The sequence below is a fragment of the Aotus nancymaae genome, unplaced genomic scaffold, assembly GCF_030222135.1.
Source record: "Aotus nancymaae isolate 86718 unplaced genomic scaffold, 86718_ANA_hifiasm-v0.15.2.pri h1tg000018l, whole genome shotgun sequence".
Lineage (NCBI taxonomy): Eukaryota > Metazoa > Chordata > Mammalia > Primates > Aotidae > Aotus > Aotus nancymaae.
Window position 1 is genome coordinate 16,448,608 of NW_026988430.1, and position 1,153,433 is coordinate 17,602,040.

The 1,153,433-nt window shown below is 45.4% G+C and overlaps 13 protein-coding genes, 1 long non-coding RNA gene and 1 pseudogene across 30 annotated transcripts; 9 read left to right on the forward strand and 6 right to left on the reverse strand.

The window, feature by feature from the left end:
- Positions 1-408: 408 nt before the first annotated feature.
- On the reverse strand, positions 409-57,958 carry GLP2R (glucagon like peptide 2 receptor). Of its 2 annotated transcripts, XM_012457591.2 has the most exons (13): positions 57,607-57,958; positions 50,208-50,295; positions 47,689-47,793; positions 42,316-42,437; positions 31,049-31,155; positions 28,456-28,609; positions 26,286-26,445; positions 25,175-25,235; positions 24,301-24,370; positions 21,304-21,392; positions 11,509-11,647; positions 4,919-4,960; positions 409-3,567 (listed from the first exon to the last, which is right to left on the reverse strand). In XM_012457591.2, exons 1-13 carry the CDS (start codon positions 57,805-57,807, stop codon positions 3,232-3,234), a joined length of 1,674 nt encoding a protein of 557 aa, XP_012313014.1. In that variant the 5' UTR covers positions 57,808-57,958; the 3' UTR covers positions 409-3,231. The 2 variants fall into 2 exon arrangements, with proteins under 2 accessions (XP_012313014.1, XP_064234382.1); XM_064378312.1 differs by lacking the exons at positions 42,316-42,437; positions 57,607-57,958 and having other exon boundaries at positions 50,208-50,294.
- Positions 57,959-61,531: 3,573 nt separating this feature from the next.
- Positions 61,532-82,125, forward strand: GSG1L2 (GSG1 like 2). The gene is made up of 5 exons (XM_021674737.2): positions 61,532-61,849; positions 67,658-67,705; positions 68,747-68,899; positions 70,255-70,366; positions 80,504-82,125. The coding sequence occupies exons 1-5, from the start codon at positions 61,540-61,542 to the stop codon at positions 80,760-80,762; spliced, it is 882 nt and encodes a 293-aa protein (XP_021530412.2). The 5' UTR covers positions 61,532-61,539; the 3' UTR covers positions 80,763-82,125.
- A 7,230-nt stretch (positions 82,126-89,355) lies between these two features.
- DHRS7C (dehydrogenase/reductase 7C) lies at positions 89,356-110,494 on the forward strand. 3 transcript variants are annotated; one of them, XM_012457588.2, is made up of 7 exons: positions 89,356-89,495; positions 89,668-89,827; positions 97,423-97,535; positions 99,628-99,841; positions 102,631-102,723; positions 108,633-108,788; positions 110,235-110,494. In XM_012457588.2, exons 2-7 carry the CDS (start codon positions 89,674-89,676, stop codon positions 110,441-110,443), a joined length of 939 nt encoding a protein of 312 aa, XP_012313011.2. In that variant the 5' UTR covers positions 89,356-89,495; positions 89,668-89,673; the 3' UTR covers positions 110,444-110,494. The 3 variants fall into 3 exon arrangements, with proteins under 3 accessions (XP_012313011.2, XP_012313012.2, XP_012313013.2); XM_012457589.2 differs by having other exon boundaries at positions 99,631-99,841; XM_012457590.2 differs by lacking the exon at positions 102,631-102,723.
- A 27,426-nt stretch (positions 110,495-137,920) lies between these two features.
- USP43 (ubiquitin specific peptidase 43) lies at positions 137,921-220,036 on the reverse strand. Of its 2 annotated transcripts, none has more exons than XM_064378313.1 (15): positions 219,537-220,036; positions 206,931-207,069; positions 196,631-196,734; positions 188,177-188,269; positions 186,299-186,434; positions 182,725-182,860; positions 180,533-180,668; positions 176,625-176,736; positions 170,950-171,053; positions 163,876-163,953; positions 162,903-163,029; positions 162,448-162,796; positions 155,289-155,447; positions 153,272-153,436; positions 137,921-139,655 (listed from the first exon to the last, which is right to left on the reverse strand). In XM_064378313.1, the coding sequence occupies exons 1-15, from the start codon at positions 220,034-220,036 to the stop codon at positions 138,619-138,621; spliced, it is 3,375 nt and encodes a 1,124-aa protein (XP_064234383.1). In that variant the 3' UTR covers positions 137,921-138,618. The 2 variants fall into 2 exon arrangements, with proteins under 2 accessions (XP_064234383.1, XP_064234384.1); XM_064378314.1 differs by having other exon boundaries at positions 162,463-162,796; positions 206,931-207,062; positions 219,533-220,036.
- A 2,501-nt stretch (positions 220,037-222,537) lies between these two features.
- On the reverse strand, positions 222,538-290,788 carry CFAP52 (cilia and flagella associated protein 52). The gene is made up of 14 exons (XM_064378316.1): positions 290,719-290,788; positions 276,145-276,344; positions 275,278-275,414; positions 269,627-269,755; positions 265,525-265,624; positions 264,004-264,120; positions 257,588-257,688; positions 252,520-252,690; positions 240,898-241,046; positions 236,951-237,096; positions 231,903-232,054; positions 228,456-228,558; positions 224,803-224,914; positions 222,538-222,961 (listed from the first exon to the last, which is right to left on the reverse strand). Exons 1-14 carry the CDS (start codon positions 290,786-290,788, stop codon positions 222,786-222,788), a joined length of 1,863 nt encoding a protein of 620 aa, XP_064234386.1. The 3' UTR covers positions 222,538-222,785.
- Positions 290,789-291,629: 841 nt separating this feature from the next.
- STX8 (syntaxin 8) lies at positions 291,630-599,665 on the forward strand. Of its 2 annotated transcripts, none has more exons than XM_064378315.1 (8): positions 291,630-291,715; positions 295,552-295,651; positions 307,679-307,773; positions 318,739-318,849; positions 349,223-349,347; positions 362,604-362,696; positions 478,024-478,125; positions 578,185-578,319. In XM_064378315.1, the coding sequence occupies exons 1-8, from the start codon at positions 291,699-291,701 to the stop codon at positions 578,205-578,207; spliced, it is 666 nt and encodes a 221-aa protein (XP_064234385.1). In that variant the 5' UTR covers positions 291,630-291,698; the 3' UTR covers positions 578,208-578,319. The 2 variants fall into 2 exon arrangements, with proteins under 2 accessions (XP_064234385.1, XP_012313010.1); XM_012457587.3 differs by lacking the exon at positions 578,185-578,319 and adding an exon at positions 599,490-599,665 and having other exon boundaries at positions 291,631-291,715.
- LOC105720849 (large ribosomal subunit protein eL24-like) lies at positions 501,639-502,112 on the reverse strand (annotated as a pseudogene).
- Positions 599,666-606,059: 6,394 nt separating the features above from the next.
- On the reverse strand, positions 606,060-824,060 carry NTN1 (netrin 1). The gene is made up of 7 exons (XM_064378317.1): positions 823,981-824,060; positions 822,443-823,523; positions 687,843-688,031; positions 670,627-670,776; positions 667,322-667,375; positions 629,713-629,787; positions 606,060-610,348 (listed from the first exon to the last, which is right to left on the reverse strand). The coding sequence occupies exons 2-7, from the start codon at positions 823,458-823,460 to the stop codon at positions 610,020-610,022; spliced, it is 1,815 nt and encodes a 604-aa protein (XP_064234387.1). The 5' UTR covers positions 823,461-823,523; positions 823,981-824,060; the 3' UTR covers positions 606,060-610,019.
- A 59,802-nt stretch (positions 824,061-883,862) lies between these two features.
- PIK3R5 (phosphoinositide-3-kinase regulatory subunit 5) lies at positions 883,863-967,810 on the forward strand. Of its 3 annotated transcripts, none has more exons than XM_012457576.2 (19): positions 883,863-883,928; positions 937,062-937,177; positions 939,418-939,518; positions 942,527-942,595; positions 943,328-943,466; positions 953,715-953,784; positions 956,784-956,958; positions 957,542-957,695; positions 958,443-958,526; positions 958,753-959,467; positions 959,943-960,105; positions 960,398-960,523; positions 961,016-961,144; positions 961,273-961,366; positions 961,776-961,852; positions 964,899-964,992; positions 965,067-965,149; positions 965,753-965,865; positions 965,984-967,810. In XM_012457576.2, the coding sequence occupies exons 2-19, from the start codon at positions 937,075-937,077 to the stop codon at positions 966,129-966,131; spliced, it is 2,637 nt and encodes an 878-aa protein (XP_012312999.2). In that variant the 5' UTR covers positions 883,863-883,928; positions 937,062-937,074; the 3' UTR covers positions 966,132-967,810. The 3 variants fall into 3 exon arrangements, with proteins under 3 accessions (XP_012312999.2, XP_012313000.2, XP_012313001.2); XM_012457577.3 differs by lacking the exon at positions 883,863-883,928 and adding an exon at positions 935,760-936,111; XM_012457578.3 differs by lacking the exons at positions 883,863-883,928; positions 937,062-937,177; positions 939,418-939,518; positions 942,527-942,595; positions 943,328-943,466 and adding an exon at positions 952,815-952,952.
- LOC135275760 (uncharacterized) lies at positions 967,625-1,094,028 on the reverse strand. Its single transcript, XR_010343338.1, has 4 exons — positions 1,093,971-1,094,028; positions 1,020,703-1,020,830; positions 1,012,509-1,012,606; positions 967,625-967,729 (listed from the first exon to the last, which is right to left on the reverse strand). It is a non-coding gene; the product is annotated as an uncharacterized LOC135275760 (long non-coding RNA).
- Positions 977,564-1,043,842, forward strand: PIK3R6 (phosphoinositide-3-kinase regulatory subunit 6). Of its 8 annotated transcripts, none has more exons than XM_064378320.1 (22): positions 979,133-979,321; positions 996,648-996,749; positions 1,004,234-1,004,331; positions 1,004,582-1,004,715; positions 1,005,243-1,005,326; positions 1,005,896-1,006,346; positions 1,007,019-1,007,087; positions 1,007,937-1,008,069; positions 1,008,244-1,008,313; positions 1,009,405-1,009,588; positions 1,011,645-1,011,801; positions 1,014,916-1,015,002; positions 1,015,488-1,015,911; positions 1,016,286-1,016,364; positions 1,017,341-1,017,463; positions 1,020,471-1,020,581; positions 1,020,906-1,020,996; positions 1,021,330-1,021,400; positions 1,022,056-1,022,146; positions 1,024,984-1,025,099; positions 1,040,168-1,040,280; positions 1,040,847-1,043,842. In XM_064378320.1, the coding sequence occupies exons 6-22, from the start codon at positions 1,006,257-1,006,259 to the stop codon at positions 1,041,001-1,041,003; spliced, it is 2,166 nt and encodes a 721-aa protein (XP_064234390.1). In that variant the 5' UTR covers positions 979,133-979,321; positions 996,648-996,749; positions 1,004,234-1,004,331; positions 1,004,582-1,004,715; positions 1,005,243-1,005,326; positions 1,005,896-1,006,256; the 3' UTR covers positions 1,041,004-1,043,842. The 8 variants fall into 8 exon arrangements, with proteins under 8 accessions (XP_012313002.2, XP_064234390.1, XP_064234391.1 ...); XM_064378321.1 differs by having other exon boundaries at positions 1,005,932-1,006,346; XM_012457579.2 differs by lacking the exons at positions 1,004,234-1,004,331; positions 1,004,582-1,004,715 and adding an exon at positions 977,564-977,637 and having other exon boundaries at positions 979,180-979,321; positions 1,006,255-1,006,346; positions 1,040,847-1,043,841.
- Positions 1,044,233-1,046,806, forward strand: MFSD6L (major facilitator superfamily domain containing 6 like). The gene has a single exon (XM_012457400.2). The coding sequence runs from the start codon at positions 1,044,423-1,044,425 to the stop codon at positions 1,046,178-1,046,180; it is 1,758 nt and encodes a 585-aa protein (XP_012312823.2). The 5' UTR covers positions 1,044,233-1,044,422; the 3' UTR covers positions 1,046,181-1,046,806.
- SPDYE4 (speedy/RINGO cell cycle regulator family member E4) lies at positions 1,083,366-1,088,613 on the forward strand. Its single transcript, XM_012457399.2, has 6 exons — positions 1,083,366-1,083,480; positions 1,083,975-1,084,229; positions 1,085,048-1,085,106; positions 1,086,157-1,086,242; positions 1,088,261-1,088,429; positions 1,088,554-1,088,613. The coding sequence occupies exons 1-6, from the start codon at positions 1,083,372-1,083,374 to the stop codon at positions 1,088,611-1,088,613; spliced, it is 738 nt and encodes a 245-aa protein (XP_012312822.1). The 5' UTR covers positions 1,083,366-1,083,371.
- CCDC42 (coiled-coil domain containing 42) lies at positions 1,093,332-1,109,967 on the forward strand. 3 transcript variants are annotated; one of them, XM_012457397.2, is made up of 8 exons: positions 1,093,332-1,093,407; positions 1,094,184-1,094,458; positions 1,094,793-1,094,898; positions 1,095,246-1,095,350; positions 1,097,894-1,098,091; positions 1,103,809-1,104,030; positions 1,104,139-1,104,297; positions 1,109,698-1,109,923. In XM_012457397.2, exons 2-8 carry the CDS (start codon positions 1,094,376-1,094,378, stop codon positions 1,109,773-1,109,775), a joined length of 951 nt encoding a protein of 316 aa, XP_012312820.1. In that variant the 5' UTR covers positions 1,093,332-1,093,407; positions 1,094,184-1,094,375; the 3' UTR covers positions 1,109,776-1,109,923. The 3 variants fall into 3 exon arrangements, with proteins under 3 accessions (XP_012312820.1, XP_012312821.1, XP_064234393.1); XM_012457398.2 differs by having other exon boundaries at positions 1,093,357-1,093,407; positions 1,094,217-1,094,458; XM_064378323.1 differs by lacking the exon at positions 1,093,332-1,093,407 and having other exon boundaries at positions 1,094,148-1,094,458; positions 1,109,698-1,109,967.
- A 36,283-nt stretch (positions 1,109,968-1,146,250) lies between these two features.
- Positions 1,146,251-1,146,710, forward strand: LOC105720753 (6-pyruvoyl tetrahydrobiopterin synthase-like). Its single transcript, XM_064378031.1, has one exon. The coding sequence runs from the start codon at positions 1,146,251-1,146,253 to the stop codon at positions 1,146,686-1,146,688; it is 438 nt and encodes a 145-aa protein (XP_064234101.1). The 3' UTR covers positions 1,146,689-1,146,710.
- Positions 1,146,711-1,153,433: the final 6,723 nt, after the last annotated feature.

Sequence of the window (1,153,433 nt, forward strand, 5' to 3'; positions counted from 1 at the left end):
AGGCATGAGACCTGCAGTCTCAGGTACTTGGGAGGCTGAGGCATGCGAATCACTTTAACCAGGGAGGTAGAGGTTGCAGTGAGCTGAGATCATGCCACTGCACTCCAGCCTGGGTAACAGAGTGAGACAGTCTGAAAAAAACCAAATACATAAAAATAAATAAAAATCAACAGCTTCCCAGGGGATTGTAATGCCAGGATTGAGAACCACTGGGCTAGATCTTCAAAACAGCAGGCATGCTGAGTGACCAACGGGTCGTCTATAAAAGAGGAGACACTCTCCTTCCATACTTTTGACTTCTGACCTCTGCTTCTGGCCCCTACCCCTCTGTCCACTCCTCTGGTCCCTAAGGCCAAATTTAAGATATTGGGACACCCAGATCCCCGGCTAAACACCACAGCCCTTTTCCTCACTTCTGGCCAGGAATCACATTCTTTGAGGGTGGTAGAGGCACTGAGCTCCAGTGAAAAACAAATGTTAAAAAAACAACAGAATGCAAATCAAATTAAATAAACTTGTTTTAATCATGAGCAGAACAAGAGCAAGCAGTACGTGTTGACCGCCCCATTTGTGGAGTGAGGGGTGGAGGGAGTATTTATAAATGCTTTGAAAAAAAGCTTCTCCTCTTAGTGGTGAGGTCCTGGATCACTTACTCCCGGCAGCATCTGACGCTCCCGAGAGCCACTGTGCCTTCTCATTCGAGGAATGTGTGGGGAGCGCCTGCTCTGAGCCGGCTGTGTGCTGGGTACTTGCTGGGAATACGAGATGACCCCAGCTTTCTAGGAGCTAATTGGCTGATGAGCCGAGGCAGGGACATTTGCAGAAAGGAGAAAAATAGACATATATTTTAGTGATTGAGCTATGGCTAATCTGGATACCAAAAAATAAATCTTTGCTTCATTGGGCACTTCCCTGATGCCTTTGCCTCCACCTCCATCCTGAAAACCAGGGCTGGACGACTGGTTACACACCTGAGGTTTCCTCTTCAAGTGCAAAATTTAAGGGGGCCTCAAAAGTCCCCATAGTCAATATAAATAATATTTTGATGCAATTGTTTAGAAATAAAAATTCACGTTAAAAGTCCCTGATAAACAACTGTTTTGTTTTGTTTTGTTTTTTTGAGATGGAGTCTTGCTCTGTCTCCCAGGCTGGAGTGCAGTTGTGTGATCTCAGCTCACTGCAACCTCCGCCTCCTGGTTTCAAGTAATTATCCTGCCTCAGCCTCCCGAGTAGTTGGGACTACAGGTGCCTACCACCACGCCCAGCTAATTTTTGTATTTTATTTTTTTTTTAGTAGAGATGGGGTTTCACCATATTGGCCAGGCTGGTCTCGAACTGCTGACCTCAGGTGATCCACCCGCCTTGGCCTCCTGAAGTGCTCGGATTACAGGCGTGAGCCAACGCTCCCAGCTGATCAACAACATTTTAAAGTCAGAACCAGAGCCTGCACTGGCAGGAGCTGGCCTCTCTGGCCTCACCCTTATCCTGCCCCTAGTTCCTATTAAATTTCATTTCTATAGATGGCTCGTGGGCTGTAGATTGTTAATTTGTGTTTTTTTAGAATATTGCATTAAAATATGATTTATTTTGATTATTTATTTTGAGTTTTTTAGAGATGAATGCCTTGATTATTTCACCCTAGTCCCAGTCCTGCTACAAAGTATCCTTGAAAACAGAGTTGCCAGTAAAAGACAAGATGTATGATTAAATTCCAATCTCAGATAAAATATGCCCCATGGGATATACTTATACAAGAAGATGATTTGCTTATCTGAAATTCAAATGTAATTGAGTATCATGTTTTTGTTTGCTAAATATGGCAGCCCCACTTGAGAAGCATCATATCGACTCCCCCAAAGATCAGGTGCTATTTAGTCCTACAGCAACATACCCCACCCACATACACATGCCTTTTACATGCCATGAAACGGACAGTCCTGTGCGTTAACACACTGTTTCCAACAGATGTCCCTCCCTTGATCTTCTTACAGTCTCTTGCCTTATACTTTCAGTCATTAAGCCTGACCCCAACTGGCTGGGCCCTCCTCAGCCTCCATGGGTCACAGTAGGCAGGAAAGTTCCCATGGCTGGTTAATGTGAAGTCCTGGGTCTCTCAGTGCCACCCTGGGCATGTCCAGATCCAGCCAGAGTCTTATTGCTTTACCTGGCCCTCCTGTTTTCAGCATTTATTCCCACTGGGCAATAGAATTCTGATCAGCAGAGACTCTGGCCATGGAGAGTCATAGGTCAACCTCCTGGGATAAGAGTTGTGATCATCAATGCCATCAATAGCAAACCAAAAATGGTGGGGGGCATTTCTTGGCCCAAGAGAAGGGTAGCGTAAATCAGGCTGGTAGAAGCCAACCTCAGAAAGGTAGATAGAGCCAGAAAGGAGAGGAACGGACCAAAGATGACATTCAGAGGGTCTCCAGGAGCTGGGGCCAATCCTCACAGGGAGGATCAAGCAGACCCCTGCTGCCCAGGGTCAGAGAATTGAGGTGAAGAGAGAGAGAGGCAAGACTCGGTAGGAGAGGAAGAGCAGAGAAGCAGGAGAGGAGCGGCACTCTGGTGGGTGACATGGGGTTACACGCTGTCCAAGGAAGGGCAGGCACACCCCAGCTGAGCTGGGAGAGCAGAACGTCTCCAGCAGCATCCTGCCATGGCCACATCAAGGGGGCTTCTAGCTCCCTCCCACCTTGCCCAAGGGTAGGCTTGCAGCTGAATTACCTGAGATGCTTATTAAACAGTTCCCTTTGCTGGCCATGGTTCCAGACTCACTGTCTTAGAATCTTAGCCACACGTCTAGGAGTCTGCATTTTAAAAGCTTCCTAGGAGGTTCTCATGCACCCTAAACCCAACCTCAGATGGAAACTGTGCACCATGAGGGATAAAGGAAGAGATACTGGCTGGCTTCTATGTCACAGGAGACCTCTCTTCACAATGGGGCTTCATTTGCTTGAATTTAGAGCCAGGCGCTAGGGTCTGGTGGGCATTCTGGAAAACACACTGGTGGGGGTTATTAGGATGAGAAGAGCAGGCAGAAGCTGTGAGCAGGACACAGCCTCTTTCATACAGAGCTTGAAGAACCTTGTGATAGCCTTCATATCAAAGTGGCATGGTGAATGGAACAAGAATAATTCCGTGCCCAGAAACATGTGTCCTGCTTTGCTTCCTCTTCCTGGGCCCCCTCAAGAGTCCCGGGGAGCAGAGCCAGGGTGGTGGGACTCCACCCTAGATCTCACTCTCTTCCAGAATCTCCTCCATGGTGTTGGCCAGGGTGACATCCCCCTCGCTGTACTCGGACAGGCTGCTGCCCCGGGGCCAGCGTGCATGGTCCTGTTGGGGCCGGGTGCCCAGCTCCCCAAGACCTCGCATGGCTAGGTGTAGGAGCCGCCCACTGTTAAGCGAGGGCTGCAGCTGCCGAAGCTTCTCAGCGCCATCTCCCTCTGAGAGCTTCTTGGGACATTTTCCCAGGAACCGGAAGTTCTTCCCCAGGACACAGGCTCTGCAGCCTGAGTGGCGGGCTAGCAAGAAGCGGATCCAGTATTTCCGCAGCTCAGCCTTCACCTGCCGGGTGAAGACAAGGGGGAAGTTACTGTCTTGGAGTCATTTAGCCATGTATCCATTTAGCAAATACTAATTGGTTGGCTATTCTGTGCTACCCTTGGGAAATTTACCTTTTACCTAGGGGAGACAAGGAGAAAACAAAGATGCATAAACACATCAGGTGGTAATGATACTATGAGAGCATTAAGCAGGACAGTGTGGAAAAGAAACAAAAACGTAAGATACGGTGTTCAGGAAAGGACTCTGCCAGGGTAGCATGTGAGGCGATACCTGGTTAATGGTAAGGAGCCCCCTGTGTGAAGATACAGAAGCAGCAGTGAGCAAAACAGAAGATGGTTTTGCTGTCAAGAAGCTTACATTCTAGTAGGAGGAGACAGACATAAATATTTACACTTGTAGTAGTTGGAGAGGAGGTTGAAAGGGGGCTGGAAACTCTACCAACTCCTCAAGACAGGAGAAGACACCTGTTCTGGCCTCTGCCCCTCCCACTTTCAGACCTTTTCCCAGAGAAGCAGAGAGCTGGTTGGGCTATGCAATAATATGAATAACTGAAAGTAATAATAGGCTGGGCTCCATGGCTCACGCCTGTAATCCCAGTACTTTGGGAGGCTGAGTAGGGTGGATCACTTGAGGTCAGGAGTTTGAGATCAGCCTGGCCAACATGGCGAAACCCCATCTCCACTAAAAATATAAAAATTAGCTGAGTGCGGTGTTGGGCACCTGTAATCCCAGCTACTCGGGAGGCTGAGGCACAAGAATCGCTTGAACCTGGGAGGTGGAGGTTGCAGTGAGCTGGTATCATGCCGCTGCATTCCAGCCTGGGCAACAGAGCAAGACTCTGTCTCAAAAAAATAAAAATAATTTTTTTAAAAAGGTAATCATAGCTCCCAGGTGTTGAGTACTTATTACATGCTCAGCATACCCAGGGCAAGACTACAAAGCAGGGATGATTGCTACTCCCACATTACTGACGAGGAAAGTGAGTGAGGCTGAACAAAGTGCAGTGACCCGACTCACGGAGCTCTTAAGTGGGGAGCCAAGGCATGAATCCAGATTTTTGGACTCCGAGGTTCAAGCTTGTTTCCTCTGTCACACTTGAATACCGCTTGCATCTCCAGCAGGGCCAGTGCTGGGTTCTGAACTCTTTTATACCCATCCTGACACCTCTTTTCCATTTGTCTAAACTACCTCCTGCTGTCTGTACTGGAAGCTCACAAGACAAATTTGTCCCCACATATGCGGTCACTGCACATTCCCCCATAGCACCATCACATCCACAGAAACCTCCAGAGGTGGTAGGTCTCCAGCCCCAGCCTCATGTGAAGCTAGGATGGCAACGTGAAAATCATACCTCTCCATTGGCAAAACCATACTGCAAGGCCACCAGGAATCCCTGAAACAAAAGGAGGACACGGAATAAAATCCAACTCTGGAGAAGATATGTCTGAGAGTTACCAGCAACATCCAAAGGCCTATACAGGTCCTAGGCGTCCCCAGGAAAGACGTGAAACTGCATTGCTTACACTAACTCCAATTAGTCATACTGGTGACGTTAACTTGGATTTCCATGGCATCTGTTTTTACTTTAACATCCAGCCCCCCATATCAGCCTAGGTGTTTGTTTAGTGTTCACAGGTGCACATGGGTCAATGATGATTAAATGTCCAAGACCCTGTATCATTCATTCAATTATACAAATATTGGGCAAGGTCACTGTTGTATCTCGATTTGCTCATAGTGGGCACTGGCTACTTTTTTTTTTTTTTTTTTTTTTTTGCCTGATTTGCATCTTTTCCTTTTGGCATCTGACCCTTTCTACTCCCTGAGCTGCTGGCAGGGCTGTCAGTCATGTGGTTCCCATGTTCCAGGATGACCATCGCCACAATACTCAGCCCAAATGGGCTGGAATCAAAGATGCTCCAGTTAATGTTTGTTTCCATTGTGTTTCTCAGACTCCTACATATCCTGATTTGTCAGACAGTCACTGTGATCACCTACGTGTCCTGACTCTCCCTAATTGATGTGAGGGTCTGTGGAATTTGGACAGTGCGTGTGATATACTAGAGCTGGATATGTGCACAGGGCCCAAGAACTTGCATGTTTATAGAAAGACTCATAAAATGCCAGAACTCACAAGGAAAGGGTGCATTTCCAACTAAAGGGTAAAGGTCCCAATGGTAGGCTGACTCCTATTATATCTCTTGATAATAATGAAATGTGGCCCTGGGGAGGGCTTTTCTGCTCTTCCTTATGTAAGCCTTGTTCAGCATGTCCCTTCTGGAGCCAGACCAGGATCTCCACACTGGCAATCACGACATCAACCAAATGCTTGGATTCTGCCCATGAATGTGGCATTTCCCTTCTCTTATGCACCTGGATATTCCATGGCTATAGCGTCCATAACAAGGGCATAGTGTTACCAGTTAATCATTCTCACACATGCAATCTGACCAGAGGTTCACAGCTGCCCTATGTTGTTGGTGGAGCAGATAATATTTGCCTTGGGGGCCCATGATATCAGAGGAGCTGGCTTTCAGTGTGCCAGAATTCTCACAAACAAGTTGGCTAAAATAGGATTCCACATGATAAATGTGTCTTTTCACTTCCTCAGGTTCTTGCTTCACAGTTTTAGGAACATCCTAGGATCTGGTTCTCATTCTAGTTTAAGCAAGTGTGAAGGGAGTGGGTCCCACAGAACACATGGTTCGTGCTTTATATGCCACCTCTGTTTGGCAGTCTCTCCAAAGCTCCACTGATAGCAGGAGGCTGGGGGAGCTGTCTAAGCAGTAAGCCCTTGGACGAGTAAAGGACCCTCCAGAGCAGCAAGGAAAGGAAGCTGTTAGGGCTGATGCCTTTTCTTGCCAATTCCCATGGTGGAGTCTCTAAAATGATACACCAAATGTAGTTCCCCCAGCATCTGCCCACCCATGCTCTTCCCTCTGCCTGGTGGGATGCAGGGAAACAAGGCAGAAGTATTCAGAAGGTGGGAGGCCTCTGCCCACACACAAGCCCTCTAAGTGTGCTTTCTGGCTCAGTCCTGGTACAAAACATCCTGCAGAGTCACTTTAATTCCTCACGTTTCTCAGCAGTGCAGGGGGATGAGCAGAGCTCTAGCTGGCTTCAGGAATGAATATTCCATGCTGGTAGCTAGTCTCCAGAGATGGCCCCGATGTTTCCTCTTCTTTCTGTAGGCCCAGGCTGCTCTTCACATCAAAAGGTGGACCTAGTTTTCTCTCCCCCTGAATCTGGGATGACCTTGTGACTCCTTTTACCGATACAATGTCATAAAAGTGACATTCTGGGACTTCTATGCCTATGTCTTAAAAGAGGGGGAGGTTTCTACTTCCTGCCTCTTAGAACATTTGCTCTTGGGACGCTCTGAGAGTCCAGCCACCATGATGTGAGATACCCAAGATACATGGAGAGGCCACATGGAGAACTGAGGCCTTCTGAGCTACGTAGTGTTAGCTGAGGTCCTGTCCAACAGCAAGCATCAATGTCTAGTTGTGTGAATGAACCATCTTGGATGTGCCAGCCTAATTGGGCCTTCAGATGTTTGCAGCCCCAGCCAAAAATTACATGTATCAAAAGAACTATCCACACTGAGCCCAAGCAGCCTAGTCTACTGAATCATTAAAAATAAGAAAATGGTTACTGCTTTAAACCATGAAGTTTTGGTATGGTATATTACACAGAATTAGATGACCAAAACATTCTCCCATGGCAGAAGCGTCTGATAGGCTAGGATTCTTTCTCAGAAATGTGCCTCACATAGCTCCACATGAATGTCTGCTCTTTACCTGGCCTTGGGTGAGTGAGATCAGGTGATCAAGGGCTCACATTGCCCGACCATGCCCTCAGGAGAAAAAAAGACCACCAAATATTACTACATAACAGCTGCAGGGTTTTTTCTTTAATTTAGGATTACCTTTTAAAGAAGATTAAGGACAAGGACCACAAAAACCCCAAATTACTAAACCTTATCTTTTGAAATTCCCTAAAAGATTGAAACAAATTAAACATGTTTTCATAATGAAAAAAAAATTGCTTATGGAACATCTGTCTTAGTTCAAAGCCATAAAGAATTCAACTACAGCAGGAGGGAAAAAAATTATTGTCCAACTGCTCATACCACAGCTCAGGCTCTGGCTCCTTGGCCTTTGGTGAGCATGTACTTGGTGCGCACGTTTTCTCTGCTCTGTGTTCAAAATCTCAGCACTTGACCCTGTATGGTGGCAGTGGCTTTAAGATTAGTATAGGGAACTTGGTATCTCCTGGTTCTAATCTTCACAAGGAAACTGAGAGGCACTATGGCATAGTGATTACAGGCAGGGGCTTAACCTCTGAATAAAAACCTCATCTCTGATACATGTTAGCATATGCAAGTCCTCTGAGCCTCAGTTCTTTCATCTTTAAAATAGGTATAATAATTTCTCCTTCATAGGGATATTATGCGAATCCTATCACGCTGAAAGTGTTTCTTGTTAAACAGATATTTTCCAGTGTACCATTTTAATTCCTTTGCTAGTATTTTTAACTACATTTTAAAAGTTATTTTCTTAGTGTTTGTTACAGGGATTACAACATGTGTCTTAACACAATTTATTTCATATTAATACTAACTTAATTCTGGTAAAATATAGAAATGTTCTCCTGTATATCTCTATTTACTCTTTCTTCTCTTGTGATATTCTTGTCATAGATCTGTATATGTTATAAAGCCAATAATACAACTTATAGTTATTATTTCATATAATCTTGTATTTTTAAAAATCAGTTAAGAGAAAAAAAATCTATATACAGCCTTTCAGATTTACCTATGTATCTGCCTTTTCCAGTGTTTTTTATTTCTTCATGTGGATTTGAGTTGCTGTCTGTTGTCATTTTCTTCCAGCCCAAAGGACTTCTTTTGCTACTTCTTGAAAGGAGTGTTTGCCAGTAATGAATTCTCTTAGTCTTTGTTTATATGAAAATGTCTTTATTTCACCTTTATCTTGAAACATACTTTTGCAGGATTTAGAATTCTTGATTGACAATTTTTTTTTGTTTCAGCATTCTGAATATTTTATACTATTGCCTCCTGGCCTCCATTGTTCTCATGAGTGGTCAGCTGTTAATTGTATCATTGGTCCCTATATGTAATGAATCATTTTTCTCCTGTTGCTTTCAATATTTTCTCTTTATTTTTGGCTTTCAACAGTTTGACTGTAATGTTTCTAGGCATGAATCTCTTTGTTTTATGCTTTTTGGAGTTCATTGAGCTTCCTGGATGTGTAAATTAACATTTTTTTTTCAAATTTAGGAAGTTTTCAACCATTATTTATCCAAATATTTATTCTACCATTTCTATCTTAACTTTCCTTCTTGGACTCTCATATGTGCACGTTGGTATGCTTGATGGCATTCCATAGGTCTCTCAGGCTCTATTATTTTTCTTCCTTCTTTTTTCTTTCTGTTTCTCAGACTGGATAATCTCTTTGACCTATCTTCAAGTTCATGGATTGTTTCTTCTCCCATCTTAAATCTAAGCCTTCCTAGTAAAGTTTTCATTTCAGTTATTGTACTTTTCAACTCCAGAATTTCCATTTGGTTCTTATTTTATAATTATTCTCTAATGAATTGAGATAATTGAATTTCTTTAATTATTTCAACATATTTTTCTTTAATTCTTTGAACATGTTTATAATAGCTTCTTTGAAGTTTTTGTCTGATAAGTTCAACATCTGGACATCCCCTGCTCCACCCGGAGAGTTTCTAACAACTGCTTTTTTTTTTTTTTTTGTCCTGAGTAGGGGTCACACTTTTTTGTTTCTTCACAGATCTCATATTTTCTGTACAAAACTGGAAGTTTTAGATAATATATTATAACAACTCAGAATTCTGATTCTCCAGTCCCCATTCCTGGAGTGGTGATAGTTGTTTGTTTAGAAAATTGTCTGGATGATTAGTTCTGTGGAATCTGTCTCTGCTGTGGTATATAGCTAGTGATGTCTATGGTCATTTAAAAATTTTTGTCTTTTATTTTTAAGTCTGGTCTTCTGCTGCTATTTACCATAGCTTAATAATCAACCAGTGATTATTCAGAAGTTGTTAACAAACACTTCAAGCCCATAAGGCTTCCATACCCTTTGCCAATGGATCGGTGTGTTACTTGGGGAACACATTCGAAGTTCAGTTTAAAGCCTTCCCTAGCTTTTACTTTCCGCCAGATCCCCTCATGTTTCCTCTATATGTGTGCTGAAACTTGTATTCAGCCAGAAATGTGTGAATGCCATTTCTGGTCATTCTTGAGCGTGTATGCAAACTTATGCATGCACACAACTTTCCAGTCAACCTGCGGAGCTTGTCAAAGCCCACTGTGGTTGTCTCATTCCCCTAATCTTTCTGTTAGGTTTCTGGCTAGCCCATCAGTATGTTTTTCCACCCAGATAGAATTATAACCTCAGGCTGTAATGCTGTTCTTTCTGGATCCTTTGTCACCAAGACTACTACTGTATCTGGCAATGCCCAAGGATGAGAGCTTTTTCTGCTCTTTGATCTAAGTCAAGTCAGTCTCACTCCTCAGCAAAGCTGCTGGTTTTCACTAGAACTTCCTCACTGATCGAGCAGGAAGCAGAGAACAAAAGCAGTCTCAGACAAAAATAACATAGACTCCCACTGTTATTACTGAGTTTCTGTAATTTTTCTTGAATCCTCATTTTCTTCTTCTTTTTTTTTAAGTTAACTTCTAGAGTCCCAAAATGGTTGTTATTGATAATTGTCCAATTTTATCGTTGCTCTTTGGGGAGAAGATTTGTCAGATCCTCTCTTCTTCATCCCAGAAGTCCTGCCCCGACATCAACATTGAAAGATGATTCATTTTAAGATAACTACTCAATGAAGATCTTGGCTGTGTCTGTGGTGTTAGTGGTCATCTGTTGCATTAGTGGCCTTCACTAATGAGCCACGCCTCCCAGCATTCATGCCTTTGTGCAGCACTCCCACCCCACTTCAATCTAGGCTGGGTCTGTGACTTGCTTTAAACAACAGAATGCAGCAGAATCATCGCTGTGCCAGTCCCAGGCATAGGCATTTAAAAGGCCTGGCAGCTCCTGCTTTTATACTTTTGGGAGCCCTGAACTGCCCTACCCTAGGGAGAGACCACAAATAGAAAACACATGGAACACCTAAGGAATGTCATGGACACTAAGAAATGAGGCCTTGGAAATTTGACCCAAATAAAACTAGCCCCACTATTGGAGCTATCCAACTTAGGCACCAGTCATGTGAGTGAAGAAGACATCTTGGACGTTCCAGCCCCAGCAGGTGTCACAGAAGCGGAGGGTAGCCATCCTTATGAGGTCCTACCTAGATTCCTAACTCCTGGAATCATGAAAAATAATTTAAAATATGATTGGCATCTTAAGACACTAAGAAATAGATAATAATTTAGGCAATAGATGACCAGAATATTTCCAGGTCACAACCACAGCTGGCCTCTTGTTCCTAGTTTCAGCTCCCACACATCTGCCAAGGTTCAATAGCCTCCTGGTCTGAACTCATTAGTCCCTACCAATTTGTGTTGCATTCTGTGTACATGTCACCTGAAGCACAGACAATGTTCACTTTGCACAATGCTCTGCAGAGAACCCAGCAAAAATAGGCACTTAATAAAAGGCTTCACACTGACACTCATAGCTAATATGATCATGAGTCACACCAACTATTACCACCCAGGAAAGAAACCATTTTCCCCTTCTTAGTCACTGAGTCATGCTGGCAGGATCAACGCAATACTTCCCCATCTGCACGCCCTTCCAACGCCAAGAGCCCTTACTGATAAAGGCTGCTGACGCTAGAATTCTATTTTCATCCAGAGGCTCTTCAATTCTGAGCCTGTTTGGGCCACATGCATTTTGTTTTCTCCAAAGTCAAGGCATCATGGTTTAGATCCCTACTTACATGAAAGGAGCTCAGTGTCAACTGAATGAAAAGTCGTACAAGTTTCGCAAATCCTTCAACTTGATCATCAGTGATGAAAGAGAAGAGGATCTCATGAACACCCAATAAAGGAATGAGGACCAGTGTTGATTTCGCCAATCTGTAAATGACAACCAAATAACAGTCATGAGGACCACATGAGGAACAAACAGGCAACATTTCCTGCTCTCCCATGGTGCCTTTGTTGTAGCTCTTACTGTATTGATAGTTTTTTCCCCGGTTGGTTGCCTTCACTACAACATTTAATGCTTCAGGGCCATTGTGATCTTGTTTACTGTTGGGTTCCTACATTTGATGCATAGGGGATGCTCAGAAAATGTGAACTGAATGAATGAGTTCATGAATTTCCCCATATAGATTATCATGTCTGCCGATCTTAATGTTTTGCCTGATGGATAGATTTCCATGAAAGTGACTGCCACCCTGGGATACTCCATCCCCACCAGGTTTGTTAAGTTTCCTATCGCCTGGCGAGCAGTTTCCTCTATCTCTTTCTCTACTCAGGACTTTCAACATTAGTATTTCCAGTGTTACCATGAGAAGGAAGAGAAAATGAGTTGCCCAGGATACTAAGACAGGCACTAAGTAGCAAGTCCCAGGCTGGAATTGGGGTATCTGACCTGCAGTTCTGACCTTCAGACTCCTTTCTGGACTGTGCCATCAGCCCTCATGTTGTCCCTTAACCCTGGTGATAGTGAGGGTTGCAGGAAATGAAAAACTGATTCTCATAAAAAGTGCTGCGTGGAAGTTCTCTGTTGTATATAGTCTACACGAAAAAGACAAACATTCCTTGTGCCACCCACATGTAAAGTGCACAGCTGGGGCCCAAATGCTCCATACTGGTGGTTCCCAAACATGGCTGACTATTAAAATTCCTTACAGAGCTCTTAAAATACATGCATACAGTTTCGTGGGCCCTGTGTGTCAACTCCCTGAATCCATACCTCTGGAGGTTGGGTTCTAGGAAGTCAACTTTTTCTTAAGAGACAGAGTCTCCCTCTGTCACCCATGCTGGCGTACAGTGGCATGATTCTAGTTCACTGCAGCCTTGAACTCCTAGGCTCAAGCAATCCTCCTGTTTCGGACTCCAGACTAGCTAGGACTACAGGTGTGCACCACTGTGCCTGGCTAATTATTTTATTTTATCCTTTTTGTAGAGATGGGGTCTTATATTGTTCCCCAGGCTGGTCTCAAACTCCTAACCTCAAGTGATACTCCTGCCTCAGTCTCCCAAAGTGTTGGGATTCCAGGTGCAAGCCACTGCACCTGGCTGGATGTGGGCTTTTAAAGGAACTCCCCATGGATCCTGAGAAGCAGACAGGTTTGAAAATAACTGCTCTTTACTGTTGAGCTACTTCTTGATTTAAAACTAACTATATTAGCAGAGATGACTCATGTTCGGGGTACAAAGCAAGCTACTATCTTATCCACGTTGGGAAAGTGGAGCACAATTGTAACGATTTTTCTTAGCTCAGGTCACTTCTTATAAAGGGGCCAGACTAGGAGAAACTTCCCCTCAAATCCCATGGAATTAAAGGTGTAGAAAAACAGGGTGGCATTAGCAGTTCATGGGGGAGTTTCTTAAAGAAGGTTTAACTCTGTCCAAGAGCAAGAGCTTACTGTGAGTCCTGTGTCTGCAAGGGCCATTCAAATGCAATGTTATCAATGAAACAAACAACCTCACCTTTGGGCCCCCAAAGGCTCTAAAGCCAGGAAGAGGGATGCAGGAGCCACCAGGACAGAGGGGCTCTACCTGGCCATGTGGGTGGGTGTGTGGACCACAGCCTTGGCTGTCAGGAGAGGCTGATGAGCAGAGAGATGGAATCATGGGCCTTCGCTATGTGGTTCTCTTAAGCTGAGCTCAGATCGACTCCCACCTCAACACCTACCCCTACAGAAGTCACTTCGCTAGGCAACATTAATGTGCTCCCCACGAGAGAACATTTCCAGGGTTTTGTATTTCCAGGAGTGTTTTTAAAGCCCTGTGGCCCAGAGGTTACAAAGTGGTGAGCATGGATGGTAACTGACCTGCCGGCAGCTTTTGCTTAGGCCTGTTTCAGGGGAGAAGGGCGGAAGCCCCCACCTAGCTTATACTGCTGAATTTGTAACATTTTTAGTTTTTGGTTGCTGATGGGGTTCAGAACATACTCCAAAATATGGCACCTTGATATACCAAGTATTTCAAGCTGAAGGAATTTGAGGAAACCGCAGAAGCAGGAAGATCTCTCTGACTTCCCGCCCTTCTCTTCTGAAACAGGTCATAAGCAAATGGAGCAATTTTTGTTATTGGAGTCATCTTTAAAAAGTAGTATTTCCAGTCAAAGTGTTCAGGTTTCTGGCTTCTTTTGATGAGGCAATCTGGCAACACTGGGTTCAAATTCTTGCTTGGCAATCGTTAGCTACAGCCGGGCAATGGCTGTCCCTTTAGAGGAAACCTGTGACCTCCAGGCCCCTCCCGGCTTGTAGTACTCAACTGTGTTACTTGCTTGCCCCTTGCAAGAGTCTGAATTGGTGACCCTTACTCAGGGTGGTCTGAGTTTTCATGACACAGACTTCTGTGCCTACAAGCAGACCTTTGTCTTGTCATCAGCTTATTCCGATGCCATGTTATGGTGTTATGGTTTTTTAAAATAAACTTTGAATTTTGGAATAACTTTAGATTTACACAAAAGTAACAAAGGCAGTACAGAGAGTTCTCATTTCTCTTCACTCAGTTTTCCCTAACGTTAACATATTACATAACCATGCACATTTGTCAAAACGAAGAAACCAACATGGTATATTACTAGTAACTAAAGTTTAGAACTTATGTGGATTTCCCACTAATGTCCTTTTCCTGTTCCCTGATCCCACATTTTGTTTAGTACGGAATGATCTGTAAAGAATAACAATTTTTTAGGCTGGGCGTGGTGGCTCATGCCTGTAATCCAAGCACTTGGAGGCCAAGGCGAGTGGATCACCTGAGGTCGGGAGTTCAAGACCAGCCTAGGCCGGGCGCAGTGGCTCAAGCCTGTAATCCCAGCACTTTGGGAGGCCGAGGCGGGTGGATCACGAGGTCAAGAGATCGAGACCATCCTGGTCAACATGGTGAAACCCCGTCTCTACTAAAAATACAAAAAATTAGCTGGGCATGGTGGCGCGTGGCTGTAATCCCAGCTGCTCAGGAGGCTGAGGCAGGAGAATTGCCTGAACCCAGGAGGCAGAGGTTGCGGTGAGCCGAAATCACACCATTGCACTCCAGCCTGGGTAACAAGAGCGAAACTCTGTCTCAAAAAAAAAAAAAAAGAATAACAATTTTTTAATAGTTTTAGGCCACTTGCCCTTCTGGATGGACACATGAAGGGATTCTCTACCCTTCACCTTATTCTAACTTCTCCTTAGACAAAGTACTATTTGTGTTCCTATTCAGATGAAAATCCATAAATAGCAATAGCAGTTTACTCTTACAGACTGTGTTTATGCTCATTTTCATCTATAACCATTTGTTTATTTAAATGGTTCCATTTATTGCAATCATTTAACTATCCAACAAATATTTATTAAGCATCTGCTTATGGCACATGAGTGAATATAGTGGGAAAGAAGGAGTCGTAGCCAAAGGCAGCAGGGCACAGGAAAAGTATCTGACTGGGCCTGGGTTCAAATCCTGGGCTTGCCAATTACTAGCACTATGACTGTGGGCAAATTATTTAACCTCTTGTCTGTCAGTTTCCTCATCTGTAAAAAGAGGATTATAAGAGTAATAGCATCTACCTGACAGGGCTGTCATAAGGATTAGACAAATAACATGGTGTAAACCCTCAGAATAAATGGTATCTGACACATGACAAATGATCAATACATGTTAGTTATTACTATTTTTAAAGAAGCTATCCCTGTCCTTCAGTGGCTTATAACTTCACTTTTTAAAAATCAATTTTACTTGAATTTGTAACATTTTTAGTTTTTGGTTGCTGATGGGGTTCAGAACATACTCCAAAATGTGGCACCTTGATATACCAAGTATTTTAAGATGAAGGAATTTGAGGAAACTGCAGAAGCAGGAAGATCTCTCTGACTTCCTGCCCTTCTCCCCTGAAACAGCTCATAAAACCTAGGAAGGATTTTCTGACCTTCTCCTGAAGCGGATCACAAGACCCTCATACAAGAGGTGGAGGAAAGAAATGTCCTTATTTCTGAAGACACAGTGACGCAAGAATCTATACAAACAGGTCTTGCTAACTTTCCCCCAGTTTAATACCATTAGATTCCCTTTGTTCAATCATACTTCCCCCATGCCTGTGCACTTTGCATCAAACTTAGCATAAAAATACACAAATTTGACTATTTCTTTGGGTCTTCCTTTCTTTATGAAGTCTCCTGCATCACATAAAACTTATGAAATAAACTTGCATGCTTTTTCTCCTGTTAATCTGTCTTTGTCTAATTTTCAGACCCAGCCAGAGATCCCAAGAGGGTTGAGGAAAAGCTTTTGTTTCCTACATTGCCTATCAGAAGGTCCTTTCAGAAAGAACTGGGGTTTAGCATCTTAAGAAATGCTTCTCCTTCATAAATGAATCAAGAGCTCTGCCCAGGTGTATCCCATGGAGAGCTAAGGCCAGTTATCGCTAAGGGAAGAGAGCTGCCTCTGAGCTGGGAACCACAAAGAATAGAGAACTCCAGCTGAGCTGAGGGTCTGCTGAACTCTGTCCCCATTCCTAGGGCATTGTTACCAAAGTTCCTCCTTCACATTTGGCTCAGTTCTCTCTCTCCAAGGCAAACAGATGGACCATTTTTTACTTCTTTTGCTTGATGGTGGAAGTCCAGGGACAAGGGCTAAGACTGCAGAAGGTTCTCCGGCTCCTAGCAACTTGCCTCTTTGGGAGGGCCTAAATGTGTTTAATTTAAACTTTCCTAAAATATAATCCTGGAGGGAGGCCAGATCAGGGTTACATTCTGAAAGTTCTCAAAAATCTTCCAGAGTTGGAGGCAGCCTGTACCTGTAAGGGTTTGGATGAAATGCGCTGGGCCCTATCACCCCCTCCTACTTATCCCATCAGAGATCTTTAAGGGAAAACAAACACGGAAGGGAACGAGGAAGAGGAACAGCTTTCCAACACGGAAGAGGGCGGTGTGAGCGCAGGAGCTGAGGGGTGCCAATGCCCCACTGGGCTTATAGTAAAGAGCCGTCTCTCAGAATTTGGAAATGAGAGAATTAGCACTGCCTTCTGAGAGCACAATGGGCAAAGGAGTTCATAGATGCTGCAGCATTCGCCAGCCCAGGGAGCAAAATAAGGTGACTTAGGTGTGTCCTGACAAATAGGTCCTTGCCTTTTGTGAATGAATAAGCATTAGCTAATCAACTGTATTGCACTCTACACAAAGAACAAGTAAGTAACAGAAAAGCGGCCAACCAAAATGGCGGGGAAAGCACAGAGGGATGACGTTTGCAATAACTATCCCACCCTAGTCTGAGGAGGGCACATCGGATCCGGGGAACGAGCCTCCTTCCCAACAGGTAGGTGGTGCTGTGGGCAGGTGGTGATTTTCCAGGCCACCCTCAGGATCCTTCAACAACAAGACTCTGCTTTGATGACGCGATCACCAGCAACATTCTGGTGACTCTGGATTCCTGGATCTTCTCGTGTTGCAATTAGGAAATTTGAGGAGGTGTGTGGGCACTAGAAAGGAATGCTCTACCCCCACCCCCACCTTCCACAGACATTAAAAATGAACAATGTTCTAGTTTATATACACTGTGAACTCAGCTGGGGTCAGCCTTCCAAAGTCTCAGCCACTTAGGAATATAGATGGATTCCCTGTACCACACCAGGTGGTGGCAAAGCATTTTACCCTGGGAGGCCTTTGGGTAGACATACACCCAGGTACCTCTTTTATTTATTTGTTTATGGAGACGGAGTCTCATTCTGTCACCCAGGCTGGAGAGCAATGGCCCGATCTTGGCTCACTGCACTCTTGGCCTCCCAGGTTCAGGAAATTCTCCTACCTCAGCCTCCTGAGTAGCTGGGATTACAGTCATGTGCCACCACCTCCAGCTAATTTTGTATTTTTTCTTTTTTTTTTCTAGTGGAGACAGGGTTTCACCACGTTGACCAGGCTGGTCTCGAACTGCTGACCTCAGGCGATCCACCCACCTTGGCCTCCCAAAGTGCTGGGATTACAGGCGTGAGCCACGGTGCCTGGCCTATTATTACTATTAAAAAGGAAAAGGGTCTCACTCTGTGGCTGAAGCTGGTCTAGAACTCCTGGCCTCACGTGATCCCTTCCCCTTAGGCTCCCAAAGTCCTGGGATTATAAGCATGAGCCACTGCACCCAGTCCCAAGTTCTTCTTTAGCTTTTCCTCTGAACAGCAGGGGAGAGAAAAAAATGAATTTCCAGACAGACTGCATATGCAGGCAGGGTTACTCTTTCTAGCCACAAAGCAGTCACCCTGGACCATTGCTCAGCCATGAGGGTCTCCCCAGTATCTTGATTTACCCTTTCCCAGACCAATGACTCTCGGTGGGTGTGCACACTGCAGGGCTATGCCAGGCAATCTATCTGATATTGGAAGAAAATACTATAATAGAGGATAATAGGAGTTGTATATGTATTAATTTTTTTCTATCCTCTTAAATTTTCTATTTGTTGGTGTATCTTATAATACATATATTAGCTCATGAGACCATGCATACATATGGGGAGGGACATCATCAGAATTTCTTTACTGACAGAGATGCATGATCAAAAAAGTCTGGAAACCACTACCTTGGATAACCCTAGAGGGGACTCTGGAAAAGAGAATATTGAGGCTGCATGACATTTTGTCATGGCCCTACCAGAATATTCCAAGTGTTCTTTCACTAGAACATCTGACCCAGCAGTCCTCCACGTGGGCTGTGTGTCACAATCTCCTGGGAGACTCTGTAGCAGGGGTGTCCAACCTTTTGGCCTCCCCGGGCCACGTTGGAAGAAGAAGAGTTGTCCTGGGGCCCCACATAAAATAAACTAACACTAACAATAGCTGATGAGTGAAAAAGGTCCGTGCATAACTTTTGTGATATCTGCCACCACATATAAGCAAAAAGTCCCTGCATTCAAAGGGTTGGGCACTGCTGCTCTGTGGGGTTCTATTCGACACTTACTGAGCCAGAATACCCAGTGGTGGGGCCTGCAAGGCTGCACTTTTGACCGGCTCTCAGAGGCTGCTGATGAGCAGCTACGACGGAAAGCTGTTTAGGGGTTGCTGTGGGTCTGGGGCACCGGGAAGGTGCCAGTGGCCCAGGGTAGGCTTTAGGGGCACAAAGCAGCCAGGGTATCAGCTCTGAGTCCCTTGGGAGTCAACTCATCATTTCCGCCTCCTGGAAACACTAGCCTCTGGCCAGTTTCTGGGACACCCTGGTTTTCCTGGCACCTGTTTATGGAGAGGACTCTCTTCCCTGAGTCCACCCTTGCACTAGAGCCAGCCTTGAAGCTCCACTCTCAAAGAGTGGTGAGAGAGGCCAGGCCTTGGGAAGAAGGCCAAAGAGACAGCTCGGCCACTTGGAGCCTCGACTGGAGGCGCCAAGTGAGACAGCGTGGCTCCCTGGGGCCCAGGCCAGGCCAGCTCCCCAGGGGTATGGGTTTCTTGCAACATGTTTGGACCAACGCTTCAACTAGCAACTATCGTATATGTCTGCCCATTATTGAACCGGGTATGTTTACCCTTCTAGACCTCCTGGAAGCAGGGTAGAGCAGGCCACCCATATTCATAAGCACATCTCAGCCTCCTTGAATCCTCATCACAAGGAGGAGATGAGTCTGCCATGACACTCCCATTTTACACACCAGAAAGCAGGCCAAAGAGGCCAAGGCACATGCGTAAGGCCAGTAGGCAAGTCTAGGGTCGTGGCCAGCTCCTGCCCTTCCACCTCCCGCTCCATGCCAGCATCCCAGTCCTTAGCGAAGTAGAACGCATGCTCCTGGAACGCAGGGTCCACATCATGTCCACCGTGTTTGCTTGTTTTAAGACAGAGTTTTGCTCTTGTTGCCCAGGCTACAGTGCAACAGTGTGATCTTGGCTCAGCAACCTCTGCTTCCCAGATTCAAGCAATTCTCCTGCCTCAGCCTCCCAAGTAGCTGGGATTACAGGTGCATGCCATTACACCCAGCTAATTTTTGTATTGTTAGTAGAAACAGGGTTTCACCATGTTGGCCAGGCTGGTCTTGAACTCCTGACCTCGGGTGATCCGCCCACCTCGGCCTCCCAAAGTGCTGGGATTATAGGCCTGACCCACTGCACCTGGCCCTATGTCCACCTTTTATTCCAAGCACAGTACCATACAAATCGTAGGCATCTATTAAATATTTGTCAGATAAAAGGAAAAACTCCCTTCCCAGCACCTGGGTCAGGCCTTATAAAGGGGTGAGAAACAGGGGTAGGGCCATCTTCACTCATGCTCACCTTCTCTGGCCTCCTGTGTGCACTAGAATTTCCACTCTTAGAGCTACTTTGTGGGTTAAAACACTCCCATCCCAGAGCCCTGCTGAATGCACATGCCACATAGAAAGTAAAGAATAGGCTGGGTGCAGTGGCTCAAGCCTGTAAACCCAGCACTTTGGGAGGCTGAGGCAGGCAGATCATGAGGTCAGAAGTTCGAGACCAGCCTGGCCAACATAGTGAAACTCCACCTCTACTAAAAATACAAAAATTAGCCAGGCACGGTGGCAGGCACCTGTAATCCCAGCTACTCGGGAGGCTGAGGCAGGAGAATCAATTGAACTCAGAAGGCGGAGGTTGTAGCAAGCCGAGATTGTGCCATTGCACTCCAGCCTGGGCAACGAGTGCAGACCCCATCTCAAAAAAAAAAAAAAAAAAAAGAAAGAAAGAAAGAAAAGAAAAGAAAAGAAAGAATAATTAGGAAAAGAGGGAGGAAACGCTTTATCTCTCATTCATTCATTCATTTGTTCTTACAGCAATGCTTATCTAATAAATACCTATGATCTGACTTACTATGAATGAGGACTGCTGTCATCACAGAAAGTGGAAGGTGAGATGCAGCAAAGACAAGTCACAAATAAAGGATGCCTGTGGAAGGATGTCTTTTCTTAGACCCTAAAAGTTTGTGGTCTCATTTCTCAAGGTCTCCAAAACACTCAAATAATCTCTTCTCTTGAAATCCTTTCCCAAGGAAGGCAATTGCCAAACTTCTCTTCATACGAGACTGTCCTTTTCCCACAACCACCCATTCTTAGGATTTTTTTTTTTTTTTTGAGACAGAGTCTCACTCTGTCACCCAGGCTGGAGTTCAGTGGCACGATCATGGCTAACTGCAGCCTCGACCTCCTGGGCTCAAGCAATCCTCTCATTTTGGCCTGGGACTACAGGCATGCACCACATCCAGCTAATTTTTGAATTTTTGGTAGAGACGGGGTTTCACCATGTTGACCAGCCTGTTATTGGACTCATGGCCTCAAGTGATCCTCCTGCCCCAGCCTCCCAAAGTCCTGGGATTACAGGTCTAAGACATCACTCCTAGCCTCTTAGGGACATTTTAATAGTTTTCTGCTGGGGAATGTGGGTGCCCTTGACCACTCACCATTTTCTTCATCGTCATAGAGTTAGAAGGTCCTCTTCATTGACAAAAGCCTCACAGGATCCCATAACACCTTTCCAGAAGTGCTCTTTCTGATACCCCGGTCTTAGGAGATAAATGTCCTTCCCAAGACATTATGCAGAACAGCCAGAGGACTTACAGTAACCTTGGACCGCTGGGAGCCAACTTCAAGCCACTCACCTGTATTTATAATCTCTGAAGCACATTTGATGAGCTTTGAGCTTAGAAATGAGAAGCTTGAGAATTTTCAGGAAGATGAAGAAATTGACCTTGAAAAAGAAGCAGAGTTGGGTAAGTAAGTGAGGAACTTCCCACAGCTGTCAATTTCAAGGTCAGGCTGGGCTCAGCCATCAGTTCCATGTAAACCAGGGGCAATTTAGCAGTTAGCTGGTCAGGTAGTAAATGCTTAGCTGTGACCTCCACTGTCCCAAAGGCCATCAGAATCTCCAAAGTCCCAAGGGTCATCTGAACTGAAAGTCTGGAAAGAGTTTTAGAAAGTGAGTTAGTTTATTATCCTGCCTTAGGGAGCCCCATCATTAAAGGCATCTGAGAAAGGCAGGTGGGCATTCGCTTTATTATTATTACTAGTACTGTTACTATTATTAACTTGCACTTATTAAATACCTGGCATTCCAGGCTTTGGGCTAAGAACAGTCCAGGCATTATTTTATCTAATTTTTACAACACCCCACTGAGGTAACCACAAGTATTTTTATCCTCATAATACAATGAGAAAACAGGCACAGAAAAGTAAGTGTAATTCCCAGTTTGCACAGCTAGTCAGTGATTGAGCCTGTAATTAAGCCCAGATTTATCAGATTATAACCCTCCCTTCACTTAAACAGAATGCTACTCTACCTCTCTTCTTCAATAGAGATAGAACTCCATCTCTATTAGTGTCTAACTTGAGATCCTATTGCTGCTGTGAAATTCGTGGACAGCATATGTTCTCTACTCCCTAGAACACATTCCATGACTGTCATGGACTGGGAAAATTCAGCCCTTTATTGTTAGCCTTTAAAGAAATTTAAAAATGTGCCCGCAAATTCCTTGGCACTTCTCCCTTCAAAAGGCAGAGGCTAATCCCGCTTATTCCCCTCTTGAGGTGAGCTAGATTTAGTTACTTGCACTCCATGAAAAGAATATGGTGCAATAGAAGAGGTGCTATGTGACTTCTGAGCTAGGTCCTCAAAAGGATGGCTGGCGTCCACCCAGTGCACTCTCTCTCTCAGGTTTCTCACTCCAGAGGAGGCCAGCCACCATTTTGTGAGGATACTCAAGCAGCATATGGGGAGATCCACACAGCGTAACTAAGTTCTTGGGCCAAACACCAGCACCACCCACCAGCTACATGTGTGCCCCACCTTGGGAGCTGATCCTCCAGCCCCAGCCAAGCCTTCAGATGGCTACAGCCCTAGCTGACGTCTTGGCTGCAACCTCAGGAGAGATCACGAGCCCCCTGGAAGTGGTGAAAAGCAAGTGGTTCGGTGTGGGTAGAGCTTGGAGAATGAGAACAGGGTTTGTGAGAAGTGAGACTGGAAAGGGAGGGAATGTCAGTTTCTGCAGGATCTTTTACAGCTGTGCTAAGCAAGGAGTTTGGGTTTTCTTCTGAAAGCAGTGAAGAGTTGGTGATAGATTTTAAGCAGGCAAGTGACCCGATCAGATTTGTACTTCTGCATTTCAGGAAGGTAATTTCAGTGGCACTGTGAAGAATGGATTGGATGAGAGTAAGGCTGGAGGAGGAGAGACCAGTTGGGAAGTAGTTTCAGAGTTTCTGGGGGAGAGGCAAAAAAAAAAAAGTCCTGAAAATGATGGCTGGTTTTCATCCAGCTCTCTATCTCTCTCTCTCTCTCTCTCTCTCTCTCTCTTTCTCTCTCTCTCTCTCTCTCTCTCTCTCTCTCTCTCTCTCATTGGATGGAGAGGCAAACTCAGCAGCAGCCCTGGTGCTCCAGTGATGGAGAAGAAGGGACCAATTTGAAATGATTAAGAAATACGAGTCAAATGATCTTTGTTAGTGATTGGATGTGAGGGCATGGCTGACATTTTTTGGTAGATCTCAAATGTGTGGTGCTGCCATTCGCCAATTAAGGGATCATGTGGGGAAGGAAGAACACTGGGTGGGAGGTGGAGGGCGGATGAGGACTCCAGTAGTTCTGAACACAAAAGATGTTCCAAGGCAGTTAGATATTTATGTCTGAACCTCAGCAGAGAGGTCCCAGCCAGAGCACGAAGACACTGGAGTAAGCAAGATTGTCTAGGGAGACTGCATAGCTGGGAGAGAAAGAGGGTTAAGAGAATCGTCTTGTAATGAAGGGAAAGATGGAGAAAGTGGAGACAGTAAAGGTGATGAAGAAAGAGTAGCTAGGGAGGTGAGAATAAACCACACAGAAGGGGCATCCCGGAAGCCTCCGAAAGGATGAATTTTAAGAACTTAAGCAAAATAAGACTGCATTTCGCAGCAAGGAGCTCACTAAGAGAAGCTGATCAGGGTGGGCAGAGAACAACACACAGTGTTCGGCACCTGGTGGGCACGTGGAGATGATGGTGCTGTGTCTAGGCAGGAAGACTTTCTGCCTCCCTCTGGGATCTTGCTAACCCAGTGTTTGCTAATTTCCTGCCCCTTCCTTCTAGCTTCTTTGCAGATCCCATTCTCATTCTCTACTGTCTAAAGGAATTTTTGACTCCCTAAGGTCTCAGAGTGGCATCTATGTCTCAATCCTAACCTGCATCACAACTTGGGGTTAATATTGATTGTGTGTTTTCCTCCTCTAAAAGAGTTTGCCTGGGTCTCTTCCTCCCTCCTGCAGATGGCGTTAGGCTATAAGCCAATACCCCTGCTATCCTGGGCTCCTCCATGACTAAAGGCATAGGTATCTTCAGGGCCTGGCACACATCTCAGCCCTTCAATACAGGACCACAGAGCTGACTGCAGGTCTCTTCACATAGTTTGAAGACCCAGATTGAAGGAGGCTTACAATGTAACTCCAAATTGAGATCCTGAACCAGAACAAGAAACTTCTAACTTCTCATTCAGCAGAAAATGCTCACAGTTCAGCTTCTCTCTCTCAAGGCATCAGAGAATCTGAAGGAGAGGAGTGGGGTTGGCGGGGGGCGGGGGGCGTTTTCCTCACAGCTTCTGGACTCAGAAACAAAAAGGGTAAGTGGGATGGTCCTTACTGTTACACAGAGTAAAATAGGTCCTCGGATGATCCACCAGATTTTCTTATTCCCGTTTGTTGTCCAGCACCTAAGGTCAGAGAAGACAGTAGAAGACTTAAAAACAAGAGGAGGTGGAAAGTCAAAGTCTTGCGCCCTCTGGAAGAAGGACGCTTGCACTCAAGCCTTAATTTCCACCAATCGTTCCCCTGAAGGGTGGGAGAGGCAGACGAGAGAACAAAAATCCCTTCCTGTTAGTACTGGTACTGTTTACTTTCCTTACCATTAAATTGCCCTTCAGTGTTAAGAGCCTAGTGTGTATATCTTTCCAAAATTTTCCTCCATGTCCATACAAGTACAAATTCCTAATAACATAGTTTTTTGTGCTATTTGGAGGAAAACGGGATCGCACAATATACATTTTGGCATAGGCTTAAAATATGCCTTTAAGAATCAATACCTAAAAGTTCCCATAATAACTAACTTGTTTTTCTTGAAGCAGTCTCATAATATTCTGCAATATAGGTATGTCGTAATTTTTTCAATGATTCCCATATTGATGAGCATTCAGGGGTTTTTTTGTTCGTTTGGTTTTGCTAATTTTTTTCTCACTACGAACAATGCTGCAATAACCATTCCTGTATTTTTGTCCTTACTTACCCAGGGCTGCGGCTAACTATATAGCATCTTTGAGTTAATTTGCATGTGAAACTAAATTAATAAACTAATTGCTATAAGATCTTTGATTATTTTATCTCCCATTCCTAAGTATATTCTAGATGGCCAAAATGAGAGGGGATGGATATTTTTGTTGGTAAATGATGTGATTATTTATATTTAGGCTTGTCTGGGAATTACTGGCTCATGAAAGAGTAAAACCCGGTGAATCACCTACCCTGTGTTCTCCAGGTGTGCACGGGCGAAACCCCAGGGTACAACGAATAGCACAGGGAAGGCTAGGGAGAAAACACAGGGAAATGTAGTTAGGAGTTGGTTGGCCAAACTTGCTTGTCTCCCACCACAGCTGATGGGGCTAACCACAGGTGGTTAAAACATAAAAACCTAAACATCATGGAGTTGTGGACTGTGAGAGCTGGAGAGACCGAGGGTGGCACAGGGCCCATCCATTGTTTTACCATCCAAAAAACCAGGACCCAGAGAGGGAAAGTAACTTGATACTTGTCACAAAGCAGCTGAGAATAAATCCAAGGATATTAACCCAAATCTCCTGAATTACTGGCCCCGGGTTATTTCCTCTGAATCCTGTGACACCAAATTCTTGAAAGGGTTTGTGGAGGTAGGGGGTCCAATCTAGATACTCTTGGTCATGTTTTTTTAATCAGAAAACCTGTTCTTGAAGACCTGATATTATGGACTAAATATAGGTATCCTCCCAAAAGTTATATGTTGAAGCCCTACCCCTAATGTGATGGCATTTGGAGACAGGGTATTTGGTGGTAATTACTTAGGTTTAGCTGAGGTCACGAGGGTGGAGTCCTCATGACAGGGTTAGTGCCTTTATAAAAGGAGGCCAGATAGCTTGCTTTCTCTCTCTCCTCACCATGTGAGAATACAGGAAGAAGGCAGCTGACTGCAAGCCAGGAAGAGATCCCTCACCAGAACCCAACCATGCTGAACTTCCCAGCCTCCAGAACCAAAAGAAATCAATGTCTGTTGTTTAAACTGCATGAGTATTTTGTTTTGACATTCCAAGCAGACTAATACAGTTGGAGACAGGGTAGGAAGAATAGCATCAGATTCCACCAAATTTCTCAGTTCTCAAATGTGTCCATTGGGTCTATAGCACCTGTGCATATATGCACCTTTGTGCACATGTGCACATACACACACATACACACACACACCTCTTCAAAGCTTCCTGTCCTTGAGGACTGATATGTCCCAGAAGCAACCTCCAGTTAGCTTTCTAAGTTCAACTAAAGTCTATCAGGCTCCCATATTTTGATGGATCCCCAGAAGAGGAGACCAGAGGTCAGGTCACTCACCCCAACCCAACAGCAGGTATCTGGGCCACAGCCGTCTTTCAGGAAGCACTGTGGGCTCCAGCAACGCGTGGAGGTAGAGGCCTTCGACCAGCAGCCATAAGTAATTGGCACCCACAAAGTAGTGCAAGAGAACCTGGACTGAGCGGCAGGAGGTGGACATCTGCAGAGGACAAAACACCTGAAGGTGAGTCCAGGCTCCCCTGCATCAGACACCGAGTCTGGGGTAGAAGGCCTCCCAGGGACAACCCCTCCCTCTTTACTCTCATCTCTCCCAGACCCTTGCTGACCATCTCAGGGAGGTTGGCAATAATACCAGAATGCGAAAGAAGGAGGGCTTCATGTATGTTTTCAAAGCCAGCTTCTTCCCTATATTATAGATATTTTTAGATAAACAAAAATGTAGAAAATTCACCATCAGTAACTGCCCTAATGGAAACACTGAAGAGTATGTTCTCTAACCTCAGTTCCATTAAGCTAAAATCAATAATTTAAAAATGTTCATATAATTGGAAATTTAAAAATAGACTTCTAAGCAATCCATTGAACAAAGAAAAAAAATAAAACAAATTAGAAAGCATTTCTTAACCAAATGTAAGGGAAATACTGCATGAACTTACAGTATATGGCTAATACCAAACCTAGAATAAAACTTACAGCTTTAAGTGCATTTTTTTAAAGAGAAAAAGGCTGAATATCAATTATTTTAAGGATCATGTAAAAAAAAAGTTAGAAAAAGAATAGCTAACTAAGCCCAAAGAAAGTACATGGGAGGAAATAATAAAAGCGGAAGTTAATGAAATAGAGAACATGCAATAAAGAGAATTCAACAATGACAAAAGTTTATTCTTTGAAAAGTCCAATATAGTTGAGAAAGTTGTTGCCAAGATGATCAAAGGGTTGAAAAAAGAGCAAAGATACCAATGATCAATATCAGGAATGAAAATGAGAACACTCTTACAGATCCAATGGACTTGAAAAAGATCTGAAGAGAATATCATGAACATTAGGCCAATAAATTTGAACAGTTAGATGAAATAGACAAATTCCTAGAAAAGCTCATTTACTACAGCTGACAGAAGAAATAGAATCTGGATATAAGATTCATAACTAACCCATAGTTTAAAACTTTCCGATAAAGTAACTCTGGGTCCAAAATGCTTCATTAGCACAATCTATCAAATATTTAAGGAAGAAATAATAGTCATCTTCAATAAATTCTTCCAGAGAATAGTGAAAGAGGAAACAAGTTCTAATTTGTTTTAAGAGGTTAGCACTAGCTTGATCCCCAAACTGACAAAGGCATTACAGGTGCCTCATGAATGTCAACAAGGAAATACTAAACAAAACACAGTATTAGCAACCTAAGGACAGCAACTTAGGAGAAAGAAAATAATATATCAAAACCTAGTTGGATTTATTCCAGGAACGCAAGGTTAGTTTAATAGGTTATTGCATCATTTAGCAGGGTAAAAGAAAAATCATCTCAATAGATGCAGATTTCAATGTGGAAAAACTTTGCTGCTTTAAGGAAATAGTACAACTGTCCCTCAGTATCCTCGGGAGATTGTTCCTAGGACCCCCTGTGGATACCAAAATCCTTATATAAAATGGCGTAGTATTTTCCTATAACCTATGCACATCCTTTCACATACTTTAAAGCATCACTAGGTTGCTTGTAATACTTAAAACCATATAAATGCTATGAGAATAGCTGTTATACTGTATCGTTTAGAGAATAATGACAAGGAAAGAGTCTGTGTATGTTCAGTTCAGACACAATCATCCTTTTTATTCCAAATATCTTCTATCCCCAGTTGGTTAAATTCATGAATGCAGAACTCACGGATACAGAGGGCCAGCTATAATTGTAAAAAAAAAAAAAAAAAAAAAAAAAAAAAATGTTGATCTGGTCCAGTTCTTTTGTTTGTACATGAAGAAATTCTCACCCAAGGGCATACAGCAGCCACGGTGAACCCTTCTGCTTTTGGTCTCCTTCGCCTGGCCTGCTCTTGGCAAGTGGTGGTTTTGTTAAGTCACGTACTAGCCAGAAAGTCTTGGAAACCCTCTTATCTCCCCCTACCCCTCCCCAGTCCCACCTGCCTGCCTTCTGATTCCCAGTACTGACCCGTCAGGTGGAGAGTTCAATTTAAACAGTGGGGAAGGGGGTTACCTCTGATAGGTAGGACATCCACCCATTCTCATTGTCAGGCCTCTTGGAGTAAGAGTTGTAGAAGACGACGTCCTTCACCAGCACAGCCAGGGTTCTCAGGATGAAAGAAGCAAATAAGTTCATGTGGATGTAGTTGCGTGTGCAGTGGAGTTTTCTGTGCAAGGAGAAAACCGAACACCTTCCCTCAGGAGAGAACGGCTCTGACCAACAAGCCTATGCCTTTTATGCCTGTGTATCTATCACTAAAGACAGAGAGTCATAGTATAGGCTGTAGAGCTGGACTCCTGGATTATGTGACCTTATTTCTCTGTGCCTCATTTCCCTCATTTGTAAAATGGCAGTAATAATAGTTATCACCTACAAAACACCTCCAACATGCCAGCCATGTTCCAAATCATTTACATATGCTGCTATTTTGGGTATTCTTACTCCTTACCACCACTGGCGGAATATGCACCATTATTACCCTGATTTTGTAAATGAAATAATTAAAGCTGAATGATTGCATCATCTTTCCAAAGTCCCAGAGCAGTAAGGCATAGAGCTGAGATTCAGACACAGCAATTCTCAGGACAAAGTATAGGTGTCTCAGCCTCTTCTGCCTCTGAGAACAAGAGCACTTGCCTCCAGGGGTTGTGAGATGATTAAATCAGTTAATCTGTGCACATAAATAAGTGTCCAGAAAAATGTCAGCTCTCATCACCTCTTCCTTATGCACCTGGAGTCTCCTGCAGGCTCTCTGTGTGTGATGTGACATTGCGCATCCTTGATGTCTCCAGCGAAAAGACCTCTTTCCACCGCTGTGCTCTCTGCGCAGCACATATCCTGTTCTATTTTGCTTTAGAGCTATTATTACATTTGCAATTTCCAAAAAGGACTTGAGGCAGGTTCCTGTGTCTTGTGATTTACACATTCTTCTCTCTAACTAGATTGGGGGCTATTTGAGGGCAGCGACTGGGCCTCACTTTTCCCCAAGCCTTAGGCAAAATTGACACTTGGTTGTCCCAGGCTTAGCTGAAGTGACTTCCTACAGGGCTGGGCAGTTATTATTTTCTTCTGTCTTGGTCCTGGGACTTTGGGACAGGGCACGGAGGAAAGAGGTCACAGAAAATCAGTGGGTGCAAGTTGTAGAGGTCTCCTGTAGCTCAAGCATTGTTCTCCCGATGGGGTAGATGGTCATGACTCTAACCCAGAAGCTTCAGAACATCTCGGGATTGAGGAATCATATGAGGCCCAACCCAGGGCCGGCAGAGCCCAGGTGGGCAGGAGCTCTGGAGCTGACACTCAGGTCTCCTACACCTATGTCAAATGCTCATTCTGCCACATGATATCCACTTATGCTCCTGAGACCAGAGACGGCTTTGGAGAGCTTTCTAGCGGGTCCATAAATGTCTCACTTGGGTGATTTCTACAAACATGATTAGTAAAAGGCACTCAGGCTTTGGAATGCTGAAAGACAGTTTAGGGAGTGAAAGTGCTCAGATCCTGGACTGCCTGGTTGTGATCCTGGCTTCATCACCCACCAGCTGGTGATCTTGGGCAAGTTACTTCAGTGCTCCATATTTCAACTAACTCACTTATCAAGTGGGGGTAATAATAATGCTAACCTCCTAGGACTAGAATTAATCCTAATTTGAATTAGGATAACATTTAAATGAATTAATGTATGCAACATGCTTAGGAGTAAGCACCTAAATTTGATAGCTAATTGAAGTCTGAGGACCCTTGATTAAAATCCCAGCTCTTCCACCCACTTGTTTACCTTGGGGAAGATTCTTAATCTCTTCTGTAAAAAGAATGCCTCTGATTGAGGTGTGGTGGGAATGGGCTGTGGCAGTAATGGGTGTGATCAGGGATTTACACCGGGGCCGGGCAGACAGCAGGTGTCTAATCCAAAGGAGGTAGTGCTGTCAGGAGTCTCGGGCTCAAGTTCTAGCTGTGCAGCCAACTGGCTTTATGATCAGTGGCGACTCAATGCCTCTGACTGGGACATTGCCATCCCTTCCTTCCCCTTCATCTGCAAAATGGGATGGATGGACCTCAGCCTCTCTCAGGTCATTTCCAGCTTTGATGATTCATGACACATCCAGGCCAGTCTTCCACTGCCTTCTAGAGGTAGCCAATGAGCAAATTTCACAATACCATAGTTCCCCATTATCCACACTCTTGCTTTCTACTGTTTAGTTACCTGTGGTCGATCATGGTCAGCTGCGCCTCAAAAATATTAAATGAAAAACTTCCAGAAATAAATAATTAAATAAATAGTTCGTGAGTTTTAAATGATGTGCTATTCTGAGTAGTGATGAAATCTAACACTGACCAGCTCCATCCATTGACCATCACAAAAAGAATGCTGAACATAGTGTAATAAGATATTTTGAGAGGAAGAGAGGCCACATTCACATAACTCTTATTGTAGTATAGTGTTATAACTGTTCTATTTTAATATTGGCTGTTGTTGTTAATCTCTCCCTGTGCCTAATTTATTAAACTTTATCATAGGTATGCATGTCTAGGAAAAATCAAGGGGATAGAACGAAACATAGGGTTGGTTCTATCTGCCTGAACATATGTCTGCAGAAGTTCTACTCACCGAAGAAACAAGAGGAGGGTGAGAGCCAGGAAGAGGGAGATGAGAGAGAAGGAGTATCCCACGGTGTACATCAGCTGCAAGGTTGACAGCAAGGCATAATGATCCACCTGAACACAGAGGAAGAGCAGACATGACCACCAAGCCACGGGGCTATGGCCACAACCCCCAGCTCCATGCCCAGGGCCACCAAGGGTCTAGGCATGGACTCCCAACATGTTTTTAAACTTTTCCTTCCCGATCCTTGTTGACACCCTAATAGGGCAGTTTAGACTGCTCTCTGGTACATCTCAGAGGCCAAGGGAACTTAACAAGTGAAGAACCCACAGTGGGTCTCACCCCTGTGACTGGGCCCATAGCCCAGCACTGATACACCAAGAACTACAACAGCATAAAGGAATTGTGTTCAGAACAAGATGGTGCCTTGGGAATGAGGACAGGCTCTTTGCCCTTGGGAGCACTGTCCCTAGAGTCTATGGATCTTCCCTTCTGGAGGACAGGACCAGATTTCTGCCTGAATGTTTCCTTTCCAAAGTAAGTCTTCATAGATGACCTCTTGGAATAAGACTCAATGAAACATTGCAATATTTTCTCTGAGTCCCAGGTAGCCTGATTGCGAACAGAGGACAATTTACTGGAAATTCTGTGTAATTAAATGTGCTTTTTGCTCTTTGTTCATGAGAGATTTTGTTCTGTAGTTTTATTTTCTTGGAATGTGTTTGCCTGGTCTTGGCATCTGTTTAACAATGGCCTCATAGCTGAGTTGGGAAGTATTTCCTCCTTTTCAATTTTCTATAGAGTTTGTGTAGAATCGGTATTATTTTATCTTTACGTATTTGGTGGAATTCGCCATTGGAGTTAAATAGGTCTGAAGTTTTCTCTGTGAGAAGGCTTTAACTACAAGGCAATTTTAACAGTAGATATAGGGCTATTCTGGTTATCTATTCCTTCTTTAGTGAGCTTTTTGCAGTTTTTTTGTTTAAAAAAATTGTCCATTGGCTCCAACATGTAGAAATTATTGGCAGAAAGGCATTCATAAAAATATCTTATTATTCTTTTAATGCCTATAAAGTATCAGTAGTGATGTCCCATCTCAATTCTTGATATACTTCATGACCTCTCTCTCACTTTCTCTCTCTCTCATCTTTAATTCTTTCCCTTTTTAAAGTTCATCTTTCTAGAGGCTTACCAAATGTATTGATCTTCTTAAATAACCAAATTTGGCTGATGTGATTCCATCCTGCATGGCTGTTCCCTGGAGCAGTGGTTATTCACCTCTGTCCACCTTCTTTCCCACCTAAGTACGTGCCACCACCCCAGGGAGGACTCAGTGGACATGGACACGAGCCCCCTGAGGCCCCACAACTATCTCTTCAGTTGTGAATTAAAGGCTGACAAAGATGAGCCTTTTAAGGTGGATAATGATGAAAAGGAACATCGCTTATCTTTAAGAACGGTCAGATTAGGGGCTGGTGCAAAGGATGACTGCACATTGTTGAAGTGGAGACAATGAATTATGAAGGCAGTTCAATTAAAGTAACACTGGCAACTTTGAAAATGTCTGTACAGCCAGTGGTTTCCCTTGGGGTCTTTGAAATAACACCACCCATGGTCTTACAGTTGAAGAGTGGTTCAGGGCCAATGCATATTAATGGGCAGCACTTAGTAGCTGTGGAGGAAGATGCAGAGTCAGAAGATGAAGAGGAGGAGAATGTGAAACTCTTAACTATGTCTGGAAAGCAATCTGCCCCTAGGGGTGGTAGCAAGGTTGCACAGAAAAAAATTAAAACTTGCTGCTGATGAAGAAGATGAAGGTGATGATGTTGAAGAAGACAATGATGATGATTTTGATGATGAGAAAACTGGAGAAAAAGCACCAGTGAAGAAATCTATGAGACACACCAGCCAAAAATGCACAAAAATCAAACCAGAATGGAAAAGACTCAAAACAATCAACACAAAATAACCAAGTTTGGGTTTTATCTATTTTCCTATTATCTTTCTGTTTTCCATTTAATTAAATTCTATTCTTACCTTTCTAATTCTTTTCTGCTTACTTTGAGTTTAATTTGCTGGGGTTTTTTTTTTTCCTAGTTTCTTAAGGTGGAATTTAGGCCACTGATTGGATATTTTTCCAATTTTCTAATATAAGAATGCTATAGACTGGATGAAGAAAATGTGGCACATATACACCGTGGAATACTATGCAGCCATAAAAAGGAACGAGTTCATGTCTTTTGCAGGGACATAGATGAAGCTGGAAGCCATCATTCTCAGCAGACTAACACAGGAACAGCAAAACAAACACCACATGTTCTCACTCATAAGTGGAAGTTGAACATGAGAACACATAGACACAAGGAGGGGAACATCACAGACCAGGGTCTGTCGAGGGGTGGGAGGCAAGAAGAGGGAGAGCATTAGGACAAACACCTAATGCATGTGGGGCTTAAAACCTAGGTGATGCGTTGATAGGTGCAGCAAACCACCATGTATACCTATGTAACAAACCTGCACATTCAGCACATGTATCCCAGAACTTAAAGTCAAAAAAAAAAAAAAAAGAAAGAATGCTATACATTTCTTTCCATGACTGCTTTGGTTGCATCACAAAATTATTGATATATTGTTTGTTCATTTTTATTTAGTAAAATATTTATTAATTTCTCTTATACTTTTTTACTTGACTTACGGGTTATTTAGAAGCATGCTGTTATGTTTTAAACATTTGGGGATTTTTCCATACATCTTACTGTTATGGATTTCTAAAAATATTTACCTTCATATTTACTATTTCTAGTGCTCTTCATTCCTTTGTGTAGATAAAATGTCCACGTGGTATGTTTTTTTCTTTCTCTGTTAACATCTTTTTGCTATGGTGGTCTGGAGGCAGAACTCTCAGTGTAGCTTTTGAGCTCTTCCAGATCAATCCCAACCATGTTTCTCTCTAGAATTATTCTCTATGAACCTCATCAAGATCACTATAATCTTGTCAGTCTCCAACTGCGCTTGTTTGCCTCTTCTTGAAACTAAATCTTTCCTTCTAAGACCAGCATAAACTTATCCCTTGTAGGAAATGCCCCTCAAATGCCTTTCTGCTGATTGTCAACTCTTACTGTCAAAGTACTTGTGGTCTGTTTCACAAATAGGGGCATCAATTGTATAATTCATTAATGCTTTGCTTACATTCATCTTGTCTTTCCAGATAGACTATGAAACACCTTGAAAGTAGAGAAGTGTTTTGTGCTTCTGCATACAGAGTGGTGTAGTTTCTTTAAATTGATGATTTCTGGGTGATTTAGTGTGATTTATTTTATTGGAGATACAAGGCTAACACATTTAATTAAATAACTAATATTTGTTTCTAAATTATGATTTTTAAAATATACGTATGTGTTTTATGCTTTCTAGAAACAAATTAGGGGAAATGCTTGGATTTTTTTTTTTTTCGGTTTCTTAGTTTGGGTTTCCAAGAAGCAGAGCCTGCGACAAAAATTGGAATGCAGGCAGGTTGCATAGAAAGTGAAAAAAATCAGATAGGTGCGGTGGCTCACACTTGTAATCCCAGCACTTTGGGAGGCCGAGGTGGGCAGATCACTTGAGGTCAGGAGTTCAAGACCAGCCTGACCAACATGGCAAACCCCGTCTCTACTAAAAATACAAAAATTAGCTGGGCGTGGTGGCGGGCACCTGTAATCCCAGCTACTCCATAGGCTGAGGCAGGAGAGGCAGAGGTTGCAGTGAGCTGAGATTGCACCATTGTACTTCAGCCTAGGCGACAGAGTGAGACTCCATCTCAAAAACAAAAACAAAACAAAACAAAACAAAGTGAAAAAATGATCAGTAGGGGAAGGGAGAAGGTAGACCAAATATAGGGTATATTATCAAGGCAGCCACCATGGTGGGAATTTGGAGCTTTATCCCACTGGGGAAACTCTGGAAGCCTCAGGGTCAATTACCCTCAAGACCAAGGGAGTTGGTATAGAAATATACCAAATCTTGCCAGTCATCGATTGAAAGTTGCTTCCAAGGCACATTAATTCTGTGGCACTTATGGCCTGCATTTCAACAAAGTGGGCTTCAGGAACCAGAGAGCCAGCAAAGAAATGCATGCACTTGTGGTAAGAAGTTAAGCAGCTGTGTACTGAACTGATCAGGGCAAGGGAATATGGGCAGGACACCCAGAACCCCTGCTACAGTTGGTTTAATTGTGCTTCTTTAGAGGATTTTCTTCAACTGTCCTCTACATTAAGTTTCTAACAAAACCTGGCTATTTTCCTGGAGATTCCAAAACATCCGGTCTCCAGCTCACTCTTAGTACCAGCAGGTGACTCTTAAGTCACTTAAATACCTTTATGAAAAGCTTCCTAACCCATATATGATACCCACCCAATGAGGAAACAGGTACTCTCACACATAGCTGAAGGGAGGACAAATGTATAACCCCTATGGCAATATCTAACAAAATTATAAATGCATCTGCCTTTAATCCAGTGATCCCATTTTTAGGAATCTTCCAAAAGATATACTGCCACAAATATGAGCCAACATACACATATGAAGTGATTCACCGTGGCATTGCTGGGAATAAAAGATTGGAAATAACCTAGATGGCCATAGGACAGTGGCTGAACAAACTTTCGTGGATATACTAAATGAAATACTATGCAACTGTAAAAGAGAAAGAGAAATATTTCTAGGGCAGAAAGGCTATAAAAATTTGGGAAAACAACTGGAAAAAATGTTTAAATTAAAAAAAATTTAAATACAGATGAAACAGATGATGTGATAAAAATCACTGTTAGTTTTACTTGGTTGAAATAATGGTAATGTAATTGTGTAGAACAATGTCCTTAATCTAAGGAGGTATCTGACGAATTTAGGGATGAAATCTCATGACACCTGCAAATTAGTTTTAAATATTTCAGAGGGAGAGAAATAGAGAGAAAACAAACGTGGCAAAATGTTGTCACATTTTGAATCTAAATAGTGGGCATATTAGTATCTACTATATCATTCTTTTAATTTTTCTATATGTTTGAATATTTCAAAATAAAGTCTTGGAGAAATTATATATAATCAATGGATATATTACAAATTATATTGAAAAATAAAATGTATTATTAAAATTATATACCATATATTAAAATTATATACAGATATATCAATTGATATGTATATATTAATTAAATTATATATTTAAGGATAGAAAGCACTTTTTAAAGGACAAAGTAAGGGAAAATAACAATTTTCATTCCATTAAACACAATTCCATACTAAGTCGTCTAAACACACCTGTTAATGCTTATGCGTGCACACACACACACACACAAACACACACACATACAATCTCCTTTAAAAGTGCCACTGAACTTGCATAAGGACCCCCAGCACCTCATCAGTTGGAAGAACATAACATATTTTGTTTGCCAAAACTCTGAAGGGCAAAGATTTACTAACACTGGCCTTTTTTGGGCAAAATTTCAACCCTCTATTAGAAACACAGGTAAACATGGCCAGAAGTGTTTTTTTATTAAGTATTTGAATTCTTGGAAATATGGCCATTTGCAGAGGGGAGGAGGCAATGCCCTTGTCCTCACTTTTCCAAAGAGAGAAAGCTTTACTTCCTGTCTTCAAAAGCGCAGTTTTCAAATCTTGTTTAGTGCTCCCCATTCGCCGACTTGGGGATGGTGCCACTGTGTCTGCCCACTCGTGGTTCTCAAACTTGACTGCATATTAGAATCATCTGGGGAACTTTAGAACTAATATTGATGGCTAGGCCCCACCACAGACCAATGGACTAAAAATCTGTGAAGCCATTCATGTAGTATTTATTAAGTGCCTACTGTATGCAAAGACCACTGTGCACCCCAGTCCTAGGTCAGAGGTTTGGGGGTGATATTCAGATATGACTGACTTTGTCACTGTTCTCAAACAGTTTACAGCTCAGGAGAAAAAAATATATACACAATTTGCCTAATTCGAGGCATGCAATTAGCATGACTTTGGTGTGAAAAAAGTCGGACAAATTCTTGAGATAAACTGGATCTAATCCCACTACAGATGTCCTTCCAATCCCTTTAAGAGGTATGACATCTCACACAGTAAAACTGCATCAGGACCACAGATTCTGTTAACTCAAATCCATTAGGAAAGTTTAAAGGAGGCTAAAAATAATTCCCTGAGGATGTATAGGATCCAGGTGAAGGTTCTTCGTGCCTGATGAAAGATTAGACATGGGATCTTGCTATGTTGCCCAGGCTGGTCTCGAACTCCTGGCCTCAAGCAGCCCTCCCGCCTCGGCCTCCCAAAGCACTGGGATTACGGTTATGAGCCACTGCACCTTGATGGAAGATTAGGATAGACTTAAGGGAGCAAAAGACATGACAACGCCAACACCCACGAGGCTCTGAAGGAACAGGGCCCCAGCCAGGTGGCTCCCATTAGACCAAATAGCTAGGTTATGAAGTGTGTTGAACCTGAATTCGATCAACCTCCTCTAATGAACATGAGCTTGGGGCTCAACTTCTTGACAAAAGTGAAAAAAAACAATCACCCTGGTAGACCCAGTGGTGTGGTCATCCTGGCTTATGAGAACTGGGTGGGCAAATTTTCAGGGAGCCAGTTGTAAAACACTTTTAACATTCTTAAAAATTAAACGATTTAAATGTACAGTGAATAAATTATATTCACAATAAAAGTAATAAATACTCAAAATTCATCTCTTCCTAATTATGTTTCTACATGTCTGTGTTCAGAGGTACTAGGGTTATTTTGGCTGTTATATCTGCATAAGGGGAAACATTTCTAATGCCGTGCTACTGTGCATACTCTGTGGTCACACCGGTAGCTTGAAATTGGCCATGGCGGGGAATCGATGCCACGGAAATTGGCAAATGTTAACAAATCACAGCCTTTCTTTCTTCAGGACTGGAAGCAGGGAGCCTGTTGTTAACATTTACCAACACACCTACACCTCTGGTATTGAAAATTCGAAAAACAAATCTTGGTCTATAGGCAACCATGTCTCCTGAGATGGAAACTTCTACTTTCTTGGGCCAGTTTGTCTCCTTAATGTGAAAGTTTTTGTTTGTGTCTTAATCTTGGTGAGGTTTGATCACACCACGACATTTATTGATGTTTTGTGTTGAATTCAGTTATAGAATTTTTTCTTGTTTTTCCTCAATATTTATTATGAAAAGTTTCAAACATACAGCAAAGTTAAATAAACTTTATAAAAAACATCTGTATATTCACCACCTAGATTCTAATATTAAACTATTCTTTTCTTTTCTTTCTTTTTTTTTTTTGAGACAGTGTCTTTCCCTGTCACCCACACTGGAGTGCAGTGGCACAATCACAGCTCACTTCAGTCTCGACTTCCTGGGGCTTAAGCGATCCTCCCACCTCAGCCTCCCAAGTAGCTGAGACTACAGGTGCACGCCACTACGCCCAGTGAATTTTTATATTTTATTTTAAAGATGGATTTTTGCCATGTTTCCCAGGCTAGTCTCAAAATCCTGGGCTCCAGCAATCCTCTCACTTCGGCTTCCCAAAGTGCTGGGATTACAGGTGTGAGCCACTGTGCACAGCCTCTAAATCATTAAACTGTATGTTGTATCATCACATAACTACCCTTCTGTCTATCCCTCATGTAGAGGTTTTTTAAATTACTTGCACAATCTGTATGTAATTGATGTTATTTAGAGAATATGACATATTAGAGGATCTAATAGGTTAGTACTAAGATTCCAATATGAAATACATCAAAGAGTATTTGATTTTCAACGTTAAGTTGACACCTTGATGAAAACAGTATTGACATATTTAGGGAAATTTAAGACTCACCATATAATCTTGATGTATTTGATGAACTAGAATTATTTAAAAATAAGAAAGATTTTCTTGTTATAACAATTACTTAAGATAGTTTAAATTTCTAAAGCATATCAAAAGTAATAATGCAGCTTAAAATGTAAAATAATATTTAAATAGTTTGTGTCAACAAAAATTAAAGACATCTATGAAAGCAGATTAACTTACTAGATGTATAAATAGAATAATAAACTATAGAAAATAGAGTTGACCTTAATAACTTAACAAAAAGCTAGGTTTTTTACTTTTGAAAGTCAAATGAAATATTACACACACACACACACACACACACACACACACACACGCAGAAACCCAACCAAGTAGCCAATGCAGAAAAGCTACCATCACATACACCAAAAATCTCACAATGACAAGTAAACTATGATCACATCCCTAGGACTGGACCAGAAAGGCCCAGGGAGGGAGAGAAGGTTTTCTAGGGTCCAGGAAAGATATTCTGAAAAGAAAAGAAATGCAATAATCATAGCTATCAAACACCTACTGTGTGCCAGGAGACTGATGAGTCACTTCACGTTCATTACCCTCTGAAGCCTCACAAGTAGGCCTGCAAAGCCGGTATTTTCCACCCCATCTGACAGATGCCTGTAGAGAGGCTAGTTGACACAAGTGACACAACAGTGTTTCTAAAACTGATTCCTTGCCTTCCCCGTCCCTAAACTTTAAACTATTGTATTAAAATATCTTTAATGTTCAATGGGAGAATATTTAAATGACTTCAGAAAGCTAAAGAATTCCAACTAAATCATGAAATAAAGCCACAATTCAGCCTGGGCAATATGATGAAACCCTGTCTCTATTAAAAAAATGCCAGACGTGGTGGTGTGTGCCTATAGTCCCAGCTACTCAGGAGGCTGAGGTGGGAGGATCAGTTGAGCCCAGAAGTTGGAGGCTGCAGTGAGCCATGATCATGTCACTGCACTCCACCCTGGGGAACAGAGACAGACTATCTAAAAAAAAAAGCCACAACTAGGGGGTGTTGGGGTGGCGGAGAGTGGGGGCGTTTTGCAGGTTCAAATTAGGGCACAGAATTAGGTAGCAAAATATTGAGAACCTCTTTAGCAAGGCCTCTCCCTGTATCCTTCTCGGGGAAGGGCATTTTCAGGACTCAAGGGTCCGAGCCAGAAGCCTGCGAGCTCGTTGTCCTTGACTCCACCCTCTCACAGCCTCCAGTGCCAGGTCCTACCATTCTGCTCCTTGGTAAACCTGGGAGTCAACCCTCTGTCTTCTTCCACCCCCTTGGTGTTCCCTTCCTATCTGGGCTGAGTTGCTCCCATAGCTCCTGCCTGTTCTCCCTGCCTTTTGCCTCCAGCATGGCTCCAATCTCCAATCTCCGTAACAAGCTCATGTGCTGACAGGTTCACCTCTCTCCAATCTGCCAAGGCAAACCTGTCAACACAGGAGTTAGTTATGTCCCTCCCCTACTTCAACATGCAAAGTCCTAAGCCCTTCACCAGGCACAGGAGGGCTTAATCACCTACCTCTCCTGAGGCCTCCACCTCCACCTGTGTCCTTCTCAGGTCCTAGCTCACCTTCCCAGTGGCACTTGAAGTGGCCCCCAAAGCCCTGTGTCCTCTTTGACGACCCTAGGTGTGTTTCTCCTTCTTGCTCTCTCTCCTCCTATGGTCATCTCCTTCTCACCCTGCAGAGCTAGGCTTGAGCAACCTTCCCCGCCCACTATCTGCATCAGTTTCCCACTCCCCTGTGACCGTGGGCATCTGACACCTCCCTCCCAGCAGTGTTCACACTGTCCATGAGCCTCATGAGACTCTGAGCTCCCTGGAGGCAGTATCTGTGTGCTACCCGGTTTATTCCCAGCACCTGGTGCAAAAACCTAACCTATTGTAGATGCATCTTGACTGTCTGTGGCCTGACCATCTGAATGAAAGAAACCAAGGGGTGAACCTAGATATCTGTCTAATTCCCAAACACCTGTTCCTCCGCTTTGTGCAGCCTCTTGCCCTTGAAGGAAAGTGAGCAGATTTTGGACAACCAGGAGGTCCTCAGGGAGAAAAGCAAGAGCCCAACAAGAAAGAACGGTGCGGAAGGATCTCAGAAGGAACACATGTGGAGAGAAGTCTGAAGCATGGATGCGTTTGTTCATCCAAAGAACCGTTCTTGGGAAGCCATGGGGACTTGGAGACCAGTTACTGTGGTAGACCCTGGGGGTAGGGCCGGAATGCCTACATTACACCATGCTGACTCTGTATCAGGTTTTCTCCTAAGAAACTGATGTCTGATGACTAAATCCTCACCACGTCACAAGGAGCAAATATGATCCCTGTGGCATGAATGAGGAAGCAGAGGCCCAGGGAAATGAGGTAACTTGTACCAAGTTCACAGCCAGGAAGTGCAGAGTCTGGATGTGCATACACACACTGCTCCCCTGGGCATGCCACAGAGCTGTGGAAAATCCCAGGGATAAGGGATGCTTCATTTCCCCTTTTGAGGGCTCATTAACATTCTTACTGCTTATTTGGGATGGAAGTAGAGCCGTCTGACCCTAGACCCTGTGCTATGCTGCCCCCTCGAGGCACAGAAGTCCCCTGTCACCACCAGATCTACATTCTGGCGAGAGGGCTAGACAACAAATGAGCAATGTGTAAGAGTTTCAGCGGGGGACAGGTGCCATAAAGGGATTAAAGTGGTGGTTGGGGGGGGATGTGGTAGGAAAGTGACCACCAAGGGCAGTCTCTGGATTGGGTGAGCCGGAAAGATCTCTCTCTCTCTCTTTTTTTTTTTTTTTGAGACGGAGTCTTACTCTGTCACCAGGCTAGAGTGCAGTGGTGCGATCTCAGCTCACTGCAACCTCCACCTCCTGCGTTCAAAGGATGCTCCTACTTCAGCCTCCCCAGTAGCTGGGACCACGAGCTCGCATCACCACGCCCAGCTAATTTTTCTATTTTTAGTAGAGACGGGGTTCACCATGTTGGCCAGGATGGTCTCGATCTCCTGACCTCGTGATCCACCCGCCTCGGCCTCCCAAAGTGCTGGGATTACAGGCCTGTGCCACTGCTCCTGGCCAGAAGATCTCTCTTTGAAGGAGACATTTGGGCTGAAACCTGGAGGGTGAGAAGGAGCCAGCCATGGGGGAGGTGGGACAAATGCTCCAGGCATGGGGAAGAGCAAGCGCAAATGCCAGGATCCACCCTGGAAGACTGATTTCTCTTAGGATTTTGCATATCAGCCTAGTAGTGGAAGAAATTCCACGGCCGACATGAGAGTTGCTGCTTTGCGGGACCTTGCTTAGCTTCCCCGGGGAGACGCGCTGGGAGAAAGCTCTTTGTGTGGCCCTTCGAGCCAGCCGGCCACTGGGGTGTCTCGGAGGAGGGTGATTTGGACCCTGGATGCCTCCTCACTGAGCTGAGCAAACTCACGTTTTGCTTGAAGCTGTGGTTCTCGGAGCATTCGGAGTCATCCTGCCAAATATCCGTGGCGTTCTCTATCGTCTGCCAAGTCCCCTGAGCCAAGCAGTGTCTGTAGGCCCTTCCTGAGCTCTCTGAAAGTAAACAAAGCTCTGGAGGAAAGGTCAGAACACGCAGCCCATTCCCCTGAGCATGCCACAGAGCTGTGGAAAGTCCCAGGGAAAAGGGATTTTCATTTCCCCTTTTGGGGACTCATTAACATCCTCACTGTTTATTTGGGATGGAAAGAAAAACATGGAAGCCTCGCAATTTTGTAACACACCATGGTCTGCTAATGTCTGCTGTGTTTACCCAAAGTCTCTGGAGTTAGAACAGCCCCTGGTGACTCAGAGATGTTATAAGCCCTCCAAGGTTCAGCCCAGCTGAGAGACGCCAATCTGGGCTCCTGATGCTTGCTAGGTGGGCATCTCTTCCTGATGTCCATGCCATGAAGAAGAGAAAGGCTGGGGCTGAAGCTGTATGTGCCATTTGTGCATGAGTGTGTCCTGGGCCCAGCTCTCCTAACCTCTCAGCCTTCCTGTTTTCTCATCAGGAACTGGGGATAATAATTGGCACCAACCCTCCATGATTTGGGAAAGGATTAAATGAAAGAGTGTGTGCAAATGATGAGAAAATCCCTCTGCCCGTACAGACTGCCATTGCGACTGAGTCACATCTATCCCAGGAGACTCTCCCAGAGGCTCTTCCTACCTGGAGGACTAGGGGCTGGGCTTGCAAATGAGAAATCGAAATTTGTTGGTCCTTCCTAGTCCTGGCCCTGCACACCATGGGCCAATAGTAACTATCTGCTAATGTAATTAATGGACAGCCAAATGGTACCGTCCCCTGCTCCCCTGACAGCTTTGCTAGGTAAGGTGTCTAACTGACGTCAGACAACACACCCCAAACCAAACTCTTTTTCTTCTTTTCAGAATCTGCTCCACCCATATATCTTACCACCTCCGTGGATGGCAAACCCACCCTTCCAGTCCCTCAGCCCTAAACCTCAGAGTCACCCTTCCCTTCTCTGTCTCTCATAGCCCTCCTCTGGTCCTCTAGCTAATCTGTCATCCCTGCCTTCATCTATATCCGGAATCTGACTGCCACTTTCACCTGCTGCTTCCAGACTGTGGAACCATCATCTCCCACCTGGATTATTGCAGACCCCTCTGATAGTCCTGCCCCTCACATCTGTGGGTAACCCAGCAGCCAGAGTGAGCTGAATAAAATATCAGCTATATCGTGTGACGTTTCTCTCCAAATCTTCCAAGGGCTTTCTGAGAAAATGTCTTACGGCCTTTCACGAAGCCCCATTAAGACCTGGCCCATAACTCTCTGCCTTAACCTACTGCTTCTCTCCCCTCTTCACCACAGCCACGCCTGCCTCATTCTCTTCATGGAACAGGCCAGGCATGGTCCCCACATAGAGCCATTGACCTGTTGTCTCCTCTCCCCAACATCCTTCCTCTAAAACCTTTACCTTCGCTACATCGTCTCCAAAATGTCACCTTGCCATCGAAGTCTTCCTTGACTACCCAGTTTACAGCTGCAACTCATCACCCCACTCCAACACTCCCATCCCTTCTCTTCCCCATCTTTTCAAACATAGAGCACATTCAAACACGGTCTGCACTTATTTATGATGCTTATTGATAACTGTCTGTCTCTCCTGTGAGAATGTGAGCCCCACAGGAGAAAGAGCTCACTTGGTTTTTGTCACTAATCTATCCCAAACATTTAAGAATAACATGACCAGGTGCGATGGCTCACGCCTATAATCCCAGCACTTTGGGAGGCTGAGGTGGGTGGATCATGAGGTCAGGAGTTCAAGACCAGCCTGGCCAACATGGTGAAACCCTGTCTCTACTAAAAATACAAAAATTAGCCAGGTGTGGTGGTCAGCGCCTGTAATCCCAGCTACTCAGGAGGCTGAGGCAGGAGAATCGCTTGAACCTGGGAGGCAGGGGTTGCAGTGAGCCGAGATCATGCCACTGCACTCCAGCCTGGGTGGCAGAGTAAGCCTCTGTCTCAAAAAAAATAAAAATAAAAAATAAAGCTGAGCATACAACAGGTGCTTAATAAATACTGGTTGAATGAGTGAATGACAAGAATCTCACTCGGCACTTGAGTTGTCTGTGCTAGCCATAATGCTTTGTGCTAGGAATGCAGAGATGAATTGGGCTCACCTCTGCTTGGGGGAGTGCAAAGAAAAATTGTCATAAACGATTATAAATGCTAAGATTACAAATAATCATAAATGTCAAAAACGATTATAAAACTATTAAGATTATAAATGCACAGGTATAGAAGAGGCCTCAGAAAGGCAGAGGGCCTTCGTGCTTGAGGGGAGAGGTCCGAGAAATCTCCTAGAGGAAGGAAAGGATTGAGGTGAGAATTGCGGGGGCTTTATAGGCAGAGGAGCGTGGCCAGAGCCCGTGAGGAGGCCTCCTGGGCAGATGTGTGAGCCAAGGCACCGAGTGGCAACAGCTGGACTGGTGCAGAGCTCCGGAACTGCTCATCAGGCTGGAGTGCAGGGAACCCGGGATGTGGGGGAGAAGGCTAACGAGGTCGTCAGCAGGGCCAGGCGACAGGGGTCTTGCATGCCATCTGTAGGGGTCATGATAGGGGCAGACAGAATATGACTGGTATTTTAGAAAGCTTTTCCAAAGGTGCCTGGAGGGGGCCAGATCTGAGGCAGGGACTGGTGGGGAAATGGAGAAGCAACAGAGGGTGCTGGTGAGTCTGCAGCAGTGAGGGATGGAGGGGAGGAGGAGCCAGAGGGCCTGGCTACCAGCTGGTTGAGATGTGGGCTTGGGTGGGGCTAGGTGGACCCTGAGACTATTCCTCAGATGGGAAAGAGAGTGGAAGAAGGAGGAAAAGGAGAAGGAGGAGGAGTTTGTTTTCCTCTCCTCCATTTTCTACTCCTCTCTGTCTCTATTTCAACTACAACTGAGGACAAACCTTGACCATTCCACTTCCAACACTTTTCTTTAGTCTTTCTCCTTCTTTCTGTCCTCTTGCTCCTGCCCCGGATCCTGAATCCAGATTCAGAAAATGCTATTTTCTGGGACACTGCAGTAGTTTCTCCACTCACCTCCCTGGTTCCTCCATTCCTCGGCCCAATAGCTACAGGCTATTAACATCATTCTCTCAAACTATAATGTGTGCTCCTTTTTTATGCCTTAACACCCTGTGGGGCTCCACATCGTCTTCCTCCACAGAAGAGAGTTTGAAACCCTTAGTGACTAACACCCAGTTTCCTTCATCCTCAGCACCCAGCCTCAGTTGTCAATCACGGCTTCTGTTTGCCTTCAGGCACTCCCTCTTCTCATATGACCATGCTCATTCCTCACGCTCATCTCACAGGGTCTCTCCTCCACTCTGCACATTTGCACATGTTCTTCTCTGTGCCCTTCCGTGGTCTCCACATTCTCTTTTCACGGCAGGGATCCATTTGGATTCTAAAGATTTAATGCACAGAATGGCAGGTGGAAAAGTGACTTCCCACCTTTTGCAAATCACACTCCCTTCACATTCCAGAAGCCCAAAACCTATGTTTTTTCTTTCTTTTTTCTTTTTTTAAAGAGCCTCTAACTCAACTTCTTTGTAAATGTGACTTTTTGAACACTTTATTTTCTCTTCAAGTGGAACGGATCTGTATTTTTAGCTCTTGGAAAGGGGCAGGTAGACAGTGAGCAGAGAGGTAGATCAGCTCCGCGTGCCACTGAGGAGTCCAGGTGTTTGGGGTCTTCAAAGCCTACAGGAATCCAAGGGGCTCCTCCCTGGACTCAGTTTCAGCTCCCACTACCCTGGCTCTGTGACACGCCCTCTGAGTGCCTTCTCATTTACTCCTCAAAATGACCTGAAGATTTAGCGACTCTTCTTCCCTTCATAGATGAGGAAGCGGCAGCTCGGAGGGCTGTGGGAATTTGCCCAAAGTCTCCAAGTGTAAAATAGAGGAACCGGGTCTGACCTCGGGGCTCCTGACTCCACACCCAGTGCTTTTTCCCCTCACTGAGCTGCTCCCAGGGGGACAGTGCCTGAATCATTCAGAGCCCTTGGTCCAGAGAGTTCTCTCTTCCACCCTCCCTAAAATCTCACATTCTCATGCTTCTTGGGCTGATTCCAACTGGATTTCATCAGAGAACACTTCCATAAAATAGGTCACTAACTCTCCCACCCAGAAATGTATCTTCCTTCTAAACACTCTCTCTCTTCTCCAGAGGGTTGAAAATATTGAAACTGAGGTTGCACAATGGAATGATTTATTGGGCTGAAATTAAATACAAAAGGCTATCTTACCCTCTCAGAAGCTGGTTCTCACCTTGTTTTGCCTGGAGCTTTGTAACCACTTCCTGAGAATAGTTTTAATTGTCCTCACATTTGCCGGGGGTCTGTGATCAAAGGCAACAGGAATCTAACCAGTAATCACCTCTCTCCTCTTCCAGAATAAAATAACCAAGAGGTCAAGCTCCTGGGGCCAGTAGGAATGAGATATTATCCTGGGTATCTAAGTAATGTTTATTTCCTTTAAACAGGATCAGGGCAAACTAAGTGGTTAAATTCTCCATCCAAGTCCCATGGGAGTTAAAAGCACCAATTCATTGGCACCTCCCTTCGATGTTTATGCAAGGGTAGTTTTAAAATCCTTCCTCTCCATCTAACGAGCCAAAAATTGTGTGGAGTTTAGCATCCCAATATTTCTCCGCCACCTCTTTCTCCTCTCCACGACAGTGGCCACTCTTACCCCCACTGCAGCCAAATTTAGTGGCTGCTGGATCTGTACTCCAGAATCTTCAAAGTAAGAGAGATAATTCATAAGATCTAAAAATCGAAACAATTGAACTCATGGACATAGAGCATAGAAGGGTGGTTGCCAGAGGCTGGGAAGGGTAGTAGGGGGTTGGGACAGTGGAGGTGTGGAGGGATAATGGGTACAAAAATAGAAAGAATGAATAAGGCTACTATTTGATAGCACAACAGGTAATGATAGTCAATAATAAGCTAATTATACATTTTGAAATAAGGAGTATAATTGGATTGTTTGTAACTGAAAATACAAGTGCTTGAGGGATGGCTACCCCATTCTCCATGCCTATTCACATCACATGCCTGTATCAAAACATCTCATATACCCCATAAATATATACACCTACTATGTAACCACAAAAACAAATAAAATATATATACACACATAAAAATAAATGGAACATCCAAAAATAGAAGAATTACAGAAGACAAGAGGAGAAGGAAGATGCATGACTGAGAGCTTAGAAGGGGACTGGGGGAAGAGAACTTGAGAAAAACGCTTGGTTGGGGAAAATTGGTAAAAATAAGACTTATTACCTTCACTCCACCAAGGTAAGTACGAAGGGCAGGGCACAGAGACATTTCCAGGAGGAGAATGAGGCCAACACACGAACTGATCAAACGTCCCGTTACAAAATATGCCTACAGGGAGATGAAGAGTCTGATGAACATCAGCGTTGCAGCACAGGGATGCCAGTGATGGAGGCAGAGGCACCACCGGAGCCCAAAGCCCACCTTCCGGGCACTGGAAGCAGGTGTAACCTGTGCAGAAACCAGCATGGGCGTCCCACTCTCTAGATGAGTCAAGGATAGGGAATGATTTGGGGAGCGCAGGAATGCTGACCGCCGTCCCAAACAATGTGCGTTTGTCTGCCCAACTTGATCTCCGGTCAATTACGTCAATGCACACATCGTGCCGATTGTGCTTTATTTGACATGAACTAAACTTTCACAGAAACTTGGGGACAGGAGGACACTCGGTGGCTCAGTCAGTGCCTTACGTCCCACATCAGCTAAATAATCAGCAAACCTTCACCAATTAGATCCCAGGACACCCTTACTCTGTGAATGTGCAAAATGGCCAGTGGAATAAGGGGATCTACAAACTCACGGTCGTTGGTCACACATATCCAACAGAAGTACGATACAGTCATCTCTCTCCATTCACCGTATCTCTCCATTTGAGCACTACTAATTCAATGATCATTATTATATTTGGACCATCTCAGGGGATTACCCTGGTGTTTGGCAATTGGAAGCAACAACCTTAAAACTCCACCTTATGGGCCTCCCGGAATCAAATGGAAGTATCTCAAACTAGGTCCCAAACTCCTTTTTATTTTATTTTATTTTATTTTTTGATATAGTGTAATGGAGTGTAGTGGAGTTTATTGGCCCCATCTCAGCTCACTGCAGCTTCCGCCTCCCGGGTCCCAGCAATTCTCCTGCCTCAGCCTCCCGAGTAGCTGGGATTACAGGCGCATGACACCACGCCCAGCTAATTTTTGTATTTTCAGTAGAGATGGGGTTTCACCAAGTTGGCCAGGCTGGTCTCGAACTCCTGACCTCAGGCGATCCGCCCGCCTCGGCCTCCCAAACTGCTAGGATTACAGGCCTAAGTCACTGCGCCCGGCTAGGTCCCAAACTTCCAACATTGCAAGCGCCTGACTCCTGGAAGCCGAGCATCATTCCCCACCATCTGCTCCCTATTAGGCTAAAATGGACAGGTGCCTGGCATGGAAGCCCTAGAAACACCATGGTGCTAGGTTATGAGCTGGCTTAGGACACTGTGTTGACCTGGCTGCCAGGTATCAGCACCTGGTCTGGGTAAGGCAGTGCTCACCTGAGCTGTACGTGGCATGGCTCCAGATGAAGACCTGCCTTACCCAGACATCAGAAAGCAATGTTCTCCAAAGCGAAAGGTGATTCCTGTAGCTGATTGACTCAAGGCTTGACTACCACCTGCCTGGACCAATGAAGGCTTCAGAGGGAGCTGGGAAGGGCTAGAGAGAAAGGAAGTGTTCACAGTGTCCTGTCAATCTCAAGGCCTCTGAATAAAATTATCTGAAAGAAGCCAGAGACAGGGATTGTCCTCAGTGCTCAGAGGCAATGGGCCAACGACTTTTCTTCTTTTTTTCTTTTGGAGGTGGGCGTGGTACTTGTGGCTGCACCCAGAGTCAGCCTGCAGACAGCTATTACATACTCGCTAGAATGTTCTGACCTTAAGGTAGGCTTGGATAAGAGAAATGTTACTATTCAGATTCAGTTAATGCCCTGGGAGATGGGGGACGCCCCCATTCCTTTAACAGATTCCCAGGCTAATCTATAGCAGATAATCATGTCATGTGATCAGGTGATGAGTGTGCCATGGTAGATGGCTTTTATCAAAGATGGCCACAATCACATACACCCTGTTTCATGTATTCCATTACAATGGGGCATGGGGTCTATGTTTCTGCACCTTTACCCTGGGTAGAGCTTTGTAGCCGTCTGACCAGTTGCACAGGGCAGAAGTGATGTTGTGTGGCTTCCAAGGCCAAGTCATAAAAGGCAATCTGGCCTTTGGTCAGGCAGGCCCTTACAGACGCTACCATCATGCTGTATGGAAGCCACGGTCAAGTGGAGAAGCCATGGGAGTCTTCCAGCTAAACTCCAGATATTACAGAGTGGAAACAAGCCATTCCCAATGTGTCCTGTCTGAATTTCTCACCCACAGAAACTGTGAGAGGTCATAAATGACTGTTACTGTTTTGAGCTACTAAGCATTGGAACCCACCTCCCAGGTTCAAGCAATCCTCCCACCTCCGCATCCCGAGTAGCTGGGACTACAGGCACACACCACTTTGCTCAGCTAATTTTTTTTTTTTTTTTTTTTTTTGTAGAGACAGGATTTCGCCATGTTCCCAAGGCTGGTCACAAATTCCTGGGCTCAAACGATCCTCCTGCCTTGGCCTCTCAAAGTGCTGGGATTACAGGCATGAACCACCATGCCTGGCCTTCTTTTGATTTTGAGGCAATTTGTTACACAGCCACAGATAACTAATACACATGCTTACCAGGAGGTTCCTTGAGTAAGTCTTTCAGACACGCCTGTTTATACTGAGCCCACTTCCGAGTTGTTTCCTCAAGGAGAGATCCTGTAACCTGAGCAAAATAAAACATGATCACCCCCAGTTAGCTGCAAACACAGATGCGGCCTTGTCATTTCACACCATGATTCTCCAAACTTCCCACTAAAGTGCCCACAATGGCCCACAGCAAAGAAACAGCATTTCTTTGGCATCTTATGTTCTATCTTAAAAGAAAATGCAAATTTTACATTCACTCCATAATCTAATCATATTGGCTTTAATGCAATATGAAAAAAGTCAAAAAACTTTTAAGTGAAGTTGACATTTCAAGGGTATGCAATATACTTATCCTAAACTTTTGCATCCTCCCACGTGAATAGTTGCATGCTTCTAAGACTATGTAGATCACAAAGAGAGAAGCATCACACTAAGACGCAACCATGTGACATATAAGGGCCAGAGCATTGCGGGAGCCTGCATCACCCAGGTATCTGCAGGTCCCAAGTCAGAGGCTCTGAGTAGACAGATGCTCTGCTCTGGAGGTGACCATGATTTTTTTCTGCTCAGGTTATAGGATCTATTCTTGAGAAGTCACCTCGGAAGTAGGTTTCAGTACAACAAGGAGTGTCTGAGAGACTTATACAAGCTACTGAGGACTTGGGATGTTTTTCTTTCTAATGTTCACTATTTCATGCCATTGAACCTTAGAAGTACAGTATGCTTTGGGCTTTCCAGATAACTGGGCTGTGTAACAGCTTCTAGTTGTGTACCTGTACCATTTCTTTTTATTTTATTTTTATTTTATTTATTTACTTTTTTGAGACAGGGTCTCCTCAGTCTATTGCCCAGGCTGGAGTGTAGTGGCACAATCTCGGCTCACTGCAACCCCCGTCTCCCAGGTTCAAGTGATCCTCCTAACTCAGCATCCGGAGTAGCTGGGACTACAGGCACACAACATTTGCTCAGCTAATTTTTGTATTTTTTTTTTTTTTTGTAGAGACAGGATTTTGCCATGTTCCTCAGGCTGGTCTCAAATGATCCTCCTGCCTTGGCCTCTTAAAGTGCTGGGATTACAGGCATGAACCAGCATGCTTGGCCTTCTTTTGATTTTAAAAGGGGCTTTCTCTTCTATTTTTCATCAGACACCTATTGTGGGCCAGTCTTTGTGTTAAGGAGGAATTAAAGAGGATATAAAGATGAGTGAGGTCAGGCGCAGTGGCTCACGTGTGTAATCCCAGCACTTTGGGAGGCTAAGGCGGGTGAATCACGAGGTCAAGAGATCAAGACCATCCTGGCTAACACAGTGAAACCCCGTCTCTACTAAAAATACAAAAAAATTAGCCAGGTTTGGTGGTGCACACCTGTAGTCCCAGCTACTCAGGAGGCAGAGGCGGGAGAATCACCTGAACCCGGGAGGTGGAGGTTGCAGTGAGCTGAGATTGCACCACTGCACTCCAGCCTGGGCAACAGAGTGAGGCTCTGTCTTGAAAGAAAAAAAAGAAAGAAGGAAAGAAAGAAAAGAAAGGAAGAAAGAAAGAGAAAGAAAGAGAGAGAGGAAGGAAGGAGGGAGGGAAGGAGGGAAAAAAGAAGGAAGGAAGGAAGGAAGGGAGAGAGGAAGGAAGATGAGTGAGACACAGCCCCTTCGCTAAAAAGGACTTAGAATCTGCTACAGAGACAGCAGCTATATAACCAGGTGGTATGCAAGGCCAAGGGCATTCTGGTCTGTGGTCTTTGGCTTCCCCACGGCTTCTGCCCTGTGGGCTCAGTTCTCTCCGTCACACTCCCCAAACCAGGAGATGTCCGTGGCAACTCCCTCCCCCTTGTCCAGATTTCATCCACCCTCCACACTGCCCCACAGTGACGGGAAAACAGAACAGAGCTGAGCACGGGGCTCTCCTGCCTAGTCTTCCACTTAAGGCCTGTTGCCTCAGGATTTAGCATCTCAGCCATCGTCTCAAGTCATGCTCCTTCATGACTTCTCTTCCTTGCACTTCCCACTGGCAATTGCTTCTGCCTTCATTTTCACCTGGTGAACTCCTATTTAACCTTCAAGGCCCAACTCAAGCCTAGTGATCCTGGGCCATACTTAACCACCTGTCTCCGTGAGTCTTAAGCTTGTCACCCTTCCCCTGCACAACTGATCCCTGTGGCCTATCACACTGCACTGTCATTGGACCACTTATCCATCTTCCTCCCTACCCCATAAGCTCCTTGAGGGCTATGATGTGTCTTTCCTGTCTGAATACAAGCTCCCAGCACAGGGCAGGAGTTACTGCTCTTGCTGTCCTTCATTTGCAGAGGCTCAGTTGTGGGATGGAAGATGAGTAAATGAACACAGGATGGGTTCAATAAATTATCTGGGCTAAGATGACCCAGTTAATCAATTGGCTTTTCTCTCTTCTCACAACGGGGAACAAGCTCAAATGCTTTCTAGAGCCAGGTAGATTTAGGGTTATCCCCCCAAAATGAGGTAGGACTGGTACACCAGTAGGGAGTGAAGCAGCAATCACACAGCCAGCTTTTTGAAGACGAGTTAGTGTGGTCATGATTAGACCAGAAGTTCCCAAACTTATTGACTCAGTAATTTTTCCACAGCATTTCTAGGCCAAAAGATCTATCTAAAGCCGCATTTACTAAGTAGGTAAGTCCAAACAACTTAATAAATATTTATGCCTTAACAACTTAGTGCCTGCTGTGCATTGCACAACTTCTCAAGCTTTAGGATCAGATCGAATACCACCACCTTTATTTCCTGTTCCACACTGATTTTTGTGCTATTCTTGCTTTTTAATCACAGGACCTGTGGAAAACCCAGCTTTGCAAAGATGCCACACCATCGAAAGGGAGAAAGTGAGAGCTAATGTAAAAACCATGAATACTTTGAGCTAGTAGTTTGCACAGCATCTGGAAAATGCTACGTATCACTGTGCTTCCCTTGAAAAATTAGAATATCTCACAGCATCCCTGTGAGTTCGCAGTGGTGCCCTGGGGTATACCAGTACACGATTTGAGAACCATGCAATTATCCAATAAGTAATAATAATGATACAATAATTTGCATTTATTCCTTGGTTTCAGTTTCCAATGGGTTTGGAATCTCTATTGATATCGCTCTCTGAGTTATGGACCAAGAGGGAGCATGTAAGCTATTTACATATTGTTTAAAGAAGTAAACATCTTTAATGGCACTATAACTGACTCTAGATCATTTTTATAAATTCAGAAGATGAGTTGCTAACCAAATAATAAGCTTCTAGAATCCTACAATTCATCCATATAAGATCCAGTGGTGGACAAAGTACTATTTATGACCCCAGGAACCTCCCCGGGATGTGATTACCCAGGAGACAATAAAATCAGTGTCTGGACTCATATTTCCCTATCCTCCATTCTTTGCCATGGCTAATGGCCATAGTCAAAAGCAGAAAAACAAACTAGAACTAAAAAGTACTGAATTTTGTCAGTCTAGGGGAGCTGAACAAACTCAGACTATCTTCCCAGCCCTTGCCCTACAGACACCAAAAACACAAGAGGCATCTCCAAGCTCAATCACAGCCAGATTCCCAAAGTCATGAGGAAAGAAGATATATGGGTGAATTTTTTTCCAACTGGAAAAGTCCTGCTTGACCTTGATTCCTCTTCCCTTGCACAGGCAACCAGCATCGGCAACAAACTTGGCCAAGAAAGGATTAAGGAAAAGAAAAGAAAACCCTTGTATTTACTCTCTTTCAATCAATCTATTTTTCTTTGTTAGAGGAGGAATACACTTCACTATAGATGAAATAGAAATCACAGATATGCAAAAAGGGAAGAAGGTGGAATTATCATCTAATTACTCAGAAATTACCATCTACTTCCAGATTCTTCTCTTTATACACATTCATTGTCTTTCTTTTCTTTTTTATTGTAATTGCAAAGAAAATAATAGTTTCAAAGCCTTCTATGTTTCATTAGAAGACATATTGTGAATATATTTCCATTTCAAGAAATAAATAATAAATGAAGCATTCCTTTGACACCTACATAGTATTCTATGAAAAAATGTGATATAATTTAGTTTTTAAATCCTCCAGCATTGAATGTCTATGTTATTTTAAGATGTTTGCTGATATAAATGAGGCTGTGATTAAAATCCTCATAGTTGAACATTTGAGAGCACATCTTTCTTTTCTTTTTTCTTTTTTTTTTTTTTTTTGAGACGGAGTCTGGCTGAAGTGCAGTGGTTCATTCACAACTCACTGCAAACTCTGCTTCCGGGTTCAAGCAATTCTCCTGCCTCAGCCTCCTGAGTAGCTGGGACTACAGGTGCCCGCCACCACACCCGACTAATTTTGTATTTTTAGTAGAGACGGGCTTTCACCATTTTGGCCAGGTTGGTCTTCATCTCTTGACCTCGTGATCCACCCACCTCATCCTCCCAAAGTGCTGGGATTACAGGTGTGAGCCACCATGCCCAGCTGAGAGCACATCTTTATTTTCTTAGAAATTCTTTGAATTGTAATTTCTGGGTCACAGACTACACAGTTTTAAAGGTTTTTGATTGCCAAACTGTCTACCCTGCCAAAAAAAGTTTAAAAATTTAAATATGCACCATTTTACCCTTCTGCCATCCATGTATAAAAGAGCCACAAACGTACTTCTCAAAAATTCTTTATGTTAGTTTATATTTTTGATGCCAAAGCAACTGCTAAATAACTTAAATGAGTGTGGGAGAGGGTGGTGTGGGGATAATATTACTTCCCTGCTTAAATTTAGAAACAAAACTATCCCTGAGAATTTCTCATTAAGTGGATTTTATGAAGACTTCCTGCCAGAAAACACACCACAGTCATTTATATTCCTTGCAGGGAAAGAAGCTATGAGCAGAATTCATCATGAAAGTCTTCACAAAACCTTGTAATATAAACATCTAGAGAAGGAATATGGGGTTAAGATGGAGAACCAAGAGTAAGGCCATCAGAATTACAGACATGCCCAGAGGACAGCCAGCCAGAAGGGCTCTGAAAATGCATACTGGGTGGCAGAGGGTGGAAGCAGACGCTGCCAGCGGGCACGTTGTTGATTGTGAAAATGCCAGAGTGAAAGGGCCAAGGTATGGCTTTCTCAGCCTGGTAAGCTGGCCTGAGGCTCTGTAGATTCCGCTGTTGTAACATACAAACATTCATATGTCAACAACTCCCAAGAGCACTACAGAAGAAAAAACACAGGCTTCAAACACCCCGGGGAGGCACAATGGCTCCAGTGCTCAGGAGCTACAGCATTGAAGGCAACCTTTTAACTCCTCTGAAGCTTAATTTGCCCATCTGTAAAATGGGTTCAGTAATAACACTTCTCAGAGGCTTGCGGTGAGGATTGAGATGATGTGTGAGGAAGTATTCTATGATAATATCCCGAGTGCCATCTCAGGGGTTGGCGTGTGGTCGGCAGTCCACATTTGTGAACAAAACTACATGATAGGCTGGATATACACACTCAGCGTTAACATGAGATATCCAGAGAGCAGAAGGAAGGATGAGTGCTCTGAGTCAACTCTCCCACCAATGGCCCCACCCCTAACAGACTGAAGGCCTTGGACCAGAAGCAGGCCAACGCCGCCTGCCTTAAGGATGTTCTAGTCACTCGGGGAAAGGCTGCCGTGATGGCAAGAATTCCATGAAACCATTGATTGGGCTCACATTTGCAATCCATGAAAGCCTGAAGGCAGCCTCTAGGGGAATCTGGATGTAGGAAGTCCAGTAGGGTTTGTCTGCCTCTCTAGCTCCAGGCTTGCAGCAAAGAAAGCCTGAGCAGGTGAAACCCTCATAAGATCTGGTGCCACAGCCTGCCCTACATGGGGCTGGAGGGGCTTGGAATTCCAAGACCATGAACAGGGACTAACCCTGCCCATGGAACAAAGGAGGAAGAGAACTGTTCCTTAAGCTACTTTCTTTACTCAGAAGAGTGGAACTGGGGTTCCTTCCCATCATCCTTTTATACTGCCCATAACCCAGTATCAAAATGGGAACTTGGAAAGACGACGAAGGTCTAATCTTCTTGAATAGAATAAAGCAAGCTACCAGCATGTTCACCTATAGAGGATAGTTAAATAGATTACAATAAATCCTTAAAGCCCTTAAATGTCATACCATGGATCTACATTTACTGATGTGGACAAACGTTGCTCAACTTATCTGAGACTCAGTTTACTCATCTGTAAAAGAGGATTAAAAAGAGAACCTCCCTCTGCAGGGTTCTGAGATAATATAAGGAACGGGGGTCACCTGGCACTCAACCCAGCGCATTGCAAGTGTTCCATAAAAAATGTCAGCTGCTATTAGTGTATTTTGTTAAGAAGAAAGCAGATTAAAAATTATATTTATAATATGTGCCTGTGTTTGTTTAAAAAAAACTGTATATAGGCCTGGCACAGTGGCTCATGCCTGTAATCTCAGCACTTTGGGAGGCTGAGGCAGGTGGATCACTTGTGGACAGGAGTTCGAGACCAGCCTGGCAAACATGGCAAAAAACCCATCTCTACTAAAATACAAAAATTAGCCAGGTATGGTGGCGCTTGCCTGTAATCCCAGATACTCGGGAGGCTGAGGCAGGAGAATCACTTACCCAGGAGGCACAGGTTGCAGTGAGCCAAGATCGCACCACTGCACTCCAGCCTGGGCAACAGAGTGAAGCTCTATCTCAACAAACAAACAAACAAAAACTGTCTGTAAACAATGGTAGAAAAATGTCTGGAAGTATAAGCCCCCAAATGTGAATGAGGGTGATCTCTACCTGGTGGAAGTACAGTGATTGGTAGTTTGCATTTCACTCCTTTGAATTGTATAGGCCTTTAAAAAAAAGAACAATTAGCATTCTCTATTTTTGTAATGGAAAGGAAAAAGGGAAATGAACAGAAAGGAATGGTACAGAAAGGAATGGAACAGAAAGGAAGGGAAGGGAAAAGGGAAAAGGGAAAAGGGAGAAGGAAAGGAAAGGAAAAGGAGAAAGGAAAATGGATTTGCTTAACTTAAATACTCAGGTCTGGGAGAACACTGAAGACAAAACAGAAGAGTATATACGGCAATTGTAAGTGCTATTTGCAGAATTCACGCTGCTGCGGGGAAAGGCTTATAATACGATGCCGGGGTGAGGGAAGCCAGGATACAACGTGTTTTATGCTCCCTAAGGTCAATTGTTGTAAAAAAAATGCATAGAGAAAAGATTTGAGGACAACATGTCAAAATATGAGCAGTGATTACCTTTGAATGCTAGGATTATGGTTGCTCATTATTTTCTTAATACTGTTTTCTCTTTTCCGAATTGCTTACAGGAGGCCTCAATTGCTTCTTCTAAGACAATCAGAAAATATGCACAACTGATAATGATAATAATAATGAACTGCTCTTACTTGCTTGATGGAAACCAGCAGGACCAGGGCAAGGATGGGCCTCCCAGGGGCCCAGATACACTTTGTGTAGAGGGGGAAAGGGCTGGTCCTCCAGGGGGCACGGATGCCCATGGGCAGCTCGGGGATGCCAGGCAGGAGTCTCACGCTTCCTCTCCCAGGCCCTGCCCTGCTCGATCCCAGCTTCATCTTCCTCATGAACATTCACAAGTGGGGGCACATCTCCGTAGCCGTCCAAGATGCACCGCAGGCCGTCTCCTCTCGCATTCCTCTTGGTCCAGAGAGGAAATGTTTGCACAAATCCTCTCCACGCCGTGCAGAGAGAGTCTGAGGCAGTCTAGAGCGATCTACAGAGTCTTCAGAGTTCCTCCTCAGCCCTGGCTCATCCCCCGCCCCTGCCCCCCTAAAAGCAGGGAGATTTTTCCCAGACCTTCCCTAAGTCAGCTGTGCTTTCTGGGACTTCTCGACAGGCCGAGGAGAAAGAACAAGGCAGTCAGAGGGCTCCTCCCTGAAGGTTCTGCTCAATGAACAAGGCTGCGCTGAGACAGGCTTGGGTTCGAGCTGCAGAAGAATAGCTGGCAGAAGGCGATGGGCCTCAAGCCAGTTTAGAGGCAGGTGTCTTTTTGAGGTAGGGTATTTCTTTCTAAGGCATTAAGCTTGTCCAAGCTGTGCTGAGACTAACCACAAAGGCAGAATCTCCTCTGGGTCCTGTTTATGCAGAGATTACAGGAGAGACAGTTGCTCAGCTTAGGAGAGAATAGCTCCCAACCCAGGCTGTGAAGCAAAAACCCAATCAGCGGCTTAGATTATGCCTACACAATAGCAAAACAATGTGTTGAATAGTTCAGCATTCACACGTCTTGAATACTCACTTGTTCTGAGCACATGTGGCTCAGCCCACCGACAGACCCTCTTATAGAATTCGTGATAGGTCACTTACTAACCGGTGCTGGAGTACTCTCTCCCCACAATTCACCTTGACAAAATCTTTCAATCCACCGTCTTATGTCACTCATCCTGACAATAACCCCATGAGGATACAATGAATTCTCCATCTGACAGCTGAGAAACATTGAGGCTCAGAGAGGTTGGCTGGCTTGCCCAAGGCCACACAGCAAGTAAACAGCAGAGCCAGGATAGGCAGATCTCCTGGCCAGAGGTGCCTGAGCACAGCTACTGGGGAAGGTGCCCTGTCCTGCCCCTGCCCTCTCCAGGTGAGTTTCTCCAAAAGGCTCTGCTTGGAACTTCTCACCCCACCTCCCAGGCCAGCTCCCAGTATCCCCTGCAATGTCTCCCAGCCTCACAAACTGGAGGCCCAGGTGGAAGATGTCTTGATTGAATGGAACAACAGGTCAGCAAGAGGCAAGAAGAACATGTTTTCACTTGGTTTTTGATTTTTTTTTTTTTTTTTTTTTTTTTTTTTTAGTTTTGTTTTTCACCCTTCAAGTCAAAGCATAGGAACTCATCCTGGGTAATTTTGAACTGAGTGAATTCTGAACAGTTGGGAAAAGCAGCTGTGCTTCTCTTAATGGAAATCTTAAAAACTCATGGCCAGGCACGTGGCTCACACCTGTAATGCCAGCACTTTGGGAGCCCAAGGCGGGCGGATCATGAGGCCAGGAGATCAAGAGCATCCTTGCCTCCATGTGCAAGATTTTAGACCTTAACCATGAAATGCTCAACTAGAACAAAGACCCTAGACATGGACTCAGAGTGGTGTCACCTCTGGAATCAATATGGTCGTCCCTTTGGGACGGCAGAGAGCAGGATGGAGTGACCCAGAGGGAGAGAGTGCCCAAGGGATGGGCTTTGGCCCTTTAATGTGGCTGCAACTCTGTTCTGTGAGTTCATTAAAGATCATCTTCCAAGTTGTTTGCTGGAAGATGATCTGTCTTTAAAGAAAACACCTGCTTTGCAAGAATAGTCTGCCTCATCTCTTTCAACTTTTTCTGAAAAACCTCCTTTATTTCTGAAGGGATGAAGGTTGGGGCCACACACTTTTTCCCCACCCATTGGGCGGGTGCCCTCTAGCGATGAAACGTGGTAAAGCCTCTTCCCTCGAGATTGGGCAGCCACCGGGCCAGTGAGAGCACAGGACATGGGTGCTCAGACTTGGCCAGTGGCAAGGTACAGATGGAATGATATTAACCCACTATCACTGTCTAGCCCAGGCACATAGATTCCGATTCTGTCTGGGGTATCCAGGCAGTGTCTAACACTTCATCAGGAGCCTGTGTGTTTTTAGGATGCTCTGTGGAAATTTCTCCTGCCCTGCCTCACTCCTTCACCAGTGTCCTCTGCCTGAGGAGCTCTTTTAAAATCTTCAGCGTCAGCCGGGCGCGGTGGCTCACACCTGTAATCCCAACACTTTGGGAGGCTCAGGCCGGCAGATCACGAGGACAGGAGTTGGAGACCAGTCTGGCCAACATGGTGAAACCCCGTCTCTACTAAAAATACAAAAAAAATAGCCGGGTGTGGTGGTGTGCGCCTGTAATGCCAGCTACTCAGGAGGCTGAGGCAGGAGAATTGCTTCAACCCAGAAGCAGAGGTTGCAGTGAGCTGAGATTGTGCCATTGCACTCCAGCCTGGGCAACAGAACGAGACTCCATCTCGAAAAAAAAAAACTCTTCCGCGTCACTGCCTCTGCCAGTGCTCCCTTCAGTGAGGACCCGAGCGATGGTGCCCAGGGTTCTGTATTCTAGCATCTGAGGCCCCTGGCACCCAAATGGGATGCATGCCACCCTTCCCATTCTGGACAGCACCCTGGCCCTGAGGCAGCTTGCCTGTACCTGCATCCCCCAGCGTCCCTGGAACAAGCATCTGTTTTCCGTAGTCCTTTTCTACATAGGGCTGGACAAGAATCAGGCCTATGAAGTCCTTGGGAGTCCCTGATTCCAGAATCCAACACTGAGGACCCTGCCCCAAAAGGCACGGGTGAGGCTGTCTCACCAAGACAGCCCCCCAAACAGCCCCTGGTCTTCCATCAAAACCAGCACCCTCCACAACAGTCAAAAAGTGGAAGAAACCCAGGTGTCTGAATAGATAAACAAAATGCGATCCAATATAGACAGGGAAAATTCTGCCTTGAAAAAGGAAGGACATTCTTCATTCATGCTACGACATGCATGAAGCTTGAGGACGTTGTGCTAAATGAAGTAAGCCAGTCACAAAGGGACAAATGCTGTGTGAGTCCACTTACGGGAGGCACCTAGAGTAGGCAAATTCATAGAGACAGAGAGAAGAAGGCGGGCTGCCAGGAGTGGGAGGAAAGGCACGGGGATTGTGTGGCGGGTGTGGATAATGGAAGATGAAGAGCTCTGCAGGTGGATGGTGGTGATGGTCGCACAGCACTGTAAGCATAGTTATGCCACGGAATTGTGCACTTAAAAGTGGTTGAGATGGCCAGGCGTGGTGGCTCACACCTGTACTCCCAACACTCTGGGAGTTCAAGGCGGGTGGATCACCTGATGTCACGGTTTCGAGACTAACCCAGTCAACATGGTGAAACCCCATCCCTACTAAAAATACAAAAATTAGCCAGGCATAGTGGCAGGTGCCTGTCATCCCAGCTCCTTGGGAGGCTGAGGCAGGAGAATCGCTTGCACCCGGGAGGTGGAGGTTGCAGTGAGTCAAGACCGTGCTGCTGCACCCCAGCCCGTCGACAGAGTGAAACTCTGTCTCAAAAAAAAAAGGGTTGAGATGGTTCATTTCACGTTATGTGTGTTTTACCACAATTAAAAAGCAATGCCCTCCTGCACCTACCTCCTGGGGAGAATGGCAGGGCCAGCACTCTTGTTGGATGTGGTAGGGCAGCACATGCAATTCCCCAGGGGGACGTGAGAGGAGGCTGTGTGAGGATGCCAGATGGCAGATACCGTGATGAGGTGGGAGGAGGGGACCCCACAGCTCATCCTGCCCCACGCAGCTCACTCGGCCATGGACAGGGCCAGGCAGCAGCATTCGCTGCTCCTCCTCCCCATCTGCCTCGCCCTCGCCTTCTCCCTCACCGCCGTGGTCAGCAGCCACTGGTGTGAGGGGACCCGGCGGGTGGTGAAGCCGCTGTGCCGGGACCAGCCGGGAGGGCAGCACTGCATCCACTTCAGACAGGACAACAGCAGTGATGGCAGGACGGCCAACGACAGCCAGGCTGTCCTGTACATTTGGGAGCTGGGGGACGACAAGTTCATTCAGCGTGGGTTCCATGTGGGGCTCTGGCAGTCCTGCGAGGAGAGCCTCAACGGTGAAGGTGAGCACAGCCTGTAGATTCTGGGGTTGACGGGTGCGGGACGGGGCAGGGGCTCTTGAGCCAGGCTGTCTGGGTTTGAATCCTGCATCTCCACTGACTCTCTAGGTATCCTTGAGCAAGTCCCTTCACCTCCCTGAGCCTCAGTTTTCTCATCTGTAAAATGGGAATGACAGCAGTACTTACCTCCTAGAGTGACTGTAAAGATGAAATGACCGGACTCACATAAAGCACTTGCCACAGGGCCTGACACATTGCAAGTGTTTATTAAAATTAGCTTTTCTCGTTTGTTCTGGTCACCAGATCTCTGATAGTTAAAATCCTTTGGGAATCAAAGGTGGCCCTAACCCAGCTCTAACCTGCAGCCCTGTTATTTCTCCTGCAGTCGGAATGATCTTGGAGAGAATCTTTAAACAACAACAACAAAAAAGTGTTTTTACCTCTCAAAGAATTGAGTTGGGAGGAATTTGACCCTTTCAAATTAGTCTGTCTGGCTCCAAGCCCATGCTCAGGGACAGAGTACTCTCCCCTTTCTGCTTGGGAAGCAAAACCTCCAGGGTGGAAAAAGGAGGAGTCCTCCTCCCAGTCCCATTTCTCTCCTGACCTCAGCTCATTACAGTAAATTTCTCGTACAGCTTTTTACTTTTCCTGGAGTTTCGAATTGCCTTTTCTTTTTCCATTCTCATAGGATTTGTTTTTTTATTCCTGAGTCCTAAGTAAAAGGCAACAAGAATGAACCCCGCTGAGGCCCAGCATGGTGGCTCATTCCTGTAATCCTAGCGCTTTGGGAAGCTGAGACAGGAGAATTGCTTGAGACCAGGAGTTAGAGACCAGCCTGGGAAACATAGTGAGACCTCTCTTTACAAAAACTTGTTTTAAAAATTAGCTAGGCATGGTGGCGTGTGCCTGTGGTCCCAGCTACTCTGGGAGGATCACTTGAGGCTGGGAGGTTGAGGTTGCAGAGAGTCATGATTGTGTGACTGCACTCCAGCCTGTGACCCTGTCTCAAATTTAAAAAAAAGAAAAGAAAAAGAATGAACACTCTGAGATGCTGTATGTTCCTCCCCACCACGCTCCCTCCCAGTGGTGACCACTGTGGGGCAGTGCCTAGCCTGACTGACCCTCTCATGTATCCAGATCAGTGCCTGTGTCCTGTGCTTTAAGTGTGGTGCAGACACTGCAATAGTGCCTGGAGCTGAGGCTATTTAGGGACCTCCCCAGTTCCTCTCTTCTCAGGGAGTGCTTTCTTCCTGTGAGTCTCTTCTCTACCTTCATGGACAGATGCAAAATTCTCGGGACCCTGCATCCTGGAGGGTTTCCAAGATAGTTCCAGAATTTTGGCTTGGAAACTGTATTCACGATACTTACAGGCAAATTGCTTGGGAAATTCCACTTCCTTTCCAAGTCTCATATGAGGACGGCCTATAGTACTTCTATTTCCATAGCTCTATATAGGTGTCACACCAGTTATCAAATGTATTGCCCAAGGAGCTCGTAAAAAAAAAATCCAGGTGCCCAGTCCTGGAGGTTCTAATTTGAGAGGTCCAGGGTGGAGTCTGGACATCTGTATTCTTTCTTTATTTTATTTTATTTATTTTGAGACAGAGTTTCGCTTTTGTTGCCCAGACTGGATTGCAATGGCACAATCTCGGCTCACGGCAAACTCCATCTCCAGGGTTCAAGCAATTCTCCTGCCTCAGCCTGCTGAGTAGCCGGGATTACAGGCGCCCGCCACCATGCCCAACTAATTTTTGTATTTTTAGTAGAGACAGAATTTCACCATGTTGGCCAGGCTGGTCTCGAACTTCTGACCTCAGGTGATCTGCCCGCCTCAGCCTCCCAAAGTGTTGGAATTACAAGAGTGAGCCACCACATCCGGCCAAAACTTTTTTTTTAAAAAAAGAATACAGACCAGGTGCCGTGGCTCATGCCTGTAATCCCAGCACTTTGGGAGGCCAAGGCAGGCAAATCACCTGATGTCAGGAGTTCGAGGTCAGCCTGGCCAACATGGTGAAATCCTGTTTCTACCAAAAATACAAAAAAAATAGCTGGGCGTGGTGGTGCCTGCCTGTAACCTCAGCTGCTTGAGAGGCTGAGGCAGGAGAATCGCTTGAGCCTGGGAGGCAGAGGTTACAGTGAGTCGAGATTGCACCACTGCGCTCCATCCTGGGCAGCAAGAGCAAAACTCCATCTCCAAAAAAGAAAAAGTTTTAACCAAGGTGATATTTATTCATAGATAAGAGATGAACTCATTTTGAAATGCCTCTAAGAAAAATCAACAGTCTCTTGCCCCTTCCTTTTCCATTACTTAGTCCTACCCTTCAGAGGAAACCACATTTAACTTAATTGTCTCTTCTGGTATTTACTTCCATGTGAGTGAGCCCCAGTGCTGAGGGAAAGGATCCAGTGGGAAAGACCAACCTAAGGCACAAACCGACAGGGAAAAATATGATAATGGTTATAACAAGGACACACCTATGACATGGAAATGGAAAGAGGGGTGATAGAGTTTGGAGAAAATGTAATCCCCGGCAAGGTGCAGTGGCTCACGCCTGTAATCCCAGCACTTTGGGAGGCTGAGGCGGGCAGATCACAAGGTCAAGAGATTGAGACCATCCTGGCCAACATGGTGAAACCCCGTCTCTACTAAAAATACAAAAATTAGCTGGGCGTGGTGGCGGGTGCCTGTAGTCCCAGCTAGTGGGGAGGCTGAGGCAGGAGAATCACTTGAACCCGGAGGCGGAGGTTGCAGTGAGCAGAGATTGCACCACTGCACTCCAGCCTGGCGAAAGAGCGAGACTCCATCTTAAAAAGGAAAAAAAAAATCTCCGCTCAATCACCAAGGCACACATTTACCCGTGTAACAAACCCGCACATCCTGCATATGTATCCCGGAATTTAAAAGCTGAGGGAAAACAAACGAATAAACAAACCAAACACCTCAGTTCACATTTTACATATTTCTTAATATAAGAAGGTCATCCAGGTCCACCTGGGTGTCTAAATGTTGTCATCACTTTACTAAGAAGGAAGAAAGAAGGACATCTTCCCCCAATCACCTCCCCCCACCGCGCTGTGTTGCAGGATACCCCCAAAGCAAAATAGTTTAGAATTAACTAATAATTAACAAATGATTTTTACTCAATAATAAATTAATTAATACAAAACATGCTAGAGGACAAAATGAAAGCTATACATCAAGGAGTTACAAACTCAAATGCTTCTAGGAGGTCGTAACAAAAGTGGGTGGAGCTGGGCTAGCTGGGAATGCCTGTGACCTTGAACCCCCGTACCTCACTCAGCTAAGGAGCAGCCTCTCGCTCACATCAGCTTCGTGGTTGTGTGCACCTGTAAGCCCGATATGTATTAGATGCTCTGATTCTTCAAGGGAGGTAAGATGTTTGGATTTCTTTGTCAAATTTCTCAATGTTAAAATATCTTTAAAACATGGCATGAGCCAAAAAGATTATGTCTGCTGCAGAGTGTAGCTGGGGCTCCCAGCTGGAAATTGCACCACACAAGGCATCTGCCATTTAGTCTAATTTGTCGCAAGTACTTTAGGAGATTTGGGGCATAGGAAAGAAAAGGGTTCATACTGGAGAGAAACGGGATGGAGCCCAAACAGTCCTTTGGAGAGAGGGTCAGGAGGGGTGAGGACAGGTAAGCAGAGCGGGCAGTGAGAGCTCCAGTCTTGGGACAACGTGCCCAGGCCCTAAACAAGTCCAGAAAAGGTGCTTCTGGGCGTCCGACTGCCCAGCTCTGCTGCCTCATGGGGCCTCCATACGTGTTTTCCTTCTGAAAGGGCTCCACATCCCTAAAAGTTGACCTTCCCGGGAAACCCTTACCTGGAGGGCTATTTTAAGACATCCTCTGCCCAAGCCAGCTTCGAGAACTCTATCCTTTCTCCCCATTGCCTAGAATGTCTTTAAAGGGAACCCACACCTTTGATCCCACACTCTGAAATGAAAATTTGCACTGAACATTCCTGGTCAAGGCAGCACTTACATGAAATGGTCTTTTCCTTAGGTGAGTCTGTGAATCAACAAAATGTGCTGAGTCTAGAATCTATGCTGTTCTGCCAAATTCAAAAAGTTCAGGGCAGAGGGACCCAGGTGCCTCATAAAGGATGGGGATGGAGTGGGGGTTGGTGGACAGCAAGCTGACAGGGGGTACCAGAGTCAGGGGGGATTGGATGCCACTTCCAGGGCTGGCTTGCTGTCCTGCTTGGCTGCTGAAACACCCAAGCTATGTAACACCCGCCTCCCCGGCTTCATGGGATTTATAAAGATTTTTTCTTTTAATCCTGCTGGCTTTATCCAAAAGGAACACCACTTCTGGGAATTTGTATTTATCGAAAGGGTCACCAGGGTCTGACTCTGGGCCCAGGCTAAACTCAGCCGTCTAAGCTACTCTGAATTCTCTTAATCTCCTTGGCTGGCCTTCACCTTCTCTTTGCCCAGCCCTGGCTCTGTGCTGGCCTCATCTCTATTCCTGGTGGGAAAGGCAGTTCTCTTCAGAAGACAAGTTAGACCTTCACTCCTCGGTACATTAGGTAGAGACCAAGAAGCAATGCGGAAAAGGCCTCTGAGTCTCAGGTGAGAAACCCAGGTTTTTCATTCTTGACACCACCAACTCGTGTGAGCGTGGTCTCCTCCAAATCCATAAAATCACAATAGTTGTACTTGTTGATTGTGTTCAATTCAACACTTGAACACAATCCTCTAAACTGTGTGGGGATGAACCAGAGGATTTCCCAGGCTGCTCCCACTCAACAGTCCCTAATTCTATTTTGAGCCGATGTGTCAGTAGAGAGAGCGTAGGACACTCAGCTGGGACAGGACCCCAGAGGGTGACTCGCCATGGTCTCTATCCTCCATCGGTCACCCCCAAACCAGAATTTGGTTACATCTTCACATCAAGTGGGTATCCATGGGCTTAGCATTTTAAAGGGAACTGTGTATCTAAGGCTGTGGCTCAAGACGTTTCACTTGATGTGTGCAACACGACAGATGACACTCATATACATAGCGGATCTGTGCCCCTGGAGCGCATAAGTGAGTCTGGTGGTGGGTTCTTCCCGACACCTAGTACACACACAATGATTCCTCCCTTTCTTTCATAGTCAAGAAAGCTTGATGGAATGCAAGCAACTGTGTGACTCACATGCTAAGAGTCTTACTAACAGACATGGTTCTGAATCTGCTCTCATTCATTTAAAAATAAATTGCAAACTTTGATCGTTTCCCTTAAACAAGAAGCCAGTTATTTCAGATTCATATCATAATGAATACTGTTTCCAAAACTGAGAACCCCTGGCCTAAGACTTGCAGTATTAGTCCAGATGGGCTAGGTTAGGCTGCAATAACAAACAACCCCCAAATTTCAGTGGTTGAAACCGACACATTTATTTTTAGCTTATTCTGTATAGACTTCTCAGGTTGGCAAGGGGTCTGTCCTCATTATAGCTATTCGGGCACCCAGGCTGAATGGAGACTCCCTCTTGACATGGGCTTCTGGGATCACAACAAGGGAACAAGAACCAGGGGAAAAGGCATTGGCTCTTAAAGCTGCTCAGATCCATCTCATTTTTGCTCTCAGTTGATTGGTCAAAGAGAGTTACATGGCCAAGCCAGAGTTCAATAGGGCGGATTCTATCATGCTCCCACACAGAGGAGCACCATATGTCCCTGAGCAGGAAAGCAGTCTGCACAGTCCCCGTTTCTCATTCAGTTAAGGGGCTGGAAATACACAGTTTGCCCCCTGATTGTAAAGTGTAATCCTACTTCTGGATCCATTCTCTATGTCTTTCAGATGAAAAGTGTAGGAGTTTCCGGAGTGTAGTGCCCACTGAAGAACAAGGTAAATACCTTACTCATCCTCTGCCCACAAGCATTCCTCATAGCTTGGACTGTTTTTACTGTTTTATTAGGAATAGGGGAAATAACGAGGGAGTCATTGATGATTTTCCATGAAGTCAAGTCCAAAAACTAGAAGCAGAGGCTCTCTTCCTGTGCCCTGTAGCCAGTGGTGTTCTGGCGAATGTTTAACAGCCAACTTCGTAGGGTGGGTGGGAAGCCCTGATGATTGGCAGCATTGGCTGTGTTCCGTGGTGTAAATATTCCCAATATAGCCAATTTCAGTTGCAAGATGAACGCAGAGCTGTGAGACATGCACACCACTGCCTAGAGCAGTTTTTCTTCTTTCTAAAGCTCCCTAACACTCAGCATCTTTGTAATTCCTCTCTTAGTGTCTGTTCTCCCAGCTGGAGTAGAGGTTTTGTGAAGGCATGGATCACATCTATTCATTGCTGTGTCTCCAGCACCTAACTCACCTTAGAGTAGTCCTTTCACGAAGATCAGTTTCCCTTTCTGCCCTCTTTCTCCATTGCCTTCCACTGCCAACAGAGTTCCTTGACGCCACAGGTGGGATCCTCTCCAGAAGGTAAACAGGTGGCTCCCACAGAAACAAACGAGGTTTTGGTAACTGCAGACAGGGCTCTTCAACTTGCGGAGCCTCACCCCCATGTTTAAGTTTGTGTATCTTTTTCTTTCAAAAGGCAAAGATGATATCTTCTGGTAAAATTAAAACATCATCATAGTTTTTGAGCTGGGGCATGGAGACCCCCTGCTGTGAGCATCACTCTCGTCCTCACAGCAGGGGTTTGCTTAGTTCCCCCCAACACACACACTAAGGGCAAGCTTTAGAAACGTCTCTTTCATACCTGAGGAATACCTTTCCATTGCCAGCTTTCTAAGATTCAGCAGAGGCATCTGTGATTTTCACTCCAACATGTCTGTTTTTCATGTTTTGTTTAGAAGTGAACTAAATCAAAGGACTGACCATTTTTAGTGCTTCTGAGTTAGAAATGCTCAGCATTTCCGACATCCCTTTCTTCTGCAGGTGTTTTGTGGCTGTCCATCGGGGGTGAGGTCCTGGATATCGTTCTGATACTGGCAAGCACCATCCTCCTGGGCTCCAGAGTGAGTTGTCGCAGCCTTGGGTTCGACTGGCTCAGGGTAGATGCCTTGGTAGCCATCTTCATGGTGCTGGCAGGTACTTTCCAATGGCGTCCTTGGAACAGGCTGCCCCAGAGGGAAAGCAGAGCTTCAGGCTGGACATGCTCATCGCCAAAAGAACAGGCTAGCTCTTTCCTGTCAATGGCCATTTGAGCAGGGCAGGTGGTCCACTGGATAAGGCACCACTTAATCCCATTGGATGGATACAGTATTCTTAAGATGACAGATGAAAAGGGTCTAGGCACAGATGGAAAGTGAAATTTATCAGCGTGTCTTTATCACAACCAGGGAAGAGGGTGCCCTGGCTCTGACAGCTGACATGGCTTCACTGAAAACAGTGCTTAGGCATGAGTCTCTGGAGTCTCTGGAGGGATCCTGCACAGGTGCAGATGTCTCCTTAATGGTTGTATGACCCCAGGCAAGTTACTTAACTTCTCTGAGACAGAATACTATAAAACATCTCAAAACACTTCAGTGATGACTATGTAAGAGTACACCTAGTATAGAAGAAGTACTCAATAAATGGTAGTTTTTGAAAAAGTATCCATGTTGGTATAAATGTTTCCATAAAAATAAAGAACTCCTTTATTTAGTTCTACTTCTATGTTCTCCAGGCAACTTTTAAAGCCACTTAATTGAGTCTCCTAAGTGGGCCTTTCTAGGGAGAAAGAACCCTGAACAGATGACTTCCTTTAGTTCTCAAACTGGGTACGAAAAGTTAGTCATGTTAAATTAGTCATGTAACAGCCCAATTTGTAGATCTCTTTTGTGCTTGATAAGTGTAATGCATCTTTCCTAAGTCCTTTTTTTTTTTTTTTTTTTTAAAGATAGGGTTTCACCATGATGGCCAGGCTGGTCTTGAACTCCTGACCTCAGGTGATCCACCCACCTCAGCCTCCCAAAGTGCTAGGATTACAGGCGTGAACCACTGCGCCTGGCCCCTAAGTCCCTTTTTTTTTTTTAATTGTCTCTTTTAATTATTTTATTTTACTCATTTATTTTGAAATGAGGTCCCTGGAATCCTCCCTCCTCAGCTTTCCGAGTACCTGGGATTATAGGTGCATGCCACCATGCCTAGCTCCCTCAAGTCTTATCCTTAGTGAATGGGATGATAAAATCCAATTTCTGATCTTCTTAGGAAGGAACCAGGTTATGGAGACTCCTGCCCAGGTTCTGACAGGTCCTCCCCAGGATGTGTCTTTCTGGATGTCTCTTCAGTTTCAATTGTGGGAATGAGACGTCCAGCGGAATGTTTAAGGATGAATACATGCAGATACATCAAAAGGGCTTTATGAATGCTAGAGAGCTCCCTACAGGCAACTCATGCAACAAAGAGGAGTTCTTCCATCATGTGTCTTCTTAACTGTGGCTCACAGAGCTTTCCTTGTGCAGGACTCCTAGGCATGGTGGCCCACATGATGTACACAACAATTTTTCAAATCACTGTGAACCTTGGACCAGAAGATTGGAAGCCGCAGACCTGGGACTATGGCTGGTCATTTTGGTAAGTTGCTTGGTCATGGAACTCAAGTCCTGGAGGACCAGAAGAGATGTATAAAAGTTTTCTAGAATGACCAACCTTGGTCATAGAGCTGGCATCTGCCAGGATCGTGACTTTGGGTTAATTCTATGACCCTTCTGTAGCCCAACTTCCTTATCTACAAAGTGAGGCTACCTGCCTCAAATATTTGTATAAGGATTTAAAGAGATTATGTTTATAAAACTCTTGGCACATGGTAAAGTCCCCGAGAAATTGAGACACGGCTGATGTTCAATTCTTAAACAGTGTGGGAGGAAGTGTCTTGATCTATAACTCCTAATAAATACTTCAACAGGGGGAGACCCAGCCCCTGTTTCTAACGCAAAGACAAGGTCATGACATGGAAATCCTGTCTCTAACTTACTCGACCACATTATGCAAGACCACAGGGGTTCTCTTTGATGTGAACCTCTGAAGCATATCGTATCTTAAAAATAGATGTGCATATACTTACATTTTCATCTTATATAACAACTTCTTATGTTACTTTCCTCCTGGTAAAACACATAACACTTTCAGGGCTCACTGCCTCATCCTACTATTCTAGGATTCGGTGAACGCGCGTGTGTTACTGTGAGCCATATGCTTCATGAGTTGTTAAGAGTCTGAACTTTTCTTAGTCTTCGTCTTCCCAGTCTGAAGATGTTAATTTTTACAAATGTTTCTCTGGGCACCTGTCCCTCCACCTGTTTGACACTTAGCTGCCCCCTTCTGAATTAGCGCTATTGGTTCTGAGGGGCTATCACTGACACCTTACACAGTTCTGAGTGTAGTTGCAGCAGAGCTCAGATGAATTGTAGGTGGGTTCTCAACTGTGGCCAATTTGTACTGCACTCATTTTTCTATGGATAGAAGCAAATTCCAGATACTAAAGGAACCTGAAGTATGGTCTGCTTGTTTCTAATATCATTTTGTTTTGTTTTTGTTTTCTATTACTTTCAATTACGTAATTTTTAGCCAAAGACGTGTATGCAAATGGTTGTTAAAAATCAAATAGTACTAAGAGTAACTATCTGTCAATTCTATCCTCTCACTGTGCCACCCTTCTGATTGATACCCACCAAATTCATTCTGTTTGTGCTTAGTAAACAGTTATTGTGATGATGGGTCTTACAGAGGATTTATTCACAGGGCAGCCATATAAAGAGGTGGGAGAACGGCTCTCAAATCCGCCTGCCTGAAGATAAGTCTTGGGGATATTTATGGAGTAGAGAAGCAGGGTGGTCTAAGGCAAGAGGAAAGGTGATTGGCAGTGGGGAAAATGAAGTAATTGGTGATCTAAACAAGCATAGTCAGGTTCTTGGCTCTTCACAGGTTGCATGTTCAGAAAATGGTGGCATTAGCATGTTCTGAGGGTAGAGTTTTTGGTCTTCTGACATCAGAAAGCCAATTCTCAGGCACTTGCACAGGATCAGCTGAAGGATCAGTGGTCTCAATCAGTTTGAACTGGAGAGGAGCTGCCCCCAAGTTCCTGAAAAACAACTTAAGCAACCATCACCATGGTGACGTATACATCAGAAATGTCATCTATAAGGAAGCCAGTGAAGGTTAAGTTATAGAGTTTAGTGGTGTGGCTTTTAGCTATCTGGGGTGGGAAAAAAGCAAGCGACCAAAGGCAAGCAGGGCAGGTTAAGTTTGGTGGACCTAATCAGATTAGCTTCTCAGCTTCCTTCCAACCCCACAAAGCCCTTCGTTTTCCTGCTCTATTCCAGGCTGGTTGCTGTCTGGAGCTGTCGTCATGAGACTTCCCTGCGCTACTCCCTTATGTTGGAATGCTGTTTCTTAGGTCTCATTGCATTGTCTTATTTAGTTTACATCTATCTCTTCTGGGAGTACATCCTCCAGTAGCTTCCTAAGAAAGGATCCAATGAGAGATAAGTTATTTTACTCCTTGCATGTCTGGAAATGTATTTATTCACGATTCTATACTTGATTGATCATTTGGCACAGTGCAGAATTCTCTGTTGAAAATCATCTTCCCATAGAATTTTGACGGCACTACTCCATTTTCTTCTAGCATTCATAGTTTCTGTCAAGAGTCCAACACCATTCTGAATCGTGTGCCTTTGTAGGTGGCCTGTTGTTTTCTTCTCTTTATGACCAATGTTCTGAAATGTCATGATGACGTCCTTTGGCGAGGATCCTCTTTTCTCCACATTCCTCCTTTATTCATGTGCTTGGGGGGCCCTTTAATCTGAATATTCATGCTCTGGAATTACGGTAATTTTTGTATTTGTATTTGTATTATTTCTTTGATTATTTCCTTTCCTCAGTTTTTTTGTTCTCCTTTTAGAAAACTCTTGTTAGTTAGATATTGGGTCTCTTGGGTTTATTATCCAAGGATCTTATTACTTTCTTTATATTTTGTGTATCTTTTTGTTATATTTTCTTTTTTTTTTTTTTTTTTTTTTTTTTTAATTGCATTTTAGGTTTTGGGGTACATGTGAAAAACATGCAAGGTTGTTGCTTAGGTGCATACGTGGCAGTGTGATTTGCTGCCTTCCTCCCCTTCACCCATATCTGGCATTTCTCCCCATGCTATCCCTCCCCAATTCCCCACCCCCCCGCTGTCCCCCCCACTCCCCCACAACAGACCCCCATGTATAGTGCTCCCCTCCCTGTGTCCATGTGTTCTCCTTGTTCAACACCCGCCTATGAGTGAGAACATGTGGTGTTTGATTTTGTGTTCTTGTGTCAGTTTGCTGAGAATGATGGTTTCCAGGTTCATCCATGTCCCTACAAAGGACGCGAACTCCTCGTTTTTAATGGCTGCATAATATTCCATGGTGTATATGTGCCACATTTTTCCTGTCCAGTCTATCATCGATGGGCATTTGGGTTGGTTCCAGGTCTTTGCTATTGTAAACTGTGCTGCAATGAACATTCGTGTGCATGTGTCCTTATAGTAGAACGATTTATAATCCTTTGGATATATGCCCAGTAATGGGATTGCTGGGTCAAATGGAATTTCTATTTCTAGGTCCTTGAGGAATCGCCACACTGTTTTCCACAATGGTTGAACTAATTTACACTCCCACCAACAGTGTAAAAGTGTTCCTATTTCTCCACATCCTCTCCAGCATCTGTTGTCTCCAGATTTTTTAATGATTGCCATTCTAACTGGTGTGAGATGGTATCTCAATGTAGTTTTGATTTGCATTTCTCTAATGGCCAGTGATGATGAGCATTTTTTCATATGCTTGTTGGCCTCATGTATGTCTTCTTTTGTAAAGTATCTGTTCATGTCCTTCTCCCACTTTTGAATGGGCTTGTTTGTTTTTTTCTTGTAAATCTTTTTTAGCTCGTTGTAAATTCTGGATATCAGCCCTTTGTCAGATGGGTAGGCTGCAAAAATTTTTTCCCATTCTGTTGGTTGCCGATTCACTCTATTGACTGTTTCTTTTGCTGTGCAGAAGCTGTGGAGTTTGATTAGGTCCCATTTGTCTATTTTGGCTTTTGTTGCCAATGCTTTTGGTGTTTTGGTCATGAAGTCCTTGCCTACTCCTATGTCCTGAATGGTTTTGCCTAGGTTTCCTTCTAGTGTTTTTATGGTGTTAGGTCTTACGTTTAAGTCTTTAATCCATCTGGAGTCAATTTTAGTGTAAGGTGTCAGGAAGGGGTCCATTTTCTGCTTTCTGCATATGGCTAGCCAGTTTTCCCAACACCACTTATTGAACAGGGAATCCTTTCCCCATTGCTTGTTTTTATCAGGTTTGTCAAAGATCAGGTGGTTGTAGATATGTTGTGTTGCCTCCGATGCCTCTGTTCTGTTCCATTGGTCTATATCTCTGTTTTGGTACCAGTACCATGCTGTTTTGATTACTGTAGCCTTGTAGTAGAGTTTGATGTCTGGTAGTGTGATGCCTCCTGCTTTGTTCTTTTTGCTTAGAATTGACTTGGCTATGCGGGCTCTCTTTTGGTTCCATATGAAGTTTAAGGTGGTTTTTTCCAGTTCTGTGAAGAAGGTCATTGGTAGCTTGATGGGGATAGCATTGAATCTGTATATTACTTTGGGCAGTATGGCCATTTTCACGATATTAATTCTTCCTAACCATGAACATGGAATGTTTCTCCATCTGTTTGTGTCCTCTCTTATTTCGTTGAGCAGTGATTTGTAGTTCTCCTTGAAGAGGTCCTTTACATTCCTTGTTAGTTGTATTCCTAGGTATTTTATTCTCTTTGTAGCGATTGTGAATGGCAGTTCGTTCTTGATTTGGCTCTCTTTAAGTCTGTTATTGGTGTATAGGAACGCTTGTGATTTTTGCACATTGATTTTGTATCCTGAGACTTTGCTGAAGTTGCTTATCAGTTTCAGGAGCTTTTGGGCTGAGATGAGGGGGTCTTCTAGATATACAATCATGTCGTCTGCAAATAGAGACAATTTGACTTCCTCCTTTCCTAATTGAATACCCTTTATTTCTTTTTCTTGCCTGATTGCTCTGGCTAGAACTTCCAGTACTATATTGAATAGGAGTGGTGAGAGAGGGCATCCTTGTCTAGTGCCAGATTTCAAAGGGAATGCTTCCAGTTTTTGCCCGTTCAGTATGATATTAGCTGTCGGTTTGTCGTAAATAGCTTTTATTATTTTGAGATACGTTCCATCGATACCTAGTTTATTGAGGGTTTTTAGCATAAAGGGCTGTTGAATTTTGTCGAAGGCCTTCTCTGCATCAATTGAGATAATCATGTGGTTTTTGTCTTTGGTTCTGTTTATGTGGTGAATTACATTTATAGACTTGCGTATATTGAACCAGCCTTGCATCCCCGGGATGAATCCTACTTGATCATGGTGGATAAGCTTTTTGATGTGCTGTTGTAATCGGCTTGCCATTATTTTATTGAAGATTTTTGCATCTATGTTCATCATGGATATTGGCCTGTAGTTTTCTTTTCTTGTTGAGTCTCTGCCAGGTTTTGGTATTAGGATGATGTTGGTCTCATAAAATGATTTGGGAAGGATTCCCTCTTTTTGGATTATTTGGAATAGTTTCAGTAGGAATGGTATCAGTTCCTCTTTGTATGTCTGGTAGAATTCGGCTGTGAACCCATCTGGGCCTGGGCTTTTTTTGGGTGGTAGGCTCTTAATTGCTGCCTCGACTTCAGACCTTGTTATTGGTCTATTCAGGGTTTCGACTTCTTCCTGGTTTAGGCTTGGCAGGAGGCAGCTGTCCAGGAATTTATCCATTTCCTCCAGGTTTTCTAATTTATGTGCATAGAGTTGTTTGTAATAATCTCTGATGATGGTTTGAATTTCTGTAGAATCTGTGGTGATATCCCCTTTATCATTTTTTATTGCATCTATTTGGTTATTCTCTCTCTTCTTTTTTATTAGTTTGGCTAGTGGTCTGTCTATTTTGTTGATCTTTTCAAAAAACCAGCTCCTGGCTTTATTGATTTTTTGAAGGGTTTTTCGTGTCTCTATCTCCTTCAATTCTGCTTTGATCTTAGTTATTTCTTGTCTTCTGCTAGGTTTTGAGTTTTTTTGATCTTGCTCCTCTAGCTCTTTCAATTTTGACGATAGGGTGTCAATTTTAGATCTCTCCTTTCTTCTCATGTGGGCACTTATTGCTATATATTTTCCTCTAGAGACTGCTTTAAATGTGTCCCAGAGATTCTGGTATGTGGTGTCTTCATTCTCGTTGGTTTCGAAGAACGTCTTTATTTCTGCCTTCATTTCATTGTTTATCCAGTCAACATTCAGGAGAAAGTTGTTCATTTTCCATGAGGCTGTGCGGTTCTGGGTTGGTTTCTGAATTCTGAGTTCTAACTTGATTGCACTGTGGTCTGAGAGACTGTTTGTTATGGTTTCCGTTCTTTTGCATTTGCTGAGGAGTGATTTACTTCCAATTATGTGGTCAATTTTAGAGTAGGTGTGATGTGGTGCTGAGAAGAATGTATATTCTGTGGATTTGGGGTGGAGAGTTCTGTAAATGTCTATTAGGTTTGCTTGTTCCAGGTCTGAGTTCAAGTCCTGGATATCCTTGTTAATTTTCTGTCTCGTTGATCTGTCTAATATTGACAGTGGTGTGTTGAAGTCTCCCACTATTATTGTGTGGGAGTCTAAGTCTCTTTGTAAGTCTTTAAGAACTTGCCTTATGTATCTGGGTGCTCCTGTATTAGGTGCATATATATTTAGGATCGTTAGCTCTTCTTGCTGCATTGATCCTTTTACCATTATGTAATGTCCTTCTTTGTCTCTTTTGATCTTTGTTGCTTTAAAGTCTATTTTATCAGAGATGAGAATTGCAACTCCTGCTTTTTTTTGCTCTCCATTTGCTTGGTAAATCTTCCTCCATCCCTTTATTTTGAGCCTTTGTGTATCCTTGCATGCGAGATGGGTTTCCTGGATACAGCACACTGATGGGTTTTGGCTTTTTATCCAATTTGCCAGTCTGTGTCTTTTGATTGGGGCATTTAGTCCGTTTACATTTAGGGTTAATATTGTTATGTGTGAATTCAATCCTGTCATTTTGGTGCTAGGTGGCTGTTTTGCCCTTTGGTTGATGCAGATTCTTCATTGTGTTGATGCTCTTTACCTTTTCGTGTGTTTTTGGAGTGGCTGGTACTGGTTGTTCTTTTCTATGTGTAGTGCCTCCTTCAGGAGCTCTTGTAGAGCTGGTCTGGTGGTGATGAACTCTCTGAGTTCTTGCTTGTTCACAAAGGATTTTATTTTTCCTTCACTTATGAAGCTTAGTTTGGCTGGATACGAAATTCTGGGTTGAAAGTTCTTTTCCTTAAGGATGTTGAATATCGGCCCCCACTCTCTTCTGGCCTGTAGGGTTTCTGCTGAGAGATCTGCAGTGAGTCTGATGGGCTTCCCTTTGTGGGTAACCCGACCTTTCTCTCTGGCTGCCCTTAGTATTTTCTCCTTCATTTCAACCCTGGTGAATCTGATGATTATGTGTCTTGGGGTTGCTCTTCTAGAGGAGTATCTTTGTGGTGTTCTCTGTATTTCCTGGACTTGAATCTCAGCCTGCCTTGTTAGGTTGGGAAAGTTTTCTTGGATAATATCCTGAAGAGTATTTTCCAGCTTGGATGCATTCTCTTCGTCACATTCAGGTACACCTATCAAACGTAGATTAGGTCTTTTCACATAGTCCCATATTTCTTGTTGACTTTGTTCATTCCTTTTTACCCTGTTTTCTCTAATCTTGCCTTCTCGTTTTATTTCATTGAGTTGATCTTCGACCTCTGATATCCTTTCTTCTGCTTGGTCAATTCGGCTGTTGAAACTTGTGCATGCTTCACGAAGTTCTCGTGTTGTGTTTTTCAGCTCCATCAATTCGCTCATATTCCTCTCTAAGTTGTCCATTCTTGTTAGCATTTCGTCAAGTCTTTTTTCAAGGTTCTTAGTTTCTTTGCATTGGGTTAGAACATGTTCTTTTAGCTCACGGAAGTTTCTTATTATCCACTTTCTGAAAGCTGATTCTGTCATTTCATCACACTCATTCTCCGTCCAGTCTTGTTCCCTTGCTGGTGGGGAGTTGTGATCCCTTGTAGGAGGAGAAGTGTTCTGGTTTTGGGTGTTTTCATCCTTTTTGCGCTGGTTTCTTCCCATCTTTGTGGATTTTTCCACCTGCTGACTTTGTAGTTGTTGTCTTTCTGCTTTTGGTAATTTTAAGTCTGCTGTGGCAGAACTCATAAACCCCCTGCTCTTCCCCCGAGGTGTTCTGTCCCAGGGAGTTACTGTTTTATGATGTTCCCCTGTGCGGTTGCTGTTTTCCCTGCCCACAAGGTGGCAGCCTAGTCACACTCAGGTTGCAGAGGCTTCGCTAAGCTGCTGTGGGCTCCACCCAGCTTCCGTGTGAACTTCTGGGTGTAGTTAGAACTGCTTCCGCTATGTTGGCCCGCCCCTGTAGTGACGGAGTCTCTGTAGTGGCGGATTGCCTTGGTACAGAACAGCAGGGTGCCTATGGAGAACGCCCCTCCTCCACAGAGCTGGACCGTCCCGGTTTCAGTTGTGTTTCAGGTCTTCTTGCTGGGTAAGAGGGGACACCGTCTCATCCGATCTGCCTCCGGAGCCGCTGCGTTGGCTAAAGCCGCGGCTCTGAGATTCGTGGCGCTGGCCTGGCTCCCCGTTTCAGCTCCCCTTGCTGGCTTATAGGGGACTCAGACTCTCTCACTTTATACAGTGAGCCGTTGCCTCAGGGTGCCGGCCCAGCGGCTGCGCCGTTCAAGCCAGCGGCGCCAGCAGTGCTGGCGACCCGTGTGGCTTCTCTGCGTGTGAATCTCCTGGTCTGTGGGCAGTAAAAATCAGTCTGGAAATACGGCGTCCACTCACCCTCTGTGCTTTCTCTCGGAGCTGCATTCCCGAGTTCCTCCTAAGCGGCCATCTTGGATCTCCCCACCTTGTTATATTTTCTGAAAAATTTTTTCCACTTGTCTTCTAGCCATTTTACTGAATTCTTATTTTGGACTTGTTGTAGTTTTCCGAGCTCTTCCTTGTTTACTAGCTGTTCCTTTTTTTATAATATCCTCATCTTGCTTTCCTGAACACAGCATCTTCTCTTCCCATATTCCTCTGAGGATATTAACGAAAGGGTTTGTTTTTATTGCTGTTTTCTTTTGTTTCTTGTGTTATCTCTTTCCTTCAGAATTCTTTCCCCTCCCCACCTTGTTGTTGGACCCTTCCCCCAAATGTTGGCCTCCTCGATTGTCAAGGATAATTGGAAGCTCTGGAGCAGGGCTGGCACTTACCTACCCACAGGCTCTTTCGTTGTTCTTGGGCATGTGATTAGGTACGGCACCATCTGTTTTATCTTGGAATCCCACTCCACAAAACACACACACACATGTCGTGTTGTAGAGGTTCTTTCTGCAACCTGTCAGTGTCTTCAGAAGGGAATCATCCAATATCTGCAGGAAGTAAGGTGAGCTTGTATGCATGGCTGATCATTTCTGAGGTTAGGCATAGGAAAGGACTGAACAGCTTCCCACTCCTGTGCAGATTTCCGTACAATCCCATTTTCAGACCAGCCCCCTTCCTGCCTTCCATTGGGCCTGCTGTCTCTGAATCCGGAGCCTTTCCTCCTGTTCACCTACTCCAGAGAATAAAACCTTGCTGTCCTCAGGAAAACGGAGGTGAGGGAGAGTGTTTGTGGTAAGAAGGAGGCTGAGGAAAGGGACAACCATGTGTCCCAGGGAAACACCATCTTGCTTTTCTTCTCTAGGTTGTTCTTTGTCCACCACACAGCCCTTCTCTTTATCTCACAATAATGCAAATATTTGAACACCCTTTGGTATCAAATAGATGCTAATTACCATGTTCCCAACACAATGTCAGATTCTATGAAGCATGAAAGGGGTAGACCATCATCTCAGTGTGCAACAGGCTTACAGTCTGGATGGGGATATAAGAATAATGATGCTGGCCAGGTGCGGTGGCTCACACCTGTGATCCCAGTGCTTTGGGAGGCCGAGGCAGGTGGATCACTTGAGGTTGGGAGTTGAAGACCAGCCTGGTCAACATGGTAAAACCCCGTCTCTACTAAAAATACAAAAATTAGGCAGGCGTAGTGGCTCGTGCCTGTAATCCCGGCTACTCAGGAGGCTGAGGCAGGAGAATCACTTGAACCAGGAGGCAGAGGTTGCAATGAGCCAAAATCACGCCACTGCACTCCAGCCTGGGCAACAGAGCGAGACTCAAAAATAATAATAATAATAATAATACCAATGCCACTGTCCTGGGTTGGAGCCAACAACAGCAACAATCAGTAAACTTAAATGCAGCAGATGCTATACTATTAATATTTCTTACACATTGTCTCATTGAATTCCTCACAGTCACTCTGTATGGCAGCATTCATATTATTCCAGTTTTGCAGATGAGGAAGCTGATTCAAAGAGCTAAAGCAACCAGCTCAAGGTCACATGGTTAGTACGAGGTGGGGTCATGGTGCAAAGCCAGCACGATGACTCTAGAATCCATTCTCTTAACCCTTGGGCTAAACAATACATTGACTTGACTCTGGGATTAGTGATCCAAAATGCAGGTCCAAATTGGGTAGAACCAGGAGCTGTTTTTCTGCCAGATTGACCCCCAGCAGGAAGTCCTGGAATCACAGCCCTCAGCCCTCTTCTAACGGTGCTTTCTGTTGACAGCCTTGCCTGGGGTTCTTTCGCCCTCTGCCTGGCTGTGTCAGTCACGGCCATGAGCAGGTTCACTGCAGCTCGCCTGGAATTCACCGAACAGCAGTGGGCACAGAACGGCAGTCAGCCCTCTCAACATAGCTTCCCAGAACCCGAGGCTTCAGAGAGCATTTGGAAAACAGGGGCTGCTCCTCGCCTTGCTGGCCATGCCTTCAGGAATGTTTCTGGGCACCTGCCACCAGGTGCCACAGGCAAGGTGTCCATATGCTAGCCAGTGTCCATGGTTGCCACATCTGCACAGGCAAAGAAGCCAGGCACGAGTGCTCACAATGTACACCCTGCCTCTGATTGGACTTCAGAAGACTGTTATCCACGAAAAGCTTCCATCCCCACACCTCCACCTCTCACCTTTTACTAAACACCTTTGGCTTCAGCCTTTGATTCCTGTTAAAATGCCAGTACCTTGAAGTGAGATAATGCTTACTGAAGATATCAACCATTGACACTCTAGTATAAAAGAGAGATCCTTAAGCTTTCCTGACAGTGAATTTGATAAGGATTCCGAAGAAAGAGGGAGCATGCCGGTACTAAGGGGAGGAGAAGTTGAAGAAAGGAGAAAGCAAGTCTTTTTAACTACAAGGGATGCAAAATGTGTTGTCCACATGGGTTTGTTGACGGAAAACTCCAGAAAATGTTTTCTCCTAATTGACACACACAGTAAAGTGTGTGTGGCTATCTCATAATTTCTTTTTCATTTGAATCAAGAAGACAGAAATTTCAAAATGTTTCCTGTTATTTTTTAAACTATTTTTTCTTGGACAGTTTGTGTTTCTACTTATAGTAAAATCCGTTTGGAAGGAGAGCCAAATGATAGAAGTGAAAACACAGTCAAATGGAATGACATCTTATCTTGGCTAAGTGGAACAAATGTTTGAATTGTCCTGCTTAAATTAAATCCCCAGCCACTTTGGCTTCTAAAAATAATCATTACCAAACATGCAGGTGTTGTTGGAGGTGGTGGTGGGCTGCAGATGTGGTCAGCTGCAATAGTGTATCAATTCATACCATTTCTAGCTACCATGCTATTCAGGCCACAGGTCGTATGACACATAATTATTTTTTTGAACAAAAGAAAGGAGGCTGGGTGTGGTGGCTCATGCTTGTAATCCCAGCACTTTGTGGGGCCAAAGCGGGTAGATCACTTGAGGTCAGGAGTTCTAGACCAGCCTAGCCAACATACTAACACCCTGTCTCTACTTAAAAATACCAAATATAGCTGGGTATAGTGGTGCATGTCTGTAATCCTATCTACTTGGGAGGCTAAGGCAGAAGAATCGCTTGAACCTGGGAGGCAGCGGTTGCAGTGAGCTGAGATCACGCCACTGCACTCCAGCCTGGGCAACAGAGCGAGACTCCATCTCAAAAAAAAAAAGAAAAGAAAAGAAAAGAAAAGAAAGGGACTGCAAACTCTTAACAACCTTCAGTATGTCCTTGCTCAGATCCATTTTAAAAATTATATTCATGTGTTTTGTAAACATATCATTTCTGGAAAAAAAATCCAATAAAAACAATCTGTTTATGCTGAACTGTAACACTTATACTCTCATAGAATAAACGTTAAAAAATCCAGCTAACTTCGTGTTTGGGGCTCAAGGTGGGCACCTGCCTGACAAACGTTTGTTCTGTGGAATTTTGTGTCTCATTGCACCAAGCATATATGAAGAAATACACAATGGATTCTTGCTGGATAAGCCCAACCCAGAGAATGCCTGCTGGGTTCCCTGGGCCATTTGCTCACCTAGAGCAGGAGAGTTTGTACACATGAGCCGCTGACCTTTGCAGTGTGCAGATTCTTTTATATGGTTTTTCATCCCTATGAATTCATGTAGGTAGGTCCTGTGTGGCTGTCACGATATCAAGTCTAAGTCTCATCCTACAGGGAAGAAAATACACTGGAGAGAGGCTTCACTGAACTCTCTCTTGTGAAAAACACTTACGTGTGAACACTATGGCTGAGGATGCTAAGGAAGAAATTTTTTAAAACGATCTGGATACGTTTTTATATTTATTTCTTTATTTTCTTTATCGACTTTTATTTTAGGTTCAGCGGGGGTGACATGTGCAGGTTTGTTACACGGGTAAAGGAAAAAATGTTTGGCCAGTGCAGTGACTCACGCCTGTAATCCCAGAACTTTGGGAGGCCCAGGCAGGTAGATTACCTGAGGTCAGGTGTTCGAGACGAGCCTGGCCAACATGGTGAAACTCCATCTTTACTGAAAATAAAAAAAATTAGCCAGGTATGGTGGAGAACGCCTGTAATTCCAGCTACTTGGGAGGCTGAGGCAGGAGAATCGCTTGAACCCAAGAGGTGGAGGTTGCAGTGAGCCAAGATCACGCCACTGCACTCCAACCTGGGCAACAAGAGCAAAATCTGTCTCCATAAAAAAAAAAAAAAGAATTTTTGGAGCCACGTGAGGGCAGTCAACATCATCAGATGATACACTTGGCCCCTGGAGAACAGAGCCAGTGGTCAGTCAGACACAGGGCAGGACAGAAGGTAATTGGTCACTGAGGCAAGTCAAAAGCAATTCTTTGCTACATCCTCTGAGTTCACAAGGCACTTTGCTTCCTTGTAAATGTTTTAAATGTCAGTTTTATCGAAGTATAACACATGGAGAGAAAAGTACACAAATCACAAGTGTACAGCTTCATAAATGTTTAGAAAGTGAACACGCCCAGGTATCTATGTTCCAGCTCAAGAAACAGAACCAAGGCGCCTCATTTCATCTATCTTCGCTGCAATACACATCCAGTTGGATTTTCATTTGGTGTAATGAAATAGTCTCCTTTCATATCTCTCCCTTCTTATACATTCTACATGTTTCAATGCAAGAACTGTTCTCTGTACCCCCAGCATCTAGAACCATGGATGACAAATGGAAAATGTTACATTTGTATATACTCATATGTACATGTAAGCATGTGAATATGCATGTGTGTATACACACACACACACTCACACAGACAATGTCAAATAGACTCCTTCTTAGCTTTCTATGGGAAGTAATATAGCTCATGACTGAGAGCATGGACTCTGGAGTCAGGTACTCTGTATATACATCCTGGTTTCTCACTTTGACCTGGAGCAAGCCACTTAATCTCTCTACACCTCAGTTTTGTTACCTGTAAAAACAATCCTCCATTTATTTATTTATTTATTTATTTATTTATTTATTTATTTATTTAGAGATGGAGTCTCGCTCTGTCATCCAGGCTGGAGTGCAGTAGATGATCTCAGCTCACCACAACCTCCGCCTCCTGGGTTCAAGTGATTCTCCTGCCTCAGCCTCCTGAGTAGCTGGGATCACAGGTGCCTGCCACCACGCCTGGCTAATTTTTGTGTTTAGTAGAAATGGAGTTTCACCATGTTGGCCAGGCTGGTCGTGAACTCCTGACCTCAGGTGATTTTCCTGCCTCGGCCTCCCAAAGTGTTGGGATTGCAGGCATGAGCCACCACACCTGGTCCTCCTTCCTATTTTAAGAGGTGTGAGGACTAAGTGTGTTAGTATATGTGAAGATCTGAGAACGGTGCCTGGCACTTAGTAGGCACAATGGAAAGATTCACTGCTGGCCTCTGCCGGGTGCAAAGCACCGTTAGGTCCTGTGGGTGACAAAGAGATGCTGCAGAGTCTGAGTCTTTGTCAATGAGTTGGGGAAACCCTGGTGAAAGGCTCAGTGACCACGCCTGAGAGAAAGGCAGGATCAAGTGAGTGCAAACCCGCCAACCATTTTTAGCCTGAAAGTCATAAGTCCTTAGATAATCAGTCAGTGAATTTTATCAGGTGTTTACAATGTTCCGGGAACTGTGCCACTTCTGTAAGGAAGAATCAGAACCTCTTTCATTTCTGGGAAAGAGACTGGCTGTTGGGTCAGTTGTCCAGGTCTACTGTCTACTTATTACACCTGCAGACAAGGCAATCTCCAGGATGTCCGTTGTTCTCAACAGCAAACCCATCAGTAAATGGAACCAGGTCTGGTCCTCAGTGATTTTCCCCAACCAGGTTTAGGGAACTCTGAACCAAGAGTCCACGTTCCCTCTTATGAGGCAGCAAAGGAAGATGACAGCTGACTCAAGGTGGTTGGACAGGAATGAACAAGGTCTTCACAGATGAAGAACTGAGAATGTGGTAATCTGACCCCAGAAAGCCAACTATTTTCCCAGACTTCGTGAATTCAGCCCTAAACTTATTAGATTGGCTCAGAGTCTGTATGACATTGACAACTTAACTGCCTTTCTGGGGAACCCCCTTGGAACCATCACCCACTTGTCTGGGCTGAGGGACTCCTCTGAAGACCAGGAAAAGATCAGTAGGCCTACTTAATGAGATGGGAATTAGGTTTGCTCATGTAAATATTTTTGATTCATTCAACACCATAAAGGATGGTGCAGGAGGCATGGGAGATACAGGCTCTGCCCTGCCCTCAAGGGGCCAGCTATAGAAACAAGTTAGTGTTGTGTGGCAGGTGGGTGAGGTGGGGGGTTGTGAGAAGATAGGAAAATTGTCAAATTATCTGAAGGTTGAAGAACATTTCAGTCATTTAGATGTTGACCAACATCGCCAGTCACTCGTGTTAAGTCTGCATTGCATCTGAAAGACAGAATTTAAAGCTAGGGCATGAGGAACTCAGATTTTTTCCAGTTGCCACATGAAGCAGGAGCGAGACATCATCTCACAATGAAAATTTGAGAGAAAAGAAAAAGAGCAATTTGGCCAACATGGTGAAATCCCATCTCTACAAAAAATACAAAAATTAGCTGGGCATGGTGGCTCACGCCTGTAATCCCAGCACTTTGGGAGGCCGAGGTGGATGGTCAGGAGCTCGAGACCAGCTTGGCCAACATGGTGAAACCCTGTGTCTACAGAAAAAAAAAAAAAAAAAAAAGCTAGGCACAGTGGCTCACACCTGTAATCCCAGAACTTTGGGAGGCCAAAGTGGGCAGATTATGAGGTCAGGAGTTTGAGACCATCCTGGCCAACATAGTGAAGCCCCATCTCTACTGAAAATACAAAAATTAGCCAGGCAGGGTGGCTCATGGCTGTAGTCCCAGCTCTTTAGGAGTCTGAGGCAGGAGAATAGCTTGAACCCGGGAGGTAGAAGTTGCAGTGAGCCCAGATCGCACCACTGCACTCCAGCCTGGCAACAGAGCAAGACTCTGTCTCAAAAACAAAAACAAAGGTTAACTGATCATGGTGGTGCATGCCTGTAATCCCAGCTACTCAGCAGGCTGAAGCAGAAGAATCACTTGAACCTGGGAGGCAGAAGTTGCAGTGAATCAAGATTCCGCCATTGCACTCCAGCCTGGGCCACAGAGTGAATCTCCATCTCAATAAAATAAAATAAAATAAATCATCAGCCAGGTTTGGTGGCATCCTTGTAGTCCCAACTACTCCGGAGGCTGAGATGGGAGGATCACTTAAGCCCAGGAGGTTGAGGCTGCAGTGAACTATGATGGCACCACGGCACTCTAGCCTAGACACAGAGTGAGACCCTGTCTCTAAAAGAAAAAAAAAAAAGTATGTGCACACATTACCTTATTTCACCCTCACATCCTTTACTTATGAATTCCAGGAACATCACTACACCTTGAAGACCAGCAGGGGATGGTATAGGGATGTCTTTTCTATGTTCCATAAGAGTAGCCTCCAAAACTGTTGACCAATCCTTACCCCAAACTTGACCAGTGTCCTCAGGAGTTGAGCTTGACTTGCAACAAGGAAAGGCAATGAGGAGAACCAACACAGACTGGAAATAAAAGGGCCAGGAAGAAAGGAGAAACAGAAGCTATCAGTCCCAGCAACAAGCCAGGTCTATTCAAGGTGCTATACACATCACCTGTTAAATTCTAATTCTACACAATGGTGTGAAGAGGTAATCATATGAGTATTCCCACTTCCATTCAATGGCCGTCAGATTCAGAAGGTTTAAGTGCATACCTGAGGCCACACCCAAGTCAGAGCAGCACTGAGATTCAGACTCAGGGCTGTCCAACTCCAGACTTTCAAAGCATAAAGTCTAGGAAGTTTGGATGGGTCATAAAATCTAGGGAGTTTGGGGGAGCGGGGTCAGGAGCCACCTTGAAGTGTTGGCTATGACAGAGCCACATTTGTCAGAGTGGGAGACAAATTCTTGCTCCCTCCCCTCCCTAGGTGAGGCTGTCACAGGACAGGGGCCTGGGGCATTTTATGGGGAGAAGAAAAGCTGGAAGGAACCCACGAAGGGAGCCCTTTTCTCTGATTCAGAGATGAGCAGGTGCTGAGGCTTCAAGATCTGCAATTTGAAGTCAGGTGTGCTTCTGCTTGAGCCCAAGGAGATTAAAGAGGCCCTAGAGGAGAAGGTGGGCTGGGGCTAACTCTGATGTAGAGTTTAGCTTTCATATCCCAGGGTTTCCAGAATGACCTCCAACTCCAAATATGCATTCATCCTGGTCAGTCTTAGTTCTCAATTCTTGAATTAGAAAATACCATAATTTGGCTGGCTGCAGTGGCTCACACATGTAATCCCAGCATTTTGGGAGGCCAAGGCAGGTGGATCAAGGGATCGGGAGTCCGAGACCAGCCTGGCCAAGTTGGTGAAACCCCATCTCTACTAAAAATACAAAAATTAGCCAGGCATGGAGGCAGGTGCCTGTAATCCCAGCTACTCAGGAGGCTGAGGCAGGAGAATCATTTGAACCTGGGAGGCGGAGGTTGCAATGAGCAGAGATCACGCCATTGCACTCTAGCCTGGACAACAAAGCAAGACTCTATCTCAAAAAAGAAAAGAAAATACCATAATTTCAGAGTTAGGCAAAACTTCAGGATTCTTTCCTACATAGACTAGTAAAGCGACAGGTATTTGGAGAAAGAATCTCCTTGTGGATTCCGTATCTGCCCTGTGGCAATTAAATTGGAGAAAAAAAACTAAATCCCCATGCCCCCTAGTGGATCTGAGTTTTCAATAGTTTAACTAAAGCTCCCTGGGAACTTTGCCCAAACTGAAATATAATTTCATGACAAAGAACCCTCTGTCCTGTCCTGCCTCTTCTCCATCATCAAGGACGTGAGGCAAAATTGAAGGTGTTTAGTGTTATTCAACCAAGCTCTGAGGAATCTATAGGTTAGTGGCTCAAAGCATCTTTTAGGCTTGTTGAGACCATCATCCAAATATCCAGGTAGGCAGAAAACTGCTTTCAAAGCATCAAGTCTAGGGAGTTTGAGTGAGTCAGGAACCATCTTGCAGAGTTGGCTCATGGCAGAGCCACTGACAGTAAGTCTGAAAGACAGCAGAAACCCCACGATAGCCTTCACACAGAGGCTCCCGTCAATGTCACCAATGACTCCACATCACTAAGCTGACGGACACTTCTCAGACACTATCTCACCTGACCAATCAGCAGCACTGAACTCAGATAATAATTTATTAAAAGAAAAACTTGGCCGGGTGCATTGGCTTACACCTGTAATCCCAACACTTTGGGAGGCTGAGGCAGGTAGATCATGCGGTCAGGAGATCGAGACCATTCTAGCCAATATGGTGAAACCCTGTCTACTAAAATACAAAAAATTGGCTGGGCATGGTTGCATACGCCAATAGTCCCAGTTACTCAGGAGGCGAAGGCAGGGGAATCGCTTGAACCGAGGAGGCAGGGGTTGCAGTGAGCCAAGATCACGCCACTGCACTCCAGCCTGGCGACAGAGCAAGACTCCATCTCAAAAAGAAAAGAAAACTTTAGACAAGTTAAATTTAACAGAGTTTGTTCAAGTGAAACAAAACAAAACAAAACAAAAAACCACACATGCAGGTAAAACTGTATATGTGCTTTTAAAAGTGAGGAAATAGCTACCCTTAGGGCTGGAAGGAGACAGGATGGGGCGCATTGGCAATGTTCTGTTTCTTGATCTGCATGCTGGTCATGTGATATGTTCAGTCTATGAAGATTTGTCAAGCCATAAACTTAAGTGCGTGTTTCTAATATGTGTATTAAATGTGAATAAAATGCTGGGACTTTTAAAATCTTCCTGGTTATTTCTAATTTCCAAGAAAGAAATACAGTCTTCCTTATCCCCTACAGATACACACGCGGGTGTGCGCACACACACACACAGAGCTCTTAGCCCCAGTCCTGATTGGTCCAATGCTGTTTACACACAACTTAGGACCTGATTGTGATTGGCCTTCTGGTTTGGGACGGCTCCAGCCCTTGAACTGGGTTTCTGCGTCTCCAGTTCTAATCCTACTGAGTTTCCCTATGTAATGAAAATATTTCACATTGGGGATAAATTCTCAGTATCCTTAATCACGAAAGATAACAACAGTTACCTTCTGATGGCCCAGGGTCTGTGCTAGGTTAACGCGATGCAGATCGTTTTTCCTCTCAATGGTCCCGCCCATTTTACAGCCAAGGAAGCTACGGCTCAGAGGTGAGAAGCACTCCCAAAACTGTGCTCTTTCTGCTATTTCCTGTCACACCTCCAAGTGGTTCTTTCTGCAAAAGGCTTCATTCTGTTGAACAGTTTTCTATGCTTTGCACCTCCAACTAGAAAGCAAATGCCAGATGGCCCTTCTGCCACATCCATCCAAACTACCTGGAAGCTACCTGATTGCGAGCGTTACTGGAAGTGAGGGCAAGGATGTTTGTGCTGAATGTCCCAGGTTCTGATCCCTCGTGCTCAGCCCCAAACCGCAGAGGAAACCTCTAATAGAAAGGCAAGCCAGGAGAGCTTTGGCAAGAGCCGTGAAATCAGACCCGGCCAGCATGTGTTCCTGAATATCAGAATAGACACTATATTTATTCTGAAAGCCTTTTAGTGCAACTGAAAGCTATAAATAACCATTAGGGCCCAAGCAAGTGGCCTTAACACATGGATTTTCTTCCAAAAAATGCAGACCCATTTTAATTAAGTTTGCAATTAACCTTTGGGGAGGGCAGGTCCCCTGGATTCCATTCGCTTCTGGAGACACTGTGAGTAATTTCCTATTTGTTGAACATTTGGGGATTCGCATGCTTACTGGGTGTTCAGCTTGGAGGCTTGCACAGAGCCGAGCTCCTTGCAGCCTTGGCCTCCCCCAGCCCTGAGTGTCCCGATCAGCATCTCTTTGCAAAGCCAATCCCCTTTTACTCCGTCGTCCCCCAGGACAAGATGGGAGTCATGGCTGTGCTGATGCTGCCCCTGCTGCTCCTGGGAATCAGCGGCCTCCTCTTCATTTATCAAGAGGTGTCCAGGCTGTGGTCAAAGTCAGCTGTGCAGAACAAAGTGGTGGTGATCACCGATGCCATCTCAGGACTGGGCAAGGGTAAGCTGGCTTTGCTCCCACCTGTGCCCATTTCTGCCCGCAGGGACTGGCAGGGTGGCAGGATGGTGTGTGGGCAAACCTGCTAGGCAGGAGGGGATCGATCCTGTGCTCTCTCCCAGCTTCTATCATTAACCAGCAAGTTTCCCATCTTTTGGAGGCTGCAGATTCCTGATAAATGAAGGGGGCCGAATATCTAGGGTTGCAAACTCACAGTCTAAGGGTTAAAATTGGTCTGCAGATGTGATTTGTTTTGCCTTCGGGGAGTTTCTGGAAATTCTGAAAATGCAAAGCCTTTAGCTGGAGCAGTGTACTGGTCGTGAGCCCGGACTCAGGACGAGATGGGTTCAGTTCCTGGCTCCAGCGCTGACTAGCTGGCTACTTCACCTCTCTGCCCTAAACTTCTCATCTGTAAAGCGAGAATACCAGCAGTCTCTACCTCATGATGCCATTGTGAGGAATAAATGAGTTCATAGATGGATAGCACTTAGAATAGCGCCTGGAGCTCAGTGGGTATCACTCAAGGGTTAGTAATGACGATAATGAACACACGTAGGCAGAACGTGCCCACTCTAGTGGGCCACACATCCCACCCATCCCTATTGCCTCACACTAGGCCTGATTCTTTCAATCATTGCACTTGCTGGCATGGAAGGCATTTGCATTTGCAACCCCTGAATTATATAGTCTCAGAGGGGCCCTTCTGCTGGTGACATATATGACATGAGGAGGCGTAATTGTTCCTAAGTTTGCAAGATTCTGACTCTATCCTTCCAGACAATGGTAGTACAACTTTATTTATTATATAATTAGTGCAACCTTTGCTGTTGTTTTTATTTTGTTTTTATTTTTTAAGACAGAGTCTCGCTCTGTAGCCCAGCCTGGAGTGCCATGGTGATCTTGGCTCACTGCAACGTCCACCTCCTGGGTTCAAGCGATTCTCCTGCCTCAGCCTCCTGAGTAGCTGGAACTACAGGTGTGTGCTACCACACCTGACAAAAGTTTTGTATTTTTAGCAGAGGCGGAATTTCACCGTGTTGGCCAGGATGGTCTGGATCTCCTGACTTCGTGATCTGCCTGCCTTGGCCTCCCAAAGTGCTGGGGTTACAGGCATGAGCCACTATGCCCAGCTGTTTTTATTATTTTTAATCAATTATAGAAGCCACACGGCCAAACATTCATTAGTAAATCAACAAGTACCCACTGAGTCCACTATGTCCTGAGCATTGCCTCTGAGCATCCCTCTCGGGGGCTGGCCACTTACTGCCATGGTGCTGCCATCATGAAAATATTTGCAATGTTCCTGAGAATTCCCTCAGAGCCTGCTGCTCATCCTCTTCGGCATCCCAATGGGAGCCAATCTGCACGCTTTGAGGATGGCTTTGATTTCAGTGGGTGATCCACCTGGGTCCATCTTGTAAGATAAAAAACCAAATAAAAAACAAAGCATAAGGCAGACAGACTGGGCTCTCTACGTGGCCCCAGATGAGTTCCACAAACAATTTCTAGAGAGGATATCCTGCATCAAAAGGGAGCAAAGTGTCTGGGTGCGGTGGCTCACACCTGTAATCCCAGCACTTTGGGAGGCCAAGGCAGGCAGATCACGAGGTCAAGAGATCGAGACAATCCCGGCCAATGTGGTGAAACCCCGTCTCTACTAAAAATACAAAAACTAGCTGGGCATGGTGGCGCACACCTGTAGTCTCAGCTACTCGGGAGGCTGAGGCAGGAGAATTGCTTGAACCCAGAAAGCGGAGGTTGCAGTGAGCCGAGATCGCGCCACCGCACTTCAGCCTGGCACCTGGCAATGCAACAAGATTCTGTCTCAAAAAAAAAAAAAAAAAAAAAGAGGGAGCAAGGTACACAAACTCAAACTCCTTCTTCAGGAGCAAGCCAGGCAGGGCACACACATGCATCAATCAGACCAGACACTAGGCAACAGGGAGAGTGGAAAAGAGGTGCTCACCTAGAGCCTTTCAGAAAGAAGGCTTTGCGGAAAATTTGCTCTCCCAATGGTGCATCTTTGTCTGGCATTGCACCAGGCTGCTCATATGCGACCCCTGACGTGGCCTCTACCCTGGAGCCTTTCCTGACACCTTCATTGCTCCTTCCTGTTGAATGACCCTTGTGGGGCCAGCTTGTGACCTGGCCCCTTGTAAGTGCATACCACATTAGTGTATTTCTCATGCCGTATCTGTATGTTTCTCAGTGTATCCACTAGATACAGGCTTCCCAGTGCTGGAGTCTGCGTTTTGTTCACCCAGGCAGCCTCCGCACCGAGCTCCATGCTTGGTTGGCATACTCAGAAAATGCGTAGTTAATGAATAACCTCTAAAAGTGTCACATGAGCAGGGAAGGCCCTCCTTTGGATAACTGTGTTCTCGCACATGTGTTTGATTGCTTTCCAGTTTGATTCCAACATGGCTGGAGAATATACTCTGTATAATTTCAATTCTTTTGAATTTGTGGAGGTTTGTCTTAGGATCTATCTTGGTACAGGTTCTGCGAGTGCTGGAAAAGAATGTTCATTCTGCCACTGTCCTACGAGTGCAGATTCAATCCCGTTGGTTGGGGAGGTTGCTCAGTTCTTCTGCAGCCTTGCTATTTTTGTGTCTTATTAGTAGAAATACAGTTTTATTTATCGTTGAGAGATGTGTGTTTGTTTTAATCATCTCATTCATTTTTAAAACATCTCATTCAGTTGTAGTCACACATGACACCAATCAGGCACCCAGGAAATAAATCTCACGAGGGAAACAGCTTTTACAGGAGGATCCCACGGCTGAGCCTGTCATGTCTGCTGTCAGGGCTCTTTTTTTACTCTATCACATTGACCCAACCTGGAAAGAAATGCAAAGAAGAAAAAAATAAAGTCCCAGTACTTAGCAGTAACTTGAGATGCTGGGTGTGTGTGACTTTAAATAAATGCCTGGCTCCCACGCTGCTGACAACAGTGATTCCAGGTTCCAGCTGTTCCATGTCTCAAGTCCAGGGCACTGAGTGGCCAACTCAGGCTGCACACAGCCACTGCACACCCTGATGCCACGGAACCTGCATGAACCCCGTGGGTGGTGCCGGGAGCAGCAGGGAGTGCCGCGCCAAATTGTTTACTAGGGAAATCAAACAGACAAAGGTCAGACGTCTAGCCCTTGCTCCAAACCTGCAGAATTCAGCCAAGTCGGGAATCCTGTCACCTTGTACCCACCGTGTCTGCAACAAGAGTGATGATCAAAACATCCAACCCCCGCACTTGAGCTGCATCAGTGAGTACAGCAGAGCATCAGCCCTGCCTGTGTGTTATCACCTCAAAGATGCAGCTTCTCTCCTTTAAACATTTCTGAAATCAGACTGATTGTCTTCCAATCAATAGCATCTTACAATCCCCACAGGTCACCCTTTAAAAAGTCGCTGTGGATCATGCCTGTAATCCCAGCACTTTGGGAGCCTGAGGCAGATGAATCAATTGAACTCAGGAGCTCAAGACCAGCCTGGGCAACATAGTGAGATCCCCATATCTACAAAAAATGCAAAACTTAGTCAGGTATAGTGGCATGTGCCTGTACTCCCAGCTACTCAGGAGGCTGAGGTGGGAGGATTGCTTGAACCCTGGGGGCAGAGGTTGCAGCCAGCCAAAATTACAACCCTGCATTCCAGTCTGGGTGACAGAGTGAAACCCTGTCTCAAAAAAAATTAAAAATGAAAGTCATTTATTATCTCTGAAATCAGAAGACAGCTCATCATTGATGGCATTCTTAGATTGAAGAAATACAGAAAGAAGGGCTTGATTTATGTTTGTTGAATGAAAAAGAAAAAGCCTAGTACCAAAGTGCTTGATGAGAGATACATGCTGAGCGGAGATGATGAAAGAATAGAAATAAGGACACCTGGGTATACCGAAGGCTGGTTCCAGCAGAAATGACTTCTTTGGGAGCAGGGCCTCTAGGCTTGGTTTCAATAGCACTGAGGCACTGTGCATGCCACTGGGCTCCAGCCGCCCAGGCCCACCTGGGCAAGGCAAGGTGTTAGCGGAGAAGGAAAATGGCATGATGGGGAAGAATGCTCCCAGCTGTTCTAAATAATGGCTAAGGCCAGAGGTTTGAGCTGGCTCCTCTGGCCAGGTGCAGTGGCTCCCATCTGTAATCCCAGCACTTTCAGAGGTCGAGGCCAGTGGATGACCTGAGGTCAAGAGTTCGAGACCATCCTGGCCAACATGGCGAAACCTGTCTCTACTTAAAATACAAAAATTATCCGGGCATGGTGGCAGGTGCCTGTAATCCCAGCTACTTCATTTCTGTGAAGTGGGAGACGTGGGTTTTTTCTCCACTTGCTCAATCCCTCCTCAGCCCCTGGTTCCCAGGAAGTCTACCCCCTACCAACCCTGTCCTTTGGAGTCCCACTGCCCTCCTGAGAGATCCTCTTGGGCAGACTTGAGACGAGCTCTCAACCAACTCATGGCCTACCCTGCGATTGGTGGCTGTGACTGCCTTGGCTCTGCAGGCCACCCCGATGCAGAGGTCCCAGCTTTCCTTTTCTCTCGCCTCAGGGCACTGGCTGTGTCCAGGATCTTGCCTATAAGACATCAGGCTGGGCTCCTGGCTGCAGGAAACCGTGCTGTTCAGTTGATTCTTCCTGTGCCCTTCTCTCTAGGATGGAGGCAATGAAAACAGCCCCTACCTGGGCCCATGGGCAAAAACCTAATGTTCTCCCCAGGGGAATCTTCCTTCAAAGTCCCCTCTATTCCTCCTCCTCTGATTCTTTTGTGTCCTATTTGTGGGTAAAGGGAATTGAACTTCATAAACAGGTTTTTTAAATTTCCTTTTAAAATCAGCATCTTGAACTGGCATCTAACTTTGGAATTTTATATCTATTTGATCTCAGTGCCTCAGTTAAACTTCCAATTTAATCTACTGTTACATACAGATATGTAGATTTACTATCCTATTATATACATGAACACACACACAGATACAACCCAGCCTTATGGCATTGTATTCAACACACTGTTTTGAATCCTTTTAAAAATTATTTTTAAACTTACTCTATTGTGAACTTCGTTCCATGTCAATAGACCAGTTTCTGCAACCTCAATTGTAAGGGCTTCAAAATTGTCTGTGTGTAGATGTACTATAATTTACTTAACCAATCCCTATTACATCGGACATTTACAATTATCTCCAACTCTTAACTCTTATAGCTGGTACTGAGATAAACAATATTATAACTATGTCTATACGGACATTCTTAATTATCTCCTTAGAATAAATGCCCATCCATGAAATCACTGAATCAAAGTCTTCGCTTACTTTAAGTATACTGTCAAGGATTTCCTTCCAAAAGACTGCAGCAATTTATACTGCCACCAGCAGTGAGTGTGTGACCCTGACCATTCACAGCAGCCAATGTGGCCAAGACTATTTCCAATTTTGTATTTTATTACCTGATAGATTAAAATTAGTCCCATATTTTAGTTTGCATTTACTTATTACTGGTATTGACTCATCTTCTGTATCTTGATACTTTTTTTAATGAATTGCTTACTCATCTCCTTAACCAATTTCTTTATTAGCAAATTTATCTTTTTTCTAATTGATTTGTAAGAGTTCTTCGTATATCAAATTAACCCTTTTCTGACATATAGATTATAAACACTTTTTCTCTAAATTTGTGTTGTCCTTTATTTATGGGTGGATTTTTTTGTTTTGTTATAAGAAGATTATTTTAAAAGGGTAAAATCTAGGCCGGGCGTGGTGTCTCACACCTGTAATCCCAGCACTTTGGGAGGCCGAGGCAGGTGGATCACCTGAGGTCAGGAGTTCGAGATCAGCCTGACTAACATGGGGAAACCCCATCTTTACTAAAAAATACAAAAATTAGCTGGGTGTTGTGGTGGATGCCTGTAATTCCAGCTATTTGGGAGGCTGAGGCAGAAAAATTGCTTGAACATGGGAGGTGGAGGTTGCAGTGAGCTGAGATCACGCCATTGCACTCCAGCCTGAGTGACAGACTGAGATTCCATCTCAAAAAAAAAAAAGGTAAAATCATTTCTGTTATGATTTTTTTCCTTCGATGGATGCTCAGGAGCCTCTCCCCAGTGTAAGGGTATATATTCATCCCTACCTTCTTCTAGTTCTGTTTTTATATTTTACTATTTAGTATATTTTGTTGTAATGTATCCAGCTTTTTTCTGTCCCAAATAGGTATTCAAATACCACTTTTTTTTTAAGACAGTCTCACTCTTTTGCCGAGGCTGGAGTGCAGTGGCATGATCTCTGCTCACTGCAGCCTCCATCTCTTGGGTTCAAGAAATTAATCCTACCCAAATAGCTGGGATTAAATTTTTCAATTTTTATCAGAGATGGTTTTTACCATGTTGGCCAGGCTGGTCTTGAACTCCTGACCTCAAGTGATCTGCTCACCTTGACCTCCCAAAGTGCTGAGATTACAGGCATGAGCCACTGTGCTGAGCTCCCACTTTTTACATAATACACTCTTTTCCCATTGATTCAACATGCTAGCTTTATCATACACTAAATTCTCCTCAATACATGGCTCTATTTATTATTAATATTTCTATCTACACTCGAACTGCTAACTCTTTAGTTTCTGTAGTTTTACAATATATTTTAACAACTGTTTTTCAAAATGTTCTTTGTTTTCCTTCATACTGAATATTCCAATTCAAATGTGCAAAATATGCCATATAAAGTGTAGAATCTGTCTGTCATTTCCCGAGACCCGTTGAAATCCTGATTTACCTGATCAATTTAACTTGGAAACAAATTGGCATCCTTATTGACTTTTGTCATCCAGACTCATCATGGACAGCTTCTTTCTCAATAAAACACCTGAACTGAGAGGAATCTTCCCTTCTCTGCAGCCTTAACAATTCAAGGTGACCTTGTTAACCCAGTTACGTCTGGACTCAGGTTTCCCTCTGTCAGCAGACTGAGCCCTCCCAGAGCCCTCCTCCCAGCTCTCTCAGGGATACCCAGTATACCTGTTTTCAGGCCTCATGGAGACCTCTCATCCCTACAACTCTCTGCTTGGCTCTTATCTCTACAAATCTATCTTGGCCTTTTCTGCCTTCAGTCCTGCTCCCACCTGATTTAGACTTCATAGTCCAGCACCTCAATTGCACCCTCTCTCCAATACCACAATTCCCCTGCCCTCCTGAGTAGCTGGGATTACAGGCATGGGCCACCATGCCCAGTTAATTTTGTATTTTTAGTACAGACGAGGTTTCTCCATGATGGTCAGGCTGGTCTCGAACTCCCAACCTCAGGTGATCCTCCACCTCGGCCTCCCAAAGTGCTGGGATTATAGGTGTGAGCCACCGGGCCTGGCCAGTAAGCACAACTTTCTAACAAAGGGAGAGTTGTCTCACTACATGAGCTCCCTTTCACGGAAGCAACTAAGTGGAGACTGGAAATGACAAAAATTCCAGCCCCAGGAGGGAGTTGAATGAAATGACTCCTAAAGGACCTCATGGTGCTAAGACTTCTGAGTTTTCTGAATTCATGAGTTCCCAAGAGAGGGGGTTCACTGTCCATGGCTCCATACACACAGGGTGCTCTGCCCTGTTTCCTTCTTCCCCACAGAGTGTGCTCGGGTGTTCCACACGGGTGGGGCAAGGCTGGTGCTGTGTGGAAAGAACTGGGAGAGACTAGAGAACCTCTATGATGCCTTGATCAGCGTGGCTGACCCCAGCAAGGTAAGGTCTTCCAGCCATCAGCATGGGTAACCCTGGGCACTCCCAGCCTCTGTTGGTCATTCAGGACCAGCTTGTGGACCAAATGGAGGAAACTTGGTGATTGCTTTGGGGAATGTGAGGCAATGAACCCAATGACTCTGGCATAGCAAGTTTACCATTCATAAGGAGTTGACTTGTTATGACCACGCACCATGACAAAATTGTGTTCTTTAGCCACGGCCCCTTGCCCTGACTCTATATAAGTCAAACTCAACAAGGATATGGAACACAGAGGATATTACAGGTACCAGCTGTGATTACAAACACAGCCATTTTTTTTTAATACCTCAACTGGTATCTCCTTCAAAGAAACCAGATAAATGAGACCCCTTCCCAAGAAGTCTCCCAGGAAGTGAACACTTATTTCAATGAGGCTGCAGTTTCCAAAGGCTTCCTGGAGCATTGGTCAGGGAACTGTCTTTGGGGCTCCCTTCAGGATATTTGTTTCTAATCTTTACCTTTGAGGTTGCATTTGGTGTTTAGAAACAGCTAAGTCAGGTGCAGTGGCTCATGCTTGTAATCCCAGCACTTTGGGAGGCTGAGGTGGGTGGATCACCTGAGGTCGGGAGTTCGAGACCAGTCAACCAACATGGAGAAACCCTGTCTCTGATAAAAATACAAAAATTAGCTGGGTGTGATGGTGCATGCCTGTAATCCCAGCTACTCAGGAGGCTGAGGCAGGAGAATTGCTTGCACCCAGGAGGGGGAGGCTGCAGTGAGCTGACATTGCACTATTGCACTCCAACTTGGGTAACAAGAGCAAAACTCTGACTCAAATTAAAAAAAAAAAAAAAGAACCAGCTCAAAGTAATTCAGAGGTAAGTTTGGTATTTGAGGAGATGAATCAAACAGGACAACACAGAATCCCCCAAAATGTGTTTCTAGGGATGTGATTAGGCACTTGGTAAACGGGTTTTCAGTCAGTTGAGTGAGAAACACTGAGTTCAGCTAAGCTTGTCCAGATTCTTTACTACGGGACTTTTCAGAGCCTTTGATATGCCAATGTTCACTGTGTATCTCCAAGAAGAACTTGGAGAACAGCCTGTGTTTCTCAGACAAATTTGACCACAGAACCCTCTCTTCAAGGGCATATCTAAGGACTAGTCTTTGTCAAACACTGGGATTGCATTTCCCACTCGGTGTCGTGAATTTTCCCATCTGTCCACCCTCCTACACATCCCTAGATCAATAGAGTCTTCATGCAGCAAGTGTCTGGCTGAACACAGTGCCTGGCACATAGATGCTCCAAAAATACTGTGTTGAGTGTATGATTTTAGGTTTTTTGTTTGCTTGTTTGTTTTCTGAGATGAAGTCTCTCTCTGCTGTTCAGGCTGGAGTGCAATGGTGCGATCTCAACTCACTGCAACCTCCAACTCCCGAGTTCAAGCGATTCTCCTGCCTCAGCCTCCTGAGTAGCTGCGATTATAGGCACATGCCACCATGCCCAGCTAATTTTTGTATTTTTAGTAGAGATGGGGTATGTTGGCCAGGCTGGTCTCGAACTCCTGATCTCAGGTGACCCGCCCACCTCAGCCTCCAAAAGTGCTGAGATTACAGGCATAAACCACCTCACCTGGGCCAGCCCAATTTTAGTTTTTGTGGCTATAAAGTATTGTGATGAATTTTTTTTTTCTTTTTTTTTTTTTTGCATCTTGCAAGCCAGGTTGAAAAGCAGTTTCTACAAAGGAGCTCAGATACATTAAAAGTAATGATGTCACCACTGGAGTCAGTGCACAGCCCACAAAGGGGACCACTGTGAAGGGCGATATTCATTTATCGGTTCTGGAACCTTGGCCAAAAGCTTAGACTTATTGCTGCATATTCACGTCTAGATTTGTTGTTGTTTTTGCCCTGGTCCCCAAGAATGAATTCTCTGGCAATATCCTTCATCCCAGAATGATTTCTGCTTCTTGTCTTTATTTTATTTATTTATTTATTTGCAGCCATTTCATGATCTTTGAATTTCAAAATAGGTGGCTTTTAGATCGAGGGCTCCCAAGGTCTGTAAGAGGGAGGATATCTCACGCATACCCTGACTCTCTCGTTGGTTCAGCAGACGTTCACCCCAAAGCTGGTCCTGTTGGACCTCTCGGACATCAGCTGTGTCCCAGATGTGGCAAAAGAAGTCCTGGATTGCTATGGCTGTGTGGACATCCTTATCAACAATGCCAGTGTGAAGGTGAAGGGGCCTGCTCATAAGATTTCTCTGGAACTAGACAAAAAGATCATGGATACCAATTACTTTGGACCCATCACCTTGACAAAAGGTCTCGTGAGTTTGACTTTCCTGTGGGGATGTGGGCCACCAGCTTCTACAGAGGGCTCTGTTAAATAGCCAGACAGTCATCCAATTCTGTATGGAATCCCTCAACCCCCTTAGAAAATTCCCTACCTATTGGGTGAAAGCTTTCAGCATTCCCACTGGAGATGTTTATGAAGGAAAAGGAACTCAGGAAGCATGTGATTGGTGTATTTCAACCACCCTCTCTGTGAATCCGTCTCCACACCCAAGCCTGGTCTTTTTACTTCTCTCTCCTCACGTCCATGGTTTCCCTCCAATTCGACGTCTCTGAACCATTGTCTCATCCTTGTGTATATTCTGCTGTATAACCTTGCAGTTGATCTGCTCCTAACCATGACAGTTGATCAAAGGTAAAGATTCTGGCCAGGTGTGGTGGCTCATGCTTGTAATCCCAGTACTTTGGGAGGCTGAGCCAGGTGGATCACCTGAGCCCAGGAGTTTAAGACTAGCCTGGCCAACATGGTGAAACCCCATCTCTACTGTAAATACAAAATTAGCCGGGCGTGGTGGTGGGCGCCTGTAACCCTAGCTATTCGGGAGGCTGAGGCAGAATAATTGCTTGAACCCAGAAGGTGGAGCTTGCAGTGAGCCATGATTGTGCCACTGCACTACAGCCTGGGTAACAGAGCAAGACTCCATCTCGGAAAAAAAAAAAAAAATTCTGTCCTCAGAAATGAAGAAAAAAAAGGGCTTATCACCAAACTACAAGAGACCCAGTATTCTGTCAACTCCTTCACAGAAACAGGGAAGGCAGGAGGATGTCTCCCTTTAATGAGTAAGATGGGGATTCCTATGTGAACCTGTTAGAGGGGCCAAGGAGACAGCCAGGTGCAGATTTCTCACCACCAGGTTCAAACGTAGTTCTGAAGCCTGGAAAGTGGGGCTGGAAATGACCATAGGATGAAAAGTTGAAGCCCCTGCCCTCCAAACAAATAAAAGTTTATCAAACAGAAGCTCGGGGGGGTGGAATGTGGGGAACACCTCCAATGAGGGAGTGAGGTGTCCTGGCAAGGGCTAAGATCTAGCATATCTTGGAACTACCTTCTCTACAACCAGCTCCCATGCTGGGTACCTCTAACAATAGGATTTCAAGTACTAAGACAGATGAAGAGAAAGAAACATTTGGGGCAGAAAGATGACTTCCCAGATCTCCTAGAACAGTGTCCCAGAGATAACAGTTTCCTCCATTCCAGTCCCTATGGACACACCAAACAGGCCAGCACAGGTGTGTCATCCATCAACCTTGAACAGAGACTGTTTGGTGGCATCCAAGCAAGGAGCGAAGAAAGTGGAGTGGAGAAGGGCCAGAACGGGCTTCTCCTTTAACTCACGAAGGACCCTGGGTCTAGACCCTACCTCTGGACCTCAGCTTGTCCATCTTTAACATGAAGGGGCTGTTTCACAGATCATTCTGAAAGTTGACTCTGACCATCATCTTTTCATTTTTTGCCATATCCCCATTCCACCTGTACTATTATTAACTTAATACCTTTCTCTGAATTTTCTCCTTTTTAAATTAAATTCACTCTAGGAGGAAATCTTTATAAAACCAACATAGATTTAAAACCTCTTTCACTCTCAATAAACAAAGAGCAACCTGAAAATTAAACAAATTAACTTCTTCCAAGATAGCCTGAGAACATCAGAATCTTCCCTCTCTTTGTTAGCACTTGACAGTCTGGTTATTCCTCAAGGATCTAGAACTGGAAATACCATTTGACGCAGCGATCCCATTACTGGGTATATACTCAAAGGAGTATAAATCATTCTAGTGTAAAGACACATGCACACATATGTTTATTGTGGCACTGTTCACAATAGCAAAGACTTGGAACCAACCCAAATGCCCATCAATGATAGACTGGATAAAGAAAATGTGGTACATATATACCATGGAATACTATGCAGTCATAAAAATGGATGAGTTCATGTCTTTTGCAGGGACATGGATAAGGCTGAAAACCATCATTCTCAGCAAACTGACACAGGAACAGAAAACCAAACACCACATGTTCTCACTTATAAGTGGGAGTTGAACAATGAGAACACATAGACACAGGGAGGGGAACATCACACACCAGGGCCTGTCAGGAGGTGGAGGGCCAGGGGAGGGATAACATTAGGAGAAATACGTAATGTAGATGATGGGGTGATGGATGCAGCAAACCACCATGGCACGTGTATACCTATGTGACAAACCTGCACGTTCTGCAAATGTATCCCAGCACTTAAAGTATAATAAATTTTTTTAAAAGATTAGCACATGCAAGAGAGGTGTTGAAGACATACTAGAGCCAATGTGAGACTTCCTTCTTCCTTCCTGAGGCCACAGTAGGAGAACTGGAAAGGGAATGCCTTTCTTACTATTGAGATCAGTGTCTGTTCTATTGGGTACTGTACTCACTACCTGAGAGCAATATACCCATGTAACAAATCTGCACATGTTCCCCCAACATCTAAAACGGAAGTTGAGAGGAAAATAAAATAAAATCGAAACAAATATGCATTTAAAAAAATTAGTGTCACTAAATGCACATTGGTGGGAAAGCACCAATTTGAAATCAACCAGCAATTCACCAGCCCACGCTTTGGGAACACTGGACAGATGATGGCAGGGTCCATTCCATCCCTGCTGTGCTGCAATCTAATGACTGCGGAGGTAGCAGAGCCCTGTGATGAGGGGGGCTGGGGTAGGGGGGTCTCCCTGCTGCTGCCTAAGGCGGTCTCAGAGTCGCACTGTCCTGTGTTTTCCAGCCCTGCTTCCCAACATGATCTCCCGGAGAACAGGCCAAATTGTGCTAGTGAATAACATCCAGGGGAAGTTTGGGATCCCATTCCGTACAGCATGTAAGTTGCTAAGATAAAAATATGCCATCTTCTGTTGTATGTGTTCTGCTATAAGGCAGGAGCTGTTATGTCTAAGACTAGGCAGATGGTCACAGGGGAAAGGGTCCAAGGATGACACCATCTGCTGGGTTTTCTTTCATCCCTATGGTTCCTATTTCTTGAGCGCCTACAGCCTACAAGTCGCTATGGCAGATGCTGAGACATTAAAGATAAGCTCCCTCTCTCCGCAAAGCTCACCATCTCCCATATGGGCAGAACATGCACTAGGTGAACATGACAAGGCCAGGTGAAGGTCACACTCCTGACAAAGATGCACAGTCACAGCTCCAATGCCTCTTCCTCCATAAAGATGCCCTTGAAGGAAAGATTTCCATTGGGAAAGAGAAGGACGGGTGCACATCACAAAATGGAGGGCAATGGATCCCTTCTGAGGAAGAAACTGGGAAAAACAGAAGGGGGCAGAATTTAGGGAGGGGGCAGCTCCAAAGATGAGCAATCTCTTGAAAGTTCAAGGGGGAGAAGGACTTCTAGGTGTATGTTCATGGAATCTAGCTGGAAAAATTCCGGAGCCATTTCCACATCCCATGAGCTAGTTCTGGGAGGCAGGGACATGCCATATACATTTCTTCATGGCCCACACTACCATGTGCAAATTAGGGGCTCAGTAAATGTTTGATGGGTGCAAGGGGGAAGGGAAGAAGGGAGGGGAAAATGAGTAGGGTCCCATATGAATTTGCTCAGACTGCCATAACAAAATGCCAATGCTGGGGGCTTACACAGTGAAATTTGTTTTTCTATCCTGGAGGCTGGAAGTCCATGATCAAGGTGTCAGCAGGGTTGGTTTCCTCTGGGACCCCTCCTCCTGGCTTGCAGACAACTACCTCCCTGCTGTGTCTCCATAACTACCTCCCTGCTGTGTCTCCGTAGTCTTTCCTCTGTGCACATGCATGTCTGCTGCCTCCCTGTATGTCCAAATTTCCTCTTCTTATAACAGCACCAGTCAGATCGGAGTAGGGTCCAGCCAAATGGCCTCATTTTATGTTAATTACCTCTATAAAGACCCTGTCTCTAAATACAGTCACATTCTGAGCACTGGGGGTGGGTCTCAGCATATACATTTTGGAAGGGCTGATAATAGAATTCAGCCCGTAACACCCCCTCTAAGTAGTGTTTTACCTTCCTTTTTCCATTTGTCTTAGTTAGTTTTAGTCTATGGTGCTGTGAGCCTGTGATGTAGAAAAACCTGATTACTCCTCCATGTAGTAGCCTCAATGGGAACGTCTCAAGCAAGCAGGTGCCACCGTGCCGCAGGGTCACTGAGGGGCCCAGGGTCACTCTAGGTCATCCCATCAGCACCATCTTCTGTGTGGTCACAGCTGGGTCCCTGCTGGCAAGAAGAAAGAGAGCATGGAGGAGCCAGGCCCAATGTCCAAAGCCCCAGGCTGGCACTCATCACCTCTGCTCACATCCTTTTGGGAGAACTCAGTCACACCTAAGTGCAAAGAACACTGGGGAGTGCAGTCCACCTGGGGCCCCTGAAGAAGAGAAGAATGAATGGGCCACATGCAGCAGTCTTTGCTCTCTTCCCCAGCCCACTTAGCAATCTCCCCACTGCTTCTTGTATTTTTAAACTTTCTGTCTGTTGTTTTCAGCAGCTGGGTGACTTTTATACACCATGTATAAAAGTATACACCATGGAATACTATGCAGCCCTAATAAAGGATGGCTGCATTGTATTCCATGGTGTATACTTTTTCCAGATAGATCCCATGAATATACACCTAAAAGTCCTTCTCCCCTTTGCTTCATGCCTTCATTCATTCAACAAAGTATTTGAATGCCTAAAGCCAGGTGATGGGGACACAGAGGTGACATAACATAGCAAGGTATGGGAATGACAGTGGGCCCTTTGGTCACTGACCTGTATAAGACAAATGCACGAGTTTCCTGGGAACATTTGCAAAACACAGTAGTGGGGACTCAGAATTCTCCCAAGGCTGTCTCCACACCCACAAGCTATGGTCTGGGTTCTCTGCAGCTGAGGAATTAAGGGGTACAGAGTTTCCCATGTAATGTCAGAAGTGAAGCAATGCCACCCTAGACTGATCCAAAATAAGAAACACAATGCCCCTGAGCACCCCAGCACAGTTCCCTTACCACCCACCCAGGCAAGGAGATTGGGGGTCTGGGGCTCAGAACCTGGCATACAGGCTTAACAGGAAATGAATCCTGCATGTGCCCTTCCTGCTGCAGGCTCCCACCTCTCTCCCACATTAACCACGCCACATGGGGCCAGGCACAGTGGCTCGCACCTGTAATCCTAGGACTTTGGGAGGCCAAGGCAGGAGGATCACTTGAGGTCAGGAGTTTGAGACCAGCCTGTGAAACCGGTCTCTACTAAAAATACAAAAATTAGCTACGCATGGTGGTGTGCACCTGTAATCCCAGTTACTCGGGAGGCTAAGACAGGAGAATTGCTTGAGCCCAGGAGAAGGAGATTGCAGTGAGCCGAGATCGTGCCACTGCACTCCAGCCTGAATGACAGAGCAAGACTCTCTCAAAAATAAAAAACCACACCACATGGAAGTCACGTGCCCATGTGTCTACCTGACTGATGAACTGAGGACTCCATCAGGCCAGAGCCGCCTCTGTCCACCTCTGGGTCCCCAGCTCCTCACCTACTAGAGGGGGCACTTCACTGTTGAATGGCTAAAGGAAGCGAGGAGATGGTGGATGAATGAACAACAAGCTGATAGACCTTTTTTTATTATTATTTTGGTAACACTTGTATTGACGATGCAATTCACATGCCACACAATGCATCCACTTAAAGTGCCTGGTTCTGCTGGGCGTGGTGGCTCACACCCATAATCCCAGCACTTTGGGAAGCCGAGACAGGCAGATCACCTGAGGTCAGGAGTTCGAGACCCACCTGGCCAACATGGCAAAACCCCGTCTCTACTAAAAATACAAAAATTAGCTGGGTGTGGTGGCTCATGCCTGTAATTCCAGCTACTCAGGAGGCTGAGGCAGGAGAATCGCTTGAACCTGGGAGGGGGAGGTTGCAGTGAGCCGAGATTGCACCATTGCACTCCAGCCTGAGAGACAGAGTGAGACTCTGTCTCAAAAAAAGAAAAAGAAAAACTTTTGGTTCCACTATTTTTAGTATATTCATGGAGCTGTGCATTCATCACCATAATCAATTTTTGGACATTTTCACCAACCCAAAAAGTAAGTCCCCTGCCCTTAGCTATCATTCTCCAATCCCCCACCTCCCTGCACTATGCAACCCCTAATCTATTTTCTGTCTCTATACATTTGCCTATTCTGGACATTTCACATCAACAGAATCACATAATGTGCAGTCACTTTGTGCTTGACTTTCTTATTTAGCATAATATTTTCAAGGTTCAACTATTCGTAACATGTATCAGTCAGGTTTTTTTTTTATTTTGAGACAGGGTCTCACTATGTCACCCAGGTTGGAAGTGGTGCGATCTCGGCTCACGGTAAACTCCACTTCCAGAGTTCAAGTGATTCTCCTGCCTCAGCCTCCCGAGTAGCTGGGATTACAGGCATGCGCCACCATGCTTGGCTAATTTTTGTATTTTTAGTAGAGACAGTGTTTCGCCATGCTGGTCAGCTGGTCTCGATCTCCTGACCTCATGATCAGCCCACCCTACCCTCCCAAAGTGCTGGGATTACAGGTTTGAGCCACTACTCCTGGCCTGCATTTCTTTTGTGGCCAAATAGTCTTTCATTGTGTGCAGCTATTTTGTGTTTATCAGTCAGTTGATGGGCATTTGTGTTGTTTCTGCTTTGGGCTGTTATGAATAATGCTGCCGTGAATGTTCATGTACAAGTTTCTTTGTGGACATGTGCTTTCACCTCTCTTGGGTATCTACCTAGGAGAGGAATTGCTGGGTCACGTGGTAACTCTATGTTTAACAATTCAAGGAACAGCCAGGCTGTTTTCCAGTGCTTGCATCATTTTACGTCCTCACCAGCAATGCACATAGATTCCATTTTCTCCACTCCTTGACAACACCTTATCTCCATCTTCTTGATTCAAGCCATCTTAGTGTGTCATGTTGGCCAGGATGGTCTTGATCTCCTGACCTCATGATCCGCCCGCCTTGACCTCCCAAAATGCTGGGATTACAGGTGCAAGCCACCGTGCCTGGCCCCTATCTCTCTTTTTAAAAAGAAAAGAGACCAGGTGCAGTGGCTCACGCCTGTAATCACAACACTTTGGACAACAGAGCGAGACTCCGTCTCAAGAAAAAAAAAAAAAAAACGACATTAAACCCCTACACAGCGCAGGGTTCAAATGCAGGTGCCACTGTCTTGGGTTCCTCACTCATGAATGAGGTGAATCAAGCAAGAAGACCATCCTGGTCAACATGGTGAAACCCTGTCTCTACTAAAAATACACAAATTCGCCGGGTGTGGTGGCACATGCCTGTAGTCCCAGCTACTCGGGAGGCTGAGGCAGGAGGATCGCTTGAACCCAGGAGGCAGAAGTTACAGTGAGCAGAGATCATGCTGCTGCACTCCAACCTGGTGACAGAGCAAGACTCTGTCTCAAAAAAAAAAAAAAAAGAGAGAGAGAGGGAGAGCTCTGTGGCAACTATGATAGAATACCTCATATTACAGTTTTCTGTATGTTGAAATATTTCATAATTGAAAAGAGAAAATAAAATAGAGAAAGTTAGAAGCAGATGGATCCTGACATTCTTCTTAGTTACTATCCTCCCAAATTCTCTTATTTTCAATTTACTCTTTTTTTGGTGGGGGCGGGATGGAGTCTTGCTCTTGTCACCTAAGCTAGAGTACAGTGGCTCAATCTCAGCTCACTGCAACCTCTACCTCCCAGGTTCATGAGATCCTTGTGCCTCAGCCTCCCAAGTAGCTGAGATTACAGATGTGCCCCACCAACCCCAGCTAATTTTTGTATTTTTACTAGAGATGGGTTTTCACCATCTTGGCCAGGCTGGTCTCAAACTCCCAGTCTTAGGGGATTCACCTGCCTCAGCCTCCCAAAGTGCTGGGATTACAGGCGTGAGCCACCACGCCCAGCCTGATTTGATGTTTTCTAAGGGCAGGAGGAAGTAGGCATGGAAGGAGAGGGGCAGGCATGGAAGGAGAGGGACAGCCAGCTCCTCAGGCTGGGGGAATCAGGAGAGGGTTCTGGTTGAAGGCAGGAATCACAGTACATCCACCTTCTGTCCCTTCTGCCTCTGACTGACACCCCTAAAATGTGAAGTTGGGGTGCATCACACCCCAGATGTGGCTCTAACTTCCCAAAGCCCTAAGCAATGTCCACTCCATCCTTTATGGAATTCCTGGAATGATCCTTTTTTGCCCGATCCATGGCATCTACTATTTGAACTGAATTTGGCAAGTGGATTACATAGACGGGCTCTCCAAGGAAAAGGGGAACTGGAATGGGGAAGGGATATCTGTGCTTCAGGCTCATGCAGCCACCAACTGGTCCCGGACCTTGGACAAGTTTCTTAGGCATCGGCCTTCCTAGGAAGGAAGGGTAATTCATGCTGTGCCAGCATTCTATGTTTTCTCATTTGATCATCACAGTAATTTGGCAAGGGAACTATTGCCCCCATTTTAAAGATAAGAAAACTGAGCCTCAGGGAGGCAAAGTGATTTGCCCAAGATCATGTCACACCCCCAGCAAGTGGCTAAGCTGGATTCAATTCCAGCTCTTTTTCCACCACTCCCGAGGGCTCTCTGCCCTCATTCATAAAGCAAGGGGCAGATTCTTGAGGACCCTCCCAGCTCTGCGCTTGTAGGAAGTGTGCCTGTCGGTCCTCCTGCCTCCAATGTGCCCACCAGGAAGCAGGGCCGGGAGCATCCCAAGCCCACTCACCTCTGGATGGTTTCTCCTGCAGATGCTGCCTCCAAGCACGCAGCCCTGGGCTTCTTTGACTGCCTCCGAGCGGAAGTGGAGGAATACGATGTCGTCATCAGCACCGTGAGCCCGACTTTCATCCGGTCATACCATGTTTATCCACAGCAAGGAAACTGGGAAGCCTCCATTTGGAAATGTGAGACTTCAGAGGGAAGTTGGGGTTCCCTGGGGGATCTCTGGAACAGTCCGGTGTCACTGGGGGTGGATGACCTTCAGATGGGTACTCCTGAAGCATGAGTCTGGGGGTGGGGGTGGAGGAGGCTCAGCAACCCCAAACAGCAGGGCAGGGGCCCCAAACCTTTAGGCCTGAGGTGGCTGGTAGACAGAATCCTAGTAGCCTACCACCCCGTGCATGCACTGAGCTCAGCCACTCAGCTTACTCTGCCACCTAGGCAAGGGACTGCCTGTCTCTGGGCCTGTTTCCCAGATGTAATGGCCAGGATTTGGGCTGGAAGAACTTTCCTGCCCGCTTTCCCTTGCATAGAGTGAAGGCCGAGAGTCTAAAGCCAGGCCACCCACACTGGAAGCCGGCCTCTGCCACACATTAGAGGGTTGGACATGAGCAAGTCCCTTCATCAGTTCCTGCCTCCCTAAGAGGCAGGTATTGCTATTACTGTTTCCATTTTAGAAAATGAGGGATAATAGCAATACCTACCTCAAGAGAAATTTTAGAAAATGAGGGATAGGCCAGGCATGGTGGCTCACACTTGTAATCTCAGCACTTTGGGAGGCCAAGATGGGCGGATCACCTGAGGTTGGAAGTTCGAAACCAGACTGACCAACATGGAGAAACCCCGTCTCTACTAAAAATACAAATTTAACTGGGCGTGGTGGTGGGTGCCTGTAATCCCAGTTACTTGGGAGGCCGAGGCAGGAGAATCACTTGAACTCGGGAGGTGGAGGTTGCAGTGAGCCCAGATAGTGCCATTGCACCCCAGCCTGGGTGACAAGAGTGAAACTCAAAGAAAGAAAGAAAGAAAGAGAAAGAAATAAAAAAGAAAGAAGAAAGAAAGAGAAAGAAAGGAAATAGCAATACCTATCTCTCAGGGATCTCTAAAGGACTAAAGGTTCTGGAGTAGCAACTAGCCGCTCTATCAATCAGTGGACCTTGTCAAGGTCACTATTCTGGGATACTCCAAGCCTAGAGGTGCTACCCTTGCCCAAGGCTCTGGGTCCACCTTGAGGAACTAAGATGATCCAAGATCGGGGCTTGCCGGGGGACAGACCACGGGTTCCAGGACGCTCCTGACAAGCACAGCTTGACAACAGTTATAAACAACAGCCCCTTAATCCACCTGGCACCTTCTCAGATCCTGACCTCTTTTGCATCCCTTTCCCCACACCTAACCGCCCTGCGAAATGACCAGAGCGGTTAACTAGGTCCACCTTACAGATGCAGAAGGAAACCCACAGAGTAGAGAGTCTCCCGCTGGGCGCCGCGGTCCGTGGGTGGCGGAGGGGGCCTGGAACCTATGACTCCAGGGACAGCCCACGCTTCCCCGGCCTTGGTGCACCTGCAGGGCTCTGAGCAGCCGGCTCCCCACCGAGGCCATCACCCCCGCCCCGCACTGGGGCCGTTCAGTCTTTTTCAGGAAGCTGACCTACGGCGTGCACCCCGTGGAGGTGGCGGAGGAGGTGATGCGCACCGTGCGGAGGAAGAAGCAGGAGGTGTTCATGGCCAACCCCATTCCCAAGGCCGCTGTGTACGTCCGCACCTTCTTCCCCGAGTTCTTTTTCGCCGTGGTGGCCTGCGGGGTGAAGGAGAAGCTCAGTGTCCCGGAGGAGGGGTAACTGCAGGAGGCCAAATGGGCCACACCTTGAAAATAAAGGTTTCTGGCGGTTGCTGGCCCTTCCGTCCTGTGCTCGACGCTGGGGGCCCACGCACCCACACCCCTCCCCTGTCCGAGATCTCCCCGAGACAGTGAGGACGGCCCGGAGTCAGCCCAGAAGCTTCGGGGCCTGGGGTTCTCCCACTCCGCATTCCCAGGACACATTTCCGGAAGCTTCCCTGCTCTGTACGGCGACAACTCAGCAGGAAACAGGAGCTGCAACGGCTCCAACCCCGCATCCCCACACCCACACTGTATGTATGTGCTCAGGAGCTCACGCTGAAAACCGCCTCCACTGTATACAAGGGTGACCTGCCCACGTCACCTCTCCCCACCAGCGCAGGACTCGACCCTTCAGGACAGTGCTGCAAGGATGGAAATATTCTATAATCTGCATCGTCCAACATGGCAGCGCTGGCTACATGTGGCTGCTGGGCACTTGAAAAGTGGCCCCGTGTGTCTGAGACACTGAATTTTTAATGCTATTTAATTATAATTAATTTAAACTTTAATACCCGTAGGTGGCTAATAGCTCCAGAGTTGGGGGTGTGTGAGAATCAGCCCCTCTTCCAAGCTGATTTCATTGGCCTCAGACCTCTCCCAACCCCACCCCAGCTCTCCCCTGCACCACCAACCCCACCATCCCCACCCACACAGCCAAGCTGGATTTTTAGCTTCCACATCGCTTCTAACAAATGCTGAGAACTTCTGCCCAGGTATCCACCCCATTCCAGCCTTTCCTTCCATTCTCAAAGCAAAAAGCATTTAAAACGCTATTCTCTCCTTTCACGTGGGCACTTGGTGTAGTCTCCTTTTTCTTATACAAAACAGTAAATGAGGCAGGGTGGGATGACTCACACCTGTAATCCCAGCACTTTGGGAGTCTGAGGTGGGTGGATCATCTGAGGTCAGGAGTTCGAGACCAGCCTGGCCAACATGGCGAAACCCTGTCTCTACTAAAAATACAAAAATTAGCTGGGTGTGGGGATGCATGCCTGTAATCCCAGTTACTCGGGAGGCTGAGGCAGGAGTATCTCTTGAACCTGGGAGATGGAGGTTGCAGTGAGCCGAGATCATGCCGCCACCACCACTGCACTGCAGCCTGGGCAACCAAGCAAGACTCCATCTCAAAAAAAAAAAAAAAACAACAAACAAACAAACAAAAACAGTAAATGAATCTTGGGCACTTGGAAAGTGTAGGGTACTTTTTGCACTAATATTGTAACAACTCAAGCTTTTCTAGTATTTATAAATGAAAGGGCAAAATTCTCTTCCCTGAACCTAAATCATTTACAAAATGAACATACAGAGGGTACATATATGCACATATATAAATCTTAATTTAAAAAGCAAAATGCCCAGGATCACTGATCACTTGGAGCTCAGCCTACCCCAGGACCAGGCTGGTGGTCCCATCCAGCCATCGTGGAGGCAGGATGTCGGATCAGAACTTAGGGACCCACCGAAGCAGGCAGGCAAGGCAGGCCTGGAGCCTGGAAGGGAACTGTCTTTTGCGAGGTTGTCGTTGGGGGTGGAGGGTGGAACATATTGGGGTGCTCAGGCCGGAGCCAACAGAGGGTGGGTAGGGACCACAAACCTGAGAGGAGAGGGCTGAAACTCGATTGGTGAGCAGAGAGTAGGGCTGGCAGATTTGGAACAGGAGCGGCTGGAGCCAGAGTCGCAGCAGCCAATCTTGGGACGCACCAAGGGTGGGCTGTCAGCAGAGACACGTGGCCACGACCCAGATCCAGCATGTTCCCTTTAGGGCTCTGCCTGCTTGCAGATGAGTTCCAGGACAAGAACCCCCCAAGGGGATGGGGGACAGGAAGGGACTGTGTCCGGAATCATCCACACTGGCACATTCTTGGAGAGTGAGGATTCTGAGACGGGGTAACAGCAGACACCTGGGATTCCCCTAAAGAAGCCACTTGGAGGAAGAGACCACGAAGGACTCTCCGGTTTAAGTGGCTCCGCTCCACTGATCCCCTGCCAACTGGCGGAGCATGCCCCGGAGCAAGGGTCAGAGACTCGCGGGTGGACCTAGACAGTCTACCTGGTTGGCACCCTAAGCGCCCTGCAGGTAAATTTCCTGTCCATGGGTTTTGGCCTCCCTCTGACTAAATGCTCCCTAGTGCATTCAGATTTCCCTGTGCCCACTCAGGCTCTGATGCTCTCTCAAGATGGGGTGTCTCACTAGCTTCTGAATGAAAACCCTCAATCCTTATCTTGGAACATAGTGAGGGGAAAAAAAGCCATACAATATGAAAAATAGCCAGCAGGGGGCACTGTGTCTCCAAACCAATTTTATAGCTCATCTCTCCATGAAACCCTGCAGCTCAGCGGTAGTAACCCGCTTAATTACATTCACAATCTCCAACGGGCTTCCCCTTGCAAGATTTCGTTAGGTCTTCACATCAGCCTTAATTTATTGGAAGGACTCACAAATCTATTTCACAGATGAGAAAACTGAAGGTGATTGTGTTCTATGAGATACAGCTGCTCTGGGCAGAACAAGGGCAGTTAGCTCCTGGGACCCAGAAGGAGTGGATTCCAGGCCCCAGTAATTGCCCTGGACCTTAAAGGGACTGCCCCAAGACACTGCAAGGCTTGAAACAGTCCTTACGCTCCACGTAGAGAGAGATAGAGGTGGTTTTCTACTCCCACTCCCAACCACCCATGTCTACAAAATTTTTAAAATTGGAAAATGAAGAAAAGCCTAAAGAAGCAGAGAGACAAAGCAATCAGATACCCTGGCAACCACTGTTAACATCAGAGCTCTTCTTTGGGGAGACCACCAGAATCTTTTGTTTTTATTTTGTTTTTTTGAGACAGCGTTTCACTCTTATTGCCCAGGCTGTAGTGCAGTGGCATGATCTCGGCTCACTGCAACCTCCACCTCCTGGGTTCAAGCAATTGTCCTGCCTCAGCCTCCCAAGTAGCTGGGATTACAGGTGCCTGAGATCAGAATCTTTACAGAGAGCACACTTTTTGGAGCCTCAGGGGCCACCCTAGGTGTGCCTGCAAGAAGACCACACAGATAAAGACACAGAGCTGGGCACAGCCACAGCCAGTGCCTGGGACAGTCTCTGCCCCTCCAGATGCTGTGAGCACTCCATCTCAGTGCTGGCACTTGTGGCCTGCTGCAATAGGTGCCCTTGTCTGTTGACTACTGACTAGGCTCAGCCATTGGGACTGGCTGGCAGGGAGAGACTGAAGCTGCAGTGTTTAGTATCCCAGCTGTCTCCTGCCAGGCTGCAGTGGCTTGATTGCAACCTGCCACTGCAGGTCACAGCTCCATCAAGCAGGTGTCCCCACTGGTTACCCTCAGGAGCCACTCCTGCCCTTTGCCCCTTGGGGCCTAGGGGCATTCATGGCTCCTGGCTGCTGCTGGCCCCAGGTACTTCTTTGCCCTTTGTTGGAATCCTTTAATCCTGATCACACCTCTGTGATGCCCCTTCATTAAATGCTCCCTAATCACCTCATATTATAGGTTGAATTCTGTCTCTCCTATTAAAAAAAATATGATTTTCTAACCCCCAGTACCCTAGAATGTGACCTTATCTGGAAATAGGGACTTTGCAGATTTAACTAGTTAACATGGGGGATTAACTGGAGTAAGGTGCATCCCTGTAAGAAGGTGGCCATGTAGAGACAAAGACACCCAGGGAGTGTGCCCCATGATGATGGAGGCAGAGATAGAAGTGATGCAGAGATCATAGGAGTGATGAAGAGACAGGAGTGATTGATGCAGCTGCAAGCAGGAAGACCAAAGCCTGCTGGAAAGACACCAGGCACTAGGAAGGGGCCAGGAAGTGATCTTCCTACAGCTTCCAGAGGGAGCAGGGCCCTGCTGACATCTGGATGTTGGAAATAAGAGCCCAGAGTCACAAACAAAACAAGCACTCAAATAAACGATTTCTCAGCAAGGCAAGTTTACTTCTGCAGAAGGGTGCTGCTCGTTCTTCTGATCACTGCAAGAGTACACCAAACAAAGGAAAGAAGGGGGTTTTATCCCTTATGTAGTCAGTCCCTGCTACTGTGTCCACTCTCCATTGGCTAGGGTCAGACCGCACAATCTAAGCTGATCTCGACTGGCTACTTCAAATGGAGCAGGGGTGGGGGCTACAGTGGCGGGAAGAGCAGTTTCAGAACTAAGGGTGCCAAATAAGGAACAGATGTGAGTTACAGATTGGGAACAGGTGTAGTTTACAGATTGGGAATGGATGTGGGTTGCAGATTGGGAATGGCTGAAAGGTTGTTTACCGTAACTAGGGGCAAGGAGGCAAGAAGGTTAGCCTTTGAAAATAGAGGAAAAGCAGAAGCTTTGAAGTGGAACTCACTGTTTCCAACACAGATTTCAGACTTCCAGCCTCCAGGACTGTGAGGTTTGTGGTAATGTGTTACAGAAGCCCTAGAAAACTGATAGGCCCCATCAGATTCCAACCTGGGCCTTGACCAACACAGCTAATCCCCAGATGAAATTTGTGAGACTCCCTTGGGGAAATTCAGGAACCAGAGGAAATGAGCCATTCCTCCAAGGAGACACAAGCATCATTCAGCATGCTCTCAACACAGAGAAATGACTGGCTCTGTAAATTATCAGGGAACTGAGGAGCTCTAATTGAAGGGCCCTACTGTTCTCAAATTTCTAGTGCCAATTTCAGGCACCAAAATGGAAAACCCCCCCCAGGGTTAAACTGTTATCTCCAGGATATTCCAAGCACCTCTGTGCAGGGACATATGTCTGACTACACATGAGCAGAAGATTTGACTCTCAGGGCAGGGCTCATGGGACAAAAACATTTTCTGCAGTAAAAGGGTCAGACATTCCGAGAGCCTTGTACCCTGAGGGAGAATAGTCTAATCAATGTGGCGGACCAGACCGGTGCAGAAAGATGGACCCTGAACCCAGTGGCCCAGCACCAAGTGCCCAGCTAAGAAACATCCCCCCAGCATCCCATCCAACTACCTGGGACGCTGAGTCAGGACAATCGCTTGAACCTGGGAGGCAGAGGTTACAGTGAGCCAAGATCGTCCCACTGTACTTCATCCTGGATGACAGAGTAAGACTCTGTCTCAAAAAAAAAAAAAGGAAGGGCCCACTAACTCCCAGCCCTGCCTCCCACCCCTTCCTGGAAGTGGCTGATCTTCCCTGACTTGGGATCCCTTCTAAGAGGGAATCAATATGTTGGTGTAGACACACCAAGACCCAATCAAAGTGGACTGTGGGTCACCTGTTTGTCCCTGGCCTCACATTTGCTACCTTTCCAGCTCCTGCAACTGATCATATGGTCCTCAGGAAGCCAAATGCTATATCGGCTATGACTTTGGATGTTACAGGCAATAGGAACCCAACTCAAGCATTTACCCACCCAAGTAACTGGAAATTCTTATTTCAGGCAGAGTCAGGCTCCAAATGGTGCCACGAGGATTCAGTCATTTTTTGCCTTCTCTCGGCAATATATTCCAACACATGGGCTTCACACTCAGCAGATATCCCCATCATCATGGCAAGATGGACTCCACGGCACCAGGTGCATGTTCCAGCTACTTAGAAGCTATGTAGAAAGAGATTTCTCTTCCCCAATAGTTCATACTGAAGTCCTAATACCTTTGGGTATGTGGCCCTTTTGAAGCAACCACCACATGTCTGATTGCCCAGGCCTTGGCCAGCTGCTCCACTTCTAGAGAAGGAGGGGTAGGGCAGCCATGTCTGAACAAGCACAGAGTGGAGAACTGGTGATTTCCCAAGAGAAAACGAAGATGCTCTTCCAAGAAGAAAAGGAGAGCATATATTTTGCAGGCAAAGCAACCTTTCTTTCAAAATGCATGTCCCTGGAGAAGGCAAGAGCTAACAACATACACTGATACAACCCGTCTGCTACCTTACTAGGGTCTTCCACTTATTGCTTTATGCAGTGTTCCCAGCAAGCCTCCAAGACAAATATGAGTTCCATTTCTACCCATCAGGAACACAGAGGCTAAGAAAGCTGAGTGGGCCGTTCGGCCAAAGTGCATAGCTAGTCAATCAGAGCTGAGACTTGTGAATGGAAATGGCTGGGCCACCTGCAGACAGAGAAGATCTACAACCTGCCAGTCTTTTCCATGTGAGAACTGGGTGGGGTTTCCAAGTGTAGGGTCAGATCAGGCATCCCCTTCCTGGTGTGCCCTGGTCGACAGTGGTCACTGGGGAAACTTTAGGTTGATTGAAGTTACATTAGTTGCAAAAATAAGTCAAGGAACTTCCATCAGGAAGGCTAAGCTGTGGTGGGCAAGTTTGATCTGGACTAGATAGTGTTCTGTTGGCACAAGGGGAACGCCCAGGTATATAAACAATAGAGGAATCTGTGAGACTTAGCTTTTGGTACCTGGTGCTACAATCCCCTCTCTATCTGCAATGTCAGTTGCAGTGATGGTGGAAGGGAGGCTCTCCTGCATACTGACAGCATGCTACCTCTTCTCCCACTTTTCTGTCTTGGGGCTTTCTCTAAAGCCGGAGAATACCTGCAGCCTTTGCAGGTGCAATCCAATGTTGCAGAATAGTTAACATCCCCAGGAGCAATCTTCAACCAACAAGGGACAGAAGTTGGTAGACAATGCCCAAAGTCCTGTATAGAAAAGTATAATACTGGGCTGAATGTGGTGGCTCATACCTGTAATCCCAGCGCTTTGGGAGGCCAAAGCAGGTGGATCACTTGAGATCAGGAGTTCGAGACCAGCGTGGCCAACATGGTGAAACCCCATCTCTATTAAAAATACAAAAAATTAGCCTGGCATGGTGGTGCACATGCCTGGAATCCCAGCTACTCGGGAGGCTGAGACAGGAGAATCGCTTGAACCCAGGAGGCAGAGGTTGCAGTGAGCCAAGATCATACCGTTGCACTCCAGCCTGGGCAACAGAGTGAGACTTTGTCTCAAAAAAAAAAAAAGAAAAGAAAAGTATAATACTGAAAACGAAATCTCAAGAACCCTCTACTACAATTCTGTTCGCTAGAAAAGCTATCAAAGAAAAGAAAATGCTGCCAAGTTCATTGGTATATAGGTTTCCAGTTTTTTTTTTTTTTTTTTTTTGTAGGCAGCATATGATATCATGTTCTTCTACTGTACTCTTCTATAACTTGTTTTTCCTCCTAGGAGTATGTCTTGTTGTCCAGGCTGGAGTACAATGATGGGATCCAAAACCTCCGCCTCCTGGATTCAAGTGATTCTCCTGCTTCAGCCTCCCGAGTATCTGGGAATACAGGCATGCACCACCATGCCCAGCTAATTTTTGTATTTTTAGTAGAGATGGGGTTTCTTCATGTTGGTCAGGCTGGTCTCGAACTCCCGACCTCAAGGAGTAATTCCAGCTACTAGGGAGGCTGAGGCAGGAGAATGGCTTAACCTGGGAGGCAGAGGTTGCAGGGAGCCGAGATCACATCACTGCACCCCAGCCTGAGTGACAGAGTGAGACTCGGTGTTAGAAATAAAGCTTGGAGTGGTAAGAAAAAACGGTCACTCAGACAAAGGTCTTTTAGCGAAGCAAATTTACTTCTGTGCAGAAGGGCGCCTGTCCTAGGGCTGGTAGCCACGGAGCACCCCGAAGGAGAGTAGAAGCTTTTCTTTCTAATGTGACTTTTGCTCCTGTGTTCTTTCCCCATTGGCTGGGGTCAGACTGCACAGTCTAAACAGACTTGATTGGTTAAACACTTAAACTTTTTTAGATAAGGTGGATGCGTGATAGGAGAGAGGAGGAAGGGGTCATCTGTGGCGAACAGAGAGCCAGTCCTTTTCTAAATAAGGAAAGGAATGTGAGCGGGTGCTGTGGGGTGCCTGGGCGTGTAGTAGAAGAAAAGGAGAAGAAAGAGAAGGGGAGCGGGGTACGTGGAATTAAAGAATAGAAGGTTGAGCAGGAGGTTTGAAGAGAAACCTTGCTGTGTCTCACACTCGGTCCCCCCCCAAAAAAAGAGGTGGGGACTCAGGCTCAGCCCTGACATGAGTCCCAAGCCTTTCATCTGAGTTCTAGCCTATGGCTAGAATTGTATGTCACGTCACTTGCTTTGTATTACAAACATAATTCAGAGATTATTTCTGTGCAAAGTAGTCATCATCTCTTATGTTGATAAAGAACCTTATTCTTTTACTTTTTTTTTCTTTTTTGAGTTGGAGACTCACTCTGTCCCCAGGCCGGAGTGCAGTGGCACGATCTCAACCTTACCCTCCTGGGTTCAAACGATTCTACTGCCTTGGCCTCCCGACTAGCTGGGACTACAGGCATGTGCCACCACGCCCAGCTAATTTTTTATTTTTAGTAGAGATGGGATTTCACCATGTTGGCGAGGAAGGTCTCGATCTCTTGACCTCGTAATCTTGGCCTCCCAAAGTGCTAGGATTACAGGCATGAGCCACCGCACCTGGCCCTAAGAACCTTGTTCATCTGGAAAAGTTTTACACAGACTGCGAGAAGACCAGAGGAGACTCTAGGAGATCATTTAACTCCTATTTCCTAGTCTCTCTTATGCCATAACAGGCTCCCTGCCGTAAATCATTCTGTGCTCTGGGCTGCAGTCTACCCATCTGCAGTCTACCCATCTACCTATCTATCTGTGTGATAGACCCTTTTATTCTCCCTTCACTTTTCCCATGTCCATCATTATTGCCACTTGGTTTGAAGAGGATCCAATCTGCGGAGAGCACAAACATGAAAACCCAAACCACCCAATATGTCAATCGCTGTAGTGGAAGTATGGATCCCCTATCGCAGGGGCACGGCTGACTCTATGTCAAGGTCTAGGGAGGAAAACACAGAGAATGAATCCTTGAAGGATGAGCAAATACACTTCAAAGAGTACTAGATATCAAAATAACAGAGTACTTGGTTCCATGTAGAATAAAAAAGTGGCTGCATGATTATATTCTCCACATTTAGACAGATCTAGTCCAGTTTAGAGGGTGTCTCAAAGGAGAGCCTATTTTCACAGGGAATGAGAACGTGAATAGTTAAAGAAAATAACTTGTTATATTGTAGAGAGATGATGTGTTTGACTTTTGCTGGGGTTTTAAAACTCATATTTGGAGATCGTTATAAAGAGGAGAGGTATGGATGCCATATAAATAATTCTCAAATCATATGAAACTTGCTTAAGTAACTAATTTACAATGCTGAGAAAGGCTTAGTCATCCACTTAAAAAAAAATAATTAAGTTAATCAGTGAGCACATACCCTGGACTCAGCAGGCCAAGGTTCGCTCAAAGGTATAGCACAGAGAGCGCCTCAAGTCCATATGAGTACCAGCTGCAGGATTACATTTAAGAGGTTGTTATGAGGCCAGGCATGGTGCATCAAGCCTATAATCTCAACACTTTGGGAGGCCGAGGCAGGTGGATTACCTGAGGTCAGGAGTTCGAGACCAGCCTGGCTAACATGGTAAAACCCCATTTTTACTAAAAATGCAAAAAAAAAAATTAGCCGGGCATGGTGGTGTGCACCTGTAGTCCCAGCTACTCAGGAGGCTGAGGCAGGAGAATTGCTTGAACCTGGGAGGTGGAGGCTGCAATGAACTGAGATCGTGCCACCGCACTCCAGCCTGGGTGACAGCAAGAGACTCAGGTTTGGTAGGGAATACAACAATATATAAGCAAGATTCATAATTTCAATAATTATTCTTACTACCATAGCAGTGATGTCAGCTATACACCTGTTCAGGAGAACTAATGGGAGTGACATACCTGCAGGAATTTGCATAGAGATGAGGCCCTTCCATGCAGGAGGAAGTGCGTGGGGGCAGCCACCAACAGGGGCAGTCTTGCTCGTGGGCACCTATGAGGCCTCTCCTTAGAGACCACTAGAAATATTTGAGAAGCACACTGCAGACATTTTCAGCATTGTGAGAGCCACTGGAATTTGGGTGGTTTTCACTGATGCTGCATTTGTGCCTACAGGTCAGTAAGGCCTTCAGAAACTTGAATTATGCTATCAATTCATTTTTACTTCTATTACTATGGCGCTATAGCATCCACGCCTTTAATGTGTATTCTTCATTAAGAAACCATGTTGCTTCTCACATCTAAATCGAATTAAGAATTAAGGTTTACAATGGGCTATTCCAAATGTTCCCGAAATTCAAAAGAAACTTACAGCATTCCAGAAAAATTTCATCTCTTTAGTAGTTGTACAGTGTCATTGAAGCTTATGTGGGGATTATGTTACATAATACATACATATACATGTATACGTATTATATATATTTTTGCCAATTACATATATATAATTATATATTTTTGCCAATCCACTATAATTGATTTCTCATAAATTTTTTGTATATATGTATATTATGTATTATGTATACAGTATACACATGTATATGTATAATGCATAATGTATACATAATACATAATATACATATATACATAAGATACATATACACATAATACATATACGTATGTATATGTATACGTAATATATATACATATGTATACATATGCATACACAATACATAATACATATATACATAAAATTTATCAGAAATCAATTATAGTGGATTGGCAAAAATATATAATAAAAGGGTAAAACAACAGGTGCATGCTGATAAAGCCTGTAGGAATATTTTGTGGAATAATTTAAGTGTTTTCCGACATGGAGAAAGATCAAAAGACATTTTTCATGTGGCTGAACTCATAGGTAATACTAGCTAAAAAGATATCCTTACATGTGAAATGGAATTAAATAAGGGCTGTTGAGAAATGGAATTAAATAAGGGCTGTTGAGAAACCCTGACTAAAGAAGACTTAGAGGAATGAATATAAGTATCTTAGTCCTGGATGGAACACATTTAGCGTTCCATCACAAAACAGGGTATTGTGCCCTTCATGCATGATCTAAAGTCACTTCCAGGGCAATTTTGACTGACTTGCAAACAGAATCCCCACATAAGATGCAATGCCACTGTACAACTACTGAAGAGATGAAATTGTTCTGAAATGCTACAAAGTTCTTTTGAATTTAGGGAATATTTGGAATATTTCATTGTAAACCTTAATTCTTAATTCAATCTATATGTGAGAAGCAACATGGTTTCTTAATTAAGAAAAAAGAGTACATGTAAACTTATTAGGAAACTTTTTTTTTTTTTGAGACAGAGTCTCACCCTTTCCCCCGGGCTGGCGTGCAATGGCACAATCTCAGCTCACTGCAACTTCCGCCTCCCGGGTTTGAACAATTCTCCTCCCTCAGCCTCCCGAGTAGCTAGGATTACAGGCGCCCACCACCACACCCAGCTAATTTTTGTATTTTTAGTAGAGATGGGGTTCTGCTGTGTTAGCCAGGCTGAACTCCTGATCTTGAACTCTTGGTCTTGAACTCCCGATCTTGTGATCCACCCGCCTCAGCCTCCCAAAGTGCTGAGGTTACAGGAGAGAGCCACCATGCCCAGCCAGGACACTTTTTGAACCAGGATTCACAAAGTTCATTCCCCCGAATCATCAGTAGCTATTTTGGAGAAAAATGAACAGGTAAGTCCACCCTTCACTGAAAATCCTTAATTTTTGATAATATATTTGCATTTGGCTTATCTGAATATAAATCATGAAGATGCCCCCAGAGCTTTGAATTTCTCACAGTAGCTGCACATTAAATATTTACCGGATACTCCTTTTCACTCATTGCTATACCTTATTTCAAACTTATTTCAGCCAAAAGATAGAAATATGACATTTAAGACAATATTTAGGAAAGAGTATTGTTGTTGTTTTAGTGTGGGCTGGAATCTAGGAAGTTTCTGCTGTTGTTCAGATGGAGTCTTATTGCCCAGGCTGGAGTGCAGTGGTGCAGTCTCTGTTCACTGCAACCTCCACCTCTGGGATTCAAGTGATTCTCCTGCCTAAGCCTCCCAAGTAGCTGGGATTACAGACATGTGCCACCACACCCAGCTAATTTTTGTATTTTTAGTAGAGATTGGGTTTTACCATGCTGGCCAGGTTGATCTCAAACTCCTGACCTCAAGTGATCTACCCGCTTTGGGCTTCATAAATGCTGGGATTACAGGCATGAGCCACCACACCCAGCCCAAAATCTAGGAATTTAAGACAAGTCTGGTACTCTGTTGAGTAGTTTGAGAATGAGATATTGTAAAAGCTGAAGCTACCATAGCCAAATGAGAAAGCTGTGAATGTCTCCATCAGCTCATTCATTCAAAAACGCTTATTTTCAGAGCAGGTACTATGCCCTGGAAACGCAGAGACTTGGCTGTCTTAGAGTTTACTCACAGTAAGTGAGCGAACAAGTGATGAAGATAAATTCAGAAGGTAATGAGTACTATTAGGAAAAATATAAACAAAGGGAATGCTACTTTAGAGAAGGTGCTCAGGGAGGACTTCCTGGAGGGGGTGATATGAAACCTTCCTCAATGATGAGAAAAAGCCAGTACTGTGAAGAGTAGGAGAGATTCAGGCAGAAGAAAAACGGTCAGTGTGGCCAGAGCCAAGGGAGGGGAGATGCAGTACAAGAAGGGGGCTGCTCATGTGTCCTTCTTGGCAGAAGGTACAAGGGAGGGGGAGTCGTGAGCCACTTTGCACGTCTAAGAGCTCACCCTCAATGCTTTGTGAAGAAGGGGTTGTAAAAGAGGAAGAGTGCAGAGAGAGAGAGAGAGAGAGGTGAGACAGGAGGCTATGACAGTTGTCCAGGACAGAGTCTGGAGTGTGTAGACTAGAGCAATGGTCATGTAGATGGAGAGAAGCAGTCAGATTCTGGATGTTCTGTGTCTCTCTTACAACAGACATGTGAGCTCTGGCTGTACTTTACTTCCGATTACACTTGGCACTTGAACACGGTGCTCATTATGAATCTAATTAGCCTGTTGCTCTGTGTCACACTGATACAGGACTTCTCATTTGAAAAGGTAGGTTGGTCTATTTTCACATTCACTTCTCATGGCATCAGGGAAAGGCAGAGCAGTCAAATAACAATCCCACCTAAAGAGGTTAAAAGTCACATGACTAGAAAATAGCTGACTCAAGAGCTCTATTTCTAATCTAGGCTCTCTTCTCCCCAATTACTACATTGTCTACATAGAAAAATCCAATAGACACGCTTTTCATGGCACGGTGATAATTTAGCCCAAGGTTAAAACAAGTTAGGTAAACATCTCAATATATTTTAGCTGTACAAGGCTGCATGCTGGATGTACCAGATATACATAGAAACCTAAATGTATCACAGCATGTAGGCTTTCACCGGATAAAAAGAAGTGATCATAAGGGGGCTTGTTTAGGTCATGGAAGAAGATCAGAAGGGATGGGAGAGATGGATGGGCCATTGGAGGATCCGGAGAACAGTAGAACTGGAAGGGAATGTAGCAAGAGGGCAGTTCTGTTTTATAGGTGAACAACTCAAGGGCTAAAGAGGAAAAAATGACATGCTGAGCTTAATCTCTTGAGTAGATGAAAGAGAGGTGGTTGGGCTGGAAAAAAGCAGGATGCAAGCCATCAGATGAACGGTTCCTCTAAACCTGCGTGGGAAACAGGGAGGCCTAGAGAAAAAAATTAGTCCAGAAGTGAATCAGATAAGGGGGATGGGTGGGAAAATGGCAGACTCACTGAGGGTGATGGGTCGCTGTTTCTGTTGATGTCTGCCAGCAACTGTGTCCTTCGACGGGGGTCAGGAGCATTCAGTGGACATCTGTTTCTGGACGTCACCTCTGGAACCAGAGTCTTCTCCTCCTCCGCTCTCTGACAGTCCCTGGTTTCTGCTTCCTGTCCACTCCTTTGATTGAGTTGTTTTTATCCTGACCCACATTAATGAGCCTGTGGCCTTAGATCCTTCCCTTGCATATCCTATCTTTATCGCTTGTCTTTCCTTCCTGCCTGATAATTCTGGAGGAGTAGAAATTTATACAAAGTATTTGAATTAGAGGCTCTTCATTGGTTGCCAAATAACGTCCAAATGCCTTAGCCAAGGACTTGGCCATTGACTGGCCGAAATTCACCAGCTTTGTTCCACTCCACTGCCCAGTACATGTTCTATACCCTTATCAAAAGACATGATTTCCCCTAAACAATCCCACCTTTTCATAACTTCACAGCTTCACCCCACCCAGAATGTCCTCTGCTATAATCCCTATCTGTTGGAATCCATGATTTTAGAGATAAGCACAAATAGTAGACATCTATTGTTCTTGCCTGCCTAGCATTTATTTTCCTCTGATTTTTCTACAGGAAACACGTCTTTCATCCTCTTAGTCATATTATGTGCATGTCACTGATCCTACTCCTAAATCCAGCAGTGACTCCGTCACTCAGACCTAGCATGTCAGCATATTACTCTTGGCCACAGTGTTGAAAAAAAAAGAACGGGGGTGGAGGTCATAGGAATTGTGTCAGGCTCATCAATGCCAACCTCAGGACTTCGACTAAAATTTTAAGAAAAATAACCACAACTTTTTTTCCTTTTGGGTGGCTGATTTGGCAGAAGTAGGTCTAAGCAAAACGAGAAATTTAAATGTGTAACTAGGGCACTGGAGTTGTTTTTGCCCTAAGAATATCTGCTGACCCTAGGTCTTCAGTTTTCAGGGCTATTGGAGCATGAGAAGCAGAAAACAAGCCCCAGAAACCCCCAAATAGGCAGACCTATTGTGGTAGACTAGACTATGCAGTCATATTGTGATAGACCAAATTATTGTTCACAAATATTAACTTTCTCCCCATAGTAGGATTGGAAATCCATGCCCTTTGCCATGGAACTTTGGAATGCCATCTAGTAAATGAAACGGGGTAAACAATTCTGTCTTTCTGATTTGAGGTTTGTCCAAGTGATTTGCTTGGATCAATGCCCAGTGAAGCCCTGCTCTAGCGGACCCGTAGATTTATGAACAAGAAATAAATGACAACTTCACAATCAAAAATAACTAAAGCCCACAATCAAAAATATAACAGGTCATGGTAAGTGAGAAATAATAGACAATAGAAACACAAATTAGAAAACAACTGTGCTTAGCATGTTTTAAAAAGTAAAAGATGGAAGATCCAAGATGGCCAAATAGGAACAGCTCTGGAGTGCAGTTCCCAGCAAGAACAATGCAGAGGGTGAGTGCCCACTGCATTTCCAAACAAAATTTCACTGCCCACAGACCAGGAGATTCCTGGGCTGAAAAGCGCCACAAGTTTTCAGCATGGTGGTTTCAGCCAGTGCTGGGTTGGTGCACAGAAGAAACCCACACATATCTGGGTGGCCGTTTCGACTGGTGCCTGGAATGCCTGGGAGACAGAGCCACCCATTGAACTGAAAGGGAGGGGGCTGAGACAGGGAGCCAGGCGATCTGGCTTGGCGCATACCACCCCCACAAAACAAGGAACCTGAAACGCTCTGGATTGAGAGTTTTGCAGCAAGCACAGCTGGACCCAGGACGGTTCTGCTTAGTGCAGGGAAGGGTGACCACTACTACAGTTCACACAGCAGCTGGGCAGAGCCTCTAGCAGCTCAGCAACACCTCTGCTGGCAGACTGTGACTAGCCTACTCCATGTGGGGCAGGGCATCTATGAAAAAAGGCAGCAGCACAACAGGAACTTATAAATAAAGCCAACCTTCCTAGGACAGGGCACCTGGGAAAAGAGGTGATTATGAGTTCCACTGCAGCAGACTTAAAAGTACCTGCCCAGCAGCTCTGCATGGAAAAATGGAGCTCCCAGCACAGCATTTGAGCTCCTATAAGGGACAGACTGTCTCCTCAAGCAGCTCCCCAACCCCCATATACCCAAAGAGACACCTCATAAAGGAGAGCTCAGGCCGACATCTGTCAGGTACCCTTCTGGGACTGAGATAACAGAAGAAGAAACCGGCAGCAACCTTTACTGTTCCGCAGCCCCTGCGGGTGATCCCCAGGCAAGCAGGGTCTGGAGTGGACCTCCAGCAGTCCTGCAGCAGAGGGGCCTGACTGTTAGAAGGAAAAGTAAGAAACAGAAAGAAATAACTTTATCATCAACAAAAAGGATGTCCACTCAGAGACCCATCTGAAAGTCACCAACTACAAAGACCACAGGTAGATAAAGCCACTAAAATGGGAAGAAACCAGTGCAAAAAGGATGAAAACACCCAAAATCAGAATGCCTCTCCTCCTCCAAAGGATCACAACTCCTCACCAGCTAGGGATCAAAGATGGATAGAGAATGAATCTGATGAATTGATAGAAACAAGCTTCAGAAGGCAGGTAATAGCAAACTTCTAGAGCTAAAAGAACATGTGCTAACCCAATGCAAAAAAACTAAGAATCTAGGAAAAAGGTTAGATGAGATGCTAACTAGAATAAACAGCTTAAAGAAGATTATAAACGACTTGACGGAGCTGAAAAACACAGCACGAGAACTTCACGAAGCATACACGTTTCAATAGCCTAATCGACCCAAGCAGAAGAAAGGATATCAGAGATTAAAGATCAACTCAATGAAATAAAATGAGAAGATAAGAATAGAGAAAAATGAATGAAAAGAAATGAAGAAAGCCTCCAAGAAATATAAGATTATATGAAAAGACCTCATCTGTGTTTGATAGGTGTACCTGAATGTGATGGAGAGAATGAATCCAAGCTGGAAAACACTCTTCAAGATATTATCCAGGAGAACTTCCCCAACCTAGCAAGCCAGGCCACCATTCAAGTGCAGGAAATACAGAGAACACCACAAAGATATTCCTCAAGAAGAGCAACCCCAAGGCACATAATCGTCAGATTCACCAGGGTTGAAATGAAGGAAAAATACTAAGGGCAGCCAGAGAGAAAAGTCAGGTTACCCACAAAGCGAAGCCCATCAGACTCACAGCAGATCTCTCGGCAGAAACCCTACAAGCCAGAAGAGAGTGGAGGCCAATATTCAACATCCTTAAAGAAAAGAACTTTCAACCTAGAATTTCATATCCAGCCAAACTAAGCTTCATAAGTGAAGGAGAAAGAAAATCCTTTATGAACAAGCAATTGCTGAGATATTTTGTCACCACTAGGCCTGCCTTACAAAAGCTCCTGAAAGAAGCACTAAACAAGGAAAGGAACAACCAGTACCAGCCACTCCAAAAATGTACCAAATGGTAAAGACCATCAACACAATGAAAAAAATGTGTCAACTAATGGGCAAAACATCCAGCTAGCATCAAAATGGCAGGATCAAATTCACACATAATAATATTAACCTTTAATGTAAATGAGCTAAATGCCCCAATCAAAAGACACAGACTGGCAAATTGGATACAAATTCAAGACTCATTGGTGTGCTGTATTCAGGAAACCCATTTCACATGCAAGGACACACATAGGCTAAAAATAAAGGGATGGAGGAAGATTTATCAAGCAAATGGACAGCAAAAAAAAGCAGGAGTTGCAATTCTAGTCTGATAAAATGGACTTGAAACCATGAAAGATCAAAAGAGACAACGAAGGACATTACATAATGGTAAAAGGATCAATGCATGAAGAAGAGCTAACGATCCTAAATATATACACACCCAATACAGGAGCACCCAGGTGCATAAAGCAAGTTCTTAATGACCTACAAAGAGATTTAGACTCCCACACAATAATAGTAGGAGACTTTAACACTCCACTGTCAATATTAGACAGATCAACAGGACAGAAAATTAACAAGGATATCCAGGACTTGAACTCAAATCTGGACCAAGTGGACCTAATAGACATCTACAGAAATTTCCACCCCAAATCCACAGAATACACATTCTTCTCAGCACCACATTGCACCTGCTCTAAACTTGACCACATAATTGGAAGTAAATCACTCCTTAGCAAATGCAGAAGAACGGAAATCATAACAAACAGTCTCTCAGACCGCAGGGCAATCAAATTAGAACTCAGAATTAAGAAACTAATTCAGAACCGCACAGCTTCATGGAAACTGAACAACTGGCTCCTGAATGTCAACTGGATAAATAATGAAATGTAGGCAGAAATAAAGATGTTCTTTGAAACCAGCGAGAACAAAGACACAACATACCAGAATGTCTGGGACACATTTAAAGCAGTGTCTAAAGGAAAATTTATAACAACAAATGCCCACATGAGAAGCGAGGAAAGATCTAAAATCGACACTCTATCATCAAAATTGAAAGAGCTAGAGGAGCAAGATCAAAAAAACTCAAAAGCTAGCAGGAGACAAGAAATAACTAAGATCAGAGCAGAACTGAAGGAGATAGAGACACAAAAAACCCTTCAAAAAATCGATAAATCCAGGAGCTGTTTTTTTGAAAAGATCAACAAAATAGACTGCTAGCCAGATTAATAAAAAAGAAAAGGGAGAAGAATCAAATGGATGCAATAAAAAACAATACAGGGGATATCACCACTGATTCCACAGAAACACAAACTACAATCAGAGATTACTACCAACAACTCTATGCACACAAACCAGTAAACCTGGAAGAAATAGATAAATTCCTGGACACTTGCACCCTCCCAAGCCTAAACCAGGAAGAAGTTGAAACCTTGAATAGAACAATAACAAGGGCCGAAGTTGAGGCAGCAATTAATAGCCTATCAACCAAAAAAAAGTCCAGGTCCACACAGGTTCACAGCTGAATTCTACCAGACATACAAAGAGGAGCTGGTACCACTCCTTCTGAAACTATTCCAAACAATACAAAAAGAGGGAATCCTTCCCAAATCATTTTTTGAGACCAACATCATCCTGATACCAAAACCCAGCAGAGACTCAACAAAAAAAGAAAACTTCAGGCCAATATCCATGATGAACATAGATGCAAAATCTTCAATAAAATACTGGCAAACCGATTGCAACAGCACAGCAAAAAGCTTATCCATCACAATCAAGTAGGCTTCATTCCAGGGATGCAAGACTGGTTCAACATATGCAAGTCTATAAATGTAATCCACCACATAAACAGAACCAAAGACAAAAACCACATGATTATCTCAATAGATGCAGAGAAGGCCTTCCACAAAATTCAACAGCCCTTTATGCTAAAAACTCTCAATAAGCTAGGTATCGAAGGAACATATCTCAAAACAATAAAAGCTATTTATGACAAACCTACAGTCAAAATCATACTGAATGGGCAAAAACTGGAAGCATTCCATTTGAAATCCGGCACTAGACAAGGATGCCCTCTCTTACAACTCCTATTCAATATAGTATTAGAAGTTCTAACCAGAGCAATTAGGCAAGAAAAAAAAAATAAAGGGTATTCAATTGGGAAAAGAGGAAGTCAAATTGTCTCTATTTGCAGATGACATGATTATATAAATATATATAATGATAGAAGATGATAGAAGACTCTATCATCTCAGCCCAAAATCTCCTTAAACTGATAAGCAACTTCAGCAAAGTCTCAGGATACAAAATCAATGTGCAGAAATCACAAGCATTTCTATACACCAATAACAGACTAACAGAGAGCCAAAGCATGAGAAAACTCCCATTCACAGTTGCTACAAAGAGAATAAAATACCTAGGAATACAACTAACAAAGGATGTAAAGGACCTCTTCAAGGAGAACTACAAACCACTGCTCAAGGAAATAAGAGAGGACACAAACAGATGGGGAAACATTCCATCCTCATGGTTAGGAAGAATCAATATCATGAAAATGGCCATACTGCCCAAAGTAATTTATAGATTCAACACTACCCCCATCAAGCTACCGATGACCTTCTTCACAGAACTGGAAAAAACCACTTTAAACTTCATATGGAACCAAAAGAGAGCCCTCATAGCCAAAAGAATCCTAAGCAAAAAGAACAAAGCCAGAGGCATGATGCTACCTGATTTCAAACTATACTACAAGGCTACAGTAATCAAAACAGCATGGTACTGGTACTAAAACAGAGATATAGATCAATGGAAAAGAACAGAGGCCCTGGGGGCAATGCCACACATCTACAGTCATCTGATCTTTGACAAACCTGACAAAAACAAGCAATGGGGAAAGGATTCCCTGTTTAATAAATGGTGTTGGGAAAACTGGCTAGCAGTGTGCAGAAAGCAGAAACTGGACCCCTTCCTGACACCTTACACTAAAATTAACTCCAGAAGGATTAAAGACTTAAAACATAAGACCTAACACTGTAAAAACCCTAGAAGATAACCTAGGCAAAACCATTCAGGACATAGGCATAGGCAAGGACTTCATCACTAAAACACCAAAAGCATTGGCAACAAAAGCCAAAATAGACAAATGGGATCTAATTAAACTCCAGAGCTTCTGTACAGCAAAGGAAACAATCATTAGAGTGAACCAGCAACCAACAGAATGGGAAAAATTTTTTGCAATCTACCCATCTGACAAAGGGCTAATATCTGGAATCTACAAGGAACTAAAACAGATTTACAAGAAAAACAAATCCATCCAAAAGTGGGTGAAGGATATGAACACTTTTCAAAAGAAGACATATATGAGGCCAACAAACATGAAAAAATGCTCATCATCACTGATTATTAGAGAAATGCAAATCAGAACCACATTGAGATACCACCTCACGCCAGTTAGAATGGCAGTCATTAAAAAATCTGGAGACAACAGATGCTGGAGAGGATGTGGAGAAATAGGAACACTTTTACATTGTTGGTGGGAGTGTAAATTAGTTCAACAATTGTGGAAGACAGTGTGGCGCTTCCTCAAGGACCTATAAATAAAAATTCCATTTGACCCAACAATCTCATTACTGGGTATATACCCAAAGGATTATAAATCATTCTGTTATAAAGACACATGCACATGTATGTTCACTGCAGCACTGTTCACAATAGCAAAGACCTGGAACCAACCCAAATGCCCATTGATGATAGACTGGACAAGGAAAATGTGGCACATATACACCATGGAATACTATGCAGCCATAAAAAATGATGAGTCTGTGTCCTTTGTAGGGACATGGATGAATCTGGAAACCATCATTCTCAGCAAACTGACACAAGAACAGAAAATCAAACACTGCATGTTCTCACTCATAGGCGGGTGTTAAACAATGAGAACACATGGACACAGGGAGGGGAGCATCACACACCAGGGTCTGTTGCAGGGAAGCCAAGGGAGGGACAGCGGGTGGGGGAGGTGGGGAGATCGGGGAGGGATAAAATGGGGAGAAATGCCAGATGTAGGTAATGGGGGGATGGAGGCAGCAAACCACATTGCCATGTGTGTACCTATGCAACAATCCTGCATGATCTGCACGTGTACCCCAGAACCCAAAGTACAATAAAAAAAAAATAAAAATTTAAAAAGTAAAAGATAAGTCTAACAATGTCTTTAGTGAATAATAAACTATAAATGACTATTGTAATTAAAAAATAAAAATTTCTGATTATAAAATAAAACAACAAAGAAAACCCACATTAGGCTTAAGCAAAAAATATTACATAGGCAATTAGCATATTATTAGATAGGTCATAAGAAATTATCCAGAATATAGCCCAGAAAGGCAAGGAGATGTAAAATATAAAAGAGAGTTTAAGAGGCATTGGATAAGTTCCAACATACTTTTATTTTTATTTATTTTGGGGATGAGTCTAGCTCTGTCACCCAGCCTGAAGTGCAGTGGCATGATCTCAGTCCCCAGCAACCTGTGCCTCCCAGGTTCAAGCAATTCTCCTGCCTCAACCTCCTGAGTAGCTGGGACTACAGGCTCAAGTCACCACATCTGGCTAATTTTTTTATTTTTAGTAGAGATGGGGTTTCACCTTGTTGGCCAGGCTGGTCTCAAATTCCTGACCTCAGGTGATCACCCGGCTTTGCCCTCCAAATTGCTGGGATTACAGACGTAAGCCAACACACCCAGCCTCCAACATATTTCTAATTGGAGTTCCAGAAACGAAAATAGACATAACGGGGCAGAGGCAATATTAGAAAACATAAATCCAGTAATGAGCAATTATTGGATTGAAGAATGAATGAACAATTCTAGATGTTCCACTAAATAGCAAATCACTAAGCATAAACACAAGAAAATACAAAAGTCGCTCTATACAGTAAACTACAAATGTTATTGAGACTGAAACAGCTGGAAGGCTATGTTTGTGGATTAGAAGACTCAATATTATAATATGTCAACTCTCCCCAAACCAATCTATAGATTAAATAAAATCCCAATCAATATCCTAGCAATTGTATGTGTATGTGTATATAAATCAATTAACTGACTCTAAAATGTATTTAGAATTAGGAAGGTCCAGGAGTAGCCAAAATAATTTTTTTTATAAAAGCAAGTAAAGTTTGTTAAGATTTGTGTCTTGTGCTGGTTAAATCTAACCACTGATAGAAAAATATAATATGTAAAATAAAATTTTTAAGTAAACACTAGGATATAAATAAGACATAAAATTTTAAAACTATTATTGAAGAAGGAACAAAGCAAATTTGATCTGATCAATAACAAAATGCAGAAAGGAAACAAAAATAAGTCCAAACTATCAGTAATCACAATAAATGAGACGGAGCTAAATTTCCGATTAAAAGACGGAGATCATCTGATTTAGGTTTAAGAAAAAATTCAGCTGTTTGGCACACACAAAAGACACACCTTAAAAATGGAACATTGAAAGATACACATGAAATGCTACCAAAGGGAACACAGATGTGACAAAATAATGAGCAAAATAAAATTTAGGAAAAAAAGATATTTTATAGTGACAAAATACAAACAAACAAAATAGACAAATCAGGCATCTGATAATGTTTTTAAATATATAAAGCAGAAACATAAGGAAATACTGTGGAGAAATCATAATAACATGGAATACTTTAATAGTCTTCTTAAAAATCAATAGGTCAAGCAGAAAAAAATAGTAAAGTGTTATGAGTTTATGAATAATTCAATAAAACTTCATCTAATCGTTATTTATAAAACTTGTACCCACAGAATACACATTTTAAACACACTTGAAAATTACAAAAAATAACATGATCATTTTACTATAAAAAAGTTGAAAAATTAAAATTCATTCCTAATTTAAGAAAATATTAGCTAAAGATCTCAACTTCTTAAAGGAACATAAAGGAAGGAGATTTACAACAAATATCATTCCTAAAAGGTAAAACACTAAAGTCACAAACTAGACGTGGATGTTAGCTTCCATCACCACAAATAAGCCAGTACTGTGGTCATAACTAGTGCAGGGAAATAAGAAAAATAGAAGCATGAATACTTAAAAGGAAGAGACAAAATTAGTATCAATAAACAATTATTTTAAAAAAATAAATAACAAAGTCAAGCTGACCAGACACAAGATCCAATTTTAAAAAGATGAAAAAACAGCCAGGCACAGTGGCTCACACCTGTAATCCCAGCACTTTGGGAGGCCAAGGCAGGTGGATCACTTGAGCTCTGGAGTTTGAGACCAGCCTGGGCAATAAGGGGAAACCCTATCTCTATGAAAAATACAAAAATTAGCTGGGTGTGGTGGCTCACGCCTGTAGTCCTACTACATGGGAGGCTGAGGTAGGAGAATCGCTTGAGCCCAGGAGATGGAGGTTGTAGTGAGGCAAGAACGCATCTTTGCACTCCAGCCTGGGAAACAGAATGAGACTCTGTCTCTCACACACACACACACACACACACACACACACACACACACACACACACACAGCCATTTGAAAATGTAATAGAGAAAAAGATTCCATTTCCAATGGCAATGAAAACAATCAAATATGTGGGAATAAATAATAAAAGTTATGTGCAAGACCTAGGTGAAGAAAAGAAATACAGAAGGACATGAATACTTTTTTTATTCATGAAAACTTGAATTAAAGAAGAACATAACTATTTCTGTTGCTCCTTTGTTTAAAACAAGATAAAAAATGGGATAAAGTTGGGTGCAGGGGCTCACGCCTATAATCCCAGCACTTTGGGAGGCTGAGGCAGGCGGATCAGGAGATCAGGAGATGGAGACCATCCTGACCAACATGGTGAAACTCTGTCTCTACTAAAAATACAAAAATTAGCTGGGCATGGTGACTTGTGCCTGTAGTCCCAGCTACTCAGGAAGCTGAGGCAGGAGAATGGTTTGAACCTGGGAGGCAGAGGTTGCAGTGAGCTGAGATCGTGCCACTGCACTCCAGCCCAGCGACAGAGCGAGACTCCGTCTCAAAAAAAAAAAAAAAAAAAAAAAAAGGCAGGGGGATAAAATGATGAAATGCCCATCAATAGGGTTAAGTAATCCTTGGTACCTGCAGTACTATAGAATACAAAGCATCAGTTAAAAAGAATGAGGTGTACCCATAAAAGACAATGTGAAAACATCTTCAAATTATAAAAGCAAATTACAAGAAATGCATGCATCATGTTCTCATTTATGTATAAACATACACACAAATCAAAATTACATTTTTTCTCATACAAGAGGAATGCACAAAGAAAATATGGAAATATGGAAGGAAATACTCCAAACGGGTGATAGTGACTTCTGGGAAGGGTATTGGGGTTCTGGCTAGATTGCACTCATGACATTATTTATTCTTTCAGCTCTTCCGTATATTTGAATTTTTTTTACTATGGTCAATAGTTAACAAAAAGCAGTGAACATTTTATATAGAATATAGGGAGTTTTCCCTTCTTTTGCAAGGATATTCACTTGTTTAGGAAATCAAGAGGCCAATTCAGACTAAAAATTTATCTGGTCTATGAGGAAACTACTAAGAGGTGGTCCCATTTGTTTTTGTGTTTACAAAACCACATCACGACTTTGCATACTAACATGTAAAATATTCTTCTCCCCATCTCTGTGTACGTGTTCATGTTGTTTCTTGCCCACTACTTCTGAGTCAACTTCCAGTCCATGTGGCGGCTGAATTGAATTAAAGGACTTCTTCCTCTGATTCCAGAGATAAAATAAAACAACAAAATTTTTAAGATATAGGAAAGCTCAAAATTAAGAAAGAGATCTCTTCAGGTGCCAGTGAAAAAGGAGAATTTCAAAGTCATGCCAGTGAACAGAAGCCAAACAGCACAAAGGAGTATTGTAACTGAAAACTGGTTGGGCGTTTGGTCCCTGCAGAGTTAAAGGAGTATTATCTCTGGAAGGCTGGCGGAGGGGGCACAGAAATTGAGCTACCTACAGAAAGATGAGACCCCTTAAGAGATGCCCATTTATTTACAAAATGTTAATAGGAAAAAATATACTTGTGCCAGTTATCAATGTATTGTCTTCTAATTTATGCTTCACTGTTTGCTCCATGAAAATTGATCTGAGCCCTTTAGATTTTTTTCCATTTCCAGATGGTATGATGTCAAGTATTGTCAGCAGAGGGTGCTGGAGAGGGATTTCAGAAGGAAGTGGTTTTCTGTCCTGGGTTCTGGGGTGCTCTCTCAACAACCCCCTGCAGCACAGACAGGGCTTCCCCAGTGCCCAGCTCCTGCAGCAGAGGCAGCATGTCCAGCAGCAGGCTCCTTTAATGCAGGTGGTTTTTCCAATATCCAGCTTGTGTGGTGCCTGGCAGCCAGCAGCTTCCCCAGCAACCCCTTTGGAGTACCGTGTTGGAGTGCCTCCTGGGAGATACCTTCTATGAAAAGCTTCCCCTACAACACCCCGAAAGGCAGATTTCCAGCCTTCCAGGGTGCAGTACCACTCAACTCCTCTCCAACCAGAGGACCACAGATTGGCACCCCAGTCCTGGGGGGATGTAGGGTCTCATCCCTGAATACTCTATCTGAGCCCCTAGAGGTAAATCTGTGATTCCAACATTCTCTCTCTTTTCCTTTTGAGACAGAGTTTCCCTCTCGTCTCCCAGGTTGGAGTGCAGTGGCACAATCTCGGCTCACTGCAACCTCCAACTCCTGGGTTCAAGCGATTCTCCTGCCTCAGCCTCCTGAGTAGCTGGGATCACAGGAGTGTGCTACTACTGCCTGACTAAGTCAAGGTTTCACCATGCTGGCCAGGGTGGTCTTGAACTCCTGACCTCAAATGATCCACCCACCTCAGCCTCCCAAAGTGCTGGGACTACAGGCATGCGCCACTGTGCCTGGCCCTCCCACATTCTCTGGAATTCTTTTATTATGAACCAATTCCTCAATACTCTGTTATAGTATTATTATGCTGTAACATGTTGTAATTAGTAAGGTATATTTCTTTATATTAAGCTTGTGGTTTTCGCATGTATTCTGCCCCCACACCACTTCTCACATCCCCCAGTGTTTCAGCCTTGCCAGGAGTGACAGATAAAATTAAGTAAGCAAAGGGGTCCTTAAAAAGCACTTAATGGGCTGGGCATGGTGGCTCACATCTGTAATCCCAGGACTTTGGAAGGCCAAGGTGGGTGGATTGCTTGAGCCCAGGAGTTCAAGACCAGCCTAGGCAACATGGGGAGACCCCATCTCTACAAAAATACAAAAAAAAAAAAAAAAATAGCTGGGTATGGTGGTATGTGCCTGTAGTCCCAGCTACTTGGAAGGTTGAGGTGGGCAGATTGCTTGAGCCCAGGAGGTTATGTTGCAGTGAGCTATGGTCGCACAACTGCACACTCCAGCCTGGGTCAGAACGGAGCAAGACCCTGTCTCAAAAAAAAAAAAAAAAAAAAAAAAGCACTTCATGTCTGTACTCAAGTTAAACAGGAATCCTGCTGGATAGGGGTGCTGTTCAAATGAAGGCCTAGATCTTGGGGGCAATAGAAGAAGCCCAAAGTGATCAAGCCTAGATCATGGCAACTAACCATTCGTGGTAAAGTGGACAGTCATGCAATCAGATCTCCAGGGATGGTCCAACATGCAGAGTGTGCTGGCTGTGGCTTGGTGCTCCAGACGCTAAATCAACAGGCAGGCTACTCTGTTCTTCATTATTTCCAACCATACACGCTCACGTATAGAAAACTAGATATGTAACCTGCATTGAAGAGTCTAAACTTTTCATCTAATTCCCTGACCTGATTCACTTCATGAATCCAGACTCCTTTCTTTCTTTTTTTTTTTTTTAAGAACTCATCCATGTAGAATCCAGACTCTCTTAAATGACAGGATGGCTGGGTACTATTGAGGAAGAATCCTTCTATGACCCCACATCTGCCCCATAAAGTTTCTCCCAGCCATTCCCAAAAGAAACTGCAGCCATTTGCCTGGGCTGACACTAAGCCCCAGGAAGCCAGAGCGCCACTGGACTTTTTCAGTCTGAACAGGAGCTTATGGTGGCCAGGTGATAAACGGTTTCCTAACCCAAGTTTGCATCTTGGCAGGCCCAGTGGAAACTGGCCTCTTTCTTAGGATATTTCAATATTCTGAGTGCTTAGTTGACTGACCTCAGCAAGTAGCTGAATGCCCACACTGGCCTTCCCTGACCAAGTTGCATGTGATCCTGTTAAATTTCATAATACTTATAGTACCTAAAAGTACTCTGCCTCTCTGCCTCAAAAAAAGAAAAGAAAAGAAAGAACTCAAGAAACTACTTTCTGATAGCAACAGCAACAAAGCAAGTTTACTCAGCAGGAATGACGCAAGGTCATTTATCAGACTTGAATAATTTAGACAGACATGCAGGTTCCATGGACAGGATTTTATTAAAATGGTACATAGATTTCATATTTAAATTAAAAAATGAACATTTTTTTCTAGTATCAAAATAGTCATTTTTAAAATACCTTGAAAAACTTTAATACAACTTTTAATATATTAAATATTCACCTGAAATCTCAGTCATTTCTCTCTCATCTCTCTTTGCTAGAATCTTGCCTTACCATCACTATCACTCTGTTCTCATTTTTTATTTTCTCTTTTTTGGCATCTTTAATGCTTATCCCAGAAAAGCGTTAAAAATAAAATATTTTTCTCTAAATCCACAATTTAAAAAAAAAAAGAAAGAAAATGGAGAAGCCAATGACAACATTTGACATGACATTGAAGATTCTTATTAACCAGGCTCACCTAGTTTGCCCACATTCAAATCTCTTTAGTATCAGTTCTTGCCCTGAAACTGGAAGTACTGACCCAATAGCATCCTCTAGTGGCCAGACTGTAGCAAAGCATCCAACCATATAGGAAGGTTTTGGACCTTGGGTTATGTGGACATTAGGTGTTGAAAGTCTAGATAGGGAGACCAAAAAAAAAAAATTTTTTTTTTTCAGGGATTACAAGACAACTGGCTTCCTGGAAACCCACTGTCAACACAAGCTGCCTACAACTGCTCGGCAAAGTCCCACGAACGCCAGTGTCACACAATACTGACACGCTCCATCAAAAGCTGGACTCCGGTAAGGTTTTCTTTCGACCTAAGGAAAGAGTGTGGTATTTGACCCTCTGGAAGGTGCCATAAGAAGCCTGCTCCCCTGGAACAGTCCTTTGTGAAGTGCCCAGCGCGCTGCCTCTCGGAGCCCTGCTGACTTTGCGAGGGAGGCGGAGAGAGCTGGGGGCCGACCAAACATCCCTCTCCAGCCGGCCGCCCAGGCCCCTAGCCAGGCCCTCTGGGATCCTGAAGGAAGGAGGTGAGCCTGGAACCCGCCCATCCATGGCAGGGCTCAGCCTGCCACTCACCAGGGAGACAGGGGGCACCTGTGGAGAGACCTCTGCCCTGTCATTCCTCCTGTTCTCCTTCTTCCGAAACACGGACCTCAGAAGGGTGAGTGTCCCCTGCAGAGGTCTGTCTATCTCAGGGGTGCCTCTGCGACTGTCTTTGCTGTTTCCAGAGAACCCCACGTAGGGGGAGGGTGGGCTGCTCTTGCTTCCCATCTGGAAGCTCTCCTTCCAGCTCATGGCCTTCTGACCCTCTGGTCGGGCTGGTTTCTCATGCTCCACTGAAGGCATCACAGTGAGGGGCAGGTCGAACTTTCTGGGAAGCCTGATATCCTGCACTGCATTTTCCTTGGGTTTCCTTGCTGTGTTTGGATCATCTGAGTTTCCAGGGGCCAGACAGTGGTTGGGTTGAGCCGAGGGACAGGCCACCCCGCCTGGACCTCTTTCAACGGCTCGCCCACCATCTTCACTTTTAACAGGAAGGGCGACGTTTGACCTCGGCGATGCTGACCTCTCATCCTCACCCGCGGTGCCTGTCAACAGCGACACAATGGACTGGCTGGTGGACCGAGGCCTTCGTCTGGATTCCAAGTACTCCACTAACTCAACGGAGGCACCCGATGGCTTCTCCTTGGATCCAAAGGACCACCTCAGGGGCATGGTCTTGAAGGGCCCCTGCTTGGCTCGGGAAGTGGTGGGCGCCTTCATGCTAATGCTTCTGCCTTTCAGGCCCCGCACCAACTGCCTGGACTCCAAGCCTCCTGAAAGAGACACGAAGACTGTCAGTGGCAAGTCACCCTAGAGCCGCCACGCCAGTCATCTGCCGATTACTGAACACCTCGGGTGTAGGAAGCACTGGGCTGGGTACTAGAGACACAGCAGTGAACAAGCCAGGTGGGGCTCCTGCCTTTGGGGGATAGCAATGGTTTCACCCACTCTTCCTCAATCTCCACTTACACATTTGAAGCCACAGGGCGAGCCAGTGCCACAGAAGGTATTTACACCCTGGTAGATACCTTGGCAAAGTCATAGCTTGGCCATGACATCTGGCAAAGCTCAGTCTCATGGACATCTGACCTTAAGACTGAACGGCAGTTTCCTCCATCTTTAAATATTCCCACGAAACAGAACGCTCAGCAAACGTTCCTACCCTTCTAGGTCATATTAGGTCCTTGTACCTTTCAAATGCAAGAATCTCAGATATCCTACCCTGTGCTAAAAAAGAAAAAAGAAAAGAACTGTGTGTTTATCAGAGCTGCCACATATGCCTGTATTCTGTGCGTCTTGCAACATCTGTACATAGCTGGGAAGAAGTTTTCGAAACACATTGTTAGGTGAGAACAGAGTCTAAAAATTAGCATATTAGGTTGCAAAAGGAATTGCGGTTTTCGCCATTTAAAAACAAATGGCAGCTGGGTGTGGTGGCTCATGCCTGTAATCCCAGCACTTTGGGAGGCCAAGGCGGGCAGATCACCTGAGGTTGGGAGTTCGAGACCAGCCTGACCAACATGGAGAAACCCTGTCTCAACTAAAAATACGAAAATTAGCTGTGTGTGGTGGCATGCGCCTGTAATCCCCGCTACTTGGGAGACTGAGGCAGGAGAATCACTTGAACCTGGGAGGCAGAGGTTGCAGTGAGCTGAAATCACACCACTGTACTCCAGCCTGGCAACAGAGCAAGACTCCATCTAAAAAAAAAAGGATGGGGGGGCCCTGTCAGTGCCACAGCCAACACAATGGGTGACACAGAGAGAGGCCAGAGATGGTCAGGTGCATGGGTGAGAGCTCAGTAAGGGCAGAGGAATGAGGTGCAGGGGAAGGAACACTGCAGGAATGCAGGGGGGCAGGGTGAGCATCAAGCAAGCACCCCTGGGGAAATGGCTGGAGCCGGAAGAAGCAGAACGCCTGTTACCTCTGAAAGGAGTCAGAAAGCATTCCAAGGAGTTGACTTTCCGGGTTTTTCGTGGAGAATGTTTGATTGTTTTCTTCCTCAAAGCATTTCTTTACATCAGCCAGTCACAGATACAGTTTTACCCAAAACACTCTGTAATTTTGGTTTGGATTGACCTTGTTAAATTCCCAGCCTTTTGAGGGGAAGAAGTGTTCTGAGGTCTGAGAAGTGTGTGAAGTTTATTTCTTTTTTTTTCCTCTCCCCCAGCCCTGGGAAGGGCAGAAAGGGATGCTTTGTATGAGTAGGACAAAGCTGTGACTTTTAGCCTTTCAAAATGAGAGCACATTGCCTGGAGCCCCGGCAGGTGGTGGGAGGAGTTGGCAACTGCCCGAAATAGTGGTTCTTCCTTTCGTCCTGGTAGGAAAGGGTCTGAGGCCGGGGCTGACAGCAACACCTGAGCTACGTCTCACGGGAACCACAGATGCCCACAGAACTCGTGTCTCCTCTTTCTCAGGGCGGCAGTGAAAAAGTGCCCCTGCTATTTTTATTCTCCTTCCATTTACTGGGCTATGATACAGGCTCTGAGACCGGATGGCTTTAATAAAATGAGAGATAAGCAGCATAAGAACAGAAGGGAATGAGGGGCCCCCACGCTCACACCACACTTCCTCTCTACTAAGTCACTTCTCATCCAGGGCGGGTGCCAGTCCTGGTACCCCTCTCCTGGGGAGACGGATGAACTTTCTGGGATGCTGGGAGACAGAGGTAGGGGTGGTGATCAGAGACCCCTGGGCACTCACTCTGGTCCAACCCCCACCCCACCCCAAGAAGAAACCCCCTGTTTCCAGTCAGGCTGGCTTGAATGAGAACCAGGAAGAGCCTACAGTCTCACACCGCATGAAAGACACAGGCAGGTGGGTTCTTCCTGAAGGTTATTGAAGCCCCACAGCATCATAAACGTGCTTCTTCAGCCCCACAAGAGCCCCCTCCACGCAGATGGCACCAGTGGAGCCGATGGGCACAGTCCTCTGACACCCCCTCCACACCGCAGCTCTGGAGCCAGCAGATGTGCTTAGAGAACTGCCACATCTGTCCCTGTCCCTGTGCAGCCACCTTGATTTCTGCAAGACTTTTTCATCCTTGGCTAATGAAATATGCATCAATCCAAACTCACATGTTTTGTGAACAGGGCGGGGGACGTCTTTGTGCCATGCTTGGCCCCCCTGCCACAGAACAAGACTTTTCCCAGTTGAGTACCTCCTGTCTCTTTGAGGGCTTCCACTGTGCTTCATACACCCACCTGCTTGCTCCTTCAAAACATATTTAATAAGCACCTACTGTGCTAAGGACTGTCTTCAATACAGTTGGCTGCACCTGTCTTTATGAGGTTTGGCAAAAGTAAGAATACGTGATATCATGTTATGTTTCTTTTCTTTGTTGTTGTTGTTGTTGTTGTTTTGAAACAGAATCTCATTCTTATCACCCAGGCTAGAGTCTAGTAGTGTGATCTCAGCTCACTGCAACCTCCGCCTCCCGGGTTCAAGCAATTCTTCTGACTCAGCCTCCCAAGTAGCTGGGATTACAGGCACATGCCACCACACCCAGCTAATTTTTGCATTTTTAGGAGAGACGGGGTTTCACCATGTTGGCCAGGTTGATCTCGAACTCCTGACCTCAGGTGATCTACCCGCCTTGGCCTCCCACAGTGCTGGGATTACAGGTGTGAGCCACTGCGCCCAGCCCCAAATGTTTCTTGAGCCGTGGACAATTACCTCACAGCCTGATGACCATTTCTGCGTGGAGGTCAGAGTGCAACCTGAGTCAAGCCTACCTCTCAACTTTTCTCTTCTCCTCGTTAAGGTAAGAAAAAGTTACACCGATAAGCTGAAGCTTCGCCACCTCCGAGACTGAACCAGCAGGATGACGCGAGGAAGAAAAAGCCTGGCTGTCACACCACCAGCCCTTCGGGAGCCAAAGCTACCACCCCTTTCATCACTCCAAGAACCGCAGCTGTGTAAAAGAGGATGAAGCAGAAAAGAAAAGAAAACAGCAACACACACGAGGGGATCTGGCAGTCAGAGAAGAATAAACAGAACCGTCAGAGCAGGCGCCTGATGAAATAGAGCCACCAGAGGAAATGTGACAACTTGGGATGATCGATAAACTTCCATCTCAGGGAAGAAACTGAAAAAACAGAGACTGAAGAATGTGACTGATCAAGAGATAGAAACCACAAGGGAAAAGGCAGGAGACTCAGAAGATAATGCAGGAGACTCAACAGCAAATCACAAAAATGTCAGAAGCAGGAGAGACAGTCATTAAACAAAAACCAAAAGACATTTCTCTGAAGACAGGCCTGAGGGTGCAGAAAGAAAGGCACCCCCAAGTTCTAGGTAGGGTTGAGGAACAAAAACTCATACCTAGGCATATTCTGGGAGAATCTCTCATCTCCAAGGCCAAGGGGAGGATCTTAAAAGCTTCCAACCAGAAAGAACAAGGGACTTCTCTCATCAACAAGAAAAGCCTGGGCTTCTCACCTGCAGCCCTGGGGCCTGGGAGGCTGTGGGAAGACGGCTACAGATGCCCGAGAGAAAAGGACTGCAACCCAAGAGGCTTGCCAGCAGCCAAGCTGCCGTCCACTCCAAAGTGAAAGGAAACAGTAGCGGCTGCGCAAAGATTTTGAGAACATGCCACACACACTCGAATGAATCAGACCCACACCCTCAAGATGGAGGGTGACAAGGAGGAGAAGAAGAGTGATGCACAGTGGACCCTGCAATCCACGTACTGTCCACCACCCTCCGTGTCGGACAGACGGCTCAGAGGAAAAATGTCACATAAAGCTAAGTGAGTGCTGCGAGAGGAATTCTGGTGACAGTCTGGAATAGAAAGTACTAGCTCCTGTCAGCAACATCTCAGAGTTCCCAGAAGAGACCAGAGGGGGCACATGAAAGCTTTTCAAAGCTCTCATCCTGGGGGGAAGGACAGGGAAAAGAGTGACGACAGATAGATTACGTATTTCTCATCTGATGGGGGAAAGGAGTGATGAAAGAAAACACCTCACAGGAAATAACAGGCTTCTAAATACCAGGACAGAGAAAGTAGCAATCACAAATTGGACCAGGCCAGGCGTGGTGGCTCACTCCCATAATCCCAGCACTTTGGGGGGCCAAGACGGGTGGATCACTTCAGGTCGAGTTCGAGACCAGCCTGGTCAACACAGTGAAACCCCGTCTCTACTAAAAATACAAAAAATTAGCTGGGCGTGGTGGCGCACACCTGTACTCCCGGCTACTCGGGAGGCTGAGGCAGGAGAATCACTTGAACCCAAGAGGTGGAGGTTGCAGTGAGCCGAGATTGTGCCACTGCACTCCAGCCTGGCAACAGAGCAAGACGCCATCTCAAAACACAAAAACAAAAACAAACTGGATCAGAGTGGCAGAACTTCCCATTGAACCAGGAAACAAAGAGCAACACGCTCGCATCAGCATTAGTAAGGAAAGGAAAAGAGACAGCCATGTAAAATCTTTAAAAACGAAATGAACAAAATCAAGTTTTGCAGCTGTTAACATTAAGTCAGCATGAACTGAAGGCTCCAATGATAAGACGGGCTCTGAACTTTAGGCATTTAAAAAGAAAACACAAAACCCAGCAACAGGCTGTTTACCAAAAACCACTTAAAACTAACTCAAAAAGAAAGGTTTCTAAAGCCCAAGAGAGGGGCAAAATGATAGCAGGGAAATGAGAAAGGGAGAAGGCAAAAAGAAAGAAGGGTGGGATTATTAATCTTGGACAAAGTAGAATTTCAGGTTGAAAACATTAAACAGGATAAAGAGCCACATTATAATGATAAAAAGCACAATTTAGAAAAGAGATCTAACAGTCATAAACCCGTAGACACCTAGAAACAAAGGAGCTAACAAGATAAAGCAAAAATTATTAAAATGCAAGGATTACTTGATGAAAGATACAGCTAGACTGGGCACGGTAGCTCACGCCTGTAATTCCAGCACTTTGGGAGGTGGAGGCAGGTGGATCACCTGAGGTCAAGAGTTCGAAACCAGCCTGGCCAACATGGTGAAATCCCATCTCTACTAAAAACACAGGAAAAAAAAAAAAATTAGCCAGGTGTGGTGGCAGCCACCTGTAATCCCAGTTACAGCTGAGGTAGGAGAATCACTTGAACCCGGAAGGCAGAGGTTGCACTGAGCCAAGATCATGCCACTGCACTCCAGACTGGGCAACAAGAGCAAAATTCCATCTCAAAAAAAACAAAAGAAAGAAAAAAAAGATACAGCTATACAGGAAGGTTTCAATATATCTCCTTCCTGCCAGGAGTCCCAGAGAAGGTACATTTAAAGACATAGGAGACTTGTATAAACAATCAGCTCACCTAATAGTTATGATATAAAGCTCACATCCCTCAAATAAACAATATACATTAGTTTATACATGCACAGAGCTTTACAAAACAGTAATCATGAACTTGACCACAAAAAGAGAATAATGTGTGACCTCATGGTGCAATCGTAGCATGCCTGACTCCAAAAAGGGAATAATTTTTGAAAACCACATTCTTGGATCACCCCCAAAAATCAAATAAAGCTGACCAAAACAATCTGAAATAGTTAAAACTTCCAGATAACCTCTAGATCAAAGAAGAAATCAAAACTGAAATGAAATACTCTCTGGAGAGTGTTAAAAAAGAGAGAAACAAAACCTGTGATGCCCAACAAAAGCCATAAAGGAAATTTATCATCAGAAGCACCCGGACGGAGAAGCTATGGAAGCTTAACTTTCGGGACCCTTTGTTACCAGGGGGCCTCTGAGAAGGACTCCTAGCCATTTTTTTTTTTAAATATGGTCATGATTGTATAAAAATTGCAAAAGTAAGATGTTTTTACATTCTTTTTCTTATAGGACATTCCCCCACATCCACCTCAATTATATAAGTTGCAGTCTCCAAAAAACTTGGATCATTTTGGTTTAAGATGCCTTCGGTATTACGATATTCATGACCAGGGCTACCAGAAAAGTGGCATTCTCAGGCTGTCAGTATTTCTCTACAGAGAGCTGCTGGCATTTTGCAGGGGTGATTTTTATACTGAGTGGGACTGCCTCTGGGCATTGCAAGACACTTAGTATCCTTGCCGACACCTGCCCCCCCACCACCCCCCCGCCGGGGACTAAATGCCAGTAGTCACCTCTGCAAATTTTGATAGTCAATAAAACTTTTTCCCACATATTTGCAAACTCAGGAGGGCAGGAAGAAGTCATACCAACCAGTATTTGAAAACTGATACGCTAGATTTTCATCTCGCCCAGGTTTAGTAATAACAAAAACAAACAAACAAACAAACAAACAAAACACTGGATTTTTCTTTTTCTTTTTTCTTTTTTGAGATGGAGTCTCATTCTGTCACCCAGGCTGGAGTGCAGTGGTGCAATCTTGGCTCATTGCAACCTTCCCCTTACAGGTTTAAGCGATTCTCCTGCCTCAGCCTCCCAAGTAGCTGAGATTACAGGCATGCGCCAGCATGCCCAGCTAATTTTTGGTTTTTAATAGAGACGGGGTTTCACTACATTGGCCAGGCTGGTAAGAAACTCCTGACCTCAAGTGATCCACCTGCCTTGGCCTCCCAATCTTTCTTTTCTTTTTTTTTGAGACAGGGTCTCACTGTGTCACCCAGGCTGGAGCACAGTGGGGTGATCTCGGCTCATTGCAACTTTTACTTCCTGGGCTCAAGTGATTCTCCAGTCTCTGCCCCCTGAGTAGCTGGGATCACAGGCATGTGCCATCATGCCCAGCTAAGTTTTGTATTTTTAGTAGAGACAGGGTTTTGCCATGTTGGCCAGGCTGGTCTCAAACTTCTGGCCTCAAGTGATCCACCTGCCTCGGCCCCCCAAAGTGCTAGGATTACAGATGTGAGCCACCACCCCCAGCAATCACTGGATTTTTCAACCATCTCAGAAATTCCAAAACAGGTTTTAAAATCTGTCACCATTTTAGTCCAACCCCAAGAGGGAAAGCTCCCTGAGGAACCAAGGCGCAGTCTCTCTTCATGTGAAAGAGACTCTAATCTGGGATGTATGTCTAAAGAGCCTGAGAGCCAGGATCTAGCACCCAGAGAGAACAGGTCTATTTTCAGCCCCACCACTTTCAAGGGTGAGCTTCATGACCAGGTGTATGTGACTGGTTGCTTCACACTGAGGCTCAGATTTCCCCTGGGTAGGGCAATAAGGTCACCTCTCCCAAGGGTTTTGGGGACTGAATTAGATAATGTGAGTAAAATGTCTGCAAGGGTCTGCAGGCCCGTGATCACCCCTCCCGCAGTCCTCTCAGGGGGCTCTGAGGGGTTTTTCTAGAGCTTTGCCTGACATCTGTCTGAATACCATGTAAAAAACTTGGACCATCCTTTGAAATTGCCTCCTCTTGGGACAGTGCCAAGCACATTTCTCCTTGGGAATGAAAAATGACCTGAGGTCCTTTGCCAGTAAACAGAGCTGGGACGAATTTTTGAGCCTACCATAGGCAGTGATGACAGGGATGAACCAGCTTGAGAAAGAACATCTTTTTTGTTGTAGACACTTTTTTTTTTAACACAGAATTTTGCTCTTGTTGCCTAGGCTGGAGTGCAATGGTGCGATCTCAGCTCACTGCAACCTCCACCTACTGGGTTCAAGCGATTCTCGTGCCACAGCCTCGTAAGTAGCTGCGATTATAGGCGTCAGCCACGTCACCCAGCCGTAGATACAATTTTAGATGTGCAATCATGAAAACGCAAGGGGAAAACAAATGTCCAGACAGGACAAGTCAAAACATACTGCATGAAATAGTGTACCTGCACAGAAACGTGTTCTAAGGAAATCAGACAACTCCAAGATGCACAGACACGCTGGGAGTGCCATGTCTACTCGTGAAATTCTGGCAACCCAAATGCCACACTCTGGGGAGTGAATTAACCGAACTCTGACACATAAATCACCATAAACCAGAGGTGTGGACTCAATGAGAATCTAAAACCACTTGTAGCTTTAAGATTCTATCATCGTCTCTATTCACTCATAAATACGTAACCAGAGCCTGGTACACACCTAGTACAGTAAGTATTTGGAGCATTATTGTTAGGCTCTTAATAACTGGGACTTGAAACAAAACAACGTCTAACGCAACCAATTTTCCCATAGACCAATTGACATAAACAATAGTTAAGCTCCTACAGCATAGTTCTGGTCCCAAAAGCATTGCCAAACTTCTACATAAAGACCAAATCACTTCTATTATTAAACATTGAAAGAAATGTGAGCTGTATATACATTTAAGAAAGAGTAGCAAGTAAGATAATTATTTGCCCACTTATTCCAGCTCAGGGTCATGAATGGCCAGAACCAGCCCTGGACAGGCCCCTCCCATTTGAGGGTGACTCACATTCACTCACACTGAGACAGTGCAGACAATCAGATTACCTAATGGTACCTAATCGTACTGGAGTACCCGGAGAAAACCTACACAGTCATGGGGAGAATGAGCAAACTGCATTCTCCAGCAGTTGCAGCTGGGAATCAATTACTTTTTCTCATCAACATTATAGTGAAATGACTGTTGAATGAAATGACATTATTTAAGGACCTGCTGTACTGTGTTGGGTACTTGGATACCAGGGTGACATAAAGTATAAAGAAATAAGCAGCTGATGAATACACACACACACACACACACACACACACACACAAATGCCCAAGCAATTCCACTCCTAGGCATATACCCAACAGAAATGCAGACATGTGGACACCAAGGGCATGAACAAAAATGTTTATAGTAGGACTACTGGTAATGGCTGCAAACCAGAAACAACTCCAAAACATAACCACAATATAAAATGTAAACTATGTAAACTATTGTTATAATGTAAGAACTGTTTTTTTAATTATTCTTTTTTTGAGAGGGAGTATTGCTCTGTCGCTCAGGCTGGAGTGCAGTGGCGCGATCTTGGCTCACTGCAAACTGTGCCTCCTGGATTCAAGTGATTCTCCTGCCTCAGCCTCCTGAGTAGCTGGGATTACAGGTGCCTGCCACCATGCCCAGCTAATTTTTCTATTTTAGTAGAGACAGGGTTTCACCATGTTGGTCAGTCTGGTCTCAAACTCCTGACCTCAAATGATCCACCTGCCTCTGCCTCCCAAAGTGCTGGGATTACAGGCATGAGCCACCACACTTGGCCCAATGTAAGAAATTTTAATAAGAGAAATGGTGAGATTCACCAAGTAGCAGACATTGCAGATAGCTTCACAGCAAAACTTACAAGGATTTTTGGAGAATCCATAAATAACTCAAATCTATAACAACCATAAATCTGTAACAACTCAGGGAGCTTCTCTTGATGACCAAGCCAGACTTCTCCAGGTCAGACCACGAGGCTAGCCTCTGCAACAGACTCCAGCCCATGGATGAACCTGCAGAAGAAAGGAGGTGGTTCTCCCATCTCACTCTGCACACCCTCTTCTCTAAACCAGTTTGCCTTTTTATTGACAATTGTCAACAGACAACAGTTTGTGTGCTCTCTCACTCTCATAAGTAAATTTCTGTGCAGAGAACTATGTTATCTCTAAGCTGTTTTTTATTTAAAACAGTAATGATTGAGAGTGATACAAAGGGGCAGTGTACTAGAACATTTTATTTTTTAATCTGGTACATGAAGATGTTCATTTATGAAAATTTATCAGATGTATACTTAATATACTTTAAGTATTAAAGGATGAATATACTTTACTAACATATACTTATATATATTTCATATATATAATTGTATGCAATATGTAAAGTATACTAATCACAAGTATATATAATATTTCTATATATGATAGTTCTATATATTTAACATTTCTATTAAGATGGTATTTTAAAAACTAACCTAAGACCTAACAAGAAATAAGGAACTCAAAAAATAATTTGAACATGTTACCACTTTCTGGCTGAAGGAGCATAAAGGCTAAATAAAGATCTCACACACACACACACACACACACACACACAGACAGACACAGAGACACATACAGACACACACATATACACAGAAAGACACACAGAGACACACAAACACACACACAGACATATACACAGAGACATACAGAGACACACACACAGAGACACACACAGACACAAACATACAGACACACACAGAGACACAGAGATACACACACACACAAAGACACACACACACATACAGTTCTTACACAGTTTTTTGTTTGTTTGTTTCTTTGTTTTTTTGATTCAAGGTCTCGCTCTGTCACCCAGTCTGGAGTGCAGTGGTATGCCCCCAGCTCACTGCAGCCCTAACTTCCCAAACTCAAGAGATCCTTCCACCTCACCCTCTTGAATAGCTGGGACAACAGGCACAGGCCACCCTGTCTGGCTAACTTTTTATAGAGATCAGGTCTCACTATGTTGCCCAGGCCAGTCTTGAACTCTTGGACTCAAGCGATCCTCCCACCTTGGCCTCCCAAATGTTGGGATTCCAGGTGTGATCCGACATGCTCGGGCTTGAGGACTTTGTTTCTGTGGTGATCCCCTTGTTCCCAGCACTGTCATCAACGTCTCCCTGTAGACCTGATCATCTGAATGCATCTCTACTATCTCCAACTTGTCAGCTCATCTTCCTTCAGTCACCCTGCCTGGTGGAGTGTGTACACACTGCCGCTTCCTCAACTCCAGCCTCTGGTCCACCTGCTGCAGGCGGGCATCCCTTCTCTCCAGCCATGGCAGATGCTCCTGGCAAGTCCCTGGTGGCCTTCCAGCTTGATGAAACCTACCCGTCCTCACCTTACTCAGCCTCTCAGCAGCATTCAGCACAGTTGGCTGCTTCCTTAAGATTCTCTTTTTTGCATCTGTCAACCACACTCACCTGGTTTTCTTCCCCTCACTGGCTGCTCCTTTTCAGTTCCTTTTTTGGCCTCTCCACCTTTGCTCAACCCTTAGATGTTGGAGGGCCCCCAGGTTTGGTCTCAGGCCTTCATTCTTTTCCATCTATACTATTTCCCCAGGAGAGCTCAGCCAGCACCATGACTTTCCATTTCATCTATATGCTGATGACTCTCAAATATTTCTCTCCACTCCCCAGTTATCATGTTGATGTGACGGCAACCCCTGGGCTGTGGACCAGTACTGATCTGTGGCCTGTCTGGGACCAGACCCCACAACAGGAAGTGAGTGGTGGGCAAGTGAGCAAAGCTCCATCTGCATTGAAAGCTGCTAATTACCGCCTGAGCTCCGCCTCCTATCAGATCAGCAGGGGCATTAGAATCTCATAAGAACACAAAGCCTATTGTGAACTGTGCATGCCAGGGATTTAGGTTGTGTGCTCCTTATGAAAATCTAATGCCTGATGATCTGAGGTGGAACAGTTTCATCCCGAAACCATCCTCATCCCGAGTCTGTACAAAAATTGTCCTCCATGAAACTGGTCCCTGGTGCCAAAAAAGTTGGGGACTGCTGTCTTACAGGATTCTTAAAATTACTATGTAAAAAGACATGGGAACTCATTCAGGGTGGTGGGAACAATATTAAGGGAAAAAATATTAGAGGAAGTTATAGAATATAGTCTCAAACCCTTTTGGAAGGCCTAAGGGTTTTTTCTATAGTTCTTTGCTGAAGGCAGCCAGAGTCTAGGAGCCAGAGAAATTAGGGTGCAAATACAAAGGAATGTGAGTAGTTTACCTAGCTAGCTTGTTTACTCATGTGGTCTTAAAACTAACCTTTGAGCCAGAATGGTCCTCTCAGAGGGAGGATGACCAGGGAGATTACCCTCTAATGGTATTTGCTTTGAGCATCTGAACCTGGCATATCTTTAATCTTTCTCTACAAATGTGTTGACTTAAAGCCTCTGTTATTAAATCTATGATGAATAAATGAGGAGAGGGCAAACTAGTCAGGGTCACATAGCTGCTATCTCTTTTTTTGAGTGGCTCACAGCCCCTCAGCACAGTTGATGACTGGAAATTTGTGTCTGAGTGCATTTATTCATCCATCACACAGCTGGGGTCTGTGGGACAGACCCCGGTAGGAAAAATTGACTTCCCTCCAAAATTGGCTGTTCCTACCCAACTTTCTCCCATCTCATGAACTGTGCAACTCCTTCCCCTCGTTATTTAGACCCTAAGCAAGGAGTTAACCTTGACTATTCTCTTTTCTTCACACCGCACACCCCACATCAGCAAATCTTAGCAGCTCTAGCTTCAAATACATCCAGTTTGACCATCTCTTACCTAACATGCTAGTTCAAGCCACCACTGTCTCCCACCTGGATATAACCATGTGAGTCTCCTGACTGGACTTCCTACATCCCCACTCTTCCCCCTGTGATGTATTCTCCAAACACTAGCCAGAGTGGACGCTCTAAAAACTATATATCAGATCAATCACTTCCCTGCTTAAAACTCTCCAGTAAGCTAAAAAAGTTGATCTTATGGAGGCAGGGAGTAGAATGATGGTTCCCAGAGGCTGGGATGGGGGGTGGATGGAGAGAGATGGGTTAATAGGTACAAATATACAGTTAGATAAAATAAGTTCTCATGTTTAATAGCACAGAAAGATGACTACAGTTAATGACAATATAGTGTCTATTTCAAAACAGCTAGAAGAGATTTGAAATGTTCCTGGCACAAAGAAATGACAAATATTTGAGGTGATGAATATTCTAAATACTCTAGTTTGACCATTACACATTGTATGCATGTATCAAAATATCACATGTACCCTGTATATATGTACAATTATATGTCAATTTTTAAAAAATAATGATTTAAAGCAGAAGCATTAAAAATAAATAAATAAACATTTTAAAAACACCTCTCCACTTGCTATCCACTACACTTAGAATAGAGCCCAAACTTTACACCTCAAGCTCAGGAAGGTAGGTTCCAATATGGCCCCTGTCCACTTCTGCTCTCTCTGCTCCTGGGTGTCTCTGCTCCAGCCACAGCTCTGGTTTCTTCTGCCCTTCACATATCCCACGCCCACTGCCCACCTTCACCCTGGATGGCTCCTCTCCTGGAACACACCCCTAGCTCCACACAAGTCACTCTCTCTCACTCAGGGTTCTGCTCAGTGTCACCCCCAGAAAGCTGTTCCCCACTAGCCCTATCTACCGGGCCCTGTGTACCTTCCCTCCCCCACCCTCGGCCTCAATGCCCTCTTCTCTGATTCTCTTTGTCATTCTCCCTTCTTTAAGTACCAGGTTCCCACGTTTACTTGTTTATGACAGCAAGCTACACGGGGGCAGAGAAAAGGCACCTGTGGCTGGAGAGTAGAGGATGGGGAGAAGCGGGCAAGGGCAGGTCATAGAAGAGTCCATTTAAGAGACCAACAAACCTCTCGAAATAACGAACTCCTTCTATTCAAGGCTATGATGTGATAGCTCTTTCAATGCAGAGCAGTCACCACGGACATTACAGAAATTTAAAATAAACCAAGCAATTTAACCAACATACCCTTTTCCTGGTTGCAGAGGCTGTTGGTGAAGATGGGAGGGTCAGGAACCTGGGGCAGGGAGGGGCAGGGGGCAGAGCTCCAGGACAGCAGGCTTCCCCTCGTGCTGCCAGTGTTGCTCCCGAGACGCAGGAGCCAGTGATCAGACAGGGAGGAGCTGGTGGAGCCTGTGGAGGAAGCACAGAGAGGGAGGCTGCACCCAACCCCAGCCCTTCAGAGTCCTAGGGGAGCATCTCACAGCCAGATCCCCATTTTGGCCCCATCCTTCAGCCCTGGAATGCAAAACCAGAGCAGAACTGCAGAAACCAGTCAATGACCAGAGGGGAAACCTGTGGGGGTTGGGTACCCATGTGACTAAGCTTAAAAGTTTAGGGAGAGGCATTTGGGCACAAAAAGGCAAGTATGGGCCAGGTGCAGTGGCTCCCGCCTATAATCCCAGCCCGTGGGGAGGCTGAGGCGAGCAGATAACCTGAGGTCAGGAGTTCAAAACCAGCCTGGTCAACATGGTGAAACCCCGTCTCTACTAAAAATATGAAAAATTAGCCAGGCGTGGTGGCAGGCACCTGTAATCGGGAGGCTGAGGCAGGATAATCACTTGAACCTGAGAGGTAGAGGCTGCAGTGAGCCGAGATCATACCATTGCCCTGCAGCCTGGGCAACAAGAGCAAAACTCTGTCTCAAAAAATAAAAAACAAAGAAAAGTATGTTGACAAGCAGTGAAATGCTTTCCGTGAAATTATTTGTTACCAGCTTTGGCATCCTAAATATGTTTTTTGTTTGTTTCTTTTTCCAGAGCCAAAGGTCAGGAAAGGCTACTCACAGCTGTAGCCAGAGCCAGAGTAACAGTATTTTATTACCAGCACTAGGTCCCCAGGACGCACAGTTGAACAGGTCATAAGCCACGTTACAGAAGTGTATCCCAAGTTTAGGGAAATCAAATCTTTTACAATGGGCATTAAGGATGCCTACCCTTTGCTCCATAGGGAGACATTACTTTTATTATACTGGACAGTTAAGAAAACCTTCCTTTCTCTAACACGACAGGTTTTTAATTCTTCTTTCAATATCTCCTTCTATAAATGGAAGCCAGACTTGCATTAGGATTGATTTAGACCTGCTGAGGACTCTTGGATTTATTCGGCCGTTTTCTGATAACTGTTAGGAGAAAATCGGTTTTTTTTTGTTTGTTTGTTTGTTTGTTTTTAACGATCTCTTGTCCCAAAGATAAGGACGGCTGGTTTGCAGCATCAAACAAACCACACAAAAGGGTCAGCTTTGGCACTTTCTTTCTCCAGACTTCTAAGCAAGTTTGAGGCTAATAAATGAATTGCTGGAGTGCAGCAGTGTGTAAACAGCTACATTTCCTGGAAAGGACCTGCATCCTTTATAACTGTCCTCCCTTTCTAATAGGACTGACATCAGTTCATACTGCACACATCTAATAAAACCTAGTGTGATATGAGTCAGACCAGGAATATGGAATTCCATCCTGCCAAGCATCAACTGCCTTGAATACAAATAATTATTCTTTTCCCCTTTCCTGAATTATAATATACCCATCCCATATCCTGACAAATGAGCAATGAGCCTGTGGCGCTCAGGTTTCCATAGCAGCAGCAGGGCTTACTCCTCCTTGATGTTTAACTGAGCATCTTCCCTTTCCCTTTGTTCTTTTGAGACGGAGTCTCGCACTGTCGCCAGGCTGGAGTGCAGTGGTGCAATCTCAGCTCACTGCAACCTCCTCCTCCCAGGTTCAAGCGATTCTCCTGCCTCATCCTCCTGAGTAGTTGGGACTAGAGATAACCGCCAACACGCCAGGCTAACTTTCTGTATTTCAGTAGAGACGGGGTTTCACCATGTTGGCCAGGATGGTCTCGATCTCCTGACCTTGTGATCCACCCGCCTCGGCCTCCCAAAGTGCTGGGATTACAGGCATGAGCCAGTGCACCCGGCCTCATCTTCTCAGTTCTTAAAAGTGACTCCCCAAACCCTCCTCCTATAATGAGCAGCAGCACCTACCTCTCATGGAGCTGCTGGCTGACCAGGGAGGGATGCTGTTCCGCTTCTGATAGAAGAGAATGTAAGCCCCTCTGGTGTTGATCTCATCTTCTGGAAGCGGTTCCACCGTGCTGTCATCGTAACTGTACCACTGGCCATCCAGAGAGTTCCGGCAGTAGGCTGCAAAGGTCCCCACCCCAAGTCTCAGTTATTGGAACCCCAAAAGGCAGGAAGACACTTCCCACTGGCATGGCTGAAAAAGTGACATGTTTAAACCAGTATGAGAAAACAACAGTCCATTTTTGGCCAGAAATGAATTTTTTTGGAATCAGACAAGATCAATAAGTTATACCCTCTTACTGATAAAGAGCTCTGTTATTATTTTCATTTTATTTATTTATTTATTTTTGAGACGGAGTTTCTCTCTTTTGCCCAGGCTGGAGTGAAGTGGCATGATCTCGGCTCACTGCTACCTCCGCCCTCCGGGTTCAAGCGATTCTCCTGCCTCAGCCTCCTGACCTCGTGATCTACCCGCCTCGGCCCCCCAAAGTGCTGGGATTACAGGCACCCGCCACCACACCTGGCTAATCTTGTATTTTTAGTAGAGACAGGGTTTTACCATGTTGGCCAGGCTGGTCTCAAACTCCTGACCTCAGGTGATCCACCCACCTTGGCCTCCCAAAGAACTAGGATTACAGGCATGAGCCACTGTGCCCAGCCAAGAGTGCTGTTATTTTAAGTTGAATATTCTAGCCCTTCCTCAGGCAAAATCTCTAATAAAAGGGAGCTCCCAAGTTAGGCAGCCATACAATAATGTCTGTTCACCCCATTTCTTCTCAGAAGCTTCAAAATGCACATCTCTGATTAAGTATGCAATAAAAGTGAAAATGAGAATCACAACTGGGATTATGGCAACCTCTTTTCCTACCTAGGAACTGGTCAAACGTCTAAGGAAAGTTCATAAATATTCTCACCACTTCTCAAACAACTATAAAATATCCTTTTCCTTGCCCTCTACTTCTCCGTCAATGGCAGCATAACCCAGTAATCTGGAGGTTTGCAAACTTTTCCCCTAAGGGACCACATGACAATTATTTAGGCTTTGCAGGTCACATATGGCCACATATGTTCTCTGTCGCATATTCTGCTTGTCTTTCTCCTACCTGTGAAACCGCAAAAAACATTTTTAACCCAGAGACTATTAATAAAAACGATAACAACAACAACAACAACAACAACAACGACAAAGCAGGCCCTAGATTGGATCCAGCTCTGGGCCGCAGTTTGCTGACCTCCGCGCTAATCCAAGCCAGCCACCTAGAAGCTCATCTTTGCTCTTGCTTTTCCCTTCCACCCCACACCTAGTCCAAAGGCCAGACCTACTGGTGCTGCTTCCCAAATATGTCTCGAATATCTTGATTGTCAACGGCAATATCTCAGCCAATGGTGTCTCTCGCTAGAGCCCGTGAAACCTCCTCCTAACTGGAATGCCAACTTCCAATCTTGTTCCCTTCTCCGTAGAACAGAGCAAGTAGTTTGATTTGTACACTAGATTACGTCTTCACTCCTCTGCTTAAACAAAACCTTTAAATGGGCCGGGCGCAGTGGCTCACACCTGTAATCCCAGCATTTTGGGAGGCCGAGTTGGGCAGATCATGAGGTCAGGAAATCGAGACCATCCTGGCCAACATGGTGAAACCCCGTCTCTACTAAAATATAAAAAATTAGCCAGGCGTGGTGGCGTGCACCTGAAGTCCCAGCTACTCAGGAGGCTGAGGCAAGGGAATCACTTGAACTGGGGAGGTAGAGGTTGCAGTGAGCCAAGATGACAGCACTGCATTCCAGCCTGGCGACAGAGCAAGACCCCATCTCAAAAAAACAAAAAAAAATCTTTAAATGATATATCACCCATTTGGGAAAAATGCAAACTCCCATCCATGGCCTCAAGTGTTCTGTCCACTTCTCCAGCCCTTCGTCACTCACCCCTGACCTGCTGCACTTCACACAGGCTCTCATCATGTCTTAAATACACCAAATGCTTTCTGCCCCAGGGCATTTGCACATGCTAGGAGCTCTGCTCATAATGCAATTCCTCCCATTAGTCACATAGTTAGTTCTATCTCATCCTCAGCTCTGAGCCTGCATGTGACATTTTCAGAAAGGCCTTGTCTATCACAGACACAATCAATCAATCAGTCAGTCAATCATTCACTACCTTCAGAATGTCAGGTAGTGAAAGTGCTAAAATGGTAAGCACCTTCTCATTGTCTGTCTCCAAAGTGAGACTGAAGTCCCATGAGGGCAGGCCTCGTATTTGTCTTGTTTATCACTGAAGCTCCAGCACCTAGTGCAGGGTCTCACATAGAATGGGTACGTCACAGATATTTGTGCAATAAATTAATGACCAGAGATCCTGGATTTCTATATAGTTCGGTGTCTTCCAAACTGCCAGCCATCGGCCCATCAGGGCACTGGTAATCATTGCACTTAAAAAATAAATAAATAGTAAAATATTTTAACAATTAAATAATATCTTATTCTGGAACAGAATGGACCAAGGTATATCACATATAGTAAATGTAATTATCTTCTCATGAAATTCTGTTTAGCCTGAATTCATGTATGTACACATAAACACACATATGCACATATGTAAATGGATATGCACACAGGTCATGATGGAACCCAGTATCTCCTTTAGCCATTTAGTCAAGTGCCTCATCCTAAGATTTTATTTTATTTAACATCTTTTAAGTTTATTTTGATATGCAAAATGGCAAAAAAAAAAATCTACTAAAAACAAAAAATACATCTATGGTACGATAACAATTAGGTAAAAGTAGATGGTAGCTTAAAAGCTACCAATTGTTGGGGCCTACAGTATGAGAAGCATCTTACATATGTTAGTTCTAGTCATAAAAATTCCTGGAAGTCAGGTGTCCTCATTCCCGCATTGCATGATGACTGCCTGGTACCAACACAGTCATGGACGTACGTGTCAGGAGGACTCCATTTCTCCTGGAAGCTTTCAGGGAAAATCTGTTTCCTTGCCTTCTCCTGCCTCTTGAAGCCACCCACAGTCCTGGCTCCTTCCATCTTCAAAGCCAACAGTGACGAGTTGAGGTTGAGTTCTTCTCACTTGGCATCAATTTCTGACTCTTCTACCTCCCTCTTCCACACTTAAAGGGCTCTGTGATTCTATTTGGACCTCCTGGGCCATCCAGGGCCATCTCTGTATCTTAAGATCAGCAGATTAGCCACCTTGACTCTCCTTGGTCACGTAACATCACATCATCACGAGTTCTTAGGATTAGGATCGTGACGTATGTGGAAGAGCATTATTCTGCCTACCACAGAGGGCAAAAGTTCACACACACAAAACAACACGATGCACAAACTTGTTCACAGGAGAATTATAATAAAAATTTGGCAATAACCTAAATGTCCATGAATCGGGGATGGGTGAAATAAACGGTGGATCACACATACCATGAAACACCAAGCAAACGGGAGAAAAAAAGAAAGAATGCTGTAGATCTCTATGTTCCAATATAGAAAGACTCTCAGATAGATTAGCAAGCGCCAAAAGCCAGGTATAGGACTATGAACACAGTATTTACCTTTGTGTTTGAAAGGGAGCAGAGGGGGTGAAGTTTGGGAATATCTCTGCATGTCTGCTTGTGTCTGCACACAGAGGCTCTGGAGGGCTCCACAGAAAAGGGACTGGAGTGAATGGACGGGAAAAGTGGGTAGGGGCAAGGCTCTTCTGTGTGTACTTTTTTAAACATCACAGGAATGTATGATCTACCCAAAAATTAAATTTAGCCTTCTGCATCTGCAGACCCTGGGGGTTCCCCACCCTCTGGGGATGTCAGGTCTCATCGCTATCATCGCTACTTTGCCATCCCATTCCCCTTAATAAAATGGTTTGACCCCCACTTCCACCCAAAAACTTAAATTGAAAAATGAACACAAAGAAGCTGGGCATGGTGGTTCACACCTGTAATCCCAGCACTTTGGGAGGCTGAGGTGGGAGGATCACTTGAGGTCAGGAGTTTGAGACCAGCCTGGCCAACATGGTGAAACCTTGTCTCTATTAAAAATACAAACATTAGCCTGGTGTGGTGGCTGGCGCCTATAATCCCAGCTACTCAGGAGGCTGAGCCAGGAGAATCACTTGAACCCGGGAGGCAGAGATTACAGTGAGCCGAGATCACACTACTGCACTCTAGCCTGGGTGACTCCATCTCAAAAAATAAAAATAAATAAAAAAAATAAAGATATTTCCCAGACCTGAAGATCACATGTCTGCAGACACACAGGTCCCCTGAATGCCCAACATAAGCAATGAAAAAGACCCACAGGTAAGCACACTCCATGAAATCCCAGAGCACCTGTGAAAAAGAACCTGAAAGCTTCCAGAGAGAAAAATATATCTAGACAAAGGAATAGAAATAAACTGGCCCGACCCATTCTCAACAGCAAAACCCCACTCCAGACCCATTCCACATGGAACAACATTGTTGATTTTATTTTTTTAATTTTTTGAGACAGAGTTTTGCTCTGATGCCCAGGCAACCTCCACCTCCCAGGTTCAAGAGATTCTCCTGCCTGAGCCTCGTCAGTAGCTGGGACTACAGGCGCACTCCACCACACCCGGCTAATTTTTGTATTTGTATTTTTAGTAGAGATGGGGTTTCACCATGTTGGTCACGATGGTCTCGATCTCCTTACCTCGTGATCTGCCTGCCTCAGTTTCCCAAAGTACTGGGATTACAGGCATGAGCCACTGCACCCAGCCAACATTGTCGATTTTCAATCAAGAACTTTATGTGCCACCAGGCTATCAATCAGGTGTGGGAATAAAGACACTTTCTGACATGTAAGCACTCCACAGGTCAAGCTCCCATCACCCTTTCCTAGGAAGCCACTGAGGGTGTGCTTCACCTAATGAGGGAGTTGACCCTCATCTACAACACCCTATGTGGCTTGGGGACTTGTTCATATCACGAGTCACTCATCTTGGCAGGGCAGAAGCTACTGGCCCAGTAGCCAGAGTGCCCAGGTTTGAAGCCCTGGCTGTGTCATTGAACGGGCAGTGCAGATTGTCTTGAGGGAAAAGATGGTGTATGTTGGTACGAATGAGAGCAAATGGCCCAGGTCTTACCCAGGGATGTGCTGGCTGCAGACAGTGCCCGGCCTCCCCGTCGCCAGTCCTCTCCTCCCCTTGGACTCCTCTGCCTTTGATTCTAGTATTAAGCAGGCTCTTTCCTGGCAGGTGGTGGCACAGTGTGTGTGCAAACAGGGACCCAGGAGATCTCTGGAAGGGGAACCTCCCAGGAGCTGTGTCCCTTCTGCTGCCAAATCGCCGCCCCCAAATTGGGCGTTCTACTCCTTGATGGTCACCCCAGGAGGGGTCTGGATCTTTCTTTTGATAAGGCAGGGTTCACACTGCATGCACATGCCAACACTTCTCACTCCTGTACTACTTCTGACTCCCCGCTGGGATTTTACATCACTGCCCTTAATTTATGTTGGGGCCACCCTGTGAGTTTATGGATGGGGAGGCAGCACGTTCAGCCCGGGAAATGACAAGACCCAGGTTCCAGCTGTCCTTATTTTATCACTCATATGTGTACAGGGACTCATTCAGCCATAAAAAAAAAAAACCTGAGTAACAGAGATGCCTCCCAAGATATATACGGGTGTCAAGGGATTCCTGCTGAGCTATTTTTGGCCCAGAGAAGTGAGACAGGGGAAGTGGCTAGACAAAATGGTCCCAATAGTTATAAAGGTGGCAAGCCCTCATCTGGAGCAGGGCAGCTGTGGAAAAACAGGCTGGCACCGCACAGCAGCATGAGGTCACCACCGTGAGCAGCTTTGGTGGCCCCCATAACCCTCACTGTGACCAGCCCAGGCTGGCCCAGCGTAACCCCACCATCCAAAGCATCTCTGTCCACTCAGGTGGTCCCTAGCCTGTTACTGCATCCTCATTCCTCTTTCTCCAGAGAGGTCTGTTCCCTCCATCCTCTGAGGGCGGACATGATGCCCTAAACCCCTTAGACTCCTAAGGCTCACCCAGAAGGGCCCCCACACTATCTGCACGGTGGAGACACTCAACTGCTGCAGCTACCAATAGGCCTCCGGCTGTCACTGAGGTGTCCTGGTGAGAGACAAGCAAACGATGACATCATTGAGAAAAATGATCAGTCACGACACTCTCTGAATGCACCCAAAGGGATGATTATGAGCAATTGAGAGAATCGTCTGGCCGTTTGTTTCTGCCCTTCCCTTCATCTGCTGCTCTGAAGTTCCCCAGAGGAATAAACATGAAAAGTACCCCATAGAATAAGAGGATGCCAAATCTGATAAGTAAGATTCCTCGAGTTGAATTGCAGATGAGAATGAATGTCACTCTCCCAGTTCCAGTAATGACCCTCCCATATTTAATATGATTGAAAATTCGGGCAGTAACTAACCTCTGTTTGTTGGTTTATTTGTTTTGGGGACAGGGTCTCTCACTCTGTTGCCCAGGCTGGAGTACAGTGGTGTAATCATGGTTCACCACAGCCTCAGCCTCCTGGGCTCAAGAGATCCTCCCATCTCAGCTTCCTGAGTAGCTAAAACTACAGGTGTAAGCCACAATGTCTAGCTCATTCTTTCATTTTTTGTAAAGATGGAGTCTCGTTTTTTTGCCTAGGCTGGTCTCAAACTCCTGACTGCAAGTTATTCTTCTACCTCAGCCTCCCAAAGCACTGAGATTATAGGTATGAGCTACTGCATCAGGCCTAATTTTGTATATTCCAACCTCCAACCTAGCACAGGGCTGGCACCTCGTAGCCGATCAATAAATACTGGCCGGACTGAACAATGTCCTTTCTTAAAGTAAAGCTGATGCCCTCAGTATTACAGAGGTAGCCAAGTATGGTGATGAGGAGCATGGACTCCAGCCAGAGGGTCTGAGTTCAAATCCCAGTTCTGCCAATGCATGAGCTGTGTGTCAACTCTATCGCTGGGGCAAGATCCCCTCTGCTCCTGCACATGCCCTGGTATGTGGTGGGTGAGGGGTCAGGTCTCACTAAGTGCCCCAGGGAGCTCAGCATCCCAGCAGCACCTATTCTGGGGACATCTCGAGGCTGTGGCCACGGCTGCATGTGCAGAGAGGCAAGGCAAGGCTCACCTGTGTAATGCCCACCTTGCAGGTTGCCGTGGTGGTTGCAGACGGCGTACAGGTCGTACAGGAAGTCCAGCGGGTAAGTGGTGGGCAGGCAGCCCGGCTGCTTCCAGGAAGGCCAGGGGCCCAGCCCTGCGTCGGGGCTGGTGCTTCTCTGGGCCACGTGGGGAGCCATGTTGAGTCCAGAGAGCGGAAACTGCACCAGCGTGGAGAGCTTGTTTCTTCTCTCGCCAACCTGGCAGAACCTTTTCAGGTGGATGATGAGGATGTCCGGCAGCGTCCACAAACTCAGCTTCACCATCCCCTGCTGCAGGACTTGGCAGTGGGGACACTTCCAGGCATCGTCCTGGGCCAGCTGGAAAGGAAGCCACCCAGACTGTGAGACCCCCGTGGCACATGGCCAACCCACCAAAGTCAGCCAGCCCCCTTCCCGGCCGGGGCGTGGACCCCCAGGGCGGGACCTGCTCCTCCTTGGTGTAGAACTGAAAACATTCATCCAAGGTACAGCTGTGCTGCCGGTGTGCCTGCTGCTGCTGCCACACGCTGTCGGCATCCTGCGCCCGCTCCTCCTGGAGGTTCCCGAACAGGCTGCACGGAGAGGACACCCACGGCGTTCAGGACTTTCCCGCTCCAAGGCGGGTTCCGTCTATGTCTCTACTCACAGCAAACCCGCCAGAAGGTATTGGCCAGACGATGCTACCGTGCCCCGCCTATGGGTTCCTGGGGAGCTGCAGGCATCCTTCTGACTCAGCACTATATTTTACTGGAATTCTCTCTTCCCCGCCAGCTCCTACAGGGACCAGGTCCTTGGCTTATTCATCTTTGTTTTCCTCATCCTAGCACAGGGGCCGGTACCTAGTAGTTGATCAATAAATACTTGCCGGAGTGAACAGCGTCCTTTCCTAAAGTAAAACTGATGCCCTCTGCGTTACAGAGGTCGCCAAGGTGATGAGGAGCATGGACTCCAGCCAGAGGGTCTATGTTCAAATCCCAGCTCTGCCAACGTACGAGCTGTGTGCTCTCAAGCAATGGCTTAACCTCTCTGTGCCTCAGTTTCCACCTCTGAGAAATATGGATTACAGGAGTACCCACCCCAGACCACCCACACATAGGGTGTGATGAAGATTAAATAAATCCCATATACACACATAAAGTGTTCAGAGCAGTGACTGGCACGGGGTGAGTGGGCGGGTAACTGTCTGCTGTGACTGCGGTTATGACTCCTGGCATCACTCACCACCACCACTCCATCCCTGTCACTGTTATTTACATACAGAAAATTCTCACTCAGGCATCTCAGAGGAACAGAGTCCACTGGCTCAAGGATGTGTGCACCCTGCCTGCAGCCATGCTGGGGGACCCTGCGCCCAGGGAAATGTGGGCACACACAGGCCCTGTCTCAGCTCTGCAGGAGGCAAATTCCCCTGAACTTACCGCTCCTTGACAGAGCTATCCCACTCCACCGCCAGCTTGACATGTGGAGGGCCTCCTGGCCTCCTGAGATGCAAAGCCCTGAGAAGAGAACAAGGGAGCCCATCAGAAAACGTGGGGCTTCCTTCCTACAGCTTTTCAGGGCTCTGCCGTCTCCCCGCAACCCAGGGACTGATGTTCCAAACAGAAATACCCAAAACTGCCTGTATCCAAGGTCAGCTCTCCTTGGGGGCTGCTAAGTCTACAGGAGGCTCTATCTCAGACCTACCTCATAGTGTCCTCCCCTTACTCCCACGAGAGCTTGTGAGCTCTACAGATTTGGGGCTACTTTGAGGAAATAGATCAGCTGTTCCACTGCAGCCCCGGCTACCTTCTCAATGTCTATAGGGCACTTCCACTTGACCATCCTACACTAATATCCAATACTGATGAAGCCCAAAGAGAACTAACTTTACCCCCGAAGCAATGCAGAAGGAGCACCCTTAAGCCCACCTCCACAACCTAAGTCTTCTCCTTCCAAACCCTCCAGTGCATGGAATATCCCAGTGCCTGTCAACCTGTGGCTCTTTCCAACTACTTGGGCCCAGCCCATTTCAGACAAAGTGAGTCAGCCTCAAAACAGAAGAGACGGGAAGAGAGCAAAGTGGAGGACATGAGGTTTTATCCTGAAATCAATAGGAACAGACACAAGTGATGGCAACATCCACACCCAAAGGGGTGTTTCAAATGTGTTGCAAGAAAAGGAGCAGTGTCAGATGAGTCCCAAACTATCACTAAGATGATTTGATACAAGGTTTTGAGCCCATAGAAGGCACAAAGTCCTATGGCTGAGCACGGACAGGTCTGAGCTGGAGTTGTGGCACCTTCCTGCGTGTCTGGCAGAAGTTCTCCCAGCCTGGTGAGCCTTGATGGATTGGGACAAACACTGATTGCCCCCTCATTTTCCTGTAGACGGAGAGAAACATGCTGTGAGGATGTTGCTGCCTCCTCATCCTTACTCCTCCCAAAGGAGGAGAAGCGCCTTATCTGGTTGGTGGGATTATAGAAGATGGGATCTACCTGCTGTCATCAGCCCTACTTATGTCCTTCAAGCTAGCCGCCTGCCATTCTCCCCCATCCATGCCTTGCGTTTCCTGGAAGCAGTGCTGCCTTGCAGGTGGAAGACTGAAAGTATGTGACAAATATTCCATTCTGAGGAGACAAACTGGGGACCCTTAGACCTAAGCTTCTTTCTTTCGGCCCGCCAAGTTCTCCATTTCCACAACGAGGGAGACCTTTCACTGGGGGGGATCTGCCTTGGCAGGGGTCAGCAGGTGCATCATTTAATTCCCGGGGAACACATTTGAAAGTCCAAATTGGACTCACATCTAAGCTGCATCCTTAATTCAGTCTTATCAATAAACCTAAAATTTTCATCTATTTCTGCCTCAATCCACAGTCTAGTTTTCAACTGGAATTTAAACATGGGAGTGGAAAAGGAAAACCGGTACCTTCATGCTCCAAGTTTATTGTACGAAACTCCTCAGGTCACAGAAAGAAAGAGGTGGGCTGTAGCCCACCTTCCACCTTTACATGGAAATCAGATTGTCACTAGAGGGTGAGATTGTCTCCCCGACCACAGTTCTGATACAAACAGGAAAGAGGGCTTTATTCAATGTTTATGGAGTGAAGCTATCCCAAGAAATGTACATAACTAACAATCTCCACCCTGAGAGACTGATAGGCTAAGGGGAGGGGCACACAGAGAGATCATTCTAATGCACCCAGGCGTCTGGGGACTCAGAGGACACACACCCTAGACTTCTCTGGAGGACAGATGGGCAGGACTTGGCCAGAGGGAATGACTAAAACCTCAAAAGCAAATGCAACATAAGCAAACATTGAAAAATGGAACTTAGTTAAACTAAAGAGGTCGTCTGCACAGCAAAAGAAGCTATCAGCAGAATAAACAGGCAGCCTACAGAATGGGAGAAAATTTTTGCAAACTATGCATCTGACAAAAGACTAATATCCAGAATATATAGGGAACTTAAACAAGTCAACAAAAACAAATAACCCTATTAACAAGTGGGCAAAGAACATATTAAAAGTGGCCAAGAAACATATTAAAAACTGCTCAACATCACTCATCATCAGGGAAATGCAAATGAAAGCCACAATGAAATACCATCTCACATCAGTCAGATGGCTATTATTAAAAAGTCAAAAAATAACAGATATTGGCGAGGATGCAGAGAAAAGAGAATGCTTAGACACTATTGGTGGGAATGTAAATTAGTTCAACTCCTTTGGAAAAAAGTATGGTGATTTCTCAAAGAACTAAAAATAGAACTACTATTGAACTCAACAATTCCACTCCTGGGTATCTACCCAAAGGAAAATAAATCATTGTGTCAAAAAGACACCTGCACTCATACATTTGTCACAGCTCTAGTCATAATAGTAAGGCCATGGCATCAACCTGAGTATCCATCAATGGTGGATTGGATAAAGAAAATGTGGTACATATAAGACATAGAACACCACACAGAAAAAAAAAAAGAAAAGAAAAAGAAATCATTGCTTTTGTTTGTTTGTTTGTTTTTTTATAGAGATGGGGTTTCACCATATTGGCCAGGCTGGTCTTGAACTCCTGACCTCATGATCCGCCCGCCTCGGCCTCCCAAAGTGCTGGGATTACAGGCGTGAGCCACCGTGCCCAGCCAAAATCATGTTTTTTGCAGAAACATGAATGAAGATGGAGGCCATCAACCTCAGTGAATGAATGCAGAAACAGAAAATCAAGCACCACGTGTTCTCGCTTATAAGTGGGAGCTAACCATGGTACACATGGACATAAAGACAGGAACAATTAGACACTGAGCACTGCAAAACAGGGGAGGGAAAAGAGGGAGAGGGTTGAAAAACTACTTACTGAGTACTATGCTATTTCAGTGATGGATTCAATAGAAACCCAGCATTACATAATATACCCATGTAAAAACCTGCACTTGTACCCATGAACCTTAAAAAAAAAAGTATATAAGTGAGAAGACAACGTTCACCCAAGAAAGATAGAGCAATAAAAAATAAATAATAAAAGTTAAGACATTTTTATCTTTATTTTATTTTTTTGAGACTATAAGTCTGGCTTTGTAGCCCAGGCTGGAGTGCAATGGAACAACCTTGGCTCACTGCAAGCTCTGCCTCCGGGGTTCAAGTGATTCTCCTGCCTCAGCCTCCCGAGTAGCTGGAACTACAGGCGTGTGCCACCACGCCTGGCCAATTTTTTATTTTTAGTAGAGACAGGATTTCACCATGTTGGCCAGGCTGGTCCCAAACTTTTGGCCTCAAGTGATCCACTGTTTCGGCCTCCCAAAGTGCTGAGATTACAGGCATGAGCCACCACATCAGGCCCAAAAATTTAATGAACTTTTTTAAAAAGTCAGCCAGTGGAGGGGAAAGGGACATACACAGGTGAGGGCTCAGCAGTAGAGGGCAGAGTGTGTGTTGGAAAATCCCAGCACAGTGAGGTACAGGCCACATGGGAGAGAGAAGGCTTTGCAGGCCACCCTCACAAGGGTGGACTTTATCCTGTAGGCACTGGGAGGCCATCCAGTGGTTTATAACATGTAGGATACTGGATGGATTCAGGTAAGTCAAACAGGAGGCTGCCAGAGCAATCCAGATAAGATGTGATTGGCCGGGCATGGTAGCTCACACCTGTAATACCAGCACTTTGGGTATTTCAAAGTGCTCCGCCTTGGGAGGCCAAGGCAGGCAGATCACGAGGTCAGGAAATCAAGACCAACCTGTCTAACACGGTGAAACCCTGTCTCTACTAAAAATACAAAAATATTAGCTGGGCATGGTGGCACGCACCTGTAATCCCAGCTACTCAGGAGGGTGAGGCAGGAGAATCGCTTGAACTCAGGAGGTGGAGTTTGCAGTGAGCCAAGACTGAGCCGTTGCACTCCAGCCTGAGCGACAGATGAGACTCCGTCTCAAAAAAAAAAAAAGAAAGAAAGAAAAAATACATGATCAGGGCCTAAACAATGGTGTCAATGTGGAGAGGAGTGGAGAGAGCTGAGGAAGTGTCAGGATAGGGAAATGACAAGACCTGATAATGGGTTGAATGGAAGGAGAAAGCAGGAAGAAGGGATTGGGGTGATGCCAGGTTCCTAGCTTGAGTTCCTGAGTAGATGGTGGTGTCACCATTTAGACACAAAGATGGGAAATGGAAAGCTTTAAGAAAGAGTTCAGACTGGCAAGTGTTTAGTTACCAGCATCTATGAGGCATTTCAGTAGGACAGGCAGGTCTGCAATCCAGAGAAAAATCTGGGCAGGAGATATAGATCTTTTGGCCTAAAGGTGGTAGACAGAACCAAGAGTAAGATCACCCAGGGACGGAACCCAGTGGGCCAGGAGTGGAATGCTGAAGCCCAGTAATATTTAAGCATCCCAGAGAGAGAGAGAGGAAGATTTCAAGCAGACAAGAAAAATTCTAGAAGATATATTTTTAGGTGGTGTATATATACAATAGAATATTACTCAGCCTTTAAAAGGAGGGAAATTCTAATTCATGCTAAAACATGGGTGAACCTTGAAAACATGGTGCTTAGTAAAATAAGCCAAACACAAAAGGATAAACACTATGATTCCTGTTACCTGAGGTATCTACATTAGTAAATTTATAGTGACAGGCAGTAGAGTGGTGGTTTCCAGAGACTGAGGAAGAGGAATGGGAGGGATGTGGTGTGATGGAAACAGTTTCCATTTTGCAAGATGAAAGCGTTCTGGAGATGGATAGCAGCAATGGATGTATAAGGAGGTGAATGTAACAATTCCATTGAACTGTACACTTTAAAGTGGTTAAAATATAACCTTCGGCCTGGTGCAGTGGCTCACGCCTGTAATCCCAGCACTTTGGGAGGCTGAGGCGGGTGGATCACCTGAGGCTAGGAGATCGAGACCATCCTGGCTAACACGGTGAAACCCCATCTCTACTAAAAATGCAACAGAGCAAGACTCCGTCTCAAAAAAAAAAAAAAAAAAATGTAATTTTTATGTTCTGTGGATTTTATCAAAAAAAAAAAAAAGAAAAAATTCCTAGGAGAACAAAGAGATGTTGAGATAGGCATGGAATAGACAGGTCAAGGGCTAAATGGAGAGTCCTATGAAAGAAGTAAAGTGACTGGGATTGTGGGTGGGGATGGGAGTGGGGTGAACAGGGGCCAAACTGCAGTGAGATGTCCAGTGAATGGAAGGTGTGGGCCAGGAGGAGTGTGACCTTGACAGGACATCCTTTAGGATGGTCAGCTTGCTGTACAACTCTACTCAATTCTAGTGCTTCTCAAATTACCTATGGTAAAAGACCAGTTTGTTGATTTGTTTCCAAACCACTGCAGATCAATCATTTCTTTGTTTGCTTGGCTTTTTGTTTTTTTTTTTTTTTTGAGACAGTGTTTTTGAGACAGAGTTTCGCTCTTGTTTCCCAGGCTGGAGTGCAGTGGCGCAATCTTGGCTCATTGCAAACTCTGCCCCTGCCCTCCATCGCCCCCTCTCCCCCGTCCACTCCCCCACCCCCGTTCCCCTTCAATCAATTCTCTGCATCAGCCTCCCAAGTAGCTGGGATTACAAGTGCATGCCACCATGCCTGGCTAATTTTTGTATTCTTAGTAGAGATGGGGTTTCACCATCTTGGCCAGGTTGGTCTTGAACTAGAACAATACTTTTATAAAAAGAAATAATAGGCCAGGTGCAGTGGCTCACACCTGTAATCCCACCACTTTGGGAGGCAGGGGCAGGTGTACCACTTGAGGTTGGGAGTTTGAGACCAGCCTGGCCAACATGGTGAAACCCTGTCTTTACTAAAAATACAAAAATTAGCTGAGTGTGGTGGCGCACACCTATAATCCCAGCCACTTGGGAGACTAAGGCAGGAGAATCGCTTGAACCCAGGAGGTGGAAGCTGCAATGAGCCAAGATTGGGCCACTACACTCCAGCCTAGGAGACAAAGTGAGACTCCGCCTCAACAATAAATAAATAAATAATAAAGTAATGCAGGGTGAGGAAAGACACACAAGATATAAGTTCCATTTTTAAAAGAAATTCTCATATCCGTCATATGATACATTGCCCTGTCATATTGCTTTATCATTCATAAATGCTTCCTCTAAAGTTCTTTTCATGGGCCAGTGACAATCAGCTCATAGGCTGGCAGTCTACAAAACGACTTTGGGTGGCACGGTTCTTATCTCCGAGACGGAGTATGTGAAGGGGGTTCCTCTTCCTGAAGCTCCCTCTCCCTAAGAGACCCAAGCAGGCCCTTGATGACCCTACTCCTGCCTCCCTGACTCTGTAAAGCAAAAGCATCTACCAGCCAAAGAGAATGCGGACGGGGTGTAGGTCACAGACTCTTCTGGCATATCCGCTACCCTGGTTCCTGGTCTCTTTAGAAGTGTAGAGGCCCATCTCAGTCAGGTTGAATTTGGCTGACCAAGTCAGGAAATGAGCAGACCTTACTCAGAACCTTGGGTCTGTGGGAAAATGAAGAGAAGTGCCAGACAGTTCATTTATAGAGCAGAACTGCCCCACAGATATTGTTATGCAAGGCCACATGCACCAGAAGGCTTTCAAGGTAGCCACCAGAGACACGGCCACACTGGCTTTAACCTTTAGCCACAGTCCACAATCTCTTACACTGTAGGACCAATGAATCAGCTGTAGAATCTTCACGTACCCTAGGGAGATATTCTTGTTGAGCATGACCTAATTGAACAAATTTGGGTTGTAGTTAGATCAATCTGGGTTCAAATTTGGTCTTGCCTATTAACTAGTCGTTTAAGTGTGATCAAGTTAATCTCCAAGAACATTGGTGTCCTCCAATCTTTGAAGTGGATGTAATGGTGCCTCTCTAGACATAAGGGTTCAAAGCACAGCATATGCCCAATGATCTAATGCAGCAGCTGGTACTGGAGAGGTAAGTGATCAAGAATAACAAATACTGTGAGCAATCTCATTGCTATAACCCTCAAAAAACTCTAGTGACATAAAAAAGGGTTCATTGTCTTACTGAACCTGGACCTTCCCCTTACCTGTCAACTGCCCAGTGACAGAGGGGCCGACTGTCCTTTGGGGACAAATAGCTGCAGGCCACAGAAAGCCCCACAACACGGATGGAGAACAGAGACCCCAGGTTCTGCCAAGACAAAAGCAGACATGGCTCATTATGTAGCCCCTCTATTGATTTAAATTAGACTCTAAAGTGGCACAGACATTTAAAAATGTAACCATTATTTTCCAGAGTGTATTTTGATTATTCCCTTAATAATTGGAATTCAAAATTAAGAGCTGAAAACTTCATTATTTCCAAAGATGCACACTATACCTTTTAATGTAGTGATCTAATTAAACCTTCCCCCCAAAAACAAACACAGTGTATTTAAATAACAAATGTTTAACTGGAGGAGATACTGGTACATTTAATGGAACATAAGTCAATCATGTTAATTAATTTTTAATATGCAACTTAACCTACTGTATTAAGATGATTATCATCCCCACAATGAGGCAATTTTCTAAAAGCCAATTCATGTATATTTTACAAAGTAAATATTTATACATTTTTAAATAAGCTATACAAAGACATAGCACCTTAGTTACTATTCTAAGATATGTGTTTTTATATTGTAACTTTTCTGAAATTGAAATGAGGCTAACAATAATATGTTTAATGGAAGATGCTTCTTAAACGTTTAATGGAATGAACAACTCAATTAAAAAATGAGCAAACATTTGAGTAGATGCTTCTCAAAAGATGTACAGATGGCCAAGAAGCCCCTGAAAAGATCAGCAACATCATTAGTCATTAGGGAAATGCAATTCAAGACCATGATGAGATACCACTTTACACCCACTGGGATGGTTATAATTAAACCTATTTTTTTTTAGATGAAGTCTCACTCTGTCACCCAGGCTGGAGTGCAGTGGCACACTTTCGGCTCACTGCAACCTCTGCCTCCCAAGTTCAAGTGATTCTCCTGCCTCAGCCTCCCTAGTAGCTGGGATTACAGGCACCTGCCACCACACCCAGCTAATTTTTATATTTTTAATAGAGATGGGGTTTCACCATGTTGGTCAGGCTGGTCTCCAACACGTGACCTCAGGTGACCCTCCCACCTCAGCCTCCAAAAGTCCTGGGATTACAGGCATGAGCCACCACGCCCAGTCTATAATTATAATTTTCAATTTTTTTTTTAAACAGAAAATAACAAGCATTGGCAAGCATATGGAGAAACTGGAACACTTATGCATTGCTGGTGAGAACGTAAAATGGTACAGCTGCTGTAGAAAACAGTTCAGCAGTTTCTCAAAAGGTTAAATGTAGAACTACCACATAACCTTTAATTCTACTTTTAGGTGTATATCTAAGAGTCAAAAGGAGGGGCTTGAACAGATATTTATACACCAATGTTCATGGCGGCATGATTCAAAACAAGTCAAAAGAAAGAAACAACCCAAGTCCACAACAATGGAGAGATAAACAAAATGTGGGATATATACACAATAGAATATTATTTAGCCTTAAAAATGAAGGCAGCCTGGTGTGGTAGCCCACACCTGTAATCCCAGCACTTTGAGAGGCTGAGGCAGGTGGATTCAGGAGTTTGAGAACAGTCTGACCAACAGGGAGAAACCCCATCTCTACTAAAAATACAAAAAAATTAGCCAGGTGTGGTGGCGGGCACCTGTAACCCCAGCTACTCAGGAGGCTGAGGCAGGGGAATCACTGGAACTGGGGAGATGGAAGTTGCAGTGAGCCAAGATCATGCCATTGCACTCCAGCCTGGGTAACAAGAGTGAAACACAGTCTCAAAAAAAGAAAAAATTAAAAAACAAAAAAAGAGAAGAAAATTCTGAGATATGCTACAACACGGATGACCCTTAAAAACATAACATTAAGTGAAGTAAGTCAGATGTAAAAAGATAGATACCATATAATTCTAGTTATATGAGTATCTAAAACAGGAAACTTCATACAGATAGAAAGTAGAACGGTGGTTATAAGGAGCTAGGGAGAGGAGAATATGGGGAATTGTTGTTTCATAAGTATAAAGCTTTTGCTGAGGAATTGTTTTCTAATAGGTATAAAGGTTTGTTTGTTTGTTTGTTTTGAGACAGAGTCTTGCTCTGTCACCCAGGCTGGAGTACAGTGGTGTGATCTCGGCTCACTATAACCTCCACCTCCCAGGTTCAAGCAATTCTCCTACCTCAGCCTCCAGAGTAGCTGGGATTACAGGCGCTCACCACCACACTTGACTAATTTTTGTATTTTTAGTAGAGATGGGGTTTCACCATGTTGGCCAGGCTGGTCTTGAATACCTGACCTCAGGTGATCCGCCCACCTTGGCCTCCCAAAGTGTTGGGAGTAGAGGCACGAGCCACGGCGCCCAGCCAAAGTTTTTGGTTTTTAATAGGTATAAAGTTTTTGTTGATGATGAAAAAATTGGGGGTATACATAATAGTGATGGTGACACAACACTGTAAATGTGATCAATATACACTTATGAGTGGTTAAAATAAATGTATATATATTTTACCAACAAGTTTTTAAAAAAATCAATGGGGTCTTCATTCAAAAGAAATATGGTTCTTAAATTGGTCACTAATGATCTTGACAACCAGAAATAAAATAAAATCTTCTTCCAAACTCTGACAAGGTAAAAGGCAGACATGTTTTCTCAAAAACCAGGGAGGAAATATAGGTTAGATTATGAAAGGAAAACAAGGGAAAGGCATCATAATTCCGGAAAAGAGGAACAACACATGTAAGAATGGAATGATCCAAAACAGACGCAGAGAGCTGTGAGCTGACTCCTTCGGCCATGGGAGCTGATGTGTGCGGGGAGCCTAGGCCACAAGGCTCGTGGGTAAACTGGAACTGGGCTGTAGGGAGTCTTGAGTGTGAAGGGCAGGGAGCTTGTATGTCTAGCCAGACTCTCACCACATTCTAGCTCATCTATGGCTTCAACAAAGAGGAAATCAATGGCTGGAAGCAAGCTAACTTCAGGGGTTTGACTGAGGGTTGGCCATGGAAGGGTGTTTCCCTAAGGAGAAATGTTAACTCAAAGGCGAGGAAACTCTTTTTCTTCCACCCCTAATGGAGCCTTGCTGTTTGGACAGCATCATCACGGCACCAACATCTGCACAGAGGCAGCCTACTGCCTGCATGCAAAGAAATAGTGCCGGCCTCACACACTTCCGTTTACAAAATACCATAAAAATGTTTGGGTAGCCAGGCATGGTGGCTCATGCCTGTAATCCCAGCACTTTGGGAGGCCAATGTGGGAGGACCGCTTGAGGCAAGGAGTTTGAGACCAACCTGGGCAACACAGTGAGACCCCATCTCTGTAAAAAAGTTAAAATAATTAATCAGGCATGATGGCAGGTGCCTATAGTCCCAGCTACTTGGAAGGATAAGGTGGGAGGATCACTTGAGCCTAGGAGTTCAAGGCTGCAGTGAACTATGATCTCACCACCACATTCCAGCCTGGCCAACAGAGTAAGACTCTATCTCTTAAAAAAAAAAAGGCAATGATAGCTCTTATTTTTTTCATAATACATGCAAATTAATCCTATCCAGTAAATTGGTCATTTTTGTAAGAAACTTTCCTGTTCTCTATACTTGGCTAGGGAGGTTCATGTTCAAACCTTCAATACACATATGTTTAAACTCTTCAGTTCAATACTGAGAATCCTAAATATATTCTCTTCAAATTACTATATTTGAATCAGTATTTAATACAGTATTGACGGAATTATGGGTTAAATGGATGTGCCAGCCTGGAAGCCTCACAACCATCTAGAACACATTACTCCTACAGAAAATCAAGTCTGACCATACATTTGCCCATGAATCTGTGGGAAAGCATCTGTGGCTGAGTCAAAGGTTGCCTGTATTAGGATTTTTGCTGGCTCCATTGATTGCTTGATCCATTTCTAAAATTGAAATTGGGCCAGGCACAGTGGTTCACACCTGTAATCCCAACCCTTTAGAAGGCTGAGGCAGATGGATCACCTGAGCCCAGGAGTTTAAGACCACCCTGGGCAAAATGGTGAAACTCCATCTCTAACAAAAATATTTAAAAATTGGCTGAGCGCGGTGGCTCATGCCTATAATCTCAGCACTTTGAGAGGCCGAGGCAGGCAGATCACAAGGTCAGAAGTTCAAGATCAGCCTGGGAAAGATTGTGAAACCCTAGCTCTACTAAAAATTCAAAAATTAGCTGGGCAAAGTGGTGGGCGCCTATAATCCCAGCTACTCAGGAGGCTGAGACAGAGAATTGCTTGAACCCAGGAGGCAGAGGTTGCAGTGAGCTGAGATCGCGCTATTACACTCCAGTCTAGGCAACAGACTGAGACTCTGTCTCAAAATAAAAATAAAAAATAAAAATATTAGCTGGGTCCAGTGGCACACACCTGTAGTCCCAGCTACTCAGGAGGCAGAGTCAGGAGGATCGCTTGAGCCTGGGAGGTTGAAGATGCAGTGAACCATGACCATACCACTGCCCTCCAGCTTGGGTGTTGGAGTGAGACCCTGTCTCAAAAATAAAATAAAGTTGAAATGACTGCAAAGGTGTGGAGGCAAAAGTATAGGTGTGTGAGCAGGTAAGAGTAAGGACAGCTGAGTTAAATGCTCACAGGAAGGTGGTTTCATCCATTGCAATAATTAGTAACTCAAGGTTTGGGAGAAGGCAAAAGCTATCACTGGATGTGCTGACCTACTTGTAGAGGAGTTTCTAATTTGGGCACTTTGCTGCTCTACAGTAGGCTGAACAAAATCCTTTAGAGATAAAAGTTGGTACAAATGTATTGAAGGTTTTTAACAAAATGTTATTTGGTATAAATCAAACATACGGTTTTCGATGGGCAGGAAGGAACATGAATTATGAGGAATTATCTCCGAGGTAAGATCTGCATGTGCCCCAGATAAAAAGCTTTTACTATGAGAATAGTTAGGGGAAAACAGGAATCTGATGCTATTGACCTGTCCCTAAACATTTCAACATCTTCTGTGTCAAGCAACCATCAGAATAGTTTCTGATATTATATGATCTAAAAGTAAAATCAATAGTTTTTAAAAATGTTGTTTTTGTTTGGAAACTATCAATGTGAGAATAAATAAATAAGTAAGGCAAATGTCATTTTCCTTTGAGTTATCTTAGTTTTTAAAAAACTGGACAAAATTAGTTTAACATCTAGATTTTCATATTTGGACATAATCGTCCATTTTAATTTTCCACAGAAATTCTATCTCAAGTCCCTTGAAATTGTTACAAGTCCCTTAAAATTGTTAATTTAAACATATAGTTACAATTTATTACAATATGCTATCTTCTAGGAAAAACTATGGTAAGCCATAAATATACAAAATTGGGAATAATAACGTAAATGCTTAGGGAGTGGTGGAAAATGTGAAAAAACATTTTTTTTAAATGTACATGCTATTTTTTATCCATGGTGTTTTGAAAGATTTAATAAGAAAAAGCTCTGTCCATGAAAGTTATTTTGGAATGGCACAAAAGCAAAACTCTACAGACTAGAAAATGGTCACTTCCTTGCACATAAATCTAAGTCACTTTATAAAACAGTATGAGTACTTATTAACAGCAAATTCTCCTCTCCTGAGCTACCCTAGATTCTACCCCTCCCAACACACACACACGTGTGCACACTCACACACACACACATGCACACACGCCACACTGACCTGTACAGGGGCCTCACTCTTCATAAGATGGCGGACCTTGCTGAGGATAGACTGCTGGAGCTGGGCCCAGGAAATAGCTCTGTCTTCCCTTATCAGGAAGGGTGGCCCAAACCTGAAAATCCAAGGAAATCAAGTTATCCCAGCAAAGGAAAAACCACCAACATCCACCAGTCATGAGTGGTTGTTCTACCTCTGGCTTTCTCACAATAGGATAGGTGACGAGTTAAGAACCACAGCCAAAAACCCAACAGCAAAAAAAAAAAAAAACAAAGAATCCCATTTAAAAATGGGCAAAGGATCTGAACAGACATTTCTCAGAAAGACATACATAGCCAACAGGCATATGAAAAAATACTCAACATTACTAATTATCAGGGAAATACAAGTCAAAACCCCAGTAAGATATCATCATACCCCAGTTAGGATGGCTATTATCAAAAAGATAAGAAAAAACAAATGCTGGTGAGCATGTAGAGAAAAGAGAACTCTTACACACTGTTGGTGGAAATGGAGACACCATGGAGAACGGCATGGAGGTTCTCTAAAAAACTAAAGCTAGAACTACCATATGACCCAGTCATCCCACTACTAGGTATTTATCCAAAGGAAAGATCATTATGTGAAAGAGATCTCTGCACTCCTGTGTAAATTGCCCGGGTATTCACAATAGCCAAGATTCCAAATCAACCTAAGAGTATATCAGTGGATGAATGGGAAAGAAATGAAAAAGAAAATGCAGTCTATATACACAGTGGAATAGTATGCACCCATAAAAAGAATAAAATCCTGTTGTTTGCAGCAAGATGCTGAGGCTAGAGGACATTATGTTAAGTGAAATAAATGAGGCACAGGAAGATAAATACTACATGTTCTCTCTCATGTGGAATCTAAAATAGTTAATGTCAAAGAAGTAGAATAGAATAGTCATTCTACTAGAGGCTGGGAGGGGCTGGGGAAGGGTCTAATGTTGGGTAATGAATTAAAAATTATAGCTAGATAGGAGGAATAAGTTCTAATGTTCCATAGCAGTAAAGGGTGACTATTGTTAACAATCATTTATTGTATGTCTTCAATAGCTAGAAGGTAGGATTTTGAATCTTCCCAACACAAAGAAATGATAAATGTCTAAGGTGATAGTTATGCCAATTACCCTTATTTGATCATTACACACTATATACGTGTATCAAAATATCACTCTGTATCCCATAAATATGTACAATTATGTGTCAATTAAAAGTAATGTAAATATTTTTAAAGCCAAACATAATACAAAATTGCCAATCAGAGAGCCTCATAATGAATAGAAACATTGCAATGTAAACAGAGGCCCCGTGATACAAAGCCAGATAGATACTGCCATGTAAACAGATTACTGTAAATGACCAGCTAGCTGGCAAAGTCTCTTCCCCACAGCAGGGAGTAGAGTAAGAGAAACTTGGAGCCAGGGGAAGGCAAAGCAGAGACATAAATCCAAACGACACAATTGGTGGTTTGGGGTATCAAAAATATTCTTATCACTGGGCATGGTTCCCATGTCCCAACCTAGTAAGCACACAGCAGTGAGCTCATGGGGTACAGAATGCTGGGTGAGCCTGTGCCTGTGGGCCCTAACTCTGCCATGGGTGCTCCTGGACAAATCACTAGCCACTTGCTGCTTCCTGACCTCACTGCAGTCTGTGTGAAGACCCAATGAGGTAAGAATGTGAAACTGTTGAATAAAATTGACCAAAGCAGAGCACGAGTATGAAGTGGTCTGTCTGGATAGGTAAGGGCACTGTGCATCCATTGTTGTATGGACAGATCAGGTTACTTAATTCATCCTGTATCATGAGCCATTCCAAGTTTTCATTTAAACAATGCTTGCTTATCGCAGGAACTACATGCAAACTTGGACATACCTGTGGGTGCACAATTATTCCCTTAGGGTAAAGTTCCAGAAGTAGAAAGGCAAGACTAAAGCTCTTTCTTCCCAAACTGTCCGCAAAAGCCATACCAATTTACCTGATTCTCTGGACTCTGGCCCACAATGAGTATTATCAATTTCTAAAAATTATTTAATAATCTAAAAGGTTAAGAATAGTATCTTGCTGTTGTAACCAGTATTTCTTCTACTACAAATGATGCTGCATTTTTTTTTTTTTTTTTTGAGATGGACTTTCACTTTTGTTGACCAGGCTGGAGTGCATTGGTGCAATCTGGGCTCACTGCAACCTCCACCTCCCGGTTCAAGTGATTCTCCTGCCTCAGCCTCCTGAGTAGCTGGGATTATAGGCATGTGCCACCATGCCTGGCTAATTTTATATATTTAGTAGAGACAGGTTTCTTTATGTTGGTCAGGCTGGTCTCGAACCCTCAATCTCAGGTGATTCGCCTGCCTCGGCCTCCCAAAGTGCTGAGATTATAGGTATGAGCCACCGCACCCGGCCGATGCTGAATATTTTAGCCTATACTTGTATTTCTTCTGTGAACTAATGTTAATCTCTGTGGTTCATTTCACCAAGGGTGTTTATCGCCTTAATTTGAGAGAACTGGGATTTATAGGATGGACATAAATCCTTCGCCTCTCACATGACATAAATATCTTTCCTCATTTGCCCTTTGCCTTTCAAATTTGCTTTTAGTTTAAATTTTTAAATATATTTAAAACATCAGTCTTTGCCTTTACAGACTCCTGCCTTTGCTGTCAAACTGGCCTCTACTCAAGGACATAAATATTCTTCGATGTCGTCTTTAACTTTTGTTTTTGTTTTTGTTTTTTGAGACAGAGTCTCGCCTTGTCACCCAGGCTCAAGGGCAGTGGTGCAATCTCAGCTCACTGCAACCTCCACCTCACGGGTTCAAGCGATTCTCCTGCCTCAGCCTCCCAAGTAGCTGGGACTACAGGCACACACCACCACTCCCAGCTAACTTTTCATATTTTTAATAAAGACAGGGTTTCACCATGTTAGCCAGGATGCTCTGGAACTCCCGATCTTGTGATCTGCCTGCCTCGGCCATCTTTAAGTTATTTTATGGCTTCCTTTTCTATAGTTACGTCTCTAGTCAACCTGAAATTTATACTTGTGAATTCACAGCAGGAGTAAAAAGTTGACTATTTAAAATAAGAAGAAACAAAGAAATCAATTAGCCCAGCCTTACTTTTGAATAATTCATTCACTCTGTAGTAATGTGAAATATACCATAATTCTGAAATTATTAAAATATTGTAATACAGGCAGAAGAATATACAATTAAATCAGTTGAATAGACCAACTATCTATAAGTATTTATTATATGATAAAAATGATGTATTTCATATAACTGGAGAGTTAATGAATTATTCAATAGGGCTGGGCTAATTAATTTTTAAAAGCTAAGCTAATTAATAATATTTTAATTAGTATTAGAAAAATCTTTCTTTTTGTTTTTACCAGTTTATTATTTAAGATACATTTTAGAAGCATTTTATTTATCTAAATATATCTTCATGTAATTCTGGCTTTTAAACACTTTACTTGGGCTATATAAGAAAGCTATCTGGTTTTTTATACTTGTTATATAACCCATCAATTTCCTGAACCCTTTCCTTACTCCCAATCACTTTCCAGTTCTTGGTTTTCTGGACAGACTAACAAACTATCACCTCTTTTCTTATAGCCAGTTTCTTTCAGCACTCTACTACGACATAAAATAATAGTGGTGAGGGCCAATTAATAGAAAGGCCTCTGATATTTGATGGTTAGAAATGATGATATTAGCCAAATGCTTAAGGCAGATATTTCTAATCCTCTTAATCAGAAAGTACTCTACTCCTGGCTCCTTGTTTATTAACCTTGGGAATAAATATTTAATTTTACTCTAGACAGGCTCCCAAATACAAGTCTACAAATCCCAGACACCACATGAAAAAAGAATAAAGAGAAACATACCTGCTAGCCTGCTGCCCTGATCCCACCAAGTTACAGAAGAGGATTAGCACCTTGCTCTCACTGTGGAGGGAGAGGGAGAATCGCTGACCCTCACGGGCTGCCAAGTGTGGGGAGAGTGACAGACCCAGTGGATGAGCTGGAGGAGAGAGAATGACATTTGTTCATATTCTTAAAGGAGCTGCTTTGCTGGGTCAGAGCCTTAGCTTCTCTAGTCCCTCTTTCTCTTTGAGCATCTGTTAACCACCAATAGGAGGCCACTAGAAGGCTTTAGGGGAGGAGATACTAAGGCTCATGGCACTTGTGCCATCTGACACCTGGCATACAAACATCAAAAATACGGTAGTGAATTTGCAATTGTGTTCATCCAATAGTTTTTTGTTTGTTTGTTTGTGACAGAGTCTTGCTCTGTCCCTCAGGCTGGAGTGCAGTGGCACCATCTCAGCTCACTGAAAACTCTGCCTTCCAGGTTCAAGTGATTCTCCTGTTACAGCCTCTCAAGTAGCCAGGATTGTGGATGTGTGCCACCGTGCCCAGCTAATCTTTTTGTATTTTTAGTAGAGATGGCGTTTCATCATGTTGGCCAGGCTGGTCTTGAACTCCTGACCTCAAGTGATCCTTCCGCCTTGGCCTCCCAAACTGTTGGAATTACAGGCATGAGCCACCGCACCTGACCATCACCCTATAGTTTTAAAACAGGAACAAGAATTTAACTAATATTTTTCAAAGTACCTGAAAAATACTCCAAAATAATTCTGGCTGCTTTTATGACTTCATCACAGAGCCCCCAAGGTATCTACTCTCTTAGAAAGCCAACATAAGAAGTGTACAGAGAAAGGTGAGAATCTTTACCAAGGAGGAAGTAGAGGAATTTGGACTATCCTCCATTTCCAATCAGTTCTGAAATTTTGACTTTCAAGGAAAAGATGTGTCAACCATTATTGAATTTGAAAGGAGAACTTGTTTCACTGGGTTGTGACATAGTGAGTGTCCGTTAATGTCCTGTTCCAGATCCCAGTGCCCAGCATCTCCCTGTCAACTCAGAGAACTGCAAACATCCAGTTCCCATGGCCAGCTACCCAGGCTGGCTAAGGACATGGGGCCAGGGCATAGGAATCATCTGGGGTATAATGTAACACTGGCATAGGATCCTTTAAATATGGGTCTTCTAGCCAGGCACAGTGGCTCACACCTGTAATCCCAGCACTTTGGGAGGCCGAGGTAGGTGGATCACCTGAAGTCAGGAGTTTGAGACCAGCCTGGCCAACATGGTGAAACCTCATCTCTACTAAAAATACAAAAATTAGCTGAGTGTGGTGGTGTGTGCCTATAATCCCAGCTACTTGGGAGGTTGAGGCAGGAGAATCGCTTGAACCCAGGAGGCAGAGGTTGCAGTGAGCCGAGATCGCACCACTGCCCTCCAGCCTGGGTGACAGAGCAAGAATACATCTCAAAACATATATATATACACACACACATATATATATATATATATGTGTGTGTGTATATATATATTGTATAATATATACATATATATATATATATGGGCTTTCTTCACTAGCAATTTGACCAAAATGTATACTGACCAACAAATAAAAAGGACTGTTAGAAATTGACCATTTTAGCCAGTCTATGGAATAGGAAACACAAGCATAAGAAAGAAGTGGAACTATTTTGTTGAAAAGTCATTTAATAACCTCTTTAACCATGTACTGCTCAAATTTGTAGACATTTTACTTCAAACAAAACCTTGACCCATAGGAATCCTGACAACAAAGATGACCCCAGCATCTATACCAAAAAGTGGTTCAAAAGTGTGGTCCCTGGACCAGCAGCATCAGCATCACCTGGGAACTCGTTAGATATGCAAACTCTTAGGCCCCACTCCAGGCCACCTGAATAATAAACTCTGTGGGTAGGAGGCCACCTGAATAATAAACTCTGTGGGTAGGGTCCAGAAATCTGCTTTCACAAGCCCTCCAGGTGACTCTGATAATCACTAAGGTTTTGAGAATCCCTGTATTCACTGAATAATTTTTAATATCAACCATCTGCACACAACAAATACCAGGGATAGTAAGTGTGATTGTTCCAAGTGCTAAAAGTGGAGGCTTTATGCCTTAGCACCCAAAGAGTATCCTCTGAAACCTACAACTCATCATAGCCAAGTAAAATTTGCAAAGCATCTATTATACCTGAGAGAGTCCCCTGGCTGGGTGAGGGAGGAACTTGAAAGGCATACACATTATCTCCCTCTGCAATGGTATTCAGGTCCTCTTCATCAAAGAAAGACCGCTGGAATCCACTGGGATACAGTTCAACCAAGATCACCTGAAATGAGAAAGATTATTTTCCCTCTTGATTTCTGAAAGAGAAATTAACAGATAAATCTGAAAGTGACAGATAGTCAACACCCATTTTTCACCCTTTCCTTCCTTCTAGTTGGCTACTTATTTTTAGTGGTAAGGCACAGTAAATATAACAATTAGATGGTCCACGGCCAGGCACGGTGGCTCACGCCTATAATCCCAGCACTTTGGGAGGCCTAGGCAGGTGGATCACGAGGTCAAGAGATCGAGACCATCCTGGTCAACGTGGTGAAACCCTGTCTCTACTAAAAATACAAAAATTAGCTGGGTATGTTGGTGCACGCCTGTAGTCCCAGCTACTCAGGAGGCTGAGGCAGGAGAATTGCTTAAACCCAGGAGGCGGAGGTTGTGGTGAGCCGAGATCGTGCCATTGCACTCCAGCCTGGGTAACAAAAGCGAAACTGCATCTCAAAAAATAAAAATAAAAATAAAAATTTTAAAAATAACAACTAGATGGTCCATAGACATCTCAACTGCAACAAAAAAGAAACTGAAAAAAATCTAAAAGTTTTAAACCCAGCTAAACAAGCACAGAAAAAATGAAAACAAAATAAAGCCCTCTTCATGTGAACAAAAAGCATTTACTACAGAAAGAACTTCTGAATAGGGTTACTAACCTTTTTCACATGATGTCATACATAAAAAAATATTTTTACCAAACAGAAGTAAATAGGAGATGGTTTTGTAGTAGAGTAGAGGAGTGACTACTCTGGGTGTTCTGACTGCCTTAGACCCAACTTCGCTACCCCAGGGGCTGAAGAAATCAATATCTCAGCACACATAACCCACTCAACGTACACTGGCTAGGAAGTTCTCTTTAAAATATGCATTTCAGGGCTGGGCACGGTGGCTCATGCCTATAATCCCAACAATTTGGAAGGCTGAGGAGGGAGGGTCACTTGAGCCCAGAAGTTTGAGACCAGCCTGGGTAACATAGTGAGAGCCCCATCTCTACAAAATTTTTTTTAAAAATTAGCTGGACATGGTGGCATGAGCCTGTAGTCCCAGCTACTCAGGAGGCTGAGGTCGGAGGATCCCTTGAGCCCAGGAGTTCAAGGTTGCAGTGTGCTATAATCACACCTCTGCACTTCAGCCTTAGCAACAGAGGAAAACCCTGTCATTCATTCATTTATTCATTCATAAATAAATATAAATAGATTTCAGGATTTAAAAACCTGAATCAAATAGAAAACTTTAGTTGTAGGAAGAAATGATGAGCCAAAGAAAATGGCAAACATTGGCAAATGTAAGTATTATTGACTATATAAAGCTAAAATAATAATTATTACTACTGTTACAATTGGAGGTAGAGAAGGGATTAAAGTACTGGACGACAATATCTAAATCAAAAAGGTGTAAGGGAATTTAATGCATACCAGGATCCTTGTGTTACATAGGAAGATTAACATTAGACTAGTAATTATGCATGTTGACATTTTAATAACCACTAAAAGAATAGAAATATAATGCATATGTACTTCATCCCAGAAGAGATGAAATAAAGAAAAACTGCTCTATCTAAAAGAATCATCTTCTAAAAGAAAAAGACTGCTCAATCTAAAAATTAGGGGCGGGGGCTGGAGCACAAAATAGGAAAACAGGGTAAATAGCATAAGATTACATAAATAAATCCAAATACATAAATCCATGATTCTAGATAATATAAATGCAACACATTTGCCAGTTAAAGAAAACAAAACATCAAAACAGATGACTTTAAGTTTCAATCTAAATCCTCGTCCCCCACCAGCATCCCATGTGATTCCCACCTCCCTGAACCAACACATCACACCTCTCAAATTCCTGCCAGAATTTTTCACACTCTTAATTATTCAAACGCTACCTTTCATAGACTTCTCCCTTTTGATCTTTTATTACCACCATTTTCTCCCCAGGACTGTCACCCACTGTCCTCTTCTCTCTCCGTCTCTTTCACTAAGTCCCCATAGTGCACTTCAGAGTTAACAAAGCAAGAGACACACATTTTCCCCACTATTTGAGAGAGTCATGAATATTCTATGAGGTGGAGATAGAGGTCAGAGGGATTGATTGGGCAGGGGCAGAAAGGAGCCCAGTGGGTTTATGGGGAGGCTCAGTAAGGCTGGAGGTTATAGGAATGCAGCTATGAATGTAGAGAAACCTGGCAAACCACATTTTTTTTTTTTTTGAGACAGAGTCTCATTTTGTCACCCATGCTGGAGTGCAATGGCGCGATTCGGCTCACTGAAATCTCCACCTCCCGGGTTCAAGCTATTCTCCTGCCTCAGCCTCCTGAGTATCTGGGATTACAGGCGCACACCACCATGCCTGGCTAATTTGTTTGTATTTTTAGTAGACATGGGGTTTCACCATGTTGGTCAGGCTGGTCTGAAACTCCTAACCTCAAGTGATCTGCCCACTTCAGCCTCCCAAAGTGCTGGGATTACAGGTGTGAGCCACCACGCCTAGCCCACCACAATCTTAAGATACATATACATTATTGTATATGTGGCATGCCTTACCACAAGGTTAAAAATATTTTTTGATTTGAAAAAAATCCCATGAAGTAGTCAGGGAAGTGTCAATTTTCTATTTCACTGTTAAGGACACAGAGCCAATCACGTGGTATGTCCAGGGTCAGAAACCTAGGGAGCCACTGAATCACCCTTAGAGTCCCTCCCATCCTGCCACGTAGCTTGGTGCCACCATGGCCTCCTCCCTGTTTCTCATGAGGGCCCCTCCAGGCACCACGAATCCAATGCCTTCACCAAGACTCATTTGAAAAGAAAACAAGTAGAACACAGCCAACCCAGCTTCCCCCAGATGTTCCCACTCCTGTTCCACATCCTCAGTTCTCTCGGCAAGTCCCCCTGTTTCATTTACTGTTCCTTTAGTATCCTGGTTTATAGCCCCAAGAGTGAAAATATGCAATGGCGACTTGAGCTACGGAGTCAAACCATCGAAATCCAAATCCCGGCTCTGCCACTTACTAGCTAGTGACGTTGGGCAAGTCACCTAACCTCTCAGAACTTGTTTATTCCCTGTTAGTAAAATGAGGACAATTGGAATGTCTACTTCACAGGATGCCTGTGATTGAATCAGGCATGAATATAAAGTTCACAGAATAGTGCCCCACACTTAGTAAGCACTACCTAGGGTTAGCTATTGTTGGGATTATTATGATCATAATCATCATCACCTTCCTTGAAGGCAAAGGTGTTCTTTTCTGGTCATTCTGTCTCAATGCAGGGAAAAGTCAAGGCCCAGTCATCCCAGACGCCAGGCATTACTAATCAAACAGAAACCCATGAGTCATGCTGGAGTCACCTGGGAACCACAAATTGGCCTAAACAGCCCAGAGAGCTGGCTCCGTTAGCATTCTATCATCCAATGACCAGGCCCCAATGCAATTCTATCACACCTCATCTACAGGGATGCCGCCTTCCTCTGCAACCATCTTCCTCAGGGCTGCCACTGTGCTGAGGATCGGCACGGCCAGGCCAACCCGCAGGAACCGCTGGCTCTTAGAGGGGAAGACCAAGGTGACACTCAAGAACCTGGAAAATAGGAAGGGGCGACACCCTTAAAAGACTGCCATGAACCGTGAATGACATTGTTGATAATGGATCAAGGCTGGGCGCAGTGGCTCACACCTGTAATCCTAGCACTTTGGGAGGCCAAGGTGGGTGGATCACTTGAGTCAAGAGTTCGAGACCAGCCTGGCTAACATGGTGAAACCCCATCTCTACTAAAAATACAAAAAAATTAGCTGGGCATGGTGGCACACGCCTGTAATCCCAGCTACTTGGGAGGCTGAGGCAGGAGAATCGCTTGAACCTAGGAGATGGGAGTTGCAGTGAGCCAAGATTGCACCACTGCACTCCAGCCTGAGCAAAAGAGCAAGACTCGGTCTCAAAAAACAAACAAACAAACAAAACAAAAAACACAATGGATCAAGTTCAGCTCATAGAGAATCTCCGCTTCCTGGTTGTGTCCCTGTACTTGGTACCTTGTCACCAGGTGGCAGGGTAGAGCCAAATCTTCTAAACTGCTTTTCCAGACAGTTGGGGAAAAAATATTTGATTAAGAATCACCATAGAGATGTTCAATCTCAAGGCTCTATTTGTTAAATAGGTAAGCATAAACAGAAACAAACTCCAAAGTTCGAAAATTAAAGCAGTCAAGTTTTTGGTTTTTTTTCAGTACAAATCAACACTACTGATGACATTCTCCTTAATGAGTCTCCTTCGGAAATCTCTGCTTCCCCATCCCACCAGCATATGAAGGTCCACTCTAGCACTATTTCCCTTCATCTGTACTCCACTAATTGTTCAAGTCACACGGGTAATTAATAGAGCTGGGATTTGAACCTGGACTGTCTGGCTCCAGAGTCAATCATCTTAACCACCGTGCTGTGCTGCGTCAGGCTGGAAGCCTTAGATCACATCTATAAGTTAACATTATCTGATGGTGTCACTGATGATACACAGTATAAGCCAACAGTTATATTTGTAATGCGGAAGACCAGCAGCTCAGGATCTTAGAGCAGAAAGGGAGACTGAGTTGCCAAGGAAGGGCTTCTGAAGATGTCGTGTCTTCAGCTGCATCCTAAAGGCAGGGGATGTCAACAGGCAGAGGGTAAGAGAAATGGCACTTACGGAGGTGGGGAACATAAAGAGGAATGCCTCTGTTCCAATGCCAGAGAAGACATCCCACATGGGCGCTCACCTGCATGCCAGGACACTGACATTGGCCATTTGCCTCAATGGTCACTGCTAAGATTCGGGCTTACTGTTACAGAACTCAGCCATGGCACCTGTCACCCAGCACTACCTCTGCTTTTCTTTTTTTTTCATCTTCTCCCAAATAACCCTTTCTCTCTTTCTTTGCTCCTTAAAGAAATCTTTTTCCTACACCTTCCCAAAGAAGAAAATAGATTTTTGAAATTGAAATTGGAATAAATCTGGGAAAAGCAGGTGGCCACAGGTTTTCCCTAGTTATTCCCTGTCTGACCAAGTGAGGCCAATGGGGCCGTGCCAGCTTCTGAATGGGCTACAGACCTAAGAGTGGCAATAGTGCCAAACATTCATGATTTCCTCCTTAGCTAGAGAAGGGACATAGTAACCTTTTACTCTGTCAGTTTTAATAGTTGAATGTTATCCAGCTATAAGGCCGGTTTCCAGAGAAATGCTGGCTGAGAAGCAGAGGAGAGAAAATGGCAGGTGTGAGGGCAGAAGATTCCCCATAATGAGTAAGGAGGGAAGTCAAGTTCACCGGGCAAGCTGCGACACTCACATACCTGGTCTGGCGCAAGGGGATAGGGAGGGACACACACAGGAAAGGATCAAAGGTGTTGCTCTGTTTCAGGCAGTGGGGACAAGTCAAGGAAGACCTGTGAGGGTGAAGAACAGAGGCAAACGTTTAATCACATGTAGACAATTTGGCAGTAAAATTAAATACAGAGTTACCACGGCATTTCCACTCCCAGCGATTCCACTCCTAGGTATATACCCAGAAGTATTGAGAATAGGTGTTCAAATACTTGGACACAAGTGTTCATAGCAGCTCTATTCACAATAGTTCAGGTGGGAACAACCCAACTGTCCATCAACAGATAAATGGGTAAACAGAATATGGTACATCCACATAGTGGAATACAGCTCAGTCCAAGAAAGGCATGAACCCCTGATCCATACTACAATGTAGATGAACCTTGAAAACAGTACGCTAAGTGAAAGAAGCCAGACACGAAAGCCCACATATTGTATGATCCCTTTCATGTGAAGTATCCAAAACAGGTAATGCCATAGACACAGAAAGCAACTTGGTGGTTGCCAGAAGCTGAGGGAAGGGAGGATGAGGCTGACTGCTTACTGGGTACCAGGTTTTATTCTGGGGTGATGAAGATGTTTAGGAACTAGGTGGTGGTGGCTGCACAGCATCGTGAATGTACATGTCACTGAATTGGACGCTTTGGAATGCTTTATGTTACAGACTTTCACCTCCATTTTTTTAAAAGGGAAAAGAAAGTTTGGTGGCACATATGAGTGCATTGAGTATGGGAAGGGAAGCTATAACCTGCCCCTGCCATAGAAACCCAGCATGCCAACTTCCAAGCTGAAGGGATCTCAGGGTCATCTCTGCCTCTGCTTCTCACCCTCACTGTGCCCCAAACCACAGGAAACTTTTTTTAAAATTCCTGTATCCAGGCCCCACTCCCAGAGACTCTGTTTCAAGGTGGGTAGAGAGGGGTCTGGGCATCAAAATTTTTCCAAAATGCTGAGAGCTTTTAAGCTCCACAAATGACTCTAGTGTTCACCCATAGTAGAGAACCACTGACGTTGCCTACCCTCCTTATTGTACAGAAGAAACAATAAGAAATAGCTCCTTGAAGTAGTAGCTAACATTGAAATAGCATTTACTAAGAACCAAGCATCATTCTGAGCACTGAGCATAGATGAACCCATTTATCACCCATAGCAACTAATAGTATACTCACTTTACAGAAGAGAAATCTGAAGCACAGAGAGGTTAAGAAATTTGCTGAAGAACACACTGCTTTTAAGAAAGCTAGACTTGGTTTCCAGACTCCACACTCATATCATTCCCATGTTCTTTAGTAGAAGTTGGTGAGATGTCAATTGGTTCAGGGTAGATATATGCAATGTTCATCTATATTCTTTCTGCTCTTTTAGACTTAATACTCCCTTACTTTAAAATGGATCTCTGAAAGTGAAATGCAACTTTTATATTCCACATGTATGTGCCAATTTTCTTTCTCCAAGATAGAAGGGATTTCTGCATGCTACATTACTAATCCCAAAATCTACATCAACGTCACTGAGGCCACAGAACAAGATCCCCCCTGCCAGTCTGGCTCTGAAGTCCATTCTCTCAGCACTGGATGACATTATTGGGATAAGTCAGCAAGTAAGCCAAAGCTGGTATCAGAACAGGTTTCCCGAGTCCTTGTGGAAAGTGCCCATCTCGTTTGATTGGTTTTCTGCTGAGCAGACGAATAGGAAAATCCAGGGACAAACAGGAACATATAAACATGAGGGTGTCACCCGAGGCAATCCTGGGTGGTCTGCCGATTGTAAGTCAGTGTTCTTGGATACAACTTATTCAGACCATCAACCTGATGGTAGAAAACAGGCCCCAGTACTGGACAGTCCATCGCTTCTGCTGCCTCAGGTCATTTCCCTTTGGGAGACCCATGGTAGTGTTTTTGTTGAAAGCATTGTAAGTCAGGCACGGTGGCTCACACCTGTAATCCCAGCACTTTGGAAGGTCGAGGCAGGCAGATCACAAGGTCAGGAGTTTGAGACCAGCCTGGCCAATATAGTGAAATCCCATCTCTACTAAAAATACAAAAATTAGCCAGGCGTGGTGGCACGCACCTGTAGTCCCAGCTACTTGGGAGGCTGAGGCAGGAGAATTGCTTGAACCTGGAGGCAGAGTTCGTGCTGAGATTGTGCCATTGCACTCCAGCCTAGGCAACAAGAGCAAAACTCCGTCTCAAAGAAAAAAAAAAGAGAGAGAAGAAAACACTCTATTAGACAGTGAGCACCAGCCAGCCAGAAACCCAACATTTCTGGGGTCTCCTCTGCCACTCCACCTCTCCTCCAATCCTTCTACCCCCCTGTCCATCACGTACCTAGGCAAAAAATTGGCCTGAAGGATATACTTTGGTGATTGGGAAATTCCCAAATTCCTATTTCACAAGTATATGAACCAATGAGAGAGAATGTTTTCCACTGATGTCTTCATGTTTTGCAGCCTACTAAAACTATAATGGGTTGCATTTTTCTTGAAGAATTGCAACATATTAAACTGGTTCAGGGGCCAGGCACAGTGGTTCATGTCTGTAATTCCAGTACTTTGGGAGGCTGAGACAGGCGGATCACCTGAAGTTGGTAGTTAGACTAGCCTGACCAACATGGAGAAACACCATCTCTACTAAAAATAAAAAATTAGCCGGGCATGATAGCGCAGTCCTGTAATCTCAGCTACTCGGGAGGCTGAGGCCGGAGAATTGCTTGAACCTGGGATGTGGAGGTTGCAGTGAGCCAAGATCATGCCACTGCACTCCAGCCTGGGCAACAAGAATGAGACTCCATCTCAAAAAAAAAAAAAAAAAAAAACCCACAATAAACTGGTTCAGGAACATGACTTTTACATTGAGCCGCCAACTCCTATCAGGTAGTAAGTGATGTGTAGTTTGTAGAAAAAAAAATAGAATGGGCCAATTTTATATTTAAAGAATGAAAAAGTTGGTCAGGCATGGTGGCTCATGCCTGTAATTCCAGCACTTTGGGAGGCCAAGGCAGGTGGATCACCTGAGGTCAGGAGCTTGAGACCAACCTGGCCAACATGGTGAAACCCCATCTCTACTAAAAATACAAAAAATAGTCGGGTGTGGTGGCAGGTGCCTATAATCCCAGCTATGTGGGAAGCTGAGGCAGGAGAATCACTTGAACCCAGGAGGCGGAGGCTGCAGCGAGCTGAGATCATGCCACTGTACTCCGGCCTGGGCAATGAGAGCAAAACTCTGTCGCAAAAAAATAAAGAATGAAAAAATATAATGTTTTCATAATAAACTATTGGAAAGATATGAAATACATCTATGTATCAAAGATTGAGAAATGAGGACAGACTGATGTGACCAATAGTCTGGAAGAAGATGGAGAGGCAGCATCACTTTTACAAAAAGCTCTGGCTATGTCACCAGGTTAGAGCAATACCCCAAAGTGGCCTGACAATGCCTTCATCCTCACCATTCCCTCCAGGACATTAATAGTCCTACCCTATTGTCCCGAAAGCTCACTCACAGGGAAAAGGCACAGAAAATCACCCCACCATCTTTCAGTGTTCCGGGCCCTTTTCCCTAAGGTATTCATTCTCCTTGTCAAATTGCTTCTGTTACAAAGCTAACCCCGTCAGTGCTACTAAAACTCAGAGCTGCGGTTTGCTTTTCTACCTGCTACAGATACCCACAAATGAGCCCCAGGCCTTGCCTCTGCATTACCTGTCGCTCTGCCCTTTAACGGCTGCCAAATACACACACATCTTTCACCTCAAACCCAGTCTACTTTACCTGCTTATTGGATAGTGGATCTGATGTCTCTGCACCCAACAATAATTAAGCCAATACGTAAGCAAGATCTCACCTTTCCGAGATCTGTTCTGAGGAAGCCTTCAAAAACATCCTTAGACTTGCTGTGAATAAAGGCTATGATGAACATGGAGAATTTGTGCACGCTCACGCACGTGCGCGCACACACACATACACACACACACACACACTGTCCCTCCTCCAGCCAAAACTCCAACATAGCCACAACCATTGGTTGTTAGACTTGCAGACGTTTTTACACTATGATGATAATCACATAGAATAACTAATCATCTTTGCTGTAGTCCAGGATCTTCCGTGCTCTAGTACTGGAGGTTCTTCTCCCCCAGCCAAAGTCAAAAACTCAGCCCCTTAAAAGGGGATTAAGGGGAGATGCCTCTGAACTAACCCATGATAACACATCCATCTCTCGATTTTATCAAGAAGGCTGATGCTATCCCAGGCAAGCCCTCCCCAGGGAGAGGAAGCCAGGGGAGAGTCATGGACAGCAGGAGCCACCAGCCAGGCACTGCCCCTCCTGACCACTGCAGAAAACCACCTCTCAGACCTCAAGGCATCCCTGACGACACTTTTTCTTTATCAGGAGGCACAAAGCAGGCATTTTTAGCCATCACCAGTTCATCTTTAGCGTGAACACCTCGCCTCTTACTCATCACACTATAGGAAAAATACCCAAGGGGCACTGATGGTCCTTAATATCCAATCAGCTCAAATGTCACTTCCTCAGAAGTCCTCCCCACCCCCGACTCATCCCACACCAAGTCAGGCACGTATTTCAAAGCACCCTCGATTTTTCCTCCAAAGCACTTGCCAGTTATAATCATAGAAAAACCCAGGAGTCACCCCAGATTCTCATCTCTCCCTTAGTCCCTCCACCCCTCAACCCATTAGAAAGACTGGGGTGAGGGGTGGAGGGACCAAAGAAAAGATGCTGACTCTCCAACCAAAAACATACTCCAAACGCCTCCACTTCTCTCCATCTCTACCGCCATCTCTGCAATTGCAGCCACCATCACTCTCCCCCTGGGACCACAGTGGCAACACTCACTGTTGCTCCTGCCTCCTCTTGCCTCCCTGCATTGCTCATAAAAAGCAGTCGCCTCTGGGCCAGGTGTGGTGGCTCACGTCTGTAAATCCAGCACTTTGGGAGGCCAAAGCAGATGGATCACTTGAGGTCAGGAGTTCGAGAGCAGCCCATGGTGAAACCCTATTTCTATTAAAAATGTAAAAATTAGCCAGGCATGGTGGTGCATGCCTGTAGTCCCAGCTACTTGGGAGGCTGAGGCAGGAGAATGGCTTGAACCTGGAGGTTGAGGTGAGCCAAGATCATGCCATTGCACTCCAGGCCGGGTGACAGAATGAGATTCCATCTCCAAAAAAAAAAAAAAAAAAAAGCAGTCACCTCTGAAACTGATGACCACTTGACCACTCCCTCCTTTAATTCTGCAATGGCTTCCTGTGCCCTTGAGACTAAAACCCGCACACTTGGACTGAAAACCTGCCCTACCAGGTCCCCACCCACCTTTCCAGCCCATCTCCTACCTACTCACCCCTTGGCAGCTACCTTGGCCTTTCCATTCCTTGAACTTGCCAGGATTACTCCCACTGCTGGCCCTTTGCCTGTGTTGTGTCCTCTGCCTGGAATACTCTGACCCTAGCTATTAAAATGGTAGACTCCTTGTCACTCCATTTTCAGCTCCACTGTCCCTCTGAAAAGAAGCCTTCCCTGCCTGCCTTGTGGAATGTTGGCCACCTCCCCGCCTGCCAAGTGACTCTTTATCTTTCCGCTGATGGCTATCACCGGTTGTTGTGTTCTTGTGCATTATCCAACATTCCCCCAGATAGAATGTGAGCTCCATGAGAACAGGGGCTGAATCTTGTTCACAGCAGAGAACTCAGCACACAGTAGGGCATGAATGAAATATCTACAGAATCAGCAAGGATTTGACCAGGAATTCTACTCCTCATGGTAACTATCAGACCAAACACAATAGCGGGCATTTGAATATTTGAAAGAAGGAAAAAAAAGTATGTGGACAAGAGGGGAAATGAGGGGAAATGAGCAGAAAAATAGGTGAATTAATTGTACAAGGACACAAATGAATGTGACCTGCTGGTGATGATCAGTGACCCTTCCCCACTCTCTCTAACATGCCCTCACCTTATACTCTCCTGTCCCTCGTCCTAGATGTTCCTCTTTCTCTTTCCCTATGCTTTTCCTCTGTCTCCTTATTTTCAGTTCTAGCACACTGAAGACAAGACAGATGCCCTACAAGCGACTTTCATGGCCAGTAGCTTTCAAGGCTGGTGACCACAAAATCTAGGTTTCCTCTCTGCATACATCCTGGAGGGTTACCACATCCAGGAAGTGAACAGGGCTTTCTTCAGGCACGGACAGTGAAATCTGGGCTCGTAGAGGTGAGATCCTCTTTACCCTGTGTGCTAAACAACTGCAGGCAGGAACGAGAGCCCCAACAGTCATTCCGGCTGCTTCTTTGGGTCCCCCTCCCTGGTGAGGCAGAGAGTGAAAGAATATCTCAAGTGCTATAGATTTTTCTGCACCAGTGGAAAGCAGCTGAGTTTCAGACTATTTGGTCTTCCTAAATAAACAATCAACCTTTAAAGACAATCATTATATCCTATTTATCTTTTCAGTGGTTATGGAATATAACATAAATCCTAAAATCAGGATAGTTTCTGGGCAATTTTAAGTGACCTCCTGCTGTGAAAATACAAAGAATACAAATCCCCAAAACGTATGGAAGTGAATGGCTATAAGTAAGGAAATTCTTGAAGACCGAATAATTATTTCCTTGTTTGAAGAAAAGTACGTAAGAAAAGAAAACCACCTGGAGACCCCCAAAAAACCACTGCAGAGCAATGCAAAGGGAATATTATCCAGATGACTGAGAGGAAAGTATGGCTTTGAAATGATTTACTGCAACATCCAGAAGAAAAACACAAAAAACCTTTTTGGTATCCATAATAGAGAACAGAGTTTCTGTGCAACTGAAGGAGCAACAGAGAATCACAATGAATGTACAAGGTTAGCTGGAAAAACAACAGAAGAATTGTAAAGCAAGCAAAGGCAGGATTTGTCCTTTAACGATATTTCAGAGGACAAATCCTGGTTCTGCTACTTACCATGTGTCTATAGAAAAAGCCCAAACTCCCAGATTTTAATACTCATCCCAAGACTTTTTGTAAGGCTTAAATATATACAAACATATATACTCATATAAACAAATACATGAATACATATATTGGCAACACCTGGGCACACACATGCACACACGAGTATACATACACACACACACACCAACACAGGCAAAGCATCTTACTTAGAGGAGGCTATCTGTAACCAATGGCTGCCTCGTCTAAATCCTAACCACTGTGCTCATTCCCACCTTTAAGTTTGCATTTGTTCTTGTCGAATATGTTCCCACCCATTCGTACTTCTATTCATCCTGCAGGGCCCAACAAAAGACACACTTCCTCTGAGAAGCCCATGGGGGTTTCTCCCTTCTGACCTTTCAATGCTGTCAGTGCTTTCACTGAACATTATAATATTGAAAATAGCCTTCCTTGTATGAGTCTGCACTTTTATATATAAGAGCTTAAGGAGAACACATACTTTCTGAAGTTAAAGGCTGTATATTTTTTTATTGTTTATTTATTTACTTTTTTTTTTTTTTTTTTGAGATGGAGTTTCGCTCTCGTTACCCAGGCTGGAGTGCAATGGCGCAATCTCGGCTCACCGCAACCTCCGCCTCCTGGGTTCAGGCAATTCTCCTGCCTCAGTCTCCTGAGTAGCTGGGATTATAGGCACGCGCCACCACGCCCAGCTAATTTTTTGTATTTTTAGTAGAGACAGGGTTTCACCATGTTGACCAGGATGGTCTCGATCTCTTGACCTCGTGATCCACCCGCCTCGGCCTCCCAAAGTGCTGGGATTACAGGCGTGAGCCACCGCACCCGGCCACTTTGTTTTTTTTTTTTTGTTTTTTTTTGAGACAGAATCTCACTCTGTTGCCCAGGCTGGAGTACAATGGCACAATCACAGCTCACTGCAACCTCAACCTCCTGGGCCCAAGCGATCCTCGTATCTCAGCCTCCCAAGTAGCTGGGACCACAGACGTGCTACCACACCCAGCTAGGTTTTTTGTTTGTTTTTGGGTACAGATGGGGTCTCCCTATATTGCCCAAGCTGTATATATATTTTTATATCCTCCATAATGCTGGGAACTCTTGAGCTCAGAATCACTTGTCGAGTTGGGCTCTCTGGAGAGAGAATAAACAGGAAGGGTCTCTCCAACTTCAGAGTGACTGCTTGCCAGTGAGATCCCAGCTCACATTTACCTTCTGTAGAATCACACTCTTATCACCCCTCCTTCAAGTAAGGTGGAGGGCACAGTAGCCAAGAAGAAGGAAAAGAAGAAATAGTAAAGCTCAGAGACAACAGGAGTGAGTGCTTAATCAGGATTTATCATGGGAGAGAGAAGGGTGTGTGTGGTTTTGTTGTTTTGAAATCACGGTAAATCTGGCAATGGGAGACTGGTTACCAGGATGAGTTTGCTGAACCCCTGGGTGATACATTTAAACACATCCCCATCTTACCTATATTGTGCTTGAAAGTGGCTTTGCACAAAGCTTTGACCTAGAGAAAGCTGAGCTGATGGTGACAGGCAGTTCTCAGAGGTTTTATTGGCTTCAGGTGGAAGCTGCAAAGAAATGAGGAAAGGAAGCCAGATTAGATACACCTCCCGTCACTCAGATGCTTCCAGACCACCAAGTCCATGCTTCCTCCTGGGCCCATATCATCCCTTTCTGGGCCTCTGTAGAAGTCTCAACATTCAGTGCTGCCTTTACCATAACTCAATGCTCTTTCAATCCCCTGACCTCCCAGATTCTCTCGGACAAGAAGTGTGTGTGTATTAGAAGAGCAAACCTGAGCCTGAACCTTGGCAGATGCTCACTTATTCTCACCAGTCTCACCTATTCCCTCTGGATGGACAGCCCTGCGCGTTGTCTCTGTCCCACTTGGCTTCAATGTCTAGACGCCTGTTGTACATTTCTTTGGTTGGGCTTGCCATCACCTCAAACACAGCCACACCAAATCTCTCCACCTGTCACCTGCCTGCTAAATCATTCCTGCCCACATTTTCCAGGGAGTCAGTTTTCACAGAAGTACTATCTTTTGCAGGCAAATGAGGCTTTTAGTTTTTCTGTTTTTGTTTTTGTTTTGTTTTGTTTCGTTTCTGAGACAAAGTCTCGAAGTATCGCTCTGTCACGCAGGCTGCTGGAGTGCAGTGGCATGATCTCGGCTCACTGCAACTTCCACCTTCCGGGTTCAAACGATTCTACTGTCTCCGATCCCCAACTAGCTGGGATTACAGGCACCCTCCACCACACCTGGCTAATTTTTTGTGCTTTTAGTAGAGATAGGGTTTCACCATGTTGGCCAGGCTGGTCTCAAACTCCTGACCTCAAGTGACCTACCCACCTCAGCCTCCCAAAGTGCTGGGATTACAGACATGAGTCACCAAGCCTGGATAAGAAGCTTTTAGTTTTTCAATTTGGTGAACAAGCTTCCTTCACTCCCTTTATCAGTCCCTGTGTCTTTTGCATTCCCCTGCGTTTCCTTGTTTCCTGTGGCTGCTATAGCAAATTATCACAAACAGGGGACTGTAAACAATACCTTATTCTCTCACTGCATTGAAATCAATGTGTTAGCAGGGCTGCACTGCTCCCAGGGACTCTAGGGGAGAGTCTGTTCCTTGACTCTTCCAACTCTGGTGGCTGCCAGAATTCCTTGGCTTGTGACCACATCACTCCAGTTTTCAAATCTAGCATCTTCAACTCTCTCTCTGCTGTGTTTTCATGCAGCTTTCTCCTGTGTGTGTCTCAAATCTCCCCCAGCCTCTCTTTTACAAGAACATTGGTAGTGCATTTAGGGCACACCTGGATAATCCAGGTTAATGGACCCCATCTCAAGATTCTTAATCACATCTCTAAAGTCTTTACCATAGAAGGTAATGATATGATTTGGCTGTGTCCCCACCCAAATATCATCTTGAACTGTAATCCCCATAATCCCTGCATGTCTAGAGAAAGACCAGGTGGGAGGTGATTGGATCATGGGGGTGGTACCCCCATGCTGTTCTCGTGTCAGTGAGTGAGTTCTCATGAGATCTGATGGTTTTATGAGGGGTGATTCCCCCTTTGCTGCTCACTCTTCTCCCTCCTGCCACCTTGTGAAGATGGTGCCTGCTTCCCCTTCCACCATGATTGTAAGTTTCCTGAGGCCTCCCCAGCCATGTGGAACTGTAAGTCAATTAAACCTCTTTCCTTTGTAAGTTACCCAGTCTCAGGTATTCTTTTATAGCAGTGTGAAAACAGACTAATACAGGTAATAGCTACAAGATGCAGCCATTAGGATCTCATATCTTCGGGAGTCATTTTTTAGCCTATCTCACCCCAGGGCTTCTGTGTGCCCTAATGCTACCAACCTCCTCTGGACCCCTACCACTTCCAAAATGAGTTATTCAACCTTTCTAGTTCCCCTAAATTTATTCTTCACCCCCTATCTATTCTCTACCACACACAGGACACATTTTCTTTATTAAGGCCCTGTTATGCCAAAATTTCTATCCTGGAAGAGGTCTGTCCCTATGGGCAATCCAGAATCAAAGCCATACATAATATAAAGCCATTTAATAAAATATAAAGTTACCTATATAAATGTCTATGTAAGGCCCCACATAAAATATACCCTAGAACAGCACCTCTCAACTTTTTCATCATCACGCCCCTCCTGGAGTCTTTTTAGACAATTTTTCCTAACACTGTCACCATGAAACTGGAATACCATAGATACACTGTGCATGTGTCTATGTATACCTTTAGAAGAACAGGCAGGCAGTGAGTTGTACGTAAAGACCTGGGTGAAATTAGAGGTAAATGTTGAAGGATTTTAGAAAGGAGATGACAGAACCAGGCAAAAGGAACATATGTGAAGCATCTGGGGTAAGGTGTGCGATTTACTTCAAAGTGCATCCAAAAAATAAGATGAGGGGAAAAAAAGATATGAGTAATGAGTGGATAGAGAGACAGATGGGTAAATGTGTGATAAAGCAAATTTAGTACAACATAAGTTGTAGAATCTAGGTGATGACGATGAGTGCTCACTGCATAATTAATTCAACTTTTCCATATGTTTGAAATTTCTCACAAAATATTGAGATGAATAAGTTATGAGTGCTCAAAATGGTCATTCTTACATGTCTCAATATTTTATGACACTCAGTTTGCCTAGAATACAGGACGTGAAAAGGGAAGTTGCAAACGGGGCTGGAGAGTGAGTCTGGTGACACAATGGGTGGGGACTTCTATGTCCTAAGGGAGACTACCTGGCTTAGTGAACAGCATGGTACCAGGATCAAGAATGTCCAAATCAGGCTGGGTGCAGTGGCTCATGCCTGTAATCCCAGCTTTTTGGGAGGCTGAGGAGGGTGGATCACCTGAGGTCAGGAGTTCAAGACTAGCCTGGCCAACATGGCAAAACCCCATCTCTACTAAACACACACACACACACACACAAATTAGCCAGGCATGGTGGCAGGCACCTGTAATCCCAGCTACTTGGGAGGCTGAGGCAGGAGAATCACTTGAACCCTGGAGGAGGAAGTGCCAAGATCATGACATTACACTCCAGCCTGGGCCACAAGAGTGAAACTCCATCTCAAAAATACAAACAAACAAAAACAAACAAACTAACAAAAGAATGTCCAAATCCCCACACTGTCACTTGATTACAAGTTACTCAACTGCTCTGATCCAGCTAAAAAAATTACTTAATTTATTTGCTCCATGATTTCCCAACTGTAATAAAGGGATAATAACAGAAACTGTCTGATAGGGATGCATTGAATATTTAGAGTTTATATATATAAAACATAAGGCCGGGGACGGTGGCTCATGCCCGTAATCCCAGGCTGAGGTGGGCGGATCACCTGAGGTCAGGAGTTTGAGATCAGCCTGGCTGACATGGTAAAACCCCGTCTCTACTAAAAATAAAAAAATAAGCCTGGTGTGGTGGCACATGCCTGTAGTCCCAGCTACTCAGGAAGCTGAAGCAGGAGAATTGTTTGAGCCCAGGAGGTAGAGGTTGCAGTGAACCAAGATCACAGCACTGCACTCCAACCTGGGTGACAGAGCAAGACTCTGTCTCAAATAATCATAATACTGATGATAATAATAATAGATCATATATATAAGACACTTAGAACCGTGCCTGACACAAAGCACAGTGTAGGTGGAGGTTGTTGTCACATAAGGGGAAGTATCTGACGAGTTTTGAACTCAGGTGGTAGCAAGGTGCTGGGAGAGATGCTTTAACTTGACAGCTACTGACTTCCAGATGAAGAAGCATAAGTTTGGAGGTTAGGACACAGATTAGGATGCTCAAGGTTTCAGGAAACAACAGGATACAGTAGAACAGGAACCATGAAAATGAAAAAGAGGGATGGATTTAGGACACCTGGGGATGTAGCTCACCACTCAGCCCCTCACTAGGGGAGCAGAGGAATGTAATCAACCCCAAGGATCCAGTCTGGTGACTGGAGAACACCCGTTCCATTCACAGAAAGGCAAAGTCAAAAGGAGATGTGGGTTTGGGAGGGGCATTGTGGGTTTGAGGTGACTCAACATCCAGGCAGAGACGTTCATGACAAATAGGTGAAGGGCATTTGAGGAGCTAACTTAGATGCATAGTGGACCCGGCATATTTTGACTGCCCCATATCCACTACTCCTCCTTTGATGGTAGTAACCCCTATTTTGGAACCCTGAATCCAGTCCATACATGGGGAGGGCTCTTTAATCAGGGGTCCTGCCCTCACCTGGCAGTGGATAGGCCCATGACCCAAGCAAGCCACACTGAGATGCTCCTACTCTGTGTGTGAATCATGAACCCAGTGGCCAAAGGCTGAAAACATTTATGCAGGCCGTGCTGTCCAGGGAAGAGAATGGAGCAGTTGCTGCTGCTGAGATACCCTCAGAGCTATCTGATTCTTGACACTTCCAAGCTGGTCCTTCAGCCTTCCCTGTCATCCAGCGTGAGGCTCCTTGGCCTTCTCCTAAGTTCCATTCTTATTTGAGTCAGCTCAAGTTGGTTGCTGTTGTTTGCAACTCAAGACTTCATAGTGACACAGGATGCTTCTGAACAGCATTAGTAGGGGCTGTGGACAGGATCACCCAGGGAAGGGCGTGGATAAAGAAAATCCTGAAAGAGGTTAGAGTGAGGGGCAGCAGGGGGTCATTCACAAAGCATGGATGATGAGTCAAACATGCTGGCTCTGCTCTGTTAGCTGAATGACACTCAGCCTCTTTCTCTGAGCCTCATTCTCCATCTAACACATCAACTTCATGGAGCTGCCATTAAAATCACAAGGGATGACCCAGATGGTGGCTCATACCTGTAATCCCACCACTTTGGGAGGCCAGGGTGGGAGAATTGCTTGAATCCAGGAGTTTGAAACCAGCCTGGACAATATAGTGAGACCTTATCTCTACAAAAAATAAAAAAATTAAGCAGGTGTGGTGTGCATGCCTATAGTCACAGCTACTCAGTGGGGCTGAGGCAGGAGGATCACTGGAGCCCAGGAGGTCAAGGCTGCAGTGAGCTATGATCACTCCACTGCATTCAACCTGGGCAACAGAGTGAGACCCTATCTCAAAAAATGAATAAATAAAAATAAACAAAATCGCAAGAGATGACATGTATTGTGTATCTTCCCTGCACACAGTCAGCGCTTAAAACATGTCGGCTTCCTGCTCCTCTCCCCAGCCTCATCCCCTACTTCATTCTGCAAAAGCGGCATTTTCTGGAAAGCAAACTGGCAAAAAGATTGTGTTAGTGTTTCTAACAGGGTAATAAAAACGTGTCCTCTTTGCAGGATGAAAACATTTGAGAATCAGTACATTAACAGAAAAGAAAGCGGCCCTTATGGTTTTTATCCCAGCTTCAAACAAATCTCGCTACATGGCTTTCCTACATCTTGAAAACAGAAATAACCTCAAAGAGAAAAAATCAGAGTTGCACAGAGGACAGTAGCTTTCCTTCTAGGAAAGGGAAAATGGAGTTTCACGCCGGATAATCCCAACAGCTCTGTTCTTTACCTTCAAGCGTACACAGCCGGGCCTCCGCGGGCAGAACAATTTTCTGAGAGCAAATTTCAGGAGAGGCTTTGACCTCAGACAGAGGAAGAGATCTTTTCTGGTTTCAATCAGGTCAAACTAAGGGTGGGGTGACCTCCTCTCTCTGGCCAACAGCCACACCCTGGTCTTGCCTGGCTGGTCTACTCCTCACATACCTGGCCCCTTAAGGAACAGGAAGCAGCTGGAGAGGTGGAGGCCAGGGAGCGAGGGCGAAGGGGTCTGGAATCAGGCTGCGGGCTAGGCAGGCCTAGTCAGGTTGGGCCCTGTCAGCTACGTAGGAGTCTGAATTTTGTTCTGTGTGCTATTGGAAGCCAGTAGGGAAATTTAAGCAGAAGAGGGACGAGCTCTTATTTCCTTTCTATCTGGCTGTAGTGTGGCGTATATTGCAGTGGGACCGATTCAAAATTGGAAAACCAATTATGGCTGCTTTTACTTGTGTCTTGAAGTTGTTAAAAAGAGTAATTGGCTGAGTGCAGTGGCTCACACCTGTAATCCGAGCACTCTGGGAGGCCGAGGTGGTCAGGAGTTCAAGACAAGCCTGGCCAACATAGAGAAACCCTGTCTCTACTAAAAATAATTAGCCGGCCATGGTGGCATGTGCCTGCAGTCCCAGCTACTCAAGAGGTTAAGGCACAAGAATCGCTTGAACTCAAAAGGCGGAGGTTGTGGTGAGCCAAGATTGAGCCACAGCAGAGGTTGTGGTGAGCCAAGATTGAGCCACAACACTCCAGCCTGGTCAACAGAGTGAGACTCCATATCAAAAAAAAAAAAAAAAAAATGAATTCTTGCCAGGCTTTCTTGGCTTAAATAAACTCGATGTTTTCTCCAGGAAAGGTCTGGGGGTGGTGCACCACAATTAGAAACAAAGGTTCTAGGCTGGGCGTGGTGGTTCACGCTGTAATCCCAGCGCTTTTGGAGGCAGAGCAGGCAGATCATCATGAGGTCAGGAGTTCAAGACCAGCCTGACCAACATAATGAAACCCCGTCTCTAGTAAAAAGAAAAAAATTAGCCAGACATGGTGGCATGCGCCTGTAATCCCAGCTACTCGGGAGGCTGAGGCAGGAGAATTGCTTGAACCCAGAAGGTGGAGGTTGCAGTGAGCCAAGATCACGCCACTGCACTCCAGCCTGGGTGACAGAGTGAGACTCCATCTCAAAAAAAAAAAAAAGAAAGAAAAAAGAAAAAAGAAACAAAGGTTCTAGAGCAGTGGCTCTCAACTTGGTTAGGGGGATGGTGATTCTGTCGCCATCCCCATTCCCATCCCAGGGGATATTTGGCAATCTCTGAAGACATTTTTGGCTATCACAAAAGTCAAATGCCTGGTCTAGATGCCTATTAGACTGGCATCTAGTAGGTAGGGGGTGCTAGTCATGCTACCATGAACAGGACAGCCCTCCTCAGAAAAGAATGAGCCAGACACAAACATCCAACAGTGTTGAAATGAGGGAGCCCTGTTTCAGAGTTGAGCTTACTAATTTGGGTCCTAGCTCTCTCACTTACTAACTGTGTGACCGGGGACAAGTTACTTAACCTCTCTGTGATCTTCTCCACCCTTAAGCCCAATGCCTTCTCCTGCTACCAAGAGATAGATAGAAAAGGAAAATTGAAAGGCTCTCTATCCCACCTACAAGGAGGAAGACCTACCTGGTATAGCCAGGGAGAGAGGAAGGAAAAAAACAGGCCAAGAGGCTTTTCCCATGCAGCCAGCAGGAAGAGGTACCACCTATCTCTAAGTCTCCTCTCCCTCACCATGGGAAATTGAGAAAGCATGAGGAATGCTTTAGGGAAAGGAATCCGGCACACTGGCTTTAGAATAGACAAATCCAGGTTTATTTCTATCTCTACAAGTAGAATTTGAGTGACCTTGAGCAACTTAACCTAAATTTCCATTAACTGTAAAATCTGAGTTATCTTTATAATAGTAAAGCATGATAATTAGTCAATCACTTCAAGAGTTTATTGTCTACTCTGTGTCAGGTAGAGAAATAAATCATAAAAGCATCAAGTTAGATGCCTGGCACTAACAAACATTCAATAAACAGTATATTTTAAAAAAATATATCCTTCTGATTTTAAAATGTGTTCACTATAAACTTGAGGAATATACAGTATAGTAGACATATGTTTATCTGCTCAGCATTCCTTTCTTTGGGGAAGCAAACTGTTCCATTTCTATAAAAGCTCTCCTTGGCCCACGTTCACCCCCACAGGCATGCAACCCAGCTGCACCCAATTAGAATATTCCATACTTCTGGACACATGCCCAGGAATGGACATGTGAACCAAGCTGAGACAATCAGACTCTTCCCTGGGCTTTTTCTGGAATCCCAAGCTCTAAAGACTACGTGAGCATTGCAGAAGGCCATCTTATTGCCATCTGGGCATAGCCAGTCTGAAAATGAAGCCAGAGACAAGGGATAGAGACACAGTCAAAGACTTGTTGACATTGTCTGAGTCCCTGGATCCAGCCCTACCTGAAGCTGGTTTGACCCTTGGACTTGCAAGTTATAAAAGTCAATAAATGCCCTTTCCCTAAGTAGGACCAAGTTAAATTTCTGTCACTTAGAACTAAAAGGGTCAGAATAAGATAAACAGAAAATCATGGTAAGTAAAAGAAATCACCCATAATCTCACAAACCAGAGAAACTACCATGACCTTTGAATGTGTGGTCCTCCCAGGTTTTACTGCAGTGATTATTTGCTTTGATTCATTTGTATGTTTTGGGAATGACTAGGGTGAGTTTTTTAAAATAAGAAAATAGGCTTTCAAACCAGTGGGCTTGAATCCTGACTCTGTCATTTACTTAGCTGTGTTGCGATATAAGTAACAATATATCAGAAGGTGACCTAACCTCTCTGATATACGGAACATATATGGTTATGTTCTCCTTTTCTTGAAGTTGTAAGATGACATTTTAAAAGAGAAAGAAAGACAGGTAACAGCTGGAAAACATAAAGGAAACAGACAAACGAGAAAAAAAGACTAAGCTTCCTGTACTGTTCATTCTTTATTACACTAGAATGATGGGCTCCAAGCAAATACTGAAGGGATAGGAAGGTGATGGTTGAAAGATCTAAGCACTTTCCAAGGGTTTTTTATTTGATTAATGAAAAGCATGAGAATACGTGTCCAGATTTAAAACAAAACCAAAAAACTGGTCAAACAGTTCTCATGGCTACATCTGGATCAGCCATGTGATATATCAAAAGTTATGTTATTGATTAATTATCAAAGCTCATGAAACTTTTTTTCTGTTACAGCAGATTATTCGTGGATGTTGGTAAAGTAACTTTGCTCACTGAGATGGAATTATTGAAGCTCATGAAACTTTTCCTCTATTACAGCAGATTATTCACAGATGTTGTTAAAATAACTTTGCTCACTCATTGATATGGCTTGGTTCCCCATCCAAATCTCATCTCAAATTGTAATCCCCACATGTCTAGGGAGGCCTGATGGGAGGTGACTGGATCATGGAGAGGGTTTCCCCCATGCTGTTCTCGTGATTGTGAGTGAGTTCTCACGAGATCTGATGGTTTTATAAGGGCTCTTTCCCCTTCACTCTCTCTTTCCTGCCACCTTGGAAAGGAGGTACTTACTTCCCCTTCCACCATGACTGTAAGTTTCCTGAGGCCTCCCCAGCCATGTGGAACTGTGAGTCAATTAAACCTCTTTATAAATTACCCAGTCTCGGGTATGTCTCATTTTTTTCTTTTCTTTTCTTTCTTTTTTTTTTTTTTTTTTTTGAGACAGAGTCTTGCTATATCACTCAGGCTGGAGTATAGTGGCCGATCTCAGCTCATTCTGCCCCCCACATTCAAATGATTCTCCTGCCTCAGCCTCCCGAGTAGCTGAGATTACAGGAGAATGCCACCACGCCTGGCTAATTTTTGTATTTTTAGTAGAGATGGGGTTTCACCATGCTGGCTAGGCTGGTCTTGAACTCTTGACCTCAAGTGATCCCCCTGCCTCGACCTCCCAAAATGCTGGGATTACAGGTGTGAGCCACCACACCCGACCTCAGGTATTTCTTTATAGCAGCGTGAGAATGGATGAATGCTTTCGTAATATAATAACTTCATTCGCTTTTACTTTCTTAAGTGGGAGATAAAGGACTAGCATTACAGCATAAGCCATCATTGAGCAAAGTCCATAAAGACCATAACTGATTAGCTGTGCTTTTGACAAATTATTGTAGTGCTTTCCTCCTCTGAAAGGTCTGGGGTTTCATCAAAACCTGGGGATGCTAAATGCACATGTGTAAAAATCATCCAACCTGTGTCTTGAGAGAAAAAGTTAACAGTTGGTGCTCTGCAGAATACACACCCGAGAAAGCAATGGTAGAGTTCAAATGGTACTGTCTGCAAATAAGGAATGCTACTCATGGCCTTGGATGGCCACACTAATGTACGGAATACACACCAAAGAAAAGACTTTTCATATTTTGAGCCAAAATGAAACTCTATTCATTCATATCACTGGAACAAAGAGAATGAGAAAGACTAGAATGGGCGGAAACGCCTTGTCTGAAACAACACAGCTAAGAGAAGGGAGCAGGGAACAGACTGTGCGTACAGTAGCCAGAATATATAGGAATCTAAGAATCTCAATTGCAAGATTCAGTTTTGAGGAGTTGAGTCAACATTTAAAAGAAAAGAAGAAAATCCAGTCCATTGTGTTGTTTAGAGAGTGACTGACCTTCTCCAACACCGACCCTCGGGATGAACCCTCCAGATCCTCATGTACACGATCCAGCAACCAGAGCAGGAATTCCAGAGCGTCGTGCTGGGAATTGCCTTGGAACTGAGAGCCATACTTGGAAACTGCATTCTGAAAGGAAAAAAGGAATTTCAGAGGTGAATTTGGCCCCTTGTACAACCAAATGAAGACTCTGTGAGCACCAGGTCTACCAAGTGGTTATTATGCATCCCTGACCTGGGATGACAGCATGCAAACAGCCAGGATAGAAATGTTCTTTCTTGCCAAAGTCCACCCTTCTGGGGCAACGTCCCCAAACGGTATGAGGGTCTCTGTATATGGGAGAAGAGGTTATCTTTCCAGGGGACTGCTGATGTATGTCCTATCCTTTGAAAACCCACAGGGTTGTCTCTGTTGAGTATTTTGATACTGTTGACCATCTGACCCACTGAAGCTTTCTTCTTATGACTGCTGCAATCCAATGCTCCACTAATCTTGCCCCTACTGGTCTATTCTCACTGTCTCTCTCTGTTCACCTATGTGGTGAGCAGCCGTCTCACCCTACTTTCTCTCCCTCGCTGATTTTATTCATTCTGATAGCTTCCACTCTTTCTTCTTTCAGAATATCCACATTTGCAGTGAAGTTAACTTCCTTAAATACCATGTATGTAGCTCCTCTACTGCCTCTTTCTAATATGCATGAAATTTAAGGATACAAACTTGTTTCTGTGGGTTAGATCATCAGATGGTTGAGCCAGCCCTTCACTCCTTTGACAAATATGTATTGAGTGCCAACCACATGCCAGGCACTATTCTAGGGACTGGGAATACAACAGTGAACAAAACAGATAAAGACTCACTGCCCTCGTGGTGTTTCCATTCCTGGTACCCCTTGCACTGTCCTTCTGTTAAACTGTGTAGCAATTTTGTCATTTTCTGCATACATGCCCATTCCAGCTTTTTAAAAGTTTATTTCAAAGAGTAATACATGCACATCCTAAAAAACAATAATTCAATTAAAAAAGGATGATAATAAAGTCTTCTTTCTACCTGGCCTCCATTCCATGGTACCCCTTCTCAGGGGGCAGTCACTTTTACCAGTTCCTTAAACATCTTTCCAGGGACTTTTGTTATATATGTGTAAGCATAAGGGCATCTGGGTGGAAGCAAATCACTTGTCTGTGTGTGCACACATGCATACACACACAGCACATTACGGCTGTGGGCCCCACTCTTAGGCTACAGAGCCAAGCCTCCAGCCTCATCCCACGCAACTGTGTTCTCTGTTCACGCCTGCCAAAGGGACTGGTCTTAGCAAGGCTGAGGACCAGGACAATCCTTACCACTGTCATTCAAATCAAATGGTCTGGGCTTTGTTTTCCTTTCTTTCTTTCTTTTAATTTTCCCTTGAGATTTAAAAGAGACTTTAGAGGCCGGGCACAGTGGCTCATGCCTGTAATCCCAACACTTTGAGAAGCCGAGGCGGGTGGATCACTTGAGGTCAGGAGTTCGAGACCTGCCTGGCCAATATGGTGAAACCCCGTCTATACTAAAAATACAAAAATTAAGGCCGGGCGCGGTGGCTCACGCCTGTAATCCCAGCACTTTGGGAGGCTGAGGCGGGTGGATCACGAGGTCAAGAGATCGAGACCATCCTGGTCAACATGATGAAACCCCGTCTCTACTTAAAATACAAAAAAAAAAAAAAAAAATACAAAAATTAGTCGGGCATGATGGCAAGTGCCTGTAGTCCCAGCTATTCGGGAGGCTGAGGTGGGAGGATCGCTTGAGCCCAGGAGTTCTAGGCTGTAGTGTGCTATGCCGATCGGGTGTCCGCACTAAGTTCGGCATCAATATGGTGACCTCCCAGGAGCAGGGGACCACCAAGTTGCCTAAGGAGGGGTGAACCGGCCCAGGTTGGAAACGGAGCAGGTCAAAACTCCCATGCTGATCAGTAGTGGGATCACACCTGTGAATAGCCACTGCACTCCAGCCTGGGCAACATAGCGAGACCCCATCTCTAAAACATAAAATAAAATAAATACAAAAATTAGCTGTGCATGGTGATACATGTCTGAAATCCCAGCTACTTGGGAGACTGAGGCAGGAGAGTCACTTGAACCCAGGAGGTAGAGGTTGCAGTGAGCAGAAATCGCACCACTGTATTCCAGCCTGGGTGACATAGTGAGACACTGTCTCAAAAAAAATAAAAATAAAGGAGATTTTAGGATTAGACAAAGCAAAAATGCAATATTTAATTAATCGAAATGCTGGTTCTGACTCTTTTTTTTTTTTTTCAAGACGGAGTTTCACTCTTGTTGCCCAGGCTGGAGTACAATGGTGCAATCTCAGCACACTGCAACTTCTCCACCCGGGTTCAAGTGACTCTCCTGCCTCAGCCTCCCAAGTAGCTGGGATTACAGGCATCCACCACCATACCCAGCTAATTTTTTTAATTTTTAGTAGAGATGGAGTTTCACCATGTTGGCCAGGCTGGTCTTGAACTCCTGACCCCAGGTGATCCGCCCACCTTGGCCTCCCTAAAAGTATGGCTCTGAGTCTTTATGCCAATCACATTAGTTTGGATTCTCCCCCAAGGCTTCTCTGCATGTTGATTCCCAAGTAGGGCTACCAGATTTCGCAAATAAAAATACAAGATGCCCAGTTAGATTTGAATTTCACATAAACAATGAATATATTTTTAGTAGAAATATGTCTGTTCCATGCAATATTTGGGATGTATTTACACTAAAAAGTTATTCATTTTTTATCTGCAATTAAAAGTCAGCTGGGCATGGTATATTTTTCATCTGGCAACCCTACCCTCAAACAACCCTCGACTCCATCTTCTTGTACCAACATTCTCTTCTGGGTGAGCAGCCGCCGCTTCCAAATGAAATCTCTAAAACCAGCTCATGCCTTTAATGTAGTGTCATCTTTCAGATTCTCTTTCATATCAGTCAGCTGTCAACGAGTCTGGATGCTGTTCCCAAATGTCTCCACCCTTCCCCTATAGAAAAGTCTCATGCCAACTGCTGAGTTCCACTTATAGCTGACCCAGACAACAATATCTACCTAGGTTCACCCCTTGTCAACCCACTAACTTCATGGTAGACCAGACCAATTTTCCTACAGCTCGGCTGGCTATTGTCATGCCCTGACTCTAAATCCTTCCTTACTCTCCTGCTTACTACCAAATAGTCCAAGCACCCTCTCTGGGTCAGCCCCAAGCCATATCATTCCATGTTTCAAAGCTCCAGGTAAGTAATCCACCTAGATGCCCCAAACACGTTTTCCTACCTCTGCAGTCTAGACCTTTACTTTTTTTTTTTTTTTTTTTGAGTTGGAGTTTTGCTCTTGTCACCCAGGCTGGAGTACAGTGGCACGATCTCAGCTCACTGCAACCTCCACCTCCTGGGTTTGAGCAATTCTCCTGCCTCAGCCTCCCAAGTAGCTGGGATTACAGGCGCCTGCCACCAGACCTGGCTAACTTTTGTATTTTTAGTAAAGACAGGGTTTCACCACGTTGGCCAGGCTGGTCTCGAACTCCTGACCTCAGGTGATCTGCTCACCTCAGCCTCCCAAAGTGCTGGGATTACAGGCATGAGCCACCGTGCCTGGCCTAGACCTTTGCTTTTGTTCTTCCTTCCGGGTAAAATCTATTCCTCTTCAGTTAATCACGATGATCCTTTAAGACTGACACTCTTCACCTTAGCCTGGCTATCGTACCTGACCATCTTTCCAGAAAGGAAGTGACAACTTCAAGAAGCAAGACAAGATAGGGCCTTAAAAACGTCCCTCTCCACAAACAGCAATTCCACTTTTGGGGATTTCACCTAAGGAAATGAGAGATACAAGCAGAAATGTCTTTATGTATCAAAGTTATCTGGGTGAAAACTTATGACACAATCATATTAGATGGCCTTAATATTTATGACTGAGGAAATACAAATGATAAAGAAAATAATAATCTGGTCATAAGAAGAGAAAAAAGTGCAAAAATACATATTTGAGATTGTTCTATGTTTATATTTATAGATAGAAAAATAAAAGACCAGAAAATACATGGCAAAATAGTAGCAAATAGTTATCATAGAATAATGGAATCATGAGCAATTTTTTTCATTTTCATTTGTAAATGACAAAGTTTTTTTTAACAGTGTTTAAAAGTTTTTTGTCTTTTTCCAATTATAAAGTATTTGGTTGTTGTTTCTCAGAATTTTTTAAATAACCTATTGATGACTACAGAAGTCATTCCCATAGAAAGTCTATGGAAACATAACCAGAACCGCATAAAGCAGTTCCCAAGCAGTTAACTAGCTTGGGAAGAATGAACTGCAGTATTTGGTTACTTATCTCACAACTTTTTTTTTTTTTTAATTTATGTATTATACCTTAAGTTCTGGGGTACATGTGCAGACTGTGCAAGTTTGTTACACATGCCATGGTGGTGGTTTGCTGCATCTATCACCCCATCATCTACATTAGGTACTTCTCCTAATGCCATCCCTCTCCAATTCCCCACCCACTGCTATTCCTTCCCTAGCCCCCCACCCACCTGTTTTTTGTGAGCAGAGGTCTTGTTACGTTGACAAGGCTGGTCTTGGATTCCTGGCCTCAAGTGGTCCTCCCATCTCAGCCTCCCAAAGTGCTAGGATTATAGGCATGAGCCACCATGCCCAGCCCTATATTTGGTTATTTCTCTCCTTCAACATGGCATACCTCTATCCGTGTGTATGTTTTCTTTACCAAACATTGATAATTTTTAACATTTCTTATTAAAATTATTTCTAGTTATTTTATATTTCTGGTTGTTTTATTAATAAAAATCTAATTTTATATGTTCTAAATGATTATTACTTTGACTTTCTACCTTCCATCTGATGTCATTAATGACAGTGATAAAGCTAAAATAAGGATTTCTAGAATGTTTTAGCAATTCTTTGTGTAATATTTTTTATTCCATTTCCATTTTCCATCTTACTGTTTTGTCCAGAACTTTCAAAACATAAGAGTGATGAAGAAGGTATCCTTCTTTTTAAAAAGCAGTGTCTCCAGTATATCACTGTAGATCTAAAATTGATGCTTAAGCACATAAGCTAATATAAATTCCAAATGGCTAAAATTTTTAATATAACCATAGAAAAGGCAGTATATAAAATCAAATATTTATCAAAAGGTATGATATACCATTTAACCCAGCAATGCTATTACTGGATATATACCCAAAGGATTCTAAATCATTCTACTATAAAGACACATGCACACATGTATTTATTGCAGCACTATTCACAATAGCAAAGACTTAGAATCAACTCAAATGCCGATTAATCAAAGACTGGATAAAGAAAATATGGCACATACAACAAACATATGAAAAAATGCTCATCATCACTGGTCATTAGAGAAATGCAAATCAAAACTACATTGAGATACCACCTCATGCCACTTAGAATGGCGATCATTAAAAAATCGGGAGACAACAGATGCTGGAGAGGATGTGGAGAAATAGGAACACTTTTACACTGTTGCTGGGAGTGTAAATTAGTTCAACCATTGTGGAAGACAGTGTGGTGATTCCTCAAGGACCTAGAAATAGAAATTCCATTTGACCCAGCAATCCCATTACTGGGTATATATCCAAAGGATTATAAATCATTCTACTATAAGGACACATGCACAGGAATGTTCATTGCAGCACTGTTTACAATAGCAAAGACTTGGAACCAACCCAAATGCCCATCGATGATAGACTGGACAGGGAAAATGTGGCACATATACACCATGGAATACTATGCAGCCACAAAACCGATGAGTTCGTGTCCTTTGCAGGGACATGGATGAACCTGAAAATCATCGTTCTCAGCAAACTGACACAAGAACAGAAAATCAAACACCACATGTTCTCATTCATAGGTGGGTGTTGAACAATGAGAACACATGGACACAGGGAGGAGAGCATCATACACTGAGGTCTGTCGGGGAGGGACTAGGGGAGGGACAGTGGGAGGTAGGGAGTTGGGGAGGGATAACATGGGGAGTAATGCCAGATATAGGTGATGGGGATGGAGGCAGCAAACCACATTGCCATTTATGTACCTATGCAACAATCCTGCATGTTCTTCACATGTACCCCAGAACCTAAAGTGCAATAAAATATATATATGTATATATAAAGAAATATGACACATATAAACCATGGAATACTATGCAGTCATAAAAAAGGATGAGTTCATGTCCTTTGCAGGGACATGGCTGAAGCTGGAAACCATCATTCTCAGCAAACTTACACAGGAACAGAAAACCAAACACTGAATGTTCTCACTCATAATGGGAGTTGAACAATGAGAACACATGGACACAGGGAGGGGAGCATCACACACGGGGGCCTGTCAGGGGGTGGGGGGCTGGGGGAGGGATAGCATTAGGACAAATACTTAATGTAGATGATGGATTGATAGGTGCAGCAAACCACCATGGCATGTGTATACCTGTGTAACAAATCTGCACGTTTTGCACATGTATCCCAGAACTTAAAGTATAATAAAAACAAATAAATAAATCTAAATCTTCCAATATTGGCATGGGGGAAGAAGGAGATGGTTTTGAGAAAATATTTGTAGCAAATATGACAAGAGTTAAAGAACCTACTGAAACAAATAAAAACATTGAGACAAAAGCGGAATAGATGCATAAGAACATCGAACAGATGATTGCAAGAGCAGACTTACAACTAGTAAAGAAACATGAAAAAATCTTCCACCTCGCTCCTCATCGAAGGAATAAAAATAAAAAACAAGATGCTATTTCTTCGGATGCAAAGGCACAAGAACAAGATGATGGACTTCGGTGATTCAAGGGGAAGGGTAGGAGGTGGGTGAAGGATAAAAGACTGTACATTGGGTCCGGGGTACACTGCTCGGTTGATGGGTGCACCAAAATCTCAGAAATCACCACTAAAGAACTTATCCATGTAACCAAATGCTGCCTGTGCCCCAAAAGCCTATTAAAATTTTTTAAAAGATGCCATTTCTTTTTGTTCAATAAATTAATAAGGGATGAAGATTTAATATACAGCATAATGATTATAGTTAATGATAATATATTATATACTTGTAAATTTCCAAGAAGGCAGGGCATGGTGGCTCATGCCTATAATCCTAGCACTTTGGGAGTCCGAGGCAGGCAGATCACCTGAGGTCAGGAGTTGAAGACCAGCCTGGCCAACATAGTGAAATTCTGTCTCTTAAACAATCCTGCATGATCTGCACATGTACCCCCAGAACCTAAAGTACAATTCAAAAAAAAAGAAAGAAAGAAAATTGCTAAGGGAATAAATTGTAAATGTTCTCACCACAAAAGGTAAGTATGTGAAGTGGTGGATATGTTAGCTTGATTTAGTCATTTTTCGATGTATATGTGTATCAAAACATCATCTGATACACTATCAATACATACAATTTTTGTCAATTATACCTTAGTAAACCTGAGAGGAATTTTAATAAGACAGAAGTATATCCAATGTCCAGAAAACTATGCATCACTCGTGCATCTGCAATTTTCACTATTTTTTGGAAACAAATTTGTCAATGTGGATGCTAAAATTAATCAAATCTAATAAGGGTGATTTAAACATTTTTTGAAACTCAATATTTAAAATTGGAATGGTGATTATACAGGTACACAGGTACATGCATTTGTTAAAACTTACTAAATTCATGCCGGGCACAGTGGCTCATGCCTGTAATCACAGCATTTTGGGAGGCCAAGGTGGGGGCATCACTTGAGGTCAGGAATTTGAGACTAGCCTGGCCAACATAGCAAAACACCATCTCTACTAAAAATACAAAAAAATAGCTGGGCATGATGGTGCACGTCTATAATCCCAGCTACTTGGGAGGCTGAGGCAGGAGAATGGCTTGAACCCAGGACCCAGGAGGCGGAGGTTGCAGTGAGCAGAGATAGTGCCACTGCACTCCAGCCTGGGCGACGGAGTGAGATTTTGTCTCAAGCAAAAAAAAAAAAAAAAAAAAAAAATCTCAATATTTAAAATTGAGACGGTGACTACACAGGTACACACATGTGTTAAAACTTCCTAAATTGTATACTTATAATGGGTGCATTTCACTGTATATAATTTAGACCTCAATAAGGTTGATTTAAAAAGTAAAAATAGAAAGATAATGAAACAGTCACACCCCTGCTTTGACTGTGTAATTCCACTTGTAAGAATTAAGCTTATGGAAATAATCACAGCTGACGATAATGACTTAAATACAAGAAACTTCAATACAGTATAATACTAGAAAAATATATATCATTGTCTCCATAAAGAATTGGTTCACTTAGCTCAGGTGCAGTGGCTCACGCCTGTAATCCCAGCACTTTGGGAGGTCAAGGTGGGCAGATCACCTGAGGTCAGGAGATCAAGAGCAGCCTGGTCAACATGGCAAAACCATGTCTCTACTAAAAATACAAAAATTAGCCAGGCGTGGTGGTGCTTGCCTGCAATCCCAGCTACTCGGGAGGCTGAAGCAAAAGAATCACTTGAACCCAGGAGGTGGAGACTGCAGTAAGCCGAGATCACTCCACTGCACTCCAGCCTTGGCGACGAGAGTGAAACTGATCTCAAAAAAAAAAAAAAAAAAAAATTGTTTCATTTAATAATATATTAACCATTAAAGACTTAATTATTAATGATTGATATGTATTATTAAGACTAAAAAAATGTCTTGTAACAGTGCTTAAATGAGAAAAGCAGGATATAAAACTAGAATTTTCAGTTGTTTGTATATACTTCGAAACATACCAGTATATTTACACTGGTTATCTCTAGAGGTTAAAATTACAGAATTTTTTAGTATATTTTTTATAATGAGCAACATTTAATTACATCGTTAGAAAAGCACAGAAAATTAAATATTGCGTGTTCTCACTTATAAGTAGGAGCTAAATCTTGGTTTCACATAGACATAAGGAAGGGAACCATAAACACTGGGGACTCCAAAAGGAAGGAGGGAGGGAGGGAGGCAGGGGGACAAGGGCTGAAAAACTTCCTATTGGACACTGTTCACTATATGGGTGACAGTGTCAAGAGAAGCCCAAATCTCAGCATCACAAAATATATGCTTATAACAAACCTGCACGTGCACCCACTGAATCTAAAAGTAAAATATAAACGATAGGAAGAAAGAAAGAAAAGAATCCTATACAAAACCATACACAGGACTTTTATCTTTTCTCTTTTCTTTTTTTGTTTTTCCAGAGGGAGTCTGGCTCTGTTGCCCAGGCTGGAGTGCAGTGGCATGCTCTTGGCTCACTGCAACCTCCATCTCCCAGGTTCAAACAATTCTCCTGCCTCGGCCTCCTGAGTAGCTGGGATTACAGGCACCTGCCACCACGTCTGGCCTAATTTTTGTATTTTCAGTAGAGACGGGGGTTTCACCATATTGATCAGGCTGGTCTTGAACTCCTGACCTCAGGTGATCCACCTGCCTCAGACTCCCAAAGTGCTGGGATTACAGGCATGAGCCACTGCACTCAGCCCATGGACAGGATTTTTAAACCGTACATATTCATTTGCTGTTAAATAGTGATCCTACTGTCTGTAGGAGGTTGGGAAGTCTGAGCTCAGGAAGGAGGAACATGGCAAACTCATGCCATTTGTGGGTCTGATATTGGGGTAACACTCCAGCATGCTGGCCCCCTCAGTTTCCTCCCTTCTTTGGTCTGAACCAAACTCCCCAGACCAGCATGGTGTCCCACGCCTGTAATCCCAGTACTTTGGGAGGCAAAGGTGAGAGGATTGCGTGAAACCAGGAGTTCAAGACCAGCCTGGACAACAAAGTGAGACGCTGTCTCTATAAAAATTAATTTTAAAAAATTAGCCAGGCATGGTAGCACGTGCCTGCACTCCTAGCTACTCAGGAGGCTGAGGTAGGAGGATGGCTTGAGCCCAGGAGTTGAAGACTGCAGAGAGCTATGATAACATCACTATACTCCAGTCTGCATCACAGAGCGAGACCCTCTCTCTTAAGAGAGAAAGAGAGAGGAGAAAGAGAAAAGGAAGGAAGGGAGGGATGGTGGGAGGGAGGGAGGAAAAGAAAAAAGAAAGAGGGAGAGCGGAAGGAAGGAAAGGAGGGAGGGAGGGAAAGAGAAAGAGAAAGAGAAAAAAGAAAGTGGGAGGAAGGAAGGAAAGAAGAAAGGGAGGGGGAAGGGGAAGGGAGGAAGAAAGAAAGAGAGAGAGAGAAAGAGAGAAAGAAAGAAAGGAGAGAGAAAAAGAGAGAGAAGAGAAAAGACCAGACTCCTTAACAAAACCTTATGTGGTGTGTCTGCAACCAATTCTCCAGCCTTTGCTCCCCAGCCAAGCAGGCTTCTATTAATTCATTGAACAGAGGCCTCTCGGCCCCACCTCCTTCCCTGATTGGCATTTCAGTTCCCAGGTCCTGGAATGCACCTTCCCATCTTCCCAAGCCCTTCATTGACACTGAATCCTTCAAAATTCAACTAAGTGGTTGGTTACCCCTCCAGGGAAGCCATCACATTTTCCTGCTCTAACTGTCATAGCTCCTTGTAAGTGTCCTTTCTAACATGTTTCTGTTTCAATCATGTGCCTGTGTGATTATTTCATTAACATCCATTTCTACATCTAGACCATAAGCTCCTGGAGAGCAGCCCCAGAATCTGGGTTTATACTCATCACTCAACAGGCATTCCATGCATTCCTAGTCTGGTCTCTGGACATTCAATAAATATTCGTTGAACGAATGTTTCCCCATCTGTGAAATAAGAAGAGCTCACCTAGATTTCAAGCCATAATATTTAAAGCCTGGATTCTGGGATCCTCCACTCCTCCCTCCAAAGCTGGTTATCCAAAAAATCCCAGGAAATTCCAGATTGTATGTCCCTCATTAACATATTACAAACCTGATTATCTTTCAATTCCCTGAGGCTTACTGGGAGCTCCCAGGCCCTGGGGATTTGACAGCAGGAGAGAGATGGAAATCCTGATGAGTCACTGAGGCTAATTACTAATTTGGGAGTTTTTTCAAACTACTGCAGCCTTTCCCATTGCTGTGGTAACTGGATGGGAATTCATCTAGCAAGAGAAAATGTACGGAAAGATTACCTCCCTCCCTCCTCTAGGTTTCTGCAGGTGAGTAGATGTAATGATAGAATAACGAACATTTCCTATGGGGCTGGCACTGTGTTCTACATAGAACTCATTTAATACAACAACCCTGTAACAAAAGAGGTACCATTATGGTTCTATGTTAAAGATAAAGTTACAGCACAGAGAGATTTAGTAACTTGCTCAAGGTCACGAAACTCCAGAGACCCTGCTCTTAACCACTGTAATATACTCTCTTTTTTAACAAGCAAATGTCACCAAAAAGAGACATTTAGTGACAACCATTTGACCCACTGACTGCTGCAGAACAGTGCTTCACTAATGGAGGCAAGAGAGAAGGTGGTGGGGGTTGGCATCTCACGGGTCACATGGCAAACACTGCTTTCTCAGGCTGAAACTCAAGAGCGGTGATGCTTGTGGAATGAACGCTGACAGGTTTCCCCCCTCCCCCAAGAACAACAATCACTGGTCTATAGGGAGCTTCAGCTCTCTGCCCAGAGCCCTGAGTTTCTTTTTTCTTTTTTCTTTTCTTTCTTTTTTTTTTTTAAAGCAGGAAGCAAGCCATGTGCATCAATTATCAGGAACCTTTTAATCCAACTGGGACCCCAAACAAACACCCCGCTTTAACCGGGTGAAGTGATACAAACAATTTACGAAGCCTCATGACCCTGCAGCATCCCAAGTAAGTAGACCGTGATCTTTCGGACAATAAAATGCAAGCCCGTGCTAATACATTGTAGGAGAGTGCATGTGCCTTACACAAAAGGATGCTAGCTCCAAAATAGCACACTCACTGCCTTTGCTGGGCACTCGGCACGGTACCTGGCCTGCAGGTTCTCAGATTCCATTGGGTTTAGAATAAAATCCAAATTCTTTACCGTTGCCTGCTAGGTCTTACATGATCTGGCGAACCTCAACTGCCTCCTAAGCTCCAAGCACACTGGTTTTCTTTTCGCGTCTCCCGTACTCAGCTCCTTTGGGTCTGTGTCAATTGTACTTGCTGTGCCTCCTGCCTGGATCAGTCTCAGATCTTGCACTGAATGCATCGTTCTCATCACTCAGCTCTCAACGCAAGCATCTCCTCCTGCCTCTGAGGCCTTGGCCTTCAAAGCCCCATTCCCCACCCCACATCATTCCAGACTGGAAGCTCTAGAGCTGGCGTTACAACACTGTCTGGCCCGCGAGCCTTCGACACTTCGACAAATGCTTGTTGAATGCAAAAACGCTGATCCCACTTCAGTCTGCCAGCTCACCCCACTCCCTCTTAAAACACCTAGGGGAATTCATTTCTAAAGAGAACAGAAGCAAGCGACAGCGTAACGCACCCACGCAAAACAAAGCCGGTAATCCGGGGCTGAACTGGTCAATGGCATCTAAAGAAGGCCCCAAGAAAACCCTCTCCGGATAGTGCACACACTTTTCAAAGGGCGAAACCAGGGGGCCAGACGGCCGGCGGCGCAGCGCTGCCTACCTTGAACTCCGCGGAAAGTTGGGGTGTGTATTCGCGAGTCCAGAGCGCGCGCACCAGCGCCGCCAGCTGCTCGGTGACCTCGGCGCGGCCCGGCGCCGCCCGGTAGCGCCCCAGCGCCAGGAACTCAGCCAGCAGGTCGGTGTTGCTGAGACATTGCACCACGGCGTTCATGAAACAGGTGTTGCCGTGGTTCTTCAAGCCCTGGGCGCCCGGCGGCCGCGCCCCATCGCCGGCGGGGAGCTGGAGCTGGGGGTGCGGTCCGGGCGGGCGCTCCTCCCCGGGGCTCCCGGGGGCCGCTGGAGCCGGGCCCGCGGCGCAGGCGAAGCCCCCCTCACCGTCGCCGTCGCAGGGTCCCGGCTGGGGTCGGGGCGGCGAGTCCCCGGGGCGGGAGCGGCTGCCCAGCGCCAGCAGGAAGCGGCTGAACAGGCGGCGCAGGGAGCGGCGGCGGCGGGGCCGGGGCGCGGGCGGTCCCCCTCCGGCCGCGTCCTCGGGGCCCGGGTCCATGGCTGCCGCCGGCGCAGCTCCAGACGCGGAGCCCCCGGGCCCGAGGCGGACGAGCGGCCAGCAGGCCCTACGGCTTCGCTAGGCGCCCGGCGCCGGCTACCTGCGGACCAGGTGTGCGGGGACGGGGCGGAGGCGGAGCCAAGGGCGGGGCAGCCCCGCCCCGCGCGGGAATCCGGCCGCACGACCGGCCCCCTGCAGGGCCGCGCCGGGCCACCCCTACCCTTGCCTGGTGCCGCCCCCCGCGGCGCTGACTGGGAGTCGTCGCGGTTGGGTTCCCCACCCTTCCTTACCTCGTAAACCGACAGGCCGGGGTTTCGCCTCTGCTCCTGTTCCTCGAGCAGCCTTCAAGCAGTGGAAACGATGGAGGAACGAGCATTCTGAAGGCGCCTGGTAAATCGCAAAGGCCTGGCTACTGCTGAAAGGACAGGGCAAGGCAGGCATCTCCAGAGCACGGCCTCGGGCGTGGTGAGAGGCGCGCGCTGGGTGTTGTGTGGGGGCGGGGAGCGCTTTTATGCACCGCTTGTTCCTCCGCAGGCTCAGGTGTGTGCGGACAGGTGTCGCCACCTCCTTCCAGACAGTCTGCCCCTTGGGGGAGGCAGAGCCTCTGCCTGCACCCGCCCACCCGGGACCTGAACTGGGAGCCACGTGTTGCCCTGTGGGGGGGAAAAAAACACCCGAGTGGTTGTGGTTTGCTTTTTTACACTACAGATTGGGTTAGAATGGTTTTCCAAAAGCTTGCGAGGCTTGATCATCCTTGCTTTAATCGGCATGGAAGTGGGCTCAAAGAGGCTATCATAACATAGGAAGGACGCCCGACCCATAAGCAGAGAAACCGGAACTCGACCTGGATCTCTGGACTGCCAACTTCAGGCCCTTTCCAGCCTCAGTATTTGCTTACCAGGAAGTTTTCAGGCTCTCAGGTGCGCCCCCTACGCGATTTCTGGTTCACTCCTTAACGCAAAATCCTCGCTGAATGATTGCCCAATCAGAATTAGCGTGGCCTTGCCCCGCCCTTGATTCCCTGAGTAACCCTGGGGGCCACCCCTCACATTATCCCATGCAACTGTCAGGTTTATAATTAATCAGGCAAGGTCTTACAAAATGAGTTTCTCATCCATTTCTAGCTCAAAAAGAAATCAGCACCATGTGAGATGTAGCATTCTAACAACGCCCTGAAATGTTACTTGTTAATAAGTGATCATCATTTATTAAATATTCTTGATCCTGGCCGGGTGAGGTGGCTCACAGCTGTAATCCCAGCACTTTGGGAGCCTTAGGAGGCTGGATCACCTGAGGTCAGGAGTTCGAGACTAGTCTGGACAACATGGTGAAACACCATCTCGGCTAAAGATACAAAATTAGCCAGGCGTGGTGGTGCATGCCGGTAAAGCCAGCTACTCAGGAGGCTGAGGCAGGAGAATCACTTGATCACTTGATTCAGGGAGCATAGATTGCGCCATTGCACTCCAGTCTGGGTGACAAGAGCTAAATTCCGTCTCAAAAAAAAAAAAAGTTGATCTTTCAAACTGGGTTGCAGCAGTTACCTCTTGCAAAAAAAGCCCCGTTACTTAAAGGACAAATAACATGCAGCAGTTACCTCATGCAAAAGAGCAGTATTACTTAAAGGATAAATAAAACCTCAGACTGTACTGTGAATTGGAGACTTGTGTTCTGGAAAATGCCACTATTTACCCCTCTCTGGAAGAAGATACCCGGTTGGGTGATTAACACACAGGTCCATTTCATCACCCTTCTGGTGGAAAGCACAGAAGAAAGATGTAATGGCCAACTCCAAGAGAGCATCTCGTAAAATTTCATCTTTCTTTGGTAATTGCCCTGAGTTCCCCAACACCACACATTTTCTTTGAGAAAGCATGCATATTTCACTCTCTGTCAGGAATTCTGCCGATGCTGTAGTACGTTAGACACTTAATTCTCACAATAAGCTTTAAAGCAGGAGTTTATTCTTGCTTGACAAAAGAGAAAATTGCGGCTCAGAGAATTTTTTTTTTTTAAGATGGAGTCTTGCTCTGTTGCCAAGCTGGAGTGCAGTGGTTCGATCTCAGCTCACTGCAACCTCTGCCTCCCAGGTTCAAGCAATTCTCCCGCCTCAGTCTCCCAAGTAGCTGGGATTACAGGCAGCCAACACCACACCTGGCTAATTTTTTTGTATTTTAGTAGAGACGGGGTTTCACTATGTTGGCCAGGATGGTCTTGATCTCCTGACCTCATGATTCACCTGCCTGGGCCTCCCAAAGTGCTGGGATTACGAGCATGAGCCACCGTGCCCAACGAGCTCAGAGAATTTTTTAAAAGCCTACCCAAGATCTGGATTTAAGTCTGAGTCTAGTCCCATACAGCTTGACCAATGAAATGACAATTAAGAAGGAAATTCACGTCACCTTATTTTTAGAGGATAATAGCAATGCTGTCTGTGCACAGATCATGAGGAAGGTCTGTGGGTTTTGCAGAGTTACAGAAAACAGATGATAACAGAACACCAACAACAGAGAATTTATTCAAAATGTAAAAAGTTCTAATTAGAGTCTGCACAAGTTATTCCTGAACATATTTCAATTTTAATGTACAATTTAAGAATATAAGATGCATTCTATAAGGAAAAAGAAAAAAATATGACTCAAGAACAAAAACAGAGAAGTGAGAAATCAAGACTAGTGTTGGAGTTATCTAAACTTGGCCTGCAACAGGATTGTGTGCAATGCCAAGGCTCAGAGTCACCTCACCAGCTTCAGGAGGTGTATGGGTACTTCCATCGCAAAATGGTTCCGTCAGCACTTACACTAACAATATATTGATTTCCTGGACTTATTCGGATGCGTGTGATGTTGCCGCTGTGTCCCACCCCGACGTGAGTCACTTCACCCTCATTATAATCCCAAACTTTGACCAGATGGTCATTTCCACCTGAAAAAGATAAACACTTATATGGCATTGCTGCAATAGAAGAGAGAGAAACGGCCCTTATTTCAAATAACTGGATCATTTTCAACACGGTCCCCATGTATCTATCTTTATAATAACACATTTTTTTTTTTTTTTTTTTTTTTCCGAGACAGAGTTTCACTCTCATTGCCTGGGCTGGAGTGCAGTGGCACCATCTCGGCTCACTGCAGCCTCTGCCTCCCGGGCTCAAGTGATTCTCCCGCCTCAGCCTCCCGAGTAGCTGGGATTATGGGCAAGCACCACCATGCCAGGCTAATTTTTGTATTTTTAGTAGAGACGGGGTTTCTCCATGTTGGTCAGGTTGGTCTCAAACTCCCAACCTCAGGTTATCTGTCCATCTTGGCCTCCCAAAGAGCTGGGATTACAGGCATGAGCCACTGCACCCGGCCTATAATAACACTTTTACTTGATTATAAAAATATATCTGTTGCAGTAAATTTGAAGGAGAGGGGGAAATACAAAGAGGTAAAATCACCTTTCATCCCACTATCCAGAAATAATCACTAGTAATATCTTGGCTTAGTTCCTTCCAGTCTTTTCTCTGTAAGTATACTGGTATACACATATACATTGTATATATAATTGTGATCACACTGTGTCTAGTTTGATATCTTGTTTTATAGTTAATGTTTTGGTGAAACTTGATTCATTTAGTGCATTTATTTATTTTTTATTTTATTTATTTATTTATTTTTGAGACGCAGTCTCTGTTGCCCAGGCTGGAGTGCAGTGGCATGATCTCAGCTCACTGCAGCCTCCGCCTCCTGGGCTCAAGCAATTCTCCCACCTCAGCCTCCCAAGTAGCTGGGATTATAGGCATGTATCACCACACCCGGTTAATTTTTGTATTTTCAGTAGAGACAGGGTTTCACCTTGTTGGCCAGGCTGGTCTCAAACTCCTGACCCCACGTGATCCACCTGCGTTAGCCTCCCAAAGTGCTGGGATTACAGGCATAAGCCACTGCGCCTGGTTGCATTTATTTGTTAATATCCAGATGAATCAAAGAGCTTGGCAGAAAATGATAACGATATTCCAATCGGCACGTTGTGTAGTAAATGCCCCCTTTGAAATCTAATTCTTTTTTTTTTTTTTTTTTGGTGGGAAGGGCATCACATCATGCAATAATAAAGTGGAATTAAAAGACTGGCATTTAAGACTTCAGAAGGATGCCGGACAGCCCAGGCCATTTAAAGGCCCCATTTGGGCGGGGTGCAGTGGTTCATGCTTGTAATCCCAGCACTTTGGGAGGCCTAGATGGGCGGATCACCTGAGTCAGGAGTTTGAGACCAACCTTGCCAACATGGAGAAACTGCTTCTCCACTAAAAATACAAAAATTAGCCTGGTGAGGTGGCGGATGCCTGTAATCCCAGCTACCCAGGAGGCTGAGGCAGGAGAATCACAGGAACCCAGAGGCATAGGATTTAGTGAGCTGAGATCTCGCCACTGCACTCCAGTCTGGGTGACAGAGCAAGATTCTGTCTCAAAAACAAACAAACAAATAAACAAACATAAAGGCCCCATTTCTATTATCAATGCCCAACCACAAAAAGCAAGCCTAGCAAGGCTTGGCCTTTATTTGTGCCCCTAAGGCTCTTGTGCAAATATTTCCTCTCATTGAAATGGGACTTCTGGATTTTTCTTTGTCAGCCACACTGGCTGCAGTGTTGCTTGGAGTCTGAATCTAACCAAGTTGCCTTGGGACCCTTATGTGGTCTTTTCCAATTGCCTCGAGCCTGGGAGTTCCTTCCATGTCCTCATCTAAATAAACCAGGCTTGGCTTTTTCCGATCTCAGGACTAACCTGTGACAAAATGCGTTCCTTCCTGTGTGATATCCATGCCATTTATGGACCCAGACAGGGAACCTTCCAATTCTCTGATTACTGACCCATCAAATACTTCCCAGTAAGCAATCTGGAATCAGGAAAGAAGCATTAGGCAGGTTTCAGCTCAGAAGAATCATCCATGCACATGCTAACAAAAGCTGGTTCTACTTTATATAGAAGGTAGCAAAAATACACCACGGGATGATACTGGCTGAAATTATAAATAGGCTACAGCAGGGGGTGGCAAAACCATTTTAATATTTTTAGTATTGGTTTTAAATTTGCATTCTATTTAAAGAGATGTTGATGTGCTGATAAACCTGGATTATGACAGAAAGGGCTTTTGATAAGACTAAGCAGATTGAGCTTGAAGCAAGCTGTAAAAGAAAGAACAGCCTCTGCATCCACAGCTAAGCTTCAGGCCTGGAGGGAGGAAAAGCATTTTCTTCCTTCCCACTAGGAAATGAGCACTCCCCACTCCCCAGAGTTCTAGAGACTGGGCCTTACAGGCACCCTCCTGCTGTGACTGCATCCTCCCTCTTCCTCACCCCACCCTTATTCCCAACTTTCCCTTCTGCCCCAAAGCACTGGAATACTCCACAGGGAGGAGTTTAAAGAGGAACTAGCAACTTTGGTCCTGGGGAGCAGAACTACCTTAGGGTGGAGAGACAGGTGACTAAGGGAGGAGATTTTTTTCCTGAATATACTGCCTTTGTACCTTGAACTCTGTGAATGCACGATCTATTCAAAATTTAAATTTCCTTCTAAGGAAAGAATGCTTCTATTTACAATAGAAAAGGCATGGAATCAACCCAAATGCCCATCAATGCTAGACTTCGTAAAGAAAATATGATACGGCTGGCCGCAGTGGCTCACACCTATAATCCCAGCACTTTGGGAAGCTGAGTTGGGCTGATTGCTTGAGGTCAGGAATTTGAGACCAGCCTGGGCAATATGGTGAAACCCCATCAGTACTAAAAATGCAAACAGTAGCTGGGAGTGGTGGCCCACACCTGTAGTCCCAGCTACTTGGGGGCCTGAGGCATGAGAATCACTTGCACCCAGGAGGTGGAGGTTATACGAGGTTGCAGTGAGCCAAGATAGTGCCACTGCACTCCAGCCTGGGCAACAAAGTGAGACTCTGTCTCAAAAAAAAAAAAAAGAATAAGCTCAAGAAAATGTGGTACATATATACCATGGAATACTACGCAGCCATAAAAAGGAACAAGATCATGACCTCTGCAGACGTGGGTGGAGCTGGAAGCCATTATCCTCAGCAAACTAACACAGCAACAGAAAACCAAACACCATATGTTCTCACTTACAAGTAGAAGCTGAACAATGAAAACACATGGACACATGGGGAAACAACACACTCTGGGCACCTGTAGGAGGGTGATGGGTCGGGGGAGGAAGAGCATCAGGAAGAACAGCTAATGGACGCTGGGCTTAATACCTAGGTGATGGGATGACCTGTGCAGCAAACCACCATGACACAAGTTTACCTATGTAACAAACCTGCACATCTTGCACATCCCCTGAACTTAAAGATAAAAGCCAGGCATGGTGGCTCACGCCTGTAATCCCAGCACTTTGGGAGGCTGAGGTAGGCGGATCACCAGGTCAAGAGATCAAGACCATCGTGGCCAACATAGTGAAACCCCGTCTCTATTAAAATACAAAAATTAGCTGGGTGTGGTGGTGCACACCTGCAGTCCTAGCTACTCAGGAGGCTAAGGCAGAATTGCTTGAAGCTGGGAGGCAGAGGTTTAAGTGAGCCGAGATCACGCCACTGCACTCCAGCCTGGTACCTGGTGAAAGAGTGAGACTCTGTCTCCAAATAAATAAATAAATAAAATTCAGGGCACGGTGGCTCACAGCTATAGTCCCAGCCCTTTGGGAGGCTGAAGCGGGTGGATCACAAGGTCAGGAGTTCAAGACCAGCCTGGCCAAGATGGTGAAACCCCATCTGTACTAAAAATACAAAAATTAGTTGGGCATGGTGGCGGGCTCTTGTAATCCTAGCTACTCAGGAGGCTAAGGCAGAGAATTGCTTGAACCCAGGAGGCAGAGGTTGCAGCCAGCCGAGATCAGACCACTGCACTCCAGCCTGGGCCACACAGCGAGACTCTGTCTCAAAAAAAAAAAAAAAAAGATGAAGAAAAAACAAACAAACAAAAAGAGTGCTTGACCAGACCAGGAATCAGGAGTGCAAACTTGACGTGCATTTCATTCATTTCTCTTTGTTTCTCGTCGGAAACTTGCTGTGTTCTAATCACTATCCCAAGAATCTGTATTCTTCTGAATCTAGCTAGACGTTGTGCATACTATTTAGTTTTTTTCTTTTGCTTTGTAATGTCGGTTGATGCTTGATCATGTTAACAAAAAAATTCTGATTTCCTAGTGAACGCCTGAAGAGATATAAAACCATGCCAGAACCCATGTTTCTCAGGAATGACACCCACAGAAGTAGTCAGAACTTCACTGCCTGCCTTCCCAGGCAAAGAAGCCAAACTGACACGCTCCTGGGCAGCCCTAGTAGGGCTCCATCTTACCCGAGTGTCCTCTGCCGAGGATGCCCTTCCTTGAGGTCTAGGCCTTGGCTGGGTCCTTCTGTCCTTCAGGCCTCAGCTCAGATGCCACTCCTTAAGGATACCTTCACCCACTACACTAGTTGAAGGAGCTTCTCCCCACCCGCCAGCATCACATCGCCTGTTCTGTCTCCTTTCTCAGTCTCTCACCATCTCGTCTTGTTCACTTGTTACTCGTTGTCCATTCACGGATTGGCTCATGTATAATACTATTAGCCAATTCCATCCCCTCCTACCCAAAATAAATTAGGAAAGTAAGGTTCGTGAGAGCAGGGACCCTTTAAGCTGGGAAATCTATACCATGAGTAGTTTTCGTTGTTGTTGTTGTTGTTTGTTTGTTTGTTTTTTAGACAGGGTCTCACTCTGTCACCCAGGCTGGAGTGCAGTGGTGCAATCTCGGCAAACTTCACTTCCCAGGTTCAAATGATTCTCATGCCTCAGCTTCCCAAGTAGCTGTGATTAAAGGCGCCCACCACCGCCCGACTAATTTTTGTATTTTTAGTAGAGATGGGGGTTTCACCATGTTGGCTAAGCTGGTCTTGAACTCCTGGCCTCAGCCTCACAAAGTGCTGGAATTACAGGCATGAGCCACTGCATTCAGCTCTGTGTGTAGATTTTTAATGTATTGATGAAGGACAGTGATGAGCGATGAGGAGCTCTATTGCCTTTCTGTTTGAACTTAGTCAAAGTGATAACAGGTTTGGCCACAGCAATTCTACTCCAGCCTCAGAAATTCCCTAATAATAAAAACCAATCTACTGAGTACCTACTATGTGCCAGGCCTCCTGCTATAAGCACCATAGGTGAGCATGACTTTAATCCTCACTCTGTGAGGTCGGTGGTACCATTTGCACTTAACAGACAGGGAATTGAAGACACTGGAAGGTGATATGGCCTTTCCAAGTTGACATGGCTGATTGATGACAGACCGCCATTTGAACCAAGGTGATTGACTCCAGAGCCTGCCCCCTCTGCCACAACACCTCACTGCTTTTCTCTTGCACTGGAAAGATCTCAGCTCTTGCTGGGAGGACTCACCTTTCTGTCTGTCCCACTGGTGATGATCTGGAACTCCTCAGGGTGATAGCACACACACTGGAATAAGGTGTTGGCTAGGATCATCTGATTCCTCCTAAGCCGCCTGGGAAGTAGATGCAAAAGCTGTGAAAGTCAACTTTCTCTTCCCTAAAACATTTATTTACTATTCAAGCTGGATTTGGTACAAGCTGGGATTTGGGTTGGTTTATCTCTATGCCAAACATTTCATACTGCTCAGCACAGTGACGTTTGTATTTCTTCCAAACAGACTTCGGGTCGCCCTGTCCTCTCTACTTCTGTGTACTCCTGTTGGCCTATCAGCGACCACCAGAGGACAATGGGAAGAGACCTTTGCTAAAGACAGAGCACAGAACTCAATGAGACCCCTTAAGTTGCAGCAAAAAAGAAACAGAAGAGGCTGAACTCAGAGCCAAACTGCTGCCTCCCACACAATGTAATTGATTCTTGAGACCGCCATTTGGAAGTGGAGCTCCCTACAGTCTGAGTAGCAGAATGTGGGGAAGGGCATTTTATTTTATTTATGTTTTAACCATCAATGTATCTTTAATTCACAAATAAAAGCTGTAGCAAAATGTCATCTACACATTTGTACACAGGTTCAGATGTACCATATCATGCACAACCCTCAGAAAACATGAGCCTGTCACATGGGGATTTTGCAAAAGCTGGCAGGCTCAACCCTTGTCTGCATATGGTAAGAAGTGCCTCCCAAGGCCCCCCACCCTGTCTAGGGTGCCACCAAGAGGGAGCTGGCCTCCCACAGCTGAAAAGAGCCCGCACTCGGAAGGGTATTTTAAAAATTGGTACTGGCCGGGCGTGATGGTTTACGCCTGTAATCCCAGCACTTTGGGAGGCCAAGTCGGGTGGCTCTTGAGGTCAGGAGTTTGAGACCAGCCTGATCAACATGGTGAAACCCTATCTCTACTAAAAAAAAATAGAAAAAAATTAGCCGGGCGTGGTGGTGCATGCCTGTAATCCCAGCTACTCAGGAGGTTGAGGCAGGAGAATCGCTTGAACCCGGGATGCAGAGGTTGCAGTGAGCCGAGATCATGCCATTGCACTTCCGCCTGGGTGACAGAGCAAGACTCTGTCTCAAAGGGGGAAAAAAATAGTATTATGGGCCGGGTGCAGTGGCTCACGCCTGTAATCCCAGCACTTTAAGAGGCCAAAGCGGGCAGATGACTTGAGGTCAGGAGTTTGAGACCAGCCTGACTAACATGTTGAAACCCCATCTCTATGAAAAATACAAAAAGTTAGCCAGGCATGGTGGCAGAACTTTGTAATCCCAGCTACTCGGGAGACTGACGCAGGAGAATCGCTTGAACCCGGGAGACAGAGCCTGCAGTGAGCCAAGATCGTGCCACTGCACCACGCCGACCAACGCTGCATTTTAAGCCAGCATTTCAGTTGATTTTTATGTGCATAATAAAACCCCTGCCTTAGATACTGTACCAAGAAATATGTAAATATCGCTTCTCCTTCCATAGACAAAGTAGTGGGTGGCCATCTCACAGGCTAGGCTTTCCTGGCTAAAAAATGCACCTTCTGCACAGTTTCTTCTCATTATGGAAGTTTTCAAACGTGGTATCTGAGCTGAGCATTTTTAAAAGATTTTGGCACCAGAATTCCTGCTACACAACAGAACAGCTTTAAGGATTTGAGGCAGTCACAAATCATCCGTAGAAATAAGTTCAGACATGTCCTTCTGGTTCTGTATTTTTCCAGTAGGAAGGTCAGTATAGGCTAACACTTTCTACAAGTGTGGTCCTTGAACCAGCACTCCCAACTGGGAGCTTCTTAGAAATGCAGAATCTCAGGTACCATGCTACATTTATTGAATCAAAATCTACGTTTTTAACAAGATCCCCAAGAGACACACAGGGCTAGAAGACAAAAGCTTGCTTTGTGTTTCATTGTTTTTTTGTTTTGTTTATTTGGTTTTGTTTCTGAGACAGAGTTTCACTCTGTCACTAGGCTGGAATGTGGAGGCGTTATCTCGGCTCACTGCAACCTCTGCCTCCAGGGTTCAAGCAATTCTCCTGTCTCAGTCTCCCGAGTAGCTGGGATTACAGGCACGCACCATCACACCCAGCTAATTTTTGTATTTTTAGTAGAGATAGGGTTTCACCACGTTGGTCAGGCTGGTCTTAAACTCCTGACCTTGTAATCCGCCCACCTCGGCTTCCTAAAGTGCCAGGATTACAGGCGTGAGCTACAGCACCCGCCCTGCTTTGTGTTTTTTAATGTATTAAGTACACAGTGAGTGCTCATTCCCACTAAGGGTTTCTCATATTCTTTTGTCATGCATGTCTCCTTCCTCCCATCTTTGCACTTATCCTCGTCTCTCTTCTGCAGTGATATTAAGTAAGGCAGTGCCTCGTAGGAGTGGTTGAGGGGTGATAGGTAGGTGGGGAGAGGGGTTGGAGGCATAGGGTCTGATTCTAAAATAAAAACACAGCAAAAATGCTTATAGTCAAAAATCCAAAAAGCTACTTTTCAAAAATCCTTTGAGTTACTCCTACAATAAAGTTCACATGCTTTGGTCTAGTTGGTTTGATGTTAGTCATTCTATGGGGGTGTGACATGCTCAGAGCATAAGAGGTCCCTGGGAATGTGTCCAACTGAGGGGAAAGGCAAACTTAGGTCCCACCAGCATCCCTCCCCTCCTTGGAGAGATCATTCTGGGCTTCATCTGACTGAGCAGAATGATAAAAAGCACTGCCTGCATTAGTTCTTGTTCTTTTTCTTTCTTTCTCTCTTTCTTTCTTTCTCTCTCTGTCTCAATATCTCTCTCTCTCTCTCTTTCTTTTGTTTGAGATGGAGTTTCAGTCTAGTTGCCCAGGCCAGAGTGCAATGGCATGATCTCAGTTCACTGCAACCTCTGCCTCCTGGGTTTAAGAGATTTTCCTGCCTCAACCTCCCGAGTAGCTGGGATTCCAGGAGCCCACCACCACACCCAGTAATTTTTGTATTTTTAGTAGAGAAGGGGTTTCACCACATTGGCCAGGCTGGTCTCGAACTCCTGACCTCAGGTGATCCACCTACCTCGGCCTCCCAAAGTGCTGGGATTACAGGCATGAGTCACTGTGCCTGACCTCTCATTAGTTATTTTTCTTGCCCCCTTTCATTTCCAACACTTAGGGTTGAATTAGTGTAAGTTAAATCATGCTTTGCTGTGTGGACCCAGAAAGCTATTTCCCTATCTGCCCAGAAACTTCTAACATTCAGTTCTCCCTGGAAACTGTACCCTTCCCACCAGCATCGATAAACCATGGACATTCATGAACAGCTTCTGATGAACATCTCTTTACCGTGTTGCGTTAAGTAAGATTTCTACACTCTATCTGAATCCTCTCTCATGTTCAAACTGTTGGCACGATTGGATTTTGCAAGTATCACAGCATCCTCCCCATCACAGGTACCTACACAAGGTCCCAAATGATACAAGTGCCATCGGTGCTGGCGGTGACACACTCCTCATTGTTCCTCTTCACCCTAATGCAGGACACTGAGGATTTGTGCTCCTTCAGGGCCTCCTCCAGCTTCTGCGTCTGACAGCCTATCTGCCATACCCTCACCTGAAAGCCACAGAGCACAGGATCTTGATACACACTCGGGACTTCTGAAGGGAAAGGAAAAGATTCCAACAGCTGTTTCACCCTTGCTATGCTTGGTTTGTGTTTTTTAATTCTCTGTTTTCATCTCGGTTGGGTGGGGTGGGAATGCTAAACTGAAGAGCAGGAATATTCATGTATAAGATGTGATCATCTTCAACAGAGCTTGAAAAATGCTACTATCAATCCTGTACCTGCTTGTACGTACAGGCTGAGAAATTTAATCAGACACCTGCTACGAAAATCGATAATGCCAGGCCCAATGCTAAACCAAATGAAATAATGTCTATTCACTTTTGCTGATCATTGCTCTCAAATTTCTGGTACCGTCATGAAATTTTGTGGGCACCCAGAGCCATATTGAAACTTTTACAATCAGCTGTTCGATATTAATCATTTAAGAACAAATGGTTCCCAACTCTACTGAATCCAATACCTATTTTAGATCACAAATATTTTTAAATGCCTGTTTATTATCCTGGAGTGAAATTCATAGGTAATACAACTACCTACACACAAAATTTAAAAGCATCAATATCATGCTTTAATAAAAAGGATAGATAAAAGGAAAGTTGTTTAGTTAGTATAGTATTTCTTTATGTTTTTTTGTTTTTTGAGACGGAGTCTTGCTCTGTCACCCAGGCTGGAATGCAATGGTGTGATCTCAACTCACTGCAACCTTCGCCTCCTGGGTTCAAGCAATTCTTCTGTCTCAGCCTCCCAAGTAGCTGGGACTGCAGGAGTGCATCACCACACCCGGCTAATTTTTTTTTGTTTTTGTTTTTGAGGTAGAGTCTTGCTCTGTCACCCAGACTGGAGTGCATTGGCATGATCTCAGCTCACTGCAACCTCAGCCTCACTGTGCCCAGCCTGACTTTTGTATTTTTAGTAAAGACAGCGTTTTGCCATGTTGGCCAGGCTGGTCTCAAAACTCCTGACCCCAGGTGATCCACGCTCCTCAACCTCCCAAAGGGCTGACGTTACAGGCATGAGACACCACGCCCAGCCAGTATTCTTTTAATGGACAAAGGATCTGTCACAACTGCCCCAGAAAACAGTAGTCAGATGCTTATGCCTTCTTATAATGACTGTGTTGGATTTATGAAAAATAAGACGAGCAGAAACTATTCTGTGCAAGTTGTACAAGACAACAGAATAACAATGATTGGAGCGAACATTAGGTTAAAAACTAGGGTTATCACGCACACATATGTTCACTGTGGTGCTGTTTACGATAGCAAAGACCTGGAACCAACCCAAATGTCCATCAATGATAGACTGGACAAAGAAAATGTGGCACATGTACACCATGGAAAACTATGCAGCCATAAAAAGGGATGAATTCATGTCCTTGTCAGGGACATGGATGAAGCTGGAAACCATCATTCTCAGCAAAGTAACACAGGAACAGAAAACCAAACGCCACATGTTTTCACTCATAGGCAGATGATGAACAAAGAGAACACTTGGGCACAGGGAAGAGAACAACACTCACTGGGTTAGGTGGGCGAGGGGAGGGTGGAGGGCTGGGGAGGGACAGCCGGGGGTGTGTAGGAAGGACGGGGAGAGATAACACCGGGAGAAATGCCTGCTGTAGGTGATGGGGGCAGTGGGATGGCGACAGCAAATCACCATGGCGTGTACGTACTTATGCAACAATCCTGCAGGATGCAGGACGTGCACATGTACCCCAGAGCCCAAAATACAATTTAAAAAAAAGAAAGAAAAAACTAGTGTCAGGACATGTAATAACAGACTGGACTTATTTGTACCTGATATGAGGAAAATAACATTCTAAGACATTGTCTACATTGTGGAAGGAGAAGTGAAGTAAAGAAAATGAGAAAGCACAAGTTTATCCCAAATGAGCTGGACACTGTTCATTTCTATGGTGTCCAAATAATTCCCCCTGTTGTGACATGGGGTACATTAATGACCAGTGTCAAAGACAAAAAATCTACCTTGAAATTTGACTACAGGTGGATGCGCACGTTTCATCTTTAGGCAGGATGACATTGAAAATATCTAACTAGTAGGGTGTGGGTACAGGCCAAACAGCCCCAGAACTGGATCGAACGTCTTGGAAGGACTCTGGATGGATATGAACCCTGCAGTTGTGGAATTGTAGGGAGTTTGGGGTACACTTGAGGGAAGGGGACAGGGTAGTGGGGTTGGGATCTTCGCAGGTGGGGCATTTGGGCAATGACCATTTGCCACTGAGAATGAAAGTACTTGGCTGGGCGTGGTGGCTCACACTTGTAATCCCAGCACTTTGGGAGGCTAAGGTGGGTGGATCACCTGAGGTCAGGAATTCGAGACCAGCCTGGTCAATATGGTAAAAACCCATCTCTATTAAAAATACAAAAAAATGGCCGGGCGCGGTGGCTCAAGCCTGTAATCCCAGCACTTTGGGAGGCCGAGGCGGGTGGATCACGAGGTCAAGAGATCGAGACCATCCTAGTCAACATAGTGAAACCCCGTCTCTACCAATACAAAAAATTAGCTGGGCACGGTGGCACGTGCCTGTAATCCCAGCTACTCAGGAGGCTGAGGCAGGAGAATTGCCTGAACCCAGGAGGCGGAGGTTGCGGTGAGCCGAGATCGCGCCATTGCACTCCAGCCTGGGTAACGAGCGAAACTCCGTCTCAAAAAAAAAAAAAAAAAAAAAAAATTAGCTGGGCATGGTGGTGCACACCTGTAATCCCAGTTACTCGGGAGGCTGAGGCAGGAGAATTGCTTGAACCTGAAAGGTGGAGGTTGCAGTGACCTGAGATCGTGCCATTGCACTCTAGCCTAGGCAACAAGAACAAAACTCTGTCTCAAAAAAAAAAAAAGAATGTGAAACATCTGATTAATGGGAGTGTTATCTTCACTTTACACAGGAAACAGAAGCATAAAGAGATTAAAGAACATGTCCCAACTCACATAGCTGAAAAGTGTTCTGTAGAAGGGGAATTTGACCAAGCACTCATGCATTGCCTAAACTCTCCTAAAGGCTACCTGAAGATGCATATCTTTCTTCTCCCTAATAAAGATGCTCTAACTAATAAAAAGGATGGATAAAAGGAAAGTTGTTTAGTTAGTACAGTATTCCTTTAATGGACAAAGGATCTGTCACAAGCACACCAGAAAACACAGTAGTTGGATGCTTATACCTTCTTATAATGACTTTGTTGGATTTATGAAAAATAAGATGAGCACAAACTATTCTGTTCTTCCCATGTCAGGGGATTAAGGGAAAGAAAAGAAAATGTCTCAAAGAGAAAGGGAAGGCTTTGGGATAAGAAAGAATCTGGGGCACAGAGGAGGAGAGATCCAGAGATAAATGTGCAAGTGAAAGGTGTTACAGGCTCCTCAAAATAATGGAAAGAAAAGGTTGAGCTCATTTAAAAATGATGGTCGAAACGTCTGGGTGTATTAAAGAATTGATGCTAAAAACATCATCTGCTTTAAAAGATAAGATGAAGACCATTTATACAACTATGATCCTTGGAGGAAAAGACCAAGCAAGCCAAAACACTGGCAAAACACTCGCCTGAATTCATTAACTCTAGTCCACATAGAACACTTCAGGTCTGTATTGTAAATGTCCCTTCTGTGCACAAATATACTTAGATATATATTTATAGGCCGGGCACGGTGGCTCACACCTGTAATCCCAGAACTTTGGGAGGCCGAGGCAGGTGGATCACCTGAGGTCAGGAGTTTGAGACCAGCCTGGCCAACATTGTAAAACCCCATGTCTACTAAAAATACAAAAATTAGCTGGGCATGGTGGCATGCACCTGTAATCCCAGCTACTCAGGAGGCTGAAGCAGGAGAATCGCTTGAACCCAGGAGGTGGAGGTTGCAGTGAGCCAAGATTGTGCCACTGCACTCCAGCCTGGGTGACAGAGTGAGACTCCATCTCTCTCTCTCTCCATATATATATATTTAAGCAAGACCAAATTAACATTTTGATGAGATCCGAAAATACATCATAAATAAAAGTTCTAATATTATAAATATATATTATTTAAAATATATACTTATATTTAAATAATATAAATATATATTTAAATATATACTAAATTTTAATATATTTAAATATATAATAAAATTAAAAATATTTAAATATAATACATATTTATTATATACTTTATAAAATATAAATGACTACTATGTGATTCTCCTGTGTCAGCCTCCTGAGTAGCTAGGATTACAGGCATGCCGCCACCATGCCCAGCTAATTTTTGTAATTTTTTTAAAGTAGAGATGGGGTCTTGCCATGTTGGCCAGGCTGGTCTCCAACTCCTGTCCTCAATGATCTGCTCACATTGGCCTCCCAAAGTGTGGGGATTACAGGACTGACTACTATGTTTTCTGGTGTGGTTGTGACAGATTCTTTGTCCATTAAAGGAATACTGTACTAACTAAACAACTTTCCTTTTATCCATCCTTTTTATTAGTTAGAGCATCTTTATTAGGGAGAAGAAAGATACACATCTTCAGGTAGCCTTTAGGAGAGTTTAAGCAATGCAGGTGTGGGAGGATGGGGAGAGGAGAAAGGAGGGAGGCCCACTCCCGCCTCTCCCATGAGCTGCAAGACTTATACACTCAACTAGCTAGATAATATTGTGCCTGGGATATATAATTTAACATATAAATATATATATCTATAATATTAGATAATTATAATACATATATAATATTATAACTTTTATTTATGACGTATTTTCGGATCTCATCAAAATGTTAATTTGGTCCTGCTCGAATCCCAGCACAAGTATGTATTTTTAAAAGCAAATAGATGGCTTTCTATAAGGTGATTGTTCTAAATAGAGCATTATTTTTTCAGATTTCTGCTTTCAAGAGCAATACCTCCCCTTCCCCACCGCCACTGATGACCCTTTTACAGTCACTGGTGGTGGCGATGGCGGTGACGCCGATCCTGTGAGCGCTGTTGATGACATACATCAGCCGGCCTGTCTCTGGGGCGAAGGCTCGGATTTTACCGTCGTTCCATGCTGGCATGAAAAGGAAACAAAAGGCAGCAGGATCAGTACCTGCACCCTCTCTCCACAGGCGGCTGACCCCACAGAGCAGGCGCAGGGCTGGCGAGCAGCGCTGATGCTGGAGGGAAGAGGCCAGCTCAGCTGAATGCCTGTCATCATAGGTCCCTTTCCCCTCATGCCCCACACTGGTCACACCTGGCTGGGGGAAAGGAGTGGTTTGTCTTGGCTGAACCTGCCTACAGGTGCATCCCATGCCAGGTGCGGGAGGATAAGGAGAGGAGAAAGGAGGGAGGCCCACTCCCACCTCTCCCAGGAGCTGCAAGACTTGTACACTCAACTAGCTAGATGATAGTGTGCCTGGGATATATAAGCTAACATATTCAAATAATTGCTCTCATCCCATCTACCCCCACCTACCCCAATCTTTCAATGGAATGCTCCTCCTCCACCTTCCACTATCTTTCCCATCTCAGTAGAAGTTGCCACCACCCATCCAGTTGCCCAAGCCAAGAGCCTTGTCTTCCTTGATTACTCTCAATTCCATCCACCCAACTCAATCCAACATCCAGTCCATCAGCAGGTTTCACCAGCTCTACTGTTTAAAAACATCCAAATCTGACCACCTCGCAACGGTTCCACTGGTACCTCCCTCGTCCAAGGCCCCACCATCTCTCTCCGGATTATTATAACAGCTTACGCTTGCTGTCACTCTTGCTTACAACCAGTTATTCATACAGGGGTCAGGCTGGCCTTTTAAAAACTACATCAACTTCTTGATCAAGGACTTCCTTTTTTATTTTAAAAAAAGGGGGGGCTCACATCTATAATCCCAACACTTTGGGAGGCCAGGGTGGGTGGATCACTTCAGTTTAGGAGCACAAGACCAGCCTGGAGAACATGGCAAGACCCCATCTCTACAAAAAAAATAAAAAATAAAAAAATTGCCACGCGTGGTGACATGCACCTATAGTCCCAGCTACTCGGGAGGCTGAAGTGGGAGGATTCTTAAATCTGGGAGGTAGAGGTTGCAGTGAGCCAAGAGTGTTCCACCACACTCCAGCCTGGGCAATAGAGCGAGACCCTGTCTCAAAAAAAAAAAAAAAGAAAGAATAAAAAGTGGGGGCTGGGTGCAGTGCCTCACGCCTGTAATCCCAGCACTTTGGGAGGCCAAAGCGGGCAGATTACTTGAGGACAGGAGTTGGAGACCAGCCTGGCCAACATGGCAAGACCCCTCTCTACTAAAAAAAAATTACAAAAATTAGCTGGGTATGGTTGTGGATGCCTGTAATCCCAGCTACTCAGGAGGCTGACACAGGAGAATCACTTGAACCCGGAAGGCTGGTGGTTGCAGTGAACGGAGATCACACCACCTGCACTCCCAGCCTGAGCAACAGAGCAAGACTACATCTCAAAAAAAAAAAAAAAAAAAAAAAACCTTCCAAAACCTTTTCCCGCTGCACTTAGAATTAAAATCCAGTCCAAACTCCTTTATTCTCCACTGTAACTAGTATTTGTACCCCTACCACCCACCTCTTTCAACTTCTTCCACTAGTGCTCCCTGAACCCCTAATCCAACTGTACCCACTAAGCTCCAGGCACACTGGTCCTCTTGCATTTTCTCAAATACACCAAGTGATCTCCCACCTCAGGGCCTTTGCGCTTTCTGTTCCCTCTGCCTGGTATGTTTTCCCCCCAGGTCTTCAGGTGGCTGGCACCCTCTCATAAGCTTTAATGTCACCTCTTGACCTTAGCAATTTAAAATAGAATGCTAACGGTAGATCCCATTTCAGCAAAGATTTGAGGAAGTGAGGGGATGAGGGGGTGAGCCTTAGGGGTATCTGGGGAAAGAATATTTCAGGCAGATAGAAGAGGCAGGGCAAAGGCTCTGTCTATTCCCAGTGTGTTTGAGGAACAGCAAGAAGAAAGTGTGGCCAGAAGGGGTGAGTGGTAAGAGGAAGAGCTCCAGGTAAGAAGGTGAACGTGAAGGAGGAGAGAAAGTCACATGGAGCCTTGTAGGTGATGGAGTGAATTTTGTCATTTACTCTTAGAGGGTAAAAGACCTTCGAGCCCTAAATATAGCATATTCTGACTTACGTTTTTCTTTTAATTTGAGATGGATTCTGGCTCTGTTGCCCAGGCTGGAGTGCAGTGGTGTGATCTCAGCTCACTGCAACCTCCACCTCTCGAGTTCAAGCAATTCTCCTGTCTCAGCCTCCTGGGTAGCTGGGATTACAGACGCCCACCACCACACCTGGCTAATTTTTGTATTTTTAGTAGAGATAGGGTTTCACCATATTGGTCAGGCTGTTCTCGAACTCCTGACCTCGGGCAAAACCTCATCTCTACTCAAAAAAAAAATTACAAAAATTAGCTGGGCATGTGGCACATGCCTGTAACCCCAGCTAGGTAAGTCAGGGCCAGGTATGGTGGCTCATGCCTCGGCCTCTCAAAGTACTGGGATTACAGGCATGAGCCACCACACCAGGCCCTGACTTACATTTTAAAACAGACTTCTGTGTTGAGAACAGACTGTGGGAAAGTATGCTGGGTGAGAAGAGAAGCAAGGAGACCTGGTAGCAAGCTTCTAGAGCAATCTGGGGAGAGATGATGCTGGCTAGGATAAGGGTGGAGGTGATCAGAAGGGACGGACCTTGGATGTACTTTGAAATGAGAGTCATCAGGGGATGTGGATATGGGCATAAGAGAAAAGGGAGAGGCAGTGATGACTCCAAAATTTCTAACCTGAGCTGTGTTCGCTCTGGGTGTAAGGTAGGCCCAGAGCTCCTGGCAGTACCATGTGGAGATGACATGCGTAGGGTCGGGTGGGGACTAACAAGGAGGAGTCAGGGCCAAGAAAAGAACGGTGAGGGCCGGGCATGATGGCTCACGCCTGTAATCCCAGCCCTTTGGGAGGCTGAGGCAGGAGGATCACCTGAGGTCAAGAATTCGAGACCAGCCTGGCCAACATGGTGAAACCCCATTTTTACTAAAAATGCAAAAAAATTGGCCAGGCATGGTGGCGGGTGCCTGTAATCCCAGCTACTAGGGAGGCTGAGGCAAGAGAATCGCTTGAACCCAAGAGGCAGAGGTTGCAGTGAGCTGAGATCACGCCACTGCACTCCAGCTTGGGCAACAAGAGCAAAACTCCGTCTCAAAAAGAAAGAAAGAAAAAAAAAGTGGGGGTGACCATTTTAATAGCTGTCCCTAAAGAGCCACTGAACTTTTCATTGATGTGAACCAGTATAGGTACTTCCTGAGCACTGGGGAGATTAGCCAATAGATTAGGCATAAGACAGCACTAAGAAATTACTGTTTTAAAGGAAAATATTTTTAGAGATACATACTGAAGTCTTTAGAGGTGGAATATCATGCTGCCTATAATTTATGCTAAATGACTTTGGCATAAAATAATAAATGGAGTTAAAAATACATTCCCTTTGAGGCATCACTTTGTTTGAGTCAGGTTTTTATCTCTTATACAACAAAAAGGGTTCTCATATGAGGGTCCTGTCCTCACTGAGGCCACAAAATCCTTTTCAAAATTGAATTTCTAAATTTTCCTACTAGAGAGAAAGATGCACGCTATATGCAGCAATGTGGGAGAGGAGAAATTGCTATTTGGTCCTTCCTAGCTCAGAAAGTCTCCCAGCTGGAAGGAAACTCCAAAGAGAGGCTAGATTAGAAGCAAGGAGGGGGTGGACAGTGGGAGGCTGTTCTAGGTTATCCACGTGTAGAGACTAGTATAGAAGGAGAGTGACAAGAATCAAAACCACGGCTAGAGCCCCAAGCCAGACCTTGACATGTGGACTTTACCTGAAATGATGCTCTTGCCGTCCTTCATGAAGTCGATGCCATGGCACGTCATGTTGGGCACGGTGATCCGCAGCAGCTCCCTGTTGGACGACGTGTGCCACACCCTGATGTCTTTCTTGGCACAGGTTGCAAATAGCTCAGCGGTGCCACTGCAAGGAAGCCATCAAGAGAAGGGATGCAACCATCAAAGACGCGGTTTCCCAGATGGGTATTTGACACCAAAATGTGTTTCACAAGAATATAGGAAAGGGCCAGGCGCGGTGGCTTACACCTGTAATCCCAGCATCTTGGGAGGCTGAGGCGAGCGGATCACCTGAGGTCAGGAGTTCGATACCAGACTGGCCAACATAGTGAAACCCCGTTTCTACTAAAAATACAAAAATTAGCTGGGAGTGATGGTGTGTGCCTGTAGTCCCAGCTACTCAGGAGGCTGAGTCAGGAGAATTGCTTGAACCTGGGAGGCGGAGGTTGCAGTGAGCCAAGATTGCACCACTGCACTCCAGCCTGGGGGACAGAGCAAGACTTTTGTCTCTGAACAACAAAAACAAAAAAACAAACAAACAAACAACAACAACAAAAGAATATAAGGAAGGATTTCTCTTATTATCTGAAGGCTTGATGATTGTCTTACAGACCGTTTGCTACATCTTGTGTAAAATGGCATTTAATGCCCTCAGATCATCTGTGGACCACCTTTTGTAGTCCTTTCTCTTTAGGAAGGGTTGGGACAAAGTTGCTCAAAAAGAGTAAGTCAATTTAAAAACTCTTTCAAAGTCTTGGTAGACTGGAGGATAGTAAGTAACATTTCTCTTTTCCGTAAAACTACTTTATTGAGACCCAGTGTGGTGGCTCACACCTATAATCCCAGCACTTTGGGAGGTCAAGGAGGGAGGATCACTTGAGACTAGGAGTTCAAGACCAGCCTGGGCAGCATAATGAGACCCTGCCTCCACAAAAAATAAAAATATATAAAAATTAGCTGGGCGTAGCAATGCATGCCTATGGTCCTAGTTTCTTGGGAGGCTGAGGAAGGAAGATCTCTTGAGCCCAGGGGTCGGAGACTGCATTGAGCTATGATTGTGCCACTGCACTCCAGCCTGGATGACAGAGTAAGACAAGAGAACTTGTCTTTAAAAATAAAATGAAAAAAGATAAAAACACTTTATTGAGGTATGATTGACAAACAAAAAGCTGTACATATTTAATGTATATTACTTGAGTTTGGAGATCAGTAGACACCTATATTATTTCTTGAGATAAGTACACCCTTGGAGTACTTGTATTAAAAGAGAATAAACAAACTTTTTCCTGAAAAGTAGACAATCTTTTTCTAAATTTTTATTTATTTTTTTATTTTTGAGGTGGAGTCTCGCTCTGTTGCCCAGACTGGAGTGCAATGGTCTGAACTCGGCTCATTGCAACCTCTACCTCCAGTGTTCAAGTGATTCTCCTGCTTCAGCCTCCCAAGTATCTGGGACTACAGGCATGCACCACAGCACCCAGCTAATTTTTTGTATTTTCAGTAGAGACAGGGTTTCACCATGTTGGCCAGACTAGTCTCAAACTCCTGACCTCAGGTGATTCACCCGCCTTAGCCTCCCAAAGTGGTGGGATTATAGGCATGAGCCACCATGCCCAGCCAAGTAAACAATCTTATTAAAATTTTCAAAAAGAAAAAGACAGTGGCATCAGAATTCATGTTTGCAGATAACCCAAAACCCTTCTATGGTCTGTCAGGCTCAAAAAAAAAAAAAGAAAAGGCAACCTGTAAATACAATGTAAATTACCAGTATGTCAAAAGATTACAGATTATTCCAATTTGAATAAGAAGGAGTAATCCTTGGGTCCAATAAGGACCATTTGGTTTATAAGTATAAATTTCCAGCTTGTCTCTGTGGAGACCGAAGCTAATTTTTAGATTTCAGTACATCTCAAGCAATGTCTACATTTTTTCATAAACACATTTCAAAAAAAAAAGTCCTTTTCTCTTATTTTAAGACCTACTCCCAAAATTAAAAGAGAAAAATAAGTGGATCCCTTCCACACATTTAATGTTGGGGCTCAGTGTTAAGATCATGAGGATGGACGAGTTAGTTAGAAGGAGTAAGTGCTGGAATGAGACAGCAGATGTGATGGGGCTTCTTGCCAGACAGTCTTGATTAACATAAATCAAACCAAGTCAACATTAGAATGTGAATATTTATTTAAAATTAGAGATTTTTATATTAGATAATGCCTTCAGTGAATGAGCTCCTCCTCTGAGGGAAGTAAGCATTTAAACAGGTGTACTCATGAACCATTCATGAAAATCAAATATCACGAAATGAATGCCACCTAAAGAACTTTCCAGGCCAGCTGAGGTGGCTCACACCTGTAATCCCAGCATTTTGAGAGGGCCAAGGTAAGCATATCACCCGAGGTCAGGAGTTTGAGACCAGCCTGGCCAACATGGCAAAACCCTGTCTCTACTAAAAATACAAAAATTAACTGGGCATGGTGGTGTGTGCCTGTAGTCCCAGCTACTTGGGAGGCTGAGGCAGGAGGATCGCTTGAACCCGGGAGGCAGAGGTTGCATTGAGCCAAGATTGTGCCATTGCACTCCAGGAACAAAACTCCATCTCAAAAAAGAAAGAAAGAAAGAGAGAAAGAGAGAAGAAGAAGAAGGGAGGGAGGGAGGGAGTAAAAGAAGAGAGGGAGGGAGGGAGGGAGGGAAGAAGGAAGGAAGGAAAGAAAAGAAAAGAAAGAGAAAGATCGAACTAACTTTCTTCCAAACTCTCTACCCTTGATGGCCTATCCACTTCCTTGACATCAAGCCTAGTTAAAAATGAACCATTCAAGTGGTAGACTGTTCTTAGTTTAGGGTCTAAGTTAAGTTCTAGAAAGAACCCAATTGATTGGATCATGATGAGGTACCAGGCCCATGTGCTCTCTTCCACCTAAAATCTCATGAAATGAAGATATTTATAGATAGAGATATAACTATAGATGTACATAATTTTCCCCTTAACAATACAAGAAAGCAGGAAAGAGTATCATCACATAAGCCAGAAACATTGAGGATACATAGACATCAGTCAGATAAGACCTGTAGAGAAAAACTGAGCTCAAAAGCATAAGCAGAGTACAACTTATAAGGCTGGAACACTGAACTGGTTACACAAATTTTCTCACAAATAACAATTAGAAAATCTGGATGAATTAACGATAATCACAAAAATCCTAATGACACAAAAAACTTCTAAAAGTACATAGAAATCAAAAAGAGTTTGCTCTTCTAGAATGCCTCTGGAAAGGGTTAAGAATTGTTAGCATGTGGCTTTCTCACATGTGGGAGCCTCCAACTCCCAGAGCTATGGTGACTGTAGAAAAAGGTGGCAGAAAACCCATAGCTTTACCAGCTAACAATGCTAGAGAAAACAAGTTAAGGGCTAGAAAATCGGTTGGAATTTAAAGGGGGGATATCCTAGTGGCAAGGGAACCACAACCACAAGAGTAAGATGTAAATTCTGATTATAAACACTGCCCGAATCTCTGCTGAAAAGCTGAATTATACATGTATAAGGGGAATACCAAGAGGAAGAACAAGTAGACAGAGGCCAGGAAGGATTCTACCGTTTTGTTTTTTTTTTAATTGATTTTTTTTTTAGGATTCTACTTTTAAAGACAGCTACACGGGGTCAATCTGAGAGGTTTTTTGATTGTTTTTTGCTAGTCTGCTTTTTTAACTGAATATATTCCCCAACTGAGCTCAGCTTGGATGGCAGGAAGCTGAATCTTGCAGGCTTTAAATGTCAGAACTTCAGATTAGCAGAATATTTGGAAAATAGGGAGAAGTCACTAAAATAAAGAAAATCATGGAAAGATAAGCTTTATCTCTGCATAAACCCTTGGGTGACTGCCAAATAATGTAAGTCCACAGAATAACCTAAGGCCAGGCTAAAAGAGCAGCAGTGGGAAGTCACAAGAATAACAGCTAATGCATACTATGGGAAGGTAAAATTTGCAGTTTGAGTCCATGCCAACAATCTTTAGAGAACAGAGTTGCTATAATGTATTCTATATAATACCAAGTTTTCAATGAAAAATTATCAAACATGCAAAGAAGTAGGAAAATGCAACTCAGAAAAAAGGCAGTTAGAAGCAACAGACTCCAAGTAGACCCAGGTATTCGATTAGCAGACAAAAACTTTAAAGCAGCTATTTAAAAATACATTCAAAATATTAAAGGAAACTATCATATCAATAAGTGAACAGATAGGTAATATGAACAGAGAACTAGAAACTATATATGTGGTATTATAATTACATACCTTATAGAAATTATATATTTTTCTATAGGTAAGAAGTATAATAACTAAAATAAATTTACTAGGTGGGTTCAATGACAAATTGGCAATGGTAAAAAATCTGTAAACTGGAAGGTAGATTTAATAGAAATTACATAATTTTAAAAAAGAGAGAGAAAAAAGATTGAAGAAAAATGAACAGCCTAAAGGTCTGTGGGAAAATCTCAAATTACTAAACACAGATAATTTGAATCTCAGGAGAACAGAAATAAGAAAAGGTAAAAATTCTTAAGGAACAATGGCTGGAAAACTTCTCAATTTGGTGGAAAATATCAGCTTATAGATTCAAAAAGTTTAACAAACCCTAAGAAGGATAAACAAAAAGAGAAAAACAGATCACAGTCAAACTGACGAAAGACAAAAGCAAAGAAAAAATCTTGAAAAGTAAACAGAAAAATGACATATTACAAAGAGGAAAATCACAAGAATACAGAATGACTTCTCATTAGAAAGTCTTGAATGATGTATTCAAACTAATGAATAAATAGAAAACAATCAGGCAAGAATTCTATAACCAGTGAAACTTTCTTCACAAATAAAGGCTAAAGAAAGTTCCAGATAAACAAAAACTGAGATAGTTCTTCACCAGAGGCTTATACTCTTAAAAAGATGTTAAATGAGCCAGGCCAAATGGCATGCACCTGTAGTCACAGCTCTTCAGGAGGAAGGAGGATCACTTGAGACCAGGAGTGTAGGCTGCAGTGTGCCATGATCATGCCTGTGAATAGCCATTCCACTCCATTCTGGGTAACAAAGTGAAACTCTGTCTCAAAAAAAAAAAAAAAAAAGCTGAACAAAGTTCTTTAGTTTGGAGGAAAAAGATAACAGATGGCAACTTAGCTATATAAGAAAGAATGAAGACCCTCAGAAATAATCAAATATGTAAGTAAGCACAGAGACACTTAAAATTTTTTCTTCTCTTAATTTCTTGAAAATGTTTATGATTCTTTAAAGCAAAAATTATAATATTGCATTGATGGAATTTATATAAAGATTTAATACAAAGATATGAAAGATTACATTAAATGTAAATAAATTAAACATTCCAGATAAAAGCAGAGATTTTCAGACTGGATAGAAAAGAAAAACCAAGTATATGCTGTTTCAAGAGATGTTCTTCTAATTTTATTTATTTATTTATTTATTTATTTTTATTTATTTATTTATTTATTTATTTTGAGATGGAGTTTCACGCTTGTTGCCCAAGCTGCAGTGCAATGGTGCAATCTCGGCTCACTGTAACCTCCACCTCCCAGGTTCAAGTGATTCTCCTGCCTCAGCCTCCTGAGTAGCTGGGACTACAGGCACTCACCACCACACCTGGCTAATTTTATATTTAAGTAGAAACAGGGTTTTACCACTTGGCTAGGCTGGTCTCGAACTCCTGACCTCAGGTGATCCACCCACCTTGGCCTCCCAAAGTGCTGGGATTATAGGCATGAGCCACTGTGCCCAGTGAGATGTACTTTAAATATAAAGACACATGGAAAAATAAAAGGGTTAAAAAAAGATAAATCATGCTAAGAGTAAGCCTAAGAAAGCTGTAATGAGTACATTAAAATTATACAAAGACAATTCAAATCAAAGGGAATTACTAGAGACAAAGAGGAACACTTTAATAAAAATGTCAATAGAGCAGAACAATATAACAAATAATTAACAATACCTAATAATAGAGCTTTAAGATATATGAAACAAAAACTGTGAGAAATAAAGGTGGAACTCTACATTCATTGCCTGAGACTTTAACATTTCTCTGAGTAACTGATAATACAAGTTGGCTAAAAATCAATAAAGAGAAGATCTGTATGACACCAACTACACTAAAAGCTTCCACAAGCCAGAGCAATCAGGCAAGAAGAAGAAATAAAGGATATTCAGATAGAAAAACAGGAAGTCAAACTGTCTGTATTTGCAGATGACATGATTGTATATCTAGAAGACCCCATCGTCTCAGCCCAAAATCTCCTTAAACTGATAAGCAACTTCAGCAAAGTCTCAGGATACAAAATCAATGTGCAAAAATCACAAGCATTCCTATACACCAATAACAGACTTAAAGAGAGCCAAATCAAGAACGAACTGCCATTCACAATTGCTACAAAGAGAATAAAATACCTAGGAATACAACTAACAAGGAACGTAAAGGACCTCTTCAAGGAGAACTACAAACCACTGCTCAACAAAATAAGAGAGGACACAAAGAGATGGAGAAACATTCCATGTTCATGGTTAGGAAGAATCAATATTGTGAAAATGGCCATACTGCCCAAAAGTAATTTACAGATTCAATGCTATACCCATCAAGCTACCAATGACCTTCTTCACAGAACTGGAAAAAAACCACCTTAAACTTCATATGGAACCAAAAGAGAGCCCACATAGCCAAGTCAATTCTAAGCAAAAAAAAAAAAAAAAAAAAAAAAAAGCAGGAGGCATCACACTACCAGACTTCAAACTATACTACAAGGCTACAGTAATCAAAACAGTATGGTACTGGTACCAAAACAGAGATATAGACCAATGGAACAGAGGCCTTGGAGGCAACACCACACATCTACATCACCCAATCTTTGACAAACCTGACAAAAACAAGCAATGGGGAAAGGAGTCCCTGTTTAATAAATGGTGTTGGGAAAACTGGCTAGCCATGTAGAGAAAGCAGAAACTGGACCCCTTCCTGACACCTTACACTAAAATTAACTCCAGATGGATTAAAGACTTAAACATAAGACCTAACACCATAAAAACCCTAGAAGAAAATCTAGGCAAAACCATTCAGGACATAGGCGTAGGCAAGGACTTCATGACCAAAACACCAAAAGCATTGGCAACAAAAGCCAAAATAGACAAATGGGACCTAATCAAACTCCACAGCTTCTGCACAGCAAAAGAAACCGTCATTAGAGTGAATCAGCAATCAACAGAATGGGAAAAAATTTTTGCAATCTACCCATCTGACAAAGGGCTGGTATCCAGAATCTACAAAGAACTAAAACAGATTTACAAGAAAAAAACAAAGAAGCGCATTCAAAAGTGGGCGAAGGATATGAACAGATACTTTACAAAAGACGACATACATGAGGCCAACAAACATATGAAAAAATGCTCATCATCATTGGTCATTAGAGAAATGCAAATCAAAACTACATTGTGATACCACCTCATGCCAGTTAGAATGGTGATCATTAAAAAATCTAGAGACATGGCCGGGCGCGGTAGCTCATGCCTGTAATCCCAGCACTTTGGGAGGCCGAGGTAGGTGGATCACGAGGTCAAGAGATCAAGACCATCCTGGTCAACATGGTGAAACCCCGTCTCTACTAAAAATACAAAAAATTAGCTGAGCGTGGTGGCCCGTGCCTGTAGTCCCAGCTACTCAGGAGGCTGAGGCAGGAGAATTGCCTAAACCCAGGAGGCAGAGGTTGCGGTGAGCCGAGATCACGCCATTGCACTCCAGCCTGGGTAACAAGAGCAAAACTCAGTCTCAAAAAAAAGAAAAAAAAAATCTGGAGACAACAGATGCTGGAGAGGATGTGGAGAAATAGGAACACTTTTACACTGTTGCTGGGAGTGTAAATTAGTTCAACCATTGTGGAAGACAGTGTGGCGATTCCTCAAGGACCTAGACATAGAAATTCCATTTGACCCAGCAATCCCATTACTGGGTATATATCCAAAGGATTATAAATCGTTCTACCATAAGGACACATGCAAAGGAATGTTCATTGCAGCACCGTTTACAATAGCAAAGACTTGGAACCAACCCAAATGCCCATCAGTGATAGACTGGACAGGGAAAATGTGGCACATATACACCATGGAATACTAGGCAGCCATAAAAAATGATGAGTTCATGTCCTTTGTAGGGACATGGATGAACCTGGAAACCATCATTCTCAGCAAACTGACACAAGAACAGAAAATCAAACACTACATGTTCTCACTCATAGGTGGGTGTTGAACAATGAGAACACATGGACACAGGGAGGGGAGCATCACACACTGGGGTCTGTAGGGGGGAAATAGGGGAGGGACAGCAGAGGGTGGGGAGTTGGGGAGAGATACCATGGGGAGAAATGCCAGATATAGGTGATGGGGAGGAAGGCCATGTGCATACACTGCCATGTATGCACCTATGCAACAATCTTGCATGTTCTTCACATGTACCCCCAAACCTAAAATGCAATAAAAAAAATTGTTAACATTGGGGGAAAAAAAGCTTCCACAGAGAAGAAAAAAGATCTCCAAAGTACGTATTGAAATATTCTATTTACATGAAGTTCGAAAGCAGGTAAAACTAATCTATGAGGCTAGAAGTTCAGGTAGTGATTATCTTTAAGTAGGAAGATGAAGGTAGTGATTGGAAGGGGTGTTTGGGGGATGATAAAAATGTTCTATTGCTTTACCAGGGTGGTAGTCATATAGGTGTAATAAGTCATTGAGGTGCTTAATTATGATTTATGTATTTTACATATATGTTATACTTCAATAAAAACTCCATTAAAATTCTTTTTATACTGCACCAAACTATTATTCAAGTCTGAGGGTAAAACAAACATATTTTCAGAAAAGCAGGGACCAAATTTTCTTTTTTTCATTTCTTCTTCTTCTTTTTTTTTTTAAATAGAAACAGGGTCTCACTTTGTCACCCAGGCTGGCGTGCACTGGTGTGATTGTAGCCTCAAATTTCCTCCCACTTTAGCCTCCCAAGTTGCTGGAACCAGAGGCAGTGCCACCAACATGTCCAGTTTATTTATTTATTTTTGTAGAGATGGGGAGGGAGTGTCTCATCATCTTGCCAAGGCTAGTCTCAAACTCCTGGGCTTAAGCTATCCTCCCACATCAGTCTCCCAAAGTACTGTGATTACAGGCATGAGTCACTGCACCTGGCTGGGACCAACTTTTCTATACATAGATTATTTCTGAAATAATTAAAAAAAACAAACACACAAACAAAAATCCAAAAGGATTGATATGTTTTAAAAAAGAGAATGTTAAAAGCAAAGATCTCTAATTCCAAATAATTTCAACATGGTGGAAGAAAGGTGAAAATAAAAATATGCTGAAACTCTTGCCTTTTTGGCAGATAGGATATAAATGTTGGTTAATTGTAGCCTTTGATGAAAAAAATATATAAATATGTATATTAACAATTTAGAGGTTGACTGTAGTGGCTCATGCCTATGATCTGAGAAGCCTGTGCTCTGGGAGGCTGAGGTAGGAGGATTGCTTGAGGATGGCAGTTGGAAACCAGCTTGGGCAACATAGTGAGACAGTTTCTACAAAAAAAAAAAAAAAAAAAAAATTTAAATTAGCTGGACATGGTGGTACATGCTGGCAGTCCTACCTACTCCAGAGGTTTAAGACAGGAGGATTGCTTAACCCCAGGAGTTTAAGTTTGCTGTGAGCTATGATTGCGCCACTGTACTCTAGCCCAGGGGACAGAGCAAGACCTTATCTCCAAAAAAAAAAAAAAAAAAAAAAATTCAAGGGTAACCACTAAATGAATACAGATAAAGTAGATAGTTTCCACGTGGTATGCAACGACGGTTAAAATGGAACCAAATAAAACATGATGACTACAACAAAAGACAAGAAAAGAAAAAAGTAAACATCTTAAATAATAATTTAAGACAATTACAAAATAATGCTTTGGTATATAAAGTAATAGCAACCAAAAACAAAGAACATTAACACAACTAAATTGGCAAGTAAAGGAAGAATGCAGTACCATATATTTATTCTATATTCTTCCTCTTAGCTCAGTTCATCTCCACAACTCGGCAGCCCCAAGTCTCCTTAAATCTTCTTTTAGAAAATGACCCTTACTTATTAAAAGGTGAAGTCCTATATTGACTGCAGGATTTCTTTACTTATTAGAAATTTAATAAACCCTTTCTAATTGTGCTAATATTTTATTAAAATTGTGACTTGTTTACAAAATTGCATTAGTTTTAAGCGGTCTGGCCTAACCCCAGTGATTCTCAGCTAGGGGTAATTTTGCCACCAGGGGAAGTTTGGCAATATCTAGGGACTTTTTTTGGTTGTCATAATTGCAGGGAAGGAGCTGCTACTGGCATCTGATGGGTAGAGGCCAGAGATGCTGCCAAACATCCTTTAACGTACAGAATATCATCCACAATATCAAGTTATCTAATTCAAAATGTCAACAGTGCTGAGGTTGAGAAATCCTGGCCTAATTCAATTTTTCCCAGAAGTCCTTTTTTTTGTATATGAACTTTAGGTTTTCCAATGAAAATTTATTACATTATAGCAAATATACCTAATTAGTAAATTTTATTTTAAAAGAATGAAGATGTGGTGATCTTAATATCAGACTAAGTAAAATTAGTAGCAAGAGAAATATTTTGAGAGGCTGGACGTGGTGGGTCATGCCTGTAATCCCAGCACTTTGGGAGGCTGAAGTGGGTAGATCATAAGTTCAGGAGCTCAAGACCGGCCTGGCTAGTATGGTGAAACCCTATCTCTACTAAAAATTCAAAATTAGCTGGGCGTGGTGGCACATGCCTGTAGTCCCAGCTACTCGGGAGGCTGAGGCAGGAGAATCACTTGTGCCTGGGAGGCGAAGGTTGCAGTGAGCTGAGATCGCACCACTGCAGGCCAGCCAGCCTGGGTGACAGAGTGAGACTCCATCTCAAAAAAAAAAAAAAACCCAGAAAATATCTTAAGTCGAAAATGCATTTAACACACCTAACCTACTGAACATCCTGGCTTAGCCCAGCCTACCTTAAATATACCCAGAACACTTACGTTTGCCTATAGCTGGGCAAAATCATCTAACATGAAGCCCATTTTATAATAAAGTGTTGAATATCTTACATAATTTATTGAATACCATATTGAAAGGGAAAAACAAAATAGTCGTATGGGTACTGGAAGTATAGTTTCTACTGAATGCGTTTTTCTTTTATACCATCATAAAATTAAAAATCGGAAGTCAGGGACTGTCTGTACTAAGTTTTTTCCAGGTGGCATTAGGAAAACAGGAAAGTTTTGTCGGGTACTTACTGTTTCCATGAGGGATTTATTAGAAAAGTCAATATTCTAAAGAAACTCAAATTCGAATTGGAAAACTAATATAATTTTATGGTGAAGACAATGGAAAATCTATGAAAATAATTCATTACACTAGAAAAATTTAAGGAGAAAAAGTCATAACTATATTAATAGATACTGAAAATGCATTAATAAAATCAAATGCCCTTGCATACTGCATCAAATCTCCACGTTCTTATTTTCCTCTTCTACTCACAATGGAAAGACAATATCCTCGACAGCGTCGAAATGACAAGTCGCTATGAGAGTCTCTTTGAAATCAGTGAAGTTGACACGATAAATGTGTGATTCTTCTGTTCCTACAAAAAACTGGTGTCCTTCTCCTCGAAGCGTGATAGAAGTGATGCCACCTTGCAACTGAATCTTCCTTTAGGGAGAAGCAAAAAGGTAAAGTAGATTCACTCAACCAGGAAGTATTTATGAATCATCTGAAGCATGGCAGAGGATACAAGTTGGGCATGTAACTTTGGACATGCCCTCACAGAAGTGACACAGTTGAAAAGGCAGGAGTTACTCACAAGTTTGTGTCCTCATGATCAGCAGAGAGAGAGGTCAGCATAGGTTAAAGCAATCAGGGAAGATTCTTCAGTGAGATAACATTCTGACATGGGTTGTGCAACACAGTCAGGAGTTGGGTAGAGGGAACATTCCAGGAGTGCATATGGGTACAAAGGAACATAGCAACTAACCCCTTTATTAATTCCACTTCTGAAAGATAATCCAAAAGTCAGGGGGAAAATGCTTCATGTCAAAGGATGCTATGAAAACCTTATCTAAACGAGAAAAAGGTTGGAAACAACCTAAATATACTATTGGAATGGAACAAATGATCTATGGAACATCAGCTTCATAGAATATTTGCCTAAAAAAAGTTTAAAAGATTACATTCTGCTTCATTTAGTCTCTATGATTAAATAACTATTGACTGGTTGGCTGTTATGTCAATTTAATATACATAAGCGGATAGATCATTATACACACATGCACACAGAGAGCCTCAAAGGAGGGTTTTCAGACTCAAAACTCAAACAAATCATTGTGTACTAATTCCCTCCTGGTATTACTTTCGGTGTCTTTTCACCTTTTCTTTCATACTGATTCTGTTGTTGAATTTTCTTAGCACTTTCTTGGGCAATTTGACATAATAAAAAGATTACACTGTAATATTGAAAATGTTTGATGCTTACATGAAATAAAAAATTAGAATAAAAAGTTTTATTTATAAGTAAAATCATTTCAAAGCTTGTGCAGTGGCTCATGCGTATAATCCCAGCACTTTGGGAGGCCTAGGCAAGGAGGACCATGTGAAGCCAGGAGTTTGAGACTAGCCTGGGCAATATGGCAAAACCCTGTCTCTAAAAATAAAAAAAACAAAATAAAATAGCCAGGTATGGTGGTGCGCACCTGTAGTCCCAGCTACTTGGGAGTCTGAGGAAGAAGGGTCACTTAAGCCTAGGAGTTGGAGGCTACAGTGAGCCACAATCTTATCACTGCCCTCCATCCTGGGCAACAGAGTGAGACTCTGTCTCAAAAAAAAGGGGGGGAAAATGAAGGAAGGAAGGGAGGGAGGGGAAAGAAAGAAAGAAAGAAGGAAAGAAAGAAAGGAAGGAAAGAAAGAGAGAGAAAGAAAGAAAGAAAGAAAGAGAGGAAGCGAGGGAGGGAAGGAAGGAAGGGAGGGGAAAGAAAGAAAGAGAGAAAGAAAGAAAGGAAAGAAGGAAAGAAAGAAAGAAAGAGAAAGGAAGGAAGGAAGGAAGGAAAGACAGACTAGGGGTTATCTTTGCCAGAACTTTTAGGAGTTGGTTTCTTCTCTTCTACATTTCAGATTTCTCCCTCTTCCCTTTATAAACTTAAAAAGGAAGCAACCAGGTTTGGTGGCTCATGCCTGTAATCCCAACACTATGGGAGGCTGAGGCGGGCAAATCACCTGAAGTCGAGAGTTCAAGACCAGCCTGACCAACATGGAGAAACCTCGTCTCTACTAAAAATACAAAATTAGCTGGGCATGGTGGCGCACACCTGTAATCTCAGCTACTTGGGAGGCTGAGGCAGGAGAATTGCTTGAACCCAGGAGGTGGAGATTGCGGTGAGCCAAGGTTGCGCCATTGCACTCTAGGTTGGGCAACAAGAGCGAAACTCCGTCTCAAAAAAAAAAAAAAAAAAAGCATATAAATGAATGAGGCCCTAGGAATACAAACTCTCTCTGTAAATAATTTAGTTTGGACAATAAAGAATTCAATGTAGGTTCTTGTGCAGGAAGCCAGCATGGGAAATGCAGCGTTTTTGAGGTTTGTTTGGTGGTGGGACACAGAACAGTTAATGAAGAAAGAAAGACAAGTCAAATCCCAGTCCCTGAACTAACTAGAGGTCTGTGACTCTGGACAAGTTGCCAGAAACCTCTGGCCTCAGTTTACTCAACCACAGAATAATTCCTCCTTTACAGGGTTGCACTGAAGGTAAGATACACTAGCCCACAGACGACAACCAAGAAATACTGGCTATTGGCATCTGGGACCTTCAGAACACAAAGCAAAGTCTAGGGATAAAAGGGGAAGGACAGAGCTTGGCACTGGAGCCCTTTTGATCATATGTCTTCCCTTGCTAGTCCCCATGACTTCTCATGGGAGCTGCATGTTATTTATAAATAAAACTTTGTATGAGAATACAAAGTTTTTTGTTTATTTTGTTTATGATTTATTGCCTTTGTATGAGAATACAAAGTTTTTTATTTTGTTTATTATTTATTGCTTTTGTATGAGAATACAAAGCTTTTTGTTTATTTTGTTTATGATTTATTGCCTTTGTATGAGAATACAAAGTTTTTTATTTTGTTTATTATTTATTGCTTTTGTATGAGAATACAAAGCTTTTTGTTTATTTTGTTTATTATTTATTGCCTTTGTATGAGAACACAAATTTTATTTATAAGTAAAGTCATTTTGAAGCTTGTGTAGTGGCTCATGCCTGTAATCCCAGCACTTTGGAAGGCCTAGGCAAGGAGGACCACAAGAGGCGGAATCTACAAAGAGCCCGGGAGGTGGAAATCACCACATCTAAGTCTGCACTGTCACACAGTGTTATTTGGGAAATAGTGATAGCACAAACCTTGTAATAATTGCTTTGAGTTTATTTTCATCATAATGGGAACATATGCACATTAAAAAAAACAAAGGGATACAGAATTAGTGGGTTAATTGACTATATTCACTACATACACCCAAAGACAATCCAACATAGCCTTTTTTTTTAACTTGATTTTATTTCTTGCAGCTTGTGTTATTGAAAATACTTGGATGTTATTTCTTTCCTCTCCTAATTTTTGCTATCTTAAGGTTGTTTCTCATCATTTCTCTTCCCCACCTCATGTGTATTAGGATTCAGGTTTGGTTGTAAATTAAGAGAGGAGTTTTTCTCTCTCTCTCTCTCTCTTCAGAAATCATATTCTAGGTGTTTTTTTTGTTTTTTCTTTTTTGAGACGCTCTTGTTACCCAGGCTGGAGTGCAATGGCACGATCTTGGCTCACCGCAACCTCCGCCTCCTGGGTTCAGGCAATTCTCCTGCCTCAGCCTCCTGAGTAGCTGAGATTACAGGCACGCACCACCATGCCCAGCTAATTTTTTGTATTTTTAGTAGAGACGGGGTTTCACCATGTTGACCAAGATGGTCTCGATCTCTTGACCTCGTGATCCACCAGCCTCGGCCTCCCAAAGTGCTGGGATTATAGGTGTGAGCCACCGTGCCCGGCTAGATTCCAGGTTTTATAAGTGTCTATTCCACGAGGTTGTCCAGGCACCGGGCTCCTGATGAAACGCTGCTCCCAGCATTCTCTGGGGTTGTGGCTTTCAAACTTGAGCATGTATAATAACCCAGAAGGCTTCCAGTATTGTTCTAAAGTCTCCTCCCTCCCTCATTCTCCTTCATACAGGCATGAAACTGGTCCAAAACATTCTCAATAAGCCCCATCTTGACCAATGAATTTAAAATGGCAACGCATACACTGCTTTTGTTGCTGTTGTTGTTAATTGAGACAAGGTCTTGCTCTGTTGCCCAAGCTGAGTGCAGTGACGCAATCATGGCTCACTGCAGCCTCAACCTTGAGATTGATTGATCAACTTCAATCAATCCTCCCACTTCAGCCTCCTGAGTAGCTGGGACTAGAGTTGTGTGCCACCACATCTGACTAATTTTTGTATTTTTTGTAGAGATGAGGTTTCACTGTGTTGCCCAGGCTGGTCTGGAACTTCTGGGCTCAAGCAATCCACTTGCCTCGGCCTCCCAAAGTGCTGAGATTACAAGCGTGAGCCACTGCACCTGGACTCCCTGTTTCTATTTTTTAATATTTTATATTTATTTTTATTGATTGATTTTTTTTGAAATGAAGTCTCACTCTGTCTCCCAGGCTGGAATGCAGCAGCGGAATCACAGCTCACTGCAACCTCTGCCTCCCAAGTTCAAGCAATTCTCCTGCCTTAGCCTCCTGAGTAGCTGGGATCACAGGCATACACCAACACACCCAGCTAATTTTTGTATTTTTAGTAGAGACAGGGTTTCACCATGTTGGCCAGGCTGGTCTTGAACTCCTGACCTCAGGTGATCAGCCCACCTCGGCCTCCTAAAGTGCTAGAATTACAGGCATGAGCCACCATGCCCTGGCCTCCCTGCTTCTATTCAGACAGTAATCCCCTTACTCTCCATCCTACTTCATTTTTCTCCATTGCACTTATCACCCTCTAATACTAGGTACTTTCCTTTTTTATTTTGTTTATTATTTATGCCTTTTCCTACCTGCTAGAATGTAAGCTCCATGAGGGCAGGGATTTTTTTTTCATATTTTTGTTTTATTCACTGAGATATCCTAAGCACCTAGAATGGTGCCTGGTACGTTGTGAATGTTCAACACAGATTTCTTTGAATGAAGACAGCTGATGCTCATTTCTACAATGTGTGTGCAACTACCCCTGGCTTCCTGGGAGGTAGCAGAGACCACACAAAGCATGTGTGGGGTATCTGGCTTTTGTTGAAGCCCACCCCTCTATGAACTGTCTTTCCTGATCCCTGGACTATCTTGGTTTGATTCAACATAAGTTTCTGTCTTTTCATTGGCAAAGAAGCCACTATTGATTGTGATTCCAACTACTCATTCTAACAGCAGGATAAAATTTTTTAACCAAATATCACTTTGCCAATATCATTGAGTTGCTGGCTTTAACCAAACCTCCCTTTAGTGGGTCTCTACCCATCCCCACTCTATGAGGCCCAGAACTTACTTGATGGGTTTGTAGCTAGGGCTTTTACAGAAGACCAGCAGTCCAGCTCCAGAGCCCACCAACAAACCCCCCATCTTCAGGCACCTGATAGCTGACACTCCCTAGGGGGAGAAACAGTGTTAAGAAAAAGGCACCAAAATCTCACAAATCACCCCAAAAGAACTTACTCATGTAACCAAATACCACCTGTTCCTCAAAAACCTATGGAAATAAAAAAACGTTAAATGTTAATTAAAAAAAAGAAAAAGGCTGAATTAAAGATAGTCAAAGTCATGCCAGTGCTGCACACATTGCTTGGAGGATGTTCATGAAGGTTCTGCTTAAGATGCACCCCGAGGCTGATCAAGGGGACTCAATGTCAACAACGAGCTCATTTGCCAGGAAGTAACTCTCCTGGGCCTGCAAGATGCAAACAGGCTTTACCATCCTCCCTCCCTAAAACCACCAATGCATTTTAAATATTTTAAAAATTAACACTTTTGACTGGGCGTGGTGGCTCACGCTTGTAATCCCAGCACTTTGGGAGGCCGAGGCGGGCAGATCACAGGGTCAGGAGTTTGAGACCAGCATGGCCAACATGGTGAAACCCGTCTCTACTAAAAATATAAAAATTAGCCGGGCATGGTGGCAGGTGCCTATAGTCCCAGCTACTCAGGAGGCTGAAAGAGGAGAATCGCTGGAACCTGGGAAGTAGAGGTTGCATTGAGCCAAGATTGCGCCACTGCACACCAGCCTGGGCAACAGAGCTAGACTCTATCTCAAAAAAAAACAAAAACAAAAAACACTTTTACGTCTGCTCAAATGCATTCAAGAGTAGAAGGTATAAGCATAGCCTTAGCAATGTGAGTTCCTCAGCTGCCGCTGTTTTCACCAGAACTTAATTCTTATAAATGCAAAGGGACCATATTTAATATCCCAAGAAAGCACAAAAGACTGCTTATGGTTTGGTGACTGTATCATCTGAACTATAACATGTAGTACATAATCTTACCAATAGTGGAATCATATTTAAAATTTAAAGTACTCTTCAAAGGTTGGGGTGCCCCCCACCACTCACCCCAAAGAAAAAATGTTTGATGATGTATAATGGTTGTTTTGCAGAATCCACTATGAAGTTCTAATTTTAAAATGTGCATAGCAACATTTTATTTTATTTTATTTATTATTATTTTTTTGACACACAGTCTCTCTCTCTCTGTCACTCAGGCTGGAATGTAGTGGCATGATCTTGGCTCCTGTAACTTTCACCTCCCAGGTTCAAGCAATTCTTATGCCTCAGTCACCCAAGTAGCTGGGATTACAGGCATGCCCCATCATGCCCAGCTAATTTTTGTATGTTCAGTAGAGACAAGGTTTTACCAGTTTGGCCAGACTGGTCTCGAACTCCTCACCTGAAGTGATCCTCCTGCCTCAGCCTCCCAAAGTGCTGGGATTACAGGCGTAAGCCACTGCAACTGGCCACAACATTTGATTTTAAAACATTCAATATAGCTAGTGACTGCATAGGTTTGTGCCTTAATGCATTTTGAATATTATAAAACAAATACCATGTTCTTTCAAGTTACTTTAAATTGAATTTAGCCTGTTCTAGCTCAAAAGACATTTTGTGATTGAGAAGAGAAGCCAGGGCTCAAGAATGTGAACTCAAACTGCTGACCCCAGGTGATCCACCCACCTCAGCCTCCCAAAGTGCTGGGATTACAGGTATGAGCCACTGCACCTGGCCAAGCGGCAATCTTTTTATTGTCTCCATAATTTTGCCTTTTCCAGAATGTCACATAGTTAGAATCAAATGACATGTAGTCTTTTCAGACTGGCATCTTGTACTCAGTAATATGTATTTAAGTTTCCTTCTTTTCCTGTAAAACCTCTTCCTGACTTTATAGCTAATTTCTTTTTAGTACTGATTAGTATTCCATTGTTTGGATGAATCACAGTTTATGTATCCTTTTACTTAACTGTAGGACATCTTGGTTGCTTCCAAGTTTTCGCAAGGATAAATAAAGCTTCTATAAACATCTGTGTGCAGGTTCTTTGTGTGAACGTAAGTTTTCAGCTCCTTTGGTTAAATACCAAGGAGTACAGTTGCTGGATTACCTGGTTAAGAGTATGTTTAATTTTGAAAGAAACCACCAAACCATCTTCCAAAGTGGCCATACTATTTTGCATCCCATCAGCAATGAATAATAGCACTTATTGCTCTTCATCTCTGTCAATATTAGGTGTCATTAGTGTTCTAGATTTTGGCCATTGGAAAAGGAATGTAGTGGTGTCTCATTGCCGTTTTAATTGCATTTCTCGCAATGAGAAGTATAAGATATATAAGATGCAGAGTATTTTTTCATGTGCTTACCTGCCATCTGTATATCTTTTTTTTTTTTTTTTTTTTAGACAGGGTCGCCCTCTGTTGCCCAGGCTGGAGTGCAATGGCATGATCTCGGCTATGGCAGCCTCCACCACCCGGGTTCAAGCGATTCTCGTGCCTCAGCCTTCTGAGTAGCTGGGATTACAGGCACCCACCCGGCCAATTTTTTTTTTTTTTTTTTTGGTAGAGATAGGGTTTCACCATGTTGGCCAGGCTGGTCTGGAACTCCTGACCTCAGGTGATCCACCCACCTCAGCCTCCTAAAGTGCTGGGATTCAGGTGTGAGCTGCTGTGCCTGTCCGGGTATGAATATTTTTAAGGCCCTTGATACTGTGAACCCAAAGTATCTGAGACAGGTCTCAATGAATGTAGAAAGTTTATTTTGCCAAGGTTAAGAATGCACCCTCAGGAGGTACTGAAGACATGTGCCCAAGGTGATTGGGGAACAGCTTGCTTTTATACAATTTAGGGAGAATAATACATGAATTAATACATGTAAGATTTATGATGGCTTGATCCAGAAGGGCAGGATACCTCAAAGGTGGGGGGCTTCCAGGTCATAAGTAGATTTAAAAATGTTCTGATTGGCAATTGGTTGAGTTATTATTAATAGAAAGGAATGTCTAGGTTATGAGAAGGGGTTGTGGAGACCAAGGTTTTATCATGCAAATGAAGCCTCTGGGTAGCAGGCTTTAGGGAGAATAGATTGTAAACGTTTCTTATCAGACTTAAGGTCTGTATTGACCTAGAGCTGTCCCCCAGGCATCTCTGAGGCCAGCTTCCTCACCTTGCCTCAGTGTCACCTGATTCTAAATAGCAGCTCCTCATCACTCTCTGTCCCTTTGTCCTGCTGTGTTTTTCTTCTTAGCACCTACCAACACCTCATGAAGTGCTGAGATTACAGGCGTAAGCCATCACACCTGGGCAATAGGTCAATTTTAAACCGTTCCAATTCTTTAACTTTCTAACCATAGAGCAAAAAAAAAAAATTTTTTTTTTTTTTTTTTTTTTTGAGACAGGGCTTCACTCTGTCCCACAGGCTAGGGTGCAGTGGGTTAATCTCAGCTCACTGCATCCTCTGCCCCAGCTTCCAGAGTAGCTGGGACTACAGGCATGCTTCACCACGCCCAGCTAATTTTCGTGTTTTTTGTAGAGATGGGGTTTCATCAGGTCACCCAGGCTGAACTTGAACTCCTGGGCTCAAGCAATCTGCCCACCTCAACCTCCCAGAGTGCTGGGATTACAGGTGTGAGCCACCGCGCCTGGCCTGAACAAATACTTAAGTAGAGTTTCAAAGTGGGTGAGATCACTTTATATTATAAACCAAACATCTTCAATGACACCTCCTATCCCTGCATCCTGCGGTAGTTATTTTCTTTTCACCCATGTAAAAGGTGTCTTGGAATCATTACCTTGTTAAATGGACCATTAGACCTGAATGGTTAAGAATTTAAGTATCCACAGGTGACTTAAGTGCCAAAGGTTTGAGGAACCGTAAGAGAGACAGCATCTTTGCTGGAGAGATATTTAGTTCCCAAGTGCTAGGAAAACAAACAAAAAAATCCAGTAGTTTTCAGGTAGTGATATATGGAGCCCTTTGGAGGCATCTCAGGAGTTGGCACTGGCAGGGCTCTAAGAGTTGCTCTCCTTAACTTGATGTCCTTTGTCTTTATTAGTTTAATATATTAGAACTCCTGTCCTGCATGAACAGACACTTCTCAAAAGAAGACATTTATGTGGCCAACAAACATATGAAAAAAAGCTCATCATCATTGGTCATTAGAGAAATACACATCAAAACCACACTGAGATACCATCTTACACCAGTTAGAAAGGTGATCATTAAAGAGGCAGAAACAACAGATGCTGAGGAGGATATGGAGAAACAGGAACACTTTTACACTGTTGGTGGGAGTGTAAATTAGTTCAACCATTGTGGAAGACAGTGTGGCAATTCCTCAAAGATCTATAGCCAGAAATACCAGTTGACCCAGCAATCCCATTACTGAGTATATACCCAAAGGATTATAAATCATTCTACTATAAAGACACATGCAGACGTATGTTTATTGCAGCACTATTCCCATTAGCAAAGACTTGGAACCCATCCAAATGCCCATCAATGGTAGATTGGATAAAGAAAATGTGGCACATATACACCATGGAATACTATACAGCCATAAAAGGATGAGTTTGTGACTTTTGCAGGGACATGGATGAAGCTGGAAACCATCATTCTCAGCAAACTAACACAGGAACAGAAAACCAAATATCACATGTTCTCACTTATAAATGGGAGTTGAACAATGAGAACACATGGACACAGGGAGGGGAACATCACACACCGGGGCCTGTCAAGGGGCAGGGTTAAGGGGATAAGGGCTAAGCATTAGGAGAAATACCTAATGTAGATGACAAGTTGATGGGTGCAGCAAACCATCATGGCACGTGTATACCTATGTAATAAACCTGCACGTTCTGCACGTGTCCCAGAATTTAAAGTATAACAACAACGAAAAGAGAATTCCTATCCTAAAAAGAATTAGAAAAACCACACTTGAAAAGCTACACTTCAATCTCTTGTAGAATTATTTCTTTTTTTTTTTTTTGAGACAGAGTCTCGCACTGTTGCCCAGGCTGGAATACAATGGTGCGATCTCGGCTCACTGCAACCTCCACCTCCCAGGTTCAAGCATTTCTCCTGCCTCAGCCTCCCAAGTAGCTGGGACTACAGGTGTGTGCGCCACCACCCCAGCTAATTTTTGTTTTTTTAGTAGAGATGGTGTTTCACCATGTTGGCTGGGATGGTCTCGATCTCTTGACCTCATGATCCGCCCACCTTGGCCTCCCAAAGTGCTGGGATTACAGGCATGAGCCATCGAGCCCAGCCATATAATTATTTCTAAACTCTTCTCTATTTATACTATAGTTTTCCCCCTCTTTTTATTCAGCTCCTTGAATACTTGAATATTAAATGATTGCATGACTAAGAAAACTCTGACATTTTCCCAGGAACACGGTGCAATATTTCAAAGTTTTTGAGAATATCTAAGTATCTGAAGTATCTAAGCTTAGTTAGAACCATCTGTTGTGTTATCAGAAATGAGATAGGCAGGTGGAGAACCTAGCACAAGCTTTCAAATTCAAACTTTAGTAGAAACAGCCCTAGTAAGTTTCTGGGGTGTTGGAAATAGCAGCAGTTATTATATAAAATTATCCTTTGATGGTAGCTTTTTATTTTGGTGTAAATATCAAAGTCTCTAACTCCTTTTAACTAGAATTGTTAGGAATTCTGTAAATATAAACACTTGACTATTTCTAGGTCTTGTTCATGACTTTTAATGTCAGTTGAGGCTAAAATCTAAGATCTAGTTAGTAGAATAGACAAAATTTGTATATATATATAGTTTCATAGATCAAAAAGTACACTTCTCTTATGTATGGCAACTGGGTTGGAACCAATGTGGTTTAAAATCACAAAGCAACAGGCCCTATGCTTTGAAGAGGTGAACATAAATGTGCCTCTGATTCCCTAAATTTAGGACACCTAGAAACATCTTTACCTGAATAAAAACGAGGATGAGGGCATAGAGAACTGGCTAATGTACCTTGCAAATTGAGATATGGCCTGGGGTCCATCGCTGACTTTTTGTGTTTTCCCCACAAACTTTCTTCATTAAGAAAGTGCATACTTCAGCTGGGCGTGGTGGCTCACGCCTGTAATCCCAGTACTTTTGGAGGCTGAGGCAGGCGGATCACCTGAGGTCAGGAGTTCAAGACCAGCCTGGGCAACATGGTGAAACCCTGTCTCTACTAAAAAATACAAAAATTAGGCGTGGTGGCGCACGCCTGTAGTCCCAGCTACTTGAGAGGCTGAGGCGGGACAATCGCTTGAACCGGGGAGGCGGAGGTTGCAGCGAGCAGAGATCACGCCACTGCACTCCAGCCTGGGTGACAGAGCAGGAATCCATCTCAAAAAGAGAAAAGAAAGGTACATGTTGCCAGTGGAGGGAGAAAAATGGCAGCGCAGACCATGATGGTCTCTACTCACCAAACTGAATTTGTCCTTTGCAGGCCCGGCATCTGTCAGCAATCTAGTCCTGGGGTTCATTTTTAGAATATCTCCAGTCGTAGTACCAAGGTAGAAAAAGCTATCATCGTCGGCCATCTGGGGAAGAGAGAAAAAGAAACCTGAAGACCTAGATGTCCTCAGAGATGGCCATGAACCCCTGGTCAGGAATGGGATGAGGTTCCTCTGGCACCCTATGAAGACTTGCAGAGATGCTCAGGGCTGCTTCTATTTCCCCAGGCTCAAAGATGGGTCAGAACAGCTCTGAGGGGAGCAGGGTTAGGGCTTCACCTAGAATGGAGGGAAATCTTAGACTCCAATTAGCCTGTGCATTTCACTTGAAGTCTATTTGGGTCTGATTTTAATAGGCATACTCTGCCAGTTCAGACTTTTGAGACATCTCTTGAGGGCTCCTAGGATGAAGGTATGCTTCTCCAAAGAGGATATACATTTGCTTTATCTCATATTTTCCAAAGTCTATATCCATAAAATAACTATGCATTAAACAAGAGGAATAAGTCCATGGAGAATGAAGTTATATGGGTTGAGTATCCTTAATCCAAAAATCTAAAATCTGAAATGCTCCAAAATTGGAAATTTTCTAGTGCTGATGTGACACTCAAAGGAAATGCTCATTGGCACATCTCAAATTCTGAATTTTCAGATTAGAGATGCCGAACTGGGAAGTATAATGCAAATACTCCCAAATCTGAAAAAAAAAATTCAAAATCCAAAACACATCTGGTTATAAAAATGTCAGATAAGGAATACACAACCTGAATATATAAATCTGCAGTTAAAATCTATTAATAATTTCCCTTTATGTAAGTGATTCCATTTCAACAATGGGTTTCATGGTCAGAAACTTTATTTGCAGTAGCAGAAGTAGCATCAGTGGCATAGGAACGTGGTGTGGGCTCTGAGAGCCACAGGCCACATTGCTTTCCTCCAAGTGAGGCAGGCTCTGGGTGTTTGATGACAGCCTAGATTCCAGTAAAACAAGGTTTACCTGCACTGTGTCTAAGTGACTCTTCCCTGACTTCTGAAGGGAGCTTTTTTTTTTTTCTTTTTTGAAACAGAGTTTCACTCCGTCGCCTAGGCTGGAGTGCAGTGGCATGATCTCGGCTCACCGCAACTTCGGCCTCCCAGGTTCAAGCAATTCACCTGCCTCAACCTCCTGAAAAGCTGAGATTACAGGTGCCTGCCACCATGTCTGGCTAAGTTCTCGTATTTTTAGTAGAGATGGGGTTTCGCCATGTTGCCCAGGCTGGTCTCAAACTCCTGACCTCAAGTGATCCACCTACCCCGGCCTCCCAAAGTACTGGGATTACAGGCGTGAGGTACAGCGCCTGGCCAAGGTGGACTTCTTCAATCAACATCCCCTATATCTATGCCTCACCTTCCTATCCCCAGCCTCATGTACATACACACACAAACACCTTGGTCAACACTACTAACAGGAATGTGTGCTAATTGTTACTTAATACTTCAATGAATACTTACTCCAATACTCATGACAATCCTTTTCATCTGTCCTGTTTGGCACTCGGTTGGCCGGATTTTTCTATTTGGAAGATCCAGTTCCCATACTCGAATTGTCCCACTATATATAAAAATAATTACAATCAAATGGACACCGATTTAATAATCACCTCATCCCTGAAACTGAGGGGAAGAAATCCAAACATTTTTGAGGCCTTATTACGGCCTAGTATACTATGAAAGATCTTTTATTTGATCCTCATAACAACATCATGAGGCAAGTTTTATGATTCCCCTGTTGGAAATAGATGCTCGGTGCCACAAATTAAAAATCAGCACTGAGACAAAGGATCTTTCAGCAAAGTGATTTTTACTTCCTGGACTGCAGGGAGGGTACTCTCATGGCAAGATGGCTAGTGGAGCACCCTTCCTGCAGTCCAGGAGTAAAACTTGCATCGCTGAAAGATCTTTTGTCTCAGTGCTGATATTTCTTTGCAGCACTGAGCATCTATTTCCAACATCCCCCCTCAAATGAGAAAGTGCAGAACTTGAAGACAGCAGAGCAAGGATTCACACCCAGCTCCCTCCCACTCTGAAGTGCACGCTACCCACTCTACTGAAAACAAACAGACACATAAGCATGGGAACAAGTGCAGAGTAAATCAGAGCTTATTCAATTTCTTCCTCTTTGTTCTTTTCTTTCTTTCTGACAAGTAAAAGTGATATATATTCATGGTGTACATCACGATGCTTATATACATATACACATTGTAGAAGAGCAAAATCAAGCTATTGAACATGTGCATTACCTCAAATACTTAACATTTTTTCAGTGGTGAGAAACTTAAAATTCTTTTAGCAATTTTCAAGTATACAATATATTATAAACTATGCTGACCATGATCTTCACAACCTAAGTGTCCATCAGAATATGAATTGACTTTGGGAGGCCGAGGCGGGTGGATCACCTGAGGTCAGAAGCTTGAGACTAGCCTGGCTAACATGGTGAAACCCAGTCTCTACTAAAAAAATACAAAAATTAGCCAGGCGTGGTTATATGCGCCCATAACCCCAGCTACTGGGATTATCCCCGCTACTGGCTGAGGCAGGAGAATCGCTTGAACCCGGAAGGTGGAGGTTGCTGAGTCCAGATAGCGCCATTGCACTCTAGCCTGGGTGACAGAGCAAGATTCCATCAAAAAAAAAAAAAAAATGAATGAACTTTAAAAATGTGGCATATGTACACAACAGAAAGAAATTTTGACATTTGTGACAACATGGGCAAAGCTGATGGACATTATGTTAAGTGAAATAAGCCAAGCACAGAAAAACAAACACTGCATGCCTTCATTCAGCTGTGGAGTGTAAAAAAGCCAAACTCATTTGACAGAGAGTAGAATGGTAGCTATCAGAGGCTGGGCATGGGAGAGTAGGGAGATGTTGGTCAGAGCACACCAAATTTCAGTTCAACAGGAGGAAGAGTAAATTAAAATTTTTTTTTTTCTAAGGAAAATTTGTAAAGGGAAGACCTGTGGTGTAGTCTTGTCTTCAAGGAAAGAGAAATGAGACCAAGCAACTAAAAGCTAAACAAAATTAGCACCTAACACAGGACTTGATATATGGTCAGTATTTACTCATTATATGTTGAATTAATCTGAATTAATAATTGTATAAAAATACCAAGGTCAATATCATAGTCAAAGACTTCAGCGAATATCTTTCAGCAGAAAAGAGTAATCTAAAACTGTATCAGGTTTTTCTTTTTGTTTTTTAGCTCCCAGAGTTATACATATAGTAAGTACTCAGACATATTTTAAACATACTTAACCTTTTCTTTTTTTTTGAGACGGAGTCTCGTTCTGTCGCCCAGGTTGGAGTGCAGTAGCGCAATCTCGGCTCACTGCAACCTCTGCCTCCCGGGATCAAGCGATTCTCTTGCCTCAGCTTCTGGAGTAGCTGGGATTACAGGCACACCCCACCAAGTCTGGCTAATTTTTGTATTTTTAATAGAGATGAGGTTTCACCGAGTTAGCCAGGATGGTCTCGATCTCCTGACCTGGTGATCCACCCGCTTTGGCCTCCCAAAGTGCTGGGATTACAGGTGTGAGCCACCACGTCCAGCCAACTTTTTTTTTTTAAACAAAGAGCTTTTTCACGGTCATCCTGGTAGATGTTATTTGGAATCTGAAATACTGAAATTTGCAGGACATCTCATGGGGACAATATAGTGGAATACATGACACTGGGACCAAGTTAGAGAACCCAGCATATATAGGTGTCATGTCAGAAATTTTACTTAAGAATGATAACTTTCTCAGTGTCACATGAAATCAAACCAGATATAGAATGCAGATTGTCCTAAAAACACTTTTTTATGTAAAATTCAGGTTTTGAGTGCTGAAGAAATGTCGTTCATGGACATCAGAATGGACCAATGCCTGCTGCTTCAGGGGCTGCTAGGGAGCAGACAGAACCCCATAAAACCCTGGCTTAGTCAAATCACTCTGCAAACCTGAAAAAGTTGAAGAGCGTCACCACAGCCTGTGGTCAGTTGCTTTAGATTGCTTGGTAGGGGCTGGCTTTCACGTCGGTCAATTAGCTTCATGGCCTTCGAATGGATCATTCCTCATAATTAGCCATGGAACAAATGTCAGTTGTGCTTCATAAAGCGGGGATGGAAAACAATATAGATACAGAGCTGCACAAATTCTCTTCTCTGGCTGGAAAAGTAACTAACAATGTGTACCTTTCCCAGATGGGGAGGCCACAGATGGGTTGAAAAAAAATAGTTCTACTGAACACATACTTGAACTCTGTATTTTCTGATTTCTTGCCCTTTGAACTAGTATATAACATTAAAAAAGAATTTTTTAATTCACGTTTAACCTTGCCTTCAAACTCCAAATGGGCACCTGAAGTCAGGAGTTGGAGACCGACCTGGCCAACATGGTGAAACCCTGGCTCTACTAAAAATACAAAAATTAGCTGGCCGTGGTGGCAGGTGCCTGTAATCCCAGATACTTGGGAGGCTGAGGCAGGAGAATCACTTGAACCTGGGAGGCAGAGGTTGCAGTGAGCTGAGATTATGGGCAACACAGCGAAACTTCATCAAAAAAACAAAAAACAAAAACTTCAAGCAGGGTTCTAATTAGTGAATCTGTAAATTAATTTAAATCAATTTATTCCCTTAGGCAGACGCTGGCCTCTGTTCAAACTTTCAGCTAGGTCATCATTAGCTGGTTAGCTGACCGAACCGGTGATTATCTTATATGGCTAATAGTCTAACCATTTGAAACTTCCTGGCAGAATTCATTTGCAAACTCTCAGATCATGAGACCCCAGTCTTGCTCTGTCACCAGGCTGAAGTCAGTGGCATGATCTCGGCTCACTGCAACCTCTGCCTTGCGAGTTCAAGCAATTTTTCCACCTCAGCCTCCCAAGTAGCTGTTCCTACAGGCACCCGCCACCACACCTGGCTAATTTTTGTATTTTTAGTAGGGACGGGGTTTCACCATGTTGGCCAGGCTGGTCTCGATTTCCTGACCTCGTGATCCGCCCGCCTTGGCCTCCCGAAGTGCTGGGATTCCAGGCCTGAGCCACCGCGCCCAGCCAACATCAGAATTTCTTTTTTTTTTTTTTTTTGAGATGGAGTTTCGCTCTTGTTGCCCAAGTTGGAGTGCAGTGGCGCGATCTCGGCTCACTGCAACCTCCGCCTCCCTGGTTCAAGCGATTCTCCTGCCTCAGCCTCCCGAGTAGCTGGGACTACAGGCGCGCGCCACCAGCCCAGCTAATTTTTGTATTTTTAGTAGAAATGGGGTTTCACCATGTTAACCAGGATGGTCTAGATCTCTTGACCTCGTGATCCGCCCACCTCGGCCTCCCAAAGTGCTGGGATTATTATTACAGGCATGAGCCACAGCGCCCGGCCCCAGAATTTTTAAATAAGTATAGTTAAAATATTTCCAGCAAAAATAACTTTTAATGACTACAAAATCACAAAAACTATGATGTAAGGTATTTTCCAGGACTAAAGACATGTTCCCCAGATCACAATGACCATGTTTTCTGTGCAAGAAAATATAGCAGTTTATGAGTCCTGAAAACTCTGAGCGCAGACACCTACTTTCCAGCAGTCACAAACATCTCATCCCAGCACCTGGAGAAGATCACGTGGGTGGCATTCCCAACACTGAGGCCTGCCGCAGGGCTGCCGCAGATGGCATCTCTCTTGGCTATGCTCCACACCACCACACTGCCAAAACAAGAGGGACCAAAACAAACAAACAAACAAACAAACAAAGTCAAAGAGAAAACAGGCTTTCAAAATAAGACACAACCATCTTAGTGCTTCTAGAAAGAAAAACAAAACAAAACAAAACAAGTTACTTATGCATGTAGTCCCAGCTACTCGGTAGGCTGAGGCAGGAGAATCGCTTGAACCCGGGAGGCGAAGGTTGCAGTGAGCTGAGATTGCACCACTGCACTCCAGCCTGGTGATAGAGCGAGACTGCATCTCAAAAAAAAAAAAAAAAAACAGACAACGAAATCACACCACCCCTGACATCTCCTCAACCACACTGGATATTAGTAGACATGTGGGTGACACTTTAAACGCTTTAAAGGAAATGATAAAGCTAGAAGCAAGTGAGCCCATCCATCAAGTCTGATGCTAAAATAAAGGCCTTTTCAGACATGCAAGGCTTTAAAGTCCACCACCCATTTATCTGATATAAAAAATTTACGGGCTGGGCGCGGTGGCTCACGCCTGTAATCCCAGCACTTTGGGAGGCCGAGGCGGGTGGATCACGAGGTCAAGAGATCGAGACCATCCTGGTCAACATGGTGAAACCCCGTCTCTACTAAAAATACAAAAAATTAGCTGGGCATGGTGGCGTGTGCCTGTAATCCCAGCTACTCGGGAGGCTGAGGCAGGAGAATTGCCTGAACCCAGGAGGCGGAGGTTGCGGTGAGCCGAGATCGCGCCATTGCACTCTAGCCTGGGTCACATGAGCGGAACTCCATCTCAAAAAAAACAAACAAACAAAAAAAATTTCCTTGGGGAAGTATTCCAGTTGAAAATAAAAAGGAATGCAATGAAGAAGATGACAAAAGGCAGTGTTTTCAACCTTGGACATGCATTTGAATCAACATCAGAATTATTATTAGTATTATTTTTTGAGACAGAGTTTTGCTCTGTTACCAGGCTGGAGTGCAGCAGGTGTGATCTCGGCTCACTGCAACCTCCACCTCCCTGGTTCAAGCGATTCTCCTGCCTCAGCCTCCTGAGTGGCTGGGACTACAGGCACACACCACCACGCCCGGCTAAGCACACAAGCGCCGTGAAGAGCATCTCCAGGCCAAGAAGGAGAAGATCAAGACTGTGTCTAAGGAGAAAGAGACAAGAAATAGGAGCTCCCCATTTCTTGTCTGTAGATAGCAGTCTCGGTGATGACATAGATTGGTCATTAAAATAAAACAAGGGAGGGTGGGGAGGGATAATATGCGGATAAATGCTGGATATAGTATACACCTAAAGTAAAATAAAAAAAATAATTTAGATAGGTAGAAAATAAAACTCCATATATAAAACACAAATAAATAAATACATAAATAAATAAAATAAAAATAAAAATAAAAAGCCTTTTTCTGCTTGCCCTCCTCAGAAAAAAAAGTTGAGCTAAGAAGGTTAACAGGGAATTTCTAGATACATTACTTATCAGAAACACTCAAGTGGTAACGGCCCAGGGAAGGCGTGACCGCTTATGAATGACAAGAAAAGGAGATCTCATGAAAATGTTGTTGACTTGCTATATAGTAAGAGAAGAGCTGTCATTATATAACTATACACAAATATACATTTCCTTTGTAATAAATCTATGAAGCTCAAATAAGAAAATATATGTAAAAGTGTACTGAAGTATTCAATCCCACAGAAACCTCAGGTGTTACTGTTTTTCTTCCACAGACTGTGTTCCTTTGACATTTACATAGGAATATGTTCTGCATTGATTGTTCTTCCTAATACACTTTGTTTATGTATTTATTTATTTTTAGTCAGAGTCTTGCTCTGTCGCCCAGGCTGGAGTGCAGTGGCGCAATCTTGGCTCACTGCAAGATCCATCTCCCAGATTCAAGCGCTTCTCCTGCCTCAGCCTCCCGAGTAGCTGGGATTACAGGCCTCAGCACTATGCCCGGCTAATTTTTGTATTTTTAATAGAACAATGTTTTACCAGGTTGGCCAGGCTGGTCTTGAACTCCTGACCTCAGGTGATCCATCTACTTCAGCCTCCCAAAGTGCTGGGATTACAGATGTGAGCCACCACGCCTGACCAGTTCTTGCTAATATGTTTTAAATATACTTCTTTTTTTCAATTTCCTTTGTGTTCTCTGCCTACCAACTTGACTGTGAGTTAACGCAAGGGCAAAGATCATGTATTGGTGATGCAAGTTAAAGGTGCAGCCTCTGCAGTCATGCTGCTAGGGTGGGTTTGTCTTCCAGGTCTGTCACTTACCAGCGGGCTCCTTACTTGTCACCTGCCACCAATAGCTTCCACTTCTTGAAATTAATGTGGGATTTAATTTAGACAATGCAATAAGAATGTTCAGCTCATGCCTGACACATAGTAAGTGCTTTAAAATTGTAGCTGTTGTCGGCTGGGTGCAGTGACAGTTGGGAGGCCGAAGTGGGTGGATCACGAGGTCAAAAGATTGAGATCATCCTGGCCAACCCGGTGAAACCCCATCTCTAATAAAAATGTAAAAATTAGCTGGACTTGGTGGTGCGTGCCTGTAAACCCAGCTACTTGGGAGGCTGAGGCAGGAGAATTGCTTAAACCCGGGAGGCAGAGGTTGCAGTGAGCAGAGATCGCGCCATTGCACTCCAGCCTGGTGACAGAGTGAGGCTCCATCTCAAAAAAAAAAAAAATGTAGCTGTTGTCTTTCATGACAATGATGATGATGATGGTGGTGTCCTTCTTTTCAGCAATGGATCTCATATTTAACTGCACATCAGAGTCACCTGGGACACGTTTTTATAGATATATCTAGCTGTACATATTTGTGGGGTACAGTGATATTTTGATACCTGTATACAATGTATAATGATCAAATCAAAGTAATTGGGGTTTCCATCACCTCAAACATTTATCTCTGTGTTGAGAATATTACAATACTTCTAGCTATTTTGAAATATTCACTAAATCATTAACCATAATTTTCCTGCTGTGTGATTGAATACTAGAATGTATTCTATGTAAGTGTATTTTTGTACCTGTAAACCAACTACTCTTATCCCCCTACCTCCTTCTTTTCCCAGCCTCTGCTAACCACTCTCTCCCTCCATGAGAGCTACTTTTTTTGAGTGAGAACATCAGATATTTGTTTCTGTGCCTGACTTATTCCATTTAACATAATGACCTCCAGTTACATACATGTTGCTGCAATGACAACAGCTCATTCTTTTTTTTTAAAAAAAAATTATTTTCTATGGCTAAATAATATTCTGTTGGGTATGGAAGGAGCATACCTCAACATGTTAAAGACCATATATGACAAACCCACAGATAACATCACACTGAATGGGGTGAACTTGAAAGTCTTTCCACTAAGATCTGAAACAAGATGAGGATGCTGTCTAATCCCGGGGTCCAGGTCCAGCCCATGCTGAAGTCCAAGGGGAGTGAGTAGATGAGCAGAAGGAACACTTGGGGGCCATAGGCAGGTGGAAGATGATTTTATTCAGCAGCCGCTCTCATCAACAGCTTTCTCACACTATCCATCCTGTCTTGGCTGCTTGAGCCAGCAGCTCCCACATACAGCTGAGTGGCAGGCTCAACCCTGTCTTCAGGGTCAGCAGCTTAACTCTTTGTCTCTCTGGGCACGAGCGGGCTGAGCACACTGTGTCCTGGCTCCCTTTTGTCTGTCTGCAAAGATGGACAGCTCTGGCTTGCTCTCTATTTATTTATTTGTTTGTTTGTTTATTTATTTATTTATTTATTTGAGACAGAGTTTTGCTCTTCTTGCCCAGGTTGGAGCATAATGGCACAATCTCGGCTCACCACAACCTATGCCTCCCAGGTTCAAGCGATTCTCCTGCCTCAGCCCCCCAAGTAGCTGAGATTACAGGCATGTACCACCACGCCAGGCTAATTTTGTATTTTTAGTAGAGATGGGGTTTCTGCATTTTGGTCAGGCTGGTCTCAAACTTCCGACCTCAGGTGATTTGCCCGCCTCAGCCTCCCAAAGTGCTGGGATTACAGGCATGAGCCATCTCATCCCACCCTCTCTCTCTCTTTCTCTGGGCACCAGGGCACCTGCACAATGTCAAAAGGGCAATTATACGTTTTACAGACAACAGTGGTATAGAGCCAAGTGATGGCCTTTCCATGTTATGTCTACATGGCTGTGATAATGGTGGAATTATATGCCTGCACTCTAAACTCGCTGAGTCATGCAGTATGTAAACATCCTACCTCGGCCTATCCTTGACCAAAGCATAGCCATGTTCCTTACAGATGCTCACCCTCACCACTTTTACTCAATGCAGTACTGGGAAGCTTGTATAACTCCTAGAGCTCAGGCCAATCAAACTGGACTCTCTGAAGATACACCCAGGCACCAGTGATTCCCTAAAGCTGCCCAGGTGATTTCAACATGCAGCCAAGTTTGAAAACCACTCTTTTATGGTATTTTTCTCAGAGGCTTTTCACACAATGCACACTCAAAATAAGACGGGCCAAAAGAGAACATTAGAGGGGACAGGGCCCTTGTCACTTCTGGAAATATACCTGGCAGAAAATAAGCAAATATTGCAAACTTTGCATCTGACAAAGTATTTAGCATCTATAAGGAACTTAAATAAATGTACAAGAAAAAACAACATTAAAAAGTGGGCAAAGGACATGAACGCTTTCCAAAAGAAGATATACATGCAGCCAACAAAAGTGAAAAAAGGCTCAATATCTCTTGTCATTAGAGAAATGCAAAGCAAAACCACAATGAGATAACCATCTCATATCAGTCAGAATGACTATTATTGAAAAGTCAAAAAATAATAGATGCTAGTGAGGTTGCAAAGAAAAGGGAATGCTTATGTACTGTTGGTGGGAATGTAGATTAGTTGAACCATATGGAAAGCGGTGTGGCAATTCTCCAAAGAGCTAAAAAGAGAACAATCATTCAACCCAGCAATCCCATTACTGGCTATATCCTCAAAAGAATATATATTGTTCTACCATAAAGACACATGTGATCGTATGTGCATCACAGCACTATTCATAATAGCAAAGACATGGAATCAACCTAAATGCCCATCAATGGTAGACTGGATAAAGAAAATGTGATACATATACATCATGGAATACTACACAGCCATAAAAAAGAATGAGATCATGTCCTTTACAAGAACATGGATGGAGCTGGAGGCCATTATCCTTAGCAACCTAACACAGAATAGAAAACCAAATACTACATGTTCTTATTTATAAATGGGAGCTAAATGATGAGAGTACATGGACACATAGAAGGGAACACAGACATTGGGGACTGCTTGAGGGTGAGGGGTGGGAGGAGGGAAAGGATCAGAAAAAAATAAGTACTGGGCTGAGCACCTGGTTGATTAAATCATCTGTACATCAAACCCCTGTGGGGACATAAGTTTACCTATATAACAAACAGTGGAAACATAAGTTTACGTACATAACAAACCTGCACATTTACCTCTGAACCTAAAATAAAAGTTAAAAAGAAAATAAGTAAATATGTTTAGTTCATTACCTTCCATCATCTGGGCCTCCTAGTGATATCAAGTACAAATCATTTGGAGAAAAGGCCAGAGCTTCAATTTTGCCCTTGTGAAGGGACAGCCGAGCAAGCAGCTCTCTTTTCTTATAATCCCACAAAATGATGTCTGCCTGGGGGCAAGAACACACCGTCAGATCATAGGGAGGCATTCAAAGCATCTGAGGAGATAGCCACCCTTCTTGATGAAAAACAATTAATACTGTCACTTTTCTTTTATCTTTTTCTTTCTTTCTTTCTTTTTTTTTTCTTAAGACAGAATTTCACTCTTTTTTGCCCAGGCTGTAGTGCGATGCCGTGATCTTGGCTTACTGCAAACTCCACCTCCCGGGTTCAAGCAAATCTCCTGCCTTGGCCTCCCAAGTAGCTGGGATTACGGCACACGCCACCAGGCCCAGCTAATTTTGTATTTTTAGTAGAGATGGGGTTTTACTATGTTGGCCAGGCTGGTCTCAAACTCCTGACCTCAGGTGATCCGCCTGCCTCAACCTCCCAAAGTCCTGGGATTACAGGCATGAGCCACCACGCCCAGCCCATACTATCACTTTTCTAGAAATCAGATCAGCTTCTACAAACGCGACAGCAACACAAAGGAAACAGCTTTCAGCAGGAACTTTTGTCTGTGAGCAATATCAGTCACAAGCTGCAACTTCAGGTGTAAAATCATGAGAGTCCTTCACTCCCAGTCTGGTGGAATGAAAATGAGTTAAAAGAGAAGTCAAGAGGAAGAAGAAGGAAGAACAAAGCACATTGCTGCACAGAACTAACAACTTCAAGTGGAGCAGTTCTTCTAAGGAGGCACCTCTGGATAAATTCACAATGAATGGTTTTCACGGTATTCACCTTGAACCCCATGAATGTGACTTGTCCAGAGGCGATGTACTCTCCCGACTTGGAGATGGCCAAGCAGGAGACATTGTTGTTATGACCCTGTAGGAAATTCTGCTCTTGAGTATTTATTGCCTGAATGAGGACTGTGCAACCCAGAGGATAAATCAGATGCTCCTGGTCAGGATGGCATTTCAGACCAGCAGGCGCATGTCCTAAAAGAGAAAGATGAACAGTAATAATAATCAGGTGCAGAAGTGGCTGGGAATTTTCTACTTGAGTACAAAAGACAACACTTTTTTTTCTTTGAGACATAGTCTTGCTCTGTTGCTCAGGCTGGAGTGCAGTGGTGCAGTCTCAGCTCACTGCAACTTCTGCCTCCTGGGTTCAAGCAATTCTCCTGCCTCAGCCTCCTGAGTAGCGGGATTACAGGTGCCCGCTACCATGCCCAGCTATTTTTTTTTTTTTTTTTGTATTTTTAGTAGAGACAGTATTTCACCATGTTGGCCAGTCTGGTCTCGAACTCCTGACCTTGTGATTCACCCGCCTCTGCCTTCCAAAGTGCTTGGATTACAGGCATGAGCCACCGCCCCTGGCCAACACTTTTTAAATAACCCTTAGTTCAGCTAAAATAAGTTGGGGGAAATAGGTAATTTTATTCTACTGACAAAAAGTCTAGTAATCACTTGGTCTAGTAATCACTTCTTTTTTTTTTTTTTTTTTTTTTTGAGACGGAGTTTCGCTCTTGTTACCCAGGCTGGAGTGCAATGGCGCGATCTCGGCTCACCGCAACCTCCGCCTCCTGGGTTCAGGCAATTCTCCTGCCTCAGCCTCCTGAGTAGCTGGGATTACAGGCACGCGCCACCATGCCCAGCTAATTTTTTGTATTTTTAGTAGAGACGGGGTTTCACCATGTTGACCGGGATGGTCTCGATCTCTTGACCTCGTGATCCACCCGCCTCAGCCTCCCAAAGTGCTGGGATTACAGGCGTGAGCCACCGCGCCCGGCCCTAGTAATCACTTCTTAAACTTTGAGGTTTATATAATTCCTGAGGGATCCTGTTAAAATGCAGATTTCTATTTCAGGACTGAGGTGGGGTTGAGATTCTGCATTTCTCATAAGCTCCTAAGTGATGCTGATGCTGGTCCAGCAAGACCTATGGCCAATTCTTGTAATCCTAAAGAGCGTGAGTGCATGGAGCGTGAGCAGCCTGCTTGGGTGAGCGCACAGGCATAGGGAGAATGCAAGTCAACTACCTTAGGCAAAGGTTTGGGAAAGATAAAAACTTGGCCTATTTTACTTAACAAATCATATATTCTCCAGGTTCATCCATGTCTTTACAAATGGCATGACTTCCTTCTTCTTTTTTTTTTTTTTGACAGAGTCTCACTCTGTTGCCCAGGCTGGAGTGCAGTGGTGCAATCTTGGCTCACTGCAATCTCTGCTACTCAGGTTCAAGCGATTCTCCTGCCTCAGCCTCTCGAGTAGCTGGGATTACAGGTACACACCACCATGCCTAGTTAATTTTTTTATTTTTAATAGAGATGGAGTTTCACCATGTTGGCCAGGCTGGTCTTGAACTCCTGACCTGGTGATCCACCCACCTCAGCCTCCCAAAGTGCTGGGATTACAGGCATGAACCACAGCGCCGGGCCTCCAATTTCCTTCTTTTTAAGGGCTGAGTAATATTACATTGTGTGTGCCTGTATGTGTGCACATGTGTATGTGTATGACATTTTCTTTTTTTTTGAGACAGAGTCTCACTCTGTCACTCAGGCTGGAGTGCAGTGGTGCCATCTCAGCTCACCGCAACATCTGCTGCCCAGGTTCAAGCGATTCTCCCACTTAGCCTCCCAAGTAGCTGGGATTACAAGCACCTGCCACTGTGCCTGGGTGATTTTTGTAGTTTTAGTAGAGATGGGGTTTCACCATCTTGGCCAGGCTGGTCTTGAACTCCTACCTTGTGATCCACCTGCATTTGCCTCCTAAAGTGTTGGGATTACAGGCGTGAGCCAACATGCCTGGTCAACATTGTCTTTATCCATTCATCTGTTGATGGACATTTAGGTTGTTCCCACATCCTGGCTATTGCAAACAGTGCTGAACATAGCTCTGAATAGAACATAGAGGTGCAAATATTTCTTCCATATACTGATTTCATTTCCTTTGGAAATATACCCAGAAGTGGGATTGCTAGATCACATGGTAGTTTTCTTTTTGAGTTTTTGAGGAATCTCTGTACTGTTTTCCGTAATGGTTGTATGAACTTACATTCCCACCAACAGTGGACAGGGGTTCCCTTTCTCCGCATTCTCGCCAGCTTGTTATCTTTTGTCTCTGTGACAATAGCCATTGTAACAGGTGTGAGGTGATATCTCATTTGGGCTTTGATTTGCATTTCCCTGATGACTGGTGATGTTGAGTACCTTTTTATATACCTGTTGCCCATCTATATGTCTTCTTTTGAGGAATACCTATTCAGGTCCTTAATCTATTTTTTTTTAATGAACTTGGAGGACATTATGCTAAGTGAAATAAGCTGGATGCAGAAAGACAAATACTGCATAGTGATCTCACTTATATACAGAACCTGAAAAAGCCAAATGTATAAAAGCAGAGTAGAATGGTGGTTGCTAGGGGTGGGGGGAATGAAGAGATGTTGGTCAAAGGGTACAAAGGTTCAGTTATGCAGGATAAAGAAGTTCTAGAGACCTAACGTACAGCGTGGTGACTGTAGTTAATAATATTGCATTGTGGCCGGACGCCGTGGCTCACACCTGTAATCCCAGCACTTTGGGAGGCCAAGGCAGGCAGATCACAAGGTCAAGAGATTAAGACCATCCTGGCCAACATGGTGAAAACCCGTCTCTACTAAAAATACAAAAATTAGATGGGTGTGTTGGTGAGCCCCTGTAGTCCCAGCTACTTGGGAGGCTGAGGCAGGAGAATTGCTTGAACCTGGGAGGTGGAGGTTGCAGTGAGCCGAGATTGTGCCATTGTATTCCAGTCTAGGCGACAGAGTGAGACTCCATCTCAATAATACTGCATTGTATACTTGAAATTTGCTAAGAGAGTTGATCTTAAGTGTTTTCATCATACACACAAAGTAACTTTGTGAGGTGAATATGTTAATTAGTTTGATTGTGGACATCATTTCACAATGTACATGTATATTAACACATTACGTTATACACCTTAAATTGATACAACTTTAATATGTCAAATGCGCCTAACCAGGAAAAGAATTTTTTTCTTTTTGGCCAGGCACGTGGGCACATGCCTGTAGCCCCAGCACTTTGGGAGGCTGAGGCGGGCGGATCACGAGGTAAAGAGATCGAGACCATCCTGGCCAACATGGTGAAACCCTGTCTCTATTAAAAATACAAAAATTAGCCAGGTGTGGTTGCATGCCTGTAGTCCCACCTACTCAGGGGGCTGTGGCAGAAGAATCGCTTAAACTGGGGGCAGAGGTTGCAGTGAGCTGAGATCTCACCACTGTACTCCGGCCTCCGACAGAGCGAGCCTCTGTCTCAAAAAAAAAAAAGAATTTTTTTAAATTTTGGTTTCAGTTCTAAGTGGTCTGAAGAGCCTGGAACCATTCATGGTGACACCTCTTTCCACAAGCAGCTCCTGTACTCCACATATCTGCAAATGTAACACTACTGCTTCCATGTTAGAGAAAAGCTTGTTTGTTTGAATGTAATTATTGTTTTGCTTGAGTTTGTAGATTATTCACTAAAAACAGTCTCAGGAAAACAGAACCTTCAGTAGAAATAAAATAAAATACAATGACCAACAACTCTTGGAATGGGCTGACCAGCCTAGTGAGGACAGGGCAAACGGCATCTGCAGAAGGCCCCAAAATATTGACCAACTGCCCACCCGAGGCTGTGTACATTTCACAAAAATGCTTTGAACATTATTTCCTCTAATTTTGCTGATCCAGAGACTCAACTCAGCGAGGTGGTCTTTGAAAGCTAGTTTATTGCCTTTCCCAGGTTGCTGGCTTCTCCAATAAAGCTAACCTTCCTTTCACCAAAGCTCATCCCTTGAGCTTTTAGCTTTCAAGTGACAAGTGGCCAGGACCTGATTTTGGTTATACTAAGAAGCATCTCAACAATTAAAAACACTTGTAATATGCTTTAATATGAAGCAGACCCGGGTCCTCTGTTATTACTCATCTGTGGTCAGAATTTTTTTGATTGCTCTTAGTGTTTATTTTACAATATAAACTTTCATGTCGCCTTGACGATTTAAAATTCATGATTGTGTTTTTAGTGAGATAGTATTAATATAAGATATATATTTAAAACAGGATATATTTCTCCATAAGTCTTTTTTTTTTCTTTCTGTAATGGCGTCTTGCTCTGTCGCCCAGGCTGGAGTGCAGTGGTGTGATCTCAGCTCACTGCAACCTCTGTTTCCCACATTCAAGCAATTCTCCTGCCTCAGCCTCCCAAGTAGCTGGGATTACAGGTGTGAGCCACTACACCCAGCTAATTTTTGTACTTTTAGTAGAGACAGGGTTTCATCCTGTTGGTCAGGCTGGTCTTGAACTCCCGACCTTGTGATCTGCCCACCTCAACCTCCCAAAGTGTTGGGATTACAGGCGTGAGCCCATAAGTCTCCTTTTATGTCTTCTAGCAGCATTTTTGATTTTTTTTCATAAAGATCTCACACATTTCTTATTACATTTATTCTTGGGTTTTAAAAAATATTTTTTTTGTTGCTATTTCCTTCTCCATCCAAAGAGTCATAAATATTTATTAATATAATCTTCTGGTTCTTTTTTTTTTTTTTTTGAGACAGAGTTTCGCTCTTGTTACCCAGGCTGGAGTGCAATGGCATGATCTCGGCTCACCGCAACCTCCACCTCCTGGGTTCAGGCAATTCTCCTGCCTCAGCCTCCTGAGTAGCTGGGATTACAGGCACATGCCACCGTGCCCAGCTAATTTTTTGTATTTTTAGTAGAGATGGGGTTTCACCATGTTGACCAGGATGGTCTCGATCTCTTGACCTCGTGATCCATCCGCCTCGGCCTCCCAAAGTGCTGGGATTACAGGCGTGAACCACTGCCCCTGGCCTAATCTTCTGGTTCTTAAATGAATACTTCTTTTACATTAACTCCCTCTGAAATTTATTTTGGTGCTTTATGTGATTCCTTTTGCTAAATGGTTATTTTTGGTTAAATGGACAAATGTAATTATTGAATAAATGATTCTTTTCATTTTAATGGAGTGTTTCTTTTTTATGCAGTATGTTCTTATAATACCAAGGTTTGCGTCTTTGGGGTCATCTATTCCTACTAAAAATATTTTTATTTTTTTCTAATTGCAGCTTCTTTATAAGCAATTGTATGGCTATCCACATGAAAAATTAAAATTAGATTCATAATTCACACCTTACACAAACAATATCTTCTAGGTAGATCAAAGACCTAAATGAGAAAAACAAGATAATATATACAAAAGGTATAAGAAATGACTTTCTAACTATGACACGAAAAGAGCAAATCATAAAAGAAAAGGCTGATACATTTACCCAGTTACGTTAAAAATGAAAAATATCTAGGCTGGGCAGCTGATGCCTGTAATCCCAGCACTTTTGGAGGCTGAGACAGGCAGATTACTTCAGGCCAGTAGTTTGAGACCAGCCTGATCAACATGATGAAACCCTGTCTCTACTAAAAATACAAAAAGTAGCCAGGTGTGGTGGTGGGCACCTATAAGCTCAGCTACTTGAGAGGCTGAGGCAGGAGAATCGCTTGAATCTGGGAGGTAGAGGTTGCAGTGAGCCGAGATTGTGCCACTGCACTCCAGCCTGGGTGACAGAGTGACTGTCTTTAAAAAAAAAAAAAACATTTAATGACAAAAGACATTAAGGATGAAGAGAAAAATACAAACAGGGAGATCTTTGCAATGCATACAGTAGACAAAGGATCATCTCCATAATATACAAGAAACTCCTACAAAGCAGTAAGGAAAACATACGCTTCTCAACAGAAAAATGAGCAAAGGATATGGATAGCCAGTTTATCATGAAGGAAATTCAAAACCCAATAAACATACAAAAGGAGATGCAACCTCATAAGTAACCAGGAAAACGTAAATTATATCCAAAATGAGATACCATGTCATAGCCACCAAAATGGCTAAAATTAAGATGGCTGAGAGTACCAGGCATTGGTGTTGATGTAGAGCAAAGGGAATACTCATAAAATGCTTAGTGGGAAAGTAAATTGGTCTAATTGCTTTGGGAAACAATGTATCTTTATTGATGATGCTTGAATGCACACATGCCCCAGGACCCAGCTACTCTACTTTAAGGTATAAAATCTGCCCAGAGATAACCTTGTAACATGCAGGTGTGTATTTCTTCAGATTTATTTTTGTTTTTGCATTTAATAATTATGGTTCTTGGTTGCAAACTAGAAGAGTCAACTCTGGCTAAATATAGCAGAAAAAGAATTTTATGGAAGGAATACACATTGCTGACACAACTGGCAGGAAATTTGGATCACACTTGAAAAATGGGCAGAACTGATAGCAAGGCGAGACCAAGTGACATGAACTAAAGAGCTCTCATTGCCACACTGCTCAACACTCAATGCAGTATTTGACTCCCGGCATGCTCTGCTCCTTTGCATCACTCTTATAAGAGTGGAACTGCTGACTGGGAAAGTCTGATTGGTTGAGCCAATTATGTCACATCCTGCCAAGGAGTTAGGAGAGAAACTATGTGCACCTTTTAGGCTCTCACTAAAGCAATAGAACCAGCTCCTACCTATCTTGGGATTCTTCTCAAATAGAATAGTATTCAAATATGGAGTAATCAAAACTACGCATGTCCACTGCAATGAATGTTCCTTGCTCTCTTCTCCTGACATACACACACTCCATTTTCTGTCTCTCTCTCCTCCTCTCCTTCCCTCTTTTTCTCCCTCTGTCCCTCCCCCTCTCTCCTCTCTATCCCCTCTTTCTCTCTCTCAAACATACGTACACTTTAAACTATAATAGGCTCATATAATACACACTGTATGGCAAATTACATTTTATACTTAACATATCTTTGACATCTTTCCTGGTTATTTTATACACATTTATCCCATTTTTCTTAAGGATTATATCATATTTGATTGCACAAAAGGAATATAATTTTTAAAATTATTGGAGTGAGATTCACATAACATAAAATTAACCATTTTAACGTGAACAATTCAGTGGCATTTAGCACATTCACAATGCTGAGCGACCACCACCTCTGTCTTGTTCAAAAACATTTCTGGAGCATAATTTTTTCAAACATCTTACCAATGGACATTTGGGTTGTTTCTTCCAATATTTCAGCTATTATAGACAATATCACAGTGAACTTCATTGTACATACATTTTTTGAAAACTTGAATAAGTGATTCATGTTCTTAAAAGTTCAAAGATATGGCTGGGCACAGTGGCTTACGCCTGTAATCCCAGCACTTTGGGAGACCGAGATGGGTGGATCATCACCAGGTCAGGTGTTCCAGACCAGCCTGGCTAACATAGTGAAACACTGTCTCTACTGAAAATACAAAAAATTAGCTGGGCATGGTGATGAGTGCCTGCAATCCCAGCTACTTGGGAGGCTGAGGCAGAAGAAGTGCTTGAACCTGGGAGGCGGAGGTTGCAGGGAGCCGAGATCATGCCACCTCACCCCAGCCCAGGTGACAGTGTGAGACTTTGTTTCAAAAAAAGAAAAGCTCAAAGATTATTCTCATTAAAAATTGTAAAAGATACTATAAAACTGGCCTTCAAAAGGTTGTAAAATTAATACTGGCAATAGTAATTGAGAACCATTTCTTTTTCTTACCTTACTATATTACTATATTACATATATATATACACACACACACACACACACACTTGCCTTCCCCAGTTTGAGAAGCGAAAAACGTCATTACTTTTATTTATATTTTAATTTATTGTTATTATTTTTTAAGACAGGGTTTCACCATGTTGGTCAGGCTGGTCTTGAACTCCCGACCTCAGGTGATCCACCCACCTTGGCCTCCAAAGTGCTTGGATTACAGGCGTGAGCCACCACACCCGGCCAAAACATCATTACTTTAATAGCATTTTTTTTTTTTTTTTGAGACAAGGTCTCACCCTGTTGCCCAGGCTAGAGTGCAGTGGTACAGTGATGGCTCATTGCAGCCTCTACCTCCTGGGCTCAGGTGATCCTCCCACCTCAGCCTCCCAAATAGCAGGACCACAGGCATGCATTGCCATGCCTGGATAATTTTTTTGTATTTTTTATAGACATGGGGTTTCACCATGTGTCCCAGGCTGGTCTTGAACTCCTGGCCTCAAGGAACCTTCCTGCCTCAGCCTCCCAAAGTGCTGGGATTACAAGTGTAAGCCACCACACATGAACTTTAATAGCATTTTTTAGCTTTTTGTGTGAATAGCCATTTATATTTCTTTGCCCATTATCTATTTACAAGGTCTGGCCTTTTTTTTTTTTTTTTCCAGAAAACAAACAAACAAACAAAGGTCCAGGTAGTAAATATTTTAGGCTTTGTGGGCAATATGGTCTCTTGCAACTACTCATATCTGCTAGTGTGGTATAAAAGCAGCCATAGGGCCGGACGAGGCAGCTCACACCTGTAATCTCAGCATTCTGGGAGGCTGAGACGAGCAGATTATGAGGTCAGGAGTTCGAGACCAGCCTGACCAACATGGTGAAAACCAGTCTCTACTAAAAATACAAAAATTAGCTGGGTGTGGTGGCATACGCCTGTAATCCCAGCTACTCAGGAGGCTGAGACAGGAGAATCACTGGAACCCAGGACGTAGAGGTTGCAGTGAGCCGAGATTGTGCCACTGCACTCCAGCCTGGGTGACAGAGCGACACTCTGTCTCAAAAAAAAAAAAAAAAGAAATCAGCAGCCATAGATGATACATAAACAAACGGGCATAGCTACATTCCAATAAAACTTTATTTACAAAAGCAGGCAGTGGGCCAGATTTGACCCATGGGCTATAGTTTGTAGACTCCTGATCTATTTTGTTGTTGTTGCTGTTTTATAAGAACTCTTTGTATACTGTAACAGGAAAATCATGGGCTATCTACTCCAGTCAATGGATGAATGTGACCAAACTCTTAATAACTACAACTTTATTAAATGTTTTAAACACAGCTATATTTGGTTTGTTTAAATAATAAATTCAGGTCAAAATACAATACCTCTAAGTGTCAACTACAGTTACATATTGACACCATAAAGTCAAAATTCAAGTTTAAGCCTGGGCATGGTGGCTCATGCCTGTAATTCCAGCACTTTGGGAGGCTGAGGCAGGCAGATCACCTGAGGTCAGGAGGTCAGGAGTTCAAGACCAACCTGGCCAACATGCTGAAACTCCATCTCTACTAAGAATACAAAAATTAGCCAGGCATGGTGACAGATGCCTATAATCCCAGCTAATCAGGAGGCTAAGGCAGGAGAATCTCTTGAACCTGGGAGGTGGAGGGTGCCATGAGCTGAGATTGTGCCACTGCATTCCAGCTAGGCGACAGAGGGAGACTCTGTCTCAAAAAATAATTCAAGTGTAATATGTAACACTACAGTGAGTTTCAGTGTTGCAATGATAAAAGGGGCCTTGCTTTTGTTTCTAATTTGTTTCCATCTGAAATCTAAACTCAATCACTTGGCATTTAAGGCCTCTGAAATCTGACTCCAGGTTCTCTTTCCTGTGTTATCCTGCCAGTCCCTGATACTGAAGCCACACCACGCTATTTGCCCTTCTGCAACCAGACCCCACGCTTTCCATTTTTCCTCCTTTGCCCCCCATTCCTGTTACCTGAAATGTTCTGCCTTCAATCTTTACCCCCTCACTCCTAGTCAAAATCTTTTCTCCCAAGCCTTATGACAGTTCTGCCTTCTCTCTCTTTTTTTAAGAGCTAGTATAGAAATTGGCCTGAGGCACACTTCTTAGCCTGCAGGATGGCCACCTTGCAGGATGTAACCCTTTAAAAGAAATAAGTCGGCCAGGCGCAGTGGCTCACACCTGCAATCCCAGCATTTTGGGAGGCCAATGCAGGCGATCACCTGAGTCAGAAGTTCATGTTGGCCAGGTTGGTCGCGAACTTCTGAGCTCAGGTGAGACAGGGTCTCTACTAAATAAACTGGGCATGGTGGCACATGCCTGTAATCCCAGCTACTCAAGAGGCTGAGGCAGGGGAGAATTGCTTGAACCTGGGAGGCAGAGGTTGTAGTGAGCAGAGATAGCACCACTGTACTCCAGCCTGGGGGACAGAGTGAGACTCCATCTCGAAAGAGAGAGAGAGAGGGACAGAGTGAGACTCCATCTCGAAAGAGAGAGAGAGAGAGAGCAGGAAAGAGGGAGGGAGGGAGGGAAGGAAGGAAGGAATAAAGAAGTCTCTTCTCCTTTTCTAAATTTGTAGATCTTGTGATTTTTTTGTTTTAAAGTTTAGTTTTAAGTTTCTTTGTTTCAGTTAAACACACCTGTTTAACTACAGCCCAGGTTAAGAAGTAGAACATGAGCACACCCAGAGGCCTCCCACGTTCCTTCTCCCAATTCCCTCCTTTTAGAACTTTATAGGGATGGAACAATACAATTTGTACTCTTTTGTATCTGGCTCTTTGGTTAACATCTGTTTGTGAGATCCATCCATAGTGTTGTATATAGCAGTAGTTCATTCTTTTTAATTCCTGCAGAGGAATTAAATTGTATGAATACGGTGTACTACAATTGATTTGTCCTTTCAACTTTTGATGAAGATTTTGATTATTTCTAATGTTTAACTATGAGAAATATGCAGCCAGGCACGGTGGCTCACACCTGTAATCCCAGCACTTTGGGAGGCCGAGGAGGAAGATTGCCTGAGGACAGGAGTTTGAGACCAGCCTGGCCAAAATGGTGAAATCCCATCTCTACTAAAAGTACAAAAATTAGCCAGGTGTGTGGTGGTGGGTACCTTTAATCCCAGCTACTTGGGAGGTTGAGGCAGGAGAATTGCTTGAACCCAGGAGGTGGAAGTTGCAGTGAGCTGGGATCAAGCCACTGCATTCCAGCCTGGGTGACAGGGTGAGACCCTATCTCAAAAAAAAAAAAAAAAGTGTTATTAGAAATATTCCTATATATGTTTCTGTTGTGTATAGGATATAGCATTGGAGGATACATCAAAAGTCTTTAGGATATAACCGGGTCAGTATACTAGCAAGCCTGTATTCCCAGCTACTTGAGAGGCTGAGGTGGGAGGATTGCTTGAGCCCAGGAGTTTGAGGCCAGCCTGCCCAATATAGTGAGATCCCATCTCTAAAATTTAAGAAAATAAAAATTAAAAAAGTCTTTAGACTTTTTTAGGTATTTAGATTTTAGACATTCTAAATGTATCCATAATTTATTTTAAGAAAAAAGTTAAAGAGCGAAAAGACTTAGCTCTGCAGATGTTCTTAGTTACATTTTAAAATAAATGCAAAAAATGCAAATTATACTAAAGTCTCAATAACAGGATGTTATTTAAATAAATTATGGCATAAAATATTATGTTAGTATTATATTTAAATTATGGCATGGAATATATTATTTATTTTATTATATTTATTGCTAAGGAAAGATTTACATGGCATACTAGTAGATGAAAAAAAATCTAGCCGGGCGCGGTGGCACGTGCCTGTAGTCCCAGCTACTCGGGAGGCTGAGGCTGGAGAATCCCTTGAGTTCAGGAGTTCTGGGCTGCAGTGCGCTATACCTATCAGGTGTCCGCACTAAGTCCGGCATCAATATGGTGACCTCCCGGGAGCGGGGGACCACCAGGTTGCCTAAGGAGGGGTGAACCGGCCCAGGTCGGAAACGGAGCAGGTTAAAACTCCCGTGCTGATCAGTAGTGGGATTGCGCCTGTGAATAGCCACTGCACTCCAGCCTGGGCAACATAGTGAGACCCTGCCTCTTTTTTTTAAAAAAAAAAAAAAAAAAGAAAAGAAAAACAATCTGGTTATAAGAGAATATATGCAGTTGGCCGGGCGTAGTGGCTTATGCCTGTTATCCCAGCATTTTGGGAGGCTCAGGTGAGTGGATCACAAGGTCAGAAGATTGAGACCAGCCTGGTCAACATGGTGAAAGCTTGTCTCTACTAAAGACACGAAAAATTAGCTGGATATGGTGGCATGTGCCTGTAATACCAGCTACTGAGGAGGCTGAGGCAGGAGAATTGCTTGTACCCAGGAGGTGGAGGTTGCAGTGAGCCGAGATCACACCATTGCACTCCAGCCTGGGTGCCAGGGCAAGACTCTGTCTCAAAACAAACAAAAACAAAAAAACAAAAAAACAGAAAGAGAGAGAGAGAACATATACAGCTTGAGGGCACTTTTATTTTTTAAAAAAACTATTTTTATGTAAATGTATACTCAAGCGGGTCACACCAAAAATTTACAGTGATATGTTTGAAAAATGTAATGATGGCTGATTTTTCTTTCAGTTTTACTGTATGTTTCCAGTTTTCCAAACTCTTCCTGATAAGCATGACTATGGAATTAACCCTGTATTCTTAGTCCATAAGGTATTACTTTGCGTAGAAGTTATACATACATGTATATATTTGACTGTGTGAAAGAATACACATTAGGCCGGGCGCGGTGGCTCAAGCCTGTAATCCCAGCACTTTGGGAGGCCGAGGCGGGTGGATCACGAGGTCAAGAGATCGAGACCATCCTGGTCAACATGGTGAAACCCCGTCTCTACTAATACAAAAAATTAGCTGGGCACGGTGGCGCGTGCCTGTAATCCCAGCTACTCAGGAGGCTGAGGCAGGAGAATTGCCTGAATCCAGGAGGCGGAGATTGCGGTGAGCCGAGATCGCGCCATTGCGCTCCAGCCTGGGAAACAAGAGCGAAACTCCGTCTCAAAAAAAAAAAAAAAAAAAAAAAAAAGAATACACATTAATATAAAGCCACCAAGGTAACAACAATTTGATCATATGGGGTCATCCTAAAAGGCAAAGATAATTAGTAATTGCCATGGAAGACATTGACATACGATTTACCATATATTTGCACTTAGAACTTTGCAACCACAGCATGAATTCAGTTGCAGAGTTCTGTGTGTGTGGTCCTACATTGACTCAATAAGTGATGCTTTGCAACCCACTGTAGGCTGCTCAATTCTTTCTCAATGATCTTGTAATCAGCTCTCAGGATATCTGATATCCGAAATGTATAAAGCGCTCACTTTCTTTCTTTCTTTTTTTTTTTTTTTTTTTTTTTTTGAGACAGAGTCTAGCTGGCCCAGGCTGGAGTGCAGTGGCCCGATCTCAGCTCACTGCAACCTCTGCCTACCTGGTTCAAGCGATTCTCCTGCATCAGCCTTCCAAGTAGCTGGGATTACAGTCGCGTGCCACCAGGCCGAGCTAATTTTTATATTTTCAGTAGAGATGAGATTTCACCATGTTGGTCAGGCTGGTCTCGAACTCCTGACCTCGTGATCTGCCCGCCTCGGCCTCCCAAAGTGCTGGGATTACATGCGTAAGTCACCGGGCCCGGTAAAGCGCTCACTTTCTATCGGAGACGGTTAAAGTAAAACCAAGAGTCAAGAGCTAAGTCCTAGAGTATGCTTAAAACTTTAGACAGTGATTGTTCTGCATCCACATTCTTAACGCTTTCAGGCATCACAACACACATTTTAAAAAAAGTTTTGCTTCTCCTAAAATCTAATTCATTGTTTTCTCATCCCTCAGAAAGCCAATACCTCTCAAAACTAACAACAAGACCCCACAGCAGTTTTTTCTTCCCCAAATGTTCAAAACAATAGGCAGTGACAAATAAGATTTCAGCAGAGCGACCTAGATCCTTCGTCTCTTCCCCTTCAGCTCCCCCTGGCGTCCCCTTCCCCTGCTGTCCTGGTCTGAAATCCTCACTATTTAGAAACCCTCCTTAAGATTTTATAGAACCGGTCGGGCACGGTGGCTCAGCCTGTAATCCTAGCACTTTGGGAGGCTGAGGTGGGTGGATCACCTGAGGTCAGGAGTTCAAGATCAGCCTGGCCATAATGGTGAAACCCCATCTTTAAAAGAACCAAGATCATCCCCTTAGGGGATGGCTCAAACTTTTTACACATTCCCTCCCAGCGCTTTCTTGCTGGTACGCCATCCGGGATTTTAGCAGATTTCCTAGCTAGTCCCAGGGGCCGACGCAGACAGCATCCTTCTGTATGGTTACGAAGGGGCCTAGGGCTTTGAGAGCAGCGTGGGGCTCAGAGCCAGGAAGGGCTGACCTAGCAGGAGAAGGGTTCCAACCACCCTTACTCGTCCGTCCCGCCTGGGGAGGAGGCATGTGGTCCCTTTTAGGTGCCCGCGCTTGTCCGAGCTGGTAAAAACCACCCCACACTCCCTGAGGCTCGGAGCGAGGAAGTGACTCTCCAAGGCCTTGGGGTGGGGCGGGCTGTGCGGGTCCTCCTGTGCTTGTCCCTGTCCAGGGCTCCTGCCGTTGTCCCACACTGCCTTTCAGGTGTCCTCGTTGTCTCACTGTTCCTGCTTGCACTACGCGTCCTCCGAGTTCTTAAACCAGCCAGCCTAGAGATGCTGGAAGCCTCACCATTGAAGCCGATCACAGCGTCAAGTTCCAGCTCCGCCACTTGAGCCTCCGGCGAAATTTTGTCATCCATCTCTGAGAGGTTCTGCTTATTTTGCTCTCCGACCGGGTAAGTGTAGCGTCTCCTGGTCGTTATGGTAACGGGCGAGCGCATGCGCGCCAGCTCCACGCCCTCGCAGAAACCCACCCAGCTGAGTTCGAGTTCATCAGCATTCTTGGAAATAAGGGGTATGGGGGCTGGAGGAGGGATGGGGTGAGATGATTCTTCTTCTTCTTCTTCTTTTTTTTTTTTTCCTGTGTGTGCTATTTCTCTGGAAATTTAGGGGATGGCACTAACTGCACAGAACTAATTCCTCCATCCCCTCGTGTAGAGTCTGTGACTTCCTGGTAACTCTAAAATCAAGCACCAAATGAATGGCATTTAAAAAATAAGTAATCAAGCGTAGAGGACTGATGGGAAGGCTGCTATAAAAGAATATGTAACTGATACTTCTTTGGGCCCCTGTTTGAAGCTGCGTGAAAAAAAATGTTAAAGTTTTTTTTAAAAGCGTTATTAAGGTATAATGTACATATCAGAAAGTTAACTTAAGGTAGGTTGTAATAAGTTTATATAGGGTGCAAGTCTCACTGCAATCTAGTTTTTTGTTTGTTGTTTTGTTTTGGAAGCAGGACGAATTTTTAAGTAACTGCTAGAGAGAGGTCTTACAGCGCTCCCACCTTCCCGGGAAAAGCTTAGTTTCTATTCACAATTTTAACTGAGCTCAGCAGTTCGCATCTCTTGGTGAGAGTAGATTGCTCCAACCTACTGTCCCCAGGGAAGCACTTTCCTGTCTCTGATCGTGGTTCTAAGGCCCTAGTTATTCACTTGGCAAACTCCAGGCTCCGGTCGCGCACGGGACGAACTGCGGGGAGTGAGCCGCGCGGGCCGCCGTAGTCAGCTGCTAAGAACAGGAAGAGTCCGAGCGGCGGGCGGAGTCTGCACTATGGCACCGGACCCCTGGTGAGCCCTGGGTGAGGGCGGCGGTGCGCTGAGGGACCTTCGGGGAGGCCGGGCTTCCGGGGAGCAGGCGATCACTTCGCACGCCCGCTGGAGGCATTTCGGGTGAGAGGAGAGGCAACGAGACCCTTCCTCTACTGAGGGGGCTCAGCCACATCCCGCCACCCTTGGTCCTTGCCAGGGTGGCCCGGGAAGGAGAACGGGTGGTCCGCTGGAGAGCTGAGGACTCGAGCCAAAGCTCTAAATATTCCTCTAGCTCTTCTGGGCTGCATCTCGCAGCGGGGATTTCCCGCCCATCTTGGTTGTGGAGCTGGCCGGTTCAGGCTTCCCTGGACTCCTATAAAAGTGAAGTCAAAATAACCTTTTTGTAGCGTGTCCGTCCATCCGGTGAACCCCGTTATTTCACAGATGGAGAAACCGAGGTTCAGAATCCATGGTCACCAGCCAGTTAGTAACCAGTTGGGACTAAGACCTAGATCTTGGGGGCCCTTCCAGATATTTACAGGAATCTGGGAGGGAAATTGTGCACTTGTTTATAAAGCATTTTACACTTTCTTAATACCGTGAAGAATTTTCTCTTTTTTTTTTTTTTTTTTTTTTTTTTTTTGAGACGGAGTTTCGCTCTTGTTACCCAGGCTGGAGTGCAATGGCGCGATCTCGGCTCCCCGCAACTTCCGCCTCCTGGGTTCAGGCAATTCTCCTGCCTCAGCCTCCTGAGTAGCTGGGATTACAGCCACGCGTCACCATGCCCAGCTAATTTTTTGTATTTTTAGTAGAGACGGGATTTCACCATGTTGACCAGGATGGTCTCGATCTCTTGACCTCGTGATCCACCCGCCTCGGCCTCCCAAAGTGCTGGGATTACAGGCGTGAGCCACCGCGCCCGGCCCGAATTTTCTTTTAGCAGTAGCTTCTGCAGTAAAATAGTAGGTGATAGGGTCATCTATTTAGCATTTAATCCCAAGGACTGCATGATGAAAGATGCAAGTTTTGATCCCAAGGAACATCCTGTTATAGCATAACAGACTTGACCTTTCTGCTTAATAATTAAAAACATATTACAGCTCCATAACGTTCTTGTTGGAATATATGTCTTATGTTGTTATTTCTAATATAGTTTATAATTGTTTAAGTTGCCGACAGCCTCGATAAATGGATTCCAAGAACAAAGTTGAGTTACCTGGAATCTACGTTATTTGGGCCATTTATTTAATTTAACATTGATTTTTTAAACCTAATTTTAACAGGTGTATACACCACTTGATAGAAAGTATTCAATTTAGAGAATATTGAAAATTTGCAAAGAGGAAAATAAATAGCATCTTTAACTCTGTAATTTGGAAATAGCCATTATTGATTTTTTTTTTTTTCAAGTAGAGATGGGGTTTCACCATGTTAGCCAGGATGGTCTTGATCTCCTGACCTTCTGATCCACCCGTCTTGGCCTCCCAAAGTGCTGGGATTACAGGCATGAGCCACCGTGCCCAGCCATATCCTTTTTTATTTTATTTTATTATTTTTTGAGACGAAGTCTTGCTGTCACCCAGACTGGAGTGCAGTGGCACGGTCTTGCCTCACTGCAACCTCCGCCTCTCAGGTTCAAGCGTTTCTCCTATCTCAACCTCCCCAGTAGCTGGGAGACAGGTTTCAAAATGTTGGCCTGGCTGGTCTCGAACTCCGGACCTCCTGATCCACCCACCTCAGCCTCCCTTAGTGCTGGGATTACAGGCGTGAGCCACAACACCTGGCCCATTACTGATTTTTTTAAACAATGAACTTGTTACTTTCATCTGTATTTTATATATATATATATATTATATATATATATACACACACACACACACACACACACACACACACAACAGCATTTCTCTATGTAATTGGACATTCTTTGAAAACATAATTTTTTTTATGTTGCATAATAGTGCATCACATGAATGACCATAATTTATTTTTCTCCTAGTATTAGTTTTTTTTTTTTTTTTGATTTTTTTTTTTTTTTTTTTCATCTCAAAGGCAGTCCCTTTGTTCCATCTCTTATTTCCTTGGGCTCGTTGCCTAGAAGGAGGAATTAGAACTGTTGAAAGTGAAAGCATTTATACTTTTTTTGTTATTCTCAATTAGTTTGACTAACCGGATTTCTCATTAGACTGTTGAAAGTGAAGTAGAACTACTGAGTTCAAGGGTATGAACTTTTTTTTTTTTTGAGAAAAAAAAATTCTGTTGCCAGGAGTTTCACTCTTGTTGCCCAGGCTGAAGTGCAATGGCATGATCTTGGCTCCCTGCAACCTCCACCTCCCAGGTTGAGGTGATTCTCTTGCTTTAGCTTCCCAAGTAGCTGCGATTACAGGTGCTCACCACCACACCCAGCTAATTTTTATATTTTTAGTAGAGACGGGGTTTCACCATGTTGGCCAGGCTGGTCTCAAATTCCTGACCTCAGGTGATCCACCCACCTTGGCCTCCCAAAGTACTGGGATTACAGGTGTGAGCCACTGCGCCTGAGGGGAATGAACATTTTTAAGGCCCTTGATACTGTCAACCCAAAGTATCTGAGACAGGTCTTAATCAATTTAGAAAGTTTATTTTGTCAAGGTTAAGGATGCACCCGAGACACAACCTCAGGAGGTCCTGAAGACATGTGCCCAAGGTGATTGGGGAACAGCTTGCTTTTATACAATTTAGGGAGAATAATACATGAATTAATACATGTAAGATTTATGATGGCTCGATCCAGAAGGGCAGGATACCTCAAAGGGGGTTGGGGGGCTTCCAGGTCATAAGTAGATTTAAAAATGTTCTGATTGGCAATTGGTTGAGTTATTTTTAATAGAAAGGAATGTCTGGGTTATGAGAAGGGGTTGTGGAGACCAAGGTTTTATCATGCAAATGAAGCCTCTGGGTAGCAGGCTTTAGGGAGAATAGATTGTAAACGTTTCTTAATCAGACTTAAGGTCTGTATTGACCTAGAGCTGTCCCCCAGGCATCTCTGAGGCCAGCTTCTTCACCTTGCCTCAGTGTCACCTGATTCTAAATAGCAGCTCCTCATCACTCTCTGTCCCTTTGTCCTGCTGCGTTTTTCTTCTTAGCACCTGTCAACACCTGCCATAGTATTTGTTTTATGAGTTTCTTTCCCTAAAATATGAGCTCTGTGAAAGCAGGGACTGTGTTCATTCTGTTCACTGCTGTCTTCTCCACTGCCCAGTACAGCAGAGGCCCCCAAATGCTTTATCATTGGCGGAATGGCACAGTTGTTAAGAGCCCCAGCTCTGGAGCCAGACAGCCTTGGTTTGCAGCGGGTAGTACCACTTGGGCAAGTCACTCTACCTCTGTGCCTCATTTTCTCCTGTATGAGATGGAGATGGTAATGGCACCCACTTCATAGTGTTCCTGTTTAGATTAAGCGAGTTATTACTAATGAAGCCTTCAGAATAGTGCCTGGCACATAGTAAACACTCAGTCCCTGTTGCTTTTACTGGTAATGCTATTGTTCTCCCCTTTTGTTTGAATTATTTGACTAGAATGAAAATGTCAAACTTAGACAATGCAAAAATTTCTTTTAAAGAATCTTAAACAGACCAGCCTGACCAATATGGTGAAACCACGTCTCTACTAAAAATACAAAACTTAGCCAGTCATGGTGGCTCACGTCTGCAGTCCCAGCTACTCGAGAGGTTGAGGCAGGAGAATTACTTGAACCCAGGAGACGGAGGTTGCAGTGAACCAAGAGTGCATCACTGCACTCCATCCTGGGCCACAGAGCTACACTCCTTATGAAAACAAAAAGAAAAACAAAAAAATAACCTTAAACATTTTCTCTTTTTATGACTTTGGTGCAGGTTCTCCACATACGATTCTACTTGTCAAATTGCCCAAGAAATTGCTGAGAAAATTCAACAACGGAATCAGTATGAAAGAAAAGGTGAAAAGACACCAAAGGTAATACCAGGAGGGAATTAGTACACAATGATTTGTTTGAGTTTTGAGATCTGAAAACTCAAACAACCCTCCTGTCTTTCTTTGAGGCTCTCCGTGCACATGTGTGTATAATGATCTATCTGCTTACATGTGTTGAATGGACATAACAGCCAACCAGTTAATAGTTATTTAATCATTGAGACTAAATGAAGCATAACATATTTAAGTTCTCCTGTTTTACTGTAAACATTTCTTTTTCCTTTTTTTTTTTTGAGACTTGCACTGTCGCCCAGGCTGGAGTGCAATGGCGCAATCTCAGCTCACTGCAACCTCTGCCTCCTAGGTTCAAGCGATTCTCCTGCCGCAGCCTCTCAAATAACTGGGATTACAGGTGCCTGCCACCACACCTGGCTAATTTTTTGTATTTTTAGTAGAGACGAGGTTTCACTATTTTGGCCAGCCTGGTCTTGAACTTCTGACCTCAGGTGATCTGCCTGCCTTGGCCTCCTGAAGTGCTGGGATTACAGGTGTGAGCCACTGTGTCCGGCCATTTCTATTTTATAGTCTAGTTCAAGGGTTAGTAAACTTCCTCTAGATAATAAATCTTTTAGTCTTTGCAGGCCAAGAGACAATGTCTTCAAGTCTTTGAGTTTCTATTATCACCACAAGGATAGTTATAAGTTTTACATTTTACATTAAAAATATAAAAACAGATGGGCTGTCGTGGCTCACTCCTGTAATCCCAACACTTTGGGAAACTGAGGTGGGTAGATCACTTGAGGTCAGGAATTCGAGACCAGCCTGGGCAACATGGTGAAACCCTGTCTCTACTAAAAATACAAAACTTAGCCGGGCATGGTGGCACACGCCTGTAATCCCAGCTACTCGGGAGGCTGAGGCACAAGAATCATTTGAACCCAGAAGGTGGAGGCTGCAGTGAGCTGTCACACTACCGTACTCCAGCCTGGGCAACAGAGCAAGACCCTGTCTCAAAAAAAAGAAAATGTAAAAACCATCTTTAGTTATGGGCTGTATGAAAACAGTGGTGGGATTTGGCTAGGAAATAGATTTTTGTGAAATAACGTTTATACTTGTGATTATGATTAAAAATATAAGCCTCCAATTCAAATCTAACACCACACCTTTCTTCCTTATTTTCCCCATTCCAAGTTTGTATTTTCTTTCTCTCACAGTGAGAATCCTAGTTTCCAAAAGCATCAGTATGTTTTTACTTGTTTGGTCTAATTTACAGTTTATAGAAAATAGTTTCAGAATTAGTATAAAGTACCATGACAAAAACTTAAGTTCAAAATTTGAATTTGTTAAAATTTATACGAATCTAAGTTTACTGAAGTTATTATGTTCCAAAGTTATTAGAATTATTTTTTTAAGAGTTTAACTTTCAAGTTCAGGGATATATATGTGGGTTTGTCTTATGTAGTTAAGCTTGTGTTGTGGGGGTTTGTTGTACACGTTATTTTGTCACCCAGGTATTAAGCCTAATACTTATTTTATTTATTTATTATTTCTTTGAGATGGAGTCTCGCTCTGTTGCCAGGCTGGAGTGCAGTAGTGTGATATTGGGTCACTGCAACCTCTGCCTCCCCGGTTCAAGTGATTCTTGCATCTCAGCCTCCCGAGTAGCTGGGATTACAGGTGCGTGCCACCATGCCCAGCTAATTTTTGTATTTTTAGTACAGACAGGGTTTCACCATGTTGGTCAGGATGATCTCGATCTCCTGACCTCGAGATCTGCCCACCTTGGCCTCCCAAAGTGCTAGGATTATAGGTGAGCCACAGCGCCCAGCCAAGCTTAGTACTTACTGTTTTTCCTGATCCTCTCCCTCCTTTAAACTTCCCCCCTCTGCTAGGGCCCAGTGTGTGTCATTTCCGTCTATGTGTCCATATGTTCTCACCATTTAGCTCTCTCTTATATCAACAGAGTGAACGAATAACCTACAGAATGTGAGAACATGCAGTATTTGGTTTTCTGTTCCTGCGTTAGTTTGCTAAGGATAATGGTCTTCAGCTCCATCCACGTTCCTGTAAAGGACATGATCTCGATCTTTTTAATGGCTGCATAATATTCCATGGTGTATATGTTCCACATTTTCTTTATCTAGTCTACCACTGATGGGCATTTAGGTTGATTCTTAGGTCTTTTGTTACTGTGAATAGTGCTGCAGGGAACATACACGTACATGTGTCTTTATGGGAGAATGATTTCTATTCTTTCGGGTGTCTACCCAATAACAAGATTGCTGGGTCGAATAATATTTCTGTTTTTAGTTCTTAGTGGAATTGCCACACCGTCTTCCACAATGATTGAACTAATTTACACTCCCACCAACAGTGTATAAGTGTTCCTTTTTCTCTGCAACCTCTCTAGCATCTATTAGTTTTTGACTTTTTAGTAATTGCCATTCTGACTGGTGTGAGATGGTATCTCATTGTGGTTTTCATTTGCATTTCTCTAATAATCAGTGATGATGAACTTTTTCTTCCTATATTTGTTGGCACCATGTCTGTCTTCTTTTGAAAAGTGTCTGTTCATGTCCTTTTCCTACTTTTTAATGGGGTGGATTTTTCTTGTAAATTTGCTTAAGTTCCTTATAGATACTGGATATTCGATCTTTGTCAGATGCACAGTTTGCAAATATTTTCTCCCAGTATGTAGATTGTTTGTTCACTCTGTTGATAGTTTCCTTTACTGTGCAGAAGCTCTTTAGTTGAATTAGATTCTATTTGCCAATTTTTGCTTTTGTTGCAATTGCTTTTGGTGTCTTTGTCATGAAATCTTTGCCTGTTCTTATATCCAGAATGGTATTGCCTAGGTTGTCTTCTGGGGTTTTTATAGATTTAGGTTTTTTTTTTTTTTTTTTTTTTTTTTTTTTTAATGGGGTTTCACCATAATGGCCAGGCTAGTCTTGAACTCCTGACCTCAGGTGATCCACCCACCTCTGCCTCCCAAAGTGCTAGGATTACAGGCATGAGCCACTGTGCCTGGCCTCCATTTAGGTTTTAAACTTAAGTCTTTAATCCATCTTGAGCTAATTTTTGCATATGGTGTAAGGAAGGGATCCATTTTTTATCTTCTGCATGTGGTAGCCAGTTATCCCAGCACCACTTATGGAATAGGGAATCCTTTCCCCATTGCTTATTTTTGTCAGGTTTGTCGAAGATCAGATAGTTGTATGTGCGGCCTTATTTCTGGGTTCTCTGTTTATTTATTTATTTTTGAGACAGCGTTGCTTCATCTCCCAAGGCTGGAGTACAGTGGCACGATCTCAGCTTACTGCATCAACCTCTCCCTCCTGGGTTCAAGCGATTCTTGCATCTCAGCCACCCGAGTAGCTGGGATTACAGGTGTGTGCCACCATGCCCAGCTAATTTTTGTATTTTTAGTAGAGACGGGGTTTCACCACATTGTCCAGGTCTCAAATTCCTGACCTCAAGTGATCTGCCCACCTCAGCCTCCCAAAGTGTTGGGATTACAGGCCTGAGACACTGTGCCCGGTCAACTGGTTTCTCTATTCTGTTCCACTGGTTTATGTCTGTTTTGGTTATTATAGCCCTATAGTATTTAAAGTTGGGTTAGCATGATGCTTCCAGCTTTGTTCTCCCTTTTTTTTTTTTTTTTTTTTGAGACAGAGTCTTGCTGTGTCACCCACGCTGGAGTGCAGTGGCATGATCTTGGCTCACTGCAACCTCTGCCTCCCAGGTTCAAGCAATGCTTGTGCCTCAGCTTTCTGGGTAGCTGGGATTATAGGCAAGAACCACCATGCCCAGCTAATTTTTGTATTTTTAGTAGTACGGGATCTCACCATGTTGGCCAGGTTGGTTTCGAACTCCTGACCTCAGGTGATCCACCCTCCTTGGCCTCCCAAAGTGCTGAGATTACAAGCATGAGCTGCTGCGCCCAGCCCAGCTTTGTTCTTTTTGCTTAGGATTGCCTTGGCTATTTGGGCTCTTTTTTGATTCCATATGAATTTTAAAATACTTCTTTCTAGTTCTGTGAAAAATGTCAATGGTAGTTTAATAGCAATGGCCTTGAATCTATACATTGCTTTGGGCAGTATGGCCATTTTAGCAATATTGATTCTTGCTCTCCATGAGCATGGAATGTTTTCCGTTTGTTTGCGTCATCTCTGATTTCTTTGAGCAGTGTTTTATAGTTTTTTGTGGAGATCTTTTACCTCCATGGTTAGCTCTATTCCTAGGTATTTTGTTTTCTGGTGGCAACTGTAAATAGGATTGCATTCCTGACGTGGCTCCTGGCTTGACTGTTGTAGTATAGGAAGGCTAGTGATGTTTCGCACTTTGATTTTGTGTCCTGAGACTTTGCTGAAGTTGTTTATAAGCTTAAATAGCTTTTGGACAGAGAGTATGAGGTTTTCTAGATATAAGATCATGTCTGCAAACAGGAATAGTTTGACTTCTTCTCTTCCTATTTGGATACCCTTCCTTCCTTCCTTCCTTCCTTCCTTCCTTCCTTCCTTCCTTCCTTCCTTCCTTCCTTCCTTCCTCCCTCCCTCCCTCCCTTCCTCTCTCTTTCCTCTCCTCTCCCTTCCCCGTCACTCTCCCCTCTCCTCTTCCTTCTTCCCTCTCCCCTCTCCCCTTCCCTCTTCCCTCTCCCCTCTCCCTTCTGTCTCCCCTCTCCCCTTCCCTCTCCCCTCTCCCCTTCCCTCTCCCCTCTCCCGTCTGTCTCCCCTCTCCCCTCTCCCCTTTCCCCTCCTTCCTCTCCCCTACCCTCTCCCCTCTCTCCTCCCTTCTCTCCTCCCCTCTCCTCCTCTCTCCTTCTCTCCTCTCCCCTCCTCTCTTCTCTTACTCTTCCCTAATTGCCCTGGTCAGGACTTCCAATACTGTGTTGCATAGGAGTAGTGACAGAGGGCATCCTTGTCTTGTGCCAGTTTTCAAGGGGAATGCTGCCAGCTTTTGCCCGTTCAGTATGATGTTGGCTGTGGGTTTGTCATGGATGGCCCTTATTATTTTGAGGTATGTTCCTTCAGTACCTAGTTTATTGAGGGTTTTTAACATGAAGGGGTGATGATTTTTATCAAAAGCCTTCTCTGCATCTATGGAGATAATCATGTAGCTTTTGTCTTATTTCTGTTTATGTCATGAATCACATGTTTTGATTTGCATATGTTGAACCAACCTTGCATCCCAGGGATAAAGCCTACTTGATTGTGGTGGATAAGCTTTTTGATCTGCTGCTGGATTCTGTTTGCCAGTATTTTGTTGAGGATTTTTGGAATAATTGATTCTTGTTTTCTGTCTTATGTTATCCTTTGTTTCTGTTTTTATTCATTTACAGGAGTTGCTTTTTCCAACTTTTTTGATTTAATTTTAAATAAGTAAAACATTTACATTGTTCAGAAGTCAAAATTAGATAAAAGTGACACTCCAAGTCTTGTTCTCATTCCTCTCTTTTCTACCTCTTCTTAACCTACTTCTTCTGAGTAACCATTTTCATTAATTTCTGGTTTATTCTTCCTGTGTTAACTTTTTGCAGAAATAAGCCTCTCTGCGTATATATTTATGTTGGTATGTGTGTGTCTATGTGTATGTTCTTCTTTTTATATAAAGGATACTCTTTTGGGCTGGGTGTGGTGGCTCACGCCTGTAATCCCAGCACTTTGGGAGGCTGAGACAGGAGGATCACCTGAGGTCAGGAGTTCGAGACCAGCCTGGCCAACATGGTGAAACCCTGTCTCTAATAAAAACACAAACAACTAGCTGGGTATGGTGATGGGCACCTGTAATCCCAGCTACTCAGGGGGCTGAGGCAGCAGAATCATTTGAACCCAGGAGGCAGGGGTTGCAGTGAGCTGAAGTCGTGCCATTGCACTCCAGCCTGGTCAGTGAGTCTCTCTCTCTCTTTCTCTCTCTCTCTCTCTCCACACACACACAATCGATATATATGAGAGACATTCTTTTGTATCTTGCTCTCTTCACTTAATAATATATTACAGAAATCTCTCCATTTTATTTCATATTCCTTGTTCTTCTTTAGGGTAGATACAACATTCTTCATTTAACCTGTCTCCTAAGGAAGGGCAATTAGATTGCTTCCAGTCTTGTGCTGTTGTGATTAATACCGCAGTAAATAAACTTGCCCTTTAAAAAAATTATGTGTGTAGATGTCTTTTAAAGGTGAGTTCGCAGAGCCAGGGCATATGTAATTTCTTTTTACCTGTTGTGAAATCCGCCTTCAAAGGGGTTGTCACCTTTGGCACCCCACCAGCAATGTGTGAGCACTTCCCAGCCTGGCCAACAGAGGGTGCTGTGAATCTTCTGAATTTTTGTTAATCTCATAAGTGAGAAATGGTATTTCAGTGTCGTTTTAAATGTGTATTTCTCATATAATGAGTCAAGTGGAGTATGCTTTCATATACTTAAAGGCCATTTATATATATATTTTCTGTGAACCATCTTTTGCCCATTTTCGACTGGATTATTAGCCTTTTAGTCTTGATCTTTTAAGAGCTCCTCACAAATTACAGAGATGAGCTCCTCATGATAAATTACAGTTATTTCTTTTCCTTTATCATTTGACATTTGACTTTGCTGGTGGTAGTTTTCTCATGCGAAAGTTTTGTGAGTGTGTTTTTTTTTTAATGAAATTGGCTGTCAGTCTTTAATTGCTTCTGCATATTTAGTCATATCTAAGTTTTTGCTATTTCCAGGTTATAAAAAAATTATTCCAGCTTTCTTCTAGTAAATATATGGTTTCATCTTTCACATGAAGGGCTCTTATCTATTTAACTGGTGTCATCTTCTTTGACAGTTAGAGTCTTTCTAATTATAAATGATTTTTAAGTCTAGCCAAATTCTTGCCCATGTTAAAATAAATTCTTCAATGTAGACTTTCTGGATTTGGGTTATATAACATTTTAAGCCTTTTGAACACATATATTACAGAATTACATTTTTACAATTTCTACACCAATTTTGATTATCTTTTTAAAAATCTCTGTTCGGTAAAAATACTATGTTACAGTAGTTTAATATGCATTTTTTATTATGTCTTGAACATCTTTTCTTTCTTCTTTTTTTTTTTTTTCTGTAGAGATGGAGTTTCACTCTTGTTGCCCAGGCTGGAGTGCAATGGCACGATCTAAGCTTGTGCAACCTCTGAGCCTCCCAGGTTCAAGTGATTCCCCTGCCTCAGCCTCCCAAGTAGCTGGGATGACTGGCACCCGCCACCACACCTGGTTAATTTTTGTATTTTTATTAGAGACAGGGTTTCACCATGTTGGCCAGGCTGGTCTGGAATTCCTGACAGGTGATCCACCTGCCTCAGCCTTCCAAAGTGCTGGGATTACAGGCATGAGCCAACGCGCCTGGCCGTCTTGAACATTTTTTCATATATTTATTGAGTATTTGTGTTTCTTCCTTTATGAATTGCCTGTATAATGTCCTTAACCTAATCTTTTTGTTTATTAATTACTTTTTCCTCCCTTTCTTTCTTTCTTTCTTTCCTTTCTCTCTCTCTCTTTCTTTTCTTTTCTTTTCTTTCTTTCTTTCTTTCCTGTCTTTTTTTCTTTTTTTGAGACAGAGTCTTGTCTGTCACCCAGGCTAGAGTGCAGTGGCTCAATCTTGGCTCACTGCAACCTCCACCTCCCGGGTTCAAGTGATTCTGGTGCCTCAGCCTCCTAAGTAGCTACGATTATGGCCATATGCCACCATGCCTGGCTAATGTTTGTATTTTTAGTAGTGAAAGGATTTTGCCATGTTAGCCAGGCTGGTCTCAAACTCCTGGCCTCAAGAGATCCTCCTGTCTCAGCCTCCCAAAGTGCTGGGATTACAAGCATGACCCACTGTGCCCGGCCTTGTTTCTTAATTTAAAAGTTCTCTTTATATATATGTTAACTATATTAAGCTTTGATCTGGCATATTTAGTATATATATTTTCTCTATTAACTTGATTTTGTAAGTGACACTTTAAAACTTGTATTGGTTTTTAAATTTTATTTGAAATTATCAGCATTTTTATTGGTGATCTTTTCTAACAGGGGAGGAGATACCATGCTTAAAAAGGCCTTTTACATGCAGAGGTTATATAAATACTTAATTATCTAAATTTTCCTTAACCTTTTTTTTTTTTTTTTTTTTTTTTGAGACGGAGTTTCGCTCTTGATACCCAGGCTGGAGCGCAATGGCGCGATCTCGGCTCACCGCAATCTCCGCCTCCTGGGTTCAGGCAATTCTCCTGTCTCAGCCTCCTGAGTAGCTGGGATTACAGGCACGCGCCACCGTGCCCAGCTAATTTTTTGTATTAGTAGAGACGGGGTTTCACCATGTTGACCAGGATGGTCTCGATCTCTTGACCTCGTGATCCACCCGCCTCGGCCTCCCAAAGTGCTGGGATTACAGGCTTGAGCCACCGCGCCCGGCTCCTTAACCTTTTTTCCTGTTACTTTCTTTTGTTTGTGCATGTAAATCTTTGACATATTTGGTGTTTACTTTGGTGTGCTGTAGGTATCTAATTTTATTTTTTCCCCATTTGCTAAATTATTAATTTCCTTCTCTCATATGAAATAGTTCATATTTCATTCACTGGATTTTTATACAGCCACATTGTTTCTGGGCTGTCTGTTCTCTTGCACTGTTGAAACTGTTGGTAATTGCCAGCATCAACTCTTGTAGTTTTTATAATCACTTTATATCTGATTAAGGCCCATATGAATATTATACATATTCATAGCCTTTATTTTCCTTCATTTATCCTGTCAGAGTGATTTTGTAAAACTTCATTTAAAAAAAGGAAAAAACCAAACTGCTGTGCCTTAATTTCCACCTCTTCTGCAATAAAAGAATTCCAAATGGGATTTCAAATAGACATGTATGTTTATAGATTAAATTGGGGAAAACTTTATATATATATATATATATATATATATATATATATATATATATATATACACACACACACACACACACACACATTTTTTTTTTTTTTTGAGAAGGAGTTTCACTGTGTCACCCAGGCTGGAGTGCAATGGCGTGATCTCAGCTCACTGCAACCTCTGCCTCTCAGGTTCGAGCGATTCTCCTGCCTCAGCCTTCTGAATAGCTGGGACTACAGGCAGGTCCCACCACACCTGGCTAATTTTTGTATTTTTAGTAGAGACGGGGTTTCACTATGTTGGCCAGGCTGGTCTCAAACTCCTGACCCTGTGATCCACCCGCCTCAGCCTCCCAAAGTGCTGGGAGCATGAGCCACCTCGCCCAGCGAAAACTTACATATATATATATATATATATATATATATATATATTTTTTTTTTTTTTTTAGATGAAGTCTTGCTCTGTCACCAGTCTGGAGTGCAGTGGCACAATCTCAGCTCAGTGCAACCTCTGCCTCCTGGGTTCAAGCGATTCTTCCACCTCAGCCTCCCGAATAGCTGGGACCACAGGTGCGTGCCACCACGCCTGGCCATTTTTTTTGTATTTTTAGTAGATATGGGGTTTCACCATGTTGGCCAGGATGTTCTTGATCTCTTGACCTCATGATCTGCCTGCCTCAGCCTCCCAAAGTGCTGGGATTACAGGCATGAGCCACCGTGCCTGGTGAAAACTTACATTTTTACAATATTGAGTATTTTCTTTTGTTTCTTCAGCAGTATTTATTGCACATTTACTATGTGCCAGGCACTGTGCTATATTTTTTAGATTTTGTTGATACTGTTAGTGAAGTTTCAAAATAATAATGTAAAAAACTCTCCCTAGGCATTACTTAAATTTAGGATATCCTTGATTCTTTTTCACTTTATGACTAATCACCATACTGAATTCTTCTACTGTTTTTGTTTTTTTTTAATTTTTTAAATTTTACTATTTTTCTTCCACTGTTTTTAATAATCTTTCAGTCTGGGTACGGTGGCTCATGCCTGTGATCCCAGCACTTTGGGAGGCCAAGATGGGTGGATCACCTGAGGTCAGGAGTTTGAGACCAGCCTGACCAATATGGTGAAATTCTATCTCTACTAAAAATACAAAAATTAGCCGGGCGTGGTGGTGGGTGCCTGTAGTCCCAGCTATTTGGGAGACTGAGGCAGGAGAATCACTTGAACCTGAGAGGTGGAGGTTGAAGTGAGCTGAGATCACACCATTGCACTTTAGCCTGGGGAACAGAGCAAGAGTCTGTCTCAAAATAATAATAATAATAATAATAATATAATAATAAATTAATAATAATCTTTCAGTTGATTCTCAACTTTTCTAAGTAGACTGTTAATCTGCAAATAGTCTCATCTTTCGCTTGTATATTTCTTTAATTTTTCTTATTCTGTTGGTTGGAACTTCTTGAGCAAAGTTAAATAATATTGCCATTAAGGCAGTAGTGTTCTATTCTTAGTTTTTCTTTCTTTTTTTGTGTTTCTTTTTTAAAATTTCCCTTATACTGGACTAATCATATGTTTATTCTGTTTTTAATCGTTAACACCGTGAGCTTTATTACTAGATTTTTCTAACATTAAACTGTTCTTAAATTACTGGAATAATTGCTGCTTGTTGATGGTATATGGTCCTTTTTAATGTAATTCTGAATTTGCTTTGCTAATGTTTTTGAAAAGATTTTTACATTTATAATTCTTAAGTGAGATTGACATGTGGTTATATCTGTCAGTGCTTGTTACCAAGGTTATGTTAGCTTGAAACATGAATGAGGCTTTCTGTCTTTTTTTTGTGCTCTAGAAATTATGTTTAATTATGATAATGGCACTTTTTTCCTGATTATAAAAGTAATCATTTTCTTATAAAATATTAGAATGTCCCACTACTTAGATAGAACCATGGTGTTTTGATGTGTGTGTATTTAGTTCCTGGGTTGTTTTTTCTCTATTTGGGTGATATTTTATTTTATGGCTTGATTTTTCCTTTTAATAAGTTGTGATGGATATCTTTCTGTGTGAACAAATTGAGATTTGAGCCATAATTTGTAACGGCTACATACGCAGTCTTTCATCTCCTGAATGCTTTGGTTTGCGGACTCCTCTTCGTAGGCCTGGTGTGTGTGGCACTTTTTTGTTTACTTGTTTTGCTCTTTTCTCTTTGAATGTAGAGAGATCTGCCTTCCTTGGTGTTTCCCCACAAGCATTGTAAGTGGTTCTTCTTTGGTTCCCAGGGGTATGGGAGTAGTTCAGGTTAGACTTCTCTTGGCTGCGGGTGCCTCGGGGGGTTGCTGGATGTGTGCAGCCCTGGGCCAGCCTCTGGTGCCCTGGCTGGTTTTCCTTGGTGTGATTTTGCAAATCCAAGGAGGGAGCCCACTTGAATTGTATAATTGCTGCTTTTGACAAGGTAGCAAAGGAAACCTGCAGCATTCTGTCTTTTTAACTTATCTCTGATTTTGTCCGTGGTTGAATATGGCTTAACCTACGCAGGTTGTTTTTTCACCTTTCCAGTCTTCTCCATCCTTTAATGTAACAGGTTAGAGTCACAGACAAAAATTTCTCCTAGGATTCTAGGATGACTGGAGAAAATTCACATATTCCTAGAAAAAGAGTCATGTGTGGTTAACATTCCTCTTGTATAAAAAGAACACATTGCTATAAAACGTTTCATTGGGTTATAAATTTTACCAGTTGTTTAGAGAGACCGGTGGGGATGGTAATGGGACTCCACGCTTTGTCATTGAAGCCTGGTTGAGAGAACCGAGGGTTTTTGCTGTTGAATGAAGATTTGGGGAACACAATTTCCTGCAGGGCTCCAAGGCAGGTAAATAGGATCAATGGGCAGAAGCTCAGGCAACAGGATTCAGCTGTTGTGAGGGCGCACTAACAATTTCCAGTCAGCATCAGTTCCAGTCTGTCTTGGCACACCACTTGGCCAGGTTGTGGAGCTGGTATACACGCTGTAGGTGGGCAACTGGGCCAGGACACCACTCAGTCTCCTTCCAGCCCTGAGTTTGTCGTGAGGGACTGAGTATCTCTTCCAGCACTTGCTTGGTTGAATCACAGCCTGTGAAGTGGTGTTGACATGATGTAATTTCGTGGATTCTGTACCTCTGGACTGGAATACTTAGGATGTGTTCTTTTCTTTTCAGCTTACCGTGACAATCAGAGCTTTGTTGCAGAACCTGAAGGAAAAGATCGCCCTTTTGAAGGACTTATTGCTAAGAGCTGTGTCAACACATCAGATGTATCCATGTAAACATTTCCACCTCTTTTCTAGAGTGGGAGGAAAAGCAGTCTTATTTTAAGAAAGGAAGGAATCTGGGCCACCCAGATTTTTCCACAGCTTGAGGAAGACCTGGTTTCCAAAATATTGCCTGTAATCTTGATTTCTATTTTAAGTGTCTGTTACATGTTTTACAGTGAATATGCTGGCAAAGCAAGACCCACTGAAGGAATTGACTTATTTGGGTGTAACCTATGCAGTTCAGGAGGCTAATGCTTTCCGTCAGTGCTGTATTTACAGAGCCCCGCACTGCTCCCTGTCTAGACTGCCTTGACCATGGCTAGCTACTGCTCCGACAGGAAAACTTCCATGATCATCCTAAGCTGTGATTCCACTTCTGGGAGTTTCCAGAGCTTTTAATGATCCATTTCTTTTCAGAGTGGCCAATACCAGCAAAAACCATACATCTCTCCCCTCCCCACCCACCCCCATGTTTACATAGATGATTGAGATGTGACTTGTTTGCCTTGTTTTCCCTCCAGAGGCATAGACACTGCCTGTAGTATGGGAGTTTGAGGGGAAGGGGTGTGGTGGGACTTCCTTGACGCAAGTGATGCCATCATCTTAACCTCCTACCAAGTGTTAAAATATATATATATTTTTTAGAAATTTGCAATCTGGGCCAGGTGCGGTTGCTCATGCCTGTAATTCCAGCACTTTAGGAGGCCAAGGCGGTGGATCACTTGAGGCCAGGAGTTCACAACCAGCCTGGCCAACATGGTGAAACCCCATCTCTACTGAAAATATAAAAATAAACCAGGCATGGTGGTGTACACCTGTGGTCCCAGCTACTTGGGAAGTTGAGGCAGGAGAATCACTTGAACCTGGGAGGTGGAGGTTGCAGTGAGCTGAGATCACACCACTGCACTCCAGCCTGTGCAACAGAGTGAGACCCTGTGTCAAAAGAAAAGAGAAGAAATTAATAATCTGATTAGTTTAGGAAAACATATGTGACTTATTCCCTACACTAACCCTTTACACCTGAGTTCATATTGGTTTGAAAACTTACTTCAAATTGGTCTTCTCCCATCCTTTCTCTAGATTGTCAGTAGTTCATGCCAAAGACCCAGTTTTTGATATTTCAGGAAATGGATACTGCCAGATTTTAAATATGGGGAAATATAGGAATACAGCTTCTTAGATAAAACAATGGAAAGTGTTCTAAAAAATATTTTCCCCCATTTAACCCCTTTATGTCACCAGGAAAGTTGGTTTCGTTGCATGATTTTCTAGATATTCAATTATTAATCCACTAAGGTTTCAAATAACAGTTTAATTTCAAACAATTGGAACCTTATTTTTAGCACAGTTGGAATATTCTGAGACACTTTACCTTCCATCTGGTATGATTTGTTATGGCACAGTTGGTCTATCATATAAAGGGTTTTTATTTTACCCAAATCAACAAGTCCTGATATACAGACCTCACCGCGCCTCTGTGCCTGGCTAATTTTTGTATTATTAGTAGTTGATGGGCAGGAATATTTCCTCTGCTTTTGGTACTAAGCACTGGGAGGTCTACACATGGGGTCAAGGTGTGTAAATTCATGTTAGTGTTACCTAAAGCACATATATGAGAAAGATAACTACATATTGTTTCCTGATTTAATATAACTGTACATTTGTTTCCATTAGGGTAACATTGTTAGTCACTTTGTTTATGTGCCAAACCTATAGAGCAAGAAAAAGCTACAAATTAAGAGCTTTTGCTTTTTTTCTATTAGTAATTTCTGCTAGTTATTACAGAGTACAGAGTAAGCATACCACAGTTATAATTGATTTTTTTCTCCTAAATGCTTACAGTCTGACCATCTGTTGAAATCTCACAGCTTTTTGGTCTTATGGTGATCTCAGAATTATTTCCCAAATTATTGAATTAAGTAGTAAGCATCAGAAACACTGAACAAGTGTTATTTACAATATTACAAAAATATTTAGGGCCTTATGTGGGTAGAATTTACTTGGAGACATCAAAAATTCAACTAGAATACAACAACTTTCTTTAAAATTCTATTTATTTTTTCAAATAATTGATCTATTTCTACTGTAACAACTGCAGCCAGTACTAGGGATGGCATTTAGCTAATCCACCTCATGGGGGCACTCATAAACCTATGTGTTTTCAGGGAGGCCACTTTTTTTTTTTTTTGGAGACAGTCTTGCTCTGTCGTCCATGCTGGAGTGCAGTGGTGTGATTTTGGCTCACTGCAACCTCCACCTCCTAGGTTCAAGCGATTTTCCTGCCTCAACCACCTGAGTAGCTAGCTGGAATTACAGGCGTGCGCCACTGTGCCCAGCTAATTTTTGTATTTTTAGTAGAGACGGGGTTTCACCATGTCGGACAGGCTGATCTCGAACTCCTGACCTCAGATGATCAGTCTGCTTTGGCCTCCCAAGGTGCTGGGATTATAGGTGTGAGCCACTGCACCCGCCCACGGAGGCCACTTTTAATGTAAGGGAAAGGAGTTAGCTTATATATTATGAAGGCCTCTTTTTAATTCTACTTCTGTTCCTCCCATCTTCCGTTCCCCTAATATACTTCCCCTTCCTAAACATTTAAAATAATTCTCTAGCAGTATCCTCCAGATTTAAGATAGATAGCAATCTGTGAGTCCTAATAATCTCATATTATTAGATTTTTTTGTTTTTCAGTGTTTCCTTCTCTTTTTACAAAAAAGTTACTGAGGCCAAGTCAAACTTTGCACTGCAAGTCACTGATGAAGTTGGAGAGGTAATCAAGCATTCCAGCAGAGGAGGTTTTTTTTTTTTTTTTTTTTTTTTTTTTTGAGACAGAGTCTCACTCTGTCACCCAGGCTGGAGTGCACTGGTGCTATCTCAGCTCACTGCAACCTCTACTTCTCAAGTTCAAACGATTCTCCTGCCTCAGCCTCCCAAGTAACTGAGATTACAGGCATGTGCCACCACCATGCTCGACTAATTTTTGTATTCTTAGTAGAGGCAGGGTTTCACCATGTTGTCCAGACTGGTCTTGAACTCTGGACCTCATGATCCGCCCACGTTGGCCTCCCAAAGTGCTGGGATTACAGGGGTGAGCCACCTGTAATCCTGGCCCTGGCAGAGGAGTTTTTTAAACTGAGGAGAGGATTCTTGGAGAGCTTTAGTCATTACCCAGGACCCCACAACTAGGAAATGGAAGAACCAGGTTCAAACACAGGGCTGTGTGGCCCCAATGTGAGTTGTTTAAAAGCTGAATTATACTTTAGTAGAAATAATACAGTCAGCTGTCACCTGGCATGTCTTCAAGTAGAATTCTCTGTTAATTGTTGTGTTGCTGGACTGCCAAGACAAATCTTGTTTATAATACAAATCTTCAAGAACCTTCTTAACCATCAGAAGATTAAACAGTGTTCATTGTGGTTTATTAGGTATACTTTATGATGTCGAGAAAAATGTTTGTTCATAAATCACCAATGAAGTGACTTTTTAATCCTTTTTTTGAGGCATAATTAATGTTTGGTGACTTTTTTCATGTGAATATTTGAATACCATATTTCTTTACTGCACTGGGTAGTTGAGAGTTTATGATACTTAATAAATTTATGCCTTTCTACATTTGTGAACTTGTCCAAAGAACTCGAGGAGTTGCCAGAAAGATAAGTCCTATGAAATGCTTTCTAAACAATTAAATTCATGGAATTAAGGCATGAGATGTTATGCTCTCTCCTGAAAAAGTATTTTTCTCCTGGCAAGAATAAAAGTCAAGTTAAAATGAAAGTTCTGTGCTTTTGAGTCCTTTAGTATGCAATTAATAAACTTAAGTCTTGCAGTCAGAGTGTTTAAGTTGCTGAAAGACATTAACATCTGTTCACAGTGCTTCTTTGAAATAGGAACTATAATTGCCTCACCAGCTGAGAAAAGGTGTATGCTATGGGAGGCTGCATGTGAAATTTCAGATAGTACTAAAGATACTTAGTACCATCTTCTTAGAGTTGGTTTCACATGAAATGTATCCTTTTGTTGGCATTTCAAAGGAGGCAGCACCTTTATTTATTTTAAAGAGAAGAAAGAAAATCTCAGGCTGGGCACAATGGCTCATGCCTGTAATCCCAGCACTTTGGGAGGCCAAGGCGGGCAGATCACAAGGTCAGGAGTTCGACACTAGCCTGACCAACATAATGAAACCTTGTCTCTACTAAAAATACACAAAATTAGCCAGGCATGGCAGCGGGCACCTGTAATCCCAGCTACTTGGGAGGCTGAGGCAGGAGAATCACTTGAACCTAGGAGGCAGAGGTTGCAGTGAGCCAAGATTGTGCCATTGCACTCTAGCCCAGTTAACACAGCAAGACTACATCTCAAAAAAAAAAAAAAAGAAAAGAAAAGAAAAAATCTCTTTACAAAAGGGTTTGATATCAAAAAGTACCCTTTGGTGCCTTGGGAGAAAGCCTTTGGAAATAATTTTTTAAAATCTATAAATTCCTCAACTCTATTTTTTTTGGGAAAAAAAAAGATAGGTAAGTAGATAGATAGGTACATGGTATGTGGTAATTAGTATATAACAAACCTCAGTGAATGTAGTTGTGGAGAGGCAGACTGAACAGATTTTGCAGGAATCCCCTGGTAGCTGCAGTGCAGGTGAAGTGGTTCTCACACACTATGCCTGTCTGTCCATTTTCACTGATACTTGATAACCTGAGAAAAATAAGGAGAAGATGGTGTTTATGTAGTTGAAATTTTTTGATTTATAAGAATTTTTTCCTGACTTTTTAAAGACAGGATCTCACTGTGTTGCCTAGGCTGGAAGGCAGTGGAAATCATAGCTCACTGCAGCCTCAAACTCCTGGGCTCAAGTGATCCTCCTGCCTCAGCCTTCCAAGTAGCTAGGATTCCATGTGTATGCCACCATGCCCAGCTAATTTTTTGTAGAGATGCGGTCTTGCTGTGTTTCCCAAGCTGGTCTCAAACTTCTAGTCCCGAGCAATCCTCTGCCTTGGCCTGCCAAAGTGTTGAGATTACTGGTGTGAGCCAACATGGCAAGCCTGTTTTCTGACTTATACAGAACTGTTACATGGTTCTTTCTGGTTTTTGGTGTCAAAATCTCCTTGCTCTTTCACCATGATAGTAAAAGTAGGTAGTTTTGTTTCTTGTTTTCTTCAACATCCATACCTAGCAAAATGTATAATTGGTAATTCTATGTAAGTTAAACCCCACTAGTTTTGTTTTTTTGTTTTGTTATTTTTTGAGATGGAGTCTCACTCTGTTGCCAGGCTGGAGTGCAGTGGAGCAATCCCAGCTCACTGCAACCTCCATCTCCTGGGTTTGAAGGATGCTCCTGCCTCAGCCTCCCAAGTAGCTGGGACTACAGATGTGCCACCACTCCCAGCTAATTTTTTTTTTTTTTTTTTTGTATTTTTGGTAGACTGTGTTTCACCATGTTGGCCAGGATGGTCTTGATCTCTTGACCTTGTGATCCGCCCACCTCAGCCTCCCAGAGTGCTAGGATTTACAGACGTGAGCCACCAGATCCAGCCACATCTCACTAGTTTTTTTGGATATCTTACTGGTCCCTGAAGCCTGAAGGTGACATTGGTATAGTGGGAACAACATTGGCTTTGAAAGCAGACAGAACTGAGATTGAAGACCAGTTCTTCCACTTACCAAGGCCAAACAGCAGTTTAGCTTTTCTGGACCTTAGTTTCATGATCTATAATGTAGGAATAATCATACTTTGCCAGGTTATTGTGCAAGTTGAAGAAAATCTTTTTAAAGCCTTTCACAGGACTAGCTACCCCCCACCACCATAATTGTGGGTGTTGAATGAAAGGAGGTTACCAACACTTACTTACGCTTGGGCAAGTTTACTTAGCCTCTTTGTGCCTTATTTTTGGAATGGGATGCTAGAAGTCCATCTGGCATAAAGGATTGTTGTAAGGATGAGATTATATGCATACAAAGTACTTCACATATACTAAGTCCTCCTTGAGGATTAGCTGCTATTGATTATTTTATCAATATTGTAAAGATTTCAGCTACCATTGAGAATTTACAGGTAGTCCTTTCTTTATGGAGGTTTTTTTTGTTGTTGTTGTTGTTGTTTGTTTGTTTTTTTAATTTTTATTTATTTATTTTTTTTGAGATGGAGTCTTGCTCTGTTGCCCAGGCTGGAGCGTGGTGGTGTGATCTCAGCTCACTGCAACTTCCGCCTCCTGGGTTCAAGTGATTCTCCTGTCTCAGCCTCCTGAGTAGCTGGGACTACAGGTGCGCACCACCACAACAGGCTAATTTTTTTGAATTTTTAGTAGAGACAGGGTTTCACCATGTTGGCCAGGATGGTCTCGATCTCCTGACCTCATGATCCACCCACCTTGGCCTCTCAACGTGCTGGGATTACAGGCATGAGCCACCTCACCCGGCCCTCTTTATGGAGTTTTTAATCATGCTTGGTGATTGTATCAAAACATACAAACAATGATGGTATTAAAATAGTCCTTGCAAAATGTGATCAGTGCTTTGAGGAAGGTAAGGACTTGGCCTGGTACATCATAAATATTTATTAGAGTTTGTTGACTTAAAAAAAGAAAGCCAGAAAAATCTTTTGACCTCTAAAACCTTAAACTGTTCCCTTGCAGTTCTGCTTTTTTTGGCATGGAGAAGTAATTATCTGTAAACTTTTTCCTTCTCCAGAGCAGCTCTTTCGCAAAATAATACTTACCTAAATTCTATTTTTTTTTTTCCGAGATGGAGTTTCACTCTTGTTGCCCAGGCTGGAGTGCAATGGCGCAATCTCAGCTCACTGCAACCTCTGCCTCTTGAGTTCAAGCAATTCTCCTGCCTCAGCCTCCCAAGTAGCTGGGATTACAGGGGCCTACCACCACACCCAGCTAATTTTTTGTATTTTTAGTAGAGATGGGGTTTCACTCTGTTGGCCAGGCTGGTCTCAAACTCCTGACTTCAGGTGATCCGCCCATTTGGCCTCCCAAAGTGCTGGGATTACAGGCGTGAGCCACTATACCTGGCCTAAATTCTTAAGCTTTCTATCAAATATAAGAGAAAATCCAGGAGCTGAAGTGGGATTGGGTGTCCTATGGATCCAGTTGCATATTTACCCCGCTCCTGTGGTTCAAATGCTTACCAGGTCACAGCAGAGAAGCTGAGCTTATGCATGCTGGTAGTAGGTATGAACAATATGAAATCAGGATCCAGTTTTATTTATAACCTTACAGATCCATGAATTGGCTATTATTACATGTACAATCAGCATAGCCAATGACAGAGTACTATGATAGTTAGCTCTTTGCCTTTATCTGTTCTCTGACCTTCTATCTTGGCTATTTACCAGGTTGGTGGAAGAGGGGGTCCCCAGCACTGGCCACTGATTGTGTGCCCTACCTTCTGCTTGTCCTTAGCATCACTCAGGCACACACTTTCCCCACTACCCTGCTTTACACAACTGCTACGTACCTGTTCACATACATGCTGTGTAGATTGTTTCCTTTGATTAACAACAACGCTTATATAGCAAGGATGCTATGCAGATGGTCCATTCATTAATTTATTCTCATTCCATCTTCCTCCTCCCCATCTCCTTATGCTCTCTTCTCTCCGTAGATTAAAATAAAACATAAAACAAAGAGACAGAGTATTCCTCATTGGATTGTTTTCCAGATTTAGAGTCTCTGGGAATATTCTGAATTCGTACTCACAGTATTGTTTATATCAGGATCCTAAGAAGTGGCAAAGTTAAGTCAGCACCTCCGGGTGGAGGAGTCCCCAGAACGTTTGGTGGAAAAGCCCTGACCTAGGATAGAAAGAGCTGGACTCTAGCTTAGCATTTCTGTTAACCCAGCCAAGTGACTTAGCCATACTGGCCCTTAATTTTCTGGTCAGCAAAACAAGAGAATTGGGATCTTTAAGGCCTCTTCTAGCATCAACTGTGTGGGAGTCTGTTCTTTAGTTACTCATCTACAAAACATCAAGTTTTACTGTTTTTAAACTGATGTTCTTTGTTAGCTCATTTTTAACATAAGTTTAAATCTGTAACTAGTATCTGCTGATTTGAAAACGTACCTTTATTGTTTTTATTATAAAAAGTATTATACTTTCTACCTATACGTTTCTCATTAGTTGTTACCAATGACTTCTCTTTCTCTTCCTTACTCTATCCTGTCTCATCTCATTCTTCATAGTTAAGCATTAATGGCTAACAGCTAGTATCTCAGACTTTTCTAGGCTTGAAATATATGCATAGGTAAATATAAAATTCTTTTGACTATAAAGGGATTATATTATACATATGGTTCTGAAGCTTGTGTTTTTATTAGTGAATGATAGAGATGAACATAAGGAAACAATATTCAGTGAAACATAAGTCTCCCTTATACTCTTAATTCCCAGTTCTCCTTCCTTAGAGGCAATGTTTATGTATCAGAAATTTTCTGCGTCCATATACACACTTAATAGAGATGTGATTTTTTTTCACAAAGTGAGAGCATACTATTCGCTGTTTAGCTTTTTGCTGCTGCTGTTTTTTGTTTTTGTTTTTGTTTTCCTCTTTTGGTTTAATGTTGTATTTTGGAGATTATTCCATGTCAAATAATTCATGTAAACAGTAAGTGCTCAAAAATGTTAATTAACATCAGCCCTTTAAACAGCTTTCCTATTATTTTTTTAAGGCTATAAAACATTCCGTTGTGCAGATACACTACTTCTTTATTGATATTTCCAATGTGGCTATTATAAATAATGGTTCAGTGTACATCCTTGCTTCTAAGTACTTGTATCACTGTATCTGCAGAGAAATGTCTGTTGAAAGACTGTGCCTTTTATATTTTGTTAGATGTTTAGAAGGCAGCCTGGCAGTTGGTTGAACCTGTTTGCATTCCTCTCAAGAATGTATGAGGCAGCTGGGCACAGTGGCTCATGCCTGTAATCCCAGCGCTTTAGGAAGCCGAGGTGAGCAGATCACAAGGTCAGGAGTTCGAGACCAGCCTGACCAACATGGTGAAACCCCATCTCTACTAAAAATACAAAAATTAGCTGGGAATGATGGCATGTGCCAGTAGTCCCAGCTACTTGGGAGGCTGAGACAGGAGAATCACATGAACCCGGGAAGCAGAGTTGCAGTGAACTGACATTGCACAGCTGCACTCCTCCAGCCTGGGTAACAGAGTGAGACTCCGTCTCAAAAAAAAAAAGTTGAGTTGAGGTGGCTTATTTTTGTGCTCAGTTTTTATGTCTGTGTCGGATTTTTTTTTTTTTTTTGAGATGGGGTCTCGCTCTGTCACCCATGCTAGAGTGCAGTGGCGCAATCTCTGCTCACTACAGCCTCTGCCTTCCGGGTTCAAGCAATTCTCCTGCCTCAGCCTCCAGAGTAGCTGGGATTACAGGGGTGCGCCACCAGGCCCTGCTAATTTTTGTACTTTTAGTAGAGATGGGGTTTCACCGTGTTGACCAGGCTGCTCTTGAACTCCTGACCTCAAGTGATCCATCCGCCTTGGCCTCCCAAGGTGCTGGGATTACAGGCATCAGCCACCACGCCTAGCCAGATATATTTAAAAAGTGTTAGCTTTCTCCACTCATTCTTTTTATGGCAGAAGTTGTCTCCAACATTTCCTTTATAGTTTTTCTTAACACACGCACACACATACACCCAGTTCAGCCTAAAAAAAACAACCGTGTAGTTTGCATCAAGAAAGCTAGTATGTAAAACTTTGTATTTAGTCCAAGGGAAGCGGCAAGGGTTGTTGACAGACGCCACTTCCCTTTTTGCTTCGTGTGCGCTTATGCGCATGCGCCGCACTCCCATCCACTTATTGGTGAATTGTGAATTTCTTTCCAAAGACTACATTTCCTAGAAGGATGGTTATTTTTTTTAACCCTCACTTACAAATTGTTATGGAAAAGGGGTTAGAGATTACCAGGTGTTACATATAAAGAAACAGAGATCCAAAAAGGTGAAATAAGTGGTTCAGGATCATGGTGGTGAAAACAGGGCTACAATTCTGCCTTTGGGGCTCCTAGTCTAGCCTGTTTGCTAGAGTCACACATTAAAATGGTTGTCTTTGTGATTTTCTTTATAGATCATGCAATGTATTTGAATAGTGAACTGATGGTAACAATTTATAGAGCAAATGTTTCATAAAGTAGCACTTTATAAAATATATTCTAGGTGTGTTAATAGATATTAACATGGGAGATGAACTTCTTTCCCCCAACACCCTCACTTTTTTAAACAGCGCATCTTAGGGTATTGATGTTGAGTTATATGTGTCAGGCACACAACACTGACACATACAACTCAAAACCTAAGGAATCATTGTGCTAGACTGCACTATTGGCAGGAAAAGTCATTTAAATTTGGTCACTAGGGCTGGGCATGGTGGCTCATACCTGTAATCCCAGCACTGTGGGAGGCCAAGGTGGGTGGATCACCTGAGGTCATGAGTTTGAGACCAGCCTAGCCAATATGGCAAAACCCCATCTCTACTAAAAATACAAAAGTTAGGCAGGTGTGGTGGTGTGTGCCTGTAATCCCAGCTACTTGGGAGGCTGTGGAAGGAGAATTCCTTGAACCGAGGAGGCAGAGGTTGCAGTGAGCCAAGATCATGCCATTGCACTCCAGCCAGGGCAACAGAGCGAGACTCTGTCTCAAAAATAAATAAATAAATGTGGTCACTGGGAGGAAAGTATTCTTTACCTAGTATGTTTCTCAATGAAAGAACTTGTGTTGTGATCTGTGTCCATGTTTGTAAGTCCCTCTCCAATGGTACTGTCAAGGTCCTTTACCTGATGGCTTGGTGAAGGTGAAGGTCAGAGCAGGAAAAGCACAAGAGTGGCTCAAGTCTCTTCTGGGTGGTAGTGATTGAGTCTGTAAGAGCCACAGCTGACTTGAAGAGCTAACTTAATAATGTGATCGTTAAAACGAGGTAATTTATTCACCGTTGGACCTTAACAAGATGTCTGCAGAACACAGCTTGAAGGGGATCGAAGACAGAACCTCTTGGATGATCTTGTAACTCGAGAGAGACTACTTCTGGCATCCTTTAAGAATGAGGGTGCTGAACCAGATCTAATCAGGTAGGATGTTTTCATTTATAGGGATTACTTGGTGGGTAAAGACTTCTTTGCAGATATTACAGCTGTTTCCTGAATGGCTTAATTTAGGAATCAGATCAATTAAGATATATTCTGTTCATGGATAGTGTTTGACTATAATTTTCTACTCAACTTAGTTTTTGTTAATTTTCTAGATTTAGTAAACCAGGTATGTTCAGCTGAATCCCATCTTGGGTGGAGCATACTAAGGTAGACTGCGGGTGAAGTCAGAAAATTTCTTTCGCATTCTTTGGTTGAGTTTTCTGCTTTGTTAACTGCCTTATAAACTCCTGAAGTCACTACTTATCTGTGTGGGCAAAGGAGTTTTGTTTTTTTTAATTGGCCTGTTGAAAAAAATGAGTCCTAATAAGACTGGTCCGGGGCTTACAGAGGCAAAGGAGTCGCACAGTTGAATCCTTCTCCCCATTCTTCTCCAGTGAGTGAGTCACACTTCAAAGAGCCAACAGCTGCTCTGAACCCAGCTCTGCTGGAAGACCCGGAGAACGGGTCTGGCTTTCTAAGGCTGAGGTTGATGAACCGTAAATTGTTACATCTTTAGAATTGGCCTCCCACTGCTTCCAGAGCTCCCTAAGCTTCATCGTGGGAACCATCACGGAAGGCAATGAGCTTGGGTAGAAACCCGCCTCTCATATTCCATGCAGGGATGATGCATTTACTGTGGAGAGGAGCTTGTTTCTACTTAGTTCCCAGGTAGGAATAGTATGGCTTCCCAATGGCAGTGGTTTTGGACCCTAGTCATTCATTACCAGACTCCACCTCGGACAAGTAAACCAGAGTGGGATTGGGGTGGAGACACAGGACGGGCAGGGAGGTCCCAGGTGATTCTAATATACAACAGGGATTGCAAACCACTGCCTAGGACAAGCTGAAGAAAATGAAACTGATTTTCCTTAGGTCCCAGTCTTCTCAGGAGCGGTGATCCAAGGTTTCATAAAGAAACTATGAAATACAGGAAGGTAGATTAAATGCTAAGTTGCTTCTGTGAAGAAATGAACCTAACAAGGCAGTGAGGGAGGAGTGATGCTCTGTTGGCAGTCTCCTGGGCAGGGTTTAAATGAAGACAGAAGCCTGTCGTGGGCCAAGCTATTGTGGTTCCCAGTTATTTCCCTGGCATATGCAGTCCCAGGGTGCTGGGGTGAAGTAAGTGGATGAAGGTGGTGGTCCAGGTTGGTTAAAGAGAACAGATGAGCGAAGGAATCCAAGGTGAATGGAAAGTACTGTCTTTCAGAAGGGGCTTTACACTGAAGGCAGAGTCTAGTTGAGAAATGAATAAGGGCATAGTTAGGACGGAGAGCTGGTTTCGTGGAGGAATAGGGGTCACGTACAGACATGATGGTCAGAAGGGGGACAAAGCATTCAGACTGTTCTGCTTGGTAGTGATGAGGCAGTCGTAATATATAGTCATAGTTCCCATTTGAGAAGAGTCTGGTTTGCACCATCTGGTTTGCACCAGACTCTGCTCTTTGCTTGTCACTAATTGTGTCACTTAATGATGCTGAAGAGGCCAACCTATGAATTTAGGCCAAGGACCTCTTAAGTCCTCCCACTAGTTCCTTGTGGTTTTTGTTTTGTTAGTTTTTGGTCCCCACTTGCCTGTCATTATCACCCCTGTTCTCTGATCATCTCTGTGTCCTTTAATGTGCTACCTGCTGATAAGCAGCGTCAGCATCAATCGCTTGCCAGTATGTTACAAATTCAGATTTCCCAGCCCCAAACTATGGAATCAAAACTTGCCTTTTAACAAGATCATCAGGTGATTTGAATGCATATTACAATTTGAGAAATACGGCTTTGTATCATTTATTTATTTATTTATTTTTTGAGATGAGGTTTTGCTCTGTTGCCCAGGCTGGAGTGCAGTGGCACAATCTCAGCTCACCGCGACCTCTGCCTCCCAGGTTCAAGTGATTCTTCTGCCTCAGCCTCCTGAGTAGCTGGGACTACAGGCATGCGCCACCACACCCAGCTAATTTTGTATTTTTAGTAGAGATGGGATTTCACCATGTTGGCCAGGCTGGTCTTGAACTCCTGACTTCAGGTGATCTGCCTGCCTTGGCCTCCCAAAATGCTGGGATTACAAGCATGAGCCACTGCGCCCAGCCTGTATCAGTTATTCTTAATCGTGGCACTTTGCATCAGAATCACCCAAGAGAGAATGGAAAAAAAAAAGAAAGAAATACAAATGTCTAGACCATATACTTGCAGAGTCTGATTCGTAGTCTTGGGTGAGGCCTGGGCAACAGTAAGGCTGGAGAGACTGCCAGGTGGTTTTAGTAGGTGGCAGGGTTAGAATGACTACTCTATGTCATGATATACTAGTCATGAGACCGGTAGCTTATGTCTGCTACTTGTTTTTGATAGGGTAGGCACTGTGCTAAGCTCTTTATGTGCATTTGCTCAGGAGCTCTTTATAATATCCCATTTTACAGAAGAGTAACTGAGGCTCAGAGGGTTCAAGACTCTAAAGCTAATCAGTCACAGAGCTTGGATTTTAGCCCTGAATTCTTAACCACTGCACCAGCTGGATGAGTTGCTAGAAGGACCCAGTTCTGTAGCTTGCTAGTCCCTCAGTCATCTGGGCTTCAAAATCATTGACCTTCAACTGGGGATACGTGTGCTGCCCATTTTTCATTAGGAACCAGATGAAGTGATTGCTATGAGATGGGCTTTGTAAACTCTAAGACCTTTATAAATACAAGATGTTATTACTGGAGCATTGTGTCTCCGTCAGGCTAGGAGGAAGCTCATGCTGCTTCCTCGCTTTGAAGACCTTCTGTCCCTCCTGTCATGCCCCTGAGTGCTCTAGAGGGACCTGGTCTGTTTGACCCCATCCTCTGCTGCACCTGATCCTCTACCCTCCATTTTCCCCTTCCCAATCTCATTTGTTCTGTGTCCGTTTCCCTCCATGCCCAGCTTGCTATCTGTTGTCTTATTAGTGAACAATCTCATGTTAATTCTAGCAGTGGAATTGATGACTGGCAGTGACTTGTCTTCTGGAGGTATTTTAAATTAAACCTCCTTAAACCCTAGGCTTTAAACCAAAGTAAATTAGTTGATGGGAATGTTTAGGGAGTTTGGCAGGTTAGTGTCCAGTCATTTTTTTGGATGGAGGCCTTCTGAGGACCTCTCAGGTCCTGCCACTGGAACTGCCTTATGCTTTTCATGCGTATAAGGCTGATCCATGTGGTTGACTAAAGCTGTTGCTTGTTGGTTTCTTGGGGAATGGCTGGGGTGACATGGGGACAGAGACCAGACTGGAGAGACACTGTAAAGCAAAGGTAACCGAAGCCCTGAGGATTGAAATAAAGCAACTGGCCAGATTTATTTCCATGCTTTCTAGATAAAGCCAAGGGCAACATAGATATTGATGTCAACCAGGCATGGTCGCTCGTGGCTGTAATCCCAGCACTTTGGGAGGCCAAGGTGGGTGGATCACCTGAGGTCAGGAGTTCAAGACCAGTGTGACCAACATAGTGAACCCTGTCTCTACTAAAAATACAAAAAAATTAGCTGGGCGTGGTGGCAGGTGCCTGTAATCCCAGCTACTTGGGAGGCTGAGGCAGGAGAATGGCTTGAACCCAGAAAGCGTAGGTTGCAGTGAGTCGAGATCGCGCCATTGCCCTCCAGCCTGGGCAACAAGAGCGAAACTCCGTCTCAAAAAAAAAAAAAAAAAAAAGATATTGGTGTGTCTTTTCTGTTCAGGACCAGAAGTGTAGGATAAGCTTCTAGAAGAATTCTCTTTAAAAAGAATGTAAGCACTTTCAAGGAGAAATGACTCCTGTGGAGTGAAGAAGGTAGAAGTGGACAGCGATGGTCTGATCCAGATGACATGGAGTTTGGCCAAGAGTAAGAAACCAACATGGTGACTGGATATTGAGTGCCATGAAGAAAGAAAATCATTGCAGATGCAAAGAAGAAGGAGAATGATGAGGGTGGACTGGAAGGTGAATTTCCCATTCACTTCCATTGGTGAATCCTTGTTGGGCTAGGATTGCTTTAGTCCCAACACCCTAACAGGAAGGTGTCCACATACACTTGTCCAAAAAGTGCAAGTCCTATAGATATTCCAGAGGAGTCTGATCAATAAGAAAATTCATACTAGACAAAACCACTCTCAAAAGCTGTGTAGAAAAGTCCCCGGGAAATCTGCTCAAGGGCCATAAGAACAAATACCCAACTAGTGTTGCTCCAACTAGTCAGGGAGGATGGCACTATGTGGACTTGCTGAGGACCAGCAATAAGTGTTTGGATGCGTGAATGCTAAAGCCAGAGTAGACTGCCAGAGGTAGATTTTCTTAGATTTAAGGTCAGAGTTGGTGATCTTTGATTTCCTTCTCCTGCCTATGTAAGAGTATTATTTTTGCCTTCTTTACTCCTGATCCCCATCCTTGAGACCTCCCCTTCTTTCCCCAACTTCTCATACCTAATAGTTCTCTTGCTTGGACCTAGTCCTCTGAGGACCTTAGTTCTGTTGTAAACATGACATGTGTGGGTTCACAGATTGTGTCCCCTTCTCTCCTGATGATCAGTTGCTTAGTCATTTCTAATACCAACTGTTAGGGAACCCTCAGCTCTATCTTTGGAGAAACTCATTCCTTTCTCTGCCAGTTGGTTTCTGTAGTATCTCCCATGACTAACAGAGATTTCCTCAGTCCTCTCAGTTAATTCCTAGTTCTGCCTCCTCCAATATTTTCATTTGCTTCTCTAATCTCTGGATTCCTCCAACATTTTTCTTTGCTTCTGTAGTTCTTGGTTTTGGGAGGGTAATTGGGTTGCTTTGTCACTTTGAGGGTGGAGGATTGGTTTCTTTCCCTTAATTCATGACTTCCAGAAGCACAGTGGCCAGAAAGCCTTGTCAGAACTTTGAAATGTTATAGACATGCTCACTATGGCACATTTTGTCATTAATGCTAGACCATGACCACAACACATTTACTGTGAGAGAACTGGGGTTAATCTGCTAATCAGCATTTCCCTAGCAACTGACAGCAATGCCACAAGATCAGTTTACCTTACCAGGACTTGCTTGGAATCTGGTGAGCCTCGCTTCCTAGAGCCCCTACCTCTGTTTCCCTCTTGTTTACTTTGTGCAACCCTCTTTTCCTCTCTTTCTTTCCCATCCCTAATTCTCTTGAGTCTTTCCATCCCTCTTTCCCCTCCTCTCTTCTCTTCCTCCTCATATGTGGCCTTATTAAGGAGAGTCAAATACTGTCAAACTTCAGTTTGGATTAGCATTTCCTTTAAACAGACATTAACATGGCAATCACCTAATGGAATGTGTAGCTGTCATGTGACAGAATCTTAGTTTTACCTTACGGATTACTGGTCATTATTCTAAAGCAGTAAACCTTGGTCTAAATAAGCAATGGTTGACTAATTTAGGGTATTTGGAAACTTGTTAAAGAAGTCTCTGTGCTACAGTGTCTCTTGGAAGAAGATAAGCCCTGTCTCATAAAGCAATGACACAGCCTCAGATTTAAAACCTTCCCGCCCTTTCTATTCCAGAGCATTGCTAAATCTCACAATTAGTTAAATCTTTGTCTGTAAAAAGAAAAAGAAGAAAACATTGCATACTCCACTGCTCTGTGACCATCTCAAAGATTATGTGATTAACTCAGCTGCAGTGGGTGGCTAATTGGCTAAGCTTTAATCTTCACACCACCAACTATGTAGAGGATTATAGGGAAAAGGAAGTTGTTTAGAGTTTGAGGTGGTAGTTCTGTGTCAAGAAGGATATGATGACAAGCAGACCAATTGCTAAAATCAAAAGAAGATAATAATGAAATGTCCACATTCTCTTAGCATGCAGATTTTTAAATTTAATTTTAGAGATATGCTTTTCTCTTGCACTGCTGACAAAGCATGATATTTCCAATGTCTATTTCGTATCACTGGATTGGCAGCCAAGATGGGCAAAAGAAAAATTTACATTAAATGTTAACATGAAAAATGCTCCTCCCCATTTTAAACCATAGAATGTTTTATTTCAATTTAAATCTTGGCTTGTAAGAAGGAGGATTTATGTCTCGTAATACTCAGATTTCCTGAAGAATCATTGATTTATACTTCACATTGCTTGATGTTATTAGCACGTGACCAACCTACTCTTCTAGAAGAAGGAAGTTGCTAAGGAATATACATCCGTATCGTAAGCCCCCTCATATGAGGCAATAGAGAAGCCATACATGTTTATTTCTTTTATTTTAAATTTTTTGAATTTTTAAAAACTTTTTTGAGATGAAGTCTTGCTCTGTCACCCAGGTTGGAGTGCAATGACGTGATCGTGGCTCATTGCAACCTCTGCCTCCTGGGTTCAAGTAATTCTCCTGCCTCAGTCTCCTGAGTAGTTGGGATTACAGGCATAAACCACCATGCCTGGCTAATGTTTTGTATTTTTGGTAGAGCGGGGTTTCACCATGTTGGCCAGGCTGGTCTTGAACTCCTAGCCTCTGGTGATCCACCCACCTCGGCCTTCCAAAGTGCTGGGATTACAGATGTGAGCCACCGCACCTGGCCTCTCTCTTTTATTTATGCCCCTGAAATACAGTGACTTCCTAGCTTTTCTGACATGCAAGGGTGTGCTGAAGTCAGTACAGATTTGCTTTGTCCTAAGCGAGTGTAGGGATAGTCAAACCCAAAGAAGTTATTAAGTACAGTTAATAATATTACAGTTTCCTGCTAGTTTAATAAAAGGTAGGTAAGGAAGCAAAAATGTGGTGAAGCAAACCTTCCTTCATTAAGTAGGTCTTTATTGAGTGCCTACTACGTGCTATACATGTGTACTAGAAATGTAATGGTAAAAAAAAACCAAAACAACGAAAACACCTACTTTTTGCAGTTGAGCTATGTACGGTCCAGGGAGAGAGGCAGACATGAAATAAAGAATCGTACAATCAGTAAAATAAATTCAAAAAAATATATTGTGTTTTAAGAACATATTAGTGGGAAGCTGATTTAGCTAGGGAGACCATATGGTTAATACTTAACTATTTTTTTTTCTTTTTAGCAAGTATATATTTTGTCTCCTGATTTAGATATTAAATACCTCAAGGTCAAAGACCAAAGCCTAGCACAATTTTTAATAAATAATGCTCAGTAAATGAGCATCTTCACACACTTTTCTGTATCTTCCTTAACATCCAGCCCAGAGTTGGGTAGAGAGCAGGTGTGTTTTTAATTCAGCACATTTTTGACAGAGAGGTTGACTGAGCCAGGATGTGATAGACTGTATTCTGTTAACAACCCTGAGAATGTCACACTTTTTTCTTTTTTCTATTTTTTTTGAGACAGAGTCTCGCTCTGTCACCAGGCTGGAGTGTAGTGGCACGATCTCGGCTCACTGCAACCTCTGCCTCCTGGGTTCAAGCGATTCTCCTGCCTCAGCCTCCCAAGTAGCTGGGACTACAGGCGCGCGCCACCATGCCCAGCTACTTTTTGTATTTTTAGTAGAGATGGAGTTTCACCATGCTGGCCAAGATGGTCTCAATCTCTTGACCTCATGATCTACTCACCTCAGCCTCTCAAAGTGCTGGAATTATAGGTGTGACCCCCTGTGCCCCACCGAGAATGTCACACTTTTAATACGTGAAAGCTTTTTTTTCCTGCCTCATGTAAAGTCTCACATAAAGGTGACTCCGAGATTCAGGTTGCTTCCTTCTTAGGGTTGTACTCTCATGATACAAGGCCTCTGTGTTCCCCATGACTGGAGAAGAATGAGGGTGTGGAGAACTCACATCCGTCTTCTATGCTTTGGTCTGCAAGTTTCACACACTCAGCCCCTTGGCCATAACTAGTTACGTGGCTCCAATCTAGCTGTGAGGGCGACTGGGGAATGTCATCTTTCTGTATACTCAAGAAGAGGACCTGGTAAAGCACAGAGCTTTGTCTCTGCCTCCCTGATTATTTTGGGTAGTTTGATGGAAAGACAAATAGCTTTGGTACATAGTCTTGCTGCTTTCTTCTTTGGCAAAGATTAGAATCAGAAGTTACTGAAGCCACACAAGGTGAGCTGAGAGGTGCCCACGGGGGGATTTGTTCGTCATTTATAATGCCCATTCTTGCAGAGTTCAGTTCCCTGGGCATTATAAATGATAGGGAACTGAACTCTGCAAAAATAGGCATTATAAATGACAAACGAAATGTACACAAAAAGAGATCACAGCACAGTGAAATTAGTGCAAATGGGTGTGTAGAAGTGTGATGAAGACGGGAAGGGAAGGTTGTTTCTTCAGCAGTTAGGGGAGGAGGACAAAGGAGTCTGGAAAAGAAGGTCGTGTTTATTGTCCTGACCCACTGTGACCGACGTCTGTTAAGGGGGTGCCTGGGTTCAGCTCTCTAGACTAGTGTAGCAGTTGGATGCCCTCAACCATATGTAACAGATGACCCTACTCAAAATGACTTCAATAGGGAAAAACGTCCCATGAAATAAGTTGCAAGTTAGAGAAGTGAAAGGGTTGATTGACAGCCCAATGTTGCCATCAAGGCTTCCAGTTCTTGCTGTCTCTCCATTTTCCCTTCACCTCTCAGTGTTGGCTTTCCCTTCAGAGTGACTCCTCTCGTGGTCTCAGAAAAGCTACAGCAGTTCCTAGCCACACTCCAGGCATAACAATAGAAGAGAAAAGGAATGTGTTTTGCATAAGTCATGTAATTCATATGGCTAAGAAATCTACAAAGCATTTAACAGGATTCAATGAAAATCTTTCCACTACATCTTCTCCTCCTCTACATAAGTAATTACTCTCGATAATTTTTGGCATATCCTTCCAGGGTTCTCTTAAGTGCGTACCAGCAAATATGAATATATTATTTCCCTCCATCTTTTACACAAATGGTAACATATACATAGCATTCTACAACGTTCTTGTGTCACCTGATCAAATATCTTGGAGATTTTCCCAGTTGTGACATAAGGTTTTGTCATTAGTTTTTGTAACCTTATAATATTTCATTGTATGCATTTACTGTCATTTATTTAACTAGTCTCATATATATGAATATTGTTTTCAGTCTTTTTTTATTACAAAAATAAAGTAGTGAGGGATTTCACATATGTGAAAGTATATCTCTGGGTAAGTTCTTAGAAGTAGGATGGCTGGGTGAAAAGGTATGTTTGTAATTTTGATAGCATTTCGCAAGTTATTTTCTAGTGGGGTAGATCCAGTCTAGGCTTGTGCCAGCAATTTATGGGAGTACCTGTTTCCCAACGGTCTTTCCCAAAGAACACTGTTAAACTTTTGTATCATACTCCAAACTAATATATAAAGAGAGTTTTATGTAGTAATATCTTAGTAGAGTATTATGTAATTATTATATATAACTATAGTGAATCAAGGTTATAAAGAAATTCTCGTGTTTTTTTGGGTACTTTTGTGGTTTTATGACTGTTAAATCTTTGATCCATTTGGAATTTAATTGGTGAAGAGTATGAATCCTACTTTTTCCTACTTGGCTCTATCCTATTTTTGTGACTGACTATTTTTTTTTACTTAGTAGTTCATCTTCTCATCTTCAAATGTAAGATGCTGCATAATCATAGAATAGATTCCCATATGTATTTTGATCTATATCTGGACTTTGTAATGTGTTCCATTGGTCCTTCTGTCTACTTATGTGCTAGTACTACATTTTCTAAGATATGGAGGCTTTCAGTTTTAATACATGATAGGATGAATCTGCCATTACACTTCTTTTTAAGAGTTTTGCTTTTTTTTTTTTTTTTTTTTTTTTTTTGGGATGGAGTCTCGCTTTGTGGCCAGGCTGCACAGTGGCGTGATCTCATCTCACTGCAACCTCTGCCTCCTAGGGTCAAGTGATTCTCCTGCCTCAGCCTCCCAAGTAGCTTGGAACTACAGGTGCGTGCCACCACGCCCAGCTACTTTTTGTATTTTTAGTAGAGACAGGGTTTCACCGTGTTGGCCAGGCTGGTCTCGATCTCTTGACCTCGTGATACACCTGCCTCGGCCTCCCAAAGTGCTGGGATTACAGGAGTGAGCCACCACACCCAGCTGAGTTTTGGTTATTTTTTAAACATGAATCCTGGAATCAGCTAATATAATTCCAAAAGAGAGAACAACTGATTTTTTTTGTTTGTTTCTTTTTTGTTTTTTTTAAATGGGATTCTGTTAAATCTTGAAATCCTTTACAAGATTGAATTTTCTCATCCAAAATCATGGGACTTTTTTTAGTTTCTCCAAAGCAGTTTTCCGGTCTTTGAGTAATGTTTTCTTCAAAAAAGTGTAACATGTTTGGTTAAATTTATTTGTTTTTAAAAATCTTTTTGGTTGCTGTTTTAAATTTGGGTTTTTTAAAGTGTACTTTTCTATTGTTCATATGAAAGCTGTTGATAATGGATATCTGCTATTAATATTAAAGCCACTCTCTTAATTCTCTAATAGCTTCCAGCATTTTTTTTCTCTTGATTTGTTTTGTATTTTTCAGTTACTTGTTTTTAAAGCTTCCTGGAAGCTTCCTAATTGACTTGGACTCAAAATACAAATAGATTACTGTACCATATGACCATGTTATACCAGAAACTATGGGAGATTGGAGTTGCTGTGATTGGCTTGGTTTGTTCAGGAGAGAGAGATTCTTGAGCTGAGGGTGAGGATGAAGTTATCGTCTCTGAGCACTGGAGCCCTGAACAAAGTTGAGGTTCTGATAACAAGGAAGATGAGGCATAATGATGTGGGGTAGGCAAGTTGTAGTGTGTGTTTCAACTCTTCTCTGCACCTCCCTAGTAACAACCACTCTCTTCTTGAAGTTTCTTGAGGAACCGGAGACTCAAGGTTCAATTATTTGACCTCATTAAGAACCTTCATTTCTTGTTACTTCTCCTTTTATTGAAATCCCAGAGAGGTAGTAACTCACTGGCCTTTTCTATGGGGGGGGTTATTTTATTTAGGCTTAAGTGAACCTAAGTCATTACTTGAAATCTCCAATTCACTTTTTTAAGAAGCTGGGATGTTTACACCTACCACTTGTCTTCCTGAAGAGGTTTAAGAGAAGTACTTTTGAAGTGCAAGGAGTTTTTGTTTGTTTGTTTTTGTTTTTGTTTTGAGATGGAGTCTTGCTCTGTCACCCAGGCTGGAGTACAGTGGCTCTATCTTGGCTCACTGCAACCTCCGCCTCGGAGGTTCCAGCAATTCTCCTGCCTCAGTTTCCCCAGTAGCTGGGATTACAGGCACATACCACCATGCCCAGGTAATTTTGTATTTTTAGTAGAGATGGGGTTTCACCATGTTGGTCAGGCTGGTCTGGAACTCCTGACCTCAGGTGATCTGCCCACTTCAGCCTCCCAAAGTGCTGAGATTACAAGGCGGAAGCCACTGTGCCCGGCCTGCAAGCAGTTTTAACTTGACACATTTATACAGTTTCATAGAACTGGTTTCTTCTACAGACAGATAATCTCGTATATATTTTTTGTTAATTCTTGTTTAATTCTATTTTGAGAAGCAATAGCCTTTGACTTTGTCGACACATTCTGGAGAAATGCTAATAGATAATTTGGTGCAAGGACTGATAATATAACAAAGGGAGTATTTGAAATAGGAACTGACCAGAAAAATTTGGAATGTATGTTTCCTTAGCACATTTTTTTGTACTCTTAATGGGACATCATCTTTTTTGCTTCACAGTATATCTTGAAGATGATGAAGCAGAATGCTTAGGGTAATGCTCTTAACTAGTGGTCTGATAGCAGTCATATAATGTGTATGGTGGCTATGTTTTCTTGGAGAGAAAAACTAGATATGTCATATGATGAAGTGTTTTATTGTGACTCTTGGTGGAAGAGGTGATTTGGTTGATAGTGTCAGACCAAAATGTGGACCATTCCAGTGGTTTATGGGAATGAATATTTGTTTTTGAAGAATTCTTAAAAATATAAATTTATTTTTAAAGTAAAATGTTATGTTGTTAAACTGCACAAAAGTGTAATCAATGAATATTTGGGCTCCCTCTACTTCTCACATACAATTTTCCATTTCCTTCCCCAGAAGCAGCCACTTTTAACAGGTTTCTCTGTGTGTGTCCTTCCAGAGGGATTCTATACATATCCAAGAATACATGCACGGGCACGTATCTCCAGTCTCTAGTCCAACTTTGTGTGTGTGTGTGTGTGTGTGTGTGTGTTTTAAACAGGAATTATAATGTAATATATGTTCTTTACTGCACATCTTCTTTTTTGCTTAACAGTGTATCTTAGAGATGATGAAGTAGAAGCCTTAAAGTAATACTCCTAAATATCTTGAAACTACCTTAGAACTTGACAGTGTAGTTATTTGAAGTTTTTAGGTTATGTATGTACTGACAAGGCTGATTATCAGCAGAAGAGATCTCTGTAGCCACTTTTCCCCCCACCATGGGATAGAAAGGAACCTCTATTAGCAGCCTGACTTCCAAATAGAGATTAAATTTAAAGAAAGGTTATCTGTGTGGATGACTGATTTAACAAATAAAACCAGAGACCTTGAGATCTGAACAAATGGTCATTGCAACTCCACATCATTGATCAAGTCAAGAAAGGTATCCAGCTATTACTGTGTAAAATAGAATGAAGCATAGCATGACCACACACGGTTAGCAGCAGCAACCTGATAGTTTCCTCAGAAGGTTTTCAAAGCTAAGCAACAAAGAAAAATCAAATGAAAAAATTTTAAGGATGCTATCATAGTGTTTTTTGAAAAAATGTGAAATCTGTAGAAATAAATAAAATGAAAGATGTATGTGAAATCTGTAGAAATAAGTAAAATGAAAGCTGTATGAAACTTCTACACTGAAAACTATAAAACATTATTTAGAGAAATTAAGTAAAGCTGAATAGATAAATATAGAGTAGTCCCCTGATTAAGTGCACGGGGCACGTTCCAGGATCCTCAGTGGATTCCTGAAAGCTTGGGTAGTATTGAACCCTATATATGCTGTGTTTTTACCTGTAAATACATACCCATGGTAAAGTTTAATTTATAAATTAGAAACAGTAAGAGATTACCATCAATAACTAATAGTAAAATAGAGCAGTTATAACAGTATACTATAATGGAAGTTATGAGAATGTGCTCTCTCTCGCTCTCAAAATACCGTATTGTCTGTAATATTTTCGGAGTATAGGTAACAAACTGGAAAGCGAACCTTTGAATAAGTCGGAGTGGAGTCTTAAGATGTTCAGATCTCTTCAGTCTCTGTGCCTTGTTCAGAGATTGGAGACTCAATATTGTAAAGTCGCCAGTTCCCTCAAGATTGATTTATAGATTTAGAGCAAACCCACTTACAGCCCCCAGCCAGTTTTTTGTTTCTGTTTTGTCACTTGAGAAGCTGATTGCAGCCACTGTTTATATGGTAATGCAAAGAGACAAGAAGAGCTGAGACAATTTTGAAGAATATAAAGGCCAGAGAACTCACATGACCAGTTATCCAGACTCACCATAAAGTTGTAGTGTGGTGTCAGCTCAAGAATAGGCAAATAAACCAGTGGAACAAAATAGAGAGTTCAGAAGCAGTCTCACACACATATTGTCATCTGATTTATGTGCGTGATGTAGTCTTTTCAATAAATGGCATTGTGTCAACAACTGGATATCCACATGGAACAAATGAACCTTGGCTTCTGCTATCACTCTACATAAGAAATCAATTCCAAAAGGATTGTAAATCTAAATGTGAAGGGTTGAACCAGAGATAAGTTGGATTTCATTAAAATAAAAAATTATTTTTATCAAAAGATACCACAAAGATTGAAAGATAACCCACAGAATGAAAACCTGTGTTTGCAGGGCATATATTAATATTTGACATAAGAAATGTATCTTGGATATATGAAGAACCCCTATAAATCAAGAAAAAGGCAATCAACCTGTTAGAAAAACATAGGCAAAAGACTTGAATTTCACAAAAGAGAATATTCAATGGCTGCTGAACATACGAAAAGGTGTTCAGCTTCACTAGTCATCAGGTAGTTGTAAACTAAAGTCATGATATCATACCATTATACTACAAGAATAGCTAAAATTAAAATGATGGGCATATCAAGTGTTGCTAGGATGTGGAGCAGCTGGAGTTCTCATCTACTACCGCTGGGACTGTGAATTGTATAACCTCTTTGGAAAACCATATTTGCTGAAATAGAACTATACGAAAGACATATACAAGAATGTTTATAGCAGTGCTATTTTTTTTTTCTGTTTTTTTCTTTTTTAGAGACAGGGTCTTGCTATGTTGTCCAGGCTGGAGTACAGTGGCTATTCACAGATGCAGTCATCGTGCACTGTAGCCTCAAGCTCCTGGGCTCATGCGAGTCTCCCACTTTAGCCTCCAGAGTAGTTGGGACTATAGGTGTCTCTGTTTACAGTGCTTTTCTTAGCAGTCCCACTTGGAAATAACCCAGTGAACATCTACAGTATAATAAATAAATACATTATGGCATGTTCATACAATGATGTCACACAGCAAATGAGAATTAACAGTCTACAACTACGCACCACACTGTGGATGGATCTCAAACATCATGTGGACTAAGCCAGACAGAAGAGTTCATACAGTTCATACTGTGTGGTGCCATTCCTATAAAGGTGAGACTTACAGTGTCAGAAATCATGAAAGCGGTTCCCTTTGGGGGAAGCAGTGACTAGAAGGGTGTATGACAGGGCTCTTGGGGTTCTGGTCATACTCTGTTTCTTGCTGTGGGTAGTGGTTAACTGCAGGTATTCACTTTGTGAATCATCTTTGAGCGGTACACTTGGGATTTTTCTTTTGTATGTTCTACTTGAATTAAAGAATATGTGAGTACAAATATATACATTTATATACATGTATTACACTTGTGAGTGTATATGGTTATATTTGTCTACATACGTATATACACACTTACGTGCATGCATATGCATACAGATACACACACACACACACACACACACACACACACACACACACACACACACACAGCTATGTCATGAACAGACCACAAGATGGAGATGTAAGTCAACAGAAAGACAAACTGCCCATCCCAGCTGCTAGATTTTGAAAAGTTAGGGTTTTTCTCCCTTTAAAGTTAAGACAGAATGTTAAGAGTGCTTGTATTAATCCTTTTCAACTTCAGGAAATGAATTGTATCACCTTCCAGTTCCTTCTGTAAGCTTTTCCCTGTTCCCTCTTGTAACTGTAAGCCTGTTTGTCATTTTTATACTTCCCCCTTCATGACTCTGTAGATTCAACCTGATCCCCATTTTGTTTATTCTTATTTCTTTCTCTCTCTTTCACCTTCTTTTCTTACCTTTTTCTTTCATATTTTTCCCTTGTATTGAGCTTTCCCTCTGGAAAAATATGCTTGATTTTGGCATTTCTTGATTTTAGTTTTTATTTGCTATTCTTAATTTTTTTTTTTTTTTTAAGAAGAGGGATGCTTTTAGTACTTCTCTCTAATAGTTGCTACTTGACTTGTCATTTAGTTTTGTAGATCTTTGTTTTCATATTATCTTCCCTTTCTGTATTTCCTCCCTGCTTCCATCATGGGCAAATGACCCTTTCATTGGGTTTAAAATAGGTAATCCACATAATACATTCTCATTATAGCAGGTCAAAACATACCAATGTGTAACTCAAAAGTTCATACTCTCCCTTTCTCCCCTCCAGTGCCTTTCTCTTAAAGTAACCACGATTGGCTTTTTGGAATTTCCCTTCCCCACTTTTATCTGTGCTTTTACAAATATAAATTTACAAACATATATACATAAAAATGAGTTTTCCTTTTCTATTTTTAAAGAAAACAGGGCTATACTGTACATATTCCTCTGTAATTTTATTTTTTTCACTTAAATTTTTCACTTAAGGAATTTTTTGACTTAAAAATTCATCTAACAAATTCATCAGTTCTATTCCACAATATAAATTTGCAGGCATTTTTCCAGCCACTCCGCATTTGATGGATGTTGGGTTGTTTAGTTTTTTTGCCATTACAAAGAGTGCTGCAGTAAATATTCATGAGGACTGTGGCTTCTATTTCTTTAGAAACAGAGTCTTCAAAGTGGGGTTACTATGACAAAAGGTATGAATGTTAAAGATGTTAATAGATACCACTATGTCTTTTTCATTTTTTCTTTTCTTTTTTTTTTTTTGAGACAGAGTCTTGCTCTGTTACCAGGCTGGAGTGCAGTGGTGCAGTCTCAGCTTACTGCAACTTCTACCTACTGGGTTCAAGCAATTCTCCTGCCTCAGCCTCCTGAGTAGCTGGGACTACAGGTGTGCACCACCAAGCCCAGCTAATTTTTGTATCTTTAGTAGAGATGGGGTTTCACCAGGTTGACCAGGCAAGTCTCAATCTCTTGACTTCGTGATCCGCCTGCCTCAGCCTCCAAAAGTGTTGGGGTTACAGGTATGAGCCACCATGCCCGGCCACCATGTCTTTTTCTGAAAAGTTGTGGCGCTTACATTCCATTCAGCAATCTGTGTGAGGGCCCCTTTCCTTAAAACTTAGCTGTCAGTGAGCGTCAGAATTTGATGGATTTTGTTGCTCTGATGAGTAAAAAATGGTACCTTCTTTTAACTGTAGCCCTTAACTACTGGTATAGTTGTGACTTTTGGTATGGAAAATAAAAAGATTCCTTGCCCTTGCATGTATTAATTCTAAATTATAAAAAAAATCATTTGAGAATTGAAAAAGAAGGAAAATTCCAGTTGCTGAATAAGCAGGAAGAAGAAAGAAGAATTACCTGATCACACTGTATTTTAGTTCATTATGTTAATTTTAATTTTTTTTTTTTGAGACAGGGTCTTGCTCTGTCACCAAGACCAGAATACAGTGGTGAGATCACGGCTTACTGCAGCCCAGAACTCCTGGGCTCAGGTGATCTTCCCACCTCAACCTCTCAAGCAGCTGGGACCACAAACACATGCCACCATGCCTGGCTAATTTATTTTTGTTTTGTAGAGACAGGGCCTCTCTCTGCTGCCCAGGTTGGTTTCTAACTCCTGTGGTCAAGTGATCCTCCTGCCTCAGCCTCCTGAAGTGCTGGGATTACAGATGTGAACTATGCTCTGCCTCATTATGTTAATTTTAAAAAATGTTTCCAACTTGTGTTTTCTCTAAGTAAAAATTTTTAAGAAATTAAAAAACTTGTTCTTGTGTGTTGAAAATAAAAGAGTTATTTCTCCCTCTTTCTCTTCTTTACTTACCAAGCAATTTTTAATATATGACAGTCATCGCTAAGCATACGTGAGTGTGGGTTCCAGGACATGCATGTGGGATGCATGTGGAGTGGGGCGCTCTTAGACCCCAACACCCTTACATGTGTATTACATTTTTCTTTCTGATATGGTGTTATAACTCAAGGGATTACTTTTTTGGTTTACAAGTGATGAGACTGAATCTTAGAGAAGTCATTGTGCCCTAGGTGAATCAGTGGAAGAGAGAGAACTAGAACTCAAGTCTTCTTGTCCTTTGCCCTGGGTTTTGTCTCCTGGGCTTTGTCTCTTGTGCTTCTGAAATCTTACCATGATTCCCTTTTAGGGGCCCTCATGTATTTCTTTCCCACTGGCTTTGAGTACGTTGTCTTTCACACTTGCAGGGACAGTATCATCTTGTTCGTAGGGACGGTATTCCACCAAGTGTTCAAGTGGCATATTGCTAAGTTTGCCTTGTGTGATTCTGTGGAAGAAGCAAAGGATTTGGTGTTAGACAACCAGGGTTTGAGTTGCAACTGCAGATCATTTGCAGTAAAATGAAGGTAACCATGACTCCTTAAACTGTTGTGAAGTTCAAATGAGATAAATCTATGTGGAGGCCCTTTGTAAACTGTGAAGTGTTCTATAGACATTAATTAACGATTGCAGTCACCATCTTAGCAGAAGGGAGTACAGAGATAGTGTGCCGTTTGGGAATGTCTTTCTATCTTGAACAAGACGACAATACATGATAGTGTATAGTAAAATGCTCCATTGTGTGGTATGAGCCATAAATGATCTGGGAGATTAGAAAATGGAGAAATCAGTATGAGGGGAAGGAGGCTGAGAAGACCGTGTATTTATACCACATATTTTCTGTCTTGTGTACTTTCTTGAATCCTGCTCTTCCAAGAGTGGTGGTAGTTTCTAGACCAGTCTACACATTGGTGCCCAGCTGATTGCGTAAGAGTCACCTGAGGGAGCTTATACATTCCTGGGCCTTGCTCACAGAAGGAAAGGATGGCATGGTTAAAAGCATGGGTGTTAGCCAGGCACAGTGGCTCACGCTTGTAATCCCAGTACTTTAGGAGACCGAGGCAGGTGGATCACTTGGGGTCAGGAGTTCAAAACCAGCTCAGGCAACATAGTGAAACCCAGTGTGTATCCAAAATACAAAAAATTAGCCAGACACGGTGGCACATGCCTGTAGTCCCGGCTACTAGAGAGGCTGAGGTGGGAGAATGGCTTGAGCCCAGGAGGCCGAGGTTGCAGTGAGCCAAGATTATGCCACTGCACTCCAGCCTGGGTGACAGAGTGAGACCCCATCTAAAAAAAAAAAAAAAAAATCCTGGGTATCCATCAATAATTTGCCATTTTAGATGTGAAGTAGATTAATTGGTATAATAAATAGCAAGGTTATTGAAGTGAAAAATTATGGCTCTGTAGGTGGTCCTTGACTTTTGTGTGTCTTGAATGGTATGCATTATTCATTGACACCCTTTGCGGTGGTCTGAATATTGGTGTCCCTCCAAGATTCATATGTTAGAACCTAATACTCAAAGTGATAGTATTAAGAGGTGGGGGCTTTGGGGAAGTAAGTCATGAGGGCTCTGCCCTCAAGAATGGGGTTAGTGCCCTTATAAAAAAATATTGAAGGGAGCTTCCTTGCCCCTTTGGACATGTGAGACCATGTAGAAGGCACCACCCATGGAGCAGAGAAAAAGTCCTCACCAGACACTGTATCTGCTTATGCCTTGGTCTTGAACTTCCCAGCCTCTAGAACTGTGAGCAGTAAATTTCTGTTGTTTATAAATTGCCCAGTCTGAGATATTTGGTTATAGCAGCCTGAAAGGACTGAGACAGAAATTGGTACCACAAGTGGGAACAAATTTATACATCATGTTTTTTTTTTTTCCCGTTGTGTACCTTCTTGAATCCTGTCTTTTTAAAACATAATTTCCGTATCAGTCTGTGCATTGGCACCCAGCTGGTTGGATAAAAGTTGCCCGAGGGAGCTTACACGTTCCTGGGCCTTGCCCTGAAGAGGAGAAAGATGCCAAGACTGAAAGTGTGGGTGTCTGTCTCAAAGTTTTGTGTTTTTAGACATGAGTTAGATGAATTAGTATAATAAAAAGCAAGGTCATCAAGGTGAAAAATGATGACGATGTAGGTGGTCCCTGGCCTTTGTTCATCTTGAATGCTGCATAAGCATTATTCATTGACATGCTTCAGTGGCCTTTTAATACCTAATTTGGATTTTTGTACATCAGCTGACAAACACACATTTCTGTTAATATGATTGATGGTGGCGCTACCTGTCAGCTAATAATTTGGTTTCACTAGACTCGCATCTTTGTTCATAGAACAGTGTTAACTTGCACAGTTAATTGAATATCTTACTGCTTTTACCTTTATAAAATGAGTGAAAATGGAAACAGGTACACTAAAGTGAAAGCAGTAATGTTGAGAGGAAGATGAGAATCATTAGGCATGCCAAATGCCTAAAGCAAAATGCAGAGAGTTCATCCTGACTGGACACCCATCAAATTTATCATAACTGTTTGGTTGTGAAGAACCAACTGGAAGAAAACGCAGAGTTTTTATTGCCGATGGTGTCAAAAAGGCATGGCTCTAGGAACAGTGATTCCATCATACTACATAAGCTTTGTTAATTTTTGTGCAGCCGTTTCTCTTTAAATATATATATATATATATTTAATTGATACATAATTGTACATATTTATGGGGTACAGTGTGATATTTTGATACATGTATATAACATGTAATGATCAAATCAGGGTAATTAGCATACCCATGACCTCAAACCTTTATCATTTCTTTGTGTTGACAACATTCATAATCCTCTCTTCTAGCCATTCAAAAACGCCATAAATTGTCATTTGCTGTATTCACCTTAGCATGCCACAGAACACCAGAATTCACTTCTCCCATCTAACTGTACTCCTGTATCCCTTAACCGACCTTTCCTTCCCCCACCCCTGCCCTTCCCCGCCTCTGATAACTACTATCCTAGTCACTGCTTATATGAGATCAACTTGTTTTAGCTTCCCGATAGCAGTAAGAACATATGCGTTGTGTTTGTAAACGTGTTTTCAAGAACGCATTGCATAATAGGGAAGCTGCTTGCGATAGTTGGCCCTCCTGGATTGCTGCAGCTGAACTGTAACCAGCAGATGGCTCTCAGTCACCATAAGTTTGCTAAAGCAGCTCATTCATCTTTTACTTGGAATTCTTGTTTTTTGTATATCACTCCTTTCTGCCCCTCTTCTACTTTTAAGGTACCATGACCTGCAAACATTTAAGGAACAGAAGTGTTCCTTTTGATTTTTTTTTTTTTTTTTGCTTGATTTAAGATGGGCTATATGACTCTCTGGAGCAGTGCTCTGGGGTTTCTGAAATTTGAGTTGGAGGCCCCCAAAAAATGACTTCCAATGGCCACACTGCACATGTCTGTTCTTCTGTGAACTGTTTCATTAAGGTTTTCATTTAATGTTAAAACATTTTATTGATAAATTTGGCAAGCAATGAATAAGAAAAAAATAGGATTGCCTTTAAATTAGAACAATATTTGATTGTAGTAGATTTTAAAGGTGCTATAGTGAAATTTCTTTGGATAATATGTAAGGAAGATATTTTCCTTGTTCTAGTTCTTATTTGTTCTGGACTCATACTCAGTGGAGATTATTTATTCAATTTGAACAAAAAATATTTTGCATATGGGCTTTGCAGTAGTCACAATGTTAGGTATTTATTGTCCCTTGATTGTTAGTGCCCTGAGGTCAGGTATTTACATCTGTCTTGTTCACTTACAAGTCACTAGATTAGTGCCTGATGCATAGAAGAGATTCAGTATTTGCCAGATGAATGGATGGATGGAAGAATGGGTGGGATATAGAAAAGAATAAAACAGAGTATTGGACTGGAAGACATTAACCATTTAGTAAATGTGGCTACAAATATTCCTACGTAATCATGATCTTGAAGGACCAGTTTTACTTTGGGGTTGTTCTTAGGTGCCGTGTTGAAGATGGAAAGGTAATGAAAAATTTCCCTTCCCGGAAGTTACGTCAGTTTCTCCAAGTCACCCAGGTTTGGCAATCTTTATTCCCTATATCCAGACTATTCGCGAACACTTGTGGAATTTTCCTTGAGCCACTATGTTAATTGTCCCTTTCTCTCTGTTCCCTCTTGTCACTTCCCTTGTCCAGACCCCTGCTACCTCCCACCTAAATTACCGCACCGGCCTTTTGGCCCTCCTCTCTGACTGCAGCCTCTCTTCCGTGTAATCCCATCTGCATATTGTTGCCAGATTTTGTCTCCAAAGAATTTCTGTCAAAGAATCTATTTCTAATTGAAATTTGAGCCTCTGTGCATCTTTATATTCACAGAAAGAAACTACCAAAAAAGAGTTCTGAAAAAAGGAATTACCCTTTTATATCATAGGGGCGTTTTCAAATCTATAGGCAAGTCTAGTTATGAAGCTCTGCAGACTCAGTTCACTGACACCCTAGAAATATCTTCTCTAGTCCTACCTGCAAACCTCCCTGTGGTCTGTGAATGCTCAAACACTGATATTTTTTCCAGACAAAACAAACATTTTATATAGTCACTTTGACATCTTTTTGAAACGCTAAGAAAGGCTAAAGAAAGCTACTTTTTGGAATTCACTGCTTTTTCAACTCTGTATTCAGTTGATAAGAACGCCCTTCCTGTGAACTCTAACAAGCTTCAACTTCATTTGTCTGTAGAAAGACATGGATTGTCTGTGTACCCCCCCCCGATATTAACATAATTTAAATAATGTACATCATTTTCTTTTGGGGATAAAAATGAAATCATTTTATGTCTTTAGAAGTGATCATGAAACTTTTTGGTTAAATCTTGGTAAGACAAGATATCTAACGTATTTACTAATGTGGCATTTATTTGATAAGTTCCATTTATTTGAAAAGTTCCATCTTGAAATAATATGGATAGAAATCACTTATTTTAAAAAAAATTCAAGTCTACTCTAAACTCAGAAGCATAGTATTTAGCATTTCCTTTCTTTAATTTCCTTTGCAGAGGAAAAATGCCTCTTACTTGTCATTCCAAAAGTGAGGCTGAGCTACAAGGTGTTTTACTGACAGAATTTCCTTTCAAGTAATTCTCTCCATCTGCTCGAACAGTATCAGTCTTTGCTGCTGAAGTCTTGAAGGCAGGTAGCAGTTGATTAAGTTTTACTTTGCTTGATGTTTTAAAAAAAAATTCAAGATAAAAATGTTAAATGCTTCTCTCATTTTGTTTTTCAGCAAGAGAGTTTAGGAACCTCAATGGTTTTCCTAGTTCTGGTTCATAAACATTTACTGAATGCTTACACTCTGGCATATTCCAAAGCTCTGTGTTTTGGTCCTGGGGATATAAACATAACTGTCATGTGGCCTCTTCCCTCACAGAGCTCATAATTTAGGAAGGGAGACAGATGAGTAAATAACTAACTACAATCCTGCTTGATAAATGCCACGTTAGAGGTTGTGAACGAAGCACCATGGGAGTACCAGCGAGTGATTGATTCAGGGGAAAGGGGATGGGGCTAGGGATCAGGAAAGCCGAAGCAGCAGAATTGACATTTGAGTTGAACCTTAGGGGAATGAATAGAATTTTGCCAGATGGACAAAGCGGGTGGGGGTGGGGCACTCCAGACTCATGCAAAAACATGAGAGTGTAGAAGTTTGTGCCTTTGTCTGAACAGTGGGGAGCCGTCTGTAGGGCTGAAGAAGTAGGGTATGGAAGCGGGGATGTTGAGAAGATGATGTGGCAGAGATCACTGGGGCCATATTGCAGCTTCTGGGGAGTCAGGACAGTTTTTGAACAGGGAAGTGATAGGGCAAGATCTTGTTTTAAAAACAATAATTCTTGCAGCAGAGAATGAGGGTGACTGGGGACAAGGAGACCAGTCAGAAGGCTGTAGCTGTGTTCTACATGAGAGGTGATGAACGTCTGAGCTAAGGCAGTACCAGTGGGGAGAGCAGTCAGGGCTTGGATGTGAGAACGATCTCTGAGGGAGGCCTTGTTCGTTGATGAGATGTGGTTAGAGGGAGACCAAAAAAAAAAAATGTCTTGGACGACTTGGGGATACAGTGATACTGCTCACCAGAATAGAGAGCATATGAGAAGAAACAGCTTGTGGGGTGAGAATAATGGATTTGATTTTGGATATGTTGAGTTTGGGGAGGAATACCCTGTTGGAGATTTTTAATGAAGTCACAAATGCAGATAAAGAACTGTAAGGAGATACTATGGGTAGAGACAAATTTGTGAGTCTCTTCAGCATCATGATTTTCAATCAGGGTAAGGGGTGGGAGGACATGCCTTGCCTGAATGTTTTTATATGTGGGGTTTCTTTTTAACTATTTGTGTGCTACTGCCCCCAACCCCACCAGAATCTGTGATTGTCCTGCTAGGGAGGAGAGCATGTCCCTCCCCACCCTTAGTCCAGAATCCACCACCATAATGACTCAAGGGAATGTGTCCGATTTCATTTACGCTGGGCATGGAATGTCTTTAAGCATTGCTAGTGTCTGTTCTTGCAGTCTGAAGCCCCTAGCACAGATAGACTTGCCCAGAGAAAGACAATACAATGAGAGGGGCAGATCTAAATAGAATTCCCAAGGAACAAACATTTCAGGAGCAGATGGGGGAAGAGGTACCTGCAAATTATAGAGAAGGAACTGTCAGTGGGAGAGAGTGGTGTGGAGGAAGCCAAGAGAGGAGAGGTTTCATGGAAAAGAGAATCATCAGCTTAGCTGTGAAAAGTGAGGCCTGGAAGAGGAGTCTGGTAAGACCCGGGAAGAGTATTTGGCGGTGAGGAGGTTGTGAGTGAGAAGATTTTAGTAGTGAAGGGGTGGAAGTTGGCTTGCAGTGGGTTGAGGAGTGAACGGGGGTCAGGAAGTGGAGTTAGTGAGCATAGTTTATTCTTCATGGAAGTTTGGCTGTGAATAGGAGAGAAAGTCATTGCTTGAGGATTTATAGGATGGAGAAGAACCAGTAGAAAGCTAAAATTATGAGATCCTGGGAGAGTAGGAGGATGAAAAATATTAGAACAAGTGGAGGCTCACTGTAGCTACCTACCTCAGAATTAATTCTAAGTCCAGCCCCCCAAAATTTTGCCCACTCTCCACTCTTATGTCACACATGTTTACATTCTCCAGGATACACATTCCTGGCCCTGGAGACTCATTCATGTTTTTGCCTTTTCTTGGAATGCCTTACCATTGCTTCCTTTCTTTGCTAAACCTCATGCATTCTTCAAGGCTACCTTAGTCTCCTTGCCTTTTTTTTTTTTTTAAATAGAGAGGGGTCTCGCTCTGTTGCCCAGGCTGTTCTTGAACTCTTGGGCTCAAGGAGTCCTCCTGCCTTGAGCCTTCCAAAGTGCTGGGATTATAGGTGTGAGCCACTGTGCCCGACCTCCTTACCTTTATGAAACCTCTGAAGTGGTACAAGGGAAATGCCTTGGGTTAAGAATCAGAAGATGTGGGGTCGGGTGCGGTGGCTCACGCCTGTAATCCCAGCACTTTGGGAGGCCGAGGCGGGTGGATCACGAGGTCAAGAGATCGAGACCATCCTGGTCAACATGGTGAAACCCCGTCTCTACTAAAAATACAAAAAATTAGCCGGGTATGGTGGTGTGTGCCTGTAATCCCAGCTACTCAGGAGGCTGAGGCAGGAGAATTGCCTGAACCCAGGAGGCAGAGGTTGCGGTGAACCGAGATCGCGCCATTGCACTCCAGCCTGGGTAACAAGAGCGAAACTCCGTCTCAAAAAAAAAAAAGGAATCAGAAGATGTGGGCTGAACCCTTAGCTCTGCCACTAGGTGGGTGACCCTGAGGAAGTCACCAGACGTCTCTTTGCCTTTGTTTTCCTGTTGGTGATAGCTGTGCTGACTTACACACAGGGCTGTGCGTGATTCGCATGACATGATGTTTGTGAAATGCCTTTGAAATCACAAAAGGTATTATAGCACCAATGTGTGATACTGTAATTTCCTGACAACTCTCCTTATTGATTTCATTCATTTATTTATGGTTTTTGCTGAAAAAATTGTTCATTCCATGTTTTTCTTTCAGTGTCCATTTTGCCAGGCATAATGTGATAGAGTATGGAGTGATAAACAAGACCTCATCCCTGGCCTTGTGGAGCTTATAGTCTAGTGTGGGAGACAGAAAACAAACAAATGCATAATGGCTGGTGATTTCAGTGCTATAAAGAAAAATTAAGCAAGATAAGGAGGAGTGGCATGAAGGAGTGACAGAGACAGATGCTATTTTGGATGGAGGAGTCAGGGAAACCTCTCTGAGGAAACAATATTTGAGCAGAGATTGAAAAAATCTAATTCACAATTTACAACAATCAGAAATCATCTTTTGCAGGATTCAAAAGATTATCTGCTTTCCCCCACCAAGATGAGTCTTTCCCACTTTACTCCCAATGCCACTATTAACAAGGTATCATTTCTCAAGTGTTGGGCCAGAAAGAAGGTTGAAAACCACTGACCCACTTAGTTTGCTTGTTTTATGAATGAGAAAACCAGAGTTGAAGAGATTTTTGAAATAGTCTATGGATGCAAAGCTAGATGCTCTCTTATTTTAATTAGTGTGCTTCATGTTGGTTAATTTCTCATTTCAATTTGATTATAAACTCCTTGAAAACAAGATTTATGTTTTCATTTTTTTCATATTCTCCTAATACCTAGAACAGTAATAATAGGCACCACCCCAAATGTTAAATTGAACATAAAACTTAATGAAAAGAGAATCAGGTGTCGTACATCCAGGAATACCTACGATCTCATGATCTTACCTGCTTTTCTGAGTGAAGGTGTATCCATTGCTGGATTTTCTCATAGGTTTGAGGCATCAGCAAAGTAGAAACACCGAACCAGAGGGAAGTGGAGTTAGCTAGTTCAGCCTTGGAAATCAGATAACCCTGGGGAAATCTTTTCTATGTACGTCTGGTTTGAGATTCATTACTTTGTGCCCATATTACCACTTTTATTTCCTTCCTTCCTTCCTTCCTTGCTTGCTTTCCTTCCTTGCTTTCTTTCCTTTCTTTCTTTCGGAGTCTTGCTCTGTCGCCAGGCTGGAGTGTAGTGGCATGATCTCGACTTACTACAACCTCTGCCTCCCAACTTCAAGTGATTCCCCTGCCTCAGCCTCCTGAGTAGCTGGGACTACAGGCACCCGCCACCATGCCTGGCTAATTTTTTGTATTTTAGTAGAGATGGGTTTTCCATATTGGCCAGGATGATCTTGATCTTCTGACCTCATGATCTACCCACCTGAGCCTCCCAAAGTGCTGAGATTACAGGCATGAGCCACCGCGCCCGGCCCTTCTCTTGCTGTTTTTAGAATTCTTTCTTTGTCTTTGACTTTTGACAGTTTGACTCTTATGTGCCTGAGAGAGGTCCTGTTTGAATCTATTTGGGTTTTTTTTAACTTCCTGGATCTGGATATCCATTTTGCTCCCAAGAAGACTTGGGAAGTTTTCAGCTACTATTTCATTCGATGTTTTCTGTACCTCTCCCCTTCTCTTCTCTTTCTGGAACACCCACAGTGTGAAAATTTGTTCACTTAGTGGTGTCCCATGAATTCTGTAGGCTTTCTTCATTCCATTTTATTTTATTTTACATCTTTCTATGTTACTTCAAAAGATCTGTCTTCAAGTTCAAAAATTTGGTTAGGCATGGTGACTCGTGCCTGTAATCCCAGCACTTTGGGAGGCCACAGAGGGTGGATCACTGAAGGTTAGGAGTTTGATACCAACCTGGCTAGCATGGTGAAACCCCATCTCTACCAAAAGATATAAAAATTAGCTGGGTATGGTGGCACACCCCTGTAGTCCCAGCTACTCAGGTGGGCTGAGGTGGGAGAATCACTTGAACCCAGGAGGTGAAGGTTGCAATGAGCTGAGATAATGCCACTGCACTCCAGCCTTAGTGACAGAGTGATACCCTGTCTCCAGAAAAATAAAATAAAATTCTACTGCTTGGTCTAGTCTTTTGGTAAAGCTCTAGCTTGTATTATTTATTTACTCATTGAATTCTTCAGCTCTAGGATATCTGTTGTTTTTTTTTTTAATGGTATGTATCTTGTTGAACTTCTTGTTCAAGTCATGAATTATTTTCATGATTTCATCAAATTGTCTATCATTATCTTGTATCTCACTGTTTTTTCTTAAGAGTACGATTTTCACTTCTTTTTCTGTCACTTTGTCTATTTCTCTATGATTGCGATCTATTACACAGGAATTATTGTATGTCTTTGGAGGTGTCATGTTTCCTTGCTTTTTCATGTTTGATGTATCCATGTGTTGATTTCTATGTATCAAATAGAATCAATTTTTTGATTTGATGAACATTCACTTTAGACCTCTCATCAGAAATAGTCGTATGAATGGATCTTGGGGTGTTGGTTCAGTGGGGTGCATTGGCTTTGGTGGGCATAGTAGTGTAGTTTTTGTGTAGTTTCTTCAACTGTAATCCATGCTAGTGACATTTGAGTGTCTCAATGGCCTCAGCTGAGAGGCTTTGTGGTGGTGGTGGCATGACTTTGCCAGGGGTGTGCTCACTGTGCTATTAATCAGGTCGGCAATGCATGCGTTCACATGGTGGGTTGTCCAACTTGGGGTCTCCCTGGCTGGGGTTGGGGTTGATGCCCTTACTCTGGCTGAGGGCACAGGTGCTTGGTTGCTTGGCCAGTTTGGCTTGCCGCCTGCCAGAGGGGCCTGTTGGGCTGTTTCTCAGGTTCGGGACTTGGGCACACTGCTGCTCAGCTCTCCTGGGGGCGGGGGCATGTCTGCTGGGGGCAGCCCACAGGGCTGTTTCTCAGGCATGAGAGGTGGGCATAAGGCTGCTTGAAGGACCTGGGGGCATGTCTGCCAGGAGTGGCCTTAGGAGTTGCTTCTCAGACCTGGGATGTGAACACAAGCCTGCTTGGTGGGCCTAGGGGAGTTACTGCTGGGGGTGACCCATGGGCTGTTTTTCAGGCCTGAGATATGGACACATGGCTACTTACTGGCCTGGGGGTATGTCTGCCAGGGGCAGCCTGCAGGGTTGTTTCTCAGGCCCTAATTGAGGTGTGAGGTCTTTGGGCGGGCCAGGGTCATGTCTGCAGGGGGCTGCACTGCCTGACTAGTTCACAGATCCTGGATGCAGGAGTGTAGTCACTCTGCTAGCCTGTCAGTTGCTCAGGGCCTTCTGCTTGCAGGAGGGTAAGGCAGCAGTTTGGTTGGCTCAAGAGTAGGTTTGCCCTGGGTGGGACTGTTTCTGTGGCTGAAGTGCAGAGGGTGGTTTCCTTTCAGTGCAGGAGTCATAGCCATTCCTGGGCCCTGGGGTGTAGAGTTAGCCACCTGTATAGGTTTGGTGGCATGAAGATGGAGGCCCAGTGCTGGAAAGATGCAGTGGCTGCTGGCCCCAGGAGGAAGGCACACTCCAGAGGGAGCTGGGGTCCGGAGATGGCACCATGCTGTAGTAACTTGGCTCATGGGGTGCGTGGGGAGTAGGGTGTGCTCCTAATCTGTGGCAGTACAACTGTACCAATTCCCAGCAGCTCTTCAAACTGGGCTCAGAACTTGCAGGGACTGGGGGATCCTCCTATAGTAAGGACTGTAGGTATTTGCAGTGGCAGTGGGGGCTGGTAGGAATCTTCTGCTTACCTTTTCCTCATAGGGAGAAGGCCCTCCTGTGTCCAGGCCTACCCAATCCTGGTGGAAGAGATGGGGCCGCAGAGGCTGGGGGCCTTCATGCTGTCCTCCTAGATTTTCAGTCACCACAGGGGCCTCTCCACTTTCCCACTGCAGTCCAGCGCTTTCCCACACTAGAGTCAAACTTAGCTGTTCATTCATTGCCTTAGTCTTTTCATAAGAAAGGGGGGCGGGTGAATACCAGGTGCCTCTAATCAGCCAGCTTGCTGATGTCCCACCCACCATTTACTCTATGATTTTTCATGACTCTGATGACTGCTCTAAGTGAAAGTTCATTTCTTCATTGAAGTGGTCAGAAGGTGGTATCCGGGACAAGATGATCTTCTCAGCTTGGACAGAATGTGGACAGGCAGGGAGAGGAGAGGAGCTACTTGAGCGGGGGAGAATCCTAAAAACATGGGAACTGAGGTGGAAATCATGTGCTTCCTGTTCCTTAGACAGCGAGACCAACTGGTCTGGTGCAGAAGGGGCACATGGATTATTAGAGGGAGTAAAGATTAAGATTGACAAATCAGAATGTGTTTATTCTGTTATGAATGCTACATTATAGTCACAAAATTGGTTTTGAAACCCTGAATGTTTCTGTCTGTGAGCAACCAAATATCCTTTTTCTTTTCTTTATTTGAGACAGAGTCTCGCTCTGGTACCCAGGCTGGAGTGCAGTGGTGCAATCTCGGCTCACTGCAACCTCCTCCTCCCAGGTTCAAGCAATTCTCCTACCTCAACCTCCCGAGTAGCTGGGATTACAGATGCCTGCCACCAAGTCCGGATAATTTTTTGTATTGTTTTTAGAAACATGGTTTCATCATCACATTGGCCAGGCTGGTCTGAAACTCCTGACTTCAGGTGATCCTCCTGCCTCGGCCTCCCAAAGTGCTGGGATTACAGGCATGACCCACCATGCCTGGCTCCAAATACCCTTTAATGGGAAATTATATGGCCTTTATTTTTTTTTCAACATTGTACTCTGTAGTCACAACGTTGTAATCTGTAGTTGCAACATTGTATCTGCTTGAGAAATAATATTTGTACCTTTGGGGTCATATAGCCTCTGAGACAAACTTTGTCCTAATAAAAAGGCCACTGTTCGGCCTTGTGTTTTTGAAATTTAAGAACCTCATTTATTACCAACATCTTTTAGGATAATTAACTTAAATATCTCTTGAAGCATTAGTACAAGTATTATGTTCTACCATCATCTCTATAAGAAGCTGTAATTCTGAGGACCAAGCTTGTGACTTATTCATCCTTATATCTCTTTCAGCACTGAATGCAGTTCCTGGCATAAACTGAGAATGCAATAAATTGTGTTTCAATTGAATTTTCAAAGCATTCAAGGCTGGCCACCTCTGTACTTGTGGGAGTAATTTGCATTTGAGCTGCATGTTTTGAGATATATCATGCATTTAATATTGTTCTTTAGGTCCAGCCTGATGAGGGAAGAGGCTAAGCGAGGAGCACCCAACCCTTGGCTCTTTGAGGAGCCAGAGGAGACCAGAGGCTTGGGTTTTGATGAAATCCGACAACAGCAGCAGAAAATTATCCAAGGTACCAAATACTCTGAGGAGTGTGGGCTCAGAAACCTTGACAGATTTTTTACTGGCACCTTGATTGTTCCTCATCCCCATTGAAAATCGGAGTGAAAACTGTTGGTCCTTTAAAGTTTTTGACGTGTGTCTCAGGATACTGGAGGGATAGGCAGTTGCTGTCACTCGTCTCGGTGGCCCATGGAAATGGTGATTTTCCATTGAGCGAGAGCAGAGACAGCAGATCGGAATCTAAGTCCAAGTGAATTTGATGCCTATGCCTTTTGCTTTAGCTTTACAACTGGGAATTAGTCTCCAAACATAAGACTCCATCTTTTATTTGTTGTTATAAAATATGTCAGTTTGGCCTCCCAAACTTTCATCTTTTGCCCTGTGGCTTTTTTTAACTTTTTTTTTTTAACTTTCTTTTAAAAAATTTCAGAAGTAGTGCATGATTGTTATACAAAGTTTAAACAGTGTAGGGATGTATAAGATGAAAGCCTTCCATATTGTTTCTCCAATCTCAAAGTGGAAATGGATTAATATGTATTTCCTTAGACCTTTTGTATACAGTCACATACATATATTCAATATACATATACTCATTTTACGTAACTGGGATCATGAGATACTTAGCTCTCTCCATCTATATGTAATTCTACACCTTTTTAAAACTTAGTATGTGTCATGGACTTTTTTTTAATGTCAGTATGTACAGATACATTATTCTTTCTAATTCTGCTTTTTAAAATCAGCTTTATTGCCAGGCCTAGTGGTGCATGCCTGTAATCCTGGCACTTGGGGAGGCCAAGGCAAGGAAGACGGCTTGAGTGTAGGAGTCTGAGACGAGCCTAGGCAACATAGTAAAACCCCGTCTTTAAAAAAAAAATGAAAAGAAGCAAAAGAAGGAGAAGAAGAAAAATCTAAAATCAGCTTTGTTGAGATATAGTTGACATTATCATAAATGGCATGTTTGAAGTATATGATTTGATAAGCTTTGACATGTGTATATGCCTGTGAAACCATCACTACAATAAAAATAATGAACCTAATTGTTACTCCCAAAAGTTTTCTTCATGCCTCTTTGTAGTGTCCTCTACTCTCTGCTTCTCTGGGTTCATCTTTTTCGGATTCGACATGTAAGTGAGATCATGTGGTATTTGCCTGGCTTTCTTTGCCTGCAAATCCCAGCAGTGGGATTGCTGGGATCTTTTTATTTTTATTTATTTATTTATTTTTGAAACAGAGTCTCACTCTGTTGCCCAGGCTGGAGTATAATGGCACAATCTTGGCTAACTGCAACCTTTGCCGCCCGGGTTCAAGTGATTTTCTAGCCTCAGCCTTCCGAGTAGCCGGGATTACCGGCACCCGCCACCCCGCCTGGCCAATTTTTGTATTTTTAGTAGAGATGGGGTTTCACCATCTTGGTCAGGCTAGTCTTAAATTCCTGACCTTGTGATCCACCCACCTCAGCCTCCCAAAGTGTTGGGATTACAGGCATGAGCCACTGTGCCAGACCGATTTTTAAGTTTTTGAAAAAGCTCCATACTGTTTTCCATGATGGCTGCACTAAATGACATCCCCACCAACAGTGTGCAGGGATTCCCTTTTCTCCACATTCTTGCCAACACTTGTTATTATTTATTTATTTTTTATTATAGCCATTCTGACAGGTGTAATGTGATAGCTCATTGTGTTGTTGCTGTTGTTTGAGACTCTGTTGCCCAGGCTGGAGTGCAGTGGCGTGATCCCGGCTCACTGCAACCTCCATCTCCCAGATTCAAGTGATTCTCATGCCTCAGCCTCCTAAGTAGCTGGGATTACAGGCAAGTACCACCATGCCTGTCTAATTTTTGTATTTTTAGTAGAGACAAGGTTTCTCCATGTTGGCCAGGCTGGTCTCAAACTCCTCCCCTCATGATCTGCCCACCTCAGCCTCCCAAAGTGCTGGGATTACAGGTGCGAGCCAACATGCCTGACCTCTCATTGTGGTTTTAATTGGCATTTCCTGAGCCCATAACTCTCAGCACTCAGGAGGCTGAGGGAGGAGGATTGCTTGAGGCCAGGAATTCAAGACCAGTCTAGGGAACATAGTGAGACCAGCCTCCAAAAATTTTTTAAAAATTAGCTGAGCATAGTGACATGTACCTTTGATCCTAGCTAGTTGGGAGGCTGAAGTGGGAGGATCCCTTGAGCCCAGGAGGTTGAGGCTGCAGTGAGCTATGATTGTACCACTGCATTCCGCCCTGGGAGACATAATGAGACCCTGTGTCTAAAAACTAAAAATGAAAAAATAATGATAATTTGCATTTCCCCAATAGTGATCTTGAGCATTTTTTTTTTTTTTTTGAGATGGAGTCTCGCTCTGCTGCTAGGCTGAAGGGCAATGGTGTGATCTCAGCTCACTGCAACCTCCATCTCCCATGTTCAAGCAATTCTCCTGCCTCATCTTCCCTACTAGCTGGAATTACAGGCATGTGCCACCACACCTGGCTAATTTTTGTATTTTTAGTAGAGACAGGGTTTCACTGTGTTGGCCAGGCTGGTCTCAAACTCCTAACCTCGTGATCTGCCCACCTCAGCCTCCCAAAGTGCTGGGATTGTGAACATTTTTAAATATACTTATTGGCCATTTGTCTTTTTTTGAGAAATATCTGTTCAGGTCCTTTGATGAGCTTTTCATCAGATTATTTATTTTTTTGCTGTTGAGTTGTTTGACGTGTATGTGTAACTTTTAGAGAAACCGCAAAACTAGTTTCATAAGTGGTTGCACCATTTTACATTCCTACTAGAAGCATGTATGTTTTCTTGTTGTTTCATATCTTTACAAAACGTGGTCAAATTTTTTTATTGTAGTCATTTAAATGAGTGTGTAGTTACACTGTGGTTTTAATGGTATGCATTTCCCTCATAACTAATGAATCTTTGCATGTATTTATTTTCCACCTGCATATTTTCTTTGGTGAAATGTCTGTTCAAATTGTTTACCCATCTCCAGTTGGGCAGTTTGTTCATTATTATTAAATTGTAAGAATTTTAAAATATTTTTTATATCATCTGTCAGACATGTTTTACAAATATTTTCTCCCAGCAGTTTATGTTTTTCATTCTGTTAACAGTATTTTTCAAAGAGCAGAAGTTCTTAATTTGATGAAGTGTAATTAATCAATTTTTTTCTTATATGGTTTGTGGTTTGGTTATATCTAAGAAATTATGACTAACCTGGCTGGGCGCGGTGGTTCATGCCTATAATCCCAACACTTTGGGAGGCCAAGGTGGGCGGATCACCTGAAGACAGGAGTTCAAGACCAGCCTGGCCAACATGGTGGCCAACCCCATCTCTAGAAAAAATACAAAAGAAAAATTAGCCAGTTGTGGTGGCTGGCACCTGTAATCCCAGCTACTTAGAGGGCTGAGGCAGGAGAATTGCTTGAACCTGGGATGCAGAGGTTACAGTGAGCCAAGATCACACCACTGCACTCCAGCCTGGGCAGCAAGAGCAAGACACCATCAAAACAAAACAAAACAAACAAAAAACAAAACACGAAAGAGAGAGAGAGAAATTATGACTAACTTGAAACCACAAGATTCGCTGCTTTGTTTTTTCCTAGAAATTTTATGGTTTTAGGTTTTACATGAGGTTTATGAACTACCTTGAGTTAATCTTTTACATAGTGAAGTATGGATAGAAATTCAGTTTTTTAAAAGAGATATCTATTTGGTCTAACACCATTTAAAAAAATATTATTCTTTCTCTACTGAATTTCTCTACATTTGGGTAAAATCAATTGACTATATATGTATGGGTCTATTTCTTTTTGTTTTTGAGACAGAGTTTTGCTCTTGTCACCCAGGCTGGAATGCAGTGGTGCGATCTCAAGATCTTGGCTTACTGCAACCTCCGCCTTCCGGGTTCAAGTGATTCTCCTGCCTCAGCCTTCCGGTAGCTGAGATTACAGGTGCCTGCTACCATGCCTGGCTAATTTTTTGTATTTTTATTAGAGATGGGATTTTGCCATGTTGGGCAGGCTGGTCTCTAACTCTTGACCTCAGGTGATCCGCTTGCCTCAGTCTCCCAAAGTACTGGGATTACAGGCGTGAGCCGCCGCACTTACGGGCCTGTTTCTGTTGTAACCTCTGTTCTTTTCTGTTGGTCTATTTGTTTATCTTTATGCCAATGCCCTCGCCAATGCCACACTGTATTGATTATTTTATCTTTATGATGAGTCATTAAGTAAGATAATACAGGTCACTCAACTTTATTTTCACAATTTTATTGGCTATTCTAGGTCTTTTGCATTTCCATGTGAATTTTAGAATCTGCTTTTAATTTTACAAAAGAAAGCTTCCTGGACATTTGATTGGGATTACACTGAATTTTTAGGTCAATTAGGGGAGAATGGGTATTTTAATGCTATCGATTCTCAAATTATCTCAGCAATGCTTTTTGGTTTTCGCTATACATGTCTTGCATATCTTTTATCATATTTATCCCTAAGTATTTCATATCTTTTATTCTAAGTAGCATTTTTAAAATGTCAATTTCTAATTGTTGCTTGTATATCAAAATACAGTTGATCTTTGTGTATCGATCTTGGATCATGCAACCTTGCCAAACTCACTAGTTTCTGAATGACACTCAGCTTGAGACTCAAAGTGGCCCCTGTGCAGATCTAGACATCTACAGATCTGCAGTCCTCGCCTCTCTGGTACTGTGCCCTACATACTCTAACCACTATGGCTTCTTTGGACTTTTCTCAACTTGAGGAAAGTGCCGGGCTCCACCTGGGTTCCGCCATCCCCACACCATGGCTCAGGAACTCTTGTGAGGCAGTAATACAGGGCAGTCTTAGAGCTCACCTCTAAGAGTTACCCATCTCTCAGGGATCACTGCCCTTCATTTCCTGGTGTCCATGTCTTAAAACCATTGTTTTGCATATTTACCCTGTTTTCTTTTGTTTTTCCAGTTGTTTCCGGCCAGTAGGAAGTCTGGTGCCTGTCAGTCCATCTTGGGCAGAAGCAGAAATCTCATTCTATTTTGAATTCCCTTTCACGATGAAATTATCTAGTCAGTGAAACACTGTGGCCCTCTTAGATCTTCAGTTTCATATGTCCTTCACCCATTACCATATTTGAAGGAAAGTGAGGAAATGAAAAGCAACACAGCTTTACGTACAGCACAGCCATTCACTCTTCAAGATTCACAGTTCCTAAATGGAGTGCCTTATAGCTAACACTTACAGCTAATGCATTTTCTGGCATTGTTGTGTTTTGACAAGAAAAGCTGTTTTCAGTCGGGAAGAGTCTCCTCGTCCTGGAGAAGGCACTCCTTTCAGGGGTTGCTGTAGGTCAGTGTGAGAGGTTGCTCCTCAAAGCGTTTGTTACCATCTTTAGAACAGAGCTTCCTTATGTGGCTTCTCACCCTTGGAAAGCCTGCTGGCCTGTGGGGCATGGGTGGGCTTGGTAGCAGCATACATTGCAGGTCAGTTTTTCTCCACTGCTCTTACCTTTGTATTTTGAAATACTGTATTCCTCTTTGCTAGTGAGCTGTTTTTCAAGGACAAATGCAAAAACGGAAGTCATCTTCACACAGAACCCTTCTTAGCCTTTTCTCTGCCTCCAGAGTCGTGATGATGTGCTGAGATGGCTATGACTTTGTTTGCTTCATTGCCAGGTCCTGCACTAAATGAAAATAAAGAGCCACAAAAGGTCGTTTCTAACTTCCTTTATCCCATGAAATCCCTTAGCCATTCTGCATTCCAGCTGACCCTTAGAAACTTTGAAAATCATCCCAAAATAACAGTTTACTGGTAGAACATAGATTTAAGGGCAGGGAACGCCTTCCTTGCCGAACCTAGAAGTGAGGCCTCATCGTAATGAATTAGCCAGTTTGGCTTCTGTGCCCCTTAACCTGTAATTTGAAGCATGAAATGGGCATTAGTCAGAAGATGGGTGGGGTGATGACAATCACTTACGTGCCTCCAAGGTCCCTGAGATAGAAGAAACGAAAGTACCTTTTGGGTTCTTATAGACCGTTGCCCCTGAGTCGGATACTAGACCTTGGAGAAATACGAAGTGTCATTCCACCTTTACTCAGAAGGTCTCCGTTTATGGGGTTTCTTCATTAGCTCCATCTAGTCTCATGATTTTCCTATAGATGTTCTTTCCAGACTCTACCAGGAATTGTTGCATTTGTTCTAGATTCCTGTGTTCTTAGGTCTCTCTGTGTTTGCATGGGAAATGGGAGGTGCGGAAGGTGGCTAGCCAGACTCTATTTCACTCTGGGAAATCTCAGTAGCTAACCTTTGAACCCTCGCCATCACAGCTTCACAGGCAACTTTCTTTGAAGATGCCTTTTCTTGTAGCTGTCACCTAGGCTAGAAGGATTCCTTTCCTAAAATCTTAAATCAAAAATAAAAACATCTGTTCTTAGAACTTGCTCTGAGTCTTCTAACATAGTGATTAACTTTTTGATCTAGCTTGACCTCACTTTTTTCTCCTTCATTCCTACCTCCCTTTATTGAGGGAGAGGTCCTTCTCTATGTGAAATGTGAAAGGTTCATTCCTTCTCTGTGGGCACTGGACAACACAACATCAACTACTTTTTGGACGATGTAAACTTAGAGGGCTCACTACTGTTGACCAGAAGCCTTTCTGTCTAGCAGAGACTGTATTCCTTTCTTTTGTAAACTGAGAGGGCCCTCTGTGGTCATTCACTGATTTAAACAGCAAGTGTTGCATAATGTAGTGCTTGATTTAAATATGTTGGTGCTCCATGCCACTAGCTGGGCTCAGATCTGGGGCAAAGACATAGGAAAAGAAGAAGTCTCATGTATGTCAAATATATAGGCAAAGAAGACAGCCCCAGAAAAGAAGACAGCCCTTGGGGTCTGGATCTTGTACTCAATCCAGGGACTGTGGTTGCAGCCCTTAGGAATGTCCCTCTGCTGCATTGTTAAAATATTGATAACTGGCTGAGCGCAGTGGCTTACGCCTGTAATCCCAGCACTTTGGAAGGCTAAAGTGGGCGGATCACAAGGTCAGGAGTTCGAGACCAGCCTGACCAACATGGTGAAACCCATCTCTACTAAAAATAAAAAACTTAGCCGGATGTGGTGGCACATGCCTGTAATCCCAGCTACTTAGGAGGCTGAGGCAGGAGAATTGCTTGAACCCAGGGAGGTGGAGGTTGCAGGGAGCCAAGATCCTGCCACTGCACTCCAGCCTGGGCGACAGGGTGAGACTCATTATCAAAAAAGGAGAAATATTAATTTTGCTATGGAAAATTTCAAACTTGTAATAGAGAGTATCAGATAGTAACTTTGTTTACTCATCCTCAAGCATCAGTGATGGTCAACTCACAGCCAATCTGCTTACACATTTATGCCATCTAGTAACCTACTCTTCCTGCCTAGCCCCCAGGTTATTTTGGGAGCAAATCCCAGACATCATATCATTTCCTCAGTGGATATTCAAGAATATATATCTAAAATATGTGTGTAAAACATAAATACTGCTTTGGAAAACTGTAGTCACAGGCCATTATTACCCTTAAGAAGTTAACAGTAATTCCTAAATCTAATCAGATATTCAGTGTTCAGGTTTCCCTGTTTGTTGTGATGTTTTCTCTTTCTTTTCTTTCTTTCTTTCTTTCTTTCTTTCCTTCCTTCCTTCCTTTCTTTTTTCTTTCTTTTCTTTGTTTCTTCTTCTTTCTTTCTCTCTCTCTCCCTCCCTCCCTCCCTCCTTCCCTTCCTTCCTTTCTTCCTTCCTTCTTTTCTCCCTTCTCCTCCCCTCCCCTCCCCTCCTCTTCTCCTCTTTTTCTTTTTTTCTTCTGTCTCATTCTGTTGCCCAGGCTGGAATGCGGTGGTGTAATATGGGCTCACTGCAACCTCCGTCTCCCAGGTTCAAGTGATTCTCCTGCCTCAGCCTACTAAGTAGCTGGGACTACAGGCATGTGCCACCATGCCCCCCTAATTTTTGTATTTTTAGTAGAGACGGGGTTTCACCATGTTAGCCAGGATGGTCTCGATCTCTTGACCTCGTGATCCGCCCACCTCTGCCTCCCAAAATGCTGGGATTACAGGCGTGAGCCACTGCACCAGCCAATGTTTTCTTTTAGATAGTTCAATTCAGGATCTAAGTATGGCCCATAAATTGCAACTAGTTATGTCTCTTAGGTTTCTTTAATATACACGTTCTTTTTCCAACTCTTCGTTTTTCAATGAAAAAACTGCATTTGCCCTTTAGTTTCCCACCATTCCAGATCTTGCATTTCTGAATGTCTAAAGATAGGAAGTATCCAAACCCCTAATGGTTTCAACTGGATTTTAAAAAAATGATTGTATTAGTTTTCTATTGTTGCTTTAATAAATTAGCACAAACTTAGTGACTTACATTTATGATCTTACAGTTCTGTAGGTGAGAAGTCCAATGCAGGTGCCACAGGGCTTAGATCAAGCTGTTAGCAGGGCTGCATTCCTTTCTGGAGGCTCATTCTGGAGAATTTCCTCCCTTACTTTTTCCAGCTTCTAGAGGCCACCCACATCCCTTCCCTTCTTCCATCTTAAAGCCAGCAAGTTAATATCTCTCTGACCCTTCTTCATACTCCCTCTGAATGGCAGCTGGGAAAGGTTCTCTACTTTTTATGACTCACATGATTATATTGGGTCCACCTGGATAATCCAGAATCCAGACTAATCTCCCATCTCCAACTCTTTAACCTTAATCATATCTGCAAAGTCCCTTTTGCCATGTAAGGGAATCATATTCATAGGTTTCTGGGATTAGGATGTAGATATCTTAGACATGGGGGATATTATTCTATCTACAATAATGATCCATCCATTTTTCAAAACTCAAATCATTGTAAAATAGAAGAATGACTAATAGAGTGTGGTATACAATTGCCCTCTTGTGATATCATAATGAAATGACTTGGGTTATGGGAAAGAGTAGGCGAGATTTTAGCAGTTATGACATGATGATAGTTTCCTTGGTAAGAAACTACATGGTGTCTGGGCATGGTGGCTCACATCTGTAATCCAAACACTTTTGGAGGCCCAGGCAGGTGGATCACCTGAGGTCAGGAGTTTGAGACCAGCCTGGCCAACATGGCAAAACCTCGTCTCTACTAAAAATACAAAAATTAGCTGGGCATGGTGGCTCACACCTGTAATCCCAGCACTTTGGGAGGCAGAGGTGGGCAGATCATCAGGTCAAGAAATTGAGACCATCCTGGCCAACATGGTAAAACCTTGTCTCTACTAAAAATACAAAAATTAGCTGGGTGTGGTGGCACGCACCTGTAGTCTCAGCTACTTGGGAGGCTGAGGCAGGAGAATTGCTTGAACCCAGGAGGTGGAGGCTGCAATAAGCTGAGATCGTACCATTACACTCTAGCCTGGGTGACGAGAGTGAAACTGTCTCAAAAAACAAAAATAAATAAATAAATAAAAGAAATGCCTCAGGACTTCAGGACTTGGGGAAGCCCAGATTATATGAATGTGATTATTATTACCTCCACAGCATCTTGATTATCTGAATCTTCCTTGTCTTTGGATTGCGAAATGAAAATTTATTGCAGCACTTAAAGATGTGGAGATAATTGCTAAGATTACAAAAATTATTGAAGTGGAGCAGAACTCTTAGCTCTCTTTCTCTTGTGCATTAGATGATCTTCAGGTTGCTAAATCAAATAATGAGTCAAGTTTGGGAATAAAGAGTGTAATTAGTGTATTTTTCATTCATAATCTCTGTCTCTATTAGATAAAGTAATTTTAAGAGTTTACTGACTCTTTTCCTAATGGAAACTGTGGAGGAATCTCCTTTCCTCTTTTTAAATGGTTTTATCTTTTAATCCACATTGACACTTGCCCCTCAGTCCTATATGTATAGATTATTCATCAGATGCATTTAGAATTTTACTATAACATCAGTCATCCTATAGAAGCACTTGGTTGAGTATGGATTTATCTTGGAGGCCATCCAAGAGGTTGTTATTAAAGACCAAGAGGACCTCATTATAAAGTGATTTTACTATAAAATGGTCCTTTCGAATGATCCCTAAAGACTGCAGGTCATTTTTGTAGTTAAAAAAAACTACAGTGTGTCAAACAATGTCACAAAGGGGTTCTTACCTCACACTGTTAGTTTAAATAAATTCCAGATGAATTAAAGAGCTAAGTTTAATGGTTTAATTCCATTAAAAGACTTGGAAAAAATATAAGTAAATGTTAATGCGACCTCAAGTAAGACCATTTTGATCTCTGCTTTTGTAGATATGCCTTTATGTGAAACAGTCATTTCAAAAACCCTGTAGACAAATGAAGCTTCGAGGGGTATAATGTTACCTTCGTGTGGTATGTCGCGTGGTAAACAAGAGTCATTTCACTCAACTTCACAGTGTTCTCAAGGCATCTAAAAGTAGAGGAAGACGTTTTTACAAACAGATGACTGAGAATGTCTCGTTTAAAAAATATATATTAAATTTTAAAGAAAGGATCTTGAGTAACTTGAGTTTAACTTACTTTTTTCTTTAGATTTCCAAAACTCACTTTGCTCTTGAAATTTGCAAAAGTTTCAAAGTAATACATTTTCATTTTTAAACCAAAAGCTGTTTTACTATACTTTGTTTTGTATCCTGCCTTTTTTTGGAGACAGGATCTCACTCTGTGCTGTTACCCAGGATGGAGTGCAGTGGCGCCATCTTGGCTCACTGTAACCTCTGCCTCCCAGGCTCAAGTGATCCATCCACCTCCGAGTAGCTGGGACTACAGGCGTGCGCCACCACACCAAGATAATTTTTGTTTTTTTAGTAGAGATAGGGTTTCGCCATGTTGCTCAGTCTGGTCTCGAACTCCTGGGCTCAAGTGATCTGCCCGCTTCATTGTCCCGAAGTGCAGGGATTACAGGCGTGAGCCACTGCACCCAGCCTCTGGCTTTTTAACTTAAGAACATATCATGAATTTCTTTCAACATTAAATATACACAAACAATGTGATTGTCAGTGGCTATACAGTGTTTTACTATATGGGTATACTATAAATTTTTAAACAAATCCCTGTATTTGGGCATTTAGGTACTTTCTAATTTTTTACTATTACAAATATATCACTCTGGTTCCGATCAGGAGACAGAAATTTGACAGGGAAAATTGAATATAAATTATTAACTGTAACAGGGATTAGAGTAACGAGGGATTAGCTGACAAGATGTAAAAAGAACTCTCAACAGAAATAAGGCCGAGCGCAGTGGCTCATACCTGTAATTCCAGCACTTTGGGAGGCCAAGGTGGGCGGATCACGAGGTCAGGAGATTGAGACCATCCTTGCCAACTTGGTGAAACCCCATCTCTACAAAAATACAAAACATTTGCCAGGCGTGTTGGCGCATACCTGTAGTCCCAGGTACTCGAGAGGCTGAGGCAGGGGAATCACTTGAACTCGGGAGGCAGAGGTTGCAATGAGCCAAGATCGTGCCACTAAGGTGCAATCTCTAAGTTGCAGGCTGAGATAGAGTGTCTAGGGAGGAGTGCCCTGTCCCCAGGGCTGAGAGAGGGCTCAGCTGAGATTCCCTGAATTTCCGAGAAGCTCCTGTGGTGCCCTGTGGTCAAAACCTCCTGGAGATCTGCCCTCTGGAATGCTGGGGAAACTGTTTATGGGGAAGAACCTCCCGGGAAGCACTCTTGTTATAAACCTGCCCAAGGAGCGGGTGTGTTGGGAGAAGCTGCCGGTTCTGGGTGCTGCTGGCCACTGTGCCCTGAAGGGGCCAGGCGCCGAAGGAACTGCATGTGTTAAAGGATCCTGCCGAGAGAGCAGGCTGGAGCCAGTAAGCAAAAACCCTGGCAAAGGAAAAAATATTCAAGGGGCCTTGGTTCATTTTCTTTCTTTCTTCCTTTTCTTTTTTTTTTTTTTTTGAGATGGAGTCTCGCTCTCTCGCCCAGGCTGGAGTGCAGTGGCACGATCTCAGCTCACTGCAACCTCCACCTCCTGGGTTCATGCGATTCTTCTGCCTCAGCCTCCTGAGTAGCTGGGAATATAGGTACGTGCTGCCATGCCTGGCTCATTTTTTGTATTTTTAGTAAAGATGGGGTTTCACCGTGTTAGCCAGGCTGGTCTCGATCTCTTGACCTCGTAATCTACCTGCCTCAGCCTCCCAAAGTGCTGAGATTACAGGCATGAGCCACTGTACCCAGCTGGTTTATTTTTTTTTTAACAATTTTTAAAAAATTATTTTTATTTTTTATTTAGAGACAGAGTCTCTCTATATCACCCAGGCTGGGGTGCAGTGGCATGATCATGGCTCACTGCAGCCTCGACCTCCTGGATGATCAACTAATCCTCTCACCTCAGCCTCCCAAGTAGCTGGCACTACAGGTGCATTTCATCATGCCTGGCTAATTTTTTTAAGAAAATTTTCTAGAGATAAGGTCTTGCTTTTTTACCCAGGATGGTTTTGAACATCTGGCTTCAAGTGAACCTCCACCTTGCTTCCCAAAGTGGCTGGGATTACAGGCATGAGCCACTATGCCCAGCTGGTTCATTTTCATAGAGCAGCCAAAAAGAGTGAATTTAGAGCTGAGAGGTACTAAATTGATACCTGGCACAAAAAACAAATGTTTCGGGGAATATCCTTATATATCCATCATTGTATGCTGTCTGAGTGTTTTCTTACATACATTCCTAGACTTATGATTGGCAGGTAAAAAGTTGGGCACAGTCTGCATTTGAGAATAAAACTTATTCTCCTATTACATAGTACCTGGGAGCTTCTAGATCTTCACAATTTAACTAACCTTAGATATTGTTATTCTTTTTAATCCTTATAAATCTGATAAGCCAAAAAAAGTAGTTTTTATTTGTATTTTTAAAAAATTAGTAGCAATGTCAAAACTTTTTTCTTTTTTATTGTGACGTTCTTGCCTGTATCCTCTGCTGATTTAAAAAAATGGGATATTCAGTCTTTTTCTTATTGATTTGTACATACTCTTTGTATATTAAGTATCAGAAAGTTTAAATGTTTGTGTTTCCAAACCTTATTTTGTTTTTCATATTTAAAATCTTAATTCTTTTGGAAATCATTTTAGTTTAAGGTGTGAGGTAGGTGTTTCATTTTTAAATTTTGTTCCAATAATGTTAACTATTTTATCTCTTTTTTCCTGGCTGATTTAAAATGTTGCTTTTCTCTTATATTAAGTTGTGTTACATGCCTGGGTATGCTTGTGGACTTTAAGTTGTTTTCTTCCAGTTTCTAGTTAATTGTTTTTCTTTTTTCTTTCAGAACAGGACGCAGGCCTTGATGCCCTTTCCTCTATCATAAGTCGCCAAAAGCAGATGGGGCAGGAAATTGGGAATGAATTGGATGAACAAAATGGTAAGAATAACTCTGGGATTGACTAGATTTGCCATTGTCATAAATACTAAAGGCTTGAGAATTCGTCGAATGAGTTCAATGTTATACAACACGTAAAGTGGTTTAATGTCAGTGATTGTTACAGTTTAACGCATTGGAGGGGGGTTGTGGCAGATTTCGATTGTAGTTATTAAATACTATGCAAAGAAATTTGGTTAAAAATTTTTCAGTTCTCAGTAGCTACTTTGAACAATACTGTGTTGTATGATCCATTAATCCCAAGAGCTCTTCTTCTCTGTGGCAGTGATACGAAATTGCTCAGCACTTTCTACACTGAGGCTGTGTAAGTCTTGTGTCATCTCCACACCCGGTGGAATTTGCTGTTCTTCGATCCTATGTACCAGGCTTCAGGGCAAAAAAGTGTTCGAAGATCTTTGTTCAGGGTTTAATGTGACAAGTCTGGTTGGAAAAGATGAATTTGCCAACTACAAGCAGGATGGATGGGAGAGATTTTAAGATGTGGAGGCATCTGCAAGGTTTTTGTGCTTGACGAGGGCCTGGATGGGTTATAGGAGAGGGAATGGGGAAGAAATATGGATGCACAGGATTGCCAGTGATTTTACTGCTAAGCGCAAAGTCAGGGAAATTGACAGGAGACACTGGTTTGGGAATGAGATGGTAAGTTCAGTTTGCATGTGTCTAGTTAGAGATGCCACTGAGAGATCTGAGTGGAAGTGTCCAGTTGACAGTAGGAGACATGGTACCAGAGCTCAGGGAGAGGGCAGAGCTGAAGAGAAGAGATGGGAGCAGCTGCAGAGTAGAGGTGATGTGTGACAGTGTGGAGTCAGTCATTGGCAGTGAAGCTGGCATTTATGGAAAGCCCCCACTATGTGCCCTTTCATCTGTGTCATTTCATTTAATCTCCACACAACATCACGAAGGTGGCCCCCTCCTCGTATGTGAGAGGCAAAACTCAGAGTGGCTGCGGGATCCCCTGAGGCCACATCATTTATGAGTGACAGAGCTAAATTCCAGCTCAGGTCTTCTGATTCTAATGTGACTGCTTTTGCTGCTAAACCAGCTTCCTCTCTAAAGAAGACAAAGTAGGAAGAGAAAAAGAAAATGTAAAAGATTCTAAGGTTTTAGCTTTTAGTAACAGTACCATGATGGAATGGCTTTCAAGAAAAGTTATTGGCCAGCACTTTGGGAGGCTGAGGCGGGCGGATCACAAGGTCAGGAGTTTGATACTAGCAGCCTGGTCAACATGACGAAACCCCATCTCTACTAAATACAAAAAATTAGCCAGGCGTGGTGGTGCGTGCCTGTAATCCCAGCTACTTGAGAGGCTGAGGCAGGAGAATTGCTAGAACCCAGGTGGTGGATGTTGCGGGGAGCAGAAATGGCACTGTTGCACTCCAGCCTGGGTGACAGAGCAAGACTCCGTCTCAAAAGAAAGAAAAGTAATCATCATGTACGAGCAAGCATCAAAGCCCTGGGGATGGATGAACACCCGCTCTGAAGAGAGGGCTGCACTTGTCAGAATCCTGCAGCTGGCACTTCTGTTCTCCATCTCTGGGAAGAATGAGTTAATTTATTCCCATAATGCTGTTCCATTTATCTGTCATAGATCAATTCCATCTGTTTATCATCTATCATAAATAAATAGATTACTAACCCAAGGGAGAGGCCTTCTCTCTTTATAATTCAAATAGTTTCAGCCCAGAGAGGACAAGTTAGTTCTTTTCCTGATGGTACCAACATGCACAGGCCAATTTATGTATTTGCATATGATTCAGTTATTGGTCAGTTCCTTCCTTAAGCGATAGTATTGGTAAGAAAGTAAGCTTTATAGAAAATCTGCCTGTCTGGTATATAATTGTTCTTCATCCAGGGAAATTTACCGTATTCAATGGGTCAGACTAGAAAGGACTCTAGCCACAAAACTCATTATCATGTACTGTGATATATGTGGAGGTAAGCTGCAGTGTCTGTGGGTGGATGGCTAAGAAGTGATGGTACAGGCTGGGCACAGTGGATCACACCTGTAATCCCAGCACTTTGGGAGGCCAAGGCAGGGGGATCACGAGGTCAGGAGATCAAGACCAGCCTGGCCAGCACAGTGAAACCTCATCTCTACTAAAAAAATACAAAAACTTAGCTGGGCTTGGTGGCACGTGCCTGTAATGTCAGCTACTTGGGAGGCTGAGGCAGGAGAATTGCTTGAACCCAGGAAGCAGAGGTTGCAGTGAGCCGAGATTGCACCACTGCACTCCAGCCTGGGCAACAGATTGAGACTCCATTGCAAATAAATAAATAAATAAATAAATAAATAAAAAGAATAAGTGATGGTGCATAATTTGGTGGGATGACTTACTGACTTCCCAGATGAAATCACCATTTCTGAAATCACCGTTTCTTTGTTCAGCATAAGGCAATCACACCTGCATGTCTTTATCTTGTCTTTCCTCTGGTTTAGTGCTTATCATACTTTGCTGCATATTAGAATCACATGGTGCTTTTGAAACTCCCAGAGCCCAGGCCATACCTGTGTTAGTTTTCTTTTTTGTTGTTGTTTTCATTTTTTTAATTTGATTTTTAAAATTCGCTTCCTCAGGTTGAAGTGTGTTCGTTTTCTATTGCTGTTGTAACAAATTGCCACCAACTTAGTGGCTTAAAACAACACAAGTCCGGGTGCAGTGGCTCACACCTGTAATCCCAGCACTTTGGGAGGCCTAGGTGGGTGGATCATTTGAGGTCAGGGGTTTGAGACCAGCCTGGCCAACATGGTGAAACCCCAGGTGCCTGTAGTTCCAACTACTCGGGAGGCTGAGGCAGAAGAATCACTTGAACCCGGGAGGTGGAGGTTGCAGTGAGCTAAGATTGTGCCACTGTACTCCAGCCTGAGTGACGGAGCTAGACTCTGTCTCAGAATACACAAAACACACACACACACACACACACACACACACACTCTCTCTCTCTCTCTCTCTCTCTCTCTCTCTCTCTCTCTCTGTCTCTCAATGTCTTACAGTTCTGTGGGCCAGAAGTTTGATGTGAGTCACACTGGGCTAAGACTAAGGCATGGGCAGGGTAGGAGGGTGGGTGGTCCTTCTGGAAGCTTTAGAGGAGAATTCATATCTTTAGTTTTCCTGCTTGAGAGGCCCAGCCACATTCTTTGGCCCATGACCCCTTCCTCCGTCTTCAAAGACAGCAGCAGTAGGTTGAGTCCTTCTCATATGGCATCACTTCTACCTCTTATGGCTCTCCCTCTTCTACTTTGAGGGACCCTTGTGATGACATTGGGTCTACCCAGATAATCCAGAATCACGTTCCCATTTTAAGGTCAGCTGATAAGCAACCCGAATTCCACCTACAAGCTTAATGGCTCCTTTGCCATTTAACCTAACATATTCACAGACTCCAGGGACTGCAATCTGGTCATTGTTTTGTCTACCACAGTAATTTTTTTTTTCGGAGTTTTGCTCTTGTTGCCCAGGCTGGAGTGCAGTGGCGCCATCTTGGCTCACTACAACCTCCGCCTCCGAAGTTGAAGCAGTTCTGCCTCAGCCTCCCGAATAGCTGGGAATACAGGTGTCTGCCACCACGCCTGGCTAATTTTGTATTTTTAGTAGAGATGGGGTTTCACCCTGTAGGCCAGACTGGTTTCAAACTCCTGACCTCAGGTGATCCACCTGCCTCCGCATCTCAAAGTGCTGGGATTATAGGCATGAGCCACTGCACCTGGCCTACTGCAGTAATTTATACCAAGTAAATCACAAGCTCCAGGGGTGGGGTCCAAGCATCAGTAGTGTTTGAAGCTCCCCAGATGATTTCAGGGTGCTGCCAAATTTGAGAAGCAGTGCCCTTGCTGACTATGCAGAGAACATGTTTAGTGTTGTGCTTTGTACTTTGTATTGGTTCTCCTATACTCTCATTACAGATCTTAACAGTGTGTGCACAGAAGCACATCCACATGGTGACATGTATATACACAGCATCAGTCACAGACAGAGATCCTTCTTCTCACACATTTTGCCCCCATCCCTTTTGCTGCTTCCTCCATGCCTCCCCTGTCCTCATCTCCATTTCATACCCGGATGTCTACATGTGTACATCCACAAATAGGAGGTATTTTTCCATTCGTTGCCAATCCAAACTTGGTTTTCTCTGTGGTGGCCTCCCGGAGAGAAGGCAGCTATGCTGGTGGTTTTCTAATGTGCACATTTGCTCCTCAGAGATAGGGCAGAGTCAGCCATTTTCTATCACAGGAACAGAGACTCTCTGAGGATAAAAAATTATATCCCTGCCAGGACCATGATCAGCTTTTATTCCTTTTGTTAAAGTGAAATAAGGCCGTTATAGCTGTAGATATTAAGGATGGGGTTGCAGCCCCATCTGGATTTTTACTGTGGTCTGAGTGATAGAGAGTCAGGGGCGCTGGAAAAGGGTAGCACATTTGCTGCAAATGCCTGGGGAATTATTCTTTTGGTTTTCATTAAATGAGGAAAACAATAGGCTAGGTTGTTTTGGAATCAAGTATCAAAATCTTACTAACAAAATACATTGTACTTAGAACATAACCACAAAGCTGAAAGGTTGAATTATCTTCAGTTTGGGAATTCAGTTTCTAATCTTCTGGTAGATAATTAAAAAGGGCCTGACCCACCCCAGTAATTACCCTGTTTCTATGCCAGTGACCAAGCCAGGCGAGGAAAGGGATCAGCAGTTAAGTGAAAATCCCAGTGATGACAGACCTAAATGTCCACTGACTGGGGGGTGGGCAGCGAGTGGAGCACTGAGTGGGTGATGTCCCCTCATGCAGCCACAAATTTTAGTGCCCTTCAGTTCCAGGTGGCCTCTATGGGTGGGTGGGCGGGCATAAAGGGCTCATAACAGACCACCCAGCACTGCTTGAGAACCCAGAGTTGTGGTTCTGATCTCACTCTGTTGCCCAGGCTGGAGTGCAGTGGCACAGTCACAGCTCACTGCATCCTTCATCTCCCAGGCTTAAGTTATCCTCACCCCTCAGCTTCCTGAGTTTCTAGGACTACAGGCCTGCACCACAGCACCTGGCTAATTTTAATTTATTTTTTTGTAGAGATGGGGGTCCCCCTGTGTTGCCCAAGGTGCTCTTGAACTCCTGAGCTCAAGCAATCCTCCCACCTCAGCCTCCCACATTCCGCCTCAAAAAAAAAAAAAAAGAAATCTCTTCAAGAGTTCAGAGGAGGTGTAGACATACAAATGACTTATAAACATTTCTTAGCAACAGGCTGGTTAACCTGAATTCAGTAACAATTCACAAAAAGACACAGTGATTACTTCTATTAGCTTCCTGTTACTACTCTAACAAGTTATCACACACTGAGTAGATCAGAACAATAGGCATTTACGCCCTTCATTTCTAGAGATCAGAAGTCTGAAATCAGTTTCACTGGAATGAAACTGATTTTTTTTTGAAACAAAGTCTTGTACTTGAGGTGGCCCCCCAGAAGCTCTCAGGAAGAATCAATTTCCTGGCTTTTTTCCAGCTTCTAGAGCGTCATTCCTTGTACCCTTGGCTCATGGCTCTGTACTCCATGTTGAGAGTCAGCAATGCGGCATCTTGCTTCAGTCACTGCACTGCCTGATTCTTCCTTGTCAAATATCCCCCTGCCTCCTCTTTATAAGGACACTTGGGATTGGACTTATGGTTCACTAGGATACTCCGGGATAATCTACCCATTGCGGCAACCTGAACTTTGCACATCTGCAAAGTCCCTTTTGCCATATTAAGGTAACATTCACAGATTCCAGGGATCGGGACTAGAATATCTTTGGGGGTCATTATTCAGCCTATCACACTGTTTTTCTAAACTTTTAACATGAAAATTCATCTGAGCAGTTCTAACAGCCCCTTACCATGGTAGTTCACTGATGCGTATGTGAAATCTTGATCTGATTCTTTTTTGGAGGAGTACATTCATATTTTCTAGCACGTTCAAAGGACACACTGGTCTCCTCAATTCCAGGACTGATGCTGTTGAGACAGGTGGTTTTCCTGTCACTCTGGTTCCCAGTGTGGCGCACGAAGCAGAGAGGAGATGCCTGCCTGGCCTGGCCTGTTGTGCCCACACTGTAAGATTTCAATAATTCAGCATCTTGGGCACAAGCAGAGTGGGAATGGCAAGTACTTTTAGGCAAAAGAGACTGGCCCCCTTTGGTGAGATGTCTCCATGTATCTGCCAGCTTTTACAGTGGGGCTGAATTGCTATTTCATGAACAATAGTCTTATCTTCGTAAATGCCAAACAAACAAAATGTTCTCATTCAATTTAGCAACCACGTAGTAAACACTTTCTACATGTTCACTTCAGGTAGCTATAGTGATCCTGATGTCTGGAAAAAACATGTAAAACAACAGTTTCTGAAGTTCTTATTCATATTCATGGATATAACAAATATCATCAATCACTCTTTGCCATGTGAGTTAGCATTAGTGATATAAGGAATAGAATAGAGTACCTCCCTTCAAGGGGCTTCCAGCAAAGTGGAGAATACAGACAGGTAAGTGTTAGTCTGTCAGCGAGGAATGCTATGCCCAGGGAAATACAGGGTTCTAAGGGAACACGTAATAAGGGAAGACTTTTTTTTTTTTTTGAAACAAAGTCTTATACTGTTGCCCAGGCTGGAGTGCAATGACGCCATCTCAGCTCACTGCAACCTCTGCCTCCCGGGTTCAAGCGATTCTCCTGCCTCAGCCTCCCAAGTAGCTAGGATTACAGGCGCCTACCACCACACCCAGCTAATTTTTTGAATTTTTAGTACAAACAGGATTTCACTATGTTGGCCAGGCTGGTCTCAAACTCCTGACCTTGTGATCCACCCTCCTCTGCCTCCCAAAGTGCTGGGATTACAGGTGTGAGCCACCGCGTGCAGCTGAGAAGGGAAGACTTTTTAGAGAAAATGATGCCCAACCTAAGCTAAAAAAAGAAAAAAAATGAGTCAGCAGTGGCTAAAGCAAGATGTATGCTGGGGTGGGGGTTGAAGGAGGGGGCGGAGAGGGAGGAATAGTAATTGGCAGGAGGGGGAAGGTGTTCCAGGCAATGGAAAAAGCTTAATGAAAGTATCAGAGGCCAGGCCCAGCATTTTGATGCAACTGATGAACTTGAAGGGGGTCAGTATGGTCAGGGTGTATAATTCCAGTGACAGGGAATGCAATGACTAGATCATTGAGAACCAGTCTGGACTTTATCAGGCATTGGGAGAGCCACTTCCCCAATAATGAATAATGTAGCCCGGCCGAAGAGATTTCTTTAAAGCAGACTTTACAGAAAGACGTTTTTGTTGCTGGTGCACAAGTCACTCTCTGGAGCCTCTCAAACTGTTTAGCACTTTGGTAATGGGGTTAATCATGTACTGGTGAAATGTGAGGAAAGTTTGGTGAAGGAATTTCTTCATGTATTATCTGATATCAGAATTTCCCAGAGTATGCTAGGCAAATTTATTTTAGGTAACATACAGAGAAACATCTTGTAATTTAATGGTTATTTCATTATGTGATGAAAATAAAAATGGCTAGCATCTGAAAATGGATTTCTCAGCAATATAAAATTTCTTTGTTCATTTAACTTGTTTAAGCCAGAAAAATAATAGTACAGGTGAAATATGAACAAGGCAAAAAAATTCTGAAGGTGGTATTTGAAATGCTGAAGTTTGAGAAACATTGCTGTAAGAAGATTAAAAAAAAAAAAAAGGAGGTCAGACACAGTCGCTCACGCCTGTAATCCCAGCACTTTGGGAGGCTGAGGCGGGCGGATCTCCTGAGGTCAGGAGTTTGACACCAGCCTGACCAACATGGAGAAACCCTGTCTCTACTAAAAATACAAAATTAGCCAAGTGTGGTGGCGCATACCCGTAATCCCAGCTACTGGGGAGACTGAGGCAGAAGAATCGCTTGAACTCAGGAGGCAGAGGTTGTGGTGAGCCAAGATGGTACCATTGCACTCTGGCCTGGGCAACAAGAGTGAAACTCTGTCTCAAAAAAAAAAAAAATTAGGGACAGGGACTTGCTATGTTGCTCAGGCTAGAGTGCCATGTCTATTCATGGGCACAATCATGGTACACTGTGGCCTGGAGCTCCTGGGATGAAGCAATCCTCCTGCCTGAGCCTCCCAAGTAGCTGGGACTACAGACATGCACCACCATGTCTGGGTTAGAACATTCTTTTTGTTAAAGTCTAGATTGCTGTAGAACAGTGGTCCACAACCTTTTTGGCACCAGAGACCAGTTTCATGGAAGACAATTTTTCCATGGACCAGGGTGGGGGTGGTTTCAGGGTGAAATTGTCCCACCTCAGATCACCAGGCATTAGATTGTCGTAAGGAGTGTGCAGATCCCTCGCATGCACAGTTCACGATAGGGTTCACGCTCCTATGAGATTCTAATGCTGCTGCTTATCCGACAGGAGGTGGAGCTCAGGCAGTAATGCTCTGGTGCCTGCTGCTCACCTGCAGTGTGGCCCCGTTCCTAATGGGCGGACTAGTACTGGTCTGTGGCTTGGGGTTGGGGACCCCTGCTCTAGCATACTTCATTTTTGGTTCCTTCCTAGTGTGATGCCATGTGGTTTAATATGTGACCCATTCCCATTTGACCCTCCTGGTGGTAGTGAGAGCACATATTAGGCCAGGGGAGGGGTTGGAAGATCTACTGAAACAATGCCGTCCAGCCTGTGAGCTCCTAACTGTGTAAGGTAGTGGCTGTGGCAGGAGTGATGTCGTCTAATGCTGTACCCCTGGAACTTAAGTATGCTTGCCTTTTGAAGGAAGCAAGACAGTTAGAAACTGCTGTCCTTTAAAGGAAATATGGAATGATTTGAAGTAGAGGGAGTTCCTATTACTGCTTGGCAGGTGGAACGTGAGCAGGGAAACACCCTCGTCCACAGCCCAGAGCTCGGAAGAGCTATACTGAGGACTTTGAGTGTATTTCATGGTAGCATGAAGCACTTTATGGGTCAAGCAGACTTTTAGAAATTGACATAGCCACCTAACACCTGCCCCTCCAAATGTGGATTATAGACAGACATTGATGTCAGGTGAGGTAATGGTTTTCTCTACGTGGCTGTATTGGTCTGAATTCAGGTTTTCTTTTTTTTTTTTTGAGACAGAGTTTTGCTCTGTCGCCAGGCTGGAAGTGCAGTGGCGTGATCTCGGCTCACTGCAACCTCCATCCACATCCTGGTTTCAAGCAATTTCCCTACCTCAGCCTCCTGAGTAGGTGGGACTACAGGCTCGGGTCACCGGCTAATTTTTTGTATTTTAATAGAGATGGCATTTCACCGTGTTGGTCAGGATGGTCTCAAACTCCTGACCTCATGATCCACCCGCCTCAGCCTCCCAAAGTGCTGGGATTAGAGGCGTGAGCCACCGCGCCCAGCCTGAATTCAGGTTTTCTTTATTGAGATTTCATTCAGTGGGCTTTGGACGGCTGCTAGGATTCACAGAGTGGCTTCTTTAATATGCATTTCATTCATAAGTAAACTTTCAAGTTGCTTCATCTCAGAGAATTTCGGACTGGAATGAGTTTATGAGGTCATCCTTCTCCCCTACCCCATGCCATCTTTCCATGTTTTGGAAAAACTTCCATTTAATGATCTTGGACCTGGAATCACCTGCGCTTTCTTCTAAGGTATTCCCGGAAGTTGATGTGCAAAATCAGCAGCAGTGGCAGCAACTCCCCTTTCTCCTGTCCACATTTATACACAAATGTTTGAACATTTCACTGAGTAGCTCCATAACTATCCGTCATCTAGATTAAATAATCTTTTCTTTCCCTGATAAGAAGAAGCTTTATTAAACACAGTAAGGTATTTTTCCTAAATCTAAAATAATATGTTTCCTTCCTTAGCACATTCTCCAAATTGTTTAGTCATTAAACAAATATTGAATGCCTACTGCGTACTAAGCACTGTGCCGGAATCCATGTATACAGCCGAGACAACAGATATGGCTACTTCCGCTCCTGGAGTTTTTTTGTTTGTTTGTTTGTTTTGTTTTGTTTTTTGAGACAGTCTTGTTCTGTCACCCAGCTTGGAGTGTGGTGGTGTGATGATCTCAGCTCACTGTAACCTCTGCCTCCCGGGTTCAAGCAATTCTCCTGCCTCAGCCTCCTCAGTAACTGGGACTACAGGCACCTGCCACCATGCCTGGCTAATTTTTGTATTTTTTTAGTAGAGATGGGGTTTCACCATATTGGCCAGGCTGGTCTTGAACTCCTGACCTTGTAATCCTCCCACCTCTGTCTCCCAAAGTGCTGGAATTACAGGCGTGAGCCACCGGGCCTGGTCCTCCTGGAATTTTCGTTCTCATCAAGGAGGCAGCTGCTAGACAGGTATCACACAGATCCACAGAGACGGTGGTAACACAGGGGCCTATCTGAATGTGAAACAGAAGAACTGGCATGGTTTGAGAGTTAGGAAAGCCTTTCTTGGGAAAATGATATTTGAACAGATTGAAAAGGATAGACAGGAGTTACCTGTATGAATAGCAAAGGGAAAGTTGTGTTCCATGAAACTGGTCCCTGGTGCCAAAATTGGGGACCACTATTCTATGGCAACCTAGACTTTAACAAAATGAATCTTCTAAGCCAGGCATGGTGGTGCATGCCTGTAGTCTCAGCTACTTGAGAGGCTCAGGCAGGAGGATCCCTTCTTCCCAGGAGCTCCATGCCACAGTGCACCATGATCGTTCCTGAGAATAGTCACTGTACTCCAGCCTGGGCAACACAGCAAGACCCTGTCCCTATTTTTTTAAATCTTCTTAAAGCAATGTTTCTCAAACCAGCATTTCAAACAGAGGGAGGGGCATATGCGGAGGCCCTTTATGCAGAGGAGCATAACATTGTTGAGAAACTTGAGAGAAGGCCAGTCTGCCAGTGTACCCAGAGTCCAGAGGGCACGGGCAGGAGAGGGGCCAGGAGAGCTGGCAGGAAGTGGGGGTTAGGGCTTGTGGTCCGCGTGACCCTCATCCTGTGCTATAAAGTAGAGTCAGTGGTTTCAACGTAAAATTACTTAATTTGCTACTTATGGATTCTGTAATTTTGTCTATATAATTTACTTAAAATCAGGGAGACATAAAATTCACCCATGCATATAATTTATATATGTTATATATAATTTATAAAATATATCTATACATAAATTTAAAATATGACTATAAACTTAATATATGTTTATATATATAAAATACATGTGTATTATATAGACTTTATCTATAACATATATTCCCAGGCTGGAGTGCAGTAGCGCGATCTCGGCTCACTGCAACCTCTGCCTCCTGGGTTCAAGTGATTCTCCTGCCTCAGCCTCCCAAGTAGCTGGAATCACAGATGTGTGCCACCGCACCCAACTACTTTTTTTATTTTTGGTAGAGACGAGGTTTTACCATGTTGGCCAGGCTGGTGTTGAACTCCTGACCTCAGGTGATCCACCCACCTCGGTCTCCCAAAGCACTGGGATTACAGGTGTGAGCCACCGTGCCTGGCCTATATATAGTATATTATATATTAAGAATATATATTTTTTATTGTCCCATAGCAGTTAGCATATCTAAACTTGAGAGGGTTTAGCCACTTTTGGGGAGAAGAAATAGCCACATTGGCAAGGGGGCATTTATCCATTCAACAGGTGTTTACCAAGTACCAGCTGCATGTGGGGCTGGCCCTCTATATGGTGAAAAACAGCAATAATAGCTGAAAGTCCCTTCCTTTATCGTCCCTACACTCTAGTGTGGGGAGAGAGACGTTGAACACAGACATCTCAAAATAAGGCATTTTATCAGATTTTGATAAGTACCGTCAAGGAAAAGGACAGGAGGCCATGGAAGGGATGGTGAGGAGGAAACGGCTGCAGCTTCAGGAATGGGCCGAAGGGAGCTGATGAACAAGGGGCCAGTGAAGTGTCGCAGGGAGCAAGGGATATCTTCAGTGAGATCTCAGAGGCAACAGAGAACTGTGCAAGCTGGAGAAATTAAAAGGCTTTATCTGTCTATGCATAGATTTGTAATGTGACTGGAAAACAGCAAGTGGTAAGGATCATGTACCCAGATGAAGCTGTAGATGGGTCATGAGCCAGGGTGGAGGGCTTCACAGTGTGAAAACCTTACAGGCTCTGAAAACTATCAGGGATTTATATTTTCCTAAGAAGGACTCTGTGTTTTTAGTCACAATCAATAGTCTCAGTCAGGAAACATTTATGCTAATATTAATTTAGCACAGGACTAGGGCTCCATGCTAATTTATATGGTTTCTCATTTGAATGTATACAAAAGACTGTAAGTCAGCCTTCAATTAGCACATCTGGGCCAGGCACAGTGGCCTGAGCCTGTAATCCCAGGGCTTTGGGAGGCGGAGGAGGGCGGATCACCTGAGGTCAGGAGTTTGAGACCAGCCTGGCTAGCATGGCGAAACCCCATCTCTACTAAAAATACAAAAATTAGCTGGGTGTGATGGTGTGCACCTGTAATCCCAGCTACTCGGGAGGCTGAGGTAGGAGAACTGCTTGAACCTGGGAGGCAGAGGTTGCAGTGAGCCGAGATCACCCCACTGCACTCCAGCCTGGGAGACAGAGTGAGACTCCATCTCAAAAAAAAAAAAAACCACTTCTACATTCCACAAATATCGATATTTGGTACTTTTATTATCATTCACTTCCTTGTATTTTGTAATTGCATTGATTTTTCTTTTTAATTCATTCTTTCTAAATTTCCACATATATGCATTTTAAACCATCTTCTTGTTGATTTTTCTCATTCAGTTGTATGGGGATGAGAATTATGTTCTGCGTGATACCAGTTCTTTTGAACTTGTTAAGGTCTTCTCTGAGGCTGAGAAACAGCTCCAAGTTTGTAGCTACTCACCGTAGGCTGAAGAGAATGTGTGTCTCTAGTCTGGAGGAGACAGGGTTTTATATACATTTATTAGAGCAGGTTTGTTATGTTGTTTACATCTTGCATATCTTTTTTTTGTGAGATGGAGTCTCACTCTGTTGCCCAGGCTGGAGTGCAGTGGTGTGATCTCGACTCACTGCAACCTCCGCCTCCTGGGTTCAAGCGATTCTCCTGCCTCAGCCTCCTAAGAAGCTGGGATTATGGGTGTGTGCCACCACACCCAGCTAATTTTTGTATTTTTAGTAGAGACGAGGTTTCACCAGGTTGGTCAGGCTGGTCTCAAACTCCTGACCTTGTGATCCGCCTGCCTCAGCCTCCCAAAGGGCTGGGATTACAGGTGTGAGCCATCGTACCCAGCCCTTACATCTTGCATATCTTTACTACCTCTGTGCTTTCTCTATCAGTTTCTAAAAGAGATCTGATAAAATCTCCTTCAAAGTTTGTGAATTTAGCAATTTTTCCATGTAATTGGGTCAATTTACTTTGTATAACATACAAGGAAAAGTTATTAGGTACATATATGTCCACAATTATTTTATTTTTGGTGGTTATATATATTTTTAACATCCTGGAAATATCTGTCTCTGATGCATCTCACCTTTAGGCCTATTGATCTGATATTAATTTTACAACATAAGCTTTCATTTGGTTATTCTTTTTTTTTTGAGACGGAGTCTTGCCCTGTCACCCAGGCTGGAGTGCAGTGGTGCAGTGGTGTGATCTCGGCTCACTGCAACCTCCGCCTCCTGAGTTCAAGCAATTTTCCTGCCTCAGCCTCCTGAGTAGCTAGAATTACAGGGGCATGCCATCATGCCCGGCTAATTTTTTGTATCTTTAGTAGATAGAGATGGGGTTTTACCATGTTAGCCAGGCTGGTCTCAAACTCCCGACCTCGTGATCCATCCACCTTGGCCTCTCAAAGTGCTGGGATTACAGGTGTGAGCTACCACACCCAGCCTCATTTGGTTACTCTTAACCTAACAATTCTCAAACTTTGTGGTCTAGGCCCTTTATATTCTTTTTTTTTCTTTTTAATTTTGAGATAGAGTCTCACTCTGTCACCCAAGAGTGCAGTGGCACAATCTCAGCTCATTGCAAACTCCACCTCCTGGGTTCAAGCAATTCTCATGCCTCGGCCTCCCAAGTAGCTGGTATTACAGGTGTGCACCTCCATGTCTGGCTAATTTTTGTATTTTTAGCGGAGATGGGGTTTGGCCATGTTGGCCGGGCTGGTCTTGAACTCCTGGCCTCAAGTGGTCTGCCCACCTTGGCCTCCCAAAGTGCTGGGATTGTAAGCATGAGCCACTGTGTCTGGCAGGCCCTTTATATTCTTAAAAATTGTTGAATTCCTAAGAGCTTTTGTTTATGTGGGTTATATCTATTGATATAATGGCACTAGAAATTAAAAGAGACATTCAAAAGTATTTACTGTCAAATAACAGTAAATAATCCATTACCATGCTAACCTAATTTTTATGAAAAATAGCAATATTTTCCAAAATAAAAAAATCAAAAGTCATATCACATTATATTTTTATAAACATCTTTAATGTCTAGTTTTATGAAATAACTAGATTCTCGTATCTGCCTCTGTATTCTGTTACAGTATTGTTGTTTTGGTTGATGTATAAGAAATACATATTACCACAAATGTAGTTGAAAATAGCAGGAGTATTTTAATAACCTTTCTGGATTTGTAGATATTCTTCTTTGATACTACACCAGAACTTGACAAGTAGAAATTTCTTAAAGGTTAGTCGCAATGTGGAATCTGAAACCACACCGGTTCTTGTTTCGTGCTCTTCAATTACAGGCTATTGGTCTGTGTTGCACTTCAAATGAATCTTTTACCCATGTGTGATTTTGTAACATCATGCATTGATCATTTGGAAAATATTGGTTTACTGAGTTAAGTAGATCTTCCAAATGTCGACACATTTCATTACATGATAATAGAAAAAAATTACACTAATCTCATCAGGAAAGTCTTTCAGTATTAAGGAGTTTCCAGCTTTTGGTGGCAGATACAAAGTTCTCGTGATTCTAATTTCCACTTGAAAACTCAAATTTTATTAGCAGCAACTGACACTGTTGATTGTTTTCTTCAAAGGGACAGTCTGTCTTCATTCATTTACAGGAAAATGTCAGCCAAATATCTAAGCTTTTTAGCTTCCAATTTTATTACTCTTCTCTTCCATGTCTTTTGACTTTTACGTCTTTAAAACAAAACCTCTAGGCTATCATTTTCAGGGACTTTTCAGGAAAGAACAGAGGCCAGTGAATGAGCGTATTTAGAGTTGGATCTTTAACCAGAAGTGTATTTGAAGTGTACTGTCAAAATCATTTGTTCTTATTCCATAATGCCCTTTTCTTGTCTTACTGATTCCATTCCTTTCTTGATCTTATTGAGAATTTGTAGCATTTAAAACTCTTTTCTGATTGTGCTATTATTAGAAAGTTATTTGAGATGGACTTTTCCTTCATTGTTTTTGCTTACATCTCTCTCTCACGGTGATTATCATCTACTTGGTGATTTTTCCGTCTGTGAGCTATCTTTCTGTATTATTATAGGCATTTTATCTCCTGCATTATTTTCTGTAGAGGGTCCTACAGTGGATCCCGGATCATAGAATTACTCCTGTGGCACAGTTTTGTGGTTGCTACTGCCAGTATCTTATGGGGACCATTGGTTACAGAACAGTTTTGATATTAGTTTCTTGTCTTTGGTGAAAATTTGGTTCATTGGCTGCAGAGAGCACTGGCTATGACATATGGTTTCCTCTGGATAGCACTACTGGGTTGGAAGTTATATATTTTGTTTTTCTTCTTTAAGTGAACTCTTCCCGCTTTTTCATTTAATAAAGTACTTGAAAGACTATATTCATCAGGATAAGTTAGGTTATTCTGTGGCAACAAATAACCCGCAATTATAAATGGCTTAAAGCAACCAATATTAAAAAAAAATCTTTAAATATAGATCCATTGTGGTTTAATGGTGGCCATCATTACTTAAGATTCCTGGTGATAGAGCAGCCACCGTTTCAAACATTGCTGGCTACTATGCCAGAGAGTCAACAAACTCTGGGGGTCCTGTCCCTGCAATTAAATGCCCTGGCCCAGAAGTGACATGTTAATTTCACTCTCAACTCATTGACCAGAACTAATCATGTGCCTTCATCCAACCACTAAGGGGCACAATCCTATCAATATGTTTGGTTGAGGGAGGAGGGGGACTGGAAATGTTGGTTGAATGGCACCAATGAACATCACGGTTATAGTATTTAGTAGTCAAGAGCCGGACCACCTCTGATACTTTCTAGCTGTGGGACCTTCAGCAGGTTACTTCATTTTTCTCTATCCTTTCTTGTCTCTAAGACAGGGATTCATAGTACAGATTGAGTATCCTAATCTGAAAATGTGAAATCCCAAATGCTCCAAAATCAGAAAACTTTTGAGTGTTGATGTGAGACACCAGAAGTGAAAAATGTCATACATAAGTACTTAACACAGACTTTGTTTCATTCATGCACAAAATTATTACAAATATTGTACCTTCAGCCTGGGTATATAAGGTATGTATGAAACATAAATAAATTTCGTGTTTAGACTTGAGTCCCATCCCCAAGATAGTTCATTATGTATAGCAAATGTTCCAGAATCCATGATCTCAAGCATTTCAGATAAGGGACACTCAACCTGTACCCATGTTGCAGCGTTATGAAGATAGAAGAGATCAATATGTGTGAATCTCTTAGAACAGTGCCTCACACATTCTAAGCACTGTAAAGGTGTTTTTCATCATTAACTCTGTTCACAGTAGAGACTTTTTGGTTAAAATGGTAGACTGAGCTGATGGATGAGCCTCTCCACTCCTTTTTCCCTTTCCATGGAAATGTTAGATAAAGCTTTTCAAAAAACTGTTTTAAAATTCTTAGCTGAACTTGAAAACAACAAAGCGGAGTTCTCTAGGTGCCAGAAATGAAGACACTTACCCACACCGGTGAGTGATTGAAGCCTCCTGGCCCTCAGGGATAACTGAACCCGATATATAGCTTAGGGACCTGCATTTCCACACCCACGAGGAGATGGGAGTTGAGGTTATGGGGCCTCTGCATTGCAAGCAGCTGAACGTGGGCTTTCCAAATAAAGCCAGAAGCTGGGAAATGACAGCTTTATGGGAAAACTAGTTTCCCCCTTCCCCACCCAGGAATGGAAGACTCAGGCCACCCACCTTGGGCCACAGCCACCCCAACATATTTAACATGCATACCTAAGTTTACATTTTTCTAACAAAGTCTGAAGCAAATAAATATCTCTGAATAAATCAAATTTAGAATTCCTAAACTTCCCTTTCAACTCTTCATCTGCTGTTTTGTTTTCAGCTGAAGCCCCTTTTTTTCTGCAGTCAGTATTTTATTTACATTTACCAATATGTTTTACTGACTTCTGTTGTAATTGCTGTATCCATTTTATTACTCGGCTCTTCCCATTGATTTCTAAAGTTTTGAGAATGATAGTTTTAAGCACCAACAAGTTTGAATGTTCACGATTGTTTTTATTTTCATACAAGTGTGTTTATAAGGTTGTAAATTTTTTAATCCTTTGAATGGTACTGGTTAGAACTTTTAAAAATGGTGAGGTTTTTTTTTTTTTTCCTCCTTTTGTTATTTCTGTTTCCTCTCTAGGTACCTTTTGGTTTGTTCATCTTAGGCTTTCTCTTTTCTGCTGCTATGGGCTGCTTTGTACATCACCCCCAAAATTCAAATGTTGAAGTCCTAACCCTCTACTACTTCAGAATGTGACTTTATTTAGAGATAGGATCTTCAGAGATAATGAGGTTAAATTGGGGTCACTGTGGTTGGCCCTAATCCAATATGCCTGGTATCCTTTTAAGACGAGGAACCCAACCGGTGCGGTGGCTCACACCTGTAATCTCAGCACTTTGGGAGGCTGAGGCGGGCAGATCACCTGAGGTCGGGAATTCGAGACCAGTTTGACCAACATGGAGAAACCCCGTCTCTACTAAAAATATAAAATTAGCCGGGTGTGGTAGTGCATGCCTGTAATCCCAGCTACTCGGGAGGCTAAGGCAGGAGAATCACTTGAACCTGGGAGGCGGAGGCTGCGGTGAGCCGAGATGGTGCCATTGCATTCCAGCCTGGGCAACAAGAGTGAAGCTTCATCCAAAAAAAAAGAAAAAAGAAGAGGAACCTAAAGCCAGGCATGGTGCCTTACACCTGTAATCCCAGCTCTTTGGGGGACCGAGGAAGGGGGATTGCTTAAGCCCAGGAATTTGAGACCAGCCTGGAAAATATAGGGAGACCCCATCTCTACAAGAAATTAAAAAAAAAAAAAAAAATTAGCTGGGTGTGATGGTGTGCGCCTATGGTATCAGCTACTCAGGAGGCTGAGATGGGAAGATCATTTGAGCCCAGGAGGTCAACATTGCAGTGAACCATGATTGGACCACTGCACTCCAGCCTGGGCAACAGAGTGAGACGCTGTCTCACACACAAAAAAAAAAGAAAGAAAGAAAGAAAAAAAAAAGAGGTACATGGGACACATGTGAGGACATGGAGAAGACAAGCAAGGAAAGAGGCCTCAAAAGAAACGATGTCTGGCCGGGCATGGTGGCTCACACCTATAATCCCAGCACTTTGGGAGGCCAAGGCAGGCGGATCACCTGAGGTTAGGAGTTCAAGACCAGCCTGGCCAGCATGGTAAAACCCCATCTCTACTAAAAAATACAAAAATTAGCCAGGCTTGGTGGCAGGTGCCTGTAATCCCAGCTACTCTGGAGGCTAAGGCAGGAGAATCACTTGAACCTGGGAGGCAGAGGTTGCAGTGAGCCGAGATCAAGCCACTGCACTGTAGCCTGGGTGACAGAGCGAGACTCTTGTCTCAAAAAAAGAAAAGAAGAAATGACCTCTGCTGACCTCTATACCTTGGATTTCTAGCTTTGAGAATTGTGAAAGTTAATGTTTAAGCTCCTTATCTCCAGTACTTGGTTATGGCAGCCTTTACAAACTAACACACGTGCTATGGACTTTTTCTCACATCTGCTAATTCTTCACTTATTCTTCATGTTTCTATTTATGAATAAAGGACCACGTCGATTCTTATAGGTAGCTGTAATAGGTTTTTTTGTATTTGGGCAGGTTTATCTACCCAAGAGTCTTCTTTCTTGAATGAAAAGACAGGCTATGCACTCTGTATAAATGGGCAAGGTATGCCAGTAGGCAGGTTTCTTTCTAGAATATACGGTTAGGTCAAAGAGGGCACCAAGAAGATTCAGGACCATTTACTATAACAAAACTAATAAGGAGAACTCCAACCTTGGGGTGACATCTTTTATATGTTTTATTTCTTTTTACCCCTGTTTCTATCCTAGAGGCTCTTCTTTGACTCATTCTCTAGTTCAGACACCAACACCATGGGCACTCCCCAGGCAAACCTTCCTCCTCCAGAGAAGGCTGTTCTGGGGGCTCCAGCTGGGAGCAAGTTCCGCAGACTGCAGTCTACACAGGGCAGGGCTGTGGGCAGACTGGCTCAGCTGTTCTGTAGACAGCTCTCCACTCAGATGCCCTGATTCCTGCCTTATAACCACTTCTTTGTAGGCCATTCTGTGGCTGCCAATAGCCATTGACTGTAAGCTTGGAGCTTCTCCAGGGTTCTGTCAAAAAGAAAGAGCTTCTTATCTGCAGCCTGATGTATTTCCAGTTGTATTTCACCCATTCCCCACCCCCAGTTTTGGTTTATTGGTCAATACAGTCCCAACTCTTTTCTTTCAGAGAGTCTCCAAAATGATGTCTTCATTGATAATGCTTCCTCGTGTTTTCAATGCCACCATGGATTTATTCTTTCAAAAATATCTTGACTGCCATTTCACTGTGTTCTTTGGAATGGAGGAGGCAACCATGTATGCTTTCTCTACTGTTTTGAGCTCAAAGTCTCTCTCTTTTGCATTTTATTACCAGGTCACAGTATCTACAGAAATCGTTTTGCTGAAACAGCTGGTGTTCTGGGGCTTCATTTTTTTTTGATACAAAGTCTTGCTCTGTCACCCAGGCTGGAGTGCGGTGGCGTGGTCTCAGCTTACTGCAACCTCCTCCTCCCAGGTTCAAGTAATTCTCCTGCCTCAGCTTCCTGAGTAGCTGGGATTACAGGCACATGCCACCACGCCCAGCTAATTTTTGTACTTTTAGTAGAGATGAGGTTTCACCATGTTGGCAGGCTGGTCTCGAACTCCTGACCACATGATCTGCCCGCCTCAGCCTACCCAAGTACAGGGATTATAGGCGTGAGCCCCTGCGCCCAGCCACAAATTTTTTTTATAGTCTATGAGAGTTGTTTTCTAGGGCTTCTGTGATTTGAGTGCTATCTCCTCCACATTATTATCTGATGTGTTCACAGATGAATTTCTCTAGTGATAAGACAATATAATTAGAGATACAAAAGTTGATTATTTTTCATTCACTTATGGCATTAAATACTTGGGAGTGTTTTTTGGAGATATTCATTATTCATCTGTAGGAAGGGGCTACATTATAGTAACAGGGGCTGGTGGGAGAGAGAGAAAGAGAGTGAATGTGTTATTCCACCAATTGTTCAACATCAACTGGGTATCCAGCAATTCAGTTCTGATGTTACACAGAGTCAGCATCAGACTCTACAAGTCTAAGGGCTTGATCCCACAAGACTATTCCAACTTCAGATACCAGCCATTAGTCCTGGATCTCCCCAGGCACTTTTGTCCATGGGGTTCCCATGACTTCCCCCGCCCTTCAGGATTTGATAACCTACTGAAATGACTCACAGGACTCAGGAAAGGACTATACTTACTATTATAGTTTTATTAAAAGGTTCCAACTCGGGGACTGTCAACTGGAAAAGGCACAGTATATAGAGAAGGTATAGAGGTTAGGGGTGGTAGTACAGAGCTTCCGTGCCCTGTATTACCACCCCTCCTTCCTGGTAGTAAAGAGCTTCTGTGCCCTGTACTGCCCTCTCCTGTCCCAGCACACTGATGTGTTCACCAACCCAGAAGCTCCCTGAACCTTGTTGAAGGGTTTTTATGGAGATTCCTTTACTTAGCACGATTGATTAAATCATTGGCCACTTGACTGACCTCCATCTCTAGCCTCCCTCCGCTCCCTGGGGATTGGGAGTTGGCCTGAAAGTTCCAGCCCTCAAGCCATTGGTATGGTTAGCCCTTTCTTTGAAATTGTCTAAAAGCCCATCATGAGTTATTATCTGATGTGTTCATAGATGAATTTCCCCAAAGAAATTAGCAGGAGTCCAAAAAGACTCATATGAATAACAAAAGACACTTCTATCACTCAGGAAATTCCAAAGGTTTTTGAAGCTGTGTGCCAGGAACATGGGGTGAAGACCAAACATATGTATACTTGGCCGTCTATATCTGTGGGTTCTACATCTATGAATTCAACCAACTGAGAATCAAAATTTTTTTTTAAATGGATGGTTGCATCTGCACTGAACATGTACAGACTCTTTTCCTTGTCATGATTCTCTAAACAATACAGTATAACATCTGTTACATAGCATTTGCACTGTATTAGGGATTATAAGTACTCTAGAAATGATTTAAAGTTACATGGGAGGATGTGTATATGTTTATAATGTATGTAAATCCTACACCATTTTATATATGGGACTTGAGCATCCATGAATTTTGTATATGCAAACGGGTTAGTCCTAGAACCAATCCACCAAGATACGAAGGGATGAATATATATATATATATATTTGTGTTTCGTTTTGTTTTGTTTTTGTTTATTTGTTTGTTTTGAGATGGAATTTCGCTCTTGTTGCCCAGGCTGGAGTGCAATGGCATGATCTCGGCTCGCCGCAACCTCCCCCTCCCAGGTTCAAGTGATTCTCCTGCCTTAGCCTCCCGAGTAGCTGGGATTACAGGGATGTGCCACCATGCCCAGCTAATTTTGTATTTTTAGTAGAGACGGGGTTTCTCCATGTTGGTCAGGATGGTCTCTAACTCCTGACCTCAGGTGATACGCCCACCTCAGCCTCCCAAAGTGCTGGGATTACAGGCATGAGCCACCACACTTGGCCAGATGAGTCTATTTTTATTATATTACAGCAAGGAAACCAGAGTCTGTGAATCTGCTAACTGTACAGAAAAGATCCTGAGACATGGCTGGGCGCCGTGGCTCATGCCTGTAATTCCAGCACTTTGGGAGGCTGAGATGGGCAGATCACTGGAATTCAGGAGTTCAAGACCAGCCTGGCCAACATGGTGAAACCCCATCTCTACTAAAACAAAAAACAAAAATTAGCCAGGCATGTTGGTGCGTGCCTGTAATCTCAGCCACTTGGGAGGTTGAGGCAGGAGACTCAACTTGAACCTGGGAGGTGGAGGTTGCAGTGAGCTGAGATTGCACCACTGCACTCCAGTCTGGACAACAAAAGTGAAACTCCGTCTCAAAGAAAAAAAAAAAAAGATCCTGAGACACATGCATGGAGCTGGTCCTATGACTTTGCTGCTAGCTTTAGCTCTGATGATGAGCCAGTTTGGCCAGCTTTGAGTCATAAGGACTTCTTTTGCCCCTTCTGCCCTAATTCCTCCTTGACTTCTTTCTCCTAGGCCCATTTGTTGATCTCAATCCTGGCCACATAGCCAGGCTGAGAAGCCATCTAACTAGAAAGGGACAAGGGTTTTCCAAAGGAAAAGCTGTGCAAACACTTGTCAAGGAAAAGACCATCACTCCTCAGGCCCTGGGACAGCTGGCCTGGGTGACTCACCAGTCTTCCTTTCCCCTGAACTTCATTCACTGCTGTTCCTATTTGACCTCCAAGAGGGAGGCTACCACAGGCCCATCCAACTGTAGCAGCTGAATTGGAGAAGGGACTTCAAAAAAGCAAGCCAAAAAGAGAGGCCAAAGAGAACCTCAAAGGAACAGCCAAAGTAATCACAGATGCAAAGGGCAGGTCGCTCTGGAAGCTCTGGAAGCTCCACCTCCTGCCACTTTGGCCCCAGTCATATTGTTTCTCCTCCTCAGTGCCTTTGCAGGAAGGGGGAACTTGGTCTCTCCTTGGAGGCTATGATGGGGATCCCCAAGACAACCTCCAGGTTTAGTGATTTGCTAGGAGGACTCATAAGATTCAGTTTATACTCACCTACCCACTAAAATGTACTTATAACCCCCAAGTCAATCCTAGCAGTACTCTCGCATTTATTCATGGATGTGGATAAAGCGGCAAAAGGTTTGACTCATCCCACAAGCACATTCGCAGCTGAGGTTGAACAAGGTGATGCTCTGCCTTTTGTTTCAGCCTCAGAGAAGGATGAGCGGAGGATGGACCCTGGCTCTGGGGCCAGACAGACAGGCTTGAATCCCAACTCCGGCTCTTCTTAGTGGGGCAGCCTCAGGCAAGTTACTTAACATTTCAGAACCTTGTTTTCTCTTTTGCAAAATAAGGAAAATCAAATCTACCAGGATGAGTTGTTTTTAGGATTTAATTTTATAATCTCTGTGGGTTATGTATAGATAGATGTACGTATTTCCCTCAGGAACATCGGTTGAGTGTTTGCTAATCCAGTCTTCATGGTGACTTTCTGGAACATAACTACTGTGAATAGTGGGAATTGACTGTAGTTATCCTCGTGATTATGATTTATCATAGCAAAAGGATACAAAGCAAAATCAGCAAAGAGAAAAGGCTCTTGGGTGAAGTCCTGGGGAAACCAGGTGCAAGCTTCCAAGCATCTCTCCCAGTGGAATCCCACAGCATGCACAGAATTACCCCAATAATGAGTTGTGACAACATATGTGACATATGACCAACCAGGAAGGCTCATTAGTGACTCAGTGCCCAGAGTTTATGATGGTGTTGGGTCTGTGGGGTCTTCTTATTGAAGACCTTTAGCTGAGCATCGGCACCGCCTGTCTGGCATGTACCCAAATTCCAGACTCCCAGAAGGAAAGCAGGTATTCAGCATGAAACATAGCATTGATACAGTGTAGGCACAGCTTGCCACTCCTATCAGTTAATAGTGGGACCCTCCCAAAATCCAAGCTCCTGGATGCCAGCTAGGGAAGGGCCAACCTTGGCAGTAGTGCCTTGTTAGGAAAAGCAGTTAGGGGCCAGGCACAGTGACTCACACCTGTAATCCCAGCACTCTGGGAGGCCGAGGTGGGCAGATCACAAGGTCAGCAGATCGAGACCATCCTGGCTAACACAGTGAAATCCCGTCTCTACTAAAAATACAAAAAATTAGCCGGGCGTAATCCAGCCTGGGTGATAGAGCGAAAAAAAAAAAGAAAAAGGCAGTTAGGCCTGCTATGTTAGCTTTTTCTGCACAGAGGCCTACACCAAATATGACTTCTTTATTATGTAACTTTTCCTCTGTTTGGAGATTCAATGAAAGAATAAGAATGGTGATTCCTGAGAAAAGTAGATGCATGCTCTTCAGAAAGAAAGGGATACAGAAAGAAGGTGAAAGCTGCTTAAGACAAATTGCAGCCCTTCACAGTTTCATTCATTATTGAAGACCTTTAGCTGAGTTTGGCTCCTCCTCAGAGTTCTCTGAGAATGTGCATCTCAAAGTGGAAGTTGTTTAGCATATGGGGTGGTGAAAAGGACTGAAGAACTTTGGTAATAAAAACCAAAGCAGCAGGAAGGAAGTGGTCTGATTAGAACCAAGTGCTTGAGCAGGGAAAGACAGCATAAGAAAGGGACTGTAGCCGCTGAGTAGTTTCAAGTGATTTCAAATCCTTAAAGGAGCTTGAGCCGGAAGGTAATGTGGTCTCGATGGTTTACTTTGGGAAGGGACATGACATTTTCTTTCTATCCAGACAGTCCTGCCAGGAGGGTGAAATTTTTGAGAAAAGCATTTTGAATGCAGCAATGAGGACTGTTTATTATTGTTGTTGTTGTTCTTATTTTAACCTTTTCTTTCTTTCTTTTTTTTATTTTTGAGATGGAGTCTCACTCTGTCACCAGGACTGGAGTGCAGTGGTGTGATCTCGGCTCACTGCAACCTCCACTTCCCGGGATCAAGCGATTCTCCTGCTTCAGTCTCCTGAGTAGCTAGGACTACAGGTGCCCACCACTACGTCCAGCTAATCTTTTATGTTTTTAGTAGAGATGTGGTTTCACCATGTTGGCCAGGCTGATCTCGAATTCCTGACCTCATGATTCTCCCACCTCAGCCTCCCAAAGTGCTGGAGTACAGGTGTGAGCCACTGCTCCCAGCCTATTTTAACCATTTCAGACAGCAGTTGGGGAACTGCATTGACATCAAAGGTAAAACAGTTCTGTCAACCAGTTTGGTTAGATTGAAATCCATAAGCACAATTACAAAAAAATTACTATGTACTGAAGAATTAACAACTAGTTGTTTAGAGTATGTTTTGGGAATAAGTGTTCTGTATCTACAAATAAGTGAATTTAGAAGACCCTCCAATGTGTTTCTGTACTCCCTTGGGTCATTGGAACAGGTTAATTTGAGGTCCTGTGTCCAGGAGTGACTCTCCCCTCGACTTCTGGATTCACCCCCAGCTTGTGTAGGATTCATACTGCTAAACTCATTCCAAACTTGACCATCTCTAGGGGTGACGATAAGGTGAATACTCATTTTGCCATTTTCTTTTGTCAGCCAAAGAGCCCAACAGTAGCCATTTTTGTTTTGTTTTGTTTTATAAACAGAGTTTTCTCTGGTATTTTTTCTTGCTAGAAATGGACAGAGAGGCTTAGGAAGAAGTAGTGGTTGTGTTTCTGGGAGATATATTTAGGATGGGCTTATGGAGAGTTTGGCCTTGAAGCAGTGGCTTGGGATGCACATTAATAAGGTGATCCTATTTCTTTTTCATCTCATATCACTTACGAACATGTAACCTGACTAATACCACTGTAATTAGGCCTTAGTTTTCCATGACCAGGAAGAGAAAAAGACACGTAACATCTTTAGGGGTAGGTGAGCACGCGTGTGTGTGTGTGTGTGTGTGTGTGTGTGTGTGTGTATGAGAGAGAAATGAAACAGACAGATAAGAGACAGACATGAATTTAGATTTGAATGAGAATATATCGAATGACTTAGCTTTAAAATGGGTCAGGACAGCACTCACCTTGCTCAAGGGAGATTGGAGGCTGACCACATAGCTCAGCGGGCCTTACTGATAGTTCTACTGTGCTCCTTCATCTGATTGGAACCGCATAAATGACCACCTCAGCTGAGCTGCCCAGCCTTCTCCTAGGTTCAGTTTTAACCATCTGTTGGAGTGTAGCTCATGTAGAGGAGGAAAATTCCCAAGATAACTTATGAAAGCTTTTTTTCTAACCATGTGGCTTAACCTGTACCACTTACCTTGAAAGTTGAATTTCTTTTTCTTAGCCATAGGGGCATTGAGGCACAGGTTGGATTCTCTGGGGAGCAGCCTTGGAAGGGCTTTTGTGGAGGGGCTTTTGTATGCAAGATGCATATGAGGGGTACCTACAGGATCAACACCTGTGGGAGGGAGCTGGGCAGCAGGATTGGCAGAGGGAGTGGCTTGGCCTTGATGACAGCCCCCTGGGAAGCTCAGGAGGCGAAATAGCCTTCAGGATTGTCCCAGGCTGAATTCACATTGCTGGACTTATATGCCCCAGCCTTGATCAGTCATTGGATGGGAAATACCCTGGGAAGGCCATGTCCTTGGGCAGGGCAGCTCTGTGCCCTTGGGAGGCTGGCAGTGGAAGGCCATCTGCCAAGAGCACTCCCAGCAGCTGGGGCAAAAAGGCCTTCCTTGAAAGAAGAACTGTGTAATGCATCTCCATGCCTACCACACGTGGGACATTTATCTGCCAGTTTTAAGCATTTGAAAATTGTTAGGTATGGAGTATAAAATCAGCTGGGTTGGATGGGGCCTGGGTTAACTAGAATACAAGTCTCTGGAGGTTATCACCCCATTCCTAACATTTTCATAAGATGTTTATAAATCCTTGAGATAAAACCACTATATTGCCAGGTGCAGTGGCTCACACCTGTAATCCCAGCACTTTGGGAGGCCGAGGCAGGTGGATCACCTGAGGTCAGTAGTTTGAGACCAGCGTGGCCAACATGGTGAAACCCCATCTCTACTAAAAATATAAAAATTAGCCTGGCATGGTGGCACACACCTTTAATCTCAGGTACTCGGGAGCCTAAGGCAGGAGAATCATTTGAACCTGGGAGGCAGAGGTTGCAGTGAGCCAAGATTGTGCCACTGTACTCCAGCCTGGGCAATAAGAACAAAACTCTGTCTCAAACAACAACAACAACAGCAACAAGACCCCCCCAAAACCCTGCTACATTGTTTCTACCCTATTTCTAATCATAGCCATGTTAGTTACATTTAAAATATATAATATTGTGTCTTTTCCCCTTTGCCTTTTAGAGTTACATGTGTATTATGGGAGCTATATATTTTACGACTTTCTATATTTAAAAACTGTTATTCAGTTACAGCTTGTTTGAAAACAACTGTAATCTGTCCTATACATTTGTAAAAATAGTGAGAGATGGTAGCTGCTGTGCTGGATAAAAGGCCCTTAACACGACTGGGAGCGGTGGCTCACTCTTGTCATCCCAGCACTTTGAGAGGCCGAGACAGGTGGATCACCTGAGGCTAGGAGTTTGAGAACAGCCTGGCCAACATGACGAAACCTCGTCTCTAAATACAAAAATCAGCCAAGTGTGGTGGTGGCTGTCTGTAATTCCAGCTACTTGGGAGGCTAAAGCAGGAGAACTGCTTGGACCTGGGAGGTGGAGGCTGCAGTGAGCCAAGATTGTGTCGCCATTGTACTCTAGCCTGGGCAACAAGAGTGAAACTCCATCTCAAAAAAAAAAAAGGCCGTTGACATGACCGGAACAACTGGGAGGGTCAGAGCAGGCAACCCTGGTCCCTGCCTCCTAGAGTTGCTCCTTGTTTCTCTTCCACGCCCTGAGCCACTCCAGAGAGTGGATCAAGCACCACAGCACTCTCCCTCTTTAGAGGAAAGGGTGTCCCCTGCACTTTGGTGAAGGAAGGGTGTATATTGTTCTTTTCTTCCCCCTTTCCTCTTCCTTCTCCAACACGAGTCTTTCTCCGGGATGCTCTTCCCTCGATTAACCGAGCATGTTTCCCACTCCTTAACGAGAAGAGAGAGGTCTTCCTAGCTGGTTTCCTCCAGTCATGGTGTTGTCAGGGAGGGGGAGGGTATGAATATTCATTCTCTTCCTTTACTGGGGGAAAGTGGAGCCTCTGCAACACTGTTGCAGAGTCCTGAAGCTACGCACTGCTTTCACCCTTCAGACCCTACAGCATAGCCTTAGTGATTAAGACAGAGAGCTCTGGAAGCCTTTAGGGTTTGGCAAATTACTTAACTTCTTTACAACTCAGTTATCTCATTTATAAAGTAGGGAAAATAATAGTACCCCGCCTCACAGGGTTTGCTGTGAGGATGAAATTAGTTAAAAGTATTTAAAGGGCTGGGCACAGTGGCTCACGCCTGTAATCCCAGCACTTTGGGAGGCCAAGGCAGGTGGATCACAAGGTCAGGAGATCGAGGCCATCCTGGCCAACATGGTGAAACCCTGTCCCTACTAAAATACAAAAAATTAGGTGTGGTGGCATGTGCCTGTAGTCCCAGCTACTCAGACTAAGGCAGGAGAATCACTTGAACCAGGGAGGCGGAGGTTGCAGTGAGCCCAGATTGCGCCACTGTACTCCAACCTGGCGACAGAGCAAGACTCTGTCTCAAAAAAAAAAAGCATATAAAGGACTTAGCATACCACCTAGCATATAGTAAGGGCTCAATAAGTGTTCATTGTTATTGTCATCAGAATGTCATCAGAATGCCTCATGCTTCGGAGGTGGTTGGTGAAGGTTTGTTGAATTGAGATTCCCCTGGTCTTCATGGAGCTGCCTGGCTACACCACTGTCCTGGTAATGCTGCCAGGCCAAGTTTGATGAGAAGAGGGCATATTGGACACAGGCCTGTGTCACTTTTGATATTGGAAATGAATTTGGGGATTTAATATCACTGTACCTTTTAAGATGAAACTGGCTAGAAATCTCTAGTACTCTTAAGTTTTTGCTGTTTGTATAGATTCTTAAGAGCTAGCACATGCCTCTCCAATGCTTATTTCCATGCCTGTGTGAAAATGTATAAATGTTGGGCCTCCTCAAGAGCCAAAAATGTGTTTCGTCTTGGAAGTAGTACTTACCTCCCAATGCGATTAATGAATTTAGTCCACTCTTTGGAAACAGTCCGCCATGTTTTCCAAGGCATCCTACACAACCAATACCTATTTATGTTTTAATGTTTCTTCCATCTAATTTCCCAGCTTTTTACCTTTCCTATGAATATCAGGGCATGAGAAAGAGGGAAAGAATAGGTTAAAAGCAAGAACTTGGCCAGGCATGGTGGCTCACACCTGTAATCCCAGCACTTTGGGAAGCCGAGGCGGGTGGATCACAAGGTCAGGAGATCGAGACCAGCCTGGCCAACATGGTGAAACCCTGCTTCTACTAAAAATACAAAAAAAAAAATTAGCTGGGTGTGGTGGCACGTGCCTGTAATCCCAGCTACTCAGGAGGCTGAGGCAGGAAAATTGCTTGAACCCGGGAGGTGGAAGTTGCAGTGAGCCGAGACCCCGCCATTGCACTCCAGGGTGACAGAGCAAGATAATGTCTCAAAAAAAAAAAAAAAAAGCAAGGGCTTTGCAATTAGAGATACCCACTTCCTTCATTTTCTTGGTGTGCAAGCCAGAGCAATTCACTTAACCTTCCCAAACCTCATTCCTTGTATGTAGACCAGAGATGATTGCACCTACCTTCTGGTTTGTGAGGATTAAGCTAAATGGGATCACCTATATGCAGGGCTCATGGTGGCTGCTCAGTGGCTGCCCCAGCTTCAGTCCCGAAAATCCTCCCTAAAGGCAGCTATTGTTGTTGTTGTTGTTAGAGTGATCAGATACCACATAGCACTGTTCAGTTTTTCATACTCTGTGATGACAGGCGTGCTGCTTGAAGAAATGTTTGAACTCGCCTTTTCTAAAGTTCAGTCTCTCCAGGTGATCGTGCACACCTGTGATACGGCTGATCTCAGGGTATAAATTTCTCCAGCACACAAAATTTCCTTTTCACCACGCACAATTCATCCCTGATATTAGTCACTGAACTTGGAACCGTCTGGTTTTGATTGGCTAGTCAGGGTTCACTGAGGCAAATTCTTTCCTGAGATTGCTCCATATGTTCAGGAAAGGGAGTGTTTGTGAGCTGCACAGGCAGTAACGTAGACACGAAGCCAGAGACAGCAGCATGTTGCCATTTTCAGCTACTCCCAGTGGGCAGCTGGGCAGGATGATTAATATTTTAGCATCTTTGTTCTTTCTGTTTAGTTATAACACTAGAGCTGTTTAAATCACTCTGAAAATAACATGCCTGACATTTCTTCAGTTAAAAAAGAAAGCAACTTCAAGTAATAATCCTCTGCCTATTACTGAGGAAGTGTTTTTGGTGAGAAAGAAGGGAAAATTAGATGACTTAGGGGAGAAGGATAATTCTGAATAGCTTCATGGTGGAGAAGACATTAAAACCGAAAAAGCTCAAAGGCATGACCTGAAGTGTCATGGGTAAGAGGATGAGGCCAGGCGCAGTGGCTCACGCCTGTAATCCCAGCACTTTGGGAGGCCAAGACGGGCAGATCACTTTAGGTCAGGAGTTCGAGACGAGCCTAGCCAACATGGTGAAACCCCACTAAAAATACAAAAATTAGCCGGGCATGATGGCGCTCCTGTAGTCCCAGCTACTCAGGAGGCTGAGATAGGAGAATAGCTTGAACCTGGGGGGCGGGAGTTGCAGTGAGCCGAGATCACGCCATTGCACTCCAGCCTGGGCCATAGAGACAATAGAGTGAGACTCCATCTCAAAAAGAAAAAAGAGGATAAGATTGGTATCAGAGGACACACTGTATGTTCAGAGCTAGTCCCTGCATCTAAGTCCCTTCCGCACTTGTTTTGAACATTTATGATCTTCTCACTTCTGACACTCTTCACTTTTGACACACTCTTTAAATACTTGAGATTTTTCAGCACATAGAGCCCTGCAGAAATCTCAGTGTTGTACCTTGTAAGCACTAGAGACCCGTGGTCATGGTTGGCTCTCCTGTTTTAGTACTTTTCTTCCCTTCTTGTGCTATTTTGCTAAAGTTGCTCAGCAGTCATTTATTCAGCCTACTCTGTATAAGGCGTGGAGCTAATTTTGAGACTTTAAGAATTATACCTAGCAGTAGATTTGTGATATAGGTGTAAACATTTGCCTGGTATCGTAGCTACATTTCTAAGATAATTGCACATCATAATTGAAAGATCACAATTGCAGATCATAATTTACATCACTCACCACACTTTTCTATTTCTAGAAGTGCCTGAGAAAATCTTTTTTTCTAAAGCAACTATGCTTTATGATAATTGCCTCTTTCAGCTGCTGATGTTTAAGAATCAGATTTAAGGAAGGTGGGGAGCATATATGGTAATTGTCTCAAAGCAGAGTATTTCAATCTTATGAAAAATATTTGACTTTTTTTTTTTGAGACACAGTCTTGATCTGTTGCTTAGGCCAGAGTGCAGTAGTGCAATCTTGGCTCACTGCAACCTCTGCCTCCCAGGTTCAAGCAATTCTCTTGCCTCAGCCCCCTGAGTAGCTGGAACTATAGGCACGGACCACCATACTGGCTACATTTTGTATTTTTAGTAAAGAAGTGGTTTCAACATGTTGGCCAGGCTGGTCTCGAACTTCTGACCTTAGGTGATCTGCCCACCTCGGCCTCCCAAAATGCTGGGATTATAGGCATGAGCCACTGTGCCCATTCTCCTGATGGAAATTTTTGAAAGAGAAAAGAACTCAGGATTGAAATGAGATTCTCCTTTCAGGTTAGTCACAAATGATCTCTGCCTTGGTTTGCTTAAAACTTATAAAACCACAAGGTGAGTTTGTCTTCATTGGATGACTCTAGGGGCTCCTTTCTGCCTTCTCTGTCAGCCTCAAGTTTCCCTAGGTGAAGGCCTCTGTGTGACTTAGCAAGAGATGTACTTGTGCGTCTCCTCTGGTAGAACCAGCCACTATCATGTTTATTCCCCTGATTCTCTAGCCCAGGGGTCCCTAGTTCCCGGGCCATGGCCCAGTATCAGCATGTGGCCTGCTAGGAACCAGGTTGCAGAGCCAGTAGTGAGCAGGGGACAACTGACTGCAGCTTCATCTGTATCTACAGCCACTGCCCAGTGCTCTCATGACCACCTGAGCTCTTCCTCCTGTCAGATCAGCTGCAGCATTAGATTCTCATAGGAGTGCGAACCCTATTGTGAATGGCACCTATGAGGGATCTAGATTGCACACTCCTTATGAGAATCTAACGCCTGATGATCTATCACTGTCTCCCATAACCCCCAGATGGGATCATCTAGATGCAGGATAAGCTCAGGGCTACTACAGATTCAACATTACGGTGAATTGTAGAATTATTTCATTAGCCAGGCGTGGTGGCTCATGCCTGTAATCTCAGCACTTTGGGAGGCCAAGGTGGGTGGATCACAAGGTCAGGAGTTCAAGACCAGCCTGGCCAAGATGGTGAAACCCTGTCTCTCCTAAAATACAAAAATTAGCTGGGTGTGGTGGCATGCGCCTGTAATCCCAGCTACTCGGGAGGCTGAGGCAGAGAATCACTTGAACCCGGGAGGCAGAGGTTGCAGTGAGTGGAGATCGCGCCACGGCACTCCAGCCTGGGTGACAGAGCAAGACTCCATCTCAAAAAAAAAAAAGAATTGTTTCATTAGATGTTATAATAGTAATAGAAAGAAAATACACAATAAATGTAATGTGCTTGAATCATCTCGAAATAATCCCCCACCCACTAGTCCATGTAAAAATTGTCTTCCATGAAACCGGTCCCTGGTACCAAAAAGGCTGGGGATCGCTGCTCTAACTCCTCACAGGCACCAGCTTTCTCTGTGCAAATTCACACTTTCTCCTTGCAGCTAAGCCTGGATAGTTTAGCCACCCTTTGGGCTTACTGCGAATCCACACTTCCTGGAAAGTCAAGACTATCTCTTCTCTACTTTATATTGGCTTCTGTCTCTATCTCTAGCACCCAAAGGATCCATGTGTTCATAATTTTCTATGGAAGCTGAGCCAGAATCTAGAGTGGTGGAAGGTGGAGGGTGTGTGCCCTTGGAAAAAGGTAATTCTGATGCCCACACTGTCACCATTCTACCTTCCACTGAAAATCACTCCTCTCCATGTTGACCTCCTGGATTGCCTCCATCCCCTCCCGCTGTGGGATTCTGTGTATCTGCTTGTGTTTTGGTTTGTTGTTTGGATCTGTCAAGGAAGAGAACCTTTTTTTCAGGAGCTGTGTATGTGGTAAAAAAATATACAGTTCTAGTTGTAAGGAACTCTCACTTTAGTTGGGAAGATTATTATTTAAAAACTTATACATTGAGTTCAGTGCTGTCACAGAGGTAAGAAATACTGTGGAAAGGCTATAAACATTTTCCCCAAAAGCAGGGATTGGAAACATTTTTTTCTTTCCTAGGCTGTTGAGACTCACAGGAAAAAAAAAAAAGCAGTTGATGGCCAACTTAAGTTTTATGATGGTAATTAATTTAATCTTCCCAGCCACCTTATGAGGTTAGTACTATTATCATTCCCATATAACAGCTGGGGAAAGTGAGGCTGAGGCAATTTAAGTAACTTGGTCAAAGGCACACAGCTACCAAGTGTCAAAGCCAGGATTTGAACCCAGATCAGTCTGATGACAAAATATGTTCTTTTAACCACCATATACCTATTTACTGCCTTTCTACATGATAAAGATAAGTAGTTGTGAATTTGGTAATTTTTAAAAAGATATTTGAAATACAAATACAAACATGACTATGCTTGTCTACTTCCTTCCCCGAGAAAGGAATGGGAGTGATAGTAACATCCAAGAATTACTAGTGAATATTGTGATATGACTGTAGAGTGAATATCGTGAATGTAAAGTGAATGCTAGTGAATATTGTGATATGACTGTAGAGTGAGTATTGTGAATGTAGAGTGAATGCTGGTGAATATTGTGATATGACTGTAGAGTGAATATCCTGAACGTAAAGTGAATACTGGTGAATATTGTGATGTGACTGTAGAGTGAATATCGTGAATGTAGAGTGAATGCTGGTGAATATTGTGATATGACTGTAGAGTGAATATCGTGAATGTAGAGTGAATGCTGGTGAATATTGTGATGTGACTGTAGAGTGAATATCGTGAACGTAGAGTGAATGCTAGTGAATATTGTGATATGACTGTAGAGTGAATATCCTGAACGTAAAGTGAATACTGGTGAATATTGTGATGTGACTGTAGAGTGAATATCGTGAATGTAGAGTGAATGCTGGTGAATATTGTGATATGACTGTAGAGTGAGTATTGTGAATGTAGAGTGAATACTAGTGAATATTGTGATGTGACCGTAGAGTGAATATCCTGAACGTAGAGTGAATACTGGTGAATATTGTGATGTGACTGTAGAGTGAATATCCTGAACATAGAGTGAATACTGGTGAATATTGTGATATGACTGTAGACTGAATATCGTGAATGTAGAGTGAATGCTGGTGAATATTGTGATATGACTGTAGAGTGAGTATTGTGAATGTAGAGTGAATACTGGGGAATATTGTGATATGATTGTAGACTGAGGGAACAGTTGCAGTCCCGAAAGCTAAATAAGCGTATCCAAACTATGAAAGTTCTTTTTAACCCTTTCATACACTCTGAAGCCCATTAATCTCCTTTATCATTCCCAAAGATGCAAACTCAACTGTGAAATAAGGAGACCTTGCCGCTGGCATCACAGGATAGTTACTTGTGCCCTTTATTAAACCATGTCTCTCAACCTCAAACACGGCCTTCTATGCTCTCCTGTGTGATGCTGGAGCCAGGCCTCTCTGCAAGCCACATTTCTGCTTTGCCAACTGGCCCTGTATTTGTCTCTGCCAGTAGTGAGTACTAGAAGGATGCTCCAAAGTTGGAGGACGAGGAAGTGACGTGCACTTCCCATTTGCTTCCTGTGAGCTTGCTATCTGTGCACACAAGATATGCCACTCCACGCTGGCAGCAGCAGTTCTTTCCCTGAGGCAGCAGCTGGCTAGATTCAGTTCACAGTTTTTTCAACACTCACATGATTAACCTCTTCAGGAAGCCTGGAGACACTTGCTTCACCTGAGCAGCACCTCCGCCTCAGAAGTTTGAGCTCACCTCCATGGGGGCCCTCCCCAGGCTCTTTATTTGAATAATTCTTGCCTTTTCCTTTTATCTCTTCTGCTCCCATGGTACCTTAGAGTTCTGCTTTTACCCTCTCACCTACTTAACAACTTTATGTCTTGTTAATGGCTCTCTCTGTGTTAAATTCTTGCTGTTAAAATAACTGGAGTGATTCCTGTCGCCTGATTGGACCCTGGCTGATACGCTTATATAATTCAGGCCTCTGGTGCTTGGCTTCAACTTTGTTCATTGTATGACATTGTCATCTGGAAGAGCAGTCAGTCCTCCAAGCAGCCTCTGAGGCATGCTTATATTGCATTGGGAATGCTGGATTTCTTTGAGGAGCAAGAGCATGAGCGCAAACTCGAAGTTAGAACCTCTCGTATATTTTCTAGCAAGCCATACAGTGGTCTTCTCAAAGTCATGACTACTTTTGAATTATTTTAAAAGCTTATTTCATGTATTTTTGAAGAATGTGGTAGAAAACAACAGATTCAACTCAACTGTCCTGTGCTTAAGGGCCAGCATGTTTACTCCTCCATATACAGTAGTATCTGCAGAGGTAACCATAACTAGAATACATAGAAAAATTCAAGTATGTTTTTTTCAAGCTTTGGTTTTCTTGGCAAGATGGGTTTAATACCTACCTCTCAGGATTGATGTGAGGTTAATGGAGATGTCATGTGAAACATCTGACAGAGTACTGGACCTTTAGTTATAAGTATTCTGTAAATAGTAACTTTCTGCCCTTCTTGGTATTTGCTGCATTATAGTGAATATGATAGCTGACTCTCCAACATCTATCCCAAATTCTTAGCCTATGCCAGTCACAGTGAACCTATTCTCCCTGTCAAAACTTGAATTGATAATGGACAGGTGACCCATCTCAGCCAATTAAACACGAAGGAAAATCTGCTCTAGGGCTCTGGCAAAAGTTTTCTCCCTAGAAAGAAAGAGGCCAGAAAGAGATGGCTCACCTTTTTCTTCCTCTAGAAAGTTGTCTGGATGTGGCACTTGAAACTTCTCTTATTAGTACCTTATGATCATGAGAGGAGCCAGCCTGAGGGCAAAGCCCTCATTGAGGCTGGAAGAGCACAGAGATTATGATAGGCAGAATTACAGCCCCCCAGAGATATCCCTGTCCTGGTCCCTGTAACCTGAAGATGTGTTACTTTACGTGTCAAGAGACTTCGCAGATGTGACTAGGGGTATGTCCTTGAGACGAAGAGAGAGTTTTGGATTATCTGATGGGCCCAGTGTATCCACCGGCGTTCTTAAACTTGGTAGAGGGAGCAAGAGAGTCAGTGTCAGAGTGGTGTGATGTGAGAGAGACTCGTGCAGTCATTGCTGGCTTAGGAGATGGAAGGGGCCACCAGCCAGGGAGTGTGGACACCCTCTAGAAGCTGAAAAGGCAAGGAAATAGATTCTCCTGGAGCCTCCAGAAAGAAAGGCAGCCTTTCTGACACATTGATTTTAACCCAAGGAGACCCGCATCTGACATCTGACCTCTCCACCTATAACATAATAACTCTGCATTATTTTAAGGTGTGTGGGAATCTGTTATAGCAGCGGCAGGAAACTAGTAATGAGATGGAAAGAATGACAGGTACTTGATGACTTTGCTGAAACTCAGCATCAGCCAACACTAGAGCTACCCCTGCATTCCTTACCTTGCCAGACACATTTCTGTGTTGTTTAATCCAGTTCGAGTCTCATTTTCTGCTACTTGCAGCCAAAGCTGTCCTAAGCAAGATGCGTACAGCTTAGCAGAGTTCCGTGTCTAAGGTGGACTCTAAATGAATGTTTTCTGAATAGTGAAAAAATGCAGGAGAAAAAAAACCCAGAATCCATATCTAAAGAAGCAGGGCTGTTTTCTGATTCGTACTAAGTGTAATAACTTAGAACATTTTTTAAACAAAATAAAAGACACAAAAGATGTTTGGAAAGATGGATAAATTATTTGAATACTGAGATGGCCTAGAACTCCAGCAGGTGCACTTTTAAATTGCCAGATTCATTTCCTATGGTGACCTCCAGGCATTCAAAGTCTCTTTTCTGAAATAACATTTCAGCAGACTCTGTGAACATGCCAAGAAGTGATTATTTTTACAAATCCAGATGATTTCCTAATTTAGGATAGCTCAGGCAGGGGAAGAAATGAAGGGAAACATAGACTCTTTTTTCCATGTCTGCAGAGTAGGAACAACCCTGGTACTGGCTGGAAGCAAATGTTGCTGACAACTATGAAAGCGGTTATCGCCGGACAGCTGTTCAGTGGCCTCGGTGAACTCAGCTGGAGGCCCAGCCCAGTTTCAGATCAGAGAGGCCAAAGATCAAATGCTATTTCATTTGGTTTCCATGCCTTTTCTTCACTGCCTCTGGGTTTCAAATTAGTTTTTATAATTTCTGTTCCAAAGACCGTCCTGAGACCCACAAGACTCGCTTCATCTGCCACCCCCCCATACACTTGCTTAGCCTCACTTCCTCCCTCTCTTCCCTTTCACCAGCAAATGGGTTTTTTTTTTTAGAGTAATTCATTTCCGTGAGAAAATAGGAATTCTGTTGTCATGACGCCCAGCCTCTGCCCATCTAGTGAGGGCCTTCTCTGATGGTTGCATATTTAAAAACTTAACAGCCTTGGTAGTTAGGATCCCTCCCAGGATCTGAATCCTTTGTGAAACACAGTTTCATTATTGGGGTAGGGGAGGAGGGTGTGCTGGGAGAGTAAATTGTACCCCCAGATCCCAGATGAGGATGAGCTGTACCCAGCAGATGGGTTAGTTGATATGCTTTTGCATATGAGAAATGGTCAGAATCCTAATTAGACTTACTGGTTGCATATCTCCCCCTTACAGTAGTAAGTTGTAAAGTTTGTTTGTTTGTTTTTCTTTTTTTGATGGAGTTTTGCTCTTGTTGCCCAGGCTGGAGTGCAATGGTGCAATCTCGGCACACCGCAACCTGCACCTTCCAGGTTCAAGTGATTCTCCTGCCTCAGCCTCCCAAGTAGCTGGGATTACAGGCATGTACCACCACACCTGGCTAATTTTATATTTTTAGTAGAGATGGGGTTTCTCCATATCAGTCAGGCTGGTCTCGAACTCCCGACCTCAGGTGATCCGCCCACCTCGGCCTCCCAAAGTGCTGGGATTACAGACTTGAGCCACCGCGCCTGGCCAAGTTGTAAAGTTTTGTAAATAATTTTGAGAGACTCTTGGCTGGAAGACTGTTACAGAGTTAGCCCACCTTGTGAATACTATTGTATGTACTGTCTGCAGAGGACATTGACTATTGCTGAAGTGTCTGTATTCCTGTCCATATTTTAGGTTTTTCTTTTCTTCCCTTCTTGATACCATAGTCAAAATCTTATTGTTTTTATTCAGTTTTCAAAAAATTACTTAGTTGCATTGTAATATTTTCATTTGTGCTTTTTTTTCTACACTAAGATATCAAAATATTTTCCTTGCTGTGCCTTTTCTTGTATCTTCCAAAGCCTTCACTATTTTTTGTTTTGTTTTTTAAGAGGCAGGGTCTTGCTCTGTCACCCAGGCTGGAGTGCAGTGGTGCCATCGTGGCTTCCTGCAACTTAAGTGATCCTCCCACCTGAGTCTTCCAAGTAGCTGGGACTACAAGTGCATGCGACCACACCTGGCTAATTTTTAAATGTTTTATTGAGACAGGGTTTTGCCGTGTTGCCCAGGCTGGTCTCAAACTCCTGGCCTCAAATGATCCTCCTGCCTTGGCCTTCCAAAGTACTGGGATTACAGGCATGAGCCACTGTACCCACCTTAAACTATTTAATCTACTGTTGTAAAAACAAAATAGCTGAGGCTGGGCATGGAGGCTCAAGCCTGTAATCCCAACATTGTGGGAGGCTGAGGCAGGGGGATCATGACATCAACAGATGGCGACCATCCTGGCCAACAAGGTGAAACCCCGTCTCTACTAAAAATACAAAAATTAGCTGGGTGTGGTGGCGCACGCCTGTAGTCCCAGATAGTTGGGAGGCTGAGACAGGAGAATTGCTTGAATGCGGGAGGCAGAGGCTGCAATGAGCCGAGATCACACCGCTGCACTCCAGCTTGGGCAGCAAGAGCAAAACTCCATCTCAAACAAACAAACAAAAAACATGTAGCTGTATATATTCCTGAGTGTAAGATAATTTTTTTGTGTTTCCAAAGAGATGATCCATCTCCCGCCCCCTAGAAAACTTTCTTTCCCAATACAGTAGCTCCCCCTTATCTGCAGTTTCACTTTCTGCGGTTTCAGTTACCCGTGGTCCACTGAAGTCCAAAAATATTAAATGGAAAACAGCAGGAAAAACAATTCGTAAGTTTTAAATTATGCCCTGTTCTGAGGAGCATGATGAAATCTCGTGCTACCCTGCTGTGTTCCACCTGGGACGTGAATCATCCCTTTGTCCAGCATCTTCATGCTGTACATGCTCCTGGCCTATGAGGCATTTGGTAGCCCTCTTGATTATCAGATTGAGAAAGGGTTTGGTACTATCTGAGGTTTCAGGCATCCACTGGGGACCTTGGGATGTATCCCTGAGGAGAAGGGGGGACTACTATATATACTTTTAGGGCTATGGTTGAAATAATCAAATACGATATTCAATTTATTTAATGATGTATATATAATAATGTAGAAAATATATTTAGAATATAGTCATTCCACTTTAACTGTGTGACATAGTTTCTCTTTTTTTCTGAGATGGAGTTTCACTCTTATTGCCCAGGCTGGAGTGCAATGGTGCCATCTCAGCTCACCGCAACTTCCACCTCCTGGGTTCAAGCAATTCTCCTGCCTCAGCCTCCCAAATAGCTGGGATTACAGGTACACACTACCATGCACAACTAATTTTGTATTTTTAGTAGAGATGGGGTTTCTCCATGTTGGTCAGGCCGGTCTTGAACTCCCAACCTCAGGTGATCTGCCTGCCATGGCCTCTCAAAGCGTTGGGATTACAGGCATGGGCCACTGTGCCCTGCCTGACATAGTTTCTTATATACGCCTCCTTTGCACCAGTGTTTGAAACCACATGAGAGCAGCATCCCACAGCCTCACCTTCCCTCTTCTTCAGTTGCCATCCATGGTTCCCTGTCCAGACCAGAGACTTTTACAGAGTCTTACCCATAAGTCCCCTTAGGAAAGCAAGAGACTCATGGCACATTTTATTTATTAACACAACAAATATTTATCTCTATAAGAAAGATGAGTAGCTGGGCGCAGTGGCTCATACATGTAATCCCAGCACTTTGGGAGGCTGAGGAGGGTGGATCACCTGAGGTCAGGAGTTTAAACCAGCCTGGCCAGCATGGTGAAACCCTGTCTCTACTAAAAATACAAAAATTAGCCAGGCGTGGTGGTGCATGTCTGTGGTCCCACCTACTCGGGAAGCTGAGGCAGGAGGGTCACTTGAACGCCGGAGGCCGAGGTTGCAGTGAGCTGAGGTTGCAGTGAGCCGAGATTGCACCACTGCGCTCCATCCTGGGTGACAGAGCGAGACCCTGTCTCAAAAAAAAAGAGTGGTGACAGGAGGTATAACGTGCTCTTGAAGGTTCTATACCGTTCCTACCTTCCTGTCTAATTCAGATCTGAACATAGTGGGTATTCTTTATTGTCTGTCCCACAATTAGATTACAAATCAGTGTTAATAACAATAGTATTTTCTCCATGGGGTAAACATAATGATAGTGAGATTACTGTCACAGTAGCAACTGAGCTGATTCATAATGGTCTTTCTTGATTTTCCTGGAGTTTTACAGTGGATTGGATGAACCTACCCTGTGAACCAGGGTCAGTGAATTTCAGTCATAGGAAATTAACTTTTCCAATCCTCACACCATTTTCTAGCCGTATTGAGTATTAAAGATGAGAAGTGTCTAAAAGAAGGCCCATCCTCTTGGGGCACTTTGTTATCTAATTTCCCAAGTGGATTTTTAGTCTTAAAATCATCAACAACTGAAGTGGTGTAGAAGTTTATACGTTGAGAACACCCATCATGTGACAACCTTTCAGGGGTTTCAGGTGCTCGCCTACACTCGAGAACCCCTACTTTTTCTGCTTTGTCACACAGAGAGCCAAAGTCACCGGCAGGCTGGGAGGCATCTGCCCCATGTGTTCGTTTGGCTTCTCCTGCATCAGGCTTAGCCCCATCCCCAAAGCTGGGCACTTCCTACCACCCACCTGAACCTTTCAGAGAGGCAGTGTGTTTTAGAGGACTGAGTCCTTCTCACAGGCTCTATCATAGTTGAGTAGGAACTAGTGTTCAGAAATAGAAACACGTATTTAACTTCTAGTTGAGCAAAGATTTTTTTTCTGTTTTTGGTAACTAATTGTATTAAAGATAGAAGAGATTTTTTCTCTCATCCTGCCTTTCTCAACATCAGTTTTCTTTCTCATAAGCACTCTTGTGTTTGAAAAGCAGGGAAAATAAAACTAATCGTTTCAGGTATTTTTAGATAAGACATGGGCTCCACCAAGAAGCTCTCAGGTACTCGGAGTGTCCAGGGTGAAAACTTGATCAGAAATAAAATGTCAAAGAAGTTACCAGTTTAAGCTATGGTTACTAAGTAACTAGAGTTTGAGTCATATCTCAGCAGGGTCATAATGGAGGAATTGCCATTGGAATGTATCTTATAGTTACACATTATTATTTGACTCCAATAGAACAATTCATGCACTTTATATTAAGAGAGATTGCAATAAATGCTTCTATGTTTTAACTCAAATCATCAAGTAATTTAATTGGATTAAGAGAAAAACATAAATGAGATGCAGCTTGAATAAAACCAAATAAGAAAGGAAGCAAAATATCAAACTCAGAATTTCTAAGCAGTGAAACTTATGTTCAACTTTCTAAGAATTCATGATGTCCGTTTCTCTCTGTGTGTGTACATATGTATATTTATGTATATGCACATATTCTTAAATTGCACATTTGTTTCTTATGAAGTATTAAAAAATAATCATTTTTGGAAAAAACCAGCAACTTGGGTATTTTTCCATTCTTCTTTAAATATTTATTTTTTATTGAAAGGAAAACTTAGAGATGGGTTTTTATAAAATTATAAAAATAATTTGGACATTTGGATCATAGGAATTAAGTTACTCTCTTGGAATAAGGACTTTTGCTGGTTGCAAAGTATATAATATTTTCACTTTTATAAGTCGTTAGACACCATGACCCTAGCAGGGGGTCATACCTACATCAGAGGTATCATTTTATTTAGAAAAAATTTTAAAACGATGGTACCCAAAGAGAATTAGTGCTTACTTTGGAACGTTACATTAAACATTGAGATGATGCCTTGTGTAAGTTCTCAAACTGAGATGTCTGTCGCCATAGATCACACACTTAGTAATGAAGTGTTAGATGGAAAGATGAGACAAAATAGCATTGACTTTTGGGACTCTGTTTTTTCTCCACAGAGAGTTACATATGTGTGGAATCAAGTTCTGACCACTCCAAGTCTAGCTTGAAGAAGTTAATGGGATTATGGTGTGGATTAGATCTGGAAAAAGTGAATAATTCCCAAGATAAACACTGGAAAGGAGGGACAGTATAAACACAGGAGAGAATTTTAAAATATAAGCCAGAAGGTTTGAGGGCTTCAGTTTGTATAGGCACCATTGCTGTAAGATAGAGTGAGGATGTAATCCCAGCACTATGGGAGGCCGAGGCGGGTGGATCACCTGAGGTCAGGAGTTTGAGACTAGCCTGGCCAACATGATGAAACCCCGTCTCTACTAAAAATACAAAAAATTAGCTAGGCATGGTGGCAGGTGCCTGTAATTCCCAGCTACACGGGAGGCTGAGGCAGGAGAATCACTTGAACCTGGGAGGTAGAGGTTGCAGTGAGCCGATCGTGCCATTGCACTCCAGTCTGGGCAACAAGACCAAAACTCGGTCTAAAAAAAAAAGTAAGGAAGTGATGATGTAAGTAAGGCTGTCTTATTCATTTTTGTGTTCCTGGTATAGAGCACAGGGCCCAGAACACAGACCATGCTTGGCAAACATTTGTTGTGTTACTGGAAGAAGAGAGAAGATAGGACCTCTTATGGAGGAAGGCCACAAAAGAGGCTTTGTTTCAAGATGTCAGTTGGACTTCCTCTATTGCTGGTGAAGAGCAGATATGTCTACAAAATACTGAGAATACCACCGAGAAATAAAATTCCTTCTTAAGAAATACTGCTGTGTGAGTGGGAAAAAAGGGCTAACTTGAAATTGATCCATGGGTCCTACCTTGCCAGATTATCATGCTGGTCTTTGCTGGGATAACAGAATGAATCCGATTTTTATAAAATAAAACAAATCATCAATTTATGTTATAGCTAGATAAAAATGTGGCTATGAACATCGGTAAAAATTAGAGGAAGTCAGCCACAGTTGCATGCTTCCCAGCTACTAGGGAAGCTGAGGCTGGAGGATTGTTTGAGGCCAGTCTGAGTAACATAGAGAGATTCCATCTCTAACACACACATGTCCCAATATATATGGGTGGGGGAGAATTTGAAGGAATGTTTGTCATTAAAGCATTATTATTTTTTACTGCCTTTTTTGGTGTTAGGTTTATTGAGTTAAATTTACATGTAAGGCAGGCGGATCACTTGACATCAGGAGTTCGAGACCAGCCTGACCAATGTGATGAAACCCTGTCTCTACTAAAAATAAAAAAATTAGCTGGGCATGGTGGCACATGCCTGTAATCCCAACTACTAGGGACTACTAGGGACCCTGAGGCAGGAGAATTGCTCAGGCCCAGGAGGCAGAGGTTGTAGTGAGCCAAGATTGTACCACTGTACTCCAGCCTGGACAACAGAGCAAGACTCCATCTCAAAACAAACAAACAAACAAAAATTACTTACATGTAGTAAATTTCATCTTTTTTTGTGAACAATTTCATGAGTTTTGATAAACATATATAATCAAGATATAGAACAAGTCCATCACCTTAAAAGATTCTTTCATTCCCCCCCTTTTTTTTAAATTAATTTTTGAGATGGGGTCTTATTATGTTACACAGGCTGGCCTCAAACTCCTGGGCTTGAGAGATTCTCCAGCCTCAGCCTCCCAAATTATTGGGACTACAGGCGTGTGCCACCTGTGCTTGGCTCATTCAACCACTTTACAATCAAACCCTCTTCTCACTCCCAGCCCTGGGGCATCACTGATTTGTTTTCTGTCCCTCAAATTTTGCCTTTTCCGAAATGGAATGTAAATAGAATCTTGAAGTTTGTAGCTTTTTGTATCTGGCTGCTTTCACTAAGCATAATGCATTTGAGATTTATTCACATTGTTGCATGTGTCCATAGTTTCCTTTTTTTTTTTTTGAGACGAAGTTTTGCTCTTGTTGCCCAGGCTGGAGTACAATGGTGTGATCTTGGCTCACCGCAACCTCTGCCTTCCGGATTCAAGCAATTCTCCTGCCTCAGTCTCCTGAGTAGCTGGAATTACAGGCATGTACCACCACGCCCAGCTAATTTTTGTATTTTTTAGTAGATACAGGGTTTCTCCATGTTGGTCAGGCTGGTCTCAAACTCCTGACCTCAGGTTATCTGCCTGCCTCAGCCTCTCAAAGTGCTGGGAGCCACTGTGCCTGGCCAGTTCATGCCTTTTTGTTGTGGTGGGATAGTTTATTGTCTAGCTATACCACAATTTGTTTATTCGTTTACCAGTTGAAGGACATTGAGTTGTTTCCAGTTTCTGGCAGTTTTAACTAAAGCCATTACAAATGTTTATGTTTGGATTTTTGTGTGAACAATTGTTTTTATTTCTCTTGGGTAAGCCTACCTAGAAGTAGGATTGCTGGTCTATATAAACATACGTTTAGTTTTCTAAGAAACTGATCAACTGTTTCCAAAGTGGCTGGGCCATTTGCATTTCCATCAGTGGTGTATGTGAGTTTCAGTTGCACCTTATTCTTGGCAGCACTTGGTATTGTCATTTTTTTTTTAGATGGAGTCTCACTCTGTCACCAGGCTGGAGTGCAGTGGCGCCATCTTGGCTTACTCCAACCTCTGCCTTCTAGATTCACACAATTCTCCTGCCTTAGCCTCCCGAGTAGCTGGGTCTACAGGTGTGCACCACCACACCCAGCTAATTTTTTGTATTTTAGTAGAGACGGGGTTTCACCATGTTGGCCAGAATGGTCTCAATCTCTTGACCTCGCGATCCACCCCCGTCAGCCTCCCAAAGTGCTGGGATTGCAAGTGTGAGCCACCATGCCTGGTAGTATTGTCATTTTTAAAAGAATTTTTATCCATTCTTAGTATGTTTTTAAAAAACGATTGTATTACTATATATATATTTTTAAATAATGTAGAGAGTTCACCCATACCTTTCAAAAGCAAAATCTGTCTTTATCTGAGAAGTGAAAGTTTTGTATTAAGGTCATTTCTGAAAATAATTAGAGTCAGTCCTCATTAATTTGTGGTGCCCCTGTTCTGTAAAGTCACTGTGAACACCGAATTAGTGCATACTGTACCCCTGTTCCTAGGGGAAATACATGGTTAGGTTCCCTCAAGCTCACAACGTTTTCATCAGCCAATTAATGTAACCCTGCTTCTAAGTGTTTCTGCTAAGGACATATTATTTTATATAGATAGATAGATATAGATAGATAGATGATGATTGGTTCATTAGCACTGAACTCCTGGGCAACAGCTTGAATGAAACTAATTTAAAACATGTATTTTCTCCATAAGGCACATCACAGCCTTCTTGTGCTCAGGAACACCAAACAGCACTTCAGCACTACACTTAGGGGCCATTTTAAACAGCAAAATCACCAACAGGCAACAAGAGAAATGTGAAAGACTTGGCACCACACAGACTGCCGAAAGGACACTCGTTTGCAGTATGTGAGCTGAGACAAGAAGGCAGGGCGTTGCCTTGCTCAGCCTCAGTCAGGAGTGTGCGGTGTGCGGCTTGGGTGACTCAGACTTTCTGCAGCTCTGTGCATCTTCTTGAATGGCTCTGAATGTTCCTCAAATATGGTCTTGGGGGTTACAAATAAGTTTTTGCAAATAGGCAAATTCATAAATATGTAATCCATGAATAATGAGGATCAACCATATTATATTTTAGAAAGTGCTTAAACTTAGTTCAGTTTAAATGATCTGTAATGATTTGGTTTAGTGCCAAACATCATTCAATTTTTTTATTCCAATAAATTGATAAGAACATTAATTTGCCAAACCAGGGCATTTGGTATAAAGATTGCTTTAGAAACTTCTCAAGGCCGGGTGTGGTGGCTCACACCTGTAATCCCAACACTTTGGAAGGCTGAGGTGGGTGGATCACTTGAGGTCAGGAGTTCCAGACCAGCCTGGCCATCATGATGAAACCTTGTCGCTACTAAAAATACAGAAATTAGCTGGGCGTGGTCGTGGGCACCTGTAATCCTAGCTACTTAGGAGGCTGATTCAGGAAGAGTGCTTGAACCCAAGAGGCAGATGTTGCAGTGAGCCGAGATCACATCACAGCACTCCAGCCTGGATGACAGAGCAAGATTCTGTCTCAAAAAAACAAAAAAACAACTCCTCAAAAATCTTCCTAAGATTTTATCCCCAGGCAAGTGCAAAGACATGCTCTTGATTTTATGTTAGAAGCTCTTATGCATCATTTAAACATATCGTGCACACACTTCATTCTTATAAAGATAATTTAAAAGGTGAAATTTTGTCATAGTAATAGCTAAAGGGTATGTGTTTAAATTCAGAAATAGACTAACACACTTACCAAACCTCCATTGCCTAAAAGCAATTATAAGTTTTCTAGATTGACTGCCAATATAATATAGGCCCCAAAGAAATCACCCCTCTTTACTGAGACAGAACAATAAATTGGTTTTCCTGAATACGGTGGGTAAAGAATCCAAGTTCTTGACCTTGAATATTTCACTAGTAGTGTTCTGTGCAGTAGGGAACAATCAGGATGACATTTGCTGAAATGTTTGAGATTTATAACATAATAGCTTGAGCATATGTGCCAAAAAATAGAAATCTTAAATCCTATCAAATCAAGATTAATTACTTATTAAAATACTAACAAATAGTATAGTACAGGTGGTATAACAAGCTGTCTCTCTTCATATATTGTTACAAAATAAACTGCTTGGGCGGTGACATGAAACATCATGTATCTTCTATCTCACTCTCAGTGGGAAAATGGAAAAAAACTGCTACTCAGTCATTCTTGGTGTGGATTTTGGCATTTCATTAGGAAGTGCTATCTCAAACCTTTTCACTGAAAAGCACATGCAACTCTCTGGAAACTGCTAAATTTCCTGGCTTTGTACTACTGCCAAAAAAGCTGTTGCTTCTCCTCGTCATTAACTACTACATATTATTCCTTTCTATCTTTGTGGATGGTAACCTGTATAGCACTCCCGTGAAAAGGAAAACAGTAGTTTGCTTCCTCCTCCTCACCAGCCTTGAAGAAATTAATCCCCTGGGCTAAATTTATTCTTTATATTCAGCTTTCACTTAGCACTAATAGTTTCAACTGTGGACCCGGTGGTAATAGTAGAAATGGTGCAATTATGTTTGTGTTTCTTCATTAAAATGATTTTTGAAAGTGGTGGGAAAATGTTCATGAAATTTTATCGTTAAATCTACTGCGATGGAATAATAAAGCACCGTGTTGCTAAGTTGGCTTCCAATGAATAGTCAGTCAGCAAATATTTAGTGAGGATCTACTATGTGCCAGGCATTTTTCTGGGCTTTAGTGACACCATGGTGAATAAAATAGTCCCTGACCCCCATGTAATTATTCTGTTTTCTTGTATTAACTGTGTTTGTTTAAAATATTCTTTAATGAAAAGTGATAGAAAAGATGTGCAAAAAACTACCACTGAAATAGTAGTGTGCTTAAAGTATCTTCGTGGTTTAAAAAGTGGGTCGTAGTTTGGAAGTGACTCTTTTATGGTTTAAAAAGCACGCAGAATCTTGGAGAATTTAATGACTCAAACTTACAAAACATGGTACCAGATTGATCTATTATTCAAATTTACAACTTAGGTACCAATTTTCTTAAACAAGTAAATATGCCTTCCCTGCTTGTGTGGGGTTTTAAAACTCTTCATTCTGTGAGCCCTCACCCTCCACCCTTCAAATTCTAAAAGAAACCCAGTGGCATACCATTCTTTTTTCTGAGGCCCTGGGCTGTCTACCTCCGAGTGGCATAACAAGCTGTACCTTTTCATTTGTTTTTACAAAACAGACTCTTGAGCAGTGACATGAAATATCATGTCTCTTCTTTCTCACTTGCAGTGGGAAAAGGAAAAAAAAATGCTCCTTGGTCATTCTCTTTGTGGATTTTGGCATTTCATTGGAAAGTGCCAATAGATACTCATTTTTTATGTTGCTCTGGAAAGCTGTAAGCAGCCTTCTAAGTCACAAAGAAAACTCAGTCTTTAACGATTCTCCATACTCAGGTCAGAAAGGTGGGGAACTTTATTTTTCTAGGCAGAGAGTGCATGAATAATACACTTGCAACCTGCTCAGTTTCCCTAAGTTCTCTCTAGCCGGCTTCTCCGCTCAAACAACTACACATCAATCTGTCACTGGTGGTCAGCAGCGCAGCAGAGAGCCAGTGTTATTGTGAACCTACGGTGGAATGACTTGCTTCCCAGCTGGTGATCAATCTGTGTTAGACGGCAACATGTTTGCCTCTACAAATGAGCTGGACCCCTCTGTAACATATCTCTGCCAACTTTTGAAAGAAAGAGTCTGTTTCAATTCTTTTTGGGGGTAAAGACAAAATCGTCTGTCTCCCTTTGCACAACAGCTATTGAAGAATCCATGCAAATATTTACAGCCAGTAACCTAAGGAAATTGTTTTCAGAGGTCAGGAAGTTGCACTAAAAGAAGGAAGAAAAAAATATGTGTGCATCGATAGAAGGTAAATATATTTTGCTTTTCTTTAGTAAAGGTGGTGTGCTGCTCATGGTTGCACCATCTCTGGAGACTTCTCACTTATATATAAAGAGATCTTGAGGTTTAGGATTTTAGCTGACTTCTCCAAGCTCAAGGTGAGGTTAACATTGTGTTACTGCTGTAGAAAATGCTACACAACTTTAATTGAGGGTTATTATTAATTAAGGAATGACCAGATCTAAACCGGAAATAATTCCACCAAATCAGTGGTAGTCAGAACACACATGATTTGTTTTACTAATTGTGAACTTTTAAGGGAGACCTTTCTTGAGATTCACTAAGGCAGAGAGGGGCAGGATAATCCAGAAACCAGGGCCTAGAAGCTGGGCTTTGCATTGATAAAGCTGAGGAAGTAATTAAGAGAAGAACAGGCAGGAAGAGGTGCCTCATGCCCGTAATCTCAATGCTTTGGGAGGCCAAAGTGGGAGGAGAGCTTGTGGCAGGAGTTTGAGACCAACCTAGACAACATAGCAAGATTCTGTCTCTACAAAAAAGAGAGAGAGAAAGAGAGAAGAATGTGTGAAAGGTTGTGTGAATGAAGAATGGGATGAGGACTGGTGGACAGGAAATAGAAGTATAAGGGAGGTCTTTGTGTCAAACTAGGTAGGATACAGTGCTATGGTATGTTCTGTATAGGTATGAATGAACGCATGATGATGGAAGTGATTCATCATGTCCCGTGATGGCACAGGAAATTATTCATGAATAGCAAGGCAAAGTGGAAAACTTTGAAGAAGAGTAAAAAAGGCAGGGTGTATATTTTGTATTTGGTAATAAAAGCTGTTGGTCTCCCCTGTCTATGATCATGTCAGCCCACCAGACAAACAGATTCTGTTTAGTTGTCATTTAGTAGAGAAATACAAAGGCACATTGGATTTTTTTGCACCTATAGTAGGTGGGGTTCCTCATTTCTCCTGAGAGTGTACGGATTGCAGACCCATAGAGGAGTCAATAGAAATAATACAAATGGCCTGGTACAGTGGCTCATGCCTGTAATCCTAGCACTTCGGGAGGCTGAGGCAGGCAGATCACTGAGGTTAGGAGTTCAAGACCAACTTCGCTAACATGGCGAAACCCCATCTCTACTAAAAATACAAAAATTAGCCAGGTGTGGTGGTGCATGCCTGTAATCCCAGCTACTCGGGAGGCTGAGAAAGGAGAATCGCCTGAACCCAGGAGGTGGAGGTTGCAGTGAGCCGAGATCATGCCACTGTACTCTAGCTTGCACAACAGGAGTGACACTCCATCTCAAAAACAAAACAAAACAAGAAATAATATAAATGAATTAGGAAGAAGAGAACTCTGGAAAAAGAGGGTTGGAAATGACCTTGGCCTCAGATTATTGCACAGTTGGACAACACTGTGGTTCTATGGCTCAAGGGGATGGCTCTGTGGCTCAGGGGGAGTCCTAGAAGGGATTTCTGTGTTAAGAAGCAGTTATTAGATGAACTTAGTGGTACCCTCCAATATTATACCACATGAACCCGCAGCAGACTGTCCTACATTGCTGAATTTAAGCTTCCTTTAGGATGGGGACTGTGTGTGGTCTATCCTTCTGCTCTCCATTGCATATAGTAGGTACCTGGGAGATGCTTGATGAATGAGTGACTCTGTCTTTAGTTCTGTTCTGGGAAAGAGAAGAGTTGAAGGCCCTATAGCTGCTTTCAGTAATTGATTTAATCATTAGGCTCCAAACGTGAATATTACCAACTCATAAGAATGGTGGTGGTGGCTGGGCACACACGGTTCATGCCTGTAATCCCAGCATTTTGGGAAGTTAAGGTGGGCGGATTGCCTGAGTTCAGGAGTTCACGGCCAGCCTGGGCAACACGGTGAAACCCCGTCTCTACTACAATACAAAAAATTAGCTGGGTGTGGTAGCATGCACCTGTAGTCCCAGCTACTGGGGAGGCTGAGGCAGGAGAACTACTTGAACCCGGGAGTCGGAGGTTGCAGTGAGCTGAGATGGCGCCACTGCACTCCAGCTTCAGCAACAGAGCAAGACTCCATCTCAAAAAAACAAAAGAATAGTGGTGGTTGCCCTTTTGGAAATATGATCCTCCCCATTCCCAAGCCTGTCTCTGAAGGTAGTTGCAAGGATGACATGTTCCAGAAGGCCATGATCGTCTTCTCCGATGTTAACTGCCATGATTACTGGTATCTTCCAAACATCTGAGCAACTCTCCATAGCACCCTATAGCCCTTTTATCTATGACATTATATTAGTTCAATCTATAACCAGAATGTCTCCACATTTCATCAGCTTTTCACTATAAATGCATTACATTGACATTAATGCCCACTGAGGCTATATTATCATTATCATCCATACCTCACTGACTCCCCTCTCTAAATGTTTCAGTGAGTCCCAAGAGGATATCTTGTATGTTCTTAGGAGTTTGGCCGCACCACTGCTGCTCATCTATACCACCTGGAGGCAATGCTTGCCCCACTCTGCTGTAACTTGGCACCTCCACTATTCACCTCTTTTGCTCCAAGATGACCACTTAGGTTTCAATAAAGAAAATATGGGCTGGGTGCAGTGGCTCACACCTGTAATCCCAGCACTTTGGGAGGCCAAGCTGGGCAGATCACCTGAGGTCAGGAGTTTGAGACCAGCCTGGCCAACATGGTGAAACCCTGTCTTTACTAATAATACAAAAAATTAGTTGGGCATGGTGGCACACGCCTGTAATCCCAGCTACTTGAGAGGCTGAGGCAGGAGAATCACTTGAACCTGGAAGGCAGAGGTTGTAGTGAGCCAAGATTGCACCACTGCACTACAGCCTGGGTGACAGAACAGGACTCTGTCTAAAAAAAAAAAAGAAGAGGCCGGGTGCAGTAGCTCAGGCCTATAATCCCAGCACTTTGGGAGGCTGAGGTGGGCAGATCATGAAGTCAGGAGATCGAGACCATCCTGGCTAACATGGTGAAATCCCGTCTCTAGTTAAAAAAAAAAAAAAAAATACAAAAAATTAGCCGGGCATGGTGGCTCACGCCCATAATCCCAGCTACTTGAGAGGCTGAGGCTAGAGAATTGCTTGAACTCAGGAGGTAGAAGTTGCAGTGAGCCAAGATCATGCCAATGCACTCCAGCCTGAGCCACAGAGCAAGACTCCATTAAAAAAAAAAAAAGAAAATATGACTTTGGCAATGTGGATGATGGATAGGAGGGGTTGGGATGACAGGCAGGGAAACCACCGAGGAAGTGGTTTGAGATAGTTCAGTCATAGCATGGTGTTGGCCTAGACTGAATTGGTTAGGGTGAGAAGATAGGGAGAGAAGTGGGTGGATTGAGGTGGGGTACAAGTTGCAGGACCAATGATTGATTGGGTTCTGCCTGGTGCAGCTGCATAGATGACAATGCCTTTGACTGACACAGGACACACAGGAAGAAGAACTTGTATGTAGTGGTAAAGTGAGAAGACACTGAGTTCAAAGATACCTAGGATGCTCTCAGGTTAGGTGTGTCAGAAATAGTGTGCTGCTCTTGAATCTGGAGCTCAGGGGAGAGCTATACCCTGGAAATTTAGATCTGAGAGTCAGCATATGGATGATAATCAAAGCCATCTATGTTCAGCATGTAGATGGAGAAGAGCCAAGGGCCTTCGGGCAGTGCTCTAGGGAGCACTGTTATTTACAGGAAGGGTGTTGTGAAGTAGCAGTCAGAAAGGAATGAGGAAAATCAGGAGAGTGTGATGAACAAGGTCAAATGATATTTGACTAAATTTCTAAAGATCCTGTCCCATTTTAATCTTTTTTTATTCTGTTGTGTTCATCTTAGCATTAGCCCATTCATACTCAGGATTAGTCTTTTTTTTTTTTTGAGACAGAGTTTCGCTCTGTCACCAGGCTGAAGTGCAGTGGCGTGATCTTGGCTCACTGCAACCTCCGCCTCCCGGGTTCAAGTGATTCTCCTGCCTCAGCCTCCCAAGTAGCTAGGACTAAGCATACCACCACACCCAGCCAATTTTTGTATGTTTAGTAGAGATGGGGTGTCACCATATTGTCCAGCCTGGTCTTGAACTACTGACCCCATGATCCGCCAGCCTTGGCTTCCCAAGTGCTGGGATTACAGACGTGATCCACCATGCCCAGGCAGGATTAGTAATTATTTGAGTACATCTTCATGCCTCTTGCTTGGCCTGAGTTTGAAATGTTAAGTCCAATTTGGAGGTGATGAGGGAAGGTTGTGAGAAAAGTTGAGGCACAGGAGTTGAATTAGCTCCTGGGAGCTAGAGAAAGAGAAGAGGCCAGCCATGGTGAAGGGAAGGAGGAGTGGGTGATAGCTTTGGGACAACTGAAACACATGTAGGATATGAAGTGTTGGGAAATTACTAAAGACTGTTTAGAATAACAATAACTGTGGTTAAAAAAAAAAAAACTGGCCTGGTGCTGTGGTTCATGCCTGTAATTCCAGCTCTCTGGGAGGCCGAGGCAGGCAGATCACCTGAGGTTGGAAGTTTGAGACCAACTTGACCAACATGGAGAAACTCCACCTCTACTAAAAATATACAGTTAGCCAGGTGTGGTGGTACAGGCCTGTAATGCAAGCTACTCAGAAGGCTGAAGCAGGAGAATCACTTGAACCCAGGAGGCAGAGGTTATGGTGAGCTGAGATTGCGCCATTGCACTCCAGCCTGGGCAACAAGAGTGAAACTCTGTCTGAAAAAAAAAAAAAAAAATCAGTGGTTCATTATGATTGAATTGGGAAATGATATGAAATATTATAGATGTCACTGACCAATGGAGATGACTGCAGTAAATTGGGGGTGAAGCGTTAACTAAGATGGTAACAATGAGAATGATAAGCAGGGGACACATTTGAGAGGGATTATAAAGGAGGAATCAGCAGGTTTGGGGGATGGATCTGAAGGGAAATCCAAGGGAAGGAATGAATCAGAGATGACTCCCAGCCTTTGAGCAAATATAACTAGATAAGTAATGGTACCAATGACAAATCTCCAGATTTTGGGGAAATATCTTTCAAATCATCCAATTCCATGTTTCCCAAATAGGCTGTAAGGGAGTACCCAGATTGGAAACCATTAGATTGTAGAAATGATTCTCAACTCTTCTGATTTCTCTTCTTCCTGCCCTTTTCCCAGTGATATTTTCCATGGTTCTGGAAATGACCTACTTTATGCCACCACTATATTTAGGCTGCAGCTTTCTTCTATCCATCCTGACCAAGATTTGAAAAATCCCATGTGGAGAGGAACTTAATTACAGAATACCCTTTGCCATGTGTCTTTTTATTTTCCCTGTGTGCTGGGGGTACTTCTGGGTGAGAATTGAAAAGGAAAAAATGGTAATGTGTGGGAGTGTATTCCAGCTCCAGACTTCCTCCTCACACCACCAGGAAGCAATATTTATTGATGGTGCTTTCCTGATTAAAAATTGCAAAATTTGGTCGGGCGCAGTAGCTCATGCCTGTAATCTCAGCACTTTGGGAGGCTGAGAGGGGCAGATCACCAGGTCAGGGGATCTAGACCATCCTTGCCAACATGGTGAAACCCCATCTCTAAAATAAAAAATAAAAATAAAAAAATAGCTGGATATGGTGGAACGTGCCTAGTCCCAGCTAGTTGGGAGGCTGAGGCAGGAGAATCGCTTGAATCCAGGAGGTGGAAGTTGTAGTGAGCCGAGATTGCACCACTGCACTTCAGCCCGGTGATAGGGTAAGACTTCGTCAAAAAAAAAATTCCAAAATTTCTATGGCAGAAAGTACAATGGTGATCATAACAATTAGTTATTATAGTGTAGAGAAGAAATGACTATTAGAGATATAAGTTCATTTTGCAAACTGATACCAATTTTTTAATTGTTTGCAATGTCCAGCCACGTTGTGTGCTGCTATATTAAAATAAGTGTTTTGTTACACATTGGTCTTCGCCAGAACAAATGCTGTGTTCATATCACGAGAAATAACGGTCTTGCTCTGCTTGGTACTGTTGAAAATTCATCTGTTTTATTTGATTGCTATGCATGTCCCACATTAATGAACTAGAATACCTTATCTAGACTTGGTACCAGGCCCAGGTGAAATCAGCAAATGATACCATGTGAAGTGCCAGAGTATAGAGCTAGGATCAGCAAACTATGGCTTATCCCCTGTTTTTGTACAGCTCATGAGCAAAGAATGGCATTTATATTTTTAAATGGTTAAAAAAAAATCAAAAGAATGCTATTTCATGGCATATGAAAATTATATGAAATCCAAACCTTAGTGTTCATGAAAGTTTTTGTAAAAAAAAAAAAAACCCAGCCATGTTTGTGTGACTGTGTATTTTCTATGGTTGCTTTTGCATCACAACAGCAGTTTTGAGTAGTTGCAACAGAGACGTATGGCCTATAAAACCTAAAATATTTACCACCTGGCCCATTGCAGAAAATGTTTACCAACCACTGGTCTAAAGCGGTGTTTCCCAAACCTTGATGTGCCAATGAATTACCTGGTGATCTTGTTAAAAGACAGATACTGGTTCAGGAGGGCCAAGGTAGGACCTGAGAATCAGCATTTCTGACCAGCTCTCAGACGATGCCCAAGTTGCCAGTCCTTGGGACACACTTGCATTTATAAGGTCTTTGAGAGATGGGGGAGGAGGAGGGAGTTAGTGTGCTGCAGAGGAGAGACGATAAAAATTTTTAAAGTAGAAATGGGTTTTTTATACCTTATATCAATGGCCAGAATAAGAACCAATTGGTGCCAGCTCTGATTTTTACCTTAGGAAAAACTTTCTAATGATTTAAATTCATCATAGAATTTTTGCAATGGCTGCAAACAGGGGAGTCTACGAGACTGGGAAAGCGGCCGGCCTGGTGAGATCTCCAGCTTAGTTTCTTTGACTGACTATGAAAAAGCAAAGTGAGAGCATGAGTTAGCAAGCCAGACCCTGAATTGCTTATAGATACAAGGCCTTGCCTAGCAGGGACAGCATTTAATTGAGTTTAATCTCTCTTAAATGGCACAACTGCTGGTTTACCTTTGTAAGAGGAATAAGGAACTATTGAGACCTAACATTAAATAAACTCATAAAGAATAAACTTTTAGCTGGGGTTTATAATTTAATTTGTACTTACTGAAAAAGCTACAGTTGTCTGACTTCTACAGTTTCGTTTTTTCACTTATGAGCCGGTTAAAAGATAATCCCTTCCCTCATTGCTCTTCATTTGTGTTCATTTCATGCACATCCCCTCCCCGAAAGCTGTTGTATCCACCTTATGAATGGATGTATATTTGTCGTTGGATCTTCCAGCTGCAAGTCATTTTAGCCCTGACGAGTGAATCCCCTTATTAATGGCTCCTTTAAGAAGTACTTTTGCTGGGGAAAGAAAAGAGAGAAATTAACCAGCCATTTTTGAGCAAGCCGATAAATGTTGGAGGCCATAGCGCATTTAGACAGATGAGTGAGTAATGGAATATTTAAGCAACCTGATATTTGCTATCGATGAATACTTCCAAGACCATAAAACTCATTAAATTAATAGTACAACTGCCTGCTCAGAATTCAGTGAGTGCCTGTAGTCTTGGTTTCCTTGTATTTCTCTACTTTGAACGCTTTTCATTTCAGCTTGTCATGGGCCTTTAAAGACATGATTTATGCTTCCTAATACCCCAAGGAGGTTAAGTATTTTCGTATTTATTGCACAGAAGAGTATTCTGTGATTGCTTGCCTGTCCTAAAATCAGTTTGGCTGGAAAAAGACCTAAGAATTCTAACCCCAGCTCTATATCCAAACCAGGAGTCAGCGTTTGAAAAATGTGAGTCAGTATCTTGCCCAGAGAGTTTGTCTCATTCCACTAACCTGGGGCAAGAACAGATGGTGGGAGGCAGCATACAAACAATGCTGCTTTTTCTTTTGTAAATCCACCTAGATCCCCACATCCCAGAGCTGGGCCACATCGATACCAGCCAAACATCTTTCAGCTCTTTCAGATGTTTTCAGGCGGCTCTTCATCATCCACCATGTTATGTTGATCACAGTCATTATTGAAAACCTGAGTAGGTCGAAGAGTCCACGTCTGTCCTAAGCGTGGTGGCAATCTTACCCTCAACAATATTTTCGTGTATCGATATTTTTCAAAATCAGAATCATTTTAGATGCCTGAAGACACTTGTGTGCTTTCCGCATTCACCGTGCCCACTTCTGACTTGCCTTTCATACAGGCTTTGGGTTTATTATGGCTAGCTCTCTTTTGGCAAGTCAAAGGTGGGCTACATTTTAAGAAAAACAATTTAGGACCCACATATGTTGTTTCATTCACTTAACTGGATGGATTATATCCCTTTCAGCTCTAGCTTGCCTGAGGACCAGTGGCTTGATTCCCACAGTCAACTCCTAATGGGTTCCTTCCCTGCAGAGTCTATTTTTCTTCCATCCGCCCCATACCACTCTCTCTTTTTTAATTGTTTTTAAATTTTTTTTTAAGTTGACAATAAAAATTGTATATTATTAGGTACAATACGTTGTTTTGAAATATGTATACATTATAGAATGAATAAATGGAGATAGTTAACATATGTGTTACCTCATTTACCTAAACCTTTGAAAATACTGTTCTTGGCCCCCATGGTGGCTCACACCTGTAATCCCAGCACTGTGGGAGGCTGAGGCGGGTGGATCACGAAATCAGGAAATCGAGACCATCCTGGCCAACATGATGAAACCCGGTCTCCACTAAAACTACAAAAATTAGCCAGGCATGGTGGCGTGTGCCTGTAGTCCCAGCTATTCAGGAGGCTGAGGCAGGAGAATGGCTTGAACCCGGGAGGCAGAGGTTGAAGTGAGCCAAGATTGTGCCATTGCACTCTAGCCTGGGCAACAGAGTGAGACTCTGTCTCAAAAAATAAAAAATAAAAAACTGTTCTTGTTGCATAATTTGATGCTCAAAAGACTCTGGTTGTTTTCTTTTTTTGAGATGAAGTTTCACTCTTGTTGCTCAGGCTAGAGTGCAGTGACACCATCTCGACTCACCATAACTTCTGCCTCCCGGGTTCAAGTGATTCCCAAATAGCTGGGATTACAGGCATGCACCACCACACCCAGCTAATTTTGTATTTTTAGTAGAGATGGGGTTTCTCCATGTTGGTCAGGCTGGTCTTGAACTCCTGACCTCAGGTGATCCACCCATCTCAGCTTCCCAAAGTATGGGATTACAGGCATGAGCCACTGCGCCCGGCTGTTTTATTATCTAAAGGATGAAGTTAAAATTTCTTAGGCTATTACTTAAAGCACTCTTTAAATCCAACCCTAGTTTTCTTCTACTCTATGTAAGCTTCCTCTATTTCAATTCCACATATGTCTTCTACTTACCTATTATGATTCTAGGTGCTCTTTAAGCAGTGCATATAAAGCCTTATGTTTTTAATTTGTTTGGGGAAACAGGGCATGTTATCACAATCCAGGTAAGTAATGATGTAAGGCAGCATGTATATCTTTAAGCATAAACTAATGTATATGGGTGAACATCACTTAAATCCTGGTGTCTTCAGCACTCTGTCATTGGGTTTCTCTTATTCTGCATGCTCTTATTGGGGTCCTTTCCTGTTCCTACCAGCTAATGCATATCCTAATGCACTCCTATGCTCCAACCTTGTTACGTGTTGATAACATTTCATTCTATGCTTTTCTACATTCTTAGATTCATATTTCTAACTTTACTCAGCATCTTTACCTGGAACAGTCCTTCAAATACAACATGTCTAAAACACAGTTCAATATCTTTCCCCACAAACTTGTTCCATTCCTTATGTTCTTCATCTTGATTATTAGTGTCACCCCCCAACTTATCTTCAAGGTCATGGAGGTAGAAGATCAGTGGGACTTGTTTTCCGAGCACCAGTCACAACCCACTGATTTGAGAAAGATGTAGTCAAAGCTGGGGTGTGTGTGTGGGGGTGCAGTAAAGAAGCCAGCTGAAACCAGCAAATGGTGATGAAAGTGACCTCCAGTTGCCCTCACTGTTCATTAACATAAAGACACTCCCACCAGTGCCATGGCAGTTTATAAATGCTGGGACAACATGCCATAGCAATGACCTGAAAGTTATCTTTATATGCTTCTGGAAATGCCCCACCCCTTTTCCAAAAGGTCTAAATAACCCCCCTCTTAATTTGCATGCAATTAAAAGTAGATATCAATATAGCTAGCTAACAGCCCATACGCTGCTGCTCTGGACACACTGCCTATGCTCTGCAAGGAACCTACTTCTACTGCACACTACCACTCAAAACTGGCTCACCCTTGAATTCTTTCCTGGGTGAAGCCAAGAACCCTCCCAAACTAAGCCCACCTAACCTGCATCAGTTAGACATCTGTAGCCAGTCACTAAATTCAGTTGATTTCACCTCTAAAACTGTCTCTCACATTTTTCTTCCCACCGCTACTGCCTTAATCTACTTTAATCCGAGACCCTATCTTCTCCCTCTGGGAACTATGGCCGTGCCTAGCTGGGTTTTCTGCTACAAGTCCTTTAGTGCTCCACTCTGTCTTCCCCTCTGCTAACACAATTAGTGTCTTAAAAACAAACTGGATTGTGTTGTTTTCATGCTAAAATCCTCTAGTAGCTTCTTGTCACATTGAAGATAAAATAATAACTTTAGGGCCAGGCACGGTGGCTCACACCTGTAATCCCAGCACTTTGGGAGGCTGAGGTGGGCGGATCACAAGGTCAGGAGATCGAGACAATCCTGGCTAACATAGTGAAACCCCGTCTCTACTAAAAAATACAAAAAGTTAGCCAGGCATGGTGGCATGCACCTGTAGTCCCAGCTACTCAGGAGGCTGAGCTTGACCCCAGGAGGCGGAGGTTGCAGTGAGCCGAGGTTGTGCCACCGTACTCCAGCCTGGTGACAGAGTGAGAACTCTGTCAAAAAAAAAAATCTGATTGTGTTGTTTTCATGCTAAAATCCTCTGGTGGCTTTTTGTCACATTGAGGATAAAATAGCAACTTTAAGATGCTGATATATGAGAGCCTGTTTCCCCCATAGGCAGCATCATCTGCTCTGTAGCCACATTGACTACAACAATCCGTCTCATCACTCCTTACCTTCTTCCATGTTGTTCCCCTGCTTACGATGCTCAAGAAGAGCGTCTTTCTTACCTAAAAGACACACACAGCCATAGTTCCAATGTCATCTTCCCCATTAAACCCTTCCTTACTTTCCTAGGAAGAGTTGGCTCCTTTCATGGGTCCTCACAATATTCTGTGGAGCAGCTAAAGTTTTCACTATTTTGGAGTCCCACACTCCCTTCCCCCGTTTTAGTATCTGTGACCCCCTAAAGTACTTGGTGTATTCCTTAAGAGGGTAATTTTTTTTCATTCTTTTTTCCCCCCGCATACCAAAAGCTGTACATATTTAAAGCATACAACATGATGAGTTTGGAGATAGGTATACACACATGAAACCATCAGCACAGTATATGGAGAAGGAACTAATAGGCAGTTTTTGACTGAGTGAAAGAATGAATGAATGCTTCATGAGTGACACTGTGGGCTGAAGAGCTTGAGAAAGGCTTAGTGATGAAGGATCTTTGATTTCATCCCAAACCACTAATTGGGCATCTGTGCAATGCAAGTGCTCACGACACAGCTATGAAGTGGAAATTATTTCCGTTTTGCTGATTTTGAAACTAAAGACTTGGGTTATTCGGTTAAGACTATATAGCTAATAAGCAAAGGAGTTCTGATTTGAACCCACACTGGCCTGGGGTCCAGCCTTATGCCTTGTCTTCCACATCAAAACGCTAGCGTCAAAGAATAAATCTTAGGCGTGCATTATGAGGATAGTGATTTCGAGATTATAAAGCACTGGGGAGCTCACAAAGGAAGCCTGTGGTTTTGTAGAGGACTAGAACTATTTTCACAACTGGTTTCCCTGACTGCATTCATATCTGTGTGGCCTTAATATTGTTTGACTCACAAAGGAAACCTGTTGATCCAGAGTGAACCAGTTCAAACTTTCTTCTCCTCAATCTCAAGAGTATTCCATGGAGGAAAAAGTTTTAAACTGCACCTGAGCTATAAACAATTTATTCTGAAGGTAACAGTGTTAGTATTCCAGTACGTAAACCTTTAGCTAATAAAAATCAAAGTAGCCTAATTTGGAAAGTACACAGAAGGTTAGAGGGAAAGCTTGTAAATGTTTTCAAAGACTCTGTATTTAATTCTATCACCAGCTAGCAAAATAAATAGTCCAGCTGCTAGCTCTGAAACAGACACGTGTTGGAAATGAAATGTTAATAGTTGAAATGCATTGGTCATTCGAAATCAAAAGGAACACGAAGTACACTTTCTAGTTTATGAAAGACAAGGTGAAAGTTCCCAAAACACATTTGGGTAACTGCATTTAAAATTGCTTCCTCGTCTTTTATTTTAGTGGCTCATATTTAGTGTGCATATGTGTGACTATGAGGGCATTTTTTTTCTTCTGATTTAGATGCAAGGTTTGGAAATAAATGGAGAATGGAAATCGGGAGATGTTAAATTCCACTTTTCCATGTGTCTAAGTTGTTTGCTGTAGTTAGTAAGCTGTATGCCAGACTTTTCTGAGGAATGGGAGGTTACTTTCAATAATGTGCTAAGATTGACCTGCGATATTTAGCCAGCACATCTGCTTGCAAGCCCTGGCCTTCTGTGAGGAGGTTATACTGGAATTAATTAACTCTGTTTTGTATTCTGAAATGTTTGCTTCACATCTTGTTTTACCATGACAAAACTTAACAAAATCAATTGAAACTTTTAAAATTTTTCCTTAAGAACTTAAAAAAAAAAAGCCAGGTGAAAAAGAGAATCTGAAAAGCAGTTGTTTTCCTGCTTGAAGCGAACTTTCAAGTTCAAGCATTAGATTTAGAATTTATTTCTTCAAATATTTCTTTTTAACTTAAAATTATGGTGAAGTTTTCTTTCCTCCATTACATTAATGCCATTTTTGAAATGTTGGATTTTATCAGAAAATAAGGAGATTGAATTGAGAGGAGTATCCTGTATGCTGTGATATCACAGCATTACAAAATGTTTTGTGAACCAAAATGTTGTCCTAGGAACACTCTGACTTCAGAAAGGAAAAGGAAGGGAGGTTTCTGGGAAAGTTCTGCAAACATAGCCTTGACCCGTATTTGGGGACAGTACAGCACTCATGGCCTTAACACCACGACGTTAATGCCAGAAAGTTTGGCACTATTGTTGTTGCTAACTTACTATTCTTTTTTTTTTTTTGAGACGGAATCTCACTCTGTTGCCCAGGCTGGAGTGCAGTGGCGTGATCTTGGCTCACTGCAACCTCCACCTCCTGGGTGTTCAAGCTATTCTCCTGCCTCAGCCTCCTGAGTAGCTGGGATTACAGACACGTGCCACCATGCCTGGCTAATTTTTGTATATTTAGAAGAGATGGGTTTCACCATATTGGTCAGGCTGGTCTTGAACTCCTGATCTCAGGTGATCTCTCCACCTCAGCCTCCCAAAGCGTTGGGCTTACAGGCGTGAGCCACCACACCTGACCAAACCTACTATTCTTAAACAAACCAGCCTTACCTTATTACTTTTTTCAGTTAGTAAAATTGGGAAGAGGACTACCTTCTATAACTCAGCCACAGCATCAGTCTCATGACTGTGTTCTCTCTTCCTTAAAACCTGCTACCCAATGAAATGCTCAGCAACTCATGATTTATTAAAAAACCAGCAAAAACCACTGAGCCACGTGCCATCAACAGATGAATGTGTAAACAAGGTGTAGTATGTACTTAAAGTGGTTTATTATTCAGCCATAAAAAGAATGAAGTTTTGATACATGCTATCACATATATGAACCTTGAAGACATCATGCTAAGTGAAATAAGCCAGACACAAAAAGACAAATATTATATGATTTCACTTATCTGGAATATCTAGAATAGGCAAATTCATAGAGAAAGAAAGTAGATGAGAGGTTACCAGAGGCCAGGGGCAGGGGGAAATGGGGAATTATTACATAATGGTCAGAGTTGCTGTTTGAGATTTTAGAGTTTTGGAAATAAATAGTGTTGATGGTTATACCACACTGTTAGTGTAATTAATGCCACTGAATTATACACTTAAAAATGGTAAAATGGCAAATTTTGTTTTATACATATAATCTGAAAACAATTAAAATTAATAGTATAACATTCCAAAAACCATGTAATTATACAATTTAAATGGGTAACTTTGTGGTTTGTGAATTATGTCTCAATAAAGCTGTTTTAAAAACCACACTAAGTATAGTAAGGGAGTGGGATGTTCTGGTTAACTGAATCTTCTGGGTAATTAAGGATTAATAGGTTTGCACTGAAACTGACTAGGTAAATGGCACCCTTTCATGAAATATGAGGCTATGAACTTGAAAAACATGTTTTGTGCCTCGTTGGTTGCATATTCTTTGAATTATGTGTCTTTAGAACTATGACACTTTGCTATCAACAGAGCCTCTGAATAGACCCGTGCTGTCCACTATAATAGCCACAGGCCACTTGTGGCTATTAAGCACTTATAATGTGGCAAGTCTGAATTAAGATGTACTGTAAGCCGGGAGCGGTGGCTCACGCCTGTAATCCCAGGACTTTGGGAGGCCGAGGCGGGTGGATCACAAGGTCAAGAGATCGAGACCATCCTGGTCAACATGGTGAAACCCCGTCTCTACTAAAAATACAAAAAATTAGCTGGGCGTAGTGGCACGTGCCTGTAATCCCAGCTACTCAGGAGGCTGAGGCAGGAGAATTGCCTGAACCCAGGAGGCGGAGGTTGCGGTGAGCCGAGATCGTGCCATTGCACTCCAGCCTGGATAACAAGAGCGAAACTCCGTCTCAAAATAAAAGAAAAAAAAAGATGTACTGTAAATACAAAGTAACACTGAACTTGGAAGATATGGTACCAGAAAAAAGGATTCAAAATAGCTTCCCAATAATTTCTATTTTGATTACGTATTTAATGATAATATGTAGATATATTGGGTTGATTCAAAATATCTTGCCAATAATTTCCGTATTGATTATGTATCGAAATGAAAATACGTGGGTGTATTGGATTGATTCAAAATATCTTGCCAATAATTTCTGTATTGATTGCATATTGAAGTGATATTTGGATATATTGGGTTAAAATATGCTATTGTTCCTTTTTACTTTTTCAAAGTTACAGATATGGTTCACATTACATTTTTATCAGACAGGACTTGTCTGGAAATCAGACTGATCCACTCAGGGTTAGCATACCTCAAGAGGGATTAAGAATCATTTCTGGTGACTAAGTAGAGTACAAAAGAATTGCTCCCCACCTTGTCTGATTCAGAGGTTTTAGAAATGGGAGGAGACTTGGGAAAGGGCCTTCTCTAACAGGTAAGAACTCTGAGGAGTCAACAGTCACTGGTCCTAGGAGGACAGTTTTATGTGCTACAACACTTGATTCCGTAGCCCGAGTTAGCTCAACTGAAAAGCGGAGGAATGATGTCAGTATATCCTGGAGGTTAGATTGATCCAGAGGCAGTTTGTCTTTGGCCAGAGGAGTGGGAATAGCAGGAGTAGAGTTACAGCCTTCATTGAGAAAGGAAAGAGCCTCACAGGCAGCAGACATGCTCTTCAACTTTGTTTTAAGAAAATTAAAAATGAGCGCCTGCACCCAGGGCTTTCTCTCCAGGGCAGGCACCCCCCCAGCCTCCTAGGACTCTGGGCTCCCGGCAGGGGTCTTCCCTCTGTGTCCACTTCAACATAGCTCCTGGCTCAGAACTCCACTGAGCCTGTGAGCCAGCAGTTGCCACTCTGTCATTATTTGTGTGTTTAATATCCCTCAAGGCAGCTGCAGCCACAGCCAAGCTGCTTGCCTAGGCTGTCCAAGTCATCCCCCTAGGTATTAATTATTCTTTTGGTTAGTGCTCTGGTTACAGAGTTACATAGGGATTGAGTGGTCTCCCCCAACAGTGTTTTCCACCCCGTTATTTTTCAAGTGCAATTTTGTAGGATGTGAGATTTTTCAGGAATGTACATATCACATTATGGCAGAAATACCGACACGGATTTTGTCCTGCTGCTTCAGCAGGTAAGTCTCAGGATGCCCAGGTGACTGCCTGCCACACTGGGGAGGCGTGTTCCTGGCGTCACACAGTAGACTTGGGTTCAGACTGTTGTGCATGGCGATCGGGTGTGGTTGGATCAAGACCGCTGCTCCTGTGATATGGTATGATAGATTTGTGGGCTGCCTGGGAATGGGCCTGCCATATATACAATGTCATTTCTATGGGAACATGTATTTGGGCATTCTTGAGTTCTAAACAACTAAGCCAAGAATATACTTTTGGAATTTATTCCCTCTGCAAATTGGTGAATACCCAAAAGCCTCTAGATGACAACGCTCTTACTTTCACCTGAGCAAATAGGAAATGTGAACTTTGGGAAGCTGAAAGTAGTTCTAGAAATCATAGAAATTCAAAGGTAATTAGCTGTAAGATGAAAATTTCAGACTACCTTTCTGTCTCTTAACTAGTAAGAGATATACTGGTAATACTAGATGGATCTCTTACGAGATAGAACTTATATTGAAATAGTTTGTTTGCTCAGTGTAAAAACCTCTGAAAATCTTCAGAGAATAAATTTTGCTACCCTTATTCTTTATTTTACTTTATTTTTTTGAGACAGCCTAGCACTGTCACCCAGGCTGGAGTGCAGTGGCATGGTCATAAAGTCATTTTAGCCTCTATCTCCCAGGCTCAAGTGATCCTCCAGCCTCAGCCTCCTGAGTAGCTAAGACCACAGACGTGTGCAACATGCCTGGGTAATGTTTTAAATTTTTACTGGAGACAAGGTCTCACTATGTTGCCCAGGCAGGTCTTTATTTTTAATTTTAATTTATTTTGAGATGGAGTCTCTGTTACCGAGGCTGGAGTGCAGTGGCAAGATCTTGGCTCACTGCAACCTCTGCCTCTTGGCTTCAAGCAATTCTCCTGTCACAGCCTCCTAAGTAGCTGGGACTACAGGCACCTGCCACCATGCCCAGCTAATTTTTGTATTTTTAGTAGAGACAGGGTTTCGGCATATTGGTCAGGCTGGTCTCAAACTCTTGACTTCAGGTGATCCACCCACCTTGGCCAAAAGTGCTGGGATTACAGATATGAACCATCTCACCTGGCCTCTGTCAGGTCTTGAGCTCTTGAACTCAGGCAGTCCTCCTGCTTCAGTTTCCCAAAGTGCTAAGATTATAGGTGTGAGCCACCATGCTTGGCCCCCAGTTCGTTATTAACATAGAAGAAATCCTTCAAAATGTTGAAATTTAGCATTTTGGGGCTACTTAGGCATTGTATCAGATAAAAGATCGTTTAGGTTCTAATAGGGTGCTTTTTAGTGGTTGACTGATCCTACTTGAGAAGAGAGATACAGTTATTATAGGATGAAGGATAAGACTTTGGAGCCATATTTCAGCTGAGAGAGAGAGAGCGTGTGTGTGTGTGTGTGTGTGTGTGTGTGTGTGCATGCGTGTGCGCACATGCGCATGCTCAAATACATGCGTGCAAGAGAGAGAAGAGATTGAGACTGGTTCGTCTGTAGACATCCAAGCCTCTAGATGTGTGTACCGAGCTTTTTTCTGGCCTGGGCTGAAGTCCCTAACTCCAGTATATGGTAGGGATCTGAGCTTGGAGGGACATTAGTGGACTATTTCAGCTTGTCTTCCATGCTTAGTAGAAGCTGTACAGTTTGACTGTCACTTAACTGGAAGAAAGAACTAAATGCTGTACCACAATTATTTTGCAACTATTACTGAAGGTAACATCTTAGCACATTGAAGTTTTGATCATGATGGAGTGTAATGAATTTTTTACATGGTTTGCTTTTCACTGTGAAGACCTTTTGAGTGATAACATTTAAAGTCCATGTTGTGCTTATTAGCTCAATGGCTGGTAGCCATTATCATTAAGTACAATTATTATTATTATTATTATTATTATTATTAAGATGGAGTTCTGTTCTTGTTGCCCAGGCTGGAATGCAATCGCATGATCTCAGCTCACTGCAACCTCCGCCTCCTGGGTTCAAGCGATTTGCCTCAGCCTCCCAAGTAGCTGAGATTACAGGCACACGCCACCACACCCAGCTAATTTTATATTTTTAGTAGAGATGGGGTTCCTCCATGTTGGTCAGGCTGGTCTCGAACTACTGACCTCAGGTGATCCACCCGCCTCAGCTTTCCAAAGTGCTGGGATTACAGGCATGAGCCACCGTGCCTGGCCATTAAGCACAATTATCAAGTGGAGTGCCCCCACCTTGCTTAAAGTGCACATCTTTATTTTAATGACAGAGGAATCATGTTATTTACCATTCAGATATTAACAATATACATATATATATATGTATTTTTTTTTTTTGCGACAGAGTCTTACTCTGTCGCCCAGGCTGGAGTGCAGTGGCCCAATCTCGCCTCACTGCAACCTCTGACTCCCTGGTTCCAGCTATTCTTCTGCCTCAGCCTCCCGAGTAGCTAGGATTACAGGCACATGCCACCACACCCACCTAATTTTTTTGTATTTTTAGTAGAGATGGGTTTTTACCATGTTGGCCAGGATGGTCTCGATCTCCTGACCTTGTGATCTACCCACCTTGGCCTCCCAAAGTGCTGGGATTACAAGGGTGAGCCACTGCACCCAGCCAGTTTACATAATTTATAAATATAAATAAATTTTCATGTATTAGATGATTAAAATGAATGAACCTGGACAGGAGCATATGTGATAAATGAAGTTATTGAGATTTTTGTAAATCTAAAGTATTGAGATTTTTGTGACATTACTGAGATTTTGTTGAATGATGACTATGTAAAAGACGTTCTTTCTCTGTACAGTGTTGGATAATATAATTAGTGTTTCAGACAAAAAGTCAGCTGATTAGAAAGAACATATTGACAAGAGGCCAGATTTGCTCATAATACATAAGATTTGAAAAATATGCTTTCTCTTAGTCAGAAACTATGGACTGCATCCCACCCCATAAAAATCCTGGTCATTCATCAGTATCAGCCACAGGTGCTGCCTCATTCATGAATCTTTTCCTGTGCTTCCCCAATTGGAGATGATCTCTTCATCCTGTATACTCTGGCACTTTTAACCTCTCTTGTGTTATGTGGTATTCTTTGCTTTGGATGATTTATAGTGTTTTTTTCCTGAATTGTACTAAATTCCAAAGTCCTTAAGGGAAGGGGACTGTCGAATCTTTGCATTCTCGGAAGATATACAAAGTGCTTTGTACCTAGGCAGCACCAAGAAAGATTATATTCTCCATTTTTGATTGATTCCTCAGTTAAATTTGTTTGTAACTTTTTCTGTTTTTTGGAGACAGAGTTTCGCTCTTGTCGCCCTGCAACCTCCGCCTCCTGGGTCCAAACGATTCTCCTGCCTCAGCCTCCTGAGTAGCTGGGATTACAAGTACCTGCCACCACACCCGGCTAATTTTTGTAGTTTTTTTTTTTTTTAGTAGAGACAGGGTTTCACCACGTTGGCCAGGCTGGTCTTGAACTCCTGACCTCTGGTGATTCACTCTCTTCAGCCTCCCAAAGTGCTGGGATTACAGGCATAAGCCACTGTGCCCGACCTATTTGTAACTTTTTCAAGAAAAGACACTACAAGTATCTACCATGCCCCAGTGACCTGTCCAGAATGCTTCTATGAGAAAGCTGATTCTGTAACTAGAACTTGATCAAGAATGGACCAGGCATGACCTAGACGGAAGAGGAATAAGGATCTGGAAACCAGAGTGTCACAGTGGAAGAAGAAGGGGTCAAGGAGAATGGAGGCAGAAGGAGGAAGGCCAGGTGCTGCATGTCAGGCAGGTCTGACACGAGGCCCCAGGCAGAGAGAGGCCTAGAGGAAGTGTGAATGGGTGTCTGTAGTGGGTTGATCCTCTGCCTGTTGACAGGGAGCTTCCGCAGCAAGTTCTGGGGACTGAGGAAGAGGGTTGAAGGATAAACTGGTTGAGAAAGTAGGCAGGGCCCCCAATCTTGCAGGGACCCAAAACAAAGCAGAAGCTTAGACCCTAGGGAAAGAGGAATGTGTATGTTTTGCACTGGGCAGATGCAAAAATTCCCTGCTGCTGGGCTGCCCCGCTGGTATTCTGTTGTCAAGTCTCAGGACCGATGGCCAACCGAGCTTCATAACTTAGGGGGTCACCCAGCCAGGAAGTCCGAGGTGTTGCTAGAATTGAAGGATGGGGAAAATATGGTATTGGAGCAATTCTTTCACGGCCTATGGTAGGTGGCAGTTTTATGAGGTCGACACATCTGGAAAATGTTTAGGGACCATCAGGATGCGTAGATAAACCCTACAAACCAACCTGTCATGGCTGACTTGTGTGCTGAAGCCTAAGTCACCGCCATAGCAAGCTCTGTGGCAGAAGATTTGCAATGTCCTGTGGCTGACAGATGTGGTATGCTTCTCGGTAATAATCAGCAGAAAACGAGGATCGCAACTCAGCCCATGACTGACATGGATGGCATCTTAAAAGATGGTCTGGTGCAGTGTCTAGCTTCCTGGCAGAAAAAAATCTAACCTGTGGCATAGTGTTTTTCTTTTATCTTTGGAGGATCACTGACCTGCAAGGGTAAAAAAATAAGTGAAAGCTCATAAAAATACATAACTCATGTCAGGTTTTAACATAGCATTTTGCTTTGAATTTCCTTCATTAAAAACATAACATTTATTAGATTGCTTCTTTATTATTACTTCTAAAAACAGACTTATACAGAAGAAAACTAAACAGACCATAGTTTCCTATTTAGTTAACACCTATTGACAGTGCTAATGAGGAAGTGCATATATAAGGTTAGGAATTACAGATCGTGCAGAAAGATACAAAATGAAAAGTGAAAGTTTCTTGTGATTCTGGGGAAAGTTTTACCCAGATATGTGTATATGCACTTATTTATGGGTTATTTTTTAAGGAGAAAGGAATATATACTATATGCATTGTATGGTTTGCTTTTTTAGCCTAATTAATTCCAGAGATGCTTCTTTATCAACACGTACAGATTTATCTGATTCTTCTGATGAGCTGAATGGTATTACATAGTATGCATTTGCCATCATTTAACCAGTCCTTTAATGATAGACATTTTATTTGCAGTATTTTTCTTCTCTAAACAGTGCTTCAGTGACCATTATTACAAGCTGATTGGGAAAATCACCACTTCTGAAGGTAGATGGTATAAACTAGGGGTCGGCAAACTTTGTCAGCAAAGGGCCAGATAGTAAGCTTTGTGGGCAAGGCCATGTGATCTGTGTTGCAGCTATTCACCATTGCAGTTATAGTGCAAAAGCAGCCATCACTGCAGAAACAGAATGTGGCATATTCATGCAATGGAATATTATTCAGCCATAAATAGGAATGAACACTGACACATGCAACAACATGGATGAACCTTGAAAACATTATGCTAAGTGAAAGAAGCTGGACACAAAAGGCCACATATTGTACGATTCCATTTATATGAAATATCTAGAATAGGCGGCTCCATGGAGACATAACTCAGATTGGTGATGCCAAGAGCCAGGGAAAGGCAATATATTAGTCCGTTCTCCCATTGCTGTAAAGAACTACCTGAGACTGGGTAAATTATAAAGAAAAGGGGTTTGATTGGCTCATGGTTCCACAGGCTGTACAGAAACCATGGCTGAGGGAAACTTACAATCATGGCAGAAGGCAAAGGGGAAGCTGGCATGTCCTACATGGCTGTAGCAGAAGGAAGATAGAACAAAGGGGGAGGTGCTACACTTTCAAACAACCAGATCTTATTAGAACCATTATCAGAACAGATGGGGGAAGTCCACCCCCATGACTCAGTCACCTCTCAACAGGCCCCTCCTTCAACATGTGGGGATTACCATTCTTCATGAGATTTGGGTGAGGACACAGGGCCAAGCCATATCAGGGGCCATGGGGAGCAGCTGCTTCATGGGTATGGGTTTCCTTTTGAAGTGAGGAAACAAGAGTTTGAAACTAGAGGGGGGGCGGGAGGTGATTGTTCAATGTTGTGGATGTACCAAACGCCACTGACTTGTTCAGTTTAAAATGGCTGATTTCATGTTATGTGAATTTCACCTCAATAAAAAAACACATAGCTGACACCCAGGAGCAGGGAAAGGGTTAAAGCAGCCATGGTAAATGCATAAGCATGACTGTATTCTGGTACATTGTATTATAAACCTTATTTACAGCAAGAGAAGGCATGCCATCTCTGGCCCGTATAATCTGCAAAATAAAAATTTATAGTAATGTGAAGATTGGATTAGGGATAGGTATAGGATTGAGATGTGAGGACTCAAGTCAGGGAAATGAATTAGGAGGCTATCATAGGAGTCCAGTTGTGTTTCTTCATTTTGGGGGAGGTCATAGAGCCCTCTGAGAAACTGCGGAACAATGGAACTCATCTCCATTTCCACCCCCAATGTACTTGTGCACATGAGCATAAATGTTGCCTATGAATAATGGCTGTTCACAGTTCTAAGTTGAGAGAGTCTATTCTGGTTGGATGAAACGAGTGCACATTCTCACCAATAGAATGAAGACTGAAAATAAGCCACTGGAATGTTCAATTAGGTCATTGATTACCTCGGCAGGAACACCGTCCCCAGAATAATCGCTCCTCAAGCTCAGTTGTGGTGACTCGTGAGTGTATGAGGGTTCAAGTTGTGGGGATAGAATTGTAGACTAACCTCTCAAGAGGGTTGGCATTGAAAGGAAGAAGGAAACTTCGTAAGCACTAGCGTGAGGGCTGGTTTTCATAGAAGGGAGAGGTTCAAGCATGTCTGTGGACTGAGAAACGGGCCAGAACCTAGAAAGTGAAGATGTGGGAAAGGGCTGCAGGCAGGCCACAATGGCAGCAGATAGGTGGAGGGTCCTCCCTGGAGGAGAAGAGGAGACATTTAAAATGGAACTGATAAGCACCTATAGGTAAGATTACTGGTGGAAGGAAGAGAATTAACTTGGCAGAGTTGTTGGGGTCGGTGAGATCGGCACGTCTGCCAGGGATCTCTTGACCAGCAAGAGGGTCCTAATACCTGGAAGAGAGAGTGCGCGGAAGAAAAGAGAGATAGAGAGAGAAATGGGTCTGGAGGTCTGATAAAAGCTATGCTCAGATCAGCGATTTATTCTTTGTGCACAGTTGCTTATATACGTTTTTTCATACAGTGTCTGACGTAGGTCCCATTACAAAAGTTTTATCAGGAGGGAACAGAAAATTACAAAGTAAGCATGGGAGGGGGTAGCATACAGGTTTGTCTAAAGATCGCGGAACCCAAAACAAACAAAAGATTCTAATCCTATTAAGATTCTTATCCTCTTATCAATGACTACAGTTACAGTAAATAGCATCAAGGCGAGCAATAATTTGAGGGGTAGCATTTTTCTAGTAACATGTGAGCGATCACGGGATTTAGTGAATGCAGGTAGACAGAGTCATAAAACCAGCCCACAATGGGAATTTCAAGAGACAATAGTCTCATAGATAGTCACGCAGGCCTCACCCAGACATGCCATTAGCTCAGTGGATCAAGAATAGGCTTCTGCAAACTCAGGCCTCTATCACTTCCTTCTTTTTTCCTCAACTCGACTGCCCTCAGCGTGGGGAGAATATGTCCGGGCTCTAACTCCATCATGGCGGAGACACGGAGGGGTCTCTACGCTGGTGGAGCGATCTCCATACAGAGTCTTGCCCTTTAGGAAATAATTGATGAGAACACCTGCTAAGAAGAAGGGAAGTGGCTGTGGGGTCACGGGCTTAAGAGAACTGCAGAGGTTCAGGGCAGCTGCTGTGGGCAAGGATTTCTGAGTCCCTGGTGGCTGATGTAGAATATAATTGATGAGTTTCTAGGACTCCTTCAGTCAGTGAATATTTCCTGAGTGTGGTGGTCACTGTGCTGTGGGGTTACCCATCTAAGAATACATGTTGAGCTCATGCGTTTCTAATTTGTCACCAAGAATGTTGTAAGAGAGACTGTGAGAAGTGTGACTAATTCATCCCAACAGCCCAACACTAATATTACAGAATGGGTTTAAGTGGGTTTAGCAGATTGATTCTTGATAGTTTAATGCCACTGCGCAGTACCACAGTAGTTTAGTCCAATGGACAACGAGGGTAGCCTTTATACAATTACTGGAAAGTTAGCCTATGTCAAAAGAAAAGGTTTCTACACAGATGATTTCCCATTTCCTCTGAAGTTTAGTGAATCTTAGGGGATTTTGCAGTATGTGTTTCTGCTCACCCTCTCACCACCTGTTTTGTTTGTTTTAAGTAAAAATCAGGTCCATAAGAGCAAAATAGAGCTCTATGAACTCAGAAAACACAGTCTTCTCAGTGAAGGTGTAAGTTTGAGGCCTCATCCTGAGGTCGTGACTGTCTATGGACCCAGTGACTATGTAAAAAGCTAACAGAAAGGTTTTCACTGTGCAATGTAAAAAGCTGTTGGAATTCTTAGAGAGAGCATTCTTGATACTTAATCTCTGTCTCCTATTTGTTGTCCTTTTTGCTGTTGAAATTCAACTGCCACCCTTCTCCCACGAATGATCCTAGCTGGTTCCATGTATTTTCTGGGATGTGTAGTCCACTCCTCAATATACACTTTGTTAAAAAAGTGATTGGGCCGGGCACGGTGGCTCGCGCCTATAATTCCAGCACTTTGGGAGGCTGAGGCAGGCAGATCACAAGGCCAAGAGTTCAAGACCAGCCTGGCCAACATGGTGAAACCCCGTCTCTACTAAAAATACAAAAATTAGCCGCGATTAGTGGTGGGCACCTGTAATCCCAGCTACTCGGGAGGCTGAGGCTTTGAACCTGGGAGGCGGAGGTTGCAGTGAGCCGAGATTGTGCCACTGCACTCCAGCCTCAGTGGAAGAGCAAGACTCCATCTCAGAAAAAAAAAAAAAAAAGTTATTGATTTTTATGAGGTTCTTATCAGATAAATTAGAAACCATTAATTCTAAATTAAAGCAATTAATGGTGGTACATGCCTATAGAATCCCAGCTTACTTGGGAGACTGAGGTGAGAGATCACCTGAGGCCAGGAATTTGAGATCAGCTTGGGCATTATGGTGAGACCCTGTCTCTAAAAAAAAAAAAATTAATAAAATAATGAACTGGGCATGGTGGTACACACCTGTACTCCCAGGAGGAAGACTGAGGCAGGAGGATCACTTGGGGCCAATAGTTCTGGACCAGCCCGAACAACATAGTGAGACCCCTATTTCTACAAAACAATTAAAAAAAATTAGGGATGATGGCACAGGTCCGTAGGCCCAGCTACTAAGGAGGCTGAAGTGGGAGGATTGCTTGAGCCCAGGAGGTTGAGGCTGCAGTGGACTATGATGGTGTCACTGCACTCCAGCCTGGGTGACAGGGAGAGAGCCCATCTCTTTAAATAAAACAATTTTTAAAAAGATGAAAGCATTCATTCTCAAAATGTCCCCCCGATCAAGTTTTTTTTTTTTTTTTTTTTAGAAAAATGGAAAGAACATGGTAAAAACACATTCTCTGAGGAGAAAGTAGTCCATTGCCATTAGTTTCTTGAATAAATCCTTAGGTGATCTCGGCTGGCACACTGTTAGAACCGTCTCCTAATGGGGATGTATCCCATACTTACTGTTAGTTCTCAGCTTTCACTGCATATTAGAATCATCTTGAGAGGTTTTTTTTTTGTCTTTTTATTTCACCTGGAGAGTTTTTAAAATCCTGATGTCTGGGCTGCACCCTATACCAACGAGAGGTTTTTTTCCTCCTGACACCAAATATAGGGTGACCTTTTCAATACCAGTTCTCTGATTCCTTGCCATCACTTGGGTGTGCTACAATTCAGTTCAATTCTGGCTCTGTGGTCATGGAGCCAGACCATGACCTTAGAGGGCTGCCCTCACTTCAGATACCGGTTGCAGCTTTTCGTGCCGATAGCACTTACGCAAACGTGGTAAACATTCCTAAAACCCGCCGGACTTTGTGTAGGAAGTGTGGCAAGCATCAACCCTACGAAGTGACACAGTACAAGAAGGGCAGGGATTCTCTGTATGCCCAGGGAAAGCGGCATTACGACAGGAGGCGGAGTGGCTATGGTGGGGAAACTAAGCTGATTTTCTGGAAAAAGGCTAAAACTACAAAGAAGACTGTGCTAAGGCTTAAGTGCGTTGAGCCCACCTGCAGATCTAAGAGAATGCTGGCTATTAAAAATGCAAGGATTTTGAACTGGGAGGAGATAAGAAGACAAAGAAGGGATCCAGTTCTAAGTGTCATCTTTTCTTTTGTCATGAAGACAATACAATATTGAGTTTACGTTTAAAAAAAAATAAGATACCAGTTGCAAGCATTGAGTCTCCACTTTACCCATACTTCTGTCCAACTTGGCTACACATTGGAGGTTCCCACAACCTTCTACCAAGTTTGGTAATTTGTTAGAACAACTCACTGAACTCAGGAAAATGCTATACTATTTTGTTATCGGGGATACAAGGAACAGCCTGATGAAGAGGCACTTAGGGCAAGGTCCAGAAGGGTCCCGAGCACAGGAGCTCTTGTCCCCATGGAGTCAGCATGCGACCTCCTTCTGGCGCAGGGTTGCATTTGCCTACCCAGAAGCTCTCTGAGTCCCATCATTTAGGGGTGTTTGTGGAGGTTCCATTGTGTAGGCATGATTGATTAAATTGTGGACCATTTGTGATTGACATCAGTCTCCCATTTGTCTCACCTCCCTAGAGGTTGGGTTTTGGGGCTGAAAGTTACAACCCTCTAATCACATGGTTGGTTCCTTCTGGAGACCAGTCCCTATCCTGAAGAAGCTACCAAGGCCCCACTGAGGGTCACCTCATTAACATAAACTCAAGTATGTTTATGTTAGGGGCTTAACAAGGGGTTTGTTATGAATAACAAAAGACACTCCTATCAGTAAGGAAATTCCAAGGGTTTTAGGAGCTTCGTGCCAGCAACTGGGGACATAGATAAATAGATTTTTTATTATATGCCAGCTAACTAGATCAGAATTTCTGGGAGTAGGAAACAAGCATCTGTAATTTTAAAGCCCCTTTACCTGATTCCAGTATGCATCTAATTTGAGAAGCATTGTCCTTGGCAATGGTTTTATAGGCTTAGCATTAAAGGAAAAAAAAAATACTAAAGTTTTGGCCCTACCTCTGTAATCACTCAATGCACTCTTTTTGTCCACTACACAGACAAAACCAATTCACTGAGACAGTGTTATTGCAGTAGAGAAAGAGTTTAATTAATGCAGAGCTAACCAAGCAGAAGGACCGAAGTTTATTACTCAAATCAACTTCCCAGAAAGCTTGGGTTTTCGAGGATAGTTTGCTGGACTGGGGGGCTTGTTAATGGGTGCTGCTGATTGGCTGGAGAGGAACATGTAGGGGTGTGGAAAACAGTTCTTGTGCTCTGAGTCAACCTCTGGGTAGGGGGCCACAGGACCAGTTGAGTCATGAGTCACAGGTGTGGGTTGAGACAGTTGGTTGCCAGAATGTGAAAGTCTGAAAAACATCTCACAATATCAATCTTGAGTTCCACAATAGTGATGGTATCTATAGGAACGATTAGGGTAGTCAAATCTTGTGACCTCCAAACCAATGGCTGGTTATCCTCTAACTATGCCTACATTTTAGCAGAATTCAGGCGCCTCCCATGATCCTAATCTCATGGACTTTCATTAGTTTTTTCAAAGGTGGTTTCAGTCCCTGAGCAAGGAGGGAGTTTGTTTTAGGGAACAACAATTATCCTGGCTTAAAAATTAAACTAAAAACTAAATTCCTCCCGTAGTTAGTTTGACCTATGTCCAGGACTGAGCAAGGACAGGCAGCCGATGAGGCTAGAAGCAAGATGGAGTCAGCCATGCTAGACTTCTCTCAATGTCATCATCTTTGCAAGGCAGTTTCACCCCAGTCCAATTAAATCAGGATCTCTGCGACTGAAGCCTAGGTAAGGTCTGACTTAAAAGAGCCCACATGCTTTTAATGTGCAAACTGGGCTGAGAAGCAGGTGTAAGACATCATGAAACGTTCCTATCAGCACAGCTCCGGAGACACTTAGAGATGGGGAATGAGAGCTCAAGGGAAACGACTGCCTGGAGTTGCCCAAGTGGGGTTCATTATAAAGTTGTAAATAAATCCAGGACAACTCATTACTGTTACAAGCAAGAGGGGCCAGGACAAAGACTTGAGAAAACTCCAAAAGAAGAAAGGGTGCCAGCATAGAAACTAGAAATGAGTTATATGTTATCTTGGGATTTGTAAATGAGAGTTTCAAAGGCTGGGCAAACAGCCCATTTCAAAAGCCATGAAGAAGCTAGATAAGATGATCCAGAAGACATGCCATTGCTTTTGTAACATCGTGTCCCGGAGTCATGGATGGGTTTCACAGGAGTATGCAGAGTAGTAGAAGCCAGGCTCTAGGACCTTATTTGAGGCTACGGATACCAGGAACTTGTTAATGAAAAAGAAAGGTGCAAACTAACACAGGAGAAAAGTAGGGAATGTGTCAACATCAAGTGAAGGATCTTGAGGTTTCGTTGTTTTGTTTTTGTTTTTGTTTTTGTTTTTTTGAGACAGAGTCTTTCTCTGTCACCAGGCTGGGGTGCAGTGGCACGATCTCGGCTCACTGCAACCTCCGCCTTCTAGGTTCAAACGACTCTCCTGCCTCAGCCTCCTGAGTAGCTGGGACTACAGGCACGCACCACCACACCTGGCTAATTTTTTGTGTTTTAGTAGAGACGGGGTTTCACCTGGGCCAGGTTGGTCTTAATCTCCTGACCTCATGATCCGCCCGCCTCGGCCTCCCAAAGTGCTGGGATTACAGGCATGAACCACCATGCCTGCCCTTGTTTTATAATTAGGTTATGACACAAGGAGAGGAAACCAGGCTGGTGTTTTTAAAGGCAGAAGGAAAGGTGCCTGGAGAAAGGGAAAGAGGATTGAAGATGCTAGAAAAAGAGGCTATCGTCCACCAACCTTGTCACAACTGTGTATTGAGGGGTGTTGTCCTTCTTCAGGCTGTGGGATGGGGTAGAACGCAGACTCAGGCATCAGTTTCCAAACAAAGCAAGTATCAAAAGCTGTGTTTTGTGACTGGGTAAGAAAGAAGACCAAATACAGACACAGACAGATTTGTGCCTGACTGGTTCTCGTGGTTGACTCTAATTAGAGCAGTCTCACCCTGTGACACCTCTAGTGTCAGCTCTAGTTCTAATTGAGGACCTCAGACAGTTTACTCTGTCACCTCGGCTTCACACAAGTCCGCTGGCCCAAAACGTGATTATGAGACAAGTGCCTGTCCTTGAGCTGTTTGTTACCAGTTTGCAATGAGGTAAGTACAATACTGAGAGTAAGAATTCAGACTTTTATAACACTTGGCCTTGTCATGACATCTAATTATACTGTGAGTGGGCTCGCATTTAAAAATTTGATTTTCTAAACTAATTTAATTTTCCTAGTAAATCATTTTTGTTGTATTTTGCAAAAGCTTTTGTCTGTGACAGATTGAAAATGAAAAAAAGAAAATGTTCTGCACCACAGAGAGTTTGAGAAGCAGTGTTCCAGCCCCTTCGCTCCAGTTTGACTGATGCTGTGTGCCTTTCTTATGGAAATTCTGTAGCTACCACTTATCTTCACTCAGGAGTCTGTGCTGGATTCTCGCCACTTCTTGGATGCTGGCATTTGCTTTCATGGATGGATGGATGGATGGATGGATGGATGGATGGACAGATGGGTAGGCGGGTGGATGGATGATTGGCTGGATACATAGGTGGATGGTTGAGTGGATAGGTGGGTGGGCGGGTGGGTAGATGGGCAGATAAGTGGATGGACAGATGGATGGGTGGATGGATGGATATGTACATACATACACACATGCATACATACAATCTATTTATGGCTGTCCCTGCACATTCTTTCCGAGCACAGCCCTCCATGTGTGTTGGTAGTCCGCTTCTCACAGTTACACTTGGCCCCACCTTCACTCAGACGCCCTTGCTTTCTGGCATCTTTGTACTCATCTATTTATTCTGTGGGTATATGTGGTGTTGGGGTAGTTGAAACACTGGAAACTTGGCAGTAGTTTTTCAAAGATTGAGGCTTGTTTATTTAGATCTGAGGTAGATACGAGTAGAGGGGGAATAAAACAATGGAGAATAAAGGCTACCATTGAAAATCCCTTAGCTCCTGCCTATGGAATTATAATCTGATTTTCAGGAAGCCCTTTTCTGGGTGCACAGATATAAGTAACCTACAAGTCTTGAGAAACAGGTCTCCTTTATGTTCACAGCTGTGTTCCTAAGAATTCCCGAGAATCACGACTCCATGTCCCCCAGCTATCAGCCTAAGGCGTTAGCCTCTTGTCCACATTTTACCTTTGGGCAGTGCTTGCTAGTTGATGTGCAGTAACAGAGTAGGGGGGGTCGATCTGACATTCTCTCTGTCTCCAGTGAAAAGACCCACTTAGCCCTGGTCAGTCTGCCTGTGAACAAAGAATTTCCTACTCATAACAGCTTGTGTGAGCTCCGCTCCCTGGTGTTGCTCCTGTCTGGTCTTCCACCACTTGCCTGGTTCAGCTCCCTGTTATATCTCAATGCTATTGTTGCAGAAGTTCAGAGACTGGAGAGACCATTGAGGTTGCAGAAGGAGTTTATTTTAGGTGTACACCGGCCCAGCTCAGAAACAAAATGTCTGAGCCTTTAACAAAGACAGGGCTTGACTTTTTTTTTTTTTTTTGACTTGAGGTTTTGCTCTTGTTGCCCAGGCTGGAGTGCAATGGTGCGATCTCGGCTCACCCCAACCTCTGCCTCCTGGGTACAAGTGATTCTCCTGCCTCATCTTCTCGAGTACCTGGGATTACAGGCATGTACCACTACGCCCGGCTAATTTTGTATTTATAGTAGAGATGGGGTTTCTCCATGTTGGTCAGGCTGGTCTTTAACTCCCAACCTCAGATGATCTGTCCCCCTGTCTCCCAAAGTGCTGGGCTTACAGGCGTGAGCCACCACGCCCGGCCTTGGGCTTGACTTTTTATACATGTAGTATATAGCGGCACTAAAACAAGTTTGCAGGTGTAGAACAAAGGCAACTCATTAAGGAATAACAAGTACCTAACTTAGGCTTACATATAACTGTCGCTATGCAAACCAGATGTTCACTATCTGCAGAGCTCAAGGATTCTAGCACGGGCCTTATCTATTGCCTTCTGCTACAGGGCCCAGAAGGCCGGAGTCCTGCCTGCTTGGGCATTTCTTATGACCTTCACTGTGTTACAGAAACTTAGTTATCAGCTATAGAGAACAAGAATACAAGAATTTATAAACTTATAAAACTTGCAAAGCAGGATACAATTCCACAGTGGGGGAAGGACTCAGGGAAGTTTGCTTATAAAAGAAAATTTTAATTTTTGCTTCTCTTTCCTGAATTAATTTTATTTTTATTAATTTTTCATCTTCACTATTGCACAGGCTTCTCTCTGATATATTTTTCTCTAGTAAACTTCTTGAAGGTTGGGGTTGTTTATCCATCAGTCACTCTTACACATCTAGGACTTAGCCCAATGTCTGACACATCGTGTCCAGTTACTATATTTAATAGGCACCCTATTTAAGGCACCCTTCGTCCTATTGCAACTTTTCTTCCTAAAGCAAACCTCTACTCATGTTCTGAAATCCTCATGGTTTTTTTTCTTCTTTGATTATGCCCTTTCTCTACTTCCTCTACACCCTTCAATCTACATTCAGCAGTTCTCAACCTATTTTTATCATCTTCTATCAGAACTCCAGAGACAAATTATATTTACATGCAGAGAACACTCTATGAACAAATATGTATTTTGACAGAAACTCTCAAATGCTGAAGGGAGTGGGGTCTCTGAGATAACGTCTGATGGCCCCTGTTGAGGGCATATCAATTGTTGTGATCTGTGCTATGGAACAGAGAGCCTCGGTGTGGAGGAATGCATATGAGTAACTATTCCCTTTTAGGATAACTTCCACTCTGCTTTATTTAAAGTAATAAAATTGGTTTTTCTTTGTAATCATTTGTTTTCAAATGATTACAAAAAAAATTTCAAAATTTGCTGCTGTGAGGCCGGGCGAGGTGGCTCATGCCTGTAATCCCAGCATTTTGGGAGGCCAAGGAGGGCAGATCACCTGAGGTCTGGAGTTTGAGACCAGCTTGACCAACATGGAGATACCTGTCTCTACAAAGAATACAAAATTAGCTGCATGTGGTGGTGCATGCCTGTAATCCCAGCTACTCCCTGAGACTGAGGCAGGAGAACCGCTTGAACCTGGGAGGCGGAGGTTGCAGTGAGCTGAAATCGCACCATTGCACTCCAGCTTGGGCAACAATAGTGAAACTTCATCTCAAAAAACAAACAAACAAAATTCGCTGGTGTGATGAGTTATAAGTCACTTTAAGTGTTTATTTGGAACCAATGTTAGATTTATAGAAAAGTCACAAAAATAATGCAAAGAAGAGCTTTCTTATCACCCTCACCCCAGTTTCCTTAATATTAGCATCTTATCACTGTGTTATTTGAACTATGTGTGTTTTTTAATCCTTCCTCAATTCAAATTGACTGAATACGCACTTTTTACTATTAGGACTTTAACATTTTCTTGAATAATGACAAAGATATTTAACTTTTTAGACTTGTGGGTTCCATATACTTGTATTCTTTTATCGATTGCCTATACCACTTTTAATACAATCACTTCCAACATTTTTCTATCATGCATCCCATTAGTAGAAATTATAAGCAAGCCTCTCGAATATTTTTATAGTTGTATTTGGAAAATTAAATATACTACAGTTCTATATATTATGTTGCTTCAAAAAGACTGAGAGATTAAGAAGTAAATGCAGCATATTAACAGAAATTTTAGTATTTTCTTTCCACATTCCAGTGAATCATCTTGTACACCCAAGTTTGCAGATTATTGGCTTGAATTACTATCTTGGCTTAAAATTCTCTCTCCTTTCCTGACAGAAATAGAACCTAGTGAGGAAATGATGCCGTTATGTATATTGTTTTAACATTGATTATCCTGGACTGTGTAACATAGGGATTTTCTGATGTGCAATTTGGAAACAGCTGAACTGCTTTTGAGAATTTTACAAACCAAGTTTACTTGAAAACTTTGTGATTAATAAGGTAAAACAGTTTCTCTTAAAGCAGAGCTATGGATTATGTTTTTTCCAGTGTTGAGAACATTCATTTTATAGCCAGGGATTTTAGTGTCTTCATGCTGCAACAAAGGCTTTTTTCAGATCTGGGCACACAGTATGAAAAATAAGACGCTTTGCAAGGTGCTTGGGAAAGTTCTAAGTAGCTCCCAAGTGGGGAAGCCTTTGTTCTGGAGGAAGAGGCCTGACTTCAAGGGTTAATCAGAGAGACATTGGGAACATCATTCACTGCTAGTATAGGTCAGAGAGAAAAGTTCACATCTGGGTGTTACTGACCACCAAGCCCTTTCTTGTGGTCCTTTCAGAAGTGATATATTGTTAAGCATCCCAAGAGTATAAACCTCTAGGGTAGATTTATTGGAGGAAAATGCTCCTTGTCCACATGATAAAGTATATATTTGTTTGCCTTGAAACTCAGGTAGGTAAGAATTGTGGACTTTGTGGCGGTTGTTATTTGAGCAAATAATGCTAACAAGTAATACTTGCTAAGTGTTCAAATTAGCACCTAATGCAGTGCCTGGCATATTGTAAATGTTTTCTGATTGCCCATTGAGTAAATGAGTTTAGATTTTAAGAGACTGATTGGTTTTGCTTTGTAATCATTTGTTAAGCTGTAAGTTCTGCTCTTCTCTTTGCATGTTACATTTCATGATAATGTTTTTAAACATTTTAGGGAAAAAAATATAATGAAGTTAATATATAGAGTTTGTTTCCTTTAGAGGTTTATTGATAATATGCTTAAATTTCTTTTGTCAAGTTGAAGCATAAACATCAGACTGTTTGCTTGTCAACACATGGAATTTGCTAACTAATTTACATTTGGGAAACCCATTCCAGTTTTGAACGTTTTAGAGAACAAGATTTCCAAGTTTATCTTGCTAACAACCAAGAACAGCTGCATTATGCATAGTTTTTCAGATGGTTTCTCCGTGACATCTGTGAAAATAGACAACTCCAGCAACTGAGCGTGCCTGATTGCATGGCACGTTACAGCGTTTTATGACGTATGGCAGCCAGTCTCCACTGTAATGGAACAGAAGTGCTGATTTGTCCAAAAACACTTATTTGACTTAAATTTAAATTCTATTTGATCATGAATGGTAAGCAAGGAAACTTAGAATTTTAGCAAAAAGTATAAAATTCGCCATTTAATGTATACATGCTTAGAGAATAAACAGATGATTCTGTAACAACAGATTTAATTGAAATGCAAATTAACAAATCCATAATAAGCAATGATGACTTATCTGGCAGTGATGTTATGACCATTGTTAGAAATAAAAGAGAAATTGAGAATCTGTTCCATTCGTGCAAGCATGAAACAGAATGGAAGATATTTGGGTGGGATGACGGTGAAGGGACCAACACCTGCACACCCATCAATTTTGTCTGTTCTCTTGCCAAAGTGGTTTTTGGATTTCTTTCACTTGCATTCCAGTTCTCCCTCCCCTACCCCAAAATCTTTCGTACTTATGATTCATAGGAAAAGATAAGATCAATCTTTTAAAAATCAGCTGGCTAATCAGAGGTGACCATGGGGCAGTTTCTAAGTTTATAGATGTTCCGATGATTAACTGTGGCAAAGGAGATTTCTTTTACTCTTGTACAGACTGTTTGAGTTTTTACTAATAAAAGCATTCACAAGGGAGGAACCACTGACCTGGCTTTTTTTCCCCCCCAGTGCTTCCAATTAGGGATCTATTATCTCATTCCAGATAATTGGAAAAGGATATTCAAAATACGACTTCGTGTAAATATGGTTTTTGCCTGCATTATATTACCAGGAGTTCTGAACACATCTGGAGTGAAGGCGGCCCCAGGGACATTAAAGTGTGCTGTTTTGGTTGGCACAGTGACATAATAGTATATGCCAATTTGTAATGGCTTTTGGAAACAGGCAGTTTTAAACTCTCCCTGAACTATTCCCCCGAGAAATTATTCAATTAAGTACAACTAAAATTAATGTTTAGCATTTTTTGTTTAAATAAAATAGGCGGCTGTAAAGGGAAATCCTTAATTCATGCTATGTTCTTATTTAACTCAAAAATCAAGCTCCTGAGACATAACTTAGTGTCCTGGAATCACTACCTTTTCTAAAAGATACATAGTTGCCAGATGCTCCTTAGCACTTTTATTAGTATGCAAATGATTGTTACTATCTAGACAGCTTTAAACACTAGGTGTTTGCCTAGTTTCTAAGCCTCCAGGCACCATGGGGGAAGGCAGAAACCAGAAAGACTCCTTTCTCCTAAATTGGGGCTTCCCAAACATAATGGGCATAGATATCACCCCCAGGTGATATCTTGTTAAAATGAAGATTTTGATTTGTTAGACCTGGGGTGTGGAGCCTGAGATTCTGTGTGTCTAACCAGCTCTGGGGATGGGGATGGCGGGCGGTGGTGGCTGCTGCTGGCTGAGGACCACACTTGGAATAGCGAGGTTCTGAGCAGTAGTGAGAGTAAGAGGATCCTGGGCTTAACTTTGATTTCCAGTTTGTGGTTTGGCCCAAGTGCATTCCAGCAGGTACGATTCTTCTGTTCCTAGTACATGTCTTTCCTTATTTCTCAGAATCCTCAGTTCTCCTGGACCTGCATGGGACCCTCAAGTAGACTTTTCTGGAAGAGGATGTTTCTGATTCATTAATCACAGGAGTAATGGCTTCCGTTCTTTTGTCACATGTCTTCCTGAAATCCAGATACATTGTCTACCTCATTTTCTCTGTTCCAAAATTTCCTAGCTATGTTATAAAGAAAAAAGTTAACCTGACATTCCTTAGTCTATTACTAAACACGTAGGCCAGAGCCCTGGTGAGTGAAAGGATGTGTGAGTAAGTGTGGCTTTGCGGTTTTTGTCCAAGCATCATTACTTCCAAGGTTTGGCTTCTCAGCTCTTAGGTCCAGAACTTTGATGTTCATTGTATTCAAGGGTGGTCGGATTGAGACATGGCGGAAATAAAGCTCTTGAAAGACTGATTCATAATCCAGGGTGGTTTTTATCCGTATATGAGATGGTGTTCTGCAAGAAAGACTATGATATTTATAACTACTTCACTGGCTATCCCTTTTCTGGGGATAACTAATTCATAGTCAGAGAATTACTAGATGGATAAAGATTGAGACATCTTTATAGTGATCAACACTTCCACCTTTCTGATCTTCCCACTGCAAACGAAGTCCAGAGTGCCATTTCCTTAGTTCAGCATGGTGTTCGCCAGACATTTGAGGACTAAACTCTGATTTTTTAATCTTGCCCAAATTCCTATATAAGGGATCTGGGGAGTCATGCCCCATAATCATAAATTCTCATCAGATGGGCTTTATTTAACCTTATATATTGTGACTTTCTTTCCAACCTGACTCTGGCATAACATTACAAGACAAGGAAGAAAATCAAAATGTTTTACTCCAAAACATGTTTCTTTGCCATATTTTGAAACGGCTGTGCAAAACTGTTCTTTGTGGGGGGAACATTTGCATCTGTAAAGAATGTCTATTAACATAGCTAGATCTTTTTCTTCCAGACCCTCCCAATCCTAAAGGGATTAACTAAGATCTGAATAGGACATATTTGTCATCTCTTGTTTCTAAGGGCAGCTACTGTAAGACTTCAAAAGAACTTTGGTCTCCACAATCTTTATCTTTTTTTTTTTTTTTTTTTTTTTTTGAGACAGTTTCACTCTGTTACCAGGCTGGAGTGCAGTGGTGTGATCTCAGCTCACTGCAACCTCCGACTCCCTGGTTCAAGTGATTCTCTTGCCTCAGCCTCCTGAGTAACTGGGATTACAGGCATGCGCCACCATGCCCAACTAATTTTTGTGTTTTTAGTAGAGACGGGGTTTCATCATGTTGGCCAGGATTGTCTGATTCTACTGACCTTGTGATCCACCCACCTTGGCCTCCTAAAGTGCTGGGATTACAGGCATGAGCCACTGCACCTGGCTCACAATCTTTATCTTAACCTGAACATTCCCTGTCTATCAATCCCAGGTCTTTAGACCAACTCAACCAATTGTCAATCAGAAAATGTACCTGTAGACTGAAAGCTGCTTCCCCACCACCCTACCCACTGCTTTGAGTTGTCCCACCTTTCTGGACCAAACCAATGTACTTCTTAAATGTATTTGATTGATGTCTCATGCCTCTCTGAAATGTATAAAACCAAGCTGTGCCCCGACCACCTTGGACACATGTTCTCAGGACCTTCTCAGGTCTGTATCATTGGCCATGGTCACTCATATTTGCCTCATAAAAACTTCTTCAAATATTTTACAGAGTTCAACTCTTTTTGTCGACACGTTTCTGTTGTTTGGTTGTGGTTTCTGTTGTTGTTTTTACTTCAAGCTCTCCTTTCTGTCTGTGCTTTGTTTTTTCTATCTCCTTCATATTCTTTATAAAATAAAGTTCTGGGGCCAGGTAGGTTGGCTCATACCTTTAATCCCAGCACTCTGGGAAGCCAAGGTGGGAGGATCACTTGAGGTTAGGAGTTCGACACCAGCTTGAGCAACATAGCAAGACTATGTCTCTTTTTTTTTTTTTTTTTTTGAGACCGAGTTTCGCTCTTGTTGCCCAAGCTGGAGTGCAGTGGCGTGATCTTGGCTCACTGCAACCTCAGCTCACTGCAACCTCCACCTCCCAGGTTCAAGTGATTCTCCTGCCTCAGCCTCCCAAGTAGCTGGGATTATAGGCATATGCCACCACACCGGATAATTTTTTGTGTTTTCAGTAGAAACAGAGTTTTACCTTGTTGACCAGGCTGGTCTCGAACTCCTGACCTCAGGTTATCCTTCTGCCTCGGCCTCCTGAAGTGCTGGGATTACAGGCGTGAGCCACTACACCCAGCCGACCCTGTCTCTACTTTAAAAATTATATATATTAAGAATGTAGTTCTGATCATGGGATTTGCTTGCTAAAATCTTTCAGTGCTTCTTCATTGCCTAAGCAGTGCTTTTAAGGCCTTCATGGTTTTTGTCATATTGACCTGTTTATCGCTCATTTAACATTTTTCTTTGGACTTAATATTTTAAAATTTAATTTTCACTTTTATCAAAATAATACTTCTATATAGTATGAAAAAATCAGAATTAGGCAGGTTAGGAGAAGCAGTTCTCCTCATCATCCCTCCTTGCCACAGAGTCTCACCCCCAGAAACAGTGCTTCTGAATCTTTTAGTGGTTTATAGTTCAGTGTCTAGACTCCAGGAGACACTTGACCAGGGAACTATGTAGCTCCACTTATACATGGATCTTTTTCAATAAACATAGTGGAAAATTTTCTGGAGAGTTTTGATAATTTGAAAAAAACTCTCAGATGAATTGTATAGTCTAGAAATATTGAAAAAAAGTAAGACAAAGTTAGATAGGTAATAAATGCTGAAAATATATGCAGTTGCTAGTCTATTTTATCATTTACTACCATAAAATATACAGAAATCTACTTACAAAGTTGAAATTTATCAAAACAGATGCACACAAACCCTTATGGGTCATGTATGGCATCGCTCACAGTGGAGAGAAGTGTAGACAAATGGAAAGATGCAGTATTAAATCATGCTGCACAAGATTAACTGTAGTACATACTGTGATAATGTAATGATTTCATAGTCACCTTCTGTCGCTATTAAGGTGAGCTCAGATGTTGTGAGTATCCACTTAAAATGCTGCTGTATGTGTTAATCATCTCTGCCTGAGAAGTTATCTCTCCAGTAAATTGCATACCACAGTAAGAAGTGACCTCTTGAAGTTCTCTGTTATTTTTTGTGTTTAGTGCAATAATACAAACACTAAACAACACCATGGGACCCATGCAATGTGATGCTAGTGATTCACACTGGAAATGTTCCCAAGAAGTAAAGTTATAACACTACAAGAAAAAGTTGACTCGCTTGACATGTACTGTAGACGAAGGTCTGCAGCTACAATTGCTTGAAATTCAAGATAAATAAATCCAGCGTAAGGATCATTCTAAGAAAAAAAAAAAAAAAGGAAATACATGGAGCCATCGCTGTAGCTATGCCAGCAGGTGCAGAAACCTTGCACTTATACCTTTTTATCTCATATTGAAAATGCAGCTATTCTGTGATGCAAGATTGCTGTAAGAAAGGCATGCCTATACACTTTAATATGATTTGAGAAGAATGAAAGTCATTATATGACAACTTAAAGCAAAAGGAAAGTGAAAGATTTAAAGCTAAGGAATTTAATGTCAGCAAAGGATGGTTTGATAATTTCAGAAAGAGGTTTGCTTTGAAACATGCCAAGATAGTAAATGAAGCAACTTCCTTCAACCAAGAGGCAGCAGACAAGTTCCCAGATGTCATTAAGAAAATTATTGAGGAGAAAAGATATCCTCCTGAACAGATTTTCATTGCCGGTGAAAGTGACCTCTTCTGGGGGGGAAGGGATGGAAAAGCCATACATTACATTTATTAGTAAGGAAGAGAATCGAGCACCAGAACTTAAGGGAGGAAGGGTTAAGCTAACTCTACTGTTTTATGCGAATGCATTTGGATTTATGATCAGGACTGCCCTTATCTCTAAAGCTGCTAACCCCCAAGCCTTGAAGCAAAAAAGTTCCTCATCTTTTGGTTGTACAAGAAGGGCTAGACAACAAGAGCCGCTTTTCCAGATCAGTTTCATTGACGCTTTGTCCCTGAAGTCAGGAAGTACCTTGCCAGTAAGGGACTGCCTTTTAAAGTTCTTTTGATATTGGACAATGCCCATGGCCACTCAGAACCCTGAAAGTTCAACACTGAAGGCATCAATGTGGTCTACTTGCTTCTAAACCCAAGGTCTCTGTTTCAGACTCTAGATCTGAGGGTCATAAGGACCTTTAAGTCTCATTACACATGGTACTCTACAGAAGAATCACCCATGCTGTGGAAGAGAACCCTGACAGAACATCTAGAAGGATTACACCATTGAAGATGCTATTGTTATTATAGAAAAACCTATGGAAGCCATCAAGCTTGAAACAGTAATTTCCTGCTGGAAAAAACTATGTCCAGATGTTGTACATGACTTCACAAGATTTACAACAGAGCCAAACAAAGAACTCATGAGAAAGATTGTGGAAATGGCAAAGAAAAAAAAAAAAAAAAAAGATTGAGGGGGGTGGAGATTGAAGGGTTTCAAGATAAGGATCTTGGAGAAAATCAAGAGCTAATAGACACCATGCCAGAGGAATTAGCATAAGTTGACTTGATGAAGATGTCTGCTTCCAGACCAGTGCCAAACAATGAAGAAGAAGACATACAAGTAGCAGTACCAGAAAACAAACTGACTAGACAATCCGGCAGAAGCGTTCCAGGGACTCAAGACTGCTTTTGACTTCTTTTACAACATGGGCCCTTCTATAATAATGTGCACTGAAACTAAAGCAAACAGTGGAAGAAGTATTGATATTATACAGAAACATTTTTAGAGACATGAAAAAGCAAAGAAGTCAGGCAAATTACAATGTATTTCCATAAAATTACACCAAGTGTGCCTCTCTTTCCTGCCTCCCCTTCTACTTCCTTCACATCTTCCATCTCTACCACCCTGAGACAGCAAGACCGACCCCTTTTCTTCCTCCTCCTCAGCTTACTCAATGTGAAGATAACAAGGATGAAGACTTTTATTATAATCCACTTCCACTTAATAAATTGGAAATATATTTTCTCTTCCTTATGATTTTCTGAATAATATTTCCTTTTCTCTAGCTTACTTTATTGTAAGAATATAATGTATAATACATATGACATACAAAATATGTGTTAATTGACTGTATGTTATCAGTAAGGCTTTCAGTTAACAGTAAACTGTTATTTAAATTTTGGGGAAGTCAAAAGTATTGTATGTCGATTTTCAACTGTGCAGGGCATTGGTACCCCTAACCTCCAAGTTGTTTAAGGGTCAACTTAGTTGAATATCTCTATTTCTAAATAATATGCTGCTATGTCTTAATGTTTTCAGTCTTCAACATCTGTTGACTTCCTCCTAAGGAAGATGTTAATCTAACTTGAAGTAAGCCTGCACATACACACTTCCCACTTACCCCATCGCACACACATCAGTGTTTTCAGTGTTGAATTAGTGTTTATTGTTCTGTGCCTATGTAAATATCATTCGCAACTGAACCACAGTGTGTTCTGCGATTAGATTTTATTTCTTTATGTCCTTTTCTCTAAAGTCAGTAATTGCTGCTTTTTAAAAATTTGCTTAGTTGACTTTATTGATTCTTTCACCACCAGTCCCCCATACCTCTGATAGAATTTTGAAATTCCTTATTGATACAGTGTTTGTAGGTAGTCTTTTGATTGGAGACTCCTCCCTTCCCTAAGTCCTTTAATTCCCTGGTCCAGTCTGGACAGACTCATCTGGAGTGTCCCTGTACCACCAAATCCCCTTGTCCCTGCAATGTCCTTTGTCTCTTTTGGATGTCTATCCCCTATATGATGGATGTGTGATGTTCATGTCAGGAGGGCCATGGCGAGGTGGTCACCAGACTGGGGCTGTGAGTTCGTGAGGCTCTGCTCATTGTCTGCTCTGAGCTCACAGTTGGGATGGAGCACCCTTGGGTATTCTCCATGTCCATAGTCACTGATACAGCCTCGCATTAGCAGGAAGAAAAAAAACACAAGCACCCCGGATTCTGGAGCAACCCTTTTCTCTTGCATTTGCCCTCTATTGCCCTCTGCTGCTAACATTTAGCATCAGTCTCCCTGCAAAGAAGGAATTATTAGAGTTCAGCCAGTTTGTGCAGAATGGGTACTGAAGGGTGAATTTGGAGCTGAGAGGCAATTAATTGTTAACTGACATAGAGGAACATGATACAATACAAAGTGTCGGTCTCCTGATACATTTTATAAAATTGGGACTTTTCAAGTCAGCAGTTATTTAATTAGTGGGACGCCCCTACCTCATTTTAGTTGCACTGTATTTCCTGTAGTACTTTGCATTTGGATTTCTTTTCTGTGCTTGGAGAGAAACGCAAGAAGCAGTGTTAGAATAAAATGAGATATATTAATAAAATGTTTTAGAATACATAAAAAACAAAACACAAGGGCTATTGAAAACATACGTATAATCAGAAAATCAAAGATACAGGGGCCAACTGTGGCTCTAAGAGACCTGCCTGTACCTGCCTGCTCTGGAAAGTGCTGATCCAGAGCTCTTCCCTTCATATCCCCCTTTTAGAAGGGAGAAACACACCTAAAAATACATCTGAGGTGTGATGACTAGGTGGAAAATGGTAGATAACTTTTCTACAAAGGAGGAATGTTATTCTCTAAAGTAGAGAAATGTTTCTTCTTCATGTTGTTTTTTTAAAACAGGAGTACATGGTTAAGTTCAGCTTTCTAACTGACAGATGTCATGGTACTGAATCTCAGCATCTCAGTCTTACTCAACTATCTTGGCTTCATCAGAGATCTTCTATAAGAAAGGGAAATAGGGAGAAACCAAGGTGATGTTCCTATGGAATGGGAAAAATGCAGACTATGTTTAGTCTGGAGTTAGACCTGAAATTTGAGACATGAAAGGCATGAGCTTCTGAGTAAAGCATTCAGATTGAAATCCAGAGACCCGTCTTCTCCTGCCCTAGCACTTATTAGTGGGGTAACTTGGACAAGTTACGTAATCTGTGTGGGCCTGTTTTGACATCTAGAAAATACTCTAACGGCTCCCTGTGTATTTTTTCGGGATTGACAGGAGGATCAGATGAGACAATAAACGGTTTGTGAAATGGTTAGAGTGCTTTAAAGTTGTTTTACCATCATCATAAGTATTTTAAAAACTGTTCATTTATATGAAATTGAATGAAAACAGAGTATAAGACCTAACTTAGAAATAACAGTTTTATGAATTTCATAAAAAGCTAGTCTGTTTTGTTGACATATAAGAGGAAGAACCCAGAAATCTCTAATCGTTTTTAGATTTAAATATTTTGTTCTAACTATAAGAATTTGAAATTAGAATTTGCTCTAAATATTCAATATCAGGGGCAGATAGGGCAATGTAAGGCTGTGATCCTGTTAGGATTTCTGAGGCCGGAAGGAAAGGACGTTTCTCAGGCTGATGGATCCTATTGGATTTGAAATGTAGGCTATTTTTTAGAGAGAGCAGAGTTCTATTAGTTTGGGTCTAGATATTTCATGAGAGACCCTAGAAGCTTGAATGATAAAATACAGACATAAAAATTGTACAGGGTTTTCTATAGTTGTGAGGGGGGAAATGTTAGCAAATGACCTTGGCTCACAGTTGGGGGGTTGTATTCTGATCCAAGACATGAAGTTGGATAATCATGATTATAACCAATAAGATACAAAAGAGCAAAAGTAACCACTGTACATTTTTATAACAATTGAAATAACATATTTTTACTTTAATAGCATTTAAATAATTCCACTAACTATGCAGAAGTCCCCAAGATTGGTTGGTTGCTTTGTTTGAGACAGAGCCTTGCTCTGTTGCCAGGCTGGAGTGCAGTGGCATGATCTCAGCTCACTGCAACCTCCGCCTGGGTTCAAGTGATTCTCCTGCCTCAGCCTCCAGAGTAGCTTGGACTACAGGTGCATGCTACCATGCCCAGCTCATTTTTTGTCTTTTTGGTAGAGACAAGGTTTCACCATGTTGGCCAGGATGGTCTCGATCTCTTGACCTCATGATCCGCCCGCTCAGCCTCCCAAAGTGTTGAGATTATGGGCTTGAGCCACTGCGCCCAGCCAAGTCCCCAAATTGTTATAAAATGTATACACAGCATACAGACACACTCAGCTGGATCATACATTTGGCCTAATAAGCTAACATGTTCATTTTAGTAACTGTTAATTAAATATTTACTTAATATTTTGGAAGTCACTTAATGGGGGGAACGTGAGTGATCTCATCTTTCAAACAAAGCAAAACAAAACAGAACAAACAAGGCAGGCTTGGGATGTGTGAGCTGATGTCCTCTTTTTCTTTCTTCAAGATTTCTTTCTGAATGTTACAAGAAAGCTGCTGGAATCCGACAGGCTGCACTTCAGACCCAGCTTTGCCACTCCTCGGCTGTGTCCCTTCGGGCAAACCACTTAACCCTGTTGCACTTCACCTTTAGTAACACTTGCCTCACGTGCTAGCCTAAGGATGAATGGAAATAGTACCTTGCTCATAGAAGCCTCTCGGGAATTGTTATGATCCCTTAGTATGTTCTCACTCTTGCGTGTAAATAGGGATGCTATGAGAATGGAAGAAATGGGCCTGCTGAGATTTTTTCTGGAACCTGAGGTTCCTCTGGATATATTTAGTGGAAAATCAGTGATACGCATGGATATATTGCTGCACTCTTTTCTGTTTCAGTTATCTTCTTCTCTATCCTTATGTTAATACTATACTGTCCTGATTACCATAGCTTTTTTTGACCTGGAGTCTCACTCTGTTACCCAGGCTATAGTGCAGTGGTGCCATCTTGGCTCACTGCAACCTCCACCTCCCAGGTTCAAGAGATTCTTGTGTTTCAGTCTCCCAAGTAGCTGGGATTACAGGTGCATGCCACCATGCCTAATATTTGTACTTTTAATAGAGAAAGAGTTTCACCATGTAGGCCAGGCTGGTCTCGAACTCCTGATCTTAAGTGATCCACCCACCTCAGCCTCCCAAAGTACTGGAGGTTCCTTAAGTGAGCCACTACACCCAGACAGATTACTGTAGTTTTACAGAAAGTCTTGAAATCAGATAGTCTGACTTTATTCTTTAGAACAGTTTTAGATTTACAGAGAAATTAAATAGATAGTACAGAGGGTTCCTGTATACCCCACACCCATTTTCCCCTGCAGTTAATGTCTTACGTTAGCATGATATATTTGTGCAATTAATGAACCAATATTGATATATTATTAGCTAAAGTAAGTTGATTAATATTTTCTTAATTTTGACCCAATGTCCTTTTCCTTTTCTAGGATATGGCATTATATTTAGTGGCTGTGTCTCCTTAAGTTCCTCTGAGCTGTGGCGGTATCTCAGACTTCTCTTGTTTTTGATGTTGACAGTTTTGGGGGGTACTGCTCAGGCATTTTGTAGGATACTACACAGCTAGAATTTGCCTGATGTTTTTCTTAACGATAACACTGGGGTTATGAGTTGTCAGGTGGAAGACCACAGGTAAAGTGCCATTTTCATCATATTGTATCAAGAGTACATACTGTCAATGTGATTTGTAACTAATGTTGACTTCGATCACCTGGCTAAGGTAGTGTTCATTAGGCTTCTCCACTGTGAAGTTACTCCTTCCTCATTTCTTTGAGAGGAGTCACTACATGCAGCCTACACCTAAGAAGTAGAGAGTTATCCTCCTTCTTCCTTGACAGTGGAGTATTTACATAAATTACCTGGAGATTGGCTCTTCACTCGTCCTCAAGTATTATTCAGTCATGTGTTGTTTTGTTTGTTTGTTTTGTTTTGGAGACAGAGTCTCGCTCTATCACCCAGGCTGGAGTGCAATGATATGATCTCAGCTCACTGCAACCTCTGCCTCCTGGGTCCGAGCGATTCTCCTGCCTTAGTCTCTCAAGTAGCTGGGATTACAGGTGTGTGCCACCAAGCCTGGCTAACTTTTTTGTACTTTTAATAGAAAAGGGGTTTTACCATGTTTGGCCAGGCTGGTCTTAGACTCCTGACCTTAACTGATCCACTCGCCTTAGCCTCCCAAAGTGCTGGGATTACAGGCGTGAGACACCGCACCCAGCCTCAATCATGTGTTTTTATCAGTATGGACTCATGGATATTTATTTTGTATTTTGGGTTATAATTCAAAATGATTTTGTTGTTCAGAATTTTCCACCTTTGGTTATCAAGAACTCTTTCATTTGGCTTCTGTGCACCTCTGACATACAATGTGGGTTTGTTGTCAAATCCATCACCACATGGATTGTTCTAGCCCCATCCTCTTGCTTATCTATAGACTATCACTCTAACAGTGAGAATTTGGCTCTATCTGCCATTTGTGTCCTTAATTGGTTTTTTGTTGTTGTTGTTTTTGAGATGGACTCTTGCTCTGTCACCCAGGCTTGAGTGCGGTGGTGTGATCTCAGCTCACTGCAGTCTCTGCCTCCTGGGCTCCAGCAATTCTGCCTCAGCCTCCCAGGTAGCTGGGATTATACGCGCTCACCACCACGCCCAGCTAATTTTTGTATTTTTAGTAGAGACGGGTTTTCACCATGTTGGCCAGGCTGGTCTTGAACTCCTGACCTTGTGATCTGCCTGCCTCAGGCTCCCAAAGTGCTGGGATTACAGGCATGAACCACCATACCTGGCCTATGTCCTTAATTGTTTAGTGCCAGTGTACATGTACAGCAGTGTCAGAATTGTTAACTGGTACACCCGTGGGAAACAACTTTACCAACTAGAATTCAGTGCTTATGTACAAGTGCTTTTGCTTTTAGTCTTATAAATAACACTAGTTTCCAAAGCTACTTAGATCAGCACCTTCTCTTCCCGCCTCTTTCAGTGATGTTGTTGCATACATTTACAATGCAGTTTGATGCCCTTATCATGGTCTGCACTTATTTCTGGAATCTCCAGTCTCCTAAATGATTTTTTTTAATGTATATGCATTAAGGTTCACTCTTTGTACTGTACAGTTCTGCAGGTTTTGATACATGCATAATGTCACCTGTCTACCTTTACAGTATCATATAGAGTATTTTTACTGTCCCCCCTCCCCTCAATTCCTATGTTTCCTCCTAGTCATCACTCCCCGCTTCCTCCCAAATTCCTGGCAACCACTGGTTATTTTACTCTCTCTATAGTTTTGCCTTTCCAGAATGTCATATAATTGGAATCATATGAATATATTGTACCTTTTTATGCACACAGGTTGCTAAGAAACACATGTTGATAATCTGTAAATTATTTCATTCAAAGCTGAGCACATTATCATCAGGATTCCAGTCTTCTAAATTAATGGGAAGTGTTAATTTTTTTTTTCTCTCGGCTCTTATTGTTGTTACCTTACTTAGCAAAGGTTTTGATGTGGCTTACATTTTTTTAAATTAAACTTTTCATTGAGGAGCTAGGAAAACTAATGAGGTCTTTATTTATTGTAGCTATTGTAGAGTTGTTTAATTCCTAAATAATGTATATAAGGCTTTTTGAACCATGTCCTAAAATTAGAGCTGTTCTAAATTTTTTGTTTTTATGCTGATTATAACATTTTAAAATTAAAAGAATATTCTGGGTCATCCGGAGGACTACTGCATCGTGTGTTGCTATAGTTTTACCTTTCCAGCCCACATTTGAACTTGTGTGTATAATTGTCTTGGATCCTAGTCATTCTTGGCTGTTGAGAGAAGAAGATATACTTAATATGTAATGAAATATTTTCTTCCAAGAGAAGGCCAAAGCCTGTCACTATGCACTGTATAAAGGAGGTCTTCACAGCTGAAATAAAGAACAGCAGGACAGGGCCAGGCACGGTGGCTCACGCCTGTAATCCCAGCACTTTGGGAGGCTGCGGAAGATGGATCACCTGAGGTTGGGAGTTTGAGACCAGCCTGACCAACATGGAGAAACCCCATCTCTACTAAAAATATATAATTAGCCAAGCATGGTGGCGCATGCCTGTAATCCTAGCTGCTTGGGAGGCTGAGTCAGGAGAATCCTTGAACCCCGGAGGCGGAGGTTGCAGTGAGCAGAGATCATGCCATTACACTCCAGCCTGGGCAACAAGAGTGAAACTCCATCTTAAACAAAAACAAAAACAAAAAAACAGCAGGACAAACCTGAAGGACCTTAGTTTGTACCGTATTTGTGAGGTTTTTTTTGTTTCATTTTGTTTTGTTTGAAAGAGTCTTGCTCTGTTGCCAGGCTGGAGTGCAGTGGTGGGATCTCAGCTCACTGCAACCTCTGGCTCCCAGGTTCAAGCAATTCTCATGCCTCAGCCTTCCGCATAACTGGGATTACAGGTGCCCAGCTCATTTTGTTATTTTTACCATGTTGGCCAGGCTGGTCTCGAACTCCTTACTTCAAGTGGGTGACCTGCCCTCCTCGGCGTCCCAAAGTTCTGGGATTACAGGCATGAACCATTGTGCCCAGCTACTATATTCATGTTTTAAGCACAATTTAAGATTCACAAAACACGTGTTGTCTGTCAACATTAAATTATTGTGATTAAATAGAATTTGGGTTTTGTAGTTTTCATTTTTATATGAATATTTGGTTTAGCACTATAAAGAGCCATAAACATAATGAATATATACTTACATTTATGTTTAATTAAATAAGTACAGTAACATCAATACTGAGGAGTGTGGAAGAATTTTTTTTTAACTTTAACTGTTTGTGCCTCCAGATTGAGAAACAATGGCTTAGCACATGGCAAGTTTTTACTAAATAGTGGCAGTTGTTGTTATGGTTTTAAATAATATGAGCTTTTGGGCCTGGCATGGTGGCTTACACCTGTAATCCTGATACTTTGGGAGGCCGAGGCGGGCTGATCACTTGAGGACAGGAGTTCAAGACCAGCCTGGCCAACATGGTGAAACACCATTTCTACTAAAAATACAAAAATTAGCTGGGCATGGTGGCAGATGCCTGTAGTCCCAGCTAACTCGGGAGGCTGAGGCATGAGAATCACTTGCCTCAGGAAGCAGAGGTTGTGCTGAGCCGAGGTCATGTCACTGCACTCGAGCTTGGGCAATAGAGTGAGACTCATTTTCAAAAAAGAAATAAAAGAAATAAATAAATAAAATGAGCTTTTGGTAATATACTAGTCCAGACTTTGTTGTTTTCCCATTCCCACACTTTGGCATGCATACATTCCTGCATTTCACACAATTTTCTCTCTCCCCATCCCTCCCACATCCACAGCAACACTTAGCATGGTTGACACTGACTGCCCAGTTCCACACTTTCTTCCTTGTGGTGCTGCCGTCCGTGACAACAGTGTGGATTCGTTGTTGTTGTTGTTGTTGCTACTTGCTTTGCTTCTATTGCTTCTGCCCCTCTTGTTTTTTACATACTATGTTCTCTGAGATTCTACCTTTACCTGTATCTCTCTTGGTTATGTATTTTTTAATTTTAATTCTTAAATTAACACACAACAAAATTGACTGTGTATGTTTGTTGTTCTGTGAATTTTGACACATGTATAGGTTTGTTTAACTGCTATCCAAGTGGGATACAGAACCATTCCATTGCTTCAGAATCTTCCTTGTGTTTCTTTTGTAAATTGTACTCACACCTATTCCTAACTCCTGACAACCACTGACTGACCTATTCTCTGTCATTAAACTTTTGTCTTTGGGATAATGTTATATAAATTGCATTATACATATGAACTTCTTTAGTATTCCATTTCTGTTTTTCTGTTTTGTTACTTACTGTAGATTTTTGTATAAATTGTTTTAGTGTTAACTAGGGGTGACAATATACGTATTTAAAAATTTACAGGCTACTTAAAATCAATATTTAACCACTTCATATTGAGTGTATCAACCTTACCACTGTATAGACCCATTTGCCTGCCCTGCTTTAAGGTATATAGTTGTCTTATGTATTATATACTTCTGTGCATTGTAGATCAGACTGTATGAGTTTTGTCTTCATCCATCAAACATATTAAAGAAGTCAGGTAGAGAATATTTATCAAAATATTTACCATTTCTGTTGTTCTTCCTTCATTTCTGATATCTCAGGTTTCCTACTGGTATCGTTTTTCTTCTGTCTGAAAAACTTCCTTTAGCTGTTCTTTTAGAGTATATCTGTTGACAACAGATTTTCTTAGTACTTCTTCCTCGAGAGTATCTTTATTTCACCTCGGTGCTGAAGGATATTTTTGCTGGTTATAGAATTCTGTGTTGATAGCTCTTTTCTTTCAGCACTTCTAAGTGTTGTTATACTTCCTTCTGGCCTCTGTGATTTTCAATGAGAAATCCAGTCTTTGAAATCTTTGCTCCCCTATAAAGCAATGTGTTGTTTTTCTTTGGTTGCAGTCAGTATTTTTTTTCTTTGTCTTTAGTGTTCAGAAGTTTGGATTTGAAGTGTTGTGGTCTGGACTTCTTTGTGTTTATCTTGTTTGGGGTTTGCTGAGCTTCTCAAATATGTAGGTGTATGTTTTTTGCCAAATGTAGAAATTTTCAGCCATTATTTTTTCATGTATTTTTTCTGGGCCCACACTCTTTTTCCTTTCTTCTGAGACTCCTGTGGCATGAATGTTTGACCTTTTCCCATTGTCCCATAGGTCCCCAAGGCTCTATTCATTTTTATTTGAACTATCTTCCAGTTCACCACCTCTTTCCCATGTCATATTCATTAATCCAGTCAAATTTGGTTATTGTATTTTTCAGTTCCAAATTTGCATTTGGTTCTTCTCTGTATTTTCTGTTTTTTTACTGAGACTGTATTTCAAGAGTGCTCACCTTTACTTGTTGGAGCATTTTTATTTTTATTTTTGAAACAGGGTCTCACTCTGTCACCCAGGCTGAAGTGCAATGGTGCAATCATGGCTCACTGCAGCCTCAGCCTTCTGGGCTCAAGTGATTCTCCTTCTTTAGCCTCCTGAGAAGCTGAAACTACAGATTCTTGCCTCCATGCCTAGCTAATTTTTTTTTTTTTGTAGAGGCAGTTTCTCCCAGACTGGTCTTGAACTCCTGGGCTCAAACAGTCTTTCCGCTTCAGCTCCCAAAAGTGCCCAGCCCAGCATTTTTATTATAGCTGCTTTAAAGTCTTCGTCAGATAATTCCAACAACTCTGCTTCTTAGCAATGGCATCTTGTCTTTTCCCAAGTTTCTTATGCAACTTGAAATTTTCTGGATGTTCATATGCTGCACAATTTTGGGTTGGATCCTAGACATTTTGATTATCTTGTTATGAGACTCTGGCTGTTGGTTAAAATCCTACAGGGATGTTGATTTTTTTATTTTAGTAGGCAGTTTCCCTGGTTGAGTTCAGGGCACATGTTCCAACTGCTTTTGAAGAAGTTTTCAGAGCCTTTGCAGTACTGTCTGGGTCTGTCCCATGTGTGCAGTAGCCAGTGGCCAGGCTGGGATGTTGGTTGGTTTTCTGTCCTGTAGTTCAGTTCTCAATGTCTGTGTATACTACTTGGGGTCAGATCTATGCATGCACTTCTCAAAGGAGAATCCAGGACTTCATGAACAACTTTAAGGGGTTGCTTTTCTTTTCTTTTTCAATTTTTTTTTTTTTTTTTGAGACAGAGCAAGACTGTCACTCAGGCTAGAGTGTAGTAGCGTAATCTTGGCTCACTGCTTCTCTGCCTCCTGGATTCCAGCAATTCTCCTGGCTCAGCCTCCTGAGTAGCTGGGACTACAGGCGTGCACCACCACACTCAGCTAATTTTTGTATTTTTAGTAGAGACGGGGTTTCACTATGTTGGCCAGGATGGTCTCAATCTCTTGACATTGTGATCCTCCCACCTAAGGAGTTGCTTTTCTAAGCTCCTCCCAGTCTGTGGTCTTTCTGGTGAATTATGGCCTGTGAGTCTCCCTTTTTATTTCTCCAGCCTGAAATCTAGGACGTTAGTTACCCTACTCTGCCATATACTTCCCATCTATATAGCAATATGGTTTCTTTTCTTTCTTTCTTTCTTCTTTCTTTCTTTTTCCTTTCTTTCTTTCTCTTCTTTCTTTCCTTCCTTCCTTCCTTCTTTCCTTCCTTCTTTTTTTTTCTGTAACCCAGTCTAAGTTTGTGGCTTTATTTTTTCTCATCCTTTTAAAGGTTTTTCTAAAGCTACAGAAAAGTTAACAGTATATTCCCCAGGCATATCTGGTCACCCTTTATTTACTAGATTTACCAATTGTTAACATGTAACCACATACCACGTTTGTTTTGCTTTTTTGTTTCTCTCTCTCTCTCTCTCTGTGTGTGTGTGTGTGTGTGTGTGTGTGTGTGTGTGTGTGTGTTTATGTACCTTTTCCTCCTGGAACAAATTACTATTTTATATATATACACATATATGTGTGTGTGTGTGTGTATATATATATATATATATTTTTTTTTTTTTTGAGATGGAGTCTCACTGCAACATCCAGGTTGAAGTGCAATGGCAGTATCTCAGCTCACTGCAAACTCTGCTTCCCGGGTTCAAGCAATTCTCCAGCCTTAGACTCCCAGGTAACTGGGACTACAGGCATGCACACCACGCCCAACTAATTTTTGTATTTTTTGTAGAGTTGAGGTTTCACCATTTTGGTCAGGCTGGTCTCCAACTCCTGACCTCAAGTGATCCACCCACCTTGGCCTCCAAAAGCACTGAGATTATAGGCGTGAGCCACCACACCGGCCTGTGAATTGCTTAAAGTAAGGTAAGGGTGTCTCCTAAATGCTTCTATATACTTTGGCATCTGTCTCCTAATCTATTTCCTAATATTCTTCTGTGTTGGATGTTTTCCTATATACCACTACAGTGTCATTAGCATATCCAAGAAACTTAACTTCGATATGGTAATATTGACTAATATGGAGTTTCTGTTTAAATTGCTCCCATTGCCCCAATAAAGTCCTTTGTCGCTGTTTTGAGGGGGTGCTCCAGCAATCAGAGATTACAGATTGCATTTAATAGTTATACCTTTTTAATGCCTTTTAATTTAAAATACCTCCCCCACTTTTCTTTCCTTTTTTTTTTTTTTTTTTGAGATAGAGTCTCTTGGCCAGGCTAGAGTGCAATGGTGAGATCTCTGCTCACTGCAACCTCTGCCTCCCAGGTTCAAGTGATTCTCCTGCCTAAGCCTCCTGAGTAGCTGGGATTATAGGCGCCCATCAGCATGCCCAGTTAATTTTTATATTTTTAGTAGAAATAGGGTTTTGCCATGTTGGCCAGGCTGGTCTCGAACTCCTAACCTCAGGTGATCCACCTGCCTTGGCCTCCCAAAATGCTAGAATTACAGGTGTGAGCCACCCCAGCTGGCTGGTTTCTTCTTTTCTTGAAGGAATTTTATTTTCTAAGGCAGAAGGTGAAAGGGAAAGAGAGCATTCTTTTCAACACTCTTCAAATGTTCCTTCATTTTGAGCTCTTGCTTTATACCTGTGGCCTGTTTGTTCATCTTCACACACAGGGATCTGTGTCTGTCTATTATTAGAAGTCAGGAAGGATTCTGTCTTAGTCCAGGCCTCTGTTACACGTTTTTAAGCCTAGATGAAAGACCTTGGTTTACGGTCAGGAGGAGGTAGGAAAGGAGCATGTTTTTTGCCTAACCTGGCCCACCTGGCTGTGTATTAGGTGTAAGCAAGTGTGGCCAAGGGGAATTTCTCCCAGGCAAGAAAGCTTTCCCTGTGACCTCAAAGCCTCGGGGATTCCCAGAGGCTCCACTTTGGTCTACTGGAGTTCCTTGCAGCTCCCTGCCATAGGGTACCGTAAGAAACCATTCTGTGACTTGGCAAAGGAAAAGTAATGGTTTTTCCCTTGTGTTCCTGTTCTCTGGAATGTATTTGACACCTTTTCCTAGTGTACAGTATTATTAGAGGTCTCCCTCGCATTTTTGTTTTCCATTGATAAATTTGAGAATGATATCAATTATAGGGAACAGAAGGAGTTAAATTAATACCCTCAAGAAAAACTTTTTTGGCCGGGCATGGTGGCTCACACCTGTAATTCCAGCACTTTGGGAGGTTGAGGCGGGTGGATTGCCTGACGTCAGGAGTTTGAGACCAGTCTGGCCAACATGGTGAAACCCTGTCTCTACTAAAAATACAAAACAAAACAAAAAAAATAGCCAGGTGTGGTGGCATGCACTTTGTAATTCTTGCTTGAACCAGGGAGGTGGGGGCTGCAGTGAGCTGAGATTATGCCACTGCATTCCAGCCTGAGTGAAAGAGCAAGACTCCATCTCAAAAAAACAAAAAAGAAAGAAAAACTCTTCACTATAGTTTTTTCTTTTTTTTAACATTTGTCTTCAAATATTAGCAATCTAAGCAAAAGGCATAATAACATGATGACTTTACTACTGTCATTATGAGTCCATTATGAATATTAAAAGGCATCAAATGCATCTGAAAATATATAGCAAACTCTCTCCCTTTATATAGAATGTATTGAGGCTGTCATTGAGAGTAGAAAAATTATGAAGTATTATTGGAGTCAGATATTTTGACATCATCTAATATTTCTTAATCCTTGTGATTCTGTCAGTTTCGTGTTATATTTTACCTTGTTCCATTTTGTCCATTCTGTGTTGGAATGGCACTCGATGTCTCAAATTAACATGTGATTGAAATATAAGCTCCTTCATGAAACCAAATGCAAGTACTTACCAGGAAGCAAGATATCAGTTTCTCTTTGGATGCTCTATTGTCAGGAATCTGAGCTAGTCAGCTGGTTGTTTCACAACCTGTACTCTGAAACCTGTATTTAATTTGCTCTTAATAGACTGTGGTTAGGGGAATTCCCACCTTGGTAGTGCATGGTCTGCAGAGCGGGAATTCCCCGAGGCTCTCTGGCCTGGGAAATCTTCTGAGGTCATAGTAACTGACAACTGGAATGAATTCCATCAAACCAACAGTGGCAGTATAAGTCTATTAAAAAATAATTTGGCAATCTGTTTCAGAGTTTATGAAGCAGTTATAATCACACTTTGTTAAGGAAATGATACAAAAGAACACAATGATAATGGAGGAAAGAATTTATAGACTCATTATGTAGAAATATAGCAACATTGTAAGTATCCAACAATGGGCTATTACTTAATGAATGTCTACAAGTATCCAACAATGGGCTATTACTTAATGAATGTCTACTTTATGGAATGACTATTTTGTAACCATTAGAAATTATAACTGGGCCAGGTGCCGTGGCTCATGCCTATAATCTCAGCACTTTGTGAGACTGAGGCGGGCGGATCACCAGGTCAACAGTTCGAGACCAGCCTGACTAACATGGTGAAACCCCGTCTCTACTAAAAATAAAAAATTTGCTGGGCATGGTGGAGCACACCTGTAATCCCAGCTACTCAGGAGGCAGAGGCAGGAGAATCACTTGAACCCAGGAGGTGGAGGTTGCAGTGAGCTGAGATTGTGCCATTGCACTCCAGCCTGGGTGATAGAGTAAGACTGCGTCTCAAGAAAAGAAAGAAAAAAAATAAGAAATTATAACTGAACACTGTGTAGCTACATGAAAAAATACAAATGATATAATTTGAGGGGGGAGGCTTATATATTACAATCATATGAAAATGTATATATTTATGTCAAATTTTAGTGAACACATAGGAGGAATTACAGCCGTTGTTATACTGGGGTATTTGGATAATGTTTACTTTTTCCCTTCTCATTATAAACTACTATTAAATAATTTGTATAACTTAAAAAATAGAGTTATTTAGGCCAGGCACAGTAGCTCACACATGTAATCCCAGCACTTTGGGAGGCCAAGGTGAGTAGATCACTTGAGGTCAGGAGTTCGTGACCAGCCTTGCCAACATGGTAAAACCCTGTCTCTACTAAAAATACAGAAAATTAGCCGAACATGGTGGCAGGCACCTATAATCCCAGCTACTCGGGAGGCTGAGGCAGGAGAATCGCTTGAACCCAGGAGGTGGAGGTTGCAGTGAGCCGAGATCACACCATTGCACTCCAGCCTGGGCGACAGGAGTGAAGCCCTGTCTGGGAAAAAAAAAAAAGAAAGAAAGAAAGAAAGAAGAAAAAAAAGAAAAAAAAATACCTAAGGTAGGTAGGTATTTGAGAAGAAGTTGAGAGTAGGCAGAATTTTAGCTCAGTTTAAAGGACTTTATTAGAGTCACCCTCTAACTCAGCCGTGGAACTGATTTTCTGACGAGTTTCCATGTTACCTGTCTCTGGGAGTGTTTAGTGAAAGATTAACTGTCCTGTTGCCAGGGATGTTATAAGAGGGGAAGGAACTACAAGGTGATTACATGATTCTTGCAGGTCTAAAATTTTGTTATTCTAAGGCATTTGTTTTGTCTTGCCTGCCTGCCTGCCTGCCTCCTTCCCTCCCTCCCTGTTTCCCTCCCTCCTTACTTCCCTTCCTCCCTTCTGTGTGTTTTGACAGCTGTGCCCATTTGCGTGAATTTGTATGACCTTTAGAACATTTCCATCATCCCAGAAAGTTTCCTCATGTCCTTTTCTAGTCAAGCACCCCAGAGGCAACTGCTTTCTGAGGTCTATCCTGTAGGCTAGATTTATCCTTATATTTCATATAAATGGAATCATAAAGCATATAATGATTGTTGTTTTCTTATTTTAGCCAGCCAAAATTCTTTTGAGATTTAGACAGTTGTGACATGCATGAGTAGCTCATTCTTTCTATTGCTGAATAGTAGTCCATTGAACAGATATACCCCAATTTGCTTTTCCATTCTCTTAATGATAGATACTTGGGTTGTTCTAGTTTGGGGCCCTCATGAATAAGGTTGGTATGTATATTTTTTACAGGTTTTTTTTTTTTTGAGAAGTAGGCTTTTATTTCTGTTTGGTAAATACCCAGGAGTGGGCTGGGCATGGTGGCTCACACCTGTAATCCCACCACTCTAGGAGGCCAAGGCAGGTGGATCACCTGAGGTTAAGAGTTCAAGACCAGCCTGGCCAACATGGTGAAACTCCATCTCTACTAAAAATACAAAAATTAGCCAGGCACAGTGGTGTGTACCTGTAATCCCAGCTACTCAGGAGGCTGAGGCAAGAGAATCGCTTGAACTCGCAGGTGGAGGTTGTGGTAAGCCAAGATCATGCCACTGCACTCCAGCTCTGGGGTGATAGAGCAAAACTCCACCTCAAAAAAAAAAAAACCCCAAAAACCTATGAGTGAAGTTTCTGGGTAAAATGGTAGCAATATGGTTAACTTGATTATAATTGATGAACACTTGTACAGAGCCCTTTGTGCTATATTTTCCCCCAAGAATTAGTATTGTCAGTCTTTAGCTTTCACCTTGTAGTGGGTCTGAAGCAGTATCTTATTGTGGTTGAAATTTGCATTCCCCTAATGGCTAACAATATTTGAACTGTTTTTCATGTGTTTATTGGCCATTTGTGTATCTTCTTCTGTAAAACATCTGTTCAGATCTTTTGTCTATTTTTAAATTAGGTTTTTTTGATTGTTAATATGTAGGAGACCTTTATATATTCTAGATACAAATACTATGTCAGATATATGTTCTATATATATATATATTTTTTTTTTTTTTTACCAGTCTGTGGCTTATTTATTAATTGTTGTAATAGTATCTTTGGATGAGCAGAAAATTTCTATTTTAATGACATCAGATTGACCAATTTCTTTTCTTTTGTAGATAATCTTTTTATTTTTCTTTTTTTTTTTTCTTTTAGAAGCTTTAACAGTTCTAGATTTTACAGTTAAGTCTATGAATCAAAAGCAATTTTTTTTTTGGTATGGAGAGAAAAAAAGGTTGAGGGTTTATTTCCTCATACATATATCCAGTTTTTCCAGCAACATTTGTTGAAAAGACTTTTCTTTCACTGTTTGATTGACTGTGTTGTTGATACCTTTGGTGAGAATTGAGTATGTGCACATGTGCGTGCACGCACACACACACACACACACACACACGCAACCCTATCTGGACTCTGTTTTGTTCCATCGATCTGTTTGTCCTTATTCCAATATCAGACTGTCTTGATTACTATATATTTATAATAAATTGTGAATTTTGATAACATAGTACCTCCAACTTTGTTTTTCTTTGTCAGGATTATTCTGGCTATTCTAAATAATTTTCTCTGTGAATTTTAGGATTGGCTTGCAGGTTTCATTTTAAAAGCCTGCTAGAATTTTGATTAGGATTGCAGTCAGTCTATAAAATTCTATACAATATCTGTCAATTGAAATAAATGAACCAATGTTTTTAAAATATTGCGTTCTCTCATATAAATGGCCAATTTATGAAAAAATGCTCAACATCAGTAATCATCAAATAAAAACCATAATGAGATATTATTTCACCCCAGTTAGGATGGCTAATACCAAAACAAACAAACAAACGGAAAAAAAAAAATGAGGATGAGGATATGTGGAGAAAAAAAGGAACTCTTACATACTGTTAGTAGGAATGTGAACTAGTACAGCTACTATGGAGAACAGCGTGGGAGTTCCTCAGAAAACTACAGATAGAACTACCATATGGGCCAGGTGCGGTGGCTCACGCCTGTAATCCTATCACTTTGGGAGTCCAAGACAGGTGAATCACCTGAGGTCAGGAGTTTGAGACCAGCCTGGCCAACGTGGTGAAACCCTGTCTCTACTAAAAATACAAAAATTAGCCAGACATGGTGGTGGGTGCCTATAATCTCAGCTACTTGGGAGGCTGAGGCAGGAGAATTGCTTGAACCTGGGAGATGGAGGTTGCAGTGAGCTGATATCACGCCACTGCACTCCAATCTGGAAGACAGAGCAAGTCTCTGTCTCAAAAAAAAAAAAAAAAAGAACTACCATATGATCCAATGAATCCTGCCCCACTGGGCATTGATCAAAAGGAAAGAAAATGAGTATAACAGACACCTGCACCCCTATGTTTATTGCAGCACTATTTACAGTAGTCAAAATATGGAATCAACGTAGATATTCAAGAACAGTTGAATGGATAAAGAAAAGATGGTGTACATACACCATAAAATACTGTCAGCCATAAAGAGAATGAAATCTTGTCATTCATGGCAACATGGATGGAACTGGAGGACATTAAGTGAAATAAGCCAGGAACAGACAGTTAAACACCATGTGTTCTTTTGCAATTTGGAAGCTAAAAAAGTTGATGTCATAGAAGTAAAAAGTAAAGTAAAGCAGAGGATACGAGAGACTGGGTTGGATAGGGGAGAAGGGAGGGATGGGGAGAGATTTGTTAAAGGATACGGAATCACAGCTAGATAGGAGGAATAAGTTCTGGAGTTCTATACCACCGTAGGATGACTATAGTTAACAATAATATATTCTATAGTTTCAATAGCTAGAAGGAGGATGTTGAATGTTCCCAACACAAAGAAATGAGAAATGTTTGAGATGATGGATATGCTAATTACCCTGCTCTGATCACTCTACAGTATATGATTTGAAACATCACTATTCCTAAAACACTGGGTTTGTAAAAAAAAAAAAAAGAAGAAAAGAAAAGAAAAGAAAAATTATCGAATATCTATAATTATTGTTTGTCAATTAAAAATTAAAAAATATTGAGCTTTTCAATCCATGAATATAGTATAGCTCTCCATCTATTTAGGCCTTATTTCATTTCTCCCAAAAATGTTTTATAGTTTTTACTGTAGAGCTCTTACATATCTCCAGTTAGATTTATTTCTAAGTATGTAATATGGCTTTTGATGCCATTATAATGGATTTTTTTACTTTTATTTTTCTCCATTGTTTATCACTGCTATATAGAAATAGATTGCATTTTACTATTGACTTTATATATGTAAATTTATTAGATTTATTTCCTAGTTCTTATAGTTATTAAATAGACTATAGTTTTCTGTGTGTACAATCATGTCATCTGCAAGTACAGCTTTACAGCTTCCTTTCTTACCTTTTTACTCCCCCTGCCCCACGTCTTATTGAACAATGTGGGACTTCTAATAAAATGTTCAACAGATGTTGTCAGAGCAGATATCCTTGCCTTGTTCCTGATCTTAGAGAAAAAGTGTTCCATGTTTCACCTTTAAGTATGATGTTAGCTCTGAGCGTGTGTGTTTGTTTGTTTGTTTGTTTGTTTTTGAGACAGAGTCTCTCTGTTGCAAGGGTGGAATGCAGTGGTGTGATCTAAGCTCACTGCAACCTCTGCCTCCTGGGTTCAAGTGATTCTCCTGTCTCAGCCTCCTTAATAGCTGAGACTACAGGCAAGCACCACCACGCCCGGCTAATTTTTGTATTTTTAGTAGAGACAGGGTTTCACCATGTTGGCCAGGATGGTCTTAATCTCTTGACCTCATGATCCACCCACCTCTGCCTCCCAGAGTGCTGTGATTACAGGCATGAGCCATTGCACCTGGCCGAGCTCTGAGTGTTTTTTAAATAGATGTCCTTTCTCAGGCTGAAGAAATTCCCTTTCATTTCTATTTTGCTGAGAATTTGTATCATGAATGGATACGGAATTTTGTCATATCCTTTTTCTGCATTTGAGATGATCATACTATTATCTCCTTGAGTCTGCTCATTGATTTTACATCTTTCTTCTTTACTAATAAATGCATTTAGAACAATCAACTTCTTCCTAAGTACTGCTTTAGTAGCATCCCCAAAACTTTTATGCTACATTGTTGTCTTGTTCTATTCAAGCTGCTATAATAAAATGCCATCAACTGGGTGGCTTATAAATAACAGAAATTTTCAGTTACGGAGGCTGAGAAGTCAAGATCAAGGACTCCAGGTCTGGTGTCTGGTGAGGGTCTGTTTCCTGGTTCATAGACAGGTGTCTTTGTTGTAACTTCACATGGTGGAAGAAATGAGAGAGCGCTCTAGGAAATTTTTTATAAGGTCATAAACCTCATTCATAGAACAGAATTCATTCATTCATATGGGCTTTACTCTCATCACCATTCACCTCTGCAAAGCTCCACATCCAAATATCATCACATTGGTGATTAGGCTTCAACATAATATCGAAGGCACACAAACATCCTGTCTATCACAGCTGTCATTCTTAACTCATTTCAGTATATTTTCTCCTTTCTCTTGTGATTTCATCTTTGCCCTGTGGGGAAATCGGAGGTGTTTTCCTTAATTTTCAAATATTACAGAATTTCCCCTTTTCAACATGTGTCCTTTCATCATGATGAAAAGTTTCTTTTTATATCTGATAATCCTCCTTTGCTAGAAGTCTGTCTGGTCTGATACTAATATGGCTTTGCCAACTTTCTTATGCAAACACTATGCTTTATAGTGAGTTTCATATCAAAGTATATAGTTGTGTCATCTTTTTTTAAGGTCTTGCTTGATATCCTCGGTCTTTTAATTGAAAAGTTTAGTCTGTTTACATTAATGTCACTGTTGACATAGTTGAATTTAAGCATGCCAGATAGTTATTGTATTTCTATTCTTTTTGTCTATCTTTTGTTCCTCTTTACCTCTTTTCTTGAACCATACCTTTTTAGTATTTAATTTTATTTCTTCTGTTAATTTTTATTTTAAAACTATACCTCTTGGTAGGGGGTGTGTGTCTGTGTGTGTGTTTGTTTTCTTGGTTTCTTTTTTAATGTATTGCTTTAGAGCTGAGTTGTTAGATACGTGTGGCTATTTAAATTTTAATTCATTGAAATATGAGAGAATTCAAATATGTTTTGATTATTGTATGGAAAATGAATTAAAATGAATCAGGACTAGAAACAAAGATGTTAGGATATTGTTGTTGTTTTTTTGTTTGTTCATTTCCAAGATGGTGTCTTGGTCTGTTGCCCAGACTGGAGTACAGTGGCACAATCTTAGCTCATTGCAACCTCCACCTACCTGATGTAAGCAATTCTCCTTCCTCAGCCTCCCGAGTAGCTGGGATTACAGGTGCCCACCACCATGCCTGGCTAATTTTTGTCTTTTTAGTAGGAATGGGATTTCACTATGTTGGCCAGGCTGGTCTCAAACTTCTGACCTCGCGATCTGCCCGCCTAGGCCTCCCAAAGTGCTGAGATTACAGGTGTGAGCCACCGCACCTGGCTAGGACATGGTTTTTAAAACACTGGCAAATTAGTAACAGAGTTTAAGAGAAATGATAGAATTGAGAGATATTGGTGAGAGAGAATCAATAAGAGGTGGTTAACAAATAGAATATCAGATAAAGAACAGTGAGGGAGAAGTCCAAGTGACTTTTAAGATCTCTAGCTTGGGCAAGCAAATGAATGATGATACCATTAATTGAGACAGGGAATACAGGAGGGAAGTCAAATTAGGAGAAAGATAAAGAGTTTAATTTTAGAAATCTTGAGGTCATATGTTGGTATTTCAAGGTAGCGATTGGTAGTAGGCAGTTGGGTCAAGAATTTTGGAGAGCTATCTAGAGCAGACATGTTTCAGATTTTTAATTTAAATACTGATGAAGCAAAAGGTAGAAGGTATGTGAAATCACCATGGTAATATTATCGAGTAACAATGCAAAACTTGAGTATCGCCTGCATTTAAGAGAAAACTCTAGATGGAGCTTCTGGATAAATTAGAGGAAAATTGGGAGACAGTATGTTATTGAATACAAGGGACTAGAAAGTACTGAATGAATAATTAAGTAACAATTTATTGCAAAAAATTTTGTAGGCAGGTGTTACATAGATAATATTTGACAAATTTGGCTTAGATCCACTTTTCTAAGAAACAGCAAAATACTGTGAAAATTATACAGTGCTTTTATATTGTAGGCTCCATTCATTCTTTGCCCTTTTTTTGGGGACGGAGTCTCGCTTTGTCACCCAAGCTGGAGTGCAGTAACACGATCCCAGCTCACTGTAATCTCCGCTTCCTGGTTTCAAGCGATTCTCCTGCCTTACCCTCCTGAATAGCCTATAGGCGCCCAACACCATGACTGGCTCATTTTTATATTTTTAGTAGAGATGCAGTTTCACTATGTTGGCCAGGCTAGTCTCGAACTCCTGACCTCAGCTGATCCGCCCCCCTCAGCCTCCCAAAGTGCTGGGATTGCAGGTGTGAGCCACTGTGCCCAGCCCATTCATTGTCTTTATCTTTTCATATTGATTTTATCTTGCTGTATACAAGGCATTCTCCTAGGAGTGGGAGATATAAGGAAGAATAAAAATTAGTTTATATCGTAATCTTCCTGTTAAAGACATGTAAACAAATCAATAGATTATAACTATAGGGTCTATAAGTAAGAGGTTTGTAGGAAGCGCTGCAGAAGGCAAGAAGCAGGAATGCCCAACTCTTCTGTGCCTTTCAGATATGATTCTTTTTACATGGGTTGCCTTTTTCCTGCTTTTTAACCCACACAGGCTTTGGAACTCAGCTCACACATCATTCTGGAGACTTTATTTGATTTCCTTGTTTGCTTTACTTAATGCTTTAAGAAAAATGGTTACTCGTATTGAACAACACATCTCCAAATCCGTCACTATAAAAACAGGGAAGAAGGAGAGAGAAGGGAGGGGAAAAAAAACAAAATGAAAAATAAAATAATTAAGCATCCCTTGACAGGGATACATTCTGAGAAATGTGTCGTTAGGTAATTTTATCATTGTGCGATCATCATGGAGTATACTTACGCAAGCCTAGATGGTAAAGCCTGCTACACATCTAGGCTACATGTATGGTATAGCCCATTCCCCCTAGACTGAAAACCTGTACAGCATGTTATTGCATGTAAGCAGTTGTAAGAAGATGATAAATGTGGCTGGGTATAGTGGCACGCCTGTAATACCAGCCCTTTGGAAGGCCAAAGTGGGTGGATCATTTGAGGTCAGGAGTTCGAGACCAGCCCAGTCAACATGGTGAAACCCCATCTCTACTAAAAATACAAAAATTAGCCAGGCGGTAGTAGCGTACACCTGTAATCCCAGCTACTTGGGAGGCTGAGGCAGGAGAATCACTTGAACTTGAGAGGAGGAGGTTGTGGTGAGTCACTATTACACCACTGCACTCCAGCCTGGGCAAAAAGAGGGAGACTCCATCTAAAAAAAAAAAAAGAGAAAAAAGGCCAAGCACAGTGGCTTATGCCTGTAATCCCAGCACTTTGGGAGGCCAAGGCGGGCAGATCACCTGAGGTCAGGAGTTCAAGACCAGCCTGACCAACATGGAGAAACCCCGCATCAAAATTAGCCAATTGTGGTGGCAGGTGCCTGTAATCCCAGCTACTTGGGAGGCTGAGGCAAGAGAATCCTTTGAACTTGAGAGGAGGAGGTTGTGGTGAGCCACTATCACACCACTGCACTCCAGCCTGGGCAACAAGAGTGAGACTCCATCTCAAAAAAAAAAAAAAATATGGTAAATATTTCTGTATCCAAACATAAAAAAGGTACAGTAAAAATACAGTATTGTAACTTATTATAATACTGTACCACTTATGGTACTACTGTTGTATATGTAGTCAATCATTAACTAGAATGTCATATTGTGGCATATGACTATATATGCTCACTGTAAGAAATTCGGGCCGGGCACAGTGGCTCATGGCTATAATCCTAACAGTTTGAGAGGCTGAGGCAGGAGGATCTCTTGAGGTAAGAAATTTGAGACCAGCCTGGGTGACAGAGCAGGGACTTATCTCTACAAAAAATTTAAACAATTCCCTGGAATTGGTGGCACATGCCTATAGTCTCAGGTACTCAGGAGGTTGAGATGGGAGGATTGCTATAGCCTAGTGATTGAAGACTGCAGTGAGCTATCACAGTCCCCTGTATCCAGCCTGGGTGACAGAGCAAGACCCTGTCTCTGAAAAAAACAGAAAGAAAGAAATTCAAACAATACAGAAAAATGCAAGGAAGAAGGCAGCAGTCACACAGGATCTCACCATCTAGCAATAATCATGATTAGCATTAGATTAATATTATCCACATATATCCCTATATGTTTGTAGATATTAAAAGATGGATACAAATAATTTCACATAGTTAGGATCATACTATATATGCTATTTTAAATGTTGTGAAGGGCTCAATTTCACTTTTAAAAAATTAGAGTTAGAAAAGAGGGCTGGGCGCAGTAGAGATGGAGTTTCACCAGGTTGGCCAAGGGTTCAAATGATTCTCCTGCCTCACCCTCCCGAATAGTTGGGACTGTAGGTGGCCACCTACAGATTACGTTTGTAATCCCAACACTTTGGGAGGCTGAGACAGGTGGATCACCTGAGGTCAGGAGTTCAAGACCAGCCTGACCAACATGGAGAAACCCTGTCTCTACTAAAAATACAAAATGAGTCAGGCATGATGTCTCATGCCTGTAATCCCAGTTACTCAGGAGGCTGAGAGAATCACTTGAACCTGGGAGGCAGAGGTTGCGGTGAGCTGAGATAGCACCATTGCACTCCAGCTTGGGCAACAAGAGTAAAACTCCGTCTCAAAAAAAAAAAAAAAAAAAAAAAAAAAAAAAAAGATGAATTTCACATCAAGGATTCTTTACAAGAGATATTAATTACTAATAGATCCCTCAAGCTTAACAAAAAACACTGAAGTTTTGGTGATTTTAAGAGGCTGCAAATGTCTAGATTAACTTTTCAACTGCTCAATATGCTTTGCTATGAGAGATGAAGAAATTAGTACTTTCAAATTCTTTTCACCTTCCTTCCCTACTCCCAACCACTGACTAATTTTTCAGTTGGAATTACATTGTTACTGTCGTGACATTCCTATACCTTTCTGTTATCTAATCCATGTATTTTTTTTTTTTACTCTTTAGTTCAGTATTTAAATGGATTCATTCTCTCCATTATCTCTTTATTTATATCTTGATTGGCTAGATTTATTCATCATGTAGCCTTCTCAAAAAGGACACAGGTAGTCTGTAATGTCTATTGTATTGTCTGTTTTTTTTGTTTTTGTTTTTGTTTTTGAGACAGAGTCTTACTGTGTCACCCAGACTGGAATGCAGTGGCGCCATCTCGGCTCACTGCAACCTCTGCCTCCCGGGGTCAAGCAATTCTCCTGCCTCAGCCTTCCGAGTAGCTGGGATTACAAGTGCCCACCCTGACACCCAGTGAATGTTTGTATTTTTAGTAGAGACAGGGTTTTGCCATGTTGGCGAGGCTGGTCTTAAACTCCTGACCTCAGGCAATCCACCTGCCTTGGCCTCCCAAAGTGCTGATATTACAGGTGTGAGCCACCTCACTTGGCCTGTCTGTTCCTTTATACTTGAATGACAACTTGACTAGGCATAAATTTGGTGGGTCATGCTTTCTTTCCTCTGAACATGGCATTTCTCCTGTCTCCTGGAATTGTGTTCAATCAGTTTTCTTCTTTACTGCTGCTTTTTTTTTTTTTCCTTTTAGAATCAGAATTGCAGTTTTCAAAGAATCAACATTAGTTCTGTACCTTTTCAATTACTGCACGTGAGATAATTATTGCTAGGAAGAACAACCACAGCTGTGATACTGTGATGTGAACCAGGGTATTTTAGGAATATTAATTATGTATCTTTCCTTTCTAGAGATAATTGACGACCTTGCCAACCTAGTGGAGAACACAGATGAGAAACTTCGCACTGAAACCAGGCGTGTAAACGTGGTGGACCGAAAGTCAGCCTCTTGTGGTACGTTAGTCAACAGGTTATCAAAAGTCAACCTCTTGATAGCTACGTTATGGCTCTGTTTCTGCCACAGCTTGTGAATTTACTCTGCTCTGAGTTTCTCATGTTTGTCTAATTACTGCAGGGATTTGGTTGCTCTTCTGATATAGGCAGTGCCATTTGATGAAGCACTGAAAGTGCTAAAAGATGGTTCAATCTTGTCAAAATGAAATGAATGGTGTGGAGTTCAGAGGGTATATCATTCATTGTTAATTTTTTTTTTTAAGTTAAAAGAGCCCTTTCTGTGTGTTTACAGAGATTAATAGTTTGGGAAATTGTATAACATTATACTGGTTGGTGGGTTTCAAAGGGGATCTCACTTGCTTTTGTGCTGTCTTAAAATAACCACAAGCTTCATTAAGTTCAAATCCTATGTTTTGCGATGGAATCTTTGTCAGCTTACTTTACCTCTTGATACCTTCTATGTAAAATGGGGATTCATATGCCAAGATAAGAATGGCATGAAGAACTTGCTTAAAATACTGATTCTGAGGCCTCCCCTAGGGATTCTGATTGAGTAGGTCTAGGGTGGAGTTCAAGAATGTTCATTATTTAATAAGTATACCAAGCTGTTCTGCTGCAGGTACTTGTTCTGCAGAAATTCTGATGCAGACTTTTGTGAGGTTTAAATTGTGTATTGCCTGTGCACAGTGCCTTGCCCAAAGGTAAGTGGTGATAAATGATGGTAGCAGCAATAGTAATCACAGTGATGGCTTTTTGGTGCTTCCTCTCACAAAGGTGCACCAAGTTTATAAAGCTGACATATCTATGAAAAATAGAATTACAGGCCACATGCAGGGGCTCAGGAGTTTGAGACCAGTCTGGGCAACATAGCAAGACCTCCGTGTCTATAAAAAATTTAAGGCCGGGCACAGTGGCTCACGCCTGTAATCCCACCACTTTGGGAGGCCGAGGCGGATGGATCACGAGGTCAAGAGATCGGGACCATCCTGGTCAACATGGTGAAACCCCGTCTCTACTAAAAATACAAAAAATTAGCTGGGCATGGTGGCGCATGCCTGTAATCCCAGCTACTCAGGAGGCTGAGGCAGGAGAATTGCCTGAACCCAGGAGGTGGAGGTTGTGGTGAGCCGAGATCGCGCCATTGCACTCCAGCCTGGGTAACAAGAGCAAAACTCTGTCTCAAAAAAAAAAAAGAAAAAAGAAAAAAAGAAGAAAAAAAAAAATTTAAAAATCAGCAGCCTGGGCAACGTGGCAAGACCCTGTCTCTACTAAAGATACAAAGAAATAGCCAGATGTTATGGCATACACCTGTAGTCCCAGCTACTTAAGAGACTGAGGAGGGAGGATCTCTTGAGCCCTGGGGGTGGAGGTTGCAATGAGCTGAGATCGTCCCACTGTACTCCAGCCTGGGTGACAGAGCAAGACCCTGTCTCAAAATTAATTAATTCAAAAAATTAGCCAGGCATGGTGGTATGTGCCTGTAGTCCTTGCTACTCAGGAGGCTGAGACAGGAGGATCACTTGAGACTAGGAGGTTGAGGCTGCAGTGAGCCATGATCGTGCTACTGCACTCGAAGTCTGTTATACTGTCTGTTCCTAGGTGACAGAGTGAAACTTTGACTCTTAAAAAAAAAAAAAAAAAGAATTACAATAGCCATTAAAACAAACAAAATACTAGAGATCTGAGCACATACTTTGCCAAACTTTCAGCCTTTTTAATATGAAAAATGTAATGGATGCTCCCAATCTGTCCACCTTAGAAGTTCTGTGCAAGGGTCCCTGAGATGTGCAGCTTCAGAAGCATCACATTCCCTGCCTGTGTTGGCTTATAAGAAAGAAGGGTAGCCAGGCACAGTGGTGCATGCCTGTAGTCCCAGCTACTTGGGAGGCTGAGTTGGGAGGATCGCTTGAGCCCAGGAGTTCTGGGCTGTAGTGTGCTATGCCGATCAGGTGTCCACACTAGGTTTGGCATTAAATGGTGACCTCCTGGGAGCAGGGGACTGCCAAGTTGCCTAGGGAGGGTTGAACCGGCCCAGGTCAGAAACGGAGCAGGTCAAAACTCCTGTACTGATCAGAGCCTGTGAATATCCACTACACTCCAGCCTGGGCAACATTGCGAGACCCCGTCTCTAAAAAAAAAAAAGAAAGAAGCCTGGAACAATGGGATAATAGAGGGTCAGGCACACAGAGACTCTGGAAACTCAGAGGAATTGGAGCCCCAGGGGGCCCACTTGAGACCCTTTATCACCACTGTCCTGCCGGAGTGCCAGACCATCCCACTCTGTGCTTCTGCTCCTCAGTTTTGCTTTATCAATCTTCTCGAATAACTGCTGGCCACAGGGACTTTGTTATCTATGCTAGATCCTGAAACATTAAAGATGAGAGCTATGAGTTCGCTCCCACCTCTGTCTTATTATCTGGGCCTCAGTTGCCTCATTGTAAGAAAGTGGATAGCTTGGTTGTCAAAATTCAGTTGTATGGATGATGTAAAGTGTGTAGTGCTGGTCATCTTCCCCAGCTTTCCGTATGTATGTGAGAGGTGCCAGAGCGTATGTCATGAGAGTGGGCTCTGGAGCTTGGCCTCACACCCAGGCTTCCCCTCTCACTAGCTGCATGACCTTGGAAAAGTCCAGACTCCCCTTTGCCTCAATTTTCCCATCTTTGAAGTGGAGATAATAAAGATATAGACCTCAAAGGATCGTTATGAGAAATAAATGAGTGTGTGTATATAATATATATATACGTGTGTGTATATGCGTATATAATATATATATGTGTATGTATGTATATGTGGTTATATATGTATATATTAGGTTGGTGCAAAAGTAATTGTGGTTTTTGTCATTACTGCAATGACTTTTGCACCAGCCTAATACATATATCACTTAGAACCATGTTTGGTACATTGCATGCAGTGAGCAATTAATGGTATTAAGCTCTTGTTATTATATGACTAAAGCAGGAAGGCAAATAGTGTAATATATGTTTTTGTTGTTCTCAGCGATTATGTTGCTAGTTTGGAATGAATATATTCATAGACATGTTGGTATGTTTTGTGTTTGCAACATAGTAACTCCACACATGTCACTTATGAAGTCATAATGAATGCAAAACATTTCTTATCCTGTTGCCAATTTTTCATTTTATGTTATTATCTGGTATGTACTATTTTTACCCAGAAGTATCATAATGTCTTCTGAGCTGCACTCTTAAGTGTTTTTTTGAAAACAGAAAAAAAAAAATTGCCAGGCATGGTGACTCATGTAATCCCAGCACTTTGGGAGGCCAAGTCAGGTGGATCACAAGGTCAGGAGATTGAGACAGTCCTGGCCAACATGGCAAAACCCTGTCTGTACTAAAAATACAAAAGTTAGATGGGCGTGGTGGTACATGCCTATAATCCCAGCTACTTGAAAGGCTGAGGCACAAGAATCGCTTGAACTGGGGAGGCAGAGGTTGCACTGAGCTGAGATTGTGCTACTGCACTCCATCCTGGTAACAGAGTAAGACTCTGTCTCAAAAAAAAAAAAGAAAAGAAAAAATTTAGGGACTCCTAGAAGTACTAAAATACATTTTGAAAACTTGTGTCTATATTTTAAAATAAGTTAACTATACATTTATCTCATGCCTCATTTTATTTAATTATATATGTATATATTATCTGTCACAGAATTGTATGTAATGATTCAGAAGGGAGAAGTTCATCAGTATAGCAGTGTTAAGTAGATACTGAAAAAAGAAAATTCTTCATTCTTCTTTTTTTTTTTGAGACAGAGTCTCACTCTGTCATCCAGGCTGGAGTGCAGTGGCACGTTCTCAGCTCACCACAACCTCCGCCTTCCAGGTTCAAGTGATTCCCCTGCCTCAGCCTCCCGAGTAGCTGAGATTGAGGCGTATACCACCACACCCAGCTAATTTTTGTATTTTTAGTAGAGACAGGGTTTCACTAACTTGGACAAGCTGGTCTTGAACTCCTGTCCTCATAATCCACCCGCCTCGGCCTCCCAAAGTGCTGGGATTACAAGTGTGAGCCAATGTGCCCAGCTTTTTGTTTTTGAGACAGGGTCTTACTCTGTCACCCAGGTTGGCATGCCGTGGCATAATCATAGCTCATTGCAACCTTGAATTCCTGGACTCAAGGGATCTTCCTGCCTCAGTCCCCCAAGAAGCTGTAACTATAGGTGCATACCACTACACCTGGCTAATTAAAAAAAAAAAATTTCTAGAGGTAGAGTCTCACTTCATGGCTGAGGCTGTCTGGAACTTTTTTTTAACATCCCAAACTGAAATTTATCCTAGACAATAACTTTCTATTCCTCCCTTCTTCAGCCCCTGGTAACTACTTTTTTACCTTCTGTCTCTGTGAATGTGATTATTCTAGGTACCCACTGTAAGCGAGATCATGTGTATACTTTGGTATCTTACTTATTTAGGGTAATGTCTTCAAGATTCATCCATGTTGTAGCATGTATCAGAATTTCATTCCTTTTTAAGCTGAATAATATTCCATTTTATGTAGATATCACATTTTGTTTATCCATTTGTCAGTGGACACAGGTTGTTTCACGTTTTGGCTATTGTGAATAATGCCACCATAAATGTTGCTGTACAAATATTTATTCAAGTCTTACCTTTTTTGTATATATAGCCAGAAGTGGAATTGCTGGATAAAATGGTAAATCAGTGTTTAAATGTGTTAGGAACCTTCGTACTAGTCTGGTTTTGTTTTGCTTTCAGCCTCTAAACTCTTAGGTACTTTCCAGTATTTTCTTTAAATTTTTTTTTTTTTTTTTTTTTTTTTTAAGATGGAGTCTCACTCTGTCGCTCAGGCAGGAGTGCAGTGGCTTGATCTCAGCTCACTGGAACCTCCACTTCCCCGCTGCAACTTTCACTTCCTGGGTTCAAGCAATTCTCTTGCCTCAGCCTACTGAGTAGCTGGAAAATTGCAGGTGCCTGCCACCACACCTGGCTAATTTTTGTATTTTTAGTAGAGACAGGGTTTCACCATGTTGGTCAGGCTGGTCTTGAACTCCTGACCTTGTTATGTGCCTGCCTTGGCCTCTCAAAGTGCTGGGATTACAGGTGTGAGCCACCACACCCAGCTGGAAATTAAGTCCGTGGGTACCCACTCCAGTTAGAAAATTTAATGGGAGACCCTTCCCACACTAAACTGGGACCCCAAAGAGCTACACCCTCAGAGTAAAAGTGAACCAGAACTAAACTTGCCCTGGGAGGTTGTGGAAAAGGCAGCATGGCACTGAGCAGAATAGGAGAAGAAAAAGAAAGGGGGAATAATACAGTTATTGACAACTTGTGGTCACAGAAAGGCCCTCATGTGAATTTACCCCCTCGACATACATACTCAGGGTGAACCAGAAACATCATACCATGAATTTGTTTTGAGGCAGATTCACTTACTATAGCTTCAGGTGCCTGGCAAAAACAAATGAACTGCCTCTCTAGAGGAAAGCGTATTTATTCTAGGATGCTAGGAGTCAACTAAAAGTAAATTTCTAAAGGCAATTACTTATCAGATGTTGATTATAAACTCAATTCTGCTTTTTAAAATATAATAAAATAAATGACAAGCTTGAAAGCATTTTAAGAAAACAGAGGCTGGGCGAGGTGGCTCACACTTGTAATCCCAACACTTTGGGAGGCCAAGGTGGGCAGATTACAAGGTCAGGAGATCAAGACCAGCCTGGCCAACATGGTGAAACCCTGTCTCTACTAAAATACAAAATGTTAGCCAGGCATGGTGGCGTGCGCCTATAGTCCCAGCTACTCGGGAGGCTGAGGCAGGGGAATCCCTTGAACCCAGGAGGTGGAGGTTGCAGTGAGCCGAGATCACACCACTGCACTCCAGTCTGGTGATAGAGTGAGACACCATGTCAAAAAAAAAAAAAAGAAAAGAAAAGGAAAAGAAAACTATAATAAGCAACATAGAAATTTCGAAAAGGGACCAGATAGCACTTCTAGAAATAACAGGTAACTGAAAAAAAAAAAAAAAAAAAAAACCCAACCCAGTGAACATATTTGGTACCAGCAGAAGAGAGAATCAACCAGAAGACAAAAAAAAAAAGTATATTCCATTTAACAAATGTTAGCATGTTGAAGAGAATACCCAAATGCCAGGCACTTAAATGATGATCTTAATAAGAAAGGCATTTGAGGGGCAGAAGGTTAGTGCAAGAGCTTCGAGAAACAGCAAAGAGTTAACCACCTGCTCTTCTCAAGGGTGAGCCCACATTGGTCATTTTATGTATGAACATATACACATGCATAATGAAACTGCAAGCAAGGTGTACTTTAACTATGGGGGGTGGGAATTAAGCAGCCCAGTCGAGTGTAACTCAATTACCGTTCACAAGGCATTCTATTACTGTTTAAGAGGACTTGCGTGCGGTGAGGATAGCAGCCAGCACATCATCATTTTACACAAAGGAGTGCAAAAACAGGTTGTGAATAATGAAATGGCCTTTTGTTTTGCTACGCTTGGCGTATCTTCCCTGATGATCTGATATATCAGTCATAGATGCTTGAGCAGTGAGAGAATTTCTAGTTATGAATACAGACTGAGCTGCAAGGGGCCACACGGGAGAAAAGCCCAATGATGAATTTGTTTGTTCAGTTCTTAACAAGGGATTCAAGTACCTCTTTGTGAACCTTTCACTCAGGAGCGCAGGCTTTAAAATTTTTACAGAGATCTCTATGTGGATTTTCCTCCCTTTTCTTCCCCCCAGCCCCACCCCAATGATAGCATAAGTAGAAAACAATACTGATTTTTTTTTTTTCTAGCTTCTAAATGCAAATTAGACTGATATTTTCTGCTGGTACCTCTATGTATTTTCAGATCTGTTACTTCCATTAAGGACATTTACATAAAAGTAGGATCTTTGTAATTGCAGTTTAAATATTCAGTGTGCCTGGTCCTCATTAGAATTCAAAATAGAGCCTTGTCTGAGTCTGACAGAGGGCGCCAATTGTGAAAGACCAGACTAAGAATTCTGAATGACTCGGGTGGATGGACAGTCTTGCTTCTCAGCATATTGACTATTACGTAATGTTGTCTAAGCACATGTATTGTGATTTTAGTAGCGTTTCAGTGATGTGGTTAGAAATCAACCCAGCTGACATTGTATTAATATTATCTCAATCAATGACCATTGGATCTGCCTTCAGCTCATCAGAATGTGATCTTCTTAGGGAGGTGGGGCAGGACCCTGGTTAAGAGTAGTACCTTGTAGCATGGGTGTGGCATCTGACAGTCCTGGGGCAGAGTTTGGGATCTGCCACTTAAGGCCTGGGTGACTTAGAGACTGGCTTGCCCTCTCTAAGTCTCAGTTTCCTTCACTATGAAGGGAGGATAGCAATTACTAGTACACGTGGTTGTTCTGTAGACTAAGTGAGAACAGGTAGGTGGCACAGTGACTAGTACTAGTGAGTCCTCTATGAATGCCAGCTATGTTAAGATATGGGGTTTAATTCATTTTTTGTTTTTTGAGATGGGAGTCTTGATCTTTTGCCCTGGCTGGAGTGCAATGGCGTGATCTAGGCTCACTGCAACCTCCGCTGAGTCTCCTTCCTCAGCCTCCCAAGTAGCCAGGAATACAAGTGTGCATCACCACACCTGGCTAATTTTTGTAGAGATGGGGTTTCACCATGTTGCTTAGGCTGGTCTCAAACCCCCGGTCTCAAGTGATCACCTGCCTCAGCCTCCCAAAGTGCTGGGATTACAGGTATGAGCCACCACACCTTGCTTGCTTTTTTTCCCCCTTTTCTTTTCTTTTCCTTTCTTTTCTTTCTTCTTTTTTTGGATCTCTCTGGTCTGTCACCCAGGCTGGAGTGCAGTGGCATGATCTCAGCTCACTGCAAACTCCACCTCCCAGGATTAAATGAGTCTCCCACCTGAGCCTCCCGAGTACCTGGGACTACAGGTGTTCGCCACCATGCCTGGCTACTTTTTATTTTATTTTTTATAGACAGGATTTCACCATGTTGCCCAGGCTTGTCTCAAACTCTTGGACTCAAGTGATCTGCCTGCCTCAGCCTCCCAAAGTGCTGGGATTACAGCTGTGTGACACTGTGCCTGACCAGCATGCTTTTTCTCATATTAGCACTTTTGAACCTTATAAAACATAGGTGAGAAAGTGAGTTCTAAGTAGTCTAGTTTATTTAACAGAACTCAGAGCTACTTTTGTCTCTCAGAGAATTATTTTTAACATTTTACAACAAGCATAAGCAATTAATCTGGAGCAAAGAAATAACTATGCCGGTTCCTTTATTTATCATACTGTTTATCAAGAATATTTCTGACTGGGCGCAGTGGCTCAGGCCTGTAATCCCAGCACATTAGGAGGCCGAGGCGGGCAGATCACATGAGGTCAGTAGTTTGAGAACAGTCTTGTTAACGTGGTGAAATCCTGTCTCTACTAAAAATACAAAAATTAGTTGGGTGTGGTGGCATGTGCCTGTAATCCAGCTACTCCAGAGGATGACACAGGAGAATCGCTTGAACCCAGGAGGCGGAGGTTGCAGTGAGCCGAGATCGGACCATTGCATTCCAGCCTGGGTAACAAAAGGGAAAGTCCATCCCTCCACACAAAAAAAGAATATTTCTATTTTGCTGTTGTTTTTACTTTTTCTTCTTTCCCTTATCACAGTTCATTGAGGTCAGCTAGTTAAATTTCCCGGCCCCCTTTTCTTTACATTCTTATGTGTCTGTCTCTGTACCCCCTGTGCCATCCTTAATTCAGTATCAATGGAGAAATGCCTGTGCCTCACCAGTGCCTATCTGACTTCAAAGCCATCTTGTCCTCAGGTTTTCCCATTCATTGGTTCTCTTCTTCATCCATGCCAGCACAGTTAATGGGTATCATTGGTGTGCCAGGTACTGGACTAGGAACTGGAGCTAAAATGTAGGTAGGACTGGGCAGAGTAGCTCATGCCTGTAGTCCCAGCTACTTGGGAGGCTGGGATGGGAGGATCCCTTGAATCTAGGAGTTGAAGGCTGCACTGAGCTATGATTGTGCCACTGCACTTCAGCCTGGCAGCAATGACACCCTGTTTCTTTTAAAAACAAACAAACAAACAAAAGACTGGGCACGGTGGCTCATGCCTGTAATCTCAGCACTTTGGGAGGCCAAGGCGGGTGGATCACCTGAGATCAGGTGTTCGAGACTAGCCTGGCCATCATGGTGAAACCTCCTCTTTACTAAAAATACAAAATTAAAATTAGCCAGGTGTGTTGGCCACCTGTAATCCCAGCTACTCGGGAGGCTGAGGCAGGAGAATCGCCCGAACCCAGGAGGTGGAGGTTGCAGTGAGCCAAGATCACACCATTGTACTCCAGCCTGGAAACAAGAGTGAAACTCTGTCTCAAAAAAAAAAAAAAAAAAGTAGGTAGGACTTAGCATGTAAGAGAGTGAGGGACACATGCTGTAAATCACTAATGATTGCAGGTAGTACAGATGGGTCTGAGGCAGCCAAGGGCTCAGAGGTTTCCAAGAGGCTGTGACACGGGAGCAGAGGTCTGAAGAATTAGTAAGACAAGCTGCTTCTGAGTTTGGTAAATGAAAAACCAAACCAAAATGAGCAGGGAGTATTCAATAAATGATAACAGAAAAAAGGAAGGGAAGGAATGAGCAACCCACGTGGCCGGATACATCTTGACATAATACTGGGTCACAGAAACCAAGGAAGAAGAGCTATTTCTGCCAGAGAGAACCACCTCAAATACTAGAAGCTATTCCAGGAGAATGAATATACTATGTACTATGGTCCCATTTAAGGAAAGGGAGGGAGGGAAAGAGGGAGGAAGGAAAGAAAAGAAGGAGAGAGAGACCCGCATAAACAGTGTTGGTTAGAGTCTGAAGAGAGGTGTGGAGGGGTGGGGCATGCAGTCACAATTGGTGATGTGGGAATGGTGAGCATGGGCAAGGCATGGAGCTGGGTGATGGGATCATCAATGTTTTCTTACTATATCTTCAGAATATTTTTCAGTAAGCCTGTATTACTTTTGTAATTTAAAAGTTAAGTAGAATTTTTAAGGAAAAATACTTCTTTGCCTAATATTTTGTTACTCCTAATCATTTTTTATGCAAGTAATTTTTTTACGAGTTTATGATAATACTGTAGTTTTAAACCCTTCTTCTGACTGGGCCTGGTGGCTCATGCCTGTAATCCCAGCTCTTTGGGAGGCCAAGGCAGGTGGATCACCTGAGGTCAGGAGTTTGAGACCAACATGGCAAAACCCTGTGTCTACTAAAAATACGAAAATTAGCCAGTCGTGATGGCAGGTGCCTGTAATCCCAGCTACTAGGGAGGCTGAGGCAGAAGAATTGCTTGAACCCAGAAGGTGGAGGTTAAAGAGCCGAGATTGCAGTCACTGTACTCCAGCCTGGATGATAGAACGAGACTCTGTCCCCCACCCCACCCCCCACAAAAAAAAATAAAAAGAATCTCGTAGCTTTGGCATCCTCAATGGGAAGTGAGGACCTGCCCCCTACCAAGAGGTCATGTGATAGGAACACCTTCAAAACAGAAACACAGCTTGGATCTAGACAGGGAAAAAAAGGCAAAACCAACCAAAAAAAACCCCCACATGGTCCATTACAGATGTATTTCCCGAGTAGATTTATTCAGACTCAGGGTGCGAACAGTGTTAAGCCTTTTGATATATATTTCCAAATTATTTTGCAATAATGTGTCAGAAACCATCCCCCACCCCAACCTTAGTAGTGGCAGATTCTTGCTGAAATCCAGTGCCTCTCATCAGCCCTCATTCTCCTGGAATAGCTTTTAGTATTTGAGGTGGTTCTCTCTGGCAAAAATAGCTCCTCTTCCTTGGTTTCTGTGACCCAACATTATGTCAGGATTTATCCAGCCACCTTGATTGCTCATAACTTCCCTTCTTTTTTTCTGTTATCATTTATTGAACATCACTGAGGATTAAATGAAGAAGTCCTGGTCCCTGACCTCATGGAGAGCTCAGCCAAATGGGAAGGCAGCAAACTCAGGGCGACGTGATAAAGGCTTCACTAGAGGTACAGGAGATACTATGAGGGGCAACTCTTGGGAATTTGGGGCAACTCTTGGGCTCATTTTTTGCTTTTTTAAAATATTTTTTACTTGTATATAGTTACAGAGTCCAAGTGCACACTTCTTACATGTGTATATAGCGTAGTGGTGAAGCCTGGGCCTGAGGTCATTTGAGAAAGGTGACTAGAAATGTAATGCAGGCCAGGCACAGTGGCTCACACCTGTAATCCCAGCACTTCAGTAGGCCGAGGCGGGCAGATCACTTGAGGTCAGGAGTTCAAGACCAGCCTGGCCAGTATGGTAAAACCCCATCTCTACTAAAAATACACAAATTAGCCAGGCATGGTGGTTCATGCCTGTAATCCCAGCTACTCAGGAGGCTGAGGCAGGAGAATCGTTATGAACCTGGGAGGCAGAGGTTGCAGTGAGCCAGGGTAATGCCATTGCACTCCAGTCTAGGGGACAAAGCAAGACTCCGTCTCAAAAAAACAAAAAAAAAAATGTAACACAGGCAGGAGAAAATAGCATTTCAGGCAGCAGGAAATAGATTTGAAGAAGTCATTGACTACACCGGGTTTCTCTAATGAGACGTAGCCTGTGCGGCTGGGATCAAGGCTGCTTGCCTGAGAGTCATGGAAAATGAAGCTAGACCAGCTGGGACCAGATCATAGAACCTGTGGTGCTCGTTTAGTTTTCCATGGCCTCTCATTTTTTTCCCTCTTCCCCTCTCTTTTGAAGACAGTACTTAAGGCTCAGTCCTCTGCTCTCTTTTCCTTGATACTTTTTTTTTTTTTGAGACAGTCTCGCTCTGTTGCCAGGCTGGAGTGCAGTGGCGCAATCTCAGTTCACTGTAGCCGCCGCCTGCCGATTCAAGTGATTCTTCTGCCCCAGCCTCCCAAGTAGCTGGGATTAAAGGTGCGCGCCACCACGCCTGGCTAATTTTTGTATTTTTAATAGAGACGGGGTTTCACCATATTGGCCAGGCTGGTCTTGAACTCCCGACCTCAGGTGATCTTCCTGCCTTGACCTCCCAAAGTGCTGGGATTACAGGTGTGAGCCACCACACCTGGTCGATACTTTTCGTTAAGCCACTTCATCTGCTTTTTCATTTAGCTTCATGGGTAACTCACAGTTCTAAATCTCAGACCCGGACTTCACTTGAATCTCCAGTCTGTGTCTTCATTAGCTTCCAGATAGTTTCTCTTGATTACCTGCAACGACCTTTCCATCTCCACATATTTTTTTTAATCCCAAAATAAGCTTCCTCTTCCATGCTTCCTAGTTTTTCCGGCCCAAAACTTCATTCATCTCTTCACATGCCTTCAGGGCCAGACAGAAGCCTTCATGCATTAAGTGGGCAATTGATCATCTCCAGTGGCAAACTAGAGCCGTCACCAGCAGATTTTTACCGAGTGGGAATGCAAGCTGAGAGTTCCTACATCATCTGTTTATTTGTTTTAAGAGAAGCCTGAAATCTGGATCTCTAAGTGAAATGTCCCAATATTTTAATGTTGACAGTAAATTCACATTTAAATAAAAATACCATGTGGGCCAAATAAAACGTGTCACAGTGTACTAGTTTGGGCTATCTCATATCTGTCTAGGCAGCCACCAGTCCTGTTTGTTCTAACTCTGAACTCTTCTCTCTTCCTTACTTTCTCTTCTCATCCTATTTCTGGTTCTTTGTCACAATTATGTAGTCATTTAAAATAATAATGAAGTCTATTTATTAGTACAGAAAAATGTGTAAGACTGTAACTTTGACCATATTTATATAAACTGCAGCCCCCACAGGGTTATAGTATAATAATATATAAAATATCAGCTGGGCATGGTAGCTCGTGCCTGTAATCCCAGCTCTTTCGGAAGCCAAGGCAGGTGGATCACTTGAGGTCAAGAGTTTGAGACCAGCCTGGCCAACATGGTGAAACCCCATATCTACTAAAAATACAAAATAATTTAGCCGGGTGTGGTGGTGGACACCTGCAATCCCAGCTCCTCGGAGTCTGAGGCAGGAAAATCACTTGAACCTGGGAGGGAGAGGTTGCAGTAAGCCGAGATCACGCCATTGCACTACAGCTTGGGCAAGAAGTATGAATCTCCATCTCAAAAAATATATAAATAATAATATAGCAAATATCTATCTAGCTATCATTATTACAAAGATAAATGCGGATTCCTCTTAAGTTGCTCTTATTTATTTATTTATTTATTTTGAGATGGAGTCTCACTCTGTCGCTCAGGCTGGAGTGCAGTGGCACGATCTTGGCTCACTGTAACCTCTGCCTCCCAGGTTCAAGCAATTCTTCTGCCTCAGCCTCCTGAGTAGCTGGGACTATAGGCCCGAGCCACTATGCCCAGCTAATTTTTGTATTTTCAGTAGAGATGGGGTTTCACCATGTTGGCCAGGTTGGTCTTGAACTCCTGACCTCACGATTCACCCACCTCGGCCTCCCAAAGTGCTGTGATTACAGGCATGAGCCGCCACACCTGGCCTTTTTTTTTTTTTTAGAGACGGAGTTTCGCTCTTGTTACCCAGGCTGGAGTGCAATGGCGCGATCTCGGCTCACTGCAACCTCCGCCTCCTGGGTTCAGGCAATTCTCCTGCCTCAGCCTCCTGAGTAGCTGGGATTACAGGCACGCGTCACCATGCCCAGCTAATTTTTTGTATTTTTAGTAGAGACGGGGTTTCACCATGTTGACCAGGGTGGTCTCGATCTCTTGACCTCGTGATCCACCCACCTTGGCCTCCCAAAGTGCTGTGATTACAGGCATGAGCCACCACACCTGGACTTTTTTTTTAACTTTTTTTTTTTTTAATGGATAAGAGGTTTCTCTGTTGTGCAGGCTGGCTACAAACGCCTGGCCTCACCTCGTCATGCGCCAGGACAACAGGCCTCAGCCACTTTGGCTCCCAGGTTGCTCTTATTTTTTAAACATGTCTTCTTCAATCAGTTTAAACTCTTCTCCTCCTCAGACATATCTGGAGTATTTTTGATAAATGACTTCTCCATCATGAAGGTAATATATACTAAGTAGTGACAGGGTATAGTATAAAACTCTTAGGAGACCTGCTTCTGTAATCTAAAAGAATACTATGGCACTTTGATGAGTATGTTAGAATTGCTCAATACTCATTTCAGGAGCTAAAAGGTGTGACTCACTGACCATTCTTTCTCTTGGCGTCCTGAAATATTCACTCCATCCTGTGCCCTGCGATGGCTCATGAAGTTTAGAATGTCTCATAGTTAGAATGTCTTTTATATGCGAGCACATCACTGTTGTCTGCTTTGATTTTGCGTTCCTACTGTGGAAAAGCCTGTTTTTCGGCTAACAGCATTTATTTGGGGAGAGGGAATAAGAGCAGTAAGTTCAGATGTTGATGCTTCAGCTTAATCTGGGCAAATTGAAGCCTTTGAGAGAAGTGCAAAATTGGATAACCTTCATTTATAATAGAAGGTGATGGATAGGGGCTGACAGCCTCAGAACTGACAGTCTCAGAGCTATCACCGTGACCACCTCGGAGACCTCCACGCTCTTTATAATCTGTTAGGAGGCAGTGATTTTTGCTATCATCAAGGGGTCAGAAATGATCACAGAGTAGAATCTTTCTTTTTGATTATTGTTTTTGCTTGGCATGGTTTGGAAAGATAAGGTATGATTTCTAAGAGTGGTTTGTGTTCTTATTGAATAATAATTACACTGTGTGGCCCTTGATTGATGATATTACGGATGTACGCATTTGTGCGTGTTTTCTGTGAGTGTTTGCTTACCAATTAATTCATCTGCTTTCACCCACCTGCTGGGACCAGCATATGAGGGCTGGGTTTAGGAGTATAGTCAGTTCTCCTGGGACGGACTTAGTTTTGCATACTCAAACTATGCTTTCCCGACACTATTTGTCTACCTACCTATGGGAGAAAGAAAATCCCAATACCTGCTCAATACACTTTGTGAAGCCAGCCTAATTCTTCAGTTTTCATTACAGTCAAGCGCTCACCAGTTATATATAGATTTTTCTTTTATATTTGTAAATTGAAACGAAATGGAGAATTGGATTCCAGTTGGGGCTGAATTTACCAAAGCTGGCTAAGCCTGGGTGGGGAGAGAAGAGGCAGAATCACTTTATGGCTTTTTATGCGTAAAATCAATGGTCCCTGGCCTCAGACGGTTAATTTTATATTATATGTATTTTGCCACTGGATGGTCTTTGAGATTCCATCCAACTCTGTCATCCCCTTTCCATACTTCCCTGAAGAGAATTAAACACCACCCTGTACACACATGTGCACACACTCTAAATCAGTTATGAGCTAGGGTTATAGGCAAGACCTTTGCTACCCGCTCCTATCATACAGGGTAGCCGGCACCAAGTTAAATACATGCAGAGTTAAATCATACCTGAATAGGAACTTTACCTTCAGTGTGTTTTGTATTATTGTATTGTTTGAATTTTTGTTTTTTTTCTGGAAACATAGTTTTTCTCAGTGTAACAAAACGAGAAAAATTTTTTTTTTTTTTTTTTGAGATGGAGTCTCGCTCTGTTGCCCAGGCTGGAGTGCAGTGGCACAATCTTGGCTCACTTCAGCCTCCACCTCCAGGGTTCAAGTGTTTCTCCTGCCTCAGCCTCCTGAGTAGCTGGGATTACAAGTGGATGCCACCACACCCAGCTAATTTTTGTATTTTTAGTAGAGACAGGGTTTCACCATGTTGGCCAGGATGGTCTTGATCCCTTGACCTCGTGATCCGCCTGTCTCGGCCTCCCAAAGTGCTGAGATTATAGGAGTGAGCCACTGCACCCATCTGAAAGAGAGAATTTTTAATGGAAGATAAGAAGATACAGGTTTTAGTATGTATTAGGACGTGAAAATAAAGGAATAGAGTTACAGAGAATGTCTACTTCTGGGTTCTGTGTTCAAAAGTAATTGGTAGATAGAGATTCCTTATGTTTTTCTCCCGAGTGGCGTTATAGCTCTAGGGCCGTTTTTAGTTACATGTTTATTTGTTTTTTGAGACAGAGTCTCACGCTGTCACACAGACTAGAGTACAGTGGTGCAATCTTAGCTCACTACAATCTCCTCTTCCCTGCTTCAAGCAATACTCATGCTTCAGCCTCCTAAGAAGATGGGATTACAGGCATGTGTCGCCACACCCAGCTAATTTTTGTATTTTTAGTAGAGGCTGGGTTTTGCCATGTTGGCCAAGCTGATCTCAAATTCCTGACCTCAAGCGATCTGCCTGCCTCGGCCTCCTAAGGTGCTGGGATTACAACCATGAGCCACTGCGTCCAGCCTAGTTACCTGTTTGAAAGTGCTTGGAGACACTATTTATTTATTTATTTATTTAGAGACAGAATTTCACCATGTTGGCCAGGTTAGTATGGAACACCTAACCTAGTGATCCAGCCACTAGGCCTCCCAAAGTGATGGGATTACAGGCGTGAGCCACCTCGCCCAGCCTAGTAGACACTTTCAATTTTTTGAATAAGTTCCCTAAAATTTATGTTTTGGGTACCAATTTCATGTTTTTCCTTCCTAAAATTGTGACTAAAATGAATCAAATGGAGGTGTGAGTGGTTTGTGGGTTTACTAAAGTTACAGTTAATCACAAGTGGATTATCTTGTTTGGATATTGTCTAAATAGAAATTCAAATATCAGATTACCTTCCTGACTTTCTAGTGCTTGCCACTCTGTTTAAGAGGCACCCAGCTCCTGCCAGTTACTGGTGTGTTCTCAGAGAATGAGACACAGTTTTACTTTAATGTTAGCTGTGACATCTAACATTGCTTACAAGAAACAATCACTGCTAAAAGTTGAATGGAAGTAAACAGAATTAAAGATGGAATTGTAATATTTTTAGAAATTATAATAATACCTGGCCGGGCACGGTGGCTCACACCTGTAATCCCAGCACTTTGGGAGGCTGAGGCCTTCAGATCACAAGGTCAGGAGTTCGAGACCAGCCTGGCCAACATGGTGAAACCCTGTCTCTACTAAAAATACAAACGTTAGCTGGGCGTGGTGGCACTTGCCTGTAGTCCCAGCTACTCGGGAGGCTGAGACAGGAGAATCTCTTGAACCCGGGAGGCGGAGGTTGCAGTGAGCCAAGATCCTGCCATTGCACTCCAACCTGGGTGACAGAGCGAGACTCCATCTCATAAAAATAATAATAATAATTGATACCTGGCTGGATTAATTTGTAACTCCATACAAAGCATCTCTGCTGCCCACATTTATTGTTCTGCCCATGAGTAAATCCCTGCTTCTGCGGCTCTTTCACCATGGAGCATACTTCATGGTGGTGCCCATGTGAAAGGCAGCTCAATTGCAAAGCAAGGCCTTCAGTCCAGAGAATCTGCCCTCATGATTTATTTAATCTAATGAAGTAGACGCTCACTTTAAGGGGCATGTATGTGAATGAAGTAGGAGGAGCTGGATAATTTAAGGGAATCTGTGGTATTTAGAAAATAAATAGAAAATTCTCCTTTGCCAAGTCACTTGGAAATTTGGTGGCATAAGCCCTGGTATTAGCTTTTAAATAACTTGACTCCAGATGTTGCATTAATAAAGACTTTTTTTTTATCATCTCTAGGGATCCATTAATTGACTCCAACAGAACCTTGCCAATGACTCAGTATTTATTTTTGGCTCACCTTTCTTTTTCTATTTCAGAGCCAGGCAATGACAATTTTAAGTCATTGAACCAGCGTTAAATTTCTTAGAATAATTGATTTGGGGTTCATTTTTAAATCACTGTTGGCTTTTTCTGCCCGTGTGTCTGAACACAAAGGTCAGCTTCTCTGGATTAGCAGCAAATTGATCTTTGTATTGAAGTTGGGTATCAGCTGTCGGGGACCCATCGCAGGCACTGCAGGTCTCATTGTATCTCACTTTCTGCAGCTCTGGAACTGACTGCCAAGAGCTGGGTGTGCAGACATGACTCAGTCAGGCATGCATCTCAGTTGTCCTTGAGAGAGGTGCATATCTACCGAGCAGCCTCCAAATGTTCTGCAACACTTTGACTCACACTCAAAATAGCCCGTACCTCTCATTTTGACGCTTAAAAGAGTCATTGCTTTCAAAATGACTTTCGAATTTCTACAGTCTTATTTTTTTTACAATAATAAATATCGTTTTTCTTGAAGGTATGGAATCTATGATTTTTTACCATTTTGTTGATATTTTGGTGGGTATAAACTACTTATCTGAAAGGAAAACCAAAAAGGGTTTTTTAAAAAGTGAGTAAATATAGTAGAGATAGTAGCTCAACACTGTAATCCCAGCACTTGGGGAGGCCAAGGAAAGTGGATCACCTGAGATCAGAAGTTCAAGACCATCCTGGCCAACATGGTGAAACCGCCGTCTCTACTAAAAGTATAAAAATTAGCCAGGCATGGTGGCATGTGCCTGTAATCTCAGCTACTCGGGAGGGTGAGACAGGAGAATCACTTGAACCGGGAGGTAGAGGTTGCAGTGAACTGAGATTGCGTCACGACACTCCAGCCTGGGTGGCAGAGTGAGACTGTCTGAAAAAAAAAAAGGGGGGGTTAATTTTACATTATATGTATTTTGCCACAATAAAAAGTTTTTAATTAAAAAAAATGAATAAGTACTTGGTGTTCCCCCTTTCCATTAAATTATGGCAAGGTTAAAATAGTGTAATTTCCAAAATTCCCTGGTATCTTCAAAATATCATGCCATCCTGTTCCATATGTCAGGCTCGGGAAACAATATCTCAAAATATGGCCCTTTGACATGCGGAACAAAAGACACCTCAGGGGCTCTTCGACCTTCCTCCCACTCCTGTCCCTTTATCCTCTGTCCCTACCAAAGCACAGAAAGAGGCTGTTCTGTGAAGCTCCCATGTCAACCTGGAAACAGTACCTGCCAAAGAGAAATAAAATTGCTTTTGATCCTTTCCCTGAGATTTTATTAACCAGAGTCACAGCCAGGCATGGTGTCTCACACCTGTAATCCCAGCAATTTGGGAGGCAGAGGCGGGCAGATCACAAGGTCAGGAGTTAACCAGCCTGACCAACATGGTGAAACCCTGTCTCTACTAAAAATACAAAAATTAGCCAGGTGTGGTGGCGCATGCCTGTAACCCCAGCTATTCAGGAAACTGAGGCAGGAGAATCAGTTGAACCTGGGAGGCAGAGGTTGCAGTGAGCCGAGATTGCGCCACTGTGTTCCAGCCTGGGCGGCAGAGTGAGACTCTGTCTCAAAACAACAGCAACAACAACAACAACAAAAACCTCCTATCACAGAGGAAGAGACCAAAAATTAAACACCACACCTAGAGCCCAGGCAAAGGTTGTTCCAAACCATCGTTTGTTCTCGGGCCACATCCAATTCTCAAAAACAATTACTTACCATTGAGAGCCTGCTTCTCTTATTTTTTGTTTATGTTTTATTTATTTATTGAGAACGTCAGTCCACCTTTATTGGAGGAAACTGCACTGTAACTGTTTTAAATAATGCATGCCCTGCCCCATCCCAGTGCCCCGTGGGCTCAGACAATCATCTCCAGCTGCTGAGCATACTCGATGACCTGTTTGGCTGGGCAACAGAACAAGACTCCATCTCAAAACAAAACAAAACAAAAAAGCCTTAGTTCCAGCAAGAGGATGCTAGAAATAATCCCACCCAGGTTTCCATGTAGTACTGTTGGCCCCCGAGGGGCTAGGGACTGTTACATGTAAGCCAGTCAAATAGAACCATGATGTTCCCATCCTTAAATCCCATCTCCCGCTCTGGGGTGTTGAGCGCTTCCTGGAGTTCCCTGTACTCTTCCTCACTTCTCTCTTTGTAATCTTTTTCCCCCAGTCTCTCCTTTCCTGTTTCCTCTCAGTTCTAGTCTTCCTCCCTTAATTGCCGTCATCTCTATTCATCATCTTGGTCAAGAATAAGCCTTTTAAAGGCCTCATGCCCGAGCCGCACCCAACCCTTCAGCCAGCATTCATAGCACCCTGCCATCCTGCGGTTTCCTTGGTGTGGCCTAGCCAGCCGCTTTCTCTCCTCAGGTGTCACCAAACACGGGGCCATCTGGAAGTGTGTTACAGAAGATAACAGAGTGTAGGAATAGTCCCAAGAAGTGCATTTTAAAACTATTATTGTATAATATCTTTATGATCTACTCTGTCGCATTCTCTTAAAAATACCTTTTGTATCTGTTTTCTTGCCATTTCCATTATGCCTTTTAAAGTGTGTCAAAGACAGTGAATTAACAACTGAGTGGTGTAGCATGGCTGCCCTTTTGCAAAATTGAAGGCTTTTTTTCCTTCTTTTTAGAGACAGGGTCTCGCTCAGTTGCCCCGGCTGGAGTGCAGTGGCACGGCCATACTTCTCTGCTAAGCTATCAGGAGGAGTGCTTGAGGCTTGGAGACCCTCCCCCATAGCTGGGACTACAGGCGTGCACCACGACGCCCAGCTAATTTTTATTTTTTAGATTTTTGGTAGAGATGAAGTCTTGCTTTCTTACCTAGGCTTGCCTTGAATAACCGGTTTCAAGCGATCTACCTGCCTCAGCCTCCCAAAGTGCTGGAATTTCCGGGTGTGAGCCACTGCGCCTGAAAATTGAAGACCGAAGCAGCCTTCTCCCAAGTCCGTTTCACCTCCTTATTAAAAGATGTTTTTGTGTTTGGTCATCTTAGCAGCATGCAAACCAATTTTCTTTTTTCTTTCTTTTTTTTTTTTTTGAGACAGTCTCACTCTGTTGCCAGGCTGGAGCGCAGTGGCACAATCTCAGCTCACTGCAACCTCTTCCTCCCAGGTTCAAGCGATTCTCCTGCCTCAGCCGACTGAGTAGCTGAGATTACAGGCACTCACCACCAGGCCCAGCTAATTTTGTATTTTTAGTGAAGATAGGGTTTCACCATGTTGGCCAAGATGGTCTCGATCTCTTGACCTTGTGATCTGCCCGCCTAGGGCTCCCAAAGTGCTGGGATTACAGCTGTGAGCCACAATACCCAACCTACAAACCAGTTTTCTTATTTTTGTATCAGTCAAACTTTATAGAGAGAGGGCTGTTGTGCACTTAGCTACTTATTCTGGAAACTGATGGAAATCCTCTTGAATTTGGGACTTCACATTAGAGAAACTGTCATCTTCTAGAGATGTATGACTTTATCGATAAAACAACTGAAATCAGTTTATACTTTTGCAATCATAACCATACATGAGGCATTGCGCCCTTCCCTCTTTCTAAAAATGATGAAGACTTCTGGAGTATTTTTTTTTTTTTTTTTTTTTTTGAGACAGAGTGTCACTCTTTTGCCTAGGCTGGAGTGCAATGACATAATCACAGCTCCCTGCAGCCTCAATCTCCCGAGCACAAGAGATCCTCCACCTTCAACCCCCCCAAGTAGCTGGGACTACAGGTGCACACCACCACACCCAGCTACTTTTTGTATTTTTTGTCGAGATGGGGTTTTCTACAGAACCGCAGGCCAGGCTGGTCTCTAACTCACGAGCTCAGGTGATCCACCTGCCTTGGTTTCCCACAGTGCTGGGATTACAGGCGTGAGCCACCATGCCTGGCCGGTCTTTTTTCTTCTTCTTTTTTAAACACTCAAAGAGGTTCTGTTAGCTGGGACCCAATCAGGAAAAAGAGTAACCGTACTAGGTATTTCACTCAGAGGAGAATGAATGCTAACAACTTGTTAAAATACTGTTAGAAGGGCCAGGTGCAGTGGTTTACGCCTGTAATCCCATCACTTGGGGAGGCCAAGGCAGGCAAATCGCCTGAGAACAGGAGTTTAAGACCAGACTGGCCAACATGGCAAAACCTCTTCTCTACTAAAAATACAAAAATTAGCCAGGTGTGGTGGCACATGCCTGTAATCCCAGCTACTCAGGAAGCTGAGGGAGGAGAATCACTTGAACCCAGGAGGCGGAGGTTGCAGTGAGCCGATACTGTGCCACTGCACACCAGTCTGTGTGACAGAGCAGGACTTTATCTCCAAAAATAATAATAATAATACCGTTAAAAGGATGGAGAGACTGAAAAGGGGAAGGTGTGGCAATCTAGGAATTAGCCACTGAGTGAAGCAGCTGCCACCCTTAAGCCAAGGAGAACAAAGGTGCAAAAATGCTGCTGCATGCCACAGTACTCCTGGGATGACTGTGCTCAGCCGGTTCTGGAAATGCCTAGGACCTGGTCCCTGAGCTAGAGCAGAAGCAGGGCTGCCTTGCTGGTTCTGGAACTGCCAAAGAAAGGCTGCCACCACCATGGGGAACACTCAGGTTACAATACAGACACTTGCAGAGACACTGCCAGAAGCAGATGGGGAAAGAGAGAGGAGGAAGAACAGCTATCAACCCTCTTCTTGCTTTCTGAACTCCTGACAGTGCCTGATTTTGGCAGAACGTAACAGGAAGCCAGCTGGCAGAGGAGCCTGGGTAGAGTAGTTCACAGACTCCAAGCCCCAGCATGACTGAGCAGAGATGGGCAGGTGTGGAGCTGGGAGACAGCAGGTAACACCTGGCATCTAGGCCGCTTACATGGGCACCACTGAGATGTGCTACAGATATTTCACTGACAACCATCTGAGATGTTTTTCCAACCCTTGATGTCTCTTTCAGCATTATTAAGTTCTTCGTGGAACTGTTGAACTGAAAAAGATTTTTATGTATTCTAAAGGACTGTTTGGTTAGAGCCATTCTTCGAGTCATGCCAAACAGTATGAATTTCTGCAAACCCCAAGATGCAGACATTGTTTTAATAGAAGAAACAGTATCATCACACTGAGCTACTGGAAGAAACAATGCTATTTCTACTACTTGACAAATGGACCTGCCACCTACGTATTAAGTAATTTTAGATGTGAACAAATGTAGAACAACTGAACTTCATGTCTTCTAGTTAAGTTGGCTTACATCCCTCAGCTACTTCCTTTCTTTTTCTCTGTAAAAGAAAGAACTGAGAGGTGGCCCTTGAGAAAAGCAATGAATAGGCCGGGCAGGGTGGCTCATGCCAGCACTTTGGGAGGCCGAGGTGGTCAGATCACCTGAGGTCCGGAGTTTGAGACCAGCCTGATCAACATGGTGAAACCCAATTGCAAGATTGTCAATCAGTGCCGAAACTACTAGGTGAAAAGATATAGGAAGCAAGATAATCACAGTCTGGAAGTATCACCACACAGATTATTTATTAATTATTAAGGAGGAAATATACTTGAAAAAACTGCTCAATTTAGCATGACAATTTAGTATGACAATCTGAATTATGAAGCTCCAAGTTTTTTTTTTTTTTTTTTTTTTTTTTTTAGAGAGGGTGTCACTCTGTCACCTGGGCTGGAGTGCAGTGGCATAATCATGGCTCACTGAAGTCTCCATCTCCTGGGCTCAAAAGATCCTCCTGCCTTAGCCTCCCAAGTAGCTGGGACTACAGGCACACACCACCATGCCCAACTAATTTTATATATATTATATATTTTATAATGCGATCTTTATTTAAAAATCTAATCTGCCAGCTTAGCGTTTTCCACCAACTCGGGGAGCTGAAACTTTGAGAGGCTTCACAATCTTTTGTTTAGGTGCTGCCTTTGTAGGTGGCTTAGCAGCAGCCGCTGGAGTCTTTTTAGATGCTCTCTTAGCCTTTTTTGCTTCCTTAGCAGCCCTGATAGCTTGTTCTCGCTGAGCCTTTCTAACTTCAGGTTTCTGATTCCTCTTGGCCATTATAGCAGCGAGAGATGCACCAGTAATGGCCGTCTGGAATTTGACTGCTCGGCGTGTTCTTTTCTTTTGAATGTCTTCCGACCGTCTGTTTCTGTGCTTCCTTCTGTAGAAGACAGTCTAGTTCATCTGCCAAGGATTTCTCTTGGAAAGGAATGCCGACTCACATTTTGCATTAAGAAACTGGAAAACCTTCCTGTTGGTCCTGGCGTGGCGCCTTCCATGTCCAGGGTGGATCTTGTACTCACTGAAACTGCACAGCTCAACCTTCATGGCAGCAGCTCCATGGGAGGAGAAAAGATGGCAAAGAGAGAGTTTCTTCATATTTTTTGTAGAGATGGGGTCTTACCATGTTGCCCAGGCTGGTCTTGAAATCCTGTGCTCAAGTGATTCCTCCCAAGTTGGCCTCCTAAAGTGCTGAGATTACAGGGCACGATATACCGCTCCAAGTTTGATGCAGGGGAATTAACACATCATAATCTACTGTATTTATACCAAAAATGTTAACTTGAATGGGATCAATAGACACAATAAGAGTAGTTCAGATTGATGGATAATCTGTGAGACAAGGAAAATGTCAGTGTCGTGAAGGAAAGAAAAAGGATAGAGGAATTGTAGATTAAAGGAAACTAAAGAGACATGACAAGTAAATACGGTTTTTGGTTTTGACTGGATTCCAGATTTTAAAAACACACAACTAGAAGGACAATATTGAATAAATGAGGGACATTTGAATATGGACTGTGTTAGATAATGTATCAGTGTTAAAATTCTTCAGATTAACAATAATATGATTTTGTGGCCAGGCACAGTGGCTCACACTTGTAATCCCAGCACTTTGGGAAGCCAAGACGGGTGGATCATGAGGTCAAAAGATCGAGACCATCCTGGCCAACATGGTGAAACCCCGTCTCCACTAAAAATACAAAAATTAACTGGGTCTGGTGGTGCATGCCCGTAGTCCCAGCTGCTCTGGAGGCTGAGGCAGGAGAATTGCTTGCACCAGGGAGGCAGAGGTTGCAGTGAGCCAAGATTGTACCACTGCACTCTAGCCTGGGTGAGAGAGCAAGACTCCATCTTAAAAAAAAAAAGATTATTTTGTTGGAGAATATCCTTGTTCTTAAGAAACGCATGTTTAAGTTTTTATAAATGAAGTATTAGGTTGGTGCAAAAGTAAGGTGCGGTTTTTGCCATTACTTTTAAGTGCCAAAAACCGCCATTACTTTGCACCAACTAATCATATGTTTGCAGCATACTTTCCATAGTTTCAGCAAAACACACACATATTAATATACAGAGAAAATAAATATATTATGTTATTATTAAATATAACCACATTAAAAACATTCATTCACCATTCGACGTTGGTCTATTTAGGTATTCATTATATTATCTTTTCTGCTTTTCTGTCAGTTTGAAATCTTTCAAGATAAAGAGTTGGAGAGTAAAAAGGTGGAAAGTCTAGGCAGTGAAGTTGCCCATGGGTTAGTGCCTTAGTTCACATTTCAATGTGTTTAATATGTCTAAGGAGTGAAGGAATACCTGATGAAATTTCTTTCTAGGTCTGCCACTAATCAGCTCTTCTATATCTCGTCTAGAACAATAGGAAGATTTTAAAAGATAAAAACATTTCAGGCTGGGCATAGTGACTCACGCCTGTAATCCCAGCACTTTGGGAGGCTGAGGCGGGTGGATCACCTGAGGTCAGGCATTCAAGACCATCCTGGCCAACATGATGAAGCCCCGTCTCTACTAAAAATACCAAAATTAGCCAGGCATGGTGGCAGGCATCTGTAATCCCAGCTACTTGGGAGGCTGAGCCAGGAGAATTGCTTGAACCTGGGAGATGGAGGTTGCAGTGAGCCGAGATCGCACCACTATACTCCAGTCTGGGCAACAGAGTGAGACTCTGTCTCAAAAAAACAAAACTAAACTAAAAAAACACTTTAGTGTGAGCAAGATGTTGCTTTAGGCAAATATGATAGATGCTAACTTCTAGGGTCAATCATAAGAGCCCAGATACTCAGGAAAGCATTACCAACTGCTCTCATTACAGTAGTTCCCCCTTATCCATGGTCTTGCTTTCCATAGTTTCAGTTACCTGTGGTCTACCACAGTCAGTTCAAAAATATTAAATGGAAAATTCCAGAAATAAACAATTCATAAGTTTTAAATTGCATGCTGTTCTGAGAAGTGTGATGAAATCTCACGCCATCCCACTCCATCCCACCCTGGACATGAATCATCCCCTTGTCCAGCATATCCATGCTGTATACATAGCACAGCCCGATCATTAGTCATCACCGTGATCTGCCCCTCACATCCAGCTATGGCCATCATCATGGCTCAGTGATTCAGGATCACTCCAAGCAGATGATCTTGCTTCTGACAGATCGCCAGAAGGTCAACAGTCACCTAACGCAATGTCACACTGCCGACATCATTCACCTCACTTCATCTCATCCCATAGGCATTTTACCCTCTCACATTATCACAAGAAGAAGGGTGAGTACAGTACAGTCAGATCTTTTGAGAGAGAGACCACATTCACATAAGTTTTATTACAGTATATTGTTATAACTGTTCTATTTTATTATATTATGATTGTTAATCTCTCACTGTGCCTAACTTAGAAATTAACTTTATCAGCCCGGTGTGGTGGCTCACACCTGTAATCCTAGCACTTTGGGAGGCCAAGGTGGGAGGATCGCCTGAGGTCAGGAGTTTGAGACCAGCCTGGCCAACATGGTGAAACCCCATCTCTACTAAAAATACAAAAAATTAGCCAGGCGTGGTGGTGGGCACTTGTAATTTCAGCTACTCAGGAGGCTGAGGCAGGAAAATCTCTTAAACCTAGCAGGCAGAGGTTTCAGTGAGCTGAGTTCACCCCACTGCACTCCAGCCTAGGCGACAAGAGCAAAACACCATCTCAAAAAAAAAAAAAAAAGAAAGAAATATATTGGCTGGGCATGGTGTCTTACCTTACATCTGTAATTTCAGCACTTTGGGAGGCCAAGACAGGCAGATCATCTGAGGTCAGGCGTTCAAGACCAGCCTGGACAACATGGTGAAAACCCATCCCTACTAAAAATACAAAAATTAGCCAGGAATGGTAGTGGACACTTGTAATCCCAGCCACTCAGGAGGCTGAGGCAGGAGAATCACTTGAACCCGGGTGCAGAGGTTATAGTGAGCTGATATCGCAATAAGAACAAAACTTAGTCTCAAAAAATTAACTTTATCATAGGTATGTATGTATAGGAGAAAACTTAGTATTTGCAGAACCAGTCCTATCCCTGGTTTCAGGCATCCGTTGGGGGTCTTGGAACACGTCCTCCATGGATAAGGGAGGACTAACATATAAGCTTTTCTCTAAAGACCTTGACCGCATCATTCAAGGTAAGAAGCCAAACCAAAGCATTTCTGACCCATATATTAAACTTGCGTAAGCTCCCTCAGCTGGAAAACTTTGTGAACTTGAGTGCTTACAGTTTAGATTTACATCCTGAGAGTTGTCACAGTGTGGTGAAATTGTTTGGATGTTTATCTTCTCACTAGACCTTGAGATTCTTGAGTATAGGGACTCTATCTTGCAATTCTGATTCCCAGCAACTAGCAACTGAGTGCCTTTGAATTGGATTTATTTGAAAGGCAATTGAAATGATATGGGTGAGGATTTTCTGGCCTTCAAAAATTTTTAAAGTACTTCTCAGTCTGCAAAGATGAAATTTCAATAAGAATAGAAAGTTTGTTAGATTATGAATGGTTTGGATTGGTTATACTTGGACTGGTTCCCACATTCTACAAGGTTCATATGCCTAGGACCATTAAAAAGAAATCCCGGCCGGATGCAGTGGCTCACACCTGTAATCCCAGCACTTTGGGAGGCTGAGGCAGGCGGATCACCTGAAATCTGGAGTTCGAGACCGGCCTGGCTAACATGATGAAACCACATTTTTACTAAAAATACAAAAGATTAGCTGGGCATGGTGGTGCGTGCCTGTAATCCCAGCTACTCAGGAGACTGAGGCAGGAGAATCACTTGAATCTGGGAAGCAGAGGTTGCAGTGAGCTGAGATTGCACCATTGCACTCCAGCTTGGGCACCAAGAGTAAAACTCCATCTAAAAAAAAAGAAAAGAAAAGAAAAGAAATACTACCTGTCACACAGGATACATTCCTTCAGTCTAGTAGCTTTGCAGTTACATACTATCCAGCCACCATTATTTATTTCACAAAAGCCTCCACACACACCATGCAATGGAATATTACTCAACCCCAAAAAAGGAATGAAGTAGTGATACATGCTAAAGTACAATCTTTGGGAAGCCGAGGCAGGCAGATCACATGGTCAGGAGTTCAAGACCTGCCTGACAAACATGGTGAAACCCCATCTCTACTAAAAGTACAAAAAACATTAGCCAAGCATGGCGTGCCTATAACGTCAGCTACTCAGGAGGCTGAGGCAAGAGAATCGATTGAACCCAGGAGGCGGTGGTTGCAGTGAGCCGAGATCACTCCACTGAATTTCAGCCTGGGTGACAAAGTGAGACTCTGTAACAACAAAAAAGAAATGGTAAAATATAAATGAACCTTGAAACATTATGCCAAGTGAAAGGAGCCAGATACAGAAAGCTATATATCACATTATTTAATTTATATGAAATGTCCAGAGTAGGCAAATCTGTAGAGAAAGAAAGCTGATTTGTGATTGACAGGAGCTGGGGAGTTGGGAGAAATAGCAAGAGACTGTTTAACAGGTATGAGGTTTCCTTCTGGGGTGATGAAAAGTTCTGGGATAAGTAGTAGTGATAGTTGCACAACATTGTGAGGGTATTTTGCCAGTGAATTTATACTTTCAAATTGTTAAGATGGTAATTTTTGTTATGTATTTTGCAGTTTATTTTTACAAAGGAGAAAAGTTTCCATATATAACTACTCCATTATAAACAAGTACTGCTTTTCATAAAGAGCCATTTCTCTAGGAGCTTTATGGTATGGAGCAGCCCAGGCAACTTGGGAAGGCCAAGGGCTTCCTGGCGTAAAAGATTCAAAACAGTTTTATGTGGAATGGCAATGGGTTATTAAAGTAAACTAGGAGATGTTGGGGGTACATCTGACTTCTGAAGGTGCTGACAAGGAGAGGCATTTCTTTTTTGTTTGTTTATTTTTTTGAGACGGAGTTTCTCTCTTGTTGCCCAGGCTGGAGTGCAATTGTGTGATCTTGGCTCACCACAACCTCTGCCTCACGGGTTCAAGCGATTCTCATGCCTCAGTCTCCCAAGTAGTTGGGATTACAGGCACGCACCACCACGCTTGGCTAATTTTTTATTTTTAGTAGAGACAGGGTTTCTCCATGTTGGTCAGGTTGGTCTTGAACTTTCAACCTCAAGTGATCTGCCCACCTGGGCCTCCTAAGGTGCTGGGATTACAGGCGGGGAGCCCCCATGCCTGGCTAGGAGAGGCATTTCTTTGAGTACATCTCTTCATGTCACTGTCATGAAACTGGCACGACCATAAAAGTGGCAAGAACAATGGACCTGATTCAATGTGGCCATCCCTATGGTGTCACTGTGGCCAGTCAGCAAGTTAGAAGCTCTAGGGAGTCTCTTTGCTTCCTGGCCTCCTGGCTTCTGAGTTTGTTTTCTTTTTCCTAAAATAGTTTATTTGGATGCATGTGAAATCAACCCTCAGACCTGCATAAGCTAGAGGGGGCCCCCCATTGAGTGTTGGATAAAGTTTTTGAGTTTTGTCAAGAACAGTGACCAGATGTGGCCAGGGTTAGTGGTTTGTGGTCATCGCTTGCTAAACTTTTGCTTTCCATAGTACTTCTCAAACGTTCTTAATTTTCCATGACACACCAGAGTGCTGAGGATTGAGGTTAAGTGGGATGGACAGGCAGAGTGCTGTAAGATGTGTGCTCCTGTGGTAATATTTGGTTCAGTCCAGGGGAGATAAATGAGGAGGGATAGACAGAGACATGAAAGAGAGGAAATTTAAAAGATGAGAGAGGAAGAAAAGGAGCCAAGAGTAATACTGAAAGGCAAAGAAGAGATATCCCCTGTTGAGAATGCCATCTGTGTTACTGTATGGGATCTGCTTTCCTGTACTACGATTACTCTGCCTGGTCTTAATAGTCAGGGACTGGCTGGGCACGGTGGCTCACGCCTATAATGCCACCACTTTGGGAGGCCCAGGCAGGTGGATCACCTGAGGTCAGGCGTTCAAGACCAGTCTGGCCAACATGGTGAAACCCAGTCTCCACAAAAAATACAAAAATTAGCTGAGCGTGATGGCAGGCATGTATACCCCAGCTACTCTGGAGGCTGAGGCAGGAGAATCACTTGAACCCAGGAGGCAGAAGTTGCAGTAAGCTGAGACCATGCCATTGCACTCCAGCCTGGGCAACAAGAGCAAAGCTTCATCTCAAAAAAAGAAGAAAGAAAAGAAAAGGAAAAGGAAAAAAAAAGAATGCATAATCAGGAGGTATAATGCAAATATTCCAATATCCAAATTTCAAAATATTTCTGGTCCCAAGCATTTCGGATAAAGGATACTTAATTGTATTTCAAAGTAGCTAAAAGAACAGATTTTGAATATTCTCACGACAAAAAAAAAAAATTGCTAAGTATGTGAGATAAAGGATATGTTAATTAGCTTGGTATAATCATTCCACAATGTGTGTAGATATCAAAACATTACCTTGTACCCCAGACCTGGCGCACTGGCTCACGCCTATAATCCCGCTATTTTGGGAGGCCAGGCAGGCGGATCACCTGGGGTCGGGAGTTTGAGACCAGCCTGGCCAACGTAGAGAAACCCCCTCTCTCCTAAGAATACAAAATTATCCAGGTATGGTGGTGCATGCCTATAATCCCAGCTACTTGGGAGGCTGAGGCAGGAGAATCACTTGAACCCAGGAGGCGGAGGTTGCAGTGAGCAGAGATTGGGCCATTGCACTCCAGCCTGGGCAACAAGAATGAAACTCTGTCTCAAAACAAACAAACAAACAAACAAACAAACAAACAAACATTACTTTGTACCCCATAAATATATATGAACATTCTTTGTCAACTAAAATAAAAATCTAAAAAATATGTATCTTTTGTCCCTACTTTTGTGAAAATATTTAATTCTGCTCTCATTTAGAGAGTCATTTAAGCCAGAAGTCACAAATTCAAATGATAGTCAGGATTAGGTAAAGAAAATGAGAGATGTGGCTGGGTGCGGTGGCTCACACCTGTAATCCCAGCACTTTGGTAGGCCAAGGCAGGCAGATCACCTGAGGTCAGGAGTTTGAGACCAGCCTAGCCAATGCGGCAAAACCCCATCTCTACTAAAAGTACAAATATTAGCCGGGCATGGTGGCAGCCACTTGTAATCCCAGCTACTTGGGAGGCTGAGGCAGAAGAATCGCATGAACCCGGGAACAAAGATTTCAGTGAGGCTGAGATTGTGCCATTGTACTCCAATCTGGGTGACAAGAACAAAACTCAATGTCAAAAAAAAAAAAAAAAAAGAGAAAAAGGAAAAAGAAAATGAGAGATACAGACCAAGTATATGACAGTCAGGAGTGGTAGGTGCCCCTGTGAACTAGAGCCCACAGGGAGCTTGCTCTTCAGCCCCTCATCTGCTGCCCCGTGAAACTTTGGCCCCAGGATGGCAGATCACCTGCCGAGAGAGAGAGATGATTTTGTGCAAACTTTGCAGATTTCTTTTTTTTTTTTTTTGAGATAGAGTTTTGCTCTTGTTGCCCAGCCTAGAGTGCAATGGTGCAATCTCGGCTCACTGCAACCTCCACCTCCCGGGTTCAAGTGATTATCCTGCCTCAGCCTCCCAAGTAGCTGGGATTACAGGCATGCACCACCATGCCCAGCTAATTTTGTATTTTTAGTAGAGATGGGGTTTTTCAATGTTGGTCAGGCTGGTCTTGAACCCCCAACCTCAGATGATCCGCCTGCCTCAGCCTCCCAAAGCGCTGGGACTACAGGTGTGAGCCACCGTGCCAACTTTGCCAATTTTTAAAACACTGACCAGGCATGGCGAGGTGGCTTATGCCTATAATCCCAGCACTTTGGGAAGCCGAGGCGGGCAGATCACAAGGTCAGGAGAGCGAGACCATCCTGGCCAACATGGTGAAACCCTATCTCTACTAAAATACAACAAATTAGCTGGGCATAGTGGTGCCCACCTATAGTCCCAGCCTTTCGGGAGTCTGAGGAAGGGTAATTGCTTGAACCCAGGAGGCAGAGATTTCAGTGAGCCGAGATCATGCCACTGCACTCCAGCCTGGTGACAGAGCAAGATTCCATCTCAAAAAACAAACCAAAAAAAAACCACTACTGGGTCAAAACATAACTGCAAATCGAACTTGGCTCCCTGGCTTCCAAGTTATGACCAAGGGTTTAAGCCAACAAAATTACTAATCCAGATGCAAAGCTGGATGTGTTGTGTGTGAGACAGTAGGAAGTCAAAGAGTTGGTTATTCACCTTTTAGAGTAACTTAACTTGATTTTTAAAAATACCACTAAGAATTCATCCATAGTAAGGAAACTGGAGCTTTGATGGGGAAGTGATGTTATGATCTGAGTTGGGGTGTGGGTGAGGCAGGCAAGCAGGCCTACGTGAGGTGGCACTGTGCATCTTGGCAGGCCATAGACAGCAGCGTGGGTCTCAGGGTGCCTGGCCACTGAGCAGAGTAGGTCTGGGTGGTGGAAAGAGAGCAAAGAAAGAAAAAAGTTTAGTATCAAAAGCAGACTGCGCACCTACAGCATTTTACCTGGAGCCTCTGCAGGCTTGACCCCTTCTTCCTTCTCGAATCAAATGAAAAACATCTCCTTAGCCTGAAAGGCGAAATCTGCAGGTACATGCAAGGAAGCATCGTGTACTTAAGCAGTAAAAGTCCTGGGCTGATGAGCAAACTAGATTAATTTTGCTTTAAGTGGTTGCTTTTGGTGGGGCACAGTGGCTTGCACCTGTATCCCAGCACTTTGGGAGGCTGAGGTGGATGGATCACAAGGTCAAGAGATCGAGACCATCCTGGCCAACAAGGTGAAACCCTGTCTCTACTAAAAATACAAAAATTAGCTGGGTGTGGTGGCTCGCACCTGTAGTCCCAGCTGCTCGAGAGGCTGAGGCAGGAGAATCAGTTGAACCCGGGAGGCGGAGGTCGCAGTGAGCTGAGGCCACGCCACTGCACTCCAGCCTGGGAGACAGAGTTAAACTCTGTCTCAAAAAAAAAAAAAAAGTGGTTGCTTTGTGCCAGTAATCAATTCCCGGTACTTGGGCCTCCCCATGTAACCTGTTTACTCTTTTTTTACCAAAAGGAAAATTTTTTTAAAGTGGAGGGAACCTGTGTGAAAATTAACTCGATTTTTTAAAATTAGGCCAAGCTTGTATTTTTTAACATCAGTATTAACCCGAAATCAACATTCCTCACCAAAAAACGCAAACCAAGACTCTATGGGAATGGAAGCTTTGCAGCAGAAGGGAGGCCCTATTCAGCAGATGGGGAGGGCCAAGGGAGCAGGAGGAAGGGGCGGGGCTGGCTGAGTCGGTAACAGGAGCTGTCTGTGAGAAGTCTGCTGGCTTATCTGTTCCCAGTAGGGAACTGCTCTTCACTTTCCCCATCGCAGGTTTGACATCCATCACCACCATGCCTGCCTCCCTGATCTGATGGCAGGATTTATATAGTGAGCTTCTGAAAAAGTGGAAAGGGAGGTGCATGGGAACCAGTTGTGAAACGATAAATCACGACCTCTTTAAGGTCCAGGATTATTTTGGCATCTTTCACATGAGAGGCTCTAAGAAGCAGGAATATGGCTAAAAGCATGGGGTTTATTTTAAGAGAGAAAACAGTTACAATGATCAATTTGGCTGTTTAAATAGACGTAACTTCATCATGGCTCCAATGTGACTGTTGTGCACCTAGCAGTAGAGAGAACAGCTCTAATTTAACCCCTTTCATCTGATTTTACTGTCTCTGGGTAAACTGACCCCATCCATCATTCCAAAGGCTCCATAAAAAGTTGGAGTTGTTGGGAGTACCCAGGGCAACAGTGGTTTGGTTTCTAAGGCTACTTGTGGAAGAATCACATCTCCACTGTTTCTTGAACTGGAGCAGAAGCATTTCTGGGTTTTGTGGTCCGGATCCTTTTGGGGCATTCTACTTTTCTTAGAAACCTCCATCTCCCAGCTCCAGCTCTCCTTACCACTCACTGCATCCCCACAGTTGCACCTTTTTTTTTTTTTGAGACAGAGTCTTGCTCTGTCGCCCAGGCTGGAGTCGAATGGCGCGATCTTGGGTCACTCCAACCTCCGCCTCCCAGATTCAAGCGATTCTCCTGCCTCAGCCTCCTGTGTAGCTGGGACTACAGGCGTGCACCACCACACTCAGCTAATTTTTGTATTTTTAGTAGAGACGGGGTTAAACCATATTGGTCAGGCTGGTCTTGAACTCCTGACCTCATGATCCACCTGCCTTGGCCTCCCAAACTGCTGGATTACAGGCATGAGCCACCTCGACCAGCCATTTTCACCTTTTACCTGCACATCTGTCTCTTGATCTCCCTGTCATTTTCTGGCATTCAAAAGGCTTAAACCAAATTCATCATTTGGCAACCCCTCACCCCACCATCATAAACACACACGCCACACACACTTGAAGCCCAAACAAGAAGCCAGCCCACTCCAGTATTTGTGTTTTGGGCACCATTGTTCTCCCCATGGCTCTAGCTGAACCATTCCTTTCCTTTGTGAGCTCTTTCTCTTCCCCCAGTGCCCTCTACCCCTCAGGACATAGCATTTCTTGCACACTTAGGGCTCTCCCTTTGCATTTTCTCCGTCAGCATTCTCTGGAGGCTGGATTGCTGCAACTGTACCTTCCCAAGGGGGCTTCCTTTCCCCTGGTCTCACTTCAGTCCAGTGCATCCTCGATGTAGCCACTCACTTGATCCACCTGAAACACTACTCTTATCTTGCCAGGTAATAAAGGGACCCTTGGTAGTAAACCTTGGAGAGCTCCAACCTGCCCCTGAGCAGGGGTCCAAACCCTGTTAGGAACTGGGAGGCACAGCAGGAGGTGAACCATGGTTGAGAGAGCATGACCACCTGAGCTCTGGCCCCGTCAGATCAGTGGCGGCATTAGATTCTCATAGGAGTGCGAACCCTATTGTGAACTGCGCATTCGAGGGATCTAGGGTGTGTGCTCCTTATTAGACTCTAATGCCTGATGATCTAAGATGGAACAGTTTCATCCCGAAACCATCTCCCTCTCCCCCAAGTTCGTGGAAAAATTGTCTTCCATGAAACTGGTCCCTCGTGCCAAAAAGGTTAGGGATCACTGCCCTAGAGTACACAGCCCACAGTCTTTGGCTCTGGATCTAAGGCTCACCATGGTTTCTCTACAGGGTCTCGTCTGCCACTTTGTTCCTCTACGCCTATGGAAACTTCCCACTATAGCCAAACCCGTTATTTCTCCTGCCCCAATCCTAGCTTTTCCATTTCTGCTTCTTAGCATTTGCTCACATAGTGGGCTCCCCTCAGTTGCTGTTCTGCTTTAAATCTTGCTTCACCTGCACTTAAGAGTCATGTTGGCCAGGCACAGTGGCTCACGCCTGTAATCCCAGCACTTTGGGAGGACAAGACAGGCAGATCACTTGAGGTTGGGAGTTCGAGACCAGCCTGACCAAAATGGGGAAACCACATCTCTACTAAAAATACAAAAAAATAGCCGAGCATGGTGGTGCATGCCTATAATCCCAGCTACTCAGGAGGCTGAGGCAGACGAATTGCTTGAACCTGGGAGGCAGAGATTGCAGTGAGCCAAAGATCACACCATTGCACTCCAGCCTGGGTGACAAGACCGAAACTCCACCTCAAAAAAAAAAAAAAAAAGGTCATTTATCGTGGCCACTACTCTATTTTTCCTCTATGCACATCATATATTTTTACTCTTTCATTTATTAGAGATACATGAATATACGTATCTTTGGAAGAGAAGCCATGACTCCTTCTCTTTATTCACTGTGGAAGCCAGACAGGTACAGAAAGGAGTCAGGCTGCAGTAGAGAGCAAAACCAGAAAGCTTCCCTCTCAAGGGGTCAGCCCCAGGTGACTGTTGCCAGGTAGCAGTGGGCCCAATATTGCAGTTTCCTCTGATTTTTCAAGGAAAGCCAAAACCTCCGTTTCCATGTGAAATTGCTTAATTTCAACTTTTCACATGATACTTAAAGATAGTATCTACTAGAGAAAAGAGTCCCTTAAAATTACAATTTAAAAACCATTTCAAGTGCAACATTGATCTGAAACAGCAATATATTCACTAAACAAATACAAAACAGAGTAAAAAGCCTGCCTTTCAAGATGACTTTGGAATTCCTAAGAGTAGATTTTCTGGAAAATCAGGAGTTAAATGTTCCATCCTGTAAATTTAGGATTTAAATGACAGAATCCTATGCTAGTGTTTATCATTTTTTTCCTTTTGCAGATGAATTTCAGTACTATAAATCCTCCTTAACATAGCCAGATGCCTTTAATATCTTCTTATTTTCATTTTATGAAAATGTTCAATGAAACAAATTTTTATATTGCATTTTCCCACATTGACATTAGCGGACAAGTCTATTTGGGAGGGCTACTAATCGCTCAGAGAGTCTGCGGGTTGGGGAAAATCACAGCCCTTTCCAGCTTCGATAAATGAGAGTGGGTCACAGGAGGGAAAGAAGCAGCTGCCCTCTTTGATAGGCTGAGAAAACAGGAGTTACTGGCCCCGGCAGGTGTTCGGAGAATTCCCACACAGGTGCAGATTCCAAATGAACTATTATTTATTACACTTGGGCTTCTGTGACACAGTCATCTTTCATCCATTCATCACATTTTTATTGAGTCCCTTCAGCGAGGCCATGCTATGGGGGAATCCTGCAGTGTGTCAGCCTTAGAGTCCTACCTTCAAGTTGCTTAAAGTCCAGCAGGAGAGGAAAGAAACGTCACAATCACACTCATACGAGACAGAATCTAATCAGTGTCTCTTAGTTCCTAAATGACCAATTTGAAGCATTCATAATAGTAGTAAGAGTAAGCAGTATCCATGGTGCTTTCAAAGGCACATAATGTCTTTCCTGGGTCGTAGAGAAAAAGCCCTTTCAGAGCATAGGCCGATAGACTGAGCACACAGCAGGAATGAAGAGTCCTTTTTTGTTGTTGTTGTTTAGATAGTTTCGCTCTTGTTGCCCAGGCTGGAGTGCAATGGCAGGATCTTGGCTCACCACAACCTCCGCCTCCTCGGTTCAAGTGATTCTCCTGCCTCAGCCTCCTGAGTAGCTGGGATTAGTCAGCGACATCATACCTGGCTAATTTTGTATTTTTAGTAGAGATGAAGTTTCTCCATGTTGGTCAGGCTGGTCTCGAACTCCTGACCTCAGGTGGTCTGTCCACCTCGGCCTCCCAAAGTGCTAAGATTACGGGCATGAGCCACTGCGCCTGGCATGAGGAGTCCTTTTACACTGGAATTAAGTTCCTAGAAGTTTTCTTGATTGGTTGGGTTGGTTAAGGATGAGTAGAGAGAGGAATTTAAAACACTTCATTTACTCGTCTACCTGAGCAGCCACATGCCAAGGTCGTAGACAAGCTGCAGTGTCCAATTCTAGGATTTATGGGATGGCCGTGGGTCTCAGGAGTCTGTAGTCTTGTACTGTGATTTTCTGGCTTTGATATTCAAGAGCCTCACCTGCAATGCTTTTTAAAATTCAAACATCTGGGCCCCGCACACAGAGATACCAATTCAGGGGGCCTTGGGCCTTGGAATCTGATTTTATCAAGTACCCCTAGATGATTCTGAAATAGGTGGTCCTTGGAAACTGTTCTTTGAAAAGCTGTGCTCTAGCAGTAGAAGAGAGTAGACAAACATCTTACGGCAGAAATGGCGTGGCCATGACAGAGACATGTGCTTGGCCCATCCGCAGTGCTGCAGGAGTTGAGGGTTGAGAAGCAGCTCCGTTCCAGCCACCCTGACTGGAAGTCACTTGAGTTAGCACAGACAAAATGAGTGGATTTGGTAGTTTGAAATGAGTAAAGAATTATTCGGAGTGCAATGAACTGGCGCACCAAGGCAGGGGAGAGCAGTGTGTCTTCAGGGGATCTGATCAACTCACTCTCCAGTTTAGAAACCCCTCAGAGGCGCCCCAGGCCCTCAGAATAAAGTCCAAACTCCTTAGCACTGGTTCCCACAGCCTAGTAGGATCTAGTCTCAGGACGAACCTTCCTTCACTCCCTTACCCTTGGCCACACTGCACCCTTGCTTCTCAATACACACATTCTTTTTCTCTCCCATGGACTAGGATCCAGCCACCCTGAACAGTTGGCATCCCTGGCCTTACTTTATTTTGGTGGCCTTGTACACATTCCTGCCTCTACCTGGAATACCTGCCCTCCTTTCTATCCCTGATTTCCCTTCCCTAACTTTTCAGCCCTTCAGGGTTGATTTGGGGTGGCACGGCCTCCAGAGCAGCTCAGTCGCAGTATCTGGGGATCTTGTTAACATGCAGGTTCTGGCCGGGCGCGATAGCTCACGTCTGTAATCCCAGCACTTTGGGAGGCCGAGGTGGGCAGATCACCTGAGGTCAGGAATTTGAGACCAGCCTGGCAACATGGTGAAACCCCGTCTCTACTAAAAATACAAAAATTAGCCCCGTGTGGTGGCACATGCCTGTAATCCCAGCTACTTGGGATGCTGAGGCAGGAGAATTGCTTGAACCTGGGAGACGGAGGTTGCAGTGAGCCGATCGTGCCACTGCACTTCAGCCTGGGCAACAGAATTAGACTCCGTTTAAAAAATAAATAAATAAATAAAGAGAGAGAGAGAGAGAGAGAGAGAGAGAGAGAGAGAGAGAGATTGAGAGAGAGAGAGGGGAGAGGAGAGTAAGTGGTCCCTAGGATTTTGAGGAGTAAGCTTGGCTCATCCTCTGTCATAGTGTGGACACTGAAATAAGTTATCAACCTCCTTTGAAATACTAATGAGCTCTTTTTCTTCCACAACTTAAGCCGTGTTTGGTATTCTGAGAAACAGCCTTTTATTTTTGTGCTTCAAAGTTTCTTTTTAAAGTGGATGTATATTTTCCTGTGGAATTCTCAAGATACTTTTTTCATGTGTGTTTGTAGGGGTGACATGTTTTAGAAATTTCCTTCCAATCCTCTTAGGCATTGTCCAAGAGTTTTCTGATATGTAAAGCTCTCAGTTCCCTTTGATTGTTTCTGAGCGGTTAGGACTCCCTCATTCCATTTTACATTAAATTTAACAATTTCCAGGGAATGATTTGAATTGAAATAGGCATTCATTCAAATGTTCAGAACTTCATTTCTCCCATACCCATTTCTGGCTGTGGCCTTGTAGGAATAAGCATGTAAACTAACAAAAAGTGATAATAAAAGGGATAAACCAGGCTTGGTGTGGTGGCTCACGCCTGTAATCCCAGCACTTTGGGAGGTTGAAGTGGGCGAATCACGAAGTCAGGAGTTCGAGACCAGCCTAGCCAACATGGTGAAACCCCGTCTCTACTAAAAATACAAAAAATTAGCTGGGCGTAGTGGTGGGCCCATGAGGCTGAGGCAGGAGAATCGCTTAAACTCGAGAGGCAGAGGTGGCAGAGATTGTGCTGATGCACTCCAGTCCAGGTGACCAAAAAAAAAGCAAAGAAAGAAAAAACCTTAATGAGTAGATATCAAACATACAATTTCACCCTGAAGGTTTTATTTCCCTAGGTATATTTACTACCCCTCTAAATACAAAATTATAAATCTAAAGTAGGCCCAGCACAGTGGCTCATGCCTGTAATTCCAGCACTTTGGGAGGCCAAGGCGGGCAGATCACATGAAGTCAGGAGTTCGAGACCAGCCTGCTGGCCAACATGGTGAAACCCTACCTCTTCTTCTTCTTTTTTTTTTTTTTTTTGAGACAGAGTCTCACTCTGTTGCCAGGCACCAGGCTGGAGTGCAGTGGCACAATCTCGGCTCACTGCAACCTCCGCCTCCCGGGTTCAAGCAATTCTCCTGTCTCAGCCTCCCGAGTAGCTGGGACTACAGATGCACGCCACCACACCCAGCTAATTTTTGTATTTTTAGTAGAGACGGGGTTTCACCATGTTGGCCAAGATGGTCTCGATCTCTTGACCTGGTGATCTGCCCACCTCGGCCTCTCAAAGTGCTGGGATTACAGGCTTGAGCCACCGCACCCAGGCTAAAACCCTACTCTTCTAAAAACACAAAACTTAGCTGGGTGTGGTGTCGTGCATCTGTAATCCTAGCTACTTGGGAGGTTGAGGCAGGAGAATTGCTTGAACCCAGGAGATGGAGGTTGCAGTGAGCCGAGATTGCGCCACTGCACTCTAGCCTGGGTGACAGAGCGAGACTCCATCTCAAAATCAATCAGTCAATCAATCAGTCAATCTAAAGTAGTCTCTATTTTCCTAATTCCTGTCATGGTAATTTTGCACCTATCAACCTGTGAGTTGTTCTTGGCAGCTGGATCTCTATCATTCCTTTAGGCTCTATTCCCTAGCAGAAAGGGTTTTCACCCTGGCTTGCAGTCAGCATTTGCTTTTCTACAAGGTGCTGAATCCTCATACAGATAAAGTTCGTAAGTCCCTTTAGAAGGGGGTTGAAATGCTAATTCACAGCTGCTGACAGGTATGAATTCCCATCAGTCTGGAATGTTTCGCCTATTCAAAGTAATGGAGCATCCTTGAATATAATCTCTTTTAAAACCCAGAAATGTGATACCTGGTTGCCTCAAGCTAAGAAAGAGAAAACTTCCCTGAGATGCCCAGAGCAATTTTGTCTCAAGAAATAAATAAATAAACAAATAGCCACATAACCCTCCAGAAATGTTCCTGTGGAGCTTTATGTATAGCTTTAGGTATTTATGTTCTTGCGAGTATATTTACGTGTGTGTGTGTGTGTGTGTGTGTGAGAGAGAGAGAGAGAGAGAGAGAGAGAGAGAGAGAGAGAGACCACCTTGAGACCTTGAGTGCCCATGGTTGTATTAGTATAACTGTAACTTATTTTTCAAAATTCTTGAGGTAAAGATCTAGCTCATCTACTAATTTATTATATTTTTTAAAAAAAACTTATTGAGGCCGGGTGCAGTAGCTCACTCCTGTAATCCCAGCATTTTGGGAGACTGAGGCAGGCGGATCATGAGGTCAGGAGTTTGAGACCAGCCTGGCCAACATGGTGAAACCCTGTCTCTACTAAAAAAAAATACAAAAATTAGCTGATTGTGGTGGTGGGCACCTGTAATCCCAGCTGCTTGGAAGGCTGAGGCAGGAGAATCGCTTGAACCTGGGAGGTGGAGGTTGCAGTGAGCCAAGACCGTGACATTGTGCTCTAGCCTGGGCAACAGAGCGAGACTCCGTCTCAAAAAATTAAAAATAAGGCTGGGCATGGTGGTTTACACCTGTAATCCCAGCACTTTTGGAGATGGAGGCAGGCGGATCATGACGTCAGGAGATCGAGTCCATCCTGGCTAACGGTGAAACCCCGTCTCTACTAGAAATACAAAAAATTAGCTGGGCATGGTGGTGGGCGGCTGTAGTCCCAGCTACTTGGGAGGATTAGGCAAGAGAATCGCTTGAACCCGGGAGGTAGAGGTTGCAGTGAGCTGAGATTGCACCACTGCACTCCAGCCTGGCAACAAAGCGAGACTCTGTCTCAAAAATAAATAAATAAATAAATAAATAAATAAATAAATAAAAATAAAAAATAAAAATTCACTTCCTACAAATCATGACTATTAACTGTTTGGGTGTATCTTTCCAGTCTTTTTTCCATGCATGCATATAGTACATCTACATGTGCTATGGTTTGAATGTCTCCACCAAAACTCACACTGAAATTTGATTGCCGTTATGACAGTATTAAGGGGTGAGACCATTAAGAGGTGATTAGATCATGAGGGCCCTGCCCTCATCAATGGCTTAATGCTATTATCACAGGAGTGGGTTACTTATCAAGAGAATTCAGCCCCCTTTTCCTCTCTGTCTTGTATGCTCACTTATGCCTTCCACCCTTGCTGGTTTGACTCTCATCAGAGGGCCACGTTCTTGGACTTCTCAGGCTTCAGAACCATGAGCCAAATAAATTCTTTCCTTGATAGATTGCCTAGTCTGTGATATTCCGTTATAGCAGCAACAAAACTAAGCAAACATGTATTGTCTTTTTATTCCTTTCAACCATTTTGCGATCATATCCTGCATACTTTGAGAGTTACTTTTCTCACTTCCTGGAGTTGAAACCACCTTTGCAAAATTATGACTGAGACAGTGAAAGAGGTCCAACTTAAACGACTCCATCTTGCCTCTAATTTCCATGCTGTCCGTGTTCATTCCTGGGTGTAGGCTGAACTAACTGTGGGAGGAACTTAGTTTATAGTTTAAAACAAAGATGATAATAGCCCTTTCCCAGAAAAAAAACTTGCTTCTTGCCTGGGAACTAGACTACTAACATTAGCCACAAGATTAGAAATTATGCTTTAGGAGTCACAGAGCTGGAGACTACAAGATTCTGATCCTCTTTAAACTGCACCTAAGATCAGGACTTGAGATGGTTTGCAGAATCCCATCTACCCTTGATGGATTAACCGGCACCACCTGATCTTGTGACCCCCACCCCCAGGAACTGATTCAGTGCGAGAAGACAGGGATACCCCGTGTTCGACTCAACCAATCAGCACTCCCAACTCACTGCTTCTCCCCTCCACCAAATTGTCTTCAAAAATTTTGATCCCCAAATGTTCAGGGAAACTGTTTTGAGTAATAATAAAACTCTGGTCCCCGTTCGGCCAGTTCTTTGTTAATTACTCTTTCTCTGTTGCGAATCCCCTGTCTAGAGAAATCGGCTCTGTCTAGGTAGTGGGTAAGGTGAACCCACTGGGCAGTTACAAATTGGGTAAGGTGGCTGGGCACAGTGGCTCATGCCTGTAATCCCAGCACTTTGGGAGACCAAGGAGGGCAAATCATGAGGTCAGGAGTTCGAGAGCAGCCTGACCAACATGGTGAAACCCTGTCTGTACTAAAAATACAAAATTAGCCAGGTGTGGTGGCATGCACCTGTAATCCCAGCTACTCAGGAGGCTGAGGCAGGAGAATCTCTTGAACCTGGGAGGGAGGGGAGGCTGCAGTGAGCCGAAATCACAACACTGCACTCCAGCCTGGGTGTCAGAGTGATACTCAGTCTAAAAAACAAAACAAACAAACAAAAATACCACCACCAACAAAAAAAACAAATTGAGTAAGGTGAACCCATTGGGCAGTTACACAGTCTCAAAAATTTCTGTCTCCATGTTTTCCAACAAAATGACTGTATAACTTTTTTTAAATATGTGTGTGTGTTATATCGATTTAGATGAACTCCTGCTTGAAGCAAGTGTTTTTAAGCATTTACTATAAGTTGTTTTAATTTGAAAGCTGGAGGAACAGAAAACCAAATGCCATGTGTTCTCACTTATAAGTAGGAGATACACATTGGGTACACATGGACATTCGGATAGGGACAATAGACATTGGGGAATATTAGAGGGGAGAGAGAGGGAGGGGAGCAAGGGCTGGAAAACCACCTATTGGGTATTGTGCTCTCTACCTGGCTGAGGGCATCATTCATACCTTAAAACTCAATGTCACACAATATACCCATGTAACAAATCTGTACATGTACCTCCTGAATCTAAAAATTGAAATTATTTTTTTAATTCCAAAATAAAGCACAGTTTAAAAAAGAATTGAAAGGCAGAAACCACAGGAAACTCAGACACATCTTCATTCCCAATAGGGAAATACTCTGCTTTAAGAAGTATTGGGACTTATTCTCATCTTGAAGACCTTGGGCGTGGCAGCTGAAAGCCTTTTTTTGGTTGTTGTTAATCTCCTCCCTCAGCCTCCTGAGTAGTTGGGATTACAAGTGCACACCACCACACCCAGCTAATTTTTGTATTTTTAGTAGAGACAGGGTTTCACCATGTTGGTGAGGCTGGTCTTGAACTCCTGACCTTGTGATCTGCCCACTTCGGCCTCCCAAAGTGCTGGGATTATAGGCGTGAGCCACCGCACCCAGCAGGCAGCTGAAAGCTTTGAAAGATATGATGCATTTCCCCAAAGGTAGCCAAAAATGTCATCACCTCCTTAGGCAAATATATCCTGGGTTCTAGGTGCTGTGTTGGGTAAGGCAGGATACAGTGGTGGTCCCTGCCCTCAGGGAGCTTATATTGCAGTTGGGGGAGGGAATTGAGACAGTAAACAGACACACATAAATGTAATAATTACCAATTGTGATACAGTCTAGACAACCATAAGGCCCTCTGGATGTAAAGACTCTGAAAAAGGATCCAGTTCTGCGTTACTGATTTTATTAACATCATTAAGATTGTCACTAGAGAATGGTTTGGATAACATAAGAATGTTTAAGTACTTATGACAGATGAATGAAACACAGCACCATTAGCTCCATTTGGATGCATTATAAAATAGTCTCCAGTTACTTGTAAACTTGGGAGAAGTGAAATGTCACTGCAGATCTAGATCTCTAGAGGAAGAAAGCCGCTATTTTTGTCCATTCCTGTGAATCTTTTCTTCCTTACTTGGTGGATGATGTTGGTTAAGTTAACCAAAGGCAGCATGTCGATCTGATGATTTGTCACCTCTGTCCGCTTTGTTCATTGGTGTTCTGGATGAGGGAAAAAATGATGAGATCTCTGCCTTTTAGTCATTCTCCCTGACTCCAACTCAACCCTCATTCCAATTTGCCCATTTCCCATTATGGAGCAGAAAAGACTGCTTAAGGCCTGGTTTATTTACCTAATAAACTGGCTCTTGTATTGCCTGGGAAATGCTAAAATTTTTCAGCCAAGAAATCCTAGTAACAAGCAAACAGAGGTCCAGCAGTCAGGTCTGAAGAAACAACAAAATGAAGGTCAGCTAATATCGTCATTATTCTCCTTCCTGGTGGCCATGACAGCGCCGGGGTTTATTTGAAGATCCCAGACTCCGAATCATTGCTCGCATTGTTTGTTAGCCACTCAAGTATTTTAGGCTGTGCCAACAGTTTCAGATATTAATGTATTCTAGAGATCAGTGAATGAAGAATTCCTCTGCACTTTTTTCCTTTTTAATTTTTTTTCTCCCCTTTCCATACACTTTGTTTGCAGTGTCTTTGTCTGCCAGAGGTTGCTGGGCATTTCTAATGAGAAAGCAAAGAATTGCAGAAGGAAAAAGGCAGAGGGGGGAGGGAGAAAGAGAGAACAGGCGGAGGAAAAACAGGGCGTGTTTAGCACTTTAACAGTAAGGTGACATTTTTACAAGCTAGTCAGGTGCACAGGACTCATTGGGGAAAGCGGCATTGGCGATGCAAATGGAGAGCGGAAAGCACAGTTTTTGGAAACGTCCAATTCATTGATTAGCTTCTCCCAACAAAAACGCACTTTTATTTTTGAACATCATTTTCCCCGCAGGACACCCGGCCTCCATCCTGCTTTAGTATTCATCCCAGCTTCATTACCGCAGCCACCTCGCAACCCACCCTGGGCAGCTGCTAAAAGGGGGAAAAAATTAAAGCAATTCATACTCCTGGTGACTTACTGCTGCAGAATAATTGGTTTCTGTTTGCAAAGAACATTATCACAGCAAAGCCCAGAAAACAGAAAGGTCTGTCTGAGAGAGGGTTTCTGGGGCTGGGGGGAGGGGGAGGGGAGGGAGGGATGTGAAAAATCACGTTTCTGAAAAGGCAATTAGCTAATAATTAATTTTTTAATATCGTTCCGTACCAGGATGTGTCCTTATGTGATATATGTACATAGGCTGGTTTCGTAGCGTCGCCTTTGATACCGCATGGAAATGTTAATGAGACTAAACCAGTTAAAGAGCCCTTTAGACAGCGCAGCGCTTTGGGGAAGGCCGGAATGAAATGCAGACCCTCTGAGGGCTTCTCCGACACACAAGAAGTCCCTTTGTTTCCTGTTTTATAAACCAGAGGCATGTCTAAAATTGCAGGGAAAGTGAGAGGGGGTTGAAGAGTTGGCGCCGGAGGCCTGGCTTTCTATATTTAAAAAGAGAAAAAATGGTTAGCTAGTTCTTCGTGCCTGGATTTGATAGGCAGTCTAGGGTGTTTTTGAAGTTCTGAAGGAAGGTTCTCTGAAGATGTAAGCGGGATCTGTCTTTCACTTAGACTTAATTAAGAAACTTGCTGGCTTTGTCTGTAGGGGGCCCATTACGCGCAAGCTGCAGCCCCCTCTGAATAGGGTCTCAGCCTGGAAAGTGTATACAAGCCATACCGCCTTTGTGTCGTGTTGCCAAACTGGAGGCAGGAGCGAGTGCGAACGCGGCTCTGCCAGGGGCCATCCCTTGTTGTCCGTAAACGTGAACCCACGTCCCAAACAGAAAGCCGAAGGCAGTGCGCGGCCATTCCCGAGGGACGTAGAACAAATAAACCTTTTAGAAAATGACGATCGTCAACAGAAACGTGGTAGGGGGCAGAAGAGAGTGTCTGTCGTTCCCCAGAGCCCTGTTCCTACCTAGCAAGGATGGACCCACACCAGGGTAACCCGTGTCCTCGGAGGCTTTCGGGGAGGAGGTGGAGGGGTTGCTTAGAGCCTGGCTCCAGGCACAAGCTCACTCCCGGCTTGATTCCACCCAGGCCAGGGCCTAATTTTGCCTTGGTCGCTGTTCCTGTAACCTTGAGAATAATTTCCCCCTGGTGGGCTACTGTGGCCTACCCTATTTAGAACAAAGTTGCTGAATGCTGGAGAATAAAGAACAGTTGGAAGGCTGTGAGCAGTGGTTAATCAGCTAATTCGCATTTCAAAAGACACTAATAAGAGGTGATAAATTCAAATAAAGCCCTGGGTATGAGTACTTTACTCACTCGGGAAAGCCTACGGAGGGGCTCTCCCTCCTGTTTCTCTCTCCCAGCCCATCCTCTGCCTTTGCCTTTGAAGCCGCGGGACCTCCCAGGGTATCGCACCTCTGCCCTCTGCTTCCCTCTGGGCAGAGGCCTACACACCTTCACCTTCCTCAGCTGCACCCTCTGCCACAGGATTGGCACCCTTTGGGGTCCACTGCTCCCAGTCACCCTGACCCTGGGCCCTCTGAGCCCTCTCCCTCCACCCTGTTGCCTTTATAGGATCCAACCTCTTCCCTCCCAAGTAAATGACAGCTGCCTTGTTCCCACATCTCTGCCTCTCCCCCTGCTCTGTCGGGTCTGGCAGCCCTTGGCCAACTCCATCCAGTTGCCATTTGCATGGCTGTGACAGGCCCCTACTGCTCACTCTGGCATTACCGTGCCTCAGGCAGGCAGCTCCAACTGCAGGGGCGTGTGAGTGGTCCGATGGGACTTGAAGTGGCTCCACATCCTCCCGATTTGGCACCGAAGCTTTTCTGCCTCTGCTCACATGCCTGCCATTCAGACCCAGATGGGTGGGCTACATTGTGGGCTTTCCAGGGGGCTCTTTTTCATTGGTTCTGTCTGCTCGTAACCGGCTCATGGCCCTATCCTAGATCCAGTGTCCCTCACTCAGGGACTGGAAAATCACCCAGTCAGCCAAGTGGCACTGTAGAACTAGCCGTGATGCCAGAGAGCAAGCAATTTAGTTTCAGCCAGGAGTTCAAGTGTTGGAAAACGAGCTGCTCCGAACTCTCTTTTCTCCTCCTCCTTCAGCCCCTTAGCAAAACGTAGAATATTGTTGCCACTGATAGAACATGCCTGTAAAAGGAACTGAATGTAATTTCCTGGAGCATCTTGGATCCAGATGTTTGGCACTTCTGGTTGTTTTTGTTTTCCATGTTTTGTTTTTCCCTTGGCCATCATATTTGTATGGGATCTTTTCTAGGTGGTCTCTAGATGTCAGAATCCTGGGGCACTTTTGTCCCATCATGCTCTGGAAATTCATTAGGGACTTGGCCACCATCTTAGTGGCATGCCCTGAAGGAATGACATTTTATATTTGGCCATGAGGGAGGTGGATTTCCTTGAACTTCAGCCTTGACAATTTGATGACAGTTCGAGATATCTTCACAGCCCTAAGAGGGCCATTGACTCTGAACGGTATAACTGGGAGCTGGCTAACCTCAGGGTTTGTCACCTGTGGTAAAGTCTTTTTGCTTAGCACACACTCTGGTTTTCAGTAGCATCATTGGTTGAATGTTATTCAGATCCTGAATTATTATTATTATTATTTTTTGAGACAGAGTCTTGCTCTGTTGCCCACACTGGAGTGCAGTGGCACTGTATCAGTTCACTACAAACTCTGTCTCCCAGGGATCAAGCAATTCTTCTGCCTCAGCCTCATGAGTAGCTGGGATTACAGGCATGTGCCACCATGCCTGGCTAATTTTTTTTTTTTTTTTTTTTTTTTGAGGTGGAGTCTCGTTCATTTCGCCCAGGCTGGAATGCAATGGCATGATCTTGGCTCACTGCAACCTCTGCCTCCCAGCTTCAAGCAATTCTCCTGCCTCAGCCTTCTGAGTAGCTGGGATTACAGGCATGTGCCACCATGCCCAGCTAATTTTTGGTATTTTTAAGTAGAGACAGGATTTTGCCATATTGGCCAGGCTGGCCTTGAACTCCTGACCTCAGGTGATCTGCCTGCCTCGGCCTCCCAAAGTGCTGGGATTGCAGGTGTGAGCCACCACGACCAGGCTTTTTTTTTTTTTTTTTTTTTTTTTTTTGTATTTGTAGTAGAGATGGGGTTTCATCTTATTGGCCAGGCTGATCTGAAACTCCTGACCTCATCATCTGCCTTCCTTGGCCTCTCAAAGTGCTGAGATTACAGGCATGAGCCACCAAGCCAGGCCCAGATCCTGAATTATTCTTAAAGGATTGCCACGTTCAGGAGTGTTGACCAGATGACCTTGTTGGGGCTCAGAAAATGATGCTCCAGGCCAAGCGCTGTGATTCACGCTCATAATCCCAGCTACTCAGGAGGCTGAGGCAGGAGAATCACTTGAACCTGGGAGGCGGAGGTTGCAGTGAGCCGAGATCGCGCCACTGTACTCTGGCCTGGGTGACAGAGTGAGATTCTGTCTCAAAAAAAAAAAAAAGTGATGCTCGAAAGTCTGGCACTTTGGCATGCAGAATACTTTGAACTGAAGGACTTTGGAAGGGCCTCAGAGGCTTGTCTCTTTCTGACCTCCTGCTCTTCTTTTTCTTCCTTCCCTCTTTCCCCCAAGACAAGCCACAGAAAGTAGACTCTTTCTTCCTCAAGGCAGGCCATAGAAACTAGAACCTGTCTTCCCCAACACCAGCTACAAAACCTAGATATATGACTCTAACCTGTCCCCACTTTTCTTTGTAAGAGCTGGTTATAAATTAATCCTTCTGGAGGTGGAGGATCAGTTGAGGCCAGGAGTTCAAGACCAGCCTGGGCAACGTAGTGAGATCTATCTCTACAAGAAAGAAAGCGGGGGGGCAAGGGGGAAGAGAGAGAGACAGAGAGAGAGAAAGGGAGAAAGAATGAGAGAGAGAGAGAAGGAAAGAGAGAGAAAGAGAAAGAAAGAAAAGAGGAAGGAAAGGAAGAAAAGGAAGGAAGGGAGGGAGGGAAAAAAGGAAGGAAGGGAGGGAGGGAAAAAAGTAGCTGGGTGTGGTAGTTCGAGTATTCAGGAGGCTGAGGCAGGAGGATCACTTGAGCCCAGGAGGTGGTGGAGGCTGCAATGAGCCATGATTGCACCACTGCCCTGCAACTTGGGTGACACAGTAAGACTCCATCAGTAAGAAAGAAAGAGAGAGAGAGAAGAAAGGCTCCCATGTCCCTTCTGTGTTGGAATGTGTGAGCACTAGTGTCATCACCAGGGACGTGTGGAAGACGAGTTCTGCCTCAGGGCGTAGGACCCATTTGCTGCCTGTCATCCAAAGGATGATCAAGGTAGTAACTCCTCCAGAGTCCAACTTTGTATCAGAAAAAGCTCTTAGCTATAAGGAACAGAAACCATCTCTGACCACATAAGTACAAAAAGAATTTATTGAAAAAACTCTGAGTAGTTTGAAAAGCAAATCGCCAAGAAGACTAGATGATCAGACTAGGAAACAGGGAAGGAGGCTGGGCACGGGCCTCACACCTGTAATCCTGGCACTTTGGGAGGCTGAGGTAAGCAGATTGCTTGAGCCCAGGAATTTGAGACTAGCCTGAGTGACATGGCGACACCCTGTCCCTACAAAAATTATCTAGGCATGGTGACAGGCACCTGTAGTCCTAGCTACTCGAGAGGCTGAGATGAGAGGATCACCTGAGCCCGGGAGGTCAAGGCTGCAGTGAGCCATGATTGTGCCACTGCACTCTAGCCTGGATGACAGAGTGAGACCCTGTTTCAAAAAAGAAAGAAAGAAAAAGAAAAAAAAAAAAAGGCCGGGCGCAGTGGCTCATGCCTGTAATCCCAGCACTTTGGGAGGCCGAGGCAGGCAGATCACGAGGTCAAGAGATAGAGACCATCCTGGCCAACATGGTAAAACCATGTCTCTACTAAAAGTACAAAAATTAGCTGGGTGTGGTGGCGGGTGCCTGTAGTCCCAGCTATTTGAGAGGCTGAGGCAGGAGAATCGCTTGAACCTGGGAGTCGGAGGTTGCAGTGAGCCGAGATCACACCACTGTACTCCAGCCTGGTGGCAGAGCAAGACTCCGTCTCAAAAAAAGAAAAAGGAAACAGGGAGGAACCAAAGGTGGCTAAAACCATGACTACAACCCTATCAGAGACCCATCTAGTTGAAGAAGTCATTGACACACTGCTGGATGCCGCCCCACCCCCAGCCTTTTCCCACTAGCTAGCATGGCTAGCGCTGAACACCAGAGACCATAGCTGAGGGCTGCCACTGTTGGCCCTGGAGAATTGCTGCTGCTGCCGCCATCACCAAAATGAATTCTGCACTCTCTTTCCTTACTTTAAGCATTGCACACTCCAGAGTCACTGCACCTGGCTGGTCACGCTGTAGCTAGTAAGAAGGCTGGGGAATGCCAGCGTCTGGCCCGTGCGGCCCTGCTTCTTGCCAAGACCCGTAGAGTGAAGCATTCCTCAAATGTAAGAGATGGATTCAGCTGGAAAGCAAACACATGTTCACTGCAAACTTCCAGTCTACAGGGAAGTATTTGCCCAAGATGGAAATCTTCCTGAGCTCTTCCCACTGAACCAAGTGACTACCCAGGACCAACTATGTAATTTGTGCAGCCCATGCAAAATGAAAATGCAGGGTCCCTTGTTTGGAAATTATCAAGAATGTCAAGATGGCAACAGAAGAGCAATGAATCAAGCATGGGCTCCCTTTTAACAGGGAACCCTGTGTCATTGCCAAGGTCACACACCCGTAAAACTGGCCATAGCTTTACCTTAACAGGGTCGTAAGTCCATAAATAGGTCTTGGGCCTTCATAAGCCCTTATGAATAGTTTGATATCACTATAGGAATAAACTAGAGTTAGTTTATTCCTATTAACAACTTGAGCTGTAACTATAATTACAGATGCTTCTTGGCTTATAAGGGGGTTACGTTCTAATAAACCCATCTTAAGTTGAAAATATCGTAAGTTGAAAATGCATTTGGCCAGACACAGGGGCTCATGCCTATAATCCCAGCACTTTGGGAGTCCGAGGTGGGCGGATCACCTGAGGTCAGGAGTTCGAAACCAACCTGGCCAACATGGTGAAACCCCATCTCTACTAAAAATACAAAAATTAGCTGGGTGTGGTGGCGGGCGCCTGTAATCCTGGCTACCCAGAGGCTGAGACAGGAGAATCGCTGGAACCTGGTGGGCAGAGGCTGCAGTGAGCCAAGATTGCACCACTGCACTGCCAGCCCAGGTGACAGAGCAAGATTCCATCTCCAAAAAAAAAAAGAAAAGAAAATGCATTTAATATACCTAATCTACTGAGCATTGTAGCTCAGGCAAGCCTATCTTCAAGGTGCTCAGAATACTTACATTAGCCTACAGTAGGGCAAAATCATCTGGCAACACGATACGTCATAGAGTTCGATACTGGTTGTTTACTCCCATGATCACGTGACTGGCTGCGAGTGCACTTGCTGTTGCCGCCTGGCATCGTAAGAGAGTACTGTCCCACGTATCAGTAGCCCAAGAAAATGGCAAAATTCAAAATTCATTTTCTACCGAATACATACTGCTTTTGCATCATCGTAAAGTCAAAAATTCATAAGTCGAGCCATCGTCAGGGACGATTTGTATCCCTATGTTACAGTTAGAGCAACTGAGGAGCTAAATAAGAGGAGTTGTGATGCCGACCCAGCTCTTCTGACTCTTTTTTTTTTTTTTGAGACAGAGTTTTGCTCTTGTTGCCCAGGCTGAAATGCAATGGCGCAATCTCGACTCACTGCAACCTCTGCCTCCCGGGTTCAAGTGATTCTCCTGTCTCAGCCTCCCAAGTGGGTGGGATTACAGGTGGCCGCCACTGCACCGCACTAATTTTTTGTATTTTTAGTAGAGATAGGATGTCACCATGTTGGCCAGGTTGGTCTCGAACTTCTGACCGCAGGGATCCGCCCACCTCAACCTCCCAAAGGGCAGGGATTACAGGCATGAGCCACTGCACTTGGCCTATTCTGACTTTTATGCTTCTCTTTCTTTATACCATATCACACTGTGCACCAGGAGCTTACAGAGTGGAGAACTGTCAGCATTCCCTGGAATGTGCACCACATTCTCTAAGCATCACCCTCCAGACTTGTAAATGTGGAAAAAAGACCACTCACTCAATTTCAAATGGGACTTTGCTTTTCACTTCCAAGAACTGCACTGCAGGCAGGAAGAGCAGTGCTCATGAGCTGGTACCTGGATGACCACCGTACTCTAGTTCCTTAATTAAAAACAAAGCACAGACTTTCTTGTACATACATGTACAATGTGTGTGAGTGTGAGAGAGTGTGTGTGTGTGTGTGTGTGCATGCGCGCCTTGAGTGAATCATTTACTGAAATTCCCAGTGCTTCAGTTTTCTCATCTGTTAAAATCCTTGGCCATAATGTCAGATCCACATATAGGACTGATGCCTCTCTGCCCCACTGCGCCTGGTTCCCCCAGCAGGCACCACCTCATTATTGAAATCAGAACTCACCTCCGAGACTGCATGCATTCCCATTCTTCTGCTTCCCTTTCTGCCATCTGTTCTGGCCCTCAGTGTCCCCCTTGGGTCTAACTCCTTGAATGCCCAGCATATGGACTCTGCCAACTCCTGCTAATCCCCGCTTCTATCAGCAAAACGCTCAGTACAGGCTTCCTCTCTTCATAGTCTTGTCTAGAGCCTTCACAATCTCTCTTCCTTTCTCTCTTCTCTTCATTTTTCTCCAGCGGTGTGTGTGTATGTCCTTTTGTCTTTCTGGTACCCTGAGAGTCTACCACAGTGCCTTATACAGAGAGGCATTCGGCGATCTCACCGCTCTTACTGATTGCCTTCTACAGGGTGTGTCTCTGTCTCCTTTTCTGTTTTTCTACCCTTTCTCACTTCCCTTTGCCAGGACACAATATGAATTAAAGACATATTTTTAAGAACATTTGTGGTATTTATAAAATACAGGGTTATTTGACGTGTTTTTAATTTAAAAATCATAACTCTTGAAGAAAATATAGCTCTCTTTAAAAAGCTATAATGAATTTAATTGTTTTTTATTGCTATGTAGTCTTTAATTGATTTTTCCCCCCTAAGGTTTTCTTTTTTCTATTTTCAACCCAAGGAAGGAGAAATTTCCAAGGGTTATTAGTTCATTAGCTGTTAGAAAGAATAATTGATCTGTCAACTCAAAGGATTTATAAGGATTTAGCTCACAGAATTCATGAAAGCATTGGCATATGTTTAAGTTCTGCCTCAAAAGAAAACATTTCTGAAGGGGCTTCCCTTTACTTTTTGCAAGATAAAAATTAGCATCTCTCTAGTGATAAGAAGGCCCTCTATTTTTTAAGATCCTCCCAGTCTTAAAGAGCTACAGTGTTTGTACCTATACCTGAAAAATCGGATACACATTTTGACCACCAAAATAATGGATCATAAATATTATAAAGCTTTTGGTTTCTTCTAGTGTTTTTTTTCCCTCATAAAAGAAATGGAATACAACTAACATTTCTTCAACCTTAAATGAGGTTTTTGCCTTTTTTTTTCTTTAGCAAATGCACCCAAATTGGGTTTGGTTCACAAAGGAAAGACTGACTGCAGGGCTAACAGACCCATCATTAGCCATCCCTGCCCTCTTAAATGGCCTGTCCATTCCACTGCTCACAATATAAGACTAAGGCCGTAAACAAGGGATCCAAGAGAACTCTGGACAAGAAGCATACAATGGAGTGGGATAAATTTCTTTAGCATAAATAGCAGTCTCCAAGGGTGACTGGTGTGAATGGATCCCTGCTGTGAGGGTCTCTGTGCCTACAGAGGAGATCTGTGGCTTTAAGAGCTCTGGTCCCACCCCCTGGGCTGTGGAAGTGCTCAGCCTCCCCTGCTGGGCTTGGTCCTCAGGCCCCCTGTGGGCCTCCTCTTTCCTTTCAAGCTGTGAGTCCTAAGGAACTCAGTGACAGCTCCTCTTTCATTCTGCTGTGCAAATCCTTGAGCTGTTCCTAGTGCTTTCAAAAGGAAAATATCAGACATTTTACTTATTCTGTCCAGCAGGACCATGGAAGTCTGGTAAGACCCAGGGTTATTCCGGCACGAAGCCCAGGGGAGATCTTCCTCTTTGTAATGACTTAGAGTAGAATTCCCTGAGATGACTGGTGACCCGCCGTTTATACTTCCTCTGTCTTTTCCATCATGCCCTGTGGGATGCCATCTGGGTTCTGTTCTGCTGAGGACTTGCGTATTGCTGGCCAGGGTCTGGATGGCCCTGGGACAGAATGTATACTCATAGAAATAAGTGAATCCATTGGTACATGTCAAAGGTTAATTTCTTAGCAGTCATGAGCCAAAAAGTTCAGGTTCCAGAGGACATATTTGCCTGTAAAAATCTCTTAACGGATTTAAATAATACATGTACACAGTTAAAAAAAAAAAAAAATCAACCGGCCCCTCCCCCATCTCTTCTTATCCCCTGTCCTGATCTCCAGATGAATCACTTTGAACCATTTTTGCTTTTCCTCTTTTTAGTGAGTATTTGCATATTAATAAATGGTATATTTATATATACTATTTTTGATTTTTCTTTTTTCTTTTTTTTTTTTAGACGGACTCTCACCTTGTTACTCAGGCTGGAGTGCAGTGGTACAATCTCAGCTCACTGCAACCTCCACCTGCTGGGTTGAAGCAATTCTCCTGCCTCAACCTCCCGAGTAGCTGGGATTACAGGTGCTTGCCACGACGCCCAGCTAATTTTTGTATTTTTAGTAGAGATGGGGTTTCACCATGTTGGCCAGGCTGGTCTTGAACTCCTGATCTCAGGTGATCCACCCACCCTGGCCTCCCAAAGTGCTGGGATTACAGGCGTGAGCTACCGCATCTGGTCTATTTTTGATTTTTCAACTTTAGATATTACCTAATGATTTCCTTATATAGATAGGTTTCATTCATACACTATACATACTTCTCCCCTTTCCCATGTCACTATTTTTCTTCCTCTATATATTGCTATTGTAACTTTAAGTAATACATTTAAAGCTCTTTTTCCTGTGCATTGATTATAGACAGGATGCTATCTCACCTTTCTTCACCTGTTTTCTCATCTTTCTGCCCTTCATTTCTATCAGCTGTTGATAATATTTGCATTCCAATTTAACCACAGTTAAGTTTTTTTTGGAGGCCTCACTAGGATCACAATTAAGATTTCTTTCTTCTAATTTTTTTTTGAAAAGAGTCTTGCTCTGCCCCAAGCTGGAGTGCAGTATTAGGATCTCAGCTCACTGCAACCTCTGCCTCCTGGGTTCAAGTGTTTCACCTGCCTCAGCCTCCTGAGTAGCTGGGACTACAGGTGCACACCACCACACTGGGCTAATTTTTTTTTTTTTTTTTTTTAGAGATGGGGTTTCACCATGTTGGTCAGGCTAGACTTGAACTCCTGACCTCAGGTGATCCACCCACCTTGGCCTCCCAAAGTGCTGGGATTACAGGTGTGAGCCACCATGCCCTGCTACAATGAAGATTTCTATACTGTAACTTTAACTTGGCTCCAGAAGTTAAAAGCCCAGTAAATACCTTTCACATTATAATGTCTATATGAATATTGCACACTATAAAACCAAGAAATGAGCTATGGTTGATGATATTCCCTCTCTGTAATTCCCAAATCATAATCCTTGTGGTAATCAAAGGAGAATGTTCACATTTATTGTCTTTTCTTCCCATCATTGGTTTTAAACCATGCCACGTTTTAATTTGCTAAATTTTTTTTATAACCCTGCCTTTAGTATTTCCTGGACTTTCCAATTTGCTTTTATTTTATTTAAAACTTTTTTTTTTTTTAGATGAAATCTTGCTCTGTTGCCCAAGCTGGACTGCAAAGCGGCTCATTGCAACCTCTGCCTCTCAGGTTCAAGCAATTCTCCTGTCTCCGCCTCCCGCATAGCTGGAATTACAGGCATGTGCCAACATGCCTGGCTAAGTTTTGTATTTGTAGTAGAGATGGGGCTTCACGATGTTGGCTAGGCTGGTCTTGAACTCCTGGCCTCAGGTGATCTACTCACCTTGGCCTCCCAAAGTGCTGGGATTACAGGCATGAGCCACCATGCCCGGCCCTATTTTGAAATTTTTTCTGAACCAAATTTTCCTTTTTCCCTGGAGACCAAGATCCTCAAACCCTGTGGCTTCTTGTTCCAATCTGGAAGGGATATGAATGTAAATCTTGTTTGCTGTTGAATCAAGTGATGTGCTGCTGTTGCATTTTCTATATTGTGTAACTTAAATTTTCCAGGTATTGATAATGCAATTTTTTATTTTCTTTAGTTTTTAATGCACTTGTGAGTAATTTTTTTCTAAATATATCAATATCTCTTAAAATGTGTCACAATACTAATTTCCACATGGGAAAATTCATCAGATAATCTCTAGGGGAATGTATTTATTCATTTATTTATTCATTCTTTGGTTGTTTGCTAGTTTTTCATTTACTGTTTATTGATTTTCCTGGCGAGCTCCCTTGTACATGCTATCTTCTGCCCCAATCCAAACTGGCTCTCCACCCCCGTTTTGAGAACTGCTTGTCATCCTGGTATTTCTATTTATTGTTATCCTGTGTGATTATTCTGTTTCTCTGATCTCATGTCTTCCCTTGTCTCACAATTTTTCACATTTTGTTGAACTATATTCTCAACCTTCTAAAACAGAGGACAAGAGTGGTATGCCTTTTGAATTCTCACATGTGAAAAAATGCTTTATTCCATCCTCATGCTTGATTGGTAGTTTAACTGGTTATTGAATTCTAAATTAATAGTTTTTCTTCGGAGCTTTAGTGTCTGATCACATCCAATACTGACGAGAACTCTGACACCAGTCCAATTAGTTTGTGACCTGTTATAATTTATCTTGTTACTGTCTTGTTATTTGTTTTTCACTCTGGAAGCTTTTAGGACCTTTCTTTTGTTTCTGTTCCAGAATATCAAAACGTGGTTAAGGTGTGAGTCATTTACTTTTCCAAGAACTCTTTCTTTTTCCTTCTCTACTGGATCCTGTCATTGTTTTTATGGGTACAATATTTTTTTCAAGTTTCTTTGAAAATACTAACAAGAGTCTTTGACATGTTGTGTTTTGTTTTCAAGTTCTCTTCTGTTATCAGAATTATTTCTGTGTCCTCTAGAGTCACTTTTTCTATTTGTTTACTCTGTGCCTTCTACGGCATGCCATAGACTTTGCTCAAATGTATGGTGAATCTTTGGGGTGAGTTCATATGTAAGAATCTGGAAGTAGAAAGGCCAATGGGAAGCTCTGTATAAATGTGGATGAAGCTGGTTGACTGATGGGCCTCACACCCAGGTTTCTAGGGAAACCCCCTGCCCCGACCCTGACATGATTCAGAAAGCAGAGAACTATGTTCTAGGACAGCAACACCTACCTACGCTAGCAGTTCCAAACTCCCGGAGATAGTTTGCTTGATTTGTGTAGAAGAAACAGCTCCGCTTTTTGTGGACAGGTAAGACACTTGGCTGCCTGGCAGTTTTATCATTTGGTAAGCAGGAGGGTCTGTGTAAAGGTCTTCAGCAAATCTTGTTTTCAGCCCCATTTCTCACTCTTGCTTGCTATCTCTACATCTCAAGGGTGTGCTTGGGAGTTTGGTGTCCTCTTGAGTGCGGGCTCCTCCTCAGGTGTTTTCTAGGCCACAGCTACTTTCTTGGTTTGAGTAGTCAGCCCTATCCCATTTACCTTCTGTCTTCCAGAAAGGTGTAGAGCTCTTTTTTTTCACCACTGGTTCTTTTTCAGTTCCCTTCACTGTTACAGAGCTATGGCTCTTGTCCTCTCTTGTCTTAAATCCTATCTTTTCAAGACTAAATCCCATCTAATGTCCATTATTCCTTTCATCTGCTCAAATATATCATAGAGAAATCTTATAGACACCCTTAGTGTGTGAGATAGGAGAAAAGAACCGACTGTCTCCTACTTTACTCTCCCCACTCACAACACCTCACTTCTGACACCAGCTGTGAATGATTTTCCCTGCTCATCAGTTCTCTGGTGGACAACTACTAGATGTCCTGTAGTTTAATTCAATTGACACTCTCTACCTGGAATTAGAGTTAAATCTCACAAGGCCCCCTAAGACTGTCCCCTACTTCAGATGTCAATCACAAGTCCAAGTGTCCAGAATTTCTCACTGACCAGCTATAAATTGGGAGTTCCCATGACCCCTTCCTTGGGTTTGATTATTTGCTTAAAATGGGTCACAGAACTCAGAGAAACACTTTACTTACTTTACTCATTTATTGTAAAAGGATGTAATGAATAGGTAGATGGAAACGATGCATAAGGTAAGGTATAGGGAGGGGTGCAGAGCCTCCCTGCACTCTCTGGGCCTGCCATCCTCACAGTACCACCATGTGTTCAGCAACCTGGAGGCTCTCCAAACCCCGTACTTTTGGGTTTTTGTGGAGGCTTCATTACATAAACATGACAGATTAAATTACTGACCATTGGTGATTAACTCAACCTTCAGCCGCTCTCCTATTTCTGGAGGTCATAGGATGTGGCTGAAAGTTCAAACCTTCTAATCATGTTGTTGCTTCCTCTGTTCCCTCATCCTGATGCTATCCAGGAGCCCCCAGTGAGCAATCATCTCATTAGCATTCAAAAAGACACTTATCACTTTAGAGATTCCAAAGGTTTTAGGATTTGCTGACAGGAAGTTAAACAAGGCCAAATATGTATTTCTTATTATAAATTACAGTATCATACTTACACAAAGTTCACACGTCTCAGATAACATCTGAACTTAGACAAGTCATCACGTGTCCTTTCAGCATGTCCTACAATAGACATTATAGGGGTGTCAACTGATGAATCACAAGGTATATTTAGAAAGGAGAATGTTAGAAGCAAATTTTCAGTGCCACGAAAGAAATAGCACTCAAACATAAATTTTCTCAGCAAGACAATTTTTACTTGTATAGAAGGGTACATCTCACAGATGGAGCAGAGAGTACACCTAAACAAGGGAGGGGAAGGGGTTTTTATCCCTGCTGCAGGTAACTCTGACCGCTATATTGTTCCCTTATTGGCTAGGGTTGGACCGCACAGTCTAAGCTAATTCTGATTGGCTATTTTAAAGAAAGCAGGGGTACGAGCCAGAGTGGTGGGGTGAGCAGTTTCAGCGGGAATGACGGTTATGGAACAGGTGACTAAAGGTGACTCATGTCAGAGCAGGTGACCAGAGGTGACTCAGGCTGGAGCAAGTGACCAGGGGAACAGATATGAACTACTGATTAGGGCTGACTGGAAGGCTGTTTACTGAAACTAGAGGCAAGGAGAGGAAGAGAACAAGGAAGTTAAACTTTAAAATGGAGAACAAAGAACACAGAAACTGAACATACTGCCATACTGATTCTTTAATGAGAACTCACTGTATTCAACAAGAGCTTTATTTTTATTTTTATTTTTATTTTTTTGGAGACAGAGTCTCACTCTTTCACCCAGGATGGAGTGCAGTGGTGCAATCTTGGCTCACTGCAACCTCTCTGCCTCCCAGGTTCAATCAATTCTCCTGCCTCAGCCTCCTGAGTACCTGGGAATACCGGCGCATGCCGCCATACCTGGCTAATTTTTTTGTATTTTAGTAGAGACAGGGTTTCACCATGTTTCCCAGGCTGGTCTCAAACTCCTGAGCTCAAGCAATCCATCCACCTCAGTCTCCCAAAGTGCTAGGATTATAGGCATGAGCCAAAAGACCCAGCAGCTTTATTTCTTCTAAAGGGTTGCAGCCTGTAGGCTAGCCATCCTGCAGGCTGGGAAGCATAGCCTTCAATAGAAACCAAAAATAGATACTTTGAGAGAGGGCAGCACGAGACAGGAATTTATGCTAAACGGGTTGGCTAAATATACATATTCCACATGTTATAGGAGGATTTATGAACATTTATGAAAGGGGGTGTACATGTGTAGTAAACAAATGCATATGACATGCATCCCATGTTCACTCTTGGGGGGAGACTTCACATTTAAATGCATTAGAATTGGGCTCTTTACATCAAAGAGTGAGATGGAAAACTGAGAAACATCCTATGCGTGTTTTTTTTTTTTTTTTTTTATGGAGACAGGGTTTCACTGGGTTGGCCAGCATGGTCTGGATCTCCTGACATCGTTATCTGCCCACCTCCGCCTCCCAAAGTGTTGGGATTCCAGGCATGAGCCACTGCGCCAGGCCCTGTTTTTTTTGTTTTGTTTTGTTCTGTTTTTTGAGATGGAGTCTTGCTCTGTCGCCCAGGCTGGAGTGCAGTGGTGCGATCTCGGCTCACTGCAACCTCCGCCTCTTGGGTTCAAGCGATTCTCCTGCCTCAGCCTCCTGAGTAGTTGGGATTACAGGCACATGCCACCACACCCGGCTAACTTTGTATTTTTAGTAGAGACAGGGTTTCACCTTGTTATCCAGGATGGTCTCGATCTCCTGACCTCCTGATCTGCCCGCCTTGGCCTCCCAAAGTGCTGGGATTATAGGCGTGAGCCACAACGCCCGGCCCCTGTGTCCAGCCTCTGTAAACCGGCCAGAACCAGTCCATGGTCCGTGGTCTCTTATCAGGAAGAAATGCTGGTCAGTTGTGTAAATCAGCAGTGCAGCATGTCTCTCAAAAGGACTGTTTTGGGCTGGGCATGGTGGATCACACCTGTAATCCCAGCACTTTCGGAGGCTAAGGAGGGTGGATCGCCTGAGGTCGGGAGTTTGAGACCAGCCTGACCAACATGGAGAAACCCCATCTAAAATAGAAAAATACAAAAGTAGCCAGGTGTGGTGGCACATGCCTGTAATCCCAGCTATTCGGGAGGCTAAGACAGGACAATCACTGCCTGACCAACAAAGAGAAATCTTGTCTCTACTAAAAATACAAAATTAGCCAGGCCTGGTGGCACATGCTTGTAGTTCCAGTTACTCGGGAACCTGAAGCAGGAGAATCACTTGAACCCAGGAGGCGGAGGTTGCAGTGAGCCAAGATCACACCATGCTCTCCAGCCTGGGCAACAGTGCGAGACTCCATCTCAAAAAAGAAAAAAAAAAAGCAAAGGGAGAGATTATTTCTTGCAAGTATATATAGAGTAAGGGAAATTAAAACAGGCTCACTGAAAAATGGTTCATTGAAGGAGAGGATTTGGACAAGTGGAGGCAAAGGTGAGGAGAGGGTTACTCGGATGAGTCCAGGCCACAGAGAGGAATTCGACTTGACTGGAGCCAGAATTTTTCAGGTGCTCATAATATGTCCTGATGAAGTAATGCCTTTTTCCTAGAACACCGCTTCTAGCCCTAGCTTAATTGAAGCATAGATTTCCTCTGACAGCACCCTGCTCATTTGAGACTCTTTTCTCTTTCACAACTTTAGTATCTCAGAACCAGAGAAATGCCAGCTCCCTGCCTGCTTTCCCAGCACCCCATTCTTCTGCTGTCCCCTGCAGGAAGTCCATGCCATGCAGGGTCAACATCTTCCCATCCTCCTTGTTGCCATCTCTGGCAGATAGCTCTGATTGGCTCCCTCCCCACTCACACCAACTCCCTCCTGGCTTTCCTTCCTGAATGTCAAAGGTTGGGAAGTTAAAAGTTACTTTTCTCAGGCTCCTTCCCACAAGGATCCCACAGGTAGCCTGGCTCCACCTTGTAAGACTTAGAGATAGAAGTGACCATTATGGTGTGTTAGCTGTGTACAGGGGATCAGATCTTGTGATGGGCATGGCAGCTGGGGGTGTTTGGTTCTTTGTGGGGAGTTCAGCAGATTCTGGCACCTCGTTCCTACTGTTCTCTGTAATCCTTGGCAGGCAGCTACAGCAGTGGAGTTTCTGTAGGAACTGACCTGTTGGATTAGTGGATATATTGGTGCTGATTGTGAATCTTCTAGACTTGCTTGGGTTTTCTGCTTGTCCTGAAGGATTTATTTATTTATTTATTTATTTATTTATTTATTTATTTATTTATTTAGAGATGGGGTTACCCTCTTGTCACCCAGGCTGGAGTGCAGTGGTGCGATCTTGGCTCACTGCAACCTCCCCAGTTCAAGTGATTCTCTTGCTTCAGCCTCCCACGTAGCTGGAATTATAGGCATGCACCATGACGCCCAGCTAATTTTTGTATTTTTAGGAGAGATGGGGTTCCACCATGTTGGCCAGGCTGGTCTGGAACTCCTGATTTAAGGTGATCCACCCACCTTGGCCTCCCAAAGTGCTGGGATTACAGGCGTGAGCCACCACACCCAGCCTGTCCTGAAGGTTTTATAAGCTCCTATTAAAAAGTCCTCTTTTGCTAAACCAGCTACAGTGAATGTCAGCATCTTCAACTAAAACCCCTCGCTGATATAATATGTTTTGACATTCTAATCACCCACCCATGTTCCTTGAGGATTTTGACACTCAATTCACAGTGACCTCTTTAAACTTTTGAGATGGAATCTTGCTCTGGAGCCATGCTAGGGGACCCAAGATTCTATCTTGACGATCTGTCCAACACTCTAGGTCATAATTTCTCTATCTGTATGACTGCAGCGTAGAGTTAGTATAACTGCAACTGTTCTACCTCTAACTCTAAAAAATTCCTCTCTGTGATGTGACCTCCTGTCATTCCACTTTCTAACTCCACTCAGACCTGCTCTCTAACCTGAGTCACCTTCTGTCTCATAATCCTTCCCTGTTCTCCTAACAAATCAGTCCAGCTTATGTGATTTCTGCATAAGCTTCAACCCAGTAGGTATTCATTTCAAAAACATTCCCACCAGCACTGAATATCCTCACTCTCTTGACCTACCCGTGCATTTTCCATCTTTTATGACATCCCTTAAAATGTCTGATGCTTATATAAGCTTTTCCTGTATTTAATAAGAATTTAGGGCCAGACATGGTGGCTTATGTTTGTAATCCCAGCACTTTGGGAGGCTGAAGTGGGCAGATCACGAGATCAGGAGTTTGAGACCAGCCTGACCAACATGGTGAAACCCCATCTCTACTAAAAATACAAAAATGAGCAGGGGGTAGTGGTGCATGCCTGTAATCCCAGCTACTCGGGAGGCTGAGGCAGAACAATCCCTTGAACCCAGGAGGCAGAGATTGCAGTGAGCCGAGATTGTACTATTGCACTCCAGCCTAGGTACCTAGGTGCCTAGGTGACAGAGTGAGACTCCGTCTCCAAAAAAAAAAAAGCTTGTAATATAAAGTACAGCAGACACTGTTCCAAGTACTTTAATGGATTAATTCATTGAATCCTCACAACCATCCAATGAGATAGGGACATGTAATATCCACTTTTGCAGATGAAGAAACTGAAGCACAGAAAGGTTCAGTGATTTGCCCAAGGCCACACAGCTAGTAAGTGGATGAACTGGGCTTCAAACTGACTGTGTTCTCAATAACTAGACTATTTATAGTCTGTCTGGTTTTTTTTTTTGTTTTTTTTTCCTGTCACCCAGGCTGGAGTGCAGTGGTGTGATCTTGGCTCACTGCAACCTCTGCCTTCCGGGTTCAAGCGATTCTCCTGTTTCAGCCTCCCGAGTAGCTGGGATTACAGGCATGCACCACCATGACTGGCTAATTTTTGTATTTTTAGTAGAGACAGGGTTTCACTATGTTGGTCAAGCTGGTCTCAAACTCCTGACCTCGTGATCCGCCTGCCTCAGCCTCCCAAAATGCTGGGATTACAGGCGTGAGCCACCATGTCTAGCTTCTGTCAGTCTACTTCAATCATGATTCAAATAGGAATGCCAAGATATATGTGCCTCATTTCATGGATATTAAAAACACTTCTTCCTATGTAATGATAAATGTGATTATTATCTCACTGTTAATATTACATATTGCAGATCTTTTTTTTTTTTTTAAATACAGTCTCGCTCCGTCACCCAGGCTGGACTGCAGTGGCTTGATCTCAGCTCACTATAACATCTGCCTCCCGGGTTCAAGTGGTTCTCCTGCCTCAGCCTCCTGAGTAGCTAGGATTACAGGCATGCAGCTAATTTTTGTACTTTTTAATAGAGATGAGGTTTCATCATGTTGGTCAGGCTGGTCTCAAACTCCTGACTTCATGATCTGCCCGCCTTAGCCTCCCAAAGTGTTGGGATTACAGGCGTGAGCCACTGTGCCCAGCATATATTGCAGTTTCTAAAAGCAATTCTTCATTAATATATACACCAAGTTTTTTTAGTGAAAATTGTTTCTTTTTCTCTTCCCATATTACTTTCTTATTGTGCATTCTGATTTGAATCTAAATTCTGATGTGAAATATGTGTCATTCCATTGCAGATAAATGTTTCAGGCAGCTGTGAATAGCTAGGAGGATGGGTTTTCTGTATTACCCCACTGACTTCTCTCAAAAATCTCAATTCTGTTACATCCAGTAATGTCTACTCCCACAAGTGAAGCATAGCAATTTGAGATATCAACTGGATTATTTTCTCTACTGTCTTCCAAGATAAATCTAGTATAGTGTTTAGACTTTGGGTTCCAAAACCAGTGTAGATTTGACTCCCAGCTCTGGCATTGAGACCTTGGGTAAGTTACTTAACCTCTCTAAGCTTCAGGTATTTCATTTATAAAAATGGGGATAGCTGTACTATAAATTAAATGTAAATGGATTGCCATGGACCACTCCTCCTCCACCCTACAAGATTCATCTAAGCCCATCCTGTCCCACTTTCCTCCCAAAACAGGCGCATACTCTGCTCACACACACAAGCAACTCTAAGAATTTTGATAAATTATAGCCTTTACTGAAGGTTTTATATTGAGACAGAAGAGCAGGTTACAGGGTATCCCACAAAGCAGATCTTCTCTTTAAAAAAAAAAAAGGAAACCACTGCCTTTTCATCCACTGCTCTTCCCCCAGCATCCGCTTTCTTTGGTCCTTACCCTCCTGGCCCACCCCAACTCACACTATTCTCTCTCCAGTTCCTCTGCTTTATCAGACAGGTGGTGGGGGAGGCTGAATTCCTCCAGGTAGTGAATAGTCTATTTATAAGGAAGAAGCAGATGTGTTTTATTCTATCAGAAAGGCTCATCTTTACTTAGAGAGTTAGCAATTCCCGCATATTTTCAAGAGCGATTTTGAGTGAGTGCACTGCTGTATTTTGGAATGCCTGGGGTTGTGATTGTGCTTCTCACAGTGAAATGTCATGCTTGTTGTTCATACCGGCTGTCTGCAATTCAGTAGCCGGGGGTAGAAAGTCAACGTTGATACTAACAGTCTCCATCACGAAGTTTTCTTATGAGGATTTTGGTTATCAGGGTGCCTGGTTTGTTGGTTTTTTTCATGCTTGTATATTTTCTTTTCCCCCACCTCTTGCCAGAAAAATGAGGGCTCATCTTCTGTCTCCAGCTCATGGTTACATTCATTTAGGTTACTTTCCTAAACTTTGTCTTTCTGAACCATCATTTCAGGCTGTTTGTCAACTTGACTTATAAGAGTCAACTTGACCTTGACTATTGACCAATATTTGCTATGAAAAAATACTTCTTACAGAGAAATATATTTTGTCATAATATATTTGAACATGGCTGTTAACCAAATATGAAATGGTTTCTGTTGATAAGGAGTTTATGAAGTTAAAACAACGAGGTCAGTAAGACCCCACTTTCCTAGAATTACGTTATTGGTTTTAGTATTTGTGCTTTTCCTATTTTAGCAAAACAGTCAAATTTTAAAAAATCTTACAGGTCTCATGACCCCCTCCCTTTCCTTTAATTTGCTTCATAGGTGATGAATCTCACTCATCAAAACTGAAGAACTTACTGTTTAAAGTTAAGTGAAAATTCAGCGGAGTGGGAGTATTTATTGCTTCTAAAGGAGGTTCTTCATTGCACATTACCCAGGATCCAGTAATGAATGTGCACTATCAGGGGCCAGGGATTTAGGGGGATGAATTTCCCAGGGTTTAATCATTTCATAAGGCCTCTGAGTGTGACTTTTTCCCCAATAATCTACTTATCTCAGTAATTTACCCCTCCCACTGCATTGCAAGGAAAATGAGTCTCCCAGGTTGTTTGCATGATAAGTAGCTGGGAATTGTGTGAGCCTTTCAAGAAGAAGCCCTGAGTTAATTGTAGCAGCCTGAGCTAATGGTTTCCCATGTTAGTTGGCAGGTTAAGTGAAGAAGAGGGCTTGAAAACACCCTTTATCACAAGTACCATGAGTTTGAAAGCTGAAATCTCAAAAATGTTTGCTTCATGGAAGATATTTTCCCTTACAATATAAATGGGTGGGAAAAATGTCCTTCTAGAGATAGGACTAACAGTTTTGCAAATAGCTCTGGATATTGGCTCCTTGGAAGAATTGGGAAGGTGGTTGTTTTCTTTTTTTCAAAGGATCCCGCTAATTTGCCACCCTTCACTCCCTTATTAGTCAAGTCAGAATTTAAAGAATAAGCTGCTTATTGGAAGCAAACAACTAGAAAAATCATTTTTGAAAAAAAAAATAGGCTTCCTGAAAATTTCTGGTTGTATATTTTTAGGTTCCTTTTCTGTTTATCCTTGGAGTTTTTAACCCCCTGTCAACTGTGTTGGGGCTTTGCAAACTATACCCCAACATATGGTGCTTTGGCATCCTGTGGACTTTGAACTGCAGGACATTGGACGGGCTTCAGAGGCAGTCTGTTTCTGACCTTCTCCTACTTCCCTTTCTCCCCAAAGCAGGCCATAGAAACTAGAGTTCTTTTTCACCAACATGAGTCATAGGAACTAGAACCTTTCTTCCCCAGAGCCAGCCATAAAACCTAGAAATATTACTCTAACTTTACCATGCCTTTCTGTGTAGGAGCTGGCCATAAAGAAATTCTCTCACATACCTTGTCTGAAAGCAGATGATAGGACCTTCATTCCAAAGGGGTCCTGCCCTATGCCTGGGAGGAAGGAATGCCACACAGAGAGGCCAAGAAGAATCTGAGCAGACAGGCCCTGCTGGGTTTCCCCACTCAGTCCATTACTATTAGATCACACCCTTTTTGTCTGATCATATTTTTACATGGCTGTCTACTCTTCACTGAATCTAAGCATAAAAATGGACATTTTCCCCTTGGGTCCTTGGGTCTTCATTGCTGAAGGCCCCCATGTCACATACAACTTTGATTAAATACATCTGTTATGCTTTTCTCTCACTAACCTCTCTCTTCTTGGCCTCTCTGTGTAGGTTTCCTTCCTCCCAGGTATGGGGCAGAACCTCTTTGGAATGAGGGTCTTCAAGGGAGAAAGGGAGGGTGGCCTTTCTAGGTTTTATAGTTTGCTTTTGGGGAGAAGAGTTCTAGCTTCTAAGACCAGCTTCTGGGAAGAGGAATTCTGGCTTCTGTGACTTATTTCAGAGGACAAAGACGGGCAGGAAACAGGAGCATGGGAGAAGGTCAGAAAGGCCTTGCTTCCCTGATGCCTGCTAGTCTCCTTCAGTTCAAAGTACTCAGAGTGCCAAAGTGCCATACTCTGGGGTATTGCATTCTGATCCCTGATGGGGACCTAGGAATAAGCAATAGTGGGAAACTTATGTCTAACCCCTTCCAGGTCCTAAGGAGTAAGAGGGAGAAAACAGTGTTCCTGAAGCTCAGTAGGAGAGCACAGCAAACAGGAAGTGTGCTTAAAAGGGGTTGCAACCATTGCCAGAACCATTGCTGATGCAAGAAGAGAAGAGAAGCAATCCCAATCCCTCACCTTTACCCTTTTGACCTCTGACCTCCAGCCAGTACCTCCATTGGCTGACCCGAGAGGAAGCCGGAAGTCAGGAGAGCCCAGGTGTTGCAGTATGTGGGGGTCAGCCCTCCTGCAACCAGGGCACAGAAGAGGGTGGAGAGACTGGCCAGAGAGGCAGTCAGGATCATCAGCCTAGTGATGGAATTCACATTTATGGTATTTGATTTGTTTTGTGGGGGGATGGCAAAAAATAGTTGTAAGTACACAAATTACGCGTCACAGTGGCATTGATGATTTATAAGACCTTAGTAAATGAGTCATTTTAATTGTCAAAAGCTGCAAATTCACTTCTTATATTCTTAATTTTTTATTTGTTTATTTGTTTGAGATGGAGTCTCACTTGGTTGCCCAGGCATCAGTGCAGTGCCACAATCTGAGGTCACTGCAGCCTCCACCTCATGGGTTCAAGCTATTCTCCTACCTCAGCCTCCTAAGTAGCTGGGACTACAGGCATGCACTAGCATGCCCAACTAATATTTTTATTTTTTATTTTTTATTTTTTATTTTTAGTAGAGATGGAGTTTCACCATGTTAGCCAGTCTGGTCTTGAACTCCTGACCTCAGGTGATCCACCCACCTCAGCCTTCCAAAGTGCTGGGATTACAGTTGTAAGCCTCCGCTCCTGGCCCTTAATTTGCTTTTTATTTCGAGTATATATTCTAGCCACCAATACAATGAACAACATCTACTGAGGAATTTTACTCCCCTCTCAATGTCTTCTCCACTTCCTCTCCCTCCCTATGTGGGTAACTGCTTTGATGGAGTTTTCAAGTCTGTGTCTAGTGTTTCTTTTTGCAGATACAGTCACGTATCACTTAACGACAGAGAAATAAGTTGTTAAGTGATTTTGTTGTGTGAGCATCACAGAGTGTACTGGCACAAATCTAGATGGCATAGCCTAATACACACTTAGACTGTATGGTATGGCCTGTGGCTCCTTGGCTACCCACCTGAACAGTGCATTACTATACTGAATATTGTAGACAGTTGTAACACAATGATACATATTTGTGTATCTAAATATATAAATAGTATGGTAAAACTATAATATAAAGGATTTTAAAATGGTGTACCTGTGGCTGGGCGTGGTGGCTCATGCCTGTAATCCCAGCATTTTGGGAGGCCGAGGCGGGTGGATCACGAGATCAGGAGTTTGAGACCAACCTGACCAACATGGTGAAAACCCGTCTCTGCTAAAAATACAAAAATTAGCCAGGCGTGATGGTGCGCACCTGTAATCTCAGCTACTCTCCTGAAAGAGGAGAATCACTTGAATCCAGGAGGCTGAGGCTGCAGTGAGCCAAGATCATGCCACTGCACTCCAGCCTGAGAAATAGAGCGAGACTCCATCCCAAAAAAAAAAAAAGGTGCACCCGTGCACCTGTATAGGGCAGCTCCATTGTAATCTTATGAGACCACCATCATATAGTCCATTGTTGACCAGAACATTACTATGCATACCTGACCCTACAAGCAAATCTGAATGCATATAGAGGTGCTCCTCAACTTACAATGCATTACATCCCAATAAATCCATCATGGGTTGAAAATACCATAAATTGAAAATGCGTTGAATATACTTATCCAACATCCTAACTTAGCCTACCCTACCTTAAACATACTCAGGACACTGACATTAGCCTACAATTGGGCAAAATCATCTAACACAGATCTTTTTAATAATATTTAATATCTCAGGTAATTTATTGAATACTAGACTGAAAGTGAAAAACAGAATGGTTCTATGAGTACTCACTGTATACAACTGAAAGCACCATACTAAAGTCAAAAAATTGTTACGTCAAACCAGCATAAGTCAGGGGTTGTCTACATATATCAGCATTTCCCCCCCATATATGAAAGATAGGATATTGTGAACACTCATCTGTACCTAGCACATACATTATTTTATATGTGTAGAGGTATAGCTAACAGATGAGTTCCCAGAGTGGAAATGTTGATCAGTTTTGTTAGATTGCCCTCCAAAGTGGCTTTATACTACCAAAAGCATTGCATATAAGACTATCATCTCACAACCTTATTGAAAGATTATGGCACTCAGCTTTTGGAATTTTGCCAATCTGATAGAAGAAAAAAAATTATTTCATTGACTTAAGTTGAACTACATGAAATTACCATTTCTGTAGGTCAGAAGTCATAGAATATTGGTAATTCATATGATTCAACCTAAAAGCTTTATTTTGTATTTTTCTTTTCTTTTCTTTTCTTTTTTTTTTTTTGAGATGAAGTCTTGCTCTGTAGTCCAGGCTGGAGTGCAGTGGCACAATCTCGGCTCACTTCAACCTCCGCCTCCCGGGTTCAAGTGATTCTTCTGCTTCAGCCTCCTGAGTAGCTGGGACTACAGGCATGCACCACCACGCCTGGCTAATTTTTGTATTTTTAGTAGAAACAGTGTTTCACCATGTTGGCCAGGCTGGTCTCAAACTCCTGACCTCGTGATCTGCCTTCCCCGACCTCCCAAAGTGCTGGGATTACTGGTGTAAGCCACCGTGCCCAGCTCTTCCTTTTTTTTTTTTTTTTTTTTTTTTAAGTATATTAGGTCTAATTCACATATAATAAAATGCACCATTTTTAGGTGACCAATTCCATGAGTTTTGAGAAACATAAATAGTTCTACAACCACTATCACAATCAAACTACTGAATCTTTCCAGCACCCCAAATATGAGTTCCCTCATGCTCCTTTGTGGCCAGCGCCTTCTCCCCATCTCCCTGACCCCCAGACCCTGGAAACCACTGATCTGACTTTTATCCCTGTGGTTTTGCCTTGATTTCATGGAGTCATTCTCGGGACACTTTCTCTCTGTCTTGTCTCCACCCAGTGCTCTATGGATCCTCATCTCCTTGGTCAAAGCTAGGTCATAGGCACATTGTGGCTATGCTTGAGAAGCGGAAAAGAGCATGAAGTGCACACTGTTCATGTTTCCGTGTCTGGAAGTGCTCCACACCACTTCTGCTCACTTTAGAGCTTTTAGAGCAGGATGGCCATATACGCACAGTTATGAATTCAAACCATCCAGGGAATAGAAAAATATAAATGCAAAAAAATAAGAGTAGATAACTTAAGGATGCCATTTAGGACTTTAGATAAAGCCAGCTGAAGGAATACAGGACAAAAAAAGAGGTCAGTGCATTTGAAAGCAAATAAACAGTAGGTTTATTAACAAATATAAAAGCTATCTATTTGAAAAGCAGTTTAAATAGGCAAATGTGTGCCAAGTATTACAGCAAAAAAGAAAAAACAGGCCGGGCGCGGTGGTTTACACCTGTAATCCCAGCACTTTGGGAGGTCGGGGCAGGTGGATCATGAGGTCAGGAGTTTGAGACCAGCCTGGCCAACATGGTGAAACCCCATCTCTACTAAAAATATAAAAATTAGCTGGGTGTGGTGGTGCATGCCTGTAATCCCAGCTATTTGGGAGGCTGAGGCAGGAGAATCACTTGAACCCAGGAGGTGGAGGGTATAGTGAGCCGAGATCACACCATCACACTCCAGCCTGGGGAAAAAGAGTGAAACTCCATCTCAAAAAAACAAAAGAGAGAGAAAAAGAAAGAAAAAACAAAGGCACCATATTAAGGATGCTGAGTTAAAAATTAGAGAATACTATTTATAAATTTATAAACACAGATGCTGAGTTAAAAATTAGAGAATACTATTTATAAATTTATACGAATTAACAGTTCAATGATCTTCTAGAAAACTTCAAGTTCCCAAAATAGTTTAAAGAATAATTAAAGAAGTTAAATGGAACAGTAACTGAGGAAGAAACAGGAGAAGTATACAAAGAGTAATTCTCCCCAAAATACTCTGGTACTAGGCAGTTTTATGGGCGAATCATTTCAAACTTGCCAGGAAAAATAATTTCTATGTTATATAAACTATTTCAGAATACAGAAAAGAAGAACGGCTTCCTGTTTCACTTTATGAAGTCAGAATAACTGTAATAACAAACCCCAACAAAGATAACATATACATACAAATCTGTATGCCAGTCTCACTTATGAATATAGTTATCCTAAAATGCCCTAAATAAAATGATAGCAAAATAAATCTAGTTTTCTATTTAAAAAATAAAGCACTGGACCCAAGCCAAATAAATCTCAAGAGTACAAAGAGAGGTTAATATTAGGAACTATATTAACATAATTCATCCCATCAATAAATGGAGAAAAGCCTTATAATCACCTTAGTAGATACTAAAAAAGCATTTAATAGAACTCAGTATCTATTCTTAGTGTTTTTTTTAAATGCTATTCTTCAGAAACTAGAAATTAAAGGATACTATATTATCATGCTAAATATTAACTATTGTAAACTAAACGTTGCTTGTCATTTTGACTAATGATGAAAAACTGGTAGGCAAAATGATAAGTAATATTTAGTTTGCGATAGAGGATCAGATTAAGGACAAAATAAGAATGTCCCATCTCATGACTAATACATATCATTAATTTGGAAGGCATAGCCTCTGCAATATGCTAAATAAATAAATAAAAGAGTAAAAGCCAAAACTAACATCTTACTTTACAGTTGTCTACCTGGAAATTTCAAGAGAATCAACAGAAAACTAAGAATGCCAAGTCCTTTGCCAAATATAAAATGAACATACAAAAAATCGTTTTCTTGTATTAGCACTCATAACCAGTTAGAAAATGTCACAGAGAACAGATTGCATTCACGATAGCTACAAAAACTCACCAAGAAGTAGATCTAAGAAAAAACTGTAAAACATTTCTAAGGTTCAAAACCCAACTCAAACTAGTCGAAGCGAAATAAAAGGGGGAGGGGAGTTTATCATAGTTGTGATTGGAGGAGGTCATGACTCACAGGTTTTTTAAATAATTGGTGAATTTTCTTTTTTTCTTTTTTCTTTTTTTTGAGATGGAGTTTCACTCTTGTTGCCCATGCTGGAGTGCAGTGGCACAATCTCGGCTCACCACAACCTCCGCCTCCTGGGTTCAAGTGATTCTCCTGCCTCAGCGTCCTGAGTAGCTGGGACTACAGGCACGCGCCGCCATGCCCTGCTATTTTTGTATTTTTAGTAGAGATGGGGTTTCACCCTGTTGGTCAGGCTGGTCTTGAACTACTGACCTCAAGTGATCCGCCCACCTTAGCCTCCCAAAGCGCTGGGATTACAGGTGTAAGCCACTGCACCCAGCCTAATTGGGGAATTTTCAACCCCGGAAATTTATAAAAATTGGTGAAATAAATGTTTATCTTGGGTAATTTATGTTCATTCCATGCCTAGGTTCCAAGATCTCGACTAGATAACCACTTAAAGTTCTCTACATCTCCAAGTGTTGGCAAAGTTAGTTGATTGAAGCAAACCCAAACTGAAAGGAAAGGAGTTTACATTACATTTAGAGTAACTAAGAGCCTGAAGACACAGGCTCTTATAGACTCAGGGAGCTTATAGACACAGCAGTAACTCTGCTCTACTGACTGGAAGCAGGAAGTGGCATGACCAGTATTCAATAGTGGAAGAATGAAGACAGACCCAGGTAATCAATCCCCTCTTTCCCTTTCAAGTCATCGGGGTTTTATAGCTGAAATTCGCTTTCTCGGTTTGCTTGGGAAATGGCATGCAGACACAGTAAATAAGTTTCATCATTCTGTATAGCCTATGTTCAGAATTAATCATGTGACCACATTTGCACCAGTGGAAGTTGGAGTTCACAAAAGTGTGGAAACCTATGATGAGATATGCATCCAAGAGAAAATGTCAGCGTGCCTGTGTGTGTTGGAGAAGGCTTGTGTTGGTCACCAGTGGCATCTGAAGTCCAAGAGCAGATGTGAACCCAAGATGGTTTCAGACTGAGAACTCCTAGGCCAAAGGAAAATGACCTGCAACCAACAGAGAGTAAATGAACGTGAGAGAGCACTCGCAAAACACCGACAAGAGAAAAACCAGGTGGGAAGGTGAGCGCCTCTGGCTAATTGGTCATGGACTGTAAATTCCCCTCAAGCATCTTGTTTTAAGCCACATCTGCCACTGCTACTTAGAAGAACCTGGGTCTTCTGAGGAGATGCAGAGGAATGCTTGCAAGGACGAATGCTACTCAGGTTTTTGGTTTTTTGGGTTTTTTTGAGACAGAGTCTCGCTCTGTTGCCAGGCTGGAGTGCAGTGGCGTGATCTTGGCTCACTGCAACCTCTGCCTCCAGGGTTCAAGTGATTCTCCTGCCTCAGCCTCCCAAGCAGCTGGGACTACAGGTGATACCACCACGCCCAGCTAATTTTTGTATTTTTAGGAGAGATGGGGTTCCACCATGTTGGCCAGGCTGGTCTGGAACTCCTGACTTAAAGTGATCCACCCGCCTCGGCCTCCCAAAGTGCTGGGATTACAGGCTTGAGCCACTGCGCCTGGCTGGTTTTTTGGTTTTTAAAGTGGAACAACAGAAGTACATTTGCTCACAGAGAGTTACTTGGAAGAGGAAAAGACAAAGCAGTAGTGCAGCAGTGGAAGGAAGATGCTGGAAGGGCACTTAGGAAAACCTGAGCCGATTTCCCCATCAGCCTTTCCATTGCCGGGAACTCTGCTGTGCCTGTGGGTGCCAGGGCTGGGCTGGCAAAAGTACAGAGGTCAGAAAGTTTCACCTCCACCAACTCGCGCTCCATGCTTCCCTCAGTCACTGGCACTTTTACTGCCCATCTTCTTCTCAAGAGGAAAGGACTCCCATCAGTTCATCCATGCTCCCATGACAGAAACAGATGTGCTTTCCCAGACAGTGACATTTCCATTTTATTTATTTGTTTTTTATTTATTTATTTGAGATGGAGTCTCACTGTGTCACCCAGGTTGGAGTGCAGTAGTGCGACCTCAGCTCACTGCAACCTCTGCCTCCTGGGTTCAAGCGACACCTCAACCTCCTAAGTAGCTGGGGCTGCAGGTTTTTGCCACCATGCCTGGCTATTTTTGCATTTTTAGTAGAGATGAGGTTTCACCGTATCGGTCAGGCTGGTCTTGAACTCCTGACCTCATGATTTGCCCGCCTCAGCCTCCCAAAATGCTGAAATTACAGGCGTGAGCCACCATGCCCAGCCGACATTTCCATTTTAAATGGGAACAGAGGAAAAGACTGATCAGGACAAACAGGAATCCAACAGCAGTGGAATTTTAGGTATCCTGAGGCTGTTTTGGGAAGATACTTGGGAAAAGAAAGGACTTCTTTTTACTCATCAGGCCATCTCTCTTTAGGTAACCACTTGGTCTGCCCTTGCTAGGTACATGGAGTAGCTTTGTTTATAGGAACACTGCTTAAGATATAGTGGGGTCCAAAATTGTCCTTCCTTCAGAAAATGCTTTTGCATTCCCAGCCAACAAACATTCATTTATTAAGAGATAGGCGCTCACTATATCGCCCAGGCTGGTCTTGAACTCCTGGGCTCAAGTGATCCTCTTGCCTTAGCCTCCCAGGTAGCTGGGACTACAGGTGTGTGCCACCATGCCTGGCTGATTTTACTGTTTTCTTTTTTTCTTTTTGAGATGGAGTTTCACTCTTGTTGCTCAGGCTGGAGTGCAATGGTGCGATCTTGGCTTACTGCAACCACCACCCGCTAGGTTCAAGTGATTCTCTCCTGCCTCAGCCTCCTGAGTAGTTGGGATTATAGACATGAGCCCCCACACCCAGCTAATTTTGTATTTTTAGTAGAGACAGGGTTTCTCCATGTTGTTCAGGCTGGTCTCAAACTGCCGATCTCAGGTGATCCACCTGCCTCGGCCTCCCAAAGTGCTGGGATTACAGGTGTGAGCCACCACGCCTGACCTATTTTTATTTCTTTAGAGATAGAGTCTTGCTCTGTTGCCCAGGCTGGTCTTGAACTCTTGGCCTCAAGTAGTCCTCCTGCCTCAGCCTCCCAGGTCGTGAGAACCGTAGGCATGAGCTACTGTATCTGGCTAACAAACATTTATTGAGTACTTGCTGTCGCCTGGCCCTGGAATGGTGACCTATACTCAGACTGCATGAGAAGTCACAGATGCTGAAATATAAAATGTCTTTCTCTCTTTCATGTACCAAGCATGGAAGCTTTTCCACATCCATTCTTTTGCCACCTCTAGCTCTGCTATGACTCTAAGCTTCCTTGGCATTTTAAGTAGATGAAGAATCATTCCATTAAGTGGGCGTGGCAGGAAGGGTGACAGTGATGAGATTCTCATACTCAGTTCTAAAGATGAGTTTCTATACTCACTAAACTGCATTGGGAGCAGGATTCACTTTTTTTTTTTGCAAACTGGGCGTGTACTATCAGACTATGCAAAATGTATACAAGGTTTAAACATCTATGCGTCAAGGTAGGATTGCAGTTTAATGAGGTAAACATGAATGAAAGCTGACATTTTTGGAGGTTCGCTGTGCATTGGACACGGTGCCAAATGCTTCAAAAGCATCATGTCATGAAACCCTCACACCTGCCCTAGGTGACAGATGCTGTTATTCTCCCCATTTGCAAGATAAGGCAACTAGTAAATTCATTGAGCTCATCTCTTGACAGCTTATGTAATTTTCTGTATATGTAATATGCTCGAGTAAGATTTATGTTGAAAAAAAAATTAATGAGGCTTAGAGAAGTTTAGTAACTTGTCTAAAATCACCCAACTGGTATTACAGGCAGGAGTCAGCCACCATCTTTGTCTCACTTTGGAACTCACACAGCCCCTAATCTGTACAGCTGTTCTTTACATTTAATTATAAATTAAAGTCATGTTGCATGGTAAGCAGTTATTACAAATAGCTGCTTTATATTTACTTACACAGCTAATCCTTCATTTTCTCATGTCTTTACTGTCTAGAAATGCCTTTGGTTTTTTTTTTTTTTTTTTTTTTTTAAGTTTTCCCTTTCAGCAATTTAATTCTTTTTTTCTAGTTTATTGTTGAATAAAGGAATTAATAAATCATCTCATAATACTTCTATTTACACTAATATACTTTTTTTTTTTTTGAGACAGAATTTCACTCTTGTTGCCCAGGCTGGAGTGCAGTGGTGTGATCTCGACTCACTGCAACCTCCACCTCCCAGGTTCAAGCAATTCTCTTGCCTCAGCCTCCTGAGTAGCTGGGATTACAGGCGTGCACCACCACGCCCAGCTAATTTTTTGTATTTTTAGTAGAGACGTGGTTTTACCCTGTTGGCCAGGCTGGTCTCGAACTCCTGACCTCACGTGATCCACCCACCTCAGCTTCCCAAAGTGCTGGGATTATGGGCGTGAGACACCGTACCTAGGCTACATTTTTAAGATAATATTCTAGATTTGTTTATTTCTTCAATTTGTCCATAAATAATTATTAAATGTCTGCTGCATGCTAGGGACCAGGACTATAAAGTTGACTAAGGTGGTCTCTTCTTTCTAGGGGCTCAGAGTGTAATAGGAGCAGTTAGGCTTGTTTTTAAAAAACTAAGTCAGGCTGGGCGTGGTGGCTCATGCCTGTATCCCAGCACTTTGGGAGGCTGAGGCAGGTGGATCACCTGAGGTCAGGAGTTCAAGACCAGCCTGGCCAACATGCTGAAACCCCGTCTCAACTAAAAATATGAAAAAATTAGCTGGGTGTGGTGGTGGGCGCCTGTAATCCCAACTACTTGAGGAGAATGAACCCAGGAGGCGAAGGTTGCAGTGAGCTGAGATCGCACCGTTACACTCCAGCCTGGGGGACAAGAGAGAAACTCTGTCTAAAAAAAAAACCAGAAACTAAGTCAATAAAGTATTATGGGTTCTAGGATAAGATCCCTTCATGTAGAGAGAAGGCATCAAGGAAGAAATGGCTAGGGTGAATGAGAAAGACCTCATAGAAGAGGTGACTCTGAGTTTTCAAAGATGAATTAGTGTTGGCCAAGGGCCAGGGAGGTGGCAAGGCCAACAAGATGGTCTCTGCATTAATCTGCTTGGGCTGTCATAACAAAATACCAGACTGGGTTGCTTAACCAACACAAGTTTATTCTCTCAGAGTTCTGGAGATTGGAAATCCAAGATCAGGGTGACAGCAGGGTTAGTTTCTGGTGAGGCCTCTGTCCTTGGGTTGCAGATGGCTGCCTTCTTGCTCTGTGCTCACATGGCCTTTCCTCTGTGCATATGCAGAGTATGCAAGTTCAGAGAAAGAAGGAGCCCTCTGGTGTCTCTTCCTTTTCTTATAATGACACCAGTGATATTGGACTAGTGCCCCACTCTTATGACCTTATTTTTACTTCCATTACTTTTTTTTTTTTTTTTTGAGACAGAGTCTTGCTCTTGTTGCTCGGGCTATAATGCAACAGCACCATCTCAACTCATTGCAACTTCCACCTCCCAGGTTCAAATGATTCTCCTGCCTCAGCCTCCCGAGTAGCTGGGATCATAGACATGCACCATCACACCTGGCTAATTTTTGTATTTTTAGTAGAGACGGGGTTTCACCATGTTGGTCAAGTTGGTCTCGAACTCCTGACCTTGTAATCCGCCTGCCTTGGCCTCCCAAAGTACTGGGATTACAGGCATGAGCCACTGTGCCTGGCCCTTTTACTACATTTTTTTTTTTTTTTTTTTTGAGACGGAGTTTCACTCTTGTTACCCAGGCTGGAGTGCAATGGCGCGATCTCGGCTCACCGCAACCTCCACCTCCTGGGTTCAGGCAATTCTCCTGCCTCAGCCTCCCGAGTAGCTGGGATTACAGACATGTGCCACCATGCCCAGCTAATTTTTTGTATTTTTAGTAGAGACGGGGTTTCACCATGTTGACCAGGATGGTCTTGATCTCTTGACCTCGTGATCCACCTGCCTCGGCCTCCCAAAGTGCTGGGATTATAGGTGTGAGCCACCGCGCCCGGCCCCTTTTACTACATTTTTAAAGTCCCTGTCTCCAAATACAGTTATGTTGGGGATTCGGGCTTCAACATATGAATGCTGGGGTGATACAATTCAGTCCATAATGCTCGCCAACACTAGAGTTTCCCTGACTCCCAGTTCCTCCTGATGTTTCGTCAATGAAGTACCGTCCTCTGCACATATGTTCTTAAGAGTCCTTCCTCCTGCATTATGCATTCTTCCTGCCCATGGAAGTCTCTAAGGAGTGATTCCTGATTCCCGTCTGCTCCTTGTCATCTGCTCTAAAAAGTGTAAGACTGCCAAAGCTCTTGATTATGAAACGCCTGGTTTCAGATCTTCCACCATCACTCAGAGCTGATCATGATGGAGAAACAACAGTTGCCTTCCATGCAGGAATCTTCTCTTTCAGTGATTCTGTTGTATTTCCAGCTTTCCTGAGCCACTGGGGCCCAGCATAGGGTTTTGCACATTGTAAGGGCTCAGAAAATATGAGTTCTTTTCCTCTTCTACTTGTATCGCCATTAGGCCTTCCAGCCAGAGTTCCTATCTCTCCTTTCTTGTGTTATGCTGCCTTTCTCACTAAGAGCTCTTTGCTGACCCTGGGGCCGAATTAGCAGGATGTGGCCAACAGCACTGCAATATGAATCAGGAGACCAAAACTCTAGGCCACCTCACCTCTGGGCTAGCCATGGAATCTTCATGATTTGTTTCATCTATAAGATGGAGAAAATAAGACTTGGAACTACAAACTGTGACCAAATAAAAAGTTAAACATGACATCTGGGGTTACTGCAAAGCTCAAAATGGATAACATATATGTCCCAGTTTTTTTTTTTTTTTTAGAAAGAAAGAAAGAAAAAAAAGAATGAAGAAGAGGAAGAAAAAGGAAGAGAAAGAGAGAGAGAGAATGGGAGTATTGCTTTCTTGCCCAGGCTAGAATGCAGTTTAGTAATGGGTATTGAAAACCTCTTTTATACCAATAATTAATGATGTAGACAGGAAGGAATAAGGGAAGAAAATAATAAACAAGCAGCCAACCAATATTTCATTTAAACCTATGAAATGCTATGCGATTACTGAGGAGTGATTTACTTCCAATTATGTAGTCACTTTTGGAATAGGTGTGAGGTGGTAATGTGTGTTTTGTGTATTTGAAGTGGAGAGTTCTATAAATGTTTATTAAGTTTACTTGTTCCGGGTCTGAGTTCAAGTCCTGGATGTCCTTGTTAATTTTCTGTCTCGTTGATCTATAGAATCGTTAGCTCTTCTTGTTACATTGATCCTTTTGCCATTATGTAATGTCATTCCTCGCCTCTTTTGATCTTTGTTGCTTTAAAGTCTACTTTATCAGAGGCGAGAATTGCATCTCCTGCTTTTTGTTTATTTGTTTATTTTTACTCTCTGTTTGGTTGGTAAATCTTCCTCCTTCTCTTTGTTTTGAGTCTTTGTGTATCGTTGCATGTGAGATGGGTCTGGATGCACCATACTGATGGGTTTTGGCTTTTTATCCGATTAGAATATATATAAGTTTAATACTGCCATTTGATGCTAGCTGGCTGTTTTGCCCATTAGTTGGTGTAAAGTTTTCATTGTGTTAATGCTGTTTGCTTTTTGATATATTTTTGGAAAGGCTGATATTGGTTGTTCCTTTATATGTATAGTGCTTCTTTCAGAAGCTCTTGTAAAGCAGGCCTGGTGGTGGTGAACTCTCTAAGTACTTGTTTGTTTGCAAAAGATTTAATTTTTCCTTCGCTTATAAAGCTTAGTTTGGCTGGATATGAAATTCTGGGTTGAAAGTTCTTTTCTTTAAGGATGTTAAATATTGGTCCCCACTCTTTTCTGGCTTGTAGGGTTTCTGCTGAGAGATCTGCTGTAAGTCTGATAGGTTTCCCTTTATGGGTAACCTGACCTTTCCCTCTGGCTGCCCTTAGTATTTTCTCCTTCATTTCAACCCTAATGAATCTGACGATTATGTGCCTTGGGGTTGGTCTTCTTGAGGAATATCTTTGTGGTGTTCTCTGTATTACCTGGAGTTGAATATTACCCTGCCTTGCCAGGTTGGGAAAGTTTTCCTGAATGATATCCTGAAGAGTATTTTCCAACTTGGATTCATTCTCTTCATCACATTCAGGTACACCTATCAAACGTAAATTAGGTCTTTTCACATAGTCCCATATTTCCTGGAGACTTTGCTCATTCCTTTTCATCCTTTTTTCTCCAATCTTGTCTTCTCGTTTCATTTCACTGAGCTGGTCCTCGACATCTGATATCCTTTCTTCTACTTGATCAATTCGACTGTTTAAACTTGTGCATACTTCACGAAGTTCTCGTGTTGTGTTTTTCAGCTCCATCAATTCACTTATATTCCTCTCTAAATTGTTCATTCTCGTTAACATTTAGTCAAACCTTTTTTCAAGGTTCTTAGTTTCTTTGCATTGAGTTAGAACAAGTTCTTTTAATTCACAGAAGTTTCTTATCACCCACCTTTTGAAACCTGCTTCTGTTATTGGAACACACTCGTTCTCCATTAAGCCTTGTTCTGTTACTGATGAGGAATTGCGATCCCCTGTAGAGGGAGAGGCATTCTGATTTTGAGTATTCTCTGCCTTTTTAGGCTGGTTTCTTCCCTTCATTATATATTTATCCCTCTGTCGTCTTTGTAATTACCGACTTTCTAACTAGGTCTCTGAGCGGACGTCACTTGTTGATTCCCAGCGCCGAAATCTGAGCAATCCACTGCGCCGGCCAAAACAGTGGTGTTAAGATTGATGGTGCTTTTCTGCCCGGAATCTCCGGACTCTGCACCAAGAACTGCAGCGCTAAGGCACCAGCAAAACTGCCGCGCCGGCCACAAGAGTCGCCCTGGCGACCCATGGGTCTCCTCCGCTGGGAATCTCTTGGTCCGTGAGCAACAAATATTCGTCTGAAAGTGTGGCGTCCTCTTGTTCTCTGCGCTTTCACTGGGAGCTATGAGCCCGAGCTGCTAGTGATCAGCCATCTTGGATCTCTCTCCTTTTTTTTTTAAAACAGAGTTTTGCTCTTGTTGCCCAGGCTGGAGTGCAATTGGTGTGATCTTGGCTTACCACAACCTCCACCTCCCAATATAGCTGGGATTACAGGCATGCACCACCATGCCTGGCTACTTTTTTTATATTTTTAGTAGAGGTGGGGTTTCTCCATGTTGGTCAGACTGGTCTTGAACTCCTGACCTCAATTGATCTGCCCGCCTCAGCCTCCCAAAGTGCTAGAACTACAGGGGTGAGCCACCATACCTGGGCGTGTCACAGTTCTTTGCAAAGTGCAAAGTATAATATTCACTTCAAAATTAACGACAGTATTCTATTTTTATGCTAATATTTTCTGGGTAGATCACTGGACCTTCTTACATCTTCTATCTCACTGTCATCACATATCCAAGGACCTTCATCTGGTCTTTGAGAATTCTCCAAAGCTACCTCATGCCCAAGTTATAATGCTCTCATTTAAAAATAAAAAAAAAAAATGGCTGGGCGCAGTGGCTCATGCCTGTAATCCCAGCACTTTGGGAGGCTGAGGCGAGCGGATCACGAGGTCAAGAGGTGGAGACCATCTTGGCCAACATGGTGAAACCCTGTCTCTACTAAAAATATAAAACTTCGCTGGGCGTAGTGGCACATGCCTGTAATCCCAGCTACTCGAGAGGCTGAGGCAGGAGAATTGCTCGAACCCGGGAGGCAGAGGTTGCAGTGAGCCGAGATCACACCAGTGCCCTTCAGTCGGGCAACAGCAAGACTCCATCTCAAAAAAAAAAAAAGTCTCAGGTCTCTAAAATTCTACGTCTTCTGTAAAGTCCTCATAAGCTAATTATAGGCAGGGGATGACTTCCCAGGGAAGCCGTGTAAGTCAGTGGCTGCAGAGGCTATTTTGAGGGGTCTACGGCCTGACTTTCTGGATTGGAATCCAGCTCCATTGCTTACCAGCTGTGTGAACTTGAGCATGCCTTTTCCTTACCTGGAAACTAGGGGTATTCATAGGATCTACCCAACATTAGGAGATTTGTGAGGGTTCGATGAATTATAATATGTATATTCTTCAGAACAATGTTTGGCACTTCATAAATGTTCAGCATTCATTATTATTATTTTTCTTTATCTACCCAGGAGACATGGAGGTTTCTGCCTGCTATCTCCCAGTGGTTGTGTAGTGATTGTACCCAATTCAATAATATTAGTGAAGTGAACTTAAATTTGCTTAACCAATCAATATCCATGATGAAAGTGATCAGACAGTCATGTTTTGTTCCATTTTCTGTCAGGTTGCTTTAATCTGTCTTGAAAATAATCTCCAGAGTTGCTTGCTGGTTGGATGTAAGGCCATGTGTTTGGAGAGAAGGTCGGGGGCATGAGGTCTGAGTAGCTAATGGCATCTGAGGACTTGGGGCACCGGAACTGGGGAGCATGTTCTGAAAAACAGCCTGAGAGCATTCAGCAAGGGGAAGACTTGTTGGCTCAAGAGGAAATTCTACCGCTTCCAAACCAGCTTGGTGAAGCGAGATGATTCTGCAAGCCCTGGTAAGCCAGAGCCAGGACTGCGAGCTGCACTGGGGAAGGGGTTCAATGCCAAAGTAAAGAAAGGGAATTCTTTTTAGTTGGAGGCGAAAGGAGGGAAGCTTCTTCCTGTAGGCCTCAGAATAAAGCATGCACAAAGTTAGCCATGAGCAGGTAGATGGAGAAATATGAGCGCCTCCTCTTTATTTTGTCTGCTGTAAAGTGATCTTTCTGAAGTCTGTGTTGTGTTATGAAAGAGATAAGTTTAGTAAACAGATTCTATTTTTGTTCAAGCTGTGGCTTGGAAAAGCATCCTGAATCTCTGAACTGGGAACCCACTTGTTTCCATGTGCCTGTCACTCTCCCTTCCACCACACGGTGGTGACACACCTAAGCTGCAGGTCTCCCACGCCAGCCAATGCTGAAGCCCCACGGACAGGCATCACGGTGGAGACTGTGTCACTGCCTTCTAGGATGCCTTCGCTCTACCCTTACATGGTTCATATGTTTAGTGCCCATTTATTTGTCTGAGGTTCTTCTTTGACTGTGTAAAGGAATTGCCCAGTGGGCAGGGACAATGTCCGTCCACCTCTGGGCCAGTCCTGTACCTCCTGGATTCGCAGTGCCTGTGCCCCAGCTCCAGTGGCTTCTTACCGAGCGCTAGTCCTGGTCTGGTTAGCTGGCAGCACCACATCCAACGCTCAGGAACACGTCAACATAGGAGAAAAACAATCCCACTTCTCCTTAGTTCAATCCTTAGTTCAATTAAGGCAAGGGGGGAGGATTTCAAAGAGAACTTTTCCTTGGAAACAACAGCAAAATATACACAAAGGTCTAAATAAATGAGTAAGTTCACAGTTTAGCCTGCAGCTCCAGGCTTAAGATAAAACAGCAAGCACTAAAGACTGGCTGGCAGAGCCTGTGGACTGTCCAAAGGCCAGTTTCTTCCCCAACCTCAGTCTCTAGGAATCTTTTGGGTCAAAGTTTAACAAAGATGGCTTAAATCCTATCCCAAGATAGATTATATTTATAATTTGTGACCTATATATTCCAAAGAGGACATGGGGTGGTTTACAATAAAAGATGTATGTATATATAAAATCTCAAAGCTGTTAAAGAATAGAAAATGTTTACATGTAGAAGAGAACGTAAATAGAATATGTCAAATTCCTAAAGTAATACCATATTTGAGCATTAAATTTAGCACTGAGAATAGAATCTTGGAAAACCAACACAGAAAAGGAAGTATGATGTGTCCCGCAATGGTAGTATTTAATAGGAAAGAAAATAAACAACCTTTGTTTTTTTGGAGACGGGGTCTCACTCCCATCACCCATGCTGGAGTGCAGTGGCGTGATCATGGGTTACTGCAGCCTCAAATTCCCAGGCTTAGGTGATCATCCCACCTCCCTCCTAAGTAGCTGGGACTTATAGGTATCCACCACCACACCCAGCTAATTTTTTGTGGTTTTAATAGAGATGAGGTTTTACCTTGTTGCCCAGACAAGTCTTGAACTCCTGGGCTCAGGTGATTTTTCTGCTTTGGCCTCCCAAAGTGCTGGGAGGTATGAGCCACTGCGCCCAGCCAAAACATACTTTTTAAGAAAGGCAAGCTTTTTCCTGATACTGAATATTAATCTCAGTAATTGAAGCATGTCATTCTACAGTGATTTTATAGAACACACGCAACTCTATTTGGTTGACAGCAATATTTGTTTGGGTTGATTCTACTTCTGGATCCTCATTTCTTCCTAGAATTTGTTCCAGATTCACCATGGCTATGCAGCCTTGCCTTTTTGAAGCTGACATTCGGTAGTGAAGAAAGGCCAAAGGGTTGTCTTTGTCAGCAGAGGACACTAGACAAGAATGAGCTTCCCAGGAACAGAGTTACCACAGCCTAATAAAAAGGGTGTATGCCCTGGACTGGTTGGCAACGTTTGCACTTCCCCTTTTCCAAATAGGAGCTTTTGGTAGCATCATCAGGCTTTCATCTACAGGTATATATCAGCTATATTGGAAATAATGAAATTATTTGGTTATAATATGGAGAACTACATAAGAACTGGATTGAGAAGATGCCTATCAACCAGAGATTTGAGACTTGTACCACAGAGACTTCTCTTTCCATCTCCAAACAGTAGCAAGATGTGATTGGAGATTTTTCTCCCTTTGGGAAGAAAGTGAATACAGTTTTTGTTGTGCTTGGGAGAATTGTATTTTGATAAATGTACTGTTAGCTTGAAATTTTGTATACCTAGCCGGGTGTGGTGGCTCAAGCCTGTAATCCCAGCACTTCGGGAGGCTGAGACGGGTGGATCACGAGGTCAGGAGATTGAGACAATCTAAATGGTGAAACCCCATCTCTACTAAAAATACAAAATATGAGCCGAGCGTGGTGGCAGGCGCCTGTAGTCCCAGCTACTTGGGAGGCTGAGGCAGGAGAATTGTTTAAACACGGGAGGAGGAGGTTGCAGTGAGCCAAGATCGCACCACTGCACTCCAGCCTGGGCGACAGAGCGAGACTGTGTCTCAAAAAGGGCAACAGAGTGAGACTCTGTCTCAAAAAAAAGAAATTTTATATACCTGTGAGTGTGTTTGTGCGTACATGCACACATGTGCTTGCTGGGCAGCCATGAGGAGAGTGTAATGAATGCATGTTCTTTTCTCTCTCTAGCACCCAATACCTGTGTGTTCCATAGTGTTCAGATGCAGGTGGTACTCACCCGCATTCTGCTCTACACCTGCCCTCAATCCACATGCCAAGGCACAGTGGCATGAATTTGACATAGACTTCCGCCTGGTGATGAGTCAAAATAATGGCATAATCTAAAAAGATAAATAGTAGTTCAGGGTATATTTCAAAAGAGGAAACAGAAAGCAAGAGTTACCTGTTCCACCTTCCTTCCCTACACCCCACTCTCCAAAGGAAAGGACTTTCAACTATTTCACACTCTCTTCTGGGTTTTGCTTCCTTATTTCTAAATAAGGTACTTGTACTGACGTGACTTGATTTGCTTGCAATTCTAGAAGCTGTCTCTTCCTACTGTAGGAAATGATTAGTTTTCTCATTGCCCGCCCACACACACGATCAGGCACTCACACTTCTTTCTCTGTGGTACCAATAGAGTTAAACTATCATTCTTAGTTAAGTCATCACTCATTGTTTTCATTCTGACCATATCAATATCATTAACAGAGCTATGTAGTTTATTATAATTAGATTTCCTTTCTCATCCAATATTTTGGGGTTTTTTGGAACTTAATGTCATTTTTCCCTTTTTTAAAAAATTATATAATTCCTGCCCTAAATTACTAAACTAAAAAAAAATTTCTTACTGGGTACCATGGCTCACATCTGTAATCCCAGCACTTTGGGAGGCTGAGGTGGGCAGATCACCTGAGGTTGGGAGTTCGAGACTAGCCTGACCAACATGGAGAAACCCCGTCTCTAATAAAAATACAAAATTAGCCCGGTGTAGTGGCGCATGCCTGTAATCCTAGCTACTCAGGAGACTGAGGTGGGAGAATTGCTTGAACCCGGGAGGCAGAGGTTGTGGTGAGCCGAGATCACGCCACTGTACTCTAGTCTTGGCAACAAGAGCAAGATTCTGTCTCAAAAAATAAAAAATTCTGTGGGCATCGTCAAATGCACATCAGATAATCTATCTTTTTTATGTTTTCCTCGGGAGTCAGCTCTCCTGGAGTCCTCGTCCTTCTAATGCAATACAAACTGGTAGCTCTCTAGGACAGCACACCTCTGCTAGGACTTCTTCTCAACATCTTCTTGAGACTTCCCATCAACTCTTTCTTCTTTTGGAGCCCTTCTTTCCTGGAACTCATCCTCCTTTGGTTTACCCCCTCAAAACTCCCCTAGCTTTCCAAGAAAGAGTACCTGGGAAATAAATTTTCTTGGGATAGTACATGTCCAAAACTATCTTTATTCTCTCCTTTTTTGTTGATTGATTGACTGCATATAAAATTTTAAGACAAACAGTTTGCACTCCAAATTTTGGAGGCATTTTGTCTTGACTGCTAGCTTCCCGTATTGTCACAGAGAAGTCCAGAGCCTGTCTGATTCTGGAAACTTGTCGTACATCCTATTTTGCTTTTAAGAGCAATTCTTTAGTCCCAGTGTTCTAAATTTCGCACAGAAGGCCTTAGAGTAGCTTCCCCGCTTACTCCCGTTATTGTGTTGGGTATTTTGTGAACCCTTCACTTTGAAAATTCAGTTTGAATATTCATCAAAATATTTCCTTATAGCTTTCATGATGACCTCCTCTATTTTTTCTTTTCTTTCCTTCTGCTCCACCCCTTAATTGGATATTGGGTGTCCTGGTTTAATCCTTGAATTTCCTTATTATTTTCTCTTCTGTCTTTCATTTTTTGGTTGTTTTGTTCATCTCTTCAACTGAGTCTTAGAATTCTTCCAGTGCATTTCTTAATAGCTGTTTTCTTCTCTTTTTACTCCAAGGCTTTCTGATTTTTAGATTTATTCTGTTCTAATTTCATAGATTTTCCATATTTTATTTAAATGAGATATTATTGTTTCTTTCGCATTTTTTTCTGTTCTTTGCATTGTAACTTGTCATTGGATTCCTTTTTCTGTTTTGTTTTTTGGGGGGAAGATGGGGGATTTTTTTTTTTTTTTTTGCCTTTTTTCCCCCTTCTTGTCACATGTCTAGTGATGCTGGACTACCCTTTAATGTTAAAGCATGTAAAAAGACAGGAAAGTTCTACAGGCATGGGTGGGGTCTGTTGAGTTGTAGATTTCACAGAAGCATTATCAGACAGGGGAGGACCTAGTCATTTGATTGGGGATCCCAAATAGGATCATCTGCATTTCTTTTTTTTTTTTTTTTTGAGATGGAGTTTCACTCCTGTTGCCCAAGCTGGTGTGCAATGGGGCGTGATCTTGGCTCACTACAACCTCCGCCTCCTGGGTTCAAGTGATTCTCCTGCCTCAGCCTCCCAAGTAGCTGAGATTACAGGCACACCCCACCACACCCAGCTGAGTTTTGTATTTTTAGTACAGACGGGGTTTCACCATGTTGGCCAGGATGGTCTCAAACTCCTGACCTCAGGTGATCTTCGCCCCTCAGCCCCTGAAAGTGCTGGGATTACAGGCGTGAGCCACCACGCCCAGCCTGCATTTTTCTCTTTGTTTAGTCCATCGCTGCTGAGAGGAGCTCTGTATTCTCCCCTGATGAGTGGAAACTTGACTGTTAGGTGTCTGGGAGCTCAACAGGAGGAGGGGCAGCCAGCTCATCATGCCCTATGAAAACCGGGATTTCATCTCCCTATTTGCAACCTCTCGTCATATCCCTTCCTCCTTCTGTGCCTGTTGCCCCCATGTTTCAAGCTCTCCAGTCCAGTTTCACCTGTGAACCTCTCTCCTGACAGGTTAGGGGAGAGGTAGTTTGCCTGGTCGTGTGCGGCGGTGGCAGGGACCTGGGGTGCATCTGGCCCTCATATAGTCTTTAACTAGTCCCCCTATTTTTAGCCTCACCTCCAAAGTACCTGATGGAACCAGCCCCACCCCAAATCTGCTGTTTAGGTTTCATCGTCATCTACTGTAAGGCACTGATGACTTGCCCATCTGCTTTCCATCTTCTGACATTTTGTTGCTATATCTGATTGGATGTCATTTCTCTCCTGTTCTTTCGGTTTATATATTTATACCATTCCCTACTAGTAGAGTTTGAGGAGCAGGGAGAGAGAACCAAGGGTGTTCAGTTTGCCCACATGAAATCAACACATGACATACATCATCCTTCCAGGCCTCATAACAGCCCCATAAGATAGGTAATATAATTTCCCATACTGCAGGCAAGAGGCGAGGACCCTGAGAGGTGAGGGCCAGTGCTCAAGGTCACATAGCTGGTCAGTGGCAGACCCTCAGCTTCAACCCAGGTTCACCTCTGAGGCCCACTCTTTCTATCACATCACCCTTTTTCTGATTCTCTGGGGTTTTCGCAGGGATTCCTTTACCACGCTGAACAATATTAATCAGGAATATACACCACACACAGTCCCACGGGGCCACGTAGTTCAGCTAACAGGGCTTTTATTTATTTATTTATTTTTTGGCTTTCCTTTGTTCCCTGAAGCAATTATTTCTTTATTTCATTTAAAGATTCAGCATCTGCAGCTGCTGTGGACAGCTTAGAGTTGTCTGAAGGTTGAAGACAAGAACCAAAGCCATGAGCTTACAAGCTATCAAACTTGAAAGATGTATTGAGGTGAAATGCCGCTGCAAAGCCTCCCCACCAAACCTTTTTTAAGTGATTTTTCTTTCCAGAATGAAAAAGAACTGTTTGTACTATACATGCATAAAATCATCAGCTCTGGCAGTGTTCAAAACAATATCATTTTGTAACTACCCGCCCCCCAACAGAAGAGACAGGGTAGTCTCTCAAAGCCAAAATAATTGTATGTGTTTGGGCTCTGATATTTAGAAGTCAAAGATCGGGGTATGTGTGTGGGCCGAGACATGTGCCTCTCCTACTCTCTTGTGGAGAAGAAGCCTGTGCTAACAGTTAAATAACTTTGTTTTCATACTGAATATTTAAGTTGCAAATTTGAGCCATGTGGGCAGGGGTTTGAAACTGAACTGCTGAGGTGCTTTTGGAGTTCAACCATTTGGATCAAACGTAGACTGACTTCATGGGGAAGCATTCAAGTCAAGTTTTTCATCCCATCTATGATCTTGCCTTATTTTTTTTTAAAGCCTTACCAAGTCTGATATTTCCCTTGGCGTTTCCAAAGCGTTCCGTATAGTTATTGGCAAGTGTGAGGTGCCGTAATATGGGGATTCCAGAAGAAGTTCGTTACAATTTTTCACAAGTATTGAGTCAGTTAGTCACTTTTGAAGGGAAAATGTGAAGGTATTGTTTGTCTTTAAAGTATTTGTTTTCCTAAGCACAAGTGCCCTAGCAACTGTATGTGAAGACAGGTTTATTTCAGCAGAATTTGTAGTAAACAATGTGTTCATTTATGACCAGGCGCTGGTACGTGGACTAGTCTCATTTGCGATTTTCAGGCATGATATAACCAGAACACAACCGTTCCAAAAGACGTTTGGCCTTTTTGTATTTATTTAACCAAGGTGATCACTGTTCGGACTACCAGGCTTGTATCCATAGGCACCCTTGATCCGCACCATGGAGGAACAGATGGGCATCTCATTGTCCGTAACATTCTGGACTTAACCTTGGTTTCTGGAGGCAGGCCCTAGAGAAAAGGTCTATCTAGGTCAGACCAGAAAATGCAGCATTGAAGACAGTCAGCAGCCCAGGGCCTCAGGTAGATGAAGATGTCCCAGATGTCTTTCCTTTTTTTTTTTCAATCATTACTTTGGACCTCTACTCTGGTTTCTGCTGATTCTGGTTGTTTTATATCCAACACCTGCAGAAAAGTGTTTGATGACTCAACACCAAAGACAGTGTTTCTGTCCACCAGATGTTACCTGAGGTGTTTGTTAGAAATGCAGATTCCTGGGTCCAAGCCCAGGCTCCCTGAAGCTGATTCCCTGAGCCTTGGGGCCTGGGAATCTGTTTTTCTCTCTAAGCCCCACCTGCAACCTGTGATTCGTGGGCAAATCGTTATTATCCATAGCGTCCAGATTTCCTCGATGATATGAATCACATGATGCGATTTATATTTTCTTACTAAAAAAATGCAAATTCCTGGGCCCTATCCCGGAACTACTGAATCAGAATCTCCAGGAGGGTGGGGCCTGGGAAGCTGGGAGAATGGAACCCAGTATTCCAGAAAACTTAAGATCCTAAGGCCAAGGTTCCCTGCTGGAAACCAACAGAGGAAATAAATCAAGCCCCACCTGTGACTTTGAAAAACTTGGCATCTGTTAATTAAAACATAAGACAAGGGGAAAGACCGAGAAGGACCTTGGGTGTTTGGGCCCCAGGAAAGTCAAGTCAGAAACTTTTCAAGGTTAATTTTTCCCATTTACCTGTGATAGATCTAGGACGTCTGAAGTTTTCTAATTCTGCTAAGTTGAAGTCTAGATATAAAGTCAGTCCTTATTATTCTGCTGATTAAAAGATCTAGAGGCAACTTTAATCTTATTTTTTTCCCCTGATTATTTCAAAAAATATGTTTCATTTGCCTTGGCTTTTCAAAAGCAAGAGTAGCTTTATATGCTTTTAAAGAAAAAAAATTTTTTTTTTCTTAAGACAGAGTCCCACTCTGTCACCCAGGCTGGAGTGCAATGGCATGATCTCGGCTCACTGCAACCTCCACCTCTTGAGTTCAGGTGATTCTCCTGCCTCAGCCTCCCGAGTAGCTGGGACTACAGGTATGCGCCACCACGCCTGGCTATTTTTTGTATTTTTAGTAGAGACGGGGTTTCACCATGTTGGCCAGGATGGTCTCGATCCCTTAATCTCATGATACCCCTGCGCTGGCTTCCCAAAGTGCTGGGATTACAGGCGTGAGCCACCGCGCCTGGCCAAGAAAAAACATTTTTTAACAACTGTTATTGCTCATGTCTTCTGAGCTTTTCTACTTTATCCATATGTAAACTGTGAGCTTCTAAGGTCGAAAAAAACATGTATTGTTTATCACTGTATCTCCAGGGTGCAGACCATTGCCTTAAATGAATGCTTCATGAATTGAGAAGAAAATATTTTATTTTCTCTATAGGTTTATTTTCTTTAGCTAAGACGAACAGAGTTAAACCTAACCTTTTTTGTTTATTTGTTTTGTTGAGCCGTCTTGTGGTTGATTATTGTTTTATTAATTTGAGGATTTATACAAGGCAAAATGCTGATTTTTTTTTTTTAAAGTGAAACTTAGAGACAAACCATACAGTTGTACATACCTGAAAAGAGCTGTCCAGATCCCCTGTATCCTGCTGAGGAAATTTCATTGCATAAATGGGTTACTATTAGTTGATGGAAAAATTAAGTTAACTGGAATCCCCAGTTCACTGACCGTGCCAGTTAACTGAGGTATTAGTGTCCTGTTTAAACTCTCAGAGCTATTAAATTAAACGGCCATGACATGAAACCTCAGAAAAGTCTTATTGTTGTCTAGAAAGATTGTGTACAGGTGTTGCTAGCCTACTTTAGAATAAAAAAGGCTTCAGTATTCTCAAAAATCATTTCCTCTCCTGAGGAAATGCACCACAGTAAAACAGCCTTTCCAGTACTGTAATTGCTGCCTTTCTGCTTCAAAAGAAAATCCTCGAATATTATTCAGCTTACAGTTTCCATCAGACTTTTCTGAGTAGACTATAATAATTTTGTGTTTGATTAGTAATTCCAGAAATGAAAAGAACTACAATTTAATCCACAGAGGCTGAGGTTGTTGGAAACACATCATTGTTGAAAGCATTGCTTTTCATTTTGAAAGATGCATACAGTTTAACCTTATTAAATCCAAGAATGTCTATCTATTGCAAAGGCTCCATGTTCCAAGTTTTCATGGTACCTTTCTTGAGTTTATATTTTAACCCCAGTGACATGAAAACTCTGAGAATTCTACTTTTTTATTTGTTTGAGACGGAGTCTCGCTCTGTTGCCCAGCTCTTGACTCACTGCAACCTCCACCTCCCGGGTTCAAGCGATTCTCCTGCCTCAGCCTCCTGGGTAACTGGGATTACAGATGCGCTCCACCACGCCTGGCTAACTTTTGCATTTTTAGTAGAGACAGGATTTCACCATGTTGGCCAGGCTGGTCACGAACTCCTGACCTCGTGATCTGCCCACCTCAGCCACCCAAAGTGCTGGGATTATAGGTGTGAGCCACTGCTCCTGACCTGAGAATTCTATTTCAAACACAGAAGTTTGAATATCATTTATAGAAAGGAAAAAACCCTTTCATTTAAGAAAAGTAATTTCTAATTGTTCACAGCTTTTTGTCAGAGTAAAGGTATTATTTGGGCTGGGATCCCTCACCGTCTATAACTGTGAGTGCTCCATTTTTCCTATCAAGAATACCTGTCAGGTGTCCTGGGCTCTCTTGTCCCCTGAAATCCCTATCTAGGTTCTACAGCAAATAAGTAAACTCTTGCTTTATGACTTTCTACCCAACTGATGCTGGTGTCTTTAAGTATCTACTTGCTAGAGGACATATATGTGTAGTTCTTCAGTTCTGGTAAAGAAAAAAAAAGAAGATTCATCTCCATAAAGACTATCTCATTTCAAGTATTCAAATTTGTAAGGTTAGCTCTTGCCTGGATATTTTCTCTTGGAAATTTTCTTAAGCTGGGTATGCGGCCACCGGCTGAGCAGGAGAATCTCAATTCTGCCCTTTGTGGCCAGAGGAGTGTCTCGTAAGGAAGAAGGCTTATTTTCCATTGGCTAACTTTTTCTTTCCACTGTGATGAATGGCTAAGTCTGAGTTATAAGATGATGCCAGCAGTGGTAAGTGAGGGAGACACCTGGAGACACTAATGTTTCATTAATAAAAAGGATAGCTTCCATTTGCACCAATCGCATGCCTTTCTTTTGAACGCTTTCTTACCATACTTTCAAACAATGTACTATTCGAAGGAATCGATAATAAATGAAGGAGTGTACTTTACCAAGTAAAAGAGGAGGGATTATAATAAGAATATGGGCATGGTGGCTCATGCCTGTAATCCCAGCACTTTGGGAGGCCGAGGCGGGTGGATCACAAGGTCAGGAGATCGAGATCATCCTAGCTAACATGGTGAAACCCCGTCTCTACTAAAAATACAAAAAAAAATTAGCAGACAGGCATGGTGGCACACGCCTGTAGTCCCAGCTACTCAGGAGGCTGAGGCAGGGAAATCGCTTGAACCAGGAGTCAGAGGTTGCAGTGAGCAGAGATCGCACCACAGCACTACAGCCTGGCGACAGAATAAGACTCCATTTCAAAAAAAAAGAAAAAAGAAAATGTCATCAGTTCATCAGTACCAACCAAAAATTTATCAAATGTACAAAAATATAGAATGTCGATCTGGGAATCTCGGATAGAGGGGAGAAAATGGAGAAGTGGCATCTGATGGGGCATCTCCAACAGGAGAGTGGGGAGAAGGTCCGGGGAGGGCCTCGCTGGAGAGGCCTCCGCCAGCTATTGATGCTAGACCCATACTTGACCTCTTTTAATAGATACTTATGTATATATATATATATTCTTTTTTGAGACGGAATTTCGCTCTTGTTGCCCAGGCTAGAGTACAATGGGATGATCTTGGCTCACCACAACCTCCACCTCCTGGGTTCAACCTCCACCTCCAGCTGCCTCAGCCTCCTGAGTAGCTGGGATTGCAGGCATGTGCCACCATGTCCGACTAATTTTTTGTATTTTTAGTAGAGACAGGGTTTCTCCATGTTGGTCAGGCAGGTGATCCACCCACCTCGTCCTCCCAAAGTGCTGGGATGACAGGTGTGAGCCACCGCGCCCGGCCCTCTCTTAATATTTTTATAGTCACTCCAAGGGACTGTATCTGCTTCACAGTTACAATACTCACAGTAGAGGTGGGTCTGCACCCAGTCCCCCACCAAATAGCGAAATTTTCTCCCCTGGCTTGCTACCCAAAAGACAAGTCCTCTCTAATTCCAGTGGAAGAAAAGCAAATATTGTGCTGTCAAAACTTGCTCGCAGCAATTTGAAGATATCCAAAACTAGACTCCTGATCTTCTCCAGACCTGCTTTTCTTCTGTTTTCTATTTTGATGAGCAAGACCACCAGCCACTCCATTCCTCAAGCCAAATGCCCAGGAATCATCCCTGCTTCTGCTCAGCCCCCACATCTCATCTGATGCCAGTTTTCACCAATTTCACCTCCTGAGTGTCTATGGAATCCACACACTGCTTTTCCTTCCCACAGCCTCACCCTGACTTCAGCCTCTGTCGTCTTCTGGATCACTCCTGTCATTTCCTGCCTCGCCTCCCTGTTCCAGTTCTGCTCCCTCCAGTCCATAATCCACACTGAAGCTGGGAGGAGCTTTGGAGAATGCACATTTGCACTGTGAACCCTCCCTCTCCACCACCACGTCTCCCCGCTGAAACCTCTCAGAGCCTCTCTGTTGCCCAAATTCCTTGTGACACACCTAGGGCCCCACAGGACCCACTCTCCTCCTTATCTCTGTCCCCCACACACAGACACACAACTCTGCATCCAGCATTTTTGTAATTGTTACTGAGTTGTGCCTTACTGTGCCTCCACATTAATTTTCTTAGAACAGATTCTGCTTCCTTTTTTTTTTTTTTTGAAATGGAGTCTTGTCTCGCTCTGTTGCCAGGCTGGAGTGCAGTGGCACAATCTTGGCTCACTGCAACCTCTGCCTCCCGGGTTCAAGTGGTTCTCCTGCCTCAGCCTCCCAAGTAGCTGGGATTACAGGCTCATGTCACCACACCCGACTAATTTTGTATTTTTAGTAGACGGGGTTTCTCCATGTTGGTCAGGCTGGTCTCGAACTCCCGACCTCAGGTGATCTGCCCGCCTCAGCCTCCCAAAGTGCTGAGATTACAGGTGTGAGCCACCACGCCCGACCAAAAATTACTTTCTTGTCTGACTTTTTGGTAGAAAATTCTCGTGAGTAAGTACCAGTTATGGTCATTTCCCCAGAGTCAACTTGAGACTATAGTGATTAAAATATGAATTATGATTCAGTTACTCTAATCTTACATTCAATACCATTCAACAAGACTGGAAAAGAGGCAGCCCTTCACATCCAGAAAACTGTCAGAAGGAACCACTGAGGGCAGACCACAGAGCATGTTAGACTAGACAGCCACAGAGCCGCCACATTGGGGTCGGCCATGTAAACACACGCCTGCTCCCCGCAGGACCAAACAGCCTGAATTTCCAGTGCAAGACAGGGGAATGGGTGGGAAATCGCCAAGGCAGAAAGGCCTCAAGCCAATTCTGCAATTAGCCCATAGCCTGCGCTGGCCTCCACATTCATTTAGATAAATTTTGAAGTCATCAGCAAACTGTGGAGCCAGATGCTTCCTTTGCGAGGAGAAAGTCAGGCAATGTAAACCCACGTAGAGCCATGAGGTAAGGATGTGACAAGCTCAGCTTCCCACCCCGTGCAGGAGCAGAATCGTTCTGCAGGGAGACCCCTGGCTGTGTGTGGCCTGGCGTGGTCCTTGCTGGCAGTGGGGAGAGGGGTCCCTGCTGGGGGTGGCGACTGGAGCCAGGACCTAGCAGCCCTGCCTGGAGGCCCTACTTGCAGGCTCACCCCCACCTTATTTAAACCTGCAGAGGGGATGTTAATTAGCAAAGACTAGCTCTCAGGGAGTGGGGTGGGGGGGTGGGCTCTTAGCCCTCTCCCTTCCAAGAAAGATGACCTTTTGGACCCAAAAAAGGAAAATTGGGCTCCAGTTGCCTTCATTCAAGGCACTCAGAGTGCTTCCCACGTATCTCATTTATCCTCATGACACCCCAGAGAGGTAAGTTTGTTTGAGATTTATACAAAGTTATGATTATGCCTATAGATTCAAGTTCCTGCCTCTCTGTCATTCTAAACCTCGAGTCTCATCCCCATCTCACTTTTCCTAACATAACTAAACCCTTCGGGGAATGAAACGTCTCAGGCTTTCGCCTCGCCAAAGGGTGGTTTTCCCCCTTCCTTCTTTGTTGTTGTTAAGTTTGATTTATTGCTTCGCATTCTAGCCAGGCCCGATGGATGTTCAGAATATTATAAATAATGTGGATTGAAAAGATTGTGCTGAAATGTTTATTGCGTTCTTAGAAAGAGAACAAGGAATGGTGCGGAGAGGGTGGCAGTGGGGAAGGAGGGGCGCGAGGAAGGTGGGAAGGCGAATCCTGCTCCTAGGATATTTTGTGTGTCAATAACAGACAGTGCTCAGAAGGGAAAGAACTTACATTGCAATCATGCTATCAAGAATGCAGAAGTGTTCCAGCGGACGCAAAAAATATACTTGAAGAATGTAAGGACCATAAGGAACTAATCATTAGACATTCTCTCTCTCATTTCCTCACTCACAGTGCTCAAAGAAGGCCAGCAATGGAGAGGGGAGATTGCCTGTGCTTTAAAACTAGCTCGCCAGCATGCTAGCTCCGGGGTACCCTCTGGGATGGCAGACAGCTGTGGCTAGCTGTGTGTGAGTGAGAAGGCACCTCCTCGTGACTTATTTTGCACCTTACAATCTGGAATCTTTATTCTTTGAGTGCTCTAGAAATGTAAATGTTATCCAAGATTGGGACCCCTGATGTGGGAAATAAATGTCACGCTGGCTCATGGGCAGCCAGAGATCACATTTCAAGCTGAAATCCTACCACCTTCTCCCTGCTGGGTGGTTCTCTGGTCCTTTTCCTTCTCAGGGCCTTTCCTTGGGGTTCTGTGAGGAACAAGGCAGTGTCCTTAGTAGCCAAGGCCATCTGTGTCAGCCTGACACGACACAGCAAAGCCTGGCAATCTGGCGGAGATCCCTCTTTGAATCCCTCTCTATTCTAAGCCAGAGCAGTCTTTTGGCCACTCCAGCTGCTGCCGTGGGTCCTGCACACCCCCTCAGAACAGAACTATCTTTGTCAAGAGGAAATGAGGCTGAGGGATGTAGGCGTGGGGGCGGATTAGGACAGCAATAGAGTTTTGTGTCAAACACATCCCAGGCTGCTCTACTTCTCAGGGTGCATAAGCGGCAGGGACAGTCACTGGGTACCTGCTTTGCCCCCAGGACAGTGGCCTTCCTACCAGGTAGGGAGCCCTGGCCCATTATGCTTATTTATGGTAGCCAGCGAAAGCCACAGTTCCTTCTATCATGGTAACAGATGATATTTTATTGTATGGTGTGAAGAATTTCTTCAGCACCAGAGGAGTCACATGGAGGGCTTGTTAAAACAGATTTCTGGGTGGGACCCTTGAAGTTGCATTTCTTTCTTTTTTGAGACAGGATCTCACTGTGTCACCCAGGCTGGAGTGCAGTGGCACATCTCAGCTTACTGCAACCTCTGCTTTCCCGGTTCAAGTGATTCTCATCCCTTAACCTCCTGAGTAATTGGGATTACAGGCACATGCCATCACGCCCAGCTAATTTTTGTATTTTTATTTATTTATTTATTTATTTTTGAGACGGAGTTTCGCTTTTGTTGCCCAGACTGGAGTGCAATGGCATGATCTTGGCTCACTGCAACCTCCGCCTCCCAGCCTCAAATAATTCTCCTGCCTCAGCCTCCCAAGTAGCTGGGATTATGGGCATGCACCACCACCCCCAGCTATTTTTTGTATTTATTTATTTATTTTTAAAGTAGAGATAGGGTGTCACCATGTTGACCAGGCTGGTCTTGAAATCCTGACCTCAGGTGATCTGCCCACCTTGGCCTCCCAAAGTGCTGGGATTATAGATGTGAGCCACTGCGCCTGGCCTAATTTTTGTATTTTTAGTAGAGATGAGATTTCACCATGTTGGCCAGCATAGTCTCGAACTCACGACCTCAAGTGATCCACCTGCCTCAGCCTCACAGAGTTTTGGGATTACAGGCATGAGCCACTGTGCCTGACCTGAAGTTGCATTTCTAACAAGCTCTTCAGTGATCTGTGCTCCTGGTCGCAGGTCACGCTGTGAGTTGCAATGCTGTAAACATAAACATTTCTGTCGTTAGGTGATTTTTGGTAACTTCTTGAGAATGTCTCCCAATGGAGGGTGACAAAAAGTTACAAGGAATGAATGAAATGTGAACTGAGGCTGTTTGATTCAATACAAAATGGGCCCACTTGGCTGAAACTCTGAGTCTAAATCACCTCTGATAGAAACTCATGAGCATCTGGGTAAAATCCCAACATTTCACTACAATGTAACTCTGTTCATTTATTTGCAAAGTAAGTACAGAACATATCTTCCTAGAATTGTACATTCAGATGACTAATGGAGGATGTATTGATTGCGAATTTAGCAATACCAACTGTACTTACTTTACTTGAACTCTTTATCGTTCTTTAAAACCACTACTCCTTGATTACCTATTCTATTGATAGTTTATATGCTTTCATTCATTCATTCACTCGTTCATTCACTTATTTGACACTTACTTACTGAGCAGTTACTATGTACCAAGTACTGTTCTAGCTGCTGGAATGTTCCCATGTTAACTACCATCAAAGTAAGAAAGTCCTTTGAAATTCCTACTGCTGACTGCTCATATTCCAGGTATTACAGTATTTGTGCCTAAGCTATGAGCTGCTATCCAGTCAACAAAAACACAAATACATGCTGCATATGTATTATGTGACCTCTGTGCTAGGCACAAGAGGGGACACAGACATGGAAACACATGCCCTGTTATTTAATCCTAAAGAATTTATGGGCCATCAGGGAAGGTAAATCATGAACCCAATTAATTGTTAGTTTAAGCAAATAACATGTTAATTTCTGTAGCACATGTGTTTAGTATACAGAAGCAGCATAGAAAAGCAGTCCTATGAATGCCGTGGGCATGAGGGAGGAGGTGTCCCTGAGGAGGGGGTGTTTTCAAGCTGAGGCCTAAAGCCAGTGCCGGTGTGCTGGGTGCAGAGAAGCTGGCAGAGGGCCCTGAGGCAGTGTGAGCGATCTCTGCCAAGGCACAGAGGTGTGAGAGAGTGTGGCATGCTTGGAGTGGGAGGCCAAGGTGGGAAAACTGGATCGTTGCGTTAGGAATGTGTCATAATTCAACTTTTTAATGTTGCTTTGAAATGACTTTTGAAATCTCTTACAGACCGTGTTTAATATAAGCCAGCAAATATTGCAAAGCCAAATCTGACCTTTTGGGTTGTCTATCCTACTTTTTTCCAGAAGAGTGGATAAGCAGAAGGTGATGACATCATTTCAACATTATCCTCAAACACCTCTTATTATTTGCTCTAACAGCAGACATTGGAAGGGCAGGTATTTCGTGTTCTTTGCATGGTATGTGAGAGACACATCCCTGATACGGGCTCGAATATGCTAATGTGTAACCTCTGACACTCAGCTGTGGCCATCAATCTGCCTCTTTCTAGGACTGTGTTTAAGGGTCTATTTAAGCCCTTACACTAGAGCGCCTTAAGGGAAAACGAGAGGAGAAGGACTTGTGCCTCAGTTGCCTTATCCTCAGAAGTGATGCTCCAGATGCAGCCATTTTTCAGTCTTTCTGCTCCGCCACAGTAACTCTTTGGGCCTCAAATACTTTTTTTTTTTTTTTTTTTTGAGATGGGGTCTTGCTCTTTCACCAGGCTGGAGTGCAGTGGCGTGATCTCTGCTCACTGAAACCTCCACCTCCCAGGTTCAAGCAATTCTCCTGCCTCAGCCTTTTGAGTTGCTGGGACAACAGGTGCGCACCACCATGCCTGGCTAATTTTTTGTAATTTTAGTAGAGACGGGGCTTCACCGTGTTAGCCAGGATGGTCTAAATCTCCTGACCTCGTGACCACCTCTCCGCCTCCCAAAGTGCTGGGATTACAGGCGTGAGCCAGCATGCCCAGCCTAGCCTCAAATAATTCTTTTTTTTTTTTTGAGATGTAGTTTTGCTCTGTAGCCCAGACTGGAGTGCAGTGAGGTGATGTCAGCTCACTGCAACCTCTGCTTCCCGGGTCCCAGTTCAAGCAATCCTTCCATCTCAGCCATCCAAGTTGCTGAGATTACAGGCATGAGTCACCATTCCCAGCTAATTTTTGTATTTTTTAGTAGAGATGGGGTTTCACCATGTTGGCCAGTCTGGTCTTGAACTCCTGACCTCGTGATCCTCCCGCCTCAGCCTCCCAAAGTGTTGGAATTACAGGCATGAGCCACCACGCCCGGCTGCCTCAAATACTTCTATTGATCCTTCTTGCCGATAGAATCCATGCACAACAGCTTCTACGCCAGCCATGTTCTAGCATTGATGGGTTGGGATCTTGTCCACTTGTTTTCACTAGGCTCAGTGGTGGCATTGTTGAGTCTGCCCACATTGCCAGCAGTCTGTGTCTCAGAGCTGAGTAGGGGTTGGAGGACATCAGTTCTGGTTCTGGTTTTCACTTAGGAACACCATCTGTTTGCTGCCACACTAACGGCCAACTCTGAAAATGGCAGGCTCTCTATGGGAAGGACCAGTTTTAGGGATCCTCAGATAAACTGCTGTTCACAGGAGGATGTCTTTAGGGTGGAGAATTGTTTGAGGATAGTACTGAATGGGGGGACGTCACTGCAGTCTCATCCCCCATGAGGAAGGACAGGCTCCTACACTGCACAGTGTGAATACGCCTGAATTCGTACCATGTGCTCAGTGTCAGAGCTCTGCAGCCTGACTGCCCCTGTTGCTCCTGTGTATTTCCTAGATTGAACTCTAAGCCCCGATGCCACTTTTGATAAGAGGCCCCTTTTCCATGATCCAGTTTAGAGCAACTTCAAAATCTCTTTTCATTGTTGTTGTCCTTACTCGACCAATCTTCGTGGTGCCCACAGGGCTCACGACTCTGAGGCTCTCATGCTGCTGCTGGTGAAAGGTTAGCAGTTGACCAGTGTACTGGGTCGGTTGCACCCTGCTTCTGCCATTAAGGATCTCACAGCAGCAATATCCTTAAATTAAGGTTCCAAGCCCTAGAGAGGAGAGCATACGGGAGACTCTGGGTAGAAGATGCACATCCTTTCTGTGAGAACAAATCTGAATGGCCTTTTATTGAAATGCTCTTAATTTAAGGTTCTTCTTTTTTTTTTCTTTTTTTTGAGACAGTTTGTTGCCCAAACTGGAGTTCAATGGTGCAGTCTCAGCTCACTGCAACCCCTGCCTCCTGGGTTCAAGCAATTCTCCTGCCTCAGCCTCCCAAGTAGCTGAGATTACAGGTGGCCACCACCACACCCAGCTAATTTTTTATATTTTTAGTAGAAACAGGGTTTAACCATGTTGACCAGACTGGTCTTGAACTCCTTGACCTCAGATGATCCACCTGCCTCTGCCTCCCAAAGTGCTGGGAATACAGGCATGAGCCACTGCGCCTGGACAATGTAAGTGTTTTTATGCATATAGGTTTACAGGCTGTTGGAGAATTTTGTGAGTGCATAAATCTCAAAGTCTGTTTTCATGATCAAGTCTGTAGAGTGAGGTAGAGAAGGTTTTCAAGAGGAGCCTGGAAGCCAGTTTGATTGCACTGAGAGTAGTCACGCCTGACGGTGCAGCCTGCTGCGTTCAGCTCCAAGGTCCCATTGGTGCTGTGATGTCCCACAGCAGGGAGGATATGGGTAGCATTGGACACTGAAGGCCATCACACAATGGGGAAGGGGCACAGCGTCTTCTCTCCAAAGATTGGAGATTGGGAATGCCACATTGGTAGCAAGAACAATTTCCAGCAGGTGAGACTAGTAGCTAATCTTCATTGAAAAGGTACCATGAGCCTGGTAGTACTCTCAGCACTCAGCATTTTCTCTCTTTTTGTCCGTGACAGCTCTGAGAGCGGAGGGTTATTATTTATTCTCCCAATTTTCGCCATAGAGAATTGGCTCCCTTACTTGAATGACAGCACCATGATTTGAACACGTGCAGTCTGCCCTCTCAGCCCATGGTGGTTCAGCTGTTGCGCCATACAGCTTCCAAAGAGGGAAACCCTGTACTCATGCATTCATTCACCCTTTCGCACCCTCTCTCATTTTGCCACACACATGGGTAATGACGCACAGGGCTGGAAGTTAGCGGGTCAGGGAGCCTAAGATGGCTGAACGTTGGCCACTTGAAAGCAGAGATGACCTTGTGAACAGAGGAGAGCCCATTTTTCTGCCTCGACAAAGGGGTCAGGCTTCAGAGCCACACTGAATAATTATGACAGATGTTCTGGTTACTTGGGAAAAGACTCAGCTCTAAGTGAAAGGCCCATGTCTGGCTGCACTCTTGCCAGCCCTTATTTTTCTTTTCTCCCACAGCCCTCAACAGTCATCTTTCTTCTGCACTCCCCACCGTGGCCCTTGGTTATATATAGTCCATATCACCTTGGAGGCCAAAGGAATGTGGAGATGAGGTGGGGGCCGAAGTGGCCTCCAGGATGGCAGAGTGGCTCTCTACCCAGAGCACAGCACCAGAAGTGACACTAGTGATCCTACCTCACTGGAAATGCATTTACCTGAATTCTTCTACTCTCTTGGTGACATCGCATGTCTACTATGTCACCCTATTTCTACACCATGACCGGGCTTCCTCTCGATTTCAGCCACCAGCTGGTGGCCAGCCCTTTGCAGCTATAAGCCAGCACTGCGCCAAAGAAGGCAAGCGCCGTCAGTTTCAGAAGCATGCTGTTCATCTGGGCATAGAACGGTCCAAAAGGGCCATCTGAGGGAGAGCTGCTGTCCAGGAAGTGGCTCACTGCTTCTCACCTCAGAAAGGACCCCATGTCCTCACAGACCAAGCAGGCTCCAGTTCGCTGGCCAGGGCACCCCCTCTCCTGGAAAGTGCTGGCACCCAATGCCAACTTCTTCCTCTCCAACTCTCCTTTTTCTACACTCCGTAATAACACCCCTCTCTGTTTCTAGTTGTCATTACATCACCCTTCATTCCAACAAACTTTCGTAATGTGTTATTTCTAAGCCTACATCTTATTAATGTTTAGGTATGGCAGTTTCCTGATGCTGTGTAGGAAGGCACCCTAGTCTTACCTGCAGTGTTTCCAAATCCCACTCTAGGATGTCTGGTTTCTGGTCCGTATCCGCACTCCCTCCCCTGTACCCCTAGGACTCGAGGGAAAGGGGGTATGTGCCTTTCAGCCACCCTGTGTGATGGGCAGTAGGCAAGGGGAGCTGGATTTTGTAACACTTACCACCTTCTAGTCTACTATATTAGTTACTGGTCTGGGTTTTTGTTTGTCTTCACACACTGGAGCCCCCCTCCAACGACCCCAACAAACACACGCTAGGACGTCAATTCGAGTAAATCTTTTTTTTTTTTTTTTTTTTTTTTTTTTTTTTTTTAAGGTGGAGTCTTGCTCTGTTGCCCGGGCTGAAGTGCAGTGGCACGATCTTGGCTCACTGCAACCTCTGCCTCCCGGGTTCAAGTGATTCTCGTGCCTCGGCCTCCTGAGTAGCCAGGATTACAGTCACACACCACCACAACTGGCTAATTTTTATATTTTAGTAGAGATGGGGTTTCACCATATCAGTCAGGCTGATCTTAAACTCTTGACCTCATAATTTGCCTGCCTTGGCCTCCCAAAGTGTTGGGATTACAGGTGTGAGGCACCGTGCCTGGCCTTAATTCAGTGAAGGCAGAACTTTTTGTCTGTTTGGTTCATTACTGTAGCCCCGGTGCCTAGAACAGTATCCGGTAGGTGCTCAGTCAACATTTGTTCTATAAAAAGCCACAACAGAGATGCAAGACACACAGGATACCAGTGTGATTTCTTCTTTCCCAAGCAAATCAGGAGTGAGGACCTTCTGTTTCATTTGAGTAAACATGTATTGAGCTGCTCAATGTGTAATGTATATGATGTATACAAAGTGGATAGAACGTGCCTGTCAGTCATGGTGCTGGGCATGGCTCTTGTTAGAAGCACCATGGTAGCAGAGGCAACATACGTGCATTTCCCCGGGACCTGCCTGAACCAGGCCCCCAGTGGGCCCATACGCAGTGTGCTCAGGGATGAGGTATCCCCAGTGGGAAGGCTCTACGCAACTAGTGTGCCCCATCCAGAGTGTTTTTGTTAGCTTTGTTTCAAGAGGGTGAGCTCCCCTGCCCCGATCTGAACCCCAGATACCTCTCGACCCAGAACTGGAGCCTATCTCGTATTCACTTTGACTCTTTAGGACAATAGTATTAACAGTATTAATCAAAGATTGCTTGTAAAATAATAGGGTATGTGGCCGTAAAAGAGAAGAGTTAGAAATTTGGGAAGATGACAACTTTTTTTTTTGTCCTTTTCAGACAGGGTCTTGCTCTCTCATCCAGGCTGGAGTGCAGTGGCACAATCATGGCTCACTGTAGCCTCCACCTCCTGAGCTCAAGCGATCCTCCCACCTTGGCCTCCTGAGTATGTGGGACCACAGGTGTGTGCTACCACACCTAGCTAATTTTATTCTTATTTTTTGTAGAGACGAGGTCTCCCTATGTAGCCTGGGCTGGTCCCAAACTCCTGGGCCCAAGCGATCCCAGCCTCCCAAAGTGCTGGGATTACAGGCATGAGCCACCGAACCTGGCCTTTCTTTTTTCATCTTCTTTATTTTCCAAAATTACTATATGTATGCATATTGTTTTATATACTGTTTCTAATTTAAAATTTAAAACCATGTGAAGCATACTAGTTCACTAGACATGCTCAGAAAAGAATTAGCCTTCTTGCTCTTATATTTCTGCTGAGAATTGTTGTTTGCAATTTGGCAGAACCTGTCCATTCTGGTTATCTATTACTGTGTTTAAAAAATCAGGCTGGGTGCAGTGGCTCATGCCTGTTATCCCAGCACTTTGGGAGGATGAGGAGGAAGGATTGCTTGAGCCCAGGAGTTTGAGAGCAGCCCTGGGAACACAGGGAGACCCCATCTCTACAAAAAATTTAAAACTTTGCCAAGTGTGGTGGTATGCACCTGTGGTCTCAGCTACTCAGGAGGCTGAGGTGGGAGGATAACTTGAGCTCTGGAGGTGGAGGCTACAGTGAGCAGTGACTATGCCATTGCACTCCAGCCTGGGTGACAGAATAAGACCCTGTCTCAAAAAAAGTAAAAGATTGGCCGGGTGCAGTGGCTCATGCTTGTAATCCCAGCACTTTGGGAGCCTGAGGCGTGTGGATCATCAGGTCAGGAGTTCAAGACCAGCCTGACCAACATAATGAAATCTCATCTCTAAAAAAAAATCCAAAAATTAGCCAGCGTGGTGGCTCACACCTGTAATTCCAGCTACTCAGGAGGCTGAGGCAGGAGAATCGCTTGAACCTGGGAGGCAGAGGTTGCAGTGAGCCAAGATTGCGCCACTGCACTCCAGCCAGGGCAACAGAGTGAGACTCTGTCTAATAAATAAATAAAAGATCACCCCAAAATTTGGCAATGTAAAACAATTGTTTTGCTGCACTTCACAATTCTGTGGGTTAGGAATTTGAAAAGTGCTCTGCTGGCTGGCTCTGGCTCAGGATTTTCATGCAGTTGTAATATAGTCAGTATAATGGTGAAGCTGGAACCCAGTGGGGCTGGCTGGGCGTCTCTTGACTCTTCTTATGATCTCAGGGTCCTTCCATGTGGTCTCTCTATTTGAACTAATTTGGGCTTCCTTGCAACGTGGCAGCCTTATGGCAGTTGAACTTCTCACATGGTGACTGTGCTGAACAAGCAAGGTGGAAGGGTGTGTCATCTTTATGACCTCGCATTGAAAGTCACAGAGTGTCACTTCTGCCATACTGTATTGGTGCGGTAGTCACAAAGGGCTTATCAGGTTCACTGGGAGAGGACTCAGATCCTACCTCCTGATGAGAGGAATGTCAAAGTCACATTGTATGAAGAGTATGTGGATTGGGAGAGATTGTTGCTGGAAAATACAATCAGCGAGACTATCAAAATAAAAAATGCACATACTCTTTGTCCCAGGATTCCATATATAGGAATCTATCCTACAGAAATTCATGTACACATACACAAAGGTTTATGTTCAAAGGTGTTTACTACAGCATTTCTTTTTATAGCAAAAATTTTGAAATAGCCTCAAAGTCTAGTATCAGGGTATCTTCTGAACAAATAGTCTGCAGCCAGTAAAAAGATTGAAGGTAGGTCTGTATGAAAGATATTTAAGACAAGTTAAATGAGAAAAGCAAGTCGAGATACTTCTTATATTAGAATTCCATATTTTCCTTATTTGCTTATTTTTTAGAGACAGGATCTCCCTCTGTTGCCCAGGCTGGAGTGCAGTCAACAGGTATTTCTGTGGGGACTTTAGCCTCTTCAGAGTAAAGAGATGGAACCCAGACCGGGTGTCCTCAGGGGCAACTTCTTGGGACTGCCCTTTCAAGACTAAAGTAAAGCAAAAGCATGCTAAGGTCACGCTTACAGTTTTCTAGTTAACTAGACACAAATAGTGATTTTTGCTGATCTCTCTGCTAAAAGATCTTGGTTGCAAATAAGCAGAAATGACTTTGGCTCATTTAGGTTAAAAAACATGTCTTTTATTTGAGTGATGTTGAGGTATTTGCGGGAACCCAAGGGATGATGGAGCCAACCAAGTCTAAGGACAAGTCTGAGCAAAGGCTGGGCCTGGGACCTTCCGGGCTAAGTTTGTGGCCCACCCCTCGAGTGTTACCATTCCTGTGACTGAGCCCCAGCTGTGCTCAGTTCAAAACCCAAAATTGGTGGAGAAGAGGACCTGGTTGGCCTCACCTGAGGTCCATCACATCAGCTGTGCATATGGAGGCAGGGTTAAGTTGAACAGACACGCTACTGGGCCACCCCAGGAATATGTTGTTTTGAGGCATGGACCTCAGGAACTCAATGCAGATCTACCCCATAGTCTTTGCATCTTGGTCAAATGATTTCCTTTTTTTTTTTTTTAAGAGACAGGGTCTCACTCTTTCACCCAGGCTGGAGTGCAGTGGCAAGATCTCGGCTCACTGCAACCTCTACCTCCCAGGTTCTAGCAATTCTCCTGCCTCAGCCTCCTGAGTAGCTGGGATTACAAGCGCACGCTGCCACGCCCAACTAATTTTTTGTATTTTAGTAGAGACGGGGTTTCACTGTGTTTGGCCAGGCTGGTCTCGAACTCCTGAATTCAGGCAATCCACTTGGCTCAGTCTCCCGAAGTGCTAGGATTACAGGCGTGAACCACTGCACCCGGCATGATTTCCTTTAAACAAATCAGATAAGCATTTGATGTATTGACAAAGCCGATTGTAGCAGCGATGTCTCTCTGCCCTGCCTTTGTATGGTAGCAGTGCCCTGGTGTCGCCCTGCCAGCTGTCCCTAATTGGTGCCAGGTAAAGTGTCTAAATAAGACAAATGGAGAGGTTTGTAATGCTGAATCCATAGCCTGACTGGAACCTTGCAGGAATCTTCTGACAGCCAAGAGGGAATTGTCAAAACAAGATATCCGTAACAGAGTTCCTGACTGTCTTTTCAAAGACACTTGAATTTCTGCCAGACTCCAGACAGATTCACATTCCCAGGGGTAACACACAGCACAATGAAGGGATATTTCTTAGCAAATATTGACGTGCCAGAGAATTGGCATTAAATTATTGGCTTGACAACTCCTAATCTGATGCTCTTGGTGGCTGATAGGAAGGATTATGTGTTTACAATTGAATTCTGCCCTTGACTTCTGGCGATTGTAGAGCTGAGCAAATTTCAGGGAAGGGAAATGAATAACACCTTAAAAACACAGATGGAACCTAGAAACTATTCAGCACTTTCTGTGCAGGAAGCGACAATAATGGCGGAGTTTTGACACACTCCCTCTAAGGAGCGGCTGTCATCTGCAGAGTTCCGTGTTTGTGTTGGGCGTGGGTAGAGATGGGGTTGGTTTTCTGCATCTCTCATCAGACCCACAGACCCGTGAAGAGCCAGGTGTGTATCTTTGTCCAGTTCTAGCATGGGTAAGCCTAAGTCTCTTGGGTAAATCTTACTGGGGCAGTGCTGCTATTCAGCACTGGGACAGCTTCACCAGCCAGTCTGACCTAACTCGCCCTGGCTGGGCCGTGGGCTCTCATGCAAAGTCGTTGACCAAGTGGCGGCCTCACCAGAGCCCTGTGGCTGTGACTGCTGCTGCACGGCCACCTGACGCCCAACCAGGTGCTCATGCCTGGATCCCAGACCCCAGATCCCAGGGACCTGCCTTTCACTCGGCTGCCATCCAGCTCGTCTGCCCCATCACCTGCAGTCTTAATTCCTTTTAATTTCCTGTTTCTAGGCCAGTCCTTTTTCCCTTCATCTCAACCCCCACCCCTTCCAAGTCACCTTCCCCTGATTCTCTTGCTCCCTCTGGCCCCCAGATGTCTCTCTTCACACCGTTCTCTTTTCTGACAGTTGCTGCCTTCTTTCCAGCTGATTCTTTCCATGTTTCTGTGTTCCTGCAGAGCAGTGCCTAATCAGCATGGTGCTGGGCACCAGCTCGGGCTGGGGGTGAATTCTCTCCAGGTGGCGGCTTTGCCTTCCGAGGAAAGGACTGAGTTGCCAGGGTGAGGAGGGTGCCTCTCTCTTCCCAGTGTCGCCTCAGCACAAACCCACCCAGGCACATCAGGGGCACTGGCCTGGCTGCTCCAAAGAGCCACCCCACGAAAGACCACAGATCTTTTTTTTTTTTTGCGAGATGGAGTCTCGCTCTGTTGCCCAGGCTGGAGTGCAATGATGTGATCTTGGCTCACTGCACCCTCCACCTTCCTGGTTCAAGCGATTCTCCTGCGTCAGCCTCCAAAGTAGCTGGGATTACAGGCTCACACAACCACACCTAGCTAATTTTTGTATTTTTAGTAGAGATGGGGTTTTACCACGTTAGCCAGGCTGGTCTCGAACTCCTGACCTCAGGTGATCCACCCACCTCAGCCTCCCAAAGTGCTGGGATTACAGTCGTGAGCCACCACGCACGGCCTAAAAGACCACAGTTCTGACCTTCAGGAAGCTGGTACTTTTCAGAAGAATTTAGCCAGCCTATGTTTAGCCATCACTGGCCGTGTACCAGGCCCTGGGCCGTTACATCATGCCATCATCCCGCAGCTTTAGGAAATGTGTGCATTGTCCCACGTGGTCCCTGAGGAAGCCCAAAAGCAGAGGCATTGGGTAACTTGCTCACAGAAGCCAGAAAGCTCGGGCTGGACCCTGCAGGCCCTTTCTCAGCCCATCGTCCTGTGTTCCTCGACTGCAATCTTGTCTAAAGGCTCAGACTGTTACATTCAGTCAGCATGACACAAAACTAAGATCCAGCTAAGATTCTTTTTTGGGGCTGATTGTTTTGCCCAGTAACCTGTTTCTTTGAGGAGTCACAGGCACATGTCACAGTCTGTGGCTCGCTACCTTCATCCTGCAGGACGTCCACGGCCCACCCAGGTCGCCTCCTCCCATCCTGACCTCCCAGCTCACTGAGTCAGGCCAAACTCCCTGATGCTCCCTCCCGGAGAACATGGCCATTCACCCAGCGCCAGTTGGGTCGCCGGCCTCTGCCTTCCTGGGCTCTCTGGAGGGAGTGTGGGATGATCAAGCCTTAGGGGTCTCAGCTCTTCTTTTCACCCTGCTTAACTTTAGAGTCCCTATTTTCTTACTTATAGATTGGGGAAAATTGTTGCCCTGCTAGCCTTATTGTCTGATGGTGAAAATAATATGGGACTTGAGTCCTGAAAACTTTCTGAGCACATGTACCTAATGGCATAACAGTACGTTAATCTTGACTTTTTTTTTTTTTTTTTTTGGAGATGGAGTTTCGCTCTTGTTACCCAGGCTGGAGTGCAATGGCGCGATCTCGGCTCACCGCAACCTCCGCCTCCTGGGTTCAGGCAATTCTCCTGCCTCAGCCTCCCGAGTAGCTGGGATTACAGGCACGCGCCACCATGCCCAGCTAATTTTTTGCATGCTTAGTAGAGAGGGGGTTTCACCATGTTGACCAGGATGGTCTCGATCTCTTGAGTCTCGCTTTGTCACCCAGGCTGGAGTGCAGTGGTGGGACCTCAGCTCACTGCAACCTCCACCTCCTGGGTTCAAGCAATTCTCCTGCCTCAGCCTCCCGAATAGCTGGGACTATAGGCACACACCACCACGCCCAGCTAATTTTTGTATTTTTAGTAGTAACATGGTTTCACGATGTTGGCCAGGCTGATCTCAAGCTCCTGACCTCAGATGATCCACCTGTCTCAACCTCCCAAAGTTCTAGGATTACAGGCATGAGCCACCATGCCTGGCCTTCTTGACTTTTAAGAAACAGGGTCTCACTCTGTCACTCAGGCTGAGGTGCAGTGGTGCAATCAGAGCTCACTGCAACCTTGAACTCCTGGGCCCCAGCAATCCTCCCCACCTCAGCCTCTGAGTAGCTGGGATTATAGCCATGCATCACCACAGCCAGCTAATTTTAAAATATTTTTTTGTAGAGGTGGGATCTCGCATTGTTGCCTAGGCTTTATTCTCGACTTCTGTTCTTGTTACACTACTACTATTAATATTACTATTTTTCTTTTTTTAAAATTTAAATTAGAGACAGGGTTCCACCATGTTGCCCAGGCTAGTCTTGAACTCTTGTACTCAAGTGATCCGCCTGCCTTGGCCTCCCAGAGTGCTGGGATTACAGGCGTCAACCACCATGTCTGGCCACTACAACTTTTATTTATTTACTTATATATTTATTGATTGATAGAATCTTACTCTGTCACCAGGCTGGAGTGCAATGGTGCAATCTCAGCTCACTGCAACCTCCACCTCCCAGGTTCAAGTGATTCTCCTGCCTCAGCCTCCTGAGTAGCTGGGACTATAGGCGCGCGCCACCACGCCCAGCTAGTTTTTGTATTTTTAGTAGAGACGGGGTTTCACCAGGCCAGGATGGTCTCGATCTCTTGACCTCGTGATCTGCCCACCTCGGCCTCCCAAAGTGCTGGGATTACAGGCATGAACCACTGCGCCCGGCCACTACAGCTATTATTTTCATTGTCATTATTGTTACTTATGCAGCATACCCAGATGCCCAGCTCCCCTGCCCCTGGGTTCCTGTCCGCCCCTTCTCCGCATTGCTGAACGTGTTATAAAGCCAGGTGCCCCTTGTGGTTTGCTTTAACCTTCTCCTCTTCCTGCCTGTGACCCCCCTGCCCTGATCTCCACTTCCTCACAGGCTTTCACATCTGGGCCTTTCACAGCTCCCCTCACCTGGTGTCCACTTGGCTGTGCTCTGCCTGCCCTCTGACCGCCGCCCGTGTCCCACCCAGCACATCTGCCCTTCCTGTAGCTAATAACGGACACGGAGACTGCCAGACATTCCACCCTGAACTTCCAATCTTTCCTGGATGCCCGCATCACCGCCGGGCCTCAGCAAGAATTGCTCCCTCTGTTTCTACACTAAATGCCACCCAGGTGTTCCTCTTGTTTTTGTGACTCTTCCTTCTTTTCAAGAGAGTGACATTTGATTTCTGAGAGACCAGCTCTGTTGTGGGACATTGATGGAGCACCTGCCACTACTGGGCACCCGTTTCAGGCAGGGGCTCCACAAGGAACAATAATTATTGTTGGGAGAGTTACTGTTTACTGAGTGCCAGCTATGTTCTAGAACTTTCATGTACTATATCTTCCCAAATCCTCACAACAAGCCTGTGAAGTCAGGATTTTCCAGTCTTGTTTCAAAGATAGTAGAACCGAGCTCCAGAGAATTCTACCTGTCCCAATGTGTCATAGGTCACCCGTGGCAGAGTAGAAGTCAGGTCTTCCTGACTGTAAAATCGGTGCCCCTTCCACTGCATCAGACTACATTGATCTCTGCTTTTGGAGGTTCTATGGCCTAAGGAAGGAAGTATCAATAATAAAAGAACCTGGTCAGGTGCGGTGGCTCATGCCTGTAATCCCGGCACCTTGGGAGGCTGAGATCGGCAGATCACCTGAGGTCAGGAGTTGGAGACCAGCCTGGCCAACATGGTGAAAACCTGTCTCTACTGAAAATACAAGCATTAGCCGGACATGGTGGTGGGTGCCTGTAATCTCAGCTAGTTGGGAGGTTGAGGCAGGAGAATCACTTGAACCTAGGAAGAGGCAGATGTTGCAATGAGCTGAAATCATGCCACTGCACTCCAGCCTACGCAACAGAGGGAGACTCTGTCTCAAAAAATAAAAATAAAATAAAATAATAAAAATAAATAAAAAAGATCCTAAAAGGTGGAAGGCAGTCATTTAAGAGCAATGACCTTGCTGCAGATGGCCTCAGATTCCAGGGCAGGCTGGCTGTGTATGGGCTGAGCAGTCTTCATGGAGGATAGGAAATATGGAGGACAAGCAGTCAAGGCTTCAGCCCTGCCCTGGGGCGGGCGGAAAATGGACTGAGGCTGCAGCACTCAGAGGGGAGCGGGCAGAGACTCCAGTGATGAGTCAGAGGCAACCCCCTGGAGCTGCAGGGGAAGGTGAACCCACGAAACAGAGAGAGGAAAAATGCAGGGATGAGTTGGATGCCAGGCTAAGAACAAAACAAACTCAGAAAACCAGAGAAGACTTTTGCCCAGTGTTTTAATGAAAACTTTATTCGGGGGAAATTCAAATGTAGAACTGTGGGGTAAGATAGATTCAAGAGGGGTGAGATCAGAAGCAGGTAGGTCCTCCTCTCCACACCCCCAGTGCCTGGTTTCCCCGAGCGCTGAGCAGCAGCTGCAGGAAGCCTGCTAGTGCCACATCCTGGGTCCCCCAGCAGAGCACTCACAGCCCTGGAGTGGGCAGGTCTAGGCAGAGACCTCAAACATAGCTGCCATTCTCCAGCCGCTCATTCTGGAAATCAGAATGTAAATATGCTCACCTTCTCTGCACGGTGTCTACTCTTTTCTTAGTGTATTTGCCCAGTCATGGGATTAAAGGGAACATTTACATGAACTTTTCAAGATAAATATTCCAGTTTTGTCTTTTCTCCTGCTTATTCCCCACCTCAGCTCAGGAGTCTGCTGTGAAAAGTCTGTTGATCAGTGAGAATCAACTGGTTAATACATAAGCAAATGTCACCTCTATTGACAGGCACAACTGCAAAAAAAAAAAAAAAAAAAAACACCAAACTACAGGAGTCGTCCCTAAGTGTCTTCTATTCATCTTTAGAGGTTATTAGTGACATGGGGGTTGTCAGTTGGCCTAACTCTTCTGGTGTGAAAGGCGAGGCAAACAAAAAGAATATGGATTTCATTGTTGTTGTTTTTTGTTTTGAGATGAAATCTTGCTCTGTCACCCAGGCTGGAGTGCAGTGGCGCGATCTCAGTGGCATGATCTCAGCTCACTGCAAACTCCGCCTCCTGGGTTCAAGCGATTCTCCAGCATCAGCCTCCCAAGAAGCTGGGATTACAAGTGCCTGCCACCACACCCAGCTAATTTTTGCATTGTTTAGTAGAGACTAGGTTTTGCCGTGTTGGCCAGGCTGGAGTGCAGTGGCGCGATCTCGGCTCACTGCAACCTCCACCTCCTGAGTTCAAGCGATTCTCCTGCCTCAGCCTCCTGAGTAGCTGGGATTACAGGTATCTGTCACCATGCCTGGCTACTTTTTGCATTTTTCAGTAGAGATGGGGTTTTGCCATGTTGGCCAGGCTGGTCTCGAACTCCTGACCTCAGGTGATCCACCCACTTCAGCCTCCCAAAGTGCTGGGGTCACAGGTGTGAGCCACTGCGCCTGGCCAGAATAAGCATTTTGGTTCAAGACAACCAACAGTAGTGAGCAGCTAAGGCAGCTTTCCTTGCAGCAAAACCAGAAAAAAAGACTCCCCCTGGATAAAGTGTCCTTCACCCCTCCCTCCCTCCTCCTTTCCCATCAGCCTACCTGCCCCTGCAGCTACAGGGCAGAAGTGGCCATGACGGAGATCTGCTCTCTCTGTCTCTGTCTCTCTCTCTGTCTCTCTCTCTCTCTCTCTCTCTCTCTCTCTCTCTCTCGCAAAGTCGGCCTCCAGATTTCTTTCCCGTCCTTCCCCTCCTCCTCCATGTCAGTGGGCACTGAGAGCTGTGACCTACACCCAACTGTGGCAGGGGTGCTGGCAGCACAAGCTCCGTGTTTTTGCTGGTCTCCAGTGTTTCACTGGAAAAAAGTATGGACCATGACTCCGGATGAACAATCTTCAGAAAACACAACACCGTTCCTGAGAGACTGTGTTTAATATCCTCTCCTAGTTTGAAAAGGAGTTTGTTTTCTTACATCTTTTTTTAATTGCCATGAGCTGGACTTGTAAATATTGTAAGTGGTTGAGTAATACTCATCTGGTAAACTGACCAAAGGAAATGGACATTTTTTTCCACTCCTGTAACCCTGGCATCCCCTGCCTGCCCCTGAAAGGGACTCTTGAGGATTGGAAGGGAAAATCTGCCTCGCCAGGTGCCAGCGGGCCCAGGGCAGGAGCTGAGTGAAACGCAGAGGAAACGGTCCTGAAGTCAGGAGCTGCGCCAGGTGTTCTGTGCTTGCGTTGGGGGCAGAGAGCATTCATTGTTTAAGAAGTTGGCAGCCTCCCAGAAGTTCGACTGTCTTTCCTTGTTCTGAAATGTCAAACATTTCCTTAGCTGGGGGAATGGATGAGTAGACCCCCATGAGGTTTAAGAACTATTCTGAGGCAGAAGTACTAAGTTCTGTCTTTCACACGTGACCCAGTATGATGCAGGTTTCCATGACCCTCCGGCAGGAGGGTCTGCTGCACCCTCAAGACTGGAGCCACCTTCCTAGATCAGAAGAGTCCCCAGCTCTTCCCTGCCTCCACCTTTAGGAACTGTCAGACCCTCTGTGGTTATGTTGCAGGGAGTGTGTGTGTCTTTTTTTAATGGTGCCTTTTAGTGATACTTACTGAAATATTTGTAGATGATCTATGTCTGGAATTCGCTTCAAAATAATACACGAGACACAGGGAGCAGGTGAGGGTTTGCATAAAGCCAGACTGGCCGTGAATGGATCCTTGTTAAAGCTGACGGATGGGCTCATCCCTGTTCCGCATGCCCTTCGGTCTGCTTTTGTATATGTTTAAAATTTTCCATCATAAAAAGTTAAGGAAGGGAAGGAGGGAGGGAGCAAGAAAGAGAAGAGGATGGAAAGAGAAGAAACTCTTTACCCCAGCGTTTCCGCTCCAGGGAGTCTGGGCCTCTCTCCCTGACAGACCCTACACTCTGTCTCAGGTCAGGATGCCTCCACACGGGCTCCACTGGTGCAGAGAAGGGTTAGAGTGTGGGATTCCAATTCGAGTTCTTCCTTTTACCAGCCAGAGGGCCTTAGGTAGGAGTTAACCTTCCAGAACCTCAGCTTCCTCATATATACAATGGAGATGAAGGTTACTTATTGTGGAGAATTAAGCCAAGCAATATCCCCATAGCACTTAGCACCAAACTTGGCACGTGTGACTATTTCATGAACGGCGTGGCTCAGCTTTCCCTGGCTTCTAAAAGATCCTTGCTTACTCATTCTGGAACATCCTTCAGAGGAGAGACACTCCATTCAGAAAGGTGCCAGAGCTGGGATCACATTCCAAGAAAGCCAACTTCTCAAAGAAAAAGGATTGCCGTGATAAGGTAGATAAACACCTTCCCTTTGACCCAAAGAATCCAAAAGGCAGCAGTTGGCCTTTGCTTATCGCTGTCACCTGCCATCTTAAAATGACCTCCTCAGTTGACCCCAATATACACCAGTTTACTTAAGCCTGTTGAAAGTCTCCTCCTGTTTGCTCTGAAAGGGTTTAAAATATAAAAGCCTTATTTGTCACTACTCTTAAAATCCCCCTTTTCATTTTTGGACAAGAACGCAGTTTATCACATCTTAGCAACTTACTGTCCAAGACGGCCGTCGCTGGTACTGGGTGCCCCGTCATGCCTTTACTGGGACACAATTTGTCTAATTCAGAGTATCTGTGGTAGAAAAATTAGCAGCTTTAAAGGCACCACTGTAATAATAATAGTTCCAATAGACCCACCCACCGTGTGCTAAAACTGCTGGGGAAGGTCTCTGCAGCCCAGGAGCTTGCTTCTGTCTTCTTCCCTCTGCAGGACTATGGGTTGGCGTTGACCACTTTTTGAATTTTCTTGCTCATTGGCCTTCTTGCCACATTTTCTCAGCTTCTCTGTCTCTGTTGATCACTCCTTCTGTGCCTCTTGTGTCTCTTCTTATCCCTTCCAAAAATTCAGTACGTGTATTCATTTGTTTTACACACACACACACACACACACACAGAGTGTGTGTGTGTGTGCCTCTTTCCTGTGTCAGGTTCTGTTCTAGGTACTGGGGATATGGGGTTGAACGAGAAACCACAGTCCCTGTTGTAGACGTTCATGTGCCCAGGAGAGACAGATGGTAACTGAGTACCTAAATAATGATTTAAGGCAGGTGCAGTGGGTCACACTTGTAATCCCAGCACTTTGGGAGGCCAAGGAGGGTGAATCACTTGAGGTCAGGAGTTCGAGACCAGCCTGGCCAACATAGTGAAACCCCATCTCTACTAAAAATGCAAAAATTAGCCAGGCATGGTGGTGGGCACCTGTAGTCCCAGCTACTCGGGAGGCTGAGGTAGGAGAATCACTTGAACTCGGGAGGCAGAGGCTGCAGTGAGCCGAGATCACACCTTTTGCACTCAAGCCTGGGCTACCGAGCAAGACTCCATCTCAAAAAAAAAAAAAAATGATTTAAAAAGGGTTACCATGAAGACTTAGTGGGGCAAAGAGGGCACGGGTAACTGGAGGACGACAGAGTTCCTTGGGAAAGTGCGACTGACACTGAGTTTGGGGGATTTACTAGACCAAGGGTGGGGAGCTCTTGGACAGAAAGGATAGCACATGTAGAAGCCGGGAGGCGGGGCCCTTGCCTTCTGCATCGGCGTGTTGCAGGCAGTGAAGACACCCAGGGTAGCTGGAGCACAGCACGCAGAGTGCGGCTGCAGGGTTGCAGGGCCTGGCTGTGCAAGGCCAAGTCCGCAAAGTTTGGATCTTGATTTCAGCCATTGGAGGGTTTAAGCAAGGAGGTCACCTGACCTACTTTACATTCTGAAGAGCTTGCTGTAGCTCCATCGTAGAGCACGGACCGAGGAACGCACAAGCCGGGCGGTCCCTCACTGCAGGGCTCCGAATCAGGGATGGTAGTGACTGTGGGTGCCTTGAGGCCTCTTGCCTGGGACTTCAAGCTCGGGGTGTAGAAGCTAAAACCAGATGTGTGCTTTCCTCTTCCCAATCAGTTGTTGTTGCTGTTTTCCTTGTCCAGTCTGTCATCGATGGGCATTTGGGTTGGCAGTTGTTGTTCTTGATTTCTCTGTTCCTGTCATTTGTTCCGCTGTTCTCATAATCACCCCGATTTGACAATTCATGGTCACTGTACAGGCCTCTGCTCTGGGCCATCAGAGCCTCAGTGTGGAGCCTGCCTTGCTGCACAGAGAGCTTCTAGGCCCACGTGTCCTCCCAGCTGTGATCCTACTGGAGCCTCAGGAGCACTACCTCTTCCTCAAAACACCTCTCATCCTTTCCCGTATCTCCTCAGCTGTCAGCCCCTCCCTCTCAACTTAGGGTAAGCCCAGGCCCTGGAGTGCCAGGGATTGCCCCCTCACCTCACCGCAGCCTGTGCCTGCCTCCTCATTCCCATCATCTTCTCCTGATGTTGTGCAGCAGAAACCTTTACCCAGCCAGGAACAAGTCTTCAACCGAACACCATACAGACACGGGAATAACCAAGAACTAGCGATGCTCCTGCCCAGGGGAGCTTTTGGTCAACCTGGAGATGTTTCTGGAGGCAGAAATCAGTGAAAAGATTTGTTCTTCTGCCGGGAGCACTGGTTCACGCCTGTAATCCCAGAACTTTGGGAGGCCGAGGTGAGCGGATCACCTGAGGTCAGGAGTTCAAGACCAGCCTGGCCAACATAGTGAAACACCATCTCTACTAAAAATACAAAAATTAGCCAGGCACATGGCGGGTGCCTGTAATCCCAGCCGCTCAAGAAGCTGAGGCAGGAAAATCGCTTGAACCCGGGAGACGGAGGTTGCAGTGAGCCAACATTGCTCCATTGCACTCCATCCTGGGGGACTAGAGTGAGACTTTGTCTCAAGGAAAAAAAAAAAAAAAGATTTGTTCTTCTCCTTTTGGCAAGAAGATGGACTAAGATAGTCGCAAACACACACACACACACACACACACACACACACACACCCCTACCCCTACCTTCTCGCTGCAAGCATCTTGAAATGTTAGGTAAAATAGTGTAAACCCACCCACAAATGTTAATGCATAGCTGAATTTACAAGGAAGAAAGGAAATCCCTAGATGAAAGAAATGAAGAGAGCATTGAAAGCCAGCACCTAAGTGGATGAACTGCTGCAGCTGGGTCATTATCAGTCACTGTGATGGAGAGCAGGAGCTAGCAAGCCCCTGGAAAAAGCCAGGTCGTAAATGGTTTAGGCTGTGCAGACCACAGACAGTGTCACATCTCCTTCTTTTACTTTTTTGACGACCCTCTACAAATATAAAAAACTATTGTTAGCTCATGGGTTGTACAAAAACAGAGCACAGCCAGATTTGGCCCATAAACCAAAGTTGGCAGAGCCTTAAGGGTAGACTAGGCTTGAGGTTTTCACCTACAGGAACAGGGAGAGAAACCTTGGGTCCCCAAGAGAAGCAGCTCTCAAAAGATTGGATCATCAGAGAAAGAGCCCATATTAGAAAAATTCACCCACAATCACAGGTAGATGACAAAGAAGCTTGCCATACTTTTTTTTATGAGATGGAGTTTTGCTGTTGTTGTACAGGCTGGAGGAGTGCAGTGGTGCAATCTCGACTTACTGCACACTCCTGGGTTCAAGTGATTCTCCTGCCTCAGCCTCCCTGGTAGCTGAGATTACAGGTGCCCACCACCACACCAGGCTAACTTTTTTTTGGTATTTTTTTACGGGGTTTCACCATGTTGGCCAGGCTGGTCTCGAACTCCTAACCTCAGATGATCTGCCCACCTTGGCCTCCCAAAGTGCTGGGATTACAGGTGTGAGCCACCATGCCCACCCACTTGCCACACATTTTTAAGTCTTCTCAATATTCAAAACCATGGTGCCATGCCCACATGGGTTGAGCTTAAGATTTACACTACCTGATCCACATTGAACCCTGAAGATCTGTGGAGGGGATTCAGGAAGTCTGTGAACTTGGAAGAAAAAGCAAATTGCCCTCTTTTTTTTGAGACGGAGTCTTGCTCTGTCACCAGGCTTGAGTGCAGTGGAACGATCTCGGCTCACTGCAACCTCCGCCTCTCCGGTTCAAGTGATTCCCCTGCCTCAGCCTCCCAAGTAGCTGGGACTATAGGCAGGCACCACCATGCCTGACTAGTTTTGTTTGTTTGTTTGTATTTTAGTAGAGATAGGATTTCACCATGTTGGTTAGGATGGTCTCAATCTCCTAACCTTGTGATCTACCCACATCAGCCTCCCAAAGTGCTGGGCCACTGCACCCAGATGTGAGCCACTGCACCTGGCCACAGATTGCACTCTTATTTTTACAAATGTCTAAATGAAATTTAGCATTTTCTTTGCTGACAAACTTAGGCCACAGACTACAGTAGGATTGAGCAGTCCTGATGGCCGTGCGACCATGCGACTCTGCACATGTGGCTCTCCCTGTTACTTTCTGAAGCATGTTCTTGGACCTCTCCTCTTCTGCTCCCCACCTCCCTCCTGGGGCCTTGGCAGCTCAAGGACTCTTGAGTGAGCAAATCTTTCTTGAGTGCTTACTTGGCACTAGGCACGCCCTACCTCTGTTATGCTACACCTTGTCGCCGCTGGTACCTGGCGTGTGGCAAGCACTCATTGTTAACTACTGGGCAAATGAACATGGGCAACAGTGAGCTCATTGCCTTGAGGGAGGGCTGCGTTCTGTGGGGCCCACTTCATCAGCATCAGGTGGAGGAACAGGCCATGGTCAGTCCAGATGCACGACCTAGAGGAGGCAGGGCAGGGCTGGCAGGCAAAGCTAGACCCAGCGTGGTGCTGGCTGGGAAGGCCTGTGCTCTCCAGCCAGAAATGTCGGGAAATGAAACCAGAAACTACTAGCAGAAAAAGTATATATTAAAATGAGCACCTCTGTTCATGAATGTTTTTACACATAGGTGACATAAGGATCTTGGACTCAAGAAGACAAAGTGAAGCCACGTGGAGAAAGGAGAACTGGGTTCTAGAATGCAGCTCCTAAGCCCTTTGCTTTATCAATGCTTCATCAATGCATAATCTGATTGGGTAGTGAGGGTGGCTGCTGTCAGCAGCTTCTACCCTCCCCTGTGGTCCAGGGTGTGCACAGATGCTAGAGTCAGGGGCATAGCAGGCACCCCCTCCTGGCCTGAGTGTAGCCTCGAGAGGCCTGGCCACACCAGGCCCCTCCTTCTGCACTCACCATCCTGCAAAGCCAGAGCTGGGCAGCAGCCTTGCCCCAGGCTGCTGACCACCCGTCTCCGCCTCAGAGTACAAGGCTCAGAGAGAGCTACATCCCTCTGACTCTCTGCAGGCACTCAGAATGTGTGAAGCTCTTCTGGTAGGAATCGTTAAAAGAGGTCTTTTCTGCTCCTCTTTTTCAGGGATGATCATGGTGATTTTACTGCTGCTTGTGGCTATTGTGGTCGTCGCAGTCTGGCCAACCAACTGATGGCGGTAGAGAGACCATCAGCCGTGACACTTGCCAATGACAGATGAAAACCTAGCACCCTTTTGGTACGCAAAGCCTGCCCTCAATAAATTCCCCCAAAGCTCCGAACTCTTGTGCATTGCTTCCGTAAAGACTCAAAGCTCTGGAGAGCCGCCTAGTGTGCCGGGCCCAGTGTGGCCCTTTGGGTTTTGACTTTGGTCATTTTGGTGCTAGCCAGGGGTCCCTCGAGGTCCCTGCTTCATGGCTGCCAGTGGATTGTGGCCACCTTGCGGTACTCTGGGCATCCTGGGGACACTGGATGAAGAGGCAGTTTGAAGCCTTGACGTCTGGCGTGCTTGTGGAAGCCACGTGTCTGTGTAGGAAATGGGTGTATATTCAGGGCCCTGTGTGTCCGGGTAATGGGGAAGGAGGTAGGTGATGGGTGTGCAGAGGAGCCACCGAGACCTGTGTCTGAGTGTGTAACTGCTACCCCGCCAGGTTCAGCACTCCTCCTGGTGGAGCCAGCTGCCACTTCACACAAGTATTTCTGGACTCTGTTTGGGAACTGCCGTCGGCCCTAGAAGCACATTCTTTTTCATTTCCTTGGTGACATTGACTCTCATCTTTCAAGGCTGACACATCTTTATAAGCAGCCAGAAACAAGTTTGCTGAATAACGCAGGTGGGGAAGGAGGTGGTCTGGCTGGAGAGCACTGTAGAGGGTTCAGAGGGGTGAGATTACAAAGTCAGGAGAACACACTGTTTTTTGGCGCCTGGCTCTGACCGCCCTGTGTGAGTGTGCGCAGTGTGTGTACGTGGGTGTGTGTCTCAGAAAGGGCAGACAGATGGGGCAGGCCTGTGGAGGACGCCAGGTCCAGGGATGGCTGAGTTCGTGTTAGCAGGGGCCAGGGGGCCAGGCACCATGTGCTCTCTCTTATCCACATGGAAAGCAGGCTGGGCCAGCTGACCTTGTTCTCCCCTCCATGAGAAAAGCAGAAAGAATTAGGGTTGATGATGGGTGATTTCCAAAGCGCAAGATCTCACTGAGAAGAAGGTAGGGGATTCACAGGCAGGCGAGTTTCTTGCGGATTAGCTCATGACCTAAGCCGGGCGCGGTGGCTCACACCTGTAATCTCAGCACTTTGGGAGGTCAAGGTGGGCAGATCACAGGTTCAAGAGTTCAAGACCAGCCTGGCCAACGTGGTGAAACCCCATCTCTACTAAAAATACAAAAATTAGCTGGGCATGGTGGGGTGTGTGCCTGTAATCCCAGCTACTTGGGAGGCTGAGCTAGGAAAATTGCTTGAACCAAGACCTGGGAGGTGGAGGTTGCAGTGAGCCAAGATCACACCATTGCACTCCATCCTGGGCTACACAGCAAGACTCCATCTCAGAAAAATACAAAAAGAGGGCATGACCTGAAACCCCCTGTGGACAGAGACACCACAGAAAGAGCCATGTGTCCCATTTCCTAGGAACTGAGGGCTCCAGGGGTGCCAGGAAGACCTGGGGTCTGGGAGTCCAGACTGCTGCCCAGCTCTGACCCAGGCTGATGGGAAAGCCACTGTGATCTCTCTGGCAAAGGATAAGGGAACTCTGGAAGTGCTCACCCCAGCAGTGAAATGTGCAGCCCAGAAGCAAACCCATCACCTTCTGCTCACAGCTCACTGCCCATACCTCTGCTCATACCTCACTGGCCAGAACTCATCACCTGGCCTGCTCAACCACGAGGGGACCAGGATGTGTCCAGAAGGCCAAAGCCCTAATGAGAACCACACCACTTACCAGCTCAGTGGGCATGGGCGGGTCTCCTTCCTCTGCCTCTGTTTCCTGGTCTAGGACGTGGAGATAAGGTTTCCTTCCTATTCGCAGAGTTGCTGTGAGGACAGCGTCAGTTGGCACACACAAGCACAGAGCGCCCTGCTCAGCTCCACTAAAAAGTTTCTTCCCCAACCCAAGTCTGAGCCCATTGGGCCAGACGCCTCCAGGTCCACAGCTCGGGATCCTGTCACCTATTTCCACCTAGTGCAATAGGACAGACTGTTGTGAGGATGAGAGCATGAAGCAGGGCCCAGGAAAATGCTCTCCTGTCCCTTTCGAGCCTGATCGCTGCTTCCAGGAGCTGCCAACACAGGGAGACCCAGGCTGGCCTTGGGATGTCGAGGCCATGGAAACAGAGTTAGCAGAATGAAATGGGCTGTGTCCAGACAGGAGGTGCAAAGGGCTGAGAGAGTGAAGAGCAGGGGCAGCACTGAGGATGAGCCCTGCTGCCAGGGACCTGGATTGTCACAGGAAGGAGAGGGAAGGGAAGTGGGTTAGTGGTAGGTGCGTGTGTTCCTGAAGGAGAGGAGCCATGCTGGACAGGGGCTCAGGGCTTTTGGCTGGTAAGGGTCCCTGGGACGTACCTCCTCGTCAGGGTGATGTGGTTGCTAATGAATCATCCAACGGAAGATCAAGAATCTGCAGAGCCTCATCTTCCAGTCTTGTGTGAAACCCCAAATCTCTACAAACAGCGTCTCCTTGGAGGGAGCCCCCACTTTGGGGCTCAGAGGAGGCAGCATTGACAGTCTGTTTGACTTTCTCACCTCCTCTTGACTTGCGCAGCACGGAGCCCCAGCAACTCGTGGGGCATCTTTGAACCAGAGCCACGGAGTCCTGGCTCAGTCAGACTGAAAGGCCTTTTCAAGCAAAACACTGAGCTGATGTCTGCACACAGCAGCTTCTGTTCTTTTGGCTGAATGGGCTCTAGGCCCGACCCCAGCACTGCTAGCTGGGTGACCCTGGACAAGTTACTTCACTTCTCTGGACCCACAGGCAGGGCAGGGTGGATAAAGAGCTACCCAGGAGGTCAGAATGCAGGGACCTGCCGTCCAGCTTTTGGGCTGAGCAGGACACACAGGGTGGGGACGGGCAGGTAGGAAAACCCTGACTCCCCTTAGTCTTCCTCATGGGGTGGGTGTCACGTGAGACCCCCACCCTAGCCAGACTCCCACCCTAGCCAGGCAAGCATACCCAAGTGGCCGGGATGTGTCCCTCTGGGGAATCTTTGCCTCAAGCGCCACCCTAGAGAGCACGGCTGATGTAAAGGTGGCATTTTCCACCGTGGTTTGCAAGACTTGGCATTTCCCCCCTTAAAGCTGCCAGGACCACAGTCCCTGGTGACCCGCAGTGAATGCTTTGGAGTTGGCTGGGCGAGCCTTAAGCCCTCACCCCCCAGCATAAAGAAGAGAGGCAAGGCCAGGCGCGGTGGCTCACGCCTGTAATCCCTGCACTTTGAGAGGCCAAGGGTGGATCACCTGAGGTTGGGAGTTCAAGACCAGCCTGACCAACGTGGAGAAACCTGTGTCTACTAAAAATACAAAAATAAGCCAGGCGTGGTGGCACATGCCTGTAATCCCAGCTGCTCAGGAGGCTGAGGCAGGAGAATCGCTTGAACCCAGGAGGCAGAGGTTGCAGTGAGCCGAGATGGCGCTATTGCACTCCAGCCTGGGAAACAAAAGCGAGACTCAGTCTCAAAAAAAAAGAAGAGAGGCAAGGCAAGGCCTTAACAGCCACCACCTAGGGTGCCTTTTCAATGAAAATAAATGTGATTAAAATAACAGTATAAGTACTGTTTAACTTAACCGATTATTAATTATAAGCATTTTAACTCTAGATACCATATAAAGAAATCCAGATACCTGGGTACAACTGGTATTTTTGTTCCATTTAAACTTCATTTTTATTAGTAACTGTAACTAAACCTTAGCTGTCATGAGCCCCAAGACGATCAGCTCCTTTCAAAACCCACAGGGCCCCCGCCTGGACACAGCGTCCACCAGTCATTTGTGGCTTTGATAGAGAAAATCCTTTCTCTGCTGCCTGCAGCTCTCCGCCTGGCTGGGACTGGGCTTTCTCCGTGAGCTAAATCCCTGAAACTCTCCTTCTACAAGGCTGATGGAGGTTCCCCATGGCCCCTCTTCAAATACTGCCAGGCTCCCTCCTGCCTAGTCAGGGAGAACTGCTGGCTGGCCAAACAGCCGCATTTTTCCTCCTAGTCGGGAAAGAGCACCTTAGCCTCTTAGAATCCTATCCCCTGCTTCTTGAGGTTCCCAGTGACACCGACATCTTAAACAGGGACTAGTTAAGGATCATCTCTTAGCTAGTTGGATTTTCTAACCCAGCACTGATGAAGTTAAGTGGGTTTTTGCCCCTTATTTTACCAAGACCTATCTTTCCTCTGATTGCTTCCTACAGTTTCACAGACTTCTTCCCAACTACATGCCAATGACAAAAGACATTGACCTGTTTCCAGAAATGACTCGTCGCCCCGCTGAGGCTCCAGTCTGATAAAACAGGAGTGTAATCCGTCCGTAGCCTCTGTTTCTTACTGGCTCCATTATTCTTTTCATGCCCCATTTTTCTTGGCCTATTTTTTATATGTCTTTATTTAGTTTTAAGAAGAGCAGAGAAAGAGATGTCGGTTTAACAACATCTGAAACCTACAGGTGTGTTTGCCACAAGCGGGCATCCCATGCTAGGGCACTGTCTTTGGGAGGTGGAGGGGAACACGCAGGGGAGAGCCTTATGAATGAGCGAGACTCCCCAGTGGCAGCTTGGACGGCCGGGAGGCCCCGTGAGGCTCTGACACCCGCAGGGTCCCTGCCCACCCACTCTCAGACATTTCTGACTGGATGGCACTGGCTTCTGGGTCCCTGGTGGTGATCACCCAGCTTCCTTGTGACTCAGTATTCCAGTCTCTAAAATGGGCTTTTCCCACTACTTGGGCCAGTCTTAGTAGCAACCCAGCTTATTCCCTGCATTGAGTTTGGCAGATGCCCTCTCTCCCCAACTTGAGCACAGGGCCCTGGGAGGCAGAGGGGCTATTGACAGTACACGTCCCGATGTGTCACTGAGCAAAGGTGGGTTTCCTTCAGGTCTCGGGCTGCAGCCACCCTTACAGGGCCTGACTGTGATGGACGGAGTCTCTCGCCCAGGCTGGAGTGCAGTGGTGTGATCTCGGCTCACTGCAACTTCCGCCTCCTGGGTTCAAGCAGTTCTCTGCCTCAGCCTCCCAAATACCTGGGACTACAGGCGCCCACCATCATGCCTGGCTGATTTTTGTATTTTTAGTGGAGATGGGGTTTCACCATCTTGGCCAGGCTGGTCTTGAACTCCTGATCTAGTGATCGACCAACCTCAGCCTCCCTGAGCCACTGCACCAGACTTTTTTTTTAATGGACAGAAAAAAGCCACATCGTGAACGTCCTTGAGAACTGGACCCTTGACCTAAAATGACCAAAGCAGAGAATGAAATTGCCACAAGTGCATCACAGACTTCTTAGTCCAGTCTCTCGGTGGGTCTTAAATCCTACCAAAGGCCCCACTGGCCCTGGGGAGCACCTGAGACCCCAGAAAAGACTTGTTTGCTCCTGTCTGGCCAACTGAGACCTGGATCTCATCACTGCCCACCCACCACCCCCAGGCATTGTCATTCCAGCAGGAACTTAAACCTGAAACTGATTGGGACACCCAGAGACCACTCACGTATCCACTTGCCCTGGCTTTGACCCCAGGCTCTGGAGAGCCTAGCTCCCATCCCCAGAGCCAGACCCCCCCCCTCCCGAGGCAGCAGGGCTGGCCCTATTTCTTCCTGAGCAGAAGCTAATGGCATCTCCAGTGAGCTCTACACACGGCAGGGAAGGGGCTTCCCATGCCTTCGAAGGAAGGGCCTGTTGAGCCTGCGTTGCTGAGGGGCTAGACCAGGCCCGTTGCTGAGGCTTGCCTTCAAAATAGCTGGGTGCAGAAATTATAGCTTCCTGGTGACGATCAGTCCCACTCTGCATGGCAACACAACATGTTCCTAATGACTGAATTGTTTATTTAATAAAGAAATCACAACCATTTGGAGGTTTAAATATAGCCTCTCAGAAACCAAGTGAGCTCAGCTCTTGGTGGCTGCGTGGTGCTGGCACTGGCCCAGTCTCTGCACCGCACAAAGCCTTTAGCAATCACTTGAAAAAAAATATTTTGCAAGCTCTCTTGAGTTTCACTAACCCTGCTGTAGTTTCTTGAGTCTCTACTTGGCTTAAAAGGCAGAAACTACCTGCAGCTTCTGAATCAAATGGCGAAGGTCAAAGGTGGCTCTCTGCCCAGGGGTTGTAGGTAGGACAAGTGGGAAGGGACCCCCTTTCCGGTGACCCTTGGGGTCCCCTCTGTCCTAGAACTCTAGGGAATGGCAAGGATGGGTCCCCAGAGTGGTTTCCTGCAGACTGCAATACAGACAGACTGTCCATTCGATAGCCTTTTAGCTCCAAACAGCATTCACAGCCAGCAAGCCCCTAAGACATTCCAAGCAAAACTGCCTTTTTGGGGGAGTCAGGGCTCTGTCTCTGAGGCTTTGCGAAAAACCTGGGCTCTGTCTTGCAGGGGAGTTCTTCAGCCTGAAACCACATTCCTCAAATTGCCCAAAAACTCCATCCTCCACCTGCCTCCCCACACGCCTGCCACCAGCCCAGGCCACCAATCAACACTGGGAGACAGCACAGTGTACAAGAGTTTATTTAATGATATCTGAATTTAGTTCTATCATGTGTGGCCCACGTTACAAGTTCCATCTGGGTCCATTACAACTCTAACCACCCCCCCAAAAAAGGAAAGAAACTTAAAAAAAAGAAAATCCACAACTTTTTCCATGTCATTAAATATATTCATATATAATAACCATAATATATTAGTATGCATTGGAAAGAGACATTGACCCAAACAATACGTCATGGTCACAACTGAACATTTACAAGTCTGAGTGAACAGAAATCCAAAACACAGGAGGGGGCCGAGGGAGGAGGGGAGTGCATTTGGGAGCAGGGAAGGCGAAGAAACGTCTATTGGCAGGAGTGGGACTGACTTGGCTTTGGGCAGGGGTGAGGCCCCACAAGTACACATTTTGATCCCCCCAGTGTGCCGTGGCTGTGGCCCACAGGGATGTCTCGTCCACGGACCGTGGCCCAATGGCCCATCAATGAGTCTAGTCTGGCCGCTCTCTGGGCTTCAAGGGGGCTTCCTTTAAGTGTTGAGAGCCTAAGCGTCTTTCGCTTTCCCGGAGGCAGGAACCATTCACCAGTCCCTTAGGGTGTCTTCTTGAGTTCAGTCTCATTCCAACCTGGGGTGCACCCTCTCCAGTGTGCCGCCACTGAGGCAGAGTTCCAGGAAGTCACTAAGGGCCCTGGAGCAGCTCCCAGCCTCCCTGGGCTGTGACCCAGGTGTCCCTCCCTCCCTGGGCTGTGACCCCAGGCGTCCCTCCCTCCCTCCCACATAGATGCCTCTGGGGATGCTGCCTCCTGCCCTGCTTTCCATGGACAGAAGCAGTGGGCAGACCACAGCCTGCAGTGAGTCCCAGGGCAGCCCTGTGTCCTCCCCCACACCCCGCAAATCTTGGGCATTACTGCGCGTCCGTAAAGCAGGCACTCAGCTGTCAGGGGCACCGGACCACCCAGCTGGCAAGAAAAAGGACAACTGGGGAATCTGTTGCAAAAACAAAGACTAATCTGGTATGTTTTTCTTCAAACACCTACATAGCACAATTCTGGTTAATACACTCTTCAAAATCAAAATCTAGTTCCGTTTTACATCCCTTCCTAACTGTACAAACCGGAACACCTCAATTCCCATTTCCCTCTGCTCCCTGGAGTGGGGCACAGGAGTGGAGGAGGGGTGCTTTCCCAAGGATGTTGCTCACCGCAGAGGCCGGGTGGAGGCGGGGCTGCAGTCGGGAGTGATGGGCTGCGTTCTGGCTGGGTGCGTGGATAGGAAGGCTGCCCGTGATGACCGTGCAATCTCAACAGTGACCTGGCCCCTAGCCTGGTGGATCTGGTCACCCTGATGCATTCCCCAAGGGCCAGGCCACTGGGTGGACAGCCTGTGCCCTTGGGGTGCTGAGCCGGAGGGAGGGGCAGGAGAGTGGCTGAATTTCCCGCAAGATGCCTTGTTGCTTGGTGTGACACCGGCTCTGTTGCTAAGGAGGCCTCAGAGACCACAAGTGCAAGCCCCTCACAGGACACCAGTGACACCCAGACCCAGGGTGGGATGTTGTGGAGCTGCCACAGCCCTTCTGGGCAGGGTGAAGAAACCACACTGGCATAGACAGAAACAGGACAACTGCCCCAGCGGCACAGTGCCTTGTGATGTTGATGGCATCCAGCGGGCCACACTGGGCATCCGAGGGGCCCTGTCTTGTAGCCTTGGGCTGGATTCAGGGAAGCCAAATCCCCTTCCCAGGGCAGGTCTGTCTGCTCCCTGCCCCTGAGGCACCTCTGCCAGTCTCTCCGACCACCCCCAGGCAGCCAAACCACCCTCTACCACCTCTTCGGAGAAGCCAAGGCCTGCCTTCCTGGAACCCAGAGCTGCTGTCTGGCGAGTCCGTCCCTGCGTCCCCACCACTTTGCTGCCTCTTCTGAAGATGTGATTGATTGTGCCCATGTCCTACCCCACCCCGGGCTCCCATTCTCCAGGCCAAATGCCAGTGTCCTCAAGAGGCAGTAACCAGGGCCAGGGGCTCAGTGGCCACTCCCCCAAGAGCACCCTCACAGCCTGCACAGGGATCGAGTGGGCGGGCTGCAGAGCAGGAGTGCAGTGAGGGCCAGCATGGCCTGTGATCATAAAGTCGGGCTCTGGAGTCTGAGCCCCAGTCCTGCCACCAATTTGAGGCATGACCTTGGGCACGCGTACTCCAGTTTCCTTGCTGGTGATAGCGGGTCCCTGTCCCACAGGGTTGTCGTGAGCACAAGCTGGGAGCATGTGGGTAAAGTGCCTGGCACACAGCAGGTGCTCAATAAATGTCAGCTACGATGCAGGCAGCAGTGGGGAAGGCAGAGGGAAGCCAGACCACCTCGGGGCCGAGCTTCATACTTGGTATGACCCTTCTGAGCAGTCAAACTCTGGCCGGGAAAGTGAAACCAATTTCCTGACCGTGAGGGACGCCAGGCCTCTAATTCAGTGCGCCAGGTGTGAGGACGTGGGCCAGAGGCCCAGGCTGTGCAGAGAGCCCAGGAAGGCGGGGAGCCAGGAGGCCCCAGAGCACAGGAATGGACCCTGTGTGAGGCAGTCAGAACAAAAGGGGCTGCCTGCTTGAGGACAGTGTCTCTAGGAGATCTTCGAAGGAGGGCTGGGGCACAGTGGAGGGCACAGGCAGACGACACAAGAGACCGTCTGGAAAGGCACAGGCAAGGTGTGGCCCAGGCCAGACCAAGACAGCTGCAGGGGGCAGGCCCGGCAGCCTCTGTGCCTTTTCTTGGGGAAGCCAGCATGGCCTGGTCATTTCTGCGCCCCTGCCCACCCATGGCTCAGGCACTCTGGTACTTCGCCGAACCAGCAAACCCCGTCCCAGCTCAAGCAAGCCCCCTGCCCCAAGCCAGGCTCAAGTGCCTTCGCAACCTGCAGACTCCATGCTGGTTCAGGCCCTTTCCAGCTGTTGACATTGCTGAGGGGCCTTGTGGGAGCTGATGTCATTACATAAATAGTGTCACTGCCGTAAACCCAGCCAGTGCCCCTTCCCCCTCCCCTGGAAAATGTCATAAAAGGGGCTGTTTCTAAGTTTCCAAAAGGAAACTCTCTGGGAGGTTTTGCCTTTGCGATGCCTCCTCCCACAGGCAGCTCCAGCATGAGGTGGTGACCACCCGGTTTGGGCTTCTCAGGGGTGTCCCTGGGCCCACTGCCCTCCGGATGGGCGAGAATCCTGGACCAGCCCCACACTGGGCAGGGGCAGAGGCAGGCAGCAGCAGGGGCCTCCTCTTCCCTCTCCACAGGTGAACCCCCCCACCCCACCCCCAAGACCCCACCCAGGAGGACCCACTCAGCAGGTGGCAGTGAAGACAGAGGCTGGCTAGACAGGCGGCTGTCCGCTCCCCAAATGCTGCCAGGCCCCTTCAGATGGAGCCCAGGCTGTGACAGCCCAGCGGTCGGTGGGGAATGCTAGACGGAAGGGGCCGGGGAGAAAGGGAGGATTTCGTCTGCTGTATGTGGGGTGGTGGTTTGGTCGGTGCTCGGCGCCTCGCCCAGGACGCGGGCCTGAGAATTCACAGTTCTCCTCCCACCCTCCTCTCCGCGCCATCCAAGTCCCGCGCCTGGGGCCCCAGCTGTGCGGTTCCGCGCCCGCCCCCGGGGCCCCAGGGCAGGCTGCCCCCAGCCCCTCCACGGCGGCCGCGCCCAGCCCCAGGGAAGCGCGTCTCTGCTCTGGAAGGAGCCCTGTGAGGTAGCTACGTCTCGTCCTCATTTCTCCAGGGCCCGGCCGGCCGCGCACCCCGCCCCGAGCGCACGGGGCGCGCAGGGCGGGGCCGGGGGTGGGGCCGCCGAGGGTCCCGCCCCCCCGCGCCGTGCGGCCCCGCCCCCTCCCTCCCCCCACCTGGGAAAGCCCTCGCGGGCCAAGTCCGCGGCGGTCGGGCCGAGGCGCCCGCTCTAGCTCGGCCCGGCCCTGGCGCCCGCCCGCCTGCCCGCCTGCTGCCTCCGCGCTAGGCCTTCTTGCACTTGCCCTTCTTCTCGCGCTGCTGGAACTTGCGCAGCCGCCGCGCCCACGTGTCCCGCCACTGGATCACCAGGCTGCTCTTGTCCGCCACGATGCCGCTCTGGTCCGGAGAGTCCTCGGCGTTGCCCAGCAGCAGGTACTTCTTGAGGGGCTTGATTTTGGGACACTTGCAGGCGATGTCCCGCGAGCGGATCCACAGGCTCTGGTCGCCACGGCGGATGCGGCTCGTGCCCTGCTTGTACACGGAGATGATGTTCACCGTGAACTTCCACCAGTCCCCCGCCTTGTCCGCCTTCAGGATATGGATCTGGACCGCTGCAAGGAAGCACAGGCAGGCGGGTGGGCGCACAGCTGCTGTGGCTTGGTCCACCCTGCCTGAGCCTGGGGAGAAGGGAAAGGAGACCCAGCACCAGGAAGTGACTGCAGAGGGTGTCCCACGGGGGAGCACGTGGGCGGTGGCAAGCTGATCCTAGACCCCCACCTGCCAACACCAGGGCCAAGGCCGCTGCTCTGAGAAGCCTTGCTTCCCACGCTTTGAGGGTGCCACCCAGCACTGCCATGGGGACAAGCCATGTCCAGGCCTTGTCAAGGCCCACTTTGTCCCGGAAGCCTACAGGTGCTGCCCATGCTCCCAGCACTCTGGGCAAGCTCTGTTTGCCCAGGAGCAGTGCTGGGGAGGAGTGGGAGGCTCCTCAGGAGTTCACTTCTCCGAAGCCCCTAGTTACTTGACACGAGGCCTCATGACACTCCACACACACAGCCTGGCCCTCCAACCAGTCTCAGAAAACCATAATGGGTCCTCCATGCTCAGGGGCAGAAGATGAGAACCCACCCTTTGGGGTGGCCATAGTGCCTTTTCCAGAGCCCTGGGGTCCTTGGACTGCCCGCTTCCCATACCTAAGCCATCCCTGCCAGGTGGCCTCCCTTCCTCTGTGCCGCCCAAGGTCCCCAGACCATTCCTCTTCCTCCCAATTCTCTACCAGTATTTTCCCTAGTACACAGCTTCCCAAGCTGGAACATGCATCAGAATCCCCTGGTGGGCTTGTGAAAATACACCCTGCTGGGCCCTGCCCCAGAGCTTCAGATTCAACAGATCTGGGTGAGGCCCCAGAATATGCATTTCTCACAAGTTCCCAGGTGGTGCTGATGCCATTGACTCGGGGACAAATGTTACCAGATGTTATTTCTGCAAGATAGTAAAGGAGATTTCAAAAATAAGAGATGCTTAAAAAATAAAGGAGAAACTTTGCTCTAGTAAGTTTGTGAAATGCTAGGTTAAACAAAGTCAAGAAGTTCCTTACTGCAGGACTTTTCAGAGCCTTTAACCTAAGAATCCGGTACATGCGTGTTGGTTTCTCAAACAACCCTAACTGCAGAACCCTTTGGTTGGTGCATCTCAGGTCACCAGAGCCTTATGGGACCTTCTTGGGGACCTCCTGGGGGGGGTGGACACATGATCATTGCCTCCAGGCCAGGGAATACCTGGAGAGGCCTCTGCTATACTCGTCTCTGTTCAAGAGAAACAGCCATCCTCTCACTCCCCTCCCCAAACCCTGTCAGAGCAGGGTCCTTTCCCCTCGCTGAACCCAACCTCACACCCTGTATCCGTCACTGGGAAGAGCACCTTTATTCCCCAGGCTAGGCCATGGAGTAGACTTGAGCCTTCCTGAGAAAGGAGCGGCAGCTTGAAGAAACCAAGACGCAGGAAAGCCCCAGGGAATGCCCAGCGGTCATCGCCTCCCCACTTACCACTCCAGACAATGGACCCACCCCCAGCTCAGCCTGCCCTCCCCATTGGCCAGCTTCTGTCAATGTTTCTAGGGGCCACTCTGATCCTTCACTCCCAGGGCACCTCCCTGTCCCCTTCCTGTACCCACACATGGCCCAGGGGATGGGAGGGACAGGGACAGCCAGGCGCAGGGGAGCACTGAATGCCAACAGACTCATCCTTCCAGGGTGAGGGAAGCGGACTTTCCCATATTTTCATTTCAGCTGTTCCTGGGTATCCTGAACTTTGCACTCCAGTCTGAGGGCTCCAAAGAATGGCTGCCATGGCAACCGTTTCCATGTTTTTGTCACCAAGGGACTCAACACTCAGTGTGAACTCTGGGTGGGGGGAGCCCTCCAGCCCAGAGAAGTGGCTGGGCCGAGTGTATTTGACTGTGCAGACAGAGGTCACCGTGGCAACTGAGTGCCCCTTAGCTAAGCGATGGGGGAGCCACCTCCGGCATCCCTGAGAGCCCCGCTTTCCTCTCCCCAGGACTGAGTGGAATACAAATGAGCTGGGATACGGCTGATTCTGTTGTGCTCAACACCTCAGACCCCTTGCACAGCTGCTGTGTCCCCAGCCAGCATGGGCTGGAATGGCCCAACAGGATGCTGCAGAAGGCACCCTGGGCTGGGGCTCAGGGAGAGCGCAGCTTTGATCCCAGGCTCAGAGCATCTGTTGGTGCTGTGTGCTGAATTGTGCCCCAACAAATTCCTCTGTTGAAACCCTATCCCCTTGTACTTCACAGAGTGCCTTTACTTGGACATAGAGTCTTTAAAGTATAATTAAGTACCCATTAAAATTTAACAAAATGTGCCAACCAGGCACGGTGGCTCATGCCTATAATCCTAGTACTTTGGGAGGCTGAGGTGAGCCGGTCACGAGGTCAAGAGATCAAGACCATCCTGGCCAACATGGTGAAACCCTGTCTCTACTAAAAATACAAAAATTAGCTGGGTGCGGTGGCGGGTGCCTGCAGTCTCCACTACTCGGGAGGCTGAGGCAGGAGAATCGCTTGAACTCTGGAGGCGGAGGTTGCAGTAAGCCGAGATCGTGCCACTGCACTCCAGCCTGACAACAGAGCGAGACTCCGTCTCAAAAAAAAATAATAATAATTAACAAAATGTAGGTATAATTAAGAGGAAGTCATTAGGGTGGGCCCTCTGACCTGTGTCCTTATAAGAGGAGATGAGGACACAGACACACAGAGGGAAGACCCTGTAAGGACACGAGAAAGTGGCCATCTACAAGTCAGGAGAGGACTCTGAAGAAAGCAACCCTGCTGACACCTTAGTCTTGGACTTCCAGCCTCCAGAGCTGTGAGAAATAAATTTCTGTTGTTTAAGCCACTCAGTCTGTGGTACTTTGTTCTGGCAGCCCTAGAAGGTAATACAATTAATCTTGAAGATCCTGGGGATCTTGGGCTTCTGCTCAGGGCCAGGCAGAAGGGCAGATCTGGCAGAGTCTCAAGTTTGCTGAGAAGAGGCTAGACAAAGAGCTGGCTGGAGAAGGTCTAGCCTTAGATTCCTCCAGAGGCCTCCCAGGGGATCTTCTCATTCCCTGGAGTCCTGCAAGAACGTGGCCCTGCATAGCAGAAGGGCTGGTAAGCCCTGCCCAACCCTCTCTGGTCTCTGAGCTTCCCCCTCTCGGTGAATGTTCTGGAAAACAGGCCTGGCATCCAAAGCAGCCCCTGTGCTTCTCCAGACACAGCCACAGGGTCGTGAAGGGGACCTGCTTAACTGCGTAACACCAAGGGCAAAGCCCTGAAGGGTACCCTACCCTGGACACCTTGTTGTCAGGAGTCCAGAGGGACAGAGCAATGGACACTGGTCAGTCAGGACAAAGCAACTGGCCCTTGTCCTTCCACCTCCAGCAGATCCCAGCAACTCCACAGGTGGGAGCTGTCCTGGCCGCAGGGGGCAGGGGCAGGAGCAGGAGCAGGGAATGGTAGGACTCGTGATTATGCTGGAAAAAGGCCACATTTCCACTACCCTTGGCAACACCTCTACACATTACACAGCCCACCAAGTATGAGCTACACATGCAGTGCACGGGCCAAGCCCCTGCCATTCACATACAGCCGAAAATATTCAAAATGCGCCTTGCAGCTGTGACCTCAAACAGACCTGCCCTGCACCCTCTGGAAGCACGAGCATCAGCAGACACACGTCACTCCACTGGGGCTGCTGTCGCCTCTGACCAACCTCCGGTTTGAAGCAAGGAATGATGGGGATCTCTGGGCTACACAGAGCCTGGGGCCCCTTCCAACCCAGATGTACCTGAGATGTCACCCAACCAGGCTTGGCACAATGGGCTATGGGCAGCTCTGCCCATCCTAGGACCATGGCCTCGAGGATGGACTCCTATGCTTTTAATGTTAGTGTCCCCGCACAAATTCATATGTTGGAACTTGATATCCAGTGTGAGACTATCAAGAAGCAGGGTCTTTGAGACATGACTAAATCATGAGGATTTCACCCTGTGGATGGGATCAGAGCCCTTATAAGAAGAGGCTGCAGCTAGTTCCCTTGCCCTTTCCATGGTGGGAACACAGCAAGAAGGCAGCATTTCGGAAGCAGAGAGCAAGCCCTCACCAGGCTCTGAATCTGCTGGCACCGTGATGTTGGACTTCCCAGCCTCCAGAACTATGAGCAATCAGTCTCTGTTGTTTGTTTATTAATTACTCCATCTAAGAGATTTTGTTGCAGCAGCCCAGAACTGACTAAGACACACCCACACGACGAAACTTACCCCAAGTTAATTAGCCTCGGCCCTTAGCATGCCTGAACTCCCACTGTCCTTGCACTGATGTCCTAAACATTGTCTTCAACAAAACTGGAACGGGGGGTGGGGGGCTCTGCTAAGGATCCCCCACCTTGTGTTCAGAAAGGAGAGAGATGAGATTGCCCTGAGAAAGTCAGACTGTGAGGTCAGACCAGAGAGATGGGAGGTGTGCTGAGAGCCCTTAGATGAGGGACTGCTGGCTGGGCGCAGTGGCTCACACCTGTAATCCCAGCACTTTGGGAGGCTGAGGCAGGCGGATCACCTGAGGTCGGGAGACCAGCCTGGACAACATGGTGAAACTTTGTCTCTACTAAAAATAGAAAAAATTAGCCAGGCATGGTGGTGGGCACCTGTAATCCCAGCTACTTGGGAGGCTGAGGCAGGAGAATTGCTTGAACCCGGGAGGTGGAAGTTGCAGTGAGCCGAGATCACGCCACTGCACTCTAGCCTGGGCAGCAAGAGCAAAACTCCATCTCAAAAAAAAAAAAAAAAAAATTAGAGACTGCTGGTGTACAGGAAGAGGTTGCCATCCTAAGCCAGAATGGCCATTCTCTGAAGCGGAGACAAGGAAGTCAATGAGGCAGATGCTAGCAGAGCCCCTCAGCCCTGCCTGGGAGGAAGCCTGGCCTCAGCCTGCTGGTGCTTCTGGCCTTACCGTAAGTGCTCAATGGCTGCATCCCAGGCTCCACAGCTCAACTTCCTCCTCCCTTCCTCTGAGCTCTTGCTGTCCCCAGAGCTGAGCAACTGCTCCAAGTGAGCAGGTACGTTCTTCCCAGGGGGCTCTGCCCAGGGCAGGACTCTGCTGTCAGTGCAGACAAAACCAGGGCTGGGATGTGGGAACTGGAACCCTCCAGGCTGAATGGGTTAGGCTGACTGCAAGCCCAGCGGAGCCCTGCTGAGCACTGGTGCACCACGGGGAGGAGGCGCGTCTGCAAATAGAGCAGATGCCCATGGGAAAGGAGGAGAGAGTGCAGTTCAGGGCAGCCAGGAGTTGGCCTCCGCTGTGCAGGTCCTCAGCCCCTGGCCGAGCTTTGTCTCCTGGCCTTGCTGCCCATGAGCCACCCAGCATCTGTGCAATAAACCCTCCTTTCCTGCATCCAGATACAGAGCTCCGTGAACAAGGCTGCGGGGGGCAGGGGGCAATAAGCAGCCATCCCTACCAACAATTCTGGGGTTCACAGGAAGGTCTTTCATGCCAAGAACTCTCTCAATCACCAGGGCAGCACGAGCCAAGAGGAATGACTCCCCTTGCCCTAACCCACACCTGCTGCCCAGCTAGAGGGGCATGCTCCTTACTCCACCCCCGCAGCAGATGCCCACATGGGGCTCTGGGGGGCTGGCCAGGGCTCTCTGAGGAGGCGAGAGGGGGACTGAGGGCCAGGTCCATGGGGGCCAGAGTCAACAAGGGCAGCCTGGCGCAATGTGTAGTTGGTTCTGGCTGAGGGGTGGGGGGCTAGGACGCAGCCCAAGGGCAGGCTGGGTGCCTTGAGCACTTGCCTTGGGCAAGGGGGGCAGAAGCCAAGCTGCCCAGCCCTGCATGTCTTTTCAGCTGCTGCTTCCCACCTCCCTGGCTGCAGTGCAAGGCACAGTGGGTGTGTCTCTTCCAGAGGAGTGACATCTGGTCTTCCTTCCTGGGGTACCTCAAACTCCCCAGAGTCCCAATGCTGGGGGCATTACCGGGCCATCAAAGGCAACCCGAAGAGTGAGGAGCTCCAGGTCACAGCCTATGCTTGGATTCCTCCAGAGGGGGACTTGCTGCCCCACGGCAGCCCTGTCCTCTGTCCAGACCCCAGCCCATCCAAAGCCTCCCTCCCAGCTCCAGTCTGGGCCCAGGAGCCACCATAGCCTGTGAGCTCTGGGCCTTCTGAGGACCCTGCACTGTCACCACTCCAGAAAGTCAGTGGCAGGAGTAGATGGGAGCTGACGGATGCCCCTCCTTGCAGATTTGGGGGACCTCCTGCTGAGATCAAAGCTCCCTGCCGCAGGGCCAGGTTGTAGGAAAGCTGTCTGGCCAGTGCAGAAGTTACAGATGCCGGTCATTCATCTCCCTGCGGGGGAAACTGACACACCACGAGGCAGGAAAGGCCCAGCCCGGAATCAACAACCCACAGGCTGGGCCCTGGGGGAGTGGCCGAGGCACAGACTCTGGGGACTGCTGGCCCTTCTCCTTTCCCTGGCAAGGCCTGAGTGCCTGAGCGCGTGGAACACCTCGGCGAGGAGGCTTTCTGCCTCCTGGAAGTCCCCTAGATTTATGAGCTGCTCCAGGTGGGCCCCCAGTGGCTCCCCTGCAGTTTCCTCTCCCAAGGAGGCTGAGGTGGTCAGCTCCTCCCCTCTCCCACCCATCCATACCTTCCTGTTGGGCCGGTCCAGCTAGGGGAGGCTTGTCACCCATCTGCCTCGGAAACAGCGGCCAGGACAAATGGGGGGAGGAGAACAGGAACCCCACAGAAACCATGAAAGCTGCGCAGCCCCATAAATCTCCTGCTGTGGAAAGCGTGTCACGAGCTGCAGCTGCTTTCCCGAAACGCAGCTCTGAGCACATGCTTCCCAGGCTCTGCAAAGGGAGGAAGGGTCGCCAGAGGCAAGGCTTGCTCTCAGCGGTGCTCCTCTGCCCAGAGAAATGCCAACTCCCTGCCGGCGAGTGCAGGAGAGGGGGCCACCACTCCTGGGACTGGGGATCACAGTGGCCCCTGCCCGGTTTACATCAAATGAGGCAGAGGGCTGGAGGCTCACTGTGGCCAGACCTGGCAACTGCCCCAGCTGCCCTCGGGAGCCCTCAGGAATCCTGAGTCTGTCATCTCCTGCCATGTGCCTGCCACCGGGACCCTGCCTCAGGACTCAGACAAGATGAGGACATCCAACTCAGAGCTGGCTGAAGGTTCCCTTCAACCAAAAACAGAACAGGATGACCCTCTCTCTCAGAACTGAAAGTAGGGTGGACTTTTCCCCTGCTAGGTCCTGGTGCTTGGGATCTGTTCTGGGGAAGGGAGGGGGGTTAGGTGTCTGAGACCATTTGGTGGCCTGGGGGTCCCCAGAGGAGAGGACATTAAGGGGTCTTAGAATTAGAGAGCCAGACCCTGGGAAGCAGATCAGCCCTGTGCCCTGGGAGGTGGGCACATCAGGCCTGGCCTGTCCAGCTCTGCACCCTGAGGCTCAGCAGTGAGAAGAGATCAGGGGACTGCATCCTTCTTTGCAAGAGGCTTAAGTAGGCAGGTGGACATGGGCCCTTCCCTGCCTCAGCTGGGGCGCCCTCAGCATGGGGGCTGCTGCCTCCTGCAGGGCAGCCTGGGGAGAGCCTACCACCCAGGGATGAGCCGCAGCTGCCTCCCTTTCCTGTTGGGAGGAACTGAAGCAGCCTGGCTGCCTCCGAATTCCACGCTTGTCCCCCACCCCCCAACCCTTTAAGGGGCAGGGCCCACCAGAGGCAGGGACATAGCTGTCAGAGTCATCCTGGAGGGTGGACATTGCTCCCCTCCCACCTCTGAGTCGGCCCCAGTGCCCCCACGCTGGCTGGGGCAGCCAACCAGTTCCCTGCACAATGAGGGCATCGGTGAGGGCAGGGCCAGCCAGATGTGCCATCGGGACCCACCAAGTAGGAAGGTGGAGCAGTAAGCATCCCCCAATCCCCCACCCCGGGCTGGCACCCTCGGCAGCAATGGGGGCCCAGCCTCTGGAGGAGGGAAAGTGGGAAGGGACCAGCCTCCCCTGTCATGGGCTCAGTCCAGTCCCCCTTTGCCTTCAGCTGGAAGGCTTGGTGTGGAGGGCATTTTGGCCAGAGGCCCACCAGGGCTGCAGATGTATATTAATACTACACCACAGAGCGGGAATGGCCTGGCTCAGAACCCCTCAAACACTGCCCACTTCCCCGAGGCACCACCTCCAGCAAACCCCTCTGCCTCACAGCCAAGAGCATCCCCTCCCTGCAAGCCAGCCTGGCATTTCCAGGTCACTCCCAGGGCACCCTGGCATGGAGCCCTGTCCCGTGTGGGGTGAGCATCCACGCACCCTCTACACATGGGACTTTGCTCGGAACAGCTGTCAGCTCCTAAAAGTCAAGCCATCTTCAAAATCTGCTTCCCGGAGGAGACCTGAAGGCAATAGCTGAGACCTGGGAGCCACAGAGGGGTGGGGGCAGCTGAGCCACTGTGTAGTTGAGTGCTGCTGGATGGATTGACTCAGGTGCAGAGGCTTGCAAAGGTGCCTCCCAAAGCTCCTACAGGCTAAGTGGGAGACTGGGGTACGCCCCGGGTGCCCCATGGTATCTCAGAGGCCTGAGCCCAGCACAGGCAGAGCTGAGCTGGCAGGTTTGTGAAAACTTCAGGACAGGTCTCGGGGAGGACGCCCAGGAACAATGACCGGGGTGCTGAGGGCCTCAGTGCCAAAGGCACTCAGCCCAGGGGAGGGCCACCTGACACGCCTCACCAAATGCCCACCTGAGCCCTGCATCGGTGGGAGAAGTGCTCTGTGGTCACACAGACACAGGGCCTGGCTGAGCCAGGAGAAGACTAGTGTTTCCTGCCTGGTGTCCCCAGCCCAGCACTCCGGGCACCTTGGACAGATCCCCACCCCACCCCCACTCTAAGCTTTAGTGACCTATCTGCAACAGGGCAGGAGATCACATTCATCAGATGTCTCTGGCGCCCCTTAGAGCCGTCCCTCCCCACCCCTTCTTCCTAAAATCAGGATGCTCAGAGGAGAGGAAAACAGCATAGGAAGAGACAAGAGGAAGCTCCAGGGAGGGGGCAGATGAGGGCCAGGAAACTGCCCAGATCCCAGGGAGGGCCCGTCTGGACCCACCTCCCCGCTCTGGGCTCCTGCTCTGCGGGTGGCAAGTCACTGTGCTGGGAAAGGCTGCATCCTCCCAGAGCTGCCAGGAGGCCCCAGCATCGTAGCACCCTGCCCCCACCCGGTTCTCACTGGAGGGAGCTTCCTGTGGGCGCAGGGGCTTTTCTGATGAGCTGTCATGGGGACTGACTGACCCTCCCTGGCCAACCTGGTGGTCACCCACATTCCACGACCTCAGGCTGACTCACGAGGACCCAGTTCCACATCTGGTCTCCATATGGGTCTGGCATTCTAGGGGGGAGGTCACATCTGGTGGGGGAAATCAGAGGATTCCCCAGGGGCCAGTGACCCCAGGGAAGGGTCAGCAAGCTTCTGAAACACCATGCCACGTGCTGCTGGCTGGTCTACGTCCTGTTCTCTGGTCGGGGCGGGGGGAGGCAATGCTCAGGGGAGGTGGCCTCTTGCAGCCATCACACCAGCTGCCTCTGGGCCCACAGCAGGGGCCCTGACCTTGGAGGACAGCTCCTAGGGTGCTCCTCTAACATCTGTGCCCACATTGAAGACACAGTAACTTCATCCCTTTGAAGGGGCTGATAACCTGTCCAGCTCTCTGCATTTGAAGGGATTGAGCCCGATCAGGAATCGCCATGGACTCCAAGGCCAAGAAAAGGAGGGTGATACTGAGGGGAAGAGTCCATCATTGGCCGAGAGGCCCGTGTCCCTGAGGCTAGCTAGAGACAAGAGGTAGGAGTGGTGAGATCCTCCTCACCCCGGCTCATCTGATTCGCAGCCTGAGTGACTGGACAAGGGCTGAGCAGGACGGGGCCCCACCCACCAGTGCCTCCGCCAGCCCCACTCACCACTGCCCACCACGCTCTGACCCGCAGCAGCTCCACGGTGAGTCAGTCACTTCTGCCACTGCCTCTTCTCCATGCCCGCCTCCATTGCCAGTGCCAGCTAGGTCTTCCCACTCACCATCAGGGGTCTTCCTCAAAGCTTCCGCTACCACACGGCCATGCCCATCACCAATCCCACCTCTGCCACCACCACCCACTACCACCGACATCCCTGTCACTATGCCAGTGCCCCGTTCCATCATCTCAGACATCCCAGCACCACGGTGCCCTCTCCTGCCTGTTTGCCCATGAAGATGTCTCTACGGCCTCTCCTCGGAGGCTCATCTGGAGTCAAGGGCCCCATCGAGGTCCCAGTTCTTGAGTGGTCTAAAGGACTGCCATGCCTACTCCTGCTGCCGAAGCCTTGCTTCCCTGGTTTGGGAGTGAACAAGGTCTCAGCCATGGAGTACTTAATCCTGTGCATGGTATTTTATCTTACTGAGTCTCAGCGTCCCATTGACAGGAATGAAAATCCCTCCCTCAAAAGGTGTCTGTGTACGGAGATTAAATAAGAATGAGCACTAAGCTATGATGTGCCTGGTCCAGGGCCGGGCAGCGGGAGGGAACAGTCATTGGCTGGGCAAGCCCTCTCCTTGGTTTCCACTGCTCCTGGAGGTTCCGGGCACACAGAGGGCACGGTGATGCAAATCAGAGTTCTGCTCAGGTCCCCAGGCCCACCGCTTCCACGGACCCCCAAGAGAGCACACAAGGACGTGCTCATGTGTGCACACACACACAGTCACACACACAGAGTCACACATAGTCACACACACATACAGAGTCACACACAGTCACACAGTCACACACACACAAAGTCACACACACACAGTCACAGTCACACACAGAGTCAAACACAGAGTCACACACAGTCACACACACACAGTCACACACACACAGTCACACACACACAGTCACACACACACAGTCACACAGAGTCACAGTCACACATACAGAGTCACACAGTCACACAGAGTCACACAGTCACACACAGTCACAGTCAGTCTCACAAACTCATTCACACACACAGTCACATATACACACAGTCACACACACAGTCACACAGTCACACACAGAGTCACAGTCAGTCACACACAAAGTCACACACAGAGTCACACACACAGTCACATACACAGTCACAAACACGGTCACATGCAGCCACACACAGTCACACACACACAGTCACACACACAGTAACACACACACAGCTGAACAGACTGGCTTCTCCCCACAGATGCCAACATAACTTCTCCCTTGAGTTGTATCCTCAGAAATCGTCCTTGTGGGATGTCAGGAGGAATACTTGAGGCAAATCATCCTGTGAGAAGCATTTTGATTTTTCCATCTGGTGGTGCCAAAATGTCTTTCAACAAAAGGGGTGACTAATAAACATTTCTGGGAACGAATAGCTTTTCCAAGAACTGGCAGAAGTGAGATGATCTCACCTTTCAGAATGTGAGCTGTCTGTCTCCCCCTCATTCTCAGTCCTAGGGAGTAGGAAGAGGCCAGCGGCGGCACCCAGGCCACATGAGGCAGGGGCTCTGGGTGGGGTGGGAGCCCCCACATGTCCATGTGAGCTGGAGAGGTCAGAGTGGCTTCTGCACATGGATGCAACTGATGAGGCCCACACCAGCCTCTCTCCATCCTCCCTGGGCCCCACACTGCACCGAACGCCCCTACCCTTACTCTTCTCCCAGTTCCCTGTGCTATGCCTAGCTTCTTGCCTGGAGACATTCGTCCCTCCACCTGGGAGCCCTGCTTTGCCCATTGAGCACCAGCTACTCAGGTTCCCTCCTCCAGGAATCCTTCCAGCCCTCGCCCTCTCTAGAGGAAGGGCCATACTCTGTGTGTGCCCACCTCAGGCTGCAACTCGGCCACACCCCCTCCTTCTATGGCTCTCATCTGTGTGTCCTCTCTCCTCCTAGACTGTAAACTCCCTGAGGGTCAAGACTGCACCTAACGCAGATCTGCAAGCTCATCACCCAGGACAGGATGGGGCCCACAGCCGGCGCTCAATGAACGGGTGTGGAGAGGCAGCTGGGGGTAGAAATGGGTGTGCAAGGGGTTAGGACTTCTCGGGATGTGCATTGCTGTGATGGTGTGTAATGTGTGCATGTGTGTGATGGTGTGTGAATGTGTGATGGTGTGTAGTGATGGTATGTATGTGTGATGGTGTGTAGTGATGGTGTGTGCACGTGTGGTAATGTGTGTGGTATGTGTGTAATGTGTGATAGTGTGTGCACGTGTGATGTGTGTGGTGTGTGTAATGTGTGTGTGATTGCATGCATGTGTGATGGTATGTGGTACCTGTGTGATAAAGTTTGCATGTGTGTGTGATCGCATGTGTGTGTATGGTATGTGTGCCTGTGTGATAAAGTTTGCATGTGTTTGTGTGATGGTATGTATGTGCTCATGTGGTATGTGATGGTTTATGTGTTTGATATGTGATGATATGTGTGATGTGTGTGATGGTGTGTGTGTGCGTGTGTGGTTTGTGTGCCTATGTGACAGTGTGTGATATGTACCTGTGTTTGATGTGTGTGGTGTGTGTGTGATGGTGTGCGTGCATGTGTGTGTGGTATGTGTGCCTGTACGATAGTGTGTGTGATGTGTGTCTGTGTGTCTGTGTGATAAAGTGTGAGATGGTGTATCTGTGTTTGATGTGTGTGGTATGTATGTGCATGTGTGTGTGGTATGTGTGCCTGTGTGATAAAGTGTGTGTATGCACCTGTGAGTGGTCTGTGTGCCTGTGTGTGATGTTGTATCTGTGTTTGATGTGTGTGGTGTGTGTTCATGAGTGTGGTATGTGTGCCTGTGTGACAGTGTGTGGTGTGTGATGGTGTGTGTGTTTGATATGTGTGGTGTGTGTACATGCATGTGTGGTATGTGTGCTTATGTGATAAAGTGTGTGTGTGTATGTGTGATGGTCTGTGTATCTGATGTGTGTGGTATGTGTGTGTGCATGCATCTGTGGTATGTGTGCTTATGTGATAAAGTATGTGTGTGATGTATGTGTATGTGTTTGATGTGTGTGTGCACGTGTGTGGTATGTGTGCTTGTGTGATAAATGTGTGTGTGATATGCGTGATGGTCTGTGTATCTGTGATGTGTGTTGTGTATGTACATGCATGTGTGGTATGTGTGCTTGTGTGATAAAGTGTGTGACTGTGATGGTGTATGTGATGTGTCTGGTGTGTGTGTAATGGTGTGTGTGCATGCGTGTGGTATGTGTGCTTGTGTGATAAAGTGTGTGTGTGACTGATGGTCTGTGTATCTGTGATGTGTGTGGTATGTGATGGTGTGTGTGCACACGTGTTACGTGTGCTTGTGTGATAAAGTATGTGTGCCTGCATGTGATGGTTTCTGTGTTTGATGTGTGTGGTGTGTGATGTGTGTGTGTGCATGCATGTGTGGTATGTGTGCTTGTGTGATAAATGTGTGTGTGACTGTGTGTGATGGTGTATGTGCTTGATGTATGTGGTGTGTGTGTGATGTGTGTGTGCCTGAGTGTGATGGTTTCTGTGTTTGATGTGTGTGGTGTGTGTGATGGTGTGTATGTGCACGGGTGTGTGGTATGCATGCCTGTGAGTGATGAATGTGAGCACAGCAGTCGTGTGAGACGTGGGATGCAGCACAGACGGGAGGAGGTGAGTGAGGCTGGAACAGTGGAGCTTCTCGAGGAGCTTGGGGACGGGATGGGAGGAAGGGGTTAGAAGGGAGAGGTGAACGGGAGCACAGGAGGCAGAGGGGCTCCGCCAAGGAAGCCTCTTGGCTTGGTGGGGTATGAGGAGGGGCCTCGTGGGGCGGGACTGGGACCCTGCAGTCCTCTGGTGGTGGTTTCTGGGACTGTGTTTTCAGGTGTGTGACCGCAGGGCGGTGGCTCCAGCAGGGCTGTGCTCCTCCCATATCTGAGCTGCCCTATGGGATGCCAGCTATGCGGTGAACACACCACACTTACACACACGCCGCTGGCTTGCAGCCTCCTTGCAGAAGAGGGTCCCTCCAAGGCTGCGCTTTCCTGAGAAGCTGGCAGGAATCTCGAATATGCTTGAAAATAATAAAACCTGTCTTTTGGGAAAAACTGATCCCCACTCGGCCTCCCTGGCAGCTCTCCTTCAAGCATTTGCAAGAAGAGTCGGATCCCCTAGAGGGCAAGAGAGGACAGAGTGCCCCAGGAGAGGGTGGCCAGGTGACCTGAGACAGCCTCCCCCAAGACAGCCTCCCCCCAGACAGCCTAGACAGCCTCCTCAGAGACAGCCTCCCCACGAGACAGCCTCCTGCTGGACAGCCTCCCTTGAGACAGCCTCTCCACGGCCCCACCCCTTAGGCATGGCGCCTACTGTGGGCGGTGGGTGGTGGCACAGCCAGGGTCTCACTTAGAAGGCTATCATGTGCTCTGAACTACACCTCCATGTGACAGATGAGGACACCGAGGCCCCAGCAGCAAAGCTCCCTATCCACAGCCACTCAGCAAATTAGGAACCTGTGTCTCCAGAGCTCCCTCAATCATGTGGTCCCTCCGATCCCTCAGACATGAGTGGCATGGCAGGGCCTTGGCACCGAAGCCCTCCCACCCCAAATCCCTTGCCTTGCTTCGTGCCCCCAGGCCCACCAGATCACTGTTGTGTGCCCAAGAGAACACGGGGCAGGGCTGGCACCTCGAGCCCACAGGCCCCTTCTCATAGGCCCCCGCCAACCCAGCCTTCCACCCGCAGGCCGCTGCCCAGGTCTGTGGAGCCCCAGACCCGCACTCTTCAGCCACACAAGAGCAAGGCCTGCGAGGCCTGGAGGAGGAAGGGGGTCCAGGGCTGCTGGCAGCCGGGCCTGCTCTTCACCCAGCAGGGGCAGCAAACCGAAGGTTCTAATTAGCAGCTTCTGGAACATCCAAGTGCCCTGGATGAAGGAAATGTGTTTCCTAATTGGCCCCCTGCCGGGTGTCAGTCAGAGAGTGGGGATTATGCAGCCCCTGCCTTGGCCTGCCCAGCCTGGCGGCCTCCCCTGCTCTCTCAGCCCCAGGCCAGCTCCCTCCTGCCCTCCCACTGCTGGTCACCTTCTCCCTGGGCTGGCACAGGTCTGTGGGAGGGACACTCCCTTAAACACCTCCTCGGGGGCGGGGGCCAGGGGCCTAACACAAGGCACATGGGAGATTCTTCAAAGACTCCAGCAGAGCCCACCCAGAGACCTCGCCCCAGCCTCAGAGGAACCCACGGGCCAGGTATTGTCCTCAGGACCCCCGCCAGCCCCTGTGGGGCCACTCACTCCTCTCTGACCAAACACATTCCCCGAGGCCCCGCTGCGCGCCCCCGCCCCCGCCCCCGCCCCGCAGGGCTCCACTGAGCCCTCCGCAGAGTCCCGTGCAATCCCGTTCCAGACCCTTTTCTTGGCTTGCTCTTGCCTGAACACACAGGCTGAGCTGGGGGTGAGGACTCCCCAAATTTTAAATGACCGCAAGAATCCCAGGAGCAGTCCTAGAACCAGAAACACCCCGTCACCACCAGGGCTGAGGAATGACAGGGACAATGTTAGTCCTGGTTGTGGGGCCACAGGCATGGAGCGTGGTGAGAAGGGCATGAAAGCTGGGGTGCCAGAGCCCTAGCCCCTATCAGCTCCCTGGGGGATCTCACTGCGTCCCCACCTGCTGTTCCTTCGGCCTTGTCTTTCAGCAGAAATGTGGACAGCTGGGTGAGGTGCCAGTGCCGTGGGCGTGGGGGCAGGAGCCGTGCAACCACCATGAGGTCTTGAAATGTGGGTACATGGGGCTAGCCCGCAGCTCTCTGGACTAATTGTGATGGGAAGGAAAAGCTCAGGAAGCACTGGGAGGCCAGGCCACCGCCTGGCTGGGTGACTGGGCAAGTCCCCTCACTCAGTCAGGCCCGTGTCACTGCCTATGACACGAGCAAACTAAAGCCCACCGTCCCTTCCACCCGCTTCGCTGATAACCCATAGGGGAGTCAGGTGGGGGGCAAAGGGAAAGCAGAGTTAGGGAACAGAGGGTCCGATGGCACCCTGAGGCTGTGCCCCACTCTGCCACACCCCAAGAGAGATGCCCCCCATTGCCCAGGGTGGCCACAACAGGGCAGAGTGCAGGGAAGGCCTAAGGGGCTCCTTCGAGTCTACAAAAGTAGGGTGTCAGGTTTGGCAGACAGAGAGGAACTGCCAGAAGAAAAGGGGTGAGGGGCCAAGAGAACTCTGAGGGGTCAAGGTTCCCCCCGGAATATTGCTGGGGAGGGAGAATTCGCTGGAAGGAACAAAGTCACCAGACCAGAAAACCAGATTGAATAAACAGAATCCAGTGGAACGGCTGTGCGCACTTTTCCGAGTCACATTTTCATTAGTTCACTTAAAGAACAGAGCAGAGGCTGCGGGTGGGTGCCTTCCTCCCTGCTCCTAGCTGCCTCTCCACCATGTAGCTGCTTAAAGGGTCCTTCAAAACTAAAACCAAACCAAACAGGCGATCCAAACAATCCATCCCCTAAGCAAGCCCACCTATTCCTCTCCCCTCCCCTCCTACCTCCTTGCCGAGGTTACCCCTAGGCTTTGTGCAGGGAAGGATGGGGAGGAGAGGTACAGGGCTTTCCCTCTGCGACCCGTAAATCCTCTGAACCTGCTGCTTTGCCAGGAAGACAGTGCTGCGGTGCCCATGTCCAAAGCCTAGGAAAGCAGCAAAACCCTTGGGCCCTCCTGCACAAGTTCTCATCCCACGGGACGGCTGGCAAGGGGAGTGAGGAGGGGCCCGCCGCTCCTGCTACCTGCTTCACTGATAACCCATGGGGGAGTCAGGTGTGGGGCAGCAAAGGGAAGGCTGAGTCAGAGAACAGAGGGTCCGATGGCACCCCGAGGCAGTACCCCACCCTGCCCCGCCCCAAGAGAGATGCCTCCAATTGTCTGGGGCGACCACAACCAGGCAAGGCTTCCCAAGGCTGGGAAGACTCGTCCCAGATCCCCTGAAAGGTGTATGATCAGGACAGCCTTGGGAAGCTGAACAGAACAGAGGGGTTGAGCTGACTTCCCAGAGGAGGCCAGGAGGTGCTGGGGCCAGCAGGGCCACTGATGGGCCACCTTGCAGTCCCTAGTGAACACTGAAGACCCAGGGCTGGGAGGATGTGGTCCCTGCAGCTCAGGGCCATAATGAGCTCCTTTCTGTTTTTTTGAGATGGAGTCTCACTCTGTCGCCCAGGCCAGGCTGGAGTGCAGTGATGCAATCTCGGCTCAGTGCAACCACCGCTTCCCAGGTTCAAGGGATTTTCCTGCCTCAGCCTCCTGAGTAGCTGAGACTACAGGTGTGCGCTCCCACACCTGGCTAATTTTTGTACTTTTAGTAGAGATGAGGTTTCATCATGTTGACCAGGCTGGTCTCAAACACCCACCCTCAGGTGATCTTGCCCACATCAGCCTCCCGAAGTACTGGGATTACAGGCATGAGCCACCGCACCCGGCCGTGAGCTCCTTTCAAAACAACCCAGGGTCCCTCTTTCCTGGCTTGGAGATAGCACTTCCTTTACCTTAAAGTAACTTGAAGTTTGATTTCAAAATCCAGGTTTATTTTCTCCTGGGAGTTGGAAGTTTCTGCACTGCCCTGGGATGAATACAGCTTAAAGCAGCTTTTAGGAATTGACTGTGGAGCCCAGAAGGGCCTTGAACATTGATGCCCATGGCCTGGCAACTCTGAATTGATGCGTGATGCCTGCCAGCTGCTCCTCTTCACCCTGCAGGAGGCCTGTGGGCAGTGGGGCTGGACTACCGGGGTCTTGGTGTGTGTGGGGAGTGTGTGTATGAACTCTCACTCACATACACACACACAATGAAAGAGAACATTTCAGAAGTTCTCCAAATTCCTTTGGATACCTTTGGGCCTCGTCATTCATTTCACAATGCTAAAAGGTCCTAACTACTGTCCTTACTAAGCAAGGAAACCTTAGGTCTTGTTTGAGCAGCTGGCCCAGTTAGGATCTCCATGAGGCCTGGGCCCCAGAGCAGGACTGCCAGACCCCCTTGGGGTCAGGGAAGGGACGGTGCTCAGATTCTGGGCGGTGAGGCCTCCTCCACAGGTGGCCTTTGCTTCTCACCCCACTTCTTCCACCGCCATTTCCTCTTTCCTCCCCTTTCCCTACTAGCTTCCTTTGGATACAGAGGTCACTCTTTGCTGGGAGCCTGTTAGGCACGGGTGCTGTGTCCTCCCCCTATACACTCAGCAGGTGGCATCATCTCCATCTTACGGATGAGGAAACTGAGGCTCAGGTAAGCAACGGGACTCGTCCCAGATCCCCTGAGAGGAGTATGATCAGGACAGCCTTGGGAAGCTGAATAGAACAGAGAGGTCGAGCTGACTTCCCAGAGGAGGCCAGGAGCTTCTGGGGACGGCAGGGCCACTGGAGGGATGGAGGACGCACTTTCTGGGGCCAGTTGGAGATAGAACAGGAATGATGGGCCCTGTCCAGATGGCGTGGGGAGGAGGATAGAGGGAGGCGGGCAGATGTGGACTGTCGTGGGCCCAGAAGATGGGGGCCAGCCCCGGGCTCAATTCCTGGCCCACCAGCTCAAGAAGAGGCCTCATGATAGAAAGAACCAGGCCTGGATTCAGGATCCCTGGGCCTGGGGCTCCTTCCTGGCCTATGATGGGGGCCTCAGCCACCCGCATGGATGCCCTGCCTGCATACAGGGTCCTTGTCAGTGTCCAGCTGGACAATGCTTTCGGGGTTTGTTTGCGTCTCCCATTTTGAAGAGCCCCTGCGACTGGCCCCAGCTCTTCACACACACCTGCCCGCTGCTGGCCACTGTGGGGCCCTCCTCCTGCAGGCTCCCAGACTGCCTCCACCCTCCACGGCCACTGTGAGAGCGAGGGGACAGGACACATCCTTCTCGGGAAGGGAGCCAGAGGTCACAGGTGACAGGCAACCTCTGCAGGTGGCCCCCAGGGCTGTCTGTCCCATAGGTCCAGCACTGGATCTTCCGGTGCATGGAAATGAGTGGTGAGCTGTTTACAGCACAGACTCCCAGCCCTGAGACAGCCTGGTGGAACATTTGAAATGCACCAGGGAGCTCCCAGTCCTTGTCCGATGCCCAGAGGGCTTCCCTTTGAGCAATGTGGACTCAGGTCAAATCCCCATGGTATGACACAGACACAGAAGACCACCAAGGTCAAGCCATTGGTCTGTGGCCTCACAGCCCATCAGGGGCAGAGTCAAGGCCAGATGCCAGCCTGGGTGTGCCAGCCTCAGGGTGAGGGAAGGGGAGAAACCAGGCTGCTGGGCTCCTCTCGCCCTGTCTCTGAGGACCAAGGAGGAAAAGATGAGAAATTCCCCGGCATGGGATCCGTCCAGCTAGTTCCCACCGGTGACAGGAGCGTCAGGACCAACACCCTCTGGGGGCCACCTGCACCGCAGTCCCAGCGTCTCGCTGGTCACATGCCCCGCCCGTCCTCCCCAGCAGACAAGGGGCCTCTCACTCACCATAGTCCTTCTTGCAGTACTTTTTCATGTTAATCTTCAGCTTCCCCTTGGAGGCCTTGCAGTAGGAATCGCAGTCTGCAGGGGAGTGGGGGGAGCACAGACGAAAACTAATTAGGCTGGCAATGAATAGGCTGGCGGCAGAGGAGGAGGCCACTTCCCGAAATACCCAGAGGCCTGTGATACCCATGGGCCAGGCCGGGCGGGCAGGCGGCCATTCAGGGCAGGCCTGGCCTTCTGAAGAGGCCTGAGGGACAAAGGGCCCCCATCTGACCCACACACCCCCTCCCTGGCCTGACAAATCCTTTAGCCACCGCCTGCAGCCGTGCTGGCCTTCGTGAGAGTCTCGGGGGGTTCCGTATTGTGCCACCCAGGGCTTCTGAGCACCACACAGATTCTCCCTGTTCTTAAGATGCAACTGGAGCCTGATTAAAGCCGATAGAGGCCTCATTGTCACCCTGAGCCCCGGGTCTGTGTCAGGCGCTGGCTTTCATGGCGCAGAGCCTCTGGCTGGGGTCAGGCCTCAACAAAAGAGGTCACAGGGGAAATTAGCAGCCCATGAAGCATTAGAAAACCCCTTTGGTGTCCACTCTACTGGAGTGTGCAAATAAAATGCCCCAAGAAGACGAGTTCAGTTCTAATGGGCCGTACTGCTGAGAGGCAGGGCTGCTGGGCCACCTCCACTGGGCATCACTGGAAGATGCCAGGGCCTAACCGAGAGCCAGGCAGGATGTGCAGGGCACTAGGGCCTGCCAGCCTGTGGGCCTACGTCAACCCCCAAATGCAGCTGCCCACTGCAACCCAAACATGGCCTTTCCCTGCCAGCAATTGCTGTTCTTTGAACACGGAGACACAATTCCTTCGCTAAGTCTGTGTGTGACAGCTTCACATGATAGCACAGCCCATCCCAGAGGCCCAGCCAATCTCCCCCAGTCTGCCCTGCCCCCGCCACTCAGTAGGCAGGATCTCATTCCATTCTCACAACCCTTCTTTGAGGTGTGGGTATCATTCCCATTCTGCAGACAAGAAAACGGAGGCTCCAGGAGGGTAAGCCGCCTGCCCAGTGCACTCTGGGTAGCTATTGCCAAGGCTGGCCTGAGACACCAAGATCCCTGCACCCTTGGTGAGGCGATATTCTGACAGATTCCCCCTCAGTGGGAGCAGAGGTGAGCTCGGAGCCAGGGGTAAGGGAATGCCCTGGATTTTAGCTGTTCCCAGACTGCCTGGGGGACCAGCCAGGCTGGCAGTGTGTATGTGGGGCTTGTTGGGGGAGGTTTGCAGGGGGCCCAGCTTGTTCTAAAAGCAGTGGTGGCATGGGTTGGTGGAAGTTGGCTGGGTGCGTGTGTCCTGGTGAGGGATTAGGAAAATGGGACCAGGAGGGGAAAGATGCGGCACACATGTGCACCCACACGGGTGGCTGCTCTGGGGGCAGGTGGCAGTCCCCTATCCCGCAGAGGGGAAAACCGAGGTCAAGGTAGGGGGGGAGTGATTTGTGTGGGAGCACAGGGAGAATCCCGGGCAGGAAAGCAGGTGTCCAAGTGCCGCCTGCACCCCAAGCCAGGGCGTAGAGCTGCAGGGAGTGTCCAGAGAGACCTCACCAGAGCTGGCCACTGCCTCCTTCAAGGTCTTGTCCTGGGATACACTGACTGGCGCCTCAATGATAACTGACACGGTTCCATCCCACTGTCTTGGGAGCCATCCCACTGCCTTGGTAGCCTCCCACTGCTTCCTGTGCCAGTGTCTTGGGGCCCCCAGTTAGGAACCAGTCTCAGGAAATGGGAGAAAAACAGCCCTGCTTCCTGCTCCCTGTGACCTGAGCCCTTGGAGGCCCTTCATGATGGCCCCGTTCCACGGCACTGTGGTCACAGTACCCATCCCTCCTGCCATCTGGACGGCTGCTTGGTTACTGGAGTAGGGATTTCTTGGAGTACAGGGACTAGGCTGTTCAGAGACAGTGGACCTCACTCTACTGTGGCCAAGCTGGAGAGACTGGGATGAGAGTGACGGCAGCCCAAACACACAAGTCCACGGCGCCATCACCACCGTCAGCACTGTGGCCGCACCTCCCCAAGGGGAACAGCTGCTCTGGGCCACATCTTTGCCAGCTCAGGGACAGATGACGCTCCCAGTAAAGCCACTGCTGGGGCTGAACCCAGGGCGTGCGTAAGTCCTGGCGGTCCCGCAGGAGCTGGCTGAAATCCCTTCCTGCTTTCTCCGCTTAGGGAAGCGTGCTGGAATGCAAGTGGTGCCGAATGGCGTTCTTGTAGGGGCGGCCTGGAATCCACCCTCCTTGCCTTCTTATTATCATTATGATTTTCTTTTTTTTTTTTTTTTTACAAAAGCCATCATCCCACACCATCATTTCTGATCAGGAGGAAATCCCTTCCACCTGCCTCCTCACCATGGCCCAAGGCACATTCCCTCCATCTCAGCCTTGAGGTAGACAGCACTGGCTGGGGCAGAGAGGGTGCCTTTGAGCACATCAGCTCTTCCGAGCCTCACGGGATGCTTTGAGGGAGGAACTGCCTTGCCTAGCTTAGAACTGAGGGCTCAGAAAGGTTCCAGAACAGCTTGCCCAAGGTAAGGCCCACCCCAGACGGGCAGGAGGGAGGCAGATGAGTCCTGGGACAGCCTGCCCCTGTCCCTCCCTCCAGCATCATTGTCCCAGCCTAGAAACTTCCACAGCTCTCCTCTCCAGAGCCATGTGTCTACCTGGGACAGAGACTGCCCTAGAATGTGTGGCATCCATCGCTGCCTAATTAGGTCACACTCCCAGGCCCTGCTTGACAAATCACCGTCATCACCATGAATATCGAGTCTGTACCTCACTAATGGCAGCTACTCCCACGTTACTAATGAGGCACTGGCCACTGTTCTCACGGTTGATGAACTCTTCTAGGCCCTTCAATCAGGCCCCATTTTATAGACGAGAATCGAAGGCACAGAGACATTGGTGACTCACCAGCTCAAGGTCGTGTGCCCAATGAGGCAGTCTGGCTGCCGAACCTCTGCTCTTAACCTCCTGGTCCCAGTCCTGGTTATGCAGTGGGATCACGATGCCTGGGTCTTATTCCCAGGACATTCTGATTTCCTTGGTTTAGGGAGTGGCTTAAGTGTCTGAATTTTTAATGCTCCCCAGATGGTTCTAAAGTACAGCTAGAGTCAGAAAACACAGTCTGAACCAATTGTGAGAGATGGGGACAGTCTCTGCACCCATGATTTGTACAGAGCAGCCAGTGTGACAGAGGAAAGATCCAGATAGGTGGCTGTTGACTCAAACTGGAGAATGCTCACAGAGAGAACCTCAGCTGCTTGTCCTTACAGAAAATGACATCAGCCTCTGAGCATTTGGAGTTGTGTTTGCTTTTTTTTTTTTTTTTTGGTGTCTTTCCTTTCTGTCAGCTGGAAATTCTTGTCAGATCAGTGTGCTTGTTTCAAAATGTCCCCTATGCCCTTTGAGTTTGCTAGGAAAACAAAGACCTAGCTTGCCAGAATTGCATGTGAAATACAGGTAACTAGGCTTGGAAGGAGAGGCTGAAACGTTCTCCCTTGGGTAAAGTGAATAACCTTCTGGACACTGACAGCTATTTGGCTGCTTGTGGGCTCTTTATTTAGGTTGTATTTCAGATAGCTGAGGTCACCGGACAAGTGGCCCCAAATAAGGAAAATGGTACTGTACGTTCTCTCTTTATGGTACACACAAAGCTACAGAGAGTGCTTCAAGATGGACAAACCACAGCTTTAAGATAAAGCTTTGACTCCTTCTTCAAACTGGCATCTACTTGGCAGCCTCTCGCGTGGCTTCTCCTTGTTTTGTTCCAAAATAGCCATAAAGACAATGAGAAAACCTGCAAATTCATGCTAGTGCCAAAAACAAAACTGATGATGGCCCAACGATGGGATCTGGGAGCAATCTCTATTAATTAAAGGCAGATGGTGGTGGAATAAGCAAAACCTGTTCAGGTTTTACCTCAGGACACAGCTCTTTGTCTAACGAGCAGAAAGGTCCTGAAAAAAGGGAGGGGGACAGAGAGACAAGGACCAGGGAACAAATGAGCAGGAAGTGAGCGGGAGCAGTGGGGGTGAGCCCTCCTCCGGGAAGGGAAGTTTCAGGACTGGTAAGGACCAGAAGGACAGTGGTACAGCAGAGATCTCACCTTGTATTTCTATCTCAATCATTGCAGAGAATCAGAAAATCGGGCAATGCAGAGAAAGGAAGGGCACTACCTCAACAGAGCAGAAGGAAATCCATGGAAAGGCTGGTAGGAACCAGGAGCTGAAGACAGAGCTGCGTACCTTCCCTGGCCATTTTCCTTAAATCTGAGATGGGAATCCAGCCGTTGCACCAGTACGCGGATCTGCTATTTTTTTCTTCTTCAAAGAACCAAACAGTGAATACTTTAGGCATGGTGGACCATAAGGTTGCTGTCACAAATATTCATCTTTGTCACCGTAGCTTAAAAACAGTCATAGACAATAGGTGACCAAATGGGCCTGGCAGACTAAAAAGATTAAAATAACAGCCTCTATGAACCAGGAGAAGAAAGCCAGTAAGGGAGATGAAGCTGAGCTGAAATAAAAAGGGTGATGCATAAAAATAAGAGTTGTAAAAACAAGGACGAAAATTTTGTAGCGCAATTAAAATCCTCTTTGGAAGGGCTGGGTGTGGTGGTTCACACCTGTAATCCCAGCACTTGGGAGGCCAAGGCAGGAAAATCGCTTGAGGCTAGGAGTTCAAGATCAGCCTTGACAACACTGCAAAACTGCAGTTCTAAAAAAAAAAAAACCAAACAAACAAAAAACAAAATAAAACAAACAAAAAAAACTGGAGCCAGGCATAATGGCTACTCAGGAGGATGAAGTGGGAGTATCGCTTGAGCCCAGGAGTTTGAGGTTATAGTGAGCTGTGACTGAGCCACTGCACTTTAGCCTGGGTGACAGAGCAAACCCCTGTCTCTAAAAATAAATAAGTAATCCACTTAGAAAGCAGCAAAGATTCACAATACTGTAGAAAACTGATTCAGAAACATGGAGAATAAATTGGAGAGGAAATTCACAAAATTTAGAGGAAAAAGATAACCTACATATTTAGAAGGAAAGGGCTCAAGTGAAGTTTTTCAAAAATCAACAAAGGGGGACCAAAATCCAGACACATCTTTGCAAAACATATGAAATACCAGGATAAGAAAAATATATATACAGATTAAAAACAACAAGCCAGTGACATAATCATGGAGTAATGTCTATAAGGTCTTAAGGGGAAAAATTTGTGATCTAAGAATTTTATACCTAGCTAGACTGTCTCATATATATATATATATATATATATATATATATATATATATATGTAGGCCACAATAAACAAAAGACATTCTCAAATGTGCAAGGGCTCAGAAAATGTTTCAATTATGTATCCTTTTTGAATGCTCCAATTATGTATCCTTTTGAATACTTGAGAATGTTTTCCAACCAACTATGAAATGAATTAAAAGTAAGAGTTTACAGGGAAAAGTGGTGGCATAAACCCAAGGTGATGTGATTGATATCTCTATGTTTACTGGGGATAAACATTGAAACCAGTAAACATAGAGATGCCATATTTGGTTCTAAAACATAATGCAAATATCAAAATAATTTTTAAGTGTTTGAAAGAGAAATCAGTGTCTCCCTCTCCTTCTCCATTCCCGTGTGTGTGTGTGTGTGTGTGTGTGTGTGTGTATCTATGTATATATAAAATATTTAAATTTAGTTTGAAACTTCAGATCATATTAAAAAGTACGAAGTAGAATGAGATGGGGAATAAAACACTTTGTCTTAAATAGAGAGAATGTAAAAGATGCTATTTCATGCTTGATTCTGACAAGAGCTATTAGATCAAATAATGCTTCTGAAAAACCCAAAGATAATCACAGAACTCTGGAGAAAATAGGATATAAATGATAGTTAATATGCCAAAAGATAAAACAGAAAAAATGAAAAATATAAAAAGCAATTATGATAAATTAAGATCACAGAAGAGCAACCACCTAAAGACAATAAAGGTAAATGGATCCAACTACTCTACTGAAAACCTGAATTTAAAACATTAGAGTACTCTTTAAGGGTAATATAACCAAATAAAGTGATTTCTTTCTTTTTTTTTTTTTTTTGAGATTGAGTCTCGCTCTGTTGCCCAGGCTGAAGTGCAGTAGCACGATCTTGGCTCACTGCAGCCTCCACCTTCCAGGTAAGTGATTCTCCTGCCTCAGTCTCCAGAGTAGCTAGGACCACAGGTGTGTGCCACTGAAACCAGCTAATTCTTTGTATTTTTAGTAGAGATGGTGTTTCACCATGTTAGCCAGGATGGTCTCGATCTCCTGACCTCGTGATCTGCCCACCTCAGCCTCCCAAATGATTACAAGTGTGAGCTACCACTCTCAGCCTAAATTGATTTTTTAAGTGCTCACAACTTAAACAGTAGCAAAGGTGTATCAGCAAATGAAAACAAAAAATGAACCAAGAGTGAAATGCTAGTATCAGAAAAGTAGATTTCAAGGCAAACATGTTTATAGTGGAAAAAAAAAATCACCTAGCAATTAAACAATGATATTTTGGCATAGAATAACATCTCAATGAAATATATTAAGTAAAAATCAATAGTAATACAAAAAGAAATAAACAGAAATGCTTAAATAGTGAAAAAATGCTAAATTAATTCCAAGAAGCTAAAACTATACAAGCTACATTTCCTGACCACAATGATATTATTTGTTATTAAAGAAGAAATAATGAAATTAAATGAAATGCATTCAATTCTAGAAGTTAGAAAATGAGCAAAACAAAACCCAAAGAAAGCAAAAGGAAAGAATACCAGTAAAAGTAGAAATTAATATAGTAGAATACAGAAAAAAAAATATAAATACATTCAAGAATTGATTCTTTGAAAAGCTCAAATACAAGCTAAAAAAAGAGACAAAACTAATAAAAGAAACAAAACAGAACATTAGAAGTAACAAGAAATAAATTATAAGGCTAGTATATACAACTTTAGGCTAAAAATCTTGGAAATCTGAATGAAATGCAGAATTTTAGGAAAACATAAAAGACCAAGTTAAACTGAGTAAGAGACATGGAATCTGAATAGATAAACAGTCACAAGAGATGTCTGGATAGAGATGCTTTCCGAGGTAGGTCCATGTAAACATTTAAAGGACACATCAATTTCAATTTCATGCTATTTGATCTGTTCAGAAACACAGAAAAAGATGGAAAGCTATTAAGACAAAATATATGACAGTGCTAACAACTGACCATTTTGCAACTTTAAAAAAGTAGTTTTATATGATTCGGCCTTAGTGTAAAAGCTGGTATAACCATATACATGCAGACTCTATGGGCCAATTGATCGGCCTCATTTACCAGGAGACCCAACATTTTATGCCCCACAGTTTCCCATTCTACGCCCACCCAGTGGCTGGAACCGCATCCATCCTGCCAGGACACGTTTACTCCATGCAGGAGTAACAAGTAAAGAGTGGGCAGGATGCCCCACTGCCTGCTCTCTCAGGGGAGCCTCTGGAGCTAGGATTGAAGGCACAAGTAAGTACTAGCAGCTCTGCAGGAGGTCTTGCTCCACGGCTGCCCTTCTATCTCACTCTACTCCCCAAAAAGAGACAGAAGCTGCCAGGGCTGGACACAGGCACTGCCTGGCCCCCTACTCGGATGTGCTCTGTCCAAGGGAGAGCCGCTGAGACCTGGAGGCCACCATCTGCCCGGCTCGCAGCAGGTCCATCCTGGCTGGCTGGCATCCTGGCTCCTCCTGGGAGCAGCCTACCCTCCCTTTTATTCCTCCCACCTGCTCCCCTGACCGACCCACAGCCAAGAAGAGCCAAGAGGTGGCCTGTAGGCCCAATCCCAGCGGCCGAGACCCTCCCGCGTCTTCCTCCACCTTGGGTAGCTGGCCCCTCTGGTCTGCCTCCTGTGCCCCAGGTGCCAGAATCCTGCTGGGCCGGCCTGCTCGCCGAATCGAGGCTCATCTCTGAGCATATGGCAGGCAGAGCCCAGCGGCCATGGTTGAAGCCAGGGGCACCGCATCTGGCACCTCCCCTTGGAGCAGGGCGGGGAGCTGGCAAAGGTCTCGCTCTCAGCAGCCCTGGCCCACTCTTCCGAAACACCTCTGCCACTCTGCTTCTGGGCTGTCAGGCTTGGGAAGGTGGGGCAGGGATGTAATAAGCGAGGGACACCCAGCCAACGTGGTCTGTCCTCCCAGGGCAGAGAAACCTGGAAGAGTTGGGTAAGCTGCAGATGCCAAGGGCTGGGCATAGGGGAGGAGCCCCTGGTTTTCCCTGGCCCAGGGTGAAAGAGTTTAAGGGGAGAGGAGCTGGGGCTAACAGGGGCGCCCAGCTGGCTCTGTCCATTTCGGCTGGGCCGTTCTGCCCAACAGCAGGTAACAGAAGGCAAATGAGGCCAGTCTGCCCAGAAGGTATGTTTGGTGCTGCCTGACCTGGAACCAGAAAGCTTCATGGAATCCCCACAGCCAGAGAGTCCAGTTTTCCATGTGTTCAGTTTTCAAGCTGCTGCAGGTATCCATGGGTTTCATAAGGGCCACCGTGGGCGAGGCATGATGAGAACGAAGGACGCAATCCCCAGGAAGCTGGCTCTCACCTCTTGGTCCCAGGCTGCAGGTGACTTCATGACTCACCACACCCTGCCCCAGGCAAGACCACTTTCCTACCACCCCTCATCAACAGCACCTCGTCCAGGCGTAAAGCCACCTGTCAGGGACAGCAAGGGCCCACAGGCAGATCGCTAGCCCCCACCCATCTCCCTAAGCTTGTACTAGTCTCACCTACCCAATCTATAACCGTCAAGCCCTACTTGCCTCAAAAGCAAAACGCCCATTTGACTTTGAGCCTCTGGGGCAGAAACGAGGTGCCCCAAATGAAGCATCTTCTAGCAATGGGCTGGCTGAGGGCTTGGCGACCTATGGAAGTAAGCCCAAAATGTTTGCAACACAGAAAGCCAAGGATTGATGTCTTTCACATACAAAGAACTCTTCCGAATCAGTAAGTAAGACAGCAACCTAAAATTCAAAGGAAAGGAACAGGCCGTTCAAAGAAAAGAAAATAAAAAGGGTTCAAGGAGATGTGTCCATCTTCAATCTCAAATTATCAAAGAAACAAAACATAAACCAATGGGAATATAACGCTTCCACCTAGCAAACTGGCAAAGGCAAGTATACACACACTTATGCGATGTGTCTGAGGCACAGATTAAAATATGAACTTTCCCGAGCGTGGTTGACATTGAGTGTCAAAACCCTGAGAGCACACACACGCACACCCTGATGCAGCAACCCCATTTCTAGGAATTTAACATCCATTCATTCGAATGTTTGACTAGGCGCTTCCCACATGAATGGCTCTGGGAAGCACTGGGTGTTCCCTGAGGCTAATCTAGCAGTGAGTGAGCAGGAGGGGAGAGGCCAACAGCATGAGTGTCATCACTTCCACCCCTGATGAGGACACCCAGGAAATGACAGCAGTGAGCAGAGCACACTGTGAGAGAATGCTCGGGGGCAGGGGGCACAGGTGGAGACCTACTTAGACCCATCCAAGGACATGACACTCAGATGACAGGGCATCAGCCCTGGGAAGTGCAGGGAGGAGCATCCCAGCTCTCGGCAGGTGCAAAGACCCCGGGGTAGGAAAGTGTGAGGAACCAAAAGGAGGGGAGACTGGAGCTGGCAAAAGCTGGGGGTTGCCCAGCCGAAGATGAGGCTTACGGTTTGCAGGGAGTCCCTAGGGCGTTTTCAATGACGGCAATATTCTTTATTCTAGAAGAATAGCATGTGCATGGAAATGTTGGGTGGTGGGGCCTGTGGTTGGTTTTCATACTCTTGCTTTGCTGTCTTAACTGTATTTTAAAATTTATTGCAATGAGGATATAATTCTTGTGTTAGAAAGAAAGAAACTCTAAAAATAGTCTGAGGTGAGGCTCTTTTTTTTGAGACAGTCTCACTCTATAGCCCAGGCTGGTGTGCAGTGGCACGATTTCGGCTCACTGCAACCTCCGCCTCCCAGGTTCAAGTGATTCTCCCACCTCAGCCTCCTGAGTAGCTGGGATTACAGGCACCCACCATCAAGCCTGGATAATCTTTGTATTTTAGTAGAGATGGAGTTGCACCATGTTGGCCAAGCTGGTCTTGAACTCCTGACCTCAGGTGATCTGCTCGCCTCAGCCTCCCAAAGTGTTGGGATTATAGGCATGAACCACCGCGACTGGCCGGGTGGCTCTTCTTAGTGAGGATGAAGATCGTTTACTTACAAGGGGTAGGAATCCTATGGTAAATGACATCTGTATTCAACAACATGACATTTCTATTCCCAGTCCATGGGGCTTCTGCTGCAAAAAAGTGCTACCCCATCCCCAGGAGACGGCAGAAGAGTGTGTGTGTGTGTGTGAGGTTTCATCCTCTCCTTGAACACCAACTGTGTGCATGGTAAGGTGGCCGGGAGTGAGGACACTGCCCTACCCAAGGTAGCTGGGGACAGCTCCCTGAGGTGTCCATCAGATGAGAATGGAGGATGCACCCCCCCAGATGGGTCCATGAGTGAGACCTAAACAGTGCAAAGGAGGTGGAGCAAGAAGGTCTGAGAGAAGAGGGCTCCAGGCAGGAGGAACAGCCTGTGCAAAGGCCCTGAGGCAGGACCAAGCCCAGCATGGTCCAGGGACTGGATAAACATTGGAGTGCCTTGCACGGACTGAAGGAGATGGGCAGCAGAGAGATGAGTCCCAGAGCCTCAGGGGCCCTGTGAGCTGGATAGGATGTGGTTTCTTTTCTTTTTTTTTTTTTTTGAGACAGAGATTTGCTCTGTTGCCAGGCATCAGGCTGGAGTGCAGTGGCACGATCTTGGCTCACTACAACCTCTGCCTCCTGGGTTCAAGCAATTCTCCTGCCTCAGCCTCCTGAGTAGCTGGGACTACGGGCGAATGCCACCACACCCAGCTAATTTTTGTATTTTTAGTAAAGATGAGGTTTCACCATGTTGGCCAGGATGGTCTCGATCTCTTGACCTTGTGGTTCACCCACCTCAGCCTCCCAAAGTGCTGGGATTACAGGCATGAGCCACCGTGCCTGGCTTGACTTATTTTTCAAATGTCATGCAAAGCCACCCAAGTGGTCTAGCCTGGCTCAAGTCACCCAGGGCTGCTGGGTTCCATCACATAGGGCAGAGGCCGGCTTTTGCTTTCTCCCTCTCAGGGACGGTGCCCTGACTGCCCAAGCCCCACCTCATGCTGAAGGTTACCAGAACGTGCTCTCCATTCCGTACCATGGTTACAAAGAGCCAGGGTCAGGCTCTCAGGAACCTAGACTGTCATTCTGCTGCCTAAGCCACATTCTTTCTCGGGGACTGCAAATATGTATCCGGGTGACAAAGCATGAATGCAAATTCTTTATACTGGCGAACTCAAGCACTGGGTCCTCTCCCGGCACCAAGCTGGGTCCTCGGGGCTCCACTGGTCAGAGGGGGCCCTGGTGCCCTGGCCCCGCCAAGTGCTGCCCAGGGAAGCCTTGCCCTTTCTTTCTGCTGCTTCCCTAGTTGTGGCCACCTTTGCAGATGGTTCCCTTTGCTGCACCAACAGGGGCAGAGGTAGGCTCCTGGAGAGTGCACACAGCTGTGCAATGCACACCCAGGGCCAGGGCCTTCCTTTCTGTATACACTCCCCTAGAGAGCCACCTGCTGTGGCAGCCTCAGACACCAGGCCTGGGTCTGACAGATCCGAGATGGCATCTGCAATATCTATTTTCCTTTCTCCTTCAACAGCAAACCCGCATGTCTCCAATCTAGAATACTCTTCTTCAGACTCCCTTGCAGCTCACCATGGCCATGAATCTACTTCTGGCCCCAGGATGTAAGTGGAAATCTACTGGGCAGTGCTCCAGGGAAAGGGTTCGCATCACCCAACCTACGATCTGGGGCCATTCACCCTTCCAGGCCTCAGGGGTTCCCCATCAGTAAAATTGGGTAGTGATGATAGCCATAATTGCTACCCACTGACAGGATTTAGGAGGGAAATGACTATGATGCTGTGAGATGGGTAAGGGGAGGTCAGAGATGGTCTCAGCTGTGTCCTGAAGGAAGCGAAGGTGCTGCCAGCTGTGTGCGATGGACTCCAGGTGGCCTCCGACTCCGCAGCTTAGAGTGGAGGGTGAATGATGGCAGGCCAGTGGGAAAGGTGGGGCCAGATCCCTGGGCCTCGTGAAGCCAGGAGGAGAGCTGGGATCCGAGACGCAGTGCCCTGGGCCCACTCCTCAGCAGACACAGGAGAATGGGTGATGGAGCCCTGTCTCCGGACAGAAGCAAGGTCCTTTTCTTGGCTGTGCCACAGGCCTAGAGCCAGGCAGGTCTGGGGATGAAGAGTATATCAGGCCCACGGGGGCGGCTACTCCACTGGAGTGTATGGTGGTGGAATCCTATTATTTGCAGAATAGTATTTGGAAAGAAGAGGACCTAAGCCCTTGGGTATTAGGAGAAGCCAGAGGCTATGAATGCCTTTCCCCTTGGCAAACTTGCTTGGAATCCATTCCTGGGTCACTTTCCTGTGTGTATCACTAGGCTTCCTCTCAGCCCCAAGCACAGGTGGGAAACTTCTGGGTTCTTGGTGCCCATCTCCTGGTCTGGGATTTTCTGTCTGTCTCCTCCTCTGGCAGATCAGACCTTGGTGTCTCAGCACCTACCACAGTGCGGGTCACCACTGACTGCTCAGCGAACCCATCGGCACATACACTCTGGACAATAACCTAATTGTGGTTGCCTCTGTGAGATATCAAGGCTTCCTGGACACAAACCCACAAACACAGGCTCCCCAAACAAAAGACATCAGTCAGCACCCTTTGCAGTGATTCTGATGATACCCTTGAGACAGCCTGGATAAAAGGCCTTAGGCAACTTTTAAACCTGCTAAGCTCTCTGACAACAAAGAGGGAGAAGTTGGGCTGGACAGGGTTTGAGTGGCACCAGAAATCAGAAGGCCATGACACCTTTGACAGATGCACAGCTAATATCTGCTCTTGAGCTCTGAATCAGAAGGCTTTTCCACAGGCCTCAGCCTGCTGTCTTTGGGGTGTGGGGTGTTAGTTGGACAGAATATCTCTTCCTGGACCCCAGAATACAATCCACGGCCCCAGTGGCAATGGTCTCAGAACACCAATGAGCTTCGGGGCTGCAGGATGCTGGGAAGCGGGAGGATCCAGCAAGACAGAGCAGGTGGCAGACAAGCAACCAAGGAACTCAAATGCTGTCTCTGTGACTTACAAAGCTGTGTGTCTTTGGGTACGCTGCTGCACTTCTCTGAACCACTGATTCCTCATTTATTAAGTGGGGGTGAGTGTTTGTAACAATCTTTTTTTTGTTTGTTTTTTGAGACGGAGCCTTGCTCTGTTGCCCAGGCTGGAGTGCAGTGGCACAATCTCGGCTCACCACAGACTCTGCCCCTTGGGTTCCAGCAATTCACCTGCCTTGGCCTCCCAAAGTTCTGGGATTACAGGCGTGAGCCACAGTGCCCAGCTGCATTTGTAACAATCTTTTAAAGTTCCAGCGAGATGAAGCCCAAGATGATGGGCACTAAAAAATGTTGGCTCTCATGATCTTTAGTTTAGGAGCCATGGCAGAAAACCAATTTCGTTGTATTACTGGCACATCCAATTACTTTAAACCCAAAGATATTTCTCACTCAAGTATGTCGTTGATTCACTGAATAACGGCTGACCTCTGGCTTTCTGAAAAGCAACTCCATCTGTAGCGGATGTGGTTCCTTCACACTACTTGTCACCGTGTGCAGTGACACATTTTTCAGTTTGGTTTGTTTATTGTCTCTCTTCCTCCCTGAAGTGAAGTCTTCACTGCTCTATCCCCGGGGCCCGGAACACATAACAAGCCCTCAATAAATATTTGTTGAGCAAGTTCAATAAAAACAGGGCCCAGCTGCCACCACTGCGAGGCAGGCAAAGTGACCCTCGGGCCCAGCAATTCCTCCACTCCCCTGCTCCAAGGGTGGAAGTCGCCAGGCTGTGTGAAGGAACCCACACAAAGGAGCGAGTCTCTGTAAACAGCAGAGAAGGAAAGGCTCCAAGCAGGATTCGGAAGGGCGGAAAAGAAATTTTGGAAAACGCTGCAAAACATAAAAAGCAAAGCTTGGAGAGCGTGGCTCTGTGCCTGGGGAGGAGAGCAGGAGCCGATAAATCTTCCCTCTCCAGGGAGGTTTGAAGGGCTTTGGTGTTTTGTTTGGACTTTAATAACACAGATCCTAAATCCACTGCCTTATTATGAAAATATATTTGCAGATTTAAAAATACAGGGCCTTGGATTTGGAGGGCAGCTCTCACAGGACGAGCCAGGAAGGTTCCGAGGCTGGGTGAACCCCTGAGGATGAAATCCCCTCCCAGGCTGCCGGGCCTGGAAGCCCATCCTGTGTCATTCTTGCCTAGTGCACCGGGACCCGCAAAGGGAAGGCATGGAGAAGCACACTGGGGTGGGCTTCTGGGAGGGGGAAAAGACTGTCAGGCTTTCTCTCCCTGAGCTGCCCCAGCCCCCTCCCCGCCGGGCAGGGCGGTCTGCAGCCTGGCTCAGAGGTGGGGTGCCGGGTTGGGTGAGGTCGGGGGCTACACTGACCACGTGAGGTGGGAGCTCAACCCCTCTTCTCCACTTGGAACAAGAGGGTGCAAATGAGTCCCCAGCAGGCTCTTTCTTTTTGCTGAACAAGATGGATTGGAAAACAAATTGGCTCAAATAAAGCATGTAATTAGATTAAAGCCTCTTGCCCAGAGCCGTTGGGACTGCAAAAAGCCCTCCTGACGGTGGCAGGAGACCTCAGCTGGTTGAACCAGCTCTTGGACATCCAGAATTTTCTCTTGACCCTCAGCTGCCCAGCCCCGGTCCTCCCCAGCCTGTGTCCACTCTGCTGGGGAAATTGATTCCACTGCAAAGTCACCCCAGACCCTGCTCTGCCACCAGTCCCAGACCTGGGGTCACCCTGTTCCCAGCCCACAGACGCTGCCTCAGCCTCAGAGGGTGGCTGTGCCCCATCCACATGCTCCAGCTGGAGCTCAGCCCATCGGCAGCAGGAGCAAGTGGGATGGTGATGAGTCTACACCTGCGTAGCCCACACCAAAGCGCTTTCCACCCAGTGTCCTGTGTGAGCCACACAGCCACCTTGGAGGAGGCAGTTCAGGCAGGATTAGGACTGCCACTGCCACTACACACAGGAGAAAACAGAGGTGCAAGTGTTTAGCATCCAAAGTCACCAGCTGGTGGCGGCCCATTCCCTAACAGCAGCTGCCCTCCACTCCAGCACAGGACAGAGGGGTCTCTTTCCATGCACAGAGCCATGGGCAACCTGATGGCTAGTGAGTGCTGACTCTTAACCTACCCCGTCGCAATGCAGGGGTTGCCCCTTCTCTCTCTTTCTCTCTGAGACAGGGTCTCACTCTGTCACCCCAGTTAGAGTGCAGAGGTACAATCATAGCTCACTGCAGCCTCGAACCCCTGGGCCCTAATGATCCTCCTGCCTTAGCCTCCCACGCAGCTGGGACTACAGGTGCCCATGACCACAGACACCTAATTTTTTATTTTTTGTAGAGATGAGGTCTCACTCTGTTGCCCAGGTTGGTCTCGAAGTCTTAGGCTTAAGTGATCCTCCTGCTCTGGTGGCCCAAAGCACTGGAATTACAGGCATGAGCTGCTACACCTGGCTGCCCCTTCTCAAGGGACCATCCTTTGGGCTTCTCAGCCCTCAGGCAGAACCCCTGTGTAGCTTCCCCTATCCCCATCTATCCTTGCCACCATACCCTTCCCCAAATAGTGCCCTGTGCCCATGACGCTCCCTGCGCCCCACCACCAGCCAAGTCTTTAAGAGATAAAATGGTGTTCACAGCCTTCCAGGGGAAGTGGGCCACATTCAAGAAGTTGCTGCACTGACAGTGCAAATTTCTCTTCCAGCATCCGTTTCTGAAGTTCTCCGTCCAAGTGGTAGATGAGTTCTGGCTCTTAATGGTAATGAAAGCTCAGGCAGGGAAGAAGAGAAAGAAAAAGAAGAAAGTATGAAACTTAGCGTTCCTATTTTGAAAGGCCTGATAATGAGCAAGATACCTCCAGAACAAAAACATGATGGTTGATGGAGGAAGCACTGACTGAGAGCAAGTGAATAAGCAGCATACAGACCACTGGTTTCCCTACCCAACCTCACGGCAGGCATCACTAATCAACTGCAGCATCCTAAGGGGGCCCAGAACTCAGTAAGGTACTCCTTATTGGCGTCCTTCAACTTCTAAGTTCTGCACCCTACAGTGGCTGGTTGGGAGAGCAGTTGTGTCCCTGCCTGGTATGTGAAGGGAAGGGAGTTGCTTAGTGGGGAAGCTGACACATCCTTGCTATCCCTGATTCACTGTCATTTGCCACCGACTGATAGACTTTCCACCCCCTTGGAATTGAAAGGGTTGCTTGACTCACTCCTTATAATTCCAGCACTTTGAAAGGATGAGGTGGGCAGATCACTTGAGACCAGGAGTTCGAGACCGGCCTGGCCAATGTGGTGAAACCCTGTCTCTACTAAAAATACAACAATTAGCCGGGTGTGGTGGTGGGCGCCTGTAGTCCCAGCTACTCAGGAGGCTGAGGCAGGAGGATCACTTGAACCTGAGAGGCAGAGGTTGCAGTGAGCCAAGGTCACGCCATTGCACTCCAGCTTAGGCAACAGAGCAAGATTCTGTCTCAAAAAAAAAAAGAAAAGAAAAGAAAAAGGGTTGCTAAGGGTGGTCCATCCTTGTCCTCCCGTTGCCATTCCCGTTCTCTCAATCTCCCTCATCACTGATCCTAGGACTGGACAAGACTGCCATCAGCTGAGCCTCACCTGAATCTGTCATCCCGAAGATGGCCTTACTTCCACCTTCTGGCATAGCCAGCACAGGCCTTCCATCTGTCTCACCCTCAGAACGGCCTTCAAGACTTTTGAAGAAGGAGCCCCTCCCCTTCCAAGGCTTCCTGATTTCTTCAAACTTAGAGGGCACAGTTTTTAGAAAACCCATTAGGCCGGCTCCTCTTCCTAGCCTCTCTGGTCCTCAGTTCTCTTTCTTTTTTTTTTTTTTGAGATGGAGTCTCGCTCTGTTGCCCAGGCTGGAGTGCAGTGGCGCAATCTCAGTTCACTGCAACCTCCATCTCCCAGGTTCAAGCAATTCTCCTGCCTCAGTCTCCCAAATAGGCGGGATTACAGGCACATGCCACCATGCCCACCTAATTTTTATTATTTTTTTTGAGATGGAGTCTTGCTCTGTCACCCGGGCTGGAGTGTAGTGGCACAATCTCAGCTCACCACAACCTCCACCTCCCAAGTTTAAGATATTCTCCTGCCTCATCCTCCCAAGTAGCTGGGATTATAGGTGCCTACCACCATACCCAGCTAATATTTTTTGTATTGTTAATAGAGATCGGGTTCTACCATGTTGGCCAGACTGGTCTCAAACTCCTGACCTCAAGTGATCTGCCCACCTTGGAATCCCAAAATGCTGGGATTACAGGCGTGAGCCACCGTGCCCGGCTGGTCCTCAGTTCTTAATATGAGAATTGAAGAGACCAATCCCATTTCCTCCCTATTTTACACACATCTATGTTGAGTCTGAAAGTGCTTCGGATTCTTTGGAAGGTATGATAGAAACTTCAGAGTGTTGCTCATGACTGTAAAATCTGCTTAAACTGGAAGCCACTTATCTGTTTATCTTCATTCTCTGGAATACGGGTGAAAACTCGACAGTAAGAGGTTTAACAGCCAGACTACTATCACAAAGCAATCAGCACATTGGCAAGAAGAGGGAACAGCTGGCAAACAGAGGGCAAAGAAGAGGCGGAAAACTATGAAACCATGAAACACAGACTCACTGCAACCTCCGCCTCCCAGGTTCAAGCAGTTCTCCTGCCTCAGCTTCCCAAGTAGGTGAGATTACAGGCACATGCCACCATGTCCAGCGAATTTTTTTTTTAGAGTAATGCAACATCATTTTGAACAGAGGCAAACAGTCTCAACACAGTTGAAAAGGATTTGAAACTATGACTGTTACGACAGCATGATTCCTTCTGCCGTGGCTGAATCATCCTGAAAAGCAAAATTATGTTTGTTGTGCATTGCTTAATAAGGCAAAAAAGTTGGTGATACATTTGGAAAAGATTTCCACTCCAAATGTTTTTTAAGTTTTGTGGCATCTCAATGAATAATGTGTCTCAGGTCTCTGGGCATCCCAATTATGGGGAGGCATCCCATTTATGGGGAGCCACTCGACCCACAACAATGTCACACCCTGGTAGATACGGAAGTCCCCCCACTGGCAAGAACAAACTCTGCTACCTTCTCACGTGGAGACTAAAGGTATTTGGTTTGCTTTAGGAAAGGAATGAATTCTCAAAACACTCCGGGTACCCACAGACTCAAATGACCACGCGAGGAAGGTGCTAGCAGACACACAGGCAGAGACACAGCTACCCTTGCAAAGAGCCATTGCAGAGTGTGGCGCTGAGGGATGTCAGGAGGCCAGTGGATACCCTGGACATCATCCCTGCTCTGCCCATCTCAGCGGGACATTTCTTGGGCTTTAACAAGATGCCAAGTTTGTCTTTTATGCCAGTCTTTTGTTTCTTAACTATCCCTTCTCTCTCCAAGAACTCCCCAGACACAGGATTTCTACCTGCTGCTCCGTATTTGCTTCCCAGTTTTAGAGGGCATCCTCTGAGTCTGTTTCCCAGACTTCTTGTCATCCACAGACCCATGGGAGCTAGAGTTGGAGAATGGCAGCCCAGGAGTTCAGGCACGACAGTGGATCCCACAGATCCCCAAGTACTGTGTCTGATCTGCTCCTAGGAAACTTACCTATAGGCCTCCCAGAGAGACTTCCAAAACAATTCTGGTGGACAAAGGACTAACCAGCTTTCACTTTCAAGGGAGGCCGTATGTGTGAGAGGCACCACTGAGCTCTATTCCTGGAAGCCAGCATGCACCAGTTCCTGTTAGAGCTGGAAACAGTGGCCTGAGGCCCCTTGGGACAAGTTAACAGGTTTAACTCAGAGCCCTCTGGTCTCAACTTCTTCTTCCCTTGGAAGTCAGGCCATAAGGTAGCCCTGAGGTCCAAATCACCCACTCTGTGCTCTTCCTCATGGTAACATGCTCACCAAAACCTTGAGCCACAGAACAAGTTCAGAACTCTTGCAGCAGAGATGAGCTTTGTAAACCCAGGAGGAGGGCACAGAGATTTCTGCCTGCTGAAACGAGCTACCTCACTGGATAAGGGGTGTCTGACTGGGGGAGTTCCCATCTCTACGAGGGAAAGACATAGAGACTAAATCTGCATCTGAGCCAGAGAAATACCTGCCAGCAGCCTCCTAAGCCTTCTTCAAGATGCAAATTCTGCCTTGTAAGATGAATTTTCTAGAGTTTTTGCTTGAGGAACTCAAATTTCCAGCTATGCCACTGGTTCTAAGTATCATCTTCTATTATCTGCCACCTGTGCCATTAAAAAAACAGCAGCCTGTCCAGACAGACGACAAGCCACCTTGGACTTGAGGCTTCATTCACCTGGGCTGCAAAAGACCTAGCAGGCTCTTAATGATGCCTGCCATTGGCTCAGGCCCACAGAAGGTTATGTTGGTATCTGCTGACATGCGTGGACTTAGTTAACAATTCACAATCTGGGCCAGGCGCTGTGGCTTATGCCTGTAATCCCAGCACTTTGGGAGGCCGAGGTGGATGGATCATGAGGTAAGGAGATCGAGACCATCCTGGCCAACATGGAAAAACCCTGTCTCTACTAAAAATACAAAAATTGGCCGGGTGTGGTGGCGAGTGCCTGTAATCCCAGCTACTTGGGAGGCTGAGGCAGGAGAATCACTTGAACCAGGGAGTTGGAGGTTGCAGTGAGCTGAGATCAAGCCACTGCACTCTGGCCTGGCAACAGAGGGAGACTCCATCTCAAAAAAAAAAAAAAAATTAACAATCTGAATTAGAACATTCTATTTCTGTGTCTTTCTCACACAGTACACCAGTCCCTTGAGGACAAAACTGTGTTCTACTCAGCTCTGTAACCCCAGCACCTAGCACAAGCTCTTGGTAGATGTGTGATTGATAAATGAATGAAGAGAAAATGAATAAATGGACACATGCACAAATCCTCTGATCAAAATTCCCAAGGAATTCTGGGAGTTGGGGGGCCGGGAGCAGGGAAATACTAAAAGCCACTCTCAAGCCTGGCTGAACAAGAAATCCCCCATTTTCAGCCTGTAGCCCAGATGAGGTCAAGGGAAGGATTTATAGAGCACAGGATCAGTATTTCATAAACCCTTCCAAATAGCAGAAAAGCCTGCACCTGCCTCCATCCGTCTGCAGCCGCTAATCCGCTGTAACAGCTCTGTGCCTTCCATTCTATCTCCCACTTGGCGGGCAGAGTTATCCTGTGTATTCGCCTTTAATAAGCTGAAGCCATTCGGGCGCCGCATTCACTGGTATCTGCTCCCAACAGGCCAGCCCCATGGGGTCTCCTTGTCAGCTCTCCCAGTGAACAGGGGATTTTGTGTTCAGCAGGGAAAACAAAGCTGTCCCAATAGGGAACCAGTTGGCTCTCTATAGACCTCTCCAGCAAGAGCCAACAGTGGACACAGACTGGAGCTGCTGTCAACACTAAAGGGTGATTCAGCTGAGCTAAGCAGGGCTCCCTGGGAAGGTCATGAAAGAAGGATGCTTGTAGTCCCGTAGCGTCCACCCAGCTGGTTGGCTAGCCGGTTAGCTTGGCTGGTTAAGCCAGTGCCAATGAGGTCATGCCTTGGAACCCAGTGTCACCTTTGCTTAGCTTGCCTATGCCCCAAAATACCTAGGCAGCTGTTGGGCAGAATGCACACCCCAGGGGCTGAGACTGGGCTAAACTACTTCCTACAAACACACACAAAGCCCCTCAAAGCTCACCACCACTTCCTGATGCCAAAATGGCAGCACCACGATGACAGGTGGCCGCAGATGTCTCTGAAGTCAGCAGAGCGATCAAAAAAGATCTACAGTGAAGATTGTATGTGGTTACGAAACACCATTCCCCCGCCACTGGGAGCATAGAGTACATTACCCAGCATCCGCCTTGCAGTTGGGGTGGTCATGTGACTGAGTCTTAGCCAATGGGACACTTGTACAAGTGATCCTCAACATTTTCAGGCCCAGCCCATAGGTCTCCCATGAGCTCCCAATGTTCTCTTTCCCTAACTGTGGCTGGATGCAGAGAAACCCACAATGACAGTCCCTAGAAGATGGCAGAGCCATGTGATGAAAGGGGCTTGGGCCCCTGACTCACCGCTTGGAAGGGAGCCACCCATTCAGGGCTGTGGTGGACTGTGGTGTAAGCAAGAAATAGCTAGGCTGGGCACGGTGGCTCACGCCTGTAATCCCAGCACTTTAGGAGGCCGAGCAGGATGGATCACTTGAGGTCAAGAGTTCAAGACCAGCCTGGCCAACATGTTGAAACTCTGTCTCTACTAAAAATACAATAATTAGCCAGGCATGGTTGTGGGTATCTGAATCCCAGCTACTCGGGAGGCTGAGGTAGGAGAATCACTTGAACCCAGGAGGCAGAGGTTGTGGTGAGCCAAGATCATGCCACTGCACTACAGCCTGGGTGACAAGAGCAAAACACTGGTTCAAAAAAAAAAAAAAATAGCTGGACTGTACTATCTGGGCTGTTTGTTATAGCACATAGCCTTCCCTGACCAATACGGGGTTGTGAGAGGTAGAGAAAGAGTCTGAATTAGGGCAGCAGTGAGTGCAGCAGCAGTGTGCCTGGAATCTTGTCCCAAGGGGCCCAGGTCACTGTTTCCCAGCTTCTAACAGGAGCTGGTATTTGTGGGTACCAGGAATAGAGCTCAATGGTACCTCCCACACATATGGCCTCCCTCGGAGGTGAAAGCTAGTTAGTCCTTAGTCTGTCAGAATCATTTTGAAAGACCCTCTGGGAGGTCTACATGTGACCTTCCCAGCAAAAGGTCAGATGCAGTACTTGGAGATCTGTAGGATCCACAGCCACACCTGAACTCCTGGGCTGCGATCCTCTCGCTCCAGTTCCCCTCGGTCTTGGGTCTTCTAGAGAAGAGATGTGAGAGATATCCGTAAGACTGTCGTGACTGAGACTGGCTGGACACAGGAGAGAGAACACGGGACCTCAGGGAATAACCAGCAGGTTTTTCTACAGTATAGGACAAAACAGAAATCCACAGATGGTCCCCAGATCCCAATAAAACTTCCCTTCCCACCAAATCACTTACCAAGTATAGCACAGGTGTCTGGTGCCCTGCCCAGAGCCCCAGCCCCTTGACTGGGCTGGTGCACCAGTCCCCAGCTGCACACAGCTCACAACTACACCCTTTTCTGAAGGTTTGCCCTTGACAGATGGACATTGCTACACTGCTTTGCCTGGAGATATCTGGAAGGTTACACATGCTTTCCCCAGGGCACGTTCCATAGCCAACAGCTGACTGACTTGGACAGGTATCACTGCCCGGCTCTTTTGCCTTTTTTTTTTTTTTTTTGAGATGGAGTTTTGTTCTTGTTGCCCAGGTTGGAGTGCAGTGGCACAATCTCAGCTCACTGCAACCTTCACCTCCTGAGTTCAAGCAATTCTCCTGCCTCAGCCTCCCAAGTAGCTAGGATTACAGGTGCCCACCACCACGCCCAGCTAATTTTTATATTTTTGGCAGAGACAGGGTTTCATCATGTTGGTCAGGCTGGTCTCGAACTCCTGACCTCAGGTAATCTGCCCACCTTGGCCTCCCAAAGTGCTGGGATTACAGGCGAGAGCCATGGCGCCTGGCCCCTTTTGCCTTTAAGTACGACAGCTTCTTGGGTATGATTCTCTCTCCCGAGCTCTCGTGGGATCAGGCTGAGGCTAGACTTCCACTGTGGACTCGTGTTTTCCCAGCTTCTTCCCCTGCACCCTCCTGCTTCCCTTACTGGTTTCTCCTGAAAGCACCCCCTCAATAAATTAGCCACACAAGAATCCCTGTCTTGGGCCCCTGACTTCTTTCTCTCTCTTTCTTTCTACTTTCTTTCTTTCTCTCTCTCTCTCTCTCACTTTCTTTCTGACACAGTCTTGCTCTGTCTCCCAGACTGGAATGCTGGCATGATCTCAGCTCACTGCAACCTCCACCTCCCAGGTTTAAGTGATTCTCCTGACTCAGCCTCCCAAGATAGCTGGGATTACAGGTGCCCGCCACCACACCCAGTTAATTTTTCATATTTTCAGTAGAGACGGGGTTTTGCCATGTGGGCCAGGCTGGTCTCGAACTCCTGACCTCAGGTGATCCGCCCACCTCAGCCTCCCAAGGTGCTAGGATTACAGGTGTGAGCCGCCAAGCCCGGCCTATGCCACGAATTTCTAATTCCTCTTCAGGAGGAGGAAGCTTTTCTAAGCCTCTGTGTCACTGCATAGCGCCCTGCTTGAAAGGATGGTTAGCTTGAGGGACTGCGGTAAAGTGGAAACCCTGGTTCTGCCCATCAACTCACTGCATGACCTAAGACAAACCACTGTCCTTTGCTGGGCCTCAGTCTCCCTGTCTGTCAGAGGTGCAGGCCCGATGGGATGACCGATCTCTAGGTTCCTTCTGGTATTGAGATCCTGAATTTCACTCTCTGGATGCCTTTTGGACAATGCTATGCTGAGGAATGTTTAACAACTGGCTCTCTGGGGAACTAAGAAAAAAAAAAAAAAGCCTTGATTTTACCATTTGTCAACTTCTGAAGTGTAAATATTCCCACCATGGCCAATTTCAAACTCGCAGCAGGACACCCTGAATGCAGAATTGGAAAGAGATGCACCGTCGGCCCTTGTGAGCCGAGCAGGTGTGAATGGGTGTGAGCCGGCTCCACACACCACCAAGCTTCACATGCCTCTCTGTGCAAAATAAATTCATTTCAGACCCCTGCTTCATTCCTGATCTCTGCAAACAGAAGGCTTTCTCCTTTCCTTAATCCTACAATACACTGTACTCTTGAGCAGAGACACCACAGAACTGTGCAAATGACACTTGTCACAATCTTCTGTGGAAAGACACCGACCTCTCTGGAGGAGGGAATGGGGAGGGGCAATGCCCCACTGACTGCCTCCCTCCTAGACACCAATCCACCACTCCTACTCACGCTGAAGCCCTGCCCTGGATGGCAAAGACAAGGTCCATGAAGCATGCCCCAGGGCAGAGGCAGTAGACTTGTATCATGTGGCCACACAAACAGCTTTAGGAGCAGAGGAAGAGAGCTGCTGAGAGGAAAGTCCTGCTCAGCAGGACGGGGAGCTGGTGACACTCTGAGCGTCATCACACCAGCCACAGGAGGAGGCAGCTGGAAGCCTCCCGGCTGCAACATCACCATGCTGGTCCTTCCAACTCCAAAGGTCTGTGTCCACAAAAGCAAGGCTGCCTGGTAACTGGGTAAACAATGTCCCCACCAATCCATTCTCCTCTCTTCCTTCCTTCCCTAGGGTTGAGCACCCTCCTTGGTCCAAATTCCCCACAATAGCTTTAACACAGCCCTGAAAAGACCCCCAGTCACCCCCCACTGCCCAGGTACTGTGCCTGAGAACAGCAGGCTGGCTCTGTACACCAGGCCCTGCCCAGCTGCGGGCAGCAAAACGGGCCACAGCGAACAGGGTCTGGGGGCCACAGTGGCCTCCAAACCAGTCCTTCCCAGGCCCTAGCGATTTTGAGCTGGGAAGGGGCCAAATTTATCCTTGAGCCCAACTTCTTCCTTTCACTGAGAAGACTGGGTCCAGAACTACCAAATGGCCTGCAGAATGCTTGCACTGGAGTGGGGTGAAATACTCAAAACCCATGATCTCCAGTAAAGGACTGCAGTGATGGTTGTTATGGTTGCTTTAAGTCTGGAGTGGTTTTAGATCTGGCAGGGTATTTAAGTCATTAGAGGGACCACTATGGATCCTGCCCAACCCCCTGCCTCTGGGGCTGAAAGGGGGCTTTACTCACCCCAGTTCAGTGGCTGCAGAGGTTCTACAAGGCAAACCTAGTGCAATAGGGACAGAAGGGACTGTGCACTGAGGACCTCAGGCCAGGTGTGGGCCAACTGCTGCACGTCCCCTCCCACCACAGCCCAGGACCTCTACAGGAAGCTGCAAGGGGTTTCAGGCCAAGCTCTGAGCCTGGGCCACCTGGTGGGGGATGGGGAGGGGATCTCTGCATTCAGCCCTGCCTCAGCCTAGCTCTGCAGCCTGCACTGCCCCGCCCCAGCCAGCCTCTGCCAGAAAGGCCGCTGTGACAGCTGTATGACATGGAGGTGGGTCCCAATAACTCCCATCCTCTCTCCCCCGACATCTGTCACTTGTCCCGTTCCCATCAGCCATGCCCCTCGTTCCCTAGTGGAAAGAGCTCCCAAGAAGGGCTAAATATTCCACCCCCTCTTGCTCCTCTGGCCTTCCAGCTCATCCCTTTATCCTCCTCCAGGCTGGTGGCAGCTCCACCTGCAAAGACCTAGAGACAGGGGAACAATGGAGGACCTGAAACCCACCATGCAGATGGCTTCTTTGTGCTCCTTGGGGTGACGGAGGCCCAGGGCGGAGGGGTGGGAGGGCGGAGGGGTTGGGGGGCGGGAGAGCTTGCCTGGCCCTTCTCACCCCCAGCCTGACCTCTGCCCTGGCCCTTTGTCTAGGTCGAAAAAAAGGAGAAAGAGAGGAAAGGGACGGCGGAGGAGGCCAGGGAAAGTGAGGGAATGAGGAAGGTGGAGGTGGGGGTGTGGTTATAGAAGAGAGGGAGACAGAGAGAGACAGACAGACAGAGAGCAAGAAAGAAGAGAGGAAACTGACTTGCGCAGGCCACTCAGAAGCAGGTTCTCCTGGCCAAGGGGAAGTAAATGCTAAGCTGAACCCTAGGAAATTGCCATTTTTGTGGGTCACAAATGCTTATATACGGCAGCAATTCCGCATGGTTTGACCTAATACATACGAATGTCTGATCTCAAGGACGGGGGCAGTGAACAGATCCCCGCACTAGAAGAGTCCCATGGCCCCTTGGCTTGGGCTCTGGATTTCTTTCCTGGACCAGAGTTCTGGCAATCTGGGGCGATGTCAGAAAATCTGGTTTTGATCCAGTGGTTCTTAACCAGAGACGTTTCTATCCCCAGGGGACACTTAATTATCATGGCTGGCCAGAAGGCAGGTGCTGGCATCCAGAGGGTAGAGAGGCCGGGGATGCCGCTTCACATCCGAAGGTGCACAGGATAGCCGCCACCTCAAAGAGATCCCCAGCCCCCATGTCAACAGTGCTGAGATTGAGAATCCCACGGTTTAAACACCTTCAATAACTGCTGAATGTCTTCCGGTTTCCACACCCTCTCACTCCACTGCTCATGTCCCACAAAGCCACCGAGCTGACGTGGCAGTGACTCTTCTTTAAGGGTAGGTGGAGTTAACCTTGATACACAAAGAACACTTTCCACCTTACATGCCACTTCACATCCTTGCAAGCAGCCCAGGACTGGGGCCCAGATGCATTTCTAAATAGAGTTCTTCCTGCATCACAACACTGCATAATGTTTTCTTGTTTTGTGTGTTTTTTTTTTTTTTTGAGACAGAGTCTTGCTCTATTGCCCAGGCTGGAGTGCAGCGGCGTGATCTCAGCTCACTGAAACCTCCACCTCCCCAAGTTCAAGCCATTCTCCTACCTCAGCCTTCCAAGTAGCTAGGATTACAGGTGCCTGCCACCATGCCCAGATAAGTTTTGTATTTTTAGTAGTGATGGGGGTTTCACTATGTTGGCCAGGCTGGTCTTGAATTCCTGACCTCCAGTGATCTGCTCACCTTGGCCTCCCAAAGTGCTGAGATTACAGGCTTGCGCCACTGCACTCGGCCTATATAATGTCTTAATGACTAAACCAGTGAGCAAAACAGCTTTGAGGAGACATTTGGGGGAGAACCAAAAAATGCCAAATATAAACTATGTATCAAATGATATTAAGAAATGCATTGTTAATTGTGTTAGGTATAATAATAGCATTAAGATGTTCTCAGTTTTTGGAAGTATATTCCAAAATATTTAGGGCTGAAATGTCATAACATCTAAGCTTCTTTAAAAATATTTTAGCAAAAAAGATAATTGAAACAATGCAAAATGTGAATTGTTAAGTCTAGGTGATGAAAATGTAACTGCCCCCATGCTTTTCTCCCTACTTCTCAAGATTTTTCAAAATAAAAAGCTTAATAATGAGTTGAATCACATTAATTCAGAATAACTAATGTATAGTACAACTTGGAATTTGGGGTACATTTCATTTTAGGTTGCACTAAGTTTTACCATGGAAAAAGGACCGGGCATACAAAAGCTCAGTCCTTTTTTGTTTTTTTAGATGGAGTCTTGCTCTGCAGCCAGGTTGGAGTGCACTGGCGTGATGTCGGCTCACTCCAACCTCTGCCTCCTAGGTTCAAGGTTCAAGTGATTCTCCTGCCCCAGCCTCCTGAGTAGCTGAGATTACAGGCACCCGCCACCACACCCGGCTAATTTTTGTATTTTTTTTTTTTTTTAGCAGAGATGGGGTTTTGCCATGTTGGCCAGGCTGGTCTCTAACTCATGACCTCAGGTGATCTGCCCACCTCTGCCTTCCAAAGTGCTGGGATTACAGGTGTGAACCACTGTGCTTGGCAAATGAGTGGGTTTTATTCTGTATAACAGGAGTTCTCAGCCTTGGCACCATCACCATTTGGGGCCATGTACTTCTCTGTTGTGCAGGCTGTCCTGCGTGACACAAGATATTTAACAGCATCCCTGGCCTCTACCCGCTAGATGCCAGCAGCATCCTCCCCAACCCGAAATATCTCCAGGCATACAATAGCCCCTGATTGAGAACCACTGAAATATATGAACCAAATGAAACTAGTTGAAATGTGCCTGTAGAGCAGTCTTTCCACCAATAAGGCTGATTTTTCAGCTGTCATCTATTGTGTTACTTGTTCTTGTTCACCTGCCACTACGTTTTATCTTTTCTATTTAGATATTCTCCCTACATCCTTATATGGCTATCCCATTGCTGAGTAACTCAAACTCTACTCAAAGGCGTAGAGGTTGTGTCTCTCTTTTGTTATCATAAGCAATGCTGCAATATTCATCTCTGTAGCTAAATTTTGGCACACGTCGCTATTTCCTTTGGCTAAATTCCTAGAATTGAACTGATAGGGTCACAGATACCTTTTGATACACAGTGCTAAATTACCCTTCATAAAAGTGGTACCAGGTTACCCTCCCACCACCAGAGTAGGTAAGTGCCTGTTCCCCCAACCCTTTTCAACACAGAAAATTACTTTTTATTTTCCAGTCTTGCTCTAATCTCTAATACTTTTTTTTTTTTTTTTGAGACAGGGTCTCGCTCTGTCACCCAGGCTGCAGTGCAGTGGCATGATACCTGGGACTACAGGCATGTGCCATCAACCCTGGCTAATTTTTTTTTTTTAAGTAGAAGTAAGGTCTCATTATGTTGCCAAGACTGGCTCAAGCGATCCTCCCGCCTTGGCCTCCCAAAGTGCTTGGAAGATAGGTATGAACCACCATACCCTATCCCTAACAAGCTTTGAAAAGAGTATTCTTGTTAATGTTATTTTTTATTACTAGTAAGTTTAATCCTTCATATGCTTGTTGCCATTTGTACAAATTCTCTAAATTTCCAGTTCACTTTTTCAGCCCGATTTCATATTAGGATCTCTCTCTTATTGAATTGTAAAGGTTCTTTATTACTGAGGACATTAATCTTTGGTCAACCATGTCACAAATATTTTTCTCAGGTTTTAGTTTGCCTTTTATTTTGCTTATAGAGATTTCTGAGATACAGAAGTTTTCCACTTTTTTATTCAAAATCTTTCTTTTTATGCTTTTTGACTTTTGTATCACGTCTAAAAAACCTTCCTCACATCAGCACTACATTGATATTCATATATATTTTATTCTAGAACATTTAAAGACTTTTATATTGAAGGTACATAAATCTTTAGTCCATTGGTGATATACAGCATATTTTGTTATTATTTTAAAATAGCCAGTTTTCCCAGCACCATTTACTGATAGATTCACCCTTTTCTGCACTGATTCACAATCACAGCTTTACCATATGCTAAGTTCTTATGTTTACATTTTAGTATGCTTCTAGATTTTTTTTTTTCTTTTTTCTTTTTCAGACACAGTCTTGCTCTGTTCCCCAGGCTGGAGTGCAGTGGTGGATCTCAGCTCACCGCAAGCTTCCCAGGTTCAAGAGATTCTCGTGCCTCAGCCTCCTAAATAGCTGGGACTACAGGCACGCATCACCATGCCCAGCTCATTTTTGTATCTTTCGTATAGACGTGGTTTCAACATTTTGGCCAGGCTGGTCTCCAACTCCTGGCCTCCCAAAGTGCTGGGATTACAGGCCTGAGCCACTGTACCTGGCCTGTTTCTAGACTTTCTACTCAGCATTAACGATCTCTCTATTCCTACACCAGTACCACACTCATTTAAATAATCCTGTTACCATATCTTCAACTATCTGGTAGGGCTAATCACCCTCCATTAATCTTTTAAAAAAATTTCTGGCAATTCTCACACATTTATTTTTCTGGCCGAATTTAGGAATGGTGTTTCATGTAATTGGGATTTTGACTAGAATTATGCTAATATACAGATTACTTCTGGGAGAACTGACAGCTTTACAATTTTGGGTCTTGCCCTCCCAGAATGTAGCAAGACCCTCCTTTTCTTCCATTCCTCTTTAGCGTTCCTTGGAACAGTCTTGTTCTTTTCTTTACATACATTCTGTACTTTATTGCTATGTTTATTTCTGTGTGTTTCATATTTTTACCGGTATTCTAGTTGAGATTTTGTTTCCATTATCATAAAATGGATATGTATTGACTGAGTACTAATGGCTCCTTGCAGAATTCTCTTATTAGTTCTAACACTCTTCAGCTGATTCTTTGCCGGTGGGGGTCTTGGGTTTATTTATGCCCACTCATTCTGGGATTAGCTGATTTGCCTGTCCTGTCTCACCCCAGCCACCCTGTGACCGAAGGGCCTGAGCCCTGCTGTTTTCTAGTGCTCAGCACCTGTGGTCCTGGTCATGCCAGCTACACACACCAACCAACACCACTCACCAGAACCCCTTTAACTGGCACCTACAAAAAGCAGTGGCTTTTGACTGGCTGCTCCTCCATGTCTCTGGTTTCAGGTCACCCCTCAGTGGATACTCGAGTTTTTCTTCTTTCCTAGTAGGCTGTTACCACATAAGGTCAGGAATTTTTTTTTTTTTTTTTTTTTTAGACAGAGTCTCGCTCTGTTGCCCAGGCTGGAGTGCAATGGCGCGATCTTGGCTCACTGCAACCTCCACCTCCCGAGTTCAAGCGACACTCCTGCCTCAGTCTCCCAAGTAGCTGGGACTACAGGCGCACACCGCCATGCTCAGCTAATTTTTATATTTCTTAGTAGAGATGGGGTTTCAATATGTTGGCCAGGTTAGCCTCGAACTCCTGACCTCAGGTGATCTGCACGCCTCGGCCTCCCAGAGTGTTGGGATTGTAGGTGTGAGGCACTGTGCCCAGCCAGGAATTTTTTTAAAATTATTTTCAGTTGACCAAACAACATAACTTATGTGAGAATGGCATGGTGGTCAACACCATTCACAGACTCTGCGCCCAGGTGACTGCAGCCAGAAGCCCAGTGATGATGCTTGCTAGGGCTCACCAAATCTCTCTGTGCCTCAGTTTCCTCCTCTGTAAAATGAAGGTGATGACAGTACGTAGCTACATGAGCAGAAGAGGTGATGAAATGGTTAATAATGTAGCGCATTTGGAACGGTGCCTAGCACAGAGCAAGCATCTTATTTATATAAATGCTGTCTCCTCCTTTGCTGAGCCAGAATCCATTTATCTTTTATTCTGGGTCTGGTCCAATCTTCTCTTGGAATAATACTAATCTGATGGTGTGTTAATGACTTCACTGGTCATTTACCTAAATGGCTAATCCGGGACAGCCTGACATCCCGTTTCATACTACCTTTGAAATCCAGTGCCTTGGTCAATTACTGGGCCTCTTTACCAGTGGCACGGGCTGTCTGCATGGTCAGCGACCCCACCTCCCACCCTGTGGACCTCACAGCTCCTTTTCTCCTATACCAAGAGCACTGAAGTCTCCCTACCTGGGACTCAAGGAACCAGATCCTTCTCAGACGACTCCAAAAGGAGAGAGAGGCTCAGGCTGTGCAGTCAGAACTCGAAGCCATACACCCACAGCTAACGGGCAGAAAGACAACAGAGGACGTCCACCGTCCCCTCCGAAGGTTCCCAGAGAGGTGACAGGAAGACAAGCACGTCCCCCATTGCTCCCTGTGCTCCCATGCCTTGTCTCCAGGACACTCACTCCAGCCCCAGACAAATCAGACTCACTTCGCCCTTGGACTCTGAACCAAAGCACTTGCCATTTTTTTTTTTTTTTTAGTTGTGGCAATATATACACAAGATTTAGCATTATTAAGTGTACAATTCAATGGGATTAAGTCCATTCACAACGTTGTACAACTCATCACCACTATCAAGTTCCAGAACTTTTCCATCACCCAAAAAGGAAGACCTGTAACCATTAAATATCTGCTCTCAAGCCCCTGGCAATCCCTAATCTGCTTTTTGTCTCTGGATTTGCTTATGCTGGACATTTCAGTTAAGTGCAATCATGACATGTAGCCTTTGGGTCTTTCATCTTTTCACTCAGCATGTTTTTCAAGGTTCTTCCATGTTGTAGCACATAACTTACTTTCTTTCCTCCCTTCCTTCCCTTTCTCTCTCTCTTTATCTTTTTCTTTTTTTTTTTTAAGATGGGGTTTCACCATGTTGGTCAGGCTGGTCTTGAACTCCTGACCTCAAGTGATCCACCCACCTTGGCCTCCAAAGTGCTTGGATTACAGGCTTGAGCCACCACGCCCAGCCTTTTTTTTTTTCTCCCTCTCTCTCTCTCTTTCTCCCTTCCTTTCTTTTTCTCCCCTTCCTTCCTTCCTTCTTTCCCTTACTCCCTTCCTTCCCTTCCTCCCTCCCTCCCTTTTCTCTCTTTTTCTCTCTCTCTCTCTCTCTTTCCTTCCTATGGTCTGGATCTGTCACCCAGGCTGGAGTGCAGTGGTGCAATCACGGTTGACTGCAGCCTCCACCTACTGGGCTTAGGTGATCCTCCCACCTCAGCCTCCTCAGTAGCTGTGACTATAGGCATGCATCACCATGCCTGGCCAAATTTTTTTTTTGGTTGGGGGAGAGACGAGGTCTCACTATGTTGCCCAGGCTGGTCTCAAACTCAAACTCCTGGGCTCAAGCAATCCATCCACCTCAGCCTCCCAAAGTGGTAGGATTATGGGCATGAGCCACTGAACCTGGCCAATCATTTCTTTTTATGGCTAAATAATACTCCCTGTATAGATATGCCCATTCTGTGTATCACTTTCATGTTCATCCAGTGACGGACAGGTGGGCTATTTCCACCTTTTGACTATCATGAAGTCAAGCTCTTGACCTTTAACTGATTTCTAGTCTTTACCTCTCTGCTTGGTTCAGGCTCTACCATGAGCTGCTGGGAGGCTGTGACAAGGCCACCACGCAGTTCCCTCAGCCACTGCCTGCCTTGGGCAGTCCAACTTGTGACTTCCCAAGGTCTTCAAAAGCCCAGTCAAGCTGACTCTCCACACCTGTCCTCACGCCAGCAACTCCCACCCCAATCCCACCTTTCTGCATGGAGGAGCTGGCTCCACCCCTCATTACACCACGGTATTTGTATTTTTCACATCTATTTATTGCTTTTTCATCAAGCACTTTCAACGGGTCCACCACTGAGTCAAAGGCTTTATTGGGATCATCCCATTTAATCCCCACAACAGCCCTAGCGGCAGGGTTGTGATTACCCTCACAGACGAAGAATCTGAGAGAGCAATCAAGCAGCACTCAGGTCTCAGCCTCCTCATTTTAGTGCCCTTTTCTCCCTCTTGTCCATCCCCACTACCCCTCACCAATACCACATTCAAGTCCCATCAGGTCATTTTCCTGCATTCACCCAACCTATTCCCCATCTTGGTAAACAGAAGTCTAAAGAGAATAACCCATGCTTATCCAGGTTGCAGGTCTACATAAACCCAATTTCCTTCCATGGAAAAATGGAAATGCAGAGAGGTCACCAGATGTGACTTCTCTAAGGTCACCCCCACCCCGACCACACAGGCCTGGTGGCAGCTGAGTGCAGAGCTTCTCAGAGAGGTTTGGCTGAAAGGCTCTGGGGAGTTTTCCCTTCAGACTACGCTCAAGGTAATGTGCAAGGGTGCCCTTGGCAGCCATGCTCACCCCAGGTTGGAGCTACTGGGGCAGTTAGCCAAAGGCACCAGGTAAGGCCCCGATGGAATGAGCAGAAGACAGGGTTGGAAGAGAGGATCCGGGATCCCTGTTGGGAGGTGGAGGGAGCCCAAAAGTTGGCCGGCTCCGCTCCTGTACCCCCAGAGCCCTGGGTCCAGCTCCCACTCAAAGGCAGCTGTGATCCCTCAAACCAAGGAGGCCAGCAAAGGCAGCCCTTCCAGCCTCTGGACCTCTTTGTTTCTGCTGGAAGGCCCATGGGCAGTCGTGGAGTGGAATTGGCTGGCATGGGCTCTGATGGCCAATCATACACCTCTCCCAACTTTACATTCAATGACATCTCATGAGGTAGCCCAAAACCGGCCAGGGAGGGAGTATTTATACCAAGGGAAGCAGCAGATGCTACACATCGGCCCCTCCCCTGCCCCAACCAGTTGCTAAGTATTTACCAGCACCTCCGCTCACAGGCCTCTGACCGGGATGCAGGAGAAGTGGATCCTCAGGGGTGGATGGAGAACGAGCAGGTGCTTCCAAAGAGGAATCCCCAGCAGGAGGAGATCACTCCTCCCACAGACAGCCAGGGAGGGAAGGGCCTATGGAGCACTGCGTCCACCACTTCATTCTTCCAGAAGGCAAAAAGGAGACACCATGGCATTGTCCAAGTTCTCAGCGTCAGTGAAGGGCAAACCCCAGTTCTCCTGGCTCCACACCAGCTTCCTCCCACCAAACCAAGCGGCCTCCACGAAACCAAACAAACAATTTGCAAATTAAGAACTCCCCTAGGCTGGGCGCGGTGGCTCACTCCTATAATCCCAGCACTTTGGGAGGCCGGGGCAGGCAGATCACAAGGTCAAGAGATCAAGACCATCCTGGCCAACATGGTGAAACCCTGTCTCTACTAAAATTACAAAAATTAGCCAGGTGTGGTGGCGCATGCCTGTAGTCCCAGTTACTTGGGAGGCTAAGGCAAGAGAATCGCTTGAACCTGGGAGGAGGAGGTTGCAGTGAGCTGAGATCGCGCCGCTGCATTCCAGCCTGGGTGACGGAGGGATACTCTGTCTCAAAAAAAAAAAACTCCCCTTGAGTTGATAGGTAGTCGGCGGTGGGGAAAGGGAAGGCAGGTGTCTCTCTTTTATCCTTGAGTGCTGAGGTCTCTACAACCAGTAAGTAGGTGTGTGCTGGGGGAGCCTTGGGCACAATGCCCGTTTTTGAGTGGGTGGTCCCTCTCTCCCTTCCTGCTTGTTTCCCTCCTGGCCCCCCAGGCCCCAGACCCCCCACGGGCACCACGTTCCTCGCCTCCCTGCCCCATGACAGCTTACCAGCTAGCTCTGTGAGCAGGTAAAGAACATTCTCGGAGTGAGCTGGCCCTTCAAAGGGATGAGTTCAGGGGAAGGTTATGTCCATCAGTTTTCAGAACAAATTCTCAGCTTATTAATTCCCCTCTGGTACGCAGGCAAAAGTAAACAAGCTTTTCTCAGGCAGCCTCACACAGAGGCCTCCCCTATTCAAACACGGCAAGAGTGGACAGGTTTGGGAGCCCTGAGCTCCCAGGTCCCGCTTCCCAGGGGGCTGTCCTGGCCTCCTGCCTGCAATGTCTTAGCCTCGGAGACAAGGCAAGCCCAGCCTCTCTGTGGTGGGAGGCCCCACAGTCCAGCACTTGGGTCTCAGGGATGGCTCCAGTTCTCTGGGGAGAGCATCAGACACCCACCCTGGGCATCCAAGGCACGACGCCCAGAGCAGGGCAGAGCAGGGTAGGGCAGCACGGGTCTGGTCAAAGCTACAAACGTTGCTACAGGCTTCCAACCTGTTCACTCAGCCTGTCTCTGAGGAAGATATTTCATAAGGGTGTTAATTTACTGCTCGCTTTAGTTTAAACCATACTTTTAAAGGTTCAGAACGAGGAAAGGAAATAAACAGTAATGAAATCAAAAGCAGTCAGAAAAGTTAAATAACCCAAAGAAGACATTTCAAAAGAGGAGGTGCAAGTGTTTCTACGCAGTTGCTCGGGAATCTTTTGTCTGGTGGAGCCAAGAACCTTGTAAGTGTTACACACGCTTCCTGTAGCCCGTGTAGAAACCCCATGAGATCCCCCCCTCCACATTGTTTCCCCATTTGCCCATTTCTGATTTGGAATGGAGAAATTCAAAGTCAAAGGTCTGTGGGTTTGCGAGAAACCCAAAGTCAAGCTACAGGGACTAGAGAAACGGGAGGAGTCACAGACAGAGACAGAGACAGACAGAGATAGGGAGAGAGATCATTAAGGTCTGTCTTCCTCTTGCGTGAGCCTCTGCTTGGAAGCTCAGCCCCCCACAGCGTGCACAGCCTTCAGATCTCGTCCAGGTGAGTCTCAGTTAGGTAAGGACAAATGCCACATCAAGGAGAGCAAGAATCGAAGTTCCATTTAAGTGTCTTCTACCTTTAACACTGCTCTCCCCTAGAGCTGAACTCATTTGGAATGCTCCTTTGAATTGCGCCGTGACAGACAGAGCTTCCTCATCTCCCACCTTAGCTCTGTTCTCCAGCCTCCCAGGGACCCTGGCGTGCCGCTTCCTTCAGTCCCTCCTCTTCCCCATTTCCCCTGTGTGTGGCTCAATCAAAGGTCCCTGAAGGCTCTGCAAACAAGGTAAGACTGAACTGTCTCTGGCTTTCCCAGCGTGGCCTCCAGCACTCCCTGAAATGTATTGCTGTCGTTTCCCATTTGCTGGCTGCTTGTTTTTGTTTGTTTGTTCGTTTGTGGCACCTCGGATCACTGCAACCTCCATCTCCCGGGTTCAAGCGATTCTCCCGCCTCAGCCTAGCGAGTTGCTAGGACTACAGGCATGCGCCACCATGTCCAGCTAACTTTTGTTGTATTTTTAGTAGAGACAGGGTTTCACCATGTTGGCCAGGATGGTCTTAATCTCTTGACCTTGTGATCCGCCACCTTGGCCTCCCAAAGTGCTGGGATTACAGGCGTGAGCCACCGCGCCCGGCCTTGCTGGCTGTTTATAGACCATGCTTGTGCAAGTCCCATGCACCTCGAATACTCTCCAAAATCCAGTCCATATCCTAAAATATTCAGGTGGCCATATGGGTTTGTGAGCTCCCCCATACCTCCCTACAGGCCTTTCTGCGGAGGGAAAGGGTCCCCAGCGCCAGCATGAATGTCCATGCTGGGGTCCTCCCCTGTCACTTCCCGCTATCTTCAACCCCAAGTACCAGTACACAAAAGCCCTCTGTGATCCCAGGACCAGGACTCTGGGTGCAGGCCTGGGCCGCTCTCAGCAGGGCACCCCATCCGGCAGGCCTCTGTGCCCTCTGAATGCCCAAAGCCAGAGCTAGGCAACCTTTCTTGTGCCAATGACTGGTGAGACCTGTGGACTCTTCCTCAGAATAACATTTCTCTATGCTAAAATAAAAATACACAGGACTACAGAGGAAACAAATAACACGGGAGAGCCGCTGCCCAAACATCTTTAAAGACCCAGACTGACGGTATGGTGACGCTACGTGAGTGCCCCTTTATTAACGATTATAAATCAGGATCTAGCAGCGGGTCTAGTAACTCCTGCTGTTTTGAGAAGCAATAACCAGCATGAACAATATTCATGATATCTGCACCAGCTAGAATGTGATGTGAAAACCACTGTGACTTCTGCCGGCGACCACGGTGCAGGATCAGCCACATGCTGTGGTTTGTGACCTCTCTTTGCCATGGAGGAAATGCTAAATTTTCAGTTAGAGGTGAGTGAAAGTAAAGATGTGATTCTCCCCCCACTCCCCAGCTCCCGGGCCCCCCGCATTCTGCTTGTGTGCCCCTGTGCCCAAGCCTCCTCTTGCATCCCCAGTGCCTGGCTCTTTCCTTCTCTGCAGCCCCAGAAAGGAGTGACAATCCTTCAGCTTGGAAGGTGCTGGGCTGGCGGGCAGCTGCTGATCAAGTAGAAGGGGCTGAGTAATCATTTAATCACAAGTAACACAGGTCTGCCCAGGGCCATCTCCTCCCACAGGTTCCAGGCTTGGGACAGAGGCACCATTAAAATCTTCTCCATTTGATTCTCAGAGGGGAGGTCACAAAATAGTGTCCTGCAGGTCCAGCCTCTTTAATGCAACCGAGGGGTGCCACTCACACAGAGCAGAGCCTGGACAGCAGTTAGAGGAGTCTGGGTCTTCGAATGCCCCTTCCCCATTAACCCCCACTGCCCCGTCCCACCGCACAGCAAAAGCAGGACATGGGAAGCCAAGGGGGTGGTTTACCTTCAGGCTCCTCCACGCTGCTGGCTGCAGTCGTCGGCGGGGCTACGGGGATCTCTTTGTGAGGTTCAAGACAGGGGTGTTGGAGAGAAAACAAGGTAAGAAGACATGACTTTTTGACCTTAGAATGAATGAGCCCAGCACAGAATCCTCCCAACTTCCTGGGACCCTCCCCTCCCTTTCCCACTTCTTGGCTCAAGAAAAAAGTCAGAGGAGCAGAAGCCGGCAGTGGCATCCTGGGCACGTGGCATTGCTCCGCTTTGGAAGCTGTCCGTTCGCCTGGCAGTGGGGCGTGGAGAGCAGGTGGGACTGAGGCGGCAGCACAGAGCCTGGCCTTGCCCCACCCCCGGGCCCGGCACGTGCTTCTCACTAGGGCTCTGCTGTGTGTGTGTCATCAACTCAGCTCCACCTCTGGGGGACGGAGAGTCACTTCCCCAGCCCACACTGCCCATCACGATGTGGCTACCTGGGCCCTGCTCACCTCTGAGCTCAACTCACAGGTGAAGAAGGATCCATGGCAGGACAGCAAGCGAGGGGCTGGGAACCTGTCCAAAGGGAAAGGTTTCTCCCACGTGCAGAGAAGTGTCGGCAGCACGGCCCAGGTTCCTATGGGCTCACATCTCAGCTGCAAAGGCATTTGCTTAGTGGGCAGAATGGGACTGAGAGTGCAGATCCAAGGGCCTCATAAAAGCATGTGCTCCATTTTCATTATTCTGTGTCTAATAGAGCAATTTGGCCAGGTGCAGTGGCTCACGTCTGTCATCCCAACATGTTGGGGGGCCAAGGTGGGAGGGTGGCTTGAGGCCAGGAGTTTGCAACCACCCCCCATCCTGGCCAACAAAGCAAGTCCTTGCCTCTACAAAAAAATAAAACAAATTAGCCAGGCGTGGTGGTATGCACCTGTAGTCCCAGCCACTCAGGAGGCTGAGGCAGGAGGATTCCTCGAGCCCAGGAATTTCAGGTTGCAGCGAGCTATGATGACACCACTGCACTCCACTATGGGCAACAGAGAGAGGTCCTGTCTCAAAAAGTATATATAATAAAATGCACGCTCTGGGAGGCCAAAGTGGGCGGATCACGAGGTCAGGAGTTCGAGACCAGCTGGCCAACATGGTGATACCCCATCTCTACTAAAACTACAAAAATTAGCCGGGCGTGGTAGCCTGCCCCTGTAGTCCTAGCTACTTGGGAGGCTGAGGTGGGAGAATCGCTTGAACCCGGGAGGCGGAGGTTGCAGTGAGCCGAGATCGCACCACTGCACTCCAGCCTGGGTGACAGAGCAAGACTCCATCTCAAAAAAAGAAAAAAAAAAGTAAAAAGCAGTTTGTTCCTATGACTTCCTGGACCCCACTGTGTGCTCAAGAAAGGAGAGGCAGTTCAGCCCGTCCCCACTGTTCATCGGTTCAGCAGCCTGGCCCTGAAGCTCAGGCTTCCTCTTTCTGGACAAGGCCAAACCACGGACCAGAAGTCCCTAAGAGCAAGGGACTCATGAACCCCACTGACTCTAGCCACCATCTGACTCTTTGCAATAAAACTTTGACTCCCAGATTCTAGATCAGCTAGACCTTTGAGGCTTAGTGGATGGAGAAGGATTACTCAGGCTGGGGGGCAAACCTGAGAGGCACCAGGGGCATCCTCTGCACTTTTAGTAAGGACAAGTCGGGGGAGCCCTCAGTGTGAGGCCAAATCTTGCTCCCAGGTGACTGTATCAGCAACAACTACCCATCGGTGCCCTGTCACAATGGGTTATTAGGAAGCTGGACCTAAACAGCCAGCTGGTCCCAGCAGAAACATCCTGGAGGCAACATCTGAATGGTCCAGTCTAATCCTGCAAGTCCACAAATGGAATGGAAGCCAATGGCCACAGAGCCACTGTGACCACCCAACCTTGGTGCCTGAGGTTGGCCTGGCTCTGGGGTGCACACACAGGGCCTATGGCTGCCCAGGCTGTGACTAAACAGGGCACGAGTGCCCTGGGCGCAGTCTGCACACCTGTAGCTCTCCCCTTGGGAAGAGCACTCAAAAATTCCAGTATGGACCCCCAGGTTGTCCAAGGAGAGGGCGATGCTCCCGCCAGGCATCAGCCTGCCCTTTGTGAGAGGAGGGGCCGATGCACATGCTGGAAAATGAGAGTTCCCAAGGGTTCAGCCTCTGACTCAGAAACACCAACTCTCATGTCTAGGCTTGATCTTTCCACTTGGGGATTCAAAATGCTGGTTCCAAGCATTTCTGAGCAACCTGAGAACTCCTAACTCCCTTAAGCAGGGAGACCTCAGTCCCCCCACATGATTTCAGAACCCCAGATTTCCTCCCAGCTGTCTGAAAATGTTCACCTTGCAGAATTTGGATGGACAGAAGGATTCTGACAAACTGTGAGACTGATCACTGGAGGTTGCTGGGAAACCATTTCAACCTGCTCTGCCCTGAATGGGTGCTGGGCCCCCTCTCCCGAGGCTTGGACCCTGGTCATTTGCTATTAGCGAGCCCCTATGAACAGCAGTGCAGAACCCCTCAGGGTTGTTACCATCCTTCATTAGGGCCACAGGTGCCCTGCATGGAAGCCCTGCCTAGCTCCTCTCAAAGGTCCAAGGCCGTCCGTCCTTTCTGTTCTGAACCCACAGGGGCAGAGGGAATGCCAGCATTCCACCAATAGTGACTGCAGAGGCCCCTGGAATGGGTCTACCCCAGATCCAGGGACAAGGTGGACAGTGAGAATGGGGCCAGTGCTGAGGAGAGGGGCTTGCTTTCCCCCAGAAACAGGAGACTCAGTGTTTGTCAGGATAGACAGCCTCAGGCTGGCTCTGCTGAGCCCCCTGTGGCATCTGCAAGAACTCTAAGAGCTTGGGGGGAATCTCTCATGTAAACTCACTGAGCATGAGGCCGTGAATGCAGAAATGCACATTGACGACAGAAACCACTGAACAGGCCAGGCACTGTGGCCAACGCCTGTAATCCCAGCGCTTTGGGAGGCAAATGCAGGAGGATCACTTGAGGTCAGGAGTTCAAGACCAGCCTGGCCAACATGGTGAAACCCCATCTCTATTAAAAAGACAATAATTGGCCAGGCGTGGAGGCATGTGCCTTTAATCATAGCTACTTGGGAGGTTGAGGCAGAAGAATCACTTGAACCCGGGAGGCGGAGGCTGCAGTGAGCCGAGATCACGCCACTGCACTCCAGCCTGGTGACAGAGTGAGACTCCATCTCAAAAAAAAAGAAAAAAACCCACTGAATGTCAGTGAGCAGCATCCTCAAAAGCTCACCATAGCCCCCAAACCCAGAGACTTGGAAAGCAGGTGCCTGCACATACTTATGCAGGGGGCGATGGGAGAGCGGCTCTGCTGGTAGCCTTTGGCGCAGCGGTTGCAGGTGATACCCGTCACGCCGTCCTTGCAGGGACACTGGCCGGTGGTTTGGTTGCAGGTTTTGCCAGCAGCACCCACGGGGTGGCAATCACAGGCTGCAGAGAACACAAAATGGGAGGGTCAGACAAGGGGGAAGGGACCAGTGCATCCCCCCAGAGCCAGAGCCCTCCCTACCCAGGGATGCCTCCATGGACCCCACCCAGGAGGAAGAGCAGTGACACAGAACAGACGCAGCCAAGCCCAGACACACTCTGGAAGCTCTGACGCTGCCCACCCGCCTACCTGGAAATGGAGAATAAAAACCAAAATGGACCCCCCGAAAGGACTGCTTTGGCTGCAGGAAAGTGAAGCGGGGGAGCCCTTCCAAAGCCCAGGAGGAAGGGTTTCAAATCCCTTCTCCAGAATGCAGAGCCCGCAGCGCTGATCACGCCTGGCTGAAGGAGTCAGGATTTGGGGGTACACCTTCCCTTGACAGGGTCAGCCTATGTGCTTTCACTCTGTCCTCGACCAGCTCACAGCCCCCAGCCCCCACGTCTTCTTGCTGACCCAGGGCGTGGAAGGAGTGGGGTTTGAGGCCTGATGAAGCTCTGGGGTTTGCCAGGTTAGAGGGAGTCACAGGGAAGGGTAGCTCCCCCGGCTGCTGCCCCTACACCCTGACCCTGCTTTGCAGTCGGGCAGCCAAGGCACAGCCTTCTGAATCAAAAAACCCATAAATTGTAGCACTAGAAAGGGTCACGGTGATCGTGTAGTTTAAAGCCCTGATTAAATGTGCAAACAAAGACGGGAGAGGTAAAGGAAACTCCCAGAGCCTCGCGGGAAGGGAATGGCCAAGCCGGGAGGTGATGCAAGGGTGGGATTCTCAGGCCAGCAGCTACGGCTCCACGGAGCAGGCCCCAGCCCTCCTCCTGGCCTTGAAAGGGTGGGGAGGTGGGGTTGTCCACCCTGTCATACTTCAATGAGGCTCTGTTGCTGTATCCTAAGGAGCCAATTCCAGTAACAGAGTGGCCACAGGACCTTGGGAGGACGTCCTGCCAACACAGAACAGCTCTACCTACAGGCACAGGACACCAGCGCTGCCTGCTAAGTCCGGCTTCCCTGAACCTAGGCAGTGGCCTCAGAGCGTGGTGGGGAAGGGGAAGACCAAAGGAAGGAGCTAATGTCCTGCCCACACCCTGCCCAGGAGGCTGGAGGAGGTGGAGAGTCCTCTGCAGCAATGTGCCCTGCAGCAATTTCGGGTGGCCCCTGGTGGCTGCTAATGAGCTCCAAAAAAACCAAGAACACAAGTGAGAGCAGAGACTCTAAAGGAGCCAGATTAGAACTTCCCAGCAAGCACTGCTTGGCTTGAGTGAGGCTCAAAACACAGCCTCTCCAACCGGGCGCGGTGGCTCACGCCTGTAATCCCAGCACTTCAGAAGGCCATGATGGGTGGATCATGAGGTCAAGAGATGGAGACCAGCCTGGCCAACATGGAGAAACCCCGTCTCTACTAAAATTACAAAAATTAGCCAGGTGTGGTGGTGAGCGCCTGTAATCCCAGCTATTTGGGAGGCTGAGGCAGGAGAATCATTGTACCCGGGAGGTGGAGGTTGTAGTGAGTTGAGATTGCACCACTGCACTCCAGCCTGGGCGACAGAGCAAGACTTCGTCTCAAAACAAAACAAAACAAAAAACACGGACTCTCCCAGCCCAGCTGGCCTCAGACCCAGGAGTGGCCAATGAGGAGAATTAGGAGGAGGAGGGAGGGAGGGAGGAAGGAGGACAGGAGAAGAATGTGAGGAATTGTTTGTTGAAGTTGTGTCTGGGCATGCAAAAGCTCTTGGGAACACTGGGAGTGAGGGTCCAGGGCTGGGTGGGAGGAGGGTGGGGTCACAGGCCCTGGCCCGGGGGCAGCCTGTAGGCTCCCTGCCTGTGAGGCAGATGGAACTGCTCTCCAGTCTCGCCATTACTTCTTACACATCAAAGTAATGCTTTTTTTTTTTTTTTTTTGAGACAGAGTTTTACTCTTGTTGCCCAGGCTGCAGTGCAATGATGCAATCTTGGCTCACTGCAACCTCCGCCTCCCAGGTTCAAGCAATTCTCCTACCTCAGCCTCCCGAGTAGCTGAGATTACAGGCACACGCCACCACAGCCGGCTAATTTTTTGTATTTTTAGTAGAGATGGGGTTTTACCATGTTGGCCAGGCTGGTCTTGAACTCCTGACCACAGGTGATCTGCCTGCCTCAGCCTCCCAAAGTGCTGGGATTACAGGCATGAGCTGCTGCTCCTGGCCAGAAGTAATGCCTTTTGTTAGGAAGTTGTCTTCTTAGATGTACCCTAAATTCAAGTTCATTCTCTATAGTTTGTCTTTTTCGCTCAATAGTAAGACAAGATCCAGCCTTGATGGCCCATGGAGGCATGCTGAGGAGGAGGAGGGGAGGAAGGGAGGCTGGAGAGGCCTCTGACCTTCCCCTATGGCCTCTTAAATTCATCCCATGGTAAGAAGGGAGAGGGAGCATGGGCAGTGCCTCTAAGTAGGCCATGAGAACACAGAGGACCACAGCACAGGCTCCTACTGTCCCAAGCCGTGATGCAAGCGTGAGCATCAGGGGCTCAGGGGGGGACTCCAGGGGCTCAGACCAGCTGACCTCCCTTAGCCAGCTAGTAATCCTAAGATTTGTGCCAAGTTCTCCCCTCGGTGCTGATGGAACACAGCTGTGCACCAGTCACTTCTGGATCCTCGGACTCAGCTGAAGGGTGCTCACCAAAGGTTGCTCAGTCACTGCAGGTTCAGAGCCAAGTCACAGGTGGACACCACCACTGGCCCGGGTTGTCTTTATCTTGGCAGCGGCAGACCCAGAGCAGACTCTGGGTGGAGTCAGGATGGTGCACTGTTCTTCCCCACGGCCCCTTGCAGCGGTAACCTGCTTAGCTGCCTGGGCTGGCAGTGGCTGAGGTGTGCCGGAGTGAGGGCTGCCCTCGGGAACAGCAGGGTCACCGCGTCTGCTGTGTGCAGCAGGCACTTCCTAAGGGCCCAGCCTTTGGTTCAACATGAGCTGACACTTGCTGCTGGGTTTCCAAATCTTTCTCCTAAGATTCTGCAAGCATCTGACCTACGAGTCTGGTTGATGGACACGGCAGACTGACTTGTGTTTCCACACCAGCAGATCATTGTTCTAGGAAGGGAGGCAATCGGGGTCCCAAAGGGTCTGTCCAAGGCAGAGTATTTTTCAGCAGGAGCCGCCCCATGCAACTCCTGCAAACTCCTTAGCACATCCACGCTCTCTCGTACGCGTCAAATCCCTTGGTCCTTGCAACAGCCCTATGAAATGTGCAAGACAGAGGAGACCACGGACCAGCAAAGAAAACTGCAGAAGGCTGGGGCCTGTGCAGAGAGGGGTAAGGGCCTGGATCTCTGAGGGAACCATGCTTTCTAGATGGCCCCCTTTGTCATTCTTGTTCTGCAAGGAGAATTAAGCTCCTAGCTTGTAACACGAAGCAGGTTTTCCATTACCTGTACCCAATGTGGTCCTAACAGACTTGCATGGAATTCATTCTCAATCCCCAGCCAAAGAACCCCAAAGTAAAAACTTTTCCTAAAAATTCACAGAGATGGCCCACATTAAACCCTCTGTGCAAAGGGTGAGTTTCAAGGTGTAGGGAGAGTTGACAGATGACAATGCCATAGTGGGTTCCTCTATGGCCTGGAAAGGAGAATCAGGCCAGCAGTGCCAAAGGAAGAGACACTTGAGGAAGAGAAAGTCAGAGGCATCCACTGCAGTCCCATGACCCTGAAATACGCACGCACACACGGACACACCAAAGTTCCCACTAACACAGAAACTCACACAGATTTCCAGAAACACACAGACACAAGCAAACTCCTGCTAATTCTCTCTCCCTCCCTCTCATATACACACAGACTCACAAACACACGGATTCTTATCTATTAACTCACCTACACACAGACATATACTCAGGTCCACAAAGACACACACAGACACAGACAGACAGGGTCCCAGTGGGGAAGGGAGGCGAGGTGTGGAGTGAGCCGGGGAGAAGGTGGAAGTTAGGTGAATGGAGGGGGGTTCCGGTGAGGGGGACAAAGAGAGAGCCTCCCTAATTCCTCTGAGAACGTTGTCTGGGTCAGAGCGTCTTCCACCACAGGAAGCCGCTGGATGGCCCCCATGTCCCTGGAAGTCAGCCACTTTTTTCAGAGGGAGGTCAATCCCTTCCATGCAGGTCACCCCGTGTGCGCAGAGTAGGCGGCACCTGGCCATGGGAAACAAACTACCCAAGGTTTTTTTCCATAAAGAGAAAGGTGAGGCCAGACGGAAGCCCAGGTCCCTGAGAACGTGGCAGGATCAGGTTTCCCATGAACACAGCAAGCTGGAGAGCCTCCCAGTGAAGCAGAGAACTCCGGCGGTCCTTGCTCTGGGTCATGAGACGGACAGACAGCTCAGGTGACCCACGTGCTTTCAGATGGGTGAGAGGAGACCCAGGTCTAGCCCCTACCCTCCCAGTGACCCTGGACTAGTGCCTTTCTCTCTCTGATGGCTCTTCTGTGAGGACAAGGGTCTCCCTCTGAAGTCCCACCACAGTGACTTGCAACTTAACAGGCTAAGGTTTTTGTCTCCCTGCTGGATCCAAAGGATCCAGGGCGGCAGCCCCCACCCTCTGACCATCACCCACTCTGCTGCTATCCCTCACAGTGTCTTGCCAAGATGCCAGGGGAAAGGGTTCCTGTTACAGGACACACCGGGTCTTCCGTACACACCTACTTCTGGCTCTGCCCGCACCAGCACCCGCCTGCATGATGCCAGAATCTTGTTGAGATTCAGTTTGTCGGAGAAGAGAGGCGGTACCCGCGGGCTTCCTGGCAAAGCAGACCTGGATGGCAGGCGGTTCTCATCCTCCACTTTTTGTGACCAAGTAGCCACCTTCCCCCACTCCCTCTGACACTCTCTGTGTGGGATCCCTGAAGGCCCACGGGCTCTGCCAGGGAGGAGACACTACTAAGGCTGGCACCCTCTCCACTGCAGTGCACATCAAGGCCTTCTGGAACTCTGTCCTGGGCTCCTATCCAGAGGTCCGGCTACTTTTCCTGAGGACTCTGGCTCCAGGGCCTCTTGGGGTCAGGCAGGAACTTCAAATTGCAGCAATGCAAGGGCACGTACTCGTGGAAGACAGGAAAGTCAGCTTGGCATGAGCCTCTCTGGAGCAGCTCCAGGTAGGACAGGGGAGATAGGACAACCACAGTCACTTCAGACACCACCCATGGCCACCACCCAGGCCTCTGGCCCATCCTGAAGTTCAGCTTCTGGCCTGACCTTGTGCTATGGGCTAAACTGGGTCCTCCCTATCACACACAATGCTGATATTGAAACCCTAATTCCCAGTACTTCAAAGTTAGATGTATTTGGACATAGGGGCTTTAAAGAGCTGATTATTATGATTGATTTATTTTGAGACAGAGTCTCGCACTGTCGCCTGGGCTGAAGTGCAGTGGTGCAATCTCGGCTCACTACAACCTCCACCTCCTGGGTTAACGTGATTCTCCTGCCTCAGCCTCCTGAGTAGTTGGGATTACAGGTGTGTGCCACCACACCGGGCTAATTTTTTGTACTTTTAGTAGAGATGGGGTTTTACTGTATTCCTCAAGCTGGTCTCAAATTCCTGAGCTCAGGCAATCTACCGGCCTTGGCCTCCCAAAGTGCTAGGATTACAGGCGTGAGCCACCACACCTGGCCTGTGAATGTGGAAATCTTGCCAAGTTTCCCCACAGATGGCTGATCCCTGGAGCCAATTGTGAGGCTCCACGTGACTTCAAGGCCTGCAGCTCAGGCCAAAGTGCTGCTTCTGCCTGTGGCCCTCCTGGGTTGGTGGGACACAGTCTTCCCTGCTTTGAGTAGGACCAGTCTGCATAGATGGACGCCATCCACAAAGAAAGTAGGGGTGGACAGGGCCCTATGGACAGGCCCCACTGCATGGGCCAGGCTGCTCTTTGGCCAATGTAGAGATTGGGAGTGGGGGAAGCTGCAGCAGTATGCTTGGTGCAGTGAGGACAGTCCGCAGAGACAGCAAGGGCCGGCATCTTCAGAGTAAAGAAGGATCCAGGGGCCCAGGTGTGGTGGCTCACACCTGTAATCCCAGCACTTTGGGAGGCCGAGGCAGGTGAATCATGCGGTCAGGCGTTGGAGACCAGCCTGACCAACACAGTGAAATCCTGTCTCCACTAAAAAGACAAAAAGCTACCCAGGCGTGGTGGCAGGTGCCTGTAATCCCCACTACTTGGGAGGCTGAGGCAGGAGAATCGCTGGAACCCAAGAGGCGGAGGCTGTAGTGAGCTGAGATCGCGCCACTGCAATCCAGCCTGGGCGACAGTGGGAGACTCCATCTCAAACAAAAAAAAAAGAAGGATCCGAAGGCTCCCCAGGTCCCCATATCTCTTGTGGGTGTCAGGCCTCTTGGGGGAAGCCTGGAGGGACCCCTACTAGGGGTGATATTGGAGAGAAGAGGATGTCAGGCACAAAGAGGTGTCCAAGCACCCATTTCTTCCCCACTCCCCAAAACAGGGGTGAAGGATCAGCAACCAAGAGAAGAAACATGGGAAGGCCAGCAGGGCGTTCTTGGAATGGAGGGGACCTAATGTCAGGTGGCAGGGAAGGCACAGGATAGGCAGAGCTTTTCGGAGTTGGGGCAGACAGAGAGGCCAGGGGTGGGAAGGTAATACTGACCCACGGTGGCTGGTCTCTCAGTGAGTTCAGAGCCTGGAGGTATGTGAGATGGAGAACAAGGAGGCCCAAAGATGCAGCGTCAGAGCCTAGGGAAGGAGTTTCTTCTTATTGCTATTGTTTAATTTGCATAGAGTAAAATTCACTTTTTTTTGTGTCGTTTTATGGGTTTTTATCATGTGCATAGATTCTTATAACCATCACCATGACCAGGATACAAAACAATCCAGCAATCTCAAGAACCTCCTCTGAGGCCGGGTGCAGTGGCTCATGCCTGTAATCCCAGCACTTTGGGAGGCCAAGGTGGGCAGATCACTTGAGGTCGGGAGGTCGTGAGCAGCCTAACCAACATGGAGAAACCCCGTCTCTACTGAAAATGCAAAATTAGTTGGGCATGGTGGCACATGCCTGTAATCCCAGCTACTCAGGAGGCTGAGGCAGGAGAATTGCTTGAACCAGGGAGGCGGAGGTTGTGGTGAGCTGAGATCGTGCCATTAAAGAAAAGAACTCCCTCCTGCTCCTTCTTGGTGGGCAGCCTTCCGCCTGCTCTAGACAACCGCTGACCTGTTGTCCTGTCCCTATAGTTTCGTCTTTTTCAGAATGTCTTATTCTGAGGTTGTCTGTATGTGCATTGTGTGTACAGGATGTGCAAATGAAACTATGAATTCTATGGTATGTCATCTTTTGCGACTACTCTTTTTCACTTAGCAAGATGCATTTGAGATCCATTGATGTTGCACGAATCAACAGGCCATGCATTTTCATTGCTATGTGGTATTTCTTCGCATAAATGTGCCAAAGCTTGCTTATCCACTCACCCACAGAAGCACATCCAGGCTGTTTCCAATTCTGGGCAATTAAGAATGATGCTGTTATAAACATCTGTGTACAGGCTTTTATGTAAACATAAATTTTCATCTATCTAGGATAAATACCTGGGAGTGAGACTGCTGAGTATTACAGAAGGTCTATGTCTAACTTTCTAAACGCTGCCCAGCTGTTTCCCAGAGCTACGGTGCCATTCTGAATTCTCTCCAGCAGTGCATGAGAGTTCCAGCTGTTCCTAGTCCTCACCAGCACTTGGAATTGTCTAACAGGGGTACAGTGGTATCTCATCATTTTTTTTTTTTTTTTTGAGATGGGGTTTCACTCTTGTTGCCCAGGCTGGAGTGCAATGGCACAATCTTGGCTCACTGGAACCTCCACCTCCTGGGTTCAAGTGATTCTCCTGCCTCAGCCTCTCGAGAAGCTGGGATTACAGGCACATGCCACCATGTCCAGCTAATTTTTTTCATATTTTTGGTGGAGACAAGGTTTCACCATGTTGGCCAGGCTGGTCTCGAACTCCTGACCTCAGGTGATCCACTTGCCTCGGCCTCCCAAAGTGCTGGGATTACAGACGTGAGCCACCACACCCAGCCCTTGTCGCAGGCTTGTTGCGGTTCCCTAATGACTAAGGGCGTTCCATGTGTTTATTTGTGATCTGCCCATCTTTGAAGATACTTTCATTCAAGTATTTTGCCCATGTTTAGTTGGGTTGTTTGTTTTCTTGTCATTGAATTTTGAGTGTTATTTACATATTTGGGATTCAAGTCCTCCATCAGATGTGGGATGTGCAAGTGTCTTCTCCTCGTCTGTGGCTTGTCTTACAGAAGGAGCTTCTTAAAAGGTGAGCCTGACACATCACTCAGGTCACTCTCCTTACAGCCTTTCAATGCTCATAGAGTGGGACCCAAGCCCTCTCCAGACACCAAGGAGCTAACTCTACCCACTTCTTCCTCCCTCTCTTCCCTTCTGACCAAGGCCCACCAAGCCCTTTCCTGCTTCTAGACTTTGGTTCTTCCTAGAATGCTCTTCCCTCAACCTCCTTGTGGCTGTTTTCTCCCCACACCCCAGGTCTGATCTCAAAAGTCCTGTCTGCAGGAAGCCCCGCCAGGGCCACTGCGTAGTGCAGTTTCCGGTTACGCTCTCCTTCCACTCTGCTGCTTTCCTCCATGGAACCCGCCACTATCAGCCATTATCTTCCTTTTTCTTCTTTGTTTATTGTCAACCTCCCATCAAAAAGCAAGCTCCAAGGGACCGTGTCTAGCACGCAATACAAACGTGCTGAATCAAATGAACAAACAATCTTGTCACCAATCTGGATGTAACTCAGGTCAATCTGCCGTCCTTTCCTGGTGGGGAGGGGGGCATTTTGCTTCCCCTGCACATCTGGAGGAAAGAATGAGGAGGCAGGTGGAGTGACAGTCCCCTCCCATCCCAGGTCACCCGCGGTCCAGTGCCACTGCACTCTCTACTCTTAAATTCTCTGTGTTAACAAGGGAGGATTGCTGAAATCCGAAGATAATCCCCAAACGTCATTTCAGCTGTCTGTGTCAACCTCCTCCGAAAGTACGCTTTCCTTTCCCCCAGCAGTTGCTAACGAGGCACAAAAGAATAAATGTTTCAAGTTGCACAGCCTCTCCTTTCTCTGCCACTTTCGGATCAAGGTGCAGACAGCAGGAAGTGGAGCGGGGAGGGGAGCCCCATAATCCCAAACTGGGTTATTTGACACTCCGTGATCTAGTTAACTATCGTCTTCCTGCACCTGTTTTACAGCCAAGGCGAAAAGCACAGGTCTTGCAAATGGTTCTCTGTGTGTGTGTGTGTGTGTGTGTGTGTGTGTGTGTGTGCATGACAGGAGCTTGGGGCAGGAGGGCAGGGTTGTATGACACAGCTGGGGCCAGGAAGCTGGGCCCTGGGCCTGTGCCGCAAGTGAAGCAGCTCAGGCCAGCTCAGGCCTCCCATCTGCCCTAAGTCCCAGTCCAATCAAGGAGTCCCTCAGAGGCTGCCTGCTCTTCCTTGGCACTTCCAGAACCGGATCTGGATGTGCGCGGCCTGTCCCCTCCTCCCTGTGCTGCATCTCCACAAGCAGCTGCCAGGCACATCTCTGCCCTTCGACCTGTCATCTTTGCTCCCAAAGCATGGAAATTCTTTATTGAGAGTGTACAACAGCATTAGGGCCAATCCCCAGGGCCCTGCCCAGTCCTGGGGGAACTGGCTGCAAAGCCCACACCTCATGGAAAGAACTGAAGCAACCGGAGAGCCAGGGAAGCGCCTCTGCTTTGCGTGTGTGCTGACAATGGCGGAGGCTCTAGCTTTTCTGTTTTCCCCGACTTGCACAAATAATCATAATAGCTACCATGTATGGAATGCATGCTCCAATATGCCAGCATGTCCTCCACGTCATCTCATGTAATCCGCATCATAGCCCTAGGAGGGAGAGGAGGGAGGAGGGACTATAATCCTCATTTGCAGGTAAGAAAACTGAGGCTCCCAAGAATAAATGTCTTGCCCCCAGAGGTGGAACCTGAACTCTGGTGTGAATAACTCCAACTTCAATCTTTTCAAAGCTGTGCATCCCAAACCTGTTTACCCCCACGCCACCTGCCCACGGCCCCACAAGTGCTCTGCTGGCAGCAAAAGCCCGAAAGACACTATTTCCCCAAGTAAAATGCCCTTAACACTCTGGCCAAACCCAGAACTTCCATTACCCTGGGGAGCTCAATGATCAGGAGTCTTTTCTGCTCACGTACAGAAACCCCTGGAGATTCTCCAGGAATTTATTTTCTTTCTTTTGTGTGTGTGTGTGTGTGTGTGTGTGTGTGTGTGTGACAGAGTTTTACTCTTGTTGCCCAGGCTGGAATGCAATGGCACAATCTCGGCTCACTGCAACCTCCGCCTCCCGGGCTCAAGCAATTCTCCTGCTTCAACCTCCTGAGTAGCTGGGATTACAGGCATGTGCCACCGAGCCTGGCTAATTTTTGTGTTTTTACTAGAGATGGGGTTTCACCATGTTGCCCAGGCTGGTCTTGAACTCCTAACCTCAGGTGATCCACCCGCCTTGGCCTCCCAAAGTGCAGGGATTACAGGTGTGAGCCACTGCGCCTGGCTGATCCTCCAGGAATTTCTATGTGGCATTTGGGGATGAGAGTGGGCCTGAGAGATGAGGGAACTCATATCCAGGGAGGTGAAAACACAGACTGGCCAAGGACGCCCAGGGAATGAGAACAGCTGGGCCAAGAAGATCCCGTTTGGCACAGAGCGCCACATGGGTGGAGTCACAAGATCAGGGGCTCTTTTCATCTGTAAAGACTTAAGAATAAAACCACCTCCACTTAATTTCCTGGCTCTACCAGCTTTTCTGAGTCACCAAATCACAAACTTCACTGCTACAAAGAATTGTCCTATTGTATCAGGTTCTCCTAAGACGTTGACTATTTGAGAAGCATGTGGAATGTGGAATGTCAAAGCTGGAAGGGATTCAGAGGCCAGAAACCCGAATATAATCCCATAGATGAGGAGACAGGTCCAGAGAGGTCACCAGGCTTATCTGACACCCTATAGACTTTGAACATGGAGCCAAATCTCTAGGTAGGGATGTTGTGTCCCCCAAGTGAAAAGATGCATCCACACAGATCACAGTTGGGGTGAAGCTCTTCCACTGGGAATTCTCTCTCCCGACTGTAGTATCTAAGGTGTCAGTCTCTCCCAGTAGGTACTAACCTTACCTGGTCATCATGAAGGCCACTCCTTGGGTTGGGGTCTCTGTCCTCAAAGCTGGAGCTGCTCCAGCCACTAAGTTCCTTCCTGCCTCAGGTGACCAACCCTTTTCCCTGAACCCCCCAAAAAACACGAAAATGGAAATACGGATAATGGAAATGTGACAAGGGACCCACATATTGAAAGGGTGCCCTAAAGCTTTTGTAGGGTAGGTGGATAATGTCTTAGAGTCAGAAAGGCCAAGAAGGGCAGGGGCCCAGGAACTTTGCTGTGCTGTGAATAAATCCACAAATGATCGGATCTAAATATACATATTCACGCACACACATGCACACACTATCTATCTGGCACTGATGACTGTCTGACTTATGCCTTGATCAGGCTGCACTAGCTAAGCTCCGAGCCTTGCCCGGTAAGATTTTTCAAATCTAAAAAATTTAGGGTCCTGACGCAGTGGCTCACGTCTGTATTCCCAGCACTTTGGGAGGCCAAGGCAGGTGGATCACGAGGTCAGGAGATTGAGACCATCCCGACCAACATGGTGAAACCCCATCTCTACTAAAAATACAAAAATTAGCTGGACATGGTGGTGCATTCAGGAGTCTGAGGCAGGAGAATCGCTTGAACTAGGGAGTGGAGGGTTGCCGTGAGCTGAGATCGTGCCACTGCACTCCAGCCTGGCAACAGATCAAGACAATGTTTCAAAAAAATAAAAAAGAAATTTAAATGCCCACCCACCCAGTTTTCATCAAGAGAATCATAAAAAACATTTAAATTCATTGATTATCAATCTCTCTCCTCAAAAGAATAAACCTGGGGTCTAGGCTGCCTACAAGTCTTCTCCTTAACACCACCGAGAGCAACTCACCATCCTCATTTCTTATTCTCTGTGGTTCTCAGTGTTGGCTACACATTAGAATCACCTGGGGAGCTTTTCCAATTCCCAATGCCCAGATCTCATCCCATTAATTAAACCAGAATTTCTGGGAGTGGGATCCAGGTGGCACAGTATTTTTAAATCTCCCCAAGTGGTTCCAATGCACGGCCAAGGGTGAGACTCACAGGTAAGTTACAGACAAATAATGTTGATGACGTCATGAAGTGAAGCCAGAGAATTACCAATGAGAAAGTCGTGGGGAGCCCCCCACACACACAGTGGCCCAGGGAAACAGAGCGGGCAAGACTGTGGCATTCATTTCCCCTTGGCTGAGCTGCCGGAAGAAATAAGGGGTGGACAGAGGTCGCAAGAATGTCCTAGCAAAGATGTGAGGATGGTTGCGTGCTTTTGCCCTGGCTAATTATCACATCTTCCTGGGACTCGAGCACCTTCTTAGCCTTCATTCAGCCACATGAACTGTGAGCTCGAAGGGGGAAGGCACAATGAGAGAAGCAAACAGGCAGCTCAGTGACATGGAATGCAAGCCCTTTGTATGGGGATGCTGGATGCAGTGGTTAATTTCTTAATTCTCATCACAATTCGGTTCACGGGAGACTCCTGGAATGTCTTTATCCATCACAGATGGTTTGGGAAAATGATAAATTAATATTGTTATCAATGGGGGCATGGCTGAAATGGTTAAATAGCAACGTCGTCTTTGCCCGCTCTAAAGAGCAAGAGCCCCCAAAGTCCATAAAGAAGACAAATGGTAAACAAAACCTCCTAGCTTTTGATAGATTCCAAGACGAGTATCATTCACAAACCATTCCGCGGAGAAAAGGGAGAAATTTATCTCATCTGACTTTGTATAGGACAACAGCTCGCACCATAATGAGGCCGTCCCAGTGCTGTGAAATCGCACTGAATAGCTGGAGAGTGCAGCCGCCTGTTCCCTGGGCATGTTTATTACAGTCCTTTGTACGCACCAACCCTGTCAGCCCTGGTTTGCTTCTAAACCAGGGGAGGGTAGAAAGGACCCAACAAATTTGTTGTTACAAAACTTCCCAAATGGGGCAACTACGTAGTAATGTTTGGAATCTGATGCCCTTATGCCAGGCTGTTCTTGTCTGGGTCACCCCTGCTCTACACTGGACAAGGTCCCGTCAGCCAATCACCAGCAATATATGGGTGGCCTCGGCCCCCTGCCCAGGCCCTGAGAAGTGGGGGGTAAAGAGGCCCCAGAGGCCATTCCCAAGCCAATTTAGGAGTCAAGAACCCCTGCCCTTTGTCCCTGTTCCCCTGTGAAATTTGAAACAAAGAAGTGCAGCCCTCACCTGAAGGCCTATGATGGGGCTCCCGGAAGTCAATCTCAAAAGCTGGGGCCTAACCAGCCAGGCACGGTGGCTCACGCCTGTAATCCCAGCACTCTGGGAGGCTGAGGCAGGCGGATCACCTGAGATCAGGAGTTCGAGACCAGCCTGGGTAACATGGTGAAACCCCGTCTCTACTAAAAATACAAAAATTAGCTGGGTATGGTGGCACACACCTGTAATCCCAGCTACTAGGGAGGCTGAAGCAGGAGAATTGCTTGAACCCGGGAGGCGGAGGTTGCAGTGAGCCAAGATCACCCCACTGCACTCCAGCCTGGATGACAGAGAGAGACTCTGTCTAAACAACAACAACAAAAAAAGCCAGGGTCTAGGGGCAGCACCAAACCTACAAAATTTCAGAAGCCTCTGAGAGCAAACTGTCAAAGATCAAATACTGGAGCCAAAGTGCTTCTGCCCAAGAAACCATTTCCTTGAACCATCTGGCCCTGGCAACACAAGGCAGGAGACGCTTGTGGTGGTGGTGGTGGTAGGGGGTTGACCATGAGACCCCTGTGTGAAGATCTCAAGGGTACACATCCCGCCGGCATCTGAACTTCTCCTAAAGATGGTTCCTGCCAAGTTCTCAGGGCCTCTTTTTCGGTGGGAAATGTCCCATATCCCCTAAGAGCATGACAGCCCAAGAGCTGAGAGGAAAGATCTGGACTTTCCAGAGATGTCTTTCCTCACCAATCAGATGGCTGGGCCTTTTGTGTCAAATTTTTGCTCACCAATCAGAGAGCAGACATTTTCTCTCCAATCATGAAGCAGAGCCCTTCAGACAATGCTTTTTCTCACCAATCAGAAAGCAGAAACCTCAAAGCACTGTCTTTCCTCACCAATCAGGTGGCAATTATTTTTAAGTGTAGTTTCCATCACCAATCAGGTGACAAGTCCCTTGAAGCACTGTCTTTCCTCACCAATCAGATGGCAGTTTCCTTGAAACACTCTTTCCTCCCCAGTCAAGAGGCACTAAGAGTCCCACCCTTTCCTACCATATTTCAGGAATATGAATTTGCCTGAGTCTTTCTGAGCAGAATTTGCCTGTGTCTTTCTGAGCTTAAGCCATTCTTAGGTTTTCCCCTACTATGAGTCATTCTCCCAGAGTTCTCACCAAGGTAGGGGCAGCTGCTGTCCAAGGCTGGGAAGGAAGACACAGCTGCCTAGGCTGGCCACAGTATTGGAAATTGTTAAACAAGAATATACCCTCATCTATTTACATCTGACCCTCCTAGAAACCAGTAAAGGAAGGTGGGCAATATCAGGCCTCAGCCAGAGTGAAAGAGCCCTGGAGAAACACCTGCAGGTTTTTGGGACCCTGTGGCTTCCTGACATCTCTCAGTCTGAGTGGTGAGAGGCTGCACATGGCTCTTTTCCCTTCCCACACCAACAGGGGTTAGGTGGATGTGACCAGGCCCTGCTCCTTCTTACCTCCCTGGGAAACATACACTTCTGCTTGGGCAGCGGAAACTGACATGACAGGAAGGGACCACTGCCCCTCCTCACCCAGACCCTCTCACTCGCAGGCATAGGACTGCCCACCTGAGTGGCCGCTCTTGGGTAAAATTTCTTGGCTGAACTCCCAAGAAATTTATGTGCAAGCCAGCTGTTTACAAGACCCCTGACCTCAATTTCTTCTGTAAAAGAGACACAACAAACACTCTGGGCACAGGCAAAGGAGCTGGATACCTTCCAACTGTGTTCTCTGAAAGCCCAAAGCCATCTCTCCCGGGGCTTGTCCTGCTCACACCTTTTTAGCATTGCAGATGTTTCTTGGGTCCCTATGCCTGGGCCACCTTCCCGTTCATTTTCTGCTCAGTCTTCTGGGGGATTCCCACCTTGAATCATGATTTTTTTAAAAAACGTGGAAACAGCCCAGCTACCTTTCTGCTCATGTTTCTCTTGGCAACCACCAGAGGCAGCTGTTAAGTCTACAGACACAGAAGGACATCTTGCTTGCATCTTGGGAGCCACTCTACCCACGCCTGCACAGCGGAATCAAGGGACTTCTCCTGGAGGAGACAGATTGGGAACCTGTTTATTTTATTCTATTTTATTTTATTTTGAGAAAAGTGTTCCACATAAGCAGGGCTGGGCTGGATTCATGGGCCCCGTGCTCAGAAAGGCACCAGCTTGGTTGAAACTCTGTTGTCCTTGTTTCAAAATTCTTAATAGCTTTGGAATTAAAAGCCCCTTATTTTCTTTCTCTTTTTTTTCTGAGATAGAGTCTCACTCTGTCACCCAGGCTGGAGTGCAGTGGTGCAATCTTGGCTCACTGCAACTTCCACCTCCCGGGTTCAAGCGATTCTCCTGCCTCAGTCTCCTGTGTAGCTGGGATTATAGGCACACACTACCACACTCAGCTAATTTTTGTATTTTTAGTAGAGGCAGGGTTTCACCATGTTGGCCAGGCTGGTATCGAACTCCTGACCTCAGGTGATCTGCCCGCCTCAGCCTCCCAAAGTGCTGGAAGCCCCTATTTTCATTTTGCACTGGGCCCTGCAAATTATCTAGCCAGTCCTGCACACAAGTGTCCCACATCTGGTGGACTTCCTTTTAAGGAGATGACACTTTTGCTTCATCCACATGCTAAGTGGTGGCCACAGAAAGGTTTCTCTCCTGCAGATGGACCTGGGCCTGTCTGCCATGGCTTGGGACCCTGCTGAGCCAGGGTCTATACAAGTATCCAGGTCAGGACCCCACCCATGCTGAGGTGCTGCCCAAGAGCCTTCAGAGGTAAATCCCCTCTTGGGAAACCATGTTCACTGCAGGCCCTAGTCCTAGGCCACAAGTTTTGGAGCCGGAAAGCCCTGGTTCCTGGAATTCCCAAAAGCTATTGTAGGATGGGGGGGCCCCACTTCTCACCCTCCAGTATCACTAAATTTCCTGGCATTTCATCAGCTTCTCTGAATCATCTGACCATTGCTTCATTTTTGTTGGTAGGAGAAAAACAAACAGCAGAAAGTTAAAACATTAGGACTTGCTTCAGTGGACAAAAATAGAGTCTCCCATCTTTTTTCTTTTTTGGCCTGAGAAGCAAAGCTATTTGCAGATGGATTAAATGTTCCTTCTGAGCCCCTGCTCCTGAAACTGCCGACCTTGCTGTGACTGTACATGCGCGTGTGTGTGTATGTGTGTGTGTGTGTGTGTGTCAGGGGGGCGGGTAGTGAGGGATGGTGCTCACATATCCAAAGAAGTGCGTCTGCGTGCATTTGGTAAAAGAGAGTCCTTTGTCCTGAGACAGTAAGCCCAGCGAACATGACTCGTGGCCCTCTGGTATGCAGCACACCTGTGCAGAGGAGAAGCCCGGGAGGGAGAGGGGAGGGAGAGGTGTTGGCGGCCGCAGCCCTGCACCCTTGGAGGGGATCACACCTTCTCCCTTCTTCTCCTTTCAGCCATGTCTCCATCGCCCCTTTGTTATGGCTTACACCCCCAAATACCAGGGAGGCCTTGTGAGAGAGAGAGAGAGAGAGAGAGAGAGTGTGTGTGTGTGTGTGTGTGTGTGTGTGTGTGTGTGTAAGAGAGACAGAGAGAGAAAGAGATGACCTCAGTCAACGCCAATTTGTACGCAGACTGTAAGAAAATAGAAAGGAGGTGAGGAAGGAGCGGGACGACTGAGGTTCCCAGGGTCCCCCCAGTCCCCTGCCCCGCCCCATGTACTCACCTTTGCAGGCCTTCCGGTGGGTGATGGGCTTGCCCATGTCGCGGTAGTAGCCCTCCTTGCAGTAGTGGCAGTGGCGGCCAGCCGTGTTGTGGCGACAGTTGAGGCAGACGCCTCCGCTCTTGCGCCCCGAGAGTTTGTAGAGTTCCATGTTGAAGCGGCAGCGCCGGGCATGCAGGTTGCAGTTGCAGGCTGTGGGGGAAGACAGGGAGAGGTGTCAGCCATAGGGGTGCAGGGAGGATGGGCACCCACGGGTGCCAAGAGAAATCCCACCCCCCAACGCCTCCCTTCTCCACTGGCAGAGCCAGGCAGTCAGACTCATGCTTCAGGAGCCCCTCCTTGGCTCCCTCTGTTCGCACCCATAAGCATTTATTAGGCACTTAACAGTACCATGGCTGAGGTTCTCCCAAAATTCGTATGTTGAAGCCGTAACTCCCAGTACCTCAGAATGTGACTGTATTTGGAGACTGAGTCTTAAAACAAAGCCCTTAGAGTAGGCTCTACGCCAGTATGACTGTGTCTTTTTTTTGAGACGGAGTCTGGCTCTGTCACCCAGGCTGGAGTGCAGCGATCTTGGCTCACTGCAACCTCCGCCTCCTGGGTTCAAGCCATTCTCCTGCCTCAGCCTCCTGAGTAGCTGAGACTACAGGTGAATGCTACCATGCCCAACTAATTTTTTGTAATTTTTCTAGAAACATGGTTTCACCATGTTGCCCAGGCTGGTCTCGAACTCCTGGGCTCAAGTGATCTGCCCATTTCGGACTCCCGAAGTGCTGGGATTATAGGCATGAGCCATCGCACCCAGCCTAAGAAATATGTATTTAATTAATGCACTGGAAAAACAAAAGCAGGAAGAGAAAGGAAAAAGAAAGAACACTTGCTCAGTTGTGGAGTTATTTAATTCTTTCCTACAAAAATACATCATACTTGTATACATCTAGTTTTGTGGGTGTTCTTTTTCACAAATGAACATTTTCTCATGTCAAATACGATGTTTAAAAGTTGTCTGGGCTAGGCATGGTGACTCACACCTGTAATCCCAGCACTTTGGCAGGCGGAGGCGGGCAGATCACTTGCAGCCAGGAGTTCAAGGCCAGCCTGGCCAATATGGTAAAACCTTGTCTCTACTAAAAATATAAAACTTAGCTGGGTGTGGTGGTTTGCGCCTATAATCCCAGCTACTCCGGAGGTTGAGGCAGGAGAACTGCTTGAACCTGGGAGGTGGATGTTGTAGTGAGCCGAGATGGCACCACTGTACTCCAGCCTGAGCCACAGAGTAAAACCCTATCACAAAAAAATGAAAAAATAAGAGTCGTCTGGCACTGCATTGTATGGCTATGTATAGTGGGCCCCCTGGAGTCAGAAGTGGAGGCATTTAAAAGATGTTCCTTGGCCAGGCACAGTGGCTCATGCCTGTAATCCCAGCACTTTGAGAGGCGGGCAGATCACAAGGTCAGGAGATTGAGACCATCCTGGCTAACATGGTGAAACTCCATCTCCACTAAAAATACAAAAAATTAGCCAGGCGTGGTGGCATGCACCTACAGTCCCAGCTACTCGGGAGGCTGGGACAGGAGAATGGCTTGAACCCAGGAGGCGGAGGTTGCAGTGAGCTGAGATCGTGCCACTGCACTCCAGCCTGAGCAACAAAGACTCCATCTCAAAAAAAAGAAAAAAAAAAAAAAGAAGGACCTCCCAGGGTTGGGATGCTAGGTCACTTTCCATTTTTCACTATTATAAATGTTAACTACCTTTGAACACCTTATTTAAGGTAACCACCTTGAACCACCTTTGAACATATATATTTGTGCTCTGCTCTGATTACTGTTGTAGCACAAATTTCTCAACATGGAATTACTGTGTTGAATTTTGAATCTGCGTGTTTTAACATTGGCTCCAAACTGCCAAACTGCCCTCAAGAAAGGTTGTACTGGCTTATACTCCCATCAGCAGGATATGAGAGCTCCTATTTCACCACATGCTTGAAAAGAGTAATATGCATTTGGTATCAGCATTCTTTTAAAAAAATCTTTGCCAATCTGTCTGAGAGAGAACACACACACACACACACACGATTTTAATTTGCAGGTCTTTGATTACTAGGAAGGTTGGGCATTTCTCCATGTGTTGTTTTTCTATTTATATTCCTTTTTGTGCATTGCCTGTTCATGCCATTTGCCCAGTTTTCAAATAAGATGGACTTTTTTCATGCTGTGTAGCGATGTTATGTAGGATGGATGAAAAATCATTTGTCTTTTCTGCCATATAAGCTCTAAATATTTTTAACAGTTTCTTATTCAGGTTGCTTTAATTTGTGATCCTTAGAAAAACATTCACCTCTTTAATTTTTCTCTCCGACGCTAAGACAAGCTTCTTTAAGTGCTCTTCCTAGAGTCACTGCCAAGTCACTCACCCATTAGTCACTTCATTTACAAATAGAGGTAGACAGGGGCTCTAGAGAAAGCAGTGTGGGATGCAGCAAAAAAGACAGCCTCTGCCCTGAAGTCTGAAAGCATCCGGAAGCCAAATTGAACTCCCAAAGCCTTGCTAAGTGTCCTCCAGCAAATGTCCCCAGGGCTAAGTTCAACCAGGTGCAAAGAAAGAGGCTGCAGCTGCACCTTCCCTCCTTCAGAGGACTGTCACACCTGCACACATTCACTCTTTTTGGACACACTTTGCCACACAAGAGTGACAGGGGCCTGCTCAGAGAGGTGCAATGGCCAACCAGCCCAGGACCATAGAGCCAGGGGGACCCAGGACAGGAACCCGAGCCTTCTGGCTCCTGGTCCACTGCCTTAGAAGAAAGGACCCATATCACTGGAAGTAACAGCTGGTCTAGACTACAGCCAGGATCTATATCTTCCTACAAACACAGAAATCAGAGGACCTGTCACACCTGCCTGGGGACAGGGATCTGGAAGGAACACCCAGGCCTCACTTCCTCAGGCCTCCCTTGTAGCAGGAAAGGCCCGGCAACAGCATCGTCCCATCCTTCTTGGAGGCAAATGTCCTCCTCTCTAAAGGCAGCTGTCCCACATTTCCCAGGGGGGCCTGCCCTAGCCTCTGAGCCCCTTCTGGGAGCTCAGCCCCCACCTTTCCCACTCCAAGAGGAAGCTGGGGGCTGGCAGCTCTCTTCCATGTGCACCTTATGCCAACAAAAGGTTCTTCCTAAACAACTGGTCACACTAAAGAAAATTCTGAGGCAAACATCAAAAGGCAGGGCTCCCTTCCCTCCCCTGCTTCTTGGAGCTGTCAGGAGACATCAAGTGGCAAATGCCCACGCTCAGACTTCTGCAAAGCAGTTTACAGCTTGTTTTCTTTTCTCTTTGTTTTATTTTCTCTGCACAAATGGAAAAATGCATTGGGCAAAGCAGCTCACATCTGGATCCCTCGGCTTCACACAGAGGCGTCACCCAACTCCCGGCCTGTCCCCAGCCCCTTCCTCAGAGAGACACCTTAATCCTTCGTGCCTTCCTGTTTATCTCCTGCATCTCTTGGAGGCAAAAATATTGGGTATTAGTTTCATTATCAGATTTCAAGTCAGGGAGGAAAAGGGCAGCTTTGTGAGAATAGAGAGGTCAGCCTGGAGAAAAGGGGGTTGGGGGCAGCAGAGACACTGAGGAAACAGCAGGGACAAGAACAGAAGCCCTGCCCAGGCCAGTGAGGCTCTGCCTCTTACCCAGGGGTACCCCAGCCACCCATAGAAACCCCAAGATTTGTGCCCCTCTTTGGCTGTCATGTGGGGATCACCAAGGATGCATCACATGTGGCTGCATTTCATACCCAGGGCATAACAAGGGAAAGGAAGGTAGGAGGGCGAGAGGCCCCACTTTCCAACCAGAAACCCAATGGGGAGAGAGGCCCAAGAGATGGGTTCCTATTTTCTTTCCCCATCAAAAAGTCCTCTAAGTCCTATTTCAACACATGCCTGTGGCCACTTCTTACCTCTCAACATTCCTGCCTTTCTGCCCCTCTCCCTCTCCCACCAACCTGGAACTGCCCAACCCCTTTCCACTCCCCAGGTCAGGTCAATTCAGTGCATATGCAATGCTTGAGCTACGCGTCCAGCTCTGTGCTACAGGCTGTGTGAGATACAGAGATGGACAATGCACTCTCAACTGTCCATGGGTTCCCCATCTAATGGAGGGAACAAACTCATGTCAGCAAACTCTCTGATCAAGTGCGACTAATCTCTCATTAACTGTGTTGGTTTGTTGAGGATAGGGACAATGTTTGCTCTTATATCATATCCTCCAGCCCACAGAAGGCCTTCATACATTTTTGTTTTGTAAATGAGAGAGAGAGAGAGAAAGCAAACAAGAGAGAAGATGGATGGATGGATGGATGGATGGATGGATGGATGGACGGACAGATGGATGAATGGGGTTGATAGGTGAGAGGATGGATGGATGGTATGAGAGAAAGGATGAATGGATGGATGGAATGGATGGACAGATGCATAGATGGATGGATGGATGAACGGATGGATGCATGGATGGATGCATGGATGGGTCCATGGATGGATGGATAAGTAGTGGGCAGGTAGACAGGCAAGCAGGCATGTAAAGAGACAGTTAGATAGTTTCACAGGTAGGGCAGATAGAGGATTTACTGCCTGAACCGCTTCCTGACAAGGCATGGCCTTGTGATGTCTCTTTCATTGTTGCTTTCTAGTTTAACGCACCAATTTAACTTCTGTCTGCTCAAGTAGACTGCTGTGCTTTAGAGAGAAAATTCCACGTCTAAGTGCCCTGGACTCTTCCTAGAACTCTGAATAGGGCCGTTGCATACAGAGACTGAATCTGCATCCATTGCTTTTCATGAATACCACACCATAGGTGTTGGCCCGCCCCAAAAGACCCTCACAAACTCACTCTCAATCCCATCAGGACTACCCCAGGCCCAGAGAGCATCCAGCAGACTTGGTGAGCAGTATCCAGACCCTGTCTCTCAGGGACTCTGGTCCTGGCTCCCCCAGACTTCACATGGCCCAGGGGCTTCTCACTGGAGCAAGAAGGCCATTTGGTGATGGGGCTCCTCAGAGGCTCTGGTCTGGGCCCCAGAACCCCACTGCAGCCCTCTAGCACACAGGATCACTGTCTCTTCTCCCTTCCAGAGTGGTTCTTTTGAGAAGACTGACTGTGTTATCTCTGTAGCATAACAGCTGAATTGTCTAAAACAAAACAAAACAAAACAAACAAAACAAAACAAAACTCACTGGAGGCTTTGTGCACAAGAAACTGGTCCCCAGCCGTTGGCTGCCTGCGCACTGGGACAAGCACTGCTCTTGGATGTGCGATGATTGCTGACACATTTCCACATGTCCAGGCCACATGGGCAGGTTGGGGCGTGGCAGAAACTCGGAGGGCTGGGGGTGGGCGCTGCTTCCCTTGCTAGCTACTTTGCTAGGTAAGTCCATGGCTGCTGGGTAAGGACCAGGAGACCTACTCACCACACACAACTCACAATTGTCCTGGGGGACAGCGGTTCTCAACTGGTGACAATTTTTCCCCTAGTGGACATTTGGTAACGTCTACAGACAGTTTTGGTTATCATGACCGGGGAGGGAGGGGCTGTTTGCATCCAGTGGATAGAAACCACAGAGGTTGCTAAACTTCCTACCATGCACAGGACAGTCTCCACAAACGGAGCCTGCCAAGTGTCCATAGTGCTGAGTTTGAGAAATCCTGAATTAGGGAGATCATGACGCCCGCGGCCTCCGAGGTATGTAAATGTTTATTCCCCTCTGCCTAAGATGCTATTCTCTAAGTGCAAACTCTGCTCCAGGAGGTGACTGTTCTTAACTCCTTCAACAAAGCCTTGGCTGAAGCCTTTAAAAGGACCAGGTAGTTGGCCGGGCACAGTGGCTCATGCCTGTAATCCCAGCACTTTGGAAGGCCGAGGCGGGCAGATCATTTGAGGGCAGGAGTTCGACACCAGCTTGACCTACATGGTGAAACCCTGTCTCTACTAAAATACAAAAAAAAAGAAAAAAAAAAAATTAGCCGGGTGTGGTGGCAGGCACCTGTAATCCCAGCTACTTGGGAGGCTGAGGCAGGAGAATCGCTTGAACCCAAGAGGTGGAGGTTGCAGTGAGCCAAGATTGCACCACTGCACTTCAGCCTGGGCAACAGAGCAAGACTCCCTCTCAATCAATCAATAAATGATAAAAGGACCAGGTGCTGTGGTGACAGCAGCAGGCAAGATGGAGTCCTGTCCCCAGGGTGCTTCCTGTCTCAGGTAGAGATGGACAATTATCTAGTAACTGCACTGTTTTCAATGATGACCAAAGCTGTCGAGACCTACAGTCAGGGAGCCGTTCTTCTGGGCCTCTCTGGGACAAGGCGGAGAGGACAGAGCCTGAGAAGAGCATCAGCACAGATGGGATATTCCGCCAGCGCTGCCCCAACTATAATGTGAATACGGTCACCTGAGGATTCTGCGCAAATGCAGGCTCTGTGGGGAGGGATGGAACTGGAACTCAATGGAAAAGGAACCAGTTGGGACATGACCCACTGTGTGGACAGAGAGTCCTGCAGGGAGGTCAAGGGAGGTTTTACCACAGGGAGTCTGTGATGGGGCAGTGGGCAGAGGTCTGATTTCAAAAGCAATTTCTCCTCACTACACACAATAGCTCACACCTGTAATCCCAGCACCGTGGGAGGCTGAGGCAGGTGGATCACGAGGTCAGGAGTTCAAGATCAGCCTGGCCAAGAGGGTTAAACCACGTCTCTACTGAAAATACAAAACTTAGCCGGGTGTGGTGGTGGGTGCCTGTAATCCCAGCTACTCAGGAGGCTGAGGCAGGAGAATTGTTGAACCCAGGAGGCAGAGGTTGCAGTGAGCTGAGATTGCGCCACTGCACTCCAGCCTGGGCGACAGAGCAAGACTCTGTCTCAAAAAAAAAAAAAAAAAGGAAAAGAAAGAAAAAGAAACTTCTCCTTAAATGACTGGTTGTGAATCATAAAAATACTTGAGAGTTATTTTTAAGGGTTTGAGGTAGTCTGTATTTCCTTTATTGCTTTGCTACTCTATTTGGTATGCTATTTATTTAGAAATTGTTCAACTCCTGTTTATAAATCTTAGGTATTCTGCCCCCAGTGTGTTTTTCTGAGCCCCATTTTCCACAGCTCCTGAAATGGCTGGGTTGAGCAACAGCGGCTGCCCACACACCTGACTCCTGCCCACACATGGGGATCATTCTGAGCCGGCTTCTCAAAGGGCTCCTTTTGGGAAAGGGGCTGAGGCAGGACTGGCCCAAGCATTTCTGGGACTCACAGCCCTTTGGGTCTACAGGTGAGCTGGGTACAAGAGAAATGATCATAAATGTACATCAATTTATAAAACAATCCAAGCCCAGACTTAGGTTTCATTTCACTATTGGCAAAGCCGGTAGGGCATGAATTTATTGAATCATTCAACAAGTATTTACTGAGTCCCTAGTTGGTGTATTCTGGGCACCATGCAAGGTTCTGGGGCGTCACAGTGAGCAGGACGGCCATGGTCCCTGCCCTGGCAGGGTCGGTGGAGATACCCAGGCATGCTCAAGTCTGGTTAATGCTGCTGCCGCTGTTGTCTGCCTCCGAGGTCCACCACTATCTCCCAAACACAGGCTTCAAGCTCGTCACTGGAGACATCAGCCAGCCAGATACAACGCAGCAGTGACCAGCCAGAGGGAGCCACGAGACTGGACGACCCCTATGAGGACTGCGAGGACTTCACACGGAGTAGCTGGTTCCACTCAAGGCTCTAGGGTTTGCACCCGTTTGAGGGTGCCTCGTTTCAACCATTTTAAAAACCATCGACAAACATCCCCTAGACATGGCCAGGAGAACAGGACAACTCACTTGTCTGAAAGAAAAGTCAACGGCCGGCCAGGCACGGTGGTTCACGCCTGTAATCCCATCACTTTGGGAGGAGGAGGCGGTTGGATCACGAGGTCAGGAGATCGAGACCAACCTGGCTAACACAGTGAAACCCCCGTCTCCACTAAAAATACAAAAAATTAGCCAGGCGTGGTGGCGCGTGCTTGTAGTCCCAGCTACTCGGGAGGCTGAGACAGGAGAATCTCTTGAACCCGGGAGGTGGAGGGTGCAGTGGGCCAAGATCGTGCCACTGCACTCCAGCCTGGGCAACAGAGGAAGACTCAGTCTCAAAAAAAAAAAAAAAAAGTCAATGAGCAGAGTTAGTCCACCCACACTGGTCATGAGAGCCAGGCGAGGTAAGGATGTCCCATGGGACTCTCTGGAGGCCCAGAGAATATGTGAGGGAAGATGTGGCACTTCAAGATGCCACAATGACACCCAAACAGGACCTGCTTCTTCTGTCTGACTGCTTGTTCACTGTTTCATTCAACAAACACAAACAGAAGCCTTGGAAGTGCCCGGCTCTAAGAGGGAAGCACAGCTGCCATAGGACTGATGTTGCTGCATTTTGCTCTCTCAACAGACCTCGGCCCCCTCTTTCTCCTCTTGAGCTGTGGTTTTCAATTCAAGTAGCTATCAAACCCCTCTCAAGGCCCCAACCTGTGATGGTTCTGCAGCCTGGGTGCACAGATTCACCGGCATTGCCTCCTAAGACAGAGGGAGCTGAGGCACCCCCCAGAGTCTCTTTTTTTTTTTTTTTGAGACTGAATCTTGCTCTATCGCCCAGGCTGGAGTGCAGTGGATCGATCTCAGCTCACTGCAAGCTCCACCTCCCGGGTTCAAGTGATTCTCCTGCCTCAGCCTCCCGAGTAGCTGGGATTACAGGTGCCCACCACCACGCCTGGCTAATTTTTGTATTTTCAATAAAGAAGGGGTTTCACCATGTTGGCCAGGCTGGTCTCTAACTCCTGACCTCAGGTGATCCACCTGCTTAGGCCTCCCAAAGTGCTTGGATTACAGGCATGAGCCACCACGCCCGGCCACCCCCAGAGTGTACGATTCAGGCTGTACGTGGGACATGAGAATGTGCACCTCACAAGTTGCCAGATGGTGCTGATGCCGCCCATCTAAGGGCCACACTTTGAGAATCACTAGTCTAGATCACACAGAGGAGAAAGAAAGCTATCGAAGACTAGAACCTTGGATCTCACAGTGTAGAGAGGCAGGGCATAGGTGAGTGTAACTGCTACTAACTAAAATCAAACATCACACAATGGCCATAAACTCACATGCAAGTGAGAAGAAAGAAAGCTGGGGCCCACGTGGGAAGCTTGGGCTGTAGTTCTAGCTCCAAGACTCCCCCAGGTGTGACCCTGGCAAGTCCACTTGGCCCCTCTGAGCCCATTCTCCCATCTGAAAAATGAAGACGTTTGGGTCTGATGATTTCTAAGCTCTTTTCTGGCCCTAAAAGTCCGTAACTCAGGATACCCAAACTCCGGCAGAGTAGGGGACAGATTAGTAGACTCACATCCGCATGGAGGCCTTTGGGAGTTCAGAAGTGGGATGCTCCAGGCCAGCTGATGATGCTGTGAAGAAGCCTCAGTGTGGGACTGGATCAAGCAGGTGACAGGGCTGTGGAAAGGGCACTAAGGCCACCTGCAGGCCACGGGTGGATCCCAGCTGGGGCTCGCCATGGCCCTGGGGTGGATCCCAGCTGGGGCTCGCCATGGCCCTGGGGTGGATCCCAGCTGGGGCTTGCCATGGCCCTGGGGTGGTGGTAGGAGGACCCTGCAGGCTTCTGCCTTGCTGAAAGTAGAGGTATGGGAGCCTTTCCAGGGAAACCATCAGAGGGTCGTGGCCAACAGGACTGGTGACCATGTGGGTCTTCCAGAGAGAACGGGTATGCAGTATCCTCTCCGGGGAACTGGGTAGAGGAAACCATTTTGGGGGAGAAGAAAGGAGTCCATCTTTGGTCATGTAGAGGGCATAGCAGGAGGATTTAATGGTGGGCAGTGAGAAACAGGGACCCTCCCTGGTCAGCCTGGGAGAACTGTGAAGCGAGTTCTCCCAGAGAGGAGCCCACGCACCTCTCTTAAGCCTCTCTTTCAGAAAGAGGAGGCCTACAGGGCCACGACATTGAGTTTTTCGGCTCCAATTTGAAAACATTTCTGTCCACCCTCCCTTCCTGCTCCCTACCACCACCTGTGCCTTATCTCTGATAACCAGAAATGCAGTGGATCAAGGTGGTAGGAAAAATGAAAGAAAGTGGGAAGGGTGTTGGAACCTCCATGCCGGGAGTCACAGTCGGAGCAGGACGGGAGGCTGGAGTTCCCGGCCTGCCAAAGACAGGCTTTAGATGGTTTCTGATAAAGTCCCCGGAGGTAAGTGGCCTGTGTTTGTCGAGGGCTTAGGGAGCTTTAGCCAAGTCTGAACACAAAGGGGCCCTCTGTCAACAGTCCTTCAGGCCACTATTAGGGCTGAATAAACACTACAGTAACAAGTTCTTCACACCTGTGGGGCTTGGGAAAGGCCCCAGCCTCTTTGTCAAGATGTCAGACAAAAGGGCTGCTAGGAGTTTGCCTCCCACCCCCCAGCCTGACCCTCTTGGGCTTCTAGGGGAAGGGACTGGGGTGGGGGTAGATAAGTCTAAAGTCCGGTGAGTCCTGCCTCCTTCAAGCAGAAATGTTCAGGGAGACCGAGTGATGGACACGGTCCGGGCAAACAGGCTGGTGGCAAACAGACCAGAGGGGGCATTTCATGGGGTTTAGGATCAGGGCCACGGGCAGGATTAAGGATACCGAGGTCAGAGGCTCGGCACTCCGAAAAGCATAGCCCAGGCCCTGTGGCTCTTTCTCCCGCTGTGCCGGGCACCCGGCCCCTCCCCAGTGGACGGCGGGGGCCATCCCCCAAATCTGCTTGACCTCGCCGTCATTTTTTCCACTGACTTTTTTTTTTTTCTCTGTAAACATCTTAGCTTTTTCTCTCCCCTGCCCTTTTTTGGCTGCCATGCCTCCCCCTGAGGCTCTGAAACAATCCCCTCCTAAGGAACATCTCCCAGGCCCTTGCTGCAAAGGAATCACTCAGGGTTCCGGCTGCACAAACATCCCCCCTCTCCGCCTGCCCGGCAGGCCGGCCCCTCTCCGTGGAGGAAATGCCAAGGAAGCTTCGGTAAGCCCCAAGCAGTCATCAGTTCTTTTGTCTGCTGCGTTCCTCAGATCCTCCCTCCACGTTCCCATCCAGGGCCTCTGCCCCGGGCAGAGGGTGGGTGCTCTCCCTGCCACCTCCTTCGGGGACTTCAGCCTCAGCCCTCTCTGTGCCATGCACAACTTTAGAACTTCTCTAGCTCCAATCAGCCCTTCACCCCAAATCCCTGTTCAGACATTCCTCTCATTTGTCACTGCCCTGTTCTGGAACTTTCCATGGCTGCGTACTATCTACAAGATGCAAACTTTCTTTCCTTTCAGGGCAAAAACAGTTTCACTATAGAGGTCCAGAGACTGGAGGTCTTGCTCCTTCCTTATTTATTTATTTATGCATTTTTTTGAGATGGGGTTTCACTCTTGTCGCTGAGGCTTGAATGCAGTGGCGCGATCTCAGCACACTGCAACCTCCACCTCCCGAGTTCAAGCAATACTCTGGCCTCAGCCTCCTGAGTAGCTGGGGTTACAGGTGCCCACCACTATGCCCAGCTAATTTTTGTATTTTTAGTAGAGACGGGGTTTCACCATGTTGGCCAGACTGGTCTTAAACTCCTGACCTCAAGCAATCCACCCTCCTTAGCCTTCCAAAGTGCTGGGATTACAGGCGTGCACCACCACGCCCTGCTAATTTTTGTATTTTTAGTAGACATGAGGTTTCAACATGTTGGCCAGACTGGTCTCGAACTCCTACCTCAAGTGATCCACCCTCCTCAGTCTCCCAAAATGCTGGGATTACAGGCATGTGCCACCACCCCGGCCCTGTTCCTTCCTTATAATAAGACTCTGCATGAAACCTTGCCCCATCCCACTCCTCTCCAAGCTCCAGATCTATCAGCAAAAGAAGGAAGGGGAACATTGTTCTCAAGAGTCTCAAGGACAAATCCAGGGGTCTTGGGGCTGGCGCAGCCTTCCAGGGTTTCCTAGTTTACCCTCTTCTAGAAGAAGATATGAGAAAAACAAAGACCCAAGAGGCAAAGAGATGTTGCGAGAAACCTGGCAATAGTTAGCGGTGACTAACTCTTCACCAAATGAATTCAGAGCTCTTTCCAGACCCCCAGCAGCAGGGTGAGAGAATGACATGGTCTCGGGCAGAAAGATGCCCGATAAACCCCTGTGGCTGCCGGAATTCATTCCTGAAGGCAGAGAATTTTCAAACTGGAAGAGGCTGTCTGAGCAAAGTTCTCCGGGAAGCTTTTGTTGCCATGAGATTCTCTTTGCTCTGTGACTTGTCCGCCTTGCCCAGATGTCTGGTTAGCAGCTTGAGGGGTGGCGGGGTAGGGGTAGGGGCTCCTTCCAATCTCTTTTCCCCAGAGGTGGTACACACGCTCCCTGTGCTTTATGAAATGGACATATGAGGGCTGACTTGCCAGCCAAGTCGGCCAAATCTGGCTCCTGACTCCCTGGAGTCATTTCCCATCTGTAATGGCTCCCGTCACTCAACCTGGCACTTGCCAGGCTGGAGATTCAAGGCGGGACTCCAGGGCAGTGGGAGAGGCTGGCTGAAGGAAGGCTTAATGACTTGCAGTTGATTCTGTTCTCCTGATACCAGGCAAGAAAACATGTAATTCCCAGGACACTTTCCCCAGCCCTTTGTTCCCCACTACCCCCACGGGCTGCATGCTGCCCTGCTTGGACTTTATTTAATTCATCTCTTGAGTTAACTTTGACTTGGGTTGTAAGCTCCAGAGACCAGCCGAGACTGCAGCTGAAACCACTGTAGGGTTCATTACTGTACACTGGACCCCCGTGTGCCCAACAGATCAAGATTCCTGCTCGTGGACAGGGACAGTGAAAGCAGTGTCCCAATGGGCCACTCCAGGACACCACCAACATGCCTTCTCATTTTCCTAATTCACACTCCAACTAAACTCGGGTTGCCAGATTTAGCAAATAAAAAATACAGAGCATCCAGTTAAATTTGAATTTCATAAATAATTTTTAGTAAAAGTATGCTGCAAGAATGGCAGGTCAGTGCAACCTCCAGCACACACCAGACCCCTGTCCAGCTTGTGCTGTGCCTAAGATGTACGATTTCACGCAACAGTTTTGTTTTTTCCTTTTGTTTTGTTTTTATCAATGGCCACTCTAATTTTCCTAGTCTCCACAAGTCCCAGAAGAGGCTAAAAGGGTCTCTCAACAGGCCCAGGAGGAAAGAGTCCTGTTTGGGTTTTTCTGAACTCAAAAGGTTGTCTGATTCTTCAGTTCCTGTTTGCTTAGCACCAGCTTGTCCTTTCCTTATCATTTCTCTCTCCCCATCTGCTAAACAAGACAGAAATCCTGTGCCTGGGACCACAATGGAGGTCTTGCTCCTTCCTTATTTATTTATTTATGTATTTTTTTGAGATGGGGTTTCACTCTTGTCACCCAGGCTGGAGTGCAGTGGCGCGATCTCAGCTCACTACAGCCTCCGCCTCCCAAGATGCTCAAGAAGGGAAAAGACCCTGCCCATCAGATGACCCAAAACCTGCTTTGTGGCTGCAGGGCCGTCAATGCCAAGCAGACAGACCACAGCCCGCTGCCCCTACCCAGGCTCTCATGAGGCCCTATCACCTGCTAGCATGCTCCCCTCAACACTTCACATACAAAGATCCCCATGTGGAATCAATCACACTCCAGTTTCAGGAGAAACAAGAAGGAAGAAGGCAAGTATGGTCAGAGTGGCCCCAAATCTCTACCGAAAGAAAGCCATTTTCATTGTGATATGCTTCGTGGTGAGAATGATCAAAATCTGAACCCCAATTCTGAATCCAGTTATTTTAATTAAACCACCAGGTACAACTTATTTAGAGCTTAGTAAAGTGTTTCCAAGATTATAAGAAAAGACTTTAGGTGGCCTATCATCAAACAGAGGATAAGACAGGGGAGGGCACATTCCAGCTGACCAAAGGAGCTAGAATAGGCCATCCCTGGAGACATTCCAGTAGAGGAATAAGGTACAGAAGACTCCTGCTCTGGGGAGGAGGTGGAACTACTCTGATCAAGTCCCTTCCATCTTAGAGGGCCTTAGAAGAGACACTTTCCTGCCTCTGGGATGTCAGATCCTTACAGGTTTGAGACTAGCACTGGCCTAGCTAATATTCTTACACATGAGCTAGTGGAAGAGGTGTCCAGTCTGCAAATGACCCTGAGTCCTTGGGGGTAGGGGCTGTGCATGTTGGAAGGGACGGCAGCAGAACTTCCCTGTGGGCAAATGCAGGAAGAATCCAAATAGTCCTTCTGGAGTGATGTCCTGGTTATCCAGCCAGGGAAAACAGCCTGGAGGCAACTATAAGCTCTTCCCTGTGGAGAGATGGCGGCTCTGCAGCTGAACATCTTCTGAACAGGCCTTTGGGGTTTCAAAGCCTTTAGGACAAACTGATCTTCCACAGAGAGGTACCAAGGCAGCTGTCTATGGCCAGCATCTCCACACCGATGCCGGGGTACCACCCCGAAGCACCAGCGATTGACTATTTTGGACATCTCCTCCACATATGGGGACAATAAGCGACCCCAGTGGCTTGCTGGCTCTGAAACTCCCAGGCAAGAATCCAACAAGGGACTCACCAGAAAAGGGGAGTCCTGTGGAGAGTTAGCCCCTCACGTTCCTCTTCCAAATTGTTTTGAGAGCCAACAGCATGGGCCAAATCCCTAGCTCACTAGCAATCAGAGACACTGTCCCACCCTCCCTCTGTCTCAGCACCCAGAGGGCATGGCTGCCAGGAGCCCCGGGGCACGTCTAAAGACCCGTAGGTCCCTCCAGCCCTGCTAACCAGCAGAATGTGATGGGAGGCAGCAGCCCACTTGCTGCTTGTTTCAGGATGAAGGACCAGGGTATGCATAAGCAGATGGTCCCCTCCTTGAGGCCTCAACTCCAAACTGGGCAGGAACTCTGTGCCCAGAAGGAGTGAGGGGCTTCTGGGAGCTCTAAGAAAGAAACCGCAGGCTGGGCGCGGTGGCTCATGACTGTAATCCCAGCACTTTGGGAGGCCAAGGCGGGCGAATCACGAGGTCAAGAAATCAAGACCATCCTGGCCAACACAGTGAAACCCCGTCTCTACTAAAAATACAAAAATTAGCTGGGCGTGGTGGTGCGCATCTGTAGTCCCAGCTACTTGGGAAGCTGAGGCAAGAGAATCGCTTGAACCTAGGAGGCGGAGGTTGCAGTGAGCCAAGGTTGTGCCACTGCACTCCAGCCTGGCAACAGAGCAAGGCTTTGTCTTAGAAAGAAAGAAAAATAAAGAAATAAAGGAAGAGAGGGAGGGAGAGATGGAGGGACGGACAAAGGGTAACGCAGAGTACAATGAGATGAGCAGAGGGTAGGAGGTGGGAGGTGAGGGCAGCCTTCAAAGCTGGGGCAGTTCATTAATGCCACTTCCACTCAGCCACTGTCACAGTGACACGTGACTCACCTGGAGCAGTCTCTGTGCACCGGGCACCCCTGGGTTATTACGCTTCAAACCTCCTCATGAGTTCTGGATCCTAGGGTCCCCTCTCTGCACCTTACTCAGCTGTGTCCCTAATGTCTCCGTCCACACATGCCTACACCACCCCTGAAGGTACATCCTGAAGGTAATTGAGGGATGCCCTTGAAAGGGCACGAGGGCCTCGCAGGGGTCTCCCAAGCCCTAGACAGCTCAAGTTGCCCAACTTGTGACTTCAGAAACAGTCTCCTGATCTTCTTCCAGCCCACAGAGGCTTGGATGAAAAACAAGTACAAACACATCTGTTTTTCTAAACCCCCTACACTTTACAACTTTACTTTCATCTCATTAAAGGAAGCCAGAAAATAAAGAAAGACAGAGACACTGAGAGCCAAACAGACACTGGGCGAGGAAGGCACTCTCACCCCACTTCACAGATGAGGATGTCGAGGCCCTGGCTGGGCTCACGCAGCTCAGAGGAGTGACAGGGACTGGACCCCTGGCCCACTCTGCTCAGGAGCCCGGCCCTTTCTTCTCCCCCAGCTGCAAACGGGGTGGCGGTTGGGGGGGTGTTAGTCCTCCCCAGACCTCCACCCTGTGACTCGGTTGGTTTTGTGACCATCTCCCTATTTCAAACCTTCCCCACCCTCTTCAAAACTCCACCCACCTCCTAGCATCTTCCTCCTCCAGGTCCACACTCCACAGGTGTGTCCTTACCTTTCTTTTCTGAAGAAAAAGAAGCTGCCAGGCAAGAACCCCTGCAAGCTGCGGCTGGCTGAGCCTGAGCCTCCTGATGAAGGCGTGGCCAGCAGCAGGTTGCACACCCCCGCTGTGTGAGATGTGCAGCAGGTTGTACGTCTTGTCTGGCAGCACACCTTTCTTCCCCCATTTAGGCCCATTCCTCCAACTGTTTGCTTGTTTTTTCTTTTTTTTTGAGACAAAGTCTCACTCTGTGGCCCAGGCTGGAGTGTAATGGCACGATCTCAGCTCACTGCAACCTCCGCCTCCCAAGTTCCAGCAATTCTCCAACCTCAGCCTTCCGGGTAGCTTGCATTACAGGTGCCTGCTAACATGCCAAGATAATTTTTCTAGTTTTAGTAGAGACAGGGTTTCACCATGTTAACCAGGCTGGTCTTGAACTCCTGACCTCAAGTGATCTGCCTGCCTCGGCTTCCAAAAGTGCCGGGATTACAGGCCACTACGCCTGGCCCCAACTATGTTTTGGATCCGACACCCTTTTGCCTCTTCGGGAAACATAAACCATCACCTCTCCCTTCTCGTACACATACAGCCTCTTCCTCTTGTCCCCTTTCATCCCAACTCCTATCCGAGTTAACACTCTTAGTCTGCTCCCTTCTCTGTAAGCCCTCCTCCAACCCCACGTCTCCCTAGGCACTCTCTCACCCAGCTTCCATGATGCTGCCTCCCACTCACTTTTCCGTCCACCCTGCTGTGCCTTCTTTGCCCTGTTATCCCACCAGAATGCCCACACTAAGGCCACCTGAGTCTGCCATACTGCAAATCCAACCAATGTTGGATCCACCTCTCTCATGAGGCCCCTCCGCAGGCTTGACGGTGTCCACCGCACCTCTTCCGTGGCCCCCTCTTCCTCTGACCTTCCTGGCAGCACACGCGCCTGGGTTTCCTCCTCCAGGGCTGCCTCCCTTTCATGCTTGCCCTTCACTCACTGGCATTCTTCCAGCAGAGCTTGGGCTTATCTCCTCTCACTGCAATCTCCCTTGGTAATCTCCCCCAATTCAATGATCTGTCTTCTAGGAGAGAAATGACTCCCAAATTTATATCTCCAGTCACCAAATCTTCTTTGAGCTTCTGACATGTCTATCCAGCCACCCACCCTACATCTCAGATTGCTCAAAAGTACTTCAAACTTAATGCTGTCTAAGATGAAAGTCATGATATTCCCTCCCAAATCCAGTTGTCTTCCAGGAAATGATGCTTTCATCTACCCACACGTGCAAGCTGGAAATCCAGAGTCACCACTGTCACCGCCCACTCCTCTGACTCTATTACCTAATCAATCCATCGCCAAGTGCTACCTACTTTTAATTCCCAAATCCCTCCCAAAACTCAATACCTCTTTCCCTAGTCCAAGTCACCATCATCTTCGACTGGCACAGGGGTGACAAATGTGGGCTTTCAGCCTGCCTGAGAGCTGGCTGGTGGTAATGAATTCTAGGGAGAGAGCACCTTTTCCCTCCTGTGCAGGACAAATGTCAGAACACACTGGTCTCCTCACTCTCCCCTCCTACATGACAGGTTCATTTCTCACTGGCCCTTACATGGAGAGTATAGTCCCAGAGGCCGGGCGCAGTGGCTCATGCCTGTAATCCCAGCACTTTGGGAGGCCAAGGCAGATGGATCATGAGGTCAGGAGTTCAAGAGCAGCCTGGCCAACATGGTGGAACCCATCTCTACTAAAAATACAAAAAGTAGCCAGGTGTGGTGGCACATGCCTGTAGTCCCAGCTACTCGGGAGGGTGAGGCAGGAGAATTGCTTGAACCCAGGAGGCAGAGGTTGCAGTGAGCCGAAATCGAGCCATTGCACTCCAGCCTGGAAGACAAGAGCGAAACTCTGTCTCAAAAGGGAAAAAAAGCATAGTCCCTTAGGGTTTACATTTTGCATGGCCAACTCCTGGAGAACGCCCTGCCTTTATGTCTGGCCGCCTGAGTCCCATAAGCTGTCAAACAGAGGCTCACTGTCCTAGGGTTCTGACCTAGACCTGCACATGCGCATCTGGCTCTGGTACTTGTTCACCTCCATGAACTCTGCTTTCCCTTTGGGGAACTCAAAAGATGCCAGCTCAGGGGTGCATTTTTAATTTCAAGTTTATGTTTTTGTTTATTTTAAACATATTTCAGCCTGTGCTTTGCTTCTATTATCTTCAGAGGCAAATCACCCATTGGGCCACACAGGGCTGGGGGTGCAGGTAACACCATTCTCACTTCAGAGCTCCTGCTGTGCGCTAGGGTCCTCATAATGACCTCTGCACTTCCTGGTGCCCTAGAGCACACACAGCTCACACCACCCAACAGAGTCTTTCAGGAGCACACAGCTCTCCTAGGCAACCTGACAACTGGTGTATGTACACTGGCTTCAACTCTCCAGTGTGACCACCACTTATTAAACTGCAGCTAACAACTCATTAGCAGGTCAGAGACCAATTTAGTCAATCATGGATAGCATTAAAAAAAAAAATAGAAGCAAGCTGAAAGTGTAAGAGTGGACCACAGAGTAAGGGTTGATTAGACTTTTAGTTTGGAATGATAGATGTATGAATGGATGAGTGGATGATGGATGGATGATTGAATTGATAGATGAATGAATGAATAAATGATGGATGGATGGATAGATAGATGGCCAAATAAATGAGTGGATGAATGGATGAATGGATGGATGGATGATGGATAAATGAATGGATGGATGAATAAATGATGGATGGATTGATGGCTGAATGAATGGATGGATGAGTGGATGGATAGATGTATGGATGGATGGATAATGGATGAATGAATAAATGATGAATAGATGGATAGATGGCTGAATTAATGGACAGATGGATGAACAGATAACAGATGGAGAGATGTAGATGGATAAATGAGTAGCTAGGTAGGGAGATGGATATACTTGATAATAATTTGTAATAGTAAATATTCTTTTACTGTGAGTCACAAAAATGTTTGGATGGGCGGATGGATAAATAGATGATGGATGGATAGATGTAAATGAGTAGGTAGGTAGGTAGATGGATACACTAGATAATAATTCATAATAGTAAATATGCTTTTATTGTGAGTCACAAAAATGAATGAATGGATGGATGGATGAATAGATGGATAGATGTAGGTGGATAAATGAGTAGGTAGGTAGTAGATGGATATACTAGATAATAATTCACAATGGTAAATATACTTTTACTGTGAGTCACAGTCCAAAAATGCTTAATCTAAATTCCACTGCATGTAGTTATGTCCCTGAGGATGAGAGCCATGTCTTCTTTCTCTCCTAGTCTCTCACTGAACTTAGAAGCAAGCTGGGCTCATAGGAGGCTCTCAGTAAACACTGAAAGGCATTAGATTGACTGAGTTTCTGGAGATGATGAGGAAATCATTGGAAAACTGGAGCCTGAGAGGGCAGCATGGACTCCTTCTCTTGGAACTGAAGCCTGTGGGTCCCAGCAAACTCTGTGCCTGGACCATCCTAGTGTTCAGTGAAATACGGTTTTGCTTGGTTCACTGCCTCAGAAGGAGCCGATGAAGGTGGGGAAGGTGCCAGTTATGACTTCCTGATAGGGACTCCCTCTGCCCTCATCCTGCCCACTCTACGCCCCCATGGCATCAGGCCTGGCCCTGCCCCAACTCCTTCCTCCTGCACCTGCTTCACGGCCCCATCAACAGGCCGAAAGCACCTCACTTATTGTCTAATCAGAAAGCTGCCCCAGCTCCACAGAGTCTAAAGCACATGACTAGATTCCTAAACTCAGCATTCAAGGCCCCCACAACCTTCCCAATCCCTTGATTGACATCACCCTCATGAGCCCTTCCAGGAAAGACTGTGCTCAGGCCTTGCCTACTTAGTCCCTTTCCCCCGAAGAGCTTTTAACTAAATCCCCTCCTCCATGGTGTCCACAGACTTGCCCCAGGATGGCCTTCCCAACTTCCACCACACGCCACACTGGAAAATGGTCATATGTGAATAGCACGTTCAGGGATGCCCGAGGGGCCTTGAGCCCTGGATGCATCTGCTCACTGCCCCAGCCACCCAAGCCCACTCCGGCAGCCGGAGGACCAAGGGGACTGGTGACCCTGGGCCACCTCGTGGAAAAGTCAGCCCTAGAGGGGTCCTGACCAACCACCAAGACCCTCTTCAAGCCCCCATTTTCAGCCCACGGGTCCCAGGTTCACCAATCCCCAGTTCCCCAGCTCTGACAGCCCCACCCCTCCCTGGTACCTAACACAGCTGCCTGGCCTTATCTCTACCAGTCTTTTGCTCCTGTCTGCCCCACCCCTGCCTCATCGGGGCACCCGGCACGCGGCTGTCAGCACGCTCAATAAGTAGGTGCAGACGGATTGACTGACGAGGAGATGCCAGAGCACAGGTGGGACCTAGGGTCTGTCTGGCTTCCGTCTCCCATCCACGCAGGGCACTTGGTGACAGCGTGTGGAAAGTGGGGGGATAGGCTGAGGTCAGGGAGAGGCGGCGTCTGGTGTCCCGCCACCGAGCCCCGCAGGACACCAGCCCCCTGGAAGGAGTACATTCTTGTCCTCCTTCCGAGCCCGCTCCTGACGGGGACGGAGCCTGAGAACATCGCAGACGCGTGATCTGGCGAGACGGAGCCCCCACCGCTTGTCTCTGCTGCCCCATTATGAGCTCTGTTTGAGCTTCCTAGGCCTGGGCCAGTATCTCACCACTAAAATTTATGCAAATGAAATAATGAGCAATTTGGGGAAAGGAATGAAATGCCGAGCAGTGATCCAAACCACCCCAGACACCCGCCCAGAGGGGTTTTCAAGTTGAGCAATCATTCTAAAGAGAACTTAAAGTCACTTGCTGGAAAAAAGACACACTGGGGATTCCTGCAAACCAGCAGGCCCCGTGGCTTCAGACGGCGGCTCTCACCTCGTGGTGGGACAGGGGAGGCTGGGCTGGGGAGGGAGGCGGAGTGCATCTGGTTGCGCTCCAGGACTGGACTGGAGGGACTTCAGTAGAGCCTGCCCTGAGCTCACCGCAGGCACGTGGCCCCGGTCTGGGCATCCCGAAACATATACCTCATTCCCAAAATCAGACACAGGGAAAGCGCCAAGTCCAGCAGGGAAGGCTGGAAATGCCAGAAGTGCCCGTCAACTCTTACTTGTAGAGACATGCCCGCCCCAGGGACAGGGCACGCTGTGCATTTGTCCATTTGTTCATTCATTCACGCCACAATCTTCACTGAGTGTTCACCCATGCCAGTTCTGTTCTATGTACTGGGGACACTGCAGGAACCAATACTCGCTCAGCAGACATTCACTGCCCACCAGCTTTGCACCATAACTGGCATGGGAGTGGGGTGGGGGTGGGAATACAGAATGAACAGGAGACATGGTCGCTAGTCCCCAGGAGTCCGCAGGGAGCAGGGGACGATGCATGAACAAAACATGGGACAGACAACATGGGACAAAACGCAGAGACTATTTCTAACCCAGCCATCAGAGAGGTCTTCATGGAGGAGATGTCATTTGAGCCAGGTCTTAAAGCATAGATAGGAGCGGGGTGTGTGCAGGAGGGGAGAAAATGAAATTCCGCGCCAAGAAAATGGTATAGCAAAAATGAAGACCACCACTAGGAATCCTGGGTGAGGAGTCACCTATGTATTTTTCTCAACGATCCACGCACGCTCCTTTTTGTGCACTGAAGTGGATGGGGGCTGACTGTGAAGGTCCTCCCTCTTTCTGCCACAAGGGAAGAGCTGGGCAGGAGTGAGGAAGGGAAGGTCTGAGCAGGCTGAAGAGCCTGACATTGTGGCAGGAGGAGGGGTGAGGCCTTGACCTCTGGTCCTCCCTACAGTGCATGTTCCCGGTTTGCAAAGCTAGGGCAGGGAGGAGGGCTTCATAAAGACCAGTTTCTTCAAAAAGATAATAAAAAGATGATGCACGCACACACACAAAGAAAGCATCATGTTACAATCTGATAAAGCTAGGAGCTGGCACACAGGCATTTGTTACCCTATGCTCTTTTCTTTTTCTTTCTTTTTTCTTTTGGTCTTTTTTCTTTTTGAGATGGAGTCTCACTCTGTTGCCCAGGCTGGAATGCAGTGGCACAATCTTGGCTCACTGCAACCTCTCCCTCCCAGATTCAAGCGATTCTCCCATCTCAGCCTCCCAAATAGCTGAGATTACAGGCGCCTGCCACCATGCCTGGCTAATTTTTGTATTTTTTTAGTAGAGATGGGGTTTCACCATATTGGCCAGGCTGGTCTAGAACTCCTGACTTCAGGTGATCCTCCCACCCTGGCCTCCCAAAATGCTGGGATTACAGGCGAGAGCCCCCACTCCCCGCCACACTGTGCTCTTTTCTTAACAGTGTTATTATCCTCTACTCTTAACCATTCCAGAATAAAGTAAAGCTAGGGTCTGTTTGGTTTGGTTTTGTAAAGGCTGAGGTGTGCAGGGCAGCCTTTATTCTGCTGCCCCCAGCTCCTGGCCTGGTGCTGGAACACTTCCTGCCCATTCTTTTCAAGCTGTGACTCAGCTTCTCCTCAGTGGAGACCGACTCTAGGAAGATTCCAGAAAGCAGCTTGAATCAGCGCACCAGGGGACATGAAGAAACCGGCTCAGAGCTTCCCAGGAGAGAGCAAGGAGGATAGGTGTCGAGTGTGGGTAGGCATGTGCACACACGTGTATGTATGTGTGAGGGTGTGCATACTGACACGTTTGGGCTGGGAGTGTTCACACTGCCCTTGGAGTATGAGCTGGGCTTGGTCAACACGTGTGAAGAGGAGCTCAGGAGTCAATGGTGGACTCAGGGCTGGAACCCTGGTCTCCTAAATGCCCTCTCCAATGCCCTGTAATGCTGTAATGCTGGAAGCCAGAACACATTGCTAGGAAAGGGCTCTAAGGGGCAAGTGCTCCACCATGCCTACTCCAGGGAGCCCAGAACCTCAACCTGGAGAGGAAACAACAGCTCAGAAGAACTAAGAGTTCAGTCTCTGCCAGAAAAGGCTCCATGCACACCAGCTGAACCCAACAGTGCTGGGCTGTCATTACAATTGAGGGGGAAGTCAGTGAGCTCCAAGAAGCATGGGACTCAGCCAATCCTCTGCGTCTGGGACTTGGGAGAGTCTGATGGTCAAGAGGACTAAGTAGTTGACCCCGACAGTAGTAGATGAACTATTGCTGGGAACAGGAGACAAGCCGAGAATAAGGGGCAGGATGTGAAAGGCTCAGAGGCCAGAAGAAGCCGTGCATGAGAATGTTCGTGTGGTCTGGCTGGCAGGCAGGCTGAGCCGCCAGACATGGGTTGAGGACTGTGTGAAGGGGTACTGGGCGTGACGGGCACATTCACACTCAGGCGGCAGCTGCTCTCATATACTTTCCTCCTGTAGCCAGTAAAGGGCAACCCAGACAGGAGATGAGGGTGGAGATGGGAAGAACTGGCAAGGTGAGTGTTGGAAATAGACGCTCAGTGTCACAAAGAAAACTTAGTACTGGGACAAAGGATCTTTTAGTTACACAATTTTTACTTCCTGGACCGCAGGAAGGGTACCCTCAATAGCCACTGTGCCATGAGAGTACAACAAACAAAGGAAAACACACAGATTTATTCCTTATGCATTTGGGGTCGTCTTTACTGCTGTGTCTGATCTCCATTGGCTGGAGTCAGACCTCACAATCTAAACTAAAACCTGATTGGCTAATAGCTTAAAACTTTTCTAAACAGGTAAAAGCAATAGAGAGCTGAGACATGCCTGTGAGCACGTCCAGCACAGACATATTGGTTAAAGTACAAGGACATAGAATGTACTACGTGCCTGTAAGCATGGCATGTCTAACAGCTACATAGGATAGGGCTGAACAAAGTTATTAGCATACTTATCCCTTAACAAGAAAGGAAACTTAGAAAGGAACTTTTCTACTTCCCACAGTAAGCAAAGACAAAGGAATGGGGTGGAGAAGGGAGGATGGGCTGGGAGCATCAGGAGTTGGGGGACAATGTGCCTTACCGGGCGCCCTCAGTGTGGATGGAAACACCAGTGTCCGGGTACCATGCTTGGAGAACTGGTTCTGGGTATGGAGGTTGGAGGTATCAGGTTGCATGATGATGGGGGTGTCCATTTAGAAGGCCCCCTGGGTCTGGAACTCAGCGACAGGACTCCCCAAACAAGACCACTGAGTTCTGGAATAAGTTTTCTCACCATTCTCAAGCCCCAGAACCAAAGGAGGGGCAGGAGGGAGACGCTTTATTGAGAAGTCCTGATAGTTTCATTTCAAGTCTGCAAATACCTGGAAAGCAACAGCCACGGAAAAGACCCCAGGTCCGAGGCTTAAACTCGACGGGCTCTGTGATGCAGCGACTCTCTCTGCACGTTCACCTCACACCAGAAGGGTCCCACAGGGCCATGAGCAGCCAGCATCTGTGCCCTGAACATTTGGAACCCCTGAAAGCTCAGGACCACCCAGAGCAGAAAGAGCATCTATTCTCATGGTTCTCCACTCAGGCTGCATGTTAGATTCACTTGGAAAGCTTTTTAAAAAGTGCAGTCCCCACCCCAGAGACTCTGATTAATTAGTCTGGAGAGAGGCCCTGACGTGAGTAGCTTTTTTTTAAAGTTCCAGGTGATTCTAATATACAAGGACCGTGTCCCCAGTCTAGTCAATCACTGATTTTCCAGTGAGATCCAGAGAGAGGCAGCTGCAACCCTAGCTGTTCGCAGACATTAGAGGAAGTGCTCTGGGAAAGAGAGGGTGAGGACCCAGTTATCACTAAGAGGGGTTGGCAAGAAATCAGTCTTCTGTGGGAAAGAGGAGAGCTATTGGCCAGGCACAGTGGCTCACGCCTGTAATCTCAACACTTTGGGAGGCTGAGGCGGGCAGATCATGAGGTCAGCAGATCGAGACCATCCTGGCTAACATGGTGAAACCCTGTCTCTACTAAAAATACAAAAAGTTAGCTGGGTGTGGTGGCACATGCCTGTAGTCCCAGTTACGCAGGAGGCTGAGGCAGGAGAATCGCTTGAACCCGGGAGGCGGAGGTTGCAGTGAGCCGAGATTGCACCACTGCACTCCAGCCTGGGCAACAGAGTAAGACTCCGTCTCAAAAAAAAAAAAAGAGGAGAGCTAATATCAACCCCAGGCACAAAGGGGTCTTGGCAAATGTATTCTAAGGGGATCCCATTTATGAGATGAATGGGGCTTTTAAATGTTCAATAACAAGGTCCCTGCACAGAATGCAAGACCACGGCCCTCTTGCTTCCCAGCCAGGAAAAGAATTAGGCACAGGCCCTGGCTTCCAGCCCTGCAGGGTCGCTACAGGTGCAGATACAACCTGCTGAGTAGACCTAAAGCCCCAGCTCAAACACGGCAAGTTGCCTGGGAGCGAGGAGGAGAGATGGCTGGTCCTTCCTCGGCAAGCCCTTAGGGGAGCACCTGACTCCTGGTCGTGCCACATGTCCCGTGAGTGAGAACCACAGCCAAACCACCTCTCCAGAAGCCTGGAGCTGCCTTCCCTGAGGCTCCAGCGGATTCTTAACAGGCCAATGCAGTGAGGGGCATCCCTCAGACTCCTCTAGGGGCAGCTGGCGACGTGCAGTGTCAGAGATCCCTGACAGGGAAAGAGGAGGACTAGACAGCTTCCCAGCACTTGGGAGAGGCTGGCATGGCTCTCAGTGGCTCGCACTGGGTGAAGGTGTGGTCAGCCATTAAGGTGGAGGGAGGGAGGCCTCATCTCAGGCTGTGAGCTTCTATAATTCGTGCAAGGTTTTGTCCAGAAAGCTTTCCCAACAGCATTTCAAATACTCTGGGAGTCAGGCTGGGCCATGCTCAGCTCACTCATTCTGACCCTCAGATAAAGGGAGTTTTATATTATCAGTGCGGAGTTGCCATTTTTTTTCTTTTCTTTTTTTGAGATGGAGTCTTGCTCTGTCGCCCAGGCTGGAGTGCTATAGTGCTATCTAGGCTCACTGCAACCTCCGCCTCCCAGGTTCAAGCAATTCTCCTGCCCTCAGCCTCCTGAGTAGCTGGGATTACAGGCACACATCACCACGCCCAGCTAATTTTTGTATTTTTAGTAGACACAGGGTTTCACCATGTTGATCAGGCTGGTCTTGAACTCCTGACCTCATGATCTGCTTGCCTCGGCCTCCCAAACTGCTGGGATTACAGGCATGAGCCACTGAGCCTGGCCTCTTTTTTTTTTTTTTTTTTTTTTTAAGAAGGAGTTTCACTCTTGTTGCCCAAGCTGGAGTGCAGTGGTGTAATCTCGGCTCACTGCAACCTCCACCTCCTGAGTTCAAGCGATTCTCCTGCCTCAGCCTCCAGAGTAGCTGGGATTACAGGTGCTCACCTCCATGCCCAACTAATTGTTTGTATTTTTAGTAGAGACAGGGTTTCACCATGTTAGCCAAGATGGTTTTGATCTCCTGACCTCATGATCCACCCACCTCCGCCTCCCAAAGTACTAGGATTACAGGCGTGAGCCACCGCGCCTGGCCAGTGGTTTCTATGGGGTGGTCACAGAGGCTTTGTTGAGTCAGTGACATGAAAGTAAAGAACTTAAAGAAGGTAAGATATGAGCCACGTAGATACAGGGAGGAGGAGCATATCAGGAGAGGAACTGGCCAGTGCAAAGGCCGTGAGGTAAGCGTATGCCTGGCAGAGTGGAGAAACTGCAAGGAGGCCATCACTGGAATCAGGGAAAGCGTGGAGGGGGGCTGTGCACAACCCAGCCTCAGGCAGAGGGGCAACAGAGCAAAATTCCTGGTGGAGGGGAGTCTGGCCTCGGTAGTAACTTGAGAATCAAGTACTCAAGACGCTAAGAGAATCAAGATAGAATGCATGTGATAGGTCAGGACAGCCACCATGCCACAAGGTTTTGGAAGGTGGGAAGATGGTGTGGAGCTTGGGAGACCATTCGGGTGTGGGCTGAGGGCCTGAGTCTGGGTAGGGCAATGAGAGAGGAGGAAGCAATCACTGGAGGGTGCCTGGGCAGACCTGGAGCTGAATGCCAGCATGTGAGGAAGACGAAGTATCTGGGGTGACTCTGGGTCTTTAGGGTGCCCAGGAGATGTCAAGGACTGAGGAAGAAACCCATAGTGGGGGTGGGCCTGGAAGAACAGACAGATTTGGCAGGGAAGGCTGCCCAGGAGGCAGCTGGCCACCCCAGGCGGGGCCTTGGAAAACAAAGAGGTCTCCAAAGAAGACTGTGAACTCCTGCATGACAGGCACTGAGCCTCTCACACCTGATCTTTAATCACCTCCCCCAGCACTTAGGAAAGGGAGGGAAGGGGAGCACCGTTCTCTGAGCCATTATCACCTGCGAGCAAGGCACGGACTCCTGCCACCTCCCCTAGTCCTGAGGATTATTTCCACCTGACAGCAGAGAGGCAGGGACACAGGGAGCTGGCCTGAGGGACCCACGGTTAGGGGATGAAGCCCACACCGGCCTCCTGCAAAGCCCCTGCCATGCTCACTTCACCATCTGCCTCGGCAAAGTGAGAAAACCACACCTATGAGCTGACTGCCATCAACAGGCAGAGAACAGGGAGACAGCCATTGACCACCCTGACCCAGGTGTCACCAGGCTCCCCTGCACGTGTCCCGGTAAGCCCTCAATGGCTTTCAGGCACCAAGACATAACTTCATAGGGTCCCTGATCATCAACAGGCCAAGAAGCCACTCACAGATAAGGCCCCTTCCTCCAGATCCAATGCCTGGGTGGCTGGGTGGCTGGAAGAGGCCTAGACGCCATCACTGGCATGGTGAAGTCACGGCTTTCAGACTCTGTTGGGCTGAGATTTTCCATATTTCATTAATCCCGAGTTGCACACGTTACCACACCTTGCCAGGTGTGGTGCCACCAGACAGGAAGGGTGGCTCAGGAGTCACTGGCTGCATATGTATGCCCAGACCTGCAGAGTGGAAGACGGCAGCCGGAAAGTCCAGAGAGAACGTGGAAGTCTCTTAGCATGCTGCGTTATCCACATCCCAAATGTGGAAAGTAGAAAAGTTCCTTTTTAAAGTTTCCTTTCTTGTTAAAGAATAAGTGTGTTAATAACTTTGTTCAGCCCTATCCTATGCAGCTGTTAGACATGCCATGCTTACAGGCACGTAGTACATTCTATGTCCTTGCACTTTAACCAAGATGTCTGTGCTGGACGTGCTCACAGGCGTGTCCCAGCTCTTCATTGCTTTTACCTGTTTAGAAAAGTTTTAAGTTAATAACCAATCGGAGTTTAGTTTAGATTGTGAGGTCTGGTTCCAGCCAACAGAGATCAGACACAGCAGTAAGGATGAACCCAAATGTGTTAGGGATAAATTTGTCTGCTTTCCTTTATTCATTGTACTCTCCTGGCAAGATGGCTAGTGAGAGTACCCTTCCTGCAGTCCAGGAAGTAAAAATTGCATTGCTGAAAGATCCTTTGTCTCAGTGCTGATTTTTCTTTGCGGCACCGAACATCTATTTCCAACACCAAATGGCACGAAGGTGACAGTATGGAAAACACAGGCATCCATAACTAAGAAGCAAACAGATTCAGCAGGGGCAGACACCGAGGGCGACATGCTTTTCGGGGGGATTCCTGATTTCATTTATACTTTCCTTATGACATATGCAGAAGTCTTAGCCTGAACAGAACCCTAGATGGGATGAAACTCAGTCTGTCACTCAGAATGCTGGGGCTCAAAAGGACCATTTCCTCCCCAAGAGGAAATGGAATCAGGCAAATGAGAAGGACCAGTGAGCAGAGGCACTCAGACCAGAAGCCAGACGGAAACCCACAATTCAGCAGCTCGGCCGCTCCACCGTCACCACCTCCCCTCAGCTGTTCCCTCCGTGTGGACCTGGGCTCTGGGGCCTTCCAGGTAAAGTGCCTTTTAATGAGGCCAGAGGAGGCCCAGCCTCCCCAGCCACTCAGGAGCCTTGGAAAGAGCGATTCCCTGAATGGCGTCTCCAGCGGACCCCCTGTAAACCCAGTACCACGCTGGCTTGGGTGTTTTTCAATTTCCTAAGGTCTGAGTTCTGCAAAGACGTAATAGAGGGTGTTAATCTCACCCTCTCTTTTTGCTGGCCGAGGCAATGAAAGTGAGCGCTGCCTTGGATAATGTTACCGCAGAGAGGGATTCGGGGATCACAGAGTCAAGCTTCGATTCTGCAAGCAAAGAAACTCAGGCTCAGCCTTGGGTTACATGGGGGAAAGAGCTGCAGGCCCCTTGGTTCATTTAAAAATGCTCTTTTTTCTTTTCCACAGCACTTGAGATAAACAGCAAATGGACTTTTTTGCTTCACTCCAGGGACCATTTTCTTCTGTTCTCTCAGTGCATGGAATTTCTAGGAAGATTCTGATTTTTGCCACACTCTGCACTTGGGTTGGGTGAACATTGGGCAGGCAGCCCTGAGAACGGAGTCAGGAGGGAGGATTCCAGAGGGACCCCTCAGAATGGGCAAGGGGTCTCCTTTGGCACACCACAGGGACCCGGTGTGCCAAGGATCCTGGACTTATCCCCCTCTCACTATTTGAATCCAAGGAAAACCACCAGGTGCAGCCTTCAGTTTAGACAGAAAAAATTAGTCCAAAAATAGTCTGAAGCAAGGGGATATGGAAGAGAAAATGTCACTGCTTTGCACCGGGACAAAGAGAAGTGCATGGGCCATGCACAGCTGTGGGCTAAGGAAGCCCCCATCTCTGTCCTGCCAGCTGGCTCCCCTTGGCCCAGGGTTGGCTGCCAGAAGCATCATCATCATCGCCATCACCCACCTCTCAACACCCTGCCTGCTTCACAGGTGGAACACAGGAACAGCAGAGGTTGGGGCAGACTGGGATACTTTATTTTTTGGAGACGGAGTCTCACTCTGTCTCCCAGGCTGGAATGCAGTGGCACAATTTCAGCTCACTGCAAACTCCACCTCCCAGGTTCAAGTGATTTTCCTGCCTCAGCTTCTCGAGTAGCTGGGATTACAGGTGTGCACCACCACGCCTGGCTCATTTTTGTATTTTTAGTAGAGATGGGGTTTCCCCATGTTGGCCAGGCTGGTCTTGAACTCCTGATCTCAGGTGATCCGCTCGCCTTGGCCTTCCAAAGTGCTGGGATTACAGTCACGAGTCACCGCGCCCGACCAGCCTAGGATACTTTCAGAGGAACTTGAGTTCTTTAGGAAGTACAAAAGTTCCCTTCAAAGTTTCCTTTCTTGTTAAATAATAATAATAATAAATGTTAGAAATAATAGTCTCTTTTAAAGACTACCTTTCTTCAAAGCCTTCTTACTAGTAACTCTTTGTTAAGGCTTATCCTATGTAGCTGTTAGACATGCTCACAGGCACGTAGTACATTTTATGTCCTTATACTTTAACCAAGATATCTGTGCTGGAGAACACCCTTTCTGCAGAAAGTAAAGACTTGTTAGAAGATGCCTTGCTAAAAGATCCTTTGTCTCATTGCTAATTTTTTTTTGCAGCACTGAGCATCTGTTTCCAACAAATTCTCTCTTCCTGAGTCCCAGAATTAGCTCCAACCGAAGCCACTCATGTCTGGTCCATCAGTAGAATCATTGGTGGTGGCACATGTTTTCTCAGAGGGCTTTCTAGTTCCCTGAGCTGAGCTACAGGAAGCCTGGGGTACCTGGTAACTTGCCTCTCCAGCCCCCTGTGCCTACATGGCCTTTAAGACCAAGCATGCCCAGATGACGCTGAGTGTGTCCAGGGGTCCCCAGCAGCAGAGCCTAGCCTCTTCTCCTCTGCACCTGCCACTGCCCCAACTGAAGTCCCTCACTCCAGCCTGCACCACACTCCCCAGTGCCACAAAGAGGGACCAGGAAGCCATCGTGCTCACCTTCATCACAGGACCTGTTTCCTCAATGGGTGGAACCAAGCTCCTCCGTCACACAAACCCTTGGGAAGGACTCATCAGTCATGGCTTTCCTTCTTTTTGCTCCCACAAACAACCCACCTAGTTCTGGTGACACTGCCTTCCACACGGATCCCACAGGTGGCCACTTCTCACCATCACTCTTCCCCCAGCCAAGCCTCCGTCATCTCCCACCTGAAAATTTCCAAGGCCTCCTGTCTGTCCCCGGTGTCTATCCCTATCTCCTACAGAGCGACCAGGGCAATCTTATTAAAACATAGCAGGTGTCAGGCATGGTGGCTCACACCTGTAATCCCAGCACTTTGGGAGGCTGAGGTAGGTAGATCATGAAGTTAAGTGATAAAGACCATCCTGGCCAACATGGTGAAACCTCATCTCTACTAAAAATACAAAAATTAGCTGGGCGTGGTGGCGAGCACCAGTAGTCCCAGTTACTCATGAGGCTGAGGCAGGAGAATTGTTTGAACCCAGGAGGCGGAGGTTGCAGTGAGCCGAGATTGTGCCATTGCACTCTAGCCTGGTGACAGAGTGAAACTCTAACTCAAAATACACACACACAGCAGGTTCATACCACCACCTAGCTCAACACACACACCCTAAGCTTCCCTTTACATCTGGAATAAATAAATAAATAATAAACTCCTAACTCCCTGTCCTGCCCCCCACAATCTCACTCCTGCCCACTGCTCTGATCCCATGTCCCTGGGGCCTCCCTCAGCCACCCTGTTCCACGTATGACTGCCCTCTCTCAGGCCTTCTCCAGGACATGCATGAGACACACGGTAGCCTGCTAACAGCCTCCCTTCTCCCCTTGAAGTGAAAATGAGCCCATGAGTCCTACACTCAAACACCGTCTGGCTCCCCATTGCCAACTCAGCCAAATATAGTTAAGAGCTGATATCTGCAACTCTCCACAGTGGGATGCTCTCAAGCCCATGATCCCCAATACGCCTGGTTTGTTCCCCCATCTGTGCTCGACTCCGCTGGTTCCCACCTGTTCCTTGCTAGCCACAGCCCTCCTACCCATCATCAGAGCTGAACTCCAAGCCCTGATTTTTCCAGAACCTTTCCCCAACAGCTGCCAGCCACACCGAGCCAGGGCAGAGGAAGCGCCAGCCTGGGGAGACCAAATGCAGCGGTTCAAGCCCCTTCGATGAGCTTAGCACTCGCTACACCCTCTATCTCCCTTTTTATTTCCTTAGCAAGCCAAATGATAATGAGGTAGGTCCCTGTCACCCACTGCTCAGGACCCTATTTAATTCACTAAGTGCTGTGTTGCTCTCTAATTCTTTCGTAAGCATTTGTCTTGTCTCCACCCCATGCTCATCCTCCATTCATCCATCCTGACTCTGCTTCTGCAATCAGGCTGGCTGGGGATGATGCCTGGCCCGCTGCCCCTTGTCAGCTAGACAACCTCTGACAAGTCCCTTAGGCTCCCTCAGCTTCAGGATTCTCATCTGTAAAACAGACAAAACATTTAATGTGAAGATTAAGTCAGATAACGTGATAAAGAGTCCAGCACAGTAAGTGATGGGAATAACCTGCTTTCGTATCATCGCTTAACTCACATTTGTGGAGCATCCACGCTACAGAAGGTTGTGTGATCATAAATATGAAAAAGGACGAAAGAGCCAGGCACTGTGGCTCATGCCTGTAATCCCAGCACTTTGCGAAGCCAAGGTGGAGGGATTGCTTGAGCCCAGGAGTTTGAAACTGCAGTGAGCTATGACTGCACCATTGCACTACAGCCTGGGTGACAGAGGGAGACCCCATCTCTAAGAAAAAAAAAAAAAACAGAACCCTCAAATAGGTTCCAGCCTGGGCAACATGGTGAGATCCCGTATCTACTAAAAGTTTTAAAAATTAGCCAAACATGGTGGCAGGCACCTGTAGTCCCAGCTACTCAGGAGACTGAGGTGGGAGGATTGCTTGAGCCCACGTGGTTGAGGCTGCAGTGAGCCATGATTGTGCCACTGCACTCCAGCCTGAGTGACAGAGTGAGACTCTGTCTCCAAAAAAAAAAAAAAGTGGATAAAAGGCCCTCCTGGAGCTCCCAGTGTGCTAGAAATATACAAAAGAAACACACATACACAATAACAACAAAGAATAACTGCTGACATGTAGCATGTGCCAGCCTCTGTAAAATGCACACCCATGCCAACTCATGTAATCCTCACATCGACCCTGTGAAGCATTATCCCCGTATTACAGATGAGGAAACTGAGGCACACAGAAGTTAAGCAATCCATCCAAGTGTCACAGCAGAGGCAGACTGGGGGGTAAACTGATGCCGTCAGGTCCCAGGGTTTTGGGAGCTCAATCCCTTGGCTCTGCCACTGTGGCTGACCAGGCAAGGACAAGTGCTGCAAAAACAGGTTCCTTCTGACCCCCCACAGCATCCGTCATCCTCTGTGACATGGCATGAAGTAGGTAGGTGCTCAGTAAATTAAGCTGTGACTTCTCACTAGGAGGCCCATGCAGGATTTCCAGTTCACCGTCAGAGCCCCCCGTCCTCATCGCTGTCATCATCGTCATCACTGTCAGAAAGGAAAGCACAGCTAAGTGTGGTCTGAGTGCGGCCCAAGCCCATATTAGGCCCTGCACAAGGTGTGGCCAAGCATCTCTTGGAAGTCTGGGCAGACCACCCAGCTGGCTTCCCACCCACAGGCCCGCTCAGAGTTCAGGAAGTGGAATCCGGAGAGAAGCCGGAGGGAGGAGGGCACACCACGACATGTCTGTCCAAACGACTGTCATGGCAACAGCCCAGGGACAGAGCGAGGAAGCCCCACGTCCTCCGCCACATTTCCACCCTGAATTCCCCACCTCGGGAAGGAAAAAACAAGGATTGGTGCCTGGCACACCCAATTATGGAAGAAAAGCGTCTAGGAGTCACAGAACATGAGTCAGCAGAGTGAGGCTGCTGAATTTTAAGAAAAATGGATGTGATTGTGAGATGCAGTCATGGAACAGAGGGACCTGGTGACGCAGACCCAACCTTTCCTAGGTGACAGGCACTGAGTGACAGTTTGGGTCAGGGCACAGGCCAAAGGCTGCAAAGAAGACCTGAGAATTTGCTGATTCAGAAGACAACATTGCTGTACTCACGTTTCCTGAAGAAAAAAGCTCTGAAAAAATACAGGTGACTTACTCTCACCAGGGAGGACAGTCAGCGCTCCCAGTGTTTTCAAAGAGTTGGTACAACATTAATAATCCTTCACATTTTTCATGATGTTTTACCACTCACAAAGCCTCCAGACATCCTAAAATGTATCATGAGATTACAAGAATCAGAACTGTGACAGGAACCAAGAGTAAACTTAATCAGGCCGGGCGCAGTGTCTCACCCCTGTAATCCCAGCACTTTGGGAGGCTGAGGTGGGTGGATCACTTGAGGTCAGGAGTTCGAGACCAGCCTGACCAACACGGTGAAAACCCGTCTCTGGTAAAAATACAAAAATTAGCCTGGAGTGGTGGCACATGCCTGTAATCCCAGCTCCTCAGGAGGCTGAGGAGGGAGAATCACTTGAACCTGGGAGGCGGAGGTTGTAGTGAGCTAAGATTGCACCACTGCAGGCCAGCCTGGGCAACAGAGCAAAACTCTATCTAAAAAAAAAAAAGAAAAGAAAATTTAATCAGACAGAAAGTCCAAAATGAGACCCCCCCCAAAATGGGAGAGGGGGAAATCAATGTTGTTGCAGCAACTGGCTAACCATTCGAGAAGAACGATAGTTAGACTTGACTTTCATAGCATGTACCGAGATATTTAAATGTAAAAAGTGAGACTGTAAAGATTAATGGAAGAAAATGTAAATAAATACTTTTGTAATCTTAGGATCAAGAAGGCCTTCCTGTAGCACGATACCAAAAGCAAACACCGTAAAATACGTATCTGATATATGACGACTTCAAATTTTATATGCCAAAAAGCACCACAAAATTTTTAAAGTCAATTACAACCTGGGAGAAATATCTGTAGGACAAAAGCTGGACTAAAAGTTACAATCTTTCACATGTAAGGAGTTCATCTTTTTGTAAAACTTATTAATGCCCCCATAGGTGATGCACAAAATATACACTTGTGAAAACTGTTCAGCCTTTCTTGTTAATTACCAAAGACAAATCAATCAAAACAATCAAATATCACGTTTTGTCTTCCAAGTGGGCCAACAGTTTTTGAACAGTAATTAATATGCAATATACCTGAGGAAATAAGGAAAATGTTGACACTCTATAAACTGGTATGATTTTGGGGAGAGCAAGATACAACACGCATCAAGAGCCTTAAACGTGTGCTGATTCCTTGACCTTGCAGTTCCACATCTAGGAATTTATCCTAAGGGGAAACTGAGAGTGGCCCAAAGATCAACTTAAAAGGACACTCAGCCCAACAAAGCTTAGAGTGGAAAAAATGTGAAAACAGCAAAATGTCCAAATTTAAATGCCCGATTAACTGAGTCATGGTACACCCACAAAATGCCATACTATGCAGCCATGTAAAACTACAAAGCCGACTATATAGGAAAGTGGAAAGATGGCAGCAATGTATCAAGTATGGCTGATACATTGATACACTGTATGGAGTATGACTGCATATAGTAGAAACATACACAAATAGAAAAGGTTTACCTAGAGGGTGTTAACATCATCACTTTGGCTGGTGGGAGAAACTGTTACTTGCATTTTTTTCTTTTTTTCCTAATCTATATTTTATTATTATTCTACACCAAATAGATACTGCCTTTGTAACATGAAAAATACAGTAATAACATAGTTTAAGCAGAAACAAAAGCACAAGATGAGGGGCTGGGGTCACGCCTTAACAGCCCAACCACTCTTTGGTGTTTAATGCTTCCCGAGACCCATCCCTCCACTAGGTCAAACTTCACAGTACCCCTTTAGTCTGGTCAAGAGTAGCTCTAGAAGTCCAGGTGCATGGCTCATGCCTGAAATCCCGGCACTTTGGGAGGCCGAGGTGGGTGGATCACGAGGTCAGGGGTTCGAGACCAGCCTGACCAATACAGTGAAATCCCATCTCTACTAAAAATGCAAAGAAAATTAGTTGGGTGTGGTGGCACATGCCTGTAATCCCAGCTACTCAAGAGACTGAGGCAGGGGAATTGCTTGAACCAGGGAGGTGGAGGTTGCAGTGAGCCGAGATCACTCACTGCACTCCAGCCTGCATGACAGAGTGAGACTCCATCTCAAAAAAAAACAAAAAATAAAAAGAGGAGTGCTGGGAAATAAAGACACTGCCCCAATCCCAAAGCCTCTGATTCAAGTCGCCATTTGCTAGTTATGAACCAACCTGCAGAGGTCTCTAGGGTTAGGGGAGTGTCACTGCTTTCAAAAAATGTAATTCAGAAACTAACTCCCTAGAACCCCAAATAAACACAGAGAAAGATAATATTCGCTCTGCACTCACCAGATCATATTCCAGCTTTCCCGTATCAAGAAGGGCACTGGCAAATTGGAGAGTATTAGGGGAGGTGGTTGAGACAATGAGAGGTCTGGAAAGGTCACAGGAAGATTGATTTGAGGAAGTAGGTGTGAGATTGCCTGGGGAAGAAAGGGGGGTGCAGTGGGGGAGGCTCCGTTTTGGAAGTGGGAGGGCAGCTGCGGCATCCAAGGAGTCAGTTCAGCTCCACTCAGGGACAAACATGTTATGGACCAGAGCTGCCACCCCTGGGCTGGGGCCTTAGTGCAGCTGACCAGCTGACAAGGTGGGGTACGCTGCAGGCCACATTCCTATGGGGTGGGGTGTGGACGGCCGCATGGCTCACAGGCACAAAAACAATACAGGGAGAGGCAGTGGGGCCCCCGCAGAGAGCGTGTGAGTGAGCACCAATTATCACAGTGCCAGAATAATCATCACCCTAGGTATATGCAGAACTGCCAAGAGGCCAGAGAGAAAAGGAGCGCCGGGGCTGAGTGGGAGCACCCAGGAAGCACGCACTGAGCAGGCACGGATGAACAGAGAAGATGGGGGAGGAGAGTCGAAATAGGATGAGGTGCAATTGCCAGATAGTATACTGCAGAAGGAAAAATTAGCTACCCCCGCACATCAAGGAGCGGGAGTGGCCAGGGACGTGATTGTTCGTGGAGAAAAGAAGTGGAAGTCACAGGGAACTTGAACCTGAATGTACACGGCCTCTAGGAAAAGAAGGAGAAAAGTGTCCTTTGGGAGGAAATGGAAGTTTCATCACCAGTGGGGGGTTTCATGAACAAGTGGCTGCAGGGATTTTTAATTCAGACATCCAACTCTTCACCCGAGGTGTCCATCCGCTTCCTTCTTTTTCCTTGCACCACACAGCCCTGTACTGAGACAGGGGCAGCCCTCCATCCTGGTCCCATCACTCGGGATAACGTTCACCCTGAGACTTAATCTTCGAGGTCTCTGATGGTTTCCTCTCTCCAGGAGAGCCAACGATGTACTTGAAATGCTGAGGTCAAATCAGAGCTGAGTTCAATCATCAAGGACTGAAAGGACTCGGGAAAACCTGAGTATTTTGTTGTTGTTGTTGTTGTTGTTGTTGAGAGAGATTCTCGCTCTGTCACCCAGGATGGAATACGTTGGCACAATCTCGGCTCACTGCAACCTCTGCTTCCCGGGTTCAAGCAATTCTCTGCCTCAGCCTCCCGAGTAGCTAAAATTTCAGGTGGCCACCACCATACCCGGCTAATTTTTGTATTTTTAGTAGGGACAGGGTTTCACCATCTTGGCCAGGCTGGCCTTGAACTCTTGACCTCGTGATCCACCCTCCTCGGCCTCCCAAAGTGCTGGGATTACAGGCGTGAGCCACCATGCCCGGCCCAAACCTGAGTATTTTTAAGCAAAAAGAAAATGAAAAGGAAAGCTTAACATGGAGCCGAGCAGCCACCTGAGCAGCGAGCGGCTTCCTGCCATACAAAAACAGCATGGGGGTGATGTAAGTACCAGACCTTGTCGCTATGATGCTGGGAAGGGGCTGGGGAGTCTCGCTGGGACCCTCACCAACTCTGGTCGCATCAACCCACACTGCCACCAGCAGCCTCTTGTGGGCGCTTGCAGATGAACAGAATCCAGATACTAAGCAGCACTAAAGTCATCACCAAGGGCAGCCAGATGTGGGCAGCAGGTATACCCCACCAGAGGGACTTGGGGGAAATCCAGTCGGAAAGGGTCAGATGGGCTGCGACCTGTGGGGTGGGGGCAACCATCCCAGCCTCTCCCCAAGTAGGGGACTATTTGAAGGAAACTAAAGAAAATGTGAAGTCACCATGTTCCCTCATGCTTGGACATTGATGCAGGGCCCCCCAAATCTGTAATGTGGAGGAGAGAAGGCCAACATGCCAAGTCAGGTACGCTCCCTAATAACAGCTTGCACAGCATTTCCCTCGTGCAAGGCACTCCTTCCAAGCACTTCTAAGAGCTTGTCAATTAAAACTGGGCAAAAGGTCTGTATAGATATGTCTCCAGAGAACATACATGAATGGCCAGGAAGCCTGTGAAAAGATGCTCAACATCATTAGCCATCAGGGAAATGCAAACCAAAACCACAACGGGACCCCACATCACACTCACTAGGATGGCTAAAATCAAAAAGGGCAAGGCCAGGCACAGTGGCTCGTGCCTGTAATCCCAGCACTTTAGGAGACCAGGGCAGGAAGATTGCTTCAAGCCAGGAGTTCAAGACCATCCTGGGTAGTCCGAGCTACTTGAGAGGCTGAGGCAGGAGGATCACTTATGCCTAGGAGTTTGCAGCTGCAGTGAGCCATGATCACACCACTGCACTTTAGCCTGGGTGTTAAGAGACCTTGTCTCAAAAAAAAAAAAAAAAAAGACAAATACTAGCAAGTGTTAGCAAGGATGTGGAGAAACCAGAACTTGCATGCATTGCTCATGGGAACGTAAGATGGTACAGCCACTTTGAAAAACAGTCCAGCCGGGCATGATGGCTCACGCCTGTAATCCCAGCACTTTGGTAAGCCAAGGCGGGTGGACCACGAGGTCAGGAGATTGAGACCATCCTGGCTTAACACAGTGAAACCCCATCTCTACTAAAAATACAAAAAAATTAGCCGGGCATGATGGTGCAAGCCTGTAGTCCCAGCTACTCAGGAGACTGAGGCAGGAGAATCACTTGAATCTGGGAGGTAGAGGTTGCAGTGAGCCTAGATCGCACCACTGCACTCCAGCTTGGGTAACAGAGTGAGAGTTTGTCTCAAAAAAACAAAATTTAAAATTAAAAAAAGAAAAAAAGAAAAACAGTAGTTCCTCAGAAAGTTAAACAGAGTTATGTATGACCCAGCAATTCCACTTCTAGGCATATACCCAAGAGAAATGAAAACACATGTTTGCACAGAACCTTGCACACAAATACTCATAGCAAGTATTATTCTTAGTGGCCAAAAAATGGAAATAACCAGAATGTCCCTCACCTGGTGAACGAATACACAAAATGCAATGTATCTCTACAATGGAATATACGCAGCAATAAAAAGGAATAAAGCACTGATACATGCTACAACCTTGAGACTAGATAAACCTTGAGAATAGTATGTCACGGGAAAGATGCCGCACATAAAGGATCACATATTATATGATTTCGTTTATGTGAAATGCCTAAAATAAGCATATCCAGCCAGACGGAAAGTAGAGGAGTGGTTGTCCAGCGCTGGGAAAGGGAGCGGGTGGGAGAAAATGGGGAGCGACTGCTCATAGGTGCGCGGTTTGTTTTGGGGAGATAAAATCTATTGTGGTGATGGTTGCACAACTCTGAATATACTAAAAACACTGAATTGTACCTTTTATTTTATCTATTCATTTTTATTTATTTATTTACTTATTTTTTTGAGACAGAGTTTCGCTCTTGTTACCCAGGCTGGAGTGCAATGGCGCGATCTCGGCTCAGGCAATTCTCCTGCCTCAGCCTCCTGAGTAGCTGGGATTACAGGCACGCGCCACCATGCCCAGCTAATTTTTTGTATTTTTAGTAGAGACGGGGTTTCACCACATTGACCAGGATGGTCTCAATCTCTTGACCTCGTGATCCACCCGCTTCGGCCTCCCAAAGTGCTGGGATTATAGGCGTGAGCCACCGCGCCCGGCCCTATTTTTATTTTTTACTTTTTTTTTTTTTTTTTGAGTCAGAGTCTCACTCTGTCTCCCGGCTGGAGTGCAGTGGCAGGATCTCGGCTCACTGCAACCTCTGCCTCCCGGGTTCAAGCGATTCTCCTTCCTCAGTCTCCTGAGTAGCTAGGATTATGCCTGACTAATTTTTGTATTTTTAGTAGAGATGGGGTTTCATCATATTGTTCAGGCTGGTCTCGAACTCCTGACCTCTGGTGATCCACCCGTCTTAGCCTCCCAAAGTGCTGGGATTACAGGCGTGAGCCCAGCCGAATCGCACATTTTAAATGGGGGAATTATGTGGCATGTGGATTATATCTCAATAAAGCTGTTTAAAAAATACACACTTAATCCTCACATCGCTTTGAGGTAGACATTGACATTTTCCCCCTTTTACAGGTGGGGAAACTGAGGCACAGAGGGAGTCAGTAACCTGCCCAAGGTCACACATACCTGAAAAATGGCAGAGCCTGGATTTGAGGCCAGGTGGCATGGCCCTATGAACCACTCTCTGGAGCCTTTCTAGAAATTGCTTACAGTCCTGAAATAGGGCACTTGTCCCTTTTCACTTCCAACATGAGGGTGACAAAATGGTGGCAGATGGTACCTCTCTGCCCTTTCCAACAGGCAGACTCTTTTTCTACTGTGGACTCTGTCCTCCACCCAACAACTGGGTGGTGGAGGCAGGGGATGACACACCGTGCAGATGGAAGCTTCTGGAGGCAACACTTTACTTGGTCCAGGTGCAGACCCAGGGCCAGTGACGCTGCGAACCGCCTGTCTTCGCGCTTCTGAAGAGCATAAGCCCGACTACTGGAGTCACCACCCATTCCGCAGGCCTCCACCCCCAGTCTGGGTCCTTCCTCAGGAAGCAGAGTGTCTGTCCTCTGCCATCCTCCCTCCAGAACACAGCCCCTCACCAGGGAAAGCATCTCCTTTCCCTGGCTGCCAATGCCAATCTGCTTTATGTCCTCTCTGCCTCCCTGTGCCATCTCTCAGCTTTCTCTCTATTCATGCGCTGTTTCCTTAGACGCTGCATTTTTTCCTATAACATCATGTCTGATCCAGACTTTCCTAAAAGCACCCTTTCACACCTCCCAGCTTCCCCGGGTGGCAGGCGCCCCTCCCCGCCCAGCAGGGCCATCCCAGCCCTCTCCCACCCCTCATTCAGGGAGTCACAATGAACATTTTCATATCAAAAGCCACCCCTTGTACCTCAGCCACAAATGCTTCCCGAAAGCAGACAAGATATCCGAAATCAACTGTTACTAAGGATGCACCCCATGCTTAAAAACGTTTAAATCCCGCACTCGTACTTTCTAGAGTGGAGTATGCCTCCACCTTTCTACTTCCTGACGGCCTTCTAAATAATCCCTTTCTCATCACCCTTTCTGGAGAAGAGAAGAGGCATTTTCCCACAAGTTCTATGAAAGGACAGTCAGTCCCCAAGCAACACAAACGAGCTCTGTACTGAGTGGCAATTGGAAGCTGACCTTCTGGGGCCTTCCTAGGTGACAATGAGAACGTGATGGATGGCAGTGTTTTCTGGGACGGGTTTTCAAGCCAAGGCAAGCACCGTCTTCCACAGCCCCGCTATCTACAGAAAGGCCTGGGATTCAAGCTTTGTCAGTGAAATAAGGGGACATCAGAGAGATCTGGGAAGAGAGAGAGGGCAGGGAGAGAATGGGCCCTCCACCATCACAGCTGCCCCTCCCCGGGTCACAGAAGCAAACAGCTAGTAGAGACCCCAGAAGTCACCCAGTTTCACGTCTAGAGCAAACCTATGGGAGGCTGGCCAGGCGCAGTGGCTCACGCCTGAAATCCTAGCACTTTGGGAGGCCAAGGCGAGTGGATCGCCTGAGGTCAGGAGTTCAAGACCAGCCTGGTCAACATGGAGAAACCCTGTCTCTACTAAACATGCAAAAAATTAGCCGGGCCTCGTGGCACATGCCTGTAATCTCAGCTACTCGGGAGGCTGAGGTAGGAGAATCGCTTGAACCTAGGAGAGGGAGGTTGCAGTCAGCCGAGGTCATGCCATTGTGCTCCAGCCTGGACAACAAGAGCAAAACTTAGTCTCAAAAAAAAAAAAGTGGTGAGGGGAGGCTAAGGCCCAGGGATGAGGACGTGGCGAAGGCCACACAGCTAGCTGATGGGTGGGTGAGTGGGTGGGCAGCTCAAAACTCCATGGCTGCTTCCTGACCCTCCTGAGGGCTCTGCCCACTCCACCACGCTGCCTGCCCACCCCAAGAGGCACCTGTTCTGCGACCCCTGGGGAGTGTTCTGCAGAGCCACTCGCCTCTGAGGACAAGGGTCTAAGTGGCCCACAGCCGCTCCTCCAGGAGCAACAGAGCCCTGGCCAGGACCGAGAGGCGATGTGCTTGGTTAACCAAACAAGATGACAAGACCCACAGGCGGCTTTCTGGGGCTCTAAGAAGCTGCCACAATCTGCCCCCGAAGAAACAAATGCAGAGAGGTTGAAGGAAAGGGCCACCCAGACTGCCCCTGGGGCCTCCGCCCCTTCGGCTCATGTTTGTTTTGTTTATGAGAGGAAAATTCTCCAACTGTTCGTAGAGGGAGAAACGCGAAGTCCCTTTCTCGGCGGCCTGGGAGACGGCGAGTACTCAGCTGCTGTGGCCTCTCCTCTCCTCCATCACTCGCGGCCAGCCAAGAGCAGCAAGCCCCATCCAAGGCTGCCCGTCCGTTCGTTTTCTCTGGGGGCTACGGCCCTGGGAAATGTCAGAGCCTTTTGTCCCCGCCCCGGGTGGAAGGATGAGTCAGGGCACAGACCTCGGCTCTTGCCTGCCCTCTGCTTTCCTTCTGAGGCCTCTGAGTGTGTTTGTGAAGCTGGTTTTTAAATTAACTCCAGTGCACACTGTGGGAGGGTTCAGAGTATTTATCAAACCCCTCTCCAGATTTCAGCCGGGATCTGTCCAGCTCCAAGAAACTCACGTGGATGAGGACGCTGGTCCAGCCAGGAGTGCGGCTTTCTCTTTCTGACAACGAAGTCTGAGAAGGAAAGCCTTTAGCTGGTCGGCAGGATGCCTGCTTCCTCTGGAGACCCCAAGGAACGCATGTGGGTCTTTGGTGAACACCTCAAAACCACCTCCATTGCCTACTCACCCACCCCAAAGAGTTGAACATCCTTGAGATCAGAAGTCTTTCTCAAAGGCTTGAACTTACTGAATCGGTATCACGGTGCTGTCTGGCCCACCCAAATGATTGAGCTCAAGTTCACTAGCTTTTCATTCACCCACTTTCACAGTCCTTTCCCTCAAGAAGCTAAGGCAGAAGGAGAGGGAAGCTGTCACACAAGAACTGACGAACAGGAGTTTGCACAGGGCAGAACTTTCTGCCACACGCCAGGCCTGGTGCCCAGGCTCCCTCCCCCATCTTCCAAGCCTACCACTCATCTACCCCAAGAAAAATGCAGGTAGCATCTCGCACAAGCCTCCCACCGTGTCAGGTTCTAGAAATACAGACTGCCCTCGGGTGGTTCACAATCCAAAGACATAGATGAACAGAGAGATGGGAACAGCAGTTTCATAAACTTGGCAGGTCAGCAGAGACCGAGCTAGGAGAGAAAAGAGGAAGAAGTGGTATGCAACAGTTTACCCTGCCGACATCTCTCATCCCATATTTATGTATTTATTTATTTATTACTTTTTGAGAGAGTCTCACTCTGTCGCCCAGGCGTGATCTTGGCTCATTGCAACCTCCACCTCCCGGGTTCAAGCGATTCTCCTGCCCCAGCCTCCTGAGTAGCTGGAATTATAGGCGTGCGCCATCACACCCAGTTAAATTTTGTATTTTTGGTAGAGACAGGGTCTTACCATGTTGGCCAAGATGGTCTCCACCTCTTGACCTCATGGTCCTCGCCCCTCGGCCTCTCAAAGTGCTGGGATTACAGGCGTGAGCCACCACGCCCAGCCACTTTTATTTTTTTTTTAACTCAAGTAAACATCAATATATTTTGTTTGCAAAATTCAAACACTCAGAAGTAGATGCATTTTATAATTAAAAGTAACTTTTGTGTACCTTATACACCCTCAATACCTTAACAGAATCATGCAGAGCTTTTTCTAAGTAAGCATATACACATTTTAAAAAAAAGAATCAGACTGGTCATACTTACACATGAATCCTACTTTTTTCCCTCACTCCTTTTAAGTCAGTAAATAAGTCATTGCAACCTCTGCCTGCAGGGTTCAAGTGATTCTCCTGCCTCAGCCTCCTGAGTAGCTGGGATTACAGGCACTTGCCACCACACCCAGCTAATTTTTGCATTTTAGTAGAGATGGGGTTTCGCCATGTTGGCCAGGCTGGTCTCGAACTCCTGACCTCAAGTGATCTGCCCGCCTCGGCCTCCCAAAGCGCTGGGATTACAGGCATGAGCCACCTCACCTGGCTGAATCATGTATGTTTCATTTTATGTCTACATTAGACTTTATTTAACTCATCTCCCATTGTTGGACGTCTTTTTTTGCTATTATAAATAATGCTGCAGCAAACATCCCTGAACAAAATCTGCCTCTTACTCTGTGCTATGTGGATTTTGACTCTGCAGTTAGCTTTTCAGACTTCTTATACTCTTTCCCAATATGACATCTCTATTTCCATCTCACTCTGCTGCCTTCTAGTCTCAGACTGTCCCCTCCTGAGCAAAGTTTGCTTGTATTGCACAAAGAAAGTGTCTTCCTGCAATCAGAGGGTGCCCATCTCCTGACATCTTCTCCTGGAGCTTGCTGTATAATCGTTTTCAGAAGTGGGCTCGTTGGGACACAGTTGATGCTCATTAGTTGTGGTATTTACATTCTATCAAGTTGCTGTGAATACGCAGCAAATAATGAACCATTGCTCCCAGGGGAAATACAGGGATAAGTTCCTGTGAGCCTTTAGTCACAACATTTTCGCAGACTGATCAGTATGCACCCTTGTTTTATGTGTATTTCTACTTTTAAAAAAACCGTATACAGGCTGGGCGCGGTGGCTCATGCCTGTAATCCCAGCACTTTGGGAGGCCGAGGCGGGTGGATCACAAGGTCAAGAGTTCAAGACCAGCCTGGCCAAGATGGTGAAACCCAGTCTCTACTAAAAATACAAAAATTAGGAGAGTGGTGGGCACCTGTAATCCTAGCTACTAGGGAGGCTGAGGCAGAGAATTGCTTGAACCCAGGAGGTGGAGGTTGCAGTGAGCTGAGATTGCGCCACTGCACTCCAGCCTGGGCGACAGAGCAAGATTCCGTCTCAAAAAAAACCCGCAAATGCCATATACGAAACATACTGCTGATTCATCAGCACTGAACTCACAGCCAAAAGCACTGTAATTTCTTACCTGAACTAAGCGTATCTAACACATGTTTTCCCTGTAAAGCACATCACAGCTTTCTTGAGCTTGGGATGCTAGACAGCACTTCAGTACTATGTTGGTACGGGTAGGCATTTTAAACCGCAAAATCACCAAAAATAAGCATCAAAGTGTGAAAATCGTGGCACTGAGCAGACAATGAAAAGACGCTTGTCTATAGTATGAGAGCTGAAATAACCTCGGCTCGGAACGCACGCACCAGGTAACTCACATGTGTCACCTCTCTGTGCACATTGTGAATGGCCGCGAAAGGGCCCTGAGTATTTATTTTGGGGTTACATAAATTGTAACAAACAGGTGAAGGAAAGGAATAGTACCACTGAACCTTATTATTTGTGGATTCCATATTGTAGAAAGGTTTCTCTTTACTTATCTTCAAAAAAGGCAGGATCTGCAGCAGCTGTTCACAGAGTATCCTGTCTTGGGCCCCATTGAGGCTCCCTTGCAGGGGGTATGGCCACAGGCGCAGCTGCACAGCCGTGGGACAGACTGATGGGCACAGTTAGGTTTTGCCTGGCTTGGACTGACTCACCTAAGAGGCATGTTCCTTGGACCCCCATTGCCTGTTTCCTGGGGACTCTAAATAGACGAAAAATGTGAACAACTACAATCCCCATTGACCACTGATTTTTAGTTCAATGGTCAATTAAAATGTTCAGTTAACCATTGAACAACATGGGTTTGAACTGTACAGGTCCACTTACAGGTGCCTCTGCCACCCCTGAGACAATGACACCAATCCCTCTTCTTCCTCCTCCTCCTTGGCCTATTCAACATGGTGGCAATGAGGACGAAGAACTTCATGACGATCCACTTCCACTTAATGAATAGGAAATATATTTTCTTTCCTTTATGATTTTCTCAATAACATTTTCTTTTCTCTAGTTTACTTTATTGTAAGAATACAGTATATAATACATATCATATGCAAAATATGTGTTAATTGACTGTCGATGTTATCAGTAAGGCTTCAGGTCAACAGGCCATTAGTAGTTGAGTTTTGGGGAAGTAAAAAATATCCAGATTTTTGACTGCAGGTGGGTAGTCAGTGCCTATAAACCCTCTAAATTGTTTAAGAGTCAGCTGTAGCCTGGTCTGGTGGCTCATGCCTGTAATCCCAGCACTTTGGGAGGCTGAGACAGGTGAATTATGAGGTCAGGCGTTTGAGACCAGCCTGATCAACATGGTAAAATCCCGTCTCTACTAAAAATACAAAAATTAGCCTGGTGTGGTGGTGCGCACATGTAATCCCAGCTACTTGGGAGGCTGAGGCAGGAGAATCACTTGAACTCAGGAGGCAGAGGTTGCAGTGAGCCAAGATCGTGCCATTGCACTCCAGCCTAGGTGACAGAAGGAGACTCTGTCTCCAGAAAAAAAAAAAAAAAAAAAGAAGAAGAAGAAGAAGAAGAGGCAGGAGGTAGGGAAAGAGAAGAAATTCTATCCCACCTTGCCAGATAGCACTTCAAGGGATGTCAAGTTTTCTCATGGATACATGCCCTGGGTTCTGGGTCAGGTCGTACCTGGTGGGGAAGCATCATTCTGCACTCGTTTAAGCATTTGATGAAGCAAAAATCAGGTCAGAGGATACAAAGGACAGCAACAGACTGGGGGAAAATAATGGTCCTACATACAACAAAAGATTTGTATCCACAATATACAAAGAACTCCAACGAATAAATAAGAAAAAGACAACTCAACAGAAAAGACACACACTAGCTATGAATATGCATGTCACAGCAAAGGAAACCTAAATAGCCAATAAACATATGAAAAGATGCTTAACCTCACCGATAATCAGGCATATGCAAATTAAATCAACAATGCAAATGTAAATGCAAATTTAAACCACACACCATCGGAATGGCAAAAATACACAAGTCTGACAATACCAAGTGTTCCCCAGAATAAGGGGAAATGAAAATTTCCATGTAGAGCTGGTGGGAATTGCTGCAATCACCTCAGAAAGCAATTTGACAGTATCTAGTAAAGCTGGAAATGACCAATTATGCCTCTTGGTATCTAACCTTGAGAAATCTCATTCACAACCCAGGAGACATGGAAAAGGCTGCTTATTGCAACAATGTTTGTAATAAGAAAAAACTGAGGAAAAGCTGACTGGCCATTGATAGAAAATGGATAAATACATTGTAGCTTGTTTATACAATGGCAACCAAATATGCTTATAATGAATGAAACGGAGCTCTATGTAGTAACGTGGATCTATCTAAAAGCACGGCAAGTCAGGGACTGAAACATCTGGTAAGATATCACTTAGACAAAGTAACTCACAGACAACACTCTGTACTGTGCATGGCTGCATACATGTAATAAAAGTGAAAAAATAGAGAATGATAGCAAATTGACTATATTATTTGTTTCTGGGAGGAAAGAAATTCAATGGAACTAAAAAGGAGAGTGAAAAGTATTTCAAACTTGGCAATGTTACCTTACTATTTTTCTTTAAAAAGTCAAAAAGAAAGATATTGAAGAGAAAACGTGTAAGATGTAACTATCCTATGAAAGAGAATATTATAACTTCCTGCCGAATGGGCAGGTAAAGTGTTCTAACAATGCTGAGGACAGAGAGGACCACCAGCCCGCCTTGGGACACCTTCCTGCAGGAAGTAGCACGGGAGCCTTGAAGGATGAGTGGGCAGGATTTGGAGATGGATCTGAGAACGCCTTCTATACCACCCAAGGACTGCTGTCCTGGGCATTCTGGAACACTCTCACTTGCTACGTCTACTGAATAATAGATTTTTTTTTTTTTTGAGAAAGAGTTTCGCTCTTCTTGCCCAGGCTGGAGTACAATGGTGCAATCTCGTCTCACTGCAACCTCTGCCTTCCAGGTTCCAGTGATTCTCCTGCCTCAACCTCCTGAGTAGCTGGGATTACAGGCATGTGCCACCACGCCTGGCTAATTTTTGTATTTTTAGTAGAGATGTGGTTTCTCCATGTTGGTCAGGCTGGTCTTGAACTCCTGACCTCAGGTGATCCTCCCGCCTAGGCTTCCCAAAGTGCTGGGATTATAGGCATGAGCCACTGCACCCAGCCTGAATAATGTTTTAAGTTCTCAAATTTTAATATAAACCGTAAATGAGTTGAATACTCTTATCTTTCAGGATATAATGACCTGTATCATGGGGTGTCTATGGATTATCTGATCAGCATCCAAAGGCTGGGAAGCAGAAAACCCTCCCCAAACTTCTCTCCCTGGGGTGGACTGTGCCAGAGTCGTGGCTCTGTGGCTGGGTACATGACAATAGCCCCACTGCCTGGTTCTTCCTGTAATTTCCTGATTGTAGCAGCCCTTGGTGATTTGTTCAGGGAGCGGGTTGGGGAGTTCCTTCCTGAAAGCTCAGCCTAGAATCTTTTCTTCAGTCTTCCTAACAATTCTGAGAATTATCCAAATTGCATGAACCCCTTTCTCCTTGAATTTGTGGATTCAGTTATTTGTAGAACACTAACTTACACAAATTCACTGAATGTTTCTTTGTGCCAAGTCTAAAATCTTTGATTACGTTTTTTTTCTTTTCTCATGAGCCCACAGGCCCGGAGCTAAGCAAGATTTCTTACCACTGTGATCAAACTATGTTTGATGAATGAGGGGAGGCAGTGAATCGATGGGTTTCACGCATTTATGACTTTAGGCAGAAAGAAAATTTAGAAAACGTTATCCAAAAAGGTATCAGGCCAGGGTTTGGTAAACTTTTTTTCTGCAAAGGACCAGATAGTAAATATTCTGGGCTTTTTGGGTCATGCAGTTTTTGTCACAGTGGCTCAACACTGCCATTGCAGTGTGAAAGCAGCCATAACAGCATATAAACAAATGGGTGTGGCTGTGTGCCAATAAAACTTTATTTACAAAAAGAGGTAGCCAGATTCTGCCCATGGACCACGGTTTGCCAACCACCACCCACTATAGGTTATTGTATTTTTATACAATAAAACAATTACCAGAATGACTCCAGCCTGTGGAGAAGTTGGAAGAAATCAGCCACTACCTGGGCTTCCATATCCCATTTCCAGCTGAATGAGGCTGGGGTCTAGCTCAGTGGTTCCACGTTCACACAGGGTTTCTCTCGCACCCCCAAACATTTTTTCTCTTAAAATGTATAATCAGCCGGGTGTGGTGGCTCATGCCTGTAATCCCAGCACTTTGGGAGGCCAAGGTGGGTGGATCACCTGAGGTCAGGAGTTTGAGAACAGCCTGGCCAACATGGTGAAACCCCATCTCTACTTAAAAATACAAAAATTAGGTGGGCGTGGTGGTGTGCACCTATAGTCCCAGCTACTCAGGAGGCTGAGGCAGGAAAATCACTTGAACCTTGGAGGCAGAGGTTGCAGTGAGCCGAGATTGAGCCATTGCACTCCAGCCTGGGCAACAAAGCAAGACTCTGTCTCAAAAAAAAAAAAATGTATAATCTGGAAACAGTCATAACTGGGGAGTAAGTGTCCACATCTCTCACATTTTTTGCAATAGTATAAATCACATTTTATCTGAGCATCTCAGATTCTTTTCTCTCAACTGACTGAGATATACAGAATTTCCATTTCAGTCTTTAATTAAAATACAATTAAACCACAAAATGCACATGGAAATTAAATTGGTACAGACATTAGTGTCAGGATTACAAAATGTCTTGAAACGCTTTAACATATGGTAACAATAGCTAAACAAATTTGACGCTTAAAGGGTAACTTCTGCCCCAGAATCATAGAATTGGAGAGTGTCACAAATACAAAATGCACTATAGTTTTACCTCGCATCCCAAGTGTAAATAAGTGTGCTAATGGGGTCACTTGGGTCTTGACCAAATTCCACCCCTTCTTTTATCTCACGAGCACATTACCTTTCTGTGCTTGGCTTCCTCAGTTTTATTTGTTTGTTTGTTTTGTTTTGTTTTTTTTGAGACAGAGTCTCCCTCTGTTACCCAGGCTGGATGGCAGTGGCCTCACTGCAACCTCCGCCTCCTGGGTTCAAGGAATTCTCCTGCCTCAGCCTCCTAAGTAGCTGGGATTACAGATGCCTGCAACCACGCTCGGCTAATTTCTGTATTTTTAGTAGAGACGGGATTTCACCATGTTGGCCAGGCTGGTCTCAAACTCCTGACCTCGTGGTCTGCCCACGTCGGCCTCCCAAAGTGCTGGGATTACAGGCATGAGCCACCGCACCTGGCCCAGCTTCCTCAGCTTTAAATGCGATCAGTATGTGGTTGGTGTGACAAAGGAAAACAACCTAAGTGTTTAGCATGGGGTGTGGATCCCAGTAAGTGCTAAATAAAGGATCTGTGCTGTGATAACGTTGATGATGGTGACCATGAAGAACGACAAAAGGTTTCGAAATGCCATCCTACCAGACAGCAGTCAGAACCAAAACTACACGTAGGGTATTCCGCTCCACGCGCCAACTCCGAGGCAGGCTTGCAACTTCACACTTCAACCATCTTTGTGTGAGAATAACTCATACAAAAATTCTGCCCCCAAGTTACAAAAAAACCACAACCAGATTTGCCTAGGCACAAATCCCGAGTGCCAAGAGGTGGGTACTCCTGCTCCATCTCACTTGCCTTGCAGGTGAGGTAGTGGGCTGGAAGTCCTTCTCTGCAATTAACCACCTGTGTGATCACAGACAAGTCACTTCCCATCTCTGACCCAGGAAGTGTGGTTTATTCAGCACTTCTACAACTCCAGTGTGCAGATTCTGATTCAGTAGGTCTGGGATGGGGCCCAGGAGTTTGCATCACTAACAAGTTCCCAGGCGATGAGGAAGCTGCTGGTTGGGGCCACACTTTGGGAGTAGCTGGTCCAGATGATGGCTTGGTTTCCCCACTCCCCAACCCCACCCAAGACTAGCATTTCTTTTTTTTAAAAAAATTCAGAACAGCAGGGTGTGTCTGCTCACCACTGATTTCCTCTTCATTCCCTTCAACCCACCTCCCTCTGTCTTTAGGCTGCCTACTTTTCCAGCTCACCTGCACATTTGGGGGATTTAGGGGAGGGGAGGATTCCCACAGTTCCTCAAGAACCAGTGACAAATTGGCTGTACTCTATCAACTGCATGAGGTCAAGGAGCGGGGAGAGGGAGAGAGAGAGAGAGAGAGAGAGAGAGAGAGAACAGATCTCAAGGAACCAAACATCTTAAACATCTTTTAGGAGCAAATCCTGTTTCTCAGTGAGACGCCCTCACCCCCACCCCACTCTCCCCACAGAAACCAGGGATAATATCATGAACACTGAAGAACTCCCACGTTTTGATAGATTTATAACAAAGCCATCTCCGCAGGAAAAATGATTCTGGATTAATGCCTCCTACATCCACCTGCCAGCTGGGAGCATTCTTTTCTCAGCCCCCAAATGTTCATAAGCCTTTTAAGGCCACCATTCACACACACACCAGGCTCCAGATACCTTCAGAAAAGGCCTGGGGAGGTGACAGGCCACCTAACAAATAAGCCTGGAGTGGGGCAATGCCGAGGGAAGAAAAGCTGGACTTCCTAGGACTGGGCAGACAGAGCCGCCCGAGCTGACCCAAGGGGGCTGGTCCTGGGAGTCTGGCCCAAGTTTGATGTTTTTCTGTGGGCTCTTTCTGAAGGTCAGGTGTCACAGGGCAGCTTCTCTGGGAATGTCCCTGCTGTTAAGAGGGCTAACACCATGTCTTTCCATTCTCAAGTGGATGCCCAAAACAAAACCCTGGTCCTTGTGCTGCCAGGTCTCTCACGGGCCCCATATAGCCAGCAGCCTGCTTCCACAGTGAGACCCAGCCACAGGTCACCCCACCCCTGCCCCAGTCAGAGGCACTCGCCATCACGGGGGACTCAGGGTGGCACAGGAACACCTCGTAAGTGTTGAGGAATTTGGCTCTGACTCTGAAATGTCCTATGAGCAGCAGGCCCCTGGCTGTCAGGTCAGGACTGTAGGACAACCTTGCACTCCCTAGAATAAAGCCCGCGTGGGAAATTCTGCCCTTTCATGGGCCAAATCTCCTCGCCTAAAGTCTCCCCGTCTCCAGGACCTGATGGGAATGCTGTGCAAGTTCAGAAAAAGGGCAAACCAGGGTGTCGTGGAGCTTGACATTAGGCTCCGACATGCCAGCAAGAGAGAGCAGTTTCATGCCAGCTGGCCCGAGCACTCTCCAATGTGTCAGGTCTGCCGGTCAGCCTTGTGCTCAGCAGGGCTGACCCTACTGCTACCTCCAAGATCCCGTTAGGTCCTTTCCACGTTTTCCAGATCCCCTCTGTTCTGCCCTCACAGCTCCCCTCCTGGGCTCCTTCCCAGGTACCGAGGCTTTGTACCACCCATTGCTCCCGCTCCTGTGTCTCTGTGTGTATGTTGTGTTATTATTTGCAATCATTTATTGCAAACACCTATCTTTGTATTATGGTAAAATGCACAAAAAATTTACCACCTTAACCATTTTTAAGTATACAGTTCTATGGTGTTAAGTATATTCACACTGTTGCGCAACCATCATCACCTCCATCTCCAGAATGTTCTCATCTTCCCAAATTGAAACTCTGTACCCATGAAACACTCACTCCCCAGTGCCCGTCCCCTAACTCCGGGCAACCACCATTCTGCTTTCTGTCTCTGTGAACTTGACTACTCCAGGTGTGTCCTGTAAGTGAATCATACCGTGCTTGTCCTTTTTTTTTTTTTTTTTTTTGAGACAGAGTCTCTCTCTGTTGCCCAGGCTGGAATGCAATGGCACCATCTCGGCTCACTGTAACCTCTGCCTCCTGTGTTCAAGCGATTCTCCTGCTTCAGCCTCCCAAGTCACTGGGATTACAGGCGCGCACCACCACACCCTGTTAATTTTGTATTTTTAATAGAGATGGGGTTTCAACAAGTTGGCCACGCTGGCCTTGAACTCCTGACCTCAGGTGATCCACCCACCTCGGCCTCCCAAAGTGCTGGGATTACAGGCTTGAGCCACAGTCCCTGGCCTAATACTTGTTCTTTTGTGTCTGGCTTTTTTCATCAAGCATAACGGCTTCAAGATTCATCCAAGTTGTAGCATGTGTGAGAATTTCCTACCTTGTTAAGGCTGAATAATATCCCATTGTATGTTGTATCAGTCCATTCTCATGTTGCTAATAAAGACATACCTGAAACTGGGTAATTTATAAAGGAAAGAGGCTTACTTGACTCACAGCTGAGCATGGCTGGGGAGGCCTCAGGAAACTTACAATCATGGCAGAAGGGGAAGGAAACATGTCCTTCTTCACATGGCGGCAGCAAGAAGTATAGACTGAAGTGGGGGAAAAGCCCCTTATAAAACCATCAGGTCTCATGAGAACTCACTATCATAAGAACAGCATGGAGGTAACTTCCCCTATGATTTATTTACCTCCTACCAGGTTCCTCCCTCCACACATGGGGATTATAGAAACTACAATCCAAGATGAGATTTGGGAGGGGACACAGCCAAACCATATCACATGTATAAACCACATTTAGCTTGTTCATTCATCAACCCATGGACACTTAGGTTGCTTCCACCTCTCGGCTCCTGTGAATCATGCTGCTATGAACATGGGTGGGACAAATACCTGTTCCAGTCCCTGCTTTCAATTCTTCTGACTATATACCCCATCAATCACTTTTTAGCTTTTTATTGACGTATGAAATTGGTCAGAAAATTGCTCATAAAGTACACTCCTCATGGAATTTTCACAAACTGAACACATCCATGTGAATCAGCCTCAGGCCAAGAACCAGAACATGATTCCCCCACCTTAACCATCGAAAGCCCCCTCATGCCACCTCCTCCACAGTCACTACCCTCTATCCAGCCAAGGCAGTCAATATTGTGACCGCCAACAGCATACATTAGCTTTGCCTGGTTTTGCACTTGACATAAATGAAACTGTAGAGTATGTGTCTGGCTTCATTTACTCAATGTTATGTTTCTGAGTTTTGGCCACTTGCTGCATGAAGTTGTAGGCTACTCATACTCATTCCTGTATAGCATTCCACTTTATGACATATCACAAGATATTTTTCTATTCTATTGTTGATGGGCATTCATGGATAGTGTCCAGTTTGGGGCCATTACAAGCAGTGTTTCGATGAACATCCTAACACATGTCTCTTGGTAAGCATATGGGCACATATCCAATGGGTATATACCTAAGAGTGGAATTGTTGAGTTATAAGATGGGCACACATCAGCTTTAGCAGATGCCACTGATATGGTTTGGCTGTGTCCACACCCAAATCTCAGCTTTAATTGTCGTTTCCATAACCCCCATGTGTTGTGGGAGGGATAAGGTAGAGATAATTGAATCATGGGGGAAGTTTCCCCCATCCTGTTCTTGTGATAGTGAGTTAGTTCTCACAAGACCTGAGTTTTATAAGAGGCTTCCCCTTCACTGGGCACTCATTCTTCTCCTTCCTGCTGCCATGTGAAGAAGGACATGTTTGTTTCCCCTTCTGCCATGACTGTAAGTTTCCTGAGGCCTCCCCAGCCATGCTGAACTGTGAGTCAATTAAGCCTCTTTCCTTTATAAATTACCCAGTTTCAGGTATGTCTTTATTAGCAGTGTGAGAATGGATTAATACAGTCACAAAACTGTTTTTACAAAATGTTTATACTCCTGCCAACAGAATATTTTACCAACACCTGATATCCTTCATCTTTTCTCATTTTAGGCACTCTAGTAGTACCTTGCGGCTCTGATTCGCATTTTCCTGATGATTAATGAAGCAGAGCACTTGATCATGTCTTTTACTTCCTCGTACGTTTTATTTTGTTGACAAAGTCTCACTCTGTTGCCCAGGCTGGATTGCAATGGTGAGTGCAATCATAGCTCACTGCAGCCCCCAGCTCCTGGGCTCAAGCAATCTTCCTGCCTCAGCCTCCTAGCAGCTGGGACTACAGGCGCACAGCACCATACCTGAATAAATTTTTTTAATTTTTTGTAGAGATTGAGTCTCCCTCTATCACCCAGGCTGCTTTCAACTCCTGGCCTCAAGCAATCCTCCCACCTCAGCCTCCCAAAGTGCTGGTGTGAGCCACCACATTGGGCCACCTCTTATGTTTTAGGTGCAGTTCACAATCCTCCAATTAAAAGGAAAGGCAGGGATCAGGAAGAAATTCTGCCTTGTGCTGTGTTGTGTAAGAAAAGGCTAAAATTCCCACTCACCTCGCTGAGTTGCTGTCATGGGCCCTGGGCTGGATTAGTCTCGGCTGGTCTGCTCCTCAATCACTGTGTTTGCTCATAACAGGGTCCCAAGGACCAGGACTTCTGCCAAGAGTGCCAGATGTCACAAGGTTGGCAGTGGTGGATACAGAAAGCCAACAGTGCCGTAAATACAAGTGTGCAGTTCTTCAGAACAACAAGTTTCTCTTTGGGACACACATCTCAAACGACACGGAGAATTCCACAATCAGTAGAGGAGCTAAGAGTAACCCACGTCTGGTTTTGTTTAAGTCTCATGAATCAACTCCCTGAACTAGACCAGATTCTTCTGTCTCCTCAAATCCAATGTGATTCAATCTAGCAAATATCTATTGAGGCCCTACTGTATGACAAGCATTGATGTTATGGTCATAGACATGGAAGATGGTTCTAGCCCCTCGGAAAGCTTATAGTCTACATGAACATAAGATGAAACATGATAAAAATCACAAATAAGGTATTAACATAATCCAGGCAGAACATAATGAATTTAATTAAGAGAAAATGGGTTACAGAGGATCAAGGCAACTTGATGGAGAAAGAGGAGCTTGAGATGTTCTGAACTACAGGCAGGAGATCTCAACAGTTGGAAACTGGTAGGGAAGCAGGCCCTCCAGAAAGGGAGGGACAGCATGAACTAAAACAAAGAGGTCGGGAAAGTGAAGATTGGCTGGAGAAAGTTTCAGCTTGGCAGCAGAGTGGCAAAAGCAAATCCCATGAAGAAAGGTACTGAGAGGATGACATAAAAACTAGCCATCTGATTAAAACAAAGAAACAAAAAACTCTATGAATAGAAATAAAAGGCAAACATCATATTGGAAAAAATGATTTGCATCAAAAGGTAGACAAAGGAGATTGTTGACATGAATTCTAGCAAATCCTCAAAATGATGACATAGTGCTATTCACATGACATAGTCCTTACTGACCAGAGAAGACATGAATGACAGGCCAGGCATGGTGGATGGTGGATCACGCCTGTAGTCCCAGCACTTTGGGAGGCCAAGGTGGGAGGATCATGAGGTCGACAGATCAAGACCATCCTGGTCAACATGGTGAAACCCCGTCTCTACTAAAAAATATACAAAAATTAGACGGGCATGGTGGTGTGTGCCTGTAGTCCCAGCTACTTGGGAGGCTGAGGCAGGAGAATCACTTGAACCCAGGAAGTGGAGGTTGCAGTGAGCGGAGATCACACCACTGCCCTCCAGCCTGGTGAAAGAGAAAGACTCCATCTCAAAAAAAAAAAAAAAAAAAAAAAGCTATGCATGACATATTGCTGAGCAGAAAAAGCAGGTTACCAAATAACACAGAGTAAAAGGCATGCAAAATTATTCTAAAATTATGCATATATATGTACATCTACACATAGTATATACATATAGCATATACAAGACATAAAGCAAGAGGTCCTGGAGAATATTCATCAAAATGTTAATGAGGCTGGGGGTGGTGGCTCATGTCTGTAATTCCAGCACTTTGGGAAGCCAAGGTGAGAGGATCACTTCAAGACCAGCCTGGACAACACAGTGAGATCTTGTCTCTATTTAAAAATAAAATAAAGTAAGAACATTTTTTAAAATGTCAATAATAATTGCTCCTAAGTGGAATGCATTTCTCAGTACATTTTTCTTCCATATATTTTTTCACATTGTTTATTTAAATTAACGTACATTATTTTAAATTCGGAAAAAGGTTATTCAGTTTTTTTAAATAACATGTGCAGCAACTCTTTTGCCTATTACATAGGTAGATTTTTTAAAACAATAATAACTATTGTAAGCAAGAGTTCAAGTCATTCTCATAATATTTCTGGTAGAAACACAAATGCAGTGGCTCACGCCTTCAATCCCAGGACTTTGGGAGGCCGAGGCGGGCAGATTACCTGAGATCAGGAGTGTGAGACCAGCCTGGCCAACATGGTGAAAACTGGTCTCTACTAATAAAATACAAAAATTAGGGTGACACACGCCTGTAATCCCAACTACTCAGGTGGATGAGGCAGGAGAATCACTGGAAACCGGGAGGCGGAGGTTGCATGAGCCAAGATGGCACCACTGTACTCCAGCCTGGGCGACAGAGTGAGACTCTGTCTCAAAAGAAATAAAAATAAAAACTATAAAGATTCTTATTCCCTCCACATTCCTCTATAAAGTTAATGCCATTTCAATCAGAATCACAGAGCAATTATTCTTTAAGTTGATCAAATCAGTCTAAAGTTCATTTGGCAACAAAGTGCAAAAGACCAGCCAAGGAATTTTGTGATCATGAGATTCAGGCCCTAAAATAATTAAAATATTAAAACAGTGTGGTACTGGCAAAAGAACACAGATGTGTACTATTGGACAGAAAGAACTCCAGAAACAGACCAAAGAGAATTAACAAACAGACCAATGAGAATTAACACATGGCAAAGAAGCATTTTGCATGAGCTAGGAAAAGGGCAATACTGATTGACGAAGTGTGAGGTTGGATTCTTTACCTTACATTAGCTCTCAGATCAGTTTAGGAATGGATTCAAGATTTCAGTATAAAAAAATTAAGCTATGAAAGTGATAGAATAAACTAAAAAGTAGGTGTATTGAATACCTATAACCTCTTACAGAAATGACACCAAAGGCAGAAGTTAAAAATAAAATACTTAGAAATGCCTCTATATAAAAGCATTTTTCTACATCAACGAGCACCAGAGGCAAAACTGAGAGGCAAGGAATGCACTTGGGAAAACTGTTTGCAATTGAAGTAACAAATAATTTACATCCTCTAGATGCATAGAATGCTCACAAATGAATAACAAAATATTCATCCCTCACAGAAAAAATACACAAAGGTCCTGAATAAGCAGTTCCCCAAAAAAGGAACACAAGTGGCTAACAGACATATTATTTTAAATGTTCAAAGAAATGCATATGTTTAAAACTAATATGCCATTTCTTTTTCTTTTTGAGATGGAGTCTCACTCTGTTGCCCAGGCTGGAGTGCCGTGACACAATCTCAGCTCACTGCAACGTCCGCCTCCCGGGTCAAGCGATTCTCCTGCCTCAGCCTCCCAAGTTGCTGGGATTACAGGTGTGCACCACGAAGCCTGGCTACTTTTGTATTTTCAGTAGAGATGGGGTTTTACCATGTTGGCCAGGCTGGTCTCCAACTCCTGACCTTGTGAACCACCTCCCTCGGCCTCCCAAAGTGCTGGGATTATAGGTGTGAGCCACCACGCCCAGCCTCAATGTGCTATATCTTGCCATTCAATTTGGCAAAGATTTTGTAAAGGACAATACACAGCCTCAGTGAGGTTATGCAGAAACTGCTACTCCTTGATGCTATTGATGAAAATACAAATAAGTAAAACTTATCTGACAAGCAATTTGCCAATACCTATAGAAGACTTAAAGGATTTTAAAATGTGTATATATACACACATTTTAATATAGATACATTTAATATATATATACACACTTACATGTATATATTATATTCACACATACACACACATATATATACATACCCTCTGACCCACCAACTGTGGTTCTAAGACTCTACCCCGCAAAGAACTAAACAGACAGACAGAGGTTTATCTCCAAGAACATGCCTCACTGTGCTATTGGTAACAAAAAAAAAAAACCGGAAGCAACCTTCAGACCCTCCAGTGGGAAGCTCAACAGAATCTGTGGTACATTCATGTACTAAGATGCCAAGCAATCATGAAAATTAGCTTGCAGCAAGACAGCCAAGTTATCAGTAAGTTTTAAAAAGCAGGTTACAAAATAGTATATGTTTGAATATAAAATCCTGTTTGTAGAAACTGAATGTTTACATGCATTAAAAGATAAAACAGAAGTATATATAACAAAATGTAAACAGTATGTATACTAGAAGTTTCTCTGGACAATGGGATACAGAATGATTTTTTTCTTTTAACTTGTCCACATTTCTTTTTTCTTTTCTTTTTTTCTTTTTTTTTTTTTTTTGAGATGGAGTCTTGCTCTGTCACCCAGGCTGGAGTGCAGTGGTGCAATCTCGACTCACCTCAACCTCCGCCTCCCGGGTTCAAGTGATTCTCCTGCCTCAGCCTCCCAAGTAGCTGGGACTACAGGTACACGCCATCACACCCAGCTAATTTTTGTATTTTTAATAAAGACAGGGTTTCACCATGTTGACCATGTTGACCAGGCTGGTCTCGAACTCCTGACCTAAAGTGATCCACCTGCCTCAGCCTCCCAATGTGCTGGGATTACAGGCGTGAGCCACCACGCCCAGCCAACTTGTCCACATTTTCTAAATGTTTTCTAATTTAGCACGGCCAGGCACAATGGCTCACTCCTGTAATCCTACATTTTGGGAGGCCAAGGCGGGTGGATCACTGGTGGCCAGGAGTTCAAGACTAGCCTGGCCAACATGGTTAAACTCTGTCTTAACTAAAAAAATACAAAAATTAGCCAGGCGTGGTGGTTTGCACCTATAATCCCAGCTGCTTGGGAGGCTGAGACATAGAATCACTTGAACCTGGGGGGTGGAGGTTGCGGATGGAGTGAGACCCTGTCTCAAAAAAAAAAAGAAAGAAAAGAAAAAAAGAAAATGTGGCCTATCCATACAATGGAGTATTATTCAGTCTTAAAAAGGAAGGAAATTCTGACACATTTACACAACTTAGATGAACCATGGTGACATGATACTAAGTGAGATAAGGCAGTCACCAAGAGACAAATACTGTATGATTCTACTTATATGAGGTGGCTAGAGGAGTCAGATTCCTAGAGACAGAGTAGATTAGAGGTTTCCAGAGTCTGAGGCAGGAGGAAGTGGTTTCAAGGGTACAGAGTTTCAATTCAGGAAGATGAGAAAGTCCTGCAGATGGATGTGATGACGGCTGCACAGCAATGTGGATGTACTTAATGCCACTGAACTGTACACATAAAAGTGGTTAAATGCCCGGGCACCGTGGCTCACGCCTATAATCCCAGCACTTTGGGAGGCCCAGGTGGGTGGATCACGAGGTCAGGAGTTCAAGACCAGCCTAGCCAACATGGTGAGACTCCGTCTCTACTAAAAACACAAAGCCAGGCGTGGTGGCGGGCTCCTGTAATGCCAGCTACTCGGCAGGCTGAGGCAGGGAACTGCTTGAACCCGGGAGGCAGAGTTTGCAGCGAGCTGAGATCGTGCCACTGCACTCCAGCCTGGGAGACAGAGTGAGACTCAGTCTTAAGAAAAAAAAAAAAGGAGGATAAATGTAGGATCCAGTTTAACTTTGGTCAGGCACGATGGCTTGAGCCTGTAGTTCCAGCTGCTGGGGAGGCTGAAGTAGAAGGATCCCTTGAACTCAAATGTTTCAAGCCTGCAGTGAGCTATGATCCTACCACTACACTCCAGTCCGGACGAGAGAGAGAGACCCTGTCTCTACTAAAAAACAGAGAAAAACGGTTTAGTTGGTACATTTTATGTTATGTGTATTTTACCACAATTAAATAATCATAAAGTTTGACACATAAAATGTTTCAATTTGTAAAGTTTGGGGGAGGAAAAGTCACTTAAGAGAAACAGCTCATTCTCTGATCATGCCAAATAAATGAGGTGTTATTGTAGGGAGTGAGGCATGAGTGGCTCTCGGGAGACCATGCACTTGGCACTGCCGACTCCTCCGCCTGGCAGCCCGTGCCCTCCTCAGCTGGCTCTTTTTCAACCCATCTCCCTTTGGTCGGCTTCACATGCCCTGGGCTTCCCTGCTGGGCCCAGCAGAGGGTCCCGATGGAGGGGAGGACATGGGAAGGAGTAGCAGGGTCGCCCGGCTCTTGCCCACCAGCTCCGGGCCTGCAGTAGCCTCAGATGGGCGCCCAACCCCAGAGTGGCCGAGCCTCCTGAGGCCCTGCCAGCCTCCCTGCCCCCTTCTCTTGGCTCCCAATCCATAGGAGCATTTGACTTTCTAATTCTTCGCTCCTCACAACAAAAAGCTAAATGTTCCCCAGGCACTTGGCCTGGTTTCTGTACCCAAGCAGAGAAATGGCCAGAGAAGACAGGCAGCGGGAAGCAAGCCTTAGCAAGGTCTCCTGAGTGGCTACCTCCTGCACCCTCAGGCTCTATAAACCGGCATCAGTACCCCCACTTTCTGCTACTAAATGACCAGAAATATCCCTGATTTTCTTGCTCAGTGAGTCACAGAGTCCTTACTTGCTTTGGGAAGTAAGATAAACGAAGAGTTTGGTAGCCCAGCTCCTATCAAAAGATGATCCCAGCACTTTGGGAGGCCGAGGCGGGTGGATCACAAGGTCAGGAGATCGAGACCATCCTGGCCAACGTGGTGAAACCCCATCTTTACTAAAACATAAAAACTAGCTGGGTGTGGTGGTGCGTGCTTGTCATCACAGCTACTTGGGAGGTAGAGGCACAAGAATTGCTTGAACCCAGAAGGCAGAGGTTGCAGTGAGCCGAGACTGCGCCACTGCACTCCAGCCTGGCAACAAAGTGAGACTCCAGCTCAAAATAAATAAACAAATAAACAAAGATGATCAATGCCAGAAGCTGAGAAGAGACAGGTGTCAACACCATTCTCCACTCACGTACCCACGGCCTGCCTGTGGCCTCAGCCTCTCGCTCCATGTCCTCAAATGCCCATCTCTCCCTATGGCCTCAAAAGGATAGTCAGGCATGTGGGCTTCAGGACTTCTGGGGCATAGAAGGGAGCAATGCTAATTTTGCTTAGTAACTACGCTGCTGTGTCCAGATAGCTGTGTCCATGTTAAAAAAAAAAAAAAAAAAAAGTTTGTTTGACCACTCTAACAAGTCCCTGCCAGAAACTGCAGGAGGTTGGTAGCCAGAGCCAGGTTGTAAAAGGGAGATGAAACCCTCAACTGGAAAAAGATGATCACAGGCAAAGGGCTGCAGCTACGAGTGAAAGGCTTTGTCTCCAGTGCCACAGTGTTTAGGGTGAACGGAGGTAGACGGCTCCTGAGTGTCAGAAAGCGCCCATCACATTCAAGGTGATCTTTGCAGGAAGGGGAGGCACAGAGCAGGCGTTCTCAGAAGGCACAAGGAACACTTAGGCTCCACCCACCAGTGAAAAACCCACCAGGGGCGGAAAACACAGAACATTTGAGACAGTCTTCCGGCACAACTTGCATGTTATCAACAAGAAATTGTCACCCAGGACATTGCTCTGATGTGTTGATCAAGGTATAAAAAGTAGAAATTGGATAATAGCCAAATCATACACCCTTCACTTAATAATAAAACTAGAGCACAAATGAGGTCCCTGATACCTGGTCTTCTCAGCTCTCCACAACACAGGAGAGTCTGTACCCTAAGCTGGGGGTCTTGACTCCACATCGGTCACCAGCATTCTGATGGCAGCCACCCAAGATCCAGGCATGAGGCTGAGGAGAAATTAATCAGTAAACCCAACCGTTTAAATAGTTCAGACACATCACGCTTTGCAGGGTGAACAGGTGCAACGGTTTCGTGACGGCTGGCCACAAGGAACCCAGAGAGAGGTTATTTCTCTGTATTTGGAATCGTTCAGACTCTTGATACTGGAAGGAGAACAACAGATTTTCAACCCTGAGGTCCTCCATGCATGCTTCCAGCCAGCTCGGAAATGGTTACTGTGGCTCAGCCAAGTTGCCAGCCCTGTCTGAAAACCCAAAACCTGCAAAGAAGATAATTGAAGCAGAAAAATCCTCCATCTGTGGCATCTGAACGTGTTCCAGGCTTCCTGGTCTGCCCTGAGGTCTCAGTCCTCAAATGAACAACCCACCCAGGAGCGGGTGGAGGTGGGACTCAGAGCCCAACCACCCATCTGTCTGTGGCACCTATTTGGTGTGTGCCACTGGGGTGCTAGGCGCCCCAGAGAACACAGAGAAGCTTGCTTGGGAGGGACCTCAGAGGACACCTAAGGCCAATCCCTTGTTTCATAAGAAGGAGCCTGAGGCCCAGAGTGGGGAAAGGACTGGCCCAACCCTACCCAATGAGCTGGTAATCAAGCCAGACCCAGGACCCAGAACTAAAGATTTTGAAGATCCACTCCCTAGGGATCTTCAAAATCTTTAAGAGCAGGACAGTAAGAAATTCCAAGTCATGGAAGAGGTGGCTAAAGGATCCTCGAAGCCAATTTGCAGATGGGCACCCACTGGGTAACCCCAGAAGCCCCTCAGCACGGCTGCTGGGGGCTGGTCCCCTGTCTCCTGCCTGTCACCACTGGCTGGCTTGTGCACCACCAATGCCAGCTTGGTGAGCTGGGGTTCTGGCCTACTCCTTCCAGCACAGCAGTATGCTCCTCAGCTCTGGATGTGGCAGCCTCATTCCAGCCTCTGGGGAGGAAGGACAGCAGTGGGGGACATGCGACAAAGTGGCTCCATTCCGCCTGGGTTTCTACACCTGCGCTTGGGTAGACTACAGCCTCCCTGGGGGCAGGAAGCCCAAGGAGCACTCAGGGGAGGACCTGGATTGAAACCCTCCTGTTCTATATTCCACAAGATCATGGTCCTCACATAGGGTCAACTGTTAAGAAAGCACAAGTCTGGCTTTATGTGAAAGCCATTCTTGAAAGCTACTGGGCAAATCGGCACAGGCCCAGGGTTCCCAACAAAGGATGAGCATCTGTCTTGAGAAAAGAAAGCTGAGAACTCTCAGCTTGATTCAATCCTCTGGGTAATTGTGGAGAAGAGCACCTGGAGGGTGCTCTGAAGATGGCTAAGGATCCCAGGACCCTCGTATGTGGATCCCTCATATGTAGGAGCAATGGATGCTTCAAACTTCTCCACCAACTGATGTCTCCCTGCCCAGTCTCCCCCTTCTCAGCTGCATGGCCCACTGAGTGACCAGAGTGATCTTCCTACAGCACGAGCCAGTCACAGTCCCTTCCCACTTAAAACCTTTCAATATCGTCTTCCTGTTGTCATCAAGATGAAGTCCAAATACTAGACAGGACCAATCAGGGCTTGCAGGATCAGTCCCTGCCCTACCCTCAAGCCTCATCTCTCATCCCTCACACGCAGCACTCCGGTCACACAGACCCTGTTTGGGTCCTCAAATGCCCCCGGCTCTCTGTCTCTCTGTGGTCCTGTCCCTGCATCTCTCTCCCTTTCCCTGGAGCGCTCCTGACTCCTTGTCAGACCCCAGCCCACCTAGCCACCTCCCACGCATCCCTCTAAGGTCGTGGGTAAAATAAGGTTCCAGAACAGAGATTCTGAACTTGAATCCTGAGTCTAACACTGAGAAACTCACTCTGCAACCTTGGTCAAACTGTGAAACCTTTTTAAGCCTCATTTTCTTCACCTCAAAAATGAGAATAACAACTTGACTTCATAGGGTCATGGTGGAAATTAAATGAGACAATGTGTGCAAAGAGCTTTGCAGGGTGCCAGGCACACAGAAGGTGGTCAAGCATGCTAGCCACCATGATGGTGGTGGTGGTACTGATGGCAATGGTGGTGATGATGATGGTGATGATGAAGCTGATGGCGATAGTGAGAAGGAGGTGGAGAGTGATGATGATGGTGACAATCATGGTGGTGATGACAGCAATGATCACGACAATGGTGATGATGGTGATGGTGCAGGTGGTGATGGCGATGAGGACAGTGAAGATGACATGACAGTCATGATGACAGCATGATGATGGCAATGATGGTAAAGGACATGAGCGTGATGTTGCTGACATCAATGGTGACGATGGTGATATTGAAGGTGGTCACGGTGATGATTTGCTTAGTGATTACTTCATTTCCTCCGGGAAGCCTTCCCTGATTCTGCCCCACAAAGTACCTCAGGCACCTCTTCTTCCTGCTTCCATAGCACCTGTTCTAAACCCCACCTGGGGCACCACAGCCCTGTATCGTAATTGCTGGTGTACATTCCCCTCGAGAGTGAGTGGCTTGAGGGCAGGAACCCTGTGGTGGTCTCCACTCTATTTCCATCATTTAGCATTCAGACTAGCATGGGACAGAGGCTTCAGAAATACCAACTGAATGATCTCAATATTTGTTTTATTTTTATTTCATTATTATTTTTTTGAGACAGAGTCTCACTGTGGCCAGGCTGGAGTGCAGTGGCGTGATCTCAGGTCACTGCAACCTCCACCTCCCAAGTTCAAGTGATTCTCCTGCCTCAGCCTCCTGAGTAGCTGGGACTACAGGCACACGCCACCACGCCTGGCTAATTTATATATTTTTAGTAGAGAAGACGGGGTTTCACCATGTTGGCCAGGATGATCTCTATCTCTTGACCTCGTGATCCATCCGCCTGGGCCTCCCAAAGTGCAGGAGTTACAGGTGTGAGCCACCGAGCACAGCCTGTCTTATTTTTATTTTTAGAGATGAGGGTCTCACTATGTTGCCCAGACTGCTGGACCCAAAATCCTGAGCTCAAGCAATCCTCCTGCCTCAGCCTCCCCAACAGCTGGGACAACAGGCATGTACCCACTGCATCCAGCTTATTTGTTAGATTGTTTTTATTTTTGAAGACACCATAACAACTTATCCCCCTACACCTACTTCCACTTGCTACAATCAATAATAAAACCCCTCATAAAAAGAGTGGAGAAAATAATAATCTTCTTAAATGAGTAACAAATGGGATGCTCCCTGGTGTTTATGAAATTGCTTTCATAAATTATCAATTGGGGCAGAAATGAATCTCACTTAGCTCTACAGCTTCCTGCAAGAGACCATCTGGGAGATTCCTGCAAAGAGCCCTGACTTGGAAGTCCCATGTGTGACAGTAGCAAGAGCCAGGGAAGAGGAGACAGTCCTCCCCACGGTGCCCGCCCCTCTGTCACCCTACGAGAGGCTGAGCTCCGAGAACTGGGGCTCGTGTCTGGTTTGTTCACTGCTGAATCCCCAGCACCTTGACTGCTCCTGGCTCACAGCAGGTGCTCAAACCGATTTGCTGATTGACTGAATGAAAATGGCCATAGGAGCAGCTGTCATTTGAGAACCCAACTGTGCATGGGCCCCATGCAAAGTCCTCTCCTGTGTGTCATTGAGGTTGGTACTTTTGTTACTTCCATTTCACAGATGAAGTCACTGAGGCTAGAGCTGCCGGGATGGTTGGTGATTCTGTGGACTTTGATCTGCAGATGGAAGAACCGAGGCACTGCAGCAGAGAAGCTGTCGCCAATATCCATCTTCCACTTCTTTTAGGGAAGGGACATGGGATCACCCAACCAGAGATCATACTTCCCAGGATACCTTGCAGCCAGGTGTGGCCACATGACGCAGTCTGAGGCGATGGAATAGGAGTGCAAGTGACACGTGCAACTTCCACTTCACTTCCTTAAAGGAAATTGCTCTCCCTCCCCTTCCTCTCTTTCATTCTTCCAGCAGGCTGGAATGAAGACAGGCTGCTGGAGGACCAGCTTCCATCAGGAAGCCGAGGACAGGACCCCAGAGGGTGGCAGAGCAGCCAGAGAGGGGGCTGGGTCCTGCCCTGGATGGCAATCATGTGACAGAGCTGCCTACTCACCCCACGCATCTGCACCACCCAGCCATGAAGTGAGAGAAAGAAGCATCTACCTCACTTGAGCCAGGGTGTTCTGAGGTTTCTGTGTTACGGTAAATGAGACTATAGGAATCATCCTGACTGGATTACAAAACCAAGCAACCATCGGCTGGGCACAGTGGCTCACACCTATAATCCCAGCACTGTGGGAGGCCAAGGCGGGTGGATCACCTGAGGCCAGGGGTTCGAGACCAGCCTGGCCAACATGGAGAAACCCTTCCTCTACTAAAAATACAAAAATTAGTCAGACATGGTGGTGCATGCCTGTAATCCCAGCTACTTGGGAGGCTGAGGAACAAGAATCACTTGAACCCGGGAGGTGAGGTTGCAGTGAGCCGAGATCATGCCACTGCACTCCAGCCTGGGTGACAGAGCAATGAGCCAGGAGGTCCTGCCCAAGTCACACAGCTCACTTCTTTTGTTTCTGTAGCCTCATGGTGCAAGTGCATGAAGCTGCTGGCTCTACTCCCATTGCTCCAAGTATCAGAAGGAAGTGTCAGAAACTGCAAAGAACAAAACCAAAGCTGAAGAGGCCCCAGGAAGGCTGCGGAATGTCCAGAGGTCTCTTTCCACCAAAGCTCTGAGTGGAGCAGGAAAAAGGAGCCAATGCTTAGGGTATTTCTCCCCAGATGGAAATCTCCTGCAAGGAGTCATCCACACTTCCCAAAGGGCCACCCAGTGACAGCATCCTGTGAAAACAATACTCTGGTGGCTGCTTCTGCACTGGAATGAGGACGGTTTGGGGTTTGGGTTTCCCTCCCACACAATGACTAGACAACGCAGCCTCTTTTTATTTAAATCATCCTGTGCCTTCATGGTATTTTTCTCTTGCTATCCCCAGCATGTTAGTGAAAGCTACAGGAATATCTTACCTCATGCACTACACGTGCTTCTGAAAAGTTAACAATTCTGCATTTCTACACACTGTATCCTTTAGGAAATATATTTCAAGAGCTTTCCATTTAAAAGAATGCTATCAGGTCGGGCGGGTGGCTCATGCCTGCAATCCCAGCACTTTGGGAGGCCAAGGCAGGCGGAGCACCTGAGGTCGGGAGTTCGAGACCAGCCTGACCAACATGGAGAAACCCCATCTCTACTAAAAATACAAAAAATCAGCTGGGCATGGTGGCGCATGCCTGTAATCCCAGCTACTTGGGAGACGGAGGCAGGAGAATCACTTGAACCCAGGAGGCGGAGGTTGCAGTGAGCTGAGATCGTGCTATTGCACTCCAGCCTGGGCAACAAGAGGGAAACTCCGTCTCAAAAAAATAATAATAATAAAGAATGCTATCATGAATCTATACCCCAAAGTGGATCATCACCCCCATGACAGATGCTTTTTGGATACCTCTTCCCCAGCCCAGTGGCTCTTCATCAGCCCCTCTGCACCTCCTCATGTGCCTCTCAAAGGCCAGAGCCCAGAAGCAAAAGCAGCTTTTTTTCTGTCTCAAAGTTTTGAGACAGAATGTTGCTCTTGTTGCCCAGGTTGGAGTGCAGTGGTGCGATCTAAGCTCACTGCAACTTCTACCTCCAGGGTTCAAGCGATTCTCCTGCCTCAGCCTTCCAGGTAGCTGGGATTACAGATGCCCACCACTACACCAGCTAATTTTTTGTATTTTTAGTAGAGATGGGGTTTCACCATGTTGGGCAGGCTGGTCTTGAACTCCTGACCTTAGGTGATCCACCTGCCTCAGCCTCCCAAAGTGCTGGGATTACAGGCATGAGCCACCACACCCAGCTCAAATGCAATATTCTAAGCATATCTGTCTCTCCCCAAGGATGCAAAGGCTCTCTGTGCCAACTAACAGAAAACTCAACCCAAAATGGCTTAAATTATATGCGTTTGGGTCCAGAGGTGGAACCGGTTTCATTCAGGGATGTGATCAAGGACTTGGGTTTTTCTATCTGTCCTCTACACATTCATAGTATCAATATCGTCCTTTGGTGGGTGTTCCCTGTGGTAACAAAGTGGATGCAACGGTTCCAGGCTTTGTATTCACACACCACAGCATCCAAGGTAAGAAAGAGAGCTTGTTTCCAGAATCCCCCACGGAAGAGCTAGGCACCTTCTTCACAAAAGACTTCAGCCAATGTCCCCTCATGCGCCATTAGTCCAAACCAGGTCACACGACCATTCCTGAACCAATTCTTGTAGACAGGAAAATGCTGTGTATTGATCAATCATGTGGCAAGGAGGATGGAATCATCCTGACTGGATTACAAAAACACAGACAATTGGCTGGGTGCAGTGGCTCATGCCTGTAATCCCGGCACTGTGGGAGGCCGAGGCAGGCAGATCACCTGAGGTCAGGAATTCGAGACCAGCCTGGCCAACACGGTGAAATCCTTCCTCTATTAAAAATACAAAAATTAGACAGGCGTAGTGGCGCGTGCCTGTAATCCCAGCTACTCAGGAGGCTGAGGCAGGAGAATCACTTGAACCGGGAGGCGGAGGTTGCAGTGAGTCAAGATAGCGCCATTGCACTGCGGCCTGGGCGACCGAGCAAGACTCCAAGAAATTAAAAAGCACAAATAATCCCCCACAAGGCTAATGGCAGAACACGGAGGACGAGGAGTGGGAAGGGTATTGAGGGGATGATCAGGAGGTCTACAACCTCCTGTCTCTAGACACTAGAGCGGTATGACGATCGAAGCTTATATTCGCTTCCTTTGGCAACCACATCTATGGTTGACTCAAATAAATCTTTCCTTCAGTAAAACCCTTAAGTCTCTCTGATAATATAAGTACCTACGACACTGTACTGGTGCAATATATTCTTTAGACCTATGGAAGACTTCAGATTTATCTTCCTGAGTTTTCATCTGATTCGGTTGGTTCCATCATTTTAGCCAATCAGGATCATTTCATAAACTGATTCTGTCATCCAAAATTAAAGAAAGAAAGACAGAGACCAGGCATAGTGGTTCACGCCTATAATCCCAGCACTTTGGGAGGCCGAGGTGGGTGGCTCACAAGGTCAAGGTTTGAGACCAGACTGGCCAATATGATGAAACCCTGTCTTTACTAAAAATACAAAAATTAGCTGGGTGTGGTGGCGGCTGTAGTCCCAGCTACTCGGGAAGCTGTGGCAGGAGAATTGCTTGAACCCGGGAGGCGGAGGTTGCAGTGAGCTGAGATCATGCCACTGCACTCCAGCCTGGGCAACAGAGGGAGACTCTGTCTCAAAAAAAAAAAAAGAAAAGAAAAAGAAAGAAGGAAAGAAAAAGAAACCCTCATGGCCAATCTCTACTCAACACACTCATAGAGTGACAGAGACCTCCCACCCCACCATGAAGCCCACTGCCCAGCGTGTGCAGCAGGTGGTGTGGGTGCGCTGCTCACGGCCCCACACTCTGCCTCATGTCTGAGCACAGCTGCTCTCACCAGCCAGTTGTGTATGTTCTCAGCCTATTTAAAACAGTATGAAGAGTGTGGTTGTTTCTATGAAAACTTAACTGTAAAGACTCAACAAAAAACCAGTCACTACATTAACAAAATGCAGCTGTCAAATGAGGTATAGAGGAGATATCCAAAAGATTGAGGCGAAATTATTTTTTAAAATACAAGATTCTGGCTGGGTGTGGAGGCTCACGCCTGTAATCCCAGCACTTTGGGAGGCCGAGGCAGGCGAATTATCTGATGTCAGGAGTTCAAGACCAGTCTGGCCAACATGGCAAAACCCCCGTCTCTACTAAAAATACAAAAATTCACTTTTAGCCAGGCATAATGGTGCATGACTGTAATCCCAGCTACTTGGGAGGCTGAGGCAGGAGAATCACTTGAACCTGGGAAGCAGAGGTTGCAGTGAGCCAAGATCACGCCACTGTTCTCCAGCCTGGACAACAGAGCGAGACTCAATCTCAAAAAAAAAAAAAAGTTCTGAACTCAGATAACTTCAAGCTTGTCTGAGGAATCACATCACTTTCATGAAACCAAATGCAGACTGAAGACAAGGTTTGTGCAAGACACAGCACAGAACCCATCCAGCTGACCCAAACTCGGAGAAAATGTCTTGGTCCTGCAGCAAGTGTGACAAGTGGAAGTGCCTTCCAGGTCTTATGTAAGGTTAAAAGTGAATTTTTATTTTTATTTTATTTTATTTATTTATTTGAGACAGAGTCCCACTCCGTCACCCAGGCTGAAGTGCAGTGGCGTGATCTTGGCTCACTGTAACCTCCAACTCCCGGGTTCAAGCAATTTCCTGCCTCAGCCTCCCCAGTAGCTGGGATTACAGGCGCTTGCCACCATGCCCAGCTACTTTTTGTAGTTTTAGTAGAGACAGGGTTTCACCATCTTGCCCAGGCTGGTCTTGAACTCCTGACCTCGTGACCCGCCTTGGCCTCCCAAAGTGCTGGGATTACAGGTGTCAGCCACTGCGCCGGCCAAAAGTGAATTTTTTAGTATTTATCTGACTTTCTTCACTATCCAGGTAACTATTGCCTTCAACCTTGGGACATGAAAGGGCTTCCCCTATGGCTATCCAACCCACAACCACCCCCCAGCCTCCTGCCATTCATAACTGTATGGGGCTGTCATCAGTCTCTTCCTCCCAGGAGTGAAGATGTTGAGAAAGGCCCACCTGAGGCCAGAGTTCTCTATGTGACAGCAGTCTGCTTCTTGGTTAACCTGTCGTGATAGAAGGTGGCACTTCATGGGAGTATGTGTGGACGGGTAGGGCAGGTGGGTTTGGGAGTGGAGGGCGAGAGGTGAGGAGACTATATGGGAGGGAATGAAGGTCTCCATGTGAACAGAGCTGGGGTGCTGGTGATAAATGGAAACGAACAGGTGCAAATGGAACATCGCATGGGGATAATCAACAAGATTAGGTGATTGGTTGAGATGTCAAAGATCAAGATGGGGCTCCTGGGTGATCTTCACTGGTAGAGAGATAACCACAGAGGAAGTGTGTTTTTGGTCGTTTAGATGAGTCTATACGAAAAACAGTTTCTCTTCATTCTCACCCTACAACAATCAACATCAAGAAGTGTGTGGGGATTTTTTTCCCCAATAATCAAGCAAGCAATTGTGCAATGAGCACCAGCTGGATGTCCTCCACTATCTACCTGGATATAGCGTCAGATCCCATCTGTTGAGGGCTCAGTCCCACAAGACTGCCCCCACCACTTCTGATGCCAATCATAAACCCCAGGTTGTTTTAACTGCGCTTCTGACCGACGAGCTTTAAGTCAGGGTTCCCTTGAGTCCCTCCTCAGGTTTGATTAATGTGCTAGAATGGCTCAGGGACACACATTTGCCGGTTAATTATAAAGGATACTACAGAGCATACGGGTGAAGAGATACGTAGCGTGAGATATGTGGGAAGAAGGGCGTGGACCTTCCATGCCCTCCCTGAGAGCATCACCCTCCAGGAACCTCCACATGTTCAGCTATCAGAAGCTATCCAAACCCTGACCTTCTGAGTTTTTATGGAGGCTTCGTTATATGGGCATGACTGATTAAATCATTGGCCACTGGTGATCAGCTCAACCTTCAACCTTCAACCCCTCTCACTTCACCAGGGGTGGGGCAGGGAGAATGAAAGTCCAGGCCCTCTCACCCTGCCTTGGTCTTTCTAGTAACCATCCTCCATCCTGAAGCTACCTGGAGGCTGCCAGCCATCAATCATTAGCATACAAAAGACATCTGATTGCTTTGAAGACTCCCAAGGATTTTAGGAGTTGTATGCCAAGAAACAGGGACCAAGACCAAATATATATATATATATATATATATATATATATATATATATTTTTTTTTTTTTTGAGATGGAGTTTCGCTCTTGTTACCCAGGCTGGAATGCAATGGCACGATCTTGGCTCACCGCAACCTCCGCCTCTTGGGTTCAGGCAATTCTCCTGCCTCAGCCTCCTGAGTAGCTGGAATTACAGGCACATGCCACCATGCCCAGCTAATTTTTGTATTTTTAGTAGAGACGGGGTTTCACCATGTTGACCAGGATGGTCTTGATCTCTTGACCTTGTGATCCACCCACCTCGGCCTCCCAAAGTGCTGGGATTACAGGCGTGAGCCACCGCGCCCAGCCAATGAAATATATATTTCACAATGTTACAATGAGATTTCAAACCTTCTAAATTAGAGATAACACTATTGGATGCTTCAAGAGAGACTGGAACAGAGACGGATAACTGGAACCATCCACCTCCCAACCCTAAGGATGAATTCCCATTCATCTCATCATTGAGACCAGAAATGTAGCAGGCTCCAGGAAGGCAGTGATAAGGAGGACCAGTCAAGGAAGGAGACAGACGAGGCCTGAGCAGCAATGAGGAGAGAATTCCAGAGGGGCTAGGGAGGTCCATGTGTGCAGTGCTTCAGAGGGTTATGCAGGGGGCTGCATTTAGCTACCAAGGTTATTGGTCACCTCAGTTACAAATTTCAACGATGTGCTGAAGACACTGGGGAGCCTTCAGGGAGCCTGGAAACAGGCCTGCTGGGGAACCACTTCCTCGAGGGAACCACCTCCTTGGGGGCCAGGAAACAGGCCCACTAGGGAACCACTTTCTCAGGGGAACTACTTCCTCTGGGGTCAGGAAACAGACCTGCTGGAGAACTACTTCTTTGGGGGAACCACCTCCTGAGGGGCCCAGAAATAGCCTGCTGGGAGGAAACAGGCCCAGTGGGGAACTACTTCCTCGGGGGAACCACTTCCTCCAGGGCCAGGAAACAGGCCTGCTAGGAAACCACTTCCTTGGGAGCCAGGACACAGGCCTGCTGGGGAACCACTTCCTTGGGGGCAGGGAAACAGGCCTGCTGGGGAACCACTTCCTTGGGGGCCAGGAAATAGGCCTGCTGAGGAACCACTTCCTAGGGGGAACCAACTCCTCAGGGGCCAGGAAACAGGCCCACTGGGTTACCACTTCCTTGGGGGAACCACTTCCTCAAGGGCCAGGAAACAGGTCCACGGAGGAACCACTTCCTTAGAGGCAGGAAAACAGGCCCACTGGGGAACCACTTCCTTGGGAGAACCACTTCCTCAAGAGTCAGGAAACAGGCCCACTGGGGAACCACTTCCTTGGGGGAACCACTTCCTCAAGGGTCAGGAAACAGGCCTGCTGGGAAACCATTTCCTCGGGGGAACTACTTCCTCAAGGGTCAGGAAACAGGCCTGCTGGGAAACCACTTCCTTAGGAGCCAGGAAATAGGCCTGCTGGGGAAGCACTTCCTTAGGAGCCAGGGAACAGGCCCACTGGGGAACCACTTCCTCAAGGGTCAGGAAACAGGCCTGCTGGGAAACCACTTCCTCGGGGGAACCACTTCCTCAAGAGTCATGAAACAGGCCCGCTGGGAAACCACTTCCTCAGGGGCAGGATCCAGCTAGAAGGGGTACTAGATGAAAGAATGGTGTTAAGGGAAAAAGAGACTCTGCTTACTATCAAAGCCATCAATACAGTCGAGGAGGAGAAGATAAGCTCCCCAGCCAACCCCACTATACAGACACATTTTTAAGGGGGCTAGAAAAAAGTCCAAAGCTGAGGAAGAAGTGTTCCACACATTGAAAAAGTTTCCAGAATGGACAAGAGACGGACAAGAGTTGCTGCAGCTCAACTCTTGGGCATCTGCTACCCCCAAGAACAGTGACTCCTCCACCCTGGAGCAGGATTCTACTCCCCTGGCACAGCAACAGGGGGTCTGCAGAAGGGGTCCTTCCATGACAACCTCAGCTCCGGCTGCACAAAGGATCTGGGACCCTGTACCATCAAGCCTCTACTTCTTTGCCATCTCCGGCCCTCTTCCTGTCCATGAGTCTCTTCCCCCAGAGCCCAAGGCTGGACGTGGGGTAGAGGGAGAGGGCTGAGGAGCCATTAGGATTATAGAAGCCGTAGGGGCAACCCTAGATGTTCTATTTCTTTCCAGCTGAATGCACTTCAGACCTCCTAAATCGGCTCCTATGTTCTTTAAAGAATGGGTTCAAAGTAAAAGAGAATCTGGGAAAGGGGACTGAACCCTGTCTCCTGGAGCAAAACACATCATTTCTCCAGAATATCAACTCCAGGAAGACTTTTTGTCTGCCTAATTCACTAATACTTGTTTGAAAAGTTCAGAAGGGTGACTCAGAAGATCAGGTTTTCCTTGGGGACACTCCAGGGACAGTTTCTCTATCCCAGACGCCCACAGAGTCTCAGGTTTCTATCTTATTTGCTACTACAGGTTGCCCAGAGGTCAGGTACCCTGGTTGACTCCTTCTAGAAGAGACACTGAGCAAGTTGTGTTCTGGAACTTCTTTACAGCTGTAAAGAAGATCTAAGAACAGAAGCTCCCCTGAAATGTGGTAAGGCTGAAGCTCAACATTTCTGTGGGGCTTCGCGGAGACTCTCAGGCACTCATCTTTAAAACGCAGTCAGGAGCTAGAGATTCCAGGGGACAGAATGCTCATGCTCCAGCCCTCACCTGCACCCAGGCTTTGTGCCACATTCATTCTCCCTCAGGTCCAGTGGCCTCCTTTCATCTGGCTAGCTCCTCCCTGTCCCTCCTTCTTTCCTTCCAGAAGTTGTTCCTAATGATCCCACTGCCCCCACCCCAGGGAACTGCTGCCTGGTATTGGATAGCAACCTGTGCCTCCCCACTGCTTTATCACAGCTTATGATACTTAACCTGCCTACGTAGACTGGACTGTGAGAACCCCATGAAAGCAAGGGACTGCCATTCTTCTGCTCACCACTCTCCCCCTCACCAAGCACAGTGCCTGATTCAGAACAAGGCTCAGTAAATCTTAGTTCACTGGGTGGGTGGATGAATGGATGGGTGAATGAATGAACAGAAACATGGATGGATGGATGGATGGATGAATGGATGGATGGATGGATATGGATGGATGGATGGATGGATGGATGAGGACGGATGGATGGATGGATGGATGGATGAGCAAGCAAATTAGAAAACAATATTGAGTGTTGACAAGCAGTGCTTAACCACCATCTGGGAATGGGAACACAGGAGAGGAGTAATGATAATTAAACCTGTTATGGCAAACATCTTCCTTGGGATGACCTCCACACTCTCCACAGGGAGCCCAGGACCCCCATAAGCCTCCACAAATACTGATGATCAACAGATGTTCACTGAACACCATTCCTGCCTCATCTGCTCAGAGGGCTTCTTAGCTCTCCTGCATGGCTGAAGTTGTGGAGACCTTGTTAAAGACTAGAGAAATGGGTGGTTTATCTATTTCTTCTGCCTGAAGTTTCCTCCAATGACCTCTCCATCACCTTTCCAATTTTCCTGGATATTTTATTAGCAGTGACATTCATCTTCTCAACCTCTTCCTACTTCGTTTCTAACAGATGTGTACTCTATTTGTTGTTGTTATTATTCATACAGCACTTAAAGTATGTCCTCCTTGCCTTAGCTCATTTAGTCTTCACAACTACCTTGTAAGGGAGTTGGGATTACTGTCTCCATTTTATAGGTGAGGACACTGAGGTTCAGAAAAATGACATGAATTGCTCAGAGTGCTAAAATGAGCTGATGGTATGGCCTGGATCGGTAACCAAGGCTTTTGATTCTCAGCCACTGCCCCACCTCCAATATCCTGTTGCCTCTGGATGCCTTCCCTCTCACCTCTGATTTATCTGAACTTCTGTTCTCCTGGGGCCACTCCTCAAACAACATGTAGCCCCAAACCCTGTCCCTCTTCCTGGCCAAAATCTACATCATTACTTCCATTTCTTTTCTTTTTTTTCTTTTTTTTAATCTTTCCATTCCCAACAGGAGAACTGGGGCTGGATGTCCATGTTTAGAAACAGTGTATCTCCATCTGTTATTGGTTCTTTCCTCTGTCTCCTCCTTTGTTAATTCCAAGATGCCCCAAACAGGAAAAATCATGAGACCACTGCCAATCTGCTGCTCACCCACCTGTCTGACCGTTATCTGCTGCAGAACAGGGCGGGAAACATTTCCAGGAAGGAGAGGGCCAAGCAGCAGTATGGCCAACTTTCAGCTGCAAAGACGCAGTCCCCTGCCTCTGATGGCTACACAATGTGAGCAAAATGCTAGATGCACACTCAAGACACCAAACTGGGCATCAAGGTGCTCTAAATCACCAGGATTTAGGGAAATATGGTGGGTCTACACTGGGCTTTCTAGAATAACTGCAGGAGAAGCCCCTCCAGCAAGAAGGCACCTCTGACACTGTGGAGCCCGGAGGCAGGAGCTGAGTCCTCAAGGACACCCCATCCTGGGTGGAGGCATGCAGTTGATAAAGCCACAACGGAGGTAAAAATAACTGACTGTCAAAATAACCTGGAAAGTCACTTAAATCAATAATTATGCAAAGCGTGTGGTTTTGTGTATTCATGTTGAATTTTAATTGTTAGACGTGCTTAAGGCTGAGAAACTGTGAGCTAATCTAAAGTAGGGAACCTTGGCCAGGCACAGTGGCTCAGGCCTATAATTCCAGTGCTTTGGGACTGAGGTGAGAGGATCACTTGAACCCAGGAGTTCAAGTCCAGCCTGGGCAACATAGAGAGACCCCTATCTCTACAAAAAAAATTTCTTTAATTAACTGGGCATGTTGACGTGTGCCTGTAGTCCCAGCGACTCAGGATGCTGAAGTGGGAGGATTGCTTGAGCCCAGGAGTTTATAGCTGTGGTGAGCTATGATTACACCACTGCCCTGCAGCCTGGATGACAGAGTGAGACTGTCTCTAACAAAAAACTAAAACTAAAAATACAATAAAACAAAGTAGAGAACCTAAATGTCTGGGCATTCCCATCCCTCTGCCTTTAAGAAATTCCCAGCTGTGGTCAGTGTGCAGGCTGGCGTGGATGGAGGATGGGGGACTCTGCAGACTCCGCTCACCTGGGCGGATTCCACTGCACTTGGACATTGGGCCTCCCTCATGTTAATGAAGGCAGTGGCTGACATGAGGCTTAAAGGGCACAGCAGGGTCGTGTGCCTTCCACAGGGGTCAGGCTCTCGAACAGCCAGCTGCAGGACCACAGGGAATCACCTCCCCTCTCTGACCAGCAGTTCTTAAAAACAACCTCAAGGGGCCCCATGATTCAGTGTCCTCACCTCAAGGGTGACCCTAGTTGAGGGGTAGGCCAGCCCACCGGTCCCCCTTAAAGTCAACCCAAGCAACTCCGCTTTCTTCCGTTCCATCTCATTAGACTCCATGTAGGATTCTGTCAGCTAAAGAGAGTTTGCCAACCACTGATCCGTTCTAAGGCGGGGTATTTTTCCCCCCGGGGAAACATGTCTTCCCCTCGCTTCTGTCCTGCCTCTTCCCTGCAGTGCTGGGACTGGCACAACGCCACACCTCCGGGGCTGCAGGGCCACATGCACACCTTAGTCTGAGGCCACGGGGCTGAAGTCCCTGGGGGTCTCAAAGCCTCCTCCTCCCAAGGCAGCTAGGAGGGGCAATGATGATGAGCTAAGGGAGGCTGACAGGCTGTCCCCTTTCATTCCAGTGACACACCAAGGCCAACTCATCCTAACACTGACCAAACAGGACTCTCATAAAGCCCCAATTTATTTATTTATTTTTATGTATTTTTTTTAGGAGTCTCTCTCTGTCGCCCAGGCTCGAGTGCAGTGGAGCAATCTGGGCTCACTGCAACCTCCACCTCCCAGGTTTAAGCAATTCTCCTGCCTCAGCCTCCTGAGTAGCTGTGATTATAGGTGCCCACCGCCATGCCCAGCTAATTTTTTGTATTTTTACTAGAGATGGGGTTTCATCACGTTGGCCAGGCTGGTCTTAAACTCCTGGGCTCAAGTGATCCACCCGCCTCAGCCTCCCAAAGTGCCGGGATTACAGGCGTGAGCCACCGCACCCAACTGAGCTCCATTTTATAGATGGAAGAACCAAGAGAGGAGGTAATTTGACCAAGACTATCCCATCTCTAAGTGGTGGGCCTGGGATTTGAACTCGGATAGCCTGGCTCCAGAGTCCCTACGCTTACTCACTGTGTCTCTCAGAGACTTGGTACACAAATCAACTAGGCCCGACCACAACATGTTGAAGCTGACTTTCTAATAAGCTAGAACATTCCACGTCCACACTCACATGCACACGTCCCGTTGGGTAAGACCCCTGTGTGTTGGGAAAGGCCGAGTGAGGACGGCTCGCTTATTCCCACAGTATTCCAACGGGCCCCACACATTCCTGAGACTTGCCTTTGGGAGTCACCCTCGGGGACTCCTGAATTTCCCAGATGGTGGCAGCTCCTCGGCCCCTGGACCTGCATAGGACTTTTGCACCCAGCCTCAATCCTTGGGTGTCAAATCTGGTGAACAGGCTCAGGGATCAGGCCTGGGTGATGTTGTTTTTGGATAAAAATCCGAGGCCATAAAGTAACAAGACTGGCTTCCCCCATGGGACTGGTAAAATGGCCCTCCAGGCCAGTGGAAGAAGTGTTTCGCCTCCCCAGGTGGCTCCTAAAGTGGACAGGAGAGTCATCTGGATCTGTCCACTCGGGTGTGTTGGGTGAAAAACAAAAATGTCAGCTCCATTCTTCACAGTCACACCTCTGAAGCCAACGAGTCATGAACTTGGAGTTGTTTTTCCAGTGGTGGAGATGAATTTCCACTGATTTGCACACTCACTCACCCGCTCCATGGCTCTGCCTCACAAGGAATGACACACATTTTCGAGAAGGCTGGCCAGGTGAGGAGTTCAGCCCAAGGCCACGCGCAGAGAGACGCTCAGTGACCCTTGATGAGCATGAGTCACAGCACCAAGCTCCAACCAGAGCAGGCTGGCCGCGTCCCATCCCTCATTCCTCAGAAAAATTCAGTTGCTGAACTTACGCACTGCCTTTCAGGAAGCCACCTCGCCCCGTCCGGCTTCCCTCCGGCGTTGGTTCACGAGCAGCCGGCACCCCTGCCTTCTCTCAAATGGTCCCTCTGCTGCCTAAGGGGTGCCCTCTTGGTGCCAGAAGACTAATCCCCTGAAGGTTTCACTCAAAATAGCCATTGATTCCTGGGCCTCCCAGGCTGGTCACTGTCCCCAAAGAGTGAGCTCAGGATAGCAGGAACACCAGCAACAAGAATCAAGCATCTTCCAGGTCCTGCTTCGGCATGGTTTCCCACTTCCCTGATTCCCTTGATTGAAAAATGGTAGGAAACAGCCCAAGAAAACACCCAAAGAGGGAATGCTGAACCCACTGTGTGCAAAAGGGCAGAAAACCCCAACAGTCTGCGCCAGGACAAAGAGAATGCCATGCTCACTCCGTGGCATTTTCCAAGCCAGGCAGCCACCAAGTGGGACCACCAATCTCCACGTCTCCAGAAGGCACAGCCTGAATCCACAGGTGCAATTCCCAGATTCTCCCTTCAAAAACTGACCTTGCAAGAGGGCAAATGCTTGCCCTGGAGGGACGGAAGCAGAGGCTGAGCATTCTTTGCTGGGGTCAAGTGTGCAAGGGACTCCTGCACTCAGTGGGAGGGCAGATGCTGGTGGGTCTCTAGGGTCCTCTCAACCTCTAAAATCAGATGAGTTCAGGAAGACCCAGCACAAGGAAAGACACATACAAACAGGCCTTCAGCTACTGCTGAAGTTAGGCCGTGAAGACGGATTTCCATCCCAGGCTGTTCTGGTGGGAAAGTTGCCCTGAAGTCTGTGCCCCGACTCAATGAACTCCCAGGTGATGGAGAATTCTGGCGGGGACTTGGATTCAGTTCAGTTTCTTCCCAGATGACTCATGCTCAGGTTCAACTCTCTGAACCACCTTGCACCCACCTTCACCCGTGGCTTTGATTCCCACCATCTGCCCCCAAGTCTCAGCGCTCAGGAGACAGGTGTCTGGGGCCCAGGTGGGATCCGAGACTCCGCCCAGCCACTGTTTGCAAACACAGCCCCTATGCACGGCTGCATGGGCCTTGCTGGGCCTCCGCTGTGCAAAGTGAATCACAGCTGCCAGGCTGCTTTCAATATCCGCTCGTCCCTCACTGGCCTACCAGCCAGACGGTCCCCCCACCCCTTTCTCTTTGAAGAAAAGTGATTTAATTTCATGAGACTTTGGGGTAATCATGTTATGATCTTCAACATTAACCAGAACCAACTCCCTGCTACAGGAGGGTGGGGAAGGAAAAGAGGAAGAAAAAAGTAAACAGTCCCATTCGGGATTGCCAGAAATGAGAGGAAAAAGAAAATCACAGCAGCTGCTTTGCTGGTTCCCCGACGAGGACAGGCCTGTGCCAGAAATGGGGCCTCCGTGCCAAGGTTTCTGGAAACAAGGAAGTTGGGCTTGGCAGGGCCTCCCTTTCTACAGGTTAATCAGCTCCATGCTAGGGGGGAGAGATATTGGTTTTCATTCTTTAGCCTATCTTCTCCTCCCACTTCTTCCCACCCCTGCCTCTCACTCACTTCCCATCACCCTTGCATCCCCCAACTTAGGATTGACAGCCTCCTCTGCGGGAATGCCGGCGGCCTCCCTGCCTCCTCTCCGAGGCTGGGACACAAAGCTACCCTGGAGACCAGGTCAAATAGTCACTTTCAATTTTCCTGCAGAGCTTTACCTCCACATCCCTGCCCACCTCCCAAAGCTTTTTGGGCAACAAAATGAAGTCTGATGAGAAGGCTGGGCTGAGAGAAGGCAAGAATACGTTAGGGGGACGGGGTAGAAGTGGGGCTTAAGAAAATAATAATTCAAGCCCACAAAATCAGAATAGTGCATCTAAGGGTTAGCTGGAGCCAGGGAGGAATTCTCATGAACAACGGTCCTTCTTGGCAGACAGTCCAAGGGTGTGGTGCTCACTTGAAAAAAAAAAAACCCAGCAAATAACCCAGGCTCCAGGGCCACCCGGGAGGGGGCTGGTGTGAAGCTGGAAAGCTGGGGCCAAGGACTTCATGAAGACCCTCAGGAAATGATGGATCGCATGGAGAAAGTGTTCCCCTTGGGGTTCCTGCCTGAGAAGCATCTTGCCAGACCTCAGCTATGCAAAGGGCAGAGCTCCTATTCCCAGCCCCGGCTTCCCTCCCGTCTCTCAGGGCTGCTTGTGTGCTCAGATCCCACAAAGGCACATACAGCATCTCTCATCGCCTTCCCCCTCGCCCCCCGCCAGGGATGTTGGAACTGCAGCTTCTGCCAGGGGCTGTGACACATAGGTGGCACCATATAAGGCAACTTCTGATGCCCCCATCACCTGGTCAGGCCCCAGCCTCCAATCATATTGCAAGCCGAGACTCAGAGTGTCTTTGGGAATTCTAGAGGGAAAGAAACCCTGGACACGACTTTGGAGACATATGTTTGCTATTTGAGTCACTTTCTAGGGTGTAGGGAAAACGATACAAGTGTCATCAGCCACCACTTGACAAGCTCATTACCCCCAGCCTCCTCCATTTGACACTGTTGGCTAGAGGGCATGCAGGCAGGGTCTTCTGCCCACGGGCAGGCAGGTGGGCACACTTTACCTGCAGCTGTATGACTGGTCCCAGGGGTGGGTCTGAGCCAAGTCTTTCGGCTGCCACGAGGTCTGACAGTCTGAGGCTTAGAAACTATAATTCATCTTAGTACATTTTTGCAAACATTGTTTTATGGATTTTCTTTTTTAATTTTTAAACTTCGTATTTAAAACAATGTCATTTAAGATAAAGGTCAGACAGAGTAGAACGGAGGGATTACGGAGTCTAATTACTGAGAATGTGAAGAGATATCATTATATTAGAAAAGTGATCAAAACAGGCTTAGAGCAAGCTGTGGACCATGTCAGGAGCTTAACACGGTGGTTCCAGAGGCTGCCCTTTAAATGCTTGAGAAACATGGAAGAAAATCACTCTGTCTGAGGGTATCAGCGTTCACTCAATCCATGTTACACCAAAAATAGATCTGTCCCCAGAGAGAGGAAGCTCCCTCACCGACGCTGACAGAGGTGAAAAAGAGCTGGACTCCTCAGTGCTCCGGCCTTTGTGGTTTGTGGTCATTCTCTCAATCCGGAAAGTTCCAAGAGGTTGGAGGAAGTGAGGTCTGTGGGGAATGGGGAAAGCTGTGGACCACAGACAGGCTCTGTGGAAGCAACGTGGCGGGCACGCAGCACAGGGACGATCTGAAACAGTCCCCAGAAGTCTTGGGAAGACCGAACTGTGGGTCTATCTCCCACAAAATGATGCCTTTGCTCCACAAAGCACATGTGACTAAAAAGTGAGTTCTAAACCAGTGGCAGTTTAGATGAGTGGTAGCAACACCCGACAAGGAGGGCAAGAGACTGAGCTTCTAATTCCATCTTTTCATCACGCTTCACTTTTCCACAGTCTCAGGTGTTTAGGCTCAAAGAGCCATGACTGCTCTCAGTCACCTCCTGTGCCTCTATGACCTCTAAAGAGAGTTTGGACAAGAGTGAAATAATTTCCTTTCTGGGGAGACGCAAGCACGCATGAAATTTTCTGAGTTGTCCTCACCAGTGGCTGAAGTGAGCTCCACCGGGAAAGCTCATAGCTGACATTCACTGAGCACTTGCTTTGAACCAAACACTGGTCTAAGCCCTTGAATTAACTCATTTAAAGGCAATCACATGAGGGGGCAATAATAATAGATGCAAAGAGAAACTGAGTCACAGTGCACCTAAGACATCTGCCCAAGGTCACAGAGTTACTAAGTGGTAGAACTAGAGCTTGGACCCAGTCAGTATGGTGCAGGGTCCAACCTCTTAATCCACTAGGCTACACAGCCTACTAAGAAGAAGGTGGGTATGTGCTCCAGCCATCAGTCCCGAGCCATGTGCCGGGAACATTATCAGACTAGCTCACCCTTTTCTCCCGAAGGCTACCCGCTGATATCCAGGTTACCCACCAAACTCTTCCCAGGAGGATGAGCCGCAGGTGGTTCACTTGGCCTGTGGTGTGCCATGGGGTCTTGGTACCCTCACCAGGCAGGCAAGGATAGAACAGATTGAGATCACAAACAGGAGATGAAAACTTCAAACACGTTATTAACATGTGGTCAACCTCACTAGTCTTGTCCTAAGGAGCAGCTGGAAGCCCCAGCCACACTTGTCCTTGGGCACTGCACACATTTACTTCAAGTTGCTCCCACCTATGGGGCCTTCTGTCCCCAAATCCCAGGTGGTGACAAGAAGCAGAATCCCTAAAATCCAGGCAAGGCAAGGCCTCCACGGTGAAGACTCGGAGAAGTTTAAGGGAGAACACTGCTCAGAAAACTCAGCCTCCTCTTGAAAAGGAAATAACCTCCATGGCTTCATTATTTTGTTTTTAACACAGTGAAAGTGATTAATCCATAGTCAAACCAAAATAGTTTATACACAGGGTCTGTGAAGGGTTTCCTCATTACGAAATATGAGAGAAAAAAATGTTCACTCTTCTGCTTTGAAATAACAAAAAGCCAATGAAGTGGAAATTAAACTGATCCTTTAAGAAGACCAAAAAGAAATGTCCCTAAAACTTAATTTCCACTCTTTTTTTTTTAATTCCCATAGCTATAAACTAGTTGAATAGACCTTTAAAATGTTTTAATAGGAAAATTCCTAGGAGGGGAAGTGAGATCTTGGTGTCTAAAAGGTTCCAATTTAACAGTTGGGAAAAGTGTTATAGCAGTTTATTATCCCCATGGGATTGTGAAATTCATCAACACGGTGCTCCTGGTACTGAAGTCTTCACAAATGGTGGAAGAAGCCAGGCTAGGAGTTAAGAGCCTATTTTGTAAGGATAGGAAAATTCAGCTCCATACTTTGAAGAGCAGATGAGCTGATTCTTATACTTATGGAAGGGTGGGTGCATGTTAAGTGTAAGGCACCAGTCAGGAAGAGAGAGCTGTGGGTCAGTCTGTACTGCTGCCATATGGTGTGGACACCAGGCACCAGCCACTCTCTCCTGCATCTTAGAGCCCCTTTTGGAAATTTGAGGATGACACCCTGTTCCTTCCCAACGATCTAACATAAGAAAAGGCCTATTTTAAAAAAAAAATCAGGTCAGGCGAGGTGGCTCACGCCTGTAATCCCTGCACTTTGGGAGGCCAAGGCGGGTAGATCACCTGAGGTCAGAAGTTTGAAACCAGCCTGACCAACATGGAGAAACCCTGTCTCTACTAAAAATACAAAATGCCGTCTCAAAAAAAAAAATCACATAAACACACACACATAATCTGGCCAGGCTCAGTGGCTCACACCTGTAATCCCAGCACTTTGGGAAGCCAAGGTAGGAGGATCCTTTGAGCCTAGGAGTTCAAGACCAGCCTAGGCAACATAGTAGGACCCTGTCTCTACAAAAAAAAAAAAAAAATAGCCAGCTGTGGTGCACATGCCTTTGGTCATAGCTACTTAAGAGGCTAAAAAGGGAGGATCGCTCGAACTTGGGAGGTCAAGGCTGCAGTGAGCCGTGATTGCGCCACCGTACTCCAACCTGGGTGACAAAGCAAGACGCTGTCTCAGAAAAAAAAAAATGAACATTATCTGACTCCAGTCATACCAAAGAGATAGTTCTATAATCTCAACAATCCTCTTCTAGCCTGGTAGTTTATTCACTCACCTAATGAACATTTATTAAGTGTCTGTGATGAGTTAGACATTCTGGAGGCCGTAAGGCACTCTGGTTGGAGACTGTGCTATGTTGCTCAGGCTGTACTCAAACTCCTCAGCTCAACTGATCCTCCCACCTCAGCTGGGATTACAGGTGCACACCAGCACGCCCAGTTTATGGTATCTTCGATACAATCTGAATTCCGTGGAGGCAGAGGCTAATGTGTGAGTTTGCACCAGAGGCTTTTAGCACCTGAGCTCAGGGCATCCAGGCTGCCTAGTGATGGACCTAGCTCCCATCCCCAAAGCCCAGAGCCCAGGTGACCCCATGTCACCTGTTGAGGGGCTAGACAGGCAGAGATGCCTGGAAGAACTAACTCCCAATCCAGGCCTGAGGATGCTTGCACAGCATAAACACGATGGGGCATGGGAGGCGACTCAAGAAGTGAGTTAGTTGAGTGGGTTGGGACAGACCAAGAAGGGCCTCAAATTCCCGGCAAAGGAATTTGGAATTAATTCTGTAAGAGACAGGGATGGAGAAGGGAGTCATAAAGGAAGGCAGCTCCGGTGGCTGTGTGGATGGCTGTGTGAATAAATGCATCCCAGGTGCATTTAAGTCAAATATATTGGACCGGGTGTGATGACTCAAGCCTGTTATCCCAGCACTTTGGGAGGCCAAGGTGGGAGGATCACTTGAGGTCAGGAGTTCAAGACCAGCTTGACCAACATGGTGAAACCCCATCTCTACTAAAAATACAAAAATTAGCCACACATGGTGGCACATGCCTGTAGTCCCAGCTACTCAGGAAGCTGGGGCAGGAGAATCGCTTGAACTCAGGAGGCAGAGGTTGCCGTGAGCCGAGATCATGCCACTGCACTCCAGCCTGGGCAACAGAACGAGACTCCAACTTAAAAAATAAAAAATCAAAGGTACCTTATTCCACTGACAATTGTATCTAATACAGTGAAAACTGTTAATCCTATTGTAACAGGAGGCTCAAAGAAACAAAGATCCAAAACATTTATTACCTTCTATGGCTCCCTCCCAAACCCCGAACACATACGCCCGCTTCATGCTCAACTTCCACACGCAAAGCTGTATTTAACAGTCTTAGGAGGCATTATCATGCCCACATCCCTACCAACACGCTTTTTTTTTTTTTTTTTTTTGAGAAAGGGTCTGGCTCTATCGCCCAGGTTGGAGTGCAGTGGCACTATCTGGGCTCACAGCATCTTCCACCTCCTGGGTTCCAGCAATTCTCGTTGCCTCAGCCCCTCAAATAGCTGGGATTACAGGCTTGTGCCACCATGCCTGGCTAATTTTTGTGTTTTTTTTTTTTGCAGAGACAGGGTCTTGAAATGTTGGTCAGGCCTCATATGATCTGCCTGCCTCAGCTTCCCAAAATGCTGAGCCTGGCTCAACGTGCCCTTTTTTTTTTTTTTTTTTTTTTTTAGACAGAGTCGCTCTGTCACCCAGGCTGGAATGGCAATGGCGCAGTCTCTGCTCACTGCAACCTTCACCTCTTGGGTTCAAGTGATCCTCCTGCCTCAGCCTCCCAAGAAGGTGGGATTAGAGGCACGTGCCAACACGCCCGGCTAATTATTGTGTTTTTAGTTGAGACAGGGTTTCGCCCTGTTGGCCAGGCTGGTCTTGAACTCCTGACCTCAGGCGCTCCACCCTCCTCGGTCTCTCAAAGTGCTCGGATTTAAGGCATGAGACACCGTACCCGGCCACAGTGTGCCATTTTTATTGCTTACTCACATGATCCGTGGTTAAGTTCCACCATTTATATCTGTTATTGAATTTTCTACATGATCTATACTAAAAGCAACCAACAGAAGCCTATGATGTCTTCAGAATATCTTTTTCATTTTTATATTTTTGGAGACAAAGTCTTGCTATGTTGCTCAGGCTGGACTCAAACTCCTCAGCTCAAGTGACCCTCCTGCCTCAGCTTCCTGAGTAGCTGGGATTACAGGCTCATACCACCATGCCCAGGCTTATGATATCTTTAATACAACCAGTGATTTTCTTGACAATAATATACATAATTGCATTTTGGCCAGGCATGGCGGCTCATGCCTGTAATCCCAGCACTTTGGAAGGCTGAGATGTGTGGATCACAAGTTCAGGAGTTCAAGACCAGCCTGGCCAATATGGTAAATTCCCAACTCTACTAAAAATACAAAAATGAGCTGGGTGTGGTGGTGGGTGCCTGTAATCCCAGCTACTCAGGAAGCTGAGGCAGGAGGGTCACTTGAGCTGAGGAGTTTGAGTCCAGCCTGAGCAATATATCAAGACTCTGTCTCCAAAAAAATAAAAATAAAAAAGACATTATGAAGACATCATAGGCTTCTGTTGGTTGCTTTTAGTATAGATCAAGTAGAAAATTCAATAGCAGATATACAGAATAATTCCAGCTACTCGGGAGGCTGAGGCAGGAGCACTGCTTGAACCTGGGACGCAGAGGTTGCAGTGAGCCAAGATCATACCACTGCACTCTAGCCTGGGCGACAGAGCCAGACTCTGTCTCAAAATAAATAAATAAATAATAATAACAATAATTGCATTTCAACTATATTGTTAATGTCTTCTTAATACATTGACATTGGAGTGTCCATTGCCACTGCTTTCCTCTACCCGTATTGATTGTACATATATTTTATACTTTCTCCAGACACATGAGTGGATGTAATCTCTGGCTTAAGGTAGATCTTCTAGCGGGGAAGCCAGGATTAGCAAAATGATAAACGAGGGCTTTGTTCATTTTATGGCCAACTCTGTTAATGATAATAATTTATTTAAATTAAGCCTTCTTTTCTTGGAACCCATCAGTAGATGGTAAAGTGATTAAGTTTCTACATACTTGCCTAACACCTGAGCACAGTCCACAGTCTGAGAGGCCTCGGAGCCCAGCAGAGGGCCTTGCTTGGGGTCATCCACACCTTCTTTGATCCGCTACCGTTTCACTGAGCTCATGGGCTATACCCAGGCCTGGTCTGGAGACTGGGACACAGCATCGCAAAGCAGACTTAATGCTTGCCCTGGTGGCGTTCTCAGTCCAGTGTCAGGAGATAGGCATTCAATGAGTGGACAAATACAGGATCATTTTAGGTTGTGAAAACCAGAGACTGTGGTGATATGGGTGTGTGGGGTTACTACTTCAGACCAGGTGTCAGGAAAAGCCTGTCTGAGCAAGGCATTTGAGCCGAAACCTGAGGGATGAGAAAGGACCAGCTTAGAGAAGAGAGAGGAGTGGGAAGAACAGAAGGGCAATGTGGTCACAGTGTGGACAGGACACCTGGAGAGGCAGGCTGAGGGCAGACAGGCAGGGAAGGAATTTGTGTCTCAGTGTGACAGAGCCACTCTGGGTTTACAGCAAGGCTGTCGCTTTTTAACAAGATCACACAAGGCCGGGCACAGTGGCTCACATCTGTCATTCCAGCACTCTGGGAGGCCAAGGCAGGAAGGATCACTTGAGCCTAGGAGATCAAGACCAGCTGGGTGACAAAGCAAGACCCTGTCTCTACAAAAAATAAAATTAGGCTGGGCATGCTGGCTCACGCCTGTAATCCTAGCACTTTGGGAGGTTGAGGTGGGCAGATCACCTGAGGTCAGGAGTTTGAGACCAGCCTGGTCAACATAGTAAAACCCTGTCTCTACTAAAAATACAAAACTTAGCCAGATGTGTTGGTGCACACCTGTAATCCCAGCTACTCTGGAGGCTGAGGCACGAGAATTGCTTGAACCTGGGAAGCGGAAGCTGCAGTGAGCCAAGATCATGCCACTGCACTCCAGCCTAGGCAACAGAGCAAGACTCTGTCCCAAAATAAATAAAATAATTAATTAAAATAAAATTAGCAGGGCGTGGTGGTACACGACTGTAGTGCCAGCTACTTGGGCAGCTGAGGTGGGAGGACTGCTTGAGCTGCAAGGTCAAGGCTGCAGTGAGTCATGATTGTGCCATTGCACTCCCAACTCAGTAACAAAGCAAGACCCTGTCTCCAAAAAAAAAGAGAGATCACAGTGCTGCTGTATGGAAATGGACAAACCGAGGAGCTAGTAGTGGAAGCAGGAAAACAAGTAAGGAGCTACCACAGCCATCCATGTCCAGGATGATGACTCGGCAGTGTGAATGATGTGTGAATGATGACATGAAATATGCTGAGTAGCTCAGGGGATGGTACCCTCAGGAACTGATTGGGGATGGGGAGTGAAAGAAAAAGAGAGATTTGGGACAACTCTCCTAGGAATCCAGCCTGAGCAGCTTGAGGTGCTATGAGGCATCCAAGTGGAGGTCAGAAATGGGGAGCTGTGGGGTCCGAAGCTCAGAAGAGAAGTCAGGGCCAGTAAGGTAAGACGGAGAGGCTTGGCATCGTTTCTTTATGTAAAGCCATAAAAATGGCAGCAATCATTTACAAAGAGAATGTATAGAGGGAAGGGAGGAGAGAACCCTGGGGCGAGCTCCTAGAAGTGGAGGTCAGTTAGAGGAGGAGAAGGCTGGCCAGGAAGTGGGTGGATGGATAGAGCATGGATGGGTGAATGAATGGATACAAGGATTTATATGCAAACAGCCCTAAACAACTACTCACTCTCCTCCCCATGGCTTGCTTGGTTTCTACTTACCCACAAACAATAGAACCTCTTTCCTCTTCATCCAAGGAGTGCAATAAACTACAACTACCCACTAGAACTTGAATAAGCAGTGATCAAAGAGAGACCATTACAATTAGGATGCTTGTATGTCTTACTTAGTAACTGAAAAAATAAATAAATCATACTGGAAAACCCAATATGGAAAAGCGATTGAGATGGATCCCCTCATTCTCATACGCGGTTGGTAGTGACAACAGCTCCTTCCTCAAGGCATACATCTGCCTTGGCTAAAAAAGAGTCTCTGCTCTGCTAATCACCTTTACCTCTTTCATAGCTGGATGTGGAACTTTTGGGTTATGGACTGAACCCTGACTTTGAGCTTGTACCACGGAGAAACACTATTTTGTGCTTATTGTGGCAAAATACAAAGCAAAGCTTTAAAAGTCATAAATGGGCCAGGTTTGGTGGCTCAGGCCTATAATCCCTGCACTTTGGGAGGCTAAGGTGGGTGGACCACCTGAGGTCAGGAGTTCGAGACCAGCCTGGCCAATATGATGAAACCCTGTCTCTACTAAAAACACAAAAAATTAGCTGGTCATGATGGCGCATGCCTGTAATCCCAGACACTAAGGAGGCTAAGGCAGGAGATTCACTTGAACCCGGGAGGCGGAGGTTGTGGTGAGCCAAGATCGCGCCATTGCACTCCAGCCTGGGCAACAAGAGTGAAACTCCGTCTCAAAAAAAAAAAAAAAAAAGTCATTAATGATAATACCTATAAAAGACTACAGGATAAATAAAAAATAGTCTTCCCTTTTAAAAAAAAAAGAAAAGAAAAGAAAAAATAGTCTTATCTCTGGGGCAGGATTTCTCACTGGAAAGTAGGAAACGTAGAAGTTCAAAAAGATGTACTTACAGATTTTAGATAGGCATACAACACATTCTGAAAATGTCTGTCCCTGTCCTGTATTATTATTATTTTTTTAACTTAAAGACAATGCTTGCAAATGCTGTTAGATTTCTACTATGAGCTGACATTGTGACATCTGCAGATAAGCTGGGTGTCAGAGCACCCCATCACATGATACATGAAATGTAATCCCCGAACATAATTTTATGTGCTATTTCTCTAAGCTTTCTCTTGAAAAGCCGGGTGACTTCTTGGGTAGCAGCAATTTACCTTTCACACTTCTGTAATAATCAAGGTGCTTGATTGCCCTGAATAACATTCCCGGCTGTCAGAATAACTTCATGGCTGTGAATTAGCATTTCAAAACCTTTTGAAACCAAGGGTAGGAGGGCTTTTTTTCCTTAGCTAAAGGTTCCCCGGCTGCAAAGAAGTGAGTGTTAAGTGCACACCTGGAGAAGCTGTATTTCTGTATGGGAATACTGGGTGGGGGGTCTCAAAAAATGTGTCAAAAAGCTTGAGCAACATTCTGGCTCAATTATCATCCAGCCTGACATTTGCAGAAAGGGTCTAAGTTCAAGTATTCTGCTCCATGTCTCTATAACTCATTCAAACAATCTGAAAATCCCAACACTTTAGGCACAGAAACAGCATTTTCCTGGATTGCTTCTCCAGCCCAGAAAGGGGAATAAAATCTTTTATTAGGCCATGACCCCTCATTTGGAATTGGGACCATTTCATTCCAAGGAAGTCTGTGGTCATCAAAATGCAACAATGTCCTGAAAGGGTTTTTGTTGGCAGTCTGAGCATCAGGCACTAAACTCTACTGAGATGCAAGATTGATTCAGGAACACAACCACCTGATTTAATTAGTGACTGTGAAGCCATGTCCAGTGACCATCATTCACGCCATTTCATCAGGCTTGTCCCCTGCTAAAAACTGCTACTGGAGGCCCACTGCCTACCAATGGTCCTCCAAATGTGGATCGCAGATCACCTGGGCACTTGTTAGATATCAAATCCTACGGCCCCACTCCGAACCTATCTCTGGGGAAGGGCCCAGTAATCTGTGACTCTGAAGCATGCTGAAATGTGACAACCCCTTGCCTAGATAAGCCCCACCTTCCTTAGCCTGGCCGCCATCTTGCCCACACCCAGTCGCTGCTCCATCTCCTCTTACGTTCCCATGGGGAGCCAAGGTTCCAGCCTGACTGTCTCATTGACACATGTTCCCTAGAAAGGTCAGACCCACCCTTGCCCTCTGGGCCACGGTCACTCATTCCACTCCCCTGCCTAAAAGCCACCTTCCTCACTCTGTTTTTCCACTGCCACGCAAGTCCTCTATTTTCTAGAAAGGAACTGAGCCCTCCCCTTCCTCCTCCACCAGGCCTTCTCTACCTCCCTAGAAACTGTGGGGCTGTGCTGGTTAGACCATCGTGTTCTACCACTACAAAGGAACATGATGATCTTTCACCTGTGCAAAGCAAACAACCTAAGGTGATTCAACCCAGGTCACTGTGGTTGAGTAATTTTTTCAACTTCATGCTTTTTAAATTATACCTTCATACTAAATCTTTGTTGCCTACTCCTTTTTACTCCACTTGAGAGCTAGCTGGCTGATGGCAAAACAGATATTATGACTCCCCATCCTGTTTGCTGCGTACACCCTGAACCCCAATGTTAATACCATTCATTTGACAGTTAACATGGCCATCCTCAACTGCTGGTTATCTTCTGTTATCATATTCACAGTTGACCCCTGAACAACACAGGGGTTAGGGACACCAACACCCCACCCAGTAAAAAACCCACATATAACTTTTGACTCCTCAAAAACTTAGCTGCTAATAGCCTATTGTTGACCAGAAGCCTTACAGATAAAGTTAATAATACATATTGTATATGCTTTATGTATTAGATACCGTATTTTTTTTTTTTTTGAGGTGGAGTTTTGCTCTTGTTGCCCAGGCTGGAGTACAATGGTGCGATCTCAGCTCACTGCAGCCTCCGCCTCCCAGGTTCAAACAATTCTCCTGCCTCAGCCTCCTGAACAGCTGGGATTATAGGAATGTGCCACCACGCCAGCCTAATTTTTTGTATTTTTAGTAGAGATGGGGATTCTCCGTTTTGGTCAGGCTGGTCTTAAACTCCTGACCTCAGGTGATCTGCCTCCCAAAGTGCTGGGATTACAGGCATGAGCCACGGCGCCTGGTCTTAGATACTATATTCATACAAGAAAACATGTTAGAAAAAAGAAACTAGTAGGAAGAAAACCATATGGAAGAGAAAATATATTTACTATTCATTAAGTGTAAGTGGATCATAATAAAGGCCTTCATCTTTGTCATCTTCACACTGAGTAGGCTGAGGAGGAGAAGGAGGAAGAGGAGGGGTAGGTTCTGCTGACTTCGGGGTAGCAGAGGAGGAAGAAAATCCATATATAAGTGGGTCCTTGAAGTTCAAGCCTGTGTTGTTCAAGGGTCAACTGTACATTTATCTTTATGTATCCTACTCTAATGATAATGGCTAGTATTTTGCATAAATATGCACACTCACATCTGCACACATACAACCTGTATGCAGTATGGGCAATTTCCTCTGACAGGTGCCATTTTTGCCACCATGACTCTCCCCTCCCTGGCCCCTAGTGCTCCCAAACATGCTCACTCAGCCGTACATGGCCCTGGTGGTTTAGGCTTGCCCTCTTGAGTCTTCCCATCTGCAAGGGTCTTTTTTTTTTTTTTTTTTTTTTGTAACTGAGGTGAAATTTACAAAACATAAAATGAATCATTTAAAATATACAATCTGGTGGTATTTAGTACATTCACAATGTTGTACAACCATCACCTCTGTCTAGTTTCAAAATGTTTTCATCTTCCCTAAAGGAAACTCCATAACTCATTAGACAGTCACTCCCCATTTCCCCTTCCTCCAGCCCCTAGCAATCACTAATCTGCTTTGCCTCTTCTGGACATTTCACATAAATGTAACCATATCACATGTGACCTTTTATGCCTGGCTTCTTTCACTTGGCATACTGTTTTTGTGGTTCCTTCATATTGTAGCACACATAAGTTGCACTTCATTCCCTTTGATGGCTCAATGATATTACATTGGATGGATATACCACATTTTGTTTATTCATTCATCTGTTGATAGACATGTGGGTTGTTTCCACCTTTCAGCTATGGTGAATAATGCTGCCAGGAGCATTCACATACAAGTATTTGCTGAATACCTGTTTTCAGTTCTAAATACCTGTTTTCAGTGTAAATACCTAGGAGTGGCATTGCTGGATCACACTGCGATTCTATGTTCAGTTTTCTGAGGACACACCTAAGTTCCTCAATCTGTACCTGCTCTATTTTCCCCATGGTTATTTGTAGGCAGGAACCACACCTCAGTAACCTTCATGGTAGACCCAAGATTCAGCATGTGCCGGCCATGTAGTAGGTAGTCATCACCCTGAATGATAATATAAAGGGCTTACTGCTTACCAGGTGCTGTTCTATGCCCTTTACATGTATGAACTTATTTAATGCCCATAACAGCCCTCTGAGACAGGTACTATCATTATCTCTATTATTCAAAGGAGGACACTGAGATAAACAGACATTATAGAACTTGCTCAGAGTCACACAACCAGAAAGTGGTGGAGCCTGGATTAGAACCTAAGTAGTCTGACTCCAGAATGTCTGCTCTTAACCATTCTATCATCTGCCTCTCGCATGTTCAGCTCCCTTGAACTCCTTAAAGACAAACACTAGGTGGGGGCAAGCTTCTTGTTACCTGGGGCTCAAAAAAATAAAAATGGTCAGGCTGGGCGTGGTGGCTCACGCCTGTAATCCCAGCACTTTAGAAGGCCAAAGTGGGTGGATCACCTGAGGTCAGGAGTTTGAGACCAGCCTGACCAACGAGGTGAAACCCTGTCTCTACTAAAAATACAAAAGTTAGCCAGGTATGGTGGTGGGCGCCTGTAGTCCCAGCTACTCAGGAGGTTGAGACAGGAGAATTGCTTGAACCCAGAAGGTGGAGGTTGCAGTGAGCCAAGGTCCTGCCACTGCACTCCAGCCTGGGTGACAGAGTGACACTGTGTCTCCAAAAATAAATAAATAGATGCTGGGAGAAAATTTAAAAATTTTAAAAATAAATTGGCAAGGTTTTTCCCTGGCCAAATTAGTCTATAATATTTGACCTATAAAAATATTCCCATGAAATTAAAAGTGTTGCACTTAAAGGAGCCACATGTTATTTTCTGGAAAATGTCCTTACATGAAACCTGATCATGAGGCCAGCTTTGCAGTAAGGAAGCAATCCCGCCTTTCTGCCTGATGGTTTAAATGAGGTGTCTTTTGGCCCAGTGCAGTGGTTCACACCTGTAATTCCTGCACTTTGGGAGGCCAAGGCGGGTGGATCACCTGAGGTCAGGAGTTCAAGACCAGCCTGACCAACATGGAGAAACCTCGTCTCTACTAAAAACACAAAATTAGCCAGGCGTGGTGGTGCATGCCTGCAATCCCAGCTACTCGGGAGGCTGAGGCAGGAGAATCTCTTGAACCCAGGAGGCAGAGGCTGCAGTGAGCTGAGATCACGTCATTGCACTCCATTCTGGGCAACAAGAGCAAAAACTCCGTCTCAAAAAAAAAAGAGACGTTTTGTAAACAGCAAGCAGCAGATGAATTACATAAAAACAAGGAAGAAACAGGAGCCAAAGTATTACAGAATGGAAAATACCTGAGAAATCAATGAAAACAGGGAGATGAAGGAGTGTTGACCAGGGTGAAAAGGAGGTCACCAAGAGGCACGCAGGTCACATAACTGCTCCTGTAAAGCAAAGCACGGGGAAGAGCCGAAAGCAAACAAGACAGTGATAAGCCTGGGCAATCACTGGGAAACAGACTCTAGGGTCATGGGATCTGTGTGCAATCAACCAGTCACACGTAAAATTGAGGATTAAGCGATGAAATTATTTCAGCCAACATACTCTGATTGCCTGTTGTTTATATAGCACATTCAGTGGGAGCAAAAATAAGGTCATCCATGTTGGTCCCAGGCCTCTCTTGATGAACTGCATCCCTGGGGACCACAGGGGTCCTTTGGTCATGCTGGGGGTAAAGTGGGAGGCAAAGAGACAAGGACAGGGCTCTGCACGGTGGGAGGTGAAAGGAGTACACGCCGGCTCCCACCTTGACATCACCTTCTTCAGCCAGAGCAGCCCGAGTTTTGCCTGTTTTCCCTGATGAGTTTTCACATAAGATTTTGCATGGAGAAAAATCACAAGTACCTGCCCTTATAACATCACAGAAGGGCCTCTGTTGAAGGGAGGAGACGGGGCACACAGCAAGCACACAGGCATGGAAGGCACTGTCTTTACTATCTCATCTCTCCAGCATCTCTTCATCCTTGATGCCGGACCAATCCCACGCCCCATCAGTTCTTCCTTCAAAGAGTCGTCGCCACATCTCACGGGGTGGAACTCCTGCGTCTGGACTCTACTCGGAGCCTGGGTTAATTGCTCACATCACACCCCAGGACATCACACTCTAGGGCACATTTCCAGTGAGCTGGGCTGTGGCCTCATTCTGGATGATGCTCACATCACAAGAGCACCCTTCCTCGACCCCAAATGCCCCGGGCCATCACTCGGCACACCACACACTCTACCTGAGGCTGACCAGCTGCTGGGTCAGAGCTGTTGGGCCAGACCTATTTGGTGGTCTCTAACTCAAGACTGTTCAGCCCAAGGCCCTTCCCTGCTTCTGCTTTGTACCCATTAGCCACCAACAAACAGAAAGATCACCATCCTACCTAAAATTCTCCCATGGCTTCCCAGAGACCTCAAAATTAAATCTAACACCTCACCATGCCCACAAGATGGCAGCTCCCCATCAAGACCATCAAGATGGTGGCGCTCAGCCGGGCGCAGTGGCTCACACCTATAATCCCAACACTTTGGGAGGCCGAGGCAGGAGGATCACTTGAGGTCAGGAGTTTGAGATCAGCCTGACCAACATGGTGAAACTCTGTCTCCACTAAAAATACAAAAATTAGCCAGGCATAGTGGTGCATGCCTGTAATCCCTGCTACTCGGGAGGCTGAGGCAGGAGAATCCCTTGAACCCCGGAGGTGAATGTTGCAGTGAGCAGAGATCACATCATAGCACTCCAGCCTGGGCAATAAGAGCAAAACTCCATCTCAAATAAACAAAACAAAGCAAAACAAAAAACTCCTCAAAATTAGCCAGGTGTAGTGGTGCACACCTTGTAGTCCCAGCTACTCAGGAGGCTGAGGCGGTAGCATCACCTGATTCTGGGAGACTGAGGCTGCAGTGAGCCATGACTGAGTTCTAGTGTGGGCTACAGAGTGAGACCCTGTCTCAAAAAAAAAAAAAAAAAAAAGATGGCTGCCTTCCCATCAAGATGGCATCCTTCCTGCCTTCCTCTCCTCTCCCCACCTTCCTCCCCACTGCCCTTTCTCTGTTGCTCAAATGTGACAAGCCCTTTCCTGCACCAGGACCTCCCCACTTCTTCTCTTGACCTGAAATGGTCTCACCTCCAATCTCCACAAGGCTGGCTACTTCTCATTCAGGTCTCAGGTCAAATGGCCCCTCCTCAGAGAGGCCTCACCTGGTACCTTGTCTAAAAGCTATCCTCCAATCACTACCTGGTATTAGCTCCCATCACTTATTTCTTTTACTTCTGCTGTTCAACCCCAACAGACCATCAGCTTCATGAGAGCAGACATGGCCTGTCCATGGTGGTGGAGGCAGTGGTTAGCACTCTGCCTGGATCCAGTGGGTCTTCAATAATCAGTTGTTGTTTGAGTGAGTGAACAGATGAGTTATGAATGAATGGGAGAATGAATAAGTGAATGAATAGACTGAATGAATGAGTGCATGAATGACTGCAGCAAGATGTGCAGTAGTGTCTCCCATCAGATGGGATCCACACAGCAGTCCTCAAATCGACACTGTTGCCCTGTGCTCAGAAAGGCTGAAACCCAGCAAATTCCAGTCCAGCCTCTACTGAGCCGCTCTGTTCGCCATTTAACCCAACCGAGAAGCTGCCAAGAGGGCATGTGTACCCTATTCCTCTTTTTCATAACGCAGATAAAACTTTTACACTGTCCATTTAAACCGCCATTGTTTAGCCCTCCCCTAAGGAAACTTCAAAACTAAAATTCCATTCTCCCCTCATTTTGCTCCTTTGTTGAGACAGAAATGCTCCATTTAGCATTCCTAAAGGGCCATTAGCATCCCAAAGCTCTCGTTGTGCTGCCCGGCTGGGGGCTTGTGTTCCTGATGGACGGACTCCGGCTCCGGGCCCACCGAAAGGCTCAGGCTGAAACGCAGCCCTTCAACACCCCTGCCACTTGGCGTAATCTCCCTGCGAGCTCGCCAAACTCACGGTGCTCTCTCATTTCAGATATTTAGCATGTCTTCTCATTCTCCCACTCTTGTTCTGAACGATTTCTCTCCCTCCTCCCTTCTCTCTGCCTCATAAGGGCACCTTTTCATGGATACTACATGGGGGAAACTTTTTCATTCCAATAAAAGACCTCCCTCTACAAGGCAAGATGAATATCCCCATTATAGAGCAAACAGGGGGGTTTAATCCTTCCCTCACCGCCCCGCCTTCCATTCACCCTCCATCCTTGTTCAAAGAGAAAGTAGAAGCCAATTCCCCCGAGAGGCAGGTCGGGCCAACCTGGGCAGGCGGCTCCTTACAAGGCGGGCTCTCGTGTTTCCAAGCCTCAGGCAGGCCTGAATAAATGATTCCTCCTGAAGTTAACATCTCGGCTCGTCGGGGATCCACTCTGTGTGGCACATTGTTCTAGATAATCACCCTGCTGCTGAAATTAGCTTGTGAATCAGACAAAAAGCCTTCTGGAAATGCTAACCTAGTTGCTAGGTTCTTTCTCTGGGAGAGAGAATCGTGTTCACTGTCTGCCCTTCGTTCCCATCAGGCTAGAGTCTCCTTTTTCATGGTAGCCTCGCATTTACTATCACAGCCTAAAAAAATCAGATGTCAGGCACCCAGCAGGGATCCCTGCCAAAGCAAACATAAGACCACCAGTCCTTGGGAAAAGTGATCACGCAGCCCTAAAGCACAAGTCCTTGAGTGACGAGGACTATGAGCCTGACCTGGTGGGGCTGAGGCATGGCCCACCTTCATGAGCCCTCAGTTAAGGGTGGCGCAAGACACTCCCTTTTCACCCGTGAAACCACCAGTCCCATGAGCCATTTGCTGGCCCTTCATACAACTGCTCATTTCATTTGGGTTAAAAAATTTCCTTCATTTCTTATTCATGCTCTCTAAATAGGCTGCCCCGAAAGCAAGAACCTGAAAGTGGCTGTCTCTTTTTTCATATTTTTCATTGATGTATTTATCTGCTGTATATGTATTAAGCATCTGCAATGTGCCAGCATCCTGCTAGTCCCTGAGGACACAAAGATAAGTGTCGGAGTCCTTGTCCTCCAGGGAATCCGAATCTGCTGGAGGTGGGAGGGAGTGGGGGAAGTACTCATTTTCAGAAGTTCTATAGCAATGTCCACAGAGGACCTGTTTTAGATACAACTTCTGCTGCAGGACTTACTTGTGTGTTGGAGAGGAAAGGGATTTTCTTAACTGATTAATTTCTAATTAAGTAATAATGAGTCCAGGGCTTTTACAACAGCTCTCCCAAACCCCCTGAGTAACACAGCAGCAGCAGGAAGGGCTAATTCCTTTCCATTTCCCCCAGTATTTGAAGAAATTGAGTGGGTCTAGGAGGAAGGCTTAAGAGAAGGGTCAACAGATTTTTCTGTAAAGCACCAGATAATAAGTATTTTAGGCTTTGTGGGCCACGTGATCTCTGTTGCAACGACTCAATCCTGCTGTTGTATGGAAAGCAGCCACAGACAATACATAAACAAATGGGCGTGGCTGTGTTCCAATAAGAGTTTATTTACAGAAACAGGCAACAGACAGAATTTGGCCCATGGTCTACTGGCTGCCAATTACATCGTCATCCAAGTTCAACAATGAGAAAGAATCAACTTTGGGCCTGGTTCTTAATCCACATACTAACAGCAAAGTCGAGTTAAGTCATCAATTCCCTGAAACCAATGCTATTTCAGAAGCAGCAATCGAGAGGCCAGAGCTGCCACAGGGATAGAGAGGTGGTAAGGATGTAGCCCCTCTGCCCAGGGACTCTGTGTCAGTTATGGATTAGGTAGGATTTTGTTTGGATACACAAGTGGTACCATACTCTGTATATCATGGAGTCCTGTCTATGAGCACATAAATGGGTTTACGTGTTTGTGCTTATTTGTCTTAGAGACAGGGTCTTGCTATGTTGCCCAGACTGGCCTTGAACTCCTGGGCTCAAGCAATCTTCCTGTCTCAGGCTCCTGCATAGCTGGGACTACTGTTATGCACCACTACACCCAGCTCTAGACTTATATTTCTACCTGCAGTATTATATTCTAAAGTGTGAATACACTGATTTAGTGTATAACCATTATTGGTAGACATTAAGGTTTCTTTCTCCTTCTCTCTCATATGTATGTGCAAGTGTGTTTGTTTCAGACTTATTGGTGATTGACTGATGTATCTATTTTTTTTTTTTTGAGACAGAGTTTTGCTCTTATTGCCCAGGCTGGAGTGCAATGACTCAATTTCAGCTATCTGCAATCTCCACCTCCCAGGTTCAAGTGATTTACCTGCCTCAGCCTCTGAGTAGCTGGATTTACAGGCATGTACCACCATGCCCAGCTAATTTTGTATTTTTGGTAGGACAGGGTTTCACCATGTTGGTCAGGCTGGTCTAGAACTCCTGACCTCAGGTGATCCGCCCACCTTGGCTTTCCAAAGTGCTGGGATTACAGGCATGAGCCACCAAACCCGGCTGATGTATCTATCTATTACCAACAAGTCTGGGACAAACACACTCTTACATGCCTTTTTGTGCCCGTGTGTGTTTTTCTAGGGTGGGTACTGAGAGGTGGAATTGCCAGGGTCATAGAGAAAGCACATTTAAAATGCACTCCATAATTCCAATGCTCAATGATTATGCCCTTAACTCTGACTCGCCCTCTTACAAATGTGTCTTTAGTCACGTGGGAGATCCAACTGGCAGAACATGAGGGGCTTATGTAAAAACACAGACTGGCCAGGAGCGGTGGCTCATGCCTGTAACCCCAACACTTTGGGAGACAAGGCGGGCAGATCATGAGGTCAGGAGTTTGAGACCAGCCTGAGCAAAATGGAGAGACCTTGTGTCTACTAAAAATACAAAATTAGCTGGGCATGGTGGCACATGCCTGTAATCCCAGCTACTCGGTAGGCAGAGGCAGGAGAATCGTTTGAACCCAGGAGGCGGAGGTTGTGGTGAGCTGAGATTGTGCCATTGCACTCCAGACTAGGCAACAAAAGCAAACTCGGTCACAAAAAGAAAGAAAGATCTATTGTACAGTACAGTGACTATAACAAGAATGTATTGTATACTTCAAAATTACTGAGAGTAGATCTTAAATGTTCTTGCTTAAAAAAATAACTGTGAGGTGATGGCTGTATTAATTACCTTAATTGTGGTCATCATTTCACAATGCATATGCATAGCAAAACTCCACATTATATATTGTAAATATGTACAATCATTGTTCAATTATACCTCAATAAAGCTGGAGGAAAAATAATCAGTTAAGAAAACCACCCCAGCAAATACACCCATGTACCGCAACGTGGGGAGGGGTTGGAATTGAAGACAGGTACAGGGAACCCCACCCTTGGGCCTGCTGACCGTCTCCCCTCTGGGAGCACTGGCTCTTATGTACCTCTAATGAATCTGGACCCAAGGTCAGCAAAGCCCGGGAGGGGAGCTCTAAGGCAGGTTCTTGGCATTCCTGGAGTGTTTACCGGGATGATGGGGCCTGTCTGTGAGCTCCAAGGGGTTGGATTTCTGAACTCAAATATCAAGCCAGGCCTGGCACTGGCCAGGTTGAGCCTTCCTTTGTGTCTGCAAACCCTTTTTGTTTGAAGTTGGTGTAACTTTAAGTGGCCTGCCAAGGAGAGCCTGTGAGAAAGCTCCCAGGCCAGGCTGCTTTCCTGAGGAACCCCAGGGTTGCTCTCTGCCTGCCAGCGCCACTTCTCATCTCAACCTGGTCAAAATCCCCTCTCTCCCATGACGCACCTTTTCTCAGCTAACAGGACAGGGGCCTTCGATGGCTCCTTGCCAAGCTGAAACAGACTAGTGGAGAGGATTGGTTCTCCTGCTCCAGGGCCAGAGGGAGACTGCAGCTGACTCATGGAGAAAATATCTCTGGGTGCTTGAACCACAGGGGAGGGCCGGCATTTCCTGAGCACCTGGTAACACAGGCATTGCACTTAGCATCTGACATACGTCATTTCATTTACCCTTCCAGTGATCCTAGGACATAGACATGATCATCCCCGTTTCACAGCTGAGGAAACCGAGGCTGAGAGGCCCTGGATTGACCTGGTACATGACAGAGCTGGGAGTCCAGCTAGGGCGTTTTTGGGGTTTTTTTTTTTTTTTTTTTGACATGGAGTCTCACTCTGTCGCCCAGGCTGGAGTGCAATGGAGTGATCTCAGCTCACTCTGCCTCGCAGGTTCAAGTGATTCTCTGCCTCAGCCTCCTGAGTAGCTGGGATTACAGGTGTGCACCATGACACCTGGCTGATTTTTGTATTTTTACTAGAGACGGGATTTCACTCTGCTGGCCAGGCTGGTTGCAAACTCCTAGCCTCAAGTGATCCGCCCACCTCAGTCTCCCAAAGTGCTGGGATTACAGGCATGAGCCACCGTGCCAGACCCCCGCTAGGGTTTGTATGATTCCAAAGCCCAAGTTGCTTCTACACCAATAGCTTTTAGCTTTCAAACCAGGACACATGATGCTCAAGGGCAATGACATTTATTATTTTTTAATTAATATGAAATAATTTTAGGCTTACAAAAAGTTGCAGAATGGTACAAAAAATTTCTGTGTACTCTTCACTCAGCTTTCCCGGATGTGACTATCTTACATACCCATCCTACAATGATCAAAACCCAAAAATCGAAAATATCACTCATGCAAGACTATTATCTAATCTACAAACCTTACTGAAATCTCACCAACTGTCCTGCACATGTCTTTTTCTGGATTCAATTCAAAAATCTTTTTTTTTTTTTTTTTTGAGACGGAGTCTCGCTCTGTCACCAGGCTGGAGTGCAGTGGCCCGATCTTGGCTCACTGCAACCTCGGACTCCGTGGTTCAAGCGATTCTCCTGCCTCAGCCTCCAGAGTAGCTGGGATTACAGGCACACACCACCACGCCCAGCTAATTTTTGTATTTTTAGTAGAGACAGGGTTTAATCATGTTGGCCAGGAGGGTCTCAATCTCCTGATCTCAGGTGATCCACTCACCTTGGCCTCCCAAAGTGCTGGGATTACAGGCATGAGCCACCACGTCCAGTCCCAATTCAGAATCTTTTTTTTTTTTTTTTTTTGAGACGGAGTTTCACTCTTGTAACCCAGGCTGGAGTGCAATGGCGCGATCTCGGCTCACCGCAACCTCCGCCTCCTGGGTTCAGGCAATTCTCCTGCCTCAGCCTCCTGAGTAGCTGGGATTACAGGCACACGCCACCATGCCCAGCTAATTTTTTGTATTTTTAGTAGAGATGGGGTTTCACCATGTTGACCAGGATGGTCTCGATCTCTTGACCTCGTGATCCACCCGCCCGGCCTCCCAAAGTGCCGGGATTACAGGCGTGAGCCACCGCGTCCGGCCCAATTCAGAATCTTATACTCCATTTTGGTCTCACGTCTCCTCAGTCTCCTCCAGTCTATGACAATCCCTCAGCCTTTTTATGTCTTTTACGACCTTCATGTTCCTGAAGAGTCATAGCCAGTTATTTTCTAGAATGTCTCTCATCAAGGACCGTCTAACGTTTCCTCAAAATTAAATTCAGGTTAGCAAGAATCCCGCAGAAGCAAAGTATCCTCCTTGGTCCATCATATCACATATCAAGTGGCACACGATGTCACTATGTCCCATCACTGGTGATGTTCATTCTGATCAGTTGGTTCAGGTGCCATCTTCACTGTTTAAGTTATTATTCTTCCTTCTGTAGTTGTGGGCAGGTACTCTGACTAGTATGATGCAAATATTCTATTTCGCATCATATTTTTACCCGTTAACTTTAGCAGACCTTGTGATTCTTGCCTGCAACCACTGCCAAATGGTGATTTTTTTTTTCTATTTTCACCATTCTTTCATTCATTTCACTTTTCACAATTATTATTTGGAATTCTACTGCAATGAGTGGACAATGATTCTTAAAACTCTGTGTAAACTTGTTTCATCTAATGCATTCGCCAAATTGCAGATTTCTAGGCTCCATCCCAGAGATTTTACTTCATTAAGCCAGGAAAAAGCTAAGAAATGCTTATTTTAATAAGCATTTTCCATTCCCACAAGGCTTAAAAAAAAAAGAAAAAGAGCCAGGGCAGTGGCTCACACCTGTAATCCCAGCACTTTGGGAGGCTGAGGTGGGTGGATCACGAGGTCAGGAGTTCAAGACCAGCCAGGCCAAGACGGTGAAACCCTGTCTGTACCAAAAATACAAAAAAGTAGCCAGGCATGGTGGTGGACACCTGTAATCCCAGCTACTCAGAAGATTGAGGCAGAGAATTGCTTGAACCCGGGAGGCGGAGGTTGCAGTAAGCCGAGATCACGCCATTGTACTCCAGCCTGGGTGACAGAGCAAGATTCCGTTTCAAAAAAAAAAAAAAAAAAAGAGAGAGAGACAAGGTCTTGCTATGTCGCCCAGCCTGAAGTGGAGTGACTATTCACAGGCACGATGTCACTACTGATCAGCACAGGGGTTTTGACCTGTTCTGTTTCAGACCTGGGCCAGTTCACCCCTCCTTAGGCAACATGGTGGTTCCCTGCTCTCAGGAGGTCACCATATTGATGCCAAACTTAGTGCAGACACCCAACTGACATAGTGCACTACAGTCCAGAACTCCTGGGCTCAAGCAATTCTCTTGCCTCAGCTTCCTAAGTAGCTGTGACTAAAGACCAGCCCACAAGACTTTTTAAAAATGAGATAGAATTCACATACTCTACAATTCACCCATTTAAAGTATATACAGTTCCATGGTTTTTAGCATATTCAAAAGGCTATACATTACACTATCTATTTCCAGAATATTTTCATCACCCCAAAAAGGAATCCCATACCTACTAACAGGAATTCCCCATTTTCCTTTCCCCTCAGTATTGAGCTACCATTAATCTGCTTTCTGACTATGGATTTGCCTATTCTGGACACTTCATACAAGTAGAATCACATCATATGTGAGAATATGATTGTGACTGGCTTTTTTCAATCAGCATGATGTTTTTAAAGGTATATCTATGTCCTACCTTGTATCAGTACTCCTTTTTATGATTGAATAATATTCCATTGTATGAATATACCATATTTTATTTATCCATTTATCAGTTGACAGACACTTGAATTACTTCCACTTTTAGGCTATTAAAAATAATGCTTTAGTGAACATTTGTGCATAGGTATTTGTGTTGGCATTTATTTTTGTTTCTCTTAAATATACAGGCATACCTCATTTTTTGTTTGCTTGTTTTTGAGACTGGATCTCACTCTATCACCCAGCTGGAGTGCAGTGGAGCCATCTCGGCTCACTGCAACCTCCATCTCCTAGGTTCAAGTGATTCTTGTGCCTCAGTCCCCTAAGTAGCTGGGATTACAGGTGCCCTTCACCATGCCCAGCTGATTTTTGTATTTTTAGTAGAGACGAGGTTTCACCATGTTGGCCAGGCTAGTCTCGAACTCCTGACTTCAAGTGATTCACCTGCCTTAGCCTCCCAAATGCTGGGGGCACAGGTGTGAGCCACTGCGCCCAGCCACATAACTCATTTTATTGCGTTTCACAGATACAACATTTTTTACAAATTGAAGGTTTATATCAACGCTGTGTCAAGAAACTTCATCAGCACCATTTTCCCAACAACATGTGTTCATTTTGTGTCTCTGTGTCATCTTGGTAATTCTCTCAATATTTCAGACATTTTTATTGTTGTTATACCTGTTACAGTAATCTATGATCAGTGATCTTTTACATTACTATTGTAATTATTTTGGGGTACCACAAACTACACCCATATAAGACAGCAAACTTAGTTGATAAACGTTGTGTGTGTCATGACTGTCCCTCTGACCAGCCATTCCCCAATCTCTCTCCCTCTCCTGGGCCTCCCTATTCCCTGAGACATAACAATATTTAAATTAGACCAATTAATAACCCTACACTGGCCCCTCAGTATTTAAATGAAAGGAAGAGTTACATATCTTTTACTTTAAATCAAAAGCTAGAAATGAGGCCAGGGTTGGTGGCTCCGCCTGTAATCCCAGCACTTTGGGAAGCTGAGGAGGCAGATCACCTGAGGTCAGGAGTTCGAAACCAGCCTGATCAACATGGAGAAACTCCGTCTCTACTAAAAATTCAAAATAAGCCGGGTGTGGTGGTGCATGCCTGTAATACCCGCTACCTGGGAGGCTGAGGCAGGAGAATTGCTTGAAACTGGGAGGTGGAGGTTGTGCTGAGCCGAGATTGTGCCACTGCACTCCAGCCTGGGCAAAGGAGCGAAATTCCATCTTAAAAAAAAAAAAAAAAAAAAAGCTAGAAATGATTAAGCTTAGTGAGGAAGTCATGGAGAAAACCGATAGAACAAAAAGCTAGGCCTCTTGCACCAGTTAACCAAGATGTGAATGCAAAGGTAAAGTTCTTAGAGGAAATTAGAAGTGCTACTCCAGTGAACACATGAATAACGGGAAGGCAAAACAGCCTTATTGCTGATAAGGAGAAACTTTTAGTGGTCCGGATAGAAGATCAAATTAGCCACAGCACTTGCTTAAGCCAAAGCCTAATCCAGAGCAGTGCCCTAACTCTCTTCAATTCTATAAAGGTTGAAAGAGGTGAGGACACTGCAGGGAAAAAAATCAGAAGCTAAAGAGTTGTTTAAGGAAACAATCCATCTCTATAACAAAACAGTGTAAGGTGAAGTACCAAGTGCTGATGGGGGAGCTCACAGCAAGTTCTCCAGAAGGTCTAGCTAAGATCATTGATGAAAGTGGACAAGCTGGGCTCACACCTGTAATCCCAGCACACTGGGAGGCCAAGGCGGATGGATCACCTGAGGTTAGAACTTCAAGACCAGCCTGAACAAAATGGCAAAACCTCTTCTCTGCTAAAAATACAAAATTAGCTGGGTATGGTGGCAGGCGCCTGCAATCCCAGCTACTTGGGAGGCTGAGGCAGGAGAACTGCTTGAACCCAGGAGGCAGAGGTTACAGTGAGCCGAGATAGTGCCACGGCACTCCTGCCTGGGCAACAAGAGTGAAACTCCATCTCAAAAAAAAAGAAAAGAAAAGAAGTTGGCTACACTACACAACAGATTTTCAGTGTAGACAAACAGCCTTCTGTTGGAAGAAGATGCCATTTCATAGCTACAGAGGAGAAGTCAATGCTTGGCTTCAAAGGACAGGCTGACTCTGTAGGGGCTAATACAGCTGGTGAGTTTAAGTTAAAGCCAATCCTCATTTATTATTCTGAAAATCCTAGGGCCCTTAAAAATTTGGCTAACACTACTCTGCCTGTGCCCTATAAGTGGAACAACAAAGCCTGGATAATAGCACATCCGTTTACAGCATGGTTTACTTAATATTTTAAGCCCACTGTTGAGACCTACTGCTCAGAAAAAAAAGATTCCTTTCAAAATATTACTGCCCATTGACAATGCATCTCATCACCCAAGCACTCTGATGGAGATGTACAAGGAAATTAACGTTGTTTTCATGCCTGCTAATACAACATCCATTCTGCAGCCCATGGACCAAGGAGTAATATCTACTTTCAAGCCTTATTATTTAAGAAATACATTTTGTAAGGCAGTAGCTGCATAGATGGTGATTCCTCTGATGAGTCTTGGCAAAGTAAATCGAAAACCTTCTGAAAAGGCTTCACCATTCTAGATGCCATTAAGAAAATTCGTGATTCATGAGAGGAGGTCAAAATATCAACATTAACAGGAGTTTGTAAGTAATTTCAATACTCATGAATAACATTAAGAAGTTCAAAACTTCAGTGAAGGAAACTGTGGTGAAAACAGCAGAAGAACTAGAAATAGAAGCGGAGCCTGAAGATGTGACTGAATTGCACCAGTCTCATGATAAAACCTGAACAGATGACGAGTCACTTCTTATTGATGAGAAAGAAGGTGGTTTCTTGAGATGGAATCTACTCCTGGTGAAGATGCTATAAGCATTGTTGAAATTACAACAAAAGATTCAGAAGATTACATCAAATTAGTTGATGCAGCAGCAGGGTTTGAGGTAGACTTTAATTATGAAAAAAGTTCTACTGTGGGTAAAATACTATCATGCAGCTACAGAAAAATCTTTCGTGAAAGCAAGAGTGAGTTGATGTGGCAAACTTCACTGCTGTCTTGCTTTAAGAAATTGCCACCCAACCTTCAGCAACCATCACCCTGATTAGTCAGCAGCCATCAACATCAAGGAAAGGCCCTCCAACCACAAAAAGATGACATGCTGAAGGCTCAGGTAACCGTTAGCATTTTTTAGCAATAAAGTATTTTAAAATTAAGATATGTATATGTTTCAGATATAATCCTATTGAACACTTAATAGACTACAGTATAGTGTAAACATAACTTTTATATGCACTGGGAAACCAAAATTTTGTATGACTTGCTTTATTGAGATATTCATTTTATTGCAGTGGTCTGGAACTGAACCCACAATATCTGTAAGGTATGCTTGTATATCTAGGAATGGAATTGCTGGATCATATCATAACTCTATGTTTTTCGGAGGGATTATTTTCTTTTGTTTTTTTCTCTTTTTTCCTTTTTCTTTTTTGAGACAAGGTCTTGCTCTGCCACCCAGGCTGGAGTGCAATAGCATGATCTTAGCTTCCTGTAACCTCAACCTCCTGGGCTCAAGTGATCCTCCCGCCTCAGCCTCTCCAGTAGCTGAGATACTTGCACACACCACCGTGCCCAGATAATTTTCATATTTTTGGTAGAGACAGGGTTTCACCACGTTGCTCAGGCTGGTCTTGAACTCCTGGGCTCGAGCAATCCTTCCACCTTGGTCTCCCAAAGTACTGGAATCGTAGGCAAGAGCCACCACACCTGGACTCTTTCTTGGTGAGCTGTGGGGAGGGATTATTTTCAAAAGCAGTTATATCATTTTACATTCCCACCAGCAGTACATGAGGGTTTCAATTTCTCCAGGTCCTTACCAACACCAGTTATTACGTTTCTTTTTGAGTACAGCCATCCTAGTGAGTGTAAAGTGGCATCTCATTGTGGTTTTGATTTGTATTTCCCCATGGCTAATGATTTAGTGCATCTTTTCATGTGCTTATTGGCCATTTGCATATCTTCTTTGGAAAAACATCCACTGAAGTCCTTTGCCTGTTTGAAATTGAGTTGTCTTTTGTTGTTGAGCTCTAAAATTTATTACTTACACATTCTATGCCTTCCTTATACGTTCTATACCTTCATCACACGATTTACAAATATTTTCTCCCACCTCATGGGTTGTCTTTTCATTTTCTTGATTGTATCTTTGAAGCACAAGTTTTAAATTTTGATAAAGTCCAATTTCTGTTTTTCCTTTGTTTCCACATAAGAATTTGATTCAAGTGGTCTATGGACCACTCTGTTGAAATTCCCCAAGGGTGTGCTAAAGAGGATATAGAAATGATACTTATAAAATGTGGTAGCATAAAGTTGTTCATCATATTATCTTATTTTTTTTAAGTCTCTGCTGGATCTCTAGTTATGTCCCTTTTTCATTCCTAATGCTATTTATTTTGTGCCTCCTCTTTCTCTTGACCAGTCTTTCCAGATATTTGTTTATTTTATTAGTCCTTCCAAACAATCAACTTTTGGCTTGGGTTGACCTTCTCTGAATATTTGTTTTCTGGCTCATTGACTCCTGCTCTTATTTTTATCTCTCCTTCCCTGCCCCCATCTCCTTTTCTGGCTTATTCTATTAATTTTTTTCTAACTTCTTAAATTAGATACTTAGCTCATTAATTTTCAGCCTTTCTCATGGTTCTGGTATTCTGTGAAACACACTCCTCTCTTTAGCATCTCATCTTTCTTCCATGAATTAATCACCCCTTGGCAGAAGGATGAGGAGAAATGGAGGCAGGCGTGAAGCTGGGTCGCCTGCCCATTTCTGTAGGAAGCTGCCTATGGAAATGCTCTTCCAGAGAGCTGAGAGCTCCCGGGGGTGGTGTTGGCATATCCCACAGCCAAACCAAGCCATTTGGGGTCATATTTCATAATGGGAGGTGGCACTCCATGTCAGTGAGTCCCTGTGGCCTCACCATCCTTCCCTTGCAGACTGATTTCTATTTCAGCAAATCCCCTTTGCCAGGCCAAAAGGCAATGAGGCAGATGCTCATGTACAGACGGGAGTGAGCCAAAGCAATAAACTCAGCCCCAGCTGTCGGCTCAAACTGCTCCAGCTTCAGGCTAGGAATCATTCTGGCCTCTTCTTTGCTTCTAATCCTGTTCCCAGTTAATTCCATCCCTGGCCACACTTAGTAGGGAGCCCCAAAACCATCATCCTAGAGTGTAAGCACAAGAAGGAGCTGAGAAGTCATCTGCCCAACTTGCTCTACACACCCCGGAGGAGTCCAAGGCTGGGGTCATAATCCATTCAAGTTAATGACACAGTACATTTGTTCTCGTATTCGTACAAAATAACCAGCTTTGTGTATAATGTACTCTGCTCTGAATTCTACTTTTCACATACGGTTTTGTGGCCCCTGCTTTTACTCTGTGCTAATTTGCCTTACATACTTTTGAACGTGTTAATATTTAAGAGGTTGAATGACTTTGTCACTTAATCTGTCAAAGATCAAGTTACATGTTAAAGTCTTCCACTAATATTTTTTTGCCCCAAGCAGGGAAAAAGGAAAACAAGAATATAGAGTATCTGAAGAATACAATCACATTAAGATTGAGTCAATAAATAAACATATTAAACATTGTGCCCTACGAACAGGATTCTTCTTCAGTTCCTGTGGAACACTGACAGAGGTGATTTTACATACACATGTGAGATTATTATAAAAACAAACTAACTAAAAAATATACCCAGAGGCTGGGCGTGGTGGCTCACGCTCATAATCCCAGCACTTTGGGAGCCGAGTAGGGCAGATTATCTGAGGTCAGGAGTTTGAGACCATCTTCGCCAACATGGTAGAACCCTGTCTCTACTCAAAATACAGAAATTATCCAGGCATGATGGTGCACACCCATAGTCCCAGCTACTCAGGAGGCTGAGGCAGGAGAATTGCTTGAATCTGGGAGGTGGAGTTTGCAGTGAGTTGAGAATGCACCATTGCACTCCAGCCTGGGCAACAGAGTGAGACTCTGTGTCCAAAAAAAAAAAAAAAAGAAAGTACCAGATAACAAAATAAAAGTGGACATTTTTAAAAATATATTTTAAGGATATAACCCCCTAGAGATGAAAACCCAATTCATAAATAACTTCAGGAACAAAAAGAATATCAAAATGACAATACCACAGTCATTGTAAAAACAGTGACAATGATGAGAGCAGTACAAATCAAAACCTATGGGAAGTGGTCAAAGCTACTCTAGAGAGGAAAAGTCATTGTCTTACTTTTACTGCTCAACAGGAATAAGAAAATAATATTAGCTGAACTGAGCATTCAACTCAAAAAATTAGGATGACCACAGAGACACCTAGGTAAGAAATTAATAAAGATAAAAAGTTAAGAAAAATAGAAGATGCTGCCAGGCGTGGTGGCTCACGCCTATAATCCCAGCACTTTGGGAGGCAGAGGCCAGTGGATTACCTGAGGTCAGGAGTTCGAGACCAGACTGGGCAACATGGTGAAAACCCATCTCTACTAAAAATACAAAAATTAGCCAGGAATGGTGGCTGGCGCCTGTAGTCCCAGCTACTCAGAAGGCTGAGGCAGGAGAATTGCTTGAACCCAGGAGGTGGAGGTTGCGGTGAGCCAAGATTGCACCATTGCACTCCAGCCTGGGCAACAAGAGTGAAACTCTGTCTCAAAACAAACAAACAAACAAACAAAAAAGCAAAAAAAGGAGAGAATGAGATGATAAAAAGCATTAAAAAAAAATAAGCAGCAGTCTGGAATAGTAGATAAAAGCACCTGCTTTGAGAGCTGACAGATCCTTTTTAATTCCAGCCCTGGGTTTTGCAGCTCTGTGACTTTGGGCAGCTAAATTCCTTAACTACTCAACTATATGTAAAATGTGAATAATTTTACTCAATTCACAGTATTGTAGATTTTTTAAATTAGAAAGTGCATTCAAAGTATTTAGCACAGGGTCTAGCACACAGCGAGCGTTCACTAAATATGATCAAATGTTATTTTTATCACTTTCACAGACGTACAAAAAGCAGACAAACATAGGCAAAGAGAGAGTGAGGAAAAATGTTTTGCTATTATAAATTAGAAAGGTGATATACCCATATACGGACATTAAAAAACAATCTTAGTGGTTATTGTATATAATCCTAAACTTGAAAAATAAAAACCTGGATAAATGATTTTTTTTAAAACAAATTACCAGATTTAACCCCAAAAGCAGTTGAAAAATTCCTTAATAAACTTATAAGTATGGAAGAAATTGAAATGGTTGTCAAATAACTACTTCCAAAAATGACACAGGCCCCAGATCGGCTAACACTAGCAAACCTTCAAGGACCAGCTATTTCTCATGTTACTCAAACTATTCCAGAGCATAAAAAAGAACGGAAACTTCCCACTTCATTTTATAAGGTTAAAACAGCCTTGATACAAAAGGCAATATAAAGTGAGAAAAGTTCAGACAGATCTCACTTTTTTTTTTTAAGGGACAGTCTCACTATGTCATGCAGTACAGTGGCTATTCACAGGCGCAATCGTAGGGCATTACAGCCTCAAACCCCTCACTCAGGCAATCCTCTTGCCTTAGCCACTCAAGAACTGAGACTACACAGGTGTGCCAACACACCCAGCATAAAACTCTAAAATAAAATGTTAGTATAGAATAACACATCACCAAACAGATTTATTCTAAGAAAGTTGGAATATTTCAAACTTAGGAAATCACACAACCACAAGATACCCCTTTACCCACACCAGAATGGCTACAATCAAATGATACATAGATAGTGTTTTCAAGGGTATGGAGAAACTAGAATCTTCATATGTTGCTGGTAGGGTCTAGGATTCAAGGATATATTAATAAAATTGTACAACTGCCTGAAAACCAATCTGGCAGTTTCTCAAAAAGTTAAACACAGAGTTAGTTGTCTTTTTTTTTTTTTTTTTTGAGTCTCACTCTCTGTCACCCAAGCTGGAGTGCAGTGGCGCGGATCAGCGCGATCTCAGCTCATAGCAATCTCCACCTCCTGGGTTCAAGCAATTCTCGTGCCTTAGCCTCCCAAGCAGCTGGGACTACAGGTGTGCACAACCACACCGGCTAAATTTTATATTTTTAGTAAAGATAGGGTTTCACCATGTTGGCCAGGCTGATCTCAAACTCCTGACCTCAAGTGATCTACCTGCCTCTGCCTCCCAAAGTGCTGGGATTACAGGCATGAGGCAACCCGCCTGGCTGAGTTAGTTATCTTAAAACCCAGCAAGTCCACTGCTAGATAGATGCCCAAGAGAAATGAAAGCAGATGTCCACACAAAAATCTGTACACCAATGCTCATAGCAGTATTATTCATAAGAGCCAAAAAATGGACACAAGTCAAATATCCATCAACTGATGAATGAATCAAAATTTTTTATGTTTACATAATGAAATTCAGTCATTGGCCGGGCGCTGTGGCTCACGCCTGTAATCCCAGCACTTTGGGAGGCCGAGGCGGGCGGATTGCCTGAGCTAAGGAGTTTGAGACTACCCTCAGCAAGATACTGAAACCCCGTCTCTAAAAAAAAAAAAGAAATTCAACCATTAAAAGGAAATGGAATTCAGCCGTTAAAAGGAAGTAAAGGCCAGGCGTGGTGGTTCATACCTGTAATCCCAACACTTTGGGAGGCCAAGACAGGCAAATCACAAGGTCAGGAATTCAAGACCAGCCTGGCCAACATGGTGAAAAACCCTGTCTCTACTAAAACTACAAAAAATTAGTTGGGCATAGTGGTGGTCGCCTCTAATTCCAGCTACTGGGGAGGCTGAGGCAGGAGAACTGCTTGAACCTGGAAGATGGAGGTTGCAGTGAGCTGAGATCATGCCACTGCACTCCAGCCCGGGCGACAGTGTGAGACTTCCTCTCAAGAATAAAAAGGGAATGAAGTACTGATATAACACAGATGAACCATGAAAACATTATGCTAATTGAAAGACATCAGTCACAAAAGACCATTATACATGTGTATTTATATGAAATGTCCAGAATAGGCAAAGTCACTTCCCATCCCCCACCCTGAGGGTGGGGGATGGGAAGTGACTGCTAATTGGTAGAAAGCTCCTTTTGGGGATGACAAAATGTTCTAGGATTCATTTTAGTTATGGTTGTACCAATCTATGAACATACTCAAAATCATTTTCCATGGGTAAATTACATGATCAGGGAATTATATGTCAGAAATCAATTAAGAAATTCATTATATTAATAGTCAAAGCAGAAAAATGATGATATTATCATTCTGATTAATATCTAAAGGATTAACATTCCACATATTATTGAATTTTCTTTTTTTTTTTTTAAAGAGCATACTTTGGGAGGCTCAGGCAGGAGGATCACTTGAACCCAGGAGGTTAATATCAGCCAGGGTAACATAGCAAGACCTCGTCTCTACAAACATTTTTTTAAAAAATTTGGCTGGGCATAGTGCACACCCACGGTCCCAGCTACTCAAGAGTCTGCGGTAGGAGGATTGCTTTAGCCCAGGAGGTTGAGGCTGCAGTGAGATATGATAGATTGTGCTACTGCACTCCAGCCTGGATAACCAGTCAAGACACTATCTCAAAAAGAAAGAAAGAGAGAAAGAGAGAGAAGAGAGAGGAAAAGAAAGAAAGAAAGAAAGAAAGAAAGAAAGAAAGAAAGAAAGAAAGAAAGAAAGAAAGAAAGAAGAGAGGAAGGAAGGAAGGAAGGAAAGAAGGAAGGAAGGAGGGAAGGAAGGAAGGAAGGAAGGGGTAACTCTCCCAGTAAATCAGCAATAGAGGTCTCTCCACTGAGTACAATAAAGAACATCCACATGAAACTAGCAGCAGACAACATGTCTAACAATGAAACTCTAGAAATGTGCTCACTTAAATCAGTAACAAGAAAAGGGTGCATCTTACCATTATTATATATACCACTACTTTGAAGTTCTATCCAATGCAGTAAAATAAGAAAAATAAATAAATAGTACAAATATTAGAAAAGAAGGGCTAAAATATTCATGATCTGTGAATTACATTGAAGTCAGGAGAATTAACTGAAACACTGTGAGAACTAATTTAAAAAGAGTTCAGTAAAGCTGAAGGTTGCAAGATACTTACATAAAAATATATAAATAGTCCATAGCTTTTCTATACATGGTAATACCCACTTAGAAAATAAAATGAGAAGGAAAAATCCCTTTCATAATAGTAATCAAAATTATAAATACATAGAAGTAAACTTTTAAAAAAATGTGTAATGCTAATTATCAAGAAATTTATAAACTCTACTGAATAGCATAAAAGAAGACATGAATAAATATAGATGTTCTATGCTTCTGAATTATAAGACTTAAAATTGGAAAGGTATCTACCACACATCTGTAGGAATGGCTAAAATTTCTAAAAGATTGGCCATATCAAATGCTGATGAGGAAGTGGACTGGAGAAACTAGAACTCTCATACAGTGCTGGTATAAATGTAAACTGGTACAACCATTTTGGAAAACAGCTTTACAGTGTCTTAAAAAGTTAGAGAAACTCATAAGTACAATTCATGATTTTGTCCACACTTAAAACCTACTTTTTTGATATCCTAAAAGCCCTAATGGATATATTTCAATAACTGAATCATTACATACAACAGACATGTTAATACAGTTACAATTTTAAAGTTTTCAACCATCACCAAGTTCATTTTTAGCAACACTGCCATCAAATTACTGATGGTATTTGTATTGAAACTTGACAAACTCATCTAAAGTCAACAAATAAATATACAAAGAAACAAGCAAGCAAGCAAGAACAGCAATGAGAATAAGTGAAAATGAACAGATGAAAAATGAGTGAATACTGAACCCACCAGATACTGAAATATCTAAGCAGATAGGAAGTGGCAAAAAACAGATTTGTGAAACAAAATGGAAAAATCCAGAGAACTGATCCAAGTTTATATAATACTTAAGCATTTAATAAATATGGCATCTCAAACCACTGACAAAAAATGATGTTTCTCAATAGTTGTTGCTGAATAACTGGCTAAATATTTGTGGAAAAATGGATATCCTTACCTCACACCATATGTCACGATTAATTCCAGATGGGTGAAAGATTAAAATATATGACTTTGAGTTCTGGCAACAAGGTGGACTGAGGTAATGCAGAACCCCTACCATTGCAAACATCTAGAAATACTAGATGAAATGTAAGTTTAAAAAAATATTTAATGAATAGCAGATCTCATAAGAAATAAAAGGAGATCCCCAGGTGCTAAAGGAAAGAAGAATCTGAAAGCCAAAGTGTTAAGAGAAACCCTGAGACCCCAGTGATCATGAGGTGTGTGGGAGGAGGGAGGGAACAGGAGGGAGGATAGAGAAAGGGAAAAGACAGACTGGTTATTAGACCTGGAAATAGGCTTTAATGCCTTGAGCTTAGGTTTTAGCACCCACACACAGACCGGAGATGAGGCCTCAGGTCTTACAAGGCCAGGAGTTGCAAATGGGACCCCTGCTTTCTTTATCAAATATTTAAGGAGCACCTACTTATGCCAGGTCCCCTGTGAACAAAACAGAATTCCTGGCCTATGTACATTATTAACATTCCAACAAATGATAGAAAGGTGATAGAAAGGAACAAGTGGGAGGAGGGGAAAACAGTTAATAACATCATAAATAAGTAAATTAAATAGTCTGTTAGGTGTTATGAGTGTTATGGGGAAAATGAGTTAGTAGGGGAGGATAAGGGTGATCTCAGGGGTGTGTGTGTGTGCTCGTGTGAGAGAGAGGAGAAGAGAGAGAGACAGAGAGAGAGTCAGACACAAATCGGGGAGCTGTTTGCAGTATAAACAGAATAGTCTGGCTAAGCCTAGCTGAAGTGATATTTGACCAAAGACTTGAAGGAACCTAGGGAGTCATCTATTTGCATATCTGGGCCTATCTCAAGCCCAGAGTCAGGGCTATATGTACCCCCCTAACGGCAAGGAGTCCTAGGAGCTGGAACAGAGTGAGTGAGCAGGAAAGTGCTAGGAGATGAGGACAGAGAGGAAGCAGGGGCCAGAATACACAGGGCTTTGCAACCATTTTAATTGTTCTGGGTGTTCCTCTGAGTGAACAGGAAACTAATACACAGGCAGTTACCCTCTGGCTGCTGTGTAAGAAGAGACCAGGAAGGTTGAGGGACAAAGATAAAGGAAGGGAGACCAGTTGAGAAACTGTAGCTATCATCGAGGTGGCAAAAAACCTAGACCTTCCAAATACCCTGAGTCAAAAGGGGACTAAGAATCTTTGTCCATCAGCCTAAGGTGATGGCAAAAGTTTATCTCTACCCAGAGCTCTGGGTAAAGGCAGAAAAAGTCCTCAGCAAGGAAAAAAAATAAACCCCAGGCCTGGGAAGGTTTAGAGGCCAAGTACATACTCCTCATTTGATATAAGAAATTTCAAGATTCCTATACACCAATAACAGACTTAAAGAAAGCCAAATCAAGAACAAACTGCCATTTACAATTGCTACAAAGAGAATAAAATACCTAGGAATACAACTAACAAGGAACGTAAAGGACCTCTTCAAGGAGAACTACAAACCACTGCTCAACGAAATAAGAGAGGACACAAACAGATGAAGAAACATTCCATGTTCATGGTTAGGAAGAATCAATATCGTGAAAAATGGCCATACTGCCCAAAGTAATTTACAGATTCAATGCTATCCCCATCAAGCTACCAATGACCTTCTTCACAGAACTGGAAAAAACCACCTTAAACTTCATATGGAACCAAAAGAGAGCCCACATAGCCAAGTCAATTCTAAGCAAAAAAACAAAGCGGGAGGCATCACACTACCAGACATCAAACTATACTACAAGGCTACAGTAATCAAAACAGCACGGTACTGGTACCAAAACAGAGATATAGACCAATGGAATAGAACAGAGGCCTCGGAGGCAACACAACATATCTACAACCATCCGATCTTTGACAAACCTAACAAAAACAAGCAATGGGGAAAGGATTCCCTGTTTAATAAGTGGTGTTGGGAAAACTGGCTAGCCATATGCAGAAAGCAGAAACTGGACCCCTTCCTGATACCTTACACTAAAATTAACTCCAGATGGATTAAAGACTTAAACATAAGACCTAACACCGTAAAAGCCCTAGAAGAAAATCTAGGCAAAACCATTCAGGACATAGGCGTAGCCAAGGACTACATGACCAAAACACCAAAAGCATTGGCAACAAAAGCCAAAATAGACAAATCGGACCTAATCAAACTCCACAGCTTCTGCACGGCAAAAGAAACAGTCATTAGAGTGAATCGGCAACCAACAGAATGGGAAAAAATTTTTGCAGCTTACCCATCTGACAAAGGGCTGATATCCAGAATTTACGACAAACTAAAACAGATTTACAAGAAAAAAACAAACAAACCTATTCAAAAGTGGGTGAAGGATATGAACAGATACTTTACAAAAGAAGACATACATGAGGCCAACAAACATATGAAAAAATGCTCATCATCACTGGTCATTAGAGAAATGCAAATCAAAACTACATTGAGATACCATCTCACGCCAGTTAGAATGGCGATCATTAAAAAATCTGGAGACAACAGATGCTGGAGAGGATGTGGAGAAATAGGAACACTTTTACACAGTTGGTGGGAGTGTAAATTAGTTCAACCATTATGGAAGACAGTGTGGCGATTCCTCAAGGACTTAGAAATAGAAATTCCATTTGACCCAGCAATCCCATTACTGGGTATATATCCAAAGGATTATAAATCATTCTACTATAAGGACACATGCACACGAATGTTCATTGCAGCACAGTTTACAATAGCAAAGACCTGGAACCAACCCAAATGCCCACTGATGATAGACTGGACAGGAAAAATGTGGCACATATACACCATGGAATATTATGCAGCTATCAAAAACGATGAGTTCGCATTCTTTGTAGGGACATGGATGAACCTGGAAACCATCATTCTCAGCAAACTGACACAAGAACACAAAATCAAACACCACATGTTCTCACTGATAGGCGGGTGTTGAACAATGAGAACACATGGATACAGGGAGGGGAGCACTATACACTGGGGTCTGTTGGGGGGAAATAGGGGAGGGACAGCGGGGGGTGGGGAGTTGGGGAGAGATAGCATGGGGGGAAATGCCACATATAGGTGAAGGGGAGGAAGGCAGCAAATCACACTGCCACGTATGCACCTATGCAACAAGCTTGCATGTTCTTCACATGTACCCCAAAACCTAAAATGCAATAAAAAAAAAAGAAATTTCAAGATGATTATTTAATGGAAAATTTGGTCCTAGTCCAATGATACCTCTAGAACGTCTAGCAGAATAAATGTAAAATTATATGGCTAGGGGCATTTCCATAACTAACAGCAGTGAGATTTGCACAAAATCCCAAATAAAGATAAGGTCACAGTCAGAAAGTACAGAACACATAAGGAAATCATTCACCATGAGCAAAGGTCAGCAGACAAAACAAGCCGGAAGATCAGTATCCCCAAGAAGTTGAGATCATCCATCAAACTAACAAAGACTATAGGATAAGTTATGTTTGAGACTATTTATAAGGAAATAAGGCTGAGCTAAAGAAACCAGACATTGAAGAGAACATACAGTATGATTTCAATTACATGAAGTTCAAAAACAGGCAAACTAACTCTATTGTGTTAAAAGTCAAAATGGTGGTAACACTGGGGGGTTGGTGGTTGGGAGGGGCCTTCTGGAAATACTGTATTTCTTCATGTTAGTGCTAGACACAGAGGTGATCTCACTTTGTGAAAATTCATACAGCTAAACATTCATGATTTAAAGAGAGAAGACCAGCCAGCCAACACAGTGGAAGGCAAAGAAGGGGCAGTCCCATGTCCCCACCCCACAAGTGGAAGAGCTAGAGAGTGGGAGGTGGGGAAATTGCCAGTAGGGTTGGAGGGTAGGCCCAAGTGAGGTCCCCCAGTTAGAGCCTGAGCAGTCTTTTGAGGGAACCCCAGTGGAGGCTAGGGTTGGAAAATATATCATTCAAGTTACAGAGCTGCTTCTGGTTGAGCAGGCAACGGGATGAGGTCGTTAAGGAAGACTGAAGAAGTCCTCAGGAAAGCAGTGTATTCCACTGACCAAGAGACTATCATTACATGATCTTTGTAACTCAATCTTCGTTTGACAGAGGAGAGAACTGAGGCCTAGAGAAGTAAAGGGACTTGTATAAAGTCACCTTTGCTTCCCAGTATTACTAGTTTTCCTGACAGGGAGTATGCAGATTAAAGATAAGTGGCAGGTGGAGCATGGTGACTCATGACAGTAATCTAAGCACTCTGAGAGGCTGAGGCAGGAGGACTGCTTGAGCCCAGGGGTTCAAGACTGCAGTGAGACGTGATCGCTCCACTGTACTCTAGCCTGGATGACAGAGCGAGACCCTTTTATTCCAAAAAAAAAAAGATAAGAGATGACCTGGCCCAGTGGTGAAAAACAAGCCTCCAGAGCCGCACTGCCTGGATTCTAATTCCAGTTCTGCCACCTGCTAGCTGTGTGACCTCGGGCAAGTTGCCTAACTTCCATGTGCCTCAGTTTCTTCGCCTGTAAATTGTATACAGATATTAATTTGTACAACCACTTTCCACTAAATAGAGAGCTTAACCACTGTCTATTAAAGCTGAACAGGCCAGCCATGGTGGCTCATGCCTGTAATCCTAGCACTCTGGGAATCTGACAGGGAAGGAGCCCTTGAGCCCAAGAATTCAAGACCAGCGTGGGTAACATAGCAAGACCCTGTCTGTACAAATACTTTTTTTTTTTAAAAAGAGTCTTGTTCTATTGCTCAGGTTGGAGTACAGTGAGCCATCTCAGCTCACTGCAACCTCTGCTTCCAGGATTCAAGAGATTATCATGCCTCGGCCTTCCGAGTAGTTGGGATTACAGGTATGCGCCACCATAACTGGCTACTTTTTGTATTTTTAGTAGAGATAGGGTTTCAACATATTGGCCAGGCTGGTCTTGAACTCCTGACCTCAAATGATCTGTCTGCCTCAGCCTCCCAAAGTGCTGGGATTACAGGCATGAGCCACCGCATCCAACCCTCTACAAATAATTTTTTAAAAAATAGCCAAGTATCCCAGCACTTGGAGGCCAAGGCAGGTGGATCACCTGAAGTCAGGAGTTTGAGACCAGCCTGATCAACAGGTGAAACCCTATCTCTACTAAAAGTACAAAAATTAGCTGGACGTGGTGGCAAGCGCCTGTAATCCCAGCTACTTGAGAGGTTGAGACAGAATTGCTTGAACCCAGGAGATGGAGGTTGCAGTGAGCTAAGATCACGCCACTGTACTCCAGCCTGAGCGACAGAGCAAGACTCCATCTCAAAAAAAAAAAAAAAAAAGCCGGGCACAGTGGCTCATGTCTGTAATCCTAGCTTTGGGAGGCTGAGGCGGGTGGATCACAAGGTCAGAAGTTCAAGATCAATCCAACCAACATGGTGAAACCCCGCCTCTACTAAAAATACAAAAATTAGCCAAGCGTGGTGGCACGTGCCTGTAATCCCAGCTACTTAGGAGGCTGAGGCAGGAGAATCGCTTGAACCCAGGAAGGTGGATGTTGAAGTGAGCCAAGATCACGCCACTGCACTCCAGCCTGCACGACAGACCAAGACTCTGTCTAAAAAAAAAAAAAAAAAAAGCCAAGGGTGGTCATGTACACCTGTGATCCCAGCTACTCAGAAGGCTGAAGCAGGAGGATCACCTGAGCCCAGGAAGCTGAATGACAAGAGGCTGGGTGACAAAGTGAGACCCTGTCTCAAAAAATGTTACAAAAAAAAGTGAAACCGAACAGATACCCAAACCTTAGGACCCAGTGATTCCCCTTCTGGATACATACCCAGCACAAGTGCATTCAGATGTGCATCAAAAGCCATGGAAAAGTATGGTCACAGCAGTGCTCCTGTTAATAGCCAAAACATGGGAACAACCCAAATGCCTACCATAAGCGGAGTGGAGAAGTACCCTGTGATATGTTTATATCACACAAGACCGGCCAGCAGTGGAAACTAAAAATCTACTACTACAATGGATGAAGACCACAAATGCAACATGGAGCAAAAGAAGCCGGATTATGATTCCATTTATACAAAGTTCAAAAATAGGCCGGGCGCAGTGGCTCACGCCTGTAATTCCAGCACCTCGTGAGGCTGAAGCAGGTGGATCACGTGAGGTCGGGAGTCGGAGACCAGCCTGACCAACATGGAGAAACCTCGTCTCTACTAAAAATACAAAATTAGCTGGGTGTGGTGGTGCATGCCTGTAATCCCAGCTACTCGGGAGGTTGAGGCAGAAGAATCACTTGAACTCAGGAGGCGGAGGTTGCAGTGAGCCAAGATTACACCATTGCACTCCAGCCCAGGCAACAAGAACAAAACTCCACCTCAAAAAAAAAAACAAAACCCTAAAAGTTCAAAAATAATCAAACCTATGTATGGTGGGCAGGGGGTGTGGTAACTGGATAGAAGCACAGGGTCAGCTTCTGGGGTGCTGGTATGTTCTCGATGGAGGTGTTGGTTACGCAAGTGCGTGCATATCATGAATAGTCTTTGCACTAGACACATCATTTATAGGTTTTTCTCTATATGTGTTACACCACAATAAAGAAGTTTACTTGTAGCCAGGCGTGGTGGCTCAGGTCTGTAATCCCAGCCCTTTTGGGGGCTGAGGCAGGTGGATCACAAGGTCAGGAGTTCAAGACCAGCCTGGCCAATAAGGTGAAACCCCGTCTCTACCAAAAATAGAAAAATTGGTCAGGCATGGTGGCAGACACCTGTAATCCCAGCTACTTGGGAGGCTGAGGCAGGAGAATTACTTGAACCCAGGAGGTGGAGGTTGTAGTGAGTCAAGATTGCACCACTGCACTCCAGCCTGGGCGACAGAGCAAGACTCTGTCTCAAAAAAAAAAAAAAGAAGTTTACTTAAGAATAACAAGGTCGGGTGTGGTGGCTCATACCTGTAATCCCAGCATTTTGGGAGGCTGAGGCAGGTGGATCATTTGAGATTAGGAGTTCGAGACCGGCCTGGCCAACATGGTGAAACCCCGTCTCTACTAAAAATACAAAAATTAGCCGGGCGTAGTAGCCTGCACCTGTAATCCCAGCTACTCAGGAGGCTGAGACAGGAGAATCACTTGAACCCGGGAGGCAAAGGTTGTAGTGAGCTGAGATTGCTGCACTCCAGCCTGGGTGACAGAGCAAGACTCCATCAAAGCAAAACAAAAAAAGGAATAGCAAGTCCTCATAGGGCTGTTATGAGGATTAAATGAGGTAATACTTATTAAGGGCTTAGAATAGTGCATGGTAATAATAAAGGCTATGGAAATGTGTGCTGATGAAATCCCAAGGTCTAGGATCAGAACCCTGCCTCTGGTTCTCCTTCCCGTACCCCTCCTCTGAGCCCTCTTTCAAGGCAGAATACAGGGCTCCTGACACTCCCCACCCTACCCAATCTATCAAGGTGGTCTTGAGCTGAGCCCCCAGGACACCAAGGCATCAAAGGCACAGACAGCGTAAGTAACTTACCTAAGTCCACACTCCTGATGGAACTAGAATTTAAACCCAGACAGTCCGAAGTCAAAGACGGGTTCTCTCACCATTGCCCCTAATACATGTATCTTGGTATTTCACACATTCGTAAATAGAATGTTGTGCTCTCTGATCTTGACTTAAAACTTAAAAGTACTTTCTTTTTATATTTTTGTGGAGACGGGAGTTTCAGTATGCTTCCCAGTCTGATCTCGAACTCCCAGGCTCAAACGATCCTCTCGCCTCAGCCTCCCAAGGTGCTGACATCACTGGTGTGAACTACTGTGCCCGGCTGGAACTAAGTACTTTCTACAGATCAGAAAAATCAGAACTTGATTCTCACTTACATGTGGCTCATTTCTTCTGCAGACATCTTCGATTAAAATAACAAACAAAACAGCTCTCTACCCCTGGTTCAAACAATAAACTGAGGTAAGAAATAGGACTGCTCAGCCCTGCTCTTCTCTAGCATTTCTGGGTACCGGGATAGCAAATCTGCCCAAAAACATGGTTAAGAAGGATTGATTTCTGTGGATTGGAGAGAGAAACAATTTCCTTCCTCGTGGCAGCTCAGAAGGCCAAGCACTTTCTCACCATGAATTATCTCCCCATTCTGAGCCATAGAGTGAGGTGGGGCTGGGTGTGGGAATAAAGAATTGGCTGAAATTGACCTGCCCATCTCTGAGGTCTGGTTTCAAGAGAGGAAAACGAGTTGGCCAAAGGGCTGAGGACAGGGGGGCCCAAGTCCAACAGCTCTTCCCTGGGGCCACCCAACCCAAAGGTACTTCCATGTTTCAGATGCCAAATTCTGTATCTGTAAACACAATGTGTTTTCTTTTTCACGCTGGGGTTGGAACTATTCTTATTCAGCACTTTCTGCACCAGACCAAACGTAAGCAGAGTGCTGAGGGCAGTGGTTTGTGACAGAGACGAGTCCTTGTCCCTCAATGCCACAGAGATGTGGTTCTGAGTGGAAGGAATGACCTTCAGGTGAGATAAGCCCCAGGAAGCCTCAGGCAACAGAGCCCTGGCCCAGGTTGGGGCATAATTTCTTTTGAGTGTAGGGGCAGTGATAAGCTTTTGTTTCAAAATCCAAGGCAGTTCTGGAGGACCTGCCCAGAAACATCAGAGCAGACATTCCTGGGGAGACCACTCTTTTCAGGGAACCATGGTCTCTCAAATTCTTGGCATGAGAGAAAACAAAAACCCTACAACAGAACAAATGCAGCAGGGAAATGTGATGTGGACTAAAATCCAATCATTCTGTGGTACAGGAGCCAAAGCCGAAACGCGCTTCCTCTCAAGACCCTCGGCACTTCCTGTGCCCTGGACACTCGGCAAAGTGCCTCACTCTGGATACCCATCCGTATTCAGGATTAGTGCAAGTGGACACATCTGCCCCTTCTCATGTGCACAGGCTCTTCGATGGGAACATATTTCACCTGCAGGGAGGGTATCCACTTTACACTTCTTTTCTTTTTCTTTTTTTTTTTTGTTTGTTTTTGAGACAGCATTTCACCCAGGCTGGAGTGCAGTGACATGATCTTAGCTCACTACAACCTCTGCCTCCCAGGTTCAAGAGATTCTCCAGCCTCAGCCTCCCAAATAGTTAGGATTACAGGTGTGCGCCACTATGCCAGGCTAATTTTGTTTTGTTTGTAGAGACAGGATTTCACCACGTTGGCCAGGCTGGTATCGAACCCCCGACCTCAAATGATCTACCTGCCTTGATCTCCCAAAGTGCTAGGATTACAGGTGTCAGCCACTGTGCCCGGCCTACATTACATTTCTTTACATGCCCAGACCAAACAGAGGCACCTGACAGTAAATATTCCAGAAATGTCCATGTGTACAAGGTATTTCTCTGCCTGCAGGTTGGGGAAGGGGGAGGGGAAGGTCTTCAGAAGGGGACCAAAAATGGCAAAGAGTTTTCATCTCATGGGCTAATTCTGCCTAAGGAGTTATATTGAGGAGTCTAATAGTATAAGATCATTTCTGAACTCAGGAGGAAGGCATGCTGCAATTGATTGCCAATGTCTGCCCTGGTTTAGAATGGGGGAGTGGTGGTGCATTTGCTAGGTACTCACCACAGTCACTCCGAGCAGAAACCGACAAAATCAGAAGCCCTGACGATGGCACTCAAGCAGGCAGGAAGTGTCCCTCACTTTGGGACTTCAAATATGGAATGTAGCACAGCATACATACAGGTCCTCAGGAAACTCAACATCTATCTCATTTCCTTATATAGGACTCAGTTATTTAAAGCCAGCCCCTTTAAAGGTCCCTGTAGTCCTACAGATTGTCTTACTTAAGTGTGGAGTCTCTGGAATGTGTGAAAATTGGACGCGACAACCAATAATCTCTCTTCTCTGCAGGCAGAAAAAGACCCGGGAAAAATCTAGAAAATCTAGCAACAGCACCAGCCAGGACGGGCATGGATGGGCCCCCTACTAAAATATGACCACGTGCACAGAGAGCTGAGAACTCACACAGGCCAGTCCTAAATTCTCCAGGAAGACAGACTTCTAGCATTTTCCTCACCAAGGCACTAGCTGAGTTGGGAAGTGAACTGGAGTGTTACTTTCTGCTTTCAAAGTTCTCAGCCAGTGGGGCGAGGTGGCTCACACCTGTAATCTCAGCACTTTGGGAGGCCAAGGTGGGTGGATCACCTGAGGTCAGGAGTTCAAGACTAGCCTGGCCAAGATGGTGAAACCCTGTCTCTACTAAAAATACAAAAAATTAGCAGGGCATGATGGCACATGCCTGTAATTCCACCTACTCGGGAGGCCAAGGCAGGACAATCACTTGAACCCAGGAGGCAGAGGTTGCAGTGAGCCAAGGTCGCGCTATTGCACTCTAGCCTAGGCAACAAGAGCAAAACTTAACCTCCAAAAAAAAAAAAAAAAAAAAAAAAGAGGCTGGGCATGGTAGCTCACACCTGTAATCCCAGCACTTTGGGAGGCTGAGGAGGGTAGATTATGAGGCCAGGAGATCAAGACCATTCTGACCAACATGGTGAAACCCCGTCTCTACTAAAATATAAAAAAATAGACAGGCATGGTGGCGCATGCCTGTAGTCCCAGCTACTTGAGAGGCTGAGGCAGAGGAATCGCTTGAACCCGGGAGACAGAGGTTGCAGTGAGCCAAGATCACACTACTGTACTCTAACCTGGCGACAGAGTGAGACTCTGTTTCAAAAAAACAAGAAAGTTCTCACCCAACAAATTTACTTGAACCCTTTAACACGGAGGTCTCCTATGCTTACAGAACTATCTTTCTTCCACTGCAGTGTGAACTCATTTTGCCCTAACTGCTGTTAGTACACTCATTTCAATGGTGGCAGAAGGCCCAGGGATTGTTGGGGGTAGCCCTGACACAGACAAGAGCAGGGCACAGGTTTCCATTGCTTGGCAGAACCCCTGAACCACAGGTACACCTGTCCCCTCAGAGGGTACCTTCCTTTGTGCTCTGAGCGCCAGCAGTTGCCTCTGATAGAACTGTCCACTGTGGAGGAGGCTTCGGGCAGGAACTTCATTCAGCAGAGGGAGAAAAAGAAAAGGGTCTGAAGGGAGACATTCTACATCTCATCAATCACACGGCCACAGTCCCTTCTCTCCATCAGAGGGTGGAACTGGCACAACATAATGTATTTGAGGCTGAATACACACCTAGCAAAGGTGTCCCAGAAACTGGGGCTGAAGAGAGAACTATATCTCTATAGACAAGGACTGACAATTGGAATGGGTCTCTGCCATTTGACATGGGGGAAAATTCACATAAATTATGTGGCTTTTTTTTTTTAGATGTAGTCTCACTCTGTCACCAGGCTAGAATGCAGTGGCGCAATCTCGGCTCACGAAACCTCCGACTCCCTGGTTCAAGTGATTCTCCTGCCTCAGCCTCCCGAGTAGCTGGGATTACAGGCAAGTGCCAACACGCCCAGCTAATTTTTGTATTTTCAGTAGAGACAGGGTTTCATCATGTTGGCCAAGATGGTCTCAATCTCCTGACCGTGATCTGCCTGTCTCAGCCTCCCAAAGTGCTGGGATTACAGGTGTGAGCCACCATGCCCAGCCAATTATGCAACTTTTAAAAGGCAAATTAAAATATATTTCTTAGTGTACGACAGAGATACATTTTTGGAGTAAGGAGACCGGAGTGCAACACTGAACTCACTGAGTTGTGCTACTCAAGTCAAACCTCATGAGAGCAGATAGCTTTGAGGTGAACGTCCGTGTCTAGAGCACTGGCCCAGGCAGCTCACTTCTTTCAAGCACTATTCAGAACAACTGTCCCTCGGAGTCGGCTATAACAGGACACGGCTTTTATGCGATCAGTCTTCCAAACAAACGCTCCGGATACCCCCTGCTCTCTCTGTATGCAACAGTGTCACAGACTAAGCCAAGATGTGCCCTGCAGACTTGTCCACACTTAGTCCTGTTTGTGTAAAAACTGCCCTTTGGTGGCCAGGACAAGTGTTTTTGAAAAGCTTCCGTTCCTGGTGGCAATCTGATTAATTGAAACAAAGCACATACAAACCACCTAGGACAATGCCGGGCACTCAGTAGGAGTTTGTGGTCTGTCTTCAGGATGCAGCCCCACAACCACCTTGGACGGACATTCTAAATTCTGCAGTTCCCAGGCCACCCAGACCAACACCATGCCTTCTGAGCCTGCAGAGACCACAAGGGCTTCCAGATGACAGGCAAAATGCTGTGGGCCGCTCTACAAGTATTAGGCTTAAGTCCTGAGCATTTCAAAAGCCCTCTGAGACCTCCCGTCTCCCTATAATGAAAGGCACTGCAGAAACCCAAGGTATGATTAACACTTCTGAAAGGATGAAAAAAAAATACTGGCTCACAAAATATCCGTATTTGTGCATCCGCAGATAAGGCTGTTTTATAATCCAGTTCCCTAGAGAGCCATTTATTTTGGTAAAGCCAGTGTGCATTGCAGACACTGTAGAAGCCATCAAGATAACGCAAGTAACAATCCAGTGGACTTTTGAAGTGTAAACATAAAAGTCTATTAAGAATACAATGTTGGTTTAATCCCAAGACAAAAAATTTACTTAATGAAAAGCACAACTCATCTCAAGAAGGAAATATCGATACCAGCTGTGAGCAGAAAATGAGGGGATTCCTTCCAGGGAACATCTGAATTTCAACCCACTGCTTTTCCAATATTTACTCTGGACATAAAGTCTCAAATACTTTTCCGAGGATCTCATTTTTCTACAGGAGGAGGAGGTCAGAGAGAAGTCTGGGCAGGGCTAATAGAGTGAGGCAGAGCCTGGAAACACACAGACCCACCCCAGAAGGCTTCCCCTGACAAACCTGCCTCCCTTCTCTGGGTGGAGCAGGGAGCGGCCTCCTGGCCTTGAGGTTCCTGATCACCAGAGGCTAATGAGGACCCCAGCAGAGAACCTCACACCAGCTGCCATGGAGCCAGTAGAGATGAATGACAGCCTTGTGCTGCTGACTCATGTAAACCGTACCTAGCAGCACCACACCAGTGGCCGGCCGGGACACACCATCCCCCATCCACCTCCTCTCTTTGGCAACAATACTTTCAGCCACTTCCTGGATTTTTTCAATACGTTCTGGTGAAGCAAAGGGATGGTTAACACAAGGGTGAAAAGAGAAGGCCTTCTTAAAAAGGGGGTTCTGACTACCCTGAGCTCAGCTTCGCCACCTTTGAGGGAGATCACAGGCCCTGAAATCAAGAAAGACTTGGCCAGCAGCAACACCTGTGGATATGCCAAGAACCCACAGGAAAGTATTTAAACCCCCTTAATTCATAGTCCTAACTCCCAGCTCCCAGCAGGCCTGATGGCTAAGATAAAAGAAAACTTCTTATATACAACTTCATGTTAAGTATATATGAATATAATATAATAAATAAAATATAATGTAAAATATATAATGCAACACAACTAGGGAACCACTCCCAGTTCTAGCAAGAAGTAATAGGTTGTTCCAGCTTTCCTCCTACACATGGATGTATCACTGCCATTCATTCATTCATTCATTCATCCTTTCTTCCATCCACCCATCCATTCGTCCTATGGAAAGGCAGCACAGTGGATGCAACAAAACAAAGCACAAACATCAGGCTGGAGTCCCAGCTCCACCACCTAGTAGCCATGTGACTTTGGGTAAACCATCTAATGTCTCTAGGCATGGTTTCCTCATCTCTAAAAGAAATACAATCATCGTCCCTATTATTAGCATAATCAGTGATTAAATGACTAAATGAACATGAGTGCTTGGCAAAGAGTAAGTCCTCAAGGGTCAATCATAATGACAATAATTGTAATAATTACTATGACTATTTTTGTTTTTTGAGACAGAGTCTCACTCTTGTTGCCCAGGCTGGAGTGCAGTGGGGCGATCTTGGCTCACGGAAACCTCTGCCTCCCAGGTTCAAGCGATTCTCCTGCCTCAGCCTCCTGAGCACCTGGGATTACAGGCATGCATCACCATGCCCGGCCAATGTTTGTATTTTTAGTAGAGATGGGGTTTCTCCATTTTGGTCAGGTCTTGAACTCTCGACCTCAGGTGACCCACCCACCCCATCCTCCCAAAGTTCTGGGATTTCAGGCGTGAGCCACCACGCCCAGTCTACTATAACTATTAAAACATTCACTCATCTATAGCTATGTGCCAGGCTCCAGACTAAGCAGCAAATAATTTTAGTCTTCTGATTTTGCAAGAGTCTTTAGTGAGGCATTGGATTTCTCATGGCAACACCTCCAATATAACCTCTATCTCTTGCCAGGGATGAATGAGGGTGGACCCAAGCACCTGAGCTATTGACAGCATGAGGACATCCCCTCCATCTCCAACCCAAAGCCATGTTTAAACAATTACGAGCACTATGTTGCAGGTATCTATGACCATAGGAGGCCGACCCAGCACATCTTCTTGTGCTCATCTTACAGAGACATCTTCTGTGTGGGTTTTGGGTTACAGCTGGGCAATGCAAAGCCATAGAGTGAGTCGCAAAACAAGTTTTCATGAGCTCAACCTGTCACAAGCCAGGTGGGGACTCATGCTGACAACTCCACAGTAAGATTAAACAGCATGCTTCATCAGGCACTAAATACTAACACAGCTCCTACGTCAGGGGGACAATGATTAAAACTAATGTCAATAGTTTATGAAACACAATATGGTCTTCAGATGCTCTTTAGAAAAAAGGGAAGGAGGGGGAAAGGCCTAGCAACCCAGGTGGTTTAAAACTGTTCATGCATTTTGCCTTGAATGTACACACACCCCCACCATGCGTGGGTGCCTCTTTACACAATGAATGTAAATGCACATGTGTATAAAAGCATGTGAACACTGCTGATACATATGGGCGGAAGCATTTAGTTATTCCACTGAGAGCTGTCAAGGCTGTAACGTTATAGTACTCTTGTCTTTCACATTGTTCTGAGGGTTGTTCCCCCCCTTCCCCCGGAAGAAATCCAAAAATTGCATTTAAAATATAATTGGGCTTTACAAAAGTTCACGTTTTATTCCATAGAGAGCTTGACCTTGAAACAACACTGAAAACTGGACCAAGGAAAACATATAGGATATGTGCGTTTCTTAGTAATCTACAAGTACCATGGCCCTATGTCGAAGGACTCCTCAGTCAAATGACAATATTGGCAAATTTGTAAATTTTACGGTTTTTCTGGGGGGCGCACAGGGTTAACCTAGGGAAAGATACCATTTTAATTTATTACAAATCATATCTCATCATTTCATAAAAGCAAAGACCAAAACACAGTAATAGGCTCATTGTTATTAAGACTGATTATGGGAATTAAAAAAATATACTTCTTACTTTGCCGTAGTTGTAAATACTCTGGGTACCTTGACTTTATGTGTCAACAGTGTGAAATTCACAAGAAGAGATTCTGCTGGGAGGAAAATCTGAGTCTCTGATGGTACAAAGTTACTTTTGAAGGATTTATTAATGCTTTTTCCTAGCACAGTGCCCTTTAGTATCTGAGAACACCTGTCAAATACTAATTCATTCACATATCTCCACTACAGGGCCTTTTCATAAAAAGCTAGACCTTTAATTGTAAATCACCCCTAAATTGTCCCTGCTGTCTTTCTCTTTTACAGAATGATGGAAAAATCACTAAGACTTCAATTAAGACTTTATGGGAACTTCAATCTGATGTTCCCAGCTATATCTACAAGGTATCAGAACGTCTATTCAAAAAGGAAACTATAAATAACTTTAACATCGTTGAATTGGCTTTGCTTTTATGAGATGACTGAATAATTGGCAAGATTTAAAGATACCTTAACTACTGGGAATTAAAATAACTTCAGTTAAACCAAGAAAAATATTGTTAGCCAATCATTTGTCATGTAGATTATGTACTTATTAAGCCTAATTAAACTTTTTGAACAAAAACGGTTACTAATTACATTAGTTAATATGTTGATTGCTCAATTTAGTCAATAAAAAAAAAAGGTCAATCCAATTTGTGTGCCTAGTTAGTGCTTTGGTCAAAAGACAAAATCCTAAACTAGAGAGATTATTTCAAGGGTATGAGCATCGTTATAACAAACGCAGGTTACGTGTCCACATCCAAAGTGACAGCAAGACCTGGGGGGTGTGTGGTGAATCTGAACAATACCAACGCTAAGACAAATCTTCAAGCGAGTGAAATTTCACCACCGCATCAAGTTTATTCACTTAAATGTACTCACTTGCATTTGTCCAATTAGACCCTGCTGGTGACAATACAGAGTTATCTTTCATATGCACATACAAACTAAAACTGATAGCAAAACCCTGGGAATCCCTTTAAATGTCAATAAAGGGCTTTTACGCACAAAAGGAAGAAAAGAAAAGAGGAAGGAGGGGGAAGAGAAGAGATGGGAAAAACCAACATTTCTGAGGGAATTGAGCAGATCAAAGGAATTTTATTCTAGAAGACCACTAAGTCGGGTGTAACTACTCTCTCTCTCCCTGTGTGTCTCTCTGCGAAATCTTGAAAAGTGTCTTCAGACTTGGAAGCTAGTTCTGATCCTCAAAAGGGGACAAACAATTAGGTCTGCAAGAGTAGGGCACGAGTGTGAAAATGGAGGCCTCGCCGGGCAACCGGAGGCGGAAGGCCCGGCGTCCTCAGACCGGGACGCCTGACTGGGCCTCTGCAGCGACCCGGCCCTCCAAGACATGTTTTCCATTCCCTTGCTCCAAAGTCTGCATCCACAGTCATGAGGCACAAACTATTCGACAACAACATGACACAATTAATCAGAACCAGACCTCAAAACGTGTGTTTGTGGGGACCAGCAAACTTTGCAATGTGCCTCAGAGGGCAAAGCAATTGAAGAGACTCACACTGGCTGTTGGAGGTGGGGAGAGGGGGAGGAAAAATCTGTACGTTCATAAAAGATGCACACCAAATGCTACATTTACAGACTGAATAATCTTCACTGAAATAAATGTGGGATTTGGAACTTTACTTCCCATACTGAAAAGTAAGGTGTAGTCTTGCTACCTTCCCTCCCCCTACACTGCTTTTTCTTCTTTTTTTTTTTTTTTCTGGGGAGAAACTGATTCCTGAGAGCTTCTGCAGCAGCAAAGTCGTGCAATTCACAAGAAGGTCTCCTTTTTTAGCCTCATTTCTGACCCAGCCGTATTCACCCGGTTTTGTCAGATTTCTCTTTCAGGAAATGAAACCCTGTTTAAAAAGCGAGAAGCTGGACCCTTAGTTAATTCAAAACTTTAATTTCACCAAAGCCTGAAGCTAACAACAACAAAAAAATCTGGTATACTTTTTTAGACGGGAATTGAATTCGTTTAAAATAATTACTGAACGCTCCTTTGTAATCGGTAGATAGTAATTAATTGAAATCACATCACTCTTCTTTTGCTAACAAAAACACTCTGCTCAAAAGAGAAAAAAAAAAATTGTTTCAAATCATAACAAGGCAAATGGAAGGCAGGAGTGATATTCGCCGGGTACTGAACTGACCCCAAACCGCAACCAGTTCTTTACCATCTCCCAAGGGATTTGTAGGTGTGGAGCTGGAACTTCCTGGGAAATGGGCGGGGGTCCCCAACCGCGAGCCCAGCTGCAGCCTTGGGAAAGGGGTGGGTGGGTGGAGGTGAATCCCAGCGCCTAGCCCAACGAGGTGGTAAGGAAAGGAATGTTTGCGTTTGTATTCAGAGTTAGGGAGACCTGACTGCAAATGTTCTGCCAACCCCCTCCCAGCAACATTTCTCCTGCTGCTTCTTGGCTTCGCAGAGGGCACTGGGCGCAAAATCCGGCGTCCACAACGAGCGCCACGCGAGCGAGTGAAACTGCTCTCAGCCCTCCCGGGTCCCGGGCATCCGCCAACGAGCCTCCCACCGTTCCCACGACCCGCGCTACTGAAAGCCCCCGCCTGCCGCCGGCTCCGCCGCACCCCACTCACCCACGCACTCGTTGGCCTCGCGGGCCGTGGCGCGCTGCCAGGGCCGGTCGTAGTGGAAGGGCTTGCAGCGGTCGCACTCCGGGCCGGCCGTGTTGTGCCTGCAGTCGCACACCAGGCTGTCGTCGCGGTCGCGCAAGCAGCGGGCCGCGTGGCCGTTGCACTTGCACCGGCCGCCCACCTGCAGGTCGGACACCGCGTAGAAGTACGAGTCGCGCGCCAGCTCCGAGTCGTCCTCATTCTCGTCGCCGAACGTGTGCAGCCGGCTGAAGGCCACGCGGATGTCCGTGGCCGTGACCCAGTCCTGCAGCACGGGGGAGTTGTCGAAGTCGTGCGCCGAGGGCCGCCCGTCCAGCGTGCTGAAGGCGATGAGGCCGCCCGAGAGCGGGCGCATGTCGGTGTGCGAGTCGGTGCACACGGCCTCCTGCTCGTTCTGCTTGGTGATGGGCGCGCGGTGCGGCCGGTTGTACATCTTGCGGCACTGCGTGGAATAGAACTGGAAGGGCACCCACGTGCGCCCGTAGTCCATGGACTTGTAGATGGCCATGGACTCGGGCCGCGGCGAGCAGAACTGCAGGCTCACGTAGGTCACTTCGAACTTCTTGCCGAGGGACAGTGTGAGCGTGACGTTGTGCGGGAACTGCAGGTAGTTCTCAGACTGCCAGCACGTCAGGTTGTGCGGGTTGTTGAGGTCGGTGAGGAAGGCGGGCGGGTGCGCCTTCTTCGGGTCCGACGCGTTGCAGAGGTGGCACGAGCGCAGCCGCTCCTCGCCGCGCTCGCTCACCACGCAGTAGCGCGCCGGGGGCCGGCCGCAGGTGCTGGACACGCGCACGTCCTTGCCGAAGGCCGCATTGACAAAGTCCGGGATGCAGCGGCGCGGGTGGCCGTTCTCGTCCGAGCAGGGGTCGGGCTGCGCCGCCTGGCCGGCGAACATGCTGAGCCCGGGCCCGCCGCGCACCGCGCCCACCAGGCACGCCACCGCCGCCAGTGCCGCCAGCGCCTCCCACACTGCGCGCATCATGCTGCGTCCAGCCTGCCCCGGCCCCGCCGCGCCGAGGATCGGTCCGCCTGCCGCAGAAGGCGCCTGAGGAGAGAAGGGAGCTGCGCTCAGCCAGCCCGCCTCGCGCCCTTCTGCTCTCGGCGGGGTGGCGAGCGGGGACGCGGGCGAACGCCCGGCTTCCTGGGCACCAACCCCGCAGCCGCCCGCCCGCCTCTCTTCCCCAAAGTCCCGAGGGCGGCGAATCCGGGGCCCTCTAAGCCCGCACCGCTCGCGCCCCTTCTTCCCCAGCCGGCAGCGAGCCGGGGCGGCGGGAGAACGCTCCGCTTCCCCGCCACCGTCGCCTCCACGGCCCCGAGGGGCATGCCCAAGCCGGTCTGCCCCGTCCGCGGCCAGCCCACCTCGCACCCCAAGTTTCAGGCGCAGGAGAGCTGGGAGACCCCGACCCCGCAATGGCCCGCGCCCCTTCCTCCCGCAGCCCGGGGTCCCTCTCAGTTGCCCCCGATCGCGTTCCCCGCCGGAAAGTCCGCGCTTGGGACTTTACCTCTGGAGGAGGCAAAAGAGAAAGAAAAGTTTGCCTGGCCCCGCCGAGGAGCCCGCGCGCCGGTCGCCGGAGAGCCTCTCGCTCGCTGCTAGCAGTTGCGTCCCGCCTCAGCGCGGGCTTGCCAGCTCCATGCCCAGCGCGGCCGCCGCTGCCCCGGCCCCGGCCCCGCCGCCGCCGCCGCCGCCGCCGCCGCCTCTCTCGCCCGAGTGACGACGCGGCCGCCCGGCTCCCGCCGCTCCCGCCGCTCTCGGAGTGCTGCCCTGCCCGCGCCCGGGGCGCACACACTCACGCTGGCCGGCGCGCACTCACACACACGCGCGCTCGCCCCCGAAGGCTCCGCCGCCGCCGCCGCCGCCGCCACTCGCGCTGGGAGTGAGGGGCGGAGGGGAGCGCGGAGGCGGGGGGCGGGGCCGCCGGGCGGGGCGCCGGCCAATAACGTCCGCGAGCTACCGCCAGCTCCGAGCAAAGTTTTCACCCCGGGAAAGAAGAAAGTTAAAGGGAACCGGCCCGGGACGCCCGAGAGGGAGAGCACGGGCGGGTGGGAACCCGGGAGCCCGAGAAAGAGCAACAGAGACAAAGAGAAAGCTAGAGAGCGCCCGGGGAAACCCCGGAGAGGGGGCTGGGCCGGGCCGGGCGCGCACCCCGTGGGGGGAGGAGGGGCCGCCGGGGACTGTCAGACTCGCCCGGGCCCCGCGCCGCCCGGAGAGCCCAGCGCCCGGGGAGCGCGCGGGCGGGGGGAGGGGGCCACTTTCTCTCTCCCAGTCCCAGCCAAACACATCTGTGTTTGTTTTCTTTGCTGCGCAGAGGTCGGGCCTTCCTCTACCCCAGCCCGATGGCCCCGGTGGCACCGTGCACAGGGCCGTGCCCCTGCGGGCACGCAGCCCGAGAGCGTGAGGAAGAGGAGGAGGATGTGACCTCTGCCTGCTCTCCATTCTTGCCCGAAGCTCCTGGGGTCCGGCGAGGAGGGGCTGCTCGCCCGCACCCCTACGGATGTCACCGTGCTTGAGCCTGTCTGTCGGGAACGCGGCTTTTCTGGTCAGGGGAGCTGCGGTGGGCAGGAGGCTGAAGGGGTAGGAAAACTGCAGCACTTGGACGCTGGCCACCGCCCCTCCGAGACGGGCCTGCCTCGCCTCAGGCATGGGGACAGCCCAGCCCTCCCCAGATCCCCTGAGGCAGGCGTTTTGGAAGGGTACAACGCTGTGTACTACCTCGTGGGACCACCACTACAGCTTTGATGTTGTATTAACTCCATTTTGCAGAGGAGAAAACCGAGGGTTCTGGGAGCTAAAGAAACTCGCTCAAGATCAACCCCTAAGTAAAGATCAAACCCAGGAAGAAAAGCCTGGGCTCCTTCCACTCAGGGCACTTGTCAAATGGATAACCCTACCGAATGATGGTGTCATGGAGCATCTGCCGGGCCACCCGGCCTCTCTTGCCTCATTCTCCATCAAAAAAGACTAAGGACAGTGACTGCATCCTTTGGCCATCTTGCAACAGCAGCCAGAGAGCTCTGGGAAAGGAAATACACTGGGCCAAGACTTTGGAACCAAATCTCCGCTGGTTTATTTGTTACTTGCAGATGTGTGGTCCAGTAATAGACCCAGATGAAAAGCGCCAGGTCCTGGTTCTGGCCCAAGGGCTGCCTTGCTGCCTTAGCTCCATTAAGTGCCTCATTTTGTCTTACTGGCGTTTTCATAAGCCCTGAGAATCGAAGAAGAGGCCTCTGGGCTCGTCTGGCCCAGCTCCGTCTCCTTGGAAGAAGGCCTTCCCCAGTCTCCTGGAGAGATGGCCACCCAAGCCAGTTCTTCCTGGGATGGGAGCTCACCATACCCCAAGAAAATAAATCCATTCCATTGCAGGACAGCCTTGATTCATCTTCTCACCCCCAGGTAGCACTGTAGCTTTGTCGTCTTGTGCCGTTTACCACACTCTTCACTGTTTATTTATGCCTTGCCTCGCCTTGTGGCAGAAAGGATTTTAGGTGACTTACAAAGGTACATAAAATATGACAAAATCACATAAACTAAAAGTGAGGTCAAAGGAAATTAATGAAATGGTTAACATGGTGACCTGTGAAATCACAATGGTATACTCAAAGGCAGCATAGCTCTTAGGAGGAAATGCTTTGCAGCCGGGGTACCTGGGTTCAAATTCTGCCTCTGCTGTGGGACAATGGCAAGTCTGTACCTTAGCTTCCTCCGTCTGTACAAGGGAGATAATACTATGTACACCACTGGGCTGTAAGCATCACGTGAGCTGACACACTTGAATTTTTCTTTTGAGACGGAGTTTCACTCTTTTTGCCCAGGCTGGAATGCAATGGCACGATTTTGGCTCACTGCAACCTCTGTCTCCCTTGTTCAAGCGATTCTTCTGCCTCAGCCTCCTGAGTAGCAGGGACTACAGGCATGTGCCACCATGCCCGGCTAATTTTTTTGTATTTTTTAAATAGAGACAGGGTGTCTCCCTGTTAATCAGGCTGGTCTCTAACTCCCAACCTCAGTTGACCCACCCGCCTCAGCCTCCCAAAGTGCTGGGATTACAGGCATGAGCCACCGTGCCTGACTTACACACTTGAATATTATAGCTGATGAGATATATACATACATATTACAGTTTAGTAACACATAAATATGCTTTCTCATATATGCAAATGTAAATATGCATAAAGCCAGACACGAGGTACATGCGTATAGAAATGTTAGCTGTTAGTATGAGATTGCTCAATCTATACAGAAATTTTAAATCATTTAAAGAACACAACTTCAGGGAAAGATGTTCATGACATATTATAAAATGAAAAAAGCAAATTAAAAACATACACAGTATAATCTCATTTTTATTTTTTAAAAAGTATGCATAAAAAGACAACACAGTTAATAGTGGTTATCTCAGAACAATGAGATTACAGGTGATTTTTTTAAGAATCTTTGCTTGTATGGTCTCAATTTTGCACAGTAAAATGTGAAGTCAGAGAACAAAGAAAAACCAAGAGAGGAGACAAAATCGCGATGAGACCACAGGTACAATGCACCCTGGAATGCCCTCGTCCCCTCTTCTGGGTGGGCCACAGATTTGTCCCTAAGCTTTCCTGCAGCTAAAATGTAAAGGAGACCATGTTCATTACACAATTCCCAGTGTCCATGAGATAAAAACAGACCTACTGCTCAAACAAATTACAACTATTCTTGGTACTAAAATCAGATAGGAATTTCGACTGGGGTGGGGTTGGCTCAGAAAGGGAACACAGTGTGGAGTAATGAGCAGACGTCCCTCCAGTCACAACAGTGAGCTCTGTAGGACAATGTCTGTGATCCCCTGAAAGTATACCGAAACCCAAGTCAGGAAAAGACATTCCAGCAAGGAGAGATGGAAAAGAAGCAAATTGGGGTGCTCAGCTGGCCACACACCTGCCTGGGGTACATTTTGGAGCATCTACAAGACTGGATGGCGAGGTGCTTTCCAAGCCTTCCTCCTGCGTGTTGTTTCTGTCCAGAGAGCATTTGTGTATGTGTGTAACGGAGTCTGGCTCTGTTGCCCAGGTTAGAGTGCAATGGTGCGATCTCAGCTCACTGCAACCTCCGCCTCCCAGGTTCAAGCAATTCTCCTGCCTCAGCCTCCCAAGTAGCTGGGATTATAGGCACCCGCCACCACACCTGGTTAATATTTTTGTATTTTTCGTAGAGAAGGGGTTTTACCATGTGGGCCAAACTGGTCTCCAACTCCTGACCTTAGGTGACTCATCCGCCTCAGCCTCCCAAAGTGCTGGGATTACAGGAGTGAGCCACCGCGCCTGGCCGCCTGGCCTGTGTCCGCAGAGCTTCCGACGGCCCTTGCACGGCAGGAAGTTTGAAGTGGCCCTCGCTGGAGTGCGGCTTTTCTATGTTGTCAGCTGAGCTTAGGCTGGAGGTCTTCAGGAGAGGATAAGCAGGGACACCTTCCAGTTTTATTGTGGTCACTTAGGTCTAAGCTTATCATTTAGTAGTTCCTGGTGGGCAGGACCGTCTCACTCACCTTGTATCCAGGAGGTCTGGAACCTTCTGTAATACAGTGGAACTCCTCTACGTCCATTCAAAACTCCCCTCTGTTAAGTCTGCAGGTGGCCGAAACCCAACCCTACACAGCAGCCCAGATCGAGGTTCTGTGCCTCTTCAGATTTTTGAAACTAGTCCTCTATCATCCCTCAGTTTTATCTCTTCTGGGCAAAATGTTCCCAGTTATCTTAATGATTTCCCATAGGACACTGTTTTCTGACCACTCTGCAGCCTCTCCCATCCACTCTCATTCATCAGTGTCCTTCCCTAATGCAGCCTGCCTTTAAGGGGACAAATGAAAAACACAGATGTCCAAGTGTTGTGAGAGCTTCTCAAAGTGGCAGTGATAAATACACACCCGCAAAGGCATGTCAGGCTCTGAGCAGCAGGATCCACGAAGCAAACTGGAGTTCAAAACGCAACAGTGCGGATCTCGGGTGAGAAAGCAAATCCCCAGGTGTTGCTGTAAGGAATGCATTGAGAGGAGGAAACACCATTCCTGGCACACAGTCTTACCCGTGAAGCCAGACAGATCACCCTTGGAGGGGGAGAATGCGGCAGTTTCAAGAAAACTTTGAAGTAGCCAGAGCAGGAGGGGGAAAACAGGGAGACGAGGGTGCTGTAGAAACCAACGGGTAAGAGTGCTGCAAGAAAGGAGGGGTGCTGAGCAAGGTTGAGTCACACGCCTTAAAGGTCAAGATAAGATCTGAAACAAGTCCTTTGGATCAAACTACAAGGAAGTCATTGGTGACCTTGACGAGCGGGTGCAGAGAGTGGTAGGAACAGAAGCCAGGCTGCCTGGGGTTGTGGAGTGAACGGGAGGTGAGAAAGTGGAGATAGCAGGTGTAGACAACTTTCCAGAAGTGTGAATATAACTGGCAGGAAAGATACAGGGCCACAGCAGGAAGGTGACAGAGGATTGAGGGAAGGTTGGGATTTTTTATTGTTGTTTGTAAGATAAGGCTATTTGAACATGCCTAAATGTTGATAGGAACTGGAGCCAGCAGGAGGAGAGAGGTGGAAGACAGATAAAACCACGCTTGTAAAATTGGTGGTCAGGTGGTCGCCAAGTGTCTCTTGTTTCAATGAAATAGGAAGTGACACCATCTGCTGAGGGTGGGGGAGGAGCTGGGAGCACTGGAGGTTTGAGGTCATTACAGAGAAAAGGATCATGATTGCTGGGCAGAATTAAAGGCCCCATTGAAGTTGGGGACTTTCTATGAGAAAGAATGGCAGCCAGCAAGGCCATGGGACACACATGCCCCCTCCCCCAGCAGCGTCCAGCAGCCCCTGTATAGGCCAAGAGAAAAGAGACGGTTGGATTAATCTAAAAGTTGAGGGTGTTTTCCAGGAGGTGGGACAGAAGGAAAGGGGAGTGGGTGGCTGATGTGATGGACCAGGGTCACAATGCTAAAGAGAGAAGGAAAGCAGGACAGGATGGAGGAGGAAACAGGCCAGGGAGCTAGAGCTGTGCCTTTCAATATAACAGCCAGTCACCACATGTAGCTCCTTGAATTTCAACCCGAATTAATTACAATGAGTAACACAGAGAGCTTAGTTGCCCAGTTGCCCCTAATTTGGACAGCACCAATGAAGAAAAATTCCCTAATCACAGAAAATTCTGTTGAATCGAGCTGATCTAACGGATTCAGGAAAAGAGAAGACATGAGGTGGGGGATAACTGAGGAGACTGGTCTGAAACTGGAGGATTCCAGAGGTGGAACAACTCTGGGGGAATGCCGTGGCCTTCCCAGGACAAAAAGTGGGGTTTTCTGCTGTGAGGCAGAGGGGAGGGTGCTGGATGGTCTGTCCACCTGGGCTCTAAAGACCTTTGGAACCAGCATCATAGTTTGGGGCAGAGATGAAGACTGACCAGTGCTGGTGTCTTCAAAGAAAGAAAAGAGTGAAATCAACTAGGAGGTCATTCTAAGGATGAGATGTAGAAGGTGGGACAGCCACGTGGTTCTGGCCTTAAAGGAACAGGAGTTTTGTGGGTTTGTTTGTTTGTTTTGTTTTTGTTTTTGAGATGGAGTTTCACTCTTGTCTCCCAGGTTGGAGTGCAATGGCACTATCTCAGCTCACTGCAACCTCCACCTCCCAGGTTCAAGCAATTCTCCTGCCTCAGCCTCCCCAGTAGCTTGGATTACAGGCGCACGCCACCATGCCTGGCTAATTTTTTTTTTTTTTTTTTTTTTTTTTGAGACGGAGTTTCGCTCTTGTTACCCAGGCTGGAGTGCAATGGCATGATCTCGGCTCACCACAACCTCTGCCTCCTGGGTTCAAGAAATTCTCCTGCCTCAGCCTCCTGAGTAGCTGGGATTACAGGCACGCACCACCATGCCCAGCTAATTTTTGTATTTTTTAGTAGAGACGGGGTTTCACCTTGTTAACCAGGATGGTCTTGATCTCTTGACCTCGTGATCCACCCGCCTCAGCCTCCCAAAGTGCTGGGATTATAGGCGTGAGCCACTGCGCCCGGCCCCCACCTGGCTAATTTTTGTTGTTGTTTTTGTGTATTTTTAGTAGAGATGGGGTTTCACTACGATGGCCAGGCTGGTCTCAAACTCTTGACTTCAGGTGATTCACCCACTTCAGCCTCCCAAAGTGCTGGGATTACAGGCACGAGCCACCACTCCCGGCCAGGTGTTTCATTTTGTTGTTTTAATGAAGAGGGAAGGAGCATCGGGAATGGAGTTGGACAACAGCGCCCCCCTCCTGGGCGTCAGGGATGTGTGGTTTGGAAGAAGGACAGCCCGCCTGAAGAGGGCCTCAGTGCAACCCAGGTGAGCATGAGGGTGGGAGGAGTAATTGGTACACAGGATGGGGATACAGGGGAGAGTACACTCCAGGGACGGGGGCACCAGATGGCACAGGCTAATGTTTGTGAAGAAGAAGGACCGGCAGAGAGCAAGGGCTTAGGAGAAAAGGGGTGTGACCAAGGGTTTTCCTTTTTATTTTATTTATCATTATTATTTATTATTTGAGATGGAGTCACTCTGTTGCCCGGGCTGGGGTGCAGTGGCGAGATCTCTGCTCGCTGTAACCTCTGCCTCCTGGGTTGAAGCAATTCTCCTGCCTCAGCCTCCCAAGTAGCTGGTATTATCCAGGCCCCACACCTGGCTAATTTTTGTATTTTTAGTAGAGATGGGGTTTCATGATATTGGCCAGGCTGGTCTTGAACTCCTGACCTCAAGTGATCCACCCGCCTCAGCTTACCAAAGTGCTAGGATTACAGATGTGAGCCACTGCGCCCGGCCATGTTTTCCTTTTTATTTATTTATTTATTTGAGATGGAGTCTTGCTCTGTCACCAGGCTGGAGTGCAGTGATGTGATCTTGGCTCACTGCAACCTATGTCTCCAGGATTCAAGTGATTCTCCTGCCTCGGTCTCCCAAGTAGTTGGGATTACAGGTGTGTGCCACCACACCCAACTAATTTTTGTGTTTTTAAGTAGAGACAGGGTTTCACCATATTGGCCAGGATAGTCTTGACCTCTTGACCTTGTGACCCGCCCGCCTCAGCCTCCCAAAGTGCTGGGATTACAGGCATGAGCCATTGTGCCCAGCGGGGTTTTCCTCTTTAAATCAAGCATTATGTGTAATGCTTACTGTGTGCCAAGCATCTACTAAGCACTTTGGTAATCCTTAGTTCACCATCTTCATAAAAATCTTGTAGGATAGGTATATTATTGTGTCCATTTTACTGGAGGAGGAAACAGAAGTAATTTGCAAAAGATCCCATCACTGGTAGGTAGAGAAGCAGGGTGTGAACTAAAATAATCTAGGTCCAGAGTTTGGAGCTCTTAGTCAGAACCTGTAGGTGAGATGGGCTTGACTGGGTCTCCATCACCCCTGAGAGGAAGGATGGGCTTCTGGCCTACCAAGAGCATGAGCTGTGGCCTGGATGGACTGTGCTGCTTTTTTTTTTTTTTTTTTTTTGAGACAGAGTCTTGTTCTGTCGCCCAGGCTGGAGAGCAGTGGCACAGTCTCGGCTCACTGCAACCCACTGCAACCTCTGCCTCCTGGGTTCAAGCGATTCTTCTGCCTCAGCCTCCCCAGTATCTGGGACTACAGGTGTGTGCCACCACACCTGGCTAATTTTTGTATTTTTAGTAGCGACAGGGTTTCACCATATTGGCCATGCTGCTCTCAAACTCCTGACCTTGTGATCCACCCACCTCAGCCTCCCAAAGTGCTGGGATTACAGATGTGAGCCATCACGCTTGGCCCTGGATTGTGCTGCTGCTGCCTGCTTCTTCTTCTTCCTCCTCCTCCTCTTCTTCTTCCCCTTTTTTTTTTTGAGACAGAATCTCACTCTGTCGCCCAGGCTGGAGCACAGTGGTATGATCTTGGCTCACTGCAACCTCTGCCACCAGGGTTCAAGTGATTCTCCTGCCTCAGCCTCTCGAGTAGCTGGGATTACAGGCGCCTGCCACCACACCTGCCTAATTTTTGGAGTTTTAGTAGAGATGGGCTTTCACCATCTTGGCCAGGCTGGTCTTGAACTCCTAACCATGTGACCCACCTGCCTCAGCCTCCCAAAGTGCTGGTATTACAGGCGTGAGCCACTGTACCCAGGCGGACTGTGCTTCTTAACACCTCTGGTCCAGTTAAGAGGACAGACTCTAGATGACTCAGTTCCCAGTATTCTCAATACAGCCTGGGGATTGCGGCATCCAGAGGTGACAGGGAGCATCTGGCCTCTCCAGGAGGGTGAGCAGTGGCCTGGAGTCATAGTGTTTCCTTCCCAAATTGAATGACTTAGACAAGCCTTGGTTCCAGCGCACCACTTCCTAATGGTGTGACTTTGGGCAAGTTCCTTTGCTCATCTGAGCACCGTTTTCTCATGTTGAAACGGGGTCACTGCACTCACCTTTATAGGCTTATTCGGTGATTTTAAAAGACGGACCTGAAAGGAAAGACCCTGGCAGAGAGTAGATAGATGTTCCAGGTTTTGAGTTTTTTTTGTTTTTGTTTTTTTCATATCTATAATTCTCAAGTCTGTCTACCAGATCTCTTTCCCTAGAAGAACTAGGGACATTCTTTTATTTCAAGGCATCTAGAGCCAAGCTCACCTGATAGGCTGCACAGAGGATGACTCAAGGAATCCCAGGTCCCTGGACAGGATTTCAGGAGATGTGACTGTCCTGGAAAAGGTTTTAGAACAAGGGGAGCAGGCCTATCTAGTGGGAAGGGTTCCTGGAGATATCCATTTCCCCAATATTGTTTATCTGTATCTTTAGCTCAGGCCTCCCCTTTTGCAGGCATCTTGGCTGAGGACTCAGGAGCTGGGTGTAGAAGCCCATACAAACCCCAAATCCTCCAAATCCTTTAATCTACCGGGGCTCTTTGAAGGGGTGACAATGCCTGTGGATGGGGGAACCAGCAGATGTAATTTATTTTCATTTGCAAAAAGCTTTTGACAAGGTCCCACCCCAAATGCTATTAAAATAAAGAAAATGGGTCACCATGGGGGGAGGCTTTGTCATGGATGGAAGGCTGGCCTTGAGGAAGGAACAAAGGGTCCAAATAAAAGGAGGTTGTTCTGGGTGGAGAAAATAGTGGGGGGCCTCTGACCCAGAGTTGGGGCTCAGCTCATTCACCATTTACACCGAATCTGAAGGAGGGAATGCCCCCAGTGAAACCTCAAGGTTTAGAGATGACACTGGACTGATGGCAAGTGCAAGAGGATGAATGGGAGAATCTCAAGACCTTGTGTAAATGGGCCAGGGGACAGTTAAGCAGGTGATGGATCTGGGGAGACATCATTTAAAATACTCTTAGAGAATGAAAGGTTATCAGTGAAGATGATAGGAAAATAGGTTACTGTAGGACTCAAATACAAACTGTTTCCTTGAGAGTGTTTCTCTGGAGAGGTGGTATTGGCATTTGGGATAGGAAGATTCTTCCCTGGGCAGAACAGTCCTGGCTACCACCCACGGGACATTTAGCATTCCTGACCCCTGTCCACTAAATGCCAGCAGGTTCCACCCGCCCCTGACACACACACTGCACGCACCACACATCAGTCGTTATGACAACCGAAAAATGGCTCCTTGAATATATACATTCCTCTTTAAAGAGCCATCTCACCCCCATTCTGATTTACTTGAAATTGAGCCCAATATGCTATTAAGAAAAGTAAAAGAAAATAAAAAGCAAACTACATTCTCAGGAAGAGAATTGGAAATAAAACAGGATGGGTTTAGGATCTTCTGAGAAGTTCTAGTTATCCCATCTCAAAATCCTCATGGTGGCTGAGCCGGCCCTGACAATAGCACCTCTGCTGTGGTGCAGCAGGAGCACAAACAAAGCAGAGGAGGCAACAGGATGTACGGGGGTGGGGGGGGGGCGGGGAGGGGGTGGATTTTAAGCAAGTACTTGGAGAAGGATCCAGTAGAGTAGAATGAATGAAGTGAGGAAGGGAGCTCTGGGGACAAATGTCATTTGTAGGAAGGGTGATTCAGGCTGAGGGGATAGCATAGGTCAAGGTCCCAAGACAGAGCTTGTTTTTTTTGTTTTGTTTTGCTTTTTGTTTTTGAAATGGAGTCTTGCTCTGTTGCTCAGGATGGAGAGCAGTGGTGCGATCTTGGCTCACTGCAACCAGTGCTCCCAGGTTCAAGAGATTTTCCTGCCTCAGCCTCCCAAGTAGCTGGGACTACAGGCATCCGCCACCACCTACAGCTAATTCTTGTATTTTTAATATAGCTCAGAGTTCACCATGTTGGCCAGGCTGGTCTCGAACTCCTGACCTCAGGTGATCCACCTGCTTCAGCTTCCCAAAGTGCTGGGGTTACAGGCATGAGCCAACGCACCTGGCCCAGAGCTTGTTTAAGGAACGAGACAGGGAATGGTAGGGGTGAGCTCAGAGGGGAGGCTGGGAGCTAGGCCAAACAGGGCCTTGCAGGCTTTGATGGGGAATTTGAGCTCATCAAGATCCATCTTGGATACCTTTAAGGCCCAGGTTCCTTCTTTTCCACATAGCTCTGATCTTCACAGCGTCTGAGGGAGGAACTGTGTCTTTTCCCTCTGAATCCCCAGCGTTTAACAGACTGCCTGGCACAAAATAGGAGCACACTACAAATTAATCAACTAAAGTCCACAGAATTACAGACAATTAAACGTGATGACCAGCTCTGTGCAGTATGCTAAAAAATGCTCCCCTCAAAAGATATCCATATCTTAATCCTTGGAAACAGTGAATGTGGGCATAAAAGGGTCTTTGCTGATGTGATTAAGGGTCTTGAGATGGGGATATTGTCGTGGCTTATCCGGATGGACCCTAAATGCAATCACAGGTGTCCTTACAAGAGACAGGCAGAGGGAAGTCTGACAAGAAATCTGAGAAGAAAGCCGTATGAGACGGCGGCAGAGATTGGAGTGATGCAGCCACAAGCCAAGGAATATCGGCAAACTTGAGAAGCTGAAAGGCAAGGAAAGGATCCTCCCCTACAGCAGGGGTCCCCAACCCCTGGACCATGAACCACTACCAGTCTGTGGCCTCACACAGCTGGAGGTGAGCAGCTCTCAGCTCTTAGGCAAGAAAGCTTCATCTGTATTTACAACCCCTCCCCAAAGCTTGCATCACCGCCTGAGCTCTGCCTCCTGTCAGATCAGCAGCTGTGTTAGATTCTCCTAAGAGCAAGAGCGCTATTGGGAATTGTACGTGAGAGGGATCTGGGTTGCACGCTCCTTATGAGACTCTAAGGCCTGATGATCTGTCACTGTCTCCCATTACCCCCAGGTAGGACCGTCTACTTCCAGGAAAACAAGCTGAAGCCTCACACTGATTCTACATGATGGTAAGTTGTATAATTATTTCATTATACATTACAATGTAATAACAATAGAAATAAAGTGCACAATAAATGTAATGTGCTTGAATCATCCCAAAATTATCCCCTGCCTCCAGGTCCATGGAAAAATTATCTTCCACAAAACCAGTCCTTGGTGCCGAAAAGGTTGGGGACTGCTGCCCTATAGCCTCTGGATGAAGCAAAGCCCTTAATTGCAACCCACTGATACCAATTTCAGACTTTCAGCCTCCAGAACTGTGAGGGAATAAATTTCTGTTGTTTTAAGCAACGATTTATGGGAATTCGTTACAGCAGCCGCAGGAAACTAATATCCCAGCAAATCTCAGAAATGCCAGAATTAAGAGAGTCTTCTTCAAATCTTAAAAGACAAGCTTGGGGTAAATGAAAGGAACCAAATGAGAGGCCACTAACACGCTGGTCTTAAAACATTCCTGAAGTCTTCCTTTGGGTTTTCTTCTTACGGGAAGTGACCACATCTCGCTGCTCCTTCCCTCCCCACAACACTGAGTTTCAGAGCAGTCAACAGAAGCTTGCCAAGTGCTTGCTGTTTGTATTAAGGTATTGTAAACCTCTTTTCTAGAGGCGAGGGTTGCAGCACCCTTTACAACCCAGATCATAGTCCAGAAGTAAGTGAACAGCCTCTCTGGGCATTTGAAAGAACAGTAGCCAAGACGTAGGGGACTTCAGTCCACAGGCACCCCAGGAGTTCTTCATTTACAAGACTTTATAACCTTAGGTCAGACATATTCTGTTCTTCCAGGGGACTGGAGAACCACAACTTAGGATCCTTGGGGACATGGTGACAGCTGAACATGGATACACTCAGAAGTGACAGCTGACAGTCGAATTCATCCCAGCCACCCACCCAAGGAGCCAGGACTGGTCCTACAATCACCAAAGCTTCCCTAGGGCATTAGTGTATGAGAGCCCAGCAGAGTTAGAGAAGGACAGAGGCAGCCTTTAGCTAGTATCGCGTCCAAAGCTCCCCAGGTTACCAGTGAGGAAACTGACGTCAGGGAAATCGAGCAAATTGCCCAGGAGCTGATGTTTCCAAAGATGGTTGTGAGTCATCGAAATGGGTTGTGGGTCACTCACTCAGCCACACCTAGGGAACACCTGCTGCATTCAATTCCGCTAACTTAGGAGGGGGCAAAAAGTCATGATTTTGATGGAAAAATGTTTTTCATGAAATATGATTCCATAAAAAGTTTATATGCTTCAAGGAGTAAGCTACTGTTAACTGCAAAAATCAATTATGTAGAACAGCTTATTTCCCCCAAATGTCAGTAAAATGAGATATTGCTGGTTTATACATCCCACGGAAAGAAAATTTAGAGGACTTAACTCCAAGAATGAAAACAGACATGGATCATTGATTCCAAACAGATTGGATAAGTGCATGGATTATTCAACCATAATGAGATGTCAAAGGAAACTAGGATTTGTGGGGGAAGGAAGGAACATCTCCCTCACCCATAGATGCTGACGTCAGGCAGGAGCACCACCATGCCAGCCCCCAAAATGATGCCAGAAACTACGCACAAGGTGGGATGGACATGACCTCGCCCAGGGAGCCACTTCCTAGCCTCTGGCCAAGCACCTGGTTTACGGGGTCTCCCAGGGAGCCCTGGTTTCCAGTTCTGTTTGCAGGGAGCTCCACGGGTGGTCAGCAGGGTGATGCTGGCTCAAGATGACTGTTTGGATTGTACTTTAGTCATACATAGTCCTCTCCCTGAATATCTCTTTGATGCTGGGCAAATCACTACACCTCTCTAAGTGTCAACTTCCTCTTCTGAAAAATGTGCATAGTAATCTTCCTTTCTGTTTCTCCTGCCCTCTCTTCCTTCCATGGATATTAGGAGTATTGAGTAAAATATCATATGCAGGGTCGGGCACGGTGGCTCATGCCTGTAGTCCCAGCACTTTGGGAGGCTGAGGAGGGTGGATCACAAGGTCAGGAGATCGAGACCATCCTGGCCAACATGGTGAAACCCCATGTCTACTAAAAATACAAAAATTAGCTGGGCATGGTGGTGCGCACCTGTAATCCCAGCTACTCAGGAGGCTGAGGCAGGAGAATTGCTTGAACCCAGGAGGCAGAGGTTGCAGTGAGCCAAGATTGCGCCACTGCACTCCAGTCTGGCGCCTGGCGACGGAGCGAGATTCTGTCTCAAAAAAAAAAAAAAAATCATATGCAGAAGATCCTGAAGCAACCAAAGCCCTGAACAATGTTTATAAAGTTGCATAGACAGCTAGGTGCAGTGGCTCACGCCTGTAATCCCAGCACTTTGGAGGCCGAGGCGGGCCGATCATTTGAGGTCAGGAGTTCGAGACCAGCCTGGCCAACATGATGAAGCCACATCTCTACTAAAAGTACAAAAAAATTAGCTGGACGTGGTGGTACATGCCTGTAATCCCAGCTACTGGGGGTGGCTAAGGGAGGAGAATTGCTTAAACCCAGGAGGTGGAGGTTGTAGTGAGCCAAGATCACACCACTGCACTCCAGCCTGGGTGACAGAGCAAGATTCCATCATAAAATAAAATAAAATAAAATAGCATAGAACTAGCTAATCCAGTGATACTACCATCACCAAGGTTACCACAGGGCAAACAGAGATCATGTACAGGACCTTGACGACTGGCACCATGGAGACGCTGGGCATTAGTGTTAATGAGCATCAGTAATGTGTTGTTAACAAGCCACCAATACTAAGACAATGACAATGAATAGTAAACATCAATACAAAGTATCCACTTCAGCTCAGGGTCAGGTAGAACACTCAAGAACGGAGTCTAAGTCAAGTGAATTGACTCACACCTGTCATTCCAGCACTTTGGGAAGCCGAGGTGGGAGGACGCTTGAGGCCAGAATTTTGAGACCAGCCTGGGCAACACAGCAAAACCTATCTCTACAAAAACAAAAAAATTAAATTAAATTATTTGCCAGGCATGGTGGCTTGCACCTGTGGTCCCTGCTACTCAGAAGGCTGAGATGGGAGGATTGCTTGAGCCCAGGAGTTGGAGGTTACAATGAGGCATCATGCCACGGCACTCCAGCCTGGGTGACAGAAGGAGACCCCATCTCAAGGAAGGAAGGAAGGAAGGAAGGAAGGAAGGAAGGAAGGAAAGAAGGAAGGAAAGAAGGAAGGAAGGAAGGAAGAAAGAAAAGAGAGACAAGAAAGAAAGAAAGAAAGAGAAAGAAAGAAAGAAAGAAAAGCGTGGAGTCTCCTAATCACAATTGTGCTCATAATTATGACCATGGTGGCTAGCATTTCTTGAGCACTTACTGTCAGGTCCCGTTGAGGGAGCTGGTATGCTGGGTCTCGGTCAGGGGGCTTGGTGAGGCAATGATGGTGGTGAAGCTGGAAGTGAAATTGAGCAGCTTCTCTTCTTAGGGAAGCCAGGAAAAGAGAGGATAAACCAGTACCTTGGCCCCAACAGTGGGTGCTACTAACATATCTTTCGTACTCCTTACTGTAACCCTGAGCACCCAGCACAGAACTTGACACATTGTGATCACTCAAAAATATTTGCTAAATGAACACAGAAGAGCCCTGCCAGGACATCCAAATGCAAGGAACGTGGATTTCTTGGTGTCCAGGGCCATATCTGGGCTTAGCATTTGTTGGGTTAATTTGGTTCTGCATCCATGAACCTTGGTTTCCCATCAGTTCTTCTCCCACATAAATAAGATTCATGTTGCCTGTCATGTTCGCCTGGTGCTAGAACTCGGATGATGTTCTTAGCATCATCAAAATCTCACGATCGGTGATGTGCACACACACACTTCACATCTCCTGGCTCCAGACTGGGACTCCGGCCTTTTCAATGGAGCCAAGGCCCCTCCCTGCACTGGGTGTCCGCTCAGCATCCAAAGAGCTCAGGAGACCGCTACCTCCTGCCTGGGCCCCCTCAGCGAAGATCTGATTTTCTCATCATCTGGATAGTCTCAGCGACTCACAGCAAAGGGATGAACCAAGCTGACCTTTCTGGAGGTTTGTTTAAAGCAGAACAATGTTTGTCTTGTCCAAACACTATGAATTACTCCAGAGAAGCCTGCCCAGTTTTACAATCTGCAGCTACAAACGGCTTACATAAATAGGGACGCGTCCCTCCCCTGTCCCTCCCATCCCCGGGTGCCTGATGGCTTCTCCTTCCCCTACCCACTTTCTTCCACTTTTCCAAGCCTTCTCTTTGCCCCCCACCCCCCACTTCACACCTCCAAACCCCAGCATGCTGAAGGGGCAGGTGCTGGTGTTCTGGGCCACAGCTCGCACCTGGGTTATTGCTGGCATGGGTACCCCTCCAGCCGGCTGCTCTGTCCCTGGTGCGGGCAAGTTTTCCTTGCCAAGGGGGGCCTCTGGGCACATTTGTACTGTCTGTGTGGGGCCTGCAGCATGCAGTGTTAGGTCCAGCTGTGAAAGCACATTGGTAAGAGGAGGTCCCTGGGTTTGGGGGCTCAACATCCAGGCAGCCTGCGGTGCACTCAGGCCTCTCCTCATCTGGCTGGGTGCACAGTTCACCCCCTGTTGCTCCCTCATTGGCTGCACATTCTGGAGGATACTGAAGCATCTCCTAGGAACAGACCTCACCCACTATGGCCTCCAGTCTGGGAGGACACCGAAAAGACCATTCTGCAGATCACATGTGACCCACATGGAACAAGCAAAGCCCATGGCCCCGGGAGAGATGGGGCTGCTATGGAAAGAGACCGATTTGGGCTGCATTCCCTGAAATACGGTCCTTATATCACCTGCCTCAACATGCTTCAGGATGCTTGTTTAAAATGCAGCCTTCTGGCCCCCTCCCCAGACCTAGGGAAGCTGTGGGGCAGTATGGGGAGGAAGAGAGGAGGTTGTGTGTATGGGGAGGGGAGTCTGATGCCCCAAGAGTCCAAGATTCACTGTCTGCCATGAAATCCATTCTAGCTCAAGCCCTCTAATTAGCTGGGTGACAAAGCAAGTCACTTTAGGCCTCAGTATCACTATCATTGTTAATGCTCTAGAGTCTTCGAAAGGATGCTTTCAACTCTTAGAAAGCGTGGTTTCAAGGAGAGCTGGATACCAGAACCCCAAAGCCACACGGGGCGGGTGGAGGCAGCCTAAGAGAAAATCTGGGAGTCGCTAAAGCTCCAAGGAGAGATGTTGGTGAAGATCAGGAGACATGCGGGGAGGGGAGCAAGACTGGTGGTGAGTGGTGGGAGTGGCGCCTGGGATCCTTCTGCCACTTGGGGTCACATGCGATCTCATTTTATCCTTGTTTTGCAAATAAGGAAACAGACTCAAGGGGAGGAGAGACTTCCACACAGAAGTTGATACTAGTATGGGATTGCATCTCCCCTACACACCTGGGCATCTGGCCATTCCAGAAACTCCCCTTCGTCCCAGCTGTGTCGGGTGCCATTTCTGCCTCTCAACCGAGCTAGGATTTCCCTCTAGAGCCGCAGCTCTTTCTCTTCTCCCAGTGGCAGAGTCCCACTGAGTGAAAGGGCCCAGGGCCACGTCCGCCCGGGTAAGGTGGATACACGCTGAGCCCCGACGGCGGGAAAATCCAGCGCCTGGAGCTTCACCTAGCTGAGGCCGAGCCAGCCCCGCCCACTGGAGGCGCCACAGCCTGGCTGGAGGCGCTGGCGCGGCGCGGTCCACGGGATTAGGGCTGCGGCGGGAGGGCACGATCCCGCCGCACCAGTGGGCTGGGGGTGTCGCAACGGGAAGGCCCCAGCATTCAGAGTCCGTAGACCGTTTGTGCCCAACACCCAGGGCCTCACTGGATCCAGAAGAATCAGAGGATAAAGCCTCGGCCACCCGCTCAGATGGACCATAGGGTCGGGGCAGGGGTGGCGAGCAGGAGGCCAGGGGAGGCACGGGTCACCTTCCAGGCCCCGCAGGCGAAGGGGCTGATAGCACAAGGAACCCGGAATAAAAGTCTGTGCAGGTCGACCCCCTTTCTACCATCCATGAGTGTGTACTGAACTCCATTCACAATCTGGGAGACCCCGAAGCTGTCTGTGCAGCCTCGGACACGCTCCGCACGATCTGGGCCACGAGCCCTCCTCTTTGGCGAACCTCGGGGGTTTCGGACCGATGCTCCCGAGCCCCAGCTCCACCGTCCGTGCCTTGAGCGAGCTGCGCCTCCTTCTAGTTGTGCGTCTGATTTTCTAATCAATCTCTTTGTCCCCTGCGGCCTTCACCCGAGTCCCCAGTTTCACCGTTTCCCTCGGCCCCCGCCTGGGTCCCGCTCTCGCCCGACTTTCCCGTCGAAGGCACTAGAGTGAGTGATTCCCGGGAGCCGAGGCCGAGGCCGGCGGGTCCGCGGCGTGGGCCGGGGCTGTATGGAAATGGCCAGAGGAGCCGGCGGGCGCGGCGGCGATTTATTCTGGGAGTGACAGCCCCTTTGAGCGCTCGGCGAATGGCATTTTCTGTCTGTGAAAGCCTTTCTTCCCACCTCTGTTCAGATTAGCCCGGGGGATGAATGCGCCCATTATCCAGCCCGCTGACCATTCTGAAACGCCAAATTAATTACTAAGCACTGAATCAGGCGCCGGGGCCGGGGCACTGGGAGGTGTGAAAATAGCTAGCGGCTGGAGACGGGGAAAGCGAGGGGCGCAGCGCCGAGGGGGCCGGGCGGGGTGGCCCGGGGCGCGGGCGCGGCGGGACCGGGGCGGGCTTGACCGGCCGCCGTGCGCGACCGCGGGGCGAACAGGCTACAAAAGACCCGGGCGGGCAGAAAGGCGCGGAGCCGGGGTCGCGGCCCGGAGCAGGCTGGGGCTCGCCGGGACCGAGGCCGGAGCGCGCCAAGTGCGCAGGACGCGGGGCTGGGGCTTGGGCGTGCGCCCCGCGCCGCGCGCCGGTGCTTTTCTCCACGCCCCGCGCCGGATGGCCGCCCCCAGACGGCCCCGGCCCGCGGCCACCCAGCCATCCCCGCGCAGGCTCTGCGCCGCCCCAGCTGCCCTCCGAGGCCTTGAAGAAAACTTGGGCTCCGCCCTCCGACCGCAGCCCCAGCCGGAGCTTCCCGAGCGCGGGGCAGCCTCGGGCCGCCCCCACCCGGCCGCTACTCGGGATCCGCGGGCGGCACTTACCTCCCCGAGGCGACGGCGGCAGCGGGAGGCGAGCTCTCGGCAGCTCCCGCTCGAGTGCGCGGGGCACGGAGGAGCGCGCGCCTTTAAGACTCTTCCCCGAGACTCCGCCAGGTGGTGTCACGCCGGCCCGGCCCTCGCGACTCCTTGCCCTGCGGCCACCCGGCTCCCCTGCCCATCGTGGGCAGAACCCCGGCCTCCCGCTCGCACCCTGCGCCCCGCCGCGCGGGCTTCAGAGGAGTTGGGCCAAGACAGGATTCGTGTAACTTGGGACACACAGCTATCCAAGAGAAAGCCACCCAGCCTACCCACCCTGGCTTTGCTTGGCCTGAGGGTTGGAGGAGCCTTTTTTTTTTTTGACCGCGTGCTGGGGGTAAAAATGGGGAGGAGAGAGCTGAGAAATCTGACCCAAGGACGTGCGATCCTGTCCCCACTGCCATCACCAGCCACAAACCTCAAGTCCATGCCAACTGGTCCTTTTGCCCTTCATCCAAGATGGTCCGCTGACACGCCTCCCCCGATCACCATTAAAATGACTAAAGAGATAAAATAGAGGGAGAACTGTCGCCACTTAACGCTAGGGAAATGCGTCATTCACACTCCTGAAACTTCGAAAAGTTTAAGAGGACCCGAGGGATGGCTGAAGGAACTCCACATTCATCAGGCGAGAAGCAGGAGCCGGCCTGGGAATCCCCAGCACAACCCTCCCCGGGCGAGCCTCCTCCAAGCTCTGGGTACGTGTGGCAGTTCACCCGCGAGGCCCGAGTCTGAGAAGCTCTGCTGAGCTCAAGGCTGCCGGAGGACACGGGTTTGCCGGCATAAACTAGGATTCTAGCTTCAGGCCATTATTAAAATTTTACATCATATGCTTTTTTCTTTCAAGAATCATTTTTTGACATTGGTATTGTGATTTCAAACAGCAGTAATAATTAACTCAGTTTTTCTCTTTTTTTGGTGGTCGGGGGTGGGGTGGGGCGGGGGTGCAGGGTCCGGCTCAGTTATCCTGGCTGGAGTGCAGTGGCGGGATCATGGCTCACAAGCGATCCTCCCATCTCAGCCTCTCTAGTAGCTGGAACCACAGGTGCATGCCACCACACCCAGCTAATTTTTAAAACATTTTTTATTTTGTAGAGACGAGGTCTCACTGAGTTGCCCAGGCTGATTTGGAACTTCTGGCCTCAAGCCATCCTTCTGTCTTGGCCTCCCAAAGTGTTGGGAATACAGGTGTAAGCCACTGCACCCAGCCTTCTAACTCAGTTTTTCTTTCTACGTTGTTTCTTGCCTTTTTTTTTTTTTTTTTTAACGTAAATGACTTCCTCATTCCTGAGTTCCTTATTTTGATTGATTTCTCACACCACTGAAATGCTACTTTGAGTAACCCTTGGGGGAAGGGTGGCTGGATGATGGATTTTTTGAGTCTTTGCATGTCTCAGAATGTCTGTTAATTTATACACAGACAATAGTCAGGTATAAGAGTCTAGGGCTGCCCAGGTGCAGTGGCTCAGGCCTGTAATCCCAGCATTTTGGGAGGCTGAGGTGGACAGATCACGAGGTCAGGAGTTCGAGACCAGCCTGGCCAACATGATGAAACCCCGTCTCTACTAAAACCACAAAAATTAGCCAGATGTGATGTCACATGCCTGTAATCCCAGGTGCTTGGGAGGCTGAGGCAGGAGAATCTCTTGAATGCAGGAGGTGGAGGTTGCAGTGAGCTGAGATCGCACCACTGCACTCCAGCCTGAGTGACAGAGCGAGACTCTGTCTCAAAAATAAATAAATAAAAATAAAGAGTCTAGGGTCATACTCCTTTATTTACACGTGCGACTCTCTAAAATAGGGATATTGCTAACATTAAACAGGGAAGCGTACATGAAGTGCTCACTTTGTTCTGTGGCTAAGACGTAGCAAAGGATCCATAACTGTGACTATCCTTGATTAGTTATTGATTCATTGTCTTTTTTTTTTTTGAGACAGGGCCTTGCTCTGTCCCTAGGCTGGAACTCAGTAGTGTGATAATATTTCACAGAAACCTTGAACTCCCAGCCTCAAGGGATCCAAGCCTTGGTCCAAGGTGGTCCGCTGACACACCTCCGCAAATAACCATTAAAATGACTGAAGAGATGAAATAGAGAGCCATTGCCTCCTGTGTAGCTGGGACCACTATCATGCCTGGATAATTTTTTGATTTTTTTGTAGAATCAAAAATTCTTTTTGATTCTTTATTTGTTGCCCAGGCTGGTCTCAAACTCCTGGGCTCAAGCGGTCCTCCTGCCTCAGCCTACCAAAATGTTGAGTTTACAGGTATGAGCCACTGCACATGGCATCTTCCGGTTTTATAGTTTAAGAAATTTCTTCTGGGTTTTATAGAAGACTCTCGTTCTCTCTCTCTTTATGCCATCTGGCTTTAATTTCCTTTCTTTCTTAAAAGAAAAAAAAAAATCTACAGGTTCTGTTTCTGCCTCCTTTCTTAATGTAAACTTGAGATAGTTTCTTATTCTCTTATCGTGTTCATTGTTTCGTCTACAAAATGAACAAATTGGACCACATGGTTGTTGTGATATCATCCAGCTTCAATAGCCTGGGAGTTTATTTGTCTATGATTAAAAAGCAAGAGCCCTGCCACAATGGAAAACCAATTCACAAGGATTAGGATGGCTATAACCAAAAAGACAGATAACAACAAGTACTGGCAAGGATATAGAGAAATTGGAACCCTTATACATTGTTGGTAAGAATGTAAACTGGTACAACCATTGGAAACACACTAGAAGTTCCTCAAGAATTAAATGTAGAGTTACATATTTACATATGACCCAGCAACTCCAATCCTAGGAATACATCCAAAAGAAATGAAAACACATGTCCTCACAAAAACTTATACATAAATGTTCATAACAAAATTATTCACAATAACCCTAAACTGGAAGCAACCCAAAAGTCCATTAACTAATAATTGGATAAACAAAATGTAGTATATCCATACAATGGAATACTATTCAGCCATTAAGAAGAATAAAGTATTAATACATGCTGCAAAGTGGATGAACCTTGAAAACATTATGCTAAGTGAAAGAAGTCAGTCAAAAAATACCATTGTATGGTTCCAGTTATAATGAAACGTCCAAAATAGGCAAATCTACAAAGACACAAAGTAGATTTGTGGTTGCCAGGGCTGGAGATAGGAATTGGAGGTATGGGGGGTGAATTCTAATAGAAATCTGGTTTCCATTAGAGGTGATAAAATTGATTAAGGAGGGAGCCAGGCAAGGTGGCTCACACCTGTAATCCCAGCACTTTGGGAGGACGAGGCAGGTAGATCATGAGGTCAGGAATTCGAGACCAGCCTGGCCAATGCTGTCTCTACTAAAAATACAAAAATTAGCTGAGTGTGGTGGCAGGTGCCTGTAATCCCAGCTACTCAGGAGGCTGAGGCAGGAGAATCATTTGAACCTGGGAGGCAGAGATTGCAGTTAGCTGAGATCATGCCATTGCATGTCAGCTTGGGTGACAGAACAAGACTCTGTCTCAAAAAAAAAAAATTGATTATGGTGATGGTTTTAGAGCTCTGTGAATATACCAAAAACTATTGAATTGTAAATTTTAAATGGATGAGTTGTATAGTATATGAATATCTCAACACAGATGTTACATAAATAAAAAATACTCATTGAACACTCAATCCCTGTGTATTGAACACTCAGTACCTGTGTATTGAATACTCAGTACCTGTGTATTGAACAGTCAGTACCTGTGTACTTTTCGTTCATGAAGCTTACAACATAATTAGCAATTCAGCCATTCTAGACCCTTTGTTGCCAAAAGAATGAAACACCCTCCTCATACACTAGGCACAAAGATTCCTGTGACCCATATGATGGCAAGACTCTTCTAGTTCTTACCATGTCCTAATACCTAGGTATTCTCTTTCTAGTCTTCTTTCTCTCTGTCTTTGTAATCCTACTGCCATGAAAGAGATGGCTGAAGACAGCCCCATGTTCACAGTACAGCCTTTGACTCTCATAATAGTGTCTCCCAAGAGAGCAGCTACTTGCAAGTCCATATCAGACTGATTAATTTTTAAACTTTATTATTATTATTATTTTGAGACAGGGTCTCACTCTGTCACCCTGCCTGAAGTGCAGTGGTGCAATTTTGGCTCACTGCAACCTCCACCTCCCTGGCTCAAGTGATCCTCCCACCTCAGCCTTCAGAGTAGCTGCGACTACAGCTGTGTGCCACCATGCCCAGCTTATAGCAGAGTGACTAAAGCAGCAATTGTGGAACCAGACCTCCGGGCTTTAAATCCCAGCACTGCCTCTCTACTCATTACTTGCCTCAGTTTCCTTATGTGCAAAATGGAAATAAGTGACTATATGTCATAAAGATATTGCGAGTACTGCATGAGTTAATATACATATTATATATGTTAATGTATTTGTATGTTAGTATAAAGCGATGGCATGTGGTAGGCACCCTATAAGTGCATTAGCTGTTAATATTCATGTTATTATTGCCTACCCATCTGCAAATGAAGGCTTCAACCCATCTCACCGATCTGCTACTTTCCCGTAGTCCACCAGGTGGCGCAGGCGCACCACCTCGGGCAACAAAAATGGCCCCTGGGTGGCCATGCACAGTAGCATGCACAGTAAATGCTGGGCTTGGAGAAACGACGCTAGTGCTGTGATTGTGGGTCCATCTGTGAGTTATATATAACAGTATCAACTATAATACAACAAATCTCCTCTAATCAGTGCCACTCACTGAAAAAATTTCTTCTATTTAGAGAAACCAGTGCATGTCTACCAATAAAGGGCACAGTTTAGGTAAAACATTAGCTCCATGAGGACTCATGTACTGCCATCCAATCAAGGTGGTGATGCACCTGTCTGAGTTTTCCCACAGCACATCTCTTTTTTGTGAAAACCTAACCACACAACCTCGGCTGGGCGTGGTGGCTCATGCCTGTAATCTCAGCACTTTGGGAGGCTAAGGCACGGGGATCAGTTGAGGTCAGGAATTTGAAAGCAGCCTGGCCAACACAGTGAAACCCTGTGTCTACTAAAAATACAAAAATTAGCCAGGCGTGGTGGCGGGCGCCTGTAATCCCAGCTACTTGGGAGGCTGAGGCAGGAGAATTGCTTGAACCCAAGAGGCAGAGGTGCAGGGAGCTGAGATCATGCCACTGCACTCCAGCCTGGGTGACAGAGCGAGATGCCATTCCAAAAAATTAACAATTAAAAAAATAAAAAATATAGCATGCCCCTTATCATATTGCCTTCCAATATCCATAATTTCCTCTACTATATTAACACAATATAAAGAAGCAGAAGCCATCTATAATAAAATAACATGGGCCTGGCACAGTGGCTCACACCTGTAATCCCAGCACTTTGGGAGGCTGAGGCAGGTGGATTGCTTGAGGTCAGGAGTTCGAGACCAGCCCGGGCAACATGGTGAAACCACATACTAAAAATACAAAAAGTTAGCTGAAAATGGTGGCGCATGCCTGTAGTCCTAGCTACTCAGGAGGCTGAGGCAGGAGAATTGCTTGAACTTGAGAGGTAGAGGTTGCAGTGAGCCGAGATTACGCCACTGTACTCCAGCCTGAGTGACAGAGTGAGACTCCATCTCAAAAATAAAATAACACGCATTCCAATATGTAAATGCTTGGGCACTTCAGATGACATATGAAGTAGTCAACAGCTTGCATCTATGTGTACAATTACCAAGAAGACCACAGTAAGAGGTGAAGTCTGATAGAGATGTGTTCCTCTTGTGTTTCAAACACCTGGAGCTCCTAGAGTGGTGTTGCCCCAGGCAACATGATTTTCCAAAGTGGGGCACAATTTTTGGTAAAGTCGCCTTCCTGGAAACTTCCGTGTATGTTAAAGTTGTGAAAACCTAACCAAACCAAACTTTTGTGTCCACAGACAAAATAAAGTTAGGCTCTGAGCACGGATTATGTTTTATCCACATGAATGTCCAGTGGGATCTCTAAAAGTTGTAGCGGGAGGCTGACAACTCTCTGCTGTGCACAATTGTCGCTTACATACATTGCAGACATCTGGCACCTCTGGTCCCTGATAACTAAATGGTAGTTGTGACTGCCAATCACTGTGGTACCCAAAGCTACGTCTCCCAAATCTCTAATTGAACAATAGCATCTCCATTGAGAGCCGCTAGTCCAGGGTCAAGATGCCTTTGAACAAATCTACCAAAGCTGGCACTTGGTCTGCCTGAGGCTAAACTTGTAAAAGACATTTGACTTGTTCTAACTGTCACAAATATAGTTGCCAAGACTCAAAGAGGGGTGCAGAGAGAGGGAGGCTGTGGGATGGGGCCTTTTCCTCTGAGTATCTCCCTTCGTGTTAGCTTTTTTGTCCAGAAAGCGGAGAACCAAGAGAAGCTGGCCTCATGTGCCAATCTTAGGCACAACTGTGTGGTCTTTTTCAGGCTTTTCCTGAAACCCAGCTGGGAAGTAAATCAGTACAGACATAATCCTGATTTTAGCCACAGGGGCCAGGGCCTCTGACCAAACCTCTGGCTTAGGAGAATTTCCTGCTATACATTTGCTTGGCATGTCAATCTCAAGCTATTCTTGCTCTGCCCTCACAGGGATGGGGCTAGAGAGACCATGGCTCCTTGGGATGAGGTTTTGATGTTGGCATGTGCAGGCTTGCTCACTGGGCTCCATTAATTATGTTCACCTCCACCTGCTACGGGGCTTTTTCCGGTCCGTACATCTGGCCCTTTCTTTCTCTCTGCAGTTCTGGCACCTCCCTGCCCCCTTAGCTTTCGGCTTGCTTGTCTCGAGAGGCAGGTATGACATGACCCAATCCCCTCGCTGGTATTCCTGGAATTCAGCTGGTTTAGCAAACGAAGGATGAAGTCCCTCCTGAGCAGGGCAGCTGCGTCTTTCTGTACACATTCCATCACTTCTGCCAATTGATGTCTCCGGGCCAGCTGGTCATCTACCACATGGATTTTGATGTCTCAAGAATTCCCTCCCAGACTCCCTGGTCTAAAAAGGGCAGTCGAAAAGCCCAGAAGCCCTTCATCAGAAGCCCATCATCAAACAAAGGGATCAGAAGCCTGTGACTTTGTATTTCTGCCATCAGACAAGAGTCCAGATGGCCTCTGACCCAGGCAGCCATGCACCTGCAGCTGTAAACCTATGTGGTTTTTCCAGTGCACAGATATTTACTGACCACCTTTGGCATGCCAGGCCGTAAGGCGACAGCAGGAACCAGACAGAAACAGTTCCTGCTCTCATAAGGGTTACAGTCTACAGGGAAAGGCAGGCAGATGTTCAATAAACTGTAACACAAACAACGGTGCAGTTACAACTATGATGAGCATTGCAAGGACATTCAGGGGCCACCTGAGAGAGTCGAACAAAGGCTGGGTAAGCTAGGGGGCTGGGACTCGGGGGCATCGCTGAGGAAGTGACATTTAAGTTGAAACATGAGGGATGAGACGATGTTAGCAAGGTGGAGAGAGTGGAAAAAAGCCTTCCCAGTGCGGGGAACGGCAGAGGTGAAAACTCTAAGCCGAAACGCAGCTTGACATGATCAAGAAATCATAATAGTTGGCCAAGCACAGTGGCTCACGCCTGTAATCCCAACACTTTGGGAGGCCGAGGCGGGTGGATCATGAGGTCAAGAGATCGAGACCATCCTGGTCAACATGGTGAAACCCCGTCTCTACTAAAAAAGTACAAAAAATTAGCTGGGCACGGTGGTGCGTGCCTGTAATCCCAGCTACTCAGGAGGCTGAGGCAGGAGAATTGCCTGAACCCAGGAGGCGGAGGTTGCGGTGAGCCGAGATCGCGCCATTGCACTCCAGCCTGGGTAACAAGAGCGAAACTCCGCCTCAAAAAAAAGAAATCATAATAGTTGACATGTCTTGATTGCTCACTATATGCCCAGAGTGTTATAAGAGCTTTTTTTACAAGTATAATTTTTCTAATAGCCATCGTGCTACGACATAAGGAACTAGCATCCTCATTTTATAAATGAGGAAACTGAGGCACAGAGAGGTTAAGTAATTGTCCCCAAATCCCACAGCTACAAAATGAGGGAGCCAGCCATTGGACCCGGGTAGTCTGACTCCAGAGACTGTATCCTTAACCCCTGTGTCAGAGTCTACTGTGAAGATAAAAAGTCATGATGTCATATCAGCAATATGTATTGTTGGACATGTCTAAAGAGGCTGATGAAACTACATTCATAGTAGGAGGGTATATTAACTGCTTCTTATTTGCTGTATTCTTGGTGCTCTGAGATCTGGGGTTTGCTGATCCTGGAGGGACAGTCCCTTCCAGGGTTAGCGAATCCTAGAGATGGCAAAGACTCCACTGTGAGCGCACCTTTGATATGCAAACCAACCAAGCCAGAGCCCACACCCAAACTCTCACAACTTGAGCCACCATCCTCTTGTCCTCATCATCCCGGGGCCAGGTATCACACAATGAGAGACATCCCCTATACCTCAGAGCCAGCCAGAATTACCCACACTCGCCAATCCTAAACCTTGCCTTGCCTGCCTTTCTCCCTGAAACCATGGTTAAGGCCCCTGCCCTGATTTCCTCCTGCTCCTTGGGCCTCTTGCCCTCCCCCATGTGGCCCTGTGTGGCATGGTGTGCCCCTTCCACTCGGGATCTGTGAGTAGCAAACTCTCTCTTCAATGGTAGTTGTCTCCTGATCTGTTGTCCTCAGCATACCTGTATAATAACACAACCTACACACTTTTTTTTTTTTTGAGACGACGTCTTGTCCTGTCACCCAGGCTGGAGTGCAATGGCACAATCTCGGCTCACTGCAACCTCTGCCTCCTGGGTTCCAATGATTCTCCTGCCTCAGCCTCCTGAGTGGCAGGGATTACAGGCACCTGCCACCACGCCCAGCTAATTTTTGTATTTTTAGTAGAGACAAGGTTTTACCATGTTGGCCAGGCTGGTCTCAAACTCCTGACCTCGTGATCTGCCTGCCTCGGCCTCCCAAAGTGCTGGGATTACAGGCGTAAATCACCAAGCCCAGCCCAAGGTTCCCTTTGTTTTAAAATTTAGGTTGTGGCCGGGTGCAGTGGCTTATGCCTGTAATCCCAGCACTTTGGGAGGCTGAGGCGGGCAGATCATGAGGTCAGGAGTTTGAGACCAGCCTGACCAACATGAAGAAACCTTGTCTCTATTAACAATACAAAAATTAGCCAGGCATGGTGGCATGCATCTGTAATCCCAGCTACTGGAGAGGCTGAGGCAGGAGAATCACTTGAACCCGGGAGGCGGAGGTTGCAGTGAGCCGAAATCGTGTCACTGCACTCCAGCCTGGGTTACAGGGTGAGACTCCATCTCAAAAAAGAAAAACAAGGGGACCCCTGGATGTTTAGCTGAGGCTCCGGGAGGGGAAGTCCAGAGGTGGATTAAAGCCCAGGTCTCCAGGCTCCTGCCCCGTTGCATGATCTACTACGTTCCCCAGAAAGTTCGTGAGAGAGAGACAGGGACAAGTTTGGGGTGAATAAGAATAAACTTTGTTTTTTGAGACAGGGTCTCACTCTGTCACCCAGGCTAGAATACAGTGGCTCAATCACAGCTCACTACAGCCTCGATCTCCTGGACTCAAGCCATCCTCCCACCTTAGCCTTCCACGTAGCTGGGCTACAGGTGTGCACCACCACACTGGGCTAATTCTTTTTCTTCATTTTTTGTAGAGATGGGTCTTGCTATGTTGCCAAGGCTGAGAAATCAGACTCTTTTTTTTTTTTTGAGACAGAGTATTACCCAGGCTGGAGTGCAGTGGTACAATCTTGACTCACTGCAACCTCCACCTCCCAGGTTAAAGCAATTCTCCTGTCTCAGCCTCCCAAGTAGCTGGGATTACAGGCACCTACCACAATGCCTGGCTAATTTGTTTTTGTATATGTTTAGTAGAAACAGGCTTTCACCATGTTGGCCAGGCTGGTCTTGAGCTCCTGACCTCAGGTGATCCACCACCTTGGCCTCCCAAAGTGCTGGGATTACAGGCTTGAGCCACTGCACCCGGCTGACTCTTTCTTTATAAAGGGAAAAATAGTCTGATTTCTAGGATGCAAACAGAGTCATGATGGGAGAAAGAAAATGGAGTTGGTGTTTGGGTAAATGGAGGCAAGGAGAGACAGAAGTATTCTATTTGCTTTATCAATTTCATACCAATTATTAATAATAGCAAAATCTTACTCGGTACTTGCTATGAGCTGGGCACTCTTCTAAGTGCTTTCTGTGTAGTATGTCATTTAATCCAAATAACAACCTTATAAGGTCAGTGCTATTGTCGCCACTTGGGAGATGAGGAAACCGAGGCACAGATTTTAAATGACTCACCTAAAGTCATGTTAAGTAGGTGGCAGGGGTGAGTTTCCTTCCCTCCCTCCCTCCCTCCCTCTTTCCTTCCTTCCTCCCTCCCTCCCTCCCTCCTTCCTTTCCTCCCTCCCTCCCTCCCTCCCTCCTTCCTTTCCTTCCTTCCTCCCTCCCTCCCTCCCTCCTTCCTTCCTTCCTCCCTCCCTCCCTCCCTCTCTCCTTCCCTCCTTCCCTCCTTCCCTCCTTCCCTCCTTCCCTCCTTCCCTCCTTCCCTTCCTTCCTTCCTTCCTTCCTTCCTTCCTAGTGAGATGGAATCTCACTCTGTTGCCCAGGCTGGAGAGCGTGTTGTAATCTCAGCTTACTGCAAACTCCATTCCCAGGTTCAAGTGATTCTCCTGCCTCAGCCTCCCAAGTAGCTAGGACTACAAGTGTGCACCACCATGCCTGGCTAATTTTTGTATTTGTAGTAGATACAGGTTTCACCATGTTGGCCAAGCTGATCTCGAACGCCTGGCCTCAAGCAATCCACCTGCCTGGACCTCCCTAAGTCCTGGGATTATAGGCGTGAGCCACTGTGCCTGGCCTCAGGAGTGGGTTTTCTGACTCAAGTTGCCTGGAGTCTCCTTACTTCGTCACTCTGTCACACTGCCCCTCGAGCAGTTTCAAAGCTGGCTCTCTCACCAGTGGGAGCACAAGGTAGGAATAGCAGATTCTTACTGTTTTGCCTACAGAGGGTGACATAGCAATATCATCAAACTCTGCCCTGAAAGAAAGTTATTTCCACTCTCAGGCCGGGCGCAGTGGCTCACGTCTATAATCCCAGCACTTTGGGAGGCCGAGGCAGGTGGACGACCTGAGGTCAGAGTTTGAGACCAGCCTGACAAACATGGTGAAACCCCATCTCTACTAAAAGTACAAAAATTAGCTGGGCATGGTAGTGTGTGCCTGTAGTCGCAGCTACTCAAGAGGCTGAGGCAGGAGAATCACTTGAACCCGGGAGGTGAAGTTTGCAGTGAGCCAAGATCGTGCCGGTGCACTCTGGCCTGGGCAACAAAGTGAGACTCTGTCTCGGAAAAAAAAAAAAAAAAAAAAGAAAAGGAAAGGAAAAAAGAAAGAAAGTTATTTCCACTCTCATCCTGAGAGGAACCAGGCAGGAAATCTGTGAATGCTAGGCAGCTCTGGCTACCACGGTGTCTCAGCTCAAGATGCAGGCAACTGGCAGACTGTGCCCTCTTCTGCTGGGCCCCCAACTATGGAGCAGAGAAAGGCTAGTGACCGTCCTCAGGTTTTATCAGGACCTGCCAGGCTGCCCACCAACCGCAGAAGGAACCTGGCAGAGCCTGGGGAGCTGGCACAGAACCAGAGTCTGCAGTGTTCTCATGGGTTCTTGCTGGCTCTGATGGCCTGGAGTCAGGACTATGGTTACTGTGAGGGCTTAGGTGCAGGCACTGTGAGTGGTACCCACCGGGCGGTGCACCCCTCTGAGTGTTGGTGGGCAGAGGATTCACCCAGGAGGCCTCTGCATAAGTTATAGATGGTCACACCAAGAGTTACACCCTCACTGTCAACAGGTGTGCATGTAAAGGTTTGGAGGTGGCTGGGAGGCCAGGAGGAGATGTTCCAGGGCTGTGAGTTCTGAAGCCCACCAGAGAAAAGGGCAAAAGACCCAATGAGTTCATGCTCCCTCCTCTGGAGGAGCAACTGCCTCTTCCTAAAATACCAGCACCCCCTAGTGGGAGTCCATGTCCATTTACACCTCAAGGTTCTTAACCTGGAGTCCCTGAACTTGGAGAGAAAATAAGATAGGCATCTAATTTTTCACTCATCTTCAACTGAAATTTAGCATTTCCATGAATAAGAAATGTAGGCAACACAGTAGCATCAGTAATCAGTACTTATGATTTCATCACCAATAAATTTACAGGTATTTTTATATCACATTATAGCAGTTGGAGGGAACTCAAAATATCATTTGCATCTGTCGCTATTTGGAAATTATGCCAGTTATTAGTTCTGTCACGAGATCGTGTTATTTAATGCATTAATAAAGAAGCACGTATATTACTAGATTTCCAATTTGTTTTTATTTATGTTAAAGCTGTAACATAATTGTTACAGTATAATTGGTTTCCTTTATAATCCTGTTTATTTTGTTTTGCAGATTTAAAACACTATTCTGAAACGAGGTCCATGGGCGTCGTTGGGTTGCCACGGGGGTCCATGACATAAAAATGGTGAAAGACCCTGCTTCAGATGGAGCAGGTTTAATCAAATATTCTTCTGCCACCGAGGTAGGCACTGCAGCTGTGGGATTCACAACAGCCCAGAAGCAAAGAATGTTGGGCTGGGGGTGGGTGATGACCACCATGTTTTACCTTAGACTGATTCTCTGTTGACCCAGTGGTTTGAATTGAGAGACATCCAAATTCAGAATCCCTAAATCCTGCTGATGTTGGTGCACTAGGGTGGCAGTCGGGCTTCTCCCAAGGGGCAAGAAATGTAAATGAGTTCGCCTTTTGAGAAAAATGGTAAAGTACTATGATGAGCCAGAGGTGAGTCTACTAGAACTAGGTAGTATCGCCTTTAGGACAGAAAATGGCTTCTAGGTCAAAGAGGTGTATAACATTATTGCCTATGTTAATATAAAGAAAAACAATGCCTATTTTTTTTTTTTTTTTGAGATGGAGTCTCACTTTGTCACCCAGGCTGGGGTGCAGTGGCATGATCTTGGCTCACTGCAACCTCCACCTTCTAGGTTCAAGCAATTATTTGCCTCAGCCTCCCGAGCAGCTAGGATTACAGGTGCCTGCTACCACATCCGGCTAAGTTTTGTATTTTTAGTAGAGATGAGGTTTCACCATCTTGACCAGGCTGGTCTTGAACTCCTGACCTGGTGATCCACTCACCTCAGCCTCCCAAAGTGCTGGGATTAGAGGCGTGAGCCACCACGCCAAGCCAAAAGATGCCTACTTTTAAAGAACATCAAAAATTCTTTTTACTGTAGAATGTAAATATATTTAGAAAGGGCACATAGCACGCATATGTAGTTTAATGCATAATTATAAAATTTGTAACTAATACTAGGGAATAAAATGCTACCCCATCTCCCAACAAGCCTACCATGGGCTTCTCCCTGATCACAATCCTAACTCTTTCCCAAGAGGCTGCCACTCTCCGAACTTTTGTGGTTTCAATTTGTTGATTACTAATGAGATTGTGCATCTTTTTATAAGTTTATTGGCTATGAATTTTCTTCCTGTGAAACACAAGTTTATGTCTTTTGCCCATTTTCAACTCAGATGTTTTCCTTAACTTATTGATTTATAAAAGTATCATATATTTGGGGTGTTAAATGTCAGTTATATGTGTTGGAAATATATTCTCCAAGTTTAATTTTTTTTTTTTTTTTTTGAGACGGAGTTTCGCTCTTGTTACCCAGGCTGGAGTGCAATGGCATGATCTCGGTTCACCGCAACCTCCGCCTCCTGGGTTCAGGCAATTCTCCTGCCTCGGCCTCCTGAGTAGCTGGGATTACAGGCACGCGCCACCGTGCCCAGCTAATTTTTTGTACTTTTTTAGTAGAGACGGGGTTTCACCATGTTGACCAGGATGGTCTCGATCTCTTGACCTCATGATTCACCCGCCTCGTCCTCCCAAAGTGCTGGGATTACAGGCGTGAGTCACCGCGCCCGGCCCCTAATTTTTTTTTTTTTTTTTTTTTTTGAGATGGGGTATCACTCTTGTTGCACAGGCTGGCTCACTGCAAACTCCGCCTCCCAGGTTCAAGCAATTCTGCTTCAGCATCCCGAGTAACTGAGGTTACAGATGCCTGCCAACATGCCTGGATAATTTTTGTATTTTTTATATTTTGTATTTTTGTATTTTTAGTAGAGACGGGGTTTCTCCATGTTGGTCAGGCTGGTCTCGAACTCCTGACCTAAAGTGATCCGCCCGTCTCAGACTCTCATACTTGTTTTTTCTTTTGAGATTGAGTTTCGTTCTTGTTGCTCAAGCTGGAGTGCAACGGCGTGATCTTGGCTCACAACAACCTCCCCCTCCCGGGTTGAAGCAATTCTCCTGCCTCAGCCTCCCGAGTAGCTGGGATTACAGGTGCTTGCCATCAAGCCTGGCTAATTTTTTGTGTTTTTAGTAGAAACAGGGTTTCACCATGTTAGCCAGGCTGGTCTTGAACTCCTAATCTCAGGTAATCCACCAGCCTCGGCCTCCCAAAGTGCTGGGATTACAGGCATGAGCTACCATGCCCGGCTCCCATACTTCTTTAATATGAATTGTCAGTGTTAAGGTGGCTAAAATCTTTTTTAAGGCTAGTGAACTGAAGCAGTGGGACGTACTGCTTACATTAGTTGTGATCAATTAGTTGTAAACATCACTGCCCTAGGACCAGCTGGTTTAAATAATTTAATCCTATTTTATGTTGAAGACTTTTATGCCTTATTCGATAACTCCTTAATTCATAGTCATAACAATATTCATCTGTATTTTCCTTTCAAAGTTTCACGGTTTTGTTTTTCACATTTAAGCATTTAATCCATCTGAGGAACTTCTGCTGTTAAGCAGAATGTGAGAAACTAGTGGCAAGTTTCTGTTGTAACAGCTAGAAACACTGGATAAATTATAATAATTGTATTAGTTCTCACGCTGCTAATAAAGACATACCTGAGACTGGGTAATTTATGAAGGAAAGAGATTTAATGGACTCACAGTTCCACATGGCTGGGGAGGCCTCACAATCATGGCAGAAGGCAAGAGGAGCAACGTCACATCTTACATGGATGGTGGCAAGAAAAGAGAACTTGTGCAGGGGAACTCCCCTTTATAAAACCATCAGATCTCGTGAGACTTATTCACTATCATGAGAACAGCAAGGGAAAGACCTGCCCCCATGATCTGATTATCTCCCACCGGGTTCCTCCCACAACACATGGGAATTATGGGAGCTACAATTCAAGATGAGATTTGGGTGGGGACACAACCAGACCATATCAATAATCATATTTTTAAATTCATCAACCATCTGGGAAAGCAAATAAAATTAGATTAACTAAAATTTTAGAAAAGAAAGAATGCTGCTTAGGTGAGCCAAGATCAACAGCCTCTGGTCCAAAGGACATTTGCTGAATCTAAGCACAGAGTGAGGGTCAGGGTTGCCATAGGTAGAGGTTTCTAATAGGGGAAAGAAAAATCAGCAAACTCAAATTTTTCTGACTTTCCCAAATCAGAAACATATTTGGACAGACATTTTACCAAAGATCATCTACAAATGGCAAATACGTAAACAGTTGGGGAAATGCAAAGAAAATCCACGTTAGGTACCAATAAGCAAATGTTAGCGAGCATGTGGGGCAGTTGGAACCTGAACCTATCGGTAAGAATGAAAAACAGGCCAGGTGCTGTGGCTCACGCCTGTAATCCCAGCACTTTGGGAGGCTGAGGTGGGTGGATCACGAGGTCAAGAGATCAAGACCATCCTGGTCAACATGGTGAAACCCCATCTCTACTAAAAATACAAAAAATTAGCTGGGCATGGTGGCGCCTGCCTGTAATCCCAGCTACTCGGGAGGCTGAGGCAGGAGAATTGCCTGAACCCAGGAGGCGGAGGTTGCGGTGAGCCGAGATCGCGCCATTGCACTCCAGCCTGGGTAACAAGAGCGAAACTCCGTCTCAAAAAAAAAAAAAGAAGAAGAAGAATGAAAAACAGGCCATCCACAGTGGCTCACACCTGCAATCCCAGCACTTTGGGAGGCCAAGGCAGGTGTATCACGAGGTCAGGAGTTCGAGACCAACCTAGCTAACATGGTGAAACCCCGTCTTTACTAAAAATGGAGTTATTTTATTTTATTTTTGAGAGGGTCTCACTCTGTTGCCTAGGCTGGAGTGCAGTGGGGTGATCATGGCTCACTGCAGCCTCAACCTCCTCAGCTGGCTCAAGTGATCTTCCTGCCTCAGCCTCCTGAGTAGCTGGGACTATAGGTGCATGCCACCACACCCAGCTAATTATTTTTTTTTTTTGTAGAGACAAGGTCTCACTATGTTGTCTAGGTTGTTGTCAAACTCCTGAGCTAAAGCCATCCTCCTGCCTCAGACCCCCAAACTGCTGGGATTACAGGTGTGATCCACTGTGCACCCAGCCAGGATGGACTTTTGACACATACAACAGCATGGATGAATTTCAAAACAATTATGATGAATGAAGGAATCCAGATAAAAAGGAGTACATATTGTATGAGTTCATTTATTTAAAATTCTAGAAAATGAAAACTAATCTATAGCAACAGAAAGCAAATCAGTGGTTGCCTAGAGGTAGGGGATGAATGAGAGGAAGGGACAAGAGAGGGCCACAAGAAAACTTATGGGAGTGATAGATAGGTTCATTATCCTGATTGTGGAGATGTATTTTCATGGGTCTATACGTATGGCCAAAGTTCTCAAATTAACACTGCTTACATATGTGCACTTTATTGTATATCAATTATACTTCTATAAAGCTGTAAAAAAAAAAAAAAAAAAAAAGCTTTTAATCCTGCAAAGAAAACTCTAGGCCCGAATGACATCACCGATAAATTCTTTTGAACATCTCAGGAAGAAACAGTACTAATTTTATGTAAACTCTTTCATAGCATAGAGAAAGAGGAAACACTTCAAAAAATAATAATGACGGAGATAGGCAATTGCTATGTTGGCCAGACTGGTCTTGAATTCCTGGGCTCAAGCCGTCTTGGCCTCCCAAAGTACTGGGATTACAGGTGTGAGCCACCATGCCTACCTGGAAACACTTTCTTTTTTTTCCCCCCAAGACAGAGTCTTGCTGTGTCACCGAGGCTGGAGTGCAATGACCCAATCTCGACTCACTGCAACCTCTACCTCCCTGGTTGAAGCAATTCTCCTGTAATCCCAGCCACTCAGCCTACCAAGGTGCCCACTCACCACCATGCTTGGCTAATTTTTGTATTTTTAGTAGAGACGAGGTTTCACTATGTTGGCCAGGCTGATCTCAAACTCCTGACCTCGTGTTCCGCCCACCTGGGCCTCCCTGGAAACACTTTCTAAGTCTTTTCATGAGGCTAGTCTACTTGGATACTAGAACGTGACAAAGATATGACAGGAAGAGGGAATTACAGGACAAATTCTGTCATGAATATATAAGCAAAGTTCTAAACAAAATATTAACAGATTCAACCCACAGTGTACAAGTAAGATAATGCACATAACAAAGTGGATTATTTTCTAGGATTAGAAAATTGGCTTAATATTAAAAGATCAATCAATGTAATTCTTTATATTGACAATACAAAGGATAAAAAGACATATAATCAACTCAATAGATGCAGAAAAAGCACTTGATACAATTTAACTCTTGTTCAGAATAAAAATTCATCAAACTAGAAAATTTTCTTTAGCTGATAAGGTATAATTCATATGGAATTAATTTTATGTTATGTACAAAATAGAAAGGATTCTATTTTATTTTTGTAAATGCATAATCAATGATGCCAGCAACATGTATTAAATGGGCTCCCCCTTTCTCCTCTCACCTGCCATCTTTATCTTCAATCATACTTCCACATATGTGCAGATCTGTTTCCACTAACCTGCCTCTACCTGCACCAATACCATCTAGTCATCTCTTTAGGATATGTTTCAATCCTTCATAAGGAAAAACCACACCACCACCTCTGCCCACCCAATTCTTTTTTTTTTTATTATTTTTGAGTCAGGGTAGATCTTGCTCTGCTGCCCAGGCTGGAGTGCAGTGGCACAATCTTGGCTTACTGCAGCCTCAACCTCCCACTTCAGCCTTTTGAGTAGCTAGGACTACAGGTGCGAGCCACTGTGCCCTGCCACACTTCTTCCTAGGAGTATCTTATATATTCTTAATCCCCTGCTTTTCCATTACAGTATTGAAATACCTTAGCAAATTCCATTTACAACTTTGTTGGGATTTTTTTCTTGGGGTTGCATCAAATTCGGTGATACTTCATTCTCATATTTTGCTATATGATTTTCTTTTTCTTTTCTTTTTTTTTTTAGATAGAGTCTTGCTCTGTCACTTAGGCTGGAGTGCAGTAACATGATCTTGGCTCATTGCAACCTCCGCCTCCCGAATTCAAGCAATTCTCTGCCTCAGCCTCCTGAGTATCTGGGATTACAGGCACCCACCACCATGCCTGGCTAATTTTTGTATTTTTTTTTTTTAGTAGAGGTGGGGTTTCACCATCTTGGCCAGGCTGGACTTGAACTCCTGATCTCATGATCCACCGGTTTCCCAAAGTGCTGGGATTACAGGCGTGAGCCACTGTGCCTGGCCATGTTTTTCCTTTAACATGTTTATAAAGGCTGATTTAAAGTCTTTATTTAGTATGTCCAATATCTGGCTTCCTCTGGGACAATTTCTATTGACTATTTTATTTCCTGTGTGTGGGATATACCGTTTTTTTGAGTGTCATAATTTGTAGTTGAAAACCGGACATTTGAAATTTGGAAATCAGATTCACATCCCCTTCCCAGCGTTTGTTGTTGCTGTTTGTTGATATTATTGTTGCTGCTACTGTTTAGTTTGTTTAGTGGCTTTTCTGTGCTAATTTTATGAAGTCAGTGTTACTTGTTTTGTGTGGCCAAGGAAGTCTGCACTCCTTTAGCTTAGTGATCAGGTAATGATTAGATAGAGGTTCCTTAAATGCCCAACCCAGTGGATCTCCCCCTACTTTGCCAGGGAACTGTGCGTGTGTTTTAACAAACACTTTCATTGGTCTAGTTAGCTTACATCTCTGCCTTAACTTTCACCTCCTGCTTGAGCAGATGCTCAAGGTCAGCCTGAGGTGAAAGACAGGGGCCTTGTCATGTCTTTCTTGAGAATGAACACGTGCCTACCCTTCTAGATCTCCAGGACCACGTGAGAGCTTTCCAAAGCCCCTTAGCTCATTTTCCAGATTTTGCCAGAGGCAGCTGTGCTGTTAAACAATTGCTGCTGATTGCTTTGAACAAATGCGCTGGAAGTAGGACAAGCTCTGAGTCAGGTCAAATAAATACACCTGTGAATGGGGCTTTTCCAGGGAGCTGCCAGCCCAACCAAATAGTCACCGTTCTCTGGGATGGGAGCTTTGGAGGTGCTCCCCAAACCAACTGCCTCCTCCAGTGGCTGCAAAGTTGCTGCTTTGCACAGCTGCCATGGTCCTGAGATTTTCAAGTCTGCCTCAAAGCTGGGGATAGGGAGATGAGAACAGGGGAAGTTAAAATGCCACAAAACTCACTGCTCTTACTGAGTCAGCATTTTTTCTTGAATAAATGCTCCTGAGATTGTTGCAAGTTTTTGGTTAATTTCCAGAGTTTTAAAAAGGTTGGTTTTGATTTTTTTTTTTTGCCAGTGTTCCCACAGCTTTTACGGAGAAACAAATTCTAGGGGCGGGGGCTTGGGGGAGTGGTCTCCACTCTGCTTTCTGGAAGTGCTTTTCCAGGATTACACTGAATCGTATAGGTCAGTTTGAAGACAGTTGATGTTTTTATAATACTTTTTATCCATAAAATGGGATATTGTGCCAATTATTTGTATGTTTTTCAGTGAAGTTTTACAATATTCTGCATATTGTCCTGCACATGTTTTATATTTACTGTCCTAGCTTATGTTGCAACAATTATCTTGCAATTTTAAAAAACACGTATTTGTTAGCTGCTGGTGTACAGCAACAGAATCCATTATTTTGTACAGTGATCCTATAGCCAGTTATCTTGTTAACTTCCATTCTTATTTCTAATAACTTTTTTTTTTTTTGAGACAGAGTTTTGCTCTTGTTGCCCAAGCTGGAGTGTGATGGCACAGTCTTGGCTCACTGCAACCTCCACCTCCTGGGTCTCAGGCTCCCAAGTTGCTGGGATTACAGGTACCCGCCACCACGCCTGGCTAATTTTTATATTTTTAGTAGAGATGTTTCACCATCTTGGCCAGGCTGGTCTTGAACTCCTGACCTCAGACGATCCACCTGCCTTGGCCTCTCAAAGTGCTAGGATTGCAGGCATGAGCTACCATGCCTGGCCTATTTTTAATAATTTTTTTGTGTCTTCTTTTCAGTTTTCTGTATAGACAAGGATGTAATCTATGATTAATGACCTTTTCTTCTTCCTTTACAATATTTTAAAATTGTGTTGTTATTATTTTAATATTCTGGCTGGGATATCTAATATAATGGTGAATAGAAGTGGTAACATTACACATTCTTGTCTTATGCCTGATCATTTTTTTTTTAATGCACATGTTTTTATTCCAAATTAGCTGCTCTTGGAAACACCCTGCTCTTCACCTGCTTTTTCAAAAACACCGTTATTGAGAAAAAAGTTATATCCCAGACAAATCACCCATTTAAAGTGGTTTTTAGGATATTCAGAGTTGTGCAACCATCACCACCATCAGCATTTTCATCACCCAAAAAAGAAACCCCATGCCCATCACAGCAGTCCACTTCCTATTTCCTTCCAACCGCCCCTAAGCAGCCACCAATTGACTTTCTGTCTTTATGGATTTGATTATTGCAAACATGTCATATAAATGCAATCACACAATATAGGGGTGATTTGCAACTGGCTTCTTAGTTTCACTTAGAATAAGGTTTACAAGGTTCATCTATGTTGCAGCTTATGCCTGATTTTAAAAAGGATGCTTCCTAATATTTTCTTGTTAAAATTAAATGTTTGTTATAGGCATTTGCTAGATACTCTATTTCAGGCTAGGGAAATTCTATTCTTAGTTTTCTAAGAGGCTTTCCCCCGCAAACACTAATAATTTTATTAAATGCCTCTTCAGCGTTCTGTTGGATGTTCCCCCTTTTACGTGGTTAATATGATGAATGACACCATAGAATTTTCTGCTGTCAAATTACCCTTGCATTCCTGGGATAAACCCAAGTGGTCACAATGTGAAATCATTTTTGGTTTCCTATCTTTGCATCTAGCTTCACAAATAAAATCAGCCTGTAATTTTTATTTCTTCTATCTTTATCTAGTTTGGATATCAAGGTTATGGTGCCCTCATAAAATCAATTGGGGACTATTGCTTCTTCTTTAGTTATCTGAAAGGGTTTGTACATAATTGGAATGAGCTGGTTTTGTTATTTTTTTTCTAGGAAAAAAATCCCCATTTCATTCAAGTTTTAAAATTTATGAGCCTAATATTGTTCACAGTATTATATTTTATTTTCATAATCTCTATTGTATCTGTAGTTATGTCTCTTTTTTTGGCCCTAATATTATTTACTTGTACTTTCTATTTCTTAACTATCTTGCCAGATATGTGTTCATGTTGTCAAATTATCATCTTTTGGCTTTATTTGATTCTCTCTAACAATTATTTATTATTTCATTAATCATGGCTCTGATTTTTATTATCTTCTTTTTTTGGGAGGTAGGGACTATTCTATTGTCTTTTTTCTTTTCTTTCTTTTTTCTTTTTTGAGACAGAGTCTTGCTCTGTCGCCCAGGCTGGAGTACAGTGGCACCATCTCGGCTCACTGCAACATCTGCCTCCCGGATTCAAGCAATTCTCTTGCCTCAGCTCCAAGTAGCTGGGTTACAGGTGCCCACCACCATGCCCGGCTAAGTTTTTGTATTTTTAGTAGAAATGGGGTTTCACCATGTTGGCCAGGCTGGTCTCAAACTCCTGACCTAAGGCGATCCACCTGCCTCGGCCTCCCAAAGAGCTGGGATTACAGGCATGAGTCATCGTGATCTGTCGCTATTGTCCTTTTCCTAACTTCTTAAATTAGACAGTTTATTAATTCTCAGCCTTCTTTTCTCAGATTAGCATTTAGGAGGCTACAAATTTCCTTCTATGTATGGCTTTTACTGTGTCCCACAAGTTTTGATATGTAATATTTTCATTATCATTCAGTTCCAAGTATTTATTTAACTTATTTTTAGGGATGGGGTCTTGCTATGTTGCCCAGGCTGGAATACAGTGGCAATTCACAGGTACCATCATACAGTGTACTTACAGTCTTAAACTCCTGGGCTCAAGCAATCTTCCTGCCTCAGCCTCCAGAGTAGCTGGGACTACAGGCATGCACCAATGTGCCCAGACTCAGTTCTAAGTTTTTTTGTTGTTATTTGTTTGTTCTGTGTTTGAGACAGAGTTTTGCTCTTTTTGCCCAGGCTGGAGTGCAATGGTGCGATCTCGGCTCACTACAACCTCTGCCTCCCAGGTTCAAGCAATTCTCCTGCCTCAGCCTCCCGAGTGTCTGGAAGTACAGGTATGAGCCACCATGCCCAGCTAATTTTGCATTTTTAGTAGAGACAGGGTTTCTCCATGTTGGTCAGGCTGATCTCAAACTCCTGACCTCAAGTGATCCACCCACCTTGGTCTCCCAAAGTGCTGAGATTACAGGCATGAGCCATGGGGCCTAGCCAGTTCTAAGTATTTTTTTGTTTGTTTGTTTGTTATACATTTCAAGCATACCTTTCTTTTTTTAAAAAAAAAGAAAAAAAAGGAAGAAAGAAAGAGAGAAAGAAAAAAAAGAATGAAGAAGAGGAAGAAAAAGGAAGAGAAAGAGGGCGAGAGAACGGGAGTATTGCTTTATTGCCCAGGCTAGAATGCAGTCTAAAAATGGGAATTGAAAACCTCTTTTATGCCAATAATTGTGCTTAACAATGGAAACAGGAAGGAATAAGGGAAGAAAATAACAAACAAGCAGCCAACCAATATTTCATTTAAAACTATGAAATGCTATGCAATTATTTTTTTTTTTTTTGAGACGGAGTTGTGCTCTTGATACCCAGGCTGGAGTGCAATGGCGCTATCTCGGCTCACCGCAACCTCCGCCTCCTGGGTTCAGGCAATTCTCCTGCCTCAGCCTCCTGAGTAGCTGGGATTACAGGCACGCGCCACCGTGCCCAGTTAATTTTTTGTATTAGTAGAGACGGGGTTTCACCATGTTGACCAGGATGGTCTCGATCTCTTGACCTCGTGATCCAACCGCCTCGGCCTCCCAAAGTGCTGGGATTACAGGCTTGAGCCACCGCGCCCGGCCAATGCTACGCAATTATTGAGGAGTGATTTACTTCCAATTATGTAGTCACTTTTGGAATAGATGTGATATGGTACTGATAAGAATGTGTGTTTTGTGTATTTGAAGTGGAGAGTTCTATAAATGTTTATTAAGTTTACTTGTTCTGGGTCTGAGTTCAAGTCCTGGATATCCTTGTTAATTTTCTGTCTCGTTGATCTGTCTAATATTGACAATGTGATGTTACAGTCTCCCACTATTATTGTGTGGGAGGCTAAGTCTCTTTATAAGTCATTAAGAACTTGTCTTATGTATCTGGGTGCTCCTGTATTGGGTGCGTGTATATTTAGGATCGTTAGCTCTTCTTGTTGCATTGATCCTTTTACCATTATGTAATGTCCTTCTTTGCCTCTTTTGATCTTTGTTGCTTTAAAGTCTATTTTATCAGAGGTGAGAACTGCAACTCCTGCTTTTTATTTCTTTATTTATGTTTGCTCTCTGTTTGGTTGGTAAATCTTCCTCCATCCCTTTGTTTTGAGTCTTTGTGTGTCGTTGCATGTGAGATGGGTCTGGATACAGCGTACCGATGGGTTTTGGCTTTTTATCCAGTTAATAATATGTATGAGTTTAATACTGCCATTTGATGCTAGCTGGCTGTTTTGCCCATTAGTTGATGTAAGTTCTTCATTATGTCAATGCTGTTTACTTTTTGATATATTTTTGGAATATTTTTGGAAAGGCTGATACTGGTTGTTCCTTTATATGTATAGTGCTTCTTTCAGAAGCTCTTGTAAAGCAGGTCTGGTGATGGTGAAATCTCTAAGTACTTGCTTGTTTGCAAAAGATTTTATTTTTCCTTCGCTTCTGAAGCTCAGTTTGGCTGGATATGAAATTCTGGGTTGAAAGTTCTTTTCTTTAAGGATGTTGAATATTGGCCCCCACTCTTTTCTGGCTTGTAGGGTTTCTGCTGAGAGATCTGCTGTAAGTCTGATAGGTTTCCCTTTGTGGGTAACCTGACCTTTCTCTCTGGCTGCTCTTAGTATTTTCTCCTTCATTTCAACCCTAATGAATCTGACGATTATGTGCCTTGGGGTTGGTCTTCTTGAGGAATATCTTTGTGGTGTTCTCTGTATTACCTGGAGTTGAATATTGTCCTGCCTTACTAGGTTGGGAAAGTTTTCCTGAATAATATCCTGAAGAGTATTTTCCAACTTGGATTCACTCTCTTCGTCACATTCAGGTACACCTATCAAACGTAGATTAGGTCTTTTCACATAGTCCCATATTTCTTGGAGACTTTGCTCATTCCTTTTTATCCTTTTTTCTCTAATCTTGACTTCTCGTTTTATTTCATTAAGTTGGGCTTTACCTCTGATATCCTTTCTTCTGCTTGATCAATTCGACTGTTAAAACTTGTGCATACTTTGCGAAGTCCTCGTGTTGTGTTTTTCAGCTCCATTAATTCACTTATATTCCTCTCTAAATTGTCTATTCTCGTTAGGATTTCGTCAAACCTTTTTTCAAAGTTCTTAGTTTCTTTGCATTGGGTTAGAACTAGTTCTTTTAATTCACAGAAGTTTCTTATCATCCACCTTCTGAAGCCTACTTCTGTTAATGGAATGCACTCATTCTCCATCAGGCCTTGTTCCGTTGCTGATGAGGAACTGTGATCCCCTGTAGAGGGAGAGGCATTCTGATTTTGGGTATTCTCAGCCTTTTTATGCTGGTTTCTTCCCATCATTGTAAATTTATCCACCTGTCATCTTTGTGATTACAGACTTTCAAATTAGGTCTCTGAGTGGATGTCCAACTTGTTGATTCCCAGTGCCAAAATCTGAGCAATCCATTGCACCAGCCAAAACAGCGGTGATTTGTCCACTTACCTGCTCAGACCACTTTTATTTTGGATATGTAATTTTTGTATAAAAATATATTTTATATTAAGGATGGTATTCTTCATTATTTGTTGCAAATACGTTGCTATCTGCCTTTTAATTGAATGTTTATAGTGATTTCTTCCACAGAGAAGTTTTTTTTTACTTTTATATATTCAAATCAGTCTTTTCCTTCATAATTTCTCATTTTTATGTCATGCTTTAAAAAACCAGCCACACACATGCCTGTAATCCCAGCTACGTAGGAGGCTGAGAAGGAAAATTGCTTGAACCCAGGAGGCAGAGGTTGCGGTGAGCCGAGATTGTGCCATTGCACTCCAGCCTGGGCAACGAGAATGAAACTCTGTCTCAAAAACAAAACAAAACAAAACAAAAACAGCCATAATTTCGATATTGTATTCAGACTTCTTTTTTTTCTTCTAAATTTCTTATTTCAGTTTAATTTTTGCGTCTGAATCTTCAGTCAGCAGAAATGTTTGTAGTATAACGTTTGAGGTAGAGGCCGGGCGTGGTAGCTCATGCCTGTAATCCCAGCACTTTGGGAGGCTGAGGTGGGCAGATTACCAGGTCAAGAGATTGAGACCATCCTGGTCAACATGGTGAAACCCTTTCTCTACTAAAAATACAAAAATTAGCTGGGCCTGGTGGCGCGTGCCTGTAGTCTCAGCTACTTGGGAATCTCTTGAACCCAGGAGGTGGAGTTTGCAGCGAGCCAAGATCGCACCACTGCACTCCAACCAGGCAACAGAGTGAGACATTGTCAAAAAAAAAAAAAGATTTGAGGTACAAAACACACTTATTCTTTCCCCAATGATTAGCTAGTTGTCCCCTAATGGTCAGTTGCCCCAACCCATTATTGAGTAATTGATTCTATCTTCTTTAATCTGTTATTAAATTCATTCAGATACTTGTGTTTGTTTCTGATGGAGCACTTTAGTCCCATTGAGCTGTTACACTTTTTCCATCAGCACCACAGCCCTTTAACTCTGTGGCTTTACAGAGTATCTTCATATCTCAGATGGAAAGTCCCCCCTCATCGCTCAACCTTTGAAAAACTTTCTTGGTTATTTTTGCACGATTATTTTTTATGATGAAATATAAAATCATTTCGCCAGTCTCCTTCCTTGCCACAACCCCCCTAAAAGCCTTATTTGGCTTTAATTGAAACTATATTATGTTTTCAAACCCAGCTGGAGGAAAATGGACACCTTTTACAATATTATTATATTTTCCAATCCAGATATATGAAATATCTTTCCATTTATGCAAGGCTTCTTTTGTGTCCCATAGTACAATTTATAAATTTTTAATAACAATGTTATTAAGATATAATTCACATACCTCATAATTCACCCATTTGAAGTGCACAGTTCAATGGATTTTGGTATATTTAGTCACGGAACCACCATCACAGTCAACTTTGGAATATTTTATTTTCCTCCAAAGAAATCTCACCTCCATTAGCATTCATTCCCCATTTTCCCCCTACCGCCCCAGTCTTTGGCAACACCTATCTACTTTCTGTTTCTATAGGATTGCCTACTCTGAAGATTTCACATAAATAAAATCATATAATATGTGGTTCTTTGTAATTGGCTTCTTTCACTTAGCATAGTATTCTCAAGCTTCATTAAAATTGCCGTATGTATCAGTACTTCATTTCTCTCTTTTTTTTGAGACAGAGTCTCACTCTGTTGCCAGGCTGGAGTGCAGGGGCGCGATCTTGGCTCACTGCAACCATCACCTCCCAGGTTCAAGCAATTCTCCTGCCTCAGCCTCCGGAGTAGCTGAGACTACAGGCGTGTGCCACCGTGCCCCGCTAATTTTTTGTACTTTTAGTAGAGATAGGGTTTCACCATGTTAGCCAGGTCTCGATCTCCTGACCTTGTGAGCTGCCTGCCTCAGCCTCCCAAAGTGTTGGGATTACAGGTGTGAGCCACCACGCCCGGCCAACTTCATTTCTCTTTATGGCTGAGTACATTGGCCATAAATGTACGATACATTTATGTAAATACATTGTATTTATCCATTCATCAGTTGAAGGACATGTGGGTTGTTTTTTTTTTTTTTTTTCACTTTTGAGCTATTATGAATAATGCTGCTATAAACATTCATGTACAAGTTTTTGTGTGGACATATGTTCTCATTTCTCTTGAGTATATACCTAGGAGAATTGCTGGGTCATATGGTAAATGTATGTTTAAACTTTTCAAGGAATTGACAGAGTATTGTCCAAAGTGACTGTGCTATTTTACATTCCTACAAGGAGTATAGGTATGAGGATTCCAGATTCCCCACATCCTTGTCAACACTTGATATTATGTTTGTTTTTTTTTTGATAGTGTGTGGTATTTCATGGTGTTTTTGATTTGCCTTTCCCTGATGATGTTGAACATTTTTGCACATACTTGTTGGTCATTTGTATATTTTCTTTGGAGAAGTGTCAATTCAGATCCTTTGCTCATTTTTTAATTGGGTATTTGTCTCCTTATTATTGAGTTATAGTATTTTTTTATGTATTCGAGATTCAGATCCCTTATCACATACACGATTTGCAGTATTTTTCTACTATTCTGTGGGCAATCTTTTCAGTTTCTTGATAGTGTCCTTGAAGAACAAAATTTTACTTTTCATGGTGTCCACTTTATTTATGTTTAATTTTTGATTTTTTTTTTTTTTTTTGAGATGGACTCTTGCTTCGTCACCCGGGCTGGAGTGCAGTGGCATGATGTTGGCTCACTGCAACCTCTGCCTCTAAGGCTCAAGTGATTCTCCTGCCTTAGCCTCCTGAGTAGTTGGGGCTACAGGTGTGTGTATGTCACTACACCTAGCTAATTTTTGTTTTTGTTTTTGTTTTTGTTTTTTTGAGACAGAGTCTCACTCTGTCACCCAGACTGGTGTGCAGTGGCATGATCTCGGCTCAATGCAACCTCTGCCTCCTGGTTTCAAGCAATTCTCCTGCCTCAGCCTCCTGAGTAGCTGGGACCCTACACATGCCACCACACCGGGCTAATTTTTTGTATTTTTTTTTTTTTAGTAGAGGTGGGGTTTCACCATGTTGTCCAAGCTGGTCTTGAGCTCCTGACCTCATGATTTGCCTTCCTCAGTCTCCCAGAGTGTTTACAGGCTTGAGCCACCACCCTGGTCATTTTTGTATTTTTAATAGAGATGAAGTTTCACCATGTTGGCCAGGCTAGTCTCAAACTCCTGACCTCAAGTGATTCACCTCAGCCTCCCAAAGTGCTGGGATTTCAGGCATGAGCCACCGTGCCCAGCTGATGATATCTGCTTTATTCTTCTTTGTTGCTTGTGCTTTTGATGTCATGTCTAAGAAACCATTGACTAATCCAAAATCACGAAGATTTACACTTATGTTTTCTTCTACAAGTTTTATAGTTTCAGCTCTTAGATTTAAGTCTTTGATCCATTTTTGAGTTAATTTTTGTGTGTGGCATGTCCTAGGGACCCAATTTCACAATTTTGCATATGGATATTCAGTTGTCTAAGCACTACTTACTGGGATGAACAAGATCATTTTCTATCTGGTCATTGCTGGTATGTAGAAAATTATTGAATTTCATCTTTTTGTGTCTCCAGCTACTTTACTGAACTCTCTTATTAGTTCTGGACATTTCTCCACCCATTATCTAGGGTTTCTTAGGTAGACAATCATATCACTTACAAATAATGATAAACTTGACTTTTGCTTCCCAAATTTCTGACTCTCTTATTGTTTTGCTTTGAATTTCACAATATTGTTGACACTATTCAAGTTGTGAGCACCATTGTTTTATAGGAATTTTTCCAATATTAAGGACCACATCTGTCCCTTCATGCCAAGTCATCATTAGCTATCACATTGTCTGCTGGATTGAGATAGATATCATTTATCATGTTGACAAAGTCTCCTTTTATTCCTAACCACAGAGAGTTTGCATTAGGGGGCATCTTATCAGGATTATGATAACGTTTTTCTCTTGTATCCTATTCATGTGATGAACAACATGAGCAAACTTTTACACTAATCCCTGTTTGTATAAATGAAGTGTCTCCCAGCCAGCGGGAACAGATTAGTTCACATGAATAGAAAGAACTCAGGTTTCACTGGTGCACGCTCCCACCTGTATAACAGAAAACAGATGTCACAAACTGAAAGCCAGTAGGTCATGTCTAGTTTGGCCTGTAAGGGATTCTAGAATACTGTTTTGAATTAGTTGCCAGCATTTAAAAATCAGGAGATTTTTCACATGAATTCCAATTTCTAGTTTCTCTTTTAAAATCATAAGGTCTAGCCACACCAATCTTGCATTTCCACACGGCCACCGTGGGTTGGAGCTGGGTCCAGAGGCTCCCTTTAGCGGTCTCTTCATTGACCTCACTAGCACCTTGTCATACCCTATTGTCACCATACCTAGACATCAGGGTCAAGGCTCAGTTTCCAGTTTTTACATCAGTGCAATTTTTAAAAATAATGAAAATAATGAAATATTTATCATAATCATGTCTAGCAAATGTAGAAAAAAAATGAAAGAGGCCAAGAGAGCCATGTGCTTCTAAGAGAAAAGGGGGAAAGCATATTTCTAGGTAGAAGTAAAGAATATTGCTATATGTTTAATATGCAAAGTGTGTCTGTTGAAAGAATAAGATGTAAGGGACCACCAGAAATGAGATCTAAGACTATGGAGAAGCTGTGTCTGGAGAGAGAATCTCATTGCACTGTGGGGTAGAAAAGGACTGACCTTTCAACAGGGTTGATTTCAGGAGGCACCGAGCATAAACAATGCTGTTATGAAATGTCAGAATATATTAAGTGAACACCATCTCACCAGTTCTAGCCTGAATTTGACCTGCCTGACCCTTGGGGATATTTGAGTTTCTGATCCCTGCTCCAGGTCCTCCAGCTTCCTTCAAAGCCTCCTCAGTCATCCCTGGGGTTCCACAGGTCTGGCTTACAGTGGTGACTGTGCTGGGGTCAGTCTCCTTGTATTCCCCAAGGTACAAGACTTTGTGATTTCAAAGCAATGCTTTTTCACAGGCCTACATGGGCCAGAGTCATGGCACGTTCCTGCGGCTTTCACTTGGTTTCTCGGCCCTTAATCAAAAGTTCTTTTTGCTTCTTCCTGAACCTTTTCCCCCATAAGGTTCAGATGGCTCTTTCCCCATAAGGTTCAACCTATGAGGCTGACCTGGAATAGAAATCACACTCCCATCAGTAGCAATACCAAGGGACTGGCTTGAGAGGTGTGGGTACAGGTTGGTCCTATCTCCTTCAGCTCCTCCTGAAACATCCAATCTAAATTTTGCAATGATGACCCATCAGTCAGACTCTACCCCTTTCCTACGATGACATGCTGGAATTTCCACTGGAGGTCACTCCCCATCTTGGACCCCAGGACCTGCCCAGAAAGGCCTCCGTGCAGGCCCCTGACTTTTAACCAGGTCAATGTACACAGTGGATTATTGTGGGTGACCAGTACAGTCTGCATTCATTTGGGCTTATCCAGGATATTGGCATTCTTTGAACAAACCCTACTTTGTCACGGTATATTACTATTTTAATTCAAGGCTGAATATAACTTGCACTTATTTTAAAAATTATTTTATTCATGTATTTATTTTTTTGAGATGGAATTTTGCTCTTTCACCCAGGCTGGAGTGAAGTGGTGCGATCTCAGCTCACTGCAACCTCTGCCCCCCGGGTTCAAGTGATTCTCCTGCCTCAGCCTCTCGAGTAGCTGAGATTATAGGCGCCTGCCACCACACTTGACTAATTTTTGTATTTTTAGTAGAGATGGGGTTTTTCCATGTTGGCCAGGCTGGTCTCAAACTCGTGACCTCAGGCAATCTACCTGCCTTGGCCTCCCAAAGTGTTAGGATTGCAGGCATGAACCACCGCGCCCAGCCAAACTTGCACTTATTCTATTTTGAGTTTTATATCTGTGTCATAGAAAAGAATTCACCTGTAGTTTTCTTTTTGAGTTTTGGTATCAGGTTAAAACAAAATGGGAAGTTTTTCCAAAGTTTGTAAGATTTGCAGCTTTTAAGTTTTGCTTTTTAAAGTCTGTGTTTTAAAATAATTTTGGATTTACAAAGAAAGTACAAACTTAAGAGTTCCCATAAACTTTTCACCCTGCTTCCCTAAATATTAGCATTGTATATAACATAGTACGATTCTTGAAATCAGAAAATTAACATTGATACAAAACTATTAGCTAATCTACAGACTTTATTCACATTTTGCCGATAGTCCCACTCAACGTACTTTTTCTGGCCCAGGATCCAATCCCAAATCCCTCACTGCATATAAGTGTTGTGTGACAATCTGTGACAGCCCTTGTTTCCTGACCTTGACACTGTTGAAGATTTTGTAGACTGTTCCTTGATTTGAGAGAGTCTGATGTTTTCCTTTTTCTTTCTTTTATTTTAGAGAAAGATTGTTACCTAAGCTCTGTCACCTAGGCTGGAGTGCAATGGCATAACCATAGCTCACTGCAACCTCAATCTCCTGAGCTCAAGGGATCCTCCCACCTCAGCCTTCTTAGTAGTTAGGACAACAGGCCCATGTCACTGCACTCAACTAATTTATTTATTTATTATTTTTGTAAAAATGGTTCTTGCTATGTTGCCCAGGCTGGTCTTGAACTCCTGGCCTCAAGCAATTCTCCCACCTTAGCTTCCCAACGTTCTGGCATTACAGGTGTGAGCCACCAACACCAACTCCTGATGTTTTCTTATGATGATACTGATGTAAGACATTTTTGGCAAGAATACCACAGAAACGATGTACCTGTCTCAGCATCAAATCACGAGATGAATGTTATTGCTGTGTCTCCTTATGATAATGTTAACTTTGTTCACTTGGTTAAGGGGTTGTACTCCCGGCTTCTTTGCTGTGTTTCTATTTTCCCTTTGTAACTAGAAAGTATCTTGCTGGGCACGGTGGCTCATGCCTGCAATTCCAGCACTTTGGGAAGCTGAGGTGGGGTGATCACTTGAGACCAGGAGTTCAAGACCAGCCTGGCCAACATGGTGAAACCTCGTCTCTACTAAAAATACAAAAATTAGCCGGGTGTAGTGGCACGTGCTTGTAGTCCCAGCTACTTGGGAAGCTGAGGCAGGAGAATCACTTGAACTCAGGAAGTGGGGGTTGCAGTGAGCCAAGATTGCACCACTGCACTCCAGCCCGGGCAACAGAGCAAGACTCTGTCTCAAAAAAAAAAAAAAGGAAAAGAAAAAAGGGAAAAAAGAAAAAGAAAGTACCTTGTGGGGAGCTACTTTAAGCAAATGTCTGATCTGTCTTAGTCTGATCAGCCTGCTGTAAACAAAAAACCATACACTGGGTGACTTATAAACAACAAACATTTATTTCTCACAGTTCTGGAAGCTGGGAAGTCCAAGATCAAGGTACTAGCAGATTTGATGTCTGGTGAGGGCCCAATCCTCATAGATGGCACCTTCTGACTGTGTCCTCACGTGGGGCAACACATGGTAAGGGGCAGTTCCTTTAGGCCTCTTTTTATAGGAGCACTAATTCTAATCATGAGTGCTCCACCCTCATCATCTAGACTTCATCACCTCCCCAAATGTCCCACCTTCTAATACCATCACCTTGGGGGCTAATCTTCAATGTATGAATTTTTGAGGGGACACATTCAGACCACAGCACCATTTATCATCATACTTTTGCTCACTGTATTTAGCATCCACTGATGATTCTCTTTTTTTTTTTTAGACAGAGTCTTGCTCTGTCACCCAGGCTGGGGTTCAAGAGATTCTCCTGCTGCAGTCTCCAGAGTAGCTGGGATTACAGGCAGTCACCACTACACCCAGCTAATTTTTGTACTTTTTTAGTAGAGACGGGGTTTCACCATGTTGGCCAGGCTGGTCTCAAACTCCTGACCTCAGGTGACCCACCCACTTCGGCCTCCCTAAGTGTTGAGATTACAGGCATGAGACACTGTGCCCGTCCCACTGATGATTCTTGCCTGTAAAAATTATTACTGTGATGTTTACCAAATGGTGATTTTCTGCTTCCATCTTCCTTCTACATGTATTCACTGGCATTCCACTGTAAAAAAGGGTTGTCACATGCATATGTATATTTATTGCAGCACTGTTCACAATAGCAAGGAAAATGTGGCACATATATGCCATGGAATACTATGCAGCCATAAAAAAGGATGAGTTCATGTTCTTTGCAGGGACATGGATGAAGCTGGAAACCATCATTTTCAGCAAACTAATGCAAGAACAGAAAACTACACACCTCATGTTCTCACTCGTAAGTGGAAGTCGAACAATGAGAACATATGGACACAGGGAGGGGAACATCACACACTGGGGCCTGTCAGGGGGTGGGAGGCTAGGAGAGGGATAGCATTAGGAGAAATACCTAATATAGATGATGGGTTGATGGGTGCAGGAAACCACCATGGCACATGTATACCTATGTAACAAACCTGCACCTTCTTCACATGTATCCCAGAACTTAAAGTGTAATTTTTAAAAATCTGTATTCCAAAAAAAGAGAGAAAGGGTTGTCATTTCTCTCCCATGTATTTATTTATGCAATTTTTTATGTCACTATGGACTCTTAGATACTTATTTTATTCTATGAGCTACAATCCATAACTATCATTATTGTGTCACTCAACTTGTTCTGGAGTTGGTCACTGAGAGCCCCTTCAAGTTGGTTATTGTGTTCTTTTGACAAACACTAATCATTTTTTGAGCACTTTATTATTTTCTAGTACCACAGGATGTTCTAGATTCATCATGTTCTTTCCCTGTCCTGGCCCTTCAGTCAGACATTCCTGCAAGGAGCCCTGATTCCTTTTATTGGAGAATGATATTTAGAAACCAAGATCCGGAAGCTAGGTGTGCTCATTATTAGTGGGATATCATTACCTATAGGTTTCCTCATCAGAGCTGGGAAATACACATACATCTATATCTTTTTATCTATATATTTATCTATGTATCTAACTATTAAAAACCATGAGTATATACTGATACCTCCAATTCTCATCTAACACCACAACATTCATTCTAGCCTTCCACCTTTTATTTGTAAATTCCTTCCTCAACACCAAAAAACTTGGCTCTCATTATTCATGATATAGTATTTGTTCAATCTTCATGTATATATGATAAATAGATTTGCTAATTAGAGAACAGACCTCTTAAGCAGTAACACCAACACAATGTGGTACAAGTTGTATGTGTGTTTTTTTTTTCTGTCTTTAGCCTTTTTATTTGTCTATTCTCATGTTGCTATAGAGAAACACCTGAGAGTGGGTAATTTTTTTTTTTTGAGACAGAGTTTCCCTCTTTCACCCAGGCTGGAGTGCAGTGGTGCGATGTTGGCCCACTGCAACCTCCAACTTCCGCTTTCAAACAATTCTTCTGCCTCAGCCTCTGAGTAGCTGGGATTACAGGCGCCTGCAACCATGCTTGGCTAATTTTTGTATTTTTAGTAGAGACAGGGTTTCACCATGTTGGCCAGGCTGGTCTTGAACTCCTGACCTCATGATCCGCCTGCCTCAGCCTCCCACAGTGCTAGGATTACAGATGTGAGCCACTGCGCCTGGCTGAGAGTGGATACTTTTTATAAAGAGAAGAGGTTTAATTGGCTCACAGTTTTGCAGGCTGTAAAGAAAGCATAGTGGCTTCTGCTTCTGGGAAGGCCTCTGGAAGCTCACAATCATGGTGGAAGGCAAAGTTGGGGCTTGCATGTCACATGGTCAGAGCAGGAGCAAGAGAGAGCAAGAGGGGAGGTACTACACACTTTTAAATGACCAGATCTCATGAGAACTCACTCTCAAATGGGCAGTACCAAGAGGGATGGTGCAAAACCATTCATGAGAAATCTACCCCCATGATCCAATCACCTTCCAACAGGCCCCACCTCCAGCAATGGGAATTACATTTCAATATGAGATTTGGACAGGGCACATATCCAAACTATATTAGCCTTATAGTATGTAGTCAAAATATGGTTTTCTAGGTTGCTTGGTTAGTTCCTTTTGCCTTCTTCCTCAATATGGTTACATCATTCATTTGTAATAGAGTTAGGTTTATTCGTTACTGTTCATATTCAATGTTGGGTTCCCATCACATCCTGATTGATGTAAACTTACTATTTTAGGGTGAGATGGGGATATGTGTAGCAGTGTCATGGTCCTCAAAGTCATAACTATACAAACAGCATACTCAGAGAATTGTCATTTTTCCCATCCCTTCTATTCTCACTCCCATTCCCTCATTCTTTCCATACTATCCCTACTTATCCACTGTAGGTAACCAATCTCATCAGTTTCTTGTTTATCCTTCCTATACTTCTTTTTCCACAAATGAGAAGATACATGCATATTTTATTATTTCTCTTTTTTGAGGCAAAGTCTCTCTTTGTTGCCCAGGCTGGAGTTCAGTGGCATGATCTCGGCTTACTGCAACCTCTGCCTCCCAGGTTCAAATGATTCTCCTGCTTCAGCCTCCCGAGTAGCTGGGACTACAGGTGCATGCCACCAGGCCTGGCTAATTTTTTGTATTTTTAGTAGAGATGGGGTTTCACTGTGTTAGCCAGGATGGTCTCTCTTTCTTGTTTACATGAAAGGTTAGCACACTATATGTTTCACTGTAGTATTTTTTAAAAGCATGGTAGAATTCTGTCTTTCAAAATCTGATAGAAGTCAGGCCAAGGCAGGTGGATCATGAGGTCAAAAGGTCAAGACCATACTGGCCAACATGGCGAAACCCCGTCTCTACTAAAAATTCAAAAATTAGCTGGGCATGGTGGCATGCGTCTGTAGTCCCAGCTACTCGGGAGGCTGAGGCAGGAGAGTTGCTTGAACTTGGGAGGTGGAGGTTGCAGTGAACCGAGATCGTGCCACTGCACTCCAGCCTGGCAACAGAGAGAGACTCCGTCTCAAAAAAAAAAAAAAAAAAAAAAAAAATTGATAGAAGTCATCCATGAAACTACCAAGACATGGAGACTTTCAAGAGAGATGTTCTTTGATAATTTATACAATTCCCCTGGTTATTGGTCTATTCAAGGTGTGTCTTTTCTCAAGTCAATTTCTGGTAATTTATATTTTACCAGGAAAGTTAAGATATTGAGTAGAAGATGCAAATCCTTCTTTGGTTCAGAGAAAATTCCTTCTGCCCTATATTTTATTTTCTCCTCTCTCTCTATGTGGAATTACTGTTACATGCATATTAGACCTCTATAGTCTAGCCATTACAGATCATCTTTTCTCTTCTGAATTCTAGGATAAATTTTCAAGCTTCTGTCTAGGTCATACATTCAGCTTTCTTCGGTTCCCAATCTTCCGTTCATTTTTTCTACTGAGCTTTAAATTTAGCAAACTGAAAATGTTTCCTAATTTTCGTTTGTAATTTCTTAATGATTCTTTGTAATTTCAGTTTGTAATTTCTTAATCCACTACACTTGCAAGTACAATATCCTCCCAAATATTATTAAAGACATAAAAGAGAAATATGTTAAAATTGTTTTTCCTCTTCTTCTTGTGGAAATTTCATTTCAAAGGAAACTAATTTTCTCTGATCATGTTCCTTTCTGTTGAAAGTCTGAATCTTTTTGGGTTTTCATATCATTGGTTTTTCTCTCTTTGCTCATTTTTACCAGGAAGGAGTCTATATTTACTCTGGAATAGAAATTGAGGTGGTTCTGCTGATTATCATGAATAGTCAGAGAGTATTCAATCAAGTAAATAAGTGGAGAGAGGTATTTTAAGCAGGTGGAACAGAGAGGGAAGAGCATGAAGATAAAAAAGTCCAATGTCAGCCAGGCACAGTGGCTCACACCTGTACTCCCAGCACTTTGGGAGGCCAAGGTGGGAGAATCATTTAAGCCTAGGAGTTTGAGATCAGCCCAGGCAACATAGCAAGACTCCATTTCTACCAAATAATAATAATAAGTCAAGCATGCCTGAGCTAGGAGTTTGAGGCTGCAGTGAGCTCTGATCATGCCACTGCACTGGGTGACAGGGAGACCAATGTGGATTTTCTTTTCCCACATATTTTATGTACTGGGATATAATTTACAAAGAGCAGAATATGCAACTTTTTAGTGAATATCTCACTAACTTGTTCATACGTACACACCATTTAACCACCATCAAGATAAAAATTCCACCCTAGAAAGTTCACTCTCTGTCCACTTTCTGGTTAAATTGTTCCCTGCTGCCAAGATAACCATCATTCTGACTCCTGTTGCTATAGATTAGTTTGCTGGTTCTTGAACTTCATATAAATGGAACCTTGCACTATATTTTCTTTTGTGTCTGGCTTCTTTTGCTCAACATAATTTTTGTGAGATTCACCTATGTTGACACATGCCTCAGTCATTTATTCCCTTTTACCGCTGAGTAGCATTCCAATGTATGAATATCCCACACTTAAAAAAAAATGCATTCCACTGTTAATGATATTTGGGTTGTTTCCAGTTTGGGGCTATTAAAAATAAAGTTGTTATAATCATTTGTATATATATGTTTCTGTCGGGATATATACATTCATTTATCTTGGATATATACCTAAGAGTGGAATTTCTGGGTCCTAGGTAGATGTATATTTAACTTTATTAGATACTGCCAATCAGTTTCCCAAACTGTTGTGCCATGTTATACTCCTACAAGCAACATATGAGCATTCTAGTTGTTCCACATCCTTGCCAACATTGATGTTTTCAGTATGAATTTTAGCTATTCTAATGGCAATAGTCACTTATGGTTTAAATTTGCATTTCCCCAAAGACTCATCATGTTATCACCTTTTCATGTGTTTATTGGCCATTCTCATTATCTTTTTTTGGTGAAGTGTCTTTTGCCCATTATTTATTTATTTATTTTGAGACGGAGTTTTGCTCTTGTAATGCAGGCTGGCGTGCAATGGTGTGATCTCGGCTTACCACAAACTCCACCTTCCAGGTTCAAGTGATTCTCCTGCCTCAGCCTCCCTAGTAGCTGGGATTACAGGCATGTGCCACCATGACTGGCTAATTTTGTATTTTTAGTAGACATGAGGGTTCACCATGTTGGTCAGGCTGGTCTCGAAATCCTGACCTCAGGTGATTTGCCCACCTTGGCCTCCCAAAGTGCTGGGATTACAGGCTTGAGCCTGGCCTCTTTTGCCCATTTAAAAATTGGACTGTTTGTCTACTACTTTTGAGTTGTGAGAGTTCTTTATATACTCTGGTTGTAAGTTACTGGAAACCTTACTATCCACTGGTGAATAGTAATGATGTCAATTGAGATAGGGAAAGCAGGAGAAGGCATTTAAGAGGAGATGAGGAATTCATTTTAGGGCATGGGGTAATTAAAAGGCTTTCAGGTTGATTATCTAGGTACAGATGTACAGAGAACACTTGGAATTATAGATCTGGAGCTCAAGAGAGAAGTTTGTGCGATAGTTTGGGAAGGATCAGCATGATGGGAATGGATGAGATTGCCTAGGGAGAAGAGAAACAGCTTCATCTAAAACCTCAAGCATTGCAATGTTTAAGGGATGATGAAGAAGTGAAGCCAGAAGGAGAAAACAGAAATCATGGTCAGAGGTGGAGGAGAAGCCAAGGAGGGGATTTTCAAGAAGGAGTGCCAAGTGCTCCAGTGAGGTAAGAAAATGAAACCACTGGAGTTGACATTTGGGGTTTCCCTGGTGGCATTTGTTCAGAGTATTGAGGAATAAACGTAAGATGAGGAAGTAGAGACAGGGGTGGACTCCTCTTTGAAAACATTACGCAGTGAAAGGAAGGAGAGTAATTTCAAATAGCCATATATTTCAAAACAAAGCAACAAAGGAGTTGTACAAAGAGGTACATAATCAGATGCTTAATGAGTGACAGAGGTATCTTTCAGAGTCTTTCCAGCAGCTTTGAGAAGGTGGAAATGGAGGATGGGTAGGTGTCAGGTGCTGATCAGATCTGGGACAAGGAGACACAGACAGAACTCATTGTTGATGGGGTGGAATAACATGCAGGTGGAGAGCATGCCTACTTCTGATGTAGGATGGGACCAAGTTGGCTTCCTGGGATGCTCAGCGCCCTGGGAGTGAGCACCAATGAGCCACTCTGTTGCAGCTTTTCCTCCATTTTCAGAAGCCAGATGTCCCATAATTCCTCTGGCAGATTATTTGCCTTCCCAAGTGCTCTCCTAATCCAACATTTCCATCTGACACACGCTGTGTCGTTCTTGCTACTGAATTCCTGATTCCAGAGCAGTCCTGCCCTTTTCCTCCTTTGCACCATCTGTACCTTCCTCTTCTCCTCTTCCTCCAAATGCCAGTATTTTTGTGGTGGAAAAGGTGGGGTCAGGGGAGACAGAAGACTAGGATCCTTATCAAGTCCTCTCTCAGCCCTCCGTGGCTCTGGTTCCTTCTCAAAGGGTGACATGTGGGGTCGGGATGGTGGATGAGGTAGGAGAGAGGGTCTGAGTTCCTTCCCACCTCTAACGATGGCTGGAGTCAGGCCTCTGTGTTCACCCAAGGGTACTTTCTGTTTCTGTCCATTTGGGGAAGTTGCTTTTTCTTGGTATTTCGGGAGTCAGGAAAAGAAGTCATTGGTGTTCGTATCTCTGAAAGCCTCAGGTAGGGCTGCGGCTTTTGACCAACAATAACGTATGACCATGACCTTGTGGCCGAGTTTGCACGCCTTTAACAGATATTATGACACAGCGTTCCATTCAATAGTGGAAGTGGAGATTTCAGCGCTGCCCTTTGTTAACCCTCACATAAAGTGCTATTCTTCATTGCAAGGGCTGTCCAAGCAGTAGCCAATCTTCTCATCCCCATTTTGTAAACGAGGGAAAGGAGGTATAAGAAGGGCAGTGTCCTGCGGGATTCCCTGAGGAGTGCTTCCAACTCTTGCCACGTCGTCTGTGGAAGAAAAAGGAGAGGCAAGAAAAGGGTCCTGACCCTAGAGGCAGCAACTCCCTTACACCCCACTCCCATCCCCAGGGGCTGGGAAACAACTCAGGTGACAGTCACCCACTCAGGTGCCGGCCGCAGAGGGCGGGAAGTCCAGCCAGAGGCTGGAGCAGCAGTGCTGAACGCTGGGACTGGCTGGCATTTCTAGGAAGGTCCCTGCAGAAGGGTGCAGGTCAAGATCCCGTCCGCACAAAAGGGGTGCAGGCATTTTAAGGGTTAAGAGCACCCAAAGAAAATAGAAATAGGAAGAGGAAGTGGGTCGCAGTGAGAGAAGGAAGCAGCTCGTCGGAGCTTCCTCTTTCTCGTCTTTCCCCGAAGCCCCCCCCCCGCCAGGCCTGTCCCCCTGCTTCGCCCAGCCCTGCTGCGGGGCCAGAGCCGCGCTTTCGACGCGGGAGCCTAACCTCCCCTCACTGCTGGGGGCTCGCTGGTGCTCCGCGCGGGCGCCCCTCGGGCCACGGCCGTACACCGGCCAGGGTCTGCGTCTTCCGAGGGCTGGCGAGTCAGCGCCAGGGCTGCTTCTCCGACGCCCTGCGGACTGGGGGACGTGACCCAGAGGATGCAGGGCCCCGCGAGCACCTGGCTGATGCGCACCAGGTGGCGGGAGAGGCCGGCTCCGCGGTCAGCCCCGCCCCCGGACAGGCCCCGCCCCGGACAGGCCCCGCCCCGGACAGGCCCCGCCCCGGTCAGGCCCCGCCCCTGCCCCCGCCTGCCGGAGGAGCCCAGGCGAGGCAGATGCTGGGGCTCGCCGCGCGGCTCCAGCTGGGGCGCGGTGGTCCCGACGGTCACCCGAATCGCAGAGAGTCGCCGCTGGAGAGGGGCTCGGCGCCCGGCGGGGACGGCAGGTGTGTGGCTGGGCGGCCAGGGCGGGTACAGAGGGCACGCGTGCGAGCTCCAGGCAGAGCCGGAGCAAGCTGAGGATCGTCGGGGAGAGTGGGCTCCACCGAAGCACGGGGGCTGGACAGGTCCTGCTGTCTTCGGGCCCCGTGGACCGGGCCCACGGCGGGGGCAGCGGGTCTGCAAACCTGCGCTCCAGGTCACCCCAGAGACAAGGGGCGTCGCGGGGACCACCCATCGTTATCCGAGTAACCTCTGCCGGGCGCCTCTGTGCAGCTGTGTCCTGAGCCTCCTGCCTCCGACACAGGTCGCCCTGTGTCGTGGGGTCGGGGACCCTGCCCGCTCTGGCTGGGAACTGCCCGTGAGCGTGGGCATCAGGGCTTCCTGTGCCATCAGAACCCGGGAGTCATGGAAGTGCCGGCGTAAGGCGCCCTCCGTCGAGCTCAGCCTGCTAATTAGCCAGCCTTGGCTCCAGACGCCGCTGTTGTCCTAGAGAAATGCACGCTTGCCATTCTCAGAGGATCTGTGTTTACACACTGGGCTTCCCCGCGTGACTGTGTGTGTGTGTGTGTGTGCGCGCGTGTGCATGTGCGTGCGCGCGTGCTGACCCATCCTGGCGTGGGGTAAATACACAAAAAGTTCAGGTCAGTAGGAGGAAGGAGATTGTTCAGAAGGAAAAGGAAGGCGAGATTAAAGCAGCAGGATGTGGTATGAGTTAACAAGACTCTGAGTGGAGAGGAGGGTGGGTTCAGGCAGAATGAGGGCTAAAAGTAGGCCAAGCCTGCCTCCAAGGTCCCCTCTGGACTGACACCCTCGTCTTCCTCCCTGTCTTCTCACTCACCCTACACTCTCCTTCCTACCCTCTGGACCACCTGTAAGGCGCTGGCTCCCAGAGCTGACTGCATTTGGAATTCTCTTGGAGCCGGCTCTGCAACATTGCTTTCCAGGGATGGGATCTGGAATCTGTATTTTTCAAACATTTTAATGAGCTCCTTAAGTGATGATGCTGAAGCCGTTGCTTGGGAACCAAGCATGACATGGAAAAGAGACCCAACTTCCAACCAGATCCAACTGTGTGACCTGCAGCATCACATTGTCCCCGCAATCCAGCCTCAGTCTCCTTATCTGTAAAATGGACTCTCATACTGACCCACAGAGCTGTGTGGAATTATTATTATTGTTGAGAAAGGGTCTTGCTCTGTCACCCAGGCTGGAGTGCAGTGTCATGATCACAGCTCACTGCAGCCTCAAACTCCCAGGTTTAAGCAATCCTCTGCCTCCGCCTCCCATGTAGCTGGGATTATAGGTCAGCATCATCATGTCCAGCTAATTTTTGTATTTTTTTGTAGAGGCAGGGTTTTGCCACGTTGCCCAGGCTGGTCTCTAATTCCTTGAGCTCAAGCAATCCATCTACCTTGGCCTTCCAAAGTGCTGGGATTATAGGCACTAGCCACTGTGCCCGTCCCAGTGTGGAAAATTAAGTGAGGCATGTATGATGAGAACGGCTGCACGTGGGAGATGCTCTGTGGATGTTTGTAGAACACGGGCTTCTGTGGTTCCTCGGTGTGACTGCAGTGGTGTGGATCTTCACTTGGAGACCCATGGAAGACAAAGAAGACAGTTTTGGATGGTCGAACTGTCTTCCTGCTTCAGGACACCCTCCCCTGCTTTTTGAAGCTGAATAAGCCAGGACTATGGGGCCAGGAAGGCTCGGGGTCTTTGTGTGCTGGGCCTCACTGGGGTTTTAAGAACCTCCCTCTTTCATCTCTAGCTTAGGAGAGGGATGATTCATTATCTTCCCTCCTCAGGCTGCAGTAGAAGCAGACAGTCTCTGCCTCCCTGCTTGCCTTTCCTCCCTCCCATTCACTGCTTATTGTTGCCCTAAAGAGTAACAGGTGGCCCAGCTACTAGGGAAGCTTAAGTGGGAGGAATGCTTGAACCCAGGAGTTTGAGGCTTCAGTGAGCTATGATCACTTCATTGCACTGTAGCCTGGGAGACACAGAGAGACCCTGTCTCAAACAAAAGAAGAATAGATTGGACGGTAACTGGTGACATTGGGTGACAAGAGTGTTCGGGGTTGATGTTGGTGTGAAAATGAGAAGGCAGGGATGCAGGCTGCTCCATACCCCTGTGTTAGCCATCCATCAGGGGCCTGCTGGCTGAGAGGTGGGAGAGGAGGAGAGCCAGGAGCTGTTTTGCCTGGGCAGCCAAGAGTTTGGAAGCCCCAGCTTGGGTTCCACTGAGCACTCAAGCTGTGCTGACTGGGCCTTTCTTCAAAGAAGCTCATCCCAAGGGGCTGAGCTGGCTGGTCCTGTGGGACCTCTGAGAACCAGAACACCTCTTTAGCTTCAGCTGGTGAGCTAAGAGCCTGAATCACTGTATTAAGGAAGAAAGCTGGCCAGGTGTAGTGGTTCATGCCTGTAATCCCAGCACTTTGGAAGGCCAAGGCTTTGAGACCAGGAGTTGGAGGCTGCAGTGAGCTATGATCATGTCACTGCATTCCAGGCTGGGCAACAGAGTGAGACCCCGTCTTAAAAAAAAAAAAACCCAAAAATAAAATTTAAAAAACAGAGAAAGCTCCTGGAAGAACAAGATAGAGTGATCCTTAGCAAATCAATGGAGAGGTTTAATTTGGTTTTTGAGTTTCAGACGTAGATGGGGTGGGAGGAGACAAAGGAAATACTACATCTGACTTCTGCCCAAAGGAAAGATGATACCCTCCCATAGCAAACATATATTACGTAGTAGGATATTTCAGCAATTTGAAGATGTACATATTTTCACATTTTAGCAACACTGAAATCAAGGTGCATGTTACTATTTATGGCATCTTCCAATTATAATAGGCAACAATATTTCCTCCTAGTGCCACACAAAATAATGGTGCATCTGAAAATTGATGACATCTTAGATTCTGTTAAATATAATGTATTATTTACAGATTTGGGGGTGTTAGCGATACACAGGTTCACACGGAATTATGTTGTTCTCTTTGCTTTCATACATTAATTTTTCCGGCAGCTCTACCTTCTAAGTATCATAACTTTTCATTGTATTCCATTTTAAAAGGAATCTTTGGCCAGGTGTGGTGGCTCACTCCTGTAATCTGAGCACTTTGGGAGGTCAAGGCGGGCAGATTACCTGATGTTGGGAGTTTGAGACCAGTCTGACCAGTATGGAGAAACTCTGTCTTTACTAAAAATACAAAATTAGCTGGGCGTCATGGTGCATGCCTGTAATCCCAGCTACTCGGGAGGCTGAGGCAGGAGAATCCCTCGAATCCAGGAGGTGGCGGTTGCAGTGAGCCGAGATTGTGCCACTGCACTCCAGACTGGGTAACAAGAGTGAAACTCCATCTCAAAAAAAAAAAAAAAAAAAAAGAAATCTTTGTAAAATATGCTGCTTGCATTTATAAATGTAGCACATTGGATATGATGTAATAATTTCTTGAAATTTTTGTCAAATGGTTCTGGCCTGCCATTCTTTTTTGTACCCTGTGTCATTTTGTCCATTCGTGGTTCTTTCTCAATCCTGCTCCCCATCCTCTTCTCTTTTGGCTACGACTTCATGCTGTTGGGCACTGTGCTAAGTATGTCATGTCCTTTATTTTCACAGTCACATTCTGAGGTAGCTACAACTATTGCCCCCATTTCACATATGAGAAAACCAAGGGCCAAGGCCACATGTGTACGAGGTGCCAGAGCTGGGCTGACTCTGGCGTCTGCTCTTAACCAGATATGACCAAGCCCAAGTGGTGGCCCAGGTGCTCCTGTAGGTGTCAAGCGCATGCCCCATACAGCACAATTTTGGGGGCATGAATTGTGGCCAGGAGGTGCTTTTGTTTGTTTGCCTGCCTCTAGGATAACAACTAGGTTCTGGATAGTTGAGGTTATTGGTTAAGTGACTTCCAGATAAGTGAGTCACAGCTATAGCAAGTTACACCCAAAAGGGGGTTGGGGGCTGATGAATGGGAAGAAATGGATGACTTTCTTTCTTTCTTTCTCTCTTTTTTTTTTTTTTCTGAGACGGAGTTTCTCTTTGGTGCCCAGGCTGGAGTGCAGTGGCGCAATCTCGGATCACTGCAACCTCTGCCTCCCAGATTCAAGCAATTCTCTTGTCTCAGCCTCTAGATGGGATTACAGGCACCTGCCACCACACCTGGCTAAGTTTTGTATTTTTAGTAGAGACAGGATTTCACCGTGTTAGCCAGGCTGCTCTTGAATTCCGGACCTCCAGTAATTCGCCTGCCTCAGCCTCCCAAAGTGCTGGATTACAGGCATGAGCCACTGCACCCTGGCCGAAATGGGTGACTTTCATGGCACAGAGAAGATCCTGGGTCCTTCTTGAGTCTTCTGAGTCTACCAAGTGGGATGCTGGACTTTGGGCACTAGAGTTTGGCATCCATGGGAGACGCCTTCTTCCATGGGAGCCTCTCTCCTGCTGCCACGGTGATGTAAGATAACACATCTGCTGGGTCACTTTTCTTTTTTATTTTATTGTACTATTACTTTTTTAGATGGAGTTTCGCTCTTGTCGCCCAGGCTGGAGTAAAGTGGTATGATCTCAGCTCACTGCAACCTCTGCCTCCCGGGTTTAAGTGATTCTCTTGCCTCACCTTCCCGAGTAGCTGGGATTATAGGTGCCTGCCACCACGCCTGGCTAATTTTTGTATTTTTAGTAGAGATGGGGTTTCACCATGTTGGCCAGGCTGGTCTCGAACTTCTGACCTCAGGTGATCTGCATGCCTTAGCCTCTCAAAGTGCTGGGATTACAGGTGTAAGCCACTGCGTGAGTCACTTTTCAGCTGAAAGCCCTGCAGAGCTGCATGTGTCTCCAGAGATGATCCACACCCACCACCCATCCCAGGTCCACCCCTCTTGCTTCCTCTCCCATAGCCTGAGCAGACCTCTGTACCTTTGAGGGTGCTGTTGCTTCTCCCCAGATTGCCTTTCCCCGCCTCTGCCTGCCTGGTAAACTGCCAGTTCCTCCTCCGAGCCCAGCTCAAGCCTTATCTTCCGAATCCTTCCCTGACGCCCTTCCTCGCCCCTCAGCACTGACCACCCCCTCCTTCTTCATTGTGCTTTCTATGTCTTTGCACCGTGGCACTGACCACCCTGGCCTACCAGTGACCTGGCACAGCTGTGGCCTGCTCAGCCCAGCCACCTGATGTTCAGCATGGCATCGAGCTGTCATCCTGAACTCCCTGGGATCTCAGGCAAGGCGTCCACGCACAGCGACAGCAGGAGTTCCCAGATCACAGGATGGGGTGGGGGACTGCGCTGGGGGTGGGGTCCAGAGGGAGTGGTGTGCTTTTCATTTTCATGTCCTCCGGAGTCATCTTGTAGTTGTTGTTGACCTAGGCAAATGAGCTCGTGTGGTTTCCTTGTGGGGGGCAGGGCTGGAGTGTGAGGGCTGAAGGTGGCCTCACATGGAGTCAGGGGGCCCTGTTTCTGCCCGGCTCCCCCACTCCTAGCCACGTGATCTTGGTTAAGTCCATGTTCCTCTCTGGGTGTTCGTGTCCCCATCTATAAGATGGAAATCTGACATTCGATGCTTTCTGTGGCCCCTGCCTCATCACTAACATTTCACTTGTTCATTCAACACTTCTGCATGGAATGCAGCTTCTGTGTGTCAGGCATGTGCTAGGCTCTGAGGATGCCGAGCAAGACAGGCAATGTTCCTGCCCCGTGGAACTCACAGTCTCGTGGACAAGATACGCAACACACATATTGTTTAATTATAATTGTGAGAATTACGGGATACTGTGAGATTACGGAAAGGGAACTCAATATAGTTGGGGGGTTAAGGAAAGGTTTTTCTGAAGAAGTCGTATTTGAGTTGAGACTTGAAAGCTATAAAAGAAGATCATAACAATGATAATAACAATACCTACCATTGAGCGAATACTTGCTAAGGGCTCTTTGGGTGCGTTCTCTCCGGCATTCTTTTCAACAGCTCATGTGTGGGGTATGTGGGCTCCCTCTCCTGTGAAGATCAGATGATGACACTGCTGGCAAGCACCCTACTCAGCGTCTGACACAGACCAGGGACTCATTTCCACTTTCCTCGTCCCTCCCTGTATTCCAAGGTCCAGCTTATGGATGCTGAGGTCATAAATACTAATGAGGAACCTGTCTTCTCCTTTCCACTGACCATCACCAGATAGCATGCCCTGCTCAGGATAGCATGTCCCACCCACTCAAGGTAGCATGTCCTGCTCAGGAGGCCTCTGCATTTGTGCGTCTCTATCAACAGCTCAGGGAGCTCCATCCACAGAAAACTCCATGGTGCTGTTTGCCAGGCCTTCATTTTGTCCCTCTTAGGAGCTGCTGTTCTGGGAGGGTTCAGAAACGCTGCTGGGGATCATCTGCCTCATCTAGGACATCACTTGTCTAGCTCCCATACCCTTCTTCCTCCAAAGCTGTCTCCCCAGAACCATGAAGTCTGTGCAGATGTATCACTGGGTTTTGGTCTGGGCATGTGTTCCTGCGTGGCTTGGTGGTTTGGCTCTTGTCAGGCAAATCTCCATACAGCCACTTCCACCCAAGCTGGCGAGCCAGCCAGCTCCTGGGGATACGTTCTGCAACAGCCAGATTGCATCTACACTTACGGTCTTCAAGGGGGGTCTCAAACTCTCTCTAGATAGTGAGCCCCTTTGAAAAACTGATGAAAGTAATAGATCATCTCCTCTCTCATTCCCTATAAGCACATGGGCGTGCGCATGCATGTGCGTGCACACACACACACGCACACAGTCTTAACTCTCTCATAAAATTCTAAGATCTTGGATCTCTGCAGTTCACCAAGGGACTCGGGTTAATAACTTCTGTTCTAGAAAACATAACTGTCTCCATGCTGATTTCTTTGGATTATCCCCAGCACAGCTCCCTGTGGGAGGAAGCTGTTGTGAGAAGCAAGCTGGGGGTGGTGATGGATAATGAAAACTGTGTAGAGGACGCCAAAGGCGACTCACTGGTGAGAACCCTGAAACGGCGCGCGCTGGGGGCCGGCTCGTGACTGCACACTGGGCCACCGCTCTTATGTTGGATTTCTCACCAAGTTTTGAATTCAGCCCATTTCCAAGCTGATTAAACAGAAAGAGAGAAAATGTGTCTGTGGCCTCACACATGAATGTAAACAGCAGGCGTGGCTGTTTCTTTGCCACAAAAGTCTACAGCCTCTCAAGTTCCCAGGGACTGGCATGAGCTGGGGGCTTTGTTTCTCTGATGCAGTCATAGTTCTTTAGAACCAGTGCCTTAATGTAAAGCGCCACGTGTGAAGGACGTTTTCTTCAATTCCTCATTTCTAAGGATTTTTAAAAGCATGAATGGATGTTACATTTGTCAAATACTTTTTAAGGCATCTACAAGGGAACTCTTGTATTCTTTCACCTTGTGATAGATTTATGTGACACATTAGGTCATTGGCTTCCACATATTGAGCCCTCTGCATTTCTGGAATAAACTCAATTGGGTCAAGGTGCTTTATTCTTTCAATACTGTGCTAGGTTTGATTTGCTGTGATTTTCTTTAGGATTTTCTTTTCTTTTCTTTTTTTGAAAGAGTCTCACTCTGGAGAGCAGTGGTGCAATCCTGGCTCACTGCAACCTCCACCTGCCAGGTTCAAGCAATTCTCATGCCTCAGCCTCCCGAGTAGCTAAGATTAAAGGTATCCACTACCATGCCTAGTTAATTTTTGTATTTTTTGTAGAGACTGGGTTTCACCATGTTGACCAGGTTGCTCTTGAACTCCTGGCCTCAAGTGATCTCCCTGCTTTGGCCTCCCAAAGTGCTGGGATTATAGGAGTGAGCCACCACACCCCAGCCTTTCTTCAGGATTTTTGCATGAAATGATTTTGACCTCTATTTTCCATTTCTGTGCTGCTATTGTCAGTTTTTGATATGCTGACTTTGCAAACAATTTTGGAAGCCTGTTACCTTCTCCTGCGCCCTGTGACAGCTTACAGAGACTAGGGAATGAGCTGCTCCCTGGAAGCTGGGAGAATGGCTCCTGTCTTGAGGTCTTCCACTGTGGGATTCTTGGCTCCCCACTCCCCAAGCTTTCTTCTCTTCTCTCTTCCTCAGTCCTCCCAGGTATACACCTGTAAACCTGAGTGCTCTCAGGCTCATGCCCGAGAGCCATCTTTGATTCTTGGCCTCCAATGTTTAGCTGCTAGGTCCCATGGGTCCTTACTTTATATGCCCTTCAGCTTACAAGAATGCCTATTTCCACGCTGAGCTGGACAGATCCATCTTGAGTGCATTCCAGGTGCTGCATTTGGGGGATGCTGATCCCACGTTCAATTGCTTGAACCTGGCAGGTGGAGGTTGCAGTGAGCCAGAATTGCACCACTGCACTTCAGAGTGAGACTCTGTCTCTTGGTCAGAGAAAGGTGACCAAGACAGCGATGACAGAATATGAAGTCATTAAGAAGTAGTGATGTTTTTCTCCAAGAAGAGAAGATGGGGGAGAAGTGGTATCTGTCTTCAGATGTTTGATGAGCAGTGCCCTTTGAAGAAGGTGAAGACATCTCAATTGGGAGTCATTATCCAGGATGGAAAAGGGATGGTGGAAGAAAAATTGTAAGAAAATAGTTGTCAGGTCACTAGAAGGAGGATCTTAGAGAAATTCAGAGCAGATCTGCAATGGAATGGGAGGCTTTGTGGTGGTGAGTTTCCTGCTGGGGGAAGTATTCAGGGAAAATACATGTTATGTTTTACAGAAATGATAGCAGCGAGAAAGGAGACCAATATAGCTCATTTTTAAAGAGCCTCTAGTTCTCTAAATGATGGTGGGCATGTCTGACTGGTTGTGTAAACACTGGTTGTTTTGAGAGCATAATTTGAATGTAAGTAGTTCAGTGATGAATAAACAAGTCCCAAAGCTGGGCAGTTTGCTCAGAAATCCCACAGCTCTGCTCACAGCCTGTTTCTCTGTTTCTGGCTGTTAGAAAACCTTAGCCATTCGGCCAGCGTGGTGGCTCATGCCTGTAATCCCAGCACTTTGGGAGGCCAAGGCGGGCAGATCACCTGAGGTCAGGAGTTCAAGACCAGCCCGACCAACACGGAGAAACCCCATCTCCACTTAAAAAAAAATACAAAATTAGCCGGGCGTGGTGGCGCATGACTGTAATCCCAGCTACTTGGGAGGCTGAGGCAAGAGAATAGCTTGAACATGAGAGGCAGAGGTTGCAGTGAGCCGAGATCTAGCCAGTGTACTCTAGCCTGGGCAACAAGAGCAAAACTCTGTCTCAAAGAAAAAATAAAAAAAAAGGAGAAAACCATAGCCATTCATGGACACTGGGGTCCTCACCCACATCCTCTGCTGGGAGCATGGGCTTTTCTTGGGGTCTCTTGTTCTTGGATCCTTCTGATACATAGTAAAATAAACTAATTGAACTCCATTTCAAAATCATCTTCCTCTGTGAGTGTCCCAGATAAGATCTTGGGGCCAACCTATCTAACCTCCAGGCTGAGCTGGGACTCAATGCCTTCTTGTTCTTGGGGTTTTCAAGTCAATGTTTCATGGGCCTTTGCCCTGTGCATTCACTTCTGTACCATGCTGGGAGTTTCATTTTGAGAAAACAAAAAGCTCTGAGCTCTCCTTGGCCTGTTATTGTGCTTAAGAGAACACAGAGGGCTGTGGTGTGATGTACGGGCTACAGGAGGGGGGCAGAAGATGTAATTTCTAGTCCTGGTCCCTAATTTCCTCCTTGTCTCGCTGAGTCTGTATCCTCCTGGACCAATTGGATTCACTGATTCTGACCACCTGTGAGTTTTCAATGCCTGCTCTCCAAGAGTCATCTCGTGGGAGCCGCTCTGATGGGCTGAGAAGAGAGGGGACCTGCTACTTCCCTCATGGTACCACCTTATGGCAGGACTCCCAGTGACTACAAGTCCCTCTTCAGACCCCAGTGGCAGAAACACCACCCTCCAGCCCATGCTCCTGCTGGAAGTCTTCCTTTCAGGTCACTGGTGCCTCTGTAATGGCAAGTTTCAATAGTCTCTTCCATATCTGCATCTTTTTTTGAAGTTTCCATAAAGTGTGATGCCCAGCATTTTTTTTTTTTTTGAGACAGGGTCTCACTCTGTCACCCAGGCTGGAGTACAGTGGCACGATCACAGCTCACTGTAGCCTCAACCTCCCCATGCTCAGATGATCCTCCTGCCTCAGCCTCCTGAGTAGCTGGGACTACAGGTGCATGCCACCATGCCCAGCTAATTTTTTGTGTTTTTTTTGTAGAGACAGGGTCTCACTATGTTGCCCAGGCTGTTCTCAAACTCCTGAGCTCAAGCAATCCACCCGCCTTGGCCTCCAAGTACATGCTGGTTATTTTCACTTGATCCCCTATTTCAACTTAAGCAATGTCCAGAACCAAACTCTGCATCCACAAAGCAGTCTTCCTCTGCAGACTTCCCCATTTCTGTCTCTATTGAAACCAGACTCCCAGCCTTGAAACCTTGGACTCATCTCTGAGTCCACCCTCCGTCTTCCTTGTTCCCCGCTCCCCAGCCAGTTTTGACAGTGCTTCCTTTCCTCATGGTTCTTGTTTCTCTCACTTCCCCATTGTTCTCTCTGCTACCCAATTTGGCTTATCCCCACCAAATATGCCTCTGGTGGGCGCTTTGGACCACAGGCTCTTCATCTCTTCACCAGGAGATTCTTCTTATGAAAACTTCTTTGTCAGTGTTCAGATAACTTTGATCACACTCCACTGCACAGGAAAATCCAGAGTCCTTAGTCTTCTGTTCGAGTTTCGAAGTTGAGTCCCACTCCTTTCTCCACGAATCCTCACTCTTTCCTGCAGCCAGACTGCCTAACTCAGTTCCCTCAAGGCCTAACCTGTGTTCCTGCCTCACTCATCCCATTCGCAATGAGGGGAGCTTCCCAGCCACTTTGTTCAGCACTGACTCCCCAGTGCCTTGCAGGTGCCAGCATTTATTGTTCAATCAGTGCTTGCTGAATGAATGATTGCCTGGTGGAGCAGCCAGCATGGAAGAGACCCAGGTCTCAGCCTTGGATGACTGATGATCAGGCAGGCTGGACTGCTCCCCATCTGAGACCTCTGTGGGGTTCAGTCATCCTCCCCTCAAAGACCCTTCAGGCATGTCACTGGTCTTCTGTGCACAACTGCAGGGCCTTCAGACACCTGTGGCTTTGTGATCCACTATGGGCAAGGCAGGTAGGTGTTCTCCTTTGGGCTTCAGACCCCCGAGCCTCTGGCAAGCTCCAGGTGCAAACTCCAGGTGCTGAGAACCCTCTCCTTGGGAATCTTCTTCTTTTTCTTCTTCTTCTGTTTCTTTTGAGACAGAGTTTTGCTCTTGTTGCCCAGGCTGGAGTGCAGGGACACGATCTTGGCTCACTGCAACCTCTGTGCCTCCCAGGTTTAAGCAATTCTCCTGCCTCAGCCTCCCAAGTAGCTGGAGTTACAGGCGCCCGCCACTACACCAGGCTAATTTTTGTATTTTTTGGTAGAGGCAGGGTTTCGTCATGTTGACCAGGCTGGTCTCAAACTCCTGACCTCAGGTGATCTGCCTTCCTCAACCTCTCAAAGTGCTGGGATTACAGGTGTGACCCCCGCGTCTAGCCAGAATCTTCTTAGCACCCTCCCATTTAGTTAGATTTGAGAGGAGCACTTAGCTAAGTCTGAGAGCAGGGGAAGCCCTGGGGAACCTTCCCCCAGAAGCCACTCCCAGTCTGGTGACAGCTTCTGCATAAGAGCCTGGGGAAGTGTCTGTTTGCAACACGGTGTTTACAAGGCAGAGGGGCTTCCTGTCCCGCCCGTGCCAGGCTGTGGGGCAATCGGGGCAATCAGGAGCTGTGTTTTCAGAGGGAGCAAGGCAAAGAAACTGTTGAGGATTTCTGGGGATTCTTCAAACACCTCCAGGTTGTGCCTGGCCTACTTGACCCTGGAGGACAAGGGAGATATAAAACTCAGGTGTAAAAATTAAAGTATTACTAACGGTGGTTAATTTGAATATTGTCCTTTGCAGCTTGCAAAAATACAAAGATTTTTTTTTTACAAATGTGACTCGCTCTCTGAGTCTAATGTGGAACGTTTTAGAGCAAAAAAAGGCTTCTTTTTCTCACTCCAAAGCAGGAGCATGGGTCAGAGTAAGCAAGGACAAGGTTATTTCTTTTCTTTTTCTAATTTTTTTTTGAGACGATGTCTCTGTCACCAGGCTGAAGTGCAGTGACTTGATCTTGGCTCATTACAACTTCTGCCTCCCAGGTTCAAGTCATTCTCCTGCCTCAGCCTCCTGAGTAGCTGGGACTACAGATGACTGCCACCATGCCTGGCTGTTTTTTGTTTTTAGTAGAAATGGGGTTTCACCATGTTGACCAGAATGGTCTCAATCTCCTTGTGACCTCGTGATCCTCCTGCCTCAGCCTCCCAAAGTGCTGGGATTACAGGCATGAGCCACCACTCCTGGTCTTTTTTTTTTTTTTTGAAAGGGAGTTATGCTTTGCACAGGAAAGAGGTCTTTCTGGGGGAAGGGGAGAGCAGTGGAAATGATTCCCCAGGAGAGGTAACTACCTGATTCCAATTCAGAGCTCATGCATAATGGAGAGTGACAGTCTCTCTGTGCATATCTGAGAAATGGGCTGAGGAAGCTGACGCTGGCCCCTCTGTCTCCTCCAAAGACTGTGGCAGCCCTTAGGCACACACCTCCCATCTTGGAACCATTGCTGTGGCACTCACGGAAACACGAGCTTGTGTCCGGAGCCCCTTGTTGTCTCTTGGGTCCCAGTAAAAGTATCTGGAAAGGTCTTGGAAGGTGGGTTGGGCTCTCTCGGCCCTGGGGACAGGAATATAGTCCACCTCCCCTCTTCAGTGGGTGGGCGACCCAAGAGTGGGGGATGGAAAGATGGGGCTCACTCTTACCACCTGACTTCTGAAGACCTGAGGTGGTTTTTAGTGGTGAATCCTTCCTCTGAACCCATTTGATGCCAAGTGTGAGCTGCCTAGCTGCGGGGCCAAGGTGATAAGGCTCCTGTGAGTTCAACACATTAGCCTGTGGGTCACGATGCTATGACAGTTGTTGGTATGAGGGAGTTTGCCTTAATGTGCAAAAACAGAAAAATAAGGGTGCGGCCCTTCAAAGGACTTGCCAATAAAAACCTCCCAGTTGAGAGAGAGGCAGAGGTTGGCTAAAGGGTGGGGTTGAGGAGGGAGATGATGGGTGGAGGTGAACAAGGGCTAGCCTTGTGTAGGCATCAGGAAAACACATTTCTGAACTAGTGAGGCTAAGTAGCTCGGGTCCAAGACATGTGAGATATTTGGGAGTTGGTTCAGAAGGTTGTTCTGGAAGGTACTTGAGTGGCCTAGGAGAATAGATGGTGAGGACTTGTGGAAGTTGATGGAAGCAAGCCCTCAATGCTGGACCATGTAATGGATGCAAGGAATAAAGAAGGAGGTGTCCAAATTCCCATTCCCCGTTCTCTTAACTGTGCTATCACGGTCGAGCACTCTCCTCTCAGGTAGATGTAGCTGGTCAAGAATGCTCCTTCCTGGGTGTGGCTCAACTTTCACAGGTTCCCATCAAGGCTCCTGTTCAGGGGCTGTTGAAGGGATTGAGTTGTGGCCGCGGTCATCATGTCATAATGGCCACAGATGCACCTTGGGTCCGAGCTCAGTGGCCTCAGAGGGTCCCATCTTCCCTTCACCTCCTACCCTTCCTGCGTTTTCAAAGCTGTGGGCTTACTTCTCATTGGCGGTGTTACTTCTAAGATCTGCTCAGTAGATGGGGGTGAAAACATTATTTTTCACTAAAATATCTGACTTTGTTTAAGGAGAAAAAAAAATTGGTAATGTTCACAATTTATTCTCATGGTACTTTATTGACCAGTAAGAGATTATCTCTGGCCAGGCGTGGTGGCTCATGCCTGTAATCCCAGCACTTTGGGAGGCCGAGGCAGGTGGATCACGAGGTCAAGAGATCGAGACCATCCTGATCAACATGGTGAAACCCCATCTCTACTAAAAATACAAAAAAATTAGCTGGGCATGGTGGCACGTGCCTGTAATCCCAGCTACTCAGGAGGCTGAGGCAGGAGAATTGCCTGAACCCAGGAGGTGGAGGTTGCAGTGAGCCAAGATTGTGCCATTGCACTGCAGCCTGGGTAACAAGAGCGAAACTCCGTCTCAAAAAAAAAAAAAAAAAAAAAAGAGATTATCTCTAATTCATTTGTAAAAACATTACTCTCTCAACTTGAGTTGCTTCAATACTAGCTGGCCAGCCCAGTTTGCTGCAGTGAACGTCTGGCCTTTAAATAACTCAATCCCTGTGGCTCTCCTTAGAGTAGGGCATGTAGAGGTGGGCACTCCATGCAGAAAACCTGTGCTCCAGAAGTCATCTCCCTTTTATGAGGTGTCTCCATTAAGGAAATTTTGGGTATACCATGTGGTCTTTAGCTAAGTCAGACCACAAACCATACTCTACAAATTTAGGGGAAATCCACCAGCTGTAACTAAATGACATAGTAACAGGCAAACAAAAAACATAATCTCTCTTATTAGATAACTCACCATTCACTAGCATATTAGTTGGTCTACTGGTTTCTCTGTTGGATTGGAGAGACCCAAAATAATAGTGGTTTAAACAAGATAGAGGTTTCTTTCTGTCTCATGTAGCAAGCTGGGCATGAGTGATCCAGACTTCACATGACAGCTTTACAGGTTGGGAACCGAGGTTCCTTTTGTGTTGTTGCTCTGCCTTCTTCCACGTGCAGCTCTCATCTCATGGTCCATGATGGCTGCTACAGCAATTGCCATCACATCTGCATTCCAGCTAGCAGGAGGGGGAAAGGGGAAGAGAAGAGCATGCCTCTTCCTTCTAAAAGCATGATTTGGAAATCGCACTTTTCATATTCCTTTAGCCAGAATGTAGTCATGGTCATACTTAGTTACAAAAGTCTGGGAAATGTGATCCAAAATTTCTAAAAGTTATATTCCTATAGAAGAAAGAAGAGTAGACATGGAAGAACAATTATGAGTCTCATCCACATCTGAACTTTGTGAAAATCTTCACTGTTATATAGATGTTCTTTATCCCTTCTGTTGTGAAGTAAGCATGCCTTCTAAGCCCTTCTGAAAACTGTTAATAAAAATAGCACGCTACACCAAAAGGTGGAATTAACCCAAATGTCCATTGATGGATGAATGGATAAACAAAATGTGTACATACATTTAATTGAATATTATTGATCCTTAAAGAGGAATGAGATTCACACACATGCTACCATATGCATGAACGTTGGAGACATTATGCTAAGTGAAGTAAGTCAGACACAGAAGGACAAATACTGTATGACTCCACCTATATGCGGTAGCTAGTGTAGTCAAACTCATAGAAACAGAAAGTAGATTAGAGGTTACCAGAGGCTGGGGGGAGAAGTGGTGGGGAGTTAGTGTTTATTGGGTGTGGAGTTTCAGTTTGGGAAGACAAAAAAGTTCTGTTGCTGGATGGTGGGGATGGTTGCACAAGAATGTGAACGTATTTAATGTCACTGAACTGTACACTTAAACTGTATACACACAACCTGCAGAATGGGAGAAAGTATTTGCAAACTATGCATCTGTCAAAGGTCTAATATCCAGAGTCTATAAGGAACTTAACAAGCAAAAAACAAATAACCCCATTTAAAAACTGGCAAAGGACATGAACGGACACTTCTCAAAAGAAGACATACACATGACTAACACACATATGAAAAAAATGATCATCATCACTAATCATGAGGGAAATGCAAATCAAAACCACAGCCAGATACCATCTCACACCAGTTAGAATGGCCATTACTAAAAAGCCAAAAAAAAAAAACACAACAGATGCTGGAGAGGCTGTGGAGAAAAGGGAACATTTACACACTGTTGGTGGGAATGTAAATTAGCTCAACCATCCTGGAAAGCAGTTGGGAGATTTCTCAAAGAACTTAAAACAGAGCTATCATTTGACCCAGGGATCCCATTACTGGGTATATTCCCAAAGGAAAATAGCTCATTATACCAACAAGACACATGCATTCACATATGTTCATCACTACACTATTTGCAATAGCAAAGACATGGAATCAACTTAGATACCCATCAATGGTGGATTGGATAAAGATAATATGGTACATATAAACCATGGAATACTATGCAGCCATAAAAGGAGTGAAATCATGTCTTTGCAGCAACATGGATGGGGCTGGAGGCCATTACCCTAAGCAAATTACTGCAGGAATGGAAAACCAAATACCACATGCTCTCACAAGTAGGAGCTAAACACTGAGCACATAGAGACATAAACATGGGAGCAATGGACATTGTGGACTATCAGAGAGGGGAGGGAGAGCAGGGTAAGGATTGAAAAAACCTCCTATTGAGTACTATGCTTACTACCTGGATGCAATATCCTGTATAACGAACCTGCACTGGTATCTAAAATAAAAGTTGGAATTTAAAAAATACAATGGTAAATTTTATATGGCATATATTTTACCACAATCATGCTATAAAGAACCAAAGGCAGGGATCTCTGGCATTTTAGTACCAATGTCCCTACAGATGAAGCTACTCAACACCCTTTGGGTGAGGTTATTAAGCCAGTGATGACGCCATCTGTCTGTGTTGTCATTCATTTTTTTTTTTTTTGAGACGGAGTTTCGCTCTTGTTACCCAGGCTGGAGTGCAATGGCGCGATCTCGGCTCACCACAACCTCCGCCTCCTGGGTTCAGGCAATTCTCCTGCCTCAGCCTCCTGAGTAGCTGGGATTACAGGCATGCGCCACCATGCCCAGCTAATTTTTTGTATTTTTAGTAGAGATGGGGTTTCACCATGTTGACCAGGATGGTCTTGATCTCTTGACCTCGTGATCCACCCGCCTCGGCCTCCCAAAGTGCTGGGATTACAGGCGTGAGCCATCGCGCCCAGCCCCATCATTCATATTTTTAACATCATCATGAGACTATGTAGCAAGACTTGCCACAATTCAGATATGCTATTTTTGTGCCTGTTCTGGTATTAGCTCTTTAGTCAGTGAATCCATTGATCCCTATTGGCTGCTGGTGGTTCCTGGATTCTTCTCTTGGCATTCGCAAACTGCCTCTTAAATTAAATGTATAAAGAATGTCGCCAGGGCGTTGGTGGACTCAGACATGTTCTTTTAAGAATTGCACTTTAAAAAAATTTTTTTAATTTTTATTTCCATAGATTTTGGGGGAACAGGTGGTATTTGGTTACATGAGTAAGTTCTTTAGTAGTGATTTGTGAGATTTTGGTGCACCCGTCACCGAGCAGTATACACTGAGCCCAATTTGTAGCCTTTATCCCTCACCCCCTTTCCACCTTCCCCCGCCAGTCCCCAAAGTCCATTGTGTCATTCTTATGCCTGGGCATCTTGATAGCTCAGCTCCCACTTATGAGTAAGTACATGTGATGTTGAGTTTTCCATTGCTGAATTACTTCACTTGGAATAATGGTCTCCAATCCCATTCAGGTTGCTGCAAATGCCATTACAGAATTCCACTTTTTTTTTCCTGTTCCCCAAGATGAGTGCAGTCTTTTCTAGTCTATCTCTGTCTTTCTCTGGGTCTGTCTTTTATATGTCTTTCATTTTCTCTGATTCTTCAAAGATAATCGGTAGCGGCTCCCTTTCACAACTTCCAGTTTCTTTATGACTCTGAGATGCATTTATTCTCTTCTGCAATCTTATACCTATTTTCAGCAGCAAGCCTCCCTATTTGGCATCAGAGGTCTCAATATCGGGCCCTTACCCCGCAATCTGCCTTTCACCTTGTGGCTGGTGCAACCTTCTAAACCCAAGGCTGATGTGTCATTCACCAGTTCAAAATTTACCAGTGGCTCCTCATGGCCCTTGAGTAAACCCTTAAGCACTTAGCTTGGCATATAAGGCTGTCCACAGTCTACCATGCCAGCCCATGCAGCTTTATCTCCCAGCATGCCCCGTGTCATGCTTACCCTTCAGTAGGGCGGAATGGCCGGCAGTTCCCTAAAGGGACCATGCTGTCTCCTGCCTCTTGCCTCTGCTTATTTTCCTACCATCACTCCTGAATCTCGTCCAGGGCAGCTCCTCCCTCCTTCCTGAAATGTTATCTCAGGAGGCACTTTTCTTTTTAATTTTTATTTATTTTTTTTATTGCATTTTAGGTTTTGGGGTACATGTGAAGAACATGCAAGATTGTTGCATAGGTGCACATGTGGCAGTGTGATTTGCTGCCTTCCTCCCCTTCACCTATATCTAGCATTTCTCCCCATGCTATCTCTCCCTAACTCCCCACCCCCCACTGTCCCTCCCCTATTTCCCCCCAACAGACCCCAGTGCATAGTGCTCCCCGCCCCGTGTCCATGTGTTCTCATTGTTCAACACCCGCCTATGAGTGAGAACATGCGGTGTTTGATTTTGTGTTCTTGTGTCAGTTTGCTGAGAACGACGGTTTCCAGGTTCATCCATGTCCCTACAAAGGATGCGAACTCACCATTTTTGATGGCTGCATAATATTCCATGGTGTCACTTTTTGAAGAAGCTTTGCTAATTGACATTCTCCCTCCTCCAAGTTCCTATCACACCTGTCCTGTATTAGCCTCCACTGGGACACCGAACCTATCGGGTAGTTTCTAGTTTGAGGGCTATTTTGGATGGTGCCGCTCTGAACTTCCTGTTGCGTGCCCACGGGGCATGTAGCTAGGTGGCATATACCTGGGGCCGGGAGCATGCCAAAGCTGGATGCCGAAGCTGAGCTTTTGTAGGGGACCCTCTAGCTTTTGCTAGAGGACCTTCCCTTGGGTACATTGTCGTACCGGCGCACATTCCCCGCAGCAGTCGTGAGGGTTCCTGTGATTTCATATCCTCACAACAGTGTTTTCCCCTGTTTCATTTTGGCCCTTCTGCTGGGCGTGTAGTGGTGCTGCCCTGTGGCAGGAATGTGCATTTCCTTTCTGACTGTTGAATTGGAGCCCCTTTCCACATGTTTAGTGGCCATTTGGACACCCCCTTCTGCAAAGCGTCTATTCAAGCCTTTTGTCCAGCTTTCTATTGAGTTGTCTTTTTCACATTTTTCTGTTTTTCCCGCCACATCGTGTAGTGACCTCTCAGAAGTCCACCCTCTGCCTGCCCATGAGCTCTGTGAGATTTCTGGACTCCCAGTGAAATCCTCAAATAGTAGACCCTCAATACATGTTTTCTGCTGACTAAATATACCATCTCTGATTCATGCTTTTCAGTGGGTTAACCATTCTCCGTACAATGGTAAAGCTCATAGTGGTAAAGCTTTAGCTCCTACTTACAAGTGGAGGAAAAGATGGAGGCAACATATGAGTGGATTTCGGCTTTCTCTCACATATCTATCACTGCCTTGAGTTACTGGCCTGATTTCTCCTGGTTTGGGCTCTGAAAGTAGCTTTATGGGCCCTTTTTCATGTACGCTGCATTTTTCTTAGGCTTGTTTTCATGAGATACTCTCTCTCTTTTGTATCGTTCTTACTTGGGGACCTCAATTCCATCTTGATGTATGTCCCAGGAAGTCACGCTGGCCCCCCTTCACATTTCCCCCTCTTTTCTCCCTTGTGACACTCTCTGACTTGCCTTCAGAGTTTAATTTTCCATTTTCTTTCCCTGTTAAGCCACCCTCTATGACTTCCAGCCTCTTGTTGTTTTTTTTTTTTTTTTTTTTTTGAGACAGAGTTTCGCTCTTGTTACCCAGGCTGGAGCGCCATGGCGCGATCTCAGCTCACCGCAACCTCCACCTCCTGGGTTCAGGCAATTCTCCTGCCTCAGCCTCCTGAGTAGCTGGGATTACAGGCACGCGCCACCATGCCCAGCTAATTTTTTTTTTTTTTTTTTAGTAGAGACGGGGTTTCACCATGTTGACCGGGATGGTCTCGATCTCTTGACTTCGTGATGTTGTTGTTGTTTTTAATAGACTAGATGTGCGAGGAAACAATTCCCAGCCTCTGGGATAGCTGCTTTCATAAAGCCTATGACTCGCATCTGACCATGCCTAGCATTTTCTTCCATGATGACTACAAACCCTGAAGTCATACGTCCTTTTTTCCCCGTTTTTCTCTCACTTCTATTTTACAAAACTGTCATTGTTCTTGGTGAGAATTAAAGGCAGGAGGTAGGATGGTCATCTCTCTCATCACTAACTTCACCTTCCAACAGATTAGGTGACCAGGGGAGCAGGGATTCATCTAGAAGCCCAGCTCTAACCTAATGAGCCATCAGCTGCTATCCAGGCAAAGATCCTGCTAGCTCTAGACCTTGGCTCTGGGTTCATTTTTTGATGCATATGAGAAAAGCCACATCCGTATCTCAGTCAGGCAGGGTGTGTGATCCCATGTGCTTCTTTCTCATCTTTCTTCAAATCTCTTCATCATTTACTATTCATTCATTCATTCATTCATTCATTCAGCAAATATGTGCCAGGCATTCAGCTGGGCCCTCATGGAGCTCACATTCTAATGGGGCTGGGAGTGAGAGATAATGAGCACAATACAAAAGGGAAATGTATCCTCTGTCCACTGGTGAGAGAAACGTGGGAAAAAGTAAGGTGGGAGGCAGCAGAGATGGGCTTGTCAGGAGTCCTCCTTGAGAACAGAAGACGGGAAAGAAGTGAGGGAGCGAGCCAGGCAGACACCGAGGAGGAGAGGAGCCCTCAGGCAGAGAGAACGGCAGGTGTGAAGGTCCCGAGGCAGGAGTGGGCTGCTGTGCTGCTGTGGTCATTTGAGTCCTCAGAACGTGGCAGCGCACATGCTGGCATATGGGCAGCTCGGAACATGAAGTGAAGGACAGTGTGTGGTTATCTTTGCATCTACCATAGCATCCAGCAAAGCTTCTTGTGGTCATATGCACTTGGTAAGAAAGGTTTTTATTTGAGTAAACACACTTAGGTTGGACAGCCTCTGAGGGCCCCTCTGCCTCTGAATTGCTGTGATAATCTTAGGTGCCTGGTGGATGGCACTGTCCCCTAGTAGCTGTCTTAGGTGCCTGGTGGGTGGCACTGTCCCCTAGTAGCTGTCTTAGGTGCCTGGTGGGTGGCACTGTCCCCTAGTAGCTGTCTTAGGTGCCTGGTGGGTGGCACTGTCCCCTAGTAGCTGTCTTAGGTGCCTGGTGGATGGCACTGTCCCCTAGTAGCTGTCTTAGGTGCCTGGTGGATGGCACTGTCCCCTAGTAGCTGTCTTAGGTGCCTGGTGGATGGCACTGTCCCCTAGTAGTTTTCTTAGCTCCCTGGTGGATGGTGCCATCTTCTAGTAGTTTTCTTAGTGCCTGGCGGATGCCACCATAGTATTTTTCTTTCTAGTAGTTTTCTTTCTAGCTTTTTCATCTGGACTTTTCTCAGCACATGGTCCCATGGCTTCTGGGCATGTGACCTGTCTTGGTAAGGGGGTGGTGCTCACACCAGATGTGTGTGTTCCAAATACTATTGCTGTGTAACTACCCCAAAATGCAGCGATGTAAGATTACAACCATTTTATTATGGATTCTGTGGGCCAGGAATTTGGGCTGGGGACAATAGCGATGACTCATCTGTGTTCAGTGATGTCTGGGGTCTCAACTGGGAAGGCCAAACGGCTGGTAACTGAAACTAAATGAGAATGCCTACAAGGGGCCTCTCTCTGTGGCTTGGGCTTCCTTACATCATGGCAACCTCCAGACGGATAGTCTAATTTCTCTCTTTATGGCTCAGCGCTCCGAGTTCAAATCTTCTAGCAAACAAGACAATAGCTGCATTGCCTTTAGTGACCTAGCCTTGGAAGCCACACAGCATCACTTCCACTGTAATCTATTGATTGTAGCAGTCACAAGCCCACCGAAGTTTAAGGGGATAGGAATAGATTTCACCTCTTGATAGAGAAGTGGCAAGGCTATGATGTAAAGAAGATGTGGGATGGGAGACATTGTTGGGATCATCATATTTGGGACATAAATTTTTTTTTTTTGAGGTGGAGTCTCACTCTGTCACCAGGCTGGAGTGCAGTCGTGTGATCTCGGCTCACTGCAACCTCTGCCTCCTGGGTTCAAGTGATTCTCCTGCCTCAGCCCCTGAGCAGCTGGGACTACACTGCACGCCACCAGGCCCAGCTAATTTTTGTAGTTTTAGTAGAGACAAGAGTTTCACCATATTGGCCAATATAGTCGTGATCTCTTGACCTCATGATCCACCCGCCTTGGCCCCCCAAATGGCTGGGATTACAGGTGTGAGCCACCAGGCCTGGCCTGGGAAATAAAATCTTATAAGTACTTCCTATTTTTCTGGGGAGGAGTTCTCATTTTCTGTTGTCTCTGGACTACGGTGGATTTGAAATGTCTGCTCTGCCTCCGGTCTGGCAGAAACTCCCAGTGCAAGGTGGTTGCTGTGATGACCAGCCCTGCTGTTCTGCATGCTGCTAGCAGTGCTGTCCCAGGCTCTCTCTGGGTCACCCGTCAAGCCTTCCTTATGAATAAGGAGTAGCCAAGGGGCCAGGAGGAGGGAATACAGCCCTGAGACCAGTTTCTCATGCCCTGAAGCATGTGAGTGTGTGTGTGTGGCTGGGGTGGGAGGCAGACCATTGATTGTTAGGGAAGAATCTTTTGGAGCTGGTGTCAATCAAATGCCCCACCCCAGTGGCTGGTTTCCTGGCACCTCTCCTGGGCCTTAGCTGTGCCTCCTGGGTGTGTGTGGGAAGCCAGGGCCTGCTTAGGAGTGAGTGTTCCTGCAGCTGGTGAGAACCCAGAGCCCTGCTTCGAAGTGGGATGAGGGGCCGAGCCAGGGTTTGGCTAGAAGCCCACCACAGCCGAAACAGTGAGTAAGGCTTGCCAGCTTGCTGGACTGCTCCATAGCAGGGCTTCCTGGACCCCCAGGGACCAGCATCTTCCTGGAGAGGAAGAGCCTCTTCCACACCCTGACTTTCTCAGGTGTATTCATTTGCTGTGGACTTGCTGGACATTCATCTGCTAACCTCAGCAGGAAATTGCAGAACATAAGGGCATAGGTGTAGGCTATTTTTCCCCAGTCACATGTCTCAGTGCCTAGGTGTAGGTCCCTGGATATAGTTACCTGTGTGCTGCTATCACAAAGCTCCCGGCCCAGGATGGCTAGATAGAGGAGGGTCCCAGGAATTGCACTTGAGAAGGCTGAGGAACTCTCCAGCTCCCTGTCCTGGTACTTCTCTTAGGATCACCCATGTTCCTGCCCTAGCCACGTGCCTTTGAACCCAAAGACAGGTCTGGAGAGTAAGGATGGATGTAGGAGTGGGCTCATGTTCCTGTTTCATCAGAGACTCTGTTCCCACTCTTTGCTCCCCAGGGAAGGAAAAACTCAACCTCATGATTCCGGAATAAAATCATGGAATGCTAACGCCTGAAGGAACTTTATTCAAAAATTAATTCATCTTGCCCCCTTTGCAGAGGATGTGCCTCTGATGATGGGCACACAGCAGATGCCTAGCGAGTGTGTTCCCTCTTTGAGAAATCACCACAATGCAGCATTCTACCATGAAGACACATGCATGCATATGTTCATTGCAGCGCTATTCACAATAGCAAAGACGTGAAATCGACCTAAATGCCCATCAACAGTAGACTAGATAAAGGACATGTGGTACATATACACCACAGAATATTATGCAGCCATAAAAAAGAACAAGATCATGTCCTTTGCAGGAACGTGGATGGAGCTATTATTCTCAGCATAAGAGTTAACGTAATAGAACAACAGGATGGCTATTATCCTCAGCAAGCTAATGCAGGAACAGAAAACAAAATACATGCTCTCGCTTGTAAGTGGGAACTAAATGATGAGAACTCGTGGACACAAGAGTGGAACAGCAGACACTGAGGCTTACTTGAGAGTAGAGGGTGGGAAGAGGGAGAGGATCAGAAAAAAATAACTATTACTACCTGGGTGATAAAGTAATCTGTACAACAGACCCCCATGACATGAGTTTACCATAACAAAACTGCACCTGTACCCCCACACCTAGAATAAAAGTTCAAAAAAGAAAAAAAAAAAAAGACTGTATTCCCTAGGGGGCAGCAGACAATGTTTCAGAATTATTGTCAATTTCCTAGGTGTGGTCAGGTTGGAAGGTTGGAGAATGTCTTTTTTCTTAAGAGATGTGTGCTCAAGTATTAGATTGAATCCCATGAAATTGCTAATATCTTCTCATGTTTAATATGATTCAATCAAGGCCAGGCATGGTGGCTCACGCCTATAATCCCAGCATTTTGGGAGGCCAAGGCAGGAGGATTGCTTGAGGCCAGGAGTTTGAGACCAGCCTGGGCAATGTATGAGACTCCATCTCTGTAAAATAAAATAAAATAAAAATTAGCCAGGCTTTATAGTGCACACTTACAGTCCCAGCTACTCAGGAGGCTGAGGTGGGAGGATAGCTTGAGCCTGGGAGTTCAAGGCTGCAGTGAGCTGTCATTGTGTCATTGCACTCCAGCCTGGGCAACAGAGCAAGACGTGTCTTTTGACCAAAAAAAAAAAAAAAAAAAGATTCAGTCTGATGTTTAGGAGTGATGTGCCATGGTGTCCACAGCCTACAATTCACTTTCAAATGTTTTAGCAAAGTGTGTGTGTGTGTGTATATGTGTGTGTGTATGTGTGTGTGTGTGTGTGTGAATGACGTGATCTGCTCTGTCTGGCTGGGGTAGCAGCCAAATAAGAATCAGGCTGACAGGAGATGAAGGCTGTGGACCTTCCCTCTGCCTTCCTTCCTCCCACCCAAGACACCCCCCCACACCCGCCCCGTAGACTGTCTCTTGGCCCTGTCCCTGTCAGGGTGCTGGTGGGGCTGAGGAGGGCCCCTGCAGATCAGGGGTTGTGACATGGGTGAGGTGGCAGGAATGGAGGCGGGAGCTTCGAGGAGGCTCCGGCTATAGGTGGAACAGAGAAGAGGCTGCAGTGCAGGGGCAGGGAGGGGCTCTCCAGGAGCAGCCGTGTATTTCTGGATGGGTTCGGGCAGGCAGAGGCCAGGTGTGGTTTCCTGGGAGGTGGCTGAGATGAGAAGGGGCACTGGTAACTAGGGTCACTAAACTGATTTCAGCCCCAGCTCTAGGGTCTGCCCATCCCTCCGGGGGCTTTTGAAAGACCCCAGGACCCTGTAAGACCCTCTGCAATGAAAGGGAGAGAAGATAGGATGGAGACGAGGTCGCGTTGTGAGGAGCTGGCAGGGTGGCCTCGCCTTTACTTTAGCTATCAGCTCCCTGTCTCCAAAACAACCCAGCCTGCTGGGCTTCCCTGAAGCCGCCGTGCCCATCTAATGGGAAATTCTCAGAGAATTCGGACAGTCATGGGAAAGCCCATACAGATAAATCCTCCTGAAGGGTCCTCTGAGTACAGAGGGGCATCTTTCTGTTTTCCCCCATCTTACTGGCTGTATCTCGATGCCTGCAGTAATGCAGCAGGAAGGATTGAGGGAGGCTGCAGGGTGAACTGGCTGACAGGTGGTAACAGGCTAATATCCACAGGCTGCAGGCAGCAGGGACGGCCATGGCAGATGGTTCCCTCGAGGGCTCCTGGGCACACTCCTCTCGGGATCCTCGCACTGCAGACCCTGTGGGCCGCCTGCCACATCCTGTGCCCCGGCCCCACGGGCCGCTCTCGAAGCACAGGCCAGATGTGCAAATTCTGCGGCTGTGCCTGGGGCCGAGCACAGCACGGCTTGCTTTTCTTGGAAATCATTGGTGATTTGTTAGAAAAACAGGAAACATTGGGCTGCTGGTGTACATTTTGACTTTTTTTGTTTTTGTTTTTGAACTCCTTTCATCTGTCTCAGTCTCAGAGCATTTTAAGGGTATTTCTGCTCCATTCAGCCCTTCAAGCCGCCTCTGGTCACTCTTCCCTCTGCACGTATCCCCCTTTTTTCTTTCTCTCTCTTGTCTTCTGCTGGCTTCCCCCCACCCAACCCCAGTCACTTCATGGGGAGGGGGCCACATCCAGGGAACCATGGAAACGTGCTATGTGTCACCTCGGGCATGTGCTTCTGTGGAGCCTGGCTTCCCTGCACCTGCCTCCCCACCAACCCCACATTTATGCCCCACACCCCTCAGTCATGGTGGCTAGACAGGAAGCAAAGTGGTCTCTGCACAGTGGGACCTGCTGCAACTGGGCCAGCTGGAGGGGCTCCCACTGTCCTGCTGCTGACACACAGGGGTGACGTGGCTGTGAGCAGAAGTTGTTCTTCCCTGCTGGGTCACAGCGGACCTGGAGGGGCCCTCATTGCTTTACCCACTGGAATGCTGAGGCTGACAGAGGAGCGGGGATGCCTTCAATAAAGAGAAGGAAGGGGTGAGGAGTTCTGGGTCCACGCTCTGGCTGAGTCCCAACCCAGCTCCTCCCTGGCTGTCTCAAAAACGCAGCAGAGGCTGAGTGCGGTGGCTCACACCTGTAATCCCAGAACTTTGGGAGGCCAGGGTGGGTGGATCACCTGAGGTTAGGAGTTTGAGACCAGACTGGCCAACATGGCAAAACCCTGTCTCTACTAAAAATACAAAAATTAGCCAGGCATGGTGGCTCACGCCTGTCATCCCAGCTATTCAGGAGGCTGAGGCAGGAGAATTGCTTGAACCCAGGGGGCGGAGGTTGCGGTGAGCTGAGATCGTGCCAGCACACTCCGGCCTGCCCAACAAGAATGAAATTTGGTCTCAAGAAAAAAAGACAAAACAACAAAACAAAAAACGCAGGAGGCAGGAGGCTGGGAACTGTGGTCATTTTGTGTATGGGATCTTTAGGAAAGGCTGCTGTCTGCTGGTGCCCCTTGGTGAGTTTTCCTGGGTCCCATCTTGTCAGGGGTGAGCTCTGAGCATGGCCTGTAGTTGCTTTGGGACTGTTCTCAAGCCTTCTTGTGACAGCCCTGAACTCCATAATGTACCACTGTGGAGAGATGCTTCTCCCATTTTATGACCGAATAAACAGGTCCAGAGAGGTTCTCCATTCCCTAAACAGCCCCAGTGAGGTGAGAAGGGCAGTACCCCCCATGTGCCCAGCTGCTTGCTCCGGAGGAGGGGGGCCTCCCCTACCGGGCACTGCCCCTGGGTTTCTCATTCATTTCAAGGGTTCTGACACCACACCTTCAGCCAGGCCCCCATCTCCCAGGGGAAACAGGCTTAGAGGGCTGCCCTTCTGAAGTCATAGAAGAAGTCTGATATGAGCGATTAGAAACTCCCCACAGCTCTCTGGGGGTTGTTTTTAAAAGGAATTAAACTGTCCAGAGAGAGATGTATAACACTAAGCTGAGATGGGGACCAGCTTGAGAACTGAAACACTATTTGGAGCCTTCCAGAAAATATGCAGATTTGAGGGATTCTGGAGTAGGGAAGGACATTAGGCAGGAAGGGAAACCCTTCGCACACCAGGACTCCTGAATATGTGAACATCAACAGGCCCTGGGAGAGGGAGGGGCCACATTCCTCTTCCTCTGGGCTGCAGGGCTTCTGGGGAGCAGAGATTCTCAGCCAGGGGTCTGTAAACTTGAATGGGGAACACGCGGCATCGTTATTTTCACTCACCTGTAACTGAAGTTCGCGTCTGAACGTAGGCAAAAACCAGTCATATCGGTAGCACCTGTAACTTTGTCACCAACAGAAATCCAGATGTTTTCGTGTCACTTTGAGGTTGCAGATACCTCAAATGTCATTTATGCTCTTTACTACGTTTAGGTGATAGTGATTAGACAACCTGCTGGGTTTTTGTTATTTCATGTGTTAATGAGAAGAACATATGCTACCATTTCATAAGTCTGATTATTTAAAAATTGTTTGACCATTGTATTTCAATGTAACTCAATTCCTTTGCAATTCTGTGTATTTTATTTTGTGCGTTCAAAACATTATTCTGAGGAGGGGTCTGTAGATGTCAGACTGCCAAGTGGTCCCTTGGTGCAAAAAAGTTTAGGAATTCCGACTGCTGGAGCAATTAGGTAGCGAATTTCTAGGTGTTACCTGACAGCGGGGGAGGGCTTTGGTGGTCAGCAGGGCTGAGCTAGCATCATTGCTCTCACTTGCTGCAGACCCTGCGAAAGTGACGTTGTCTCTCAGAGCCTTAGTTTCCTTATGTGTGAAATAGAGATGAAGAACGACCACCTGGAAAATTGTCCCGCATGAAAGTGCCTGCCTCTTCCAGCTGCTGACAGGTAGTAGGAACTCCACTGTGGGTAGCAGCTGGTAGCAGTGGCACCAGCTTAGGTAAGCCCATGAGACTCAAGCAGGATTCTCTCTTATTACAGAGGAAACTCCAGGCTACGTTCATTTCTTACCATCCCTCATGTAGAAGGATAAACTTGGGTCATACCTGAATACTGTCTTTCATCTTTTTCTTTTGCTCTGAACAGGCAGCTCCCAGGTATCCAATATGAATCTTGGTCCATAAATTCAAGTATTTGAGAAACAAAATTTCAAATATATACTTGAAATGCTTCAAATGTGTTTGAAAAATACTTGGTATGTCCACACAATGAAATATTACTCGGTCATAAAAAGGAGTAAGCATTGTTACATACCATGACATGGATGAACCTAGAAAATCTGTGCTAAGTGAAACAAGCCAGATGCAAAAGACCACATATCACATGACTTCATTTATATGAAATGTCCAGGATAAGCAAACCCATAAAGACAAAAAGTAGGTGAGAGGTTGCCAGAGGATAAGGGGAGGGGAGAATGGAGAGTGATTGCTAATAGGTATAGGGTTTCTTTTAGGAGTGATGAAAAGGTTCTGGAATTAGATAGTTGTGATGGTCGCATACTTAGTGAGATATTATGGAATATTAAAGGAATATTATGAACAACTCTATCCCCACCAATTTGATAACTTAGATGGAGTAATTTTTTATTTCTATTAAAACTCATACAAATAGAAATTGATTATCTGAGTAGTCCTATATCTATTAAATAAATTGAATCAATCATTAATAATCTTTCAAAACAAAAAGTCTCAGGCCCAGATGGTTTCACTGGTGAATTCTACCAAACATTTAAAGAAAAAAATGGCTGGGCGCAGTGACTCATGCCTGTAATCCCAGCACTTTGGGAGGTCGAGATGGCCGGATCACCTGAGGTCAGGAGTTCAAGACCAGCCTGGCCAACATGGTGAAACCCCGTTTCTACTAAGAATGCAAAAAATTAGCTGGGGTGGTAGCAGGCACCTGTAATCTCAGCTACTTGGGAGGATGAGGCAGGAGAATTGCTTGAACCTGGGAGGCAGAAGTTGCAGTGAGCTAAGATTGTGCCATTGCACTCCAGCCTGGGCAAGAAGAGTGAAACTCTGTCTCAGAAAAAAAAAAAAAAAAAAAAGGAAAGAAAATAAAAAATAAAAAATGGTGGCAACTCTCTATAGTTCATTTCAGAAAACAGAAGAAGAGGAAATGCTTTCTAACTCATTCTATGAGGCCAGCATTACCTAATACCAAAACCAGACAAAAATATTACAAGAAAGGAAAACTACAGATCAATATATTTCGTGAATATAGATGTGAAAATTAACAAAACATTAGCAAATTGAATCCAACAATTTATGAAAAGAATTATAGATCACAGCCAAGAGGGATTTATTCTGGACATGAGAGGCTGATTCAATATTCGAAAGTCAGTTAACGTAGTCCACTATATCAACAGGCTGAAGAAGAAAAATCATAAAAAATAGACACAGAAGAAACATTAGACAAGATCCAATACTCACTTATGATAAAAATTCTCAGCACACTAGAAATGGAGAGGAACTTCTTCAACTTGATAAAATACATATACAAAAGACTTACAGCTAACATTATGGTGAGAAACTAGATGCTTTCCCATTAAGATTGGGACCAACGCAGAGATGTCTTCACTTACCACTCATATTTAACATCATACTGGAAGTCCTACCTAATGCAGAAATGTAACAAAAGGAGATGAGAAGTACACAGATCAGGAAGGGAGTTTTTGTTCATCAATAACATGATTGTCTATGTATAAAATCCCAAAGACTCAACCGTGACAAAGAACAACATTCCTGGAACTAAGCAATTATAGTAAGGTTGCAGAATACAAGATTAATGCACAAAGTGCTTGCCTATATACCAGCAATGAACAATTGGAATTTGAAATTAAAAATGCAATACCATTTACATTAGCACCAAAAAATGAAATAATCAAGTATGAGTCTAACACAATATGTACAAGATTTATATGAGAAAACAAAAGTGATGAAAAAAATCTACAAAAATCTAAACAAATGGAGAGGTATTCCATGTTCATGTATAGGAAGACTCACTATTGTTAAGGTGTTAGTCTTCCAGCTTTATAGACGTGATGCAATCTCAGTCAAGACTCCAATAAATTACTTTTTGAATATTGACAAACTCATTCTAACACTTACATGAAAAGAAAAAGACCTAGAATAGACAACACAATATTGAAGAAGAGCAAAGGCAGAAGGCTGACATTACTAACTTACTAAGACTTACTAACAAGACTTACAAGACTTACTATAAAGGCACATCCATACAATGGAATATTATTTAGTTGGAAAAAGAAATGAGCTATCAAGTCATGAAAAAACGTGGTGGAACCTTGAGTACACGCATATTGCTAAATGAAAGACACTAGTCTGAAAAAAACTACGTGCTGTGTAATTCCAACTATGTGATGTCCTAGAAAAGGCAAAACCATGGAGACGGTAAAAAGAAGAAGGCTGCCACATGTGGCGTGGAGTAGGATGAATAGATGGAGTATAGGGGATTTTTTGAGCAGTGAAAATATTCTGTGATACTGTAATGTGTATTGACATTATGTATTTGGAGAAACCCATAGAATTGTACGACACAAGGAGTGCACCCTAACGCACACTGTGTACTTCAGTTAATACTGTTGTATCAATATTGGTTTATCAGTTGTAACGAATGTACTACACTAATGGAAGATATTAATAATAGAGGAAACCGTGGGTGGGAGGGGGAAGGAGAGGGAGTACGTAGGAACTCTCTGTACTATCTGTTTAATATTTCTGTAAACCTAAAACTACCTTAAGGATTAAAGTCTATAAAAGAAAAAGAAATAACCACTTGTTTCTTACATTGACTGAACTCCAATGCTGAGCCCCAGCCTGCCAGGAGCTGTCCAGGAGCTCCAGGCTGTTCATTCTCCTGCCACAAACCTTCCTCAAGGTGGTTGCCTTCTGGGTTAGCATGGGGATAGCGTGAGGGGAGGGCACAATGTACAGAAATAAGTAAGTTAATGGCAACATCAATTCTCCTGTATTTGTACTCTGAGGTCTTAGGAACAGCTCCCAGGAAGCCTGGGTTCTGACCTGCATCTCTCCCTTTGGCTTCTGGCAGAGGAAACACAGAAGGAAGCAAGTCTGCCAGGCAACCTGCCCACACTGTGGGTGGCCAGAAACGACTCATTCGACACCTCCAAGGGCTGACTCACTGCGACCTTGCAATAGACTTGATTTCCCCTTGAAGCCTGAGGAATATCCCCTATTGCTCATACGGTCATAACATCACGGGCACATATTTGGGTAGGGCTTTGGTTTGCTCACTCATGTAACTTTCCAGGGAGAATGTACCTAGACCCTGTACCAGGCACTGGGGTTAGAACCATTATGGTAGATGGGGAAACTGACGTCAGAGCTGAAAGCCCAGTAGAGGAAATAGGCATAGTAATAATGCAGGCACAGTGGAAGCAGAGAGGCTCTGGGAGCTGAAAGGGTGGGGGTGAGCATCCAGCCAAGCCTGAGGGTCAGAAAGTCTTTCCTGAAGAAGTGACCTAGAAATGGAAGACAGAAGAATGCATATTAGGATCCACATTAGAAGCAGGAAAAGGTGGGGAAAATGTTTCAGGCAGAGGCAGCATATGCAGGAAGAAGTTTATCATGGAGGGGAAAGGTAAAGGTATGAGACTGGCCAGGGAAGGAGGGCACTGACCTCTTGGGGTCTAGTGACCCATGTTAGGGGCTTGAGCTTTGACTCAAAGCAGTGAAAACCCATAAGAAAAGTTTTGGAGGGCTGGGAGAGAATGGTATAATCAGACATGCTTTCTCAGAGACAACTGTGCATCGAACAACATGTGTGCTGTGGTTCTATTTATGTTAAAAAACCCATGATATGACTTTTGCGTTGATACATTGAGCTACTTGTGCTTAAGGCATCAGTACCGATTGTCTTGATTACTGTAGCCTTAGAGCAAATCTTGAAGTGAGATAGAATGAGTCGTCCAACTGTCCTTTTCCCAAACTGCGTTAGCTATTTTAAGTCTTTGGTATTTCCACATACATTTTTAAATGTTTATCCATTTCTATTTTTTGAAGTTTGCTGAGCTATTGACTGTGATCGCATTGAATCCGTAGATCAGCTTGGAGGAAAACTGACATTATCCATATTGAGTCTTCTGACTCATAAATATGGCATATCTCTCCACTTGTTCTTTGATCTATCTTAGCAATGTCTTGTAGTTTTAATGTAATTTAATCTTAGCAATGTCTTGTAGGTGGGGATTTTGGACATTCTTTGGTAAATTTATCCCTTAGAATTTTGGTTTTTTGATGCTATTATGAATGGTGTTTCTAAAAACTTCACTTTCTAATTGATAGTTATTAACATATAGAAGTACAATTGATTCATGCCTGTAATCCCAGCACTTTGGGAGGCCGAGGTGGGTGGATCACGAGGTCAGGAGATCGAGACCATCCTGGCTGACGTGGTGAAACCCCATCTCTACTAAAAATACAAAAAATTTGCTGGGCATGGTGGCATGCGCCTGTAGTCCCAGCTACTTGAGAGGCTGAGGCAGGAGAATCGCTTGAACCCGGGAGGCAGAGGTTGCAGTGAGCTAAGACCACGCCATTGCATTCCAGCCTGGGCGACAGAGGGAGATTCCATCTCAAAAAAAAAAAAAAAAAGTACAATTGATTTTTAAATACTGACTTTGTATTCTGTAACCTTGATAAATTCACTTATGGTAGTTTTTAATAGATTCTTTAGGATTTTCTACACATACAGTCATGTCACCTGAGAATAAAGAAAGCTTGCTTCTTCCTCCCTTATATGTATGTGTTTTTGCCTTGCCTCATGGCAATGGCTATGACCTCCAGTACAATGTTGAATGAAGTGGTGACAACAGACGTCCTCGCTTTGTTCCCAATAGTAGATGAAAAGTGTTCAGTTTTCACCTTTAAGTATGATGCTAACTACAGATTTTTCACAGATGCTTTTATCAGTTTGAGGAGTTCTCTCTTACTGAGAGTTCTTATAAACAAGGGTTGAATTTTTTCAGATGTTTTTTGTGCATCCATGAAGTGGTTATGTGATTTTTTTCCCTCTTTTTTATTAATGTGCTGAATTACATTAATTTTTGCACATTAAAACAACTTTCCAAGTACAGCATTCCAAGTGGATAAGTCCCATTTGGTCTTTTTACATATTTTTACTTATTTTAGAAAGAATTATATTTGTATATTTCTAGACTTCATTTTTAATAATTTTGTTCAGAATTTTTGCATCTTGAAATGTAGAATGAGAGATATTGATCTGTTTTATTCTTTGTTTGTCATGTTATTGTCTAATTTTGACATCAGGATTGTGCTGGTTTCATCAATGAATTGGGAAGTATTTCCTCCTTCTCTATTTTATGAAAGAATTTGAGTAAGACTGATATTATTTCTTTCTTAAAGGTCTGATAGAATAGCTGTTTAAAAAATATTTTTAACCAGACTGACCAATATGGGGAAACCTCATCTCTACTAAAAATACAAAAATTAGCCAAGTGTGATGGCACGTGCCTGTAGTCCCAGCTGTTTGGGAGGCTGAGGCAGGAGAATCACTTGAACCCAGGAGGTACAGGTGTCAGTGAGCCGAGATCGTACCACTGCACTCCAGCCTGGGCAACAGAGCAAGACTCCATCTCAAAACAAACAAACGAAAACATTTTTAGTAATACACGTCTGCTGGTGACCATCTTTTCAACGTCTTTTTGCCTTCCAATGTCTTTATCTTCATTATTTAAAAATAATGTTTTACCTATAACCTTCTTCACTTCCCAACCCCTTTGATTATTTTTATAGTTCTTTTCATGAAAAATTTGCAAACTATAAAATGTAATTTTGTGTTTTTTTGAGACAGAGTTTTGCTCTTGTTGCCCAGGCTGGAGTGCAATAATGGTGTGATCTCCTCACTGCAACCTCTGCCTCCTGAGTTCAAGCAATTCTCCTGTCTCAGTCTCCTAGGTAGCTGGGATTACAGGCATACACCACCACGCCTGGCTAATTTTCTATTTGTAGTAGAGATGGGATTTCTCCATGTTGGTCAGGCTGGTCTTAAACTCCTGACTTCAGGTGATCCACCTGCCTCGGCCTCCCAAAGTGCTGGGATTACAGGCGTGAGCCACTGTGCCCGGCCAAAATTTAAAAAATTTAACTGTACAATTTTGACAAATGTATACACCCATGTCACCCACAGATCTAACAATACATAAAACATTTCAGTCACACCATTAAGTTTTCTAATTTTCGTGTTTGAAGAATATTTTCACTGGAGATAGAATTTTAGGTTGAAAGTCCCTTTTTGTTTTGGTTTGATTTTTTTGAGATGGAGTCTTGCTCTGTCCCCCAGGCTAGAGTGCAGTGGGGTTATCTCAGCTCACTGCAACCTCTGTCTCCCAGGTTCAAGCGATTCTCCTGCCTTAGCCTCCCGAATAGCTGGGATTACAGGCACCTGCCACTGTGCCCAGATAATTTTTGTATTTTTAGTAGAGACAGGGTTTCACTGTGTTGGCCAGGCTGGTCCCAAACTCCTGACCTCGTGATCCGCCCACCTCGGCCTCCCAAAGTGCTGGGATTACAGGCGTGAGCCACTGTGCTGGCTTGTTTGTTTTTAAAGCCCTATAAAAATGATATCACTGTATCCTAACTTGCATTGTTTCTAAGAAGTCAGTCATTTTTCTAATTGTTGTTTTCTACATACAATGTGTCCTTTTATTCTGGCTGCTTTTTGAGATTTTCTCTTTATCTTTGATTTTCAGCAGTTAACTATGATGTACCTAGGTGTGTTTTTTCTTTCTTTCTTTTCTTTTGACAGAGTTTCACTCTTGTTGTGAAACTCTACCCAGGCTGGAGTGCAGTGGTGCAATCTCAGCTCATTGCAACCTCCACCTCCCAAGTTCAAGCGATTCTCCTGCCTCAGCCTCCTGAGTAGCTGGAATTACAGGTGCCCACCATCACATCCGGCTAATTTTTTGTATTTTTAGTAGAGACGGGGTTTCATCATGTTGGGCAGGCTGGTGGTTTTCTTTGCACATATCCTTCCCGGGTTTTTCCCAGATCTATGGGTTGATATTTTTTATTAAATTTGGGAATATTTTGGCCATTATTTCTTAAAATATTTTTTCTGCCCTCATTTTCTTTCTTCTCTCTTTTTGAGACATCAATTACATATCTATCAGAACTTTTGATTGTGCCCAGAGGTCACTGAGGCTCTGTTCATATTTTGAAATCTTTTTTCTGTGTTTTAGTTTGGTTTCTATAGCTTTAGTTTCGCTGATCTTTGTTTTGCAGTGTCAAATCTTTTATTCAGTCCATCCAATGAATTTTTCTTTTCAGAGGTTGTGTTTCCATTTGGAAATAGATTTCCACTTGATTCTTTTAAAAATAACTTCCAGGCTGGGTGCAGTGGTTCACACCTATAATCCCAGCACTTTGGGAGACCGAGGTGGGCAGGTCATCTGAGGTCAGGAGTTCAAGACCAGACTAGCCCACATGGTGATACCCTGTCTCTACTAAAAATATAAAAATTAGCCGGGCATGGTGGTGCATGCCTGTAATGCCAGCTAATTGGGAGGCTGAGGCAGGAGAATCACTTGAAAAGTTTAGTGGGAGGCGAAGTTTAGTGAGCTGAGATCATGCCACTGCACCCCAGCCTGGGCAGCACAGTGAGACTCTATCTCAAAAAAAAAAAAAAAAGTTTCCAGTTCCCTACTGAGATTTAACTTGCTCTCTCCATTTTTCCTTGAAATCTTTGAATATATTTATAATAGATGTTTTAAAGTCTTTGCCTCCTAATTTCAACATACCTAGTCTTTGGGTTTATTTTATTGAATTACTTCCCTAGTAATGAACTGCATTTTTCTTCTTCTTCATCTGTCTAGTAATTTTTTTTTTTTTTTTTTTTTTGAGACTGAGTCTTGTTCTGTCACCAGGCGCCAGGCTGCAGTGCAGTGGTGCAATCTCGGCTCACTGCAATCTCCGCCTCCTGGGTTCAAGCAATCCTCATGCCTCAGCCTTCCGAGTAGCTGGGACTACAGACATGTGCCACCATGCCCAGCTAATTTTTGTGTTTTTTAGTAGAGATGGGGTTTCACCATGTTGGCCAGGATGGTCTCAATCTCTTGACCTCATGATCCTCCCACCTCGGCCTCCCAAAGTGCTGGGATTACAGGCGTGAGCCACTGCGCCCAGCCTCTGTCTAGTAATTTTTAAATGTATTCTAGGCATCATGGGTGCCACATTGTTGAGAGTCTGGATTTTCTTGTTTTTCTTTAAAGAACTGTATTCTGGCAGGCACTTAATTTATAGATGGATATGCAGGATCCCTTCAAGTGTTTCTTAAAACTTAATGGATGTATAGATGCCAAGCATTGCCTTTCTAGGATCTCAGTTGAATGCCTGAGGTATTCAGTGATGTTCCTCCATCCTGGCTGATTGGAAATTCAATGTCTCCCAGCACTGTGCAACTTCTAGAACCTCTGCTCAACTCCAGGCTTTCCAGTAGCTGTTTCTGCCAGGCTTCACAAGGTCTTGCCCTGCATGCACAGCTTAGTATTCAGCTAAGGTCTTCTTGACCTCTTCTTTTTCACATTTCCCTGTTTTCCAGTTTCTTGCCCCACACATTCCAGCCATTTCTAGACTCCAACCTCCAATTTCTGGCTCCTCAACTCAGAAAGCCCTCTGTACTCTGCTTGGGTTCTATCTCTATGCTTTAAACCGTGGAGGGGCCTTCCAGCAGAAAGCCAGGAAAATCAAGAGGCTCACCTTGTGTATTTGCCTTCTCTGAGAGATTACAGGTCTGTGCTTGCCTGTTGTCCAGTGTCTATAAACAGTTGCTTCAACTCTTTTGGCTCATCTTACAGTTATTATTGGAGGGAGGCTTAGTCCAGTCCCAATTATTCCTTCACATCTGATGGTGAAAATACCCCTTCTTTGGAGTGGACTCTCAAATAGCACCTCTTTTATGAGATAAATATATTTGAGTTTGATCTGTGAGATTTCAAAAAATAAAGTTTTTAGAGGGATAAAGATCAGAATGTTGGCAGTGGTTATTCCAGGTAGTTTTAAAGCTTATCTTTTAACATTTTAAACTTATTTGTACAAGGCTTTTAATTTTGCTTTCTTAATTAGACTGTTAAATATTGAGATAAATTGTAGATTCATATGTAGTTCTATGAAATAATAAAGAGAGATTCTTTGTACCCTTTTCTCAGTTTGGGAATGTCCGCCTAGATTTCAGAAGATGTGTGGACATCCTGGATGCACAGGCAGAAGTTTGCTGCAGGGGCGGGGCACTCATGGAGAACCTCTGCTAGGGTAGTGCAGAAGGGAAATGTGGGGTTGGAACCCCCAAACAGAGTCCCTACAAGGGCACTGCCTGGTGGACCTGTGAGAAGAGGACCAGTGTCTTCCAGACCCCAGAATGGTAGATCCACTGACAGCTTGCCCTGTGTGCCTGGAAAAGCTGTAGACACTCAACGCCAGCCCATGAAAGCAGCTGGGAGGGAGTCTGTACCCTGCAAAGCCACAGGGGCAGAGCTGCCCAAGACCATGGGAGCCTACCTCTTGCATCAGCGTGACCCAGTTGTGAGACATGGTGTCAAAGGGGATCATTTTGGAGCTTTAAGATTTGACTGCCCTGCTGGATTTTGGACTTGCACGGGACCTGTAGCCCCTTTGTTTTGGCCAATTTTCCCCATTTGGAATGGCCGTATTTACCCAATGACAGTACCCTCATTGTATCTAGTAAGTAACTGACTTACTTTTGATTTTACAGGCTCATAGGTGGAAGGGACTTGCCTTGTCTCAGATGAGACTTTGGACTGTGGACATTTGAATTAAATCTGAAATGAGTTAAGACTTTGGGGGACTGTTGGGAAGGCACGTTTGGTTTCAAAATGTGAGGACATGAGATTTGGAGGGGTCAGAGCAGAATGATATGGTTTGGCTGTGTCCCCACCCAAATCTCATCCTGAATTGCACTCCCATAATTCCCACATGTTGTAGGGGGGACCTGGTGGGACACAAGTTGAATCATGGGGGTGGTTTCCCCCATACTGTTCTCGAGGTAGTAAGTCTCACGAGAGCTGATGATTCTATCAGGGGTTTCTGCTTTTGCATCTTCCTCATTTTTCTCTGGCCACTGCCATGTAAGACATGCCTTTTGCCTCCTGCCATGATTCTGAGGCCTCCCCAGCCATGTGGAACTGCAGGTCCAATTAAACCTCTTTTTCTCCCCACCAGTCTCAAGTATGTCTTTAGCAGCAGCAGGAAAATTGACTAATATGGGTAGTTTTTCTTTTGACATAGATGGAGACTTTTTTTTCAAACTGGAAGCCCCTTAGGGTTCTTTTGGTCACTATGACAGCAAATGAACTTGTGCTAGGTAAAGAAAAACAAAAAGGAACTTAACAGAAGGATTCTGGGGCATCTCATTAACCCAAGTCTTCTGAGCAAAGCTTCCCAAAGGAGTTGCCTCTCTGTCACTTCTTCTCTCTCCTAAGCCCATTCTGTTTGGTCTTCTCCCTGCACTTGTTCCTTCATGCTCACCCAAACCCTCCACGTCACCAGATTCAGTGGCCACTTCTCTGCCCTCATGCTGTAGATCTTGCAGCAGCATTCACCACTCCCTCCTTGAAACACGTTTGTTTTGGATCCTGGGACATCCTGTTCTCTTCCTGTTCATGAGCTGCATCTTCTCAGTGTTCCTTTGGTGATTCTTCCAGTGCCACCTCTTAACACTGGAGGTGTTCTCCCCACGCTTCTCTCTTCACATGGTTCACAGCCTCAGTGACCATGGTACCATGTGAACTCCCAAATAGATAGCTGTAGCCCAGACCTCTCCACTGGGGTCAGATGGGGATAGAACTCGGACAAAGAAGGACTCTTGTTTTCTGCTCCCAAATTATCCTCTCCTCGAACTTCTCCATCTCAGTGAATGTGATGCATCAGTCTGCATTAAAGGAAAAGACAAAAGGGATGAAGTATCCGAGGAAAAAGTGCACGCACACTTGGGGATCAAACTGTACTCAGCCATGATGCCTGTTGTACCCACTTATTGTAGAGACTTTTGGCCCGAGCTTCAGCCTGGATTTTCTTAATCCATTTCCCTCTGACTTAGACATAATGTCAGTCCCTGATTCTGGCCTGCCAGTGTTGGTTTCTGTTTAGATTGTACGCATGTGTGTTCATTTTTTCCTCTATCTATTTATCTATCTATCTGGTATATTTGGTGAGAAGTTGGGAGAGACTGCATCAGTGCCTGATGCCCTAATGTCATAGTAAATGGTCCCTTAGAGTTCTAGAGTGTTCTAGACTGGACTAAATGGGACTCTTGAAATCAGTGTTTGTTTCATAAAAAGTTGTAAAAACCACACCTGGCCAAGTATTGGGAGGAGCGTCTAATTTCAGTTCTGTTCACAAACCCTGATGAGTATTTATTTTCTTGTTAGAGAGGTTTCGCTCTAAAGCATATTCATGAATGGGATGGAGGGGGAGAAGCTGAGATATTTTTCTCGCATAATTGGGCAACAGTTTAAAGAGAGTAAAAAGGAGACCAGAAAAGATGGGTGTGCCCATGTCTGAGAACAATTACCTGCTGTTGGGTTAATAGAGAGAAGACAGAGTGGTAAATGGCTTATCACTCTGGAAGAGAAGAAAAGCTGTGCAAGAGAAAAGATAATGGATTGGACCAGTCTATCCCAAACTTATTCTGATAGTAAAGTATTTAGAAGTCACAGTGCTCTGGAAGGAGAAAAATCTTCCTCTCCCAAAGCTATGAAATATTCATCTCTGTCTTACAAACTAGAAATGATTCTATCTGTAGGAAGTGAGCAGCCTGTGTCAGGCTGCAGGTGGCTCACACCTGCAGGGATTACAGGTGGCTCATGCCTGTAATCCCAGCACTTTGGGAGGCTGAGGCCAGCAGATTGCTTGAGCTCAGGAGTTCAAGATCAGCCTGGCAACATGGTGAAACCCTGTGCCTATAAAAACAAATTAAAAATTAGCCAGGCATTGTGGCATGTGCCTGTAGTTCCAGCTATTTGAGAGGCTGAGGCGGGAGGATCACTTGAGCCTAGGAGTCAAGGCTGCAGTGAGCTATGGTCACACCACTGCACTCCAGCCTGGGAAGCAGAGCAAGACCCTGTCTTTAAAGAAAAGAAAAGAAAAGGGAGCAGCCTGCAACAAATGCAATTTATCACAATTGCAATATTTTTTCACATCCAGAAAAACCAGAAAGCTGCCAATATATGTGCAATTGGCCCTTCTTGAGTTTTTACATTTACATTCATTTGCTGCTTTATTCTCCTGTGAGCATTTGCTGACAATTAGGAAGGGCTCCAAGTTCAAAGGTGGCAGGATTAAACAGTCTCCAGTGTGAGTGCCCACAGTTTAGCCCAGGCACCCAAAGAATTCGGTTGCTGCCCGGAGTTTATGCCTTGGTTTATTGTTACAGTCTTCCTCTGGTTCTCCATCTTGGCAGTAATTTCAGTTTGCTCATCCCTGGCTCCATTATAGCTACTCTTACTTGCATGGAGAAGCTGAATTGCCTAGTGCATACTTCATTTACCAGCTGAGAGAACGCTCTGTACCTCAGTCTCCTCATCTGTAAAATGGGGGTAAGGAGTGTCTACCTCACATGGATTTAATGACTTCATAGAAAACACCTACAACAGTGCCTTCCACATAGTAAGCTTTTGATTTCTATTGGCTGCTATTACTAAAATTATTATATGCAAAGGTGACATTATACATCCTGTTGTCTTCAGTACTCTACCTGGGTAGAGTGCACCAGATAGACCTTAGTTCAAATCCTCTCTGCACTATCCATGTGTCCTTGGCAAAGTCTTTTAGCCAATAGGAGCAGAACTTCCTCATCTTTGCGAGTTCAGAGTGTTCTAGAGCAGCTCAAAATAAATGATCATGTGCGTCAAGCCCTAAGCACAGTATCTGGCCCAGGGTCAGTGCTGTGTACACGTTAGCATCTTTCTCCTTCCCCTCCTTCATCCTCATCCCATTTCTTCTTGGCCGTGACCACAACTGTGGTCTTCCTGAGCATTCCTGTGCCCCTTCCTTGGTAAAGAAGGGCTTGAGCACAGTTGGGGAGTGGGAAGTCTTGTCTCTGCTTCTTCAGTGGTTCTTTCTTTTCATACACCTTTACTTCATCTTCTGCCCTCCCTGCACCTCCACACCATGTCCACCTGCCTTTTCCCATTTCCTCCCTCTCCTGGCCCCGGAGTCTTCCTCCTGCCCACTGGCTACCATCGCTGCTGTAATAGACTTGTGTGGTGGCCAAATCATCCTCCAAGAATCTTACATCTTGAAAACTAAGCTAGGACAGGGAAGTGAACAGCCCAAACCCGAGGAGAATGAATCACTAACAGTGGAAACTCAGGCAATTTTTACGCAAGACATCTTCCCTGGAAGCCTCAAGTTACAACACTAAGACAAAACAGTACACTCGGCCCTTTACGTGTCTAGAAAACAATAGAAATGACTTCCTACGAACACGACATAGGAAAGAACACGGGCTTGGAGAGTTAGGCCAACTTTGGACGGACTTCAGACTCAGGAATTGTGACCATAGGAACTTGAGTGAATAAATGACTTACCCTCCCTGAGCTGCAGGAAATGTGAATGATTGTGATAATGTCACAGGGTAATTGTGATGATCAAATTAAGTAATAAAGTGAAAGTGTGCAACGTAGTACCTGACGCAGATCAGCCACTCAGTAATCACCTTCCTCCTTTTCTTCTTTCATCCCTCCCTTCTTCTCCCCCACCATCCCACCCTCCCTCCTTCCCTTCTTCCTTCTTAGTCTCCAAGCTGAAACTTAGGGAGAATTAACAAATTGGGTGCTTTGTTTTTGTTGTTGAGTTAAATAGGAATTCTTTATATATTCAGGATGTTAGCCCTTTAATCAGATATATAATTTGCCCGTATTTTCTTCCGTTCTGTGGCTCGCCTTTTCACTCTGTTGACTGTACCCTTTGATGCACAGAGTTTTAAATTTTGATATTTAAATGTTTTTTCTTTTGTTGCCTAGACTTTTGGTGTTATATCCAAGAAATCTTTGGCAAATCCAATGCAATGAAGCATTCCCCCAGTTGTCCTTCTGAAAGTGTTATGGTTTTAGCACTTTATATTTAGATCTTTGATCCTTTTTGAATGAATTCTTTATGACGTTGGATCTTCCTAACAACAGAATATGCATTTCCATTTACTTTTGCTTTTTTTGTGTCTCTCACATATTTTCTTTATAAAATCTTGCATATTTTAAAAGCTTTTTTAAAAACTTGTATTCTTTTTCTTGCTGTTAGGGTGGAACCTTGTTTCCCCAACATAACTTTTTTATATGCGTAGTTAGATAATATTGATTTCTATATTAATTTGTGCCCAACCACTCTACCTAACTCTGTTGTTGGGTATAGCCATTTTTCAGTTGATTATCTTGGGTTTCTGTGAATATTTTGAGGGTGAAAAATTATGAATTATGCCAGTTCTATAATTGGCAAAGCTGTAATTCGTGAACCAGAATGAATGACATACGACATATAAAGTCTCAGAAAGTTCCTCACCCACACACCTGTCCTGAAATTACTCGAAATATTCAAGCTGAGCAAGAAATGAACCAAAATAAAGGACTTATAAATAGTAATGGTAGAGTACAAAACAGAACAGTGAGCAATAAAATAAACGAAACTTAAAGCCACTGTCCAAAAATACTGCTGTTATGAAGTGGTATAAAATGTTTAATTCAGGCTGGGCACAGTGGCTCATGTCTGTAATCACAGCACTTTGGGAGGCCGAGGCTGGTGGATCATCTGAGGTCAGGAGTTTGAGAGCAGCCTGATCAACATGGTAAAACCCCGTCTCTACTAAAAGTACAAAAATTAGCCAGCTATGATGGTGTGTGCCTGTAGCCCCAGCTACTCGGGAGGCTGAGGCAGGAGGATAGCTTGAACCCGGGAGGTAGAGGCTGCAGTGAGCCAAGATCGCGCCATTGCACTCCAGCCTGGGAAACAAGAGTGAAACTCCATATAAGAAAAAAAAAAAAAAAAGGAAAGAAAAAAAATATTTAATACAAATATGGATCTGTATTTTAAAAGAAAACGTGTTACATTAAAAGAAGGGCTTAAAATTACAGAAGTCATTGTACAAACTATATAGGAATTTGATTCTTGCTAATGAGCTTTAACATCATGATTAAAGTGAATAATACTGTCAGAAAACCTAAATTTGCAAAAGTGACGCATGAAGTTTAATACCTGAACAGACCAATAACTCTGGAAGAAATTTGAAGAAGGATTCTAAAACTAGCCTTGAGGAGAGCAGCTGAAGTCACTCACTGCTGGGCAGAAAGGAGAGTGTGATCCTCATCTAAGCAGGAAGATGCATGATTATCCTCATTCCAGGCTCAGATTCTACTTACAGATTTACTGCTGTCTAATCCGGGAAAGTTCCTTCCCCACTCAGAGCCTCCGTTTTCTTATCTGTAGAGTGGGAGTGTTGTACTAAATGGTACCAAAGGTGCCTTCCCAGTCTTCGAGTCGAACGTGTGTGTGTGTATGCGTGTGTGTGTATGCGTGTGTGTGTGCACATACATGTGTGCATTTTGTGTAAAACAAAAAGCATGACTTTCCAAGCCTGTGTATCAGAAGCATGCAGGAGGTGTTTCATTTCTTGGCCTAGTCCCAAAGACATCAAGAGTTGAGCAGCAAAGATGTGTGTGTGTTAAGAAAGCACTCTGGGCTGAGCATGGTGGCTCATGCCTGTAATCCCATCACTTTGGGAGGCCGAGGCAGGCAGCTCACTTGAGGTCAGGAGTTCAACACCAGCCTGGCCAACATGGTGAAATCCCGTCTCTACTACAAATAGAAAAATTAGTCTGGTGTGGTGGCACATGCCTGTAATTTCAGGTACTTGAGAGCCAGGAGAATCACTGGAACCTGGGAGGGAGGATACAATGAGCTGAGATTGTTCTACTGCACTCCAGCCTGGGCAAAAGAGTCAGACTCTGTCAAGAAAGAGAAAGAGAAAAAGGGAGGAGGGAGGGAGGGAAGGAAGAAAGGAGAAAAGAAAAGAAAAGAAAAAAGAAAAGAAAAGAGAAAAGAAAAAGAACTCTGATACCTCAGCCTGGGCGAAAGAGCAAGACACTGTCAAAGAAAGAAAGAAAGGATGGAAGGAAGGAAGGACAGAAGGAAGGATGGAAGGAAGGAGGGAGGGAGGGAAGGAAGGAAAGGACTCTGATAGCTAACAGAGAACATATACTGAATATTTCTTATGCACCAGGAATGATTCTACACACTTGCCTGTGTTAACTCATTGTGCTTAACCTTGAGCTCTTTCAGACCCCAAGCATACACACGGTGTGCCCTGTCCTTTTAGGTGACACCAACACAGTATGATACTAAATGCAAAACTAGGTATGGACATCTGGTAACATTTGGTCATGAGGTAGTCATCAAGATGTTCCAAAATATATTAACTATAAACTTAAACTAGACTGACATTAAATCCCCCACAGAGCCCCAGAAATTCTCAGCCCCAGTTTAGGAACTTCAGGTTGGGGGATTTTGAGGCAGCCGGCCTTGCACTGGTCCACTGTGTCTACACAAGAAATAGCAATGTTAAAGAAGTTCACGCAAGGCAGTGAATCATTCAATAACTGCCTGGAAAGATACAGTAAGGGCATGAGGCCATGTAAAAATATAAAGGATCTTAGAGCCACGTCTACCATTCATGCAGCTTCCTCTAATTAACAGCTTACATAAACATGGTGCAGTTATCAAAACCAGGAAATGATCACTAACAGAGTCCTATTAACTAAATGACAGACCTCATTTGAATCTTAGCATATTTCTCCCCAATGTTCTCTTTCTGTCTACAGTTCAGTACAGGGTCCCACATTGCGTTTAGCCTTTATGTCTCCTTAGTCTCTTCCAATCTGTGATAGTTCCTCTGTCTTTCCTTATCTTCGATGACCTGAACACTTGGTGAGCACTCACCATAGTGAACGTCTCCCAACTGGGTTTTGAATGGTGTTTTCTCATGATGAGGTTGTGGTTATGTGTTTTTGGCAAAAACCCCACAGCAGTGATGTTGTGTCCTTCCCTTCCCATTGCATCACAGCGGGGGACTCACGATGGTAATATGGCTTATTGCTGGTCATGTCAACCTTGATCATATGGTTAAGGTGGTGTCTGCTGGGCTTCTCCACTGTGCAGTTGTTTTCCCCTTTATAAGTGGTAACTATTTGGGGGAAAATACTTTGAGACTAAACAAATATCCTGTTTCTCCACAGATTTTCACCAACAGATTTTTAGCATCCTTCAGTGGTCCTTGCCTGCAACAATTATTACCACAGTGTTTGCCTAGTGGCAATTTTCTATTTCTCTCATTCCTCCCACATTTATTAATTGGAATTCTTTCATAAAGAAGACCTATCATTTCTCCTTCATTTATGTTTTTATTCAATTATCTATAACATTTAATTATCCATAGACTCATGGGTATTTGTTTTTTCTATGAGTTATAACTCATCACTTTCTTTGTTCATTCAAGTTGTCCTAGCTGTGGCCATTGGAAGCTCCTTCAGGTTAGACCCCATGTCCTTTTGACACGCCCCATCATTTTTCAACTATTGGCTTATTTTCTGGCACTTCAAGATGTGCTGGGTTTATTTTGTATATTTCCTGTTTCAATCCTAGGATCAGCCATGTCTCTAAGGAGCTCTGGCTCCTTTTATCAGAGAATGGCATTTAGAAAGCAAGATCTGGGCACTAGGTGTGCTTGTTGCTACTGGGATGTCATTGCCTCTGGGCTTTCTCTGTAGGCAGCTAGAAAATGCATGTATGTGTATTGATCCAAGCACATACATCTTTTGAAATTTTTTCTATATATATCTATCTGTATATACATTAAAAACCGTGAGTTCTGGCTGGGCGCTGTGGCTCATGCCTGAAATCCCAGCACTTTGGGAGGCCAAGGTGGGTGGATCACGAGGTCAGGAGATTGAGACCATCCTGGCTAATGTGGTGAAACCGCATCTCTACTAAAAATACAAAAAATTAGCCAGGTGTGGTGGCAGGCACCTGTAGTCCCAGCTACTCAGGAGGCTGAGGCAAAATAATCACTTGAACCTGGGAGGCAGAGGTTGCAGTGAGCCAAGATTGCACCACTGCACTCCAGCCTGGGCAACAGAGTGAGACTCCATCTCAACAAAACAAAACAAAACAAAACAAAAAAACCATGAGTTCATACTGATTCTTTCAAGTCTGCTCCAACTCCACAAGGCTCATTCCAGCCTTTCCCCTTCCTTATTTGTCACTTCTTTCTTTAACTCTCATTATCTATGGTTTATTCACTTATTTGTCTAATCCTAGTGTACACATAAAGAACTTTCAGAAGTTTTTTATTTCTTTATTCTTTTGACATGGAGTCTCACTCTGTCATCCAGGCTGGAGTGCAGTGGTACAATCTTAGCTCACTGCAACCTCCATCTCCTGTGTACAAACAATTCTTCTGTCTCGGCCACCTGAGTTGCTGGGACTACAGGTGCCCGCCACCATGCACAGCTAATTTTTGTATTTTTAGTAGAGACAGGGTTTCACCATATTGGTTAGGCCAGTCTTGAGCTCCTGACCTCAGGTGATCCACCTGCCTTAGCCTCCCAAAGTGCTGGGATTACAGGTGTGAGCCACCGTGCCTGGCCCTGAACTTTTTAATTCACATTCATATGAGAAACATATTTAATAACTGGAAAACAGTATTTGCCTGTAGTTTTTATTTTTGTCTTTGACCAGTATCCAGTCAAAGTACCATTTTACTAAGTTACTTAGGTTAGTTCTTTCATTCCCTATCCCCCTCAACGTGGTTACGTTAGTCATTGATTATATGGTTAATTTGTGATTGCTTGTCTCCCATTTTTGGTCCCCTGCCCCAAATCCTGGTTGATTTCGATTATTCATTCAATTTTGAGTATGTAAAATATTGCCATGGTTCTCAGCATTAAAGTTCTACATGCAGATAATCCTCAGAGAATGGCTGCTCCTCCCTCATCTCCAGTTTCATTCCTTGATCCAATCTACCCTTTCCTCACCTCCACCTCCCGTAGTAACCAATCTCCTTAATTTCTGATGTACCCTTCCTGTGTTGTAAAGAATTCTTTTACTTAGGTCACAGTGGAGATTCTGCCTTACGAAGGCATGAGGAAGGGAGTGGGGCAGAGTAGGGAGAGTCGAGGCTCAAAGGATAGGAAATGGAGAGGGAGGAGTCATCCAGGACGGAAGCAGGCTGGGTCAGCCCAGGACTGTGTTAACTCATTGTGTCATTTTCATGACAGAGTGAGACCCCATGTCAAAAGAATAAAGAAATAAAAAACTTCTGAAAGTTCTTTATGTGTACACTAGGATTAGACAAATAAGTGAATAAACCATAGATAATGAGATAGGTGCTTTTCTCACTGAAAGCATGGGCCTGGAATATTCCAGAACACCAGGAAAGCAGTGTGTAGAGCCAGCCAGCTAATTTTTGGAGGCCCCCTGCATATGAGATGCGGGCCCTCTAAATCCTCCCTTCATCACTGTTTAGAAACCCCCAAGAGGCTCTCCTCCCTGCCTTATGATGGGCTGCCTTGGGAAGCTGGACCCAGGCAGACCCAACCCCTCCTCTGAGCAGCCCTGCACCAAAGGAAAGGTGAGCTCTCCACATCATGGTGTCCTATCAACATGGGAAGAAAAGGTGGAAGCAGGACTGGCTCTCTCTGTGCCCTCTGGGGTCCCGCTGACCCACCCCAACTCCAGGCCTTTCTGCCCCATGCAGGATCCCCAGCAAAGACTCTGAGTCCTCTTCACTGGCTCAGAAGAGGAACTTGGAGATGGGGGAAGGCCAGGCTGTTGGATATTTCAACACCACTTCACCACTGGCAGGGAAATTGGCAAAGCGGGGGGGCATTCCCGGCAGCAGCTGGAATTTTATAATGGGAGCTCCTCTCATCAAGATAGGGAGAGGGCTTGAGAGGGTGATGCCAGCGAAGCCAGGCCCTGCTTGCCCAGCTTTTGAAAAAAGGCTTCATGCTGGGGAGTGGCGATGCCACTGTCTTCCCCCCTCACCTCTGCCCCAAAGCCGTGGGCTTCTGCTGACAAGCCATAAGAAACAGCTGAACCATTGACTCAGACGGAAATGAGCACGCCACAGGGCTGGGTGGTGAGCCTGGTGTGCTGGGTTAACCCCCAGGGCAGCTCAGCTGAGGATCCCTTGGCTGGGCTCCCTCCCTCCCTCTCTCAGGCTCCCAGGGCCTAGTGACTCAGGCAAGTCCTGCCTCTGAGAAGAACTTGGGGCAAGCGCGAGAAAGCCTTGGAATGCCAAGGAGGCAGGCACACCAGAATTCCACCCAGTGCCTGAGGATACCATGACCTTCCATGGAGAAGGCTTTGATGTCTCCCTTGAACAGGGTTGGGCAGGGAGGGGGCACACTGAGGCCAGGAGATGGGACAGTCACAGACGGACCCCAAGATGAGAAGGAGAAGCCATGGGCCAGCAGGCATTGGGTGGGGAGTGCTAGCAGCAACCCCGTGACACTGGGTTCTGTCCCTTTAAGGACAGGAGTGTGCAGAAGTGGTGTTGGCTGAGAACGTTCATTTGCATCTTGTGTTTGCATCCATGACAGTGTGGGATGCATAGGGCAGGGTGACTCACTCCTGCTTCTGGCATAGCCTGCTTGGCCATTGCAGCGGGGGCTGAGCAGAGGGGTCTTAAAACCCAGATCACACAGTTCAGCCTGTGCTCCAGGCTAGAGACGCCTGGGCACTGTGAGCCACCACGGTCATCACCAGTGCACTGAGAGAGTGCTGCTTTGTGTCCCCTCTGGCACACAGTTCTGTGAGCCCTGGACCTTTCTCTGGAGGATGCAGGGCTGTGCAAGGCAGCTGCTGTAGGGGCAGATGTGGTGGGGCTCAGAATCCCCAGCAACCGAGAGTCTAGACCTCTTTTTTTTTTTTTTTTTTAAAGACAGAGTCTTTTCTGTCACCCAGGCTGGAGTGCAGTGGTGCGATCTTGGCTCACTGCAACCTCCACCTCTCAAGGTTCAAGCCATTCTCTGCCTCAGTCTCCTGAGTAGCTGTGATTACAGGTGTGCACCACCATGTCTAGCTAATTTTTTGTGTTTTCAGTAGAGATGGGGTTTTCCCATGTTGGCAAGGCTGGTCTCAAACTCCTGACCTCAGGTAATCCACCTGCCTCAGCCTCCAAGTGCTGGGATTACAGACATGAGCCACTGTGCCCAGCCTACCTCTAAAAGCAAAATCATATGAATCAAGTCTTCACTTGTTGGGGTAGAAACATGAATTGGTTTTATTTTTCTTCTAGTAACTGCCTCTGACTATGCTGAGGGGCAATGTATTCTAGTGATTAAAATCCCAGACTCCTTGGGTTTATACCCTGGCTTTGCTGTCTCCTAGCTGTGTGACTTTAGGCAAGTTGTTTAACCTCTCTGTGCCACCAATTTCCCATCTTCAACCTACTCCATCCAGCTTCCTGCAAAATTGGTCCAGCCTTCAGCCTCTTACTGATAGGTTTCCCTCACCTTGCTGGCGGCCGCTCTAGAGAAGGCTCAAGCCAAGCTTTGTTCCACCCCTCACCCCGATCTGGAGCCCAAGCCTTTGACTTGCACAACAGTGGGTCTGCACGCTGCGCCTTCTGCCCCTTTTCTCAGCCCTGCCATGGCTCACAGGCAGCACAGGACCAGGTGAGTGAGTTTGCTGGCTGAGTAGATAGTGACCCGAGGAGCAAAGGGCAGCCCCCTCACCTTGGGTCATCCCAGTCTGTGTCAGGACTTCTCTGAAAGCCCTCTGCCCTCGGCTTTGGGGAGAGAAGAGCCTTCCGGAACAGCTGATGACCCTTTCTCTCTTCCCAATCTTATAATGAGAGGGGTGGGTGGGTCGCTGTGCGGGTTCTGGACTGACACCTCCCGACAAGCCCACCCGGGGTGGTTGTGCCCACATCCCTGACAATACTCTGTGGCTCTCAGAACTTTAGAATGCAGAGCATTGAGCACCTTTTGTCCCTAGAATTGGGTCTCAGTCACAATTTGAGAATAAAAAGTCCTCCTGGATCCCCTTGTCTGTTTATACCACTGTCAACTCTCTCCCACCTGCCTTGATCAAGCCCCTTGTCCTCACTGGGCCTCAGCTTCCTCTTCTGTAAAATGAGGGACTCGCTGGGGAGGCCTCTGAGCTCCCTCCGGGAACCTGCCCTGGGGGTAATCTGGGAGAAATCAGCCTGTGAGGACAAAGGGTCACTGATGACATCTGGGCCAGCCATTTAGGCCCCAGACTCATCCATGTGAAGGTGCCTGGTGTTCTAGCTCCTCCAGCAGGTGCCGTTAGCCCTGAGCTGGAATAGGACCCACCTCCAGAGGGTCTTGTGGTTGGGCTGCCATGGGAGGCAGAAAGGTGAGGCTCATCACAGGTGTCAGCCCCATGGATGCTCATCCATGCCAGGTACTGGTACAATCCCGGGTCAGGGAGGGCTCTTCCCAGTCTGGTCAGGGTCACTGGACTCACCACCTGAGCTTCCCTACTCACTACCTGAGCTAACAGAAGACCAAAGGCAACATAACAGTCACATGGAAGGGCCTCAGGATGTCTTCGGGCATCCAGATGCTGCTAATGGATACACCCAAGGTCTCGAGTCACCAGTGAAAAGTTTTCTTTTTTTTTTTTTTTGAGACAGAGTCTCACTCTGTCACCCAGGCTAAGGTTCAGCGGCGCAATCTCGGCACACTGCCTCCCGGGCTTAAGTGAGTTTTCTGCTCAGCCTCCTGGGTAACTGGGATTACAGGTGCCTGCCACCACGCCCGGTTAATTAAAAAAAATTTTTTTTGGTAGAGCTGGGGTTTCAATGTGTTGACCAGGCTGGTTTCGAACTCCTGACCTCAAGTGATCCACCCACCTCTGCGTCCCAAAGTGCTGGGATTACAGGCATGAGCCACTGTTCCCGGCCACCAGTGAAAGGTTTTCTGAACTCAGCTCTCCACCTCCACAAGCAAAGGGCATGGGACCTGGTGGGTTGTTCTGTGTCATGGGCCAGCCCAGCACCCTGGCCTGTCCAGGTCCTCAGCGAGCTAATTCCTGCACCCAGACCATGGCATGGGCTGGCCCCCTTTTCCAACACTTTTGCCCCTCACTTGTCTTGGCTTCCTCATCCAGCTTAAATGTCTGTTCTTCAGAGAGGCCTCTCTGACACCCCAACACTCTGAAGGGGGGTCCCCACTTGTCCCACTCCCAGCACCATCCTTTATAGCACTTCTCACTTGCTGGGATCACCTCTTTCTTTGTTCCATTGCTCAATGTCTGTGCCTCCCACCGAGGAGCACGGCTGCTTGGTTCACTGCTGTCTCCCCAGTGTCTGGCACATGGCAGACAGTCAGTGAACCCAGGATGGAGCTCAGGTGCATGTGCTGCCTCCTGCATGCCCACTGTGGCACCATCTGGCTTTGGAATGTGTAGCCCACCAGAGACACTGGCGAAGGAAGGCTGGACAGCTCACAAAGGGCTTAGCTTTCAACTTAGCCAGTGGTACCTCCCAGGCAGGGGAGGCAGGAGGATTTGCCTGTGTGGGGCCTCTGTAAGCTGAACACTCCAGCCGCACAGCAGAACCCAGGTTAGGATTTCATCTCTCTTTGCATGTCGTTTGCATGGCTCAGCTCTGAGCTCTTTGCTTCCTCTTCTGGCTTCCTGGTGTGTTCCTAGATCCACAGAGCTGGACTGCAACTTTCTCGGCAACCCTCTACAACCTGGCCTGACCGGCCAGTGAAGGGGTCTGCCCAGAGGGGGTGAATGCAGTGACATCCCCGAGGGCAGGGTCGATGATGGCAGTGACTACAGCAGGACAGCGCTTGTGCGTTGGAAGCTTACTCAGCGTGTCTGCCAAAGTGTTTCATCTCCCCAAGAGCCCCATGAGGTTAGCGCCATCGTCACCTCGTTTTACAGATAAGTCAACTGAAGTTTGGAAAAGTTAAAGAATTTGCCCAAGGTCACATGGCTAGCAAATATCAGAATCCAGGTTTGAGTCTAAGCCTGTTGGATCCTGGAGCCAGGCTTAATTACTGAGCCAAATCACCTTCTGTGGCTTTGCCAGAGACCTGGGAGCCCTTACACATGACTAGGAAGCTGGGCTGGGCCTGCTGGGGGCACTCAGTTCCCCAAATGTGGTTAAAATCCTCCTGAAATTCCCACTTCAGTGGCCTTCCAGCTCAGCTAAGCACCCCTTGGCTTCTCCTTAATAGGATGAGGAAGGAGGGCAAGGAAGGTCTTTGACTAACAGGTGACATTGCCAAGCCTCAGGGGAAGGAAAGAAAAATGGCAAAAGTGTAGGTTAGGGCAGAAAAGAAATAGGCGCCTGTGACCCAGGCACCCAGTCAGAGAGCTCGCTCCAAGCATATCAAGTGAATTCCTGTGGTTTTCTCCCTGCCCCATCCCTGGGGGTTTGGGGAACACAGCCTTGGAAATTCAGAAAAAGTCCTCCAAGTGATTCTGATTTTCCCCTCAGGATCTTCCTGCAAGCCCACTGGGGTCTGACCACTCCATGGGTACTTGGTGGTACTCCCCAGTACCCAGTGGGGAAGGCAGGTCCCTTTCCACCTCTCTGCTCCCACCCCTGACCCCTTACTTCCCACACCTCTGTCCTGTTCTGCTGCAGGGGTGCTCTCTCCTGCCACTCAGATGTGGCCCTCCAGATGCCATTCCTGCCCTGGGGATGGCTGTAAGGCCCCCGGTGCTTTCCCACAGCACCTGAGCTATAGCTGGGCTAGGCTGATCGCGCCGCACTGTGAGCGCCCATTGTCTTTACTGGACCAGGTTCTCTCCCGGAAAGGAGCTCAACAAGCTGACCGGTGTCTGTCCCCCACGCAGGCGATGACTCAGGATGCAGCCAGGGGCCACGACATGCACAGAGGACCGCATCCAGCATGCTCTGGAGCGCTGTCTGCACGGACTCAGCCTCAGCCGCCGCTCCACCTCCTGGTCAGGTAGGTCCGAGGGAGCCGGGGAGGCGATTGAGGCTTCAAGGAAGCCTCAGGGGCCACGGTGGGCACTGGACCAGGCATGGAAGCAGGAAGATTCCAGTTCAAACCCTGTCTGTGTGACTTGGGCAAGTCCCTAGACTTCACCTGGGCGGGTGCCCGGCACAGCACTTGATGTGGTCAGCCCTCAGTATCTGGCACTTTCTCCCACGGTATCTTCCTCATCCTACTTGGGCTGCCTTTTGCTTCTGGAAGAATCCATTGAATCTGCTTAGAAAACTACAACTGCTGATTCTGAAAAAGCAGCTGGGAATTCACAGGCAACTCTCCCCAGAATTCTCCCCTTTGCTTCTAGATCCCCTATAGCTCTATCCTCCTCTTCTCTATAGAATAAGGGAAAATTCAGCAGAGCTTCAGAAAACAGGAGGCCTCTATGTTTCCCAGCTCCCAGGACTGGGAAATAGGGGATCTGCAGTCCCGGGCAGTTGCGTCTCTGAAGGCTGGAGCCTGGCTGCAATAATTCCTTATGCTTGTAGAGCTTTCTCACACCCCGTATCTCACTTGCCTCCCTGACTTCTCCATGAGTAGCCACCCAGTGCTCCTTGAACATATGGATGCCTCTCCACCTTTGCACTTGCTGCCTGTAACTCTTCCCTGGGAACTGCACATAGCTGGCTCCTCATCCAGGTCTCAGCTCAAATGTCGCTTCCTCTGAGAAGCTGTCCATGGCATTTGGAATGAGGCAGACCTGGGTGAAAGCTATCTCCCACTGGCTGTACAACCCTGTGCAAGCCACTTACCCTCCCAGGACCCTGGCCTTACTTGCCTTGTCTGCAAAATGGGAACAATAATAAGAACCAGCTGGGCATGGTGGCTCATGCCTATAATCACAGCACTTTGGGAGGTGGGGGTGGGTGGATCACCTGAGGTCAGGAATTCGAGACCAGCCTGCCCAACATGGCAAAACTCTGTCTCTATTAAAAATACAAAACATTAGCCACGTGTGGTGGCAGGTGCCTGTAATCCCAGCTACTTGGGAGGCTGAGGCAGGAGAATGGCTTGAACCTGGGGGCATGGAGGTTGCAATGAGCCAAGATCAAGCTACTGCACTCCAGCCTGGGTAACAAGAATGAAATTCCATCTCAATAAATAAATAAATACATAAAAATAATGGAACCACTTTCCTGAAGACAATGGGAGCCTTAATGAAGATAATGTATTCAGAGGCCTAGCACTGTATTGGCACATAGTAGGTGGTCAATAAATGGTAGTTTTCTTTCTTGCCTCCTACCCAGGTTTTGATGGAACCTAAGCTGAGCTGGGGAGAGGGGTATTGTTAAGCAAAAGCATATAAAAATACCCAACTTTTGCAAATTTTACAACAACCTGTGACCACATGGACACATTATTAGAAGCTTCCAGAACTTTGGAAGGAGCCTGTACGCATGAGCGGTCCTGGAGCTTGAGCTCCACAAAGTTCAAGTGCAATCCATTTCCACTCCTGCAGCTCTCAACCCCCCATTACACACACACACACACACACACACAAACACACACACACACACACACACACACACACACACCAGTCCCTCCCTGCTCCCCTGCCCCGGGCTGTCCCTTTAATTTGTAGGGGTTTACCCTTGCTGACTGCAGGCAAACAGAGACTGACAAAATAAGAAAGCCTGGGGGAAGTTACAGAGTGACAATGTGCTCATGGTAGCTTTTAAAATAGAACCAGTTTAGCTTCCCCTTCCTGGGCTCCCTGGCCAGTCCCGGGAAGCTCCATGGCCACTGTAGACTTGGTCTTGAGTCTTGGGATGGAACTCACCGTGGCTCCTCTCTGTATTCTTCCAGCAATTTCTGCCTCTGTTCTAACCTCCCTGCAACTCATGGGTACCACTGTAGAAAGCCAGGGCAGGGGAGGTTTTGGGAGAAATGGTGCTCCCACAGGGAGCGGAGTTGTGGCGAGCTCATTGTCCTCTAAAGGAGATCCCAGCCCGCATTTCCAATCCCTGTGTATCTTGCTTATGCAGGAACAGGGAACTTGTCATTATGTCTCGATTGGGCACGGTAGGGTCAAGTGTGGATCCAGCATCTTCTCCTGGATTCACTTACTTTAGAAAGGAGTGTTCCAGTGCAATCCCACAGAAGAATGTTCCAGCATAAATGCCCCTTCTCTGCAGCCCCTGCCTGAGCGTGGCCCGAAGAGACCAGAACTGACCCCTCGCCTCTCTCTCCTTTTCCAGCTGGACTGTGTCTGAACTGCTGGAGCCTGCAGGAGCTGGTCAGCAGGGACCCGGGCCACTTCCTTATCCTCCTTGAGCAGATCCTGCAGAAGACCCGAGAGGTGAGGGAGAGTCAGGAATGGAAGGGCAGAGCTGGGGTTGGCCCTGTAGAGTGGAGAAATAGGTCCCAGAGAACATCATTCCCAGGCACCTTGACCTCTAGAGGGGCTTGGCAAAGGCCCTGGGAACCTGTGAGTTCTGTGTTTTGGCAGTGCTTATGCATGAGGGGTTTCTAGGTAGGAATGCACTCAGTAGGAACACATCATACACAAGCCAGGGTCCTGTGTTCAACCACAGACATGACTTGTAAGTTCAAGTATTGACTAGGAAGGGAGAAGACACTTTACCCGATTCCCTTCCTCAAAAAAGATCCATAAAAACAAAGACACGAAAGGGAAAACTGATTGAAAAGGTAAACTGAGGCCGTCTCATAGTTTCATCAATGGCTTTTATGACAATGAAGAGGGATGTGTTAGTGTTGAGCTGGGCTTGGGTTCCAGAATAGCGGTGAGTCCCAAAGGAGGATTTGGGCTTTTTAATAAGGAATTCTCTTTTATGGGGTGTGTGTGTATGTGTGTGTATGTATTATTTTAAATACATGACTGAGTTGGAAAACACGTTACTTTCACTCCCAGTTACCTCTCCCTGTAAGAAGATGCCCAAGGTTACACCACTATTTACCTGGTACTTTTTTACCCTCATCATAAGCCACCCAACTTAGAACAGCTGAACAACCTCGGAAGTGCATAACATATAAACCCAAATGGAAAGTCTGGACCACCGTGGGGCAATATGGAAGGGTTTCATAGAAAGGTCTGACCCGTGAGGCATGGTAGACACATTGTCTATTAAGGGTAAAGAGAAAGAGAATTCTGAATTTGAGCCTACTGAGGTCATCCAGCACAGAAGACATGATGGGGCTTTCTCTGTGTCTCCAACTCCCACGAGTTCCAAAATGGGCTGAGAAATCTTCGGCATTTTGACGAATGAATTCTAAATCATGTGCTGTGCACAGGTGTGTGTGTGGTGTGGTAGGTTGTATCAGAGAGACAGTCCACAAAAGGATAAATAGAATTTGTAAACAAATATGAAAAAATGATAATGAAATAAATGCAAATTAAAACCATGATGAGACAAATTTTGCCTAACAAATTAGCAAGGGAAAAAAAAAAGGTAAGGCCAGGTACAATGGCTTGTGCCTGTAATCCCAGCACTTTGAGAGACTCGGGTGGGAGAAATGCTTGAACCCAGGAGTTCAAGACCAGACTGGGCAACACAGCAAGACCTCATCTCTACAAAGAATACAAAAAGTCGCCAGTTGTGGTGGTGCGCACCTGTAATCTCAGCTACTTGGGAGAGGAAGGCAGGAGTGCTTGGGCCCAGGAGGTCAAGGCTGTAGTGAGCCAAGATTGTGCCACTGCACTCCAGCCTGTGTGACAGAGCAAGACCATCTCTCTCTCTGTGTGTGTGTGTCTCTCTGTTTCTGTTTTGTTATGTGTTGTTTTGTTTTTAAGATAAAAACCAATGCAGGAAGAGCATGGTGAAACTGGTACTTTTATATATATAATATATTATAAATGGCAAAATCCTTTTGGAAAGCAATATGACAATATGTCTCAAAGGTCATAAAGGTCTATAAATATGTTGATAATCTTTGATTCGTTGACTCCACTTCTTGAACTCTTTTCTAGATAAATAATCCAAATTATAGAAAAAGGAATGTGCGTAATGGTGTTCATTGCAAAATATGTAAAATGCCAAGAAAATACTCCTGAATGTCCACAGTGAAACTAGTAAGTTATGGAGGTCTACCAGATGGAGTATAATGCAACTAAAAATAATGGATATTATCCAAGGGCATAAACAAAATGTAACATATAATACAATTGCATCAGTAAGATTTATTAAATGGTTTAGGGAAAATTGACTAAGCATTTGGAAAAAGATAGAGTGAGATCCCCAACTCACACCATACAGTAGGTGAAATTCTAGTTGCATTAAATATTTCTCTCTTTTTTTTTTTTTTTTGAGAAAGAGTCTCAGCCTCCTGAGTAATTGGGATTACAGACTCACACCACCATGCCTGCATATTTTTTTTTTATTTTTAGTACAGATGGGATTTTGTCACGTTGCCCAGGCTGGTCTTGAACTCCTGGCCTCAAGTGATCTGCCCTCCTCGGCCTCTCAAAGTATTGGGATTATAGGCATAAGCCACCACACCCAGCCTAAATATTTCAATTTCAGAAAATGAAGCTTCAAAAAAATAAAAAAAGAAAAAATATATTAAGATTTACATGATGATCTTTGCATGTAAAAGCAAAAATCCATAGAGGAAAACTTAACACCTGTAATTTCTGTACATAACAAATGTCTATAAAATTAAAAGGCAAACAACTAACTGGAAAAATTTATAACACAAATAACAGGTAAGTGTATAACTAGAAGGGGGAAAAGGTAGTCTTAGAGACCATGTAGTGAAATAGAAATTTACTTATAATACTATATGTAAAATACATTAGGAGTTAAGTATACACACAGCTTATAGCTTCGCAGACACAGGAACACAAAACCAAACACAGTATGTTCTCACTCATAAGTGGGAGTTGAACAATGAGAACACATGGACACAGGGAGGGGAGCATCACACACGGGGGCCTGTCGGGGGGTGGTGGGCAAGGGGAGGGAGAACATTAGGACAAATACCTAATACATACGGGGCTTAAAACCTAGATGTCCGGTTGATAGGTGCAGCAAACCACCATTGGCACGTGTATACCTATGTAACAAACCTGCACATTCTGCACATGTATCCCAGAACTTAAAGAAAATACGTAGGGCAAAAGTGGTGTCAGGAGAGGGATATTGAAACATTAGCTGTGGTTGGGTTTGGGAGGGAAATTTTTGAGTGTTTTCGTTGACATCTACTTTCCAAATGTTTGTCATGTAATTACACCACTTTTCACTTAAAAAAAAAAAAAGAGGCTAGAATGAGAAAGAACTGCTGTATTCTGCCTCAGGGAGCCCCGGACCCCATGAATGAGTCTCGCTCTCTGTCTCATCCTCTCCACAGGTCCAGGAGAAGGGCACCTACGACCTGCTCACCCCTCTGGCCCTGCTCTTCTATTCCACCGTTCTTTGTGTAAGTCCAGTGTGGGCCAGGACGCGGGAGGCGAGGGAGGAGGAGGGAGAGCACCCTCTATCTGGGGCAGAACCCTCACACCTCTGGAGATAAGCAGAGAGAGAAACTGTCAAGAACCAGCATGTGAAATGGCTTTCAACACTTAGATGGCTTCAGAGCAGCCACCGTGAGAGGCTTCCAGTGACTCCATGTGGCCATGATGGTGCCTGGCATCTGTGAGCTCCCATGAAAGGACTGCTGTCACTGTTCACAAGCCACAAGAGATAGTCTATGTACACCTCATTTTTCACCCTGGTGGTCAGTTTCACCCAATGTGATCGCCCCCACTGGCACCAAATGTGTGCACTGACTGATTCCACCCTCAAAAAATAAACATTTACCTGTAATGAGGCTATTTAAGGAAAGGTGGTTTAGGCATTGACGACCATTATCTGTAATAAGTGGCAGCAATGGCACCATTTACCAGTAAGCGGTCAGCCTTTCAGGGAGGCTCACTCAAGCATTGGGTAAAGCAAGTCCCTTCCAGTAGGCACCCCGGGTGCCATCTTGCCCATCTGTAACTCACTCCTGGTGGGTAACTTCCAGTTCCTCCTGACCTTGTCCTAGGACACATTGCTGCCAGGAAAGGTGTGTCTTTTGTGGAATATTCCAGAAAGGGAGCAGAGGCTATTCGGGACTATCTGAGCCTTTTCTCACCTAGATCTTTCTGCTTGTTGCCCGCCTCCATCCTAGACACCACACTTCCCACCAGACTCGGATCTCCTTCTGAAGGCAGCCAGCACCTACCACCGGTTCCTGACCTGGCCTGTTCCTTACTGCAGCATCTGCCAGGAGCTGCTCACCTTCATCGATGCTGAACTCAAGGCCCCAGGTAAGCATGGAGGCAGCTGGCACGGGGGGCAAGGTTCACAAGGTGAGAATGCTTCCAGCTCTTCTGAAGCTGTTCTGTGTGACCCTCCTTACCTTGTATCCTTTGGTTCATCTCTTCCCATGCCTTGGTTCACAACCTTGGAGGCTCTTCTTCATGACATTGTCAAGCATCTGATGGTTGAATATGATGGTTGAAAGTAAACATGGGAGGTAACTTGAGAAGGAATTCTTAGGGGAAGCAGGAGCAGGCACTCAGGGCAAGGCCTGTGCCTTGGCCTCGCCACTTGGCCTGTGCCTCTGATCTGGTTGGTCAAGGGGTCTCCAAGTCTGCCCAGGTCAGACAGAGAAGCTCCTAGGATGCTGACAAGAGGCCTTTGCATGGTCTCTGTGCCCCAGGAACAAGTAGGGAATTGCGTGCGTGGGTTGATGCAGTTCTGGTCAGGGAAAGTGGTTGGTGCCAGGAATGATGGCCTCTGTGACAAGTGTGGACAAGACCTGGGACAGTTTTCATGTGTGGGGTCTGAAAAGCATGAGTTCTTCAGAAATTGCAGGTGCTGTCATAGATATGAAAATGATGTCTAAGGAAACTATGATAGTGCAGGCGAAAACACAGTCAAGTGTGATTTACTAAGTGGCTCAGCAAATCGGTACTCAAAGGAATAAAGTCACAAAAACATCTCAATAGATGCCTCTAAAATAGTTCATAAAACCCAATACCATTCCTGATATTCAAAACCCCTCAATATATGGAAATGATTACTCTAGAAGTGCTTTTAATATGGCAACAGCCCAAGGTAAAATACTAGAGGCATTTTCTTTAGAGTCAATAATCTCCTCCCTTTGGCTTATAGGTTTTTTTGCCTATGCAAAAAGACAAAAATAAAGAATACTTTCTCTTCTGAAGAAGATAAATTTTAATCTGTTGGAGCTTAAACAGTTGCTTTCCTGTGAAGAATGAGAGAATCCCCTGAACGAAGAATTGTCAGAACTAGAAAACAGGTAGCTAAGAGCTTTTTTATAAACCAGTGTTTACCAGTAAGAAAACATAATGAGAAAACCCAATTTACAACAGCAATTAAAAATAAAAATTGGCCTGGCGCAGTGGCTCATGCCTGTAATCCCAACACTCTGGGAGGCCAAGGGGGGCGGATCATGAGGTCAGGAAATCGAGACCATCCTGGCCAACAAGATGAAATCCTGTCTCTACTAAGATACAAAAAATTATCTGGGTGTGGTTGTGTGCCCCTATAGTCCTAGCTACTCGGGAGGCTGAGGCAGGGGAATTGCTTGAACCCGGGAGGCAGAGGTTGCAGTGAGACGAAATCCCACCACTGCACTCCAGCCTGATGACAGAGTGAGACTCTGTCTCAATATGAATAAATAAATAAACAAATAAATAATAATAAATAAATTTTAAAAATTTTAATGACCTATATAGAGAAAACAAACTTTGCTGAAGAATGAATAACTGAAGAATCATATTGCTGGATTGAATCATATTGTAATGAGACCGAGTGTTAGAAAAATAAACATAACCACAATCAAAATACCAAGATATTTAAAAAATTTTTTAAATATATGAAAATAAACATAATATGTAAACATTTTACATATAAATAAATTTATATATAAAGAAAATAAAACCTATTTGAAAGATTTATTTATGCACTTAGATATATTCATTCATATATTTTTAAAGGAAAGTAAGAAGAAAATATTTCCATTTTTGAAGGTACTATAGGGCTATAATTATTAAAACAGTATGCTATGATTATAAGAGTAGGTAGATAATGGAACAAAATGTAATATCTAGAATCAGATTAAATACACAAAATTGTATTATATGACAAAGTGGCATCCTTAAATTATTGATGAAAAAAATCAATTATTTCATAAATGATATCAGGATAATTGGTAGACCATAAAAAAAATTGAGTTAGAATTCTATCTAAAAAGGCCGGGTGCCATGGCTCACACCTGTAATCCTAGCTCTTTGGGAGGCTGAAGTGGGCAGATCACCTGAGGTCAGGAGTTGGTGAGGAATGGGGGGCTGTGTTTGCTAAAGCATCAGAGAGAATGCCCTTTCACCCAGCAATTCCATTCCTGAATTTTATCCTGATGAATCCCTATGGATGTACAAAGATGTAGGTACAAAGATGTTCATCAATGCACTCTTGCTAATAATCAACCAATACCTAAAAATCTAAATATTGAACGTGGTCGAGTATACTGTGGTGAAGTCATTTGGTGGGATGATACTGAATTATAAAAAAGGATGTTGTAGAAATAGGCACTGAGCTCAAAAGATGTTGAGTAACTAGTTGGGTGAAAAAGCACACCCCCCCAATATTACGTATGTTATTTTTGTTTTCTCTCTTTCTAATGTATACATGCACCAGGCCCTGTTTAGAAACAGCAGCATTTAATTCTCACCTTACGCAATAAACACACACAGGATAGAAGTACCACATCTTATTCCCCAACAACTTCCGGCCCCTAGGAAGCTCAAGACTGAAGTTTGGCTTGTAAATTTCTTTGGAAGGGTTCATAACTTTCCTATCCAACCAGTCACCTGATCTGTCTATGCCCCACCCAGTCAGCTGACATGTCTGAGCCTCACCCAATCAGCTGATCTGCCTGCCCCCAGTCAGCTGTCTGTCATTGCAAAGAGTAAAGCAGGTACAGCTAGGGTTTGGCCAACCCCCAAGTCTACCTATAACAAGGTCCTCACTCATAGTAGAGACTTGGGTGGAGATTTAGGACATCAGGAAGACCCTTAGGAGGGGCTGGACCCTGAAAGGTGTCTGCAACTCAGCTTCCCAAGGAAAAGAACAAACCCTAAAGGAACAAGCCAGTTTAAGGTCAAACTCCTTCATTCCCTCCCTCACTCCCTCCCAAAACAAACAGACCTGGATCTCTTCTGAGCTTACTGGTGACTGGAGTTCCTTTGCTAGGAGGCAATGCTTTCCTTCCTTTCTACAATGCTCAGAGAAAGAATTTAAAATCCAAATGTCCTGGCAGGGCCTTGGGTTTATACCAAAGACCCTAATTGATTCTTTTTTTGTTTTGAATAGGGTAAGGGAGTTGTGAGGTTGGGGGAGGGGGTTACCTGTGGGGAGACCACTTCCCAATTTCAACAGAAACAGCTGTCTCTCCTCAGCTCAATGCACGCTATGCCTTGAGATATTTTTGCAGGCGGCTGGGTAGAAACTCTGTTCTGGGCAGCCCAGAAAGCAGATGTGGCATAGAGGGGCAGGCGATGGTGAAGCCCAGACCTTGGAATGATAAAATGTGAAGCCTGCAGCTTGTTGAAAAATGCTCTTGTATGATTTTTAACAGGCAAGCGGTAATCTTTTTGCCCAATTCCTGAGTCCCTCCCACCCCCATTTAAGTGGAGAGAGGGCTAGAATGGAGGCCAGGGAACTTCAATACTTGAAGGAGAGGCAGAATAACTTAGTGACTACTAGTCCTTGGGACCAGACCATTGTGCTTTCAAATCCTGGGTCTGCTGCTCACTAACTGTGGGCCTTCAGCAAGACATTTAGCTTGTGAGCTTCAGTTTCCTCATCTGTAAAATGGGTGTATAGCAATGCCTCCCTGTCAATGCAGTTAGTGAGGATTAATGTTGACCTAATTTATTTCACAGTGCTGGGGGCAGTAAGGGCTGCAGTGGTGTTAGCTTAGAGGGTAGGTCCTGGTAAAGTCACAGGGAGAAATGAGAAGGGACACGGGGAGCTGGGTCCTCTACCTGTGAAGTCTTAGGGACCCAGTTGCCATGGGAATGAATGAAGCAGTTTATCCTGCTTTGATATGACTGGGTGGCAGAGGAAGTGGGCCTGTTATCAAGGCTAGGGGCCTCCCCCTGCTTCCTGACTCCACCTCCATATGATCACCCACTGCCTCAACGCTGGGGGTGGCAGGAAACCTCACGTCAGTGCCACAGGGTCCTGCCCACCACAGCCCTCTTGGGCTCAGCCCACATGTTTATTGAATATTTACTCTATGCCTGCATAGCTGTGCCGACCACAATACTTTCCTGCAAAGAATTTATCTGTCATCCTGGGGGATGACACGGGGCATCTTACGTGCAAACAGCTCTGCAAAGCACACAAACCTCAAAGATTGCATCTCATCTGCAGGGGAAGAAAGAAAAGTCATATTATTCTCATTATAAAATGGGAAATGATTTTGAGAAAATTAAGTTCAATATTTCTTGTCCAAGCTACAAAGTAAAGTATAAAAGAGGGAACATGAACTCTAGTATGACAAAGACCTATAGTTCGTCGCTTATTAGCTGATGACCTTGGACAAGTTACTTAGGCTCTCTGAGCCTCCTGGTCAAAAGCAGGATTATACTTATCATTGATTATGATAAGGAATAGAACAGCAGTGATGCCAGAGTTGCTTAAGGCATATGAAGCACCTTCACAAGTTGGTCCCATCTAACCCTCAGAACATCTCCATGGGTAGTTACTTTTTGTTGCCAGGCTGGAGTGCAGTGGTGCGATCTCAACTCACTGCAACCTCTGCCTCCTGGGTTCAAGCAGTTCTCCTGTCTCAGCCTCTTGAGTAGCTGAGATTACAGGTGTGCACCACCACATCCAGCTAATTTTTGTATTTTGAGTAGAGACGGGGTTTCAGTATGTTAGCCAGGATGGTCTCGATCTCTTGACCTTGGGATCCACCCTTCTTGGCCTCCCAAAGTGCTAGGATTACAGGCATGAGCCACCACACCTGGCCAAGGGTAGCTACTATTATTTCCATTTTTCAGATGCTGAAACTGAAGGCCCGACATTTAAGTAACTCGCCTATGGTCACATAGCTGACAAGAGTTCTACCAGTTGAACCCACATCTCTTTGATACCAAAAGTCATATTATATCCTTTTCACATTTGCATAAAACTGTTTCTACCAAGAGGCACTGACAGATGGCTGCATGTCCCTGGGTTGCCCAGGCTGTCTTTTTATAAGCACTCTCCCCACTTGGGGAATTTCTCCTGCCCCTTTCCCTTTGGGATGCTTAATGGCTTCATATCCTTTGACCTCCTATCAAATGAGGAACAAACCTGGGTTAGGTCAGTTTTGCCTATCAGCTGGTGGCAGGTGAATTCAGAATGTTCTTCAGTGGTGATACATTTTTCTTGGGACATTGCTGATCACAGACATATTTGCATTTTATACTTTTTGTCTCTGGTTATGGAATGAAAGGTTTAGATCTCTTGAAGGATGTCAAACATCACTGACTAATAGATGGGGGGAGATTTAGGGGAAAGAGTAGAGGGCAGGTGTTCCAGATCACAGGGTGCGATCAGTTAGGCCTGAGCTGGCTGCCTATAGCAGATAGATCCAAACAACAATGCCTTAATCTCTTGGAAGCTAGTTTCTTACACACACACACACACACACACACACACACACACTCTCTCTCTCTCTCTCTCTCTCTCTCTCTCTCTCTCTCTCCCTCTCTCTCTCTCTCTCTCTGTAAGACAGCAGGCCAATGTTGGCATGGTGGCCCCATGAACATCCTAGACCAGCCTCCTCTCATCTTTCTGCTTCGCCATCCTTAGCAAGAGGCACCATCTTCAAGGTTGCTTCATGGTCTAGGATGGCTGCTGGAGCGCCAGCCATGATGTCCATATTCCAGTTAATAGAAAGAAGGAAGTGAGGGTAGTTGCACAAAAGGGTCCACCTAACACATTCTGCAAGAGAGGTTGAGAAACTGACTTATCAATTGGGTACAATGCCCAGTGTCCCACTCATAAAGAAGGAAGAGTGGATATTGAGTAGATGCCTATAAGTCTCTGTCGCATACGACTTACTTGTAAGAGTAGCCCATTGGACCTGGATTGGTTCTGTTAGGGTGACTTTCACCAGCGTGGTGAAAGGGTGGTATGGCAGGTCTCATCTTACTTTGCCCCCCGCAAGCCCGGTGGCTCTGCAAAGCTGGAGACCTCATCCAGCAGGCATTTCCATGGGGTCACTGCTCTTGTTCAGAGCAGCATATATCTTGTAGTATTGCTGTCCTTTCATTCCAAGAACTCATATCTCCTCTGCCTGCACGGAAGTCTGCCCAGTGGGTTCCTTCTCCCCAGTATTCCCCTCTTGGCTTCCTAGCCACATCCTTTCCCACCTTCCACCTCTCTGCTCCTGGACTCCCAGTGGCCAGGAATTTCAAGCCTCCCTTGCTGTGTCCTCTCCTCCTTTGTTTATTCACCTGAAAGCTGTGCTTCACCTTCCTGCCCAGGCCCTGTTGAGGCCCACAGCCATGAGTTCCCAATTCCTCCAGTCTCTCTGGAGTCCAGGACCCTGGAGATGGGGAGCAGGAAGGAGCTACACATGGGTGAGGAGGGAAGTGTAAGAGAAACCCAGCTGTGGGGAGTGTTGTGCTTGGTGTCTGCTTCAGGGCATGATGTACGTTAGACTCAAACTGTCCACCATGAGTTGATATTTGTTGGGGTCACCACCTGCAGGGTTCTGTCCTGCAGACCCTGACTCAACAACAAATGAATAAATCCACACACACAGAATACAGTGAAAGAGTGGGCTAGGGTGTTCATGGCCACTCACAGACACTTGAGGATAGTGATGTAAAGAGATAGCAGCTGCCAGCCACAGCACACTGAGCTCACCAGCCTTTATTCAGCACACATTAAATGACAAAGGCTTTGAGTCAACACCACTAGAGGGTGAAGATTAAAGGCCAGGTTCTGAGGCCTAAAGCAAACACCATTAGTGGGTAATATCCCTGGTCAACCTCCCTCCAAGAGAGCCATCTGGAATGAGTAATTGTTAGTTTATAGGATCACAAGAGTAAACAAGTTAGTTAGGTAAACTCCTCACATTCCTTTGTTTCTACTCTAATTTATTTAACTAAGGGGACAAGGCTGCCTTCAGCCAAGTATTATAGGAAAAACCCTTAGGCCTTCCAAAAGGGCTTGTGTGTATTCTCTATAACTAAAATTCCTTAATCTAATGATTAATTCTATTAATCATAGATGCTGGAGAACCAACCTGATATAGTCTCATTTGGGGGTTGCAGTGCAGTTGGGGCTGGGCCCTGCTTCCACCCTGTTCACTCTGTGGAATCTTGGCGTTCCCCTCTAAGAGGAAAGTGTCAGATGTGGTTGCTGCTTGCCTCCCCCAGGCCCAAGTACCCACATCACCCTCTGCATGGACCTCTCTGTCAGTGTGCTAATACCAGTGCTTGCTTGATGGCAGACAGTGATTTTCATGGGTGCTGGATCTTCACAGTCAGGTGTTCTGTGCAGAATGTCCAACTATTTGCAACTTAGAAAAAGAGTGGCAGCTTTGTTGGGCAAACAAGGCTCAATGGTGAAGGGTCTTGGACACCTGGGCCAGGAGTCGGACCTTCACTATGACTGTGTGCTGCCTGCCCACCCCATTCTTGGCCTGTATGGGGTGACTCTTCTTGATTTCCTACTTGCCAGGGCCTGACACAGGAACAATCCAGGCAAGGTTTTTGTTTAGCCCTTGGACTAATCTTGATCTAAGAAGCTAAACTCAGAAAGCTGTTCCCATCTCCTAAGGTAACCAAGGAAGGATGTCATCTAAGATGAAAGGAAGAGAAGTGTCTGTTGACCCAAGGCTCCCCCGTGCAGCTTCCCTGTTTGGGGAGTGGAGGGTGGAGTTAAGGGTCCTGGAACTGATATTGCCCACCCTACTTAGCATTCATGGCCTCCCTGGCATCACCAGGTACCATTGTGAAAACCAAGTCCATGCAGGATTCTAGGAGACATTTCCAACCTCACAGCACACACCAGCAAATGGTGACTTGGCAGTACAATTTCTAAGCCAGGCTCAAAGGGGTCCGTCTGTAAAAAAGTTTCCAGGATTAAAGCCTCCTTCACATTGCACAGACTTTTCTAATTTGTTCCCAGCTCAGAACCCAGCCCACCAGTTAATTACCCCCAAACCCCACACCCCATGCTAAGCAGGGGGATCTATTACCAAGAGAGGCCGAGGAGGGGGTTTGACAGTGTTTTCAGGGTGAGGGCGGGAGTTTACCGGATGATCATCGGCTCCACTTGGGAACTGTTGGTATCTTGGGTATTCAGCACCAGCCAAGCAACTCTGAAAATAACTCTCTCTGGGCCAGGGTGTGCCAAGAGGCACAGGTACCCTCCTAAATATCCCGTTAAAGCAACAGAATACATAGAACAACAGTCACTGGAGTTCACATAGCTCATACGAAGTAGCTTCTGGTTCCAACTGTAGCACAATCCTAAAATGAGACTAAGGCACATGGATGTAGATGTTAGAAACTGCTCCTCATCCTAGAGACGAGAGGAGATGAAGGAGCTTTGAAAAGAAGGTTGTCAACAGTACCAAGCACTCCAGAACAAAAGTTCAGGCGGCATGATCATGAGGTTGCACCGTTGGGTTTGGGGACTTGGGAAACATTGCCAAGCTTCAGGAGAGCAGGGTCAGGAGGGTAGGAGGGTTTGGAAGCCAATGGCTGAGAGTTTTGAAAGAAACTTGATGTAATGGGAGAGTGATGTCACAGCCCACAGCTTCCTGGAGTGTGACCGCCTGGATGTCCCGGGTCAACAGAGGCAGAAGTGGCAGTGAAGAAATGGGGTTAGTGGGGTGTGGGTTACATTTTAAAAACATTAAACAGTAAAAGAAAAGAGAAATAAGGTCAAGAGAAAATTTTGCGTGTCTGTGTTTTATGATCAGGGAGTTGGGGGATATCTGTTTGCCTCTACTATGGTAACTACGGTATTATGTTGGGGTGGTTGAAGAGCAGGTGAGGATCTCTTCTCTGTAATGCATGTGAGTGGCCACCAGATGGTGCCCCAGGTCCTGATGATTACATCAGCCACTGTGTCAGGGACTTTCCTGGCAAAATAGACATAACATTCACTTCTAAATATGCGATGATTACATAAACATCACACGAAAGGCCAAAAATCAAAGCAATTAGGTCCCAAGTTAGAAGAGCATTATATGGCAATTTTCTGCCTTTGACTAAAGGGACATCACAGCCTTTATATTTATAGCTGTCTTTAAACCCCCCGTCAGGACTTGCACTTCTGAGGGGTTGTCCTACAGGTTCCCAGCTCAGTCCCAGTTCAGGGTGGCCCTGCCCTCGATGGGGACTACCCTGGTCCTACTTCCAAGCTATGACAGGAAGGCAGCCCACCACCCCAAGTCCCCAGCCCCTGCTCTGTGAGGGAGTGAACTCACACTTGCTGTCATCTCCTTCTTATGGTGGACATAGACCTGAATAGACAGTGTAAAGCGATGACTGTGCAGAACAGTCACGTTGCAGAAACAAGAGGAAAACCTTTGGTGTGTTTCTTCTCAGCATTTTGAAGTCAGAGGAGACGGAGACGGGGAAGGCCCAGGGAGGAAGGGGGTGCAGGCTCGGAGCGGAGCCTGGGATGCAATGCCTCCGAGCAGGGAGGACGCCAGGCAAGACCACAATCCCCGGAGAGGACTTGGGACTCCAGGCAGAGATGGGGAGGTATGGGGGCAGAGGAGGGCGCAGAATTCAAAACTCGCTGCCTGGCTAGAGCTGAGGCAAAGTGGATGGGCTGAGAGGTACCTGGCAGAGAAGGAAGGCACCCACGACTGGGAGAGGGGGCCGTGGCAGGGACCCAGGAGTAGCTGGTCAGCATGAGATGCGGCAGCCTCCTGGGCCCAGGTTCTGCCTCCCACAGTGCTCTGCCTCCTAGTCTCTGAAGAGAGAAAATTGGAGGTGGTCGAGCCATGGTAGGGCCTGGGAATCATAGACTGTGAAAGGCCTCAGAGGCCACTGATCTCATCTGCCCTTTCTGGGAGAAACAGGCCCAGGGATAAAGCGACCTGCCCAAGGCCACGCAGAAGAGCTGGACTAGAACTCAGGCTTTCGAACTGGGCTCTCACCCTGCATCCCTTTCTCTCCAGCGAGGCTGCCTCCAAGCCTGGGGCCGGGACCTGGGCCACAAGGAGAGTAGGAAGCTCTTAGGAAAGGAGGGCAGTCAGAGAGGCCACAGAAATCCAGAGGACAGCAAGGCCCAGGACCGATTTTTGGTGTTGGAGGTGGAGGTGGGGATATGGCTCGTGAGGTGTAAAAGGATGCACAGAAGCCAACTGCTAGGCACACTGGAGGGTCCACAGAGCAGCTCCTCCTGAGCTCCATCTGGGAACTTCCAACCTGATTGTCCAGTGTCTGCTCACCATGAGGCACAAGGAGGATGCTGAAGAAACTGACCAGCCCATGAACTATTTTCTTGTTGGCCCACAGGGATCTCCTACCAGAGGCTGGTGAGGGCTGAGCAGGGCCTGCCCATCAGGAGTCACCGCAGCTCCACTGTGTGAGTGCTCTTGGGGGATGGAGAAACAGCGGGGAGGGCGTTTGGGACCTCTGCACTGTTCCACCTTCACCCTCCCCTCCCCAAACATCCAATGCCCTCACACACCCCGTCCATCCCAGCCAGCAACAAACAGGCTTCCAGGGAACTGGGAACCCCCGACACTGCTGGTGACATTTTGTGTCCAGGTTTGTTTTTCTATGCTGAGTGTCTTTCACTAGATTCTTAAAGAGGTCTGCATCCATTGTGCCAGGTGTTAGGCACACAGTTCCCCAACTTGATCCATTCTTTTCAGATGAGGAACTGGAGGTCAGAGAGGCCAAGCAATTTCCCCAAGTCCACACAGCTAGCAAGGGTCTGAGCCAGGATTTAACCCTCAGGCTTACTCAGAAGCCCATGAGACTTGCTACAGTCTCTTTCTGCCTGTTACTAAAAGAGTGTTTCCAAACTTTTTGAACAGGACTTACAAGAAAAATACAGCCTGGTACACACACACACACCCCTGAAACGAAACTTATTCTTACGACATAGGATGAGCTCTATTCTATTCTGTTTCATTTAAGAAACAAACTCGACTCCCCAGATGATTTCATGACCCACTCCTGGGTCCTGACCTGCAGTTTGAAAAGCACTAGATGGCGGGGGGCAGGGGGGTGCCCATTCGGAGGACACTCTGCAGGACTCGAAGAGTTGGGTGCTGTCTCACCTTGACATGTTGGGAGCTCAGGGACCCTGGCCTTCATCAGCTCAGAAATTATAAGTCCCCCCCGGCCCTCCCCATTCCCAGCCCCCGGGTTCACTTCCCACTCACTCCCCTGAGCAACACCTCTTGACTTTCCTCTAGGTAAAAACAAAAATGATAGATGTTGAGAGAGAAGGAAAGGATGCTGAAATGTTGTAGCTTACTAAGTAAATAAGGTGCTTCTGGTGGGCTGGGGCAGGTGGGCTGAAGAATCAATCATCAACACCTTTTAGACCCTTACTAGGACTCCAAGCACCATTCTTTTTTTTTTTTTTTTTTTTTTTTTGAGATGGAGTTTCGCTCTTGTTGCCCAGGCTGGAGTGCAATGGCGTTATCTTGGCTCACTGCAACCTCTGCCTCCTGGGTTCAAGCGATTCTCCTGCCTCAGCCTCCCAAATAGCTGAGATTACAGGCATGTGCCACTATGCCTGGCTAATTTTGTATTTTTACTAAAGATGGGGTTTCTCCATGTTGGTCAGGCTGGTCTTGAACTCATGACCTCAGGTGATCCGCCCTCCTCGGCCTCTCAAAGTGCTGCCTGGCCTTTTTGGTTTTTTTGTTTTGTTTTGTTTTTGAGATGGAGTCTCACTCTTGCCCAGGCATCATTCTAAGCATGGTTACATGTGCTGACTCATTTAATCCTCATGTTAACCCTGTGAGAAAGGGATTTTTCACATAAGGGAAGTGAGCCACCAAGAGATTTGTAGAAAGAGTTTAACGTTGAGAGATGGTCTCACTTTCATTATCTACAAATTGAGAATGATGATAAGGTCTTCGGCAGAGAAATTATGCGAGCTGGTGAAGGCAGGGGCTCTGCTGGGCTCGTCCTGCACATGGTGGTGCTTAGCACATGTCTGTGGAAGGAAGGATCCAGCACTTAGCAAAGGAGAGAGTTGTAAGGGGCTGCTTATGTAAGTCCACCTCCCTTTTCTTCTTTCTTTCTTTTTTTTTTTTTTTTTTTTTTGTGGAGTCTCTCTCTGTCGCCAGGTTGGAGTGCAATGGTGTGATCTCGGCTCAGTGCAACCTCTGTCTTCCCGGTTCAAGCGATTCTCCTGCCTCAGCCTCCCGAGTAGCTGGACCTACAGGCGCGTGCCACCACGCCCAGCTTTTTGTATATTTAGTAGATACAGGATTTCACCATGTTGGCCAGAATGGTCTCGATTTTTTGACCTCGTGATCTGCCCACCTCGGCCTCCCACACACAGCTGCCCACCTCCTTTTTCTTAGAGAAATCAAAGTTAGTTTCTAACCAAATGATGGGGATTTTGACAAGAGACTAGTCCTGTCTCTGCCCTGTCCCCAGGCACTGACATCCAGAGAGCCTGAAGGGAATGCTGCCTGCGCAGTGCTCCTTTGCACTGGGTTTAAATGCAGTGTGGAATTGAGAGTGAGAGCCATCACACTGTTCATACTAAAGCATGTATGGATACAAAGCCTTGATGGCTTGAATCTGCTTTGAGGTTGTGTAGTGATGGAGGGATTGGCATGGGGGAAGTGAGAACAGCCATGTGTTGTGAACTGTAAACAGAGTGATCAGCTCCTCAGAGCCATGATTCTTTTAATTGGGGATGTGTTTGAAAGTTTCCATGATAAAGAAATTTAAACACTGGCACTAAGAGGGAATCTGAGTGTCCCTCAGGAAGGGAAGTAGCAGTGGCTGGGCACACACTCTCCTCCCCGCCAATGCCAGCCTGTATCATGGCTTTGGGATGATGAGAAAAGGTGTCCCCCATGAGTGGAGGAAGAAGATGCACCCTGACTCGGCACCCCCTCCTCTGGGCAAATGCAACCCCACGCCACGAGCAACGTCAGGCCCCACTCGCCCCAGACCACACAGCACCATGCCATGTCACTGCCCGACTCCCCCTGAAAACTGGTCGCTTGGCTTCAAGTCACCTTGCCTAAAATATGATCCTCATCTGAGTAATCTTGCATCCACTCAGTTGTCTCATAAGAAAAAGATGTTTATATAAAAATTAAGTACATTTACTTCTAAAGATGAAGTTCTGTTTTGAAAAGATCTTTGAAAGCACCAAGCTGGAAAATGTTCAGCAGCAAACCCCACACTTTTCCCTGGGAACCTGGGCTCTGCAGCTGCTGCCTCTGTCCTGGCCTCCTGTGGCCACCTCCTCGAGCTCTGCCTGGGCTGGTGGAGGCCCTGGCCTCGGTGGAGCTGAGCACCAGCAGGCATGAGGTGGGTGGCTGCACCCCGGCATCCTGCCTACCCCCTGGTGCCATAGCTGGTCCCCTATGTCCCCAGCACCGTGCTGCTACTGAACCCAGTGGAAGTGCAGGCAGAGTTCCTCGCTGTAGCCAATAAGCTGAGCGCCCCCGGACACTCACCTCACAGCGCCTACACCACCCTGCTCCTGCACGCCTTCCAGGCCACCTTTGGGGCCCACTGTGATGTTCCAGGCCTGCACTGCAGGCTACAGGTATGTACCTGGGGCCTGGGGCTCTGGTGGGGCACCTCTCCAGAGAGGTAGAGCCCCCTCCCTGCTTCATCTCAGTCACCATTCCCAGAGTATACAAGTCTCCTGCACCCCAAGTGACATGGCGGGGTGGTGGCTGGAAGGCTGGCCTCCTTGAGGGTGGTTGCTGGTGTGCCGGATCCTGACCAGTGGGGCTGGACGCTGATTACTAGTGCCTTAGAAGATGGCATATGCCATAGGAACGAGAATGAGCTTTGGGCTGAAGACCTGGCATCTAGGCCTGGCTCTGTCACAGGTTGGCTGTGTCACCCTGAACAGCTCCCTCCCTTCTCTGGGGTACAGTGAGGAACTCTCAAGTCCCGTCTAACTGCAGTGCCATGGCTCTGGTCCTTTCTCTCCTGACCATTTCCTGAGAATGGAAGGGCAGGGAGAGGCCTAGCTGTCTGGCCAACTGTGGGTAGGAGATGGGCAATGAGGCTGGGAGGAGACAGATTACTGTCTCCCTCAGTAAGAACCTAGGAGCAGGAACAGGTGGGCAGCTAGTTCATGGTCCAGGAGCAAAGCCCATCTCCTTCTGGGGTTTCAGGCCAAGACCCTGGCAGAGCTTGAGGACATCTTCACAGAGACCGCAGAGGCACAGGAGCTGGCATCTGGCATTGGGGATGCCACGGAAGCCCGGCGGTGGCTCAGGACCAAGCTGCAGGCGGTGGGAGAAAAAGCTGGCTTCCCTGCGGTGTTAGGTGAGGCTGTTGGGAGAGGGGGCTCTGCCCACATTCCCCATGGCCTATTCTAGCTCCCAAGGTGCGCGGTTCAGGTGGGCCTGGTGGCTCTGCTTCACACAGTCACTCAGGGACTCAGCTTCTTCAGCATCTCTCTGCTCCGCCATTCCCTAGGGTGTCATTCCTATCTATAGGGACAGGGTGGGGGTGCCATCATGATGGCAGCTTGTGGGAAGAGAAAAAAAGTGCTTACGAGGCCGAAGGCTGGGCTTTTCTGCTGAAGGTGATGCAGAAGCTGGGCACATCACTTCCCCACCTGTTCCTCTGAGCCCGCCTTGGTCACGTGGCCACATCTTGCCCCAGAGGAGCCTGAGAAACCTCCTCTCTACAACTCTGTTACCATAGAAGGGAGCACAGATTTTGAGGAGCGATTAGCAGTCCCTGTTACAATATTCCTCATGAAAACCTTCTGGGCTAGTACTATTATTCTCCCACGGGAGCATTGTCAAATAAGGCTCAGAGCTTGTGGCTTGGCCACATTCACAGAGCTCATAAAGGGCATGGTGTCTACATGGTGTGCTTGAAAGAAGGGCCCTCTGGCTGGGAGCCCAGCACCCCAGCTCTAACTCAGCTTTGGCCCCTCCAGTTACGTGTCCTTGTGCCAATCCTTCCCCAACTCTGGTCTCTTCTCCAAGGCAATGGGACTGGACTGGCCAATCTCCAAGGTCTCTTTCCAGCCCTCTTCTCCTATCCGCCCTGTTCTTACAGACACTGCAAAACCAGGGAAGCTCCATACCATCCCCATCCCTGTCGCCCGGTGCTACACCTACAGCTGGAACCAGGACAGCTTTGGTAAGGAGCTGGGGTCCTGGTGACACCCATGCCCCACACTGTCTGCCCACCTCCCACCCCTGTCCCCAAAGCTTTCCCACCGGAGCTGGCTCTAAGCAGAGCAGGGGGCAGTGCTAGGAGTCCTGATCTGGCCCTGAGTCCTTCTGCTGTCTCCCCTCCAAAGGGAATGCAGGAAGGGATTCAGGGGCCCGGACACCCAGACAGTGCTGGCCTTGCTTTCCTGCAGACATCCTGCAGGAAATCCTGCTCAAGGAACAGGAGCTGCTCCAGCCAGGGATCCTGGGAGATGATGAAGAAGAGGAAGAGGAGGAGGAGGAAGAGGACTTGGGAACTGATGGGCATTGTGCCGAGAGGGACTCCCTGCTCTCTACCAGCTCTTTGGCGTCCCACGACTCCACCCTGTCCCTTGTATCCTCCCAGGCCTCAGGGCCAGCCCTGTCACGCCAGCTGCTGACCTCCTTTGTCTCAGGCCTCTCAGATGGCATGGACAGCGGCTATGTGGAGGACAGCGAGGAGAGCTCCTCTGAGTGGCCCAGGAGGCGTAGCAGCCAGGAACACCGCAGCCACCGCAGGCCTGGGCAGAAGTTCAACAGGATCTATAAACTCTTCAAGAGCACCAGTCAGCTGGTACTGCGGAGGGACTCTCGGAGCCTGGAGGGCAGCCCGGACACAGCCCTGCCCCTGCGGCGGGCAGGGAGCCTCTGCAGCCCCCTTGATGAACCAGCACTGCCTCCTTCCCGGGCACAGCGCTCTCGCTCCCTGCCCCAGCCCAAACTCAGTACCCAGCTGCCCAGCTGGCTTCTTGCCCCCGCTTCACGCCACCAGCGCCGCCGCCCCTTCCTGAGTGGAGATGAGGATCCCAAGGCTTCTACGCTACGTGTTGTTGTCTTTGGCTCAGATCGGATTTCAGGGAAGGTGGCTCGGGCGTATAGCAACCTTCGGTAAGAGCCATAATGGGGGGCATTGCTCTGCCCTGGGTAACAGGGTTGTTGTGCTGGTGGAATCTGGTGCCTGAGGTTCAGGACCCCAGAGGAACCAAAAGTTTCTTTCTCTTTCTCTTTTTTTTTGAGATGGTCTTGCTCTGTTGCCCAGGCTGGAGTGCAGTGGCACGATCTTGGTTCACTGCAGACTCTGCCTCCTGGGTTCAAGCGATTCTGCTGCCTCAGCCTCCTGAGTAGCTAGGACTACATGCGCATGCCACCATGCCCAGCTAATTTTTGTATATTTAGTAGAGGCAGGGTTTCACCATGTTGCCCAGGTTGGTCTCGAACTCCTGACCTTGTGATCCACCCACCACAGCCTCCCAAAGTGCTGGGATTACAGGTGTGAGCCACCCACTCTGGCCTCCCAAAGTGCTGGATTTTAGGCATGAGGCCACCGCGGCTGGCCCCCTTCTCACCATCTTCTTCTTACCAGGCGGCTGGAGAACAATCGCCCACTCCTCACACGGTTCTTCAAACTTCAGTTCTTCTACGTGCCTGTGAAGCGAAGCCACGGGACCAGCCCTGGTGCCTGTCCATCCCCTCGGAGCCAGACACCCTCACCCCCGACAGACTGCCCTAGGCACTCCGGCCCTGGAGTACGTTCCCAGCCCTGGGCCAGTGGGGTGGGAAAGAGTTCTGGCTACCTGAAGGAAGCCAATTGGAAGTCATGGAATGCAATCCCTTGTACTGATGATGCACCTCCCCCTGCCTGGCCACTCCCTGCACTTGGACATGACATATTGCCATATGACAAAGGCTGAAAACTGTCATACTTCCCCAAGGGCAGGGAGAAGCTCAGCTTGGAGCTGCAGGTACCATCCAAAGCCCTGGAGCAAGGATGGGCAGGCCTCCTGGGGAGCTGGGAATGACCCTTGTTGCTTGCCCTAGGAGCTGGGCACGGCCCCATGGGAGGAGAGCACCAATGACATCTCCCACTACCTCGGCATGCTGGACCCCTGGTATGAGCGCAATGTGCTGGGCCTCATGCACCTGCCCCCTGAAGTCTTGTGTCAGGTAAGTGGCCCCTGGGGTTGGGAAACAGGGCCCACTGGCTGTAGTCACCCGGCCTCATTTAGAAGGCTCTGGGTTTAGGGAATCCAGCTTGAGACCCCCATGCAGTACTTGGGCTCTCTTGGAAAAGAGCAGGGAGTGTGAGTGAGAAGCAAGGCTGAGCCTGAACTAAGGACACTGAGGGCAAGAGCTGGGGTCACTGCAGTGACTGAGGAGGGCCATCAGAAGGGTCTGGGGGACCTCAGATTTCAGCTCCCTTCCTCAATGCCCGGCCTTGGCCGGCTAAGCAGAAGCCTCCCCCGGAGGCCGGTGGGTCAGGCAAGGGGCAGGGAGGCTGGGTGCTGGCCCTCCCCTGCTTCCTGCTTCCTCCTGGCCAGCTCCCCCTGGCTAGCTGTCTCTGTGTCTGTCTTCTCTCTTCCTCCCTTATTCTTGCTCCTTCCTGCCCTGTATCCACCTACCCGACTTACATGGCCGCCCCCTTCCCTCTGGCCACAGCAGCCCCTGAAGGCTGAAACCCAGACCCTGGAGGGCTCCCCCGCCCAGTTGCCCATCCTGGCGGACATGCTACTCTACTACTGCCGCTTTGCCGCCAGGCCGGTGCTGCTGCAAGTCTATCAGACCGAGGTAAGGCTGCCCTGCCCGGCACCACCTCTTCCCCACCTGCCCCCCGGGCAGCCAGAAGCTCTACGCTGGAGGAGCCAAATAGGCTCCCAGGAGGTTCACACTGATGTACATGCTCCTGTCCTCTCCAGCTGACCTTCATCACTGGGGAGAAGACGACAGAGATCTTCATCCACTCCTTGGAGCTGGGTCACTCGGCTGCCACACGTGCCATCAAGGCTTCGGGTGGGTACTGCCTGAGCCCAGGCAGGCGGGGAGGCGGGGCCTGGGACTCAGAGCTCTGGGAAGGTGGGGTTACCTGGGAGGCGGGGCTACCAGGAGGCGGGGCCAAGGGGAGACAGCGTTACTGGGAGGCGGAGACATGGGAAGGTGGGGTTACAGGGGGCGGGGCCCTGAGAAGGTGTGGTCACAGAGGAGATGGGGCCCTGGAGTGACGGGGTCACTGCGAGGGGGTGGAGCCCCCTGGAGGAAGGTGGAGCCAGAGAGAGGCAGGGCCTTGGTGAGGCAGATCCCTAGGGAGTCAAGGTCAATGTGGTGGGGGATGGGAGGTAAGGCCTGGGGAGGCAAGGCTACTGCATTAGTGAGGAGCCTGGGAAGCCAGAGGGAATAAAGGGTCTCTATGTGTATGGCACAGGTCCTGGTAGCAAGCGGCTGGGCATTGATGGCGACCGGGAGGCAGTTCCTCTAACACTACAGATTATTTACAGCAAGGTAAGACCTGTGCTGGGGCTCCTTCCCCTCCAGGATCTGCTGCTGATCCTTCTTCCCCCAGAGCCTGGGCCCAGAGCTGGACTCATGTGTTCCTGGGCCCCAGTCTTTATGCTGGAAGGCCAAAGCAGGCTCCCCTGGATGCTGAGAGAAGAAGAGAGGGGAGGGAATGGATATCTCTGTGCCCCTTGGCCTCCAAATCCTCTCTCCCACCATGTTCTCTGCCCCCACCTGAATGCACTTAGCAGCTGCCCAGGGGTAGGAGTCTGCTGGGCCTGGCTACAGAGCTAGGGCTGAGAGGGGGCAAGGGAAGGCTTCCAGAGGCACTTGAGAGAAGCCAGGGTCTCGCGGGGGGCCAATGTGCCTGGCAGGCTGCATGCATGGTGGGACTGGTGTGAGAAAGGAGTGAGGAGAGTTGTGGGGAGGCAGAGGGCTGTCCATGACAGACCAGAAGACATGAGTTCTCTGAGCAGGTCGCATCACAAGGTCCAGGTTGAGGGAAGCTTGGCCTCACAGGTGGGCTCCTTCCTTCCTGCCTCTTTCCTTTTCTTCCTTCAGCCTTTCCAAAGATATCCTTTAGCACCTGCTCATGCCACCTCTGTGCTGGGCAGGGGGAAAGAGGGGTTAAGCAGGGAAGGATAGGCTTCATTTTAGCTTGTCTAGAGGAGGGAGACAGACAAGAAACAAAGAAACAAAGAAATAGCCAAGATAATTTCAGAGAGTAGCAAGTGGTGACAAGGCAATAAAACAGAATGGATGGTGGTGTTGGGGCTACGGTGCATTTGGCAGTGAAGGAGGTGAGCAGGAGGAACTGACACTCACTGCAGCCACGTGCCAGGTGCTTGCTAGACATCTTCCACAGCCCAGGCACTGTTCTAGGCCCTGGGGTGTTCCTAAGAGTGAACAAAGGACAGACCCCTGGAGTGGGTCGTAGGCATTGGTTAGATGATGCACAAGATATAAACAACTGTGACACGTGGATGAAGGAGAGGGACATGGGATGTTCCTAAGTGGCAAATTGAACAGGAGAAGTAGTGAAGACTTCCTTGAGAAGGGACATTGAGTTGATATTGGAAGGAAAACCAGGAGTTAATTAGGCTGAGAAGAGGTGAGTGCTCTCACGGCAGCAGGAACTGCATGTGCAAAGGCCCTGTGGTGGGAGGGAGTGTGAACACCTCAAAGCACATGGAAAGAAGATCCCACATGCTGGAGCAGATAGCCAGTGGGAACATGATGCCAAGGTGAGGCTAAAGAAATGGGGGGGGGGGACCAGCATACCAAAAGCCTTGATTGCAATGAAAGGAATTTTATCCTGGTCCTAAGAGCAGTGGATATTGATTAAAAGGGCTTATGTTTGTGGTGGGGGTGAGAATGCCTGTGACACGATCAGATCTGAGGCTTAGGAGCTCCCTCTGGCAGCTCTGTGGAGGAGAGATCAGAAGGGTCCCCAGGCGATGCAGGAAGGCCAGTTAGGAGGCTCTTGCCATGGTCCAGAAGAGTACCTAGTGGTACTACCCTGTACCACTAGGGTAGTGGTGGCAGGGCTGGAAAGGAATGGGAGACAGATGTGAGTAATGTAATCAGCAGGGCTCACAGATGGATTAGAAAAGGAGAGGCCAGACTCCTGGAGTCACTCATCTGTGACTGGCAGCACCATCTTCTCAGGTGGGGACCACAGGAAGAGGCCCGGGTCCAGTTGGAGAAGATCCTAAGTTTGGGTTGGGATATATTATTGAGGTTGAGAGGCCCTGAGAGATGTGAGGAAACAGTGAGAATAGGCAACTGGCTGAACAGGCCTGACTTTGCAGGGAATACGAAGACAGGTGGACAGCTGCTAGTGGAAAAAGGGCATGAAGGAGACTCCTGAAGGGGGAAGCAGGGAATACAAAGAGCAGAGGACCAAGGGGAGAGTCTTGAGCCCTTCATGATGTAATGGTGGGCAGAGGGCGGTGATCTAGCAAAGCAGAGATGTGGGGATTCAGTCAGGCTGGTGGGAGGAATTTTAGTTTTAGAAAATATACACAGACCCTTTGGAAGGCTTAAGGGTTTTTACTATAACACTTGGCTGAAGGCAGCCTTGTCGCCTCAGTTAAATAAATTAATTAGAGTAGAATCAAAGGAATTTGAGGAGTTTACCTAACTAACTTGTTTACTTTTGTGGTCCTATAACCCTTACTCATTCCGGATGGCTCTCTCGGGGGGAGGTCTACCAGGGATATTACTCACTAATGGTGTTTGCTTTAGGCCTCAGAACCTGGCCTTTAAACTTCACCCTCTAGTGGTGTTGACTCAAAGCCTTTATCATTTAATGTGTGCTGAAAAAAGGCTGGTGAGCTCAGTGTGCTGTGGCTGGCGGCTGCTATCTCTTTACAGCATACTCCTCGAGTGTCTGTGAGTGGCCACAGACACCCCAGCCCACTCTCACTGTATTCTGTGTCTGAGTGGATTTATTCATCCTTTGTTGAGTCAGGGTCTGCAGGACAGACCCCAGCAGGTGGTGACCCTGACACAGAGAGGCACCAGCCAGACAGGCACTAGGAAAACCAGGAGGGTGCCAACACAAAAGCCCAGGAGAGGTTTTCAAGGAGGGGAGAGTAGTGAACTACTAGGTCAAGTAAGCTGAGGACCAGGAAGTGTTCTTGGGTTTACCAACACAGAAGTCCCTGATGACAGAGACATTCACACAAGGAACTGAAGAGGGAGTTCGGGTGTGGCTCTCTCAGAAACGACATGCCTGTGGGCCTATCCCTTTCTCACTCTGGGCTTGGCAGGAGAAGCTCAAGACCACCCCTGCAGGAGCTCTCAGCTCTTGTACCTTTCAACCTGGTCACTTAGGCTGCTGATTCCTAGACCAAGCCAGTGACCTGAGTTCCTCCCTGGGGTCCTGCAGGTCTAGACAGGGTGGTACAGGAGCACCGGTGAATAAGAGAGCACTTTCTGGGATGTGCTGACTAGAGGCGGTGCCCTGTCACTGGTGGGTCTTCAAAGAGAAGGCAGCAGGCTCAGGGGGCCTCTGGACTCAGAGGGTCTGGCTACGCTGCATTTCCAGGGGGCCATCAGTGGACGAAGTCGCTGGAGCAACCTGGAGAAGGTCTGTACCTCTGTGAACCTCAACAAGGCCTGCCGGAAGCAGGAAGAGCTGGGTGAGTGGGGTGGGCAGGGTGGGGATACGGCAGAGAGGTGCTCTGAGCCTGGCCTGAGTGCCCCTGCCCTTCAGATTCCAGCATGGAGGCCCTGACGCTAAACCTGACAGAAGTGGTGAAGAGGCAGAACTCCAAATCCAAGAAGGGCTTTAACCAGGTACGGGCTTCCCTATCCTTCCAGCCACATCCTCAAGAGATTTACTAGAGCATGCAGGTGCGTATGTGTGCACGTATGTACGTGTGTGCACATGTGTGTGTGTGCATGTGACATGTGTGTGCACACATGGGTGTGTGAGAGAGAGAGAAAGGAGAGGTGGGAGAGGCAGGATGAGGGGTGTGATTTGGGGATATGCACAGGTGTGGAGTGTTGTGGGGTGTCGGGGAGTGAGGGGTACCCCATGAAAGGACATATGTATGTGGTAAAGTTGTGGGGTGGGTGCCAGGAGAGTCCTAAGACCCATAGGCCAAAGAAAGCAGGCTCTGCATCAGGGAACCCGGGGCTCTCCTGGTGAAGATAGCAGGTAAGGCAGAGCCTCCTCAGGGGGCACCTGCTTCTTTCAGATGCTGGAGAGGAGGCATGGACTGATGGAGGCCTCAGTCTCCCTCCCCTAACCCGGCCATTAACCCTGGAGAGAGGTCAGACAAACCCTGCTCTCCCACACCCCCAAAAGTGGATGGGCAATTCTGAGAGAAGGAACTGCTGAGGGCTGGCAGTGTGGCCTGGCCAGAGCTTGAGGGCTGACCTGGGCCTTCTTTCCAGATTAGCACATCGCAGATCAAAGTGGACAAGGTGCAAATCATCGGCTCTAACAGCTGCCCCTTTGCTGTGTGCCTGGACCAGGATGAGAGAAAGATCCTGCAGAGTGTAGTCAGGTAGGAAAGGGGGTTCCCAGGGAGGGGAGCAGTTTCTGCTGCCACCAACCCAGAGACCTGGAAGGAGCTGGAGGGATGGGGACCAGCCCTGATCCTTGGCCCCTGCTCTGCCCTACAGGTGTGAGGTCTCACCCTGCTACAAGCCAGAAAAGAGCGACCTCTCCTCGCCACCCCAGAGGGCCCCTGACCTGCCGGCCCAGGCCACGCCTGATCTCTGCTCCCTTCTCTGCCTGCCCATCATGACTTTCAGCGGAGCTCTGCCCTAGTGGGAGCCCAGCACCAGACTGGAACGTAGCCCTGGGCAACCTCCTCTGCGACCCCTCCAAAACAGTTCCTCTCTGTGGAGAACTGAATGGCCCTGTGCAGAGCCAGGGTCCCATTGTGGGTCCCACCACGAGCAGGAGCTGGGAGTAGAGGGTTTCTGGGGCCTCAGTGTTCTGGGGAAAGAACAGATATCAGGGAGAGAAGGGCCAGACCCCACAGCCTCTCAGATTCCTCACAGTAGAACCTCCAAAGTCCCTGACCACTAGCATGGTCTAGGATCCTTTTTAAAAGGAAGATCTGAGGCTCTGGTGCTCAGAGGGATGACATAGGCCTTTTCTCTCAACTTTGGCTGAGCCTACCCCTTACTTTGTCAAAGACTTGGAGGACCCTGTATGTCTGGAGTTCAGTCCCCTCCTCTCTGGGGCTCAGGTGATAGAAACGTGGATGAGACATTTCTCTACTTCTACTTCCCACATACACTTCCTCACTCCAGACACAGACACACACCCCTCTTAACGATTTCTCTCTCTCAAGTTCCAAGTCTCCTGAAAAACAGCACTAACACTGGACCTGTCTACAGTTCTGACTCCGGAACTTGGCACAGATTCTCTCTTGATCCTCTTTTAGGATCTGAGATTCTTGGAAGATAGACTAGGCTTAAATTCAGTAGCAGCGCAATTCTAGCTAAATACCCAGAGGAAGTTAATTAACTTTGAGCCTCCTTCCCCAGCACTAAAATGGAGTAGAGAGTTGGGATGGAAATAAGACATCCTTAAAAGGTTACATTGTCTGCAAAGCACCTAGCCCAGCACGGAGCTCCCAGTAGGTGCTCAGTAAAGCTTAGTGTCTTACTCTCTGAACACTGATTCCTCCTGTTTGGGGCCACTGGGATACTCTCACCGGCCTTGAGATGCTCCTCACTCCTTCCCAATTCATGGCTGAGGCAGAACCCAGACTGAAGGGGGAAGAGGCATTCCAAAGGAGGATTGCCTTCGTCAGGGTAAGGGGTGGGCTGCTCAGGTGCCCTACCCTTCACTCCCTTCTCTATCAGATTGGCTCTGCCACTCCCATCTCACTCTTTGTGTGCAGAATCTTCCATACCTGCAAGTTCACTGGCACCCTTCTGGCACCTGGGCAAGATCCCAGAACAGAGGATGGAGTGACTGGCCTCACAGAGCTTAGTTCCCAATTCAGAGGAAATGGGACTGATGCATGGAAAATGGTCAGCCTAGGATAGGACATGAGAGGCTGAAATTCAAAGCAACCAGCTTGAAGTGCTTTGAGCAGCGGGAAGCCGAAGTGGACTAGAGCGATAGGGCAGAGGGCAAGACCAGGATTTGGACTGACAGATGTGGGGAAAGTAGCCATAGAAGCATAAACTGTATCCCGCTCAGCCCCTCTTCCTCTCCTCCTAATTCATTATGCCTGAAAGGTCGTGAAATTCCAGCCCAGAGTACTCACAGCTTGAGACACGTGGACAGAATTAGCTTCTACCTTGTTCGGCCATCTCTCCCATCTTAATGTCGGTTCTTGCTCGAAGCTCCAGAAGTGTAGTGGGCCATGTATCTTCAGTACTTTTTTCCTGCATGGGTGCACTGCCCTATTACATGATCAAGAGATGTCCGGGAATTAATGAATGGAATTTAATATTATTGTCAAATAAAACTTGATTTGTTCTATATTTAATGACCCATAGTTATTTTGCTGCATGACACCTGCTAGTTAGACAGTTTATAGAAACCATTTTATTTATACCAGAAAGAAGCTTCATAGGGGATCATTTATTTCTTTTTGTAATTTTCTACCCTATAGAAAATATATTTGTGTGGAACTTTTCCCCAATCCTGTTCTGCTTAAGCCTCATGATACTCACCAACCCACAGAACAAGATATCCTACACCTAAGGACTCAACATTTGGGGTTTCCTGTGCCACTTCACTTGAGAAATATATGCTGTTGGAAATAGATGCTTGGTGCCACAAAGAAAAATTAGCACTGAGACAAAGGATCTTTCAGCAACACAATTTTTACTTCCTGGACTGCAGGAAAGGTACTCTCACTAGCCATCTTGCCACAAGAGTACAATGAACAAAGGAAAGCAGACAATTTATCCCTTACGCATTTGAGGCCGTCCTTACTGCTGTGTCTGATCTCCATTGGCTGGAGCCAGACATCAGCAATCTAAACTAAAACCCAATTGGCTAACAACTTAAAATTTTTCTAAACAGGTAAAAACAGTGGAGAGCTGGGACATGCCTGTGAGCACATCCAGCACAGATATCTTGATTAAAGTACAAGGACATGGAATGTACTACATGCCTGTAAGCATGGCATGTTTAACAGCTACCTAGGCTAGGGCTTAACGAAGAGTTATTAGCACACTTATGATTTATTCTTTAACAAGAAAGGAAATTTTAAAAAGAAACTTTTCTACCTCCCACATACACCCATATATCCATCTGTTCCCTGTACCCCAAGACCCAGGGAGGGGACAGGCCTGAAGCCGTTGCTGCTGATGGGTGGCGCAGTGAACCCTGGACCTACCTTGCAGCTGAGAGGAGGGGAAGAGAGCTCAATAATGGCCCTCTGGATCTGGGACTACTTTTAGACTTGGGTAATAAGAAGGGAGAGAAGACGTGAAGGGATGGTAGGGGACGCCTGTGTCTAGAGAGAGGGAGGTAAGTACCAGGCTCCCAGAACACAAATATTCAGGATGGAGGGAGAAAGAACTGTGAGCTGTTCCAGCTCTACAACAGCTAGCTATTTCAAACAATGAAGCTGACCTTCAATTCAGGGGATGAAGTCTCTGATCATCTGTTTTTGCTCATGCATCTAGAGGACACCTAGGGACCACCTGATCTAGCTTGGGCTCAGAGTGGCTTGTCAACTCCAAGCTGCAGGATGGATGCACATTTGCTCAGTTGGTCTCTCAGATGCATTGGACCAGCATGAGGGGCAAGCGGAGACAGGAATGGAGCCTGGAGCTGGATCAGTATTCCTCCTGCCAATAACTGGCTAACATGGTTGAAGCACCTCAACCCCCAGATTTAGTAAACCCAGCAAATTCCACACAGGAAATATGACACAGGAATCTTCACACAAGAAAAAAAACAAAATTGCATGAGAAGTGCACTTTACCTTTGATATTCTTGCCATAACTCCAGTCTAATCATGAGAAAAAAAAATCATATAAACTCAGACTATGGGACCAGGTAACCTGACCAGTACTCTCTTAGTGTCACGAAAAATAAGAAAAGACTGAGAAACAGACCGAAAGAGACTGAGTAAACCCGAAAACCAAGCAGAGGACACTGGATTGAATCCTGAAACAGTCATCAAAAAACTGGTAAAATCTCAATACGATCTGGAGTTTAGTTTTTTTTCTTAAACACACCCACCCATACCCACACACCCACCCACACACACACACAAGCACCCCACTGTTAAACTGCGAAAGAAAAAAAAGATAATGAGAAAATATTAAAGACAAAGGAAAACAATACATTTTATCTTCAAAGTAGCAACAATTAAACCAAGAATTCTTTTTCGTTCTTTTCTTTCTTTCTTTCTTTTTTTGAGGCAGACTTTTGCTCTTGTTGCCCAGGCTGGAGTGCAGTGGCGTGATCTCGGCTCACTGCAACCTCTACCTCTTGGGTTCAAGCGATTCTCCTGCCTCAGTCTCCCTATTAGCTGGGATTATAGGCATGTGCCACCACGCCTGGCTAATTTTGTATTTTTAGTAGAGATGGGGGTTTCTCCTTGTTGGTTAGGTTGGTCTTGAACTCCCAACCTCAGGTGATCCACCTCCCTCAGCCTCCCAAAGTGTTGGGATTACAGGTGTGAGCCACCGTGCCTGGCCAAGAACTCCCTTTTTCAACAGACACGATGGAAGACAGAGATGATGAAATAATCTCTTTAAAGTATGAGGGGAAAAAACAAACCTACTAACCTGGAATTACACACCCAGAATTGTCTAATACTTTTTTAAAAAAACTTAAATACTAACAAGGGAGACACTTTAAATATAACATCACAGAAAGGTTGAAAGCAAAAGGATGGAAAGAATAACACCATGCAAAACTGGACCGAAAGAGCTGGTGTGAATACACTAATATCCAAAGATTTAACACAAGAAGCATTATAAAAAATAGAGAGGAACACTTCATAAAGATTAAGGAGTCCAACAAAAGGTATTACAGTTATAAAGCTATATATACCAAATAACATAACTGGAAACTATATATAAAACAAAAATTGACAGAATTAGAAGTCTCCACAACCACAGTGGCCAACATACCTCCCTCAATAGCTGAGAACACATAGACAAAAAAGATTAATGGAGATATACAAGGTCTGGACAACACAATTAACACATTTGATCTTATTGAAATTGATAGAACATCGTGGTGTGATCTCGGCTCACTGCAACCTACACCTCCCGGGTTCAAACAATTCTCCTGCCTCAGCCTCCAAAGTAGCTGGGATTACAGGCACATGCCACCATATCCGGCTAATTTATTTTAGTAGAGATGGGGTTTCACCATGTTGTCCAGACTGGTCTTGAACTCCCAACCTCAGCCTCCCAAAGTGCTGGGATTACAGGCAAGAGCCACTGAGTTCAGCTGGAAGATTCTTCAAACTAGACTTCACATAAATCACTGTCTGGCCTAAGAATGGATTCCCTATTGGTCAGACACATACCCTGGATACGATGACCATGAACTCTGGGCCAATCCATGGGCCAAGTGGTCACAGACTATAGGGGCTCTGAGCCAGAATGTCTCATCCAGTCCATAAACTTTTGTAATCCGAGTCACTGAACACTGAGGTAAGGGGCCGGGGTAGGGGGCTGAAATTAGAATCCCCACTGGGTCCTGCCTCTGGCAGACGAAGAGAAAGGAGGAGGCTGTCCTTTTCAGTACCTCCTCCTCCTCCTCAAGGTAGCCCCTCCTCCACGTGGTACCTCACCATGGGCCCAGGAGCTGGCCATAAACTTGAAGACTCTCACCTCCCACTACTCACAGTGGAATTATCTCTGCCCTAGGGGTGTTAACCTACAAGCCTTGCCACCCCTGGAATGGGTATTATTTCTCCAACTTTGGGAGGCAATGGGTGTCTCCCTTTGCCACTTCCTGCTTCCCAGAAGGCTGGGGACCAAAATCAAGCTGTGCCCTGCAGGTCTCAGGGTTTGGGGTGGTAGAAGGGAGTGCTCTCTCAGCCAGCCCTGACCCCCAGTTTTGTCATTCCTTCCTGCACCTGGCAAAACCCTTGTGGCCTTACAATTCCTCTGCTCCCTCTGCCGGATGCAGCACTCTCTCAGGCTAGACCTCAGATCACAGGGAGGCCAAGGAGAAGCAGGAGCATTCACCCTTGGAGTGACCTTGGCTGTCTCCAAGCCTTGGTTCCTCCCCTGTGAAAGTGACACACTGTCTACTTCTGGGGAGTGTGTAGGGTTTATGACAAAGGGGATGGTCTGCTGAGACCGTGGTCCAGGTAGCCTCCCTGGCCCCAGGGCTCCCTGTGAGCAGAAGCCTTGCCAAGAGGAGGCTCCCCCAGACACCATGGCTTAGACTTTTTTTGTTCTCCTCAGGCAGCTGGGAGCTTTCTCTACGGACCGGAAGGTAGTGGTCTATCACCATCTTCAGGCCTCTGTCTGAGGTCCCTGGCATGCCAGTCACACCTCCCCCAGGGGAAAGGGCTCTCCCACAGCCCTGGGGTCAGAGAAGCCTGCAGCCCCCTGTCTGCCCACAGCAGAGGCAGCACAGTTTTCAGCCTCTGAGGCTCCAGGCACACCTGAGATGCTGGGTGGACCCAGTCAGCCTGCTGCCTGCCCTGGGCCTTCAGACTATCCCTCCCTCATTGCCACACTGCCACCCACTCCAGCACCAGGAATGTTCACAGCTTCCCTGGGAAAAGGGCTCCCCCATTTTCTTGAGGAAGAATCTACTTCCTCCTTTCTCCAAGTCTCTGAATCCCTCTCTTCCTTCCCCCAACCCTACCAGTAAAATCAGGGTAAAGGAAATGCCTCCTGGGAGAGGGTGCCATCCCCTAACCCTCTGGGGGCAAAGTGAGGCAGGTGGCAGACTCTGTCCCCAGGGGTGCCAGCTTATTTCTCTCTGTTCTGTGCGTAGGCACACCTACATCCCAACTCAGACCACAGCCCCAGAGACTCTAAGTGTGGGCTCCCTGGAAACATGGCTGTGGTCACAGCAGACACATGTGTCTGCCCCTCTTTGCACAGGGGGAGTGGGAAGAAATGACGCTTGTTCGAAGGATCTCAGATAGTTCGAGTTCAAAGGCACAGCCTTTCAGTCACTGCAACCTGCATTGGGAATCACCTGTGACTATCCGCATAGACTGAACTGAGCTATATATATATATATATATATATATTTTTTTTTTTTTGAGACAGAGTCTCACTCTGTTGCCAGGCTGGAGTGCAGTGGTGCAATCTCAGCTCACTGCAACCTCCGCCTTCCAGGTTCAAGCCATTCTCCTGCCTCAGTCTCCCGAGTAGCTGGGACTACAGGGGCACACCACCACAGCCAGCTAATTTTTGTATTTTTAGTAGAGACAGGGTTTCACCATTTTGGCCAGGATGATCTTGATCTCTTGACCTCGTGATCCCCCTGCCTCGGCCTCCCAAAGTGCTGGGATTACAGGTGAACTGAGCTATTAGCAAACACTTTCTGCACTAACTGAGCATGTGTCAGGTGCTGCTGTTAACTTGTTTGTGACTCCTCACAACCCCACAAGGTAGGCAGTATTATGCCCTTTTACAGGTGGGGAAACTGAGGCAGAGACAAGTAACTTGTCCAAGGTCACAGAGACAGTAAAAAGGGAATCAAAGCCTGGGTGTGGTGGCTCATGCCTGTAATTCTAGCACTTTGGGAGGCCGAGGCAGGTGGATCACGAGGTCAGGAGATCGAGACCATCCTGGCCAACATGGTGAAACCCCGTCTCTACTAAAAATATGAAAAAAATTAGTCAGGCGTGGTGGCATGCACCTGTAGTCCCAGCTACTCGGGAGGCTGAGGCACTCCAGCCTTGGTAACAGAGTGACACTTCGTCTCAAAAAAAAGAGGGGGGAAATCCAGGATGTAAGCACAGACAGGTGGGCTTCAGAGTCCCTGCACTTATCCACTAACTCTGCTGCTCTCTTGAACCTCTCGTGTGGGTAGTGAGTAAACTGAGGCCCAGAAAAGGATCACACAGATCTCTGAGAAGGATGATTTCCTTTCTAATGGAACACTGGAGAAGCTCTGACAGTTTCAAAATAGAAGCTGTGTTCACACACCCTCAGGAATGGTGGGGGTGGCAGGAGTGAAAAGTTGGCAGGGGGATAGAGGAGAGCAAAGCTGGGGCCAGACTGGGTTGGCTGTGCTCCAGGTTAGTCTGCACTGACCACTGCTGAGGGGAGGGCAGTCAGGAAGGAAGCCCTTGGTGAATGGAGAATGTCGCTCCTGGCTCCAGAGCAGACTGAAGGTGGTCCCCCGAGACCTCTGGGAAAGAGAAGGGAGGGAGCAGAGCAGCCCCCACTCCCACACACCAAAGGAAGGGGCCCTTGCCACCAGGGACCAGAGACCTTCTCTGAGCAAAACTGTAGCCTAAAGTCTCTGAGGCCAGAACAGAATTGTTTTGGGGTTGAGAAAGCTGAGGAGGGCTTTGCAAACCCAATCTCCAGCCCCTCAGGTAACAGGGGAGGAAACTGAGGCCCAGAGATGGGGAGAGGCCTGCGCAGGGTCACACAGAGTGAGAGGCGTGTGCCAGGATGAGGGCCCAGCGAGGTGGCTTGGCTCACTTTTAGGGGTGTGTCTCAGTGTGTGTGTATGTGTGTGGTCCTACACATATGTGTGGAGGGCAGGCAATTTGCATAAATAATAAGAGGTTGGGGTCTTTGAGTTTTCCCACTGATCTCCTGGTTGACCCCAGCCATCTTGATTTGTTCCACTTCCTGGTGTGAGTTCATTTGGGAGAAGAAAATGGAGAGGGTGATATGCATATTATGCAGATCAAGAGACTCCTAACACCTCCCCAGCTCAGCTCCTCCAGCAAAAGCCTGTCCAGGGAGGAACCTGTGGTATTAGGGGCTGTGGGAGAGGAAGGGGGGTGGGGTCCACTTGGTCTCCCTCTCAAGTCAGCCAGGAGAACAGGGGAAATGAGAAGAGACCAGGCCCCACCCTCCATGGCAACCCCAAGGTCTCTGCCTCCTCACCCCACCCCAGAGCTGCCAGTACCAAGGAGTCTGGGACAGGGGACAGTCACACCTGCAAAAGAGAAGGAAGAGTTCACAAGGTTTCTTCACCACCTGAAGGGCAGCTTTCAGAAGATGGAGTGACTGATTTTCTCTGTGTCCTTCCCCTTTCGTACCTTGTAAATGTGTGACTAGTCCAAACAAAAATGTACATTTGAATTCAAGAAAAGAATGCGGTTGATCATTACATATATACTGATATATAATGATCTTCAGGTAAACAAAGCAAGTTGAAGAACAATTTGTACGGCGCTCATGTCTGTAAACCATCCTAAGCTATTGATCATGGTTATCATTGGGTGGGAGGGTAAAGAAATTGGGGAGGGGGAGGAGAGAGACTCTCCGTTTTTACTCTTGTGGTCCTACAATGTTTGAGTGTTTTTATAATGGAAATACATTTATGAATGACTTGACTAGTTTTGTTATTGTTTCTTTGTTTGTTTGAGACAGAGTCTCACTCTGTCGCCCAGGCTGGAGACACTGGCACAATCTCGGCTCACTGCAACCTCTGCCTCCTGGGTTCAAGCGTTTCTCCTGCCTCAGCCTCCCGAGTAGCTGGGATTACAGACGCCGACCACCACACCGGCTAATTTTTGTATTTTTAGCAGACACAGAGTTTCACCACATTGGCCAGGCTGGTTTGGAACTCCTGACCTCAGCTGATCCACCCGCCTCGGCTTCCCAAAGTGTTGGGATTACAGTTGTGAGCCACCATGCCCAGCCTACATGACAAGTTTTTTAAACATTACAGCTTAACCAAAAAAGAACATTGATGGCATTTAAAATCAAAACTTTCCCCCCACCACCAAAAATAAGAAAGATGGCTGAGAGGGTGACTGGTTGGATATAAAGCATAAATCTGCTTCTTCTGTCACCCCATTAGTCCTGATTCTGCACAAACCCTGCCAAATAACACAGCTGGAAGGATAGAAAATTCCCGAGGTGTGCCCTGTTCCTCCCTTTCCACAGCACAGCAGACAGTACTAGTTGATGACAGATTGCCAGGGCAATGCTGATGCTGTCGATCTAGGGACCACCCTTAGTGAACCACTGGCTTAGATCATGATGCTGCCCTGCCTGCCCCTACGCTGTGGGTGAGAGCTAAAGGGACTGTACCAGAGGGAGAGGTGCCCGCAGGTGGGTCCTGCCTGTGCCACTGCCTTAGCCTTCCTGGAGGGAAGTTAAGTGATTCAGGAATCAGGTTGGCTTAGCCTACAGGTCTTCCTGGGGTTGGGTGGGAAGTCCTGGGACCGGGGTGGGGAGGTCCATGGTTCGAGTCCCACCACCACCAGGGATGTGAGCCTTTAAACTTTACCTGTCTGTATAACCGTATCTGACTCATGAGGTGATTGTCTAACCGAAGCAGAATGTGTTTTTCTAACAGTTCTCTTCTGGCTTATTACCTCTCACAGTGTCCTAAAAATGGGTCCTGCCAACCAGAGAGCTATTTGTGTGGGTAGTGGTCACGGGCTGGGGTAGAAAAATGGTGAGTTAAGAATTAGAATGGAATTGAAGTGCTCTGAACACACTGAGAAGACAATTTGGATATATCTGTGAAAAAATCTGAGAGGGAAGAACCAATGCTAGTGGGGAGAAGAGAGAAAGGAAAAAGCACAAACCCCACCCTATTCCAGGCTGCCCAGTCCAATGGCATAGCATGGAGGAGGGACGTCTGGATGACAGAGCTATCCACAGAGGACTTTTGAATAGTTTCCTAAGAGACGTATGATGTATACTCCCTTCATCCTTCTAGGTAATCTTTAGTAAAATCGACATTGCTTATTAGTATTTTGTGTATGTGGGTTCCTTAGAAAACTGAGATGATGAATTCTGCTGCCTTTGATGCTGAATAATCCCAGAGCAGCTCCCACAGTGGGCGGCACTGCAGGCAAAGGCACAAGCGACCCTGGGGGTCTCCTGTCCAAAGCAGGTAATTCTTGCCTGACTCCAACACTGTGGTCCTGCAGAGCTCCCCGGTGCTGGTACCCGGCCCTTCTCACCCACAGCTTTGTCCACAGTTGCAAGAAGATTCAATTTTTGTTTAAAGCCCTCAGCTGCTTTGTAATGGATTGGAAAATGGATGAGGATGGAACTGAAGCAATGGTTAGTCTGTAAAAAAGATAAGGAACTTTGTAACCCCAAGGTGAGTTATATGGACAGACTTACAATCATGCCAGCTGAGACAGGAGAACCTGAGGAGAGGCCACTGCAGTTGTGCCCAGAAGGGCCACCAGGAGTGGGGACCCTCACTTGGCAGAGGAGGGTGGCGGAGGGAGGAGGAGGAGGAGGAGTGGTAATAGATGATGGGCCTTTTTCTTCTGTATCTTGGGCATTGATCACTCTGGGGTGGCTTTGCCTCCATTAGCTGACCGAGTCATCTGCGAACTAGTACAATGAAGGCGAGGAACCCTAATTTTCACAGTTCTGATGCCAACAGATCATTTGCCTTTTTGGCAGGGGGAGAGGGGTTGCTTTTGGGAGACTGGTATACATGAGAAACCTGGTAAAAGCACAGCCTGGAAAACCCAGATTAAACAAATCGTAAGAACATGGTCTGGAGAGGAAAGACTTGACTGGGGTTGGCCAATGGGGCAGTGCTGCCTTGCCTCAGGAATGGCAGGGGCAGTGCACTGGGGGCCCTGGGGGAACTTGGTCCTTCCTATTGTCACCTCCTCCTCCTGCTCTCTTTAGTAGCTGTGTGCACTCGAAAATGAAAGCACCCTAGCTCCTCTTTGCAAGGGATAACTCTGGGGCTCTCTATGGTCACCAAGCTGCCCCCTCTGTGGCTACCACAGCCAATGCAGTTGCAGAGACAGCAGCTGATGATAAGAGAGCAAAGTGGCCACAAGCAGTGACATCGGCTTGTGATTTCCGATTCAGTTAAGCCAAGGCTGATAAGGAGAGGGGCTGCCCAGGGTGGCCACACTGCCTGGCTGCTGCTGAGTCTGGAACCTGCAGGGGTTCTTGAGTTCTTGGTCCTTTATCCTGTCCTGGGCTTGTTCATTTCCTTCATTCAGTCACCCATTTGCTTTATAAATAAGCCAAACATTCTCTTGACACCCTCTCACCCTGTGATGGATGGAATAATCAACACCCTAGCCCCTGCTCTTTCAGAACTAATTGAAGGAGGGAGGCGGAACAAGGCAGACATGTGACCTGAGAATGCTCATATGAAGATGCAAGATAGAATGTGACTTCAGCCACATGAAGGGGACAAAAAAGCAGCAGCTATGGGAGGAAGGCACAGCCACAGAGTAAATAATTTACATTTCTGGACTTTTTTCCAAATAGCTTCCTCTACAAAATGAGGGCTCAGCATAGAACCTAGTCAAGCTCCTACAGAAAAGGACCAGTGACTTCACAGCCTCAAAGCTCTATGGGCTGAGCTAAGTGACAGAAACCAAACTCCAACAGGTTTAATCCAAAAAAGGAATGGAATGGATTGGATCATATACAATGAACAGTCCAAGGGTAGATTCAGCACCCAAATTTCAGGCATAGCTGGATCCAGCGTTTAAACCATGCTGTCAGCAATCTGTCGCTTTCTAGAGCCATTTACCCATCAGGCCCAACAGGGTGACAGCATAGAATCTGTGAGTTTTTCAAGGCTCTAGAAATGTGTCAGAGACTCTCCCAAATAGGGTTCGGCTTCAAAATGTGAAAAAAAAGAAAAAGAAAAAGAAAGAAAGAAAATAAATGACAAAGTAGCAAACGTGTCACCATGTAGTTGATCCACTTCCCCCAGCAGCTCTACCGTCCCTGCCCAGCACTGCTCTCTCCTAATTGCTAAGGACAGCGGATGCTTTTTCATTCTCCTCACCTGTGTCCTCGCTACAGTCATTGACATCATTGGCCATTGTCTCCTCCTTGGCACTCTGTCTTCTGCCAGCCTCCCTGGCACTCCACTTTCCTCCTGCCTCTTAGCCTTGTTTCTTGTTCTTCTCAGATAAATAACGAGTGACAAGGGGTGAGCCAGGAGAAGGGTTGGGAAGAGATTCCCACAGCCTGGATCCTTAAGAGACCTCGGTACTTCTGGAAGGGCCTGGAGTGAGGGGATAAAGTATGATGTTGGAGATTAGGGAGGGACCAGATCAAGAAGGGTTTGGCAAGTCACACTAAGGAGTTTGGCCATTCTCTTTAAAGTAATAAGGAGCCATTGAAGGTTACAGCAGGAGTGTAACATGAACAGATTTGTGCTTCACTCTTAGAAAGAGATCTTTGGCTGTGGGGTGAAGGCAGGATTAGAGAGAGACCTCCGGCTATTGTAGTGTTTCAAGAGGAAGACCATGGTAGTCAGATGAAGAAGTGACCGCCACAGGGATGGAAGAAAGTGGAGGATTCATGAGATATTGACAGGGCTTGGTGCAGTTGAGATGTAACAGGCAAGGGAGAGGGAGGTGTTAGGATGACACGGAGGTTGCTGATTCTGAGGTGAGAAACAGAGAAGTGGGCTTAGATGGGGGAATGATGAGCTTCATTTGTACCTGTGGAGATGGAGGTGCTTGAGGGACATCTGGCTGGCCATGTCCAGGGGTGGGGGATGGTTGGTGAGTCTGAAGCTTGAGAGAGAGATCAGGGCTCTCTGCATCAGTCCCTCCCCAGTCAACACCAAGACCCCTAAAATTAGTCACATACGATTAGAATAAAGGACCTCTAGTGACTGTGGGTGACCACAGATGCTTCTTTAGAAAGCAGTCTCACAGCAGGATGCATTCTGGGAGGAGCTCTGAGGGCCACAAGGAAGGGGAAGGAAGAGGAGGGGACAGAGCTGTGAGACTCCGAGCTTTTCTCTGCAGATCTGAAGAGCGCAGTCAAGCCCGCAGACACCCGTGGAGGCTACCCCAAGATATCTGGTTCTCTGGGACTGGGGGCCTCGCACAGGACCGCAGGGAGTTGGCTGAAGGACTCGGGTAGCCCAGGAGCTGCCAACAAACCAAGGTAGGTGCTGGCTCGGATGGAGCTCCCCAGGGAGGCAGATCTGAGCAGAGCAGATGGAAGGGTGGAAAGGAGGGAGCTGGAAAGGGAACCCCTGAAGGGGCTGAAACACCCCTGGCTCTTATTTACCCAAGTTCAGGGCTGCCAGGACTGGCCTTTCTGAGAAGGGTTACCTCAGACACTGCCGGGTAACTCTGCCAAGTTAAGATCGTTTCAGCCCATTTTCACTTGATGAAAGGACATGAGACCCTGGGAGAAGGGCTCTCCTTTCTTCTGGAATTCTGTATATGCCGTTAATAATAGGACTAATTATTCATGTCTGGTGCTGCGGACTACACCCATTTCCCCATTTGATTCTCACCGGCATTTAGAGGTTGACTGGATAAGGGTTTTAGTGCCATTTTATAGGAGAGAAGACTGAGGCTTAAGGAGATGAAGAAACTTGCCAAAGCTTGCAGAGTGGGTTAGCAAGGAGCAGGACTCAATAGGAAATGTCTGGGTCCCTTTCTGGGACATTATCTGTCCATCACTTTCCTGGGGAATTTGATGAAAGTCATGCTGGTCTAGCCGATTTTCTCCCTATGCACAAATTGGGGATCTTCTATATGCCAGAGTCTGACCAAGGCCTGGTCTCTATCCTGAAGGAGCTGACTGCTGCCTGCCATGAGGGTCCGGACACAGCTGCAAGTGACCGACCCAGAAAGTAACACGTGCCAGGGTCCTCAGTGAGCTGGGCGGTGTGAGGTACATGCAGGATGGGAGAGAGAGACTGCCAGGTGTGGGCTCAATGAGGGTCCCGTGGAAGGTGGCGCCTGGCTGAGGCTCAAGGGAGGACCTGGTGTGCAGAGAGGAGACAAGAGGCACCCCAGCGGTGGAGAGTAAAGTGTGCAAACCCCCAGAGGCAGGAAAGCAGATGCAAAAGTCAGGTGTAGGGGAAAGTACAGCTAGAGGCGGTGTGTGGCTGCTACTGGGGGGTGTGCAGAGCACTCGCAGGCGTGGACCTGTTCCATTTATTCATTTAGCTCTAAGTGGTTTTCAAATATCATCTCATTTAGTCTCATGACAAGCCTATGAGGTAGGCATTGTTGTCAGGTCCCCTTTAAGAGACACAGAGGTTTTAAGCAGCAGCCCAAGTTGCCCTACAGACAGAGAGGATTGGAATGCCATCTGTCTGGCCACCGTGCCCCCGCTGCCTCTCACTAGAACATGTTACTGGCTCCTACACTGTCTCCACGAGAGCGCCTCCACTGACATGGTGGCTGCAGATGCCGGGGGCTGCAGTCGCTGCCATCTGGTCCCTTGCATTCAGGCCCCATCAGATCCCACCAGGCTTCCATGCCCTGGGAACAATGCTCCCCAGCCCCACCCCACTGGCTCTTTCATACCCAGGTGTTTCCTTCCAGCCAGAAGCAGACGCAGCTGAGGAAACCAGCCTGTCCCTGTCCATGGGGGCCAGCCCAGACAGCAGGATCCTCACCTCCCAGCCCCTAAGGAATCTGAAAAGTAGACCTCGTGGGAGCAAGGACTAAGGGCTGAGGGGGACCCAGAGCTCTGTCCTCTCCCTTACTCCCTCACTGCGAGCGAGCTCACCACACGCTCCGATCCGAGAAAAGGCCCACAGCTGTGCTGTCTGGCAAGCTGAGCTGCCCCTGAAACCCTAAGGGCATGAGGCAGCTCTGGCAGGAAAAGAGGGGAGGTGACAGAAGCAGGAGACTGGGCTCTGCAGGTCCCCTCTCTCTGTGCCATAGGAGCGGGTGGAGGACAAGAGGCAGGGCTGAATGTGGCCCTAGGAAGCTCTGCGTCTTTTCTGCCCGGGCTAGTCCTGTAGGTGTGGTATAGGGAGATCTGGGTGCTGGGTTCTTCTGTCTGAACAGCTTGTCCCAGGAGCAAGCAATGGGGGGACAGGGGGACAGGGGGACAGGGGGACAGGGGGACAGGGTGCCAGAGGACTATTAGGTCTGGATTCTTCATGACAGAAACACTGACCCTGAGCCAGGCTTCCTCAGATCCTCCTCCATGTCCTCTTACTTCAATCTTCTCTAGCCAGGAAATCGCCCCCACTTTATCTCACACTAATGACAGGGAGCAGCAGCTGTGAACAGGTGGCCCCATTCGCTTCTTTCTGCCATGTCCATAGAACACTTCTATGGTTCTGTGGTCGGTCCTTGGACTTGTCGTACCCCAAGGCAGTGATGAACTGTGTGTGTGCACCTGGCCTGAGACTTGTTCATTGCAGATGTTCTGTGTTTAAGGAAGAATGCTCTCTGAATCCCAATTCACTCATCCCTTCGTTCGTTCATTCATTCTTTGTCTCTGATCTCATTCCTCTGTCAAGAACTGTGAAGGACCTGAGTTATAAGTTAGAAGGATCTGTTAGTTGTAAGTTAACTTATAACTAACAAGTTAGCCTACCACAGTTTCATGGTCACCAGCAGAAGATACGCGACTCCAGAGGCAGAGACAAATAACTCTATCACTCACAGCACAACTAGCATCATGAGCGTCATGTTTATAGGTTCCCCTTGCCCCCCAAGTCCCGGGGCACAGCAAGGAGGCCAATCCAAGCGGACTCTGTGTATCACACCCCATGAACCCTGAGCCTAGGAAACCCCAAGTTTCATGACGAGCTGCAAACAACCTGCCCAACTTTTACCCTGAAAGGACGCATTATCTCTATTGTATTGACAGCAAATAGATCCGCTTTTTGTCCTAGAAGGGACAGTATCTTCCAAGGCTATTTGCTATACAAACATATTTGAAAAGATGATGTAGAAGAATTCTCACCAGGCATGCACAAACAGAAACTATGGAGAATTGTCTCCCAACATCTTCCTAGTGTCCCCTACTCTTTACACCCCAACCACGCTGTCCCTTAAAAACACTGGGCACCCTCGCAACTCAAGACTTTGCTATTCTCTTTGCTTAGAGCAGTCTTCCTGTAGATACCACGTGGCTTGCTGCCTGGGCCTCTTTCAGGTTCCTACTCAAATGGCACCTCCTCAGGAGATATCCCTCATCATCCTTTTAAAAACCACACACAAGGCCGGGCGTGGTGGCTCATGCCTGTAATCGCAGCAATTTGGGAGGCTAAGGTGGGCAGATCACAAGGTCAGGAGATCAAGACCATCCTGGATAACACGATGAAACCCTGTCTCTACGAAAAATACAAAAAATTAGCTGGGTATGGTGGCACGCACCTGTAGTCCCGGCTACTCAGGAGGCTGAGGCAGGAGAATTGCTTGAACCCAGAAGGCAGAGGTTTCAGTGATCTGAGACTGAGCCACTGCACTCCAGTCTGGGTGATAGAGTAAGACTCTGTCTCAAAAACAAAACAAAACAAAACACACACACACACACTTGGGGGTTTGGAGGGTTTGGAGGCAATAGGGAGATGCTGGTCAAAGGGTATGAAGTTTCTGTTAGAAGGAATAAGGTTTCTGAGATCCATTGCACAGCAGAGTGACTATAGTTAATAATGGTGTATATTTCACAATTGCTAAGAGAGTAAATATTTCAAATGTTTTCACCATGAAAATGATAGGTATTCAATGGATATGTTAATTAACCTTATTTCATCACTCCACATTATATATGTCTATCATAATATCACTTTGTCCCCATAAATATATGCAATTATAATTTATCAATTCATAATAAAATTTACAAGGTTAAATTTAAATCAATATTTAAATATCTACAGAGCCATAAATCTATATCTATACACTGCATACCCATCCCCAACTCTAGAACCCCTCCCTCATCTTCCCAACTTTATTCTCATAGCACTTATCTTCATCTAATATACAATTTAATTATTTGGTTGATTTTCTGTCCCCTACACACCCATTAAAGTGCAAACTTTCTAAGAGCAGGCATTTTGTCTATTTTATCTTATTGCCACATCCCCAGGACCTGGAACAGTGTCTGACACATAGAAGTTTGCTCAGGAAGCAGGTGTGGTGGCTCACACCTGTAATCCCAGCACTTTGGGAGGCCTAGGCGGGTGGGTCACAAGGTCAAGAGATTGAGACCATTCTAGCCAACGTGGTGAAACCCCATCTCTATTAAAACTATAAAAATAAGCTGGGCATGCTACTCGGGAGGCTGAGGCAGGAGAACCGCTGGAACCCGGAAGGCAGAGGTTGCAGTGAGCCGAGCTCGTGCCACTGCATTCTAGCCTGGTGACAGAGCAAGATTCTGTCTCAAAAAAAAAGTTTGCTCAGGAACTATGGAATAAGTGAAATAACGAGTGAGTGCTGGGGGAAGTGTAAGTGAGAGGCCACGGCGGGATGACCACAGGGCATCTCCCAGGTTGTTGGGATTTGTCCCTCAGCCACTTTCCCACTGCCTATTTCGGCTGCCAGGAGTCTTGCTGACTGTGGGCAGAGGCTGATGTATTGCTCTCCTGTAATGACGTATTCTTGCTCTATGGGGTGGGGGCTAGAGAGGAAATTCGAGATGAGCCCTGACGTGCTGCTTGATTGGTCAGTACCTTGCACATGGCCCTTGAGGCACAAAAGCAACAAATATTGAAGCCTCAGCTGTCCATGATAGGGCCTGAGACAGCTCGGCCACCCACAAGTGACAGAGGGAGCTGCAAGGTCAGTGTGGCACAACGTCCTTGTCACCATTGTGTCTGTCTTCACATTTCCTATGGGACTGCTGTCTTCTTTGCAGTATTCTGAGCATCAAACTAATCGCTGTTTCCTGTGTCATTCATTGTGGCAACCATGCCCAACAGACTTGTTTCTGCCCTCTAGCCCAACAGTAGCTTTGAGACAGTGACCCTGTCTTGTATTCATATGAGCACCTGGCATTCATTCATTTGAGCATATTTATCAAGGGCCTTCCATGTGGTATAAACAGTGTCAGGTAATGGGGACTCAACAGTGAGCAAAATGGAGCTCCTGGCCATGGGGAGCTTACATTTTAGTGGAGGCAGCCAGATGATAAACAAATGCAATAGCATAGTCCCCTTTCCTGTAGGGGACACACTCTGAGACCCCCAGGGGATGCCTAAGGCCTCCACTAGTACTGAACCTCACTGCTGTCAATCAGAACACATTTCTGCTCAGGTCTTGCACCCACAAATTTAATTGCTCTTTCCATCTTAATGAAGCACTTATCATATACTGTGGCCATAACTTTGTCGTTTCAGATGACCCAGCAAAACTAGCCAACGTTTCTTTCACAATTTCATGGCTAGAAGATTTGCTCTTACCATAGATCTTAGCAACTTTAGCATACGATTTTTTTCTCTCCTTGTTAAGATGAGAACTTTCACCTTTTCACTGAAAGGAAGCACTTTACAGCTTCTCGTTGGCATATCTGAATTGCCAGCATCACTTCTCTTGTACCTTGGGGCCACTGGTAAGTAAAATAAGGGTAACTTGGGCTCAAGCACTGGATACCGCTACAGTTCATTTGATAACCATGATGGCTAGCAAGTGGCTTACAGTTGGGTAGCCCGCACCACGTACACCAGTTGAACAAAGGGATGATTCACATTCCGGGTGGGACAGAGCAGAATGGTGAGAGGCTTCATCATGCTACTCAGAACAGTATGCAATTTAAAATTTAGGAATCGTTTATTTCTAGAATTTTTCATTTAATATTTTTGGTTGACCTTGAGCAACTGAAATTACAGAAAGAGAAACTGCAGATAAGGGAGGATTACTACTGTGTAAGACATCAGGTACTAGGGAGAAGTACAGAGATGTGCTGTGTTTGTTGAAAGACTTCTGTGGGCACTGTGTGGCAACCCTAATGCCCAGCCCACTTCAGACATTCTGCAGTTAACTTTTCTCTTTGTGCACTACAACATGAACCACAATATAGAAGATGATTGCCAACGTGTCTGCTTTCACGAGCCCAATAGGTAGCATAAATGATGACATGGACAGGCTGATAGTGCTGGTGTGGTGTCCCTGGCACTGCCCCCAGCTTCTGTATTGTGGACTCAGTGGGGACACTGAGGCCCTGGGGAGCACAGGGCCCTTCTGCAGGGGAGCTGCATGTCAATTCCAGCTAATTGTTGCCACACGGGATCGTGGGTCTAGTGTTGTTAGAGCTTCCAGTTACTTCAATCAAAGCTGGAAATCTAGATTTTTATATGAAATCTGACTTCTAAATGTTAACCACATATTCAAATTTCCAAAAACTGTGGCTTCTTTTGGAGAAGGCAATTGATGAGCCACAGCAGCGGTCCCCAACCATTTTGGCATCAGGAACCAGTTTCATGGAAGGCAATTTTTCCATGCATGGGGTTTGGGGGTGGGAAGAGGTTTGGTGGATGGAGCTGGGGTGGGGATGGATTCGCAATGAAACTGCTCCACCTCAGATCATCGGGTATTAGATTCTCTTAAGCAACAGGTATCCTAGATCCCTCGCATGCGCACGCGCAGTTCACAGTAGGATTCACGTTCCTATGACAATCTTATGCACCTCCTGCCCCCTAACGCTAATCTGACAGGAAGTGGAGCTCAGGCAGTACTGCTGGCTAACCAGCCACTCACCTCCTGCTGTGCGCCCAGTTCCTAGCAGGCCATGGATCAGTACCAGTCCGCAGCCTGGGGTTTGGGGACTCTTGGGCCAGAGGATAGGTAAGAAGGATGCTGGCTTTTCACTGTATAGCTATCTGTGCCTTTTAGATTTTTACCATATGCATGTTTTTTTATGTGAAAGTGAATTTTAAAAATATACCAGACAGAGCACAGTCTCTGAGATTCCCTTATATGAAACTGTGAAATGGTTAGTCTTCTTAAGCATTGTATTAGTCAGGGCACAACCAACAGGATAGAGAGACTGAAGGGAGGGGTGAGGGGAGAAAACAAAAGGATGTATTAGCAGGGATTGGCTCCCATGAATGTGGAGGCTGAGAAGTCCATAATCTGTGGTCTGTAAGCTGGAGGCCCAGGAAAGCCAGTGGTGTAATTCCAGTGTGAGTCCAAAGGCCTGAGAACCAGGGACGATGATGGTGTCAGTCTCAATCCAAGTTCGAAGGCTGGAGAACCAGGAGTGCTGATTTTGTCCAAGGGCAGGATGGCTGTCCCAGCTGAAGCAGAGAGAGCACATTTGCCCTTCATCCTCCCTCTTGTCCTATTTAGGCCCTCAGCAGATGGTGCAATGTCCACCCACATGGGTGAGGGCAGATCTCGACTCTCTCTCTCCATTCAGATGCTCATCTCTCCTGGAACAGCCCCCACCACCACCACAGATACCTCCAGAAATAATGCTTCATCAGCTATCTGGGCTTCCCTTGGCCTGGTCAAGTTGACATGTAAAATAAACCATCACAAGTATGTTGCACGCTGGGGACGGTGAGGAGGTGACATTGACAATGAGACCTGAATGTTGAGGAGGAGCCAGCTGTGGGGAAAGCTAGGGGAAGGATGCCCCAGGCAGGGGCATGCAAAGGTCCTGAGGTATGATCAAGTTTGGCAGGACAAGATGCAGCTGGAGAGGTGCGCTGGGGCAAGACCAAGTGAGCTTGTCGGCAGCATGGAGTTTACTAGATCAAGAAGCCATTGGAGAGCTTGAATCAGAGAATGAGTTTCAGTTCCTAACAGGCCATGGATAAGTACCATGTTCCAGGGATCGTGGGCAAGTACAGCCACCCTGTGGTCATTACAAGGTTGCAGATTGGTAGCCCATGCAGCCCCTGGCAAGAACTGTGTCTTATTCATTCATCTCTAACCTCTCAGGCCTTATGCAATTTTTGCCCCATGGATTATGTTCTGAAGAGGATCTTTGATTTATTCAGCAACCTCACACAACCAAACATTGCCAGGAACTCAGGAGACAGCCAGAGGGCCCTCTGGGCAGCCCAAATAGAAGATCCAAGTCTATGGATGGAAGTTTGATGCTCTTTTCATTGATCAGTTCTCAGGCTTTGTTTCTGCATTTTACGTACAAGACAATTGCATGTGCTTAACTGGCTTCCCAGCCTTCAGCAAATTGGCAGTTGGGTGGAGGAGCAGACACAGCCTAGGCAGGGCTGCAGCCAATATAGAAGGCACCCTTTGAGCAGACAAATTACAGCAAGTTCCTCTTTGGATGAATTGCAAAACCGCATCCTCCCTGCCCTGGTAAATTACAAAATGGTCAGCAGAGCAGTGGGCTGGACTGCAGCTTCTATTCACCTACTAAGTGCAGGAAACAGTAAGCATTGCTGAAATGAGGAATCATACATGAGAAGTGAAACAGGAACAGCCACTTGGTGCAGGATGGGGCTGCCCTAATCTATTGATAGCTCCTGCCATCGTCACCATTTTGTGGCATGGTACATACAATCAGCTTCCATCAAGATTCATTGAGAAAACAGCTGGGTGCACTGGCTCACGCCTGTAATCCCAGCACTTTAAGAGGCTGATGTGAGTGGATCACCTGAGGTCAAGAGTTTGAGACCAGCCTGGCTAACATGGTGAAACCCTGTCTTTATGAAAAATACAAAAATTAGCCTGGTGTGGTGGCGGGTACCTGTAATCCCAGCTACTTGGGAGGCTGAGGCAGGAGAATTGTTTGAACCGGGGAGGTGGAGGTTGCAGTGAGCCAAGATTGTGCCATTACACTCCAGCCTGGGAAACAAGAGCCAAACTCTGTCTCAAAAAATAAAATAAAACAAGATTAATTGAGAAAACATGCAGAGGCATGGTTTGGTGCTGGAAATGGCAAGCTTTATTTCCTAAAAAATTCGTCTAATTCCTAAAGCAAAGACACATGAGATGTTGATGCATTTTGAGAATGAGCTGCTTCTGTTTCCATTTCCTGCCTACGTGCAAGCTTGTCCCCTGAGGGCTTTCCCCCTACAGTAGTGTGGTCAGCAGCCCCAAAGGACAGCAAATAGACCACAAAGGTCCCTGTGGGAGGAGCGAGGGAGCAGCATGTGCACAAATATGTAGAAACACTGAATAAATGTTTAATGAGTGAATGCGTGAGTGAATGAAGGAATGAATAAATGAATAGGGAGCCTGATAGTTATTGGTAAAGTTTCTTAGAATTTTGCTTTCCATTAAAAATCAGCCCAGAAACACTCTTGATTTGCCACAAAAACCCCTGGGATTTACGCTTCTCTCTTAGTCTTTATCTGTAAGATTTCTTTTCTTTCAAGGCTGCCCCATGTTCAAGAGATGATGGTGGCTTGGACCTGGTGGGGTGGTTCAAGTGGAGGTTAGAATGATCCTTCTCCACATCCACACAGGTCATAGAGGGGACCTGGGAACCCCAGCCTCCTGCATCCCATCTGGAAGGCTCTTCTTGGCTTCTCTCCACCACTAGATTTGGGGTCAGGACCTGAATCTACCCCATGCCCACCTGCCTGTCCACCGCATGCCGTGGCTCTGCTCACACTGTCTTGCCATTTTCAGCTCCTCCCCCTTAGACTGGAAATGCCTCAGACTCAGCCAGAGTCTCATTTTCATAAAATAAAATTTCAGGAAGTTCGAGTTTTTGTGTTTGAATTTTCATCATTCATTCCGATTTTGATGCCTACTTTTATTCATAATAACATGCCAGGGAGCATTTTTAGGCAGAACAGCATGGATGGTTGACATGTTCTTCGCTGTACGGGGGTTTTGGGTACCTGATCTCTATGCCCGGCCCTTTATCTACAGGGTGCTGTTCAATAGTCTGACATTCTACCTGGTGCTTCTGGGTGCGTGATCTCACAAGGAGGTGGCTAAGGCTCAGAGAGGCCAGAAATGGGCCATACAGGCCAATGGTGGGAGGGCCAGATTCGAACCCAATTCTTCCGAGTCCAGTCAGTCATGCCCACCCCACAGGATGGATCAACCTCTTAGTGCAGCAGTTCCTGGAGCCCAGGGAGAGGTGAAAGGGGTGATTATTTTAATAGTTTTTTTTTTTTTTTTTAAGTTAAACCCACAGCACAATGTTCTTAAATTGACTGGTGGGCTCCCAGATGCTCATGTCATTATTACGTTTCTGAACATAATATGTTAGCTTTTTTGTTTCGTGTGTGCCATCTGTTACACCGTAAAACATAAAGTCAATTGTACTTAATATTAAGATATCAGAAAATGTAGAAATGTATTAAAAGAAAAATTACCTGTGACCCCACTGTTTATGGGTAAGTAATAACACTTTTTTTGTAGTTTAGTCTGTATCCTTAAAAGGTAAGAGACTGACACACACACACATAAGTAGAGGTAAAACTGGGGAAATCTGAATAAAATGTATTGACATCAATATCCTACGGTTTTTTGTTTCTGTTTTTGAGACTGAGTTTCACTCTTCTTGCCCAGGCTGGAGTGCAGTGGTGTGATCTCGGCTCACTGCAACCTCCATCTCCCGGATTCAAGCGATTCTCTTGCCTCAGCGTCCCGAGTAGCTGGGATTACAAGCACCTGCCACCAAGCCTGGCTAATTTTTTTATTTTTAGTAGAGAACTGGTTTTACCATGTTAGCCAGGCTGGTCTTGAACTCCTGACCTCAGGTGATTCACCTACCTCAGCCTCCCCAAGTGCTGGGATTACAGGTATGAGCCACTTCGCCCAATCAATATCTTGGTTTTGACATAGTAATATTGTTTTGCAAGATGTTATCACTGGGGGGAAACTAGGTAAAGGGCACCTGAGAACTCCCTGTGTTATTTCTTGCCACTGCATAGGAATTTACAGTTATCTCAAAATTAGAAGTTTGACTTAAAAAAGAGATAAAGATTCCTTTTTTCAAACATAACTAACATACTGTATTGTCTGCTCCCAAAATTTTTGTAGTGTTCAGATATCTAATTGTCTCTAATGTAACAGAGGCAATTAGAATTTTTTGCTATGGTTTGAGCTGGGATCCAAGCAAGGTTGACATACTGCAACTGGTTGATAATGTTTCTTAAGGTCCCTTTAAGCTAGAGGTTCCCACTCCCCTCCACTAACTTCCCCGTCTCCCTTTACCACCTCTGCCTCTATCTTCCTTCTGCTTCACTCTTTTTTTTTTGAGATGAATTTTCATTCTTGTTGCCCAGGCTGGAGTGCAGTGGTACGATCTCGGCTCACCGCAACCTCCACCTCCCGGGTTCAAGCAATTCTCCTGCCTCAGCCTCCCGAGTAGCTGGGATTACAGGCATGCACCACCGTGCCAGACTAATTTTGTATTTTTAGTAGAGACAGGGTTTCTCCATGTTGGTCAGGCTGGTCTCGAACTCCTGACCTCAGGTGATCCGCCTGCCTCGCCTTCCCAACGTGCTGGGATAACAGGAGTGAGCCACCGTGCCCAGCCTCGGCTTCACTCTCTAACATCTCAGAATCTGCATCTTGAAGATGGCATCCTGCTCATGCACTTCAACACATTCTGGATTTCTAATAAGTTGGTTATTGGATTAGAGGCTTTTAGAATATATAAAAGACACACAGGGAAAAAAATTAAATGATGAAACAAGAGTGGATACCGCAAAGCCAGTCACCTTCCCACTCCTGTGCCTCAGGTGTCTTTCCAGAGGCAGCTGTTGTCTTGGGTGTAAATGATCTGGTTTAATAAAGCTGAGGGCACCATAGAACATACTAAAGCAGTCTTTCAATTTTGGAAAGCCATTGCCCTCCCGCCTTTTTTAAGGGAGTAAATTCTAGAATTAGTACAACCTATGAAAGTATATAAGCAGGTAGTAGTGCCAGTTACAAATTAAGGTGTGGGCTGTTCCTTGAACACTTTACTTTTTTATCTTTTAATTACATATAGGAAGACCAGGAGTGGTAGCTCACGCCTGTAATCCCAGCATTTTGGGAGGCTGAGGCAGGTGGATTACCTGAGGTCAGGAGTTCGAGACCAGCCTGGGCAACATGGTGAAACTCCATCTCTACTAAAAATACAAAAATTAGCTGGGCATGGTGGGGGGCACCTGTAATCCCAGCTACTCAGGAGGCTGAGGCAGGAGAATCGCTTGAACCCAGGAGGCAGAGGTTGCAGTGAGCAGAGATCATGCCATTGCACTCAAGCCCGAGCAACAGAGCAAAAACTCCATCTTAAAATAATAATGATGATATAATTTACATACAGGAAATGGACTATGTTTTGCTTTATCGTTCTGAGTTTTAACACGTGTAGATTTATGTGACCATCACCACGATCAGGACCCAGAGCTGTTTCATCACCCCAAAAAGTTCCTCTGTAGTCAACCCCTCTCCCTACCCTGCCCTCTCATAACACTGACCTGTTTCCTGATCCTGTATTTTTTTTTTCTTTTCTAGAATGCCATATAAATGGAAGCATACAGCATACAGGCTTTAGAGCCTGGCTGCCTTTACTCAGCATAAAGTCTCTGAGATTCACGCATGTTGCTGCACATAGTTCTCTTTTAAATGCAGAGTATTCCACTGTGTGGGTGTATCACAGTTTGCTCAACCATGCAACCACTGAAGGCATTTGGGTTGTTTCCAGTTTGGGGCAATTCTGAATAGAGCTGCTATACATATCCACGAGCAGGTGTTTGTGTGAACATAAGTTTTTATTCCTCTAGAGGAAATAGTTAGGCGTGGGATTACAGGATCATACTGTAAGTGATGCGTAACTTTATGAGAAATTGACAAACTGTTTTCTGGAACGGCTGTGCCATTTTGCATTCTCACCAATAAGGTATGAGAATTCCAGTTCCTCCATGTGCTCTGCAGCACTTCCTATTGCCCATTTTAAAATCTTAGTCATTCTAATAGGCATATAGTGATATCTCATGGTTTTCATCTGCCTTTCCCAAACTGCTGATAGCATCGAGCATTTTTTCATGTGTTTATTTGCCATCCACATATCTTTTTTAGTAAAGTATTTATTTAGATCTTTTGCCCATTTGGGCAGTATTATTTGCTTTCTTACTGTTGAGTTTTGAGAGTTATTTATTTATCCTAGATATGTTGTCAGATGTGATTTACAAATATTTTCTCTAAGTCTGTACTTTGGTTTTTTTTTTTTTTTTTTTTTTTTCATTTTATTTTGTTTTGTTGGGTTTTTTTTTCTTTTTTCTTTTTTGAGATGGAGTCTCGCTCTGTCACCCAGGCTGGAGTGCAGTGGCACGATCTCGGCTCACTGCAACTTCTGCTGCCCGGGTTCAAGTAATTCTCCTGGTTCAGCCTCCTAAGTAGCTGGGATTACAGGCATGCGCCATCACACCTAGTGAATTTTTGTATTTTTATTAGAGATGGGGTTTCACTATATTGGCCAGGTCTTGAACTCCTTCCTGATCTCAGGTGATCCACCCACCTTGTCCTCCCAAAATGCTGGGATTACAGGTGTGAGCCACTGCACCTGGCCTGTTTGTTCATTTTGTTAAAGGCATCTGTCATAAAACCAAAGTTTTACATTTTGATGAAGTCTAATTTGTCATTTTTTTCCTCTTATGGATCATGCTTTGGTATTATATCTAATAACTTTTTCCTTAACATAAGGTTGGAAGGGTTTTCTCCTGTGCTTTCTTCTAAAAGTTTATTGTTTTGCATTTTACATTCAAATCTATGTCCATTTTTAGTTCATTTCTGTGTAAGGTGTGGGGTTTACCTCAAGGTTTTGCTTCTTGTTTTGCATACTGATAATCAACTGTTCCATCACCATTTGTTGAAAAGACTCCTTTCTCCATTGACTCACTTTTACAACTTTGTCAAAAATCAATTAGCCATATCAGTGTGGGCCTACTTCCAAACTCTCTGTTCTGTTCCATTGATTTATATCTCTAGCCCTTCACTAATAACTTCACAGTAATTCTCAAAATAAGGAGTGTGAGTCCTCAGGCATTATTCAGGCATTATTCATTATTCATTTTCAAAATTGTTTGGCTATTTCAATTCCTCTGCCTTTCTCTACGAACTTTAGAATTGACTTATGTGTACCTACAAAAAAAAAATCCTGCTGGTATTTTTATTGGAATTACCTTAAATATATAAATCACTTTGGAGAGAACTGATGTTTTAACTACACTGGGTCTTCCAAACAATGAACACAGTTTCTCTCCATTTATTTAGATCTTCTCTGATTTACTTAATCAGCATTTTGTAGTTTTCATCATACAGATCCTGCATGTTTTGCTAAATTTATCTTTAAGTGTTTATTTTAAAGAAAACATTTAGAGCTATTGTAAATGGTATTGTATCTTCCAAATTCAGCAAATATATATGTACACAATTTTATAACTGCATAGTATTTTATTGCACAAATTAATTTATTTACTTGGTACTCTATAATGGTACCTTTATGTTTTTTCCGGGTTTTCTGGGGTTTTTTTTTGTTTGTTTGTTTGTTTTTTGAGATGGAGTCTCACTCTGTCACCCAGGCTGGAGTGCAGTAACACGATCTTGGCTAACTGCAACTTCCACCTCCAAGCGATTCTCCTGCCTCAGCCTCCAGAGTAGCTGGGATTATAGGCACCCACCACCATGCCTAGCTAATTTTTGTATTTTTAGTAGACACAGGGTCCTCAGGTGATCCAACTGCCTCAGCCTCCAAAAGTGCTGGGATTACAGGTGTCAGCCACTGCACCTGGCCTTCTCTATTGTTAACAATGCTTTAATGAATATCGTTGTACATATCTTTTATCCATTTGTCCAATATTTCCTTCGGATAGGTTTCTACAAGTGGAATTGCTTGGACAAAAAAGTATGAACATTTTGAATTTTGATACTTATTGTCTAGCGATCCCCGAGAAAAGCTACACTAATTTCTCTTCTCACCAACTATGTATGACTGGAAATTTTCTCATATCCTATCCTTGCCAATACTGAATGTCATTATCTTTTGGCATACTCTTTGCCACTCTTATTTTAACATTTATTTCTATGATTGTCAGTAGGCTGAAATTGTAATACATTATAATTACAATGCATTGCTGAATTCAATTGATATCCATTTTTTTTTTTTTTTTTTTTTTTTTTTTTTTGAGACGGAGTCTCACTCTGTCGCCCAGGCTGGAGTGCAGTGGCTTGATCTCAACTCACTGCAACCTCTGCCTCCCGGGTTCAAGCGATTCTCCTGCTTCAGCCTCCCGGGTAGGTGGGATTATAGGCAGCTAATTTTTGTATTTTTAGTAGAGATGGAGTTTCACCATGTTGGCCAGGCTGGTCTTGAATTCCTGACCTTGTGATCCACCTGCCTCAGACTCCCAAAGAGCTGGGATTACAGGTATGAGCCACCACGCCCAGCCAGTTGATATCTATTTTTCAATGTTATATCAATATTTATAGGTGAGCATGGTCTATTTTTCTATTTTGGTAAAATATAGATAATATAACATCTTAACCATTTTTAAGTATATAATTCAGTGGCATAAGTACATTCACAATGCTGTGTAACCATTACCGCTATCCATTTCCAGAACTTTCCTATCATTCCAAACACAGACTCTGTACCCATTAAACAATAATTCTCCTTTCATCCCTTCTCCAGTCCCTGGTAACCTCTGTCATACTTGCTGTCTCTGTCTCTGTGAATTTGCCTATTCTAGGTATCTCACATAAGTGGAATCACACAATATTTGTCCTTTTATGACTGACTTATTTCATGCAACATAATGTTTTCAAGGTTCATCCAGGATGTAGCATATATCTAAATGTATCCCTTTTTAAGGCTGAATAACTTTCCACTATACGTATACAACATATTTTTTTATCCATTCATTGCTTCTCTGTTGATGGACATTTCAGTTGCTTCTACCATTTTGCTCTTTTGAATAATGCTTCTATTAATACTGGTGTGCAAGTGTCTGTTTGAGTTCCTGTTTTCAACTCTTTTGGGTAGTTACCTAGAAGTGAAATTGCTAGATCATGTGATAATTCTTTGCTTGACTTTCTGAGGAACATGCCATACCATTTTCCACAGCAGCGATGCAATTTTGAATTCCCACCCAGCAATGCACCACATCCTCCCAGAGTCTGCACCCCAGAGCAAGAAACCCAATGACTAGAAAGCAGGAGAACTCCAAACAAATCCAATTTCTCCACATCCTTGCCTGTGCTTGTTGTTTTCTGGCTTTATTTTCCCCCGATATATATAAAATGTTCATTCCAGTGGGTATGAAGTGTGTGATCTATTTTTTTTTTAACTACCTTTATTAGATTTTGATATTAAGGTTAAGCTGGCTTTGTCCAATAAACTGAGAATCTTTCCTTCTTTCTCCATGTTTTGGAGCAGATTAAATGACAGAGACATTTTCTTTGTAGGTTTGAAAAAACTTATCAGAAGAACCATCTGAGCCAGACATCACTTCCTCAGAGCTAGTTCTTTGACAACTGTCTTTATTTCCTCACTGGTTACTAATATAAGCATTTTTTCTAACTCTTCTAGAGCCTTTTGAGTCATTTTTATTTTCCTAGAAAACCATGTGTGACACAGGGGACTCAGGTTTTCTTTCCTTCTATAAATAAATATATATGACATTTATCATTTCTAATATTGTCTCTTTGTCATCTCTTTTTAGATTAGCTTTCCCAATTATATGTTTGTTTGTTTGTTTGCTTTCTCTCCAAAAAACAAGCTCTTGGATTTGTTTGGAGTTTCTCTGCTTTCTAGTCATTGGGTTTATTGCTCTGGGGAGCAGACTCTGGGAGGACCTTCCACTGGGGTCACAGTGGGGTAGCCAGAGGTCATGCTTAAGGGCAGGGCTGTAGAGCCAGATGGTCTGAGTTCAAGTCCTCATTCCTTACGCATCAGCTATTTGACTTTGAATAGTTATTTAACCTCTCTGTGTTTCAGTATCCCCATCTGTAGAACTGGGGAGGGGTGAGAGATAGAACCTGCCTCATAAGCTTAATATTAATATTAAAAAGTTGGTATTTCCTAAGCACTTAGAAAAGTGATGCCTGGCACATAGTAAGCATTATATAAGTTTCATTTCACTTCCCTCCCTCCCTTCCTTCCTTCCTTCCTTCCTTCCCTCCCTCCCTCCTTCCTTCCTTCCTTCTTTCTTTCTCTTTTCCTTCTTTCTTCTTTCTTTTTTTGATGGAGTTTTGCTCTGTTGCCCAGGCTGGAGTGCAATGGTGTGATCTCAGCTCACTGTAACCTCTGCCTCTCAGATTCAGGAGATTCTCCTGCCTCAGCCTCCCAAGTAGCTGGGATTACAGGCACCCGCCACCGTACCCAGCTAATTTTTTGTATTTTCAGTTGAGACGGGGTTTTACCATGTTGGCCAGGCTGGTCTCGAACTCCCAACTTCAATGATCCACCCTCCTCAGCCTCCCAAAGTGCTGGGATTACAGGCATGAGCCATTGCACCTGGCTCTAAGTTTTCTTAAATACATTTAGACTTCTCCCCAGTGTGCTAGAAGCCTAGGTCCCCTAGGAGCTTCTCCACTGCTTTCTGCACCTTCCCACTGCTTTCACTAATTAACTGCCTCTTATTTTGCAGAACCACCTCTGTGCAGAAAAACAACCAATTTGTTTTCCATTCTGCTGCCTGAGACAACCACATCCTCTTCCCACACCCGACAGGCTCCCATGGAAAGCTCAGGTCAGTATTTTGGGGGAAAGGGGTCTAGTGAGCCTGCTACCGAGTGGGAAAGGCTCTTCTCATCAGTGAGGATGACTCCAGAGCTGGCAGGACACCCTGCACGTAGATAGGCTGCAAGACCCCAATTCAGGGATCCTGTCTAAATGTGAGATCATCTTGAGAGTTGGACATCTACACACTTGTATGAGGCCCCAGCTGCTTGCTGGACACTGAGCTTGACAATGGGAATGATGATAAGAATAGCCAAGATTTATTGTCAAATACTTGTGACTATTTAACAAAAGCCTATATGGCACTTGCAATGGATTGAGGAGGGATAAAAGCTCTTGACAAATATTAACTCATTTAGTCTTTGTTAATCTCCTAAAATAGGTATTATTACTCTCATTTCACAGAAGGAGTTTCCCTTCTGAGGCATGCCAAGGGCAGGTACTTTTCCCCCAGTCACATAGCTACTGAGTGGTCAAATCAGGAGTGAAACCCAGCAATCTAGCTCCCGTGTCTGGGCTTAATGATTTCATGACAGATTGCCTCACACAAATGCCAGAAGGATTCTGTGAGGTAGGGCTAGCACTATGATTATCCTCATTTTTCTGAAAGGGAAACTGAGTCTCAGAGAGGTTATATAATTTGCTCAAAGCCACACAGCTAGTAAGTGGCAAGGCCAGAACTGGAGCCTAGTCTGTCTGATTCCAAAGCCTGGACTCTTCACCCTATGTCAACTTGGGACAACAAGGAAAGATGACCAGCCCCCACCAAGATGTGCATCATCTAATGGTCACTGGGAAAGCCAAAGATCACACCTTAGGCCACCAAGCAGAGACACCAATTCCCCTAAAGATCCCTGCCCTGGGGAGGGGAAGGGCAACCCCTAGGCAGGGTCAGCGTCTCAGTTGTTAACATTCCTGTGACATAAATTATTTTGACATCCATCCATCCATCCATCCTCAGAGAGCCTCGTCCAATCAGAAGCAGCACCATGGAGTCAGGCAACCCCAGTGAATCCTGGTGTTATAATATTCTGGGTCATCTTTAACCAGCTGGGGTTTGGGGTGAGAGGCTTGGGATAGGGAAGCACCGTGAAAATCAAAATACAGTCAGGCACTGCATAATGCCAATGTTTTGGTCAACAACAAACCTTAAAAAAAAGCAGCGGTCCCATAGGAGAGTACCATATTTTTACTGTAGTTTTTCTATGTTTAGATACATTTAGACACACAAGTACCACTGTGTTATAATTGCCTACAGTACTTAGTGCAGTAACATGCTGTGTCGGTTTGTAACCTAGGTGTGTAGTAGGCTATGCTATCTAGGTTTCTGTAAGTGTGCTCTATGATGGTCATACAATGATGAAATTGCCGCAAGACATATTTCTCATGACATATCCTCGTAGTTAATTGACACATGAAGGTATTTCAAAACCAACTTACTTTGCACTCATTTTATAACAGTAATACGTGCCATGCTGTCTTTTAGGAAAAGAGGTGTATTGTATAGAAGCACCAATAAAGGTTTATTTGTATATAAGCAATAAAAACTGATGTGGCCATTTTAATTTTTTAAAAATGTGGCCAAGCATCAAAGGAAAAGCTGAAGCACCAGACACCAGAAAGGGCAGGGGACGGTAGCCTTGCCACCAGGACAGAGAAAGATAGACAGTGTCCTTGGAGGGCACACCAGGTGTCCTTCCCTCCTGGGCATTCTCTGCACAAGGCTGTCTGAGAGAAACAGAGACAGAGAATGTCAGTCCATGGGCAACTTGGTCCTGTGCCCACGCCAAGGCTAAAGCTAAGTAGGGCACCTGGGTCACAGTCCCACCAAGACTGAAATGAGCTGGGAGGGACACTGGGCAGGTGAAACCACTGACTTCCCCCCACCAAAGGTATGGCAGATGACTCCCAAATCCAATGAGTAAAAGGAAACATCCCCAAATTAGGATGATTGCCCTGACAACTCAGAAGGGGAGTTCTCCCATCATGACCAGAGGTCTTCCCACATTATGATTTTTTTTTTTTCTTGAGACAGAGTTTTCACTCTTGTTGCCCAGGCTGGAGTGCAATGGCACAATCTCGGTTCACTGCAACCTCCACCTCCTGGGTTCAAGTGATTCTCCTGCGTCAGCCTCCCGAGTAGCTGGGATTACAGGCACTAACCACCAGGCCTGGCTAATTTTTTGTATTTCTGGTAGAGGCGGAGCTTCATTATGTTGGCCAGGCTGGTTTTGAACTCTTGACCTCGTGATTCACCCGCCTTAGCTCCCAAAGTGCTGGGCTTATGATTGTTTTTAACACTCCCCACCTTCCCACAGCTCTTAGAGTTCTCCCATCCTACAGTTAAGAAGAGAGATACCTGAGAAGTAAAATACTTATTTTGGTGTATACAGAAGAGCAGTATTCCAGGGGCACCAAGGCTATTGTTATTTTGCCATGCCTGCAAACAGGGGTAAGATTGCAAAGGTTTTCCAAACGATCTGAGCCTTTATATAGGATAGGGGTAAGGAGAATCAGGTGCAGGTTGGAAGAGGTGCATCTGTGTGCTGGGGCCCTCTAAGGGTGACTTTCTATGGTTGGAGAGGCAATATGTGACAAAGGTAACGGCTCTAGGCCTGGAATCTATCAAACAGGGAGAACAGTATTTGTCCTGCCAAACTCACAGGGTGCTTGTCAGAATCAAGTGAGATAAGACATTGGAAAACACTTTGCATATCCATGAGTCAGTCAGAGAATAGTAGCTGCTTTAACAAATGGGCCCAAATGTCAGAGGATTAACACAACACATGTTTATTCTCCCTGTCCCCACAGTCCATTGTGGGCTTCAAGCAGGCACTGAGACTTATTCCCTCTTGTGGCACCATCACCTTCAACATGTGTCTCTCAAGGTCACTGTGGAATGTGAAGAGGAGTATGGAGGACAGTGCAGGGAACACAGGCCTGCAAGTGACTTACATTACTTCCACCACATTCCATTGGCCAGAATGTAGTCACATCACTTTTCTCTAACTGCAGGGGAGTTTGGGAAACGTAGTCTTGCTGTCTCTAGGTGACAAAAATGAACTTGGTTTGGTAAGCACATACCATCACCTTGCCACATTTGTGGAAAACTCTCTGTGTGTACACTTTTCAAGTGCTGTTTAAATGTTAGGTATTCAAGGAGGTGAAATATCTTTACAAGAAGAGCAACAAAACACTGCTAAAGAGAAATTATAGATGACATGAACAAATGGAAAACCATTCCAACGCTCATGAATTGGAAGAATCAATATCGTTAAAATGTCCATACCACCCAAAGCAATCTACAGATTCAATGCTATTTCTATCAAACTACCAATGTCATTTTTCACAGAACTAGAAAAAGACTATTCTAAAATTCATATGGAACCAAAAAAGGGCCCGAATAGCCAAAGCAATCCTAAGTAACAAGAACCAAGCTGGAGGCATCACATTACCTAACTTCAAACTACAAGGCCACAGTAACCAAAACAGCATGGTACGAGTATAAAAATAGGCATATGAACAATGGAATAGAATAGAGAACCCAGAAATAAAGGTACATACCTACAGCCATCTGATCTTTAACAAAGTTGGCAAAAATAAGCAATGGGGAAAGGACTCTCTATTCAATAAATGGTGCTGGGATAACTGGCTAGCCATATGCGGAAGAATGAAACTGAACCACTACCCTTCCCCATATACAAAAATTAACTCAAGATAGATTAAAGATTTAAATGTAACACCTCAAACTATACGAATCCTAGGAAACACCATTCTAGGCATCGACCTTGGGAAATAATTTATGACTAAGTCCTCAAAAGCAATTGCAACAAAAACAAAAATTGACAATTGACTATTACTAGTAATAGTACTCCTCACAGTACCTAGGTGATGTGATCATCCATACTACAAACCTCAGTAACAATTAGTATACCAAGGTAACAAACCTGTGTATGTAACTCCTGAACCTAAAAGTTAAAATTTATTTTAAATAAATAAATAATTAATAATAATAATACCTAATTAGTAATATCCCACATTCCTGAATGCAGAGGAGGATCATAATAATGGATGCCATTTATCTAATTGACTGTTCGGAGTCATCAAGGATGTTAGACCTGCATATCATATATGAACAATGCTGAGTCACTTGAGACACAGGAAATATCCCATTTCTTTCTTTCATTTAATCAAATGAAAACCAGCTTCAACCTCTCATTTTGCAAGGTTAGGATGAATTCTAGCATCATTCTCTTGGAGTGCTTCCCCCTCCGTGGGAGTTTGTGAGAAGCTCAGGGTTTAAAAAGTCTAGGTAGTGGGAAAAGGCTGTGGTCTCCTGTCCACGGTGACTGCAGCCACCAGAACTGCTTGGCCAGGCTTGCAAGGTCCAGAGGGAGATAGAGCCTGCTTTGGGGGACATTCTCATGCTCTAGTGAAGATGGCTAGGTAGACCTTTGCTGTGGCATCAGAGGCACAGGGTTCAGTGCTTAGCCATCCTCATCTAATCTTTGCCACCACTGGTAAGCTTTGTCCCAGCAGGTCTGATTTTCCTCATTCCCTGGAACCCTATATATCCCTTGTGCCCTCATAGTCTTAGGGAATCCAGCCTCCACCCTTGGGCTGGACCACTCTCCTCTTTAAATGTATTAGCCTTCCTCTGCACCTTTTAGACAATCCACCTTGATTGGCTCAATCAGCTTGCCATGAACCTCAAATTCAAGTGCCTCCAGGGGCCAGGCAGAGGATGTAAATGAGTGAAACCGAGGCATGGGGAACTGCAAAGACCTAGAGAAGCTGTGTGACTCCACCCCCTATGGTTGTAACATGTGAGAAGAATGCAGGCCCAGTGTTCAAGAGAACAGATTGCCAGATTTTCAAGAGATGCCAGAAACCCAAACTGTTATGCAAAATCTCCTGACTTGTCAACGTTGGCAGCTAATTCATTGTTTTTTTGTTTTTAAGACACACGATACAAGCCCAAACAAAACACACAGCAAGCCAGATGTGGACCCAAGCCTGAGAGTTTGTTCTAGCTACCCAGATATTCAAAAACAAAATTTATTTGAAGTGGCCTCCCAGGGCTACTGGCAACCTCTCTATTTTTCTGTGAAACATAAAAACCCAACTTCCCTTGCAAAGCAAGGGGACCTGGGGCTCAGAAGACAAAGGCTTGGCTGCACTTCTGATGAGGGGAAAGGGAGGAAATCACATTTGTCACAGTTTTCAGTCTTTCTGTGCAGTATACGGCGGAAGAGAGAAAAGAAAGAGAAGGAAGGAAGGAAAAAAGGAAGGAAGGGAGGGAGAGACAAGAGGGAGGGAGGAAAAAGAAAGAAGACTTAGCACCAGCTAATTTTCTAATAACTCATTCTGCATTAACTCATTAAATCTTCATGCAAGGTGGAAATGCACAAATGGAGGAAAGACTGTAACCAACCTTCTTGCCAAGCTAAATGATTTCCTTGACAGTTTGGGGAGATGCTGCTCTGGCCAGCAGAGGGATCAGATGCTTAGATGCAGCTGTAACACCCTGTCCACTCTCATCCTGGAGAAGATTCAGGATCAGGCCTTGCCAGGCACAAGTGTCCCACAGGGGACATGTGAGAGCCAGGAAGTAAGTGGGGGCTTCAGGGATGTGGCCCCCATGGGCTTTGCATGGGTCTGAGGAAGGGCCAGACCATGAGCACCAACACATATGGTGGCTTGGCCTAAAAGTGTTTAACTCCTGGACTGCAATCTGCTGATTTTTAAATTTGTTATCACCATTCTACTTACTTCCAAAGGAATCTGAGGCAATTCAGATATAGATTAAATAGAACAGAAAGCAGGAGCACCAAAAAGGAGCCCAAAAGAGAGATCTCTGTCACTTGAGAGGAGCTAATTTTTGAGGCTGGGGCCCAAATCTGACTGTAAGTTTTATGATAGCCAAGTCAAAGAGGAACCCTTGCAGCACATGGTTTGTGTTGTCTGACAACTAGAGAATCCGCACTCACCTATAATGGCAAATTCTTAGTGGAAGCTAATTGCAAAGAGGAATTTATTGTGTGAGGAGTGTTTTCCATACTTCCTATCTGAGTCTGGCTCTGCCAAGAAACAAACACCAAGTTCAAGGATTTATTTGGGGAAACACTTGTGTGATAGAAATGGAGAGGGGTCTGGGGGAGCAGCTGTCAGACCCTGGTGCAAATTTGACTCCAAATGAAGGAGAAAAGGAAGAAGATCAGTGGAAATGCCTTGGACTGATGGGAGTCCAAGAAGAGCTCAGCAGGGCAATTGGAGAAGCTTGAGTGTCTCTTGGGGAGGGGCCTGCTTTAGAACCCCTGCTGTACTCTGTATTGGCTGGGAAGTGTGGCTCAGCAGAAAGTGATGGATTTCACAGCTGTCTTAGTCTGTTTGCATTGCTATAATATAAAAGAATACCTGCCAGGTGCAGTGGCTCACACCTATAATCCTAGCACTTTGGGGGGCTGAGGCAGGCAGATCATGAGGTCAGGAGTTTGAGACCAGCCTGGTCAACATAGTGAAACCCCATCTCTACTAAAAAAAATTAGCCAGGCGTGGCAGCAGGCGCCTGTATTCCCAGCTACTCTGGAGGCTGAGGCAGGATAATCATTTGAACCTAGAGACAAAAGTTGCAGTGAGCAGAGACCATGCCATTACACTCCAGCCTGGGTGATAAAATGAGACTCTGTCTCAAAAGAAAAAAAAAAAACCTGCAGCTGGGTAATTTAGAAAGAAAAGAGGTTTATTTGGCTCGCTGTTCTGTACAAGAAGCAGGGTTCCAGCATCTGCTTCTGATAAGGGGCTCAGGAATCTTCCACTCCTGGTGGAAGGGGAGCGAGTGTGGGCAGATCACATGCTGAGAGAGGAAGCAAGAGGAGGGGGAAGGTGCCAGCCTCTTTTTAACAACCAGTTCTCAGGGGAACGAATAGAACAAGAATTCACTACTGCGAGGATGGCATTCATGAGGCATCCACCTCCATAACCCAAACACTTCCCATTAGGCCCCACCTCCAACACTGGGGACCAAATTTCAACATGAGATTTGGAGGATCAAATATCCAAACCACTGCAACAGCACAGTGGCTGCGGACCCAGGTCCATTATAGCGGGAGATCAGCAAGGTAGATTCTCACAGCTACCACAATTCCCAAATGTCAGGTGCTTATTCTTGTACCACTTTTCTGGGATTTTTTTTTTCCATGGTAAAGAAAAAATTTATTCCAACACTTATTAAAATGGTAAGGAAGACTTATCCAAGACTATTGCCGTAGGAAAGAGAGAGTAGGCTCAACTTGAAATAAGGAAAAGCCAGTTGGGGATTTGAAGCCCATGGGCAGTGTGAGGGAATCAGTGGATGGAAAATTCCTAAGAGGAGACATCAAGGGTCGGGGTATTCTTGCTAAACTGAGCTAACAGGATTCTTGCTAGAGGAGGGTCAAATTCTTTTTTTGTTTTTTGTTTTGTTTTTGAGATGGAGTCTCATTCTGTTGCCAGGCTAGAGTGCTGTGGCTCGATCTCGGCTCACTGCCACCTCCACCTCCCAGGTTCAAGTGATTCTCCTGCCTCAGTCTCCCAAGTAGCCAGGACTACAGGTGCGTGCCACCACGTCCAGATAATTTTTGTATTTTTAGTAGAGATGGGGTTTCACCATGTTGGCCAGGTTGGTCTCCATCTCTTGACCTCGTGATCCGCCCACCTCGGCTTCCCAAAGTGCTGGGATTACAGGTGTTGAGCCACCATACCAGGCTGATGTGGGTCAAGTTCTTTTATATCAAAGGTGAGGGATGAAGGGCTTCAGCAGATATTAACAGTGACGGATTCCAACCTAAACTCATCTGGCAGGATTCTTGCTAAAACTGGGATGGGCAGGCCAAAGACGGGACAGGAGCCAAGGTTGAGGCCTAATCAAGAAGAGGGCTAAGAGAAGCCTGAGGAAGGTCTGGTCAAGGAGAGAGTCTTTGTTACCACTTGTCCTGGTATGTAACTGATACATTTCTTTAAGTGGACTTTAAGATTTTAGCTTTATACTTGAGTGGGAGACTACCAGAAAAGACAGGGTTCTGTAGGATTCAGAAAATAAATAAAAAAAATAAATAAGTTTTAGCTTCATGCATGGATTGAGGAACTATTAAAAATAATGGCAAAAACTGCAGTGACTTTTGCACCAACCTAATAGTTTATATGTATATGTATGTATTTTCTAGCATGCATTAAAATAAATGCATAACTCTTCAGATTCTAAGGTGTCTGTATACCACCTAAAATTGTCCTGCACAGCACCAATGGTACACACACTGCACTTGGGGAAATGCTGGTTTTACAAAGAACACAGAGACATGGAAGGAAAGGCTGTATTCCAGCCCTGGCTGCAAACTCTAAGTCGATTACTTTGGGCACCTCTTGAGGCTCAGAGAAGTGGCTAAAGACATTCTCAGGAGGAATGGGGTGGGACGAGGGTGAGGCTCAGTGGATTGAGTTTCCTCCCACCCCTACCACTGCCCAGATGTGGAGCTGGACCTCCAGAGGAGCGTGCAGGCTGTTATCCGTGAGCTAAGCACCCAGGCCCCTGCCCTGCAGAACAACCAAGGTAAGAGCCAGCTAGCGGCCGGCAGCTGCTTCCCCTGACCTCCATCCTACCCCAGCCAGCTCCACATGCACAACCAGGAAAGGGACCCGGCCTGGAGCTCATGGGGCAAGGGCCTTCTAGTAAAACCCCTTTCCTGCTGGAAATACTTAGAGCCTAAAGGACTGAGAAGACTTCTTTGCTCCCTAGTTCAGCCCTCCCGGCAACTGCCACAGAGCACAGGGGATCTGCCACCCTCGTTCACCCCTTTGTTTGTTTTGGGGATGGAGTCTCATTCTGTTGCCCAGGCTGGAGTGTAGTGGCACAAACTCGGCTCACTGCAACCTCTGCCTCCCAGGTCCAAGTGATTCTCCTGCCTCAGCCTCCTGAGTAGCTGGGATTACAGGCGTGCACCACCACAGCCGGCTAATTTTTTATTTTTAGTAGAGACTGTGCTTCGTCATGTTTGCCAGGCTGGTCTTGAACTCCTGACTTCAAGTGATCTACCTGCCTCTGCCTCCCAAAGTGCTGGGATTACAGGCATGAGCCACCGCACCCCACCTGCCACCCTCTTTCTTAACCACCTTCCCTAGGTCCACTTCCAAACCTAATTCCCCTCGGTACTCCAGGCCTGCAGGACTTCCAGAATGTGGCTGGGGACACACCTGCAAGCACTGCTGCTCTGTGCCACATGACACACACCTGTCCCCATTTGTGTCCCACCTGCCTTCATTTCTTCCCTGGGAGTCCAAGAAGGGCTGCAGATCAGAACTACCCCCATGGAAGGAGCCCACGCAGGCGCACCTGGATCAAGCACTAGTGGCGGAGTCAGACCTGCGGCTGGTCAGAGCTGCAGCTGGGGCTCCAGGGCTCAGGGTCCTACTCATAGGGGTCTCCTCTAAGAGCCCCCTGCCCACCTGGCCATGCTGGGCTACCCTTTCTCCTGGCCCAGGCATGTGGAGGTGGTCCCTGCACAAGAAGGTCGAGCGAGATCCTAGTAAGAGCCCGGCACTGGTTCGCATTCTGCTCAGAGAACTGGAGAAGGTGAGTTCCTGGACCTCCGGGAGGAAAACGGAGATGAAGGGAAGAGAGGGGCCAGTTGGGCAGGGACTCAGTCCTGGCAGCTCTGTGTCTCCCAAGCTTTGATCGCCTGCATGATTTTTACCATATGCATCTCCCTCCTGTACTTTTACATGAGCAATATTTTCTTTACATCGATTCCCACTGTTTTACTTGAATAAACACCTTTCAAAAAGAAGCGCCATAACACAATCAGAAATGGAAAACCTGTATCACTTGTCAGAAACAGAAGATACCTATAAACATAAATATATGACTATTGACATTTCTCAAAATTATCCTCGGACCACATAAATTATCCTCCACACTACCCAATGTTCTGCTTGCAACTATTTGGGAAACACTGCGCTCCAAGCTGGGGCTTGTTTGTTGCTTTGCTGCGGCTCCTTCCCTGATGGAATTTGGCCCCTCCCCTGCAGAGCTCTCTGAGGCCCCTCCTGCTCCCACACCCTCCCTGAGGGGCTCCCGCACCTGTGTGCCTTCCCCTCCCTGCTCTCTATCCAGAGCAGACAATGGCCCTTTGCTCTCCTCCTGGCTACCTTCCACCCTATCTCCTGCCCACCCCCAGTCTAGACTACCTCCTGCTAGGAGTGGGGAGTCCCCCGGCCCAATACCTGTCATGTGATCTGTTTTCAGGCGGAAAGCGAGGACCTCCGGCATGTCATCATTCCCTTGCTGCACACTGTGATGTACGTGCTTACCAAGGTGAGCTGGGGGCTGAAGTCAAGGTGGTAGTGGTGACCTGCATGTGGCTGAGCCGGATGCTGTCCTTTCTCCTTAGAGGGCAGTCAGTCTCTGCCAGGATGAGCCTAGAAAATCCCTTGGACTGCCTGCCCTAAACTGGCTTCTAAGCACTAGCCACCCCCTTTCCCTCCTATATAGAGAGATAAATTTGGAGAGACAATGGCCTTGAATGGCAGGATAAGGTCTTTGGGTTTGCTCATGTGTGCAATGCAACAGGAGACATCACTGATCCCTACACAGAGAAGAGACACGATACAGACGTGGTTACTGTCTCGGGAAGAGTTATTGGGAGCTGGGTATTGTTGCAGGGGTGGGAGTGGTGGTGAAGAGTCAGGAAGGGCAAGTCTGGGGTTGCTGGAGAGTCCACGGTCAAGATGTGGCTTAGCTCCAGCAGAGGCAGAGGGCACACTGAGGTGGGGAGGGCAGGCTCTGGGGTACTGCGGAGTATCTCAGGCCTGTGGGAGGTAAGGATGAGCAAAGGAGGCTGAAGAAGTGCCTCCAAGGTTTTGAGCCTGGAGGACCGCAGTAATGTGCTTCTCTGATGGAGCAGAAGGGCGGTGGGGGTGCGTGGATGGAGTTGATTTGCTTGCAGAACTTGTTGCAATGAATTTTTGTCTTGGTAAGTTGGAGCGGGGAGAGAAAACGATGTCTTACAGGTACTTGGGAAGAGGCTGGAAGGTGTGGGTTTGGGAGAGAGCTGTGAGCCCAGGTCTGGCTGTCAGGTCTGACCTTCTACCCCTTCTTCCAAGCCCCTCCCCAGAAACTCCCACAGGACCCTTCACCTCTCCCTCCCTCCCCGCTCTCATTCAGGCCACAGGAATCACAGAGGAGCTCTACCAGAGAACATATGCCTTTTGCACAAGATTGCTGACCCTGCCCACCCCCTACTGCACAGTCGCCTTGGACTGCGCGACAAGGCTGAAAACGGAGACGGCCGTCCCAGGTAAGAGCCTCTGGGCATCTTTGTTCCCCACGCTACACCTCCAACACTGCCCAAGGTCTTAACTTTTTCTCCAGGATACCAGGGAGCTCAAAACCCTCCACACCTTCTGTAAGAAGGTGGAGAATGGGAATCAGAGACTTGGGGGCTGGTTGACCAAAGTGGCCTGGTTTGCAGGGACACTGTACCAAAGGATGGTCATTGCCGAACAGAACTTGATGAATGAACCATATCCCTACCAAGAGAGGTGAGTGGCCCCAGAAAAACTGCTACCTTCAGCCTCCTAAAAGTTCCATGGCTTTAGTGACTCCTCCCTGGCAGGAGGACAAAAGAGGAGGCTGGATTAAGCAGAGCCCTAGCAGACCTCCCCAGCCATGACATTTGTCCAGCAGTGGAGTGTGTTTGCAATTCAAGGTTGGCGCGCCATATTGTTTTCTGGACACCACTGACAGCAGGATAGGTCTTTCTTCTCAGGTTGGATTCGAAGCTACCCTGCTCACATGCAGAACGTGGACATGGCCTTGTGGCCACTCTGGAGCTCTGATCCACCTCCATCCTGCCCTTGGCCATGATCCAGCATCCTTCCAGCCAGGCAGCTGGAGGAGACTCCAGAATAGCCAGAGCGGAGGAGCTCAGGTGCAAGTGCACAATGAAGCCTGAGGGCTTCCATGGGGGATGCCCAGCCCCTTAGATAAGACTGAGGAAGTGTCCCCCTGCTCCTGTTGGGGATGAAATTGGGAGTGGCACCTACCTTTTCTGCAGGCACCTCCACTAACTTGGCTCTGAAAGGCACAGCTTGAGCTTGGGGTGTGAGGTGCTGTGTTCATGAAGGATGCATGGAGGCCCAGGGCACCCAGAGGACTTTGCATGAAAGAGGTGGGGAGACATGGTGGGAGAGGAGGAGGGAGTAGGGGAGGTCGGTTCTCTGGTGTGATAAGGGTGATGAGAGAAGGTGGGATTCCCTCAGGGTTCAGAGCTCCAGTTCTGGCAGGAAGGATTTAGGGTCCCTCCTAGAAGGTGACCTGGTCACTGGGCCAGGATGCTGAGAGAGGGAGCAGAATTGAGGCTAGAACTTTCCTAGACACGGGACTAGGCCTGCTTTCCTCTGTGGACAGTGGATTAGAGCTGCCCCTCAAGAAGGGCTGTGCATGCTCTTATTTGCCACAGTCCTCACCACTCCCTATTGTCATCCCCCCAGAGACTTCTGAATTGAAGACTCCTCTTTCTAGCAGAATTAAATTACTTGGAGGTGCTACACAGCTCTGAGGTGCCCATCTGGTGGCCCCTCTCCCATTAGTTACTATTAATCCCACCCCTCCCCTCTGCCTCTGCCCTCAGAGTGTTCCTCTTCGTGGATCCTGAGCTGGTGTCTGCCTCTGTGTGCAGTGCTCTGCTACTGGAGATCGAGGCAGCCCAGGTGCAGCAGACACCAGAGGCCTGCATGCGCCACGTGGTCTCCCATGCCCTGCAGGCGGCTCTGGGGGAGGCCTGCCATGCAGGTGCTCTGCACAGGAAGCTGCAGGTAATGGCCCTGCCTGTAGCCCCTTGTCGGGTCCAGCCCTGCATACCCATACCAGTCACTCACCCTGCTCTTCCTCCTTCTCCTGTTTCACATCACCTTTTTCCCCAAATCAAAAATTAATACATTTTGGCTGGATACGGTGGCTCACAACTGTAATCCCAGCATTTTGGGAGGCCGAGTTGGGTATATCACCTGAAGTCAGGAGTTCGAGACCAGCCTGACCAACATGGTGAAACCCTGTCTCTACTAAAAATAGAAAAATTAGCCAAGTGTGGTGGCACATGCCTGTAATCCCAGCTACTCAGGAGGCTGACGCAGGAGAATCTTTTGAACCCTGGAGGTAGAGGTTGCAGTGAGCCAAGATCATGCCACTGCACGCCAGCCTGAGCAACAGAGCAAGACTACATTTCAAAATAATAAGAAGAAGTTATAAGGCAATGTCAGTATTCCTAGCAGCAGGGTGAATGAGTGTCTCAGTCCCAAAAGCAGGAATCTGTGTCACCACAACAGTGGCTACTACATCATCTCACTCGGAGTCAAAGCCAAAGTCACTGCAATGACCTATAAGAGCCTGGGGCGGTAGCTCATGCCTATAATCCCAGATACTTGAGAGGGCAAGGTAGGAGGATTGCTTGAGGCCAGGAGTTTGAGACCAGCCTGGGAAACATAGCAAAACCCCATTTCTACACATGATAATAATTTTTTAAAAGCCAGGTGTAGTGACATGTGTTTGCAGTCCCAGCTACTCAGAAGGCAAGAGGATCACTTGAGCCAAGTTCAAGGCAGCAGTGAGCTTTGATTGTACCACTGCACTCTAGCCTGGGCAACAGAGAGACACCCCATCTCTAAAAACCAAAATAAACTGTCTCCAAGAACCTCATCTTGAGGGCCTTGACCTGTCCCCACCTCTCTTCGTTTTCTCTCTGGCCTGTCTCCTAACTTTCCCTTTCATTTCCTCTGCTCCAGCTATACAAGCCTTCTAATTTTTCTCCCAACACGCGCAGGCCTGACACCCTTGCACCCAGGGCCTTTGTGCATGCTGCTCCCTGTGCTTGGAATGTTCTCTTGGATACCTGCGTGGCTCACTCTTTTGCTTCCTTTAAGTCTTTCCTTAAAAGTCACTTTCTTAGGGAGGCTCCCCAGATGACAAAATCTAAATGATTTAGCCTCTCCCTCAAGTTCCACATCCTCCTTCTCTGCTTTATTTTGTCTTTGGTGCTTATTGTTATTTATTATACAATAATTTTTACTTATCTTGTTGATTGCCTGCTCCTTCTGCCATATACATACTATAATAGGAGCTCCCATTTTTTTTTTCTGAGATGGAGTCTCACTCTCTCGCCCAGGCTGGAGTGCAATGGAGTGATCTCAGCTCACTGCATCCTCCACCTCCTGGGTTCAAGCGATTCTCCTGCCTCAGCCTCCTGAGTAGCTGGGATGACAGGAACACCCCACCACACCCAGCTAATTTTTGTATTTTTAGCAGAGACAGGGTTTTACCATGTTGATCAGGCTGGTCTTGAACTCCTGACCTCAGGTGATCTACCCTCCTTGGCCTCCCAAAGTGCTGGGATTACAGGCGTGAGCCACTGTGCCTGGCCCCCAAATTTTTGTCCATTTTGTTTGCTGCTGTATCCCAGCTCCTAGAACAAGCCTGGTGCAGTGAGCTGTACCAAGTGCTGGAGATGCAGTTATGAACAAAACAGACAAAACTCCCTGCCTTCCTGAAGTTCAGTCTAGTGGTGATCCAAGTGCTGGGTGACACTTTCAGACGGTGGGTGTCAGTGGCCACCTCTGCCCCTCTGGGTAACAGATGTTGCAGACCTGCAGTCTCCCCATAATGGGGTATGAGAGGCAGACGGGACCCCCCACATGCAGGGCAGGAGTGGGGCCCTGGATGTGAGATCCAGAAGCCTTTGGGGGAAGCTCCTGCCGGTCCCCCAGGGAAAGTGGGGATGTGTCACCTTGGGCTACCAGAGCCCTTCGGACTTGGCTTAGGAGCTAGGGTGCATAGGTGCTGGGCCAAGGCCCAGGCTCTGACACCCCTCCCTGACAGGACAGCTCCCCCCGCACCCTGGAGCACTATTTCCATGCTGTGGTGGCTGCTGTGGAGCAGATGGCCAGCGAGGCCAGCCCGAGCCGGGCGGGACACGTGGAGAGGCTGGAGGAGATTTACTGCTCGCTGCTGGGGCCAGCGGCGGGGCACTGCTGCGGTAAGCGACGGGATGATGGGGGACCCTGCCAAGGGCCCCGCAGGGGTAGCTCACTGCACCGAAGGGGGTGCCAGAGAGCAGCGCTGGACCTGCCTCTGTCTGTGTGCCTGGCCAACTCCTAAGAGCCTGAGGACTGGGGACAGCCCAGGGATTTGGCAGGACCAGGACTAAGAAGGCGGGTAATTAGGCCGGGTGTAGTGGCTCACGCTGGTAATCCCAACACTATGGGAGGCCAAGGCAGGCGGATCACCTGAGGTCAGGAGTTCAAGACCAGTCTAACCAACACAGTGAAACCCCGTCTCTACTAAAAATGAAAAAAGAAAAAAAATTAGCCGAAAGTGGTGGTGGGCACCTGTAATCCCAGCTACTTGGGAGGCTGAGGCAGGAGCATCACTTGAACCCGGGAGGCAGAGGTTGCAGTGAGCCAAGATGGCACCTCTGCACTCTAGCCTGGGCGACAGAGTGAGACTCTGTCTCAAAAAAAAAAAAAAAAAGAAGGCAGGTAATTTAGTCATGATAACAGCTGACACCCCCAGAGCCCCTACTATATATACCCCAGCCGCAGTTCTAATCAGTTTACATATATTTAAATATATGCCTATACTGTATTAAATCAATGAAACCTCAAAGGCAACTTATGAGATAGAAATGATTATCTCCACTTTACAGCACATGAAACTGAGTTAGAAAGAGGTTAAATATCTTACCCAAGATCACCCAAGGCAGTAAGTAGCAAAGCCAGGCTGTCTAGTTCACCACTCTGTTGTAGTAATCAAAAGAGTTGATCGTACAAAGACCAGAGCATCTAAAAGAACAGAGGAGTCAACATCGTTTATATCTGGTATCATAGATTTTTATTCCTCACACTTCCTATTTGCACATTTATAAGATATCGCCTTATCTTATGCAAGGCATTATAGGTAAGATAATGCCTACCCTGACACAAGCCCCATGTAGATGGGGGCATCTGAAATAGACTAGAGAAACGTCCCAAATACGTGTTTCCTGGCTGTTGTAGGGTGGTTCTGATTTGGGTCCTGTTTCATGGTCACCCAAAATATCATGGAATGTGTCAGCCTGCATGTCCCAGATATGCACGGTCACTGATCGTGCACCTGTAGTTGTGCCCAGGAGATCAAGGCTGCAGTGAGCCATGATCACACCACTGCATAAGGCATGGGGTTAAGGACTGGAATCCACTGGAAGAGGTTAGTGGGCCAGGCCCTGGGTTTGAACTTGGCAGCCCAGGTTGGGTGGAGGCCACAGAAGTTGGGTGAGGTGGGCAGGATAAAAACTGCCTAAAGACTCCATCTTCGCAGTTTTCTACTCTTTTGCTTTAACATTCTGCACTGCCTCTGATCCCACATGGAAAAGGCTGCTCCCTGCTTCTCTAGAAACTGGGACAAACTCTGGGGCCAATCTCCCTTTGCTCCTCTATGGCCCCTTGCTGACATTCACCAGTGATTGCCTGGATCAGGCAAGACCATCTGGGCTGCCCCCAAGCCACATCCAGGGACACCTGTCTCCTGCCCAGACCTGCCCTGTGAATTTGCTTTGTTTTGTTTTGTTTTGAGATGGGGTCTCACTCTGTCATCCAGGCTGGAGTGCGGTGGCTCCATAATGGCTCACTGCAGCCTTCACCTCCTGGGCTCAAGCAATCCTCTCACCTCAGCCTTCTGAATAGCTGGGACCACAGGCATGCGCCACCACACCTGGCTAAGCCCTGTGCATCTTAATGACCAGGCAGCACCCCCGTCAAGCCCATGGCTGTAGGGAACAGTATGGAGCAGTGGTTATAAGCAGTGTTGTGGGTAAGAGCAGAGACTCTGGAGCTGAGCTGCCTGGGCCCAAGTCTTCACTCTGCTGTTTACTATGTGACCTTGGGACAGTTTTCAACTTCATGTCCTGGCTCCTCCCCTGTAAAGTGAGGAGAAAAATGTCACCTGTCACCCAGGGCCATTGTCAGGATCCAGAGAAATGATTACAGTGTGTGCCAGGTGAGTAGAACAAGGCCTGGCAGGCAGTAGTAGGTGCTCAGTGAACACCAGCTGCTCTCCCCTAAGAAACTTGCAGCCTCATGAAGGAGGAGCCACAGCAACATAGAAGTGAAATGGGAACACAGAGACAAATCCTAAAACCACATGTGAGGTCCAGTGTGCAGACAAAATCTGCTCGGAGGGAATGACCACTGTGGGCCTCTGGAGTGGTCAGAAAAGATTCTAGAAAGAGGAGCAGGAAGACAGGCTGGCCTCGGTTTCTCCCCTGGACTACCCAGGGTTCCTGCTGCCTCCAGACTTTGCTGATGAAGTCTCTTTAGCATCACCGACAGCAGCAAATGTTAATTCAATGTCTACTGCATACAAGATATTGGAAGCAGCCCTGAGAAGGGCTGAGGTCTTTTCTGCCTCGTCTGGATGCAGGCAGGGCATTTTAAGAACAGCGGGAGGCTGGTCGTGGTGACTCACACCTGTAATCCCAGCACTTTGGGAGGCTGAGGCAAGTGGATCACCTGAGGTGAGGAGTTTGAGATCAGCCTGGCCAACATGGCGAAACCCAGTCTCTACTAAAAAATACAAAAATTAGCTGGGTTTGGTAGCAGGTGCCTGTAATTCCAGCTATTCTGGAGGCTGAACCCTCTGCCTCCCAGGTTCAGGAGAATTGCTTGAACCCGGGAGGTGGGGGTTGCAGTGAGCCGAGATTGCACCATTGCACTCCAGCCTGGGAGACAGAGCAAGACTCTCTCAAAAAAGAAGAAAAAAAGAAAACAATAGTGTGAAAGCCAGTCTGGTGGTTGCACAGGGCTGAAGGCATGGCCAGCATAGGAGAATAGGTTGGAAAAGGCCTTGTGAGCTGGTTTCTGAAGACCCCTAAGGGCTGAGCTAGGTTTGTAGGAAACATAGCTGCTAAGCATTGTTGGACAGGGAGGGGAGAGCTGCACTGTTGGGCCCTGGATAGGCAGGTGGTGGCAGAAATGGAAAGCCAGACCAGATGTGAAGGAGAGAGTCCCTGCTACCCTTCTAAGACCATGCACAGGAGCTGGGCAGGGTAGGGAGAGCAGAGGAGGCTCCCACACCCCTCTCCTCCATGGCCTCCATAGCCTGCTCCTTTCTGCAGGTGACCCTGTCCAAGAGCGGCCACCAAGCATTCCCCTGCCCAGCCCCTCCATTACCTTCCACCTGTGGACTGGCGAGGAGCAGCTCTGTACGTGCCCATGCAACTGGCTAGAAACAGTGGTATATGTCTGTGTCCATGTGTATGTATGCATGCATGTGTGTGTGTGTGCATGTGTGTGCATGTGTGTCTGTGTCTGTGTGTATGCATCTGTAAGTGTGTCTGTGTGATGTATATTGTCTGTGTGTTCATGTGTGTGTCTGTGTGTGTGCATATGTGTGTCTGTATGTCTGTGTCTGTAAATGTGTGTATGCATCTGTAAGTATCTTTGTGTGCATGTGTGCATGTGTCTATGTGTGCATGTGTGTGCATGCATGTGTCTATGTATGCATGTGTGTCTGTAGATGTGTGTATACATCTGTGTGTATGTGTGTAAGTGTGGATGTGTGTCCTCATGTGTCTGTGTGTGTGTCTGTGTTTCTGTGTGTGTGTATCCTCTGAGGAGGACTGGCTGAAGTCAGGAATGTACCCTGCCAGCCTCATATGTCCTCACCGCCCTTGTTCCCCCATCCCAGGGAAGGAACTGGTGCTCTTCCTCCGCCCAAGATCCCAGCTGCGCCTCAGTACTGACTTGGAGGTCTTGGATCTGCAGGGCCTCCGGCCAGACCGGGAGTTGGCCCGGGTGTCCGTGCTGTCCACTGACAGTGGCATCGAGCGGGACCTTCCCCTGGGGGCTGATGAGCTACCTGCACCCAGCAGCCCCGAGATGGAGCGAGCTGGGCTGCAGCGCAAAGGAGGCATTAAGAAGCGTGTGTGGCCCCTGGACTTCTTGATGCCTGGCAGCTGGGATGGGTCCCCAGGGCTGCACCGGAGAACAGGCAGGCCTGGTGGGGATGGGGAAGTGCTGCCCGGCATCTCTCGGCTGCACACAGCCCGGGTCCTTGTGCTGGGAGATGACAGAATGCTGGGGCGCCTGGCCCAGGCCTACCACAGACTCAGGTGGGGCCCCTCAGGTGAGGGTTGGGGAGTGGGTGCTGGTCAGGGCACAAGTGGGCCTTGCATGGGCTGGTGAAGGATCACAGGGTGGCAAGAGAGGGTCAGGAGGCAGAGGCCAGGGTGGGACGGAGAAGGATGCCGTGCAGTGCTGCGTAGCCATCACAGAGCACCCAATCACTGCTTTATGTTCGTTAGCTCCGTGAACCCTCACCAGCCTTCAAGGGAAACATTACTGTACCCATTTTATAGATGAGAAAGCAGAGGCTCAGAAAGATGACACAGATTGCCCAAGGTCAAGAGATAACACATAGCAGAGCCAAGTCTGTTAGAAGCCAAGCCCTGCCCCTAACCTCCTCTGCTTTGCTGCTTGTTGCTAGGAAACGGGAGACCCAGAAGTTCTGCCTCACTCCCAGACTCAGCTTGCAGCTCTACTACATCCCAGTGCTGGCGCCTGAGGTGACTGGACCGTGGGGAGGCAGTGGCGGGGCAGAGACAGGGCAGGCTGGGCAGGGACACCTGCAGCCTCCCATCCCCCACATCTCCAGCTCAGGGACTAGAATCAGCATCCTTAGAATGTGGAGGCGGGAGAGGCCAGCTGGGCAACATGGTGAAACCCCGTCTCTATTAAAAATACACAAAATTAGCTGGGTGTGATAGTGGGCACCTGTAATCCCAGCTACTCGGGAGGCTGAGGTAGGAGAATCACTTGAACCCAGAAGGTGGAGGCTGCAGTGAGTCGATATCACACCACTGCACTCCAGCCTGAGCGACAAGAGCGGAACTCCGTGTAAAAAAAAAAAAAAAAGAAAAAAGAAGGTAGAGGTGGGAGAGGTGTCTCCAGTCTTCTATTTCGGAGGCTGCAGATGGTGCTCTGGGGGCTGAATGTGCCCAGAGATTGGGTCTCTCTCTTGTTGGCAGCCTGCTTGCTGCTGCTATTTGTTTTGTTTTTGTATGTAACGGCATTGGTTGCAAACTTTTCAAACACAGGACTCCCTCTCTCTCTCTCTCTCTCTGTTTTCTCTCTCTCTCTCTCTCCCCCCCCCACCCCGCTTCTCTCCCCTCTCTCATATACACACATACACACACACACCCCACACTTTCTGGTCTGACACAAAAGGAAATTTCAGGCAGTGAAGTCCATTAATCCAGTTGTGGGGACGTAGGTCTTACTTCCTACTGCACATTGATTATCTCTCCCCGTTTAAGGTTGGTGATCATTTTTCAATGTCCCTGGTGAGTGGACCTCAGCAAAAGATATTCTAGCTTCATCTGAGTTTATAAGACAGAACAACAATTCGTCTTCACATGCAGAAATTGAGGCCCCAAGAGATTAAATGACTTGGCCATATTCACACAGCCTAGGTTGATGGCAGCTGGAAGGCAGAGCTGGAAGAGAGGGCCTGATGTGTCTGCCCCATCTCTTTTCTCCCAGAAGCCTGCAGCATCCAGGCAGCCGGAGCTGGGAGAGCTGGCTGCGTTCCTGGGCCGCGTAGACCCATGGTACCAGAGCACTGTGAATACACTGTGCCCCGCCATCCACAAGCTGGCTGAGATGGTAGGCGAGGGTGAGGTACCAGGGAGGGAAAGAGGAAGGGACGTGGAGTCTGGGCAGAGGGGAGGCTGGAAGAGTCCAAGTGGGCAGAGAAGGTGGGATGGGGGTGAGAGCTGGCTATCTTTTCGCTGCTGCACTTGACCCTTGACCTCAAGAGTCCAGTGAGATGAGGCAGGAAGGAAATGCGAGAGGGGCCCTAACCAGCTAGTGGCTTTGAACTGACTCGTAACACTTACCAGATGCTTACTCTGGATTGGACCACCATGGAAAAGACTAAGTAAAATATTCTTTCATAAGTGTGTAGGGCAATTATATTCCTTCTTGTATGAGCTTCCTGTGATCCTTTTTCTTTATCATTTTTTTTTTTTTACTTTAAGTTCTGGGACACATGTGCAGAACATGCAGGTTTGTTACCCAGGTATACATGTGCCATGGTGGTTTGCTGCACCTATCAACCAGTTATCTAGGTTTTAAGCCCTGCATGCATTAGGTATTTGTCCTAATGCTCTCCCTCCCCTTGCTCCTGACCCCTTGACAGGCCCCAGTATGTGATGTTCCCCTCCTTGCATCCATGTGTTCTCATTGTTCAACTCCTACTTATGAGTGAGAACATGCAATGTTTGGGTTTCTGTTCCTGTGTTAGTTTGTGAGAATGATGGTTTCTGGCTTTGTCCATGTCCCTGCAAAGGACATGAACTCATTCTTTTTTATGGCTGCATAGTAGTTCATGGTACATATGTGTCACAATTTCTTTATCCAGTCTATCATTGATGGGCATTTGGGTTGGTCCCAAGTCTCCGCTATTATAAATAGTGCTGCAATGAACATACGCGTGCATGTGTCTTTATAGTAGAATGGATCCTTTTTCTACAATTGTAATAGCTAATGTTTCTGGAGCACTTATGCTGTATCAGGCACTGTTCTAAACACTTACACACAGGGCAGCTCATTTAATTCCCACAGCAGCCCAGAGGCAGGTGCCCCTGTTGGTAGATACTATTGTCATGATAGCCCCGTTTTACAGATCAAGCAGCTGAGACACAAAGAGATTAGGTATCCTGCCTGAAGTCACAAAATGAGTGCTAGAGCGCCACTTGGAACCAGGCAGCTTGACTCCAGAGCACACTCTCCTAACCACAAACCCATACTGCCACACTCCCTCCGTGGCTGGCAGTGGGGAGGGAACTCATCTTTTGCCGATTTGAAAGGGCTTTTATATAGTAAGAGAATTTTACCTTTTTGTCGTCAATATGTCGCAGATTTTTTTCCCATGGTTGTAACTTGCCTATCCATTTTCCGAGTTGCAGAAGTTTAATACTTGTATGCAGTCAGATATAGCACTTTCATTCTTTACAGTTTTTGTCTTTGGAGTGATACTTTCAAAAGCTTAAATAGATATTCACTGATAATATACTCTAACACTTTCCACGTCTCAATTTCTACATTTAATTAATTGCCTATCTGCAATTAATTTTAGTGTTTAATGTGAAGTATGTCATTTTATCTTTTCCAAACAGGTTTTGTACACTTCTCACTAAATTTATTACTTATGTGTGATAGTGTTTCTTGCTATTGTGAATGGTATCATTATCCCATTATATTTGGGTAGTACCTGCTGCTAATATAAAAGGAAGCTGTTGATTCATATACATTTATTTTAGTTTTAAAAACTATGGTAAAAATGTAACATAAATTTACCACTTTTACATGTCTATTTTTTAACTTGTACTTTGAAAGTTATCAAAAGGCTAATTTGTACAGAATGCACTTTCCAAGTTAAAAAATAGACATATAAAAGTGGTAAATTTATGTTACACTTTTACCGTAGTTTTTAAAACTAAAATAAATATGTATAAATCAACAGCTTCCTTTTATATTAGCAGCAGGTACTACCCAAGAGCTCTACATTTTGCTTTATCATTTGATTGATGAGGTTTATTCAAATAAGGATATTTAGGGGTACACATTTTCTGGATTATACCTGATCTGAAAATGTCTCTGCATACACACAAAAGACCATTTAGCTGGGTATTAAAATACTTTTTCCTTGAAACTTGCAGGATATTACAGTAGGAACATTTGATGCAGGCCCCATTGGTGCTCCTTTGCTGGTAGCTATTTTTCTCTGCCAAGACACTATAAGATTCTGGTTTTCCCCTTCTTCTTGTAACTAACAATTTGAATGACCCTATGCTTACTCCAGAAGCAGTTTCCACATGAAGAGACCAGAAACATTGTGAACAATTACAGCATTATTAGAATAAGTTCATAGTTTCTCAGTGTGACCCTTTTGAAAGGAATATATTTTAGTACAGCAGATGTGAAAGTCAAAAGAGATCTCACAGGATCAGATATGAGTTGGATCAGATCAACTCTGAGCTTTCTTCCAACCCTGACATCATTATCACATTCTATGTAGAGATTCTGAAAACCCAGTCACTATGCTTTATCATCATATGGGACTGGGGAAGGACTGGAAAACAAGATGCATAGTTCATTCCCAATAACACACAAACCTTAATTAGCCTATTAATAGATGCAGAGACCGCCAGAGCTGAACAAGACATCAGATCATCTGGTCCAACCTCTCATTTTCTCTAGAAGGAAACTCAGGCCTCAAAGAGTATGAATAACACTTGCCCACGGCTGCCTGCCCAATGGCAAGTAGCCCATCCAAGCTCGGAACCCAGTCCTGGCTCTCTCATTAGGTTCACTCTCCAGCATCCTGTCTCCCCCAGTCACTTAGCACAGTGCCTCACATATAGCAGTGCTCAGTAGTCTCTGTAGAATTGAAATGAGTCAGATTCCCTAAGGAGGTGGGGCTCTGGAAAGGAATATTTTGATTGAGAGTGGAAATCGGGTGGTGGGAAAGGCTTGGAATGTGTTGAAAGACCCACTGGGTTAGTGCATCCCAGAGATGTAGGGGCTTGGTGTATCTTTCTGAAGAAAATGGCATCTCCCACAGTGGCCTGGGGGGAGATGGTGAAGACATTTCCTGTCTCCCTCACAGCCTCCTTCCCTGGACACATCCCGGACTGTGGACCCCTTCATCCTAGATGTCCTCACCTACTATGTCCGCATGGGCACCCAACCCATTTATTTCCAGATCTACACAGTCAAGGTAAGCATCCCACTGGAGACTCCAAGGGTACTTGCCAGCCTGCTGGACCCCAGGACCCCACAGATTAAATACCCAGGCTCTGGGGAAACACTGGTCACCAGGCCACAAATCATGAACATACCCAGACACTCTTGGTTGTTAACATCATCTTCTTCATCTCTGAATGAATCAGATCATTATTAACTTCAAGACCTCAAATCCAAGAAGTAGGTCTTCTTTATGTGGAACGGTTCTCCATGGTCCCAGATCCTTGGAAATCAGAGAGAGAGAGAGAGAGATTTGGAAATCACACCAGGAAATATCACCCTCCCTTCCTCTCTCCAGATCTTCTTCAGTGACCTGAGCCAAGACCCTGCTGAGGACATTTTCCTCATTGAGCTCAAGGTGAAGATCCAAGATTCTAAATTCCCCAAAGGTAAACATCTGCTTCCCTTTTCCCAAAGGTCACCCTGACTCATCTTCTCCAAACTCTCATCCTCCCACCTCTCACCTGATGATGCCTACACCCCCGCAACCTCAGTGCTGCCCCTGCTCCCTGCTTCTGCTGAATACCAGGGCTGCCCTTGATTCCCTCCAATGCCTCCGCAAGACTGAAAGGCAGCTTGGCTCCCTGAGGTGTTGCCTTTCCATCCAGGGAGATGGATGGATGGGTAAACCCAGCAGCTCAACTCCTGTCCTCAGAGAGGTGGGAAGTCAGGGTGAGAGGGCTGGGAACCTCCACCCCAAGCCTCTTCTCATCTCCCTGCAGATGGCTTTTCACCCAAGAGGAGAGGCGTGGCCGAGGGCCCAGGGGCGGAGCTCTCCCTGTGTTACCAGAAGGTCAGTGTGCATGGGCATAGTCAGCAGGTGGCTAGGAGGTAGAGCTGGAGAGAGCAGGCCTCAGGGACAAGCAGGGAAGCAGACAGAGCCAAAGGAGGCTTCTGCCCTTTTCTTGAAGCTGCCTGCAGAGTTCCCCAGCCTTCAGGGAGTTTTGCAGGGATGAGTGGGGTTAAGTTGGCCTTATATATAGACAAGGAGGTGATCTAATTTAAGGAACAAGAGGGCTGACCCCTTGCTAAAAAATATTTTCCTCGCTAGCTGACCAGATGCTTGAACTGATTTCACTAGAGATTTATTCTTTGGGATCTGGAAGGCTGAATATACTCTCTAGGGCTAGGAGTGCTACAAGCCTTTATCTGCTAGCCCTTATGGGACTTCAGTGACACAGACAAAACAGGCCCTCGCACAGTGGCTCATGCCTGTAATCCCAGTGCTTTGGAAGGCTGAGGTGAGAGGATCCCTTGAGGTCAGGAGTTGAAGACTGGGGTGGGCAACATAATGAAACCCCTGGCTCAAAAAAACCATAATAATAACAAAAAGACTCTCACAGTGGAAGTGGCAAACAGGGGAGAGAGGCAAGACTGTGGATGTGGGGATCTGTGGGGAAGGGGTATGTCCTGAAGACCCCACCTGTTTCTCAATACCCCTCCCCCAGGCCTTGCTCAGCCACCGGCCCCGAGAGGTCACTGTTTCCCTGCGGGCCACTGGGCTGGTCCTGAAGGCCATTCCAGCCAGCGACACAGAAGGTGAGGAACAGGGAATGCAGAGCAAAAAAAGAGAGAAGAGATGAGAAGGGCGATGCTGGGGAGAGGACATAGTGACAGAAGGGGAAGCCCTCCCAGTCATGGAACTGGAGCTAGGTCCAGGGCTTGGTGACTGCCTTCAGGTTGCTTCCCATGGGGTCACCCAGACTCTAGCACTGGCCTCTGAACTGAGACTCAGCAGCCCGGTGAGACACAGCTGGAAGGTGGAGGGACTCCGGGGAGGAGTTGCAGTTGGCCTCCTACTTCAAATTGAGCCCACAGGGCTAATTGTTTCTGTTTGGAAATTTTGGACTTTGAATGTCATTCCAAAAAAAATGGAGACAATAGAAAATGCCAATTTATGTGCATATAGTAAATTATAAATATTAGCTCATATTATGAGCTCCCTGGTCTCCTGGAATAATGCAAAGGATGGCAATAAGGGTCCCTAACATTGCAAACATGCACCAGGGGCCAGGCAGTGAAGCATGTGAACCCTAGGAGATAGATATTATTAGTCTCAGCAACTTTTTACTAGGGAGGAAACTGAAGGAAAGAGAATAACTCACCCAACATCACCTCTGTGAGGAAGACTCAAAACTGAAATTCAAACCCAGGTATTCTCAAGGAGTCTATGTTCCTTACCACTGCCCCCCAGAATTGCCAAATCTCAACAGGCTAGACTTAAGGGATGTTACCAGATGATGCTTGGAAAAGATCATTTCAGAGCAAACAAGAAAGTTTATCCAGGCAGAATTATATCTTGTTCACCATCTATTGCCTTTGTCCATGACATATCCTGGCACGTAGTAGATACTTGACCAATATTGTGTAATAAGTGAAATGCTATTTTACACTCAAAAATTTGTTTTAAAAATAAATGAACACATTTGGAATATTCCAGAAGAAATGTGGAATGAAAATACACATGAGCCAGGTTGGAATGCTTATGAGGAAGCCAACTCTGATCCCTCCTCTCCTATGCAACTACGAGTATTTACTTCGTCCCTGAAATCACTGTGGCTTTGCTAGCTTTCCAATTATGACGCCTTTCTGACAAAAATGCATTTGTGTTCATCATCACAATATTGATCAAGTATCTACTACGTGCCAGGATATGTCATGGACAAAGGGAATAGATGGTGAACAAGATATAATTCTGCCTGGGTGAACTTTCTTGTTTGCTCTGAAATGATCTTCTCTAAGCATCACCCGGTAACCTCCCCTAAATCTAGTCTGTTGAGATGTGGGCATCGTAGTGTCACAATTTTCTCAGCAGCTGGCACAAAGAAGCAGCTCAAGAAATTATATCACTTCCCTTTTTTTTTTTTTTTTTTTGTGAGACAGTCTCACTCCGTTGCCCAGGCTGGAGTACAGTGGTGCGATCTTGGCTCACTGCAACCTCTGCCTCCAGGGTTCAAGCAATTCTCCTATCTTAGCTTCCTGAGTAGCAGGGATTACAGGTGCGTCCACTATGCCTGGCTAATTTTTCTATTTTTAGTAGAGACAGAATTTCACCATGTTGGTCAGGCTAGTCTCGAACTCCTGACCTTGTGATCCGCACACCTCGGCCTCCCAAAGTGCTGTGATTACAGGCATGAGTCACCGCACCTAGCCATCACTTCCTAATAAAATTGCCTCCAGGCAAGTTGAATTTGTGGATGACACATGAAACTCCAACAGCAAGACACTCTTTACCCACAGCTCTTTAACACCATGAAGGAGACAGGTAATTGTGGCAGCAGCTCTTAACCTAGAGGTGGCTCAGGAGCAGGCGGTCAAGGGCGCGGGTCCAGAGCCAGATGGGCAGGGCTCACACCCCAGCTTTGCCGCTGACTATCTGTGTGACCTTAGGTGTGTGACTTGTATCCGCTCCACCTGTTTTTTTTTTCCCCATTTCTAAAATGGAGATAATAAATAGCTAATTTGTGTGCATACAGTAAATGATAACGGTTAGCTCTTATTGTTCAAATTGTATTCCTTCCATTTCTCTCACAGACTCTCCCCACTCCCAGCCCTAATCTAGACCCTATCAGAACCCATCTGATGATGCCAGCAGCCTCCATAGAGCACAGACTTCTATGAACCCTCTATAGTTGACAGGGAGGGACTAAGCCTGGCAGCAGGCACACAGTAATGATTTTTGACACATTATACATTATTAAGCAACCCTGTCTCTACTAGAAATGCACACAAAAAAATTAGGCAGGTGTGGTGGTGCACACCTGTAATCCCAGCCACTCAGGAGGCTGAGGCAGGAGAATCGCTTGAACCTGGGAGGTGGAGGTTGCAGTGACCGAGATCATGCCACTGCACTCCAGCCTGGGTGACAGAGTAAGACTCTGTCTCAAAAATAAATAAGTAAATAAATCTATAATTTTAAAAAAAAGAAAGTCAAAGAAACACTCAACCTGTTGGCACTAATGCCCTCCTCACCCACTTGGTGCCTCTGTCCTGCACAACCTCCCTGGCTAGGTGCTTCTTATATTCTTAGCATGCCCAAGAGCTACAGAAAGTTCAAGAGAACTTCTAGAACTTTATTCCTTTTTAAAAGGGGTACAGGAGGAAATAATGAAAGGGTATTGGGTGGGGATTTAGGTTGGCGATGGCTGGTGACCTGAGGATACAGAAACTTGCAGATTCTTCAGGGAAGGAAGATGGATGATTGAGAAGGAGGTCCAACTTGGCTAGGACCAAGCAGATCCGGGAAGTGGGAGCCCAGGGAGGAGTGAGAGGGCCGGGGGTGTCAAGATGGGTTCATGGAGATCTTAAGACCTAGAATCTGAAACTCCTCTACTTTCCTTGAGGTCCATTTACAGCCTCCCCCCAATCTCATTCAGTTTCAGGGTCTCCTCATTGCCCCCTGCCTGCTGCTCCTGTCACAGACCACACGTGTCTGAATGTCAACGTGACAGAGGTCGTCAAGTCCTCCAACTTGGCAGGAAGGTCCTTCTCTGTAAGTACCGAGTAGACTAGGAAAGGGAGACAGCCAGCTGGGACAGCGGTAGGTGGCTGGGAGTCCAGAGGGGAGGGTATTCAGAGAAGTAACTGACTTCCTAGCCTTTCTGAGCCTTTGCTATTGGATTGGACCTTCTTGTTAGAAGGAATCTGCTTTTCAATCAGTCTATTTGAAGTGCAGAGTGCCCACTGGTATAAAGAAAGCCCTTTAAGAGTCAAAGCCCTACTCTCCATCTGCTGATCATTTGAGGACCCAAGACATACCCAGATTACTGCAAAATGCACCTACGTTCTGCCATTCCAGGCGCCACACCACAGCCAGACTCCCAAACAACAACAGCCCGACCTTTGACCAGATCAAACCAGCTCTTTCAATACCCTTGCCCTTTGCCCTTTTGCCTTTGCCCATATCAATACTTTTTTTTTTCTTCTTGAGATGGAGTCTCACTCTGTCACCCAGGCTGGAGTGCAGTGGTGCAATCTTGGCTCACTGCAACCACCACCTCACAGGTTCAAGCGATTCTCCTGCCTCAGCCTCTCGAGTAGCTGTGATTATAGGCGCACACCACCACACCTGGCTAATTTTTTTTTGTAATTTTAGTAGTGACAGGGTTTCATCATGTTGACCAAGCTGGTCTCTAACTTCTGAACTCAGGTGATCCATCTGCCTCAGCCTCCCAAAGCATTGGGATTACAGGCGTGAGCCACCACGCCCAGTCAGTACTTACTGATACAGACATAAGACTATCCATTTTCTCTCTACCGATGGCCTCTCTGGATTTCACTTCCCCTCAGCTTGGCTTTGGCACCCCATGATTGTGCCTGAACCACGTTCTGACTGATGTCCTCCCCTCCATGCATCACCCATCAGGCTGACACTCTGATTTAGGTCAAGCCACCTACTTAGTCTGTATGCCCAGGTGGCCAAGTGCTTCTGGAATAACCCCTGCGTCCCCATTGATCAGATCCACAGCAAACTCATGACCTCCCCCTCACCCAGATCCTTGGGATCACTCAGCCCTTTCCTCACCTGCCCCCTCCAGGCTCTTCTCTATCTGTTTGCAGTTCTCTTTCCCCTGGCTTTGACCTCTTCCTTTCCACTGCTCCTTCTGCTTAGCCTATACCTACTCAGGTCTTTTCCATCTTAAAAGAAAAAAAAAAGGGGGCAAAAAAACCCAACCCTCCCCTGACCCAACTACCTCTCTAGTTACCCACTGCATCCCCTTCCTTCCCTTCTCAGTCAAGCTCCTTGAAAGATACATCTCGAAGAGTATCCAACTCCTTATCAATGACTCTTCTACCCACGACCATCTGCTTACACACGTCCCACTGTGGCAAAGTCACCTCCATGTTGCCAAAACCAGTGGTCACTTTTTAGCCTTTATATTTCTTTATTTCTTAAGATAATGCTTTGTTTTGTTTGTTTTTTGAGACCGAGTATCACTTTTTTGCCAAGCTGGAGTGCAGTGGCATGATTTTGGCTCACTGCAACCTCCAACTCCCTGGTTCAAGCAATTCTTCTGCCTCAGCCTCCCGAGTAGCTGGGATTACAGGCACACGCCACTGCACCCAGTTAATTTTTCTTTTAGTAGAGATTGGGTTTCACTATGTTGGCCAGGATGGTCTCCATCTGCTGACCTCATGATCTGCCTACCTCAGCCTCCCAAAGTGTTGGGATTACAGGCATGAGCCACCATGCCCGACCAAGACAATGTTTTAACCTATAAACAAAAGTTTCATTATTTATTTTGGAAAATACAGAAAAGCACAAAAAAGTACATTCACTAGTATTCCCAGTCCCTGGAGAGGATGACTATTAACATTTCAGGTGTAAACACCAAGCCTTTTTTTCTAGATATTTTAAGATAATTGATAGCTACACTACATACTGGTCTGTACCTTGGTGTTTTTTACTCAAAAATATACTAAAACCTTGTAAATAGATCTTGATGGGACCTTGCTTTGGTCATTAAATATGTTTGTGTCATTAAGTACATGTCAGTATTTATTATACGATAGTTGCATATACCTGTATAATTATGTAAATAAATTATAAGAAGACATTTAAGTAAGTTCTCATTTTTCACTATTTTACAAGCATAATGTGAGGAATTTTGTTAGGGGTAAATATGTGCTAAAAATCAGGTTATGTCTTTTTAGAAAAATGCCTAGAAGTGAAATCATTCAGTTGGGTGGCATCATTTTTATATATTTTGCCAAACTGCCCTCCAGAAATTCTATACCAAGTTCCAATCTGATTGTAGTGTTTGAGTGACAATTTTGCAGCACAATTTACATATTGATTGATTTTTTCATCTTCGCAAATTTGATGATCCAACTTTTCATTATTTTGTTTCTTTTATCACCAGTTAGTGAAGTTGAATACTTTCTTGTATTTCTATTTCTTCATTCACATATTTCCTGTTTATATTCTCATCCCATACTAATATCCTATTGTATACTGTGAGGACATTAACCCCTTATTTGTCATACATTTTGGAAATACTTTTCCCTGTTTGTCTTTTGATGCTTTTTTAACCTAAAAGAGCTTTATATTGTGATGTAGCAAAATCTACCAATCATTTTCCTTTAATGATTACTGACTCTGATATGATTAAAACTACATATGTCTAAAGACCATGTCTCCCTGAATTTAAGGCATACCATAATTTTACATATTACTAAGAAAGAAACAATGCTTTCTAAACTATGGACAATGATTTCTTATCACATTGGTTGCAAAATACTCTCTAATTTTAGAGATGCTAAAATGTGTTTTAGAATCAATGAAAATGTCGTGCCCGTTTAATAGTAGTATGCTGTTCCTTCCTTGTGGTTTTATTCTTTTATTTCTTTACTCATTCTAAACATTTTTTATTTTATGTAGAAAGTAAAAAGTTCCTCTTCAAAGTTTTCCTTCTTGTTAAAGAATAATACTAATAAATGTCAGAAATAATAGTTTACTAACTTTCTTCAATGACTTCTTGCTTTTTGCTAATAACTTTGTTAAGCCCTATCCTATGTAACTTTGTTAAGCCCTATCCATGTAGTACATTCTATGTCCTTGTACTTTGTTCTTGTTAAAGAAGAATAATAATAAACATCAGAAATAATAGTTTGTTCTAAAGACTTTCTTCAAAAACTTCTTGCTTTTTACTAATAACTTTGTTTAGCCCTATCCTATGTAACTGTTAAGCCCTATCCACATAGTACATTCTATGCCCTTGTACTTTAACCAAGATATCTGTGCTTGACATGCCAACAAGCATGTCCCAGCTCACAGCCTATGCCCCTTTGACTTCCTCTTTTCCTTTGTTCTCCATTGCCTTTATCTATTTAGAAAAGTTTTCAGTTGTTAACTAATCGGGTTCAGTTTAGTTGTGAAGTCTAGCTCCAACCAATGGAGATCAGACACAGCAGTAAGGACTGAATGTGTAAGGAATAAATATGCCTGCCTTTCCTTTGTTCATTGTACTCTTGTGGCAAGATGGCTAACAAGTAGTACCCTTTCTGCAGAAAGTAAAATTGCCTTGCTGAGAAAACTTTTTGTCTGAATGTTAATTTTTCCTTGCAGTACTTAGGAACAAGCATTCTGTCTCTAACATTTTATAATCTGATTTATGTAATTACATTATCTGTAATTACTGGGAGTCTAGTCCTTCTGTTTATTGGGTTCACTGAACCCCTCCCCATGGTAGCTTAATTCCTTATTTTTCAATTATGAGTTCATATTTCTTGGGGATTTATCTGTGGGAAAACTGGTTGGAAAAATTCTTCTAGAGAAATTCTGAATTTGTTTTTGTCGACTGCCTCAGAGATGTTATCAGCTCAGGACCATATTTTGTCTGAGAAATTTCCAGAAAATGAAGATAGTGTACATTTATACCCCAAATTCACATCAGGATGGGCTTGTAGCTAAGAATTTCCAGGAAAGACTAGCCTTCCTTACTCATAGCACAAGCCAAAGTGGATTGGCTTTTCTTCTGTGGTCTTCCCTATTTCTGTTTTTGTTTTTTCATTTGCTTCTTTTGTTTTATTTTGCTTTCTAGTCTTTCACTAAGAGTGTAGCCTTCAAAAGTCCCTGCTTCATTCAGGCACACAGCATTGTCTCCCATCTCACATGGCTATTTAAACCCAAGCCCTTTGATTCCTAAGACTATTAACAAACGTTCCTAGAACAGCCAAAGCATCTGACTTACATAATTTCAACTTCTTTGGAATTTATTGACATTTTCTTCATTGCCTGGTACATGATCAACTTTTTAATATTCAATGGCAACTAAAAATACATGTTTGCTTTCTATATATAAAATATATGAAGTATGATGTTTAGTTATTAAACATATTACATTACTATAATCTGCAAATTTAAAATATTTTTTGTCTACTTCATCTGGTCAAAACTGAGAGGTTTGTGGATGTTCCTGCTATGGTTTTGATTTTGTCAATTCTATCTGGATTTCTTTGAACATGAACTTTCTTCTAGTTTTGATGCTGCTGTTATATAATATGATGCCTTCTTATGCCTAGTCTTTGTATAAGACTGGTTGTTTTTTTTTTTTTCCCTCTCTCTGTCTCTGGAAACCTTAGATAGTTTATTTCAGAGAAGATGTCACAGGAATACACCTTGGTGAGATCTTTTTTCATTCATCATTTTGGACCTTTGATGGACATTCTCAGTCTGGAGACTTGTATCTTTCAGTTATCAGATGCTTTCTAATACAATCTTTAAAATAATTTGCTTCCCTTTATTTCTTTGGTTTCTCTTCCTACTATATGTTTGACCTCCTAGATTAATGCTCTAAGTGTCTCATCTTTTCTCTCCCATTGTCCTTCTCTTTGTCATTTCTTCAACTTTGGGGGAGTTTTCTTCAAATTCATTAACTGGCTATTTAAACTATTTAGAAACTCTTTATTTCTGGTTATTCATTTTTAATAGCATTCTAGCTTCATGGATGTATCTCTGAAGACACTATTTATTTCCAATTTTCTTCTGCTCTCTGAATTGTGTCTGTTTTCTTGGAATTCTTGTTTTCTGTTTGCTTGTTGTAGTCTCTCTCTTAATGTTAGGTCTCTCTTAGTATGTTCTCTCACTGGGCATGGTGGCTCACACCTGTAATCCCAGCACTTTGGGAGGCCGAGGAGGGTGGATCATGAGGTCAGGAGTCTGAGACCAGCCTGGCCAACATGGTGAAACGCCATCTCTACTAAAATACAAAACTTAGCTGGGCATGGTGGTGGGTGCCTATAATCCCAGCTACTCAGGAGGCTGAGGCAGAAGAATCATTTGAACCCGGGAGGTGGAGGTTGCAGTGAGCCGAGAACGCACCATTGCAGTTCAGCCTGGGTGACAGGGCAAGACTCCATCTCAAAAAAAAAAAAAAAAAAATGGTCTCTCTCTTAACTCAAGAGTGGGGCACTAAAAGTCTGAGTCAATGGTGGGCTTCTCAGTGCGCAGTCAGAAGGCCATGGTCCTTTCCACGGAGGGAACCCAGATGGCAGTATCTGCAAGTCTCTTTGCTAGGACAGTTTTGATTTTCCAGAAATGAGTACTTTGGGCTCCTGCCTCAGTGAGTAAAGGGGGCCAGGAATGAGGGGTAGATAAGCCTGAATATGCTTGTCACTCTGGAGCTGAGCTGGGAAAGGGGACAGGTCTCACCATTCAGTCAGCAAACTTTCATGTAACCCATCTATTTGGAATACAGGACTTCACTCCATCCTCCTCCATTTGTGGTGTCTCTAAGTCCAGAGTCTCTCTGGTTCTGTTTCTCTGGTTTCTGTGGCAAGGGTAGGGTTCATTGCTTCACTGAGTAGAAGATTAGCAATCTAGCTGCTCCTCAGCCAGCTTTCACTCAGTTCTCCTTTGTCTGGCTCCTACTGATCCCTACCATCTGTGGAGCCTCCTGCTCATAAGCCTTACCAGAGTTTTGAAACTTTCCCAAAGCTCCCCTATGCTTGACCTTCCTCTTCCATGATAAGTTATCCAAGCCATTTCTCTATCCTTTCTCTGCACTTCAACACTATAGTCTAGCACTTCAGTTGTCTTCTAGTCTAATTAAAGGTGTACCTACTTGTTTTAAGGTGAATTACAGGTGGAGGGGATGAGAAAATGCATACTCTGCCATTGTGAAATCAGAAGTTCTCATCTCTTTATTTATTTATTTTATTATTTTATTTATTTATTTTGAGATGGTGTCTCGCTCTGTCACCAGGCTGGAGTACAGAGGCCTGATCTCGGCTCACTGCAACCTCCGCCTCCCAGGTTCAAGCGGTTCTCCTGCCTCAGCCTCCCGAGTAGCTGGGACTACAGGCATGTACCACCACCACCTGGCTAATTTTTGTATTTTTAGGAGAGACGAGGTTTTACCATGTTGGCCAGGATGGTCTTGTTTTCTTGACCTCATGATCCGCCCTCCTCAGCCTCCTAAAGTACTGGAATTACAGGAATAAGCTGCTGTGCCCAGCCATCTCTTTATTTTTAAGACATTTTTCTTTTATTTTAGATATGCCTCTTGTAAAGAGCATGTGATTGGATTTTGTTCTGACTCAGTCTGAAAGTCTTTGTGTTTCTTTTTAATATAGTAAAAAAACACATAACATAAAATTTACCATCTTACCATGTTTTAAGTGTACAGTTCAGTGGTGTTAAGTACATTCTCGTTGTTGTGAAACACATTTATTTTTGTTTTCAACAAATGATAATTTAATCGATTGACACTAACTTTACATGCTATTTGGTATGACTCTGCTGTCTTATGTTGTGCTTTCTGATTTTTTTAAGTGCTTTTTTTTGCCATCTTTTTATGTTTCTTTTTGCTATATTGCTCAGGTTTTGTTTCCTCATTTCCTCCCTCTGATGATATGGAAGTTATATGTCCCTCCCTCCCTCCCTCCCTTCCTTCCTTCCTCCCTTCTTTCCTTCCTTTGACACAGTCTCACTCTGTCACCAGGCTGGAGTGCAGTGGCGCCATCTCAGCTCACTGCAATCTCTGCTTCCCAGGTTCAAGCCATTCTCTTGCCTCAGCCTCCCGAGTAGCTGGGATTACAGGCATGGGCCACCACACCCAGGTAATTTTCATATTTTTAGTAGAGACGGGGTTTCACCATGTTGGCCAGGATGGTCTTGATCTCCAGACCTCATGATACACCTGCGTCGGCCTCCCAAAGCGTTGGGATTACAGGCGTGACCCACTGCACCTGGCCATAGGTACTCCTTTTCTGTGAGTGTCTACCTTTAAATTAAAAATATGTACACTTTTTTTGAAATTAAACTTTTTATTTTTATGGATTTGAGGTATAAGTACAGTGTGTTACATGGATATATTGCAGAGTAGAGACATCCCAGTTTTTAACGTACCCATCACCTGAATACCCAACTGATGGTATTGCATCCCTTATCTCCCTCCCACTCTCCAACCATTTGGAGTCCCCAGTGTCTCTTATTCCCCTTTGCATGTCTGTGTGTACCCACTGTTTAGCTCACACTTGTAAGTGAGAACACGTGGTTTTGATTTTCTGAGTCATTTCTCTAGGGATAATGGCCTCTAGTTCCATTCCTGTTGCTGCAAAAGACATGATTTCATTCTTTTTATGGCTGTGTAGTATTTGATGGTGTGTGTGTATATGTGTGTGCATATATGTAGGTATGTGTATCTATATATACGCCACATTTTAAAAATTCAATCATTCATCAGTGGACACTTAGGTTGATTCCATGACTTAGCTATTGAGAATAGTGCTGTAATAAACATACCAGTGCAAGTGTATTTTTTACATTATGATTTCTTTTTCTTTGGGCAGATGCCCAGTAGAGGAATTGCTGGATCAAAGGGTAATTCTATTTTTAGTTCTTTGAGAAATGTCCATATTGTTTTCCATAGAGGCTGTACTAATCTACATTCCCAAAAACGGTGTATAAGCATTCTCTTTTCTCTGCATCCTTACCAACATTTGTTGTTTTTGACTTTTTAATAATAGTCATTCTGACTGGTATGAAATGGTATCTCACTGTGGTTTTAATTTGCTTTTCTTCGATGATTACTGATGTTGAGCATTTTTCTTTTTTTGTTAGACACTTGTAAGTCTTCTTTTGACTAATATCTATTCATGTCCTTTGCTCATTTTTTTGTGGGGTTGTCTTTTTATTGTTGAGTTGTTTGAGTTCCTTGTAGATTCTAGATATTAACCCCTTTGTCAGATGCATTGTTTGCAAATATTTATCCCATTCTGTAGATTATGTTTACTCTGTTGATTATTTCTTTTGCTGTGTAGAAGCTTTTTAGTTTAATTAAGTTCGTTTGTCTATTTTTGTTTTTGTTACCTTTCCTTTTGAGGACTTAGTCATAAATTATTTGTTTAGAACAATGTCCAGAAGATGTTTTCCTAATTTTTTTTTTTAGGATTTTTATAGTTTCAGGTCTCACATTTAAGTCTTTAATCCATCTTGAGTTAATTTTTGTATATGGTGAGAGACTAGGGTCCAGTTTTACTCTTCTGCTTATGGCTCTCCAATGGTCCCAGCACCATTTATTGAATGGGGTGTTCTTTCCTAGTGTATATTTTTGTTGACTTTGTCAAAAATCAGTTTGTTCTAAGTATATGACTTTATTTCTAGCTCTGTTCCTTTAATCTATGTGCCTACTTTTACCAGTACCATGCTGTTTTAGTTACTATAGCCTTGTAATATAATTTGAAGTCAGGTAATGTGATACCTCCAGCTTTATTCTTTTTGCTTAGGATTGCTTTAGTTATTCTGCCTTTTTAGCTATTCTGCCTTATCTGTGTTCATCAGAGATATTGGTTCTTTTTTGGCTTCATATAAATTTTAGAATTTTTTTCTAATTCTGTGAAGAATGAGGGTAGTCTGATAGAAATTATGTTCAATCTATAGATTGCTTTGGGCCATATGGTTGTTTAAATAATACTGATTCTTCTAATCCATGAACATGGGATGTTTTTCCATTTGTTTGAGTCATTTATGATTTTTTTCATCAGTGTATTGTAGTTCTCCTTGCAGAGATGAAATCTTTGATCTCCTTGGTTAAATGTATTCCTAGGTATTTTTTTTTTCTAGCTATCATAAATGGGATTGAGTTTCTTGTATGCAACATACAATTGGATCCTGTTTTTCCTATCTATTCCACTAGCCTATATCTTATTGATCCTCCTACTTCAGCCTCCTGAGCAGCTGAGACCACAGTGCCAGCCACTACGCCCAGCTAATTTTAAATTTTTTTTGTAGAGAAGAGGTCTGTATTGCTCAGGTTAGTCTCAAACTCCTGGACTCAAGCAATCCTCTTGTCTTAATGCTTAGGACTCAAGCATCCCAAAGTGTTGGGATTACAGGCATGAGCTACTGTTCCCAGCTGACTCTATACCTTTTAAATGGAGCATTTAGTCCATTTACATTTAAGGTTAGTATTGATACGTAAGATTTTGTTTCTGTCATAATTATTACCTAGTTGCTTTGCAGTCTTGTGTAATTGCTTCACAAGACCTACATGTTTTATACTTTCCTGTGTTTTTATAATGATGAATATCACCCTTTCGTTTCCATGTTTAGAAATCCTTTAAGCATTTCTTATAGGATTGGTCTAGTAGTTACAGATTCCCTTAGTGTTTCCTTGTCTGGTTTGTACTTTATTTCTCCTTCATTTATGAATTTAGTTTAGCAGGATACAAAATTCTTGGCATCTTTTTTTCTTTAAGATGACTGAAAAAAGAACCCCAGCCTCTTCTGGCTTGTAAGGTTTTGGGTGAGAAGCCTGCTGTTAGTCTGATCGATTCTCCTTTTAGGTGATTAGACAAAATGCGTATATTTGAAATTATATTTATATATTAAAATACTTCAATGAATCTGGCTTCTAGCACTGTCATAAATGTTTTATATTCCTTTGATCAATTTTGAATGGAATTCCATCACTAGAGCTTAAACCCTGTTCTCTGAGTCTTTAAATACTCTATAAATTCAGAGACACCACTTTCTTACAGACTTTCTTCTACATGCCTATTACTTGTTGGCCTCTTTCCCTGAACTCCTTTTCCTAGATCCTTAAGTAGCTACTGTCCTCAATTTCTATCCATGGCTCACTTCTTTTCTCATTTCCTGGACTATCAAACTCACAAGGATTCAGTTCCATTTGTTAAGTCCTCCCAAATCGGTATCTCCTTCTCTGATATTCATACCTCAGTTTCTGACTCCTGCATTGAACTAAGTTAGTATGAACTGGATGTCCCACAATACTACAAACTCAAGATATTTAAAATCAAAGCCAGTACTTTCCAATAGTTAAGAGCTCTCTAGAGCCAGATTGTCTGGGTTCAGATCTTGCCTCTGCCATTTACCAGCTATATGATGTTAAGCAAGTTAATCTCTCTGTGACTCAGTATTATTTTATAAAATGGGGAGACAGTTGTTCCTCAGTATCCATAGGGGATTGTTTCCAGGACCCCCAAGGATACAAAAATCCATGGATGCTAAAGTCCCTTACTGTTGGCCCTTCATATCTGCAGGTTCCACATATGCAGATATGGAGGGCCAACTGTAATAACATTACCTACCTCATCCAGTTATGAGGATTGATTGTGGCATACAAAGCTCTTTGAAGAGTGCTTGGCTAAGCAAACATTATGTATGTGTTAGCAGTCATTTTTATTTCATCTTCTCCTTATATATCCCCTGTTGCATTTAATGGTACCATCATTAACCAATCACCTTTGCCAGAAAGCCAGGAGTCATCCCTGCTGCCTCATCTTTCTCACTTTCCTGTGTCCTGATGGAACACTTCTCAAATCTCTCCCATCTTGTCTGTCTTCTCTCTTCTTGTCCAGCTTGGTTGACCAACTATCCCAGTTTGCCTGGAACTAAAGGAGTTTCCTGGACTTGGGACTTGGAGTGCTAACACCAGGAAAGTTCCAGGCAAATCAAGCAAGTTGGTCACCCAAAATCTGACCTTCATCTATCCCCTTCCAGTTGGTCTCCCTGGCAATATCTGATCCTCCTTAAGTCCATCTTCCTGCCCCTGTTATTCCATCCTTAAAACCCTTCCGTCATCTCCCATTCTTCAAGGACAGAAAAACTCTTCAGTGTTGCATAGCTTCACTCCACCACTTCTCCATCTGCAGCTCTGAGCACTCCCTGCAGGCTCTTCCCACCATTTGTTTGGAAGTGTTCCTGAAGTCACATCTCTGTGCCTTTGCTCATGCTGGTTGCCTGACCTGAAACCTCATTCCTCCCTTCCACCTCCCCACCTTCTTTTTATAATTCCTACTCATCCTCCAAGTTGAGACTCCAGTGTCATCTCCCTCAGGAGGCCTTTCCTAATACTTTTTCCCCTTCCTTCCACATCTCCAGCCTCCTCCCCTCACCCAGGTGAGCTAAGTGCACCACCTCTGTGCTTGCCCCCATAGGACCCTGCAGACACAGTCATGGAAACATTTGTGACAGGATAAATGGCATGATCTTTGTATGTCAATGACCTGGAAGCTCCCTAGGCTCAAGACCCTCATCTTAGTTGGTGTGGTGTCTGGCCTGCAGCAGGGCCTCACCAGATGTTTGTTGAGTCATCTAGTCTGCCCTCCATCTCACGCCAGAACCGGAAGCTCACTCTTTCTGAGGCAGCCTATCCACTGTAGGAGAGCTCTGATTGGCTCAGAGGTCTGCCTTGAGCTGAAATCTGTCTTTTATAGAGCAGTCCGGTATTTAAGTTTTAGGTTCCAAGGTGGACCTATTTACCTTGCTGTTGCATTTCCTCTTTCAAAGTCAGTTCCTTAAAGTGGTTTCCGTTTTTAATGACCTCTTTAAACCACCTGGTCAGGGGCTTTTTGAAAGTCTAAACTTATCACTTCAGCAAGTTCCCTTTTATCCCTACATGGACCCTGCTAGGGGAAAATTCTAGTAGCTGTGCTCTCCTCTTGGAACCAGGCAGGTCCATGTGTATGTTTTGTACTAATGGATTGGATGATAACCACTGAGCAGTAAGGGGAACCTCATGGTGAGCTGGAGTGAGAAAGAAGGCAGAGACAGCTTGAAGAACGGTATGGGGGCAAGGCCATTGTGGCTGGCTTAGTAAGTTTAAGGGTCAGATATGACCTTAGCTGGACTGGAAGTTTGAAATAGAAGATAAGTGGGAAATAAAGCAGAAACAGAAGAACTGGGGCTTTAAGTATGGAAAATTGGTAGCCAACAACAGAGAACAGGAAACAATTAGCAGCCCTTTGCCCATTCCTTCATCTTACTGAGAGCAGAATCCTTTGCAAATTCTGCATCTGGCCCTTTTCACTGGCTTCCATGGCTGCATTTATAGACTAAAATCTAAGACTCCTGTGGTCCTTATGGGCCAAAGCCAAGCAGGTAGGGTGTATCTAGGTGTGCAGACCACAAAGGGAAATGAAAGGCATCTGCTACGCTGCAGGCAGGTGGGAGCAAGCCCAGAGACAGTGTATGATTACCTAGAAGTGGGGGCCACGTCCATGGCCAGGTCATGGGGGCCCAAATCCTGCCAGAGACACCTAGAGCAGCCTGATGCTAAAGAAGGAACACCAAGTTGAGAGTCAGGGAGCTGCCCCCATAGCTACCACTGTGCAGGCTTCAGTGTGTCATATTCAAGCTCCAGTCTTTTAACCTAAGGAAACCATGCATTTCACTCACCAGCTGCAATCAGTTCAGGTGCAATTCCATTAACTATAGCAAACAGAAAACACCTGGCTTTTCCACCTCCTGCCTCCCCCGCCAGCTCATGCAGGACTTCAGCCTCCTGCAATCTCTCCAAGTATTTCTGGAAGGTCATGAGTGGCATTCCAGTATCAACAATCATTCCATTAGCTGTCCAGTCAGTGCCCACTAGGTTCCACTGCCTGGCCCCCTGACCACAACCTCCCACTGTGGCTGACAGCTCCAGAGCACTAAAGGTGCTTTTAAAAGGGTTTGATTTTTGTTTTTTTTTTGTTTGTTTTTTTGGAGACAGAGTCTCACTCTGTTGCCTAGGCTGGAGTGCAGTGGCGCAATCTCGGCTTACTGCAACTTCCACCTCTGGGTTCAAGCAATTCTCCTGCCTCAGCCTCTCAAGTAGCTAGGATTACAGATGCCTGTCACCATGCACAGCTAATTTTTTTGTAATTTTGGTAGAGACAGGGTTTCACCATGTTGGACAGGCTGGTCTCAAACTCCTGACTTCAGGTGATCCGCCCATGTTGGGCCTCCCAAAGTGCTGGGATTACAGGCATGAGCCACTGTGCCCTGTCAAGCTGCCACAGGTTGTGTTGGCAGCAGGGGAGAAGCCCCCCTCCTCTGCGTGTTACCTTCTGTCCTGGAGTCCTCTGTCCTCAATTTGTATACATGGCTCATTTCTTTTCTCATTTCCTGGACTATCAAACCCCGTCTTACAGAGGTTTTGGTAAATCTGTCTTTACTCACAGCTCACCCATTCAGACTCACAGGAGTCTATGGTGATAGGTGGGGACTTGGCCTAGGGGACAAACCAAGAAGAGAAAGAACCCACAGTAGCTTCCCCTTCCCCTCTGACACCTGAGACTTCATCACTGAGTCCATTAGTCATGCTTGGCTCCTTCTTGGAAAATTATAATTAATAAAGAGTTCTTAATAGGGTCTTGGGCTCTGTTCCACACACTTAATATATACAGTCTCACTTAATCTTCACAACAATCCTAAAAGGTAGCACAGAGAGATTAAGAAACATGCTCAAGGTCATACAGCTAATAAGTAGCAGAGCCAGGATTAGAGCCTGGGCAGCCTGGCTTAGAGACTATGCTCTTACCCTCCTCCCAGCGGATCCCGCACACCCTGTCCACAGACTTCTGGCTGGCCTACCTCCACCCCGTAAAAGTTCAGCTGAAATTCCTGGGCATGCACGAATCCTTAGTTTAGGCTGTCTGCCTCTCCTAAGTGACGCTGAAAAATTCAGCAGTTGTTCTTAGCCCTGCCTACACGCAGGAGCTTTTTAAAAAAATGCCCATGCCTGGGCTCAACTCCATGCCACTTAAATGAGAATCTCTGCTATTATGGTTTTTTTGTTTTGTTTTGGAGACAGAGTCTTACTCTGTCACCCAGGCTGGACTACAATGGTGTGATCTCTCACTGCAACCTCTGCCTCCTGGGTGATTCTCCTGCCTCAGCCTCTCAAGTAGCTGGGACTACAGGCTCATGCTTCCATGCCCAGCTAATTTTTTTGTATTTTTAATATAGGCGGGGTTTCAACACATTGCCCAGGCTGGTCTTGAACTCCTGAGGTCAGGTGATCCACCCGCCTCCACCTCCAAAAGTTCTAGGATTACAGGCGTGAGCCACCACGCCAGATTGATACTATGTTTTTGAAAACTGATTCTTATGGGCAACCAGGGTTAGGAACACTTGAACAAGATGGTCTCCAAGGCCTCTGGCAACTCCAGGGTTCTGTGGTTGTAAATTTCCCAAAGCTGCTGTCTGTGTGTGGAATGAGCCACAACCTTTGAACGCTCTACCTGGAACCCATAATGCTCCAAGTTCTCTGCCCAGTGGGAGGCGACCTCTCTAGAGCTACTCCCTCAGGTCAGGAGTTATAAGGATGCCTGGGGGTGCCTTCCTTTGGCCTGGTCTGAGGCATGGGCTCCTTGGCTGCTTTCTAGACCCTCTGTGTCTGCTGCAGGTAAATAATGTATGTGATTTAATGCTGAGAACTGGGGTCAAGACTTTTAAAACCCCTGAAATACCCCCAAATTCCACACGTTAACATGCTGGTCATATAGGAGGTGCTTGGAAAATGTTGAAGAAATCAACACTCAAGCTCAGGCAACTTGACAACCTGGCAAGCACTAGCCACAGCATTCCTATTTGTGTTCAAAATCAAGGACAACAGGTTGGGAAAAGATTGAAAAAACTATGTGAGATCCAAGGGCAAGGGCAGCCTAGAAGCAGTTTGTGCAGGGTTGTCACTACTCAGCCACTTGCAGGTGGAGAGCTGGAGACCCCATGTTCTAAACTGAAGAAACACACCAGATGCCAGGGTAGGAGATGTCAGCAGGGCTACCTGTTGAGCAAAGGCACTCAAGCACGCCATCTCTCCCTTGCAGACAGTGACCAACACCTTCAGGACAAACGATATCCAGATCCAGAGCCAGGACCAGAGGCTGCTGACATTGTCACTGGACAAGGATGATCAACGCACTTTCAGGGATGTGGTCAGGTGAGGCTGGACCTGCCACCCTTAGAGGTCCAGGGCCCACGGGACAAACCGAAGTAAGTGCCAGCTCCTGCCACCTCCTGCCTCTAGCACAAGGCACCTCATTGGAGGCAGAGCCTGTGGCCAGGCAGGTGTCCCTGGTGAGCATGGGCTGAGGCCACTGCCCTATGCCTTGGATCCAGGAAGTCGAGGCAAATGAATGGCTGACTCAGGGCAGCAGCTGATATTGCATTTTCCCCAGATGCCTCTGCATACACTCAGCCTGCAGCCTCCTGATCCAGCCCTCTCTGTAGGCACGGGCCCCTCCCACATAGGCTGACCTTCTATGGCATCTGTGTCCCAGTTAGCCGACCCTTACTGGTTTCCCCTCAGGAGGTGTGTTGCGGTAAGGGAGGCATACACAGAGTCACTTGCTTCAGGCGTCTCCTCCCAGGCCCAGGTTGTTCTTTCTCTTTCTTCTGCATGGCCGCCTCCTCTATGCCCTACAATAACAGCTCTGCCTTTCAGATGCCCTGGGCAGATCTGATCCCTGAGACGGGTCACCTGAGCTAGTCTCTCTCCACCCACAGATTCGAGGTCGCTCCCTGCCCAGAACCATGTGCTGGGGCCCAGAAGTCCAAGGCGCCATGGCTCAATTCACATGGGGAAAAAGAGATGGAAACGACCAAAGCCAAGCCCAAACCCCTCCTGATGCCTATCAACACGTTCTCTGGCATTGTCCAGTGAGCCTGCGGGGACAGCAGACCCAGGAGGAAGGATATACTACCCCACCAACCCCAAACACTTACACCAAGAGCCAGAGCAAGGCCCAGCTCTGCGGGGCAGCTTTGGCCTTGACCAGGCGCCAGTGAGTGTCTGGGAGCACAGGGAGCCTGCTGTGGGGGCTGTGATGAAGAAGGGCTCACACAGAGGCCTACGGATGGCCCGGGCAATGCCACAGCTGCTTGAGAACACACACACCAAGCCCAGCTTCTCACACAAATGTCTACTCCTTCATTTAGCTTTAATTCCCACTTCTCCCACTGTCCTCTCCCACTCAAGCTCCCCACCCAGCCCTTAAAACCAGGGTTAGAGCTGCTGTTTTGACCAGAGCCCTGTGGTCCTAGGGGAAAATGGGAAGCAGGGAACAGCAATGGCACCGCCTCCCTCCCAAGTCTCTTCCCTTCCCACTCTCAGGCCACTGCCCACCTCACCAGCCCAGGCAAGGGCCTCTATCAGGTGAGGGAAAAATGTCAGATTCAATAAATGTACACTGAAGTCCTTCTGCTTTCATCTCATATCTAGCAATATTTATATGTTAATAGGAATCATCAGGGCAGTCCTTTATATAACCCAATGAGTCCACTTGGGCCAGGTCAGAGTTCTGTGAAGTATATACTGGTATGTTCTGTCTCCTGCCTCTTGCTTGCTCTGTCACTGCTCTGGAGTGCAGTGGCGCCATCACAGCTCATTGCAGCCTTGATCTCCAGGGACCAAGTGATCCTACCACCTCAGCCTCTCAAGTAGCTGGGATCACAGGCACATGCCACCATGCCCTACTAGGTTTGGGTTTTTTCTTTGTTTTTTTGGAGGCTTTTTTGGTAGAGATGAGGTCTTCCTATGTTGCCCAGGAACATAGGCAACCTCGGCCTCCCACCTCAGTCACCCAAAGTGCTGGGATTACAGGTGTGAGCCACCACACTGGCCAAGCCAGAGATTAAATACATCAAAAATTCTTGGCTTTTATGTTCAAAAACCTACATCCAGGTGTAAAATGGATCAATGACACATCTTTAGTTTCCTCATCCCCAGAAATAGGTATGGTGTCGGGGGAAAGAAACAGAGAGGACAAAATGCTTGGACTTGAGTCCTATCACCTAGATGGAGTGCCAGGGGATGATGGTGGGCATGGGGGTAAGGTGAGGGTGGTAGAAGATTCCCTTTTAAGTTTGGGAATCCAAGAATAGAGAAGAGGGCACTTTGCCTTGGGTCTCATTGCCCCAGGAGTGGAAGCAAGTCTCAATGGCAGGACACATTCTCAATGCCAAGGAGAGTGTAAGATGGACCACCTGGGGTGCAGAGGCAGAGGGGCCCAAGGGCAGCCTTAGAGAGAGCCCCTGTGCCTGTATGGGACATGGGCAGCAGGCAAAGATTTTCTCGGGCAGCAGTGTGAAGCATGGTGACTGAAGGCCAGGTGCAGAATTGTGGGCACCTTCACAGACACCAGCACTGTGCAGCAAGGAAGGGAGCCTGGTGGATGCCATTCACTCCATTCTCACTGCCCCCACCCTGACTCTGATGGTTTTACTTGCCTGAAGTTCCTGGGCAACACCAGCAGCCAGAGGCTGAACAGGGCCCATGGTCTAGCTTGGGGTACACCCTGCAGGCCCCAGGACATGCCTCTCGCACACCTGCACATGTCCAGGCACATTGGAGTCTGACACCTGCCTCCCAGTGGACATGAACCCAGGACAGGTCAGGACTAAGAAGTGGATGGATGTGATATCCTCCACTGAGGTTGTCCACAGCAGGACCCAGGGAAGGGTGGGACTAGGGACTATCATCAGTGTGACCGAGGTGGTTTTAAACCTGAAATGATTGCAGTAGCATTGAATTAGAGTGAGTTTACCTGGAGGAAACTAGATTTTATTTTTCCTGCCACTGGCATGATGTAAACAAATTCATACCAATTTGATCATTCAGTCATTAGGTTTTCAGTAGACATCTGCAGCGTTTACCAGTTATTTAGGTTAAGTGAGGCCCCTGGGCCTCCTCCCCAACATACTGTGTACCAGCTGACAATGAAGGCAAGTCATAGATCGAATTCCATTACACATAGAGATGTGTTGCCAAGTACTTCTGCTCCATCTCCAGCCAAATTAGGTGCTCCGAGCAAGCCTTGTACAAAAGGCTTACTGAATCAGTGGCTGTACACTGGACCATTCTGAAGCAAACCCTATGGCATCCTTCCAAAGGGTTTGGACTACTGGAATCTCTAGATTATATCCTATTCCAGCAAGAGAAGAAATGCTTTCAGAAAAATTATACCCAACCCAGGTGACTTGGACACCACTAATTTCACCAGTGAAAAACTATTTATAATATCTATCATGTTCGTTAGTGAAGACACTTCTGTTGATTTTAGATGAAGTGCTTGTCTTAGCTATCTCTGTCTTTTTGATGAAAGGCTAGCTAACCACCTCAGCTGTGTGTACTCTCATACAGGGCATCTGAGCACCCTTAGGTATAGATTAAAACTAAGCAGCACATACATAGGGTTCTGGGGGCTGCCACGTGCTGGCAGATCGGCTGCAAAGAGTGTCCCTGGACGACTGCCATCAGCTGTCAGCCCTCCTTACGGATTTTCCCAGGTGGAGACAACCGTGTCATCCAAGGTCATGCCACTTCCCAGGGCAGCACGCATCCAATGAAACCATTCTAGGCCCTGGGATCAAAAATACTTGCCTTCCTGGGGCTTGGATTCTGGTGAAGACAGACAATAAAGGTCAACACATAAACTATAAACCTGTAGTGCCTTGGACAGTGATAAGTGCTAGAGAGAATGACAAAGTAGGGAAGGGGAGTGGGATTCTTGGGGGCAGGGTGGGGACAGGGTTATGGGATTTGCGGTGTCAGCTGTTGGTCACTGATGGGGTAAAGACCTGAAGAAGATGAGGGAGAGAGCCTGGTGGATGCCATGCATTCCATTCTGGCTCCCCGCAGGCCGACTCTGACGGTTTTACTTGCCTGAAGCAGTACAGGTGTTTAGCCCAGGCTCCTGGGCTGCAGTGGCAGCCAGAGGAGCCTGGCTGCCGGGGCTCAGAGCGCAACGTGCAGGCCCCGGGACGTGCCCCTTGCGCACCTGCGAACTTCCGGGCAGGTGGACCGCGGTGGCGGCGGGACGTGACAGGTGCGGCTCGCGGGACGCCGGCCCCACCCACAGCCCCGCCCCCACTGCTCCTCTCCCTCTGGGCGGAGGACCTGAGGGCGTTGGCTGGGGGCGGGCATTGACCTGGTGACCGTGGCGCTGCCCCAGACCCGGGCCGCAGTCCCACTCGCTCGGAGCCCCGACCCCTGAGCCCCCGTCCCGAGAACAAGGGGCTGCGCCTGCCCTGCGCGCCCAGCTCCGCCCTCTGTCGGCCCAGGCCTGAAGGAGCCGGGCAGCCATGAGCGCCAACCCTCTATGGGACATCAGCAGGGCGCTGGGGGTGGCCAAGCTCTTTCACCTGCTGTGCGGGGTCCGGGAAGCCTGCGTGACCCCTTTCCTGACCCTCTACCTGAGGCAGCTGGGCTTGGCCGCGCCCTGGGTGGGCATCCTAATGGGAACCAAGCACCTGATTGCTGCCTTCTGGGCTCCCATCTGTGCCATCCTGGCCAAAAACTACCAGAAACAGAGAACACTTCTGATCGGCTCCCTGCTCTGCTCGGTGGGGGCCAGCCTGCTGATGGTCCTGGTTCCACTGGCAGACAAAAATCGGGTGCACCTCTCTTGTAATGGAAGCAGCAGCGTGACCAGCACAGATGCACTACTGGGGGTCACACTACCTGTGAACATCACCTCGGCCCAAGAGCCTGCCTCTAGCCACCCAGCCAAGAGGACTGGAGAGGTGGAGGTGCCTAGCTTCAGAAAGCCACCTGGTGAAAGTGACCAAGAAACTTTCGGTGATCTTCACAGCTACTTAGCACTCTCTGTAGAAGGAGCTAGGACCACATCCCAAGTTCTCCTCCATCCTGACACTTCAGGGCTGAAAGGTCATCCCTGGGAAGTTACTTTTGAGCTGGTCAAGACTTCCCTCCCCTTGCTTGCTGCCGGGAAAGGGCCCGGAAATCCAGCCAATTTGTCAGGGACCCAGGGGAAACCCTGGGCTTTTGACTTGTCCTTGGAAGGGTTGCGGTGGATTTTCATCCTCTCCTTGGGGTCCATGGCGTTCTGGGAGCTGCTGACAGCACCTCTGGAGCAGGTGGCAGATGACATCCTTTATGAGTACCTGGATTTTGTTGATGCCACTGACCGATACAGAAGCTTGTCAGTCTGGAGGTTGCTGGGCATGTCGGCAGGCGTGTGTGGCATCGCAGCCTTGGTGGGGCAGCTGGACTGCTTCCTGATGACCAGTGGCCCCCGGGGTGTGGTCCACTTCTATGGCTACTCGGTGGTCAGCATCCTGGCCTTATTGGTGAGCATTGCCTTTCCCATTCCCATCTATCAGCTGTGGGAGCCCAGCTACAAAAGCGTCAAAGCACTGTCTATTGTGGGGGGTGACCCCCGCCTCATTCTCCTCGCCTCCACCGTTGTTTTGATAGGAGCCATCATCAGTACTATCCAGAACTTTCTGTTCTGGCACATGAAGGACCATGGGAGCAGCGAGCTGGTCATGGGTTTCTCGGTTGCCCTCAGCTTGCTGGGGGAAATTCTGCTTCATCTGTTCAAAACGACATTGCTTAGGAAACTGTCCAGGGCAGGCCTGGTGGGGCTGGGGCTGGGCTGCCTCGCTGGGCAGCTGCTCTACTACTCTTTCCTCTGGAGCTGGTGGTCTGTCCTCCCTGTTCAAATCTTGAGTGCCATTAGCAACAGGGCTCTGTGGTGGGCTGTGGAGGCCTCAATAGAGGACCTGACCACTCCCCGCATGGAGAGGGCTCTGAGTGCCTTGTTCCGAGGCCACTTTCACGGGAGTGGCTGTAGCCTGGGCAGCTTTGTCGGGGGCTTCGTGGTGATGCGCTTCAGCCTGGCTGTGCTCTACCAGGCCTGCTGTGTGGTCCTGTTGCTCTGGTTGGCCTTTTTCCTGTCCATACAGCGGAGGCTGCCCCAAGAGCGGAAAATCAAGTACTCAAGGCTGCTGTTTATAGAGATGAGTGACACCAGTGACTCTGAGCAGGTGACAGAATGGGACTGGCTTGTGAAGGCCATGAAGGAAGAACCAGACTGAAAGGGCTGAGAAATACAGAGTGTTATGATCTAGGATGGAACGAGGGGACTGAACAAAGCTCAGCCTGCCAAGGACTGCAGGGAGAAAGCAGAAACCTGCCCTGGACTGCAGGGAGCCTTGGGGAAGAAAGGGGAGGGTGTCTATGCTGAAAGCCCAACAGGATCATCTCATTGCATGATTTTCTTTACTTTTGTAGTAAAAGGAGATTTAACGTTTTGCCATTCAATCTTTTTTTAACTAATGGAGGAAGAATACATTTGCTTTTAAAAACTTTCCCTTTGTAGTCACTATATTTTGATGTGTAAGGTTTGCAAGAGTCCTGACTCAGGTGCTGTTGAATTCAGCAATGGTGGAAGGGATCAAACTGTCAGTGACAGGAAGACCATGGGGACCTGAAGGACTCAGTTGGCAGAGAGGGCAGCTGACATGGGTGAATCACGGCATTCCCATGGGTCATAAATGCATTAGCCTGCTCCTAAAAAAAGCCATGCTGTGGGCAGGTAAGAATGGTCATGAAAACAAAATCCTTTCTGTCCCCACTGATATACAAGTGCCCACACTCACACTCAAGTACTTCCAACAGGAGAAAATAATGGGAAATGTTTATGTGTTGGGGGAGGAGGGAGTGGGAGGTTAATAGGTTTCATTCTTACCTTCACATAAATGTGTGTCCTACTTAGAATCATTGTCTACATTTACATCAGAGCAAGGGCAATTTCATGTCTTTTGAACTCACATTTTGCATGCTCCACCTCACAAGAGCGCATGAAGATTTTTTTTTCTTTTTTCTTTCTTTTTTTTTTTTTTTAGAAACAGTCTCTCTCTGTTGCCCAGGCTGGAGTGCAGTGGGGCAATCTTGGCTCACTGCAACCTCTGCCTCCCGGGTTCAAGCAGTTCTCCGCCTCAGCCTCCCAAGTAGCTGGGATTACAGGCGCCCACCACCACACCTGGCTAATTTTTTTATTTTTAGTAGAGACGGGGTTTCACCATTTTGGCCAGGATGCTCTCCATCTCCTGACCTCGTGATCCACCTGCCTTGGTCTCCCAAAGTGCTGGAATTACAGGTGTGAGCCACCGCGCCCGGCCTAAGATTTTAACATCTGATTTTATTGAGGTGCAGACGTCTCCATAGGTAAGAGCGCTACAGGTTCTCCACACTATGGAGGCACTTGGTGGGATTTTGGGAGTGACAGACTAGTGCTACTGCCTTCCCAAACTCCCCCAGGGAAGGGCCTGAAATAAAGGACCCTTTATTCCAAAGGCCAGTCCCCAAGGGCCCAATTGGTCTACCTAATCATCACTTAAAAATAAGGTATTGAATTTAGAAGAAGCCTCACTGCACAAATGCAGAAAATGTCTCATAGCCGGAGAAGGTGAAGCAGAAATATGAATGTCCACAGGGTCAGACATGGTACTAGGATCTTTGTTTTTTTTAATTCGCCCTAAGAAGCTTTAGGGTACAAATAATCAACAAAAAACTACCTCCGCCTTAAGCAATTAGAGATTTGTCTCATAAATATAAGACATTTGGGGTGGGCAGTGCAGAGGTGGTGCCTGCCACTGCTGGATGACACCACTGGGGATCTAGAATCTTTTCATCTCCTCACACTGTCATACTCAGCCTGTAGGCAACCCTCCCAGATTTGTACTCTCATAGGAACAAGACGGCTGCTGTTCCTCCACACCTTTCATCCATGTTCCAGGCAGTAAGAAAAGGGAAAGACAATAGGGCAAAAAGAAACAGGAACAAGTGTCTATATCAAGAAAATAGGCTGCATGGTGGCTCATGCCTATAATCCCAGCACTTTGGGAGGCTGAGGCAGGAGGATTGCTTGAGCCCAGGAGTTTGAGACCAGCCTGAGAAATATGGTGGGACCTTGTCTCTACAAAAAAAAAAAAAAAAAAAATTAGCCAGGTGTGGTGGTGTGCAACTGTAGCTTGAGCTCAGAAGTTTAAGGCTACAGTGAGTCGTATTTGTGCCAATGCACTCCAGCCTGGGTTACAGAGCAAGACCCTGTCTCCAAAACAAAAAAGAAAAAAGATAAAAAAAAAAAAAAAAAAAAAAAGGAAAGATAAGCCTCCCCAGAAATTCCTCAGCTGAGTGAACTGTGTCCCATGGCCACCCTAGCTGCAAGGAAGTCTGGGAGGAAGTATTTTAAGCTAGGCACAGTTACACACCAAGCAAAATCAGGTATGCATTAGGAAAAGGGGGCTGGACATAGAATTGGCGAGTAGCAACATCTGCAGCAGTATCCACAATGGAACTCACAGCCAGGTCCAGCTTACTGCAAAGCCTGTGTTCCTTTAACCCCAGTAAGCCAGCTTCCCCCACAGAAATGACTTCAGCAATGTGACCCCCACAACTACTGTATGAAAACATCAAGTTTGTTATCTGCATTTTACACATGAGAAAATGGAGTCTCAGAAGTCACACATTGGGTCACTGGTAGAAACACCACCAGAGTCCTGGATCTCCTTACTCCAAATGTGGGGTATTTTCTTCCATGCCAATAGTTCCCCAGCCTGGCTATCGATCCAAGTCTGAGGAGCAGATGCAAAAAGCCAGGTTCCTGGGTTCCATCAGAGTCTCACAGGCAAGCTCAGAAATCTGCATTTTTAGAGCAACCTCCAAATGATTCTGATGTGGTTAACCAAGCACTGTCCACTCCATTGCCCTTTCCAGCTCTATCTGTCTCAACACTTCTTGCCAAATGTTTCTATTTGCAGTGAAACAAATAACAACTACTGAGTGGTCACTTTAGGCTGGACACTGTTCTAAATAAAGTACACGGTGTACTCCTACTAGTCATCAAGCAATCATAGAATGTAGACACTATTAGCATCTCCAGTTTACAGATGGCAGAACTGAAGGTTCAGTAACTTGCCTGAGGTCACGCAGTTAGTAAGTGGCAGAGCTGTATTCAGATCCAGCCTGGTGGCTCCTGGGCCTGAGAGTTATTAATCACTGTGCTCTATGGCTTTGAAATTGAGGGGAAAGGGGGGAAAATAAATATTAAGATTTACGGCAGCCATCACTTGAAACTGATTGGATAGTAATTTTGCTATTTAGACAGAACACACAATAATACCAAAATACAAACACGTATATGTCCTCTTAAACAAAAGGATGAGGAACAGGAACTGGCTTAAGAAAAGAGTTAAGTAAGTATGATTTAGCCTGAAGAGGAGGAAAAGGGAAGAGAAAAAGAAGCGTGAGTTGGGGGGAGGGGTTGTAGAGAAAGAGAAGACGGAAGACTGAGGGAGGTGACGACTGATGGATCTAAAAGATTTTATGGGAAGGATGGGAGGCTGAGAAGTTTGTTTGGGCTATTTAATGTTTGACTACCTTCCATTCTTTTTTTTTTTTTAGACGGAGTTTCGCTCGTTACCCAGGCTGGAGTGCAATGGCGCGATCTCGGCTCACCGCAACCTCCGCCTCCTGGGTTCAGGCAATTCTCCTCAGCCTCCTGAGTAGCTGGGATTACAGGCACGCACCACCATGCCCAGCTAATTTTTTGTATTTTTAGTAGAGACAGGGTTTCACCATGTTGACCAGGATGGTCTCGATCTCTTGACCTCGTGATCCACCCGCCTCGGCCTCCCAAAGTGCTGGGATTACAGGCGTGAGCCACTGTGCCCAGCCAAACTCCTGACCTTTTAATTCACCCGCCTCACCCTCCCAAAGTCCTGGGATTTCAGGTGTGAGCCACCACACCCAGCCATGTTTAACTTTTAAAGAACTGCTAATAGTTTCCCAAAGTGGTTGTGACATTTTACATTCCCACCAGCAGTGCATAGAAATTTCAGCTTCTCTACACCTTCACCAACACTTAGTAAAATCAATCTCTTTAATTTTAGCCATTCTAATAGGCATGTAGTAGTAGTTTCTTGGTATCCTTGGGGAATTGATTCCAAGATCCCGCCCCCCCCCCAACAGATACCAAAATCCAAGGATGCTCAAGTCCCTTGTATATAATGGCATAGCATTTGTATATAACGTAAGCACATCATCCCATATACTTTAAATCATTTCTAGATTATGCTATGTAAATAGTTGTTATTCCCTATTTTTGCATTTGTATTTTGTTGTTTGGATTATTTTTGATCCATGGTTGGTTGAATCAGCAGGTACAGAGGCCACAGATACAGAAGACAGACTATATCTCATTGTGATTTTAATTCACTTGTCCCTAGTTACTAATGATGTTGAGCATCCTTTCTCTGTACTGTGCTGTTGAAAATTAATCAGCATCATAGAAGTACACAAGAACAAAAACAACCTCAGGTGACTCTAAGAGCACATTACCTATCAGAATAGTAAATGCTTCAAAGCAGTGGTGTTTGTTCCTTGAGTGCTTTAATGGGGAAAAAGAAAAGAACAAAACAAAAAGACTTGATAACTTTGTGTCGTGGATAGTTTTACATACTCACAAGCCTAAAGATAGAATCAAGCCAGATGATCTCTAGGCCATATCCCCACACATACATTAGAATTATTCTCGAAGAGTCTTTATTAGCATTGCTAATAAAATGTAAAAAAAAAAAAAAAAAAAAAAAAAAAAGAATTCTCAAATCTCAAAGGTTTTTATTTTATTTTATTTTATTTACATTTTTTATTAGCAATGCTTTTGGAGAAAGACCCTAAAGGTTTGAGGTTTTTTTTTTTTTACATTTTTTTGTTAGCAATGCTTTTGGAGAAAGACCCTTTGAGAAGGATTCTAATGTATGCATGGGGATATGGCCTTTGTAGGAAAATGCTGAGACCACTGACTACTTTCAAAGTCTATAAAAATTTGGAAGATGATGTGAGACGTCAGTCACCACCCGCGGAGGTCTGGCCTACAGGCCCTGAGTCAACGACAGATGAATGAATACACTCTCACACCATTACAGTGATACAAGTGGGCTAGGGATGGCCACTGGCTGCTTTCCGATGGCGAAGTGCAACCAATCGACCAAGACCCCATGTACATCCACATATTTATTCATAACAGAGGTTCTAAGTCAACACACTTGCAGATAATTAACATGGTTAAAAGACTGAGAGTGGTTTTACTAATGATAAAAGCTTTAGGTTCCAACCCAGAGTAACCACTATTAACAGGTAATTCCCCTTTGATCTCCCCCTGAGAGGGTCATCCAGCACAAAGTTTACACGAGTAAACAGAATAGAGACAAAGGGATGTAGGGTAGACAGACTTAACTGGGAAAGCCTCGTCCCTATCTTCCCCCTAACTTAATGGACTGTTGAGAAATGTTAAGTTATTGAGAAATGCTAAGTTAATGAATATTTAGAAATGCTGAGTGTATGATAGAATATATTGTTTGCTAGAGAGAACAATGGCAAGGAAAACCTAGCCGGCCCTCCACCACCAAGTAGAAAACTACTTGGGCATTCCAAAGTGGCAGGACAATATATAAATATCATACACAGGTTGAAACAATTCTTTAAGCCATCTGACCCTGTCCCCGTGGCTCCCTTGTGGAGAATACTTTTTAGTTTGTCTGCGATCAGTGGTAAGCAGGCACAAGCTGCCTATTTGGCATATTTTGTTATGAGAAGATACCGAACATCTGTTTGTTAATAATGATCACCTGTTCAGAGAGAATAAATGCATGGCTCAGAGTCTACTCAGGGCCCTTCAGCCTGGAATGCTGTCCGCCCCTGAGGCTCTTAGCTCCGAAGGCTGCTGGCCCCCAGATAGACCCACTTTGCCATTCTATCTGGGTGTCTGTCTCTCAATTCCTTCAGGGCTGCCTTGGTGGGAGTCTTTACCTTTACGGCTGAGCTGGCTCTCAGTAATCAACCAGCTGGTGCCTTTGGCCTGCCCCAATACAACCTTTTGGCCTTCCAAAAGGTTTGAGACTAATCTATAACTTTTCCTAATATGTCTTTAATATTTTGCCAGCCACCCCAAGTGAATACCAACAATGATCTTCAGTGCAAATTACTTCTTTCAAACAAAGTCTGTCCCTGCCACTCCATTTGCTGCATGGATCTCCAGCATGCGGGGTGGAAACAGTAGTCTTTCTGACAGGTATATCGTTATAGGAAGCCTTTCCTGACCAATACGTACTTTTTTATTTCTGCTAAAGTTGGTTTACCATTCCCTCTCTGACCTTGTTTCAAAGAAGTGGCTTTTCACATTTTAGGACATATAGTTTGCTTTAATAATCTGATGAATATCACAGGTGCTTTACCCTGAAGTATGCATGTCGGACTTTTCATGCTGGTCACATTTCATGGATAAAACAACACCAACAACAAAACATTCAACGGCCTCAGGCTAATTATACAGATTCACCTGCTTGAGGCAGATTTTCTGCCAAATACCTTCCCAATGGCCCAAATTAGGAAACCTCCTTCCTAATTTTGTCTTCCCTTTACCCCATGACCAGTGACTTTGCTATCACAAGCTTCCCAAATTCTCTTCACTTTGCTGCTTCTCCTTGTTCAGCCCTGCAGGCTTCTGTCTTTATGCAGGCGGCACCCTGGGTGGGGTGTGCAGAGTCAGAGGCTGTGATAGAGGAAAGTGGGCTCAGAGTGAAGGCCCTGGGGAGGTTCTTCAGGAAACACAAGAATGTCAGGGCTCAAGCTTTCGTCAAGTCACCCTTCCTTCATAAGCATGTACTGAGCGAGGCTGGGATCCTTCGGGGTACTAGGTGAGTCTTTAGGAATGCATCCATCACTTCCTCCTGCATAACATCACCAGACACCTCCCACATCTTCCTGGGGTAACTAATGTCACCTCCCAATGGCTTTATGCCATTTTTTACATTTTGTTCCCAGGGCCACAATCATTGTTTGGGGATGTGCATATGAACTACCCTGTCCAATCAGAGTAACACTCAGTGGACTCTCTCCCTTGGATATGGGGCCAATGCTAACCACCCTGTCTACTTGTGCAGAGGTGAGACCTTGAACTGCATTTTGCTTCTATGACAAAGCCTGCCTGGGAACAATACTGACAAAATCAGAAGGAAAGGCCTAACCACAAAAGCATGTCCACAAACAGAATGGGCCAGGACAAGGTAAATGTCAAGTGAGAAGTTCAAATAGTGAGCATTTCTCTCTGGGCAGGTGGGACGGCTGAGTGCAGAGACCTTCTGAAAAGACCCTCACGGAGTTTATAAAATAAGCCTGCATATGAAGGAAGGACTAGGTCATAAAGACTTAGACTTCAGGTTGTAACTTTCACTCTGTTACCTACTTTACCAATAGGTCAGTTAAGCTTTACAGAATCAAAAATAAACACAATTCTTAGCTCCCGGTCTTGTAGCTATTAACAATATTGAGTCTGACACTCTGAGATGTCTTGGTTCCAGCTAAGAAGAAAGTAAATATTGAATGAACCATTAACTATTATACTAAGGTTTACTTAAACCATTATTTTCCAAGTGAGTTTGTAAAACATGCAATCCTAGTAGGTGTAGGGTTGGGGAGAACATTACGTAAGGATTCTGTCTGTGGCCAAACAACTTTGGAAAATGACGTTAACTATTGTCATCTTTTAGAAACTTGCAATGCCTATTAGCAATTGAAGACTCTCAAAAGCCTGCAGTCAACAAACTTGTTTCTCTCTCTTTGACCTATAATTCCTCTTATTTGGTGACACAGCAAATGTCTTCCCATGTAACACTAATCACGATCTTTCACAACTAGTGTTCCCTAGGAGACCCTTTGAAAAATGCCATTTGTAGTTTTCTGGATGATCTTTTCAACCCAATAGAGTTGGTGCCAGGGACAAATCTGGGCTCCCACACCCAGACTAGCAGGAATCTTGTGCATCATGCCAATAGGAGCTAGACAAAGCTTATCTCATCAAGTCAGAGCATCACATTTATGAAGTAAGATATTAGTATGGCCTCTTTGCAGGTGAGGTGACTAAGGTTCAGAATGGTTAAAATTCAAAACTAGGTCTATCTGACCACAGAGTCCATCTTCTCAACTGCTATGTTCAACCAACTCAGGCAGGTCGAGAGGCTCTTCCTAGCAGGGAAGCAATGATCAGAGGTAGGAGCACAGCAAAGATTAGACACCAGATTTATGTGTAGATTTTATAGGGGATTCATGGAAAACAAAGTTGAAAAGATGTATTGGAACAGATTGTGAACCCCTTAAGCCTCAATCTAAGGGAAAAAGAACTCACACTGGTTGAAATTTGCTTCTGCTCTCTATGCCTCATACCTGCATACAGCAGTGCTCATAATTCCCACACTAATCTCAATTTACAGTAGGGGAAAACAAGACTCAGAAAGGTTAACTGGTCTGGCCACTACAAATCCATGGTTCTTCCTCTGAAGACTATGGGGCCTCTAGAAGAGAAGATTTGACTAGCCTGTGGAGAGAACTGAAAGCTTCTTTTTTTTTTTCCTTTGAGACCAAATTTCATTCTTGTTGCCCAGGCTGGAGTGCAATGACACGATCTTGGCTCACTGTAACCTCTACCTCCCTGGTTCAAGCGATTCTCCTGCTTCAGCCTCCTGAGTAGCTGGGATTATGGGCATGTGCCACCATGTCCAGCTAATTTTTTGTATTTTTAGTAGAGATGCAGTTTCTCCATGTTGGTCAGGCTGGTCTTGAACTCTCGACCTCAGGTGATCCTCCCATCTCAGCCTCCCAAAGTGCTGGGACTACAGGTGTGAGCCACCGCACCCCGGCCAAAAACTTAACTCTTGCCTGTTGCGAATTGAACAATGAGTCTGAGTTGATGGAGATTATGGGTTCTGAGACATTTGTTTTGGACAGACTACTGCAATTTTCCAGGCAAGAAGTGGCTGCATCCCAAAAGATATGAGAATCAAGTGACAACATAATATATGTGATGGAATTTCAGAAGTGGAATCAACAATCCAGCCCTTGGCTGTTGATTGGATAATGGGACTGGGGAGCGAGGAAGAAGGAAGATCAAGGATGGTGGATGATTTTATAATTTTGAACCCATGTGATGAGGGGGAATTCCTCAGAAATTGCAGAGCCCGGGAGCCCACGAAGCCATCCATCCAAAACCTGAAACTGAAGCCCAGATCATAAGAATTATAGACAATATGGCAAAAACTCCTCATCTGCTAGCTTCCTTCTACAATTGCTGACTGCCTGAGACCAGAAGCCCTGCCACTTGGTGATGTGTGATATGGGGCAAAGCAGAAGGCATACCTAGCATCCAGTGGCTTTCCACAGCCGTGTTCATGAAACCTTTATCTTTTTGCAAGCCTGGATTTGAAATGGCTTGGAGACATGAGGCTACACTGGACCGAGGTTCTTCTCAATCCTGGGAGCCTGTGGTCCACAATAGAAACGTGACTGGTGAGGTGTTGCTATGGTTTGAATATTTGTCCCCTCCAAAACTCATGTTGAAATGTAATCCTCAGTGTGGCAGTATTGAGAGGTGGGACCTTGAAGAGATGATTGGTTCATGACGGTGCTGCCATCATGGATAAGTTAACGGGTTAATGAATTAATGGATTATTATAGGAGTGGGACAGGTGGTTTTACAAAGAGAGAGACCTGAGCTAGCATGCTCAGCCCCTTCACCAAGTGACGTCCTGTAATGCTTTGGGACTCTGCAGAGAGTCCTCCCCAGGCTGAAGGCCCTCACCAAATGCATCCCCTTCACCTTGGACTTCTCAGCCTCCATAACTTAAATAAATAAATTCCTTTTCTTTCTAAATTACCCAGTTTCAGGTATTCTGTTATATGCAACAGAAAGAGGACTAAGACAGTTGTCATCTGCTACAGAAGTAAAACTTACAATATGATCCCTGGGCAAGTCACTTATCCCACTGGGTCTCAGCTCCCATGTCTGAAATATGAAGGCCTTGGTCTTTCTGACCTTCTAAATTTGTGCCTCTTGGCCTTGACATGATTCCCTTCTTTGAGCCAAGGTCACACCGGCCCTTCTCACCCTGCAGAATAGCATAGCATTCTGGAACCCGAGAGATGCTGGGGCCTGGAATGAATGTTCACCTCCTTTCCCAAAACCTGGCAGTAAGTTCCTGGCAGAGGGACTACGTTGAGACCAAGGCACCAGCTCTATAGGCCAACCTATCTGCCCTCAAAGTCAGAATCCAGAGTGGTGCGATGAGCCAGAGGGTGTGTGGGAAGTAGAAAAGTTCCTTTTAAAAGCCTCCTTTCTTGTTAAAGAATAAGTGTGCTAATAATTTTGTTCAGCCCTATCCTATGCAGCTGTCAGACATGCCATGCTTACAGGTACATAGTACATTTCTACATCCTTGTACTTTAACCAATATGTCTGTGCTAGACGCGCTCACAGGCATGTCCCAGATCTCCAATGCTTTTCCCTGTTAAGAAAAGTTTTAAGTTGTTAGCCAATCTGGTTTTAGTTTAGATTGTTGATGTCTGGCTCCAGCCAATGGAGATCAGACACACCAGTAAGAAAGACCCCAAATGCGTTAGGGATAAATCTGTGTGTTTTCCTTTGTTTATTGTATTCTTGTGGCGCCATGGCTAGCAAGGGTACCCTTCCTGCAGTCCAGGAAGTAAAAATCGTGTTTCTGAAAGATCCTTTGTCTCAGTGCTAATTTTTCTTTGCGGCACCGAGCATCTATTTCCAAATTCTATTTCCAACAGGGGGCAATCCGTGGTGACTGGAACTTGGTGTCTGTGGCTGAGAGTTCCAACATGGGGGGCTACTGCAGAAGGCGGAGGTCTCGGCAGGTACCCTCAGTGCAGGGGCACCTTCCTACTTGGCACTCGCTGTTCCCTTCGGCTTTGTTCATGTCGACCCCCACAGGCTGCAGTTTTGGACACCTGCATCCCCTCTGCCCTTTTCAAGGGGCGGAAAGCTATTTTTCTGCATCCACAAGGGGGTGGAATGGCTGTAAGCGGGACTGAAGAGGGCTTCTGAAAGCAAACCAGGACAGGAAGGGAGTGGATTCGACCAGGGGTTCCGAAGCTCTCCACCAGGGGGTACCAAACACATGGGAAAACTAGTGTCCGTCTTCCTTGGGCAAAACCGGTCCCTGTGCCCTTCCCAAAGCTGCAGCTCAGGATGAGTCCAGCAACCTGGAGACCTTTTCGTTCTTGGAGCTTGGAACTACAGAAAACCCCGAGGACCAGGTGCCGTTGCTAAGCTGGCTTTGTGAGAGACAGGAAGTGAGTCCTGGGTCTGGGTAAAGGGAACGGCTGCAATGGCTTCCAGTGGAATTGGCAGATCAGCCCGGCCAGCCCAGAGCAGCCCCTGGCAGCCCTTCCTGAGGATATAGACTACCCTGATGTTACCTTCACCTTAATCAGTGTAAATGTGAAGAAACAGGAGAAATCGTTGCATGTACTTCTTGAGTTTCCTAGGGCTGATGAGGGACCACCTCAGGTCAGAGTCACAATAAATCCAATTTCACAGGCCCTCACTTCCTGCTCCTCAGCCCCTTCCCCTTTCAAGCCTGGCTTCCCAGATCTCATCAGTTTATATCCCAGTACCTGCAGAGAGCGCCTCACAAGCATTTACAAATAAGTCCTGTCTCATCAGGCATTCACTGGATCTCCCTCACCGTGGAAAAGATGAGAAGATTTGTCCTGGGAAGCTTTCAAGAAAATCCCAACACCTTCCACTATCCACATATGACAATCTTCTTCTTTCAGGAAGCATATGGCATCAAGAAACAATGCCTCTTCCTATTGTTCTTGGCAAATTACAGCAAAATCTGTGTGCTCTTAACCCAGAAAAGAGATGACACTTCCCGGAAGGAGAGAATATAGCACCTGCTTTTGGCTTGGCTTGTGACTAAAGTCTCTCTTCTCCGAGGTTGTACTAATTTCTTTTTTCTTTTCTTTTCTTTTTCTTTTTTATTTTTGAGACGGAGTCTTGCTCTGTCACCCAGGCTGGAGTGTAGTGGCATGATCTTGGTTCACTGCAACCTCTAGCTTCCTGGTTCAAGCAATTCCCCTGCCTCAGCCTCCTGAGTAGCTGGGATTACAGGCACACACCACCACAACCGGCTAATTTTTTTTTTGTATTTTTATTAGAGGTGGGGTCTCACTATGTTGGCCAGACTGGTCTTGAACTCCTGACCTCAGGCAATCCGCCCACCTCAGCCTCCCAAAGTGCTGGGATTACAGGTTTGAGCCACCGTACCCGGCCTGTTTTCTAAATTTCTATTAGAGAATAGAGAGAAGCTTGCCCCCAGGGAGGTGAATTAGGTACAAGAACTATGATTGGATGTTGCCACTGAACTTACCTGAAAGGAGGTAAGAGAGTTGGGAACGGATGCCACCAGGGGGCCCACAATTTTTAAGGCAAGTCATAACAGGGATCTGAACATCTTTCCCCTCGACAACAGCTGCCCCCTTGCCTTAGAGCCTGGCCATCAGCAGCAAATAAACCTCACTGTGTCTGTCCCTGGGACTAGTGAGCCAGACCAACTCGGGGACTCAAGGTGTTTGGATATGTGAAGTCCTACCTTCCACAGAAGACCAGAGGTTGTGTGGTGGTATCTGAATTTTGTTTAGCATTGTCTTGAACAGGAACTAAAGAAGCATTTCAAGAAGAAAACAATTGTTTTTTTAAAAACTTAACTCTTCTTTGTTATTTGGTGATCAGAAATCTTTGTCTCATTGCAAACAAAGGAACCTATGTAAGGGCAATTTTGGAAAGAAGAGGCACCGGGTGCCATTACTGCATTCGTACTGAGGCCCACCACCATCATGACCACCAACAGTGGAAATGAGAGATGGGGTTCACATGTGGGTGACAAAGATGTGGATGACAAAGGCCTAGCATCAAAGACAAAATCAACAGAAGGGAAGAGGCAATGTATGGAATGGGTTAGAAAGTACTAGCACGTCATACATCTGATAAGGTGTTAATATGCAGAATATACGAAGAACTCTTAAAACTCAACAACAAAAAACCTAATTTTTAAATAGGCAAAGTACTTAAATAGACATTTCTCCAAAGAAAATATACAAAAGACCAGCAAGCACATGAAAAGATGCCCAACATCACTTATCATTAGGGAAATGCAAACCAAAACCACAATGAGATACCATCTTTCACACTCATTAGGATGGCTGCTATTAAAAAAAAATAGGCCAGGCGCTGTGGTTTGCCTGTAATCCCAGCACTTTAGGAGGCCAGGGTGCGCTGATCCCTTGAGGTCAAGAGTTCACCTAGCTAACATGGTGAATTCCAGTCTCCACTAATAATACAAAAATTAGCTGGGCCTGGTGGCACACACCTGTAATCCCAGCTACTCGGGAGGCTGAGGCAGGAGAATTGCTTGAACCTGGGAGGCAGAGGTTGCGGTGAGCTGAGATCGTACCACTGCACTCCAGCCTGGGTGACAGAATGAAACTGTGTCTCAAAAAAAAAAAACAAATAAATAACAAGTGCTGACAAAGATGGAGAAATTAGAACACTGCACTGTTGAAGGGAAAGTAAAATGGTGCAACCACTACAGAAAATTGTAGGGTGGTTGCAAAAAAAATTAAAAATAGAGTTACCATATGATCTAGCATTCCCACTCCTGGATATATATCCAAAAGAATGGAAGCAAGGTCTTGAAGAGACATTTGTACATGCATGTTCATAGCAGGATTATTCACAGTAGCCAAAATGTGGAAGTAACCCAAGTGCCTATCAACAGATGAACGGTTAAAAAGTGTGGTATATACATACAAAGGAATATCATTCAGCCTTTAAAATATTTCAAATATTTCCTGTTTTTTTCTTCTCCTGTATTCTCATTCTCATTATGTGTATTTATATTAATACCTTTTGTAGCTGTCCCACAGTCCTTGGATGTTCTGCTCAGTTTTCCTTTTTTCAGTCTCTTTGCTTTTTTTTTTTTTTTTTGAGATGGATTCTTGCTCTGTTGCCCAGGCTGGAGTGCAGTGGCAGGATCTCAGCTCCCTGCAACCTCTGTGGATTCAAGCAATCCTCCTGCCTCAGCCTCCTGAGTAACTGGGATCACAGGTGTACACCACCATGCCCTGCTAATTTTTGTATTTTTAACAGAGGCGGGGTTTCACCATGTTGGCTAGGCTGGTCTCGAACTCCTGACCTCCAGTGATCCACCCACCTCAGCCTCCCAAAGTGCTGGGATTACAGGTGTGAGCCACTGCACCTGGCCTTGCACTTTGCTTTTTAGTTTTGAAAATCTGAGATATCCTCAAGCTCAGAGGTTCTTCCCTCAGCTGTGTCATCTACTAATTAGCTTATCTGGGCAGTCTTTATTTCTGTTACAGTGTTTTTGATCCCTAGAGTATCTTTTTGGTTCTGTCTTAGAATTTCTATCTCTTTGTTTAAATTGCCCTTCTGTTCTTGCACGCTATCTGCTTTATCCATTAGAGTCCTTAGCATGTTAATTACAGGGGTTAAATTCCTGATCTGATCATTTCAACACCCCTGTATATGAGTCAGGTTCTGATGCTTTCTCTGTCTCTATGTTTTGTTTTTGCCTTTTAGTATATCTTGTAATTTTTTTTCCCCAGACATAATGTACTGGGGAAACTTCTATTCATAAGCCTTTAGTAATGTGGTAGTAAAGTGTGGGGGGAGAAGAACATTCTATAGTCCTATGAGTAGGCCTCAGTCTTTTATTAAGCCTATGCCCCTAGACTGTGAACTTCACACATGCTTCACAGTTGTTCCTCTCTCTCCTTAGGTAAGCTGGGATGGTTAGGGTGAGCTGCAATTGGAAATTTGCTTTCTCCCACATGGAAGGTTAGAGGAAATTAGAGCTGAGTATTTCCTTTCCTCCGTGTGGGAGTTTACAGCTGGTTGGAATTGGATATTTCCCTTCCCCCACGTTAATTAGTCTCTGATAAAAACCCAGCAGGTTAGACTCTGGTTAAATAGTTTCTCCTGGAAGGTCTTGTTGAAAAGAATGGAATGCATTGGTATTTCAAAACAGTTTCCTTTTCCATCCCCAGGATGGATGCATGAGGGAAATTTTCTCAAATTATTTACTGTGAGAACCTGGTAGAGCTCCAGGAGGTAAAATTCACAAGAGTGTAGGGATCCCCTTATGCCTGGGTCCCCCTGGAATATTTATCTCTCAGACTTGTCCACGCCAAGCTTCCAGCAACTCATCAAGTATAGTACCGGTTTCTGCTTGTGAGTTTCTGGTCCAGTATGTTAAGAGTCTCTGTATTCACCTGTCTGTCTCTCTAATCTTGGGGGCACTGGTTTACTCTGTGACATCACTTCTCTTACAAATCTAAGAAGAGTTGTTGATTTTCCAGTTTTTTTCAGCTCTTTGCTTGTTAGGACAGAGTGGTTACTTCCAAGCTTCTTACTTGCCAGACCACAAACTGAAAGTTCTGCATTTTCAAAAGTATTAACCTCTGAGGATTTTCTAGTTGTGACTTGTGACCTTTGGTTCCAAATCAATTTTAACCAAAGTTAAATCAAAGTGTTTGAAGCTTGGAGCTCATATTTCCACAATGTCCTCTGCCCATTTTTTGTTAGGTTTCTTGTCTTTTTTCATGTTGTTTTGCAGGAGTGTGTTTTGTAATCTAGATATTAATCCTTTGCTGATTTTCATGCTGGAAATATCTTTGCCCTGTCACTCATTTGTTAACTTTGGTATTTTTTTTAAACAGAAAAATCTTATTTTGATGTAATCAAAGTTTTTTATTTTCCCATTACATCTTGAGGATCTTAATAATTTCTCTTGCTACAAGGATTCTAGGGAGAAAAACAAAAGAAAGAATCTCTCTTGCTACCCCCCCCCACTTCCAAGTTAAAAAGATATAGTACTACATTTTCCATATTAGCTTTTAATTTTAATCTCTCATTTTAGGTCTTTAATTCATTTGGAATTTCTTTTGAATAGACTTAAGATAGGGACCCGCCTTTATATTTCTCCACTTAACCAATTTTCAAAATACCATAGACTAAATAATCCACTCTTCCTCTATGATTTATGACACTACATCTTTATACTTAAGTCTGCTTTTCAGTTCTCTAGATAGTTTTATTAATCTATTTGTTCCTGCACTAATATCACACAGCACTTGGCTTTGTAATGTCTCAATATTTGGTAAGGTAAATCTTTCCTCTTTAATTTTCTTGATTAGGCTTTATTCTCCCTTATAAATTTTACAGTAAGTTTTTCACTTCCCCCCCATAAAAAGTGGAAATTTTATTGGAACTGCATTGAATTTGTACATTAATTTGTAGGAATTTGGCATCTTTACATTGTTAAGTCATTTATCCATGAATATAGTATATATTTTCACCTATTCAAAACTTCGTGTCCTTTAATAGTTTTAAATTTTGCTCCATAAAGATCTTATGTAGTTTTCATTATATGAAATCCTAAGTACTTCATAGTTTTTTAATGCTATTATTGTAAAAGATCATTTTGTATATTTTTATATTTTCAAATTGGTCATTGCTAGTGCAAACAAACCCTATCAGTTTCTGTATGCTGAGCATAATCTCCAGCAATCTTGCTGAACTCTCTTTTTAGTTCTGTCTCTCTATATATCTCTTAACTCTGTTGTGCTTACTATGTAAATGAACATTTCATCTGCAAATAAGTAATTCTGGCTTTACCCTGCTAGAAGTTGACCATCTTGTTGTTACTGTGGTGGCAGTGGTGGTAACTTTCATGGTTTTGGTATGTTAGCAAGGAATTCTAATACCATGTTGAGTAATAGTGGTAGAGTAAACATTTTTGTTTTGCTCTCAACCTTAAAAAGAATATATCTAAAGTTTTTGTCTGTTTGTTTGTCTGTTTGTTTTTTAGAGACAGGGTCTCACTCTGTTGCCCAGGCTGGAGTGCAATGACATGATCATAGCTCATGGCAGTATTGAACTCCCAAGCTCAAGTGATCCTCCTGCCCAAATCTTCAAAGTAGCTGGGACTACAGGTGCTCCCATGACCAGCTAATTTTTTTAATTTTTAATTTTTGTAGAGACTCCCAGCCTCAAGCAATCCTCCTGCCTCAGCCTCCCAAAGCACTCAGATTAGAAGCACCATGCCAGGCTACATCTAAAGCTTCAGTATCATGTTTGCTGAAGGCTTTATTAAGTTAAAGAAGTTCCTTCTTATTCCTGGTTTTCATAACACTTATCATATACTTTATTAAGCATTTCCTGGCTCTGTTAAGATCACATGGTTTTCTTCCTTCTCTAGTCTATTTGTTTGGTGATTGTTTATTAATATACTTTCTGATTTTTAAGTAAACATGAATTATTAGATTAATACACTGTTGAATTGGGGTAGCCAATGTTTTATTTAAATTTTTTTGCATTAATGTTCACTTTGTTTACTTTCCTTTCATTTTCCTTAATCTGTTTTCTTATTTTGATTATACCAGCCTCATAAAATTATAAGTTAAGCAGATTTCCCTCCTTTTTCTATTTTATGGAACAACTTGTATAACATAAGGCTCATCTGTTCAATATGTGGTAAAACTTTTTGTGCCTGGAGTTCAGTAGAGCCACTTTTCTTGTATCCAAGAAAACTTTATATACACATGTTTATGTAATTTTCTATTTCTTCATATGACATTTTACATTTTCTGGAAATTTATCCTTTTCCACCCAAGTTTTCAAATGCATTAGTGTTTGGTTCTTGAGACAGTTGCTTGCCTACTTCATATCCATTTCCCCTCTACTTTACCCAAATTGTGTCCCTGGCAGCAATTGTGTTCAAGTAAAATGTTCACTTTACCAGACTCTCTTGCAGGTGAAATTCTGCAAAGGATGTCTGGTAAAGATTTTTGCTTCCCAGATATAGGCTCTACCTCCTCCTCTTCCCTTTCCTTAGAGGAGAAACAGCCATCTTGCAACCATGAAGTGAAAAGCACGAGCAACAAAGTGCTATACTCAGCTGAACACAGTCCTTTTTGCTTAGTTACTCTTACTAGAGGTTTGTGTTTAGTGTTTTCAAAACGCTGGTTTTGGTTTAGCTAATTTTATCCATTGTGTTTGCTCTCTCTCTTTTTATTTCTGCCACAATTGTTATTAGTTCCTTCATTCTCATTTTTGTGGGTTCACTCCATTGCTCTTTTTTTAAACTTCTTAAGTTATACAGTTACCTTTTTGTTCTAAGTATTTTTATTTTCTAGTAAGCATAGTCATAAATTTTAAATTCTCTTATGTACTGCTTTAGGATAAAGTTTAACATTGTAATTCAGCACAAACTTTGTCATTATAATTTGATTCTAAGTATTTCATAATTTCCCTTGTCATTTCCTCTTTAGCCCAAAGGTAATATTAAGTTTTCCCAGGAATGTGATATTTTTAAATGCCCTTTTTATAATGAATTTTAACTGTATTTCACTATAATTGGAGGATGTAATTTCCTCATAATTTTTTATAATTTGTAGATATTTCTGTTAAGTATAAAAGCATATGTTTGTATGTGTGCATATTTTAGTTCAAAATTATTAAATATATTATTCAAATATTCTATCTTGCTTACCTTTGGCCTTCTTGATTCATATTCTGAAAGAGCTGTGCTAAAATCTCTGCATATAATTGTTCATGTATCTATTTCCCCAATATACATTTTGAGGCTACATTGTTGGATGCATATGTTTATGATTGTTATTTCTTCTTGGTTTATTATCCCTTGTTAGTATATAACATCTCTATTTGTCCTGTATGTTATTTGTTCCCTAAATTCATTTTTCTTCTGAATTGCTAACTTGGAGTTTTTTTTTTTTTATGTGCCTAAATTTTTTAACCTTTTATTTTCTAACTTTGCATAAATGATCTTTTGCTAACAATACTTCATTGAATTTTGCTTTTATATTCAATCAGAGTCTCTTTATTTTGATTTGTGGGTTTAATTTACCTACCTTTATGTTAATTTATGTTATCTTGGGACTTTTTTCTGCTATCTCATTTTGTGTTTTCTATTTTCTGTACTTTCTTTCTACTGCTTTCCATCTTCTTTGGGATAAATCAAATTTTTTTTCTTCCATTGGAAAGTTTGGATTTTATACTTTCCATTGACTATGATGTCAAATTTATTTTTTAGAATATAATACATTCCATATATACTCTTCTCATTGTTAACCCTAACTTATTATGACCCTTACTTAATGTTTATTCTTTCCCTTATCGAGTTCTTAAGCTTAGTAACTCTTCCTTAAACAGAACCAGTGCATTAGCATACTCCCATCACCGTCTAGACCTTCCCACCAGCAGTTACTCACTCCCCTTCCCTACCAAACTTCTAGTTTCAGGTTGTATTTCTGAATTATCTATAATATATAAATTTTGCAGGAGGAGGCATTGCTAATTTAGGTAACAACATACTTTTGTAAGCTATGTTTCTCCCCTTTACCTTGCATACCTCATTATTTCATCCTGGATTCATTTCCCATCTAACTGGGGTACTTTTCTTTTTTAAAATGGTATCAAGGGAGATTGCCTTCTAAAATGGTGAAATGAGGACCTTAGTGAGCCATTATCCCTTAAAAACAACAAAAACAGTGGCAAAACAGCTAAAAATCAATCATTTTAGAACTTTGGAAGTATACCAAAGCCACAGAAGTAACTTACAATCATCCATCCAGGAGAAAAATACTGAACTTCAATAAGACAGTGGTGTCTGTGGCATTTTAACTTGAAGCTATTCCCATCCTCTCTCCTTCTCCAGCTTGGTGGCCCAGTAGCCATGAAGAGTCAGCAGACATGGAGCTAGTGGAGATGACTGACTTGTGTTTGGAGCTCCATTAAAAGCCCCAGCCCTAGAGCACACTCAATATTTTGTCCAAATTAGCAGCTACCTGGAAAATCTCTATTCCCAAGATGTTGTGGCTGTTTCATTTGATTCACAGCTCAGCTCATGGATAAAACAAAAACAAAAACAAACAAACAAAAAAATATTTTTAAAACAAGCTACCCCAAGGCATTGCTAAAAACAATATCAATCTGATGGCAATAACTCAGCTGCCTAAGTCTGTGATTCTGGTTGTAGCAAACAAGAGCCTGGCCAGTAACAATAAAAGTTAAAAGGAAGTTCTTGAGAACTAGAAAACCACAGGGAACTTAAAAAAACTCCAACATACTCCTGGGGATCTAGAAGGCTGTACTCATATGCCTACTTGGGAAAGACCTTGGAAAGAAGTCCCCGGTCATTCACCTCGGGTAACCCTGAGTCCCTGCACAAGCAAAAAGTAAAAGCTAAGGCTGTCTTATAAACTGCCTGAAGTGTGAAGCTGTGCCTTCAGATACAGATCCTCTTGGCGAATGGTGGACAATATACACACAAAGCATTTAGGGAAATCTTCAGACCAATCATCGGCTGACCACTAAATTATACTGACCTAGCAGTGAACCCTAGGAAACCAGGCTTAAAAATGAAAATAATAACTCTTCTTTAAAATACTAACAGAGAGCTCAGAACCTGCATATTGCAGGAAATATAGAATCTACAGAATTAGTCCAGGAAAGGCACTAAGCACGTAAGAAGCAACAGGAAAACAATAACAAAAAAAAAAGCAGCAATAACAACAAACCTGGGGGAGGGTATCTGATACCAAGTTGTTACAATATACTATCTATCTTAATCTGTTTTGCATTGCTATGATAGAATACCTGAGACTGGATGGGTAGCTTATTTTTAAAAAAGATAGTGGGTCTAGTGGCTCATTCCTATAACCCCAGCACTTTGGGAGACTGAGGTTAGAGCATTGCTTGAGCTCAGGAGTTCAAGACCAGTCTAAGAAACACAGTGAGACTCCATGTCTACCAAAAAAAAAAAAAAAAAAAATACTAGCCAGGCACAGTGGTGTATATCTGTAGTCCCAGGTACTCAGGAGGCTGAGGTGGGAGGAATGCATGAGCCAAGGAGGTCAAGGCTAGGCTGCAGTGAATTATGATCATAACACTGCACTCATCCTGGGTGACAGAGCAAGACCTTGTCTCAAAAAAGAAAAAGGAAAAAGAAAACAGGTTTATTTGGCTCATGATTTTGGTGGCTGGAAAGTTCAAGTTTGGGCATCTCTATTTGATGAGAACCTCTGGCTGCTTCAACTCATGTCAGAAAATCAGGGGTAAGTAAGCATGTGCAAAGAGATCATATGGTGAGACGGGGAGCAAGAGAGAGGAAATGAGGAAATCAGACTATTATAAACAACATGCTTTCATGGGAACTAATTGATTCCCACAAGAGAGAGAACTCACTAACCCTCATGGGAAAGCATGAATCTATTCATAAGGAATCCACCCCCATGATCCAAACATCTCTCACTAGGCCCACCTCTCAACACTGCCATATTGGGGATCAAATTTCAGCAAGAGTTTTGATGAGAACAAACTATAGCCAAGCCATAGCACTATCAAAAATGTTCAGTTTCATCAGTTATTTACAAGACATGAAAAGAAACAGAAAAGTATGCCACATATACAGTGAAATAAACAGCCATCAGAAAATATCCCTTAGGGCATACCAATGTCAAGTTTAGTAGACAAAGACGTTAAATCAACTATTAAAAATATGTTCCAAGAATGAAAGAATAGTATGTCTAAAGAATTCAAGAAAAATATGACAACAATGTCTCACCAAATAGAGAATATCGACAAAGAAATAGAAATTACCCCCACCAAAAAGCCAAATAAAAATCTTAGAGTGGAGAAATACAATAACCAAAGTGAAAAATTCACTAAAGGGGATCAATAGCAAATTTGAGCTGTCAGAAGAAAGAATTGGCAAATTTGAAGATAAGTCAATAAAGGTTATCCATTTGAGGAACAGAGTGAAAACAGAATGAAGAAAAATAAACAATGCCTCAGAGACCTGTGGGATATCATCAAGCATACCAAAATATATATAATGAGTGCTCCAGAAGGAGAAAAGAAACATAAAGAGAAATAAAAATATTTGAAGGAGTAATGACTAAAAATGTCTGAAGTGTGGTGGAAGCCACTAGTGTACATATCCCAAGAAGCTTAACAAACCCCAACTAGAATAGCTCAAAGAGATCACACCAGATGCATCCTAGTCAAACTGGTGAAAGTCAAAGACAAAAAGAATATCTTGAAAACAGCAGGAGGAAAACAACTTATTGTGTCCAAGAGATCCTCAGTAAGATTAACAGCTAACTTCTTATTAGAAATCATGAAGGCAGGAAGACAGGGGGATGATGACTTCAATGTGTCAAAAGATTCTCAATCAAGAATTCAATGTACAACAAAACTCTGCTTCAAAAATAAAGAAGTTAAGATATTTCCAGATAAACAAAAACTGAGAGCACTCATCACTAGTAGGGCTTATCAGAAATACTAAAGGGAGTCCTTCAGGCTGAAATGAGAGGACATTAGACAGTAACTTGAATCCACATGAAAAAATAAAAAGCACCAGTAAAGGTTACTAAATGGATAAATATAAAAGGCAGTGTAAACATATTTTTGTTTATAGCTCTTCTCTTTTTCTGATTTAACTTTCTCTTTTTAAAATCAACTGCATAAAGCAATAATTGTAAAACTGTACTGATAGCCATATGAAGATGTAATTTGCATAAACATAATAGCACAAAGAAGCAGGGAGGGAATGAAGGTATATTGAGGCAAAGGTTTTGTAGATTACTGAAATTAAGTTAGTATTAATTCAAAGTAGATTTTTTTGGAAATTAAAATGCTAATTGTAATTCCTAGAGCAGCCACTAAGAAAACAATTTGTTTAATGGTTTCAAAGAAATCATTAACTTCTTTTACTACATCAAAGAAGATCCTGATGTAGTAAACTTTCTGAGAATTTAGGTGCCTGAAAATATTTTTAATTCGTGATCACATTTTAATAGTAGTTAGAATGTATACAAAATTCTAGGTTTTGAAATGTACTTGTCCTTCAGTCATTTGAAAATATTACTCAATTGTTTTCCTGCTTCTTTGATGTTGAAAAGCCTGATGTCAATATGGTTATTGTTTCTTTTTCTCTGGGAGCTTTTAGAATTTTCTTTCTCAACAACTAAATAATAGCATATTTAGGAATGAACTTAACAGAAAACATAAAAGACCTATATAAAGAAAACTTTAAAATTCTGTTGAAAGACAAAAAGAGAAGACTGCAACAAATGAAAAAGTTTAGTTGAAAAGAATAAGACCTTGTATTTGATAGCACAATAGGATGACTATCATCAATAATAATTTAATTATACATTTAAAAATAACTAATAGCATAATTGGATTATTTGTATCACAAAGGATAAATGCTTAATAGGACAGATATCTCATGTTACATGATGTGATTATTATGCATTGCATGCCTATATCAAAGCATCTCGTGCACTTCACAAATATATACACCTATTATGTACCCACAAAAATTAAAATTAAAAATTAAAACAGGCCTTGGCTGGGCACAGTGGCTCATGCCTATAATCCCAGCACTTTGGGAGGCCTAGTAGGGTGGATCACTTGAGGCCAGGAGTTCAAGATCAGCCTGGCCAACATGGTGAGACCCTGTCTCTACTAAAAATACAAAAAATAGCTGGGCATGGTGGCGCATGCCTGTAATCCCAGCTACTCAGGAGGCTGAGGCATAAGAATTGCTTGAACCTGGGAGGTGGAGGTTGTAGTGAGCTGAGATTGTGCCACTGCACTCCAGCCTGGGTGACAGAGCAAGACTCTGTCTCAAAAAAAAAAAAAAATTAAAGCAAAAGAAAAAGTTTACCATTTTAGATAGGTGATTCAGCATCATAAAGATGGTCTACATTAATTTATGCATTTAATGCAATACTAATAAAAATATTAGCTGGGTTTTGTTGTTGCTGCCGTTTACTTGATTGCTCTCTTTGAAACTAGAAAAGCTGATTCTAAAGTTGATATGGAAATAAACAAGAATAGCTATGAAGACTAAAAAGGAAGCACAATGAGATTGGATCAGCCCTAAAAGATGTAAAACCGCATGAATAGACAGATCAACTGAATAGAAAATTTTCATGAAGAAAAGGACTAGTCAATAAGTGATTTGGAGACAACTGGTCAGGCATCAGATGGGAGGAAACAAAACAGACTGCTATCTCACACCCTACACCAGGAAAAACTCCAGTTGGCTCAAAATCAAAAATGTTAAAAGTGAAACCATAAAAGGCTATGAAACCAGGTCAAGTGTGGTGGCTCACGCCTGTAATCCCAACCCTTTGGGAGGCCCAGGTGAGAGGACTTCTTGAGTCCAGGATTTCAAGACCAGCCTGGGCAACATAGTGAGACTTTCTCTCTACCAAAATTACAAAAATTAACCAGAAGTAGTGGCATGTGCCTGTAGTCCCAGTTACTCAGGAGGTTGAGGTGGGAGGATTGCTTGAGCCCAGGAGGCAGACAGAGGTTGCCATGAGCTGAGATCATGCCACTGCACTCCAGCCTGAGTGAGAAAGTGAAACCTTGTATCAAAAAAAAAAAAAAAAAAAAAAAGGATATAAAAGTATTTAAAGAAAACATGAAAGAATTCTTAATAGCCTTGAAATAGAGAAAGCTTCTCTGACTATGACTCAAAATCCAGAAGCCACAAAAATATTAATGCATTTGAATACATAAAAATAAAAAATTCTACTGGCCAGGTAGAGTAGCTTATGCTGGGCAGGAGGAACACCTGAACCCAGGAGTTTGAGACCACCAGCCTGGGCAACATAGTGACACCCCATATCTACAAAAAATAGAAAAAAATAGCCAGGAGTGATAGCACATGCCTGTAGTCCTAGCTAGTTTGGAGGCTGGGGTGGGAGGATCACTTGAGCCTGGGAGGTTAAGGTTGCAGTGAGCCATAATTATGCCACTGTACTCGAGCCTACGTGACAGAGCAAGACCCTGTCCAAAAAAAAAAAACAAAACAAAAACAAAAAAAATTCTACCAAAAAAACCCACCAGCATAAGTCCAAACACAAACTGGGAAAAATATTTGCAACTCATTTTGTGTCTAAAAGGCTATTCTCCATGCAAATCTCCTATAAATCTATAAGGAAAATACATAGATTTGTAAATAAACTCAATAAACTGATAGGCAAAGGATATCACAGGCAGTTCACAGAAACAGAAAAACAAGTGGATAGACCCAGCAATTCTATTTTGTGGAATGTATCCTACAGATACACCTGCCTATTCATAAAATGCTATTTATACAAGGTTATCTATTACAAAAAAAAAAACAAAACTGGAAATAGCCCAAATATCCATCAATAAGAGACCAGTTACATAAATTGTGGTTTGTCCACACAATGAAGCAAAATTATGCAATTAAAAGCATCTATTGTGTATTGATATGGGAAAATCCATAATATATATTAACAAAATAAAAAGTAATAAAAATATAGAACAGTCTCTATATACCACTTTTTGTATAGAAAGAAATCACACTAAGAATATAGTCATGTTTGCTTGTATTTGCATAAAGAAACTCTGCAGAATATGCCAAAAGTAATAAAAGTGGTTATCTATGGAGAAGGGGTGGGAAATGGATGGATAAAAGAAGAGATGAAAGTTAGACTTCTCACTATACACTCCTTTTTCAAATCTTTTGAACAGTGAGAATCAACTATCTGCCCAAAATTAAAAACTGAATTAAAAAGTAATTTTCTATTTGTCTTTGCTATTCTTAAATTTCACCATAATATGTCTAGGTGTGGCTAGGATGTTTTGTTTTCTTAGATATGAGCTTTTTTTGGTGAATCTGAAGTCTCTCTTGGAAATTCTTGGTCACTTTTATTTAAATGTTTCATCCGTCTCCATTTTCTTTTTATGAGATTCATCTTACTACTTAAATCTTACGTTTTTTACCTCACTCCTCTGTTTCCTAGCTTTTATTCTTCTTCTCTTCCTGATGTCTCTAGGAGAGTTGCTAACATGGTCTTACACTCACTCTTGGTCAGTATCATCCTGCCATTCAAGGTATCCATTGAGTACTTTTAAAATTATTATTATTTTGAGATGGAGTTTCCCTCTTGTCACTCAGGCTGGAGTGTAGTGGCACAATCTTGGCTCACTGAAACTTCCACCTCCTGGATTCAAGCAATTCTTCTAACTCAGCCTCCCAAGTAGCTGGGACTACAGGCACATGCCACCATGCCTGGCTAATTTTTGTATTTTTAGTAGAAACAGGGTTTCACCATGTTGCCCAGGATGGTCTCGATCTCTTGACCTCATGATTCACCCGCATTGGCCTCCCAAAGTGCTGGGATTACAGGCATGAGCCACCACACCCATTGAGTTCTTTATTTCACTCAGTCTTCATATTCAGGATGTCCATCTAATTTGTTCTACAACATTTGGGCTTGCTTCTGCTTCACATTTCTGGATAACCGTTGCCTTTCTCAGACATCCCATTCTTTTTACTTATGAGTTCTTGTCCTTGGGACTACCAACTACATTGGCTGCCAATGCACATGAGAGAGCCTCTGGTGTTGCAGTCTGAAAGCAACCACTTCCCTTTTGCCTCCCCCAACCAGGCAATACTTTTCCTCAGCAAATCTTCCAGAACTTCTTCCTCAGATATTATTCTTTTCCAAGGGCTGCCTCACTCTGTTGCAACTGCCTGTCCCATTCTATTCATCTGCTCAGGCTGCTTATAACACAATACCACAGACTGGGTGGCTTCCATAACAGACATTTATTTCTCACTGTTCTGGAGGCTGGGAAGTCCAAGATCAAGGTGCTGGCAGGACTGGTGTCTGGTGAGGGCTCTCCCTCGGGTTGCAGATGGTTGCCTTCTCACTGTGTGCTCACATGACCTTTACTGTCTGCGTGAACACAGAGAGAGGGAGCAAGCGAGTTCTCTGGTGTCTTATAAAGACACTAATCCTATGTCTTATAAAGACACTAATCAGGGCCAACCCTTATGACCTCATATAACTGTAATTACCTCCTAAAGACCCTGTCTCCAAATACAGTCATATTGGGTTAGGACTTTAACAAACAAAGTGTGTGTGTGGGGGGGGGGGGTCACAAATCAGTCCGTAACACCTGTGGAAAAGGGAATAATCAGCCTTCTCCCACTGGAGTGCCCTTGTATCTACTGTAACGCTGCTCCCCTTTCAACTCACTGCTCTGGTTGGCATTTAGTTGGCACTGGGCTAATGCTGATTTTTTGCCATACAGTGGCAACAGGGTATGCTGGGGGCTTGCCAGGGCAAAATAAAGGAGAGAGATGAACAGTCTGACATCCCCTACCCTCTACCCACAATATCAGTTCCTCTTCTGCTTTAGACTTACATTACACACATACACACTCTCTCACACTCATACACACACACACACACACACACACAGAGGCATCTAACCATATAACTCCTTAGGGTTTCCTCTGTTTTGTGTTCAGTTCCAGAATCCATCAACCTCCCTCCCATTTCTGCAGCATCTCCAGGGACAGGAGGTAAGAGCCTTTCCTGGTTGCAATCTCATGGGAAACCTGAAGTTAGCCTCATTTTAATTCCCAGCTTTGCCACTGCTGGAGATGAAGTTTAATCTTCAAACCTCCACTGTTTTTCTTCTATTATAATAAAAAGCTTGGAGTCAGCATTTCAGGTGGGTCTAGCTCCAAAATTCTAGGATTCTGTGTGGTAAATAAAGAAGTGGCAGGTAAAGAACATTGAGATATTTTAAGACTACACAGTTTCCAAGGAGATAAAGAGACATAGTGGGGGAATACCCAACAAGAGAGAGTTATTAGCAAGAATGGATGTCAAATTTAGAAAGTGGAATGTCAATCAAGTTTCAGGGAATGAGTAGAAGGCGAAGGATGTTAGCAGAGGTTCACAAAAGAAAGGGAAAACCACTAGTTGAAAGGAGATTTGGAGGAGACTCTGCAAGACTGAAGAATGACAAAAACAATTATCCACCCTATAGGCCATTGTAGGCCATTGTAAATTCTTTTAAATTATTAAATATTGCATATATAGCAAAAGGTACATAGAATAATAATGAGCACTGTGTCCTCAGAGCTCAATCTAAACTATTACTCATTATCAATATATAGTAAGCCTCCCCTCCCCAGTGCTATATCCTTCCCTCCACTGTCACCAAGAGGTGGTAATGATTATGCTAAATTTGTTACTCTTTACACTTCCACTACATAGGTATGTATTCAGGGGAAACATTTTCTTTTTATAAATCAAATTTGGGCTGGGCGAGGTGGCTCATGCCTGTAATCCTAACACTTTGGGAGGCTGAGACAAGAGGATTCCTTGAGGCTTCGAATTCAATACCAGCCTCGGCAACATGGTGAAACCCTGCCTCTGCAAAAAAAAAAAAAAAAAAAAAAAAAAAAGCAAAAATTATCCGGGTGTGGTGGTGTGTCCCTGTAGTCCCAGCTACTCTGGAGGCTGAGGTGGGAGGATTGCCTGACCCCAGGGAGGTCAAGGCAGCAATGAGTCATGATTGCAACACTGTACTCCAGCCTGGGCAACCGCATGAGATACTGCCTCAAAAACCTAAATAAATAAATAAAAAATAAAAGAAAATCAAATTTGATGTCTGAAGACTGAGAAGTATAACTATTGAAATGCTTGAGATAAAGAAAGGTGTCCTCACTGAAGGGACCTGGGCAAGAAGAAAAAGAAAATGGATGGAATAACTTGGGGCAGAACATAAGAAGCTTCTTTTTACCCACTTATGTCTTTCTAAGTGAAGAGGTCACTAGTAGTCACTTCTATAATGTGGACATAGGGCATCAGTCAACTTCCTGGTGAAAGCAGAGAGCCACATCCCCAGAACATCTGAGGTCGGAAGGAAAGGCGTTATTTCAGCTACTGCCTAGCAGAGCTGTTAGCTTGGACTAGGGGGAGTTCTCTTCTCAGTAATGCCAGCATTGGGAAATTGGTCATGAAAACAGAACAGGAGACCATTTAACGTGTCAGGGACAAGCCACAGAGTAGGCTGAGGTTTGGGGCTGGTCGCCAAGACCAGACTTAGCCATGACTGGCCAGTGAGATGGGCACAACCAGTGTTCTGCCTCATCCTTTCCCTGAGAGTGGCCCCTGAAACTGCTTCTGAGGGTCCCGTCTTCCTCAGCCTCAGCAAACTGCCAAAATGAAATCATACAATCATTCTGTGAAAAGATGGTTGGGTCCAGGGAGGCAACCGTTCCCGGCCTTGCACAGTTAGTTGTATTAGTGAAAACCCACTGGGGCCATCTTTAGACAACCCAACCCTGCACCAAACTTAACTAAGCCCTAAACACTGCCATTGCAAGCAGATTAAAATTCACTTCCATTGACATTAAAAATAATTTGGGAGGAAAAAAGGCAAAAAGATTTTTCTAATTTTGTTTTTGAAATTATTTGTCTGAGTAACTCATTTAATTCACAATTTGCTTCACTTTTTTTTCCTAAAAATCTGTGCATAATTGAGAATTCTTGAGAAGTGAGGAAATTAAATCCACAGATTACTTTCAAATGTGTGAAATGCTATATGAATGCTAAAGTTAGCAGTTCATGAAGCTAGTGTGTTAACGTTTGTAAGCATCTAATTAAACATGTATTCTTTATTTTGTGACTTCCTTTTTGCATTTGAGAGCCAGTAATTATTTTCCAGCTTGAAACATTGGTATAGGCTCTCAAGAAGCTCACAGGGCCTAGACCCTGTGCCCACAGGCCTAAAGGATCAGCAACCCAGTGAGAAGGTTTTATGGGAGGTACTTGTGTCTCTGGGCACTGACTCAACTCCCCACATCTCCCCACCCATGATGATCCATGATGATCGTAAGGGCAGTGCCCTTAAGATAACATCCCAGATGTAGTCACCGGTGTGTCTGTTCATTGCTTGTTTCCTCCTCCCACTTGCCATAATGGCAGGGACCTTGTGTTGTTCACTGCTGTGTCCCCAGCCCAGAAGAGCATCAGGCCCATCACAGATACTTGATATAAGTATGTATTGAATGCATGGTCACCTCTCGGAATGGGATTTGGTGGTGGACAAATAAGACTCCAGATGTATTTCTATTGTTCGAATGATGTATGATGAGAATGTAGTCACTTATTACCTTTGTAATTCAAAAATAACATAATTTTACACTGAGATATCAACTTGCATCCATCAGGATGGCTATTACTTAAAAAAAAAAACAGAAATAACAAGAGTTGGCAAGAATGTGGAGAAACTGGAACCCTTGTGCACTGTTGGTGAGAATGTAAAATGGTGCAGCCACTGTGGAAAACAGTACGATTTCTTCAACAAATTAAAAATAGAATTACCACATGATTTAGCAATTCCACTTCTAAATATATATACTCTGAAAAACTGAAGCCAAGTCTCAAAGAGATATTTGAACACCCATATTCATAGCAGCATTGTTTGCAATAGCCAAAAGGTGGAATCAACCCAAATGTCCATCAGTGGATAAATGGATAAACAAAATAAAGTATTAATATAAAGGGATATTATTCAGGCTTTAAAAGGAAGTTAATTCTGACACATGCTACCCTATGGATGAGCCTTGAAAACATTATACTATGGACATCCACTCAGAGACCTAATTTGAAAGTAGGCAATTACAAAGACGACAGGTGGATGAACTTACAATGATGGGACGAAACCAGCGTAAAAAGGCCGAGAATACCCAAGATCAGAATGCCTCTCCTTCTACAGGTGATCACAGTTCCTCATCAACAAGAGAACAAGGCCTGATGGAGAACGAGTATGTTCCAATAACAGATTTAGGCTTCAGAAAGTGGATAATAGGGAACTTTAGTGAGCTAAAAGAACATGTTCTAGCCCAACGTAAAGAAACTAAGAACTTTGAAAAACGGTTTGACGAAATGCTAACGAGAATTGACAACTTAGAGAGGAATATAAGTGAATTAATGGAACTGAAGAACACAATATGAGAACTTCGCGAAGTACGCACAGGTTTTAACAGTCGAATTGATCGAATTGATTAAGCAGAAGAAAGGATATCAGAGGTCGAAGACCAACTTAATGAAATGAAAAGAGAAGACAAGATTAGAGAAGAAAGAATAAAAAGGAATGAGCAAAGTCTCCAAGAAACATGGGACTAAGTGAAAAGACCTAATTTATGATTGATAGGTATACCTGAATGTCATGAAGAGAATGAATCCAAGTTGGAAAATATTCTTCAGGATATTATTCAGGAAAACTTTCCTAATCTAGTAAGGCAGGACAATACTCAACTCCAGCTAATCCAGAGAACACCACAAAGATATTCCTCAAGTAGAGCAACTCCAAGACACATAATCGCTAGATTCACTAGGGTTGAAATAAAGGAGAAAATTCTAAGGGCATATAGAGAGAAAGGTCATGTTACCCATAAAGGGAAGCCTATCAGACTCACAGCAGACCTCTCACCAGAAACCCTACAAACCAGAAGAGTGTGGGGGTCAATATTCAATATCCTCAAAGAAAAGAATTTTCAACCCAGAATCTCATATCCCGCCAAACTAAGCTTCATAAGCGAAGGAAAAAGAAAATTTTTCATGAAGCAAGCAAGCACTCAGAGATTTCATCACCACCAGGCCTGCTTTACAAGAGCTTCTGAAAGAAGCACTACAAACAGAAAGGAACAACCAGTATCAGTCATCCCAAAAACTTACCAAAACCTAAAGAGTATCTCTATAATGAAGAATCTACATCAACTAATGGGCAAAATAGCCAGCTAGCATTCAATGACAATATTGAACTCACGAATATTAATATTAATTCTAAATTTAAATGGATTAAATGCCCCAATCAAAGACACAGACAGGTAAATTGAATAAAAAGTCAAAACCCATCGGTACTCTGTATCCAGATCTATTTCACAAGCAATGACATACAAAGACTCAAAACAAAGGGATGGAGGAAGATTCACCAATTAAATGGAGGAAGAAAAAAAAAAAAACAGGAGTTGTAACTTTCGTCTCTCACAAAATAGATTTTAATAGTAACAAAGACTAAAAGAAACAAAGAAGGACATTACATAATGGTAAAAGGATCAATGCAACAACAGGAGTTAATGATTATAAATATATATGCACACAATACAGGAGCACCCAGATACGTAAGACACGTTATTAATGATTTATAAAGAGACCTGGACTCCCGCACAGTAATAGCGGGAGATTTTGACACCACATTGTTAATATTCAACGGATCAACGACATAGAAAATTAATAGGGACATCTATGATTTGAACTTAGACCTGGAATAAGTAAACTTAGTGAATATTTATAGAATTTTCCACTCCAGGTCCACAGAACGTACATTTTTCTCAGTATCATATTACACCTATTTTGAAAGTGACTATATAATCGGAAGTAAATCACTCTTCAGAATTTGCATAGCATTTCACAGACTTAAATGAAATATTGGTTGGCTGTTTGTTATTTTCTTCCCTTATTCCTTCCTGTCTCTGTTAAGCACAATTATCAGCATAAAAGAGGTTTTTAATACCTATTTTTAGATTGCATTCCAGCCTGGGCAAAAGAGCAAGAATCCTGTTCTCTCTCCCCCTTTTTCTTTCTCTTTCTTTCTTTCTCTCATTAAAAAAAAAAAAAAAAAAAAGAGAGAGAGAAAACATTATGCTAAATGAAATAAACCAGTCACAAAAAGACAAATACTGTATGATTTCATTTATATGAAGTACCTAATCAAATCCACATAGAAACACAAAGTAGAAAGGTGGCTGTCAGGGGCTAGGGGAAGAGCAAAATGTAAAGTTATTGATTAGTGGGCATGGAACTTCATTTTTACAAGATGAAAATGTTCTAAAGATTGGTGGTACAACAGGGTGAATAATACTTAACAATACTGAACAGTACACTTAAAAATGCTTAAGATGGCCGGGCGCAGTGGCTCACGCCTGTAATCCCAGCACTTTGGGAGGCTGAGGCGGGTGGATCACGAGGTCAAGAGATCGAGACCATCCTGGCCAACATGGTGAAACCCCGTCTCTACTAAAAATAGGAAAAATTAGCTGGGCACGGTGGTGCGTGCCTGTAATCCCAGCTACTCGGGAGGCTGAGGCAGGAGAATTGCCTGAACCCAGGAGGCGGAGGTTGCGGTGAGCCGAGATCGCGCCATTGCACTCCAGCCTGGGTAACAAGAGCGAAACTCCGTCTCAAAAAAAAAAAAAAAAAAAAATGCTTAAGATGGGCTGGGTGTGATGGCTGACACCTGTAATCCCACCACTTTGGAAGGCCAAAGCGGGTGGATCACGAGGTCAGGAGATCAAGACCATCCTGACCAACATAGCGAAACACTGTTTCTACTAAAAATACAAAAATTAGCTGGGCATGGTGATATGCACCTGTAGTTCCAGCAACTCAGGAGGCTGAGGTGGGAGAATCGCTCGAACCCGGGAGGCAGAGGTTGCAGTGAGCGAAGATCACGTCACTGCACTCCAGCCTGGACGACAGAGGGAGGCTCCATCTCAAAAAAAAAAAAAAAAAAAAAAATGCTTAACATGGTAAATTTGTTGTTAGATATATTTTACTACAATTAGAAATAAACAACATTTAAAAATACAATTCTAAATGTCAATATATTTATAATTTTGAGTGCAAAAGATTTTAAAAAAACATAAAACTCAGGAAGATAAAAAGAATGATCAACAGATTCAGCTAGATAAATATTTTACATTTCTATGATAAAAGACACTATAAAATTAAAAGACAAACAGCAAGCTGGCAGAAAATATTTGCATAAATATGTTGGGCATTATTAATCATATAGTAAATTTTTCTTTTTTTGAGACAGACTCTCTGTCGCCCAGGCTAGAGTGTAGTAGTGTGATCTTGGCTCACTGCAACCTCCGCCTCTGAGGTTCAGGAGATTCTCTGGCCTCAGCCTCCCAAGTAGCTGGGATTACAGGCACAACCCACCACACTCAGCTAATTTTGTTGTATTTTTAGTAGAGACGGGCTTTCACCATGTTGGCCAGGCTGGTCTCGAACTCCCGACCTCAGGTTATCCACCAGCCTTGGCTTCCCAAAGTGCTGGGATTACAGGCACGAGCCACTGTGTCCAGGCAATACAGTAAAATGACTGACGAGAAGGGGGAAGTATCTTAGGTTTGGTTAGTAGAAATCAAATTACTGAAGTCAATGAACACACCTGACAGACACACAAGATAAGGAGTAGGAGGTTGCAAAGTGTTGATGTTTGTGTAACCACAAGCATGGCTGAGCCTAGAACACGATTAGTATTCCAGCAAATGGAACCATGCAGGTACTGTTAGAGGTTGCCTCCATTGAAGGACCCTTCCTTCTGTCACTAATATCATAAACCACATGGCAAATGAGGCAGGTAAGATCTGGGAGGAATTTGAGAAGCTTCTGTGCAACAGTGAACTTACAATGGGAACTTAGGTTGTTACCAAGAGTCTGCACTGAGCCTGAGCATTCAAGACATTCTAGGAATAGCCAGGCACAGTGGATCATGCCTGTGATCTTAGCACTTTGGGAGGCCCAGGTGAGCAGATGATTTAAACCCAGAAGTTCAAGACCAGCCTAGGCAACTGGTAAAACCATGCCTCTTTAAAACACAAAATGTAGTCAGGTGCGGTGGTGCACACCTGTAGTCCCAGCTACACAAGAGGCTGAGGTGGGAGGATTGTTCAGGCCTGGGAGGTCAAGGCTGCATGAGCTGTAATCATACCACTGCACTCCAGCCTGGGCAACAGAGAAAGACCCTGTCTCAAAAAAAAAAAAATTATTGGGGACTGCAGATCTGTTGTATCTACCTCCCAATGATGTAGTCACAGGGTAAACAGAACAATTATTGCCCCACCTCTCCTGATTAGTACCATCTCTGCTTTTAGAGAATACCAAGCCTAGAATAAGGGAAAGCTAATTCTTCTGCTGACTTGGTGAATCAGCCTGGGTACCTCACTATTGGTCAGCCTGCCATGGATTGCGGCACTGGTATCCTTCTCGGTCCCTTGCTGCATCCAGTAAGGGTCCAACCGATCCATTCAAAAGTATTAGGATGAAAAGAAGTGGGCATCAGAAATATAGGATTACTTTTGAGAACACATAAAGACCTTCTATAAATCAATAAAAATGCAAAGCAACTTGATTTTATTTTTTATTTTTTTTGAGACGGAGTTTCGCTCTTGTTACCCAGGCTGGAGTGCAATGGCGCAATCTCGGCTCACCGCAACCTCCACCTCCTGGGTTCAGGCAATTCTCCTGCCTCAGCCTCCTGAGTAGCTGGGATTACAGGCACGCGCCACCGTGCCCAGCTAATTTTTTGTATTTTTAGTAGAGACGGGGTTTCACCATGTTGACCAGGATGGTCTCGATCTCTTGACCTCGTGATCCACCCGCCTCAGCCTCCCAAAGTGCTGGGATTACAGGCAGCAACTTGATTTTTAAAACGTGCATCAAACATGAACAGGAGACACACAGAAGAAGAAATGGCTGTATACACATGAGTCACTTCACCTATCAGACTGGCAAATTTTAAGAGACTGGTAATATACCCATGTTGGTGAGTGTCTTAGTCAGTTTGGGCTGCTCTCACAAATTCTCATAGACTGGGAAACTTCAACATTTCTCTCTCACAGTTCTGGAGGCTGGGAAGTCCAACATCAAAGTGCCAAGAGAGGCAGTGTCTGCTGAGGGTCTGTTTGCTGGTTTGCAGATGGCTGTCTTCCCATTGTTCCCTCACATGGCAGAGAGCAAACACACCTTAAAACACACATTCTCACTGAAAGTTCTTGATTTTGTTATAAGAGCACTAAACCCATTGTGAGGGCACCACCCTTAGGAGCTAATTACCTCACAAAGGCTCTATATCCAAGTACCAATACATTGAAGATTAGGGTTTGATAGGGTTTGTCTGTGTCCCCATTCTAATCTCAACTTGAATTGTATCTCCCAAAATTCCCATGTCTTGTGGGAGGGACACAGGCAGAGGTAATTGAATTATAGGGGGGCTGGTCTGTCCTGTGCTATTCTCATGATAGTGAGTAAGTTTCAGGAGATCTGAAGGGTTTATCAGGGGTTTCCACTTTTGCTTCTCTCTCATTTTCTCTTGCCATCACCATGTAAAAGTGCTTTTCACCTCCCACCATGATGGTGAGGCCTCCCAGCCACATGGAACCATAAGTCCAATTCAGCCTCTTTTTTTTCCCAGTCTCCGGTATGTCTTTATCAGCAGCATAAAAACAGACTAATATAGGGTTTCAACATATGGGGGACTGCACATTTTGGGGGAGCACATTTAGTTCCCAGCAGTGATGATGCAGAAAAAGGAAGTCGGTACACTTTGGATTGGAATTTAACCTTGTACATTAGGCTTGTAAACTCTTCAGAGACTCAGATATAACTTGTGAGCCTCGTGACTTCTGAGATGAAGGCTCTCTCACCAGTGGCAAAAAAAAAAAAAAAAACAAGGAAGTATTATTTCCATTGGATCCCCTATATATAAATGGTAGGAAAATTTCTGGCTCAAGTGACATTTACATATTGTAATTGTTGATATATAGACCAGAGTTCCTTAGCTGAACTGGAAGGGCAGGCTTTAGGTGATTCATGGATGGCCTGAAACTGTGGACACCATTGGAAATATGTGTGAACCCACTGACAGTTTCCCATGATTTTCAGTCCTCAAAGTGTGTTTTGGACTCAAAGATGTCTCAGAGTAAAGGACGTGTGTTCCTCTAGTATAGGATCGAGGACAGTGAATACCTGTAGATATTCAGCAAAAAAGCTTTGCCAAACTGACTGCTTTGATGTACTGGTTTCATTCAACAAGTCAATGTACCCGGGATCTCTTGGACATGATAATCTCACTCTTGGAAGGTCTCATCATTCTGCTTACCCTAAATATCCTTGCCACTTTCCACCCTCTCCCACCAGGCTGGACTGTGAAATGGGAAGGAACAGCAGGGAGGAGAGCACAACACCCCTCCAGTTGAGAGTAGAGAGGACACAGCCTCTGCTGGGACAGGGAAAAGAGGAATGGGGAGACCCTGAAAATGCTTTTGGACAACGCTCAGAGGTTGCGGCATTACCAGGAGACACCCCTCACCCCGGATCTCCAAGAGAAGAGATCAGTCTGGCAGTTACATGCATTTTTCTTCAAACTGGTTGGAGGTTGGAACAGTTGATGACATCAGAGATTCTAACCCTCCTGATTGGACAGATCGAACTCTGGGCGCTTGAGAACTCAGGTGGATAACAGCACCTTCTCAGAGCTGTTGTTCACTCCTGACTTGTCCTGAGCCTCTAGAAGAAAAACACGCTCTTCAGGGTCCTAACGGGGTCTGTAAGGCGGCTTTGGACAGAACAGAGACTAGGTTGTGTGGACAGAAACAAAGCCTTTGGGAGAGATCATGGCCAGTGGTCAAGCACACCCCGCGTTTGAGGAGCAGTGCCCCGAGCTTAGCACGACAGTGCCGTCCCCCCAGGTGGTGGTGGATGATGAAGTGCCAGGACCGTCAGGTGAGGTGACTGGAGGGAGAAGTGGTGGGAGAGGATTGACTCAGAAGAGGGACAGGGCCTAGTGATTGGGAAGGAGCACCTGAGTAGGGTGTGTGTGAAAGAAACGAGGGACTCAGAAAGCCTCAGATCAGGGAAGGAGGGTGCAGGGAGTGGGACTCAGCTTGGCCACATGGAAGGAAAGTCTGGGAACAATGATTGGGGTCAGGAGATGCGCTCAAAAGATGACAGGGGAGAAGGCAGAGCTCAAGTGAGGCATTCCTCACCAACTGAAAGTTCTTATCTGTGATGAGGAAACCTTTTGAGGACAGAGAGGTGGAAGAATGGGAAGGTGAGGGAGAGGTGGGGATTAGCAAGGGGGAAAGTGGAGACATGGCTTGGAGAAAGTTAGAGACAGAGAGGCGGGGGAGGATGGAAGAGTAGTATGTGGCTTTAGGGTTGGGGGTCTAAGGGTCAGTTGCAGAAACTTTACACCATGGCCTGGTTTCTTCACTCAGCCCCCTGGGTAGATCCCAGCCCCTGGCCTCAATCCCTTGGCCTCAAAAGGAGGAGGGAATGGTCAGATGAATCGGATTGGTCAGATGATTCCAAGGAGGAGACAGAGGAGGAGCTGAACTTGGAGCGCAGCCCTGAGACCAAGGACACCTGGGTGGTGGAGACCCTGTCTGAAGATGGGCTCAAGATCAGGTTAAAGAGGAAGCGAGTGTCCTCCGTGCTCCCTGAGCACCACGAGGTCTTCAACAGGCTGCTGGGTAGGAGGACACCCCTGAGAGCACCTCCAATCGGGTTCATTTTAAAAAATGGAAATTTCCAATAATCACACTTTTTCAATAAGAAGAATATGTTCTCCTAGTGGGTGAGCCCTCCATGTGGGAGGCGGAGGCTGAGGAGATGGTAGAGGATGAGGCTAGTCTTAAGAAAGGTCTGCACTTGAAATGAGAAAGCTTGGTTTCAGGCCAGGTGCAGTGGCTCATGCCTGAGGTCCCAGCACTTAGGGAGGCTGAGGCAGCTGGATCTCTTGAACTCAGTCATTTGAAGGCACAATGAGCTGTGACTGCACCACTGCACTCCAGCCTGGTTGACAGGGAAAGACGGTATCACAAAATTTTTTTTAACAAAATGAAAGCAAGCAAGCTTGGTTTCAGCTGTACCCTCTGAAACTCTATGTCTCATGCTGACTTTCTAAACCTAAGTGTCTCCATCCATAGAAGGGGATGGCAAGGCCATGGGCACACCCTGCTGTGACTATCTCCTGGAGCAAAGATGGGAATTCCATGACCACTTCTGCACTGGTCCCTTTGTGTCTCATGGGAGGACATCATGGCTTATCACAGCTCTTCATCCTATAGATTGGGACACCCAGGGCCTCCTTTAGCCTTTCCTCAGGGGAGTCTCAGAGTGGCAGCCTCCCTCCTTGCCCAGTGAAAGTCCTTCTCTCCTCTCCCATCCACCTAACTCTTGGCCACAATTTTGAGACTTCCCCAAGGGAGGCACAGTTCTCCTCTCTGCTCTGTAGCTCCCACAACAACCTGTTCTGCTTCTCACCCTAACACAGGCTCTCTTTTCACAGAGGATCCTGTCATTCGAAAATTCCTGGCCTGGGACAAAGATCTGAGGGTTTCCGACAAGGTAAGGTTGTTCTCCACTCCACTGTGTTCCTGCTCTAACACACAGCCTGGGGGAGGATGAAGCTTCTAAATACTTCCTCTCCTCTCTCCTTCTACTATCTCCCACCTACTGCTCCCATTGTATTGGATGCCCAAGTTCTGATTTTTTTTTTTTTTGGAGACAGGATCTTATTCTGTTGCCCAGGTTGGAGCGCAGTGGTGCAATCATAGCTCACTGCAGCCTCAACCTCCTGGGCTCAAGCAATCCTCCCAACTCAGCCTCTCCAATAGCTGGGACTCAAGGCATGAGTCACCACTCCCAGCTATTTTTGCTCTTTTTATAATCTGTCAGCATCTCCCTCAGGGCTCTGCAGGCTTCGTGCATAGTGGATGGGTGGCCCCTGGCTCTGCTCAGGGTCCTTTGGGATGCGAGCCCCAGACCACAGTCGTGAAACACATGACCCCTATCCTCTCAGAACCTGGGGACCTCAGCCTCTCAATGTGCTGGTATTACATACATATGAGCCTCCCAATCAGTCAAAATATCTAAGTATTCCTAAAACACTCAGCACAATTCTTTTCATTTTGCAACTGTTCATGTTATATTGATTCTATGTAGTAATTCATACGGCATTTAGGTATAAGATAAACCTTTCCTTCTCTCCTTCATTCATTCATCTCTTCATGTATTCAACAAAACCATGTGAAGGACATCTTATGTGCCAGGTGATATGGAGGATGGGAAGAGAGCGGTCACTGCAATGCTTGTTGAATTAGTGCACCAGGATCAACCCGGCTCACCAAGACCCTCCTGACACTAGCCGCCCTAGACACACTCCCCCCAGTTATCCCATCGGAGCATCACAGACCTCCCTTCCTCTGACTTCCCAGATTTGCAGCCGACTTTGAACACCCCTCCACCTGCAATCCCCCAATGAGCACAGTCACCCAACACTGAGGTCCCTTCTCTGATAGGCAACCACACCACTGCCCCCATTCCCTTATCTCCACCATCTTCCTCTTCCAGGATGTGACCTCTCTCTCTTTCATTCTGTTCCCTTCTCTCCATCAGTATCTCCTGTCGATGGTCATAGCGTATTTTAGCCGTGCCGGCCTCTTCTCATGGCAATACCGACGTATTCATTTCTTCCTGGCTCTGTGAGTAGTTTGCTTCTTCCCACCCGTCAATATCCAACACCCTGGGACAGCGGAGGAAGTGGGATTCCAACCTTCCATCTATTTTTTACCCTATTTGTCCTCTTTCCTCTGTGTGTAAAACTACCAAGATTATACTATGGCGTTCTTTGTTCTTTCTAAAAACAAATACAAGTGCAGTTGACAAAGAGTAGAATCAAACAAAAGGAAACGTAAACCCCTCCTACTGGGAAAGGAAAGAAATGGACATGACCCCGCTCCCCAAGCAAGCTGCCATTTCTGGTTCTTCTGACTCTCTCCTTCCTACATCAACATCAAATGCCATTTTCCATCCTCCTCCTCCAGCTTCCCATGACAGAGACCGCAATTCAGGTAGTCCTGGCATAACATGGATCCCTCTTCAAATCCTCCCTGCTGGGGCTTCCTGCCCTGCGAGTCCCACCCCAAGCCAGGGGACTTCCTAGAGCTGCCTGAACAGCTTTCCAAAGCACAGCTCCCCTGCTTCACTGCCCACCTGAACCACTTCCTTAGCTGATTTCCCTCTAAATGGAGGCCTGGGTCCACAGGGCAAATTCAACCCTCTGTGCAATCTCTCTAGCACCAAATCTGCCCACCGTCCTGATGTTTCATTATTTGGTTTCACCGCTTCTTCCAAATGTCCACCACTCTGTTTTGATTGGGTGTTTTCTGTCTGGGTGTCCTGCACACATGTGGATCTGAAGGGAATGACCAATTCCTTAAAGTCAGTCCAAACCCACAGCCTCTGTGATGCCTTCCCTGATCTTCCAACATCTCACGCCTGCAGCACTTTACTTACATCCTGGGATCCATTTTGGATTAGTTTATCTGCCCTCCTTTTCCCCAAACCCATCACACTAGACCTCTATTGAAGGCAGGGTCTGGTCAAGACATCAAAGTTTTTGTTTTTGTTTTTACCAGACAGAGACGTGCTCTGTCCCTACAGCTGGAGGTCAGTGGCAAGGTTAGAGCTCGCTGCAGCCTCTATCTTCCAGGATCTAGTGATCCTCCCGCCTCAGCCTCCTGAGTAGCTGGGACTACAGGTGCCAGCCACCATATCTAGACACTTTTTATGATTTTTAGTAGACACGAGGTTTCACTATGTCACCCAGACTGCTACTCCTGGACTCAAGGAATACTCTTACCTCAGCCTCTCAAAGGGCTGGTGTTAGAGACATGAACCAGTCAATCAGCTAAAATATCAAAGTCTTTCTAAAATACTCAGCATAGTTCCTTTCATTTTCCATCTTATATTGACTCCACTAAATAATTCATATAGCATTTAGGTATGAGATAAATCTTTCCTTCTTTCCTTCATTCATTCATGTATTCATTTATTCAACAAAACCTTATGAAGTACATCATATCATACGTGCCAGGGAATATGGGGGATGGGAAGAGAGAGGTCACAGCAATGCTTGTTGAATTAATGCAGCAAGATAAACAAAGCCCTATATTGGCCATTTGGTAGGCGAAAGATGATTAACAGAAACAAACCAGTCAGTTCCCGTCCCTGGGGCCCTTAGGATGGAGGGGGAGACAGGTGTGTGCAAACATAAGAAGGAAGGGGGTGTGGGGAGGAACAGGGATGGGGAGTAGGATGAGGTGATGTCACCGGTCTTGTGTAAGGATGACAGGACACATGCTTAGGATAAGACGGGTTGGTTTTAAATTAACAGGGGGTCTTGCTGTATTACCCAGACTGGTCTCTAACTCCTGGCCTCCAGTGATCCTCCTGTCTGGACTCCCAAATTGCTGGGATTCCAGGCTAGAGCCACCACTCCCAGCCACCACTTGGACTGTCTCCTTCCTGAAGGTGTGAGAGGCACCCTTCAGCAGGTCTCTGTCCAGCGGGGCCTGCTGAGGAAGGCAGGGCCCTCTGCAGGGCGGGTGTGGTTGCTGAGCTGAGGACAGTCCCCTGCCCTTCCTCTCTGGGAAGCTGACCTCAGGCGGGGGTCCCTCCTGGGGGTGGCCCTGAGCAGCAACCGGATTTCTCTCCCCAGCTACCTGGCCAGTGACATGGAGGAGGACAACCAGGCCCCCAAACAGGACATCCTCTCCTTCCTCTACGGGAAGGACCACTCTCAGAGACCCTTGTTCCATAAGCTTCGATACCAGCTCCTCTGTTCCATGCGCTGGAGGACGTGGGTTTCCCCAGAGGAGATGGAGGAGGTAGGTGGGGCCATAAGGAGGAGGTGGGGGTGAGGAGAGATGGGCTGGATTGGAGGCTGGAGGAGGGCAGGGAGGGGTCTTCCTGGGGAGTCTCAGGCTTCTCAAGTGGTGTGTGTTTTCCCAGATCCAGGCTTATGACCCAGAGCACTGGGTGTGGGCCCGAGATCGCACCCGCATTTCCTAGAGCTCCGGGGACATGGAGGCCTGAGGTCATCGGCCTGAGAGAAGGTACGTCTGAATCCTCCAGAGTAAAAGCTAAAGAAAATCCAAGGATCCCAATTGCTTGATCCAGCTTCAAACCTGGTCAACATGGCGAGACCCCGTCTCTACAAAAACTATAAACATTAGCTGGGTGTCGTGGAGGGCACCTCTAGTCCCCACCACTCAGGAGGCTGAGGTGGAGGGAACAGCAGAGCCTGGGAGGTCAGGGCTGCAGTGAGCTGCGATTCTGCCACTGCACTCCAGCCGGGGCCACAGAGTGACACACTGTCTCAAAAATGAGGATACTACATAGGTTTAGGGAGGTTCCTTAGGATGGACACACTTGAGTTACGGATTTGGGAAAAGGATTCCCTGAAGATTTGGTTTACATCTTGTGCAGCTAACCACATTTAGGACTAAGCATTAGACTTCAATAGGAGAGTTTAAGATTCAGGGTTAGGAATCTGGTCTGGTGGTTCATGATGTTGTCATGTTAGACATGGGTGTAGCATGGTTCCAAGTCTAGATCTTAACAACACAGAAGGTCCCAAGTGTGATGAAGTCCAAAGCCACGTTCTCCCAGGGTGCTCTATTCCCTGGGCTGACTCCCTCAAAGTCCTTGCCATGAAGCAGATCACTGGGGGTGACTCTGGGCGTATTCAGTGATTTTTTGAGTCAAGGTCACCAAAGTGTGAGTATCAGAATCAAAAATGATGGTTCAGAATCAGGGTTTAGAATGAAGGGTTAGAGATAAAATAGCATTTATACAATGCTCTGAACCCTAGTTAGGACTGACATGGGATGTAAATAACCTTCCAGTCTAGAGATCTGCCTCCTTCAAGTGTGACATCCTCTCTCTCACTTCCAGACCACTGGGCCCAGGGGAGATGGGCATTTTCAGCAGGAAGTTTATCCTGACACCAATGACACCGGGAAAGAAGAGAGGAGTTTCCTGTGCAGATCATCTAGAAGAACCTGGACTCTTCTAGAAGGAGCAGAACAGTGTGACCAGGTTTTCCTCCTAGGAGCTGAGGGTACTTCTTACAGTCTGTGGAGGGAATGTGAGAAACCAGGGGTGTCTCTGGTTCCAACCCTTCCTGTGGCACCATCTCCCTTTTCACATTGCTGAATCTCAACCTCCCCTGGCTGGAAGCTGTAAGGCCAGTTTCCTATGGACTTGGCTGCCACACTCCAGGAGCATGAGAGGCACAGCGCAGGCGCTCAGATTCTCACAGAATTCTTTGTAAAATATGAAATAACTGCCATAGGATTTTAAGAGATAGTTTAATATATACTGCACATTTTATTGGTTTATTTTCCAAATGTTGGCCATAGAATTATTCCTATGTTTATTTTAAATCATTTGAAATTTTTAAGAGCTATTTTAATATATACTATACATTTTATTGGTTTATTTTGAATACGTTGGCCATAGAATTACATTTATTTTGTATAGTTTTGAATTTTGTGGTATTGAAAGCATGCTGTTCCTACAGTGTTTTGTGATGGTTGTTACAGTTGTTATATACACATAAATATAATTCAGTTTTCATTTTTAATAAAGGATTACTTTTATCCTAAATCTTTTATCTTTCAATTATTTTATCTATTATCCTATGTGCTCCCAAAGCGAGCACTCTTGTTATCTATGATACTGACCTAACTTATCCATTATATTTATAGCTAGGTGGGAGTTCTTCTACATTCTTTTAGACAGACATTTTTATTTTCTGTTTAGTGTTTGTTACTGAACTGTGAGAATTTAGTTGTGATTTTTAGTATGTCTTACATATATACTAACATGTCCAATATGCACTACACATTTTATGTGTTTACTTTGAAAATTATGGGCATAGAATTATTACTATATGTATTTAACTAGAGATACAAGTATTTTGGAAAAGACACTGTTGTTATGAAGTTGTATAATGCTGTTATACCTTTTATATACACATAAACAGAATTCTGTTTTCATTTTCAAGAGATGATTATTTTATCCTAAATGTTTTATTTTTAAACCTTTTTATCTACTATTACACGTGCTGCTGAAGCACTGTGTTTACTTAGTTTAGTTACATAATATATCTATCACATTTTAAGCTAGGTGGCATTTACCCTAAATTCTTGTAAAAATAAATTTTTATTTGAGGTTTAGCGTTTGTTATTGAATTGTGAGAATTCCTATGCATTTTTTACCCTGTATTGAAAGGTTTGTATGTTACTTTAAAGAGGACGTCTGTTTGAAAGGGAGTCGGGAGCTGTGTGTTTTAAAGAGGACAGTGCAGTGCATTGCCTGGGAAAATGCAATAAAGATGAAGTTTTCTCATCTTCACAATGACTGCGATCAGACCGATCTGGATTTATTGTTGGTTGTCCAATAACATTTTTGTTTAATGAGGTTTTAGTTATTTGAACAAATTTATTAACTCTGGAAAATAATGCTGAGTCATTTTGCCTTTGTTTTTTTTTTGTTTTGTTTTTTGAGATGGGGTCTTGCTCCATTGTCTAGGCTGGAATGCAGTAACTCAATGTTGGCTCAGAAACCTCCACCTCCCAGGTTCAATCAATTCTCTTGCCTCAGCCTCCTGAGAAGCTGGGATTACAGGCACCTGCCACCACACCCAGCTAATTTCACTATTTTGAGAAGAGGCACCATTTCACCTTGTTGGCCAGGCTAGTCTCCAACTCCTGACCTCAGGTGATCTGTCCCCCTTGGCCTCCCAAAGTGCTAGAATTACAGGTGTGAGCCACTGCGTCTGGCCAATAGAGTAAAACTATTTATGAGAGGAAGGACGTATCTTGGGTTTCATTAGTAGAAATCAAATGACTGAAGTCAATGAACTCTGAGGAGATGCTCGACAGACACATAAGACTAACATCTTATTTTTAAACACAAGCATGGCTGAGCCTAGAATGCAATTACTATTCCAGCAAATGGAACCGTGAAGCTATTGCTACAGGTTGCCTCCATTCTAGGATCCTTCCTCGTGTCGCCAATACCATAAACCACATGCAAATGAGGCAGGTAAGATCTGGGAGGAATTTGAGAAGCGTTTGTGCAATGCCCAAGAGTGAACTTACAACGGGATGAACTTAGGCTACTAACAAGAGTCTGCACTGAGCCTGAGCTCTCAAAACATTCTTGGGATGGCCAAGTACAGTGGCTCATGCATGTGATCTCAGCACTTTGGGAGCCTGAGGGAGGATTGCTTGGGCCTGGGAGGTCAAGGCTGCATGACCTATGATCATACCACTGCACTCTACCCTGGGCAACAGAGAAAGACCCTGTCTCAAAAAAAACAAACAAAAACATTCTTGGGGACTGCAGGTCTGTTGTATCTACCTCCCAATGATGTAGTCACAAGATAAACAGACCAAATATTGTTAGCACCATTTCTGCTCCTAGAGAATCCCAAGCCTAAATAAGGGAAAGCTAATTCTTCTGCCGACTTGGTGAATCAGCCTGGGTGACTGGCTATTGGTCCACCTGCCGTGGATTGCTGCCTTAGTTGCCTTCCTGTCCCTGGCTGCATCCAATGAGGGTCCAACCAGCCCACTCAAAAGGAATAGGATGAAAAGTGAGCATCAAAAATGCAGGATTACTTTCCAGAATAAAGACCTTCTGTAAATCAGTAAAAATATGAAGCAACTGTTTTTAAATGGGCATGACACATGAACAGAAGACACATAGAAGAAGAAATGGCTGTATACACATGAGTCACTTCACCTATCAGACTGGCAAATTTTAAGAGATTGGTAATATATCATGTTGGTGAGTGTCTTCGTCAGTTTGGGCTGCTCTCACAAATTCTCATAGACTGGGAAACTTCAACATTTCTCTCTCACAGTTCTGGAGGCTGGGAAGTCCAACATCAAGGTGCCAGGAGAGGCAGTATCTGCTGAGGGTCTGCTTGCTGGTTTGCAGATGGCTATCTTCCCATTGTTCCCTCACATGCCAGAGAGCAAAGGGAGAGAAAGCAAGCTCTCTCTTTTCTTATAAGGGCACTAAATCCATCATGAGGGCACCATCCTTAGGAGCTAATTACCTCCCAAAGGCTCTATATCCAAGTACCAATACATTGGAGATTAGGGTTGGATATGGTTTGTCTGTGTCCACATTCTAATCTCAACTTGAATGGAATCTTCCAGAATTTCCTCATGTCATGGGAGATACCCAGGCAGAAGTAATTGAACCGTGGGGCCAGTTCCTTCCTGTGCTCTTCTGATGATGGTGAATAAGCCCCTAGGAGGGCAGAGAGGGATGGTGGTGTGTGAGCATTAAGAGCGTGAAAACTCCCATGACAGACACCAAACCAAGCAGCAGAAAGAGCTTCCAGATAGGAGGAGATACTTGGGCCGCAGCAGAGGATGTCTTAGCAGCTACCACTATGGACCAACCTGGTCCTGGACCACCTGATTTCACGGACAATCAAGGATATGTCTCATATACCAGGGAGAACGGGTGATTTCAGAAACAGATGGCTTCCTCCTCAAGGGCTGGCATTGCACAGCCCCGAGACTGAGCTACAACCTCAGAGAAAGGGAGGGGAACCCCAGATTGACTGTGCCAGCCTCTCTGGATAAACAGTGAAACATGCCCTTCCGAGGAGCTTAGAATGGTTCTAGGCGGTCTTACCAACGCTGGGCCTTTTCCTAGGGGGCTCCGGTGGAGAACCACCTCTTGTTTAGGAGTGGAGATTGCGTGGGTGTGTACTGCGTGGGGTGGGGGCTGTCCTGCTTTCTCTGCTGAGCCCACTGAGCTGGCTGGAAGCGACAGGTATGTGTGATGACCCGCTCTAGAGGGGGGGCTCCGGCGGAGCGTGGGAAGACAGCAGGTCTAGGGTGGGCAGCGCCACCCCCAACACGTCTCCTCTTCCTCTCGGGCCCGGCCAGCAGGGGGCGCTAGACGACCGGCAATGCGACGGGGCGGGCTTGCGGCGCTCGTGACATGCCCCGGCACGAGCCCCCTAGCCCACCTCAGCCCGCCTCAGCCCACCACAGCCCACCTCAGCCCACCTCAGCCCACCGCACCCCATCCCGCTCCCCGTCCCGGACAGAGAGGAGCGGAGAGGGCGGCGCAAACAAGCAACAAAACAAACACACAAAAACCTGGCGCATATCCCCCGCGTGGCGTGGTTTCTAACCTGGGGCCTCCGCGCGACAACCCCGCTGCCGCCGCTAAGCGCCTCCTTTCACTCTCTCCTCTTCTTCACGGCCGTCCAGCCAAGGCCCGGCCCCTCCCTCACCCTCACCCACCCCTGAACTTCAGAAAGGCCCCGGAAGAAGGGCGCCCACACAAGGCCCCTCCTTCACCAGATGCCCCTTTTCAGCCACACTCACCCGAAGCTGCCTCCTGGCCCTGGGCTCCGTCGCAACCAGCATCTAACCAGGCCTGACGCCTTCCCAGAGTTCCTCAGGGCAAAGAGCAGGCGCAGAGGGCAAGACCCCAGCAAGGGGAGGACCAATGGGAGCAGGGGGCAGGGGGCAGCGCCTGAGCTCCATGCAACCAGGCAGCCTGTTGCTAGGTAACCGCATCTCCCCTCACTGCCCCAGCATATCGTCCTGAGCAGCCCATCCTGTCTCCAGCCACCTTCTGCAGAGTCTCAAAACACCGTCATCAGTGGGACCCTGAAGGCCGAAGGGAGAAGCAAGAACGCAGCCACCACCCCTGAGCTACCTGCGGCTCTGCTCCCCACCATTTCACTGTGAAGAGTCAGCTGCCTGGGCCGGGAGGTCACTGCCGCCATGAGTCTGGGCATCATGGAAGAGGAAGACCTGGCCGAGTACTTCCGGCTGCAGTATGGGGAGCGGCTGCTGCATATGCTGCAGTGAGTGTCCGAGGCCTGGCCCCTCTGTGCCTGGGACCACCCACACCCACCCCATGCCTCAGCTTCCAACCTGTCTGTCCCCTCCTCTCTTGTAACCCAGCGCCCCAAATTACCTTGGCACCAGTCCACCCCATCACCTGGTCCCTACCCCTGTCACTCTCCCCCAGCTCATTCCCACATGGCCCTCTATAATTCTCAACACAACATCCCTTTCCCTCAGAAAGGGAGAGAGGCCCCCTCCTTCCCCATAGGTACCTGTCTCCACCAGTTACTCCCAGTCCCAGACTAATCCGCCTCAGAACACACAGCCCTGTTGCATTCACATCTTGGACAGGAAGTTCCCCAATGTTCAGGGAGAATTGGAGTCGCCATCCATCCGGCTACTGGAGAAGAAAAAGGAGATGAAGATCATGCATCATGCTATGGTGCAGAAGAAGAAGGTGGGGACTCGGGGATGGAGGGCAGAGGTACAGGGAAGGAGCGGGTGGGCTGGGCTCCAGGAGATCCCGTGGACAGCTCTCCATTGTGTGGGCGAGGTGGCTAGAGCCAGGAGTCCTCTATGGCAGTCTAGTCTCTTCAGGGAGAACAGAAAGGATCTGGGTCTTGGGGGTACCAGTGTCCAGGGATCCTCTGCTCTGAGCCAGGCATGGGGTGGAAAGTGGGAGGTTCCTCTGGACCCTCCTGAGCTTGAGGATGGAGCCTCTGGGGCAGGGGATGCTGGGGTCTTCCTCGGTACCCATGTCAGGGGCCCTCCTGACCCCTCTGCTCCCACACCCCCACCCCAAAGATGTTTCAGCTCAGAATGGAAAGCCTGAACCTGCGCTGGGAGGAACTGGGTGTTAAGGAAGCCCAGCTGAAGGCTCACATCCAGAAGTTTGAGCAATTCATCCAGGTTTGAAGGGGTGTGGGTGGCCACAGTGGGTGGGGGGATCCACACTCAGCAGTCAGGTAAACTGTCGCTCCTCTTCCTTGCTTCTGCTGACTCCTCAGCCTGAGTTAAAAGCATCCTTAGTGCTCCAATACTGCCTGGCACTTCCCTGGGCATCCTTTATGTCCCACACCTGTCTCTGGTTGTAATTTCCCATTTACCTATCAGTCTCTGCCCCCTCTAGATGGCTGTTTCCTATTTCCTTTCCAGTACATAGGACATACAGTTTATCCAGTAAATGAATGCATGGATGGATGGATGAATGAAGGTGCTGCAGTCAGGACTCAGCACTTGGGGAATACAGTGATGAATGAGACAGAGTTTTAGTCCCTCCGTCCACCCCACCCCTCCATCCTTGTCCTTGCACTGAAGGTCCGGGCAGGGAATAGTTGAAGGACCAGGCACCAGAGTCCATTCCAAGATGCCCCTCTCACTTCACTCCTTAGTGGAGCAATGTAATTGTCTGAAAATCCAGATTTATCCAGACCCACTCCAGTTAGCACTTACGCAGCCCTGAAGGGCCTGGTCCAGCTCTGGGAGCTGGTAATGATTGCCATCTGCTCCAAAGGAGCCCCGCTCTTAAGCATCTTCCTTCCTGCTCTCTGTCTAAGCCACGTGGGACAGGAAGTCCATGGACTGGGCTTCAGAGAGTGGACTAGGGGAGACCTGCATTGCATCGGGCTCAGAGTCTGGAGAGAACTCAACCCCCTGAGAAGATTGAGAAAGTCCTGAAGTGGTAGCAGGAAGCGTTCTCACAAAGCTTCTGTTGTTTCTGTTCTTCCCGGTGGCCATTTTCTGTGGAGCAGAAGGACCACTCCTGGATCAGGGCTGGGAGGCGCGAATTTTCTCCCGATTCGGTGCTCAGTGCCTCCATTTTCCCAGTTGTGGAGGTGGGAGGCACATTCTCCAGAGGTCCAGTTCTTCTTAGCAGCCAGAGAAGCACGTATGGAGTAGTTGGGGCAGAAGGAGATTTGGGTGTGAGCCATTCTCCAAATGGCACTCAAAGGGTCAGCAGCTTCAGTTCCCAGAGAGTTTGCTACAAATACACACCCTGGGGGCTTTCCTTGTTGCTTTCAGCAAATCTGAGGTTGGGCCCAGGCTTCTGTATACATTCATTCATTTATTCATTCATTTGTATTTTATTTTTTATTTTTGGAGACAGTCTTGCTCTGTCACCAAGACTGGAGCACAGTGGCACGATCTCGGCTCACTGCAACCTCTGCCTCCTGGGTCCAAGCCATTCTCCTGCCTCAGCCTCCGGAGTAGCAGGGACTACAGGCGAGTGCCACCACACCTGGCTAATTTCTGTGATTTTTTGGTAGAGACGGGGTTTCACCATGTTGGGCAGGATGGTCTCCATCTCTTGACCTCTTGATCCACCTGCCTCGGCTCCCAAAGTGCTGGGATTACAGGCATGAGCCACCACACCTGGCCTCTATATTTTTTAAAAAGCTCCATAAGCAGTTCTGATGAGCAGGTGGATTTGAAAGCCACTGGTTTAGACCCCCTCCATCCTCTCCTGGGCTTACGGGGCAGCACACAGATCCTCTGTGCACCTTCCTCAGTGGCCTCCAAGTGCCACACTCCATAAGTCTGTCCATGTAGAATCACAGGAGCCCCTGATGGGAGACAGGAGTCACACGGCGAGGGGTGGGCTTGCCCCTAATCTTAGGGGAGGGCTTGGCAGAAAGAAGAGGCAGGATTGGATTGATTGCAGTAGCTGAGCCTCCTTCTGTCTTCCCGCATCAAACTGCCTGTACCATCTCCTCCCTAAGTGGGATGTAAGTCTGAGCTCCTAGGCGCATGCTCTCCCAGTGGCCTTACCCCCAGGCCCTATGGCACCAGGTGCATCGCCTAGCTCATCTTCCTGTAGCTCCAGCCCTGTTGCCCCAGCTTGTGAAAGGGAGAGGGGCTCCTGCCTCCCACCTCCACAACTGGGAAAATGGAGGCACTGAGCACCGAATCGGGAGAAAATTCGCGCCTCCCAGCTCTGATCCAGGAGTGGTCCTTCTGCTCCACAGAAAATGGCCACCGGGAAGAACAGAAACAACAGAAGCTTTGTGAGAAGGCTTCCTGCTACCACTTCGGGACTTTCTCAATCTTCTCAGGGGGTTGAGTTCTCTCCAGACTCTGAGCCCAATGCAATGCAGGTCTCCCCTAGTCCACTCTCTGAAGTCCAGAGCCCAAGTCCCACAGGAAAGAACCATATCCTGTCTGCCTCCCCCTGCCCCCAGGGCCACCTCTTGACCTTGGAGGAAACCTCTGTCCCCACAGCCCCCTGAGCCCCACCTCAGTCCACAGAAATCTCCTCAAGCAGCTTCAAATACCCCTAAGAGCCTTTTCCTTCACCCTGCTTCTGCCCCATGGGTGGCCCAGCAGTCTGTGCCTGTTCCCAGGATGGTTTGAGCAGATGGAGGGGTCTGAGGGTGCCACCAGCCCCAGGAGGGCCTGGGCCCCAGGAGGACCGGGGGAGGCTTCCTGACCAGCGCCGCTTCCCCCTGCCCCAGGAGAATGACCAGAAACGGATCCGAGCCATGAAGAAAGTCAACAAGGAGCGAGAACTCAGGTGTCAGCACCTGCAGGAGCTGACCAGGGGTAAGCAGGAGATGGTGGCGCTGCGGCTGGAGCACCAGCGGCTGAGCGCCAAGCTGCAGGACTACTCCATCTTCAACAAGTACCTAGAGAAAGTGGTGGAGAACTCCGAGGTGAGTCCAAGGAGCCCGGCGGGGGCCGGCCCTGGCACCTGCCTCAGCTCCACCTCCTCTTTCCTGGGGCCTGGGGCCTGGGGCCATGGGGTGGAGCTCAGGCTTAGCTGGCTTCAGACTGTGGACCTTCTGAGCCCCAGGGGCTCTGCAGGGATAGGCACCCTGCTCTGAGGAGATGCAGCCAGTCCTTGGGGGGCAGTCAGGGGCAGCTAAAAGAAGCCTCTGGTGAGGCTGGATGAGTTTCCCAAGGGGTGGGGCCTAGTGGTGTGTCTTGAGTCACAACTGTGTATATGTCTTGCATGAGTTGCATGTTTATGTCTACGTGTGTGTCCTTGGCTGTGTCTATCTAAAGGGGTGTGTGTGTGTGTGTGTGTGTGTGTTTGTGTGTCAGCAGGTGGCTTCTCTCTATCCCTGCGGCCTCTTTCTATCCCTGCATCCCCTCCTCTCAGTGTCTTCTGTGTTTACTGGAGAGTAAATTGGGAAGGGGAAGGGAGAGGAGCTGGAAAAACACCCAGCCTCCTGGTGTTGAAACACCATACGAACTGGGGTGTTTCAAATGTCCCGGGCCTGGGAGTTGGTGCTTCACATGGGTAACTTCATTCAGTTCTCTGGCCAGCCCCAAGGGGAACCCAAGCTGATCATCCTTTTACAGAGAAAGAAATGGAGGCTCTGAGAGGTTAGGTCACCTGCCGAGAGTCTCACAGCTCATGAGTCTCACAGCTCATTTGCTTTTAGCCACTCCTCCGTGGGCCCCACAGTGTAATTGACCAGGGCTCTTCCTGCCATCCCTGTGGCCCAAGCCCAGGGAACTTCTCAGTTCCAGCATGCCTCTTGCAGTGTAACACTGCTGATGCCCATCCCAGAAACCAGAAACCACCCCGCTGCCCTGAACTCTGTGGCCCCTCCTTCTCAGGCTCCTGGCTGGGGCGGAGAAGGGCCTCTTCCCAGGTCCTTCTTACGTGGTGAGTCCAGGTGCTCTGTCCCAGATCCTCCACTTTTCTCCCTGATCAATGCCCAGGGCCTTTCATGGATGCCACCCATGTCACACTATCTCCTCCCCCATGTGACCAACAGCCAGAAGAGCCCCCCACCGGGGCAGATAGACGCACCCCCTCCAGGCATGTGGATAGAGGAGGTGCGACAGGATGCCCAGCTGTTTAAAATTCCCACAATTCCCGTATCAAACCACTCACCTAGTTTACTCATGCATGAGTCCCACATCTGCGTTATTTCCTCCACTCAAAGCTGCTACATACTGTAAGGTCAGTGGTTCATTTCATGGTTAGGGTTTGTGGGGAAGGGGACAGGAAGTAAGGAGGGACTACCATATTAAAACAGCTGATAAATTGCAAGATGTGGCCAGGTGTGCAGTGGCTCACACATGTAATCCCAGCACTTTAGGACGCCAAGGTGGATGGATCACCTGAGGTCAGGAGTTCAAGACCAGCCTGGGCAACATGGTGAAACCCCATCTCTACTAAAAATACAAAAATTAGCCAGGTGTGGTGGCAGACACCTGTAATCCCAGCTACTCAGGAGGCTGAGGCAGGAGAATTTCTTGAACCCGGGAGGCAGAGGTTTCAGTGAGCCGAGGTCATGCCATTGCACTCTAGCCTGGGGGATGAGGGAAACTCCATCTCAAAACAAAACAAAATATTGTAAGATGTGTCTTAAGTTCAGAGTTGCTAAAATATGTATCTTAGAATTGAGGAAATTGGCCTGTGTCTCGCTCCTAAGCTTGAGATCCCCACATCTAACTCTTCCTCGTGCACACTCATCTCATCTGCTTCCTGCCACCCCCAGGCCAGCCCTGCTGCTGGTTTGTCCTGTGCTGGTGAATGGCAGGACCACCTACCCACAGCCCCGCCAGAACCTGGGCCTCCTTGGCTCCTCCCTCTTGCTCAGTGCCACAGCTATCAATCAGCAGATCTGGTCTGTTCTGCCTTGGAAGTATTTCTGGAATCCAGTCCCAGCCCCTTCCCCATCCAGGCCACCAGTGGTACCTCATCTGGAGTTCAACTAGGCATCATTCCTGGCCAGCCTGTTTGACATTCCTCCCACCCCGCTCTTTCTTTCTTTTCTTCTTTGTTTATTTTGTTCAAAATACTTTAAGCATACTAGAAAGTACAGAGACGCACATAACAGCAACCAAGTACTCATCACACAGCTTTGCTCAATCTTCATCTTTTCCTCATCTGCCCCCAGTTCTGCTGTCTTAAACACTACTGACAATCGAAATCCAATAAATGAAATCCTTTGTGTCCTTCCAAATCTCATGCTCCTTCACCTCTCCTCAGACGCCAAGAGTATCATGCTTTTAAAAATTCTCATATCATGCTTTTTATTATTTTATAACATTTAACATTTTGTAACTTTTTTTTTTTTTTTTGAGACGGAGTTTCACTCTCGTTACCCAGGCTGGAGTGCAATGGCGCGATCTCGGCTCACCGCAACCTCCGCCTCCTGGGTTCAGGCAATTCTCCTGCCTCAGCCTCCTGAGTAGCTGGGATTACAGGCACGCGCCACCATGCCCAGCTAATTTTTTTGTATTAGTAGAGACGGGGTTTCACCATGTTGACCAGGATGGTCTCGATCTTTCGACCTCGTGATCCACCTGCCTTGGCCTCCCAAAGTGCTGGGATTACAGGCTTGAGCCACCGTGCCCGGCCTGTAACTTTTTATATGAAATTTTTTAAGCATATACAGAAGTAAAGACAACAGTGTTCACCTGCTGCTCATTATTTGATTCCAGTAATTATCAATTCATAGTCACATCCGCCGTACTGTCTCACCTCTGCCGTTTTGAAGCAAATGGTATATTTTCAACCACATGTGTCTCTCTGCAGTATGTATCTCTAAGAGATGAGAGTTCTTTTTAACATAACTACAACACCATTGTCACACCTACTATAAAATTGATAGTAATTCCTTACCATCAAGTATCAGTATCATTTATTGCACAAAATGGGGCAAGTGTGGTGGCTCATGCCTGTAATCCTAGTGCTTTGGGAGGCCAAGGTGGGAGGATCACTTGAGTTCAGGAGTTCAAGACCAGCCTGAACAAAAAAGTGAGACCCTCCGCCAACTCTACAAAAAATTTAAAAATAAAAAGTAGTCGGGCATGGTGGCACACATATGTGGTCCCAACTACATGGGAGGCTGAGGCAGGATGACTGCTTGAGCTCAGGAGGTCAAGTCTACAGTCAGCCACGTTTGTACCACTGTACTCCAGCCTGGGCAATAGAGTGAGATCCTGTGTTTTAAGACAAATTATTGCACAGATGCTTTTTGTACAGTTGGTTTGTTCCAATCGTGGTCCACTAAGGTCCTCACACTGCCCTTAGTTGGTACGCTTCTTAAGCCCGACACAAAAGCGGTTATATCACGTGATTCCACTCGTGTTTAAAAACAGGTAAAATTAATCTTTAGTGATAGAAGTCAGAATATTGGTTTCCTCAATGGTTGGGGGAAGATACTCACCAGCAGCCCTTCTTCATTTATTTGCCTGAACACTACCATTAAAGAAAAGGACTTCATAAGAGAGAACCTTCCCATTTGATGATTGTGTGGGTTTTACAGAGAAAGTTTGTTAAATGCTTTATTTACAGCTTTCAGAATAATGAATTGGTTCTCTAGCACTCACCTGTAATGCTTCTAGTATCATTGTGAACTTAAAGGTTTTTAACATATTTGGTATGTTTTAATCCTTTGCACTTATTCTTACTAATGTTCAAATCATCTCATCTTTGGGCACTGGAGGCTCTTCGATTTGACACCTGAATCGTTTTGGCATCAGCATTAAGTTTTAGAGGTGTGTTCCTAGTAGCTCGGATGTAGCCTGTTTATTTGAACTGTGGTACGCTGTTGCACTGTGTGCCAGATGAACTTTCAGAAATGTAAATGTGAATTGTCTCTCTGCTTTTTCTTTTTTGAGATGGAGTCTCACGCTGTCACCCAGGCTAGAGTGCAGTGGCACAATCTCGGCTTACTGCAACCTTCACCTCCTGGGTTCAAGCAATTCTCTGCCTCAGCCTCCCGAGTAGCTGGGATACAGGTGCCCACCACCATGCCTGAATAATTTTTGTATTTTGAGTAGAGACAAGGTTTTACCATCTTGGCCAGGCTGGTCATGAACTCCTGACCTCGTGATTCACCCGCCTCAGCCTCCCAAAGTGCTGGGATTACAGGCGGGAGCCACCATGCCCAGCCCTCTCTGCTTCTTAAAATCCTTCAATGGATAAAGTCCACACTCCTTCCCAAGGTTTACTGAACTCTTGCTTGCTTGCTTTCTCTTTCTTTCTTCCTTCGTTTTTCTTTCTTTTTCCTTTCTTTTCTTTTTCTTCCTTTCTTTCTTGCCTTCTCTTTCTTTTTTTTCTTCTTCTCCTTCTTCTTCCTTCTTCTTTCCCTCTTTCTTCCTTCTTCGTTTCTTCTTGTCAATCTCTTCCTCCCCATCTTGAACTCAGGCTACCTTGACCATCCTGAACATACCACCCCCTATTCTGTTTATCTTTGCCCAGGCTGTCTCCTCCACCTGTCATACTGCCTCACCTCCCCACACTCATTTTGCTGGCTGTCATCTGTTCATACCTCCCGTCTCACTTCAGCCACCCTTTCTCCCAATAAACCTTTTCGGGCTGTTTCTACCTCCTCCAGTGTTGAGTTGGGTGGCCCTTCCCCAAAGAGGCATATTTGGGGAAAGGCCAGCAGGGCAGTTCTCAGGACACCCATCTGTCACTGACAATGTCATGAGATGGACGAGGTGCTCAGGAAGTTTCCCCTGGGTGGCTGAAAGGCATGCTTTGATAAGCCCCTAGGAAGGCAACTTGGCATCACAGAACTGGTGCTCATGCTCTGCCTTCTAAAGAGGGTTGGTTTCAGGGCTTTTCTTCCACTGAGCGGGACCTGAGGATTAGGGCCAGAGTGGCGTGGTTCTGGACCACGCTGGAGGAGGTGAGCTGAGTCTGGCAGGCCGCCTGCCCCACCAGCACCCTCTCCAGCCCCTGCTTCTCCCTCAGCAAATGAACCAGAGATCACCAACTGGAAGACTCGCCCAGATTCCTGTCCAGCCCTGTCCCCCAGTCAAAGATAGGGCTTATCTTGCTGTTGTAACTGTTTACTTGTCTGTCTGTCCTCCCTCCATGCCACCCCTCAGGCTGTAAGCTTCCTAAGAGCAGAGTCTGGTTTTCCCATCTCCTGCTATTTCCCTAGCATTTAGCATAGCTCCTGACTTATAAGTGGTTCTTGGTACAACCTTGTTGAATAGGAAATTCTTGCCTTGGGAGACATATCAAAATGCCCTCCACCAGCAATTATCAACCCTAGCTGTGCCTAGAACCACCTGGGGATCTTTTGCAAAATTCAGGTGTCAGAGACCACAGAAGGCTTGTTTATTCATCTGAATCTCTGGGGGTGGAGACTGGTAGGTATCCTTTTTAAAGCCCCTGCAGGTGATTCTAACATGCAGTTAAGATCGGAAATCCCTGGCCCAGTTGTACATCCCCCCAGCCCAACAAATGGACCATGGCTGATACAAACCCAGGAGAGGCAGGCAGCGGGAACCCCAATGTTCCTCACAGCCTCTGGCCATGCCCCTGGCCAAGGGCCTGTCTCCCCAGATGTCCAAATGTCCAGGCATCTTGGCTGGGGGTTGGCAGGACTGGGTGGCTCCATCAGGCCCCTGGGGCTGGCTGTGCATTGACCTGAGCCCCTGTCCACAGTTCGAGGAGATCCATGAGGTGATCGCGCGCTACAAGACACTGGTGAGCATGCACCACGACCTCATGCAGTCTGCTCAGGAGGGGCAGGAGAAGATTGAGCTCGCCAAGGCCCGGCTGGCACGCTACATGGAAGAGAAGGATGATGAAATCCTGCAGCAAAACAATGAGCTGGCAAGACTGCAGATGCGCTTTGACCATGCCCGCAGCAACGTCATCATCTGGGTGAGGGGGCCCTGGGGCGAGCACTGGGTGAGTGACAGCCCTAAGTACACACACACACACACACACCCCACATTCTGTGCTCATGCCCCGTCCTTATCCCCTCCCCAGGAATCTCGCTGGGCGCACATCCAGAACACTGCAGCCAAGAAGACCCTCCTGCTTGGCACCATTAAGATGGCCACGCTGAACCTCTTCCAGATCGTGAGCAAGCAGCTGAATGAGGCGACTGAGGTGGCACTGGAGGACACACACAAGCAGCTGGACATGGTAGGAGGATGGGGACAGGCACTGGGGCTGTTGGGTCTGCTGGGCCAAAGAGGTTGCTAATTGGTTGGGTGGAAGGATGAACCCAACAGCGCAGCAGAGGAGGGGGCTCTCAAATTTTCACAACATCAGGATCACCTGGGAGGGGGAGGAGTCTTACTGGGCCCCACACCCACAGTCTCTGACTCAGTGGATCTGAGATGAGAATTTACATTTTCAGCAAGTTCCCAAGTGACGCTGCTGGTTCGGGTTCCATACTTTGAGAATCATTGCATTAGCACCAAACCCCTTTTGGCCCCAGTATACAAAGCAGTAGCAGAGACCCATATCGAATCCATTAGTTGTGCAAAACAGCCTTATTAAATTCTAGTGAGATACTGTGGCTTGCTGAAGGCCTGAACCTGAGGCCCACCATTTGTTAAAAAGAGAAATTGGATGCCGGGCCTGGTGGCTCACGCCTGTAATCCCAGAACTCTGGAAGGCTGAGGTGGGCAGATCACCTGAGATTGGGAGTTTGAGACCAGCCTGGCCAACATGGTGAAACCCCATCTGTACTAAAAATACAAAAATTAGCTGTGCATGGTGGTGCACACCTGAATCCCAGCTACTTGGGAGCCTGAGACGGGGGAATTGTTTGAGCCTGGGAGGTGGAGGTTGCAGTGAGCCGAGATCACGCCACTGCACTCCAGCCTGGGTGACAGAATAAGACTTCATCTCAAAAAAACAAGAAGAAATTAACTGGACATGGTGGCGCAAGCACCTATAATCCCAGTTACTCTGGAGGCTGATGCAGAAGAATCACTTAAACCCAAGAAGCAGAGGCTGCAGTGAACCAAGAAGAAAAAAAATTGACTGAGAGGCACTTTCCCTACTTTAAAAAAACAAAAGGGGGTAAACTCATGAAATATACAGAGCAAGGCAAAAGGATTTCCCTAAAACAAATAATCAACCTATACCTTAAAGCATGCTTGAACAGAATTATGTTACAGCCCAAAGGAGGGGATTTGTAAGAAAGTTTGTTCTGAAAGTAGCAATTCTCAGCATTTCATCTTTACACTCCTCAAGTTTATTGAGGACTCCCAGAGAGCTTTCCTTTATAGGGGTTGTATCTATTGGTAATTACCATAATAGAAATTAAAAGAGAAAAATTAAAAATATTTAATTTATTTATTTTAAATAATAAAAAGTATGTCAACAGAAATAACATTTTTATGAAAAAAGTTTCAGAAGTGTTTTGTGAGAAGAGTGGCTTTGTTTGACACACTTGCAAATCCCTCTAATATCTGGTTTAACAGAGGACAGGCAGGTGCTCATGTCCGCTTCTGCATTCATTCTGTTGTGACAGCATATGTCATGGAAACTCCACTCTGGGAAATGCCACTGTGGACTCGTGAGAGAATAAGAGCAAAAAAGGCAAATAACATTTTTGTATTATTTTAAAAAGAGTTTTTGCCTCAAAACCCCTTTCCCCCAGAATAGGGTGTCAGAGACTCCCAGAAATCCTTAGGCTCAGCTGCACAAGATGGCTCATGCCTGTAATTCCAGCACTTTGGGAGGCTGAGGCGGCCGGATCACCTGAGGTCAGGAGTTCGAGACCAGGCTGGCCAACATGGTAAAACCCCATCTCTACTAAAAATACAAAAATTAGCCAGGTGTGGTGGCGGGCACCTGTAATCTCAGCTACTGAGGAGGCTGAGGTAGGAGAATCGCTTGAACCCGAGAGGCAGAGGTTGCGGTGAGCCGAGATCAAGCCACTGTACTCCAGTCTGGATGACAGAATGAGACTTCGTCTCGAAAAAAAAAAAAAACTCAGTCCCCCTCCCCTCAGCCTCCCAGAGGTCCTCAGGCTTCTGCCCTTAGCTGTTGTGAAGAAAGATGCAGCAGGAGGGTGGGGCATCAAAGCTCACGCCTGTAATCCCAGCACTTTGGGAGGCCAAGGCGGCCAGATCACCTGAGGTCAGGAGTTCAAGACCAGGCTGGCCAACATGGTAAAACCCCGTCTCTACTAAAAATACAAAAATTCGCCAGGCATCGTGGCAAGTGCCTGTAATCCCAGCTACTCAGGCAGCTGAGGCAGGAGAATTGTTTCATCCCAGGAGGCCAAGGTTGAAGTGAGCTGAGATCACGCCATTGCACTCCAGCCTGGAGCAAACAAGAGCAAAACTCTGTCTCAAGATTCAGTGGGAGATGTCGCCTTCCAGCCCCTCGCTCCCACAAGCACATCCCCTGCTGAGACCATAGCTTCTAGTCCATCCACTCCAAATTTAGAGTTTCTGAATCCCTCTCAACTTGGATTCACCTCTACAGGAGAACTTCATATTGCCCAAAAGCTATTTGAAAATATCTCACTTCATTCCCATAGGAGATGAAGCTACTCATGGAAATACACGTGACCAAGTAGCCCAAAGATTTAAAATTAAGGACCTGGGAAAGTACAAGTTGAAATCCGAGGTCAAGGATGGAGAGAAATACAGACTGCCCTTGGTTCTTACGGGCCTCAGACAGGGGCAGTTAATTGGCTCCGAGCTTCCTGGCAATCCAAATGAAAGGCCACCTGTAGTTCTTATACTAGAATAAGAAAAGATAAGGTTTCCTCTTCCTGGCAGTTAGCTCTCACGGAAATTTCCCGATGAGGCTTCATTGACATTCTGTGATGTTCTCAACAGCATCCCTGCAACCAATGCAGGCACGGGCTTTGTAAGGCAGCTGCTTATACAGAACAAGGAACGTGGTGCACAGGACAGCTTAGGAAAAGTGATTCTGCAGAAGGCCAGGGCAATTTGAATTCCACAGAGTGTGTCATGGAAGGTTTGGCATTATCCCTGAAGAAAAGCCTATCTGAACAAGCACTTTCCAAACTGAATCCTGAGATATTGTTTCCTAGTGGGAATAAAAGGACTCCATAGACTAATACATTTAGAAAACTTTAAATTAAACGAAGATAAGATTTAAAAAAACAAACAGGACTTAGAGTCTTTGCTATGCCCTGAGGTGCTCCCAGTAGACAGCGTTTCTAAAACTGACTTGACCACAGAACTCCTTTGAGGCATGTGACCATTTATTATGAGAACATAGCTCAAGAAATGCTGACCTGTCTACTTGGGAAAGCTGTCATCTTGGGAAAGCTGCTTTAAATCATTGACTCTTTGTTTTCTCATTTGCAAAATGGGAATGATATTGGTAATAGTAACAGTATCAGCAGCTGACAGTTGTCGAGAGCTTTGGACAGTCTGCGTAGTTCCATCTCCAGAGACAGCCTTGAAAAACAGAAGTTTTAGAACTGAAATCTTTTTTTTTTGTATTAACGTTTATTTTAGGTTCAGGAGTACATAAGCAGATTTGTTATATAGGTAAACTCATGTCACAAGGCTTTGTTGTACAGATTATTTCATCAACCAGGTACTAAGCCTAGTATCTAATAGTTATTTTTTCTGGTCCTCTCCCTCCTCCCACTCTCCACCCTCAAGCAGGCTCCAGTGTCTATTGTTCCCCTCTTTGTATCCACCGGTTCTCATTGTTTAGCTCCCACTAATAAATGAGAACATGCAGTATTTGGTTTTCTGTTCCTGTGTTAGTATGCGAAGGATAATGACCTCCAGCTCCATCCCTGTTCCCACAAAGGACATGATGTCATTCTTTTTTATGGCTGCATAGTATTCCATGGTGTATAAGTACATTTTCTTTATCTAGTCTACAATTGATGGGCATTTAGGTTGATTCTATCTCTTTGCTATTGTGAATAGTGTTTCAGTAAACATCCCTTGCATGTGTGTTTATGGTAGAATGATGTATATTCCTTTGGGTATATGCCCAGTAACAAGATTGCTGGGTTGAACAGTAGTTCTACTTTTAACTCTTTGAGGAATCGCCACACTGTCTTCCACAATGGTTGAACTAATTTGCACTTCCACCGACAGTGTGTGAATGTTCCCTTTTCTCCACAACCTCAGCAGCATCTGTAATTTTTTGACTTTTTAATAGTAGCCATTCTGAGTGGTGTCAGATGGTATCTCATTGTGGTTTTGGTTTGCATTAGAACTGATATCTTAGAGGCTGTCTGGGCCAATCTGTTCTCCCTCTTTCCTTATTAAAGATGAAGAAACTGAGTCCCAGAAAGATGGAGTGATTTCCCCAGAACTGCGATGGGGGCGCAGCTAGGTCATCTGACTTCTGGAGTAGCACCCTTTTCTGTGTTATGCTGACTGTGTGCTCTTTAAAACAGAAGCCAGGGCCGGGCACAGTGGCTCACGCCTGTAATCCCAGCACTTTGGGAGGCTGAGGTGGGTGGATCACGAGGTCAAGTGTTTGAGACCAGCCTGACCAACATGGTGAAACCCTGTCTCTACTAAAAATACAAAAATTAGCTGGGCATGGTGGCAGCCACCTGTAATCCCAGCTACTCAGGAGGCTGAGGCAGAAGAATCACTTGAACCGGGAGGTGGAGGTTGCAGTGAGCCAAGATCACACCACTGCACTCCAGCCTGGGCAACAGAGCGAGACTCCGACTCAAAAAGAAAAAAAAAAAGGAAAAAAAAAACAAAAGAAAACAGAAGCCAGTGAACAGAATTTACATTTCTTTTCATGGCTCAAGGTTAACAGAGTGAGACTCCATCTCAAAAAAAAAAAAGGAAAAAAACAAAACAGAAGCCAGTGAACAGAATTTACATTTCTTTTCATGACTCAAGGTTATCACGATGAGCATCAGCTCTGGGTTTCGAGTGCACAACCACTTTAGGGGTGGTGAAGTTGTGGAAGGCGGTCTGCCCATGCTGATGGGACCCTGCCTGCCAAATCCTTTTCATCCACTAGCCTGCTCGTGACCCTTTCTTTCTTCTCCCTCTTGTTTGATTCTCAGCCTGGACTTCACACACCACCAGGCCTGCCTCTAGGAGTTCCCAGCTCCATACTTGTTTATTGCTTCTAATCGGCTTCACCTGACACTCAATTTCACCTCAAAACATTGTCAAAGGAAAGGAAGCGGCTTCCTCAAGAAGTGTGGTGGCTCATGCCTGTAATCCCAGCATTTTGGGAGGCTGAGGCGGGTGGATCACTTGAGGTCAGGAGTTCAAGACCAGCCTGGCCAACATGGTGAAACCCATCTCTACTAAAAACACAAAAATTAGCCAGGCAAGGTGGCGGCACCCGTAATCCCAGCTACTCCGGAGGCTGAGACACGAGAATTGCTTGAACGCAGGGAGCAGAGGTTGCAGTGAGCCTAGATTGCACCACTGCATTCCACGCTCGGTGTCAGAGCAAGACTCTCATATCCAAAAAAAAAAGTCAGTCACAGAAAAGTGATGACGCACTATGCACTCTTTACAAGTGAATGCCTGGGATGCTCCATGCTGGGAGGAGGGATGCCTCTGGAGAATGGAGTTAATGCTGGGCTCCTTGCCTTTTTAGATCCAGCAGTTTATCCAAGACCTGTCGGACATCTGGGCAGAGGTGAAAAAGAAGGAACAACAGCAAGTCCGAGTCTAAGGCAGCAACCTGGTTCCAGAACGTCCTGAGACGGAGACCGTGAGAGGATAAGCCGGGAACCTACAGTCCAGTCAGTTCAGCGGGGACCTACGCCCCTGTGCCTTCCTGCTGGGGAGCACCTGGCTGTTTTCCCCTTGGGCCTCACTCAATCCCTGAAAACAGTCAATGTTACAAGAAGTGTGTTCTCAAGTTCTCTCTCTCCCTTTGGTACTTTATTCATGGGGAAGAGTGTCAGCGAAGGGGGACCCCCCACAAGCACTCACTCTCAAAGCTGGTCGCTTAGGCTGCCTGGGAGCTAGAAATCACATCTTAGGTCTGGTGTCCTCTTGGCTTTGGGCGCACACACAGTCAGCGTTCAGGTGGGTAACAAACCAGAACATCAGTACCGGGGACCCTTCCCGCATCCACCACTTCAAACGTTTATTTTTATTTTGTTTTGTTTTATTTATGTATGTATGTATGTATTTATTTATTTTGAGACAGAGTTTCGCTCTTGTTGCCCAGGCTGGAGTGCAATGGTGCGATCTTGGCTCACCACAACCTCTGCCTCCCAGGTTCAAGCAATTCTCCTGCCTCAGCCTCCCAAGTAGCTGTGACTACAGGCATGCACCACCATGACAAGCAAAAGCCAAGTCAGAGAGCCATGGGGAAGTAGCATTTATTCAACAGGGACTTCATTTGTATCTGCCTCTTGAAAACCCGGTGAGGCATCGTTATCCTGACTCACAGAGCAGGATGCTTGCCTGGGAATACTGGCTACAGGCTGACAGGGCCAGGATTTAACCCTTGTGTCCACTGTTCCTGAGCCTGGCCTCTCCCTTCCGACCAGTCTGCCTCCCAGAAAGCAGGGGCCCTGTGCTTTCGTCCCCAAAGCAGGCTGAGGAGCAGATGCAAGCAAGGATCCATGTCTCCTCCCTGGCCCTGTGATCCTGGAGGGTCCTCAGACTGCCCAGATTCCTGTTGCCTCAGGGAAGGCACTACCGCAGCTGCCCTGCCAGGATCGCTGTGTGGGCTGCAGTAACCCCTCACCTTCACATACCACGCTTTACAGCAGTGGTTCTCAGGTGTGGTCCCCAGATCCGCAGCGTCAGCATCACCTGGCAGCTTTACCAATGAAATTCTCAGGCCCCACTCCAGACCTGAGAACCAGAAACTCCAGGGGTGGGATCCAGCACTCTGGATTTTAACAAGCCCTCCATGCAATTCAGATGTGTCCTCAAGTTGAAGAACCACTACCCTACAGTGACCAAATGCTTTCAAGTATCTGGGCTCCATTCATTTCCGACCTCATGAGGCAATATATGTCTACCTGGGTCAGCGTTTAGCCAGAGAAGTAGATAGATAGATAGATAGGTAAATAGTGAATAGAAGATAGGTAAATAGATATACAATAGATAGTAGATAGATGATAGATGGATAGATACATAGATAAACAGTTAGATACATGGACACATAGATCGATGGTAGAGAGAGAAAGAGAGAGACCCTTCTGATACATGTGAAGGGCTTTGTTTCAGGGATTTGACCTTAGGCAGTCGTGGGCACTGGGTAAGCAGTGTCTGTAAAGCGGCTGTCTTCCCATCTGATGCTGGGGTTTGAGGTTTGCAGGGGAGATGGTTGGGAAAGAAGCATGGAGGTAAAGTGGGGGAGATCAAGGGCAAGTCAGAATCCGTAAGCACAGGCTGGAGAGCCGAGGTCAGACAGACTGAAACCAATGTCAGTTCTTGTTGCTTCTGAAATTGCTGGTGTGGGCATCCTGCCAAAGCCAAGATCCTTCATCCTGGAACTGAACACATATGCCTGGCTCAGGGGCTGGAGACCGAAGGGGCCTCCAGAGGAGGGTGGCAGGTGCAGGCCTGGCCACCACCTCACATCAGCGCCATGAGTCAGCAGGACCACAACAGCATGTGTGAGCTACAAAGAGGGCTGCTGCTCCCACCCGCCCCCAAACCCCGCACCACGGGAAGCTCTCAGTGACCCATGGTAACAAGACACACCCAAGAAAAGGAACTCTAAGAATACGATTCGGCCTAGGCAAGCTGACTCATCCCAAAGTCTCCAGGCTACCATCATCTCCATTTCACAGGTGAGGAAACCGTGGCGTAGCCGCCTCCAGAAGAGAGGAACGGATGCTGGGAGGCTGCAGTCCTACTGGCTAGCCCTGGCCAAACAGACGTCTCTAGGGGATGAAGGGCAGAGGTCACCTCACAAACCCAGGATGGGCGAGTGCCAGGATGGTGCTTGGAGGGGGATGGAGAGGTCAGGGTCCTCCAGAAACGTGGTGGGTGAAGGATATACTGCTGAAATAACTTCCCCGCATTCAGCCTCCTGGGCTGGGTCCTGGGAGGCAGGAAAAGGCACAAAACTGGCAGTTCCCCCAACTCCCCGATATACACAGTTCCCCCCACACTCACATCTTCTGCTGTCTCCGTAAGGTGGAGTTTGAGAAGCCCAGCCTGCTAAGCCTGAACACACTTCCTCCTGGAGTGTGTGAGGCCCCTCAGCCCCAACCCCCAGCACCACCCAAGGCCTTGTGCCAGAAGCCCGAGGCCCTCACTCTGCCTCCCTCCTCTGCGCTCCCTACTCGGCTTCACTGCCCTGTGGCACCAAGTTTCCTGCTTGACTGAAACAGGGACTCCTGAGGGTCACACTCAGAATTCCTGTGATCACACATAAGCTCGTCCTAACTTATGCTGACATTGCATGTGTATGCTCTGAGTGTGCATGACTCACCTGATACATGTGTATGCCTGTGCAGGCTCTAAGTGTGCATAACTCATCCTGATACTGCATATGTATAACCAGCATCTGCATGTTATACATGTGTATAACTCTCTCTGATATTGTTGCATTTTTCAGACTTAAAAAGGGGCCCAGCCCCGGGGCAGAAGAAATTCTGTGGGTGTAGGCAGATTTCTTGAGTACAAGAGAAGCCACAAATCCACAACCTTACTCAAGCACACAGAAACAGGGAGAATAAATCCAAAAGGCGCAGGGATTCTCAGGCACCAGAGTGATGGGGGCTTCCCAACGTGAGGGTCTCGGCAGCCACAGACAGGCCCTTGCTCCTTCCCTGCCCGACCCCAGCCCCTTCTCAGGCCTTCAGCATGGCTCCCCGGAGCCCTATAGCCACATAAAGAAGCCAAGACTGGCCAGTCGCGGTGGCTCACACCTGTAATCCCAGCACTTTGGGAGGCCGAGGCGGGCCGATCACAAGGTCAAGAGATGGAGACCATCCTGGCCAGCATGGTGAAACCCCATCTCTACTAAAAATACACACACAAAAAAAATATATTAGCTAGGCGTGGTGGTACGTGCCTGTAGTCCCAGCTACTTGGGAAGCTGAGGCAGGAGAATCACTTGAACCTGGCGGGTGGAGGTTGCGGTAAGCCAAGATTTCACCACTGCACTCCAGCCTGACAACAGAGCAAGACTCCATTTCAAAAAAAAACAGAAAGCCAAGACTACCCAGTCAAGAGGGATTCCGACTCTCAGATCCACGAGATCATCCTCTAAGAACAAGGAGATGAAGTTAAGGGTTTGACTGGAGTTTTTCCCAGCAAAAAAAGGCACTAACTCAGCAAACCACCATGGCACGTGTATACCTATGTAACAAACCTGCACATTCTGCACATGCACCCCAGAACTTAAAGTATAATTTAAAAAAGAAAAGACACTAGCTCATGAGAGCAGAAATAACTGTTTCCAGAAATGAATGGTTCTCATCAGCAAAGGCAGGAAGTAGGGCTCTGGGTGTTTTATGGATAAAGGGAGGGAAAAGGAGGGAAGCCTTTCAGGAGCTCCTTCTCAGGGTAGAGCACTCGGTTCCCCTCTGAACCTGGTTCCCCTCCAAATCTGTGAGCTCTTCCTGATGAGTGGGAGTAGGGGAAGGACAGACGAGGGGGTTGGAGGGGCTTGGGTGACTAAGAGCTGAGCCTACAAACAGGCAGGTGTTACAACGCCCTGCCATACACACAACCTCCGAACTGCTGCTGAGGATGGGGTTAGAAGCAAGCTTTGAGCCCTCTTCCAGGTGATCTCAGTCTCCCTGGAGTAGCTGAATAGCCTCTGCTTCTGTGGGATCAGCTACTAGTCTTTGGGATCAGCCCCCTTCCTCACATGATTTCACCTCAAAGCCCTTTCCCCAGCTTCCAGGCCAGGGTCCCACATATTATGGACAAGGCTTTTGGTCAGCTGGAAGGGCTCTAGAACCTTCTGCTTCTCCTTTCAAACCATCGGAGATTTCATCACTTGGGCATCTGAGTGAGCTTCTCTGCTCCTGGACTTTCAGTCTCAGCGATGTTTCCTGGAGGCCTTCCATGTGCATAGGAGGGTGCCGAGGCCAAGCGGAGTCCCATGAGACTCCTGTCTCAGGCCAGTCTTCTTTTCTTGGGAGATCAGAGCCGCTGAGAGCTGTGACACCAGCCGAGTGGAGCTTCCTCATGGGCAGTGGCCTGATGTTCCCCTTAGTTTTCACTTTTGAAACTCCAGGGAGAGGCTCTCAGTTTAGATCATTGAGTGAAGAATGATAAGAGCCAGGCTCAGAGGCAACTGGAGTATAATGTCACCCTCAGGGTGTAGAGGGTAGACAAATAACCATTTTAGAAATTTTATGAGGAAAAGAGCTGGCTCTAGAAACATCCAACACAAAGACAGCTGCACAGCGACGCAAGACTGATGGTGTTAGTTTTCTAGTCTGTGTAACAAAGTACTGCAAACTTGGGATCCTAAACCAACACCCACGTGTTATCTCATGGTAGCAGCTCAGAGTCCACATGGGCTGGCCTGGCTCCTGCTCAGGGTGTCACGGCTGGGCTTTCACCTAGAGGCTCAGGGGAGGAATCCACTTCCAAGCTCCTTCAGGTTGCTGACATAATCCAATTCCTGAAGCTGTAGGGCTAAGGTCCTCATTTCCTTGCTGGCTGTCAGCCAGGGGCCCCTCTGCTCTAAAAAACCAACTGCATTCCTCATCTCATGGCCTCTTGCATCTCAAAGCCAGCAACAGCACATGGAATCCCTGTCAGGCTTTCAATGACTCTCCTCCAATACCAGCTAGAGAAATTCTCTGCTTTTAGAGGGCTCCTGTGATTAAATTAGACTCACCTAGATAATCTCCTCCTTTTAGGGCTGGGCACGCTGGCTGACGCCTGTAATCCCAGCACTTTGGGAGGCTGAGGCAGACAGATCACAAGGTCAGGAGTTTGAGACCAGCCTTGCCAATATGGTGAAACCCCTTCTCTACTAAAAATACAAAATTAGCCGGGTGTGGTGGCACTTGCCTGTAATCCCAGATTCTCGGGAGGTTGAGGCAGGAGAATTGCTTGAACCCGGGAAGCGGAGGTTGCAGTGAGCCGAGATCATGCCACTGCACTCCAGCCTGGGTGACAGAGCAAGATTCCATCTCAAAAAAAAAAAAAAGATACTCTCCCCCTTTTTCCCCAACACCAGCGGCTGAAGGTCATGGGAATTGTCTTAAAACTCTTCCTACCACACTGATGGAGGAAGCTGTTGTCAAAACAGATTGTGAAGGAAGAGGGGGAGGGGGCGAAGAGGGACCATAAGAAGGATAGAAAAAAAAATTTTAGGCTGAGCATGGTGGCTCACGCCTGTAATCCCAGCAGTTCTAGAAGCCAAGGTGAGTGGATGGCTTGAACCCAGGAGTTCAAAACTAGCCTGGGCAATATAGTAGGACCCTGTCTTTACAAAAACTATTTAAAAATTAGTAGGGCACGGTGGATCTTGCCTATAGTCCCACCTACTCAGAAGGATCACGTGAGCCTAGGAGGGTGAGGCTGCAGTGAGCCGTAATTGCACCACTGCACTCCAGCCTGGGTAACAGAGCAAGACCCTTTCTCAAAAAAAAAAAAAAAAAAGTTTCAGATGTGCACCTGAACTAACATTTACTAGTGATAGTTTTATCAAGACAGATTTCGACTGGGATTATAGAGCTCTAGGGAGTCAATAAATGGGCTTCAGTCTGGGAATCACCTAATTTTTTTATGAAACGTGTATATACACACATGCATGGATTTTTCATGCCTGAGGCAGGTGAGGATGGACGTGGGCCAAGAGAAAGTCTACAGCTTTCAGCCAGTTCTCCTAGAAATCTTAACCCAACAAGAATAGGAACTACTGCTTTTTAAAATAATTAACAGCTCTATTGATATGTAACTTGCGTACTGTATAATCCATTCATTTAGAGTGTGTGATCCAATGGTTTTTAGCATATTTGCAGAGTTGTTCAACTCTCAACACATTTTTAGAACATTTTCATCACCCCTCAAAAGCTCCATTAATAGACCCATTAGTTAATTTCATTTCCTCCCAACCCCCAGCCCCGTTAATCTACTTTCTAGGGATTTGCCTATTCTAGATATTTCACATCAATGGAATCATATAATCTATGATCTTCTGTGTTTGGCTTAGCATGTTTTCGCTTAGCATAATGTTTTCAAGGTTCATACATGATATATATAACATGTATCAGTACATTATTTCTTTTGAGGGCTGAATACTATTCCATTGTATGGATATATAGTAGTACATTTTGTTGACCCAATAATCAGTCAATGGACATTTGTGTAGTTTCTGCTTTCTGCCTATGATGAATAAGGCTGCTATGAACATTCTTATACAAGTTTTTGTGTGAACATAGCTTTTCATTTCTCTTGTATAAATACCTAGGAGTGGAATTGATTGGTCCTATGGTAATTCTATGTTTAACCTTTTGAGGAACTGCCGACTATTTGGATTTTAAGATACTTTAGGAGCATTTGCATATCAGGGATTAATGGCAAAGTGGTACAAAGGAAGATCATGCTGGCAAGAAATAGAAGGAAAATCAAGATTTGAAGCAATGATTGAGAACAGTTCAAGACTGATAAATACGGCTGGGCACAGTGGCTCACATGCATAATCCTGGCATTTTGGGAGCCTGAGACAGGAGAATCCTTGAGCCCAGGAGATCAGCCTAGACAAGAGAAGGAGATCTCATCGCCACAAAAATTAAAAAAAAAAAAGGTATGGTGGTGCATGCCTATAGTCCAGCTACTCAGGAGGCTGAGGCAGGAAGCTCACTTGAGCATAAGCAGTTGAGGTTGCATGAGCTGTGATCCCACAACTGCACTCCAGCGAGGGTGACAGAGATACTGTCTCAAAAATAAATAAATGGGCCAGGCGCAGTGGCTCACACCTGTAATCTCAGCACTTTGAGAGGCCGAGGTGGGCAGATCACCTGAGGTCAGGAGTTCGAGACCAGCCTGGCTAACACGGTGAAACCCTCATCTCTACTAAAAATACAAAAATTAGCCAGATATGGTGGTGGGCGCTTGTAATCCCAGCTACTCGGGAGGCTGAGGCAGGAGAATCGCTCGAACCTGGAAGGTGGAGGTTGCAGTGAGCCAAGATCACACCACTGCACTCCAGCTTGGGTGACAGAGCAAGACTCTGTCTCAAAACAAATTTAAATAAATAAATAAATAATTGATGAATACAATCCCTAATTATGGCTGCCAGTCTTCAAGGGAGAAGAGCCCCAACCGTGCCTTAGACACCAGGCAGCCATCTCAGCCCAAACCATAACTCACTGTATGAGGTGACAGTTTGCCTCACAGCCCCCACATGCACCATCCCCCCTCCCACCTCAGGCCCCCGCCCTCCACCCTTACACCTGGAGCCCAGAATCCTCTGGGAATCAACAAATAATGTGCCTCTTATATGCAAGCAGCAAGCAAAGCAGACGGGACAAAGTAGAAAACAACTGACCTGGGTCCTGCCTCCCGGAGCTTTTGGTCTCTTGGGAAAGAGAGACATTCCACCCACAGATATAAATAGCTAAATCATTAAATAATTATCACCGCACTGGCTGTTAAGAAGTGCCGGTGCCAGGGGATCCTATGAGGGGAGGAGATGGGTAAGCAACCAGGTTTTTTTGAGGCAGCAAGGTAAGGTTTAGCAAGAGACTTGAAGAATGAATACATGTTACTTCTGTTTTGTTTTGTTTTCGCCAGACAATGGTAAGGAGGAGGAAGAAAGAGTGTGGGGTGTCCTAACACAAAATGGGAAGAGACTGGGTCTGGAAGGCGTGTGCCGAAGGTCAGGGTAGCTGGAACAGAGAGGGCAAGGGTGAGAACAGAGGTAGGCCGGGGCTAGATTATGTGAGACCTTTTAGGGAGGCCTTTTCCAGGATTTTGGCTTTTATTCTAAGGAAACTGGAGAACACTGAGGGATTTTTTTTTTTTTTTGACAGGGTCTCACTCTTGTCATCCAGGCTGGAGTTCAGTGTGGCAGGATCATGGCTCAGTGCAGCCTCAACTTCCCAGGCTCAGGTGATCCTCCCACCTCAGCCTCCTTATTAGCTGAGATTACAGGCACACACTCCACACCCAGCTAATTTTTTGTGTTTTTTAAGTACAGAAAGAGTTTCGTCATGTTGGCCCGGGTGGTGTCAAATTCCTGGCCTCAAGTGATTCCACCTCGTACCAAGGCCCACTTCAGCCTCCCAAAATGCTGGGGTTACACGCGGGAGCTACTGCACCTGGCAGCACTGAGATTTTACTAAAGGAAAAAAAAAAGAAAGAAGGAATAACAGACCAAAGATTGAGCTCTGGGTAGGAGTTTGTTTATTTGTTTTTGGTTTTATACTACCAGGCCCGGAAACCCAATTTGGCACAGAATCTAGGATCTGGGGGATGAGATTTGGGGAAGAGGAAAGGGAGTAGATCTTTAAATCTAGAGAAAAAAAAAAAAAGACAAAATAAAACTCACAAACCTTCTCTGTCCCAAATTAGAAAGGTAAGTGTCTGAGTGCTGCTGGTGAGATCTGGGCTGATCAACCAGCCTATTTTGGGCACCTGCCTTGGGCCCTGTCCAGCTGTCTGATGTCAGGTGAGGTGCCCGGTTCAGGATGATGGCATGCAGTTGTCTTAGCAGAAGCCAGGTCTGCACTGCTGTCAGCAGGCTATACCGCCTATCGTTTTAAGCCGAGGAGAAGCATGATCAGGTTTGATCTTGGAAAATATGGCTCTAGCTCCTTTGTGGAGAATGGACTGGATAGGGGCAAGAACAGAGGGAGGCCAGAGTGAATGCAGGAAGACCATCTTGTTAAAGGATAAGTTTCTTAAAGTAAAATTACGACTGCCATATAAATATAATGGACATGTCACAAAGATTATCTCTAACTCACTGGGTGTGGTGGCTTACGCCTGTAATCTCAACACTTTGGGAGGCCCAAGCAGGCCAATCATCTGAGGTCAGGAGTTGGAGACCAGGCTGGCCAATGTGGTGAAACCCCATCTCTACTAAAAATCTTAAAAATTAACCAGGCATGGTGGCTCACTCCTGTAATCTCAGCTACTGGGGAGGCTGAGGCAGGAGAATTGCTTGAACCTAGGAGGCAGAAGTTGCAGTGAGCCAAGATCACATCACTGCACCTGGACGACAGAGAGAGACTGTCTCAAAAAAAAAAAAAAAGAAAGAAAAAAAAAAGATTTTATCTAACTCATTAGTTGAGATAACCAGTATGACATAAAACAGTTTGAAGAAAAATCCACAGAACAGACACACATATAGACAATCAGGAATTCAGAAACTAATTTGCTAATAGATACAAAAATTATATCTTCCACAGGGCAGAAATCACTTGCTACATAAGTTAACTCTTGTCTCTACAGAGTTCAGAGTTGCAAAATGGTAAAAAGAAAAAAAGCAAGACACAAACCCCTATAGAATCAGATAACCCCCGAGAGGGTCTTCTAGAGACAACATCATTGAAAGGAAACCCAGAAATATTTTCAGCTACTTCAATGTCATTTGCAAATTTCCCTGACAATCTGAGGCTGTGGTCCAGGCAAACCTGGACTTGTGCAGAGGAACACCCGGTGAAACAGATCCTAGTGGGTGCTGTGGTTGAATTGGGGTGGTGGGAGTCTCAAGATTTCCCTTACTCCTGGACAAGCAGATCCGGAGATACCACATGCAGATCCTGAGTCCCGCAAGAACCTTGGGGCTCTTCAGAATCCAGTTTGAAAACTTACAGCCCCAGTATTTCTCAGGTTCCTTCCTGCTTAGCATTCTATGTTACCTGAACTTTCTAGTCCCTAAATCTTACTCTCAATTATTTCTACTATTTAAGTACCACCTCCTGCTCAGATCTAGATATCTTCAAATGTCAAGGATGAGTTTTGCGATTTTTAAGAGGGAACAAGCACAGCAGTTTTAAGCACATACTCTTGGAATCAGACTCTGAACTCTGACCTTGGGTAAGTTTCTTAATCTCTCTAAGCCTCTGTTTCCTCATCTGTAAAATGGACATATTAATAGTTCATAGGGTTGCTCTGAGGATTAAGTCAATTAATATGTGTGTATATCATTTGGAACAGAACCTGGGATAGGAGATGTATTAAGTATTTTTTATGACTGTGGTTCTACCGATTGAATGAAGCCACAAGCCATCATTCTGGCTCACTGTGCTCATGGGAAGCCTGCTGGTTGAACTCATGATGCCAATCTCTCATCAAAATTGAAATCTTTGGCCAGGCGTAGTGGCTCACAGCTGTTAATCCCAGCACTTTGGGAGACCAAGGCAGGCAGATCAGCTGAGGATGGGAGTTCAAGACCAGCCTGGCCAACGTGGTGAAATCCCCATCTCTACTAAAAACACAAAAATTAGCCAAGTATGGTGGCTCACAACTGTAATCTCAGCTATTAGAAAGGCTGAAGCAGGAGAATTTCAGGAACCTGGGAGGCTTCACACCTGTAATCTTAGCTGAGATCACACCTATAATCTCAGCAATTAGAAAGGCTGAAGCAGAATTGCAGGAACCTGGGAAGAGAATTGCAGGAAACTGGGAGGTGGCAGTGAGCCAAGATCGTACCACTGCACTCCAGCCTGGGTGACAGAGTGAGACCCTGTCTCAAAAAAAAAAAAAAAAAAAAAAATTGGGATCTTTGATTCTTAGCATTCTATGTTACCTGAACTTTCTAGTCCCTAAATCTTACTCTCAAGTATTTCTATTATTTAAGTACCACCTCTTGCTCAAATTTAAATATCATCAAATGTTAGGGATGAATTGTGCAATTTTTAAGAGGCAACAAGCACCAGGTGTGAATACACTGACAGGAAGATTCAGGCAACCTCTGAGAATCTTCAACATCATCTTCATCACATACTTACTAAAGGTTCACAGTGCCCACGGTGTGGTGTGGGAAGCTCCAGAGCGGGGCTGCTGAAGACAGTGGATGCCCTCCAACCACACTGCCCACGCCATCCTTGGGGAGGGAATTAGAGATTCTGGAGGCTGTAGAAGAAACTAGGAATTCCTCATGGCCTCTTCCTTCCTGAAGCAGCAAATGTGATGAAGGAACAGGTTAAAGGCTGTTCTCATACTGAATTTTTGCCCAGTCTTCTCTCTTTCCCTGCAAATTCATCCTGTGTGTCCCTTCTCAGGCTTTGCTCAGCTCCTTAAATCACAGAGAGGGTTGAGGGCAGGTTAGAGGAAGGTCCTCCAGCAAAGTGTCTGTGGAGTTAAATATATTGATAATAATCATCATTATAATAATAAATCTTGTATAGAACATACCAAGAGGTTTTTTGGTCTTCAAGAGATGTAGCTTAATTCCCCTCCTCCTGAGTGTGGGCTGGACTTAGTGATTCACTGATAATATTAGAACATGTCAGAAATGAAGGTGTACAACTTCCAAGACTAGGTCATAAAAGGCCTGTGGCTTTCTCGTTGCTATCTTTCTGGGTTTATTCAATCTGGTGAATGCCAACTGCCATGCCCTGCTGTGAGGGCGCACTCAAGCAGTCCTATGGGGAAGTCTACATGGTGAAGAACTGAGACCTCTTGCCAACAGCCATGTGAGTGGATCTCGGAAATGCAGCCTTCTACCTCAGATAAGCCATCGGATCATGGAAGCCTTGGGGAAAACATCCTGACTGCATTTTATGATGGACCTGGAACCAGAACCATGCAGCCGAGCGTCTCCCAGATTTCTGACCCTCAGGATTCATGTGAGATAGGCTGGGCACTGTGGCTCACACCTGTAATCCTAGCACTTTGGGAGGCCAAGGTGGGTGGATCACCCGAGGTCAGGAGTTCCAGACCAGTCTGGCCAACATGGTGAAAACTCGTCTCTACTAAAAATACTAAAAATTAGCTGGGCATGGTGGTAGATGCTTATAATCCCAGCTACTCAGGATACTGAGGCAGGAGAATCACTTGAACCTGGGAGGTGGAGGTTGCAGTGAGCCAAGATCACGCCACTGCACTCCAGCCTGGGCAACAGAGCAAGACTCTGAAAAAGAAAGAAGGAAAGGAAAGGAGAGGAGAGGAGAAAAAAGAAAGAAAGAGAGAGAGAAAGGAAGAAAGAAAGAAAGAGAAAGAAAAAGAAAAAGAGAAAAGAAAAGAAAGAAAGAAAGGCAGGCAGGCAAGCAGGCAAGCTAGCTTCCCGGGCCTCCTCCACATTCCTCTGATGTGTCCGGCACACCCCCAGCTCACAGCCCTTGCACTTTCTGTTCCCTGTGCACAGAATGCTCTCTCACCTCCTTAAAGTCTTGAATCAGATGGCTGAGATGTCACCTTCTCAGTGGAGCCCATGGTGGCTACCCTTTCTAAAATTCCAATCCTTGCCCTACCACAGCCATCTTTTTGCCCTGTACATTTTTTCTCTCATCATATCCTCTTCTAACATACTGCATAATTTACTTGCCGATTTTGTTTGTCTGTCTCCACTATTAGAATGTAAGCTTCATGAGGGCAGGGTTTTTTGTTTTTGTTTTTGTTTTTTTCTATTCTGTTAGCTGCAGGGTCCTCACTGCCTAGAATGGTGCTTGGTACAAACATCAATTGTTTGTAGGATGGATGAAGAGTAAACGAGTTAGTGACAGGAAAAATGCCTCCCATGGATCTTAGCAAAAGGGCACTGGGTGATGCAATGGTAATGAAGTGCACACTACCCTTGCTGGAGAAGCCTAACACATTTGGGGGAGACCCAAACAAGATAAGATGATCCTTGTTAGCCAGAGAGGGACTGAGAGGCAAAGGTGTGTGGTGGATATCTTACCCCAGCCACCTGGATTACCTGTGCTTTGGGCCACATCATATCTCATATTCCCTCTTATTTCCAACATCTTTTTTTTGGTGACAGAGTCTTGCTCTGTCACCCATGCTAGAGTACAGTGGTGTGATCTCGGCTCACTGCACCCTCCACCTCCCAGGTTCAAGCAATTCTCCTACCTCAGCCTCCGGAGTAGCTGGGATTACAGGCGCCCACCATTGCACCTGGCTAATTTTTGTATTTTTAATAGACATGGGGTTTCACCATCTTGGCCAGGCTGGTCTTGAACTCCTGACCTAATGATCCACCCGCCTCAGCCTCCTAAAGTGCTGGGATTACAGGCATGAGCCACCGTGCCTGGTCTGAACATCTTTATACTCTCTTTTATTTACTTATTATTGATTGATTGATTGATTGAATTGAGACAGAGTCTCACTATGTTGCCCAGCCTGGACTCGAACTCCTGGGCTCAAGTGATCCTCCTGCCTCCGCCTCCCTAGTAGCTGAGAGTACAGGTGTACATGACCATGCCTGGCTTTATCCTCTCCTTTAAGAAAGACTTAATAATATTAATAAATGTCAACACACATCTAGAATGCTCACCACGTGACAGGCACAGTGCCAGACCCTTTAAATCTAATGTCTCATTTAATCTTCTCAATGATCTTACAAGGCAGATAGTACCATAAATCTCATTTTATAGATGATTCAGAAGTTTAGCTGACTTTTAAAATTAATATTTAATTTATTGAAATTACAATTCAAAATCGTAGCTCTTCTTTAAGTTCAGCTTCCTAATCTTATTCTGTTGATGTCCAACGTATTTCACCTATCACTTTTAAAAGGATTTTGGATGTGTGGTTCCAATTATCGAGTTAAATTCCTTTTTAAAGATTTTAAATTGCATTGAGACATTTATTGTGTTCAGTTTCCTTTTATGTACTTTAATGGCCTGACTTAACAAACAAAAGCTTTTCAAATATTTAAATTTAGATTATTCATGCAATTAATTAAACTTATAAATACAGCGACCTTTGGGTTCTCTTAAACATTCCAATACTTTGTACACGCTTAGGAAGTTTTCAGTTTAAAGTCATAAGTCTGAATCATTTACACACTTACTAATTTTCAACTGGAATTTTGAGATTTTTGCTCTAAATAGGCTAAATTCTATTAAGCATTGTATTTACATAAATATGTATCAATTCTTTTACACGAAAACATTAACACCACGATTCCCTTAAACTTTTTTTTTTTTTTGAGATGGAGTCTTGCTCTGTTGCCCAGACTGGAATGCAGTGGCCCAATCTTGGCTCAATGCAACCTCTGCCTCCCGGGTTCAAGCGATTCTCCTGCCTCAGCCTCCCCAGTAGCTGGGATTACAGGCGCCTGGCACCACGCCCTACTAATTTTTGTATTTTTGGTAGAGACAGGGTTTCACCACGTTGGTCAGGCTGGTTTCAAACTCATGACCTCAGTGATCCGCCCGCCTCAGCCTACCAAAGTGCTGGGATTACAGGTGTGAGCCATTGCACCTGGCTTAAACTTTCCATACTTAATTTTAAACGCTCCTGGGGTTAAAAGATTCTTACTCACCAAGGAAAATGTAATATCATTTCCAGTTTTGGGGGTAACCTTCTCCACTCTCCTGAGATTACATAATAACCACTCTGCCTTATCTATCACGGCTATATCAATGACCCCAAAATTCAAAGAAAGTGCCACATAGACCAGGACATCTAGATTCAAGTTGTATGTTACACTCTACCCAGGAAACTCTACCACCTGATTTGAATTCTACTCTCTCTTTAGACTTCGCAAGTCTTAGAGATAATAAAATGATATCTGAAGGCGTCATGGCTTAGGAATCAGCTGTTTTTCATCTACTGGTGGAACTTCAGACATCTGTCAGCCATGGGCATGGACTTCAGGAGTCATTAGTACTTTCTTAGGTTTGTGACATTACACCCTATACTTCCAAAGGGTTCAAGGTCAGGCAGCTCTTAGGGCAGAAAATAAGGAGACTTTCTCTAGGAGTCCTGTTTGGATTCTCTCCTGCCTTAAAGTATAAAGGTCACACAGATAAGACCAGGAAAACACAGAAGCCACAGTCTACAGTTAGATATGCTCTGAAAGGCATGTCTGAGCCCCTGAGTCATTCATCTTTTGAATTACAAACCTGGGGTCAGGCACAGTGGTTCACACCTATAATCCCACCACTTTGGGAGACCAAGATGTGCAGATCACCTAAGGTCAGGAGTTCCAGACTAGCCTATTCAACATGGTGAAACCTCGTCTCTACTAAAAACAAAAAATTTAACCAGGCGTGGTAGCGCCCATCTGTAATCCCAGCTACTCGGAAGGCTGAGGCAAGAGAATTGCTTGAACTCAGGAGGCAAAGGTTGCAGTGGGCCAAGATTGCACCACTGCACTCCAGCCTGGGCGACAGAGCCAGACTTTGTCTCAAAAAGCAAACAAACAAACAAACAATCAAGAAACCTGGTTATGCTGGTAGGGGACGTGACATTGTTCCCATTTTTAATTAATTTATTCATTATTGCTTATGTATTATGCACAATGTCATCATCTTCAAGGAGCTCACCATCATCTACCAAGGAGACCTACCAGCCAGGGCTCCAGGCTGAATGTAATCTACATTGTGGGAAGAGTTGATAAAGTGCAGTGGGAATCAGGAGAGGGAGGGGTGGTGGCAAGCTGATGGAATATCATCAGAAAAGACCTAATGAAAGGGATGTTTCATATTCAGTTGTGTTTGCTGAATACCTACTATATGCCAGGTACTACTGCAAGAGGGATTTAGAGATGAACAAGAAACAAGAAAAAACTAAACAAGTTAATTTGAGGTCGTGAGGAGTTAGTGTTTATTGCGTTCTTGCCATGTGCAGACAGTATTCTAACAGCTTTTCATAAATTGACTCATTTAATCCTCCCAGTCCTTCTGTGAGGCTGGAGACCATTATTATCTCCATTTTATAGGCGAAGAGTCTGTTTCAGTCATCTATTGCTACATAACAATCTACCCCAAAACTGAGCGGCTTAAAACAATTTTATTTGTTCACAATTTCGGGAGTCAGAAACTCAGGCAGGGCTTAGTGGACACAGCTCATCTATCTCTACACTGCAGTGTTAGCCCTGGTTGGGGCTAGAGGATCAAGATGGCCTTGGTTGACTGGGACCTTGGGGCTAGCTGTCATCTGGGGCACTTCAGTTGTCCTTTATGTGACCTCTCTCTCTCTAGCAGGATAGCCAGAATGTCTGTACATGTAACTTCTGCACGTGGTGGCCAGCTTCTGTCCTAAAAATAGAAGCTGCAAGTGACGCAGCATCATGTCCGCCACATTTGATGGGTCCATGAATGTCACAGAGCCGGCACAGATTCAAATGGAAAGGAAACTGACATGGAGAAGTGGCAAACCCACCTTGCAAAGGCCACGCAGGATGGAAATAATTGCTGTGGCCATCTTTAGAAATGATCTTCTGCAGACGTAGAGTTTAAATGGTTTGCTCAAGATCATACAGCTAATAATTAGGCTATGGGGCCAGTAGGATAAAAGTTTGACATGCAGAAATGTGGAGAAGGACCTTTCAGACTCAGTGATGCATGTGAGCTAGGGTCCATTGACATGAAAACCTGGAGTGTGATTGTTCTGTTTGTTGTGTGAAAGGAAAAACTTTAGACAAGTTAAATTTAACAGAGTTTAACTGAAGACAAAACATTTAAGCATTGGGCAGCCCCCTGAACCAGAACGGGTTCAGAGCAACTCTGAGACTGCCATATGATCCGATAACATCTGTGGACAGAAAAAGGAAAGTGACGACCAGAAAACGAAAGTGAGGTCTAGAAACAGTAGAATTGGTTGCAGCTCCATGTCTGACTTCTTTAAATATGATTTGAACAGTTGGCTGCCTGCGATTGGCTGGAATTCTGTGATTGGTAGAAGAGTAAGTTATGGACTATTTACACATCGAGTTAGGTTACCGTTTACTATGTATGGAGAAACCTTTAGGCCAAACTTAGAATATGTAAAAAGGCAGCTTGGCCGGGAACGGTCGCTCATGCCTGTAATCCCAGCACTTTGGGAGGCTGAAGCGGGTGGATCATGAAGTCAAGAGATTGAGACCATCCTGGACAACATGGTGAAACCCCATCTCTACTAAAAATACAAAAATTAGCTGGGCTTGATGGCACGTGCCTGAAGTCTCAGCTACTTGGGAGGCTGAGGCAGGAGAATCGCTTGAATCCAGGAGGCAGAGGTTGCAGTGAGCCGAGATCGCGCCCTTGCACTCCTGGAAAAGAAGAGTGAAACGCCATCTCAAAAAAAAAAAAAAAAAAAAAAAAAAATACTTAGGGACGAAAGTGGCTAATCTCTGGGGTACATTGGCATCAGCATGGCCTTGGTGCCAATCCCACGAGTTAGCCAAGGAGGAGATTATTTGGCTTGAGGTAACAGGAAGTGTCTGCTCTGGTAGACAACCTGCAGCCTTCCTGCTCTGAACTGTCCACTCACAAGGGTATGAGGTCTGGTCCATACAGGGTAGATGGAAGCTGAGTGTGGAAGGAAAACTGGGGCTTAAATTTTGCCCCTTTCACATACACCCTATGTTGCTTTGGGGGGGTCTTTCAAAATAAGAATACACTTTAAAGGCAGCAGGAAAGAAAGAAGAGGGATGTGATATTCAGTTCTTTCAAAGCTTTTAGTTTGAAAAGACACTAAGGGTTTTTTTTTTTCCCCCCCAAAAGAAAAAGGAAGAAGAAGCTGTTTGATGTCATATTAGCATCTCTGGCTGAAAGGCGGCCCCGAGCCCCCTCTACTAGCTGCTCTTTGGGAATTGTATCTTCTATCCTTCTGACATGACACACTTCATGTGAGGAGAGCTCATTTTGGCTTCCTCAAAAATTGGACTCTAAATTTAGAATTGGCCTCAAAACTTCTGATCTTTGAGCTCAACTTGTCTGGGTTGGCCCAGCCTGCAACAGCCACCTCTTATCACCAGTAATGTTGTTGTTCCTATTTGGTTCGCTGGTTGTCTTAGAAACACAGATTGGTATGAGCTGTCACAGCCAAGAAACGCAAGCCAGAGCCCACCAGTCTACACAGGCTGGACCCCGTTCCTGCTCTGTTCTTGTAAACAATGTTCTCTCCAAGCAGAAAATATTTCCCCCTCATTTTCTAAGAGCTGGGCCCCTTGAGTCCATTCCAAATGCCTTCTGTTCTCCCTTCCATCTGTTCCAAGTTCCTTCCTTGCCTCCTCATCCTTGGAATCACCAGAAAGAAGAGGAAGCAGTCTTTGGTGTGTGCCTCAGCCCAGCTGACTGCCATCTGGACTCAGGCCCACTGACCCCTGACCTTCCCCCATAATCCTGCCCTTCCCCTCACCTCCCTCCTCATAGCCATATCAGAAGAAGGAGCCAAGACCCAAAGGGCCTCCCAGTCCCCACTGGGTGGTCACTCATGTTTCTGTTTCTAACCAAGGAGCCATCGTCTTCCTGAGAGCCCAGCAGAATCCATTCAACGCATAGCAGCTGGGTCTGGGTTCTGGGCTCTGCCCCTCAGTTCTGTCTGTCCCTGGGTGAGTCACCTGACTTTCTAACTGGACCTGTTTGCTCATCTACAAAATGAAGAGGTGAAACAAGCTGACCTCTAACCTTCTGTGCGCTTAAAACACTCCATGCCCCTATGACCACGAGCAGCTCTGCGTGGAGGAATGGTCGGTCAGCATTAAAGAGAGGAGCATCTCACGATGTCATCCACAACATACCTGCAGAGCACACAGTCATGAACATGTTGGAGAGTTCCAGCATTCATTCCCTAGTGAAATCCAAAGATATAACCCCCCAAACTCAATTCAGAATGATTTTTCAGGAGGCCAAAGCCATCTGGATCTCATTTGTGGTAGTTTTGAAGGTCCACAGTAATCTAAAGAAATAAGCTACATTCTCTAGAGCAGTGTTTCCCAAACTGCTTTCCATAGAACACCAGAATCTCATGAGCGGCTGTACTTCACAACTCTGCTGCCAAATACGCTTGGAAAAGCTGGGTTTTCTTTACCGCAGGATTTCTCAGAGCTACTAATAGGCTCATGTACCCTGAACTTGGAGCCGCTACTACAGACATTTTGCTTCATCTTCATAAGTGCCTGTTTGGTTTTACTATTCTGCTAATTCCATGTTAGAGATGAGAAAACAGGGCTTAGACAGGTTAAGTAACAGGCCAGAGTCTTACAGCTTGGAAGTGAAGGGGCTGGGATCTGAACTCCGATTGAGTCTGCATCTACAGCCCTGTTTCTAACACTGCTATATTTTCATCCCATGTTAATAAGATCCAAGAAGAAGTGTCCAGTCCTGAGATGCTGCCTTTGTCCCAGTTAAAACATCTCTGGGAAAATCAAACAAAGGATAGGTTTCTGGGGAAGCAGAGAGGATGGTAAGGGGGTGCTGCTGTGCTTGTATATTTAAAACCTCAGGCATGGCCGGGCTCGGTGGCTCACGCCTGTCATCCCAACACTTTGGGAGGCCAAGGCAGGGGGATCACAAGGTCAGGAGTTCAAGACCAGCCTGACCAACATGTTGAAACTCTGTCTCTACTAAAAATACAAAAAATTAGCTGGGTGTGGTGGCACACACCTGTAATCCCAACTACTCAGGAATCTGAGGCAGGAGAATTGTTTGAACCTGGGAGGCAGAGGTTGCAGTGAGCCGAGATCACGCCACTGCACTCCAGTCTGGGTGACAGAGCAAGACTCTATGTCAAAAAGAAAAAAAAAAAAAACCTTCAGGCATAAGGACCTGTGGCTATTCCCTGGGGACAGTTTCTGTTGAGGGGATGGGAACCCACAGGTGTCTGCACTACTCCTCACAATTCCAGTCTCTAGATTAAGTCAGGTGAAGGAGTGCCATGCTTTTACCAAAAAAAAAAAAAAAAAAAGATACCCAAAGACTTTGTGGAGGTTCCAAGATACTCATTCTAGAGAAATCCACTGTGGCATCCCAGATTTGTGCCACACGACCCCCCTCCCCAACATAACTGATGGACAGGGTCAGCATCAACCTCTCAGTGTCCCATCCTCACTTCCTGGTGTCCACGACCAGGGTGGAAAAGGTGAGCTGGACCATCAGATTATATTTTGTGAATTAGGAGTAGGAGATACCAAGAGACTGACTTGGTCATGAATCACTCATTCATTCTTTCATTTTTTCTTACAAGCATTTGTTGAACACACTGTGCCATGGGTGAGAGACACAATGGCCAGTGAGTCCACTGTCCCTGTTCTCAAAAAGAGACAGACCCCTTAAATAAAAATAACGCTCAGGAGAGGTATAATTGCAACCCAGGTCGGTTCTCTGAAAAGAAGGAACTTTGTCCTGTGGCTATATGTATCAAAGGAACATGTTCTGGTTTAGGGAGCTGCTGTGTGGCCGTGGAGGAGTGCTATGCGTGTATCCCTTCAAGAGACCCTTTTGTGAGAAATGTGGTTGGCTGACAGCTTCCGACTGCCACACCTTCAGATCTCCCCCAGTGTTACACCAAGACTTCTCCTTGCCCAGGTAGCTCTGAGCCAATGACCAAACACAGAAGGGATATTACCAGTGGGTCAGTTCTTCATCCTTCACACCATTAACCTCCCAAAAATCTCCTGCATATCGAATTCCATTTTGATGTCTGCTTCTCAAAGGACCTAAACTGACACAGAGGTTAGGGGAAGTGCTCCCTGGGAAGTGAAACAGAGCTGGGATCAGAAAAACCAGTGGGCTGGGCGCGGTGGCTCACGCCTGTAATCCCAGCACTCTGGGAGGCCAAGGCAGGCATCACCTGAGTCAGGAGTTTGAGACCAGCTTGGCCAACATGATGAAACCCTGTCTCTACTGAAAATACAAAAATTAGCCAGGTGTGGTGGTGGGCACCTGTAATCCCAGCTACTTGGGAGATCGAGGCAGGAGAATCTGCAAGGAGGAACTGCAGTTGAACCTGGGAAGCAGAGGTTACGGTGAGCCAAGGTCATGCCACTGCACTCCAGCCTGAATGACAGAGTGAGACTCTGTTTCAAAAAAAAAAAAAAGAAAGAAAAGGAAAAAAAAGGTCTGAGGATGACTCTTAGGTTCCTGGTTGGGGAATTAGATGGATGGCAGAGGCTCCATCCACTGAGATGAAGAATCTCGGGAAAGCTCCAGTTTTCTGGGAAAAGACCATGAGTTCATTGTACTTAATTCTGATGTGTCTTTGAAATATACAAGTAAAGATGTATTGTACACAGCCAGATGTATTGTACACAGAGCTCAGAGACTCCAGGCCAAAGATATAGATTTCGGGACTGTAATAGTCAGGATAGGCTAATATATATAACGGTTAAGAAGAAGACAGAAGATCTGAACAATGCTGTCAACCACTTGACCTAATCAACATTTGTAGAACACTCCAAGTACACATTGGATGTTCTCCAAGAGAGACCTCATGTTGGGCCATAAAACAAGTCTCAGTACATTTCAAACTATTGAAATCTTCAAAAAATCTTCATTTATTGAAATTAGAAGTCAGTTACAGTAAGATATCTGGCACAACCCAAATATTTGGAAATTAAATGCACACTTCCAAATAACCCATGGGTAGAAGAATAAATCACAAGGAAAATTAGTAATTAAGAACTATTTTGCCCTGGACAAGAAATATAACCTATCAAAATTTGTGATTTACGACTAACGGCATGCTTAAAGGAAAATATTTAGCTTTACAAGGAAAGAAGATAGATGTAAAATCAATGATCTAAGGTTTCACTTCAAAAAGCTAGGAAGAAAAGAGTAAAGTAAACTTTAAGTAGAAGAAAGAAAAAAATAATAAGAACAGCCAATATTTGTGATGCAGAAAGCATATAAGCAGAGAAAATTAACAAAGCCAAAAGTTGGTTCATTGAAAATATCCACAAAATTGATAAACTCCTGGCTGGCTAGGTTGATCAAGGAGAGAGAGAGAGAGAGAGAGAGAGAGAGAGAGAGAGAGAGAAAGAGAGAGCATGCAAATTATGAATTTAAGGAAGGAAAGAAGAAATATTGATAGTGACAGGAGGCAGCCAAATGCCTAGGTGGACAGGAGCAGGTCCCTGGTAAAACCCCACCTCCAAGCCAAAGACAGTTTAAAGCCTGAAAGCCAAACTCCAAGTTAAATCCTTGATTGGATTGAGAATTTGTCCTTCTGTTTGATGTACTTTCCTCGGATTGATCCCCACCCTTCACCTATTTTATACATACCTACCCTTTCCTAACTGGTTTTCTACACTGTCATGCCCACCTTTGAGTGGTATCTTCACTTTAACCTTTTTTGCACACTCACAAACCAATCAGCACCCACTCCCCATCCTGTGCCTATAAAGACTCAGTGTAGAGGGGGAGATGACCTGACTTTGAGGAAGAGACAACTGACTTTGTGGAAGACAACCTTCCCTTCCCATCCCCTCTCCAGCTCCTCTCTCCACTGAGAGCTATTTTCATCACACAACAAAATGATCTGTCTTCACCCACTTATTGGGTCCCAAGCCCTTGTCCAGCATCCAGGAAGAATGAGGTCATGTGGATGATTGAAGATTTTCTTCTTGGATACTAGACAAGAACTCAGAACCTGCCAAGTGCAGGTACCCAGAAAAGGCTGTCACAATGATCCTTTGCCCTCACCAGCGGAGGGCAGCTGCCCCATATGAGGAGACAAGGGGCCAACTAAACCACGAACACATGGCTGTCCATCAGACCACAGACGGTGGAACTAAAAGACCTCTATAACACTCCCTCTGGGGCTTCGGGGTCATGGGCACCCTCACCTGGGCACCGTTGTGTTCCCCTCAAGGCAACACACCTGATCTGGCCACAGGCCCCCCACAGAGTTTGCTACTGTGTCTACCCAGATCCTGCACTTACTCGCTCACATGCTGTCTACCTCAGGGGGCTGAGTGCAGTGAGCCAAGTAGACGGGGAGCCCCTGCTGCAAGTCCAGCAAAAGAGCCGAAAAAAATCCTGCATCAATATTACCACAGAGCCCACAGACATTAAAAGGTAATAAGAAAAGATTATGAACAACTTTTAGGCAATAAATTTGACAACTGAGATGAAATGGGCAAAATGGCTTGATAAATTACAATTACAACATTACAATGACAAAATGAAATTCAAAATCTAAATGCTTTCATCTATTAAAGAAATCAAATTCATTATCAGAACCTTTCCCACAAGGAAAGCTTCAGGCCCAAATATGATAGATCTTAAATCTCCTCAACACACACACAAATGGTAACTACGCAGAAGAGATAGATATTTAATTAGCTATATTGTGCTGATCATTTCACAATGTACATCAAAACATCAAGTTGGGGGTGGGAGGCAAGGGGAGGGACAGCATTAGGAGAAATCCCTAATGTAGATGACGGGTTGATGGGTGCAGCAAACCACCATGGCACATGTATACCTATGTAACAAACCTGCACGCTCTGCACATGTATCCCAGAGCTAAAGTATAATAAAAATAATAACAAAGTAAATAAATCATTATTAAATAAATAAAGCCATTGTTTCGAGTTAAAAAAACAAGTTGTACAACTTAAATATGTACAATTTTTAAATGTCAATGCTATCTCAGTAGAGCTATTTAAAAAGAAAAGAAAGGAAGGAAGGAGAGAGGAAAGAAAGGAAGGAAGAAAGGAAAGAAGGAGAGAGGGAAGGAGGGAGGTAGAATGAAGGAAGGAAGGAAGGGAGGGAGGAAGAAAGAAAAGAAAGGAGGGAGGGAAGGAAGAGAGGGAGGGAGGGAAAGAAGGAAGGAAGGGAGGGAGGAAGGAGAGAAGGGAAGAAGGGAAAAAAGGAAGAAAAGGAAGGAGGGAGGGAAGGAAGGAAGGACGAAAGGAGGGAGGGAGGAAGGGAAGGAGGGAAGGGGACTCCTAGCCCAGATAGTCTCCCTGGTGAATTCCATCAAACATTTGAGAAAGAAGTAACACCAATTTAAGCGAATTCTTTTAGAAAATAGAACAGGAGGGAACACTTCCCAGTTTGTTTGATGAGGCTAGCAATAACCAGATACCAAAACCTAACAATGATGTTGCAAGTAGATAAATAGATACATACATAAATAAATAATTCCAAACCTTAGTAACTTAATTCAGTAAAGATCTATTTCCCGCTCTGCTACATGTCCAAAGCAGATCCTAAGGATGGCTTTGCTCATCACAGACACTCAGGAACCAGGCTGAGGAAACTTCCATCTCAGCAGGGGCTTCCATTACGATGAAGGCAGAGACAGGGACATCATGAATTGCATGCTGACTCTGAAAGCTTCTGTCCTGAAGTGACTTGTGATGTGTCACTTACTCTCATCTTCATAACCATGTACCAGGGAGGTGGGGAAATCCTAACATGTTCACGGAAGGAAAGGAGAAGGAAGAGGTATTATCACAAGAGTCATAGATGTATATATGGTAACAGAAGAGCCTAAATATCTAACACACAGCACAGGCAACATGGTGAAACCCTGTCTCTACAAAAATACAAAATGTAGCCAGGTGTAGTGGCGTGCACTTGCTGTCCCAGCTACTCAGGAGGCTGAGGTGGGAAGATCACTTGAGCCTGGGAGGCAGAGGCTACAGTGAGCTGAGATTGCGCCACTGCACTCCAGCCTGAGACAGAGTGATACCCTGTCTCAGGAAAAAAAAAAAAAGAAAGAAAGAAAGGAACCAGACAACTGCCCACTGAGAAGGAAAGGGTGGACAGCAAGGGGGCCCTGGGCTGGCCCTTGAGGAATCCCACCTCGAGGTAGTGGGCCTGAGCTGGTGGAGGCTGAAACAAGGCAACAGAGAGAAAGAGGCAAAACACCTGGTGAGTTCAATGAGAAATTCGGCCATCTGTGTCTAGTGTGATTGCGGGTCACGCAAGGTGAACACTGGAACAACTAGGATGTCACTGGCACTGCAGCAAGACTTACATCAGTGGAGCGATAGATGGAGAGGGAAGCCAGAATGGAATGAGCAACAACTGTGAGGGAAGAGATGAAAACGGGGAATGTGGAAACACCTTTTCCGAAGTTGGTCGTGAAGGGAAGGAAGGCAGTAACTGGAGAAGGTTTTGCGTTAGAGAGGCTTGGTTGATTGGTTGGTTCTTTCAGTGGGAAAGACCTGAAAATGTCTAAATGTTGATGGGAAGGGTCTGTTTTGGAGGAAGCGGTTAAATACATAAAAGAGTCAAGTCACTCATAGTATAAGGCTGCCAGAAGGAGGGGGCTGAAAGTTGACAGTGAAGAATGCCACGAGGTGGCATTGGGAGGCCATGGCAGGTGCCACATCTCAGCAGGTGCATAGTGAGAAAAGACACAGCCCCTGAGAGACAGGCAGAGACCCACTGGTCCCTGGGGCCACTTCCAATCTGACTTCCAGTTCTGGTTCTGGCCCTTCTGTGTATCCTTACAACAACCTTTTTTTTTTCAGATTATATTTATTCATTAAACAAATATTTACAGACTACCTACTACATGCCAAGCCCAGTCCTGACAGCTGCAGAGAGGGCAGTTGGCAAGACCGATGTCCATTCCTACCCTCAGAATCTGTTCTTGCATCCATCAAACCTGAGTGGTCAATCCCTTTGGCAACGCAGGTGCCCTCCATTTGGATTGTTTTATTGGAGAGCAACAAATAGAGCCAACATGTAATGGAGTCAGAAGATAGTGGGCTTCCCACAACAAGAAGGGGGCTCTTGGACAGAGCTCCTCATCTGGAAGGTCTTGGGGGCTTTGTGGGGAGGAGGTGTCCCCATGTGTTTCTGGGGCAAATGGATGCAGAGAATTGCTCTGTGCTGTGAAGGTGCTGAGATGGGCATGTGCCTGTGGTTAATCCTCTATGTGTGCAAAGAAGAGAAAGAAACCAAGAAATTGTCTCCCCCCCACACACACACAGAGAAACATCTCCGCTGTTCGTTTGCTGCTGCTGTTCTTCACTTTTTCGTTGTAGAAATTTGAGCACATACACAAAAGTGGAGTGAACAGGTCGGGCGTGGTGGCTCACGCCTGTAATCCCAGGACTTTGGGAGGCCGAGGCAGGCAGATCACCTGAGGCCAGGAGTTTGAGACCAGCCTGACCAACATCGAGAAACCCCGTCCCTACTGAAAATACAAAATTAGTCGGGCATGGTGGCACATGCCTGTAATCCCAGCTACTTGGGAGGCTGAGGCAGGAGAATCCCTTGAACCCGGGAGGTGGAGGTTGCGGTGAGCCGAGTTTGCGGCATTGCATTCCAGCCTGGGCAACAAGAGCGAAACTCCGTCTCAAAAAAAAAAAAAAAAAAGTGGAGAGAAGAGCGCAGTGAATCACACTGCCCATCACTCTCACTGCTGCTGACCTGTCCTCCAAACGCTCCTATCTGGTCCATGTGTCCCATTTGACTATAAGTCACATACTTTCTCCTAACATCTTTGTTTCAGCTGCTCAAAACCGGCACTGTTTCTGGGCCTTTCTGTTATGTGGGCCAATACATTTCTTTCTATACTTCAGTTTAGAATGAATTTTTTGACCAGGCATGATGGTTCACGCCTGTAATCCTAGCACTTTGGGAAACCGAGGTGGGTGGATCACCTAGGTCAGGAGTTCGACACCAGCCTGGCCAACATGGTGAAACCCCGTCTCTACTAAAACTACAAAAATTACCTGGGCATGATGGCAGGTGCCTGTTATCCCAGCTAATCGGGAAGCTGAGGCAGGAGAATCACTTGAACCCAGGAGGCAGAAGTTGCAGTGAGCTGAGATCGTGCCACTGCACTCCAGTCTGGGCGACAAGAGTGAAACTCTTTCTAAATTAATTAATTAACTAATTAAATGTTGTAATCTCTTATAGTGAAAAGAATCCTGTCTAAGATAGAGACCCAGAGTCAAGTCCTGCCCAACCTCACCTGCCTGCCACCCTGGGCCAAGCACAACAAGGACAGGTTCTACCCTGTATTAGTCATCTATGGCTGCATGACAAATTACCCCAAAATTTAGTGACTGTAGCTGTCAACCTCCAAGATGGTCCCAAAGACCCTCCCCTCCTGGAATTGGTGCCCTTGCATAGTCTCCTCCCTGATGGCATCACAGTAGCTCTGAACAGAACACAATGGAAGTGACTACATGTGGCTTCCAAGGCCAACGGTGGGTCCTTGCCCTGAGCATGTCCCCCTGCAGTGCACTGGGATTTCCAAATGAATACACAGACATGTCCCTGGCCTAGCCCTGAGGAGACAAGGAGGGTTTCCTGGTGGAAGCAAAGCCTCAGCTGAGTTCTAAAATCTGATCCTCTCCTCTGAATGCTCAGGGAACACAGGTCTCTGAGGCATGTTCCATGAATGACACTCACCCTTCAGAACAGGCTTTCGAGCCCTCCAGGATGTCAGGGAACACATCTGGTCAATGTATCCACACTAAAGAGGAGCATCAGACAGACCACCCCCCAGGTCCTATCTCCCTCCTAGACCACACTGGAGGGCTTTCTCAGGGACCTCCTGAGCCAGGGCCCAGCCACTGTGGTCAGCTAAAGGAGGACCCACAGTTCCTGGCCTAGCAATCGAGGTGTGAGAAGACACACACCCGGGCTGAGCCTTGGATAGGGGAGGCTGGGCTCTAGACTGTGCTTTGCCCCCTGTCTGTTCCTTCCCCATGCAGGGAGTGCAGAGCATTCTCCAGCTCCCCTCCCATCAACAGCCTCCTGGCTCCCCCGCCCACGCACTTCCCACTCCCACTCCCCCTCTCCCCTTCCTGGCCGACTGCCTTCCCCAAAGCTTGCCTTCTCTCCCTGGTTCTCATTTGAACATAATTCTTCTTCTTTCTTTCCCTTTTGCTAAATGTCCTTGCTTATGTGATGTGGCATTGAGCATACATCTCCGTGTGTGTGTGTGTGTGTGTGTGTGTGTGTGTGTGTGTGCGCGCCTGTGTGTGACCTGACCTATGCCCCGGGGTAGTGGGCTGGGCTGTGACATCGAAGGCTGAGGGTGGGGGGTGGTGACAGAGACCCAGGCCCTTTAACATCTCCTAGAAAAGGGCTCCATGCTCTAGCCCCTGTTTTACTTCCCAGCCTCATGTCTCTCCACACCTGGAGGCACTCCCCCGCTCCTGGTCTGGTCTCTCTCCCCCGCTTTCTCTCCTCAGCCAGGGGTTTCCAGGGTTTCCGGTTCTAATCCCCATCCATCATTAGGCTAACTACTGTTTGTCCTTTAAGACTCAGCTCCAGTGTTGCCTCCTCCCAGAAGCTTCCTTGAGCCCTTGTGTCTGTCTGGACGCCCCGTAAGGCAGTGGTCCACTGCCTCATCCGGGACAGCTGCGTGAGAGCCAGGATCTGGTCTATACCGTCTGGTCCGGAGTGGGAGCTCACTGAAGGGTGGCGCGCGCAGCCGTGTGTTGGGTTTGGATGCTGGGGACAAGGCAGAGCAGAAGGAAAAAAGAAATTTTGGGGCGAGAAAGTGTGTGTGTGTGTGTGTGTGTGTGTGTGTGTGTGTGTGTGTGTAAATTTTATTCTATTTTGTTCCCCCAGATAAGCTATGTGGACTGAACTTTTTTCCTGACAGGTTAAGGTTCAAGGGAATTTAAGGGATGTTGGGTCCATTTGATCTTTGGGATTGGGGTGGACAGAACCCCGGTGGGACTGTGCCCCCTACCTCCTATCCACATACGTACTGGCGCCACACCAGGCTGCTTTCTGGAAAGAATGTGAGTTATTGCTCAGTTTCTAATCTTCCTGGTTTAAAGCCAGGGGCAAGACCCTCGCTAATTATCCTCCCCACCTCAAACAAACGTTCAGGTCGGCGCTGGCCTGAGCAGCACGGGTGAAGGGATGGCAGCCCCACCCCCTGGCATTCTCCTCCCTCAGTCAATCTCTGAGCCCCTCTGGTTTCTGGAGCAAAGGTGGGGGGCAGAAGGCTGGGAGAGGGGCTGGAAGGGGCTCCAGCCAGGCAGGCTGCATGCTCCAGGGGCTGACGCAATTGGGGAATTTGGCTTCTTTTTATCACATATATCATTTTGCCATATATGGTCACCGAGAGCTACTGGCAGCGAGGCCCAGGTCCAGATGGTGGGCTCCTAGAGTGAAATGAGCTACATACCAGCCCAGAACAAACAGACCATCGCTCACTCTGCCGGACAGGTGGGTGGGCCAAGAGAGGGGATATATATAGTTCTGGTCGCATTCCTTCACTAATGCATCTTGGCCCTCAATTCACAAACAATCTCCATTTCTGGCCCTTTTTACTGAATTTGCTAATTGCTATTCTTCTATAACCAGGGGAACGAAAAAAAATCCCGAAGGAATGTGGGGGTGGAGATAGGCAGGCCCTCCTTTCCCTGCCTTGATCCGCAGGCCTTCCGCTCCTCCCCTACCTTCCCCTTCCTCCCTACAGGCCCCTGGAGTCTTTCCCCACCTCGTCACCCCCAAAGGGTCCTCCCCCCGCTGACTCTCCTCCTTTCTCCCCTTGCCCATACCCCCGCTCTTTCCTGCACCCTTCCAGCCCAGGTGAGCTGCCCAAGTGCAGACCAGCCCCTGAAGCTGAGCAAGACTCAAAAAAGTGTGGAGTCTGACTGGGCGCGGTGGCTCACGCCTGTAATCCCAGCACTTTGGGAGGCCGAGGCGGGCAGATCACAAGGTCAAGAGATCGAGACCATCCTGGTCAACATGGTGAAACCCCGTCTCTACCCAAAATACAAAAATCAGCCAGACATGGTGGTGTGCGCCTGTAGTCCCAGCTACTCGGGAGGCTGAGGCAGGAGAATCGCTCGAACCCGGAGGCAGAGGTTGCAGTGAGCCGAGATCGCGCCACTGCACTCCAGACTGGTGACAGAGCAAGACTCTGTCTCAAAAAAAAAAAAAAGTGTGGAGTCATCTCAGACAACATCCACCAGCGCCCAGAACCTTTCCTTGCCAATGGTTAAAGGCTCACCCTTCCCAGCTGCCCCGACCAAGCAAGAGATGATCTCTCCAGCCTTCCCAGACTGCAGTCAGACCTGACCTGAAGGTATCAAAAATGGCGACACAGGAAGCCAACCCCTGAGATGCTAAGAGACTCAGATAAATATTGGTGATCCCTAGAAACTCTCCTCTGAGCCCCTTCATCATCTCCCACCCACTGCCAGACTTCACTTTCTATTTCTAGCCTGAAGCAGTCAGGATTTCCCAGGTTTACACCTCCAGCCCAGACCCTCCTCTGAGCACCAAACTTACCCATCAGAGGTGACACTGTTGGCCCACCAGGGCGGTGGTGCAAGCCTAAAATATCAACCAATTGGACAGGGTCTAGAGTAGCTCTTGAGGGATGGGGGCAAGCTTGGGGATGCTCGCAGGAGCAGCTGCACCTCCAATGTCCCAGGCAAGGAAGGCCACCAGCCTCTCCCACGGTGTCCTGAAACTATCCTCAGGGAACACACTCTGGGCAACATATGGCTTTGATGACCCTGTCTTCTCATTCACTCCACATAATAGGAATGGTTCTCCCAGCATTGAACTCTCTGTCCCTCTAGCACAGGGGACTCAATCCCACTATGCAGGAGAAACGCAAGGGAGATTTTCTGTAAGACTAGTGTCTGAGTCCAGTCCAGAAATTCTTATGTCGTGGTCTCAGGCAAAGATATAATACACATCTGATGTGTGCAGACCGGACTGACTCTTTCTGGGTTGTCTGACCTGAAACCACCAGCTCCTGATTCCCCAACCTGGGGCATCCTCACGTGTCCTAAGTAAACCCACTGGCAAGAGTGCTGAAGGGGTCTCCTGTTGGAGGATCAGGATGAGCCTTGGCCTGGGAGTTGAAATCCTAACTCCTGCCTGGCTCTGTCTTGAATGACCAAGGGCCCTGCTACTCGTGCTTCTGATTTCTTTTTTTTTTCTTTGAGACAGAGTCTCACTCTATCGCCCAGGCTGGAGTACAGTGTCACAAACTCGGCTCACTGCAACGTCTGCCTCCTGGGCTCAAGCAATTCTCCTACCCCAGCCTGAGATTACAGGTGACCATCACCACGCCCGGCTAATTTTGTGTTGTAGGCATGAGCCACTGCGCCTGACCTATGACTCCTTAAAACCCAGTTTCTCTTGGTAGAGAAGTTTAATGAAAATCAAATAAAATCATTTATATAGTAGTTACACTACTGAAAAATTGCTGTGCGCTGAACCATGTTTGGCAAGGAAGACATATTATTTCCTTTGGTTCTATTACTCCACCCACTTCAAAGATAAAAGAACTGAGGCTCAGAGAGGCTAAATCCCTTGGCCAAGGTCCCACTACCACTATGTCGGGAAGCTGGAATGCAATCCCAGAATCTGCATGCAAAAGCAACGCCATGGCCTTCCACACCACTCAACCGTGAAGGGACTCACTGCCATTTGTCTTTTCCTGGAAGGTCAAGGTTAAACCTGGCAAGACAACTCCAAGAGGGCACTGAAGGTGGTGCAGAGAAACGCCCTTGGCACACGCGTTGACCTGGCACAAGCAGTGTGGTGTTTCCCTTGTCCCCGTTGTGGGCCACCCAGGAGTGGGTTTCCATGCATGTACCTTCATTTAATAAGAGCACAAAATTGCCATTGGCCCAACGATTAGGTGACTTCAGCCAATGGAGGGAGGCCAGCAGCCACTCTCTGCTCAGTAAGAAGGAAAAATAGGAAAGGAGGATGGCTGAGTGAGCAGTGGGGTGTCTCCAACCCAGAAAGCAAGCAGTCTGTGGGTTCAAGTCTCTGCTGGTCTCATCACTCCACTTTCTACATTCTTTTGAGCAGAATCAGAAGGAAGAGGAATGTGAGCTTAGAAGAGGGGTGAAAATGAGGCTAGCGTCTTTAGGGGAGTGAAGGTAGAAGAACCATGAATCAGAAAGCTGGGGTGTGGGAGCAAGAGTTAACAAGTCCAGGAAAAGCCAAGAGGCCAAGTGAGAAAGCCCAGAGAGACGGTTTCATCCCTGCATGTTCTCTGTTGACAGCACTTATGGAACTTGGACTCGAGAGATTAGAGTTCAAGAGGCTGCTGATGTCTGCTGAGGTATCTGGCCTGGATTTAGGGAAAGCTGCCATCAGCGGGACTTTTGTCCCAGTGCCAGAAGAGTCTGACTGCAGTTAGAGCATGCGTTACTATAAAATTGTATTTCTATAAGATAGAATATAAAGTATAAATATAGAAAATAAAATAACTGTGGCCGGGTGCAGTGGCTCATGCCTGTAATCCCAGCACTTTGGGAGACCGAGGTGGGCGGATCACAAGGTCAAAAGTTTGAGACCATCCTGGCCCACATAGTGAAACCCCATCTCTACTAAAAAAAAATTTTAAATTAGCTGGGCATGGTGGCGAGCGCCTGTAATCCCAGCTACTTGGGAGGCTGAGGCAGGAGAATCTCTTGAACCTGAGAGGTGGAGGTTGCAGTGAGCCGAGGTCTTGCCACTGAACTCCAGCCCAGGTGACAGTGTGAGACTCCATCTCAAAAAAAATAAAAAAAAAAATAACTCAGAAAAATATAAAATTATATAGCATAAAATTATATATTACCTCTTCCCGCTCAGTCTCTTTATTAAACATAAACACATATATACAACCCTTAATTTAAAATTCAAGAAAACCAAGTTTGGAAAGCAGTAACTTTTTGAGACAAAATATAGAGAAACCAATTCCTAGCCACTTTGGGGCTCCTTTCTCACTAAGACCAGATTGGAATGATTCTTGCTCTTCTCGCTGATAATTTCTTTTCTTTTTTTTCTTTCTTTCTTTTTTTTTTGAGTCAAGGTTTTGCTCAGTCGTCCAAGCTGGAGGGTAGTGGCTCCATCACGGCTCACTGCAGCCTCAACCTCCTGGACTCAAGCTATCCTCCCACCTCAAACTCCTGAGTAGCTGGGACTACAGGCGTGAGCAACCACACCAGGCTAATTTTTGTATTAGTTTGTAGGGATGGGTTTTGCCATGTGGCTCAGGTTAGTCTCAAACTCCTGGGCCCAAGTGATCTGCCCACCTTGGCCTCCCAAGGTGCTGGGATTACAGGCGTGAGCCACCACACCCCGCCTCCCTGATGTATTTCAGTAAGAGAACACCTTGTCTTTTTGTTTCACCTGCTTGCTTTGATGACATCACACTCCCCTCTCCCCTACAAGGTATTTGTACAAGACTCAGCTGCACAGCTGTTCTTGGAATTCACACTCCTGCACTCCAACCCAGCACTCACGTGCCGCATCACCGACAGAGTGGCTGGAGGGGAGAGGTCTAGGCTAGGTTTGCAGGTGGGTAAGACACCCTGATCTGGTACCAACACCCAATGTCACTATAATACCCAGGATGCGAAGCATTAGCAGTAAACTGCCTCTCTGGATCTGGTTTTCCACTGCACTCCCAGGGGCAAGAAGCAGGCAAGGAGGAAACGTTTGTATAAAGTTTCTTGATTCAATCAGGTACGCCCCAAAGGAACTAAGAACCTTCAAAAAGGAAGTGCTGACAAGGCCCGGGAAAGTGTGGATCAGGAAAACCAGACTTGGAAAGAGTTCAGGTCTTCAGATCCCTATGGATGATGTCATTGTTTTAAAATGTTTTTATTACTGAAATGTTCAAACGTATACGAAAGTAACCAGTACAAAGAACATCCTCGTACCTGTCATCCCAGTTTTCACAGTTATCAACACTGTTGTTCTTGCTTCATCATTTCCTCCCATATGGTTTTTTTTCCAGAAGATTACTTTTTTATTTTGTGTATATATATATATATATATTTTTTTTTTTAGAAGGAGACTCTCTCTGTCACCCAGGCTCGAGTGCAGTGCTGCCATCTTGGCTCACTGAAAACTCTGCATCCCGGGTTCAAGTGCTTCTCTATCAGCCTCCCCAGTAGCTGGGACTGCAGGTGAGCCCTGCCACCCCCGGCTAATTTTTGTATTTTTAGTAGAGAAGGGGTTTCACCCTGTTAGCGAGGCTGTGCTCAAACTCCTGACCTCAGTTGATCCGCCCACTTTGGACTCCCAAAGTGTCGGGATTATAGGCATGAGCCATCACACCCAGCCTCTGGAATATTTAAAAGCATTTCAGATATATTACTTCACCCATAAATTCATCAGTATTTCTCTCTAACAAATAAGGACTTTGTTTTTCAACACAACCACTGTACCAATATCATATCCAACAAAAATAATTCCTTCATATCAAATAATCTGTGTTCCATTTTCCCTAAGTGTCTCAAAAATGTCCATTTTCGGTCTGTTCAGATTGGGATTCAAATAAGGTTTATACACTGCATTTGGTTGACACATCTCAAGTCTTTTGACTTATAACAGTTTCCACCTCCCTGCTCCATATATTTCATGACATTTATTTGTTGAGGAAAGTGGGTCATTTGTCCTGTAGAATTAGTCACATTGGCTGACTGTATCACCATGGGGTCGCTTCTGTTCTTCAAAGATAAGGCTGTGTGTTTAAATACCTGGGGTATTCTCAACTCGGCACATCAGGATGACCTGAGAAGATTTTAAACATTTCAGAATTCCTGACCCTTTCCCCACATGATTCTGATTCCTCAAATCTGGGGTAAAGCCCAGGATTGTGTTTTTTTTTAATCTCCCCAAGCAATTCTGATGTGCATACCCCAACTGAGAACCACTGACCTTGGTCATCAGGCTTTTCTCAAAAGGGCTACTGGTTATCCAGAAATAATAATAATATGAAAGAGGAGAAGGAAGTGGAGGAATAGGAAGAGGAGGGATTGTAGACAAATACTTAGTACCAAGCACTAATTTAGATTAGGATGATTTAGATTGGGATGATGTTATTGAAAAAAAAAAAAAGAGATTCAGTTTATGGGTTTACAAATTTAGACAAAGCCAGGCACAGTGGCTCACGCCTGTAATCCCAGCGCTTTGAGAGGCCAAGGCAGGCGGATCACTTCAGCCCAGGACAAGCCTGAGAAACATGGCGAAACCCTGTTTCTACAAAAAAATACAAAAAATTAGCAGGGCATGCTGTAGTCCCAGCTACTTAGGAGGCTGAGATGGGAGAATCACCTGAGCCGGGGAAGCTGGGGCTGAAGAGGGCAGTGATTGCGTCACTGCATCCAGCCTAGGCAACAGGAGTGAGACCCTGTCAATCAATCAATCAATCAATTTAGACTAAGAAACCAAAACCCTGCAAATAAAAATGCTGTAGACTTCTAATCCAAGACCTAGCCTGTTTTAACTCCTTATTCTCTCAACTAAATATAATTGAGAGATTCAGGAGCATTGGTGGGAATGAAGAAGTGGTGAGAATCAGGCCCTCCGCCCAGAATGGGAGTCTGCCCTCCCTTTGGGCCCCCATCTTTCCTATCTTTCCTTGGGTTCTGAACGCCCTCCCTTGAAGATGGATCCACTTAGTAGTAGAAATCAATTTCATCCTTTGTAAAGTCTGCCTGTGAACAATAGAAAGACTGAAATGAAAAATAATGCCAAAAAAGTTAAAAAAACTTTGTTACATTTTGCGACATAGGAAAAATCCCTTATTTAGCATATGAAGAAAGTCATATTCTACTATAATTAAAAGAAAAATAGTATCTTTCTGCTATCTTAAATAAATATATAAAAGGTATTTAAAGAGTATCAATTTGAAAAGATATCCTTGATGATTGAGTATGCTACATTTCTCACTATTCACCAGATGTGAGTCAATAAATATTAAACAAAATTTAAATTGGAAACAAAACCCAATAAATTTGACTCATTAAAATATAACTTAGATAATACAGACTAGAAAAATACCATAAACAAAATTAAGTCAAAAGCAACAGGTTAGGGGGAAATATTGGCCAAATATTTGACAAAATTTTCCAAAAAATAATAAAATCTCTCTCTAAGTAGTAAGAAAAATACAAGTAACGGAGTAGGGGAAAAAAGGATACAATGCATGAACAAGTAATTAACAGAAAAGGATTTCCAACTGGCCAAGAAACAAAACAGATCAATTGCGGTAGAAATCAAAGAAATATAAATTAAAACAACAATAAGATACTTTTTTGGGGGTGGAGGGACAGAGTCTCGCTCTGTCACCCAGGCTGGAGTGCAGTGGCACAGTGTCAGCTCACTGAAACCTCTGCCTCCCAAGTTCAAGCAATTCTCCTGCTTCAGCCTCCTAAGTAGCTGGAACTACAGGCACACGCCACCACGCCCAGCTAATTTTTGCATTTTTAGTAGCGACAGGAATCTCACAGTGTTGGCCAGGGTAGTCTCGAACTCCTGGCCTCAGGTGATCTGCCTGCTCGGTCTCCCAAAGTGCTGAGATTACAGGCGTGAGCCACTGCACCCAGCCAGACTTTTTTTTTTTTTTAAGAGATGGAACCTCGGCTCCGGCCCGCACTGCGCAGGCGTGGAGGGAGGCGCACGCCGCGCCGCTGGAGAAGGTACGGGCGGAGCGGCGCAAGCGGCGCAAACGGCGCCGGGAAGATGATGAGAGCGGTGGGTGGCGGCCGTCGTCCCAAGGCGCAGGTGTCCCGCCTCCTCTCCTTCAGCGCGAGCCACCGGCTGCACAGTAAATTTCTAAGTGATGAAGAAAACTTGAAACTGTTTGGGAAATGCAGCAATCCAAATGGCCATGGGCACAATTATAAAGTTGTGGTGACAATACATGGAGAGATTGACCCTGCTACGGGAATGGTTATGAATTTGACTGATCTCAAAAAACAGAGGGAGGAGGCAATTATGCAGCCCCGTGATCATAAGAATCTGGATATGGATGTGCCATACTTTGCAGATGTGGTGAGCACGACTGAAAATGTAGCTGTTTATATCTGCGACAACCTCCAGAAAGTTCTTCCTGTAGCAGTTCCTTATAAAGTAAAAGTATATGAAACTGACAATAATATTGTAGTTTATAAAGGAGAATAGCTCTTAAGGTTAGCATTGTAGAAAGACCAATTTCTTTCTGTGTTTGAAAAAGATCTTGATCCCCTTGGAATATTAAAAGGTCAACATGTGATATTTGTGCCTCCACGTTGTGCTCTGGAGTCCCTAATTATTGAAATCATTGTAAGACCTGTTATAAATGTAAATCTATTTTAAAAACTAAACTTGTAATATATCCTGAAAATCATTTAGAGATTCTTTATTTATAAATTTAAAATCACTTCATTTTCAGCACAAAAAAAAAAAGAGAGAGAGAGAGATGGAACCTCACTGTGTCACCCAGACTGAAATGCAGTGGCACCAGCTAACTCCTACAGCCTTGAACTACTGGACTCAAGCAATTCTGCCTCAGCATCCTGAGGAGCTGGGACTACGGGTATGTACCACCCCTCCCAGCTAACTTTTTTTCACTTTTTTTTTAGAGATGGGGTCTCAGTGTGTTGTCCAGGCTGGTCTCAAATTCCTGGGCTCAAGCAATCCTCCTGTTTCAGCCTCCTGAGTAGCTGGGATTACAGGTGCTAGCCGCTGTGCCCAGCAAGATACAATTTTTTTAAACTCATAAATTGGATTAAAAGTTAAACTTGTTAATAATATATGTTGGCAAGAGTATGAGGACGTGAATTGTCTTGTATGTTACCTGTGGAAGTATAAGTTGGTCAGACTGCAGGTCAATTTGACAGAATCTATCAAAATTTTAAATGCCTACACCTTTGACTCAGCCCTTTCACTTCTAGTACCTAATCTGAAGAAACAATAGCATGTAAAGCCAAAGAGGGTTTTACAAAGGTCTTTCATTTATTTGTTTATTCAGTGAATACTTACTGAGTGCCTACTCTGTGCCAGACACAATTTTAGGCACAGCAGGAACAGGACAGAAAAAGGTTTTGCTTGGAAGAAGTTGAAGTTCTAGTGGAAAGAAACAGAACAGTAAACAAATGAACAATCCAACAAACAGAAGATTACATCCGATAAAGTAGTAATAAGTGTTATGATAAAATAGTTAATACAGAATAATAATGAAGAAAACCCACTTAAATGTCCCTCAAGTGGGAAGTAGTTTTAAATAAAAATGTCTATATTATGGAATATTATGTCGTATTTTAAAAAGATGAGATAAGTCTACTACATGTACTGACATGGTGAGCTCTCTAAGACATAAATTTAAGTTTTAAAAATGCACAAAACCAGCTGGGCACAGTGGTTCATGCCTGTAATCCCAGCACTTTGGGAGGCTAAGGTAGGAGAATTGCTTGAGCCCAAGAGTTTGAGATCAGCCTGAGCAACACAGGGAGACCCTCACCTCTACAAAATTAAAATTTAAAATTAGCCGAGACTACAGGTGCACCCCATCTAAAGAGACTGAGGTGGGAGAATCACTTGAGCCTTGGAGGCTGAAGCTGCAGTAAGCAGTGATTGTACCATTGCACCAGCCTGGGGTGACAGAATGAGATTCTGTCTCAAACAAGAAAAGAGGCCCAGCACGGTGGCTCCCACCTGTAATTCCAGCACTTTGGGAGGACGAGGCAGGTGGATCCCCTGAGATCAGGAGTTCAAGACCAGCCTGGCCAACTTGGTGAAACCTCGTCTCTGCTAAAAACACAAAAATTAGCCGGGTGTGGTGGTGCACGCCTGTAATCCCAGCTACTTTGGAGGCTGAGGCAGGAGAATTCCTTGAACCCAAGAAGCAGAGGTTGCAGTGAGCCGGGATCGTACCACTGCACTCCAGCCTGGACAACAGAGCAAAACTGTAAAAAAAAAAAAAAGAATAGAGAGAGAGAGGGAGAAATAAAAGAAAGCACAAAACATAAAAACTTGCAATTTAGTAAGTAGAATTTAATCCCATTTATGTAAAAGAAAAGGTACCAAATCGTTTACAAGTACATGTATGTGGAGAAGGGAAAAGCTCTAGAAGAATACACAGCACACAGCTAACAGTGATCATTTCTAGACAGGGATTAGAATGTAAAGGGGAAGCCAAGAGGGAATTTTTCTTTTTCAGCATGGTTTGAATGTTTTTTACAATCAGAATGTTTTTATAAATGCCTCACAAATTAAAAGGAACAAAATAACTGTTAAAGAACATAGAAGAATGTGGAAATCTTCCCAATTCAATTTACAAAACTAGCATAACCCTGATACTGAAACCTGACAAAGTTAGCACAAATAAGGAAGACTAGAGATCAATTTCACTCATAAATATGGATGGAAAATTCCTATGTAGAACATGAGCAAATGGAATCCAGCAGTATATATATAAAACCATGACTAAGCAGAGTTTATTCCAGAATCACAAGGATGGATGAGTATCAGGAAATCTAGTAATACAATTTATCAAGACAATCAGTTCTGCCCTTGGATCTGGGCAGCAGGGCCCCCACTCTGGTTCTCCTCCTGCTTCCAAAGGGTAAAGGATTCTTCAAGCCCAAAGGAACTTGTCCTATGTTTCTCCTCCCTTTTAGACCACACTTCTGGTACCGGGACCCCAGAATTCTCTGCCCAAATGGCCTCAGGCCCATTGCCAGGGCTCGCAGGGGCCTGAGGCCATTTGGAGTCTTGCTCTGCTGTCCAGGCTGGAGTGCAGTGGCACGATCTCAGCTCACTGCAACCTCTACCTCCTGGGTTCAAGTGATCTCCTGCCTCAGCCTCTGAGTAGCTGGGATTACAGGCGTGCACCACTGCACCCTGCTAATTTTTGTATTTTTAGTAGAGACGGGGTTTCACCATGTTAGCCAGGCTGGTCTCTAACTCCTGACCTCTGTTACCTGATTCCATCCCTCAAGGGTGACTCTTACAGCAGTAAGAGTAGTACCCACCCCGAGGCCTGAGGGATGGCCAGGTTGAAGCTGGTAGTAGGGGTGGAGGTGCGAGAGTGTGGAGGATAGACTTGTGGGCTGGGTGTCCATAGCTGTGCACAGGAGTCCCCTCGTGTTACTGGATGTTGCAAAGGGTAGGAAGAGAAGGGTGGAGGGCTGCAGCCGGAGGTCGGGAATGGCAGGCTCTCTGTGCTTCCATATTCTAGCATGGTTTTTCAAGAAGTCTGAGAATTCTGAAATTCAAACCTGGCCTCTCAGGTTGTTATGAAGGTGAATAGCATGGTAAGAGACAAGACCTATTTTATTTAACAATTTGATGCCTTGGTTTACGATTGCTAAATATTTACAAAGTTAGTAGGACAGGGCTCCATTTGTACTGTTGGCCTGGAGCCCACAGTCATTAAGGGCAGCCAAACAATAATAGAACCCAGCAGATGGCCAAGCATGGTGGTTCACACCTGTAATCCCAGAACTTTGGGAGGCTGAGGTGAGTGGATCACCTGAGGTCAGAAGTTCGAAACCAGCCCGACCAATATGGTGAAATATAAAAATTTCAAAAAATTTTGTCTCTACTAAAAATACAAAAATTAGCAGGGTGTGGTGGTGCACGCCTGTAGTCCCAGCTACCAAGGAGGCTGAGGCAGGAGAATCGCTTGAACCCAGGAGGCAGAAGTTGTAGTGAGCCCAAATCACGCCACTGCACTCCAGCCTGGCAACAGAACGAGACTCTATCTAACAAAATAAAATAAAAAATAAAATTTAGAAAAAAATAATGGAAGCCAGGAGAAAAAAGCATGATGATGTCCCCAAATAGAAAAGACACTGGAGACATGGATTGAGAGGAAAGAGTTAGGGTAAGAGGAAAGGTAGAAACGGGGACTTTCTAAAACTCCATCACTAGCCACTGGAGGTGTCCTTGCCAGTGCCTTCCCTTGGCCAGGTGGGGTGGAAAATACCAGCGTAAGGAGGGGCAAAGAGGGGACCCTATACATTGTGAAACTTTCAGGCAGCGAGGGTGGGGACTGTCAGCTAAGAGTTGGAAGCAATTTTTATCTCTAGAAATGGAGATGTCCATTTATACTTAAGGCCAACCCTTACTATCATTGTTTGTTTTGATAAAATTCACTAGAATTGACCCTTTATTACTCAACGACGAAAAAGGGACCTATCTATTGTTCTTAAAGAAACTGAGGCACAACCCAAACGCATTTGTTAACTGTTGCAGTTTCTTTGGGTTAGTGTCTGTGTCTGCTGAGTCAAAGTGTTTAAGAATGTGCCATAACTCTGTCTTTTACTACAGAGAGGTGGTTATGTGTTTATTTTTAAAGCAAGATTTCATTCCAGAGATGGGAATCCCAGGGACAAAGCAAAAGACTTCTAAATGGTCTTCTGTCTTTAACCTTGCCCTAACCCCATAATTTTTATTTTCTACACAGAATGATCTTTTTTCTTTTTCTTTTTTTTTTTTTGAGACGGAGTCTCACTCTGTTGCCCAGGCTGGAGTGCAGTGGCGTAATCTCAGCTCACCACAACCTCCGTCTCCTGGGTTCAAGCAATTCTTCTGCCTCAGCCCCCTTGAGTAGCTGGAGTTATAGGCACCCGCCACCATGCCTGGCTAATTTTTGTATTTTTATTAGAGACAGGGTTTCACTATGTTGGCCAGGCTGGTCTCAAACTCCTGACCTCATGATCCACCTACCTTGGCCTCCGAGAGTGCTGGGATTACAGGCATGAGCCACCGAGTCCAGCCATTTTTGTTTTTTAAATAACTTTATGAAGGCATAATTTACCTATCATAGAATTTGCCCATTTTAAAGATACAGTCAGATGAGTTTCAGTAAATGTGTCATTAGCAAACATTACCAGAATCCAATTAGAATATTTCCATCACCCTAAAGATTGCCTTTGTACCCACTTGCAATCAATCCTTGCTTCCACCCTAAGCCCCAGGCAACCACTCATCTGCTTTCTGTCTTATAGTTTTATCTTTTCTAGAAATTTTGTATAAATGCCAAACAACATATGCTTTTTTGTGTCTGGCTTATTTCACGTAGTATAATATTTTTGAGGGTCATCCATGCGGCAGAATGTATAGTACTTCATACTAATATAGTATTTATACTATTGTTCAATATATTTGAGTATAGTACATTAATATTATAGTATATTACAGTAGTATAATAGTGTATTACCCAATATCCTATTACTCAATCCACTTCCGCTATATGGACATACCACATTTTATCTATTATCCGTTCATGGACATTTGGATTGTGTCCAGTTTTGAGTTATTATGAAAAATGCTGCTACAAACATTTGCTACTAGTCTTTATATGGATATATGTTTTAATTTTTCTTGGATATATACCTAGGAGCGGAATCACTTGGCCATATGTATGTCTGTGTTTATTTAAGAAGCTGCCAAGTTGTTTTCTAAAGTGGCTGCGTCATTTAAATTTCCACCAGCAGTGACTGAGGGTTCCAGGTTTTTTCACATGCTCACCAACACTCAAGATTGTCAGTCTCTTCAACTATAACCATTCTAGTGGGGTATTTCCAGGTCATTTTAATTTGTATTTTCCTAATGTCTAATGATGCCGAGTGTCTTTTCATATTTGCCATATAAACATCTCCTTGGGTGACATGCCCGTTCAAGTCTTCTGCCAACTTTTAAATTAGGTTATTTATCTTCTTATTAAGAATGATCTGTTTACTGGGCGCGATGGCTCACTCCTGCAATCCCAGCACTTTGGGAAGCCAAGGCAGGTGGATCACCTGAGGTCAGAAGTCTAGCTAGACCACCTGAGGCTGGTCTAGCCTGGCCAACATGGTGAAACTCCATCTCTACTAAAAATACAAAAAAATTAGTTGGGTGTGGTGGCAGCTGCCTATAATCTCAGCTACTTGGGAGGGTGAGGCAGGAGAATCACTGGAACCTGGGAGGCAGAGGTTGCAGTGAAGGGAGATCATGCCATTGCACTCCAGCCTGGGCGACAGAGGGAGATTCCATCTCCAAAAAAAAATAATAATAATGAAATAAAGAATGATCTGTTAAGAAAAGAAAACACAAATTGGGTTAGATTATCTCCTTGTTGAAAACCTTTCTCTGGCTTCCACCACTCTGAGGAGGAAGACTCGGAGCCTCCATGTGGCCCTGCATGGTCTGGACCCTGTCTGATCCTTCAGCTTCATCTGCTCCACCATCCCTCCCTTGCTTTGCTCTTCTATCAGAGTGTTCTTTGTTCAAGGAAAGCATCCCGGACTGGTGCGGTGGCTCACGCCTGTAATCCCAGCACTTTGGGAGGCTGAGGCAGGTTGATCACCTGAGGTCAAGAGTTCGAGACCAGCCTGGTCGGGCGTGGTGGTGGGTGCCTGTAATCCCAGCTACTAGGGAGGCTGAGGCAGGAGATTCAATCGCTTGAACCTGGGAGGCAGAGGTTGCAGTGAACAAAGACCGTGCCCCTGCACTCCAGCCTGGGCAACAGAGTGAGACTCCGTCTCAAAAAAAGAAAGGGAAAGCAAAATAAAAGCAAATATGGTTATATCTTACTCGTAAAAATATACATAAAAGGCCACATTAAACATTTTGCAAAACAAACGTAATGATGAAGAATGGTTTATTCTAGGACTGCTAAGAAGCACTGATATTAGTAAACATACCACTATTATTCATCACATGATAATCCATATTTTTATTTTATTTTGTTTTTGAGATCTCGGCACACTGGAGTATGGATAAATGTGGGAAGAGGAGCACTATATAGAACAACTCATCCAATTGCGAGGCAGAGCTGTCTGTATTATTAAAGAGTGCCTCTTGGCCAGGCTCCGTGGCTCACGCCTATAACCCCAGCACTTCAGGAGGCCAAGGCGGGCAGATCACGAGGTCAAGAGATCGAAACCATCCTGGCCAA

Bases quoted from the DNA above. Each gene is read 5' to 3' on its own strand.
- GLP2R (XM_012457591.2), bottom strand. From the start codon at position 57,807: ATGTTCATGAGGAAGATGAAGCTGGGATCGAGCAGGGCAGGGCCTGGG. The intron at 25,236-26,285 runs GTGAGTGACCTG...TTTTCTCCCTAG, and splicing joins ATACCTGCTGTTGGGTTGGG to CCTTCCCTGTGCTATTCGTT. The intron at 21,393-24,300 runs GTAAGGACCATC...TTCTTTTTCAAG, and splicing joins CTATTTTACTCTGTGTAACA to GTCAATTTCTTCATCTTCCT.
- GSG1L2 (XM_021674737.2), top strand. From the start codon at position 61,540: ATGGACAGGGCCAGGCAGCAGCATTCGCTGCTCCTCCTCCCCATCTGC. The intron at 61,850-67,657 runs GTGAGCACAGCC...TATGTCTTTCAG, and splicing joins GGAGAGCCTCAACGGTGAAG to ATGAAAAGTGTAGGAGTTTC. The intron at 70,367-80,503 runs GTAAGTTGCTTG...TTCTGTTGACAG, and splicing joins GACTATGGCTGGTCATTTTG to CCTTGCCTGGGGTTCTTTCG.
- DHRS7C (XM_012457588.2), top strand. From the start codon at position 89,674: ATGGGAGTCATGGCTGTGCTGATGCTGCCCCTGCTGCTCCTGGGAATC. The intron at 89,828-97,422 runs GTAAGCTGGCTT...TCTTCCCCACAG, and splicing joins CATCTCAGGACTGGGCAAGG to AGTGTGCTCGGGTGTTCCAC. The intron at 108,789-110,234 runs GTGAGACTTCAG...GGGGCCGTTCAG, and splicing joins GGAAGCCTCCATTTGGAAAT to TCTTTTTCAGGAAGCTGACC.
- USP43 (XM_064378313.1), bottom strand. From the start codon at position 220,036: ATGGACCCGGGCCCCGAGGACGCGGCCGGAGGGGGACCGCCCGCGCCC. The intron at 162,797-162,902 runs GTCCCGCCCTGG...CTTCCTTTCCAG, and splicing joins TCTACACCAAGGAGGAGCAG to CTGGCCCAGGACGATGCCTG. The intron at 153,437-155,288 runs GTAGGTGCTGCT...CTTCCTCCACAG, and splicing joins AGCCAGCAGCTCCATGAGAG to GCTCCACCAGCTCCTCCCTG.
- CFAP52 (XM_064378316.1), bottom strand. From the start codon at position 290,788: ATGGATGACAAAATTTCGCCGGAGGCTCAAGTGGCGGAGCTGGAACTT. The intron at 241,047-252,519 runs GTGAGTAGAAGA...GCTTCCTTGCAG, and splicing joins GAGGATATTGTCTTTCCATT to TGGCACCGCTGAGCTATTTG. The intron at 222,962-224,802 runs GTTAGTCCTGAG...TATCTTTTTCAG, and splicing joins AGGAACGCATTTTGTCACAG to GTGGAAATGACCATCTGGTC.
- STX8 (XM_012457587.3), top strand. The intron at 349,348-362,603 runs GTACCAAATACT...TTTTTCTTTCAG, and splicing joins GCAGCAGAAAATTATCCAAG to AACAGGACGCAGGCCTTGAT. The intron at 362,697-478,023 runs GTAAGAATAACT...TTTCCTTTCTAG, and splicing joins TGAATTGGATGAACAAAATG to AGATAATTGACGACCTTGCC.
- NTN1 (XM_064378317.1), bottom strand. From the start codon at position 823,460: ATGATGCGCGCAGTGTGGGAGGCGCTGGCGGCACTGGCGGCGGTGGCG. The intron at 667,376-670,626 runs GTATGTGCAGGC...AACCTCACAAAG, and splicing joins TCCCATCGCCCCCTGCATAA to AGATCCCCGTAGCCCCGCCG. The intron at 629,788-667,321 runs GTAAACCACCCC...ACTCCCCTGCAG, and splicing joins CAGCGTGGAGGAGCCTGAAG to ACTGCGATTCCTACTGCAAG.
- PIK3R5 (XM_012457576.2), top strand. From the start codon at position 937,075: ATGCAGCCAGGGGCCACGACATGCACAGAGGACCGCATCCAGCATGCT. The intron at 937,178-939,417 runs GTAGGTCCGAGG...CTCCTTTTCCAG, and splicing joins CCGCTCCACCTCCTGGTCAG to CTGGACTGTGTCTGAACTGC. The intron at 961,145-961,272 runs GTAAGGCTGCCC...TGTCCTCTCCAG, and splicing joins TGCAAGTCTATCAGACCGAG to CTGACCTTCATCACTGGGGA.
- PIK3R6 (XM_012457579.2), top strand. The intron at 1,007,088-1,007,936 runs GTGAGCTGGGGG...GCTCTCATTCAG, and splicing joins TGATGTACGTGCTTACCAAG to GCCACAGGAATCACAGAGGA. The intron at 1,040,281-1,040,846 runs GTGAGGCTGGAC...CTCCACCCACAG, and splicing joins ACTTTCAGGGATGTGGTCAG to ATTCGAGGTCGCTCCCTGCC.
- MFSD6L (XM_012457400.2), top strand. From the start codon at position 1,044,423: ATGAGCGCCAACCCTCTATGGGACATCAGCAGGGCGCTGGGGGTGGCC.
- SPDYE4 (XM_012457399.2), top strand. From the start codon at position 1,083,372: ATGGCCAGTGGTCAAGCACACCCCGCGTTTGAGGAGCAGTGCCCCGAG. The intron at 1,084,230-1,085,047 runs GTAGGAGGACAC...CTCTTTTCACAG, and splicing joins GGTCTTCAACAGGCTGCTGG to AGGATCCTGTCATTCGAAAA. The intron at 1,088,430-1,088,553 runs GTAGGTGGGGCC...GTGTTTTCCCAG, and splicing joins CCCCAGAGGAGATGGAGGAG to ATCCAGGCTTATGACCCAGA.
- CCDC42 (XM_012457397.2), top strand. From the start codon at position 1,094,376: ATGAGTCTGGGCATCATGGAAGAGGAAGACCTGGCCGAGTACTTCCGG. The intron at 1,095,351-1,097,893 runs GTTTGAAGGGGT...CCCCTGCCCCAG, and splicing joins AGTTTGAGCAATTCATCCAG to GAGAATGACCAGAAACGGAT. The intron at 1,098,092-1,103,808 runs GTGAGTCCAAGG...CCCTGTCCACAG, and splicing joins AAGTGGTGGAGAACTCCGAG to TTCGAGGAGATCCATGAGGT.
- LOC105720753 (XM_064378031.1), top strand. From the start codon at position 1,146,251: ATGAGAGCGGTGGGTGGCGGCCGTCGTCCCAAGGCGCAGGTGTCCCGC.